This window comes from Ursus americanus, chromosome 13 (assembly GCF_024610735.1).
Source record: "Ursus americanus isolate L20-20 chromosome 13, mUrsAme1.1.p, whole genome shotgun sequence".
NCBI classification, from domain to species: Eukaryota; Metazoa; Chordata; class Mammalia; order Carnivora; family Ursidae; genus Ursus; species Ursus americanus.
Window position 1 is genome coordinate 18,688,612 of NC_142139.1, and position 1,153,433 is coordinate 19,842,044.

Genomic DNA, 1,153,433 nt, shown 5'->3' on the forward strand with positions numbered 1-1,153,433 from the left:
GAGTCAACAAAAAGAATGCAGATTTAGTTTAATATAGACAGATATTTACATATACAAATACTTACAGATATGTATAGATTCAGTGGTTAGCATACATACATAAATACAATTCTTTGCATTGCTGGTTGGGAGGTCCTAGTATCAATGACATATCGCTATGTTCACACCAGCACCCAGATCTCAGTTTCCAACACTGTTCTCCAATAATGGGAACCAGACTCCGTGAAGAATGGCTGATTCTAGTACTTGGGCAGGAAATATACATGATGAGCCTACAGCATTTTGTAACACCAGAAACTAAGAAAATGCTCTCCCTCCTGACTCCCACATACGCACACAAATATGAAGTAAATGAAAGGGATACGGAAAGCACCTGAAGAGTTCCCAATGGCCAGAACTGAAACAATTTGAGCATCAAAATAAGAAAAGTAGTACTGGATTATAACCTAGTATATAAAACGAGTATTTATGAGTACACACAGATATAAATAAATGATTGAATGAATGCATGCATGAATGAATGAATAAATGAATAAGAGAAGAGACAAATCTCTTGTGCAGAAGAATTCCAAATAATTTGTGTAGATAATCTGCCCTCAAGGAGGTGGTGAATCACTCCTTACCCCTCCCATGTGGGCTACACATAGTGACTTCTTTCCAAAGAAGACAGTATGAAAAGGGGGTGGGGTGGGAAAGACTAACTTTTTATTGAAGAAACCTGAAAAACACTACCTTAGCCAGGAACTTAAGATTAACATGAGTAGTGATAAGTCATGTATCTTCGATAAGATATGAAAATAGTACTTCATGTGGTCTTCCTTGTCAAACTCCATACCTACTATAATTACGAGGAAAAATTCAGACAAATTCCTATTGGAAGACATTCTTTAAAATACCTAGCCAGTACTCTCAAAAATATCAAGGTCGTCAAAGACAAGAAAAGTCTGGGAGACTATCACAGCCATGAGAAACTTAAGAGTACATGACTACTAGATATAATGTGGGATCCTAGATGGGAACCTGGAACATAAAAAGAAACTTAGGTAAAAACTATAGAAATCCAAAAAAGCTATAGATTTTAGTTAATAATAACATATCACTATTGGTTCAGCAATTATAATAAATGTGGTATACTAATATAAAATATTATTAATAAGGGAAAATGGGTATAGAAATATGAGAACTGTCTGTGTTACCTTCACAATTTTCTATAAATCTAAAATTGTCCTACAATTTTAAAAAGTGTATTTAAAAATAATTTAAATCCTTACTCTTCAATGAAACAAAACCAAACCACATTATTTGTCTCTTTAAATATGAGTCCGGAGGTATAAGCCAATCCATTGTAATTAACAGGCTCTGCAGTGCATGGTAATGTTAAAAGAGACCACTGTACAAGTTGTTCACCCCTCTAACCCAAACTAATTTCTTGAGAATCCAGAACAGACTATGTCTGGATGGCAATGCTGTGACAACCTTGGAATGTGGAAACATCTGGATGGTCATTTTCTGTCTTTTTGGATTCTGCCACTAAAAATGTCTGCCTGAAGATTTCAAGGCAAAGTAGCATTAAAACATCTGAATGAAAACATATGAAATAGACTAAAATGGAAGAGTCCTAATTCTGATCAAAAAAAGCATTTGTCATCAACACAGCATTAATAATGCTTATTATTGAAACCCAATCTTGAAGGATAAAAACCACCTTTGTAACTCAGGCCTGTAGATATTTCTTCCATTAATGAAATCCTTCGAATGCCCTAAATAATTGAGTATTCGGAAGCCAGCAACTCAAATTGAAGTTACAAGTGTTGTTTGTACAGGTGGTTTGCCTACTGGGAGTCGAAATTCTTACTTCTGTTGTCCATATCAATTATTCTGAGACTTTGTCTGTTTAGCGTCTGCCAGTTTTGTAACAACAGAAGACTCTTTCTAAAAATTGCTGACACAACATTTATCAAATTATCCGAAGACTGATATTCTGTTTTCATATAAAAGGAATCAAGAGTAGAAGGAAATGCTTGGATGCTTAAATATTAAGTGAGTTGGATGATTTGCTCAGATTTAAACATTTAAAATGTGTCAACTGAAATTATTTGTCGTGTGCTCTCTGCAAATAATCCTTTCTGAAACACTTTAGTTTCTTTATAAGTGATGGTATTTTAAAACACTTATCTCTGGATTTAGAATTTTTTGATTATGCTTTTGCTTTGTGAAATTTTGATTGTTTTGAATCTTGAATTCAAACGAACAGAAAAAAATACAGTGTTTGAAATGTATGTTTATTGCTTAATTTTTGTTTTATTGGAAAATCAGGTTATGTACATACAGAAACACATATATAAGACTGATAATTACAAAAGCTTCCTAAATACTTCTAATAAAGAGATTCTCTAAATTTTGGCTTTGTGGATAAAATTAACAAAAAAATAGGAAATTAGCAAAAGCCTGTCATTTGACCATTGCTTTTTCATTGGCCCTTGGATTGCCAAACAGCTGAGAGCCCACTGCAGTGCCCTTTCTCACAACTCTGAACTTGTTTATGATCAATGATAATTGTGATCATATTTAATTACTATTAGTGATATTAGTATTTTATTATGTTATTTGGGTTTATTATTAATAATTAAATACACATTTTCAAATATTGAAAGCATTATTGATGTAACTTGAAGTGAAATTCTCATTATGCATTTTATACATTAAAATTCAGTCATTTCAAGTAGACATGCATTTTTTTATGAAAGGAAAAAATACTATCATATTTTATGATTGTGATGCTGTGAATTTTGTTTTAAAACATTTAAGAGTATTTTCATGATTAATGTAATGATAGTATATTAGCTTAAAAAATAGGGAGCCTATCTCAAACTTTTGAGCCATTAAATGTTTTTGTTTTATTATTTATTTATTTTTTATTTATTTTTAGATTTTTTTATTTATTTGACAGAGAGAGAGAGGGCACAAGTAGGTGGAGCGGAAGGCAGAGGGAAAGGAAGAAGCAGACTCCCTGCTGAGCAGTGAGGCCGATGATGCTACCGCTCCATCGATCCCAGGATCCTGGGATCTTGACCTGAGCTGAAGGCAGACGCTTAACCCACTGAGACACCTGGGCACCTCCAAATGTTTTTGTTTTAATATAAATGGTATAGTACCAAATATGTTTTATCATAATTCTGATATTTTAGAATCATTTGGTATATTAGCATTACCAGAAATAATGGAAAAATAACCTTTTAAAGTATGCTTTTAAGGCTTTGTCATTTAATACTTTTTAGGTCATGAATATCTCAAGAACAATCCTATTTTGGAATTCTTCACCTATTGGGAGGGTGAATTTAAAGAAAAATACCAATTTTAGTGGCTCAAAAATTCATGAAGAGGAAAAAGTCCAAAATCACAAATAATAAATATTGACTTTTAACATTAACCCTTTGCATATGGTCAAAAATGTGGTTTTGGAGCACATCCATAAATAGTGTTACCTACTGTCCTAAGTGCTGTACACTTACTATTTCAGTAAATCCTCAAATAGTTCCATATTACAAATGATCTAAATGTAGGCCATTAGAGTATAAGATTGTCCCAGAATAGGTTAAAAGTAAATTCAGTATTGTCAATTGTGAGCTCAAAACCTCAGAATCAACACAAAATGGACCAATTCAGATATTTAAAAAAAATAATTCTTACAAAGGGCAGGAATGTCTCCAGAAGTACACAAAAGGTTGAAAATATTAGCAGTATGAAAGAAACAGCTGCTCAATTAGTTGGGGGTTTGGGGTAAGGTGAGGATTGCTCAGCCAGGGAGGCACAGAAATAGGAGAGGTCAGGGCAAAGAGAAGGCGGTGGCCGTTACCCACCCAAGTGCTGAGTCTGAGGAGTGATCTACCAGTGTTTCTCCCGGCAAGTCTCTGAGTCACTTACCTAACTCCGGGCTTATGATGGTCAGCGTTTACCTTCACGGGTACCAATTTCCATCTCAGTCACATGTCTCTATTAGGGGAACTTTTACTCTTCCCCTACTAATTATACAAAAGAAAAAAGATCAACTTCAAAAGTAAATATTCAGAATGACCACTTCGAGGAAGAGAAGGAGAGGTAAATACAGCAGCCTTTGGAGGCTCCAGCCAGGCAGACCCACCCTCTGCCAGAGGGGAGGGCGGTCACCAGGTCAAAAGTTGATCCTGCAGGTGAGCCCACAGAGGACTTATAAATCCATATTTAAATTGAGAGCCCAAAATACTGTATTTTTCATTTCCTGGAAGCTGAAGGCTTTCAGAGTGCTTTCTCGTTGGATTGGCAGCTGAGTTGGTCTGGAAAGAATGGTCAGAGTGCGGAGTTGCGTTGGTACAAAAAAGTGGTGAACCAATATCACGCAGCATAGGGGGAGATTCCTCTCGCCTAATTCTTATTCTGAAGCCATGCTCACTGCGCAAGCTAATGAATACAGCGTAGCTTCCCCAAAGGAGTATCAGCAGGGAGAGAATGTTCTGGCCAGAAGACTCAAGTGCCTGGTCCCCTCATTGTAAATTAATAAATCAGGGCTTTGATTTTTAAAATCAGTCTCTTGAGCTTATTTAATATCACTAGGCCCCTTAGCAATAGACAACTAGATTTCAGAGTCTGGAAAGGCTGAGGGCCAGACTCAGAGCCAGGCAAATCTACCAAGGTAATGAGACTCTAAGAGGTCTGTTGGAAGGCAGCCTGCTGGCATTCCTTAGCAACACTCCTTCTTCATGGTTGGAGCCAAGTCTGATCATTTTTCCAAGGTGAACTCTGCAATGGGTACTTTGTAGTAACAGAAAATTAAAATAATACTGTTCATTTGTGCAGCTTGCTGAGGTTTATGACATTTTTTTCATTGAGTCGATCACATTTATAGTTATAGTTTTTCAGCATATTTATTATTCCACTCTACAGATGAAGAAAACTCATGTGGATGTCAGGTGCCCCCACATTTGCTCCCATGTTAGATTTCTTTCCTTCAGAAACACTGACCTCTGGAAGGAAGCGTGAGCAGGAGACGTTCCTGATGCTGTTCTGTTTGTGGGTCTGGAGGTCCGCTAGACAGGTGTGTTCAGTTCATGAAATTCATCAAGCTAGACATTTATCAAATTTGCATTTTGTATTGACAATTACACTTCAAAACAAGTGAATGTTTAAATAGGTTAGAAAAGGAAAAAAAACAATGTTTCTGATGTTTGTTTGGTTTTTTTTGAAAATATGTATTTAAAGTTATTTAGATTGTTAGTCTTAGTAGTCAATAAACTTACCAGCGTATTTTCAGCTAAAAAATGATCTAAGTCAGTAATCCTTCCTTCGAAGTAACTTTTTTTTAAAGATTTTATTTATTTATTTGAGAGAGAGAGCAGGAGCAGGGAAGGGGCAGAGGAAGAAGCAGACCCCCTGTAGAGCTGGAAGCCCAACTTGGGGCTTGATTCTAGGACCCTGAGATCCTGGACCTGATCTGAAGGCAGATGCTTATCCGACTGAGCGACCCAGGCATCCCTAAAAGTAAGTTTTAAAACTCTATATAATGGTGCCACCAAATTACAGGTTCTTGGCTAAAGATTAATAATGAATAGTAGAAAAAAATGGATATGGTATTGGACCTATTAGTACATATTTGAAGAAGCTGATAAAACTTATGAATAAACAAGGATCATAAATCACATTAAAATTGTTTGGATTCCATTGGATTGGACAAATTATACCTAGAAGTGATAAACGAATTATCCACGGAACTATTTTCAAGAGTTAGATGAACTTGCTGATTAAGGCTTGTATGTGGGGATGAGTAAGGAGATGGGGAGAGTGAGATAGAGTAGTTAATTGAATGCATATGTGACTGAATTAGATTAGAAGGGAAGTACCTAAGGGTTTAATGGGAAGATCAATTCACATGCCCACTTCCCATGTTTGAGGTATCTCACAAAAGAGAATTATAAATCCTCTCACTGTTTCCATTTCATTTGTAACGACTAGTCTGGAAACACCCTTCATGGAGAGGTGATTTGGCCTCAGATATTGGAAACTATAAATGTGTCTGCTGGGTCTTTTTAAAGTAACCAATGAATACCAGGCTCTGGATGTGGGAGAAAGTAGGACTCCATCAGGAAGTGGGGGGCTGTTTCTCATAAGCACACAAAAGATCACTAAATCTGCTCTAAAATGTAAATGAAATCTTAAAAAATAAATAAGTAAGCAAACTGCATTTTTTTTAAAAATCAGGAAGTAGGAAGGATTCTCTGAGGAAGTAACATTTTGGATAATACAAAATAAGTAGGACTTAGCAGTTGAACCAAGGGTGAGACCCTATCTCACCCCTGTAAGTAAGATGTGGAGCTGCCCCCAAAAGCAAGTTCCTTTTTTAAAGAGATGAACCCTTGGTTACAAAGAAGCAAGTTATGAATAAGGCTTTCTATGAAAAACAACCCCTTGTAAAAATGCCTAATTCTTTGGCTACTTTTCCCCTTGGTGGCTGTCAGATAAACCAAATTTTAAAAACTTTGGTTTTTCTCCCCATATTACTTTTAGAGAAAAAGATTCTCTCTCAGTCGCAGATGGCTTTGCATCCATCCTACAAACCTCAGAGCTCCCTGTAAGAGTTACCAGGAAATAAAAGTGATTTTTCCAGCGTGGTGACAACATAATGCTTGAAGAAAACAGTACCATCAGAAGCTAGCCGAATGAACTCTGTGGCCCTTCAAGAAACCCGATTAGGAAAGCCCATTGAACGCACCTAGTGTTTGTCCCCAGGTCACTGATTCTCTGAAGTATTTTTCTTACAATCTCCGTAGAAAATTTGTTTGGCCTGGGCTTGGCCAGACTGACATAAAATGTATTTTTTGTTTGTTTATTTGTTTGTTCCTGCCTCCTCTTCATCTGATAACCCCAAGTAATTAAAATCAAGTCACATCTCTCCTCCTCTTATATTTTAATAGTATGAATGAAGTGAAAATGCATAAGCAAGAGGCTCACGGACACCAGTTTCTAGGCCAGAAAACTTGCACTCAGTATTCTTATCCTTTTGTTCAAACCCTCAGGCCCTACTCGGAGTCATTACGCCAATCGGTGAAAACTCATCCTCTTATATTAATACTTGGACAAAAAATTGTAGAGAATAGAGAGACAGCATAAGTAAAATTATGTGACCTAATATTTATTATTCCAGTGACACCCATCAAAAGAAAATATAATCTTGAAAAAGGGGAGTATAGCAAAGACATTTGACACTAGCAACAGGATAAGGAATCCCCAAATAGAGAGGAATAGTTTGTAAATGGGTCACTTAAGAAGAGTTAAAAAAAAAAAAATACTTCTTTCTTCCAAATGTGCATTAGAAAAGGGTGACCTTTGAATTACCTGGATTTATGTCTCTTTGGTTATCGTACATGTCTTCTCCCCAATTCTCTGTCTGAAATATGATCTTCATCAACACTAATAACTTGTTGGAAGTGTTTCATTTTTCATTTGTCATTGTTGCAATGTTGAGGCTGGAGAAGATAGGACAATTCTTTTGTGTATAATATAGTCAGAGTTGAAGACTAATAGCAAATACAAATTAGCTTGTATGTTTTGCATGCCAGCATACCCTGTATATCAAAAGCCTCTTAAAATGATAGTATAAGTTTTATGATTATCTCATCAAGAGGCAGAATCTATTTCCTCACTCACTAAATCGGGGCTGGGTTGTTCTCATTAGCACACAGTGGAGGGAATTCTGGAGTTCTGGTTCTTAGTCAGTCTATGCCTCAGGAAATCTTGCATGTTTCCACTCACTGTTTTGGATCCCCACCACCATCACTTGACAGGCCCAGGGTCATCCGCTTGAGGATGAGAGGCCCAAAGCCCAGTCATTCCTGCTGCCCTAGCCAACAGACAGCTAAAATATGGGATATGTGAAAGAGATCATTCTACACCAGTCAGCCTATAAGTTAATTTTAAATACATGAACAAGCCCAGGCAAGATCATCACTATTGCCCAGTTGACCCACAGACTCAGGAGAAATAATAAATCCTGTTGTTTTAAACAACAGAGTTTTGTGTTTATTTCTTCTACTGCAAGAGATAACTAATATAGAAATTGGTACATAGAGGTGAAATGCTTTTGACTTAAACTATGAGACTCTGGTTTGAAAGCAAAGCAATGAGCAGATAATGGAAACATGGTGAGCAAATATTTCATAGAGGCTAGAAAATGGTGAGAGATTGCTACTGGAGGCTGGAAAAACAAAGCTCCATTATAAAATAAGAATATAATTGGCAAGACTATACCAATAGATATGTTCTTAATAAATTGTTGGGCTTTGGCAAAACGCTTTCCAGACAAAGTGTTGCAAGTGTCCATTGGCTTCTTTTAGCCGTGTGTGATAGAGTACTGCAGGAACAGTATGAGTTAGAGCAGGGGTCCTCAAACTTTTTCTGTAAAGGGCCAGATAGTATTTTTGGCTATGTGACTATGCAGTGTCTATCTCAACTTTTCAATTCTGCTATTACTGTGCAAAGACCAGCCAGAGCCAATATGTAAATGAATGAATGTGGCTATGCTTCAAAACACTTATTTATGGACACTGAAATGTGAATATAATATGATTTGCATGTATCACAAAATATTTTCCCTCTTTTGATTTTTTTGAAACATAAAAAAATGTAAAAAGAGTCTTAGCTCACAGTCCATGCAAAAATAGAAGGTGGGCTGGAATTGGCCTATGGTCTTAGTTTGCCAACCTCTGAAGTAGAGAAAGAATTGCCTAGTTTTCAAGAAATTTGAGGGATATAAAAAAACAAAAAACAAAACTGCTTCTCATCTTCTGTCTTCCCAACCAGTAAGAGTCCCAACATAAAACAAGTCCTAAGGATAAGATCAAATCGAGTGTATTATTATAAGATCTTTATTGATCCCTGGATTCCCTTTCAGCCAGATAAAAGGGTTTCTAAGAAACTTAAGAGTCTTATCCAGTAACCTTCTGACGTGGCTAAAGCAGCTGTCAGTGAGTCTACAGAGAGATGAGTGTCTCCCGGATAATTGTGTATTTGGCCATTAGAATGGACTTGTGTCCGATTCAGAGGAAGCCTTCAAGTTTTTAAGTTACACTTTCAGAAAAGCTTCATTCTCTTGAATGCTGCTCAGCTAGCAGATAAGTAAACCTGATCTAGCAGGGGAGAGGAGCAAGGCACCCCAGTCAACACCCAGCAATGTACTAGAGTAGAGCCGCCAAGATGTTGCCCAGAAAGTCAGATGAGGAGGGAGCCAGGCCTAGACTGAACAACCTGCTTGTGGTAGACTCGTGAGCGGTAATACCTACTTACCTTTTATTTATTTTATTTTTATTTTTTAATGATTTTTTATTATATTATGTTAGTCACCATACAGTACATTCCCGGTTTCCGATGTAAAGTTTGATGATTCATTAGTTGCATATAACACCCAGTGCACCATGCAATACGTACCCTCCTTACTACCCATCACCGGTCTATCCCATTCCCCCCCCCCCCACTTACCTTTTAGGCCACTACATTGTGGGACGATTTGTTGTACAGTAATGAATGGGTAACTGGTACACAATGTCCCATTATTCATTGGTGTATGTCAGCATTTTGGTTGGGCGGGAGCTTAAGTTGGAAAAGCAAACTATAACAAAATATTTCTTCCAGCATAATATATTTAGAATTGAAGAATAATAGTGAATACTAATCAAATTTGTATATGCTGTGTATAATAATTATTTTTAGCTTCTTAAAATGAAGGAGTAGCTTTGTTTTTACTAACTAAATGTGAGCAATATGCTTGACTAGGTTCTTTTCAAGTCTCGTCCAGTGGAGTCAGTAGGCTCATCGGGGAAACTAGACCAAGTGTACTGTGTATAGTTCTCCAGCTCATGAAGTTTGCATTCTTATATGAAAAAAAGAATATAGATTTATTTTCCTTATTGAGATGTAGCTCTCCAAGTGCCTTCGATGTTAATGCCGATGTGTTTTGCTTACTTATGTAGTTTCACCCAAAAATATAGAGGCCAAAAAAAGAAAGAAAGAAACCAAACATAACCATTTTGATGTTTAAGAGTAGGTAAGCCACCCATTGAAAGAAAAGTCCTTTCTCTGAGGAGGGTAGACTTTGTGTTCAGTCTGTATGATTTCAGCAGTTCTGGAGGGACATGGCTCACACAGTCTTCACACACATTGTTAAAAGCAACATTTTCAGACACTTATAAATTTTGTAGTTTAATGTGTGAAAAGAAAATCAGGATTGACTCAACAGCAGGTCAATTAAACAATCCCTAATTGAACTCAAGTCCTTTTTTAGGCTAATTTTCATTGCTGATGGGAGAGAAAGAGGGAAGCTTTTATTCTGTTTGCTCATAAAATGCCCAATGCAAGGATATCAGTGTCTATACCTGTGGGTCCTTTAAAATCACTGTCAACATCAAAAAGAGGGAGTGGAACTTTCCTAGATATTTGGTTAGCCTGTGGGTTTCTGTAATATTTAAACAGTTTCTCTAAAATAAGCAGAACCAATGAAAAAGAAAAGGAATTTGTTTTAAGTGATCAAACTGGAAAAAGTGACGAGAAAACCCCTCTGGTCATTTTCTTTTTTTATCCTATGTTCTTCTAACCATCTTTTATGGGCCACTTGAGAGACGAAAGAAAGGATGTTATGGCCCTAGAGATATTGTAGCTGCATTAGCAAAATACCAGAACACATGTAAAAGGCTTGTAAAGCATTTGGCACCACAAATCTGACATATAAACTGTGCTACAATTGTCTTCATTTCCTCTTGTCTGTGACTCATTCTTGGTTTCTTACTCTGATGATAGAAGTGATGACCTGAAGAAAAATTAGAAAACACTTTAACGTGGACAGTTTTTGTATTTCCAAATAATTGTATCAGGTGAAATTTAAAAATGAGAACATAAGCATGCTGGATCTTCACGGACATTACTAAATAGGATGTTTTGTGATGACTTCTAAATCACCTCATACCTTGATTGTGATTTTCCATATTACTATGTAATCCTTTCTGCAATATGGAAAATAACATGCAATACAGATTAAAAGATATTAGGTCAAGAAGTATTCAGCCTGGTAATTTTAAGGAATGTGGAAGTGTTGGCCGTGATTACTAAGTGCTAATGGCTACTAGAAAGTTTATTGCTTAATTTATGTTCTATGTGAATATTAAATTGATTATTATGAATGTCAAGTATATTCTGGTACACCCAGTGTTCCTCATCATGAGAGAACTGTATTGAAAAAATATACATCATGTAAAATGGTAAGGAACAATGTATTAAAAAGGAAAAGAGAAAGTATAATTGATTCCATTCAGAGGAATTACAAATGGAATGTAAGAAACTAAGAGAATAACCAGGAAAAAAAAATTGAGGTATGAATTTTGCTTTTGCAAAATTAATAAAAAATCATACCCACATAGAGCATTATATCATGGGTGATTATACTGTTATACTCAAAAGTACTCTATGGTCTAGTTTCCCCTGGTGCTACTTATGGAAGTATTTGAATATCAGTCAAGTCAGTTCTAGAATATTGAGTAGATCAGTTTTTATAAATTTGTAGTTTACTATTATTATTCAGCTGTGTGTGAAAACTGAGAAATAATCATTTGTTGGAGGAAAGTTTACAACTAGTAGAGGATTATACTGTAAACAAAGTGATTGTAAAACTTAATATATCTTATACATCACAAAATAAACTGAATTGTATTTTTCCACATTATTCTTGGGAAATTACTTTTTAATGTCCTTTCAAATCTCTCAAATTCCTAGGTGCTTTCATATTTACTTTTTTGTAAATATAAAAGTACCACTCAGGGAAGACAAACCAGCCTAAAATGGCTCATACTGTTGCTAGTTTCTAGAAATTTCTAGATATTTATATTTATATATCTATATTTGCATAAATCTGTATTATAAAAATATGGAGATATTCAGATATTTAGATATATATTTAGATATCTATAGAGATAATCTGAAGTAGTCATAAAAAAGTAATAAAATAAATTTAATACAGATATAGTAATTACTAAGTATTAAATATTGCAAATGAGTCTTTTACCAGTCATTTTATTTTTAAAATTTTTTTAAAGATTTATTTATTTATTTGAGAGAGAGAGAAAGAGAGAGCACACGCGTGTGTGCATACGGGTTGGGGAGGGGCAAAGGGAGAGAGAGAGAGAATATTAGGCAGGCTCCATGCCCAGAGCAGAGCCCGAAGCAGGGCTTGATCCCAGGACCCTGAGATCATGACCTGAGTCAAAATCAAGAGTCAGATGCTTAACTGACTGGGCCACCTAGGTGTCTCTTTTACCAGTCATTTTAAAAGCAGTGTAGTAAAAAGTTGGTGGAGTTCACAAATATAAGTAGGTATTTGTGGTGTGGGATACAATTTATAATTACAACATGCACATGTTTAAAAATTGTCATATCCTGAACATTTTAGAAGTAAATGAAGACAAGGCACACTAAAATATTGTGTTGTATATTCAAAAGAGCCTCTAGAGACGACAGTGGCCTGTCCCAAAGGTAGAGGTCAAAATTTGAATAGGTTAATTCATACAATGCAAGTATAGGAAAAAAACTCCACTTTGTAACTCAATGCATTATTTTATGTAACACATAAGTTAAAAATTTGTAAAATAAATTAATACTTTTAAAATTTTATTCTTAGTTTTTCTTTTTGAGGAAATGAATAATGGTTGTAGCTTGATTTGGAATAAACAGTATTGTTAAAATGCTTTAGTGATTATGGCCACAATGTCGTAAAGTAGAATGTGGTGGGAATTAAATTTAGAGAATAGTGTTGAAATGAAAAATGACTTTGATATTCCGGGAAGTAGACAGACATTATGGAAAATGCAAGTTTTTTAGTTAAGAAAAGCGAATTCCAGAAATAAAGATGAGGGAAAGTTGGACTCATTTGAGGATAGTGTAAAAATGATCTTAGGGACAAAAGGTTAGCTAAACCAATATGAGTCATTGTGATGTTTTTATCACGAAAATAGAATTTAAAGGCTTGGCATTAATTTTGCATTATCCTCCTAGGTAAATGTTACTTTTTATGTTTTGGTCATTACTTTGAAAATCTGGTAAGAGTTAAGATCCTCTTCCCTAAAATGTTTGCATAAACACATCGTTTACTTAATACATTCTAGGAGGCTATGGGCCAAAGATAAGAGTTCCTGATTTTTGCCTTCAAGTAATTAATCCACCGGAGATTCAGGTGCCTGGTCCCCCAGCTGGGCACATTAGTTCTGTCTTGGCGCTGAAACTGAAGAGCAAGGATGCCAATACAGACCTTTCTAAACAGACAAACAAACAAACAAATCCCTTTAATTAAACAATTAGTATGAATAGTAATTACATTCTTGAATAGATTTTTGGAAAATACAATATTTAAGGCATATTCCAAAAGTTAAATACTGGGATAAACTCAAGGTCAAGATTACTAATTTTCTCTTTAAAAAAATATTATGTATATATTTTTTTAACATATATATTATATATATACACACATATATATGTGTATACACACACATAGATAGATATAGATATATAGATATAGATATAGATATAGATATAGATATAGATATAGATTTTTTTTAACATTAACTTCTGGTGTCTTTCCATCCATTTTACTATCTTACTGTCTTCTTTCTGGCCAAACTAAAAACTTGGGGACCAGGAACTGTGTATTAGTTGTTATAACCCCACCAACCAAAGCAACTAAACAAAGGAGTCTAAGAAGTGTTGTTACCTTCAGATACACACATGGTTACAAACAACTGCAAGGCCACGTCATCTCCGACCCCATCATGAAGGCTTGTTGCCTTGGCTTTCAAAGCCTTCACTTGGCACGCACTAAGAGTCTAAGACTGCAAAGGAGAGCTGTCTTCCTCCATATTGCTGCGTATTCTGGAGATTGGCTCCCATTAGTTAGTCACAGAAAGACAACAGTATTCACGCTTCTTTGTCCTATAAGGAATCGCCTTCCCAGAGTACACCTTAAAATCTCCCTGTGGTTTCCTGAGCCCGTTATCATCCATAGGGCAAGCTGAAATCAGCGTCAAGTACACGTTCAATTGTCTTTGATAAGGTGAGTTGTCCCTCTGCTGACAGAACTACTAGAGCAAACAGTTCTGTCACTTCATATATTATTAAAATATCTTTAAAATAATGTATGTATGTAGAATAAACTCTGTGCAATAAGAAAACAACAATGTGATCTAAAAAGAGTGTAACCATGTGCCAGGCAATGTGCTCAGCGCTTTAGGCCACTGTCTCATTTAATCCACTTAATAACCCTGTTAAAGAACATAGGTTAAGTAACTTACTTAAAAATCATACATGGAACTAATGGAGGAGAGACTCCCTGAGCCATGTCTATTTTTTCCAGAAAGTCCCTAATTTCAATTGCTCTAAAATATGCCCTTAGATTGAAAAATAGTATCAAGGAGAATCAGGAAGAAACCCTTTACTCTGTTTAGTAAGAATTTCATTCAAATAAGCTTCAGCTCAGATTTTAAAATTTGCACAAGGTGAAAATACTTTTGAGAAAGCCACAATGAGAGCATCAAAGAGTACCAAAGCGGGGCACCTGGGTGGCTCAGTCGGTTAAGCATCTGCCTTCGGCTCAGGTCATGATCCCGGGGTCTTGGGATGGAGCCCCACATCAGGCTCCCTGCTCAGTGGGGAGTCTGCTTCCCCCTCTCCCTCTGCTGCTCCCTCTGTTTGTGCTCTTTCTCCGTCAAATAAATAAGTAAAATCTTTTTTAAATTTTTAAGAAATTAAAAAAAAAAAACAAAGAGTACTAAAGCATTTGGAAATACGCTTGTGAGGGCAGGTATATGAAGGGCTATGTAGAATTTTGAGAACAAAATGTTAGTGTTTTTTTTAAAATGTATTTATTTGAATAAATAAAAGAAAAATACCTGCATATTACTCTTCATTTTTGTATTCCCAGAGTATCTCTCTTTAAAAATTTTTCATGACTGAGCCTAATCTTGAGTGGTTCAACTGATTGTAATTAATTTGTGAGGACTCAAGCAGTGTCAACTGGAGGAGAGATCTGGAACATTTAAAAATGAAAAAAAAAATGAACACAGTAAAACGTTTGGTACTCCTACGTCTAAATGATTAAAGAGTCGGTCTGAAATAATACCCTTAAGTGGGTGTTGTGTTCAATGTCTCAAACACTCTCACATTTCTCACCTCCACCTTCGTGTCCTGCTCTCCCTCATTGCATTTACCAGGCAACACCCCCAACAATCTCTTAGACACCTCAACCCACCACCTCCGCCGTCAAACACACGTTCGCTTAGGCATTTGATGCGAATGCCTCATATTTCCTTCTTATAACACTTATCTTAAAAAAAAAAAAAAAGCACACATGACAGAAAGTAGCCTAAATTCTTACCCTCAGGAGTTTTTTTTCAATTTAATTTAGGTCAAAGCAATAATTAAAAAAAATTATATTCTATAATTTTACTGCCCCAAACCTCTCCCTGTGGACAGTAGAGATATTTGAGAGACACAAGCATATCATACCACTCACTACTACTTTTTTTCTTTTTTTGTGTCCTCAAAAATGTCCCTCATTCTTTAACTTTCAAGTGTTTTATTTGCATCTTATATTGAACAGAATGATCATTGGCATAAAACGGCTCAAATAATTATGACTAGTTACGGATTTTATGAAAAGTGAGTATCTCTCTGATTATGAGGCTAGAGGAAATTACTTAAATAATATTACACAGCATTTAAAAGACTCTGTAGAGGGCTCAAGGGCACCAGCTGCTGCTTGAGGAGGAGGCTGAGGCCTCCCAGCCCTTTGCACCTTAAAAAAATAAAAGTCCTCTATCTATACAAACAAGTACTACAAATTTGGTAGGTTTTAGAAATTCTTTTTTTTTTTTTTCCAGTTTAGATATTATGAGAAATTCATTTTTGTCTAGACTGGATCCTTTATAGCTTGGACTGATTTTTAAGAAAGGTATCAGTCTAGTTAAACTAATTAGCTAGCTACCAAACTTGAAATCCGATTAAATTTATTATTTTAGAAAGTGTTATTTCACCTTTCAGGTTTCAAAGGAGTATTTAGTTTCACATCTTTACTAAATTTAACTTTCCAATAATTTTTTAATGTTTAAGTTACACCTTTGTTATGGGCTGAATTGTGTCCCCTCAGAGTTTGTATGTGAAAGTCCTAATCCCCAGTATCTTAGAATGTGACTGTATTTGGAGATAGGCTCTTTAAAGCGGCAATTAAGTTAAAAAGGGGTCATTTGGGTGGGGCCTTAATCCAATATGATTACTGTCCTTATAAAAAGAGGAGATTAGGACACATACAACAAAGATGGAGGGAAGACTGCTTGATGACACAGAGAGAAGGTGGCCGTCAGCAAGTCAAGGAGAGAAGCTTCCTTCTTTTTCAAAAGAAATCAAACCTGTCAACATCTTTAATTAAATCTTCGACTTTTAGCCTCCAGAATTGTTGAGAAAATGATTTCTGTTTTTTAAGCCACCTAGTCTGTGATACTTGGTTATGGCAACTCCAGCAGAAGAACACAACCTTTTAGTCTAAAAGTAATTTAAAATTTATACTCTAACTTATTATGTTCTTTATTTAAAAGCACAAAGTACTAAGTCTTTAATTCCTACAGCTCTAAATATTTTCAGATCAGTTAATTACTGTGCGTGGTAGCATTGAATGTGGTTGCAGTTCACAGAAGTCTGTACAATCTCCTTCACGATGTGGGAGGGTAGATCTCTGCCCTTGTTTTCCAGATATGTGAATTGCAGTGGCAGAATAGCTGTAGAGAGAAGAAAGATGATATAGCCAGGGAAAGATGACCCGGGTCTAGGTAAAACCACTCAGGGAAGCAGAAATCCCTATTTACGTGTAGACTAGATTGTCTTGTATGTTCCTGTAAAACCTAGTGAATGGGGGCGCCTGGGTGGCGCAGTCGTTAAGCGTCTGCCTTCGGCTCCGGGCGTGATCCCAGCGTTCTGGGATCGAGCCCCACGTCAGGCTCCTCCGCTGGGAGCCTGCTTCTTCCTCTCCCACTCCCCCTGCTTGTGTTCCCTCTCTCGCTGGGTGTCTCTCTCTGTCAAATAAATAAATAAAATCTTTAAAAAAAATAAAAAAAAATAAAACCTAGTGAATGAATAATCTTTCTCTTGTCTTACTTAACTCACTTTCCCTAATATCTTGCGTGCATTGGGACTTCACAAATGGTTTAGTATGAAGAAAAGGATAAATAAATTGATGACTGCCATTATTTCTTTTTTCCTTTTTTTTTTTTTTTTTGAAGAATAGATTCACAATGAGTAAGAAGAGTAGAGAATTATGTAAGGAAATGTAGCGTTTGGCAAAACCTATATTGGCAGTTTAGTACTATGCTCCTTACTATGTATCTTGAAACCTGACCCGAGATATTTATTTATATTAAGCAAAAAAATCAAAAAATAGTGAACATATTTTCCCTAGAGTTATATGATTTTGTACATATTTATTTTTAGATATTTCTTTGCAACATTAATTTCTGAAGACTTCCATCAGCCTGATTTACTTTCAAGTGATTTATCATTATTATGAAATCTGAATTGACTGAGAAAAAAATGACACTAATATTCCACTTTTTATTAAAAAGAAAATATTGCTATGTTATCAGATCAAATTAGCTTTTCTCTAGAAGGCACACATCAACTTACAATATTGATTTTAGAATCTCCTGATAGAGCGCACATATAAATATATACCTTACACACGTATGTGCAAATGGCCTTTCTCATCTTTCCAAGAATTAAAATTTTGATGTAATGGTGTTTGACCTTGGTGGCTGAATTCAAAGAAATATAACTCATAACAGGAATATAAAATATATCTGTTTCTCTTTTCTTCTTATTCTTGCAATTTTCATACTATGCATTTTACTTGATGTAACAACCAACTGAGAATTGCAATGTCTCTCCCTCTTTCTCTCTCTCTCTCTCTCTTTTTTTTAGGATAGACTAAGTGACATAACAAATACACCTCAGAACATCTACTGGCTCCAGTGTAATAGACGTGTACAGCTAGCAACCTCTGCTCCATAACATGAAAATAGTTTATTTTTCCATGTTCTTCCACATGGATGAAATACTTTTCTTCTGTCATGGCCCAAAAAGAGAACATGAACTCATTCTCAGGTCTGGAAACCATGCAGTCATCGCATCTGATAGTCTAATTTAAATCACAGTATTTAATTTACTGTATTATAATTCAGCTAAAGTGATAAGCTTGGCCAGGACTGGTCATTGCCTTTTCTCTGGGAATGGACAGCAGAAAACACATTCTTGATACATGGGTAAGAGAATAAATCTTTAAAATAATGTAAGCAGAACAGACCAAGTAATGAAATGAATTTCCACATCTCAAAATGGCATTATCCTCTAGGAATATGTGCTGAATTCCTATTAGTATAATTAGTTTAATTCTGTCTCAGAGTGATAGAGACTATAAGTTGCCATCTGTGTCATGTAGTGTGGGAACCAGAAACGAAATGTTCACACTACCTTGTGTGAACAACTTTAACTTCATAAACTTGGCTTTCACTTCCAAATTTTGCATCCTGATTACTAAAATACTCAAGGCTTATAATGAGTAGACTAAATTTAAACATATTTTAGTTAATAGAGATTTCAGACTGAATTAATAAATTTTGTCCTGAGGCTAAATAACAATAATAATAGTAATAATTGTAACACTATTCTCTTACAGTTCTGGAGACTACCAGTCCAAAATCAAGGTGTTGGCAGAACCATGCTGCCCCTGAAGAGAAGACTCCTTTATCGTCTCTCTGAGCTTGTGGCTTGCAATCCTTGGCATTTCTTGTCCTGTGGCAACATAACTCCAATTTCTGCCTCTGTCATCACATGACCTTCTTCCCTGTGTCTCTCTGTAACCCCAAATGTCTTTCTTTTTATAAGGACACCAGTATTGGATTTAGGGCTCACCCCAATCCAGTAACCTCATTTTAACTTGATTACCTCTTGCAAAGATCCTATTTGCAGAGTCACGTTCACTGGGTATTAGGACTTCAACATATGTTTTGGAGGGACACAATGTAACTCACCAAAGCATAGTCATAATCATCAATTACATTTTCATAGTGTTTCCTATGTGCCAGGCACTATTCCAAGCACTTTGTGCATGTTAGTTCATTTAACCATCTGGATTCTTTGAGGTAAGTACTGTTATTATCTCCACATAACAGAACAGAAAAGTGAAGCAGGACAAAGAGATTTTTTTTTTATTCAGGGCTGCTAATCCTGGGTTTTCTTTGCCTCAGACTTATTATAAGGGCTTGAAGATTTTATTTTTAAAAATACGTATTTATTTATTTTAGAGAGAGAGTGTGTGTTCACGCACACATGAGCCAGAGGAGAGGCAGAGGGAGAGGGGGAGAGAGAATCTCAAGCAGACCCCACACTGAGCCTGGAGCTTGATCCCATGACCCTGAGATCATGACCTGAGTCAAAATCAAGAGTCCAACACTCAACTGACGGAGCCACCCAGGTGTCCCAAAGGTTGAAGATTTTAAAAGTTAAATATGTATAAATTGCTTAGATATATACTAACATTATGCTATTATTATCATTGTCATTACTATCAACAATAAATTCTGAATTATCTATTTTACATAGGTGAACTATTTGAGAAGACATTAAACTTATAATAAAAACAAAGATTATTTTAATACATATTTCACTTCTTCCACCTAAGCTTGATAAAGAATTGCTTATTTCCTTCAGCACCTAAACATAGAACAATATTCTTCCTGCTCCTGCTGTCTGATACAGGTTCTCCTGTTCCAAAAGTGGGGCAGAGAAAACCAGAAGGTCAGCTATATGGGGGCGCCTGGGTGGCACAGCGGTTAAGCATCTGCCTTCGGCTCAGGACGTGATCCCGGCATTATGGGATCGAGCCCCACATCAGGCTCCTCTGCTATGAGCCTGCTTCTTCCTCTCCCACTCCCTCTGCTTGTGTTCCCTCTCTCGCTGGCTGTCTCTATCTCTGTCGAATAAATAAATAAAATCTTAAAAAAAAAAAAAGAAGAAGGTCAGCTATATGTACAGTGACTAATGATGCCTACGGGTTAGTGCTGTGACTGTTATCTGTTCATCTCTGCTACCTTCCTGAGAGTCCCCCACTAGGCATAAAATGTGGCAAAACTCCATCAATTCTCAAATGAGTGTAAACAGAAGTTTGTAAACTGTAAGTGTAAGTTCTCTTGTTATGATGACTCATCCAGATGAGAGAAAACAGTCTCATCAAGCTCTACGCTTCTTTGATTTTCAGAATCACAGATCCTTTCCCGATTACACTTATTGATCATAGCACGCCATGGTATCATATCCCCCCCCTTTTTGTTCCTTCTAGGAAGCAAACATCCTGCACATATTTCTATTTGAAATTAAAAGGCAATAATTGGAGGGCATCTAGAATTATATTTTTCTGATATCTCACTTGTTTTTCTGTGTACAAAAAATAAATAAGACTGTGTACCTTTGATTTCTACATTTCAGAAAAATGGGTTATTTGCCCTCAAAATTAACATGATGATGACTTTCAGCTACTAAAGTGGAAAACTTATAAATAAAATGGATTTGGGGACATGAAGTTAGGTTCGATTAAAAAGAAACCCTATTTTGCCTCTAGTATCTCTGTGGCATACTAGTGTCAAAGTGGATACAAAGATGAGTAGTTAACTTAGAAGAAGTAAAATCATAAACCTCTGTGTGTTATCAGAGGCTTACAAAAGCATATTTATAAAATAATATATAAATACGTAGGTATGTTTGCATTTATTATTTTCCAGTAACAACAGAATCAAAGACTGTTGAAAGAGGTAATTTTAAAATCAACTATTTTTTAAAAACATTCTTATGTAGCCCTGCATGCCTTGTACAGAGAATAGAGTTTTGTAAGAACATGATTACTCATTTCCATATACCTACTATGGGGAATCTGTACGAGCGGTGAAAATCCGCTCCCTTGGAAAATACCAGCTTTCTTTGTTCTGCTACTTTGCGTCTCAGCATCGGTTTAAAGTACAGTTGTTTGGGGGGAAAATGCGAGAGAACTTCTGTTTCTGCCTTTAAGTAAGAAAACAGACATCACGCAGTAATTTCTAGTAGTGTCATATTGTTTCCTCAAATATGTTGTCCTTTTCCTTTTCTTTTGGTTCAGAAACAGTAGCTTGGGGACAAGAGCAAAATCTTAAGAGTAAGAAAGGAAAAATTCCCCTGTCTTAATAAATATACCAGGGGACAGGAAGGAATGAGGTTAGCAGGGGCAGAATGCCATGGATACATGGTAAAGGGATTCCCAAGGATACCGCAAAGAATTCCACAAGTATATGCTTCCTAAGGAAGATGACTCCACTACATATTGAAGCATTTAATGCAATTTAAGGAAAATAAGCAGATACTATGTACTGAAATGCACATATGTGTTACAGATTTGAGCTTTTCATCAGTAACATAATAACTCCCCTTAGGTTTCATAGCCCTTTCCCAAACATGCAGACAGACACATATGATATGGGTGGAAAAAGATGGCTTTGCTTTTGTGAGATACGTAGTTGGATTAAACCGATCAAAACAGAGGTTGCCCATTTTGTTTCTACTAAGGAATTTTTGGTCTCCTGACAAATTTAATTCATTTTTTTTAAGTATAAGAGTATCTTAAGTATTTGAACTGAATAATGTGTGAGTCCATTAGGAAAATGGAAATTTTCTCCACGTACATGGAAATTATTTTGTTACATAACAAATCTATTACATATTGTCTAGGTATTCACCCCACAAAAATAGATATGTGAACTATGTGTCACACATTCTCGAAAATAAGTAACTCTCCCTGATAAGTAAGTATGTTTGACCCCAAAGGACTGTGTTGTAATTAATACTGATGGAGAAACCAGAATCTGGAATTTCTTTAGCAGATACGCTATAACCCATTTCCAGCTTTGGCCTCCTGGGCTCACCATAGGTGGCATCGTACAGGTGCAATGCTCACTGGCTGAATATAGCTCGGCTGGTTTAACACAATCATCTAGACCAAGGATCAGTAAACCTTTTCTTTTAACAGATAAGATAGTAAATATCATAGGGTTTGTAGGACATATGCTCTCTGGCACACCTTTTTAATTCTACTACTGTAGGCTGAAAGCAGTCACAGACAGTATGTAAATGAATGGACGTAGCGGAGTTCCAGTAAAACTTTGAGATTCAGCCCACCAACACATAATCTAGACATGATAAAGTTTCCCCCCAAACATTAAGGAGTTTGGTGTATATTTACCCACAAATGTGAGTGTCCTTTTAGATTTATATTTTTAGTTTCTTTTTTTAAAGAGTTAAAACTATTGATACAGTCACACTTGAACGTTCTTTGTTATTGCTCAATCTAGAACCTTCCCTCAGAATTTCCTTTGTTGAATTTCTTTAAGTATAATTTATTTACCCTTTTGTATTCTAGAAAGTTTTAAGGGAGGCTGACAAAGATGTCTGCAGGACAAAATAATGTTAAAATAGGTGAGAAAAATGAGACATGGGTTATGGTAAGACAGAAAAATAAAGTGCAGCAGGATGAGATGCACAAAGGACATACCATGAAAGTTTGTGCATGTTCTAGAAGTGAAACATGTATTTATCTTAAAGCCATTTAAACAGTTAATGGCAGAAAGAAACATAATCAAGTAGATGGGTCAGTGTTCAAGAGTTGAAATCTCACTCCTGCCACTGGAAAAGAGCAATGAATAATTTCTAATTTTGATACATGAAAGAAATGGTTTTTGTGGTCTCCATCGCAGACTATGGTAATACACTTGCCACTTACCCCACCTCCAGCACGTATTTCCGATAAACACATTGAGTTTCCTAGGGCACCTTAATCGAAACTTTCGGTAAAAAGATCGGTTATATTATTGCTTAAATATGACTTTACTTTGAGGAAAAACTTGCTCTTAATATAAGGGATCTTTAATGGGGCAGCAATAAAATGTGTTAAATAAAGTAAGAGAGAGTGCTGGGGATTAGACCAGTGATTTCGGTTGAAGTCCATCTTCAAGGTACTGAGCAATGTGGCTCAGGAAACAGTAGAGGCCGAAAGATCTTTGGAAGAGAAATCAGGAAAAGGCCACAGAAAAATGAACCTGCCGTTTCCTATGGTATATGCGTTATTTCACCCAAAACAGCGGGCAGAAGAAAATCTCCCCCTCAGCTCACTAGGAGTGAGAGAGAACGGAGAGCTGAGAATCAGTCTGGACAGGTCTGAGTTTAACGTTATACTCAGGGTTTGTACCCAAAGAAAGCAGGAACAAAGACAGCCCCAAACCAGAATTTAGTGCAACACTGAGAAATTGGCAGCAGAAAGAGAGAAGCCACAGTGTTTCTGAAGAAACAGAGAGAAAAGTCGACAAGTTAGTTTTACAGTATGGTAAGTGAGTATGTAAAGCAAAGAGAGACATAAAAACAAAAAAATAGAATAGAAATAGCAGCAAAGCTCCTTGAAGATTAGAAAAAAATAACGAAAATCTGAAGACGTCTGAAAAAAATAACTTCAGAAAAAAATAACTTTAGGAATCATGTTTTGAGAGACATTTCTCTCAGAAAAGATGATCAGCTTGGCAGTAATGGTCATGGGATCCACAAAGCAGACAAATAAAAAATGCATTCATGCATATAAACATATATATGGAATAAAAGAAAATAAACAAAGCAAAATCTCTGCTGTAAAATATTAAAGTATAATTGAATCCGCAATTTTTTCTCTTTGTAGATAACTTGGCTGAAGTTGTACCAGTCACTCTGTGTGGAGGATAGCTAGCATTTAGTAGAGGGGAAAAAAAAGAAAAAAACAGAAAAACAACAGATTTCATTTTACATTTGCAATTTCAGTTAAATTGCAATATTGACTGTGAATCTAAATCTAAGGAATACTGGGCTGCTTAAAGCCTCACAGTCAGCCTTGTATCTCCCCCCACCCCCAGGCTGGCTCAGTCGCACACGCCCTGCCCCCACAGCACCCTCCTGACCTGACACAGCACCGAAACACCGCGAGAGCAAGTGTGTGGACCAGAGCCAACCTGCTTAGGTTTGAATCCTGACTCAGCCGCCATGTCTCCCTGGCACCTTGGTGGTTGTACTTCTCTGTACTTTACCTTCCACACCTACCAAATGTCTCAAAGCTCCCCCATTAAATCCCTGCAGATAGAATGACAGTGCGTAGCAGGTACTCAAGAAGAAATTATTATAATCCAAACAAAGCAAAATGGTCATGTTTTAAACAAGATTTGTTGGCTACATGTAGCATTGTTATAGTTCCTTTTGAAAAAAAAAAAAAAAGGCAAGTAATCTCTCCAACCCACCAAAAAATAGCTAAAAATAACATATATTTCTTACCATTAGAATCATTCATTTCAGCGTTTTAAATTACATTCTAAACAATGCAGGATTGAGTTTATTTTCTTAAGGGATGTGTAGTAAAAGCTTCATATATAAATGTTCGTATTTAATTAACAGATTATATTTCTTTCAATAAAGAACATAATACTTTATAATTTACAAAATACAGTTAAAATCCATGTTTGCTAGGCCTCCCATCAATACTCTCAGCTCTTCTCCACATTGTGGTTCGTACTATGACATGTTAGAAAATCAACAATCCAACCATAGTATGTTATGGCAAGAAATAGAGATTTCACTAAAGAGTTCAGGGAGAGATGCCTACCTTAAAGTCAAATTCTATAAAATACATTCTGAAATTCTTTTAGTTTTAATCCATTGAAGCTCTCCAGATTATTTGCAGCTCATTCCTTTCTTCCCCATAGAGTCTCACCAAGTCTTTTTATTTTCCAGGAATTCCCATTTTAGTTTAAATAATCTACGCGGGAAACAAAGTGCTGAAATTAGCTGATTTATTTTTTTTTTAATATTTTATTTATTTTTTTGAGAGAGAGAGAGAGAGAGAAAGGGAGAGAACAAGAGGGTGGAAGGGACAAGGGAGAGGGAGAAGCAGACTCCCCACTGAGCAGGGAGCCCATGTGGCTGGATCCCGGGACCCAGGGATCCTGACCTGAGCTGAAGGCTCTGAGCGGAAGGCAGATGCTTAACCAACTGAGCCACCCAGGCGCCCCAGAAATTAGCTAGTTTCTTAAGAGGGGTTCCTTAGAAAACAACTCAGCCAAATCAACGCCGAGCTGAGTTCTGTTTCTCAAACATTCCCTGCCTGTTCCCACCCTGAGAGAGATAACCTACTCCAATTAAATTGTCGTCATCAGAAATAATTTGAATGTTTATGAGGTACACTTGAAGCTGCAGCCATTCCAACCTATTCACATGTTTTGACCACACTGGGCTATTTCCCTCTAGCAGCTTGCTCTTCTGAGTAAAGCAGCGTCAGAGTGGGGCTGGGAGACCCTGCACAGCATCTGGGCAAACTGTGCCCACACCCGCCAGCCACCAGCACAAGCAGAGGCAATAGGATCAAACAGGATGAGAAGATGCCCACAGCTGATTTCTAATTTATGTGTCTTTCTTAATGAAGTTGGTTTGCTATTTACATGGATGAAGAATCAATAGTACTGCAATTTACTGTCTTTCTCTTGAAAAGTACATCGGTGATTTAATGTATATTCCTGTTCCATGATATATTCTTCGACATGTCATCTGTTTGGACATGCCATATGTGTGTATACGTGTACACATACATAGACACACACACACACATATATATTATCCCCCCTCCCCCCACCCTGCCGATGTTATTCTGTGATCTCGGTTCAAGAGTGGGGATATTAGGATCTCATTTTCTTTTTTTTTTTTTTTAAAGATTTTATTTATTTTTTTGAAGAGATAGAGACAGCCAGCGAGAGAGGGAACACAAGCAGGGGGAGTGGGAGAGGAAGAAGCAGGCTCATAGCGGAGGAGCCTGATGTGGGGCTCGATCCCAGAACGCCGGGATCACGCCCTAAGCCGAAGGCAGATGCTTAATGACTGAGCCACCCAGGCGCCCCCATGATCTCATTTTCTTAAAGCTCTGTTGCCTTCTTGTCAATTTGTTCTCCGCAGAAATATATATTATTGTCCAAAACTTATTCAAATGTACAATCCTTTCTGAGCTTCCTTTCCCTGCTTAAGATGAGTTCATCATTGCCTCTTCAGAATTGCTTGCTTCTCCCTTAGATCCACTATTACTTTAATATAAACTTCCTTCTCCTCCACCCTTATGGAAACTTTATATTCCTGTTGCCTAAAAAATATCCACCACATAGAACATGATTTATGTTCATTGAATATATTGAAGCTGCTGAGAGCAATTACTGGTTTGGTTTTTCAGATGTTAATTTCGGGAAGCAGTTGTTTTGCAATTGATTTCTCACCAGATGAGCAAAAATGCATTTAACGCAGGTGGTCACAAGGAAACAAAGCTCACAGTTGGGCTTGCAAAATATCTCCGTGAGCAGGTATTTTTTGTAAAGATGAATCAAAAAGATTTTTTCCAAATCGGTACTTTGGTAAGAAGTGACTTATCACTTGTTTCCTACTGGTATGAAGCTTAGTTGTCTATATTGTGTGGTGTAGATAAAGTATTAAAAAAAATTTTGTCTGACTTTCTTCTCTCTCTGTGAGAAAGAGAGAGAGAAAGGAAATGTGTGTGAGTGTGTGTATGAATATACAGAACGAAATGAAGTCTTGCTTCCGTGATCACGTTATGGAGTGCACCAAACAGTGGCCAGTGGCAATTCCATATGTGCGTGTAAGCACATGAACATGCCAAGCACGGGCCTTCTTCAAGTGAAACACAATGGTGTCATGACTTTACTATGATCAATGGAACTCAAGTCTGAAATGTAGAATTCTACCATTAATCGCTATTTCCCTTTTATAGATATACTGACAGAGTATACTATTTGTCATGGAATTTTTTAAAAAGATTTATTTATTTACTTATTTATTTATTTGAGACAGAGAGAGAGAGAGAGAGAGAAAGCATGAGTGGGAGGGACAGAGGGAGAGGGAAAGAGAATCTCAAGACTCCATGCTGAGTACGGAGCCCAATGCAGGGCTCCATCTCAGGACCCTGAAATCATGACCTGAGCAGACACCAGGAGTTGGACGCTCAACTGACCCCCCCACCCAGGTGCCCCATCATGGAATTTTTATTAAGCTCCAAATTGCCACCAACATAATTCAGGAATATATCAGTTAATCTTTATCCAAAATAATTTCTGTGTTTTCAGTGGTTTAATTCATTTTACTAACAACCATTTTAATAACAGGCTTATATCTTTATGGAAAAAAACCCCTCTCTAATAGCTCCAAATATGTGGGAAAAAACCCTCAATTTACAACCATCAATATTTCTGTAACATTCAAAAGACCCTTGGGCATGTTTGCTTTTGCTTCATTTTCCAGAGTGTTAGATGAAAGTGAAAATTACTTCGAAGTAACAATGTTGACACTAATTCAGTTATTTTTCTACTCTCAAATAATTACCTGGAATTAAGTTTCAGAATGATCTACTGACCTTTCCCTGAATTTCTTTTTCTAACATACTGAGGTATTCTGTCCTGTTCATTGATGAGATTATCAGGCTCTCACCACACTATCAGAATACTGGCAAAATATTGGCAGCAAGGTACAGTCTCGTGACAGTTTATAAAGACAGAAGAGCATGGCATAAAAGATTTCTAAGTAGCTAATTACAACTAGACAGATAATAACAGAGTATTCCAGGGGTGCCTGGGTGGCTCAGTCGTTAAGCGTCTGCCTTCGGCTCCGGGCGTGATCCCGGAGTTCTGGGATCGAGCCCCACATCAGGCTCCTCCACTGGGAGCCTGCTTCTTCCTCTCCCACTCCCCTGCTTGTGTTCCCTCTCTCGCTGGCTGTCTCTCTCTCTGTCAAGTAAATAAATAAAATCTTAAAAAAAAATAACAGAGTATTCCAGAAATGTGACAAAATATCTGTATTGATGATAGAAAACCTGGAAGCGTTTCCTGAAGAGCTGAAATTGTATTTAGAAGTCTCCCCTCGGATTTATTAGCTTTTGCTTCTTGAGGACCCTAACAACATTGCTGATTCTGTTAACTTGATTTGGTTTTGGTTTTTACAAATCCTCCGTTAACTCAGACATCTGCAGGGAATATTCTTCCGTCTTGCGATCCAACATCACTGTCCTAACCAGGATTGTAAACAATAGGACTACGAAAAAGGAGAGTGTTGTTCCTTTTGTTTACAGCACTTACTTTATAGGAAGCGTATCTCTTACATAGTATTTTGTTTACTGAAAACTGGTGGTTTTAGGATGAAACGAAGAAGCTCATTGCCCCAAAGATAAAATTATATGAAAATGTTGAGTCTGTTCTAAATTCAGGCTTTACAATCAAGCTAGAAAAAAGAAGCTCCTTCTGGAGATCAAAATTCTGGCAACGCTCGAGGATGGAGCTCGTGGCTGTGATACTGGAAAGCTACTGAACAAGAAATAGCATCACTTGGGGTTTGCAGCCCAGTGCCAGTGTGTGCCAAACTCCTCGTCTTCATAAATATTTATGAGTGGTCTCTGCCATCTCATTAGAATTTAATTCAAAGACAACAGGTGCAAGCAATGATTGCTCAAGCGAGGCCAACTAACTTTGTTATTGTGTTCCAAGTTTTACATTTAGAAGAATCTGTAGAGGGCGGTCTTGGTGACTTCTTCGGTTTATTCGTTTTATTTTTTAAACTGCTGCTTGGGCACTTCTATATGCCATTGACTTGCTTCCAGTGAGCTGTAGTCTAGTTTCAACAACCGACACTAAGTGGAAGATTAGGCAAATAATTACTGAATTACATTTATCAAGAGTATAATGAAAGCGATCCAGAATCAGCTATAAATATATATGGCAGGGATTTCTGCCACATGCAAAGTGTTCTCAGACTTTGTAGGGTGATTTGGGGTGCACCAGGCCAAGTAGAGGGAAAGAGGGATGGAAGAGGGCCGCTCTGGGGAGCTTGAGATGCCTTGATGGGGCCTTGAGGAAGGAAGACAAGTGCGGGTGGGGCACAGTAGGTCAGAAAGAGCGCAGTGCAAGATGAGACCAGCAAAACAATCAGAAGTGAGATCTTAAAGCATTTTACAGGCCATGCTAAAAGATCATTCACTCATCCAGTGCCTTCAACAAATATCTCCTGAAGGCTCAGTCTGTTCTGGGCATTGTTCTACATGCTGGGGATATGGCAGTGATTGTCCTCACATAGCTTGAATCCCAGTGCGGAGACAGAAAATACACACGTGAGTAAATAAAAAGTGGATCAGTAAGTGCTACAGAGAAAAATGAGATCAGGTCAGGTGGCTATGTAATGGTTAACACAGGAGGTGCTGTTCTACTAGGCTGCTCAGGGAAAATGTTATTACACGCACATACAATAAGGGACACTCAAGTAGACAATGGAAGGACTTGAGATAAGAGTAAAGTAGATACCTGGGAAAAGAATGTTCTATGAAACAGGAGTTTTTAATCTGGACGTCCCCCTAGAATTCAGGCAGTCTATGAACTTGATCTAAAAAAAGATTAACAGTTACTCTATTAATGTCTAACTGAAATTTACTATTCCCTTCAATTTTGAATTTTATCAAGAATCCACGGGAGTCATAGCAGCAACTGTAATTTTGTTACCCAAACAATTTGAGGACATTTTCATTTTAGATAACAGTGTTTGGACATGGGGAAAAACATTGACACTCACCACCACTCGAACGGTATGGTTATTGTCAGACATGCCTCTAGATCTTTGTTACTTTAAGTTAATAAAGAAGCATATGTGTTTTTAAAAACACATTCAGCTTAAAAATCTTTTTGATACTTTCATTTTAATATAGTTGGTTACATTTGTAATCCTGGGAATTTTATTTTATGTGGTATAAAACAGCATGCTGAGAAGTGTCTCTAGGCTTTGCCTGACCGCTAGACTGCCGGAGAGGGCCCTGGGGCAGGAAATGTTAAGAGCCCCTGTGTAGAGGGAACTGAGATAAAAGCTCTTTGCTAGGAGTGTACTTGATGTGTTCAAGGGACAGCTCAGGGGCCAGCGAGGAGGAACCAGAAGGAACAAGTTGGGGGGTGGTAGAAAAAGAGCTCAGGGAGGTAGAAACCCAGATCACCACATCATGGTGACACACACCCACGATGAGAAACTGTTGAAGAGTTTTAAATTAGGGAGTAAAATTAAGAAAATTCAGAAAACCTAATGATGATAAAAATTAATTAATTAAAAACTAATTAATACCTAGAAAAGCCTACCTAACTGGTATAATAGACTTGCTCCCTATGAGAGCCATGAAAATACATTGCTTTCCTCCAAAGCACTTTGCTTGTTACATCAAATGTTTCAGGGTCAGGGCTGTGCTATACTTTATTAGTTGAAAATTACACCATGTGAATTAGAATAGTATCTAGAAACAATTTCCTTCACTGTTTTCAATTATCTACATGCTGAGCTTTCTAAATTTGCATTTGGGTTTTTTTCCCCCAATAAATTTGCCTCCTTTTGTCTTGTCTTAATTTATTTTACATCTGCGATATCAAAGTTTCCAGGGCTAAAACTTGAAGTTGGCTAGGATCATTTATTGTCTTGTGTACCAGGAAAGAAAGCAGATGTGTTTTTATCAGCTTTGCCACTGTGTGATTTTTAACAGCACGTTTGCCTGGGCAGTCCTGCCCGCCCTTCAGTGTTGCTCTGTTAAGTCTCATTCGCCCAGTTCAGCATTCTTACTGAGTTACTTATTGTCCACTGTGAGGATCCTAATGGATGTTTCCTTCTTGTGACATGTGAAAAATACATACGAGATCATAATCATTTTCATTCCTACTTATACAAACCTTCATGGGTTAGATCTTTACTATACTCACCTGTTTATTTGCCAGCTTATTTTCTTCCTCCAAGAAGACACTGGTTTTAGCTGTTTGGTCTTGTTTAGTTTTTAAATAACTAAATCTAATGTTCTTTCTGTTACTCTTCCAATAGAACATTTATTCTTTAGACCTTCCTTAGATTCAAGTTGAAGGAGTCTCTTTATGTCATTTTAGATTTTTCTTTCTCCCCATAATATCTTTGGTTTGTCTGTCTTTCTCAACTTACTTGTTTGCTACATTCATTATTTTATTAGCTGATATTTATTAGGACTGTTTGCTGAGGGTTTTTTTTTGCTTTTGCTTTTGTTTTTGTTTTGTTTTATTTTAAAGAGAGAAACCACTTTTAAACAGAGAGAAATGAAAGAAGGTATATGACTCACCAAGAGACATTACTCAAATTTCTTCTTGGCAGCTAAGAATTTTGAATGGACTTCATAAAATTGAAACACCAGCTTGGAGATCATAGACTTGGGTCTAATAATTGCTCAGTGATTGTTTTTGTTCATTCATTTATCAACTATCTGGGTCTTTGTTACATATCAGGCCTCGCAACAGATATTGTGGGATATACAGGTGACCCACCTCGGCATGATTCCATGCCTTCATGGAGCCTGCAATAGAATCAGAAATTGGGAATTAAGCAAAACTGTAAATAATATACTCAATGGTTGGGAATTTTTAAAACTACCGAGATCGAGAATGTGGTGGTGAATAATGTCACAGGCAATCAGCAGGCCTCTCTAAGGGGATGGTGCTAATGCTGACCCATGAAGAATACATGCTGATTACCTAGGTGACCGGAGCCTGGGGAGCATGCCGGCAGATGATTTGGCACATCCATGCATTATGGTGAGAGCGGGGAGAATACACAGGACTGTGCAAAGAGATGAGATGGAAAACGGCAGCAGAGCCAGATTACAGCAGGCTCTATAGTCCATTTTAAGTGTTCTGATTTGTGTTTCCATGGTACCTGGGAAACAAATGAAGCATTTATAGAATGGAATGGATAGGCATGATTTGTATTTTATAAAAGAAGTATCTGGAAAATATTGTACAAAATGAATTTAAGAAACAATGTAAATGCTTTTTTTTTTTTTTTTTTTTTTTTTAATTTACTTCAGTGATAGCTTTTAGCAATGAGAAGAGAAAGAAGGGAACCTGTTCTGGTAATACCAGGGAAACATAAACAACAGAACTTGGTGTTTGACTGTATATGGAATGAGGAAGAGAGAGGAGGTAATGGTGAATTAGGACTTTGGATTAAACGCCTGGATGGGTAGTGGTGCTTTGGCCTGACTTAGAGCACACTGGAGAGAAATATATTTTGAAGGGAAGGAGATAATTATGATCCTACTTTGAGACATGTGAAGTTTGAGATGTTGCTGAGAAATTCAAGTGGAGATGACAAGTGGTCAGTTAGGTGATATATGAATTCTGCTTGGCTAGTCAGGTTTTAAGACAACAAGGAAGCGTAAAACATAGAGACAGTGAACACAACCAGGGCTCTGTAGACAGTATGCACAGAAAAAGGTCAGAAGAGAGTGCTGGGCATTTAACACTCAGAGTTGATGAGTCAATCAATGGATGCGTAAAAAGATGTTCACCTTTTGTCAGGTTTCAGTTGAATCTGGTTTCCTGTGCAGGGACTAGACAGAGGTGTGGGCGTATGACTTCACGCTGGGTAATGACTAAATGTGGTCTTAGAAAGGTGCTCCAGGCACTTGGCCTGTTCAATAACCACATGTCTGCAGTGCAAACCTGGGAGGGCTGGAGGGCCATGTGAGCCACATGACAATATTGCATCCTAGAGATTCGGCCCTGTCAATCTAAGACCCAAATGTGGAGGGATCCTGAAAAAAATTTAAAAAGTTGAACTCATTATTGCAAATTTTCTCACTGTGGGAAATCTTGAGAAGTCATTTAGGGGTGGGAATTGGAATGAGAGGATGAGGAGATGTGGAGAGATAAACCAATGGTAATGGCTGTTTTGGGAGAGCCTGTAAGTCATCCAAGACTCTAATGCAGAACCCTCCTTTGGGGGGAGGGTAGAAAAATCACAAACTCACTGTTCTCCTTGCTGCACCACACCACGTATTAAATTCTGCCTCACTGTGATAGAAAAGACGAGGAACCAGAGGCAATGAGTGAACTATGAGTCTTAGGGGTCGAAATAGGCAAAATGTTGCAAGCAATGTTGCCTCTTCTCTCTTCCCCTTAATGATAAACCCATATTGAGGGCTTAAAAATCAAGTAGGAATTCAATGTCAATAAAATAGTATCTAATATTTATAACTGACTTCTCAAAGAATAAATGAAAAACACGGTCATGAATGGATGTGTAAATCTGGAATAGATGCGGAAGGTCTTTAGTAGCAATGGAGGGAAGATGAGTATTAGTAAAGTTTGTAGAATTAAAAGGGTGTTGGCTCCTTGGTATGCAGATATAGATAGTTGCATTATCTAACCATAATGATTTAATGTTAAGTTATCAAGGAATATAAAGGGTGGGTGAAGGCAAGAATAATAATGATAAATTACCTACATCCCAGATCCTTTTTTTAGTGTTCAGTACCTTGATGGGTACACGCACACACAAACATTTGCATGTGTGACTTTTATGATTTATAATATACTGATGTCATCTTTTATGTAAACTAGACTACAGTGTTCTGTACCATAAAACTATTATTTGAGCGATTGGAGTGTGTAAGAGAAATAGAACCAAATGTACACCATGAGAATTTAATAAAGAAGTACCTAGAATTTAATTCATTCAGCCATTGCACATTTGCTTGTTGAATGCCTACTATCAGCCATGGTCTGGCCCAGGGGTTCAGGATGCCACAGTGAACAGAACAAAGTCCCTGCTCTCATGGGTCTTACAATCTTATGAGGAGAAATTGGTAATAAATAAACAAGTAAATGTATGGAGTATATCAGTGATGTTAAAGGCTATGAAAAAATATAAAATGGGGAAGGGGATGGAGCCTAATCATCAGGGTGAGGGGTGTGATTTGACACGGTCATCAGACCATCTGAGCAGAGGCTGATTAAGGGAGAGAGGGGGACTTGTCAAAGTCAGGGGAAAGAACATTTGAGGGAGAAGGACGAGCAGGAGCAAAGGATCTAAGGCAGGAACATGTTTGTCTTTTCAAGAAGAGCAAGGAAAAGTGCCTTAGATATTCAGTGTGTCCTTGGATATTTTTGCTTTCGTAAAACTGATCTGCTTTTTAAAGTGAACTTTCTTAGGGATCAAAAAACGAATTATATAAGTAAGGCTGCAGATTAATTTTAATGTAAGTAGATTTGATAGATTGAAACTATAATATTAGTTTTTACATAGGTAAGTATGAGAGAGTGTGTTTCTTTTTCAAATTATGAAATTCTGCTTATGGTGGTTGGTAAAACGTTCTATTGAATATTGGTTCAACATCCAGTAATCATCATGAAATAAAATGTGTCTCTATTTCTGTGGTTCTCTTTAAAGTGATTTATTTTCAGGGCAGTCCTCTGCAAAATGAAACACATTCTTTCATCCATGCAAGTACAGAACAATGAAGTTCTATGCACCTTCAGTGCAGTTTGTGTCTTTATTTTTCAGTTCTCAGAAGCCTGCAAAATGTATTGGGGCTATGGAGTGGGGAACTTACTCTCCATCCAAAACTAGACTTGGATCTGGAGATTTCCCTCATAGCAGTAGCTTGGTACCTGGTAAGGGTTTTAAAATGTCATCAGCCCTGATTCTTAAAGCATAGTTGCCTTCCCCTGGTTGCTCCATCCACATGAAAAGAAGTAACAACTTTCTCTTCCTGTTAGTCTAGCTGCTTAAAAATAACACATTCCAGCAAGGAGGGAGGGAGATTACAAGCAACAGGACATACGAGACTTGCCAAGGGGCCAGCATTTCCTGGCTCACAATTGCAGGAAAGGCTTTGCTCCATTATCAATGGGACCTGGATGCTTTGATAGGCAATTGTTTTAAAAGCTAAACAACATTTGCAGTTGAAATATTGTGTGTGTTATACAAGGCTTGTGTGGAGGAAATATAGCACCAGATGGATCAGACAATAGTCTTGTCTGATGTTTTGTTCTTTTACTGGTAATAAAATAAAAACTCAAAAAAATAGCCATATACAACTTCACTTTTAATAAAGTCTCTGTTGTTTTAGAGAAGAATGGTGGAACTGTCATGAACAATACTGATTTCCTTTGCAATAATTGCTGATTTTAAAATGTGCTGAGTTAAAATAGACATTGCCCAGAAACAATGGAATGGCTGTGACATCACAATCGCTTTGAGTAAGGACATTTCTTATTATGCACACTGAATCCATAATTTCCAGTTGAATTAGAAAAAAATGATCAACTGGTTAGAAATATACTCCCCCTATAGTCAGGACAGAAGCATGACTTCTAAATAATTCATTTTATTTAAGCAATACTGTTACTGATATTGTCTTGCTCTCTATTTTGAATTCTTATGAGAAATAGATAAGTGGATGATAGAGAATTTAGTGTGTTTATCAAATATATGTTTAATATATATTTAAAATTATATATATATATATATGTATGTATATATATTATATATATTCACTACTCAGAAAATTCACTAACTATGATAATCTTCCTGAAGAGTAGTTAGGAATTTTTTTTTTCTTTCTCAGGAAGAAGAGAAGAATGGGTGAAAAAAATAGAGCTTCATTAATTAAGTACCTGTAAAAATATCTCTTCATGATAAATCTTGCAATCCTACGTCTCATCTTCAAGTGATAGAGAAGCTGACAAGTTCTCTCTCAAATGCTGTGTGGCGTTTGGTCACCTTCAGGCAATGCTGGTCTCCCTTGCTCTGGGTCACTGAGATTCTAACGTCTGCACGGGGAGGGGGGGCACTGTTCTCCATCCCTCTTTTCATCTGAAAACACACTGATTTCATTATATAGTCGGTTGGCTTCTGACGCAGCGCTGGGGTAATTATGATTCCAATACGCTCCGATGTTATCTTTAATGGACCTCTCTCTGCGTCTTCCTGCATGTAAAGAGGTAGAGAAAAATGCATCCTTACCCAAAAGAAAGTGAAATTTAGACAAGATAAATATTTCACAAATATGCCAGTTATGCTCATAGTATGTATTTAAAGGAGATGGATTCCTATCATACATTCAGCATCCATCCGTCTTCTGTCATGTTGAGAATACTCTATGCCACTTTGTATGCACAGCTGACTTGTGTCCTGCAGAAGGTCTATGATCCTGGCAATTTTGACCCTAGCCTAGAAGTGATTTTTTTTTTTTTTTTTTTAGAGTGAAAGAGTAAAATAATCATAACTTGACTAGAAAAATTACTCTGGTTGGGTGAATGAAAGATAGTAAAAAAGTAAAGACTATTGACAGAGAGATTTAAAAATATGAGAACACCTTAAGAAATATTTAGAGGGAAAAATCCAATTATATACTGGATATTCTTGATAAAGGAATGAAAAAGTAGTGAAAACTTTATACTATTTTCCTTTTGGATCATATTTGGATGGCACTTAAGATACATCTTTGTTTATTATACTAGCCAATAATATTGTCTGGTTTAAAAAATACCCAAATCTTAAAAAAAAATAAAAAGTCCAAATCTTAAACTATGATTTTGGAGGCGTGTCTTAGAGCAATTAACAGTATAACTTAATTTTATCAGCATATGGAAATAACACTACTTAGAAATAGGTTAGCATATATTACTAGCTGCCTTTAGATAATTTTAATTAATAAACTAATTTCGTTTTTTGTTTGAAATTAATTGATATGTATAGCATTTTAGTAATCCAAAGGCATTTTATATTAAAATCGAGGCAGTATAAATTAAAATCATGGGAGTTATAATATATTCTAACATCCTCCTATTTTGGCTTAAAAACAGAACTTTAATGTAGATGATGAAAAACAACAAAAGTGATAAAAAACAAATTGGCGGGTTTATTTTTTTACCTGTCTGCCTACATATTTGCCATTCTTTTATTAGAGAATATAATTACGTAATCATATTAAATATATACCTGTGAGATGGTGATTTAGTAGGTGGTTTTAATTATAAAAAGCAAAGCAATTTTAACAGTCAGGGTCTGTCCAGAAAAACAGAAATTACTCTACATAATTCAAGCAGGAAGGTGTTTAATACAAGCAAATAGGAGCTTTTTTTTTTTTTTTTAAAGGACTGGCAGAACAAAATTTGTAAAAAAATTTGTTTTTTAATTTTCAGAAAATTAGGACATTTTAGAGCTGCCAAGAAATTACTGTTGATGATTTCAGGTGCCTTGGAATTATTTTTTTTAAATTAATCATTCATTGATTTGCTTGATTTACATCAAGATAATCTGGAGAATATAGGATGGGCTAATTGCACATTTTTGGACCCTTAGATTTCTATATGACTCACTACAATTGCTGCCTAGCATTATTTCTTTCTGTCAACTTGATCACAGGTGTGGTTCCTACTGCAAAAAGATAAAATTCTCCTCAAGCTCAAGTTGCAAATAAATTAATTTCGGTTTCCAATACATTAAACAGCAACCACTTTTTGGGCCTAGAATAATTTTCCAAGGTGTTTATCTATGAAGAAATTTAATTTCAATGCTTCTAAATATAATAAAAAATTTAATTTTTTCCTGTGTTACCTTTTATAAGAACAAAGAGTTACTTTAACCCTAAAATAATAGGGTTGAAATAACCATTCCTAATCGAGGTGCTAAACTGGACGGGTTAGGTCAGAAGATGGTCTACAAGTAAGCAATAACTAAAGGGCATTTGCAGTCCTCAGAGAAGAGCTAGAAAAGGAAGAAGTCAGAAGGTTCTTGCAGAAAAGGATAGTCATTTGCCTTTGGGAGCTTTATTTGAACACTTGGTGGGAACCCCACTACTGCTGGTGAACATCTGAGGAATGAATAGAGAAAACAATACAGACTATGAATAGAAGATACAAAAATCATTTGAATATTAGCTTTGTTGATTAATAACAGGGAGACTTTGAAAACATAACTTAACTTTCCCAAGTGTAGGATTTTAAAATGAAATTGTGTTAACTAACACTGATTTCATAGGTGTGAATATGTATGAACTATGTGGCAAATAGTAAGCTCTAAATATGTGTATATGCCTTCCACATTCTCTGCATTGCTGTTGAACATAAACTGAGTTTTGAGAAAGTCTATCCAACCTTTCTGGTTTTGAAATCTGATCTGATAGGAGTATAAATCTCCATCCACCCAAATATTTTGGATCATCCCAAATTCTGAGGAGCCTACTCAAGTAGCAAAACTTCATACAGACCTCTTATACAATCCTTGAGTAAATTTATAGAAAATCACTCTGTGGTCCTACCATAATGCTTCTTAAAGATATTTTGGAGTCCTTGGAGGGTAGAAGTGGTGGCTGAAGTCGTGAGGGTAACTCAAAGAATCTTATTTCCAGGGAGAAACACATATGATTTGTCGTACAAATTGAGAAGAAAAAATATTTTACACTCAAGTTGAAGAAGTTAATATTGAAAAGATAAATCAGGCAAAGTATTTTTAAAAATCAACGACAATATTTGTAAAATAGAATTAGGTTCAGACTTAATATTTACTTTTATTTTAATACTGGCTCCTAATGGAACTTAAAAACAGCTGGCTTTGTTGATCTAATGGTTCCATGTAAGACTGAATAGACAGAGTCAGAATCATTAAAGTTCCATTCTCATCAGATTTGTGCTTGAGAAAACGGAGTATACTCCTGCAATAATTTATTATAGACATTTCTTTGTTTGTCTTAGAAATATTATTAAAATGACAGAAGGGGATGAAATGAAATAGTACAGCAATTACACAGTTTAAAACTTTTCAAATACAGAAGCATTCAACTGCATCTTTCATTACCACCATCTGCGTTGTATATAACATTTTAAGATTAACAGCAGGCAGGGCTTTGTTTGTTTCTTTGTTTATAGAGAATTCAGACCAAGATAGGTTTTTCCCATCTCTGGGGAATATTGTAAAATGAAAGATAATTATCTTTCTTGGATGGCAAGGACATTCTCAAGGTCTTTCCCAGACTATCCACACCCCTCACCCTCCTCCCATAATAAACCTACTGTAGTCCCTTAGCAATGAATATTTTTATTCAAAATAAAGAGCACATTATCTTTTTACCTAACCTAGTGAAAGAAAAAAATTGAAAATGATATAGTCTCATCTTCTGGAATGCTAAGTACAGCATGGATTTAAATTTCAACACTAAGATGGAACTCAGGGTGGAAAAAAGTCATCATTTGTGGTTTCCTAGAAATTAATGTTCTGAATTGCATTGCCTCCAATGGCCTCATAGAGTTACTACAATTTCCAGTGTGGGTAGCTCGTTTCCCAATTCAATTCAATTCAATTCAATTCAATTCACTTTTGTTCAATTCAATTTCACAAAAAGTCATTGAATACTTTTGAACAGAGTGAACACTCTGATGCTGCAGATTGGAAAGTACAAGACACTCCCATCTTTACCTTAAATGAACTAATTTTATGAGCCAGTGATTTTAATTACTAGTTGTAGTACCTCTGTCTTTTTTTTTTTTTTTAATTCTGTCCTTTTAAATAGTAACAATACTACATTCCAAAACAAATAGTTGGGTAAACCTCCTGCCTAAAGATGGCAACACTACCAACGCTGAGCTGGTGTTTGGCAGACAGAATCACTGTAATAAGGTATTGAAGTCTAAATACAAAGTTTTTGGGGTGTGTGAATATAGTGGGAAGCATGGTGCAGTGAATAACTTCTAGGAAGTCATAGCTGGACTGGAAATGAAATAGCTTTGGATGGATGTCAGAATACTACTTTCTAGTCCTCACTCTGATACCAATTGTGTAATCTCAAATGAGTTATCCAAACATCCTCAGTCAGACTCCTCAGATAAAGTGAGAGAAGAAAACCAAATAGCCCCTTGGGTCCCTTCTTGTATTGGATTTCTACAGTTCTAGACTTTAAACTTCCACAGCATAAAATCCAACTAGTATTCTGACACACAGTGACAGGCTTCAAATAATCTTTGAGTCTCCAACTTATTCGTCAAGTCCACCATTGTACTCAGATTCTTTAGTATATTTCCCATTGTAAAGATCTCTTTCAATTTTTAGCATTATTAAAAAACGCAAAATAAAACTAATATACAAAATAGATTTATAGTTATATATGAAATGAATGCATAATAGACACAAAATAATATAGCTAGTTACCCCTAATTCATTTTTGTAAATCAGCAATAATTACTTAATGCATCTTTAGTTACTCAATATAGACAATGAAAGAAAGAGGAAAGAAGAAAGAAAGAAAGAAAGAAAGAAAGAAAGAAAGAAAGAAAGAGGAAAAGAAAAGAAAAAGAAGGAAGGAAGGTAAGAGGAAAGAAAGATAGAGAAAAGAAGAAAGAAGAGTGGGGGCAGTCAGGAGGGAGAGACAGGAAGGAAGGAGGTTTGGAAGGAAGGAAGGAAGGAAGGAAGGAAAACATATAATTGAAAAAAGTAAGAGAATTGTAACAGCCGTTTCAGGTAATTGTGGATATTTTTCTTAGGTATTGCATAAGACTCAACAAATAATTTCTTAAATCGTTTGTGGTGTAGAACCCGAGCATACATTATTTATCTTTTAGTGCTGTCACATTTAAATCCCATTGGTCTATCTCGCACTTTGAATGGATCTTTTACCCATGTATGTATGACACATATTACTTGGAAAATATTGGTTCACCAAGTCAAGGAGGTCTCTTAGATCATTACATATTTTACTATTCTGTATCATGTTTATTGATATCCCTACCAAACTCATCAGACAAGCCTTGAAATATTGGGACACTGTCAAGCTTATGATAACGGAAGGGAATCTTCCAAAACCTTGAGTTTTCACTTAAAAGCTTAAATTTTGCCATTGGTTGTCAGTTGCTTTCTATAACATTACAGGCTTACATCATTCATTTCTGAGAAAATGTCTGCCAAATATGCAAATCTCAACGACCATTGTTTTTCTGCTATTCTTTTGAGTAAAAATGGTGTTCCTTAAAAAAAAAAAAAGCAGCTAGTTCAGCTCACAACTCAACCGTGCAAGTGCTTTTCCTCAAAAAGTCGTCATACTTCAATGTGCAGAAGTGCTTGTGTGAACTTTCCATTTCATCATAAAAACTATTAAATGGATGCATGCTCAAGTTCAGACGTAAAATGTCAATAAAATGAAATAAATAAATGAAATAAATAAATAGAATCACTAATATTTATTTACTGCTTCATTATGGGTATATTAAAGTCAAATTGGATTTAAAAAAGAATAGAGGGCTCACAAAGAATAAAAGAACTTCAGAGTATAGCGCATTTTGATTCCATTGCCTTGATTGGTACCAAAGCAGCAGAAATTTTACACAGCCTTGCTTTTATATAATGAGCACAAACGTTAACACAGTGAGATAGGGAATTCAGGTCATAGAATTATTATGGAAATAGTTTTCATCTCATCAAACCCACTGATGGATTTTGGGGATCCCCCAGATATCTATGATTCGTATATTCAGATGATTGCCAAGGAAGAAGGGCATACCTCTAAACTGGATCAACCACAGGGCTCTATGTTAAATAAATACACAAATAAATAAGGCAACCCACTGATATTTCTAATAGTAATTATCAAACACAGAGGTGTGATGCTGGAGGAGTCACACAAGCATCAGAATATGTGACCCCTGGTTGACCGACAAGCTGGACCCCAGCAATCAAAGGTTCTTCACTCCCACCTTTGTCCTTGGAATGTACTTCCTGCTTACTGTTCCCACAGCGGGAGCTGTTCCAAGGATGTGGAAGTGCTTTCATGAACTTTCCATTTCACGACAAGAACCATTAAATGGATGCATGCTCAAGTTCAGACGTAAAACTTCAATAAAGTGAAATAAATAAATTAAATAAATAAATAGAATCACTAATATTTACTGCTTCATGAAGAGACTAAGGTGTTGTCGAGACCATCTGGATAGTATATGTGACTGAACCCAATTAGGCTCCTGTATAAATTTTTAAGATTCTGGTGGGTAGGTGTGGAGATCTACTCATCTTGTGGCCATTCAAGATAAGCCTGTAAGTAAGTTTTCTCACTTATTAAAACTGCCACCTATCAATTTAGTGTGGCCTGCCTCTGTCCTCACTCTCTCCCTGACCTCTGTGTATGGGGCCGGTGTGTGAACCAACACACGAACTGAATCGAATAAAGTAGGTAGTGGGTAATATTTAGATTGAAAAATATCCCTAAATGATTCTCAGGTGTTGAGCATTTTTGTCCATAAAAAGAGAAAGAAGAAAAAAAAAGTTTGCTTGCTGTAGCTGATTTCATAATTTATTATCAAAGTATTAACTCCGTTCTGTACAGGAGGATTATATAGTCCTGCTCTGCTAATATCGGCCTTAATCATGCTTTGTTTTAGCTAATGATACATGAGGAGTGATGGGTGCCACTTCTGAAAAGAAACTTGCAAGGGTATGTCCTAGCTTCACCGTTCCGTTTTTCCCTGACTGCGAGAGAGCACTTTCCCACTGTGAAGACCATTTAGATCCAAGCAGAGCCACGTGATCATACGATGTGAGTGCAAACAACATTTATTGTTGAAAGCCATCAGTATTTTGGGATTGCTTTTTCCTCTTGCGTAACCTAGCTGGAACAGCTACGATGTCTATGAAATACGATGTAGCAGTCGTAAGAAATGCAAGCTAAGGTTGAGATGCGAGTATAACATAAGGAGAGCTCAAAATTAGGTGACAATAAGGGTGTTGGAGAGAAGGAAAAATGATAGGGAATGAAAATTTAATAGTTGAACTTAAGTTATTGAAAGCAGTAAAGGGCAGAATTCATGCTGCAGAAAAGGAAGTGGTTAGAAAACTAAATCAATAATAGTTTACATTCATGAACTGCTTACTAACTACCATGCCTGTGCTATGTCTTAACAGAGGTTGTCACAAAATCCTCAAATAATTTTAGGCTATTGATACTGTTTTTATCATCATTCGACTCATGAGAAAAGAAGGCTTGTAGAAATTAAAATATTTCTTACTTTGAACCAGATTTAATTCCAGACAATCTGATTTAGAGCAAGAGCCTTATGTCTTACTCAGTCTGCTCCTGAAATGGGGCATTCGCTTTTTTTTTTTTTTTGTCACTTAACATCAATTTTCCTTGTACAGCAATTCCAGAAATTTCCTTTGGCATATGCCCCTCTCATTTTCAATCATTTTTTTGGGTGCGGAGTTCATCAGCTACACAGTTGTTGATTCCAGTGTGGGCATATTTAAATTTGAGCAACTGAGAGTCAATCCATAGACATTTGTTTAGCAGTAAGGGAGAGAAACATTTTTACGCACTGGGATTTATTGACAACTACCATAGAGTACTGACGGGTGAGATCAGAACCAACATCTGAGAAGCCAGAAGCAGAAAGAAACAGAGTGAGAAAACCCAAGTACAAGTCCCATTGCTTGAGCCTTGAACCAAATCACACCTAAAGTCCGATTGCCTTGGATGCTTTGAATTTGTGAAACTCTAAATTCCTTTTTTTGTGCTTGCCTTAATTCAGATCAGGTTTTCTTTCACTTCCATCTTAACTACTCCTTTACTGAGTCATTTTCCTATTGTTAATGTGTGTATCTCTCTCATTGGGGTACTCACTGCTAGCAGAGGCCATCTCTACCTTGTTCTTCTTCCCCACGGCCTCTGACAGGCTATCGACTATAGAGAATTCTCAATAAATGACTGAACAATTTTGCAGAGAACCAAACTATTATGTCTGGCTTGATGCAATAATAATGAGCACAAATGTCTTTAATTCTACTTTTTGGTCGTTTGCAAGAGTCACATTTATCTAATTTCTGATGATGATAAATGGAATGATTCATAATTTTTCACTGCCACGGCTCTAAATATTTCAGAAGAATCTGAATCATAGAAAAGTTGTGTGAATGTGTGTGTGTGTGAGAGAGAAAGAGATACTTTCAGTTTCTTTTCCCTTAAGTATTAAATGTGAGCATGACTACAGCAAAGGGTAAGACTCAACATTCACGCGGCATGCCAGGCTGTTACTCAAAGGGCTGGGCTACAGTGCCTGCCCCGTTCTCATCACCAACTGCTCTCTGCACAGCCAGAGTTGAACTGTCTCTACTGTATATCTGGATGAAACTGTACATCTGGATGAAATTTCAGTAAATGAGATGGGGAAATTATTTGGCACTTTGTTTCCCATGTTTGTCTGAGAGGATTAAATTAAATTTTGCTGATTCACCATTAAGCAAACTACAGATTTAGAAATCTTCTTTAGTAAAATCCTTTGTCTTGCATAATTGCTTTCACTGATAAATAATTTAGCTGAATTTTTATATTTTTTTCCAGAATTTTGGAAGTCCCAGAGTCATAGATGTTTAATGTTGGGAACAACTTTGGTGATAACCTAATTCAACACCTTTGTCTTGCTGACCTTGACAAAGAAAGGTTAGGTTGTTTACTCAAGGCTACCCAGTGACTAAATCAGAACTTGAACTCAGTTTCCAAAGTCTCAATCCAAAAATTTTTACACTTGACTTTTTACTTACCTTAGAGTTTAAATCAGAGTAGGGACAATATTTTTTACATATTCTCTTTCACTTGGAATCAGGTCTCTTTACTTTTACAAAAGAATTAAAAAATACATATACCTGATGTTGGAAAATAATCTTTTTGAACTAACTGCAGGTTACTTTTCTAGCTTAACTATTGGTTTTGTTTTCTAATAATATCTTGTTCATTCCAGTTATCTTACTGAACACTCTTTTAAAAAAATTATAGTTTTCATAATATATTTCAGTTTTGTTTTCAGATGACTTAACTTCCAAAAGCCCTAACTTTGAGAAATCTCAACATTTTCTTTTATTAACTTTTTATAAGACAAATTTTACTTACCCCATAATAATTCAGTTTGTACCTTCCCTTTTAGATTTGAAAGATATCAATAACAGTTGCTTAATATATGTACTAAATACAATCAAAACTAGTAGGAAATCTACAGGAGAAACTCTTTTAACTAAAATGATTTACTTTTCCCAGAAAAACATTGACCTATGCCCATTTCACTCTGAGTGCTTTTTAACCAGTTCAAAATTTGTCTGGGTACTTCTACTTCCATAAACTGAAACACTTAATGAATAATTTGTGTTTGTTCCTAAACCTATATATGCTGGCTATACTTGTAATTATGGTTATAACAAAACACTTTTATTGATTGCCTACTATTTTGAAACTCTGTGTGGGATGTGAGGGTGATCTGGCTGTGACATCTGTCACCCCATTGATCACCAGGGTTAAAACTCTGTGTGTGCATGTATAATGGATAACTTTGGGATGTGCTTGCATGGCCACTTAAGGAAACCTGCTAGTGATGACAGGACTCACTGAATGGAGACTATATCAAAAGCTGTTTTGTGAGGTCTTAAATATTCTATTAAGATCGATCATAATAGATCTTTTATCCATCTTAATAGAATTAATTAAGAGAAATTAATAGAATCTATTAATGTAGAATCATGTTTTTTAAGATTTTATTTATTTATTTATTTATTTATTTATTATTTATTTATTTGAAGGAGAGAGAGACATAGCAAGAGAGAGGGAGTGGGGGGAAGGAGCAGAGGGAGAGGGACAAGTAGACTTCCTGTGGAGAACAGAGCCCACAAACCTGAGATCATGACCTGAGCCAAAATCAAGAGTTGGAGGCTTAACTGACTGAGCCACCCAGGTGCCCCCCCAATGTAGAATCTGTTAATAGAAATTATTTTCATTTTCATCATGCAGCTGATGTACTGAATTTATACTATTGCAGATTTGGTGTGCTTATTGTATTATTCCCCTAATACTGTAGGGAATTGAAGCTCTTCCAAATGAATTCAGTTTATCTCTCTAACCTCCAATACAGTTATCTTATAATTTGGGAGAGAGATAAATGTGTTTTTTTGCTTTTACACAATGTTATAAAGTTAGTTTTATAGTCTTTTAGGTTTAAAATAATTGCAACTCTATTTTCCTAACAAATGGCAATCTCAACTTCTCATGCCTGTACTCATCAACTTATTATGAACCAAATAATAGGCAGAGATACTTGATTCCAGCCATACTTTATTACAGAAAAAGATGCTATAAATAAATAAACTCTACACCTTGAACAGTACAAGTACAGCTATTTAAGTAACAATATAATATAGCAATTAAAATATGAATATAAATAAAATTAGTGGTTGGTACCATTTGACCTCTTAGCAGAACAGTTTATAAGAAGAATATTAAGGTCGGGGTGCCTGGGTGGCTCAGTAGGTTAAGTGTCTGACTTGAGCTCAGGTCATGATCCCAGGGTCCTGGGATCGAGCCCCACGTCAGTCTCCCTGCTCACCTAGAGCCTGCTTCTCCCTGTCCTGTCCTCCCCGCTTGTGCTCTCTCTCACTATCTCTGTCACTATCTGTCTGTCTCTCTCAAATGACTAAATAAAATCTTAAGAAAAAAATGAAGAATATTAAGGTTAATATTTCGAAGACTGAGACCAAATATATCACTTAAACTTTTTCAGCCTCAGTTGTAAAATGGTAAATGGTTAAAAAAAAAAAAAATTTAAATTATGTATGTAAAATACTTAAAACAGTGTTTCATTTAGCCAAGAAACTTGATATTGTTACTCTCTAGTTCTCCTTTCTGGCTCCCCTAGAGTATTTTAGTAATCTTTAATCTTTGCCATATCCATACTCTTTTATGCTCACTTGGTATTTGTGTCATAGAGATGCCGCTGTTGCTCGCATTATAATCAAAAGACAAACATTATAATCACAAGATAACAAAAATGTTTCTTTGTTTGATTTGGTCTATAATAGTTCTGACTTCTTTTATGATTAGTTGGAAATAAAACGCTACATTTGGTCCAATTTAGTTTGAAACTTAATCCAACCCAATAATTTTAACAGTCCTCTAAGAAAATTCTCAGCCCTTGGAAAATGAGATCTTAACAGTTATTTCCACTCTCCCCATGCACTTGGTATTCTCAAGGATGGTCTTAAGTTGAGTTCAGGGATAGGGCCAGTTGGGGATCTTTACAAACATACAAAGAGAAAAAGGAGAGTCTTTGGATTCATCCATCAGATGCTTACTGGTTTTCAGTCCCCCACAGAGTAGGCGTTGTGTGTCTGCTGCAGTATTCGGATGGCTTGGTCCTTTCTCGGGATCTTCTGCTGGCATGTGCTCTGATGTCTGGGCTGATGAATACAAAATGACATTTTTCTCTACTTAACCGATGGCTCCCTACTTACTCAGCCCTTATTGTGTTGCAGACCCTGGCATTCTTCCATATGGATCCTTGGTCCAGGCACTCCACTCCGCCATGGAAGGTTCTTGCCACATGGCGACCAACATAAGCTTGGAAGCTAATTCCAGAATCAGTTTCTCTGTGGCTTCCCGTAACCATAATGCTGCCCCTCAAGCTGGCACAAGGTCCTTTGCAGAGCAGTCTTTTCCAAGTGTCCCAAATGGAGAACTGGACTGGAGCTCCTTGGAGAACTGGACTGGACTGGAGCTTTCTAATCGAACTAATTGACAATCCTGAAGGCCAAACCCAGAGAAGAGAAATTAGGACATCTACCTGATGGCTTCTTTGCCTGGTACTTTCCCTGTAACAAGCAGATTCAGAGTGTCTGCTGATTTCTTCCTGTCAGCCTGTCGGGCTTACGGCGCATGGATCTTGATTGGTTAAAAGGGGAGGTAAAAAAATTAAAAACTAATTTCTTCCTCAGCAATGCTTGACTTTCAAGTTTAATATCTTCTTGAAAATTCATATTTGCAATATAATCTGAATATGGGTGTTTTGTTTTCCTTTTATACTCCTGCTGTAACATCTTAATTCCTTTGAAGCAGATGTGTCTGGGCTAAGGAGAGGGTCATGTCATGAAAATGCACACAGTAACAACACTTTAACATTTTTTTTTTCAAATAGGATTTCTATTACATAAACTATTGATATCTCTTCTACTTATATTTATACTTATAATATCAAATCAAAATGTCTAAGAATTCAATGTTCAAAGTAGGTTATGTGATTTCATTCACAACATTTCTGTGTCTATTTGTTTGTCAGTTCATGTATTATTTTTCACCAAACAAGGAAGAACACATATTTAGACGCTCTTTAAAAATAATCTTTCTTCATAGATTTTGTGACACTGAAGAGCAAAATGATGGTTCTTACATTGCTTGTGAAAATGAATAGAATTTAAATAAGATTTTAAAATATTTTAAATTAAATTATAGAAATAATAATGTAATATTTTAAGTGGTAATCTGATTAGTCACCAACCTAGATTTATTAATGTAAATAATGCATGAGCTTCCTTTCTTCTTTCTTTCTTTCTTCTCCCTTTTTTCCTTTCTTAATCCATTTTAGGTTGTCTCTATTCCAGCATTTGTCCCAGTACGATCTTCTGTGGAAAGAAGTGATCAAAAAAAGCATCCAGGATATGGTAAGCGGAATGCAGAATGAGGCATAGAGCCTTGCTGAGAGAATTTTACAATCTGTTATGCGTGATTGAGTATCACATTTATTCCTAAACTACTTTCTGCCATTATTACTTGCTATAAACTTTTTCCCAAAGTGCATATATTTAAAATTTATTTACATATGTTTTCCTTAAACACTTAAGCCTTCTTATATTTAAGTTCCTGAAGTAATGCAGTGACTTAATAGATAGAAATACTCATTTATTACAAAGAAACATGTTTTAAATCCTAAAAAAATTCATGGAATTTCTGGTACTATTCAAATAAAGGAGGTAATTTTCTAAAATGCATGGGGAATTTCTTATCCAGAGGACTTTGGAGAGGTCATAACTATTTCATAATTTCTTATGCTTATGATATACTTCTTTGAAGATGTTTCCATTATATTTAATCTAAGCTAATATACTTGATCTTTTTAGGTCTTGTCCTTCTGAGTTGAATACTCTTTCTTTCCATTGTTATCTATGAAATTTGATGAAGTGAAACTGGAATAAAAATGATGATACCATTCAGTATGGTCCTCACAGTTCTGCACATCTGGAGATAAAAAAATGTCATGAGATTTAAAAAAATGTCATGTTTAAAAATAAAAAGTTAAACAAAAAATGGCAAAAATTGTTGTAGAAAACCTTGTAATTCTAATTTGCCTTTTATTAAAGGTCAACTTTGATAACTTAAAATACTTGGTTTTATATGTACATTATCTGCAATCTCACTATTTATAATGAGTGAATTATAAAAAGTATTAAAAAGTAGTGGTTATGACAGCTTATCTTGGCAACTTAAAATAACATTATCATTACTTTTTTTGAATGAAGAAATGAGGTAAGAAAATCAAAACAACTAAGAAAATTAATGAATCAAAATGGTTAAGCAAATAATTCCAAAATTAAATGAAATATGGAGTTTTACAACTGCTGGATAAAATCTAAGAAAATAAAACTCTTTGTGTTTTCATTTTCTTGTGTGTGTGTGTGAGCACATGGAAATACACGATTGATAGATTACTTTTATTGTTATTATTTTCAAATTTCTAAAAACGTATATTAAGTATTTTCCACAGAAAAGAACCATATGTGCTCTTTAAATATTGGCTAACAAAACTCCCTTGGATAAAATAAATATTAACACTTGGCACAAAATGTAAGTTGTGACCATATTTTTGCTCAAACTACCTCAGTATGTTAAATTAAAGGAAGAAAATTATAACTTCTAAATTTAATTTTTGTGAAAGTTAAGAGCAAATCAATAAATGAGTAACAAATGATTACTTGTCCCCATGCCCCATGAACTTAGTTTCTATTTAATATCATATGCTTTGAAGGAGCCTTACAAGACTAAAATGAAGACTACCTCGGTCTTGTTCTCCACTAGAGAAATATATTATGCCTCACCTCTACTCCAGAGGTCAGTATACTTCCAGCCTAAGTAGGAATTCATTGAGTTCTGGAATGATTCTGCCTTGTAAAATTATATAGATAAATAGATTAAAAATGTGTACTAATGAAAGCGTTCTATTACATGACTTACGACTTATACCCCTCTCATACACACACAGAGAAACACCGAATTAAGGAGTAAATTAATCAACAGACACTTGGTGCATGTAGCATTCCTTTTCCGGATACTTTGTAGCAATCTTCCCAACTCCTCCCTTGCTTTACAACATTCAAAGGAACTAAATGCTGTTCTGATTGTTAACCTCAAAAAAATACCTAACTGAGCTATAAGCATTACAAAATCTGTTCAAAGAGTCAAGCGCATGAGACAGTAGATGAAGGAAATACATTTTAATGCCTCATTAAAAAAAAAAAATTCTGAAAAGACATGGCAACATTAATTTGTGAAAATTTAAATAATATGGGAAGCAGAAAATAGCTGGATAAAAGCTCTCAACTAGGTGGACTGTACTAACTTCAAAGTGTGGTCCCAATACTCAAACCCAAAACAACTCTTTCCCTACCCTCACTTTCAGCTGCTGATTTTGATGAATATTTCAGTGAGAACATAAAAGCAGCCAGAAACGAACTTCCACAAGCTCCCAACAACACATCTACCTTCCTGTTAGCTAATCTTTGCTTTTTTGCCCATCAACAAAAGTGAATTCTTCATGCTCCTGCTTGAAGCAAATGTCTCCTGCTCTCACCTACGCCACTGTAACGATCTCTCCACTTTCTCTCCTAAATCATCAACTTTCCCTCGAATCATTCTCATCTGCATAGCAACATACTGTTGTTTTCACAATAGTAAGAGAAACAAACTGAAAACAACTCTTTGCAACAATTTGCCCAAGCTTCTGCATCTTCTCTGTTCCCCTTCACCAATATCCCTGCAAAGAGTTGTCTATGGGCTTCTCCCATTCTCTCTCGTAAGATTAGCAGCAGTTCCTTTTGGTGGCGGGGCCACCCAAAGATGTATTTTTTTGCCCCTTTAAAAATGCTTTACTGTCTTCTACTTGTCTTTCTCAAGCATGCATTACTTTTATAATGGAAAAATGACAAAATTTCAAATGTCTCCCATGTTGCTGCTTTCAACAGTTGGTTCTCAGCTTTTACCTTGCTTTGATTTATATCTAGCGTTTGATTAAATAGATCACTCTTTTTATTTTTAGTATAATTTATTTATATATATATTTTTAAAGATTTATTTATTTATTTATTTATTTGGGAGAGAGAAAGAGTGCGTGCACGGGCACAGAGGTTGGGGGCGGGCAGAGGGAGAGGGAAAGGAGAGAAGCACGGGCTGGTTCCATCTCACAACCCCGAGATCATGACCCAAGCTGAAATCAAGAGTTTGCCGCTTGACAGACTGAGCCACCCAGGCGCCCTTGTATTATTTGTTTACTCATGGCCAGGCATTATATTCTCGGATTTTTCCATTCACTGACGTCCCTACCTGGTCCTCTTGTCCTGCCCAGCTACATAATGCTGGACGCCCCAAGCACAGTCTTGAGAACTCTGTTCTATTGTTTCTTCTTGGATGACTTCAGAATTTTAAAAGCCACTTATATTCCAGTGGCTCTCACATTTATATTTCTGGTCCACATGTTTCCTGAATTTCAGATTCACATACTCAAGGCTTACTTTAAATCTTCTCTTGGATGTTGAATTGATATTTTTTCGAACGGAGCTTCTGCCCTTGCCACCACACCTTCTTCAACCCACTCCTCCCTGGAAAATCCAGCTTTTCAAGTGGTGTGCATCTCAGCGGATGGCATCTTCTTCTCTCCGTTTGCTCAAACCCTGGAGTCATTCTTGACTTCTGTCTTTCTCTCACATTCTGTCTAATCCATCTACAAAAGTGACTGGCTTTACCACCAGTATTTATCTCATGAACGATCACTTCTCAACTTTTGACTGTGGTGAACCTAGTCGAGGCCACCATTATTTCTCACTTGGATTTTTGCAGTTAGCAACCTAACAGGTTCCATTTTTACTGTTTCTTCTCAAAATAGAATCTAGAATAAACCTCGTAATATGTAAGTTAGAATATATTTACTTACATCCTTCTATTTTAAGCTGATCACAGAGTCTTATACCAAACTAAAATCTTACATAAATATTAAGAAGCCAAAGCATATTTATTAACAGGAGAATAAGTATAATATGTATAGTCACCTAATTATGTTGTCACTAAAAGCACTTCTATATTCATTCATACTAATATGAAAAATGTTTATAAATGTTTAAGTGAAGAAAAGACTAGTTACATGATTGCAAATATATAGAAACAATGATAAAATAACAAAGACAAAAACAAGAATAATGACACATTGCATAAACAGAAACTAGAGAAAATAGGTCATATGTGTATGAGTTGTTTTCTTTGGGTAGTGATTTTTTAGTTTGTAAATGTTTCTGATGTGCTCTAATTTTCCTTTAGTGGCATGAGCTATATTAATTACAGATAAGTGATGTAGTTATATAATTAAGTACAGCTTATACAGATAATTAAATTTCATTTAAAATTATAATAGGTAACTTCTACCCCCAAAATTATTATATTTATTTTTTTCATCTTTTGGATGCAATGCCTGACTTTGAATGGAGTGGCCTACATTCACGTCTTCATATTAACTTTTGTAGCTAACATGGAGAATTAACATGTATACATCTATTGAAATAAATATTCATAGAAACAATAATCTACATATTAGTAAAGATGTGTAAATAAGAAGATCCAAAGTACAACTCTGTGCTCTCCTCTTAGTAAACTAGTTTTTGAGACTTTTTTTTTTATAATGGAATAAAATTGATAATCTCAAAAGATTTTAAATAATCCATTCCCTTATATAATTGTTGATGTTCTCCTTTCACAAATACTGAAGTATTGAATGCTATGAAAAATTAATTTCAAGCATTTGTATTATTATCAAATAAGTTTTCCCCTTTTGGTATTCACTATTATATATATTTATCTTAATACTCTTTCTTTCTTGACTTAATGGCCTCACTTGGCTTGCTTCACTTTCTCTTCTCTGCATCCAATTGACTTCATTTTTCTTGTAACATCCATTTTTCTGCCTATTTATGCCTCTGGGGGAATGCTTGTCAGATTCCTCTACAAAGACAATATACTCCTGTGACACCCCAAATTGGTGTTTTGGACTGTTTCTCTATTAGCACATTTTTTTGTTCTTATTTGTCACACGGCATTTTGTAAAAACACTCCCAGGATTCTTCAAAAAGACACATTTTCTGTGTGGTAGAAAAGAAAAAATGTTTAATATTTGTAAATCTACTAAAAGGACAAATACTACAAACTATTTGATTTTTGTAATGGACAGAATTACTTCTTTTTTCCTTCAAAATATAAGTTGGAAAGATACCAGATAAAAGATGTTTTGGGGAAAATGATCAGTAAAGTTATAACACATCTAAGATTAGGAACAGGAAATACCTTTTGGTCTAGAGATATTTTTGTTTTATGATTTTTTTTCTTTTGATATCTCTTCTTTCCATGTGGATGCACTCATTATCACCTTTAGTTTTTATCTGCCTTTGAAAGGAAGCTTTCGGAGTACTCAGAGAGCTTTGCAAAATAAACTAAATTGCTGCTGATTCTCTACCTTTATGGGAAAAAATGTATTCTGGAAACATGAATAAAAATTCTTGCTTAGTAAAATTACCCAATGGCTATAAAAGAGAGAAGGTATTTTAAAATACCTCCCATAAAGAACAGATCCGTGGGTTCTAAGCAAAATGCTGTAGCAATATAGCAGGCTTGATGAAAAGTTCATAAAACAAAAAACCATAATACTTTCCAATTATTAAATCATTGCAGTGGGCTAATGCATTTTTTAAACTTTCAAACACATGTTCTTTAAGTAAAAGAGTTCCTTTTTGTGTTTAAACTTCAGTGGGAGAAGTACAAATTAAGGCTAAAGGTAAGTACCTCCCCTTCGTAAAAAAAGGAGAGAGGATAGATTTTAAGGGAAGAGAATGAATCTAGGAAATACAGGGCCTAATTAAAAAAAAAAAAACAATCATTTTTCAGCTCAATGATTCAGTAAGTTTTTCAGAAAACATCATTAAAGATGAGAAGGGTGGGGCTGAAAGCATAGGATTATATTTAACGGTGCTCTTGTTTAAAGTTCTAAGTTTCTGAGAAATCTCAAATCATAGATATCAAACCATAGACATCAATTGCTACTGTATTATTTTATTGGTATGAATCAATTTTATTGATTCACAAAGAAATTTCAATGGCATTTGGAGAAGCAGTATAATTAGTGTTACTGTTTCTCTAGTCTCCTATCACTGATTTTAGAACCAAATTTGAAGCATTACACAAGTTGGGTAGGTGATTAGCACCTTGCAAAAGAACACCTGAGAGGCTGCTAGATTTTTTTCTTTCCTTCTTTCCATTAATTGACTCCTCTATTTTTCATTTTCCTGTAACATTAAATGATAAAATCGAAGTTGAGGGGAGAGAGAGTGAAAAAACTTAGAGCTAGTGTCCGTGTGTGGTGAGATTGTGAGTAGGTGGTCTACACGGTCATTTGACCTACCAAAGGGGCCAATGAAAGGAAAACAGTGTGTGAACCATTAATCTCTAGCTTGTTGACACAACTGTAATTTTGTACTGCTTGTTTACTGCCACTCTGACGACAGAAACAGTTCTTCCTTGACTTAAGCAGCAGGCTTCTTGTCATCCTCCCTACAAAACAATTTGTGATAACAAATGATAATGTTTAGTAAAATAGTTTCATATTATCTAATACTTTTAAGTAAGAATGATCTTTGACTATTTTCAAGTATTAAAAGATGACTTCTACCAGGTACGTATTATGGCTTTCGTGTTTACTTTTCTACAAAAACAACAACTTAAGTTTAAGGAAAATAATATGTTTCTGCAATTTAGTAGTAGGTATTTCTAGAGAACAGGCTTTTCTTCATAACAGATTATTGGCTTAATATATATTTTAAAGATGTTTTATATTCCTTTTATTCGTTATTAGTTTTATAAGATCTTTGGGTATTATCTTCATACTATCTCCATTTAGTAGGTATCTCCCAGTGGGTTCTGTTTTAAAAACTATAATTAGGTTAATTTGTCCTCCTGGTAAAGACCCTGGAATTTCTACATAATAAGTGATTATTTTGTAATGTAAATAAAGTCTAAAATAAATTGTGAAGTCCTCTCTTTCACCAATAAACATCTTCTCTCATTTAAAAATTTCATTGTCTACAATGTATTAAACACAGTGCTGAGGTTGGAACATAAAACATACACAATCCTGAGACTCCTGGAATTTATAATTTAAGGTAGAGACTAGTTTTAAGCACACAAATCATTCTATCATCAGTATGGCATACTCTGTTAAGAAGATAATTTAAAATGTTTAAAATTCTAAGAAAGATAATTCATTCTTAGATATTTATTTTGAAAATATTAATGTGCATGATTTAAGGTTAATAAAAAGTTTGAATAAAGACTATAACACAAGAAAATGCGAAGTGAATATAGAAAAAAATAGCTATTGAAATGTTTTATTTAGTAACCATTAAACAGCTAGTTTGATTTAATACATGTTCCTGATTTGCTCAGTGGTTCTCAAATTTTTGATCATTTCAACAACTTGAGGACCGAAATATATATTTCTAGCAATAAAGTGGCTCATTGAGAGTGATTCTCAAGGTATAAGATCTTCATATAAGAATCACATTGGTGGGTTTGGAGGAAGCATGTGTAACTTCTGTTTTTTTTAAATCCCATTTGATGATTGATTTTTGACACATCCTACCAACAGGCAGAAAACCTTTGTCTCTCCTCTCTCTGTAGCATTCCCTCCACTAACTGATGACAGTCTCATAATTTTAGAAAACCTTATATACATGGCAGAGATCTCAGAGTATTCATAGCTTATTAGAAGAGGTCTCTCAAGTTGATCTGACAGGAAGGACTTACTGAGAAATTATAATATCAATAACAATGCATTTAAAGAATTCAAAATGTTTAATCATATACGATTTGTTTACCAAGAGTATTACTAGTATTTGTGAGTTAAAAATACCTTTCCCCCCCTGAAATTAGACATCTTTATGAAGAAATAATCATAAACTGTAGTACTTATCTGTTTTTTCAAATAGCTGCATTTACAATTACATACATATATACAGATATAAGATCTTGAAACAGTCTTAGATAAGCTTTCCTATTATTGATAAAAACTATAGGATTCACAAGAAAAAAAATCTTCAGAATTTCCAAAAAACTCAACCAACATCTTGACAACGCAGAATAATATTTAAGAATATTATTTTTAAAAGATAAATATTCTTAAAAAATAAATGAGCTTTAAGAAATTGGTCAGTGTTACCTGAAAGGCATAGTTTACTTTTTAGAAGTCAAATTTTCAGCTTATGTAGGATAAAAAAAATAGATCACATTAGAAGCAGTTTTAATGTCATACATGGTATCTTACTGCCATGTACTCAAGTTAATGCACAGAAGAAAGAGCTCTACACAGAAGGGTGGGGGAAGAAAGGAAAGGAGGAAGAAATGGAATCTGAACCCTCTCTGTAGCTTACAGAATTTCAGCACCAATAAGCACAATGTTCTCATTCACCTAAAGGCTAGAAGCTAGACTGACCCCCAAAGGATTCTCACTGAAAAGGGGAGCTACTTGAAATAATAATTATTCCTTGACTCTAAAAGATCAAGCTTTACCCCCAAGATATGAAATTATTACACAGGCACAGACCAGCTGGTGGAAATTGAATGAGGTTGTTAACAACACTGATAACAGAGGGAAAGATGGGTGTGCAGAAGCTTCAAAAGGGAAATAGACTAATGCATGAGTATATATGCTTACCGCAGGCACTTTGTAATCATGATGTGTTCACTGAATTTTATTCTTTTATATTCCATTTCTATTCTTAGGTTTCCTTAGGACTGGGAGAAATTAAAAGGCTTCTGTGAAAATGAAAGCAGCTAATTTAAGTATCTACAGTCATATAACAAAATCACAGATACTTCGTATATGTCAGTATTTCTGTTTTTTAACTTTTGTTTTTCACACGTTATTCTGCTTCTATATTCATTTTGTTTATAAAAGGAATCATTTTTATAGCTTTTAAATACCTGTTTGATATTTACCCCGGTAAAGACCCTTCAATAATTTATTTATTATAACTGTAGTGATATTTAGTCAGCCCAGACTTTTGTTTTCCCCACCCAATGGCCCGTAGCCCTATTTCCTCTGTATCCACCACAATAGCACTGGGCACATGGCCCAAGCTGGCCAGAGAGTACTATACTCTGGGTCACAGATAAGCATGTGGCCCGTGCCCAGCTAATCAGCGTAGTGTTGTCAATTAAAAATAGTTCTGGAGTTGTATATTCATTTCCTCATAGGATGGGCATTCCCTATACCAGTATAACCCTACTTTGGTTATAGTTTAAATACAAATAAGCAGAAGGCTAGACCCTGAAAGGAACAAAAATTTAAACTAAAACAAAAAACCCACAAACTTCTGTTTTCCAATCATCATGTAGGAGGCTTGGAAATTCTCATTCTATCCTAACAAGCAGGAAGTTGAAGGAATTCATTCCTCTTAGATTCATCAGGGAAGTGAGGTCAAAGGGCAAACCACGGTCCCTTCCACAAAGACACATGAATGGCAAATAAGGACATGAAAGAGACTCTACATCATTTTTTGTTTGGAAATGCAAATTCAAACAATAACAAAATACTACTACACAACTTTGAGAGAGGCCAAAGTCCAAAACACTGACAACACCAGACACTGGTGAGGATGTAAAACAGAAACGCTCATTCATTGCTGGCAGGAATGCAAAATGGTACAAACACTTCGGAAGACAGTTTGGCAGTTTCTTACAAGAGTAAACGTACTCTTACCATACAATTCAGCAATCATGCTCTTCGTTATTTATTCCAATGATGTGAAAATTGATGTCCACACAAAAACCTGCACATGGATGTTTATTGATAATTGTCAAAACTTAAAGGCAACCAAGACGTCCTTCTGTAGGTGAATGCACAAACTGTGGTATGTCCAAACAATAAAATATTACTTAGGACTAAAAAGAAATGAGCATTCAAGCCATGACGAGACATGGAGGAATCTTAAATACATACTACTAAGTGAAAGAAGCCAATCTGTAAAGGTTATGTACTGTCTGATTCCAACCTTATGACATTCTTGAAAAGGCATATTATGGAGACAGTGAAAAGATCTGTGGTTGCCAGGGATTAGGGACAAAGGAGGGACGAATAAGCAGAGCACAGAGGACTTTTAGAGCAGTGACATTATTCTATGTGGATACACATTATTACACATTTGTCAAAATTCATAGAATGTACAGCACCAAGAGTGAACCTTAACGTAAACTATGGACTTTGGGTGATGATGTGTCAATGTAGGTTCATCAGTTGTAACAAATGTCCCACTCTGGTGGGGGTGTTGAGAGTGCGGTAGGCTGTGCATGTGTGTGGGGAGAGGGTATATGGATAATCTCTGCACGTTCTTCTCAATTTTGCTATGAATCTAAAACTGTTTGAAAAAAGTATCTATACGTAATGAGTTGAGAGTGTAAAACTCTTTACTTCTCTGAGGAAACAGGTATACAATAATTAGGGTTATTTTCACATCATTAATTGCACATATGCAAAGCACATGAATACGCAGAAATAATATATTTTCAATCTATTTTAGGAGAAGATGATCATATAGTAATAATTAATCATTAAAATTTATTAGCTCATTTCTCTTAGAAGACCTCTTATCTCTGAGAAAAACACATCGATTATTTCTGGGAGTTAACAAACATCATATGTGCTCAAGAACTAGTCATTTCCACCAAATTAATTAAAGTCACTCTGCAAGTCGCTTTCATCACCCCAGATGATACTGGAAGTATTTGCTGCTGCTCCACAGTAACTCCAAGGTTTCCATAGTTAGACTCCCTCTCCAGTGGTGGACGCCCTAACCCTCAAGTGGCCAGAGCAGTGGCACTGTCTTCAGTGGACTCGAGGTGGGAGAATGACCATCCTCCTCTGTGATACAGAGACACTGATATTTTTGATACAGCATGAATGTGTTTTAGAGTTCTAATATTTAAGGAGCTAAGATAGAAATGAATTTAAATAATATGATCTTCTAGAATTGTATTTCCTCTCTCTCTCTTTTTTTTTTTTTTCCAATGATAAAAGTGTAGTCATTGAGTAAAACTCAACCTATTTAGCTTGTCTTTGTCTTGGGGTGTGCCAGCCTTAACAAAACTCCTTGGCCACTCTGCTTCTATTTTACTTAGTTTGTTCATATAAGGGGTGTCTTTGTCCCTTTGGGCTGCCATAAGAAAATACCACAGACAGAGTGGCTTACAAACACCGAGAATTTATTTGTCCCAGTAGTGGAGACTGAAAATCCAAGATCACGGTGCCAGCCAGCATGTCAGATGAGTGCCCCGTTCTGGGTCACAGAGTTCATGCTGTATCCTTATGTGACAGAAGGGACTAGGGAACAACGTGGGGTCTATTTTATAAGTGCACTAATCCCATTCATAAGGGCTCCAGCCTCATGACCTAATCACCTCCCAAATGTCTCACCTCCTAAAACCACCACACTGGGCATTATGATTTCAACACATAAATTATGGAAGTACACAAATCATAGATCATAGCAAGGGGTTTTTGAAAGTAAAATTTCAAGTTACTAAGTGAATGAATTTCAAGTCAGTTAATTTTTGTAACAATTTAAGATTTACATTACATTTTATTTAATCTAAGTTTTAATTTAAGTTTTTAAACTTAATCATAGTGAAAAATAAAATTTGGACAATAAATTAATGTATACAAATAAACTTTTCTTTTCCATGCCAGGATCACCAGTCTCTCCTTTCAGTGGAGGGGAAAAATATCCAACCTGAGTAATTTTTTGCATATTCTCTCAGAGAATTTCCATATTTAAGCAAATACAAGAAACTGCTTGTAGTGGGTTGAATGGCAGCCCACCAAAAGGTGTCTCCACATTTAAACCTTGGAACTTTTGAGTATTCCTTTATTTGGAAAAAAGGACTTTTCAGATATAATTAAATGAAAGATTATGAGATAAGACCATCCTGGATTATCTGGTTGAGAGCTAATCCAATGACAAGCGTCTTTATAAGAGAGACACAAAGGAAAAAGGAGACGTGAAGTTGGAGGCAGAGATTGGAGTGAGGTAACCCCAGGCCAAGGGAGCTGGTAAGCACCAGGAGATGAATGAGGCGTGGAACTAACTTTCTCTAGACTGTCTGGAGGCAACACAGCCCTCCTGGCCTCTTGACTTCAAAGTTCTGGCCTCCAGAACTGGGAGACAATAAACTTCTGCAGTTTCATGCCACCAACTTTGTGGTAATTTGTTACAGCCGCCCTAAGAATCGAACACACTGGCCTTTAATTAAAACGGGAACATACTATACTCAATGATTTTCTCTATTCATTTTGTACTTTGACTCTCTCTCTTTTTTATATCAACACACATAAATACACTAAAATCTATTAGTATCTAAAAAGCATTTCATTATTTGGCTATATCAAAATTGACTTACCCAGTTTTCTATTGATGGTCATTTAGGATGTTTCTCACCGATGGGCACCGCTACACCAACGCAGTTAACATTTTTCTACATGTGTCTGTGCACAGATGCACCATCTGTAGAACACATTTTTAAGAGTAGAATTATTTTCGAAAGTATGTGCATTTCAGCCACTCCTCTTCGTTCTATTGATATTTTTTTTTTCCTTTCCTTCCCTCCAAACCCAATCATTGTGCATATACCGGAGAAGTAAAAACCATGTTGCTCATTGAACCTCGTGTTCTAGTGGAGTATGTGTTGAGAAATCAGCGGACGAGAGGGTTACAGATCCCCAGAGCGCACAGATGGGCACCCACACCGTACAGAGGGATGGTCCAGTCCAGCTTTAGCAAAGGCATAACAGAGGCAACTCTTGATTTGAGTCTTAGAAAAATTGTTTGCTTGTTGGAGCATTCTAGGCAGAAGGAACAGCCAGAAAAACAAAAGAAGGGGAAATGTGAAAAAGCAATAATGAACTTACCTAAAGCAAATGTTTTTAAAAGGGAGCACAATGAGGGAGAGTGAATCCGAAAATTTTTTTTTTCTATAGTAATATGGAGCCAACGAAGGATGAAAAGGAACGACGTGGTCAGAGTTGAATTTTTGTGAAGTTGTTTTGACAGCAAAGCAGAAGCTGGATCTGGGGGAGGAGGCATAGGGACTGGAGGCTACAATAGCCATTTCTCAGGTTGGAGATAAATTTCTATTTTACTTGGCCACATTTCAAAAAACGTCAAACTCAGTACGTTTAAAACAGATTTTCTTTCTAGTCTTACTGCACTCTATCTCAATGAAGAGAATGCTAAATCTTTGGAACAAGCAGATACCATCTAAGTTTCCTTCCACTACTCTCATGACTTCGGGAAACTTGTCATGCGATAGCAGAGAACCCCGACCTCAGCATCGTCTTAAAAGCCTGGCGGCTCCTCTCCGTCTCTGTGTCCACGGCCTTCAGCTCAGAGCTGTACCATCTCTTACAAGGCCAGTGTCAGATGCCTCCCATCTGGTCACTCCTTTCTTCACTTTTCTCCCATGAAAATATATTTCATTTCCCACATTGCCGAAGCATCGCCTAGCTACAGTATAAATCTGACTATGCCATTTTCCAGCTTCGAACTGCCCCTGGCATTCCATTGTCCACAGGACCGTGTCCTGCAGTCCACCGTCTGGCTGCAGTGTACCCTGTCAACCTCTTTGCACCGGCTCGAGCCATTTCGTAAAGCTAGCCACAGACTCTGTCGTTCCCTGAGCACACCAGCTTTGCCACGACCTCCCGTCACTTTGCAGTCTTGTTTCCCTGCTTGAAATATCTTCCTCCTTCTTCATCTAAAAGCTCCAACTGTTTTCCTTAAAAGATAGAAATTGGCATTTCCTCTCAGAGAATCACCTTGTGGCCTGTGGCAGAGTGATTGGTTCTCTCCTCGATGTGCTGTGAGCACCGTTTGGTCTGACTTATATTATGGGGCTTCCTAGGCTGTGCTATAATTTTTGCGTTTATTTGTCTATCTGCACTGGTTTTCGAGTTTCCTGTGAGAGGAGCCTAGCCTATTACCAGATGCATTTTACTGAACTTACGATTCTCAAATGAGTAATTACCCAAGATCATACCTCTGTTACAAGAACATGCCTGTTATAAGGGAGACAAATGTACTCTTCATATAGCTGAAGTTAACAATTCCGTATTTTCTATGAATCACTGAGGCAGTGGTGAGCAATTTGTTTTAAAATCGGGTTTGATTATGCATATTATTTGAAAAATTGTCAACTTTTATTGGAATTCTTTTTAATTTAAATTTGCTCTTAATGTCAGCAGAGGGCCTGATACTGTGTATCACGTATAACCTCTTCTAGAAGAGATTTACAATTCACATGTGTTTGAATGAAATCCTGATCTGATGCATTCATGAACTCGTTCATCAATTATCAGTAAAATTAAAGTGCATGACATTTAAAGAAGGCTAATATTACATGGCTCTATTTCTAACTTTATCTTAAACACTCAGTAGAAATTAGCAAGTAAAGTGTATATACTAGAGTGAACTGAGATTTCAGACTACCAGAGAAAAGTCGAGATACCTAGTGAAGACAAAAAAAATGCATCCCCATTAGCTTTGAAGTAACAGCTAAATTAGCATTTTATGGCTTTCCACAGCCTGATTAAGAAGGGTCATTATGCTCTCAAAACACAATGTGGCACTGAAGTATGAATAATAACGTTTCTCTTGTTTAAATGATGTTAGTTTACCAAATGTGTCCTGTCTTTATGCACATTAGTCATGGTACACTCGGAAGTTCAATGTGTGTTTCAACGACTTACTGCCTGTTTGTACTGAACTCTCTTTCTACTTCCCTGCAAACCCATATGTGTTAGGTACAGAGACCATTGTGTGTAATAATTTAGCTTCCTATTCTTTACGTTTTTGTTTCTGCCTCCCCTACTAGAATACAAACTCTTTGAGAGCCAATTCTGTGATTTTTTTTCTTTTTTTTTCACAAATTTTAGCCTCCCACCTTACTGCCTAATACAAGTGCAGTGTTGAATAGACATCATTTGAATGAATGGGTGAATGAAAGAACACTTGTATAACCTGCCTAGAAATAAATTTGGTTAAGAGTTAATAGGATAAGTTTTTACTCGCACATTCTTTTGGGGATTTGAAATATATGATTTGGGGGCTAGTGTAAGATATATAATAGACAACGATTAATATGAATTGCTGGGACCTTTTTCAGTGCTGCGGAAGTGGTCCATGCCAGCGAGGGTCTCTGAAGCCTCAGCTTCGTTAACTGTAAGAGAATTTTGCCTCTGTGTTTAGCACTATGATAATGTCGTCTATTAATGGAGCAGCACTGAAGTCTTTTCTGCGGCTTAGATTTACAATCTGGTTTAGGTCACTGTTACCTGAACAACTCTCCTGGGGCTGGACAGACCCAGACAGATGAGATTGCAGAGGGTTTGAATGGTGTGCCCTGAAGGAATTGCTTCCATTAAATCCAGTAGGACTAAATTTGAAGAGTAATTTTAAAACTTTATGAGAACTATCGTCATTTTTAGGTAGGTTTCTTTAGTTTTCTTGCATAAAATTAAAATTCATTTAATTTAATAAAATATGTTGATTATTAAAATTAATCCTAGTCAACTTCATGTATGAATAGATCTACAGACATATAGATAAAATAAGAATGAGAGATACATGCATACATATATGCAAAGTTGGGGTGAGCCTGGGAGATTTCAAATGGACTATAGGCATCCTATTTGCTCAGTGGTGTGAATTTTTTATTTTTTCTCCATCCTCACACAAAATGGGCTTACCTTCGTTTATTTCCGATTTAAACTCTAGGGCCTACGATTACATCTGGGAAATCTGGGTTTTCTCCAAATGGTTTCATAGGAGGTCCTGACGGCCCATCCCCCATTCTTAATTCCTGCCTTGTTTATTTCCAATTTAATGACCGTCTGGCCTCTGTTACTGGCACAAGGGTGTTACAAATCTCAGTGGTCATTGGCGCGGATTTTAGCCACAGCTACAGAGAAGAAGAGAGGAGTGGAAAGACTGGATTTGCTGCTACTCGTACTGTTTATATCTGAACTGTCTCATAAAGCCTGACAAGTACATAATGGTTACTTCTGTTCGCGGCAGGTCTGGCTGCTGATCGTGTGGCGCCCGGGGCTCAGGCTTCCTATTTGCAGGCTCCTTCAGACTTCAGTTCTCAGGGATTTACTCATCACTCAGTACACTGGTTCCTCTCAGAGATTAGCATATTGGATTTATTTCAGATTAGGTTTGCCAATTCTGGAGAAGTGTGTTCTGACACAGCAAGTATAAACTAAATAACAGGCTTAGTGGCCACTTAGGTCTAATATTTTAGTGTAAACTAAGACATATGCAAAATTTTTTACTCTCATGATATCTTCTCCAAATGTGTCCTTTTTTGCTAGCCCTTCAGTGACAATAGTAGCATATAAATCGGTTACTCTACATTATTTGTAACTTGCAACGTGAAAATAATCCTTTATACAATCTTCACATGCATATTCCAGTATGTGGGTAAAAACACATTTTCAAAATTGAACATGCATTCATGGGGCCGCTTGGGTGGCTCCATCAGTCAAGTGTCTGCCTTCTGCTCGGATCTTGATCTCTAGTTCCTGGGATGGAGATGCTCTTAGGGCTCCCTGCTCAGTGGGGAGCCTCCTTCTCCCTCTCTCTAACCACCACCTCCCACCACCAGCCCCCACCCCTGCACTTTTTCTCTCTCCCAAATAGATAAATAAAATCTTCTAAAAACAAACAAACATGAACTTGTGTTTCTAATCTTTTACCCACTGTTCTGAAATTGAGTTTCCCTAAGTCATTTGGCATTTAAAACTTGACCTGAACTTTTCATTTGGCTAGCTTTTTGTTTGTTTGTTTTGTTGTTTTGTTTTTCTTTGTTTCCACTGTTAATTCCAGATAGACAGGAATAATGCCTCATTCAGATTTGCATTTTGGTGTCTTACACATTTTATGTGTTATGAATAAAAATGAATTATATCAGGGGCGCCTGGGTGGCTCAGTCATTAAGTGTCTGCCTTCAGCTCAGGGCATGATCCCAGGGTCCTGGGATCGAGCCCCACATCAGGCTCCTCCGCTGGGAGCCTGCTTCTTCCTCTCCCACTCCTCCTGCTTGTGTTCCCTCTCTCGCTGGCTCTCTCTCTCTCTCTGTCAAGTACATAAATAAAAAAATTTTTTTTTAAATGAATTATATCAAAAGTGTGACTCTGCTCTGGAGTTTTAGCTTCTCAATGGGAAAACTTTTCTATTATTCGTATAAATCGTTTACAAATAAAACAACGTCGTGTGAAGCACCCTAGATTTTTATTTTATTAATTTATATTTTTTAGAAAGGGAAAGAGAGAGAATCTTAAGCAGGCTCCACACCCAGCACGGAGCCCAATGTGGGGTTAAGTCTCATGACCGTGAGATCATGACCTGAGCCAAAACCAACAGTCAGACACTTAACTGACTGAGCCTCTAGAAGCATCCTAGATTTTAAATCAAACTTTAGCAAAGAAAGAACAAGTTGAGCCTGGAGTGTTTGTAGTATCAAAAAGGGCTAAAAAAATGATGGGTAAACCCCTAGAAGTCTGCTTAAAAGGGGTCCTGGGGACTAAATAAAGAAAGCAATATTAATGGATTTAATTCATTGAATGAAATAGCAAATGGTGAGTCAATACCAATCTAAGACAATGGGTATATTGAAAACTTGATGAGGAATGGGATATGTATCATTTCAAACTACCTCCTCATAAAGCATGTATTAATTATAGAGTGTAGCATAACTTAACAGTAGAAAAGCTTGGCTAACATTTCCTTAATTAAATGATCAAAATAAACACCATCGGTAATGGGACAGATTGAAATTATTTGTCACTTTATAAGATCAATAAGAAAAACGGAACATTATTGTATGATATTACTACCCCAAATCCGTAACCTAAATCTAATTAGACCCAAATTGGAATACGTTATACAACATAATTAGCTTACAATCTTTAGAATGCCAAGGCCATCAAAGTCAAGGAAAGACTAAGGAAATATTCCAGACTGAAGGAATATAAAGAGACAAGACAATTAAATGCAGCCAATGATTAAATGCTGGACTTTTTGTTATACAAGTCATTATTAGGACAACTGAAGAAACTTGAATGGGATCTGAGGATTAAATGACAGTAATGTATAAATGCTCATGTTTTGGTGGTGTACTGTGGTTATATAGGATAATGCCTTTGTATAAACTAAAATAATTTGAGGGTGATGGAGTATCAGGTTGGCAACTTATTTTCAAAAATAATTTTGAACTTTTAAGTTTAGTAGGGGTTAGTAGCTGTTATAAAATTTTAAAAATTAGGAACTAAAAAAAAATTAGAATTACAAGTTTGTGAGAAATCACTCTGTAGTTTTAGTCTTAACCTTCAAGGGAAAAAAGCCTAAGAACAACCTTCGAAATAATGATATGAAAGTAATAGTTTTTTTTTTTAATACCAAAGAAAACATTTTTAGAAAGTGGACATAAATTATGAGAGGGAGCTACTGATTTAATTAGGATGCCTATGGAATAATTAAAGGTAGGAAGATGTAATTCCATGTATAACATTATTTCTTCGGTGTGACTGTTGCTTCTGATTCTCATAAATTTTCATCTTTGCTACCATTTTTATATACTGGAATGTGCTTTGTGACACGTAAGGTATATATATTTCTCTGGGAAAAAATGCCATGAAAGGCCCATAACATTTATGTTTATTGACTTCAGTAAAAATCTAGACTATAATTAGAAAATAGAAAATCCATCTGTTTCACTGGAGTGTAATACATTTTGACTCTCAGACAGGGTAACTGAGTTATGCTTGGTATTGACATACATTAGAACCCACTTGTTCTTTCTCCCTTTTTATTAGGTAATCCTTTCAAAACAGTCTCCGTAGTATGAGTTGTAGGCATTCTGTAAAAACATGATCTACTCACTTAGTTGTAGACTACCACATTTTTCTTTTGGTAAGACAATGAAAAATATGTTACTCATTAAATGTTAATATATTTCCTTATTAAATCATGTAAGTTGAGCTCTAAAATTTTGTATTGGGTCTAATTATTTGATTTAAGAGCTTGCATTGATTAAAATATTGAAGCATTGAATAATTACCTCATCATTTTTGTGCTTAATTAACTTTTTGCTCAGTTTCAGCTTTCTATGGAAGAGAATATTTCATGTTTTAAGATACAAGAATTGCTTTACATAATAATTACTAGCTTATTAATGTGATCTAAGTGTAGCACACAGTTTTCACAGAAAATTATACTTCTCTTCATTCATGAAGAGAGAGAAGACCCTAAGACCATGACAACTGATGATTAAAATGACCAAATCAGAAAAAGATATGATAACTACCCACCAAAGGGCGGTCAGATTGTCAAACTAATTTCAAAGTTCATCCCGCCCCAGCAGAGCCAAGGGAGAGTAAGCTCTCCGTGGGCTGTAAAGGTCAGAGACGTAACGACAGGGAAGAATTGCCAGTAACTACAGACATTGGGAGAAGGCCCACATCAGACTGATTCCTTCCCGCATGCTATACAGGTTGCTTGCCAGTAGACTGTTGAGTATAAATGGGCTCAATTATTCTAGACCAAACTAGCGGAAATTTTTTCTGTTAACGACGCACATGGACACTGATTCAGACAAACCCATATTAAATGTGCATGTTGGCGACTAAAACCTTTGAGGTAATGGATGTGTTTTCCTGGACATTAATGATAACGTGAGCATATAATAGGGATCTTCATTCGAAGGCTCCAAAATGAAAACAAAGATTTTTTTTTCCTTTTCACTTTATAAAAGTCTAGCAATATTAAGCGATTATTTCTCCAAATATGGCATATCTGTCAATATACAGAAAGTCAGGTGCAGCAGAGCTGATATTATTGCTACCACTTCCAGAGTTTCTTCCTTGAATTGTTCATAAGGCTCTCTGCTATTTTCTTTGCTTATGCTTACAATTATCTCCTTATTCTACATTTTTCCCATTTCTGCATTGCAGTCTCAACTTTCAACCCAGGTCATGCTGTGCACATAGGATATACTTTCCTAAATGATCCATGTAGGTCAGGAATATAGATTGCACCTTCAATTTACGGGTTGGATGTGGGAACACACAGCATTCATTTTTGTTTTAAGGAAGCATGGATTTTACTGCGGGATGAGTTGTCAAAATAGTATTTTGAGATTTTAGTTCATGCTCCTCACGTTTCCCTTTTCTTTTTTCCCCATCCAAATAGATAGCCAGTGTACTAACTACTTCCTTGTCCAAGGGATAGTATATGCTGGATTGTAAATTTCCAAAATAAATGTTCTAAGCAGTAAGTAAATCACTATAGACGGTCTTGAGAGAAAACACAAGAGAAGATTATTTAAATCTATAGACTTTGCTACAGAACTTGGGTTGTGAGTGGAGTTTCCCAGCTACACAAGGAAGGGAGTTTCTCCAAAATAGAAAAATCTCAGGAGCCAAAAAAGGCCATGCTGGGCTCCAATCGCCTCACCAAGGAAGTAGAAAGACTCTAGAGGGAAATGGTTTTACGTTATAACTAGATAAAATATATTTGTGTCATAGAATGTAATGATCAACTCATCAACGAGAGAGCGAGAGCCTAGAAACAGGTGGTTTTATGATACAGATTGGACCACAGAGTAAAGATGTCAGGCTTTTGGGGTGACCAAGAAGCATCAGGTAGTCACCACCCCTGAAGAAGTTTGGTGGACAAGGGTAGCAGGCCTCTCTAAATCTTGTGTAAACAAATGACCAAAGACTAGAGACACTATTCAATCTGTACTTCCTCCCTTCCATCCAAGATGTGACCCCAGAAATTATCAGTGATGAGGACCCCAGAAATAAAGCACAGTGTTGTGGGACAGGAGTTCAACAAGAAGATTAAAGTTTAGCTTTCTGACATCCCGGAGTTCAGAGTCTGAAATACATTCAAGTAACACAAATAAAAGAAGGTTTTGGGCTGAGATTCATACTTGAAAAAGCAACACAACAGGTGAACCTTAATCCATACTTGAAAAATTATCTCAGAGAATCTCTCCCTTCCTTTCACGTAGAAAGACTATCCATTACATTTTCCGGTAAAATGCTCCTTTGATCTACATAGTCTCAAACAAATGCATTTCAGTTTGTGGTTTTTCTTCTCATTTGCAAAACTAATAACCTGCTTAATTGATTTTACCACAAGGGAACAATTTGCTCTAAGGGTGGAGACAAGTTTCCTCTTTCAACAAATAAAACCAAACCAAAATCTCCTTATTGCTTTGAAAAGAAATATTTTGACTTCTACTTTTCTCATGAAATTTTCAGACATGGGTCAAGATTCTTGAACACTCAAGCTCCAAAAGTAGATTTTCTTAAGTATCAGGCTTACGAATGGAAGCCTGATCCTAAAATGACGGCAACAGAATGCCTTCTTGCCTCTTTCATAGTGCCGTCCCTGGCCCATGATTTCTGTGATATTAGTAGTCTCTACCAAGCATTCAGAGAATGTTCCATCCAATGTCTTTACTGATGTCACCTTAGTGAGCTTCCTCTTCATATCGTACCCATGCTGAACACATTCAAACACATCCTCAGAAGCCCTATTTCCTTTACCTATATCTTTCTACTTCTGTGCCTCCTGCTGCCTTCCCCCTTTCCCACACCCTCCACTATTGTTATCATCTCTCCTTATTCCTAGAGTGTTATATGTAAGTGATGGGTCACTACGTTCTATACCTGAAACCAGTTTTACCATATATGTTAACTAATTAGAATTTAAGTAAAAAACTTGAAATAAAAAATAATAAAATAAAATTAAAAAAAAAAAAAAAAGAACTCACCCAAGACCTTTTTTACTTCCTCAGGAAAAATATGTTGCCTTGTCTTCTGGACTTGCATAAAACTTTCCAGTGTCTGCATTATAGCACTTACCACAGTGACTATAATTATTTATGTGTCTGTCTATCTCAATAAATCATGCACATCTTAAAGAAAAGTGCATGGTTTATTTTTCTTTAAATCTTCAGAGCTTTGCACCGTGCTTGGCATAAGATAGGTGCTCGATGCTGATGAATGAATCAACAGTGCAAACGTTATAACCCACTGCCCAATTGTTATCCTGAAACAATTTTATTAGCTTGGGTCTTTGTGTATTTTAAATTCCACAAAAAAAGTCACCGACATATTCATCATGCTGCATTAAAAGAAAGGACCTATATTTTTTTGAAGTTTCACTGAAACACCTTTTATGAAAGGCACTACGAATTTCATCCCATAGAGGCATATAAATATTGTGTTGTCCGCCTTTTGACTAAAATGCAAAATAAAAATATGGCATTGATAGTTGTGTAAGTGATTATAAGGTAAGACTACCCCCAAGTGAGATTGAAACATTTGGCTGATGGTCCGTTAGGTAATCTGACATTTTTAATGTGGAAAAAAAAAAGTATCAGGAGAGGTCTGCCACCCCTGGAAACTAACTGCCTGCAGAACTGGCTCCATTCACTGTTGAAAATTTAGTAGTTCTGAGCTGACAAAGAAGAGCATTAAGCAGTTTCCCCCCTAAACTCTTCTTGAAGTTGTAGTTTAGAATTGCTCCTTATTCCCTGGAAAATGTCTGCTATAATAAGAGATGAGAAAAAAAAATATTCTATGTCCTTTCCTCCCTTTCTTTTCTTTTATTTTACTGATGTAAATTGGTTAACTCAAATGACTAGCCGAGGGCATGGCTTGTATAACTTAGATTGCATTCAGATTATCAACTTTAATGGACCAGGGGGAAAAAAAACACATATATGAAAGAGGAAAAAAGTGAAAAGAGTGAAGCTTAATTTCTATCCCTAAAACCTAGAGAGAGAGAGAGATATTAAAAATAATAATAAAAAAAACCCCCAAAACATGCTGACTTAAGACAATGGAAAAAGAAGAGACATTTTCCTCACATAAGGGAGTGGACAGAGGCTCTAAACGGTCAGATTTGATTTTTGTATGCGAGGGAAAAACTTTTATAGAGCCTGGGTTTCCAAGCTCTCACAAGGGATGATTTAGGAGGTGAAGCCAACCCCAGTCATCTCCCAACTAAACACTCTGAGAGCTGCCAATGTCTATAGTTAATGAGGTGGACTTGGAGCCGTGCCCTTAATTAGCTTGACCCTGTGAAACCCTGTTTCTCAAACATTTTAAACCCATGACCTCTTAAAGCTTTCTTGTTCTCTATAGGACACCAGCCAAGAAGATTCTCTCATTTTTCTTCGTGTACTTCAAATTATTAAAAAAAAAAAAAATTAGTGTGCTGTGGACACTTTTTCAAATATATTTGGCCTGTTGGTGATTTTGACATGTATCCTTAGAGAATTTGCGCCATGTGCTATTCTCCCCTTAGCGAAAAGGGGGGTTAAAATTGAGAGCTGCACAGCTTGTAGCATGGGGTAGTCTATGCAGTCTGGCATATGTTATTCTATGTTCTTCATGATCAGATCTGCGTCATGAGTGCTCTTGGAGGATTTCGGTCACATCGAATATCCAGAAGGCAGAAGGGAAGGTTTTAAACTTCTCTCATATTTAATTTGTTTATCACTTCTACATTAATTATACATATTCTTCAAATATCTTTCATTGAAATTTTTACAAGCAAATTTATTAATTTTGTCAGCTGATCTGTGGTGGGAGAGAGTGCCTCTATCTACTGTGGGACACAATTATGTTTTAATTTTGTAGTTCAGTGGATTTGGAGGAATGCTTACTTTTTCTTCCACCCAGAATGTGGTATTACCAAAAATAGGACTCAGTGGGGTAGAAACTAGTTTCTCTATTATTATTAGAAAAGTATATGAAATTCAAGACAAGAAAATTTAATTTGTATACTTGGGAAATAGCAGAGAATAAAGTTTTTATTTTTTAAATTTTTTTTTTTTTTACCATACTTCAGGTTTTGGCTTACATACTATTAGAATATTCATTGGGACATATAACACTTTTGTTTAAAAATATAACCAATTTCAATGAGATCCACCCAATGAGGAGTCTGGTTACAAATTTTAAAATTGAATTAGATTTACTGAATGCTTCACAAACTTTCTGTACATGAGTGGGCCAATTTTGACAAGACCTGTGCTGCTTGATTATTTGAAATAGAAGCCAAAGGACTTCACGGATTCAAACGGATTCAGCTGGAAAACAGACACAGCCCGGCATGTCCACAAATGTTTAGTTTTGCAACCAAGAGTAAGAGCTATGAGTTGAGGTCATTCTTAAGTGAACCAGGAAAAAAGAAAAGGAGAAGTTATTTAAAATCTCAACTTATTTCAAATTTTGGACGTTTATAAGATAGGAAACAATTTTAAAATTTGTTTCTATGTTTGAGTTAAATAGGATCATCTGATCTAACTCTGTAGATATTTGAGGACACGCATTCTGAAAGCGTACATTTGCTACCACCCAATACATGATAGATGCAGGCAACTCCTAAGTGTATAATCGCACTTTGGATAATACCAAAACACTTGCATCATTTCAATTTGTATCGAGTCCTTGGCCTGACACATGTCAGAGACCAGGGAGTATCTTTTGATCTTTTTTGGGATAAAATTTCAAAGTGTGTAAAAATTATTTGGGGGAATTACTAAATACATATTTCTTCACTCCGGCCTCAAACATTCTGATTCAAAACTTCTGGAGTAGGACAGAGGATTTTGCATTTTTTAATGCCCAAGACCTTCTGATGGAGGTGATCTTTTGAATAATTTTGAGAAGTTTAGTCTTCTAGGCCCCTTATGCTTGCTGCTAATGTGAGAATCACGTCTAATAGACCACGCCTGACTGACGGGAGTGCAATAATGAAATATCTTATTTTGTAAAAAGTCAAATATCTACCAAGAAGATATTGTCTGATTTCTGTTTTTAAGAAAACAATTTTGTCTTCCTGTGGAACCACTATCTGGAAAAGTGAGCACAAGATTGAAAAAAAATAAAATCACAGCTTTATCACAGCCTTAGGCTGAGGTGAAGAATAGCACGTAGTAGAAGCACATTTGTCTCAATGTTGCTCCAGCTCTTTCGTGTACCTAGTCCTCGTGTCTGCTTCCCTTTGCTATCAGTTCAGCTCTTTAGTGGTAACAGGTCACGCATTTAACAGCTAACCAGGCCAGGACAGCTGCCAATCATATACACTCTAGAACCAGGCGAAATGTATGGAATCTAGTAAAATTTAGCTAGGAACAGAAAGCTTGTCCTAGTGTCTGCCAGCTAGAGACAGCCCTTTGGTATCCCCACTATGCTAGTCCACCTAAGCTTGACAGTCTTGTTGGTTGCTCTCGTTTAGTCTCCCATGAAGCGATATTTTCATTTCTTTGTCAAAATGAATTTCACTCACGAAATCTCCTCTTCCAATACTATGTGTGCATTTGGACAGATATATTCTTACAATAAACAAACAAAAGAAACCTAACTTAAGAAGGGGCTCTACTTCTCAAAATTTCTAGTACTGTGGTCTTCTAATTGTAAGATATGTGAGGATAAATGATATTGTTAGGTTTTCCTCCAGGAATTTTCATGTACTGAAAGAATTTTATTATGCCCATTTTATGCCAGAACCTGTTTTAGAGATGTAAAGGTAACTATCGACAATTTTGAATAAACAATTTTGTATAAATGTAATTTTGTATAAGCAAAACCTGTCTTTACCTTTTTGACCTGGGCACTATTTTAGCAGGTATCAGTTCTGGGGAGCAGGGAAGGAATGAAAATCACTGTTACAGCAGCTGCTGCAGAGACAAAGGAAGTCAAGACAGTATTTTAAGTATGAACATCCTTAGAGTATAAATAAGGTATGCTCAGGTCTCCCCATATTCCCTATTGATAGCCTACGTATGATCTAGCTGATATCACAAGCTGGTGAGCTTTAAAAGAGACACATACCTCCTTCCATAGCACAATGTGCCAACCCTCTTCCCCCTAAAAAATGCGGTATAAAATCCTGACGTACCAGCGGGCAGAAAACACAGTCATGCAAAATATAACATGATGGCATGTGAAACTAGCTATTTATTTGTGAAACATAAGTCACAGTTCTTTTTGTTCTTTCACATGGTAAATATCTTCCATATTTTCTCAGGATTAAAACAAAAACAATGAATGATATTACCTCTTTTCATCCTCCATGAAGAAATCTATTGTATCAGAATGTGTTTGCAACTTGCGGAATTTCAGGGCCACAATGAAGAGGTTGATGGGACTATCCTGCCTTCCATGGAATAAGGAGGGAGGAGGAAGTGGTGTCATCAGGAAAGTACGGTGAGAATTAACTACATATGAAAATTAGCTCTATGCCTCTTATCATCAATCGAGTTTTTATTTATATCACATTTTTTGTCAGTGAAAAGAGTTAGTTTCCCTTACAGAAGATGTTCTTTAACAATCATTAAGGGGATGAGAAAAACAATAGGGCCAAAAAGAATACGTTGCATAAATTATAGTAGAAAATGCACATGCTCAGATGGATGATAGGTAGAAGCGTTAAACAATTTTAGAAAATAGCTCACAGATCCGAACTAAATTGTAAAAGAAAAAAGGGACATCGCTTTCTTAAACTTCAGAATGCATTTGGTGTAGTAGTTATTATTTTCCAAAAATGTCTTCTCTTTCGTAATTCCAAACTAGCACGTCTCACCTTCTCCTATCTGCTGCGAAACCAGTCTGACCCGCCTACTACCTAATAAGGTTTTAAGTCATCCGTGGGTTGAAACATCAGTAATAATTTTCTAGGTGAGGACATTTCTCTAAGAAGAGGAATTGCCTTGCCACAGTAACGATAGGTAGTTGATTTATTTGCTACCAACTGATACGTAGTTAATACATTTAGGAGTAGAAAGATTTATTTTCCTTCAGGTTCTTTAGAACTCTTCTCCCCCACCCCCCATCCCCTCCAACACACACGCATAGGTTGAACCATTTTCTTCCTAATCATGGGTTCTTTGACCCACTAATAAGCTTTCTTAGAGTGTTAGGGATTTTAATACTATTGATATTGATACCCTCTAATTAAACCCTTCTGAGGTTTAAGAGCCGTAGAGATCACTTGTATTAATTTACCATTACCGGGGAAGCATATTGTTTCAATTTTCTGTTAAGGTTTTTTTTTTTTTTTTAAATCATTTAAAAGACATATAACTGTATAAGATTTATATTTATATTAAATGTTATTTTTCTTAAATTTGTATTAAAAGGGCTATCTTCATATTAATTTTCAAGATTATGCTCTGTGTATCTTTACATTATTAGTAGCGTGGATTCTGGAGCTGGACTGACTGCACTGGAATCCCAGATCTATCACTTTTTATCTGTGTAATCATGGGGACATTACTTAAACCCTTATGCCTCAGTTTCTTCTTTAGTGAAAATGCAGATAATAGTAATTTGACACAGTAGGTAGTTAAAACATTCTGACCGATTAATTAGTCAAAATATCTGATGCTTTTAGAAGAGTGGCTGGCATATAATTACCCTTTTACAGAGTGATACTATTTTTTTTTTTAAGATTTTATTTATTTATGTGACAGAGAGACAGCCAGCGAGAGAGGGAACACAGCAGGGGAGTGGGAGAGGAAGAAGCAGGCTCCCAGCAGAGGAGCCCGATGTGGGACTCGATCCCGGAAAGCTGGGATCACGCCCTGAGCCGAAGGCAGACGCTTAACGACTGCGCTACCCAGGCGCCCCAAGAGTGATACTATTGCTCATCTCCTTTCTGCTCAAAAGTAAAGCTTTAAAATCTTTATGTCATCTTTGAATTCCCACTACATACAAAAACAGAAGATTGATATTTAATATTTGTCACTATAAAGTCAATTTTATCATTTAGTTACACATTTAATACAAAATCAATAGAATTAGAATGACTTTATAAAATCTTAAATACTAATTCACCCATTTCAGAAATATTTATTTTTTCTTATGGCAGTAAAATATTGGTATAAGAAAAAGCATGTATGAAGTCATTATCAGTGAGAAGGCCAAGTTTTGACTTAAAAAAGAACAAACAAACCAAAAATTTGTGGTTCAGCTTAGTGTCCATTGGTTTAAATACTGCTATATGATTTTAAGATGTCTGCAAGATACAGTTCATCCTTTAGGGGTTGAGTAGTTTTAAAATGTGTAACGTAAGACTTTGTCTACAGGTTTATAGACCCAGTGAGCTGCTTGTCAAATCCAAAAAGCTCAGCAGACCTGTAGGGCAATTCCATGGAAATGCCTCTTGAAAATAAATCAGAAATCCATAGGAAGAAACCACTAGAGGTCATTCAATGTAACTTTTTGAGTGTCCACATATATACACTTAGATTATGTCCAATTTGAAGCATTTATTAAATAACATGGTTTATAAAAGGTATTAAGCTACTCTTCCAAGTTTGAGTATAACTTACTCATTTCAGTTGCCTCCATACAGAATGTGTGGAAGGAATACCAAAATCAATGCATGTAGAAACAAATGTGTCCTTTTGGCTCAGAGGAATTCATATTGATATGGATCCTTAACTTAGTACAAGTGAAAAGTTTTCAAACTCACTCCCAAGTCAATAATATTATATAACATTATCGATCAGACAACGTAGTTGTAGCTTTACAAGCGTTGTATGCAATCCTTACAAGCCCCGAGATGCATACTATTGTCTCTGTTTACAAGATGATAACGTTGAAGTTCAAAAAGTTAAGTAATTTGACTACATCTCATAACAAATTAAGGGAGGGAATAGTGACTTGAACAAAAACTTGTCTGGGTCAACAACTCGAGTTCTTACTTTAGCACTATGCTACCTTTTGCCAATTATGTTCCAAGCACCCCCTCAAGATGGTTCCTAAAATTACACTAGATGCACACTGTAAGATTTTTTTTCATCTTCAGTTAAATATTAACCAAATATTCCCAAATTTCACTCTTTTCCTTTAGAAATAAAAAAAATACTCCCTCTTTCCCTCTGTCTTATAGATTAATTTAATAATAATACTTATTTATTTAGTGTGTACTACAAGCCAACTATTCTGATGGACCGTTTCAAACATTATTATACTTAATCTTTGCAACAGCACTGTCAAGTATCATTATCTCAATTTAATACACGAAGAAAATATGGCTTAGGGTGGTTAAGTAAATTACAGAATTGGTGAATGGTAAGAGATTTTGAACCACACTAGTCAACTCCAAATTCCATGTTCTCAAACATTCTCCAAAACATCTGGAAAAATGAAAATGAAAAGAGAGATGTGTAAGGAAAAAATGATGAGGTAGTCCGTAGACAAGTAAGTGAAACTAGAAGGGCTAAAAGAAAATATTTTAAAATTCAAATAGCTCCCAAAGACCATAAGCAGGATAGAAGAAAGCAAAATTTTAAAACAACATAACAACGAAAAAGAAAAATTTTAAGTTGCACAAACAACTAAACTAAAAGGAGAAAACAAGGGAGGAAAACTGAAATATTGGAATCCCTCAGAAGTAGTAACAGTTTGGAGATTAAGGCATGGGATGGGGCAATATGGGAACAAAGAAGGGTTTAATATGAAACACACAAACTTTCCACATAAAGGTAACCAAGATTCTAGAAGAGCCCAAGGCTGCCATGAGGAGATCCTGGTACAAACCAAGACACAAAGGAAGAAAAGAAAGAGAGAGAACATGTCAGTGGTTTCATGTTTCTTTTGGCAACAAGAAGCTTCAGAATTACATCTGTTTTTCCATTTCCCTTTACTTCTAGTGCTGCTGGATTTGAAACTCCAAACCTCCAGTAAATTCTATCCTATGCCTTGGTAATCCTGCCTAGAAAAGTGGGGGTATGATTATTTGAAAATAAAGTCATTCTATCCTGTTCTCCAAAATGGAGAAATTGTGTTGTTAGGATTTGATCATTTGGAATAGTACAGTTTGTCACCTCCTTCTCATTCAAAGTCGGTGAAGGAGAAATGGAGATTCAGGAGCCAAAGGCAACAACATTGACTTAACTGCAAGAAACATTTCAGCTGAAATTGGTTATTTCTCTGTGTGTATATATTTGCACCTGGGAGTCTTAGGTGATAAATTTGGCAAGTAGAACTATGACTTCTAGAGAAAATCCTGGGGCCCTACTTCACAGCACAAAATGGGCACTGGGACAATAACACCTGCATTTTGGTCTTTATATGAATATCTTTGGGTCAAGAACAGTATTTCTGGCCACAGCCTTTCCGACATTCTCTTGGATGGCTGTGAAAATCTTGTGCAGAGCATGTATTCTACCCCAGAAGTCAAAATAAATTTGAAAGACCTTCCCTTATGAACTTTATTTATTTAACGCAACTGGAGCTCTCTACCTTTGTGACTTTTGGCAAGTCACTCTCCATAGTCCTCTCCGTTTTCAATCTATAGGTATATTGTCTAAGGCAAGGCCATTTATAAATTTGCTTCAAGTTTTGGTTATTACATGTACTTATAATAATGTGGATGAAATTAATGGTGAGGGAATAGACATTAAGCACATTTTTAATAACTGTACTGTTTAAATGATATATGTGCTTCAACCATTTAAATACTAGGCTCATGCCAGTTAGGTGTTAAATAATTGATCATGTTAAATTCTTAACATGACAACTAAAAGAACACGTTATTAAGGACATGCTTGTATTTCTGCTACTGAATCCAGGATGCCTCCAATACTGGTTTCACACTTTGGTGCGGGACTTGGAGACCCAAGTGTTGCTCCCCCTTGCACTTTTCTTTCTCGGTAACTGGTAACTGCTGCCCCAGAGGATAAAGGGGCATGATGCTTACCACGTTTAAATGTTTAATGGCACTCTGGAGTTTCCTCGCAATTTACACCTTAGAAAGCACAGCACTCTTGTAAATCTTAGAACTTACAAGTGTCCCTTTCCCCGCAGGAGCCACTAATCTCACAGGAAGGGAAGGGGGGTGGAATCTCACACAGTTTAGAGATTTACAAGTCTGTGCTGAAGTTTGGGGTGTAAATTGCTGGGAAACCCAAGAGTATATTTAAATATTTAAAGCTAGGGGACACCTAGGTGTTCCTCTGTTTGAAACCTAATTAGATTGGGAGTTAGAAGGGGGAGTAGGAAGATGTCTGGCCTGAGAGAAAAGGGGGAGAGTTGATTGAGCTGCCCAAGTCCCATTTTCTGTCAAACATTTAAATTAAAGAGCCAGAAGATTCTCAGAGCGGGTACAAGTTCTACATTATATGGATGATTAGTAAGAACATGTGCCTTGCCTCTAGAATTCCAAGGTTGTCAATATGTAAGTGCTGACGATCGTAGCTTCCTTAAGTTATAGGGGGACTACATAATTTATCATATGTTGAGACAGTGTTGAGAATAAATGGGGGTTGCATTAATTATTGTGTTGGGACATCAAAGTATTAAGCTAGTAAAATTTAGGACAGAGTAAGAAGCATAAACTGGGGCAGCCCAATGAAAACTAGAAAATAGTAAGGATCCCCTATTAGGTCAGGCTTAGGAAGAAACAGAAAGAGCATTTATTAGTTATGTTTTCTTTTTTTCTAAGACAATGATGATTAGGTATTTCAGAATCTCACATTCAATATATAAGACACACAGTTTACAGCATAATGATCTATGGCTTTCAAATACTCTCTTTCTGTTGTTTCTTAACTGGGAATATCCTATCGGGCACTTTGAAGTAGGCTCCTTCCCTTTTAACCTAGTGTTAATGGGATGCTACTGGGGGATTGTTTTGTCATATGACCCAATCAGAATCACTGAGTTCAGTGTCCTCAGACAAAGGTTTCAGTTCCACAGTGTTCTACAGTCTAGCAATTAAGGGCATTTGGAAGCAGAAAGCCCTAGGTTTGAATCCCATCTTTGTCACTTAAGAGCTGTGTGATCTGTGCAAATTATCCTATTTTCTCATCCATAAAATTTAAATAAAAATAGTATCATCTACCTCTGAGGATTGTTGTGAATGCCAGATAACTTAGAACAAATAAAACGCTAAGCATTGTGTCTGTCTCAAGTTAATGTTCAATGGAGGCAGTTATTAATTGCTATGTTGTATTTGTTTTCAATGACATTTAGAAAATCTTTATCAATATTATTCATAATTCTAGTTTAAAAATTAACTATGCTAATAAGCATAAAATAAAAAACAGCAGTATTCTGCTGATGCCTTGCTCATCCTCCTGTTTCCCTCCCCCCCTTTTTTAAAGATTTTATTTATTTGACAGAGAGAGACAGCCAGCGAGAGAGGGAACACAAGCAGGGGGAGTGGGAGAGGAAGAAGCAGTCTCCCAGCAGAGGAGCCTGATGTGGGGCTCGATCCCAGGACTCCAGGATCATGCCCTGAGCTGAAGGCAGACGCTTAACGACTGAGCCACCCAGGCGCCCCTCGTGTCTCCCCCCCTTAATACTTTGTTTCTTCTGGTACGTAACTTCTACCTTCCAAATAATATGCTTATATTTCTTTTTCTCAATTTCTTTAATTTAGACATTATCTATCACCTGTTTCCATCCCAAAATTTACCTTCTGATCTGTAGTTTCTAGTTCCTCCATCCCATATTTTCTGTGACTTTGAGGCATGAATTAGCTTGCTTGTCATTGGTATCTCCTGCGGCATATATTATATCGGTACCTGTTATTTTCTGTTTTTTAGCTTATGCAGTTTTATATCTTTACTCTCATTTCACAGGGGTTCTGAGGGACGGGAACAGTACGTGTGTTCAATTCTACCACTTTTAACTGAGATGCCTTTACCGATATTATTCATCATTCCTTCCGAATAACTTTCATAATTGCACTGATAGTTATCCATACTTATGTTTCAGGTCCTCACATAAAATGGCATTCTCGGGGTGCTTGGGTGGCTCAGTTGGTTGAGTGTCTGCCTTCGGCTCGGATCATGGTCCCAGGGTCCTGGGATCGAGCCCTGCATCAGACTCCCAGCTCAGCGGGGAGCCTGCTTCTCCCTCTGCCGGCCACTTCCCCTGCTTGGGCTCTCTTGCTCTCTCTCTCTGACAAATAAATTAAAATAAAATCTTTAAAAAAATAATGGCATTCTGTATATTGGCATCACCCAGACTTACATTTGTGACTATTCTGTGCTTCATACTTCTACCTTTTTTAAAAACTATTCTTTTTCACAAGTTAACAAAAAAAAATTTTTTTTCTTTAATTCTATAGAGGGTTGAATAGTGTCATACTCCTTCCCTCAATTCATGTCCTCTGGAACCTGAGAATGTGACTACTCAGAAATAGGGTCTTGGGACGCCTGGGTGGCTCAGTCGGTTAAGCCTCTGCCTTCAGCTCAGGTCATGATCCCAGGGTCCTGGAATCGAGCCCCACATCGGGCTCCCTGCTCAGCAGGGAGCCTGCTTCTCCCTCTGCCTTCCGCTCCCCCTGCTTGTGCGTGCTCTCGCTCTGTCAAATAAATAAATAAACGAAATCTTTAAAAAAATTTTTTTAAAATAGGGACTTTGTAGATGAAATTAAGGAAAGAATAGAGACAAGAGCATGCTGGATTAGGGTAGGTCCTAAGTCCAGGGTGTCTTTTTAAGAGACAAAAAGGGCACACAGGACACAAAGCAGCAGCCCCGGTGAAGATGACGTGGAGATTTGAATGATGCTATTATGAGCTAAGGAAGCCTGGAGGGAGCCTCCTAGAGTTGAGAAAAAGAAGAAAGGATTCTCTTCTAGAGCTGCGAGTGGGAGTGTGGCCCTGTAGATACTTCAGTTTTAGACATCTAGCCTTCAGAAATGTGAGAGAATAAACTTCTGTTTATATAAGGCACCAAGTTTGTGGTAATTTTTTGTGGCCATTCCAGGAATGTAACACAGTCTCCAATCTATAAAAATAGCATTAGGTCAAATAGTACTCATCTCTCATTTGAACATTTCAACCTTCTCTCCACTAAATTTTCCTCTCTAGTGAATTCTCTGTGCTGTTTCCAATGGCATCTTTGTTTCTTTGTTGTCTGTCTTTTCTACCGTTCACTTCTCCAGGTCTCGGGGCATTTATGGTTCCTCCTGTTTTGCTTGAGGTCACTTAGAGCTGCCTTAGAGTAAGACACTTATTCAAAATTACCCTGTATCTGGATTACCTCTCCTTTGAATTAACTGTGTTCTTTCCACTAATTATACAACTCTTGAAGTTCTTATATGCCTCAAGAAGTTGATCCAAAGGACTCATAAGTGGAGATGATATATATATCTAGTGTAAACATGAAATTGTTTATCAGATCATAAAAGTTATATTTGGCTTACTTTTACACATAAGTCATATAGTTGTATATTTTTCCATGCTAATGTCTCTAGTTACTTCATATTTTAGATTGCTAGTTGCTATAATATCCATATTGTAAATATCTAGAGTGAATTATCAACTCCATGTTTAAAATTCCTTCTAATGAGCTAATGATAAATCATATGATAATGTGTTTTACAGATGCTAAAAAAATGGAAAAATACATATAATTTTTCAGATATATCTCAGGGTTTTTTTTTTTTTTTTGTATGTGGCACCACAGACCATAGCTAACAGTACCAGAATAATTTAAGTAAGCAATTATAGATCATTTTGACAATAAAAGTGTCATGCAAATAACAACTCTCATTTTTAAAATTCAAATTGATATACTTTACTTTTAGCACAGTTTTAGGTTTACAGAAAAATTGAAAAGAAAGTCCAGAGTTCCCATATTACTCTCCTCTCCCCAAAGGTCCTCCTGTTATTAACATCTTGCATTTGTTACAACTCATGAACCAATATTCATACATTATTATTAACAACATTCCATAATTTATTTTAGGGTATGTAGTAAAGTTCTGGGTTCTTTTTTTTTTTTTTTTTTTGTAATTCAATTAGCCAACATCATTAGTTTTTAATGTAGTGTTCAGTAATTCATTAGTTGCATATAACACCCAGTGCCCATCACCTTAATGCTCATCACCCAGTTACCCCATCCCCCCACCCACCTCTCCTTCCACAGCCCTCAGTTTGTTTCAGAGTCATGAGTCTCTTATGGTTTGTCTCCCTCTCTGATTTCTTCCCATTCAGTTTTCTCTCCCTTCCCCTATGATCCTCTGCGCTATTTCTTATATTCCACATATGACTGAAACCATACGATAATTGTCTTTCTCTGATTAACTTATTTCACTTAGCATAATACCCTCCAGTTCCATCCATGTTGATGGAAATGGTAGGTATTCATCCTTTCTGATGGCTGAGTAATATGCCATTGTATATATGAACCACATCTTCTTTACCCGTTCATCTGTTGAAGGGCATCTTGGCTCCTTCCACAGTTTGGCTATTGTGGACATTGCTGCTATGAACATTAGGGTACAGGTGCCCATTTATACTACATCTGTATCTTTGGGGTGAATATCCAGTAGTGCAATTGCTGGGTTGTAGGGTAGCTCAATTTTTGACTTCTTGAGGAACACCCATGCTGTTTTCCAGAGTGGCTGTACCAACTTGCATTCCCACCCACAGTGTAAGAGGGCTCCCCTTTCTCCACATCCTTGCCAACATTTGTTGTTTCCTGTCTTGTTAATTTAAGCCATTCTAACTAGTGTAAAGTGGTATCTCTTTGTGGTTTTGATTTATATTTCCCTGATGACAAATGATGTGGAACATTTTTTCATGTGTCTATTGACCATTTGTTGTCTTCTTTAGAGGAGTGTCTGTTCATGTCGTCTGCCCAATTCTTGACTGGATTATTTGTCTTTTGGGTGTTGAGTTTGATAAATTCTTTATAGGTCTTGGATAATAGCCCTTTATCTGCTATGTCATTTGCAAATATCTTCTCCCATTCCTTAGGTTGCCTTTTAGTTTTGACTGTTACCTTGGCCGTGCAGAAGCTTTTTATCTTGATGAAGTCACAACAGTTCACTTTTGCTTTTGTTTCCCTTGCCTGTAGGGACGTGTCTTGCAAGAAGTTGCTATGGCCAAGGTTGAAGAGGTTACTGCCTGTTTTCTCCTCTAGGATTTTGATGGATTCCTGTCTCACATTTAGGTCTTTCATCCATTTTGAGTTTATCTTTGTTTATGGTATAAAAGAATGGTACAGTTTTATTCTTCTGCAAGTGGCTGTCCAATTTTCCTAGCACCATTTATTGAAGAGACTGTCTTTTTTCCATTGAATATACTTCCCTGTTTTGTCAAAGATTAGTTGACCATAGATTTGAGGTCCCATTTCTGGGCTCTCTATGCTGTTCCACTGATCTATGTGTCTGTTTTTGTGCCAGTACCATACTGTCTTGATGATCACAGCTTTGTAATAGAGCTTGAAGTCAGGCATTGTGATGCCCCCAGCTTTGGTTTTCTTTTTCAACATTCCCCTGACTAGTCGGGGTCTTAACTCTCTTGATTAAAAAAAAAAAAAAAATCATGTATATTTTAAAACTTTATTTCAGTGAAGCAAAGATATACTTTGTGTTATTAATGAGGTTTATAGCAGATTATTTGTGTAGGGGTGGAGCTAAAATTGACTAGAATCACATTCTTCAATTTTCTCATTCCTTTCAGTGGAAGAGGAATGTTTTTCTCACATGTTGCTTGCAATGCTTTTAAAAGAAAAAAAAATCTTTTTTTTTAAGATTTGTTTATGCATTTTAGAGAGAGAGAGAGAGCATGCGGGGGGAGGGACAGGGGGAGAGGAAGAGAAAAAGCATTTCCAGGAGACTCCCCACTGAGCATGGAGGAACCCAAACCAAAATCAAGAGTCAGATGCTTAAAAGACTGAGCCACTCAGGTGCCCCAAAACAGAGTGAGTTTTTATACTGAGTTTATTATAAGGCAATATCCATTATATTAGAAAAAAACAATGTTTTTCATAATTCCTGTATTTTATGGGCTTTTAATTTCTTTTGTTTAAACATTACTTATGTTTTTGAAATAAAATTAGTTATTAATTGGTAGGGTTGTTTTGTTTTGTTTTTTCTTTTTGATTCTCTGTGTCCAGATTAAACAATGCAAGTAAATCAGAAATCTCATGTTGATCCATATTTTACTGATAAATCCAATCCAAAATTCTAAAAGTCACCTAGTTGAGGAAATTCTAGAATGTATCATTTAATAACTGAGCAGCTTACACACAGAAGATAGGCAGAAGTTTAAAAACCCAATTAAGGTGTTTTAAAAGTGTATAGTGCAGACGTACTCCTGAATTACAACAGATACATTAAATATTAAGTATGTTAGATGTCTACACCTTTAAAGTATTTAAGAACATAGTACATTCTGGAAATAATATTTCAGATGAAAGATCTTTCATTGCTTAAATTTATCTAGAGGAAAAATGCTGATCAGTTTGGTAAACTATGTTTATTATGAAATGAGCCAAACATTTAGATCAAAACTGCCATGATGTGGATTAGGCATTATTTTGTATATAATATTTCCAGTATTTCTCTTAATTTAAATAATCACTTTCTAATGTGTAAAACAATTTTAATCCATACCCAAAGACCTGCTGTTGACCAGCTACCCTCAACCCCAGTCCTGTAAAAAGCATAAGAATGGCCATGAAATTAAATACAAACCAAAAATCAGTCACAGGGGTCTGAAAGAACACTTGTGCTCAAATTTGGGAGAAAGAAAGGAACTGTCAAACAGGAAAGTGCCACATCTCTTGTTTAAGCTCCCATGCATAACTCTCATTTAATTTTTTTCACTTTTTCTTTTTTTTTTCATGTAAAGTTTGCCACATTCCTTAAAATTCTACCATTTGGACATTAATTTGGTATCAAGAAGCTCTTCTCTGGAAAATGCAAATACCTTTACAAGGAGTAAGGTTTTTTTTTTTTTTTAAAGATTTTATTTATTTATTTAACAGAGATAGAGACAGCCAGCGAGAGAGGGAACACAAGCAGGGGGAGTGGGAGAGGAAGAAGCAGGCTCATAGCGGAGGAGCCTGATGTGGGGCTCGATCCCATAACGCTGGGATCACGCCCTGAGCCGAAGGCAGACACTTAACCGCTATGCCACCCAGGCGCCCCTACAAGGAGTAAGGTATTGATAATCTTTCCCAGGTTAATGTGATTTAATTGGCCAGTCCCCATGTTATTTATTCAATGCATATTAATTAATTTCCTGCTATGCTCCAAGCTTTTTAGAGGAATAAAGGGGATTGAGAATGCCTTGGCATTGAAGCAGTACAGTAAGGACCTACAACAGCACATTGGCACATCCTAATATTTTGGTCCCTGTACTGAAATTTTCCAATATATTTAGGTTTGTGACTATGGTCATATGATAATTTAGATAATTAATATATATATATGGCTTATACATTACTTTAAAACTTATTTTCCCCACTCGTTCTTTTTGTTTAGAGAATAAAAAATGTGTTAATATAACTGTATTTTTTAAACGGACAATCTATTGCTCAGGAAGATTGTATACCTGATAAAATTTGGAGCCAAGTGTTCTTATGTTAATTGTCAATTCTATCTAAATTCTCCCAGTTCTAAACTATGCCCTCAGATTTGGAGACTAGGCATGTCCCCAGGCATAGGGAATAATTGATTTTTAAAGGAAGGAGCTCAATAATTGCATTAGTCAGTCTTGCCCAGTTGGCTTCTATTTGCTCCAAGATGAGCTTCTCTGTTTTCTGGTTTCTTTCTTTCTTTTTTTTTTTTTTTTTAAAGATTTTATTTATTTATTTATTCGACAGAGATAGAGACAGCCAGTGAGAGAGGGAACACAGGCAGGGGGAGTGGGAGAGGAAGAAGCAGGCTCATAGCGGAGGAGCCTGACGTGGGGCTCGATCCCATAACGCCGGGATCACGCCCTGAGCCGAAGGCAGACGCTTAACCGCTGTGCCACCCAGGCGCCCCTGTTTTCTGGTTTCTTAATGGCTTGCTTCTCACTGTTTACTTCATAGTCTTCTGGTGCTTGGATTCCTTCCCCTCAAATTTTGATCTGAATACCTGTTGCTTAACATTTAAAATACCATCTCCTGTGCGTGCATCTCTCAATATCTAAATTTATTTCCCGATCCTTTGATTGCTTATAATTGCTCACTCCCTCAATGTCTGGATAGTCATGTTTGTCTTAAACACAGGTACTTCTGAATTGAAGCATTCACACATTTTAAAACTCTTTTTCCATGGATTTTCTCTTGGTATCCCTATTTGATCATCTTTAAAACTGGACAATCTCCATTTTCTCTAGCCTGAAACTTTTTTTTAACTCTTTTTTTTAAAGATTTTATTTATTTATCTTTGGGAGAGAGAGCACAAGTGGGGAAAGGGAGTGAAGGGGAGAGGGAGAAGCAGATTCCCTGCTGAGCAGGGAGCCCAGTGTGGGACTCGATCCCAGGACCCTGTGATCATGACCTGAGCCGACAGCAGACACTTAACCAACGGAGCCACCCAGGTGCCCTAACCTGAAACTCATTGATTCAGGAACTGTTCTTATTTATCTTATACGTTCATCCTCTGATCTAGTGTTTGACATAAAACTGATGCTCTAATACATGTTTTTTTTATTAATAATAACATTAATAATAATAGCTAAAAGTTCCATGCCACTTAAATCTTGTCAGTCATTGTTCTACAAGTTTGAAATACACTATTCAGCTTATTTTCATAAAAACTGTATGAGTTAATTACTAGCTAGTTACTGGTACTATTTCCATTTTATGAATAAGTGAACTAAGAAACAGGGTGATTAAATAGTTTAAGGTCACAAAACTTATTAGTGAAAAAAACAAAATTTGAGCCCCAAAAGTCTGGTTTCAGAGTCTGTGATCCTAATCACTTTGCAGATGAACGAATGGATATTTACTTGTTAACCCCTCATTTAGTGCCAGGCCTGTTTCCACATTCAATGGACCTACTCCTGTGCATGTGAGTAGATGTATAGCAGAGGTTGGGAGAAGTACAGAAATGATGTCAGCCTAAAGGAAAAGTTCACCTGTCACAATATTTTGACTTGTGTTGTACTTGACTCTACTTTCCCCTTCTTCCTTCCTCTTGTTTCTCAAATCCTAGGATTCATCAGTCAGGTTATATATTTCTAGAACACATGAGGTCTATATTAGGCTAACCTAGAGATCTAATAATATTGTTTTAAGGGAAAATTCATTTTGAGTTCAAAACAAGGGCACCTATAATACATTTTTCAATATCACATGTTCTCAAGTTCAGGTTCTGACTATATATACACACACCCATGCCCCAGTGTACACACACACACACACACACACACACATACACATTTGTTTTGTTTCTTTTATATTAGGAAGCCCTTTGTTGCAATTTACAAACATAGTTTTCCTTTCCTAAAGAAAACTATTCCTATATAGATTTACTCTAAAAGTCTATAGCTAATAAAGGGATTAATTACTGAGCTGTTTAATGAAAGAGTAGCCTAAGTAAAGTCCAGTGAGAACAAAGGAAGCAAAGCTGTTCAAAGTAAAATGAGATCATGAATGTCCTCTTCATAGACATTAATGAGGGCAGTAAATAGACATATGAAATTTAGCCATATGGCAAAATACTGAGGACTTGTTATTAATTTGTTTTCTTTGTTAAGCCAAGTAATAAAACCACTCATATTGGGCCACATCTACTGGGCTCTAGAGATTAAATTGGTTTACTTGATTCTTGTGCTTTTGAATTTTGGCAATGATAATATTAGTAATAATTTCACTTTGATTTTTAAATCCTCAAGGTCAAACACAATGTCCTTCTGTAGTCTTTGTCACAATTTAGAATCTGTTTATTTACAGTAATCTATAGTCAGGAGAATTATATCAGAAACATATTTGGCTGTTTTCATGTGTAGGCATTGTTCTACAATGTGTAAAAGGAATGAAAATTTATTATGCATTTCTTATACTAACATAATCATCTGTAAGCTGTATGTTTAAGGCTATCTATCATTATATATAAAATATACCCCATCAAATACAAAAGCAGAAATCTTCAAAGGTCCATAAATCAATTGTAATCAATTGTATAGCCAGGCATTTGATAATGAAGAAAGGCTTTTTGGAGAGAGAAGAGAAATGCAGAAGGAAAACAGCTCATTCATAACTGTACAAAGACAAGAGGTCAGTCACTCTCATGTGGTACCTCATGATGTCTACTTTGAAAGTGAAACGAGCAAAACTACATAGCACCTTCCTTTGGAGTCAGACTGCCAACAGTCGCATTCTGACTCTGTCATTTCGTACATGCTGTGCTATCAGCAAATACCTTTTCTGAAACCTCAGAAATAGTAATTACCTCTTAGGAAGTGTGAAGATTAATCAAGACTATATTTATAAAATGCATAGAACAAAGCTGGGAACAGCTAGGAAGTCCTTCATAGTGTTAGTTATGGGACAGTTTCTCCTGGAATTAGACATGATAAAACAATTATAAGATACTTCTAATTCACTATTTAAAGATTCCAAAAATAAAAATCAACTCTACTCGCATTTTAATTTTTAAAGAATAGTGGATCAAAAACTAGAACTTTTGAATACCTTCAAATTATTATAATATCCTTTGATTGAAAAGGCTCATTAGCATTTTTATACTATTTTATGAGTTTATAAATTTTTAAGTTTTTCTACTTTTTAGTTGTTATTTTATATGTATAATAACAAAGATATTTAGAAAAATGATAAAACACAGATCTCTCAGTTTTTACAGTGCAAGTGGGCTTCAGTTAATTGTGGAGAGATCATAGGGATCATAAGTAAGTTTCCCACTAATTCTATAATTGGAAATATGAACTACTGATCAAAAGATGCAATGACGGTTTTTTTTGTTTGTTTGTTTTGTTTTTTAAGATTTTATTTTTAAGTAATCTCTACACTCAACATGGGGCTCAAATGCACCACCCCAAGATCAAGAGTTGCATATTCTTCTGATTGAGCCAGCCAGGCACCCCAAAAGATGCAATGAGTTTTTAACAGACCCATTAATCCAAATATATATATATATTCACATAAGTATTGTATATTTATATACTATATATTCAGTAGCTGAGATCCAATGACATGGTAGCTGAGATCCAATGACATGGTAAACATTTCCATACGTCAAGAAGTGAGCCCCCATAATTGCAAAGCTGTTACGGGCTATGCCACTGGCCTGTTGGACTCTAAGAATTAGAAGACAGGAGTGGACGCAAGGTGGGGCTCCCGAAAAGCAAAGCTCTAAGATTGCTGCTCTCTGTGACATAATTCTTCCTATTCCCTCTCAGCATTTTGTTTGTTTGTTTTTAAAGATTTATTTATTTATTTTAGAGAAAGAGAGAGCGCACGCACAGAGTGGGGGAGGGGAAAGGGGGGAGGGAGAGAATCTCAAGAAAACTCCCCACTAAGCATGAAGCCCCGCTCAGGGCTCCATCTCATCGCCCGGAGATCATGACGTGAGCCTAAACCAGGGGTGGGAGGCTTAACAGATTTAGCCACCCTGACACCCCACCCTCCACCCAGCATTTAAAGTTTAGGGCTGGGAAGAAATAGATCCCTCCCCCTCTATTGTGAAAAGAGGCTGAAAAAAAAAAAAATGGCTGTTGTCCTGCTGCTTGGGATAGGGCATTATAATACCACAGCAGCATTATAGAAAGCTGCTGACCTAAGGAAACAGGCACAGAAAACAACACCTTCGTCCAAGTACTGAGGCAAGTTGTCAGCTGACTCTGTGAATGGATCTCTGATAGCTTGGGTATGTTTATAAAGTAGAAACTGTCAAATGCTGTTTTAATAGCTGTATCTTGTAGGGACTAGAAGGAAGCAACTTCAAAAGTGCAGAGTTGCTGGAGGGGGAGAAAATAACAAAATAAAAATCGAAGGAAAGCAAATATATATACATGCACACACATTCGCCAATAACAACAAAATAAAAATAAAAATCTCCAAACCTTTCCCATTCAAAACATACTTATAATCTGCACTTACTAGATCATGCAAGCAATTAAATAATAAGTAATACAGTATTAAATCAAGCAACAAAATACACATTCACTCTGGGAGAAATTAGTGTTACAATCAGTCTGAGAATTTAAAATATTTAATGTTTGGATGCTCAAAAAAAGTGATATACTCATCAAACATAAATAATATGTGTGAAACAAAAATAAGCAGTCATAAATAAGAATGGTAGATACATGAAAGAATAACAAATCAGATTTTTTTTTCATAAAATATGTTTACTGCAAGGAAAACTCTAAATAGTATCAGCCTTATGTGACCTACGTGTGAAAGTTACCTCCAAACCAGCATAAAGAAATTTTTATATATGCAACATGATGCATTGTTTTAGAATTCCCACCAGAGATATAAAAGAGATTCAAATGAAAAAATAACATAATCAATGTTTGAAGGAGAATAACCAAGATGGTTCCAGACTTGATAAAGTTTCCCAAGATACAAAATTCAAAACACGTTGCAAGCAGGAAAAAAAAAAAAAAGAACATAATCTTATATCTGGTCACATCAGAGTGAAACTGAAAAATAACGACAATTAAAAGAGTCCATGGCAAAATTCATGATCGAAAATACACAGCCTACTTTGTACCACCAATGATGGCATCTTCGAAGTACTGAGGGTAAATCATAGTCAACTTCAAGTTTCATATTTAGTGGACATAGTCAAGGTGAAAGCAAAATAAAACTAGTTTTAGAGTACATAAAGATTTTAAAGCTTAAAACACACTATATGATTTTAAAATAATTTCTTGTAGGAGAAAGTAAAATCCAAGAATGTCATGAAAGAAATGCAAGAAACAAAGTAATTGATGAAATATTAGCAAATCCAACTGTTTAATATTAAAATTGTTATTTTTGAGTTTGGTTAAAAAAAGGTAAAAAAAATCAACAATTTATACCATGTAAATAGATGAATGTGAGGATAGTGAATTTTGGAAATAATTAAATATGCTACAAGTAATACACGTTTGTTAGGTTACACTAATTATGTTTAAAGCGGTATTCAGGAGATAATAAAAATCAAGTCTTGTTTCAAAATTATCTGGAGGATGTAAATGTGGAAACTGTCTCAGTACAATAGAAGGCCCAGGGCACCGGGCTGGCTAAATTGGTAGGGTGTGCGACTCTTAATCTCAGGGCTGTAAATTTGACCCCCATGTTGGTGGATGGAGAGATTACTTAAAAATGAAATATTAAAAAAAAAAAAAAAGATTTAAAAGATGGGACAACAATGGAAAAAAAATGGTGGCCAAAATAAAAAAAACATAGTATGTAAGTACAAATATATAAATAATTATAAAAATTATAGATGATTACTCTCTAGAAATATAGAGATTAGCAGACTCCTTGAAGAAATAAAAATCTGGCTGAATACTTTAAGAGCATTCTATTCTAATCTTTTAATTTATAGGACGAGATTGAGGGGGGAAAAACGATGAAAATCTGTGGAACACACAAAGCCTACTTAAAAGAAAACCGGTACAAAATTACAGTATCAGAAACAAGATATAGTTAATGAAAAATGTGCTAATTTCAGCATATTAAACTTGTAAGAAGCAGCTAAGTGATCCTTAAAGTAATTTTATAACATTAAATATATTTATTTATAAATAAATACCAAATTATGATTACATGTATTTGTTGGGGATGTTGGTCAGGTTATGATAAAATACATATATTTTTAAAATTTCCACTTTTACTGAAAATAAATTTTGATAAGCCTATTTCTTCAACTACATTTCATTTCCTGGATAATTAAGATAATTTTCAGGGATGTATTATGACCAAGGTGCTTATGTAATTTATTATCCAAGCTGGGATGCCTTTGACGGTCAAAGCAAAAACTTCCTCTGCTTCCTCTGCTAAAATAGTTGGCTGTGTCTGTCAGTTTAAGAAAAGAAAAGTAGGTAAGTCAATGGGTACCACAGAGGCCCTGTTAATTACACTGGGACAATTTGAACCATCCAAGATTTATTACCATCCTGTTTTTAACTCTCATAGCTGGAATTTGGAGCACTTTTAATAACTTTAGAAATCCATTTTGTGGCTTTTTACTTATTTTTTTCAAATCATGCCATCTATTTTAAGGATCAGCCTTGATTTAAACATTGCACATTTAGAATAAAAGTGCTGTCACTCTGCTTTAGTTAGTATTTCTGACTTCTTTGTAGATGTTAGTTTTCCTGAACAGCTTTGAAATTACTTCTTTTCAAGTCATTATCCACTTCTAAGAGGAACTTTTTTTATATGCTCTTTTGGCTTTTTCATTTAAAATTAAAGATTACCGAGCTAATACATATAGTCTCATGAATAAATTAAATGTTTCACACTGGCATAATAAATGTGTTTGAAATTACAAATACTTCAGGGATGATCCTGAAAAGTCCTAACATGAACAATAATAATTTCAGTTCAAACAGTTCCTTAATACCGTGAAACTTACAGCAACAAATAATTAGTGAACTCTCACACCAGGGAAGTGGAAGTAAAAACTGTCATTTTGAGGAAAGCATTTTTTCACCTTGTAAAATTGCCAGGTGGCCTATTCCCGTTCCCCACTTACATAAATGTTTAACAATTACATGCGGCTTTGAAGAGGCATTGTCTTTAAACTTTGTATTTTTACTAGTTGTTAAGCTTGTAGAATGTGAAAGTGTATGGATAAGGTGACTTTGTGAATTTGGTATCACTGATGCCCACATGTATAGGGATAGATTCTCATCTGACTGGTTCCCTCCAAAGAGTGAAAATTCCAAAGCTCCTTAGAGATTGCGGGGGCATTCCGAGTTCTCTCGGGGGAATTGCATTAACTGATCTCCGGGACATTCTGAGGCAGCCAATTCTAAAATCATTCCTTAGATCAAAGCTTTCAGAACCTTTTGTTTTCCTTTGAAAGTTTAACCCTCTCTTCAGATGGGATCTACAGGTAACTTTGTAATGTTTTCCTTATTTTCAGTCGTGCTCAGGTTTACCGGGCTGGGCTGCCTTAACCATTTACAGTACTGCTTACAAGAAAGAGTGCCCCATTTGACTGAAATACTGAGAGCGCTTTACTCGTCTTTGCACAACAGTAGGATCCTGAACTACAGATCATGTCATTTCCCCTTTCCAAAATTTTTCTGACTTCCCAGAAATAGTTGCAAATTTTTCAGGAAAGCGAAAAGCCTGTGATCAGGCAGCAATCTCTCTTTTCTCTGTCATTTCCTGCCCATCTTCCAACACCACCACCACACACCCTCGACCAAACATAGTTTATATCATTGCAAAACGGACTCAGTTTTACTCTACTGTGCAATCTCCTTATCAGAAAGTAGTCCAGATGCTCTCTCATTGCGTCTTCTGTAAGTTTCCGGTAACTTAGGATCACTTAGTTTCAAGACGTATGATTTGTTCTAAAAGGCAAATGATTCCTGATTAGACATGAGAGTCCCTTCTCTTCCCATTCATTCTGGGGAATTAGAAAGATTATCTAGAATAGGGACAAATGATTTTATTATATTATTATTATATTATAATTGTATTAACTTATTATTTATATGTCATTGTTTATTTTAATAATTCTTAATCAGATCTCAATCCCTGATCCAGTTGAAGGACAGAGATGCCATTTCCAGGTTTGAGGCCAATAAAAATATCTAATGACTCCTTCAGACTCTACCAGGCACCAGCCTAGGACTGCAGGCTCCGCACAGCTGCATTCTGGTCATTGTCATCTGCTTGGCTCTTACCTCAGCTAGCACAGTTGCTGACTCTCGGTCAGCCATACAGCAACTGGCATCTCTCAAGACTGTCATCGTTTTCCCTTACATCCCTTGCCTCAGAGGCAGAATTTGGATAATTCGAGCAGAGACATGTAGACTTTCATGAATTTGCACTGGCGAAAGAATGTGGTTTTGATGGAGCACATTTTCAAAAGAAAAGCCGAACACATGGTCTGCAGCTGAACTTCACAGAGATCCTGGTTTAATGAAACAGTAGTAGCCACCTCTTCTATAGTCCCTCAGTAGCAACAAAATGGTGGCACCAAAGGGAGAAAAATATAACCTTTCACACCTTTTTTTTTTTCATTTTTAATATAAATCTATTACTTTTTGGAAAAAAAAGGAATTGAGGAAATTATAATTCCCTAAAACCACTGTAAAAGGGGCAAAAACTAAAGTAATAAAATTATAGCTTCTATTTAATTCTCTGACATAGTGTGTCTGCATGTTAAATATATGATTTTTCATGAAAAAAATACAAGTTTAAGCATAGACTCCTACTGTCTATTCTCAATACTACTTCAGCAGCCCCATATATAAATAATGTCTTATTTCCCTGGGGACTAATTGGGGACTGTCTACTTGTCTGGCTGCTCGAAGAGTAGGTCACACGTTTTGCTCCAAGACTTTCTTTTGTAGTTCTTTTCATGGAGGAATTTGGCTCTTTGTTCAGGTTTACTTATGAAAGGGACTGTAGACAAATTAATGAAGTCCCATAACTCATTGTCAGAATAGCTGAGGAGTTTAAAGAGTGTAAGCAAGTTCACTTCCTCTGCTAAAATAGTTGGGTGTGTCTGTCAGTTTAAGAAAAGAAAAGTAGGTAAATCAATGGGTACCACTGTTATTGCTTATGTTGCTGTTAATTTGAGGGTAAGTGAAGAATGGATCAGGGTCAGTATTTAGACTTTCTATTAGTATTAGAGCATAGCCTGTGTAGAGAAGCGTGCCTCCATATAGGTGCCCGTTGCTCATGCCATGTGATTTTACATGACTCCATATGACTTACAAACTATAATTAGGTGTACTTTCCAAATCAATAACTTTTTAGGTGTACATCTTAAAACTTCCTATAATTTTCTTATATCATTCTGCAGGGCAGGAGTATACAAGTAACCACACAAAATACCTTGCTATAATATATTCCTGCCATTTTTCTTTCACAGGTTATTACTAATTTTTGTCTCATTCTCTTGCGAATTAGACACGATAGGACAGACCTTTAATAATGCCCTGGATAATACAGAGATCAATTAAAATAGAGAGAGAGGTTTTCCCATGCATGGTCCACTTTATTAACTAGTTTCATGTGTTTCTTTTTATCCTAAAATTTGTTGCTTAGCTATAGATAAGACAAACCTTTGATTATATTAACTAAATTTGATTGTTAAAAGGAACACTTTTGAGCGAAGTTGGAAAATAAATAAAGTGATGGAAACTTAACAAATAAAATCGTGCTTTCCTCAAGGTAATATGGTATTACTCTTTCAATGAATACCAAAACACATAGAAATACAACACAAAAATGAAAAATATTTTTTTAAGATTTATTTATTTATTTGAGAGAGAGAGAGCGAGCAAGAGAAGACAAGCACGGGAAGTAGGAGGGGGAGAAGGAGAAGCAGATTCCCCTCGAGCAAGGAGCCCAATGTGGGACTTGATCCCAGGACCCTGGGGTCATGACCTGAGCCTAAGGCAGAGGCTTGGCCAACTGAGCCATCCAGGTGCCCAGAATATTGTCAATAATAATAAAGCTCTTAACATGAGTTACATCTACCTACTTCCTGCACCATGGTATTATGAAGAAAAATTTTCCAAAAGTCGGAAAAATAGTTAAGGGGAGAAAAAGTGTCAGGATGTTTCTTCAAAATCATACAAGGGTATTTTCATGGATTATTTTATTCTCTAGGAAAATTTACTCCTGTTTGACTTTTTATTCACAAGTTGATTAGAATCAAGATAACATACGGTTGTTATGTTAACCTGAAGATTTCTGTTGAGGAAAAAGAAAAAATAAAACAATCCCAAAGGTAATGATTTTATTGCCCTTAGTCCAGTATCTGACAGAATCTTAATTCTAACACTCTTTTTCTACTTCCTATAAATTCTGTTTCTAAAATGCCCTCGGAACCACTTTTACTATTTTACTGTTTCCTCATTCATGAGTCAAGTATGATTTTGACACAGGCAGTTTTTATATATGTATGAGATTAATGATTTTAAGTTTTGAAAAATATATTTTAACACTATTAATGGAACCTAGGATTCAGAAAAATATTGGATTCTACTTTAAAAAATTAAATTCTCAGATGTCCAGAATAACACCAAATAATTGGTAAAAAGTAAAGAATATGACAAATGACATTATGTCCCATATACTTTGTAAAATGAGAAACTAGATAGATCATATCAAGTCAAAGTTAAACTGTATCTTAATATAGCCTTGATTTGTATCTTTGTAACAATTTCATTGGGAAACAAGTTTCTGCTCTAGGATGAGCAGCATATGGCTGTTTATTAGTCTACTATTGTTTCTTTCTTTTTTTTTTAAAGATTTATTTATTTATTTTAGAGAGAGAGAGAGAGAGCATGAGCAGTAGGAGGCGCAGAGGGAGAGGGAGAGAGAGAAAATCCTCAAGCAGACTCCACACTGAGCAGGGAGCCCTCCGTGGGTCTTGATCCCAGGACCCTGAGATCATGACCTGAGCAGAAATCAAGAGTGGGACACTTAACCTACTGAGCCACCCAGACGCCCCTTTTGTTTCATTTTTCAAGGTACACTGTTATTCAGCATTATGTGTGATAGCTGAAAGTGAAAATAATCCAAATAAATAGTCATATTAAGGAATGTAGTGCAGATACATTCTATGACATGGATAACCTCAAAAACTCTATGCTGAGTGAAAGAAGTGACAAAAGACTACCCATTATATGACCCTATTTATGAGCAATGTTCCAGAATTGCCTGGGGTTAGGAACGGGGTGACAGCTAAATGGGTACAAGATTTCTGTGTTGTAAATGACATGTTTTAATATTAGATTATGGTTGTGGCATGCAGCTCTATAAATATACTAAAAGCCATTGAGTTGTTCAGCTAAGTGGGTGAATGTTATGGTACATAAATTGTATCTCAATAAAATGTTAAAAAAATAAGATGCACTGTTATTGCTGCAGAGTTTTTAATGTCCTCTCCTATCCTCCAGTGTAAATCTACTGAGTCTGGGTTGTTTTCATTACTCTAATTAGGGCATTAAAATGAATAGAGTATATTTATGTGTTACGGTCATCTTTATAGTCCCATGGCCATGAAATGACACCAACACTGGCAACAGCTAAGCTCATCATAACGGATTGTAATAGTATGTGGATATATGTCATCAGATCTGATCTTTACTATTAACCAAATTATATGATAATGAGCTACACATTTATAACATTTGGTTTTACTTACTAATTCCAGACACATTCAGCATCTTTAAGAATGCTTCTTGAAGTTTCAGGATTACCATGTTACCAGGATGCAAGTAATAAACAGCATCTAAAATAAAAATGAGGCGTAGCTGTGAGTAATCCTAAAGGAAAGAGTCCTGAATTAGTTGACGTTTGTTATGATGGAGGCAAATATTCCCCTCTATTTTTTATTTCTTCCCTTTCCTTCATCCTTTCCTTTAAACATTTCTCACTTTTCCACTCCCGTTTGCCCCAGCCTCGGCTCTCCACATAAGAGCCCACACCGAGGTGAAGTTTTAGTGGTTGATACTCACTGACATCCCCTGAAGAAGTAAATACACTTAGATTGGAAGAAGAGGAGTGTAATTTCAACTTGAGGAAGGAGTTTTCATTAACCACATGGCTGAGGAAATTTTATCTACCCCCTTATATTCTAATCCTACCATAGCAGCAATGGGATTTTTTCTGGTCACCTGTAACCATGAGAAGGGAAAGGAGGTAGGTAGGTATGTATAAAGCTCTGCTTACTGAAGAAAAGATTCTGGCTGTAGTACTTCCAAGGAGTTCATTACCAGACAAAGAAATAAAATGGGTTCTAAAACAATTTCTAAAATTATGCGCTATGTAAGTGCTCTATACATATTTTAATAGAATTGGTATTAATTTATGCACGAGGATTCTCTTTCATGTACTACTTTCTTCAAAGTTACAAATTATCAAGTTTCACGGCCCCAGTGTTGATATTTAATGCCTTTTTTTTAAATTAATGCCTTTTAAAGAAAAAGTCTGACCTTGGCAAAATAAAGCAGAGCCTGAGTCAACAATAAACACACATTCTCTATTTCCAGAACTCAAGTTGTTTTATAGGTAGCTTTTCAAAGGCACAGTTTTGGAGTGAGAAATTGCTTCCCATCCCATATTTAGAGGGTTGTGTGATTTTTATGTTGAGATGCACATTTTGGCTGTTGAAAAGTATGTGATAATGAAAAACTTGCAACTTCTCTGCAAACAGCTGTGCCATTTCAGACAACCCACTCCCTTTCCTGTCTGGACTTCTTTATTTTTGTTTTTATTTTTAATCCTTGTGAAATCTTAGGCAATGTTTGTCTTTCAAACATGATTTCTGTGTCTACTGGCATTTCTTCCTCTAATTTCATGGGTCAAAAATAACATGTGGTTTTATTTATTTTGGGGAGAATTTCACACTTTGAAGTATTATTTATTTATTTGTATTTATTTATTTATTTATTTATTTATTTATTTATTTATTTATCTGTGAGAGAGAGTGAGAGAGAGCACAAGCCGGGGACGGGGGCAGAGGCAGAGGGAGAGGGACAAGCAGACTCCCGGCCAAACAGAGAGTCCAACACAAGGCTCGATTCCAGAACCCTGGGATCATGACCTGAGCTGAAGGCAGATGCTACCCACGCGCCCCTGTTTGTGTATTTTTAACACAAGAAATTCTGGAGTCTTTTCATCTTTGTTACAACAGATTATCTATCCCTTTCTCATTCAAAAATTATAGACTAATGAAATGTTAACAAGTCTCGTAAGGTTGTTTAAAATCCATTTCTTATAGCAAAAGGAAGTATACTATGCAACATTCAAAAATAACCCTACTGTAATATTATTTATCTATATCGATCATGTATTCACAAGCTTTGCCCTTTCAGTTGTAATATTTTAATTTTTAAAAAAATCATAGATGATGATAGATGAAATAGATGTTAGATATTGGATATCAGCCTTCTTTAATATTTTTACCCTGAAGGAACCACTTAAATATTTAAGCCCCTGCATAAAATTATAATGCCTATATACATTAGTGTGATCAATTAATTATAGAGATTATAATCCAACAATAATTGTGAAGATAATTTTTTTTCCTGTGATTCTGTTTATTTTCGCCCGTTTATTGGCCTATTAATTTGTGTGATTCTCCATTTCCACTGTGGATATCAACTCCAATGAAGGCCAGAAATTTTGGTAAAAAAATCTTCAGGTTTTTCTTTCTTAATTTTTGTTTTTAAAATAAATTTCCTATTTTAAATACCTTTTTTTTTTCATCCAAATAGGCCTAATTGTCGTATTATAAATTTCTACTCTGCAAGATACTTGTAGTTCATGGCATGTGTTATATGGTGTCTGCTAGAGTATTTTTTATATTTAAAAAATGAGTTTTTAGCCAATTTTTCAAGAGACTTCCTTCCAAGCATTTATAGTTAATTAATTTTTTAAATTAACTGTTTTCTTTCCTTGTCATAAATTTTATAAATGCATAAGGCGAACAATACATTTTGGTTAGATGGCTGTCTTAAGTCAAAATGGGATTTAACTTTTTTGAAAGATAGACTCAGGAGAATACATTTAAGTAAAAATTAGAAATGGATTTTAATGAATTTTATTTATACTTTATTTTTGATCATGTTGAAGAGCAAAACTAAAACCAAAGGAATTTGAATTAAAATATATAGTTTACGACAAATTTGACACAAGGCATTCAAAACAATATTTTCATACCAAGAGATATGTTCAGGCTCAAAGAGAGATTTAGCAGTACAAAATTATTATAGACATATGTGGCCTTTCATACGTGTATGTATACATTTTAAGTGTTATTTTCTAAACTAAAAATAAAAATGAAATATAACTTAGTAATATGAAACCTGTGCTTCTTTTTTCTCTACAAACACTCAATTGGGGTCAAATTTGAGCTAAACATATACAGATTTCATTTTCAATTTAAATGAGATGATTTCTGTCCTTGCTCATGATTCTTATTGCTTTCGTAGTAATGGCAGAAGAGAAATCCAGACTTTGTCTAGGATCGATCGAGGAATCTCATCTTGATTGAATGAACAGTCTCCAGCTCACAAAGTCCCTCTTCTTTGCTAAAGTCAACTTCCCTTTGAACAGAAGATTTAGATAAATGGTCCCTCACCCAGTGATTCACTTGTATTGAAGAGGGGGGTGTGATTCTCTTCAATTTTGATATGCAGTTCTTCCAGGTGGTTTTCAGTAAGACTTAGAATGGCCTGATAGTCTCTTGCCCCATCAAGACCCAAAAACAGGAAACACTTCAACATTTCCTTTGCAACATGATTTGCCCAAGGATTAAATTTCCCTTTAAAACCAAGGCTGTAGTCACTCAAAGGCAAAACATATTCTAGAGGACACTGGATTCTTGTTTCATAGGTTCATGTGATGAAAAATATCTGAAAGTAAGCTCGTTTCTGAACACTCAGCAAAGCCTGACATTACGTTTATGAAAACAACTTCTCCAATTCACCTTTCAGCTCAAACACCTTCCAGAGAACTCCTCTTTGGCTAAGCCATCAAATTTCTGTGTGTTGCACAAGATTTATATGTTCTTGGTCTAGGTTTTCATATAGTTCTTTAGGTGCTCTTCAGTGAACTTGTCTTTGTTTAAAAAAACTGTTTTGTAACATCCTCAAGAAATATTTCATTTCATTTCTGAGAATTTTTGACGTTAGCACCTCTCTGTGAAAAATGTGATGTGAGGATTTTTTTTGTTTTGTTTTTGCAAGAGAAGTGAAACCCTTCATAAAGCCAATCATGGATGCAGTACTGTCTGTACAGATGCTGACAGACATTTTTATTTCCAGATATGAAGGCCACATTTTAAATATGTTTCGGTCATTATTTATTTCCATTGGCTTTCACAGCAGAAAATATTTTATTGAATTTAACCATGATTTACAAATCTTGCAAAGGCAAGACATTTCCTGGGGAAATCTGTTCACTCATCATCTTCAATATAGAAGTTTTTTACATAAATCTCTCCAGCATATGTTACGTGCCATCAATACATCACCTTACTGTACTGTTTGAGGATGGAACCATTTCCATTTCTTGTACTGTATAGTTTCTTAGCATTTTACTGACTATATCTTTACCTGCTGGCATTATTAACTACTTATCTACAATGTCACTTTTCCTTTTCTGAGATTCTGTAGCCTTCTCTCCTTCCTTCCTTCCTTCCTTCCTTCCTTCTTTCCTTCCTTCCTTCCTTCTTTCCTTCCTTCCTTCCTCCCTCCCTCCCTCCCTCCCTCCCTCCCTCCCTCCCTCCCTTCCTTCCTCCCTCCCTCCCTCCCTTTCTTCCTTCCTTCTTTCCTTCTTCCTTCCCCCTTCTTCCTTCCTTCTTCCTTCCCCCCTTCCTTTCCTTCCTTTCTTCCCTCCTTCCTTCCTTTCTTTCCCTTAAATAACTTTTGATATTAGATTCTAGTAGTTGTTTAAAATAACTGGTACCTTTACTAGTCAAATGACTCTGATTTGGTTTTAAAGTCTTTTCAATGTTTCTGGAGCCATTGCTTCATGCTTAAGTTGTTGACCACAAAGCACTGACCAATTAGGACAACTTGTTTTACCAGCCCAAGTAAAAACCATTGAGAATTAGTGTTTTCTTTATTATTAATCTGATCGGACTAGTCCATAGGCCTCTAGTTTCCCTTATTTTTTACTTTTATTCTTTACTCTGGGAATTTCCACTTGCTGCCTTACATATGTTCAAAAGCAAGTCATTTCAGCCTGTGTTAAGGAATGAGTTATCTGCCAGGGGGAACCACATAAACGCACCTCACTTCTGCCTGTGACACCAACACCAGAAAACAAAACACTCCTACAGCTGGCATTGCCTCAGTCTGTTTTGAAATTTGATGGTGTTTCTGTGTTTGAGGACACTGAGGCAACAGCCTCCTGGTGTGGGTGTTGTTGCTATTTGTTCATTCCCTTCAAACTTGCATGTTGCTTTCCACGGAAGCACGGGAGACTCTTGACTATGACTTTGTGCTGTCTCGGTCACATTGGATCAAAAGCCATGCTCTTTCATGTCTCCAGAATCTCACAATTTTTTTTTTTGTATGAGAAAAAAAAAATACTGTAACAGATATGCTGAGGAGACTCACCACACACTACCTTCTTTCTAGGTGCCTTCAGAATTTCAGAGACTAAAAGCTAAAAGTGTCATTTCTCAGAAAGCTCTGCAGACACAGTTTCAGATGTGACATACCCTGGGTAAGTCCTGGGAGACACTGACTTGGAAATAAATGAAACTGGGAGAAAAATAAATAAATGAAATTGGGAGAGAGGCAGAACATGAGAGCCCACGTTTCTTGGCATGAATGATGGCAGAAGTAGCACGATCGTCAAGGCTGAAGTTGCCTTGGAAGTTTCCAGATTGTGGCAGAGCAAGCCACTCTCTTGGCAGTTCAATTTTACTGTGTGATTTTTGGAGTCACTTTGGATCTTAGAGTCTGTTTCTTTAGCTCTCCCAATAATTCTTTAAACTACACAAATCTGTACCTAATCTTTGCATTTGTGTCATTAAAAATAAGGATGTATTTGTATTTAAACAAGTTAGATAAAATTTAGTTCACAGAGATACACAATTCTGAGCAAGTGTTTTTTACTTTATTTGATCTCCTTCACTTGAACTGAGTCATAATTCTATAGAAAAGTGGACAGATTTAATGAGTTTCAAAAATACCCCCTCCCATCTTTTTTCCACTTCTCTCCCTTCCATATCTCCCTTCCTATTTTGAATCATGCATATGGTCACCAAACCATTATTTTAAATCAGTCATTTATTAGGGACTCTCCCCCCCCCCTTTTATTACCAGAAGGCTCTTAGTTCTTTCAAGTAAGTTAGTTTCTGGTTGACCTATCAAATCATACCTTCAACCAGGCAGGTCTGTGACATGCTGTAGTGATTGCAATCAATTGTTATAGGAAGCTTCTAGTGTGAAGTTATTTTCTGTATATTATAAGGCTAAAATTCTGGGATTTTTTTAATGTCTGTAGTTTCTTCTATCATTTTCTTAAGAAACATGAACACAAGTTAACCAGGAAAATAAACAGACGTCTATCATTCAACCTGTTTATTACTAGATGTTTTCATCAAATATACTGTAAATATTGTGAGTTTTTTTAAGTAGACATGTAAACAAGTATCTGTGATTCATAGTGAATCAGGACACAATTATCCACTGTATTTGCAAAAGACAAATTCTTTTTTTTATAGGTTTCAGTAATTGTTAGTAACAACATGGAGGGTCGACCAATTAGAAAATTAAATTATCCAAACGTGATATAACCAAGATCTTGATAAAGGCCTTGGCAAGAGGATTCTCAATGAGAGACATATTATAGGGAATTATATAGTAGAAATTCTCCCAAGTAAATTTTGAAAGGTAAAGTTGAAGCAGTTTTGTTTCCAATTGAAAAGAGAAGAAATAGTGCAGGGTGAGGGGAGCTTTCTGGTCCTGCCTCTTGGTATCATGATAGTGTCATCTACTGAGGCAGGGATTACATTAGAGACCAGTTTGTACGCCGTGTTGCCCAGATGACTCCCATCCCTTTCAAGAGAGAACTCATTTACCCAGTGGTTAAGAAAGTTGCTGATTGACAGATTATAATCGAGATTCACTTCAAAGAATGCCCTAGACTAAAGAGAACAATGTGCCCAGAGTCACATCCTCTTCTTGAGGGCAGCCTGAGTCCAATGACTGATTGATGTCAAGGTGTACTTGCCCAACCCCTCACCTGGATCTGGAACTATGCACTTCAGCTTGTGGAGTCAACTGAGGCTTCTCCAGACTGCCTTGCAGCCCAACTTCTGTCATTCGTGCTTCCTTTACCCCCCAAATTGCCGATGCTTACAGGGCCCATAAACATCTTCCTCTCAAACTCTGTCCCATATTTTAGTTTAGTTTTGTATGTGTTGTGGCTTAAGTAGATCTAGAAATCAACAGAGTGCCCCAAATGAGAGAAAGAATTTGAGTCACAGGATATTGAAAGCCATAGACATGAAACAGGTAATTCATGGAAATTTTACAATGAGAAAGAAGTGGGACGAGAATTAATTCTTGAGAATACAGAGAATTTAAAATTTGGACCAAAGAAGAGAAACCAGGAAAGAAGATTCAATAAGGGAGAGAAGAGAAGCTAGAGAGATAAAAGAAGAGACATAGAAATAAGGAGCCATAGAAGCCATGGCAAGGCAATATATTATAAAGAAAAGAATGATCTCAAAGTCAGATACTCCAGAGATGTCAAATAAGAGAACAGAAAAATGCCTGAAAGTTTATTTTAGGAATTCAATGATTATTATAATAAACATCATTTCAGTGTAACCATAGCAAATAAACCAGACCAAAATAGGTTGAATGGGAAGTTGAGAATAGAAAAACAACAATAAAATAATTTTCTTAAAGAATAAAAACAAAGAGGGGTGCCTGGGTGGCTCAGTGGGTTAAGCATCTGCCTTTGGCTCAGGTCATGATCCTGGGGTTCTGGGATCAAACCCTGCATGGGGTTCCCTGCTCAGCGGGGTACCTGCTTCTCCCTCTTCCTCTGCTCTCCTCCCATTTGTGCTCTCTCACTCTCTCACACACTCATGCAATCTCTCTCTTTCAAATAAAAATAAAATCTTTTAAAAAAAAGAATAAAAACAAAGATAGTATGATGGTTAATCTTATTAATTTTATGTGCCAATTTGATCAGGCCATGAGTGACCAAATGGTCAAACATTATTCTGGGTGTGTCTGTAACAGTATTTCTGGTTGAGATTAAAATTTGAATCAGTAGGCTGAGTAAACCAGATTGCTACCCATACTGTTGGTGGGCCTCACCCAATCAAGTGAAGTTTTGAATAGAACAAAACACTGAGCAAGAGGAAACTCTTCTTGCCCGTTTGCTCGAGCCAGGACACTACTACTTTCTGGTCTTCGGACTCCAACTAAAACTCCGCGAGCCTGCCTGCTTGCCACTAGAACAACACCATCAGCTCTCCTGATTCTCAGGCCTTCTGACTCACACTGGCTCTCCAGGTTCTGTGGCTTATTGACTGCAGACCTTGGGATTTCTCAGCCAACATAATTGTGTGAGCCAATTCCATTTAATAAATCTATACATTGGTTCTTTTTCTCTGGAGAACTCTGACTAATACAGGTAGACTCTAGTTTGTTTCAAGAAGCTAGGCTAAAAGTGAAAACTTTTATTAGTGGATGAGTTTAAATTTCAAATAAAAATGTTCCAGTAGTAAAAGGTGCTACTTCCTTGTTCCTCTATTTTATTCCAATCTCCTTTAACCAAATATAGGATATAAACACTTCTCTGTTCTTCTTTATGTAATTTTCCCAGAGCACTGCAGTTATGCAGAAGACTAAATCATATGTTCTAGACACTGAAACTTTCACCTAAAATAGGAATCCTAGTATGTTCTCTATACGTTGGGTCTCCTCACATGTTTGCTTTGCATTAGTTTCTTTTCCTTTAACACTCAGAGAAAGAAATTTTTAATATTATCTCTAGTTTTGATTTATATTAGCATGGTTATCTGAATTTCTTCTTTGTCACCACCTTTAGCAATTTACAAAGAAAATATTATGTTCTTAGTAATATAAGTAATTTTCAACCTGAACTTAAATCACGTGTAAAATTATAAACATTTCCAAATCATTTTCTGTTTACTTACTCCTCTGCAGGTATGTTGGCCCACCTGTTTGAATTAGTTTCATAAGGGCTACAGTAACAGAGTACCACAAACGAGATGGAATAAAACAACACAAATTTATTGGCTCATAGTTTTGGAAGCTAGAAGTCTGAAATCATGGGGTGAGCGGGGCCATGCCCCCTCTGAAACCTGTCAGGGAAGAACCCTCCTTTGCCTCTTCCTAGTTTCTGGTAGCCGCAGATGTTTCTTTGGTTTGTGGCAGCATAACTCCAGTCTCTGTCGTCATCTTCACATCGCCTTTTTCTCCCTGTGTGTCTGTCTTCACATCGTCATCCCTCTTTGTAAGGATACTGCTCATATTGGATTAAGGACCTATCTTACTACAGTATGTCTCTATCTTGACTTAACTAATTACATTTCTAATGACCCTATAGGGGCTTAGGACTTCAACATTTTTCGGGGGGGCACAATTCAACCCATAGCACTGTTTCTTCCTGAGTACACAAAATCTGTTCATACCTCATGGCCTTGCACTTGTTTGCCCTTTCTTGGGCCTGTCATGTTCTTCTACTCCTTCTGTCTATGCTTAAATGTCATCTTCTCAGAGACCTTCCCTGACCACCTACCAACACGTTGTATTCCCTTTTGCTTCTTTATGACACTTATCACCAACTCCATGCAATATATTCATTGGCTTATTTATTTATTGTCTATTCATTTTCAAGGATTGAAATACCTCCTGAACCAGAGGTTTTATCTTCATGAATTGTGGAGGAAACTTGTAGAATCAACAAGGAAGAGATTAGGATGGAAGTAGGAGGTTGTAATGAATAAATATTCTCAGATCCCTCTACCAATTTCATGGGTGGTCTGGTTATCCTCATGCAAATTGCTTTTGCTGTATCTGAAAAGTCTTTAGGTTACTTTGGTAAATTATCACTAATACTAACCTTTAGATTCTATTGCAATTAAAATCTGTTCCATTTGAATCATGAGATTTTAATAAATAATATTCTCACATTATTAAAGTGAAATTATAAATCTTTAAAATTAATCGTAAACAATAAAATATGTTAAATTAACTTAATATTGTGACTTATTTATTTATTCACATCAGACAACAAATATTTATTGGGCTCTAATGTTGTGACAATCACAATCCTACACACTAACGTGAAATGATTAATGGATAAACATTTTGCTTTTCCTCATAAAAGGCCATAGTGTAGGTAAGGAGAGAGGCAAGAATAAATAAGCAAGTGAGCAAACAAAAGTAAGTGCACCACCAACTGTGAAAAGCTGTACCAGGAAACAATCCTGCCACTAAGAAATAAGAGAGGGTTGTATGGTGACAGATGGTAGCTATACTTGTGGTGAGGATAGCGGAGCATGTAGAAAACTTGCATCACTATATCGTCTACCTGAAACTAATGTAACACTGTATGTCAACTATTCTCAGATTTAAAAAAAATAGAGAAATAACAGAGGGAGACCAACTTTAGTTTGGATGATAAAAAGAATTTTCTAGAAAGTAATATTTATGCTAAAACCTAACAATAAGATGTAGCCAGTCTTGTAAGGAATGGGGAAGAAATCTAGTAGGGATAGTCAGGGCAACATATAAAGTTCCTATATAAGAACTATGTTTGTTGCGTTTGAGGAATTGAAAAGCCAATGTTACCGGAGCACAACCGTCAACAGATGGAGTGGAGGTGACCACAATCATACAGAACAAATGACACTGCATTTTCTAACACACTTGTGGCACATTTACACACTTCCAATAAATTCTGTGGAAAAGACATGATATTTAAAGAAGTTTTTTTTTTTTAAATGACTGAAGTGCTTTGCCTAGTTTAAATTACTTGATCATATTAATCAAATCAAATGTTTAATTTTTTTTCTTTAGGCACAATTTAAGGAATCTAAGAAATAAGACTTTTCATTAGCCACATCATCCAAATTTACATGCTTCATAGCAGGAAATCCTATTCGGCGTGTGTGTGCTTTGATCTTGCCATTTTATTTCATCTTACTAAGTTCCTTATAAAGTCTTATCAAATATAAGCCTTGGGAAGTACGTATAAAATCCATTTCCATTTTTATCCTATTACCGGGGTCTTTGTCATTGAAAAAAATCCCTAAGGTTGCTCTCATTTTGTATGCAGTTTGAAGATACAGCTTAATGCCCACAGAGACACATTTATTTATTTTAACTTTGATCATAGCTGAAAACTTAATAGCATTTTAAAAAATTTCCCCCTTTGGTGATAAGATTTTTTTTTTATTTTTACTAAAGAATAATGTAATTGTGACACTATATGTATAAATGTATATTTTTTCCAATAAGAGTGGGTTGGAAATCCCCTTATCACATAAAAATATAGCCTAGAGGAATATATTTTTGCTTTAGAATACAAATTGTCAGCCACATCATAAAGAATTTTATAATACATAAACAGTGATTTACTGAGAAAAAATAGCTCTATGACTTTTTTCTAGCAATCTCATTTTCTGCATTTCAATATAAGAACATAGATCTAAGTTGACCTATTTTGTCAAACTATTCATACTTTTAAACTCATACTATAATACTCCTACATAGTCCTACTTTAAAGGAAACAGAAATTATGAATTCAAGCTCAGAGTTGGTTAATTCAAATTTGCCTAATATCATAATATCCTTTCTGAGGAAGAAAAATATTTTTATTGAAAAAAATCATCTCAGAAACTGACATGGATGCATTTAGCAGCTCTTTCACTGTGAACTGACTGAAATAATTTTCTTAGGGGAATATATTATTAGATTTCCAAACATATTTTGGCTGTCACAAAGCCAACAGTTATTGGAAAAGTGTAAGGTATTGAGACAGGTCAGAATAATGGCACGTATCACAGTCCATGACCAAGGAGAGGAAATAGTATCTACTCTCGCAATTTACCCAGTAATCAAAATGACCCAGAGAACATTTAAAACATTTATAAACCTTGGTCCTACCTCATGGTAAGACAAAACTAGGGGTCTCTCCTGTAAACCAGAGAGTGACATGGTCAAGTATACAAATAAAGAAGGTCCTCAGGGCATCAGGACGTACAGTGAACGGGTGATAGAGGAAGGCGGTACCCCGCTGGGTGGGCCACTGCACTAACTTGGCTGAGGATGCTGCTGCATGAATTAAGGCTGTAAATGTGGAGATCAAAGAAAGAATTAAGAGATAGCTGAGATGATTCCATGCATACAGAATGTAAAAAAAAGAGGAATTTCATGACGTAGAGGAAAAAATTGTCTAAGAATGTGAAATATTAGAGAAGTGCTGTCCAGTATGGTGGTCACTAGTCACATGTAGCAACTGAGTACTTGACATGTGACTAGTCTAAGTTGAGATGCATTTTATGTGTAACATATACTTGGATTTCAAAGATTTAGTAAGAAAGAAAAAGAAAGTAAAACATTATTAGTAGTTTGCATTGATCGCATGCTTAAATAAGAAAATGTGGACATGTTGGGAGAAATGCTATAAACATGAATTTCATCTGTTCCTTTTTACTTTTTTTAATGTGGTGATGAGGTAATTTAAAATTGCACTTCGGCTTGTATGATCTGTCTATTTCACAACACTACCTTAGTCAATGATCTGAACTGTATACTTTAAATGTTACTCAAACATTCTAAGACCCTTCTTCACTTTAGCAGGATGTGACTATTTTTTTTTCTTTTTTTCTGAAAGCTCACAGGTCTATTAGGAAGATCAATTGAAATAAAAGAACAATGTAAATAACAAAACTTTAATAAATTAATTAGAAAGGCACAAGTAACTGAAATGTATAACTAACCTAGGTCACTCTGAAAATCATTTTTTTAAAAGATTTTTACATTTATTTGAGAGAGAGAGAGAGAGAGAGAGAGAGTGGGTGCATGTACCCGTGCAAGCCGGGGGCGGAGGGAGAGAAACTCAACCAGACTCCACGTTGAGCAGGGAGCCCCGGTGTAGGACTCCATCCCAGGCCTAAATCATGACCCAAGCCTGTCAAGTACCTAATAATCTTATGAAAACCCAAATGTTCTCCGTGACATATGACCATTTATTCTATTTAGACTAAATCTACCCCCTTCAAGGGTCATCAGTCTTAATATTTAGAATCAAGAAGTCACTGAATAAAGAAGCGACTATCCACCTGTAAATCGAAATAGTTTATTAATTTTCAATATATGATCTTTAGCTTTCTTCTTTTGCTTGGAGTCTGTTTTAACTAATAATTTATATACAGATAGATGTATTTCTTGCAAAATCATTCCTTAAAGCCTGGGGTGAGCCGGTGATGATTTTTAAAGCCATCTTTGGTTGAAAGTAACTGTTGGCGCCTCTCACAACTGGCAAGGCTTTTGTGATTCCACACAATACTCATAACTTGTTCGAGAGAATCACCAAAGCGACTTTCCACAAAAATAAGTGAACATTTTCTCTTGGTTTTGTTTTCAAAGTTAGTCCCTTTGAGAGCTGATTTCACTTTAAATTGCTCTAAAACATCAAACACTGCGAGTTTGGCATGGAGTACCTGACGAAAAGATAATATGAAATACGGACTCCAGTGGAAAGTAGTTATAATCAGCTGGAAAATGTAACTGCACACACAGCTTCTCTTTTATACATTTACACTGTTAATTTGGGTCAGAGGAGGACTAAGATCATTTAATTTTTTTTCATAATATGTGAAATATGATATATTTAATATTTTAATACAAATAGGATTATATTATATGCCTGCTAGCCTATAGGGATTTTTAAAGCCAGAAATTCAATATTAACATGTAATAAAAACAAAAACTAGGAATAACACTGTTTCTCCTGAATTTGTTACCTTTTTTTTAAAAAAAAGTTTTCTTTAACAACTTATACGTTTTCTTGGAATACATGATAAACTATTTGCAAATATTTCCTACCTGCCACTTAGAGGATACCTGCAAACCTTCTCTCCAAATTCTCTCCTTCTCTCCCCAATCTCCCCTTCCAGATTCACCAACAAGTACAGCAAAAGGCCTTTTCGGTTCTGCAGTTTAAAAAAGAAATCTGAAGTCACCACCATGATCTGAATATCATTAGACAATTGGGCTATGCTACCTTTAGCCCTTCTCTGGAATGATGATGTGTAAGGAGTAGCAGAGGGGCCCAGTCCCTTAAATGTCAGACTATTGGTTTCGGCTCAGGTGGTGATCTTGAGATCAAGCCCTATGTCCACTCCACGCTCAGGACTCAGAACAGAAGACTGCTGGAGACTCTGCCTCTCTCCCCTACTCTCAATCTCTCTCAAATTAAATAAATCTAAAAAAAAAAAAAAAAGAATAGCAGAGGCATAAGAGGGTCAGCATAAGAGGGTCACAGTCACAATTAGAGGCTGACACCTGGCTCTTTCTATATGTTCTCTTACTTGCCTTTTAGAAATTTCCCTTTCAGGTACATGTACTCTGTTTTCCATCAATGGCAACATACAGTCCTATCTGTCTTGAGGAAGATTTGCAATGTAAAAGCATATTAGGGGTAAATTTATAGTATGCTGGACCCTGGGAAGGTGAGGGAGAATTGGAATATAATATTGACTAATGAAGCATAATATTTAAGATAGTATAGGAAAATAAACACTTTTATTTTAAAAAGCCATGGATATTACCAAGGAAACATGCTATGGCAAGTAGAATATAGTTAACACCATTTTTAAAAAAGATTTTATTTATTTGTCAGAGAGAGACAGAATACAAGCAGGGGGAGCAGCAGCAGAGGGAGAGGGAAAAGCAAGCTCCCCACTGAGCAGGGAGCCCAATGTAGGACTCGATCCTAGGACCCTGGGATCATGACCTGGCCGAAGGCAGACACTTAACTGACTGAGCCCCTCAGGCATCCCATAGTGAACACCATTTTTTAACAAGATGTTCAGATAATTTTATATATGCTAGCCTTTGTGCTAGGCAATGAGAAATATAGTAATGAATAAAATTGTTTTCATTTGTGAACTTTAAAGACTTTCTATGAGAAACTGATACATTTTTAAAGAAGTCATATTAAGAATATGCTTACAGTAATTGTGGTAAGTATATGAAAGAAAAGCTCAAGAATCTAAGAGAACATATATTAGGAGAGATGATAAAAAACGCTGACATTACTATATAATTACATATATTAGTGGGAAAGCAGATGGAATTTAACAGGGTATGACTAATGACTATTGTTTATAAGTTGTTCCAAATTCTAAGCTGTATTTTTTTTTATAAGAGGGGGAAAAAGGTAGCATATGTAGAAAATCTTTGTTTATAGGTCTTGCTTGCTTGTTTTCTATATTTTGGTTGGTGATTTAGAAAAAAATAAACTACCCTCTAGTGTCTAAAGTAAAAAAAAAGAGCTTCAATTAGTTGTTAAAATTCAATTTAGTTTAAATTACATGCAGGAATTATAACTGAGGAACTTGTATTAATGACAATGCAGTGAAGTGGTTATAAAACCCCTATCAGCGATAATTGTAAAATCTGTACCAAGAAAAAAAAAATATTAGAAAGTTTTCCAAGACAGACTAGAGCAAAGGGGAATTTATACCTGAATAAAAACTATAACTGGAAGGGGTAAAGCCTGTAAATAATCATACAAAGATCTATGTACAAATGATAATAGTAGCATTGTGCCCTAAACTAGAAATAACCAAACGTCTATCAATAATAATGTTCTAGCCATTTGATGCAATAATGAGCAGCAATAAAAGGAATTACAAACATGCACAAGGATAAATGTTAACAGCATTATGCTGAGGGAAAAGAGCAAGAAACAAAAGCATATACACTACATGATTCCGTTTATATGAGATTCTAGACTATCCACACTAATCTACACTACAGATTGCGGTGAGTGGTGGTGTGTGGTTGGGTTGGAGGGATGGTAACTACAATGGGGAATGAGAACTTCTGTGAATGATGGCAATGGTTTGTGTGTTGATTGTGGTGATGCTTATGTGTGCATACATTTGTCAAGTCATTGAACTATAAATGTAAAACACGTTCTGTAATTTGTTAATACAGTTTCCTTAACAACGCTGATTTTAAATGATAAGAAAAAAAGAATTATACTGAATAGACTTCCACTTTGTAAAAAAGACTGTATTTAGTCTCCTGTCTAAAAAAAAATGGGCAAAATATATAAAACCATGACTCAAGTTATTAAGCGTCAGACAATAAAAGCCAATGATCCTTGAGAAATGAGAAACAGACAAGATGAGCCCTAAAATTTCCCCACTTACTGTCCCGAAAATGTTTTCAGGACACAGCACAGTGAGGGGGAGCCAATGCTCTCCCTAAGTGAGGGAGAAGGAGGAAGTGTCTGAGGAGGCCAAGATGGCTTGAGTTCATAAGAGCAGAGCATTAGAGGGGAAAGAACTGAGCAAAGAATACTGGGTATTTACAGAGGGTCCACTTCAGTATTCAGTTGAGTATGGGTAGCATACTCATGTGAGGAAACTCACATGACTGGTGGTTCCCAAGACTCAGAGTGAAGAGTGTAATTCACAAGGCATCAGCCTAATGTATTAAAAAGGGTCTTGCTTTAGTGGTGGGAAAAAAATTTACCTCAGATAAAATACTGCTCTGACACTAATAAAGCTTAAAAACAAGAACCAAGCGGATCACACCGTTTTCAAATAACTAAAGTGCCCCGAGTACAATGCTCAATAATATTTATGGCAATGTTATGTGACAAAGTAAAATTCACAATATCAGATATCCACATAGTAAGTATGCAAGTGTTAAATAAATGAACAAATAATGAAACTAAAAAGGTGAAGAAGCTAGAAATCCTCCTGACATGGTACAAGGTTATGAATATTATGTCAGAAGAACAAGCATAGCAATTTCATTCTTTTGAGGGGTGAAAATATAATCAATTGGAGGAATTAGAGAAAATGTGTACATGGGCCATTATGTGGTTTCTGAACTGCTTTGTTTTCCTAGCTGTCCCTCTCTCACAAACCAATCTTTGTGTTGTAAATATCATAAGAACTCTAAAATATAAGTCTGATTATTTAGCTTCAAATCCTTCAGTGGCTCCCAGAATGTGCCCAGCTATTGGAGATTACCAGTCATGTGAGCCATGCTCTTTGATCACCTAGGCTGGAATGTAAAGCCTGATGCAAAGTATAGGCGCTTCCAGGCTTCACTTCACTTACTTAAACAAGCTGCCTTTGCAAGAACTATTCCGGGTCTGAGATTCCTACCTTTACACTCCCTTTTTTGTGAGCTATTTATGGCTCTATTGGCTTTTTATATTGTATTTAGATGGCCATATTTAGGTCTGTGTGTTCCTTTCCCATATATCTCAGTCAATTTCACCAAGATGTGCACTGCAGCTTTGAATTTGTGACTTTCAGCCTGAGTTCAATATGGGTGGCGGACATTAACAGACATTAGGAACTGTATTTCTGGATTTTTTTTTTTAGACTTATTGATTAATTTGAGAGAAAGTGTGTGCCAGGGTTGGGGGAAAGGGGGCAGAGGGAAAGAATCTCAAGCTGACTCCACATTGAGTGCAGAGCCCCACACGGCTTGACCTCATGACCCATGAGATCATGACCTGAGCCAAAACCAAGAGTCCGATGTCTAAGTGACTGAGCCACCCAGGAGCCCCACTGGACTTCCTAAGTGGGGATAGGAGTGATCCTTATTTATTTAAATAATTGTAATTAACTATTATGTTATCTTCAGCCAAAACTCTTGCTAAGTGATAAGCATATCTTTAGGTTTGTTTGTTTGCTTGTTTGTTTTTCTGGGCCTCAAACTATTTTTCCCTCTACATAGTTTTCCCTTACCATTTTGGTAGACCTCCCCTGTAACCTTCAAAATTCAATTTGGTTGTCCCTTGTCCTGTGAAATTTTCTGTCTCCTTCCTCTACATCACTCCCCAGACTGCGGTTTGCACATTTGCACATAATTCAACTGTTTCATTGAACAAACTCTGGAGTCATTGTTTACATGTGTTTCACTCGGAAGACGGTAATCTCCTTGTGTACAGTATAGTACTTAGCATATATTAAGCACTCAACACATGTTTGTTGGGTTGAATGTTTTGGAATTAATTAAGTTGTGTAAAATCCAATTAGCTGGAATGATATTTGAACAGAACAGTGCACAATGAACAGAATTTCAGAAATGCAGATGGAGACTAAATGGATGTCAGAAGGTAGCATTAGAAAAAAAAATGGCAGCATTTGATAATTCAGAAGAATTATTAGAAGTTGAGCTTGAGTGACTGAAAAAAGAAATACAATGTTAATGGAACTAAAAATATCAAAAAGAAGAGTTAGATATACAGGTAAATCATGAATTCTGATTTGATTGGTTCTCTTTGGGAAGCAAGCTTAGCAATTAACTTTTAGAACAAAGTCACATTTTAAATTTCATGCTAGTTATAAAATAGCATTTGCTTAATTCATTTACCTTAACAAAGCAATGGTTAAGGCAAAGATTAAGAAATAAATGAAAGACTTCAAAACCAGGCAAATAAAATGTGAAAATACATAAACTTACACAAAAGTGACATTTGTTTCCATCTGTTCTCTATTGGGAAACTGTTAAGAACTGCTAAGCCAATGCTGAGTATGCGCATACGCATGTGTGTGTACTAATTTAGGCAGTAACAGAGCAGTATAATGCTTTGCATTATGCATTTGCTTTTTAAAAATTTCCTTTATGCTTATTTAATGCATATGTTTTTATTCTTTGAATCATCAAAACTTTTTTATAGTAGTTAAGATCATGCCAGACTTCAGGCAACACAAACATGAGGAAAGCTCTTAAAGTATGCTGTGATATTTGCTAAAAGGTAATTTTCCCTTTTCTGTATTGTCTCTGTACTCAGTAATGCAATGGAACAAACAAGCTTTACATGGTTGTTATTGTCTTTCTGTGCAAATAATTAGAACGAGGGAAGGGAGGATTTGCAACTAAAAAATTAATGGTAATGCCTATCCATTCTTGATTATACACTCCCACACTGAAATGTAAAAAGCACTTCTGCCCAAAAATTGAAATGGGGAGGAATAGAATGGAAAGGAAAGGAAAGGAAAGGAAAGGAAAGGAAAGGAAAGGAAAGGAAAAAGAAGAGGAAAAAGGGAAGGGAAGGGAAGGGAAGGGAAGGGAAGAAGAGAAGAGAAGAGAAGAGAAGAGAAGAGAAGAGAAGAGAAGAGAAGAGAAGAGCACGGAAGGGAAGGGGAGGGGAGGGGAGGGGTGGGGAGGGGAGGAGAGGAGAGGAGAGGAGAGGAGAGGGGAAGTAAACTACTTGGGGAACATAGGAAATATCAGGTTTCTGATGACACATCGCTATTTACGTTATAAGCTATCTACTACTTTTCTTTGTGTGCAACTGAATTTTAATCCTTTGAGGATATTCAGATAACCAGTGTAGAACAAGCAACTCAGAGTTATCCCATCAGAGAGGCAAGAGCTCCATATTTATATTCTAAGACCCATCAGTCACTGGTTGAGGAATTCTTTCTTATTCTTAAGTAGGATAACCACTTTTATTAGCCCTTTATTAGCCACTCTTTTTAAGAAATAAACTTCCAGGTAGCAGAAATATAAAAATCCAACTTAAACTTTGTGAATTCCCGCAGTTTTCTGGCTTATAGATTAGCTAAGCAAGACAGGAATATGTAAGGAATAAAAGACGATAAAAAAGACAATTTCCAATGATAACACTAAGATCCAATAAGGTACAAGACACAAAATTATTAATTTACTTGTATCAAGTAAATATATCTTTTAGTATACAAATCAGGTTCTGAAAATGTGCCTTTATCCTTTCAGATAACTTTTTTGGGAAGAACCCCCGAATTCTGTTAGCTGGCCATTTCATCATTGTAAAAAAAACTGGACTATGCTAGAGAAGATGGCTCAGGAGTGTGAAGGGAGGTGAAGGGAGGCTGTGGGAAAAGGAGAGGCTCAGGGAGTGTGGGAAGGATGCTAGCTGCCAGAGGGGAGGAGGAATGACAAAGGAGCAATGGGAAGAAGTGGAAAGGTCTAGGGCTAGGAGAAAGAGTGGCCAACTGGGGTAAGAAGGATGAAGGGAAGGAACAAAAGGCAGCCATGCAAACATAGGGGCAACAGCACTTTAGGAAAACACAACAAAGGTAGATGCCCTAAGAAGAATGATCTTGACCTGTTTCAGACAATTCAAAGTCCAGGGTGGTAGGACACAGGATGAGAGGATGAGATGAAGTAAATGGGGTAGGTAGGGGCCACAATCATGCCAGTCTTTAGCCCTAATAGTAGAGTAGATAATATTAAGTCTTAAGTCTTTAAAAGGTAGTTTCTTTAATTCATTTCTTTTTCAAAACACTGGCATTTTATTTAACCTGCCCAGGTAATTCTAATGTAAATGGGTTTATGAACCACAGCCCTAAAATGTTTAAAGAAGTACATAATTTTCAACCTGAAGCTAGCAACTTAGGTTCAGTATGACTTCAGGATTCAGCTAGTCACCCGCCCATTAGACACACACACACCCACACACACGCATGCCACATTTTTCTTTTCATAGCTCCTTATTTAGCTTGGTATTTAAAATGTTTTTCATTCAACAATTAGAAATAACAAGCAAAGCATAAACACATCAGAGTTTAAAACCCAAGCTCTAACATCACTAGCTATATGTCCCAGGAGTTATCTAACCTTTCTAAACTCCGATAATATAATCTGAAAAGTCGAAGTCTTTATGTCATAGGATAGGAATGAAGCTAACTGAAGTTATAAACTTTTGATGGTAACACAAGGACATTTTCTTTTTTTTTTTTTTTAAGATTTTATTTATTTATTTGACAGGGAAAGAGACAGCAAGAGAGAGGACACAAGCAGGGGGAGTAGGAGAGGGAGAAGCAGGCTTCCCACTGGGCAGGGAGCCTGATGCCAGGCTTGATCCCAGAACCCTGGGATCATGACCTGAGCTGAAGGCAGATGCTTAACAACTGAGCCACCCAGGCGCCCCGACACAAGGACATTTTCTAATCACAATGTTAGGAACATACTAGCTACTCTGATAGTTGTATGTTAAAATAAATTAAACACAAATATCTGGCTATGGTGATTTTAGTGTCAATACATTTCAGTAAAAGTATTATTAATACAGGGGCACCTGGGTGTCTCAGTTGTTAAGCGTCTCCTTTCGGCTCGGGTCATGATCCCAGGGTCCTGGGATCGAGCCCCGCATCTGGCTCCCTGCTCAGCGGGAAGCCTGCTTCTCCCTCTCCCACTCACCCTGCTTGTGTTCCCTCTCTCGCTGTGTCTCTCTCTGTCAAATTAAAAAAAAAAAAAGTATTATTAATACATATTTATTAGCCCTGCCCCAATTTTGAAAAGTGTGATTGGTGAAAGGGCAAACAATGAGAGAAACAAAATAAATAAAATATGCTTGTTTTACAAGCTTGGTTTTATTATTTTAAGATTGCTTTTAAAAAAGAAATCATGTGGAAACATTACCTTTTATTAGAAGCTTTACAATTTAAGAAATGAGGAGAAAAAGGAGTCCTTTCAAGATTCAAAAAAAAAAAGGAAAAATGTAGATATTCAGAATTCAACATAATTCCTGTTGAGCTCTATTTTCTTTTATCTTATTACTGACAAAGAGAAGGTAAACACTGAGCTATTTAGTTTTACTTTGCTTGATTTATTAAATCTTTTGTGGTTTTCATTTAACATGGAGGATTTCTTGTAACATATTCCCATGAAAATCATTAAGACAGTCCTGTATATTCCCAATGAAGTGGGAAAGGTTGTTAATTGGTCAATGTTGATAGTTTATTTACATAAATCATGACCCCATTAACTAAATATTCTCTTCCTAAATAGCAGCAATTTTAGACCTGAATTATCTAAATAATTGACTCAATTTTTCATTTTAGCTTGCCATTATACACACAACCTTTGACTTAAAGATGAATATGAGCTTTTGTAAATTTAGCTGACATTACCAAATTACTTATTTTCTTAGTGATTTTTATCTAATTGGAGTCTTAATCTGAAATAACTTATTTTCCTTAACCCCACAGCAAGTCACTGCTGACTTTATGCTTTAAATTCCAAAATATACACTGGATATCAGTGAGATGTTGGCTGGCTTACTAGAACTCAGTTGGAAAATGTAGCAAATTTTTTTTTCAAAAATAAAGTAAGGCAGAAAAGAATCATGCTTTTCTGAATGGACAGGAATTAAAGCAAATCTAAGGAGCTTGTTTTCAATGGCATTTGTGACTGTGAGTTGGTTTATTTAACACCATTGGTTCTTTATTAAAATGTATAAGAGGAAACAAATGAAGAAAATTATGTTTTTTATTGACTTATTTCCCAGAAAAATAGGCCATGTAATCTTCAAATGAGTCTGCCTGTTTTCAGTTGATTTCTTAAGTCCTTGCCTTAAATGATTTTTTTTTAACCCTAGCAGGATAGGAGGGGGGTGTTCTTTCCCGCTGTTTTATGGTTAGCATTCCCACTGACATAGACAGCAGTAATTAGTCAGAACAACAATACTTATACTATGATGTGAACTTTCCCAGCTCACCAAAAAAAAAAAAAAAAAAAAATTTGAAATTTTTACTTATCTGGAGCTTGAGCTTCTGATTTTCTTCTCACCAATTTTCCCTTGTGGTTAGATCCCTAGAAAATAATGTCATATTTGATTAATTGCATCATTTTTGCTTTTGTGGTATGTGAAACAAATTTTATTTATATTTGCAAATTTAACTGAACTTATCTGGGGCTCTTGAAGTTTATCTCTGGTGGTTTGTGGATCACCTACCTGTAGTAGGACTTCTTAGAATGGTAGAAATAGGCAGATTTCTATCCTGCCAGCCCCAAACTATAAATTGAGGGGTCTGGCTGAGAAATTTTTATTTATAAAGGTAATAAGTGATTAATGATTGATGAAAAGTAATAAGCAGTTCTTTTTTTTTTTTTAAGATTTTATTTATTTATTCGACAGAGATAGAGACAGCCAGTGAGAGAGGGAACACAAGCAGGGGGAGTGGGAGAGGAAGAAGCAGGCTCATAGCGGAGGAGCCTGATGTCGGGCTCAATCCCATAACGCCGGGGATCACACCCTGAGCTGAAGGCAGATGCTTAACCGCTGTGCTACCCAGGCGCCCCTAAGCAGTTCTTTTGTCCTGGTCTGTATATGCATATGCAGACACGCATACACATATACATGTAGACAAAACTTTTCTTAATATATAAGAAATATGTATATATATATATATATCACTTTTTTATGTATGTAAAATGTATGGATTATATATGTGTATTTATATCTATATGACTTATAGTTGAAGTATTACTTTGCATTTGAATATTTTATATAAGAATTTCAGTAATACCTGCCATTTTCAGTAGTTTTGTATTGACCAAAAGACCTGAAAGGATTTTTCATACCTATTAATCACTGATGTTCAAAACCATTAATTGAAGGGCTGGTTGGACCCTGTATTATTTCCTAGGGCTGCTGTAACAAAGTACCACTAACTTGGCGGATTAAACAACAAAAAATTATTCTCTTACAGTCTTGAAAGATAGACATCAAAATCAGAGTGTTATGGTTTGATATTTTACTTCCCACAGAACTCACCACCCAGTGTGATAGTATTATTTCCTTCAGGAACTAACTAGGATTAGATGAGGTCATGAGGGTGGTGCCCTCATGAATGGGATTAGTGCCCTTATAAATACCATGAGAGAGCTTGCTTCCTTGCTCTCTATTCTCCTTATGAGGATACACTATGAAAGTGCTAGTCTTTAATGCAGAAGAGGGTTCTTAACATAAATAACCATGAAAGCACCCTGATTTCAGACTTCTAGCTTTCAGACCTGTGAGAATAAATTTCCGGTGTTGAGAGTCTAGCTGAACTACTCCCTCATACTGCTGCCTCAGCACCCATTTTGTGTGGCCAAGCAGCCTGCAGGGGCCTTGAACTGACATCAGCCCCTCCCTGGAGTTCATGCTTTATATAACAGCCCAACAAGTCACAAGTAAGTGCAAGCTCCTTATTATCTTCCCCAGGGCACTTGGTGATAAACAGCCTCCCCTGTCTCCCAATTCCTTCCCCTGTATGCCCCTTGGATAAGACCCTCAGGGAGCCTACCGAAACCTCGCTCTTTTTGGTTTGTATTGAGCAATTCAAACTTAGCCCAGGAACCCCAAAGCACTCCACTGGTGGTGGATCCTAATAAAGGCACATGCCCCACCTGCACCCCGCCTTCACCTTCCCTTATGACTCTTTGAGGTAGGCCGTGAACCTCCTCCAGGATCTGTGAGTAATTTTCTCTTTTAATTTCCCTGTGGTCTTTGTTGAATCAGGGCTCAACATCCCATACCTTGGGCTCTACTTAACAAATGTTAATTCAACAAAAGTCACAACAATTAGCTACCCAGTTGATGGTATTTTGTTACAGCAGCCTGAACTGATTGAAGACAGGATGTGGACAGAGCCATGCTTACTCTGAAGGCTTTATGGGAGCATCCTTCCTTGCCTCGTCTACCTTTTAGAGTTGCCCCAAATCATTGGCATTCCTTGGAATTCCTTAGCTTGTAGAGGTCTTACTCCTATCTCTGTCTCTGTCTTCATGGCCTTCTACCATGTTTTTTATCTAAAGTTCCCTCTTCTTATAAGGCCACTAGTCTTTGAATTCGCTCTAATCCAGGATGACCTCATCTTAACTTGATTACATCTGCAAAGACCCTATTTCTTCATAAGATCACATTCACAGATACCAGGGGTTAGGATTTGAATTTGAGGGAGACACAAGTCAACCCACAGTCGTACCTATGTATTTCTTATCAGATGAAATAGGGAAAGGATGATTTTTGTCAAGAGTTTTTCTTTTTTCTAACATTTGTCTAGTGTTAAAGTAGATGAGGTTTGTTTTTTTCCCAAAGATAAGAAATAGATTTTTAAAAAATTCTGTAATAGTTTTTCATTAATATTTTCTGTAATGATAGTCTTGAAACCTAAGGAAATACAAACAAACAAAAGTGTAAAGCAAATTATATGATCCAGGGATTCATAATTGAGTTGTAAGATAAGTCATATATGAAATAGTTAACACAACAAGCATAGAATCTTATGATTACTGATACAACTGAGTGCCTTCGGGAGTAGGTGGAAATAGGCAAGTCCAGGTGGTGGCACTCCTGTGGGGGAAATGGAGTGAAAATTATTTTTCTCATTCCTCATTTCTCTGTTCTACCCTTTTCTTGGGACATAACACTGCCTTTGTCACAGATACCAACTCACTAGCAATGTAGTTTATATAATAGGCTTAATATTCTTTCAATAACTACTACTGTTCAGAGCTTCCTCAAACACTTTTTCTGCCATAGGCCTCAAGGTCCTTATACTCTCCTGCTATAACTAACCAGGAAATATCTTGCTTTTTCATTTATCTCCCAGTTGTGTTAGTAATATTACTAACTAGCCTATACCGATCATCCCTTGTTTGTCCACAGTCTTCAGTGAGATTGACTGAATTTTCCACAAAGCATTTAGAAATGGAAAAAAAGCCTGTTTACTTAAGGATCAGTACCTCCAATAAAAAGAAACCACTGAGAAACCACTCGAAGTTTGTATGATCTTACTCTTCAAACAGATGTGGTTGACGAGAGAGGGCACGTTCATCCTTTTCTTGAGTTGTGGCTTCAGTGTCATGGCTCGTGTTCATTACTTAGCTTGTTTATAAAGGAATGGTTGAAATTGTGTTGGGTTTCAAAGCATCATCCGGACCAATGAACTATGTACTGCAACACTCCATGCTCAGTGGGACTCAGCACCCTACCACACTGAGTTTCTCCAACCCATTAGAAACAAGCTGCTTCTGACTGTTCCAATTCTAACAGGACTATGAAATTAAAGTAAAAGATTAATTTTTGTTGACTTATTTACTATGAAGACCTTGCCCGAAGAGTGGTAGGTATAAAATCATCGACTCAAATGCCTTTGCTTATTTAGGAGAAAAATGTCAAAATTCATTTTAATTTTATAGATTAACTCTTTGGCCGATGCAAACTCTTAATTCTTTACGCATTTTGCTGTAAACCTATTCACAGTACAAACCTAAAACATACTATGATTTTGTGTTTGTTTTTCAAAGAGATAAATGCATAATAGTGTTTGCAATGGGTTGAATTGTCTCCCTCCATAATTAATGTTTAAAGGCCTAACCTTTTGTTTCTCTGAATGTAACCTGACTTGGAAATAGTCTTTTCAATTTAATCAAACTAATATGAGGTTATTTGAATGGTCTCTAACCCAACGTGACTAGTATCTTTACAGGAAGAGGGAAATTTGGACACAGACACATACTTGGAGAATAATGCCATGTGAAGACATGGACACAGGGAGAAGACAGCCATGCGACATGGAGGCAGTTTGGAATCATGCATACAAAGGACAGGGAATGCTAAGGATTCTAGAAGCTAGAAGAAACAGGAGGTATTCTGTCCTATGGGTTTCAGAGGGAGAGTGGGCCTGCCAACACCTCGATTTTGGACTTCTACCCTCCCAAACTGTGAGATAGTACATTTGTATTGTTTTGAGCTACCTGGTTTGTGGTACTTGGTTACAATAGCCCTAAGAAATGAATACACTGTTCTAAAAAAAAAAAAAAATTTCCAAAGTACTGACTGCTACCTCTGATGTTCTTTTACTTTCCTCAAAAATTCGTTAATTCTGAACCAAAATTTAAGAGAGTGGTAATAGAACTGGGAAGTCTTAATATAAAATAGGTTAGCAAGAGGCCATTGAATGTTTTTGAACAGGAGTTGACATTGATAAGCTTGGGGTCTTAGATATAAGTTTCAAACTGATTGGGACTTTAAAAATGGATTCACTAAGTAGAACTAGATTCACTGTGAAAGGAATGGATGGAAGACGGAGAAAAGAAGGAAGATATACACGATGAAAAGAATGAAGAAATGAAGTGTCCCAAACAAATAGTAGTAAGATATAAAGCAATAATGGTGATGAAATTAGAAATGAGAATGACATAAAATGGGTTCAAGAAACCTTAAAAAGAAGAACGGACAAAATGTATTCACAGAATATACACATTTACATTAATGTAGGAAATGAAAAGCTAACCAAGGCACTCCAAATTTGCATGAGAAAAAAAAAAGTAGTTGAGGTGACGATGAATTGCATGCATTTATTAAGAGAAATTTATTTAAATGAGATAGAAAGGAGGAGATATTTATATTTTGATATATTTGACTGAAGATACGTTGAATGTATCAGTTAGATATTGATTCAGAAAGTAATTACACACACCTGGAAAACAGAGGCATGAATGGGAAAGAAGCTGGCAAGACCAGCTGCCTGGAACAGCCAAATATTAACAGTCATTCTGGTTCATCTAGTACTTTGCTCTGTCATTCTTAGACTTGGATTCTCATCCTCATTCTTTTGAAGTGGCTCCGAGAGCCCCAGTCTTCACATACAAATTCCAGGCAGAAAGAGGGATGAAAAGAAAGAAGCAGAGGGAGAATGACAACTCCTCCAGTCTTTAAAAGTTTTTTGTTTGTTTGTTTTATTTTTTGTTTTTTTTCCAGGAGCTTCATCTAACCACTCTTTTTCATATCACCTATGTGCAGAGAAGGAGGGGAGACCTAGATGTTGGTGGGACAGAGGAGAGGAAGCAGATACTGGGTCAGGAACTAGCAGGCTCTGCTATGGGGATATCCTTGCTTGTTCAGTTTATTTAATTGTTGAAATATGATCTGATTCTGATTCCTTGCCAGTGGATTAGCTCCAGTGCTTTAAGTATTTTTCTTTTCAGATATTTTAGAGAAAGCCTGTAGAATCAAGCCAGTAAATCATGAAGTGCAGTATTTTTTTGTGTCTAAACATTTGCTTGTTTATATGCCTTTGTGTATATTTCTACTTTCTGAAGATTGATACAAATCATTTTTGTCATCTGCTTTCCACAGTCTACATTTTTCTTATATCTTACATTAACATAAACAATTAAAAGTTGACTTCATCTTGAAGCTGTGAATACATGGTTACTTTACCTTTGAATGTGATATAACCCATTTTTTTCCTACTTGTCAACACAACAAAAGGAAAAAATGGTGACTTTCAAAATGCACATCATTTGAATGTTTTGCTCAGATTATCATATGACAGTAAAATATTCAATTACATGTCAATCACAGTTAATTATTTAATTTCCCATTGTACAGAAAAAATATTTCCTCTTTTACACATTTTCAAATTAAAAAAGAAAAACAGAATCATTTTTTCAACATTCACTCAGCAAATATTTATCTAATCCTTTTGAGTGCCAGACATTATGCTCAGCTGTAAAGATAGATTCAGTGGTAAATAAAACAATTTTAGCATCAATACTTTTCAAGAAGTTTGTGTTTGGGCAAGTTATTTTATCTACAAAGTATATATATATGTATATGTATGTATGTATGTACATACATAGGTGTGTGTATACACACACGTATGTGTGTATATATACATTTTGTTCATAGTTTTCTTGGTGCAACATATAGTATAAAAATGAAGATGATGGAGACAGAAAGCTATAAGAGGCAAAAGGTGCTAAGTTGTATTGGCGCTGGTCGGTGCTTGTCTGGACCATCCATTTAGACTGCAGTGTCAAAACGGGGTGGTGATGTGTAGCAGGAGGAATGGATCTTTCTGCAGCAAAGGACCAAAAGTAGAAAAAAAATAATAATAACAGTCAATTTAGAAAGTACTTTCAGCAATATTTTCTAACGTGGAGGTCAGTGGTTTACCCTTAGACTCGTAATTCTTGTTCTGTTTAAAATAATGTCTTATCCGTTATTCATCATATTGCTTCTTGGGAGCACTTTTAGCTCTCATCTAATTTACTTGATGCAGTGTAGATTCAATTGGCATGTTAGCAAATGTTCGGAAATATTATAATTTCATTTGGAATTTATTGAGTTGGCACAAAGAATAAGATAATGAGACACGTGCAGATTTACAGCCTTCTGCCTTAAACATATTTGCTTGAAATTTAGTTCAAGAGGACTGTCTTAAAAACTATATGTATAAAATTTTTCCTATGTCAGAAGCATGAAGTCCTTAATAATACTTTCAAAATATAAGCAAGTAGCTTATGTATATGGATTAATATAAAAACAAATTTGAAAATATGTCTTATATAAATAAAAAGACTAAGGCAATGCTAAGATTTTTAACTTATTTTCAGTTTTTAAAAAACAGCAGGGGCATCTGGATGGCTCAGTTGTTAAGCGTCTGCCTTTGGCTTAGGGCGTGATCCTGGTGTTCTGGGATCAAGCCCCGCATCAGGCTTCTCCGCTGGGAGTCTGCTTCTTCCTCTCCCACTCCCCCTGCTTGTGTTCCCACTCTCACTGGCTGTCTCTCTCTCTCTGTCAAATAAATAAATAAAATCTTTAAAAAAAATAAAAAACAGCAAAACAGCAGCATATACTGTGAATGAAATGTTAAAGTTTCTGAATATAGGGAATATTGTTTTATCAGTTTTCTGCTTAATGCTATATATTAAAAGAGCACAGATTCAATGTGATAATACATATGCAGCAAAATGTGTTGTTACTGAAAATATGTTGAAATCCTATTCCAATTTTTAATGTATTACAATTGGTTGCTTCCACTAAATTAAATTAAAAGATTAGAAGTATCCTATAGAGGCAGAAACTTTTTATGGATTATGTGTAACAAAGTCAGCCACTTAAGGAATTCCCAAAACACCAAAGGCTATGATGATTTTGAATCTATCGATCATCAGCTGGGGAATAGATGAGATATTATCAGATAGTAAAAAACAAAAAAGCCAAAAACATGTGAAACAAAACAACAGTGTTGCATTAAGTTACAGTTCAAAGAATTCTATCATTGTGACCACTAAATCAAATTAAACATTTGTCCTATTAATCATATTATAGTTTTCTTAAAGACACGGCTAATATAAGGTATAGGTAAATAAAGCATAAATAAGATTAAAGGGTTTGGTGGAGAAATGTTTATGCTTTCGGAGAGGTTCAAGGATTTCTTCATCCTTAACTGATTTTCATCTATAAAATTTTAAGATTTATATCCTGATCTGACCCGAACTAAAGGAAAGCAAAAACTCATAATAATTTGGAAATTGCTCTTTCCCAGAAGTATGTGATGTAAAAGTTACATATATTCTCAATTATGAGACAAAGACCACAAAAAACAATATTGCAAGGTTTAATTAATTGATAGTATATTGACTGAGTCCAGTTATTTTTTTTATTCCAGGACAGCAATGGTTAAATCACCTTAAAGGATGAGCATTCTAAGAGCCTTGGTAATAGCCAACTCTGCTATGTGACTTCTCTAATGTCTAATTTGAAGGAATTTTTAACAAGCTTAAGTGAAATGATGTTTATAAAACATGTAATAGTTAGGAAAAGTTAGCTACTGTTAATATAATCATAAACCACAAGATTGTTAGTAGAAAATTATTTGATTTATAAGTATTAACAAAAGTTAGCTTATATCCGGGAGCTTCTAAATTAATCCTATGTATAATAGTAATCCTATTACAGTTTTTATAATTTTTATACTCTTAATTTTAAATTGGTATTATTTTGGTAGAAATTTAGTAGAGATTAAATACAGTAAAAATGACTTGATGTCTAAATTCACCTATCTTTAAAACTATCTTCATTAAACTGCTGGTAAACTGCTGAGGTAAAATATGGCCATCAGTATCTTCATTTTCATTGGTAAGAAAAAGAAATAGCTATGTTTTATATAAATGTTATTTGTAATTTACCTAAAATTTGCAATCCACTCATAGGTTGAAAGACCATTAAGGAGTATGCAGGTGACAAAATAGTATGAGACACAATGGTATAACCATAGTGATTTGCTTTCAAATACCTGTAAAGTAGTAGCTACTATAAAGATCATCATTACTGAACACAAGATTTATTTGTAGAAAATGATTTGATTTGCAAGTATTAAAAACATTTAGCTCATATCTTGGAGTTTCCAAGACTACCCATGACAGTGTTCCTCATGTACTTTTCGTTTGTGAATAATTTGAATTCAGCAAAAGATCCCAGGAATTATGTATCTAGGAAAAAAAGGCTATGTGTTGAATAATTTGCACAACCCAGAGACTGAAGTCTAGATTTAATAATGACATATAAGAATTCGTTCCAACCCTACAATTGTTTCTGTCCTAATATAAACCCCAATGCTCAAGACATTTGTCGACAAATCATATATATTATTTTCAAGATGCAGAAGAGTAGGTCATATTTACTTGGTCAAAGTCTGTCTCAATTCAGGGTCAATATTTTCTCCCACCAAATGTTATAACCTCATACAAAAACAACTATAAATAATTTCTTAGTCAATATCTACAAAATTACAAAAATATATCCAAATAAATAGTCAAGTCATACAATTTATATGAAGATTTTTTGTGTGTGCATTTATCAGTTAAGCATAGGGGGTGTTTTATGTACTAACCATTTGAAATACAGTAGGAAAAAGATATAATTATCAAGAAATTACAAGCAAAAAGTTCTGGAGAGAGAACATAAGTTACAGAATGGAAAAGAAAAGGGAAACATCACAATAAGAAAGGACACAAGAGAGCATTTACTAGAAGAACTCAAAATAAAATTGCCATATAAAATAAAAGATGCCCGCTTAAATTTGAATTTCAGATAAATAAAAACATTTTTTTATTATGAAAATGCCCCATACAATATTTGCGATACCTACACTACTTTTTTTTGTTTTTCTGAAATACAAATTTAACTATATTTTCATTTGCTAAATCTGGCATTCATTCTCAAAACACAGAAATGAAAGGAAGTAGAAGTTAAAAATTAATAAATTAATAAATACAGGATGAATGGAATATGTGTGGGCAATTCAAATGCTATGGCTTAAAAATAAAATTCATACTAGTATTTTAAAAAACTATTTTCAAGGCAAAAGCACCTGTAAGTGATGGTCATATTTTTATATCATGAGGACGATATCATGGAAATCATTTATATTTATAACAAGCTTCATATATTTTCCAAATATTTCACATACATCAACAATTTGAACTAGCAGTTTAATAACTATCAGTAATAGGAAAAATTAATTGGTAAAGTACAGGTGGGCTTTTTACTAAGAAATTAATTTCTAGAGAAATGACATTTGCTTATAAACCAAAGGAGCCCTTTTTACATTCAAATATTCTTTACATATTAACAGACAATTCTTCTTCATTGATTGTAGTACTCAGAAATATTAATTGAATTATTGTTTATAAATACAAATGCTACATACATGCCCCAAACTCCGAAATTGCTGATGACAAAGTTCACAAGTAACTATAAATATTTAAATAAAAGCCAAAAATACAGCTGCAGTGTTTAGTTGCTAATGCTCAAAAGGAAATATTTATATACATTTTGTTTTAATCTGAAGCCATTGTACTCACAAAGCTATACAAGAAATTGGCTGTATTTTTTTAAATTAGATATATTATTTCATACACACTGGGCAACCTCTCCAGAGCTAAGTATGAAATACATTTTAGGTCATTAAAAAATTACAAATTAACATTTTTCTTTAAAAGCCTTCTAAGAACACTCACATAAGCACATACACACACACACACAGAAAGAAAAGATGAGAGAGAAGAAATGCTATTTTCTTTACATTTAAAAAACACATATGATTTCACAAACAGTGCTTGTGACATTTGAGGCCAGACAGATAATTTTCAGGGTGTAACAAGTGGTTATATTACGCATTATAGGATGTTTAGAAGCATCCCTGGGTTTTACTCAGTAGATATCAGTAGTACCCCTTAGTTGTGACAGTCAGAAATGTCTCTAGACATAGCCAAACGTCCCCGGTGAGGGTCAAGAGCAGAGGGCAAATCTGTCTTTGGTGCTCTAATGTATCAATTTGGCCACTTCTTTAGTCACTACCAATACTGATAATAACAACCTTGTTTATTGCAGCCTCGAAAGGTGCTAGTTAGACACCATCTATAATCATCATAATCACAATATATAAATGCAATTTATTTCATTTTTACGTGGACTTAATTTTTTTAGAACATTGAAAGATTCACAACAAAACTGAGGGACAGTGCGGAGGTTTCTCATCTATCCTCTGCCCACACACATGCATAGCCTCCCCATTATTCACATCCCCTACCGGAGAGGTACATTTGTTACCACTGATGTAACTACATTGACACATCAGTATTGCCCAAAGTCCACAGTGTGCATTAAGTTTCGCTTTGGTGGTACATATTCCACGGGACTGAAAATTTGTAATGACATGTATCCATCATAATGACATGTATCCATTATCATAGATAGCATTTCTACGGTCTTAAAAATTCTTTGTGCTCTGCCTATTCATCCTTTTCCCCTCCTCAACCCCTGGCAACCACTCATCTTTTCACTATCTTCATAATTTTGCCTTTTCCAGAGTGTTTTAGAGTTGGAGTTACACAGTATGTAGCCTTCTTGTATTGCCTTAATTCACTTAGCAATATGCACTTAAGGCTCCTCCATGTCTTTTTATGGCTTGACAGATATTTCTTTTTAGCTCTGACTAATACTCCATTGCTTAAGATGTAGCACGGTTTACTTACCCAGTCACTTACTGAAGGACATCTTGGTTATTTCCAGGTTTTGGCAATTATGAATAAAGTTGGCAATTATGAATAAAGTTGCTTAGGTTTTTGCGTGGACATTAAGTTTTCAACTTCTTTGACTAAATAACCAGGATCGTGATTGTTGAATCGTATGGTAAGAGTAGTTTTAGTTTTGTAAGAACTTTTTAAGATGTCTTATTGTTCCCTAGACATTTTATCTATTCAGATTGGATATTCAGACCCCTTTCTAAATATGTTATTTTTTCAGGCAGTCATCCTCTTTAGACTTAACATGTGGATCCTGCCTGTTTTTGTTGCTATTCTAAAGACAGTTAAAGTTTTGGATTTTTTATAGTACGATTTTGGTCTTGTTGGTTGGTTTCTCTGGTGCTGTGGGGCTCCCCTTGTTCTGTCAGGGTTGCCTGAGGGGGCATTTTTTCGAGTTAGCATCCTCTGTAATCAACATGTTGCAGAAAAACATTTATACATGACATCCAGAGAAGAGGTAAATGAATAATCTGGTGGTAGCGTGGTGGAACAAGATGTGTTTTAAGGGAAAAAATATGTGTTTATGTTTGTGTTTATAAGATTAGAAATCATCATAATAAAAAATATATTCTGAAAACACAATATGTTACTAATTTTTCGTGTTAGGGATGGTGATGCTTAAGGGAACCTAATTTGTTGTAACAAAAGTGCCTCCAGGAAGAAATTTAGTTGAAGTAATATATCAGCTATAAACCTGTCACACAAATTTCTTGGGATTTTAAAAGCTTGTAGTTAGTCATTAAATTACTATTACCCCATTACATGAATTTTTATTGCTTCATCAAAAGGGAAACTGATACTAAATAGTATAAATGACTAAGCATGTAAAGTAGACCAGTTAATGAAATCTAAACACAAAACACAACGGTAAGAGTCTTTACATTTCAAAACAGGAAAACTCCTCAATCCATCTCTCCACTCCTCCTGAATTTATATAAATGGCTCATGTAATAAATGAAGTCAAATTAAAATGTCATCTGTTAATTAGCGTCTGTCTTCGGGTTAATCGTGCATTTAAAAAGAACAATGAAAACAAAGAAATAAGGGAAGGTTAATCTTCATAAATTTTTAAACATATTGACTAAATCATTTTCAAATTAAAGAACTACATGAATCTAGGAAAGACCATTTCTTTCTTTCTTTTTTTTTTTTCTTAAAGATTTTATTTATTTATTTGACAGAGACAGCCAGGGAGAGAGGGAACACAAGCAGGGGGAGTGGGAGAGGAAGAAGCAGGCTCATAGTGGAAGAGCCTGATGTGGGGCTGGATCCCATAACGCCGGGATCACGCCCTGAGCTGAAGGCAGATGTTTAACCGCTGTGCCACCCAGGCGCCCCGGAAAGACCATTTCTTAATAGCACATATCCACTTGAAAGAATTCAATTAATATTGAACTGTATCTCAGGATAAAATTAATTGCTGTCTCTGGGATCTTGAAACATAAGAGAAAAAGCAAGACATCCTTTGTCTAAAGTTATATTAGAAGAAAAAATAAAAACAAATAAATATAAAATTATATTAGAAGAAAAAAACTGTGTTGTTTAGAAAGTGTCTGACAAAGTGTCCTGCAGCGCTGCTTCAGGTTAGATGATGTTTGAACTTCTTTACATCACCCAGACTAAATGTATTCATAAGAGATTTATTTGCAAATCATTGGTTACATAGAATAACAGTTTTTAGAGGATGTAATTACTTGTTGTTCTCAACTCATTTGAATAAATTCAGTTGTGATGAGGTAAACGGGACAATTCAGGGAACTCTCTCTGTGTCTTCAGATAATGACTGCAGTGAATGAGAACTTTCTATCAGGTAAACATGGGGCTCTCAAGATCCGTGGTGAAGAAACTTCATGGCTCATCATTTGAGATGAAAGTCATGCTCGTGTGCATTGGTTAAACACCCCTATGCTTCCCATGAAGAGGAGAACCACTTGTCTCTATCATGCTATCTATACTGTTTTGTGACTGGCTTTGTTTGCTTAACGGAATATTCTTGAGAAGCATCTATGTTAGTAGATATGTCAGCAGTTCATATTTTTGTGGCTTTGTAGTATTGCATTTTATCAATATATTTCAATTTGAGTAGTGTCCCATTTTCTGTTATGAGAACAGAATTTCCATGAATTTCCACCATATTTTGGTGAACATATGCACTCAATTCTCATATAACTAGGAGTAGAATTTCTAGAAAATAGAATAGGAACGTGTTCACTTTAATGGGTTTTCTTTGTTACATCTTCTTGATAAACTGACTTTTTCATTATAAAATGTCCCTTTTAATCACTGAAAATACTCTTTGATGTAAGGTCTTTTTCCCCCTGATGTTAACATAGCCACTCCAATTTTTATTTTGAGGAGTATTTCCATGGCATATTTTCCTGTAATTTTACTTTTAACCTCTAGATGATTTATAAAGCATATTTCTTAGAAACGGATAAAATTGAGAATTTTTAAAATCACTAATACATTAGGGTTTAAGTAATCACCTTGATGCTAGTTTTGTATATGTTTCATCTAGGTTTTTTTCTTCTTTATTCTTCCTTATCTAATTACTATTGCCTGAGCAATCATTTTTTATTAGTCCATTTTCATTTTTACTCACATTTTTTGTGACTCTCAGTATTCTTTTATTAGTTACCCTAGAAATTAATACATCCTTACCTTATTAGAGTCTGCCCCAAATCAGTAGGGTTACATATCCCAAATAACGCAAGAATCTTTTAACAGTTGATTTATCTTATTCTTGACTTTTTTCTATTGTTGCCATGTACTTTACTTTTAATTCTGGTAGAAATCCAAAATGCATTACCTTTTTTGTAACTTTAAATGATCAGTAGTCTTTTACAATTACCTTTGTATTTATTCTTCTGGAACTGTTTATTTCTTCTTACTCTTTCTTCCATTTGTGATCATTTCCCTTAAGGCTGAATAATTTTCTTTAATATTTCCTGTAGTTCAGATGTGTTGGCCATTTTTTCACTAGGCCTTTTTGTAAAAAATATCTGATAACACTTGTATTTAACTTCATTTTGGAAGATTATTGTTCCTGAGTATAAAAATGCAGGTTGGCATTTTGGTTTTTTTCCCATACATTAAGAATACATTTTAATATTTTCTGACATATATATTTATACCTATATATAGGTATTTATTTATTTATTTATTTATTTATTTATTTATTTAGTAAAGTAGGCTCCACTCCCAATGTGGGGCTTGAACTCATGACCCTGAGATCAAGAGTCACATGCCGTACTGATTAAGCTGGCCAGTCCCCCCTTGACTTCTGTAATTTCTGCTGAGAGATCAAATATTATTGTTTTACTGCAGGAAATGTCTTCTTTCTCCGGTTATTCTTTTTTTTCTTAGGATTTTATTTATTTATTTGAGAGAGAGAGAAAGAGAGCACAAGCAGGGGGAGAGGAAGAGGGACAAGCAGACTCCTTATTGAGCAGGGAACCTGATGTGGGGCTCCATCCCAGGACCCCGAGATCATGACCCGAGCTGAAGTCAGACGCTTAACTGACTAAGCCACCCAGAAGGAAGACCATCTCTTCTTTCTCTGGTTATTTTTAAGATTGTTTCATTATCTTTGTCTTTCTTCAGTTAGGCTATGATATGGTTAGAAGCTGTATTCTTTATCTGCTTGACTTTTTGTTTAACTTTTAAATTCATGAGTTTGTACTTTTATCAAATTAGAAAAACCTCACCATTCTTTTTAAAAAAAATTACAGCCATGTCATTCTCCTCTTCTTCTGCTATTCCAACTACAGGTAGGTTAAGCTTATTGATGCTATAGCACATTTCTTTTATTTCTGCTCGTTCTTAAAAAATTGTTTTTCTCCCTGTAGTTTATATTTTCTCTTAACTAGCTTTTGGCTTTATAAATCTTCTGTTCTAGTCTGCTTTAAATTCATATAATCACTGCTTAATTTGATATAGTTTATTTGGATTCCTGTAATGTATATTTATTTTGTGTAGATTTAGATATCCATTGACTATCCCATTATTTCATTCATATTATCCATATCATCTGTATTTAAAAACAAAGCAGTTGTTATTATTTTGAAATTTTTGTCTGTTGACTTCAATATTAAATTATTCTATACATGCATCTAATGGCTAGTTTATTTTTTAATCACCAATCAATTGTTTCTGCTTCTCCATCTAGCTAGTAATTTTTAAATTTGAAAAAAATAAACAGAAACTGAGTATTTTGCATGATATATTGTAGAGGTTTTGGAGTCCGTTATCTTTGCACATCACATATTGTGTTTTGTTCGTCCAGCAACTAAATTACTGGCAGCTTACTTTATTTTGCTGAGACTTGGTTTAAAGTTTCAGTAAGGAGAGTCTAATTCAGTTTTTCCTTCATTGCTACTGTGTACTCCCTTTTCTTTTGGGGCCTGGCCTTTCCTGCTTTTAAATAAATCACCTGAGGAGTTAACGACGTCTCTCTACTGTGCCTTAGCCAGAACTACATCTCTCCAGCTCTGTAGAAACTCTTGAATTGCTTTTCAGCTCCCACATCTCACCAGATGTTCTATGCTAGGTCTCATTTTATGTCATCCTGTGCATTCATAGCTTAGGAGTTGGCCAAGGACTAGGAAGAATCCTTTTACATATTCTTGGAGTTCCTTCTTTGTGGAGTCCCCCCCGCCTTTTTTTTTTAATATCTTGCCTCCAGATCTTATTAACGTCCGGAGACATAAATCTGATCTCTCTTCCCTATCACCAGCCAGACACAAACTGTGTTGTCCAAAGACATAAGGCATACACAGGGGCAAAAAAGGCAAAACTAAATTAGACTCTCCTTTTCAAAACAGCAGAGCTCAAACTCTCCTCTGGAAAATCTCTAAGAGCATTATGAAGATATCACTTTCTCCCAAAATAATGTATACATTTTGTGCAATTCCAAACAAAATACTAAGAGATATTATGCAAAATCTCAGAGCTAAGACTAAAATTTATCTGGAAGCTTAAATAGGTAAAACCAGAAAAATAATACAGTAATATTTTTTTTTTCAGATGTACACTTCCATGTAAAAGTACCATCTCAAGACTGTTTAGCTTTCAACATCCATTTTTTTGGTCTAGAGTTTGGGCAGGACTCAGTGGCACAGCTTACCTTTCCTTCGTGTGGTGGTCACCGAGGTAGCTCAACTAGCTGGAAGCTGTGAGATGGCTTCACTCACTCATCTGACAGATCACTGTGGGTGTTGGAACGTCTGGAGGCCCCTTTCTTCCCCTTTGTATCTTCTTAACCTTCAGCCTCTCTCTTTCTACGTGTAGCCATTTTCTAGATCTGTGTAGTTGGAATTCTTAACCTCTCAATTGCCTTCCTAGAATGAAATAAAAACTTAAGGTCTTTTAAGGCATAAGTTCAGAAGTCCCAGATCATCACATTTATTTGTTAAATTACTCAAAAATGTCACATGGTTTGAGAAAATAAATGGGAGAGAAAAGAGACTTCCTTCTTAATGGAAGAAGCATGTGTTTATAGGAATGGTCGTTTTCACAGATAAGCGACCACGATTAGCGTCATAGTTAGAGAATATTTTTTCTTTGGACTCAAGCTGAAATACAAACTTTATATCACCTTATGCTTTGTTTGTTTATAATATTTTTATATATAAAAATGAGGGTTCACTAACTAGAAATCTGCAATTAGACTGCATGGCAACATACCTGTGCAGTAACACACTCCATCCTGGTGTGTGAAACTTGTTTCTCCTCTCAACAACCATGGCAGCCCCCACTGGCCAAAAAGCTCCTGGTCCTCTTATTAAGTGCTAGTTTAGAAAAAAACAAAAAAACAAAAAACACCTATTGGCAATAATAAAAGCAATAAAGTTCTAGCATAGAAATCGATAAACAGATCCTTGGAACAAAAGAGAATGTCCAGAAATATATATAAATATATTTGAAGATTACCTTTTAAACCTTTAATTTGAAAGAAGGGAAAAATTGATACTGGGATAATTGATTGTATATCTTAAGATAAATTTAGAGCTCTACCTCACATTACAGCAAAGTTTATTTTTTTATAAATTGGTTTATAATTTTAGAAATTACCCACAAGCAATGTTAAATTAATTCTAGAATATTATTTAAATGATATTTTAATCATCTCTCAATAAAAAAAATTCTTAAGTAAGACATAAAGCATAAATGTCATAAATTTATAAAAAACTGATTTGATTCTTTAAATACAAAACTCTGAATTATGAATGAACGAAGTTAAAACAAACAAAAAACCTCAAATGACAGATTGGGAAGATATATTTGTGAAATATATGTCAAAAATGGGACCAAAATATTTCATACAATGAAGAATGACCCTATAAATCAATAAGAATATGACATAGCCTATTATAAATAAAGCAAAAGAACATGAGCAAAGTTAGGAGCTGGTGCACTTAAAAAGACCCCTGATCTTCCTAGTGATATACTGAAAAAGATAAGCCATGAAGAAATGGGGTAAAAAATTTCAGAACAGTAGGTACAGCATTAATTTATTTTGTGTAAATAAAATTATATGCATGTATGTTAATACATATTTATTTATATATGTATATTTGTGTATATATAAAAAATGCAAACTATTATAGGGATTTCATTGTTTATATACCTTCCCATTGTTTCAAAATTTTAATTAGCAGTTATACTTTTGTAAACTAACAAAGGTAAAATAGCAAAATGGTATTCAATTCTATTTGTGTTTCTCATTAACGATCTGAACATAGCAAATCTCCTCAATTTGAATGTCCTAGTTTTCTAATCTGTAAAATGGAGATAATTAAATCAGCCTTGACTGGTTTTGTAGCAATTAAATGAGCTGACATATCTGTAAAGTGTTATATATGTATTTGGTCAATCCGGTCCTCTTAAGCGTTGTTGACTTTGAGTGTTTAGAAGGATATTTACTCCTTTGTTCATAAATACATTTTCATTTGTGTCCCATGGAAAGCTCCAAGAGTTGCCACGTTTGTATTCAGTTCCCTTGTGGGCAAATTATTAGCATTATTATTATTTTTTAAAGATTTTATTTATTTATTTGACAGAGAGAGAGAGACAGCAAGAGAGGGAACACAAGCAGGGGAAGTAGGCTTCCTGCTGAGCAGGGATCCCAATGTAGGGCTCCATCCCAGGACCCTGGGATCACGACCTGAGCCGAAGGCAGACACTTAACCGACTGAGCCACCCAGGTGCCCCGCAAATTATTAGCATTATTGTCTAAGAGGCAACTTGTCCAGGAAAAATAATTTCTCTGTTGTTTCAACCTATGTAGAGTTTCTGCTTTTTCATTATTTATAAAACTATACTCATTTTTTTTAATTTACATCAGAGGAAATGAAGTAATCTATCAAAACCTTTTCTCAAAAATATCTGATATTGCTTATTTCTTTTTTTTTTATGACTCAAGTATTTCATGAAAATCAGAATGTTAATAACTGCATTGTGACCTCAGGTCAGATTCTGAGATTCCACTAGAAACTCACAGTTTTTATCTCTGGGTTTATTGGTGTATGTATATCTTGTGGATAAGATACCAAAAGAAATGGACAAATGCTCTGGTTCAACAATGCCATTTTTCATTCGAAATTCTAAAGGGCAGAGTGTCTCTAAATCTCTTTTGCAAAAGTATCACAGTAAATCATTACCATTTACAAGTTAATAGAAAAATTATCAAACAAGAGAAGAGGCTGTAAAAATAAAACAAAAAACATTTTGAAGTTTTATTCTTCAAACAAATAGGTGCTGGATTACTTAAAGTCAGCCTTTGCTTGATTAATTGAAAGCTAAAATATATTTTTGAAATATCATAGGGCTATAATTTTGTGAAGCAGAAGAGAAAAGATCAATGTAAAGATGAGAACAAGAGAAATGGGGAAATGAAATAATTCCATTTGAATCAAATCATTCATATTTTTTTTTTTTTTTTTTTTTTTTTTTTTTTTTTTTTTTTTTGCTCCTTGTCTGGATCACAAAGACTGATTTTTCAGCTCTGGCTTTTTATATCATGGGCCATGCAGAATACCTTACATGCTGCCAGGTCCTCTGCTTTCTTATTCCCCAGAAGTTTAAAGTAAGATGGTATATCTTCATTTACATTTATCCAAGAGGTTACGTAGGCATCCCATTTTTTTCCTACTATTCAGAAATATAACACCTGGTACAAGATCAAAAACAAGGAAAATAGGAGCGCCTGGGTGGCTCAGTTGTTAAGCATCTGCCTTCCGGCTCCAGTCGTGATCCCAGCGTTCTGGGATGGAGCCCCCCATTGGGCTCCCTGCTCAGCAGGAAGCCTACTTCTTCCTCTCCCACTCCCCCTGCTTGTGTTCCCTCCCTGTCTCTCTCTGTCAAATAAATAAATAAAATCTTAAAAAAAATAAAATAAAATGAAAAGCATGAAAATAAATTTTTGTTGGTTTGTTTTGGACTCTCTTGTGCATGTACTTAGGCTTCCATATACCTGCACCACTTCACTGCTACCACCCTCACACATGGTCAATATTCAGGAACCTATCAGGAGTCCCGGAGAATAAGTATCATAGGTAATGATTATTCAGGTTGATAAATTTGAATTTCTAAAATGGCTGGGTATGGACACCAAGAAAATGAGATTTATGTTTTAACACACATAAGAGATATAGGTATGTAGTAGAATTAGCCAGACCCAAATGAGGTGGGAAATCATGAGTCTTGTGTCTCATTCTCTGTGACATATTTTAGCGATGATTTCTTTGCTTTCTAATCTCCAAATAGAAAACCCAATTCATTCAGAAAACAATTCCTACAGCCTACTGTCATGGGATTATGTGAAGGATGACATGAAGGCAATAAAGGAAAACCATGGTTGATATATGTCATAATGCAGCAAGATGAGCCTGTTATGCAGAATTAAGTTCGAAGGATCTGATTTACTTGATATGAAATGGTAAGTATAGTTAACAGCTTGTCAGGAAGTAAAGGCTGGGAGATAAACCTATCAATAATCTAGTTTACAGGTTGATGGCAATGTAAACATTCGAGGAAACACGGATCTCTATGGATAATACCGTGTAAATTTCAGCTTTTATTTTAAAAGCACAAAAAGACACATTTTTCCATCGAGTGAGAATTCTTGTTAGTTGGAGTCCCATCTGTATAATAAAGGTAAAATTGAGTTTAGTAATCAGAGTAGTATCTAACATCTTTCAGGTATGCACGAGGTATCAGGTATGGTGCTAAGTGTTTTAAATATATTAACTCATTTAATTATCACAACACACATATGCATTCTAGAACAAGGAAACCAGACAGAACAAGGCCAAGTCCCTTGCTGGAGTCCCATGGAGAGACCTGGTTGAGAACTAAACAGCCCGGGTGCTCCCGCGCACGCTTGGGCTTGCATGATGTCCCCTGTGTGATCGATCTGATTGTTCCACATAACCAATTTACTTTCCACAGCCATTCTTTTTTATTATCTAAAAGCATCTGCTTTCCCAGTACATGTTATGATGTTGAAGATGTTGTGAATCTAATTTAATCATTTTATTATCAGAAAAGCAGTAATAAATTGTTCTTTAATTCCACTCATTCTACCTCTTCTACTTTACACCTTTGTGACATGTGGTCATTAGCTCAAGTCTTTTCTAGCTTTTCTCTTTCTCTATCCATTCAACACTTCCTGGTACATGTTTGCAAAAATTATTTTCCTCGTCCTGAGTTGCAGACATGTGCAGTTTAAAAAGTTTCCCAGATGATTCCGATATTCTCCTCTTTTTTACCTTTAGAGAAACACTGGATTAACCCAGCCATCTGCCTCCTCTGCTTCTAAACCTGTACCCATGTTATTGGTGAACCACTGGAGAAAACCAGATGATCTTGCAGATTAGTACCATAGCAAATTTATGGTATCCAAACTCAGAGGTAACCACAACTGCTTGGCAATCCTAGTGCATTTTTGTTATCTGGCCTATTTCCCATTCCCCTCAGCAATTCTTCCAGGCCTTCTTCATTTTCTTTAAATCCAAGGCCCCAGTAGAGTCCATCTTACTCCATCAATTACTCCTATTGTATGCAGTGGTTTTAGGCTAAGCACACACACCACACAAACATACCCACACCCATACAAATATACATGCAACAAAATTTGAGGACATGTTGTGGACATATACACGAATATACGTATATGTGTACACTTATGTGTTTCTTCAACTTTTGATATAATTAAATTCAGCTACCTTCTTAAAAGACTCATTCCTTTATTTACAAATTTTTGTATAGTCTCTCTTTTTTCAGCCATTTCTGTTTGTTTTAGAAACGCCTCTTTTGCTTAATGATGAAGCTCATCAGGGCCATAGTTAAATTTCATGTCTTTCTCAGGAATCTGGCATCAAGTCTTTTTGCTGTAAATCAGATGTGTTTGAACTATGATCCTGAAATGGGCTTTAAGAAGACAATAAAACTCCTGAAGCTATACCTTTAATACTGTATATATGTACCTATTTCTGAAGAGGAGATCCAGAATTTTAAAGTCAGAATGTGACTCAATAAAGTTTAATAATAAACCATTAATAAACCATTGTCTTAGGACTCTCCCTGTGCATTTTACTCTTGGTGTATTTTCCTAACAGCTGTTTGTGCATAGATAACTTCTACATTTATTGTCCAATTTGGACTTCTTTCCTTCTGACATCTAGTACTTCTTTTTGATTCTCAGAATTGCCATCTTTCCACTACATTTTCCATCTGTTCTATGTGTTGTCTACTCTTTTTCCATTACGGCTCTTTAACATATTCATCGTGGTTGTTTCAAATATCCCAGTCATATCTGACTCTGGTTCTCATGCTTCTTTGGTCTCTTCCAATTGTACTTTTTGCCTTTTAGTATGGCTTGTAATTTTTTGTTGAATTTTGGACAGGCTGTGTCCCGTAAAAGAAACTCCTATAAGTGGGCCTTTGGCAAGGTGGTGGTGAGGCTTGGGGGAGGAGAAGTGAGCTATAGCTTTTGATCAGATCTCTTGGTGAGCCTGTGCCATGGACTGTGAACTTCACCTGTGCTTCTCAGTTCTCCCCCGCTGTAATTGGGAAAGGAATCTGAGAGGGGGCTAGAGCTGGTATTTCCCTACCACCGGGTTAAGTTAAGCTCTGATAAAACTCCAGCAGTTAGGCTCTGAGTTTCTTCTGAAGTCAAGTCTTGTCAAGAAAACAGAAGGCACATTTCAGAATAGTTACTTTTTCCCTCCCCCTTCCAGAGGACTGAAGGGATTGTTCTCTGATATTGACTGTGAGCACCTGGTAGATTGTTGGAGGTAAAACTCACAAAAGTGTGGGCACCCTCTTAAGACGGGGCCCCCTGAAGTCTTTAACTCTTAGACTTGTCCACCATGAGCCTCCAAAGATCCTCAATTACATGTTAGATTTTCCTACCCTGGCACTGATTTCTATGGAGTTTTCTGCTCTGGTAAGCTGTGATTCTTTGTATCTACCTGTCTCCAATTTTTGAAGCAGCAATTTGCCCTGTGACCTCACATCTTTGACAGATCTGAGAAGGATTGTTGATTTTTCAGTTTGTTCAGCCTTTTACTTGTTGTTAGGACAGAGTGGCAACTTCTACACTCCTTACATGCCAGACTGAAAACCCTATTAACTTTATTAAGATTCTATCACCTTTTTCTATTTTTTATCTCAGTGAATGCCACGGTCACCATGTCTTTGAGCTAATGGTCTACCTAGAAACCATCGTAGACATCTCTCTTTTTCTCAGCCTGACATCTAACCAGTAAACAAATCTGGTCAGACCATGTCTTTAATATCTCCAGCAGTCCATTCTATTTCTCAATCCTTTCAGTCACTGACTTCGCTCAAGTCCTCACTATTCTCCATATGAAATACTCTCTTTCTCTAGCCTCAAAATTCTTCATACTGTAAACAGAAACATTTTTCTGAAACAAAAGTTTAACTATACCTTTTCTCTATCTAGCATTTGGATACATGCCTCTATTAGCCCATTCAGGCTGCTATGACGAAACAAGACTGTATGGCTTAAACAACAAATATATATTTCACACAAGTCTAGAGAGTGAGAAGTCAAGGTGCCAGCAAAGTGAGGGCTTACTTCCTGGTTCTGTCTTCTAGCTGCGTCTTCATATGGTGAAAGGGACACGAAAACCCTCTGGGGTCTCTTTTATAAGGACACTACTTCCATTCACGAAGGTTTTACCTTCATGACCTAATAACTTCCCAAGAGCCCACCTCCTAATACCATCACATTGGGAGTTAGGATTCCAACATATGAATTTGAGGAGGGCATAAACATTTTTCCCATAATAATGCCCAAGATGACTTATTAGGTTGTGAAAAATATTACAATATTTATATATATATTTATAAAACTAATAAAGAGACTGCTCATTATAATATTCAATATTTACATTGACAGCAGCATGCCTTCTTGGCCCATATATCAGACAATCAAGTGTCACATGTATTATATGGAATAAACTAAAGCTAGGGTAAGAGCTCCAAAAAATGTTAAATTGTGTTGTTTTCAGATATTTTCAGCACATTGCTTTATAGTTCAGATTACATACCTAGGGAGATTTTTTTATTGATTACATTTAGTTTTGATTAAGGTTACCATAACTAAATAGATAAGAAATTGATACAATTTCCCACAGAGAAACCACAATTGGAAATAAAGAATACAGTGTAAGAATTACCAAACAATAAAAAATTGTCATAATGATATTTTTCCTGTGTGATAAATCTCTTTTTAAGCCACTAAAATAGGTAAAATCCTTAACAGCGTAATCTGATCAGTAAGGTCAGAAAAGTGGTGAAATTATTTTGATGAGAAAAATGTGAAATTATTAAAAAGGCCATATGAAATATGATTTATATCTTTTATTGTTAATAATAGATGTTACCTAAGTATATATTGTGCTTTGAAAAAGAAGGTAATAACACAAAGCCATCATGATTAGCAAGACTTTAAAAAACACTATTAATAATATTTAAAAGTGAAATAATTATTTGAAATATTTAATTCATCTTTATTTCATTATATTTTTCTTTTTTTAAGATTTTATTTATTTATTGAGAGACAGTGAGAGAGTGAGAGATAGAGAACACGAGTGGGGGGAGGGACAAAGGGAGAGAAAGAAGCAAACTCCCGGTTGAGCAACTTGGGGCTGGTTCCAGGGACTCCAAGATCATGACCTGAGCTGAAGGCAGCTGCTTAACTGACTGAGACACCCAGGTGCCCCTTCATTATATTTATTTGTATATTTTTATAACTAAAGTAGTAAAACAATGCATACATTTCCTTGTAGATAATACATATATTTGTGATGGTGGTTTGTGCATGAAGATTTTTACAGGTGAATGAATAAAACATTTTGAGACCAACTATTTATAGTGCAAAATCAGTATCTTTAAGGTAGGATACAAGATCCTTTATAAGATGACTCATTTTCAATTGCAGCCACAGCTTTTATTACATTCACCTTATATCTGACATACCTGAACTTTTTACAGTCCCAGGAACTCAGACACTTCACTTTGTATTTTTCTTCCTAAACCGAACTCCACTCACTAATTCCCTTTAGTCCACCGCCTGTTTAACCTGGACTTGACCGTTAGGACTACATGTAGGCATCTGCTCTGCCCAAGAAAGCCTTCAATAGTACTTTCCATTTGCCCACCTGGGTTTTGTTTATGCCATTAACATACATTCATTTGTCTGTCTAGCACATAACACTGTTTTTGAGAAATAGTTTTCCTTATTTTTCAGAGATCTATAAGACCCCCATTCTAGTCATGCCAATGGAATGGAAGCTGAAATCTATATAAGTAATAGATTTAAGTAACCCAACCTCGTATGTTACAGAGATTGGTCAAAATTTAAGCATCCAAACCAGGCTGGGTCATTCATAGCACCCGGCTCTCCTATGAGTGGCTACTTTGGTGGAAGACTGGACATGTGACTCAAGTCAAGTCCAGCAGAATTGTTCCTTGAGATTTTTTTAGCAGAAGCTGATCCCCAAGCTAGATAAGTTTGTTCAATGACCCAGGGAAATATCATTCTAAAAGAAATATTAAACAAACAAACAAAAATTAAAAACAAAGCTGACATTTGAAGAGGTGGAGAAGAGATGGGAAGGAAAGTCTGGTGGTGCTTACAGAGTAGGATCTGTCCTAAGCCATGCCATGCCTCGCCTCAGCTTTCCTGGGATTCATTTATGGAACCTGTCTTCCTAGACCCCATAAGCACAGCCCTCTTCACTTGCAACAGGAGTCCTCAATACCAAAGATGTATCTCCTGTGTCTCCTTAAGTAGCCTTACTTCCCTCTATGGCAACATGTATCAGATGTTTTCTTGAGCATCTCCTTTTGTCCCCTCTTCACTCTCTTTTACTATGTAGACCAGAGATTCAGAGAAATTATTACTTCTTACCTCTTCTTTATCTCCCACAAAAATTAGTGACCACCAAATTCTCTCCATCCTGCTAATAACGCCTCTACACTCTCTTCATCCATGTTGTCATTACACACACTCAGCCCTGCATCAGCCTTTAACTGATGTCTGCAATAAGCCTCCAAGTCTCTAGGCCTTTCTACCTCTACTCTCCACTACAAACATACTGAATGCCTCATCTTCTTATGCTACGGTTGAACTTTGCCCATACCTTAATTACAATATATTTTTTTCTTATTTTACAGTAGTTTGGTTTCTAATCTTCACTCTTTACCATAGCTACTGGAAAAGGACAGTGGTGTTTCATCCTTTTCTAGAATAATATATGATTCATACTAAGATTTTAATACACAGCTATTAAATAAATACAGGAGAAAAAGGAGAGATGAGGAAGAACATTTCTGAAAATAGTTAACATGATAAAATGCTTGGGTTTTGTTTAAAAAATAATATATATATATATATATTATTTAATACTAATATTATATATTATATATATATATATATTATATATTATATAATACTATATTATGATACAGTGTTTAAAACTGTAGATGCATTGGGACACCTGGGTGGCTCAGTAGGTTAAGCACCTACCTTCAGTCCAGGTCATGATCTCAGGGTCCTGGGACCAAGTCCCACAACAGGCTCCTTGCTCAGTGGGGAGCCTGCTTCTCCCTCTCTCCCTGCAGCTCCCCCTGCTTGTGTTCTCTCTCTGTCAAATAAATAAATAAAATCTTTAAAAAAATTTAAAAAATTAATAAAATATAATTGTAGATGCAGTCTCAAGTATAGAAGTAAAGTGTCTGGATTGTATAAGGTAATTTTCTGTGGTTGGGTTGTACCATTTGACTAGTTTTTAGTATTACAAATTTGAAATGGAGATTGAGAACACTAGGGCATATGGAAAAAGTTGCTCAAGAATGTAAAAATTTGTATGTATCCAGGGAAATAAAATTCAAGGCATGTTTAGATTTAAGGAGACAAAAATAAATGAGGGGGAAGTGAGACAGCATAACTTCTTCCTTAAAATGTTTGATAAATACACACATGCAATCACACACAAGATTTATTATTCTGCTTCAGAGCTTCTGAGATTGTAACTTAAACCAAAGAATGATAAAGTCAGGAAAGAAGATTGTTCTTTTGTGTTGTTTTTGAGATTCCACATGTAAACAAAATCATATGGTATTTGTCTTTCTCTGGTCTGGCTTATTTCACTTAGCATAATACCCTCTAGGTCCATACATGTTATTGCAAATGGTAAGATTTCATTCTTTTTTATGACTAAGTAATGTTCCATTGTGTATATACCTCATCTTCTTTCTCCATTCACCTATTGGTAGACAGTGGTTGTCAAAGGGGAAGGGAGAGGATGGGCAAAGGGTGAAAGGATTAAGAAGTAAAACTTCCATTTATAAAATAAATATGTCACAGGATGAAAGTACAGCATAAGGAATATAGTCAATAATATTGTAATACCTTTATCATAGTGAGCATTTTGTAATGTATATAATTGTTCAATCGCTATTCTGTGCACCTGAAATTGATTTAATATTATATGTCAACTACACTTCAACTAAAAATTTAAAAAACTTTTTTAAAAAGGCAGGCAGGAAGGGTTAGACTGCATAACAATTAGTTTGCTTCATTGAAAACACATCTGAATTCTCTGTGACTAGATCTGTTCTATTGCAGAATCAGAAATATTTGATGAATACGTAGTAGAATGAATTCCAGTATTGTCTGGGAAATAAAATTAAAAGACTCTGTTCCCTTGCAAGACTAAAATTCTAAATATAAAGTGTTTTGCATTAGGATAGAATTTAAAAATGTTTCCCCTTTGGGGAAATGTCTGTGTCAATTATTTTTCTTGTCTTTAATAGAGAAGAATTCATATGCAATTAACAATTAAAACTGGAGTGAATACTACTATTTTGGGATCAGCATAGTAAAGATTAGAAGAAAGGCTTGTCAAAAGGTTCTTTTGTCTTGTTTTGTTATTTTTCTATTCTTGCTGTAGCTATAGATGGAGAGAAGCCTCTGGCTTACTCACAGACAAACTGAAACTACTTTAGAAGTAGTGTAGGTGCCAGTTCAGTTCAGAATTTGAGATCAATTCAAATGTATTTTCGTTATTTTATTTTATCTTTCTCCTGTGAATTTTCAAGCTGTTACTTAACAGTTTCTTGAGTTTCACTAGCCTGTTTTAAAGTCTGAGGTAATATAGAAAACTAAAATTTTTAGAAGGGCCATTTGGAATGTTCCTTTTACTATAAAATGTTTTAATATAGTATCATATTTCATTAGAGATATTTCTCTGTGAAAGAAAAAAAATCTGATAATTACCAATCACAAAGTGGAAAATAATTAATTTTTTCATCCATTTAGTTCAGCTACAGCATAAGAAGCAGCATAATATGTCCGAAATTTATAAACATATCAGTTATAAATTGTTAGTTGTAACTCTCTTTTCAGGTTATTTTACTAAGGATTTCTCAGTGTTTACCATAAACCTTTGATATACAGTTTTTTGTTATGAATAATATCCACTAAATCAATGACCAGGGATTTAATAACAACATGTTCATTTCTTTGGAGAGATGTCATGCTGTACTTGCCTGAGTTGTTTATGTGCCGGAAGTGGGGCTGGTCGGGAAAGGGGGGAAGGCCAACGAAGGATGAAGGGAGCTAGATGAGGTAAAGACAGTGTGCATCTTTCAGAAGGCCAAGATGAGGTTGTGTGTGAAAACAACTTGAGGTTAGCTGAAAAACTACTTAGTTTCTATTTATGCTTCAGTTCTGTCTTCTTTAGACTTTTCTGACAAAAACTTTACTAGAATTGTGGTTAAGAGCACTGCTTTCGCCATACTAAAGACTCTGGAAGTACAGTGTTACCTATTCCCTCTTTTGCTCATGCTATGTACTCTGCAGGGAGGTTTGGGTTTAAATGCCACAAAACATGTGCTCCAGTGATGTCTAATGGGCTGCCTCCAGTGCCAAGGCACGAGTCACTTTACTTAGGCATCTTTACCTTTCTTCAAGGGACATTATATGCCCCTGCTACCTTTCACTTTCCTTACCGGGGCAACTGGTGATACACTGTTTTGATTTCCAAAGTCCTCAAGTTCAAAATTTCACTGCGCTCTCTGCAATAATACAGAATTTATCATGTTTTCACCTGGATTTCACAGCAGTATTATTTGCATACTGGCAGTCTACAAAATATTTTTGTGAGCCTCTTCCAGTTTTTATTATCAGAAAAGTCTAAAGGAGACTGAACAGATGGATGAATATGAGCACAAAAACATGAGCATGCTGGACGAACAACCTTCCTTCCTTGAATACTATGGATTTGTGGTTTTGTCTAGCAGGAAACATCTGAAACTGAGAACACTGTTGGTTGCCGCAGCTGGGAGAGGGGTGCTACCACCTTCTAGTGGGTAGAATTCAGGGACCCTGTTGAACATCTGACACTGCAAAGAACAGCCCCCCCAACCAAGAATGAAGTGCCTCACAATGTCAATAGCAGTAAGGTAGACAAATTCTATTGTACAGGCTAGTTTACTTGATAAACTTCTGTTGTCCCCCTATTTTTAAATGCTAGCGTGAAACAGAATTTAGGCTCAGGCTAGTGACTACGTTGAGTCTTTTCCCATCCCTGACAGCCAAGTATACACACCCGTACACAGACATGACTACATAATAAACCACGTATTATGCAGATACAATTCACATGATTTTAGAAACAAATATAGACTGAAAATAACCTGACCATTGAGAATCTGGCTCTGCAGAACACAAAGGCTAATTACTAGCAAAGAGAAATAAAATAATAATCCTTACTTATTCCTGGATAGTCATTTCTACAAGGAGGTACACTCAAAAACATGATTCTGTTGGTGTTTTCATTTGCTTTGTTTTGTTTTTTGTTTTTTTTCTCTTGTTTTTAATACATTTGTAGTTTTTAATATAAAACAGCTTCTGATTTGGAAATAAAGGCTTTAATGATACTCCCCAACATTTCAAAAATTAAAATGTTCTGTAGATTCCATATTATATTCAATCATAGCTGAGTATATTTTCAGATTGATGGAAATGACACACTAAGAAGTTTTTCATAGCATTACTATCTTAAAAATTATGATCCAAAGTCAACTTTTATGACTGCAAGTAAGGATTTCAATGAAAAATGTTGAAATCTCTTAAAATAATTTAATGAACCATATCACAATAATAACTCCTAGTTAACCTTCTCACATTCAATGAATAAGATGTGAAATAGTTACAACTGATTATTAAAACATAATTAAAAAATTGAAGAGATTCATTAAATGCAACTGAAAGAAATTAAACTAATGAATTCAACGTTTTCAATTCCAAACTAATGAATTCAACATTTTCAATTCCAAAATGAATTCAACGTTTAATTTTCTAAGGAGCAACTGATCTATTTTCAAAGATTAATTTTCTTTATCATAACATAAATACTTGAAGAATGTAAAATATGTTTGCTTCAGTAAATTGATGTCACTTGTCTAAAATATTACTTGTAAAAAGGCTGAATGGTCTGTTATAGTAGTTTCAGTACATACTTTCATTTTTCTTCTTTCTCATCAGTAATTAAAAAGAATTCTCAAATATGGGGAAATAATGTAAAGCTTGAAGGACAAGTCATATCATAAAAATTAAGCAATAGCTTAAATGTCTGCATAATATATTACGGAGTTTTAAAAATAAAGACTGTGCTAATAGAAGACATAATTTTTCACTAGCTAATGATATGACTAGTGACTACAGAATAAATGGTAAAATAGCTGGGGAACACAATATGTCTTAAGCATATTTTAGTGACCAAATAAATTTTCAAACATATATACATATGTATACAATTGTTTAGAGAGGTGTCTAAAGAAACATACTATCTTGTTCACAAATGCATAATATGTATCATATTTTCATATATGTACCATTTTCTTTTCACATCTAATTTTGCTTTAGTTGCCTGTGCATTTGGTGTCATATCATTTCCAAATCCAATGTTGTGAAGAATCATTTCCAAATCCAGTGTTGCGAAGCTTTTCCCTTATATTTTCTTCTAGAAGTTTTGTAGTTTTAGGTCTTACATTTGGGTCATTAATACATTTCAGGTTTATTTTTGTATATGGTGTAAGACAAGGGCCCAACTTCATTCTTTTGCATGTGGATACTCAACTTTTCCAACACCACTTGTTAAAGAGACTGTCCTTTCCCCATTTACTGGTTTTGCTACCCTTGAAGCCTCTTGATGACCATTTGACCATGTATGCTAGGGTTTGTTTCCAGCAGCTCATTGATCTACTTGTCTTTATGCCAGTATGCTGTTTTGATTACTGTAGCTTTATAATGTATTTTGAAATTAGGAAGTGTGAAATCTCTAAGCTTGTTCTTGCTTTAAAAAAACTGTATTGGTTATTCAATATCCCTTGAGATTCTATACGAATTTTAAGATTAATTTTTCTATTTTTGCAAAAAATGCTGTTGGGATTTCCCATATTATTAATATGTTATTTTAGTATGGAACATTTCTCAAAATTAATGAAACAATATTGATGCATTATTATTAACTAAAGTGCACACTTTATTCAGATTTCCTTGGTTGTTAACTAATGCCTTTTTACTATTCTGTGTCCCTTCCAGGATACAACATTTAGTCAGCAATCCTCCTGCTACTCCTCTTGTCTGTGACGGTTCCTTGTTTTCCAGTGTTTTTGGTGACTTTGGCAGTTTTGAGGAGTACTGGTCAGGTATTTTATAGAGCATCCGTCAGTTAATATTTTTCTGGTGTTTTTCTGATGACTGGACTGAGGTACAGAGTTTTTGGGAGAAATACCACAAAGATTAAGTACCATATCTCAAAATACCAGGGTTACATGTTAGCACTATGATTTGCAACTCTTGCTGTTAACTTTGATCATCTGCTGAGGCAGTATTTGCCAGATTTCTGTCTTCTGTTTGACCCCTCCCTCCTCCCATTGTCCTTACTGTTCTCTATTCTTTGGTTAGTCTCTGTCATCGCTTCTGGGCCTTTTGGCTAAGATCCAGTGTGGTTAGTCTCTGTCTTCTTCTCTTTGACCCCTCCCCCCCCCACACTGTCCTTAACATTCTGTATTCTTTGGAAGGAAGTCCTTTTGATCCAGCTCTTTGGAGACAGAGTAGCTACATATATTATTTGGAATTCTGCATGCATATTTGTCCAATTTCCTACATGTATTTATTTATTCAATAACTTACTTATATCACTTTGGATTCATGGATATTTATTTTATACTTTGGGTTATAATCTAATACTACTTAACTTTGTTGCATAAATTTTTCCAGGACTGGTCAGAGGGAGCTTATTCAGTTGACTTCTATGTCCCTTTGACATCTCCCCACCAGTATGTATGCGTGTGCGCATGTATGCGTGTGATCAGTTCTTTACTTTCTACCACTATGAGATACTTTAGCTTTTATATTTTTGTCTCAGTCCTAGAATCAGCCATTTTCCAAAGAGCTCTGGCCTTTTTATTGCAGAATGGTATTAGAAATCTCAATTTGGGGGGCACCTGGGTAGCGCAGTCGTTAAAGCGTCTGCCTTCGGCTCAGGGCGTGATCCCGGCATTCCGGGATCGAGTCCCACATCGGGCTCCTCCGCTGGGAGCCTGCTTCTTCCTCTCTCACTCGCCTGCTGTGTTCCCTCTCTCGCTGGCTGTCTCTCTGTCACATAAATAAATAAAATCTTTAAAAAAAAAAAAAAGAAATCTCAATTTGGTGTGTCAGTTGTGTTCATTACTATTGGGGTGCATTGCTTTTAGGCTCAGCTGACAGAACAAGGAAATACATACTCGTTCATATACATTCACACATTTATAAGTATTTCTGTATGTAACCATCTGCATCTATATTAAGATAAACATATGTTCATATTGATATCTCTAATTCTAATCTACAACCACAAGCATTATTCTAGCCTTTTCCCCTTGCTTATCTATAACCTTCCACTTCACCAGTAAGAAATCTACCTCTCACCATCCTCCAGGTATTTACTTTCAGTTCTACCATATATGTATAGTGGTTTTTAGCACCATAATCTATGCATCAATGGGAAATGATTTTATCAACAAGAGTATATGCTTATGCTTTAATTTAATCTCACAAGCTCCACTGATCCCAAGTTACATAAATTAGCAATGCATTCTCTTACACTCTTTAGTGAGAACATTTCATATCTTTTTAAAGTTACGTAATTCTGTCATATTTTTCATTCTATCCTAGGATCTCCCATTCTCCTACGTATTTTTTTTCAAATTTTTATTTAAATTCTAGTTAGTTAACATATAGTGTAATACTGGTTTCAGGAGTAGAATTTGGTGATTCATCTCTTACATATAACACCCAGTGCTCATCATAAAAAGTGCCCTCCTTAAACTGAGGGCCTCAGAGGGGAGGAGGGTGGGGGAATGGGATAGACCGGTGATGGGTAGTAAGGAGGGCACGTATTGCATGGTGCACTGGGTGTTACACGCAACTAATGAATCATCAAGCTTTACATCAGAATTCGGGGATATACTGTATGGTGACTAACATAATATAATAAAAAATCATTAAAAAACAAAAAACAAAACCAAAAAGTGCCCTCCTTAATACCCATCACCCACTAAACATATATATGTACATACATATATATACATTTAATTTTCATACATTAAAGTTCATTCCTCATGCTTTGAAGCTCTATGGGATTTGACAAATGCATAGTTATATGTGTAGGTAGTTACAGTATCACATGGAATAGGCTTACCCCCTAAAATATCTTACATGCTTCACCTATTCAACTCCCACTGTCTCCAAACACTGGCAATCACTAATCTATTTATCAGTTTTGTCTTTTTTGGAACGTCATATAAATGAAAACATATAGCATGTAGTTTTTCAGACTGTTTTCTCTCACTTAGCAATATGCATTCAGATACATCCATGCCTTTGCATGACTCGATTAATTCATTGCTTTTAGTCAGTGAATAGTATTTCACTGTATTGATGAGCTACGGTTTGTTTATTGATTCACCTATGGAAGTACATCATGGTTGCTTAAGTTTTTGGTGCTTATGAATAAAGGTGCTATAAATATTCACATTCAGGTATTTGCTCAGACATGAGTTTTCAAACGATTTCTGTAAGTGCATAGAAGTATGTGCCATAAGGCTGAAATTAACGGCCGATATTACATACTGCCTCGACATCTGGTAAACCTGGGAGTATTTCAGATAACCAAACCATAAATTCCTTTCCCCACCGTTTCCACAGGTAAGGTCTCCTAGATAAATAACCATCCTTAGCATGAGGACCAGGAATAGTTCCTGCTTATCCCTGAGTAGCAAGATTCAGTTCCCTGCCAGCCTGTAGACTAATTCAAACAAGCCAATCCCATGGGAATCATCTCATTCTCTTGGTACTACAGGGCCTGCCACCCATAACCTCTGCTGGTTCATTCTGTTTCAGTGTATAACCCCTGTATTAGTTTGCTGGAACTGCCATGAAACAAAAACAAAAAAACAAAAACAAAAACAGAATGAATGGCTTAAACAGCAAATTTTATTTTCTCATACTTCTCTAGCCTGAGTGTCTGAGATCAAGTGTCAGCAGTTTTGGTTTCTTACAAAGCTTGTCTCTTTGGCTTATAGATGGCTGTCTTCTCACTGTGTCCTCACATGACCTTTTCCTGTGCACATGCATCCTTGATGTCTCTCTGTGTGTCCAAATTTTCTCTTCTTATAAAGGCACCAGTCATATTGGATTAGGACCCATTGTAACGGGTTCATTTTAACTTAACCATTGCTTTAAAGGACCTATCTCTATATGCAGTCACATTCTGAGGTACTAGGGCTTAGGGGTTCAAATACAAATTTTGAGAAAACACAATTCGCCTCCATAACAACCCCATGTGGCCCAGCATGGCACACTGTAGTCATTTCTCATAGGCAGATATTATATGCGATTAATAAACAGTTGCCAATTTCATGACAATGTTGGGCATCATATGTTCAGTCATTCCTGAATCCCTAGGGCAGAAATCCCTCCCACAACCTGGATGAGTAGGAAGGGGTTAAAACAAAGTGTTATTACTGTACCACCAGTAAGAAGATTATATTTGTAAGAAACTGCCAAAGTGACCGTACTATTTTACATTCCCACCATTAATGAATTTTGTTTCATATCCTCATCAGTAATTGGTCTTGTCAGTTTTTAGGATTTTAGCCCTTCTAAGAGATATGATGTGATATCTTATTGCTTTTTTAATTTACATTTTCTAATGACAAATGATGTTGAACCTCCTTTTGTATGCATATTTCCACATGTATATCTTCTTTGCTGAGAAATTCAGTAACATAATTTGTTCATTTTTTTAAATTGGGCTGTTTGTTTCTTTTGTTGAGTTTTAAAATTTCTTTGTGTATTTTGAATACAAGTGCTTTATCAGATATGTGGGTACAAGTATTTTCTCCCATTCTATGGCTTGTCTTTTCATTCTCCTAATATAGTCTTTTACAGAGCAGAATTTATTCATTTTAATAAAGTTCAATTATCCAGTGTTTCTTTCACAGATGGTGCTTTATTTATATTTTAGAAGTCATCATGAAGCTCAAGATCACCTAGATTTTCTATATTATCTTCTAGAAGTTGCATAGTTTTACATTTTACATTTAGGTTTAGGGTCCATTTTCAAGGAATTCTTATGCCAAGTGTAAGATCTATACATAGAGACTTTTTTTTGTACGTATGTCCAATTTTTCCAGCATCATTTGTTGAACCTCCAACTTGTTGAACCTCCAACTTAATTTTTTTTTGTATCCAGTTAAATTATCCTTCAAAAGTGAAGTAGACAGAAGACTTTCTTAGACAAACAAAACTGAGTGAATTTGCTGCCGGTAAAACTGGCTTGAAAGAAATGTTAAAAGATTCTTCAGAGAGGAAGGGAAATGATATAGGTCAGTAACTCTGATAAACTTAAGAAGAGTACCAGAGAAGGAATAAATGAAGGCAAAATGAAACCTTTATTTTTCTTATTCTTATCTTATTTGATAACTATTTACTCAAAGTGATAACAGCAACAATATAATAGGTGATTATAGCATAGGAATAAGTAAAATAAAGGCCAGTAATATTATGAAGAATGGACAGGGAATGGAAATACTTTCCTACAAGTTACCTGTATATTATGAAGCAGTACAGTATTATTTGAAGTGGACTTGGATTAGTTATAAATGCATAGTACAAACTGTAGGACACAACTTAAAAAACTAAAGAAAGAAGTATAATTGGCAAACTAAGAGAGGAAGAAAATGGACTCATACAAATGCTCAGTTAAAACCAGAAAAAAGGTAAAAATTAATAACCAAGAAACAAACAAACAAAAAAAAAACAAATGCAAAAGTGGAAATCAATTACACACACAGTGGTTACTAATCCAACTATACTGATAATCATTTTAATGTTAATGGTCAAAAATACACTAATTAAAAGACAGGGTGTCAAAGTGGTTAAAGAAAAAAATAAGACCAAATGATACCTTACTTATAAAAAAAGGTACTTTAAATAAAAAGACTCAAATAGATTGAAAGTAAAAGGATGGATTGCTTCCATATCTTGGGTATTGTAAGTAATGCTGCAATAAATACAGTGTATATATCTTTTTGAATTACTCTTTTCATTTTCTTTGGGTAAATGCCCAGTATTAGAATTACTAGATCATATGGTATTTCTGTTTTTAATTTTTAAAAAATTTTAATTCAATTAGCCAACATACAGTGTATCATTAGTTTCAGATGTAAAGTTCAGTTACTCGTTAGTTGCATATAACACCCAGTGCTCATCTCATCACATACCGTTCTTAGTTTTTTGAGGAACCTCCATACTGTCTTCCACAGTGGCTACACCAGTTTACATTCCCACCAACAGTTCATGAAGGTTCCTTTTTCTCCACATCTTTGCCAACACCTGTTCTTTCTTTATCTTTTCTTTTCCTTTTTTTTTTTTTGATACTAGCCATTTTGACAGGTGTAAGGTGACATTGTGGTTTTGATTTGCGTTTCCCTGATGATTAGTGATATTGAGCATCTTTTCATGTGTCTGTTGGTCATTTGTATGTCTTCTTTGGAAAAATGTCTGTTTGGGTGCTATGCCCATTTTTTAATTGAATTATTTGGATTTTTTTTTTTGTTTGGTGTTAAAGTTGTATAAGTTCTTTATATATTCTGGATATTAACTCCTTATTGGATATATCATTTGGAAATAACTTCTCCCATTCAGTAGGTTGCCTTTTTATTTTGTTGATGGTTTCTTTATTGTATAAAACCTTTTTATTTTGGTGTGGCCCCAATGGTTTATTTTTGCTTTTGTTTCCCTTGCCTGAGGAGACATATCTAGAAAAATGTTGCTAAGGTCAATGTCAAAGAGATTATTTCCTATGTTTTTTTTTCTAGGAGTTTTATGGTTTTGGGTTTCAAATTTAGATCTTTAATCCATTTTAAACTTATTTTTGTATATGGTGTAAGAAGGTGGTTCAGTTTCATTCTTTTGCATGTAGCTGTCCAGTTTTCCCAGCACCATTTGTTGAAGAGACTGTCTTTTCCCCATTGTAGGTTCTAAGTGACCATCGATAGATGAATGAATAAAGAATATGTATATATACACAGTGGAATATTGTTCAGCCATAAAAAGAATGAGACCTTACCATTTACAATAGCATGGATGGATCTAGAGGATATTATGCTAAGTGAAATAAGTCAGATAAAGAGAAATACCATATAATTTTACTCATATGTGGAATCTAAAAAATAGAACAAACCAACAAAAAAGCAGGAACAGGCACATAGATATAGAGAACAAACTGGTGGTTGCCAGAGGAAAGTCGGATGGAGGACTGGGCAAAATGGGTTCCCGGGGTGGGAAGTGCAGGTTTCATGGGGATGAAAGGTACAGCACAGGGATTACAGTCAAAGGTATTGGAATAGTGCTATGTGGTGACAGCTGATAGCTGTACTTGTGGTGGACATAGCACAACACAGAGTTGCTGAATCACTATATTGTACAGATGAAACTAATGCAACATTGTGTGTCAATTATGTCAGTAAATTAAAAAAAAAAGAAAGTAAAGGGATGGAGAAAGATAAACTATGCTATCTCTAATTTAAAAAAAAATCTGTAATGATTATATTGATTCCCAAAACAGCATACTTCAAAACAAAAACATTAGGAGGGAAAATTACATAACGATTAAGGAATAAATTCTTGAAGAAGAAGAATGTTACATGTATATATGTCTAAAAAGAATCTAAAAAGAATGTGTCAAAATGAGTCAAAAATTGAAAGAATGACAAAATAAAAAGGAGAAAAAATGCTGTTATAGTGAAGACCTCAACAGCCCTTTGTTAGTTAAAATATAGATGACATGAACAGCATAATAATCAACTTAATCTATTGATTTTATAATCTACTTCATCTAGTAACAGCAGAATATGTATTTTTTCTTGAACTTAACATGTAACATTCACCAAGATAAAACTTGTGATGATACAAGCATGCCTGAGTGACTCAGTTGGTTAAGCCCCTGCTTTCAGCTCAGGTCATGATCCCAGGGCGGGTGGGCAGGGGGGATCCTTGCTCAGCAGGGAGCCTGCTTCTCCCTCTGCCTGCGGCTCCCCCTGCTTGTGCTCTTTCTCTCTCTCTAGGACAAATAAATAACTAAAATCTTTAAAAACAAAAACAAAAAACTTGTGATGATATAACACACCTTAACAAATTTAAAAGAGTAGAAATCACGTGAATCATGATTAAATTAAATTAGAAATCGGAAATACAGCTGGGAAATTTTCAAATATTTAGAAATTAGATGAAACGCTTTTAAATAACATGCAAGCCAATGAAGAAATCTCAAGAGAAATTAAGACATATTTTGAATTAAATGAAAATGAATTATAACTCATACAAATTGATGGGATAAAGCAGAAGTATTGTTTCAATGGAAATTTACAGCACTGAATACATACCTTAGAAAATAAAAATATCTAAAATCAGTAAATCAAGCTTTTTATCTTATAAAAATAGGAAATAAAAAGCAATTTAAACAAAAAACAAGCAGAAGGAAACAAAAATTAAAGCTTTATTTTTTTCAAGAACAGTGATATACAATTTTTGGTGCCTCTCTGTTTTTCAGTTTTCAGAACTTTATAAATTACAGAGATTTCCTCTTCTAACAAGTAATAACAGTATATTACAAGTATAATTATCTTCATATAAAAACCTTTGGGTCTAACCAGATTGTATGGGCATCATAAACTTTAAAAGAAATTATTGTTTTATCATATATATTTGATATACACACATATATGTCATATGTGATATATACATGTAGATTCAGGCATTCAGCTAGTTTTGGAGAAAAAATATTTGGAGTTAGTTCCAGACATGAAAGAAAGAGAAAGTCATTCTAGGCAAAAGGAACAACCTGTGCAAGGACAAGAGTGTATGACTATCTGTAGCGGTGACGCTTATAGAAAAGAGTGAATGGAGGTGAAGTTGTAAAATTCATTTCAAGGGACATTTTGTTATTGGAAAGAACTTAGAATTTAATCTGTGCTATTCTAGTATGTGGGTAGGGTTAGGAGAATCTATAACAGGAGGATATAACTACTTGTGCATTATTTAGCTAATAGACTGGAAATGAGAAAAATATAGATAAAGAAAACATTAAAAAGGACAACAAATAGTGAATTTTATTATTTTATTTTATATTATTTATTTTATTTTATTTTATTTTATTTTATTTTATTTTATTTTATTTTATTTTATTTTATTTTATTTTATTTTATTGTAGTCCTGGTGAATTTTAAATGAGGACTAAATGGAAGTAGCAACAGTGGGGGTAAGTGGCTGAGAAGTTCTGGGGTGAGGGGCATTTTATAAATTGTGGAGATGTATGTGCAACAGTCATGAGGAGCCTTAAGTCTTGGCTTTGGTAGGGGCAGCAGTAATGTTGTTGATCACACTGAAAGGTACATGGGAAGGAGTGGAGAAATTGTGAAATATGAATTCCATTCACATGTTCTATTTTTACTCTGTAGAGTGTGATGAGCTTAAGTATTTACTTACAAGGTTCACAGAGCTCAGGAGAACATTTTATTTTGTGGGAGGCAGTACAGGAACGTAGTTATATGGTCAGATTCTGGAGCCACTATCCATATTTGAATTGCAATTTCGCCTCTAACAAACTGTAAAGTTCACAGTTTCCTCCTCTAAAAAACAGAGATGGAGATCATAACACCCAATTTATATGTATTTTATTGGACTCAAGTGAGATAATACAGGTAAGCCACACAGCACGGTGGTTTCTCTGCCTAGCACATAGTGAGTATTCAGTAAATATGAGATATTATATGAATACATAAGGACATCATTGAATTCTACAGGGAATTACTGAAGCAATTGAGTTAATAAAATCAATCAGGGAGCACTTAAGATTCTAAGAACTACTTGAAGAATTAAGGAGAACTCTGAGAAGCAGAAATAATAAGGAAATGGATAAAGGAAAAAAAATCAGTAGAAGCTAATGAGAAAGAGTATACATAATGATAGAATAAGAAAAAAAGAGTATTGAGTGTTGGTAACATCAATGGAAGGATGTAGATTTTTTTTTAAAGATTTTATTTATTCATTCGACAGAGATAGAGACAGCCAGAGAGAGAGGGAACACAAGCAGGGGGAGTGGGAGAGGAAGAAGCAGGCTCATAGTGGAGGAGCCTGATGTGGGGCTCGATCCCATAACGCCTGGATCAGGCCCTGAGCCGAAGGCAGACGCTTAACCTCTGTGCCACCCAGGCACCCCAAGGATGTAGATTTTTAAGAGAAAAGACACTATTGTCGGTATTGTCAATTTTAAGTAACCAAAAGGAAAAGTAACCTGAGAAGCATAAGTATTGAAAAACTTCAGTTATAAGTTAGATGTTATTAGAACTCATGAGAGTAGTTTGCATTGAGGTGAATAAAATTACAGATATCAGTGGGCTGAAGATTAATGTAAATACAGTGCAACAGGAACTATGATTAAGCAAGCTCCAAGTCTGACAACGGCACTCGGTCTTATGACCCAGAGATCATGACCTGAGCCAAAATCAAGAGTCGGAGGCTTAAGAGACTCAGCCACCAGGCACCCCAGAAGAGTGTACTTTAAAAAGAAGAAATAATGAATACTTGTAACATTACCCCCCAGTGTATGTGTAGACTGAAGGATGTGTATACTTCTGAAGGATACACAAGAAAATGCTCATACTTTTCTCTGGAGAGGAGAAATAGATGGCTAGCGGAACACAAGGATGCATTTTGTAACACTCTTCTGTAACTTTTGAATATGCACATATGAATGTCACCAATTAAAAATAAAACAGGGGGCACCTGGGTGGCTCAGTCGTTAAGCGTCTGCCTTTGGCTCAGGGCGTGATCCCGGCATTTTGGGATCGAGCCCCACATCGGGCTCCTCTGCTAAGAGCCTGCTTCTTCCTCTCCCACTCCCCTTGCTTGTGTTCCCTCTCTCGCTGGCTGTCTCTGTCAAATAAATAAATAAAATCTTTAAAAAAAATAAAAATAAAAATAAAACAAAAATATTTGAGTTCATCAATCACTTTAAAAGTACTGGAATATAACTTTTATAAGGCATAACCTTCATCCTGGAGCTGCTCACAATTTATAGGTATTTCAGATATACAAAAATAATGAAGTATCAATATACTAACCGCTACAATTAAGTTATATACAAGCTACTATAAGAATACACTACTGTCTACCTTTGTTTGCATCAAGGATTCACCGAAGGCTTCTCTAGAAATAATGTTTTGTTGGAGCTCATCTTCCTAGAATGATGGTAACTTTACTACCTTTTACCCGATTCCTGCCTAGTCTCACTTTAGTATTTTCAGAAAAAGTTCTGAACTTATTCAGCTGTGGGATTCTATCATGTTTATTGCTTATATCACCAATATGAATACTTGCTCCTCATTGATTAACTGCTTCATGGTCTACATCCAACAATTGATGAATTTCAGTCCTAAAAGTCAGGGATAGTAAATACAGGTGGAAAGGCCTGTCAGTGCCTAGAACAATGTTCTTCCAAAAGCTTACTAAATACTTTTTGGAAAAAAAAAAAAAAAGTAAAATACTGCCTTTCTCATATTCTTTGAGGCACATTTGGTGATAGACTTTCTAGAAAAGCCTCTACTAAAATTTATAAATACAGAAAAACTATATTCAAATCAAGCACTCACAAGAAATAATATTAATGAGAAAAATGCCTGTAGTGAATAATCACCAATTAATATCCTCCTGGGTAAAAATGTCACAATTTAAAAGAAGTTTAGTTCTGCAAACCAGGGGGTGATGTATTAGGGGCAAAAATCCATTTCAAATGTCATTGGCTACAAATTCAAAATAGTAGCTCAAACCATAAGAGCTTTTCTCTTAAGTTTTTCTATTATCAAATAATATCAGGCTATGTCCCATGAAAAATATTTTTGGAAAACCAAAATAATCCTTTAAGTATTATATCCATGCTGATTTACAAACTGTCAATCCCTCTCCCCACCACATGTATCAAAATCTCACACAAAACTAATTAAAGAAAGAAAAGGGAATAGATTATTTATTACTTATATAGTTGATGTTAATAAATTTTGCCATATTATTTGCCCATACAATGGCACTTCAGGAGCTGTCTTCAAAATATGTAGGTGTTATGTATACGTTATATACATGCTATATTTCTAAGTTAACTAGCACCAACTGTAAACTAAAAAGCTAATGTTTACCCTTAATAGGTCACATGGGATTCTCATAACTTATGCCCTTACCTGGAAATCTATTCTCTAAAGACTAATTGAGAAGAAAGGAATTTCCATAAATTGAGCACTGATTGAATAAACCTAGCACTGTTTCCACCTCTTAACCATGAGAAGCCCATGTCTCCCAGGTCTTCCTTCATAATACTCCATATATCCCCCTTCTGGACCCCAACTCTCAGTCGTCTTCTATTCCTGAGCCTTCCACCATGAGGTGCCCACTTCCTCATCAGCAATGTCTTCCAGATCCTTGATCTTCCATCTGCATGCTCTTTTCCTCTACTGGTTCTAACAAACATCCGGAGGTTCCCTAAAGGAACTACAGCTTCCCCTGTTGCTTTCTTGAATGGTTTCTGTTTACTACCACACACCCCCTCCTTTTCATTGCTGTGTTCAGACTATTTTCCTTTGCTTCTTCCTAAAACCCTTTAGTATAGGATCTCTTCTCATCAGACAATTCTGCATCAATACTTCTTACCTGTTCATCTCTTCCTCTAATTTCTTAAATACTTTAGCTCCTGATTCACAATAACTGTCTCCAAACTATTCCTCTATGATTACCAGTGATTTCAAAATCCTGCGCCAAGTGCTTCCAAATGGCTTTCCCCTTTCAGTTATCAACCTCAACTCTTCCAATGAAATCAACTTCTAGACTCCCTTGGCCAATCACTCACAAAGTATACCCTAGACCTTATCATTACCAGTAAGTGTATCCACTTCACAGCCACTATTTCCATCATCCATTCTCAAGTCACCATCTCCAGCCTTTCCAGCTCAGTGTCTTTAATACCTACCCTTCATTTCACAGGGAACGTTGAGCCTCTCACCCACTTCATATATTTACTTCCCTTTTTACTGACATTAAATGCTGTGGTTAATTTGATTATATCATATTTATACTCTTAACTCACTCTTTCTCAGTTCAAAATATTCTTATGGCAAAATAAAAGGCCTGATTAAATTACAAATGCCATCTACTTTGTGCCTTCACCAATGCAGCTTAACATTTTAAAGAGAAATAAAGATAATTCCTACTTCTCTCACTTTAAGGCATAATATATGTTCAGGTGGAGACACCAATGGTGCCTAGCATTCATTCTCATATTCTTGGTCAATCCACATGCTCTGTCTTTGACTATTTCGTACCTTGTCTTCACTCATCAAACCTCTAAAGCTTCCTCCTTCATCCTCAATCTCAGCTGATCACCTTGCTTTCTACTTCACTGATTAACAGAACCAAGCCAAGACAAAGTTCACAAATCCTCCTCTCACACCCACAACCTGTGAGCCTCTGCATCCAAATCTTAGGACTTCCCATGATTCATCCCTCTCACCTCTCGATGTCATTATTGTAGCAATTTTCCTTCTCTTCCTGAACACTGGGTAATTTCCTCTACTGAATCTTTTTTATCAAAATAAAAACGTCTTCATTTGAAGGAAAGCCTCTTTTACTTCCACTTTCTCCTCCTGCTACTGCCCCCTTTTCTTCTTTCTTTTGCAGTAAACCTCTTCAGCAGGCTATTCATCTTCTCTCTAATTTATGTAATCCTATGAACCTATTCTTATAAGGCTTTCATCCACATTGATCCCTTGAAAGTGCTCAGTCCTCATTCTACTTAACAAAACAGCAGGAGGTTTTGATTCAGTTGATTATTCCTTCCTGAAATGTTTTTTTCCACACGGGACATACTATATTCCAGCTTCATGCCCACATCACCTGCTGCTTCTTCTCAGTCTTTGTTGGATCCTTCTCACCTCCTTGGCCTTTGATCAGTGTCTTTAGGGATCAGTTCTTTCACTTCTTCTCTTTTTTATCTGAACTCCTGATCCTTATCTCAATCTCATGGCTTTAAATGATGGCTGCTATAGACAGACAAGGGCAAAATGTATATGCCTAGTTTAGATCATGCCCCTAAACTCTGACTCCTATATTGAACTCCACCTAGATGCATAATAGTCATGTCAAAATTAAGATGTCATAAAATCAGCTCCTAGACTTTTCTCACTCTACTGGCTACTCCCAAGACTTCTCCATTTCAGTTAATGTCACTAATAAATATTAATGGTAAGAGAGTAAATGAAGAAAAACATGTTATAGGATAGGAAAAGTCAGAAGTCGTACCTTTGAAAAGTATAATATATAAAAATATATAAAAATATGTGAAATACTTGTGAAAAATATTACAAATGCACATAGATAGATATTATAGCATACACACACACACACTCGAACACTCGAAAATACATACCCACAATATCCTTGAATTAAAAGTGATATCACAAAAGTAAAGAAGGCATTAAACTCTTAATAAGAACATATTAACAATAGCTTCTTCCAACAATTTTAAAATTTAGAAGAAGTGGCTATATAATTTTTAGAAAACCCAACTTATAGAAACTGATATAAATGAAATGAAAATTCTGAATAGTATAACTTTTAGCATTGATAAGTAAAACTTCCAGCTCAGAGGGCCACAAGGATAAATTCTGTCACACAGGGATCCTCCTGAAACATCCATCACTACTGAATACATGGTGACAGGGAAGTAACACAGCCATATGAGAAAACAAACCATAGTACTACCGGGTCATTTGCTTTTATTTCAAACGATTTTCATTGATTTCACCTCATTTAATTCTTTAGCAGATATACACTATTTTTTACCATAATGTAAGTTTCCTTTTTTGCATTATTGATATTCTCTGAAGGAAGAAGATTTTTGTAACTGAATGGTAGAAGTGTTTTACATTTCAAAATATGATGAATGAGCATGGACTTGGAACTTCATTTCTTTTATGGAGCTATTAAAAAAACAAGACAAATACCTCTTCTTGAATTAATGTGAACTATACCTATTGTGTGATAAAATTTTTCACATTTTATTTTAAAGATTTATTTATTTGAGAGAGAGAGAGAGACTAGAGAGAGTGGGGAGGAAGGGCAGAGGGAGAGGGAGAGAGAGTCTTAAGCAGATTCCATGCTGGGCATGGCACCTGAGGTGAGGCTCAATCTCATGACCCTGAGATCATACCTGAACCAAAACCAAGAGTTGGAGGCTTAACCAACTGTGCCACCCAGGAACCCCAAAACTTCACATTTTAAAATTATTTTGTGAGTATTCAATTGTGTGAATTGTATTTGATTTTCATTTGTGTGAATTTTAATTGGGCAAGGAGTTTTAGAAAATTTGGAGATGGAAAATATGTCAAGGTACATGATAAAATATGGCACATTTCTATTACTATATATATATATATATATATATATATATATATATATATATATCTGGCAACAAAACATAATTCTCTATATTTACTTCTCTTTTGCTACAATGATCCAAATGGTGATTGAACAGAAATCAAAAGAAGGCAAGTCTCTTGGTCAAGGGGAAAAAATTCTTCATACTTCCATGTGATGTTGACCCTATGTTATAATAACTTCAGTGAGAATATGTGGTCAAAAATGTGAAGTGCTGTTGATATGACTAGGAGTCAGAAGTGATCTCCGTGTTAGTACGACCTGTAATATTTCTCTTCCACCTTCAGAACTGAAATGTGATCACATCTGGCTCAGTCTATTGTCGAATTCCAGATGTTCACAGGGTTAGTTTGCTATCACCCTCTTAATCACCTTTTACTAAAGGAAGAAGTCAGAGATTGGTCACTTCAGGTGACTGCTGTCACCAAAGGTTAGTTTCTCATATAAGAAACTGGGTGTTTTTGAATGGTTGAAAGCTTTTCCCCTCTTTATATGGCATTAAAATCTTATGCAATGTCATTCATTCAAAGTTCTGACATTTGAAACAGCTTATACCACTCTGTTGGATTATATTTCATTCTTGAATCAGCTGTAGAAAATGTTATTTATATTCATTTTACAAGATAAAATTGCATGGGCCAAAAATCCATACCCCATCTGTTATAAACTACCCAGTATTCTTGGAGAATGGCTAAGAAGAAACTTATAATGTGATCTGGTCAAATAGGATGCCAAATGTCAAGTAAGGTGTGTGTGTGTGTGTGTGTGTGTGTGTGTGTGTGTGTGAGAGAGAGAGAGTTTAAAAGGAAAAATTTTGGTTATGCTTTAGATTTAATAATTTACTTAAAGTAGAAAAAGTGTTTAAATGAATAAATTACTATTCAAAATCCTGGACTCTGTTCTACAAGTATACTTAAACTACTGTTTGTAATCTAAGTATATGAAATGAAAATATATCACTAGCCTTATATTTCTTAAAAGATAGAGGGTTTAAAAAAAGGTGGATGATATGAGAAGACTAAAAACTACTTTAGGAAAGCAAAATTTTATACTCACTGATTATTATATTAGAAAACAACAGAAAAGGAAGTATTCAACTATGTGACCCAACAACAGATGGCCTGGAGTGAGATTCGTCAGTTGTGGGCCGGAGTCTTTTAGGAAGGATTTCCATAGAAGTTGATGCTGAAAAAAAAGGCAGGAAAAATAATAGGATGGTAAAACGAGAATTTACAAATGATAGGGACTGAAAGTTAATAGAGATTAGTTTAAAGATCACTGGAGTAAGATAAAAGTATTCTTATTGAGGAAAAGATTTGATTTGACAGTAAATTACACCACTATAAGTCCTCAAACAAGAGTCTATAGGGTAAAAGTGGTCATTTGTGAAAAATATATTTCAGTGGTGGGATGCAATATAGATTTGCAAGCATGAGAAGGACATTTAGAAGTTCAGTCTAGAAATTGTACAATTCTAATAACTAGAACCTGAATTCCTTGTATGATCAACTCGTGTTTGGGGAAAATATTTTGAAATCCTTTTGGAAGTTGTGTGAGTGAATTTTGGGAAATGGACTCCAAGGGAAAAAAAGGATACTTGCTACAAGCCTGGAGCCAGTCTGGAAAAATGGCTAAGACACTTTAGGACAAAAAGTATCTAACACAGATTCTTCTTGTTGCTTGTATTGTTGTGTTGCAAAATCTTTTATTCCTGAAAACTTTAGCAAGTTATGAAATGAAAGTATATGAAAACTTTTGGGGGGGCAGAGGATTTTTGTAGGGTTCATTTATTATCATCCAAGTAATATATGGGTATGGTGGCGAGATAATGTCTCAACTTGAACAGTTAAGCAAAAGCACAATGAAATGAAAACATTTTGCAGACTGGTAGAAAATATTTGCTTTAAGAAGAGAAAAATGAATACCCATCATAAAAAAAGAATCACTACAAATTAATATCAAGAAGCATAAACTTGTAACAATGTGAAAAATGATATAAACAGGTCATTCATAGAAGAAAAAATTAAAATGACCAATAAATATGTGAAATGATATTTAGCTTTTCCAAAAATGTAATTTTTTATTGATTATATTAGGAAAAAATAAAGTATTACTGTATTTATCATTGTCAAAGATGAGATGAAGGGGACATATTGTACAGAATTGGCAGAAGTATAAATTAGTATGTCCTTTCTTACCACAATGTCATGGTTTTGATCATGATTAGATATAAAAAAAATTCTGTTGAATTCAAAATCATAAATAAAAGGAGAAAATTATTACCAATTCCACAGAAATAAAAAGGATTATACAAGAGAACTAGGAAAAGGATATACCAATAAATTACACAACCTAGATGAAGTGGACAAATTTCTAGAAATATAAATCTGAAGACTGAATTATAAAAAAATAGAAAATCTGAATAAACCTATAACTAGTAAGAGATAAAACCAGTAATCAAAATCTTCCCACAAAGAAAGCCCTGGTTCTGAAGACTTCATTGATGAATTCTACCAAATATTTAGAGAACTAACACCAATCCTCCTCACACTTTTCCAAAATAATAACAAGAGGGGAACACTTTCTAACTCATTCTATAAGGCCTGTATTATCCTGATAAAAATGCCAGACAGTGACACTATAAAAAAATTATAGATCAATATATTTTATGAACATTAATGCAAACATTTCTTCTTTTTTTTAATGCAAACATTTCAACACGATACTGACAAACTGAATTAAATGGCATATTAAAAATATTATACATCATGACCAAGTGAGATTTATTCTGGGATATAAGAATGGTTCAACATATAAATATCAATCAATTTAATATATCACATTAACAGAATGGAGGAAAAAGACCATATGATAATCTCAATTGTTACAGAAAAAGCATTTGACAAAATTCAAGAACCTTTCATGAAAAAACATTTGATAAACTTTTAGTAGAAGGTAACTAGCTCAACATGATAAAAACAATACATGAAAAACCCACAGTGAATATTATACTTAATGGGGAAAGACTGAAAAAATTTTTTTTCTAAAATCAGAAAAAAAGCAGATACCTGCCTTTTCCACTTCTATTCAACATAATACTGGAAGTTCTATCTGGAGCAATTAGGCAATAAAAAGATATAAAGGCCTAGAAATTAAAAAAGAAGAAGTAAATTATATCTACTTGCAGATGATATGATCTGATATGTAGAAACCTCCAAAGATTCCACAAAAAAATAATTAAAATTAATAAAAGAATACAATAAAGAAGCCGGAAATAAAGTCAACACACTAAAATCAGCTGTGTTTCTATGCATTAACAATAAGTAATCTGAAAATAAAATTAAGAAAACAATTTCATTGTTAAATCATTGTATTGTACACCTGAAACTAATATACCACTGTACATTAATTATACTGGAATTAAAAAATAAAAGAAAAACTAAAGAAGAAAACAATTCCATTTACAATAGAATCAAAACAAAATGCTTAGAAATTAACTAGTGAGGTGAAAGATTTGTAAAATAAAAACTAGAAAATATTGCTGAAAGAAATCTTAAAAGACACAAATAAATAGAAACACATCCTATGGTTATGAATAGAAAGACTCACTATTAAGATATCGATATTACCCAGTGATCCACAGATTAAATCCACTATCAAAATCCTTATATTTTTATAAAGAAATAGAAAAATCCTTGCTAAAATTTGTATGGAACCTCAAGTAATGCTGAATAGCCAAAACAATCCTGAAAAAGAATAAAGTAGGAACACTCATGTTTCTGACTTCAAAACTTACTAGAAAGCTACAGTAATCAAAAGAATGAGGTAGTGTCATAAAGACAGACATATAGATCCACGGAATAGAATAGAGAGCCCAGACACAAACTCTCAGATATATGGTAAAATTATTTTTGAAAGGGGGCCAAGACCAGTCAATGAAAAAGACATTCTTTTCAACAAATGGTGCTGGGAAAACTGCATATCCATATGCAAAAGAATGAAACTGGACTCTTACCTATCACCATATACAAAAAAAAAATAATTCAAAATGGATCAGAGACTTAAATGTAATACCTAATACCGTAAAAATAACCTAAAACTACAAGACTCTTAGAGGAAAACATAGGGCAAAAACTTTACTACATTTCATTTGGCAATGATTTCTTGGATATAACACCAAAGGAATAAAAACAAACAAACAAACACACACACACAACAAAATAAAAAAGAATAGACAGTTGGCCTTCATGAAAATTTTAATAAAGACACACCAAAAGACACTATCAGAGTACAAAGGGACCCCACAGTGTAGAAAAATATTTGCAAATGATATACCCAATAAGGTATTGACATCTTGAATATATAAAGAATTTTTAAAATTCAAAAATAATAATAACAGAAAACAATCCAATTCCAAAATAGGCAAAGGACTTAAATGGATATTTCTCAGAAGATATGTAAAGAGCCAATAAGCACAAGAAACATGACTAAACATTAGGGAAATACAAATTAAAACTACAAGATATCATTTCATACCCATTAAGATGACTACTATTAAAAAAATAGAAAATAAAAAATGTTGTCAGGGATGTGGAGAAATTGGACCCCTTTTAGAATTCTTTGTGCAGAATGTAAAAATGGTGCAGCCCCTATGGAAAATATGGCAGTTCCTCAAAAAAATTAAAAATGGAATTACTATATGATCCAGAAATTTGTTTGGGGTATATGCCCCCAAAGATTGAAATCCAGATTTAAGGTTATATTTGTTCACCAATGATCATAGCAGCATTATTCATAATAGCTAAAATGTGGAAGAAATCCAAATACCCACTGATGGATGAACAGATAAGCAAAATACAATATATATACATACAACAGAATATTATTCAGTCTTAAAACAAAAGGGAATTCTGGCATATGCTACAACATGGATGAACTTTATGGTTTCATTGATGAGGACATTATGCTAAGTGAAATAAGCCAATCACAAAAAGAGAAGTATTGTATGAATCCACTTATATGAGGTACTTAGAGTAGTCAAAATCATAGCAACAGAACATAGAATGGTAGTTTCCTTCTACTGCATTAGGGGTGATGGGGATTATCCTTTAATGGGTATAGAGTTTCAGTTTTGCAAGATGAAAAGACTTCTGGAGATGAATGGTGGTGATGGTTGCAAACAGCATGAATGGGATTAATTCCATTAAAGCCCACACTTAAAAATAGCTAAGATGATAAATTTTATGTTCTATTTTACCACAATTTAAAAAAAAGAAACATGTTGCAGAACAGAATGTAAATATGATGTGTTACAGACATAGCTTACTCATCTATTTAATTCTTGATGGTCATTTGGAATGTTTCAGATGGAGACAATTACGATCAAATCTGCTCTGAATAATTTTATATAGACTTCTTAAAGTACACATCTAAGAATATCTTCAGGGTATATATGTTGATTTGTTGCGTGGGATTTCTTGATTTAATTGTATGCATATCCTAAACTTTAACAGATATGGCCAAATTTTTCCAAAGATATGGCACCAATGTATGGTTGACAGACTTTGTTACTGCCCTATGACTCCTGCCTCTTGTATGGAACCTCAAGTAATGCTTTTCCACCAATTGTTAAGGCAAAACCTTAACATCGAAATTGAAAAGTTATGTAGCTTATACTACCATGAAAAGAAAATGCATTTATTACAGTCATTCATTTTCATATTCTTTTATTGCATCTTAAATATTTTATTTAAATTAGATGGCTTATACCCAGCTAAGCCATGTCTGAACTCCTAACCCACAGACACTGTGAGATAGTATATGTGTGTTGTTGCAAGCCACTTGGTTTGCGGTTATTTGTTACATAGCAATTGATAACTAAGACACATGTATACTCCCACAAGTTGTGTATGAGATTATCTGAATTCCACGTCCTCTCCAACATTTGGCATAGTTACATTTTTATTCCATTATTTTATTTTTTGGATTGCTGTGTAATAATTTTAATGCATCTATATTTAATTTCTAAAATTATTAACTAATCTGAGCACCTTTGCATATGTTTATTAACCATTTGAATTTTCCTTTTTTAAAAAACTGAAGTGTTTGGATCATTTATGTTGAGCTATTTGTCTATTTGCTACTTAGTCACTGAAGTTCTTTATAATGTTATTACTGTCTCTTGTTAGAGACATGTGATTCAAGCACTGCATCCTATCTGGGAACTTGTCTTTTCACACTATGGTGCTTTTGATGAAGGAAGGTTTAAATTTAATGAATTTGCATTTATTAACCATTTTCTTTATGGTGAATTATTTTGTCAAGGAAATAATTCCTTGAGGTCAGGAAGATTCTCTGTAAGTGCATTTTAACCATAAATATGTTAGTTTCCCTCCACTCCTATTTATCAGTATGCATTAATCATGTCCCCATGTAATGTTTGTGAGAAAAGGCATAATAAAATATTTAAGATGCAATAAAAGAATATGAAAATGAATGACTGTAATAAATGCATTTTCTTTTCATGGTAGTATAAGCTACATAACTTTTCAATTTCGATGTTAAGTTTTTGCCTTAACAATTGGTGGAAAAGCAGCCCTTTGTGTACATACCAGAGAGATAATTTGTATGATTGTACCACTCAATTTTTAATGCAAAAAATTAATAAAATATTTTCTTAATTCAACATTTATGCTGAATTATAAAACAATTAAAAGACGATTTTATTCTTAACGACAAATGACATAAATTTAAAGAATCAGTCAAAATTTATAAATAAGGACAACTAAATTGAATTTCTCAGATATTACTGCTAATATATGAAAAAGTACTACAGCACAGTATGTATCAGAAACTGCAAAATGTCTGAAATTCTATCCCACCTGCAAGCTAATAGGCAAGTAGTTTTTCATGCTGTTATGGATGTTGACAGAAAACATGAGACTCCTAGAAAAGAGACAAAGGACATTATTACTTATGTCAATAACAGTAGTTAGTATATACACACTGTCTTGTGCCAGCTCCTTGAGCTCAAATCCCACAAGATGGTATGAAGAAGGCTAAGTAACCACTGTACGCAAAATACGTCACATTACATGAGAGGAACAATGAGCTTAAAGAACTTGAATCTTATATAATGAGATACAAGCATGACTGCACCTTTGCTTTGAGGGAGATTCTAGTTCTATTTTCCAAGGCTGTACCAACATCCTTGAAAAGGTAGTTCAAAGGCTGTCAGGGGCACCTGGGTGGCTCAGTCAGTTAAGCATCCAACTCTAGGCTTTGGCTCAGATCATGATATTATGGGTCATGGGATCAAGCCCCCACATGGGGCTCCGCACTCAGCAGGGAGGCTGCTTGAAAATTCTCTCCCTCTGCCCCTCCCCCAAGGTCTTCTCTCCACCCTTCGCCCAAAGAAATGAATAAGCCTTTTAAGAAAGGGACAAAAGCAATCAATGTCTCTGTTCATCAGAGGTGCAGAAATATGACACCCCTAGAACACTGTCTCCCAATACTTTATAGCATGGAAGCTCTCTCACTCGCCAACTTGGTGAGCTTGGACAATTTTTATGAGCCTAAGACTGGGTCATCATCTCTAATCTAGTGATAATGCCAGCCTCATGGAGTATTTGTGAGGGTTATACGTAGTACGGTATCTACATAAACTTGGCAAAAGAGTGTGGAGCACAGTGGGAGCACAACAAAGTTTACCCAGTATTATTACGAGGCCTAGAAAAGCAGCTAATCCTTCTGTATGATGTGAGATATTTAGGCTCAGCCTCCACAGCCTAAATTTGAAGGTAACTCAGATGCCAATCCAGGCCATCCTCAAATATCAACAATTGCCAAAAGCAGATTACTAAACGAGTAGCTCGGAAGGGGACAAATGGAAATGTGGGAAAAACGAACCATACTCCAGAGCATTAAAAGAAGACACTAGATACCAATTGGCTCAATATGCATGATTACACCTGAAAGAATGAAAAGGCTAGAAGAAGAAAAGATGAATAAATGGTAGGTGAGTGGGTACGTATAGATACCTGAGAAATTGCCACATAATAGCAGATCATCAGAAAGTGATGAATGGAATGCTAGCTACTAGAAAATCAAGGAAAGATTTAGGATTTATCTTTCACAATAAATGTCTTCTCTGGCTTCTCTCATTTGTATAGTTTGGCCCTCTTTATTAGGGCATCAGTAGTTTTTGCCCTGGGTGAAATTTCACTAGGCAGTTCAATTTTCACTTTCTGCTGTGGGAAGAAATGTCTAGGAGGCCTCAGGCTGTCTATGTACTTCTCCAGAGCGAAAGTGGTGTGGGTACCTAAAGTCTCTTGTCTCTAAAATACTCTCAGGAGCAGAGAGCTGGTATCTTATAATTACATTTTAATTTTAGCAGGTGTAATCTGATCTTCGTATCAGTGAACTGCAGTTTTTCTCCAGCATCGGTAAGGAAACTCTAAGTGAACTTGTAATGTACTTCAATCATTTCACTGTGTAATGGTCTGACTTCACATCTCTCTCTAAGTGTTTCGGTATTTTAGCTTTTCCTTGGTATAATTGCAGGCTTGAGCAGAGAACCTACAATTAGTAATTGTATTCTTAAATATAGATTTCAATTAAAGTCCCAATTATATTCCAAGAAATAAACTTATTTCACATGTGTTAGCTCATATAAGTAAACCTTTTTGTAAAAATAATTTTATTTTACAGCTTTAGGAAACCAGAATCCATAGATGAATGAGTGAAACAGCTGTAAATCACATTGGTAAAGCAGAATCTCAAAGCTACGATAGCCTGACTGCAAAGCTCAGGATCTTATCTAAATGGTGTATGTGGTTGCTCACAACTGACTAGTCGATGACACTGCAGTAGTCAGTCTTTGGCTAAATACTGAGAAGTCGGCAACTTTGGAGAGAAGCCTGCTCACAGTGCTAACCAACACAACAGCAGATTTAGTGTAGGGACAGTCACACATCCCGAGCCACTCCCCACCTCTGCGTTTTCGGTGGTGGCAGCCTCCTGAGCCTTCCTATTGACTTCCTAGATGCCTAGTCTCCAATTCTTCATTTCTTAGAGATTTGCTCATTCTTGGAAAGAGCAGTATTCTGGGATTGCCGCATTTGGCAATTTCTGTCTTTGGTCTCTTCTAACATGAAACTGTTTTCAACTTTTAAGAAAAAGGTTACTGTGTGCAGCTCATTTTATAGATATAGATACAGATATATAGATATTTGCAACTTACATAAACATGCACTAGTCTTCCCCTACATCGTCACGCACACAGTCAGCTGAATTGTCAGAAGCTTTCAACCTTGAAACCATATCACTCCTTAAAGTTAGGCCACAGATACAGAGGTTTATACTTCTTACTTGCATGTTTGGTTTCCTCAGGAAGTACCCTGAACTTCACGAGAGTATATCCTGTTTTTTATACTTTCTTTATAGCCTCCAAAGCCCTTACACAGTTTGTCTAAATGAAGACATTAAACACACTTTATATTATTATATATTATATTATATTATATTATATTATATTATATTATATTATATTGTATTATATTATAAGAAAAGTATCTTAATATATCTGAGCCTGACCACAAAATAACAAATAAAACATGAAATGCTGTTACTGAACCTCACTATTGACAAGAAAGAGCTAAAGAAATGAGAAATATGAAAAAAGGCAGAAGTTTTGCTCTTTTAGATTTTTTCTCCTGTGTTCCATACAGCTCCTCATATCACAGGCCCATTCATCTGGTAATAAGTTTTAAATCCCTGCTAAACAGGACCATGCTTCTTGTTAGAATTATGATTGGTCTTCATGGATATAAAATATGCTATGGAACAAATACTGTGGTTTGAAAAAAAATAGTAGAGAAGATTGCTTTTATTCAAGTAATATTAAATCTCCTTCTAACTAACTTTACAGACATAGTGTGTTAAACTGAAGTTTATTGTTTTAAATTTAGCATGTAGGAGGGGGAAAAGATGTGTAAAAGTAATGACATAAATGACAATTTACTCAAAGGAAAATTTAATTACATGAGGTACTCAAAGACCGGAGTAACGGAGATCAGAAAAATACTCATAAAATTCTCATGAAGATTTGTGGTGCTTTGCCTCATGACGTTTACATAAAACATTATTTTCGTATATCCACAAATGCTCAACCCAGTACTCTTCATGCCATTTCCCATTGCTCTATTCCTGTGAAAATTGGATATAATCAACATTCCTATTAAACTGACTCGAGTTTTTGTTCAAATTCGCCACTCTTCTTAAATTAACGTATAGAAAATTCGGCTTTTTAAACTTTTATTATTTCAGTTAATTCATTTTGCAGAATTAAGGGTGAGCATAATTTGAAATGAGATAAATTATAGATGATACTGTTTTCAAAACGAGAACTGGGCTAGAAAGCTCTAAAAATTCTTTGCTTTGGTATCCGGGCCTTCAGTCTATGTTGGCTGTGCACTAAGCAGACATGCATGTGAAGGGGTCATCTTCTGTGTAGCAGACAGAGTGCCATCACCGTAAAGAACTGGCCCATGTTTGAGAACTGTGTTCATTGTGTCGTAAAAAGTAATCTTACTGTTAAAAGTGAACAGGTTTTAAAATCTTAAGGATTCCGAACTGTTCATAGGTTTAATTATGGCACTTCATATAGGCTATAATTAGCAGAGAGCACTAAATTAATAGAAAAACTTCTACCCAAATGCCTAGTTTTACATTGTAAACCATTTAGCAGTTACGGTAGAGCCCATTTAAAGGCAGTTTTAAATGACCTATGGCTGGTTTCCAAAGTAAATAAATTAAAATTGGGCTGTTAGAGAATGTTAAGAGTTAAAAACAATTTTAATGAAAAGCAGTGGTGGACTCAGTACTACTCAGGTTTTCCTGGTTTGTTTTTTAACTTTCTTTAGTGAACTTCAAAGTGACAATACTTCAGAAACAATCCGAAGACTAGAAACTGAGACACTAGAAACTGTACACTTTTAGAAACACTAAATTTTGGAGGTAATTTCATTCACATTTAGCTATCCCTTTACATTCATAGAGCTTTTGAAAAAATCAAAACCCATCTGTAATATGATTGGGAGCACAAATGGCAATAAAGAACTTGTAGCTTCTTTATTTCTTTTTACTGCCTTTGGTTTCTTGTTTTGTTTTGTTTTGACTGACATTCCTGTTGTTGAAGTCTAAATGACAGCAACATTCTGTTTTCTTGATTGATAAGAAATTGTTGAACAAATTATAGCATCCAGTGAGTCAATATTAACCAAAAGCCCTTAGAGCTTTAGAGGTTCTTGTTTCCCCCCACTCTGAGACAGAGTACGTTTGAACCCAGCAATAGTGTTCCCTTCACAAAACTTGTGCCAGCTAAAATATTGCATGTTACCTCAATTCAGTACTTTTAATTATTCCTAATTCCCAAGAAAGATGTTTTAATTGCAGATGCTAGAGCGTCTTTCATTGTATGGAAAATCAAACGGTAGCCTAATTTGCTGCCATGAGCATTCAAGTGTCATAAAGAAATGTGTCTCGAAGAAAATATGAAGCACAATCAATGTTTGAACAACTCTCTGTAGAATATAAATTACTTCTTCAAAAGTTTGCTTCTCTATAATTGCTAGCTAATTTAAAAAAACAAATTAATAACATTGATTGAAGCCCTAAATGAATCACATCAAAACACCAAATAAAACAAATTAATTACATTTTTCCTATAATTTTAATTGAATTTATAATAACTACCATGAATATTTATTGACCAGAGAGCATTGTTCTGAAATTGTGTATAATCATAATATTTTCAGTTTTAGATTATTATTATCTAATAATAATGTAAATGATACCATTTTTAACAAATAGAAACAATATTTTATATTATAAATTAAAGCCAGTCTAGATTCAGGCATTATTATGTTAATTATTGACTATTCCATCTTGTCTCTTACTTATTTTATTGGGTCATAGAAAATTATGGTAGTTTACCTGATACAGTTTTAAAGCAATGTCTTAATCAAACATTGCTCACTTTTGAAAGTGGGACCGGGGGTGAGAAATCTTTGTTCAGAAACAGATGAATGACCTCATTCAAACTCTCACCAAATGTTTTTGGCTCTGCATTTCTTCATTAGATCCAGATGTTACAGTATTAACTGCCTGTAGCCATTTACACTAATAATCCACAAATTGACATTTTTGCTAATATTATAGCAAGCTAAGGTTTTTCTTTGTCACTTTTACTTAAAATGGTAGGAGGGATGGATAATGATGGTAATTCTCAGTCCCCATAGTAGCCTATTTTCAAACCTCCCTCTTTGAATGTTACCGTCCATCAGGAAATAATGGGCAAGATGCTGTTCCTTCAAAACTCCGTTGAGTAACAGTCATGTGATTTTAAATAAAAAACAAAGGACATATTTTACTTATGTATGCAACTGATCAACATAAGAGCAAATGCTCAACAATTTAATACTTAATCACAAGACTAAACAAAGATTACATTATAATACAGAACATTATTCCTAAATTAAATATATTCATATATATTTCCATATGTATGTTTATAAGAGGACTATGTGGTATGACTTCTTACACGAGACTGAAGTTACTGTACTCACTATGTTAGTATTGCTATTTAGATGATATTGGATGGAAACAGTACTCATTTATCAAAATCAGTAGTGTCTTATATTTTAGTACATGCTTTTAAAAAATGACAGCCACCTGTGGTCTCTACCATAATCTTTCTAAATCAGAACCTACAATTTTTCTGAGACCTGCTGTTTCTATGGAGACTGTAATTCGCTAAGATATTTTCCGATCTCCTCTTAGTCTTGGTGGTATTTATTTTTCTCCATTTTTGTTCCATTTTAATGACTGACATTTTTTACTTTCTGGTTAGCTTATTTTTTTTGGAAGTTTGACGCCAACTGTTTCCCATCTATTTTTTACCCTAGTCAGAATGGCACCGGTAATAAAGGGGCCTTCATAGAACTTTTGCCTTAAGTAAAAGATATTAATTTTGATGTTTATTTCTCCTTGATGACACCTTTCTTTAGAAATTCCATAATGTTTACCTCAATAATCTATCTACACTATAATGAAAAATATCATTATATATAATAGAGATATTTGATATTTATGTCTGGTTAGTCTCTGTAGCACAGCAGTTATATTTTGTTAAAACAGAATGTCTAAATTACTGAGAAAGTTAAAATTAACAGACAAAAAATTAACAGCGACTACGTAACAATAACGCATTACATGAAGACAGGTTTTAATAAGTTAATGTACTCAGTTTTTCGCCTGTTCTTCAACATAAATGGGTTCAGACATTATAAGAGAAAGAGAGAAGTATATGATTTGGCATTGTCTTCATGCTGTTTGCAATCTTATTACTTATAAAAAAATCACTAACAATTTTAGACAGTGTATGAAAAGTATAAGGTAACAACAAGTTTTCTGAGATTCATAACGGAGAAGATTACCATGTCCTAGAGTCAAAGAAGATTCTATAATTTCTTTAAATCCTGACTTGAGTAATATTTTGGAGAACAAAATTAGAATAGTTCAAAGATGACAAATTTTCTTAAGAAAACATAAGGAAAGATACAGCATAAGAAGTACTGGTGCAAATATATTCTCCAAAATTTTGCTCATTGTATTGGCTGGAAACTACTGAAGTAAAAAGAATGGTACAAATGGAAATTATTGTTAGAAATAAAATGACTCTTTCCAACCACACATTTCTATTATAAAGGCTAACATTTATCAAAGACTTACTATATATGTTAGGTACTATTCTAAGCATGTCATGCATTAACTGAATTAATAGGCACAATACTATATGAGGAAGGGATTATTTATATCCCCATTTTACAGTTGAGGAATCTGAGCCATAAAAAGTCTAAATAACTTGCCATAAACAACCCAGATAATTTTCTCCTAGAAATGCTGACTCTGAAGCCCATACTCTTATCTATGCTACAGTCGCTCTATAGCCCTACTTCACACCTCCCACTGACAGAATATTTTGGCTGGCTAGAATGAAATTACAAGTTTCTTATGTGAGGTTACAATGGGAGTGAGGGCTGATATTCCAATTTCCTTCTCTGTGTTTTGTTTATTCCATGTTCATTTTACAGAAAGCTGCGTTTCTCAGTCTCACATTCTAAACTGTCTACCAAACTTGCGATTTAACTTACTTCCTAGTTGGTATTCTTACCTGGATTTCCTTTCGGCCTACAACTAGTTAATCTTAAAATGTTGAAAATCAGAATTATAAGTTTGACCCTCATATGACTTTTCTTTGACTTCCACTTAGCAGCAGTATTCTCCCATACGCTATCCTTATAGACACCAGATCCTCAGAATTGTTCTTAATTCTCACTTTTCCTTCACTTACTTCTGCTAATCTATTTTCAAACCCCGAAGAAGCCTTTTCAGTTCCAATGCCAATGTAATCAGCCCAGTTAGGAGTAAAACATTTTTGTGCCTAGACTGTTACAATAGAATTGCGATAGGTTTCCTTACATTAAGCTTCTCTCTACTCTAATTGGTATGACATAATACTTCCACATTATTTTTAGAATCCACGTATTTTCCTGCTCAAAAACTCTTTCACGCCTCCCCAAAGTCAAGTGATTAAATTTTGGACCCCAAAGGCAAGTTTACCCTGAAGCTACTAAAAATTACACATCAGCGTCCTTCAAACCCAAGATATCCCTATGAGGCTCTGCATCCAGCTTCATATGTGTAATTTTGCATTATATTATATTTAAAGAAGGGTTGCCAAATTGAATAAGTTTCAGGAATTAAATAAACCCTGGATCTACCCCAGGCTGGGTTTCATGATTAACATTCAAAGTCACATGATTGTAGAGCTATTTGATTAACTGAAATTCAAATATGGTTGCTTGGCTAGAAGAATGTGTGAGAGAAAAACAACAGCTTACATTGCATGGGAGGTCTTTAGAGGTTCCTCACAGTAGGCATGAGAGAAAGGATCTAAATCTGTCCTTTTTGCAGTCTCATCCCTCTACACTCAGTGTGAAACAGTTCAACCTATGATACTCAATGTATTATGGTTTAGCCTATGGAAATAACAAGGGGATACTTTTGTGATTACTGACAAAGAAGCAAAATACATTATTCATGGGACCAAATGTAAGGAATTGTGCATCTTTAAGTACTACTGAATAGAAAATTGAGGGTCAACAGAAAAATGTAAAAACTAGCAAGATCACCCTTATGAGAAAAAGGCATTCAGAAATCTGTTTATATCTTCCATACTGGAAAAATCTTGAATGTTTTAATTTCTGAATTCTATACCTATGGCTAAAACAAAGATTTCCAAGTAGAATTTTGACCATACACAAATTTTGTCTGATCTCCTGTGGGATTTGATGAGAGATTTCTGCACTGTAAGATTTATTTTCATTCTTTTTTGTTTTGCTTTGTTTTGTTTCTTTTTTAAGATTTATTTATTTATTTAATAGAGAGAGAGAGAGCAGGGGGAGGGACAGAGGGAGAGAATCTTCAAGCCAACTCCCTGCTGAGCACAGAGCCCACTCAGGGCTTGATCTTGCCACCTATGAGATCATGACCAGAGCTGAAACCAAAAATTGAATGCTCAACTGACTGACCCACCTAGGCACCCCCATTCTTGTTTTTGATGCTCAATTTCCAAGAGGGACTAGGAGACTAAAGCTAACTATCCAAGAAACTTAACAGAAGGCTGTTTAAATACTCTCTTTGAAATCCCCTCTATGACTAGATCTCCTAGTTTCTTCGTTCACACCAGTTCCTGACAATGATATCTCCCCTGAACACTAAAGTGTTGGCATAAAATTCATGAGTATTTGCCTTCCCCTTCCTATCGCGTAACTCTCAAATGTCTGCCATAAAATGTATTTTGGATTCCCTTTTTCCTATGTCTTATCAGTAGAAAATATTTGAACTATAGAAACACATACAACTCATGGGGTCAACTTTTAAACATGGCCTCAAGGGAAAGTGCAAGTTATCACATGCTCATTACCTAGAATTTGTTTACCCTATATTTAGTTAGTATAATTTGGCAAATTCTCATGTATTTTGGTTTCTTTCAATAAATATTGTGCATTGTTGATGTCATGCTCATGTCCTCTCAAAGCTTACCATCCCATTGTATTCTAGTAGCATCTTACTAAAAATACCTGCAAGTCTTCACCCTAGGACTTTCTGTTGGCTAATGGGTGATGAATAGGGGAAGTCAGAAATTATTAAGAAGTTAACGGCTCTGAAGCAGCTTCCAGCCAATGAGAATGTGAGTTGAAAGATAAACTGCCCAACTTTCCCACTATTTCAGAACAAATACATGCATTTCAAAACCAAAGAAAGACTTCTGAGTGAAGACATTTTACTGCTAAGCAAGGAATCCCATTTGTGGTACACTAAATAATGAACCCAAAGATGTTCACATCCTAATCCACAGAAGCTGTGAATATTACCTTATATGTCAAAAAGGATTTTACAGAAGTGATAAGCTCACTGATATCGAGATAAGGAGATTATCCTGGATCATTTGAGTAGGCCCAGTGTCATCACAAGAGTCTTGAAAAGAGGACCCAGAAGAGCCTGACTTGGAGGAAAAGGTGATGTGATGATAAAAACAGTCTGGAGTAGTGCATTCTGAAAGGGGAGAAAAGGGCCACAAGTCAAGGGATACAGATGGACTAGCCAGGGTTCTCCAGAGAAGCAGAACAAATAGGCTATACATAAATAAAAAGACATTTACTATAAAGGATTGGTTTATGCAATTAGAGTCTGAGAAGTTCCACGATCTGCTGTTTGTAAGCTGGCGACACAGAAAGCTAGTGATATAGTTCCAGTCCAGTCTGAAGGCCTGAAAACCAGGGAAATCAACTGGTGTGAGTCCTAGGCTGAGTCCTCAGGTCCAAGAACCAGGAGCACTAATGTCCGAGGGCAGGAGAATATGGGTGTCCCAGCTTAAACACAGAGAGCAAATTTGCCCTTCGTCTGCCTTGTTCTATTCATGCCCTCAATGATTGCATTATGCCCACCCACATTGGTGAGGGCAGTTTTCTTTACTCAGGCTACTGACTCAAATGCTAATTTCTTCAGGAAACATCCTCACAGACAGACTCAGAAATACTGTTTTACAAGCTATCCAGGAATCTCATTGGCCAGTCAGGTTGACACATAAGATTAGCCATCACAGGGGGCCGCTAGAAACTGAAAAGGTAAAGAAAAGAGATTCTCCCCTCCCATCCTCCATAAGACCCAGTACTACTGACACCTTGAAACTGTGCAGTAACACTAATTTTGGACTTCTAATTTTGGGAATTATAAGAGGCTAAATTTGTGTTGGTTGAAGCTATGAAATGTATGATAATTTGTCACAGCAGAAAGAGGAAACTAATACATCCTCCAACTACAGAGTCCAGATAGGTTCTTGAGGATGAAGTTCATAGGAGGAAGGAAGAAGTAAGTCTTTGAATATGTTGATTAGGTGTCAATATCTGGGTATCCTGATTAAATAAGGAGTAGATTATCTGGCGGGGGACTGCTATGCAGGTGTGCTGTGCCCTGGGAGATTCGGCTGCCTCTGCTGCACACAAGGTCCCTGCCTCAGAGTTGCAATGCTCAGAGGAGGCGAACTGTCTACAGTAAGACTTCTCATCTTCCTTAGCTGAGAAGACGTAACTCTCAGGTATGTTCTACATTTTCTCCCAGAGTTGCTGAAAACAATAATCTGCTCAATACTACAATACTTATTGGCTTCTCTCCCTTCCCTTTACTTTCTCACTCTTAAACTAGTGTTTCCTGGGTTCACTTCACAAATGTAACACTTCTATTCAAATCCTTGTCTTTAGGTCTACTTTTGGGAAATACACTCTAAGATACCATAATATATCATAATTTAAAAATATTAATGTTAACTAGATATTCTGTCAGTCATAGCTGTTAGTTTCTAGTAAGATAAACCTACCTCTGGCTGATTGAGTTAGAAAAGGAATTTATTTATTGGTGCTCCTGGGTGGCTCATTTGGTTAAGCTCCGAACTCTTGATTTCAGCTCAGGTCATGATCTCAGGGTTGTGAGATTGAGCTGGCGCTGAGCTCGGCACTGGTCATGGAGCCTGCTTAAGATTCTCTTTCCCTCCACCTCTGCTCACCCCCAACCCTTCTCCCTCTCAAAAAAAGAAAAGGAATTCATTATATAGATACAAAGTAGCTGACAGAATCTGCGGTAGAACTAGGAAGAAAGATTTCAAGTAAACACACATGAATAATTCCCCCAAGCTAAGCTATCAAATGTATCTAGCGACAGAACTACCGAAACTGCCACTAGGCACTAGTTTAACTGCTTTACTCTTGCCCTAGAATTTAATTGAACTCTAGTTACTAATGTTGCCGATCTGCCTGCCATTTCTGTAAAGGACATAATCTTACTCAAAATCTCTTCAATCTACCCAAGAGGAAAAAATGTTCTGCTTCCTGCTTCCTGTGTCAGTAACTCCTGAGTCTAGTATGAAGTGCGTGCATCTGACTTGGCAGGACATAGATAACATGTCTACTTTCTGGCCGCAAGGGAGACTGTGAAATTGAGTGTCTGGAATTCTCAACTTTTTCATAGTAAGAGGCAATTTCTACCTCCCACCAAAATTCGTAAGATGGAGAATTCCTCAACTATGAAGAGGGTCCTGATACCATTTGACCAGAAGGTATATCAATTGTTAACTACAGTGGGGATTACTATTTTGAAAATGCATATGACAATTTCTGTCACTCTCAAAATTGTACAATTCTCTGAAGCCAAACTCAGAGAGTTACCAGAAACAACAGAAATTTTAATCATTTATTTGACCTGGTTAGGGCTGCTCTATCTCCATAAAAATAAATAACTCCAACTTAATATGGCAGAGTTGGTGGTCCTAACATGTTCCCTACTAATGTCTCCTGAATCTATAAAGTTAATCCAAGAAAAACTTTCAGAGGGAATTGGGTTAGGTTCACTTAATCCTTACCCTTGCACATACATAAACTTTAATTATCTGACCATTAAGCTGAATGCCATAGTTTGATTAATATACGAATTCCTAGTTTGTTAAAAGGCAGAGATATTTAGAGCCCACAACAGATTGCATTGCATGTACACTCAGAAAGACCATGCTTTTAGAAACCACAGAAAATTCTGATGGATTTTTGCCAGGGGCACAGTCCCAAAAGACCATATTTAAGGAAGCTTGGGAATAGTCAGCAGTTCCTAACCTAAGTCTAGACTAAACTGATGCCATGTAAAATTATTATTTACATTTCATAGGAATCTTCAAGGAGGACACAGTTATTTTATTGGTTAATAATGTCTTCTGAGAGCTCTATGGTGCCCAACTACAATTCCCTTATTTACCTTCCAAATGTGGGAGGTGTTTTGTTTGTTTGTATAGCATGAGCAAAATCCAAAATTATTACAGAGATTTGCAAATCAATAAGAAATCCCTTGAATTCAATTATTTTTCACATCTTTAATTAATCTTAGTTTGTCTGGGTTTTTTTCTACCTTACTAAGTCAGAGAAATTGCCTCAAAATCAGATATAATTGTGCACTTAAATGCATCCTGAAAATTCTCCTGGGATTTTTCTCTCTTTTCCATTTACTTCTAGATAATTCCATCTCCAAGTAAGGTTCTCTTTTTACTCTGGTATCTTTCTGTATATCTTTAATTTATGTACATTTCCTGAGCGACCTATTTTAAGAGGCTTTCCATGCAACCTGTCTCCTGTAATTTCTTCTCCCTGCTTTGTCCACTTACAAATACATTCCAATCTTTAAGATTCTTTTCCAAAAATTTAGAACATTCCTGAGTGAGCATGGGTATAAAGCTTTCAAAATAAGCATATTTTTTTTCTTCAGATGACTTATAGATGGGCCAGGTATTGTCAGTTGGGCAGGCATGAGACATTTTCTTGGGCCAACCTGGTTTCTCTTTGCCTTCTTCTGGTATATTTAAAGATTTTTCTAGTCTGATTTACTATTTAAATTGCATAATATTAGAATTGTCTCCCTGGAAAGTCTCCCTAGGACTAAGTAATAGACCCAGCAGGCTTATCTGTGAGCCGTAGGAATGCCTCCAATAGCTAGTCGTATCCAAAAATTGTCTTTTTAGTTTTTACTTTATGATGGTAGTTCTTTGTGAAGAGCTGTTCAAAATCCCTTCATTCCACTGAGTGCTTGTGACGTGATCAGTTAGGTTAGAGCAGAGCTCCTGCTATTCTCAAGAAATTACCTTATAACGATAATGTCTCCAAATCCTACATTTTTTCCCCAATAACTTTTGAGGGCTATCACAAATCCTTATATCCTGATGCCTCTTCTAAGATGTCAATTTCCTTTCACCTCTCCCCTTTCCTGGCGACTAGCTCCTTCTCTCTCTAAGAGAACACTGACGTATTATCACAATCTAGAAGGAAAAAAAAATATTGCTCTTATCCCATTTCTTACCCTGGCACTTCAGTAAAAGCCATAAAAACTGGCCTAAATAGAAATCTTCATGATACTCTGCTGAGGAGATGGCATCACTATGATAGTTAATTTTATGTGTTAACTTGACTGGGCCACAAGATACTCAGATAATCTGTTTGAACTTGTATCTGGACATATCTGTGAGGGTGTTTCCACAAGAGATTAGCATTTGAAGTGGTGGACTGAGCAAAGCAGATTGCCTTCCCCATTGTGAATGGTCATCATCCAACCAGTTGAGGGCCCAAATAAAACCAAAAGGCAGAGAAAGGTTGTATTATCTCTCTTTGCTTGACTGCTTCAACTGAGACATTGCTCTTCTCCTGCTGTTGGACTGAGACTTATACCGTTGGTGTTTCTGGTTCTCAGGCATTTGGACTCAGACTGGAATTTATATCCCTAGTCTTCCTGGGTATCCAGTCTATAGATGGCAGATTGTGAGACTTCTCAGCTTCCAAAATTGCATGAGCCAATTCTTAATAATAAATCTCCCTCTCCTCCCTCTCTTTATCTAGATCCAGATCTAGATATTAAAATATCAATATATATCAATATCAATATCTATACACCCATCTATCTTCTATTGGTTCTATTTCTCTGGGGAATACTGATTAATAGAGTCACTCTTAGAGTAAGACTGACTAAAAACCTATAAGGGCGTAGTATTATTTTCTACAAGTACCAGATTGGGGTTCCCTAGAGGCCTCCAAGCCATATTCATCTTAACACCACATTAGAAGCAATCACCTTTGTTTGAAGGCCGTCATTTCAGTTGTAGTTACAGTTATAATCATTAGGCAAATCACACACTGTGGTGTGCCATTATCTTTCAAAAAAAAAAATAGATGTCTTTGAAACTTTTAGTCATTCTGATGATGGTTTTATTTTACCAGGAATGCTGTCATCCATAGCAGTAAAATCAACAAAAACTAATTTTAAAAAGCTTTGAACTAATTTACTTAACTCAGTCTTCTACCTCTCTTTATTCAAAGAAGTGTGGTCTGAGAAACATAAAGTACTCATTAATTCATGTTCGTTGCCTCCTCTTCCTAAATTAAGTAACCTCAAATTATAAGGAGTTATTTTTGTGTCCACTCTCTTCTCTTTATCTTACTAGTAGAGAAATATTAGAAGAGTTTAGCACAAGCACATATTGGCTTTTGGAGTTGGTCTTTCAGTAGATATCGAAAGGCAAGTGCTGACTTTTCCATTTGACTTCTAGCCAGATTGCACTCCCAAATCTAGATGAACAACTTCATGCTATTCTGCAAATATAGCTCATAGTTCCCTGTCTACATGCATTTAGGCACCCGTTTCGTTTACCCGTCATTCCCATTACTTTCTCTACCTGGGCTGCCCATACTTGAGGCCATCTCAAACCTTTCCTAGTCTGGGATACTTCTCTTGTCTCTCTCAACTAAATGAAATTCTCCTCTTTTTAGTCATTATAATATTTCATGGGCTTACTACATTCCTCCTTGAATTGTATCTGTTTTACAGGTGTTAGAGCCTCATTGCTGATTTGTAGGCTACCTGAGGACTTCCCCTTTGGGCTTATCTGAGCAGCATATATCAATTGAACTGCACATTCAAAAGGTTTTGGTGAGCTGATTTGAATCAGATAATTTAAAATAATAATTTCATGTCTCAAAAAAAAAGATCCTACTTTCTGTAGGATTCTACGGGGTAGCAGGAAAAAACAAGTACTTTGTAATGAGGCAGGTAAGATTTTAGTTTCGGCTCTAGAAGCAAATATCTGTGTGATATAAGAAAAATTATTAAACTTCACTAAATTTCAGTTACCTAATGTATAAAGTGGAGGTGGTAAAATTGTTTTCTAGGTCTCTTGTCCTCTAAGCGGGGAGCTAGTAGGGAAGAATATATGTCAATCATCTGTCATTTGGTCTACACAGCTCAAAGATTATAACTACTATAACATATACAGAAACTACAGAAATTATTGTATACTAGTATAAAATAAATCCAGTTCAACTTTTATCTGTATGATTTAGAAAAGTGGAAATACTGAAAATGAAATCAATTAGTTGATCCTTCAACATGCATTACACTATTTTTGTTTGAAAATTATACAACGATAAACACATCATTAAACACATTAAAATCAATACAAAGAGTAACCAGAACTAATCATTAATTATTAGGTAACCGAAATATATTTGAAATACAGGCAACTGTCTTATTCTTTAAGGCAAATGCACAGTCATTAAAGCTATGTATCTATCTTTATTTTGTATGGCAAAGTTGATTAATGAAAGCCAAAAAGCTGAAAAGAAACAAAAATTCTGCATAAGATTCCTAGGAGTATTTTTTTCTTTAATTGTCTATTCTATGCTTTTGGAAGGGAAAGAAATTTGAATATTACATTGCCTTCAAATAGGCAAATGACTGTCATTATACATAGAGCAAGTGAAGTTGAAGTGGCCTAATACTTTTGAGGGAAAGCCAAAATTTTGAATCATTCCTGGCACTTAGGATTCTGCTGTTCACAGATGGATCTATGTGGGGTGATTTGGTAAGCCAGCTAAATAGTGGAGACAGCCAGTGAGAGAGGGAGCACAAGCAGGGGGAGTGGGAGAGGAAGAAGCAGGCTCACAGCGGAGGAGCCTGATGAGGGGCTCGATCCCATAACGCCGGGATCACGCCCTGAGCCGAAGGCAGACGCTTAACCGCTGTGCCACCCAGGCGCCCCAGTAACATATTTCTAAGAGCCCAAAAATGTGTCTTAACATGGTAGGAATTTAAGAAATATTTGGCGAATGAATTGCTGAACAATTTTTTTTCAATTTAATACAATTTTTTTTTTTGAGAGAGAGAGAGAGAGAATCTTAAGCAAGCTCTATCTCAGACCCCAAGATCATGACCTGAGCTGAAATCAAGAGTCAGATGCTTAACCAAATGAGCCACCCAGGTGCCCCATGAACAAATATTTTAAATATAAACTCTATTCATTAAACAAAAGTTGCTGTAATTAAATTATCACATAGCTATATATATTTAGACGTTTTGATAGGGATTAGTAAAAATTAAAAACAAAATACACATACAACTGCTTATAGATGATACAAATAAATAATACATAGGAAAATGTATTTGTATTTGTTTGGGCCTGTGCCGCTAATTTTTCTTTACAATTTGGTGGTATTGACATAGGCTGACTCATCAGAAGAAGCTATTAATTATGCAGCAGACTATTCTTAAGAAACAGCATGTCCTGGAAATTAGTTTGGTGTAGAGCTATGTGTGATAGTATTCTAATCTGTATTGTCTTTTGGGAGTGATCATGGTAACAATTGTATTATACACCTACACAATTATTTTATTTCTCAGTGTCTTCATATTTAGTCTTTAACAATTTATGCTCAAATATTTAAACATTCTTTTTCTAAAAAGATTATTTTTTTTCCTTGCTTAAAGAATTAACAAAACAATTCTCTCAGATGGCCATCAGGATTGAAAAAAAACATATTCTTGCTGCTCTGGTTTTTCAGGATGGATTTTTCTGTCAGCAACAAAAAATTACCAGTGTTGTTTTTATTGTTACAATTCAATCATTTGTGACACTTGTAAATTTGTGTAAAGGCATTTAGTGAACAGCTATAATCTACTGCCTCTGAAAGGTTCAATTTTTTTTTTTTCATCTTTGATCCCCTTCACCTTGATACCCACTGAGCACCACAGGGTTATTTGACGTTGGCTATACAGGTTGTCGTATGCATAAATTATTTATATATACATATTGAAAAATGTGAAGGTCACATTAATCTGTCTTGAGTTATTACATGAGTCAGACTGGAATAGTCCTTTGTTTGCAAATGAATACTTAAATTATAATAATTCTTTTTGAACCTTGGTATATTTGCCAAGGTAGCCTATAATAGTAAAATGTCTTTAAGGTGCCTGATACCCAAATTTTCAAATGATAAAAGGTGGATTTATTCAAAGGCAATCGCTGATAGTTAATTCTGCTATGCCCCTTTCTTTGATTTCTACCTCATTATTCATGTAAATTACTACCTTCTTAATTTGCTCTTTATTCTCATCTACATTTAAAGTGGACACAGGAGAAATTAGGGCAGTTAACATCTGGCTTTAATGAAATAGAAATGATTATATAACTAAATGTCATAATCAGACTGCATTTTCTTCTATTACACATGCTACTTGAAGCAGTCACAACAGCTATACCAAACAGAAGGAACAGCAGCAGAAAACAAATGAGTCCGCTCTACAAAGAATTAGAAACAGAAATCCAACTACATTATCATATTCACTTCAGGTACATACTGGCTGACTGAGAATTCAAAATAAAAATCTATAATTTTATGAAAGACCTCAATATTTTTTCTTTTTCCTTTATAAAAACATAGAAATAACACATATATATGGCAAAAACATGGTCCAGAGAGTAATAAAGCCTCAAAATGAAAAGCCTCTTCCTCTATCTTAATCTGTCTTACTAGAAAATACCCCCATCAGTTTTCAGTGTTACTTGGGTTAACTTTTAAAACTGGTGTGGTATACAAGTATCTTTAAGTATTGATGTATCAATTTTTGATATACCTATTGTTTCTCCATTGTAAAGGATGGTAAATTTACTCTTACTACCTCTGCCTCCCTAGCTTGTTCTCTAAGGATTTCACCCTTCTTTGCATGCAATATTTCTCCTTAAGATGTTTTTGGAATGAACAACTCTATTATCTTACTCTTTAGTGCAATCTAAAATGTAAGTCTGTAGAAAATTTCCACCAAGGTCTATTGGGTACATTTGATAGAAGAATGAATAATAAAGTCATAAACATATGCCATGTATGAACTGGTTTCTTTGTTTACATATTTTTTTTCTATTGGAGATATAAAAGTTGTGAAAAAAGCACTGAACAATCTACATGATTATATGGGTAAACCTTGGATAACAATTTCCTCATATTATAAATAAGGAATATAGATTCAGTGATCTCTAAAATATCTTATAACTTTTATATTCAATGAGCGAAAATAAATTCAGATTATAGATTTGGGTTTCTAGCACTATTTCTAGGAGTAAATACCCTAATCAGCTGATTCTGTAAGTCTGATTGAATTGGAATGGATGTTTCTTCAATGGAATTAGATAGTTCTGGAGATTGTAGATCAATGACAGTTGCCAGATTACCTAAACAACTTCTATTTTGCCCCCTTTGCTTCGCTTATGAAGTTAACTTCTGTTTACAATTTAGCTTCTCATAAAGGTTTCTCACTGGAAATTGATGCACACTCATTATCTGGCAGACAATATTCTTCTCCATAAATAAAAATAAAGTCAACAAATATTTTTTAGGATCATTATCCAGGCACTCTAAAATTAAAAGAAAATACAAAATTGAGGAAAACTTTATGCTCAGGAATTATAATACAAAATGACAACTACAATTATTGAAATATCCAGAGTTCCTTGGGAATAAAGAAAATGGACCTTGATCCAAACAACCGGAACAGAATGAGCAAAGACACATAAAAGGAAATAACATTTTGCATGTGCTTTTTTGCATGCTATTTTGTGTGACTGGAACAGAAGTTTTGATATTAAGGATTTAACACTAAGGCTAAGGGCATGAGATAGAATTCTGGTGCTTACAAAAAACTGTAAGCTAGGCATAAGTGATCTTCTTATAACTTTTAATTTAAAAAAAAATTTGGGAGGTTACATTGAGTTGTCAAAATACACATAGAATATTGTTTTAAATAAAATTTTTATGGTATTATCATAATGCACATTTGATGACCAAATTTGGATTGCCCCAGGAATGTCACATTATTTTTTATTCAAAATCAAACAATATAATTCATTATATCCATTAAAGGGAAAAATCATGTGATTATATCAATGAATTTAGGAAGTATTGGACAAATTCAACACCCACTCATAATAAAAGCCACCAGCATTCTATCAATAGAAGGATAAATTACATATACAAAAAACAAAAATATAGCTAACAATACAATAAATGTGAAAAACTAAGAGCTTCCCTTTACAATTGCCAATAAGGCATATATGTCTGTTCATAATATCCCTTCAACACTGAACTGGAGGTTCTAGCCAGTGAATAAGGCAAGAGACAGGAAAAAAAATAACAATACCAATCTATAGAAAGAAAGTTATCTATACTCCCAGATGACATGATCCTATCCATAGAAAATCCTAAGGAACCAAATCAAAACAAAACAACACAACAGTAACACAAACTAGCAGTATTAATAAATGAATTTAGCAAAGTCATACTACGTACTATATTTCTACTGGAATTCAAAAGGGCCATCCACACTGACTGTTGGCATAGATGTGGAAATTAGTGGTGGTAGGACAGATAATAAAAATAATCTTGGAAATTAGCTTTTCTGTTTCTTCAAGTTAAATATAAATATTTAAAAATACCACCCAATCATTTCATCCTTAGGCATTTAAACAAGAGAAAGAAAAACATGTACACAAAAAGGTGTACAAGGATGTCCATAATATATTAAGGATGTTCATAGTTTCTCCAACCATGAAACATCCAAATTTCCATCAACTGGAGAATGACTACACAAATTGTTGTATATTCACACAGGGCAACAACTCTCAAATTAACAGAAAAAGGATTAAGCTATCAATATGCACAAAATTGATAAATCTTAGAAACATTAAGCTATTCAGATGATCACAAGAAGCTAGAAACTGTGTATTTATATTTGATATTCTGTTACAGTCAATTTATATGGAAACAAATCAGAACAGTGGTTGCTTCTTGGCAAGTGGAATAAGGAGAGGTATGGAGTTTGAGAAGGGATCTTTCTCAAATGGTGGAAATATTCTACAGTTTGAAAGAAGTCTGAGTTACCCTGGTGAAAGAATTTTTCAAAATGAGTTGAATTATGCACTTAAATTTTATTGATTTCACTGTATGTAAAATACAAGTCAATAAAAATTACCCTGAGATACGTATATGTTTAATGTCCAGTGCAATTTGGGACATATCACTAAAGTATTTTGAAAAAGACTGACCAGTTGATAGGAATTTGAAGCCCTTTAAGTATGAAATTTGAATGTCCACACTTCTTAATAATATATTTGTATGCTGATAGATTAATAAGGAAACTGTGTAGTAGATGAAGTAGAAATGAACAATACTTAACAGAGGAATATCAGTTAAAATTAAAAAATTACCTTTTATTTAAAAATATAAACAAAATGAGTGATTTTTCTGGGCAAGAATTACAACCTACAGAGAGTAGCTAACCAGATGTCTAAGCCAACCTCTGAAATGTAATGAGAATTCAGTAACTTGTATTTGGTAAATTCTTGTGAAAAATCAAATATCCATGACCTAAGACGGTATTTAGCATTATTATGTAATTAAGAGATTCATACTTCTACATATTACAACCCTCACCTTTTTCCTAAGGTTTAGATACATGAATCACCTTTTATACACAAGCTCACAACTCACCTTGGGACTTTGCCATTATTTTATAATTCTGACATCAGATGAGGTAAAGAAATGATTCAGAAAAGAGAAATGTATAATATTTTATATCATTACACTATCAAGTTATATTAGTTACTCACTTAATATATTTAACAATATATATAGTACTATCAATACATAAAGATAAATATGAAAGTTTTCCCTAATTTTACAAATGATACTTGCTTTTGAATGTACTTCATAAAATTATTGAACATTTGGCTTGGCTTTAAATGAAAAATTTTAATGATATATTATTATATTTTTGATTTGGAGATTGGATTTATACGAACTCAAATGCCATCCCCTCAATTTGGAATTTGCTAACAGTTTCAACTGGGTATGTTCTTCTTGCCTCCTCCCACCTGACAACCTAACATGCACTTTCATGCATTAATTATTCTATTTAATTTTGCTCATGTTAATTATCCTTATCTGAAATAGTTTTTTCTCACGAGCTATTTTCTATCTCCACTCACTATTATATAAATTTTATAAAGGCAGGTTTTTTCTTGTTTGTGTATTATACCCAGTGCCTACACGATGGGCAGGTTCATATTAAGCACTCTAAATATTTGAACGGGTGAATAAAATAATGAATGAATAAAGTTTCTAGGGCTATCTAAAATAGCAGACATGTATTGCATTAATTCAATTATTTTCTTTATACTTCTATTTCTTAAATGAAAAAGAGAAAAAGTTATGTTGTCTGTTCATTTTTCTTCTTATTTTTCCTGTAAAATGTTGAAAAGTCAAAGGTGAAAGAACTGTGGGATTATAAAAATAATTGTTTAACATGATGTTTAAATGATCATAACCAAACTCTGATTTGTGTCATAGGGGGAATAGTTCTAGTCTCGAGAAGTAGATTAGAAAAATCTCAAGCTTCACTTCTTGCAATTTCACATATAAGTAGATAAGTAGGCTTTAGAAAAGGTCACTGAAATATAATTATAGCCATTTATTAAAAAAAAATGATCTATAGCCAAAGCCCCAAAGCTTTATATCTTGATGAGTAGAGTAAAAACCGCTAAATCTGGTCCTAATCATTTTTAGGTCAATGATTATTAGACTCCATCAGCCAGTGATTCTGCCTTCTCTCATCCTGAGCTAAGAAAAAAAAAAAAAAATGAAATCAGAAAAATTCCCCCTGAACCCTTTGGGAAGTGGTTCAAATCCTGACAGATCTGAAGGAAAGAACATAAATGTGACACCTTTTCAGAACCAACAGGAAGAGCGATGTGTGTGAAGAAGACGTGGGTAGTTTTCTGTAATGCCTGAATGCTTCCTCATTAATGGTTGATATATCCTCTCGTCATCCACTATCTCCTATCTAAAGTATCAGTTTAAATCACTATTTTAAACCTGATCAAATTAGGAAATTTAAAGTATTTCCTCCTGCTAAATTACAAAACTTTAATTCTGGGATTTTTTTCTAATTCCAAAAGAAACTCACTCACTTTATACTTAATAATAATATTCCCAGGATTCAGATGATGCCTGGATACTGCAGAGACAAAAGAGCCCTTTCAAGATCCTGTTAATATTGACTTCAGCCATGACAGTGTGTGGCCCTCCTCCACATAACACTTATGCACAATAGAAATCAGATAATTACATGAACTGATTTACAAAAGCTAGTTGGTAAAAATTATCAGCTAACTGGTTATCTATTTTTTTAAGATTTTATTTCTTTATTTGAGAGAGAGAGCAAAGAGAGAACACAAGCGGGAGGCAGAGGGGCAAAAGGAGAGGGTAAAGCAGGCTCCCCGTTGATCAGGGAGCTGGACCTGGGGGTCGATCCCAGGACCCAGGTATCACGTCCTAACTCAAAAGCAGGCACTTAACCAACTGAACCACCCAGGTGCCCCCTAACTAATTAATTTCTATTCCTTATTTTTTTGCTGGTGTTACCCAACCGAAGTATGGTTGATCATACTTTAACTGCTTTTGGATTAAATCATTCAAACTTCAGCCAATGTGCTTTTGAAAATTTCAATGTCATACAAGTATTCACTTTTCATTCATTCATTCATTCATTCATTCATTCATTCATTCATTCATTCAGTCAAACAACCATGTTTGTATTCATCAACCTTTTATTGCTTGTCAGTATATAGTGTTAGATCCCATTTCCTTATAGGAATGGCAGGAAAACATTCTGAGGAAAGCATATTTAACAGCCAAAGTTCTAACTAAATAATGGGTAGCAAATACAAATTTTTAAAAATAAAAGGAAATAGTATCAAATATTCCTTCAGGAAATAAAAAGAAAACTTAAAGAAGATGTGGTCCATATATACAATGGAATATTACTCAGCCATCAGAAAGAACGATTACCCAACATTTGCAGCAACATGGACGGGACTGGAGGAGATTATGCTAAGTGAAATAAGTCAAGCAGAGAAAGACAATTATCATATGGTTTCACTCATTTATGGAACATAAGAAATAGCAGGGAGATTGGTAGGAGAAGGAAGGGAAGAATAAAGGGAGGGGCGTAAACAGAAGGGGGAATGAACCATGAGAGACTATGGACTCTGGGAAACAAACTGAGGGCTTCAGAGGGGAGGGGGGGTGGGGGACTGGGATAGGCCGGTGATGGGTATTAAGGAGGGCACATATTGCATGGAGCACTGGGTGTTATACGCAAACAATGAATCGTGAAACACTACATCAAAAGCAAAGATGTACTGTATGGTGACTAACATAACATAATAAAAATTAATATTATAAATAAATAAATAAATAAATAAATAAATTATTTTAAAATATAATCCCAAAATATTCAGTGTTTTACACAAGTTTTCTTTCTGGTGTTTTGTTGGTCTGTGCCAACTACTTTTCATATTTTCATTTTGTGGTTAATTGTCACTAGAATCTCAAGATGGGATTATTAACTGATTACATATAGTTGGAGGGATAAATCTTGCAAATGTACCATATTAAAATTTTTTGGACAATGTTACACATACTATACTATGAAACATTTTACATTTCATATTATACTTTCACAATCAATTTTTAAATCATGGTATATCTAAATTAATAATAACAGCATGAAATACCCTCATGTAAAATAGGTTTTCTATGCATATTTGAAATAGGATCATGAAGTAAGGTGAGGTTACCAGGGAAGATATTTATAATGTTTTTTACAAAAGAAAAATTTCCTATTAGTAAATATCCATGATACAGAACGTATTAGTTGGGTTTTAGCTAGAGACACAGAAACAGTAGGAGATGAGTACTGAGAAGTTTATTCCAAGAAATTGGCTTACACCAAATTGCTTCACTCCTGCCACCTGCTTCCCTACACAACCTAGAGGATGATTCCTAATTGTATTAAGGAGAGCGCTTGTTATGATGAGCACTGAGTATATGTTAAGCAAGTAACTAGAATTTAATAAAAATTTGGAAAAAAAATAAATCTAATTGTGGTGATTCCAGTGCCATTGCCACTAATTGTGTTAGGCTTGGGTCTGATACAGTCCTGACCAATGAGAGCTGGAAGATGGCTGTGAAGCTTCTTTAAAATATGCACAAGAATGTTTTTGTAGTTATAAGTCACGCTTGGGATGGTGCAACTATTTTGCAAACAAGAGAAGAAATACTAGAATATAAAGGAAATATGGGAAGAACTTTGGCCCTTGATGTATTATTGAGCCACCAAAATTACCAACTCTGAAAGCTACCCCATTCGATCATTCATTCATTCATTCATTCATTCATTTGATAACATTTTTTCCTTGTTAATTCTGTTTGGATTGGAAATTTCCATTAAATGAAGTTTATAGCTTGTATAGCTGATATAAAGGCCAAAAGGAGTTGCTTAGTAAAGCATGGAATTAACAAAATGGGATTTAAATGACCCAAATGTTTATTGACATCAAGGAAAGGTAGTCTAAAACAACATTTCTTCCCCCTTTATGCCTTTAGAAACCCAAGTATTTGAACCTAGGAGTCATAGCAATCCTTTCCTTAGTGGTTCTCAGGCTTTACCATGGATCAGAACTACCAAAGTGTTCACTGAGGCATGGGATTCCAGGTTCCTCATCTTGAATGCGCCTCCCATTTTCCTTCAAGCCTTTCTTTTAGAGCTACTCTCACTCAGCTTGAGGGGGAAGTAAAGCTTTACTTTCCTCTGTGTTTTCTTCTTGAATTTTGTCAATGAATTCTTTCCCAATAAATCTCTAGCCTGTTGGTAAGGGGTACAAGTCATCCTATCCCAGGCTTGATTAAGGGTGGGGGTAAGGAGAATTTGCTTTTTGTAGTGCCTTCCAATCCCATCTGGGCAGAGCACTCCAATCCTGAATCTGATCTTGTTTGAACTCTGGCCTCTGGAAGCACCAATTTCAAAATTTTCTATGTTCTCCCTGGTGGTTGGGATTGTCTTGGGCTGGCAGTCCTGCCCAGGCAGGATGCTGCAAACCCATATCTTTTCTCTCCTTAAAGGAACTCTCCAACCCTTTATTCTGTGCATGGGACCTACCAGATGCCCCAAGGAGCTCTGACATTCAAGCTGATGGGGTCATCCCAAAGCTCTGTGGATAGTCCTTGGTCCAGAAGGACAGCGTGGTAAGTGGGTCACATCTAATTACCAAGGTAGTATTTTTTTTCATAGGATTGCATGAGATTGGGCTACCAGAATGGTACTGACATGCTGATCTTGGATGACTCTCATTCACAACAGACATGGAAATAATTTAGGTTCTGGGCTACCAGTGTCTACTACTGATGACCCTGGGGCTAGAGCCATATAAAGCCTGGCCATAAGTGCTTGGCTGTCACTAATCTTATAATGGTGCTGCCTCTGGTCCATAGCATCCAAAGGTAGACGGGATGGCAGCAGGGGTTCTTCATCTTGTGCACCCCTAGGCATTGGCACTAACAGTAGTCACTCTGCCAACTCAGATAGTCCTCCAGGGTTAACCCTGACAATATGCTCTGAGATTTTTTAACAGTGTTGCTTTGCAACATCAATAGGCACTTATGACTGATATTTCCTCATGTTTTAATTGAAAGAACTCATTATGAAAACTAGAAGTGGACATTCTTTGCATAAATGAAACTTCTGCCACAGACTTCTTGACTCTTCATTCCACTGATGGTACTATGTAGTAGACAAATTTGCAGTTAACATTGGAAGAAATCTCATTTTAGGAATATAAGGACTAAAGAGTTCAAGGGAAATAATAATCAAAAGACATATTGTTCTGTTTTTAGCCTATAATACTCCAAATAGTAAACTGAACATGACCAGAAGGCAAGTTATGATTCAAATTCTCCTGCACGATCTGGTAAAACTTATATTTGTGGATATCATCAACAAAGAATAATAACAGTCATTAAGAGAGTCAGTGGAAACAGATCTTCATTGGCTGTTTGAAGGATGATGCATCATCATGAGTTATAAAGTTAAAAACATTAAAAAAAGATAAATAAAAGTTACTAAGGAATAGCAGAAAAAAGAAGATCTGAAATTGTTTTTATACAGATGGGTTCCAAAAAACCATGGTAGTGTAAATAATAATAGCCTTGCCACTCATGGTAGGGGATATGAAATAAGCCGCTAATAATGCATTTGACAATGAAAAGCACAGAGAGATGGTTCTTGAATCAGAATAGGAAAAGATGGTATCTGGACACTACAAGATTCTTCCCATACACTCATTGAACATAAAACATGTAAGTACCTCCTATTTATCTCTTGGTCTAAATTAGTGATAAATTAATATATTTCACATGGGCTCATATATTTTGTGATACATTTTTAATCAAATTATTTATAGAAAGAGAAGTCTTACAAAATATATTTGCCTAGGGTCCTACAAATCTAATGCAGATGTGCCGGGCACCTTTGGAAACCTTAAATTTAGATCATCTCTTCATTTATCATACAATGTCTTCAACTTTGAGCCCTTCCTTTGCCAGTTACACATCAATATATGTATTAATAGATACAGATATTATCTACATGATCACTCTCTGAAAGCTTACAGTGTAAATTAAAGAACAAAAAAGAGTTGAACCATCAAGAACAAATATCTATTTGTATATCTTATTTATACTTCAACCAACATATATTAATACCTAATATATATTATATATTTACAACATGCCATGGATAATTTTATCCTCTTTCAAATATCAAAATATCTATTCCCTGCAACAGTCAAATGATACAGTTATGCTTATTATCCAAATTTTGTAAATAAGAAAACTGAGGAAGAGGGAGAATAAGTAACTGTCGAAGGTTACATAGCTTGTAAATGCAAAAATGAGATTTTAATCCAGAAAGCCAAGTTCTCAGCCACATTCTTATACTAACTCTCATGTGAACTTTTCATCTCTTTTGATGTTATATCCATGCACAATTTATCTTAGAATGTATTTTTAAGGAAATGTATTATTTGAAACAAAGTGTTTCAAAAAATTTTTGTTGTTATTGATATTTAGCCAGGACAGACTAAGACTGTGATTGGCATTTTAAAGCAGGGTATAAGAAATCCAGTAAAGATTTTACTCATTCAAAAAAACTCAGCAATGCAAAACTTCCATAAGTTTTGGGTAGATGTTCAAGTATGTGAAAATGGAATTATGAGAAAGACATTTAAAAACTTTGGACCCACAATAATTGATGAAAAGATAACTGGAGTTGTGCATACATTTTTGTGAGCCAGCACAGCCATTACTTTTCTCCCTGAACTGCAAGCTAGCAAAGTCACACTGACCACCCACAAGTCTGATCAATCTAAGAACCACCTCTAAGTCTTTCCTGGAGTCTATCACTTTTCATTATATACCCCAACCTTAATTTCTTGTCTACAAAGATGGTCATTTCTATTTGGTAGGACATTAAAAATAAGTAAAAAGAAAATCACTATGGCCCACTATGGATTTAAAGTAGGTTTTAGCTATACTCTAAAATGATAAAAGCTATGTTGTTTATTAAACCATATTTTCCAATTAAGTTCTTTTAAGGAGCTCAGACTGCATGCAGCACTACTGTGTAGGATTATTTAAGAAAATGCTATCACTCTTTAGAAGTAGTGTATGCTCAGTTCCAGATAGGAGTTTCTATGACAAATTCACAGTTTCATTTTATCATGTAGTAATAACATAAAATCCTTCACAAATGGCCAGAATTAAAGTTATATAATCCTCCAGGTACTCTTATTTTGGAGAAACATATATTTTTATCTTTTTTAGGGAATACATATATAATTTTTGTGTATTACTTATTAAAATATTTAGAAATAACTAGATATTATATACATTTTTGATGAATGTAATATATATTTGGTTGGATCTGCCCCATATTTACCTTTTTTTCAGACTGTAATATAAAAGAATCTATTGTTCTAAAGATCATTTTGGAATTTAGAAATTCTGTAATTCAGCCAGATTGAACAGTTAATTTTTGTGTTTCAAATCTCCATCCAGTCTGAAATGCACTCTCATTTTTACAATTAACGTCTCAGTAACATGAACCAGTATGATCACAGTTTTCCTGTACCCTTCTTTTAAAGCACGTATTTTTTTATTATTATAATTATTATCTAACAGTAATCTTCTGGCTTTCTCCTGCCTTTCTTAACTGTTTCTCCTCTTGTTTTTTCTTTTTCTATAGAACTCTATGTTGGCATTCTTCAAGACTCAACCCTGGGCCCTGAGTCATCTCATTCTCATGCACAACTCTAACTGCCATCTATAAATAGATGGTCTTTCTCTGTGAAGACCTTCCCATGGGCCTCTTCATTGAATTCTTAGCTTAACACAATCTGTCCCCTATTCTGCTGCGAGGTCTTCTTCCACTGTTTACTATCTTAATAAATAGTATCACTATTTAGTCCTCTGTAAGAACAGAATGTAGATATCATTCTTGACACTATTTAAAGTCCACTCCATTAATCCAATCCATCAAAATCCTTTTGTGATTACTGCTTAGACATCTTCACTCTACTTCTACTGCGTATTTGAAAATCCCAGTTACGATCATTTCTCTCTTGCATTCCATTACCTTCAGTTGATCTCTCTGCATATACACTGTTTCTATAGTGCAAATACATTCTCTGCATTTCTGCCAGAACAGCATCGTCAAAATATAAATCTGAGTCTCCTTCTTTGCTGAAAACCTTCCAATCATTTCTTTCTGTCCTTTTGATAAGAACAGACTCCTTTAGGGGCGCCTGGGTGGTTCAGTCAGTTAAGCATCTGGCTCCAGTTCAGGTCATGATTCTGGAGTCCTGGGATCAAGCTCTGCATCGGACTCTCCCCTCACTGGGGAGTCTGCTTCTCCCTTTGCCCCTCCCCCTGCTCATGCATGCTCTCTCTCTCTCAAATAAATAAAATCTTAAAAAAACAAAACAAAACAAAAACAACAGACTTCTTTAACATGTCCTAGGGGGCCTCATCTGCTCTGTTCCCTACCTACCATTTTGGCCTCTCTCCTACTACAGTTCCTCTACTTCTTTTGTCTTCTTATTCCATGACGTTATTTCATTCCTCATAGCCATGATGTTTCCAACAACCATAAATAAACTGAAAATGCTGTTTTGTTCTCCTTTTATCAGAATGATTTGGCTGCAAATAATGGACAACTCCAAATCTACTGCTTATTCAATGGCACTTTTTTATATCCTGTAACCAGTCAAGGGACACTCAGGAAGGGTTAATGTCATCAAAGCCCCAGACTTTTCCAGTCTTTCTCCTCTATCATTCTCACCCAAAATGCCTCCTTCTATGAAAGATTATATCATCTTTCAGGGTTTATGGTAGATGTACCAACTATCGGAATCATATTCCTTGCACATTATCTAAAGATAGAAGTAGGTTTTATCTTTCTTGGGTCTCATTTCAAGATTCCGAAGTCCCTGAAATGTCCTAAATAACTTACCCATATATGTAACTGGCTAAAAATTATGTTATATGCCTGTGAGTGAAACATGAATATGGCAATATGGGACATTCCAGGGCTTTCCTTGATATTTCCAATTAAATAAACCTCTATTACAAATTTTCTGAAGTCTTTTCCTATGTACTGTAGTCATCATGGTATACATCCTAATGTCACTTACAATACTTGAGAAATGATCAGTGCATTTGGTTGTGTATGTCTCATATGGAGTGAGATTCTTAATGACTAATAAAAAAAGAACATGAATTTTATAGTTAGAGATCTAAGTTTAAACTCAGTTTTATTACCTAATTGGAGAGAATGATGACTTCCAAGATGGTGCAGTGAGGAGGTCTACAAACCCACTTCCCAGTAAAACAAACAAAGCTGATTAAAATTATATAAGAACAATTATTTAAAGTCTCTGGAATTATACTAAGGTTATACATCAAATGAAGAAGCAATTATTCAAGAAAATTTACTAAAGTTCAGTAAGAACAGCAAGAGTCTGTGATATACAAGCCATGATTTGCAACACCTTCTCCCCCAAATTAACTTGACGGAAGCTATACTCAGGGTATTTGTGGCCAAAAGACAGGCTCTCTCTCCCTTAAGCTTTCAACTTTAAGCGTTTACCTTGTCTTACTGGGCAAGGAAGGCTGTCAGCATTTCTCAACCCTTCTAACTTCAGTTTAAAGAGGCTAATTTCCTGTCATTTATGACCAAAAGTCCAGGGACTCCTTTACTCAACCCAGTCCTTACCCATAAGATAGAGACTTTACCCTATCTATGTATAGGGCATAAGCACTATACCCTACTTATGGAGTCACTACCTTATGTTCTGCCTATATTCATGACAAGTCAAGGCCCTACCTAGAGGCATGGCAAAATTTGGCCTCAATTGTCTTTGCCCCATTTGGCTTGTAGGGTGGAGGTTCCAAGCTGGGAGATGCAAGCAATAAGATTAGAGACTACCACCCCCCACCCCCTACCCCCCAATGTCCAGAGTAGTTGCTCAGAGATTTTGGCCAAAGATTTTGGCTCAGTGATAGAGACCATCCACAAGAAAAGAGATATCAAAGCTCTTCCCAAAGTAGCTGACTTCATGGGAAATTTATGCCTAAAGTACTTTTAAATAAATAAATAAGTTCTTGTTAATTAAGAATAAGAAGCTTAACCAAGTGGACCATTGTTCTCACCTCCTGTTCAGGAGAAGTGGCTCAGAGGTTTTTCTCAGGGAAAAAAGACGAGCCATAAGAACATAGAACTCTAAACTCTCCAAGAAATAAAAGACTTTATTTAGAACAGTGTGGGGAAACTTAAGCCTAACAGTGCTCTTGAAAATACTAAGAGATTTTGGTTGTAGGCAACTAAGAATACGATGGCAGTGTCATGAAGCAAATAAACAACTGTAAGCAGGGCATTTATCAAAGAGAATCCAGCAAAGAGGCAACTAAGAAGGGCCTTTCTGAGGTCAGAAACAAACCTCAAAGACTACCCTCAAAATCAACTTCTGCAAAGGGGCACAGATTTAACTGAATCAGACTTGGGAGCGATTTATGTTCCAAGGCATTGTCAAAGTGGTAAAACGATCAACTGGTAATTAGTGGAGCTGGGCGTAATACCAAATGGGACAGAGAGATCAGAGAAAGAGGCAGCAAGAAACAGCCCTGCTAAAACCATTGTCATTCCAGGGTAAATGTGCATATGCCCAAGGCTGAACATTTTGAAGTCCAACACCAAATAATTAACTCAGCTAACTTAGTTGCCGAAATTGACAACTGATTCTAAAATTCCTACAGAAATTCAAGAGACCCAGAATAGTCAAAATAATCTTGAAAAGGAAAAGCAAAGTTTGAAGACTTATGCGTCCTGATTTCAAAACTTACTACAATGTACAGTAATCAAAACAGTGTGGTGCTGGCATAAGGTAAGTCCTACAAATCAGTGAAATAGAACTGAGAGTCCAGAAATAAACTATCATAGTTACATAATACATATTCTTCTCAAGTGCACAAGGATAGATCGTATGTTACACCACAAAACAAGTTTTAACAAATTTAAGATTGAAATCATATCAAGTGCTTTTTCTCGCCACAGTGGTATAAAGCTAGAAATCAATAACAATAGGAAAATTGGAAAATTCACAAATATGTGAAAATTAAACAACACACTCCTGAGTAACATATGCGTCAAAGATGAAATTAAAAGAAAAATCAGAAAGTATCTTGAGACAAATGAAAATGAAAACACAGCATACCAAAACTTATGGGATTAGCAAAAGTTGTTCTAAGAGGGAAGTTTATAGCAACAAATGCCTACATTAAGAAAAAAGAAAGATCTCAAACAATCTTACTTTACACCTCAAGAACTAGAAAAAGAAGAAAACACTAAGCATCAAAAATAATACTTATAAATTACCTAAAAGGTGAAAGATCTGTATGTTAAAAAACATAAGACTGCTGAAAGACATTAAAGAACACACACATAAATGGGAAGTATTCTGTGTTCATGGGTTAGATAATTCATATTGTTAAAATATCTATACTTCCTAAAGATCTACAAATTTTTCAAAAATGAAAAAAAAACACCAAAACTAAATTTCATATGGAACCACACAATACTCCAAATAGCCAACATAATCTTGAGCAAGAACAAAGCTAGAGGCATCATATTGCCTGATTTCAAAACATATTACAAAGCTATAGTAATCAAAGCAGTATGGTATGGGCATAAAAATAGAATCACAAACCAATAACACAGAGATCTTAGAATAAACACATATGTATGTAGTCAACTAATCTTTGACAAAGGTGCCAAGAATTCACAGTGGGGAAAGCATAGTCTCCTCAGTAAATGATGCTGTGAAAATTGGATATCCATATACAAAGAGTGAAATTGGGTCCTTTTCTTATACCACACACAAAACTCAACTCAAAATGGATTAAAGCCTTAAACATAAGACCTAAAGTTGTAAAATTCCTTGAAGAAAATGTAGAAAATAAGCTTCTTGACATTGGTCTTGGTTATAATTTTTTGGATATGATACCAAAGTACAGGCAACACAAACAGAAATAAACAAGTGGAACTACATCAATCTAAAAAGCTTCTGCTTAGTTAAGAAAACAACAAAATGAAAAGGCAGCCTACAGTGTGAGAGAAAGTATTTGCAAGCCATCCATCTGGTAAGGGGTCATTATCCACAATATAGACCACTTGATAGCAGACACACAAATAACCAATTACAAAATGGGCGAAGGAATGGATTCATTTTTCCAAAGAAGACATGTAAATGGCTAAAATGTACATGAAAAAGTGCTCAACATCACTACTAATCAAGGAAATACAAATCAAAACCACAAGGAGTAGTGAGTGTCCATCAACAGACAAATGGATAAGGAAAATGTGGTGTAGATACACAATGGAATATTATACAGCCTTAAAAAAGGATGAGATCTTGCCATTTGTGAAAACCTGGATGGACCTAGAGGGTACAAAGCTAAATGAAAGAAATCAGACTCAGAAAGACAAATACCATATGATTTCACTCATATGTGGAATCTAAAAAATGACTAAACAGACAAAAAGCAGAGTCAGGTCTATAAATACAGAGAATAAACTGATGGTTCTAGAGGGAAGGGGTGGGGAGCTGGGCAAAATGAGTGAAGGACAGTGGAAGATATAAGCCTCTGGTTATGGAATAAATAAGTCATGGGAATAAAAGGCACATCATAAGAAATATAGTCAATGATATTATAATATATCATTGTGGTGACAGACGGTAGCTACACTTGTGGTGAGCATAGCATAATATACAGGGAGGTTGAATCACTATGTTGCACACCTGGAACTAATGTAACATTTTGTGTCAACTATACTTAAAAAATTCAAAACCCCCCAAAAGATATAACCTCAGTCATGTTAACAAGAATAGCTAGTACGAAAAAGATAGGAGATAACAAGTGCTGGCAAGGATGTGAAGAAAAAGAAACCCTTGTACAGTTTTGATGGAAATGTAAATTAGTACAGCCATTATGGAAAATAGTATGGCAGTTCCTCACAAAAATAAAAATAGAACTGCTGTATGATCCAGCAATCCTATTTCTGAGTATCCTTGTGTGTGTGTATAAATATATTCATGTATATGCATACATGAATATACATACACAAATATATGTATGAGTATATACGTGAATTAGTATCTTATATACATATGTGTATGTGCATGTATATACGTGTGTGTATATATGTATATACAAATGAAATTAGTATCCGAAAGAGATAACTGCCCTCCCATGTTCATTGAGCATTATTCACAATAGCTAAGATTGGAACGAAACAAAATGTGGCGAATGAATGAATAAAGAAATTTAGAGATTCAATATAGATATAGATACACATACATGTATATTGCCTATATATAAAATTATATTAGTATAATAAATCTATGTACATTTATATAACAGAATATTATTCAGACTTTTGGAAAAAAGGAAATCTTGCCTTTAGGAAAATGTGGATGAACTTGGAGGACAGTATGCAAGTAAAATAAGCCAGACACAGAAAGACAAATACGTCAAATCTAAAAATGTCAAACTCATAAAATCAGAGTAGAACAGTGTTGTCACGGCTGAGTGGGGGGGGCAAATGGGGGAATGTTGGTTAAAAAGTAAAGACTTTCATTATAAGATGAACATACTTTAGATAATGTATAATATGGTAATTATATTAATAATACTCTACTAAATTCTTGAAATTCGCCGAGAGAATAAATCTTAAGGGTCTTCACTGCACACACACACACACAATTGGTAACTATGTGAGAAAGTGATACAGCCAGCCGTGGAATGCAAAATCGAACTTTTAGAAGTCTGCTTGGGTGAGGGATGTCCCTGCCTGAAAGGAGCTCAGGTGGCAAAGCAGGGCGGAACCCTCGCTGGGACAGTGTGGTCTCAGGAAGACCTGGGGTGACTGAGTGCAGCAGAGTTCCCAGGCATTGAGTGGGGAAGCCGGCTGCAATCAGGGAGCCCAGGAGTGGGCTCTCAGCTAGGCGTTGCCATAAACCACAAACTGCGGCAGGGTCCGGCAACCACTGTCCAAGCAGGGGCCCCGCAAGTGGCATAACTGCCGGGAGACCCACCCCCCCGCCTTGCCCCGCCAGAGGAGCCACGCAGGTGCAAACCAGGAGTTTGCAGGATTTGGAGACTTGAAACGGGGTTGTGTGCCTGAGGTAGAAATGTTTGGTCACAGGCCGGGTGAGCACGGGGTGTGGCTGGAGACCAGGGAGACAGGAGTGACTGACTGCTTTTCCCTGAGGGCGCACTAAGGACTGGGGCCCCCAGCTCTTGGCTCTGGGGCTGGAGACTGGGAGGCCACCATTTTCATTCTCATCCTCTAAAGCTGCGTGGAAAGCCTTCAGGGAACAAAAGCCACATAGAGCAGTCCAGAGCAGATTACTTAGCCTGCCCCTGGCAAGGGCGGTGCAATTCTGCCCGGGGCAAAGACGCCTGAGAATCAGCACAACAGGCCCCTCCCCAAGAAGCTCTCCTCACACCAGTCAGAATGGCTAAAATTAACAAGGCAGGAAACCACAGGTGTTGGCGAGGATGTGGAGAAAGGAGAACCCTCCTACACTGTCAGTGGGAATGCAAGCTGGCGCAGCCTCCCAGGAAAACAGTATGGAGGTTGAGGTTCCTCAAAAAGTTGAAAATAGAGCTGCCTTACGACCCAGAAATTGCACTTCTAGGGATTTACCCCAAAGATACAAATGTAGAGGTGCCTGCACCTCCGGAGGGGTACCTGAACCCCAAAGTTTATAGTAGCAATGTCCACAATAGCCAAACTATGGAAAGAGCCCAGATGTCCATCCATGGATGAACAGGTAAAGAAGATGTGGTGTATATACAATGGAATACTACTCAGCCATTAAAAAATGAAATCTTGCCATTTGCAACGATATGGAGGAACTAGAGGGTATTATGCTAAGCAAAATACATAAGTCAATCAGAGAAAGACAATTATCATATGATCTTACTGGTGTGGAATTTAAGAAACAAAACGGGATCACAGGGGAAGAGAGAAAAAAATAAAACAAGATTAAATCAGAGAGGGAGACAAACCAGAAGAGACTCTTATTAATCATAGGAAACAAGCTGAGGGTTGCTGGAGGGGAGGGGGTAACTAGGTGATGGTCATTAAGGAGGGCATGTGATGTAATGAGCACTGGGTATTATATAAGACTGACGAATCACTGACCTCTACCCCTGAAATGAATAGTACATTATGTTAATTAATTGAATTTAAATTAAAAAAAAAAACAAAGGAAAAGTCAGCCAGAGGCCAGCAGGGTGGACCATGGAGCCAGATTGCCCGGCTTTGCATGTGGCAGACTCTGACAGTAGGCAGGTTACTTAATCTTTCAGTCTCAAATTTGTCCTTCATAAAATGGGACAATTAATACACACATCTCAGGATCTCTTTGAGGATTAAGGTATTAATTTATCAAAGCACACAGAACCATGTCTGGCACATAGTAAGGACTCTGTATACGTTAGCTATTATTATGGAGTGGTTAGAACTGCATGCAATGCTCTGTGATTACTGTAAGGGAGCTGTAAGATAGATATTGTTACCCCCGTTTTGTACACAAGGAAAACTCATACTCTACGAAGTTTGTCTGTGGTATGGAATAATAAAGAAAGATGTGACTCAAAATATAAATAAATAGATAGAAGAACCCAAATCCCATCTGCCCTATCCCACTACTACTTCTGTGGTTCCTAAGGTAGCTCTCTAGTCAACGGAGAACAGGATTCTATAACCAAGTATCTCTTGTGAGCATGTGGCCTAAACGCAAGGTCTTAGTGGGACTTTCTACCCTCTAATAAACCCAAATTAAAATCTTACCATGAGTCACCGTCCATAGAGAAGCAAGGAGCAGGCTGCAGCTGAGTGTGAGCGGAGGCAAAGAGAAGACCAGATGTCTGGCATTGCCCTTATGGATTCAGGAACCACACTGAGCATGTTAGCACATAGTGATCCCACCACTAATACTCGCGCAGTCCTTCCTCCTAGGCCAGAGCAAGCAGGGTGGTATAAGATGGGAGTGGAGGCCTCCTCCCTCCTAAAATGAAAATGTGACCTTGTTTTGTGTGCCAGGCTTGGGGACATCTGGGCCACATAAACAGATACATATTTATTTGCATGCTTTATTTGCTTTTATTGGTTTCTTTTATTCATGTTCACACCCTTTAATTTGGGGACCAGTAAATACTGTGGTTAACAGTATGTGCTTTAGGAGAGTCCTGAATTCAAATTCTAATGCTCCCATTTATTTGCTATGTGAGCCTGGTCATGATCTAAACTTCTGAAAGCCACAATTTTTCCTCATCAGTAAGACAGTGCTAATTCTTAGTATAATTCCAATGTTATGAAGATTAACTATTATGATATAAGGTGTTTATCACACCATTTGGCACAAGCGTTTAATAAATATTCAGAGAGAAATAAAATGAACTCATTGCCATTGTGAACTCACTTCCCACTGGTAAGACCGACATATCAATTGTTCTGGCGCAGGATGGAGCGTGCATGTGCTCCACGTGCAGAAGACCTTTTCAAATGGTTTAAAACAAGACAAAGGAGAGTAATACTTAGAAGGGAGGAAGGGGAGAAGTTGCAATTGCACTTATTTGGGTGAAGTAGCAGGTGCCTAGGGCAAAAGTGGGTAACAGGCTGGAAACTTAGTTTAAAACAAAATTGAACATTACACAAGGAATTTGTTTGTTGTTGGTATGGTAAATGGCAATTTGAAGGAACAATGCTTCTGAGATCACATGTTTTATGATATCTAATCCAATAGATATCAATTCAGTCCTTGCATTAAACTGTTAGCAAAAACATGACTTTAGGAATCTGAGAATAGAGTCTCACCGGTCAGTGTACTATATAAAAATAAAAAACATATGTAAAATAGCACATGTTCTGCCTATAAACAATGCTGTTCTAAGGGACAAATGACGTGATAACCCACAGAATATAAAGTGTAATACAGAGCAGATATTTGATGATTTGTTCTAATAATAGAAAGATATGCATGATTCTGTATTAGTGTGATGCTCTTAAAGGGAAATTTCATTCAAGGTTGATGAGCAAATTGATAAGAGAATTAGGTTTTGTCCGTAACAATTTCTGTGATGTTATTTTCAGGTTATCTCCCTTTTCGTTATTGTTGCTATATTCTATGTTTGCAAGTTCCAAAGGAAGGCCAATGAGGGAAGAGTGGTTGGGAGGTGGTGAAATCTAATCTCATCTGATTTCTATTCCAACTCTGCGAGTCAGGTAGGTTCAGTCAGATCCTGGATAAACATCTGAACTTGCGACCCTGGTTTAAATAAATCAAATCTTCTATGTTGTAAATATAAGACAGATGCTTATTTTATAACTAGGCCAGATGCTTACTGAATAATATTCCCACACTTGCTAATACATTTGATAACTAAGCACTAAATTCTTTTGGTCCGTTTAATGATACGTAACATGTCCAGTAACAATGAATTAATTTTAACAGAGCCAATGTAAATAATACGGATTTTTAAAAGAAATGTATTTCTTTTTGTCTAAATGGTCCCTTTGTACTTAAATAAAATGTACATTGCCAGTTTTCCCCACTTACATTTTACGTTCATCTAAGAAGAGAGGTAATAAAGAAAACAATAAACAGAACATTTGAATGTGTCCAGCTCACCGTTGTTAACAGGCTAGACAGAAGCGTCAGCCCTCTAAATGTTCCTCGGTATTAATGGGACGTATTTTTTTTTTTTTTAACTGATTCCAGCTGTAATTTTCAGGGCTTAGGTTGAGAAATCCTATGGCATTTTGTAGGACATATATTCATTTATAGTATCCCCTTTTTCTGCTGCCTGAAGTACAAGATATTTGTTAAACAAATATCAGACTACCTCTTTTTCTGACCCAATTCTCATTTAGTGTGGAACACAGGTATTCCTGTGGGCATGTATTCATCTGGAAAAAGCAGCCAACAAAAAGCAGAAGGAGAAGCATGATGGAAATTATATTCAATGATTTTCCTCCTGTGTTTTTAGATACTAAAAGTTACCACTGGGTTCATCTATAGTTATAAGCAAAATTGCGTATACATGATTTCCCTAGCATAATGACACTTAATATGTTCCCTGGGCCCACTTCTCATCGCCTATATATACTTGCATGTTTTAAGCAGGGATCTCATGTCCACTTTATTTTATGTATATACAAATAAAGATGATTTTTGTGCCACAAATGAGATCTATTCTGTTTAGTTTATTCTTGTAAGGAGAGAGAAATTCTACTTTTAAAACTAAGGAAAGCAGTTTATAGAACTGCTAAGAACAGGTAACCTAATATTGCTTTTCATTTAATTTGCTAAGTGGGTTTCTCTTAAGTGAATCCCGTATCTATTATGCTTTATTCATTCCCACTGCATTCGGTTGTCTAGTTGTATTAAATTTGTAAGGAAGCAATTAGGAAAATACTCCGTGATTATTACGAGCGAGGATCGGCGGTATTAAAGGCAAAACCATTTTTTCATGCATGGATTTCTTCAAAATTGAGTTTTTGTTTGTGTTACAGTTTGTACCACAGGTTAGATTCAGAGAAAAAAAAAATCCCCCTTGCCTTCAAGAAACACACTGTCACTTAGGTTAGACACAAGCAATTAAGTACATTACTAAGCTCAAACTCAGGGGTGCCTGGGTGGCTCATTCAGTTAAGCACCTGACTCTTGATTTCAGCTCAGGTCATGATCTCAGGGTCCAAGCTGAAGGTGGAGCCTACTTGGGATTCTTTCTCTACCTTTCCCTCTGCCCCTCCCCACAACGCTTGCCTGCTCTTGCTCTCTAAAAAAAAACAAACTCATTAAATGTAGATGAACCCTGAAGCAAAGGGCAGGATTCACCCACTGCAAGGAGGTTTTTAAGAAGCAGCAGTTATCCAGGGGATTGCATTAGATCCTCAATGTCAAAGTTGTGACACCACTTTTGTAGTCTCAACCTTAGGTGCCTGAAGAATCACTTAGAGAGCTTAAAAATCAAAACAAAACAAAAAAAAAAAAACCAAAAGCAAAACCAGAGACAATTTGTGCATGACCCCTAACCCCAAGAGAATCCAGTTGTTCTGGCTAGGGTGAGTCCGGGTATTGCAAATTCTTTTAAACATCTCCAGATGAGTGTAATTTGCACTGAGGATTGAGAACCACTGTCTATCAAATCGAAATACAAGAAAATTTTTAACTCATTTTTGCACTTTTTGACTTACTTTTGAGTTGGTAATATAAAGTATTTTTAAATTCAGATGCTTGTTTATGTTGATTGTAAGAAATCAATTTGCCACCAAAATTACCCATGTGTTTTATTTTTTTTTTCCTTCAGTTTCTTGTCAAGCTGGATTTGTGTAGAGACTTACAACTAGATCTTATGTCAGCCTCTAGGAAATAATGCTTGGTTATGAGCCAATAAGCTAATTCTACTATTTGGGGAAACGGTACTAGTGCAATTGTTTTTGTTCCTTCAATTTTAATGATGATTTTTTAAAAGTTTCTTAACTTTTTTTTCAAGCTAACTCAAAATGGATTATTATTTTAAATGCTTTGAGATTGAAATGATTTGCAGAAAATATGTGCCTTTGTTAAGCCAATATCCAGTGAATGCTACATGCATACAATTTCTACAACCATACATATAGTGACATGCTTAGTAGAAATAATACATTTACATATTTATGTTCTTTTGGGATTAGAGGGTAAAAACCTAAATATCAACTATACCAGGGAGTTTCCATCTTTCATATTTTACTCCTCCATAATATTCTATCAAATAATAAAGATTTCAAATTATTGCAAACACAATAAATAGCACCACAGATACAACTTTGGCAATTAGCATGTGTTTAAAAATTTGGGGGTAATTTAGAAATACCATATACTGATTTCATTTAAATATTCACAAAGTCTTATTTATATTCTGGTTTACAGTAAAGACAGTTTAGTATCACCTGTAATATAGAAGTAAAAGGGGACTTTGATTTGAAACAACTGACTTTTTTTGTACCATAAACTCTTAAATCCTTCAGCAAAATAAGGTGGGAAAGAGCACTTAAAATTAATGTATATTTCTGGGGCACCTGGTGGCTCAGTCAGTTAAGTGGCTGACTCTTGATTTCGGCTCAGATCATGATCTCAGGGTCCTGTGATTAAGAGCGTTGTGGAACCCCGTGGTGAGCCCGCATCAGGCTCCACGCTTACTGGGGAGTCTGCTTGAGGATTCTCTCTCTCCCTCTGGCCTTTCCCCAATTCATACTCTCTCTCTCTCTCTATCTAAAATAAATAAATTAATCTTTTAAAAAATCAATGTACATTTCAAATAACCCACATACATGATAATAGTTATATTTATACATAAATATATATATATTGTATATAATTATATATACACTATATACTATATATATGTATGTTATAATTGAATGGTAGCTTTGACTTTTGAGTTGCAGAATGTTGAGATGAAGTATTTGAGGGAGATCATTTTATCATCTGGATGTAGAAGACTTTGGAACATGAAAAAGGGTTGGTGATAAGCATTATATGAAAAGAGACTCTTGTAGTCATGCTATTTATGAAAGGGCTATTGGTAACAATAAAAGTGACACTCGGCAGGCTGAGAAGCTAAAATGCACACAGAAGGCACAAAGCCATTAGTCACACTTATTGAATACTCACATTGTTTTTACTGAATTTAGAGTCTTTCAAGTTTTGAAAAATGAAGGATTATTATAATTATTATATTTTTACTTATATAACCAATTATTGTCAAGTTCTTCCAATTTCCTTTGTCTCAGATTCACACTTTACTTTTTGTTGTATAACATCCTTACCTTCTATCTTTATAATGCTGGGAAACTATAATACACATAGATGGTGTCTTACAACTCCAGCCTTTCTTTCTGTTCCAAAGATTTCCTCAACTAGGTGCTGAAATTATCTTCCTCAAATACTTTGTTCTCCTCATGACCTCTTATATTAGAATTATCCCCAACCTCCTACTGGAGGATAGTTGTCAAATTAAATAAATCTCATAAATGCCGATCACTTTTGCTGTCTCTGAATAATTATTAACAGCTATCTCTTTTACTCTCAAAAGTAGCATAATTGGGGCAAGTAGTTATATGGATTATTTGGTCACTGAGGCAATCAGGTCTTTCTAATCCTCACCTACCCACTCCTCTGTACAACCCCTGCCTTGCCTAAATCTCTCTGTAGTTCTTAAAAAGGAATCCAAATATTTGAGACCAAAGAGAAAGAGGCTTAGAAACAAATTCCAGTTCCAGCATTCACAACACTAGCCTACCTTTGGGACACAACTACACCTTTCTTCCTGGGTTTTTCACATTTTATTTCACTTAGATTTGTTCTTTCTAAGAAGGTCCTTCAATGTCATATGGAAAAAGACTTCTGGCAGGTCCATCATCTTAGTCATTCCCTAGGTATGTATAAATTACACTCCAGCTGAAATATTTCCCCCCTTCCACCTTCCAAACACCACACAGCCATTCCTCTATAAATCCAAACCTCACCCAGCTCTTGCCAGTGCTCCAGCCCATGCATGTCATGCTCCCTCTCTACTATTTTAGCTGTTCATTTCTTTTTAACTTCCATATGCAATCTCTTCCCAAGCCAAATTAATTTGCTTACCCTACACTCTTTGTTTTTCCAATCAAGTACATATCCATTAATTCAACTGGTGTCTACTGAGTGTTGAAAATATCAAAGGGGCAGGGTTAGATAACATTTCTCAACTCCTTTCCAACTGAACCTCAGGCTTTAAAGACATGAACACCTAATGATTTGTTACACTTGACAATGGCTCCAGACCCAGCTCTTGCATCCCAAATTATGTGTCAGTTTCACATAACTTACCATAAACATTGACTAGTGAATATTTTTTCAATGTTATCAATTTTTCAGATATGGTTGTAAATTATATGAGAAGTATAATACATACAAGTTTATTTCCATTATCTCATAGTGCCAAATACAGTACATACCTCAAATCCACTTAATAAACATTACTGACAATAGTTCAAATTACATGTATTTCAGGTAAGCTAACAGACATATGTACTCATTTTCCTTAATACCAACCTGGTCAGTGTATTATACCAAAAAGTGCATGAAATACTGGTTAGTGCTATGGCTGGGGCAGGGAATATACTGATGAGCTTGGAACACCTTATAGTGCCAGAAAGTAAGGAAATATTCAAGCAAACAAAATAGACACATACACACCACACACACACCATGATGACTGTATGATAAAGGGACGCAGTAGCCAAATAAGAGAGCTCTCAATGGCCAAAGCTAGAACAATTTGAGCAACAAAATAAAGTGTTATTGGATTATGAGCTAAAGTATAAAATAATAACCATGAGTCTAAAATGATAGACAAGCATACCTCATTTTCTTGAGCTTTTCTTTAGTGAGCTTCAAAGACACCGCATTTTTACAAATTGAGGCTATGGGCAATCTTGTGTCAAGCCAAGTCTGTCAGTATCACTTTTCTAACAGCTTCTGCTCACTTCCTATCTGTGTCGTGTTCTGTTATTTCTCAAATATTTCAAACTTTTCACTAATATAATACTTTTTACAGTAATCTGTAAACAGTGATTTTGATGCTACCACTTTAACAGTTTTGGGATGCAACAAACTGCACCTATCTAAGACAGCCAATTTAATCAAAAACTGCTGTGTGTGTTCTGATGACTCTACTAAACCATCATTTGCCCATCTCTCTCCCTCTCCTCAACACAGTATTGAAATTAGGGCAGTTAATAAGCCTACAAAGGCCTCTGTATTTGAGTGAAAGAAAGAGTCCTATGTCTCTTCAAATCACAAGCTAAAAATGATTACACTTATTGAGGAAGGCAGGTCAAAAACTGAGATAGCCCAAAAGCTAGCCAACATGTGAGTGCAAAGGAAAAGTTCCTGAAGAAAATTAAAAGTGCTACTCAGTGAACACACCAAAGATGAGAAAGCAAAACAGCCTTACGATGACATGGAGTTTTAGTGGTTTGTGTGGAAGATCAAACCAGCCACAACATTCCCTTAAGCCAAAGCTGCCTCCAGAGCAAGGCTCTAACTGTCTTCATTTCTGTAAAGGCTCAGAGAGGTGAGGAAGCTGCAGAAGAAAAGGATGAAGCTAGCAGAGGTTGCTTTATGAGGCTAAAGGAGAAAAGATGTCTCCATAACACGAGAGGGCACAGTGAAGCAGCAGGCGCTGAAGTAGACGCTGCACCCAGGAGATGCACTCAGATCATCAGTGACGGTGGCTACACTGAACAACAGACTTTCACTGTAGATGAAACAGGCTGCTGCCGGAAGAGGATACCATCTCAGACTTTCATAGCCAGAGAGCAGAAGCCAATGCCTGGCTTCGAAGCTTCAAAGGAGGGTTGACTCTCTTGTTGGGGTGAATGCAGCTGGTGACAAGAAGTTGAAGCCAGGGCTCATCTACCACGCTGAAAACCCTAGGGTCCGCAAGAATTGTGCTAAATTTATTCTGCCTGTGCTCCATAAATGGCACAGCAAAGACTGGATGACAGACCATCTGTTTAAAGCACGGTTTACAGAATTGGTTAAGCCCACTGTTGAGACCTACTGCCGTACACTGTGATTCCTCCGATGGATCGGGGAAGGGAGATGGAAAACTTTCTGCAATGGAGTCACCATTCTAGATGCCATTGAGAACATTTTGTGATGCATGGGAAGTTTCATATCAGACTTTCACAGGAGTTTGGAAGAAGTCGATTGCCACCCTCGTGGATGGCTTTGAGGGGTTCAAGACCTCAGCGAAGGAAGGGACTGCAGATGTGGTGGAAAGAGCAAGAGAACTACATCTGAAGTGGAGCCTAATGATGTGACCAATTTGCTACAACCTCATGATAAAACTTGAAAGGATGAGGAGTTGTTTCTTAGGGATAAGCAAAGAAAGTGGTTTCTTGAGATGCAACGTACTCCTGGTGCAGAGGCTGTGAAGATTCTTGAAACGACAACAAAGGTTTAGATTATTGCATCCATTTAGTGGTAAAACAGTGGCAGGGTTTAAGAGGATTGACCCTTAAGTTTGAACAAAGTTCTTGTGTGGGTAAAATGCTGTCAGACAGCACTGCATGCTACAGAGTAATCGCTCATGACAGGACAAGTTCATCAATGTGGCAAACTTCACTGTTATTTTAAGAAATTGTCACAGCCACCCCACTGTTAGCAACTACCACCCTGATCAGTCAGCAGCCATCAACACCCAGGCAAGACCCTCAGCAGCAAAAGATTAGCACTCAAGGAAAGCTCAGATGATGGTCAGCATTTCTGAGCAATCAAGTATTTTTTAATTAAAGTATGTACATGGTTTTTTAGACATAATGCTACTGCACACTTAACAGACTATAGTATGGTGTAAACATAACTTTTATAGGCATTGAGAAAGAAACAAACAAACAAGATTCATTCGAATCATTTTATTGCTCTATTTGCTTTATTGGAGTGGTCTGTTACCAAATCCACAATGTCTGTGAGGTCAGCCTGTACCCAGAAACTGTAGATATTAACTACAGTGTAGATGGTAGAGCCATTCACTGCAATACAGACTTCCTTCAGGAATCCAAGCATCACCTCACCACTGGATACTTTGTTCTAATAAAGAGGTAAGATGGTCTTTTGGTGCCTCCAGCAACAGTGTCAGATGATGTGTTCAATAGCCCTTGAACTATGTGTATGCCCTTTACCCCAGTGTGCATTTACTCAGGTAAATTTCAAGGGCCCTTTCAGAAAAGAATTGGGAAAATATGTATTTTGTGTTCCTTCTATTGAATTGTAGAGTTCTTTCTCAAGTGGTTCAGATCTCCACTTCAATCAATAGTCTCTGAATCTGAGAATTGGTTCAGTTCTGGAAAGTTAGTGAGGGATAATAATTTTTCATCACTGTAGCTGATATCACTCTTCTGTTGTCCACTTCTTAATCATTTTTTCCTACCTAAGTCAAACAATAGCAGCACTGGCTATTATATCAAGCTTTATGAATATCATGATCCGTTAGCCATTGCCAGACATCGTGAAAGATCAAGGTTCCCTAATTCTCATTCTTATCTCACTCTTCTTTGTGATAATTATAAAACCTTGCCTCTGATGATTAAGTGCTGCCACATGGCTTCTGATTTTTCAAAATCATTGTATTCCTATTGAAACTAGGTAGCCAAGATCAATCACAGTATCTGCCACCATTAATTTTGGTCCATAGTGGATCCCTACTCCTGAGTTTCTCAATGATGTCAGTGTCCCCCTTCTCAGAATTTTAGCGAAGGGAGTGTCTTCTGTATTGTCTTAGGAAACATTAACAGCTGCTGGTTATCTAGCCTTACATAATCAGTCACTCTAACATGCCTAGGTTTCTGAGCTTTCTGTATTCCTCTTCAGTATTTGGCAAAGCATTTCAACATTGCTTCTCATTAATTCTGTGTCATCTACAAAGTTTAAGAAGTTATTTCTGGAATGTATTAGGGCTAAATCTGGACATTTTTGCCAGGATGTTAAATCCAGATTCATGGGAGAATGCCATCCTGTCAATAAATATTCCCCTATCTGACATCAACTTTGTCCTTGACCTGATCCAATATTCTAACATTTTACTTCCATGTATGTTCTCTCAGTTCCTGTTTTCATATATATTAGCTGGGTTCTGCAATTTTTGGTAAATTATCACATCTTCTCCCAAACAGGAAAAGCTCATGCTGAGATCTGAATCTCATTATTATTGGAGAAATGATAAGGGGAGTCAGGGTAGTTCTTAAAGAAGACAAATATTATCCTATTGTGGATCTAATTTATGTGAGTCTTCTGCAAAATCTTCAGGAAATGAGAAGCTGGTCTCCCCTAGCAAGAGACAAAGAGAACCTAGGGAATCCAGTTTTTTAAGCAAATCCATTCAAATGATACCCTTCCAGCTTTCAGGGTCTCTGTCCCTGCATGGTCCCTGACCTTAACATGAGAGCTTGCTGAAGCTATGAATTAATTTTCCTTTGAAAATCCACATTTAGGATCATTCTTACTTCTGAGTTTCAGCAGTCTGACTTCTGAATATGAGATGATAATCTCCAAATGTTTCCATGGAGACATTCTAGCTTTCCCAGAGTATCTGAGCTGAAGTTAGCTGATTTGAATCTCTTCCTCTTTCTTAATGGTTTCTATGGCATTTAACAAAAGCCAACCAACTCTAACAATCCCTATAATTGCATTCCTTCAATAGCTTTCAAGAGCTTGTGCTTCTCTATTTATGTATTATTACAATCCACCATAAGTGGCAATCTAAATATTATTGTGATACTGCAAGAAATCAGAATTATCACTATCCCACTTTCCATCTACACAATGATCTTCACAGCCATCTGAGTAACAAGCAGTCAAATTCCAGAATTATACTCTAAGGATATAATCTCTAGGTACATTCTGGATGCCAACTGACTTACATTTGGTTACTCCAAAAGCAGAACCTGAAGTCAGAATCCAAGGTAGTTTATTTGGAAGGCAAACTCAGCACTGTAAGGGAGTGGGAAAGTGGAACATAGGAGGGGAGAAAATCAGAAAAGGTGTCCTAGTGGCTGGGTCATACTTATAGGTAATTGAAGCTCAATCTGAGTAGAAATCTTCTTAATCATCAGAGGCAAGGTTTTATAATTATCATAAAGAACAGTGAGACAAGAATGAGAACTGGGGAACCTCGATCTTTCATGATGTCTGGCAATGGCTAGCAGGTCATGATATTCATAGAGCTTGATATAAAAGCCAATGCTGCTACTGTTTGACTTAGGTAGGAAAAAATGATTAAGATGGAGCATGCCTCAGAATTGTGCCCAAACTTGTGCCCTCTTGATTTAACATTGCTCCAGAGTGAGCCAAGCACATCTTACAGCAAAGAGCACCCTTATGCAGAGAGCTGCAAGGAGATTTCCATGTCTATGAGAATTGTCTGTAGGCTACCTCCACATAGGCCAAGTTGGTATAGGTGGGGCACTGGCAGAGTCTACTTCAGTAATTCAGCACTTATTCTACTTCTTAATTCCAATTTCCTTAATTATAAGTTATTAAATATATTAGTGACTACCTCATTAGGATGCTGAACAAGAGGTTGAGATATTTCATGGGAGTGCTTTACCAGATGTCTGGGACATAGAATACATTTAATAAATGCTAAGTACTGCTAAGTATCATTACCTTTTGTGTCTTACTTCTGTGCTTTTCCCACAGTGACCATACTTCATGAATGTGCACCCTACAATTCCAATGTACACCTTTCTCAACTCAGCCTTGAATTTTTGTCCACGTCTTCTCCATTTTTTTTAAGGTCTAACCAAACGCTCTTCTCACCACAAAAATTTCTATTTCCTCAATAGACTATGTTTTTTTTCCCTCTCCACTCTGAAATATTATTACTTTAGACTCCTGCTCTTCTGCATATTTTGATCATTTTTAGAGTCTCCCTCTTTTTTTCTTATCTATCTGTATCTATCTATCTATCTATCTATCTATCTATCTATCTATCTATCTATCATCTATCTATTATCTATCTATCTATCTATCTATCATCTATCTATCTATCTATCTATCATCTATCTATCATCTATCATCTACCATCTCTTCTAGATTGATTTTAAAGTTTTAGTGGGCTGAATTTTCTTATTGTTAGTACAAAGCTTAATATCCTGACTTTAGTGGAAATTCTATAGTTATTATCTCACCTAATTAACTCTAGCACAACTAAAACCTGGGTTTCTGACTAAATGTTGTGCATTTCAGAAGACAGATCATCACTTCTTTGACAGTATTTCAATTTTAGGTATAGGAAGTGAATATAGTTTTTGAAATTCCATGGATGCCATATCGTGGCTTATGAACAAAATCTTATTCATAATTAAATATAATTAAACAGAACAGTGATACATCATGGTAATATTTATGTAGAATCATCTAAGAATAGTTCAAAAGCAGACTGTAAATAAATGAAAGCAAAATCCTGCATAAGATTATTATTGAAATTACTGCTCTTTAATGGTGTTGAAGGACTTAACAAGGAAACACTGTGGACGTGGAAATATTTTTATGAGAAGGCAAAGAAGCCATGGAAACATTGGAAAGGTAAACCAAAGATAAGGCAGAAAAGTGAGGGTCAAGTTAATTGTGTCTCAAATCTCTGCATATCTTTAAATATTCCACCTCTAAATCACATTGAAAAAGGTAGAATGTGATCTAACTGAAGGATTATAAATTCGATCATAAATCTTTACATTTTTGTGGGATCTCTCCTATTTTTAACCTAAGTTTCAAGAAAATTAAAATATTTATACCTTTAAAAGACAAAATGGTGACATTTCAGGAAAATGTAAATATTTTAATGTGTTTTATATAAATGCGAGATGTTGGAATAGTCGAAGATGAATACATTGTCACTATATGTAGGTGATTACACCTAACAATATAAATATATTTACCACAGGAATATTTCAATTCTTAAATTTAAAAAATATCCAATGCAGAAGAGTATACTTAGCTACCATCTATTGAAAATTTATTTTTGCCAAGTGTTTCTCATATAACACATTAAATTATTGAAATAATTCTATTAAATAGGTATCAGCACCCTTATTTTGAAGGTAAGGAATGAAGTTCAGAGACGTTAAGTAACATCTTTTAAATGGTAGGGGCTGGATTTGAACCAAACTAGTCAGAAGTCAAACAATATACCTTTAATCTTTAAGTTGCACATAATCCCAAAAACATCACTACTGACTTTGTTAGTTTAAGAAACTTATTCAATACCATTGTTTTGTGCTTGTTTGTTTCATCGGTCAATTGTTTTTTGTACCTTATCCTATAAAGACAATATAACATAATTATTCAAGCTCAAACTCTGGAACCACACTGCTTGTATCTGCATCTCAGATCTATAGTTATTATCTGAATGACCTTGTACGAAATAGTTAACCTCTAAATTTCTCAATTTTCTCATCAGATGAGGATAATGATAATACACTACCTTATGGAACTGTGGGAAGATTAAAGATTTAATACTTTAAAAATCCTTAAAACAGTTTTGGAACATAGTAGAAACACTAGAAGCATAAGTTATATTTGTTTCTAAAATACAAATCATATGCCTATTTTTACTTAATTCACAGTATTGTGGAGAGAAACAAGTGAATGAGTTAGTGGTTGCAAATGTCTTCATATAATATATGTTAATAATATATTTTATTATGATATGAACATGAATTCCTTATATTTATATGCTTGGTTAGAATCATATTTAAATACAGATAGTATATAAGTACTAAACCGACAATGTTCAATATGGGTCTTTAAAAAATACTTAATTAATTTTAAAATTGACTGCCTTGAAGTAAGTTAAGTTGGGTAATATAAAAATTATTTTCTGACTTTGGAAAATAAATTAAAAAAAATAATGTTATTAAAACTTTCTGATGCAAAACCAGGAAAGATACTAAAATGTAAAGACTTTGACATATGTTTCACCTAATACTTTTATTTATTCCTTCTTAAAGTTTTTTTAAGAATTTTTGTACTGCTTAAATGCATTTTAAGATTTTATTTGTACGTGTGTATTGTTGTATATACACAAACTTCTCTGCTCACACGTGATTTCAACCATTGGGTGGATTGTGGGAGTGAGCCAAATGGCCCACAGTTGAAAATAATTGCCTTTAACAAAAACTGTGGGGGATTTAATGGCTTGCAGCACAGGCACTGACTCCAGCTGTATGTAGTGCCTCACGTTGCCCAGCATGCAAGCAAATAAACTATGTTTAGATTTCCCCAAAGTGAATAATTTGAATTCATGACCATGGATCTGAAAGGTAAGACCACTTCCAGGTTAGACATACACTTAATCTGTGTTTGTTTTTCAATTTATGAGTGTATAGGTATAGTCTAATCAACCCGAAATCCAAAATGTTAGACATGGACTCTCTGAGAGAGAGAGAGATTGAGAGAAAACCGTGATCATGTGTTTGGGTGCGGGGTGCAGGGAGGCAGCGTAAGGGAGAATTAAACTGGAGACTGCCTAATTCAGAATTTCCTATACCTGGATCTTTGGTGTCTGTGACCACCAACAGAGTTTCCTCCAACGAAGCAGTCTGGATTAAATGTGTCTGCTGTACATTTTAGCTGACCTGAGAGTTCTGGTAAAGAGATTTATCTGCTAAACGCCATAGAGACTGCCAGATTCAACATACATCAGTTTAAGTGTGTAGCATCATATGCTGCCAGCAGTAGGTTATTTGATTTCTTTTCCTTTTAGTCTTTTCTTTTGAGGATGTTCCAAGAATATTGATTACCTGCACTGAAAATCTCTACTCTCCATGGAGAATTTTATTGCTTCCCCCCCGCTAGTGATTATATATGTTTAATGGAGGTCTTTATACAAAGTAGGTACAGTATCGCTGTAGGATTGAATAAAATTTTCTCAATGAATCAATAACCTATTGTTTTTGCAATGAATTGTTGGCATTCTGACTTACAATAACAATAATAATAAGCCTAACACCTTTCCTTGAAGAGTTCTGAGCAGAGTGAGGAAATTAACATTTTGGAGCTCATATTATATGCCAGACAATTTGTTAGTGACTCTACATATTTATTTTTTAAATTTATTTTCTCTACAGTCTTGTAAAGTGAGAAAAATAAAATTATGGGTGTTTAGGCTTCCTTGTTTAAAGGTCCGTCCGATGTAAAAACCATGCACTTTTTGTTTTAAGTTCTTTTTTTGGGGGGGGGTAATAAATATTTTAAGAGACTTTAAGATTTACAGAAGCTTTGTAAAGAGAGTAGAGAGAATTCCCTTATAAACCACACCCAATTTCTTTTATTAACATATTAAATTATTAGCATGGTATATTTGCCACAACAAATGTATCAGTGCGGTTAAATTTTTCCTAAAAAAGTTCATACGTTATTCAGATTTCTTAGTTTTTACTTAATGTCCCTTTTCTGTATCCAAATCCCAGCTACAATTCCACAATACATTTAGTCATCATATCTTCTTACGTTACTCTAGATTGTGACAGTTTCTAAGATCTTCCCTGTTTTTGAAGAATTTGGCAGTTTTAAAGAATACTGATCAAGTATTTTGTACAATGTTCATCAACGTAGTTTGTCTGAGGTTTCTGTCATGACTAACCCTGGGTTTTGGGTTTTGGGTTTTGGAGAGGAAGGCCACAGAAGAAAGTGCCATAGTTATCACATCATGTTGACATTACATGCATCAGAACCATTTACATTGCTAATATTGACCTTGATCACCTGACAGGTAGTGTTTCTCAAGTTTTTCCACTGTAAAGTTATTCTTTCCTCTCTTTCCAAACTGTACTTATTGGAAGGAAGTTCCAATGTATAGCCCACATTTAAAGGATTGGAAGTTATCCTTGATCTCCTGAGGAGTGTGACGGTTAATTTTATGTGTCAACTTGGAGAGGCTACAGTGCCCAGATATTTGTTCAAGTATTATTCTGGATGTTTTTTGTGAGGCTCTTTTTTGAATGAGATTAACACTGAATTTCTGGACTTTGAGTAAAGCAGATTACCTCCCAAAATGTGAGTGGGCTCATCCAATCAGATGAGACCTTCATGAAAAAAGACTGACATCCTCAAACAAAAAGGTTCTGCAAGCAGACTGTCTTTGGACTCAGATTGAAACTCTTCTCTGAGTCTTTAGTCGGCCAGCCTCCCAGGCAAACTTTTCAATTACCAAGCCTCCACAATCACGAGACCATAGGTCAATTTCTTAAAATCTCTCTCTCTCGATATATATAACATGCTGTTTTGTTTCTCTGAAGAACACTAAATAATTCTAGGATTACTATCTATAAAATTTATTTGCAATATTTCTTTATAGGATACTTACATTTATTTGTTTCTTGGTTTACTGGTTTGTTGTATTTGTTTATTCAACTATTTACAGGCATACATTAGAGATACTGCCCGTTCGGTTCAATGCCACTGCAGTAAAGTGCATATCTCAATAAATGGAATCAAATAATATTTTGGTTTCTCAATGCCTATAAAAGTTATGTTTACACCATACTATAGTCTATTAAGTGTGCAGTAGCATTATGTCTAAAAAACCATGTACATACTTTAATTAAAAAATACTTGATTGCTCAGAAATGCTGACCATCATCTGAGCTTTCCTTGAGTGCTAATCTTTTGCTGCTGAGGGTCTTGCCTGGGTGTTGATGGCTGCTGACTGATCAGGGTGGTAGTTGCTAACAGTGGGGTGGCTGTGACAATTTCTTAAAATAACAGTGAAGTTTGCCACATTGATGAACTTGTCCTGTCATGAGCGATTACTCTGTAGCATGCAGTGCTGTCTGACAGCATTTTACCCACACAAGAACTTTGTTCAAACTTAAGGGTCAATCCTCTTAAACCCTGCCACTGTTTTACCACTAAATGGATGCAATAATCTAAACCTTTGTTGTCGTTTCAAGAATCTTCACAGCCTCTGCACCAGGAGTACGTTGCATCTCAAGAAACCACTTTCTTTGCTTATCCCTAAGAAACAACTCCTCATCCTTTCAAGTTTTATCATGAGGTTGTAGCAAATTGGTCACATCATTAGGCTCCACTTCAGATGTAGTTCTCTTGCTCTTTCCACCACATCTGCAGTCCCTTCCTTCGCTGAGGTCTTGAACCCCTCAAAGCCATCCACGAGGGTGGCAATCGACTTCTTCCAAACTCCTGTGAAAGTCTGATATGAAACTTCCCATGCATCACAAAATGTTCTCAATGGCATCTAGAATGGTGACTCCTTTGCAGAAAGTTTTCCATCTCCCTTCCCCGATCCATCAGAGGAATCACAGTGTACGGCAGTAGGTCTCAACAGTGGGCTTAACCAATTCTGTAAACCATGCTTTAAACAGATGGTCTGTCATCCAGTCTTTGCTGTGCCATTTATGGAGCACAGGCAGAATAGATTTAGCACAATTCTTGCGGACCCTAGGGTTTTCAGCGTGGTAGATGAGCCCTGGCTTCAACTTCTTGTCACCAGCTGCATTCACCCCAACAAGAGAGTCAGCCCTCCTTTGAAGCTTCGAAGCCAGGCATTGGCTTCTGCTCTCTGGCTATGAAAGTCTGAGATGGTATCTTCTTCCGGCAGCAGCCTGTTTCATCTACAGTGAAAGTCTATTGTTCAGTGTAGCCACCGTCACTGATGATCTGAGCTAGATCTCCTGGGTGCAGCGTCTACTTCAGCGCCTGCTGCTTCACTGTGCCCTCTCGTGTTAGGGAGACATCTTTTCTCCTTTAGCCTCATAAAGCAACCTCTGCTAGCTTCATCCTTTTCTTCTGCAGCTTCCTCACCTCTCTGAGCCTTTACAGAAATGAAGACAGTTAGAGCCTTGCTCTGGAGGCGGCTTTGGCTTAAGGGAATGTTGTGGCTGGTTTGATCTTCCACACAAACCACGAAAACTCCATGTCATCGTAAGGCTGTTTTGCTTTCTTATCTTTGGTGTGTTCACTGAGTAGCACTTTTAATTTTCTTCAGGAACTTTTCCTTTGCATTCACATGTTGTCTAGCTATTTGGCACATGAGGCCAGCCTTTGGGCTATCTCAGTTTTTGACCTGCCTTCCTCACTAAGCATAATCATTTCCAGCTTGTGATTTGAAGAGACACAGGACTCTTCCTTTCACTTGAATACAGAAACCATTGTAGGCTTATTAATTGGCTTCATTTTTCAAAACTTTTTTTGCCTCTAACCGAATAAAGAGAAATAAGCAAATGATGGTTTGGTTGGGTTGGAGTACTGAGAACACACACAATTTTTTTCTATTAAGTTTGCCATTGTATATGGGTGTGAGTCATGATGCCCCCAAAATAATTGCAATAGTAACATCAAAGATCGCTGATCACCATAAAAATATAATGGTGATAAAGTCTGAAATATTGTGATGAGTACCAAAAGTGACACAGAGACATGAACTGAATAAATGTCATTGAAAAAAAAATTGTACCGATAGACTTCCTTGACACAGTGTTGCCGTAAGCCTTCAATTTGCAAAAAAGCATAGTATCTGCAAAGTGCAGTAAGGCAAAGCTCATAAAAGAAGTTATGAGACTGATAATTCAGATGGACATATTCAGCTGTAGGCACAACTTTGAAATTTTTACCATGATATATGACTAATGCCCATGAGAGGCTATAACAAAATGTCCGCAGTCTGCAACCTGGAACCGAACTCTCATCAAAATCCAACTATGCTGGCACGCTGACATCAGGCTTCCAGCTTCCTAAAGTGGGAGAACTAAGCAGCCACCTAGTCTATACTATGGTACCTAGTTATAGCAACCCTGAATGATTAAGACATCAACCTGCCTAGAATTGTCTGCAGGCCTGAACCATGAACCACATGGCCTATTTCTCACTCCACATTTCTGAGACTCTGAATCAGCTTTACTTCACACTACCTACATCGTTGTTACACAAAGTATAATTCAGGGACCTGCAGCATTGTTATCCTCTGGCAATTTGTTAGAAATGAAGGATCTCAGCGTCCATCCTTGACCAATGAAATCAGAATCCACTTTCGAACAAGATCCCAGTTGATATTTGTACACTACGGTTTGAGAACACTGACCTAGTTTTTCAAGTGAATAAAGAACAACATCCTAATAGTCACCTAAGAATGCTTTCATTAAGTACATGAACCTGGAGCATGCTACCATAGAATCCAGGCTTACCAATTTCTAGTCTAACATATTTCTATTCAGTTGCTGCTAGAAGATTTATGCCCTATGGCAGTTAACTAAATGCTGACTAATTCTAAGGTTTTATGTCCCAGAAGATATATTCAGATGAAAAGGCAGTCTCCTTAAGAGTGTGTTAATGGTTTTAGAGCTCCCTTGAATTTCATTAAGAATGAGGAATTTTTTTTCAGAAGGCTTCATCACATCAATTACCCTAGAACTGAGACTTCTAGATGGTTAAGGATTAGTTATGTCTTTTGCCAACATATTTTTTAGTTTTTGATTAATCTTATTTAATAAGATCTATGTTCAAACAGGGGTGCATGGGTGGCTCAGTGGTTAAGCACCCAACTCTTAGTTTTGGCTCAGGTCATGACCTCAGGTTTGTAAGATGGAGCCCTGCATTGGGCTCTGTGCTCAGCATGGAGTCTGCTTGAGATTCTCTCTCCCTCTTTCTCTGCCCCTCCATTTGTGCTCTCGCTTCCTCATTTTCTTTCTCTTAAATAAATAAATCTTAAAAAAAATGATGTGTTCAAATATCTCTTAAATTTTCCTTGATTTTTCTATATAAAATAGATGCATCTTTTATCTTCTTGGATTTAATTGTTTTAAATTTTCTTTATAGAAGATAATACTTTTGGACATTATATCACATTTTTTTCATTTATTTCATGTCTCTGCAACTAGATTGGAAGCCACGTGAGGGCAAGAAGGTTTAATTCACCACTATACTCTAGTACCTAGCTTAATGTGTGGCAATTATTTGTACTTAATACATATGTGTAGGAATAAGAATCAACATCATTCAGTAGCCTCCACTATTTAGAAGTGAGGAACCAAGAGGTTATTAGCCTCTCCACGTATGAATAATCCCCAGGCTGAATACCAGTGAGATCAAGATCATCAATCCAAGAATTTTGTAAGGTTTAATCTAAGCCTAAGGGGATCTTCTGAAGCATTCTCAACAGGGTGCAGTTTTTAGAACAGTTAAGGTATGTTATGGTACTATTCTTCAGAGTATCATTTGCTGTGTTTTCCCTCATCTGGACTCACTAATTTCTTCACTCATTTCTCGATAACCTTCATTCTTCCGTATCCTTAGGGGGAAATATGCCAAAAAGAAACTGAAAATTGACAGTGAAAACGTTTGATTATTAATTTTTACATTTACTACTCAAATTGAAAGAAAAAAACCTTAATGCACACCTATGAAGTATTCACATCCTATCCCAGACTAAAAATATAATAAAATAAAATAAAATAAAATAAAATAAAATAAAATAAAGTCTAACGAAAGCAGAGAGAAAGGAGTTAAAAGAGATCAAGAAGCAAGAGCAACAAAGATCAATAGGTAGTAACATGTTAGCTGATACAGACTGCTGTTCACTTGGACAGTCATAAGGAAAACAACTGGGTGCTGATTTAGATTCCACTGGACTCTCAGGCAATGATACAAAGAATGATGCCGTATGTTTCTGTCAGTCTTCCTAAAGCATAGCTGCATATTCATGAATGTTTTCTATTATTCCATCATTTTAAGTTCTGGTCCTGTTTGTGCCTGCTTTTCTCAAATTTATCATCATTTGAGCTAATTGTGCAAATGGTCTATTGTCTCTTTGTATGGATTCTTGTTTGTGTGCTTTCAAAACTAATTAATCAGCACCTGCATAACTGTCTTCATATTTGTTCTGGCTCATGAAGTGAAACGGTTCCCAGAGGATCAGATGAATCATAACCAACGTCTGTTTACAAGCTACCTTGTTGAACTCAAATGCAGATGTATAAAATCAACTGATCAGAACTTGATCTAACATACATTATTGTTCAATCTGCCAAAAGAAATGGCTTTGACATGTTGAACAATATTATCAATGAATGGGGTTAATTTTAATGTGAGTCTTAAGACAGTCATTTATAAAGATCAGATTTACTCATTTTTTAAGCACTTGTTAAAAATGTAATTTATCAATATATAAAAATTTAGCTCATATGGTCAGAATTGGTCATGAGTATGGTCAGAATAGAAAATGGTCTTCCTTGTGCCATTGCTCACACTCACATCATCAGTACTGTCTCTTTTATTGTCTCACTGTGCAAAAATGTTAATAAAAGCTTCACATGTTCCTGATGTGTAAATATTGCTTTATCTAGGATAGTAAGCTCTTTCTTCCTATCAGTTTGAATAGTTAATTCATCTAGTTGTCCATTTACTTCCCCTGAACACATAACTGGAAACAGAGACTTTACCTTTTGTTTATGGAAAGAATTTCAAGGTCTTGGGTTTCTATACAAACCAGTGTAATACATGAGCTGGGATGGAAGGTAGAAAAGCCATCAAGAGAAAATCTTGCCTCAAAATTCTGCCTAAGATTGGCTCTATTATTTTAATGTAAAAATTGCAATCACAATCTCTTTGTTTTCTAATACATCTTGAATGGATAGATAAAACATGTCTCCTTTTTAGACTGGAGACAAACCACATTTCAACCTGAGGAGTATGTAGGATAGTTTGCTAAAATAAAACTTAACAACGCTATGGAAATTAACTTATTGGTACTCCTGGGTGGTGAAGTCTCAGTATTTGTCTATATCCAATTTCTTTTTTAACCTTAAGGTCATAGTAATTACTATATCAATTTCAAATCATTTTGACACCTCTTTCAAACTCCATTTATTAAACCAAAATGCATATTATCTATTTGATGAGTTATTTCCATATTGGCTATGATAGCCAGAATAAATACCCTTGTATCAAAGACTTTAACATCTAGTATGTTTTTAACTCACCAGAGTGTCCCTAAAGAATTTGAACTATTTCACTTCTATTGAGTATTGCTAGCTTTTTTCTTCTACAGATTAATTCAAAATATTCTAACATAAATTCAGATGATCACCAAAGAATTCTGTATGTTTAGAAATTGCCTCCAGGCACTGGATTAAGTACAGCCTTTGGCATCATGCATTTGGTAAGTAAAACATGGGATGAGAAACAATAGTCTGTAAAGATCTGGAGCTACAAATATATTCTACATAGTTATAAAAATATGTTCTACACAGTTACAAAAACTATATGTCACCTCTATTAACTTGTAAGCATCAGTGAAAAGGAGGCATGAAGAATCCAAAAAAAATGGGAACCATTCAGAATTTTGTATCCACAAAAGGTAGCATAAGTCACTATAATGAGTGGCATATTCACTGCTACACAATGCCAAAAAATCCTTAAAATAAGTAAACGTCAATATTTACTTGAGGAAGGCTACTACAGCTTTTATCATAACCACTCAAAAATATATTTATTGAAATATCTTCATTCAACCTGATGCCTTAAAGTTCAAATAAAATATCCACTGAAGTGGGTTTAAATCTTAAGTTCTGTCCAAATAAAATATTTTATAATATATAATTTGAAAATTTTGAATAAAAATAATTTAATAGCTACTGGGAGTCCATCATTTATTACTAGCTGCTTCTTAGTAATTTACTCAAAATCCACTACCGTTGTCTTTGTTTTTAACTTATCATAAAATGTAGACTTTTTAAAAAAGATTTTGTTTATTTATTTGACACAGAGAGAGAGAGGGAGAGCACGCACAAGCAGGTGGAGAGGGAGAGGGAGAAGCAGGCTCCCCGCTGAGCAAGGAGCCTATGGGGAAGCTCCATCTGAGGATCATGACCAGAGCTGAAGGCAGACGCTTAACAGACTGAGCCACCCAGATGCCCCAAATGTAGAAATTTTGTATTTGAAATACTTGGAGAAAATTTAGACCTTTTTCTTTAAATGTACTACTAAAATACCCTCTAGTATGTGAAGCGTTCTTGCAAAACATAATGCAAACAAAGAACTGAAATGTACTTTTTATATTATGCAGCCTACCAAAAAATACATAATGACATGAAATGAGAAATGCTATGTGTTTAATGAAAACCATTAGCAAAAAATAAAATAAAATAGATAAAAATAAAAGGAGGCATTGAATCTAGTGCATTGTATAACGTGACTATTCCAACATATTTCAGCAAAAATTTAACAAATTATTTCTTTTAAAATTTCACATATATCTTTAAAGAGAAATATCTGCATACATATAAAAAACTTAACAAATAATACAATCTCTAGATTTTAAAGGATAAACCAATGTTTCCAGACCCATAGAAAATTACATGTTTAACATTTGTTTGACACATTTTACCAGAGGATACAAAACATTTCGTCTTCAGTTATCCAGGAGATACTAACCCATCTCTGATATTGGGTCTTAAGTAAAATGAATGAGAAAGTCCAAAGCACTACGTTGACTGTCAGGAATTATATAATTTAAACATGTAAAATGAAGCAATCCTGTAGCAAGTATCAAAATAAGTCCATTCAAAACTCCCCCAAAAAGAACAATTTGCTATAAGCAAATACAGGTTTCCACTGTAAGCAATCAGGCACTGCCAGGAAATAGGAAGGAAAAAGCAAGTAATTTCCTCTTGAGGAAATATTTGACTTCATCGTAAAGAGTCTGTTCAACTTTTTGTGAGAATTTTCTTCTCCAAATGCATTCTATTTTTCCTCTTGGCCAGCATTACAGATGTCATTAATAAATTTAGTGATTTCACACTGAACTGTTGAAAGTAGAGGAAATGGTATGAAAAACAATATGTGTTTTTTCCTTAAGTAATTTATGAATTACAGATATGCCCTAAAATGTTAGTTAAGAGGGACAGTATTTTTTTGATTCCTTGCTCTTACATAAATCAGTAATACCTTCTCAAACATGACTGAGAATGGGCCATAGAGTATTTCATGCCTCTAAATCATGTACAGTGTAAGCATTTCCATTCTTTAAGGGTGTCCTTCAATTTTCTCAAAGCCATTCATTCTATTTTTAAACAATTATCATGGTGAGGAAATCTGTTTTTCTGAAATATCCCACCTTTTGTTCTAACATAACCAAATGAACATCAGAAAGTCTAATCAGTGATCTCCAACGTGACAGTCTTTAAATAGTATGTGAGGGGCACCTGGGTGGCTCTCTCTGTCTCTGTCAAACAAACAAATAAAATCTTTAAAAAATAATAAAATAAAAAATAAATAAAAAGTATTTGAAAACTGTCAACATTCTCCCCTAGCTATGCCCATTGCAAGTGAAAATTAGCCAGTTTATTCAGCATATTTTTAAAAATACACTTTATTTTTTAAAACAATTTTAGGTTCAAAGCAATAATGGATAGAATATACAGAGATTTCTCATATACTCTCTACCTAATCCCCCACAGTCTCTCCTATTATCAATGCAACCCACTAGAGTGGCACATTTGTTGCAACTGTTGAGCCTATGCTGACACATCATTATCATCTGAAGTCCATAGTTTACATGAGGGTTTACATTTTTTTTTTACGATTTTTTATTTATTCATTTAAGAGAGAGAGAGAGACAGACAGAGACAGAGACGGAGAGAGCACAAGCAGGGGAAAGGCAGAGGGAGAGGGAGAAGCAGACTCCCCACTGACCTGGGAGCCTGATGAAGGTCTCGATCCCAGGACCTGGAGATCATGACCTGAGCTGAAGGCAGATGCTTAACCACCTGAACCACCCAGGTGCCCTACAAGAGGGTCTACTTTGGTGTTGTTCATTCCATGGGTTGGGACAATTTTATAATGACATGTATCCACCATTACAGAATTATACAGATCAATGTCACTGCTCCCCAAATTTTCTGTGCTCCACCTATTCATGTCTCCCTGCTCCTCCACTCCTGCTGACCACTGATCTATTGTCTCCATATTTTTGTATGTATGTAGCCTTTTCAGATTGCTTTCTTTCACTTAGTAATATGCATTTGTTTCCTCCGAGTCTTTTCATGACTCTGCTAGCTCATTTCCTTTCAGTGTTGAGTAATATTTCGTTGCCTGGATGTACTGCCATTTAGTTATCCACTCACTAATTGAAAGGCATCTTGGTTGCTTTCCAGTTTGGGCCATTATGTACAAAGCTGCTATTAACATCCACGTGCAGATTTTTGCATGGACATAAGTTTTCAATGCCTTTGGGTAAATACCAAAAAGTACAATTGCTGGATTGTAGGAGAAGGGCATGTTTACTTTTGTAAGAAATTGTCAAACTATCTTCCGAAGTGACTATTCCGTTTTACATTCCCACCACCAATGAATGAGAGTGCTTACTGCTCCACATCCTCATCAGGATTTGTCCTCAGTGTTCTTGAGTTTGGCAATTCTACTAGATGTATAGCGATACCTCATTCTTGTATTTCTCTAATGACATATCCTGTGGAGCATCTTTTCACATGCTTATTTTCTATCTGTATATCTCTTTTGGTGAGGTGTCTGTTTCGTCTTTTTAAAAACCTACTTGTTTTCTTATTGTTGGATTTTAAGTGTTGTCTCCTGCTGTTTTTCATGCGTAAAGTTTTGCAGCTCCTTTGTAAATTTGTATACTTTCTCATACTAATCCAGTTTGTTAGTGTGATGGTCAAAAATTACTCTTTTATTAGTGTGAAAATTAAACATTATTAAATATTTTCTATTGGCAGATTCTGAGAAGGGGACAGTTTGAAGTATATCGATATTTCTATTTGTGTAAAAAAAAAGATTTATTGGAAAGCGATACAAAAAAAAAAAAAAATCCTGTCTTTGGGAAGCCCCCATAAAGTATGACAATAACTTATTTTCTTGAAGGGGCATTATACTATTGGTGTTTTTCTTTTACCAGGAAGTCAAGTGAAAAACTCTCTTTTAAAAATGGATTTAAATTATTCTAGTTCTGTTGCACTCTATATGAACCTAAGGATAAAAATAATATTCCTATTAAATAATATCTCTGGATTTGCAGTATGCCTTGTAATTTTTTAATGTGAATCTGTAGTAGTAGTAATTATTGATGAGCTCACCTTTTTTATGACCCCATGCATAGTAAGTATGATTTTTTTGTCTACATTCCAGTTGTTGAAGAGCATAGACGAATTATTATTTTTGAATGTAGGCTTTCCTGAACAATAGCCGTTTATAGCATTTCCACATGTTGACTATTTTCATGGAAGGTCATATAAACAAAGAAGTTAGTAGGAAGAAATGAGATCAATACTAAGTGAATAAAATCTATGAAATACTTTAGTAAAAGTGTATAAAATTTATTAAATATTTAATACAAGTAAAACAAGGACAGTTTTACCCATGCCATTTTTAAAATACATACTAACCACTTGCATGAGATCTTTTTTTCACTAAAATAAAAAAAATAATTACAGAAGGAAATCTAAATAAGTAATCTGGGAAGTTTGATTAAAAAAAGGATCATGTTGGCTACAGAATCAGAGAAGATATTTGCAAATGACATTTCTGATAAAGGGTTAATATCCAAAATATATAAAGAACTTATAGAATTCAACACCTAAAAAATGAAAAATCCAATACAGCCACTCTGGAAAACAGTATGGAGTTTCCTCAAGACATCTAAAATAGAACTACCCTACGGCCCAGCAATTGCACTACTAGGTATTTAACCCAAAGATACAGATGTCGTAAAAAGAAGGGGCACATGCACCCCAATGTTCAGCAATGTCCACAATAGCCAAACTGTGAAAGGAGCTGAGATGCCCTTCAACAGATGAATGGATAAAGAAGATGTGGTCCATATATACAATGGAATATTATTCAGCCATCGGAAAGGATAAATACCCACCATTTACACTGACATGGCTGGAACTGGAGGGGATTATGCTAAGTGAAATAAGTCAAGCAGAGAAAGACAATTATCATACGGTTTCACTCATATGAGGAACATAAGGAATAGTGAGGAGGACCATAGGGGAAGGGAGAGAAAACTGAACGGGAAGAAATTAGAGACGGAGACAAACCATGAGAGACTCTGGAGTCTGGGAAACAAACTGAGGGTTACAGAGGGGGGTGGAGGAGGAGGTAACTGGGTGATGGGTATTAAGGAGGGCACATGTTGTGATGAGCCCTGGGTGTTAAATGCAACTAATGAATCACTGAACACTACATCAAAAACTAATGATGTACTATATGATGGCTAACTGAACATAATAAAAAAATAGATAAAATTGGGCAGAAGACATAATAGACATTTTTCCAAAGGAGACATACAGATGGCCAATAGACATGAAAAAGATGCTCAGCATCACTCATCTTCAGGGAAATACAAATCGAAACTACCATGAGATATCACCTCACACCTGTCAGTATAGCTAAAATCAACGACACAAAAAACAACAGGTGTTGGTGAGGATGCAGAGAAAGGGGAACCCTCTTGCCCTGTTGGTGGGAATGCAAACTTGTGCAGCCACTCTGGGAAACAGTATCAAACTTCCTCAAAAAGTCAAAAATACAACTACCCTACAATCAAGCAATTGCACTACTAGGTATTTACCTAAAGATTATGAAAATACTAATTCAAAGAGATACATGCACCCAGATGTTTACAAAAACATTATCTACAATAGCCAAACTATGGACACAGCTTAAGTGTCCATCGACTGATGAATATAAATATATATATTCACATATTCTTTATGATATATATATATATACATATATACATATGTATGTATGTATATATATATCGGATGTATATATATATATATCGGAATATTATTTAGCCATGAAAAGAATGAAATCCTGCCATTTGCAACAATATGGATGGAGTTAGAAAGTATTATGCTAAGCAAAACAAGTCAGTCAGAAAAGACAAATACCATGATTTCACTCATATGTGGAATTTAAGAAACAAAACAAACAAGCAAAGGGGAAAAAGAGAGAGAGAGACAAACCAAGAAACAGACTTAACTACAGAGAGCAAACTGATGGTTACCAGAGGTTAAGGTAGGTGGAGGGATGGGTTAAATAGGTGATGGGTTAAGGAGGGCACATGTTGTGATAGCAATGGGTATTGCATGGAATTGCTGAATCACTTTACTATACACCTGAAACTAATATTACACTGTAAGTTAAATAACTGGAACTTAAATAAAAACTTTAAAAAAAAATTAAAATAAAGAGTACTTAGAGCCCCCTCCCCCAAAAAGATCATGTCGGTAGTGGTCAGAATAATTTTTTCTAGGGGTGTCCAGATGGCTCAGTCAGTAAAGCATTGGACTTTTGATTTTGGCTCTGGTCGTTATCTCAGGGTTGTGAGATTGAGCTCTGCATTGGGCTCTGTCCTCAGCAGGGAGTTGGCTTGAGATTCTCTCCCCTTCCCTCTGCCAATCACCTCGCTCTCTCTCTCTCTCTCAAATAAATGAATGAATCTTTTAAAAAATCATTTTTGTCTGAAGTTGCCCAATCTTACTTGAACTATGCATAGCCTAATATATGAGCAATTGGGCTTTTATTTGCATTTCTATTCAAGATATAGCAACCAAAAAAGGAATTAAAAGTAAACTTAAAAACATATTTTCATATGGATTTTTATATAAATATCCTTACACAAATAGTAGATATGTGTACAATTAACCAGTTGCAAAATGACAATAATGATAATTTCTATGTAGTAAAATAGTGATTTTTTTCATTTTCTTTATATCATACGTATTTTTCTTTTTTTCTACAATGACATTGGATTGCTTATAAAGAATGTCTTTATTTCCCAAAATATTTCAAATAAAATTCTTTAAAAGATTTCATTTATTTATTTGTCAGAGAGAGAATGAGAGCACAAGCAGGGGGAGCAGTAAGAAGAGGGAGAAGTAGACAGAGGGAGAAACGGGCTCCCCACTGAGATGAGGGACTTCATCCCAGGACCCTGAGATCTTGACCTGAGCCAGAGGCAGATGCTTTTAACCAACTGAGCCACCCAGGTGTCCTGAAATAAAAATTTTGATCTAAAATTTCCAGCTGTCCTGTTTTTCTTCTCTAATGTCATGGATGAAAAATTTTGGAAAAACATTAATGGTAACTTAGCAGTTCATTCACAATGGATTTACGCACAGATCAAAATAAAATGAAAAAGATAATTAGTATGTTGATTATCCAATACACTAAAATAATACATTCAGAGCAATTATTCAAAAATAATACTTTCACTTTTCATATTGCTAGTCTAGACTTGGATCTTATTTTCTTTTCCCCAAGAAGGAAAATCTTTGTTCCGTTTTCCCCAAAATGGATAGAAAGATAATCTTTTAGACTAACTTACCTTCAATTTGGTATAAAAAGGATGACTAACAGGTATGTCTATTAATCATTTCAAATATTTTATAAGATTGTATTTCTCTATTTTGTACCTAATTATATTTTAATGTTCCATAGCTACATGTGGGATGAACGAAAACCAATCATTAGCTAACAGTACTTGCGTAACAGACAGAAAAGAAATCAAACTGGTTACTTCCCTAGCTTGGCCAACAGTGAGAATTTATAAACACTTAACTAATATATTCCATTGAGTATGATAAGATTGATCACATAAGTAGAAAGTAATCACACCAAGTTTCTTTTAGACATATTGCTACGGTCAAGCTATATAACTCTCCATAACATAACAAACATTACGATTTGCGATTTTTCTTAGTTAAATCCCTGAATGTATAAATCAAGTTAAAATTATAATTTTATAAATAAAAATCAAACACTAAAATATACGCACAAAACAAATGAATTCTAATAAAATCTGTGCTATTAAAAAACACGTCCTCTAAGGCAATGTTGTACGGTTCCTGACATGAAAAAAAATCTATATTTTGAATCATGAACCAACTTCATGCTATTAGAAATAAAAGTGTCCTCCAAACCAATGGAAACTGGCATTCTTGTCTGAACAGAAACAGCCTGGAAAAAAAACTCTTATTTTATAATCATTTCAGTGTACGCATGATGACATTTAGAAACATCTGGTTTTAATGATGTCCAGAGGACATTCCAGAATGGTGGGGTCTAGATGTGCAGATATGTAAAAAAACACTTCTTATTAATTTTAATAAATGGAATGCATAAAATGGATGAATCAGGCTACAGAAAGATAGGAATCATTATTTGTTGAGGTTCTTTGAAAAAAGAATCATAGAATTAATTTAAATACCTGGATTATATACTGTCTGATGAGCAATTGTTTGACTTGCTGATTTGAAATCAAAGTCACAGTTGATTTTTATCCAAGATTCTTGACAGGCTAAAATAAATGGCATCAATTCAAACTATTCTGGCTCAGAATAATTGAGAATCAGTATCCAGAACAATAGCCTGTTAATATAGTACCACATGAGAGAAAAATTAAACTTGGCCTTGCCCCTAATGAACTTAGGATTTTTACTTAAGTCTTAATTCAGTGATCTCAACATCCCGACCTCTTAGTAATTTATATAAAATAAAATTAATAGTATAATAATGGCCATATAAAAATTAGTGAAATTAATTTATAATTATTTTACACTAGATTATAAACCATAAGGAATTATATGCAAATTTGGTTATGAATGTGTATGTGTGTAGGTAAACTAGGTTTTACAAATTGTTTCAGAATGCAGAACTACTGGAAAGATTTTACCCCAAAGCATATGGAATTCAATCATAGCTTTTCACCCTCCAAAAGAGAAAATGGAATCTAAAGTTTGATTTTATGGATATTAGACGAAGTCAGTCTACTTAAAGTTGCTTCACTTTTTAAGATTTTTATCTGAGGGCCCCAAGAGTCTTACCTATGGAGGTTTATTTCATTTTATTACTTTGCTATGGGATAATATTTTCTTTTCTCTTATATAAAATACCAACTTATTTGGGGTAAATGTACAAAAATTGAAGACTTCTTTCCAGGGGGGAGGGGCATTTAACTAGGTCTATCTGTTGCCTGTATTGGGATAGTATATATCAAAGTGTCGCTTGAAAAGAGTGGAAAAGTCTATTTTCAATCTGATGTTTTGCATTTGGTGGGGATGGATAAGCTGGTAGGGAGAGGTAGTTTTGAATAACCAGCTTGTAAGATATTATATACGCAAGTTTATTGAATAGAAGTTATAATAAAAAAAGTATTTGGAGGGAAATTCCCAAAGATTAGCTATTTAATTGACACATACATACCACTTATTATGTGTCAAGCACTATTCTCTGTGCTTTGAAAATATTAACTTCCTTGTTTTCATAACAATTCTGAGGTAGGAATCACTATTATTTCTACTTTATAATGAAGAAACTGAAGTAAGAATAGTTAGGTAACTTGACACAGTTTAGTGAGCTAAAAAGTTGCAGAGCTGTTCTATTGGTCTTTATTTGTTGTTGACCAAGACTGAAGTTAAAATATATTCTATTTTTAGAGAGACGCTGAGAAAGTCCAGGGAATTTCTGACATAAGCTACCATAAAATTCTTCAATGCAGTGAATAACTCTAGGGTTTATTTTAGAAATTACGAAGTGTGATTACACTAGAAGCAGAAAATAAAAATGGCTGCCGGTGTTATCATAGCATCTCAATATAGGAGATACAGTACAGAAAGGAGAGAGATGATCTTCACAATCACTTCAAATAACACTACTAAAAATGGAAATTAAGACATTTCTGAGCTTGAGATAACTCAAATACATTCTTTAATACCTGACTTTGCTATAGTTTTCTCAACCATGAAAACATAATAACCTCTCAGATTTCAAAATGATGTCTAGCCTCCTAAGTGGTTTAGAAAACTCAATTCAATGGAAATTTCTACAACTCTACTCTGTGGCAAATAGAATCTCTGGGTAAAAAAGTTTGAAATAGCCCCTTCTTAACACACACACACATTCATGTACAAACACTCACATCATATATATGGTGTACATTTGTATACACACGGTAAATATGAAGAAAAAGTAGAAAATAGGATCTTTGCATTAGCAGAATTTATAATTTGTTTGGGAGCCAAAACTAAACCTATTGAATAATTATTACACAAAAAAAGTCAATTGTGTGATAACCATAATCTTGAAGGTTAAAATTTATCTTTTGCCCCCAACTCTTTCTTCAAGTAAATTCTTCTTAGAAACTAAACTTGTCGAACATAAAAAACATAGCTCTTGAGGCTACTGGGTGGTGCAGTTGGTTAAGCAACCAACTCTTGGTTTCTGCTCAGATCATGAAATCAGGGTCATGAGATCAAGCCTCACTTAGTCTGCTTGAAATTCTCTTTCCCCTTCCTGCCCCTCCTGCTTGTGTTCTCTCTCTCTCTCTCTCTCTTGCTCTAAAATAAATAAATCAATCTTAAAAACACAAAAACATAGCTCTGGTGGTTGAAGTGCATGTGGAGAGGCAAGGTTCTCTTGTGTGGGCCATGACGTCCCTCAGAAAGCTCCTGAGAAGTTGAACAGGACCACAGATGTAGTAGAGAATGAAAACCACTGAGAGAGATTCAGCTCAGGGACTGTAAAGTAACAGAAAAATCATCTTTATAAGATATACCAGGCAAACTCCACGGTGGTGAGTTTCAATAAATTGGTGGTGTGTTGCAAAATTTAATATACTTGGTTATTCATATATTTTTATCTTCAGACTAAATGGTTAAAATACTCAACACAAAGTCTTCAATCTGGTAATTATTTTACAATTTCCAAGCCCAAGGCAAAAATGTCAAATCTGTCTTTTTTTTAAATTAACATTTTACAAATTTATTCATTCTGTTATGTTCAAGACAATTTAGTAAAGATACTTAAGGAGTAATCAGTCTAAACAAATAAAAAATATTGTATTGATTTTTTCCTCAAAAATAATTGTGTGCATGTCTTATGAAGAAAGAGTTAAAAAAAAAACTATGGGGGGGCAAAACTCTAATGGTATTTTCCATCTTTAAGGTAAAAGCACTGTATGTACAGATATTTAATAATATGACATGGTTTAAATTGAAAACTTGTGAAAATAATTCAAATTATTATCATGACCTAAAATCATTTAATGTAATTAGAATGGGAAAACTTAACCTTTAAAATTTGGCATATTCCTTCTAATAATAAAACAACTTTGTTTATGACAAAGATGTTACTCATTTATTTCCAGAGTACATCTTAGAGAACTGCATTGGAAAATATGCTAGAAAGAAATGAAATAAAAAATGTTACATCTTTATAAAAGTTATATTTTTAATTTTTACAAAGAAAAATAGTAATTAGCATGTATTGAACTTAGATTACATTTATTTTCATACTAACTCTTCTTAAAGTAGAAGCAGCTATTATTAACAGAATTTGCAAAGATCCATGCATTCTGGTTAAGTCCTTGCTAAGCTTGGTTCATAGATTTCTTTGACTTACTTCAATATTTAAATCAACATTTTGAAAAACTGAGCCCTAGAGAGGTTAAGAAACATTCTAATTTACAAAATCAAAAAGTGGCAAAAGTAGCTACAAATTCAGATCTCTCTGGCTTTAAATCCTGTGCTCTTCAACAACTCACAATTGTATGCTCTGAACTCTTAAAATGTAATCCAGAAAACATCTTGAAACTACTAATTTCCACTGAATATAACTAATAAATAATAAATAACTTATTCATAGCATTCACCTATTACCTTCTAATTGAAGAATGACCTTTGAAAGTGATTAAAAACAAAACAGTCATAGCTCTTTACATCTATCGGAATGTTTCTTCCAGATAGGTATGTACAAAGTGAAATGACATAGAAACAACTGGAATACACTAATCCAAGATTGAAATTCATGAACTGATTAAAGATTTATGGTGATTGTAACCTGTACATATGTAGGTATATACTTGATTAGCTTATATTTGTGTAATAATTATTTTATGTCACATAGAATTTATCTTTTCTTCTTGTCCCATTTATCATTGAATTCTCATTACAACTCCATGAATAGCTCATTATTATCCTCATTTTAGAGCTATTCCAGGTAGGTCAATTAATTTGACCAACAGCACACAAAGACCAAACAGCAGGAGTAGGAAGCAAACAGCCTTTCAATTCCATCCTCTCTCATCACAGCTGACTCACCTGTTGTACCTTTCTAGATACAATATAATGTGCAAAGCTCAAAAATAAATTCACATGTACATTACTTTCACCATTTTTATTTAAAAAATACGTTTACCCACAAAAATTAATAATAGATTTAATTATAATACTGTTTTGAATAAAACATTTGTATAACTTAACATCAAATTGTCTATCTAATTTAGTAAGAAATTTCAGAATTTCTATAGGTATAAAGATAATAATCAAACTTTATGATTTTGTCTAAACAAATATTTGATTTACATATTTTTCATACAGCAGTAACTCAATTTAATTCTGTGTATACACTGAGTAATATTAAGAAATTTCTGCAGTAGCAATTATAGATAATGTTACTAATTCAATGTCTATATGGAAAATATTCACTAACATTTGTATGTATGTAGGAAAAGCATTCACATTGATATTTACTTGAGAAAACATTGTTCTGACTCACAACCACAAAATTTAAAAGGTCTGCCCATAATGAAGCTACCACTTACTGCATAGTCTGACCTGTCACTAGCCTACGGTTTACACTGACCATAGTAGAAAATCTTGATATTTGAATCTTGTATTTGTTATATAGCAAGACTCCTCCTTAATTCAGTAATTTAAAGAAGAATAGAAGTTGATTCTCTTTTATATTTAGTCCTTTCAGTATACAAAGGTGCAGTAACTCTACCCTAATGATCATTTAGGGACATCAGCTCCTTCTGTTTTGCTCCAACATATGTTAGAGGCATCGTTTCTTAAAATTGTCAAATTCGTATCACTGTGTCTCTGCCAGGTTCTGTGTTCCAAAGGGCAGGGAAGGAAAAGAGCATGACTGAGCATATGTCTAATGTTTAAACCTAGATCCAAAAAACAGTAGATAACACATCTGCTCACATTCTGCGGGTAAGAACTTAGCCATATGGCTATACCTAGCTGCAAGGAAGGGTACATGGCTGCCAGTCATACTCTATTGCCACTGGAACAAGGGGAAAATGATTTGGGATGTGCAACTGCTGGTCTGCCATGGCCCCCATCTTTAGTCACTTAAGCTTCCACGTTCACTGTCCTTCCATATGTAGACATAGGCACTCCCTTTACACGGGAGACAACTCAATAATACATACAGATACTAACTCTGACTGAAATTTGGGATTTGGGGGTAAAGGACTATATTCTCCTTCAGTTACAAATGAGGTTCCTTAGTGACTTGCAAACTAAAGTCCATGTTATCTAATTCTTCCCTCCCCCGAGACATATATGCACACCTAATAAAGGCAAGTTCAGCAGCAATAAAATATTCCATTCAGAAATGGAAATAATTAAAAAGACCAAAGAGTCACAGGTTTATAAGAATGCTAGAATTCTGCAGGGCTAGAATTCCAAAGATACATCCCTTGCCATGACTTTGAAGAATTTCCTTAATTCTAGGAAGAACTACCTTCATTGTTTCAGGAAGGAAGAAAATAGTCCAGTGTGTCTCCAGCCTTGAAATTGAGGGAAAAGAAAAGATTAGATGAACAGGAGATGCAGAAAGTCCAACCATAAAGAAATAAGTAAGGTGGCCATATAATTTGTCATCAAATAGGGGCACATTTGATAGTAAAAGGTGATACTAAAAATGATTAACAGCCCTTGATTGATCTATTAGGAGCACAACCAGGATTTTTCTAGGCAAATTGCAATGCATGGACATTCTGCTTGAAGCTAGAAAAAGAAATGTAGTTATGGAAGAAGGCCTATAGTTATGGAAGAAGCTTTGGGATCATGGTTAGATATCTCCTTCCTTGGAAGGAGGACTATGAATGTAGGAAATAAATACTCTAATACCCAGGCCTCTCTCTCAGTTCTCCTTCTCTTTGTACTGCCTTCCATCTCAACTCTAGTGTTGAAGTCTGTATATATCAGCCCTCCAGAACATGGTTGGAGAAGGGTGGAGAATGAATTGTGGCATCAGAAGGAAGTATGGGGGAGAGATCATGGAGAATTATCCAACACACATCTATTGAAAAAAAAAGGTGACAATACTTTGACTGCATTCTTGCATTCAGCCACCGTGTGCCCCCTCAAAAAATATAGCATCTATATGACTGCATCCACATTGGGGGGGGGATAAATTCTCTAGATCATAGCAGTTTCCCAGTTTCCACATGGGCCTTCTCATTTATTATTTCCCTATAGGTGATTGTATCAGCATCCACAGACATCTAATTATTGTGACACTGATATTAAAGCAAAGAGTAAGTCAGCAAAGAAGAGTGGCCCACAGAGAAGGGTAAAGATAAAAATGGCTATTAGAACAAAATCCAGCCGCATTTTTTCAGCATGTTCTAGAAAAGGGAGTCACCCTCATAGCAAACTCACATACTTGGCAAATATATACCTAATAGAGAGATAGATAAACTTAGCCTAAAACCAGTAAATATTTCAAATATATAACTAGCTTTGCACTGTATGAAATCACCAAGCAACTTAGTTTCTAAATGGAAGGTCTGCACTAGGCAAATTCATAAAATTGTCTGGTCTAGCACTGTCCAATAGAAATATAATGTGTAATTAAAAATTTTCCACATGCCATTTTGAAAAAAAAGAAAACAGGTAAAATTAATTGTAATTATATATTTTATCCTAATATGTAAAGACAATTTTACCATGTAATCAATTAATGATTATATTTGCAGTTTGTTTCTGACTAAATCTTGAAATCCACTGAGTATTTTTCATTTACAGCACATCTCAGGTTGGACTAGCCACATTTCAAGTGTTCAGTAGGCCTGTGTGGCTAGCGGCTTCTATACTGGATGGGGCAGGGCTCGTCTATTTAAAACTGGTGTTTCTCATTATAAATTTTAAACTGTGTACCCGTCGAAGGCTTTCACATTTAGTTGCTGTTAGTCTCTTTGAGTTTAATGTAACATGGATCACAGACAGTACGAAAATTCTTGATCTGTAACGCTAACAACCAGACCTTCTTACCGTCTAACTCCCTCCACGGATCCACCTGCACTACCAGTGATGCCCGACAAGCTGCTACACTCCCATCATCAATCACCGTATCTTATTACCTAGAATATAGGGATTATCACTGTAGATATTCTCTAAATATTTTCCGAAATTATATTTGATCATTATTTTGCTTATTTGAATTATTAATCAAATGGAAAAACTGCTGTTTTCTCTAAATCTTATGAAAAATACTTTGGAATCTTCTTTAAACAATCCTTCCTTGCCGTGAAGTATCCTTAAAATGGTTATGGAGTTGTTCCAGCCGTCTCTTTGACCATCACAGTTTGTTCTAAAAGTTCAAGACAAATGTTTAACTCTCTCATGCCACTGGTCCAAAGCGTTGCCTATGGTATTGTTTCACTGCTTTCCTGAGTTAACATTACCATGAAAGGGAAAACGGTGCCTCTTCACCAGCCTTCTGCTCCCTGTCTCCAAGTACTTTGCTTCATGTCACGGATCCTCAACACGATTCAGTCTGTTTAAATTAAAACACATGCCATTATCTACATTCTTCTGGTGAAGAGCCTACATTTTACATGCTGAAATGTCATTCATCTTGCCTTATTTACTGCTTGTATAAATGAACTCATTTCCAAGATGCTGTTAAAACAAAAACAATAACAAAAAAAAAAAAAAAAAGAAAGAAAGAAAAGGAAAGAAAAAAAGTTCTATTAGGAAAAGGAGCCCCCTAGCAATTCTTGCTTCACAGTCCATTGCTTCCCACAATCAGTAAACTATGGAGTTCACTAAAAGTAATTTAGACTAATGGTTTGGAAAAGCAATCCAAATAAGGTGCCATTATAGAATAATGCAAACTGCATTTATTTCCCGGTCAGTCACTGGCAGAAACCTTGCTGAGATCTTGGAAGGAAACCTCTGGATACTTTTCACAGGCCTTCTTCAGACAGGCAGCCTGTTGTCCAGGGTGAGGGAACTAGGTTTTTAGAAAATGCCTTTGCTACATTGAGAGGACTTCCACTTAATAGGATCACCAGATCTGGGGCCCAAAGGGTTTCATGGATTCCACTTTGGGGACTGATGGTGGGAAACAAAGGCAAAAAAGAAATTAAATTTCCTTACTACTTATAACCCACTGACGAGTCTTTGAAACAGGCAAAGTGACATTCCTCTAGGAATTCAGATGCCTGGATGTTAATACTTTGCTAAAGGCAAAAGGCAATGTTAGCCCAACCCCCAGGATCCTGTAAGTCTACTTTAACATATAAAAATTCTTTTGGAAACTTCCTTTATCTCTAAACCCCCCAAGATACATGTTGGCAATCATCCTCCAAGCATATGACCCACCGGTATACATTTGAAGGGTCTCATGACTGAACTTTTACTAAACAGTAATAAATGACCTTTCCTAACAGCAGCTAGCTCCCTCCAGATCCTGGAAACCTTGTTTCCAAAATACCTGAGAAGTATGCTATCCCTAACCCCCTCCCAACTTGAAAGTGTATAATAGGCCACACCTCAGAACCCCAGTGCAGCTCCTTCTGCCCATGAGTCCTGTTCCTATGCTTAATAAAACCATCTGTTTGCACAAAAGACATCTCAAGAATTCTTTCTTGGCCATCAACTTCAAATCCTAACATCATTCCTACATCAGGGACATGGTAAATTATTAATGATAATGCAAGTCAACAGATATGTAAGTATGTAAAAATCTAGACCAAATCCAGTGTGATATAATATGATTATAAACATGAACCCAGACCACCTGAAATTGTAAAAATTAATGGAGAGATAAACACAAATATCAAGAACTGAATGCAAAAGTTTAAATTGTTCTAGAAGCCACGGAAGTCCAGAAAAAAATGAAGACTAAGGAGTAGATCATATAAAGTAAGATTATTTACTAAATTCTAAGGATATATTTATATGGAGTAAATCCATTTTTTTTATCTGTTTGCTTTTCACTAATGTGAAATGAATAGCTTTTTATCTTCATGATTTAAATGTGATCAGGGGCGCCTAGGTGGCTCCATCGGCTGAGCATCTGACTCTTGATATTGGCTCAGGTCATGATCTCAGGGTCCTGAGATTTAGCCCTGTGTCAGTCATGGAGATTGGTTAAGATTCTCTCTCTCTCCCCTCTGCCCCTCCCCCATCTGCATGCACATGCTCACTCTCTTACTCTCTCCCAAATAAATAAATAAATAAATAAATAAACTCAGCTATTTATGCAAACAAGGATAAGTACTTTGATATCATCTATGCTATCTAACAATGAAAGAAAAGTTCCTGAAAGTAGTCCTATTCATGTAACACAAAATAAAATTGAATCAAATCAAGTATTAGGAATAACATCCTCTTACCAGAAGTTGTTCAATCATTTGTTTGATGAAAATGTAGACAATATTACACTATCATGCTGACATGATTTTTCTCTATCATAAGAATAAAACCTGACTATCAAGTCCTTTAGCTTTGGCCTGATGATTAATAGCTTCTACCTATTGACTGTACCTTCTTTTTTTCTTTTCAGGAGCTCTGATTGGACAGCAGTATGTTTCTCACTTAATTAGAGATACTGTTTACAGGATCTGATTGGTGGTTATGTGCTCCTTAGTCTCCCCTCTTTCTTTTGTTCTCTTTTTTTCCTTTTCCTTTTCAAAGTGACAAAATGTTTACTCAAGTCATGTGCTGGGGAAGGGGGCACTAATTAAAATTTATCTCCCACATCTGAGGGGCATTTGTGCACTCTCAAATGTAGCTATCTAGAACTACGGCCCCAGTCACTTTTGTTGCTCTCTCTCCAAAGAAGAGACAAAATTCTTCCTTTTCTACTGTCCAGCTTTTCCAAAGGAGAATCCACATAAAAGGAATTGGAGTCGCTAGAGAAAAAGTTTCATCAGTTTATCATGTACCTGTCTTTCCTAGGTTTGCATAAGAACCCTCATTGAAGGGAATCAGGTAGGGTGTGAACCAGAGACAAGGTAGGAGACATTTCCATTTTATACTGAATTTGAAATCATTTTCTTTTTAAACTTCTGGGCTTTGGCCTCTGGTCTACTTCACAGTGCTAAGCTTTTTTCTTTCTTTCTTTCTTTTACATCTTTACAGTGTTTTATATGATTCCTTTTTTTCTCCAGTATGAAATCCAAATTGTGGACAAGGTTCTAAGTCTTCCTCATGATGGCTCATGTGTGGCTGGACATCTTTTAAATATTCTCCTAGATTTAGATGTGATGCTTACCTTCTGGGTCCATACAGAGTTACTCAAAAAAGGCATGAGAGCTTTCTCAGCCAACACATTTTTTTTTTTTTTTAGATTTTATTTATTTATTTGACAGAGATAGAGGCAGCCAGTGAGAGAGGGAACACAAGCAGGGGGAGTGGGAGAGGAAGAAGCAGGCCCACAGCAGAGGAGCCTGATGTGGGGCTCGATCCCACAACGCCGGGACCATGCCCTGAGCTGAAGGCAGACGCCCAACCGCTGTGCCACCCAGGTGCCCCTCAGCCAACACATTTTTATGACTTAAATTTGTGGAAACAGAATGTAGACACAAATGTCCATTTTGATGACATACTTTAGTAACGTGTTTGTCAAAACAAGTCTGTATATCTTTATCGTGATTTAAAATGGTCAGCTATTTTATGTGTGAAAAAGTACCAATTCTGGCTTAAATAAGAGATAATAATACCTTTTCATGCCTATCTCAACAATGATTAAACTTACCAGCTGGTTAAATCTCTAGGGGTGAGCGTGGGTAAGTCACACTAAGGCAACGTGCTTGCTTTGCCAGCACATTTACCCAGTAAGGCAATAAGTCACTTGGTAGAGAGCAGCAGGATCCTTACTGCAATTGTTAGGTAAAAGTCTGATTCATTTGAGGACTGGGCTGAAATATATGCTATCAAAGATTTTACATTAACCAATGTCTCAGGCTGAGGGACTGTGGCCTAAAAATTATTGGTATCTATAAACACACACTCATAACTACAATATCTTTCTACTTCTGCCTCAAATATGATTAGAATTGGGGATATGAGAACATATCCACTGACACAGTTCCCTTAGATGTAACTGTCTCTTGCCTACACTAACAAAGCTGTTGTACTAATCAGAAAGAAAGCTGGCTCTGCTTATAATCAGCAGAAAGTGGAACAATGTACTTTCATTAGATTTACTTCTGAGCAGCTATTTTTGGCTCTGTATCTGGGACAGCCACCTGATGTCTTGACATACTCACATTTGCCTTTCTTGTTCTTTGAAACCTGATTAGTTTACCACATTCCCATTCCCAGAATTGTTGCTTATTACAGACAATTATTATGATGTGGTACACAATCTTTCTTGTAACCCTAACTTATCATGTTGAATGATTTCTAAATCTTCTGTGTAAACTACTCAATGCTACTGACAGATGCCACTGATCTTAATCAGTAGTATAACCAAATTATCTGGGAAACTTCATTAAACAACAACAACAACAACAACAACAACAACAACAACAACAACAACAGTAGCAGCAGCAGCAGCAACGCAGGTCTGGACCCAACTGAAGTACATATAGTAAAAACTAAAATTTTATCTCTTTTATATGTCCAAAGTCCATTCTTAATGTCATTTTTGTATATCCTTCCTGGATTATTTTATGAATAGTTTAAGATATATTTGCTTTCTTTCCAGGGTCACATTTTGTTCATTAGGATTTTTGTGTTCAGTGCTGTTTTTCTCGTTATAGTATTTTCTATGGATATTACCACATGAGATCTGATTCATTATTTTTCTAACTGCACATTATTTAGTTTCAAGATATTTAACCTATCTTCCTTTGGTAGAAAATTAAATTGTTCTAATCGGCTATTATAAACACTGCTACAACAAATACCTTCGCCTATCGTTACACATTGTGTTAATATTTTCCTAGTGTAAACTCCTAGAAGTGGAATTTCTGGGGCTAAGAGCTTACCCAAGTTTATGTTGAGCAGATCCTAACAAATTTCCTGCCAAAATCGATACAACTCTTTACACTCTGTCAACAATGTATGACACTGCCTGGTGCTCTTTGCCTTGGCCAAAAACAGGCATCGTCACACTTTTTAAATTTTATTAAACTGATGTGGAAGTTAAAGTCTCTAACTGGACTTTTCTTTGTAATTCTTCACTTCTGACTGAGATTGAGAATTTGTTTATCGGCATTTTTATATACTTTGTCGTGAAATGTCTGTTCTTATCTTTTGATGATTGATTCTGGAGTTGTAGTCTTTCTCCTTATTGATTTATAAGATAATATTGCATAACCACATTAGTGATTTGTCATGTTTTGTCAGTTGCACTTTTTTTCAAAAATTGGATCTATCATTTATTTTTCCATGAATATTTTGGTTTCAATTAAAGTAGCAATTCTTCAAACTTTTGTATGGCTTTTGTGTTCTGTACCATGCATGAAAAGATCTTATCTTTTTTTGGGTGATTCATCACGGTTTCTTCTAGTCTTCTACTTTTTCCCAAATATTTACATATTTCATCTAACTAGGTTTTCCCAGTTTAATAAATGAAGTAGATTTTCTAAACATTTTACTATGAAAATTATCAAACATACAGAAAAGTCTTTTTTCTCGAAGAAATTCTCTAAGAATTTTGCAGTGAACATTCACATACCCATCATCAAGCTTCACAATTGCGTTTTTGCTATTTTACATTTATCACACGTCATTTTTAATACATATATTTAACTTTATAAAAATGTAATTTAGATATTATTGTTTCTAGTTTTGTCAACTTATTTTAAGTTACACTTGATATTTGATTATTGTTTGTTTTCTACATTTTGCTAGAAGCTCTGTTTCTTTTGTTAATATCTGGTTTTAGAAGATACACATATTATAGTCTCTATCCTTCACACCTATCAATTGTATACTTAAAACTTATGTTTCCCAATTTATCCATTTTAGCTAATAAACCATAACACTTCACTAGGAAAAGAGAAAATTTGAACACTTATATTTTAATCTGCCTTTACTTATCATCTTTATTCTGAATTTACCTTTGAAAAGATTTTTAACATTTTTCAAATTATTTTAATGATTACCTCCATTGTTGAATCTTTAATTAGTGATATTCTGTGCTCACCACCTTAAAAAAATTACTTATCCATTCCTGAGTTCTTCATGTTTATTCATTTTTCATTGGCTAAATAATTCTTCATTGTTTTAATAGTTTTTCCGAAAACTAACTAGTCCAGCTATAATCTTTAAGTTCATACATGTTTGAGGACATAAAACACTTATATTTCTTTTCCCCAAAAACTTAGACACATAGTTGCACATTCTTCTATCAGTGAACAAAGCTTTGTGAAGTCTGAAGTTAGCCTTATTTCCCTCTCCCTTAGATGTTTTTACATCTTGACTGAAGATTTTTTTGTTGACTTTGCCATAAATTCATAATATTTACCAAGATACAAATGTGTGAGGATTATTTGTTAGTGATGTTTCCCAGTACAAATACATTCTTATTTATACATTCCAACATTCCATTTTGATTTAAGAAAGCAATTATTTCTATAGCTTAGATTTTTTTCAAATCTCTGTTCTCTTATTTTAATGCCAATTATATAGATTAGATTTCCTTTAACTCTGATATCTATCATAATTGTGCTTTTATTTCTTAAGTTCTTTTCAACTGCACTTAATGTGAATTTTCTTATCCATGCCCCAATTCATTTTCAAAAGAATATTTTTTCCCTCTAAAGTGGCATTATTTTTTGAAATGATTTGATTTTACCATAAATTTTCCCCAAGTTCTGTTCACTCATTTTTTAATCTCTTTTGGAGAAGGTAATTATCTCTTCTTTCATTAATCATGTCTCACTTTTTGAGCTCTTTAAAATAATTCATGTACTTCTTACTTTGAGATCATGGAGAGGTATTTTTTTCCTGAAATTTTCCAAGGGCAATTCTTCTAATTAAAATACTTCATTTGTCTTGTGCTGTTGTTGTTGCTATGCCTATCCTCTCTTTTTCTTCATTTTAACGCTTCAAGAACACTATTTTATGTTTCTTTGTAACTACTCTTTTCTAAATTAAGATAATTTTAACAGAGCCAACTGATGCTGAAGAATACAGTGGGGGTAAATTGGGAAGGTAGTGGATTTTGGCAGCAGTTTGCATTTTTTTCATCCCCGTGTCCACCTGCTACACTTTGTCATCCTTGAAAGTTCAGCTCACATTAGGTAGGAAATTATTCAGAACAAAGGCAAAGGTCACTCACATTTATCTTTTTGTATTCACAAGTTTTAAAACAGTCTCATTAATTATATTTTAAATAAATTGGTCACATTGATAGCCTAGCTCCCAAACCTCATTACTGATTTTCAAACCCACTAAGCCTTTGATTCCCAGCCAGCAATTTCACCTTTTGGCACATTCCTGGCTTTCCTTCAAAACTGGCTCCCCATAAATCTATCTGGGTTCATTCTTATCCTTATCTCATGGTGACAATGTCAAATAGAGACTCCAGACAATTATAAATGTTAATAAGTGAACAAGGATACAACAGATTAAGGTGTAGGATAGTCAATATATTGCACTAAAAAGAATACCTAGGCTTAAATTTAACCAAGGAGGTGAAAGACCTGTGCACTGACCGCTATAAGATACTGATGAAAGAAACTGAAGATGACACAAACAAATGGAAAAATATTCTATGCTCTGTGATTGGAAGAATTAATATTATGAAAAGACCATAGCAGCCAAAGCAATCTACAGATTCAATGCAGTACCTGTCAAAATTCCAATGGTATACTTCACAGAACTAGAACAAATAATTCTAATATTTGTATGGAACCACAAAAGATCCAAAATAGCCAAAGCAATCTTCAGAAAGAATAATAAAGCAGGAGGTATCATGCTGCCTGATTTCAAGCTATACTGCAAACTACAGCAATCAAAACAGAATGATATTGGTACCAAAGGAAAAAAAAAAAAAGTCCCACAGATCCAAAGAACAGAACTGAAAGCCCAGAAATAAACCCACACATATACAGATAATTAATTCATGACAAAGGAGCCAAAAGTATACAATGCGGAAGCATAGTCTTTTCAATAAATGGTGTTAGGGGCGCCTGGGTGGCTCAGTTGTTAAGCATCTGCCTTCCACCCAGGGCATGATCCCAGGGTCCTGGGATCGAGCCCTGCATTGGACTCCTTGCTCTGCTGGGAGCCTGCTTCTTCCTCTCCCACTCCCCCTGCTTTTGTTCCCTCTCTCTCTGGCTGTCTCTCTCTCTGTCAAATAAATAAATAAAATCTTAAAAAAAAATGGTGTTAGAGAAATTGGATAGCCACATGCCAAGGAATAAAAGTAGACCACTATCTTACACCATACACAAAAATAAATTCAAAATAAAGATTTGAATGTAAGACCTAAAGCCATAAAATCCTGGAAGAAAGCATAAGCAGTAGGCTCCTTGACATTGGTCTTATTGATATGTGTGTGGATTTGACTCCAAAGGCAAGGGGACCAAAAATAAAAATAAGCAAACAGAACTACATCAAACTAAAAAGCTTCTGCACAGCTAAGGAAACCATCATCAAAGTGAAAAGACAACCTACTGAATGGGAGAAGATATTTGCAGACCGCATACCTGTTAAGGACTTAATATCCAAAATATATAAAGAACTCGTGCAACTCCACAACAAAAAGACAAACAACTCAATTGAAAAATGGGCAGAGGATCTGAAGAGATATTTCTCCAAAGAACACCTACAGATGACCAACAGGCAAATGAAAAAATGCTCAACATCACTAATTATTAGGAAAATGCAAATCAAAACCACAAGGAGATATCACCTAACACATGTTAGAAAGGTTATCATCAGAAAGACAAGAAATAAGTGTTTTGGACAATATGGAGAAAAGGGAAATTTCATACACTATTGGTGGAATTGTAAATTGTTACAGCTCTACGGAAAATAGCATGGAGATTCCTCAAAATATTAGGGCTAGAACTGCCTATATATAACCCAGCTGTTTCACTTTGGGTCATCTGTCCGAAAGCTATAAAACAGTATTCAAAAAGACATGCATCCTTATGTTTATTGCAGCATTATTTACAATAGCTAAGATATGGACGCAACCTAAATGCCCATCAGTATATAAATGGTTGAAGAAAATGTGGTATATTTATACAATGGGATACTACCCAGTCATAAAAAGTAAAATCTTGCTATTTGCAACAACATCAATGGACCTTGAAGGTATTATCCTAAGCACAGTAAGTCAGGCGGATAAAAACAAATACCATTGATTTCAGTCATATATGGAAATCTAAAACAAAATAAAACAAAGCAAACTCATGGATACTGAGAACAGACTAGTGGTCAGCAGAGGGAAACCAGTTTGGGGGTGGGCACAATGCGTGAAGGGAGTCAATTGTATGGTGATTGATGGTAACCAGAACTGTGGTAATCATCACTTATGTAATGTATACAGATGGCGAATTATAAAGTCGTACACCTGAAACTTATATAATAATAATAACAGAAGTATTTTGGGGGTTGCCTACTTAATCTCTAATTGGAATTTTTCACCAAACTTTGGCAGAAAGTAAAAGCTCATAAATTCATGGCCTTTGATGTTATATAATGTTTGCACATGGAAATGATCATATGAAGACTACGCCACCCAAGTAGCAGCTATAAAAAATAATGCTTTCAAAAAAAAAGTCTGAAATTAAAATCAAAATGAGATGCAAAATTAAAAAGTAATACTTAACCCAGTAACAAATTAAAATATATCTAGACTTTCATGCTTTTAAACATTCAAATAAAGATATGAGAAAGTTACATGTAATGAACTTGAAGTGTTTCCTACAGTGTTTCTAGTGTTTCTTGATATGGAAACACATCAAGCCCAAAAGGGCTGTATGTGAAGTTGGGGTTTATTTGAACCACTAATTCTAGCTCATCCTCAAAGTTCTTATAACTTTTAATACCCCAAACCTCGTGTTTTCTTTCATCATTCTCAACAAATCTATGTTTGATGGTGATTTGAATAAAAATGATCTACGGCATTCAATTTTATCCATTATTGCAGGGTTTCTATCTGGCAACTTTTTCCTTGAAATTCCTTTTGTTATACTAAAAGTGATCTTTTCTAAGGGCCATCTCTCTCGCCCACATCCCTCTATCATATATCAGAGTCTACAAGTATAATATAGACCAAAAATAATTTTAACACTATTGTGATCTTGACAACAAAGAGTATACTGTCTTGACTCACAGGCAATGTATTCATAAGATATTAATATTACTTTCAATGTCACTTTGAAACATTAACAAATATTCATGAGCTATTAGGTATGTGTCAAGTCTTCTACATAACATTTCACTGCCAAATTCAGTCCACTTCAAACTTCAGAGTAATTCCACTCCTTCTTAGAACTTCTGTAAGCCATCAGATTAAAACAAATGGCCCACCAGGTGTGTACTGCACCTCTTCTCACTTCTTCATAGTGGATGTGATTCTGTCTCTTCAAAATTAACACTTCAAATATAATTTAAATTTAAGGAGCAGGACAAGATGCTAAATATATAGTGGGAATACAATGGTATCATTGCACTTTCTATGATAAATTAGCAACCATTTACTGTCTTATATATTCAACTTTTGTGTGGAAATTCTTTTGAATAAAAGAAAACTCGTAACAATTTCTTAAAAAATATTTTGACCCAACTACTGTATTTGATTGTCAAATAGTCAGATACCTCTGTAAGGGCCTAAATAATGTTTCAAAACATGTTAAGTATTTATTTAATTAAATAAACTTACACAAAGATGGAGACAACAAAGATTATTTTTTTATTAAATAAATTATTAGTTGCATCATTTTTCATGCCCAGTCTAAAAAAGGAAGTTATTCATAAACCTGAATTGGTAACCAACAGTTTTCTCTCCATAGGTTTTTATGAATATTTGCTAAATAGGTGATTATGCAGATGGTTATTTAGGAGAGGTTATCCAACAACACATTTTACATTATTTCATTTTCATGTGAATTATCGTTGCTGCTGTTCTTAGAGCTTTGATAGCGTATTTCATTTTTGAAAGAAAAGCATGTAATGGAAATGATGATTAGAATATGTCTGTTTCTATTAGAAATCATCAATCCCTTCAGATGTACATATACTCCAGATATAGAGGAGAGAGGGAGAAAGAAAGGGAGAGAAACAGAGAGAGAGCAAGAAAAATGTATGAATATATTTGTATTCTATAAAAATGCAGGTGTTATTTGTTGCCAAATCTTACATCACTAGTTGTGGTTATAAGGTACCCAGAATCATGTTATGATTCCTGCATTCTCAGACAGTTAGATATACTTTAAATAACTTTGAAATTTTCAGACTAGGGGAGGCAAGGACAACTATTGTTTCATGTTTATGTTTTATATTAGAGAAGAAAATATTTTCAAATAAATATTCTTTACAACTTTTTAGTAGTTTGTAAAGTCAACAGGGTTTATTAACAACCATGAAATGATTCACAAGTTGTAGTTTTTCCTCACCTTTTTCTACTTAATCAACAAGTTTTAAATCAATCATGCTTTATAAAATGTTGCAATATATGTTCAACAAAGCTAATTTCTCTGAAAAGAGTAACTTCATCTAAAGGGCATCTCTAACAAGTCCAAGATACATGAAAATAAATGAGTGTATTGTTTCATTGCATCTGGATTTTATTTTATCAGAATTTAGTAAGAAAGAGTTGTCTGCTGAATTGAAATACATAGCTATTGATTACTGGATAGAGACAAAATTATTCTGATTTTATACACAGCTGGAAATTTTAAGATTTAAGAATTCTTCTAAAAATTCATAGGAGTGGAAATTTCATAATATTTCCTCAAGTTTTAATTTCAGTTGATTTTTTTCTAGGAATAAATTAATTACATGTATTCTTTAGTGACTTATCAATGTATCAATAAATCGATCTCCATAAATACCATGGAGAAGAAGATAATAAATTATAAAATATATTTCCATTGATTTTGTACTCAGGTCACTCTTTTGGACATTTTCCCATAGATACATAGTACATTAAAGTAATTTAAGAAATTTAATTTTAGTGGTCAAATTATCATTTGTGATATAGCAGAAATATTACTGAATTTGGTGTCATAACTACCCAAATTTGTTCCAGTTTAATCACATGATCACTTACTGATTGTGTTCCTTGATCTTAGGTAATACTTCATTCTAAAGTAATAATTTTTAGTAAGCTACTTCATGACACTGCTTTGCATTGAGTCAACTCTCAGTAAAAGGCAAATGAATTGAAGATGTTACATTTGGATACCTGGGGAATAATGTATCTGGGCAGTAGTACAGATAACAGGGAAAAACACTTCAAAATATTTCTTGGAAGAATTCTTGACCATTTGTGATGAAACTTTGTTTCTATGTTTTACTTTCCTCAGATTGGTGGATGATCATAGAGAGGGCTTTCAAATTATCATCTATTAAATTATCATGTATTATAATACATCTATTGTCTTTTAACAATATTCTCATAGTTGGCTTGGTAGTGATTTCTTTCCTATAAAAATATTTTTAACACTTATTTTTATGCCATTGCATGGGTCATTTTTGGCAAGATTTAATGAGCTACCATTGTGAATGTCTGAGTTATTAAATATCTTACAACAGAACAGGATAAAGGGAATGCATATATTAACTACATTTTTTTAATTTATTTAGGAACAGTCTCCCCGTTTATTCCTCTCTCTTCAGCCTCAGATTTTCTTCAGCTTTCATTCACTGATCTGTGATTTTTTAAAAAAAGATTTATTTACTTATTTTAGAGAGAGAGACAGACAGTGGGAGGGGCAGAGGGAGAGAATCCCAAGTGGACTCCCCACCGAGGGCAGAGCCTGAAGTGGGTCCAGTCTCCGTATCATGATCTTGAGAACATGACCTGAGCAGAAATCAAGAGTCCATGCTCAACCAACTGACCCATCCAGGCACCTCTATGATTTTTAATAAATGGAAATGTGATACAGTGTCTTGAGATCTGAACATACAATTTATTTATATCAACATAAAAAATGATTTTCTTTTTATTGACATGGATAGGAGAAACTAAAGAATATTATTTTATTCTTTGGAGTCTACACCATGCCCTAAGCTTTATTGCTGTATTTAATCAACTGAATTATTCAGTAACAGATTTAGTACAACATAGCAGATAAAGTAAAAATACATATGAGATCTTCACGAGTTTTTCCTTATTTTGCAGGTACAATAGAGAAAGCACAATGCATTTAAATGAGTTTCGAAGAACTAAGGTACTTTGTGTTATATTTTCACCCTGGTTTTCCAGAATTTTGTTGTTATTCCACTGCAAGATTCCTTTTTACAACTTTATCATCCAGGCCAGCACTAATTGGTACATATTACTTGATATCCTATATATCTTATGCAAAATCGCTGCCTTAGGAATTAAGTTTGACTTTGAAATAATCTACTATTTTAACTTTAGTATAAAGTTAACTTTTTTCAGTGTTAATTATTTTTTTTTCTTTCAAGTCAGTTTACATTCATTAATGAAGACTAAGAAAGGGTACAAAAAAGCATGGGTAGACAGAAATAAACAGGAACTTTAAGTTATTCCATTTGTTTCCCCCAATAGGGATTATTTCAGTATTTGAGTGCAATTGACTTCTTCCAGCTTTCATAGTCCTGGTCTGCTTGAGGTATTGCTTATGGTTGTCACATCTCCTACTGTGGCTTTAAAAGTGATTTAAAAAGCCTGTTGTTTAAAATTCTCAGGCAGATGTTACTTTTACCACCACAGTCAAGCATGGCTCCTGTGTGTTTGACTTTCAAAATCCCTGCTAAGTTCCTTGCTGAGATCAGAAATGGTTTGTTTATTAAATCTATATCTTTACATAGTGTGGGGGGTCTAGAAAGAAATGCCAGCTCTGTGACAGAATCCCAAGGGAATATATACCTACTTAATCTTTCATCCAACACCATTTTTCAGTTACAAAGATGTATGTCTAGAGTTATGAAATGAACAAATAGTGTTTTGGCTTTCATCAGTATCAAGTTGTTTTATATACTATGAGGAGCTTGCAGAGTAGACTTACAGTTTCACCTCTGGGGCTACAATATCACAAAAGCTTGTTTTTGTGAAATACGATTGGTGTAGTGTAACTATTGGCTATTGAGTTTCATCACAAATAATTTTCATGTCTCTGAGGAGCATAACTGAAAGATGGGAAATAGTGTATAATGAACTTATGACTTTGTTTAAACTACAATTTCAGTATAAATTAATAATATAGAAAATTAGTATTATTAAGATATTAATTTCCACATTTTAAACTTCATTAATGTCATTCAATTACCTGGCCCTGAGTATAGAGAAAATAAAAACCAAATTCTGTGATATGATTTCTGCTGCAATGTGCATTGCAACCAATGGAATTAATATCAAGAAAAGGTCAACTATATCAAGAAATATACATTCATTGGTAATTGGTAATAGAGGTGCTAGTCCTTAATTCATATTTCCTTTAAAAAGTAGATAAGATATCTTCACCGTAAGAAATACTGGGAAAGAGAGATATGTCAAAATTTAGATCTTAAATTATAGATTTTAAATCATTCAAAATTTCACCCTTCACAAATAACCACACTTTGTTGGTATCCATAATTTTTGCCTTTTAAAAGAAACAAGTTGATACAAAAATTGATGTAGGTCTTATTTCAATTTATTAGTTGTCAAAATTAGTTATAAAATTTATACTTAGTGTAATTAATGCATGATATTATCACTAGTTTAACTGCAAAAGACACCTTAGTTGTAATTAAAGTACACTGGATTAGACTTTTGCAGAAATGTTTGTATTACTGATGTTTAATTCCCTCATTTTTTAAGTGATAACATCTATGTTGAGTGCTTATTCATGATGTATGTGTTGCCTGATGCATAATGCCTGAAACCAATTCTTAAAAGTAATATAGTATTGTTAACAGAGTAATTTTTAGCCCTATATTCTGTTAGTAAATTACAAACAAAATCAGTAATTTATCTCTAATACTATTGATGACTTTGACTTCTCAAGATGAAAGTCACCATAAACTTTCTTCTTTACTTAATCAAATTTTATTTCTCCTCTAAAAACAAGATGATACTTTTCTCTTCATAAATTTCTGCTTAACCTCCCATGTGCAGGCTGGATCTTTAATCCCATATGACTGGAATCCTTATAAAAGGAAGAGAGAGAGACACACAAAGCAGATGGCCATGTGAGGATAGATGCAGAAACTGCAATTATTCTGCCACAAGCCAAGGAATGCATGGCAACACCAAAAGCTTCATAGGCAAAGCAAGATAAAGAGACTTCAGAGGCAGTACATCCCTGCCATCTCCTGAATTTTAGACCGTTAACCTCCAGAACCATGAAAGAATAAATTTCTATTGTTTTAAAGCCAATTAGTGGTATTTGTAATGACAGTCCTAAATTAATATAATGGTTAATTTAAAAATAAAGATGTTTAGTAACAGTCTTCTAACATTTCAATTTAAAAAAATAGAAAAAAGTGGGGCACCTGGGTGGCTCAGTCGTTAAGCATCTGCTTTCGGCTCAGGATGTGATCCCAGAGTCCTGGGATCGAGCCCCATATCGGGCTCCTCCACTGGGAGCCTGCTTCTCCCTCTCCCACTACCCTTGCTTGTGTTCCCTCTCTCTCTGTCTCTCTCTGCCAAATAAATAAACAAAATCTTAAAAAAAAAAAAACTAGAAAAAAGATACCACTCAAATAATAAGAAACAAAATAAAGATATGAGGATATACCAGTGGAATAAGGAAAAAGTTAAAGTAAAACATTGGTTATTTAAGACTATTTTTAAAAATGAGAAATCACTGAAAGGAATGATAGTAAATAAGAGAGAAACACAAATGACCACTATAAGAAAGAAAAACAAACTAAACCAAACCAAAACAAAATGAGATATTACCTCACACTTATCCGAATGGCTAGCATCAAAAAAAAAAAAAAAACCCACAAAAAAACCCAAAAAATAGCAAGTGTTGGTGAAAATGCAGAGAAGAGAGCCCTTGTGTACTGTTGGTGGAAATGGTACAGCCATATGAAAAGCAATATGGAGGTTCCTCAAAAAATTAAAAACAGAACTACCATATAACCCAGAATTGCACTTCTGGGTATTTATCCAAGGACAATGAAAATATTAATTTGAAAAGATATATGTGTGCCTATATTCATTTTAGCATTATTTACAATAGCCAAAATATGGAAGTAACCTAAATGTTCATTGATAGATGAATGGATAAAGAAGATAAATATATATAAATAATGGAATATTACTTAGCTTATGGATCAGTAAAATGAATGACAGCAAATTCATAAAGGATGAATGGGAGGAACTGGGAGTACTGCTGTAAGGAACTTATACTACACATGATGTGGTATGGTGTTCTTTGAATTCGATATAAAGATAAACTGTAAACTCAATGGAATCACTGAAAATGTTAAAAAAGGTGAAATACATAAAAAATGGAACAATTTTAATGACTTTTGCTTTATAATATTTATATCTGAATAAAATAACTATGAGTCTATACTGATAGAAATGAAGAAATAAATGAACAAATGAATGCCAGGAAATAGAAGGCTCTTTCCCGCAGGTGTGCTCAACAGATAGTAAGGATATGATGGAGTTATAAAACCATCAATGGGTTTTAAATATGGCTGATGAAAATTTGATTAGGAACAAGATATTTACATGATCTTAAGGTATCACTCTGATTTAAATTATTAAATTTGGCTAAATAGTAAATTTAGTTAAATTATTAACTAAAATAAAAAAATAACTTTATACTGTGAGAAACCATCATAGCAGAATAATAAAAGTTAAAATCTGCTTTATTGTGATAAACTGACATCATATGCTTCCTGATAATGATGGACCAAGAATAACATGTTATCAATTTCACAATATTTCTGCCAAAAATGTATAACCTGAATACATTTATGAGATAGCTTCAGACCAACTCAAGCTGAGGGATATTCAATGACAAAAAGTCAAAAAGAGCTGAAGAACTATCCACTAGACAACTAAATTCAATGTGTGAATATAAAATGGATCATGAAATTGGGGGGGAAGGAAGCTATAAAAGCTACTTTAAAACAGCTACTTTTTACACAGCTATTGAATTTGAATTTGAATTGCGATAATATTGTGAAATGTTAAATTTTCAGATTTTGATAATGTGGAGTTAAAATGTATAAGAGAGAGTCTTGGGTCTAAGAAAATACACACAGAAGATTTTAGGGGTAAAGAGGCAGAATGACTTCAACTTACTCTCAAATATTCAGAAAAGAATAAATAATGATAGATGGACAGACACAGGCATTGTGAGTAGTGAACACATAGGTAGGAAGAAAGAATGATAAATGGGAGAAAGCGTAAACATTTGGTGAATCAAGGTGAGGTGTATATAGGAGTTCTTTGTATTCTTACTATGATTTTTCTGTAAAGTTTGAAGATATGGCAAAATTAATATCTATGAACAAAAATTACACTACTTAGTTGTTTTAAATTTCCAAAAACCTGGGAATGCCAAAAATATGCTATAATTTTTGGTGTGTAAAATTTAACTGTGCAGAAGAAAATGTAAAGTATATTACATACATGAAGAAGTTTAAAGTTTTTTCTAGAAGCAAGATAAATCTATTTCCCAAATTTACCACTTATTTAACAGATTTCTCTGAAAGCATTACTGTAGGGAAAAAAAAAGGGTTTTGAAGGGAAACACAAGAAGAAAGAAAGAAAGAAAGAAAGAAAGAAAGAAAGAAAGAAAGAAAGAAAGAAAGAAAGAAGAAAGAAAGAAAGAAAGAAAGAAAGAAAGAAAAGAAAGAAAGAAGAAAGGGAAAGAAAGAAGAAAGGAAAGGACAGGACAGGAGAGATGAAAGAAAGAAAGAAAGAAAGAAAGAAAGAAAGAAAGAAAGAAAGAAAGAAAGAAAGAAAGAAGAAAGAAAGAAGAAAGGGAGGGAGGGAGGAGGAAGGAAGGGAGAGAGAGAAAGAGAGAAAGAAGGAAAGAAAGAAGGAAAGGAAGGAAAGAAAGAAAGAGAGAGAGAAAGCAAGCAAGCAGACTAGGGATAGTATCTGTATTATTACATTTAATGCTCATAAAAATCCTTAGATTATATTTTGTTACCCAAATTTTGGATTGAAAAGTGAATTCATAAAGATTGAGTATATTGTCCAAAGCCACAGATTATAAATTAGTTTGTAGCGAGCAAGTGAATCCAAGTGCTTCTGACTTCAAAATTCATGTTTTATCCAGAATACTTCAACAGGAATTTTTAAACTGATAGATGTATATATTTTAATATATTTTACAAACATTATTTGAAAATATAATTCACATCCTTTTTTTTTAAATATAAGTCAAAAAGTATTAAAGTATCTAAAATGAAGAGTACCATCTATCCACACTCTGGTCCATATTTCTTTCTTTCTTTTTTCTGGTCCATACTTCTTATTAATTTATATTCCCAGAGATATTCTAGCCATATGCAAACATATATGTACATATCACTCTTACTTATTTACATAGGAGGTAAATCATGGTTCTTAATCTCCCATTTTTTCTTACCTAACAATATATTTTAATTTATATTTCAGTGGTATATTCTGTAACTATTAATCAGTATATATTACATTCCATATTTTAAAATACTAGACCTCCAGTTGATATCCATTCAGTTGTTCCTACACTTTTGGAATCAAACAACTACAGTGAGAATCCTCATACTATATATATATATATATTTTTTTTTTTTTAAGATCTTATTTATTTATCCGAGAGAAAGAAAAAAAGAGATCATGAGCAGAGGGGAGGGATGGAGAGAGAAGCAGACTCCCTGCTGAACAGGAAGCCCCATGTGAAACTTGAACCTAGGACCCTCAGATCATGACCTGAGCCAAAGGCAGGCGCTTAACCAACTGAGCCACCCAGGTGCCCCCATATATATTTTTTATACGTGTACATATATGAGTACTTGTATAAAATATATTCTTCAATTAGAATTTCTTGCTCAGGGGCGCCTGGGTGGCTCAGTCGTTAAGCGTCTGCCTTTGGCTCAGGGCGTGATCCCAGAGTGCTGGGATTGAGAGCCCCACATCAGGCTTCTCTGCTGAGAGCCTGCCTCTTCCTCTCCCACTCCCCCTGCATGTGTTCCCTCTCTCGCTGGCTGTCTCTCTCTGTCAAAAAAATAAATAAAAAATCTTAAAAAAAAAGAATTTCTTGCTCAAAAATATATGCTTTTGTAGTTTAATATTATCAAAATGTCTGCTAAAGGCAACGTACTATTTAATATGTCCAAAAAAAATATGTTTAAGAATGCCTGTTTCACCACTCATAAAAACACAATATTACCAAGCTTATTTTCACAAATTGATATGGAAAACTATTTTCATTGTAGTTTTTTTTAAAGATTTTATTTATTTATTTATTTAGAGTGAGTGGGGTGAGGGGCAGATGGAGAGCAAGAGAGAGAATCTCAAGCAGACTCTGTGTTGAGCGTGGAACCAGACTCAGGGGTCGACCTAACAACCCCAAGATGACAACCTGAGACAAAATCAAGAGCCAGACATGCAACCAACTGAGCCATCCTCATTATATTTTTAATTTGCTAGTCTTTTTAAATTCATAAAATTCATTCATTTCTGTCCATGAATTTAAAAACTAGCATTTCTATTTCCTTTTGGGGGAATCTTTATTCATGCCTTTTGCCCATTTTATATTCTTTGTCAATACATATTTTCTTATTTTGAATTCTTTATATTTTAAGTATATTTCACTGGTATTACTCTTCCTCAATCTCATATCACAAATATTTTTAACTTGGTCTTTAGGTTTTTAATTGTATACATAGTATCTTCCATGGAGAATTTTAAAATACTTATACAATTACACTTATCAAGCTTTTTGTTATGAATTTTTAGGTATCATCACTAACAAGGTCATCTTTGCTGTCATTCCATGAAATGTAAGTTTTCAGTATTTCCTTTTATTTTTTTCTTTACTTACACTAAAATTTTTATTTTTTCTAGGATTTCTTTTGTATAAGGAATGAGCCAGCTAGCCCAGTATATTTATTTCCTATGATTATACAGTTGTTCCCTATACTATTTCTGTGCTATTTTGAAGTACCTCTTTTATTTTATGTTTACTCATACATGTGGGTCTATTTCCAGTCTTTGTCACTCTATTTCTGTGCCAGGAACAAGCAATTTTAATTACTTTTGCTTTATAATATTTATATCAGATAGAGTATATTACCCCTTTTCACCTTTTATTCTCCTCGTTTATTTTTCAGAATTTTTCTGGCTATTCTTATAGATTTTTCAAAGTAATGTTAGAAGCATCTCGTCTTTCAAAAGAAATTGTATAGTTAATCCAAAATTTCATTAATTTTTGAAGGGGGAGGGGCAGAGGGAAAGAGAAAATTTTAAGCAGCCTCCATGCCCAAGGCAGAGCCCAACACGGGGCTCAATCTCACACCATAAGATCAAGACCTGAGCCAAAATCAAGAGTCAGATGCTTAACCAACTGAGCCACCCAGGCACCCCTATTTCATTAACTCTTAAAGTAATTTAGGAAAAAGTGTCATCTGTAAAATTCTAAGTCCTCCATTCCAAGAACACATTTATCTTTCAATTTATTCAGATCTCATACTCATCAGCTGCATCTTATAATCATCTTATAAAGTTTATACCTGGGCAATTTGCCTTTCTTTCTGCTGTATTAATGAGCAGCAGTCTTAGCAATTGTTCTTGGTTATCTTTTTAAAACTTCAATTTATGCTGCTGTCCTTGGGTGTAGCATTTGGGTAAGTCCTAAATCCCTCTATAGCCATACAAGACACATTAAGAATAAGAAAACGTAGATTCAACACTAAATTCTCCTCTGAAACTAATATTACACTATATGTTAACTAACTGGGATTTAAATAAAAACTTGAAACAAAAAAATAGGTTCAAACTATAAGTGAAAGTGATAAGCACTACACTATGGAAATGCTCAGAAAATGTAGGTTTGAACTAAAGACTCAATAGCAAGGTATACAAAAGATTCACTCTCAGAGATTGTTTGGTTTTGTTTTGTTTTTAGTGCAACTGACTCCATGTCTAAGAAGGAATTAGCAGTATGTAAGGGACTCGGACAAAAGGTGTGGGCTTGAGATCAGGAACTTGGTTCTAGAGTCTCCACACATTAGGTAGCAATGGGCATGAGTTAAAGGGAGTAGTATTAAGAAGAAGATTTAACAGATAGGCTGATTTCATAAATTACTGTGAAAAGAGCTATAATAAGGAGTCCAGTGTCTTGACATTACACAGAAACCGAGTTCATCACTATATACTAGACATTAGCTATGGGTCTGGTTGGATGGTCAAGCAGGGGACTGAAACCTGAGAAATTTCACAGCTGTGGTTGTTATCCACCCTCCCACCACCCAGAACACAAAAAAATCACTGATCTAAAAACAAACCAACAAAATTATTATTTTAAATTCCCCCCACCCTGCAAATACTATCCTCAACACCGCCCCACCATGAGAGAAATTGGAGCTAAAAATAAGTGAACATTATTACTATAATTCTTTTAGGGAATATATTATGTTGGCTTGATACTGGAATAGGCTAGCACCCATTGATCACAGAATCACATGCTGGGGAACTAGAGAAAGCAGAGGTAAAGAAAATATGTACATAGAACTATAGCTTAGTCTCTGTGCCTTTTCACTTGGGCTTCCTCAGTGACCATTCTCTCCTAGGGACCACAGACACCTGCTTTGAAAAATTATTCAACTCTGCCCCAGGAGACTCCACCCTGATGACTTTCATTACAGACCCAAAAGACAAGCTTGAATGCGTTTTGTTTTCATTACAACAAACTCCCATTTAATAGGTCAGAATTCTGACATCCAGACTAAAAGAGCAATTTGTGAAATAAACATCTCTATGCATTTAAATTCCAAAATACAAGCCTATTTGAAAATGTGTGGTTTTTTAAAATTTACAAATGTAACAAGTTACTTCACATGGAAGTATGGTAATGTATGATATCTTTATTTTCAGTTTGATATCTTTATTTTCAGTTTTCCATGGATTTTAGGCACTTTCCATAAATAAGCTTCATGAATGTAGCCATCTTTGTAATGCCAGTCTTTATGGGACCCCAACAGTCATAAGGCAAAAACAGTCAACAACATTCTAAATAAAGAGCATGGGTCATTCATTTAATTATTCTGTGTAATTGTACTCTTCTAGACTCTAGAAATTTAGCATTATAGAACCAAATCTTTATAGATGGAGGTTACATTTGAGTTGGAATAGATACCTAATAATAAATTTTAAAAGATTAAATATATTATATGTATGCTACTACAGAATTAAGAGTGACCAAAGACAGACTCAGTGGGAAGTTGACATTTTAACAAAATTTTAAGGAGAGGATTGAGTCAGCCTGCATCTAATGTGCCTGTCGTGTCTGTCCAATAGTGAGTCTCCAACATTTGTTCCAGCAGTTTCATGTCTCTGCTCTAATTGATTAAAGGCCATGAATTCACAGCTGTTAAATATTTGGTATATCATTCCTAAGTAGATTTCTATAGTTTTCTTGGCAAATTTCTCACCATTTTTTCCCCTTCTGAGACCAGCTACCTTTCTTTCTGAATTCTAATCCATATTTCTGAGTCCAGAAATGATGGACCCAGGATTAAGTTTCAGCCAAAGCCTGGCCAATCACATGCCTTCTCGGAGATTTTAACCATAGATCTGAGGAAAGTTTCTCAGTGTCCTTCTGTCAGTACAATGGTGATACGCAGAGCACAACAACTACAGCCAAGTTTATACGTATATACATTATATCTCGTCCTTTTTTGGTGTGCCCTGGTTGAAGGTGAATTTATGGAACTTGTAAAAAATAATTTTAAGTAACACGATCAATTATGTAACAGACACTGTGGTAGGATATATAAAGTAAACACTGTTAAGATGTCTCAGAATTATTCCAGGAAGACCTGATTTAATCACAGATCTAAAGCAGAGAGCATTCACTATCACATAAACAATCTAATTTAATCCTTGCAAAACTCGAATGTAGCTTACTTTGACTCAATGACTTCCGAAATCCATACAATTAAGCTGCAGAATCATGATTCGACCTGAGACTCCAAAGCTAAACTATCAAAATTATAATAGTAATGATTCTTAGGTTGCCAAAATTTGAAAGAATAATTATTGTTTATTCATTTTTTAAAATTCTATAAATATTTATGTAGAAGTCAAAGAAGAGAAACAGTAATAATAAAGACAATGCTGTTAACAGTTTAGAAAAAGGGGAAGTTGGCATTTGGGCTATTCTATAAATATTGTAGGCAGAAAGGAAATGGGGATTATATTCTACTTGTTATCGTACTCTTACTGTACTTTGCATGACTCTTCCCCTCTGCTTCCAATAAGACTTCTATTTTTTAAATTTTAATGCAAACGTAACCGGGAATTTGCTCCCAAAGTTAACTTCTCTACCCATATAAAGTGCAATTGGCATTAACAGTTATACAAAACTTTGGAACGTGACAGGTATTAAAAGGATTGTCAACTTTATCATGTAATGGTACTCTAGCTTGGTAATATGGACAGAAGTTTTCTTCAATTTATAGAAAACAAAGACATTAGTATCCATATGTTTAAAAATTGATTACTCAAGGCAATTTAGCGGGCAAGTGACAGAACCAGAACCATAGTCCAAATATTCTAATCCTGACTGTTATTCTTTCTACCTAAACACATGCAAATGTTTTGTATTTAAGAGTCTCATGAAGTTTTTGTTTTTGTTTCATTTTTTTAAAAAATCCGCTGTCTATTAACTGTTCAGTCCTTTAGGAATTAGTTTTGAGCAATAGGAGTAGAAACAACTAGCTGTCTGTTGTTTCAAAGAACAGAAACTAAGACCAGCCCAAATAAAGAATTTACTGAAAAGGCAATGGGAAGTTCACAGGGAAGTTCACAGGAAAGAAGTCTGTGACTTTGGTGATGCAGACCTAGGACTTAATGTGTTATCAGGATGTTAGGTGGTGACTCTGTGTCCGCTCCTTTTCAGTTGCCCTCAGAAGAAACACTCTTTCCTACTTGAGTCTCCAATCTGTGGATTTGATTTTTCTATTGATTCATAGTGTGTGTTTGTCCTTAACTTAGTTTATTATGGTGTTGCTTAGACCTCAACTCTAAATGAAACTTTAGCTCCAGAGCCTACGGTATGTGTCTCTGAGTTCAATTAACAAACAAAATAATAATAATAATAATAAAGATCAGTCTGTTCCATTGCCAATTTATTGACTCTGTTTCACTCAAATATATACTCTGGTCTAACCTAATAATGGCCAGAAGGATGAATCCAATAATACAAATATGGGTGTCCCAGCATACTTACTATAAAGAATTTGCTCAGAGACAGTTATATGAAGGATTGTGAAATTTTGCTAGAGTTGAGAAAAATTTACTTTAGATTTTTATTTTCCCTAAGAGGATACATTATCCACATACCTACTTGATCTCGTCTCTTCACTTTTGCGTCAGTAGACACAAGCAGTATTTCAAGACTTCCAGATGAAGGCATTCAGAAAACGTTTAGTAAATGTGTTCTTCTGGATAAGGTCAAACTATTTTGCACCTAAGGAATTTCTAATAAAATCAATAGCTAGAATAAAATTTTATAGAAGCAAAACATGTGAACCATGACTGACAAAACCGTGTGAGGTGTGACTGACAAAAACATTATTCAGGATTTCTTGGGAACAAATCAGCAAAGTCTGGGCAAAACTACTGTGGTTACGGTAGATTTAAAAGTACGGATCATTCAGAAATGACTAGCAACTTCTGAATATCATGGATTTTGAGACTGGCTTTCTTTGTATTTTCCTATCATTTCATTTAGAAATAAAAACAGACTTACAGAACATTGCAAAATAGAATTCCTGTATACACTTCACACTCAGATTGCCCAAATATGAACAGCTTACCACATAAAATATATATAGTCTATGAAACTTTCTGAACCATTTGAAAATAAATGACAGACATGACTCCTTCTGCCCCTAAATAATTTCCTAAAAACAAGGACTCTCTACATAATCACATAACCACAGTATGATTATAAAAATCAGGAAGCCGCCACTGACATAATAAAATCACCTGATCCCTAGATCTTATTCAAATTTTGATAATTTCTCCACTAATGTTATTTACCTGGTCAAGGATCCAATTAAATTACATGTTGCCTTTAGCCATGATGCTCTTTAATCTCCTTTAATTTGGAATAGGTCTTTCCTCTTTCTTTCATGACCTTGACACTTATAAGGCTTACAGAATGTGTCTCAGTTTAGCTTTGTCTGGTATTTCCTCATGGTTCTATTCAGATTGTGTATTTTGATGGAATATCACAAAAGTGATTGTGTATTCTTCTGAGTATATCATATCAGGAACCACATGATGGTGATTTGTCCCATTAGTAATGATATGAAATTGATCAGTTGGTGATGGTGGCATCTGGCAAGATTTGTCCACTATAAAGTTACTGTATTTTTTTTTTTTGTAATCAATAAGTATATTGTGGGCAGATACTTTGAGACAATACCCGCTTTCTCCTCGAGTTTCATCTCCTAATATCAAGCATCCATTAATGTGAATCAGTTATTGCTCTGATGGTCACCAAGAGTGATGATGCTGATTTTATTAATTAGCAGTTTATTAGTTCTGCCAGAACATCCTTTAAATGTTCTGAACTAGTCCTAAAACCAAGCAGAGTGAATATTCCCTATTTAAACTAATCAGTTCAGAATTTTGTTTCGAAGCAATCTGCCATTCTACTTTCTCGGGGATATACACTGCTCTAGTCATTATGAGCAAGTTTTCAGGGGAGGGACTGAAATGAGCAGAGCTGATGAAATTTGTATCTGTGGTGCTTCTGCATCCCTCTCGAGTCTATTCAGTAATCTGAAAGATTAACACACTTGCATTTTCTTTAAACTTCATGATATTGTTTTTAGTTTTGGTTTTGGCTTAGCAGTGGGATTTTTTTTTTTTCTTTCTTCATCTATTTTCCTCCTACAGTTCTCTTTGTCCAAGAGGAAAGTCAGGTGTTAGATATCATCCATTTATTCAACAATGCCACACCAAGAAATGCTATAATCACCAATTCTGAATATAGCAGAGTTTTTTTTTTTTTTTTTTTCATTTGTCTAATCACTTCTCCCTGTAAAACATTGTGGTTTTTACCTCTGTGAGCCCCATCCTTGCCTTTGGTCTAAGATTGCCTTCACATGGGCTCCTTTCTCTCATCTGTATTTTTATACAAGCAAATGCTTTAAACAAACTCCTTGAGTTAGTCTTTGACATTAACCTGAAGTTCTCATTCTCTACAGCATAATTCATCTGCATTAAATCAGATTTTCCCTAGTTCAGTAGTAGTAAATTCCTCTCAACCTTAGTATGTCTTTGAGTCTTTATATTTCTTTTATCAATAGTATGTCAGAATCTGCAAAAAAATAGATGTAAATAACCTTTTAAAACCAACATATGGAAATATTTATTTAAAAATATTGACTAATCTGAAAATAAAAGTGATGATTTTAAGGAGGTGTGCACTGTTTTATACTATGTTTTTCTCCCATCCACTTACCCTATCTCTATGGACCTGTTTAGAAAGGTCATCTACAAGATACTAAAAACATTCGGTAACCTGCTCTGGTCAGCGTATTCCTGATTGGCCTAGTGTTGTAGGGTAGCAGGGGTAAGGGTGAGGGGTCTCTCAGTCTTGCTGGAGCTCTGAAGGAAGCTTGTTGGTGTTCTTTGTATTAGCCCATAGAAAACTGATACAAAATAAAATACATCAATCGAGTAGAAGGTAGACTTATTAGTGTTCTTATTTGGCACAACATCTTGTTACCCTTTATTTATGTACTCCATATATTCTTGAAAACTGATTCATTAAAATCTGAAATGATTAGGATGAGTAACAGAGGTACTCCAGTAAAGGAACATCCCAAAATTTGACTACTTGTGAACCAAACGTGGAGATTTCACTGACTTACACTTTCAGAGTATATTGAGAAAAAAAATGTGTCTTAGATAAAAAGATGGAAATATGTCAGTACCTATCTTATCATGACAAAACTAAGAGGATTTCTACTTCTTGGGTTTTACTGTTTCCTTGCAAATAAACAGACCCTGGCTTTTTTAGAAAATCAAATGATGATGATGATACTTAAAGACTAAAAAATTTTTGACTTTGATATCAAAACACAGAAAATTTCATCTATGGTGGTCAAATCCTAGAATCACAGGTGCTTAGGACTCAAAGGGACTTTGAAGGCCAGTTTATTCTACCCTTCTGGCAGGAATCTGGTTCAGTGCTATACAACTATCTGCACTATTTTCTCAGTGCATTTGTGCCCTTTCCTTAGCTCATTCTTCCTACATCTAAACCAGAATAATGCTTTCAAGTTTCTAAACAGGTTTTGTGATATAGTGATTTTGCTCTGCACTCATATAAAGGAACATTTTGTATTTATTTTCAGTTCATCAGAAGGTCATTAGGGTCTCCTTCATCCTGGTGGGACAAACCAGAAGTTTTCTAGTCTTTGTCGAATAAGCTGGTATTATCACATTCTTGCACTGCTTTTTGTCTGCTGTTTACGTTTGCACATATAAATCCATAAAAACCAAAGAGAAGAATCAATCCCTAGTACTTCAGTACTCCAATTATCATGCACGGATGCATTTCTCTTTAAAAGAGCTCCACATTCGAGATGCATAATTGGAATTAGCATTGCATGGAAATATGGTTCAGATAGTCAAAGAAGAATAAAACCAAAATCCAGACTATAAAATTTTATCCCGACACTCTATATTCCAGTAACCATAGACTCTGAAATGAGCTTAGATATGAAACCCCACACAATGAGGCTGATATCAAACTGGTGTAGTATGTGTTAGAAGATGTGACAACTAATAATAACTTTCTGGTTGTAGTGTCTGAAGAAAATCTTTAGAAACCACCATCGACTTCCAGGCTTTTTAAACATTTCTCAAACTGCTCAATTTGACAAGGCATTACTCTGCTGACCGTGTACAGTAAATAACCAAAAGCATGGAATGTATCATTGGAGGACCTACTGTTGATGAAATCATCGTGATTTTTATAGCTTAGCTCACTTTTACGAGCAGAAGTGCTGCAAGGGTCAAAGCCCTGTTTCATGTCATATGGCAATTGAACAAAGCTGAACACCCACCATGAGACACTGAGGTGGCCAGCTGGCATGGTGGCGGCTCCACAATATTGTTTTGCCCACCCACACAGTGTGTTTTAAACCAGTAAATAAAGAACACAACAGTAGTTTTATAAAATTACCAACTATAAACAATTAACTCATTAGATAAAAGAACTGATAATTAAAAAAAGAGAAAGAAATTGCACATGAACCTTAAATTACTGGAGAAATAAGCCCTTTCCAAATGCAATGAACGGGGCAGAAAAAATAATCTCTTAAAATGCTCTATGAGACAATACAGTCTGCTACTTTCAAGTTTCAGCCAAGAAACTATAGGTCAGAACTAGATTTAACTACTCGTTTTAGCCATAATATTAACATGTAATACACTATAGGATACTTTCAGTACCTTTCTTGGCATTCTAAAAAGCAAGCACTCCATGAAGTAGAACAGGCTATATATTAAGTGGTCTGACATAGACCATCTATGTCATACTCCAATTTCAGAATCTCACACAAAAATCTGACAATCTGATAAATGTAAGCTAGTGGGGTAGCTAGAATGACTTAAACAGTTAGCACCGCTCTTGTTGACAGTTTCACTTGTTTAAAACAAAATCTTAATTCCAGTTGCAAAAGAGCTTTACTATGTTTTCTAAATTGATTAGCAGATGCATTAGGAATTATTTCTTTATTTGAATGGTAATATAACTAAATTTTTAAAAGATTTTTTAAATGAAAATAATAAGCGTGGCTTGAAAGAAAACTTGCTTTGGATTACACCAGGCATGGGTCAAATATTCCCACATATAGGCTACATATTTGTTATGAATCAAGTTTCTAGATAACTTCACAGGTAAGATATAATAAAAAAAAAATACTGTTTGTCTTTCTCCCTAAAGAACTCTGGTGCTCTACAACTTTAAGTTCCATTTAATCTATCATTCTTTTTTAGCAGCCTCTGTTTATTTTTCATTTGTGGCGTATCTCATACACATCTCTGCATGATATTTCTGTTGGCTTACTTTGTAAACTATCTGCAAGTGTTTTGAAATAAGCTAGAAACTGTGATTCCTATTGAATGCATGTGATTACCAAGATAAAAGATAATAAGAAAAAATATTATTTTAAAATGGGCCAGATTCTGCTATAAGAGTAAATTATTATTGATTCTTTCATCCCTCTGGCTTTGGGGTTTTATAGATAGCCACAGGGCCCAATGAAATTTAAAAGTTTTCAAAGATTCACTTGATGGTGATTTTTTTTTTTCCTACAGCCTTCTTCAGTCTAGCCCTGCTTCCTTCAGGGCTTCAAATAATCATTTTAGATTTTTCTGAAGATAATAAAAATAACCATGCAAAAATGCAAGTTCTCAGGATTAGGAAAAAAAAAAAAAAGACGATGAAGCCGGTTTGTCTTCCATTAGCGCATTCTGATTACAATAAGCATGTTAACATGATTTCTGGTGATCAAATTCCCTTCTAACCACACAAAATGCCACACCTTCCTTCCAAGTGTGTCCTAGATTCTGGATTCCCACAGTTAGCATACGACCTTGGAATTTGTCTTTGGCTATATAGGGGAGAGAAAAGGGAGGAAGGGAAATGGAATTCTGGGTGACATGACTTCAGGAAGGGAAGAATAGATTGAAATGGCCATTCTGTGTGAAAAAGCAATGGTGGATGAGATATCTAAGTAAGAAGACAAGAAGGTGGCATCTAGAAATTTTTCCTGAGGAAAGGTTCACAGGGAGCTAGAGATTCTGTGGTTTGCTCCTAAAGAGTTTATACAGATTATTCTTGAATATACACAATTTGGACAGGTAATCAAAAGTAAAACAGAAGAACTGAACTAATTGATTAAGTATGAAAGAGGGAAAAATGCAAGACTACAACAAGCTGAGATGAAAGGTGGACTTGATACAGAAGAAAAAGTCCTGATGGTCAGTCCAAGGATGCAGCAAACCCCACACAACTGAGAGCAAACCTGAAGACCAGGCATCGAAGGAAGGTCCAGTATTTGTACAGTGCGACTAAATCCTTTGTTGTCATTTCAACAGTCTTCACTGCATCTGCACCAGGAGTAGACTCTATCTCAAGAAACCCCTTTCTTTGCTCCTCTGTCAGAAGCGAACTCCTCATATGTTCAAGTTTCATCATGAGATTTCAGCAAGGCAGTCACATTTTCACACTTCATTCCTAATTCTAGTTCTCTTGCAGTTTCCACCACATCTGCAGTTACTTCCTTCACTGAGGTTTTGAACCTCTCGAAGTCATCCATGAGGATTGGAATCAACTTCTTCCAAACTCCTGTGAATGTTGCTATTTTGACCTCTTCCCAACTCACAAATGTTCTTAATGGTATCTGAAGACTTTCAGAAGATTTTCAATTTACTTTTCCCAGATCCATCAGAAGATCACTCTAGGGCAGCTATAGCCTTACAAAATGTCTCTTCAATATTAAGACTGGAAGTCGAAATTACCCTTTGACCCATGGGCTATGGAATGGACGCTGTGTTCGCAGGCATGAAAACATTAATCACATTGTAAATCTTCATTAGAGCTCTAGGGTGACGAGGTGCATTGTCAATAAGCAGTTATATATATATATGTGTGTGTGTGTGTGTATATATGTGTATGTATATATATATATATATATGTTTTGTTTTGAGCAGTAGGTCTCAACGGTGGGATCAACCCATTCTGTAAACCATGTGGTGAAGAGATGTGCTGTCATCCAGGTTTTGTTACTCCCTTTACAGAGCACAGGCAGAGTAGATTTAGCACAATTCTTAAGGGTCCTAGAATTTTCAGCATGGTAGATGAGTCCTGGCTTCAACTCCTTTCGCCAGCTTCATTCGCCTGGAAGAGAGTCAGCCCTCGTTTGAAGCTTTGAAGCCAGGCATTGGCTTCTCCTCTCGAGCTAAGACAGTCCAAGATGGTATCTTCTTCCAATAGAAGGTTACATCTACACTGAAAATCTATTGTTCATTGTAGTCACCTTCACTGACGATCTTCACTAGATCCCCCAGATAACTTGCTGCAGTTTCTACATCAACACTTTTTTCACCCTCTGCAATCACAAAACGGTTGTACTTTTTTAAACTGCTATGTGGATAACTCAAACATTTTTAAATGACTTGGGAAACAACTGGCACATCTTTCCTAAGCAAGTCCCACTTTCACTACCTTCTCTGCCCCTACCCTCACTGCTCAGCTGTACAATATTCATTAACCTACCTTGTTTCTTATATCTGTCTCACAATCATCTGCCAAAGTTTTTGTTGCAAAAAACCCCCAAAAAACAAAAAACAAAAACCCTTAACAATTAAATATGCAATGGAATGAAGATTAGACATTTACAGGATTTGAAATGTTTAAAAATAATACATAATATAGGGTGATAAGAAGGGTATGTTTATGTTATAGAGACAGCTTCTTTGTTTCTTTCTTTTCCTCTGCTAGCTTCATACTTTCCTTCTGTAGCTTCCTCACTTCTCTTGGCCTTCACAGAAATGAAGAGAGTTTTCTGGATTAGGCTTTGGCTTAAGGAAATGTTGTGGCTGGTTTGATCTTCTATCCAAACCACTAAAACTTTCTCCATATCAGCATAAGGCTGTTTTGCTTTATTATTATTCTTGTGTCCACTGGAGTAGCACTTTTAATTTCCTTCAGGAACTTTTCCTTCGCATTCACAACTTGACTGTTTGGTGCAAGAGGCCTTGCTTTCAGCCTATCTTGGCTTTCAACATGTTTTCCTCAGTAAGCTTAATCATTTCTAGCTTTTGATTTAAAGTGAGAGGGGTGAAAATCTTCCTTTTGCTTGAACACTTTAGAGGCCACTGTAAGATTATTAATTGGCCTAATTTCACGATTGTTGTGTCTCAGGGAAGAGGGAGGCCCAAATAGAGGGAGAAAAATGGGGGAACAACCAGTTGGTGGAGCAGTCAGAACACATAAAACATTAGGTTCACAGTCTGATATGTGTGTCATTCGTGGCACCCCCAAAATAGTACAATAACAACAACTAAAATCACTGATCACAGATCATAACAAATGTAATAATAATGAAAAAGTTAGAAATATTGTGAGAATTACCATGCTGTGGTAAAGCGAGCAAATGTTGTTGGAAAAATGTCACCAATAGACCTGCTCGATGCAGGATTGCCACAAACCTTCAATTTATAAAAACGCAGTATCTGAAAAGTTCAATAAAGGTCAGTAAAACAAGGCATGGTTATATATCACTGGGATGAGGTGTCATCATCTGGAAATGTTACAGATAAATACTACGGCATATTAAATTTCTAAATTCAGTGTCAATAAAATCCTGTGGAGTGAAGGAGAGAATCCACATACGAATATCACCAGCCACAGAATTACTTAGGTAGATTGCCTATTTTGTATATGTTTTTCATTTAAGTGACTCAATCAAAGATGCCATAAATTGATTGGATTTAATAGTATTGTTTTAAACCTCCCCTTTCCTACTACCCCGATGGAAGCAAAGAGCACATTTTTTAACTGTATAACATTTGGAACGGGACATTTTTTCTTCGTTTTGTGATACATATCCTTAAGTGGTTTAAAACAATCATTAGTTCTGATTTATGCCTTGTATAGATAAAGAGTAAACTATTCCTCCACTGTAGTAGTTTCCAAGATACCATTTTATAAATGACAAAGTATCTAGTTAACAAAAGAAACTGAAGTCATTAATAAGGAAAACTGCTTCTCTGGAAACCCAAACATCTGAACAGCTAAACTCTGAACAGAAATAAGCAATTTAAAATTGTATGATAAGACAAGTATGTTACTGGGGCACCACTGGAGGTACACATGTTGAACTTAATCTTTCCCCTGGGAGGGGGAATCTCCTTGAAGAGGGAATCCATCAGTCTGGGACACAGACTGGGGAAGAGAGAAGACAGAAAAAACGTTCTTCCTCACTTAGGGGTGGGTGTTGGGAGTGGATCCCGTAGCTATTACAGAAAGAGGTCGTCCCTAAATAAAAATTCTGATATTCTGCAATCTATGTTTTGTAAATTTCTTTAGCAGGGTTTTCTTTGCAGGGTATACTTGAAGGATACTTTTGCCAGGGAAGTATATGGGATTGTTTCGTCTTGAAGTATATGGGATAGTTTCACATTGATGCTTTTATGTAATTGTGAACGAGCTCATCAAAAATCTTAGAAGTACAAAAAACATCTATAAAATAAGGGAAGTTATCTCGTCCTTCATTTACTTCCCACCAGCCCCCAACAATTCATATAGAACTCAAGAGGTAAAAATGTTATTGAATAGACTTAAGGATTAACTGCAGAAAAAAATGAAGCTGAAATATATAGTTCATAAAGCAATTTATCACAGAGCATATGATTATAAGAACACTGATTATAAAAATATTTTGATTCTCTGAAAACCTATAATTGCAACTATATATTGCTCATTTGGTCAACGGACTGAAACAATAGGATAAACGTCTCATTTACTTGATAATGAGCTTCTTGTAAATAGTTTATATTTTCCCACAGTTATAAATGAAAAGTATTAATTAAATGAGCTATTTAAGACATATTTTTTAAAACCTCACACAAGTGATTATAATTCTGTTCTTTTTCTCTTTTCATTTTAGCTGTATAAACTCAGATTTAGAAAATTCTTATACCTCAAACAATATATTTTTTTTCCATATTCTGTTTCAGGTGTAGTTTCTCCCTCTGGCATGACATGGTAGGTACAGAAGCATGTCAGCTATTAAAGGAAATGGCTTCAGGGAATAAAAGTTTTAGACTTTCAAGTAAGATAAAAATAGTTAACTATCCAATTTGACAGTTTATTCCTGGAAGTCTAACCCTGTTGGGCTTCTAGTTACAGTATTTTTTAAGGAAATAAGATTTAATAAACAAATGAGACAATCCAAATGTTTTATAATTTTAGGAACAACCTCACAGAAGTAATGCGAGTGAAGTTACTTGGAATAATTATTTTTCAAACTAATCATGTTATAAAACTAGCACACCATATCTTTCTATTATTTTATACCAATGCATCTTTCAAAATTGCCACAAAATAAGCCTTCTAGAGACGGTAGTGGCAATGATATTTCTATTACTGGTGATGACTAACATGATTTTTCAAGTAATGGGAGCTAAAACATCACTGAAATAATATCAGCACCTTGCTAAAGTCTTAGGGACAAAACTCTCAGGAGTCTATAATACACACACGGTCATAAATATCATTAAAATTTGGATAATTCAAAGAACATATCAATGAGCACTTTTCATTTTATTATTCATTATTCAGTGTAGTCGCTCATTAAAATGCTCTGGAATATATGTAACAGAGCATCCTGCATTTAGATGACAAGGCCAAAACATTAGGCTTTATAGCTCCCATTCACTCAGCCATCTGAGGAAGAAGAGAGCATCCCTGGGAAGGGAGTGTCCTTAGGGCTTGGCTCACTGCAGCTGAGACACATCCGGAGGTTGCTGACAGGCAGAGGCTGTCGGCTGACTATCCCTTTTGCCATTCCCTAAAGAGTCCTCCTCAGGATTGAAATTCAGGCAGATTTCCACTTCTACCGCAAGAGTGGCAGGTAACAACAGAGAGTGTAGCAAGCTTCGGATTTTGGATACAGTCTGAAGGTAGGGCTGGGAAAATTTCCTAATGGATTAAATGTGTGCAATGAGAAAAGTAGTTGTCCGGAAGACTGCTAGATTAGATTTTTTTTTTTTTTTACCAGAGTTAATGCATGAAAAATGAACTATTTTTCCAAAATAAGAGAGGGGTTGATTTGGAGGGTAGAGAAATGGAAGTTTTGTTTGGAGTGAGTTTAGTTTGAGCTGTGCATTGAACACCTCATGTGATGTCAAGTATAGATTTAGACCTATGAGGTTAGTGAGGAGATTGGAGGAAGAAATGTAAATTTGGACATATTTACTTCATAGGATTGGATGGGTTAAGGCAAGACAAGAAAGCCAGGAATGAAGCCAACACTTAGAGTTAATCCAACATTTAGATGCTGGAATGATGAGGAGGATCCGGAAAGGAGACTAAGAAAACTTTCCAGGGAAAAGAGAGAGAACAAAAGAGGGAGCCAAAAGAAGATGTTTCAGATTTGGAAGATAGAGACAAAGATGTTTCTAAATCATTCAATCTGAATTTTTTCCTGTTATGATGAAAAAATCCCTCTCTCTTGATTAAAAAGGAATACAGTTGATATTTGAATAGCACAGTGTTGTTGAAATACAACACGAAATCTCTATAAAAACAAATGACTAAGCAATAGCCATCAGCAGCTCTCACAAAGGTGTATTTAACTATAAAGATCCTTTTGCAAGTGAACTATAAATTAACTTTGACATAAAGGAGAAAGAGTTTAATATGCTTAACTGTAATGATTGCCCAGAAAAACACTCCAAATCCAGTCAAAATGTATTCTCCTAAATACACAAAAGCTGTGTTCTCTGTGTAAGTTTCTGCTTGGTCAGTAGCTAATTTTACAGGCTGTCTTGCTTATGAAAGAATTGTTTTGTATTAGCATAACAAAAAAACTAATGATAACCTAGGTTTTTCTTTTGTGATTTCCTGTTGTTGTGTAACTGTCTATGTAAAAGTCAATCCCAAAACAAAACTTGTAGATATATGTAATTTTTAAAATAATGAATTACTTTAAAGTTTCCTTACATAAAAGTGCAAATTAACATGAAACCCATTTGACACACACTAAAAGAAATTAAGCTTTGTAGTAAACATATTAAATAATTGCCCATTCAGCCCTTGGGCAAACATTGTAATGCAGTTTTATCACGTTACAGAATTAGTATTGTCAATTAGTTTTGTCTTAGATATATTGAAAATTCAATAGTAGGCTACATTTGGGCCAATAATTTTAAATGTGAAACTGATGTGTGATAAAAAAAATAATGAAAAATTATTTTCGCCATTTAAGGAAAAAACCTCACCTGTGTAGTGCTTACTGTTCATTGGTTTGTTTTCCTTTAATGAATATCTTCAAGGATATAATTGAAGTTAATTTTTTATTCTTTCAGTGCTGATATGTGGATTTAATACTCTCAAAATTTACTTCTTAAAATCCCCACATAAAATTAAATTTTCTAATTCTTACTCTTTCAGTAACATGATATTTATTGAAAAGAAGTCTTTGTTATGACGAACAGCGTTATATGTTAATTACTATATGACCACATGTGCCCTGGAAAAAATTTTCAAATTAAAATATTTATTTAAGTAAACCAAAATTATATTTGGGTACATTCAATCAGACTAACGTTTGTTTCTGGGGGAAATACTTGTTTAAGTTTCAATTTGTTAAAGGTTGTTTCAATCACAGTATTGTTTACTTTTAAGACATTGAGGATAGTATGACATTTTTGTAATTTACAAAGACATATTGCAAGTTAAAATACAGTTTACCCATGAAATAATCTAGGCATGATTGGAATTTATTTTAAATTGTGTAAACGACGAAACCCTGCCATAACTCAATAAGTCAAGTCCAAAAAAAAAATGACTCTACAAAATGTGGGGTCATGGTACTGCAAGGTTAACAAAAAACAATCCTTTTTTAGTTGACCTTCCAGTTACTATGTGGTAAAAGACATAGGGAAAATCTTGTCATTTATTTGTTTTTATTTACTAGGCCAAGTAGGAAAAGGACTGATGTTACAATGTATACACCCTACACTGAACCTAGGAAGACTGAAATGATCACCAGACAACCATCTAACACTTCCTTCTATTGCCCCCATCACCACCAAGAAGAAATCAGCTTGCACTCACCCTGCCCCTTTTTCAGAATTTGGGCTGGCCAGAGAGTTGGACTTATTCACCAATACCACATAATCTGTTTTTTGATACTGTGGGTGTTTTACTGTAATTTGAAATAACCATTTACTCAATAGTCTTTGTTTGTTGGTACACTCACCATCTTGCTTATAGCCAACGTTTATGTAGTTGATTGGACTGGCTAGTTGGTTATATTATTCCCTTCCACATTGCCTTCCAGAGTGTTTGTTTAATTAATGAGAATGGTCTTTCCAACGAAAGAATAGCCTTTCCAACAAGAATGTACATGGAGTAGTTGTACTTCTCTAAGGAAAATTCTAAACACGTGTGTGTTTGTTTTTTAATCATTCGTAGAAACTGTAAAACTCCATTTTATTAAAACTGTGTTTTGTTAAAAAGCAAATGTTTCTATCTATCTATCTATCTATCTATCATCTATCTATGTATAAATTAGAGCTCCATCTCAATCCACAATTTATTTCTACATTTACTTTTTCTTCAACATATACTGAGATATAATAAAATGGATTTAAGAATTTGATGTTCTTTTTAAAGTGACCTCTCATGCTAGAACAGCGCCCTTTCCCAAGACTGGTAAAAGAGAATTCTTACTACCCTTACTGAAATTATATTAAGGATGAGAGGGGAAGATATCAGGAGCAAAAATATTTCAATTACTTTTCTTTGATATATAGGGCTCTAGAATACTTACACTAGGGATTCATAAGACATACAACCTGCAATGTCATAATGAAAAAATGATTACATTTTATATATTCCTCCCATGGGGAAGAAAAAATATTATTTAAAATGAGGTTAGCCAGTAGATACAATTATTTAATTTCATAATGGGTTTGGATGCCAGGTAAGGCTTTATTGCCATATTAGCAAGCATTATCTTTGGTGTTTTTTTCTACCAAGTCCTTTTTAACATTTTTTGGGGAGATAAAAATAGGGATTATCAGAGTTCTTTTAATGTCTTTATCCATTGTCTCTATAACCAATTCCAAGAAGAAAATGCCAGAGACTTCACAATAAACAACACTGCAATGCTTTCAGATGTTACACAGTACAAACTAAGAAGCATCACCCTCAAAGTGGCTCCATCTTTTGTTGTAACAATTCCACCAGCTTCTAGCCATGAATACAACAAACAGAGGTGAACAAGAGTCTCCAAAGTACTGCTACTAGAGATAATTCCACTCTATTCAGGATTTCCCCATGTCTCAAAGTTAAAATTTGGGATGTATTTATTTGAGGAAAAAGCCTTGAGAAAACCATTCAACATGCACTCCATTTAAATCATTTTGAACTCAATGTTCCTCCTGGATTATCTACATTTGTTCCTCCTTGACTGCCCTTTCCCATTGTATGTTGATTTCCCTCGTTTTCTAACCTTATAAATATTTGCATTCCCCAAAGTTTTGTGCTTTGCCCTCTACTTGTCTCTATGCTTTCTTCCTGAGTCATTTTGTCTGCTCCTTATATTTTCAATTTATTTCAAATACGTCAAGCTATCAAATCTATAATCTTAACTAAGCCTTCTCCCCTAAAATCTTCAAATGCTGTATACCTCAACTGGAGGTTCAATTATTATATCTTATAACATGGTTTGAAAAAGACTTCTCTCATTTTCCAATTTGATTCACAACTTATTTTGTTTATGTCTTATTTCCACTTTTTATTAACTGAAACATATTCTCAAGAGATAAAATTAAGAGTACAGCATGGAAGGAGAAAGATCTTATTCTAAAGAGAACGTACTTTGTGTACACTTGATTCGAACTCAGCCAAACCTCATTTTTTCTAATCATTTGTCAATAACTGAATTGCCAAAATAATTTTTGTCTTTGAAGAATTGTCTTTAAAGAATAATTTTTCCATTGTGCTCTTTATTGTATATTTGAGATATATGACTGATATAAACTCTATATATGATTATTCCCAGACAATTATATTATAAAGGAAAGTCTTTAAAATGATACAGTAGTTTCATTTTGCCTAATGTATTCTTAATGAACTATCATAAAGATAAATGAGGTTAATTCAAATATTCAATTTACAACTTGATGTTGATGTAAGTTTTCCTAAACATGAGTACCTTTTAAGCATAATTGGTAAAGAACAAATCATGTATTAAAACACTTTTAGAACTATTTGATTTTATAGTGTATTGAAGGTATTCTTTATAAGCAGAAGAACTATCATTGCTCAGTGGAGGACAGGTTCTGAATATAGATATTTACTTACTAAAAATTATTGATGCATTAACCCAGAGCTATGTTATTGAAACATAAATGCTTTTGAAATAGCTGAAGACTTTCTCTAGTAGAGAAAGTTGGGAACATTTTGAACTTCATTGTTTTGTGCCATGTTTTTTTTTTTTTTTTATTATTATTATTATTTTGGCTGGCCCAGAATGAATTTTCAGATTCTTTTAAATATGTTAATTATCTTATTACTGATTCATGTGTTAAAAAACTGTGTGCTTCCGACTTTAATTAAGTCCTTTGGGTCAACACTGGAAAATTTATTCTTGTGTAGTTCGATCTAGGAAAAAGCATAATCTAATTTCAAAGTTTATTTCCTTACGAAAACTAGTTTGTTCCAAAGGAAATTCATCTGGAGATACCAATACACCATTTTCCTTCTATTAACCTACATCTTTTTTCCTTGAGAGTGGACATTCACAAATGAGCTATTAGTTATATCTCAGTATGTAGTGGTAGAATGGGGTTGGCATATGATATGTTTATACCATGACTCTAAAATAATAAATACCACTCAATTTCAATATCTACTGAGAGAAGATATACTATTTCATTATTTATAATCATTATCAATTTAGAACAAGTGCAATAAGTTAAAAAGGAGATGTTTACAATAGCTCATAATCTTAAAATAGATACACCTACATAGACTAAAATACAATAAAGGTTTCATAGAATCTCATTGAGGAAGAAACCAGAAAAGAATGCCCTTCGGTTCTTTAGTTTGTCTATTCTTTTAAAAAATCATTGATGTTTACTATAATATCTTAAAGAGACATTCAGTAATATCCAAAAAGAAATGGAGAGGGAGATACTAAAGGACACTTGTATTAGTGATAGTCTAGTCAAAGACATAAATCACAACAGTTTTTTTGAAGTATGATTGATCTATAATATTCTATGAGTTTCAGGTGTACATCATAGTGAGTCAACATGTTTATATATTACAGAGTGATCCCCACAATAACTGGTTACCATCTGTCACCATACCAAATTATTACCATTCCAGTTCTTTTAACAGGAAGAACTTCATATAAAGAATGGTTAAATAGACTGTTGAAAAATTGAGACATATTAAAAGAGAAACTAAGGTATTATTTGGAAACAACTGTAGGAAGCAGATATCACCCCTAGAACTAGGACAATGAGGGGAAGAGATTGGGATTACTAAACCCTTGAAGTTTGAAGAGGGGTCCTCCTAACCTGCACTCCAATGTCCCAGTAGTGCTATCTGTCTGGCACTGTATCTTCAGAGCTTGGAAGAGGGGCTCTAAGGAATGGAAATCAGACTTCTGAGGAGGGACACTGGCCACTTCATGCCAGTGTAATTAAAAGGTCATAAGTGCAAGTATTGGAAAAATTTCCAACGGTCGCAACTGCAATGAACCTGCTGTTGCTGATTTGAAGAACCAGGCTGTCTGCCTTTAACAGGAATGGGAAGTCTAAAGAAGCAAAGAGAAAGAAATTTCTCTTCCAGCCTCCCAATCTTCCCTCTGTTGGCAGAGCCTAACGGGAAACAAGCTGACAAAGCAGAACTGTAGTTTGCAGAGTTCTAGCCCCCATATCACAAATCACTGTACAGAAGGATGGGTTACAAGTGAAGAAAACTAGCTTAATAACTTGCCTAACTGAACACTAATGATGGCAATGTTTTGGAAGTGAATTTTAAAATCGTGAAATCAAATTGAGACAGCAAGTTTTGCTGACCTGCTCTAAATCTTAAAGAGGCCATAATACGCTGAGATTTGGAGACTATCCGAAGAAGTTGCTGAGTGGTATTCATAACTAAGTTCTTTTGAAAGATACAACGAATTTGAACCTCAGCAAAGGAAAATAAAAAATACTAGCAAAACTGTAAAAAAGAATAATATTCATACTTGTCTATCCTCCAATACACACATACAAAGTGTGAAGGTCATGTCTACGATAAAAGATGGCTAAATGAGTTAAAGAAAAGGACAACTTTGCAATCTTACCATCAGAAAGACACAAGAGTCGGATTTCTCAACAGCTATGTACAATGTATGTTTATGGTCCCTGGGAGAGTATCCTGTGCTTACTTATGTTTATAAAGAGAAAACTTCTGTTAGATACAACATAAACCAACTATTTATTTGCCCCACAATTCCTTGAAATCTTATCTAGATTTATCCAAAATATATTTGGTTTTCATATTAAAATTACAACCTAGAAAGGCAGTCATATTTGCTTATAAGTTATGAGCATTTCTTCTACACTTTTTAATTTTTTTAGGAGTTGAACTATCACAGAATTTTCGACCAAAAATTATGGTCTTTAGTTTCAGGTAAAAGCAAACTGGAAGAGAGAAAAGATGAGAATTTCTGCAGAGGATTTTTTTCTTTTCAGAGCTCATCTTTATGCTGAAAGGGTTCATTTTTATATATTCTTTTTTTAGAGAGACAGAGTGTGAGAGAGCAAGGCTCAGTGGAGGGAGGGGCAGTGGGAGAGAGAGACTCTCAAGCAGGCTCCTGCCCAGCATGGAGCCTGACGTGCGGCTGGACATGGGGCTCGATCTCATAACCCTGAGATCATGACCCGAGTCAAAACCAAGAATTGGATGCTTAACCGACTAAGACACTCAGGCACCCCAAAAGGTTCATAGCTTATGCTACATTCATCTCTAATAGGAAGTTACCAGTGTAAAAATAAGTAACCATTGCTAGTTTTATCTATTTTAACTACACATACACACGTATATACACACACTTAGGATATATAAATATAAAGGATATGCATCCACTTCAATTTATCTCTTATTGGTGTGCAAAAGTATAAGTACATTTACGATACTATCAAAGATACATATATACATTTTGTTGCAAAGTAGTATAAATCTAGAAAAGCCATATAAATAATTATTTGATTATAAGCCTTTAAAAAATGGCTAACATTTATTGAGTGCCTTCTAAGTATGCAGAGCTACTCCAGGTGTTATAGATACACAGGTGAAGAAACAAATACTAATTTATGCCCTCATGTAGCTTACCTTCTAGTGAGGAGAAATAGTCAACAAACATATACAGTATGTTACATGGTAATAAATTATATGATGAGATATAAAGCAGGAAAGAATTTAGAAACTGTTAATAAAGGGGAGAGTTATTATAATCTAGGGTAATAAAGGAAGAAGGACTCACTGAGAAAATACCTTAGAATATACACAGAAGGGAGAAAGAGATGTGAACAGCAACATTACCGAAGAACACCATTTCGGAATGGGAGAGAGTTAAGTGCAAAAATCCTAAAACAGGTGCAAGCATGGAGTGTTCAAGTAAATGCAAGACTGACATAACAAGTTAGTAAGGGTTAAGAGAAACAAAACAAGAGGTCATATAAATAAGGAGAGTCAGATGATACGGAGACTTATAGAGACTGGCCTGGCAACTGTTATTCAAATGAGTCATAGGAACAGCAGCATTAACACTGGCTATACAACATCAGGTTAAAGCCAAACTTCACATTTCACATTTCTTCCACATAACTAATTCCCTTAATTGATTTTTAAAATAAGCACTGAGGTCTTCATATAGCAATTATGGGAGGGAGGACAAACCAAAGCTATTTCTGAGTTTAGCCTGAAGTGAAGAGGAATAATAGCTCAGGTTAAATGGCTTTTTAGGTTAAATGGAGTGGAAATCCCTGTGACATATGTAAGTTGAGCCAATTGTAGCAAGCAATAAATCATAGAAATACCAGTTAACAATTATCTTTGCATTAAATTAACCTCCATACTTTCTTCTCTTGATCCTTTCCCATCCCCCCTCCCTTTTAGAAAAGTTCTTTATTGTATAAAATAAGCAAGTTTTACCCAACCTAATTTCAGTAAAAGAATCATCAGCAATATCTTGAAGCTTGAATGTGTAACTTATATAAGAAAACAACCAACATTTGCCCATTTATATTTTTTGAAAAAAGATGTATATAAATTAATTACTGAATAAATAAATAGGGGGGAAAGGACAAATCCCCATTACAGGCAATTTTTTTTAGAGATAACTTTAAACCTTTCTTAAAGAACATAGAAGAAGATTTGAATAAATAGAAATACATAATATGCTGAGGGATGGGACAATATTATCAATTATTTCAATATTAATATAAAGGCCACAAAATTTTAACTTGGACATTTTGAAAACTCTGCATCTTAAAATTTAAAGGAAAGGCTAACAATAGATAGATATCTAAAACTTAGATAAATATCAGAGAAGCTGGAATTGATCTATTTATTTATTAAGATGTAAATGTTATTATAATAAGTCATAAAATACCATTACAATAGAAGCATAAATATATCAGTGGAATAGGTCCAGATTTATTGGAAACTTGACGGTGTTAACACAGAATGGCAAATTAATAATGAAAGGGGGATGGGCTAATTGGGTGATGGGTATTAAGAAGGGCACTTGTATTTAGCACTGGGTGTTATATGTAAGAGATGAATCACTAAATTCTACTCCTGAAACCAGTATTACACCATGTGTTAACTAACTAGAATTTAAGGAAAAAAGTTGAAAAAAAAAAAGAATATAAATAGGGTTGGGTAAACTAGCTCACACTATAAAAAATGAAATATTTCCTAATACAACATACAGACTAGGAATCATGGTGGGTAAAGGCTTAAGTATGAAAAGTAAAGTTTTGCAGTATATCTTTTTGAATCATAGATTGGAAAATATTTCTTTTTTAAAAAAATCTCTAAAAGTACACACTAAGCAAAAAAAGAAAAGATGGAATTGATTAATTTGTTCTAATAGACACAAACATTTTATATTTTTAAAGATTTTATGTATTTATTTGAGAGAGAAGGGGGGGCAGAGAGAGGGGGAGAAGCAGACTCCCACTGAGCAGGAACCCCAACACAGCCAGATCCCAGGACCCTGAAATCATGACCTGACCCGAAGACAGACACTTAACTGACTGAGCCAACCAGGCGCATTGGACATAAACATTTTAAAGGATTAAAACCAATTTTATAAAATCTCTGAGAAAGAGAAGGAATACTTCCTGATTTTCTGATGACAATAGTACTTGATATAAAACCATATAAACAGTACAAAAACCAAGAATAGATTGACATCTCAAGAAAAGAGAGAGAGAAGAACAGACTGACATCTCTAACAAACATAGATACAAAAGTCCTCAACAAAGTATTAGCAAATAAAATTCAGCATTACATAAATAATTATAGATCATGACCAAGGGAGATTTATTCCAAGTTTAAAAAGCTGGTTCAATATTTGAAAATTAAACAATATAATTAACAGACCAATAAAGAAAAATAATATAATCACATTAATGGATACAGAACAAATACTTGACATAATCCAATATTCATTAATGTTAAAAACTCCTACCAAGTTAAGAATGAGAGGAACCAGGTCAACTTGATAAACAGCATCTACAGAAAACTTGTACCTACTTTATATTGGTGAAAGACTGAATGTGTTCCTTTTAAGATCTGGAATATGTCAAGGATATTTGCTCTCACCACTCTTATCCAAACTAGCATCAGAAGTTCTAACCACTACAATAAGAAAAAAATGAAGGAATACAGATTGGAAAGAAAGATTATGAAACAGTCCATAATTGTAGATCATTGTCTATATAGAAAATCCCAATAAATCTACCAAAAAAACCTCCTGGAACTAATAAGTTAGTTCAGCAATTTTGCAGGATGCAAGGACACAGATGAATCAATCAAATTCCTGCATAGAAATAATTACCATGTGGAAACAAAAATTCAAAACATTATACTATTTATAATTATACCAAAGAACATAAAATACTTCATTGTATACCTAACAAAACATGTATAGAATCTGTATGATGAGTTTTTTTTTAAAGAGTGATGAAAAAAATAAAAGACGACCAAAATAAATGGAGAGAAATATTGGAAGATTCAACCTAGTATAGATGTCACTTCTCCCTAAAATGATTTAAAGCCTTATGCAATTCATATAAAAATCTAGTAAGGCTTTTTTTGTTGACATAGACAAACTTATTCTAAAATTAATGTGGAAAGACACAGACTCTACAATAGATTTAAAATCTTGAAGAATAAACTGGGGGGGGGGGGCTACTCTACTTGATGAGGCCTGCTATATAGGCATTGTAAACAAGCTGAGTGTGGTAGAAGGATATTGTGGTAGAATGATAGACACATAGATCATTGCAACAAAATAGTGAATCCTGAAAGAGAGGCACATAAATATGCTCAATTTATTTTTGATTAAGATGCAAAAGCCATCCAATGGAGAAAGGACATCCTTTTCAACAAACAGTGCTAGAACAACCTGACATCTGTAGCTCTCCCCAACCCCCTGCAAAAAAAAAAATCTTGATTCAGATCATGACCTTTATATAAAATATAATTCAAAGTATACTAGGTGTTGGCAAGGATGGGAAGAAAAGGAAACCCACTCTTTGGGAGGGAATGCAAACCGATGCGGCCACTCTGGAAAAAAGTATGGAGTTTCCTCAGAAAGTTAAAAATAGAACTACCCTATGATCCAGCAACTGCACTACTAGGTACTGACCCAAAGGATACAAAAATACTGATTCAAAGGGATACATGCACCCTGCACAGCCAACTATGGAAAGAGCCCAAATGTCCATTGACTGATGAATGGATAAAGAAGAGGTGGTGTATATAAGAGGTGATATGTATACTGGAATATTACACAGCCATAAAAAAGAATGAAATCTTACCATTTGCAACAATGTGGATGGAGCTGGAGTGTATTATACTAAGCAAAATAAATCAGTCAGAGGAAGACAAATACCATATGATTTCACTCATATGTGGAATTTCAAAATCAACACAGATAAACACAGGGGGGGAAAAGAGAGAGAAGCAAACCATAAAGCAGGCTCTTAACTGTAGAGAACAAACTGAAGGTTGCTGGAGGGGAGGTGGGTGGAGGGAAACAGGTTAAATGGATGATGGGTATTAAGGAGAGAACTTGTTATGATGACCACTGGCTGTTATTTGTAAGTGATGAATCACTCAATTCTACTCCTGAAACTAATACCATGCTATATCTTAACTGGAATTTAAACAAAACCTTGAAACAAACAAAAAGACAAATACCATATGATTTCACTCATATGTAGAATATAAGAAACAAAACAAATGGACACAGGTGGGGAGAAAAAAGAGGCAAACCAAGAAACAGACTCTTAACTATGGAGAACAAACTGATGGCTACCAGAGGGGTGGGGGTGGAGGGATGGATTAAACAGGTGATGGGATTAAGGAGGGCACTTGTGAACACGGGTGTTGTATGTAAAGTGCTGAATCATTAAATTCTACACCTGAAACTAATATTACACTGCATGTTAACTAACTGAAATTTAAATAAAAACGGGGAAAACAAAAAATGAGTCCATACTTACTGATTTATTTATTTATTTAGTTGAGAGAGAGAGAGAGAGAGGGCATGAGTGGAGGGGAAGGGCAGAGGGGCAGAGGGAGAGGGAGAAGCAGACTCCCCACTGAGCAGGTAACAGGATGTGGGGCTCATTCCAGAACCCTGAGATCATGACCTGAGCTGAAGTCAGATGCTTAACCCACTGAGCTGCCCAGGCGCCCCAAGTCCAGATTTAAATGAAAATATAAATATATAAAATTTTCCAGAAAAAAAAAATAACAAAAAACCTTTAGGATCTAGGACTAGGCAAAGAGCATGATTCATAATAAGAAAAATTAATAAATTAAAATTGTTTTCTCTGTCATGGACCCTGTTAAATGAAAGCACAAATTTCCAACTGGAAGAAAATATTTGCAAACTTCATATCAGACATAAAATAGTATCTAAAATGTAAAAATGACTCTCAAAACTCAATAGCTAAAACACACACACCCCAACAACAACAACAAAATGCAATTAGAAAATGCAAATAGAAAATGTGCAAAAGGTAAAAATAGACATTTCACCCAAGAGGATATACAGATGGTAAATAAATACATAAAAAAGTGTTCAATATCATTAGCCCTTAAGGAAATGCAAATGTTAAGCCACAATAACATACCAGTACACAACTATCAGAATAGCTAAAATTAAAACAAAACAAAACAGTGACAACACCATATGCTGGCAAGGATGTGGAAAAAAATATATCAATTTAACAATACTGATGAATACTGGGAATATATAACGACATAGCCACTCTGGATAACAGATTGTTGTTTTTTAATAAAACTAAACATACAATTATCATACAATCCAACAATTGCACTCCTGGACTGGACTTTTATCGTAAAGAAATGAAAATTTATGTTCACACAAAAACTTGAGCACTAATGTTCATAGATTTACCTATAACAGCTAAAACTGGAAATAACCCAGATGTCCTTTAATGGGTGAATGGTTATACAAACTGTGGTATATCCACACAATGGAACACTACTCAGCAATAAATAGGAACCAACGATCAACACATGCAACAGCTTGGATGAATCTCCTGACCATTATGTCAAGTGACAAAAAGAACCCTATAAGTTTACATACTGTTGGATTCTATTTATAAAACCCTCTTGAAATGACAAAAGTATAGAAATGGAAGCAGATTAACTAGTTCTAGGAGTTAAGAATGGGAGGATGGGTGTAGCTATAAAAGGACAACAGAAGAAATCCTTTTGATGTTGTAACCATTATGTATGTTTACTATTTCAGCATCAACAACCTGGTTGTGATTTTGTAGTGTAGTTTTGCAAGATATTATCATTAAGGGAAACCAATTATCCTGTATCATTTCTTACTACTACATGTGAATTTGTAATTATCTCAAAATAGTTAAATTAAAAAATACATATACTTCTTTAATGTGGATATTATAGATGATACGATTCAGTTGACAGGTTGGAAGAAAATGCTTACACTCCCTAAATTTGAGAAGCACTGATATAGAGACTTCAAAAGAAATTATTGCAATAAATAGAAATGAGCAATTTATAAAATATAGGTAAACTATTAATACATAATTCATATAAGATAATATTCAAATGGATAATAAGGGTATAGAAAGATGTAAAAATTCACTGGGAATCAAATACAAGAAGGTATTACCACTCCCTCACCAGGTCTGCAAAAATTAAAAATTAAAACTCTGTCTAGTGTTTAGAGAGGGGCGGGGAAATGTAATTCATGCTGCATTTGCATTTGATGTGAGAAATACTAGTACAGACTTCTAGAGAAGAATCTTACAGTACTTAGTAAAATTCAACATGTATACATATACATATACATCACATACGTGCACACACACCACAAAATCTGAGACCTAGCAACCTAGCAATCCTTCTTTGTACATAACCCAGTATAATCCCCTGTATTCCATTAGGGGATATGTACAAAGATGTTCATCTCAGTGTAGTGTGTAGTAGAGAGAAGTTAAAAACAATTTAGGTATCTAGATATAGACAGAGTAAGGTGGACAAATCTTATCTTATAGAAACAGTATTGCCACTAACATAATAAAAATTTGGGGAATCTATGTCTATCTATCTATCTATCTATCTATCTATCTATCTATCTATCTATCTATTATCACCTATCAAACAAATCCATGCTACTGATTTACAAATACACACGCAATTATGATGATATATATATCTAACACATTAAAGGGCTTGACAATTTATGGGGGGGTAGGAATGGGGTTAAAAGGAATAAATAATAAAATAAATGAAAGTGATGTTATTGAAAAATTGAATACTTCATTGATAATTCAGTAGATCACTGTGTAGGTCTTTCACTCCTGTTCTAGAAATGGTGACCAGAGTTCAAAATCAAAAGCAAAGTGGTCTTAATTACCTGGTATTTTACAGAGACTTACCAATAGCCAAGGCCTGGCCCTTCCCAGAGGGCTTATTACATGTTCAGAGATGGCTGAACCAGCTGGACTACCTCCAAGCATGATCACAGCAACCACTTATCCCTCAATTCACAGCTTCTACAATATCCAAAATGACTAGGGTGGTGGGGGAAGTCCTTTACTAAAGGGAGACTGCAGTAATTCTTTCCTGATTTGCCCACGTGATGAAATATTTCCACCCCATAAGCCAAGTGAATAATTAAAATCCCCAGTCAGGGGGCACCTGGGTGGCACAGCGGTTAAGCGCCTGCCTTCGGCTCAGGGTGTGATCCCGGCATTATGGGATCGAGCCCCACATCAGGCTCCTCCGCTGTGAGCCTGCTTCTTCCTCTCCCACTCCCCCTGCTTGTGTTCCCTCTCTCGCTAGCTGTCTCTATCTCTGTCAAATAAATAAATAAAATCTTAAAAAAAAAAAAAATCCCCAGTCACTTACAGAGCTTGAGAGAGCTGAGATATCTACACCATAAAATCTATAATATTCTTTTACTTTGAGGATTATATTCCAGAGACAGAATGGAATCCAGTACCAGAGATATCTTTGGGCCCACTCAGTCTGAATCTGCCAGGTTGCTTAGAGAAATAACTCTATGCATTTCTGAACAACATGCTGCATAAAAAAATATGATGTCTGTGTTGGTGAGGATGTGGAGAAAAGGAAACCCTAGTACACTGTTGGTGGGAATGTAAATTGGTGCGACCATTGTGGAAAACAGTATGGAGGTTTCTCAAATAGTTAAAAATAGAAATACCATATAATCCAGTAATTCCACTACTTGGTATTTACCCAAAGAAAGTGAAAACAATAATTTGAACAGATATATGCACCCCTATGTTTATTTACAATTTATTACAATTAGCATTATTTACAATGGCCAAGGTATAAAAGCAACTTAGGGCACTTAGGTGCCCACTGAGAGATGAATGGATAAAGGAAATGTGGTATACATATATACATTGTGATATTACTCAGCCATAAAAAAAAGAATGAGATCTTGCCATTTGGTACAATGTGAATGGACCTAGAGGGTATTATGCTAAGTGAAATAGGTCAGGCATAGAAAGACAGGTACTATGTGATTTCACTTACATGTAGAATCTGAAAAATAGAACAAATGGACAAATAAAAAAGACTCTTAAATATGGAGAACAAAATGGTAGTTGCCGGGGCAAAGTGGATGGGGGATGGGTAAAATAAAGGGGATTAAGGGGTACAAACTTCCAGTTATTGAATAAGTAAGTCATGGAGATGAAAAGTAGAACATAGGGAATATAGTCAATAATATTTTAATAATGTTGAAGAGTGAGAGATGGTAGCTACACTTATCTTAGTGAGCACTGAGTGGTGTGTTGAATTGTCAAATCAATATGTCGTGTACCTAAGACTAATGTAACACTGTATGTCAATTCCACTCCAATTAAAAAAAAAAGTCTGAGCCACACATTCAGTTATGTGAAGTCCAGAAATCTGCAATGCAAGGTCATGTGGATCATGACATTTTTCTGATTCTTCTTTTGTTGAAAGGGCCTCCTTTGTAACAATTTCATACAAAAAGGAGTAAGTTTAATGTCAATTTGTCTGGCCATCAAGTTCCTAAAAAGGTACACTCACAATTTAAAACAGACTATAGGCCAAGAGGATTACACTAAGAGACATTTATCATTAATGTTTCAAAAATGTTACTCTTTAGAAAGTTATAGAAAAAAATTCAAAATATAAGAATTATGTAAATTAGAAATCTGCAATCCATCTTTGGTGCCCTACTGTCTCTTACCCCTCCCATTTGATCTATCACCATATCTTAAATATTTAATGGATGATTTACTGCTTTAAACACATCCACTTTTGGCCGTATCAACTGCCATCATCCTAGGCTAAGCTAGCATCATCTCTAAACATCAGTATTCCAATCGCCTCTAAGCTTCCATAATTCATGGTGGCTATTTCCAGTTAGTTTATTACACTGAAGACAGAGTGTCATTCAAAAACACAGTTTTAATCACACTGTCATTCTAGTGCCACATTCTATCCTCACTTAAAATATTTCAAGGGTATTTATATTGTGTATATGTTAGAATCAAGAAAATAGAGGAAAAACTTCATGTGGCCTTCAAGTCTCTGCATAAGGAGGAGTCAGAATATGCCTATTGGTCAAACAAAATTAAACTTATTACTTATACCACAATTCGGGGAAATGTCACCTTGATAGAGTCACCATAGTATCACAGAAGGAGGCCAGGGGAGAATATTCATGAAGTTCTGAAATCTGGACTCGAGTGGTATAAAAAGAATCTTTCAAGGCAGGGAGCTTATTAGGATTGGGCACATTTTGTATCATAATAATACCTGAAGTTTTAGTGACTCAGCTTAGAAATGAGTTTTAAGTAAACTGTTGTTTGATAAATGAGTTGGTTGTCTAGGACAGCAATGCATTCTTCTGTTCAATGAACTATTCCCAGATTAGTTTGTTCAGATAGATTGGTCTGTAGGAATTTACTAAGGGAACCAGAGAAGTATTTATTGGTTTACAGCCTATTTTCCAGAACAAGACTTTTTTGAGGCAATAGAAAAGTCTTGTTGATTCAGGTGGCCTCAGTTCTCAGTCCTTGATAGTTAAAACTATGTGGAGGGGGAAGGTCCCAGTTCTCATTCTTCAGCTCGAGTTTATACTAATTTTCCTCTTTCTCCTCTGGCCACAGGTCTTGCATATAATCAGAGGGACTCCTGTATGTACCATGGTCCCTCTTTCAGTAGTGTTTTTGCATATGCATTCCTTCTATGTAGATTGCTCCTCCTTTCTCCTTTTCACATCTTAAACTCCTATGACTTCTTCATAGCTCAGTAATTACTTACTGAAGTCCTTCCTGACATCTCTGACTTGGTTAAACCAGTCTATTTTGTGCTTTCACAGTTTCACGAATTTCTCATTTGTAACACTGGTACAATTTGATTTTGTTTGTTTGATTCTTTGATTAAAGGATAACTCTTCCACTAGACTAAGATTTAAGAGGTAGGTTTCATTTTGGCTTGACTCCCTCATAGACCCTCAGTATCTATTACACCATCAGCCACATATTAGTTACTCAGCTATTTGGATGAATGCAAAATATCCCATTCCCTTACACTTCTGAATTTACCTTTTATAAAAATTAATATCCAGACCTAAACCCTTGGACCATATAATTATCTCCAGGAATCTTGGAACTTATCACTGGAGAGAAGATTCTATGGAGTAAAGAAGTAGTATTTGCAATAAGCAGGGTGGGGACTAAGAATCATAAAATTTAAATGTTTAAAGCATATGACCTTTTTTTAGAATCCAAAATTGCTGAACTGGGACTTATCAGTATGAAAGATGTTAACCAAACTGATTTATGATTACTAAGATTATTCAAAACACTTCATTATATAAGAAAAAACTACTCAAAACAGGAAATTTTTTTCACTTTTCATTTCATAGTATTTTCTCAAAAGGATATTGTGTAACCAAATGTAAATATGGAAATCCAAGTGTAGCATCTGTGAACAATAAGAAAATGCTTTATTCATTATAATCAGAGATGCTGAAAAATTAAATATGAGACCAGTATTTTAAAAGCATGTATTTTTTTTCATTTTTTTCTCAAATTCAGTTCATGTTTATGTCATGGGAGAAACCATCTATTGAGTATACAAGCACACACATACACATACACAAACACACTTTCAAGACATATGAGAGAAAACAATAAAATATTAAATAATTTAAAAAATAGACCAAATAAACCATTTGTCAGTTTCAGCAGAAGGCCACAGGCTAAACTTCAGTGAACTGAAATTACATGACATTTATTAAGCACCTACAAAGGCCTAGCACTAAGCAGCACTGCAGAATGAAAAGACTGCATGAAGGAAATAAAGTCTCTTTCCCAACTAGTTCTAAACCACAGAAGATAAATAAATAAATAGCTAAATGAAATACATGTATATATGGCCAAGTGGTAAAGTAAGCATAATACATATAGAGATGAGCATGATTGACATACCAATAAAGTAGATTTATGAAAGATTTGGATATTAAGGGAAAACTACGAAAATGAAATACAAAAGAGAGCCTAAGAAGTTATTATAATGCTTTTCTTAATATTATAATGCTCATTATTTCTAGGTCAACTCATTTGAATGTAGTCTCTTAAGAAAAAAATTCACTCTCAAATCTTATCATATAGTTTATAGGGATGTGCTGCTTGTAAGGACTTAATTCATATGATTAAAGCAGCAGAGTACACAAATACAGATGCACTAAGAGTGCATTGACATGTTAAAGTGCTAAGTATGAATCTCACAACTATGGAAGCTGGGCCCATAAAAAAAAACAAGTACCAAAACTGGGAAACATTTCTTCACAGAACCCTATCATTTCTTCACATCTTATGAGAGAGAAGCACTTTTTTTTTTAGATTGTCTTTTCAAGGATATTTGTAAAAGGAACAGCCATTAATAATGTCTCCTTCCAGATCAAAGAGTAGACATACTTACTGCTCATTATAAAAATTGGAGTCAAGTTTCCTCTCCCTTAATACAACCCACTGCAGATGCAGACATCCTTCTGGGTTCTTCTGCACTAACCCATGGGAAATGAGGTCAAAGAAACTGATGTAAATGTTAGATGATTGTGTTACTTCTTGTGCTCTGAACCAGAAATCTTGTGTCTTCTAATAGCATTCATGAAACTTGTTAGCGGGCAAGTATGGTATCATCTCAGATCTTTCACAGTCCTTGACAGTTGCTTTAGACAGTTTACACTGCTATAACAAAATTAACGTAAAACTGGGTGGTTTAAACAACATATTTCTTATGGTCTGGATCCTGGGAAGTCTAAGATCAAAGTGCCAGCAGATCCCTTATCTAGTGAGGACCTGCTTCCTGGTTCATAGACAGACACACTCTGTGTCTTCACACAGTGAAAGGAGAGAGCGAGCTCCCTGGGGTCTCTTTTATAAGGGCACTAATCCCAGTCATTAGAGCTTGACCTTCATGACTTGATCACTTCCCAAAACCCCCATCCCCATATTATCACACTGGGGATTAGGATTTCAACTTACAAATTTTGGAGGGACACATATCATAAAAACAGTTATGACAATGAGAATGGGATGCTGACAGAAGCACGGCTTTCTGGAAAAAGAAGGCCTAAGTTTGTTACAAACCAACTAACAAGATTTAAAGGATGACCATCAGAATAAATAGCAAGTATGTTGACCATACTGTCGGGAATGGCCAGCAATCCCTGTACCGACGGATGAAAGATTACTCCAAACTATGCCGTGAAAGAGAGGAGAAGGGCAAGGGGGTCAACACTCAGAGATGAAGACCCTTTGCTCTTCTTTGCTCCTTTTTTATTGGTCCTTCAAGATAATCACAAATCCTTACCACTGTTCCTTAAACACAGGTTGACAAGGGGTCTTACTGAGACTGGGAGGATCTGTTTACAGGAGAGTTACCATATGTTAATTTGGGTGTGTTCTATTAAACATCGCCTAAGAGACCATGCCTACACCTCTTAGATCACGGGGCAGCTGTTTGGGCTAGGAAAGTTTCAGGAAGGCAACTCCCTGCTGCGTTTCAACGGGAGAATAGTCACGTAGGCCTTGGCATTCCAAAGGCGTACACCCTTCTCCAAAACCTTTCCTGCCCTCAGCGGCCTCCTTGTTACATTTTAGCAAGCCAGGTATTATGGCAAATTCCATGCTCTACGTTAACCCCAACACCATACCATAAGGCCAGTTGGGCAATAAACAGTCCTCTATTTTATTACCTATTAATGAGGAAGAATTGGGGCAGTTGTTATCAGCTGAGTACTGAAAAGTAGTTTCAGTGATAGTTTCCTGAACAGTATCTTGTCCTTTATTACCCTCAAGCAGGGGAATTCCTTGCCAAACCAGTGGTCACCCTGCTGTAACAATTAATACGAAGATTCATTACAGATAGCCAGAAGTTTCCTCTCTCTTTCAGACAATAAAGAGGTTAAGTTCCAATGCTAAGTGAGAATGGAGGAAAATTCATGAGTGCTGTGGCCAGAAGCCAGACCAATTTTGAGTACTTTCTCTTAGAAGACAAGGGAGTGAAGTCTATAATGTTTAAGAAAGATGGCAACAGCTGGACTGTCTTAGATCTTACCTTCTTCTGGTGTCTACTATGCCAACTTTAGATAGATTTAAAGCGTAACAATAAAAGATCTCATCTCATGAATTTCAACTCACACAAGAGAGCTCTTGCTCTCTCTGGGGAATTTCTCTGAGCATAAAAAAATTGTCCTACCCATTAAGATGAAATCTTAAATTTAAGAGATATTTTCATGACAATGGGGTAGTTAATACCCTGGATGAAGATGGACAAAAAGCATTGCTATGTGGGTCACTGAAAGCTGAGTCAGGCGGTCAGTGGGTTCAAAGCCTATGGTCCCAGAGAGAAATGAATGTGACTTCAGATACTATGTTAAGTAATCCTCAAACCTAAATTAAATGGTGTCAGTAATAATGACCTTATTACCTGGTAAAGGGCATTGGGAGGACCAAAAACATTTGAAGTTTGAGCTGTCAGCAGCAACCTTGGAAATAATTCATCTGGTTTATTATTCATTTGACTTATACTGAGAGTCATTCACTCCCTCCATATCCCCAATCTCTACTTCTCCTCCACCATGACCCAGTTACTTAAAAAAAAAAAAAAAAAAAAAAAAAAAAAAGGATTAAGTGTCACAGCAGGGTGTCCTTGTCTTCAAAGTGTACTGAAGTCTATGCACACCCATGGAGTATGCTGAGGACTTTTGGGGAAATGAATAATTCCCATTGTTATGGCTCTGTCCAACATGATCCTAAGGGGGAATAGATGCATGATTTTAGCTGATGGGGTTTGGGCAAGACTACTAGTGGGGAAGTGAGGTCAACATGATCATATACGTGGGGACTGATAAGACCCTACTGGGCTAATTCAGTGTACTGTTATTTCTTCTACATCTGAATGTATTGTAGGAAATAATGTGCTATATGATTGTACTTCTACATTACATAAATATGAGACAGGATTCTCCTGACAGAGAAAGTCCAGCAATGAAGAAGTACTAATGGGAAATACTCTTCTGTTATTTGCCACCAGTTGGTAGATAAAGATTTAATGTGACTGCTTCTACCCTCTGATACCTAAAGTTTTCACTATTTAATTGATGTTCTCTCAGCCATCTTCTGAATTGTCTTGGCAAGTCAGAACCTCAATGATCCTAATCATAAATGTTATCAAATCTCTGCCAGCAGGAATGACAGATAAACACTTACATAATTCAGATGGCTGTTCACCAAGTAGTGTTTCTAGGGACTACGCGGACAGACTCATAATGCTTAATTCTGCTGCCAGTCAAGGAAAATCAGTTATTTCTTTGGAAAAGTGCCTGACCAAGAAAAATAAAGCTTAGCATCTTTTTGGAGTTTGGGAGTATTAGAGATAACATATGTCTCATTAATGCATTCTTCTTGATCTTTTATATTGGCTGATCCACAAAGAAACACCCTTTTAGTGGAGTCCAAACTAATATGCTGTTTGGAACCTATCAATCTAGTTGCGGCATGCTCTCTATCTTTGTGGTGCCTCAACATAAACGATTATTTTGGATTACAAGTTTCTGACTGATGGTCTTGCCGATTGAAGTCTCCAACAAGAAGTCTACTCCCAAAGGCGCTCCCCAGAGTTTTAGATTCATTGCCTTCCTGACATTGCTGTCCAGTATACTCCTTTTAAAAGCAGTTATTAGATTGTTACTACAATCTTGTCAAAGCTGAATGCCTGACCAAGGATGCTTTGTGACTCTCTTGCCTGATACTGCCATGATAAAGTAAATCAACTTGTACTCAATAACTAACAAGGTGGAAAGAACCCAAAAGCCTTACTTGTCCGTTGAAAATGGCATATTAAAAAAACACAACCTGCAGTTGTAGTCCCAGTGGCATTTTGGTATCACATGCAAAAGTGGCAGTAATCCTTTATTCAGCCATCTGCAGCAAAGCTTTAAGCTCATTAGGGCTGTCAATTCACCTAGGTTCCCTAGGCTAGCTTCAGTGATGATTCAGCTAAGCTAAAATGCACTATGATCACAGTGAGGCTGTTCAGCCTTAAAATCAGCTATGTAGAGCTAAAAGCAGACAAGGCTACTCTGCTTAGTGGGCAGAACTCAAGGCCATTCTCATAGCTCTAGCCAATCCCTTGATGAACACTATTAATATTTCACTGACTCTTGGGTTGTCAGCAATGGCCTGGAAGTTTCATCTGCCACTTTGAAAATTGCAGACTGGCAGATTAAAGACACCCCTTTTGGGGACCATGAACTCCAGAAAAAAATTGGGCTGCTTATGAAACCGTCTAGGTCACTTAGGCAGATGCTCAGAGCAAGGACCCATTCTGTGGTAAGTAAAACCACAAGTAAGCGGCTGTTTAAGGCTATATCACTCAAGTTGTCACCATTACTACCTGAACCCATCATTTAGCAGATATGAAACATATTCAGTATTATATCTGGCTACAGTGTGAAGAATTCCATGTTTTTCTTTTGTCTCTGACCTAGGATTTTTGTGTCTTCTACCAGCATCCATGGTACTTCAGCAGCTAACTTGTTCACTTCAAAGTAGTGTAAAATCTCAGACCCTTCACAACCTTTGACACCTATAGGCAAGCATTTTAAAAACCACTATTTGGCATATTTAATGTTTTCATATATTATATTTGGATTATGAAATGCATCTGTATGCATGTGAATGTGCACATGTCTTAGTGTTGCACTTAATAAAATTTATTTACAAAATTTCATTCTAAGTGTGCATAAAAGTTGGAACTTTGGATTATTTAGAAGAATAGTTTCCAAGACCTGCTTTGTAGAGATAATGCTAACTGAAGTGCTAGCTTAAATATTCCCCCAAGTAAAACTCTTGCATAAGTAGATACTAATTCTTTATGATTACTATTACTTAAGAACAAAAATATTCACTCACTCAGTATTCATATCAGCAACAAGTAGTAGTAGATTAAAATTTGTATTATCAAATAGGTAGCATCTTGTTATTGCATTTTTTTTTTACATTTCAGTATGTTCCTTATTTGCCTGAGTTATCAATTTAGTAGTTTTATTATCCACGAAATTAATTTTTCAAAAACACTGAAGTCTCTATGAAATATTATAAGTGAATTAGTGAAAGCAAAATATTGAATTCCAAGAATGGGTGGTAGGATTTGAAAAATCTATGATTTAAATTATTGTTAATAAGCAAGAGTTTTTCCCAAAATTGTATTTCTTTTTCCATGAGAAAATAGATTTATTAGATCTACTGCCATGCGAGCTAATGCATTACATTCCACCAGAACAAATGACAACTGTGGGCTGGTTTTCATTGCCACAGAAAACAGATGAGAATTTCAAAGTTAGTTCTTTTGGATTGTTTCCTACGTATACAGCACCAATGGAAAAAATCACCCCCACTCTTAAGATTGGAAGGTAAACATTCCCTCAACATTTGGGAAGCTTCTTTATCAGTAAATAGAGTCATGGATAAGGAAATAAATGTTTTACAGACACGAATACCGGTTTCTTCCTGGGAGAGGAAATGAATTGTCCTGCACAATCGTCTGTTCTGAGATTCAATGTCAGACAAAGCATTTGATGGAAAAGTTTTACCCAACAGGGTTTTATGAGGAGAGAATATCTTTGACTTTTTATTTAAGTGTTTAGAAATCATTTTATATTTTGGCTTCTTTTCTCTCCCAGGAGTTGGTTACATGGAAAATTATTTTCACACATATAGCAATTCCGCATTGCTAATTGAAAAGCGTCTTGCCACTCTTGCCTTGTTATTGAGTTTTAGCAACCACCCCGTGAGGTTGGGCAACATAATGAAATTCCTTTTAGAGAAAAAGGCAATAATGGTATAATAAAACTCTATTTCACTTCTGCATGAGAGAGTAGCAAAGCAGATTTCAATGCAGTTTTCTGAAGGCTTTACTCCACTCTTGTTATGAGTCTATATATATAGCACACAGAATAAATGTCAAAAGTATCTCTTTCTTTTCATCTATTATTTTCTCATTTATTTGTTAGATAATTTTTAAAAACAAATTGGAGTCTAGAAGTCTCACTTCACTGACACAGACATCATGTTTTCAAGAAAACTTGAAAAATTCCTACTTATACCAAGTTCATACAATTAAACCAAACTCATGACTTGCTCTACCTACATTAACCAAAATGGGCATGACACTTTAAGCAATCTCTTGAAGATGCATAGTTTTAGTTATGACTGATATGCTGTTTCTGAGACAAGTCATAGAAAAGATGGAAAACATCTGACTGCCAAAATTTGACTACTTGTGGGGTGTGTGGATGGCTCAGATGGTTAAAGCATGTGACTCTTGATTTCGGCTCAGGTCATGATCTCAGGGTTGTGAGGATCAAGCCCCACATCGGCCTCCACTCTGGGTGTGGAGCCTGTAAGATTCTCTCTCTCCCTCTCCCTCTGTCCTTCCTCCTCCACTCATGATTTCTCTCTAATAATAATAACAATAATAAATTAATTTTAAAAAACGTTTGACTACCTGAATTCAGTCACTATAATCTCTTCCAACTTGAACACAAGATGCATGGAGGTTTGGCTTTCTCTGTTTGTGTAACTGACTATCCAAATTACCCAGAATAGTACACGGGGTATAGTAAGTATATAAGTATACAAGCATTAGTTAAATTGTTATTGCTTTTTCCCATTATAATTAATTCCTATCCAAGGTAAAATAAATGTTGACAAAGTGGAATGTGTTTATCATTCTGAGAAGTCAGAATTCTGCTGGAAAAACTGCTATTAAAATATACTCCTTTTTTTCCCCCAGATGTATTGGAATTACTATGAAGAATATTACTGTGATGTTTACACAATAAGACTTTCAGCCTTTGTTTTCTAAAGAATATAAGCTTAATAAAGTTCTACAAATAGAGTTCCTCTTTCAGAAATATAGTCAGGTATGAGTTTCACAAAAAAAAAATTAGAATAGTGATTATGCTTTAAGTAAAGAGAATTACTATCATCCACATAATCAAGACATTTTGATCCTAAAATAATTGGTTTTTCTCCTTAATGTCTAAGTAGCAATAATTGTAACTTTCTCATACTGGTTGTTCTTTTCTAGTTCTCTTTGGGATCAAAGGGGCTAAAAACAGAAAAACAATAGCAACAACAACAATACTGCCTTCCCAAGTTGTGTGTCAATTGAGGATTGACTCTAGATGCGTCTTATCTGTGGGAAAGTAGGTTTCCTAACAATTAGGATAACTACAGTATTTAGTATCCAAACCAGGACACTCTGAAAGAAAAAATATCAATGTTAATAACTACAGTAAGCATAAATTGAGACCATCCTGACAAACCAGCGCATATGTTTACACTATTTATAATGAACCACAGACTTCAACAAATTCACCCATCTTCTACCAGACTGTGCTGAATGATCCCAGGCGTCTCCTGTGGAAGCAAACCCTTTTTGCTTCATGCTGGAAAGAAGAAAATAGCATATATTCTTAGCAGGCAGATTTTCTCTGGAAAAGGAAAGAGATGAGCCAAACGTTGTCAGTTTATTCTCCCCAGATTTGCTGTGCCACGCCCGCAAACTTGGAGGGGTCTCTCTGGGAGGGACAGCAAGAAGTGAGGGGTTTTACACCAGTGGCTATCTCTCCACATGGAAGAAAAAGTCAGGAGTTGAGTCAGAGGTGTTCCTCTCCCTTCCCCCACATGCCCGTCCTTCTACATTTGGGATATGTGCAGTCAGTGCTTCATATAACGTGCATTTTAACAGAAAAGCAAATTCTTAGCTCTTATTTCCAAAGACTACTCTTGAAAGAAACAATATAAAGTTTATTCTAAGAAGACGTTTTAAAAAATCGAAGACCAGCTAGAGAATGTTTTCATAGCCTCTGGCCATGGAGAGGAAAGGAGAAAGATTGGTGGAAGCAGGGAGGTTAGATGTTATGTGAGCCTAAGAAAAGTTTTCGCTTCCTGCCTTACAGAGCATGATCCCGGGAAGGGCGAAGGACGAGGCAGAATAAGAAACCCAAGATAGGTTTATGCAACAGGACAGATAAGACAGTAACTTACTTCTTGAATGAGGGCTTGGTGAATCCCTGGACCCAGTAGTAAATCGAGTAAAAGCACTTTATGTGACATCAATGAAATAGGCCTAGTATAGGATGTGAAATGGTGCTTTTTCATTTATTTACTTATTTACTTATTTTAAGCTGCAAGGGTAAGTCACAGAGACTCAACAGAACTTTTGCTTGGGAAAACGGAGTGCGGCCAACAGTGGGGAGAACAGATCAGGCTGCAGATTACGGTTCAATAGTCTTCCATTCCTCCCAAAGATGCCAACATAATACAGAAATCCCTAGAATTTATAGCAATCACAAAGAGAAGGAAATAAATCCTAAACTAAGATAATGATTCTGGCTGTTTTAAAACAAAAGTAAAGCAGGGAGAGATTGAGTCATAGAAAAACAGAATTATTTTCACATTTATGTGTGTATTTATTATGTTGACTTTTTACATTTATGGATGCTTGATATCTTTTGAACACTCTTCCCGTATTTGGATAATTTGGGTAATTCTCTCCAAGAAGTAAAATTCACTTGTCTTTTCTCTTTTGCCCCTGCAAAAGGCTTTCATTTAGAAGTGGGCACTATTGGGAAGTGGCAGCAATGTGAATAGGTATTTTTAATAGAGTGAAGGCAGAAACACGCAGCATTTGAATGGCAATACTGTAATTCTATGTTCAATGCCAGCTGTATTAGTTTGCTAAGAATTTCATAACAAAGTACAACTAACTAAATGGCTTAAACAACAGAAATTTATTGTATCACTATTCTAGAAGCTGGTAGTCTGAGATCAAGGTGTTGGAAGGGTTGGTTCCTTCTAAGGGCCACGATGAAGACTTTGTTCTATGCCCCTCTCCTAGCTTCTGGTTTGCTGGCAATCTTTGGCATTTTGAGACTTATAGATACCTCATCCCAATCTCTTCCTTCATTGTCACATGACATTGTTTTCATGTGCTTTTTTGTGTCTAAATTTTACCTTTTTATAAGAACACCAGACATACTGGATTAAGGGCTGACCCTAATCCAGTATGGCTGCATCTTTAATTAATTACATCTGCACATTACTTTCTGAGATACTGGGGATTAGGATTTCAAAATATTGAGTTTTGGAACACAATTCAACCCACAACATTAATATGCTGGTATGTGTTGTGCTGTCTGTGTCATAGTGGTAGCAAAATTGGTATTTCTGCTCTTATAACCCCTGCAGCGACCTTGAGATATTATTATTGGCATTATAGCCTCTAGGCCTAATTCTCAGTGTTCTTACAGATCCTCAGGCTACTTAAATTCTGTTTATATGCCTAAATTTGAATTCATCTAATGTATTTATAAATATACAAGTACAACTAAAGATGCACACATGCACACACACACACACAATTAAACTTCAACATTTTTTAATGAAAATATCCAAGGTTAGTTTATTTTTTATTACTTTTTAAAAATATTTTATTTACTCATTTGAGAGAGAGAGAGTGCAGGTAAGAGAGCACAAGCAGGGGGAGCAGAAGAGGGAGAGGGAGAAGCAGACTCCACACTGAACAGGGAGCCTGATGTGGGACTTGATCCCAGGACCTGGGATCATGACCTGAGCCAAAGGCAGATGCTTAACTGAGCCATCCAGGCACCCCTCCAAGGTTAGTTTAATTTTGTATTCTTCTCAATGTATCATCTAGAAGAGCAGCATGCACTTTGTAGGGCTTTTATAAATATTTCTTAATGAATAACTAAATATTTAAGATTTTTGTGTTGGAATTGGTTAATACATGAATAATCCTGAAACACCCATCTATCACCTAAGATCTGTGATTAAAAGTCCAAACTCTTTGTTTAAACACACCTTCCTTCCAGATGTTCCTCATTTCTGCAACCAGACTATGAACTTGACTTTAGAAGGAAGTCAGTGGGTATATAGATAATGTTACTATGGTGCCTATCTTCCTGTTTCCTTTCATCAATTTTTACAGTGTAGTAAACATTCCCAGGTATCTTTTCTGGTTCAGTTTCCCCTGATATTTTATTCTTTTTTTTTTTCTTTATCTGAGAAATGCTTTCTTGGTTAAAACATGGATTGATTTTGCTTATTTCTACACTAGTCTGGTTTCAAACCTTGTCAACTCAGTTTATTAATTGAATAACTAAAAGTTGTCTCACTTAAATAGAAGGAATGGTGTGCAGTATTGGTCCAAGAAATATCTTTCAGTTACATTAAATGATATAAAACGATTAAATAAATAGTGCATGTGAACTAAAATGGTGTGTAGCCTTATAAAGCATGAATAAACCATATGTCAGTGGAGAGTTTGGATTTCCATTGGAAATATATTAATTTAAAAAGGAGTTCTAACCTAAACACATATTCAATCTATATATCCACCTCACCAGGATATCAACTAACATTATGAAAAGTAATTGAACTGGTATCTGTGACATTATGTAAACATCATCCTATCTAGGAAAAAAGTATTAGGACTCTTGAAAATCTTACTACTTCATTACATGTATAAAAGTCTTTTCTACTAAAGTATTTAGATGTGAAATTTTACATTGAGAAAATAAAGCAGAGAAACATGGTGGCCACACACACACAAAATCCCCCTTTTTTGAGCATTTGTGTTTACTATTAAATAAGCAAGTAAGGAAGGCAATTAGAGCTACAGACAGTAAATAAACATAAGGATAAATCATTTCTGAGCTGGACACAGACAGGACGTTCAAATGTACTGTCTCCTTACTTAGACTGCATATAAGTGGCAGATACTGGTAATCTGAAATACAGTGTACTTTCACTTTCACAGTTTTGGTGGTTGTATTAATTATCTAGGCTCTGCCAATGAATTGAAAATTTGAAGTATCTTTTACATTTGAAATATCAGTCTCCTGGGGTTGCATGGGTGGCTCGGTTACCAGACTCTTGGCTTCAGCTCAGATCTTGATTTCAGGGTTCTGAGATCTCTCCCCCCACCTTGGGCCCTGCACTCAGTGCAGAGTCTGCTTCAGATTCTCTCTCCTTCCTCCTCTGCTCCTCCCCGCTTGTGCTCTTTCTCTCTCTCTCTCTCTCAAATAAATAAAATCTTAAAAAAGAAGGAAAAGAGGAGAAAAGAAAATAAAAGAAGTGAGGAGAGGAGAGGAAAAAGAAGTATCAGGCTCCTGTAAATTCCACCAGGGGGCAAAAATTTTGAAACAGGAAAACCCATTGTCCAGTTTGGGAGTGGGTGAAGTTTAGGAGGCTGGAAGAAATGCAATACCCTTCATCTGATGCCCCATGACTAGTACCAAGTCATGAGCTGTATTTTATTCTGAAACAAAGCTAATTTAAAGATTCTGTTAGAGAATATGCTTTAGACTTAGATTTTTAAAAAGAAAAAACTACTACTATGTAAAAAAAATAAAAGAAAAAGAAAACAAAGAGATACTTAAAAGTAGAATAGAGCTTCTTAAATTTTAGCATGTATCAGAATTACTGGAGGGCTTGTTAAAAAACAGATTGTTGAGGAACGCTCCCTGAGTTTCTAATTAGTCCTGGGGTGGGGCTGAGGATTTTCATCATAACAAGTCTCCAGGTTACCGTGATGATACTGCTGGCCTGGGCATCCATATTGAAACCCACTGAGGTATAATAATTACTACGCCTCTGTCCTCAGCACCACTTCACATAGTCATGTTCCCATTTGGTTCCTGATAGCATTTGAATTGTCTTCTTACTTAGGTAAAGGAAATAGGATAGAGAAAAATTACTTGGGTTGAGAGTGTCATTCTAGGAGGGAATGCGAACAAGGGCAATAAATTCTGGGAAGTTATTGCAGTCAGTCTGAAGACAGAGGAGTCACTTTGTACCAGATTTTGGCGGGGGAGGGGGGTTCTTTCCTTTATGGGTCAGAAATCAAGACTTGGTCTCAACTGAGGTATGGCACAGCAGAGAAGAGAGGACAGAAAATGCTGCGAAATTGCCTGGGCCCTCCTACCCACCCACTCAGGGTGCAACCTGAAGTTGTCCTTACTGGTCAGAGACAATACCAGACAGGATTAAGGGAAAAGAACCAAAGCCTTTAAGTCCTTCAAGGATGGTCAGACAAGGAAATCTGTGGCTAAGACCCCGGTTACCTTCAGAGAAGAGAACCTGTATGTAGACTTAACTGTGTCTAGATCCCATACTTTGTCATTCTCTTTTTCTTCATTTTCTCCTTCTTAATAAAGTTACTTTGGAATGTTTATCCACATTAAGCCAAGACATCTGAGCAGTGAGAGGCTAATTGTGGTACCAGCCATAAAATACATTTGCCAAGAGGGAAAGGGTGTTGGTAAAGCTGTGGTATTTCACTCCGGTAGAACTCTGGAACCTGATCTATTATGATCCCCTATGATATAGCTCTTCCCACATGTGACAATTCAGAGTGAAGATAAACTAAAAAAACAAAAAAAATCTTATTTTTCAAAGGCAGATTCACAGTATATGAATATATAGACCCCTGCAAAAGATTGCAAATAATCAAATGTGTCTCTTCTCCATAAAGAATACTGCCAAGATTAAAGAATTATTCATGATATAAGGCTTCACATATCAGATGCAAGAAGAGAAACATGTTTTAGACATCATTTTGTATTGTCATATACATGTAAAAGGGAGAGGGAGTCCTTAAGAATTGCTAACAAGGGCGCCTGGGTGGCTCAGTCATTAAGTGTCTGCTTTCGGCTCAGGGCGTGATCCCAGAGTCCTGGGATCGAGCCCCACACCAGGCTCCCTGCTTTGCTGGGAGCCTGCTTCTTCCTCTCCCACTCCCCTTACTTGCTGTCTTACAGACAGTCTCGCAGGCTGTCTCTCTGTCAAATAAATAAATAAAATCTTAAAAAAAAAAAGAATTGCAAACATAATATCGTGGCATTTTTAAAACTTTAGATAATTTGAGGAAGAAAATTCCTCTTCAGAAATAATTTAAGTCATCATTTGAAGAGTGTTTTTCTACAAAATGAGACTTATAAAAGGGCAAAAAAAGAAAATGATGAAAGATAGCTTTATTAAATGTCAGCGATATGTGTCTGTTATTCTTCTGCCTTGCAGGCTAATACACTGCAAGCCAGTTGCTTGAGAGACAGGGTTGCTATTAGCTCTCCGTAGAAATTAATGCACTGCAGGGACTTTCTACCCCAAGGAAAAAAATGCTCTTAAGAATCTGGAGTCATCCAAGCCACCCAGAGTGAGTGTTTTCTGGCACCTAAGGTGTTATGATTGCTATGGTTCTGTCACATGATGCTATTTTCTCAAGTAAATGTAGTTTTTTAAATGCCATAAAGAACTTTGCCCAAATGCTTCAGCTATAAGCCAAGGCTTCCCCCTCCCCCCAGCTTTAGGAAGAGAGCATCTGCCATTGAAAGAATAAAATAAAATAAAATTTTTCTACAACCTCAAAATTAATTTGAAAAAAAAAAAAAAAAGCCAATTACCACCATACAGTAATGTTAAGGGATGTAACAAAAATCACAATTAACCAAACAGGTATTAATGTTTTCTATAGAGTCAATTTTGCCATTCAATTGATATTGGTGGGCAGGGGGCAAACAAGGAGAATCTCCCTCTATCTTCCACCTACTGCTTCCTGGGACAGTACAGGAAAGGGTAGAGAGCTGGTAAAATAAAGAAAGGAAGAAGATTTGGAATAAATTATTAACTCACCGATTGTTGAGATTGCAGCCCTCCAAAGAACAGTATTTTCAAATTACCTGCCTGACATCAGTTGCAGGCAAGAGGTGCAGACACTGGGGATATAAAGCTGTAACACTTTGAAAAGCAGATCGATCGATCGATCGATCGATCGAGGAAAAAGAGAAATATTATCTGATATCTGATATCTATCTATCTATATACATATATATATATATATATATATATATATATACATCAACACCTTATAAATATATAGATACAGGCTATTTTTTCTAAATGGGTATATACAGTTTGTTCTTAGAATGCCAAAGGCAGGAGGATTTGAGAAATAACGCAGGTCGAAATAGAACAAACATCTGTTTAAAAAAAATCTATCTTTTGATAGGCACTAAAAGATCATAGTGGTGTTTTAACAGTATCTTATTTATCTAACATGATTCTCTCAGGTTCCACAACAGACTATGCGATATCGAAGTGTGTGCTGACCATGTGTGAGGCAGAGAAAGAGAAGCATAGGTTTGTATGTAATTTTATGTTATTCTGGGTGCTGACTGACCAGAAATAACTTCTATTAGAACAATGTATGGTTTACATCAATGGTTTAAATTATCTTGATAAAATATAGTTCTCTGTTAGAATATAATGTTCCAACAAATTTCTAAGCACTCGTGGATTACTTTACAACCCTGACAATTGTATATAAGGTCATTCAGCATGGCACATTTTACATCCTGACAGAGAGAAGCCCCGTGTCCCTTGACTGTAAGCATTAGAACCAAACACTTCAGAGGAAGATGTATGTTATCTCCTTTAGTTGACTAACCTAAGGTGAAACTGCTGGAAGCAGCCCGGCATGCCGTATATGCTTTCGTGCAATGCTTTTGATAACTTACTCAGCTCTCAAGCTGCTCCTCCGTATGGAAATGATGGTTTGTTATAACTCAGGCTGGAGAAGCAATTCCTGTGGCTTCTCAGAAAGCCGATCTTCCTGACTTTACATTTGGAATAGCTGAACATCTCTGACTGCTGTGCAGTACTGGGAGGGAGACTGCTCAAGATATGAAGACGGCAGCTGTGCTTATTTTGAAAGGACACACAGTGCAGAGTCAATTGTGTGCTGAGATTAAAAGGCCAGGCTGAGATTTCCAAGTGCACAGTGGATGATGGGGCAGACTTGGCTATCTTAAGAGCAGTCGGGCATCTGTAAGATGGAAAATTGAAGAGGATGTCCGTGAAAACTAAAATCTGTACCTAGGCTTAAACAAGCAGCTATATTGTCCTGGGATGTGGGTCCTAGTTGTAATCTTCATCAACTGATTTGCTGGCAAAAAAGTTTCTCATTTTTTTCCTAAGAGCTTTCCCATTTTTTTGCGAAAAACAAAATGGAAAATAAGTGGAAAAAAGATAATGACCTTTGGGTGACATAGAAATAAAACTTTTATCTCAGCAAGAATAATTTGGTTTCATAAAATTATGATTTTTAAAGTAATGCTCGTGTTTTCAAATCTGGAGAGATTAAATGAACAATTATTTGTTTCTGTGCTGTATCAGTCAAAATACTAAACGCTGAGATCATTATCACTTTGTGTTAAATTTAGATGAACAATCATGTATTTCTAGTCCCCAGTTCATTTTAATCATACTTGTATAATTTTTATATTACTTTGAAAAGAAATGTTCAATAAAATAAAGACTTTGCGGGAAGAACAGCTTTTGAGCTGCTCCATTCGCTATCAATAATCTGTTATATTTATAACTAGGTAAATACTCCGGACTTAGTATTCTTTTAAATGGAGTCCCTGCCTCAATATGAACAAATGGAGACAATTTATGTATTGTTCCTTAATATATCCTTTCTCTAATGCTTCAGTAAACTGTAAATGTTATGAAACATGTTATTTGAGAATAAGTGGTTTAATATGAAGTTCCTGCCAATTAAAGCAAAAATGAAAACCAAAGAACAAAACAAACAAAGAGTTCAGAAATAAAGAAAACTTGAGAAACACAAAGCATAAAAGCAGCGTGGCTTCCAATTATATTTTTAGCAAGATAGAAAATATAAGCCAGTAACTGTGGATTTATGAACTTTATAAGGGTATATAATATTTTCATATTACTTATTTTTGATGATTCAAACTGTTTTAGCCTAATGATTAATGATACTCTGCCTTAGATGAAACTGCTTAGGGGGCTAGTTTCCAAGAAAGTGTCCACTAACAGTGGGGATTTTTTGGTTTCTTTTTGTTTAGTTTTGTTTTCTGTAGGAGAAAACTTCATCCATAAAAGGATAGTGTTGTTATATTCATAGAGAGAGAGAGAGAGAGAGAGAGAGAGATCTATGTATTTAATGTTACTATATAGACCCTTGCAAAAAAATTGCAAATAACCAAGTATGCCTATTCTCCATAAAGAATACTGCCAAGACCACAGAACAACTTGTGATTTAGGGCCTCACAAATTAGATGCAATGCAAGAGGGAGAGATTATCTATGTATCTTTTCTTTTACTTCAGGAAAGTAAAAGTCAAGAAGATTACTTATGTTTGAAAACTGCTTTAAGATAAATAAAAGAAAGATTTTCTATTCTTTTCTATTCTTTTCTATTCTTCCACATTCCAATAAAGGCTAAAATGCTGAAAACGCTCTCTTGATTTAAAACAAAACAACAAGAAACTTTTAAAGGAAAATAGAAATTGTCTGTTTCTGGTTACTTTGCACTTAAATCATAAAAATGTTGCTTTCTTAGCCTCCATTAGTTATGCAAAATCATTTTCAACAATTTCAATAATATTTTAGCTGCATTTCTCTTAAATGCAGGCCCATTTTCCAAGGACAAATAAATTTGAACAAAAGATTTGATTTTTGTTAGAAATTTCTCCAGATGTGAATTTTGAAATATGGCTCATTTTATTATCCTGGTTTGGAATAAAACATGGATTAAAACCAGAGGGAGAGAGAGAGGGAGAGAAATACTTAGTAAATGAATAGATAATTAAACATTGTTTACCATTTCATTCACAGATTTTGATGTTTGCCAGAATATAATATTGGCTTGAGAGATGAGGTGTTGGCTAACTTGAAGGCAAACAATTTGATATTTAGGAAAAAAAAAAAAACTGAATTTAGTTGAAAAACAAGTTACTTGCAGACTTAATTCATATTGCCACCATTCTGTATTTGTGTATCTTCTAGCTTTGCATGTGTAATGATACTTAGCTAAACTGCATTATTTTGGCTGTATGTCTGTCCCTTGAACAATCTTCAGTCACAGGTCATCAGTAAAGCTAAATACATCAGTCAAACAGCTCAAATTAAAGTAAATAAAATAATTCATGTTAAAAACACTTTTCATCATTTCATCAGGACTTCATATCATCAGAGACACACCATTTACAAACCAACACTTTGTGTCATCATATTTGAAAATATAGCTAATTTTACAAGACATTTGTTGATAAAGTATAAGCATGTATACATAATCATATTTTATCTTTCTTTACCTTTCATGTATTTGGGTGAATAAAATGAAATATTATCTGGATATTTTTGCATCTTTGATGTGCTTCTGCTCTGGCAATACAGGATTTCATTTACTGTATCACACTGATACCATTTTCACCCACTAGACTGGTAAAGATTTCTAACATTCTTTGAGGAGACAAAGGAGACTAGGTACTCACATATTCACAGTTGAGTATAAAATTTGGTAACAGTCTTCTGGGGAATAATTTGCCAGTACACATTAAATTTTAATTGTGCACAGGAAGCTGTTTTACAGAAATTACATCATGGTACAGATGTTCACGGAAGCACTGTGCTAGCAATGGACACCACTTACTTTTCCATCAATAAGGGAATAGTTAAAATATGATAGATCCATAAAAGTGAATACAGAGCAGCCATGAAAAAGAAAGCGAATACATACGTATTCGTATGTAGCTATGAAATACATTAAGTGAAAAATGAAATGAATAATATGTAGAAGATTTTTTTTATTTTCCTATAAATAATAATAGGTAAATATATTTATGAATATCAGCAAGAAAGATGCCTGGAAGAATAGCACCAAGCTCAGGTGGATGGATGGAGAGGGTTGGACTCCTTGCCTTTTATGACTATATAACATAGGAGTAAAATTAAGTTTAAAGAATTTTCTGCTCTTTTCTATTAACATTCACTCCTGAAACCAGCATGTATTCCACTTGGTCAGCATTTTTCTCTTTTCCTGAAAACTACATTCCATCCAAAATAAATATTTCTACAGTGCCACAAAACAAATTATTCAGCTTTACAACTGCACAGCCTCTGCCATATAGTAAATTTCACTAATCCATGGCAAAACTCCATCTCCAATTCAGAAAACATTTATGTTTGACCAGTGGGAATGATGATAAATTGTTTATGTTAACTTTTTGTCTTCTGGGGAAATGTTTTCATTAAGTCTGAATGCTATCTAATGATTAAGACAGGGAAGTTTGAGAAAAGCTACTACTGTTATTCAATCACTAAATAGAGAATACATTAAGATAGAAGAAGGAAACAAGCAAAAAAAAAAAGAGGCAATGCTATCTGCTCCCGGGTTCGCCTTGCTGCCCAGTCTCCCACTGCATAAGGTGCAAATGAAGCATCTTTCTCACTGACAAATGAATTTCTTTCTCTCTTATAGAACAATATGTTAAACTCTACTGTTGAATATTTTCTTAGCTTGATAAGTATTTGTGTCTGTGTATGGGTGTGTGTGTGTGTGTGTGCACACCTGTGTGTTTTAATTCACAAGAAACTGAAAGGATTAAGTAGGTCTCTGAGAAATATATACTTTTTGCTATTTCTAACGTTGCTCCATCCCAAGGTAATTAAAATAATTTTATTGTTCCAAACAATTCTATGAGCTTCATAACTTGTACGGTTTCATCATTCTAAGTATATTACCAATTTAAATATTGACAAATTATAAAACAGATATGCAATTCCATATTCTGCTTCTTGAGTTAACATGCTAATCATTTTCTATGTTACTATATATATATATGTTACTATCATATATATGAATAATAATATATATACTAATATATATATGAATAATACTGAACCAAGAAAATCTATTATACATTTAATCACAAATCAACATTTGGTATACTTCAATTTTTTATATTTTCCATGATGTTGTGATAAATTTATCTATTTTTTTATTTACTTATTTTTGTGTGTGTATGAATATATTTATATATCTGAGTATCCCCTATTGTAATTTATTGCTTTTTGATTGCTTTTGGAGATATTCCTAAAAATAAAATTACTATATTGAACAATATGATTTGAGATGCATGGCTAAAATGCCTTCAGCTTAACATTTATGTATTTAGCAAAATAGTAGTAATATTATCAACCAGGTCTTATTAAATTCCTGAATAATTTAGAATATTTGTAAAAACAATAAAACAAATGGTAATGCTGAGTAACCAGGCTTAATTGATTTTAATTTATTTATATCTTTAAGTAAGGCATATTTTTTTTTCTTTTTTGTCATAACAGCTTTAAGGTCCTTTTTACTTGGCTAATGAAAAATTCGGCTTAGTTTTATTTTGAGGATATTCTCCCTTCTTAGCTCTGCAGTTTTATACGGTGCAGTAATTTGGTACAGATGTCGCTGGTCTTCAGTTCATCATGGTCTCCATTGCAATATCTATTATCTAAACCAATGTGACCCATTCAAATTTGCTAAATTCAGCTCCCTTGTACTTCTACCTAAGCTTCTGAGGCTACCACATATAGGATTATGCCCCTATAATATATGTACACCTTGCCCTGCTGAGGCCAGCCATCTTCCACAATGCTGAATTTTGTTACATTACTGTATTCAATATCCACAAGACCACCTTCAAATTAAATGATTCACTGGATGGACTCACAGGAGTCAGGAAACTATTATACTTATACTTAGAATTTAATATAGCAAAAGGATGCAGATTGAGATCAGCAAAGGTAAAGGTACACAGGGAGGTCCCTAAAGGGACAGGCACAAATATCCTTGTGTCCTTTCCTGGAAGAATCTTAAAGACAGTTCTTAACTTCTCAGCAATGATGTGTGACAACATGTATGAAGTAATGCCAACCAGAGAAACTCACCGGAGTTTTGGCGTTGCCAGGTTTTTACTGGGGATGGTCACTGAGCTACGGATGAACACCTGCATGGCTGACCTTAGTCACTCAATCTCCAGCCCCTACAGAGAACAAATTGGTACCACGTAGCCTGAGGCTTCAAGAAAAACAGACAAAACACTCTTAGGGAGAATGGTACAAAAACTTAGAGATTACTTACTGGTGCCCTTCAAAGGGCCAAGCTTTTTTTTGGCTTGTGTAGGGTGTAGATAACCTGGCATCCTGGGGTGATCCTTTACTGTAGTTACCGTACCTGTCCTACTTGGGTTCCTCAATATAGAGGAGTCCTATGCTTTCCTAGGCTGTGGCTGCTTCCAACTCCTTAAAAAGCCCTGGAATTTAAAAAGCCAGAGCTTCTCTTTGAAAAATGTAATCCTCTTTACTCTCCATAACCAAGGAATTTCAGATCTTCAAAAACAAATCAGCACATTGACTCCCTTGTCCTCTTTTAGGGGATCAAGGGAAAAATGCCTCTTCTTCTTCCCAGATACACTTAGAAGAAAAAAAAAAATCTTTCATCAGGTTATTCTGCCACCAATATAATATATTCCTAAACTAGAGTCATCATGGTTGTTATATGATGCTAAGTTATGAGGTTAACTTGTTACACAGCAAAAGTGATCAGAAGAGCTAGATTAACACATGTAATTATTTATATGTGGATCATTTTATGACTGTGCTGGGGTATTCATTTGGATAGTCAAATTCTGCAGTATAAACTAACAGTTAAGTTGTTTAGACAATTTTGTAAATAATCAACGACACTGAAACTATATGTACTTAATGCAGATATAATTATGAATTTTCTACTTGATACTTTTGGGCTTCTTTTTTGTTGTTTTTCACATCTAAATACTGATTTAGGGTTTATTAATTTTTAATACAAAATATATGCAAATATACGAGCACATATGTTCAAGTGTTCTACTTCATGTTCCTCGACCAGAGTTACCTACGAAGAGCCACAGCTTGTTTTTTATGTATTCAAGAGGTGACTTAGGTACACACAAGCATCTACCCCTATCTATATTGTCTACACAAATTTTAGTAAACTATACACTATTCTATGACTTGCTTTTTCCTAAAATATACATCTTGGAAATTATACAGCTATTTTACAGAGTCTTGGTGTGTATTGTGATTTTATTTATGGCACTTGGGTCTTGAATTTTTTTTTCTTTAATGGTTCTGAAACCAACTATTTCCTTTAATGAAACCTAGAGTTTTTGGTCATATTCTCACAGACATTTCTAACTCTGATATAAAAATATTCTAGGGCACCTGGGTGGCTCAGTCAGTTAAGCGTCCGCCTTTGGCTCACGTCATGATCTCGAGCTCCTGGGATCAAGCCCCTGAGCAGGGAGCTTCTCCCTCTCCCTCTGCCACTCCCCTGCTTGTGCTTTCTCTCTCACACATCTCTCTCTCTCTCAAATAAATAAATAAAATCTTAAAAAATATTCTAAATAGAAATATTAATATTCTTATATTTCAATTTCTCATTTATTCACACATGTTTTAGAATCATGGGTGAGATATCTCCGAAAGGACTACCGAGTTATCAAAACCACACTTATTTAAAAATATAGAACTTCTACTAATTTAAATTAAATGTTTATTATATTTTAAATTACCACATATGCTTATATATATTTATGAACTTTATAGATAATTTACACTGATATATCTATGTATGTACCATTGTAACTGTTTTGAGTTTTGCATTTTGTCACGTATTTTAACATCTGGTAGAGCTACTCCATGACTTTGTTTGATTATCAGAAATTTCTAGACTAGACTGGCTTGTTTATTTTTTCCAAATAAAATACAGCAAAGGGAATATAGCTTACCAAACTTTTAAGTGAATCAAATATCAAAAAGCACAGGTCTGTATGTAAAAGTCCTTTTTACAGTTCCAGTCTTAAAATAAACTTCAGGTCTCCAAAGATACACTAACAAAAGTAGTCATGAAGACTATATAGTCACAGAGGAATGTACACTTCACAAAACTCACTTCAGATGTGTCCATGAGAGTAATGTTAAGGGAAAAAAATATCCCAGCGTATAGACACAAGGGTCATGGAAAACACTAAAAATGTTAAGTTCTTTCCAGAAGGCAGAATTTCAGCTTGGAAGATAGAGATAGTGTCTCCCTCCACAGCAAAGAATAGACTATAATCATGTAACATGTTATTACATCATAAGGATACAACAATGTCTCCCACTGGGGCAAAGGTTAGCAAAATTGGTATTAGTGTCATTGTAAGATCGGGAGTTTTGTAAGCTCAGAATTTCTCATTCACGATGCAGGTTTACTGTAAAAACAGCATCAGCCTGGGATACTCCACAATCATAGGACTTGGGATGTCAATAGAAATTGATGTAAATATGAAACTCATGTTACCTGATGTGGCATGAGTGATATGGATCTTTGTCCCCGACCCAGGAGTCTTGTAATTTTTCTCACCGTCAATGACACAATAGCAGAATACCTTGTTAGGTTACAAGCGAGGTAGAATCTAAAACCCTAAGAGTTTTTGATAGTAACTTATTGTTTTCAATATTTAGGTCACTGGAACACTGGAAGCCATATTGGATCCGATACAAAGAACCCTACATCAAGTGATGAACCTTAACTTTATGCTAACTGCAGTTACTGATAAGAATTTGCAGTTACAGTTGTTACTCACGGTAAGAAGATGAGCATGTTCTCTCTGTGTAGTGTTATGGGTTGAAATGTGCCCCCTCTCTCAATTCATATATTGAGGCCTTAACCCCCAGTATCTCATAATGTCATGTTATTTGGCAATAGGATTGTTTCAAATTAATTAAGTTGACATGAGATCAGTAGGGTGGACCCTAATCTTACAATGGATGGTGTCTTTATAAAAAGAGGAAATTTAGACACAGAGATACTGACACAGGGAGAATGCAATTGAAGATGACAGCAGGTAATGGGATGACAATTTGGCAAGCCAAGAAATGCCAAAGAGTGCCAGCAAATTGTCAGAAGCTAGGAAAGAGTCATAGGATGGATTTTTCTTCACATCCCTCCGAACCAGGCTATCATAACAACACTTGGTCTCCAACTTCTAGCCTCCAGATTATGAGATAAATTTTTGCTAAGTCACACAGTTTGTGGTACTTTGTTTTAGCAGCTCTAGCAAACCAATCAATGTAGGAAAAGGGTGAAATGGATGTACTGAAATCAGAAGAGCAGAGATCGTTAATTGAATGCCAAACATATGCCCTTTGATTTCTAGCATAACATTTAAACTGTATTTCCCAGTCCACCTTATATTACGGATGGGACATGCATCTGAATTCCGGTATTCCAAAGTAAATATAAAGGATAAAAAACAACAGTCTGAAGCCTGGTCATAAAAGCCTTGACTCATTATCATTTATGACCTTTCATCTTTCAAAGGTAGTCTCTGGAACCATGTTTTGAAGATTAAAAAACCAAACAATTTAAAAAGTGGGTCACTAAGTCAATTCATTTTTTAATTTTATGAGACTGAGAAACATGTTGGGTCACTAAGCTTTTGGATTTTATCTATTAAAGTAGCTAATTTTATCTTGACCAATGTATAATAACAACTTCCTTACCAGTAACCTGAATACTTTAAACAGATTAATAATTTGAGAGCATTTTAGAATGTATGGTGTGCTGGGATGATGTGTGAGTGCAAGGATACTGCCACTACTCTACTTTTTTAGGTAGCATTAACTATCCAATTTAATAAAACATATTTTGTTGGGTAATAAATGAATTGAACAACATGAATGAGTGTAACAGAGAACCATACTGTCTGGTAGTTAGATTACCCAGATTTCCATGGATGAAGACTTACTGTGGGCTCTGAAAATGCTAACCCTAAGCACTGCATAACCCAACATTTTCTAACATTGAACTTAAATTGGTTTCCTGTAGTATTCTTTTAAAGAAATGTTTGCTTTTTTGAGATATTAATTTTCTGAGCACCAACTATTTGCAAGTACTTTAGAGCTAAAAGAGAAACATGAAGACCCACTTCTAGAATGGAGGCATAAGGAGATCTGCAGACTAGCTCCTCAGCAAAATAAAAATTACTGATGAAAATTCTTTAAAAAGAACATTTTTAAAGTCTGTGGATATTGCCCTAAAGGCACATGGTAAATGAAGAAACGTTTACTCAAGAAAATCTACTCTTTCTAAGAACAGGAATAATCACTGACACTTGAGCCATTATCTGCTCCCTTTTCCCCAGACTAGTGCCAGCATCTCTACTCTTGGTGGGTATGGCGAAGATAACGGGGTTCCCTCTGCCTTCAGCAGCCACAAGTGCAAGAGTATCTCCCTGGGAGAGGCGAGCAACCAGCATTTATCATTCCCCCCAAGATCCATGCTGCAGAGCCTAAATTCCAACTGGTACAGCTGAGAGAGCCGAACTTCCTTCCTCTATCTGGCTTTCCTTCTTCCACCCAGCTCTTGCTGATAGAGTGGTGGTACTACTGAGAATACTGGGACCTTATTTATCCTCTAGAACAGAGATTCAATGCAGGGAAACGCAAGCTGAGAAGACCAGAGGCAACTGGTCTGGATGGTGCCTTGCTCATTAAACCGGAGTATACTCTCAAAGAAGTGGGCCACTCTCTCTGCTCCGAACTCAGGATCAATGGCTCAGGGATTTTGTCCAAAGGGTAAAGACAGGACTTAAGAACAGAGCTCCAAAGTTCTCCTCCAGGGAAATAACTGTATTTAGAACAGTATGGGGAAACTAAAGCCTAAGGTAATCTGGAAAACAATGGAAATTTTGGAAGTAAGCAATTTAGAGGACACTGATCATGCCATGAGAACCACAAACTAGACCATCAGAGAGAAGCAGAAAAAGAACAGATAAGAAAGCCACATTGGGGGCAGAACAAACCTTGAAGATTGACGTCAGAAACACTTTGTGCAGGGCCTCAGACTTAGTTGGATTAGAGTGAGGACTAATTATACTTTATAGCACAGTTAAAACCAATAGAGCCATCAGCTGACATCAGTGGATCCTAACTGCTGGGTGTGATACCAACAGAGGCAGCTAGCCTAACAGAGGAGGATGAGAAAGAAAAGAAAGAAAAGAAAAGAAAAGAAAAGAAAAGAAAAGAAAAGAAAAGAAAAGGAAAGAAAGGAAAGGAAAGGAAAGGAAAGGAAAGGAAAGGAAAGGAAAGGAAAGGAAAGGAAAGGAAAGGAAAGAAAAGAAGAAAAGAAAAGAAAAGAAAAGAAAAGAAAAGAAAAGAAAAGAAAAGAAAAGAAAAGAAGAGCCCTGCTAAAACCACTGATATATCAGGGTGTCTGTGCACATGCCCAAGATGGGCTACACCCTCTGAGGAGTGATAGCAGATGCCTCACATTACAGGGGAAATAGACTTTCTCAAAATAGTCCAGCCAAGCCTCTAAACAAATATGCAAGCAGGCAAGCAAACAAACCCTAGAGATGGAAGATCAGTATCAAGAGTTGCTGAAATATCTTATCAAAAATCCAGTTTCCAACAAAAATTTATAAAACTTAGAAAGAAACAGGAAGGCATGGCCCATACATAGAAAAAAACAGGCAGCAGAAAGTTCCTGTGAGACTACTCAGATGTTAGATTTAACAAACATGCAAAAAACTACAAATATGTTCAAAGAAATAAAGGAAAACCTACTTAAGTAAATAAAGGAAGGCATGGTGATGATATCTCATCAAATAAAGAATACCAATCAGGAGATAGAAATAATGAAAAAAAAGAACCATATGAAAATTCTGGAATTGCAAATTACCATAACTAAAGGGCACAGCAGTAGATTTCAAACTGCAAAAGAAATTGCCAGTGAACTTGAAGGAAAACCCACAGAAATTATGCAGTCTGAAGAGCCAAGAGAAAAAGCATTAAAAAAATTTTAAAAATCTTCAGAGTAATAAAAGACACCAACATACATATAAGAGGGGTAGCAGAATAAAAGGAGAAAGAGAAAGGGATAGAAAAAAATATTTGGAGAAATACAGGTTGAAAACTTGCCATATCTGATGAAGATATACAAATAGTCATTAAGCACATAAAAATGTTCAACATTATTAAGCGTCAGAAAATGCAAATCAAAACCATAATATAATACTACTTCACACCCACTAAGATGGTTATAATCACAAAGGTAAGTATTGATGAGAATGTGGAAAATTTGGAAACTCACGCACTGCTGTTGGAAACGTAAATTGACGTGGTCACCCTGGAAATAGCATGGCAGTTCCTCGAAAGTTTAAACTAGGAATTATTATATGACCCAGATATTCCATTCTTATATGTATAATTAGGAAAACTGAAAACATATATCCACACAAAAACTTGTAAACAGATGACCATAGCCAAAGTATAATAGCCCCAAAGTGGAAATGACCCAAATGTGCATCAACTGATAAATAGAAAAATAAAATGCTGTCTATCCATACAACAGAAAGCTTTTTCCTTTTCACAGTAAGAAAGTATTAGGTATTGATATATGTTACGACATGAATGAACCTTGAAAAGATGATGTTCGCTAAAAGAATCCAATCATGAACCACCACGGTTTCGTTTACTAAAACATGGCCAGAATAAGCAAATCTAGAAACAAAAAAAGTAGATTAGTGATTGCCTAGGACTGACAGCACTGGAGAAGGAATAAGAGAAACTGTTAATTGCTACAAGGCTTATTTTAGGGTGATGACAACATCCAAAAATTCATTGCAGTGATAGTTGCACAACTCTGAGAATATACTAAAGACTATTGAATTTCACACTTAAAATGTGTGAATTGTGTAGTATATAAACATGTGAGTCATAATCTCAATAAATGTATTATATTTTTTCAAGGGTAGTCACAGACCTCAGGAGGTTTTCATCTATTAAGAAAATGTATCTATAGGACCAATCCAAATTTGATAAGAGCCATGAAATGCTTGTGAACTACCACTATTTTGCTAATTTGGTTCTGAAGGCATTTCATTTGGGAGAATCCCATTAGAATTAGTATTAACGGTGGATGTTGGGCTTCAGAGTGACAGCCATGGGTATCAAATACACAGTCAGAAAATAATGAAAACTGGAAAAGATACAGGATCTTCCCAAATGGAGTAGAATGCATGGCAGAGGACTGGCTTTGAAAAACAACTTCTGACCAGAGAAGGAAAAAAAAAAAAAAAAAAAAAAAAAAAGTCATGTTGGTTTGTTCAGTACTCTGACTTGAGAAAAGTTTTTCAAAGGTTTGAATAAGGTAATTAAAAATGATTATATCAGGTCCTTGTAGTTTCTTGGTAATAGAAATTTCTTAGTTTTCAAAGATGGTTGTTCAGGAACTTTGATCTGTAGAGGTATATACTTTCTCAAGGTTGACTTGGTTGTAAGTCTTATATTTGTTTATTCTCAACAAATACTACTTTGAGACATGACAAAGTTGTTCATCCTTCATGGTCAATGAGAAGAAATTTTACAGAGAGTCTAAATGACAGATAAAAAAGACTGGCAGATAATAATATGCTACTAACACTTATTTGCAGTCTCCATCTCTCTTGGGGAATCCTAATTATCTAGATTAAGTAAATTAAGTGATATTATAGAAAGTTCAAACACTTTGATAACTTAATATCAGTTAAATGCTTTTGGGAAACTAAAAATTCTGTGCATTTAAATCAAGAAGCTTGGTTTTTGTTTTTTGTTTTTTTCAAAACTGAGGAAATGTCTCCCTAACGCAATATTTTCCTGCCATATCAGCAAGAAAATTCAACCCTAGCAAAATGTGTAATACGAATCTCTCTGATTCAGTGTCACACATTCTCCATTATGTTAGTCTTATAATTTCAATATTTAGCTTTAAAATGTAAACATTACATTTTAATAGTGACATTGTTATTATTTATTATAATTACATGATTTTATTATTTATTTAAACATTTGTATGGTTATGTAGGTGTTTTGAATAAAAATAGCCAAAGAACTAAAAGTTACTTAAAGATATGATCTACCACACTCACCCTTGACATTTTATAGATTAAATTGAGTCCAAGAAAGGTTGTGAGGGATGTATGGGCTTACTGCAATTTAATGCCAAAGCTGGGATACGATTCAAACATCTTAATTCCGAGTTCAGTGACTTTCCTTATATACCATCCAGTAGATTAGCTAACAATAGTTTGGATAATCATATGAGAAACCTAATAAAAATATGTGACATGGTAATAAATGATTTCTATTTCTGGCTTGTCAAGGATTTGGACTGTATTGAATATAGCAAGCCCCAAAACCATTTATTATATTCTGCTCCGTGACAACCAGTCATAGGGGCCTGCCCGAACTCAGATCTTCGTGGATGGCAAGGGGTCAGTTAAATCAGATCAGCCAAGCGCTAAGTCCTCATGTTTGGCTGCGGTACTGCTGGCGTTGGCCTGCCTCAGGGTGATCACAAAGTCTTAACTGAGTGCTCTCCTATAGTACTATAGTACGAGAGAGAGGAATTGCGTTAGATTTTAACAATAAAGATGCCGTTACCTTCTGCCTTTTCCAGATTTCCTGTGTGACAAACGTCAGAATTAAACTGTTGCAACATTCAGCACATTTTTATCCAGATAAATATTGAAAACATATTTACTGCAATATTGAAGGGATTATAGCATTCAGAAAAGGGAAAGTCTGACTAACGCAGCAGCTGCACCGCATTCCAGTGCACTCAAGCCATTGCCAGCATTTATTAGCTAGTCAAGTCTTTGACAATAAACAATCTGCGGTCCGGCTCAGGCTCTCTAGTGCATAGTTTGTTGGAAGTTTGTCTTCATGATAGTATTAACAGATCTTGTTTCTGCAAGGTTGCCTATTGTTAACTGCTTCATTAACATCAGAAAGCTCTTAATTGAGCTTTAAATGTACTTATAATTGCATCCTAACAGATGATAGTTTTATGGTAATGATCCACTTTGTAAAATGTAAATAAATTAATCTGTATCAAAAAACCAGAATTTCAACAGAAAATAGGGTATCTGTTAACTGCAAAAACTGAGCTGGTTGTTTCTTAACACTTTATTTCAAAAAACCTTGTATCTAAAAATGAAATGAAACGATAGGTGCGTATCATCTTATCAGAGTTCTTCCATACAGGATGTCACTGTCTAAGTCTCTCTATAGCTTCTACTACTCTTGCGGTTAGAATCAGGCCTGCCTTTCAGCAGGTTTGCATGGAAAGGCCACAGCGGTCCCAGAAACACTTTTTCCTGATTGGATGGTGTTTGCTCTGAGTGATCTGTTCCCAAGTCGGACTAGTTCAATATTCTGAATATGACTTTTGGATAGAATGGATCTTTAATGTAGCCGAAAGAACATTTTTGGTAAAGTTGGAAGGTATCCAAACGGTCTGCCAAAGAATAGTTAAAACAAGAAGAACATAGGCTATGCAGGATGGGAAAGAATAGCAGTAACATACCACACATCCTTGGTCTAGTTTCATTTTGAGTAATAACAAATATTTATGGAGTATATAGCAGAGGCTGGGAATAGAGTTTTTCTCTGCAGAACAGAGTTAAGATAAGTAACTCAATCAGTTATTAAAAATACATATATATTTAGCTTAGGCCTTCTGGCTGCTCCCTATCAGAGAAGACTGCTGACTTATAAACAAGGAACATATATTTCTCATTCTGGATGCTGGGACATCCAAGATCAAGGTACCAATATCGCGGTGTTCTGATGAGGGCCCATTTCCTTGATCATAGATGACACTTTCTCACTGTGTCCTCACATGGTGGAAGGGGTGAGGGATCTCTGTGAGGTTTCTTCTATAAGAACACTAGCCTCATTCACGAGGGCTCCACCCTCATGACCTAAGCACCTCCCAAAGTCCCCTCCCCTACTAGTATCACCTTTGGGGGTTAAGATTTCAACAAATGAATTTGGGGAGATAAATATTCAGACCATAGCAGTATTATATATGCATATTCCATATTTTGATCAAAGCAACCAGTTCCACAAGTGAAAATATCAAAATGAAGTAAGAAGTTTAATGAACATTCTGGATATACATTCCATTTTATCATCCCAGGTAGTAATTTTTTTTTTTTTACTTTTATGTGTATTATAAAAACTGTATTTACCTAATACAATGATAAAATAAACAATTTTTTCTTATATTTTTCCCAAAAAGAGCTTTGATAAGTAGATGGAAATGTAATACTTCTTGTTTGTTTAAAAGCCTTACCGGTTTGTGTTTAACTCTACAGATATTTATTCAGTTGGGCCATTAAACTGCTAATACTTTATATTGCCTAACAATAAAGTATTTGTAGGAAAACTGCTTTTTTGACCATCTAATAGTCATATCCTAAGACTCAGCCCAAATACTTCCTCATGTATAAAGAAGTTTGATCCCCTTCTGTAAAGACTTTACCACTCTTTAGTGCCTTATTATTTCTTATTTTAGCCCCTATAAAATTGGTAATACTGTTTTTTTGTTTAGATTTTCTTCATTTATCTAAACTATAAGCTCTTCAAGGAAAGAACTGACAGGGGAAATTACATAACGTCATACTCATAGAAAAGCTTTATAGAAAACAAAATTATAACACATTACACTGAATCAGTAGGAGATGATCATAAACCATAAACCTGAGATCTGAGATTCTGTTGGTTTCATAGGCATCCACACCATCAGATTAAGTACATGCTATCATATTTAGGTAAGTACCTGTAAAGAAATGATATTTATGCAAAACAATCACTTACAACTCTCAGATAGGGGTAAACGAAATAGTATGCCTCCCCATTCATCCAATCTTACCAAAAAAGATAATTTTTTTCTGAGGCCGGGTATTATCAAAATAATATTAATCTTAGAATCTCAATCCACATACAGACTGGACAGTTGTCTTTCTAGAAAAGAAGACTGCTATAAGTGTGAAAGATTCATTTTACAGATTAATATAAATGACTGGCTGATAACAGATAAGCAATAATAGCTAGTTTAACCTAAGTTTTAGAGTTACTTTAACCTGTGCTTCATTTATTTATTTTTTTTAACCTGTGCTTTAAATTTATAAAATTTATTAACTGTTCTATGATACTGGTTGAATCAGAATAATTGTTAATCGAATACATTCATTTTCATAGAGACTGAAAAATGTTTTACCCTAATTCTTCATTACTTAATCTCAAAAGTTTAACTGCCTAAAAGTTTCATAATCTTTTCACAAATGTAATGTAGAGGAGCTTAATAAAGTAATTTATATATTAGAGGTTATAATTTATATTATTCAAACTTAATTTGGTGATTCAATGGATAATATTTATATATTGTAAACCCTTGGAGACCAAACACAGTATAAAATATACTAGATTAAATCTTTAAAGGCTACATTTCTATGTTATATAAATGTGGATTTCTATATATATGGAATTTCATTTTTATAATGTTCATACTTATGGAGGCACAAATCACATTGATTACATCTTTGCTGTTGAAATATTTCATAATACTCTCTAGTAAAAATATTGAAGGGAGGAAAATAAGAGAAAGCAAGGTTTCAATTTTAATAGCAAAGTACATAAGCCTCTGTAGCATCTAAATACATAGTATTAGTTGCTAGCAAAATCCTATATATAAATAACATATTAGTAATTCTTCATCTTTTGTGTTAACTTTTATCTTTACATTAGTAGTTTTTACCATTTAAGTCCTAGAGATATTTTATTTAACTTCCTGAGTTTGGGTTTCTCCTTTTACCTCAAAATATTTATTAGATCGTAATCCAAAGGGGAAAAAGTTTACCTTTTTTGATTCCTTTGTAACTCAAAAATCTCAGCTTTTTTTTTTTCTTTTACAATTATTTTTGGAAAATGTACCCTCTTATAGAGTCAATCCACGAATAAAATACTTTAGACAGTCAAGTTGTTATATTTAGAAAATTATGCAATTTGTGAATGGAGTTGAAATGGAAATCTATGTGTTACTTCAGTGATCAAATAGTATTATAATTATGATTTGTGGAAGCAAAACATTCCCTAAACTCATAACACATTTACCTGAGCTTCATTACATTTTCTTGTGTTTATGTTCATGAAGAGTCCCAGAAAATTCTCAAAACAAAACAAAACAAAACAAAAAAGGAAACTATATCACCACCAGCTAATAGGATGCCAGCCATTTCAAAAGAGTTCATTGTTGCTTCTGAGGACAAAGTCTTATGCTAAAGAATACCACTCCCTTTCTAGTATAACCGTTCATTAACCCATGTTTTCACAGAATTCCTTTTAATTTATATCAATGTAAACTAGATAGCCGTGCTAATTTTTTTCCACTATTTTGCAAGCTTGAAATCATAAGAGAAAAAATTAAAGTATTTTTTAAAAGGAAAAATAAATGAACCACAGGTGCAAGTTTCAATATGAGTAACTCCTAAAAACATAATGTTAATGCTGTATGTTCACATTTTTAAAACATGTGAAATATTTGCATATATTTGTTCTACAGTGCACACATTTAATATAAAAGAAACACGCACATAGCAAACCAACTACTTTCATTCTTAAGTTGTGGTGAATATGTGGCTAAAAAGGGGAAGGTAATTGGAAATTTTGCTTTAGAACAATATTTAATGTCCCCTCCCCTACTCCCTAAAGTTAAGAGACAGACCCTTCCATATCCCAGCAGAAGACTGAAGGTTTACTTCATAGAGAGAATAGAACAGTACTGTCTCTGGACTTGAGGACAATAGGCAAGGGGAAAATTGAAGTACTACACACAAAGGTAGGTTTCAGTAGAAGTTTACCTTTTAAATATTGAGATACCGTCCTGCCCCCAACCTTTTTCTTGTTCCCAAAATGGAGGCGTTCAGTATCACATCCCATAATCGGGAGATTGCTGGCATGGTGGTGGTAGTGGTGATGGAGGGTGGCTTCTGAATGAAGCAATCAGGCCAGATCACTAAGAGAATCTAATAAGTACTCATCGATAAGGGAGACCCACAGTTCGGAAGACCCACTTATATAGACAAAGTTTCAGATCAGATTTAAATGCACTATTTTTAAAGGTAAACAGACAACTATAACCAAGAAATATCTGGGGAGGCCTCCAACATGTAATAAATAGATGAAAACAAATAAAGAAGTAAAAAAGGAACTTGTAGGAAATACACTGGACAGTAAGCAAACCTTACCACCACTGATATTCTTAGAGAGATAAAGGAAAGCAATGTGTCCATGCAAGACCAGAATGTAATAAAGAGAGAGAGCTATTCAGAGAACAAAAATGAATTTTTGGAAATATAAAATATATAGTAGAAATAGAAACTAAATATATTGAGTGGAAAATTAAATGAAAGAAGCCTTACATAAAATAGACCAAAACAGAACAAAAAAGATAAGATCAGAGAATCAGAGGGCCAGTTCTAGATTCTCAACATCTCAATAAAAAGAGTCCTTGCAAGAGATAACAAGGAAAAAAAGAGAGAGAGGGAAAATAAACCAATTCAAGAAATTATTTTCAGAATGAAAGGATTTGTTGTTTAAGTAAATAAACCCAGCAAACGCTTAGAAATGGGTAAAAATGGATCTGCCTCTGCATATAATCATACAATTTCTGAACATCATTATCAATGAGCAAAGCACGATTTTCAGAGAGAAAACGAAATGTTTTTATACAAGGAACTGCAAATCACTGTTAAGCTGCATGACAATGGAGGTATGCCTTAAAAAATTGAGGGAATTTATTTTTATTTCTGAGCTAGTATTCTGTTCCTAAAAAACTATCAATTAAATGTGACTGAAGATGTTTTGATATGCGAAGTTTTAAAAAAGTATTTACCTCCGTGCAATCATTCTCAAAAAACTGCTAGTGGATAGGCTTAAGAAAATTACTTACTTAATAATCAACTATTTAAAGCTACAGGGGTTAAATACATTTAAAAAAAGAAAAAAAGGAAAAGAGATGTAAAAGGTGATGAAGAAGGAAGGTCTTGAGAGCAAACAATCCAGATCAGAGCAAGTCAGAAATCACTGGGAGTTATATTTCCAAAAAGATGACTTTTGTAGGACAGCTGATGTATTTGAATATATGTAGAGAAATACTTTACTTCTAGAGGTAAACTTGGGATTGATGGTTAGTACATAAAATTGGGGATTAATCCATAGAAAATTTAGCAAATAGAGAGAATTTGCAACTCTAAGGAAAACGCTAAGTTGTTCAAGAAAAAAAGTAACAGTAATAGTCCACGTGACTTCAATGTGAATCATGTCTACAACGTCCTAATAATGTATGCAGGCTACTGACCTAACTGTAACTGTAAGTACATATAGGAATGGACAGAGGAAAGTGTGTTTGTTGGATGTGGTGGGAAAGAGAGCTAAATCCCCAAGACACAGAGATAAATAACAAATATAACTGCTAACATAATTAAATATAATTGCCTCTGGGAAGCAATGAAGAATGAGATTTGTGTGTGTGTGTGTGTGTGTGGACGGGTTAGAAGACTACCCTTTATCATAAAGAAAGGTTTGACTCTTTAAACAACATATAAGTTTTTGAGAAAATTAAACATGATTTTTATTAAGAAAATCATTAATAAAAGATATTATATGAAATAGATGAATAAAATGCAATTCTGTCCGAGAAAGGGAACACTGTTTTCGAATGGGTAAGAGATACGGAAAATCATACTGACAACAAAAGTAATTGGGAAGCCCTGAATTGTATTTAATTCTATATGAACTATATGAGTACATGTCTTCAGTCTTGTTTGTTCCTTAATCCCACTGAGACTTCTTTGCAAATTACTTGCAATTCTCTCTCAATGCTCAGCAGATGGAATGTGTATCATATATTCCATTCTTTTCTTTGATCTGATAGATACAGTTTACATTTAAATCTAATCCAATTTTATGAAGAAAATGTCTAATGTTATAAAATCACAAAATGTTAAAAGAACATTTACAGTACAATAAAATGCATGATTATAAACACTGTTACAAATCACATCACACATAAAACCGCTTAAACTTTTAACCAGATTATCATCTGGAAGGCAATATATGCATTCTAAGATCCAGAGCCATGGCTCCAGTGTTTTAAATTAAAATGGAACTGTGCCAGAAAAAAAATTAAAAACACCAAAAAACCAAGAGCTTGAGCTCAAAGAATAAACAGAATAAACCTAAAAAGCATCAAGACAAATTTAAGAGAGTTGTAATTTGAAATCAAGTATCAATGAATTATTTTAAAATCCCAGTACTAAATGATCAACACAATTCATTTTGAAGCTTTCCTGCAGAAAGGATCAGATAAGAACTGCATTACAGTGGCCCAGAGAATGACATCACAAACAAGTATATCCATGTTGCAGACTCTTGGCCAAACAATAACATATTTGGCAGCATAAACAAGTAAGAGAAGAGGATGCTTTTTAAACTTCTCCAAAATGCTCTTGTTAAACCCAAACTCATGACTTCAGATTATGCATAGCCCAATGTTAAAAGGAACAAGGATCTAGTTGGACTCAAACTAAATTTGTGTTAAATTGGTGGAAGTAAACGTTATGAGTGCTAATAGTCAACATGACTGATTGTAAAGAAAATTATTTTCCAAAAGGAACTATGAATTGTTTTTCAAAATTTTTATTAATAAAATGAGAATAGTTAATTAAAGGTGTTGAGTTTATTAATTCACAAATAATCACTGAACCCAATCTTCCAAACAACTCACTTTATAAAGTAGAATAATGATTCATGCTTATACTTACAAAACTATGTGTGTATGTTTTAAGGTGTGGGGGGTGGCATTTTGTTCTTGGAAGTTTTCATAATTTTTCCTCATTCAAATACTATTCTGCTAAAAATGGAGTTCATTTTAAGTTCAGATATAAAAAAAGTACAATGGTATACTACATGCAACTATCACCAAACAAATTTATTTTGGTTTAGGAGAGAGTATCAAATACTTGAAGCTTCTAGAAGTCCAGACACTCCAATCCATAATCAGCCATAAAAGTCTGTTCCAGTCAACATGTCTACCCAAGGAACCTAGAACGGAAAGACAAGCCTGAACCCGAGTAAACAAATTTCTCATTTATGAGATCATGAGTGATTTTATATCCCAATACAAGCTTTTACAAAAATATTCCTCTTTTTGGTCTGTGGTTAAAATTCTCCTGATTTTCTCCTCTCAAAGATCTGGAAGGATATGAAGTGCCTGAAGTGATATTCAAAGAACATAAGCTCTAAATTTCACCGTGTCAGAGTAGTAAACTATGTCCACTGTTGAATAAAACCTGGGGAATAGGAAGACAAGTGGCTTGTTAAATTCCCCTGACTTAATGCATTGTTATTGTTCTTGAGATTCCTTACCTGAGACAACTTTATGCCCTGTTTTCATCTGCATACCTGTGTGTGTATGCTGTTTAATTCAGATAAATTAAAATTATTATATTGAGCTCAATCACAAAACTCAGTCACCACTTCCCTACTGTCAGCTTCACAACTATTTCAACAAACTTTTAGAGTCAAAGATCAATCAATTCAAATAGTTGATTAATCTAAAAGCTAGGCAGATTTATTTGATTAATGTAGGTACTTCTGTGTGAATAATCAGACTGCTGGCTCCTGATTAGTAAGATATATTTTAAAATGCAAAAGCAAAGCATGAGGGGAAAAAAAAAACCCCAAACAAACATAAATCTAACAATGTTTTTCATGTAATTTTTGAAGGTACAAGCTTCGGAACCAGAGAGATCTGTGTTCATTACCAGTTTAGGAAATACGTTGACTCTGCAGCCCCCTTATCTGTGAAATGGGACTGATAATACCTACAGAAGTTTTTCCCAAGTGTTGCCCTCCATAAACCCATCTGCATCAGAATCATCCGAGACAGATAAAACTCGCGGCCTCGAGTCCTACTGGTGAACACAGGAACTGTTATTAACCAGCATCCCAGGTGACTTTAAGCTCCCTAAATTTGAAGAGTCATGAATTTTGGGATTAGTGTGTAGATTAACATTAACAACCAAAACATTTAAGGATCTGGCAAACTGAGCTAATTCTGAATCTGATTTTAATGGGGAAACCATGAATTCTATACACAATATTGCCAAGATTTATGTTGTGAGGGAGGGGAAGGATTCTAGTTAGGACTGCCCCAGTGTCCCAGGGGAACAGCAGCCCGGTGTAGTGGGACTAGAAAGGGCCCAGGCTTTTATGTACTGGCACATTATTGCATGAGCTCTAGTGCTGTCATAAAGTCCAGCCTGACTGTGTGTGGGATGAAGTGACATGAACATAATCCTGCGGGCTGTGTGGTCAGGATGAGTGGGCATGCAGTAGGGAAGACAAAGGACGGCCCTGACATGCTCCTTCCCCCTTGACGTCATTCTTCCTCCTCGGATACTTTATTACTAATACATGAGCACTGCCTTTATGATACTCTAAAATATCTAGTAAATGCAGTAAGAAATTTAAGTTGATTAATTCACAAAAAGGAAAACAAAACAAACGCAAAACCGAAAAGGGAATCTGATCACTCTAACAACGAAACAACGTATAAATCCTGTTTCTCTTTTCACTGCCTCTGCAACGCAGGACAATGCAATTGATGATAAAGCTCATTCCATTCATATATGCATAACTAATTAACTGTATTACAGTTATATATATCAAGACATATTTAAAGAAATAACCAAACAACACAATAAACAGGGCATTCCATACTAATGTTTCAGCTTTTTCACCAAGGTTTAGAATAAGAGTCCAAAGTAGTCTTTTGTCTTATTCTAAATTAAGACAAATTCTAGGTAGAAATGCATTTTTCTTAAGTTTCTAATTAAGAATGAGAACAATGTGGTCCCAAATTTAAAATCATTGTCTATGGGACTCTGTGGATTTCATACATAATTTATTTTTTATTGTTCTTTAGATGCAAAATATAAATGTGTTGTGAAAATCAATTAAAACTCATTATGTGCAGAAATGCAGGAGAAATGTTCATAGGTGTAAGAATGATTAAAAGAAATATTTATTGGGAGGGAGTGATGTGAAAAAGCTTATCTTTTTATTATTCTCTAGGTAATACATACCTAGGGATTTAGAAATGAAAATTGGATTACATGTCAAAGGTTAGAAAGCACAGACAACTCTCTGTTTTTGGCTCACTGTAGATTATAATAGGTAGAATAAGTTCATGGAAAACCTGAGATGTATTGGGGAAAAAAAGCCTCATGTATGTTTTGAAGCAGATATAGTAAGAGGCCTAGTGGTGTGAGGTTGGTTGGGTTTATTTAGCCTCAGTTGAATTATTTGTTGAATCCAACTTCTGAATTTACATACCTTGGGGGAGGGGACAGAGTCTATGTGTTACTGGTTCATATACACGCCATTTCCATAAAATTCTTATTCACTCTACAGAAGAGGCAGAAACATATGGTCCCTTAAAGCAAATCAGTTGCATTAAATGGTTTGAAAAAACAACTGGCAGGTAGGTAATCTTTACCCCTGGAATAGAGCTCTGCAAGGGAAGAGCGAGTATGGCATTTCTCTTATTGGACTACTAGAATTAAATTCGGAAGGAACATGGAGAAATGGTTAAATAAGCCCCCTTTTTAAATAAATAGAATTAGATTTAAAAATAAGATTAACCATTAAATAATATTAAAAATTAAATCCAGAAAAATGTCAGGGCACTCCCATAGTTGTAAAATATGCTTCACCAGAGAGGAGAAAATTTAAAATAAAATAGAGAAAATAATTTATAGTATATAATTCATTTTTTCAGCATTACAAAGCTAGAAAAAAATTCTGACAACAAAGCTCACATACTAAGAGCTCACATATTCTTAGAATATGACTATTTTAAATCTTAAACTCTCTATGGAATATTTGCTTCTAGGACTTTATAGCTACTTTATGTATGGCAGGATCTGAAGGCTGTATTTATATCAGTTCAATCTGTGAAATATTTTTGATAGGCCTATTTATGACTGGTGAGGATTTAGTTCTGCCTACACTCAGGTTTCATAGCAGGTCTGGCAACTTTTTCTTCATGTCACAAAATTTTTTCATCTTGAACACAATCGCCTTACAAAATCATGGGAAGGGGAATGTTGACACACATACACACACAATACACACACACACACACAGAAGTTTAGAAAACTTCCTCTCCCATGTTTCATTTCAGAATTCAATGAACTGAGGCAAGGGGAAATGAAATATTTATATTCATCTAGCACGCTAGTAGCAAAGCTAGTTCCTAACGCACACACACACACACACATATACATAGACCCATAAAACAAAAGAAAACAAACAAAAACTTAGGAATCTGTGATGCTGTTTCCTTGTACTTTCTCCAAAAATATTGACCGTGATCTTTGGTACCTGCCATCCTGAGGACTGTATGAGACTGTGCTCCAGAAACAATACTTGTTTCTTAGGCAATCTTGTGAAGGACACTGCAGGAGAATTGGTAAAATGTTTTCTTTTTTTAAAGATTTGTTTCATTTATTTTAGAGAGAGTGAGCGTAAGCGACCACGCGCGCACAGTGGGGAGAGGGCTAGAGGGAGAGGGAGAGAGAAACACAAGCAGACTGTGCTGAGCACGGAGCCCCAAGCAGGGCTCAATCTCATGACTCTGAGATCAGACCTGAGCCGAAACCAAGAGTCAGATGCTCAACAGACTGTGCCACCCAGGCGCCCCTAAATGCTGTTTTGTACTGAGTCATCCTCTTAATCACACACGTAAACACAGAAAATCCTTAACTTGTCCTGCTTAATGATGAACATAAATTCTTAAACTTTATAACACTACAGAATCGACAACCAGAGAACCACTGTCACAAGACAGGATCAAGTTGCAACAGATGTCAACAAGCCATAAAAGATTCTTAGGCAGAAATGAGACTTTAGAAAACTTCCTCTCCCATGTTTCATTTCAGAATTCAATAAACTGAGGCAAGGGGAAATGAAATATTTATATTCATCTAGCACGCTAGTAGCAAAGCTAGTTCCTAACGCAGGCTAATGTCCATTTGCTTGCTTTTTTTTCACTTTTGTCAAAAGGAAGAAAATAATTATGAGAATTAAGCTGTATATAGGTTAAGTGAAATAAAAATTCTGAATTCTCAATTCACTGAACTTTGAAAATATTTTTGGCAGATTTGAGTCCCAGGGCAGTCTCATAAATGAAATCAATTCGAGTGACTTGATTTTATTTAACCGAGACTGGAAGACATGTGACACACATAGTAAGAACCTAAAATTCAACATTTGCCAAACATTTGCTGAGGCAACTTGTGTGGGAAATGTTGGGAATTGATAAGTGAAAAAGACACAGCTCTGGTGTGGAGAATAGTGCAGTCTCTTGTGGTAGTATATTTCAATTATTAAAGGATGAACACCCCCAAGAAATATGGTCAATTAATATTTAATAATTATTTTACTTTTATTAGCTAATTAGAATCTTCAATTTAGCATTTTGTGTATTTTGTACAATGAAATTAACTTTTATTATTATAAAATTTGGGTGAGTTCATTACTAAGTGCAACAGATTAAAAGTGCTAGTGTCTCGACCAACCTCTTTGAAGGTTGTAGTATCTAAATCAGTTTGGATCCTCTTACCAGTGTTGAAGTATTATTTTAAAAAAGATAAAATCATGACTCTCAAGCAATTACAAAAAAGAACACACATAAAAGATTTTTACTTTAACTCATTAATTCACCAGTGAACTAGTAATATGTTAACACCAGTACAAAGAACATTTGAGAAACAGATACAAGCAACTGAAAGGGTTGTCAGGGCAAGAGGGCTGAGTTAAATACAAAACTGGTTAATGTCCAACAGGGCAATAAACCATAACCTTTCAGGTTATCTTTTCCATAGGACAGAAACAATTTGCATACCCATCAGAAAAAGAATATGCAAGTTGACCTCTGTCCGTAAAAAGCTGTAAGTTAGCCTAACCAATGGAAAATTAATTTAAAAAAATGCAAGCCCAGCACTGCCCTGAAAGAACAGTATTCTGTTTTACTTTCTTTGAAGCTTCAGAAATCTTTTCTCATACCAGCAAGCTTTATATGTTAAGGCACTATGCTTCTGTTCAAGAATTCCAAATAATTTATCTTTTCTACCCTACATATCACTCAATTGCAGAATCTAATTGACTTGAGTTAGTCTTATTGAATGTTTTTAAGTAAACCCGTTGACCAGCTGCCCAACTTCTGTAATAGAGAAATTAAAAACAGAAAATTTCTGAGTTGAGGCCTTGGCTTTATTTGGAGAACAAAATTTTCTAAACTTCCTACTCTCTAGAATAGGTTCAATTTAAGGTTTGCTTAGGTGTCTGAGGTCCAGAAAAATCTACAGTACTTCCATATTTCAATGGATATATGGAAACTTTAAATGTAGCAGTTGGAGTGTAAATACACTGGAAAGGACAAAGGTAGATGGTATCTCTGATGAAGACACATTTTCAGTTGATGAAATTTAATATGTCTGTTAATCCCCTGAAAAGCAACACTTTTGGAAATTTCTTTGCTTTAGGGCTTTGCTTCAGAAGATCTAATAATTTATTTGTTTTTGTAAGACAGGAATACAGAGGATTATAGTTGCTGTTTTTACATCAATTTCCATTCTCTCTTATTCATTGCTGCTTAAATGACAATGAAAGAAAAGAAGTTAAGGGACGCCAAGTCATTGAATGACCAACTTTTGGTTTCAGCTCAGGTCAAGATCTCAGGGTCATGGGATCAAGCCCTGGGTCAGGCTCTGCACACTCAACGCAGAGTCTGCTTGAGATTCTCTCTCCCTCTAATTCTGCTACCCCAACCCTGCACTATCTCTAAAAATATATAAACAAATCTTTTAAATAAAAAAGAGAGAGAGAGAGAGAGAGAGAGGGAGAAAAGAAGTTTTGCCAACCCAGTTGGGAGAAATGGAAAAAAATGACTTCCAAGTTTGGACTACAGATGAGAAAGAAACCCTAAATTTGTGAGGTAAAAGAATTCATGCTGAATCATAGAAATTAAAGCTCATCATTGAGATATTACTACAATTACATAATATGATAGCAAACTATAAAGCATGCTTTATATCATGTGATTGGGAAAGAATATATAATTTCTTTTTTTTTTTTTAAGATTTTGTTTATTTATTTGACAGAGAGAAAGGCAGTGAGAGAGGGAACACAAGCAGGGGGAGTGGGAGAGGGAGAAGCCGGCTCCCCGCTGAGCAGGGAGCCCTATGCGGGGCTCGATCCCAGAACCCTGGGATCATGCCCTGAGCCGAAGGCACACGTTTAATGACTGAGCCACCCAAGTGCCCCATAGAATATATAATTTCTTAAAATCACAAGCTACCCAATAAGAACCTTATCTATGTACAAGTTTCTCCTTGACTACATTGTTCTTCTTTAATCCACATCAACGTTGAAGTGCAGTCCTAATGAGAAATATAACTGACACCGCAATGAGGATAACTTCTTCAAGGGAAATTGTATTGCAATATTTCCTTTGCACAGACTTTGACTTCCTATATTTTTTAAAAGTTAACTAAATTTACAGTTCTAATATGGCTGAATTTTAGCAAAGAATAATAATGCCTAGTTGTTGAGCCTAAGCTAAAGATATTAACCTCATTAGCTATGGAATAACTTTCATGAATAATATTTATTTACCTCAAAGTTTTACTTTAACGTTTCTCATTATTTCATAGTAGAATAAGACACTTCTGTTTTTCCAGAAACATACCCGCCATGTGTTACATTGTTTCTGCTGGGAATTAGGCTTTGAATAACGCTGTTTTGGATGAAGTATATATTATGGTATGTACAGTAAGAATTTTTTAAACAGCTATTATGTTGAGATATTGAGTTTCTGAACAAAATCTTAAATTTAAAAAAGCAAAAAAAATCATGAAATCATGAAAATACATAAGCTAAAGTGATACAAAAATATTGTGAGTTTTGATTTTCTTTAATTGCATTTTCACAAATAATTCAGATTTTTTTTTAACATTATGGCCAATATTTCTCATTCACTCAAAATATCATTTCATCACATAGTAAGTTTTCAGCTTTACCATAAATCCATTTTTTTGAAAATTTAATTATAGTGTATATGAATAAAATAATTTCAAACTGCCTACTATAATCAGGATTGTTCTTTTTTTTAAAAAAGATTATATTTATTTATTTATGTGACAGAGAGACAGCCAGTGAGAGAGGGAACACAGCAGGGGAGTGGGAGAGGAAGAAGCAGGTTCCCAGCGGAGGAGCCCGATGTGGGACTCGATCCCGGAACGCCGGGATCACGCACTGAGCCGAAGGCAGACGCTTAACGACTGCGCCACCCAGGCACCCCAATCAGGATTATTCTTATCTTCCTGTCTAAACTAGTATATTTGTTCAATAATGCCAGGACTATTTTTTGCTCACCACTATCTGTCCAGGACATAGAAAGAGAGCCTAGTCCATAGTAGGGCCTTTTTGTTGACTGAATGAATTAATGAATGTTTTAATTTGGCAATATTCAATCTGTGTCACTTTAGAATTATTTTAAAACATACAGAATGCATTTTTGTAATATTATAAGGGTTGTTTCAAAAGGTATTTTAAAAACTGGCTAATGATGCTGGCTAGGAAGTTCTTCATATTTTGTACAAATTGTGGCAAATATAATTAAGGTCAACTATCACCCTAAGAAAATGTCTACTATGTACAATACATCTCAATTTCCAAACAATTCTTGATCAATAGTTAAAAAAAAAAAAAGTCACTGTACCATGACAAATCGCTCACTTCTGATACATAGTCCCTTAAACTTGGTATTTTTACATAAATTTGCTCATAAATTTATCTTACCATCTGTCTGGGCAAATCCGACAGCTTCTCTTATTTTGGCAACTCTAAATGAACGCATTTCTACAGGAAGCCTTGACATATTTATTTTATGCTCTTTCATGAGGGTTACAAAATATGTGCTGCATGATCTAGGGAAAAAAACGTGCTAGCAACTAAAACCTTAACTGTAAAAAGCTATATATTTTTTTCCTTTAAAATCCCTTGAAAATCTCTTATTTGATTTTTTTAGTACTCTTTTTGATAATATGGAAAGCAAGATAATTCAGCTGTGAAAACAAGCAAAATTTCTTCTAATATAGAACAGCTGAGTGCTTCACTGTCTTTACAAAGAATCCACTCCTGGAACCACAGGTATTTTTTTTTTTAATCAAGTTTATTATGAGCACAGTGCGGTTGAGTAAAGGTTCTCCTTTCTTATTGTAGAAAACTTAGAAGAATGAAAAGGCAGAGAGAGCCTAAATTGTTTTAGTTTGTGTTACATTGGCCTTGAAAAGAAATAGAAGAGGATAATTTAGCCAAAAACAACAAACATCCAGTTACCACGAATTTCAAACTTTCAGGTTTAGAGTGAAAGAGACCCATTAATTCAGGGATGTCAAGGCTGCTGGTGAAATTGAATACAAAAAAATAACTGTCCTCCGAGTTGCTATAGCTAAGCTTCCTTTCTTTAGTAGACCGTGTTTGGGGGAATAGTTATGCCTGCTATTAAAGCTCTTGGTAAAACAATGGACAAGAGTGGAGGGAATAGAATCAGGTAGTCCACAGCACACATCCACTCATTCAGAATCCCAACTCTGGCTGCGAAGAGAAAAATACAAGTAACAGTTTCCTGAGAATTGTGAAGCCAACACACTATTAAATATACCACACCTAACATTGTTCTTTTCCTCTCCTTTTTCACTCTTGCAGCTACCACATGTGATGGAAGGAATCCAAGTTAAACACTCTCACCAGAGCATGCTCCAAGACAGATGACTGGGCCTCAGGCTTGGCCAATACAATGCACTTCTATTCTCTATTTATTTTTGTAGTTCAAAGACCTGGCAGGAACCAAGTTGATGCCTGCCATAAGGACCAGTGCACTCCTGATTACTGCCCAGTGACTTTTATAACCGTATGCCAGCTACTCAGATAGACCACATATAAAGAGTAGGGGGATTTTTTGGAAGGAAAAGAAACCCCAGCTTCCACTTAAGCTTTGAAATGTCAGATGATGTACTGCCAACTTACAGACCTTGCTTTAATCAGAGCAGCCACATGAAAAGGCTGTTTCTATTTACCCTAGGTCATTTAGGAAACCAGTGATAAGTAGGCCGTGCAAAATTTCAACTTCTCTTAAAGTTGGCGTGTTCTCCTCAACTAGAGTTGAGTCTTGATTTCATTTTCTGAACAGAAATATTTACAACCCTGTCATACATGCGTTTTAGCCTTCCTTCTGTCTACCAACAAATGGGCTTTTTAAAGAATGCTTAGGGTTAATGTGGAAGTTTTCTAACAGTGGGCCCATGCAGATTTAAATAATGACTAAACTGCTTTACTGGTCTGGTTCAAATTTCATCAGAGACTGACGTTAGCTAGAAAAAAATAACATTCTATTTTTAGTTTTAAATTGTCTATTTATGTAATAAAAAAGTAGTCTTGCAGAACCTAAAGTAACAACGATAATATTCAGGAATTCAACGTTAGAAAGGAAAAAGATTTAGGATCCCCATTTATTCTTTGGTATACAATGAATCCTTTGGTTGTTTACAATATTTTGATTATCCTTATCATGAAGAGATTTTGTATAGTCCTTGATATTGGATACCCTGGATATTTTATGTTATCAAAATATAAACAGAAGAAGTTCCCTTTCTCCATTATTTAGAGTCAATATTGCACCACTTAACAGTATTGCACCACGTTATACTTATAACTATCTTGTCACAGTAGAATTTCATTTTCATGCTTATCATCTTCCCATCTTTTGTGCTACTTTGTCATATTAAATTTTTAACTCCATCTAACAATGTTATTTTGTTGTTTTAAACAGTTTTCTAATTTTAAGTTTACGTCTACCACTTTTTTTTTAAACCATTTCTAGTATCTTCCTTCTTAATTTTAGAACCAAGTTTTCATCTGGTATCATTTCTCATCAACCCAAAGATCCTTCTTTAACATTTCTTATTGTACACATCTGCTTGCAATGAACTTTCTTGCTTTTTATTTATCTGAAAATGTCTTTATTTCATCCTTGTTTCTGAAGGATCCTTTAACTGGAAATAGAATTTTGAATAGACTGCCTTTCCAGCACTTTAAAGAAGTCTTCCTTGTTCCGACATGTTATCTGATGAGAAATTAGCCACTATCTGTATCATTGGAATGTCTTTTTTATTGAACTAACTTCTTGATTTTCTTTGCTAAATCCAAAATCTGGGTCACCCTGGGATTAGTTTCTATTCATTGCTGTTTTTCCTTGACTATGGGTCATATTATACTTTTTAAAAATGCCTAGTAATTTTTGATTTATTATTAAACATTGCATAAGTCATGTTATAAATGTTCCTTATTCTGTTATATTCCTCTGAAGAGTATCACTTTGAATTCTAGTGTGTATTGCAATTACTGACTAATCACCCTGAAAATTTAAAGGCTCAGTTTACACTCTGTTAGGGCTCCTCTGTGAAAAGCCTCTGTTTTCCAAACCTCCTTAATTTGGCAGGACTCAACCTCCAAACTCTGAGTTTCGTAAACATATTGTTGAGGTTTTCTAAGTGTCTACCTAGAGCGGGTTTAATTCTAGGGCACAGTACTTACTTCAATGCTATGGCCTTTTTGGACTCTCAGCTGGACGTTTATGGTATTAAGTGGTTTCTCTTCTGTATCTGGGCCTTAACTCCGAGAATTCCCAACATGGTTCTACCTTTAGTTTCTGGAGTTTGTTCCTAAACCAACAGCTCTCTAGTAAGCCTTGCATAGTCTGTTCTAATACCTGTACAACTCAGCCCTCAGCGCAGAATTTGCACTGGACCCTCAACCAGTCTTCTGTCTCCCCATCCGAACGGTTGTGTTGTTTCACCTCCCTGTACTATAATCAAGAAATTGTATCCAAGCAGAGACATTAGAGCTAAAATCTTCACATAAAACCACTTTACTACATGAGGTACAGAATGAAATCATATTCCTTTTAATACCAAATGAGGTGCCTTCTCACATATTGTTCACATACTAAGGATGCCTTTCTTTCCTACCTGGCAATTTTATCTCCTGAGAAAACTCCTGAGAATTCTGGAAGTTACTGAGCCCAAGGGCTCAAACTTTCCCACTTTCACCTATAGGAAATTAAGAAAGGAGTATTTTCTTCAGCTGTCAAATTCTCTTACTGCTCTTTCAGTTGGGTCTGTGTGGTGTTGTTGGCCATACTAAAATCAGATGGTATGTTTGTTTGCTGAGGTTCATTTAAGCAGAATGGTCTCAGGGGAAAGTAGGTTGGAGGGAAGATGAGGAACTCATATCCTCTCTTTGGAGATGGATCAAACCACTACTGCTTCTAGCCCTGCAGCTGACCCCAAGTGCAACAGGGCAGGGAAGTATTCGGCAGTGCAGTTCATCCTACCCTGCCTCCCTGAGACCAGTGGTAGTTTACCTTCATCATCAAGTTGAATTTGCCCTTTATTTACACATCTTAGACTAGATCTAAGGCCTGAGAAATTCTTTTTCACCTCCATCTTCACTTATTCTCCCCTTTATTGATATAACATGCCTTGTTCCCAGAGTTCTCCCAAATAAGTTATTAAATAAAATTGTCTCATTCTAGTTCACTCCTTAATTTTAGCTGCTCAGTTTTCTCCCCAGAGACAACTATAGCTCAGATATTTGGATAATCACCTGTTGTTATCCAACATCCTGACTCTGCGCTGCTCACTTTCTTCGATGAAACTGACGCATTCGTGCTACACCTGAATTCAGCCTGATGCTAGTCCCCAGTACTCACTCTCTCCAGCACCAGTGTGAATAAGTACCAGAAACCCGTGACCACGTATTTGAGATGTTACTCTGTCTAAATGCTCTCACTATACTGTCTCCCTCCTAAGCACTTCTTATTCTGTAGTAGATATTTTGATTCCTCTCCCAAGTTCCTCCTTTAGACCGATGCATTCAATTCCCCATGTACTGGGGATACTGTCTCATGATGGTTCACAGCTGAGTCTATATTAAGAAAAACAGCAGTACTGGAGCTAACTGATCTGGTGTCTGCATTTTTTCTGTCTCATACATGAACATCAGGTTATTCAGAAAAGCAACCAATGTAGAAAAGAAGAAATTATCAGCTGATGCTTGGTAAAATATGCAAATAAATGAACAACAAACCCTGAGATTTTTGTAACTATCTGTAGTCTACACACACTACTTTCAAGATCAAGGTAAGGATAAGGGTCAGGTAGGCAGCAAGAATCTCTTCTGCTCTCTTGATTAGGCCTTGCATAACTCTAAGAGGCAAAACCTGCATTGCAATCTCTCTGAATAGTGTCCCTCAGAATCATGAAGTGCACAAGCTCCACGAATGTATGTGTAGCCCTTCTAAGAAGAGTTATATATTTCCTTCAACATGATTTCTCTAATGGAAAACCACTTATAACATTAGATGGTGTCAATAAATAAGCACAAGAATGTAACTTCAGACCCTAATTCCACCATAACTCACAATTTTAAGTCAGGGTGCTGTAGTAATAGCTTTCTAGCAAGTCTATGATAGACTGATTGTTGAACTTGAAATGAATTTTCCCTTAGAAATTGTACCGTACTTGGTTAAGCGTCTGCCTTCAGCTCAGGTCATGAGCCCAGTGTCCTGGGATGGAGTCCTGCATCGGGCTCCCTGCTCAGTGGGGAGCCTGCTTCCCCCTCTGCCTCTGCAGCCCTCCCTGCTTCTGCTCTCTATGTCAAATAAATAAATAAAATCTCTAAAAAATACTTAAAAGAATTTGTACTGTAATAGCAGCCAGATTTGTTATCACCAAGGTCTACTAAATCTGTAATTTATCCTTAGTAGAAAAATAATACTTAAGAAGCTAGTTTTTATTTCATTATGGTGCTTGGTTCATGGTTAGTATATAAGAAATATATGTTGGATGACTAAATGTATTAGTAAATACACAAACATGTGACACCGCTTCTATGGACGCATGCTTAAAATTCTGATTCAGGTCATAGCTACTGCTAGACACTAGTGTCCTTACATCCTTCTTCTCCAGCCCCAATTGCAGCAGCTGGATCAGTATTCTACCCCATTCCAAGCATCAGTTCAAGGGAAGGGAAGGTATAAGGATTTCTAAATACTCTGTTCCTATATGGACCTGCAGATACTCACATGCAACTGTTTGACAGGGTCTTGGGAGAGAGAAACAGGTTGGGTAGAGCCCTGGAAGAGAAACAGGGCAGTGGTTGTACACCGTGACAACCAGTGTGGAGTTTACTCTGGGGATGTTTGTGGGAGGGCAATTCCTCTAGCAGCAGCATTTCCAATTCACAGTCACTGAGATGCCAAAACATGGATCCTTTCCTGGGACAATGGGGGAAATGGTCACTTTATTGACCACAGTTATGCATACTCTTTAAGTGGCTTAAAACAGCCATCTTAAGAAGGGATGACACTTTCAAACTGGATCCAGATGAATATTCAAATCAAACAAGTCTTTGGGGACAGATACAAGTGCAGGTGGAAATCAGATCTGGCAGGCAGAACACAATATTTAAAACAAATGAAAACAGAACATGGCATCAGAGAAATACCAACAAAGGATTTCCACAGCGCTGACTGGAAGGCCAGGGCTAGGTGATATTATAACTACATGGGCAAGCAGACAGGCAGGCATGAAACAGGCAGGGATCTCACATGAGATTCTGCTGAGTAGCAGGAGTCAGCCACGGGGGCAGACAAACTCTGCTCCGTGAGCTATAAAAATGACTGAAATCAGACAGAGAAAGAGAGAGTGCCTGCCACTTACTGGGGAAAATACAGGGACTAGGTTTTAGGAATATGGCAGAAGTCCCTAATGCAGAATGGGGACATGAATGGGGGTCAGACAGGTTTTGTTCTAGAGATTTTGATAAAGAGTTTCTCTATTTACTTAATAATACATAAGGTCAAGGTGGGTCCCCAAAACTAGGACGACGAGTTGTTTTAGATTTGGGGAGGGGGAAAGCCAGAAACCCCAGTAACGTAGGCCTACCTGTGTCAGCCAGTCTGGACAGCAGGTCTTTACGTTTTCATTTGCATTTTCTTCCTATTTCATCCCACTTTCTTCTTTTACATCCGTATATCCTTGTGCTTCAAACCGCTCCTAAATTTAATTCATCTATAGGTTGAATTTCTTATGCTCCACTGCAGCGTAAAGCAAATGTCTTGATTTCCCTACTTCTGCATCTTCTATAGTTCTCTCTTCATCTACCCCCTTCTATGTTGTCAGTTTCTCTGTTTCTATCTTTAAGTTTTTAGACTTTCAAACTGCATTTCTTTTTGCATTTGCTGTGTACCTGATGTTGCACTTTGGACCACTAGGCAGACTGTTTTCTGAATACAGTTTCATATTTGTAGTCGCTAAAAAGTCTTTAATTCCAAGTGACACCGAGAATAAACCACGCAAATTATCAAGATCCATTTGGAACTGGCAGTAAATAGCACTTATGAAAAAATCCAAAGTGACTATATATAGAATTCTTTAATAAAGTTTGGTGACCACACACATGGCATTGAATCTATCAGAGTAGAATTACTAATAAGGGGACCTAAATGATTTTCCAACTTATTTTTTTCACAATTAAACTTTTCATGATTAATAATCTGGAAGTAGAAGAAATCCAAGCTCAGAGATAGACATATAATCATCCTGGACATTTTCAAAACGTAAGCAATGGCATCTCAGGATTTATACTTGCTTTGAAAAGGAGCTATAAAGAAAACTCAATGACCAACAATCTCAGTTTATCCCTGAGATTCCAAATGCTTCAACATTCCTCTCTTAGAGCTTTCAGGCATTAAATAAAGGATTAAAAGAATTTTTAAATATATGTACGATATTATAAAGATTTGTTGATAGCTAACGAAATAAATAAAGGTCACTTAAAAAAAGCAAATGTTGAATAATTTCCTAGCAAATTAACATAATTTACCACATCTTAGTCAGTTTTCAATAAAACAAAACAGAAGCTTTGTACTTTGTTTTTTTTAAGTTATTATTTTTTCAACAAAAACATATTTTAACTGAAGCTTTGTACTTTGAATAAGGCAACAATAAATGAATTCAGTGTAATCTCAGAATAATCTAGGAGGCAAAGTTACAAAGGTGGTTTCATTCTACTTTTTTTAACTTCCTGTATTATGTATCTTAGGATGGAAGTACAATGTCACCTACAAAGTATTATAACCAAATTCTAAACCAGAATCTGATCAAGCCTCTACATGGAACTACCAATTTATAAGGAACATAAGAAACAGAATACAAACTAAACAATACCAAAGGGATGCAATTAGCAAATTTCATACTCCAGAAAATTATACAGGGCAAATCGCCTGAACTCTTTTGCAAATAAACTTCTAGGAAAACATACACACACACAGAAGTTTAGAAAAAGAGGGGCTTGAAGTTATGAGAGAAATCTTATTTAATCCAATTTTAATATATGGATCTTATTTGTATCTCGATTCTAACAAATATTCTGTAATAGAAATTTTGAAACCATCAGAGAATTTGAACACTACTGGATATTTCATAATATTAAGAAGTATTCTTAATAATTTGTGTATGATAATAGACATATGATTATGTTTCAAGATGAGTGCTTATTTACAGACCATACTTAAATATTAAAGATGAAACAATATGATTCTTGACATTTTTTTCAAAATAAACCAGAAATAGCAGGAACTGGCAAGAGTTATAGAGAAAGCAAGATTTGCCATGAGTTGATAAGAACAAATAGTACATGTTTATTATTATTATTGTCTCTACATATTTATATAGTTAAATTTTTCCATAAGAAACTTTAAAAGTCTCAGATATTACATTTACTAAAAATTTATTGCTCAATATAGAGATAAAGTTGACCTTAACAGCACAGTTGGAACTGCATGGATCCACTTTTCTGCAGTTTTTTTCAATAAATATATTGGAAATATTTTTAGAGATTTGTGATAATTTGAAAAAACGCACAAACTGAATAGCCTAGAAATATCAAAAAATTAAGGAAAAAGTATGTCATGAATGCATAAAATCTATATAAATACTAATCTCTTTTATCATTTAGTACCATAAAATATACCCAAACCTATTATAAAAAGTTAAAGATTATCAAAACTTAAAAGAGCACTTGGCTGGCTCCATCAGAAGAGCACACAACTCTTGATTTCAGGGTCATGGGTTCAAGCCCCATGTTGGGTGTAGAGATTACTTAAAAATAAAAATGTTAAAAAAAAAAAAAAACTTATGTACACAAACACTTACAGACTATATATGGCCCTTGACAGAGTTCTAAACAAATATAAAGATGTAGTGTTAAATAATAACAGCATAAAATTAACTGTAGTACACACCATAGTACTGGATAATTTTGTAGCCACCTCCTGTTGCTATTGCTGAAATCAAGAGTTGGGAGAATCTGCTTTAATTAAAACACCATGGGACACTAATTCTCTCTGCATCAGCAGTTTGTCTCTCCAGTAAATTGTGTATTAAGAAAATCATTGAGGAGAAAGGATATCTGCCAGAATAGGTTTTTAATGCAGACAAAATTGCCCTATTCCAGAAAAAAAATGCCACAAAAAACATTCATTAGTAAGGAAGAGAAGCAAGCACCAGGATTTAGGGCAGGAAGGGGTAGGCTAACTCTACTGTGTCGTGCAAAATTAGTCGGGTTTATGATCAGGACTGCCCTTATCTATAAAGCTGCTAAGCCCCCAAAAGATAAACAACTGCCAGTCTTTTATTTTTTTATTTTATTTTTTTAAAGATTTTATTTATTCGACAGAGATAGAGACAGCCAGCGAGAGAGGGAACACAAGCAGGGGGAGTGGGAGAGGAAGAAGCAGGCTCATAGCGGAGGAGCCCGATATGGGGCTCGATATGGGGCTCGATATGGGGCTCGATCCCATAACGCCAGGATCACGCCCTGAGCCGAAGGCAGACGCTTAACCGCTGTGCCACCCAGGCGCCCCTGCCAGTCTTTTAGTAATACAACAAGAAGGCCTGGAAAACAGGAACCCTTTTCTTGGCTTGGTTCCAATGATGCTTTGTCCCTGAAGTCAGAACGTACCTGACCAGTGAAAAACTGCCTTTTAAAGTTCTTTTGATATTGGACAATGCCCCTGGCCACCGAGAACCCCACAAATTCAAAAACAAAGGCACTGAAGTGATTTCCTTGCCTCTAAGCACAATGTCTCTAATTCAGCCTCTAGATCAGGGGGTCATAAAGACCTCTAAGGCTCATTACACATGGTACTCTTTGGAAAGCATTGTCAACACCATGGAAGAGAACACCAATAAGAGCAAACACCGTGAAAGTCTGAAAGGATTACACCACTGAAGATGCCATTGTTGTTATGGGAAAAGCTGTGAAAGCCATCAAGCCCGAAACAAATTCCTCCTGGAGAAAACTGTGTCCAGATGTTGTGCATGACTTCACAGGATTTATGACAGAGCCGATCAAAAAAAATCATGAAAAAGATTGTGAATATGGCAAAAAAAAAAAAAAAAGGTAGAGGTGAAGGGTTTCAATATATGGATCTTAGAGAAAATCAAGAGCTAATAGACACCACAGCAGAGGACTGAACAGAAGATGACTTGATGAATATGAGTGCTTCTGAACCAGTGCCAGACCATGAGGAAGACGACGGAGAAGCAGCGGTGTCAGAAAACAAATTGACATTAGACAATCTGGTAGGAGGATCTGGATTCTTCACAACTTCTTTTAAATTCTTGGATGATAAGGACCCTTCTACGATGTGCACATTGGTACTAAAGCAAATGGCGGAAGGATTGGTTCTGTAGAGGCAGTTTTGGAGAAACGAAAAACCAGAAAACTCAGAAATGATGATGTATTTCCAAAGTTACACGGAGTGTGGCTGCCTCTCTTGCTTCCCCTTTCAGCTCCACATCTTCCGCCTCTGCCACTCCTGAACAGCAAGACCAACCCCTGCTGGTCCTCAGCCTAGTCAATGTGAAGATGCTGGGGATCAAGAGCTTTATGACAACAACTATCACTTAATGACTAGGGAATAATCACCATGCCAAATAGCTAATAAACTTACCTGTTGTGTATGTGTGTGTCTTCATGTGAAAATCTACTACTACTGCAGGAACTGTGTCATCATCATCATTGCCTAAGTATTCATCGTGTGGAGACCATGTGCAAGACTCGTGTGGAAGGAGATAGATAGCCTAATCCTTACTTAGGCATAAGGTGATTGATACTTAATATAAAATTAATAATGTGTTAGGTTTCTGACTTTTATAACTTTGCTTTCTAAGAATTACATTACTATACAGTATGCCTCTCTCTTTCATTATTGGAGAAAATGCGTAGCAGGTAATCCTCACAGGTAAGTGTTTTTTTTTTTTTAAATAATGTAATAATGTTTCTTTTCAATATTGTATTATGAGTATAATACTGTATGCCCTAAACATTTTATCATGACTCATTCATTAGTGTATAGGCTAGGCTACCATAAAGCAATTATGTTGCTGGTTTTTCATTATCAGTGCATTAATAGTTGTACCTTTGAGGAAATGTGAATTTCTTTTTCACATTACCTTTACATTTTTTATATATAGCATTAGTAATACGTAGGATATCTACAGTGTTTTGTATCATATAAGAAACTGTTAGGGGCATCTGGCTGGCTCAGCTGGTAGACATGAGACTACTGATTTCGGGGTCATGAGTTCAAGACCCACATTTGGCATAGAGCTTCCTGAAAAAAGGGTAAAAGAAAAATTAAAAAAATAAAATAGGCAGCTTGGTTCTTTAAAAAGGAAAGACACTCAAAGTAGAGGCCAAAATGAGTGACCATGAGAACATCAAAATGAAAGCCCAGAAAACAATTAAAAAACATTTTTTGCTAAGTTGTTCTAACAACAACAACAAAATACTGACGTAAGTCCTAATAGACAGATGATTCAACTTGTAAACAGATGACATAAACTTACAGTATCAATAATACAGCACAATAGTGTAAATGTATTTTTCTTTCTTATAATCTTCTTAATATTTTCTTTTCTCTGGCTTACTTTAAGAATACAATAATACATACAAGATAAAATAAGTGTTAATTAACGTGTATGTTATCATAAGACTTCCAGTCCACAGTAGGCTATTTGTAGTTAAGTTTTGGAGAGTTGGAAGCTATACAGGGATTTCTGACTACATGGGGGCTCAATGCCCTTAACCCCTGAATTGTACAAGGGTCAACTGTATAATAAATCTTTTTCTAAACTGATACATTTATATATGCATATAAAGATAAATGTATGTATTGCTACCTTGCTCAATTCACCTATTTAACCTAATAATTTTTATATACATTCTTTTTGGATTTTTTCTAAATACAATATGTCATCATCTCTCTTTTCTCAACTGTTCTCTAATGTGATGATGTGAGTGATTAAGGTGATTGTCAATTGCTTCCATAGGATGGTAATTACCAGGTAAAGTTAAATATAATAGGGCTCCTATTGCTAAAATCTAGGGAATTATTTCAATGACCGTATGTACCACTCAAATTTGTCCTATTCAGAACAACTTAATGCAACAAGATAAGTTATGCTTATATATGAATGTATTAAGGACCTTTCTCTTAATATAATTGTTCTTTAAAAATATTTTATAGGAAAAAAGAATAAGCTACATTTGCCCCTGGGAGAGACCTTGTCAGTCATATCTGTATAATTCCTGGTTTGAGCTGTAAGTAAATAATTAACTACAAGATCTTATATATATATTATACGATAAATTAAAATGATATAAAATAAAGCTTTTAAAATTAATGAGACAACCGACCATACAGAATGTGCCTTCATAAGATACATACACATCAGAAACCAATAAAGTACAATTTTTTATGAAAAATATTAAACCACAGAAATAGATTTATACCACTCAAGACTTATGAAAGTTCCTCTGAGATTTAGTTTGGTAGTCCATAAAAATTTACCTCTGTCAAAAACTTTTTTCCTTATACGTCTTGGGATAAAATAAAATAAAATAGCCTTGCACAGTGAGAAAGACAATACAGCCAGCTAGTGATGAAGGACAGAGGCTCTGGAGGCATACTACCTGAGTGTTCTTATTTGCGAGTGAGGACAAGCTGCTTAACACCCCAGTACCTCAATTACCCAAGTGTAAAATTAAGATCATAATAGTTCATCAACTCAACAGATTGAATAAATGAGTCATTACCATAAAAGCCCTTAGAGCAGTGCCCATAAAGAGGAAATGCTCAGTATCATTGGCATTATTATTTTATTGCTATAGTCATTATTATTAAATATAAGTTATTAGAGACAAGGACATAAAACGAACACAATAGGGGTCTTTAGGCTTAGTTTTTCATCCATTAACATTTCAAAAGAATATTAAACATATAGAGATCATCTCCATTTACATATTGATTTAACAAATAATCATTAAATGCTTACTACATGCCAAGCCTTGTACTTTGAGTGTGCAAATATGAGTAAAATGTGTTATCCATCCACAAGGTACTTTTAGACATATTAAATTGTTAAAGACACCTAAGCATTACTGGAGATATGAAAGATGTTCACAGAGGTTACCACAGATTACCAGGGGAAAGAGTGGAGGAGTCTGACCTCTACTATCTATCTGTCATCTATCTATCTATCTATCTATCTATCTATCTATCTATCTATCTATCATCTATCTATCTATCTATGAATGAAAGAGAGAACAAGCGTGTGTGCATGCAAGCAGGGGGAGGGGACAAAGAGGGAGGGAGAAGAACAAGCAGACTCCAAACTGAGCCTGGAGTCCAGAGTCAGGAGCCCTGAGCTGACCTGGGGTTCCATCTCACAACCCTGAGGTCACGACGTATGCCGAAATCAGGAGTGGGACCCTTAACTGATTGGCCACCCAGACACCCCAGAAGGAAGATAGTATTCTAACTCTCTGGAAAGATTTAGTAGGATTTGTTCACGGGGTAGCCAGGACCTGGAAGAACATGAACTTTCCAGGCAGTGGGGAAAGCTGGCAGAGAGACACAAAGATCTGAGGCAGACTGCTAGGCATGATGCATTCTTTTATTTAGTCAGCAAGTGATTTTTGAAAGCCAGACCCTGTAAATGCTGTCCTGAACAAAACATGGAGCAGCTCTGTTTTCACAAAACCTACCCAAACCAATCAATAAATAGACTAAAAAACGAAATATCTTGGGTAGTGAATAATTATATAAAGAAAAGCAGAGTATAAGGAATGAGGGGGGTTGGGGAAGTGGTCCTTACTGTTTTATAAGGCTAGTCCATTGAGATGGTGATATTTGAGTAAATATATGAAGGAAGTGAGAGAACAAACAGGATACAAGAGCGTTAGAGTAGAAGACATAGTAAGGACAGACTGTGAGGCAGGAGTTTGGTTGCCGTGCTTAAAAAACAGCAAGGAGGCTAGTGTGGCTGATAGGGAGTGAGTGAGCAGGAGAGAGTGAGGACCTGCAAGAGAGATGGGAGGAGAAAAGGACGTGGAAAGAGCATGAATGGCCATTCAGGGCATGGGAAGAACTCTGGATTTTATACTGACTGGAGGGTTTTGAATAAAGTTGTGCTTTTATCAGATTCAAGTTTTAAAGAACTCTGGCCAAAGTGTGATCGGATTGTACAAGGCAGGGGTGGAAGCAGGGAAACCAAACGTTGTTTTCCTGATAATCCACATGACAGATATCAGTGCAAAAACCAGAAGAGTAGCACTTCTGTAATGAGAATCAGTCCAATTCAGAATACATTTTGAAGATATCGTTAACAAGCTTGGCTAACAGACATGGAAAATGAGAGGAAGGCAGTGCCCCAACCGGACTCCAAGTTTAAGAGACTGAAACAGTGTTTCCATTTACTGGGATGATAAGATTAGTGTTGAGAAACTGAGTTTCCTCTTGGCATGTTCAATTCGGAATGTCTACTGCACCTTCCACAGGGACCGGTATATTCTAGTACCTGCAGGCTGTTTGGTATGATGGAGGCACAGACTCGGTGGAGACATGAGAGCAAATAAGGCTGGGCAGTGAGCAGACCGTATCACACAGAAGGCTTACACACCTATGAAGGACAGCTATGCTTTACGTCCCCTGACTACAGCTGGCCTGTGTTACGCGAATAAGCATCAGTTCTTCCAATTGGCACTTGATACTTCAAACCACTGTCTACCTCTGGGACCTACACCTCTTGTAACTAGATGTATAATGAGTGACCAGAGCTCTGTTTTTTGTTTCCTTGCTCACCTCTTGCAAGGGACTTTGCTATGGGGGATTTTGTTTTTAATTTAATAAGGGGAATTAAGCTGAAGATCTATTAGAAATAAAAAGAGAAAGAGCTCAAGACATGATAATTGAGGGTCTTGAAAAATCGCACAGTTCAGACTTTCTGAATAGTTAAATGGACATGTTAGTTAAAGTATACAGCATGATTAAAATTGTAGTTAAGTAAACTTAATCCAGCAGCAATATCAAAGACTGGACGTGAAGAAGACAGACACGAGAACTAGAATTAGTATGACTGGCAAAATGATTCTTCTCCCATTTTTTGATTATTATTTTATTAGCATACTATCCAATTATGATATTTAACATCTCCCCAGTTGCCAAAAGGAAACTTTGTAAGCATATTCACATTTTTCTTTCTCCAATTCTATACATAATTAGTTACCGAATACTGTGTAACTCAGGTTTTTACTTAAAGTTTTTATTTAGCTTTCTCTTCATTCTGCCACTTCTGCCCAAGTTCAGGAAATACTGTTTTGCCACTACAGATATCCCCCTTCAACCTAGTCATGAAAGCACTGCTACTTCCTGCTATAGTCATAGCACCCACCATGGCTGACCGAGGCTTTCTTGACAATGTATCTTGACCTAATAACTCGGTGCTGGGCTGAGCTTTGTACCTGGTGGGGTATAAGTATCAACTCAGCATGTGATAGTAGGATGAACAGATGAAATACAATTTTAAACTGTGTCATAATACATTTTTGCTTTAAATTTTTCTTCTAGGAATATTTACACTTAGCATTCCCCTTCTCTCCTTGTTTATACCATCTGTTATTAGTAACTATATGTGCTACTTGAAAAGTAAACGTTACAAAAGTAATCATTTCCTTCCCTTATACTACTGTGTACCTCTGAATTAGATAATAGAATTGTTAAACATACGATGGGAGTAGAAAAATATGACAAGCATAATTTGAGGTTTTTTATTCATAAGTGTGTGATTTCTGAGACACAGTAATCGAAATTCCATACTCTGAAACAATCATTGAATTTCCATACATAACTTTAACTCATGTCATCTATAAATAAAATCAGTAGCTACGTCTTAAGTACCATATGAATGAAATATAGTGTAGGGTGAATGAATAATTTTCCCTAGTTTCAAACTAAAATTACATTATTTCTGAATTAATCAGCTGGCTGTCACGACAGATGATAGGTTAGGAGTTGTAATTTTCCTTTCAGTAGGGTTTCAAGATTATAAATTAAATTTGTTGTTTCTCTGAGTAAATGACACTACTAAACTTAGTAGGCTTTTGCTTTGTCCAATTTTTTAAATACGACAAATGAAATAATGTCTGAGAGTATTTGAAAATATCCATTTTCAGTTTTGAGAAATTATAGGGCATCTCTGTTTCAGTGTCCATAAGAGATGCCATGTATGTATCAAAAAACAAAGTGAAATTAAAAAAAAAATATTTCAACACTTGCAATAGGAAGACCATCTACACTTTTTATTTTTCTGTGTCTTTTTTTTTTTTTTAAGATTTTATTTATTTATTCGACAGAGATAGAGACAGCCAGCGAGAGAGGAAATACAAGCAGGGGGAGTGGGAGATGAAGAAGCAGGCTCACAGCGGAAGAGCCTGATGTGGGGCTCGATCCCATAACGCCGGGATCACGCCCTGAGCGGAAGGCAGACGCCCAACCGCTGTGCCACCCAGGCGCCCCTATTTTTCTGTTTCTAAGAATAACATAATTAAAAAAATGCCTTATTCTTTAATTCTATTTAATAAGACACACCAAAAATTATAACAACATTACATATTTTCCTCATAATGTTTTCTGCATAAAAATGACTTTTAGGTACAATTTGTTATTAATTACAGTCATGGCAGGGGGTTGATGATTTGGGGTAATATACACATGAAAGACAACTTTAATTTTAAAAGACACTAGTTCTAAAAAGAATCTCAGGATTCTTTCTTTGTAATTATATGTAATTATAAAACATATCTGATGATCCAAATTTGAAAAACATAGTTTTACTGAAAAAATTTAAATAAAGTATTGTACTCCTCTATTCATCCTAATTAAAGAAAATTCAGCATTTTATAACTGTCAAACACTTATTAATACATATAGTGAATATGTTTAAGTTTTATTAACAATTTTATGTAGGTATATATTTTCTTTTGTGGATCTAGTTTTAGTTATAGATTTAAAAAATCTACATGAATAAAAATGGAAAGTGAGTGATTGTAGCAATAAATCTACATCATAAAATATTCAAAACACTCACATTTGAAGTATTATTACTTTTGGAGAAAGTATGTCATATAATTGGAACATATTAATAAACATTAAAATGGTGATTTCACTCTTTAACCCTAAGCTTTTTAGCTTAGGGTTTTAGTGGTTTTCTAAGTATATATTTTATTGTCTTTTGTTGAAGAATTTGACAGTAGTTACAGTTTATTTTTGACAATTTTTGCTTTGTGTACAGATTTTTATACAACATGATTACTAGTAATATTAATGATATTAATAAAACCATATTTAAATACTACATTTCTCTAAATGAAATTTTGATGAAAAGCCTTGTCACTTCTCTAATAGATCTATGTTTGAAAATTAAGCTCAAAATGAATGTCTTAATTCTTTCTAGGCTACCTGTGAATCAATGCTGGTTTATTGGGAAATAGCTTAAAACATACGCTGTAATTTTGAGAGTACCAGACCAAGAATGTAAACCATAACAGAAAAAAAAAAAGAAAGAGAAAAAATAAGAAAGAAGAATGAGCTTTAATTTTATTTCTCACCATGTAAAACATTGTAGAGAAGTATATATTTTATTTATTAATATTCTTCATACATAGTAAATGGTGTTACACTGAGTAATGCAGTGTTATCAGCAAATAAGCAGTCATTTTACCCAACTCTGAAGACAAATATTCTTTGCGGGTAGACTGTTAACTGTTGGTTAGTACCCATTCTCTCAATTTTCCTCTTTGTAATAAAACTCCCTAATTAATCCAATGAGTGACTATTTTTTAACTGACTTGTAGGCAAGCATGGCCATGTGTAAAACATTTAGGCTGACTATATGTCAGGAAATACTGTTGTGAGCAACTTTGACGCCATCATTTTGAAGACAAAGACTTTCTCTCTAGGTGCTTGGGGAAAGGCAACACTGGAATTCTAGTAGTAAAGACAGCAGAACTGTCCTGCCAATTTAGACTTATATAGGAGGGAAGTATTTTTCTCCATATTGGAACACAGTGTTAGAGTCTCTTTGTAACAGCAGCTTAACTTATACTCAACCTAACAGAGTAATCAAGTGCAATTACTAATGGAAAAAAAATCTTTATACATATTTAGTATACAATACAAATACCTTGAAATTTACTGAATTCTATGCGTATTTGTGTAGTGCTAAAGCTTTTTCTACATTGCAAATATCGGTTGCCTTTTAATATATTTAGCTTTCCAAGAGTGAAAGGCAAAGCAGAGATGGAAATAACAGAGAGGATAAAGAAACAACTTAGAAAGAAAAGAAAGCTGGATTGTATAAAATTTTGAAATCTGAGTAAATTAGGTTGGGCAACCTAAAATATTGTTATGTGAAGAGAAACAATTCAAATAAAATTATTTTAATTTAAAAAGAAACCTTTTCATGTGCTCCTAAACTCTTCCACCACCTTAAAAAAAAAAAAAAAAAAACATAAGCAGAAAATGATCTCCATATAATTCAGGGGAAAAAAGACTGTATTTCATTAGACAGTTAAATTAATAGTTATTAAAGATATGTATACTGAGTGTATATGAGGGAGCAGGCATAAATCAACTGGCTTTCAAAAATAAAGTGGTATGCGTTTATTTCTGAAAACATTTTAAAATTCAATTTAATATGAAAATAACTTTTTCTTTCTCTGGACTGTATGTTTGAATACTGATACGTTTGACTAAAAGAATAAGCTTCTGTGAGATCTTTTGTAGCTTGTCAAATTTTAAGTGAGCTTGAAATTTCCAATTTCATCTGTAAGTAAGGAGTTCAAATGAGAATCCAGTAATAGGTCTTTTAAGTAACAGGATTCCCATTAGGCAGCACTGAACTATCACCTTAAAATGTGACATAAAGATGGGATCTTTAGACTCTAATATCATCTTCTCTGTGCACGTATCTAGTGCTAAAGCCAAATTAAAGAAGAAAAAAAATCAAACTCCCTTTCTTTGAGGCTCAAGTTTCCAAGAGATAATTTTTCATGAATAACGGCAAATTTCACAGTTCTGATTTTCTTTTTATTTTTCTTGCAGAAAATTCATAAAATAAAACCACATTGCTTTAAAGCAGAACACATGGTTAGTTTTTAGCAGAGAAGTGAAAAATCTCTAGTTTGTCTACCACTGTAATTATTGGCAGCCGTTAAATTCTATACACAACATAAGGCATAAATTAGCTGATCACCAACATGTGTGCAGCCACAAGGTAACAAATATTAAACTTGGGAGAAAAGGAGAAAATGAACTAGGTTAATAGAAGATGACAAAGAGATAAGACATTGAGTCACACGTTGATCAGGTTTTGCCGCATGTCATTGTTTTAGTCCTCAATGCGAGCTGTTATTCAACATTTTTATAAAAAGAGGCATTTTATGATCTCAGTTTTCATTTTTAGTGGTCTTACTGCAAGGTAAACTTCTGCATTTTGGGCAAGAAAAAAAATGGCAACAAATGCAAATAGGCCAGCATAAAACTAATGTTAAGTCGCCCTGTCAACATAGATTCAAAGCCAAAGGGGGAAAAAATAAAGTGCCATAAGTGATTTGTTCCACTGTCCAATTTTACTGAGGACTCTCATGCTACAATTAGAAGCTGATGACAGCTCACCATATTTAACTTGAATGTGTAGGTTCTTTTTAACAAATTTCTGGGGGAAAAACACCAATGAAGATTTTCACATGGTACAAACAACATCTGAGTTCTAAAGTTTCAGAGTTATTAAAGAATAACTTAGATGAAAATATAAAACAAGGAATATGCTATCCTCCCTACACAACTATAATGTTAACAGCCCACTTTCAATACAGCATACACCACTGACTTTCTTTCAATCAGTGATGATGGATTTATGTTCATTAATTCACAACTATACTTACTGGGAAACTGCCGGCTGGGAACTGTATCAGGGGACATAGGGAAGCTGACTGGAACTCAGTAAACCTAAGTCGGTCACCTACACTGGCACAGCAAAGCCATCAACCAGACCAAAAAGAAAAATGGAAAAGAAAAGAAGGGGAAAGAAACATTACCAACAAACACCCTAAAAGTTGAATTTTAACTCATAAACACTGACATTTGTTTCATATTTGCAGTTTGCAAATGATTTTGACAACCATTTTCTTATTTGGAACTTAATGCTGTTCCTAGTAAGTAGGACTTGTAATCACATCCATGTGATAGATACGAAGAGGCGATATGTAGTTAAAAGTTGCATTCAGAAGACAGAATTACCTGGTCATTAAGGCCCAGCCTCTTGCCTGAATTCAAGTCCCAGGTCTACTTCCTAAGAAGCTTTACGACCTTTTTCAAAGTCACTTATGGCCTCAGCCCCAGTACCTTTATCTATAAAATTGGGATAACACTAGCACCTACCTTATGAGGATGTTCAGAAAACTACAGAGTAAAATCACCTAATGTGCTCAGTATTGTCCCAGGTCTCAATAAACGTAACTTCACTATTACTATTATTTTTGTTATTACCATAATTACACAAATATCCATGATCATCTCAGTACACCTTGCTTGAATCAAATGCAAAGGACACTGAAAACTGGAAAGTACTGCACATGTGTGAAGTATTATTAGTACTTAGGAAATAATTGTTGAAGTCGAATCTTACCATAGAACTCCTATAGCTTCTCACCATCTGGTATTAACCCTACCAATCTTCAACTGAATTGTGCCTTAACACCAATTTCAAAAGAAGGCAAAAGAAAATGTTTTTTAGTCTTGGTAATATGTGTTTGCAATCCTTTCAAAATAATCTTAACAAAATTAGAGACACTAGTAGGTAACCATCAAGCAAGATACTGCAATATCTGGTTCATTCATTTCATGTTCAATGTGATCATAGAAGTTAAAATGATGAGACAAAATGGGACCTTTTAGCCAACACATGTGTTTCATTGCATGTTGAGTTGTAAAATCCTGATCTCCGATTTTTAAAGTAATTTCTCTTTTGAGTCTTTTCAACAAGAGTAGTTTTGAACATGTGTTAAGGTGTAAAACAATACAGCTTTGGAAGGGTTGTGGTTAATTCCAGTCTACTTGTGATTTGTTAACAAATGTGTCAGCTCCATTTTGATTTGAATCTTTTCAATTGATATGAGCTAGAAAGAAATGGCTTTGATTTTTAGACCCTGCATAAGAAATCAGAGCTTCAGTGAGGAAAAACAAAAACTGACATTGCTAACAGACTGTTTCTTTGGAAGAGACGCTCAAGAATATAGAGTTTACAGAGAAAAACACCCTAACACATAGCATCATTTGACGAATATTTACCGTTAACACTCCTCTGTCCATTTCTAGGCATCGTGAACACAGCAGGGAACAACACAACAGAAACCTGTTTATGCTCCCAATGTATTATGTAAAGTAACAGAAAAGACAGAAAATGTGTTTTTATGGTTGTATATAAATTTAGCTGAATACTTTAAATTCACCCCTATGTATGTGTGTTTGTGAAAGGTGAATGAAAACCTTGGGGTATATTCAAAGACCACAGAAGGAAATGCTTCTGTCCATGTCTTAAAGCAGATAAAATATGCTTTCAGTAAATTTTGAAGTCAAGAGTATGCCACAAGGAGGACGCGAAGTTCTCCTGTGTTCTGTGGGTAACCGTTACTTTCCTATCAGAATTGAGTAGCTGGAGCCTCGACGCCACATTCCACGTTGTGTTCAGTGTTCGAACCCGCTCTGCAAATGTCACTGATGTCCTCACGTGAGGGGTTACCCTTAATTCAAATCTCTGAAACTGCTGAATTCTTGATCCTGACATGATTACCTTTCCTCTGATCTCCACTTACTATCGATTTGATCTATCCTGTATCACAACCAGATTCCTTCATTCATGTGTAATGGGCCCACTCTACGTCTTCCATGTTCCGGATCCTTATCCTCTCCCCACAGCATCGCTGACTAAAGAGACACAATTTCTAATACTTTTGTATACAAGATATTTCAACTTTATCCAAAATTCTCCTCTTTAGGCCAACCCAGGGGCCTTACTTTCTTCCAATACATGAAAATAAATAAATTATTAGAGCAAATCAGGGGGCTTGTTTTAAGGAAGACTCAAGATTGTTGCTTTTCCTCCCCCCTCCACGTCCATTTCCACATGCACACACAGGCCTGTGTGTGTGTGTGTGTGTGTGTGTGTGTGTGTTTCTTAGTAGAAAGTAAGTTCCTTACCATTAGCTTAGCATATCATCTACACTTGTATGATGATTACTAGATCATAGGAGAATGTAGAATAATTCTGTCTTCACTGCTTATTATTTAGGTGATACTGGACAAATTAGTTAACCAGTATTAACTTTTGTTTAATCAACTAAGAAATCAGAAGTATACAATGTCAGAGGACCATTAGGAGAATTCTATGAGAGGACATGCATGAAATTTAGATGCTGTGAATTACTCCTATCACTCTTTCCTTGCAAGAGCGTAAATTTGTCTTTCATAATCTGGAATTCTCACTTCCCATTAGTCTGTCTTTGGTCCTGTTCTGCCAGGTATCTGATTCTTCACTCTAACTTTAGCTGCCTTGTGTCTTTCCAGCCCTCCTGCCTGGAATAATTTTTGTTTGTTTTTAATTTAATAGACATTTTTGGGACAGTTTTAGGTGTACATAAAATTGAACAGACTTCAGAAAGTTCACATATACTCCCTTTTCCCTGTTACTAACATCTTGCATTAGTGCTGTGTATTTGTTACAACCGATGAACCAATATTGATACACTGTTATTAACTGAAGCTTATAAATCACATCAGGGTTCACACCCTGTTATGCAATTCTATGGGTTTTGACAAATGTGTAAGAACACATACCTACCACTATAATATCTTACAGAATAGTTTAACTGCCCTTCAACCCCTGTGTTCTGCCTATTCGTCCCTCCCCATCAACATACCCTGGCAATCACTGTCTCTGTAATTTTGCCTTTTTCAAAATGTCATAAACTTGGAATAAGACGGTAAGTACCCCTTAAGACTGATTTTTTTTTTCAGTAAGAAATATGCATTTACGTTTCCTCCATGTCTTGTTGTGGCTTGATAGCTCATTTCTTTTTACCACTGAATAATGTTCCATTGACTGGATGCAGCAGTTTGTTCATCCATTCACCTATGGAAGGATATCTTCATTGTTTCTAACTGCTATAAACATTTGTGTTTTCAGCTCATTTGGGTAAATATCTAAGGTCGCGAATGTAGGATAGTACCATATGGTGAGACTACACTTAGTTTTGCAAGAAACTGCCAAAATGTCTCTCAAAGTGGCTGAAGCATTTTTCGTTTCCACCAGGAGTAAGAGTTTGACAGAACTTTAGTCATTTCAAAATCACACTGCTGTTTTGATTTGCAATTCTCTAATGACATACTAGGTTGAACATTTCATGTAATTATTTGATATCTGTATATTTTCTTTCATGAGGTGTCTGTTCTGATCTTTCTCCTATTTTTAAACTGGGTTACTTCTTTTTGATTGTTGGTATTTTGTATATGATTAAAATTTGGAATTTTTGGTATGTGAAAAGACTCTATTAAGAGAACAAAAAAAGAAACCCAAGCCTGGGATACATATTTGCAAAACACATATGATAAAGGGCTTTTATCCAAAGTATACAAAGAACTCTTAAAATTAAAGTTTTTTCTTCATGGATTGTGTTTTTGGTGTTTAATCTATAACTCTTTGCCAATTCCAAAGTCACATTTGATTTTGTCCTGTATTTTGTAGTTCTGTGGTTTCTTTGTCTTTTTTTTTTTTTTCACCAATTCCATAAAAGCTTGATCGCTGTAACTTTATCTTGAGGTCTTTAAGGTCAGTCCTTAAGTTTCATTTTTCTTCTGCAGGATTATATTGGTTATCCAGGGTCTTTTCTTCCCACAGAAACCTGACAATCAATTTGTCTATTTTCACTAATTAACTTGGTCGGACTTTGATTGGGGTTCAGTTGAATCTATAGATCAAGTGGAAAGAACTGACATCTAAAAAGTACTGCTTTCTCATGTATGAACATGGAATATCTATTTAGATTCTTTGATTTCCTTCATTATAGTTTTATAGTTATCCTCATATAAATATACCTTTGTTAGATTTATATCTGAGTGTTTCATTATTTTTTGGTGCTAATGTCCATTAGGTTGTGTTTTTTATTTTAAATTTTAATTATTCATTGCTGGTACCTAAGAGAACAGTGGGTTTTTGTATATTAACTTTGTATTTTGCAAACTTGCTATAATAGCATAATTTATAAGAGTGCTTTGGTCAATTATTTGGGATTTAAAAAAATTACAGACATATCATTTGTGAATAAGGAGACTTTTATTTTTTCCTTTCCAGTATGCTTGCCTTTTACTCACTCACAGTGTCTTACTGCATTAGCTAGGACCACCAGTGTGATGTTGAATAGGTGTGGTGAGACAGGTTTTCTTTGCTTCTTTCCTGATCTTAGAAGAAAAGGATTTGTCTTCTCACTATTGGTTATGAGGCTACCTGTAGGTTTTTTGGAGATGTTATTTATCAGGTTGAGGAATTTCCCATTATTAGTTTGCTGAGTTTTATCATTAGTGGATGTTGAATTTTGTCAACTGCTTTTTCTGAAACTATGGTATGATCAGATGCTGTATTTTTTAGCCTACTGATGTCATGGATTACACTGATTGATTTCCAGATGTTGAACTAGCCTTGCATACCTGGGATAAATCTCACTCGATGGAGATTATAATTCTATGTATACATCGGTGGAATCAATTTGCTAATATTTTTGTATCTATGTCCATGAGAGACACTCATCTGGAGTTTTTCTTTCTTGTCATGTCTTTGTATTATTTTGGTAATTACAGTAATGCTGGCTTCATAGAATGAGTTGGGAAGTGTTCCCTCTGTTTCTATTTTCTGGAACTGATTATACAGAATTGGTATAATTTCTTCCTTAAATATTTAGCAGAATTCACCAGTGAAATTATCAGGCCCTGGTGCTTTCTGCTCTGGGTGGTTATGATATTGATTAAATTTCCTTAATAGAGATTGGCATCTTCAGATTATCTACTATTTCTCTTTGTTTGAGTTTTGGTCAATTGTGTTTCAAAGAATTGGTCCATTTCATCTAAGTTATTAAATTTGTGAACAGAGAGTTGTTGATAATATTCCATTATTGTCTTATTAGTGTTCATTCATGGCATCAATAGTGATGGTCTCTCTTTTATTTCCGATATCAGGTTTTTGTTCTGGTTTTTTAAAGTCTACCCTCTCACTCCTTCATCTCTCTTCTTTGTTGGCCTGGCTAGCAATTTATCAATTCTATTGATCTTCTCAAAAACCAGCTCTTGGTTTCATTAACTTTCTGTTTTCCTCTTTTCAGTTTCATTAATTTCTGCTCAAATTTTAATTATTCCATTCTTTCTGATTGGTTTAGGTTTATAATGGTCCTTTTTCTCAGGTTTCCTAAAATGAAAACTTAGATTATTGATTTTAGATCTTCCTGCTTTACTAATACATGTATTCAGTGATATAAATTTCCTCTAAGCACTGCATTTATTGCACCCCCCACGTTTTTATAGGTTGTATTTTATTTTCATTCAGTTCAAAGTATTTTTAATTTCTTTTAAGATTTCCTCTTTGACCTATGTATTATTTAGAAGTGTGGTGTTTCGTCTCCAAATATTTGAGGGTTTTCCAGCAATCTTTCTGTCATTGATTTCCACTTTAATTTCACCATAGTCTGTGTGAACATACTTTGTATGACTTCTGTTCTTTTAAAATTGTTGGTCCAGAATGTGGTGTATCTTGGTGAATGTTCCATATGAAAAAAAATGTATCTTTTACTGTTACACAGTGTAATATTCTATAAATGTAAGTTAGAGAAGTTGATTGATGATGTTGTTCAGTTAAAATATGTCCTTACTGATTCCTGTCTATTATTGATAGAACTCTGCTGAAGTCTCAGAAATAGCGGATTTCTTTTTTTCTCACTGCAGTTTTATTACTTTTGCCTCACATAATTTATTTCAACGCTCTGTTATTAGGTACATACACATTACTTCTTAGAGAACTAACCCATTTATCATTATGTAATAACCCTCTTTATTCCCTTATAAATTTCTTCGTTCTGAAGTCAGCTTTGTCTGAAATTAATATAAGTACTTCAGCTTTCTTTTGATTTGTATTACTATGCTCTATCTTTCTCTATCCCTTTAGTTTTCATTATTCTGTCTCTTTATCTTTAAGGTGGGTTTTTTGTGGACATGATATAGTTGTGTCTTTTTTTTAATCCATGTTGTCAGTCTCTGTATTTTATTTGTATATATTTAGATATGTAAATATAAGTATTTATCAATGATCACTTTAAATATATTTGAAATTCAAATGGGATTACTGATATATTTGGATTAATATCTAATATAAATATAAATAAATAAATAAATAAATATATATATATATATATATTACATACATGTTTCCTATCCTGTCTTTATTTATTTATTTTTTTAAGATTTATTTATTTATTTTAGAGACAGAAAGGGAGAGCATGAATGGGAGGGAGAGAGAATCTCAAGGAGACTCTGTGCTGAGTGCAGAGGCCGAGGGCTCAACCCCATGACTTTGAGATCATGACCTGAGCTAAAACCAAGAGTCCAATCCTCAACTGACCATGCCACACAGGCACCCTGCCTTCCTTCTTTTTTTAAAAAAAAGTCTTTCAGTATTTTTCTACCTTCTCTACTTCAACTAAACATTTTATTAAGATTTCATTTCTCCCCTCTCTTTGCATACCTATTACACTTAAAAAAAATTAAGCGATTCCCCTAGAGTTTAGCAGTATACCTTTACTACTAATTCCAAATAACATTATAACTTCACAGATAGTGTAAATATCTTATAGCAAAGAATTCCCATTTTCTTCCTCCATGCCTTATATTAGTGCTGGCATTCATCTTACTTATCTATTTTACCAAACTTACTGCTGCTATTATTTTGGAAAGATCTATTAAATCAATTAAAAGTAAGAAAAATAAAAGGCTTTATTTCACCTTCATTTGTTCTTTCTCAAACACTCTTCTTTACGTAGATCCAAGTTTCTGACTTACATCATATTCATTCTTCCTGAAAAACTTATTTTAACATTTCTTACAAGGCAGGTCTACTTGTATCATGGTCCTTTAGATTTTTGTTCCCCCAAGAGAGTATATATTTTTCTTGAATTCTGAAAAATAATTTTCCTGGATATAGAATTTATGTTGATTTTTTCTTTTAACATTTAAATATTCCATTCTATTTTCTCCATGCTTGTATAGTCTGTGAAGAGAAGTCTAATGTAATTCTTATCCTCCCGCCTCTTTAGATAAGGTGTCCCCACCATCTCCCCAACCCCACAGCCCAGTTTCTTTCAAAATTTTGTCTTTTTTTGAAGTTAGGATATGATACATCTAGGGGTATATTTATGGACTTTATTCTACTTGATGTTCTCAGAGCTTCTTATACTTTGTTTTTGTCTATTATTAATGCTGGAGAATGTTCAGTTATTATCATTTCAAATATTTCTTCTGTTCCTTTTTCTTTTCCTTTTCCTTCTGGTATTCCCATCATGTGTATGACACATCTTTTGTAATTGTTTTGAAGTTTTGGGATTCTTTCCTTTGTTTTCATTTTTTTTTCCTCTTCACATTTTGATTTGAGAGGTTTCAATGGACCTATCTTCAAGCTCACTTATTCTTTTCTCAGTTTGCCTAGTCTACTAACTAGTACGTCAATCAAAGGCAGGCATTCTCCATTTTTGTTATGTCTTTAACTTCTAGAATTTTGTTTTAATTCTCAGAATTTCATTCTCTTCATGGTTTACCCATCTGTTCTTAATTGTTGTCCATTTTTTACATTAGAGCCTTAACGCATATTAATCAGTTATCTTATTTTATTTTTTAAAAGATTTTATTTATTCATCTGAGAGAGAGAAAATGGGTGTGAGAGAGAGAGAAAGAGCACAAATGGGGAAAGGAGCAGAGGGAGAGGGAGAAGTAGACTTCCCGCTCTTCAGGGACCCCCCCACTCTGATGAGGGGCTTGATCCTGGGGCTCCAGGAGTCTTAAGCTTCTGCATTGAAGGCAGAAGCTTAACCAACTGAGCCACCCAGGTGCTCCAATCATAGTTATTTTAAATACTCAGTCTGATAATTCCAAATTTTCTGCCATATCTGAGTCTGTCTATAATGCTTACTTTTGTCTTTTCAGATTATGTCCCCCTGCCCCCCCCCACACACACACACCTTTAGCATGCCTGGCAATTGTTTGCTGGAAGCTGGGCATAACGTATCAGGTAATAGAATCCAATATACATAAGCCTTTAGTGTGAGATTTTTATGTATGTTTATCAGTATATTAGTCTGCTATGGCAGCCAACAAAATACAACAGACTAAGAGGCTTAAACAACATTTTAAGCCTTTCATACAGTTCTGGAGGCCAGAAGTCCTAGATCAGGGTGTTCAAAAGGTTTGGTTTCTTCTGAGGCCTCTCTCTGTGGCTTGCAAAAGCTGCCCTCTCCCTGTTCCTTGCATGGCCTCTCTTCTATGTGTGCCTATTCCTGGTGTCTCTTCTTCTGATAAACACCAGTCACATTGAATTAGGGGTCCACCCCTATCATCTCATTACCATAATTTCCCCTTTAAAGTCCCTATCTCCAAATACAGTCACATTGAGTGTTAGAGTTGCAACGTATAAATTTTGGGGGGAACACAATTCAGTCCATATCATCTTGCTAAAAGTTAGACTCTGTTAAATATTTCCTTTATCTGTAGGTGCCAAAGAATTCAATTTCATCTAGGATCCTTGTTTCTGTTTTTGTTTTTTCCCTTCCCATTTGTCTTTGGGTTTCCCTAGGAATTCTTTCTCAAATGAAGTCTGTCTTGCAACACCCTTAGTTGTACACACTGCTATTATCCTGGAATCTTTTTTTTTTTTTTAAGATTTTATTTATTTGACAGAGAGACAGTGAGAGAGGGAACACAAACAAGGGTAGTGTGAGAGGGAGAAGCAGGCTTCCGCCAAGCAGGGAGCCCGATGCAGGGCTCTATCCCAGGACCCTGGGATCATGACCTGAGCCGAAGGCAGACACTTAATAGTTGAGCCGCTCAGGCACCCCTATCCTGGAATCTTTTGACACGGTGGCAAGATAACAGATAGAGGAAGTGTTCTATAATCTCATAATAAAGTTTCTGTTTTTTTATTTTTTGTTTGTTCATTATTTTGGTAGATGAGAGTCCCTGGGCTGTGATTTTTCTGAAGAGTGCCTTGATCTTCTTTTTCTCCTCCCTTTATGAGACTGGAAGGCCAGAGGGACTAGAGTTGGCCAATTGCTCTTTCCCATGTCATATAAAGCTTTGGTAAAGTAATTTCTGTCATGGGCTGCACTTTAGTACTTTTTTGGAGAACGCAACACTCTGTCTATATTTCATAGTGGTTGCTTTTCACCTCACTCTGCCAGAAGCATGAGTAAATTTATCTTAGATCTTCACATAGGGTGCGCCTTAAAAATCACTCTCACCTCTGGAGATTTTTTAACTCTCAAGTTAACCCACATTGAACCTCTAGCAATTCATCAATTATGGTTTAGGTGTTCCTCTTGGTACTGACTCCAGAGGCAAGCTTCTGCTTCTCGGCTCTGCTCCTTACAGCGCTGATTCTTTGCAACTGTCTCTCTCTCCAGCTTTCTTAGAAGCACTTCGCTCTGTGACATCAATTCTTTTACGGTTTTAAGAAGAAATATTATGTTTCAATTTATTTACCTTTTGTTGTGAGAATGGGAGAGGAACTTCAAAATTCTTACATGTTGGAGTGAAACTTGGAAGTTCTTGAACACTTTTTATTCTCTATAGAAATAGTCTTATGATTGAAACTTAACATGCCCCTCTTTTTCCATCACAACTTGCCTGCCTAGTTCCCCGTGGCTACAAAGCAGTGTTCTATTATTTTCAAGATGAATGTGAAGCACATGATACAAACATTAGTATGGAAGAGGTAATGCTTTATAATGGAGTAATGTGTGAACTTTTTGAACATATTTATAACATATTAGGATTAACAGCAGACAACAGGCAGATGATATGAATTTTTTTAATGTAAGCAAGGAACACATATTTTGACACACAGGCATTTCCACACAACAGGAGACAGAGCTACTCTCTTAGTTGGAGGGGGAAACCTTCCAGCAACCAACCAACACTGGAGTTTGGCTACTAATAATACCTTCTGATGAGGCTGAGAATCGTGTTTCATAGTCTATGCTCTTATCCATTTCAACATAATGATCTGTGTGAAAATGAAAACTACGGAAAGATGGAGAGCAGAATTTTGACAACGGAATTCCATGAGGAGATAGGAAAAGTCCTGGGAAACCCAGAAGTAGTGATGGTGATAGACTCTGAGATTTTTTTTTTAACACTATACATTTTCAATATTTTTCATATTGATTCACCTAAGCACTATGTATTAAGAAATGGCCATAAATTATTAGCCCCATATGGAGGCAAGAAAAATGAGGCCACAGATTGTTAAGTAATTTACTGAAGATTTTAAAGATTGTAATCCAAATTAAAGATGTGAACTGAAGTCCCTGTGTATTTCTGTAACTGTCTGCTGCATCCTACAGTGTCTTTATGAAGAAAATAAAAGAAAGGAAGAGAAAGAGAGGAAAGAAAGAGAAGAAAGAGAAGAAGAAAGAAAGAAAGAAAGAAAGAAAGAAGAAAGAAAGAAAGAAAGAAAGAAAGAAAGAAAGAAAGAAGGAAAAATGAAGGAAAGAAGGAAAATGAAGGAAGGAAGAAGGAGGAGGGAGGGAGGGAGAAAGGAAGGGAGGAGGAAGGAATGGGGGGAATCATATTATTGAATATTCTCTGTGCTGAATAATAGCTGTTGAAAGGATTCAGAGGCCAACACCACAGCCTGTGGTTTCCATCTCCATTTTAGTTCTCCTTCAGCAAGATGGGCTTTTTCTTGTTCTGGTTACCTACTGAAGTTTGCAAGGACAGGTATTTGATGTAGGTTTTACCTGGATAAGGACATCTAAGAACTCACCTTTCTACACATGGTTTGCAAATTTTTAGGAGAGCAAAGTATTTAGCACAGCATTTGGTGTTAATGTCACAGATATGATTTAGTATATCACTAAAGATGGTTTCCACCAAAAATTCTTGAGAATTCTGGGATGCACAATGGAAATTCTGATGAAAATCAGTAACAAAGGAATTGTTAAAAGATTATATCTAGAAGGAAAATTTATGAAAATACTGACATTGTGATCTGAGCAGGTAATATTGGCAGGAATCAAATAATAATCATATGAAATACATATTTAGAGTGAAGGGGTAAATTTAAAAAAAAAAAGAATTCCTTCATTGGAATGTACCTAAGAATATAAATATTGGAAATCTGAAGAGCAGATTTCAAAATGAGTCTCATACTAATGGTAGAAGCTGATTTTTTAAGTTTTTACTTATTTATTATTTTAGGAGGGGGAGGGGCAGAGGCAGAGAGAGAATCCCAAGCAAACCCCCGCTGAGTGCAGAGGCTGAATTGGGGCTCGATCTCACAATGCTGAGATCATGACCTGAGGTGAAATCAAGAGTTGGTGCTTAACTGAGCCACCCACCCGGGTACCCTGAAGCTGATTTTTAAAGTTTCCCCTGATCAATATACAGACGTTTATATTGGCTACAAGTTCCACACACACATCAGAATGTTTGAGGATAGGAAGAGAATGTCACTCTCAGTGACTATAACTTTTTGGTCATGCATTATTTAATGTTTCTTTAAGTCCAGGTTTTTTTATTTATAACCAACATTTTTTTTTATTTATACAAAATATTTTAACATTCTAACATTCTTTAACCTTGCAGCCAACACTGATCCAAGTAGTGCAGTTAGGATATTAGAACTTTAAAAATGCACTATTAACTAAGAAGTTTAAGAAAACAGAAGAAGAAATGAAGAATATAGATGAAAAGATGAAATCATTTCAAAGAGAATGTGAAGGCATGAAAAAGAAATAGACATTCTAGGACTAAAATATGCAAGATACAAAATTATTAACTAAAGGAATGAGTTTAACAGTAGATTGGATTTAGCAAAGGACAGAGCTAATAATCTGCAAGAAAGTCATTACAGCGTATCTACGTTGAAGGAAAAAACAATGGGAAAACAAGGGCCCAAGAGATAAGTGGGCTCAAAGGATTTGAAATGTCACATTGGAGATGCCTTATACATTATTCAATTGCAGCCTTAGAGCCAAAACTGTTTGTCAGCCACATAATATCTAATATTTCAAATATGTATAATCTACTTGTCTATATATGTAGCTAAAGCTGCCTTTGGTGGAATAAATTGTGCAGAGATATCATGACACGAACTATAGATAGATTTGAAAATATCCTATAAACTCTACTCTCATCCACTGTTTGCATATTATTATTAGCAATCATTCAACCCATGTATTTGATGAGATTTACATCAACCTCTTATTAAGCCAAATTGACCATGCTCTTAAGTTTTACTTTAACTTGCTTCTACTTGAGCCAATAAATTTTATTATAATGGTGTATTATTGTAAAAATGAACTTTTTGTTTAACAATGTGTTCTTACACTTACTGTTTCATTTAACTCATGAGTATTTTGACTTACACTTAAGAATATTACACACAGTAACATGGAGAATCTGGAGAAGTTTGCACAGAAAATTCTGGGTTAAATGTTAGGTACTTGAGTAGCTTTCTTAGCTGTATAAATGGTAGCAAAGAACTATTTGACAAGACATTTCCTTTAGCAGAGTATAGTAGAACACTCCCAGTAAAAGATTTGATCAAAAGTTTCTGCTAGTAAGATCAATTCTTTTATTAGACATTACCACCTACAACCATATGCAACAATTTAGTCTTTACCAAAAGGATGTTTATAGTAACTATGGTGTAAGTTACTATACTACTCTGAAACAATGGGGCTGTTTAAAACCATAAATCAGTGAAAGAAATCAAACAAAGTGTTTTGGAGATATGTAGACACAGCTATGAACATAGCCAAAGAATGAGGTCAATATGTGGTTACACTGCTTTCATGATAAAATATTTAATGTCACTCTACACAATCTACTTCAAAGAAATATATGCTCATGTTTTATGCTAGTTATTAAAACAAACAGTAAATTAGGTTCTAGTTGTTTCTTCTTTCCTAATCTAATTTCTAAAACAAAGTTTGAATTTCTTCATTTTCAGAGCTTGAAAGAAACTTATCTTTGGAGAACTATAGCTAGAAATGTTTGAAACAAAAGCCTGTAGATCAGTGTGGATATGAAACAAAATAAAATGAGAAAAAAAAGTACCACTATAATTACACTGTGCAATGTCTCTATTTGATGAGCATATCGCTGATGTGTCTAGAAACAAAAAGTAAGCACAACTGAATCCTTAATGTCATTTTTAAAAAAAAAAAGAAAAACAGTTAATTTAGAAAGTGCAAAGTGAAGTAACATTTAAGTCCAAGTTAAATGGCCTGAGCCAGAGAACACTCTCTTCCAAAAGAAATTATTTCTTATGACATAGAAAATACTTGGATTTCTTTATTTTCCATTAAAAAAATCAGAAATTTAAATAAATAAACTGCATTTCTCCTTGTTAGACTCCAGAGTCACAGACATAAGAAAATAGTGTTTATAACTCTTTTCTAATCATCTTTTTTTTTGGAAGAATGATAAATGCATATTTTTCTCAGCTGAATTTCTGACTTATCATTGAAAAGTTGGTTTCAAAAATGTTCTCATTAAAGACATATCAATGTTTGTATCTGCAGACAAATTCTTGCATCATCTTAGTAATTACTAACCTCCAATAAGTGATATTTTTCTAGAAACTCCAGTCATAATCAATCCCACCATCTTCAATCGTGAAATATTTAATGATTAAAATAGAAATATTAATATACTTGATTCCTTGACTACAATGGTGAGAAAGATAAAGTTTTTGTCCTAATGCTGTGAGTAATTTATGGCACTTATATTCCTGGTAAAGAAAGCGAGGTGTAACTATATTCTAATTTCAGGAAATAATCTTTAGAGAATGGCAAGTATTAACACATTAACGTGAGCGCCTACTACCTGTAGTTTATGGTTACATCACTGATTTAAGAATCAGTGCTGTTAAAACACAACTCTACTTTTTCTGTATGTTTGCCATTGTTATTCAAATTTCAGGGATTTGGATAGTGTTAAAATTAAACATTTAGCCCTCAGAAGAACACTTGCTTGAGAGTCAACAAGAGTCTGGGGGAAGTAAACTGAGTGGGTGGTATGGCTGAAGAACATTGTGCCAATTATCTCTGCTCTGAAAACAACCCCTCAGCTCAGAAATATTAATTCTGAGATTAGTCTAGTAAGTTATGTGAATTTTTGGAAATGTGTGTTTATGCATTTGCACATGTTACTGTTTATGTTTTTATTTAGTAAATGTTACATGCTCATTGTAGAACATAAGGAAAATATAGAAAAGATAAACACACAAAAATCATTTTACTTCATCTGGTAACATGTTTCTTTCCAATTTAATTTTATTTATTTTTAATTTTTTTCTTAAAAACTGTTATTACAAGGTACAGATAGTTCGATTCCCAGGCCCTCTTTTTTAAACATTATTTGGATCGATTTAGGTATATAAAACAGTTCCAAAGATAGCACAGAGAATCTGTTTTGCAGATCCTTCATCCACCTTCCTTTATTGTTGGGACCTTATCTAACCATGGAACGTTTGTTAAAAGTAAGAGATTAACATGATGCAATAGTGTGAACTGAACTACAGACCTCACTTAAACTTCACTAATTTTTCCACTAATGTCATCTTGCTGTCCCAGGATCCAGCACAGGATACTATACTGAATTTAACCAGGATTTTTCTTTTTTTTAAGACATTATATTGTGTTTGCTTTTATAGATGGCTTTTAATTTTTATTTCTATTATTTTTTAAATATTTTATTTATTTGAGAGAGAGAGAGAGCACAAACGGGGGCAGGGGGAGGCAGAAGGAGAAGCACATTCCCCACTAAGCAGGGAGCCCAACATATGGGGCTCAATCCCAGAATCCTGAGATCATGACCTAAGTGTAAGGGAGACACCCAACTGACTGAGCCACCCAGGCACACCTATTTTTAGTTTTTTAAAGATTTATTTGTTTTAGAAAGAGAGAGAATAGGAGGAGGGGCAGAAGGAGAGAGAGAAAATCTTGAAGCTGACTCCCCACTGAGTGCAGAGCTGCAGGAGGGGCTGGATCCCAGGACCCTGAGATTGACTTGAACTGAAATCAAGGACACTTAGCCAACTGAGCCTCCAAGGCATCCCTGTAGATGGCTTTTAATTTTTTATTTATTTAGTTTTTATTAAAAGATTTTATTTATCTATTTGAGAGAGGGGGAGAGAGAGCACAAGCAGGGGGAGTGGCAGGCAGGGGGAGAGGGAAAGGAGGTGCCCTGCCGATTAAGGAGCACAACTCAGGGGTCCATCCCAGGACCCCAGGATCATGCCCTGAGTTGAAGGCACACATCTAACTGACTGAGCCACCCAGGTGCCCCTAGATGGCTTTTTTAAATGAAGACAGCAATGTCTGCCCAGGGGAAAGGGTGCTGATTACATAATTAAGAAAGTCTCCTAGGGGGGCGCCTGGGTGGCACAGCAGTTGGGCGTCTGCCTTTGGCTCAGGGCGTGATCCCGGCGTTATGGGATCGAGCCCCACATCAGGCTCTTCCACTGTGAGCCTGCTTCTTCCTCTCCCACTCCCCCTGCTTGTGTTCCCTCTCTCGCTGGCTGTCTCAATCTCTGTCAAATAAATAAATAAAATCTTAAAAAAAAAAAAAAAGAAAGTCTCCTAGGAAAACAAGTGTTGTCATAAACAACTAAAAAAAATAAATAAGTGTGAAACAGCTGACCTCTATTAAATGGAAGAACTGGATTTAACATTCAAGAAGGAATATACTTCAGTCAATCCAAAGAGGATGCAGAAAACTTGATGAACCTCAAGGGAAGGCTTAGAGAGCACCAGAAATGTTAATATACTATTGGATTGTTGCAAATTAGGCTGTAAATGAAAGAGCAATATAGTGCCTACCCTGGGACGAACAGAATGAGGAGGGAAGAGGATGAAGGAAGGAATTTGCATTTTCCATTAAGAAGTTTAGTTTGTCTATACTCACAAGAATTTCACCCACAGACACTTGGAAATGAAGTCAGGAAGTAATGCTATACTATAGCAATGACATTAATTCAATTTATCTCTAGATGAAATTCTTTTTCAAACCCCGTATGAAGGATTCTAAATCTTTTCCCCCAAGTTTATGTTTCATATTAAACTCTGTATTTGCTTTCTTTTTTTTTTTTTAAGATTGATTTATTTATTTGAGAGAGAGAGAGCAAGCGGGGGAGGGGCAGAGGGAGAGAGGCAGAGAAGCAGACTCCCTGCTGAGGCTGGAGCCTGATGCAGGGCTCCATCCCAGGATCCCGAAGTCATGACTTGAGCCAAAACTAAGAGTCAGAGGTTCAACTGACTGAGCCAGCCCGGTGCCCTAACCTCTGTACTTTCATCAGAATATAGTGTTTTGTAATTTATTAAGATTAAGGCAATTGAAAATGCAAAACCCAGCAAAGAAAATGATCATTTCTCCTCATCAGAGGGGAAAACATAAAATGTAACTGCCTAAAAGAACTCATGTTCTGCTTAAAGTTCAGGATCCGAATTTTATAGCAAATCAGTCAATATGATTATGTTTAAATGTTTGTTTGGTTGGTTTTTTTTTTTTTACCATATTTTTGTAGTGTTTATCATACTGAAAAAAACTATGTATATCATGAATGTACAACTCAATGAATTATCACAAAGCAAACACCTTTATAACCAAAACCAGGTCAAAAAAGACTATCGACCTCATTAACTAAGTTACATTTATGCCACCTCCTAATCAATAACCGGATTTTTTCCCAAAGTGAATTGCTATCCTAACCTGTAGTAGGATAATTAGCTTGTTTGGGGAATTAATATAACTGAAGTCATTCAAAATGTGTATGTTAGTGTCTGGCTGCTTTCCTTCAATATTATGATTACAGTATTAATCTATGCTATTCATATAGCTGTAATGAATTCATTTTCATTGCTGTATAGTATCAACATTTTACAAATAGTCTCTTATTTATTTTCCCATTTTTCTAGTATGAGTATCTAGATAGATAGTATTTTCAGCTATTAAAGTAATACTGGGGGCACCTGGGTGGCTCAGTTGGTTAAGTATCTGCCTTCAACTCAAGTCATGATCTCAGGGCCTTGGGACTGAGCCCCACGTAGGGCTCCCCGCTCAGTGGGGAATCTGCTTCTCCCTCTTCTTCTGCCCCTTCTCCGCCCCCCTCCCCCCGCTCATGCTCTCTCTCTCTTTCTCTCAAATAAAGTCTTTTAAAAAAGTAAAAAAAAAAAAAAAAGTAATACTGCTACGTTTTGCATGTGCTTTGGTTTTACATATGTATGCATTTCTCTTAGTATACACTTACTGCTGGGATGTCTCTCGTTTTACACTATGACTATGTTTCAGCACAACCGAAAATGCCGAACACTTTTCTGGAGGGAATATACCAATTTATTGTCCCACAAGCAGTGTATAAAAATGCCTGTTGCTCCCATTCACACCATCACTGGTATTTTTAGTCTTTGTAATTTTCTATCCCTGTGGGGCTATGGACATGTTATTGTGTTTTTAATATGCCTTTTCATGGTGAGTGATGATGATGAGCAAATTTGCATCTGTTTAGTTGCCAACTGGATACGCTTTTGGTGAAATGTTGTACATTAAGTTCCTCAAATATTTCCACATTCAGGCTCCCTTTTCTGTTTCTCAATAATGTCTTTTGATGTAGTAAATGTTATCAATCTTTTCCTGTAAGTTTTTTTTCTGTGTCCTTTTTAAGAAATTTTTCCTGATTCTGAGGTCATGAATATATTCTTACATTGATGTCTAGAATCTTTAGAATTTTGCTTTCTATATTTAAATGCACAATCAACTTGGAGTTTGGGGTGTGTGTGTGTGTGTGTGTGTGTGTGTGGTGTCAGTTTGTTTTATGTATATCCGATTGACTCAACATCATTTATCGAAAGGACCTTCTTTTCCCTGGTGCTCTGCAGTGACATTTTTGTCATCGTGTATGCATGGTTTGTTGAAATATTTGAATATTCTTTGGAAGTACTATACTGGCCTAATTTAACATAATTTATAATATTTTGTGTCATCTATCACAGCAAATCCTTTCCCTTCACAATTCTTTTTTAGCGGTGTCTGGGCTAATTACACCTTTGGATGTCCATATGAATTTAGATATATTCTGTCAATTTCCATAAGAGACCTATTGATATTTTTATTGTAATTACCTTGAATCTGCAAATCAATTGGGGAAGAACTATCACCATTATAATATTGAATCATTAAATTCTTCTGTATGCATGGCATATCCCTCAGTTATTTAGATTATTTCAAAAAACTCTTCCTTAATAGCATTTTATAGTATTTTTATTTAGAAGTCTTATTCTTCTATTAGATTTATTAGAGCTAATGATAGGAATTCTATTATCAAGGACAATTTAGATGGCCTGATTGACATAAGAACATGTTTCATGACAATGTCATTATCTGGAACTCTTTTATTAAGAAAAAAGAAATAAAAATGAGACTTGATAGTCCAGGCCAAGTCACACTGGTGTATGGAATTAATGAAATATTAAGCCAAGGATTTTTCATAAACTGGTTAGGAACCCACTTATAGAACATAATGTAGAGTCAAGTCTTACTTATTGATTATTGAGAATGGAAAAAGATTTCTAAAGCCACCTATCAAATAGTAAAACAGAGCAAGAATAATAAGCCACAATTTTTGGAAAAGAGACTAATTAACATGGATTAATCACAAGTGCAAGTTTTTGTTCTTATAGACCCCAAGCCCTCTGCTCTCTATCACTGTGTCTTTCCTCACTTTGAAGTGAAATGAACTACATGTTCAGAACAGTAGATAGCATCTGAAGTTACCCTCCTTTGTATTCAGTCTTGTTGAATGATGGGGGAATCAATTTTTAAATATTTTACCTCCTTTCATTCAGATGGTTTCTCATTTAACTGGTAATATCTATTTGTGCTTCGTGTAAAAAGGGACTTCCCTTCTGGCTAAAAATTATTCAGAAAACGTTATTTGCTTATACCTATAGGCTACGCTGTCAAAATAAATGTATTAGTTCTATAGAAAGACTATGAAAAATACGAATAAAGAAAAAAATACAAATCCTGCCACTAAAATAGTTAGTTTAGTAGGAGATATGACAACACTGAATAATCCCAGAATCACAAAATAAAACAAACACTCATTAATCGGCCAGTATTGATAGTCTCATGGGCCTCGTCCTCAGAAATTGTATACAAGGTCTGAGACTAAAAACTAAAAACCACTGGCATTTAAAAAAAATTCTTCTAGAAAGTCTTTTTTGGATTGTTTGTAAAATCATACTCCACAATAATATTGGTAGTTTTCTATAGCCAATTAATTATTACAGATGCATAGTCAAGAAGTCTTACACAAGGCTGCCAACTTCTTTAGATACTAGTATCTGTCAGGTTCTGCACTAGCTGCTCTGATGTCTCCCTATTTCAATCTCTAATATTACGGTAAATTCTAAGGCCTTGTATGTGGTTAAGACAATAAACATAAATTTGAAGAAAATTCTTCATAAATAGTAGGTCACTCTGATGTTGAAATTCATGGGGAATGGAATAAATTGATCTTGTAATTTTTTTAAACAAATGATTAATGGATGTCTACTTTATAACAGGAATTTTGTTAAATTGTCAGAGATTAGTATATTATGGTTCCTAAACTGCAATAAACAGAAGAGAAAGGATCCATGTGGGTAGCGATTATAAACATGTGAAAAATGTGAGCTTAATATATTGAAGAAGAAATAAAACACTTAGTTTGGTTTAGTAGTAGTAAGACAAGACTAATTGAAGGAAGATTATTGACTGGTATGCTGAGAAGTCTGGGTTTAATCTTTTGTTACCTGTAGCCACAATAAATTCTAAATCCAGATAGTGCCATAAGTGAGGTTATATTATAAAATATAAGATTTCTTCTTCTTTTCTAAGAAGGCTCCCTATATTCTTTTGTTTATTGAGGTATACTTGATATACAGAAAACCTGGACATATTTAATGTACTCAATTTGGTGAGTTTGGAGATAGGTATATATCCATGAAAGCGTAACTACAAACAATGTAATAAACATACCTATCACTTCCAGAAGTTTTCTCTTGCCCCTTCTTATTTACTCATTTTTGTTTTGTGTGTGGTAAGAACACTTAACATGAGCTCTACCTTCTTAAAATTTTTTAAGTGTACAACAGGCACTGTTTTACCATGGAGTCCTAGAACTTGTTCATCTTGTGTAACTGAAACTTTATACCCACTGGACCTAAACCCACTAAACAACTCCCAATTTCCCCCTCCCAACTGGAAACCACCATTTTATTCTATGTTTCTATGAATTTAACTATTTCAGGTATCTCATATGAATGGAATTGTGAGGGATTTATCCTTCTATGACTAGCTTTTTTCAGTTAATACGTTTTCTAGATTCATCCAAGTTGTTGCAAATGACAGGAATTCCTTCTTTTTAAAGGGTGAATAATGCTCCATTTTTATCTATTCATCAGACAATGGACATTAGGTTTTCTCCGTATTTGGCAATTGTGAAAAATGCTGCAATAAACATGGAGTGCAGATATCTCTTCAAGACCTTATTTAAATTCTTTTGGATATTTACCCAGAAATGGGCATGCTGGATCATATGATACTTTTATTTTTATTTCTTTTAGAATTCTCCATACTGTTGTCCATAGCAGCTGCACCATTTTACATTCTCACCAACAGTATGTAAGTGTTCCAGTTTTTTCACATCCTCACCAACATTTGTCTTTTTTTTTTTTTTCAATAGCCATCCTAACTGGTGTGAGTCGGTATCTCATCACATTTTTTTTAAGATTTTATTTTTTTATTTGACAGAGAGAGAGCACAAGCAAAGGGAACAACAGAGGCAGAGGAAGAAGCAAACTCCCCACTGAGCAGGGAGCCCAATGTGGGACTCAATCCCAGAACCCTGGGATCACCACCTGAGCCGCAGGTAGATGCTTAACCGACTGAGCCACCCAGGCACCTCTTGTTTCAGTTTGATGAAAGGTGTATCTCATATGGTTTTCGAATTTGATTATTAGTGATGTTGAGCATCTTTTCATACACCTATTGGCCATTTGTATATCTTTCGAGAAATATTTATTCAAGCCCTTAGCCCACTCAATTTTTGTTTGTTTGCTTTTTGCTATTGAATTGTAGAAGTTCTTTATATATTTGTACATTAACCCCTTAACAGATTGATGGTTTGCAAATATTTTCTCCCATTCCAGAAACTGCCTTTTTATTTTGTTGGTTATTTTCTTTGCTTTGCAGAAGCTTCCTAGTTTGATGTAGTCACATTTGTCTATTTTTGATTCTGTTGACTGTGCTTTTGGTGTCATAGTCAAGAAATCATTGCCAAGGCCAATGTCAAGAAGTTTTTCTTCAATGTTATCCTCTAGGAATTCTATAGTTTCACATTTTATGTTTAAGTTATCAATACCTTTTAAACTGATTTTGTTGTATGGTGCAAGATAATGGATCTAGTTTCATCCTTTTCCATGAGGCTATCCAGTTTTTCCAGCACCATTTGTTAAAGAGACTATCCTTTCCCCATTGTATATTCTTGGAATTTTTGTTGAAGATCAGTTGACACTTTATGTGTGGTTTTATTTTTTGACTTTGTATTCCATTCCATGAGTCTAAATGACTCATTACACTAACATCATACTATTTCAATTAGTGTAGTTTTGTAACATTTTTTGAAAACAGAAAATTTCCATGACAATTTTATTATAGCCTAACAAATTTATCCATGGGTCCCTCAAAGCAATTTCTCATTTATGTCTTTATTATTGCCATATTATTGAGAGGAGTAATGTTTACTGGCAAAACTCTGGAGTCATTCAGATCTAAATATAATTTTATAGTTCCTTACTATGTGAAGTTGCAGAAGTATTCAGCATCCCTGTGGCCAGTTTTTTCAAGTAAAAATTATAAATACTAGTAAATCCTACTCAGTTTGTTCTTGGATATTCATTCTAATGGACACAGTGACCAGTCAGTTTAGAAAGCTCAAATTGTAATAAATGAACTAAATCAATTATGGTACATATACCAAATAATTTCTCCTATTTTAAGAGTGATATTTGATTTTTAAAATAGTCTTCTTTTTATAAATGAAGAATTTGATGACTGGTAGTATGTATATTCAGATAGTATGGTGGATATTGTTAATATCATACCATATGCATTTCCTATATTTCAAGCAAAACGTGATTTTAAAATTGGCACATGGTCTCCCAGAATAAAGACTTCATTTGCCACCTCTCTTGAAGGTAGTTGCTATCATGGAATAATTTCTGGGCAATGGAATTTGAAGAGAAGTCAGAAAGCATCCATTCAAATTTCAGTCATGCCTTTCAAAGGTAGGAACGTGCTATGCCCTTCTCTTGTCTCTGGAGTTTCATATATCACACACTGCCCCCAGGAGATAAAGTGACACATGCCCACAGATTGTCTTATGGTTCTGACACAATTATCAGTAATATCTACAGTTTCTGTCCTTTAAGAATTAAATAACCTCTGTATTTTTACTTAATTCATGTATTTCTGTCTGGTCTTTTCACTTAGGATCTAGTAGAAAACAGTAATCAAAACCATGAACTGTTTGAGTTCAAATCTAACCTTCACCACTTACTAGCCTGTGGTCATGGGCAACTCAGTTAATTTCTCTGTTTCAGTTTTATTTCTATAAAATAAGAAAAATCCTAGCCTCCCTATTTCACAGGGTTGGTGTGAGGATTAAATTAAATGTTCTACATAAAGAATGGTACCTTTCACATAGCAATCCCTTTGTATCCTCATCATCAATCATCATCTTATCCCTTGATCACTTTGGAAAATATCTTGTTATAATGATGTTAAATAAATTTCTACTGGTTGGGTTATTTAGCAGTTTCAGTCAATAACATTAGCCAAAACTGACTAAAAAATGTATGCCATTTTTGGGGGTATAATTTTGTATCTCACCTCTGCATTGCCCTACAGTTTGGATTTAATAACCAAGTAACAGTCATATAAATTATCCTCCAGCGGGCCTCCAAATAATTTGATAGTATGTAAATCCCTGTACTAATTCCTGTTCTGCTTATTCTTTTTTGAATATTTCTGTTTTCTGCAATGAAACTGATGGGCTAATATGTATACCCCAGCTGCATTCTAAAAGGATATAGTTATTAGTTATTAGAAATCCCAAATGTGGGGCGCCTGGGTGGTGCAGTCGTTAAGCGTCTGCCTTCGGCTCAGGGCGTGATCCCGGCGTTCTGAGATCGAGCCCCACATCAGGCTTCTCTGCTAGGAGCCTGCATCTTCCTCGCCCACTCCCCCTGCTTGTGTTCCCTCTCATGCTGGCTGTCTTTCTCTGTCAAATAAATAAATAAATAAAATCTTAAAAAAAAAAAAAAAAAGAAATCCCAAATGTTCCTCTGCTCTCTCGCTCTTGTAGGATGCAAACCCTGGAATGGTAAATACAATTCTATCAATACATCATCTTAACATTTAAATTATTTGTAGGTATTTTCATTTATCCTACTATTCTTTAAAATTCTCTGCCAGAAAAATACTTTGACAGATGGAATAATAAAAATAATGGGTATAGATAAGAAGTGCATTTCATTTCACTTACAGATATTTATTACCTGACTAGGGAATGTTTCCATATTGTTAATTTATACCTCCCTGATTTATAAAGTTTGATACTACAATACCTTAATTTATAGTCATTGATAAAAATATTCTGAAGCTCTGTACTAACAAAAGGACTGTTCTTTTAGAACATTTTAAAAAGATTATTATTTTATATTATAGAGAATAAGAGTGCTGTTTGTACTGAAGCTATTTTTCTTTAACAAAACAATTTTCAATGCAAATTCCATTATTATGTACATATTACTTTCAAGAAATTTCATTCATCCTGAATAAAATATAACAAGCTTCCAATTTCAAAAATGTAGGGTGCTTGGGTGGCTCAGTTGGTTAAGTGACGGCCTTCCGCTCCGATCCTTGGAGTCCCAGCACTGAGTACCGCATCAGGCTCCCTGCTCAGCAGGGAGTCAGCTTCTCCCTCTGACCACCCCCCAGCCATGCTCCCTCTCTCTCTCTCTCATTCTCGCTAAAATAAATAAATAAAATCTTTTAAAAAATGTAATCAAGACTCTTTGAAAATATAAAATTTATTTCTACAAGGAAAGACATAATTTGTGTAGTTTTATATTAACTAATGCAACCTCAGCAAAAAGTTTTATTAAAATTTATGTAAAAGGAAATTATAATCCATAAATTTTAGGAATAATTTCTAACCACACACACACCCCAGACACACATAAGGAAAAAGTATCCTGAGAAGGATCATGAATAACTCTCTTACTCGTGGAGTGTATCATACAGGATTGAAATAATGGTGAGCTATGAGCCATGTTTACTCAAACTTTACATGCTTGCAAGACAGTCCAGATTGGAACTACAGTGCCTGGGATTAATATTCCAAGTTCAACACTGTTATGGACTAAATGTTTGCGTCCCCCCACCCATGCCAAATTCATATGTTGCATCCTTAACCCCCATGTGATGGTATTAGAAGTTCTGTCTTTGGGGCAAGGATTAGGTCAGGAGGGTGGAGCCCTCATGAATGAGATTAGGGTTCTTAAAGAGAAGACCTCAGAGAGCTTCCTTGCCCCTTCGTACCATATGAGGGCACAGGAAGACAGCTGTCTATGAACCAGGATGCAGGCCCTCACCAAATCTTTTGGTGCCTTGATCTTGAATTTCCCAATCTCCAAAGCTGAGAATTAAATCTCTAGTGTTTATAAACCACTCAGTCTATGGTAGTTTCTTAGAACAGCCTGAACGAAGACAAACACTACCTATGTGATTTTGGACAAATTACTTAATCTCTCTGTGCCTCATTTTTTCCATCTTTAAATAGGGATAATAATAATATCAACTTATGTAGTTGCTATGAAAATAAACTACATATTAATGTTCATAAATGGTAGCCATTCTATTTGTTTTCCATTGTCTGTCTATACTGTCCAAGAGGCCTTCCTAGATTACCTCAGCTCACACTAATTTCCCTTTTATTGGCAGTAATATGTATTTATATTAAATACATATCACTTGGTATTTTAACTCAACTCCCCATATGATTGATAGAGCATTGGTAATGAAGTCAGAGACCTAATAGGGTATAAACTTCATACCACATACATGTGCATTTCTTATCTTTGGCTCAATATATAAAAGATCTCAGTATTTCATTGCTTTTCTTGGATAATACCAAAGTAACTAAAACTCCATACAGGCTATATTTACCACAGGAAAAACCTCTGAGTCCTTGTCAGAAAATTATACTATAAGGTAAATGGTGATGAGTAATACTGTCTGTATTTGTGTCTTCAGTGTAGTGACATTTATGGGAAAGCCAATCCTTTCACTCTTCTACTCTTTAAATAATAAATGTATAATGGTATAAGTGAATCACGTAGTGTAAGAAATCAAGTATCATTGGTTCATTATTAATCAACAAACCAGTTACTTGAATCGTGTACTTACATTTGAACTGAACGCAAAATATAGAAAGGAATTGTATGTACAACAGTGAAGATTGTAGTTTCTATAACTACTAATAAAACTACATAAAAGTACAGATAACATATTATGATCTCATCAAAAAGAAAATAACCTTCTAATATATACACTTATTATTCTTATGTGTTGTCAAATGCATAACTAAAATGACTATTATTTCAAAGGACATCAGAAGCAGACAGTAACTTTGTTCTTAAATTAGATATACATTATTTAGGGATGTTATAGAATAAATGTGCACTTTAATTGGAAATAGGAAAAATAAGAAACTTTCATTAAGCTGTAGGGTAATTATTTCATTCTCCAGCATTGTTTCCCAATCCATAAATTGTTTAACTACCATCAACTATAGTTTATTGCACTGAGTTCTTATTTGTGTGTAAGAGCTAACGCTTACCTTTTGTGATTTATTTTCCCTTCCTGGGGCTTCCTGCAGGGAAAAAGGTGATCTAGCACTAAATACAATAACTATTTTTATAGTTAATATCCATACACTGCTCAAGTCATGAATGAAAATATGTCACCATATACTGGCCTTAATAAAATTTCAAAGCTCTATTATGAAGCCCCAACCATTAACTTCTAATCTTTTGCAAAGTCAGTATAGTGGACTATTTTTTAGATCACACAGAAGTGACACTGGAGTGCCAGATACGGAACTTTGGAAAGTACATTTGCATTTGCAGAGTATGACTAAGAAGTGAAGCTTTTGGATTTTAACCGTGTGAAAATAAGTTTTATAGTAAGTAACATACATAAAATGGCATATTGGAGATGTTTCTCTCAGACCACAGGCAACTACTGGTGACAACAAGAATTTAAAATACCATGTAATATTTTATGATCAATTTAAGAGACGTGTAAATATCATTAATGTTATAGAGGGTCATCTCACTGTGAGTTGATAAGTCATTTACACAAAAGCTCTAGGGAAAATGTATTGTTAAGACAATCAGCTTCTGCTTTATGGAAAAAAAAATGCCCATAACCCACACGATCTAACCTGAAATGTTATATACGGCGTGCTAACTTCTTACAGCATATGAATCACCAATTCTTCTCACCATTAAAAAAAGGAAAACAAATAGGAACACATTAATAGCATAGCTTGCCATTTCTATAATTTAGTATGAAATTTGTTAACAAAACACTTCCCCACTATTTTCTTTCTGATTTTTTGAAAATCCTAATATAGTAACATTACTGTAATGAACCTCACTTTAATGAAACAATGAAAAATAAATTGCATTTTAAATGGTCCTGACATAAATGACTTCTTCCAATGTAAATTGCTATAGATAAGAGTATTCATTTTTGTTGCAATCCTTTCAAGCATATGCTTAGGAATAAAGCAAAAACAACTTTGTGTAAATTGTGTTTTGTAAGAAAGGATGTAGAACAGGGTATGAATGTATGTAATTTAATGGAAATGCTATCACTAATGATATAGATTGCCAAATGGAATTCACTAGTCTCCAGAAGTTGTGTTTACTGCCTTTTTCCAAAGTGACTTAATGGATTTTTAAAACCATGTCTTCAGTTACATTGCTCTTGTTAAATGGAAAGTTTAATTTTAAGCTTCTCCTGATCCCATTTAGTGGAAAATCTCTTTGCATAATTACACAGCTTTTCTTTATTGGAAATATCTTTTGTAAAACTTTGTTATGTCAGTTTCTCTGTATTTAGAGTTGATGGAAGAATTTTAAAAAATGAAAACTCACGTTTGACCTTAAGGCTTCCACCTTATTAAGGTACATTACTAGAATTACTTCTATTAAATAGCTCCAGACTTCTCAGACTGCGCAAATTTAATTAAGAAAAGACTGCATTGTGACATGAAGGATTTTTTAAAACATGTCTCAAAATAATGCTTCCGTATTATTTTTATTTATCCAATAAGTGTGTAGTGAGTGCCTGCTATCTATTAAGCAAACGATAAGGAATTGGAATTATATAGCTAATGATACAAGATTCCTAAATTGTTCTGATTATAGACTACTTTGTGTTACATAATTTGAGAAATTTTGCATATATAAGTTATAACTTTATTTTCGGAGCTGTAGTAATTTTATTATAAATTACTTATTCCTTACAAAACAATGAAAAATCAAAAGTAATCTATGTCAAAGAATATAAATGTGTCTGATTCGAAACAGTATACATACTATCTCTTCTCTCATATAAAACTCAATTAAAATGATAGAAATGAATAAAAATGGTAACTATATAAATTAAACACACAACCAGGAAGAATATGAATGTGAATCATCAGCTGACATTTTTTTTTAATAACACAGAAAAAATGACAGAGACATTTAGAAGGAGAAAGGAGGTGTGGCAATTAAAGGAAAGTTTTGAGGAAACCATGATTACAAAGAGGGAGAAGAGATCATAACCTAGAAGTAAAAAAAATCTGCCCAGAAAAGCGCTAGATGAATTTTTTCCTTGAATGGACCTTGACTCAGAAAAGTTAAATGTACTGGATGGTAGAAGTAAACTAATGGGTATCAAGGAACAGGGATTAATTCAAGGTTTGTAAATGGAACAGTTGACACTGCTCATTACCCACTCAAACTTAACCATCAGTCTTAACCAGCAACAAGTATCAACTTCCCAAAACCACTCCCCTCAAAAAAAATCACAGATTTTCCGGGAGAACTAGGGCTTCTAATGCAGACCTGATGCGCTACACCAAAGTATCTATGCTTGCTACTTTGAGTTAAATATGCAAATATCAGCTTTCTTTTCATTTACTCTCAAATGAAGACTTACCAATCAAGACACCTAACCCACAGAAGTAGTTCACAGTCAGCTTTTATGTTGCATTATTTTAAATATAAAGGCCTAACAGTGGCTACCAAACTTTTGTACAAGCTTAAAGATTATGTTGAACAGTTGCCAAAATATTACTTCAGAGGAAACAGAAGTAATTAAGAAAGCAGAAAAAAAAAAAACCCTAAAAATAATGCTAATTGATATCTTCAGAAAAAGTTGGGAAGGTATTGCATTTATTACCACCCACCACGAAGATAAAAAAATTAAAAGTAAATCCCACAAGGACTATTAGAGGGAATGAGGACAGATGAAAGGGACAGAGACAGTATTCATCTAAGTCTTGCCTGTACTATTTAATTTTATTCATATGCATGTATTCATTTGATTATGATTAATTAAATTAATTAATTCGATTTAAAAGTGATGAGTTAATTCTTATCCCTTTAAACTACTAGAGCATAAAGCTTCACAAAAAGAGGGCTCATATAAAATCTGTTCATCACTTCATTCCTAGTTTTTAAAGTACCTTGTTTTTAATAAGTGCTGAAAAAATATTATTGGATAAATTAACTACATACAGAACACTTCATTAACTACTCAAGAAGGTACAAAAAAACCAACAACCATTGTTCCTGCCAGAAATTTTCATGGTTTATGACATAATTTCTCTTTCAAAACTTTCTGAGATAACCTAAATTTTTATCTTTTTATAGTAAGACATTTTATGCTTTTTCTAGAAAATAATTAATTTCTATTAGCTGTTCAAATTTATCAGTGAGAAATTGGTATATATTAGTTCTCTTTGTTTTCATGATTGCTATTTTCCATCTTTCTCTTTTCCTTCTGTTTCTCTCTTTCTCTTTCACTCTCTTAATTTCAGGAGTTAATTACGTAATTTTAGTTAAGAAAATTTTGCTGATTCTATCTATGACCAATGATGTCTTTCACTCTGCATCTTAACTTTGAGTCTTTATTTTTAAATAAAAAATGCATATATTTACAGTGTATAGCATGATGATTTGATATACATATATATTGTGAAATGATTACTGTAGTCATACTAATTAACGTATCTTCTCCTGACATCAGTACAATTTGTGCATGATGCAGAACTAGAAATCTACTCTCTTTAGCGATTTCCAGTTTTCAGTAAAGTATTATTAACTATAGTCATCATACTGTACATTAGATCTCCAGATTTATTCACCCTACATAATTTCACTACATAAAGGTCTCCCTTGGGGAAGAGGACTTCTTTATATCAATGTAGACAGATATCAGTGTTTTTATTGTTTGTAGTGTGCGGTGTCCTAAGAGAGCTGAGCAATCCCAAAACAATGACAATATTTTTTTTCTCCTAGAAAATTTATTGTATTACCATCTCATTTAGCAATGCAGTCTATTTGGTATTTAATATTTTGTTTATGGTGCTAATCATCTTCAAAGTTTTTTTTTTTTCCTCACAGAACTTCTTTCATTGAAAAGACTATATTTTGTCCAATTTCCTTAAAATGATGACTTTGTCCATAAATCATATGACTGTAGGTTTGTTTCTGAAAGTTATGTTGTCATTGACTATTGGTCAAATGGTCAAAACTTCTGCATTATCATACACATTTGATTATTATAGATTAATTTTTTTATTTAAATTCAATTAGCTAAGGTATAGTACATCATTAGTTTTTGATATAATGTTCAATGATTCATCAGTTGAGTATTATTGTAGATTTGAAATAAATCTTAAAATTAGTATAAAGTCTTTTAGCTTTGTTCTTTTTCAAAGTTGCCCTAGGAAATCATAGCATTCTCTATTTCCACATAAATTTTAGAATAAGCTTGTCAATGTTCACAATAAACACGCTCTGATTTTGATTGGGATTACTTTGAATCCACATTTACTTAGAGTAAATATACTTTTCTTAGGTATTTGATGTTTGTATATATAAACATACCCACATATATGTTGTTACAATATATTTTTTCATTTTCTACATTTATGCAAATATAACTGAATTTTTTAGTTTAATCTGAATTATAGCAGCTCATTAAATTTACTTATCAACTCTTGTATTTTTTATCAGTATATCCCACTAAATTCTTCCAGGAATGCAATCAGTGTTGTTATGAAAAATAGGAGAAATATTTCATCCTTTACAACTATATTCATTATGTTGTTTTCTGCCCGTTATTTTCCTGATTTGAACCTTCAGTAAAAAAATTGATAATGGTATATCTCCTTGCTTGTTCTCAGTCTCAGGTTAAAATCTTTTTTTAATGTTTTATTACAAACGTTTCCAAATACACAAAGAATTGAAAGAGCTGTATATAAAAGCCTATATTGTACCACATAAACCATACAATATTATATTTGTTTACAATTTATACAACTCTGCATCTCTCTCTTCATCTGATTCATCTTATTTGTATTGCATTTGAAACTAGGTTGCAGAACTTTAACCCTCAACATGTCAGCATACGTGTCATTAAAGCAGAATTAAATGTTTTACACATTGTTTTGAGGTAAAATTTACTTGTACATGGAAATGCACAAGTGTAAGTTTACCACTAGGTTTAAGTGTTGAGAAGTGCATACATCTGTGTAACACAAATTCCCATCAAAATATAAATCAATACCAACATCTCAGAAAATTTCCTCACACCCCTCTCCTGTCAGTTACTGCCCTCACTTCCACTCCTTCACAGGCAAGTACTCTGATTTTCTTTACCAGAGATTGGTTTTGCCCTTCCTACAAGTTTATATAAATAAAATAAACAGTATGTACCCTCTGTCTTCTTTCACTCACCATACGATTTGGGATTACTATATGACGGCGTGTATTTGAAAACTTCGAAGCTTTTTATTAATGAGTAGTATTCCATTGTACAAATATACAAAACTTTACCCATTTTGCTGTTGGTGAACACTTGATGTGGTTCTATGTTTGGTTATTATGAAGAAAGTTTTTATGAATATTGTTGTGCAAGTCATTTTATGGACATGTATTTTATTTCTCTTTGGCAAATAAGTAGGACTGGAATTACTGGACTAATAGGTACATGTATACTAATGTATGCAGAACTTTTTTATAGAATAAATGTATGATTTTACACTCCCATGAAAAATGTTCTGACAGTTCCAGTTGCTCCCCATTCTCGACAATATATAATATTGTTGATCTTTTAGTTTTAGTTGTTCTGGGGAGTATATAGTGGCATTTTACTATGTTTTTAAAGTGCATTTCTCTGATGATTAATGAAATTAAACACATATAGTTTTTATCCTATGTAAAATAACATCCTTTGTAAAGTGCCCATTTAAGTCTTTACTCATTTTTTATTAGGCTGCTTGTATTTTTACTGTTAGAGTTTTTTATTTACCCTGGATAGCGGTCCTTTGTCAGATATATGTTTTGTGAATGTTTCACTTGTATCATGCCTATTAATTTATTTTTAAAGTGGTTTTTTTATGACTAGAAGTTTTTGTGTCCCCACTCCCCACCACTGGTGTGATATCTGATGTAGGAAGCAAAGGCAGAAGAAAAATTATTAAATTTCCTTACTACCTACAGCCCACTGACACATCCTTGAAACAGGGAGAGTGACAGTCCTCCAGGGACTCAACTGCCTGGATGTTGACACTTTGCTAAGGGCAAAAGGCAATCCTAGCCAGACCCCCCCGCCTCCCACCTCAGAATCCTGTAAGCCTACTTTAATAAATACAAATTCTTTTGGAAACTTGCTTTATCTCTACACCCTCCAAGATACATGTTGGCAATCATCTCCCAAGCATATGACCCACCGATATTCATCTGAAGGGTCTCATGACTAAGATTTTTTTAGACAGTGATAAATGACCTTTTCCCAACAACAGCTAGTCCCCTCAAGGTCCTGAAAACCTTGATTCCAAAATTCCTTAGACACTTCTGCTATCCCTAACCCCCTCCCAACTTGAAAGTATACAATAGGCCACTCCTCATTGCAGCTCTTTCTGCCCACAGGTCCTGTCCCTGTGCTTTAATAAAAACACCATTTTGCACCAAAGATGTCTCAAAAATTCTTTCTTGGTCAATCTGTCTTTTAAGTATGATGTCTACTTTATTATTTTTGCGGTAATTGCTTAATGTTTCCTGTCTTAGAAAATTTTATCTACTAACAAGTCAATCAGATATTCACTTACACTTTCTTTTAGAAAATGTGTAGTTTTAACTACTATGTTTAGGCCTGTTGTACCAAATTATTTTTTGGTAATGATGTTGAATAGTGATTGAGGTGCTTCATTGTTTCTACAGAACATTCAGGGACATTTTGTAAATGCCCTTTATAAATAAAAAACTTTCATTTCATTAGTTTGATGAGAAGTTTTAACATTAATGGACACTAAATAGGGGTTTTATATTTGGGCGCCTGGGTGGCTCAGTCGTTTAGAGTCTGCCTTCAGCTCAGGGCGTGATCCTGGAGTCCTGGGATCGAGCCCCACATCAGGCTCCTCTACCGAGAGCCTGCTTCTTCCTCTTCCACTCCCCCTGCTTGTGTTCCCTCTCTCGCTGGCTGTCTCTCTGTCAAATAAATAAATAAATAAATAAATAAATAAATAAATAAATAAAATCTTTAAAAAAATTTAAAAAATAAATAGGGGTTTTTAAAATGTTTTATCTGTATCTATTGAAATAATTATATAATTTTTCTCTTATAATCAATTAATATGAAAAATTCAAGAGGTCAATTTCTGAATGGTAAACTCACCTAACATTTATAAAATGAAACCCACTTGGCCATGATGTATTAACTTTTCTTCTATTGCTAGATTATCTCTATTAACACTTTGTTAAGGAATTTTATGCATATTTTCATGAAAAAAATATTGGTCTAAGTTTTCTTTTTCTGTAATGTTTTTGTCACATTTGAAGGCAATGGTTTCACTGGCTTCATAAAATGAGTTGGAAAATACTCTCTCTTCTATTTTCTGGAAGTGTTTAAGATTCCTGTTGTTTTTTTTTTTTTTCATTAAATATTTGGTAGAATTCAACAATAAAACAATATAAGACCATTTATGCTTTCTTTCTTATGTTTTCCCAATTATTATTTCCCAATAAACTTTTCTTAAAGATTTTATTTATTTATTTGACACAGAGAGAGCTAGTGAGCACAAGCAGGGGGAGCAGAGGGAGAGGGAGAGGCAGGTTCTCTGCTGAGCAGGGAGCCCCATGCAGAGCTCAATGGGGGGCCCAACTGCAGGACCCTGGGATCATGACCTGAGCTGAAGGCAGATGCTTAACTGACTAAGCCACCCAGGTGCCCCTTTTCCAACAAACTTTTTAAAAACCCAACAATGCTTTAGCGTATGCTTCCCAGAGAACTCAACAAAGCCAGTGATTTAATTTTTAAATGATATAGCAATATGCAGATTTTCTATTTCTTATGTTTGTTTTTTAAAGATGTAAACTTATAAGATTCATCACTTTAACCTACTTTAATATTTCCTGGCTTAATACCGTTAATATCCTTAACAATTCCTTCATAAGATTTGTTGTAACAATGTGTTTTTTTCCTTGATCTGTTAAACTGGCCAAATGTCTATAAATTTTGTCTTTGTAAACAATCGATTTTTGATTTTGCTTATTTCTTCTCTGTCATTTTTATTTATCAATGTTTTTGAAGTATACACTTCTTCATTGCTTTTCATGTAATGTCATTGGGTTCAATACTGTCCTTTTATTTTTTCTTAATTCGATATAATGGATTATCAGCTAATATACAAGTGAGGCTATGTATTTCTCTGTAAGCAGTTTTAGCCTCATACTACAACATGTGATATGCTTTACTTTTGTTATCACTCACTTTAAAATATTTTCATACTTATTCTTTTATTCTTTTTTTCTATCATTTACTTAGAAGTTTATAAATGTCCAAATATTTGGGCATTTCATAGTTACACTTTTGTTTTTACTTTTTATTTTTTTAAATTTCTAGCTCAGTTCTACCATAATCAGAAAAAAAGATTTGAATGATTTCAATCCTATGAAATTTGTTGAGAGTTTCCTTAAGTCAAAGCATATAATCAATTTTGATACGGGTTTCACGTGTAATTGAGAAGGTATGAAGTTTGTCAGAGTTGGGTGTAGGGTTATGTCAATTATGTCTGATGTGTTACTTTTGTTTTTTAAATTTTAATGCTTGCCTAAAAAAAAACCTTTTTTTTTTAAGATTTTATTTATTTATTTGCCAGAGAGAGAGAGCACAAGCAGGGGGAGCAGCAGGCAGAGGGAGAAGCAGTCTCCCCACTGAGCAAGGTCCTTGCTTGATTCCAGGACCCTCAGATTATGACCTGAGCTGAAGACAGACGCTTAACCAACTGAGCCACCCAGGCATCCCTGCACAAAAAAATCTTTAACCTTCCTTACATTTCAAACTTCCATTGACCTAATATTTAGTGAAGAATTCGGAATGCAGTATTCGGTTGTGGTGTTTGTAATTCGTTATCACTTGGTTTAAAATGGACAATTTTTGTCTTTGAATGACCATTGGTTCTGTTTATATTTAATGTAGTTACTGATAATTACTGGTTTATATCTGGTATCTTTCTATTTTTGCCAACACAATGATGCATTTAAAATATTGAAACAATATTTTACTCAGGTTCTTTTTACTCAGGTGAGTGGATGAAAATTTCCATTTTACTATGTAGCCAACAATAGCTTCCTTTCGGTCTTTTTCTGGTTGCTATTTTTTAAAATAAGAGACTTTTGGAGGGGTTTTCTTGTTTGTTTGTTTTTTGTTTTTGACGAATAATATGTAGACTGGCCACAGAAGTTAGTTGGGAATACAGGAATCTTCAAATCATGTATGGAGTCCTAATCATCTCTTATAAGGTCTTAATCATCTCTTCTATGCAGTCATCCCAATAAGCTTTTCTCCATAGCCCCATGCTTTTGAGTGAGCAGGAAATTAGCTTAAATCACAATTGAAGTCAGTAAGCCATTTTGTGCACCTGTGTGTGCGTGCGTGTGTGTGTGTGTGTGTGTGCGTCTGTGAAATAATACAACAATTAGGTATTCCCCTTCAGCTACCTGTGATTAGCAGCTCAAAAGCTAGTTACTATCTACTCTACCTACACTCTACCTCTGTGCCCATTGGCATTCTGCTGCCTCCATAGTTGTTCAGTCTCTCCTCCTCTACTATACTGTATCATGGCATGAAACCTAGGGGTAATTCTGTTGCTGATACTTATTCCTAGGTTATGGTTCCAAGTCACATATTTGACAACACTGGGGTCACGAAACATACTTTTGGGAAACTCTTCGTGCTGCCAAAGATCTAGTGAGATACATATGTTCTCCAAACTGTCCCTTCATTGGGTCTACTTGTCATGTATTTGGCAGCTCTTCTTTGTAGCTTGTGGCTTGCACTGTAAAATGTTATTTCTTCTTTTTGACTGGTTTCAGGAAAAAAAATTAGGTAAAGATATTTTGCTCATCTTCCTTTTTCCACATAAAAATCAAGAACAGTTTTAAGCCATGCAACATTTTCTCCATGCCTATTTAAAGGTTAGCTTCTGTTTTCAGAATGAAAAAGAGAAAGAGACAGAGAAAAGACAGAGATGCTGCAATCTTATCCATTTATCTGGAAAGAGAGGGAGAGAGCAGGAGGAGGGGGAGAGGGAGAGGGAGAGAGAGAATCTCAAGCAGACTCCACAATGCAGAGCTTGATCTCAGGACCCTGAGATCATGACTGGAGTGGAAATCAAGAGTCAGATGCTTAACCAACTGAGCCACCCAGGTGCCCCTGGTTATATTCTTATGCATCAAAAGGGCCTAGATATGTTTCATTGTGAATTTTAATAACTTAATTATCACTGAAATATTGAAATATATGAAAAAGTCAAACATGAATCAATTTGGTTAATTACTAAAAATATGCAGATTTAAAATAAGTCAATTGATAAGGAAAGGTAGCATATAACTGAAAGTTTTCTACATATTCTTATTCTTTAAGGCACTCCATTCAGTGATGTTTGATGTGTTAAATTCTATAAACAAAGAAAGGCCACCAAGTTCTTTCAGAGACTGGCAGACAGAAACTCAGACCAAACTGGCATTAAATTAAAGCCCACATGAAAGTTCTCCAAACCACTAACCATGTCAAAATTAAATAAATTGATTTTCACAACCTGAACTAACACAGATGGCACATCTGGCATCTTGAGAAGCTCCATCAGTATCACACATGAACCATTCCAAATGTTGGGCAACAAGATAACATTCATTAAGAGTAACTCAGGGAACACCATGCGGAAGCATATGGGAACTGTCTTTACCATACAAAATTCAGGTTGAGGTATATGCAAGGAATCTAAGACATTCATACAACGGACTGTCTTGGAAATAATTTTTTTCTGGCCACCGTGTTCTTGATTTATTCCAAGGCTCTATTGAAAACTTGGAGGCTCTACAAGTCTCTACATACAGAAAATGTGCTAGGAAACTGCAGAAGAGTTTCACAAGTTTGTCATAAGGTAATTACCCATCTTTTGATGCTTTTTACTGTATTTTTTAAAACTTTCTGCCTTGTTTTAAAGGACTTAACGTGATTTAAAGCGGCTTTCAGAGATATGTAATATTTGGTATTACAAATCAAAAGTAGGATACAAATAAGAAACAACAAAAATAAAATGAAAATAAGTGACGGGGTTTCAAAAGCTAATATACTGCACGACACCATATCCCATACTTGTAATATTGTTATGTATTAAGAAGTCCCTAAATTTAACAGGAATAAGTAGAGGACCAGTATTTGACTAGCCATACCAATAGATGGCAGGACCTAAAAATTAATAGGTTTGAAGATAGTACATGATTTAAGGACACCATTTGCTATATAATTCCTTGTCTCTTGCATTGCCAATAACTCCCTAATTTTTAAAATAACAACTGTAACTCATACAACTCCAAAACCTTTCTCACCATTGAAACTCTATGCTTATTTGTTTGACTAACTGATATATACTCAAATAATGGAACACAGTCTTCATTAGAGTGAAGTCATGATGCTCTTTGCTCATCTTTACATGCCAAGTTGCTAACACAGTGCTACCATTTCTACCTTTGTTAATATATTGTGATGTTTACTTAATCTGTATACTATTAAATAATATCTGTCATTTAAGTGTATGTAACAGCCCTTTCTTCTGTAATACGATATATATATTCCTGAACGTTTGGTACTATTGTACAGTTGTCAATTAAAATAACACAGCATGTTGCAGAGTTATGGACAAACCGCTTAAAATAGACACAACTTGTAACCTGATTCTAACTAAAAGTAACACTACAAATAAATATATAATACAACAAATTATACTTTTAAAAAGGTGAAGGAGTTTCAGGTAAGGAGATATAAGGAAAGAAAGACTCTGTTAACGTAATGAGAAAGCAAACAAAATATCAAAAGATAAAGGATAAAGGATCAACACGCACTTTCTAAATAGGAGGTATGTTCAAACCGAGTCTAAATCTGGCTGGGGTTTTAAGTTGAGTAAATAAGCATACTTTGCATTCAGCTGCCATTATTGAAGGCACAGACCACGGGCAAGCAAGAAAAATGATCCTGTTTGTTGACATGCAGGCATTGCCACAGTACCCATATTTTTTCATGATGACAGACTTTATTTTAGGACAGAAAACTAGGTGAAGTGTTTTCTTAAATAACGAGACTGATAAAACTCTACGTTCATGGGACCACGGTATAGAGAAAAAGTCACTGGATGCTGGTCAAAAATTAGTTACTAGATGCCACTCACTATACAGAAATCAAAGTTGTGGGACCACATAGAATGACAGAATATATCCCGCAGTGAACTATGCCTCAAGGAACATCCTAAAAGGAAGCTAAAGAGTCCAGATAAGACTCGTAAGGAGAGGGAAGAAGAAACTGGGACTTTTTACCGGAATCTCATGTCTTAGCTTAACAAGTGTTATCCAATTATGTTAATTCTAATAAAATGGATACTTTTTTTTAATTCTAAATTGTGGGCTATACTATTCTCAACAAATCTTTCAAGTATCTTCCTAAACTCCCTGGGTTTGCTACTACTTTAGTCTTCTTGACATGCTTCCCTTCGCCATTTCCTCAGTAACAGGTTGGTCACATACCCCTGATCACAGAGGAGGGAATGTGATTCAGGCAAGGTCAGTTAGTATCCCTGTCCACCAGATTTCACACAGGGAGGGCATGCAACATTATCTGGCCAACTAGTATTATTTCCAAGATTGTTCTCCACTTAACCCAGTGAAGTAAACGCCATTGCTTCTTAAGTCACAGAGTGAGGATATGAATATAAAGCTGCCCCATTTGTGATAAAACCTGTGTGAGAACGTGAGTACAGAGGGAGAGAATTCATCTAGGCAAAGAAAAACAGAACTGAGCAACAAATAGATGAGTAACAAAAAGACAGAAAGACACACAGAGACACAGGGAGAGAGATCTGGCAACACAAGTTCCCTCTTCCTAAAGGCCCAAAGTTGCCCTTATCCTACAGTTCTTTCTCTGCCCAATAAACTCTCAATAGTTGTCCAATAAATTTTCTTTCTATTCTTAAACTAATTTAATTTGAATCCAAAAGTGTTGGGAATGATCCCAAGTTAAAGAAACCCATTTAGTTTCATGCCTGGGTTCTGGGTGGTTCAGATGGATGTTGCCGGACAAAGTTAGTCATGATTCTGGTGCCTCTATGAGGCACAATAAAGCAAAAGAACACAAGAGAGGATCTCATCAGAGGGGAAAAGTTAAGCTATAAATCTGGATCTCTTAATTGATTTTATGCCCCTCTTTCTAGACATGCTTGCCCCTCTTTCTAGACACGCTAATGACATACTAATTACTAATCTCGAAGATATGTTAATTATTAATCTCGAAGGATGGAAAGCAGGGTAGGCATTTTTTAAAGTTTCCCAAGTAACTTCTATTTCTCATCTGAAACTCAGCCCCATCACCTCCCCTGAGAAGAGTTGCATTATAAAATGTTTCTTTATAAAGATTACTTCTAACTTTTGGTACTTATACTTTCATAATTTATTGTATGATGTATTAAGAGCTCTACTGTTTTAAGACTCAACAAATTTCCCCAAAGAACCCAAAAGAAAAAAAATAAGTGAAATAGTAAAATAATATAATTGAAAATAAGTATTTATGGCTTTGTCTAGATTTTTTTTGGTCACAGGCAGAATAAAAGAAATAAAAATCTCAAGTGTAGTAGAAAATATTATTGCAAATTGTTCAAGAAGTAGTATGATTTAATGGAATTAAAATGTCACACTGCTGTGATATGTAAATATGGAACTGCAATAAAAATTAGGTGTGTTTTAATGAAATGTTATAGTATTTTTCCAAAGTGCTGCACCCAGAAGGACTCAAAAGCTTAGCTGTAACACCAGCTAAGCATGAACTGCTTGGTTTATGTCCATCAATCAAATCACAGACTCTCAGCTCATTCCAGAGCATTCCTTTTGTTCCATATGGGTTTCTGAACTGCCAGCAAAGGGCAGTTTTTTGCTCCTGTGGTTGCTGCTACAAACAATGGGTTTGAATATCTAGTATCACTGACTGCTGGTTACCATGCAGAAGACTGTTTTCTACATGACATTGCTGTTGGCAAAAGACTATTGTTATATTTCACTGAGTCTCAGATACATATGGTATTATATTTTATCCAAAATTGGGCTACAGCTTAAAACTGCTATTGGCTAGGCAGACTCATGAGTAGTTTATACTGCCTGAGGGTTAAAGAAATTCATCAGTCAAAAAATAACCTCACAGAATAATGTAGTGACTTGGATATTTTCCTGAAGGCATTACCAGACTAGCGTAATCCCTCCACATTTAGATAAAACTACTGAAAGAACATTTGAGAAAGGACCATGGACCCAAGTTTTTGTTTGAAAACCTTCCACAGACACCTGCCAGGAGATCCAGAAGGTGTGGGAATCAAATTAATTATCAAATTGCAAAACGGTTGTCAGAGAGCTGGAAGAAAATAACAGACAATAGTGTAGCACTCTCTGTAGAACTGCTGGCCTGGAGGGAAACAATGTGTGAAAAAACAGAGATATCAATGATTCAGAGTAAAACATCACTCTGAATAGCCACTTCTGAATGTGAAGAGGTGTCTTATGTATATTCACCAAAATATTCTGTTTATAATTTCCTTTGTATGCATGCATAATAATGATAGTTGATAATATAACACTGTATGTTAACTAACTGGAATTAAAATAAAAACTTAAAAGGCAAAATAAATAAATAAATAAATAAATAAATAAATAAATAAATAAATAAATAAATAAAATAAACAGAGCAAAGGAAAAAAGAGAGAGAGAGGCAAACCAAGAAACAGATTCTGAACTTAAAGAGAACAAGCTGATGGTTACCAGAGGGGAGGTGGGTGGAGGATGTGTGAAATAGGTGATGGGATCATGACCTGAGTCGAGGCCAGACGCTCAACCACCTGAACCATCCAGGTGTCCCTAAAACTGTCTTCTAAATACTAGGTAATAATCAGACAGTCCCCAGGGTCATACTTCCAAAGCAAAATAATTTTAGTATGAGGAAAAGACATTTTAATGCATTGATTTTAAAATTTTAATTTAATTATAAATATTTCCAGGTACATAAAAATAGCAATTTATCTATATTTAATATGAATTTTAAAATGAAATCTGGAAACTCTGTCAAAATTTTTAAAAAGCTTATTTCACAATGCAAAATACCACTACCCAAAGAGAAAATTTTAGGAAAAATCTAGGATTCATGTTCTTAGGAACAAATAGTAATTTCAGAACTTTTACTTTTTCTTCTGGAAGGAATTTCCCCTGCATGTAGAATGCCATTTCCAGATTTATATTTAAATTCAAGAATATAAGGGGGGGGTTGATATTAAATAATCTACTATGATACTGAGTAGCACTTATCCTGATTAATGTTTAAAATAAAGAGTGGTTACGATAAACCATAAGAGGCTTGCAGGAGGTTATTTTTAAATTCAAAGAAAGAGAAATTTATCTCCACTACTGAATTTTCAGATATTCTGAAACACTGCTGAAGAAAATGAGAATGTTCTTTAAAGAACACTTAGTATGCCCGTTACTTATGTAAGTCTCTCTGAATGTAAAGGAAAAGAGATTTCAGGAACAAGACTTTCAGAAGGGAGTGATGTAGGTTCAAAGCCTCACATGAACAGCCAATAAACAATAAACAATGAAGCTGCCATTAAAAAACAAGCAGGCAGAAAGCGCTTGCAAAATTAGAAATGCAAAGGGACAAATAAAAAGAATAATGTTTCTCTCTCTCTCTTTTTTCCTATTAAATAGAATATGGGAAAAATGGAACCATCAAAAATATTACAAAAGACAACATAAAACTATACCTAGGAATAAATGGGACATTAATGAACGAAATAAAGGATGACACAAAAATATTTCACACTCATGGATTAGAAGAATAATATTGTTAAAATGACCATACAACCCAAAGCAATTTACAGATTCAACACAATCCACATCAAAATATCAAAATAGCAATAGTATTCTTCTCAGAACTAGAACAAATAATCCTAAAATTTGTATGGAACCACGAAAGATCCCAAATAGCCACAGCAGTCTTGGAAAGAAGAACAAAGCTGGAGGTACTACAATCCCAGATTTCAAGATGGACTACAAAGCTGTAGTCGGCAAAACAATGCAGGACTGGCATAAAAACAGACATAAGCCAAAGGAATAAGATAGAAAACCCAGAAATAAGCCCAAGGTCAGTAAATCTATGACAAAGGAGGCAAGAATATACAATGTAAAGATAGTCTCTTCAATAAATGGTGTAGGGAAAACTGGGCAGCTACAAGCAAACGAATAAAACTGGAGCATTTTTTTATACCATACACAAAAATAAACTCAAAATGGATTAAAGACACAAATGTGAGACCTGAAACCATGAAACTGCTAGAAGAGAACACAGGCAGTAATCTCTTGGACACTGGCCTTAGCAACGTGTATCTGGATATGTCTCCTCAAGCATGCGAAACAAAAGCGAAAATGAACTATTGGGACTACACCAAAATAAAAAGCTTTTGTACAGCAAAGGAAACATGAACACCACAAAAAGGCAACCTACTTATGGGAGAAGATATCAGCAAATGATATACCTGAGAAAGGGTTAATATCCAAACTATACAAAGAACACATACAACTAAATACCAAGAAAAATTGACCCATTAACATGGGTAAAGGACTTGAATAGACATTTTTCCAAAGAAGACATCCAGATGGCTAACGACACCTGAAAAGATGCTCCACATCACTAGTCATCAGGGAAATACAAATCAAAATAGTAATAAAGTATCGCCTCACACCAGCCAGAACGGCTAGTATCAAAAAGACAAGAAATAACAAGCATTGGTTAGGATGTGGAGAAGAGGAAACCCTTGTGCACTCTTGGAGGGAATGTACACTGGTATAACCACTGTGGAAAAGAGTATGGAGGTTCCTCAGAAAGTTAGAAATAGAAATGCCATATGATCCAGTAATTCCACTATCGGGTATTTACCCAAAGTAACAAAACAAACAAACACACAAACATACTAAAAAAGAAAATGTAAGTTTGAAAAAATATATGCACCTTTATGTTTTTTGCAGCATTATTTACAATAGCCAAGACATGGAAGCAACCTAAGTGTCTATCAACAGATAAATGGATAAAGATGTGATATATATATGACATATATAATGGAATGTCACTTATCCATAAAAAAGAATGAGATTTTGTCATTTGCACCAACATGGATGGGCCTAGAGGCTATTACGTCAAGTGAAATTGGTCAAAGAAAGACAAACACCATATGATTTCACTTATACATAGAATCTGAAAAACAAAACAAATGAACAAACAATAAAACAGAAACAGACTCATAAATACAGAGAACAACCTGGTAGTTGCCAGAAGGGAGGAATTGGGGGTAAGGGTAAAATAGGGGAAGGAATTCAAAGGTACAAATTTCCAGTTATAAAATAAATAAGACATGGAGATACAATGTGCAGCATTCAGGACTAAAATTTTACTTTCAGGTGGAAGTTGATCTCTAAACATCTCACATGAATACCAGAGCAGAGACAGAAGATGAAAGCAGGGGTGACAAATAGTGAAACGAAGAGTGCTATGACATACGGAGCCTGATGCAAGTTTTCCTCAATTGCTGGGAGCAGGTAAACTTCTAGGTGACACAGGTTTCATTTTACTGAGAGAGATTTCACTATCTCTCCATCCACATTTGCTTAAACTTTCATTAAATCACCATGTTTTCCTAAACAGCATTTTAAAGTTTTCTCCAATATGCTTTGCAGTATATCTTGCCCCAGGTACTTATTACATGTTAAGAGCAACATTTTCCATTTGCTCAGTGCTTTGTCTCTCCAAAAACTGAGACGTATATTCTGCTCATTGAAACTTGTGAATCTGTTACTTTGGTTTATCAGTAAAATGCCAGTGGAAGCACTGCATTTTGCCATGTGTTAGTTGCGTCAGACCTCTGTGCCTATTATAATAGGGGGGTGGGTTTTATACCCAACTTGTTACAAGGAGAAGAGATTTCTTAGAAAGCCAATTACAAAAGAATCCATTACTAAGTAGAAACAGACACATTAAATGTCACTCTATGGTGACCAATAAATATTTTTTGCATGACATTTGAGTTGCAGGAATAGGTTTTTCTACATCAAATCAAGACTGGCTGAGCCTATACTTACCGGGGTTGGCTGGAAGTCAATTCTGAGTCATTGTAGAGAGCCCCCCTCTCTCTCTTTCAAAAAAAAGAGAACATTAAAAATGTTGGGATAAGTCATCAGGACTTCAGCCCACTGCAGTTACCTTGGAAATGCTTACTTTCCAAAATGCACGGTTTATTTGAAGCACATTTTGCATCCTTGGCATCTATTTCCTCTTTGCCAGAATCTCTACAGCTCTTGTTTTGTTTTTTTTGTTTGTTTTGTTTTTTGTTTTTTGTTTTCCCCTCTGTAGTTTAGTTTCCTATTGTGAGGCAATACTGCATTTTGGGGTCAATCAGGTTCTCAGTGCCCTTGTGGCAGAACACAGGTGTCCACGCACCTGAAACCCACTATCCCCTGGGTCTCAAAAAACAGAATTATCTAGGACTTCCCTTTTCCTTCGGACACTTACCTTCCCCCTGTTGGACAAACCATCTGCTAATTTGAAACCAGCTTTTGAAAAACAAAAACAAAAAACAAAACAAAACAAAACAAACAAACAAAAAAAAAACACAGAGGCCTATTAATCCTCTCCTAGGAAAATAAAGCTCAACCATTTTCAATTATCTCCTTAGTGTTTGTTTCTCCAATAGATTGTATGTTCTTCAAAGGCACGGCCATAAGTAGCTTAATCAGCTACATGCAATGGGTGGTATGAAATTATTTGGTGAATGAGTATATATGTGATGAATGACTAATAAGTGAATTAATAAATTAGTAAGTATATAACCTCAGCTTAGCTTATTTGGTAGTTTGTACTTATTTGATAACTTTCATTGCCAATGGCCAGATGTTGTGACTCAGAGTGGAAGATGAGGTGGCTTTAACGTAGATTAAATTAGATGGTCAGGTCTCATTTAATCCTTTTTTATATTTTTAGACAAGAATTTTTAAATGAAACTTATCCATCAGCATTTTATCACATTACAACTTTATTTTATTATTTTTTAACTTTAAATTTATTATAAATTTATTCTTAAGTGTTCAGGCTTAGTAACTTAGACCCATGTTTCGAGACTGATTTGTAACTGGTTGTCAAACAATCTAAAACCTTATGTATTGAAAACCTAAATAATTTGCTAGTTCTTAACTGCTGGAAATTTTACTAGTTCTGTATTTTTGTTCCTAAAAAGATTCCTGTCTTTTTTCTTAGAGAGGAAAAGAAAAATTGGAATGTAAACTTTCTACATTTCCATATAAGCCTTAGATGATAAGTAAATATGAATGAGACTCCCAGTATATGACTGTATAAGCTAAGACATTCTCTCTTTTCATAGAAATCTCTAAATAGAAGAAGGCAAAACTTGAACTCCATTTTCAGCAAAACTAGAAAATATGTCTATACTATTTGTAAGGGCTGGTAAAAGCAAGTAAGTTCATACAAACACCAACTGGTAAGAATGTTAAGTGAAGGAAAGCAGAGACTAATAGGGGACAGTGTTAAAATTAATCTATTTCTGAAGCTGTGCATCACACCTCAAGGAAGCAAAACGGATGAAAACTGAGGCAAATGGGTAATGTCAAGAAACTCCTTGACTTAGTTTTGGAGAAACACAAGAGTCAGAGGTATCAAAAAGAAAAAATCATTCACACAACAGTATTTGCAAGGAAGTTTCTTCACAAAGATATGTTTTAAATTAAGGAAAACAATTATCTTGTAATACTACCCTGACCACTCCCTACAAGAGAAATATTTTTAGATAGCTGGTTTTAAGACGCTAAAATATGCTTTAACTAGAAATCACAAAGCAGCACAGTGCCTAGAAATACACGCAATAAGACAAAGAGAAGAAATTAAGAGAAAAATTTATTATCAAATGAAGACCACTAACTAGAACAATAATACCGTTAAATAGATGAACACAGAGGGAAAAAATGTATTAAAATAACTATGTGAAATCCTATAAGGAGAAAATCCTTAAGACAAAAATAGAAAAACTCAGGGAAATAATAATGAGATATGAGAAGGTGATGAAACACAACCTAGTAGAACTCTAAGATTTTTTTTTAATCACAGATATAAATAGAGACACTTCAGAAAAAAAGTAAAGGATACAGAAGTCACAACTAAGGAAAATAAGGGCAACTGAAATAAATTTTTGTAAAAAGCAGTTCATAAATTAATTAGAGGGAAAAAAAGTAGATATCAAAGGCAGGCAAGATGTTCCAGCATATGCATATTTGTAATCTTGAAAATGAAAAACAAAATAATTTTGCAGAACAAATATTTAATTATTTAAATACTAAAAACATTCTAAAAATAAAAGAACGAGTTTATACATAAAAGGGTACTATATGCCATAAAATTTAATCCATTATTATCAACATTAAGAAAAATATTGATAAAGTACTAGATTTTAGAACTAAACAAATTACTCCTTCTAGGCAGGTAGGTTAAAAATAACATAAATAAGAAAATAAAATGACGATGGCCTTAAATTTGTCTAGTGAAATCCAATGTCTGAAAAAAAAAAAAAAGAATAAACATCTTAAAGATATTCAAAGAAAGCAAAAGTGGAACATTTTAATTCAGAAAAAATGCTTTTTAGGTATCAAAACTGAAGAAAAATTTAAACATATAAGATATCAGGGAATGCTATTTCCATGAACTTTATTTAAGGAAAAAGTTCAAGAAAAAACGTCAGCCAATGAAAGAATAACTGGGAAATCACAGTACACTGGTAGTGAGCTTTGAATATAATTACTAATAGACCATCAACTGGGATGATGAGTCACAGAAAACAATGTAAAAATAACTTATAATAACAATGTAGAATGACAGAAATGACAAAAATCATACACGGAAAAGGATGTAAAAGCTTGGACAAATAATATTACAAAGTATAGTATAGTTTAATAGAGTATATTACATTACAAAGGTTAAATTTGAAATATATTACTTTTGTCTAAATTCTAGTCAGAAAAATATTGCCCATTCAATAAAATTAAATAAAAATTGTTAAGACAACTGAAAAATAACCTGGGAGAAAGTAGATAGATCCATACTTCATACAACAATGAATTCCAAGGGGACCAAAGATTTTTATATTTAAAGGAAAAGGTGGGTGAGGGAGAAATCACAGATAAATAAGAATGAACCAAGAAGAATATTTTATAACTTTGGAGTAGAGAAGCTAAGTCTAACTAAAATCCAGCAATCAGAAAAGACAATTCTGATAATATTGACTGTATTAAAAAACAGTTCTTGCATCACAAAGTAACAGACGACAGTGAGAAACTTCTAAAAAGACAAAAACAAATGACAAAGTGAGACAAAAATGCAGCCAATCATGTGACAAAAGGCCTATTTCCCTGATATATACAGACTTGCTACAAATTCATAAGAAATAAAATATTAAAACCATCAATAATATTAATCCATGGAATGTGAATATAACATTCAAATGATCCTTTTAGGCATAAATCGTATTACCTTTCTGGTCTATCATTGCCAGTAGCATAAAAACCAAAGTCTTTAAAATGCTTACGATGACCTATAGGACTTTGTATAATTAGAACGGTTCCTTCTGTGCCCTCATCTAGAAGCTTTGCTTCACTCATTTTTTTTTTCCTAGACACACCATCCTTTGCAGCTCCTTTAGCACTATGTGTACTCTACATCAGGTGCTTTGTAGTTGCTGTTCCTCTTTTCTGGAATGTTCTCCCTGAATATCCACGTGACTTGCCACCTCACTTCCTTCTGTTCTATGCTTCCAGATTACATTTTATAATTGCAAACCGCTTCATCCTACTAGTTGCCTCTTTCTCTCTCCTGCCTTATTTTTCTCTATGGCAGTAATCCCTGCCTCAAATACTTGCATTTTTTAAATCGTTTCTTATTTTCCTACATGCACTAGAATGATAAATTTAAATACGCAAGAGTTTTATTACTTTGTTCATTTCCAATTTCTCTAGCACCTAGAATAATGGCTGCTACATAATAGGTGTTCAAAATTATTCATTTGAATATAGGAAAGAATGAACAGATAACTCATACAAGAAGACATACAAGTCATTTTGAAATATAAGAAAAGATAAATTTCTCTCACATAATTAATGAAAATGAGAATGAAAACTCCATTGTAATTCAACTTTTAAAAACCTGACTGACATAAAAAGATCAACAATGTTTTAAAGACTATGGTTTTGGTAGGCATGTACATTGGTATATTCCCTATAAAGGGCAATTTGGAAATATTTATCTACATGAAACATAATAGGCTCAGTGTCTAAAATAATAAAGATTATTTATTAATCCTTTATGCTACATAATTATCTCAGGAAATGGCAGGTCACTCTAGATGTCACTCAAGGGATAAAGAAGTGCATACTCACTTGTTACTCAGAGGAACAACAGTAACACTGACGAGCAACCCTAGTCACTCTAACACTATTGAAGTTACGTCCATATACGCCCTTTGAGCAATTTCATATAAAAATTCACCATACAAATATATCAGCAGGTATGTGATAAAACGTTGAAAAAGTTATACATTGCAGTAATGTTATTGTTGCTTTTAAGATTTACTTTATTTGAGAGCGAGCAAGAAAGAGTGCATGTCTGTGAGTGGGGGGAGGGCAGGAGAGGGAGAGAAGACGACTCCCCACTGATTGTGGAGCCCCACTTGGGGCTCAATCTCACAACCTGGAGATCATGACTTGAGCCAAAATCAGGAGTAGGACACTTAATTGACTGAGCCACTCAGGCACCCGTTTTTTTTTTTTTTTTTAAAGATTTTATTTATTTATTTGACAGAGGTAGAGACAGCCAGTGAGAGAGGGAACACAAGCAGGGGGAGTGGGAGAGGAAGAAGCAGGCTCATAGCAGAGGAGCCTGATGTGGGGCTCGATCCCACAATGCCAGGATCACGCCCTGAGCGGAAGGCAGACGCTTAACCGCTGTGCCACCCAGGTGCCCCTCCCCTGTTGTTTTTTAAATATACCTCAATAGTGATTAAATACACTATGACATAAACATATAGTGGAATAATACACATATGGAAAACAAAACAAAGCAAAAACAGAAGCTCTTTATCCTTAGTATGGAAATATCTTCAACATCTTTTGTAGAACAAACAACCAAAATATACATGGTATGCTACAATATTTGTAAAAATGGGGGAAAACAGTATATATCTATCTTGGCTTCCATATATAAATAAAATTCTCTAGAAGATAAATAAGAAGTAACTAAGAGTTTATTGCAATTAAGGGGAACAGAGACAAAAAGAGTATTTTTCACTAAATACCTACTTATATCTTTTTCATGTGAGTCACATGAATACATGATCTGCCAATAAATTAAAAAAAAAAAAAACTAAACTAAATTCTAGAAGCTTAGCCATTGTCTCACCACCCTGATTCTCAGGAAGGAAAATCATTTGTACCCTTCTAGCCTTTCATTTGTTTATAAGCTCACTGATTATAGGGTCATGTCCTATTATCCAGCTCAATATTTATGCAATACAATGCCTGGCATATAATAAGCTTCATATATATTTAAACTGTTAAATTTTATTGAATTAAATGGAACTGGTTTTCTTCATAAATAGACTTTTCCTAATGCTCTGTGTCCTCATTTTCTCTTACTGTTCTCTCAAAGTAACTCAAAATTTCTCCAAGTATGTTACCTCTGAAACTACCATTCTTCCTTTGAACTCAAATATGTGATATGAATAAATCTGTAGGTTGCATTATTTTATTCCCTTGATTTACATATATAGGTATAAGCCCTCTGTCCTCCCTCTTCTAGACTTCTAAAATATTATGTATTCCAGACTTACAGCTTTATTAATGCTTTAGAAAATGTTTAAGAGCCAGCATTTTATTTCTCTTACATTTAAATATACAAACATTACAAAACACAACAAAAAAATGACCCTAGGAATTCTAATGCAATTGTTCTCTACTTATGGAAATTAGGCTCATATAAAGCTGTTCCTATTTCAGGACTATGCATATACCCTCTTCTTTGTTTGGTCATATTGTAAATTCTCAAGACATCAAACAAAACCATATTAAACATAAATATATAAAGCATATCATAAAACCAATTTTAAATGAGTTTTATTTATAAAACTTTAGGGATTTATAGAACCACTTATTTCTTTTAATGAGTTGGAAGAACTAGGATTTCACTATACTCAAGATAAAAATAAGGGGCAAACCAATCAGATAAGGACAAAATTAGAGGTCTTCTTGAGTTTGTTTCCCAGATACATGCTATATAATTCAAACAGATTTAAGAGTCATTTGAACTCAAGTCAAGATGAAAAGTAGAATTTATCAAGTACTGGCCTTCTTATTCTAAGTGCAAAGACCTATCAATGTCTGTCTCTTGGCTACCCTCTTTGTAATAAATGTAGGCTTGATGTATAATGAAAACCAGCTGAGGAGTTTAAGGTACAGATGCCTTCTTTTCTTCTTATTCCAGCTAAGATTGGTCTTACTCTTCATAATCTCTCACAGCTGCCAAAAATCCATTTTATCTTTGCATGAGGTGAGGTTTCCATTAACAACTATTAGAGTAGCAGAGGTCAGACGTCCAGTGTCAGATGTGCTACTAAAAAGAAGTGCTGCACAAAGAAAGTGTCTACCAAGAGGGGATAAGAATCATTTCAGAATCTTTGGAACTTATAAAACTGCTTTGTTCTTTCATATGTCCCTTGCCTTTATTGTTGACAAGGTAATTTTGGAAGAAAAAAGGGAGAATTTATGTGAGAACTCATCAATTATGGTGATTGAAGAGAAATTAATTGAGTTAGAGCCCGCTTCACAAAATGTTGCCAATCAGATTGCTAGTATCTTCAGGTTACAAGCTGTAACGATGCTCTCTCTGGATGTAAATAGTGTTGGTAATTTCAACACTTGGTTATGCTGGAAGATGCTCTGGTTCAACTCATAACGCAGACATCAAAGAAGGCAGTAACAACCTTCATTTCTATTAAATAAAAAGCTAAATTCTGTGTGGAAAAAATAACTCCTAGTATATATACCTATATTAAACTACTCTCCCTAAGAGTACAAATACACGTGTACAGATTATTATGTCATTCCATTCACTAATTTGTTCTTCCATTCATCTGTTATATTCCATTCCATCTATTCATTAATGTTTATTGAATGGTTACTATTTATCAGACTTAACCAAATTAGAATTTCTGGAGCAAGATCCAGGATTAAATTCTAGAATTAAATTCCAGTTAACTGTGATTCATGGACAGATTTAATTTTAGTTTTTTAAAAGACTTATTTATTTGAGAGAGAGAGACAGAGAGGGATAGGGAGGGGGAGGGGCAGAGGGAGAGTCTTAAGCAGACTCCGCGGAGCCTGGAGCCTGAGGAGGGGCTCAATCACAGGACCCTGAGATCAGGGCCCGAGCCAAAACCAAGACCTGGACACTTAAATGACTGCGCCATCCAAGCGTCCCCATGGACAGATTTTATTTTATTTTATTTTATTTTATTTTATTTTATTTTATTTTATTTTATTTTTTTAAAAGATTTTTTATTTATTTATGTGACAGAGAGACAGCCAGCGAGAGAGGGAACACAGCAGGGGGAGTGGGAGAGGAAGAAGCAGGCCCCCAGCGGAGGAGCCCGATGTGGGACTCGATCCTGGAACACCGGGATCACGCCCTGAGCCGAAGGCAGACTCTTAACGACTGCGCCACCCAGGTGCCCCCCCATGGACAGATTTTAAAAGCAATAATCTCGAAGCATGGTTTAAGCTTTTCACCAGACCAAGTTAAATACAATGCATTTTATTTTAGGACTGAAGAAATGGAACTAGGAACCTGTAGGGTCTAAAATTGGCATTGAGGCCCCAAAAACATCCACTGTAGGTTCTGCCTGGATGTCTCTCCTCAAAGATACTTCACATCTGTATCAATCACAATATATTCATAAGTGAACTCTTCATTTTATTTTGCTGGAACTTACTTTTCCTTCTATATTTACTATCATGGTAAATTAGCAAATAATCAATGGTGAATCATGATTATTGGGGAACTGATTTTCATAGGTGAAGAAGAAGAAACATTCCACAGGAATCTCATTAATTACCCTAATAGTCACTCTAGAACCTAAAGAATCTAAGCTAGAATTCTGCAGGTTTACTATAGTCTACTTCCAATGCCACACACTTTTTATCTTCTATAAATTCACACAAAAAAAATCAGATTTGTTGAAAGAATCCCTTCTTTACTACATATAAGTCAAGATAAATATATGGTCTCAATCTGCCATCTTGAAACAGAAGTTTGTATAATCATGCTCTGTTTTCCAACCATTCAAGCACAGCCAAAGTATAATCTAACTTCAGTTAAAAATTCAACATGTGCAGTCTTCCTCATTTTATGGTTTTATGGAAAATCTGTGTTGTAGAAAAGTTTCTTTATGACAAATCATGTTTTTTTAATTGCCATTTTGGTATAAAGTTCACCATCTTGGCATGGGGGAATATTTTAGGGAACAGAAAGTGAAATATTTCATAGGATAAATATACCAGCTATCTTTATTCTTGCATACATGGAATAAGGATGACTATTAAAATCATTAAAATGCTGCGTAACATTTCATAATAATTTTCCATGTCTTAACCATCTTTCTGGTCAACATTTAATCATTTTTGTCTTTCTCCAGGACACATGGGTATTTATTCCAAAATGAACTCTGTGCTTTCCATGATGATTGGTACTCTTACTACAAAATGAGCAAAGAAAGTGTCCATCAAGAGAGGATAAAATCAGTTCTTACTGATTTTACTAAACAGTAGGTGTCCCACCTGATACTATATGGTAGAGTATAGCCTGAAACTATATAAGTTTTGGAGGTCGGCAAACCTGTATCATCTTTTGGGTACTTGTCATCAAAATCAACACTTTCCTTAATTGTTCTGAACTCATTCAGTGTACAAATGGAAAATCATTAGTATTTCAAAGGTGGATATTTTTGTTGCAATGATTATTAGTTTTCTTATTTCCTGCAAAATAATATATGCCCAATTGACAATTACCTAAATTAATGTATTTGTGTTCTATAAATTAATTTAATGTTTATATTCAGTATTATATATAATCACTGATTGAGTTATAAAGTAAATTTAAATTAAGTAATTATTATTCATCATGAAATATTGTTTCTTAATTTGCCCTGATTAATTAATAATATGGAAATATATATGTGATATTTATTACATATTTAAAATACAAAAGAAATGACATAGTCAATAATTTCTTAGTGTTTGGAAAATTATATTTCCTTAAGTCATACTACTTTTGATTGCTCGTGATACTTCATCTTAAACTCATATTTTAGTGAGGTGAGTTTATGCAGGATAGCTCAAAGTGAATATCATATGAGAAGCTTGGATTAAGATCATGTTTCCTCAAATATTTATCTGAAACTTCTGTCAAATCTTAATGTATCACACATTTATCAGGTGACTAAGTTTAGTTCTCAACACCTCATACCCTGCCATTTCATCTATATTAACTTTTGTTTGTTTTATTTAACATTCAAGTAATTGGACTGAATTTTGAGAAAAGGGAAGGTTATCAAAATATTCGAACAGTTCAATTTGTGATTTGAACAAAGAAGAAAATTTAAAACCCAAATTAAATGTATTAATTTCATTACTTCGAATAATTTAGTATCATCATTATCAATTAAGATAATTATAGCTGCAAGTAACATCAAATCACATTTCATCCAGAGTAAACAATAAGGACAATTTATCATCTCACATACCAAGAATTCTCGGCATCGGGTGACCCAGGGCGGCTAAGTCAGCAACTTAATATCATCATCAAAAATGCAGTTTTTTGTCAATCTATTCACTCTGCAGTTCCAAATGTGTGGCTTTGGCCTCAGGCTGGTGTACCTCATCTCAGGGCGACTGTCACCATTCCAGCAGTAACATGAAAGAGGCAAAACCCTCTACCTCATGTAAAAGGACTCCTTCTTCCTAATTAAGAGCAGACAATCTTTCTCAGAAACTCCCCAAGAGACATTACCTCCTATTACCTTGACCTCTAAACAAATCACTGACGTGGAACCTGGAACTGTACGATTGGCTTAGACTGATAGGAATTTAAGTTTAAATCATGGGGGAGAGGTAGGCACCAAAATAAAACGGAAGCGAGCCAAACATGGATGATGTGGTGAAGGGCTCCTGGATAGGCCATAGCCAGTCCCTACCACAACAAGCAAGTTAAATTTCTCCCTCACTACCCTTTATTAAATCATATAATCTAAATTTTAATCTGACACCTCCGATGCTTGCCTACTACCTAAAATATTCTAAGAAGTATCATCGAGGACCTATTGACATCTCCTATACGAAACAGCTTGGACTTCATGCTTCTCTCTAAATCCAGAAAATGAAGGACTGGGATATATAGTTCCAACAACAGGGCAAAGTTAGGTCCCAAAGAAAGGGTTCAGGGCAACAAAAACAGGTAACCGCTTTCCTCCCTTTATGCACGCTTATTCTTTCGTTAATACTTAAGAAGCTTCCCATTTACTATGTGCAGATAATGGATGAAGTGCTAGAGATAAAAACTAAAACAGAGAAATCTGAATATGACAATACTCTCAAATTAATCACAAGAGCTGAGTAAAAATCAAACAAATTATTTTAGACTGTGATAAGTGTTATGGAAGAGGTATGAAAAAATGTGCTATGGAGACATATAGGAGGAGCATACAACTTAGAGGTAAGTTCCAGAGGTCAAATAGAGCTTTCACCTGCCAGAAAATGTGCTGTCTGACAGGAACAAGGGAGTCTGAAAGCATGAGTTGGCTAAGTGAAATGGCAAGAGAGACAGTGTTCTGGGTAAATGAACCCTGGATATAAAGGTGTACGTGCGTGCGTGCGTGTGTGTGTGTGTGTGTGTGTGTGTGTGTTGAGAGAAGAAAAGGAAGGAAAGAGACAGAGACTGATTTGAAGATTGAAGAGCACTGGACCCTAGACAGCAAAAAGTAGTGAGTAAGAAACACGAAGTGGGGAAGTTGGGGCCAAATCACAAAGGGCCTTTTCTATCAGATCAAAGAGTTTGAAATAGAGCCTTGAAGGCATTAGAAAGTCATTAAAGGATTTTGAGTAGGATAATGACACAGTTATATTTGCAATTTAAGGTTCATTCTGGCTCAAATGAAGAAGTTAAATTGTGGCTAGGAATAGATTAAAGACAGAGAGAATGATTAAGAGGCTGTTTTGAGTAGCATGGATGAGGAATTAGAACAGTCTGAAGCTAGGTAGTGTCGACAGTGAGGTTAAAAAGGAAGGGAGAATTTTGAGAGATATTTAAAGGTAATATTGTGGGATTTAGTGACAGAAGATTTTGTGTGGAAGTAACTCAAAATGAGGAATCAAGGGGGCTTGCTAAATTTCTGACTCGAGAAAATTCCTCAGGGGTGCTCTCATTCATGAGATCAGGCTATCCAAGAGGAAGAGGTTTGGTAAGTCATCAAAGATCTGCCATGCACTCAGCACCACAATGAACCGGGCAGATTTACTGGCTTGACTGAACGCTTCCTCTCTATTTTCTCGGAGTAAAATCATTTCTTTACATATCATCTGATATATACCATGTTAGTGAAAGCACTGCTGAAATCTTCCCACCACATCCTCAATGTGACTCCTGTCTTTATCATGTCACTTGCCCTGGTGTGACATACCCCACAGCTCGTGGCCACATGCTCATCTGGACAACCAGCCTGTGAGCTTCTTCTAGACATAATGCCCTCATATTCATGTTTGAAACTCCCCAATGCCTAGGCCCCTCAAATACTTGCATATAATAAGCACTCAATAAATGGCTTTTGAATTAAGCCAAAAAATAATATTCTTCATTGAATTCCTTTAAAATGAAAACAATAGATGTTTTTGGTCCCAGTGCTGAGTTGAAGGTAAGGTCATTTCTTGCCAGCAGGCTATGACTGACTTTAATTAAACATTTTATACCATTCATCTGCTGCTGGGTAACATGCCTTTTAAAACACAGGAAACATTAATCTGCAGATGAATAGTATAAAATCTTTTTACAATATTTTCCTCAGTTACAACGAGATTATATACGAACCACAATATTTCTGCTCCATTCTAGAATCATAGAAGAATGCATACTATCAATAGACACCTACGGTGAGGGTAATAATGTGCATATGGTGTGTCATAACATCCTTATGCTAGTTTCAAAAACTAAGAAAATAAAAAAATAAGAAGTGGAGAATGTTATGACTTAAACAATACAAGCATGTGCATTAAGTCAGGTCTTTAAAGGACAGATTTCACATGTGGGAAACATAAGTGAGAGCATTATGTGTTTCACTGTGTGGTAACCCCTTATCCTCCTTCATTTGGTTGACCTGTATCATTGCACTGTGGGTGTCCAATATTGTTCTCTAGGTGGGAGTGATAGGAAGAAGGGAAGGCAGGCAATGTGCTAACCAGGCAGCAACCTGTACCAGAGCAGCGCAAACAGGGATGGTGCAGCTCTTACCGTGACCTGAAGCGAAGTATGCAGTGCTCAGGTTGGTAGAACTGCACAGCGACATACAAGTAACAACAGGTTAAAGATACAAAAGAAATTAAAGGCAGAAGTGCTAAACAAGAAAACAAGCCTGACATGGTTTTAGAGCTGGAGAATGACCAGTTGTTTTCAGTTTATTTTCAATCTTTCCTTTGGCAGACAGGAGAGTGGTATGGGTATCTTGGGGGTCAAATGTATTCTCTACTCTCACCTTTCTGTTGATGCTCATCTGGGAACAACTTTCCTGTTCTACTATTTTAGTAGTAAGTTGATATGTTTGTACTGTATGATCTGGCCCTGATTTAAGTTTTGGGCTATAATTTCAAGCTTGATGATGCAGAGGTTTCCACATTTAAAGTACTGGTGATCACAACACTCACGATAACTGAGCCCTCTCTTTTTCTTAAAGATTCTTGTCTTCCAGAATTAGTGAAATTCCTTTTTGTAATCTCCTGGACTCTTTTCTCATGCTACGGTATTTGGCCAAAGGACCTTATCCTTGTTCACTCTATACTTTCCTTTGATATTGAGATTTGTATGTGAACTAAATACTTGATCTCTCTACTTGCAAATTTCATAGGAACCTCAGCCTTAAATTTTGTTGACTCAATCTTTTCTCTCTCCCTTCCACCTCCAGTCACAATCATACTTTTTCATCTCCCTCATCTAAATCACTTCCAAATTTTTAATACTTGACCTTCAAAACACACCTGGAATTCTTCCATTTCTTCCCATTTGCATTGGCATCTGTCAAATCTAAATCACCACCATTTCTCATTGGGACTATGTAAAAGAGCTTCCCACTGATCTCCAAGCTTCCCCTTTCATGCAAATTTTACCCATCCACCCATCTTTCTCATGGCAACAAAAATGAAATTTTAAAATGATAAATGTTGTCACCCTTCTGTCTAAAAATCTTTTAGTTTCTTGACATCTCTTTACATCTGCAGTAATATTAGTTCATTCACCCAGGACCATTCTTCTGCTTGCTCACTGAATATACATTACATAGGGCTTGTATCGGTTCATAGGGTATTCCAAACTCTTTTCATTCAGAAATTTTGAATATGCTTTTTGCACAAGCCATTTTTCCTTCCTTCCTTGAATGTTCTTCCTCCAATCTTTTCTTTGCTTACTTCTCTTCTTTCTTCACATTGCCATTAAGACACTGTTTCCTCACGGACAGATTCGAGACAGTGATCATGGAAAATAAATGCTAGTGTCCACCATTATTTCCCCTCAGAAAACTATTTTACTTCATATAAGTCATTGTAATATGACTCTCTGTGTATTTATTTGTTTAATGCCAGACTTCTACTAGGCTTAGGACTCAAAAACAAAATGGACGTCTTCTTCTGTATCAGAACTTTGAACAGTGCTTTAAACATTGTAGGAGACCAGTAATTACTTGTGGAATAATGAGCTGATATTATGACCATTTACATGTACAAGCACATCAATTTCCCCATCACTTCATAAAACACTATAAGATTATAAATCATAGAACATTGTTTAGAAATTGTTGAAAATCATTTTTTGTTTTTTTTTTTATATATTGCTGATTGGTAGAAAAAAGATTTTTTTTCTTCTTTATGTTTAATCTCCATGTGTATTCAGGACAGCATTGCAAATTATACTGTAGGTGTGACCCAGAAAAACATTTTTAAAACTGTGACATCTATCAGGTTTGTGTTAATTATACAATAAGCACTTTAAGTACTAGATTGCTCAGCAGATACAAAAGACTCAAACAGTTTTCACTCCCTGATCTCCTTTGTCAAGGGTACAAACATAAACAACAAAGGAAATATATGCACTGAAAAGGCTCCAGAGATCTCCAGTGCAGGTGGTCTTCCTCAAATGGGCCAGGTCAAAAAATATGTTTATTGTCATCTGGCCTTGAACCATCAGCCAAAGACCTTGGTACCAGGAAGCCCACATTTTGCTTGTGCTAAAGATCTCTGTGGTGAGCTGCTTATGTAGACATGTTTGGTTATTCTGTCTATGTCACCGGCCCTAACTGTTGAACACCCCCAACCCCTCGACTCCATAAAAACCAGATCCTAATCATAAATTTTACTATTACTACTAAACAATGTTGACAGACTAGAAATCATTTGTTCCATAGTTTCATGGTTTGGCCAAGAGTCAAGCATGCAATCAATCCAGGCCAGCTGACACACACACTCTGCAAGTGAGAATAGAACTTGGAACATGCATAATATTTTATAAAATTCTTCTATACACTGGCACATTTAAATTTCACACTGATAAGAGGAAGGTACTATGCTTTCTGCTGTAATACAGGAGTGGACGTCAAACTCAGAAAAATTATGACTTACTCTGAATCAAATAGCAAACAGGAGCACTGGAAATCTAACACGTATCTTCAGATGTTAAGTACAAGTTTGTTTGCTTTCTGTTTCACTAAAACTGGCACCCACATTATCTACTTTCTTCAGATTTCTCTGAAATGCCCTTAAAATATTTGATAAAATAGCACAGTTGACTATTATCTACATTTACATTCCCTATTCATTTTCCTTTTTTCTATCCCCAGTACTTTGTGACAATTTACCCTGTAAATTTTCAAAATTTTATATATTCCCTATCTTTCCTCTTTAAATAAAATGTAAATAATTAATTTCAGGCCATCCATCAATCCATGACCTTTACAACTCCTCAAGACTTACTACCCCTACATTTTTTTGTTAATCCCATGAAGAGCAACTTTGGGGAGTGGAAGGAGTATGAAGTTGCCTTATCTAATAATTTCCATCTCAGAGAATGCATTACATATACACCATGTTGTGGGAACAAAGATTATCCAGATTTAGAAGGTCTTGCAAAAAAATACTTGCAATAACTGAATGTGCGTATGTGTTTTCAATTATTTTATTGATTTCTATTACTTTGGTCTTCTGCGACCAAGCAGGCACTTCTTTGCGAATCTTTACACTTAAACAGTTTCTAGTACAGAGATCTTCATAAGTTCTTCTCTCATTAATTAGCTTCAAGGAATCAATACTGAATCTTTGCATCTAATTTAATTTAATTTAGCCATTATTTATTTTCCCTTCTTAGGGTCTTAGCAAGATGGTAGAACAGAAAGCTATTTTGTTTGCTTTGAATAAAACATTAAATACCACCAACTTAAAGAAACAGCATAGGATTTAGAATTAGAAACCATGGGCTGCAGTCCTTCCTTTTATTTAATCATCCATTTATTTTTTCATTCATTCATCCATTTATTCCCTTATATAAAATAGGGCAAAAGGAATGATCTACTTGACAGAATTATTTAAAAGAAGAAATTAGGTTGTTCAAGCAGAATGTTTTTTCAAATTAAATTACACTGTTAACTTTTAGTTGCATAGTTTATTTACAAATGTTTTTCTTCTTGAATAAAATACGATATCTCCATTTTAAGATGGTAAGCATGATAAAATACTCCATTTATCTCCTTCTTTCTGATAACCAACTGAAAAGATAGTAAAGAAATACAAAAGCCTAATTATATAGAGAACAGGAGGAACAACATCAAAAAATGTGAGACTTGCATATATTTCTGGAAAGCATGTATTAATGGAGGGATGGTTAATGGGTGAAAAACAACTGCAGCAGCAGGAAAAAAGAAAGTAGAAAAAGATTACTTTCTTCTTTGTCCATAATCAAGACAAAGGAGAAAATAGTCAACTGTGATGTTATCTGCCAAGAATCCGATAACTCAAAGATGGTAGGGCTATAATTTGCACATTGAAAGAGAAGTAGAACTGAAAATGTCTGTAAATGAAAAATTCTAGCCTAATCATCTTTCTCACCATAATTTCTAGCTTCTTGCTACTTATCCAGGAAATATCTTGGAATGTTCTTTTATAATGAGATTGAATAAATCATCTTGGAATAACAACAGCAGATTCTGAGAGTAATAGTACGTCAGAATAAAGCCTTCTCATTTAGAAATGCTACAGGCTATTCCAACAGTCCTATCTTCATACAGTATCTCCTGTAGTTTTCCTCTCTTGTTCTTAAATATGAATAGGAACCCAGACATTACCAGGTATTTGAAAAACAAACAAACAAACAAACAAACAAACAAACAAACAAACTGATTACCCATGAGAAAAACAATAGGAAAAAATTTGACACCAGAAGAAATATATAATTCTGGAAAGAGAAGGGAAAAAATCCTCAAGTAGTTACTGAATAGGATGCTTTTTTAAAATTTAAAGTTAAGTATAATTACCACACAGTGCTGTATTAGTTTCAGATGTACAATGTAGTGATTCAACAGTTCCGTACATTACTCAGTGCTCATCATTTTGTCACTCAATCCCCTTTATCTATTTCATCCATCGCCTCACCTACCTCCCCTCTGGCAACTACCAGCTTGTTCTCTGTATTTAAGAGTCTGTTTTTCTGTTTGTTTCCCTTTTTTCTTTATTTGTTCATTTGTTTTGTTTCCTAAATTCCACATGTGGGTGAAATCATATGGTCTTTGTTTTTCTCTATGACTTATTTCACTTAGCATAATACACTCTACGTCTATCCACACTGAAACAAATGGCAATTTCTCATTTTTAATAGCTGAGTAATATTCCATTATGTACACACACACACACACACACACACACACACACACACACACCACATCTTTTTTATCCATTCATCCACAAGGGCTTCTTGGTCTGCTTCCATATCTTGGCTGTCATAAATAATCCTGCAATAAACATGGGGTATATGTATCTTTTTGAATCAGTGTTTTTGTTTTCTTTGGGTAAATACCCAGTAATTCTATTACTGGATAGTACGCTAATTTTATTTTTAATTTTTTGAGAAACTTCCATGCTATTTTTCACAGTGGCTGCACTAATTTGCATTCCCACCAAGAGTGCATGGGAGAGTTCTTTTTTCCCTGATGATTAATGATGTTAAGGGTCTTTTCATGTGTCTGTTGACTATTTGATGTCCTCTTTAGAAAAATGTCTCTGCCCATTTTTAATCAGATCATTTGGATTTTTTTTTATGTTGAGTTATATAGGTTCTCTATATATTTTGGATATTAACCCCTTATCAGATATAACATTTACACATATTTTCTCCACTTCACTAGACTGCCTTGTTTTTTTAATTGATGGTCTCCTTCCCTGTGTACATGCAGAAGAATGAAGCTGGACCACTTTCTTACACCATACACAAAAATAAACTCAAAGTGGATTAAAAACCTAGATGTGAGACCTGAAATCATAAAACTCCTAAAGAAAACGTAAGCAGTAACTCCTCTGACACCAGTTGTGGAAGCATTTTTCTAGATATGTCTCTTCAGCAAGGGAAACAGTAGCAAATTAAACTATTGGGTCTATACCAAAACGAAATAAATATGCAGAGCATGTTATTATACCTTTATATTTAAAAAAAAAAACTGTTTGCCCTATGGTATGCAACAGACATTTACAACTATTTCAAATCCACTTTTGAATAACACTATTCCACCTCACAGATACTGCAAGTACCTTATAAAATCTCAATTCCTCTATCCCAACCCATATAATGTTGCTGTCATTCATTTCACATATCCATAAGCTGTAATCATCAAATATATTATCATCTTGAATTAGTATTTATTACATTAAGAATAAGAAAAAAGATTTTGATTTGCCTTCATTTATTCCTTTTCTAACACTCTTTCCTTTACTTAAATAGGTCCACGTTTCTGACCTATAGTTTTCTTTCTCTAGGAAGAACTTGCAACGTTTTTCGCAAGGCAGTTTTACTGGTGACAAGTTCACTCAGTTTTGTCTGTCTGAGGAAGTCTTTATTTGGCCTTCACTTTTGAAGGATAACTTGCTAGATTCAGAATACTAGGTTGGTGACCTTTTTCTTTATTAACACTTCATATTTAATACTTGAATTCTCTCACCCCATTCTGTTTGCTTGCATGGTTTCTGAATTCTGAAGAATTTATTTTCCCTGTTGTTTTATAGTTAAGGTTCACCCCCTACTCCCTGCCCCTCTACCACTTCTTTCAAGACTTTCTCTTTGGCTTTGATTTTCCACAATCCAAACATGATATACCTCGGTGTGGGTTTTGTCTTGTTTTGGTTTTGGTTTTGTATTTATCCTGGCTGGTGTACTCTGAGCTTCCTGAACCGTAGTTAACGGCTCTTACTAATTTTTGAAAATTCTCAGGCATTATTAATTCAAGCATTTCTTCTATTCCTTTTTCTCTTTCTGATACCCTCTTTCTGGTCTTTCCACTGTGTATAGTTACACTTTTCATAATTGCCCACAGTCTATGGATATTCTGTGTTTTTTTCTTTACATTTTCATTTTGGAAGTTTCTACTGATTTATCTGTGGCAAGCTCGGTGATTCTTTCTTAGCTATGCCCAGTCTACTGATGAACCATCAAAGATGTTTTTGATTTTTAGCATTTCCTTTTGTTTGTTTGTTTGGATACCATTAGTTTATTATAAAAGAGAGACATAGAAGTTATTTACATGACGAGGGGCGCCTGGGTGGCTCAGTCGGTTGGGCATCTGCCTTCAGCCCAGGTCATCATCATCTTAGGGTTAGGGATCGAGCACTACATCTGGCTCCTTGCTCAGCCTGGAGTCTGCTTCTCCCCCTCCCTCTGTGATCTCTCTCACTCTCAGTCTCTCTCAAATCAATAAAAAAAATCTTTAAAAAATTTATTTACATGATGAAAGATTTCACAACTTCACTGGAATGGGCAGCTTCACTTGATGCCATTTCAATAATGATTTATTTCAGTCTACATGCTTTCTGTGAATGTCACCATCTCTAAATAAGAAATAATCCTTATCATCTAGAACTACTTTGGTGTCTCCATGTTCTGAGAGAAGAACTTTATCTCCAACTTTCACACTAACTGGTTGGCTCTCTCCACCCTTTCCTTCAGAGCCTGATCCAACACTACTACTGTTGCTTGCAATATTTTTCCTTGAGAGTTTTCTGGAAGCATAATGCTTCCTATGGTTACAGTTTCAGATGTGCCCCTTCTTTCTTTCTTTTTTTAAGATTTATTTATTTATTTATTTATTTGAGAGAGAGGAAGGGGCAGAGTGAGTCAGAACACACGTCAAAGGGGGAGGCAGATAGAGAGGGAGAAGCAGGCTCCCCACTAAGCAGGGAGCCCAATGTGGGGCTCGATCCCCAGACGCTGGGATCATGACCTGAGCCGAAGACAGACACTTAACTGATTGAGCCACCCAGCAGCCCCTCAGCTGTGCCCTTTCAACTAAAACTCAGGCAAAGAAAGGAAGAAAACTTTTCTAAATGCCTGTCCTGCATGACTCCAGCTTGCCAAAGCTGGTTCTCTGCTCTCAAGCTGCCACAGGCTGCATCAAGGAGACCCACAGTCTGATGCTCAGGAGTATTTCCTTTTTATTTTTTCTTGGAATGTCCATCCCGTGGCTTTTATGACTCATCTGTTCTTGCATGTCACCCACTTTTTCCATGAGAGTTCTTAGCATTATTACACAGATATTTTAAATTTCTGATCTGATCATCCTAATATAATTGCTGTAGATGAGTCTGGTTCTGATGGTTACATTGTCTCTGTGGACTATTTTTTCGTTTGTTTACTTGCTTGTTGTTTGTTTGTTTTGTTTTACCTTGCCTCGTATCTTTTTGTTGAAAGCGAGACATGATGTATTGGGAATAAGGAACTGAGGTAACTCTGCCTGTAGTATGAGGTTTTGTGTTCATCTGGCTAAGGGTTACACCGTGTTTAGTGTTTGTTGTAGCTATAGGGTCAGAGGCTAAATTCCCTCTAGTATTCTTTTTTGTCCCCCTGTTGTCTTTTGCTTTTCCTACAGACTCCTAAAATAAGGCCTAAAGGTTACAGTAATTTTAGCTGTAATTTCCTGTTATTATATAGGAGCCTTACTGATGTGAAGAGCAAAGTGTGGGGGAAGCATTCTATATTCTAATGATTAGGTCTTAGTGTTGTAGTGACTTGAGTTAAAAATTTTCTTCCTTCACATCAAAGGCTAGGGCAGGCTGGAATTCTCCTTTCCCATGTTGTTTACGCACTGATAGAATAGTTTCTCTTGAGGACTTACTAATGAGGACAGAGAGCTCTAGCCTTATTTTGAAATGGTTTCTTTTCCCCTCTCCCTGCTTTAAGCGCAAAGGGATTTTTTTCAGATCTTCACGGTGAGAAACAGTAGGACTCCTGGAAGAACAACTCAGGAAAGTGTGGAGGCCCCCCAAATTAGGCTCCTCTGGATCTAGTCCACAGTAAGCCTCCAGCAATTTGTCAATTACAACGTAATGTGTTGCTGCTGATATTGTATCATCTTTGGCTTTGGTCTTCTGCTCCTGGGCTTTTTTCCCCAATAAGCTGTGATTCTCTGCATCTGTCTCTCTAGTTTTCAGGACAGACATTTAACCTATAAGCTCAAATCTCTGATCTAAGAAGAGCTGATAATTCTCAGTTTGTTTACATTTTTTTCTAGGTGTGAGGATGGGAGCAATGACTTTTAAATTCTGTCCAAGTTGTACTAAAAACTAAAGCCTCAGGATCGCATCTTAATTTCACATTCTCTGCCCACCACAACTACTCACTGCACTTTGTTGTTGCAGACTCTTTGACAAAGTCAAAATAAGGATCTGGAAAATTGGAAAATAAAGCAATGTAAGATTAAGAAAGAAGCAAAAGATAAATACTTCCTGGCTGATTGAATATAAAACCCTCTGTATATAGTAGTAAATTCAGAGAGGTCTTAATTTACCTACTTTACTCAAACAATGGTCATTTTTTCCTAGCTTCCATTAGTTTCTTCCTGCAGTATGAGTTCTTTGTGGCCTTTATTTATAGTCATGTTGCCTGCTGTTCTCTTTATGGGCCAATTTACATCTTTTGGGAGTAGACAGGGAAAATTTCAGAATGATTTAGGAACCAGCTGGATACAGTAACTTGCCATGTTTTTTCTCTGCCTATGAAGAGAACATCTGCTAGATATGCTGAGATGGAGTGTGCTTTTGTCTTCGGATTGAATCAGAAATCTTCCTGTATTTCCATTCTAAAAAGAAAATGTTGCAATGGTGCATTAAAAAAACAACAACAAAAAAAACCAAACCTGTAAGTAACAATTTGCTAAGACACCATGGCAGAATTATGTTCTATTTTAGGGTCTTGAATGGAATGCTTAGTCACTGAACAAAAAGTATGGAGCAAAGCGAGCTGAGCCCATGCCTGCTATGTCCTTTCTTAGGTTATCTCCTGCTAAGAAAACACAGGAAATATTAATAATCTGACCGGAACTGTCAAGGTTCACATGGCAGTCTTATGCCAAGCAGGCTTAGTGATACTTTTAAGAAAAATAGTCCTAAACAAGTTGGAGAGAAATCTGACCATAAAACTGTTACCATTTTAAGGTCATTCTTTGAAAAACAGTACACCCATTAGCAGCTAAGATAATGATTTCCACTCTTTTTGATTATAGTATATTACTGATAAATGGCTATCACTAACTTCTGCCAAATGGTATGTAAGAGATGGACACGTTTATTCTTATTTTACAAAATAAAAAACAGATCTTGACTGAACTTAGCTTTTGGTAACTACCATTACTTCTATAGACTTCTTTCCCCTACCCTCATCATGTATCAGTACCACAAATAGCCAAATACCTCCCGGCATTGAAGATACTCTATCGATGACAATAATCATCATGTATTTTACTTTAGAGAGAGAGAGAGTGAGCATACAATCATGTGGGGAGGAGCAAAAGAGGGGGAGGGAAAATCCCAAGCAGGCTCTGCACTTACTGTGAGCATGACACAGAGCTCAATCTCATAACCCTGAGATCATGACCTGAGCAGAATCCAAGAAGCAGATACCCCAATAATCATCATTTAAACTTTTTTTTTTAAAAGATTTTACTCATTTATTTGAGAGACAGAGAGCACGCACACAAAGGCAGAAGAAGCAGCAGGGGGAGAGAGAGAGAAGCAAGCTCCCCACTGAGAAGGGAGCCTGAGGTGGGACTCAATCCCAGGACCCTTGGGATCATGACGTGAGCCGAAGGCAGATGCTTAACCCACTGAGCCACCCAGGCACCCCCATCATTTATACTTTTAATTCTCTGATTATTTTCTGGTAGCCTACAGGCTTCCAGTTATGGAATGAATAAATCACAGGAATAACAGGCACAGCATTAGGAATACAGTCAATAATACTATAATAGCAATGCAATGGAACAAATGATAGCTACACTTGTGGTGAACATAGTGTCATGTATAAATTTGTCAAATCACTAAGTTGTATACCTGAAACACAATGTGACATTGTATGTCAACTATATTTAAAAATAATAAAGTGGGAATTGTAAAAAATACAGAAATTACTTCTTGTCTAATACATGTAAGTATTCATCCAAAAATATTTTCTCCTCTGAAAGATACATTTCACTCAAGTGGTAATATAATAAAATTATATACAAATCAGTTACATGCACTATATCAAATTTTACTTTCATCTGTCCTACCTGTCCTTAGTCCTAGCTACCATCACTCTTCTCTGATTTACTGATATAGCCTTCTAAGTAATCTTTCCAAAACCACTCTTGCCCTTCTTTTATCACTCACCCACTCAGCATACAGACTGACCTTTTCAAAAAACATATTTGAACTTAGTGCCATCTGCTTAGAACATACATTGTCTTTCCATCACTCTTCTAATAAAGATCTACAGGGCTCTGCATGCTCTCCCCATGGCCCATTTCTCCAACTATCTGTGCTCAGTATTACCAGCTTCTTCACTCTCCCTACACTTTAGGCTCACACCTAAAAACCAGAGGGTTTTTTTCATGGTGTTCCCATTGTTTGGAGCCCTCTTTTCTTCCCTCTTTGTCCTTGGCTAACTCTTACATATATCCTTTAAGGGAGCATTTCCTGCTCTACTTCCTCCCTCTCAGCGTCAGGTCAGATTTCCTATGAGACACTCTGAACTCGTACCTCTACTTCCACTCAACTTCCCACTACTGCCCATCACACCATGACAAGAACATGCAACAAACAGATGAATCTGAGTCTTGCTGGACATTTAATTGAGGAAGGCATGCATGTGCTGGAGGTAATATCTTCCTGGTACATTTTTATACGAGTGGACATGCACAGGCAGACATTTAGAGGGACAGGGAAAGAGAGATGGAGAGAAAGAAAAATGCAGAACTGACACCTTTCTAGTTGATGACACATTTCCAAGAACACAAAATACATATTCATGTTTGCACTGAAATGCAGATGGTGTTTATCATTGTATTAACATGAGATATAACACAACGATTATTCATATTGTTTCATATTTGTTTTAAAAGTTCATACAGTTGATCCTCATTATTTTCAGATTCTGTATTTGCAAATTCATCTACCTGCTAAAACTTATTTGTAACCCCCAAATCAATACTCGCTGCACTCTCATGTCATTTCAGAACATGTGCAAAGCTGAAAAAAAAAAAAAGTCTCCTAACATGCCCATTCCCGCCTGAAGTCAGACAAGACGACTCTCTGCCTGCTTGTTTCAGTCCCCATTCAGAAGTGACCAGAGGAAGGAGACAGTAGGAGGCAGTGCAGTATAGTGCAAGGAGCTCTTGCTCTGGGACCCGCTGGAAGGTTTGAATCCCAACCCTGGGACTTGTGAGTTGGGTGGCCTCAGACAAGTAACTTAACACTATTGAATCTACTTTTCTCTTTTGTCAAAGAAAGAAAATAGTATCTACCAGAATGAGTTGATGATTTGTTATGATTTAATCATTTAAATATTTGCTAATTCAATATTCTTGACAACTTTCTAGAACAAAACTAACATGAATGATAATTGACTAGATATTAAAAATGAACTATAAATTAAAATTCATAGACCTTTGAAATAAGAATTCCATAGATCGGAAACTGAAAATTGATTGTCTTAAACAAAGCCCTTAATTTAAAATGAGAACTTTATATCCACAAAGATTAAAGCAATGTTCTAAAGTAATACAGCTCTTCCAGGAGATAAATATATCTAGAACTCAGGTACGCTGGTTCTTTCAGAGTACTGAACTTTTCACAGAATTATACAGATTCTATTTCTCTGTATTCCTGTCTCTCTTCAAGAAAGTGACATCTGAAGTCAAAATTGAATAAAGAGAGAAAGGACATTAAAATGCAAGAGCTAATATTTGAGGGAAAGCTGTCTGTAGTAGTGGTTTCTTTTCTAAAAGTGTCCTGTTTATTCTCATAAAGATGAATACACAGCATCTACCCTGAAAGGTTATTATTGTGAGGGCCAAATAAAAGGATGATTTTATAATTTAATCCACATTTCTAAATAGTAACGGCGAAAGTCTGAGATTAATTAATCTGCTATATATGACTCTGTTTAAAAAAATGTAACAACCCAGGAACAATGTTGGATTTGAACAGACTTTAAAATCTTGCAACTCAACTTGCAAGATTATCAGATTTTGCAAGATTTTCTCATAAAGAAATAGGTATTATGGGACAAAATATTAAATTTTAATATATAGTTATTCTTCTTTGTTTTTAACAAGCTGCCTTCAACTAGAAAGTTAATATTCACTCACTTTTTTTTCTAATTTTTAGACAGTATTAAGAAAACAACCTTCTAGTAAAAATCTAAAATCATGTCTGACCAATTCCCCTCTATTGTGGGGCTTGACATAAAAAATCTTACAGCACAGACTATTACTTACCTGTCTCCAAACCTGTCATCTTTAGCTAAGTACATGGCTACCTGCAATAAAGATCATGTTTCCCAGCCTCCTTTGCAGCTAGTTGTAGCCTTATTATTAAAATTCTGGCCACTGGGTTTGAACAGAAGTGTTATGTGGTATCTTCTCAAAGATAAAGAAAGAAAGAAAGAAAGAAAGAAAGAAAGAAAGAAAGAAAGAAGAAAGAAGTGAGGGAGGGAGGGAGGAAAGGAAGGAAGAAAGGAAGGAGGGAGGGAGGAAGGAAAGGAAGGAGAAAGGAAGAAAGGAAGGGGAAGAGGAGAGCGAAAGGAAAGGAAAAGCGAGTGAAAGCTGATCTGAGTTCTTCATCCCTTGTCTTCTCCTTTGTCCAACCTCCTTCAAAGTGGAGTATGGAGACATGACCAGCTCCGTGGCCATTTAAACAGTGTGACTGCATAGGATCTAATACTCAGAAGGTCCCCACACTTGATTAATTGCCCTGCTGTAGCTCTCATAAAATCTTTAATTGTATCTTTGAGCTTATGTTCTGTGAGTGAGTCCTGTGGGACAACGAAGGATGTGTTTGAGCAGAGGACGCACATGCAATGTGTGTTTCAGATGCTCACTGTTTCTTCATACATAGCATTCTCAATGACCCATGAGGTGAGAACTTCGGGGGACAATGTGGAGAAGTTCAGTGAGATGCAAGTTGAGTACAAGGTAAACATGTTACATGTTTGAGTGAACTAGTAGAGAATGCTGTCAGTTCTGAAAGACTATATTTGTATTTGAAGAAGAACTCCCTTCAAATTTAGAAAGAAGAAAGCAGCATTCTAAGATGCATGAAGAAGCAGAGAACCTTTTCCTATCCTTTCTTAGTCTGGGTAACACTGTTACCCAAACACTCAGGCTGAAAGCAATGATTTGGAAGGAAAGGGGAAAGTAAGGCAACCTTTACTTCTTCCTCCTTTCAGTCTGCCCTCAGCTATCAGCAAGGTACAGGAAGGTACAGGGTTCTCATGGGTTATGCACATATTAAAAATGAAGCAAAAACATCTGAGTTGGTTTTGTGTACTATTTCCACCACTCTGGATGTATGAGGTGTGAAATATGAATTGTGTCTTTTGGTGACTACACATATGAGTTAAATGCTTTTATCTTTCATCTAAAACTAGCACTGCATAACATAAAGGTGACTGGTAAAATTTGTGCTAATAATTTAAATTTTTTACTTGTCTTTATTTAGAAGAACATTAATAGCAAATGGAAACCCATCCTAACAAGCTGAGAGACATGCTGCAGAAGAAAGACAGGGGAAAGAAGGGGCTTTATATTTTAGTACCTTTTATTCCATCATTTTCCTGTTTTTTTTTTTTAAGGAGCCCCATATTTTCATTTTGCACTGTGCCCCAGAAATTATATAGCTGACTCTGCATGGAGGTGATGGTAGAAATCATTCTCAGTCCATGAGATTGGGGGCCAAACACTAGCAGTGGCAGAAGGAAAGCTGGAAGCAGGCTGGGTTCCATATGACTGCCAAGAATTATAAACCAGCCATGAGCTGTTCACATCCAGATTTGCCAGAATGAGAAATAAACTTCTATCATGTTCAACCAACCATTTAGGGGAAGTTCTGCTATTCTATAACTCACACAAGCACTCAATTGAAGAAAAGAAGTTTTAAAAGGAGCAGAGCTGATTGTCATATATTTTAAATTACAGATACTCTCCTATGGTTAAGGAAAAAAAGATCTTCTTTAGAAGAAAAATGGCCACAGAGATGAGCAACCAGGTTCATAAGGGGATTTAAGTTACTGATTAACTATCTGGAATCTGTGCATGTTCTGTGGTGTGTTCATTTATTTTTACAAAATATAAATGGCCCTAGACAAAATACTTTACTTGGATGTAGATCCTTGAATTGGAGTAAATCACTACTGTCTTCTTTACATCAGAGACATGTATTTTCTGTTCATATTATTTGAATATATTGATAACACAGGGAAAACCACTATAAAAACAAAGTGACATCTAAGGCATTGTCCTGGTGCTAAAAAGAAAATCTTCTAGTGAGAAACAGGCAGGAAAATATCTAGCGATACTTGCAAAGCAGAATGAAATACTTGTTAGTTTGGTGATACAAGAACATGATACAGGGGTAACTGCTTACAAACAAGGGAATCACACAGATTATGTGGGTCCGTAGCATTAGAGCTGCCAATGATAGGATTAAGGAGATACTACAGGAAGAGAACAGAACAGAATTTCCAGACCAAGTAAAACGAGCAACAGAATGATGTGCAGATATGATGTTCATCTACCAGAGAAAGCCTGGTCATATTTACATAATTGTACCTGTTCTGACTTAGATATTTCCTTTTTTCTTATGACTTCAAGATGGATTACTAGCTCAGAATACGAGGTAGGGGTATGTGGAGACTGGTACATTTAGAAAAGATCAAATGCCTGGATGGGAGTGGAATTTAAAATAGTTAGCTGAGTATCTGGGATATTATTTTCTTCACAAGGAAACGGTCTTTCATTAAAATACAGCCAATGGCACCACAGAATGAAGTGGAGAAGTGCTGCTGTAGCATAAGCCCTTGGTTGTTTGAAGAAATGTCATGATCCAGTAACACTCAGGACTGTATCTCTCAACTACTACTGAAAATAGATTAAAGGAGAAATGGAACGAGTTAGACCAATTAGGCTTGCATACTCAATAACCTAGATAAAAGATAATGGGGTTGGCTTAGAGTGGTGCAATGGAAACAAAATTGAGGAAATTTAAAGTAACAAATTTTAAAAGGAATTTAAGTTTAGGGAAATAAATATATTCATGTATTGATTTCAGTATCCTCTCTCCTGGAAACATATTGTAAATACAACCAGATACTGAGTGAGCAAAATTGTTGTCTAGAGAAATAGACAGATAATAAATAAATAAATTAATTAATTAATAGCAGTTCAGCTCTTTAGTATCGATTTCTTTTTCCCTAGAATAATTCTGCATAAATGTTTTGTTCCCAGCTAAAAGTGGACTGTCCTGAATCAAATATAGGTAGAAGTCCATGTTTTTAAGTCAGGACTTTACTTTTCTATTAAGCTAAGGATAGTAATGTTTGTGCTCCATGAATCAATGCAAATATGAATCAAACCGCTCCTAATAAAATTAATAGCTAGACTCAATATTAGCAGCTTTTGCAATAATGTGGAAGGGAGGCCAGACACTGACCTTTGTTGAATTCCTACTATGTGCCAGGCCCATGTTTGTGCTTTCTATTCATTATCTCTTTTATCCTCACAAAAGCACTGCGAGGGTAAATACTACCATTATTTTATAGACCAGAAAACAATCCAGCTTAGTGAAATGGGGTTAGTTGCCCAAGGTCACATAGCTAGGAAATGCATTTAAATCTAAGTCTGTCTGTTACAGTAGAAAGAGAAGCTGTGGAAACACACGGCCATCCAGGCAGAGCGAGCGGCATTAATCATCTGTAGAAGAGCTTGTGAAGTCTTAAATGGATCAAGTTTGTGAAGAATAAAAAGGTCTTGCTATTTCATCTAAAACTTTAATCAAGTTTCAATATGCACTACCGACCCTAGCAACCAGTGAGTTCCACATGAAGCCAATGGAAAAAGAGATCCTGAAGACAGATGGAGCCTTCGGATCCAGGCACGATTACTGCCTTATGTTCTTTTATATGATCCCTGTAAAAATAGGTCAGCTTAGCTGTCTTACTCAGATGAAAATGTAATAAATGTTTACACAATTCATCACTTAAAGAACCTAAATTTAATTTCCTACTTGGACTCCTGTCTTTAATAAAAAATATGGAAGAAACAGCCTGTGTTATTTACCTCTTGAGAATGACAAGTTATGAAGTGGGATCTTTGAGATAGTAAGCGTAGATGTTTCCATAGCTCTTTGTTCAAATCACTGCAGCTGTCACAGTCATCGGTACGGACTGATTTGACTACTTAATCAATCTTGCCTATTTATCAACCAGCTTCATTAGAAAAGGTCATCAAAAATCACTGTCTGTCATTATGGTGGCTAGGTATAGAAACATTCTTATTATCACATCTCATTAAAATATGACATTTAATTGGCCTTTAAAGGGATAACAAGTTTTGAAAATTAGTAACTATAATTTCAACTTTTTTTTTTTAAACAGAAGAGAAAGTTAGAATCAGAGGTTTCATAGTGAATCTTAAATTACTCAAAGCATCATATATTGGCAAGTTATGACGAATTTTGAGGGCTTCATACCTTTCAGGGGCCTTTACCTATCTCCTGCTAACTGAAACTTCAATGTTTAATTTTCATTCTTTTTCTTCATTGTAATTTAACTTTTATCTCTAAAAACAATCTTTGGATATTAAGATATTTATATTCAAATATAACTTACTATGTTAAAATTCTCCCATTTGAAAGAGTTGAGTACAGACCGCACCAGTAATGAGTGATTTCATAAAGAGGTAGAAAGAGCATTTAGAACTTATTACAGTAAAAGTAAAGAAATAACAGATAAAGATCTCTGAAGTAATGTTAATAAGAATTTGCCTATTTCATAATTTTTGCTAGAGATTCTTTGTCATCTTGTAATAAAAGAATATAAATCCTTCATAGTTACTCATACATTTATTTCATTTCTTTTCGTTTTGTTTTAACAAAGATGACGTCTTAAAGGTAGAGGAGAATTGGCAACTACATGTACAAAATGTGATTACAAGTGAGTATTTCTGAAGAAATATGTTTTCCTTGTGCTTAGACACTTTTTAGGTATAAATAAACATATTAACAGTTAATTGCATGTGTATGTTTTATGCATTAGCAGAGATTCACTTAGAATGGGAGAAAAGTAAATGATAGTTACATAATGGACATGAAAGACAAAAAAATGAAAACTGTTCTTGGAGTTAGATACGAAATCATTGTAGCTGAAGAGGGAACAGGCAAAATGCCAATCTCCTACTCTTTCCCAGAAAGGGGTCTGAGTGCATACTTTACAAAATATTGACAGTAACGTGCTTTTCTTTGTGTGTCACTTGTTCTATTTGGGGGACTTTCTGCCTCTCTTTAAAGGAAATGGTTTCCTCAAATGTTTTGTGACACATTTTTGTCCATAAATCCCATTTATCTTTCTCTCATGTTTATTATCTGCCGCTCTGATACCTACTGAGGGAAGAAAAGATTTTTTCAACAGTGGTTCCAAAGTGTCCCACTGCATCCGGTCCAAGTAGCTACCTAGCATACCACTTTGCTTCTGTAGCACGCAAATTAGAATTTGAACTTTCAGTTTTAGCCTAGGAGTCTGTTTAGCCAGTTTTCCAGAGATAGGGGCAGAAGGATGGCACAGAGCCCAGGTTGGTCCAAGTGCCACTCCCAAACTGTCACCTGAGGAGTACCCCAGGGTCCCCTTCTTGTGTCTTCTCAGGGTGAAATTAGAGCTCCTAAGAACCACTCCTACCTGTTCCAACCTGTGCCACAGTCTTCACTATTTGTAACTGACTGTGGTCTTATCTCGGTTTTATTGATCTGCAGATCATATTCTCTCTCTGCCTCTCCCTGTCTCTCTGTTTCTTTTTCCTTCTCCGGAATTATTCATACTATTTATGGATAGAAAGTTTTTTCATTTATTCTAGACAAGTCTTTTCTAAAAAGGTCTTTTATATCATTTATTATGCTTTTAAGTAGAAAGGAAAATTAGTGTTGGTGCACTTATGTTCAGATCATTATCTCTAGGGTCATTTTAAAATAATAATTAAGGTTGTGAAGGCTATCCAAAGCCTTTTGTAGTACCAGGATCTCATAGTTCTATTCTCATCCACATTTGGTTTTGTTTAATCTTAATTCTTTTTCCAAATCTTCTTAAATATATTTTAAAGTAACAAACAGTTAAGGGGAAAAGGCAGTCTGAAACATCTTCAATTGTTCCTTCTCATATCTTCATATGACATTTTTCGTAACAACATTTTACCTGGTGAGGGAAAATATTATTTTTAATATATCTGATTATGACATAACCTTGAATACAGATTCTTATCTATAGAATCTTTTTGTAAATTGTTAAGTAAGATTAATTTTTAACAGCTTAAAATTAGGTAGTTATTATATGCTCCCTTAGTTCTAATCTCAAAGGAACATTTCAATGGTACAGTTGGGGCTCGTGTAGACTGCCTAAGCCTTCAAGCCTGAAGCCTCTTGTCTTAGATTTGCCCTTAGCTGTATGTCCATTATGTCCATTTCATTCTCAGAATTAGCACAGTGTTTTTCAGACAGTAGGCTTCCTGTAAATGTATTAGAAAGATCAGATGTTATACCAACAACAGAAAGGAAAGGGAAAAGGAGAATACAAAATTTAAAGGCAAACCTCTCACAGAGATATAATTTACCAAAGTAATGTTCCTACATTTTCCAAATGCCTCGTAAAACAAGGAAACCTGCAATTTTCGCATGAACAATTCTGCCTTCGGCAACAGATAATCTAATTACTTTATTATCAATTGACCTGATTACAGATACATGAAAGCTTACGTCAAAGCTTACTTTCATTAGGGAGAAATAAGTAGAAACAAAAGCTGTTAACAACACTTATTGTCAAAAGCATTTATTACATAGGTGTCTCTGTAAGGCACTGAGACGTGCCTGCTGTGATTCCTGCGCTCAATAAGCCTACAATCTAACGAATTTGGAGTAAATTCAAAAAACTGGTTTATTATGCATCTTTGGAATTTGTATGATAACTTTTTAATTACACAATTTAATAATATGTTTCCCTATTTACTCAGGAACACTAGCATTCCTTTTAAAACAATAGTGTCCTTATCCAGACAATGACCATTAGTCATGATGGCGACCTTGAGTATTTGGCCAATAGAGACATTCTTACCTGGCACATTTAACTAAATGAATGAAAGGAAGGACAAGGGAGGTCAAATCAGGCATTACTTCAGTTAACTCTTTCTAGCTTAGTCCACACTGTATGTGGAGGCCTTCTCTGTTCCTCAGAACTTGCAGATTGTGCAGCTCAAAGTATGAATTTGCCACATGTGTACAGTTCAAATGTAAACCTAAGTTTCTCACCAATGGCCTTTGGTTATATATCAAGTATTTACCAGGTCTGAATGTAAGTAAATGAAGGGAAGAGATTTATAAACTAACTTTTTGCCTGATTTTCCTAGTTCCATTATAATCTCCCTCTAAAACCTGAAGTCCCATTTTATGAATTTGAAAACATTTATTGTCAGTAAAACCAACTGTCAGGTTATAAGAATGATAGAGAGAAAATTGCATGTAAGGTATATAATTTTAAGAAAATGTCATAAAGATATGGTTTTGCTTGGCTTCTAGACCGGCATATATCATACATTTCCCCTAAAATTAGAAAGGTGGGGGGGGAATGCTGTTCTATGCACAAAGCAACTCAATTTTAGCCAGTCAGGGTAGAACTGAATCTAAGTCCTAAAGTCTCATCTATCATGTAGAACTTTGTTTCCTTTCAAAATTTAACTATACAAATGCTGAATTTTATTACGTAAGAAGGAAGTAATTAGAGTTTCTGAGTGGAGAGCAGGAGTGAGGGAAAAGAGGATATTTGGCAAAAAAAGAGAATTTTTTTCTCTTCTCTGCATCCCTCTTGCTTCAGCATATTTTATCATATTCTCTAGGCATTGGCAGTACATTATCGTCTTTTGTGCTCTTCCATTGAATTCTTGGTTTTTCTCCCTTTGCTGCTTATTTGTCCCTATACCAGAATATAAGCAAAGCAAAGTAAAATTCAAATCACTTAAACTGATAGTTTGTTAGCAGCTGTATTAAATGATTTAACACAATATTTGGAAACATTTGGGTAAAATAATGTTAGTCCAGTGTAACACAGAGATTAGTATTGAGATTAGGAACAAAGGGCTCTGGAGTCAGACTAGAATCTGAGTCCTGATTCGATGGCTTCCTGAATTATGTGAACTTGGGGAAGTCTGCCTATCCTCCTCAAAACTGTTTCTTCTTTTGGACAGTGAGAGCAAATTTGCTAATTTGTATCATCAGTGTGGGGAACTCAGCAGGTATCATATACAAAGAAAAGAAAGTCTTTAGTGTGTGACCAAATAAAGATCCAATGGTTCCTGGCAATTTTTATAATTTCAATACTCTATTATTTTACACGATGTCCAAGAGTGAGTTGAAGGTGTTCACATAAATGTACAGATACGTGCACACACATTTTGAGATATTCAAAGGTTTCTCCATGAACACAGTACGTTCAATTTAAGCTATAGTCTTCTGTTATAAACACCAAGAGCACTGTTTCACTCTCGGAAGCAAAGCATACTTGCCAATTCTAAGGTTTCACAGAAGGAAAAATTAAATATATCAGAATTTGACCCTCTGAAGTGAATTCAGGGATACTAATGCCCTCTCTTTGATCAGTCATTATTCTGTTTGTTTCTTCTGATCCTGTCTCCAGCCTGAGATTTCAAACTAACTTTCTTTTTGTGCTCATTTCAGTTTAATTTTATGTCAATACAATTTTTCCTTCCCTTTTTGATTTGATCTGAGACCCAAGACCCAAGCTTAGATTTCTTCCTGAGTATGACCACAGTTCCCTGGTCTACCCAAAAATGCTAATTGGGATTTGTTGTTCTACTTTTAGCCGCATCTGTTAACACCCTGCCTGGTAAATCTGGTTTCCAGATTTGGGCCTAGCTAGTCCAATTTGTTGCAGCCCATGACTTAACGTTTAACTTATACATCAGTATATGCATACATTCCACATGCGTGTATGTGTATAAATCACCAGAGATTAAAATGGAACTTTGTCAAATGACACACTGTGACAATTTACTCCACTATGCTTTTCTGGTCCAAATACGGATTTCAGAAGTGAGATTGTCTATCTTCATCGGAGTTAATGATGAATAAAACAATTTGAATGTTAAGGACTATACAATAACCAGTCTAGCATATTGGCAAACTGTTACTATTGAGGAAGTGGAATAATCTGCTATTTGTTTTATGTCTCTGCTATGGAAATTAACCAGCATTCAGACTATCAGTAACATACACACTGGAATATTGATCTACATTCAGTTTGAACAAAGTACGTTGAAATGAAGATCAATGTCATAGAATAAAATCTCAGGCAGGAAGTAGGCTAGAGATAATAATTTGCAGATGAAGAATCAGAGTCCATGGGTGGTTAGCTAATTTTGTCATGACCAATCACATAATACGTGTTAAATCATTGTCTCAAACTCAGTCTTCTCAATCCTAGTCTGGAAGTCTTTATCTCTCATTGTGCTCACTCTGGTGGAACTGATGAATAATGTATCTTGTTTTCTGTGATTTTATGATGGAAGCTAAGTAACTTTCTTTTTTATGGGGAACATAAAGTCTAAATTTAAGGGTGTTTTTTGTTTGTGTTTTGTTAGAGTTGGTCTGTGACGAGACTGGTCCAGTTTTGTTTTTAAGTGTATAGTGTTTAGACACTGTGAACTGTGTATAAATAAATGTCTACAAAATAATTTGAGCTTTAACTTTAAAGAAACTACAAATGTAATTCAATGATCTTCCACTGATTTTTTTAGTTTTCTGAAAAATATTGTTCACTAGATAGACTTACTCTGAAATAGTAATTTCATAACTGTTTCAAAAAAGAATCAAATTAACTAATTTGAAAATATTCAAGGTGATTTTGCCTGAAAGTGAATGGATTACCTAGCCTTGTCCAGGTCCTTAACGGAACCTTCAAGAAGTCCATGCAAGGGGTGGTTTCACCCAGAGTGTCCAACTGCCTAATGATAACTAGAAAAGTAAACCAGCTGTGGCACAGGGCCTCACACATCTGTCACTCTGAAATATTCCAGCTGGGATTCATTTCTGGTAGGTTCCCCCTTTTTGCTGTCCCTTACTTCCTATTGGAAGCTCACCCCATTAGTTGGCATTTACTATGGAGCTGAAATTTCTCTCCTAGGTTTACTTCCCTTTACTCTGGGTTTTGTTTAGGTCTGATTCACCAGTCTGTATACAATGACAGCCTTCCCTTCTTCATGTAGTCATCTAACCAGATGGAATCCATTTTTCAGACATTCTCATTGACCTGGAATTCAAAAAACAGACATTCTTCCCACCCTAACCACACACACACACACACACACACACACACACACACATACATACACACACTGCCCTCTGAGCCCTCACCACCTTCTCTATGCTCTCATAGTCAGCCACTTTGGCTGATGTTTCTGGGATCAGCCCTGGTAAACAGAACCTATCCAAGGCCTCAGAATCTGGTCAACAGATGGGGGCCTGCTTCCGTCTCATACAAGAACTACTTAGGGCATTTTTCTCTTCTATTCTTCCTAGGGCCTCCTCTCAGTTTTCAGATCGACTGTATCTTCTCTTTTTCATCTTTGTTAAAATAGAATCTACAATATTCACAGATACAAGGAGAAGCATAGAAACAGTATTTTAAAGAAGGGCACTGCTCTCTGCCCCAAATCCCACTCTATTTTAAGAGAGGAAAAAAACACACCCAGGGAAACACAAGCATAACTGAAAACTTAAAATGTGCCAGGTACTGTTTCTGTGCTGCATATACATTTTACTTAACATTAACTTCCTATTGGCTAAGTGTAAGAGACATTTTATTCATTCCCTTTATATGAGTTAACTGAGCTTGAGACAGTTTAAAAGAATTCTGTTACCATATGTCATTTATATACAAATATGATTGTCACATACAATTTTGACTTCTGTTGCTTTATCATATGTATGTCAATCTCTACTTTAGAAAAACTTATTATCCATTATCACACAGTGTTCTTCCTCTATAAAAGCAATCATAGTTAAGTTGGTCCAGATATGCATTTAATAAAAGGGTTACTTATCATCTGTATGTTTCAAGTTGTACCTAAGTATCCCACTGTGAAAGTACTTGCTTCTTCCAATTTACTCTGAGCTGTAATTTCTGGGAACACTGAAATAATCCGTCTATTTTCAACTAAGTGTTTATTATCCAAAGAGTCTAAAATTGTAAAGAAAATAATGTGGAATATTGCACAACAATTCAAATACTTGGAACTATTCCAAATCCAGGTAAACTTCAGTCATTTTCTCCATAATTCAAAACAGATGATTACATTGGGGCATATGAAATATAGTGCATAGTTTAATGCGAAGGAGGGAAAAGGGCTAAACAAATCATTACAATTTAAAATATGAAACTTTAAAGGTATTTTAAATATTATTTAGTATTTAAATATGAAAAATTTCTAATATAATATAAAAAATTGAAGGTCACAGAAGAACATAAATAGACGACTAAATAATACATTGATCTATCTTAAGTCTGTTAACCTGGAATTCGGGGAAACACTGACTAGCGAGGAAATTCTTTAAGAAGGAACAATTAAAGGTTTTTAAGTACTACCAGGGGGAAGAGAGTTTCCTAGTAGTTATGCTAAGTATACTTTATGCTAAGTCAGCATTGAAAACTAACCCTCTGGATAATATAAAATATGTCCATCAGTAAGTAGAGTTGGTTAAATTTTCCATTATTTATTGATTAGAAAAGTGACTTCAGTCACATCCAGTAAGGATCTGGCAAACTGAGTCACTTGAACTTCATGGTCCTTGATAACTTTCAAAGGACTAACAATTGTGATTAAACCTGATATTTAGGCTTAATATCATCTATAAGAATGTGTAAGTAGAAAATTTCCCTTTCATAATATGAATTTCCACCTTCTTACATCTTCAAATATTCAAAATACTATAAATAATACATATGTAGAGTGAAAAGACCATGGACATTTTTCCAAAGAAAACATAGAGATGTCCAACGGACACATGAGATGCTCAATATCACTCATCAGCAGAGAAATGCAAATCAAAACCATGATAAGATATCACATTATACCTATCAGAATGGCTAGAATCAAGAAGACAAGAAATAACAAGTGATGGTGAAAATATGGAGACAAAGGAACCCCTGGACACTACTGTTGGGAATGCAGACTGGTACAGCCACTATTGAAAATAGTATGGAGTTTCCTCAAAAAACTAAAAATAGAAATACCATATGATCCAATAATTTCACTACTGGATATGTAGCCAAGGAAAACAAAAACCCAATTCAAAGAGATAGGCAGCCCTATGTTTACTGCAGTGTTATTTGCAATAACCAAGATATGGAAACAACCAAAGTGTCCATAGATAGATAATGGATAAAGGTGTGTGTGTGTGTGTGTGTGTGTGTGTGTGTAGTGTACTATTACTCAGCCATAAGAAAGGAGTTCTTGCCATTTGCAACAACATGAATGGAATGAGAGGGTATTATGTGAAGTGAAAAATGTCATAGAGAAAGATAAATACCATATAATTTCACTCATATGTAGAATCTAAAAGAAAACAAAATGAGTAAGAAAGAAACCAAAAGCAGAATCAGACCTATAAATACAGAGAACAAAGTAATGGTTGCCAGAAGGGAAAGGGTGGAGGGATGGGAAAAATGGGTAAAGGGGAATGGAAGATTAAGGCCTCCAGTTATGGAATGAGTAAGTGATGAGAATAAAAGGTACAGAATAGGGAATATAGTCGGTGATATTGCAACAGTGTTGTATGGTGACAGATGGTAGCTACAATTGTGGTGAGCACAGCATAATGTATGAATTACTGCATCACCATGCTGTACATGTGAAACTAATGTAACACTGTATGTCACCTATACTCAAATAAAAAAAAAGAAAAATGCATTTTAATTCACAAAAAGAAAAGATCATAAAATAGTAAAAAATGCAAAAGAGTGACTGTTACAAAGTAATATATTACAAATAAATAAAACCAACAATATATTATTTTTATTAGTGTTACCAATGTTGATGTATTTGCTTATTGTTACTATACTTACAACTGAAAACACACAAAAAATAAGTCCCGTTCTTAAGAGTGGCAATCTTAAATTAAAAAAAATAAATTAAAGTCCTCAGGGCCCCTGGGTGGCTCAGTCAGTTAAGCATCAGCTTTCGGCTCAGGTCATGATCCCAAGGTCCTGGGATAGAGCCCTGCAGGGGGGGGTCCCTGCTCAGTGGGGAGCCTGTGTCTCCCTCTCTCTCTGCCTGCCGCTCCCCCTACTTGTGCTGTCTTTCACTTCTCTCTCTCTGTGTCAAAAAAAATAAATAAATAAAGTCTTTTTTTTTTTTTTTAAATTAAAGTCCTAAATCGGAAATGCCTCAGAGAAGAAATTTGGTCTCTTGACATTTCTCTTGGAATGGGATAATAGTTAAGGAAATTAACCTGCATAAAACAGTGGTAGTTTATGAAAGATAAAGACAGGAGATACAATGTCAGAATTACACTTCCAATGCACCGAATAAAAAATTAATACTCTAGTTATGTACACATAGTTTTTCAGCTATTGTTTCTTAAGAGTTTCTTCTTCAAAAACATCTACTGAGTACTCTCTGTTCAATATATGCTACTTCTTAAACACATTTGTTTTTCTGTAATTATTTACTTCTTAGCTGCTAAGACTGTGGTTCCTGTATCCACAGACCGAGGGAGGGGATTACAACATAGTAATTTACACTCTCAAGGCTTAATTACCCAAAGTTAGAGATTTATAACTCACAGGGAAATTACCACTGCCCTTGTTCACAACTGGAACTCCCTACATAAAATATACTATAAATACTAAATGAGTATCTGTCATTTACAATTACTACCTAATCAGGAAATAATCATATTAAAATAAAACATAGATTATATCTCATGTATAAATTCTAGCTTTTATTAAGCTAATTATAAGTTATTCTTATTTTTCAAACTTGTTCAGTCCCTTTTCATTATCAGAAGCTTGTCCTAACTGTACTTTCTGGGTATAATAAAATAAAACCAAACAAATAACTCTAGATACTACTTAGTTTCTTTAACTTTTCTACATCAAAGAAAAGGGGGAGATCTTTCTTTCAGTCACTAGAGTTATTTTCTTCTTGAACAGACAAATCATGCTAAAAGGTGAAGCACTTCTGCTCTTTTTCTACTTAGTGTTTTAAGCAACATCAAAAGCATATAATATTAAGAACTAGCAAGTTGGGGGATTGGCAAAAGGGTCATACACCATTGGTGAAAAATGGAAGTTTTAAAAGTATTTTGTCACAGAATATGGTTAATTCATTTACATAATTCATTACATAATAAAAATAATTTACCTTCTTTTTAAAAATATCTATTTATTTATTTTTAAGTTTTTTATATAAATTCCAATCAGTTAGCATACAGTGTAATACTAGTTGCAGGTATACAATCTGGTGATTCAACACTTCCATACATCACCCAGTGCTCATCAGAACAAGCGCACTCCTCAATCCCCATCATGTATTTAACCCATCCTCTCACCGACCTCCCCTCCTCAGTTTGTTATCTACAGCTAAGAGTATCTTTCATGGTTTGCCTCTTTTTTTCCCCTTTGCTCATTTGTTTTGTTTCTTAATTTCTACATATGAGTGAAATAATGTGGTATTTGTCTTTCTCTGACTGACCTTTTACATTTAGCATAATACTCTCTAGCTCCATTCATATCCTCCATCTTGCAAATAGCAAATTTCATTCTTTTTGATGGCTGAGTAATATTCCATCGTTTGTGTGTGCATACATATCTATCCATCTATTATCTATTATCTATCTATCCATCTATCTATCTATAGATATCACAGTTATGTGTGTATATATATCTGTTTGTGTGTATACATATTCCTTCTTTATCCATTCATCAGTCAATGGACGCTTGGGCTGTTTCCATAATTTGGTTTATTGTAGATAATCTTGCTTGGAAAACAAGAGGAGCTAAATTTTGTGAGTTCTTGCAACTAGTAGGGCTTAAATTACCTTCTAGTAGCATATCTAGCTCTTACTTTCACTCTTTTTTTTTCTTTTTTAAAGATTTTAATTATTTCTTTGACAGAGAGAGAGAGAAAGAGCACAAGCAGGGGGAGCAGCAGGCAGGAGAAACAGGCTCTCTGCTGAGCAAGGAGCCCGATGTGAGCCTCAATTCCAGGACCCCGGGATCATGCCTGAGCCAAAGGCAGATGCCTAACTGATTGAGCCACCCAGGTGCCCCCTTACTTTCACTCTTATGTAAATAGTTATTCATGTTCACAAAGAAGTATTAAAAGTAAGTTTACTCTAGCTTTATCAGTAAAACTGAAAATAAAGAGATCAGCTAAAGTTAAATCAATAGAATACTTGAATAAGTCTTGGTGCATTCATACCATGTAATACTATGTAGAAGTTAAAACAAAAGAGGGACACCAAATGGAGAAATTTTTCCAATGTATGTTTATTATAATAAAATGGAGTAACAAAGTATTACATGCTATAGAAACAATTTATGTCAAATGTGTACACAAGCTATGCATCCCTATTTGTATATGGTTTGTAAATGCATAAAAATACATTTGGAGGGGCTCTGGGTGGCTCAGTCACTTAAGTGTCTGCCTTCGGCTCAGGTCATGATCTAGGGTCCTGGGATCGAGCCCTGCATCTGGCTCCCTGCTCAGCCTGGAGTCTGCTTCTCCTCCTCCCTTTCCCTCTGTGATCTCTCTTGTTTTCTGTCTCTCTCAAATAAATAAAATCTTCAAAAAAATTGGAATTATGTACCTCCATCTGTTTTTAGTGATTATCTTTGGAATGTTACTGCTTCAGTACTTTTACTTTTTTTGACATTATGCTAATTTTTCAGAATAGTGTGTGTATTTCTGGGGTTAAAAATAAAATAATATCCCAATGGAAATTATATATAGATATAAAATTTTATATTTTACATGTAAGATATACTATGTAAAAAGATGTATTTTTATATATGTAATATACCTGTATTATTTTAGATATATCATTAACAATACCAAAACTTAAAAACATCTTAGTTGTGTATCACTAGGAAGATAGAAATAATAGAATTTATCAGTACAACAGGATATCACATATCCATTTATTTTTTAATTTTTTATTATTTTTTAAAAGATTTATTTATTTATTTCAGAGAGAGAGAACACGCAAGTGGGGGGAGGGGCAGAAGGAGAAGGAGAGAAAGACTTATGCAGACTCCATGCTGAGTGCAGAGCCTGAGGTGGGGCTTGATCTCACGACCCTGAGAACATGCCCTGAGCAGAAACCAAGAGTTGGACGCTTAACTAACTGTGCTCAACCCAGGTGCCCCTCATGCACCCATTTACAATTATAGTTATCCAAATGTTTTAAAAATATTGGTCTAAGTCAGAATATGAAGCCAAGGGCATTGGACAGAATATCTCCTAAAAAGAAAAGGTATTCTAATATATACTGAAAGAAAATATTCATCCTTCACCAAAACCTTATGGCCCATTTCCCCACCCCCAACTTGTCAATTTGTATCATTTAAGATTTTGATGTTGAAAATAGAGAATGTATAGAGATCATGATCAGGAAGTTAGGAAATGATATCGATCTGTGGAAAGACACATGATTAGCAACTTTAGTGAACACATAAAGCATGTAAGAAATTCATAGTTCAAAAATGAAGTATACTTTTTTGGTACTATTTATTTACCAATTGATGAAGTTTAAGAAAGGAGATCTATGTGAACTTAACACTTGGAAAATGTTCCTCTGAGTAGCAGAATATATGTCTTTTCCTGTGAGTTCTTTCATATTACTAGGATCAGCAATAAATTCTACTTATATAGTCATATGGTAAAAGTAAGTCTTCAATTTTTTAGAATCAATCTATGGACAAAACTTTAGATAGTAGATATTTATTGATTAGATTATATTTATCAGAAAGATTTAGATATTTTTTGAACTGAGGGTAAATATTACAAGACCACAATGGAAAAGTAATGACAGTAGACACAGAATTCAGGGCCTGAAGTAGAAGTACTTTTTTTTTTGTTTTTAAGATTTTATTTATTTATTTGACAGAGAGAGAAACAGCCAGCGAGAGAGGGAACACAAGCAGGGGGAGGGGGAGAGGAAGAAGCAGGCTCCCAGTAGAGCAGGGAGCCCAATGCGGGGCTCGATCCCAGGACCCTGGGATCATGCCCTGAGCCGAAGGCATATGCTTAATGACTGAGCCACCCAGGTGCCCCTGAAGTAGAAGTACTTTAAATTCCTAATTTCAATTGTGGAGATCCACAAGATATTTTCTGAAGTGAATGTACCCCAAACTTGAGAATTAGGTATAATGCTAAAGTTTATTAGTGTAATTAATTAAAAAAAAATAATGATATGAATGAAAAAACTCAGGTTGGTAAGAGAATTGAGGCAGAGGTAGTGATCGGTAGTGTGTATTAGTTCATTTCTTCTTCCTCTATGGAACACAATTAGAAAACTAAATTTACGGGGCGCCTGGGTGGCGGCACAGCGGTTAAGCGTCTGCCTTCGGCTCAGGGCGTGATCCTGGCGTTACGGGATCGAGCCCCACATCAGGCTCCTCTGCTATGAGCCTGCTTCTTCCTCTCCCACTCCCCCTGCTTGTGTTCCCTCTCTCGCTGGCTGTCTCTCTCTGTCAAATAAATAAATAAAATCTTTAAAAAAAAAAAAAAAAAGAAAACTAAATTTACAGTTGATTTACTAAAAATTGTTTAGAATTAAATCCACAAAAGAAAAGGAATTTTAAAAAATAAGTTATTCTGAAGCTCAACACCCCCCCAAAAATAATCCAGTTAAAAAATGGGCAGAAGACATGAAGAGACATTTCTCCAAAGAAGACATACAGATGGCTAACAGAGTCATGAAAATATGTTCAAGATCACTCAGAATCAGGGAAATACAAATCAAAACTACAGTGAGATATCACCTCACACTTGTCAGAATGGCTAAAATTAAGAACACAGGAAACAACAGATATTGACAAGGATGCAAAGAATGGAAACCCTCTTACACTGCTGGTGGGAATGCAAACTGGTGCAGCCACTGTGGAAAACAGTAGGGAGGTTCCTCGAAAAGTTAAAAATAGAATTACCCTATGATCCAGCAATTGCATGACTAGGTATTTACCCAAAGGATACAAAAATACTAATTTGATTGTGTGTGTGTGTGGGGGTGTGTGTATATATATATATATATATATATATATACACACGCACACATACAATGGAATATTAGTCATCACAAAGAATGAAATTTTGCCATTTGCAATGACATGGATGGAGCTAGAGAGTATTATGCTAAGCAAAATAAGTCAGAGAAAGACAAACACCACATGATCTCACTCATACGTAGACTGTAAGAAACAAAACAAATGAACATAAAGGGGGAAAAAGAGAGAGACAGAAAGCATAAAACAGACTCAACTATAGGGAACAAACCGAGGGTTGCTGGAGAGGAGGTGGGCAGGGGAATAGGCCAATGGGTGATGGGTATTAAGGAGGCCACTTGTGATGAGCACTGGGTTTTATATGTAAGTGATGAATCACCTAAAACTAATATTACACCTTGTGTTAACTAACTGGAATTTAAATAAAAACATGAAACAAAAAAAGTTACTCTGAAGGAGAATGATTAGGGATTGAAGGGTAGAAAGCAGGAATTGTTCAATATTTTTTATGCTGAATTGCTGAATGTTTGATATACACTAAATACTTCCATTAAAAAAACACAAAAAGATAATATGCCATCACTATAAATAAGAATTTTACATTCAAATAAAAGTTAATTTCAATTTTCCTTGTAACTATAGCAATTATTCTTCTAGTCAACAACTTGAGCCAGTATTTCTGAATTTCAGTAAAATAGAGTCAGTTGGTTATAAAGATCCATCACATTTGTAGCATGCAGTCTAGTTATACAATGAAGTTAAATATTTTGAAAACAATTAATGAAAGTTGCTAGAAACAATGTAATATATTATGGTGGACAATTCAAATTTGGGAGATTTGATTAATCAATCAGAAAATTTAAAACAATGCTCTGTCCATGGAGCACCTGAGTGGTTCAGTTGGTTAAGCATCTGACCCTTGATTTTGGCTCAGGTCATGTCAGGGTCCTAGGACCGAGCCCCACATCAGGCTTGCACTAAGTGTGGTGTTCTGCTTGAGATTCTTTCCCCCTTCTCTGCCCTCCCCTTCTGCTCCTCTCCCAACTCCTGTACTCACACTCTCTCTCAAATAAATACATAAATAAAATCTCTACAAAACTTTTAAAAGAATGCTTTGTTCAGATTGCCTATGTTTTTAAGTTTTTAATTAGTAATTGAGTAGTAGTTTTCAAGGAGGTGAGTAGTTATTCACTTTAAGTAAACTCAATTTCTTAAACACAATGCATTGTTGTTGTAGTTTATAAAGTAAGAGAGGTAAGATGTTAATTTTACAAAGTCAATTCAAACGAGAAACAAAATACATACCCATACACACACAAACAACATTTGACTATATTTCCCAGACAACTCAATTCCTTCTTCAAAAGATTGTTATTTTTTAGTATCTTTTATAATAACTTAGCCGAAAGCTACTACCTTATAGTTCCTAACTATGGATTCCTATGTTACAATTGTGTCCAAACTTCTTTCTTTACCATCTAGGTTCCTCACTCTGGAATATTCTCAAGTGTGTTTCTCCCCCTCTTAAAGTGTGGTGCCCAGAACAGGATACAGTATTTTAATGTGTTCTGACAAATGAAGAGTAGAACAAGAATATCATCTTTCTTATTTTCTAAATTACAATTATACCATTATAGCATGCAGCTTATTCATATTAAATTTATTATAAACTAAAACCCCTATGACTTAATTAAATCGCCACTGCTAATTTATCTATCATTTCCTCCAATCTTAAGAAGGTTTTTTTAAAACCAAAATTCAGTTTTATCTTGTAACATTTGTTACATTACTCAAGGCTATCAAACACTTTCAGATGCATTTTCTCCATTCTGCCCATCAACAGTGTTATTATTAAATACCTTAATAAATGTCTTAAAGAAGTCCAGATATATCATTAGCCCTGCACTTGATACACTGTAACTTTAAGTCTATCCATATTGAGGGCTGGTACTTAATACCCACCATTTCTTCTTGTGGGACCTAGCAAAATCAATCTTTAAGAGTTCATTATTGGTAAGGTAAACATCAAGATTACTGTTGTGTGGCATACACTATCTTAATAATTTTGAAGGTCTAGGGTCACCTAGGTGGTGGAGTCAGTTCAGCATCAGACTCTGGGTTCCAGCTCACATCATGATCTCAGGGTCATGGGATCAAGCCCTGTGCTGGCATACTCACACAGTATCTGCTTAAAACTCTCCTTCTCCCGCTGCCCCTCAGATAAATAAATAAATCTTTAAAAATAATAATAATAATAATAATAATAATAATAATAATAATAATTTTGAAGGTCTGCTTGTCCATTCCTCTCCTTTAATTTTGAAATCTCTGCAAGGTTTTCTAGAAATGCTAATAATTAAGAAATTGTCTTTGAAAAACTGCTATCTGAAAACTTTTTCCCAAGTAAAACACATTTTTGAAAGGCAAGCATAGTAATAAACAACACAATAGTTTTAGAAGCACAAGAAAATCATCTTTAAAGAAAACACATTCGTACATATAATTCTTTTTCCTCTCTATTTTAAATTGTTATATAAATGCATGACTTCATTCTTTTTCATTTAATTTCAAATGAAAATTATTGTTCTTGTTTTAGTGGAAAAACTAAAACTTTTTTCATAGAGCTTTAAAGCTGCTGTTGAATATTATTTGTGGTTTCCTGACATAGAATTGTTCTTTGCTCTCTTACCTTCTCTTTCACTAAAGCTACTTGTAGAAAAACATTATCAAGGGAAATAAACTTACTGCATCTTCTTTATTTTTCTCTGCTCTGAAATATTTTTTCCATACTTCTTTTCACATAGGATTATCAGAAAGAGAAAGAGAATGTCATCATCTGTAATTGTTTTCAAATCACAGTGAGTTATTATTTTTTTTTCCTTTAAAGATGATAAACTTCTCTCATCTGTTTCTTTCTTGCTAGGAATTTTCTAGTACTTAAATTAAAACCACAGTCCTTTTTAACATGTTTACCTATAAACCTGTACAATTTACACCCATCTTCCCCAGATACAACTGATTTCTCAAGGAAGTTGATTTTTGCCATAGCAACTTCCAATGACTACTTCATAGAATATAAATCTTGTATCAGCAAACACACTGAAATCTAGCTTACTTCTTTTCTGTATCATTGACAAAAGCTAATGGGAATATTTAGGGATTTGTTTGATTTGCATGCCAAGTATTCATTTCCTTATTATATATATATATTAGTCACCTCACACCCATCTCCTTTCTAGGCAGTTATGGGATATTCAGTGGAACAGATCTGTATCTACAGAAGTTCATTACCAGCCTCCCTCTCCTAACACAGCTTTGTAGCTTTTGTTTCTCCCTGGGTAACTCTGTGCACATCAAAACCTAGTATAATACTCCCAATAGTATTCTTGCCAGGTCCCATCTGCATCTTGGTGTCTGTCTCCCAAATTAGAAGGCAGAATCTATACTGGTAACCATTTTATCAATTCCCAAGCACCTCTGCAGTAAAATCACTCCACTTCACTTGTCATCCATATTCAAGTATATTTTCCAACAATACTATTGTTGACTGTTGACTCTCCCAAAAACATCGAGAAAACAAAAACAAAAATGCTATTGCTAAGGCAAAACTAAGTTTATTAGACTTGCTAAAGTAAGGTAGACTATTATCTTGACAGTGTTTCAAAATGGGAAATTAGGGCAGAATATTTATAGGGATTAGGGTTGTAGGGCCTTGTGTAGAAGATTTTAAAGGTAGGTTTTTTGAGGTAAGGAACTCATTGGGATTAAGTGGAGTTTATAACACAATAGCTTCAAATTAGGGGTCCCTGTGAGGCAAGGGATTTGAAAGAAGTCTTGATGAGCAAGTTCATAGTCTTGAAAATAAGCTTTATCCTTGGTTTTCCATATTGGTTTTCAGGAACAAATATTTTTTAAACAGCAACTAAATTATTTATTGGTGCCAGCATTATTTAACCTATGGACAAAGCTATATCCAGTTCCATTATTAATATACGAGGCTGGTTTCAGTTCTCAGTATGTATATTCCCAAGGCCATTTTAATGTCTATTCATTTTTCTTTGTGTTCTTTTCTTTATGTACATTCAATAAATGCCAATCCTTGTAACTAGGTTCTATGAATGCGACTGTATTATTCACAGTTTAATATGCAGAAAACAGAGTTTGTATGGTATATGGTAAGTGTTCATTTCAAAATTGGCTGAGTAAGTGAAACAATCATAATACCTGAAATTTACAGAAGATATTTTATTTACTAGTTGCAAAGTGAATGGTATAAACATCAAATTTAAAAAATGTGTGCTAGAAATAATTGTAAAATTTACTTAAGTAAGTTAGGGAGATAGGGACCCTAGTTTGGTGTGTGGGTGTGACAAACAAATGGATTGGAGCACATCTGATTGAGAGTGGGGAATATTCGAGACTGATTTCCTGAGAGAATGAAATACTTGAGCTGCAATTTGAAATAGAAAGTGGAAATTACCGAGGCAATGGGAAGAATACATGGCAGGGAAAAGGACATTATATGTTCTTTTGTTGTAGGTCGAATCATAGCATGTTTGACAGATCACATACACCCACTGTTACTGGAAATAGAGAGCAAGGGAGTGATTTTTAAATGATGTTAAAGAGGTGGATTGGGTCGTGGTCAAATGGTAGAAGGTTTTCCTTTTGGTTTTTGCTTGTTTGAGTAAAGTTGATACACAATTTCTGTGTACAACATAGTATAGTATTCAACAACTCTACACATTATGCTATGCTCGCCACAGTGTAGCTGCCATCTGTCACCATAGGACCTGTTAAAATACCATTGACTGTATTCCCTATGCTGTACCTTTTATTCCCATGATTCATTCATTCCATCAAGCCTGTATCTCCCACTCCCTTTCACCCATTCCCCCCATCCTTCCACCCTCCTTTGTCTCCACGTTTTCACCAATATTTGTTATTTCTTGTCTTTTGATTCTGGCCATTCCGACAGGTGTAATATGATATCTCAATGTGGTTTTGATCTGCATTTCCCTGATGGTAAGTGATGCTGAGTATCTTTCCATGTGTCTGTTGGCCATCTCTGTCTTCTTTGGAAAATTTCTATGCAGGTCCCTGCCTATTTATAATTGGATTGTGTGTGTGTGTGTGTGTGTGTGTGTGTGTGTGTGTGTGTGTGTTAAGTTGTATAAGTTCTTTATATGCTTGGATATTAAGTCCTCATTGGACTTATCATTTGGAAATACCTCTTCCGTTCTCAAAGTTACCTTTGTATTTTGTTGATGGTTTCCTTTACTGTGTAAAAGCTTTTTATTTTTATGTGGTTCCAATAATTTATTTTTGCTTTGTTTCCCTTGCCTCAGGAGAGATATGTAGAAAAATGTTGCTAAGGCCTATGTCAAAGAAATTACTGCCTATGTTCTCTTCTACTAATTTTATGGTTTCAGGTCTCACGTTTACTTCTTTCATCCATTTTGAGTCTAATTTTGGGTATGGTGTAAGAAAGTGGTCCAATTTCATTCTTTTGTATGTAGCTGTCCAGTTTTCCCAGCACCTTATTGAAGAGACTGTCTTTATCTCATTAGATATTTTTGTATCCTTTGTCATAGAATAATTGACTGCATTAGCATGGATTGATTTCTGGGCCCTCTATTCTGTTCAACTGATCTATGAGTCTGGTGTGTGTGTGTGTGTGTGTGTGTGTGTGTGTGTGTGTGCACAATTACCATACAGTCTTGATTACTATAGCTTTGTAGTATATCTTGAAATGTGGAATTGTGATACCTCCAGGTTTATTCTTCTTTCTCAAGATTGCTTTGGCTATTTGGGTCTTTTTATACCATGCAAGATTTTGTAGATCAAGTTAAAGAATTATTAGCCTTTATCCTAAAAGCAATGTGAAACCATTGATATGCTGTAAGTAAGAAAGTGATGGTCATTTGAGTTTTAAAAAACATACTCCGGCTGCTATATGAAGAATAAGTGGATCAACTTTCAATATAGGGAAACCACTTGGAGCCAATGAGGTGATCAAGATCATCCATCTAACAAATGGATTTGGGTGGTTTCAACACTCACGGAGAGAAGTACAGGAATTTGAGAATATTTGAGGGGTAGATAGGTAGGAATTTCATCAGTATGGGGTATGGGGGGAAAGAGACATCAAGGATTTGTGGAACTGTATGATTGGTGGCATCATTATGTGAGAATAAAGACACCAGGTCGATATTCGTGTTGGGGTAACTCAAGTTAGTCTTGTTCATGTTACATCTGGAGAGATTTTAGAAACATGCAAGTAGAGATAACAAAGAAGTGGTTTGTTTTATGTAATTGGAGATGCCACTAGAGTCTGGTCAGGGGATATGTCTTTGTCAGTAATGACACTGTACAAAAGACGATTAATGTAAATAAAATCACCTAGGTAAAATAAATATTAAAAGAGCCTTATAGAACTTCCAATTTTAAGGACCCAGACAAGCTTGAGCCAGCAAGACAGGCATAGAGGGAGGTCCATAAACGTAGAGATAAAATAAGGAGAACATTATGCCCTGAAAGACGGTGAGAAAAAAAAAATGAGAAGTTCATATTATGAAAGGTTGATCAAGTGAGAACCTAAAATGCCATTAAGTTAGAAATGTAGAAGTCACTGATGACCTCTGCTTTTTTTTTAAATAAACCTACCTTAAATTTAATCATCATTGAAAAAGTAAAATGAAATATAGAGTCTGAGGGAAAGTCTACTCCAAGTCACATCTGACAAAAATACCACAATATAGAAAATGAAATCATAGAAGATAATGATATAAACCAAAGTGTTATGAGAGCCAGGTACTGGTTTGACCATATAAGACAAGATTTATAGTTTTAGACTTCTGGCTATTAAATGTGAACCTCAAGTACGTCATTTTTGTATTCACTTCATGTATTATAAATATGTTTTTTATCTCTGTGAATAAACAGTCCAAAATAATACAGGTTGGGTTTTCTATTTTTTGCAGTTGCTTTAAATAATTTTATTTAAAATGTGCTGAACCATAATTGTTAGGGATGTTAATTTTTGAAGTTGCAAAGATGGAGATTTTTTCAAACGAGCATATTTTATGGCAACTGGATTAATATAATATCAAAGTGAGCCTCAGAGGGGAATTTATAGGATTGAGTGCATATATTAGAAAAGAGGAAAGACTTATTTATTTATTTTTATTTGAGAGAGAGAGAGTGGGAGGAGGGGCGGAAGGAGAGGAAGAGAGAATTTCTAGCAGATTCTGCACTGAGACCAGAGTCCGACACAGGGCTCAATCTCATAACCCTGAGATCATGGGTTGAGCCAAAATTAGGAGTCAGTGCTGAACTGACTGAGCCACCCAGGCACCCATAGAAGAAACATCAGTAATCTAAGATTCTCTCTTAGGACACTACAAAAAGGTGAGCAAATCAAATCCAAAGGAAGCAAAGAAATAAAAATGGAGAAAAAAATAAAGAAGTAATAAAAATTAGAGCAGAAATCAATGAAATTGAAAACAGGAAATCACTGGAGTCAAGCTAAGAAAAAAGTGAGAATTACCAATAACAGAAGTGAAAGGCAGGACATCACTGCATATTGCATGGACATTAAAAAAAAAAAGAATATGGCTAATAGCTCTGTGCCCACAAATGTAACATACATGAAATTGACCAATTCCTTGAAAGACACAACCTGCCAAAACGTATATAAGAATAAAGAGACTACCTGAATAGTCCTATTAATGAAATTAAATCAATAATTAGTAAAGTAACCTTTTATTGATTGATTGGCTGATTTTAAATTTTATTTATTTATTTGTCAGAGAGAGAGAGCACGTGTGAGTGCGCACAAGCAGGGGGAGCAGCAGGCAGAAGGAGAAGCAGGTTCTTCCGCTGAACAAGGAGCCCCACACAGGACTCTATCCCAGGACCCTGAGCTCATGACCTGAGCCCAATGAAGGCAGATGCTTAACTGACTGAGCCACCCAGGCGTTCCAAAGTAAACTTTTAAAGCAGAAAGCCCGTTCTCAAAGGGTTCATTGGTGAATTCTACCATTTAGGAAAGGAATTTTACCAATTCTCTACAGGCTCTTACAGAAGGAGAGAGGATACGGAGTGCCTGGGTGGCTCAGTCATTAAGCATCTGCCTTCGGCTCAGGGTGTGATCCTGGTGTTCTGGGATTGAGCCCCACATCGGGCTCCTCTGCTGGGAGCCTGTTTCTTCCTCTCCCACTCCCCCTGCTTGTGTTCCCTCTCTCGCTGGCTGTCTCTCTCTCTGTCAAATAAATAAATAAAAATCTTAAAAAAAAAAAAAAAAAAACGAAGCAGAGAGGATACTTTCTACCTCATTCTGTACCCAACATTACTCTAATCTCAAGTTCTCACACTGGTGACCAGAGAAAAATTCCCTCAGGCTGAGAGGCAGAGGGAGAAGAATAACCATTTTGAAATACATCAGAACATTTTATTCATCAGAGCATTTTCTTCTTCTTAACAAAGCTACCCCTGAAGATAAAGTATTTTATAACACAAAACCTACACATGAAAATTTATAACAGCTTTACTCATAAAAGGTGAATGGATGAATAAACGTAATATTTTTCAGTGCTAAAAACAAAGGAACTATTATGCTATCTAAAGACATGCAGGAACCTCAAATGTCTTATTGCTAAGTGAGAGAAGCCATACGCTGTACGATTGCAAGATTATGACATTCTCGAACAGGCAAAACTATGAAGATAGTAAAAAAGATCAATGACTGCCAGAGGTGGGGGCCAGCAAGGAAAGACAGAGCACAGAAAACTTTTTTGGGCACTGAAACTAACCTATAGGATACCATAATGATGGATACATGTACCATTATATATTTGTCAAAACCCATAGAATGTGCAATACCCAGAATAAACCTTATTGTAATATGGACTTTGTTTGTAATAAATACAGCATTCTAGTGTGTTCTGTTGACCAAACAGGAGATTGTTTCTACATGGAGAATTCTCTATTCTGTACACTTACTTTTGTTGTAAACCTAAAACTGTTCTAAACAGGAACTCTATTGTTAATGAAATTATATTCATTAAAATACACATTTAAATCATGCATATTTATCTTATAGTCCTACTGTTAAAACCCAACAAATTACTTAACTCAATATTTCCCAAGTGTATTTTACTGCTAGACTCATTTTTATATAATTTTTCTTTAATATCATTGGGACTAGGGCGCCAATATAATGTTTACTATGAAATATTGGATTTGAATATAATAGTAGCAAATATATGGAAATCCTCTACATCGTATTTTGCTCCCCATATATATCTTAAATGTCACTTTTTTTGTGATTAGACAGTGGATATAAAACACTTTTTAAACATAAAAAATAAGAAATTGACATACCTAAAGTAACAGCAATAAATCAAAAGTTAATGCACTATTTCCTGACTCACAGTGGCAAGTCAATTTTATTATAAAAAGAAGCATCTACAGTTCTCCCATGGAGATAGACATTTGATTTGTGCTTTTCTCTAATCCAGCCCAACACACAGGCACACACACACAGACTACAATTACCATACTGAGTACGAGGGGTGGGGCAGCTGATCTCTATCTCAGACCTTTGTCAGAACCCTATTGTGCTTCTCTGGTGGACCTGCCTGATTTTATAGACACTTGCTTTCTCTCCATAACTGTGGGCTCACATATGCCTACTTTTTTTTTGACTTGACCTCTTGCCACTCACTTTCAACTTGGTTTGAATCCTTGGCACTTAAATTGCTCTGTTTGGTCTTTGTTTTGTATTTCTTCCCACTCTATTTGGAAATCTTGCAGATGACCTCAGACTGTGAACTTGGATTTTACGCCCTGTTTGCTCCTTTCCTGTTGCCACGAAGTCATTAGACTTAAAGCACGTCATCTCTCTCTGGAGTTACAATATCTGTGCTTTCTAACCTCCTGGGTTTGGGTCTGTGCCTGCCAGACATTCACTGTCTTCGAGGTCCTTCCAGTTGGACTCCTGATCTTGACTTTCATTGGTTGCCCCAGCTGGCTCTGGGACAGTTTCCAATACTTAGCAGACTGAGAGAAGGCCTCCCTTTCCTGTCACAGCTTCTGGTAAGTCAAATATAAAACTTCCTGCGGACCCACAGAGCCTATCTTCAGTGCAGTGCAGTCCTATTTTCAAATGGCACTTTCTAGAGAAGGTGAGGTCTTCCCTCAACATCTGTTTAAACATCACACGCACTATTCCTTTTCCTTGCTTTATTTTTTTTCTCTATAACATTACAACCTTCTATCATACTATCTACTATACTTATTTTACATATTGTCTGTCTCCTACACTGGGGCATAAACTCCATGAATGCAGGGCTTTTTCCTAACAATTTATCATAAATAAATGGGTTAAAAAAATGAATGTGAGTGAACACTGATGGGGCAAATTGGGGGGTAAGAATGCTTCAATCAACAAATTCCATTGTGGAAAGGCACAAAATTTTTACCCATCAACACTGGCCCATCGTGATACTCCCTTTAATCTTAGAAGGGAATTTACACTCTGGGCATTCTTGTCTGCTGTAATCTCATTGAGAATTTTCTAGCAGAGAAATCAAAGTTTAGTTAACCTTACTGACATAATCTTAAAAATAAAGTGAATTTTTTTCCTTAATGTGCAGATCCCAATGAAGTTATTGACAATTAAAGAGATGGTTTAATCTCTTTTCATTATTTATAAGAAAAAATTACATTGCTCAGTGATTCCAAACCCTAAGTCCCTTGAAAACGGCAATCTTTCACCATTCCTTTATTTTTATGCCTTTTGTAACTATGTGTTTTATTCTCACTGAAAATTTCAAGTTTGGAATCTCCCAGTTGAAAGGAGTGGTCATTTCTGCTCCTATTATATGCCATCTGGATTGTTTTCACTTTTTGACTATTACAAATAAAGCTCTATGACATTCATGTCCAGGTGTTTGTGTAAACATAAGTTTTCAATACTTTGGGATAAATGTGAACAGTGAAATTGCCAGATAATACAGTAATTGCATGATAATATGGTAATTGCATGTTCAGTGTATATATATATATATATATATATATATATATATATATATATAATAGCTGTACCATTTTACTTTCTGCCAGCAATGTATGAATGATCCAGTTTCTCTGCAATGTCACCAACATTTGGTGTTGTCACTACTTCTTATTTTACTCTTTGTGGTAGGTGTGTAGAGATATATCTCACTGTGGCTTTAATTTGCATTTGCCAAATGGATAATGAAGTTGAATATAATTTTTTGTATTATTTGTCATCTCTATATGCTCCTTAGTGAAACGAAAAGTTTGTGAGGTTTGAAAATATTTTCTCCCAGTAACTTGTCTTATCATGCTTTTAAAAGGGTCTCTTGCAAAGCAAAAATGTTTAATTCTGACCAAGCCCAATTTATCAAAATTTCCTTTTATGCATTATGCTTTTTGTATAATGTGTAAGAACTCTTCACCCAACTTTATATCTTGAAATTTTTCTCACATTTTTTTCTAAAACATTTATAGTTTTGTGTTGTATTTTTAAGTCTCTAGTCCATTTTGAGTTAATTTTTATGTAATATGTGAGATTTAGTTCAAGGTCATTTTTTGTTTTTGGTTTTGTTTTGTTTTTGGTCTATGGATATCTAATTGCAACAGCACCATATGCTAAAAAGGCTCCCTTTCTTCCATTGAATTTCTTTTGAATCTCTGTGAGATTCAGTTGAAAATATTTGTGTGGACCTGTTTCTAGGTTATATGTTCTCTACTGTTAATCTCTGTGTCTGTCCTACCAGTAACAAACAAACTTGATTAACCTAGTTATATAGTTCAGATTTAGTGTCAGAGTGATTCCTACCTTATTCTTCTTCTTCAAGATTGTTTTACCTATCCTAGTACTTATGCATTTCTATGTACATACTGGAAGAAGCTTGTCTTTGTCTACAAGAATATTTGCTCAGATGTTAATAGAAATTACATTCACCCATTATATCAATTTGAACAGAATTGATATCTTTAGTATATTTAGTCTTCCAATACATGAACACAGTATATCTATGTATTTAGATCTTGATTTCCATCATTAGTATTTCATACTTATCAACATATAGATCTGTACATGTTTTGTTAACTTTATGTCTTTTTCTTCGTAGCAATTTTAAGTGATGCTGTGTTTTTATTTCCACAGGTTCGTTGTTAGCATATGCAATTTTGGTGGGTTTTTTGTTTGTTTGTTTGTTTGGTTGGTTTTTTTGCATTGATCTTCTATTCGTCAACTTGTTGAATTCATTTATTGTTTTTTGTGGTTTTGTCCTAAATCCCTAAGATTTTCTATGTATATATCATATCATCTGCAAATAGGGAAAATTTTGTTTCTTTCTTTTTAATCCATAGGAGTTTTCCTTTCTTTTTCTTGCCTTAACGGCATTACTACGACTTCCAGTATCATATTGAATAGATGGTGAGAACAGACTTCGGTGCCTTGTTGCTGATCTTTGGGAAATTAGTTTTTCACCATTAATCCGATGTTAACTGTAGGGTTGTTACAGATGATTTAAGTCAAATTGAAGTAGTTCCTCTGTTCTTTAACTTGCTGAGAGTTTTTTATTTTCTTATGAAATGAAATGTTAAATTTTGTTAAATGCCACTTCGGTATCAATTGATATGATTATATTATTTTCTTCATCTTGTTGATATGGTGAATTGCATTATTTATATCATCTTGGCTGAGCCTTAGTAGTTTGTGTTGTTTTAGGTAGTTGACAAATTTGTAAGCATGTAATTATTCATAGTTACCTTATAGTTCTTTTAATGTTGTGAAATCCATTTCATTCCTCATACTGGTGATTTGTGTCATCTTTCTTTTTATCTTAACAGTTTGGATAGACGTATACAAATTTTACTGATTTTTTTTTCAAAGAACTAATTTCTGGTTCTACATATTTTTATTTATTGTTTTCCTGTTTTCAATTTTATTGATTTCTGTTCTTATTTATATTATTATTATCCTTCCTTCTGCTTACTTTGGGTTCATTTTGGTTTTGTTTTTCTAATTTTGTGTCACAGGAATTTAGATGATCAATTAGAAAGTTTTCTTCTTTTCTAATATAAACACTCAGTGCCATAAATTTTCCTCTTAGTACTGCTTTAGTTGCATCCACAAATTTTGATAGACAATATTTTTATTTCATTTCATATATATAGATATACAGATACAGATATCGATATCTATATATCCTAGTGGGACTTATTCTTTGATTTATAGGTTATTTAGAAGCATGTTGTTTAAATCTCAGGTGTTTAGAATTTTTGTGTTATTTATTTTTACTGTTATATTTTCTTGTTTTCTTTCTATTATTGATTTCTAGTTTGGTTCCATTTTAGTCAGAGAACACAGTCAACATTTCGATTTTTCCAAATGTGTTGAAATATGTATTATGAACCATTATGTATTTTGCATTGGGGGGGTGAAGAGTTCTATAAATGTTAATTCAATTCTTTCAGTTGATGTTTTACTCAGTTATTCAATATCTTTGCTAGTTTTCTTTCTAATAGGATAATTAAATATGGGGTACTGAGATCCCCAGTATTATTGTTGATTTATCTATTTCCCCTTTTAATTCTATCACATTTTAAAATTATTATTCATGCATTTTGAAGCTCTTTTTTGTACATACACATATGGAATCACTGTGGTATTTTGGTGAACTGAGCCTATTATCATTATTTAATATTCCTCTGTCTCTAGTAATTATCCTTGATCTGTAGTCTACTTTAAGTGATATTTAAAACCATTCCTGCTTATTTTTTGATTGATGTTAGCATGTTATACATTTTTCTATCTTTTTACATTAGTTGTGTCATTGTGTTTAAATTGAGTTTCTTGTAATTAGCATATAGTTGAGTTTTTTTTAAAAAAATGCATTGTGTACATTTCTGTTTTATAGGTGATGTATTTAGATAATTTAAAGTACTCACTGATATGTTAAAGCTTATATCTCCGCCATTTTATTATTTATTGTCTGTGTGTTTCCTGTTTCTCATCCCACTGCTTCTCTTTTCTTGTCTTCATATGGATTACTTCAATATTCTTTTTTTTAAATTCTATATTGCTTTATTCTTAGACTTTTTGAGTGTACCACTTTGTATAGTTTTTAAGTGATTACTTGGTAGCTTGAGAAAACAGGGAAAGATACTGACTGGCTTTTATTGTGATTAAGGACTGGCTTTGGGATGAAGGTTTCTATCTGTGGTTCAGGCTTCTAGTTTGAAATTCCCAAAGAATGTAGCACCTGTGCTTTGATTAGCTTCCCCAGATGTGCAGAAGGAGAGGGTTGGGGTTTAAACATTGTTAGCTAACAAACATCAAAAATAGATTCAGATTCTTTATTACATTCACCCCTAACATTTGATGACTGAAATGTACCACTTTTTTTGAAGTTACTTCATTAAGCCATTTTAGCACATATTTGTATCCCAGGGCTGGTGAGGAATGTGAAAGAAGGAAGGAAATATGGAAGATGAATTTTCTGTAGAATGTCTTGCTCAAGAGCCCAGGTTTATGTATTTTGTGAAGTAAAATATGTGCTTGGTCAGTATCAATAATGTCTGGAACTCTAAAGGGAGCATGTAGTGTCTTGGTGGAGCCCTGTATTTTGACTTTAGTATGTGCAGAGAGATGCACGACCTAGACTTATATTTTGGGTTTCTGTGAGACAAGTGTCCATAGTTCTCTATCCCAAAGGAAACAATCTTGGATACGAAATTGTTTTTGATGTCACTGACTGGACCAGATGGTAAGATCAGTGGAAATCTCCTAAAAGCCTTTAAGAATGTGCCAGCGGGGCTAATTGTTTGCCAGGGCATCCAGTATTAAGAATGCTTCCTAAATTTAGACCAACTGTCCTTACTATTGGGTCTTGTCCTTGATTAGGGACATCCTGATTAAGGGATGAAAACTAGGAGCTCTCCAGCAAGCTCCATCATATGTTATGGATATCATCTATGGTCTACTAACTCCTTTTGCTATTCACCCACTTGATCCCAAACAGTTCTTAAGGTATCCAAGAGCTCTGGGACAGGGATGACCTATTCTAGTAGAGTAGCATCTGATAAGGCACTGAAGACAATGGAGACGACCCACTCCTAAGGTAAGGTACACGAGAGGGCTCATATTTAAGTCTATTCTGTAGATACTATTTTTATTTTAGCAAGTAGGCATTGATGGCTATGCAAAGCTTGCAGAGTGCATCATTCATTGCATAGGACAGAATGAACCATTTGATACATAGTGTAATGGGTTTAGAGTATGCCAGAGCCTATGTTTCCCGGTGAGTCCAGTCAGTATGCACGCAGCATTTGTCTCATAAATGCTATGATAAATGGGACTAAAGAGAGGAGTGTCTTGCACCAGAATTCCCTGAGCAACTCATGGCCATCATGGGTACTGAAACTCTAGGAGGCATGAGAGGAAGTTGCAAAAGCCTCTATAGTAAAGGACTCTCCAGTGGACACTAATGGGATTGCCATTTTTATTATAATTTGGACAGATTCTAGAGATTTTTGTTGTAGGAAATCTTATTCAATGTGGTCTGATCTGTAAAGGCCTAAATGAGCTAAAGTACATTTTTTTAAAAGATTTTTTTTACTTCTTTACTTGTCAGAGAGAGAGTGAGCAATCACAGGAAGGGTGAGCTGCAAGCAGAAGCAGCAGCAGGCTGCCTGCTGAGCAAGAAGCCTGATGCGGAACTCGATCCCAGGACCGCGGGATCATGACCTAAGCCTAAGGCAGACGCTTAACCGACTGAGCCACTCACGCATTTCTTAAGTACATTTGTTAAATGAAAAATATGTTGCTACCAGAATCCAAAAAGACATTAAAAATATAGAGTTTGTCTGAACATTGTGGATGCTGAAAGGGTAAATAGCCATTTCTTGACAGTGTCAGAGATACAGCAGCCCTTGGCATACCAAGAAATTCAGATACAAACGAAGCTGGTGAGGCTTCTATTATGTGTGGGGTAATGGCCCATCCCTTTTTGTGAGCTTCTTGCTAGTGTTTGTATATACTGAATGAGTAGATCAAATAAAGCTCCTTGGAGGAGGATATATTCAATGAAATATCATACGTGTGTTCTGGATACAGTTGGATGTGGTTAAGGAACTGACTGCAAAGACAGTTTGTAAAGGCAGGGCTCCTGCCTGCCTCACAAGGGAGATAGTTGTATAGGCTGTGAGGGCTGTTGAGAGATGTTATGAGTCAGACTGCTTATTATAGGGTCCATTTACTCTTCCCACTTTAAATATAATTGTCTCAATTTCCTCTACATATAATGAATGACAGAATGGAAGTTGTAATTTTTGCTATAATCACCAAAAACAAGAGACTCACAAGAGGTATGTGCTATTATATTACCCATATTTTCACCCATTCTCTTTCTCTTCATTCTTTTCTAAAGTTCTGGTATTTCTTCTGTTATACTCTTTTTTTTTTTTTTGGTGAGCTTCAGTTAACTATTATTTAATAGTAGGTCTGTAAGTGGTGAATTTCTTAATTCCTTAATTTGAGATATCCTCATTTTACCTTCAGTCGTAAACGACTTTTCATTGAATATAGAATTCACAGTGGAAAATTACTTTTCAGGACTTGAAAAAATATTTTTCCACTTCCTTCTGACCTCCATGATTTTTAATGAGAAATTCATTTTCATTTGCTGTGCTCTTTTTGTAGTAATACATTGTTTCTCCTTAACTACTTTTGAGATTTTGTCTTTAGTTTTCAGAAATCTAATTATAATATGCTTTGGTGTGAAGTTGTTTGTATTTATTCTACTTGCAGTTCACTTCTGGAATATATGTTTCTATCTTTTACCAAATTTGGGAAATCTTCAGCCATTATTACTTTGAATAGCTTTCAACCCTACATTCTTGTTCTCTACCTTTTGGAACTCCAAAGACACAAATACTACATCTTTCTTTATTTTCCCACTGGTCCCTAAGTCTGTTTTTTGTGTCTTCTCTATTTTTGAATTGAATACATTTTATTGATCACTCCTCACCTTTATGGATTTCACTGTACTACTGATCTCTTCCAATGAGTTTTTAATTTAGTTATTGTGTTTTTTGGTTCAATATTTTCATTTGGTTTATTTTTGTAAATTCTATTTTTCTACTGGTAATAAATTCATAATTACTTACTGAATCTATTTAAGATCGCAGCTTTAAAATCTTTGTCAGATAGTTCAATATTTGATTCAATGAGGTATTGGTGTCACTTGTCTTTTGTCATTTTGTGATTTTCTTGGTGTTTGGTATGGCAAGATATTTTTAATTGTATCATGTACAACTCAAAGATTATGTTACAAGATGTTTGGTCCTATTTAAAGTTTTCATTTTAGCTGGCAGTTGCCATGTTTAGATTTAGCATGTCCCTCCTGGCACCCTCTCTGGCTTTACTGATGTAACCTCTAGGAACTGATCAGATCCAGCACTACCAGCAGGTATGAAGTGGGGCATGAATCAGCCACTCTAGGTTTATTGTTGCCACTGCTGTAGATAAATCGGGCCACACTGTTGGTTGGCGTGTGGTGAGAGATGGGTTTCCTAATTGGGATCTGTTGGTGGCAAGGGCACAACCAGATTGCCCCACTGTGGCCAGCAGATCTGAGGTAGACTCAGTCATTGGCTTTTGAAAATCAAGTTGTTATCCTTCAAGGACCAATTACTCTCAAAAGATTTCAATCGTCTAATAAATTTAGCTACTATCATATCTATAATTTCATAATTTTTTGTTCGAAGTTTTGATATGATATTTTATATGAGATATTTGTGCTTATACATGTCTTCCTGACAGAAATAATAGACAGCCAATAGGTAATTTTGAAATGAATAACTCCAGATGGTAATATTGATTGCAGAACTATTCTTTCCTTGTGCCTTTTGTTCAACCACTGCCATTAGTATTATGTGGTAGATTGAAATATCTCTCCCATTACTGAGCTGTGAAAATTCTGAACTATTTTAAGCCAGAGTTTCTGTTCTAAAGCCTTATATCAAACTGTCTACAATAAAATTTCCTCATTTATGAAAAAAGGGTGGTATTAATAAAATCCTTCTTTTCAAAGGTTCAAGTTAACATTTTAGAAACCTTAAGACACTAACATGAAAGCTTCTATATAAATAATAAATCTATGGTCTTGCTTTCCTTTATGTTTATTTTCTATTCTGAGAGCAGGATAAATTTTTTTTTATACACAAAAACATATGTACCATATTTCTCTTTCCTGCAGTTCTGAGTTTTCGTACTTTTCATGACATGAATATACTACATTTGAAGAAATGCGTTTTTGTAAAAATAATTCCCAAATGGGTACATGTCTCATCTTTCTCCTCTAAAGAAATGACTCTGTCATATTTATTTTGCATTTCTTTTGTTGTTCAACAGAAAAATCAAGCATATATTTATAAAAATATAGCTATTAATTAGATCCAGTTCACTTTGTATCTCTGAGTCCTAAATAATGAAAGAAACTCCACAAATTTTCTCAGTTTTCTCTCATAACATTTTTCATTATATTTCATTATCTATGGATAATAATAGAATATGACATGTAATATATGTTCAATGCTATTTTATAACTCATTCATATTATAAGAGATTTCTAAATCTCAAGATTCTCATTTCAATCTTTCAACCTCTTTTCTACATTGCTGAAAATTTAAATTTGATAACCTCCTTTTTTTAATCATGTTACCATCTATTATCATCTACAGAATTCTTCGAACAAAAATGTCTGCAGAATGGAACATCCTCATTTGCCACTCCTTTTCTTCCTATGCACTAAGTCAAGCACACATGTTCTTTTTTCACTGTAATCATTATGGGATAATAAAAAGGAATGAAGCATGTAACAAAAATTACAGTTTTAAAGAAGTTATAGATAAATAAAAAAATAAATAAATAAATAAGGAAAAAGAATAAAAATAAAGAAGTTATATAGTAGTGTTGACTTCCTAAATTTTCTTCTTGTGAGGCAACAAGAACAATTCTCTGAAATTGATCCAGGGGCTTTATTTTAGGTAACCTACACAATGTGCTATCTAGAACAAGAGTCGCCCTCCCTTCTCTTAATGGAAGGATTTGCATTTGAAATTATCTTTACTTAAATTTTTGGTGTCCTTTCTCAGCTGGTGGAATTGTACTGGACCCTTCTTCTTTATGGGGCACCTAAGTCCCCAAATAATGGCAAATTGACTTTTCATACCATGCCTGTCAAAATCTCAAATCTGCCTGGCATCTCACTGATCATCCATAAATAAGGCTATTTTAAGTTTCACTATATTAGGGGGTGATCAAGGTTGTTTTTGGTGGTGGGTCCTCTTCCCTGGAACTTAAACCTGCTGACTTTTTATGAAATCACCTGTGTGTTTTTCGGTGATGATGAGAATTTGGGACTTCCATGCCTTCTCTTAATAATTCTGTCTAATTATGTTTCCCCAACAAATATCATATTTTTTCCATGTTGTGTAACATTATGTCATTCTCTGTAATCTCTGTTATATAATAAATATCAGCCATATTATGTCTACAACTAGTTTTCTCACATCCTTAAGCATTTTTTGAGCAAACAAAACAAAACTCTGTATGCCAGATACTAAACTATTAAGAAAAACATTACATTTTTTTTTTCATTTTTATGTATCACTTAGGCTGTATTCTCACTCATTTAAATTTCTACCTTTTAACTGACTTTTCTCTGATGTAGCATAACTGAATGAAGCATAGCATATTTAACATTTTAAAGGTTAGTGTTATGATATTCTATTAAATTTTTTCTTAAACATATTGTCCTTAAATTGAACACCAAGCAGGAACAGTAATATCTTTAAGAAATAGTAATTCCATATAAATTTTATCCACATTAATTTGATTATAATAGAAACTTCAACATGTTTGTTAAAACTTAGGAAGTGTAGGGACTTTCAGGGAAGATGGCAGAGTAGGAGGATCCTAAACTCACCTCATCCCAGGGATACACTGAGATAATACCCCTGTTAGCGTAAATGCCCTAGAAAATGACCCAAAGACTGGCAGAACAGATTCTCCACAGCTAAATGTAGAGAAGAGAGAAGAGACCACATCAAAGACAGTAGGAATGGCAGAAATGCAGTCGGGAGCCAAACTGGCCCACGGGACTGTCCCCAGGAGGGGACTTTAAGACCCCACTTACATCAGTGGAAATATCATCCAAACAGAAAACCAAAGAGTGGCCTTGAATCATACATTGGACCAGGTAGATCTAACAAGACATATTCAGAAGATTCTACCCAAAAACAACAGAATATACCTTCTTTTCAAGTGCACATAGAACATTGTGAAGAATAGACTGCGTTAGTTCAAAAAACAACTTTCAACAAATTCAAAAAGATTGTAGTCCTATCACGCGTCTTTTCAGATCACAATGTTATGAAACTAGAAATCAATCACAAGGACAAAATCTAGAAAGAACACATGGAGGTTAAATTACATGGTATTAAACAATGAATGGGTCAACTAAGAAATCAAAAATGAAATAAAAAAATACAGGGAGACAAATGAAAATGAAAATACAATGGTCCCAAATCTTTGGGATGCAGCGAAGCTTTCTAAGAAGGAAGTTTATAGCAATTCAGGCCTAAGTCAGGAAGCAAGAAAAATCTAAAATAACCCAACTTACACCTAAAGGAGCTAAAAAAAGAATAACAAAACCCCAAACCAGTAGAAGGAAGGAAATAATAAAGATTAGACCAGAAATAGACGAAAAACTAAAAAAATGAACAAACTAAATAAAAACAATAAAATAAAAACCAGGAGCTATTTCTTTGAAAAGATCAATAAAACTGATAAACCCTTAGCCAGACACATTTAAAAAAGTGGGGGGGACCTTGAATAAACAAGATCAGAAATGAAAGAGGAGAAATAACAACACACAGAAATATTGAGAATTACAAGAGGTTATTATGTAAAGTTATATGCCAATAAATGGGACAACCTAGAAGAAATGAATAAATTTCTAGAAACTGATAACCTCCCAAAACTGAATCAGGAAGAAATAGAAAATTTGACAGACCAGCGGCCAGCAATGACATTGAATCAGTAATCAAAAACTCCCAACAAACAAAAGTCCAGGACTAGCTGGCTTCACAGATGAATTCTACCAAACATTTAAAGAAGAGTTAATACCTATTGTTCTCAAACAATTTAAAAAAAAAAAATAGAAGAGGAGGGAAAGCTTACAAATTCATTTTATGAGGCCAACATTACCATGATACCAAAACCAGATAAAGACAGGAAAAAAAAAAAAAAAAAAAAAAAAAAAGCACTACAACCAATATCTCTGATGAACACAGATGCAAAATCCTCAGCAACATATTAGCAAACCAAATCCAATAATACCTTTAAAAAAATAATTTGCCACAATCAAGTGGGATTTATTCCTGGAGTGCAAATGCAGTTCAATATTCATAAGTCAATTAATGTGATACATCACATCAATAAGAGAAAGGATAAAAAAAGAGAAAGGATAAAAAAACCATGATCATCTCAATAGATTCAGAAAAAAGCATCTGACAAAGTACAACATCTATTAATTATAAAAATCTTCAACAAAGTAGGGTTAGAGGGAACATATCTCAACATAATACAGATCATATATGAAAAATCCACAGCTAACATCACACTCAATGGTGAAAAACTGAGAGCTTTTTACCTAAGATCAGGAAAAAGACAAGGATGTCCACTCTCACCACTTTTATTCAACATAGTAGTGGAAGTCGTAGCCACAGCAATCAAAAAAGAAAAAGAAATAAAACACATCCAGATTGGTAAGGAAGAAGTAAAACTTTCACTGTGTGCTGATGACATGACACTATACATAGAAAACCCTGAAGACTTCACCAAAAAACTACTAGAACTGATAAAGAATTCAATAAGTTCACAGGATACAAAATCAATATACAGAAATCCACTGCATGTCTATACACTATAATGAAGAAGCAGAAAAAGAAATTAAGAAAACAATCGCATTTATAATTAAACCAAAAACAATAAAATATACCTAGGGATAAACTTGACCAAGGAGGTGAAAAACCTGTACTCTGAAAACATTGATGAAAGAAAGTGAAGATGGCACAAATAAATGGAAATATACTCCATGCTCATGGATTGGGAGAACAAATAATGTTAAAATGCCCATGCTAGCCAAAACAGTCTACAGATTAAATGTAATACCTATCAAAACACCAAGAGTGCTTTTCACAGGACTGTGACAAAGAATCCTAAAATTTATATGGAACCACAAAAGACTCCAAATAGCCAAAGCAATCTAGAAAAAGAACAACAAAACTGGAGGTGTCACAATCCCGGAGTCAAGATATACTACGAAGCTGCAGTAATCATAACAGTATGGTACTGGCACAGAAAACATATTCATAGATCAATGGAACAGAACAGAGTCTAGTAATAAATCCACAATTATATGTTCTTTAATCATCAACAAAGGTAGCAAGAATATAAAATAGCAAAAAGACAGTTTCTTCAACAAATGGGGCTGGGGAAAGTGGATAGCTACAGGCAAAAGAATGAAACTGGACCACTTTCTTACACCACACACAAAAATAAACTCGAAATGGATTAAAGACTTAATCATGAGATCTGAAACCATAAAAACATCTGATTGAGAGTACAGGCAGTAATTTCTCTGACATTGGCCACAGTAACATTTTTCTAGATTTATTTCCTGAGGGAAGGAAAACAAATGCAAAAATAAACTATGAGACTGTATCAAACTAAAAAGCTTCTGCACAGCAAAGGTAACAATCAACAAAACTAAAAGACAACCTACAGAATGAGAAACTATTTGCAAGTGACATACCTGATAAAAGGTTAGTGTCCAAAATGTGTAAGAACTTATATAACTCATTACCCCAAGAAACCCAAATAGTCCAAATAAAAATGAACAGAACATATGAGCAGATATTTCTTCAAAAAAGACAGATGATATATATACACACACATATATATAATACAAAATACATATACAAATATATATATATATACACACATATATAATGTTTTAACTGTTTAAACTTTTTTCCATTTATTTCTCTGTATTTGCTTTGAAAGTTACACACTCTATTTCCATTATTTAATTACCTTTGAAACTTTATTATAAATATTTAAATTACCAAAGAAATATTTTACTCTCCTGACCAGTACAGGATTACTAACTGGACTCTGCTTGATTTGTATGGCATCACCACCACTATCCTCATCATCTTCATCATAATCATCATGGCTATTAATCTATGCTGCATACATAGTTTTAGAATTTTATTTGCTCAATATTCCTTAAGCATTTCACATAATCTCCCAAGACCCTTTCCATCTGTCCTGAAGTATATTCTCTAAAAATTCCTTTAGTATACATTTCTAGGGAATAAACCTTCAGTTTGTGCTTATTTTTAATAATTTCTCTTCCTCCTTCCTGTCCTTGAAAGATACATTTTTGAGTTCAAAATTCTACATTTGAAGTTACTGTCTATCAGTACTTTGAAGAAATTATTCCATAGTTTTGCAGTTGAGATTTTTTCTTTTATTATTATTATAATTGCTGCTCCTACTGCTGCTGTTATTGTTGTTGTTGTTATTATTATTATTATTATTATTATTATTATTATTATTAACTGTAGGGAGGTAGGGGCTAGATAATCTGTCAATTTTCCCTGGCTTCCTTTAGAACATTCTTTTTGTATTTGATTTTCTGCACTTTCACTATGATGTGTCTAGACACAGATTGGCTTTAACCATCTTGCTTTGACTTCTGTGGAACACAGATTTCCAATTTGTTTGAAAATTTTCTCATTGTAATCCTTCAAATATTGTATATTAAAATAATATATTCCAAATACACATGAAATTAGTATTTAAATCAATTCCCCCAGATGATGTAGCATAACTGTTATGAGAACAGCTGTAAAATGCAAATCAACAAGATTATCTGACACAATTCCACAGACAAGTGAAGATCTATGAATCCTTATCTCTCAGTTTAGATCTATAATCCTTTTTATGCCAATATTTTTCTAATGGAATTCCAAATATTTATATAATCATTTATCACTATCTGTTCTTAAGTGTATCTGTATATCTTGATATGTTTCAGGCCAAATTTTTTTAAAGATTTATTTATTTATTAGGGAGAGAGAAGGAGAGCAAGCATGAGTGGGGGGAGGGGCAGAGGGAGATAGAGAGGAGGGAAGCAGATTCCCTGCTGAGTGCGGAACCCAACATGAGGCTCCATCTCATGACCCTGAGATCATGACGTGAGCTGAAACCAAGAATCTGCTGCACGACTCACCGAGCCCCCCAGGCGTGTATAATAGCATGATTACTAAAGCATCTTAAAATAAAATATTTAATAATATATATTTTCTAAGGATTGAAAATAAAACATGATAAACTTAAATATGAAAGTGAATGGAGAAAAAAAAAAGATAGGGAATGGAACAGAAATTAATCCTGTCTGTATTGCTAATGATAGAATTGGAAAGACAAGAAAAGGTCTGAGTTTTTAAATAATAAGACAAAAATGAGAAAACTGTTAATTTCAGGCATGTTCTGTTGCTATTACCTACCAGATATATTTACTTATCTTCATTGATTTTTTAAATTATATGTGTTGAGTAATAAAAATCAAATAAGTAAACACTTTTTCAAAGGTGTATTATTTTAAAATATGGGAACTGGCAAAATTTGTTCTCATATATTGATGTTCTTTATGAATAGAAATATTTGGGAATGAATAAGGCAAACATCAACCATGCATACTAAGCAAGACTTAAGTCATTTTCAAAGAAAGCAATAATTACATATAGTTTCGATACACTAACAAGGTATGGCAATCTTACAATTTTCTCTCCAAATTGGATTTTCATTTGTTATATAATTCATTAAACAGATATATGTTTGGGCATATTTTATTGCTACCATACATAATACTGTATCTCACTTTCTAGGTTGGATTGAATTTATGTACTGTATAGATTGACTACAGAAAAAAAAATTAGAATATATTTTGTTTGAAATATCCAGTCAAACAGTACATGCACAATTGAATATGAGGTCAGTAGACCACAAAAAAAAGAGAGGTAAAATGTATAAAGAGTTAATAAAAATATTTAAAATTCTGCAGGTCAAATATAAGACTGACACATTTTAGCTTTTACCATTGCCTTTTTCATAAACTGAAAATAAGTTGTCATAAAGTTTGATGCATTTGAATATCTAGTTTATTTGGAAGCATATTAATTATTTTAATTTATTCATTTTGATTTGTTTATTTGCTTTAAATTCAGAAAAAGAAAATCATTACATTAGTTAAACCACCATGAATAAAGAAGCAAAGTATACTCTCAGAACATAAAATAGCCGTTTGTTTTCTCACTCTTTCCAACATTATAAGTTTAATTTCCCCCTGAAACCAGGAACACATACTATTCCATGGAACTGTAAGGTTTGAATCATCATTTCTTCCCCTTCTCATGTTATGTTTTGAGGTTGGGATCCATCATAAATATTAGTATTATCATCTGGATCCGATTAAATGTAATGGATACGCATTTTTGGAAAATAACCCACTTTTTTGCCTATTAGTAAATAATATTGATTCTTCTTTACACAAATCACTAGAATTCTGTAACACCCAGTAAAACAATGGTCTTTAAAAGCTTGCCCAGCCGTGTATATAAAGTTTTATTTTCATAGTTTAATTCAGTCTGATTATTTTCATTGTTTTTTACCATAATAACTATGAGATTACCTACTGTCATAAAATATTTTAAACATCCATAATTAAAACCTAGGGGGAAAAAAGACAATAAAACTTCAAAACTAGTTTAAAGCTTTGCAGTAATATTTTACTGCCAAAGAAAGCAGATAAGACTTTCACACTGTGCTGAAAACTGCAGGTAATTAATTCCCATGGCAGAGAAGTGAAGGGAAAGCACATTCCATATTCTCAGGGCAAAGTGTAAAAGGAATTTGCAACAGATCCTGTTATGTTTCAGCATTAATCTGTAAGGGACACTTAAAGAGACTAGAGTGGAGGGGAATCTGTGAAAGTACAAATTATATAATAGAAATGCTTCTGGCAGCAAATCATCCACGACAAGAGAAAAAGCTCTAAGTAATACAACAAAAGGATTTATTGAGTGTCTGAGTTCTTGACTAATTTCACTTTAGCCAAAGAACTGGCTTTACTTTCCCTGCCCTGCTTTCCTAACTCAGACACATTTAACTTCATATTCAAGAGTGCCCCTGGCTTTCCCTCTGTTTTCTGACTTTTAAAGACTCCAGTTTTCTTCCCTTCAGGATTTGTTAATTCTAATTTGCCTCCTCCCGTTTAGTCACTGATTTCAAGGAGTAATCTGTAGTTCATCACTAATTCAGGGAAATATGTGTGAGCTCATGAATCCTGGAAGTTGTACAATGAAGTGGGGGGTGGAGTGAGTAGGAGAAGACAGAGGCCTGCATACCATTAACGAGGACAATTTGTAATGACCCTGGATTTTGCCAAGACTTGACTGTTTCAAACAGTCTCCAATGTGTTTGATACAACAAGAGGGAATATAGTAAACAATCCACTAGGGGAGCCAGAGCAGATCATAACATCATCTACATAGCATTTATAGAATACAGACTTTCTTTAAATTCTTCACGAGTGACGTTCAGGTGGGCAACGTTTGAATGTCATGATTATGACCATGTGTAGAACAACGAGAAGGTACTTTTACCAGTGAGTATCCACATTTTAAGTCATAGCCCCCAAACACACCTTTACCAAAGCGTGCTCTCATATTTAAAGTTAACGAAAGCTGAAGTTGGATGAAAAATTTACAGTATATTATCCTTCTGGAGGGCAAAATTCACAAAGTGGCTTAAAGACATCTATGCAAAACTCTCTAAGAATGATAATCTAGGAAAAGACCTAGATGCTATCCCATAGTTAATTCCATTTTTTCCCCCTGCACTTCATAAAATTTTAAGTATTCCAGAATTTGAAGCCTATGCCAAACAGGCACAAAGGTCTAGCAGCTGCAGGTTTCTTATATACGTATCAAATGCCATTGACATTACTGAAAGATTTTGTTCATGTGTTCCAACAGATTCTTCTGCCATGCCAGATCATTTGGATCGGTGAAAAGAGAAAGAAATGCATGTTATTTTTCTAGGTAGAATTTTTTTTTAAGCAGGCTCCATGCCCAACAGGGGGGTCGAACTCACAATCTTAGGATCAAGACCTGAGATCAAGAGTCGGACGCTGTACCGAATGAGTCACCCAAGAATCCCTCTAGGTCGTAAATTAAAAGGGTTCAAGAGATACAGAACCCTGGTTATAGTGGTAAGGGAGGGTTTCTGGAGAGTCAAGTAAGTAATGTTCTGAGTGTTCAAAATAGACTTTAAGCAGAGCAGGTTTGCTTTTACCTGCTTTACATACTGGCAATTTCTCCCACTTAACCACTTCTTCACCTCAAAGGGTATTCCGGTGTAAATTAAAAGATCCAGACCTCAAATGTACATATGTGAAAAGAAGAATAAATTGTATGTGTCCTAATTATTTTTACTGATAGAATATTAGAGCTCATATAAGGAATTTGCTGTCATGGCCTTTGTATGCATTCTCAACACAGACTGCAAGGTTAAAAAAAAATTATAATCCATAAAGGCTTTTGTACTCCATTGTATTAATTTTAAGTCACCCTTATCACTCAATGCAAAACTCATATAAACATAACAGTAGTTCCTTAATAATCAGAAACACATTCATTAGTTTTCAGAGTTTCAGCTTCAGAATTTGTTTTCATTTTGTTTTTCCCATTCAATCTGTATTGACCCTCAAAGTGTGCACGACACCCTACACATCATGATAATACAATGTGACTTTTGCAAAATTGAAATACTCTGAAGTCTGGCTGCATGCTTTTCCCTGAAAAGCTGTTATTAAACCAATTCCTCATAAAAATCTATTTAAAATTAGACAATGACTGTAGTTATTGTTAATTATCTCAGGTGGATCTCTTTAATGTTGAAGCAATTTAGCCACATAAATAATAATCCTATGTTAGACAGAACAATGTTTCTTTCCTAATTTTCACAGACTGGGGGTGGGAGGGAGAGAGAGGGTGATTCAGCTTGACAACTGCCTTCCAAAGTATAAACTCAAATCTTTTGTCTCCAGTCTTATTACTTCTCCAAGTAATCCAAGTTGCCTTTGGAGTCAGATTTTGACTGTATTACTATATATAAAAGCATGACGACCATTGGATGATTGCTTAATTCCCTCTTTCCTATTCACAGAAAGAGAGTCATACACAGTTGTTTTGTTTTCTGTTACTGTGTTCCCTGTGTCCCCTTAGGTCTGGGCCTGAAGTACAGGTGGTACACGCTGATGCTTCTTCCATCAGGCTGAAGCAGCAACAGGATACGTTTCACATTTTGGCTGATGTTATAGCTAGTCACACGTAATATTCTGCAATTCTTGATCGTACAGCACACAGAATATTATATCTGATGTCTCTGAAGGCCTCACAAAACTTAGTACAGTTTTCAGAACACCGTAGGCCATCTGTCTGTCTGTCTACCACGTACACGCACATCAACACGCACACAAATGAGCGATGCTGACTTCTGAAAATCTGAGTTTTAGAAAGAAGACACATGCTACTGACTTTAGGTTGTGCTTAGAAAAGGGGATATTTGAGTTATCCTCTTTCACTTGACTCAAACCCTGGCTGATACATAATAAAAGTGCACTTGAAAAATGTGGTCTCTAACGCAAGTCTTCTTCCTAAATGATAAATATCAAAATGTGTAACATTTTCTCCAAAGCAAAATTATTATCAGTGATAAAATCTTGAAAGCAAAAAAGCACCACTTGTTTGACTCTCAAAGTTTTTTTGAAAACCTAGAGAGAAAATAATGTCTTTAAATTTCTGATAGTTCTTACCGCAAAATCTGACTTGCTTTCTCCTCATTACCCTCCCCCATCTCCTTATTTAATTCAGATTCCTTTATTTTATTGGCATAGCCATTAAAGCATGACCAAAAAAAAAAAAAGTTTTTTGCTTTCCAAAGTATTTGGGTTCACTTTTGGTTTCATATTAATTTGGGATAATCACATAAGTTGTTGACAAATAAACATTCAAGAAATTTTTATGAAGGATAATCTTGGCAAACCACAATAACCTTTAAACTTTGCTTTAAATTAAAATTCTAGCAGTTTATTATGTTACTTTGTGCCAGGATAAGGCTATAAACTGCTCTCATATTCAAAAGAATGTTTCCATTTAAAATTTACATTTACAAGTCTAATAAGATGTTGGAGCTCATTCTCTTCACAGAAATCTACTGAGTTGCATAACTTAACTTTATTAGAAAACCAGCTTACATTGTTTCTTGAATCAATTTTAGTTAATAGTTTTTCATGATGAAATTTTGTAGGTAAATTAGAGATAATGGGAGAATCTTAAAATGAAGTTACTAAATAGTTTAAAATAGGTGAGTTATATATTATAAAGAAAGTATGTTCAAAGATTTACAACACTTCTGATCTTCATATTAATTTCTGATCAGTTTAAGTAGATTATTTGGAATATTCTGTTACGTCCAGTTTAATCTGAGAATGTAATTTATAGAAGGTATTTAGAGAAATATATGAAGTACATTAAAGACGTACGACATGTGATTTCATCCGTAAGAGATGCTTCATCAACTCTAAAATGTATTAACAGAGTAAGTTTATTATTTATTATGCATAGATGTACTAAATATAGGCTAGTTCTTTGAGAATATGAATTGCAATCCTTAAAATTCTTGTAGAGTTTCAAAATTCTAAGTTATGAGGTAATATTGTTTTTTTTTTATTTAAATGCTTAGAAATCATGATGTGCACTGAGTTTCTTCGAAAGTAGTATCTAACCTGACAAGTCCAGACTCTGCATTTTTGTGCTTAAATGATTTAAATTCTAGGTGCTATTGATAAGTAACTCTCTCAGAAGACTGACTGATTGATTGATTTTTAAAGATTTTATTTATCTATTTGACAGAGAGAGACAGCGAGAGAGGGAACACAAGCAAGGGGAGTGTGAGGAGGAGAAGCAGGCTTCCGGCCCGAGCAGGGAGCCTGATGTGGGGCTCAATTCCAGGACACTGGGATCATGACCTGAGCTGAAGGCAGACGCTTAACGGCTGAGCCACCCAGGCGCTCCTCGGAAGATGTATTTAGTACCAAACATAAGCATATGTCAGAAATGAAAAGAGAAAAAAATTGATACTTGGCTTCAATGAAAAAAACTTAAAACTGATTTCTGTGAGAACCATAAAGATCTGGATTTTATTTATGACAGGTCATATAAGCGATTCTTTAAAAAAGTCTGACCTGAAGGGTAGAGACTAAACTACTTCAGGGGACCACATGTATCTACATTAAAGTCTTTAGAGTATTTATTATTCATTGGATAACCTAGGCAGGGGCAAGTGCTTACAAACTATTTATAGTCTTCTACTGGATTTTTCTTTAAAAAACAAAAGGTGCTTTCCAACACAAAGAGTACATACACCCATAAAGGCAAACACAGAGGCATACAAAGTTGGTATGTTTCCCCAAGATTGGGAAGCAGAGATATGCCACTGAAACTGGAATGAAACAAAGAATGTGTGTTATACCATGGATGATTTAAAACGAAAGGGAGAAAATAAAATATGTTTAAAACTGGCACATGCTGTAACTACATATGGCAACAAAGTTAAGTAGACCTACTATAGTGATCACTTGGCAATATATACAAATAAGGAATCATTATGTTGTACACCTGAGTTAATAAAGGTATGTCAATGATACCTCGGTAAATACATATATACAGACATCCATAAGAGAGGAAACACTAGTACATACACAAGCTACGGAAAAATACAGCACAATCTCTACTGCTTGCTAGCTGTATATATGTACAAATATAATAAACCTACCACCAATTATTAGTACATGATGAACAGATACAGGAAAACAGTATTTACTCTGTTTTAGCAGATGGACAAACAGTATATAACTAGCTCATCACCACACAGGTATGTGTAAGTAGCAAACTAAAGATTTGGATCCAAACCTAATTTCATAGTAGTATCTCCACTGCATTACGGCACAGCTGTGCAGATTACCTGTGGAAACATTTGTAAAATACCAAATATAGTGCTTGACATATAGTAGATATTGAATACTAGCTATAGTTATTTAGCTTTATTAACAATTAGTGCTTACTCTTTGGAAGGTTCCGAGCAGTTTAGCATTAAATGACATTGCCTATCTAATGTCTGCTTCAACTCCAATTTATAGGCTGATTATAATCCTACAGGAAGACACTTATGACTGTAACATACAAAGAGAAAGAGTATAATTAGCTGCGCCTCTGTTGCACATATTCCAATACCCTGTTTTTGATAGTGACAAGAGTTGCCGTAGAGTTTAGTACTCAGTTTCTTACTGCCAACCTCAACAGACCAGAATTTACTTATGGTAATAATCTTAAATCCCATTATTTGTTAATTATGTTTTCATGATCTATTAATGCGTTTAAATTCTTCCAGAATCCTAGCCAGAGCCTACTAAACATTTTTGGGTAGTCAGGGTGTGGGTGGAAGGATGGGAGATCCTAGAAGATCAAATTCTTCCTAGCCATATTATAAATATCATCCTAACTTTTCTTGACTTTGTCACAAATATTGTGCAAAACACTGAAGATACAGTAGTACGCAAAGGATCTCCTGTGCCTCCCAGTGTATCACGGAGAGCCTTTACTAAAATTCAGACAATGTAAGTTTCAAGTACAATAGTGTGTGGTAAGTGCACTGATAAGAAAAGAATAGAGTGCCATGAGATCAAACGCAAGGAAACCTTGCCCATTCTGAGAGAGTCAGAGAATTTCCCCAGAGAAAATGAGGTTAAAGCTGAGAACTATTACAAATTATGAACTGTGATCTCTGGTTTCAATTTTTCTCAATCATAATAAAAAGCCTTTCTACTCACCAAATCATACTTGATATAAATTTTATAGACATTGATTATATTCTTGTATTTGGACTTTTGGGCCCAAACCAAATGCAACAAATAGTGTTAAGCGATTAAATAAGTTATGGAAAGAGCGGATGTGGCATCTCCCCAAAACTGCATTGTAAATGGATAATCTTCAACTGTTCTTATGCCTCACAGAGGATGGAACTAGACAATGTGACTTGCCTGCCTTGTGTATGAGTGTGTGCATAATTTCACAATCAGCCCAAAGAAGCTTTACATCTGATGACATAACCTATGGCTTCTTGTTTAATATTTCATAGAATGAGACTACACTACAAATACTGTAGTTTGTGATACTCTGAACCTCAGGAGATACAATAAAACTTCAGAAAATCAAAAATAATTACAAAACAGAGAAATATGAATTATATAACATAAAAGATGGATGCACCTAACCATTGTTGTACACCTGAATCTAGTATTAATGTTATGTGTCAACTGTACCTCAAAAATTGAAAAAAAAATTTTAAAAGTCACCTTCTAGTTTCAAAGAAAGAAAGAAAGAAACAGGCAATTCTGTATTCCTGCATAACAGTTTCTGTTTATCTTAGTTATAAATACAGAAATATGGCTATGATTGCTTCTTGATAAGCAATCTACTTATACCACGCGCAACACAGGATGCGTATCTAGTCACTAACAAAGAACCAAACTGAGCAGCATTTTGGTAAGGGGAAGGCACATCAGGTCTTACATGACGAAACAAAAGCAAGAGAACTTTGTCTTCACAATATCAATAATTGAACGTTAAGAGGCAAATTTTCTCCCAAAGGAAGAAAATAAAATCTAGACTTCAGATAAGTTATACAATGAAATAAGAATAAACTGAAAATGATAGATATCAGTGATTCTCAAAATTCCGTAAAAGAGTATAGTTACATATAAAGCAAACATTAGCTAGTATTTATAGACTGCTTACCATGTGTGAGGCCCTTTTTAAAGTGACTTCCATGTATTTAATATCAAAACAATACTTAATCATTTTGCTATTATTTATCTTCATTTTTACAGATGGAGAAACTAAGGCAAATTGAGCATGGCAATTTTAGTATATGTCCACACGCTCTTTGGTACTCCTTCCTTCAAGAGGGAGAGCCCAGAGTGTGGGCCAGACTCTCAATATAAAGAGAATGTGATTAACTTGCAGTGTTCAGTTATGAGATTCCTTCATATAAAACATGTCTCTTCCCCTTTGAGCTGTCAGATCACTTGCTCTGAAGGAAGACAGCTACCGTGTTGTGTAAACTCTCAAGCAGTCCTGAGAAGAGGCCACTGGTGAGTAACTGAGGCCTCTAGCTAACAGAGAACCAAGAATTGAGTCCTCCTTCGGACATCCATGAGTGGAACATTAATGGAATTGAATCCTCTGGCCCCAGTGAAGCCTTCAGATAAGCACAATCTTAACTGATACCTTAACTGCAACCTTGTGAGAAACCCTACACAGCAATAAATACATATGTTAATTGATTTGTCTAAGAGGAGCACTTAAGAATTAAACCCACGAATTTTGACTTCAGAGCTCAGGCTCAGAATATAGAATGGTGGTAATAATGGCAATCATTTATTATACTCTGCCATGTACTAAAAACTCTTCTTGCACTTACAATAGTACCAATCAGTAGATAACATTTTATTTCACTCAGGCTTAGATAGGTTATGTTCCTTGTTCAAAGCCACCATGCTACTCAGGTGGAGAAAGTGAAGAATGCTAAGCTTAATTTAAGGCTATAAAACTGATTAAATTAAGGGGAAGTAGAGATTTGGTACTAATACTTTAATACTATTTTATATTTATTCTGTCTACCTACAGGAATACTGATTAGATATAGTGATACTTGAAATTCCTTTTAACACAATTTTATAAATATCCTAGATTCAAGATGGCACTACTGCTACAACTACTAAAATTTTTAGGTAAAAATACCTAAATGAACAGATTAGAATAAGAAATTAATGATATATATTATATTATATTATATTATATTATATTATATTATATATATTTATATATTTTTTATAAATATATTTTTATATAATTTTTAATAAATATGTATATATATATAATATATATATATAAATACACACACATACTAGATTAAAGGGGGGATGTGAAATGTCTTATTATTTGATTTAGTCTTGTCAGAGATCAGCAAACTTTTTCTATAAAGTGTCAGGCTGTAAATATTTTAGGTTTTAAGGCTGTTATAACTACACATTAGTATTACAAAAGCAGACATAAATAATACATAAATAAATGGTATAGCTTTGTTCTAATAAAACTTTATTAAAAAAACAGGTGGTAGACTACATTTGGTCTATGAGCCATAGTTGCCTGACCCCTTGTCACACGTATAGCATTTGCTATAAAAGAAATAAAATACACCTCTCCTTTTAGTGTATAAGTTACTTTAGCATATATTATTGCCACTCCCAATCTTATGCAATACTGTTCAGAAATGGTGTGTATTCAGTACCAAAATTAGCAAACAGGATTCAATTATACTCCCTGATCATAAAAAGACAAGACCAGAAATGACATTTTTAAAGGTGAATGAGAACAGAACAGGATAGGTCTGAAAAGGAAGATCCCAAAGAAGATTATCTTGAAGCAGCAAGTATGGACAAAGTGCCAGAAATGCAGAAGGAAGATTATATCAGCTGTTGTCTTAGTCCATATGGGCTACATAATGGAATACCATAGGCAGGGTGATTTATAAACAATGAATTTATTGCTCACAGCTCTGGGGGCAGGGAAGGCCAAAATCAAGGTGCTAGCAGATTTAGTGTCTGGTGAGGACCTTCTTCCTAAACAGCCTTCTTCTCTCTGAATAAGAGGCAAAAAAGTTCTCTAGGTCCTCTTTTTTTTTTTTTAATTTATATTTATTTATTTGAGAGAGAGAGAGCACAAGTGGTAGTGGGAGGCAGAGGGAGAAACAGACTCCCTGCTGAGCAGGGAGCCCAACGTAGGGCTTGATCGCAGGACCCCAAGATCATAACATGAGCTGAAGGCATATGCTTAACCAATTGAGCCACCCAGGTGCTCCCCGTGGTACTCTTCCATAAGGGCACTAATTCCATTCATGAGGGCTCCACCCTCAGGACCTAATTAACTCCCAAAGATCCCACTTCCTAATTACACCTCACTGGGAATTAAGTTTCAACATGTGAGTTTTGGGGAGACTCAAATATTCATTCTATAACATTCCATGCCCTGATCTCATGCAAAATATATTAATTTTATCCCAACAGTCCCCCAAATCTTAACTGTTTACAGCATCAGTTTTAAAAGTCTAAATTCCCAAGTCTCATCTAAACATCATCTAAACCATATATAGATGATATGAGTTATGATTTATCCTGAGGCAAAATCCTCCCCAGCTGTGAACTGTGAAACCAAATGAGTTATGTGCTTCCAAAATGCAATTGTGGGACAGGCATAGGATAGATATTTCCATTCCCAAAAGGAAAAAAAATAGAAAAGAAGAAAGGAGTGACAGGTCTCAGTAAAGTCCCAAACCTAACTGGGCAAATTCCATTAGACCTGAATATTCAGTAATAATCCTGTTTGGCTCAATGCTCTGTATTCTGGACCCACTGGGATATCAATATATCCCCATAGCTTGATGGGGTGCTACCCACACTGTGACTCTCTGCCAGAGCCTCATTCAGTTCTTGGCTCTGCTGACTGTAACCTATGTTGTAGTTCTCTTAGGGGGTCCCCACCCCACTCTTTGAGATACTAGGCAAGAACTTCCTGACTCACCTATACCAGAGAGATGGCCTCATCCACTGAAATAGCTCTGTCTCTGAGCTTATGGTGGGTGTGGTAGCCCTTATGACCTCTGAATCATGTTCAGGGGGTCTTTCTTCCCTTGTCCTGAGGAATAACTCCTGTTTTCTGTTAAGATGGCTGTTTAAGTCCGTGGTTTACACCCACATTAATCTCCTTATCATAGGTCATTTGGCCACACTGTTAGTATTCTCTTCCAAACATGCTTTCTCATTTTTTGCAATATGGATACGCTAAGAATTTTTCAAAGCTGTAAATTCTGGTTCCTTTTTGCTTAACAATTCTATCTTCAAATTATTTCTCTCTTCTTTCTATTATAACAAGCAGTTAGGAGGACTCAGGACATTCATATAACACTTCACTGAGAATTCTCCTCTGCTAAATACCCAATTTCACTGCTTACAAGGCCTACTTTCCCTAAAACACTAGAACATGAACACAAATCAGCCAAGTTCTTTACTACTTTATAGCAAGGACTGTCTTTTCTCCAGTTTCCAATAACTTGTTCTTCCTTTCCATCTGAGACCTCATAAGAATGACTCTTACCATCAATATTTCTACCAACATTCTGTTCATAATTATCTATTTATCCTTTGAGAAGTTTGAGGCTTTCTCTCTAGCTTTCTTTCTGATCTCCCACCAGAATCATCCTTAATGTCTACATTTCTAGCATGCACCTAAAACTCTTCCAGCTTCTACCTGCTACCCAGTTACAAAGACACTTCAACATTTTTAGGTATGTATAGTTGGACCGCACTTCTTGGTACCAATATTTGTCTTAGTCTGCTGAGGCTGCTATGACAAAATATATAAACAATATCTGGGAGACTTACAAAGAAAAGACATTTCTAACAGTGCTGGAGGCTGTGAAGTCCAAGATCAAGGTGCTGGAAGATTAAATGTCTAATGAGAACCAGCTTCCTGTTTCACAGATGGCTGTCTTCTATTTTTTTCACATGGAGGGAGGTGCAGGGGAGCTCTCTGGAGTCTCTTTCATACGGGCACTAATCCCATCCATGAGGGCGCCACCCTCATGACCTAATTACCTCCTAAATGCTCTATTTCCAAATATTATCACATTGAGGATTAGGTTTCACCATATGAATTTTAAGGAGACACAAACATTCAGTCTACAGTAGTGTTTATACTACACTTACAAAGTGGACTATTAGGTGGCCATGAAAAAGAATATACTTGATTCTTATTATTCACAGGGGTTACGTTCTATAAATCGATTCTGAGTTAGCAAATACACAATCATTGATCCTAGGGAAATAACAGGTTTAGGTTCCTTTTAGCCATAACATTTTTGTCAATTGATCAATAGATAAGCTGGTTTTATGTATGTTTCTGTTTAAGAGCATCTTATTTAATACATATTTCTTATATATCATTATTTGCATAGTATTGGAATGATTTAAAGTCAAGATGTTTTAGAGACCTTGTGTGTTACATAGATTTGTCTGTCAACATTTTTGTAAAACAAATCAATCCTAAATCCCATAGGGGAATCTGGTCCAGGGTCCTCTCTTTCTCTCCCTCTGTCCCTCCCCCTGCTCACGTGCTCTCTCAATAAGTAAATAAAAAAAAAAAGTGTGCTAAATAGGCCATGAGAAGAACATTTGTCTAAGTAGAAGAGCTAAAATAATAAGGCAGGGTGTCACTTTGTTTGACCTCTGGGAATGTGCACATTGGATGACTCAAATTTTTCACTGCTCTGTGCATATCTGTGAATGATCCAGAAATACTGATTTGGGGGTTACAAATAAATGTCACTGAGTAAGCAAATCTGTAAATATAGAATCCATGAATAATGAAGATCAACTGTACATACATAGAATGATAAATAATATAGCATCATGCATATTTGCTTTGATTCACTTATGAAGCATCACCGAGTTTATAAGGATTTATAAGAATCGGTGAGTTATAAAGTATTCACTCCTGTATATTCAGTGGGATTAAAAATAGGTTCAGTAAAGAAATTAATTATTGTATACACCTAGTCAACATTAATAACTTAGTGTGCTTATAAGTTTTAATATACAACTTTGCATGACTGATGAACACAGAAAAGAGAAAATAAAGGAGTCATCTGATTCACAATGGAAAGTTTATCTTTTTCTCTTCATCTCTTGTAAGCACCTCTATTCTGACCAATATTCTCCTCATTCCTCCAATATTCCATACTCTTCATACCATTAAATAAAAATGAATAGAGAATAAGAGAATAATATCAATTAAATAAACTTTGTTAATATGCATTACCTGTTTTCCTACAATTTTAATAGTAAGGTAATTAATCCATTAAAACTACAGAAAGTGGAACAGACCAAAATTTTTTAAAAGAGAAAATATTATTTCATATTGTTACTACATAGTTGTTTGTTTTATTTTCTTAGTTTGATACTTTGACAAGTAGCATGCACTGACAAGGTAAATTTACATACAAGTGTAATTATATCATCTTTTTTTTCAACAAAAATAGAGGCCATCACTTGAAATTTGCATATGAACTTTTTCAACAACAGTCTGTATGCTGAAATCATACCAATGTGTGAGCTAATGAGCCCCTTAATGGTAGGGACCGTAATATATTCAGGTTTGTATTGCCTAATTTCTGCCACAGTCAGCCCTCAATAAATAGTCACTTCATTAAATAAAAATTAATTGCTGAAAAAGGAAGCATTCCAATTTTTAAAGTTTATTCAGAAACATGTTTCTGACATATTAAAAAAAAGTCATTGGGTCTGTAGCAGATTAGTGAAATGAAATGTTAACTAGAGGTAGGGAATGCAAATTAAGAGAATATGCATTCACAATGAAGTGAGTGCTGTAGTGAAAAACAAGTTTGCCTTCTGTCCACAAAGTTGGGGCCATCTGTTTGATAATAATTTTTAAGAAAATAATGTGATTTCTTAGGCTTTGTTGATAAAACTTAAAGATAATCCAAGGCTTTTAGATTGTAAGCAAGAGGATGGTGGGTTCATAGTTCCTTCTTACAACATTGGTGATCTTGCTATGTTAATTTCACATGAACAATGTGTTCAAATAAAATAAAAATGATTAGAATAACATAAGAAAAATGGTGTGTTAGTCAAGTGTTAGTATAGACATGCTGTAGAGTTTAGATTAAAAGTCATAGCAATAATTTCACCCATGAGTAGAAAAGAGCCAGTGAAGATTACCAAACCTTAGCTTAATATGTTCCATATGCTTAATACCTACAAACTATGAAATATATTATATACCTGATTTCATTTTTATTAGGTTTTTACTTCAGAGGTCATCCACACACACACACACACACACACACTCTTCTATACTTCGTATACATGGAATGGATTAATTTTGTCATCATTAGGCTTTACTGAAAGGCACTATAGAACAGAATAATTTCTCAGGTCTAGAGTTTTAAAGACATGTAAAATTTTAGTCATCAAACTGAAGAATGAAGATAATTATACTGAATCTTGTATTACATTATAAATAATAAATCATATTTATTCTTAGTGCAACTGAAAGAGTGTATCATTTTGATGCTTATACTTTTTTCTACTAGTTCTAATTTTCATATTCACTTTAAAAAGGAAAAAAAGAATAAATTATGTATACTCAAAATGGGATATTACACAGAAGTAACGAGGAATGAATCACGCAAGTGAACACAAGGATGAATCTCACAGCAGTTATGTTTTGTGAAAAACTCAGGCACAAAAGCATATTCATTATACATACTTGATAATTATACATTATAATGATCATTATACATACTTGATACTTATTTTTAAGTATTTTAAGTTTATTTACTTAAAGTTAAATTATTTACTTAAAGTTAAATACTATTTAGTAAGTATTTTAAGATACTTATTACTAATTATACATTATTATGATCATTATACATACTTGATACTTAAAAAAGAGAAAAAACAACTTGATGGTGATCAAGTCAGCATAGTTATCTCTGCTGGGGTGTGTTGGGAGGAGTCAGGGCTCAGGTAAACAGTAACTGGGATAGGACTGATGGATACTCCTTGAGGATCAGAAATGTTTTATTTCTGATCACACGGTACTTTTAAGACTAATGTATCTTATTTTATGTTATCCTCAATAAAAAAATATTTTAAAAGTACTTGCCACATACTAAATATTAACCATATTGGATTAATTCATTTTAAATTCAGTGGAGAGGGAATACATTAAAACATTTTCCTAATAAGATTTTTAAAAAGTGGCTAACTATCCAAAACCAATTTTTAAAAAGATTAAGAAAGACAATTATCATATGGTTTCACTCATTTATGGAACATAAAAAGTAGGAAGATCGGTAGGAGAAGAAAGGGGGAGTAAACAGAAGGGCGAATGAAGCATGAGAGACTATGAACACGGGGAAACAAACTGAGGGCTTCAGAGGGGAGGGGGGTGGGGGAATGGGATAGGCTGGTGATGGGTATTAAGGAGGGCACATATTGCATGGTGCACTGGGTGTTATACGCAAGTAATGAATCATGGAACTTTACATCAAAAAGTAGGGATGTACTGTATGGTGACTAACATAATATAATAAAAAAAATATTATTATAAAAAAATAAAGTGTTGGAAGAAAAAATAAAAAGATTAAGAATGTTCTAAATTTATTATATGACTTCTATAAATATTTGTGCATATATCTTTTAGATAAATAACATTTTGCTCCCAAATTTTTCATGTTATTTGGTTTGATATGCACAAGCTGTTCATATATGTAGAAAGAAAATATTTGATATTGTATCAGATTTTAGTGTATGAAATAGGCCAACTTGAATCAACTTAAAAAAAAAAAGAACGTTGATATGTAATGTACTGAGGTGTTATATATACAGGAATTTTGTGTATAGGTGTCGTGGCTAGATACTACACAACATTAAGTGATCCACACTCATCACAATCTATGTGAATGGGGCCCTCTATAGTTACTCTTGCAACATTCTAGTCATACATACTATAAACTTACAATGTTTCCCATAAAAATCTACCTAATCAACAAAGTTATCCAAGCATGTTCTAATATTAAGCTCTATTGCCATCTTCACATTTATTTATTCAACAGAGATAGAGACAGCCAGCGAGAGAGGGAACACAAGCAGGGGGAGTGGGAGAGGAAGAAGCAGGCTCATAGCGGAGGAGCCTGATGTGGGGCTCGACGTCTTCACATTTAATATGACTTCTCATTTAAAAAAACTTTATCTTATATCTGAAAAAATCTCAGGAGTTTTATAGAATCAGTTCACAAAGAGTTTTCCTGTTATTAGAATCAAAACAAAGAACTATAACCTTCATACTGGCTTACGATGCATATTTGGTAAGATTGTGGAACTAACAGAAATATGATTCTACTAAATCTTCTGTGTTTCCTTAGCATAGTAAATACAAAGACAATTATGGTTGTGTTATGTTTATCTAGAACTAGATGACCATAGAGAATTGACCTTGTGTGCCGGTATATGCATTCAATTTTTAGGTGAATGTAATAGATCCATTGACTCTCATTCAAGAATATTTACTGAAAATTATTTAAGCAATTAAGAAATAAATGTTAAGAAACATTTACAATATGCATTGAAATGTACCATATTATTCTGGAACATCGAAAATGCCAGTTATCTATAAATTAGTGAATAAATAATCATACTTCAAAGGAGAATAATAAATGCAGCATGATAAGGGAAGCTCTGTCATGGAGATAAGTATGGCTGAAGTTTGACTAAAGGAGATTATGTAAACTGTCAGATGGAAAATACATGTGACAAATGACATTATCAAAGGCATGCTTGGCAAACAGTGTGTCAAGAAGAACTGAAAAGTAAGTACGGACAGGAAATAAGCATAGAACCAGAGGTCACTGATTCTCAGCAAAAGAAATCTTACCAGCCTGTAGGTACCACAGAACTATGGATTATGATGGTCAAGGAAAACAAAATCAAAGTTAGGGTTAAATCTAAAAAAATACATGTGGAAATTTCTAACATATGAACAAATTGTTGGTGACAACCAAGCAATTAACTAACGACTGAAATCCTGTTTTATATATCATACTTGTTTTTTATATCCTACTTTAGATGTCATTCCAGTAGTCTTTTCACTCAACAGCAATAAATAAATAAATAAATAAAAATAAAAATAAAAATTACACTCTCTAAAAATAGGAGTAGAAAATTTCCCTAGGGTGATTTTCATTCCAAAAATGTTCTTTCCTGTTCTTATAAAACCAGACCATTATGTAAACCTTTTATTTTATTTTTTAACTAAAAATAATGGCCACATATTTTCCTATTGGGGATTTTATTTACTATGTTTGCTGAAGGAGAGAAAACTCTACAGCAAACTAACCTATTTTCAAGGTGATTTCTCAAGCCTTGTTTGCAATTATCTGCAGCTTGACATTGCACATCATGCTTGCGTGAGCTCTGTATGAAGCGTGTTTCATCCAAATACATTTTTGTTCTCAAATTTATTATTAATTATAAAAATAGTAAATGGGTACAGTTTCACTGCTGTGTCATATATTGGCTTGAAATTTTGGTGAAGAAATGAAAGCAGGGAAGGTATGGAAAGGGTGGGTGCATGCAGGACAGAAGAGGGAGAAAGAATAATAAAAATGTAGATATGTGAATTGGGAATTTATATAAATAGAGGAAATCATATTCAGCAATAAACTCAGCAACATGGGCCTAAGGGGGAAAAAGAGAGAATATTAAAAGTAAACATTCATAAAATAGAATTAAAAGCACAAAATGACATGGAAAAAGTCAGCCTTTTCTAAATCACTTAAAGTACATGTGCAAAGTATATATTTTTGGAATGACATAAAATAGACTTTAAGTATATGTAACTCAAAATATGACACTATTTTAGATTGAAATGATAGATATTAAAACATTTAAAAATATCTTGGTAAGTACTAACGGGAGAATAAAGATACTGACAGTGTTATAAGTATAAAATCAAAGGACGCAAGCCAACATTTTTAAGAACTGCCTTTCCTTTGAAATGTGTTCTTTTTCCAGTCTATACTACGCAACCAACAGTATCAATCCAATGTGGGTTTAATTAGAAACCAAAAAAATCAATCATTCTTAGATACTACTCTATACTTCACTATGATATTTCCTGACAAGGGCATTAAAGTGAAACCTTGAGGAGAGAGAAAAAAAGACTAAATACAAAATTTGCATGCAGAATATAAGAAAAACATTAACTAGATTCTATTCATTTTCTACTTATTTTAATATGTTAGGGTGGAAAAGGAGGCCTGGATATGAAGTGCTTTACAAGAGATCTGCAAATCCAAGTTAAAGTGTCCATATTTACCAGCAAGTAGTCTGAAGAAAATGATTTGCATCCACTTGTGGAAGGGAGGTGTGAGGAGTTAAGTGCAAGTCTGCCCATTGAATCTAAGATTCCACATTCGGTACAGCAATCTGGCACTAACATCCCTGATGGTCACAGGTCAAATGCCTGATGACCCTTAGCTCTCAGTTCATACTGGAAAGAGTGAAAAGATAACTTGAAAATCTGCTTGTGTAAAGAAGTCTCATCAATTTAAGCTTCTCCCTGGACTTTCCTTAAAGTTCTCAAATCTTAATAGATACAATTTGGCAAATGTAACAACAACTCTGATTTCTCTGAGTAGACTCAGAGAGTTTTCTTTTTGATTTTTAAATTCTTTTCATTAAGTATTGTTTCCTATAGGGATAGACTTTCTTTTTGTCTTTTGGGTCCTTTTCTCTGTAATTGATGGCTTTCTGAGTATGTCTGTCAATATTTGGTTGTCTAGTCATATTTGAGAATAATTAACAGTATTAATTAGTTGGCTTGAGTTTCTTCTATGGCTGGGTGATGCGCTTCTTCCATGAGTAGCAACTTGGAACTCTTAAGTGTGTGTGTTGGAGCATGGGGGTCCGGGGCAGCGGGGAGGAGGGCTGGCCTACTTTCAAGCTTCCCAAACTATGGAAGTTGATGGAAGTCAGCTGTCAACCTATGGTGTCCCCAGATATTAGAAAAATAATAACTTTATATGAGAGAACACAGAACACAAGCTGTGAACTGGTACTATCCTGAGCAAAGCAGGATGTGTTCACCCTCTTTGTGGAGAGCAGATGCTACACAAAAGCTACAATCCAAGGACCCCCTTTGTGACGTTTCAGCGTAAATACAAAAGACTTGGTGATTTCAAAATAGTTAAAATAGCTCCTCTATCACTGGGCATAGACTGTCTCTGCATTTCAACTCAAGTATCGTACTATTAGATTCCATTCTCAAGATCAATTCCTGGTCAAAGACAGGTACTGGAGCTCCAAACTTCCCAACTGCATTATAGGCTAACACAGGGCAAAATACTTTCATTTGAAGGATTCTTTTTTCATCCTCTCTCTCCCCCCACGTACACACACACACACACACACACACACACACAAATGATGTATTATATGTGTGGGCATGGATTTTTTTTTTATATTTTTCTTTTTCTCAAAATATTCCTTACCAGACACACATACCTACCCATGTGCGTGTGAGCAAAATTTTCTGTAAGAAACATATGGAAAACAGATTTGCTGAGATTACATATACACTTTGCTTTCCCCTAAATTGTACCAATTTATACTTCTGGCAAGAATACATGATTATTATCAAATTCTTAAATGTTTACCAATATGCTCAGTAAAACAAAAACAGTATTCCATTTTTATTTAATTTGAATTTTGCTAATTACTAATGAAACTGGGTTTCCTTCCATGAGTTATTTGTCCATTTGCATTAGTTTTCTCTGCTATTTACACTTTTTGCCCATTTTCCCATTAAATTGGTTATCTTTTTCTAAATGACTTCTATAAGCTCATATTATATAAGTACAAATCTTTTGTAATACATATTTTGCTTTAATATCAGCTTGAAACTTGTCTTAATATTTTCTATTGTACATTTTGTCATACAGAAATTTACATTCATGTAATCAATGTCAGTTTATCAAAAACTTTTGAATTTTTCCTCTTCTTTTGAAAGAGTTCCCTCATTCCAGAATTATAAAGTTAAACTATTCTGAATTTTCTACATGCATTTTTTGCACTTAGCTCTTTAATCTGTCCAGATTTCATTTTTGTGGTATATAACATAAATTTAGTTTTATCACTATCTTGTTGAAAATGCAGATTATCCTAAAATCATTTGTTTATTAAATTGTTCATCTTCCCCCAGTGATTCAAAATGGCTGTATGTTTAGAATATATTTCATACATACTCATACGAATATTATTTCCTATATTCTAAAATGTGCATTTTATTCTGATTCATACTTTTAACCAGCTCTAGACTGGCCTTTTGACTGCAATGGGGAGCTTCAACACAGAAAATAACAAGCTGATGATTTTAAATTATTCATTCAAGGCACAGTGAGAGCATCATAAATCTTCTATGACATCTGTAAAATTGTCATGCTGGATCAATGAAGTAGAAAACAAAACACTGAATTTGATTCAATGGCTTAGAGTATTAAGAAGGAAGTTAACATCACAGTCTCAGCAGATTTCTGATATTCAATTTGGCAAATTGATCGGAAAAGAGTGGGAATCTGCAGATTGACATAGGAAGCTATCGCGGATTTGGACGAATCCCTTATTGCTGCTGATCTTCTCTTGAGTAGAGGCAACTTCTTACCCCATCTAATGAGTCTAATCCTGCTTTGTATGAAGATCATAGAACGCCAGCTTTGATCATTTATCTTTTAGGGAGATGAAAATTTTAACTCAGCGTCTACTCTTACCAACCCTCATTTCCTTTGGACCTATAATGGGCTTGCAGCAGACTCCGGAAACAAGTATAAAGTCTGACCAACTATGAGGTGAATTACATATCAAAAGGATGAGAGGTTGTTTTGTTTTGTTTTGTTTTGTTTACATTGACAGAGATTGGCAGAGTACGTTTTAGAATGAATTACAAATCTGTTAAGCCACATTGGGAAAAAACAAAGTAGGAGAGTGGAACAAATTTATCACTCTGGGTGCATCTATCAGACTATAATTTTTGAATTTAGTGTGTTAGAGTAAATAGTTGGAAATGGCTCTATTTGCTACCTTGATTTTCCAAAACAGGAAGAAAACTGTGACCTACATTAAATAAAAATGAGATTCCAAGGTTTTCTTGGTATAACATAGAGAATACAATTCAAAGAGTTAATGAGATTAGAATGTTAGAGTTCTTGTATCAGTTCAAATATCTTATTTGAAATACATTTTGAAATGATATTTTATATAGGTTATATAACTCAAATATATGCTTTTATTTTGGGTATCTACAAATAAAGACAAAGGGTTCTTTTAGTTTTATCTCCCTCTCTCTCTAGAGAGAGAATACATAAAGAATGTAAATACTAATTAATTTACTATAAGTAACTGGTTCACAAGATGATTATAGAGACTACATTTTAAGATTTAAAATTAGCAATGTGGGGATGAAGGAGAGTTGATGGTATGGTTCCAGTCCAAAGGCAGGGAAAAACTATGTCAAAGCCCAAAGGCAGTCAATCAGGAGAAATTCATTCTTACTCACAGAAGGATTAGCTGCTTCAGTACTATGGGAATATTTCATCCACGGTGCCATTGGTATTCCTCTGATATGTTTAGGATGATGATGAGAAGAAGGGTTGTGTTTGCATGGAAAGTCTGCCAACAAGACTGTCAAGTGTCAATGAGCAAGAGGAACAGAGAAGCCTCAACTGAAATAGATCTCTCCAAGAAAACAGGCTCTGGCCACATGTGGGTGATTCTAAGTTCACTGCTGGTGATTCAGATTGACCTCAGCTGCTGAACCACAGACTCGTGTGTGAGGATAGAGCAGAGTGGGTAGCTGAAACAAACTTTCATTAAAATATTTACAAAGCATTAGAAGCACAAGACACAAATGTTGCAGGGGCTGGTAGTGAAGTGTAAAGGCACTTTTGAAATACAGAATTATATGAAAATGGCTACAGCAGCTTAGAACTGGAATATCAGTATCAGTGCCTAAATACGGCGTGTTAGTCTGGAACCACTGTAGAGTCAATAGCTACAATTTATTTGCAGTGCTTAGAAATCATCATTCCCATTTTTCTTTGCAACAACAGACATCAGGGAGTGTGAAAAGAAAGAAAAAAAGAATGGCTAACTCCACATGCAGCCATGTGTGAAACTATGTCAGCAAATTCAGACGTGTGCGGAATATTAGAGTGCTGGGAGGTCTCATAGTATCAAATGGAGTCAAAGCCAAAGAAATATTCCAATTCTGTGATTCCAAGTTCCACTGAAATTCTGTCTCTCTATGGATTATAAAAGGTCATTGCAAACAGCTGTTATTAATTTACTATGTTTAATAGAATATAAATTGAAGTATAGTTATTTTGTCATAGGAAATATAAGACAAATGTATTTTTTCTTTCTTACTAAATTCCTTGAAACTAACAGAATGAAAATTTTGTGTACCATAGGTCTTAACATGGTGAAACTTTTTTTTTTTTAAAGATTTTATTTATTTATTTGACAGAGAGAGATAGCCATCGAGAGAGGGAACACAAGCAGGGGGAGTGGGAGAGGAAGAAGCAGGCTTCCCACTGAGCAGTAGGGAGCCTGATGTGGGGCTCGATCCCAGGACCCCGGGATCATGACCTGAGCTGAAGGCAGACATCCAACGGCTGAGCCACCCAGGCACCCCTGAAACATTTTTTAAAACATGTTACAGGTGATGATTGTTCGGAATGCAGATAACTTCATATTATATACCATAAAAATTATCACACATGTATATAGTGTCATACCATTTATTCTGTATTATTTATGGCTGTCCAAAAGTTTTCCATGTGGAAGAAAGTTCGCTCAAACTATATCCACCTCTTCACTCATACGGTACCTGTGCATCATTACTAATATACTGTAAGATACAACATGATTGCGAAGTGTTTTCCAAGACTTATGTTTCAGGAAATCTGCCTGAAAGATATTGATCCCCAGAGTCAAAACACTGATAATGAGGGGAAACCCTTGCCAACATCACCAAGCACACACCACCACCCCCCGCACACACACATGTATATGCACACTACCCATATGGATCAATGTCTACCATATGCATGTGCTCAACATTCTTTCTTTACATGGCAAATACTGTTCAGATTACTTGGAAACTTCCAAGGGTAAGCCCGTAATACCTATGCTTCCTGATCTTTTTTAAATTGTGTGTTCTTTGTGGGGTAGGTAAACAAATCTATGAAACCTAGGAGACTGTGAAATCGTTTTTCTCATATTCAAAATCAGCTGCCATGAAAACAGTATTTAGAAATGGGTTTTGTACTAAAACTTTGGTTTAAATACTGAATCTGAATTTTCAAGCTGTGTTCTCATGAATCATCAACATAGAAACTTTTTAAGCCTTGATGCCTGTGTCTGGAAATGTCTTAAGATAATTATACCAGCCTCACAAGATCCTTGGGAGGACTTAATGAAGTAATGTCTAGAAAGAGATTAACACCATGCCTGACTCATAGTAAGTGATTGATAAACTATTAGTAGTATTATCATTATAAATTATAAATAAGAAAACAAATATTAACAAAACTTTACATCTAAGGAGAATAACATTTCTGAGCAGAGACTGGTTTTTTAATGCTGCATTAGTAAAAACATATTTTCAAACTGACTCATATTCTTTTTCCCGTCATCTCTTTTTTCCTTCTCTTTCTCATTTCACTGTTACTCAAACTTGAGATTTGTCTTTAGCTTTATCATAATTCATTTAGTTTTGCCAACAAATTAGTTCTGTTAGTATTTTAGGCAACCAGCTCTGAGTTTACTCAGAGTTTCTTAGCTTAGAGTTTACTCAGTGTTTCTTCATATAAAAACATGTTACTCAGCTATAAGTATGGTTTGCTTGTTTTGGCTGCTCTAATTGAGTGCACAATTTATAATTTACCTCTCCATGAAATTTAACCTTTTATAATGTCATGTGTTGACTGGATACATAGCAAGGATTTATGATGAACAGATTTCAATTAATAGTTTAATGATTTCTATAAGCCTCTAATTCAAGATTCTCATGTTTTTTAGATTAACTCAACAATTACAGTCTAAAGATGAATTTATTTACTTTATATAGAAGTACATAAAATGCATGCATGCCATAGTACTCCCATATAGATGATAAAAAAAAATTACCCAGGACATTGTAAGCAGAATTGGATTTATAATTTATATATCCGTAGTTTCCTGTCTAATGTTGATCTGGGGGATAGTAGAAGCTTAGTCCTACTCATATTTAATAGATCAATGGAACAGACTAGAAAACCCAGAAATAAACCAACAATTATATGGTCAATTAATCTTTGACAAAGCAGGAAAGAATATCCAATGGGAAAATGACAGTCTCTTCAACAAATGGTGTTGGGAAAACTGGACAGCAACACACAGAAAATGAAACTGGACTACTTTCTTACACCATACACAAAAATAAATTCAAAATGGATATGAGACATAAAACCATAAAAATCCTAGTAACATCTTTGATACTGATCATAGCAACTTTTTTCTAGATATGACTCTTGAAGCAAGAGAAACAAAAGCAAAAATTAACTATTGGGACTGTATTGAAATAAAAAGCTTCTGCATAGCAAAGGAAATGATAAAAAAATAACCTTCACAATGGGAGAAGATGTTGAAAATATATCTGATAAAGGGTTAGTATACAAAATATATAAAGAACTTATAAAATTCAACACCCAAAGAATAAATTATCCAAATAAAAATGGGCAGAACACATGAACAAACATTTCTCCAAAGAAGACATATAGATGGCTAACGGAAACATGAAAAGATGCTCAATATCACTGATGGTCAAGGAAACGCAAATCAGAGCTACAATGGGCTATCACCTTGCACCTATCAGAATGGCTAAAATCAGCAACACAAGAAACAAAAGGTACTAGTGAGGATGTGGAGAAAAAGGAACCCTCTTGCACTGTTATGGGAATGCAAACTAGAGCAGCTGCTCTGGAAAACAGTATGGAAGTTCCTCAAAAAGCTAAAAATAGAACTACACTACTATACAGCAATCACACTATTGGGTATTTACCCAAAGAATACAAAAATACTGACGGGAAGGGATAAATGGACACCCACGTGTATAGCAGCATTATTTACAATAGCCAAGATATGAAAGCAGCCCAAGTGCCCATCGATTGATGAATGGATAAAGAAGATGTGGTGTGTATATATATATAATATATAATATATACACAATGGATTATTACTCAGCCATAAAAAAGAATGAAGCCTTGCCATTTGCAATGACATGGATGAAGCTAGAGCATAATGTTAAGTAAAATAACAGTCTGACAAAGACAAACACTCATATGTGGAATTTAAGAAACAACAAAAGTGAGCAAAAAGGAAAGAGAGAGAGAGAGAGAAAGCAAAAACAGACTTATAGGGAACAAACTGATAGTTGCCAGAGGGGAGGTGGTGGGGGTATGGGTTATGAGGATTAAAAAGTTCACTTGTGATGAGCACCAGGTGATATATGGAATTTTTAAAACACTATATCATACACCTAAACTAATATAATACTCCATGTTATTAAAATAGATACTTAAAAAATTAAAAAGTTAAAAATACAAAAATTCCAGGATCAACATTAAAAAATTCAAAACAAATTAAAACTCCACTTGGTAAATTACTTTTGCTTTGGGCTTTTTCTACCTTGTCTTAATAAGCTTCAACTTTAGTTAAATGTTGAAGTGTGTCCCATACAAAAATTGACATTTATATCTGTGTTCCCACCTCCTCTCTGTGTGCTGATTCTCAGTGCCCCTTCTCCTTCCCCAGATGTCTCCTTAATTCTGTTATTCTCTAGCTGCCTAATTCTTTTATTAAATTAATTTTACAAGGCTTAGATCAATGCCCTAGTCAAAGAGGAAAGGTGAAATCTCCTGGTCATTATATTTCTTGGTCATAGCACTTGCTATGTTCTTTACCAAGGGTATTAGTCATGTACAGCTGGAATAAGGAACATCATGGAGAACAAAGTACTGACCAATAGAAATATGTCAGATCAGAGAAGATTCTCACAATTCCAAATCACCTCTAGGGTTTGTTTGTTTTTCTCTTTGTTTGTTGTTGTTTTGTTTTGTTTTTGTTTTTGATAGTGATCAGAAGTTTTTTTTTAAAACACAATCTTTCAAGACCCATAGAGCTAACAACAAACAGTGAAACTTCTTAATGTAGTTTTTTTTTTTTTAAAGTCACTTAGGAGGTTAGGGGATCCTAGGATAGACGTATTTCTACAGTGGGACTGAACAATCAAGTAAATGTATAGAAATGATTGGATTCATATTTCTTATCATTGGAGTGGGATTAGCAGTGTAGTTACCAGTAGGAACTCAATGTTCAGCTGAATACACACACACACACACACACACACACACACACACACAGTTGGTTAAATATAGAACATTTGTAGAGATGTACACATACATGGGTGAGTATACACACATACATTTCCTTCTTTTGTCAACTGAGAAGGCCTAAAGCAAGAACAGCAGCAAAGAGCACACCTAGCACCTGATCTTGGCTTTTAACACCATTCTCCAATAAAAACAATGAGCACTTCTTGGAGAGGTGATTGTTCTAAGACTAGAGCAGGAAAAACACAAGATGAGCCTGAAGCATGTGGTACTATCAGAAAGTAAGGAAACATTCAAAACAAACTAGCAAACCATACAATGGTGGAGGTATGTCAAAGGGACACAGAGCCACTTAAACAGCTTCCAAATGGTCAAAGCTGTAATAATCTGAGAAAGTAAGTAAAGTAATAATTGGATTATAGCTCAAAGTATAAAATCAACGTTTATATTCAATACTGATATAAATGGCTAACTAAATAAATGTATGGAGGATAAGAGACCAATCTCTCATGCCAAAGAATTCCAAATAATTTAGAGTTATTTCACCCTCAAGGAAGTGAAGCATAATTCCCATTCCTTTTTTTCTTTTTTTTAAGGTTTTATTTATTTATTTTAAAGAGAGAAAGGGAGATCAGGAGCAGAGGGGAAGGGTAGAGGGAGAGGCAAACTCCCCGCTGAGCAGAGAGCCCAACATGGGGCTCCTTCCCAGGACCGTTGGATCATGACTTGAGCTGAAGGCAGATCCTTAAGCAACTGAGCCACCAAGGCACCCGTAATTCCCATTCCTTAAGCATGAGTTGCACAGTGACTTATTTCCAAAGATTATGGCATAGAAAGAAGTGTAGAAGCATAGCTATAAAATGGAGAAAGCTGACGAACTCTACCTCAACCAAATTATCAAGATTGCTATCAATAGTGATAAGCCATGTTGATAGTATGTACACTTGATATGATGTGATGAGATGGCATGTTAATTCGTTTCCTTCCTTCCCCAAACTCAGAATCCCAGTGTAATCATGAGAAAAACAAGAGACAAATCACAATTCACAGACATTCTACAAAATACCTTATCAGTGTTCCTTAACACTGCCAAGGTATCAGGCATCTGGGTGGTTCAGTCAGTTAAACTTTGGCCTTAGGCTCAGGTCATGATCCCAGGGCCCTGGGGTCTAGTCTCAGGTTATTGGGCTCCCTGCTTAGCGGGAAGCCTGCTTCTCTCTCTCCCCGTGCCCCTCCACCCTGCTTGCGCTCATTCTCTCACTCACTCTCTCAAATAAATAAATAAAATCTTAAAAAAAAAAAAACTGCCAAAGTATCAAAAATAAGACGACAGGATAACTAAATGTAATACGGTAACATGGATGGGATCAGAAAAGATCCCTGGATAGGATCATGGAACAGAAAAGGAATATTAAGTAAAAGCTATGGAGATGTGACTAAAGTATGGACATTAATTGATAATGCTGAACTAATATTGATTCATCGATTGTGGCAAATGTATCATACAAATATAAAATGTTAATAAGAGGGAAGACTGGGTGTGTGGTATATGGGAACTCTAATATCTTTAATATTTTTTATTAAAATACCTTTTGATTAAAGAAATTTTGAATAAAAATATTTTATCAGTATTTTTAAAATAAAAACTTTAAGAAATCTGTTTAACAGGCAGCTTATAGACATACCTCCACACTCAGTGGGATTCTCAGGAAGTTTTGTTTTTTTTTTTTCTCATTCTATAGCAAAATACTTCTTTTTAAAGCAGGATTTCTATAGTACATATTTAAAGGTTTTTCTAGAAATATTGAAATATATATTTAGAAGTTATTATGTATTTTCTAGGAAGAATACATTTATTTATTTTCAAGTTAAATAAAATTAAATACAACTTCAGTTTCTAAGAAATTTGCAATCTACTGAGTGCTTTCATATTGTCTCTCTTTTTTAAAGGGAGTAGAAAAAATATTGCTATTCACAATTGTATAATGAGGAAACTAAAGCACAGGTAGGCTGAATGTGGTTTGTCACATCTGTTTAAAAAAAAAAAAAAGAAAAAAGATCATCTTCTGTTTAATCCAGATCCCTTTAAACTCTCTCTCTCCTTTCCTGCCTCTTAGATAGGCTTATCATCTTATTACAGCATCTACAACTTCCAGCACTGTATTCAACAGAACTGACTAGATGGACATCCTTGTTTTATTCCTAAGTGATTAACAGTCTTTTCTTTTTCACCAAAAAATATGGTTTTAGATATTTTTTTTCATAGATGCCCTTTATCAGATTGAGGAAGTTCCATTTTATTCATAGTTTATTGAGGGTTTTTACACAGTTTTGGGTTTTGTCAAGTGATTTTTCTGCAACCGTTGAGATGCCTCTGTGGTGTTTTGGTTTTTTTTTTTCCTTTGTTATTATGGCACTTACAGTAGTTGGTTTTAATATGTTAAATCCACTGGATCATCATGTATAACCCTTGTAAAATGTTTTTGAAACCCTCAAAAAAAATTAACAAAATATTTTCATGTTCATGAATGAGATTAGCCTTTAGTTTCCTTGCAATGTCTTTATCTTGCTTTGATATATGGATAATCATGACCTCATATAATAAGTTTAAAAGTGCTCTATCTTCTGAAAGATTTTCTGAAGTATTGATATTTTTTCTTTAAATATTTGGGAGAATTCACTACTAAAGCCATTTGGATTTTCCTTATGGATATAGATTTAATTATAAATTCAGCTTCTTTACTCATTAATGGCCTATTCGAATTCTCATGTTCTTCTTGAGTCAGGTTTGTAGTTTATGTCTTTCTAGGAATTTTTCCATTTTATTAAATTGGCTAATTTGTTGGCATAAAGTCATCCATGTAAACCTTTGCATTTCTGTAGGGTCAGTAGTGACCGCTCTCTCATTCCTGATTTTTGTAATTCATGTCACATATCCTTTTTTCTTGGTCAGACTAAAGATTTGTCAGTTTTGTTCATTTTCTCAAAAAGCTCACTTTGGTTTCATTGATTTTCTTTTTCTTTTTTTTGGTATTTTCTCTTGCAGTAATTACTGCTCTAACCTTTACAACCTTTTTTCTGCTTTTAGGTTTAGTTTACTCTTTTGTAATTTACCATGATGTTTAGATTATTTATCTGAAATACTTCTCTTATAATTTAGGCATTTAAAGATACATTTTTCCTGTAAATGTTGCTCTAGCTGTATCCCATGCTTTTTTAAAATGTGGTGTTTCCATTTTCACTTATTTAAAATATTGAATTTCTCTGCAGATAACTCATGAGTTGCTTAGTAGTAAGCTATTTAATTTTCAAATATTGGGGATTTCCCAGATTTCTTTCTGTTGCTGATTCCTAATTTGATTTACAGTAGGAAAACATATATTGTTTGCATGATTTGCTTGTTTTCAAACTTACTGAGACTCATTTTAAAGGTTAGTTTGTGGTCTAAACTAAAGAATGTTCCATGTGTGCTATCTTTCAGTTGTTAGTTGTAGATTATGTTCTCACAGTATAGATTTGTCCTTTTAATAAATACATTGAGTATCTTTGTGTATGAGTGATATAAATCTATCTTCCAATAGAATTCCCCTGACTGAATAGAATGTAAAACATTGTACTATATGTGAGTCACTATATATAACATGAATTAGTTATGTTTTCTTAACCCAACTCATGGAGTACTAATATTCTTCTATCTCTGGGAGCATTAATCCTGTCCTTACCACTGTGTCATAAAAATAGTAGGTATATAAAATGCCCTGTTTTAATTGTAAAAATTTAATTGTAAAAAATCCTTGGGAAGATTGGTTCTAATTGTAGATACATTTTTATAGAGTCAATGATTTTCTTTCTCTTATAACACAAATGATTAAAATACTGAGGAATCATTTCAGTGTTACTTCTTTAATGATGTGTGAAAGCCAAGGTTCTAGCATAAATTAACACTAAAGCCTCTAGCATAAATTAACAATAAAATTTTTCTTTTTGTTTAAATGCCATAGGTTTTTGTTATTGTTGTTGTTCTTGTTTTGTTTTGTTTTGTTTTTTATGGGAACAGCACCACTTGTAGAACTTTTTTAGCTTTTATTATTTTGGTTATTTTCTAGTAAAGTCTTTGCTAAGAGTACTTTAATTTGTTGACAGCAATTGACTACAGTAATCCCCTTGGTGTTTGCTACTCCTTGGAAATTAAAACTTAGCTTCAGGTATAATGCTGTTGCTGTGTATTTGTACGTGCTGACATTTTATGTACTTGAAATGAGGAATGTCTGAATAAATAACATGATTTTCTCTGGCATTTTTCCTTAAATATTTTGACTAATAGAATATTTAAGAAACATACCCAGACTGAAATCCAACTTTTCACACTTTTACAAAAAAATAAGTATACCACTTATTTTTAATTCACTCCCTAAAACGTACGATTCAATGGTTTTTATTATTTTCACAGAATTTTATGCAAACATCACCATGATTTTAGAACATTTCATAACTCCAAACATAATCTCCATGCCTATTAACAATCATTCCTCATTTCCCCCATAAGAGCCCAACCCTCGTAAATCACTCTTCTACTTTGTCTCCTATTCTAGGTATTTCATGTAAATGTAATCATATAATATGTAGTCATAAGTAACTGGTTTATTTGACTTAACACGATGTTTTCAAGCTTCATTCATGTTGCAGGGTATGTAAGCACTGCATTTACTTTAATTAATGAATAGTATTTCATTATATGTATATATCACATTTTATTCATCTACTCTTCAGTTGATCGACATTTGGGTGGTCACCACTAGGCTATTTTTAGGAATAATGCTGCTGAGAATACTGGTGTACAAGTTTTTGTGGGAACTCATCTTTTCATTTCTTTGGGTGTACACACCTAGATGTGGAATTGCTGCATCACAAGATAACTCTATGTTTAACTTTCTGAGAAACTGCCGAACTGCTCTAGAGTGGCTGCACCATTCCACCTTCACAGCTGCAAAGTATGACAGCTCCAATTTCTACAATTCTCACCAACACTTGCTATTATATGTCATTTTGGTATAGCCAACATAGTGAGTATAAAATAATGTCTCATAGTGGGTATGAGCTGCATTTCTCAAGTCGAGTAAAGAATTTGTGATTCCTTTCATGTCCTCATTAGGCATTTGTACATATTCTTTGAAGAAATGTCTATTCCTTTCCTTTGTACTTTTGAAAATTGGGTTACTTTTCTTCTTATTGTATTTTAAGAGGCCTTTAAATATTATAAACATTTTTAGAGTATTCTCTTCCAATCCGAGGTTTGTTTTTTTCACTTTCTTGCTAGTGTCCTTTATTTAAAGCATGAAAGTTTTAAATTTTATTGAATTCTGATTTCCCTATTTTTGTTTTTTTGCTTATACTTTAGCTGTTATATCGAACAAAACTGCACCTAACTGAAGTTCACAAAGATTTACTCATTTTTTCTTTTAACTGTTTTATAACTGTAGCTCTCACATTTTGGTCTATGATCAATTTGGAGTTAATTTTTATGTATGGCATAAGAGAGAGATCTCACTTCATTCTACTGTGTCTGAATATCCAGTTGTCCTAGAATCATTCATGAAAAGATCTATTATTCTTTCTCCATTGAATTGTCTTGGCATACTTGTGGAAAGTCAATTGTATATCCTTTACTTTGTTTTACAATCTCAAGTAGTAACTTTTCAACTAGACCTTATTATTTTAATCTTAAGTAAATGCACTGTTGAAGACAAACAAACAAACAAAAAAAACCCTCTTAATGATAGAGAACCAACTGCTGATTACCAGAGGGGAGGTGGTGGGAAGATGGGTGAAATGGGTAAAGGGGATTAAGAGTACACGCATTATAATGAGCACTGAGAATACTGTACAGAATTGCTGGATCACTATATTGTATGCATAAAATGAATATAACACTATATGTTAATTATACTGGAATTAAAACTTAATAAATATACTGTTAATATTTATCCAGTGGTTCTAATGAATAATATTTAATTCTTGATTTATTCACCTTATTATTTTAATTCTTGATATACCATCAGCTGTATGTTCAATTTCAAGTGATAAAATATGTATTTATTGGCCTTCTTGATACATCAGTCATCAAAGCACTCTGAATTGATAAACTTTAATAACAAAAATGAAAACTGCTACTGTAAGGTGCACCTCAACTAATCAGATACCTGCTTAAAATCCATCTTACCAAAATAAATACTAGTTGAAAATATTAGTATTTTAGAAAATAAGTTATCATGCTTTTTGGCTGCCCAACATGCTAGAAAACCTTAACCTTGTTTGAAAAATTCATGATCCCACTTGCTCTAGGTAAACAAAAATTTACCATCCTCCTTTACAGCTACTATACAGGTAGGTATGTTTACACACAATAGATTTACCTGTTAGGGCTTTAAATTCTTAAATGAGTAACTGAGGGAATTAAGCACTGCACTTAATCCATCTGCCTAGTTACGGTGACAGCAGAAGCATACAGCAGTAACTGCTCCTGGAGTTTGCGAAGTCTCATGTCTTTCACGAGAGCTGGTATTCATGGGGAGGCCATGGCTGCAATTTCCTCTACAGCTGGACAGATGAATAGCAGCAGCAGGATAGTATTTTCATCAGGCTAGATCTGCAGCAGTGTTCATGGCACTAAACACCTGAGAGTTTAGTTTTAAATCTGTTCTCTGTAAGTTTGACAATTTTGTAAACTACTCAAATATTCTCCAGTAAATTCCTTTTCCATTTAAAGATACAAAATTTTTTCTTGCTCTCAACTGACAACCTGATTGATAAAATATTCTATACCATCCTGGAGTATATCAGTATCATGTGTGAAGCCATATTGTCAATTAATTCAAAATATAATTGATTAAAAACTATTACTGTAGTTACTGAGAGGTCAGAAAGATTTTAACATTTACTAAGTTCCATTGTATCCCTAAAAGATTCCTAGATAACCATGCAGATTTATGCAAAGGTATAAATGCAAATATCATTTTCTTAACACTGAATATATTGTCATACCATTTAATCTTTATCAACTTCAAAGGTATCTTAATTTTTTATTAGGACATTTGCAATGTAATGCTTTAACTCTGTAGTCTCTCAGACAATTGTCCATTTTCCCATCTTCCGTACCACATGGACTGACTCTCATAACCCGCAGCTTTTCTACAACTCCAGTGACCAGCAGCACTCCAAATAAGCCTCTGAATGTTTCTTCATGTTTGTGCACTTATGATCCCATCTGTTTGGAGTCTACTGTTGATTTCATACTTCTCAAGTGTCCTTAGCAACCACTAGGGCTGTAATTGTAATACATTTTAGTAATGATTACAATCTTTATCTCTTTTGTGTCCTAGATTGTTTTGTCTGTTCTGTAATCTAGGTTCTGTGATTTCATGACAATCCTGGGGGAGAGGCACATGCTTATAACGGCTAATGGTCACAGACTATTCTACATCATGGTTTAACTTTTCTCAGTTAGCCAAAGAGTTTTTCACACATATTTTGGCAGAAAATTGTTTTTAGGAGTTACCAGCAGTTCACCAATCTAGCAGATCTGTGAGAAAGAAGTAAAAGATGTAAATAGAATATAAGCAGTAAATTGCTGAAGTTCAATAAAGATAATAAACAAGAAACTTTCAGGGTTATGATTCTCTAGCATCAATATATTATTTTTATTATTCTTACTAAAATTAATTCCAACATCTTGCTTTAAATTTAAAATATACAGTAATTTTGACTGTGGTCACTCAATAAAGCAATTGTTTTTCTCTATAATAAAAACTAGGGTTATAGGATGAAAATAATTAAAGCTTAGTTTTGCAAACAACAAACCTCAAAAAGAATGAATGCATATGGTTTCAAGTAGAGACCTTACTGCTGCAATACATGAATATCTTCTTATTCATAACCTCATTTATACAACAAATATTTACTGAATGACTAATACATGTCAGGCATTTTGGTAGACGCTGAATATAAATGGTCAATAAAACAGACATCGCACTTGCTTTTTCAATACATGTAGTCTACTAGGAATCACGGATATTTGAATACAAACAGAGTGCTGCACCCAAGCAATGAAGTATCTGGAAGTGACAAGAGCTTATAAAATAGCCTACAATAATCAATGAAGACTTCACCAAAAAATAATATTTAAGACCTAGTGAGAAGTAGGAATTATCTATGTCTTAAGAGGACAGGATTTCAAACTGGGAATATTAGGGATTAATGCCTAGAGGTGATAAAGTTCAGTACATTGTAGGAACTTAAATGTGGATGTAATCCTTGAGTAAGGGGTGTTCAGGGAAGAAGAATGCAAGAGAAGGTTAGCCATGCCTGGGTCATCTGGACCTGGCTAAGACACATTTAGGAGTTTTGAATTTATTTCAAGAGAATTGGGAAAACGTTATAATGTTTTACATAGGACATGTGAACAGATATGTTTATTTGGAAAAACACTCTAGCAAACATTAAGCATGCATTAAAGAAAAATGCAACCTGAGAATACAAATTTGAAGCCTATTTTGTATTCAAAGAATACCAAATATTAGCATAGACTGATGACATAATAACAGCTTGGTTCATAGGGAAGAGAGTAAAAACAGAAATAAGTAAATGGATTTGAAAGAGATTTTGGATAAATAATTTTGAGGCCTTTGTGGTGGGTTATGTATGGACAGATTGGAGAAGTAAGAAAATCCATGGACATCTCTAAACATTCTAAGCACAACTCCCCATGTTTCATTGTGCCACCTGTGTTACTTGATCATGAAAAAACGAACCAGAACATTAAGAGAAGAAAAATGATGAGATTAAGCTTATACACATTGAACCTGACCTTCCTATATGTTATAAAATAAAGGCAAATAGATAAAATATCTGGAACTCAACAGTGAACTCTAGGTATAGGATATTGTGGGCTTTCAGCATATAGCTGGTAACTGGGGACCTAGAAGTCATTCATCTCATCCAGAGAGGTGCCATAAAATAAAAAGACAAAAGATTTTTTAATAGAATCATGAAGGAATTTAATCTTGGAGATGAAAAATTTCAAACTCTAGTTTTATTCTGGGGCCAGGTGGTATAAATTAATAAAACAGTCAATGTAAAAAAAAATAAAATAAAATAATGGCATAAACTGATGATAAGTGGCCACTGACATTGTGACTCAGAGTCAAGGTTCAAAGAAAGTGGTGGAGTCAGTGGTGGGCTCTGAAACAAATGCCTTCAAGAGAGTGCTGTTAGTTTCAATCAATTTTTCTTATGATAAAATTTACCTAGGCTTTTGGCTCAGGTTGTGATCTCAGGGTCATGAGATCCAGCCCTGCATCAGACTCCATGCTCAGCACCGAGTTTGCTTGAGACTCTCCCTACCTCTTCCTCTGCCCCTTCCCCCTGTGTGTGCTCTCTCTCTCTCTCAAATAAATAAATAAAAATAAATAAAATTTACCAAAGAAAACTCAAACTCTGGTATTAGTATGATTATTAAATATTGACAACTATTTATATTTTTTAAAAAGCAAAAACATTGTGAGTACAAACAAAACATAACGGTGTATAGACCAGATTCTACATAGGACCATCCCAACCTGTTTAAGGAATGAGATGGAAAAAAAAGAGAACCAACAGAGAAGACTGAGAATGTATGAACAGAGGAGTAAAAATGCAGTGATCTTAAAGAGTTAATAGATTTCCTTATCCACAATCAAGTGGTGATAAGCTGTGGGATACTAGATCCTCGTGCTTGGAAAGGACTTCAAATATTAAACAGCTTGTTTTGATATTATTCATAACTTTGCCTTAAAGTCTTCCATTTCCTACTGTTCATCTTCATCACATAGGACTGACTGCGCTCCCATGTGCATGAATTGTACTGCCAGTTGTCCTACTGGTAAGTGGAATAAATAGTTCATCTTTTTCAGAAATATCTGTAATTGTGGTTTAACATTTCTTGTACTTCCAAATATTATTTCAGGAATGTATTCATTCTAATTCTTTTGACTTCAAGATATTTTCTTCTATTTTTCTTTCCTTAAATAGCACAGCAATATATTCTTATTGGATAGTTTCTTGATAAGATTTTGCAAATGCTCCAACTAGAAAAGAATGTGGTTGCCAGGATCCGTGTAGTTGGAATGACAGAAGCACATTTTTTTTTGAGGGGTTTATTGGATAGAAGTCAAACCCTATATTGACTTGGCTCTAGTAAGTCTTCTCTTATGCACCCTACAAGGTATTATACTTTCTTGGCAAAAATGAAGTGCTAACTCCTCTCTCCTGGGATTGAGGCATATTCTGCCCAAGCAGAAGGATGAACACGATAATCTAACAGGTATTTTTCCAATCATGACTACTGTGATCTAAGTCCAACAGACAGCTAAAATTTTTTAAACATTTCATTGAAAAATAATTACACTTAAATTACCTTAAAATATATCCTATGAAATATATTTTTGCCTTAACATACACTGAAGCATTCTGAGCAATTCCTTCCAGCTGTACTTTGTTCAACATAAAATTTTCAGAAAGAAACTTGGGAAACCCAATGTCCCTATATATTTTCAAGAGAATGTCAAATCTGAATTTATACTGTGAAGGATAGTATTTTCTCAGGAACTGTATCAATGTATTAAACACCCAATATTCATGTTTTCTCATAATTTATATAATCTCCAAATTTACTAATATCACCCTAATCTTAACTTTCCTTATTAAATTTGATAAAGTATGGTGAAAAGACAAGCCTGTGAATGTTTCGTATTTTTAATTTCTACCAAATACTATTTGAGTCATCTAAATAAATCTGAGAATTTAGAACAAGTAAAGTACATAATGTTGTACAAAGTTTTTACTATATATGTACCTTATTTATATATCAACATAACTGGGTAATCAGCTATGTTCACCTATTCCTTTACACTTAGGCATATAAAACTCATATTTGTACTACAGAAAAATTAATATGTATTAGCTTTATGGATTCTCTGGTCTCCTGTAAAGGAAAAAAGTTAGAGATGTTGAAACCCCAAATGGCAACATGTAAAAAACAAATAGAAAGTACAGGTTAGAAACAGTGGAAAAATTTACACAAGCAATTATTGTGTTCATCCTCTCCCTTCCTAATGGTCTATTATGTGGTTATCACAAAGTGAATTTCTTTTCAGCCTCTTACCAAATGGTTCTTCCTTGACTGCTTTTTATTTCTTACTGTCTTTTTGTTTCTTTCTTATTCTATTTTCTTTATTAACCACTTCACTGGGGAATAGTTGACACACGAAATGCTGTACATATTTAATTTATATAACTTAATGAGTTTGAAGGTAAGTAAACACCTGAGAAACCATCACTGCAACCTATGCCATAAACATACCAATCCCCTCTGAAAGTTTTCTCCTGCCCTCTTTATTATACCTATTATTATTTTATGTGTGTGTATGTACGTATGTATGATAAGAACACTTGAGATTTTACGCCATTAGCAAATCAGGGAGTTATTAAAGAGTATAAAGGTGAAGTTATACCAGATAATTAAGTCCTACATACCAACTGTACAGCATAGTGCCTATAGTTTACAATACTGTATTCTGTACTCACTATATTTTTTAATCTTTAATTCACCCTCATCTTGGGGAAATAAAGCATGTTCAGGTAAAATGTAGAAAGGAAACAGAAGAAGAAAAGGAGTGTTAACTTAGTTTGAGTACCTCTTATGTGCCATTACTTATGATAAGCAGTGTACTAGCATCTTTCAGTATTCACACTAAGCCCAAATACTTCAGTGTATCCCACATTCTTCTACTTTATCACTCTCCATATTTAATCTATTACGAGGCCTAAATACTTCTCATAGATTTTATAAACATCTCAGTTAGGAAATCACTTCTATCCATACTGTTAAGTCTAGGCCACTATAATTCTTCACTAATAAATTTCTAATTAATCTCTCTAAATAGACTCTCCTCTCATTTTATTTGCACTATTGTTCAACATAGTACTGGAAGTCCTAGCCTCAGCAATCAGACAACAAAAAGAAATAAAAGGCATTCAAATTAGCAAAGAAGTCAAACTCTCTCTCTTTGCAGATGACATGATACTCTATGTGGAAAACCCAAAAGACTCCACCCCAAAATTGCTAGAACTCATATAGTGATTCACAATGTGGCAGGATACAGAATCAACGCACAGAAATCAGTTGTATTTCTATACACTAACAATGTGTCTGAAGAAAGAGAAATTAAGGAATTGATCCCATTTACAACTGCACCAAAAACCATAAGATGCGTAGGAATAAACCTAACCAAAGAGGCAAAGGATCTGTATGCTATAAACTACAGAACACTTATGAAAAAAATTAAGGAAGACACAAAGAGATGGAAAAGCATTCCATGCTCATGGATTGGAAGAATAAACATTGTTAAAATGTCTATGCTTCCCAGAGCAATCTACACATTCAATGCAATTCCTATCAAAATACCATCGATATTTGCCATATTTTATTAAAACAATATATCAAAGATGCATGCTTGTTAGGACATTTCAACAGCTTAATATCCTGCAGTGACTCTTACAAAAGACCTATGTATTTCCAAATATGTGTCAAATTCCCAAATGATTTGCTCCTGTCCACCCTTTCAAATTTACTCAGTGTCATTTTTTAACATGGTATCTAGAATTTTCAGTTCCTCAAGTATTCAAAACTTCATTTGCCTGTAGGGCATTTTCACATGCCTCTCATCTGCATGGAATGCTCACCATTCTAGAAGTCCATTGCCACCACCACATATGCAAGTTGTCCTTCAGGTCTTTCTCTATGGCAAGCTTTTCACCTAGATTCCATTTGGTTCTCCAACCTATACTTTGTAAGAACTTAATACTTCTTTTTGAAAATTAATATGTGTTCTTCCACTCTGGATTGTAAAACCCATGCAACCTAAATGTTTATAGTATTTAACACATACTAGAGTTGACAAATATTTGATAATGAATACATAAGAAATAGCCGTATAGGAGTCATCTGAATTGTATTTTAGGATATGATATTCCTAAATGATCTAAGTGTGACTCACAAAGGTAGATAGGATGTTTGACCTATATTTAGTGCTCAACTAATATCACTATGTTAAAGATGACGTAGGACGTGAGTTTTTAAGTCAATTTAAAAAATTTTTTGGTGTAAGTAGTATATATCTAATAAAGGAAATCTAACTTTAAACTATGGACAAATCCAAATGGAACAAATGGGCTTTTTAATATCTCAAAGGAAATGTCAACAGTGTGACTAGAGTATAGATTTCATTATCAAACCATTGTTTCCACTTATCTTTTGACTCTAAGGTCAAAATGTGTATTTTGGAATATTTGGAGGATATTTTAAAAATGGAACAAATCAAGGTGTTAATGAGTATCCTGAATTTTTAAATCACAATATGGAGTACCTTGGTTTAATTCACTAACAAAACACCACAATTAACTTTAAAAACATTTTCACTCATCCATTCATTACTTACTCCCTCATTTTTTCTATAATCCATGAAATCCCCTCTGCTCATTTTTCCTGCTTTTCTTTAGTTTCCCAGGATCATGGAACTTTACCAGAATTATCAGGTCTGTGCACCTCAGCGTAGTTAGAGAAACAGTACTGTGTTATGGTTAAGAGTGTGGCCTCTAGAGCCAGCCTGCCTGGGTTTCAATCCTGATTTTCCTAAGCATCGCTGATGGCCTTTAGCTCAGAATGTGAATGCTTATGTAAGGTCAATGCTATGCCCAAAAGCGCTGTATAATCAGCCAACCTCAACATTAACAAAAAATTCTAACGGAAAATATCCTATGATCCTATGTTACCTCAACAATTTGAAGACATGCTGTTTACAACATCATTATTACAGTCAAGGACTCATTTCCTTCAAGCATTTCATTAAACATAGATTACTGTACACACACACACACACACACACACACACACACACATACACACTACAATACAATACGAGAGAATTTGTGCTATTCCGATAGGCTGACAGAAGTGAAGTATTTGGGGCAATTTTTACCATATGTTCATATAATTTTTCCTTAATACGGAAAAGTGTTTTTTTTTTTTAAATTTTGAAACCTTGGATTTTCAACTGGCAAGGAGTTAAGTTTATAATTTCAACCTTTATAGGTACTTTTTCTTGTAACTTTATAGATGACTAAAATAAATTAAATAAGTTACACTGGATTGTAATAGCAATAATTGCTTTACTGAATCAACACCATGAATGCACTTCTATTCATTTTTAATTCATTCTTATAATGCAGTGTTGATACCAAATCATTTCATCTTAAATAATCATATTTCACAGATAAGTAACTAAAAGGAAATTAATGATTTTTTTTTCTTCTTAAGCCACAATAGTTAAGTAAAATATTTGGAAACTACATAGTTAATATAATACTTAAAAGATACGAATTACATGTAGCAAAAAACAATTTCATTAAGTATTTTCCTATAAAATTTGGGCTGGTACCACATAGTCAAAAATGACCTACCATTGTTGGGACTTAGATATGTTTTTATTGATATAAAGCCTCATTTAGAAAATTTAGAATGTATTTCGAAGTATTTCTTGGCTATCTATGTGCTCTCCCACTTGTACATATAGCGCAAAACACTGTCAATGTCATGATGACAGTCCAGTGTAAGAGGAATACCTTGGCTAAAACACCGCAGGTCATCCTAGGCTCAGTTCAGAGAGGCATTCCATATAGGTGCATGTTGGGGCACCTGGATGACTCAGTCAGATAAGCATCTGACTCTTGGTTTCGGCTCACAACAGGATCTCAGGGTCCTGGAATCGAGCCCCGAGTTGGGCTTCATGCTCAGCGTGGAGCCTGCTTGTCCCTCTCTCTGCTTCTCCACCCACCCATAAATAAATAAAAAATCTTTTAAAAAATACAGGTGCATGTTAAGGCCTGGCTTAACATAAATCAGAAATGATTAAAGTAAAGAGGGTAAGGTCCAGGTCAGAGATAGGAGTACTTCAGTTTTCTGTTAAAGTAACTCTCTTAACATGAAACCTAAAGAAGCATTAATGAAGAAGCCTTTACCCCAAGAGCTGCATTGCCATCCAGTGGCTCTTCCCTTTCTCCAACGATACAGTTGTAAAGGCTTTAGAGTTAGTATCACAGAACATTTAGAGTTCTAGTGGACTAGAAGTAAAGAAAATCTTTCTAAAATTTCGCAGTACAATCATCTCCCTTAAAAACAGTAAGATTCTTTCAATACTGAGGAGTTCAGAGGCCAAATATTACTACAGCTGGGGACATTACAGAAGGCTTTATTGTAATCAAGTCTATTTCCCTGTATGTTTCACCTGCCTATCCTTATTCTCTCCTTGTAACTGGCTCCAGACAATCAAGGGAATTTAGTGCCATCACTCATCCACGTGACAGACCTTCCAAGTATTTTAAGGCAGTTCTTTGGTATCCCACCGTTTTCAGCTACATTGGGAGATATACATATTCCCATCCTAAAGGTCTCTTGATTTCTTGCATAAGAGGCACAATATAGAATTTGGTCACTCCAAGTGTCTGGCAGATAGATGGAAGTTTTCATCATCTTCATCACGAGTGTTCCAACACTGTGGTACTCAACTCTTTCCTCAGACAGATACAGGGCTCTCAGGCTGAGTCTGTTAGAATGACACTGAGGTTTCCCAAGTCACGTACGTTCCAGACCAATACATCCTGTATGAAAAATAATCAGCTGCTGACTTGAGTCACTTTAATTTTCTAAAGCCTGCTCTCTGGTATGGCTAAGAATCATGTGTCCAACTCCTTTTGCCTCCTCAGAGTCTGGCACACTCCATGGAAAATCTGGATCATTTCACAATGGAAGTCTGGTAAAGTTATTCTCCACTCAAACCAAACAGTGGCAGCTCCACAAGAAGAGTTTATGATTCTTTCTGGAAAAGCATTATTTGGGGGATAACTCTTGTTAAGTCTGTTGCACTATGGTGGCAAAATCAACCACAAACACTAAAATACAACATACACCTCTCCTCTTGTGCCTAATTTTACCCTGAGTTGATTCCTTGGAAAGGAAAGCCTTCCCAAGTTGATTATGTTAATTCACCTGCTACCCAGAAGTCTTCTAGTTTTCTTTATAGGGCTGTAACTTCCTTGCATGGGACCAAGCCATACTCTCTAAGGGCTGCTGTGAGACACCTAGAACACTATTCAAAGTGTGTCCCTATTCCAACATTCATAGATTACCAGCATATTCTTTTCACTGATACTAGCTGGAAGTTATAAAAATACCTTTTTGCAAATCATAGTACACTGCATTCCTCTTCAGTCTAAAGTTTATGAAATATGGTATCATTAAGATACCAGATTCCTACTTTCATACAGGCATTAAAAAATTAAATCTCACATTTTTATAGCTATGATATTCATGTATGTTATATTTCCTTGGTTACAAATTAAGAGATAAATTAAATTTCAATTAAACCAAAATTTGTGAGGTCATTACTTCTGTATCAGGTTCTACACCAAGATGGAAATGAAACACATAGAGACCAAGCTAATATTTGAGGAAAATACTACCACTGTCGTTTTCTGCATAATTGTCTATCTTCCTCTGGCATTGACTGAATGGACATGGTGGCACTTGGAAATTGTGAACAAACAGCTTTTAAAATTCTAATGAATACATTTTGTGATATGAAAACAATTTATCATACAAACCCAAAAATTTTCAACCCATCAATATTATTTAGAATATTAAGTAGTCTCCTGATCTTCGTATGTTCATATTAATGGCTGTTTTCGGTAACAACATTTATCACCCCTCAGGGAATATTGGTATTTCTTCAAAATGTGTTGAATAATTTAAAATACGTAAAGCATTCTAAAAAGTGGCTTGTAATATAGTAAGCATTGTATGAATATAGGCTATGATAAATACTGAATTATTATAGGAATATAAACTTAAAATAATCTTAATGTGATATTAATTTCCATTCAATTGTGAAACATTTATCATGAGGAATCAATGTATTATATCTTCAATGTTACAAAAATAGGTTTTGAATTCATGTGCTTTTCAGTCATTTTTTGTAAGTCAGTATACACTACCATATAACATACGGGTTTAATTATTTTGATATTATATTTGGGAATAGAAATTCATCTTTGGACAGAAATAAGAATTTACCTGATAAAACATATCTCCTTCTGAACATCAACTGATGTGATGAAAATATATTCATTTTGAAAGCAAAATTTATGCTTTCACATTAGTCTAAAAAAAGAGTCTCAGTGTCATAGTTCTATATAACAAAGAAAAAAAGAAATTCCCAGAGTTGACTGGAAATGTTGACAGGATTTTACACAGGTTGTTATGCAAGCCTGGATTAACTGTTAAGACAATGAAGTGTGACCAAAAACTCAGAGGTAGGTTCCAAGAGGTGTTTGTAGTGTTTTCTGCTATTCCATGATATAGATTTCCCAAGCTCAGCTTGCTGAGTTAGAGGGATACATGACATTCCATATTGTGTGTGTGTGTGTGTGTGTGTGTGTGCGTGTGCGTGCACAGTAATCAAAATCAACGTGTTGCTAAAATAACATAGGTGATGAACAACTTCTGATTATTTATTGTATTTGGGGATATTATCTACATATATAAATTACTCTGTCTTAATTCCTATGGTTTTTTAAGATAGATTCCTAAGGATTTAAAACTAGAGATATCGAGAAAAATTACCTTAAATTTATGTAAATTTTAAGAGAATCACTACTGTGTTATTTCATATTTTATTTGAAAAAGTGTTACAACTAAAGTTTGCTTGTGTGATATGTAAGGTATTAATACTCCAAGGAATAAAAACTGAACTAAATAACTGTTTTTAATGTCTTTCATGGATACTTGAAAAAAAAAGTCAATACAATGAGAATCACAGAAATGGAAAGAGATTTGGGTGTTTATAACTAATACATGGTCTTCAAAATACATCTACTATATTCTGCCACTTAAGACAAACCTAGAAGGGAATCAAAATTACTATTGAAAGACAGCTACAATGAAAACAACCCAATTTAAGAACAGGCAAAGAACTTAGGTAGACATTTCTCCAATGGTCATACACAAATGTCCAAAAAGCATATGGAGAGATGCTTACCATCACTAATAATGAGAGAGGTGCAGGTCAAAACACAATGAGGTATCACCCTACTATTAAAAATAATAAAAAAATTCAAATAAATTTTAGAAAGGAAAATAGCAAGTGTTGATAAGGATTTGGAGAAATCAGAACTGCTGTCCTCTATGGGTCCTAATGCAGTCCCTGTGAAAAACAACATGGAGGTTCCTCAGAAAAAAATAATTAGTATACAATATAGCAATTCCTCTTCTGGGTATATAAATAAAAGAACTGAAAGCCAGATCCTGAAGACGTATTTGTGGACTCATGTTCACAGCAGCACTACTACAGTAGCCGAGATATGAAAACCACCTGAATGTCCACAGATAGGTGAATGGATAAATATGAGGTATACACATGCCATGGAATCCTTAGAAAGGAAGGAAATCCTGTCACATGCTACAGCACGGATGAACCTCAAGGACATGCTAAGTTACATATGCTAGTCACAAAAGAACAAATATACATGAACTATCTACAGTAGTTAAATTCACAGAAATAGAAAGTATATTGGTGGTTACCAGGGGCTGGGAGGAGGAAATGGGGAGTCGTTCAACAGGTAAAGGGCTTAGTTTTGCAAGATGAAGTTCTAGAGATTGCTTGCAATACAATGCGACTATACCTAACATTCATGAAATGTTTAAGATGTTTAGATGGTAAATTTTGTTTATGCATATTTTGCCACACTTTCATCAACTCTTAGAATTTATAAAAATGTTTAAGAACAGTCACTAGAAAGAACTCTCCTTTATGCCTTCAAATACTGATGCTTTTGTTTTCTGTTATAAGAGATCTGCAGTACAACCAACTGGGCATCTCCAGCTCTTACTGTTTGCATGGTATGTATTTTTTGTATCCTTGGACTTTCAACCCATGTGTGTTTTTTGAATCTAAGTTGTATCTCTTATAAGCCACATATAGGAAGCTCTTGCCTTTGTAGTCAGCCTGACGATCTCTGACTTCTGTTGGTGATGTTTAGACCATTCACCTAACTCACAATTTTCGCTGTTAGCTGGATTTATATTTACTACTTTGTAGTTTTCTTTCTGTATCTCTCGTCTTGGTCTTCTCTTCCTCATTTACTGCTCTCTTTTATGTTAAATATTTTTATTGTACCTCTGATTATTGTATTGAGTTAAGATTGCTCTAGGAATCTTTTCATTCTACTTCAGATTAATACAAAAACTTTAGCCCAACAGAGCTCTCTTCCCTCCTCCCTCCTTTGTACTCTTATCACTTGCCTCCATGCATGTTATAAAATATAGGGTGTTGCAATTATTTTTTAATCTTAGATCGGAGTAAGAGCAAAATTGAGAAAATTTACAGTACTTTTGTATTTACCCATGTATTCACCATTCTTAATGTTTTCCACAAGACTCTTATCATTGGTATTTCCTAACAACCCAAAGGATTTTTTTAGTATTTCTTTTAAGCCAAGCTGGCTAGCAACAAATCATCTTATTTATTTATCTTATTTATTTTATTTAACTTATTAACGTATTTATCTTATTTAACTTTTGAAAAATAGTTTTGCTGGATGTTGAATTCTTGAGAGTTTCCTTCAGTGTTTTAAAAAAATTCATCTCACTGCCTTTGTCCCCCTTGTTACAGTGAATCTTTCATTCTCTATTAATTTATCTAATTTCATATCTCTGTTAATTTATGGGTAGGCGAGTACAAAGTTAAATCTTTACGAATCTTCTCTGGTTTTCATTTTACATAGGGCCTTTTTGTGTCTCATACTCATATGCGCACATATTTGGGACTGGTTGGGATATGTGGTTTGCTTGGGCCCTCTCAGTGACTACTAGACATTCACACAGCTTCAACCAGTAATACTTCTCACTGCCACCAATGTGACCTCTGGTTAGTAGAGCCATTTGTTTTTCTGACCCACAGAGTGCTAGGGCATTTCCACTAACAATGCCACTACACGTGAGTTTGGTGCACATATGCCAAAGTCCTCTTCACAACTACTTTTTTGGCACAGGACTGGAAATTTTGTTTTTGCAGGTCAATATTCCTAGCTAAAAATAATTTTCAGTGTAAGATAATTTAACCAGAGTTTAATCTACATGTGGTAAATCTGAAACAGTTTTGAATATTCAGTGAAAAAAATACCTATGGATTCCAACACAACCCAATACTCATTTTCATTATTTTTTTCCAGTTTTATTGAAATGTAACTTAGATATGTCACTGCATAACGTAGTTTAAGGTGTACAGCATTAATAGTTTGACTTACATTTCTGATACTACCACAATAAATTTAGTTAGCATCCACCATCCCCTATAGATACAATAAAGAAAAAGCAAAAAGGGAAAAATGTCCTTGGTTGAGAATTCTTAGGATTTACTCTTAACATTCATATACACCATGTGGCAGTGCTAACTACAGACATGATATATATATTGCATCCTTAGTACTTTTGTACTGTAGGTTTGCACCTTTTGACCACCTTCTAATTTCCCCTCCCCTCAACTCCTGCCTCTAGTAACCACACACCTTTTTTTCCATGAGTTTGGCCATTACGCTATGTTTTTAGATTCCACATGTGAGATCGTATGTTATTTTTCTCTTACTTCACTTACCATATACCCTCAAGGTCCACCCATGTTGTTGCAAACGGCAATTCCCTTGTTTTAATGGCTGAATAATATCCCATTGCACGTGTATATACATATACCACAACTTCTTTATCCATTATCTGTAGACACTTACGCTGCTTCTTTCTTGGCTGCTGTAAATAACGCTGTGAACATGGGGATTTGCAGCTACTTTGACGCTGATCCTTGGCACTCATCTCTGGCCACAACTCCATACTGATCTGGGAGGGGACTGGAATTACAGTTTGGAGCAGTCCTGGTCAAATTCTGTTCTTATGTGTAACTTAGCATTTTTTTTAAACAAATTGCTTCTCAAGTTATGATATGTATTTTGTCAATTTTCAAAGCTCTGAAATAATTTTGTTAGGTTTTGTGTTTTTCAGGTTTCTGTTTTTTAGAATTTCTTTAGGAAATTTTTACTTCCTCAGTCATATCCAGAATTGGGTGAGGGGAGAGGAAGGTACAGGGCTCCAGTTATGGAATGAATACATCAAGGGAATGAAAGGCACGGCATGATGATACAATGATACTGTCGCAGCAATGTAACCAACAAGACAGTAACTACACTGATGGTGAACAAAGCACAATGTGTCAAGTTGTCAGATCACTAAGTTGTACACCCAAAATCAATGTCAACTATACTCAGAAATACAGGTATTTTGTTAGTAAATTTTCCGCAAGTAATCAACGTTAATCTGAAGACCAATATACGTCTTACAATGTACATTTCTGAGGATGCTTGCATATATATTTTTTAAAGATTTTATTTGGGAGAGCCAGTGAGATACAGCACACAAGCCAGGGTGGGTAGGGGCAGAGGGAAAGGGAGCAGCAGACTCCCCACCAAGCAGGGAGCCCAGGGCTTGATCCCAGGACCCCGAGATCATAAATTGAACCCAAGGTAGATGCTTGACCGAGCCACCCATGTACCCAAACCTGATTTTTCATAGTACAGATTTTTGGAATTCAGGTGGGTGTGATTTTTTCCCCAATGGCAATTTTGGTAGTATCTGGAGATGTTTTTGATAGTTGGGACTGGGGCAGACACACTTTATCTAATGGATCAGAGAGATGCTGCTTAACATCCTACAATGCACAGCACGCCCCCCCCCCAAGAATTATCCAGCCTAAAATGTCCATAGTGCCACTTATTAGATAACCTCTGCAATCAATAGCTGTCATTCTTCCAAAACCTACTCACAGGCTTTCCACAAAGCCACTCCTAGCACTTTAAAAACCAGAGAGGATTACTTTCACCTTCTGCCATCAGTTAGCTTAAAAACATTGCTAGTTATTTAGTATATTACATTTCATTGAAGTGATCAGTTTGTAATTGCTGTAACATGAGCTCCTTGAAAATAAGTTTTTTTTTTTTAAAGATTTTATTTATTTATTTGACAGAGATAGAGACAGCCAGCGAGAGAGGGAACACAAGCAGGGGGAGTGGGAGAGGAAGAAGCAGGCTCACAGCGGAGGAGCCCGATGCGGGGCTCGACCCCACAACGCCGGGATCCCGCCCTGAGCCGAAGGCAGAGGATTAACCGCTATGCCACCCAGGCGCCCCTCTTAATCACACTTTTGTCCCCAGCAACAAGCGCACATCTACAAGAGTAGGCCCTCAATAAACATGTTAATTGAATGAAGGATGGAAGGGTTGAAGGAGGCAAGGAAAGGAGTACATTCAATGGCAATTAAAATAATCAACAAGATGCAGGCTTTTCATGAGATGAATAGATTTCTCGAAGTTTATTTTTTAAAATCAACTAAATACCACTGTTTTTGCCTACAATTTTTCTATTCATTTTAGGTAGTTCTTGTGAAAACTATAACCCAAAATTTTGCAAAGGTAGTTTTAAAGTTTTGCCCAAAAGTAGTTTTAAAGTGAAAATTAAGTTACTAAAAGGGGTATTTCATGGGTATCTAATACATTAACTCACCCATAGCTCCTTTAAAGCTCCGCCTTTCATAATCAAAGATATGCTGTGCGGGGTATCCTGCATTCCTCCTTCAAATCCACGTTCTATCTTCCTCCCAGCTCTTTTAAGTACGCCTTTATTAATCATCCTAATTTAAAGTGAGTTGCCTCTATTTCTAGCGGGATGTTTGCTGTTACCACATAAAAATAATTTCTAAGAATATGCTGGATGTTATATGTTACAAAAAATAGAAATAGCATTTCCTGTTTGGCAGACACGTGTCTGAACACTATAAACTCCATCTTAAAGGCAAAGGAACTGGAGACATCTTTCAATTCAGCCCCTCTTATTTCTAATGTCATTATCCCATTTTAGACTTTCATCATTTATTATGTGCATTATTGTAATTGCCTGTAGCCCCATTCTCCCTGCTTCCAGTGTTGCTCTTTCCATCTATAGTCCAGAAAAAAATAAACCAAAATTGCAAATCTGAGCAAACTAAATCACTGTTTATCACTACCAAGGTCAAATTCAGGCTTTTTTAAAACTGCTTCGGGTGCTGAAGCACCACCTTCCTAATTACTATAGGTAGTATTTTAACTATTGATTTTGGACAGCTAATTATCTCAACATCTGGGAAAATCAGTAGCGGTTACTAAGAAATTAGTAATTCCTAATTGGTGTAAAACATTAACTATGAGATGTAAAGAACGAAGATATTTTTGACAATGACCTGATGGCTTCAACAAGATCAGAAGACTAAGAGGGGAACCAAAATCACAAGATGCTTATGTAAATTTCAAACACATACTGTCTATGTAATGCCTTTTAGTTTTATGTGAAAGCAAACGTTCGGGTGTATAGTCCATTTAAGTGACAGCTGGTTTATTCACCACTGGAGTATGTAATTGTAAATTCAGTCTGTGGTCATAAACTCAACCTACACACTGTATGAATGCATTATGTTGAAGCATTTATTAATTTTAATGGTAACATTACTATATTTTTTATTAAATTGGTTACACATAGAACAATGTATTTTAAAATAGCTTAGAAAAATGTAGTAAATAATCCTAAATATTCAAAAAAATACAAATAAGCAGCAGTGAGAATAAAAATTGCCAGAAATGGCCAGCAATCCCTGTACCGACAGATGAAGGATTATTCCAAGCTCTATCGTCAGAGAGAAAGGGGTCAACACTCACACTCTTTACTCCTGCTTTTATTTATTGGTCCTTCAGGAATACTCAAGTCCTTATCACTGTTTCTCAAGCACGTGATGTGTGACAAGGGGTCTTACTGAAACTGTGAGGATCTGTTTAGGGAAGAATACGATATGCGAATTTGGGTGTGTTCTATTAAAATTCGCCTATCTCTTACATCACAGGGCAGCTGTTTGGGGTACGGAAATTTGGGGAAGGCAACTCCCTGCAGCATTCCAACGGTAGAGTGGTCACGTTGGTCACGTAGGTCACGTAGGCCTCGCAGGCCTCCTGGGTCTCCACATTCCAAAGACCTACCCCCTTCTCTGAAAACTTCCCTGCCCTTAACCATTTCTTTGTTACATTTTAGCAAGTCAGAGGGCAGCCCTGTGTTACATTTTAGCAAGCCAGGTATTATGGCTGATTTCATGCTCTACATTAACCCCAACATCTACCCCTTTTTGTTTCTTTAAAGCAGTAGCAAGTAGTTCTTGAGACAGTTGCGCCGGGTAGATATGCTTCACATCTCTGGCGGTGGACAGGGCATTTATCCCAGTTTTGCAGACTATGATGAGAAGAAAAACAGTAATTATTATAATAGCAACTCCTAAGAATCCCCATTTTGTGGAAGAGAACCATGTGCCCGGGGTTAAGCCACTGCAGAGTGTTAGAGACTGCCAAGATTCTGTATGAAGCTTATGATTTTCCACCACCATTAATGAGGTGAGACTCTGTTCCTTTAGCTGCTGAACATCGAAAGTGATATTATCATGAATGATCCATGCATTTGTTTCTTTTCCCAATCATGTATGGTCTGGTTCCAGGGCGTTGGGGTGACACAGATGGATCTGTGAGCCCAGTCAGGTAAGAGGCCTTGCTGATAGGCTAAGGCTTCTTGTTTTTCCCCCAAGATACTCAATAGCAGCTTCCATTAGTTGAAGACGTCATAGTATTTTTTGATCAATAGTTTGTTGAGGCTGGAATTCCCTTGTGGTATTAATAGCCAGCTGATCCACAAGGGCAGCAGTCTGAACCGAGGGAGAGGCACCGGCCACACTACTGGGGTCATCACTGAGATAGCCTCGGTAATGCTGGCCATGAGCAGGCCCAGGAAGGGCTTGGGTCGTCAGGCATCAGATAATGCCCAATTCAGAACGCTAATGGATTTGGATTCTTCCCAACCTCTCGTAAGATTAACAGGGATAGTGGCATTGTTGAAAATAGGAAAAGGGGCATGCCTCCCAGTGGAGTTTCCGGAAAGGATTTATAGCATAGTCCCAATAAAGGGATGCAAAGCACCCAGGCAACAGCAGCAGACACACGAGGGTACATACCATGGTAGAGCTGGTGTTAAGCAGATACCATCGCCAAAAACATGTTTTCAGGAGTAGAGGGTTTACCGGTCTATTGCAGAATCTCCTTGGCTTTCTGGGGCGTCGTCTTGTGGTCTCCCCACGTCATGAATTTGGCCTTGTGGGTATTGGGGAGGTGCATGAAGGACAGCAGTTTTTCTTCTAGATTCAGGTGACTCATCTGAGGGACTGACTGGATTCTGACTGTGTCAGGCCATGGTAATGTCTAATGTTTCATGCAGGGATCCACACTGGTCCGTCCTTAGCAAAAACACTAAGCATAACCTCGCTGCCATGTTAGCAGTTCTACTGGTGCCTCCCAAATGCCCATGTCTGGGTCCTTCCAGGGTTTGGGCCCATGCTTCTGGTGGGGAGTGCAGTTTAAAATGTTTTTCTTTGGCAGGAGTTTCAAAATCGTAATGTTAATTAGAAAGATTTAGAGTAAGCAATGCTTTCTGTGATTGTGAATTCGATAAAGGGTTCTTGGGGGGCCTGCTAATAGAGGCAAGAGAGCCTTGAGGAGTTCCTTGATCAGGAATCTTTTCCCAAGCTTGTTTTGCAGACAGAGCATTGTTCGAAGACTCGAGGGTCCGTAAGAAGTTGTTGTCCTACATCTACGTTATGGCCCTCTCCCCTGAAGCTTATTAGCCACTATCGGAACTCTTGCTAAGTGACTGTCAGAGCGCAGCAGCCCGGAACGCCCAGCTCGTTCAGGGCAGAACACTGCTGACACTTGATTGCTCTTGACAGTAGCCCACAGCGTCCACAGAAACATGCTTAAGAATAGGCCCCACTTGCTGAACGTTACATCATCTGATCCTGTCACCTTCCCCGTGATGTACTACCATTCACTAGGATGCAATGCGGATCAGTCCCTTGATTGTTTTTGATTGTGATTTTTTGATTGCCGCCAATAAACACGCGATGTTGCAGCTGTTTGGGGCGATCGCTCTCGTGGCGGTGGCCCACCACGCGGTCGTCCCCTGCACCCACGCTCTCTTTCACAAGCTAACCTGTCTGTGCCTCGTCCTTCTCCCGAATCAATGAGCCGGGGCACTGCGGGTACTGCCGCGGCAGTCCCCAAGACATTTTTCTCCAAATAACCATCTTATTTGGGACAAAATTACCTTTTACCTTAAAAATGAATGAAACTACCACTCCTGACATCTTTCTTACATTATCTCCTACTTTTCTACATACAGAGTTGTCGATTTTGCACTCTTAGAAATCCTAAGTCTCCAGCGAAGACTTTAGTAGTAACCAATTGTGAACTGTTAAACCTACAATTATTTAGATGGCAAATTTATGAATCATCTTTTTGCTATTGCTAATGAAATAAATACAAGAGAGAAAACATGAGAATATTTGACCTTTAGTAAATTTCAATACAGGAAGTTTTACATTTAACGCTTATTACCTTAAAGACAGGTCTATCTTAATTGACAAAATACCAAATTATGTTCCACCTGGATCCTCTTTTAAAAGTCCGTTTGCTCCCCATTGTCAATTTTTACCTGAGACACTGGTGGGGAAATCTCTAGTGGGTGGTTAGGTCCAGGGGGTGCTCATCTTGCTCCTTGATGCTAAGGGTAGGAGCAGCCATGGTGCCTGAGGCACTGAGGATGGTCTAGAAGCCAGTTATGCAGGCCGCACCCAAGATAGTGCAGAAAGAAAAGGGGGAGGGGGAAACAGAAGAGGCAACGTGCTCCCAGAAGGCAGAGAACTCACCAGCTCCAGCGGAGCAGCAGACGCTGTATTTTCCCGCCAATGGCGGGGGGGCGGGGGGGGTAGGTAGTTCATGTCAGGCCAGAGATTTCCCCCAAGACAAAGAGCATTTTTGGCAGGTGCTTGGGAATATTCCTTAAAGTCCCCATCCTGAGGTAGACTAACCACAGATGGCTCCAGTTATTGCCATTAACCCAGAAAGTGAGTGAGGGAGAAGCCCCCAGGCAAACCAGTTCTGCAAGGCCGTCAGACTGGGATTCTGGTGTAGAGCAATGAAGGCCTAGGTAGGACAATGGGTACCCTAGGTCCATTTACCTTTTCTTACTGCAGAGATCTAACTGGGAGAACCCATTGAGGCCATGCAGCGTTACAGATCAATCCTAATTTATGCAACCCAAATTGTTTCCAGTGGGTTAAAAGGCACCCCACCACAAGGGAGAGTCCTTGGGAACTGAAAAGAAGGTCCATTACCTAGAAAATACCCGACTCCCGGGTGGTGTCCCACGCAGGATGTGTCAGAGCTTCCTGGTGTGTCAAAGCAACCGGAGGCATCCCCCGAACAAAATCTCCATGACCACCGCCACTGATATAGGCCATTGTTAAAGGCAGGCCAGCCCTCCCCTCAGCTTCCACCATCGCATTCTAGACTATGATACATGACAGTGTATGGACCAAACTACCGTGCCTTGAAGGTCGTGCCATGAAGCTCACATCTTATTTTACCTTGCCTCGAAGAACCTGCAGTTTTTAGCCCATGGAAAACACTGCAAGTTTTACAGGGGGAATTACCCAATTTTGTAGATTAAGTAATTAGTAGAGGACTTGACGGAAAACAGTAAATATAGAAATCCATCACGGTCTAAGCAACATTCCAGTACACCTGGTCTTTACAGCCTACTCTTCCCAGATGCAGCCTCCAGTAAGATTCAACTAAGTTGGGGGGCGGAGGGGAGAAGGTGGTGGAATGTCCTAGTCAGGGGTAGGAAGCAGCTCTAATATGAGAAGTAAAGAGCAAATTTCGGGAGCTGAAGGAGTCGTAGCCTCCCCCCCCTTTTCTTTTTATGTTTGAGGTGTCCTCAGTATGTAAAAGGGTCAGGGCGGACCTGACTAGACCCTACACAGTAAAGGAAGCAAGGGACACCTTTTACCTTGTTTATGGCAACGTTGCAAGTTCTCTCCAATTCTCTCCCACACTTCTCAATCTAAAGTTCCTCAGTGAAGGAACCATGGGTTCTGTTCAGTAACCTCTAACAAACCTTTAAGCTGGTCCTCCATTACAGAGCCCCACTCAGCTTAAAGAGCCGTTTCTCATTTCTAGTAGCAATGGTAGCCTTTAAGAGCTGCTTTAAGATCTTAATATATTGACTCTGTTCGAGAGAGAGGCTTTACCCCATTATCTGGACTTGAGAACTTTTTGTAATTCCGTGAATACCCAAGCCTGAAACTTCCCCAGTTCAGCCATGGGCCGATAACAACTTACTGCACGCAGACTTCTCGATTTCGGGGTCCGTACGGTGTCCGTTGCGAGATGGTCATATCGGGGTCACCACTTGCCAGGAACGGCCAGCAATCCCTGCACCAGAGGAAGAAAGATTACTCCAAACTTTGTCGCAAAAGAGATCAGATCACAAACAGGTCAACACTCACAGGCGGAGACCCTTCGCTCGTCTTTGCTCCCGCTTTTATTGGTCCTTCAAGATAATCACAAATCCTTATCACTCTTTCTCAAGCACGTGACGTGCAACAAGGGGTCTTGCTGAGACTGGGAGGACCTGCTTATTGGAGAGTTATGATATGCTAATCTGGGCGTGTTCTATTCAACACAGCCTAAGAGACAATGCTACTCTCAGGTCGCAGGGTGGCTGTTTGCGCTAGGAAAGCTTCCGGAAGGCAACGCCACGCGGCCTTCCAACGGGAGAGTGGTCACGTAGGCCTCGGCAGTCCAAAGGCCTACGCCCTCCTCTGAAACCTTCCCTGCCCTCGGCGGCCTCCTTGTTACATTTTAGCAAGCCAGGTATTATGGCTGATTTCATGCTCTACTGAACCCCAACAAAAAATCACTTTAAACCCAGAGAAAAGTCCTTTCTTTATCTCCCCCCTCCCATCTCTTTCTCTCTCTCTCTCTACACACACACACACACACACACACACACACACACACACACACTTAGAGTAATCTATTTTATTTAACGTTACATTGTGAGCATTTTCCTTTAGCCATAAATCTCCTTTAATGACAACACTGTTATATGAAAATTGTTATAATCTGTATACCTAGACTCTTTTTAAAAATATTTAATCTATTGCTATTTTTTTCTTTTTGAATAGTGCTATAGTAATGGTCTGTGTGTGTGTGTGTGTGCAGTGAAAATAAATATTTAGAAATTATATTTTTGAGCTAACGTACATGCAGCATTTTAAAGAATGTCAATTTGCACTGGCCAGAATGTCCTCAAAAAAGTGGACCTATGGTTTTAATAACTCAAAACTATATAGTTCTTCATGTAATGTCTTTCAAACACAGGACTAAAAAAGTAAAAGGGAAGAAGACAGGCTGACTTGAATTATTACCTTATATTTTATTTAACTCTAATTGTATATAAGGTAAGAAGTAATTTCACAGGGTTCATTTTACAAAAAGTTCATTTATTCTTTCTACCATTCGCCCTTACTCTCTGCTCCCCCCAACGAACATACACACAAATCCCTCCGTGCCTTCCAAACGGCTTAAAATATTAAGGACAATCAGTTTCATATGATTGTCATAGATATATTTCTAAGCATTTAAAAATGCACGATCATAATACAAAATTACAATTCCTGAAAATTTAATCTATTTTAATCTATTCACTAGTGTTAAAAAAAAAAAAAACTTTCATTTTGTAGGACTTAAAAGTGAGTGTGGACATCTACTGTCTTTCCTATCAAGCACTGTACTTTGTTCTTACTATTATTCCTTTCATCTCTTAAAAAAAAAAAAAAAAGAACTAGATATAAGTAGGTGAGCAAACTGAGGCTTTCATTAGAGATTTCTGGAGCAATTCCTGAACTTTGTGTCAAGATTAGTCCTGCCATTTTTCATATATATTTCAAATAAGGGTGTATTTCTGTGCATTATTATTAAAATTAAAGTTCCTAATATAGATACATGGGAAGAATAATCCAGTCTGATACGTAGATCATGGCTCAACACTGAAATGAGCTCAGTTAAATACTGTATCAGTCCAGAACAACTTGATTTAGGGAGTTAGGGAGACCTCCATTTGTAAGATCACGTTAAATGAAAATGGCCAATGGCAGAATTGACTAGGAGAGATAGGCTTATAGATGTCATGTGTATGGGTGTGAGGGTATGTGTGGGTATATGTATAAACAGCCTTCCCTTCAGTTCCATTTGTATAACTTTATTAATGTTAGATTAGTCTGCCCATAGACTGTACAATGATCGATTTCTCTGGTGTTCACACTTCCTCAAAGTCACTTGAGAAGCTACAGGAAGTTACTGAATTATGGGTTGGGGTACTCACATCATGTAAGGTGTTGAATTGTGCTGTTTGGGATATTGAAATTTTTAAATCTCCTATATTTTTTAAGTAAGGACAATTAATGTATATTTTACCCTGTCTTAATAATAACTAAAGTTGAACCACACAACTCTTCCTATAGCACTTATTAGTTTACTGTTTCCCAAAATATATTTTTAAATAGGCTTGTCAAAATCATAGTAACTATCATAAGTGAAAAGTGTACATTAAGTTACTCTAAAACCTAGTAAATCACTGTGTTACTCTGCTTCCTGGTTAATTATCTATTTCTCTTACTACAAAGGGTTACTTGATTTTCAGAATAGTTAATAAATAAATATACTTTAGAAACCATGGATAAAACTGCTTTTAGTTCTTGTCTTTAGTGGGGGGGGGGGAACAACCAAATATCCTAAACACTGTTATTCCCAATTATTCTGTAGGAAGAGAAAAGCTTATGCATTTAATATTTTATTCAAATTATATACATTGGCTATGGAGAAAGCCCAGGATTCCACACTGGGTTCAGAAGAGACTATCCTTTCCCCATTTAATATTCTTTGCTCCCTTGTCAAATATTAACTATATATGCAAAGGCTTTTTTCTAGTCTCTTGATTCTGTTACATTGGTCTATGTGTCTATTTTTAATACTGTTACAATACTATTTTTACTACTGTAACTTTGTAATATAGTTTGAAATCAGTAGGAGAATCACATTCCTCTTGTTCTTTCTCCAGATTGCTTTGGTTATTCAGGTGTATGGTGGTTCAATACAAACTTTAGGATTTTTCCTATTTCTGTGAAAAATCCCATTGGAATTTTGATAGGGATTGCATTGAATCTATAGATAACTTTGGGTAGTATGGACAATTTAACATTAATTCTTCCAATCCATGAACATGGAATATCTTTCCATTGATTTGTGTCTTCATTAATTTCTTTTAGAAAAAAAAAAAGTCCTAATTTTCAGTGTACAGATTTTCCCCTCCTTGATTAAATTTATTTGTAAGCATTTCATTGTTCTTGATGCTATTGTGAATGGTATTTTTTTTATTTCTTTTTAATATATTTCAGTTTTAATGAACAAAAAATGCAACTGCTTTCTGAATGTTGGTTTTGTATCCTGCAACTTGTTAAATTAGTTCATTAATTCTAAGAGTTCTTTGGCGGATTCTTTAGGATTTTCCATGTATAAAATAGTATTATCTACAAACAGAGACAATTTTGCTTCTTCCTTTACAATTTTTTTCCCTAAGATCTTCATTTTAAAAAATTCCACTAAAGACCGAATTCATTAAGTATCACATATAAGGTGATAAATCATATGTATTCTCATTCTTGGCACAATTCAGTACCTGTCTGGATATTCAAAGGCATTTAGCAGATTTTTGTTTGTTTCTGCCTTGAAACATGCATTTCTTATTCTAGTAGTTTTACAGATTCATGCTTATCCAACAGCCCATAGTCCCATTTTTTTGATAAAGAAAATAAATAGCATTGGCTTAGTTCAGATAATACTGTAATACTAAATCTGTAAGAGACAGAAGTATGATAAATGTTGACTTTTTATATAAACTTTTATATTAGTAATTTTATGTTTCTTTTAATATTATATGACACTTTCAAAAAGTTAAAAATAGAACCAGAATTGGAGGTACTATACAGGTGTAGAAAAGATAAATCAATCCATTTGTGCAGCATTTGTATAACTTAATTAATGTTAGATTAGTCTGATTATAGACCAATTTTTTTATAGTAATGCTAACAAACTGAATCATGAGATGAAATATATTCAGGTCCCCATCCAATAGTACAGATTTCTTCATATATCAATAACAAAATAAAGAATCACAGTATTAAAATATTGTGGGACAAGCATATTAAATCTTCAGTTACTCCTTTATAAAGTCCTATCTTTCAATATATTCAGAATGGTCTGTGAAGAGGGCACCATATGTTGAAGGAATAATATTCTCTATCATCATTATGTTCCTCTTAAGTATATGCATCTGTGTTTCTCTGTTGTTCTTCCACAAAATAAGTAAGTTCAATTGATGACACTGTGAAGTTTTAGTGCTCTTGAGATATCTGGTTTAAAAAATTGCAGGAATTGGGGGCGCCTGCGTGGCACAGCGGTTAAGCGTCTGCCTTCAGCTCAGGGCGTGATCCCGGCGAGCCCCACATCAGGCTCTTCTGCTATGAGCCTGCTTCTTCCTCTCCCACTCCCCCTGCTTGTGTTCCCTCTCTCACTGGCTGTCTCTATCTCTGTCAAATAAATAAATAAAATCTAAAAAAAAAATTAAAAAATAAAAAATAAAAAATTGCAGGAATTGGATGTCAGGAAGAAAAAGAACAGCAGTAGAAAGAAACATTGAGGTGAAATAAATAGTGCAATAAAGTGAAATAAATTGAACTTATACACAGATCTGTTAGAGATAAAATGATGGCAATCCCCATAGAGTTGCATGTAAAATTATCACAAACTAAAATCTACAGGGTTGGTTGTGAAAAATAATTCCTCATTTGTGTCAAATCCATCAATTAATTGTCTGCTACCACATTCTATCCCAGTGAATTTTAGTGGCAGTCCACCACTGTAAGTCACATTAATTATTCATCCAGCAAATAATTTTTGTGTAATTACTACATCACAAATAGTACCATGTTCTAGAAATATGGTGATTATCAGGAAATACACAGCCACTGCTCTCATAGAGCTTTCCATTTTTCAGGGAGAAAGATGTTGAACAAAGAATACTACATCATGTTGGATAACCATAAGAAGCAATGGGTATGCACAACAGGGGCACCCAAGCTTATCTAGAGGTGGTTTGGAAAATTTTCTGAAGTAATAACATTTGAAGTGAAGCAAAAGTCATGAAAAACAATTATCTAGGTAGAGGGTGAAGGAGCAGAAAGAAAAAAGAGAATGTGCAAAGGCATGGAAGCAAGAGAGGTTTGGTTTACTAATAATGAGTAAAAATAACCCAGCATGGCTATGCATGTGTGTGAAGCAGAAAAGGATAAGTAATAGATAGCAGAAGACAGAACATGTAGGGCCACATAAACCTCACTACAGGTTTTTTTGTTTTGTTTTGTTTTTTTTAAGATTTTATTTATTTATGTGACAGAGAGACAGACAGTGAGAGATGGAACACAGGCAGGGGGAGTGGGGGAGGAAGAAGCAGGCTCCTAGCAGAGGAGCCTGATGTGGGGCTTGATCCCAGAACACTGGGATCACGCCCTGAGCCGAAGGCAGACGCTTAATGACTGTGCCACCCAGGCGCCCCCTCACTATGGTTTTAAACTTCATCCTAGTTCAGAAATAACCTACTAGCTGCAAGACAGAAAATGGTATTTAGGTGTGAAGATGTGAGAAGAGGAAATTATAATTACCTAGGTGAGGGATGATGATGGCCTATTTAATGATGAGGATATTGAGGAATGAACTGGATCAGAAATGTGTGTTGTAGGTAGAATAGTAAGAACATAATTGATTGAACGTAAGCAGGGTGTAGGGAGAAATAAAATAATGGTTTCCAGGTTTTGGATTTGACTTCTTGAGTCAATAATGGTGATATTCACAATGTAAAGTGCATTGGTGAGAAAAAGGAGCTGATATATTCAGTTTTTAAGATGTTGATTATGTGGTAACTGAGCTACCCACCAAGTAAGTAAGTCTAATGAGCATAGAGATACAGAGAGCACAAGAAAGGCACTAACCATATATAGTGATCACAAATGTAGTAAAGTATAAGTTGATGGTGGGCGTGGCAAGTGATGGGATCAACAGACGAGGAGGGAGATCTTTCAGCGCCTGATTCAGGACTGTCTGGAGCTGCCCAGAGGTGAGGTATAATTACACATTTATCTCACTAGATAGCTGATAATTTGCAGAAGCTTTTTAGCTTGGTGAGGTCCCAATAGTTCATTTTTGCTTTTGTTTCCCTTGCCTTTAGAGACATGTCTTGCAAGAAGTTGCTGAAGGAAAACTGAATGGGAATAAATCAGAGAGGGAGACAAACCATGAGAGACTCTTGACTCTGGGAAACAAACTGAGGGTTACAGAAGGAGAGGTTGGTGGAGGGATGGGGCAACTGGGTGATGGGCATTAAGGAGCACACACGATGTGATGAGCGCTGGGTATTATATGCAACTGATGAATCACTGAACACTACATCTAAAACCAATGATGTACTATATGTTGGTTAATTTAATTTAAATTAAAAAAATCGATTCTGCAAGTAACTCAATAATTCTGTAATTAGAAAAAATAAAGCTTAGAAATCTTAAAAATATTGTCCAACTGGGCTACTTTTTTTGTTGTGTTCTTTCCTTGTTTGTAGCATAAAAAAACATATCTAACCATATTCTGGCCTAAGAGAGCTAACAATTAATTTTGCAATCACTTTTTTATTACATTTTTGTGAATTAGAAGTCTTAGAAAAAATAAAGCTTAGAAATTTTAAAATTATTGTCCAACTGGGCTACTTTTTTGTTGTGCTTCTTTCCTTTTTTTTTTTAGCATAAAAAACAAATCTAACTATATTCTGACCTAAGAAAGCTAACAATTAATTTTACAATCACCTTTTTATTATTTTTTTGTGAATTAGAAGTCATAGTCAATAGAAAGTAAGATTTTATTTGCTAAGTGTGTCTCCTTTCTTTATGAACTTTAAAACTCTACAATTACATTCACCAAATTTTAAAATAATATGAAAATTTAAAAGATAGAGTGAGTGGTATATGCAAATCAGAAAAGCAGCTTCTTCATTTAAAACTTTATAATGAATTAAGTCAAACTGGTTTATGTAGACGTCTGCTTCAGAAGTATCAAACAGATAGTGTTGCCTTTAATCAATACCAAATCCTTTTATTATAATCCTCTTTTTTTAGCCTCACATTCTTAAATTTCAACCTACATAATAATGTAATACCTACCTACATGTTTTATACTCTTTCCTTACTAATTTATAATTTAAAATGAACAACTGGTTATCATCTTAGCACTATCTGGGATGTACTTAATATTTATTCGATTAACTGATATAATCTTGACCAGTGGAAAAAAATCAGATGTTCATTAAAACAAGAACTAATATTCACAAATTGTTTGCAATGTGCCAGATGTTTTAAAAGTCCCCACAACAAATTTAAGATAGACAGACAGATAGATACATCATAGATAGATCTCTCTTCATTTTACAAATGAGGAACATAAATTACCACAAAACTGTTAATAAAGATTACCCTCTGAACCTCTGTTTGCTAAAAGTTTTTTTAAAGGCCAAAAAAATCATTCTCTCAAAGCCTAGCACTTTATTGAATATTGTAAACTTATGATACAAATTATAAATTTCTCATTTGAGACTCCTGTATTTTGAGAAGTTATAACTGTAGTCACCTGAAATATAGATTACTTAAATACATTAATCAGTTTACCATGTAAGTAATCATTTTGATAAAATGTAGAAGATAAGAATATATATTAGCAATTTATCCATATTAAGAATAGGTTCCATTCAGACCCTAAACTTTGAGTAAAAATGGATGTTTATAAATGAATTATTAAAGATTTTAAACCAAATAACAAACTATCAAAGTTAGCTTAATATCTTATCCTGAAAAATATGCCTTCACAAGAACCTGAAAGACCAGGATGAATTTAAAGTTCCTATACTCCTCAGTTATCTGTGTTTGAATGTGTTGGCCAGGGAGGAGCCAGGCCCCAGCCCCATGTCTTCAGCCCACAGCCTTCTCCCTTTGTCTTCTAATTCCTGACCTTTTCTTATTTCTGGAGGAAGCTCATGTTCCCAAGTGTGAACACTTCAGCTCTTATTTTTAGGCTCCATCCAAACAGCCCCTCTAAAAAGCCTCCCCTTAGCCATTGCTTCGGCCTGGTAGAATGTGCACAATAGTATCCTCCCCTAAGCAGGACAGACTCAAATTAGAGACCCAGGTAGGAACTGGAAATATGGCTCTGAGTCATTTGGGCAAGGCCTTCGAAGGTCCTGAAAACCTGGAACACGGTCCAGAAAAGGAACCTGTGGGCTCTGGTTAGTCATGATTCATTGGCTCTAAAGCCTCCACCCCATGATGGGTATTATGAAGGGCATTTGTTGTGATGAGCACTGGGTATGATTTGTAAGTGATGAATCACTAAATTCTACTCCTGAAACTAGTATTATACCATATGTTAACTAACTGGAATTTAAATAAAAACTTGAAGAAAAAAAAATAAACACTCCTCCCAGGTCATGGCCCCTTGTTGCCCTGGTATATAGATGGTAATGTTTATACTACATATTAAATATAATCGTATTTTCTTACTCTATTTGCCGGCATAGCCCTAAATCCCAGCTGACATAGATAAGTGATTAGATAAATGGATCGTCATCATCATCATCATCTTTCTAGTAACAAATTTGTCCTCAGGAACCCAAACTCATGTATTGTAGAGAACTAACTATCCTCCCTTATAGCCATCACCACAAGCAGGAATTGTTCTGTTTTTGCTTTTGTTTTTTCCTACAGGTGTAAGGATGGACACATAATCTGTTCTGCCATAGGATTATTTGTGCTAAAGCTAAGTAAAGAGAATAGGTCTCCTTGTAGTAGAGAGACTCTGTCGTATGAGATAGGAGGGAGCTATCTGGGAAGCTAGTATTTTCAACCATCTGGACTAAAATCTAAGAAAACAATGACAGTATGCAGAAGAAAGCAGAGAAGGGAGCTAGTTAAGTCCCAAACAATGTCCCTGGTTCTCCTAGGACTGAGCCAACCTTTAACACAGAGCTCTTCTCTAGGGCATAGGGACCTTATAATTCATTCCCTTTGAGTTTTCAAGACCGAAATTACATGGGTATTACCAAAATGGTATGAAAACTGCAAAAATAGCTATCAGCTTTTCGGAGAAAGTGGTCCTCTTCACTTTATCTGAGAATATCACTTATTATTACACTAGTTTGAGAGCAGCTTGCTTCTCAACACTATGACAGATTTTTAATCTCTAACCTGTGAGTGCAGGGGATCCCTGTGAGTGCTAGAGACCATATGGTGGTTCTCTGCAGTCGTATGGAAAACCAGCTGGGCTGCCTAAAGATTTATGATCAATTATCTATGCTCAAAGGCCATAAACCCATTGAACAATGGCTCTTTCAGAGTTTCTGTGAGAGGGAAATAACCAGCTATTGTTGAGCTGCTTTGTCAATAGAAGAAGTTATTAACTCAAATTGTAAAACTTTATACTTCAAATGGGCTTTTTAGTTGATAATAAAATTAATAAGTGTTTTGACAGACGTTCTAGTCTTCTAATAATAAACCTATTCACAGACACAAATATACACAGAAAATATACTCACACCCACACACACAAACACTATCAAACTTTCCAGTATGATTTCAGTAAACAGTGCCCTGGGACTTTTATATGAAAATTGTGACTTTTTAATTGTTTTCCTCCTATATTTTCATGATCATGTTATTCTAAGAGGGGCAAGCTTTGAAAATATTTCATGAATCTAATTCTCATTGTGAGTCTTGTATTAGCCAATCATCTATCGCCCTCTCTAATTTGGTGGCTAACTGCTTTTAGGAAAGTACTGCATTCTTCTCAGGTTCTTCTTAATGTAAAAATTATTTCATTTATTGGGAATTTTTTTACATGTTTACTGTGCCTTTTGGCATGTGCACATGTTTTATATCCACTTTGTTGAGGAGGAATTTGAGAAAGAATCCCTATAAACTACTTTTACTAGTTTGAGTAGACTCTTTTTTATTAGTACTTAATTTCCAATATTGGTATTCTAGAAGAGAGTTGTCCCTTTATAAGAGGAGTGGAATATAGTTATTTCCAACCCAGTTGCCCAGGAGAAAAGAACATAGAAGGATGGAAAGACTTAAAAACAAAAACAAAAACAAAAACAAAAACAAAAACTGGAGACTGAATGAGAAATGGGGCCATTAATTTCTCTAATCTAATTTCTTTAAAATAAAAATCTGAAATTAAGAAAAATTATGTTACATTGTATCAAATGTCACATTTGAATCATTTACCTCCAAAAGTTTTGTATATTAGAATGAACTGTGCTATAAGCTATATTCATGTATCTGATATTTTTATCATGAATTTATGACAGTTATTTAATATATTAGTGTGAATATATTACATAAACCCCAGGTGGTTGTTTTTATATTGTAAATAAAGTTTTGCTTTTTAACATTTTAATCTGTACAAGGATCTTTAATTATGATTAATTGTAAAAGTTCAAATGAATTACAATATGGATGAGACGGTTTTTATAAAATCTCAATCAAAAATTATTTATGCTCTGCCACTTTATCAAAACAGGAATCAGATTAATGCTCTCACAGTCTTTTTTTTTTTTCTTTTAAGATTTTATTTATTTATTGGACAGAGAGAGACACAGCGAGGGAGGGAACGCCAGCAGGGAGAGTGGGAGAGGGAGAAGCAGGCTTCCCGCTAAGCAGGGAGCCTGATGCAGGGCTGGATCCCAGGACCCCAGGATCATGACCTGAGCCGAAGGCAGATGCTTAATGATGGAGCCACCCAGGCGCCCCAATGCTCTCACAATCTTTATTTGATTTTTATATACATATCTCCATACTACTACAAAGAAAATCAAAAGCTATTTTATGAGTAATTTAAAAATCTATTTACTGTCAAAACAAAAATCGATAAACATGAATCCTGACAATGTCATTTTTTTTTAATTAATAGAAGTTTTGGGTAATATACTCCCAAGGTACACATTCTGAGATTATAAAATTATATTTAATCTGTATTATATTCACACACTTCTTAGTAGAATGTCATCAATACCCAAAAAAATCATTCAAAGACAGCCAAAGCAAATATTATTTTCACTAAATTAGTTTATAAAATTATTAAGTTCAGTGGAATAGTAATTTGTTTTCTATAAGATGCAAAAATAGTGAGATAATGGAATTTTCTAAAATACGCAAACTGATGTTAAACATTATTACTAATATTAATGTTATCAAGTTTATAAAAGCATTCAACAATTCAGTGAGTTTTTTTTAATAAAGTTATTTAACATTCTTAAAGATTAGTTTTTCAGTGTCTTTCAGCTTTACATAAGGAAAATATTTGTTTCCAGAAATTTACATTGGGCATGGATTTGACTCAGAAAAAAAACTGACACAAAATTGCAGAAGTTCCCCCAGTGCTATATGATTTGTTCTCTTATTTTTTGTGGACTGTCAAACTAGGGGATATTGTTAAGTTAGAAAGAGAAGAAAAATGTAAACAAAATTTCCAGAAAATTACTGATAGAATTATTAATCTGTAAGGACACATATGCCCTTTATGAAGTCCCTCAGCTTCCCTCACTACATCTGTTACTACAGAAAGAACCCCTTAGCTGTAGAAAGTCTACACCATGTGGAATCATGATGGTAGAATTCTTCTCTCAGAAAACATATGGTCAGTGTGACAAAATAAATTTAGTTAGTAAATAGTAAACTCGTTCTCTAGACCAGATTTATCATAATATACCAATGCATACACTATAATAATACAGGCAAGTGGGAATCATGAACGTAGATTAAGGTCCGTAAAACATTTTGAAATGTTCTCCTTTTGGAATTAATCATTATTTAGACCTTATTTAATTAGAACATATAATTTCTGTTAGCTTTTAAATGTTTAGAGTATTAAAACTATTTTATGTACACTTGTAAGCCTTCACTTACAAAAGCTTTAGTGTTCATTCTCACTGCTATTCAGTCTTTTGCCTTTTTTGCCACTGCTAAATCAATGAAATAGATTAAAAAATTAATTCAGACTTTGGGACATAGCAATGTTATAAAAACAATGCCTAAACTTATGATTAAGGATGTCCATTTTTAAAACCCCAAAATATAATTAGGAAAGATGAAAATAATATCTGAAGCTCATATCTGTTTGCACTGCCTCCATAAAATCAGGCATAATGAGCTCCCTGTAGTCATTAAAAAATATGAGAGGTGATTTAATTGTTTTGGGGGCTCCCAATCTGATGCTTATCCTAGAACCGCAGCTCAGACAAAGCGTATTTATCATGTACTATAACAAGTGAACCTATAAAATCTATAGAGCAAAGTGTTATAAATCACCAGGCAGTAAATAGTCACTGGACCTCTGGACTTTTAGAATTCCCACTTCTTCAATGAAGCAATATGGACTCTGTAATAATGGTAGAAGAAAATTTTAATGATCTAGAATAGAGATGACAAACTGGTGGATTAAGGGGGTAAATATTTACTGGACTTATGGGGCTTAAAAATTCTCATTTCTTTAATGAAGCAAATGAATTTTTTATATGGTTGAAAAATGTATAAGGATGATCTATCAAAAGGGTTGCACACCAGTGACCTGAGGGATTTAACTTAAGAATGTGTTGTATTTTCATTGAATTGAGTAGGTAGGCAATGTTGATTCCAAATTTAACTCAGTTATCAACATTTAAAAATCTCTGGTTTTCCTAGAAAAATCTATTTTCTAATTTACGTTAAAATTGAGAGAATCAGGTAGCATAGTACTTCATTAATTAACACAGTGACAATCCATTAAATCTGTGTAGCAGCTATATTTTAGGGTGCTTGTTTTACCCCTAATCAGGATTTGAACTTCTCAATTGAGTCATGAAGGTTAGATTTCCCAGGCAATTGCCTGAAAGCCGTCCCTGACCATCCACCCACTTGGCTTAATCCCTCTCCTGTTTCTCTGCACTATATTCATGGCAATTATCACTATTGAAAATTTCTTTGTTTACTTCCTAATGGTTAACCAAATTTTTCTGGAATATAAATAACCCAAGTGTAGGGATGTTGGCTAATTTCTTACCTCTTACCCAGGACCTAGAATACAGACTGGTGTACAAAGGAGTTTATATAATATTTACTAAATGAATGCCATGTGGCTGTCAGTTGTTATTTATTTGCACTATGCTTCTGTTGTTTTGCTCAGATTAAATAAAAAATACAAATTCTTCTTGTAATTAAAACTCCATCACAAGTAGGAAATACAAGATTAACAAAGAAGACCATATTTTATTTATATTTTACTTGTTTCATATTTTCTTATCTTTTTGGGAATATTTTTAGGATTATTTTTATTTAAAGGGAATAATTAGGCCACTGCCTTTCTATTTGATCCATTTGCCATTGCATGTGATCTTTCCATTTCTTTTTGATTTGTAAAAGAGAGGTATTTAGAAAAAATACCATGTATTCAATTGATTTTCACAATCTTTAAATAGTACTATTTAAAATTCATTATAGTTTTATCATATGCTGGTTGATATTCATTATTCTAATCTACAACTTTCTTTTTTCATAGTATCCTCTCTTTACCTTGTTAATTTCTCCAAAAATGACTGCCAGAATTGCAATATATATAATTCATTTATTGGAGACAACTTATTCTCCAATATTACTTCATTCTGCTATACTAGTTTGGTCAAACAAATTATACATTGGTTGATAAATGTTACTAATTTTGTTTTATTCATTGGCAAATATTTTTAATAGATTTATTCTAATTCCTTTGTGTTTCTAGCCCTCATTCATTTGATTATTGAATAATAGCATTTCTTCCTTTTCAAAAAATTGTGCTATTCCAGAATTCAAGTATAATGTCAACTGTTGATCTAAAGTAGTATCCATCCTCATTTTAGGAAAATATCTTTACCTTATTAATCTTTTTTTGTGACTATTGTAAGAAATTGCTTAAATAAATTTTCTCACGATTAGACCCCTATACTTATTTATAAAAAATAATTAAAAATAATAGGACACAAAGAGGTATATGCATGGAATATTTTCTGTAGGATGATTAAACATAAGAAATTATGTTATTATATTAAGTCATCTAGTTTCAGTATATTACTGACTTTTTTCCAAAACCAAGGTACATGAGCATAATTGAAATCAGTCTACACAACAAATTATTTGATATATTGAAAAAAAAGCTGCAAAGGACCTCAACAGTGTGTTTATTTCTTGTGTTTTCTATTTTTAATTATTTAATTATGAATAATGTACCAAATAAAAAATGGATAGAAATCCAATTTTAATTTTTAGTTCTGGCCAAGGTGGAATTTCACTCAGGATCTCACTATTACAACTAAAATATCCTGGTTATAACACAATCATAAGAAGTTTAACACAAACCCTGGATTGAAACAAGCATAGGATGATTTTGAAAGATGAAAAGAAGAAAGTAAACTGCCTAGAGACTTTAGGACTTGAGGAACAACATAGCAGTGAGTTCCTTATTGCTTCACATTTAGCCTGAAAAGGTACTCCAGAAACCTCCAACCTGGAACTCCCAATAGGCAAAGATAAAAGCTTTAAGGAAAGCCTCAATACCTGGGCAAAGGTCTGAGAAAAGGGTGGTCGGGCAGTACTCCACTTTAGCCAAGTATCAGTGGGAACCCTTCACACCACCCTGCACCACACCCATGATTTCAATGGCCAGGGAGCAGGGAAAACTCATCTTCCATCCCCCTTCTAGTGGAAGCAGGTCCTGCTCTAGTTATTCCACCAGGCCAATGTCTTAAGTGTCTAATGGCAAGGTAAATCTTGACCTACACCTTACAGCAAAGACCATGACAATGCAGTTTGAGGTGGGTCTAGTCACCATTATGCTTCACTTCCCCACCCCTACTCCAAGTGTCAGTGGGGCTTAGGGAGGAGTGGAACCTTTACCCTACCCTGCAATAATGAGACTACATGAGGCATTGTGAATTGAAACTAGACAGTACTCTAATTTCTCCTTACCCAGTTGACAACAGGACCCAACTGGGAACGTAGCAACCTGAATTTTGACATATACCCATCAGTAATGAGACTGAATAAGGTAGGTGGTAGAAGGCAGGGTGAATTGGCACTCTGATACCCTTCACTGCCTCTAGGGTCAGTTGGCCCCAGTAGGACTCTATAAATAAATCAATATAGAATAGTAATAAAAAAAAGTTCAAGTACTCCCAGGAAAACAAGACAAAATGCACAAAGCGACAAGACACTAAGAAAAAAAAAACAAAAACAGAAAACAAATAATGAAAAAGGAAATATTAGAGCCATAAAATATCAATAATTACCTTAAACGTAAATGGTTGAAAGAGATTGGCAGAATGGACTTTCAAAAATACCAGTTGAAAGAGAATGGCAGAATGGACTTTCAAAAATACCAGTTGAAAGAGAATGGCAGAATGGACTTTCAAAAATACCAGTTGAAAGAGAATGGCAGAATGGACTTTCAAAAATAGGGTTAATTGTATACTGTTTACCAGAAATTCATTGCAAAATCAATGACAAAGGCAAAATATAAGTAAAAATATGGGGAAAGCAATATCATGCAAACATTATTTTTTTTAAAACGCAGGAATGACTATGTTATATTAGATAAAATAAACTTCAGAACAAAGATGATTCTTAGAGATGAAGAGGAATATTACTTAATAATATTAGTATTAATCTACCTAAAAGGCACAATGAATTTAAATGTTTATGCCCCCCAAAATAGAGCTTTATTTTTAATTTATTTTTATTTTTATTATTATTATGTTTGGTTAGCCAGAGCTTTAGAATATAAAAAGCAAAAATTGGTACAGCAGAAAGAAGAAATAAATAAATGTGTGATAATAGTTGGTGATTTTAACACCCACTCAGCAATTGATAAAACTATTAGACAGAAAATCAGTAAAGATATAGGAAAACTCAATAACACAGTGAATTAACACAAACTATTTAATATACATAAATATCCAAAAACAGCAGATTGCACTTGTTTTTTTAGCACCCATGGAATATTCACCACGATGGCCATATCCCAGGCCAAAAAACAAACCTCAACATGTTTAAAATAAGTGAAATCACACAGAGTGTGTTATGTAATATGCCAAAATCAAAATAAAATCAATAATATAAAGATGACAGGAAAACCTCTGTATATGTGACAATTACGGAATATACTCCCAGAAAATCCATAGGACAAAAATGAAATCTAAAAAAAGTTAAAAATACATAAAGGCATAGAACTAAGTAAAAATGGAAATAAAATATCAAAGTGTGCAGAACATAGCTAAAATAGTCCTAAGAAGGGAATATATAGCACTAAGTGTTTACATTAGAAAACAGGAAAGATTTCAAATTGAAAATCTAAGTTTTGGGGCACCTGGGTGGCTCAGTCAGTTAAGCATCTGAATCTTGATTTCAGCTCAGGTCATGATCTCAGGGTTGTGACATCAAGCCCCAACTGGGCTCTGCACTGGGCATGGAGCCTGCTTAAGATTGTCTCTCTCCCTTTCCCTCTGCCACTACTCTCCACCCCCTTCTCCCTTAAAAAAAAAAAAAAAAAAAAATCGAAGTCTCTCCCTCAAGAACCAAGGAAAAAAAAGAAAAATAAACCCAAAGCAAGCAAAGAAGGAAATAATAAAGATGAGAACAGAAATCAATAAACTTGAGAACAGAAAAACAATAGGAAAAACAATCATTGAAACAAAGAGCTGATTCTTTAAAAAAATAAATAAAAATCGGGATACAAAATCAATGCTCAGAAATCAGTTGCATTTCTATACACGAAAAACGAGACTGAAGAAAGAGAAATTAGGGAAGCCATCCCATTTACAATAGCACCAAAAACCATACGTTACCTTGGAATTAACTTAACCAGAGACGTAAAGGACCTATATTCTAGAAACTATAAATCACTCTTGAAAGACATTGAGGAAGACATAAAAAGATGGAAAGATATTCCATGCTCATGGATCGGAAGAATTAACATAGTTATAATGTCCATGCTACCCAGAGCAATCTACACTTTCAATGCTATCCCGACCAAATACCGAGGACGTTTTTCAAAGAACTGGAACAAATAGTCCTTAAATTTGTATGGAAACAGAAAAGGCCCTGAATCTCCAAGGAACTGTTGAAAAGGAAAAACAAAGCTGGGGGCATCACAATGCCGGATTTCGAGCTGTACTACAAAGCTGTGATCACAAAGACAGCATGGTACTGGCACAAAAACAGACACATAGACCAGTGGAACAGAATAGAGAGCCCAGAAATGGACCCTCGGCTCTTTGGACAACTCATATTTGATAAAGCAGGAAAAAACATCTGGTGGGAAAAAGACAGTCTCTTCAATAAATGGTGCTGGGAAAATTGAACAGCTACATGCAAGAGAATGAAACTTGACCACTATCTCACACCATACACAAAAATAATCTCCAAATGGATGAAAGACCTCGATGTGAGACAGGAATCCATCAAAATTCTAGAGGAGAACATAGGCAGCAACCTCTACAACATTGGCCAAAGCAACCTTTTTCATGATACATCCCCAAAGGCAAGAGAAACAAAAGATAAAATGAATTTATGGGACTTCATCAAGATTAAAAGTTTCTGCACAGCCAAGGAAACAGTCAGAAAAACTAAGAGGCAGCCCATGGAATGGGAGAATATATTTGCAAATGACACTACAGATAAAAGACTGGTATCCAAGATCTACAAAGAACTTCTCAAACTCAATACACGAGAAACAAATAAACAAATCAAAAAATGGGCAGAAGATATGAACAGACACTTTTCCAATGAAGACATACAAATGGCTAACAGACACATGAAAAAATGTTCAAAATCATTAGCCATCAAGGAAATTCAAATCAAAACCACACTGAGATACCACCTTACGCCAGTTAGAATGGCAAAAATAGACAAGGCAAGAAACAACAATTGTTGGAGAGGATGTGGAGAAAGGGGATCCCTCCTACATTGTTGGTGGGAATGCAAGTTGGTACAGCCACTCTGGAAAACAGTGTGGAGGTCCCTTAAAAAGTTAAAAATTGAGCTACCCTATGATCCAGCCATTGCACTACTGGGTGTTTACCCCAAAGATACAGACGTAGTAAAGAGAAGGGCCATATGCACCCCAATGTTCATAGCAGCAATGTCCACAATAGCTAAATCGTGGAAGGAGCCGAGATGCCCTTCAACAGATGACTGGATTAAGAAGTTGTGGTTCATATATACAATGGAATATTACTCAGCTATCAGAAAGAACGAGTTCTCAACATTTGCTGCAACATGGACGGCACTGGAGGAGATAACGCTAAGTGAAATAAGTCAAGCAGAGAAAGACAATTATCATATGATTTCTCTCATCTATGGAACATAAGAACTAGGATGATCAGTAGGGGAAGAAAGGGATAAAGAAAGGGGGGGGTCATCAGAAGGGGGATGAAACATGAGAGACTATGGACTATGAGAAACAAACTGAGGGCCTCAGAAGGGAGGGGGGTGGGGGAATGGGATAGACTGGTGATGGGTGGTGGGGAGGGCACGTATTGCATGGTGCACTGGGTGCTGTACGCAACTAATGAATCATCGAGCCTTGCATCGGAAACCGGGGATGTACTGTATGGTGACTAACATCATATAATAAAAAATCATTAAAAATAAATAAATAAAATAAATAAATAAAAATGATAAGCCTCTAGTAAGGTTAATAATGATTAAAAGATAGAAGACAACTAAATTCAACCAAGATGAAATGAACAATCTGAATAGTCCTATAAAGTTAAAGAAATTAAACACATTGTTAACAAGATCCCAAAAATAAATCTCTATGCTCCTATGCTTTTTTTGAAGAATATCACCAAATATTTAAAGAAAATTAACACCACTTTTACAAAACGTATTACATATAATAGAGGAAGAAATACTTTCCAATTCATTTTATTAGGCCAGTCTTCCCTATACCAAACCAAAGAACTGGAAAAAAAAAAAATTATTATAGACCAAAATCTTCCATCACCTTACATGCAAAAGTCCTCAAGATAATATCTGCGAACCGAATACAGTTACATATAAAAAGAATTATAAGTCCTGTGTCCCAATGAGACTTTTTCCGGTATGCAAGTTTGGTTCAACAGTCAAAGATGAATTAATGAATCCACCATATAAATGACCTACAAATAAAACTTTTATGATCATATTAACTGACACAGTAAAAGCATTTTAAAAATCCAATATCTGATTGATAAAATTTTTCAGTAAACTAGAAATATCATTAGAAAATGATAAGGAAAACCTATAACAAACAAAAAAGATACAGCTAATATCTTTTTTAATGGTGAAGGACATTTTCTTTGAGATCAGGAACAAGGCAAACATTTCTGCTCTCACAAAACTATTCAACATAGTACTACATTTCTTGCCATTGCAATATGGCAGGGAAAAGAATAAAAGGCAGACAAATTAGAAAGGAGGACATAAAACTTTATTCTTGCAGAAGGCATGATTATCTATATAGAAAATCTCAAGGAAGCTACAATAAACTAGAATTAATGAGTTTGGCAAGATAGCAGGATAGAAGATTAAAAAAAAAAACAATCATGTCTATATACTAACAGCAAACATGGGAAAACTAAAATTAAAAACAACACCATTCAGAATACAGGCCTTTCACATCTTTGGTTAAGTTTATTTCTAGGCTTTTATTTGTTTGTTTGTTTGTTTTTGTTTTTGTTTGTTTTTGGTGCTATTGTAAATGGTGTGTGTGTGTGTGTGTGTGTGTGTGTGTATTTTAATTTCTCTTTCTGTAAGTTTGTTGTTAGTGCACAGAAATGTTACAAATTTCTGGGTAGTAATTTTGTTTCCTGCCACCTGTCTAAATTGTTTTTTACTTCTAATGGCTTTGTGGCGTCTTTAAGATTTTCTATGTATAGTAGCATGTTGTCTGCAAATAGTGACAATTTAACTTCTTCTTTACCAATATGGATGCCTCATTTTTTTTTTTTTCTTGTCTGACTGCTGTGGCTAGGACTTCTAGTACTATGTTGAATACAAGTGGTGACAGTGGACATCTTGTCTTGTTCCTGACCTTATAAAGAAAGTTCTCACTTTTTCCTCATTGAGGATGATGTTAGCTGTGGGTTTTTCACATATGGCCTTTATTATGTTGAGGTATGTTCCCTCTAACCCCATTTGTTGGGACTTTTTATCATGAATGGATGTTGTACATTGTCAAGTGCTTTTTCTTCACCTATTGTTGATGTGTATGATGTTAATTGATTTGTAAATATTGAACCATCCTTGTATCCTAGGTATAAATCCCACCTGATTGTAATGAATGATCTTTTTAATGTATCGCTGTATGTGGTTTGCTAGTTGAGGATTTTTACATCTATGTTCATTAGGAATATTGGCCTGTAGTTTTATTTATTTGTTGTGCCTTTGTCTGGTTTTGGTATCAGTGTAATGTTGGTCTCATAGAATGTATTTGGAAGCTTCCCTTCCTTTTCTAATTTTGGAATAGTTTGAGGAGAATAGGTCTTAGCTCTTCCTTAAATATCTGGTAGAATTCACTTGTGAATCTCTCTGGTCCTAGATTTTTATATTTTGGTAGCTTTTTGATTACGGATTCAATTTTGTTACTTCTAATTGGTCTGTTCAGATTTTCTATTTCTTCTTAGTCCGGCTTTGGAAGATTGTATATTTCTAGGAATTCATCCATTTCTTCTACGTTTGTTGGCATATAATTTTTCATAGTATTCTCTTACAATCCTTTGTACTTCTGTGGTGTTGGTTGTTATTTCTCCTCTCTCATTTTTTATTTTACTTGAGTACTCTCTCTGTTTTTCTGGATGAGTCTGGCTAAGGGTTTTCAATTTTATTTATCTTTTCAAAGAACATGGACTTGGTTTCATTTTTTTTTCTATTCTTTTTTAGTCCCTACTTCATTAATCTCTGTTCTGATCTTTATTATTTCCTTTCTTCTACTGGCCTTGACTTTGTTTGTTTGTTTTTTTCTAATTCCTTTAGCCATAAGGTTAGATAGTTTATATGAGTTTTTTCTTATTTCTTGATGTAGGCCAGTATTGCCATATACTTCCCTCTTAGAAATGCTTTTGGTACATCCCAAAGATTTTGGAATCTTGTGTTTTCATTTTCATTTGTCTCCATGTATTTTTTTTTAATTTCTTCTTTGATTGCTTCATGGACACATTTATTGTTAATCTCCAAGTGTTTGTGCTTTTTTCCAGTGGCTTCCTTGTGATTTATTTCTGGTTCCATAACATTGTGATTATAAAAGATGCATGGTACGATTTCAGTCTTCTTAAATTTATTAAGGATTGTTTTATGGCCTAATTTATGATCTATTCTGGAGAGTGTCCTATGTGCACTTCAAAGAATGTGTATTCTGTTGTTTTTGGATAGAATGTTCTGTATATATGTTATGTCCATCTGGTCCGATGTGTCTTTAAAGATATTGTTTCCTTATTGATTTCCTGTCTGAATGATCTATCCATTGATGTAAGGTGAATATTAAAGTCCCCTGCTATTATTGTATAACCATTAATTTCTCTTGTTACATCCATTAATATTTTCTTTACATATTTTGGTGCTCCAGTGTTAGGTGCATAGATATTTACAAATGTTATTTCCTCCTGTTGTATTGATACTTTTAACCTTATGTAATGCCCTTATTTGAACCAATGCAATCCTTATCAAAATTCCAACAGCATTTTTCACAAAACTAGACTAAATAGTATTAAAATTTGTATGGAACCACAGAAGACCTCAAACTGCCAAAGAAATCCTGAGAAAGAACAAAGCTGGAGGTAACACAATTCCAGATTTCAAGATATATTACAAAACCATAGTAATCAAAACAGCATCCCATGCTCATGAATTGTAAGAACAAATAGTGTTAAAATTCTATACTACCCAAAGCAATCTACTCATTCAGTGTAATCCCTATCAAAATACCAACAGCATATTTTCACAGAGCTAGAACAAACAATCCTAAAATTTGTTTGGAACCAAAAAGACACTGAAATAGCCAAAGCAATCTTGGAAAAGAAAAGCAAAGCTGGAGACATCACAATTTCAGACTCAAAGTTATATTAGAAAGTTACAGTAATCAAAACAGTATGGCCCTGGCACAAAAATAGACATACAAATCCATAGAACAGAACAGAAGACCCAGAAGGGAAGACACAACTATATGGTCAATTAGTCTTTGACAAAGTAAGAAAGAATATCCAATGAGAAAAAATAATGTCTCTTCAACAAATGGTGTTGGGAAAACTGGACAGCAACATGCAAAAGAATGAAACTGGACCACTTTCCTACACCAAACACAATAATAAATTCAAAATGGATGAAAGACCTAAATGTGAGACTTGAAACAATAAAAATCCCAGGGGAGTACACAGTCAGTAACATATTTGACATTAGCTATAGCAATTTCCTTCTAGATATGTCTCCTGAGGCAAGGGAAACAAAGCAAAAATAAACTATTGGGACTACATCAAAACCAAAAGTTTCTGCACAACAAAAGAAACAATCAACAAAACTAAAAGGCAGCCTACAGGATGGGAGAAGAAATAACAAATGACATATCTGATAAAGGGTTAATATCCAAAATATATAAAGAACTTATAAAACTCAACACCAAAAAAAAAAAAAAAAAAAAAAAAGGATAATCCAAATCCATCAGGCTCTGTGCTTAGCAGGGAGTCTGCTTGGGATTTTCTCTCCCTCTGCCCTTCTCCCTGCTGTCTCTCTGTCTCTCTTTCTCAAATAAATAAATAAATCTAAACAAACAAACAAACAAAAAAACACACAGTGAGATACCACCTCATACCTGTTATGGCTAAAATCAAGAAGAAAAGAAACAAGTGTTAGCAAGGATGTAGGAAAAAAGGAACCCTTGTGCACTGTTGGTAGGAATGTAGATTGGTACAGCCACTGTGGAAAACAGTATGGAGGTTCTTCAAAAAATTAAAATAGAAATCCCATATGATCCAATAATTATACTTTTAGGTATTTATCCAGGGAAAACACTAACTCGAAATGATATATGCACCCCTATGTTCAATGCAGCATTATTTACAATGGTCAAGACATGGAACTAACCTAAGTGTCCACCAATAGACAAATGGATGAAGAAAAATGGTATGCACATATGTGTATGAGTGTATACACACACATATACACAATGGGATACTATATAGTCATTAAAAATTATGAGATTGTGCCATTTGAGAAAACATGGAGGGACCTAGAAGGTATTATGCTAAGGGAAATATGTCAGACTTTGAAAGATAAATACCATATGATTACATTCATAAATAGAATCTAAAAGAAATGAATAAACAACAAAAAAAGAAGAATCAAAACTATAAATACAGAGAACTGATCGTTGCCAGAGGGTAGAGGGGTGAGGAGTTGGGCAAAAGGGGTGAAGAGGAGAGGAAGATACAGACCTCATGTATGGAAGGAGAAAGTTATAGGAATAAAAAGCAGAGCACAAGGAATACAGTCAATGATATTGTAATGACAGTGATGTAATGGCACAGATGGCAGCTATGCTTGTGGTGGACATTATGTATAAACTTGTCAAATCACTAAGTTGTACATCTGAACCTAATGTAACATTGCATGTCAACTATACTCAAATAAAAAAAATTCTAAAAAAAAATACTGAATGGTCATAAAATAAATTCTAAAAGACCCAGTAAATTAAAAATCATGTCATGTTCACATATTGGAAGACTCAACATAGTGAAAATGCCAATTCTCCTCAAATTAATACACAGAATTAATGCAATTTCTACTAAAAAAACAAGGAAAGATTTTTGTAGACACATATAAGCTTATTATAAGCTTTATATAGAAAGTTACAGGTCCTAGAACAACTAAAACAATCTTGGAAAAGAAGAAAGAGGGAGTAATTATTCTAATATTAAGCCCTACTATATAGCTATAGTAGTCAATTGTCTTGGTGTAACAGTAGACACATAGATCAGTGGAACAGAATTGAGAACCCCAAAATGACCATACTAATATTCCTAAGTAATTTTTTACAAAGGTACAAAAACAATTTAATAAGTGAAAGTATTTTTAACAAATGGTGCTAGAGCTCGAGCTACTAGAAATCTATAGGCAAAACAACAAACAACAAAACACAAAGAACATCAACCACCAACCTAAGTTTCACATCCTATAAAAACATTAACTCAACTTGGATCATAGACAATATAAAATGTAAAACTATCAAAACTTCTAGAAAAAAGACATTGGAGAAAACTGAGATCTAAGGCTAGACAATGTTCTTAAACGTGATACCAAAGGCATGTCCCAGAAATATAAATACTGATAAATTGCACCTCAACAAATTTAAAAACTTTTACTCTACAAAAACCCATTGAAGAAGATGAAAAGATAAGCTATAGTCTAGGAGAAACTATAAACCCCATAGCCAACAAAGAACTTGTATCTGGAATACATAAATAACTCTTCAAACTCAACTTGAAAAAACAATCCAATTTGGAAATGGATAAAAATCATGAGCAGATATTTCACTGAAAAGTATATACAGATGGCATATAAGGACATGAAAAGATGTTCAGTATATTTAGCCGTTAGAGAAAACAAATTAAAACCACGAGGAGATATCACTATACAGCTATCAGAGGGCTAAAATAAAAAAAAAAAAAATAGTGAGAACCCAAATGCTAGTGAGGATGCAGAAAATGGGTGGATATCTCATACATTGCTGGTGGGAATGTAACACAATACATCTGCTGGCAGTTTCTTACAAAACTAAAGTTGCACTTACATATGGACCAACAACTGCCCTCTGGAACATTATCCCAGAAAAATGAAAATCTATATTCACAAAAAATCTATACACAAATGTTCATAGAAGCTGTTTTCATAATAGCCCCAAACTTGAAACAATTCAAGTGGCTTCCAATTGGCTAATGGTTGGACAAACAGTGGCATATCCACAGTTGTAGCACTCAACAAAAGAATACTACTCAATAATAGAAAGGAACAAGCTACTGATACAGGCAACGAGTTGGATGGATCTCAGAATTGTACCAAGGGAAAAGCCAACCCCAAAGGTCACAAACTTATTCCATGTATGTAAAATTCTTGAAATGACAAAATTATACAAAAGAACAGTTTAATGGTTGCCAGGGTTTGGAGGGGACATAAAGGAAAGTTGCTGTGACTATAAAGGAAGGCACAAGAGATCTTTGTGGTGAACATATGTTGTATCTTGACTGTGGTGGTGGACACACAAATTTACAGATGTGATAATATTGTATAGAACTAAATATATATGCATACATGTGTCCCCCCTCCACAAAAATGACTGTAGTAAAATTGGAGGAATCTACATAATGTCCAGGGATTGTATCAATTCAATTTCATGGTTGGGATATTATAGTAGAGTCATTTAAAATGTTACTATCGGGATTAATTGGGTGAAGGGTACACAGGATATCTCTGTATTATTTCTCTCCGTTATGTTAAAAATAAATCCAATTCCTGGAAGAATCCTTATCTCAGTGTAAGAATTTGAATGTCTTTGCAAAATGACTAAATAAATGAATATTTTTTATCTTCTCTTCTACTTCTTTTCTTCTCTCTCTCTTTTTTTTTTTTTTAGAAAGAGAATGTGTGAGTGAGGGGGAAGGAGGGAGGGGGAGGGGCAAAGGGAGAGCGAGAGAATTACAAGCAGACTCTATGCAGAGAGGGGCGGCCTTCTCAAGGCTCATTCTCACAACTCTGAGATCATAACCTGAGCTGAAATCAAGAGTTGGACACTTATCCAAATGAGCCACTGAGGCACCCCTCTTCTATTTTTTCATTAAAATAAGTCTAAATCTAAAAAGAATTTTCGTACATGTTATTTTGATGGATGACAAGAACAATTTCGTATGGTCATGTTTTTTGGTAACACTTTATTTCCCTGGCCTCTATGGTTTCATCTACCGGAACTCAAAAGGGACTCATCGTTCCATATGGTCCTGGTAAGGTCTCCTTATTTTTCTCCAACATTCCCCACTTCATTATAATCTGTCTAGGAGACTAATCCCTGAAAGAATGTTTACAATTAGAATCTTAAAATCATCTCTCCACAAGATTAAAGCAGAAATAATCTAGTTAGGGCTTGCATCTCAATTTACCTCAGCCACAATAAGAAGTCAAGACTCACAGGGTATCCCTCATCCCTAACTCTTTCACAATCTCATATTCCTCTCTGACCTCAGAAACACTTTTACTGTGCTCTTGAGAACTCACTACCAATAAACAGAAAAATCCCCTATATAATAATCCCCACACTGAGTGTTCTCTCCACGTTCTTACCCAAAGCGGGTTGACTGATGAACATGATCCCACTGTACAGAGATTAGGTATGTAAATTGCAACTCTCTTAAGTGTATATGTGTGGGAGCATGTGTGTATGGGGTGGGTGTTTTTCCCCAAACTCTATTACCATAAACCTGGAGGTAAGAGTATATATTCTCTAGGCTCCTCATTGCCACTTGCATACATTTTGTTCTCCATGCCCCTTAAAGTCTCTAACCTTCTGTAACTATAGGTCACTTCCTCATAGTAATGGAAGATTTTATCATCTAAATTCACCACCTTTTCTTAAATAATTTGTTACGATTTCAGTATCGACATACCAGATCCTTGTAGTATCCTAGTCTTCTATTACTTTGACTTATTTTCCTGTATTTCATCTCAGCTATTCAATTTTTTTTAAAGATTTTTATTTATTTATTTGACAGAGAGAGAGACAGCCAGTGAGAGAGGGAACACAAGCAGGGGGAGTGGGAGAGGAAGAAGCAGGCTCCCAGCAGAGCAGGGAGCCCGATGTGGGGCTTGATCCCACGACCCTGGGATCATGCCCTGAGCCAAAGGCAGACACTTAACAACTGAGCCACCCAGGCGCCCCTCAGCTATTCAATTTTATGACGAAATTTGAAAAATGTATTTCTAGGTAGTGTCCCCCTACCATTATCTTATTTCTATTTAAACACTCCACTCTGTACCATAGGCATACATCTGTTCAATATTCTCCCTCTAATATCCCAATTCTCATAACTTTTCAAATATAATGGGACCTGCAATTTATTAAATATTTTCATTTTTCATCCTCAAACTTCAGCTCTCTCTTTTCTTATGTGGCTTTTAGAAGTTCTTCCCTGGGGTGACTGGATGGCTCAGTCGGTTAATCAGCAGACTCTTGATTTTGGCTCAGGTCATGATCTCAGGGTCATGAGATTGAGCCCCGTGTGGGGCTCTGTGCTCAGGGTGGAGTCTGTTTGTTCCTCTTCCTCCCCCTACGTGCACTCTTTCTCTAAGATAAATGAATAAATAAAATCTTTAAAGAAGTAATAATAAATTAAAAAAAAAAAAAGTTCTTCCCTGCCTACAACTTCAATCATGGTGTGCTGGAGCCAGTTCCTATTGCCTCCCAAGAGCCATTTGTGGGCTCTTCCCACCTTGTATACAATAATGCCAAACTGATAGTTTAATATTTATACACATAGTAAACATTTTCTAGCACACTACTGTCTTCTAATCCCTTATGCTCATACTCATTCAAATTTTCCTGACAATAATGTGTCTGTGAATATAGATCTGGCTTTATCTTCTCCGCACTTTGATCTCTGTCTCTGTATCTCTCGTCGTTTACACTATGCCTCTTTTTTCTTTATAATCCCTCTCTCTATGTTTCATAATTATTTCCTCAGTTACATAAAGTCTACTTCCTCCTATGAAAACAACCTCCATAAAAGGACAGATTTTTTTTTTCAGTTTTGCCCCTTCTACTGTATGAAAAATAATCTAGAATAGTTCCTGGCACATTATTATTAATAATAAATATCAACAAATTTTATTGAATTAATTTTGAATAAATGATATGAATAGTTTTGAAAGATATATTTTGTTATTTAACATGTGCTATTCCATAATTTTAACACAATATTTGTAATATATAATCATAAATCATCATAATAAAATCAGCTCCCATAAAAAACCTGCATTTTAAGAACTAAAATAGTACCAACCCAGTTTTTTCTCATCTATCCCATTCCCCTTGTTCCTCTAAGTAGTAACAATTAAATTAAATTGGGATTTATTATTTCCATGAAATTTTAAAGTAGTTTCATCATAAAAATATACTGTTTGGTTTTTAAAATGATATCATACCTTGTATAGTTTTCAAGAACTTTTTTCATTCTCACATGTGTTTTTTAAATTTAAGATATTGTATGTAGTTGTGTGATTTTTTTTTTTACTTTTGGTTTATTTTCAATAAGTGAGTTCATGTCTTACTTAGTCACTTTAATGTACATTGTTATTTCACATATTTGAAGATACTGTGAAGATTATCATTAAGAAAATTCTCATAAATATTGGCTGGTATGCATTTCCAAGATTTACTCTGGAGTAAACTAAACCAATTGTATTTCTATTTACTATCAAGTATGACTTTATTTTTTTTTAAGATTTTATTTATTTGAGAGAGAGACAAAGAGAGAGAACGCATGAGTGGGGAGAAGAGGGAGAAGCAGGCTCACAGCTGAGCAGGGAGCCTGGGAGGCGGGGCTCCATCCCAGGACACTGGGATCATGACTTGAGCAGAAGGCAGGTGCTTAACTGACTGAGCCACCCAGGTGCCCCTATCAAGAATGATTTCAAAAATAAAAGCAACACATTTAAAATAACTTAAGGAGCACCTCCACTCCTTCCCCCCACCCTGCTCCTACTCTCTCTTGCTCTCTCTCTGTAATAAACAAATAAATCTTAAAAAAATAAATAAAATAAACTATAAAATGCTTAAGAATTATAAGATGTGGAAAAAATCCACACTGCTAAACTGTAAAACTTCTGAAAGAAACTAGAAGACTTAACTATGTTGTAAAATATCCAATATTCATCTATTAGACAATTAGTACCATTAAAATGTTAATTCTCTTTAAATTTATCTAAAGATGCAATAAAATCTCAACGATGATAAACTTTTAACTCAAAAAACTTAGTCTTTTATAATACAACATTTAATACAAGTATTATTTATATTGTTGGAATACTGTGCAAATTCAAGTCACAGTTACTTGTAACAATGTGGAGAATTAAAAGCTTAATCTTACAGTAAGTATTAATGACTCCAAGGATCTGGGAAGGACTCAGGTGTTCCATTTTTAAGAAACTTTCAGGTGAAAAAAAAAAAAGAAAACAAACTTCCAGGTGCTTGTGATGCATGCCAAAGTTTGGAAAGAGAGAATCTTATCTTTGCACTCAGTTTTAACTTAAAAGATTTCAACTTCCTGGTGTACTAATACTGAATGAAATGTGGTCATTGAAATCTAAGCAATACTACAAAAGCCACAACTTTAAATTTTGCATTTTTGCACTTAACAGAATACATCAATGCTTAAAATTAAAAGGGTAAACTTAATTATTTTTGCATGTAAAATTTATAAATAATCATGATGATTATCTATTAAAGTGATATTGGAAAAGGAAATATTGTTCAATACTTCATAAGAGAGCAAAAATTTCATATGCTTTATAAAAGTTATGAAATGTGAATTAGAATTAAATTCTATTGTTATCCAAACTCAAAATTGTGTTAGAATTGGCAAAACACAATACACTGAGAGTTATTTACTTGAGTATTTTATTTTAAAATTGCCATTGCCAAGCATCAAAGAAAAAGGCATAAAACCGGCTAGTGCACCTAATACTATACTACAAATACTACACTACTACACTGCAGGATAAATTTTTCTCCAAACCATCTGGAAAGCTAAAGCCCTGAAGCATGAGCACAGACAGCCCTTTTAATTTTGATCCTTGCCTGTGTAGGTCTTTAAAACATTTTGTAACTTCTTTTTTTTTTTTTTAACATTTTATTTATTTATTCGACAGAGATAGAGACAGCCAGCGAGAGAGGGAACACAAGCAGGGGGAGTGGGAGAGGAAGAAGCAGGCTCATAGCGGAGGAGCCTGACGTGGGGCTTGATCCCATAACACCAGGATCATGCCCTGACCGAAGGCAGACGCTTAACCGCTATACCACCCAGGTGCCCCAACATTTTGTAACTTCTAAATCAGACATGTCAATGTTACCATCAGAATACAAAATGGTAGCATGATCAAAGCAAGAGCCTGATATTCAACAACATTTCTCATGTTACATATTGCATATTATCTTGAGTTGTAATTTATGTTGAGAATAAAATAAAACAACATGAAAGGAACTCAAACTCAGTATATCTTAATAGGATATTTACCTGGAGTATTCCCAATCCTTATACGTATAAAATGGTGTGTGTATCAAAATCAAAGTCAGACACTTAACCAACTGAGCACCCAGGCACCCCTGAACTCACCTTTTGAGCCCACATAGTGCTTACCAGATACGGAGCTTTAGTCATTGCTTGATATTTTTGCTTTTTTTCCCCATTCTGAGACATAAGTAGTAATTATCTAACCAGAAAGATGCATGACAATAGTGAGGTACCTAACAAGCTTTCAGACAAAGAATTGCCTTCATTTCTATTACTTAATGTATTAATAATATTACTATTCTACTATTATCATATACTATAATATAGTCTACTAATACAGTATTACTATTCTACTATTAGTAATAGTATTACTAGTTCTACCATCACTGGTGCTGCTACTTGCACTGGATCTTGTCTGAGCATCAAAAATCATGGGTTTAATTTGTCTATACAAAAATATGTGGTGTTAAATGGCTCAGGGGTTTTGTAATATTTTTCTTCATAGTATTGAACTAAAATCTGTCCCCCATTAATTTTTATCTATTTTTTAAGATTTTTTTCTCTTTACGGAAAGACCTTGCCCCTTGCAATAAGCCTTATTCAGATACCTGGAAAAAGTGTCATATCTCAAGTTTTTTTTCTTTTTTTTTAAGATTTTACTTATTTATTTGACAGAGAGAGACAGCGAGAGAGGGAACACAAGCAGGGGGAGTAGGAGAGGGAGAAGCAGGCTTCCCACCAAGCAGGGAGCCTGATGCGAGGCTCGATCCCAGAACCCTGGGATCATGACCTGAGCCGAAGGCAGGTGCTTAGCAGCTGAGCCACCCAGGCGCCCCATATCTCAAGTTTGTTTATCCCGTTTTCTCAAACATTTCTCATATAAAGTGGTTTCTATTATCATTATGTCCTGTTCTCCTTTATATATGGTTTGGCTTATCACTGTTCTTTACAAATGTGGTGTTCTGAATCAAAAGAAGTGTTATACAGTCAGAACTTATACAGGCAGTGTTATACAGTCAGGAAATATGTTTCTTTTTTACATTTTAATTGGGAAACTTATTGTTAACTTTATTTAGAATCTTAATGTCCCATTTCCATTAAACTTCCTGGTATTTTGATGACTTTATTTTCTGGGCCCCTTTAATAAAATTAATCATCTAACTGTCATGTTTTTACCACCTAATTTTTTTTTTTTTTGAAAAGCACACATCTGTCTTAATACCTACAATATTTTACATTATCTGTTTGTTTGGCTGTCTCTTATTTGGGACTTGGGGGTCTTTGTGCATAGGGAAAATCAGATTCATCTTGATGTCTCCAGAGTTTATTAAATAAACATATCAGCAAATGACTGGATTGGGAAACCTAATTTAAAAGTCCAAGATCCGGTGTTCCACTTTTAAATTAATATACTTTGTAGTAAAATTTCCAGTCATAAAGCTCTTTCCAATAATTTATTTAAGATGATGAACCAAGAGATAAAAAGCATCTATAACTCACCTCTGTAAAATATATATATATATATATATATATATATATATATATATATATATATATATATTCACTATGTGAAATATGAGCATTTTGTTCCTTTAATGTGAAACACAAAATCATTTTAAAAGGTCATTTAAAAAATAAATAAATAAATAAATAAATAAAAGGTCATTTAGATAATACTATGAGTAATGGCACAAATAATATTCAAAACATATTCTAAAACACAGAAAGCAGTATATCTATATAATACTACATTAAAAAAATAAGATTTTATCTAGAATCCTTTTCCTTCAGCTCAAATTATTAAGTTTAATAAATTAGCTTTTTTAACAAAATAGATTTGTCTTAATTTCCAGGCCAAAATCACAAATTACCAATGCAGAAAACTTCCCCTCTGGAAATGTCTATAAAGAAATAATGATTTTCTTAATAAGCTAGAAAACTGAGGTTTTAAAAAATGCATCATAGCATTTACAGATGGTAAAAAATTTACATTTTCAAGAGCCATCTGTTGATAAAAACTTTAACTGCTATTTATTGGCACTTGTTTCAGGATAAGTCATTTCAATTTTGTATCTATTTTTAGCAAAGTAATTTCATAAAATTCAACTCATTTAAGATACTATCAAGTGTTAATAGAACAAACATGAGAATGTTATGTGCAGTCATCTTAGAGATGAAAAATGTTCTGACGGAGTTTCATCTTACATTTTTAATTTTTAGTAAAGATATTATAATTTTTAAAATTTCTTCCATGCCAAGGCTATGACTATTGCTAAAGTAACTATCTAAATAATTAATTTGATAAACTCAGAACGATTTAATTGGTGGTGTTTAAAAAATCAATATTTAACTTTGTCTTAAACAAACAACAAAACAAAGTGTTCTTTAACCAAAGTTTGAAAATTCTTCTACATCCAACATTAATTTCTCCAAGGTTTAAGTATATTGAGCCTATCAGATAATTTAGTTTTTTAAGACAACAAATCCTGTAATGACTATTAATGACTGCTGGCTCGAAACTAAAAAAGCGATGTTCCAAATTTAAAAAAACAAAATTATAATGCTTTCCTTCATTTTCATCCTCCTGGATTTACTATCTTTCTTGATATAATGGAACATCAAATGACACCGACACGTAAAAAGTCATTGGAAGGCATGTACACTCAAGTGCTGCATTTTGGCACTGAAAATTTGTCAGACCCTTGAAATACCTTCTATAACCTCTATAAGAGCAATATTGGCTTTAAGATGAGTCTCTTTCAGTATATACTATTCTTTATCCCTCCAAATTATTCTCCAAGTCACAGTTTAAAGAAAATGAAGATGGAAAAAATACTAGGATTTATTTATACCTTTTGAACCTTGAGACAGATAGCACTCAGAACAAAATCTATATAACTTTTTTTGAGATATGACTTTAAATATCAATCATGTAAACACAACTTTTTACTGGGATTCTGTATGAGGTAGCAATTCATCCAATTTTCTATAAGTACTTGCTAAATAAGTAATTTATTGATTAAATTGTTAACCAATAAACAATTTATTATCTTCATAGCAGTGAATTATTTTCTACTTTAAATAAGCACTTCTATTACCATTTTTATAAGAGGGCTCCTTTGCACCTACATTATTTTCTACTCATTTCGCGCCTTCTCCATGAAACCTTATCTGATCATGAATACTTCAACCACACGATTTTTTTCTCCTTAATCTTAACTCATTTCACAACAAAATCTTCGTGCCTTTTGAATCATATATTCCCCTGAACTTATTTCAGAACTATTGTGCAAAAATTTTATGTGCTTTGTCACCCTATTTTCCTTCTACTATGAAACTGGAAGCTCCTCAAGGCCATAGGCCATGTGGTAAATTTCATCCTACTTTGTCAGAGCACCAACACTGAACAATGCACAGAACAAGTAATTAAAAAATACTTTCTGAATTAACTTATGGTTTCACTGCGTGTTTATTGCAACTAATTTTACGTCAGAAGAACAAGTGCGTGGGGCAAACAGTATTTAGTCTCTAATAGGCACTGGCATAAGTGATTGTAACTCTGCAAACATCACGCTGCCAGCCTAAAAGAAAACAGCTGGCCAAGAACCAACGAATTGGAATTCTCAGTATTTTTTTCAAGGGTAAACCTAGGGTAAATTAAAGCTCTGAAGTCTACTAAAAAAAGAATAACTAAAACATGTAATTTATATTTTTTTCTCCCTGTCAACTAAATAGGCATGGTTTTATAAGCATAGTTTAATCCAAAAAGCAGATGTAGTTTTTCCTTATGATACTACATAGAGCCAACTGGCTTGCGTAGCACTTTTTTCCCCCTGTGGTTATTGGAAGTGGCAGGTTGAAAGAACCAAGAATTATAATTTCAGGACATGACAGTTGATGCAAAGAACTGAGTTCCAGTCCTTCAGAGCAAACAGAAAAAAAAAAAAAATGGAGAAAGAATAAAAGACAGACATTGAAGGGAAGAGTACTGACATTTAAAAAAAAAAAAATGATGTCAACCAGAGAGTGCATTATGAAATAAGCAGTGACGATACCAAAAAGCAAGTATTACAAGTCCCTACATAGCTCTTCAACATACATGTAAAGGGCTTTTAAATGTTAAATAGATCAATGTCTATTCAACAAATTTGTTAACGTTTGTTATCATTTGATTACCCTCCCTGATAATACATAAATCCCTTCCTCAAAGAACCCAAGATATCACATTTTTTTTGGTATGATGGGTTGGGAGGCTTTAGTTTTTTAATCTACAGACTCTTTGGATAGGTCTACGGATTTCAGCTCCTATATGGGCCAGATGGCTTCTAACTCATTTCTGCACTGGTACCATATAGCTTAGTGCCTGCTACTTCTTAACTACTTTTGTCATTTTATATACAAGAATACAACATTCAGATGAGTTGAATATATACTTTTGTAGTCAGAAAAACCTCATTCTGAGTCCAATTCTGACACATTCTAGCTGTATGATGTAGTGAATGTGCATAAATTTTAAGGCTCTTTTGTTTTTGAATTTTTTAAATATTTAAATTATATCTATGTAAAGCACTTCACTGTATACCTGGCACCTATTAGACATTCAATAAGTGGAATTGTTATTAATAACAACAAACAAATCTAAGGGCGTTACAGAATTTGATCTTATAGTGAAGAAGACACATGACATTCCAGGTCTCTTCTGGGTCACAAAAGAAAGGTTTTAAAAGTCCTGGCACATTGAGCATTCCAAACTTGCTTTTGCTTTCAAAGTTCTAGGTCCCTAAATAAAACCACACTGTGGCAACCAGCAGAGTCCTTTAACAGGACTATTCACTTTGATTGGTGAGGGAGCTAAACAACTCCTCACAAAGTCTGAATTATCAGTGAAAGTCTTACACACTTTCAATTCACATCGACAGCTAGCTTTAATGCAGAATGAGGCAGTGCAGCTTCAGTTTAGGGATTCAGAATACCAGGAAGAAAAGTTAAAATTTGAGCATATATTAAAGACCTTGTGACTGCAAGCAATAAACTGAGAATAAGCTGAAATTGTTCATAACTACTTCTCTCCTATGTATTGTGCTATATATCAGGAATTCAACAGTGTTTAACAAGAAACACAGGGCATTTTTGTTGAAATTTGGTTCATTATGTAGCTAAATCTAGTGTGGAATGCATAATTACATTTAAGTGTGGGTGCCAGGAATCACATGTTCTTTGTGCCTTGGTAAGATCTACAAATGTGCCAGGAGAGGAAAGTCAAAATATGGACTCTTCTGCATGTACTACAGGCTTTCAAAAGGCTCAGGAATAACAATGATAACAACAACAACAATTATAAGAGCAACTAAAATGTTGAGTGTTTATCATATATATGCCAGGTACTGTTTTGTATTCTTTACCTATATTAACTCATCTATCATCACCAGAGCTCTATAAGTTAAGTCTCATTATTTTCCTTATCACTCAGCATTCTCCAGAGAAACAGAACCAATAGAATATTTATAGACTATATATATACGTATAAGAGGAGATTTGTTACAACAATGGACTCACATGGTTATGGAGAAGGAGAAGTCCTGTGATCTGCCTTCCACAAGCTGCACAACCAGGAAAGCCTGTTGTCTGATTGAGTCCAGGTTCAAAGACCTGAGAATGGGAAAGAAGAGGGTAGATGTTTTAAGTCCTGGTCTGAGTCTGAAAGCCCAAGAATGAGAAGCACTGAAGTTCAAGGGCAGTAGACAAGGGATGTCTCAGCTCAAGCAGGGAGAATGAATTAACCCTTCCTATGCTTATTTGTTCTATTTAGGCTCTCAGCCCATTGGATGATGCTCGCTTGCACCTTGCACTGGTGAAGATCTTTACTCAATCTACTGATTCAAAGGCTAATATCTTCTGGAGACACCCTCACAGACACATCCAAACATAATATTTTACCAGCTTTATTGGCATCTCTTAGGCCAGTCATGTTGACACATGAAATTAGCCATCACATTATCCAAATTTTACATAGGGATAAACTGGGAATTAGAGAGGCTAAATAATGTCCTGAAGGTTAACACTAGGTAAATAAAAAGTTTTAAATGATTTTATAAATTTGAATACATCTTGGGGGATAGGAGTAAATAATTTGTCTAGTTTCTCTTAGGAGAAGAGCTCTGCTCCCGCAAGAATGGCTTTCATTTAACATTTATTTAAATGTTTATTTAACATTATTTAACATTTAACATTATTTCATAGTTCATATTAAGCTTTAATAGTTAATATCTGATAATTCTAGATTATTTGCTTTAAATTACATTTTGATTATCTTTGGATTACATGCTATGTCATAAAAACTATGAATTTTTAAAAATTTTTTAATTATCTTAATTTAAGAGAGGTAAGAGAGGTGGTTTCTGGTAACCTCTCAGTCATTCAGGAAATGCAGATCACTACAGAGATATACAACATAGCATGCGATTTATGGAGACTGATGGTTAGTACTCTTCCAAGAACCTGCTGGCTAAGATCTAACTTAAGAATCCTTGGGCTGCTGCATCTCAACCTGGGCCACAAGGAGGTTCTTCTCTACAAAGCAGGGTCAGATTACTTCTCATTACCAGGATTTTTCTAGTATTCACAATTCTCAGAATCTGGACTCAATAATTCATAAAATTATTGAGAGAAAGATGTTATCCTATCTCTACAACTCATATTTTCTTCTCCATGATCAAATTCTTCCCATAATGAATGCTTTGTGAAAGTCCACTCTCCGTTGAGGAAACCCCAATTTCTACCTATAGTTATATGACCTGCCCAATACCTCAACCAAAGAATCACATAGTTATCATACATAGATCTCATAACACTGCATTTACATTAATACAATAAAATACATAGGATTATAAGAAAAAGCAATCATGTTGAAATAGATGGGCTTTATACTTGATGTTTTAAATAAATAGATATAGTGATGGGTCCAATTAAAACCATAACTTCAAAGTAGGAGTTAAAGTGACAGAGGAGTAGGGGGACCCTAAGTTTGTCTTGTCCCTTGAATACAACTAGGTAGTTACCAAATCATTCTGAAACCCAAGAGTTCAATCAGAGATCTGAGCAAACAGAGGCTGCAAGTCTACAAGTAGAAAAGCGACCACCATTTGGAAGGTAGAAGATATGGAGATATGAATCTGGTATGATATAGCGGAGGATATGGCAGAGGGGAGGGAGGCCACTTAAGGAGGCTAAGGCAAAGTATTAAAAGCAGCAGAGTACAAAACTGGAACTTTTAGAAGTCTTCTAGAGTGGGGGACATGCCTGGCTTAAAGGTACTCAGGTGGTGAAGTAGGGTAGAATCCTAGGTATGACAGCGAGATAGCAGGATCCGCAGGGTCGCAAGAAGAATGGGTGGTGCCTGAGTGCAGCAGAGTTCCCAGGCCGAGGAGCCCGTAAGCCGGCTAAGAACAGTTAAGTCTAGGCGCTGGCTTTCTGCTCTGTGTTGCCACAAACTGCAAACCGCTGCAGGTTGTGCAACTGCTCTCCCGGGAGGGATCCAGCAAAAAGCAGAAGTCTGGTGAGACAACCCCGCCCCCCCCCCCAACACCACCCCAGGAGGAATAGCATGGGTCCAGTTGTGGGAGTCCCTAATATTTGGAGTTTTGAAATTTAGTCATGTGCCTGAGATAAAAAAGCTTGGTCACAGGCCAAGTGAACACAGAGTTCTGATGGAAACTGGGGAGACAAGAGTGATTGACTTTCTATGACGGCTTACTGAAAAATGGGGGGAGTGAATTTTCATCTCCAGGGCTAGAGAGTGGGGCACAGCCACATTCATCCCGCCTGTAAGTGCTCCAAGACTTCAAGGAGCAAAACAGCGCCACCTAGTGGCGCCCAGAGCTGCTTATACCAAGCCCTGCCTCTGCGCACTGGAGGTGCATGTCCACTAAGGCAAGTCCAACTGATAATCTGAGCAATAGGCCCCACCCCTAGAAGACCAGCACAAACAACTCACTCTACCAAGTTTACTGATCATAGAGGACTGCCAAGCTCTTGAGGAAAACAGTATACAGCATTCTTTAGTTTTTAGTATTATTTTTTCAACTCTTTATATATATACACACACACATATACATATATATTTACATATTTATTTATTGTTTCCTTTCATTGTATTATATATTTTCTTCTTTTTTTCTCACTTTAGGATCAAGTTTCTTTTAATAAGCAGACCAAAATACCCCTAGGATCTAGCTGTTTGTTTTTTCTGTTGTTGTTGTTGTTGTTGTTGCTGCTTTTTTTTTCTTTCTCTCTTCTTTTCCTTTCTGGACAAAATGATGAGATAGAGAAATGCAACCCAAAAGAAAGGACAGTAGGTAGTACTCACTGCCAGGGATTTAATCAATACAGATATAAGTAAGATGTCTGAACTAGAATTTATCACAACCATTATAAACATACTAGCTGGGCTTGAAAAAAGCATAGAAGACACTACAGAATCCCTTACTGTAGAGATAAAAGAACTAAAATGCTATTACTGGGATGCAGTCCCAAGTAGAGGCTGTAAAAAGGAGGAAGAATGAAGTAGAAGAACAAATCAGTGATATAGAAGATAAAATGATGGAAAATAAGGAAGCTGAAAATAAGAAGGAAAGAAAACTATTAGATCACAAAGGTAGACTTAGGTAGCTCAGTGATTCCATAAAGCAAAATAACATCCATTTTAAAGGAGTCCCAGAAGATGAGGAGCAGGAAAAGGGGGCAGAAGGTATATTTAAACAAATTATAGCTGAGAACTTCCCTAATCTGGGTAAGGAAACAGATATTCAACTCCAAAAGGTTCACAGAATTCCCCTTCAAAATCAACAAAATAGGTCAACACCTAAACATAGTATAGTGAAGCTTGCAAATTACAAAGATAAAGAGAAAATCCTGAAAGCAGCTCAGGACAAAGGTCCTTAACCTACAAGGGTAGACACATAAGGCTGGCAGCAGACCTGTCTATAGAGACCTGGAAGGCCAGGAAGGACTGGCATGATATATTCAACTTGCTAAATGGGAAAAATATGCAGCCAAGAAAACTTTATACAGCAAGGCTGTCATTCAGGATAGAAGGAGAGATAAAGAGTGTCCAGGACAAACAAAAGCTAAAGGAACTTGTGAACACTAAACCAGCCCTGAAACAAATATTAAAGGGGATCCTATGAGTGGAGAGAGAACCCAAAAGTGAAAAAGACCAGAAAGGAACAGAGACAATCTACAGAAGCAGTGACTTTACAGGTAATACAATGGCACTGAATTCATATCTTTCAATAATCATTCTGAAAGTCAATGGACTAAATGCTCCAATCAAAAGACACAGAGTATCAGAATGGATTAAAAAACAAGACCCATTGATATGCTGTCTGCAAGAGACTTACTTTAGACCCAAAGACACCTCCAGATTGAAAGTGAGGGGTGGAAAACCATTTGTCATGCTAACAGACATCAAAAGAAACCTGGAGACGCCATCCTTATATGAGACAAACTAGATTTTAAACCAAAGACTGCAATAAGAGATGAAGAAGGACACTGTATCATAATAAAAGGGTCTATACAACAAGAGTATCTAACAATTATAAATATTTCTGCCCCTAACTTGGGAGCAGCCAAATATATAAACCAATTAATAACAAAATTAAATAAACTTATTAGTAATAATACAATAATAGTAGGGGACTTTAACACCCCACTCACAGCACTGGACAGATCATCTAAACAGAAGATCAACAAGGAAACAAGGGCTTTGAATGGCACACTGAACCAGATGGACTTAACAGATACATTCTGAGCATTTCATCCTACAGCAGCAGAATACACATTCTTTTTGAGTGCGCATGGAACATTCTCCAGAACAGATCACATACTGGGTCACAAATCAGGTCTCAACCAGCACAAAAAGACTGAGATCATACCATGCATATATTCAGACCATGACAGTGTGAAACTTGAAGTCAAACATGAGAAGAAATTTGGAAGGACCACAAATACATGGAGGTTAAAGAACATTCTACTAAAGAATGCATGGGTCAACCAAGAAATTGTAGAAGAATTAAAAAAAAAAATACACAGAAGCAAATGAAAATGAAATGTATCTAGCAATACAAGCCTTCCTCAAGAAGCAAGAAACATCTCAAATGCATAACCTAATCTTACACCTAGAAGAACTGGAAAAAGAAGAGCAAATAAAGCCTAAATCCAGCAGGAGAAGAGAAATAATAAAGATTAGAGAAGAAATCAATGATATAGAAATAATAATAATAAAAAAAAACAGTAGACTTGATCAATGAAACTAGGAGCTGGTTCCTTGTAAGAATTAATAAGATTGATAAACTCCTAGTCAGAATTATCAAAAAGAGAAACGACTCAGATAAATAAAATCATGAATCAAACAGGAGAGATAATAAACAACACAAAAGAAATAGAAAAATTATAAGAGAATATTATAAGCAATTATATGCCAACAAATAAATTCCTAGAAAATATAAACTACCAAAATGAAACAGGAAGAAATAGAAAACCTGAGCAGAACCATAACCAGCAAAGAAACTGAATGAGTAATCAAAAATCTCCCAAAAAACAAGAGTCCAAGTCTGGATGGCTTCCCATGGGAATTCTCTCAAACATTTAAAGAAGAATTAATACCTATTCTTCTGTAACTGTTCCAAAAAATAGAAATGGAAGGAAAACTTCCAAACTCATTCTATGAGGCCAGCATTACCCTGACCCCACTAAAAAGGATAATTACAGATCAATATCCCTGATGAACATGGGTGCAATAATTCTTAGCAAGATACTAATAGGATCCGACAGTGCATTAAAAGGATTACTCACCAAAACAAAGTGAGATTTATTCCTGGGCTGCAGGGGTGGTTCAACATCTGCAAATCAATAAATGTGATACACCACGTTAATAAAAGAAAAGAGCCATATGATCCTCTCTATAGATGCAGAAAAAGCATTTGACAAAATACAGCACCATTTCTTGATGAAAACCCTCCACCATGTAGGAATAGAGGGAACATACCACAACATCATAAAAGACATATACGAAAGACCCACAGTGAATATCATACTCAACAAGGAAAAACTGATAGCATTTCCCCTAAAGTCAGAAACATGACAGTGATGTCCACACTTACCACTGTTATTCAACATAGTCCTGGAAGTACTAACCTCAGCAATCAGACAAAAAGAAATAAAAAGCATCCAAAGTGGCAAAGAAGAAGTCAAACTTTCACTTTGCAGATTACATGCTACTTTATGTAGAAAACCCAAAAGACTCCACCAAAATATTGCTACAACTGATACAGGAAATCAGCAAAGTCACAGGATATAAAACCAATGCACAGAAGTCTGTTGCATATCTATAAACTAACAATGAAGCAGCAGAAAAAGAAATCAATGAATTGATCTCATTTATAATTGCACCAAAAACCATAAGATACCTAGGAATAAACCTAACCAAAGAGGTAAAAGATCTGTACTCAGAAAACTATAGAACACTTATGAAATAAATTGAGGAAAAAACAAAGAAATGGAAAAATGTTCCATGCTCATGGATCAGAAGAACAAATATTGTTAAAATGGCTATGTTACCCAAAGCAATCTATACATTTAGTGCAATCCCTATCAAAATACCATCAACATTTTTCACAGAGCTGGAATAAACATTCCTAAAATTTGTATGGAACCAGAAAAGACCCCAAATAGCCAAGGCAATCTTGAAAAAGAAAACCAAAGCTGGAGCCATCACAATTCTGGACTTCAAGCTGTATTACAAAACTTGGCACATAGATCAATGGAACAGAATAGAAAACCCAGGAACAGACCTTCAACTCTATGGTCAACTAATCTTCAACAAAGCAGGAAAGAATATCCAATGGAATAAAAAACAGTATCTTAAACAAACGATGTTGGGAAAAATGGACAGCAACATGCAGAAGAATGAAAGTGGACCACTTTCTTACACCATACACAAAAATAAACTCAAAATGCATGAAAGACCTAAATGTGAGCTAGGCATCTATCAAAATCTTAGAGAACACAGTCAGCATTCTGTTTAACCTCAGGCACTACAAATTCTTGCTAGACACATCTCCAAGGGCAAGGAAAACAAAAGTAAAAATGAACTCTTAGGGCTTCATCAGGTTAAAAAGCTGTTGCACAGCAAAGGAAATGATCAACAAAACTAAAAGGCAACCTACAGAATGGGAGAAGATATTCACAAAAGACACATCAGAGAAAGGGCTAGTATTTACAATCTATAAAGAATGTATCAAATTCAACACCCATAAAACAAACAAAAATCCAGTCAAGAAATGGGGAGAAGACATGAACAGACATTTCTTCAAAGAAGACATATAGATGGTCAACAGACACACGAAAAGATGCTTAACATCACTGATGGTCATGGAAATACAAATCAAAACCACAATGAGATACCACTTCACACCAGTCAGAATGGCTAAAATTAACAACTCAGGAAATAACAGATGTTGGCAAGGATGTGGAGAAAGGGGAACCCTCATGCACTGCTGGTGGGAATCCAACTGGTGCAGACACTCCGGAAAACAGTATGGAGTTTCCTCAAAAAATTAAAAATAGAACTACATCATAAGCCAGCAATCGCACTACTATGTATTTACCCAAAGGATACAAAAATACTGATTCGAAAGAGCACATGCACCCCAATGTTTATAGCAGCAATGTCCACAATAGCCAAACTATGGAAAGAGCCCAGATGTTCATCAATAGATGAATGGATAAAGATGTGGTATATACATATACAATGGAATATTACTCAGCAATCAAAAATAATGAAATCTCACCATTTGTAATGTTGTGGATGGAGCTAGAATGTATTATGCTAAATGACATGTCAGTCAGAGAAAGACAAATACCATATGATTTCACTCATATGTGGAATTTAAGAAACAAAACAGATGAACATAGGGGAAGGGAAATTTAAAAAGAGAGGGAAGCAAACCTTAAGAGACTCTTAGCTATAGAGAACAAACTGAGGGTTGATGGAGGGTAGGTGGCTGGGGGATAGGCTAAGTGAATGATGGGTATTAAGGAGGGCATTTGTTGTGTTGAGCCCTCTGTGTTATATGTAAGTGATGAATCACTAAATTCTACTCGTGAAACCAATATTACACTATATGTTAACTAACTAGAATTTAAATAAAAATTTGAAAAAAAAAAGAAGTCAGCATATTTCTATCATCACAGGTACTGCTATTAGTTTGGAAGTTAGAGAAAATAGAGGTAAATTTGTTTTACCCGTAATTGTTCTACTTTCCCCTAGCATTTCACCTGCAAACCCTCTGAGGGTGCTTGCAATCCAGGTTATCAACTCTAGTTAGAGAAGCAAATACGAGAATCTAAGAGTCTACATATAAAGGGATGATAATTGAGACAAAACTTTTTTAAGAACAAGAAAGTCTTTTAAGTAGTTTAAATAAGGTAAGTGAACACAGCATCTCAACACCCAAAGGAAGCCCACTATTCATACATTAATGTATAGTTGACCCTTTAACAACATGGATTTGAACTGCGTGGGTCCACTTATACACAGATTTTTTCTATAGATAGATAGATACATACATACATACACTGTACATTATGCAGAGATTTGCAACAATTTGAAAAAGCTTGCATGTGAACCACATAGCCTAGAAATATCAAAAAAATTAAGAAAAAGTTAGGTATGTCATGAACACATAAAATATATGCAGATTCTAGTCTATTTTATCATTTACTACCATAAAATATACACAAATCTATTATAAAAGTTAAAATTTATCAAAACTTAAATAAACACAAACTGTACATGGTACCATTTGCAGTTGAGAGAAATGTAAACAAATGTAAAGATTCAGTATTAAATCATAACTGCATAAAATTAGCTGTAGTGCACATTATACTGGAATAATTTTATAGCCACCTCCAGTTGTTATTGCAGGGAGCTCAACTGTTGCAAGTGTCAGCTTAAAACACCATGGACACTAATCAGCTCCATGCTAGCAATTCCTCTCTCCAGTAAATTACATATTACAGTAAAAAGTGATATCTTGTGATTCTTGCATATTTTTCATCATGTTTAGTACAATTCCACAAATGTTGAATAACACCGTGGGACCCATATGAGGTGCCACTAGTGATGGTGGAAGTACTCCCAAGAAGCAAAGTCAAACATTATAAGAAAAAAATTGGTTGGTATGTACCATAGATTGAAGTCTGCAGCTGTGGCTGCTTGCCATTTTAAGATACACGAATCCAGTATAGGGATAATTGTAAAAAAAAAAAAAAAAAAAAAATCATGAAGCCATCCCCACAGCTACTCTAGCAGGTGAGAAAACCTTGCATTTTTGCAAAATACCCTTTTATCTTGAAAATGCAGGTTTTATGTGGGTGCAGGATTCCTATAAGAAAGGGATACCTATGGGCCCTAATATGATTTGAGAAAAAACTGAATGATTATATGACAACTTAAAGCAAAAGGAAGGTGAAGGACCTAAAACTGGAGAACTTAATGCCAGCAAAGGATGGTTTGATACTTTTAGAAAGAGATTTAGCTTATAAAGTGTCAAGATAACAGAAAAAGCAGTTTCTTCCCACCAAGAAGCAGCATGAAAGTTCCCAAATGACAGTAGAAATATCAGTGAGGAGAAAGGATATCTGCCTGAACAGGTTTGTAATGCAGATGAAAGCGTCCTTTTCTGGAGAAAAATGTCACACAGGACAATTGTTAGGAAGAGAAGAAAGTACTAGGAATTAAGGCTGGAAGGTATAGGCTAACTCTACTGTTTTGTGCAAATGCAGACTAGTTTATGATCAGGACTGCCCTTATCTATAGGCTGCTAAACCCCAAACTTTGAAGGGAAAAGATAAACAACAGGTGCCGGTCTTCTGGTTATACAATGAGAAAGCCAGGGCAATGACATTTTCTCTGGATTGGTTCTACCGATGCATTGTAGCTGAAGTCAGGCAATACCTTCCAGTAAGGGACTGCCTTCTGAAGTTGTTTTGATATTGGACAATGCTTCTGGCCACCCCGTGAGTTCAACACTGAAGGTGTCACAGTGGTCTACTTCCCTTGAAACACAACATTTCTAATTAATCCTCTACATCAGGGGTTACAATGACCTCTAAGGTTCAACATATGATACTCTACAGAAAGGACTGTCAATGTTACGGAAGAGATCCTGATAGAACAGCATGAAAGCCTGGCATTGAAGATGCCATTGTTGCAAAACAAACAAACTAACTAACTATCTAACTAACTAACTAATTAACTAACTAACTAACAAAAAACACTGTGAAAGCCATCAAGCCCAAAACAATAAATTCTTGCTGGAGAAAACTGTCCAGGTGTTTTGCATGATGTCACAGGATTTATGGCAGAGCCAATCAAGGCATGAAAGAGACTGTGGATATGGACAAAAAAAAAAAAAAAAAAAGTTGGAGGGTGAAAGGTTTCAATATATGAATCAGGAGAAATTCAAGGGTTGATAGACACCACACCAGAGGATTGAACAGAAGACAATTTGATGGACATGAGTACTTCTGAACCAGTGCCAGACAATGAGGAAAAAGATGAAGAAGAAGCAGTGCCAGAAAACAAATGGAGATTAGACAATCTGGCAGAAGGGTTCTGATTATTGACTTCCTTTATGACATGGGACCTTCTACGATTTGGCACTGATGCTAAAGCAAATGGTGGAAGCAAGATTGGTTCTATACAGGCACAGTTTTGGAAAAATGACAAAGCAGAGGACTCAGGAAAAAAACTGATGTATTTCCATAGTTACACAGAGTGTGCCCGCCTCTCCTGCCTCACCTTCAACCGGCTCTATATCTTCTGCCTCTGCCTCCCCTCAGACAGCAGAACCTACCGCAGCCCACTCAATGTGAAGATGAGGAGTACGAAGACCCTTATCATGACCCACTTTCACATAACGAATAGTAAATAATCATCATGACATAGTTAAAAAACTTATCTCTAGTGCATGTATGTGCTTTCATGTGAAAATTTAATAACTGTGCAACAAGAATCGTGTCATCATCATCAGCTGAGTGTTCATCATTAGAGATTCATGTGCAAGTTTTGTGTGGGAGGAGATAGTCTATCCTCACATAGGCATAAGTTCAGTGATATTTAACATAAAATTAATAATGTATTACTTTTCTTACTGTTTTACGTTTGCTTTCAAAGAATTACATTACCATAAGTATGCCTCTCTCTCTCATAAATGGAAAGACTGTATATCAGCCTATCATCACGGGTGAGTGGCTTTTTAAAATATGCAACAATGTTTCTAATAATGTATTAATAATACTATTGTAATACCTTATGTCACAAAAATTTTATGGCTTGTTCACTAGTGTATAGTCTAGGCTTCCATGAAGCAATCCTACCAATTACATTAGGCTACTATAAAGCCAATCATATTGATGCTTCTTCATTATCAATATATGAATTGTTATACCTGTAAATAAATATGAATTTTTTTTCAAAATAAATTTACAGTATCAATAAATACAGTACAGTACTGTAAATGTTTTTTTCTCTTGCTTTTGATTTTCTTGATAACATTTTCTTTTCTCTAGCTTACTTTACTGTAAGAATACAGTACATAACACATATAACAAACAAAATATGTGTTGACTGTTTATGTTATTGATAAGGATTCCAGTCAACAGTAGGCTATTAGTAGGTAAGTTTCAGGGGAGTCAAAAGTCATAGGTGGATTTTCAACTGCATGACTTGGTGTCCCTAACTCCCACATTGTTGAAGGGTAAATTGTACTTTAAGAGACAGAGAAATCAAGAAAAATGAGATGTTTTATTTGGAGAGGAAAGACTTGGCACATTATATGCACTTGAAATTAAAACTTCATTGGAGAAAGAAACTCAGTTCCACATGGAAATTAAGTAAAAAAAAACTTTGGCATTAGTAGTTCCCTCAGGTTATGAGTTCTCATCAAGCATATGAATGCTTCTCACTAATTCGGACAATGACTACTACATCATGTAGTTCCCTACCACAATAGACTCCTCTATTCCATCACTGCTTCATACGGTTTTCATGCCCTAGTACTAACCGCTTTCTTCTACTTGCCTCTGACTCCCATGACTACAGTAGATTATTAAAGGCTGATTGGCAAAGCCATTGCTTCTACTCCCTGATATCATCAGGCTCCTTGGTCCTTTCTGCTGTAAAACCAATTTGAACTTCCTACTTGACATCTCATCTTGAATATCTCATAAGCACCTAAAACTTAATATGTCAAAATGTAGTCTTGACTTTCTGACTGGAACTTGATGTTTATTTAGTCTTTCCCCTTTTAGTTTTATTCTATATACTTGGTCAAGCTAAACACTCAGCGCTCTCCTACAGCTCACTCTCACTTCACTAGTTCCAAGCCATCAACAAGTTTTGCCAACTCTAGTAGTAAAAGAGATCTTGAAGCATCCTCTGCCTCCCAACTTCCTTGCATTGTCCAAGCCACCATTTTTTCTCAGCTGGTCTTCTATGATAGGTTCTCAAGTGTATTTCCAATTTATTTTAGTTATTTTATATACAGATTTTTAATTTAAAAATATACCATTATTTTTAAATTAAATTGTAAATCTTTTTTCTTTATGTTTCAATTATCATCTCTGTGATAGGTACTTTACCAGACGCTACAGATACATGAGGTGGTACACCTTCCCTATCCACAGGATCACGGAGAAATCAAGGAACACAGTATGAGAAGACAAGGTGAAGAACTGAGAAAAATGTGGAAATATATGTGAAAATACAGTAGGACTATTCATAAGGATACTTACAATGAAGCTAATCAAGCTCCAGCTAAAGGACTTCTCATTTACATAAGCCCATTCCAAAGCCCTGAGAGGGGATTTTAGAAATCTGTTTGCATGGCCATATGTTTCTGTAAAATGTGCAGAAGTAAGATATTTTAACCATAAATGTAAATAACACTGTTTTTTCCCACTCAGACTTCCTTCAGACACACATCCTTTCATCTAAGGTAGCATTGCAGTGGCTGCAGACATTTTGGGGGAATCTCGTAATTGGAAGTTGGGTTGGAAATACATTTAGTTTTGGTTAAGTGGGATACACTTTTGTGGTTCACAGTTATTTCAATGTATAGTTATATTCTTGCATGCCATTATGCAACAATAATGACTGCAAAGAATATACTTCCCCTTCACTGTGCCAATTCACCCATCATCTTTATATAAAAAATCAGGACTACAGATTGTACCATATATATTCCAAATTTTAGCAACTTAAATTTAAAATAAATTTAATAACAATTTCCCCAAATTTGGATAAAAATTTACATGACATTACCAACAACAAATTTTAAAGTAGAAAACTTTTCAAAATATCAATGATAATAATTTTAAAAGAAATTCTTAATTATTTTTCTATTCTTAGAGAAATTTGTTTAAGATTATTGTCATATGAAGAGGCAATCAAAGAGGCTGAAACTTGTTTGTTTAAAAAGTTTCATAGACTTCCAACAGTTAATTATTTTATTATTTTTACAAATACTATATTTATAGTATTAGTCTTTAAATTTTTGTTATCATTCCAAATAACTGTGATTACACCTAATGAGACAAGTAATGGAGAAGGGGGCAAGGAATCCAAACCATCACCTCTGGAAGCACCAGACAATTGTCACAGGAAAGAGAGAAAAGAAACAATCACTTTGTGGGTGACAGAGGAAGACATTGAGGAAGTACTTAATGATCTGAGAGAAATAGAGAGCTTTTCCTATTCACTAAAAATAGGGGGAGAACACAAAAGAAAAAAAAAATAATGGTGTGGCACCATATTGGAATGATAAATGCCTAGAGACTCAGATATATTAACAATCAGGAGTGAGAAACCACATCTTTACATATTTGCATGATTTTTCTTTACAATTCTTATAAACTGTGGTGTAACAGCCTATTAGTTATGGGTTAGAAAGCAAAGAAGGAAAAGTTTGAGAGTAGCTAACAGATTTTGAAAATATGAAAATATTTGAGTCTCAGGGTGGCTAATTGTAGACATTGGGAATATAAGAATGAGTTAATAAAAGGAGAGAAGTGGTCAAAAAAATGAAACAGAACATAATTTTCAGAGTTGGCTAAATTACAGTTATTGACATGATTGAAGGTGTTCATAAGAATTAAACAATGGCCAAAGGATGTTTAATTCAAGTCTTGGTGGTGGATAATGACACGATATACTAAGCAGACAAAGATAGGATGAACAAACACTATTCTGTTTGTTCCATTTGAAATTTGTTCCTTTCATTGTTCTCACCTCATTTCCTACTTGGAAAAATTAGATAAATAAAATTATTTAAAATTTTAGTTTTTTAATGCACAAAGACTTCAGGCCAATAATTTACTTTTTAGCATGATGAAATTTAAATAGGATGTGATAGTATTCTAAGGAATCATAATTTGATTTTTTGTTTCCATTAGCTCTGATATTTTAATTATTGAATTAAAGTATTATTTGAGTTTCTATTATATTCACCAAATGTGAAAATTGCCTCTCTGAGGTTTCTGATATATAAAATTTATCAGAATTGCCTACTCCATTCACAGAATAGACACTTTCAAAGTCAGCCTCCCTAGATCTAGATGTGAGAGTTATTCCCTAAATATATGTAATAGATACAATCACTTCTGAATGGACAGGAATGCCAAAGGAAGTGAGACAGAAGATGCTACAAGAATTGAAAATTCAAAATTATTGTTTTGTGTTCATTGTTACAATGATTTCCATTAGCATTTATCTTATACTGAGTTTTGTTGTTTCAAAATTTTTATGTTCCTGTAAACTTAAACTTTTTAATTAGTGAAAATGGTTTTGTCTAGAAAAATTATTCCCAACCTCAAGCTCAGATTATAGAAAAAACTAATATATCTTAAAAATCCTAGATTCTGATCAAGCAGGGAAAAAGGTTCTACTGCTGAAAGAATTTAGGGCTGAAAGGGTTGGATGGATGCAAACTAAGAGGAAAAACAGTATACTCAACACCTTTGGTTTTAGCTTGAAAGTAATGTTAATGACAAACATAAATCTCTCAATTTTCACATCACATTTTCTGTCAGTTGTCTTAATAAGGGCATCTGCCATAATGTTAATTTTGCCTTTGAAGATATGTCAAATATTAGTTAATTTCCAATATGTTGCTATGGTGAAGAAGCCTCTGCTGTCTGCTCTTTGAAGGTAGCTAAGCTGAAAGGGTTGTGTAGCTTTCTGATTATTCTTGATTTTATTTGCAAGTCTGCAGCTGGGAAGAAAATCTTCCTAAAGAAGTATGATACACAACTTGGTCAGGAATCAAAACACTTTTAAGTGGCTCCTGAGCCAGTGAAAGAAACCATCTGTTTGTGAAATATCTGTGAATGATGTCTGACAGTAAATATCAGGGAAGTGAGTGTTATATGGCAACAGACAGCCACACACAGTTACAGTACACACTAAAATTTCCCTCTATATGCACATTCACATGGATATCTAATTTTCTTGATGAATAGCAGTGATTGCTTGGCAGATCTAATCCATCACCAAATGCTTTTTGGCATCTGGGTTGTGATGTCTGTTATTTAACCTCTCTAGAATGATCTAATGGGAGTGGACAAGAGGGAATGTGGAGAAATTAAGCCTGCTAGACCAGATTATTGAAGGAATTGTCCAGGTCAATAGCCTGTCAAGAGGTCCACTCCTCTTAATCAATAGATTCCTTTACGTAATTCAACCCCTACACTTGGTGATGATCAGGAGTGCTTCTTCATTTCTGGTTTCCTTTAATTAGGTTAGAATTCCTCAGCACTACATTTGGGAAAAAATTATTATGTTACTTCCAGAGATAAACTCCATTAATATGTTTGTAAAATATCTTCTAGTTTTTTTGTTGTTGTTGTTAAGATTTATTTATTTTGACAGAGAGAGAGACAGCCAGTGAGAGAGGGAACACAAGCAGGGGGAGTGGGAGAGGAAGAAGCAGGCTCCCAGTAGAGGAGCCCCATGCGGGGCTCCATCCCAGGACTCTGGGATCACGCCCTGAGCCGAAGGCAGACGCTTAACGACTGAGCCACCCAGGCGCCCCTCTAGTTTTTAATCTATGTAAATATACATATATATGTATAATACATATATTTATATAATACTCTTTTTTATAAGTATATTACATTTAAATAAAAGACATAAATATGTATAGAACTATTTGTAAATTTTCACATGACATTACATGGAATATATTATACTATCATTGTATTATTTAAAATATAATTTTAATGCCTACAAACCGTATATTCAATGTTTTACTTATTTTTTCTTTTATAGTTATTAAATATTATAAGTAATATTTTATCAGATAAACTTTTGCATAATAGTCATGATATTATGAAAAATATTTTGACCACTTTTTCAATTATATCCTTAAAGTAGGATACTAAACGTGAATAAATTGGTATTTGATATGATTTTTTAAAATTTTAATAAAATTAAATTTCTAATAGTAATATATGAAATATTTTATATCATTATTCTAAGCTTAATTGTATTTTAAATTTCTGCCAAATTATAAAGAAAATATTTATTGATATAATGCTCATTACGATGAATATTTGTGAGGTTGCATAATTTTGGCTTCTTTCATTACTTTTCGTGAGTGTTGTCAAGTCATCATTTATAAGTATGTGTATCATATTATACAAAATGCAATATGACACACACATGTATAACTTACACAACACAGTATTTTATTGGTGTACCTTTTAATATTTGTGATGATAATACATCGTTTGCCAGTTGTTTTTATATATTTTAATATATAGTGATATAAGTAGCTCCTCAATATTCTCTTACAAGATTATCTTGGCCAGTTTTGCTCAGTATTTTTTTCTGGATTTCTTTAAAGTTAAATTTCATTTTTTTAATAATATTATTTTATTTTATTTTTTTATTTTTATTTTTTTATTTAATAATATTTTTATTATATTATGTTAGTCACCATACAGTACATCCCTAGTTTTTGATGTAAAGTTCCATGATTCATTACTTGCATATAACACCCAGTGCACCATGCAATCAGAAACTTTCACTCATTCCATTAAAGGACAATTTAGTCTATTTCTAGTTCGGGGATATTATGAATAAAGGTGCTATAAATATTCATATGTAAGTTTCGTATGAATGTAAGTTTTCATTTCTTAGGAATCAATGCCTCAGATTTCAAATATTGGGTCATATGATGGATGCATGTTTAGGTTCCTTAAAGAAACTATCAAATAATTATCCAGAATGATTGCAATATTTTATATTTTCACCAGCAATTTTCTCTGCATCCTCACCAGAATTTGGAGTTGTCACTATTTTTAAACTCAGCCATTCTGTTAGGTTTATACAGTAAAGTAGTGATACCTTATGGTGGTTTTACTTTCTCTGATAGCTAACGATGTTAAGCAATTTAACATGTGCTTATTTCCCATCTGTATATCCTCTGTGTGAAAGTTTTCTTCATGTTCTGTCTATTTTCTTATTGGAATGTTTGGTCATTTTAATGGATTTGAGTTTTGAGAGCTGTTTTACGTATTCCAGAAAATAGTCCCTTGTCAGATATGTACTTTCCAAATATTTTCTCCCAGAGCTCCCAGAGAAAGCCCATTTTTCATCATCTTAGTATCCTTCACAGATCAAAAGATTTTAATTTTGATAAAGCCCAACTTATCAATTTTTCCTTTCATAAGTCATGCTTTTAGAGTGAAGTCAAAGAATTGTTCCTAGCCCAAGATTCCAAAGACTTTTCTATGTTTTTCTCCATAAAAAAATATACTTTTTGTAGTGCTACTCATTAACTATAGTAGGTAGGCTTCTACTTTATAACCTTTTATGCTGCTCTACCCTCTGCCTGGAATGACTAACATTTTGGATAGTCACAAGTCCCAGGGTCCTACAAGTATTTGTTCAGCTATCACCTTCTTGGTGAGGTCTTCTCTGTCCACCCATTTAAAATGTAAAATATACTCATATGACCTCTGACCTTCCTTATTTACCTTTCCTTTTATATTTTTCTTACAGTACTTATAATTTCTTTTTTTTTTTTTAAAGATTTTATTTATTTATTTGACAGAGATAGAGACAGCCAGCGAGAGAGGGAACACAAGCAGGGGGAGTGGGAGAGGAAGAAGCAGGCTCATAGCGGAGGAGCCTGATGTGGGGCTCAATCCCATAACGCCAGGATCATGCCCTGAGCTGAAGGCAGACGCTTAACCGCTGTGCCACCCAGGCGCCCCAGTACTTATAATTTCTGAATATTATGCTATTAATTTATTTTGGATACTTTTATGCCCTTCTGTGATAATATAAACTCTTATTTACTATTAAATTCCCAGGGCTCAGTACAATGTCTGTTACTTAGTACAATATCAGATATAATAATCTGTTGAGTGAATAAACTGATGAAAGGATTTTCACTAGTCTTAATGATAAAAGTTAAGTTTATAGTGATTTTTAAAAATTTTCTACATATAAATCTCATAGTCATCTCATAGATGCAGGCCTCTCATCTAAGACTTGGGCATGGCTCTTAAATGCCCTTCCTTCCCCCTTTATTGGAAAGTGCATTATCTCATAAAGATGAGTGCTGGCCTTTTGGTGTGCAATATTGATTGAATGAACTTAGGAAGTCTTAATGGATGATTAAATTACCCTCTTTTCATGAACTGCTGTTATTGTCTTTTCTGGGTGTGGAGGGCAGAGAGAACTGTGAAATGAAGCATTGTCATAAAGGGCAGCATATTATATGGCATGGTACATCAAACACTCTTGATGCTTGAATATAAATGTTCTCTGCTGTTTAATTATCTCCAGATGCTTCGATTGTTTTTCAAATATTAGTGAACTTGCTGGGAAAATATCAAATCTAAAAATGCTAAAATATAGATAATTGTTTGCCTTTTTCTTCCAAGGAAATAAACATTTGACAGAGTGCAAAATATAGCAAGTATTATTATGTTTAAATCATGATTTGTCGTTGGGAGCGTGTATGTGTATGTGCATGAGAGAGAAACAGAGAGAAAGAGGAAACCACTGATACATAATCAGCAATGTTCATGCCATATGTAAATGGGAATCTAAGACTTTAATTCAACCAAAGTCATCAAAAAGAACATAATGATTATTTTCATGTCTATTCTCCATTATTCTGGGAGATATCTTATTTTATTATTTTTTTGATAGCATTGTTTTAAAAGAGGTAAGAGTCTCTTTTGCCTTTTATTATATCAAAAACTAAGTCACATACACGATAAACTAATAAGTTAAATTTTATGCCACACTTTAAACCAAAATTTTTTCTTAAACATTTTAAATTTGTTTAAATCTTTGTAACAACATATGAGGTATGTTATCATTCCTATCAGCAGTACCAAGGTCACCAAGTTGTTAAACTGAGGGACTTGGGTTGAATCCATGCAATCTGATCCCAGACCCCATGCTCCTGTCTACTGTACTATACTGTCTTTTTACATCCTAAAAAAATATTATCAAATATAAATAATAATCTTCATTCTATTTTTGTTTTTATTGATAAAAAATTAAGAATAAAATAATCTATTTAAGCTAACTTTATAGCAATAAGCTAAAGAGTCTTTTGTCCTAGTTCAACTGTGGACATTTCGGTCTGGTTGTGCGTGTGTTTGCACATGTGCACACATGCACACACATGCACACGAATGCTTGTAATAAGCCAGAGTTCTACAACGAAGTATAGAGTTATAAGGACCAAGAAAAAGAGCATAAATAATTTAATATGATAAGGGTTTTTTGTAGATTTTCCAAGGCATTTTCTATTTATATAAATATAATAAAAATATTTCTATGGGTAATCTTCAATGTCTGTTTTATCTTATTAATTATTGTCATATATCACATATTTTATCACATAAGTAAAGAATTTTGTCTCTATGACAAAAGCAAGTGTTCAGTAATATTCATAGGGAAAACTAAATTTGGTTATAGCATGTGCCTACCATTTTAAGTCATACATCATAGTGTTCTTGAGGTTTCTAAGGCAACCAGCTAGCTTTGACAAAATATAATGCTTATATATTTTCCCAGTAATTATCTTACATAAGTCTATAGGAAAATCTAGTCATGGAAGTGCATCTATCTCTGTGTGCATTATTGTGCCTTACATATATCCTATCAAATCTAATCAATATCTTTCCATAATCTATCACATATAAAACTGCTGTTTTTTTTTTTTTGAAGTTCTTATCTTGAAATCTCTAATGTAAGTTGCTAAATTGGCCAGTAAGTCTATCTACTTGATTTTTCTCTACTTATGAGAAAATGGTTTTACCAAAAATTGACAGAATAAGCCAATGAAAGTTATCCATGCTTTATATGTTTCTGTATCATGTACATTCTGCTGACCTTGGCTTCTATCATTCCAAGAAAGTGTGATTTTGAATATTTATATGCCACATTTCTTTATTGTTGAGACAAATACTTAAATGAAGTATGACATAGATGTAACAAAATTTACGTAACAAAATACATTTTGTATCAATCCCTTTACATCAAATTTATATTATATATTGTATAAATTGTTCATTCAGTTGTATAATCTTAAATTCCAAGTATTGCTACTCAATACTTTTTTTCTCAGATTCTAAACTCTCTGTGGAACACTTCAACTTTATAAGTAATTCAATACAGGTAAAACTCATGGCACTAAGAATTTGATACGTGTTGTGTATACCATATTTTCTATCTCACTACTTCACTGTCTCTAACCTTGTTTTACAGAGGAATCTAGGCAGCTTACAAAACACACACACATAAAATAATGACATACTAGAAAGAAAGAAAATTTTCAGACCAAATACCAAAATACTGGTCCTGAAATCAAGTCAGATTTATTTTTAAATTTGTGGATGAAGGGCCTCACATAAGTGTTATAGTTCTGTTTTATATTCAATTCTGAGTTTCCTGGCAACCAATACAAAATACAATTTATTATATGGGGCCCCACATAGGAGGGCACTAACTGAGCAGCAGCAATCTTACAACAACTGGAAGAATGAATTGAACATCACTACATTTTAGAGATCTTCAACAGAAAACGTACGGTAACAACGCCAACTCACAGCACAGTAAAAAAGATTATTCAGGGAATTATCAAAAGGTGAAGTTAGTTATTGACATACAAGTCATTCTCACTGGGGTATTTTTACATTTGTAGAGGTGAGGGAGACACTTACTGGTGTTTCATAGAAAGAGGCTAGGGACAGCAGACATGCTCAAATGCACACAATAGTCTTGCACTATAAAGAGTTATCTAGAGAGCTATCTGAGTTACAAATGCGCTGCTGGACATTCACCTACATGAGAAATGTGTTTATTGATACATTTAGCTTAGATGTTAATTCTGTTTTACATAAAAATGCAAAGTATTTTTCACAATTTATTCTGCACAGATGGTAACTACTATTAAATCAAGAGAAGATTTTGTTTGGTTTGAAAATGTATTGGGAATTATTTTTCAATTTTGGGAAAATCACATCACCATCTCAAAAGTATCTGAATCACCAACCTCAAATTTGCATCAGTCTGTTTCTCTATCTGTCCCATTTTCCCTAGTTTCTGGTTCAGTGAGAAGATACAAGTATGTGCCTTCTTCATTATACCTCCTAGTGTAATCATGCCTACATATTTTCGCACTGAAAAGTATTAATTCTGAATCATTCCCTGTTTTATTTATCCTTTATATTAGCATTACAGCTTTATATAGGGTTTGTTTGTTTTTTGAAGTTTTATGTGAAAGTAAAGTTACACTACCTACTAATTTCAGTAAGGTGTTTGTTATAAAATATTTGATGTGAAAAAGAGGCTTTTGTTCTGGTGAGCTTAAGAATCACTGAGTTAAGGTAACTTAGTAATATTATTCATTTTTATGACACTTAGCTGAATATAAGTGCAGAAGATATAATAAAAATGTAGGAAAGTACACATTCTTAAAGTGATTTCCCCAAGGGGTACCTGGGTGGCTCAGTCAGTTGGGCATCTGGCTCTTGGTTTTGGCTCAGGTCATGATCTCAGGGTCATGGGATCAAGCCCCACATTGGGCTTCATGCTCAGCAGGGAGTCTTCTTGAGATTCTTTCTCTCCCTCTGCCCCTTTCCCACCTCTCTAAAAAATAAATAAATAAATAAATCTTTAAAAAATCTTTAAAAATAAAGTGATTTCCCCAAAGCATCACATCTTTCAGTTTTTAAATAAGACTTAGATAATTAATAATTCAAACAAATATTTTGTAATAAGTCTAGAAAATTATGATGTTCTCTCTTGCTATTGAGGAAAGATTCATCTGTTTCAATAACAGATTCAGTTCTATGAGTAATAATAGTCAAAATTACTGAAAAATGACAAATTTGAAAATATGCAAATATGGTTAGCAGAATTAGAATGTGAAGCTTAATGGAAGATATTAACCACTGAAGAAGATTCAGTAAAATAAATCACATAATTTGATTTAAATTATTATTTCTTTGCTAATATTTCCTTTTCCAGAATTAGTATTTTTTCCATAAGATTATCTGGTACACTAGAAATAAAATGATAAAGAATAATGGATAACTGTTAAGTATAATTAGAAGGGGCAAGTTTCATTTCTGAAAATTTCAACTCTCTTTATTCAAACATAAATTTAAATCTTAAGAATTTATAATTTCCTAGAAAATGATCCTAGGAGTGTCTTACATAAAAGAAAACCATTTTAAAAAATTAGATTATAAGAACTGCCATAAATGCAAAACCGTATATCTTCAATGTTCACTCATAACAGCACAAATTTAATTGTTCCTAAAAATAAATGTGCCATGCTTCCTTTTTCAAAATTTTCTCTCAACTGTGGGCAAGTATGGAGTTGTCCACATTCAATTTTAAAGTTCATTGGAATGTTGGTTAAAAACTGAAAAGAAAGTATAAATCTTTGACATGGACATGCACAGATGTTTTCAATAAGTGTATTGACATTATAAATGATAATTAAATTTTCTTTGGGGGAAAGGTTTCCTGTGCTGCTCTTATTATTGTTAGTTCATAATGGTTAAACTTAGGTCCTAGGGTAAGAGCAGGTACCCAGTAGGGAGTTCCAGCAATTGAGCCTTGCAGAAATAACTGGGTTTATTGTTTAATTTAATTTAATTTTTATTTTGCTTTAAAATGTGAAGGCAAAAAATAAAAAAATAAAAAAATGAAAAATGAAATGTAATGACAAATCCATATAGTATTCAATCATGTATCAAATGCTATTTTTCATTTTTCAAACAATAAATGACTCCATTCTTAGATCAAATAATCAAATAACACTTTATGTACAGTTAAAAAAATTTTACTTAAACCTTGAAGTTGGAAATCCCATTCAGCCTCTGTTCCCTAACTTCCATTCCTCTTCCCAGAAATAAATACATTGTTTACTTTGTTTTATAGCTTCCCATAACATTGCCTACACATACAGCCACATACCCCTCACACGTACAAGGAACTGCACTATGTGTGATACTGTGAATAATATTTTGTAATGTAAATTTAAATTATACTCTGAAAATTCCCACATTTCCACATAACATGTATTGATGATATTCAATTAATTATAAAATTGGCTAATAAACTAATAGTTTAGGGTTTCTAAAATCAATATCATTAGTTTTTCTAAAATTTCTTAAAATGTTAAATACGTATACTCTATGGGATACAGCCATTTAACACTGAGGTGTTTACTCAAGAGAAAGGACGTGTGTCTATACAGAAATTTGTACATGAAAACTTAGAACAAATTCATTTGCATTAGTTCACAAGGGTAAAAAACTCAAATATCCATAAACAGGTGAATAAATACATAAATTATGGTTTACCATATAATTAAATACTTAGTAATAAAAGAGAATGGACCATTGATACATACAACAACATGAATAAATCTCAAAATAATTATGCTGAGTGAAAAAAGTCAGGCAAAAAATATATATATAGTGTGGGTGTGGGTTAAGGAAAGAACTGGGAAAACTTTATGATACATATTTTCATGTTTGTAGTAGTGATTTTATGGCTATACACATAATGTCAAAGCTTATTAAACTATACACTTAAAATATGAGAAGTTTATTATATGTCAATTATACCTCAATAAAACTATTTTGTGTCATCAAAGAGATGCCACCACAAAATAAGAAGAATTCTTTAAATTACATATATTGACAATACCAAGTTTTGGTGAGGGTCAGAGCAAATAGAACACTTCTACATTGCTGGTTGAAATCCTGCATGGTACAAACACTTTGGAAAACAGTTGGTGGTTTTTTAGAAATATAAACACACACTTATTATAGGATCAAGCAATTTCACTCCTATGTTTTTATTCAAGAGAAACGAAACGTCTTCTGATAGTTTATCTCAGGTGTCAACTTAATTAGGCCAGATATTTGGTCCAACATCATTCCATGTGCGTCCGTGAGGGTGTTTTTTGAATGAGATTACCTTTTGAATCAGTAGACTAAGCAGATTGCTTTCTCCAGTGTGGGTAGCATTCATTCAATCAATTGAAGTTTTAAATCAGAATAAAAAGACTAAGACAGAAATTATATGGCTTGACTGCTGGAGCTGGGACATTGGTCTTTTGCCTTCGATTGAAACTTACATCATTAGGTTTGGTTTTCAAGCTTTCATTCTAGGACTGGAAATTACACCATGGGCTCTCCTGGTTCTAAGGCCTTCAGACTCAGACTGTAAATTACACCATTGGCTCTCCTACATGTCCAGCTTGTTTGCTTCAAATTTTGGGATTTCTCAGCCTCCCAATTCTTTATGTGAGCCGATTTTTATAATCTCTCTCTCTACCTATGGGTGTGTGTGTGTATTTTCATATATATCTTACAGATGTTGCTGTATTAGAGAATCCTGACCAATATAGATTTCTTTGCAAGAGTGGTTCTAGAGGAACAGAATTTCAAGAATGAGATTTCTGAATTGGTTCTGGGAGTTTCTGTAATTGGCTCTGATTAGTTTAAAGACACGAGTGACTCTATATAGAGTAGTAATGAGAAGAGTGATAGTACATGGCATGATCTGGCAATAGAGATACACAAAACATTACCATCAGTACTCCTAACCACCTACTTATAAGAAGCAAGGAGCTGGATGATTATGTATATAAAACCTTCAAACAAACATTTTTGAAAAACTAATGACTATAACAAGATAAGTTGGTTTCTCCTAATGTTACTGCAAAGTGACATGGATTCAAAGTTCCAGCTCAAGTGATGCATAAATGATCTGAAAGCTCTCTATGTGCCCTGAAAGAGACCTCCATCACCTGTAGCCACAGAGTTGAGACTGCTAAAAGTCAAACTCAATCTCATTCTGTGATTCTCCAAACAGCAACCCCAATTGAACTTCCAATCTCAAACGGTATCAACTGTTAATGTGAGGGCACTGATTGGGAAGAAAAGAGGTCCTTAAAATTGGAAGAGGGACATGTGGAGAGACTCTGATGAAGCTAGGGATATTGAGCCCCTAAATTCTGATGAGTCCTTTTTGGCAGTGGAAGAGGCCTCCCTGCTGCCAGTAGGACTGGCTTCACCACCCCTATCTGATGTTATTAACCCTGCATTGCCTAAGGAAATTGTAATGGTCTCCCCATGAAGCAGTGCTATTCAAGGTAATGTTGAGTTTCCTTAGGAAACACCCCCACTATCACTCTAGACCTATAACAAGACTTAAATCCCAACAGGTCCCTAAAGATGAGGAACAAAATGTGACCCATCAGAGGTACACTACACTCCAAAAGACTTGAGAAATTGAAACAGACAGAAATCTGGGGAACATGTCTGAAAATGGATACTAACAGTATGGATAATGGTGGAAGAAAATAAAGTAAATCAGCCTGAATTTATTAATATGGGTTTAATAAGTAGAGATTTTGCATATAATGCTGCAACTTGGGGAGGAAGAGAGGACTGTAACGGTCTATTTGTTTGGTTTGCTGGAATATTCACCAAAAAGTAGCCCAAAATAAGCAAGTTGTAAATGCTGGACCTGCCTTGGTTTAATGTAGAGGAAGGGATTCAGTGGCTTAGGGAAAGTAAAATGTTAGAGTGAATTTGTCATTTTAGATTGAGGGGGTTTAGAATATATGCCTTTTACCGATACTCTGATAAATTTGTAAGGGGAGCCCTGGAATCCTTGAATTGCTCTTTGATTGCTTTTCTCTGTAGTCCAGACCTTACAGTGAGAATTGCAGTTACTGAATTGGGAAACCTAAATGCAATGGGAGTAGTTGGATCCTGGGGTGGCAAGGAAAGTGGCAGGCACTTAACCATTAAAGACAGGATGGGCATGGTTTCTGTAATAGCAGAAAGTCAAAGCATCAATAAAAATAGTCTGATTCACACAAACTTTTGGCATTGCTTGGTTGATCATGGTGTTCTTAGAAGCAAAATAGACAGGAAATCTACTAAATTCCTCCTTGATTTGTTAAGCAGAAAAGTTCTAGTTCAAGTAAATAAAAGTGTAACCTAAATCATAATGATAGAGAATCATGGCCCTTTCATCAATTACCAGATTTGAGTCAGTTTTTACTGACCCAAAACCTCTTGAATTAAGGAGAGTCTGTATCCCTTTGAGAAAAGACCCTGGTACACTGCTAAAAATATACATGGCTATTCTTTCTCCTAGCCTTCCCTAAAGGGGCCTATACACCTTTATCAAGATAATTATATCAGAGAAAACAAAATTATAATTTTAGGGAACTAGTGGACATTGGCTCTGAACTGACACTAATTCCAGGAAACCAAAAATGTCACTGTGGGCCACCAGACAGAGTAGGGCCTTATGAAGGCCATGTGATGCATGGAGTTTTAGCTTAGGGCCACCTCACAGTGGGACCAGTGAGTCCCTGAACCCATTCTGTGATTATTTTCCCAGTTCCAGAATGCATAATTGGAATAGATATAGTCAGCTGGCAGACTCCCCATATTAGTTCCCACACTCTGGAGTGAGGGCTATAATGGTGGGAAGGCCAAATAGAAGACATTAGAACCTCCTCTACCTAGGAAAATAGTAAACTGAAAGAAATATTCAATATAGGAAGGATTACAGAGATTAATTTCACCACCAAGGACTTGAAAGATACAGGGGTGGTGATTTCCACTGCATCTCCGTTAACCTTACCTACATGGCTTTGTAGAAGACAGGTGGATCTTAGAAAATCACCATGAATTATCATAAGCTTAAGCAGCTGGTGACACCAATGGTACCTATGTACCAAGTGTGATTTATTGCTCGAGCAAATTAACATATCCTCTGTTTCCTACTATGTAGCGATTGATCTGGCCAGCAAGATACCTGCATGGTGTTTCATCAGGGACATCAATCATAATTTAGTTTGCAGAGATCTTAACTGCCTTTCAGTTCCACAAGATATCACACAGGCCCATTACATTGGTGGCATTATGCTGATTGAACCTAGAGAGCAAGAAGTAGCAACTACTCTAGATTTATGGGTAAGACATTATGTGTGTCAGAGTGGGCAATAAATCTGACAAGATTTCAGGGACCTTCTACCTCACTAGAGTCCAGTAGCATGGGACATGTTAATATACACTTTCGAAGGTAAAGGATACATTTTTGCATCTGGCCCTTCCTACAACCAAGAAAGAGGCACAACACCTAGCAATCTGCTTTGCATTTTGGGAACAAACATACTCTTCATTTGGATGTATCAGTCGGGCCCATTTACTGAGTGACCCAACAAGCTGCTGTGAGTGATGCCCACAAGAGAAGGTTGTACAACAGGTGCAGGCTGCTACGTAAGTTGTTCTACCACTTGGACCACATGAGCCAGTAGATCCAGTGTTGCCTCAAGTATCATGCTGTTTGGAATGCTGTTTGGAGCCTTTGGAAGGCCCCTGTAGGTGAATTAAAGTACAGGGCCCTGACATCCTCTGCTGATAACTATTCTCCTCTTGAGAAACAGCTTTTGGCCTGCTACTACGCCTTGCTAGACTAAATGCTTAAACATGTATGTGTGTGTACATATATATGTATATATGTATATATATCTTATTGGTTCTGTTTCTCTAGAGAACCCTGACCAAGATGTGATGTGTATTCCAATATTCAAAGCAACATTATTTAAATTAGCTAAAAACTGGGAGCAATCAACCAGCAAATGAATAAACAAATTACAGTGAGATACTACTCAGCAATTGAAAGGAATGGACTGTGAAAACATGCAACGGTCTTGATGAATCTCAAACACATTATGTTCAGAGAAATAAGTCAGACATAAAAGATTACACACTGTGTGATTTCATTTATATGGCATTCTGCAAAAGGCAAGACTGTGATTAGAAATCAGATAAGCAGTTACCATGGGGTTTAGGCGAGTGGACCGACTCTAGGGGGAAATGATAGAACTATCACGGAGTGATAAAAATATTCTATGTATTGATTCTGGTAGTAGTTACATAACTGCATAGCTCTGTCAAAACTCTTTGAATCATGTATTTAAAATGGTGAATTTGATTGTATGTAGATGATACCTCAATAAAGGTGAGTTTAAAAACAAAAATGAACTTTAAACAGTTGTTCCCAAATTTCACATAGAAAAGAACAAGAAAAGGTTTCGGTGTGAACTAGCCAGTTAAAATAAAAAGATATTTTTTTTTAAATTAAATTGTTAGGGACTTTTAAAGTATTGTCCATAAATTTCATAAAGTAATTTATCAAAAAATATTCTCCATTTATGTATAGCTGCATTTTCATCATTTTTAAGGACAGTATTTAAAAGTGAAAAAAAGATACCTTTTTGAGTAAATGACCAAAAATGAATTAGAAAATATGAGTTAAAGTAGTTCAGGAAGTGAAATTGATCAATGTGGTGCTCACTCATCGTAGGTAGTATCATCTTATGTGCCCTAATTTCCTAACAAAAGTCAAATTCTGCAGGATGGGCAGAGTCAGTCTAAGGGGGAAAAAGATTATTTGGTATGTACCTTGGCAGGATGTGGGTAGCATTCTAGAATAACACTATCTATAAAACTAGTTGGCAGTATTTATAAGGAAAAATGTCTGCCATTTTAAATTATGTTATACATTTAAGAATGCCTATAACAGAATATAATACTACTTGCCTTTCAGAAGTTGCCCAACAGATGCTTTTTATTTATGTTTTGTTCAAGTACAATATTTCATTCATTCTTAATTAAATGTTTATATGGCTCAAACTTAGGTTAACTTGAAATTATGTGTTTTATTTGAATCCTGAGAGTAAGCAATGCCCATCCCAACATAGCATAATGTAAAAGGCAAATTACTTCAAAATATTTTCTAGTGAAACAAACCTTTGTGTTCTGCACAGAGCGTTTTATTAGCACTTACTGAGTACCATGCTCAGGAATTAAAATTCTCTATTTTTGTGAGCATTATAAAGAACTGTAATGATTATTTTAAACCTGTCTTCAACAAAAAGTACTTTAATATGTCATTTTTGACACTTAAAAAGTAAAATTTCTAGAACTTTAGACAACATGTGCACGCCACAAGGCAGAGTCAAACTGAATTTTCAAATTCAAACTGAATTTAACTCAGAAAGACTAATTTGGAGAAATTTGTGAATACTCATTTTCTTAGAAGTTTCATGGCAATGCCATTATATGGTGCTCTCATAAATAGCTTTTCCTGAGAATTTCAGATGATTTGGAGGGGAAATAAATAAAAAACAAATAGTGAAAGTAGTCATGAGGGTCCTCATTATAAATTTGGTGAGGAAATTTAGTGTCTTAAAGCAGACCATCAAAGTATACAATACTTTCATTCTAGTAACTTCTCTTGGAGGATATTTCCGTAGACCATGCTCCAGTATATACTATGGTGTTTCAAGGAGGGGAAAAGAGGAAATATATGGTGAGTATTATAATCATCTTCCTGTTAGAAGTGGAACTGGGTTTTCTTTTCTGTTTCAAGTAAAAGCAAATCACAGCGAGATGCAATATAAGAATTACAAAGATCAGTGCCGTTAAATACCTGTGTGTGTGACTGCTCAGTTCCGCAGCTCAGAGAAGCAATAGGTTTAGCATCGCCCCCTAATAAGAAAAGACAATTTTAAGTTAACATTTACATGACATTATTATATATTTCTTTTTATGTGAATAGATCTGTCATTATAGTCTTTACTCAGCTTCAGATAAAATATTAGTGTAATTATCTTAAGTAATATTTACAAAATCTTTACATCCTGACCCTGATATCCTAATGGACCGAGATATTATAACTGACTGTAATCAAAGAAAACAATCTACACTCTCTCTCTTCCTGTCTCCCTTTTTATCTCTCTCTCTCTCGTACATTTGTGTGTCGGTGTATGTGTGTGCTATAGAAACATACAAGCTAGTAACTTGAATGCAAACAGAGATTTTTAACAAAAGAAGGAAGGGCCCCCTTCTAAAGGTATTTATTAAAGGGCAAAAATCCCAAAGTTCTGTGGGGGCAAGGAGTAAGCAATACATGCCACTGAAGTAGTAAAGCAAAATATAACACACAAGATCAGAAGGAGTTGATGCTAGACTTAACCTGGGTGATAACCTATTGTAAACACCACTTGTAGAACTAGGAAAACAGACAAAAACAATGAAAGTAGAATGCATTACTCCCTTGGCAGTCAGAAATACCAAAATGGACTCGTATTGGATTTGGCTATTATTCTCATACAATGAATCTTCAGTCTTTGTTGATAATTCAGAATCTATCATTCAAAACAAACTAAAACAAACACAGAACCAAAATGCTATGTATTTTTTGTTGTTGTTGTTATCAGTATTAAATAGAAGCACATAAAACTTCTTCCCAATAAAATGTGATAATGTTTCTACTGATTATAAAATTGGTAGCAGTTTAGAGAGAGAGGTTGACTGGAGAAACTAGATCTTAAGAAAGCTGAATTTTTGTTATAGCTCTAGATACTCTGCCAAAAATAATTTAACCACTTTTTTTTTTCCTCCAAGATAACGGCAAAATTTTTTTTTCTGAGTCATTCTTTTTATTTCTTTTACTATTGATCATCCTGTCATATTATGGGGGTATTTTCTCAGCTATTTATAAATACCAAAAATTATTCAACTAATTATTTTTCTTAAAATAATTTTAAAAACTACATGTAATTAACTATTGCCCTTTTTTGTTTCCTTGAGCTTCTGAAAAAGAAAAGAGAAATGTGCGTAATCCAAATATCCTCTAACTAGAGACTGGGAAAGTCTTTCTTCAAGATGGTACGCTTTGTCTTTATGGTCTTCTTTTAACATCAGCATTTTCTGATTATTTTTCTTAATGAGAAACTTCAATCCCCCCCAAATCCACCCCAACTTAAAAACATAGATAATTTATAATTATTATAAATTATCTACTTAAAATTATCTCATACTTTCTAGTATCTTATCATTGAAAGAAAAATAAAACATATATAAAATAACATTGCCAGAAAAAAAAGGTAGAATAGAACAGATCCTGGATTACCAGAAGGTAACATTTAGGAAAATAATGTTTTCCAGACAGAACAGTAGCCTTACTGCCATTTGGAAAAAGAGGAAAGAAAGGAAAACCACTTGTAATACATGGCAGTATGTATAAAAACATGAAGAACTGTATCATGTTGGATGATGTTCTGGTTAGTTATTGTTATACAATGAACGACTCCAAAATTTTGAAACTTAAAACAATGAACATTCTTTTATTTTCTCTCATGGTTTTTGTTGGATGGGCTTGGCTGCAATCTCTGGCTCGGGGTCTCTCACATGTAGCTGTCAGATGGCAGCTGGAGCTGGGACAGTAGAGGGGGATGTGGAGGAACAGGGCTCCCAGGCCCCTCTTTCTCTTCCAGAGCTCTCAGGACTTCATGCAATCTCTCTGTGTGGAGGCTGGTTTGGACTTTTTCACACAGCAACCCTCAGGACCATCACACTCCTCACATGGCAACCCAGGGCTCTAGAGCAAGTATGCTAATGAACAATGAGGTAGATGCATGCTTCTTTATGACTTGCTTTCAGAATTCATCTCACATCATTTCCTCTGTGCTGTAGTGGTGTAAATAGTCACAAAACCCCACGGGGTTCTGACTGTCAACCTCACACAGTAAGAAGAGCTTGTGGGATGGCAAGTTATCTTTGGAAAATCCAACTTTATTAAAAATTTGTTCATTTTTCTGTTTTATTAAAAACTTATGTCAATTTATAAAATATTTTACTTTGATCTAAAAGTAATCCAATACAAAATTTAAAAAAAGTAGAAAAAAGAATATGTCGAAGAACCACAAACGTCATGATGAACTTTATGTTTTCAAAAGTCAAGAATACCAACAGACTTCCTGGGCATTAGCATGCCTTGACTAGTAGTTTCATACTTTCATTTGATGTTCCCCCTTCAAATATTATGCTAACTACCAATTGTTGCAGAAACTGTACATTGGGGCGCCTGGGTGGCACAGTCGTTAAGCGTCTGCCTTCGGCTCAGGGCGTGATCCCGGCGTTATGGGATCGAGCCCCACATCAGGCTTCTCCACTAGGAGCCTGCTTCTTCCTCTCCCACTCCTCCCGCTTGTGTTCCCTCTCTCGCTGGCTGTCTCTCTCTGTCAAATAAATAAATAAAATCTTTAAAAAAAAAACTGTACATTATAGCTTCAGGACAAATTGTTACACACGTCCTCATTCAGTCTTCACTGCTTCCTTCTGAAATAAGTAATGTCTCAATGTTTATAAAATACGAAAAGGGGGGTCAGGTAATTTTGAGTCCCTAAAGACACAAAATTGGAAAATGGCAGAAATTGGATTAAAATTTAAATAGTTCTGACTTTAAAGAATAATACCTATTCCAGGGTTACAAAAATGTGATATGGAGAAATGATTTTAGGTGGTACACAGACACATACGCTAATGACACTGAGAAAACCTGAAAATTATTTGTTTTTTATTTCTTTTTATATTCTTCTGTATTAGTCAAGGTAGGAGCTATAGTATGAAAATACCCTGCTTTAGATACCTGATAATTCCCCTTTCTGGGAAAGAAATACAGGACCTCATGCTAGAGCTTTGGCTGGCAACAGTATCTATAAAAACTTTTATATTTCTTTCATTTTTATTATATTTATTTTTAGCTATATTAGTGGGTATTGGTATTAGTCTTCTTTTTGCCAAGAAAGCATGCATTACAATTTCCAGGTCTCAAACAAGTCAACTTAAAGGAAACTAGTAAGCAAGTGGTAGTGAGGGTGGTATGTGCACTTGTGAAAGGAATGGATATGAAGCAGTCACCTGACTACAGGTCAGGCTACCCTGCTGCCTTACACAGAGGGTGAGGTGAAAAGTAACTATCAGAAAAGAGCCTTAAAGAATTTCCAAACATTCACATTTTCTGTCCAATATCATTTTACAGTTTTCCTTAACCTACCCTAGATTTTGTACACTTAAGTGTTTCCCATTGTCTTCTCTCTCTGACAATGACAAAGGCAGCATCTACCCTGGGGCCAAGAGACAGATGGATGGAATCTTCTTGGACTGCTATACTCATCATGAATAGTGGTCTCTGGAAGGAATGCCAGGAAATACAGAAGTCAAGGACCACGCATATACTTCTCTCATTTGGCAAGCTCCCCGAAGTCAGAGACCATCACCAATTTAGCAGTCATGGAATTAGGAAAAAAAGGGGAGGAAAAAAGGGAGAGAAAAAATGTGATTGTTCCTATGATGACTATTTTATTAAATAACATTGATAATAATAGTAATCATGCATTTAAAAAAATAAATAATTGCTATCATTCACTTGCCAAGGAAACAGTTGGCTTGGTTAAAGTGTTGGCTATCTCTTCCTGTAATAATTACTTTCACTTGTACTTTCAGAAAATAATTGCTTGATATATTAATTTTAGGAATTACCAAAGATTATAATAGTATATGTCTCAAAGCACCATATTTATTTTAAGAATAATTGACATATAAGTTAGTTTTCATTGTAAAGTAGTTAACTGAAATAATCTCTAAATTCCAAAAAAATGTTAACATCCATTTTGGATGTTCACAACCATAAAATGCCCCAAGCTTTCATAATTACCAATACTGTATGGGTGATCTGCTCTTTTCAGAGCCCCTCATATTCAGAATATGGGAAGTTGGAAATTACCTGCTTGAGATCAAGATCAGATTGACAATTTATTGGAATCTTTTGTTATATTACCAAGTTAAGCACTGGATCTCAAATTTGTTGTAAATTTTTCCAACTTCACTTTAAAACAACAATAACGGTAAAATAAGTGTTACAAAAATATAAGTCATCTACTTGTCTATAAATTTTATGGACAGTTCTAAGTAAAAGTTCACTATTTGAGTTCACATTGAGTGTATTTATACTCTACCCTACCTCACTCCTATAGCAGAAATCATATGAGATGTCAAACATCTAACGTGAAAGGAATTAAAATATTTTAAAAATACATATGTACAAGATATACTGTACATATTTCACATGGAGCATTTATAGAACACTGTTCATCCCAAAATGTTTACAGGTTATCATTGTAAGACAGTCCTTAATATATAGAACATAGGTGGTCAATAAATTATTTTCCTAAGCTTTGTGAATGACTTAAAGAAAATCCACCGTGAAAGACCAGATGGTTCAGCAGATTGGCAATTTATGAGCTAACTTTAATCTCTCACTGGACAAAATGACTAAAGGTCATTGTCATCTGCCATCTGCCATGTGGCATGTGAATAATGAAGTGGTGGGCTTAGTCTTGTTACCCTAGACAGGTGCCTACCACAGAAGAAATGAGCTTCATTCCAATTGGAAATAATTTATTTACATCTCCAAAGAAAAACCTTTGATAAATGGTGAAAGCTGTGTCTCCTGACCAAAGTTGAAAAAATCTCCAAGTTAAATTGAACAGAAAGTGAGGGGCCAACAAAAGTGATTCTAAACTTTATATTTCAAAAGAGAATATCTATTTCTCCACATATTTTCATGACATTGAGTCTGTATATCCTCAAAATAAGAAGTTATGATTCACCTTTCAAACTTCTAATTTGGTACAACATTTTGCAAAGTAATTATGAATAGGCACTAGACTTATATTTAGGAAACATGAGGTATTAATATGTGTGGCATAATATATATTACTTTAATTTTTAAAGTTTTATTTCAAATATACATGTATGTAAGTAATTGAGATTTTTATCTATGTATAATTAAGAAGAGGAAAAAATGCATGCTTGAGAGAGAGTGCGTGAGAGAAAGAGAGAAAAAGAGAAGGAAAGAGATTTGGTGGAAAAATTTTTATAAACATATAATCTTGTTACCCAAACTTGAAAAACCCAAGTATTTAAATGTATTTGCCAACATATGAGTTTTTTTATGCTATAGTTAAAGATAATAACCCTAAATATCAACTATTGGAAAGAATCTGGCTAATATTTGAAAAAAATGTTGAGTAGAAAATTTGTGGTTGGGATTTCTCTTTGTCTGTTATTCATTTTTCCTTGAACCTAGATTGATTAAAGTTTGCATGCACTGAGGCATCTTTGCTCCATGGATATCCTGCCAAAAGTGGGTTCTGGTGACTTTGGAGAAGATCTTAGGGCATACAGAATCATTGTATTTAAATAACTTGGAACCACAGAACTATGAAATTATTTACTTTTAATCCTTCTGATTATATAATGGGGAAACTCATTAGTATTCCTCTAAGCATGTGCTAATCTCCTCTTTTAACAGAACAACAGCAGGCTGCAAAAGTTATCATGTTGACAAGAAAATTAACCTAGTTAAAATTTAATGATATTGTATATCTCTATTATTTATTTCCATAGCTACTTTGTTTTATTTTTTTGGTTTTTGTTTGTTTGTTTGTTTAAATTTTTATTTAAATTCCAGTTAGATAACATACAGTATAATCTTAGTTTCAGGTACACAATGTGATTCAACACTTCTATACAATACCCAGTGCTTATGACAACAAGTTCATTCCTTAATCCCCATCATCTATTTAACCCATCCCCCCCCACCTCCCATCTGAAACCATCAGTGTGTTCCCTATCATTAAGAGTCTGTTTCTTGGTTTTCCTCTGTTTTTTTTTTTTTGTCTTTTGCTTTGTTTTGTTTCTTAAATTCCACATATGAGTGAAATCATATTGTATTTGTCTTTCTATGACTAACTTATTTTGCCTAGCATAATACTCTCTACCTCCATCCATGTCATTGCAAATGGCAAAATTTCATTCTTTTATACGGCTGAGTAATATTTCATTATATGTGTGTGCATGTGTGTGTGTGTATGTATATATGTATATGTAATAAATGCAATAAATATTATGCTTAAAAGTATAAAGTGTTTTCTTATTTACTTTATTCATATATATTCACACTATATTAAATTTCAAAATGTAGGTACAGATACCTATTTTGAGGAATATACATATATATATGCATACACACACCACATCATCTTTATCCATTCATCAATCAGTGGACGCTTAGGTTGCTTCCATATCTTGACTATTGTACATAGTGCTCCTATAAACCTCAGGGTGCATGTATCCCTTTGAATTAGTACTTTCGTATTCTTTGAGTATATACCTAGTAGTATAATTGCTGGCTCATAGAGTAGTTGCACTGTTGGTGGGAATGGAAACTGGTACATTCACTAGGGAAAACAGTATGGAGGTTCCTCAAAAAATTAAAAATAGAACTACTCCACAGCTACTTTTAATCGATCATACCTCTTGCAGATTTTTCACTTATTATTATAAGTTTGTTAGGTAAAACTATTTAAATTTTTAAATGTATTCAGTTTAAAGTAAAATAGTGCTACTCAGATACGGAAAAAAAATCAATAAGGAGATAGGACAATGTTTTAAGATTATTTAGATAGTACACTAATTTGTTTTGTTATATATTTATAAAATATTTCATGATTCGAATAATGTACACAATGTCTTAATATATTTTTAATTGTGCTAGCCTTTGCCAGTTTTTCAAATCTATCGCCTTTTTCTTCCTCAGTTTTAGCTTATTTTTTAAAAAGTATTTATCAATTTGTCAGAGAGAGAGAGAGAGAGAGAGCACAAGCAGGGGGAGCAGCAGGCAGAGGGAGAAGCAGGCTCTCCACTGAGCCCCTATGTGGACTCCACCCCAGGACCCTGGGATCATGACATGAGCTGAAGGCAGACATTTAGCCAACTGAGCCACACAGGCACCCCTTCAGCTTTAGCTTCTTAAGAGAGTTAGCAGGACAACAGAATCTATTATAATCCTCAGCAGGTGATCCATAGGTATTCCAGACTAATTCTGAGATCTCTGTAACTAGACTCTTGCTACTTGTCCACTATTAACCTGAAAATCTAGTCTAAGAAATTAATGTTTAACTTATTCCTGCAACCTCAATTCTTACCTTTTGCCTTACGAATAGCAACAGATTTTTGTTTGGTGGGTTGGTTTTTATTTCATTTATTATAATTGAGCTGATGTCTGGGTTCCCTGATTAATGTCATAGCTCTAAGCATCTGGTAATCCACTTTGATGGTTCCTGCTACCTGCTGACAAAATATTCTGATATTGATCACCTCCCTGTCTGTGGATTTTGAAATACTGCATTTTTATGGATGCCCTACCTCTACTGGTATTAGAACATTCTTCTTATGACTAGTGAGACTCGTAAAATCAGTTGTTCTCTTTAGTTTACAACCCTTTAGGTGTTATATTCTTCTTCAAAGAAGAATTTCTAGACCCACAGTGGTTTCCTTATTTTCTACATTTGGGCGGTCCTACACTCACTACCTTTTCACTTGAGTGAGCTTCTTGGTATTCTCAGTTATAAAACAGGCAACAAATACTATGCTTAAAAGTACAAAGTGTTTTCTTATTTACTTTATTCACATATATTCACATTATATTAAATTTCAAAATGTAGGTACAGATACCTATTTTGAAGACTATGTACTAGGGTAATGTGATAACAAGGGAGTGGGAAGATGGGGGAAAATGACTTAACTAGGTTGGTCTTTATCAAAATGATGATTTGGATAATACAGACATAACATGTTTTATTGTGCTTTACTTTATTGCACTCTGCAGATATTGTATTTTTTAATAAGTTGAAGGTGTGTGGCAACCCTGCATCAAGCAACTCTATCAGCACCATTTTCCAACAGTATTTGCTCACTTCATGTCTCTGTGTGACATTTTAGTACTTCTAGCAATATTTCAAAATTTTAAAATTTCATTATTATTATTGTATTTTATTTCATTCTTAGAGTATATATTACATATTTCAATAATATTACATATTATTATATTATATTCATTATTATATCTGTGATCAGTGATTATGACTCACTAAAAGCTCAAATGATGGTTATCATTTTTTATCAATAAGGTATTTTTAAATGAAAGTATGTACACCATTGTTTTTACACATAATGCCATTGTACACTTAATAGACTACAATACAGTGTAAATATAAATTTTATATGAACTGGGAAACCAAAAAATTCAATTGACTTGGGTTTTTTTAGTGGTCTGGAACTGAACCTGCAATCTCTTTTTCAGACCCTAAAGAGTTTTGTGGAAAATAGGTTCCATATATATTCAGATGGGTGCTACCAAATTTTTATTGAAGGCAAAGAAAGTTATTTGGCATTTTACCAGACAAAAAGCAAATAAAATGAGGATTCTGTATACCAAATATCTACAATCTAATAGGGTTATCAAGACACATAAGTAGAAAAAGATCAACATCTTAAAATAATGCCCAACTAGCTATTTATACACATATACAGCTACCCTCACAAATGCACAACTTAAGATAAAAAAAGAAAAGAAAAAAGGAAAGTGGTACAAAAGGCTAAGGTACTACAGAGCCGAAGGCACTATAAGAAACTCTTCACATACAGATTAGTTCTGGCAGAAAGACAACATCAACAAGACAAGGATAATGAGAAAACACAGGAGGCAATTACTAAAGGTGCAGAAAAATAAAAGTCATAATTTCTGTCCAGAAAGTCTTATGTAAACCTTTTGGATAGAAAAAAGAAAAAATCAAATGGTAGAATGTGTGAATTAAGCAAAGCAAAGTAGATCTCATACGTTAGTGCTTAGACTACGTACTGCATAAGTCCATTACATAGACATTGATTTTAGATACATACAAAAAATGAACACACACTGAGGTGATCTGGTGATTCAAGTTGTTCAGAGACATTTTCTCAATATATAAAGTCTATAAAACATGCTTTAAAATACCTAATATCTAATTTTAGAAAATATAAATTAGTGCTATCCCTTATATAAACATATTAAAAGAAAAAGCTAGAGAAATCCTCCTTAGCAAATCAGTGTGCAAATGCAGTTCAGATGATTAAAAGTCTTCATGAGTCAGTAGTTGCATATCTAAGGTTGTTTTGAATTACTTTCATGTGATTATTTTAATAAAAGTTGGAGAATGATATGCAATGGGAAAATGCATTGTTCTTGCCCAAGCCTCAAAATAAGGCATTGAGAGATCATAATCAGTTCTTGTTCTAAGATTGTGTGAAGGACTACTGACAAGGAGAAAAACAATACCCTTAGGATTGTTTAACACATATATCCAGGCATTCTCTGACATTAGGAGTTTTCAGGGAAAAGAAATTGCGTTTTTAAGAATAATAAGAAATCGTGGTTTAAACCATTAAGTATCTATAGAGAACTATTTTTACCTATTGGGTAGTAAAAGGATAAAACTAAACCTATGTTTGAAATACTACAGTTTAATTGAATAGGGGCAAAAATTAGGACATTTTAATTCTCTGTGGTTTATCTAAATGGGAATATTAATTCTATGGTTCAGATACTGTTAAAAAAAAAAAAGGCTGGAAATTAGAATTACTGAATGTTCCCATGGTGATGATACAGGCCATTTCTTAAAGAAAGTAAACTATAGTAGCTTTTATTCCTTGAAAACTATATTATTTTCAAGAATTATTTTAACAAATACTAGGATTACCTTAGTTAAAAAATCAGCTGGTAAGGAAGAGCACTTTTATTTTTAGGGATTTATTTATTTTAGAGAAAAAGAGTGGGAGGGACAGAGGGAGAGGGAGAGAGAGTCTTAAGCAGACTCCACACCCCATGCAGAGCCCAACATGGGGCTCCATCGCGATCCTGAGATCATGACCTGAGCCTAAACCAAGAGTCCGGAGCTTAACAGACTGTGTCACTCAGGCACCCCGAGGAAGGGCTTTTTTGAGGGGATGGATGAATAAAAACAACAATCATAACCACCATGAAACACTTCCATAAAGCATTCAGACACAACCACCTGCATTTGCAGCTGCTTTACATTTGAAAAAAAACAAACATTAAAAACATTTGCATAGGCATGCATTTGTTCAATAAATATCAAGTACCTACTCCATGCCTGGCAGAGTTGTAGTGACTGAAGATTAAATGGTAAGAAGACAGCACACTCTGCAGCTACTATGGGAGACAGATAAGAGATAAGCAAGTAAATAATTTCAGACAGTGACATAGCTTCTCTGAATTCAAGAAAACATATTAAAAAGGAATGAGTGGGATAGGGACAGAAGTACTTCCTGACATAAACTGGTTGCAGAAAACATTACTGAGGATGCAAGTGAATGGAGTTATCAAAGAGAAATTCTGAGAAAAGAAAGTTCTGGGTTGAAAGAAGCACAAGTGCCAAAGTGGGAGTTAGAGATGAGCCTGGAATGTTCAAGAAACACAAAGTATTCCTACGTGGCTGAAGTGCAATAAAAAGAAAAAGAATCTTATGAGACCGAAAAGACAGGCAGGTGCCAGATAATCCAGCTGTAGGCCTCACTGTGCAATTTAGACTTCATTCTATAAAGCTATAGGAAGTTGGGAAGAGACCCCTAATCGCCACCTATCTCCGTACTTTACACTTCATAGTTAGAGAATACGTAACCACTCAAAGGTTAACGGGACAGATTGATCAGTCTCTCTGGCAACTGCATACAGCCACGGAATAAGTTTGCACCAATGAGATTATAAGCAGAGGCATCACCAGTAGTTTAAGTAACCTTCCTTAAAAAAATAGCTGTTTCATGTCTCCTGCTCCTTTTTTTCTCAGTTTCTTTCTCTCTCCTGCTCCCTGTAATGTGAATGTGATGACTAGAGCTGAAGAAGCCATCTCTGACCATGCAGTGATCTGAGATTTGGAAGTCAACCACTTTATACTAAGACAGAACAAAGGAGGGCCCAGAGGGCCTTGTGAGAGCAGAGGCATGATTTAGCTTGGACTCCCTTACCTTCCTACTATTACCTGAGACAAAAACAAAATTCTCTCTTATTTAGGCTATGGATATCATGAACCTTTTTTACTCACACGCAAACCTAATCTTAAATGATTTTTCTTTCAAGTGTATGATTTCTATGTCTACCAGCATAGTAAAACACCATAGTTTGAATAAAGCCTTAAGTCAAGAATGATATAATGTATCTCCAAGTATCTCCTTCTTAGAAAGTTAGGTGCTATTCCACTTATTTTGCACTTGGAAAAAATGATAGAAAACTGTTTTACTTCTGAAAGCCAACACACATTTAGGGGAACAAGGGGAATGATGTTGAAAAGATAAGAGAAAGAGTTTCTTTAGATTCTGTGATACTCTGCTGTCAGTTCTTGCTGTTGCTGCTGACTGATGCTTCCATGTGGATGAAAATTGTGCTGTCCTTCCACAGACAGTGGGAACAAAGTATCTGTGATTGTTCTTGGAAGAAGAGCTAGTCTACTATTGTCTTAAAAATTATTAAGCTGGAGGAGTGATAAGAGCCCAACAAGAAAGTACAATCTGTGTGGCCTGAACCACTGCTTGTCCAGATCTTAAGGTTTTTATTCTTAAGGAAAAAATGGAAGGAAAAGTACAATTACTCATGTCAGAGGAATTATAATCAGACTTTTTCAGTGAGGACATTTCTGAGGAACTTCAAAAGTGCTCTACTAAAGAGTAAGATCTGACTCCTGCACGGAGAGCAGCAGGAATAGGTTACAATGTTGTCGGTGAAGGCAGGCCTCTCCTACTTATTGCTTCTCTTCCTTTCCTTGATCTAAATCTGGAAGATCCAAAGGTAGTCTAGTTGGGGGTGGGGAGAGGAGAGGAAGTAGATTCACAGAAGACAAGACAGAGAAGATGCCTTCCATGTCCTATGCCGCTGCTTGTCGCATGAAGCAAATCCAGGGTGAGAGAAGAGGCTTTTTAAAAATACTGTTTTGAGTTTGTACTGGCCATTTTGGTAACCACACTTAAAAATTCTTAAGATTAAAGCTAACATTCTCTCATCTAAATATGACCAAAAAATATGAAACCTAATCTAAAATTGATTCAAGATATAGGACGGAAGTAACTTGAAGAAGAATTTAAAGAACCAGGTATCCTGGGGTGCCCTGTGTGTGTGTGTTGGGGGGTGTCTACATATCCATATGTTCTACGTTTCCCCCAAAGGGGAAAAAACTATTTGTTTTTTTTTCACTTGCACCCTATTGACTTCTGCTCTTTCAACACATAAGTAGTCTAGTTTTTAAAAGCACACATTGACTGCTAGGACTGTAGGGTTGCATCAGTAAAAGTTGTGAGACAATTTCAGTAGTTCATGGAAGTGACCAGAGTAGTCTGAACTTTAGAGAAGGCAGGCCAAGATGGAGGGAAGTAAATAAATTCAGTGTCTACTTTGGAGGTGGTACCCAAAAGATTTCTAGGTACAGAGATTTTATAGCAGTCTGTCTCACCATCTCTGGTACAGTTTCCCTTAGGGAGACACTCTAATAACTCACCCTTTTTCATATTTTTTAGTCATATCAACACAGAGAGGAATTGCATATTTACCATTCTATTATACATTAATTCCTGTAGATCCTAGTACCTTGATCACACCCCTTTTCCAAAGTGATTCTTGAATGTGAATTTCTTACCATATATTCAAACAGTAATAGGTACGTTTCCTTTTAGATGATTTTGAGAAACATCTTCCTAATATTTAAGAAAATCAGTTCATAGATACAACATGAACAGTGGAATATAAAATTATACATATCATATATATACATTGCCTACATTCACTACCATATGGAGAAACTTACAAATGGATAAAATGTAAAAACAGACAATCTTCATAATTTGCTATGGTACATGTTACATGGAACAAAGTTATTTTTGAATAAAATTGTTGCCCAGAATTAAGAAAGCAGTTTTGTTTTCACAATGTTATTCTTAAAAACAGTATCTGAATATAAAACTATAATCCAAAATATATTAAAAAAACAAAAACATAAACCTGAGCCATCAAAACCTGGGAAGTAAGGTACAGGAAAACTTCCAGCTCAATTCTAAAATAACAAAACACCCAAATTATTTTTTTAAATGATAGTCGACATCTTTGAATAATCTTTTTCATACAATACGCAAAGCTGTTCAACATTTTATTTTTCATCTCAAGGACACGTGAGCCAACTGTTATGTATGATGTATCTTATAGGGATTTTGAGACTAGCATGACTTATGTTCATAATATTTGGATGTTTTGTATTTTTCTTGGACTTATCTACACATCTGTGTCAGTGCCAGTAAGAGAAAGGGAACAAAAATTTGATTCTCATTCTTATATGTTTAAAGCTATAGCTGTTCTTGTTACTTGCTTTCTTGTTGCAGGACGGAATGTCTATTTTTCTCATTGACTGAACTAGGTGTATCTACAACGTTAACCACGTCACTATAATCTGAAGGGGATGTACCTAACAGCAGCACCACGGCACAGAGCACATGGTGCTTCTGACTGACAATGGCAAGAAGCTAACAAACCATCCTTTTGTCTAGACACTCTCTTCCTCCCAAACTTCAGAATAAACAAATTCAAGACATGCAGCTGCACTGGCGTTCCATACAGACAAGACGGTAAACACAATCTGACTTTCTTCCTGTTAGAGTAGGCACAGATAGTGGAAAACACGTTTCCTAAGCTGTATATACCACATTTCATCTGCCAGAGGAAAGGCCTAAAGAACAAAGTGCTTGTGCCTCTGTGTGTTATGTGGACGACTGCCACATATTTTTACAGGATTATATTCTCTCCCATTCATCATAGATACAGTCACTAAAGTTATATTGTTTTAATTCACCAATATTAAACCAAGAGCCTGCTTAGAATCAAGACTGCTTTATGCTTTTCTAACATTATTCCATATGGGATGAAAGAAGCAGCAAACTGAATTGGACAGAATAAAATTCCACCTGTCTTTGTATGATATATGTATTGTCTCTGTATATATAGAAAGACAGATAGATAGATATTGATATAGATTGATATAGATAGGTAATATACATATTATAAATCTGGGAATACGGCAAACTGAAATATTTTGTTCTAATTTTTCATTCCATTGTTAATTAAAACATATTTACCTATACCTCTCAGCATTATTGCCCACAAGCTTAGTAAATAATACTTGTTGGTATAAGACTAACTAGGGATAAAAACACATGGTCATCTCACATGATAAGTAGTTCCAACTTTAAACAAATTTTATGAATAGAGAAATTTAATTCGAAGTGCACATATCCACATCATAGATACTTCTAATATGTAATCTCTAGTATTTTATGTTTTATTACATATTTTGTTAACATATTTAATATATTTTAATAATCAGATATATCCATTTGCTTATTGAAGTGATTTTTTTTGTCCCCCACGTCACATACTCTTTGGGCCACTTTGTACTTCAACGACAGGGGCAGTGGGCAATTCTGAATGTGTGAATAGCATCTCATCACCAGCATGCTCTGTGGCTCCCTGATTTTTTGCATTGGCGCTTTCTCTGAAGATAAAGCTCATTCATCTTTCCAGTGGATACAATCTGGAAAGGCAGTGTGGCAGATGAATTTAACACTGCTGAGGACATTTTTAATTTTTGAGGGATGATGGAAATCAGCAGTTACATGTTCCAGTCTCTATTCTTAGGATGGACAATGCAGAAAAACATTTTGTATATTTCTTCCTAAGTTCCTACAGTCAAACACTTATGTGTTACCCATAAAGTGACCTTGACAACAAACTTTTTATTTGGCCTTTCTTTTTTCCTGTCTCACTCCCCCAATTGCCTCACCTACTTCTCTGATCACCTTTCAAGACAATACACATTTACTCAAGTCATCTTCTTAGGCTCTCCATTTGTGAATCCCGAAAGAGGACAGTTACCAGTGAGAGAATATGTCACACAGAACAGGGTAAAATGAACATCTCATAATAATCCACTTAATTTTGTATCAATAAATTGTGATACATATCATCAATACATATTAGCACTTTGAGACTCTTGAATTACACTTGAAATCTAATAAAATATATAGACCCTTTACAAGAAAAATGTAAGGAGCCCATTATCTGGAAGTCCCACACATAGTCTGAATTCCATAAACATCAGATTGAAAACTTCTGCACTAAATCATCTTTGTAATTTTCAAAATAAAATTTTATTTATTCCTGTATGCTTCATTTTGCAATGTATAGGCAAATCCCTGAGCAAAATGTCAAGAACCACATGTTTGGCAAATGCTGGTATAAGGATGACACCATGTTGTATTTTGTGGAGAAGGCCACAAAGATAGTCTCTCCTTCCCTACCTTCCATATTCCCCATCTATTCGCAAAGTGAGTACTTCATAACTGTTTCAAAGATAGTTTGATACAACATCTTCCAGGGATTGCAATGCCCATCAGTGAGTAGAAAAGAGAGTTAATGAAAAGTGTTGTGCCTCCCAATGCATCAAAAGCTCTAAGTCAAAACTTTCTGGTTTTGTTTGTTTGTTTGTTTGTTTTTTCAAACTCCTTTGGAAGGTTGAGGAAAATAAAATAAAAGACTTCTGAACAAGAAAAATTCTGAAGTGTCAAGGCATTGTTCTACAAAGAAATTTCATTTTAACTGTTACTAAAAAAAAAAAACATCTTCCTTTTCACCCTGAAGATTGCTTAAAGCCAAGAATCATAAACCTAACTTCCACTACCGTATTTTAGTGAAAGAACAACATTTTTCTAAAAATTTCACTTGGTCCTGGGTAAAGACAAACACTATTTTCTCACAGTCAAGATGCGGAAATTCTAAAATATAATGGCTCTGGAATAGCCACAAACCATTTGATGTGTCATCACAACTGAAATTGCAGAAATTAAGACACATGACAATGTTTGTCTTCCAAACATTTAGATTACACTGTTCCTAATATATTCTCATAAAATTCCATAAAATTCATATTGAAAACTTCTGTTCTCAATTATTTTTATAATTTTTAAAAATAAAATTTTAGTTGTGTATTCTTGTTTGCTTTATTTTATGCTGTGCAGACAAATCCTACACAGCATAAAATAAAATTTATGCAGGAAACACTTGGTGGGAGAGATGGGAAATATTTGGTGTGAGAGGTTTGGGATTGTACAGGCTGCAGTCGACTATTATTCCAGACTGAACTACCCAAAATTGGTAAAATGTGTTACTGAGAAGAATAGGGATCCTCCAGAGATTTCCATCCATGTGAGTAGGATGAAAGATGTCCCAGAGGTGGGGAAAATCAAAATGGTAGAAAATCATTTTGGAATGAGGCAGATTTGAAGGTAAAGAAGCAAGGCTAAGAACCTAGAGCTATGGGGACTTCCATAAAGCACATTAAAAAGAAATTATCTCAGTCCAAGTGGCAGAGGAGTAGGAGCCTTAGTTTCATCTGGTCCCAGGAAGTCAGCTAAATAGCCATCAAAACATTCTCGACACCTGCGAACTCAACTGGAGATCTAAGAAAAGAATAGCTGCAGCTCTACAAATAGAAAAGTGACCACTTTCTGCAAGGTAGGAGGTGCAGAGACATGAATCCAAGGTGATATATGGGAAGATAGATAGATAGGGAGGAAGCCTCTGTCAGGCAGTACTGGAAAGTGATATAGCAGTGGAGCACAAAGCTGGAACTTTTAAAATCTGCTCTGCTGAGGGACATCCCTGCCTAAAAAATGCTCAGGTGGCAAAGCAGCGCAGAATCCTAGGTGAGACAATGTGGTCTCAGGATGCCCAGGGTCACAGAAGGCCCAGGTCACTCAGGATGCCTGAGTGCAGCAGAGTTCCCAGGCATCTGAGCAAGGAAACTGGTTACAATCAGCGAGCCTAGAAGTGGGATCTCAGCTTGGTGTTGCCATAAACCATGAACCATGCCATGGTCTGGTGACCAATCTCCAAACAGGGGCCCAGAAATTGGCAGGATCGCAAGAACCCCCCTCCCTGGGAAGAACAGCATAGGTGTGTGCTCCAGAAGTTTGCAGGGTTTGGAGACTCTAAACAGGGTCATATGCCTGAGATAAAAATGCACAGTCACAGGCCAGGTAAATCTATCTATCTATCTATCTATCTATCTATCTATCTATCTATCTACCTATCTATCTATCATCTATGTAGCAGAAGTATATAGCAATACAAGGCTTTCTCAAGAAACAAGAAAGGTCTCAAATACATAAGCTAACCTTACACCTAAAGGAGCTAGAGAAAGAACAGGAAATGCAGCCTAAACCCAGCAGGAGAAGAGAAATAATAAAGATTATTCACAGTGTAGGGATAGAGGGAACATACCTCAATAGCATAAAAGCCATTTACAAAAAACCCACAGCGAATATCATTCTCAATGGGGAAAAACTGAGAGCTTTTCCCATAAGGGCAGGAACACGACAGGGATGTCTACTAACACCACTGTTGTTCAACATAGTACTAAAAGTCCTAGCCTCAGCAATCAGACAACAAAAAGAAATAAAAGGCATCCGATTCAACAAAGAAGAAGTCAAACCTCACCCTTCACAGATGACATGATACTCTAGGTGGAAAACCCATAAGACTCCACCCCAAAATTGCTAGAACTCATACAGGAATTCAGGCAGGATAGAAAATCAAAGCACAGAAATCAGTTGCATTTCTATATACCAACAATGAGGCAGAAGAAAGAGAAATTAAGGAATTGATCCCATTTACAATTGCACCCAAACCACAAGGTACCCAGGAATAAATCTAACCTAAGAAGCAAAGGATCTGTACCCAGAAAACTATAGAACACTCATGAAAGAAATTGAGGAAGACACAAAGAAATGGAAAAACATTCCATGCTCATGGGTTAGAAGAACAAATATTGTTAAAATGTCTATGCTATGCTACCCAAAGCAATCTACACATTCAACACAATCCCTATCAAAATACCAACAGCATTTTTCACAGAGCTGGAACAAACAATTCTAAAATTTATATGGAACCAGAAAACACCCCGAATAGCCAAAGGAATATTGAAAAAGAAAATCCCCAGTGTTCACAGCAGCATTGTCCACAATAGCTAAATCGTGGAAGGAACCGAGATGCCCTTCAACAGATGACTGGATTAAGAAGTTGTTGTCCATATATACAATGGAATATTACTCAGCTATCAGAAAGAACGAGTTCTCAACATTTGCTGCAACATGGATGGCACTGGAGGAGATAATGCTAAGTGAAATAAGTCAAGCAGAGAAAGACAATTATCATATGATTTCTCTCATCTATGGAACATAAGAACTAGGAAGATCGGAAGGGGAAGAAAGGGATAAAGAAAGGGGGTTAATCAGAAGGGGGAATGAAGCATGAGAGACTATGGACTCTGAGAAACAAACTGAGGGCTTCAGAGGGGAAGGGGGGTGGGGGAATGGGTTAGACTGGTGATGGGTAGTAAGGAGGGCACGTATTGCATGGTGCACTGGGTGTTATATGCAACTAATGAATCATCGAACTTTACATCAGAAACCAGGGATGTACTGTATGGTGACTAGCATAATATAATAAAAAAACATTAAAAAAAGAAAAGAAAAGAATTATGTAAACTGTAGATTTTCCATAACTATTCTTTATCAAGTTGATTAAGTTCCATTATATACAGTTTACTGAGACTTTTTTAAATGAATGGGTGTTGCATTTTGTCAAATGCTTTTTCTGTACCTATTGATATGATCATATGATTTTTCTTCTTTAGCCTGTTTGTATGATGGGTTGATTGTTGTTTTTTGAATGTTTAATTAGCCTTGCATACCTAGAATAAATCCCACCTGGTTGTGGTAAAAAAAAAAAAAAAAAAGAAAGAAAGAAAGAAGAAAGAAAGAAAGAAAGAAAGAAAGAAAGAAAGAAAGAAAGAAAGAAAGAAAAAGAAAATCAAAGCTGGTAGCATCACAATCCCAGACTTTAAGTTCTATTACAAAGCTGACATCATCAAGACAGTCTGGTACTAGCACAAAAACAGACAAACAGATCAATGGAACAGAATAGAGAACCCAGAAATGCACCCTCAACTCTGTGGTCAACTAATCTTTGATAAAGTAGAAAAGAATATCCCATGGAAAAAAAGACAGTCTCTTCAACAAATGGTGTTAGGAAAAGAGGACAGCCACATGCAGAAGAATGAAACTGGACCATTTCCTTACACCATAAACGAAAATAGCTCCAAATGGATGAAAGACCTAAATGTGAGTCAGGAATCCTCAAAATCCTATAGAAGAACATAGGCATCAACCTCTGTGACCTTGGCCCCAGCAACTTCTTCTAGACACATCTCCAAAGGCAAGGGAAACAAAAGCAAAAATGAACTACTGGGACTTCATCAAGATAAAAAGCTTTTGCACAGCAAAGGAAACAGTCGACAAAACCAAAAGACAACCGACAGATGGGAAAAGATATTTACATATGTCTTATCAGATAAAGGGCTAGTACCCAAAATCTATAGAGAACTTATCAAACTCAACACCAAAGAACAAATAATCCAATCAAGAAATGGGCAGAAGCCATGAACAGACATTTCTCCAAAGAAGACATATAAGGCCAACAGACACGTGAAAAAAAATGCTCAACATCACTCATCATCAGGGAAATACAAATCAAAACCACAATGAGATACCACTTCACAGCATGGTATCAGAATGGCTGAAATTGGGGCGCCTGGGTGGCACAGCGGTTAAGCGTCTGCCTTCGGCTCAGGGCATGATCCCGGCGTTATGGGATCGAGCCCCACATCAGGCTCCTCGGCTATGAGCCTACTTCTTCCTCTCCCACTCCCTCTGCTTGTGTTCTCTCTCTTGCTGACTGTCTCTATCTCTATCAAATAAATAAATAAAATCTTTAAAAAAAAAAGAATGGCTGAAATTAATCACTTGAGAAATGACAGGATGTTGGCGAGGATGTGGAGAAAGGGGAACCCTCTTACACTGTTGGTAGGAATGCAAGCTGGTGGAGCCACTCTGGAAAACAGCTTGGAGGTTCCTCAAAAAGTTGAAAATAGAGCTATCCTAGGACCCAACAATTGCACTACTAGGGGTTTACCCCAAAGATACAAATGTAGTGATCCGAAGGGGCACCTGCACCCCAATGTTTAAAGCAGCAATGTCCACAATAACCAACCTATAGAAAGAGCCCAGATGTCCATCGACAGATGAATAGATAAAGAAGATGTGGTATATATATATAATGGAATACTACCCAGCCATCAAAAAATGAAATTTTGCCATTTACAACAACATGGATGGAACTGGAGGGTATTATGCTAAGCGAAATAAGTCAGTCAGAGAAAGACAATTATCATATGATTCCACTAATATGTGGAATTTAAGAAATAAAACAGGGGATGATAGGGTAAGAGAGGAAAAAAAGATGAAATCAGAGAGGGAGACAAACCATAAGAGACTCTTAATCATAGGAAACAAACTGAGGGTTGCTGGAGGGGAGTGGGGTGAGGCGATGGGGTAAATGGTGATGGACATTAAGGAGGGCGTGTGATGAACGAGCACTGGGTATTATAAAAGCCTGATGAATCTCTGATCTCTACCTCTGAAACTAATACACTATATATTAATTAATTGAATTATTTTTTTTAAAAGATTTTATTTATTTATTCGACAGAGATAGAGACAGCCAGCAAGAGAGGAAACACAAGCAGGGGGAGTGGGAGAGGAAGAAGCAGGCTCCTAGCGGAGAAGCCTGATGTGGGGCTCGATCCCAGAATGCTGGGATCACACCCTGAGCCGAAGGCAGACGCTTAATGACTGCGCCACCCAGGTGCCCCTAATTAATTGAATTTAAATTAAAAAAATATATATATAGTAAAAAATATCACTGAATTGTATAAAGTAGCTAATTTTATATTATGTGAATTTTACTTGAATAAAAATGTCAGATTGTAAGATTGGATTAAAAAACCCCCAAAAGAATAAAAAAATAAAAAGAAATTATTTTCCCAAATAATTATTTCCTTCAATTACATGAAACCCTTAGTTAATGTCTGATGTAGTTATAGAGCCAAATGTAAATTATTTTGATGAATAAAGAGATTAAATATTGGACAGAAGCTTAGTCTAAAATGAATCAAGGTATTAGGTATCAGAATAGCCAGAACAGCCTGTGCCACATTTTTCTTTCCCTGACTCCTCTGGGGAGAGATCACCATCCTATGTAGGGACATGCACAGGGGTTTTACACTTGATAATCATTGATATACTGCTTATAAGCAACACATTAGGTTACACCTAGAAGTCTTTTAATTGATACAAAAATATATCAACTTCACTTTTCATTCTTAACTTGAAGGAAACCTGGGAGAAGAAAAAGTGAATAAAACTGTTACTGCAGCACAGTTAATTAAAATGTGTTCCCTTTGAAATCCATCAGATTTGAAATTAAAGGTTGGAGTAAAGGTTTATGCAGAAAGCATGAGAATTGCATGCACCTGATAGGTTGTAAATGTGGGGTAGCACAGGAAAGGTACAGACTTGTATTTTTCAATTTTGCTAAAGCTTCCTCTAACCCCTTGATTCTCAAATTTGAGATTTCGTGGGTCATTGAAGGAATTTCCATCTTCAGATTGCTAACTTTTCATTTTGTCAGATCCCGATATTAAGAGCATTCATCACTCAATCATTTAAACAACTGAATTAAGTAAATACTTAATAGATACCATTATTTCATTAAAAAAGAGATTTTTAACCATTGCCACATTGATGTGTGCATATACACATGTATATGTGTGTATATATACACTCAAAGTCTCTAAAATTTACCTTTAAAAATCACCACATTATTGTTTTCCACATTTGTCACATAGTGGATAGAAAGCACCATCTCATAGGTCAACATCGGTCCACAAACTGAAATTTAGAAATCATTGCATGAGCTACATTTTTTTCTCAAATTATGAATGTAAATCACCTCCTTTGGCATTTCAACTTCTAGCCATCAAGGATTACAAATTCTTGAACTTAGGAGAGGCCCTCCTCTCCTAAGGAGAGTAAAGAGCATGAACTCATGTTGCATTGAGTAGTTTGAAAATTTTAGTCAAATTGCTCCATTGTTTTAAAGTCAGCAGGTGAAAAAACAACTTAGATAAGTATGGAATAAGGAAAACCTTATATCATACTGTAAGTCTTTACTATTCAGGAATGAATAACAATGAGGTGGGGAAGTACAGGTAGGTATAGACTCAGAACAATTGTCATTTTGAATACCAGCCAAAACTATCTTCCTTACAAATGTTTCTGTAAGAATTTTCTCTAAGCAGTCTGTAATTTTAAGAAATACTTTAATACATGTTCTTTTTATATTCATCTCTGAAGAGCTCATTTGTCCATATATATTAGCAGATTTCTCTGATGCTTTTCTTTGGTTTCATGCCATGTGATTTCTGAAAAATAAAATCACCCAATAATGAGCTCCATTTCATACATCTATAACTAAATTCTCTTCTATGAATAACAAATGGACCCTTCTTGTAGCAAAACTTGAACATAAGGGATATTGTTATGATAGGTTTCCTGCGGTTGTTTTATCCTCTGTACTCCATACATACCGTTTTTAAAGGATTCAAATTACTTTAAATAATAGAGGTATTGGCTGTTCATAAAGAAATCAAACACACTTAGCTGCTATTTTCAAGTTTATTTTATTATTTTACAGCTCATATTTCTTTTTATCCAGAGTAATTCGTGCCAAAAATTTCAAAAGCACTTTTGGCAGATATGTAAATACTTTGGGGAGCAAATATCCAATTAATAAATTTTGGCAGATAGTCTTTGGACCAGCTTGAGAAAAGAAGACTATTTTAATATCCTTGACCAGTTCATTACTACTGACATAGCTCTGCCCACACATGGCAAACCCTCCAGGTTTTATGTCAGGGGAATGTGACTCGGGAAATCAGTCTGCTACCAAAGCCTAAATGTTCAGATAACATGAAAGCGCTTTTCTTTCTTTTGACCATTCTACTTCTTTCTAAAAATAAATTAAATAAATGAACTTTTTGTTCATTTACTTTTCTCTGTCTGAGCACTGTTTTTATTTTTAGTTAATATTACAGTAGAGGATGAAAAATTATTTCAGTTGCTGTGGTCTCACATCAGAGGGCAGCTGAGGACAGGAACCTGACCATTTGTTCTCAGAGTAGCTTCTCTTCACAACCCTGCTCTTTGGTTTCATAAATCTGTTCAAAGCACAGACTGTTAGCTGACCATGAGGTACTCAGGAAAAAAAGCAATGGCTAATGTTTATAAACTGAAACAAGGTGACCCAGTCCAATTGTTTCCTCTCATGGAGGAAATGATGACACCTGGAACACCTTCTGAAATGGAAAAACCAAGACTTAACCTTTTCAATGAAAGTATTTAATGCCAAGGTTTGATTTACCAAGCAAGCTTCCATTATTGAAAATGACTTTTAAAACCCAGTCTCTATTTTAAAAATCATACAGAACTTCTTTCATAGATGTCCACTTTATGGAAAGCATCCATCATAGTTTCAGTACGCTTTTTTTTTTTTTTTTTTGCCTTTCTGCTGCATGGATAGCTTAGGAATGCTATCTACAGATGTCGTTTTCCAATATTATTAGAAATAATTAATTTGAGTGTTCCTGGCTACCTTTAGGAGAAAGAGAGCATTGGACCCTGTGAGAGAGAGTAGTGAGGCTCTGAAGAAGCCTCATGTGCTTGTGTCTTCAGCAGACCATCAAATCCGAGCAGTCTTCCGGTCATCTGACTACTTTGCTAAGACTACAGGAGCCCCTCCTCATTAAACCTTGATCCTTTAAACCATAATGACTGTATGTGGGGACAGTGCATAGGCAAAACTCTTCTCTCTAGAATCCACTATAGTAATGGAATTTTGACTTGTTTCTTCCTTCTCACAACCACATCTAAAACATTACTTGTATATTTAAGGTTCTAATGCTTCGTACATGGTAAGATGTTTCCTGAGACTGTGGAAATGCATATATATATATACAACACATGCACACATGAGCATATACACACGTGCACACCTATATCACACACAGTATGTTTATGAAGTACATTTTTGTTCGTACGTGTTTATAAAAGAGCCACACACATTTCATCAGACAAATAATTTCATATGATCTTGCTTCTGACTTTGTAATCATTACTGAGTAAGGATCTTATTTAATTATTCTTTGATTAAACAAATATTGAGGTCCTACTTTGTATCAGTCTCTTTTTTAAGCAGCTTTACCGAAGTATCATTCACATTCCTTAAAATTCACCTGTTTTAAGTGTAAAATTAAATTATTTCTAATGAATTTACAGAGTTGTGCAAAAATCATTACAATCCAATTTTTGAATGTTTTCATCCCCCCAAAGAGCTCTAATGCTCATTTGTAGTCCACCTCCAGCCCTAGGCAGCTTGGTGTATCTTTTTTTTTTTTAATGTTTTTTTATTATATTATGTTAGTCACCATACAGTACATCCCTGGTTTCTGATGTAAAGTTCGATGATTCATTAGTTGCATATAACACCCAATGCACCATACAATACGTGCCCTCCTTACTACCCATCACCAGTCTAACCCATTCCCCCACCCCCTTCCCCTCTGAAGCCCTCAGTTTGTTTCTCAGAGTCCATAGTCTCTCATGCTTCATTCCCCCTTCTGATTACCCCCCTTTCTTTATCCCTTTCTTCCCCTACCAATCTTCCTAGTTCTTTTTTTTTTTTTTTAAAGAGTTTATTTATTTATTTGACAGAGATAGAGACAGCCAGAGAGAGAGGGAACACAAGCAGGGGGAGTGGAAGAGGAAGAAGCAGGCTCACAGCGGAGGAGCCTGATGTGGGACTCGATCCCATAACACTGGGATCACGCCCTGAGCCGAAGGCAGACGCTTAACGACTGCGCCACCCAGGCGCCCCCCTTTTTTTTAAGATTTTATTTATTTATTTGACAGCCAGCGAGAGAGGGAACACAAGCAGAGGGAGTGGGAGAGGAAGAAGCAGGCTCACAGCAGACGAGCCTGATGTGGGGCTCCGATCCAATAACGCCGGGATCACGCCCTGAGCCGAAGGCAGACGCTTAACTGCTGTGCCACCCAGGCGCCCCATCTTCCTAGTTCTTATGTTCCATAGATGAGAGAAATCATATGATAATTGTCTTTCTTTGCTTGACTTATTTCACTTAGCATTATCTCCTCCAGTGCCGTCCATGTTGCAGCAAATGTTGAGAACTCGTTCTTTCTGATGGCTGAGTAATATTCCATTGTATATATGGACCACAACTTCTTAATCCAGTCATCTGTTGAAGGGCATCTAGGTTCCTTCCATGATTTGGGTATTGTGGACAATGCTGCTATGAACATTGGGGTGCATATGGCCCTTCTCTTTATTACGTCTGTATCTTTGGGGTAAATACCTAGTAGTGCAATGGCTGGATCATAGGGTAGCTCAATTTTTAACTTTTTAAGGGACCTCCACACTGTTTTCCAGAGTGGCTATACCAACTTGCATTCCCACCAACAATGTAGGAGGGATCCCCTTTCTCCACATCCTCTCCAGCAATTGTTGTTTCTTGCCTTGTCAATTTTTGCATTCTAACTAGCGTAAGGTGGTATCTTAGTGTAGTTTTGATTTGAATTTCCCTGATGGCTAATGATTTTGAACATTTTTTCATGTGTCTGTTAGCCATTTGTATGTCATCATTGGAAAAGTGTCTGCTCATATCTTCTGCCCATTTTATGATTTGTTTATTTGTTTCTCGTGTATTGAGTTTGAGAAGTTCTTTGTAGATCTTGGATACCAGTCTTTTATCTGTAGCATCATTTGCAAATATATTCTCCCATTCCGTGGGCTGCCTCTTAGTTTTTTTGACTGTTTCCTTGGCTGTGCAGAAGCTTTTTATCTTGATGAAGTCCCACAAGTTCATTTTATCTTTTGTTTCCCTTGTCTTTGGAGATGTGTCATGAAAAAGGTTGCTTTGGCCGATGTCGTAGAGGTTGCTGCCTATGTTCTCCTCTAGGATTTTGATGGATTCCTGTCTCACATCGAGGTCTTTCAACCATTTGGAGTTTATCTTTGTGTATGGTGTGAGAGAGTGGTCAAGTTTCATTCTTTTGCATGTAGCTGTCCAATTTTCCCAGCACCATTTATTGAAGAGACTATCTTTTTTCCACCGGATGTTTTTTCCTGCTTTATCAAAGGTTAATTGCCCAAAGAGCCGAGGGTCCATTTCTGGGCTCTCTCTTCTGTTCCATTGGTCTATGTGTCTGTTTTTGTGCCTGTACCATACTGTCTTTGTGATCACAGCTTTGTAGTACAGCTCGAAATCCGGCATTGTGATGCTCCCAGCTTTGTTTTTCCTTTTCAATAGTTCCTTGGAGATTCGGGGCCTTTTCTGGTTCCAAACAAATTTAAGGACTATTTGTTCCAGTTCTTTGAAAAATGTCATCGGTATTTTGATCAGGATAGCATTGAAAGTGTATATTGTTTTGGGTAGCATGGACATTTTAACTATGTTAATTCTTCCAATCCATGAGCATGGAATATTTTTCCATCTTTTTGTGTCTTCTTCAATGTCTTTCAAGAGTGATTTATAGTTTCTAGAATATAGATCCTTTACATCTCTGGTAAAATTGACAGACCACTGGCAAGACTTATCCAAAAGAATAGAGAAAGGACCCAAATTAATAAAATTATGAATGAAAAAGGAGCGGTCACAACCAACACCAATGAAATTGGAAGGATTATTAGAAACATTTATCAACAGCTTTATGCCAATAAATTAAGCAATCTGGAAGAGATGGAGGCCTTCCTGGAAACCTATAAACTACCAAGACTGAAACAGGAAGAAATTGATTTTTTAAACAGGCCAATTAATTATGAAGAGATTGAGTCAGCGATAAACAACCTTCCAAAAAATAAAACTCCAGGCCCGGATGGTTTTCCTGGGGAATTCTACCAAACATTCAAAGAAGAAATAATACATATGCTCCTAAAGCTATTTCAAAAAATAGAAACAGAAGGAAAGCTACCAAACTCATTCTATGAGGCCAATATTACCTTGATCCCCAAACCAGGCAAAGACCCCATCAAAAAGGAGAATTACAGACCGATTTCCCTAATGAATATGGACGCCAAAATCCTCAACAAGATCCTAGCTAATAGAATCCAACAGTACATTAAAAGGATTATCCATAATAACCAAGTGGGATTCATCCCTGGGATGCAAGGGTGGTTCAACATTTGCAAATCTATCAGTGTCTTAGATTTTATCCAGAAAGAAAAATTCAAAAATCATATGATTCTCTCAATAGATGCAGAAAAATCATTTGACAAAATACAGCATCCTTTCCTGATTAAAACCCTTCAGAGTGTAGGAATAGAGGGGACATTCCTCAATCTCATAAAAACCATCTATGAAAAGCCTACAGCAAATATCATTCTCAATGGGGAAAAGCTGGAAGCCTTTCCCTTAAGATCAGGAACACGACAAGGATGCCCACTCTCGCCACTATTATTCAACATAGTACTAGAAGTCCTTGCAACAGCAATCAGACCACAAAAAGGGATCAAAGGTATCCAAATTGGCAAAGAAGAAGTCAAAATGTCTCTCTTCACAGATGACATGATACTCTACATGGAAAACCCAAAAGAAGCCACTCCCAAACTATTAGAAGTTATAGAGCAATTCAGTAATGTGGTGGGATACAAAATCAATGCTTAGAAATCAGTTGCATTTCTATACACAAATAATGAGACTGAAGAAAGAGAAATTAGGGAATCCATCCCATTTACAAGAGCACCACAAACCATACGTTACCTTGGTGTCTCTTTTTTGAACATTTTCTATAAATGGATTGTACATATGGGATCTTTTACACCTGGCTTCTTTAACTTAGCCTAGTTTTTCCAGGTTGATCCTTGTGGTAATATGTATTAGTAATGCACTCCTTTCTATTGCTAAATCGTATTCCACTTTATGGATATAGCACATTTTGTTTATATATTTACTGGTTGATTGACATTTGGGTTGGTTCCAATCTGGGGCTCTTATGAATGATGATGCTATGAACATTAATATACATGTCTTTATGTTGACATATGTCTTTTTCACTTATGTATATATCTAGGAATGAAATTGCTGGGTCATATGGTAAATTTAACTTTTTAAGAAACTGTCAAACAATTTTCCAAAATCATTGTACCATTTTACATTCCCACCAGAAATGTATGAGAATTCCAATTTTACCACATCCCACCAACACTTGCTTTTTTACGTCATCATGATTATAGCTATCCCACTTAGTGTGAGGTGGTACTGTCTGATTTTGAAATGCAATTCCCTAATGTCAAGCATCTGTTCGTGTGCTTCCTGGCCATTCATTTATCTTCTTTAGTTAAATGTCTAGCCAAATCTCAGCCACTGTTTTACATCAAGGGATATAATACAGAACAAAATAAATGCCCATCCTCACATAGCTCACATTCTAATAGTAGAGAAATGGACAACAAAAGCATATTACTATGTCAAACGTTGTGCTGTTATATGATATGCAGAAACGGAAAGCAATGTAATGTGCATAGGGCATACCAGATTGGGTGTGTGATAATTTAAATAAGATTTACATGGAAATTCTCAATGATAAGTAAATTGCAGAAGGGTCCTGAAGAAAGCGAGGAATTGACCCATATGTATTTATGGTGGATAGATGTATTTGGTTTCACATTTGCATTAAAATAGGTAGTATCATGATAAACTATTTAACTTAGAGAAGCAATAACACTTTCAATCCTCCTTCCAAGTATACTGTTATTTAAAGGATAGCTTGAGGGGTACCAGGATGGCTCAGTCGGTAGAGCATGTGACTCTTGATCTCAGGGGTTGTGAGTTCAAGCCCATGTTAGGCATAGAGATTACTTAAAAAAAAGGATAGCTTGAGCTGTTGACAGAAATATTACCATTATTATGAGTTTGGATTTTTAGTGCTTTTTATAATCACTTCAGAAACTGCACATAGTAAATTATTATAGTATTTATGTAATCTATATTATATTGTTAATGAAGAGACAATTTCCCCAAGTTACTGCCACTGTATGCATTGTTTTTTAATTCTGTGTCATGGAAATATGGTAGTTTACATTCTATTAGATAAGAATCCTTTTCTTCTACTATCAGAAAGTGATCTCTTCTCACTAAAACAGCTACAAACACTTCACATATCATTCATCACAGTGTCACAATGAGGCGGATCTTGGATAACACAGAAGGACGCAGACATATAGGTTCTGTTTAGATAATATTAGAGGACCACCCAGATTTTTTATTGTTTATTGTTTATTAAAAACATATCAGATTTATTAAAAATATATCAATTTTCAGGACATACTGAGGAACACATACTGTTCTATGATAAAAGCTCAGAACTAGAATTATACTCAGAATAAGTACATAAACCAAAAATTCATGTAAGATTAATAAGAAGACACTAGACACTCCAGCACGACAGAAGCAACATGGGTCCTACATAGGAGACTAAACTCTGTACCAGAAATAGATCCACCCCATTAAACTCACCCGTAAGGGTTACCTGCAGCACTGGCAGTCTGGCATTTAATTCCTAACTTTCAATCCTCTCTCTTCTACTTGCTAATTGAGATTTTTAGGTTGTTTTTTTTTTTTTTTTTTTTTTTGTCGTTGTGTTTCTGTTTTATCGTATTATTATTCTTTTTGAGAGGGGGCATGCTCATAAAGAAGAAAGCACATTCCATGACATGATGACTATGTGATCACTTGACCTCTGGACAGATGCTGGCATCTGCCTCTAGTGTCAGGAGGCAACTTCCAGCACATGCCAACTCTCTGGTTCTCATTTTCTTTTCCCTTAGGGCTCTCCAGATGGTATCAGTGACCGGGAATGCTGCATGCAACTCTGCCGCTCATTTTGGCCCTTACTGCCTACAACAAAAGGATCTGGTTAAAATTAGCCATACACATCCAGCTACTTCCCATGCAACAGTAATTTTGGAGATACCATCACCAAAAGCCTTACCCAGACTGAGCATCATATCTCAAAGATAAGAGGGATGAGAATGGCAGAGAGAGAGGGAGGATGTGCAGTAAAGTGCTTAATTTTTAGTTAGTAAGGTTAGGAAAAGCTTGACGTAGACTAAGGTGGCAGTAATGTATATTACAGACCAAAGAAAAACAAAAAAAGTTGGACAAAAATTCTGAAACCCATAGATGTTATACTGAGTGTATACCATTGAAAAATATGGGCATGGTCGCTGCCCTAATAAAGCTTATAACCCAGTATGTAAGACAGGAAATAAGGAATCCAAGAAAAGAAACCATATTAATGCTAGCTCCGTTAATTCCTGTGATGGTAATAACTGGGTAATATAAAAAGTAATAGCCAAAGCCATGTAGATTTAGGCTATGGAGTCAGGGAAATCCTGAGTCATGGACTGCATAAGGATGGGGCTTAACATATGAAGAGCCAGGGTGATTATTCAGTGCAGAAGGTACAAAGGTCCTCAGGAATAAAAGCACTTGAATTGTGCCAAAAGTGAAAAAAACCATCAGGCTGATGCAGGGAAAGCATGGAAAGAAAGTAGCTACAAATGAGCACTGAGGATTAAGTAACAGCTGGATCATGCACAAATGATTAGCTAATGGGAAGGATTTGGGATTTTATTTTAAATTCAATCAGAAATAGTTGAATACTTTTAAGCTAGGGCTAACATGACCTTCTTTGCCTTTAACCAAGATCATTGTAGTTGCTGGGTGAGGAATTCATTAGACAGAGGCAAGAAGAGTCAGGACGAGGCCGTTTGGAGGCTAGCACAATAGCTCAAAGGAGAGAGGACAATGATGTGGACTAGAGGGAAAGCAGTGAAAACAGAGACCAGTGGAAAGATCTGGTATATATGTTGGAAGGAAACTCAACAATACTTGGAGATGAACTGTGGGGCAGAAGATAGGCAATGGAAAATGAAATTGCCAGGTTCCTGGTTCACAACATTGATGTCAGTTACTGAAATGGGAGAAGTCTAGAAGAATCTTAGGCTTGAAGGGGAAGGTCAAGAGTGCCATTTGGGGCATATGAACTTTGAAATGTCTATTGTCATCAAAATTAACAATATCAGGTTACCATTTAGATATAAGAATGGAGGTCAGAAGAAAAATCAGAGAGAAATAATAATTGGAAATTTTTCAAAAGTAGATTTTATTTTTAAGACACAAGTACTGATATGTTTGTTTTGAATGAGGGTGTATAATGAGTAAAGACCTGAAAATATGCAAAGATTTTAAAGGATGGAAAATGGGAGAAAAATGGAAGAGAAAAATGAAAAAAAAAACTATTAAAGGTATAGAAGAAAAACCAAGAAAAATGGTGTCATATGAGGCAATAAAATGGAAAGTTTTCCCGAAGAGAAGGACAGAGAGGACTTTTCAAATACTTGTGAAAGTTTAGAATACACACAGAGAATTAAAAATTCTACACTGGATTTAGCAATGTTGGACTTCACCGGTGTTTTAACAAGAACACTTACAGTAGACTGAAGGGATCAAAGGCTAAATGAAGTGGGAAGTAAAGAAACAGATGCACGTAACTTAGCAGAAAACTTTATGAGTTAAATGTGGTGGTAACTGGAAAGATATGATTAGAAAGGGTTTCTGAAAAATGAGAGGTGGTGAGTCATTTTAAAATGCTGCTGAAAATGACCCAATAGAGAATATGCAGATGAAAATCCAGAAGAAAAAACATATTTTGGTTGAGGAAGTTGGTCTGGCATTTAATTGGGCCAGGCTAAACCTAGAAATATTTCGCTCAGACTGAATCTCCAGGTTGGGTCAAGAAAGGGAGAAAGATATGGGGCACCTGGGTGGCTCAGTTGTTAAGCGTCTGCCTTCGGCTCAGGGCGTGATCCCACAGTCCTGGGATCGAGCCCCACATCAGGCTCCTCCACTGGGAGCCTGCTTCTTCCTTTCCCACTCCCCCTGCTTGTGTTCCCTCTCTCACTGGCTGTCTCTCTCTCTGTCAAATAAATAAATAAAATCTTAAAAAAAAAAAAAAAGAAAGAAAGGGAGAAAGATAGTGGGACTGACAAAGTATGAACAATATCAGCCCATGATTTCACTAATGTCACATAATGGAAGTGTTTCAAAGTTCATTATTTTACTTAGTCCTATCTGATTACTAGTAAATCTAAAATTCTTTAAAACATGAAAAGGTGATTGTGGGTTTTTTTGTGCAGAGACACCAGGTATGAATAATAATTGGGAAATACTGTTTGGCTTTGTAGAAGTCTTAAAGGGAAAGAATATCTGAGGAGGAAAGATGGACGTGGCAAAGGAAAAGAACGCAGGTCAAATCAAGGGCTTTGGAGAACACAAAATGGCTGGGCACTAAATCTGCCCAGGGCAGGATCCCTGAATCAAGAGTGAGCATTCAGTCGGCCTCCTTTCACCACACAACCTGGCAGTCTTTCTATCTTTATCTTGGGTGTCTACAAGGTCTGTAATTCTCTGCTCCCATATACTAAGAAAAAAAAAAGTATATAAAACTAAATTATGAATACAACATTTGCCCCCATTATTACAAAGGCTTCACCAAACTTTGAGATGTAACAAGTATAGGTTATAGTGTTTTTAGAGATCTTGTGGTTGTAGACACTTAAGAAAATTAAAGAGAATTCTGTGTTTTCAGAAATGGTTAAATTTGGAGCAATATCTTTTGAGAAACAAATTTGTTATAACAATATGTTCAAGGACATAAAGATGGACCTCTTTTTAAAATAATAATTAAACTATGATCAGTAATGGATGGTCTTGAATCACCTGCTGACTCAAATGATGGACTGGGATCTTGAGAATGGAAACTTCACAGAATGCTGTTTCCCACGAGGTTTCCAGTAGGCTTTGGTTTGTGCCTGGCTTGGAATTCCAGTACAAAAGCCTTTTCTGTGGTGGCTCCGCTCTGTCTTTTTTGGATGCAGCCAATACCAGGAAATGGACTGAGATGAAGAAATACAGTGTTTTTTTTTTTTTTTTTTTGGTTTTGGTTTTGGTTTCTTTCCCCACTGAAAAACTAGCATCAAAAAAAGGGAGACTGCTCTGTCTCAGAAGAGAGTTTACAAAGGTTAAGAGAGTTTGTGTTCTCAAAATAGTTCTATGATACTGAGTTTTTAAATTAAAAAAGAAATAAAATACCGTTTGCCCAAGAGCAGACTCATGAACCCATCAGAATTTGTGGTTGCTAAAACTCTGGAGCCTTGCGCTAGATTCAGTTATGGGGAATTTTTGACCTTCAGATTGCTATTTGTATAGTAATGTGTAGATACAGGTAATTTCGAAGTGTTAATGGAGTTTCCCATGGGACCTAACTTAGGGTAATGAGACAGACTACGGTAGGAATACAGTCCTTCTCAGCATCAAGGAATTTAGAAACATCTTCTATTCACTATAATGTGTAATTCTGCTTCTTCAAAATGAGGAGAAAATTGAGCTTATTTTCTGTGGTCTGAAGCCCTCCCACTTTGTTCTGGGACCCCATAAGGAGGAAACTTATAGCCTAAAAGTGTCTGTGGCACTCTTTGGACACCCAAGGAGACTAAGTCTGCTTAGAAAGTGATATTAAAATTTCAGTTACAAAGCCATTTTGCAAATAAGTTCTGAGTTTATGTCCCCAGGCAACTTTAAAGAGGTCACAATGTTGCTTTAGGTGTTGGGTTTTGGATAAGAGGTAAAATTTGAGGTCCCTTTTGCTTTTGCTTTTTCAAGAAAAATAAGGTCAGCTCCTGGTTTTCTAACCACAATCAGTTTCATATTAAATTCCTTCCTGAACTTTCACCTTCTTACAGAGAAGTGCTCTGAAATGGTTTGAATCATACTCTATATTGGAAAAAGTTGCACATTTGAATATTAATTCCTCTATAGTTTCAACATTCTTATTATTCTAGGTCTTTGCAATCGACACATTTGCAATCTACACATTTTGCAATCTATACATTTTCCAGTAGATATGCCATACCGATATTTTATGTTATGTTATTGACATATTTTATTATTAATATTGTATCATATTTATTTTGATTTCAGCTTATTTTTTTCTATACTTTCAAATTTCCTAGTTTTATTGGGCAAAAGTGATTTAGCTAAACTAATATTTGTGTACACACACACACATACATACACACACACACACATTCACACATAAACTGAAATCTTGTTAAGAAATCTTTCCTTACAAAATTTTGTCTTGACTTACCAAGATAAACTGCTTAATATAAGCTCAGGTTCCAATGCACTTTAGGAAAACATAAGCAAAAATATGAATAGTTACGTAAGCAAATCTTCTAATCATTTTACTTTCATTATTTGCATATGAAGATCCTATTCTCATTTAGCAAAGCTTTCTCCAAGCAAAATAAATCTTTTTTTTTTTAAGATTTACCTGTTTATTTTAGTAGGGAGGGGCGTAGAGGGAGCAGGAGAATCTCCAGCAGACTCCCCACTGAGTGACAGAGCCTGAGGCAGGGCTTGATCTCAGGACCCTGAAATCATGACCCTGAGATCATGACCTAAGCCAAAATCAAGAGTTGGATGCTTAACCGACTGAGCCACCTAGGCACTCCAATAAATCTAAAATTTTAAAACTAGGTAGGGATTTTCTTATAGAAAACGAGAGGGAAGAAGGAGGTTGCTGTGTGATCAAGAAACTATATGAGATCAAGCGCCAGTAAATCTGTGTATGTGCTCCCGCTTCCCTCTACATAGCAAATCACTTACGTCTTCTGAGCAAAAACAAACAAACAAACAAAAAATAGTAATTATTAAGCAGAAAATGGAGAATTTTGGACAAGATCATATCACAGATCTATTCCAAGCCTGAACATTACCTTACTCTCAGCAATAACAAATACTGATTTCTTTGTTGTTGCTTCTTTAGTTTCTTTTTTTCTTCCTCTTGCATCATAATTGTGCTTATTTAATTTTGCTTTCATGCATTCCTAACAAACTTATATTGTTTGTGAACATATATTTTAATTTACATCAGTGGCAGTATAATAGTTATCTCTCCTTTATTTTTCCACTCAGTACTCTGTCAGATTCAGCCACGTATACATCTGATGTTCTGCTCTGAACTACTGTATACATAGTATTTCATGATTTGAATTTGGTACATTATATGTACTCATTTTCCCAATTATGAACACTCAAAGTTCCCCCAAACTTCACCCTCACAAGCATTTCTGCAACCCTAAGCACTTTATAAACATGCGTGAAAGTGTCTCGTAGATAAATACCTAGGAATGGAATATCTGGGCTAGGCATCAAGTATATCAATAATTTGACATATTAATGCTATGATTTTCTCCAAGATTACTCAAGCCAGAATATACTGTCACTGGCTGTATATGAGTTTCTATTATCCTACATCTCCACCAACACTGCTATTAGCTAACTTTCTAATTTTGGACAAACAGTATAAAGTGAAAGCCTTTATTTAAATTTCCATTCCTCTCATTACCAATGGGTTTGAACACCATTTCATATTGAACACCACTTTATCGTATTACCTTTCATAACTATGGCTGACCCATTTGGAGTTCACCATACATATGGTGATATATTAATTAAAAAAAAATCTTTCCAATAATTTTAATTTGAAATAGTTTACCATGGTTAGTTTAAATACATGAGTAAACTATTTGAATACTACTACTTCAGAGGATATTCTTTTTCTTGTCCTTTATAGTTTTATGGTGAAAAATATTTTTGCTACAAAATCATCTTTCTCTCGGGATGCCAGGTACTTGCTCTCGTAAGAGTCATGCGGTGGAGGAGAAAGGCCCTAATCTATGCTGGGAACAGTGAATTTAAGCAGCCCAGAGGCGATGAGACATGGGCAGAGAGCCTTTGTATCCCCTAGACACTGAATTACCCATCTTTGCTTCCATTATCCACAAGACAACCCTACTGCTCAGGGGTCTACTTCAAACCCTCAGCTTCAAACCCTCTACTCCAAACAACAGCACATTCTAACAGAGAAGAAAATACTTACATATGGCTTTGCATATTGCCTGTTTTCACCAACTCGCCCCAGTAGGGTCTGATTTTCTGTTATTATCACAGTAACATTGGCCTGGTAGCATGTGGACACTGGCCCAGAAGCCTGAGAATAATCACTGATTTCTATGCATAAGAGACAGGTGAAAATTGCCCCAGGGTAACACAGGAGAGTTCTGCAGGAACATAACATAGAAAGCTTTCTTTCTACTCCCTCTACTTATTATCTTTCTGCTGCCCTCAATTCCTCTCTGCTCCAGTTTATTGCCATCTCTCGCCTCTGAAAAATACCAGTTTAAGATTGCCTTTATTCTGGGGCGCCTGGGTAGCGCAGTCGTTAAGCCTCTGCCTTCAGCTCAGGGCGTGATCCCGGCGTTCCGGGATAGAGTCCCATATCAGGCTCCTCCGCTGGGAGCCTGCTTCTTCCTCTCCCACTCCCCCTGCTTGTGTTCCCTCTCTCGCTGGCTGTCTGCCACATAAATAAAATCTTAAAAAAAAAAAAAGGATTGCCTTTATTCTGCCCAGGTGCTTTTCAACATCATGAATTACACCTGACATTTACATTGTGTTCCAAATTCTACAGAGCACACTCTTTGTTATATATTAACTCATTTTATATTTACAGCAATCTGTGTGGTAGTTACACAGATAGTATTACTCCTAGCTTTACAAACAATAGTATTATTCCTAGCTTTACAAAACTAGCTTTCAAGCACAGAAGCTTGAAAATGTACACAAGGTCATATATAACATAAAAATTAGGCCATTTGACTCTGCTGTTGTTTTACATATTATTATTGTTAATGATCTTATTGCTTATTATTTTTCTAGATATTAACTGTTTTATGATTAAAATGTTATAGTAGTATACATAAGAATATACTCAACATGTTAACCTATAAATTATTTTGCATACACTCCTTCTAATAGATATGAGGGGAAAAAGATATCCCTGAAGAATTGCCAGATACGCACAAGTGGGTGAGAGAGTAGAGGATGAATAAGAAAGTGGTAGAGACTGATGTTTCATACAACATTTATCATATTCACATAATCGTTTACTAACCCACTCTTCATACCCAGCAACTACAGCCTGACCATAAATTTGAAATCAAAGGAGATCTTTTGTAGTGAATAATGTATATATTCCTATATATATGTATATATATATATATATATATATGTATGTATTCCAATATATATAACTACATATTTTTCTAGTGTGATAAAATTGTTATAGATATTCTACTATGAAAACCATAGCTCCAAGATTTTCCTAAGATAGTACATAATCCTTTCAGGCTCTGTGTATGTATTTCCATATATTCCTTGTTTCACTATATGTCAATGCCCGCTGTGTTAAAATAATGTCTTAAAACTCACAGCCTTTATTTTATTTATTTATTTTTTTATTTTAATGATTTTTTATTATATTATGTTAGTCACCATACAGTACATCCCCGGTTTCCGATGTAGGGCTCGATGATTCATTAGTTGTGTATAACACCCAGTGCACCATGCAATACGTGCCCTCCTTACTACCCATCACCAGCCTTTCCCATTCCCCCGCGCCCCTCCCCTCTGAAGTCCTCAGTTTGTTTCTCATAGTCCATAGTCTCTCATGTTTCATTCCCCCTTCTGATTACCCCCCCTTTCTTTATCTCTTTCTTCCCCTACCGATCATCCTAGTTCTTATGTTCCATAGATGAGAGAAATCATATGATAATTGTCTTTCTCTGCTTGACTTATTTCACTTAGCATTATCTCCTCCAGTGCCGTCCATGTTGTAGAAAATGTTGAGAACTCGTTCTTTCTGATAGCTGAGTAATATTCCATTGTATATATGGACCACAACTTCTTAATCCAGTCATCTGTTGCAGGGCATCTCGGCTCCTTCCACGATGTAGCTATTGTGGACATTGCTGCTATGAACATTGGGGTGCATATGACCCTTCTCTTCACTACGTCTGTATCTTTGGGGTAAATACCCAGTAGTGCAATGGCTGGATCATAGGGTAGCTCAATTTTTAACTTTTTAAGGGACCTCCACACTGTTTTCCAGAGTGGCTGTACCAACTTGCATTCCCACCAACAATGTAGGAGGGAAAAACTCACAGTCTTTAAAATTTTTGTTTCATATTTTTAATGTGCAAATTCAGCAGCAGAACTATTTTTGATATTATTACAAAGAAAGAACAATCTGTGTATATTTTGTGTAAGTTTTCATAAAGTCCTATATATTTTTTCTCTCCCCAATCCCTTTCCTTCCTCCCTCCTTTTCCTTTCTTTTTTGGTCTTTCCTTCTCTACCTAGCTACATATCTATTGATCTACCTATCTACTGCTTATATACTTCATATGTAAATAAATGATTTTTAGCATCTATGATTAAAAGCTTATGCTTGTATTTAGTCCAAACCAAATGTGTCTGAGTGTGAAAAAAAAAATCAGTGTTCTTTTGGCATTGCTTTGATTACAAAAATTAATTAAGCTTTCCATGTTTAATTCTTAAAACAAATTTATTACAGTACCAGAATTTAAGGAGGAAGACATGTCTAAGACAATTCATAACTTGTCATAACTTTGACAAAGATAATCCTTTCAGGCTGAAAATTCCCCTGCTTGGTCTCAATCAAGAGTATTACCAAAAGTGAAGACATTTGGAGTTCAGCTGTTTTTATGATACCAGCACACAAACATGGGAAACACAATATTTAAGAAGTTTCATTGTTCTCAGCTTTCTCAACTGCTATGTTTTACCATACACTTGAACACTGGTTGGTGGAAATGCTGCGGCAAGTCTTTAGTAATACCCTGTGTGGCTTTTCAGATACTAACAATATTGCACTGACTTGAGAAAAATTTGCTAATAGAGCTGGTTATCTGACAAGTTCTGCAGATTTGACTCTGAGACACAATTATACCCAGACATGCTTATAAATATCTAATGTTAGGGCTGTCTCCTGAAGATTATTTATTTTGCTAAACTATTATCTATATAATGATTACAACAATAAAAATATGGCCCCACACATTTTAATTAGACCTTCAAAATGACCGTTTACTGATTTTCTTCCATATATTTGCTCAGCTAATATAGAACATTATAAATTGAAATTAAAACTCTATTTCATGAGCTCGGTCTAGATCTGATTTTCAATTTCAGTTAGCATGGTACTCAATTTGATTAGTTTCAATACACATCTGATCACTTTAGAACTAATACTACCAGAGTAATTGGTCAAGAGTTTACTTGGGTGACCACCTAACTGACATTAAGAATCCTGTATGGAAGGAGTCAACTCAGAAAGTTAAAGGAAACCACGAGTCCCTGCGGACGATGATCACTTTTCTGCCTATCCTCAGTTTCTCTTCAGCGCAATTGCAACCTAGACAAGTCAGGTATATAAAAATACCTTCCAACACTAATGCATTATGAATCCATGAATGTGTTCAGGGTCTTTGTATCTTACATATCTGGTCGTTTCCCAGAAGCAATATTCGTGAGAAAGAGGCTCTAAAATGTAGCACTGTCTAAACACTTAATGTAAGCTAGTATTTTTTTTTTTTCCAGCCAGTTAGGAAAACTTAACTCTTTAAACTAAGATGTTCTGAATTGGAAGAAATACTAACTCAAGTAAATGACGATATTTTAGACTATCACAGAAAAATGTCAAAATAATTTTGCATTTTATTTTACAGAGATGGATCTAGATAATTATCTATGCTTCATTAGAATGACATTGTTGGAAATCAAAATCTTATTCTATGAATACAGGAATAATCCATTTAGTTAAAAATTAGCTTGAATGGTTGAGTAAATTATTACTCATCTGAACTGTGTATTTTTCAGTGTTTTTTGATATCTTTAAAATAGGATATTTTTCTTTCAGAAACTTTGATTTAAAAAAGTAGAATATTTTGGGAGCATCACAATATTAAAACATATATAGAAGTTCTTCTGTTAAATCTGCGTCAAACCTTTATATCAGAAGTAAAACTACCCTAAGGACTCTGAAAAGACCAAGTATACACCCATTGGATTATGGCTTCCATAAAGTCTAATTGTTTTTCCTATTTAGAAAGAATATATATCAAATTTATGTAACCTTCTGTCATTATCAGTGATAGCATGCCAGGTGTTCACAGTTAATCACTGTCATAACAATTCAAAGATCTATATGAAACCATGTATAGTGAAGAAATATCTAAACAGGCTTGAATTTTAAATCTTACATTTTTTATTTTTATATATGTAAGTTCATATATTTGTGGGTGTGAATGTGTGTTTCACTATTGTGTCAAGAAATATACTCCTGACTATTTTCAGGTCATAAAAAAATTATTTGTAAGTATAGACAAGGATTTGGAGTCATAGCGCAGCAAATATATTTTTATAATCATCTCTAAGACTTCTGATATATTCTTTTTTAGTTTAATATCTGTAGAAAGAAAATAGGGTTTAAGATTTGTCAAATACAATGAAACATTTTTGTGTATTTGGTACTTTCCATCATTATCTTCATTTTGAAATCTTTGACAAATTCAGTGAATAGTACTTTTTTAAAAAAAATTCTCTTCAAAGCATTAGTGTGTGTGTGTGTGTGTGTGCGCGCGCAAATATATCTAGAACAAATTTAAAAAGTCATTGGCATGACAAAATCATTCAAAAAAATGTCCACTCTTGGAATTTAAGACTGAAACAAAAGAACAGCTTCTTTTAATAGTGACGGGAAACTTGAGAATATTTGGTAACAGCAAACTTTGGAAAAGCTCATAGGAACACCTTACTCAATCAGATTTGGATCCAAAGGTCTCTGTAGGTCAGGTTTGGGTTGGAATAGATTCCCCACAGATGAAGAAACACAAAAGTAATCCTTCACTGATTTTCACTCACTAGGCAACCACTTCCTAAATCTGAATGCAATACCCTTTGCTATTTATACCTCATTCTTTCCATGTTACTTTTGTGCGTGTTATGTATCAATCCTGTTATGATAATACTACCTTTACATATTTTAAGGAGCCAAAGAATAAACAAGCATTGATAGTTTTCTTAATATATGAGTGCCAAGAATAACCACTCCTGAGCAGGTAAGATATGGAAAATCAGAATAAAACTTTAGTGATACATTTAATTTGATTCTACACACATTAAACATCCAAAGTCTGGCCATGGTGATAGGAATACAAGGTGGAAATCATAGTCCTTTTTTTCCTAAAATGTTATAATACAGAGTGTGTACAACTACATAATTTTCTAATGTGATAAAATTGTGATATATATTCTGTCATGAAAGCCATAGAGCTAAGATTTTCCTAAGATAGAATATACACCATATTTTCTGTATTAGCTACCCCATCATTAGTTTCTGTACCTTCTATACCTCATATCCTATTTTTATTTTAAAAGAGTATTATTACAAATCTCTACTGGAAACATAAAAATGTGCTATGGGCAATTTGAAAAAGAACATACTAAATCCTGCTGGGGGGCAATCGGGACCTATGAAAGCTCCTTGGAGGAAGTGAAGTTCATTGTTCAAAAGTCAGCCTATTGAAATAGAGATTGTTTTTCGGGTTTACGTTAGAGAATTTAAACTTCCAGCTACACTCTCGTGGTTTGATTGCTATTGATAAATTTTTTAATAGAAGCAGCAAATTAGCTGATGCCACTCAAGTTTTGTTGAACTCATATAGTGTTTTAAGATATTTAGATTCTTCTAATATTAAAAAAAAACAGTATTTCATTTAAAAACCTACATTTCTAGCTTCCTTAAAATGAACGCATGTGGCAAAAGCAAACCCTCGTTTCTATTTAGCAACAGTTGGCTGAAGCACATCCATTCCCATATGCCCATCTGGTCCACATCACTAATTTCACATGGGCAAGATACTCAATAGGTGTTTTTACCCCTGCTTGAGAAATACAGGAAGAAGTGTTTGTCTCCTTCATTCAATAATATATATGTTTTAATTCTACATTATATCTTATAATTCTGTACTATAGTTCTATATTATATATTAAAATTATATAATATAATTAATATAACCAATTAATTAACTATAGTTATAAGTAATTTAGTTAATATAAGATTATCTTATGGAAAGAGGAAAATGCTTCCTAGAATAAGTAAAAGAAGTTAAAAACAGTCTTATCCAAATGTTAAAGGATACAGTTACTCACTTATTTATAATTTCTAATTCTTTAAATTATGATTCTCATTATAACTTGACCCTAAATAGTTTAATGGAGGTGGATAGAGTCTCTTTATAAACCCTAGAGAATCTGGTTAAAGAGTATGCAGGTAGATGGGAAATAAATGTATACATAATGTCTATTACAATCAACTAAGTCAGTATATTCATTAGAGAGTTTAATATAATTAGCCTAAATTTATATTCCCAAGGTGGATGCAATAAGCAAACCCAATTATTTTCAGCTACCAGTATATTGTTTGCTAGATGAAAGGTTCAAAATAATTCAAATGAGACAAGATTTTCAAAACACTCAGAATTTATTTTATCTTACTCCTCATGATGTGGAGGCCATTATGTCTAATCTATGTATCACCTATTTTGGATTTTTTTTTCTTTTTTACTTCTATTAACCATGGACATTTAGTTTTTCTTCTAAACTCCATTCTCCCAACCATCAAAAGCGTTTTTGTTGCTTTTTGTGTTTCAGTGCATCTTCCTGACAAAACCACCTTCTAGGAATTATACAATGGACTTCTGTCCCTTCTTTTTTTCTGTGCTAGCTAGCCAAGGTTTATTTCCATAACTAAGTGAGCAGTTTATGCCAGCACCCAAAAACCTGCCTAAACATTTTGTCCATATTACAATATACTTTTCCCAAGAGCATGATTCTATTTTTAAAAAGTATCTCTTTCAGCGTATGATAGTGTTCTTATAATTTTCAAAAATGTATCAAATTTCCAAGCTAAAGAGTGAAAGTTATAAATTGATATGTGAATTATCAAGATGTTACTCATTAGTTCAAGAGAGCTCAAAGCCCTAAGCACATATTTCTGATATTTTTCTATTAAAGGAAAAGTGTCTGAATTAATGTAGATCTAGACTCATACAACAATTATTTGCTTTAAAGTTGTTTTTATCTTTTCTCTTTAGTAAATTCACATTAAAGTTTAAATGTCTCAGCAATTGAAATATTCTGAAGAGGATCTAGAGTAGCATTTCTTCAAATACGGTTCTTGCAAAATATTTCTGAAAAATGTTAATCTTTGTTCAGCAAATATAGTTTTTGTATAAAAAGGAAACAGCTCTGCCAACTACTACTTACCCTAAATACAAACTGATAAATCGGAGGTGGCCATTTTCTCGATTCTTTAATTCAAATGAAAAGAATGAAACTTTTATTACAGGTAAACATGTTAATTTGATTCTTTCCTAACCCTCCTAAAGTCTGTCTGAACACATTGCTGAGAGAACCTAATTCTCATGTGTCAAATATAAATCAAATGTATTTTAGCCTAAAGATTGAGGGGATTCAATAAGGAGAGAATATTTGATTAAAATAAAACACCACACTGCCTCCACAATGCTTTCTGTTATAGTCTGAATCTAGAAAAGTACCCCATAATTGAGTTTTCTTATATAGTGGAATTAGCTCCTCACTTTCTGAAGTTACAGCATTCTATCATTTGTGTATTAAGCCACAAAAGAGTACATTTGTACTGAACCATGATGTATAATGTATATGGTTTCTAAAAAAGGTGCTATATTAAATATGTTTTTGGAAAAAAAATAAAGGAGGATAAAATCTGGGTTTTCTTATTAGGATTAAGGAGAAACATGTCTTATGTATATTTTCTACCTTTATTACATTTTGTAGTTTTTATTCTCTCCACTATTCCATGATCCCAGCTAGGTATCTAAACATAAGGAAGGCAGACTGTTTTCACAGCTGCTCTTACACTTACACCTATGCACTGGAGACCACACAGGGGGAACACAATTGCTCAACCGTTAGAGCAATACCAAGAGATGTTTTACTCAAATGTATTGAATTGCGCTACTTAGTGATAATTTCTGTGTACATATACTCATCAGCATGGGAACATATCAGTAAGATTTATTTTGAAGAATTGTATTTTGGAATAACATGAAAGGAAGGAACAGTACATAGCAACATTATAAAATAGCTAACGTCTCATGTTCTAGAAAGAAAAAAAGGTGACTGATTGTGTCCATTATGCCCAAGAACATGCCCATGACATCTCAAACACACACTTAAGATAAAAAAGAAAGAAGTGCAAGTAGAAGCCACAGTGTCATCATGGAAGATTATATTTTGCTTGCCAAAGAAATTTCTCAGTACATTCAAGGGAATCACACCATTTCCTTGTTTATTATTCAGTTCAGATTATCACATCCATTACACACACACACAGACACACACCCCTAATAACCAAAATGTGTCATCCGTCAATACACCAAAATGAAACAGAAGGAAAAACAAAAATCAAAAAACAAACAAAAATATTGAGTCTAATATACATTGAGCATCACTAAAGTCAATATCCACCCCCATGATCAATTGCATCTTCCACTCATACATAGCCTTAGAACAAATATCCCCTAGCTTCAAGAAAAGGATGAAAAGCCTCTCAGGCATTTAAACTTGTAAAATGGCACACTCATCACTTCTTTAAAGCTTTTAATTTAAGAATATGAAGCTGGGGATTTCAGATTTCAAATGTTGTGTGACTTCTTGAAGGCTATCTTTAAAAATGGCTTTTAAGAAAGAGAGCTCAATTGACTCGTAGCTATGAAATACCAAAACACAAAAAATAACACTCTGATTTCTATTTCACTATTTCATTGAGCATTCAGGCTGGTTTACAGGCTTATTTAATTCCACATGGAAGTGAGGCCAAACCACTAAAGAGAAAACTATCAGCTCAGTTTTTAATGACAGATTGATTCCCATAATCCCCAAGGAGGCTCTGTACCCAAAATGTGCAAGCAGACTCAGTTGCTTTTTTATTAAGTGGCACATAGAACTCCTAGATCCTAGTCAACTACAATAGTCCAAAGTTTCTTTGAAAATCAGCTTCCCAGTAGGGATCTCTCTCTTCTCACCTAAAACTGTTTTTGCCTATATAATTTTAAGAAGCCTGATAAACATGCCTATTTTTAAGAAAAGTAACTGGTATTTGTTACATTTTTATCCTTCTTTAAAGTCTTTTAAAGGTACTACCACATTTAACTTGGAAAACTACACCATGAAATATATAAAATTAAAGATAATTTAAAGTTGAGAAAGCTGATTCAAAGAGAGCTCAGGTTCTTTCTAAAAGTCATATTGCTAGTAAAGTGGCAGAGTATGAATTTGAACTCAAAGAGACTGGCCTATGAGCCTATCCTCATACATACAATGCTAACTGCCTCTCTGATTAGTGTCCACTCTGAAAACCCTAACAAAAGATAGTGCTAACTGTGGTCTACAAAGAAAGACTGTTTGATCCATCTATATTTATCCTGAACACCAAAAGGATTCACAATGTGCAGAGTTCTATAAAAAAATGAAATGTTCTGGCTTATGTCTGAAAATAAATATAAAAGATTAGGATAATCAAAGGCTAGGAGCAACATGCTAAGTCTTCAACTATCTGAATCTAGAAGACTTGTGCAAAAACACTATTTATAAGCAAAACAAAAAGAAAAAAGGAAAAATAATAGGTAAAATACATTTTCTTAAAGCAGATTTATATAACATTACTGACAATTTTCAGCCGAAACCATGTAATGGTAATATTTAGAATGACACATAGAGTGAGTGTGATGTTTTCTAGTTTTTCAACTTCATTCACAAATACACTACCAGCTGAGCCTCACAATTCTATATGGTGGGAAGATGGAGATAAGCCTTCCTACAAAGGTAAGAAAATAAATATGAAGATTGTCTATAGCTACTTGTTAACATATTTTCAATCTTTTATCATGAGTTCTTTTTACTTAAAAATACTTTTTGAAAATATAATCCTATGTATTTTAAGGAAACATAAATATAAACTCGGAATAATAAGCAGCAGAGCTGCAGCCACAAACTTGATCCATTTCAATTTAAATCCTCACAGATTTATTTTGGATTCTTCTACATCAGGAATACACAATATTTTCCCAAAGTCAACTTTCATCAATATTTAATTGTAACTTGATCTCTAGCACCTCCTTTTACTTTTTCATCTTTGTCTAATGTAGTTAGATTCCTTCCAACAAAAATCAACGTTATACAAAGACTTCTATCCTTAGACTTGAAAACATCAGAATATCTGTTGTTCTGAAATAGCTGCAAGTTTGAATTTTTCACATTTCGCTTGGATGTTTAACATCATACAGGCATAGCTTTATTCCAGAGACATGACAATATTTTTTTTTATTTAAAAATTTTTTTGGTGCCAATTTTTCAATTCTTAAGGAGCCTCTTTTTCCAAGCCCATTTTTTTCTTCTTCCTTTTTGGCTAATTTCAAAGGAGGGTTGTATTTTTAGTAAGCCAAAGCAGATTGTAATTGCAAAAGTGTTTGTTTATTTTAGATATATTAAGATTTTCTTGTGGGTGTCATGCAAGTAAAAGTTTGCAGAATTAACACTTTTTCTTATAGTTGAGCTTTTTTTTTTGAGATAAAATTTACCTACAGTGAAAACCAGAGATATTAAACGTGCATTTCGATGAACTTTAAGAAATATACATACCAAAAGAACCAAACTACTGTTTGAGATACAGAACAATTTCATCACACCAGAAAATTTGTTTTCCCCATTGTTAACCTCCATCACCACTGGCAAACACAATTCTGATTTCTATCAATATGTATTTCTAATCCTACAGTATTCTTGAACTTAATATAATTGATTCTTTTCAAATTAGTGTTGTGTATGGTATAAAGTAGGAGAAGAGTATTGTTTTTCCCAATCATTTTTCTAGTTTTATAAGAATCCTATGTTAAAAACGACTTCCTTTTATATAGTTTGGATATTAACCCCTTACTGGGTATATCATTTACAAATATCTTCTCCCATTCAGTAGGCTGACTTTTTGTTTTGCTGTGCAAAAGCTTTTAATTTTGATATAGTCCCAATCATTTATTTTTGCTTCTGTTTCCCTTGCCTTAGGAGACAGATGTAGAAAAATGCTGCTACAGCCAATGTCTGAGAAATTACTGCCTATACTCTCTTCCAGGACTTTTATGGCTTCAGATCTCATGTTTAGGTCTTTAATCCATTTTGAGCTAATTTTTGTGTGTGGTGTTAAAAAGTGATTCAGTTTTCATTCTTTCATTCTTCCATATGTGGCTGTGCAATTTTCCCAGTACCATTTGTTGAAGAGACTGTCTTTTCCCCCATTGCATATTCTTGCCTCCTTTGTCACAGTTTAATTGAGCATATCATCGTGCACTTATTTCTGGGTTCTCTATTCTGTTCCATTGATCTATGTGTCTATTTTTGCGCCAGTACCATACTGTTTTGATCACTATAGCTTTGTAGTGTATCTTAAAATCTGGAATCGTGACACTCACAGCTTTTGTTCTTCTTTCTCAAGATTGTTTTCGCTATTTGGGGTCTTTTGCGGTTCTATACAAATTTTAGTATTATTTATTTTAATTTTGTGAAAGCTGCTGTTGTTGGTATTTTGATAGGGATTGTATTAAATCTTTAGATTGCTTTGGGTAATATGGATATTTTAAATTAAAATAGAAATACCACATGATCCAATAATTCCGCTATTGGTTATTTACCCAAAGAAAATGAAAACACTAACTCAAAAAGCTACATGTACCTCTATGCTTATTGCAGCATTATCAACAATAGCTAAGATATAAAAGCAACCATCAATGGATGAATGGATAAGGAAGATTGGCATATTACAGTCATAAAGAACAATGAGATCTTGCTATTTGCGACAAAATGGATGGACCTAGAGGGTATTATGCTAAGTGAAACAAGTCAGACTAAGAAAAACAACTACCATATGATTTCACTCAAACGTGGAATCTGAAAAAACAAAGAAACAAAAAAATAAAAACAAAAATATCCCCCCAAAACAAATGAATAAACAAAAAGCAGAATCAGACCTATAAATACAGAGAACTGACATTTGCCAGAGTGGACAGGGTAGGAGAATGGGCAAAATGTGTAAAGGAGAATGGGAGATACAGGTTTCCAGTACAGAATGAATAAGTCACAGGCATAAAAGGAATATAGTCAATGATACTGCAATAGCGATGCATTGTGACAGATGGTAGCTACACTGTGGTAAACATACCATACGGCATAAACTTGTCAAATCGCTATGTTGTACACCTGAAATTGATGTAACATTGTGTGTCAACTGTATTTAAATTAAAAAATAAATAAAAGACTTTCTTTCTCCATAGAATTCACTTTGTGCCTAGCCTAAAAACTGACCATATAAGGATACATTTATAAACCCTCTATTTGTTTTATTGATCTATTTGTCTACTCTAATGCCAAAAGCCCACTTTTCTCATTGCTATAACTTTCTAGTAACTCTTGAAATCATGTAGCGCAATTCTTTCAACATTGTTCTTATATTTTGTGATTATTTGATTATTGTAGATACTGTGCATTGACATGTTATTTTAGAATAAGCTTGAAATTTTCTATTGAAAAGACAATGACCCACATGAGGAACTTAAACTGTCCCAGACAACACATACTGAGCATATAGGTTTTCTGTTACTTGCATCTGAATGAATGTTGATAAATTCACTTTGTTAATGTAACTAATTGCTTTAGTGGAACAAGCGTACTCACAATGAATAGGCAACATTACACCTCTGCACCCATAAACCTGGGAGCTAGTCACACCTGAGGGCTCAGTGTAAAGGCACCAAGGTGAATACTACTCGCATAAAACTTTCTGTAGCAAGATAACAAATCTTTTGTCCAGATTCTCTGCTTTGCCTATGCTGTTTAACTTTTACTTTAAGAAGTAAAACACATTTTCTTCTTGGATACATCAGTAGGAATTTATTTATAACTACTTTTTATCTTTTCTGAATACTTATAGAAAGAGCAAGGCATTTTCTTCTATCTTCCTCATACCTACACAAGTACTTTTTCTTGACCTTCATCTGAACTGGTAAAATAACAAGAATTTTATAAATACTCTCAAAATACAGGGTCTCATTAATTTTTTTTTTTTTTTTTTGCTATTTCATTCTGGCTGCAAGCTGTCATTATTGCACCTGTTAGAATATCTTGCACACATATTAGTAGATTTGACATTTTGAAGAGAGTCGCTGTCAATAAAAATTATAGATATTTATTTTAAGTAGTATGGCTGGAAATCATCCAACAGATCCTGGAGGAAGCTAGATTAGAATGAAGGCAAAAGCATCCAAAAAATACTCCTTTTCCATATGGTGCCAGAAGCCTAAAAAATACCTTAGTACATACATTTTTAGTTTTATTACTTAATGAATTAAAATTAATCTACACAAAATATTTATAATGGCATACATTAATTTTAAAACAATACACTTAAATATTTTTCATTAATTTCTCTCTGTCATAGATAATTTTTATGATATGAAATTGACATAACTCATTGAATACTGTCAACCATATTATTATTTTATTACTTTCAGTTTTCTGTTTTTTTTTGTTTGAAATGTATACATGCTCCTATTTTTAAAATAAATTGTGTAAAGGATGCAAGCCCTCTCAACCAAAAGCTAAACTTCTCGTTTCCATAATCACTTGAATGGTAACCATATACATACATATGTACATAAACGCATATACATAAACACGCATTCTTTACTCACAAATTAGATCACAATGTTACACTATTATTACACTTATGTTTTTCATTTAATATTTATTTAACCATATTTTAAACCCTTTTCCACATAAACGTAAATAAATCTATTTCACTTTTTAAAATTATGGTAAAACACACAAGTAAAATACACCATCTTAACCATTTTAATGTACAATTTATTATTAAGTATATTCACATTGTTGGGCAACCAATCTTCAGAATTTTTTCCTCTGAAACTCTACACCCATTAAACAAGAACGCCTCATCCCCCGCTCTCCTCAACCCTTTCCTTGCAACCATCAATCTACTTTGTTTCCATGACTTTGACTGCTTTAGATATCTCATGTAAGTTGACTCATACAGTATTTTTCCTTCTGTGACTAGCTTATTTCACTTAGCATTATGTTCTTGAAGTTCATCCATATTATATTACGTGTCAGAATTCCCTTTGTTTTTAAGGCTGATTAATATCCCATTGTATGATTATACTATGTTTGTTTATTCATTTATTCTTCAGTGGTCACTAGGGTTATTCTGACACTTTGGCTACTGTGAATAATGCTGTTATGAATATGGGTGAGCAAATATCTCTTTGAGCCCCTGCCTTCAGTTCGTGCAGATATATACCCAGGAATAGAATTGTTGGATCATATGGTAATTGTATTTTTAAGTTTTTGAGGACCTGCCATAGTACTCTTCATAGTAAATCCATTATATTATATCCCACCAACACTAAAGAAGGGTTCCAATTTTCCCACATCCTCACCAACACCTGTTATTTTCTTTTTTCTAGACAGTAGCCATCCTGATGGGTGTAAGGTCCTACTTCAAATTATAAATGTTTCATAGTATTTCTTATATGATTATTTTATGGTTTATTTAGTAGTTTTACTTTTGATGAACATTCAGATTATGACCATGTTTAATTAAAAATGAAATAAGAACCTTGTATATATACCTTGTATATTTATACAATTTTATCTTAATTGAAAAAATCTCTGTAAACAGAATATCATATCAAAGTGTAAATGCATTCACATTCAAACAAATTGAAAATAGGAATTTTCCCATAACTACCTTTTTATTTATCTTTTTGGAATATTTGCAGAAAGAGTAAAACATTTTCCTATGCCCCCTTATCCCTACACAAACACTTTAGCCAAAATGCCTCTAAAAGTAGCCAAAATGCACTCTCAACAAAAGTGTGGAAGGGACAACTGCCTTCCCTAACCCTTACAAGTCCTGAATATGATCACCTGTTTCAGTCTTTGTTGGTGTTGTGGAGGAATATATCATCATTTTGATTTCCTTAACTTTAATTAGGTTTGAGATTAAGCATTTTGTATATATTTACCAACCATTTGTTTATTTTTTCTTCTATGAACTAAACTAGTCACATTTTGGCCCATTTTTTATTGTGTTTTTTACATTATTACTGATTCACAGAAAATCCTTATAAATTAAACAAACTAGTTCACCTTTCGCTATACTAGTCTCAAGTACTGTTTTTGTATTTGGCTAAGATTTGTCAATTTTATTGATCTTTTCAAAGAATCACTTTTGGTTTTTGTTGATTGTCTATATTCCCTTACTATTTTAAGTTTCAATAATTTTTGCCTTAATTTCTATTTCTTTCTTATGCTTGCTTAAGGCTTATATTGCTTCTTGGGATTCTAAGTCCTAAGGTGGAATCTTTGATGACTGATTTTAGATCTTTCTTATTTCCTTATTATGTACTTAAATTTTCCTCTAAATGCTATTTCCACTAGATCCCACAAATTTTAATAAGTTATAATTTCAATTACCTCCTCTCCTCACCTTTTCTACTTCATCTGGACATGAGGTTTGGGCAAGTCTAGTTATTCATTTTTAATAATTCATATTTCTCAATTTACTAGGAGTATGACCATCCTAATTTTCAAGTTGAAGTTTAAAATAACTATACACAAAAATATTTGTCATCATAATTAGACATATATAGAACTGTTAAATGTCACTGGCTCCCTGCTCAGAGGGGAGTCTGTCTCTCCTGCTCCCTCTGCCCCTCCTCCCACTCGTTTTCTCTCTCCCTCTCTCAAATAAAATCCTTTTTTTTTAAAAGGTCACTAATAAATAATAATCATTAGTTTTTTTTAAATTTCTAAATTGCTCTTTTTAAAAAATCAATTAAAACGTCAATGTTTCCAAAAACAATTGTACCTTCAGTGAAATATGTTATATGCATATAATGAATCATGGAACACTACATCAAAAACTAATGATGTACTGCATGGTGACTAACATAATAAAAAAAAAGAATAAGTTTTTTTTTTTAAAGTTAATTATTTTATTGTATGGAACTTCATAAATCACCTTAGGAAAATGAGGATTAGAGTTTAGGAATTCTTTCTCCACCTCGTACACTTCCAAATTGACTTTACATCATAAATCCTGCTAAAAGTTTATTCAAAAAGTGAAATGATTTTAGAAAAAAAAAATGTTCTATCAGTATAGGACACATTTGCAGTGAATGCGTTGAAATAGACCAGATCAACTAAAAGAACTAAAATGAAAGAAAGCAATGTTACTTGAGGAGCAAAGATATAAGGGTGGCCACATCCATCTAGCACCACTTCTGAGAAGTAGCTATCATAACAATATATGTGCCAAATTGGAAAAGAATACCTAGAGTTAACAGGCAGTTTTACTGTAGGAACTCTTTATATATTTTGTTGAATTTAAGCAGAGTTGTTTTTGTAGATTTTTCTAAAAATTCTTATAAGACAGGTGTATAGTCAGAGACATGGCAGGTGTTTGGAGAACTGAAGATTAACTTTCTAAAGGCCTATGTTATCAGTGTGTTACAGGCATCATGTCAAGTGTGAAGGATAGGTCACAGAATTTTAAGGGCCATCTTCCTGATCTGTACTCAGCTTCTAGGAAAATAATGTCCAGGATTAAGATTTGGGGACAAGAGACAAATTCATGTCGTAGAAACATCTTTCATGTTGATGATGAAATTAACCTATTCAGAAATAATTTTATGCCTTTCACCAAACAGACTTAACCATAAACAACAATAAATTTTATCAATGTGTATTCTGTCACAGTACCTGGCTCATTCCTAAGTAGCCAAATAAGCCAGATCCTTAAAAAGGGTGTCTGTAGAAAGCTCAAAAAGCTTTAACTGAGTTCATTGCTAGTGCAGATTTTCAACTTCAGAGGCAACACATATGGAAGAGACTTTCTCAAAATGCTTCCACATCTAGTTCTAAGCCCCAACCTTAAGTCCCCCAGACAGCTGAGTGGAAAATTAGAAAATACAACAATTTCAAACTCAAATTAAAGAATACTATTCAATCAAAACTTACATCAACTGGCTTATAATTCAGGAGATTCCAGCCCCATTATTTTGTATTTGATAACAGGTTTGAACAAAACTGTTCCAATATAAAGATAAGTGACAAGAACAAAAACTAATACAAATCAAGACAAAAATTCTTCTGCAAGAAATTAGAAAGAAATGGGAAAAGGATTATTTCTGAAGCCTTTTTTGGTGAAAAATAATATGTTTTCCAGAGAATAAATCAAAATTTGTTTGACAGATTGTTTTTAAGTGTCAAATAGGCTAACGAGACACCAAAAATAAGATTAAATGAGACTGTTAGAGCAATGTAAATCAGAGAGGGAGACAAACCATGAGAGACTCTGGACTCGGAACCAAACTGAGAGTGACAAAAGGGGGTGGGGTGAGGAAATGGGGTAACCAGATGATGGGTATTAAGGAGGGCGCATGTGGTGGTGAGCACTGGGTGTTATACGTAACTAATGAATTGTTGAATGCTACATCAAAAACTAATGATGTACTATATGCTGGCTAATTGAACATAATAATAAAAAAGAGCAATGTAAATGAATTAAAAGGAAAAATTCAATCACATAGTCAAAATCTAATAAGAACATCTGATCAGTGATAGAATTCAGGCTTACAAAAGAACACAAATTGCTAGAAAACCAGAGAAAGAGTAAAGATGAAAAGTCAGATCAGAGTAAGTGTAAGAGATTCAATACATACATTTTTTCCTAAAATGAAGAAATATATATATTCTCTGACTAATGTACATTGTGTCAGGAAAAATTTATGAAAACCAATCAATTAAGAAACATATCCTTATGCAGTTATTTATCAATAGGTTAAAGAAAGAATGCTACAAGTATGCTGGGAGATTAACTGGATCATCTACAAAGAACAGAAAGAAGGATAATCATAGCCCTTTTAACAATATTGAGATGTCAGAGACAATGAGTCACTGCATATATGGAGTTTTGATTAAAGGAAATGATGTAAAACAAGAATTTAGAGACCAAGGTGATTTTTTTTCCACTGATGAGAAAAGAAATATATAGTCATGTAAGAAAAAAATGAAGTATATTATTTCTAAACTATGAATATTCCTGAAGTATATTATTTTCCTAAACTATGAAATCAGAGAAAAATCAGAGAGGACATTAATGTCTGAGACAATCTGTTTCTTTCTATGTGTAAAACATCTAAAAACAATTTGTTTTTGCTAGAAATTAGCTGGGAAGCCCTAGATTATAGATGAATCCCAGAAAATATGTTAATAAGATTGATAGAATTTATCATTTAAGATAAATATTAACTTAAAAAGTTAAAAGATCCAACAAAGCCTATAATAATGAATTGGTAAAAAAAAAAAAAACAGCAATTGTGGGGAAAAAGTGGAAAGTATTTTAATTAGAAAACAGGCAAATACTTTTTAGAAAAGAAATACAAATGAACTCCACAAAAATAACCTCTTTAGAAAATCGAAGGGAATGGCTATATGTATTTCTTTTGCTTATAAAATTAAAAACTATGAAATGTTTGCCAACTTCAGGGTTAGCCAGGCTATGAGGTAATAGGAGATATCTTCGATTATTAATAGGAGTATTAGCAGACACGACCTGTTCGAAATCTTCTTTTGCAAAATATATTTGTTAACTAAGTTTAAAATGTGAATACTTTTTGCCTCAACATTTCCTATATTAGAAATGTATGCCATCGAGGTGCCTGGGTGGCTCAGTCAGTTAAGCTTCCGCCTTCAGCTCAGGTCATGATCCCAGGGTCCTGGGCTCAGCTCAGCATCAGGCTCTCTGCTCAGCGGGGATCCTGCTTCTCCCTCTAATTCTCCCTCTGCTCCTCCCCTTGTTTGTGCACTCCCGTTCTCTCTCGGTGTCAAATAAATAAATAAAATCTTTAAAAAAATATATGTATATATATGCATAGTAGGTAATTGCATAAATTTGCAAGGATGGCTGTGCATAGCTGTTCTTTACAATGCTACTTAAAATAGCGAAAAGTTGTAAATACCAGTTAGTAATGGGTTAAATAAATCACAATACAGCCATGAGTTAGAACATAATATAGGCATTATAATTATGATGGATATCTGTTTATGGACATAAGCACAAATATAAAGTTTAAAAAAAAGATTTGCAAAGCAGCATCTCTGGAAAAATAATATTGCCCAAAACATGTAAAAAGTACAGAGATATCTAGAAAAACGGTTACCCAACCTTCTTCTCTATAATTTTAATATTGCTTGCATTTTCTATAATGCACACGTATGCTTCTTATGATCAAAAACATTTCATTTAAAGAAACTCCGTAACCATGTTGGAGATGGGACTTGATGATTTAGATAAGAGAATTACACAGAAATTTTATTTCGTAATATAAAATATGTGGTTTTCAAATCTAATCCTGTTATGAGATTCTATTAAATAGTAAATATTAAGAAGGAGCTGCAAGGAACTATAGCCTAACATCACTTTTCGGATGTTTAGTCTTACTGTGATTACAATAATGTTAATAAAGAATTCTAAATTTTGACCAAAAATTCTCCCAAAATGCTTTCCTCAAAACCTGAAATGATGAAGAGCAATAATGTAGAACCAATAGAAAACATTTGAATAGTGACAAGACAATGACGTTTCAAAAATTAATGAGATAATACTTTAGAAAACTATATATATATATATATATATATATATATATATATATATATATATATATAACGAGAGAGACCATTGTTTTGGCTTTGTAATTAATTTTACGGAAAGCCCGTTGCTGCCTATTATTTCCTCCATCTTTTAGGAAAAAAGAAAAAACACACAAATTACTTGAAGGCCTGTTCGGGACATTAAGATCTAGCATATCTGCTGAGGTTGGTGTTCTTATCTCTTATAGTCTATCAATTTACACTCATCAAGGCACAATATTAAAAGAGAGTCAAACTGGAGTATAATTAAAAAGCCAAAATCTATTTTAATTTTATCACATGCCCATTGGGTGAACAAAAATGATGATTCCAAGTCACAAAAGCAAGAAAATTTCTGATATTATTCGAGAGTGAGAAACTGAACAGACAAGAATTTTCTAGTTATTGAAGAAGTCAGTTTACTGTGAGGTAAGATGATTCATCTGATCTCATCACACTACAGTTGAAATATCATTCAAAATTATTCTGTTGCTACACACTGACATCTCAATAAAATGTACTGAGTAACAGAAATAATTTATACAGTTACCTGCCCTAGAGCTTTAAAAATCACATTTTTCACTCATATTTTCAATAATTTCTCAGTTGAGTGAGTACCTCTCAGAGGACAACCTTTTTTTAATGTCTGGTAAGTTGGTGAGGAAGAAGTGTCTGGCTGTTAACCACATAAACCACCAACACCAAGTTGTCAGTATCAAGAAAATGTGGCCCACCCATAATAACTTCATAATGACTCATAGCATTTCAGCCCAACCAGATCCCGATACTCCATCTGGACCAGCCATATGAATGTAAGTGTGTATATTCACAGATCTGGCCCAACAACTTAAGTAAGCCAAAGAATTCAAAGTCAAATGTGATGTACATTTTCCTCCTAATTTATAGCCTCCTTACATAAGAGGGCAAAAAGAAAGGTGGAAGCAAGTGGTTGGGTTGAATTGGTTTAGTGAGTGTGAAGGTGGCCTCTCACAGAGCAGGGGGTCAGCCAGTAGTCTGGAATCTATGCTTTAACTGTAAAGCAGCCTTTTCACTGTGCCTCAGGGGTCATTTTATAGGTGTTCTATAAACATTTTATAGCTATTCTCTGGCTGTTCCTTTTTTATAACTGCCCATCTTATCCCTCCTGGAGATGCTGACCCAGCAGGGGGTGAGGTAATGGCCAGTTATGGAGGTCAGAATGGATTGCTTTCTTCACCCACTCACATTTCTCGTATTATTTAATGACCACCCAACTACTCCCAGCACAACAAAGAGAAATCAGCGGGAGTAGCTCTGAAAGGACAAACTAAAGGAGGTTTAGATCTGAAGGTCTCCCCATTGCTACTCTGTGAATAAATGGCCCATCCTACTGTGCTTCCTTCAATACAGGCAGGGTTGTATTTAATCTAGAAAAAAATGCAAGGGAATCTGACATGGGAAGAACCATGGGAAGGTACAAAAGATTTGGTAGGGCTCCCTTCCTTGTCACTTTGAGAGATAAATAAAATTTTTTGCATAGTACTCACATAATAGTTAAGAAAAAAATCAGTGGCCAAAGTACAATTCTGAAATTATGTGTCTAAACAATCTGTACTACAGAGGGTAAAATAATATTTAAACCCATGACTTAAAATATCAAAGAATTTTTAGTTTCTTTCAAATCTAGCCCCAATGTATTTTAAATTTCACTAAAAATACAGAAAATACTATGGATAAAATGCACAACAAAAAACAAGATTTTGGTTATTGTGATGATGAGTCTTATGTGTCAACTCGAGTAGATTGTAGTACCCAGTTATTTAATCAGACATTTATCTAGGTGTTGCTGTGAAGGTATTTTGTAGAGATAATTAACATCTATAGTCAAGTGACTTTTATAAGGAGACCACCCTTGATAATGTGGATGGGCTTCATTCATTCAGATGAAGTCCTGAAGAGCAAAAAATAGGTTTTCTAGAGAAGAAATTCTACTTCAAGACTTCAGCATAAAATTTCCCTGAGTTTCCAGCCTGTTAGGCTGTCCTATAGGTTTCAGATTTGCCAGCACCCACAACTGCATGAGTTAATTCCTCAAAATAAATCTCTCTCTCTCTCCCTCCCTCCCTCCTTCTCTAATTCTATTGTTTTTTTCTCTTAAGAAGCCTGATTGATGCAGCTGTTAAATTTTAAATTTATCAAAAGATATACAAAAATTTGTCTTTAAGATATACCAAGTATGCATAGAAAAAATTCTAAGAAATACATATATATATATATATATATATATGAGCTAATATATGAGTTCACTAAAGATGAAGGGTACAAGATCAATATACAAAAACAGTTGTACACTAGCAAGAATCAATTTGAAAGTGAAATTAAGAAAACAATTTCAGTTATAATAGCATTGAAAATAATAAAATACTTAGGAATAAATTTAACACAAGTACAAAATTTATACACTGAAAAATATAAAATGTTGGTGGAAGAAAGTGAAGAAGAACAAATTAATAGAATAATATCTCATGTTCACGAACTGGAAAACTTAATATTGCTTAGGTGCTATACTTCCCAAATTTATCTACAGATTCAAAGCAATTCCTATCAAAATCCTAGCTGGTTTCCTTGTAGAATTCTCTAGCTGATCCTTAAATGTCAATAAATTGGAAATAAAAAATTCAATAAATTGGAATTCATCAAAATTTTTAAAAAATGCTTCAAAAAGTATCAAGAAAGCTAAAGATAACCCTTTGGATGAGGAAAAATATTTGCAAAACACATATCTGACAGAACAGTATCTATCATATAAAAATAACATAACTCAATAGTAAAAAGACAATGCAATTAATACACGGACAAAGGAACTGAACAGCTATTTCTTCAGAGATGTACAATTAGCCAATAAGCACATGAAAAAAATGTTCAATAGCATTAGTTATCAGGGAAATGCACATCAAAATCACAATGGGATACTATTACATACACCTCATAAATGAAAAAGACACATAACTGTCCATAAAAAATACCAGATAATTGTAAGTGTTGACAAGAGTGTGAAGAAATTGAAACTTCTGGTGGGAATATAAAATGATGTATCTGCTTTGGAAAATAGTTTGACAGTTCCTCAAAAAGTTAAACATAGAGTTACCATATGCCTCAGTAATTCCACTCTTAGGTATATATTCAAGAGAAACGAAAACATTTCTCTGCACGAAATTTGTACATGAATGTTCATAGCAGCATTATTTGTAACGGCCATAAAGGGCAAAAAAAGAAAAAAAAAGGTCTATCCTTTAGGAATGAATAATTAAAATGCAATATATCCATATAATAGAATATATGCAATAACAAAAAGTTAAATATTGCAGACACAAAAGGCTACATATTGTATGATTCCCTTTGTGTGAAACACCCAGAGTAGACCAATCCATACCAACAGAAAATAGATCAGTGGTTACCAGTGGCTGAGGTGGGGAGGGGAGAAGAGGAGTGGCTGCTAGCTGGGTAAACAGTTTCTGTTTGTGTGAAAATTAGTGTGAAGAGCATGTCATGATGTTGAGTAATTTCATGAACTCCAATTTGAGATTTATTGTATATCTTTGTAAATTATTTTAGATGGAGAACAAAGACAAATTCTGTCCTGCGTGCTATTTTCAGTTTTTCAGAGTAAACACTTTAAGGTATAGTCATGATATGGCTCTTATTTGCACAGTTCGGCTTTGACGTGATACTATAATTTTTGTCCTCTCTTGCCTACTTCCAGTTCCACCTCAAAATTCCTCATCTTGCAGCCTAGTAACAGCTCTTCCTAACACAAACTTAGAGACAGTAAGACATGTGGGATGCGCTTTGTTCCTTGCTCCAACCAACCCCTTTTTTCTGAAGTGTTTCTTCATCTTTTTTGGAAATAAGAAAATAAGGAAAGAAGACAAAATAGAAAGTGATAGAACTGGTTGAAGGTCTTTGAGAGAAATAACAGTAGTCGTTCATCACAAGCACACTGCTGGCAGCTCTTGCAACACATTAAGGCTATTGCCTCATGTTCACAAACTCTCTGCCTATGGAACAAAGAGCTCTCTGCCCACAACTTGCTGTATATTTTCATGGTTAGAATCTCAGTATAGATAGATGCAGAGTCTGAGTTACATTAAACAATTGCAGTTTCACTTTTCATTTTTCTATTACCTTGCTACCAAACAATTCAGACAGATAGAGCTCTATAAAGATATATATACAGAGAGAGAGAGACAGGGAGATAGATAGGAACAATAAGGGGTACTAAAAGGGATACAACATTGCCGTCTAACTTACAGTACTAGCAAGTATGTGAATATCTCCAGTTGATTTAGTACTTTAAACTCTTAAAAGTACATTTAAAAGCATCAGAATGCACCCTCTTGCCACCCTCTCTTGTTCTACCCTCTGTTCTCTGCCCTAAGACTCAGCATGGGTCATCTATCTATGGCCATGTGTTTGTTCTGGGGCTAGGCACAGGACTCTGGTCTCCAAATCTAATGCTATTTTCATCAGACATAAGGGAATGACAGAAGTAAGTTTTCTTTTGTTTTTTCCTCATGAATTCCCAACCTCAATTGATTTTACTTATTGCAAAGCATGCATTATAAAAATCGTTTACATCTCATATCCTAAAATGGAGGATTTCATAGATTAAAAATCTCTGTGTTACTTCCAGTATCATATTTTTCTTCCTTTATCCTCGTTGTCAGTCTCCAAGGTATTCCTCTGTTTTAAAATGCAGGTTTTATTATGATTATGGTCTGGTGTGGCTCCTTTTCAAGGAGTGCCATTGAAAAGCAATTTGTTATTCACAGTTCCCAAGACACAGGGGCACACCATGCCATGCAAGGCCATTTCAGTTTGCTAAATGGAAAGTAAGGCCAAATGAGACTTTAAGAAGAATTAAAAGAAAAAGAAAAATTATAATTTGAATTTATTAATAACCCTGTCCTCTCTCTTCCCTTCTTCCCTGGAGAAGCACCAGGACTGTCAGGAGGCAGAGGGAGCCAGGGGAAAATGTGCTGTGGTTTTAGAAGGAAGGAAGGAGTGAGGCAAAGTAAGCAGGTTTAGACTTGGTGGTTGGAATAGTTAGTCTCAGCAGGCTCTGCGGCATAGGGGTTGTCCTTAGTTGCCTGGTACCTGACCCTGTGATGATTACAGCAGGGGAATATTAGCCCAGACTGTGAGAGACCTAAAGAAGTATGTGTGTACATGTGTGTGTTGGAGCGGGGAGGCGGGGGGCACCAAATGGTTTAGTTTGTGTAAAGGGCATACACAGTCCAGTCCTTTACTATCTCTAGGAATCAGCTAACCCTGGGAGGAGTAGTCTCTCCAGGGTCCAGATGGCTCAGGTCCCAAAACGTAAGAACACAAATACATAAGTAACACCCCCTCCTTTACTCTCTGTACTTCAACATCTATCCTCAAATGCTTTCACTTTAATGTTTAAATGTCTGACATATTAAAATGTGACCTTCCCCCGGAGAGAGCACATACAGGCAGACCTCATCAAACAGGTGCGCTAAAAACATGTTATGTAGGAGGTTCCTTCAGAAGCTCCTTACCACCTGGGAGCTAGACTGCCCTACTCTGTGTTTCCAAAAATCACAACTAAGGGAATAGTAGCAAACATAGTATAAAGCACACTACAAATATCGCCTTGTTGCTCTGTTTATTTTGTAACTCTTCTTTGTGATGTTTGGAACTTCTTTGTAAATGAGAATCTAAACCAAATGCAAACCAACACCCCCAAATAAATACGGAGGCATAATACTAGCCTTATCATTAGTTAACCACCAAGCAAATACTTTAGGTTGTCTTGATTTTAGTCAAACACAAAACTTAGGAAAACCAAAAAATCTCCCCATGTTTCTGACCCTTTTCTTCTTTTCAAATGTTTATCATGCCCTTTTTTGGTAGAGAACATTTTTTTAAAAATAACTTTTCCTCTAAACTCTTTATAAGAGCTTATAGCTACAGAAATCCTACTGAAATTTTTCTGCCCGCTATTTCCATGTTCATTTTATTTAAACTTAGAGAATCAGTCCAGGAAAGTATGGCCAACCATAGCATAGCATAACTAAAAGAACAAAGCAGATTTGGTTATAGGATGCAAGGCCAAATGAGACTTTAAGAAGATTTAAAGGTCAAATAAAAATTACTACTTAAATACATTACCAATCTTATCCCCTTTCCCAAATAAAAAGAAAATCATAACAGTATATATATATATATGGTATGTATATACATATATACATACTACAGTAAAAACGTGTATTCTTGTCTAGCTACTGTTTTAACTTAATTCTTAAATACAAGACCTTTCCTTTTAATTGTCCACTCATAAAGTTTTAATTAGCCAAATTTCTAAAACATGACAATCATACTGCTGAAAATCAGCCACAGTTTTGATTTACAGGTCTGCAAAGAATTACTTGGTAGCAATCAGAATGAATTGTACAGCTTATGTCCAAAGCTCTCTCATATGGTATAAACACAAGCAAATGGTACGGTAATTCTCCTTGATTGCACTAGTTGGGGGAATTTAGCAGAAGTAGCCAAAAGCTAGCTAAAGGTATGCTATCTGCTGGGCTACACGTCATAAAACAGCTAAGCACATGTACCACTGATTATATATAAAATTAGAGTTTATTTCTAAACTATATCACTAAGAAACAAGTGCTATTTGGAATGCAGAACCATCTGGTATACAGATACTGAATTTTAAGATTTGCTTGAGCTAAGGTGGGATTCCGTACATTTAATGTAGTTTTCTAATTTTCCCATAGCATAGTTCTATTCTTTGTATGATTTTAATGTTTATAAATATTGTGGATATTCAGGGACAACAGAGGGACAAAATTAATAAATGAAAGCTGATTTTCCCCTTTTAAAAATAAAATTCTTGCTGCATCTTAAATGTCTGTCAACATTTTTGTAGAGAAATTTTAGGATTTTTACATCAAATCAAACTTCTAAAGAGAACCCCAAGGGGAGCCTGGGTGGCACAGTCGGTTTAGCATTCAACTCTTGGTTTGGCTCAGGTCATGATCTCAGGGTCATGAGTTGGAGCCTTCTGTCAGCTCCACGCTCAACAGGGTTTCTCTCTCCTTCTCCTTCTGCCCTTCCTGCTTGTGCACTCACTCTCTCGCTCTAAAATAAATAAATAAATCTTTAAGAAAAAGAAAATAAAGAGAACCCCAATGTGTTAGCAGCTCATAGCTACAATGTAAAAAATTAGTATCTAATAATATCAGCATTAATATCTCTAACTTAAAGCATAACACCATAAACACTAATAACATGATGCTTAGATTCTGAGTAGGATTTTAACTTTCAGAACATATCCCTTATTCATTAGCTTGAGTTCTGAAAGCTCAGGTTACTGATTTCAGGGTGTCCTTTTTTTTTTTTAAGATTTTATTTATTTAATTGACAGAGAAAGAGAGAGTGCAAGGAGGGGCTGTGGCAGAGGGAGAGGAGAAGCAGGCTCCCCACTGAGCAGCGAACCTAATATAGGGCTCGATCCCAGCACCCTGGGATCATGACCTGAGCCGAAGGCAGATGCTAAACCAACTGAGCCACCCAGTCGCCCCTGATTTCAGGATGTTCTTAACAGTTTAAAAAAGGAGCTATAATTTCTCAGTATGGGAATTTTCATATTAGGTTTAAAAAAGTAAAATATATCATAAAGCATAACAGATATATGACTTTAAAAGACTGCAGGTAAAGTTTCCATCTCCCGTTGGAACCAAGGCTGCTTCTTGGATCCTATGGTTCAGGGGGTAGTGGGAGTACTATAGGGTAGAAAAAAATTCCAGCAAAGATTATGGGAAGAGTGATGGTGGATTCTATCCTCCCAAAAAAGTTTAAAACAACAGCAAAATATAAGACAAAAGTAGTAACCTAAAATAAATTTGTATTTTTAATGCTGAAAATAAGCTACTTCTCTATTTTTAAACCTTATGTTGGGGAGAAAAGATCATATACCAAATTCCTAATATTTAATATGCATATACTATGTACCAGGCTTCATGCTATGAACATTATAAACATTATTTCAGTTATTCCTAGAATAACCCTAAACCATAGGAACTACTAACGGTCTCTTTTTACATATGAAGAAATGGAATCTTAGAAGTCCAAGTCCAATCAACTAAGTGATTGAGCCAGGATGTGAAGGGCTCCAAAATTATTATCTAGGAGCAACATTTAAAAACATACCCAAATGCTGTTGATAATTTATACTTCATTAAGAATAAACTTCAGAGCATTTCTGGAAGACCCTTTTATATTATTAATTTTTACAAAAAAAGAATACCTGTAGAAATTAATTTCTTCTAATGTTGTATTTAATAACCAGGTTGAGACAAATCAATCCATCGTTACAGATTAAACTACGAGGAGGCATCTTCAGTAGCTTTTTAAAATAGGTATTCATTTGTGTTCAGCAACTTCTAAGTCAGTTCACTTCAGAAGAGCTGTAGGAGTGAGTAGGGGATTGTTTTTCCAGTGGTAGAGGTTACAGAGGAGGGAGGAAACAATAGAAGTTGGAAAGGTTTACCATGATGCTGGTTAATGCCTTATATGGAAAATTTCTCTCTGTATAGGGATGAATTTTGACCAGAGTCAGTAGAAAATAACTTTGAATCTTGAGAAAATTGCAGGGTTTATCTTACGCTCTTGGAAGGTTCATCTGTCAGGACACTCAATCAAGCCATCATGTTACTGCTGTTTTTAGGAAAGCCAAGGAAATGAGTATACAGGGATTATGTCAATTTAAGCATAAGTTCCTATCCAAAACTAAATACTGGATGAAAACAGTATAAAACTTGGACCTAGACAGATGGCGTTTCTACTCTATTGGCTAGCTTGACACTGGAAGGGCAGAAATGAAGACAAGGTAGAATTTCCTGGTGTACAGTAATGACAAAGTATGAGATCTTAGGCAGGGTATTATCTAATCTGTCTGAAATTTTGTGTCCTTATCTAGAAGTATACACAGTTTTAAAAATTGTTATATAATGCCTCAGTGGGTGGGAGCTCCAAAATTGGGAGCTCCAATTATTACTAACGCAACTGAAGACTTAAGTTTATGGTTATTTTTAATTGTTACTTTGGGTCTCCTTTTTAGCAGTGCTTCGTCAATATTATTTCTCAAAACATTAGATTTATAAAATAAAATAAGGATTCTTTAAAATAAAGCTTATATAATAATGTAAATAATGAAATTTCTAAAACAGGAGTATAGCATGATGATATATAAACATTCCCCAAATTACTTTAATCATGGTATCTTTTTATTTTTCCTAGAGGGTATTGATTGAACCCTAAGAAAACACAATTGTAATGAGCATATATTACTTTTCCCCAGGTGTCTTTCTTCAGTAACCAGCAGAATAATCATAAATTGAATAGGTGTCTCAGTACACACTGGCAGAAATTAGGGAATTATTCAGGCACAGGCTTAAATTGCTCTAGAAGACCCCTAGTCATCTCTGAGAATAAAATTGGGCTAAGCTTTCAAACTTCTGAACTCTATAATAAAGCAAAGGCTTAGAAATTTCTCTCTTCCTTTCCATTAATTCATATAGCCTCTTCTAACAGATATTCAAATAATGGAAGTGATAAAAACCAATTTCTTGCTCAGAAGGCTGAAGAGACTTCAGAGTTAAGTAAAGGATAAAATCCCAAGGATAAAAGGGTAGAAAAGCTCCTTATCTCCATCCTGTTTATTCACCATATAAGAACATCCTTTGATATAAGCACAAGTCTATCCCAAGGCAGGCGGAAGGAAGAGGGGAGGGGGGAAAAAAAAGGCTGGATGTTTTCTTTCAGCAATGTGTAATTACTATATGAATTAAAGAAGATTGGGGGAAGAACATGTAACCTATATCATATATTCATTCTTTTGAGAAAATTCGAGTGCCTACTATTATTCTGGAGCAGTTTTGAAAACTGAAGCAGTTTTTGCATGTGCCCTAATATCTGTTTATTTTGCTTAGAAATCAGAGGCATAAGGTGCAATGACTAAAGATGATCCTTGGGAGAAGAAAGTGGAAAGGTAAGGGTCCTGAATTGTCAGTATTTATTTTGTCCTTCATTCATCATTGGGCTTCCCACAGTGTCAAATGTTGCTGAGAGAGTAAGGAGATGAATGAAACGTGAATTACTGAGAACAGTACATGGTGGGTGATGGCCCAGAGGCCGCTTTGCAGTGGGTTGCAAAGCAAGTGTTAGATGAAGAAGTGGACACACTAATTATGAACATCTCATTTGAGAAGTCTGGCTCTGAAGGCAGAAGAAACTAGGGCAGTAACTGGTGTTTATTTTACTTTAACTGGATAAGTGCAAGTGTTTAGCAGAGAAATTTGAGACTTAAAAAAGTGAGTGCAGGGAATTGTAGTTGCAAGAGAGAAACCGAATACACTGGGAAGAGAAGGAACAATCTCAGTGCAAATTTCTGAGAAATTAGGAGAAAGAAAAAAACTATGCCTTATAGAGGCAAAGAAACTGCTTTTCAAAGGAGAGGAAGAAATGATCTGTGTCTTCTTCATTTCAATTCCTTTCTAGTTTTAATATCGACAAAAACAGCGAGGGAACTTGTTAAATGTAGATTTCGATTCAGTAGGTCTACATTTCTAACACATTCCAGGTGATGCCCGTTCTGCCAGTAAGCAGAGCACCTTTGGAGTAGCAAGGCTGTGCTTCTGTTTGGTACTCAGAAATGAGGAGTTCCCAGCATCTGGCTATAATTTTCTATTAATTAGAAATGGTCAGCAAACAACTGGAGGGAGGAAAGCAAGGGTGGTTAGAGTGTTGACATGATTTTTCAGAGACTGAGTGAGTTGATTGGGCTTAAGAAACATGGCAAAAATCGTGAGCAGTACATTGAGTGAGTGATCCTCAATTTATAGCAGAGCTCGTCTGTGCCGGTGTGCCTCTTCCCATGTGCTCTGTTGCAAGTCCAGAGAAAATGTATGGCTGGGATCATGAGGATTAGGTTTCTGTGGGGAGATATGATATAAAAATAACAGACAAGCAAGAGTGTGTGTTATTACTGAAATTCTATGTAAACTAAGCTGGGTAAAGAGGGAAGTTAAGAATAGATAGTACTAATGCATTGAGAGCAGGAGAAGGATCCTTGTGTATAGGCACTACTAAAGTCAGAGAATCTATTTTTTTTTTCATTTTATTTTTTACTTTTGACATGTATTTACACATTGCTATTTAGGATAAGCTGATCAGAGTCTGATTCTATCAGCAGACATTAATTAAGAAGCATAAATGTGGGAAATTCCCATTTCTGTTAGGTTTATTAGTAAAGAGCTTATACCTGAAGACCCAGATTCTAATGTTATTCTATTCTGCTCCTGTCAGAATGAAAGAGTAGAGCCCCAAAAGGAGGTCTGTGAGGTTAGCATTCTGATAAAGACCTAAGACATTGGCTAAATGAATACAGCAGAATACTGGGGGGAAAAGGTGAAACTGGTCATAACAATGATCTTTGTCAGAATCAAGTAAGAGTATTTACTAACACTAATCAGCTAAACAGGATTCAGAGTTCATAGTAAAGAATAAAGCTCACTACCTGGAGAGATGGTTTACTTAAACTTTATTTAGCAGATACAGCTGGGATTATACAGATCATGCCACAGGTCAACATACCAAACACCACAGATCTGCTAAAGACCACCAAGGAAGTCTTTGGCCTTCTCTTCTGAGAAGCACTGACCCATGCAGATCATGTGTGAGTCAGGCCAGATTGGCTAGCAAAACAAAACTGGACATCAGAAGAAAAAGAACACTGCTCAAAAAAAAAAAAAAAAAAAAAAAGAGAGGAAAAAGAAAATCCTCAGTCTCCTTAGGAATTTTCTACTGCTAATATCTGAAAGACAAGACTCTCTTTGTGGAAGGCTAGCCACGTGGGATTTACCAGTATCTTTTCTCTTCTTTGATGAACCTTCCTCCAAAATAGACACACTCTAACCATCACAGAATAGTGCCACGATTTAACAAAAAAAAAAAATTATCAACTGATACAAATTTCACGATATCACATAACGATTAGGTAGCCAAATGTAGAATGTATTGTTAAATTCATTTAGTTCTAAAAGAGAATATTTTCTCTTCAGGTTTTACCTCACTGCTTTGATAAACGTAAGTAATCAGTACACAGACAAAAGATGGGAGCCATCCCTGATCTGTGTCGGAGTCCTAAGATTCTGTCCTAAGGATGTGTCCACCATTTAAATTTAAATAAAAGCTGTTTTCAAAGCCACACGGGTGCCTCTTATGTCCCAGCAAAACTAGACCAATCTTTCATTTAGAAATAACTTCAACTTTTTTGTTTTCCAAAACTCCACAGAGATTTCTCTATTTGTGTCTCTGTTTTTATTTTCTTCATTCTGTATCAATACTTATGAGCCTAAAATTTATCTGAATGATGGCATTGCACTGGGTCAAGAGCATTGATTATCAAGGCAGGCAACCTGGGTTCAAACCTCAGCGCTGCCCCTTCCTGGCAAGATTAACCTTGAGCAATTGGCTTAATCACTCTGGGCCTCAGTTCCTCTTCCATAAAAAGTAAAGGCAGAAGAGTCCCTCTTTTATGAAGTTCTGGTTTTCAAAGTCTTGGCAACCTGTGAATGCTATGTAAGTTTTGTCAAAGCAAAAACTGTATTAGACAAAGTTAAAAGAAAAGGGATACTTTCTTCAAGGCTATTGCAATAGAAGAGAGAGACCAGAACTCAGTCTGAATTTAACTCTGCTGAAATAAAAGGTGGGAGGGTTTTTAAGTACTGAAGTGAGCTAGTGAAATAGTACAGGAGGACTTCAGAGGGGGAAACTGGTCAATGGGTTGACTACGTTGAGTTGCAAAGTTCTTCCTGAGATTGCAAATAAGTTTTTGTTTTTTGTTTTATTTTTCCTATGTGATTAGACCATCTTTGTTTGCTAATTGTCACCTATCAAAGTCAGGCTCCAATCTTCACATAGAGATTGAGATAGGGGTTCCATCAGAGACTGAGATATAGGGTTTCTATCTTCTGGTGGTTATTTTTGACTGGGATGGATCCCTGGCCCTTGAGGAAAATAATATGGGTTGTAAAACTGGCAAGAGGCTTAAAAAAATTATACCTCAAGGGAATAGAGAAAAAATATATTATTGCAAGTTTTTGAAAATAATGGAAGTCAGGGCCGGGTTACGAAGAAGCCAGCCTAAAGTGAAGTTGAAGCTGAGAGAAACTTTAAGACCTTCTTGGTCAGTGTTTATTTTTGCTTTGATTATTATCATTATTGTCAGTTTGAAAGTTTGAACCTCCTCCACCTGATTACTGAGTACATAAAAGTAAGTTTTTAAAGTATATCTAAGGTGCTATCACATGATATTGAGATAAATTTTTTCCCAGGAAACCCAGAAATGCCTGAATTTAGTCTAAAACGGTTATCAAACTCAAATTTCCCAATATATGACATAACCATGAAAGTCAATGGCAAATGGAAACCAAAATACCACACGTCTATAGGATAAACAAAAATCCCAATGGCAAGAACTCTAATAAATCAGACTAGGTCTTATGAAGCAACCCATTTCCTAAACAATTGAGCCTAAGTAGAATCTAATCAAGGCAGACTATGCAGTCTAAGGACTATGCTGTCTTCTTCAGCTAACCTTAGTTACCTTTAGGGGAAAAAATAGTTTATATTTTATCATATACTGGCCACCAAAAAAACAAAACAAAACAAAAAAATCCCACAATTTACAGAGAAAGTTTGGCCTTTTTACAACTCCTGTCATGAGTGTAGAAGATAAGAAGAGAGGACAAATCTCCGTGTTCTGGCTTTTTAATATTCAGTACTCCCTAGAATCCAAAAATGTCACAGCATTTCATCTTTAAGGGGGAAATTATCAGATATAATGGGAATTGGTAGAGGACAGAAAAAAGGTAACGCAACTTCTTTTAAAGTCATGACCCCTTGGTTAGCATTATTTCTCTGCTTTACCCGTTGTGCTCTAGGGCCTACTGGTAGTTGATAGGCCAATATTTAAAGAAATGAAGATGTGGATCTCTCCTATTATTTCTCAAAGAGAGCTAGACTTGCTTTAGGCACTCAACACCTTGCCTAAGGCTCTCTACTATTTAACTCATTAGTGTGTCATCTTCCACCACTCTTTCTCACACGATCCTTATCCTAGTTTCCCAAACTTGTCAAGCCTGCTGGAGTATTATTTTTTTCTTGAAAATTAAAGTAACAGCTCAAATGACCACCTCATAAATAGTTGTTATTACTCCTAACAAATATTACCAGCAATGACTGAGGACTTATGTCTCCTCTTAGCAACTCAGTCCATGCATTTATGCTTCCACTATATTTTCAAGCTCTTTCTTTTTAAAGATTTTATTTATTTATTTGAGAGAGAGACAGAGAGCACACGTTGGGGGAGAGGGAGAAGCAGACTCCCCACTGAGCAGGGAGCCTGATGCCAGGCTCAATCTCAGGACCCCAAGATCATGACCTGAGGCGAAGGCAGACGATTAACTGACTGAGTCACCCAGGGGTCCCTAAGCTCTTTTCTTAAACTAACCATAATTAATGACCCTAAGTTTGAAAGAGGACACAGATGATGGTATAAAAGTAAAAATGACAAATGGAAATCCAAGTGTGCTTCATTAAAAGATGACTTGTCCCCATCATCAGTGAAGTACACTGGACCATCCCATTTTCCTAAACTAGTTAGACATAAACAAAAAACAAAAACCTTTAGTCTCAACATCCAATCCATTATTGGGTTAAATATATATGAAATAATCAGATGGACGGAAATGGAACTTGTGAGCAGAGAATAAAATTGGCAAAAATCTGGTAAAACCAATTTCTAAATTAAAAACTTAGCAAGGTTCCAAGGTTATGTGTTTGTAATTTTCTAGAAACAGATGAAGTGAAAAAACTGGGAAGAAAAGTGCCATGGCATTTCTTTTGGTGACTACATTGTAACATAAAGGGATTATAAAGAGAACTATATATAATTTAATCAAATTGTTCAAAAATATGTAATAAAGTATGGTTTATGTACATCAATAAGTAAAAAAATGGTTCTGCATATTCTGTCATCCAATCAAATGCTTTATAATTTTTATTATATAACATCACAATAATGTTAAGCTTAGCTCTTTAGCAGGGTATGAATATCTGGAGTTTGTACTTACTCTAGAGGATAAAAGGGTTAAGAGAACATAGTAACTAGGACATCCTTAAACTGACATGGTATACCAAATGAGAAAGTTACAATAAAATATGGAGAAGTAGGAAAAAATGAAACCAGAGCTACAGGGGAGGAAGTTACACTTGGAGTTCTGGGAAAGAATCACTTTCACTGAGATAAATCATTAAGGGTAGAAGCAAATACACATGAGTTGGGACACAAAAGGCAGGATTTTGAGCCACACCCAAATAATGGCATACATTTTCTATGTATAGTAGGATAGAAATGACGTGCAGGAATGAAAGGGTAGAAATTAGAGAAAAGAACTTAGAAGACAAAACATTCAGGGCTTGCCCAAAGTGGGGGATGCAAAAGGAAACTCCCCACTTAAATGCTTCAGTGTATAGGATAAGCTAGAAATATATCTGACTCCTACCAAAAAAACTGCAAGGGAAATTGCTTGTCTTAGACCTTGCCACAGAGTTAAAAAGAAGAGAGAGGGAAAATCAAACCAAAAACAAGACAAAACAAAACAAAAAAAAAAATCCAAAGAACCCAAATCCCTCTCCTTTGAGAATCTGGCCCCATATGATGGCACTCATGGGTGTTTACAGCTGAATTTTATATAACCCTAGACGTTTCAAGCTGATTATTTGGTTTAAAATGGTCTCAGGTTGTTGTACCCCTAGGAACACTGTAAAAGACTCTCTCAAGAAAGCCAGCCACTGTTAGCTTCAAAGAAGCCCCACAGACCCAGTTCTAAGAACATAATGTGGCATAACACATGAGAAAATGAGCACCAATTAGACAACCAACAGAAATATCACGGCTGAAGTATTAAAACATGAATAAAAAATTAATTACTCATTTTGTTCTTCTCACTTACATACTAAGATCATCCTCATAGTTGATCCTAACAATAACTTCTTTGGATCCTTAGATCTGGGTTACACATGTTAGCGGTTGCAAAACATTTCTGGCCACACACCACATTCAGGGCACTAACTGTACTTGGTCTTGAGCATACAGTGATACTGATTTATAAGTACTTTGTTGAGGAGACTACCCCCGCAGAGCTATCATATTGTTGAGAAGAAAAATGTACACATTAAAATCAAAGTAAATTCAGCATTTTAAATAATAAATATGGATGATTTAAACTTGAAAAAACAAAAAAAATCTTCTTTTTAAAATTTTATTTAAGTTCAGGTTAGTTAACATACAGTGTATTATTAACTTTGGGGTAGAATTTGGTGATCCATCAGTTGTATCTAACACCCGGTAATCATTAATGCCCATCGTCCAATTACCCCATCCTCCCACTGACCTCTCCTCCGGTAACCCTCAGTATGTTCTCTATGGTTAAGAGTCTCTTATGGATTGCATCCCTCTCTGTTTTTATCCTACTTTATTTTTCCTTCCCTTCCCCTATATTCATCTGTATTGTTTCTTAAATTCCACATATGAGTTAAATCATATGGCCTTTGTCTTTCTCTGACTTATTTTGCTTAGCATAATACTTTCTAGTTCCATCCATGTCATTGCAAAGGGCAAGATTTCATTGTGTGTGCTCTTTATCCATTCATCTTTTTTTTTTAAAGATTTTATTTATTTATTTTACAGAAATAGAGACAGCCAGCGAGAGAGGGAACACAAGCAGGGGGAGTGGGAGAGGAAGAAGCAGGCTCATAGCGGAGGAGCCTGATGTGGGGCTCGATCCCATAACGCCGGGATCACGCCCTGAGCCGAAGGCAGACACTTAACCGCTGTGCCACCCAGGCGCCCCTATCCATTCATCTTTTGATGGAGATCTGGGCTTTTTCCATAGTTTGGCTATTGTGGACATTGCCGCTATAAACATTGGGGTGCAGGTGACCCTTAAATCACTATGTTTGTATCGTTTGGATGATTAGTTGGTAGTGCAATTGCTGGGTCATAGGGTAGTCCTATTTTTTACTTTTTGAGGCACCTCCATACTGTTTTCCAGAGTGGCTACACCAGTTTGCATTCTCACAAACAGTGTAAGAGGGCTCCCCTTTCTCCACATCCTTGCCAACATCTGTTGTTTCTGAGTTGTTTAAAAAATATCTTCTTTTCTATGACTAGTGACATAAAGTTAACCTATTGCTCTCCTAGAATCACTGGATAAGTAGAAAGACTGGATAGAAAATTGACAAGGTCCATAGTGCTTACATATCTTTCCAAAAATAAAGAGGATAGAATTCCAGTTCTTCAGAATATTTTAAAAGGCCATACTATCCATCCCACTCTCCACCTTGCATTTTTGTTTATCTTCTTTAATATGACATCTCTGGACCAATTAGATGAGTACTTCATGCTCAACCATGATACTTTCTGCTTTTCTTTATCTCTTCTCCAGATCTGGTGCTAACCAGGTATTAACTAATAGCAGACTACAGCCTATCATTGGCATTGCACTTTGGCCTGACAAATGACAAGCTCCTTATCCAGCGTCCTTGGAAGCAATGAAAGCATCTTAAGTAATCTTTTAAAATTACAGCTTAGGTTTACATCAGCTAGATTTACCAGCAGATACTTTCATGTCATTGGACTAACTGAACTACACTGCAATATGATTCTCCTCAGCAAGAGATTCCAGTATTCATTATCCAACTATGCTCCCAAATTAGAGTACTGGTATGCAGGACAATACGTAATAGGTCAGAATGTCCTTGATTCTCTCAGTGATGTAGCTTCTAGCAGAGTAAGAAGAAAGCAGCTCTTTAAACCTCAGAAGAAAAACAGCTTTGCTCTAGGTCATGCATATGGTATGTGCATTTTTTCATTAGGGATGCATTTAATAAGTTAATTTTCATTTGCTAAATGAGGTTAAAAATATTGCCTTTACTTTGTGAATCTTGGTCCCTTGTGACTATAAAAGAGGAGGTAACTCATACGCAAGGGACAGGATAGCTCTGTAGTAGATAGGATTGCTCTTTCAAAATTCTGGGATCAGGTATGCCTTTGCTTCTAAGGATGGCATGCTTCTATGATAATTCAAGGACCAGGACTAGGATTCAAGCTGTCAGTGTTCACAGCTAGCCATGGTGCCCCTGTTTAGTGAGTAAAGGCTGAAAACCAAACCTTACTTTCTGTTAGTAAACAATACTTTATGTCAGTTCCTTGGTGAAGTCACTTCCTGATTTTGATTCGTAAGCTGGTTGTCCCCAGTCTGGAATTTAGCCCATTCTCACAACAGAGGGAAAGTACTGCCTTGTAGTCATGACTTATAATGAATGGCTAGGTCAGTGTCTATTTATTTAAAAATGCCTGTAGCCACCATAACATGGGTCTCATGCAGAAGATGAGTGTTAGTTAATCCTTGGGGAGAGATTTTCTGTGTCTGAATATCATCAAGTAACTTTCATTAAGTATTGTGTCATTACAGTAATAGCATAATTTACTGCTTGAAAGTTACTCTAACTCAGGAAGAGAGAAATTCTGCTTTTTCTCCCTTCCTGGACATCAGTAATTTTCAGAATGTTGCACACAGTCCTAAAGCAATTAAAAATGCCTTAGGGGCTGCTGTGAAAATAAAACAGCCATCAAAGAAGGTGAAGTACCCCCCTTCTCCATCCCACACACTTCAACCACAAGATCTTTTTTCCTATCTGCTTCATCTGTGCAAGTGCAAGGTTTATTTAAATAAAAGATTTCATTGATCACAAAAAAAGAAGAAAAAAAAGTGAAAGCCACTGTTCTATTTAATCAACTAAAATATATTTTAATAAATTATTTGGATAATCACAATTGTGCAGAGCTCATTTTATGCCTAAATAATAAGTTTGTAAAGGTTTATCTGAAACCATAACAACAAAACAAAACAGCATTGTTGTTGTCCCTAAGCTACCAAAGATGACCGACTTTGCCAGGTCAGAGCATGCTGTATGCGTATGTGTGAATGCCTCATACTCTACGCCTATGATAATGAGAGTCTGCACATAAAGTAATGCATAATAGCAAATTATGCACTAACATTTCTAAATGTGTCGGCAGAGCCAGTAGGTTTTGATGGAGCTTACTGGTTGCTGTCTTCTGGTGAAGTATCATGGCGATCAGTGATGACAAACAGATTTTGTAATTTTCACTTCTCGGTTCTATCAAAGGGAGGGATGAATTTTTAGGTAGTCTCTGAGCAAGTTTAGCATATGAGCACAATCTCTTGCAATTGAGAATGAGGCACACTGTATAAGAAGTCCTCTGACTCTTTCCCAAGCTGTTGTCCAGATTTTGTGGGGTCTTGGAAGACATACGCTCCAAAATCAATTTGATGTTCTTGATTGCTAATGTTTGCTTTATGGCCTTAACACTAAACATGTGTATACACATGTGGCCACTTAACAGCCTAATGTCTCTGCATTTGTGCAGACTGTCAAACTGCACTTAATTCACCTAAGGGGATCTTTCCTGTGAGATGGGTCTTTCATCTGCACAAATTTGAGATGATGGAATTTGAATAAGTTGTATGACTGGATTTAAGGGCCCCCTTTTCAAAGTGTTCCATTTTGAAGATCCTGGAGGACGGGATGAATACAGTCCTCAGCTTGCACTGATACATGTTAATGAAGAAAATCTGTCAAAGGCTACGTGACTTATCTCACATCTGGTTATTTACATTGATTATTTACTCATATAAAACTAATCGACAATGAGACATGTTCTGTGCAATACCCCAGAGTAAATATTTTAAGTGAAAATAGTGTTACTCTGTAAAACTGTTTCACATTTTTTAAAGAAGAGTGCATTTTTAGAATGTTTAATTTAAAACAAGTTGTACTTGCGTATTTCTCACATCTTCATCTTCTCCCATTTCTCTTTTGGCTAATAATATTGAGCATTCTTTTGTTAGAGTTAAGTATATAAATATTGGGTTGTATATTATGAATTAAGTTTTTTTTCTTAAGTATTTTATAACTAATATGAGTTGCTTTACCACAGGATTAGAAATAAAAGTAAATTGCCTTATTTCTCTCCTTTGTTAGCTTTGATGTTCAAATCAACTTGACTTTACTGGTAATATAGAAATATATTATACTCATGAAGAGTTTTTATCTTATTTAGTGCCAAATGTTTCCTTAAGAGATCAAAGTACATATCCCTATTATAGAATATCGTTTTGTCTTGGTGTAAGAAAAATGAAAGATGTAGAATTAGTTGGTTTCAATTTTGTTTGTTTTTTTAAAGATTATTTACTTATTTATTTGAGTGAGAGAATGAGAGAGAGAACAAGAGAGCAAGCATAAGCAGGGGTTGCTGCAGAGAGGAAGGGAGAAGCAGACTCCCCGCTGAACAGGGATCCCGATGGAGGGCTCCATCCCAGGACCCTGGGATCATGACCTGAGCCAAAGGCAGATGCTCGACCAACTGAGCCACGTAGGCCACCCGGTTTCAGTTCGTTTTGTTAGGTTCCCAGAAAAGTTCAAAAATTAGTGTGTGCATTTTTAATGTTCGAAAGATTCCTATATCTCCTTTCCTAACCCCCATTTTCATTGACTTTTCTCTACTTTATTACTAAAAAAAATATATGTTTGGTTTTGTCTCTTTTATCTTTGGTTTCTCTCAAATGCAAATGTTTTTAAATGACCTCATATTAACCATTTTACTTCTTTAACTGTTTATATAAAACCTGATGTTTACTCTCTCTTTAAATGTAAAAGAATTATATTTACTTCAGCAATACTCAATGACTTTATCTATTAATTGGGTACAGGTATCCTCAGAGTTCAGTTCTGAATAAATCTGACAGCCAGTGAATCTAATTTTATTCATATCACTGAAGTCAAATCAATTATATGACAGCATGACATTTATCTGAAGAGAGCAGAACAGGAAGACTCGATATGGTGTAGCACATTTATTGTGTCCATATGGATATGACCTAAGACTTTATTGAAAAATCAGACTAATCAGGGAACTTGTCAAATTATCTTTTTTCAGATCTTGCATCATTATTTAGATTTAGCTAAGCAAGAAAACATGTCGTGCAAACCTCTAAATTGTATTTCTTAAACTTACACTCATTCATTTGTTCATACCAAATATTATCTGAGCATCATAAGCACCAGACACTGAACAAGACCCTGGGGATATGTAGGCTATATTTCCTACTCTCTTGGAGTTCACAATCCTGGCCCCACCATGTGTGTACTAATCTTCGTATTGCTTTGTATTACTTAACTTCTCTGTCTTACTTTCTTTGTCCACAACATGTGAATCAAAATGGTATCTAGATCATTTCTGGTAGTTGAGAAAATTAAATGACAATAAACATGAAATGTTTTAGGTCAGTGATGGGCTAAGAATGTTAGCTCTTAGTAGTAGTAGTAATAGTACAACAGAGAGTATTATCTAAGAGAGATAAATATAAGAAATAAGTATTAATCATAAATGCTGGAAGTGTTATAAAGAAGTACAACAGCTAGGGAAGTGTACAATAAGTTGATCTCACAAATATAATTATTCAACTCCAGATAATTTCCCTAAACATGTATTGTATATCCATGACAAAATATTAAATAACACTAAAATTCATAAGTAAAAACATCATATCTGTAGATATAACTTCATTCATTTTTCTAGATTCATCTTTGATTTTTCTCTATTTATAGATAATGAAGGAAGTCATTATAAGCCTCAGTACATTCGGAAAAATGATCAGGTTTCAAAATACAAAATAGATAAAAGAATATATAAGAAAATATTAAGATGGGTTTTTCAAAGTCATGGTCTCAATAGCAACAATAAAAGCCATAAAAATTCCAGTCAGATCCCCATATTCTTAATAACTCCACTTCTCTTAGATGTAATTATACCAAAGAAACCAGTGATCTAATTGTATGGAAGAGTTCTACATTTTACTAAAGCATATTTGAAAATATGTTTATGTACTGGTAATTCAAAAGGCATTACATCCCACAAAGCATGTCACCACAGTTTACATGCTAAATGAACATGTGACTATAAGGGAGTAAAGAAATTATAATTGAATTACTGTATTAATAATGAAATTAATATCTGTTTTAAAAATAACTTTCTATGCCCAAGATGGAGCCACTCCTGCTGGGGACGCCTCATCAGCAAACCAAAACTTAGATAAACTTTTACATCCCTGTAAATGCTCTGCTAGACCAGAAATGCAGTATATCCAGTCAGCAAATCCCCAAACTGCAAGCCAACTCTGCACCTGCTCACCCCATACAAGTATGGTGATGTGGGCCAGCCAATCAGATATTCTCTATTTTTCTCTTCCTTGTTCTTTATTCCCTATCCTATAAAGGCTTCCTGCATTCAGCCTCATTGGCAGATCTATAAAAGGACTCTGCCCGCTTCATGAAATGTTGAGGTTTTTTTGTATCATCTAAATTTTATTCTTTGATCATTTTTAAAGATTTATTTATTATTTATTTATTTATTTATTGAGAGTGTGTGCATGAGTGAGAGAGATGTGTGGGGCAGGGGCAGAGGAAGAGAATCTCAAGCAGACTCCCTGCTGAGCACAGAGGCCAACAAATGGTTCTATCTCATGACCTATGGGTTCATTACCTGAGCTGAAACGAAGAGTCAAGACTTAACACACTGAACTACCCACGTGCCCCTTCTTCGATCATTTTTTAACAGTTTTTGGCAGTGAGGAATGAGATCTGAAGCTGATTGCGAAGGACCTACAGGACCAGGCACTGGCTCATCCCTTTGAGCTCACTGTTCCTCTTGTCATTATTGGGGGCTGTGGATGAGTCAGTCTCAGACTGAATTCCACTTCCTTGTATGCAGCTCTCTGATAAAAACAAATTTTACTTAAAAAAAATAGAAATAAATAAATATATTAGCGTATATATTTATTTGTTTCCCAGAAATAGGAGTCCTGGAAAGGTTCTGTGATAGTTACATTGGGAGTCCACAATAGGTGGCAGCCATTAGGGCACTTGCAAAACATCAAGATAAGTCCACAGCATAAACCCCTCGAAAACTTGGGGAAAAAAAAATAAGACAATAAATTTGGACTGTTTTGATCATCAAAGTCAAAATCTACTAAAAGCCATGAGAGTGTCCACCATTATAAAGAAATCTTCTTCTGAAGGAAATAATAGATCTATTGCTAAGGGGAATCTGAGAAGCCAAAGCCTTTGATGGGTAGGGGTTGAACACTTAGAAGCTGTTAGAGTACTGGCCACCTAATTCAAAGACACTCACACTAGAGTAAGTTGGTCACAAAATGGATTAGATTCACACTAGGTCACCTGCCAACCTCAAGAAAATCTCCATGTAACAAGGTACACTATAAAACACCACAAAATCCTCAACCCAGCAGCATATCCCTCAAAAGTATTAATTTGGCTCCAAGAGTCCTAAGACTTAGCTAAAGAAATGGGATCCTCAAGTTTCACAGAACTGAGAACACCACCTCAGGCACACCTACTTATTTTATGTCTAAGAATATATGGTTCTTAGACATAAAGTGGAAAAATCTTACTAAGATAACCTAGAATTACAATGGACATTATGGGTAATATTCCAGTTAGACAAGATTTGTTCATATAAGAAATACACCTGAAAGAAAAGATTCCCAAATCAAAAAACAGAATGTAACACCTATTTTAATTGGCATGCAGAAACCATCAGAGGCTTAAAAATTCCCAAATAGCTTTATCAAAAGATTAACTGCAAAATGCTAAAGAAAAACTAAAGATCCAAGAGGTACATAAAACAAGACTACAGACTGATTTCACTCCTGCTACTCCCCTCTAGCCTCCTTTGCCTTAGTATTCAGTCTACTAATCCTCTATCTGAATTTTAAAAAATTGAAGCTAAAATTCATGGAAAATCTTACTAAATTCAGTAGATACCAGGGTTCCACTCTCTACTCTAAATCCACTCATTCTGGAGCCTGAAGATGGAATCCTACGAAAACTGGCAGAAGCCAGGGAAGGATGAGAATTCTTACCAGAGTCAGTTCTTCTGGATCTCTGTAGTGCCCAGGCGAGAGAGGAAGGTAAAATTTCACATTGCCTCTTATTGGCTACGGATCCCTTTCTCTCCCTGGGACAGTTATTGCCTTCTTGTTTGTCTCGTTTTGTTTCCTGAGAATTTGGTTTGGCTTTCTGCCTGCCCAGGACAAGCAACTTATTGGTTCTTACATATACAGGCAGCTCAACGGGCAGGTTGGGGCCCAAACACATGGGTGGACAGAAATGTGGGTTGCACTTACTCCATTTGCATCTGGAGTCCTGCAGACTGTTGCCAGCTTTCAGGATAACTGTCTCGATTTTTTTTTTTTTTTTTTTTTTTTTTTTAGTGTTTGGGAGTGGCTCTAGATTCTAGGGGGATAGTATGTTTTCCACCCTCTTTGAGGATATCTCTTCTGATCATGGGTCATTTAACACTGCCAGGAATATTTACCCTATGCCGTGGTAGAAATCTGACAAGATATATGAAAGGTTGTTTTTTGTTTTTGCTTTTGTTTTTTAAGTAGCTCCATGGTCAGAAGTTGGCCAGATTGGAAGCTAATATTCAAAACCTGACAAGATTTTTTTATAATAATATTTTTTTATTATATTATGTTAGTCACCATACAGTACATCCCTGGTTTTTGATGTAAAGTTCGATGATTCATTAGTTATGTATAACACCCAGTGCACCATGCAATACGTGCCCTCCTTACTACCCATCACCAGCCTATCCCATTCCCCCACTCCCTTCCCCTCTGAAGCCCTCAGTTTGTAGCTATCTTAATATTTTTTTAGACTTTTTTATAACACACTTCTAATTATTGTGTCGGATTAATGGTTTACTTTATTTAACACAGTTTGGGGTATGTTGTACTTCCTGAACATATGGATTGGATTCATTAAACGATTCAAGAAATTTCTTAGTCATTATTTCTCCCAAGAGCACCTCACTGCAATTCCTTTTTCTCTTCTGAAATTTAGATTAGGATACACCAGAACTTCTGATGTTCCATGTCTCTTAAACTCTACTTTTTCATTCCTCTTTCTCTGTGCTGTATTCTTAGTAACTTAGTCAACTGATTCTTTTAATTCTTGAACTCTGCTTTATAGCTGTCTAAGCTGCTATTTAACTGATGCATTCTTATTTTCTTATCAATCACCATTTTATTTCACTTCTAGAATTTTAACTGGGTCTTTTTCAAATCTGCCTGATTAATTTTTAATACTTTTAATCTTCTTTATTATTTTTACTTTATTGTAATTCTTGAAGTGGCTGATGATATGTGCCACATAGAGTTGAAGAAAACTCACTGCAGAAAGCAGTCTTGCTGCTGCCCTCTGGATTCTCTAGAATATTCGTAATAACGACAAGTTTCCTTACTCGACTGGGCACAGTAACTCCAGTCATGCACTAGAGACAGTGCACTGTTGTTCTATGAAGGACTTTTCCAACGAGTGACTTCTCATCAGACTGGCAGAGAGTTCCTCACACATTCATTTGACGTAGTCTAAGGCTCTTCCATATCTAATTCTTCTTTCCCTCTTTCATAGTTATTAGACATGCCTACTCTTGATCATTCTCCTTTCCCATCATCAACTTTTCCACCCATAATTCTCTTGTATGTCTAAAACTGATTTGGTATTTGACCTGCAAAGTATATAAAAAATTACAGTCTTTTAAGTCTTTGTGAATTGGATTCTGCAATATATAGTTATTCTCACTTAATCTGGCTTGTTTCCTCCAGTGTTCAGGTAAATCTTTCTTAAAGGGTAAGGTTGTTTTGTTGTTGTTGTTATTGTATTTTTCTTATGATTTTCTGGGTTTTTTTTGAGCATAGTTGACACACAATGTTACATTAGTTTCAGGTGTACAACATAGTGATTCAACAACTCTATACATTATGCTATGCTCACCACGAGTGTAGCTACCATCTGTTACCAAGCAATGCTAGTACAACACCATTGACTATATTCCCTATGCTGTACCTTTCATCCCCGTGACATTCATTCCATAACTGGACATCTGTATTTCCTACCCCCCTTCACCCACGTTGCCCATACCCTCACCCCCCCCATTCTGACTACATTAGTTTCTTTTCTTTATTTATAGGTCTAATGCATCATTTGTTTATTCATTCGTTCTGCTTTTTAGATTCCACGTATGAGTGATATCATATGGTATTTGTCTCTCTGTCTGACTTATTTCACTCAGCATAATATCCTCTGGTTCGTCTATGTTGTTGCAAATGGCAAGATCTCATCCTTTTTTAGGACCTAGTACTATTCCTTTCTCTCTCTCTGTGTGTGTGTGTGTGTGTGTGTGTGTGTGTGTGTGTGTATTGGGATATTGTATACCACAATATCCAAAATACATAAACTTATATAACTCAACACCAAAGAATCAATCAATAAATAATCTGATTAAAAATTGACAGAGGATCTGAATAAACATTTTTCCAAAGAAGACATACAGTTTGCCAATAGACACGTAAAATGATGCTCAGCATCACCAACCATCAGGGAAATGCAAATCAAAACCACAATGAGATATCACCTTATACCTGTCAGAATGGCTAGAATCAAAAAGACAAGAAGTAACAAGTATTCACAAGGATGTGGAGAAAAGGAACCCCCATGCACTGTAGGTAGAAATGTAAATTGGTAAAGCTATTGTGGAAAACAGTATGGAGGTTCCTCAAAAAATTATAAATGGAAATACCATATGATCCAGTAGTCTCACTACTGGTTATTCACCCAAAGAAAACAAAAACACTAATTCAAAAAGATACATGCACCCCAATGTTTATCGCAACCTGATTTACCATAGCCAAGATATGGAAGCAGCCCAAGTTTCCATCAGTAGATGAATGGATAAAGAAGATACGTTTAGTAATTTTTAACTGCAATTTTGGGTTCCATTCTTACAGTAAACAACTGTTCATTAAAAATCCTTTCAAGACAGACATTGTTCAAGAATATCCCAGGGTTGTGAGATTGAGTCCTGTATCAGCCTCCGTGCCCAGCTTAAGATTAAGATTCTCTCTCTCCCTCTCCCTCTGCCCCCACACTTTACATGCTCTCTCTCTCTAAAAAAAAAAAAAAAGAAAGAAAGAAAGAAAGAAAAAAAAAAAGAAAAGAATACCTCAGTAAATACAACACAAATCCATGTCTGTGTAGAACTTTCATTATATTGAGTAGGGACAGGGAAGTGGAAAGACAGATAATAAGATATAAGAAAACTCTATTGTATATTAAAAGGTAATGCATTCTGTGGAAACAAAAAAGAAAGGTAAGAATAATCATGATTCCTCTCATGCAATGTACGTTTGTGGGAAACCTGGTACTAAACCATTTGTAGGTAACCTGCCTCTGGGTCGGGGTTTCATATGTAGCAGAGCAGCTCCCTCACTGCGATCTATTGAAAGTCAGCCCTTGACACAAGGGTTTGTAAAAACAAAACAAAACAAAACAAAACAAAACAAAACAAAACAAAACTGAAAAATAAAAAAAGAAGAAAAAAATAACAACAAAAAAAGCCTCACAATAATCAGGATTGCAACGTTTAGAAGAACTGGGTTGTAATTTTTTAAATTGTGGTTAAAAGTACATAAATTTACCATCTTAACTATTTTTAAATGTACAGTTCAGCAGCGTGAAGTATATTCACATCATTATGCAACAGATCTCTAGAACATTTTTATTTTACAAAATTAAAACTTCATACCCATTGAATGACTCCCCATTTTCTCTTCCCTCCGGTCTCACGCAATCATTCTATTTTTTTATGAGTTCGACTATTTTTAATATTTCATATAAGTGGAATCATACACTATTTGTCTTTTGTGTCTGGCTTATTTCATATACCAATAATAAAGTAGCAGAAGGAGACATCAAGGAATTGGTACCATTTACAATTGCACCAAAAACCATAAGATACCTAGGAATAAACCTAACCAAGGAGATAAAAGATCCATACTCCAAAAACTATAAAACAGTTATGGAAGAAACTGAAGATGACACAAAGAAATGGAAAAACATCCCATGCTCATGGATTGGTAGAACAAATCTTGTTCAAAATGTCTATACTACCTAAAGCAATCTACACATTTAATGGAATCCCTATCAAAATACCACCTTCATTTTTCACAGATCTAGAACAGACAATCCTAAACTTTGTATGGAACCTTGAACAACCACAGCAATCTTGAAAAAGAAAAGCAAAACTGGATGTGTCACAATTCTGGACTTTAAGTTATACTACAAAGCTGTAGTGACCAAGACAGTACGGTACTGGCATAAAAAAAAGACACAAAAATCAATGGAACAGAATAGAAAACCCAGAAATGGACCTACAGCTCTGTGGTCAATTAATCTTTGACAAAGCAGGAAAGAATATCCAGTGGAAAAAATACAGTCTCTTCAACAAATGGTGTTGGGAAAACTGAACAGCAACATGCAGAAGAATGAAACTGGACCACTTTCTTACACCATACACAAATTCAAAACAGATGAAAAACCTTAATGTGAGACAGGAAACTATCAAACTCCTAGAGGAGACTACAGGCAGTAACCTCTTTGACCTTAGCTGCAGCAACTTCTTGGTAGACACATCTCCAAAGACAAAGGAAACAAAAGCAAAAATGAACTATTAGGACTTCATCAAGATAAAAAGCTTCTGCACAGTGAAGGAAACAATCAACAAACCTAAAAGGCAACCTTCAGAATGGGAGGAGATATTTGCAAATGACATATCACTAAAGGGTTAGTATCTAAAATCTATAAAGAACTTATCAAACTCGACATCCAAAAAATAAATAATCCAGTTAAAAAACGGGCAGAAGACATGAATAGACATTTTTCCAAAGAAGACATACAGATGGCCAACAGACACACGAAAAGATGCTCAACATCACTCACCGTCAGGGACTACAAATCAAAACTACAATGACATATCACCGCATATCTGACAGAACAGCTAAAATTAATAACACAGGAAACAACAGTTGTTGACAAGCATGCAGAAAAAGGGAGACCCTCTTACACTGTTGGTGGGAATCCAAACTGGTGCAGCCACTGTGGAAAACAGTAGGGAGGTTCCTCAAAAAGTATAAAGTAAACTACCTTATGATCTAGCAATTGCACGACTAGGTATTTACCTAAAGGATACAAAAACACATATTCAAAGGGATACATGCTCCCCAATGTTTATAGCAGTATTATCAACAATAGCCAAGATGTGGAAGCAGCCCAAGTGTCCATTAACTAATGAATGAATAAAGAAGACACAATTAGCATGGTATATTACTCAGCCATCAAAAAGAATGAAATCTTGCCATTGGCAACGACGTGAATAGAATTAAGGGTATTATGCTAAGCAAAATAAGTCAGTCAGGGAAAGACAAACACCATATGATTTCACTCATATGTGGAATTTAAGATACAAAACAAATGAACATAGTGGGAAAAAAAGAGAGAGAGGCAAACCAGGAAACAGACTCTTAACAATAGAGAACAAACTGAGGTGGGGGGGATGGATTAGATAGGTGATGGGTGTTAGGGAGGGCACTTGTTGTGATGACCATTGGGTGTTATTTGTAAGTGATGAATCACTAAATTCTACTCCTGAATCTAATATTACACTCTATGTTAACTAACTAGAATTTAAATAAAAATGTGAAACAGGGGCGCCTGGGTGGCACAGAGGTTAAACGTCTGCCTTCGGCTCAGGGCATGATCCCGGCGTTATGGGATCGAGCCCCACATCAGGCTCCTCTGCTATGAGCCTGCTTCTTCCTCTCCCACTCCCCCTGCTTGTGTTCCCTCTCTCGCTGGCTGTCTCTATCTCTGTCAAATAAATAAATAAAATCTTTTAAAAAATGTGAAACAAAGAAAAACAAAACAAAATAGCATAATGTTCTAAAGGTTCATTACTATTGTAGCATGTGAAAGGATTTCTTTATTTTTTAAGGCTGAATAATATTTCATTGTGTATGTATATTACATTTTGTTTATCCATTCATCTGTCAACGGGCATTTGGGTTGCTTCTATCTCATAGCTATTGTGAAAAATGCTGCAGTGAACATGGTGTGCAAAATCTCTTTGAGATTCTGCTTTCTATTCTTTGGGGACTACACTAAACTTAAACATTTTTGTGTATCAAGGAAATAGTCAACAGAGCTAAAGGCAACCTGTGTAATGGGAAAACAATATTTGCAAATACCTAATAAGGAGTTGAAATGCAAAATTGATAATGAACTCCTACAACTCAACAATGATTAAAAAAAATTACCCAGTTAAAAGCAATGGGCAAAAGCCTTGGATAGACATTTTTCTAAAGAAGATATACAAATGGTCAATAGCATATGAAAAGATGTCCAACAGCTGTGATTATTAGGGAAATGCAAATCAAAACCACAATGAGATATCACCGCACACGCATTATCAGGGCCACTATAAAAAAACAAAGAATAGAAAATAATGTGTTAGTGAGGATGGGGAAAAATTGGACAACTTGTGCACTGTTGCTGGGATTGTAAAATGTTGTACGTGGAAACCAGTATGGTGATTCCTCAACAAATTAAAAATAGAATCACCACATGATTTACCAATCCCACTTCTGGGTTACAATTTTAAGTAGAGTGGGTAATATAGATTTCATTAAACAGGTGACATTTAAGCAACAACTTGAGGCTGCTGAAGGAATCAGCTATAAAGTTGTCTGAGCAAAGTGTATTTCACTACAGGAACAGCTAATGCTAGATGCTGAGATGCACCTGGAGTCTATGATGAACTTCCAGAAGACCAGAGTAGCTGGAGAGAGTGAGCTAGGGGGCAAGAGTAATAGGAGGTGAGTTCAGAGGAACTGGCAGCGCTAGGCTGAGGTTAAGATAGATAACTGATGTTCTTTTAGGCCTGTTTATAGTACAATCTTTAAGACGGTCTCTGTGTTTCCTCTGAGAATTGTATCAGACAATCTTCACTGAATATTTGCTTGAGGGTTTTCTGGAATCTAGGTACAGGTATACAGTTTTTCATGAGGACCCAATTCTTTATATTCCTTAATATAATTATTCATACTTTCTTTTTGTTCAAGTAATGCTGCCCCAGAGTTTACTGCATATGTTACAATAAAAATGATAATTACACCTTGTTACCTCTATAAACTCCTGAATTTCTGAAAATCAATATATCTGACTCTAAGGGTTTAAGATAAGAGGATAGGGACCTCCAGTAAAAAGTCTGACTTTTTTCTCTTCACTCTTGTTTCTCTGATTGAAATGAAGATTGACAACTAATTTTATCTCTCAAGATTTATTTTCTAGGAACCGCAGCTTAGATTCAACATATTTTTAAGTTCATTTTGTTATATATTGCATTAATTTATAACATAAAACCAACTTAAATTGCTAATGTATGCAATACTATAAAAGATTCTGCCAATAATGATTACACTAATGAATACTGATTCCTGCCAGACCGTTTCATCCTCATTCAAGGGCAAGGATTTCTGCCCCACTCTATAACAGACCCAGTGAGGAAATATATCAAAAAACTTGTCCTTCTGAGTTGTTGGGACTTGGACTTTGTTGTGTTTCTGAAGGTCAGACTAGAGCTAGAATCAGTAACAGGTCCATAGCTTTAAAATCTTTCCTCTGGGTTCCACCTCCTTTCATAGTATTATGATTGTTCCTCCACCTGGCTCCCCAGGAATATATTCCAGGCCCCTGGCTCAACCTCCATCCACCCACTAGGGCCGGATCCCTGTTCTGAATCACATCCAGCCTCTCTGTGAACCTAAGCCCTGAGCCCTTTCCCAGATGCTGTGCATTCCCTTGCATTCAAGACTTGGATCCTTCCCCTGTATGATCTAGCTGGGATCTTTCTCCGAGGAGATTACTAATAATTGTGCTGTCAACCATCTTTTTAATTATTTCACACTTGCCCAGACTTCTACTCTAATGTCCTCGAACCTGCTCAGATATCCCTGAAGATACACACCAACTCAAATCACATTTGAGGACTTGCGGCTAACCCTACAGTAAGAGAATTTCTTAAATTCTATGCTTCTCTTCTTCCTAGTTTTATTCCTTTCTCACAACTTTTAGAGACCCAGCATGCCATTTACCTAAAATAACGTGGGTTTTGACTTACATACATTCCCGAGCAGTATCTAAGAGTTAAAGATGTAAAGCCTCTCATCCAATATACATCATTTTCACTCTGTTCAAATATTTCTAAATCTCAAATGAGAATGATGTCACCACTAACAGAGTACTTCTGCATATGAGTCTTAGTGATCCAGTAAAGGCCAAAAAACCAAGGAATGGGTCTAACAGACCCCAAATTGCTTTATGGTATATTTTACAAAATGTCATATTCAAATAAGGTTAAACTTGATGTCTATCTCTTTAACCTATCTTAATTCATTGCAAATATGCATGAATTTCAAAAAGAAAGTATGAAATAAATTAACTAAGTATGCCGCAAAGCATAGTTAATGAAGATATCAGTCATGCTGTGAAAATACTCTACATAGCAGGAGAGGAGTATAGACTAGCCAAACTGAAAAAATTCATTTCAATATCCAACAGCATTTTCAACATAACCTTGTGTTCATCATGCATCTCTGCCCTAATGAGCAGCTTAAGATCTTATGATTACTAATAAACATGATTATCAAAGTGATTTTCTAGCTATCAAAACTAGTTTACCATCCTAATTAGAGTATAGTTAGAATCAGATTAGAATTGGCTGTAGTCACTATAGAAAACATTGTTACTATTCTTTCAATTAAGTGAATGCATAGGAATCAGCTGGATTGTATCTGGGGCCATGTATATCTGAGAATATATGACCAAAACACTTGTAAATATTCAATAAACTTCTTAAAATTCTCTCTTGATGAATAGAAATAACAATAGCTAACCTTTGGTGAAAATTACGTGTCAGGCAAAATCATTGCAACTGGCATTTAATCCTTATAAAAAAGAAAACTATCAAAGAAAGACATTAATAAATCAAAACCTCCCCAAAGCATTGATAGAGTAGAAACCTGGCTCAGACTTCTGAAGACAAGATATTGTAGTAGTTAAGTTTATGCGCTTGGGGATTAGATTAGGTAATTTCAAATCTTGGCATTAGTATTATAGGCACGTGATCTTGAGTAAGTTATCAAGTTCATTTAATGTGAATTAGAGAAATTAATGCCTATATCACAATATTATTAGAAAATTATACGTATGCAATAAGCATTCAATAAGATGATTATGAAAACTTTTACAAATTTTTCCACCAGGCTCTTGGTCTTAACTTTTCCACTCACTCTGACTCAATGATGAAATAGTTACATGCAGTCCTTTTTAACAGTTACACAGTGATTGTCAATGAAAAACTATACAAGTTAGTAACAGTACACAGGAAGAGGCTAGCATATATTAAATTATTGATCATATAAAGTGTGATTACATGTCAGATACAGTGTGGATACATCTTATACCTCCTATTACATTGCCAATCCAACTTCAGTGTGTAAATGTCAACATCTTTATTTACATTTGATCTGTGTTCTAGCACAAGTCGTTTTCTCATTGCTCATTTTCTGACTGTGCGATCTTTCTTCACCCTCCTTGCAGCCATGCTCTGCCACCTCCCATATTATTTTGCGTAACAGATAAGTTAAATACAGTGTTCATCAAATGTATGTTTATGTACATTTAGCTGCTGCTATTCTTAATAAGACTTCTCCAGATTAATGCAAAAAAAAAAAAAAAGAAAACTCTGTGTTCTTCAAAATGCTTAAAGACTGTGAAAATTATATCTACACAAGTTGTTCAGTGTGTGTTATGCTGCCACAAAGGGATTTTGCAAATTTACCAGGTTTTGGGGGGTGAGAATGTAATTTCTAGACTATTATTTAGCAAATTCCCCAAACTGTTGAGATGATTCTATGGACATTCTATATTGAATGACTTGTAGTTTTTTACGTTCTCATTCCTATTGTATGGGCTACACTTATACCTGCTCAAATAGACAGTTTTCTTTCTTTTTTTTTTTTTTTAAGATTTTATTTATTTACTTGAGAGAGAGGGAGAGAGATTGGAGGGGCAGAGGGAGAGGCTGAGCCTGACACTGGCTCTATCTCAGGACCCTGAGATCATGACCTGAGGTAAAATCAAGTGTCAGATGCTTAACCAACTGAGCCACCCAGGTTTTCCGTACAGTATTCCAGAAATAGAAACCACACACAAGCATGAAGGAAATTAACATTATTAATTGCTTATTTTTCCAAACTGTTATTTAGGAGTAGTGTAAATAAAGAAAACTTCATATAGATGAAGAAATCTTCATCTCTAATCTAAACCTAGAGCTTGATGTGTGGATAATTTGAAGGTAAGATATTTTAAAACTCCATGTGTAATCAAGGTTTATAATAAACCTAAAAGGAAGAGAAACACTTCTGTATTTTCTACTGTCAATATTTACATGAGTAAAATCAAATTAATTATGTGGGTATTAAAGTCCCTAGTATCATTTATAAAATCTTGAGAGTATTTTATCTAAGGTAAACTTTTTTCCAGTCAGAATCAGGTACTCTTTTTAAAGAATTTTTATTAACAAACCTAAAGTTCCAATTAATTTGTAACTTGAGTGCACTGAATAAAAACCAGTCCAAAATGCAACTTCTAACATACATGTTTCAAAAATAAGTACATGTTTCAAATGTGTCTTTTCCAAAATGCACACTCTTGTTCTCTAATTTTTCAGTTGTATCAGATACAAGCTCCTTTTGACTATTAATAATTTTACATTTTCCCTTTTGCTATTCTGAAATGAAATTCAGAGATAAAATAAACCTTTACAAATCCTATGGTATGACTACTGTAGGATATGTAATGAAATAATCAAATGCTTTCACCAATTTATAATGAATGTGTTTTTTACTTAAGTGATAAAGCCCAGAAGTTATTCTGCATATGAAATAAAGTAAATAAAAACTGAGTTTATATTAAACATAAACTTTTATTAAAATAAGTATTGATAATCTAATCTTACTTGTACCTGGTGAGAAAGGGGAAAATAAAAAATAAATAAATAAATAAATAAAAATAAATAAAAAAGATGTCAAGTCAAATTTCCATGTTGACTACAAAATTGAAAAAAATTAAGACGTGAGATACCTATCCCATTTGATCAATAAAAGAATTAACAAGCTAATAAAAGTAAGTATATATGAAATATTTATCAAATTCTCTCCCAATCAGTAAGACTATCTCACTCTCTAGTTTATTTACTATTAATAGTATGGCATCAAAGTCATGCACTTACTTACAAACTAGACATGATGTCCTTACTGAATTCAAATGTCTAATAGCATCAATCAAATACCTTTATTCTAATTAATCTCCTTTCTATATACTGACTGTCTCCTAAAGCAGTAGACTCTATGAAATTACCTACAATTTTTGTCTCCAGATGTACAGACACTTAACATTTGAGATATGTTTTGGCCACAGAATATATACAGAAAGGTACATATCACAGAAACAAGGTTTGTCAGAGTGATGTGAATTTTCTCCGAAGGCTGTCACTCTGTCCTAGTACTAAACTCTTCCTTCTCCTTGTCCAGTGTCTGATTTCACACCAGCCTTCCTTTACTTGATTCTCTTTCCTTGATACTTTCTAGTCTTTCTCTTAATCAGGGCTCAGTGTCTTCTCTCCCAAAGTCAGACTCTGTCTGGCTATCTCCCAGTGTTCATTCAAATGTCATCCTACATTCCCTCTCTAATAGAGGTCTGTTCTGGACCAATCTGTCTTTGGCAGCCATCTCACCTCATCCATCCAACAGTCATTCCCTACCTTATCACTCTATTTTATTTCAGTGGCAGCATCTACATCATTGTGTTCCTCTCTCACTAAAATGCAAGGAAGGCAATGACCATTCCTGTGTTGTTCAAAACTGTGCCCTCGGTGCCAGGTTTGTGTGCCCGGAACATAGCAAGCCCAGCAACAGGGACCTAAGTAAATGAGTGCATCCCTTAACTCCTCCCGAGAATGCATAATCCCAAAGATCTTTACAGCTGATCTCCATTTGTCTTCAATATCTACAACTGCTGCTTGGCTTTCATATAGATGTGAAAAAGAGCTACATATGTGGGGATGGGGGTCTTGTCACAACCTCCAAATTTATTTTAAAGACTAACGTTGACATTCATTCCAAACTCAGTTTTTAGCCCTCCAAATGTTTGCCTTACGTCTCTCTAAAATATGCAGCTTTTAATTATTTGGATTTTTTCCCCTAGAAAACCTTATATGGATGAAACCATTAAAAATATGCTGGGGTTAACTTTTATTCATGTTTTTGCTTAACATTGTTTTTTTATTTCATTTTAGTATTAAATAATTTCCCCAAAATAAAATCGAAATATGGCCATTCCTGGTAGTCAACTGGTTTTATCACATTTGTTTTCCTTTCCAGATGCCATGGTTTTATGTAGTGAAAATGATCCTCTCATTACCAGATGGTATGAGAAAGAAACTGCTTCAGGGAGGTATACGCTGTATAAGCCTGTACATTGAGTAGCTATAAAAAAGAGAAGCTTTGTAAACTAGCCTGTAAAGTATCTGAACTCAGCAGTGTGAGCTGGGGAATGCAAACACTGAACTCTTCATCTGACCAGATGTGGACATTCCTAATGGATGATAAGTTCAGTCAACCAACAAAATGTTTTCAACTTAAAGCTTAAAGTGGTGATTATAATGCTAGTGTTCTGCTTAGAAAGTATAACTGAAGCAGAGAGAGATACAATAAAGAAAAGCAAATTATCTTGCAATCCAAATATTTACCAGACTATTTAGTCTATTTTTAGAATTCCACAACTTACAATATGCAAGATATAGAATAATTACACAAGGATGGATAACTGTGGATTATATTTTATTATCACTCTAAACCTAGTCTGAATCATTAATTTAATTGCGGTGATTCTAAATGTGATTGTAGAAGAGGCATTTATCACATTAACTATTTATCAAGATAACTCCCAAATATTTACCTCCTCCTGATTTGAGATATTTTCACATGAATTTTCAACTATTAACATCAACTTGGCCTGTATACAACTAAATTCAATCCCTCTTTCTCTCTAAGTAGATCCTCTTGCTGATCCCTCTGTTCATTTCATCATTATCACAGACATAAACTCAAAAAGGAGATCATTCGTTGACTCCTGTGCTCCCAGCCTTATGCCTTACTTGTCGTCCATGGATTTATTGTTCTTTTCCTTTGCTTATCTCACTGTTTCATGCATTTACCTTCTTGTCCACTCCCATTCACAGGGGAGGACTTCACCAGTGGATATTTGAACTACAGAGTCAACTTCAGACTTACAGTTTTTTTAATGTAGATGAAGAATATTGTTAGCTGAATCTGAAGGCCATGTTACCTTCATAGCATTATTCTCTTTAAGAACATTAACACCTTCTTTTCTCCCCCCTCTGTAATGAGTTAAAACTCACTGAGATCATCAGGATCCACCACAATCCAGGTCTACACAATCTTTTTCCCCCAAAAGATCATGTGGATTTATATCCAAATAGGAGCTCTCACATCTTTATTTTTTTTTTAAGATTTATTGATTTATTTGAGAGAGAGAAAGAGGGAGCACAGGTGAGCAGGGGGAGGAGCAGAGGGAGAAAGAAAAGAAGACTCTTCACTGAGTGCAGAGGCCCACCTGAGTGCAATCCCATGACCCATGAGATCGTGACCTGAGATCATTTCAATTATGAGTTGGAAGCTTAACCAACTGAGCCAAGCAGGCACCCCTCAAATCTTTACTTATTATTTTTAAACTTCTAGAGATCAGGAAATACGGCTTTTAGCATCTTTCCCAGCACTACAGCACCTAAAGAAAAAATATTTATAAATAAATTACAGTCCTTTATTTAATATTTGATTTTTAAGTAATCTCTACACCCAATGTGGGGCTTGAACTCATAGCCCTGAGATCAGGAGTTGAATGCTTTATTGAGTGAGACAGCCAAGCACCCCAAAATTACAGTCCTTTTTGAAAATTTTTATTCCTGTTTATCAAATACAAGCTGGGGTAGTGAATATACAGAGTTAAAAGCATAAAGTAACCTTAGCCATCATTAGTTGGTGATATGCATTCAAAATACACAGATTCAAAAGTATTAATTTCCTAGTATGTGTCAGGCACTATTCTAATCACTAGAAATATAAAGGTAAAGAAGACTTGCCTGTTGCTATCTACTCTGAGTCCTCGTGTCATAGACTAAGACCTGACATAGATTGATGATTTCATATATATACATTATATATATATACAATATATATAATGTATATATATGAAATGTATATATATGAAATATATAAATATATATATATACATATATATGTATATATCATATACATACATATATAGAATTTTTTCTTGATTCCAAAAAGAAATTCATCAAAGGACAGTTTTCTTTTTTTATTCATTTCATCCTTTTTACTGACCATGTACATTTCATTTACCAAGATCAGCATTTTATCAATAAAAATCTTCAGCTGTCTCTTAATTCATTATGTTGATATCACAAGTGCATGTTAGTTCTAAATTTTTCATTCTAATTCACCATTATTTATAAAATTGTAAAAATTAAAATATTGTGCAATGACTATCTCGAATGTATGGTCATTAGTTACATGACTGGAAATATACAACAGAAAGATGTAAATGAGTTCAGAGACATAAATGCAAACTGCTCTAGATTGGCATAAAATAAGAATTTGGATCTATTTCAACATTAAATTTCATTTAGATTTCTAAATTCATTATGGAGAAAGATATATTTATTCAACTAACTTGTTTGGAATTCCCATTGGAATTAGAATAAAACCAAATACTGTACTCATCCCAACCTTTATGGAATCCTCCCACATTTTTAAACTCGAACTGCTTCCAGTCTGATTCCATCTGCTCTTGGCCATACATTTCAGGTTCTGTGACTCCTATCAAGATCCTTTTCCCTGACAACTTACTTTGGGACTCAGCTAAAATTTTTAAAAATTCAATTTATTAAATAGATTTTACTTGTCCTTCTCTCTGATTCTTGGTACCAATGAAATTAATTCTGCCTCTGTCTCCCAAGTTAAACACAGTCAGGGTCTCACCTTACTTTTGTTCCCCAAGAGGACAATAGACTCACACAACTGATTAAGTTCCTGTTGGTTTGAAACCACAAGAGCCTCCCAGGTAAAATCTGAAACTGACACCTGTATACAGAAGGCAAGTAGAGACTGAAGAAAGAATGAGACCACTCCAAATTGAGAGGTGGCAGGTTTAATAAGCAAGAGAACTTACAAAACTTACATATGAGTCTTGCCTAGGGTGTCCACAGAGATGTTGATCTCCATACCTGCCTGCCAGAATCTTTTTTTTTTTTTAAGATTTTATTTATTTGACACAGAGAGAGAACAAGCAGGGGGAGCATCAGAGGGAGAGGGAGAAGCAGACTCCCCACTGAGCAGGGAGCCCAATGCAGGGCTCCATTCCACGACTCTGAGATCATGACCCTAGCTTAAGGCAGACGCTTAAGGGATTGAGCCACCCAGGCACCTCTGCCTGCCAGAATCTTAAAACTTTATATAGAGGCCTTGTCTGGGTTCAGTTATGTATGCCATACAGATGTCTCAATAGCACACTGTTTTCTCAAGGCTGTGTCCTTGAAAATGATTCCCACTATGGGAATGGTAGGCAGATCATACAATTCAAGGACAGGGGAGGAGGTAAGGAGTCTCTGGGTCCAGCTTAAGGGCCAACCTATGGTCATGTCCTCTCTGTAACCTCCTTTACTAGATATTAAAATGATTCATTTTATCGATAACTTAATAAGGGAATCATTGAGTTCTTATTTTATTGGATATGCCTCTTATAATTAAGTAATTAGAAAAGTATAAGTGACTGCGAATGAAACTTATCAAATCCTTATTAACTTCTTCATTCAAGGTAGACCTTTCATGAAGTCTGTATTTTTAAAATCACAGATGTTTTTGACATAAATGTGGACATTAACAATGTTGATAGAAGTGATAGACCCATATAATGCTCTCTGGGATCCATTTATTCAACTGAAGAAAAAAAATTCAAAATAATTAATCAAACCATAGGAAGCTTATCTATCTAAATAATTATAATGTCATGACTCTAGCTCAATATTAATTACTATGTTCAGTCTCTTAAAGTATTTCTAAGTGCTACCAAATTTTATTTAGAGTTAAATTAAGGCCCTCAATAAAGATTCATTAATCCTTTTATGTAGGCTGGGGATACTAAAACACAAAGAAATGTTTTAAATTATAAGCAAGTTTATAATCTAATTTGGAAAGTAGAACATATATTTTTTTAAAAAAGCAAAACCACCAAAAGGACTATTCACCATGCCAATGATGATTTTAAAAACAAATGATAGAGACAGTCCTAAAACAAGCATTGTAGAGGGTTCATTTGGGCAGGAATGAAAGGCCTCATTTAGATTTTGAAGTGAGCCTTGAAGGAACAATTGTCTGTAGATTTTTTTAAGAGAGAGAGAGAGAGAATTTTAAGTAGTGGAAACTGATCTGTATAATAACTAAATCTTTGAGATGTTAATCAAAACAGACTTGAACATCACTTACTTAAGAGTTGAGCTCTCCCTCTCTATTAATTTGAATATATATTTTGAAAATAAGAGTTGACCATCTCAATTTTTCCCAGGTGGGTCTCACTTCATCAGATCAGGGTCTATTCTGACAGATATTGTTGAGTTATCTGCTTTACTGAAGCAGAAATTTAACAAAAATTTCAAATTGTTTCTGTTATTTTAAACTCTGAGAATCCACCGAATTTAGAGGAAGTAAATGGAGTTTGTTGCTTAAATTTGAAAAAAAAAAAAAAAACTGGCTGTTTGATATCTCATTTTCTAATGCTACCTTTCTCTTTCATTGTCATTATACAATGACTTATTCCTTCCCACTTCCCCTCAGGGCTTTTAGTTAGCTTAATGAACATAAAAATGTTGACAGAAGTAAAAAAAAATGTTGACAGAAGTCTTGCACTTATACAATATTATAATGTGGGATCCATGTACTCATTGAAGAAAAATAATTCATAAAAACTAGTCAATTCTCGGGCTGACTTTAAATAGGAATAGTCAATTCTAATGCTATGCTTGAAAAATCTGTCATAATCAAACAGTGAAAATCAGGAACAAGACTGAAAATAGTTATTAGATTACACAGTAGTATATGGTTAGGGTTTAAAATGCCTATTATTAGTTCATTCCAAGTCTATGTTTAAAAAATTTTTTTAATCATCTAAGTTCTCACGTTAACTTTCTCCGATCTTTTATTAACCTCAAGTTTCTGAACAGTGTTGGATAGGAAGTTGAGAAAAATAAATGCTGACAAAATTAAAGCATCATCTATATATGATGTAACTTGCAAAATAAAAAGAAGATAAATACAGTGTTTTTTGGGGGGGGCAGGAATTTATATAATTACAGCTCATGGTTTATAACTGTGAATATAATAAAACCCACCAAGCTATATACTTTAAAAAGAGTGAATTTGGTGGGGTATTGGGATAGGCCGGTGATGGGTGTTAAGGAGGGCATGTACTGCATGGTGCCTTCGGTGTTATGCGCAAATAATGAATCATGGAACATTACATCAAAAACTAAGGATATACTGTATGGTGACTAAAATAACATAATAAAAAATTATTATAAAAAAGAGTGAATTTGATAACACACAAATTGTATTTTAATAAAAATGTTATACAGAAGAAGAAAGAAGGAAAAGGAGAAGAGAAAGAAAAAGAAGAACCGCCACCACCAACATATGCAGTTTCTGGTTAATTTTAAATGATGGACCTACCATAAGGATACCATAACAAGTCTAGGGTCCAATTACATGTTTCACCACTATGGTGTCCTTCCCCCTCTTAGTCACATTTAATCCCTAACAAAGTAAGATTTCATTAGGTTGGTTGGTTACTATCTGATATGAGTAGGTCTTGCTAGATGCAAGGGGTGTGGCCTACAAGTAAGAATTAAAGAACAAAGACAACCAAAATCAAAGCCAAAAGCAAGTCTACAAAAACAAAGCAACTGCTGATATTCTTTCTCAGGTATCAGCAAACTTGGCCTAAATCCAGACTGCCATCTGTTTGTGCAAATAAAGTTTTACTGGAACACAGCCATAGTCATTTCTCTATGTATTACTTGACTACTTTTGTACTACAATTCCATAGGTGAGTAATTAGGGCAGAGACTTCATGGCCCACAAAGCTTAAATATTTTCTATTTATCCCTTTACAGAAAAAGTTTGCCAATTCTTGGTATAATATTTGAAACAGTTTATATTGAATAAAATATATTTATTTTTTACTCAAATTGCCATTTCTTCATAACCCATACTCCAGTTTTTGATACCTCATTTTTTTTCTAAATATCGTAGTAGAGTATAGGAAAGATTTGGGACTTTTCACTTGATCAGTTAGTGGCGCAATAAGAAAATTTAGCAGAGTAAATAGCAACAGAATTCCAATTATCCTCAAGTTCATAATTTATAATTCAATTTTTCTTCATTTTGATTCAAATTATATCTAAGCAATGCTTAAAAATTTCACCTATACTCAGCCACACTCTCTCAAGGTCGTATCCCTGCAGTGTCCTCACCAGTAACTGCAATGCTTCCATAACCTCAACTATAAGGGTTCTCCTCTGTGACTGGAGCCCTCTGTCCCAACACTCCCCCCTCCCAAGACTCTACCCCAGAAGTCCTCCCAACCTCCCCAGGCCCATCCTCTGACCCAGCCCGATTTCACAACACCTTACATTTTCACACCCCCTTTACTCTCCTGCTAGCTCTGCCCATGAAGTCACTGTTGGGGTTTAGTCTGAAATTTCCACAAACCTATTTGGAAGTATGGGAGAACAAAAGCACAAAACAAAACAAAACAAAATTGCAAGCAAATTAAAAAAAAATACATGGAGAGTGTGCACTGTGTATTAAGTGCCTATCTCATATGGAGGCTGTGTGAAAATGATGCCACTTTGATTGACCACGTTAACAACAGAGTAACCAGGTTACTGATTGTTTTTTCTTCATAGAAGTTTTTAGTTCTTGTCTAGTTAACATGGAAGCTAACTTTACAGATAGTATCACTATCTTAGATCGAGAGAGAGAACAGAAAAGAAAGTGCTCGTCCAAGATCTCACTGCCAGGAAATGGCAGAGCAGGTGCAAGGGCTTCCTTGATCAGCGCTAAGTCTTCTCTTACAGTTTTTTTTTAAATTCTTTATTTAGGGTTTTGCAATCACAATTCAAAAGTTACTTGTTCTTACCTCTTTTAAATGAAAACAAAATTATCACTCTATAGGCAATTATAAGTTATAAAGCAACTTCAAAACTTAAGTTTATTACCATAACATATTCTCAAAATGACCCTCCAAATGCTATATCTACCAACTTTCAGGTTTTATTTTAAACATGACATATTTATATGGCACTTGACATTTTACACAGAAGTATACAAAAGTTTTCAAAGACTGAAACATTCCCTTTGCATCTAGAGAAAGTTTATGCTCTTACAGTCAGTTTGTATATAAACTTTTTTTTCTTCTAAGGGAGAAAAAAAAAGCTAGTTAGCTTCTTATAAAAAAATTAAAACTCTTTTTGCACAGAAAATATTGGGTAAATGTATTTTTAACTAAACTACTCACATATTTTACTTAGTGTCTTACTGTATGCTTTATAATCAGTATGTTAGTATTTCTTCTTTTGAACTAGCAATTTTTCAGATACATTTTTAAATTCACAGAAATTCTATTAACCTTTTGTGAAAAGGTTAATTGAGAGAAGACTATTCACAATAATATTCACTTGAGTCAAGAAGTTTGAAGGAAGAAAATGACATAATGAATAACGTTCTTTGAAGCAAAATACCGCATAAAGTCTATGATGTATTTGATCACAATTGGATTAATTGGGTCTTAACAGTGATTTCCCTGAGTTCAAATATAACTCAAAAATTAAGGAGTCTTGTTGCTTGGGTAATCTAGTATTTAAAAAAAAAAAAATCTTTTTTTTTGCCGGTTTTCAGAAATGGAAAGGAGAGGTGGAAGAAACCTAATTTATATTGATCAGACATGAGCTCTGTTTGGGACAATATAAATACACAGGTATCTTGTAATTTAAAATCCTGGTTTGCACACATTTTGAAGACCAATTAGTTGAATATATAGAGTTCACATACAGTGTTTTTAAGAATTTGATTATTTGTTATATGATGCTTTGACATGGTTACAATAACAAAGATTATGCATATATGACTATTGCAATTGTTTTAGGTATGTTTATTTTTCTTTTATAATTTACGCTGAAAAAATACATACACACACATATATAAAGGGACATATATAAACACATGTATATATACACATACACATATATATGAGAAAGTTTTTTAAATGGTCTGAGTAAATGTAAATTAGATGACACAATGCAAATTTTAAAACAGAGAACCAAGGCAAAGAAAGGAACGCCACATATCACTTGCTATATATACATTGCTGTTTGAAGAGATTTAATTTTTTTTTTTTAAGATTTTATTTATTTAGTCGACAGAGATAGAGACAGCCAGCGAGAGAGGGAACACAAGCAGGGGGAGTGGGAGAGGAAGAAGCAGGCTCCCAGTGGAGGAGCCTGATGTGGGGCTCAATCCCAGATCACGCCCTGAGCCGAAGGCAGACGCTTAACCGCTGTGCCACCCGGGCGCCCCAGAGATTTAATTTTTTAAATCATTCAAAACACATGATCAACTAAAGAGCTGCCAGAGATTTTCCAATTTATTATTTTCTAATTATTTCCAAATATTCCAAATGTTTTCAACCATTTTTATCATACTGATTTTTAAAAAAATACAGTGATAACAAGTAGTTATAACAATGAGAACATGTAATGTGTTAGACTTAAATAAATCACATACATTTTCTGATTTTACTCTCAAAACAAATCTTAGACACAGGTAATTTTAGCATCCTATTTTAAAGATGGCCAAACTGCACTACATAGAAAAGATATATAATTTTTATGGTGGGACAGAATTGCAAAATCTTTTCTAGAGATTATTTTTCATAGAAATGTGAGGTGGGTAGGGAGGGGGAAGGTATAGGGCTAGATATTTCCAAAGAGAATGTATAAGTGTAGGACGGACGTGGAAACCCATGGAAATCATGGTATTTTATTTGATGTGATTTGGGGAATGGATAAATTCATAAGCACACAATACCAAAATTACATATTAAGGGTTTCTTAGAAGTTAAGAGAGAATGTTGTCATCTTTTCCACATCATCATTCCCATACATACTTAGTTTTTCAATAAAGTAAAGAAAGCAAATGGAGTTTGGGAGAATCAGCTAAGATCACACAAATGATCAGCTGCACATCTGCGTGGGAACTCACTTTTCCTGCCTGCCCTGGCAATTCCTTACAGTACTTCAGTTTAGGCCCTGAAATCAATCAGGTCTGAACAGTCTCAAGGCAAGCACCAATCAGCAGATCCCGCATCAACTTAAAAAACACCTGGGAGACCCACATTAGCACAGAATCATATAAGTCGTCTGGAAATGTGTTTTAATGAGGTGCTTATCCTATGGGAAGAAGGCCTGATTCTAATTAAAGATGAAGCCAAGATATTTTTTGCAGTTTCATTTAATGATGATTTGGGGAGGTCTTTTCAATTATAAAATCTACATGACTCTGCATTTGAACAAACATCAGGCAGAATCTGCAGTATTGCCAATATGTACTTAAACGGATATTAAGGAAATTTTTATCTTACTTTGTGAGGAGACTGTTCTCAAACAGAAAGTTTTAGTGTTGATAGATTCTAAATTTATCAAATTACTGGAATTTGGGGTTTTAAAGATCCAAACCACCGAGTTGTTATAATGGCTGATAAATGATAGCCGAAGAAGTCATTTTAGAATTTCTTCCACTGAAGCAGAAGCTTGAGCTGTGCAAATGTACAAAAATATTTATTTGAATCTCTAATTCTGATTCTATATTTACCTTAGAAATGGCTTTTCAAAAGTTATATTATTCCAGAGCTAAAGACGATTTTAAGATAATGAGTTCTGAAGTTTCAAGCTCATTTCTAACTTTAGAAGCTGTTATACTTGTACCGTTAGTAAAATATTTTTCTCTGGAAAGAGCAGGCTTGCTTTCATACTGTCCTTTAACTTTAGTAATTATTGAAATGTATTATATTCTAGCAAATGTGGGTCTTTAGTTATATCCCTCTTATCTCATGACACACATTTTCAATTTTATTACTGAAAAAAAAATAAAGAATTAAGAAAAAGCTCAAGAGACGATCTAATTATCATACAGGTAATTTTACTAGATTAATATCAGTCCCATGCCAATTCTGTAATTCTTAACTCCATAAAGTATCTGGGCCAATTTTAACACTTCTCTAATTACCACTACCAAACTAGATAACATAAAGGGAAAGATATGTATTTATAAAGATTTCATGCTCAAAAAACAAAAAATCTGGTCAAGAAGTAGGCAGAAGACGTGAACAGACGTTTTTCCAAAGAAGACATACAAATGACTAACAGACACATGAAAAAATGCTCAACATCACTCATCATCAGAGAAATACAAATCAAAACCACAATGAGATGCCACTTCACAGAATGGTATCAGAATGGCTAAAATTAACAATTTAGGAAACAACAGATGTTGGTGAGGATGTGGAAAAAGGGGAGCCCTCTTACACTGTTGGTGGAAATGCAAATTTGTGCAGGAAAACAGTATGGAGTGCCTCAAAAAGTTAAAAATAGAACTACTCTATGACCCAGCAATTGCATTACTAGATATTTATCCTAAGGATATAAACAATGATTTGAAGGGGCACGTGAACCCAATGTTTATAGCAGCAATGTCCACAATAGCCAAACTATGGAAAGAACCCAGATATCCATCAACAGATGAATGGATAAAGAAGAAGTGGTATATACATACAATAGACTATTACTCAGCCATCAAAAAGAATGAAATCTTTCCATCTGCAGTGATCTGGATGGAACTAGAAAGTATTATGCTAAGCGAAAAAAGTCAGAGAAAGACAAATACCATATGATTTCACTCATATGTGGAACTTAAGAAACAAAACAGATGAACATATGGGAAAGGAAGGAAAAATGAAATAAAAACAGAGATAGAGGCAAACTTTAAGAGACTCTTAACTATAGGCAACAAACTGAGGGCTGCTGGAGAGGAGATGGGTGAGGGGGTGGGGTAATTAGGTGAAGGGCATTAAGGAGGACACTTGATGTACTGAGTACTGGGTGTTATATTCAACTGATGAATCACTAGTGATACACCACATGTTAAATAACTTGAATTTAAATTAAAAAAAAAGATTTTATGAAAAAATAGTGTATCTCAATAATTCATTACAAAATTGTAGCACACATGCTGCTGATTGAACATTCACCAAGTACCAAGCAGCAGACACCCTGATGGCCACTGGAGATAGAGAAGTATCTATGACTCAGTTCCTCTAATCAAGGAGTTTAAAACCTAGTGAAGAAGACAGGCTTATACACAAATAACAATAATTTTTATTAAAGTATTTATCATAATCCTAGAGGGTCACAAGATGTTTATAAATTATAATAAGGGAGATTAGGGAAAGACTCTTGGGAGCAATAATGTGTTACCCAAAAACTGAGTAGGATTTTCCAGGAAGAACAAAAGAGAAAAAACAGGTAGAAAAACAGGCAGGTGTGAAAAAGGCAGACACGATAGGGGAGGTAATTTCTTATGGCTTTTTAATTCAGTGTGTGTGTGGGAGCACAGTATGACAGCAAACTAAATTTTAAAGTGGTGGAGGACAAATCATACTAATAAATGTGTACTTTATTCTCTGAGTAGTAGGAACATAAAGATGACAGGACAAAATTAGATTGCCTCTGTACAAAGATAAGCACTAGAATGAGAAGATCATTTCTGGTGTTTTTGGGAAATCTGGGGAAAGAGAATCTAAAGTAAAGGCCACAGAAATGAAAAGAATGAGATCTGAGCTTGACTTGTTAAAGTCTGGCTTTGCAGGTTTGAGGAGTTCAATACAGCATGGTACATGCATGAAAGAATTTTATTTTTTTCAATAATTGCTACCAAATTTTTGTTAAACACCCTACTTTTCTGGGTAGAAGGATAATTATGCTTACCAATCAATGACATCTAAGTCTATTCCAATAACTCTCCCATCAATTTTAGCTTAAAATTTCAAAACTTCATTTAAAACCATTCAAAATGTCCTCTCAAAGAGCCCATGTCAAATTGCCTGCAAATACAATGAATGAGCTGTTACCCGCAGAAAGACCCGGGGATGGGGAGTATTTCTTGGTACCTTAAAGGGAGACTTTCTCAGTTAGAGTAGAGTGCAATGCTGTTCTTTGATACAACCTATTAAAAGGCAATTGCATGCATACTGATGATTCTAGATAATGGGGTTTTCAGACACAGAATAAAAATAGATGCATTCAAAATTATAAATAAAATAAAATTATAAGTTAAAAAATAAAAGTTATGAAGGAATATGAGAAATTTTTAGGAGACCAGGCTGATTTCTATAAATGAAGCAAAATTAACTAGAAACTTAAAAAATGACATCACTGTATATATTAGTTAAGGTTTTATAAGAAATGGAGAGTGACTATAACTGCTAGTAAATAGAAATTTATTATAGAAGTATATCTTACAGAAATATGGAAGGTGCTAGGGAAGCAAAAGTCTGCAAGTTGATGTGTAATGACAAAGAATTACTGATCCATCTGCCTGAAGCACAAGCACAAGTGGAAAAGCAGGAGTTCACAGGCAAGCCCAAAACACTAAGCATATCCAGGCACTAGGTTGGAGACACAAAATGGGAGACCACAGAGCAACTATGGTGAGCTCCTGCCTCTTGTGAGTCCATACTCAAGCATCTAGTGGCTGGCCTCCCATCAGTGTTAGCAGGGCCAGCGTTTGGGACAACAAACTGGACAATAAAGAGAAAACAAACTGGGACTCACTGACCCCCTATGTGCTTGTCTGAGACCTATCTGACCATGTAACCTTCTGAGAATGATGGCCACTGCTTAACTTTCACCCTTCCAATACCCTTCATGCATGTTTCTCTTTTGGTCAGCTCTAATTCATACCACACAATCTAGCTATGACAGCTTTGAAGCAGTTTTATAATCATCTTTTAACCATATGTAAATCTCTAAAATAGATATCATCAAAATTACATTTCCACCTACTTCTATGCAAGTCTCTATCTTACAGACACTAATATGCTAACACTTAGGTAAAAAGAGATTACAGAGAGTCTCACTTTATCCACCTTGAGTAAGGTCATTCTTCTAGCTGAATCACTGTCTTTCTTTGATAGTCTTCAACTCAAATATCGAGTTTTTAAGGTTAACTGCTCTTAACACATTTTATGTAGATAGTGAAAGAATGAGAAATGAAAAAAAGAAAAAGAATTAGGTAATACAAACCAACACACATGAATTCACATCAAAAAATAAAAATAACTACAAAAGGTCCCCCCCACACAACCTGTCACGTGGTTATAGGTACTATTTAAACATTGCTCTCTTTGTCATCAGCAAGCTCCTCATGGGCTAATGGTTCATTTGGTACATTTATCCAAACCTTCATTCATTTTTTTAAGCTTTATTTATTTATTTGAGAGAGGGGGTAGGGGTAGAGGGAGAGAGATTCTTAAGCAGACTCCATGCTGAGCGTGAAGCCCAATGAGGGGCTCAATCTCACAATCTTGAGATCATAATCTGAGCTAAAACCGAGAGTTGGACACAACCAACTGCACCAACCAGGTGCTCTCAAACCTTCATTCTTGAAGAGTCTGTGCCAGCAAGTCTTGTCTCTATCTAGTTGTTTTTATTTTTCTTTTGAAATTTATCATATAATAAATATCACATGATGAAAATATGGATCCACTAAGAGGTCTCCCAAAAAGTCCCTTGTGTTCCAGACTCACTCTTCCTTGTCACCAGAAATGAAACTGGGTGTATTTACAACCCATTTTGCCCTTGATAATCGGAATCACCTCTTCTAAAAAGTAACTTCCTTTTTTGTTTATTGGTTCAGTGGCATAATAAACTCAAAGTATTTGGGTGGCGATTTCAGCTTCTTATCTATTGCTTTGCCCCTTTGTGAATGTAGTCCTCACTTGAAAACTAACTCCTATAAACTATAGCGCAAAGGTACAAACCCAGGAAGCCAACTTTTTGTTAGAGAATCTTAGGGATAATTGTGATAGAATCACTCCCTTTACCATACCAGGATCCCTGAACCCATGAATCCTGGTTTTGATAAAACCAATGCCATATTTGGTTGCTCATTCAGAAGACAGATCACATTTTTAAGGACATTATCTCAAACAACATATAGCTTTTCACCTGAAGTCATACATTGTGTCTTCAAAAGGCAACTAAACTATTCTATCAGGCTAACTGCTTCAGGTGATAAGGATCATAAGCCAGTGAATTACAGGAGTATGAGCTCATTTCTAAAATTCATTCACTTTAAAGTAAGTTCCCTGGTCAAAACCAATGTTCTGTGGATTACCATGGTTATAAACAAGACATTTTATAAGTTCATGATTGGTAATTTTGGCAGAGGTACTGTGAGAAATAAAGCTATATTCATATCCATAGTAACTGTCTACTTCAGTGAGAACAAGGCCCTGTCCCTTTTATCATAGACGTGCCCCAGTGTGATCAACCTGCTACACATAGTAGGATCAATGTTGATGTCTTTTGATGGCACATGGACACTCAGCTATGTTTAGTTTTTTTTGGCCTTGTTGGGTAAAAATCCATGTTCCTGAGCCAGTATAATAAGCCCAAGTAATAAGCTTACTTAATAAGACTATTAAGCAAGAACAAGGGTGGCTGAGGCAAGAGTCAGACTGACATCCACTGGACAGGTCATCTTAACTACCTGATTAGTAAGATTCTCTTCAGGTGTTTGTTCCTGGAGAGTATTTTGCTTCATGAAATAAAAATACTTTAAAACTCTGCCCATTTAAAAAAGACCATCCACAGTTATCTTCCTCAGACTACCCTGTCACCGGGTTTCCAATTGTGTTCTATGTCGCTAGCCATCCAGCCAAATCATTACCTACTGCCAACAAATAACTGAAATCTGTATTTCTGTCTCTCTCGCTCATTCCAGATGAAATAAATAATAGATCCATTACTCAAAGCTCTGCCATTTTGACAATCTTCTTTCACTACTTCTTTCAGGGTCACCCTTGAGGCATAGTGCTGAATTTACCCAATGTAGGGTGGAGCCAACATACCATGCAGAACCATCATTAAACTGTGCCTGATTCTTTTTTTCTTTCTCAGCCAACTAGTCATATGGAACTTTCCATGAAGCTATATATATTGAAGGAGGAAACAGTGAAGCAGGAGGAGAGATAGTGAGGAACATGGTAGGAAACACACTTGTTCACATAATTTACTTATGGTTTTCGGTTCTGCTCAAGGCTGATCCATTTATGCCACTCCATAGGCATACCCAACTGTACGGTTCAAAGGTATATCACATACATTTCTCAATAAGTCTCTCAGGTTCCAAGGGAACTTGGTGACTCCTGTTTAAATGTTCAGTTTCTACTAAATCCCAGTAGTAAGAGATAAGTTTGTGGTTTTGTTTTGTTTTCATTTTCCTCAAAAGAATAATATCTACAGAGGAGGACAGCAGCTGTTCAATAAAACCTAAAGTTCTGTGTTATTATTGACATACAGTGCCAGCCAAAGGCTCCACACAGGATCTCCACTGGTCACTGATACCTCAAGCATAATTGTATCTGCTGAAAAATACATGAAGAATCTCACTGATTGGATTTTGGAATCCCAGAGGGGAGCTGGGGGGGGGATATATATATAATATTTTACATATATATAAGTATATAATAAAAAAGGGCTAAAAACTTCCCAATTTTGAAGAAAGACAAAATTTACGGATTCAAGATGCTTGATGACCACTAAAAAATAATTTTTGAAGAAAGAAAGAAAAAGAGAAAACATACCACATTGCATTATAGATATCCAGAAAAACAAAAATCATTACTTCTTAACATATAGAAGAACAATCATTCAAATCACTAAAGAGTTCTCATCTTTCAGAATTCTGAACTGCCTGAGAGGCTGAAGGAAGTCACACTGGGAAGAGCACCAAAGTCCCAATGTAAATTTCATTCAGATCCTTGGGTGATTTCTAAAATGTTGGTACATAAGACAAGAATCTAAGGAACTTCACAGAAAACAATATTTGGAAGGTTAACTAATCTGAATAGAGAATTTAGCAATCACAAGGTGCTGGGGAGAAATAATTTAGAGTCCTGCTAAGTTAGACTGGCTTAATAAGCACATCACATTTTCCACTGAAACCCTAGAAGTTATATGCCTGAGGAACAAGCATTAAATGGCTAAGGAACATAATATAGGATAAGGACACATCTAACCAAAAAAGTTGAAAACCAAGCCTCCACAAGATCATGGCAATAGAGTTATATCATTCTGTGCTGGAGCAAAACTAAATACTATTTGGAAAAAAATATAACAAATTCCACAGTCTCTATAATGCATCATCTACAAGTCTGGTATATAAAATAAAACTTATACACATGTCAAGGAGCAAAACAGTGTGACTCATAATCAAAAATAAAAATAGACAATATAAGTAGACCCATAGACCAATCAGTAGCTCAGGAGTTTAAAATGACTATGTAAATATATAACAAAAAATTACAAAGAATAATTATAATGAGTTAAGTGATAGGTAATCTTATGTTAAGTATAAATCATTACCTTCCCTGATAGGCGGAAAAAAAACCCAAAAAACAAAAAGCAAAACCAGAGAGAGTTAAGCTTTTAGAGAAAATTTTAACTTCACATATGTTCTATACAATCTCTAAGGAAAACAACAGAAGATCTTTCATTAGAATTCTAATTTTTCTACACTGTATGCTTTTCACAAAGATTTAATTTGTGTTATGTTATAATATTAGATAGATTCCAAAACCATCTACAACCCTGAAGACGGTTTGCTCTAATTTCCACAAACATGTGCAATATGTTTCAGGGCATGCATAAAAACCATGAAATCCATTATTTTCCTATTTCCATCCTATTCCATAAAATAATATTCCATATGTCTTAATAATGGAAAGTATATTCATAATAGCACTGTAATACGAAGACCACTTTGCCAGTTGCTCACTTTGACTCACTAACTTTGAGTAACCACAAGATCGATTACCTCAGTGCTACAGCCTTTATTTAAAACCCAGTATATTAATACCATGGCATTCTGATAATTCATTCAGAAGTATCATCTATAACAAAAAGATTGACAAAACATATTCAAACAAAAAACTAAATGGATTAAATAGATTAAAAAGCTACATGGATATTTGAAGAATAAAACTAAATATCATCCTTATTTACTAACAATTGTCACAGTAAAAATAGTGGCAAAAAACAAGTTTTCATTAGCAATAGCAATCAGTCTTCTACTAAGATATAAAGTTTATGAAAACTCTGTTATGACAAATGAAAAAAGTTATAAATTCTATTGGAAATTTTAAAATAAAATATTAATAAATGGATAGACATACCATGTTCTTAGCTAGAAATACTAAGTGCTATAGAAATATCTGTTTTCACCAAGTTGATTTATAAATTTAACATATTTCAAATCAAAGTCTGAATGGAATTTTTAATTTACAAAAAATAATTTTGAAATTTATTAAGGGGTGTAAGCAAGCAAGAATATTCAGTTTTATTCTGAAGATGAGTAAAATTGTTAGAGAAAGACAGATGAAGTAAGATTTACCTCATATTATGATCTACTTTAAATATTAAACCCAAGCTACACCGTGTCAACAGGGAAACAAATATCAATGGAGAAAGGTTGTGAGTTTATAAACAGACCCAATTCTTTGATAAATGATTACCAAGTAATGAGAAATTCTGAGAAAAAAAAGAATAAATTCTGAACAGAGTCAAAATTAATAAATCCCATTAAAAAATCTTGACAGAGGGGCACCTGGGTGGCTCAGTCAGTTAAGTGGCTGCCTTCAGCTCAGGTCATGATCCCCAGTTGAGCCCCACATCAGGCTTCCTGCTCAGTGGGGAGCCTGCCTCTCCCTCGCCCCTCCCCCTGCTCATGCTCTCTCTTCCTCTCTCTCTCTCAAATAAATAAAAATCCTTAAAAAAAAAATCTTGATACTGATATGAGGGAGAAAATACACATAGTAAACTATGAGAGATTTGTAAAGAGGGGAAAATTTATATTTTTTAAGCTGGGATAATTTTTAAAAAGTTAAAAACTCAAATAACAGAACATAGAAAAGAAGTTATATTTCTTACCTTGCAGAAGAAAGAAGATATGTCTTGTTTTATGAATCCAAATAAAGTAGTAACAATAATTGATTGAAGAAAATCCAATGTATATTTTTGAACTTCCTTAAAATAAAAAAGAATATGTTAGTCAGCTAGACCATAGCCTTGGGAGTATATATATTTATATGTATATACGTGAAGTATGTATACTAATATATGTGATACTATATATTATATTAGTAAGCCACTCAAGAAGAAGAAAGTAACAATAAATGTCTTATTGCATGATTTTCAAAGACAAAATATTAAATATTTAAATAATAAAAAGCTTTTTGAAGTATTCTTATTTTAAATAAATATTAACCATTTTAAATGTTTGAAAGCTTTCCAAGGGAAAAACAGCTATGGCTAAGTCTTATATGAGATATACTGCTGGGATAACAATGAAAAGATGGCTTGATAGAGATAGCCAAAGCTAAGTCTAAGTTAAATGCTATGTGCATGTCAATTTTTATGTAATGATTAGATGAGTTGTGAGAGGTCCATATTGGAATGCAACTGGAAAAGCATTTTTTTTTTTTTAAGATTTTATTTATTTATTTGACAGAGATAGAGTCAGCCAGCGAGAGAGGGAACACAAGCAAGGGGAGTGGGAGAGGAAGAAACAGGCTTCCAGCAGAGGAGCCTGATGTGGGGCTCGATCCCAGAACACCGGGATCATGCCCTGAGCCGAAGGCAGACGCTTAACGACTGAGCCACCCAGGTGCCCCTGGAAAAGCATTTCTAAATAAAAACATGATAATGTGAAAATGAGATAGGTATAAGACCAGTGAGTGCAACATGTCTCAATATTTCCACAATTTTTTTAAAGCATAATCATTGTGAAATTGTGAAGTATGTAAAATGTTGAGTAGAAATTCAATGTTTCACCCTTAAGATGGTGGAGGAGTAGGAGGACCCTGAGCTTCTCTCATCCCTCAAACACAGCTAGATAGTTATCAAATTTTCTGAACACCCATGAAGTCAATTGGAGGTCTGAGAGAACAAAAACTGCAGTAGAAAAGTGACCATCTCTTGGACGGTAGGAGTTGCAGAAGTTCACTTGGGGGAGACATAGCTGTGGATGCCGCAGAGGGGAAGGAGCTTGCTTACAGAGGCTACTACACAGTATTAGAAGTGATGGAACACAAAATCTGAACTTTTAAGTTCACAACCACGGGGGACATGCCTGGATTAAAGGTGTTCAGTTGGCAAGGAGGAGCACAATCCCATGATGGTCTGAGGATCCCCTAGGTTGCAGGAAGAATGGATGGCGCCACACAGCAGTGGGTCTTGGTGCTGGCTTTCTGCTATGAACTGCAAACCACCCCACAATCAAGTAGCCCTTTCCTGGGACTGGCCTGCAAGTAGGGCTAAACCCTCCCCTAGAGGAACAGTGTGAGTCCCTGCTGTAGGCGTCCCTGAAATTTGGAGTTTTGAAAACTCAATCACACACCTGATATTAAAAGGCTCAGACATGGGCAAGGTGAACACAGTTTTCAAACAGAAACTGGGGAAACAAATAGGGTGCTTGATGGCTTTTCTGTGACGGCTCACTGAAGAGGAGAAAGCCCAAAATTTCACTCCAAGGCTAGAGAGCAGGGCGCCCCCATATTCATTTCACCTATCAGAGCTGTAAGTTTTCAGGGAAAAAAGCAGTGCCACCTAGTGGAGGCTGGAGCCACATACACGAAGCCCCACCGGGCTTGGGCCCTGGAGACATATTTCCACTGAAACAAGGCCACCCAAGAATCAGTGCAGGAGGCACCTCCCCTGACCAACTAGCTCACAACAAGTTTATTGATTGTTGAGTGCTGCAAAGCTTCAGCTCTAGAAGAAATAGGATCGAGCTCCATTTTTACTTTTATTCTTTATTTCTTTTATTTTTATCATTTTTTTCATTTATTTTCTTATATTTTCCAATTCCTTTTTTGTTTGTCAGTAGTTTTTAAAATGTATATATATACTTTCATATATATATATTTTTTCATATATATATATGTGTGTATATATATGTATATATATGTATATGCTTTCATATATATTTTCATATATATGTGTATATATATACACACACACACACACTTTATTTTTTTGTCTACTTTATTTTTTTATTTTGGGATCTAGATTCTTTTAACAAGCAGACCAAACACAGCCAGGATGTAGGAGTTTTTTGGTTTTCCTTTTTTTGTGTTTTTGTCTTTCTTGGGTTTTTTTTCCCCGTAATTTTTTGCTTGTTTTTGTTGTTGTTGTTTGTCTGTTTTTTGTTTGTTTTGTTGTTCCTTTTTCTCTTCTTTTCTTTTCTGGACAAAATGATTAAACAGGAGAATTCACCCCAAAGGAAAGAACATGAGGTAGAACTCACAGCCAGGGATTTAATCAATACAGAAATAAGAAAGATGTCTGAACTAGAATTTAAAACAATTATAAGGATACTAGCTGGGCTTGAAAAAAAAAAAAAAAACACATAGAAGACACTAGAGAATCCCTTACTATGGAGATAAAAGAACTAAAATCTAGTCATGCCAAAATTTAAATCCTGTAACTGAGATGCAAACACAAATGGAGACCATAAAAATGAGGATGGACAAAGCAGAGGAGCAAATCAGTGATATAGAAGATAAAATTATGGAAATAAATGAAGCTGAAAAGAAGAGGAGAAGAAAGGTAATGGACCATTTAGAGAACTCAGCAACTTAGTAAAATGTAATAACATTTGTATCCTAAGAATCCCAGAAGATGAAGAGAAAGATAAAGGGGAGGAAGGTTTATTCAAACAAATTATAGCTGAAAACGTCCCTAATCTGGAGAAGTACACAGACATTAAAATCCAGGAACCACAGAGAACTCCCACTAAATTCAACAAAAGCAGGCCATTGCCAAAGCATATCATAGTCAAATTTACAAAATACACAAACAAAGAACCCTGAAAACAGCCAGGGGAAAAAAGGTCCTTAACCTACAAGGAAAGGCAGATCGGATTCACAGCGGATCTGTCCACAGAGACCTGGCAGACCAAAAAGGAGTGGAAGGAAATATTCAACGTGTAAATGGAAAAAATATGCAGGGAAGAATTCTTTATCTAGCAAGACTGTCATTCAAAATAGGAGAGATAAAGAGTTTCCCAGACAAAAAAAGAAATAAAGGAGTTCATGATGACTAAACCACCCCTGCAAGAAATCTTAAGGGGGACTCTTGGAGTGGAGAAAAAAAGACCAAAAGCAACAAAGACTAGAAAGAACCAGAGAACATCACCAGAAACACCAACTCTACAGGTAACACAATGGCACTAAATTCGTATCTCTCAAAAATCACTCTGAATGTAAAGGGACTAAATGCGCCAATCAAAAGACATAGGGTATCAGAATGGATAAAAAATAAATAAATAAGATCCATCTACATGCTTCCTACAAGAGACTCATTTTAGACTGAAAAACACCCACAGATTAAAAGTGAGAGGATGGAGAACCATCTGTCATACTAATGGTTGTCAAAAGAAAGCCAGAGTAGCCATAGTTATATCAGACAAACTAGATTTTAAAACAAAGACTGTATGTAACAAGAGATTAAGAAGGGCATTATATCATAATTAAGGAGTCTACCCATCAAGAAGATATAACAGTTATGAATATTTATGCCACCAACTTGGGAGCACCCAAATATATGAATCAATTAATAACAAACATAAAGAAACTCACTGATAATAATACGATAATAGTAGGAGACTTTAACACCCCACTTACATCAATGGACAGATCATCTAAGTAGAAAATCAACAAGGAAACAATGACTTTGAATGACACACTGGACTGGATGAACTTAACAGATACATTCAGAACATTTTATCCTAAAGCAGAATACACATTCTTCTCAGGTGCACATGAAACATTCTCCAGAATAGATCACATATTGGATCACAAGTACTTAACAAGTACAAAAAATCAAGATCATACCATGCACATTTTCAGACCACAACACTATGAAACTATAAGTCAACCACAAGAAAAAAGCTTGGAAAGACCTCAAATAATGGAGGTTAAAGAACATCCTACTAAAGAATGAACAGTTCAACCAGGAAATTAAAGAAGGCTTAAAAATACACATGGAAGTAAATGAAAATGAAAGCAAGACAGCCCCAAACCTTTGAGATGCAGCAGAAGCAGTCCTAGATTAGTCCTAGACTAGAAACATCACCACAGGCAAGGGAAACAAGACAAAACTGAACTACTGAGATTTCTTCAAGAGAAAAAATTATGCACTTCAAAGGAAACAACTTAGAAAACTAAAAGGCACCTACAGATTGGGAGAAGATATTTGCAAATGACATATAACTAAAGTCTTAGTATCCAAAATCTCCAAAGAACTTATCAAACACAACACCCAAAAAACAAAAACCCAGTTAAGAAATGGGCAAAAGACATGAATAGACACTTTTCCAAAAAAAGACATCCAAATGGCTAACAGACACATGAAAAAGTGCTCAACATCACTCATCATCAGGGAAATACAAATCAAAACTATGATGAGATATCATCTCACACCTGTCAGAATGGCTAAAATCAACAACACAAGAAACAATAGGTGTTGACAAGGATGTGGAGAAAGGGGAACCCTCTTGCACTGTTGTTGGGAGTGCAAACTGGTGCAGCCACTCTGGAGAACAGTATGGAGGTTTTTCAAAATATTTAAAAAAAGAATTAGCCTCTATGGTCCAGCAATTGCATGACTAGGTATTTACCCAAAGGATACAAAAATACAGATTCAAAGGGATACATGCACCCTGATGTTTATAGCAGCATTGATAGAATAGCCAAACTATGGAGAGAGCCCTAATGTCCACTGACTGATGAATGGATAAAGAAGAGGTGCGGTGTGCGTGCATGTGTGCATGTGTGTGTGTGTGTGTGTGTAATATTACTCAGCCATCAAAAAGAATGAAATCTTGTCATTTGCAATGACATGGATGGAGCTAGAGTGTATTATGCTAAGCAAAATAAGTCAGTCAGAGAATGGCAAATATCATATGACCTCACTCATATGTGGAATTTAAGAAAGAAAACAGATGGAGATATGGGAAAGGGGAAAAGAAAAAAAAGGAGAGAGGGAAACAAGGTCAATGGAGGGAGGTGGGTGGGGGATAGGCTAGATGAGTGATGAGTATTAAGAAGGGCACTTGTTATGATGAGCACTGGGTGTTGTATGTAAGTGATGGATCATTGAATTCTACTCCAGAAACCAATATTGTTCTGTGTGTTAACTAGCTAAAATTTAAATTAAAAAATAACAACAGAAAAACACTTTTGACTCTATATCTTTTTAATGTACATGAATTAATGAGAATTTTAAGTTTGGAATTTCCTTACTCGTGCATGCTTAATTTCTCAATGCTAATGTTATAATACCAGATCTGAATGACTACACATCATAGATATTTCTATCTGCTCAAGATGTTTCAAGACTGTAACATTTAACCTCTAAAAAAATATTTGAGGAAGAAGTAGCAGAAAAAGTGAGGATGCGTTTTGTTGATTAGCCAGAGATATCTTGATTAATAGATGGATGAGAATGTAAAAAAGAATAAACAGCCACAGTAATGACAGAGGTGGAGAAATGACAGAAAATTAGTGATTATATATGCAAAATGTGTGGAAAAAACTCAGATTGTGGGGGGAAATGTCCAAATGATCCAGCTTAAAAATCAATACTTGAGATAAAAATATAGAACTTTATATTAATAGACTTTCACTGACAAAACAAAGCAAGAGCACCTTTTAGGATAATTTATATGCATGTAAAGATAGCTGCCAGAATGAAGTACCGTGCTGATGATTGGTACCTAGGGAAACTTGGAATATCAATGTGCCTACCTCATGAAGGATTTGGCATAAACAACAGGTGGAGATGCTCTAATGCATATACAAACTTCACTTGTTTTTCACTTAACTATTTAAACCAGGAAAGCGATAGAAAGACTGTATCATTAGAGTTTGTCAGAAGAGAACTTCATGTTTGGAGACTGGGGATTAATCAGAAACTTTACATTTTTAAAAACCGAGGCTTATAAGAATTTACCTTCACCCTACTCAGGCCCTTGAAAAAATCCCAGAACAGATGTATGTGAAAATGACACCATTTATATAGTTTGATAATGCCAATGGGGGCTCCCGGACTCTCGCTTGGACAATTCCTTGTCTCATTGGACACTATTCCTATTTCTCTCTAGTCCTACATGTATACGTGTGTGTGTGTGTGTGTGTATGTATATATGTATATATATATATATATATATATATATATATATATATATATATATATATATATATATGTAATTTCCATCTCTCTCCCAATCATCATTCAAGTGATGGGGGAAAGTTGAATAAGCATCTCAAAGCAAGGAACATGTGCATTAGGATTCAATATCCCAAAGTTGTTGATGAAATATTCTTAAAATTTTTTTATAATTTTAAAAATGTTAAATACTTTTTTTTAACTTCTCCTCCAGCCTGTTTCTTGAACTTAATATGGGTAGACTATGTATTGAATTTTTAATTAAAACAAGAAAGAAAAAAGTGTGTGTTTGTGGATTGTGTGTATGATGCATTTCAGTGAATTAAAATGAATTTTCAAATGTTGAAAAACTTTTGACAGTAAGTTCTAATATGGAACTTTAGAGTCTAATTTGTTCAAGTGGAATAGATAATTGCTGAATTTTATCACCAAACCTGCCCTAGTCACCAAAAGAGAGTACTCTGATTATAAAGTATATTATTTTAGTTATTACCACCATATACATATGTATTAAAGGGCTACTGGGTTCACAAAATATAAACAGCAATACAAGCTTACATCTTTGCCACTATAGACCTCAATCATCTAGGGAAAACTATAGAACACATTAATTTAATGTCTATTTATCCTATCTAAACAAAATAGTGAAGTAGGTAATGAATGCTTGTTGTGTCCCTTCCTCACTCTTTTTGGATGTCATGTCTCCCTTCAGATATGACAAACTCCTTGTTGTCTAGGACTTGTTCTTTCCCTCAGATGCTTAGCCTTCCCTGTTTGCTTCTATAGCACTGAACCACATGCTTTTGACTTTGTGCTGTTCTCTTCCTCTCTGATTATATTCAAATAATCAAATATTAATTATTCTACTCTTCATTGCGATTACAGAGAAATATTTGTAAGCTCAAACAAAATCACAATCATTGTTCCCCAAAATTTAAATACAATAGAAGAGAAAATATATGTATGCAAATAACTATAACAGATTATTAAATAAGATCAAAGACATTACTGGAAACTAAAGGACAAGGAGGTACAGACAACCAAAGATAAGGAAAGATGCTAAAAGCAGAAAAAGCAAAATAAATAATATGTAGGCAGAAAGATTCAAGATATACGTGGAGAGTAACAAATATGTTGAACTAGATCAGTGGTTGAGGGGAAGAGTCAAAGTATGTTTGATAGAGTATTCTGGTTTTAAATCATAACAGGTACTGAATATTAGGGTGAGGAAAGTAGGCTTCTCTTATAGGCAAAGATAAGCAAATGTTTTTTAGCAAGGAATATAAATAATTAAATATATGATTTAGTAAGATTATTCCGGAAACAGTGGTAATCAACTTGACCAAATAAACACAAAATATTTGCTGCTAAAATATTTTATAACAATTTGGTAATACCTAAAATGAAGGTCTCAAAAAGTTACTAGTGGTAGAAAAGGAATGTATGAGATGAATGTGAGACAACTGCAAAAGGCAAATCCAAAGATAGAAATACAGAAGAGTTAAAGAGCCTCACAGTGTCCCACTAACTCATTGTGTGACTTATGGTAAAACTTACAAGGGACGAATTATGTTTCCTTATATTGATTCCACATTGTCTAGAAGAGCACCTGAAACAGCAGGTAATCAGTAAAAAAAAAAAAAAAAAAAAAAAAAAAAAAAAAAGTGGAATGAATTAATCTAAACTACCTTGATGTCAATGAAACTTTTATACTAAATAATATTTTGGTCTCCTTCAGACCCAGAATTTTATTAATTATAACCTGATTTTCTAGTTTGCAATCAAATGATTCAAATAAATAAATTAGTGTCAAAAAAGTGATACTGAGTGTAAGTACAAGCCACTTCTAAGCACTAAGACACAAAGATAGATAGGCTGTTATACATTTTTATTGTTCTTTAACCTGCAGAAATTTCACATTTGGTGAGGAAAGTAAAGCATTTTTATTTAAAGTAGTTTATAACATAAAAATCTTAAGAATAAATCCTATTAGTAAGTATTAAAAAATACATCATAAGTTCCGTAGGCAGTCAGGGGTATCTGAATGATGTAGGCACAACTAAGTGTGCATACTTCCATCTCTCCTAGGACACTTTTCCCTTACAGAGTTCATGAATCAAGTCTCTTCCCAAAATAAAACCTCAGGACTCATCATACAACCCATTACAATGTGCATTCCAGAGAGAGAGAGAGTATGTAGCCATGTAGCCATAGGAGATAGCCAAATCCTCTACGGCTGCCGGGATGTCCATAATTGGCCCTGGCCCTTACTACCTGTCTTAGCCTCCATCACAGTGGACATGTCTAAAACTGGCCCCTGATCCAATCAAAAGAGCAAAAGGAAAAAAGGATGAAAAATAATAAAGGCAGACTATAGGACTTATAGGACACCATCAAAAAATATAAGGTATGTATCATTGGGGTCCCAGAAGGAGAAGAAAGGGAGAAAAGGATAGGATGCTTAAAGAAATAATGGCTTAGAAACCCCCAAATCTGGGGAGATATCTGGATATCCACGTTCATGAAGCTAATAGGTCATCTCAAAATTTCAATTCAAAATGACCTACTGCAAGACACATATAATAAACTATCTAAAAACAAAGACAAGTAGATAATTTTAAAAGCAGCAAGAGAAAGAAAATAACACTCATTCAAGGGAATCCCCTTATAAGGCTTTCAGTGGATTTCTTACCAGAGACCTTGCAGCCCAGAAGAGAATGGGATGATATATTCAAAGTGCTAAAAGAAACTGCCAACCAAGAATACTTTATACTAAGTGAAATAAGTCAAGCAGAGAAAGACAATTATCATATGGTTTAACTCATTTATGGAACATAAGGAATAGCAGGAAGATCGGTAGGAGAAGGAAGGGAAGAATGAAGGGGGTTAAACAGAACAGGAAATGAACCACGAGAGACTAAGGACTCTGGGAAACAAACTGAGGGTTTCAGAGGGGAGGGGGTGGGGGATTGGGCTAGGCCGGTGATGGGTATTAAGGAGGGCATGTATTACATGGAGCACTGGGTGTTATATGAAAACAATGAATCATGGAACACTACATCAAAAACTAATGATGTACTGTAAGGTGACTAACATAACATGATAAAAAATTTAAAAAAAAAGAATACTTTATACAGCAAAACGTCCTTCACAATTGAAGATGAAATAAAGACCTTCCCTAATAAACAAAGCTGAGGGAATTAATCACCACTAAATCTGCCTTATAAGAAATGTTGAAAGCAGTTCTTCGAGATGAAACAAAAGGATGCTAATTAGTACTGTGTAAACATATGAAAATATACAACACACTGGTAAAGAAAACATAAAGTCAGTCTAAATGTCTCCATACTGTAATATGCTGATGTGCTAACTACTCCACTCTAGTAGAAAGGTTAAAGGACAAAAATATTGAAAATAGATATAGTTTCAACAATTTGTTAATGGATACAAATTACAGAAAGATGCAAATGGTGACATCAGAAATATAAAAGGGGTGGAATAAAAGGATAGAGTTTTGGTATGTGATCATAGTTGAATTCTTATCAACATAAAACAGACATTTATATATATTTATATAAATATAAATATATAATGTTTTATGTATTTTTTATGTTTTATGACATATATTTTGTATGTTTTATGGCATTTATATATTTATATAAATATAAATATATAAATAAATAAAATGTTTTATGTAAGCCTCATGGGAACCAAAAAGCAAAAATCTACAAAAGATACAAAAAAGATAAAGAGAAGAGAATAAAACATAACAGTACAGAAAAAAAAATAATTTACAAAGGAAGGCAAAAAGGAAGGAAAGAAAATGGAACTACAAAACAGCTAGAAAAAAATTAACATAGCACTAGTAAATCTTTACCTATCAATAATTACCCTAAATGTTAATGATGTACTATATGCTGGCTAATTGAACATAATAATAATTTTTTTAAATATTTAACATCCTTAGTTTAAAAAAAAAAGCACAATAACTACCTACTGTGGATACAATGATTAAAGAAGTCATGAAAGTTTCTCAATGTCAAAAAAAATGTTTTTTAAATAAACATTAATGGATTGAATTCTCTAAATCAAAAGATATAGAATGGCTAGATGAATAAAAAGAAGAAGAAGAAGAAGGAGGAGGAGGAGGAGGAGGAGGAGGAGGAGGGGACCTAAATGTATGCTGCCTATGAGGGATCCAATTTAGCTTTAAGTTACATGCTTCAGGCTCAAAGTGAAGGCATGACAAAAGATATTTCATGGATGCAAGTGGAAAGCAAAAGAGATAAGAGGTACTTATACTTGTATCCAACCGAATAGACTTTAAGTCAAAAAACGGTAACAAGAGTAAAAGGTAGTCATTATATAATGATGAGGGGATCATTTCATCAAGAAGAAGTAACAATCACAAATATATATGCATCCCACATTGGAGCACCTAAATATGTCAAGCAAATACTAACAGACATGAAGAGAGAAATAGACAACATAATAACTTCAATACCCCACTTCCAAAAATGGATAGATCATCCGGACAGAAAATCAGCAAAAAAAAAAATGTTGAACTTGAACCATAATTTAGACCATATGGAGTTAATATACTTATACAGAGCATTCCATCCAATAGCAGCAGAACACACACTCTTCTCAAGTTCACATGGAATATTCTCCACGATATATCACATGACAAGTCACAAGATAACTTTTAGCAAATTTAAGAAAACTGAAATCATACCAAGTACTTTTTCCTCTGACCACAACAGTATAAAACTAGAAATCAATTACAAAAGGAAAGCTAGAAAGTGTACATACACTTAAACAACTAATGGGTCAAAGAAGAAATCAAAAGGAAATCAAGAAACATCTTGAAACAAACAAAACTGGAAGCACAATATATCAAGCTTATGGGATGCTGTGAAAACAGTCGTAAGAGGAAAGTTTATAGTGATAAAGGCCTACATTAAGAGACAAGAAAAACCTCAAATAAACAACTTTACTTTATAACTCAAGGAACTAGAAAAAGAAAAGAAAAGAAGCCCAAAGTTAGTATAAGTAAGGAAATAACAAAGATCAGAGATAGAGAAATAGAAATGAAATAGTCAGAAAAACAATTTAACAAACAACAACAAAAAAATGAAACTAAGAGCTGATTTTTTTGAAGAAAAGGAAGAAATAATAAAACTGACAAACAGCTAGACTACAAAAAAAAAGGACAAAATATAAAATCAGAAATGAAAGAGGAGACATTAAACTGATACCACAGAAATAGAAAGGATCATGAGAACTACTGTAAACAACTATCTGCCAATAAACTGTATAACATAGAAGAACGGATAAATTCTTAGAAATATATAACCTACCAAGACTGAGTCTTAAAGAAATAGAAAATCTGAACAGACCAATAATAAGTAAGGAGATTGAATCAGTAATCAAAACCTCCCAACACAGAAAAGTCCAGGACCAGAAGATTCACTAGTGAATGCTACAACACTTCTATAGAATTAATGCCAATCTTCAAAGTCTTCCACAAAATGGAAGAGGAACAAACCAAACTCATTTTATGAGGCCAGAATTACCTCGATACCAAAACCACTATAAAAGAAAGTTACAGAACAAAATCCCTGAAAATATAGGTGCAAAAATTCTCAACAAAAAAATGACAAGCTAATGGGGTGCCTGGGTGGCTCAGTTGGTTAAGTGCCTGCCTTTGGCTCAGGTCATGATCCCAGGGTCTGAGATCGAGCCTGTATGGGGCTCCCTGCTTAGCAGAGAGCCTGCTTCTCCCTCTCCCTCTGCCTGCTGCTCTGCCAACTTGTGCTCTCTCTCTGCCAAATAAATAAATAAAATATTTTTTTTTTAAATTGGCAAACTAAATTCAATAGCACATTACAAGAATAATTCATCATCAATTGGGATTTATTCCTGGGATCCAAGAATGGTTCAACATACACATATCAATAAATGTGATATATCCACATTAATAGAATGAAAAATAAAAATCATATGTTCACCTCAATAAATTTTTAAAAATTGAGAAAATACAATATTTTTTCATGATAAAAACACTTGACAACTTGGATATATAAAGTACATACCTTAACACAATAAAGACCACATAAGACAAAAACCACAGCCAACATCCTACTCAATGCCAAAAAATCAGGAACAAGACAAAAGTGCTCTTACCACCCTTACAAGACACTGTATTGAAAGACCTAGCCAGAACAAAAGGCAAGAAAAAAAATAAAAGGCATCCAAATAGGAAAAGAAGTAAAATCATCTTTATTTGCAGGTGATATAATCTTATATATAGAAGAAAAGAAAAAAAAAAAAAAACTCCAACAAAAGCTGTTAAAACTAATCAACAAATTCAGTAAAGTTTCAGGATACAAAATCAATATATAGAACACAGTTGCATTTCTATATACTAACAACAAAACATCAGAAAAAGAAATGAACTATCCCATTCACAATAACATCAAAAACAATAAAATACGTAGGAATAAATGTAACAAAGGAGCTGAAAGATCTGTACACTGAAAACCACAACACATTCATGAAAGAAATTGAAGAACACAAACAAAAGGCATACCATGTTCGTGGATCAGAAAAATTAATATTGTTAAAATGCCCATATTACTCAAAGTCATCTGCAGATGCAATCCCTATCAAGATTCCGGTGGTACTGGGGTGCCTGGGTGGCTCAGCTGTTAAGCGTCTGCCTCCAGCTCAGGTCATGATCCCGGTGTTCCAGGATAGGGCCCCGCATCAGGCTCCCTGCTTGGCGGGAAGACTTCTTCTCCCTCTCCCACTCCCCCTGCTTGTGTTCCCTCTTCCACCGCCTCTCTCTCTGTCAAATAAATAAATAAAATCTTAGAAAAAAAAAAAGAGATTCCAGTGGTATTTTTCCTAGAGACAGAGAAAATAATCCTAAAGTTTGTAGAGTTATGGAAGACCTTAAATAGCCAAAGCAATCCTGAGAAAGAAGTACAAAACTGCCTGATTTCAAACTATATTACAAGGTCATAGTAATCAAAACAGTATGGTACAACGGTAATTAAGAAGAGATATACAGACCAGTGTAAAAGAATTAAGAACCCAGAAATAAACCCTGGTTATAATATTTGACAAGGAAGCCAAGATAACTTAATGGGAAAGGATAGTCTCTTCAATAAATAGTATGGGAAAACTGAATAAACACAAGCAGAAGAATAAAATTGGCCCCCTATCTTCTACCACTCACAAAAAATTAACTTAAAATGGTTGAAAGACTTAAAGACCATAAAACTAGAAGAAAATATAAGGAGAAAGTTCCATGACATTGGTCTTTGCAGTGATTTCCTGGATATAACACCAGCAAAAAACAAAAGCAAAAATACATATGTGGTGGGATTACAGCAAACTTAAAACTTTCTACACAGCAAAAGAAATAATCAACAAAATGAAAAGGCAACCTAGGGGATGGAAGAAAGTATTTGTAAATCATGTATCTGATAAGGGGTTAGTATCCAAAATATATAAAGAATTCATACAACTTATCAGAAAAAATCCAATTAAAAATGGACAAAGGAACTGAATAGATAGTTCTCCAAAGAAGACACACAAATGGACAACAGGTGCACAAAAAAGTGTTCAACGTCACTAATCATCAGGGAAATGAAAATCAAAACAACAAGGGGATATCATCTCATACATGTTAGGATGGCTATCATCAAAAGACAAGAGATTATTGGCAAAGGTGTAGAAAAAAAGAGAATTCTTGTGCACTGTTGGTAAGAATGTAAATTGGTACAGCCACTACAGAAAACAGTATGGAATTTCCTCAAAAAAGTAAAAATAGAATTATCATATGATACAAGAGCCCTACTTTGAGTATAAATCTAAGGAATTGAGATCAGGATCTCATAGACATATGAACACTCTTACATTCATTGCAGCATTATTCACAAGAGCCAAGATACAACAACAGCATACATGTCCATCAATGGATAAATGGATAAAGAAGATGTGACATATATATTATTATTAATTTATATATACATTATATATAAAATAAAGAAAATGTAGTAGATAGATAGATGATAGATAGATAGATAGATAGATAGATAGATAGATAGATATAAATACTATTTAGCCCTGAGAAAGAAGGAAATCCTGCCATTTGCAACAACTTCGATGAATCTTGAGGTCATGTGCTAAGTAAAATAAATCAAACAGAAAAACAAAAATACTGGAGGATATCACTTATATGTAGAACTAAAGAAACGAACAGAGAAACAGAGAATAGAATGGTGGTTACCAGGAGCTGGGGAATGGAAGAAATGGGGAGATATTGGTCAAAGGGTACAAACTTCCAGTTATGAGATTAACAAGTTCTGGGGATCTAGATGGTGATTACGGCTAATAAAACTACTATGTATTTGAAAGTTGCTAAGAGAGTATATCTTAATTATTATCACCATATAAAAGAAATGGTACTTATGTGACAGGATGGAAGTGCTATCTAATGCAACAGTGGTAATCATTTTGCAATATATAAATGTATCAAACCAATATGTTATAAATCTTAAACTTATGACAATGTTGTATGTCACCTATATATCTCAACAAAGTTGAAGAAAAAATATATCCAGCTAGGGATATTAAGAAAGTTTCACTTATTTTTTGTTTTTATGGTAAATTTCTCTGAAATACTTTTAGTATGATATTAAGAGTAAAATCTACTTTATTAAAAAAAATAATCTCTTTTCCTTGATCTTTAATTCTTTGGCAAGTCACCATAAAAAAAATCATAGCGTATTTTACAATCTGGTAGTCTTATCACCAAAATCTGATAGAAATAATTGCTACTCAAGGGTATCCTTATGGAGTTTGGATTGTTTCAGTTCATCAGAATACAAAGACCAGCTCATAAAACCTCAATAGATGCACACCTTCCCAAAGCTAATGTCTCCATTTAGTTGGAGCTGTGATGTCAGGGTCTGCTCCTCTCTACTCCATCCATCTAACCAAACACTCATTCACCATGTGCCAGGCAAGGTGGGAGCTAACGATATAGTGTTAAATAAAGCAGAATCCCAGACTTCAAAGGATTTAGAGCTCAGGTCAAAGTAGTTTCCCCCAAAGACTTTTCTTTTTTTTTTTTTTCTTTTTTTTTTTTTTAAGATTTCATTTATTTATTTGGCAGAGACAGCCAGCTAGAGAGAGGGAACACAAGCAGGGGGAGTGGGAGAGGAAGAAGCAGGCTCCTAGCAGAGGAGCCTGATGTGGGGCTCCATCCCAGAATGCTGGGATCACGCCCTGAGCCAAAGGCAGACGCTTAACGACTGTGCCACCCAGGCGCCCCCCCCCCCAAAGACTTTTCTAAGTAACTTTGAACCCTAGTGAACATATAGATACTCATAGTCAATATGATTTCAAAATTTCTCACAGCTAGTTTTATTAAAACAAAAGTACAATCTTTGAGACTAGTTCATACTAATTACAATACCTGATTCCACAATGCTAAAATAGTAGTCCAAGAAGTTCCACTACCTTCTGGAGCTACAGATACTAAAGCAACATTTTAAAAGGATAAATTTGAACAAATATAAAGAAAGCAAACAGTGGAATGATCTGAAAGTCCTTTAGCGTAATTCCAGAACTGGAATGACACTCAGTTCTTTAATTAGAATTAACTATTATAGCATAGGAGGTAACTAGAATACCAGTACATTGGAAGCTTCTAGCTTGGATCTAACTTGTTTTAGACTGACGAGAAGAAAATTCAAAATTTGTCTGTTATAAAATTATAGAATAGTCTCAATAACTATCATTAATTAAAAGGCATATAACACATGTTATATATGTGTATATGCATGTTTGTGTGTATATACACACACACATATTTGTATCCTGATAAAATGTAGACTTTGAAGAGAGTATCATAGGCAACATAATATACAATTTACATTAAATCTAGTGCACATTTCCCACAAGTAAAGCATGAGGAATTTTGTTCTACAGACAACCTGCTTTGCAATGTTTCTGGACTTTCTCAAAAGAACCTTTAGAAAGCCCTACAATAGAAACATTATGCAGTGAAGCAATTGAATGAATTTTTATTTGTTGTTTCCAAGATACAAATTGACAAGTGTCTTGGTGGAGAACATACCAAGCATAACTCTAGGTAACTACCTTCAGAGGTCATGAGCTATACATTAGAAATGATTCCAAGTTGTATGACAACAACCCCCCCCCAAAAAAAATACAGAAGTACAAAGCTTATAATAGATTTTGAAATCCAATGAAAGATTGAATTTGTATTGACTGTAACCACTATACAGTCATTTTAAACACACATTCTCACAACCTCATCTACAAATGGCAACCTGCACATTTTTGACTATTACATCATTCTGCAGTTATGTTTTATGTCTGGGATCACTAAAAAATGGTACCTGAATTTACGTTTGAAGTTAGAAAATGTTCTCGACCCTATAGATTAATTGTTGAAATCCAACAAAGGCCTGGAATATTTATATTTTTCCAGTATTTTCAGACACTTAAACACCCCAACCCCCTCTTATTTTGTGGTCTTAAGTGCAATTTCTGGTATTTCACCTTGCACATCACTAGCTACTAACAATCTGGTTTCCTTTTTTTCTTAAAATTTCTCTTACACTTCAGCACTTGGTTTGCCTGCTATCCTGATCACCACATGTTAACTGATATAATGACTCCCCCTTTCAGAAGAAGAATTAAATTCAGGAAGTTAGGGCTGACAAGGGGATGCAGCAAAGCATTTGTGATGGCTTATTCTCCTCTGGCTAGGAAAATCTGTAGGCATGGTTTAAATCGTGTGTGGAAAAGAATTGCTCTGTGCAATACGTTTACATGGCGTAAGAAAAGAAACAGGATTTCAAAGAAATTAAGTAAATGCTTCAGAAATGTGCAAATACTTGGATTTTAATTTAACATTTCTAACATACTCTAACATACTCACTACAGGCAAAACAGTTGAACTGACTTGTTTTATACACATTCCAAATCATTAAAAAAAAAAACAATTGAAAACTACCAATTTCATATATTAAGACTCTGAAAATAAAGCTACATTAATGAAATGCTTTAACTAAGTTGGGACCAAGTTTGACAAAAGCTTTCCAAACATTTGTGAAACTTTTTACAATCTTCCTTACATGTGGGATTGGTAGTAAAACCTGATACCAGGGCAGCTTTTCAAGAGATTTCAAAAATAATAAGACCTGTCAGTGTTCCATTTGAATCATTAACTGCACATAGTCCCTTCCCATACTTACCAACGGCTTCCTTGCACACTTGAGGCTACTACATCACCTCCTACTGCTAAATGCATTCCCACCCCAATATACCCATCTGCCTATTGTAAAATACTGTGTTCCCTGGAAATAAATTTAAAAGAATCAAAGTATATTAAGAATATTTTTTTTGCCTACTGCTAGTATCCAATTTTTCATTCACACATGATCATTTTTTCCAGGTATTGTAATATTGAATTCAGAGCCAGAAAACCTGCAGACTATTAATAAAAAGTAAACTAATCATAAATAATAAATGACTATAAAATTTTTGTGACATGGAAAAGTCAAGATAGAGTCTGAGGTTTTCAATATTACCTTTTGCAAACAAAGAGATCGATAGGGACTCAGGGATGAAACATAGCTTTCATTTTGAGTAGCAACTTCAGTATATGGTTGTGGATGTCTGGGGTGCTGGTCTGAGAACAAATGTATTGGCCCCAGAAGCAGAGTCTCAAGACTCACTACAGATGAATGTCATGGGCATGGGCTTGTGAGAGCTGTGGCAATGCCAACACGTAGTCGCCATCTCTGCTCAAGATAACGTGTAAGGTTGCTTCTAGTTCTAACAGTCTCTGATTCACTTATTCCTCTCTCCTAAATTATTTCTATCACCCGAGGAAATAATTTTATTCTTATTTTTACAGCTGGGGAAATACTGCTGAAGTATATTTTGAAAGTTATAAAGTACCTCTTGTTCCCCTTCTTAAATGGACTTTTAGTGATAATGTTTATACTCAAATAGAAGAGTGAGCTGATTATAAAAAAAAAAAAGTAAAATAAAATAACAGAGGAATAAAAGGCTTTGCCAGTACATGAGCTCAGATAATACTTCCAATTTCCATAATAAAAAAAAATCCATTTCTTCCACAACAATTTGGAAACATGGCCCTGCTAACCAAAATGACCTTCCTCTTGCTATAGCTGGTAGCTTTGCCTAAATAGGAAATTGGGATAAATTCCTAAAAATAACTCATTGTAAAAACTGCTGTATCTTTTACAAAAGTTTTATTTTGACTAATTTGTGGATATTTAGTAAAGGAAGATCATTTTGGCAGACTCCTATCAATATGGAATCCTCAGAACCCACTTTGGACAAGACTGATATAAGAAGCAAAAATGCATTCCATGAAAATAATATTAATCTTCACATGAAATCTCATACTAATATAATAGTGATAGTTGCACTAGTGAGAGCTCATATTTGCCATTTACTTTGTGCTGCTGTGCTAAAGGGTTTATATGTATGAATTAATTTAATCTTCACAATAGCCTTAATATGTTTCAGTATTATCATAATTTGAGATGAAGAGTAAATAAATAATTTGTCTGAGATCATTAAGCTTGTTGAGTTCATGACTGAAATACAGGAAGCTGACCCTATGGTCTCTTTAACTAGAAAGACACAGGAAAGTGACAGCAAAAAGAAAGTCACTTACTTATATCTGACATGATATTTACTAAATTGACATTGGAATAAAAAGACAAAATTATAGAACTTGTGGATCTTGGTTTATTCTTTCATTTAAGAAAACTATCAAGAGCTTCATCTGCACAGGAGACTAACATTTTCTAATTGTGAGACATGTCAGGATCCTAGAAAGAACCTACTGGGATTCCATTTAACACAGCATAAATGAAAGGCAACCCAGAGACATAGACAGCAGAGGAACAATCTGGGCTGTTTGCTGACCTCAGTCAACGTCTGAACTAAGCAGTGTTCCTCTTATAAGGCTAAGACTGCCACAGAGCTGCTGAGTTCTTAACCTTTCACTCTGTTAAATTCTGTTATAAACAATAACAGCAAAAAGACTTCATTGCGGTACTTGATTTATTTGGCTTTCCAAAACCATCTTTAGGTAAGGTATTTCCTATATATAATAATTCAATCATGAATCGTGATTACTTAGGATAAGAACATGGAGTTTCTGCTTCTGCAGCTTAAATAACATTGATTGGGAAGCATTAAAAAGGCATTCCTGTACTGAGAGTTTGGCAAACTTAATTGTAATATTGGTATTTCTGACACTTTACAATTACTTCATCAATGCCAGTAGAAATGTTCATGCAATCTCTGAAACAATGTAAATGCTCAGTTTTCATTAATGAATAAGTCATCTCCCTCATTCAAGGTTTCCCTGTCCACAGTTTCAGTTATCCAAGGTCAACTGGTGTTGGAAGCAGATAATCCTCCTTCTGACATGCCATCAGGAGGTCAATAGTAGCCTAATGCTATGGCACAATGCCTACATCATTCACCTCACTTCATCTCATCACATTTTATCATCTCACATCATCACAAGAAGGATGAGTACAGTACAGTAAGATAGGTTGAGAGAGAGAGAGAGACCATGTTCACATAACTTTTATTAAAGTATGTAGTTGTAATTGCTTTATTGTTATTGTTGTCAATCTCTTATTGTGCCTAATTTATAAATTAAACTTTATCCTATATATATATATATGTATAGAAAAAAATATGGTATATACAGACATACCTTGGAGATACTTTGGGTTTGGTTCCAGACCACCACAATAAAGCAAATATCACAATAAAGTGAGTCAAATGATTTTGTTGGTATCTCAGGGCATATAAAAGTTGTTTACACTGCATTGCAGTCCATTAAGTGTGCAACAGCATGTCTAAAAAACAAGGTACATACCTTAATTAAAATTTAAAAATAGCTAAAAAATGCTATTATCTGAGCTTTCAGCCAGTCCTAACAGCTAATAAGAGATTGTCACAACAAACATAACAATAATTAAAAAGTTGGAATATTGTGAAAATTACCAAAATGTGACACAGAGACATGAACTGAGACAATGCTGTTGGGAAAATGGTGCCAATAGGCTTCCTCAAATGTAATACTGCGAAGTGCAATAAAGTGAAGCATACTAAACTGAGATATGCCCATATAGGGTTCAGTACTCACTGCAGTTTCAGGCATCCACGAGGGTCTTGGAATGTATCCCCTACAGATAAGGGGGGGACTACTGTACATTTTTAGTGTGGGCCCTAAAAACGTGGTAATACAAACATGCTTCGGCGTCTTTCTCTTTGATATAAAATTTGAGTTAGAAAAATATATACAGCAATTATTAGAAACAGATGATATTTTTTGATATTTATAGATCGGACCATCATTTAGTTTTCTCTTTTAGCTCTTTCATAATCACTCATGTCGTGTCATTCACTGGCACAGTGTTACTCTGCCATTGTCAGTGACCCACAACTAACCTTTCCCAAAGAAGCTTAGAAACCTCTAGTTTTGTTGTTGTTGTTGTTGTTGTTGTTTGTTTGTTTTTTTGTTTTTGTTTTGTTTTGTTTTTCCTTTGGGAAAATCAGAGGTCAGCTGAGAGTTTGCTTTGGTAGAAAGGGTTAAAATTCCACCAGCTAAATCTCCTGAGGGATTACATAATTCAAAACAAAGAAAGTTAAATGTTCAGTTTACTGAAGTGTGCAGAAAAACAGAAAAAGCATTTGTCTAGAAAGAACCCATCCCCTTGATTATAATCCACTTTCTTGTTGTTGACTGGTGCACCGAATGCCTTACTGTAGCCTTTAACTTGCCAAGGCTAGGAGCAGCCTTCCTAAGAACCCAGACTGTACAAATATAACTTGAACGCTGGCTGAGGCAGAGTGTAAATCTTCACTTCAGCCCACCAAGATGACACCATACCTTCTGCCAAATCTTAGAAACCCAAGCAGACCTAGGAGATGAGTAGAAATAAAAACTGAAGCTCCTTCATGTGTAAGCTCTTTATGGTTCTTATTCCCACAGATGGATGATATTTTTGCTATTGGGAAAGAACATTCTTTCTTAGAAACATACTCACGTAACAAAGTTCAAGTCTCATTTCTTCTTCATTTACTCTTCAGGGTCTCTATTTAATATCCACTGCCCTCTCTAAATGTGAATCTAGCAAATTTGTTCATTTGGGTAGGTTTGGTTCCAGGAACACCAGGGGGCTCTTTGGCCTTGTGTTTACCTTTAAGGTCAAAGCTATGGAAAGCCTGTCACACAGCTTCTTCCTGAACATGTTGCCTCATTTATTTCAAGGGTTCCATATTCCCAGGGAAGTTGTTCTTTCCAAAGTCAATTTTAAGGTTAAGCAAATATTAGTGCATCTAGCAGTATGTCCCATGTGCTTTGTTCTTTGATTTCTTTTACATGCAAAATCCTAAGACAGTGTCACGAGTTCTTTAGAGAAAAGTGGCTCTGCACTTCTAACAAGCCAATTTTCCTTTTAGATATATTTGTCCACATGCCAAGGTGAATGGATCTTAAAGATGCTTTCAGAAAACTGTAGCTGATGAGAGCATAATCCTAGATTTGTTGTATTCCTAAAAAATATTAACATAAAGACTGGAAGCCCTAAATCCCTCATTTTCTATTACATACACACACACACCACAATGATTGTAATCGTTCATAGAAACAGATTATAGAAAACTTTCTGTCCACCTTTAATTCCATCAAAACCGCTAAGATACTTCATTCTTTGACCTTGGGTTTGTCTGATGTTTAACCTGTATTTTGAGCAACTGGTTCAGTTCTTTTCAGTTGACAATGATAGGTAGATTAACTTATTTCTTTTTTATTATTATATTCAGTCAGCAAGAGGAGTTTTACTTACTACAAGCTAGCCAATGCTTTATTTTAAAGTACTGCTATAAGATTCTTGCATCTTGAAATCAAGGTATCTGAGAAAAAGGAATACAAGTCTGACAGCTTTGTCCATTTAACTATCTGAAATGACAATATCCTGAATAGTATTTAGTGACTCCAAACCATGAAGAATGCTGCTCACCACAGTGCATACTCCACTTCATAAGGTCAACAGCTTTTACCCTAGGAGATCATCTATATCTATCATGTTATATAGATATATAGATACACAAACAGTGCATAGAATATATAGATGCACTTATTATACACATGCATGTATCTGTTTATTAAAGCACGTATCTCTTGTAACTTTAATTTATACTTTAAAAATGTTTATACCAGGAGCTATACTCTACTTGCTAGATGGGATGCTGCCCAATTCATGAATCATTTAATGAAGCCAATTAGATCTTCCAAAAAATATGCTTCTATCTTTAGATGAATTGATGCTAAATATTATCTTAAATATAAAAATATTCTTCATCATATATTTTACCCACACAAGACTGTGTTTAAAGTCATTTTTTTAAATATTTAAAGTTAGATCGCCTAGGTTCAGGTCCTCATACTGCAATTTATCAACTTTCCCTCGCCATTCCTGAGCCTCATTCACAGTATGTTGTCACTATTATCTCTTTTAGATTAAAAATTTGCCTGCCTTACATGTTTGCTGAAGGCCCCAAACCCGATACTACTTGGGAAAGAAATTAGTAAACTATGATGCTCAAAATGAACTTAAGTAATTTAGTCATACACAATATCTAGCAAACATATTTAACTTTAAAATTATGCGTACTTCTTTCTCAATATTCCTGAATCACTCTTCCACAACAGCTATTTCTAAAGTATTGAAATATTTGTAAAGTAGCACTTTTATTCATATTTTTATAGCCAAAATGTTAGCTTAAGCATATTTCACACAAAGAAATAAAACTCAGTTCTTAATACCTTAAATTGCACGTGTTTTAGAGATCTTGAAGGAAAATGAAACAAAAATGATAGAGTTTATCAATTCTTCGACTCAAGTAAATCATTTTTACTGAACCCTGTGGATGAGACTGCTTCAGGGTCCTCATGAGCTTTTCCACTGAACAGGGAGTTATGGTTCTTGGATAAAGCCCCTCTTCTGACAATTAATCTCAGTTTCCCCAAAAGTCTCAGTTTCTCTGAAACTCACTTTCCCCGAAAGTTTGCCCCAAAAGGGCAGGAGACAGGCATGGGCAGTCTGGAAGGTGGAACTGCTTACATAATTTATTTATTAGTACAGGAGTTTGGGGTATAAAATCAAGCTAGATTTTTGCCATGCTACATGAGCTAATGTGAATGAAACTCCTCTGCTACTGGTAGCAATAAACTAGGGCTTAGCTTTCTTTGTATTTCTCCCCAATATTCCTCAGGCCAGTCCATGTTTTCACTATTTCCTCTTTCAGCAAGTACTGTTAGATCATGCCTGAGCATAAAAATGAGAATCAAACTGATTAATTTGTTTACCTTTCCTCAAGTTTTCTCCCAAGTCAATGACTCAATTTAGTTCCACAATATGCAATCAATCATGTCTCTCTTTGGTTTTATTTCTTTCTGTTGTATAACAACATATTAAATGTTAAGATTCTTACACGAGTGCGGTATTGAGATTTTACGAGACCTTAAGTGAGGAAATTCAAATTTATGATTCCTTCAGTAAGCACAAACTGGCTCTATTTGGACAATTCATATGTACCAGAATGGTTTCTGTATAAAGAGTCTTCGGACAGTCACTTTTTTATACTTTGGAAAATACCAGTAAAAACCCTTGTGCTGAAATGATAGACACAATTTTTGTTTGTTTTAATCGTCATCATCATCAACAAAATATTATTAACTCTCTAAAATATTTGGAATGTGATCCATTTCAGATTCAAGGTCAAGGCCTATTACGATGAAAAAAAAAGCTATTTATTGGTATTAGGTCATTTCATCTGGGGTGGTGATTAGTACGCTAACCCAGATCTGTCATTGCCTGAACAAATCTCAAAAACAGAGAGCATGAGGGCCTTGCTTATGAAGAACCGTTAACTTGTGTTCCGGTCATGGATTTACAGCCTCACAAAGTGCCCCTTAACAATTTTTGATGAGATATACAGAATAAATGATTTCTCAGATTCCTTCCTTCTTCCTCAAATCAGTTGATTATTTTGGGCGTTTGTGTCCTGTATGAGAGTCTATTTCAACACTTCCTATTTTCAGTGATGCTTGTTGCACGTGATGCTAACTTGCCACGCCATATGCCATGTTTTCCAGACTGGCAGCAGCGAACTGCTAGTGTTCGGATTAGGCTCACCTCAGTGTCTCTGTCACTATGAACGGTGACCTTATCACTCAGAGTAAGCATGTGAAGATCACTCAGTATCACTCATGAATTTGCGAAGTCTTTTCCAAGGCTTCTGAGCATATCCTTCCCTCTTTCTTTTCTTGTGCTCACACTCCCTTCTCTGTTTAGCATTCTGCCCTATCCAAACACATTTTCATGAAAAGATCTGGTTATCTCATCACACTTTGATTTATAAGACTTGGTGTGTTGTCATTCCCAGGTGCATTTAAATTTTAACCCCAGACTAGGAGCTTTAAATCAAAGGAATGACTCTGTAATTAACTTTAATAATTTATGGTCTCTGTGAGCAGGTGAGAGATGAATATAAGAAGTTCAGGGGTTTCTTTTTACCCCTGAAACCATATATTAATAAATGTTTACTTCAACTCTGTGATAATTACCATTTAGGTATCAAATCATTCACATGTTTTCTATCTCTGTTATGATTTTATAGAAATCTTTGCCTAGGATATCATAAGAGATGATCATGGAGATAAAGACTTTCATATACTGGTCAGGTCAGAGTGAAGGGAAGAGTTAGCTCCCAAATTTGAATATGTGCTTATTAATGCCTTAGAGTTTTAAAGTTCACACATTTTACCTTAAAAAAAAAACAACAGATGTCTTATTTGCCAATTTCCCTAATAAGAAATAGAAACACATAATGCTAAAGGTGAATATCCTGATATCCATTCCCAGGGAAGTCCCCTGCTGGATCTGTTTTCTGCTTGAATAACTAAGTAGAATAACACGGAAGGGGATCTCTTTAAATTGGATGTTAGTAGAGTTACAGAGCCTAGGTAATAATTTGTTGGTCTTCCAATGAGTCAGTTTCTGAGACACCTGAATAGAGATGATGGGGGCTTCATCACAAAGTAAAGACTGTCATGACCCTGCTTATAAATCTAAGACTGATGGTGCTTCTATGGATTGGACGTCCATCCAGAGCTATAAGAAGGAACAGTGTTGTCTGTGGAAAAAAAAAAAAAAGAAAAAGAAAAGAAAAGAAAAAAAAAAGAAAAAAGAAAAGAAAAGAAAAGAAAAGAAAAGAAAAGAAAGGAAAAGAAAACAGGGCCTCACATCTTCGGAAGAGCCCTGGAGATCTGATAAAAGCCCATTCTTGCCATTCCAAAGGTAGAAGTGGGATCTAATTTCTATAGAAGAAACTGAATTGTCTAATTAGGAAAAGCCTAGTATTTTCAGTATAGGGATGTTGTCCAGTTCAGGGACTTCTGAATCAATATCACCTTATTCCCAAATAAGCTTTGTTAAAATCTGTCATCACCATTTACTGTCTCTGTCTGTGACCGTGAGTTAGTAATGTTACAGTCTAGAGACTTCACTTTCTCTACTATAAAATGGTGATAATTGTGATTTTACCCACATTATAGGATGGTTGTGAAAATTAAATGAGGTAATATTTGGAAACTTTCTGACACAGTTGAAATGTTCAACCTTATTATTGTTGTTGTTATCATTTATAATCTTATCTCCAAAGCTAATACATTGACAAAGCATCATTTATCAACTCTTTTAAAGGAGAAAGATAAAGAAAAAGTAAAACATTTTTCCTGTTATCACAATGGTAAACATAATGCTATGTCATTAGTTCAAGTTTAAGCTAAGACTGCTCCAAATTTCTACAATGTTGAAACCATACTTGACTTTGGCATCAGGCAATGTCATTTAATATGTTCATATGGTCCTGCATGCCGTTAAGCATGCACTGTGTATTATTTTATGATGTTTGAGTTGGACTCACACTTTCTGGGTGCACGTATTTGTGTTTTGTTTTTTCAGATTCTGTGAAAAGCTGGAGGAACCTGTTTCCAATTTCATGACCATTTATCACTAATCCAAAATGACTGCAGCATTACCTACAGACCTACAGACAGGAAGCTCTAAGAATTGGATCCATCATATATTTGCCCAGAAGCTCTGCTAAACCAGTTTTATGCTTACACAGATGAAGGTGACAGTCTGGTGGGAAAGTAGACAAAGTATTACACTGAGCTACAGAATGGAAAAAAATGTTAATTCATTTAATGTAATGGAAGATAAAGGAATATGATGTTGGTGCTTTCATTAATTGCTTGATTGCTTGAACACTTACTGTCTCTTTAAGTTTCTAATATTCTCTTTATAATTATCCTCAGCTGTAATTTTCATTCATAAACAGATTTAATACAAAGAAAGCCAAACCATGGTTTTCACTTGGGATAGTTCTCTTAATCAGACATAAAGTGCACTTTCCCTGGAAAATCTTCAAACAAGTTGGAAAATATTACAGCTGTGAAGTAATTAAGGTATTTGGAGTTTCTCAAGCAATTTGTGTGAATATAATCACAAATGTCACCATGTTAATGCTCAAAAGAAGCTTGTGGCATCCTGAAAGATTCCTCCTTAAAAACGCATGTGGATGATCTATGATGGAAACCTTTTTATTTCAATATTTTCGTTCACTGGGCTATTCGCAAAGATATCTGACATACAGCTATGTAAATGATCCTTTATTGAAAGCAGTTCATTTAAAAAAATTTAGCATAATTGCTCCATGTTTAAAAGCATTCTCCATTAATGTTATTTTATCTTTAAATTCTCAAGGTCTATGATAAGATACCTTTAAAAGTTTAGCTTCCTAAATGTAAGAAAGGCTTTTCTATGAAGATATTCATAGTAGCTTTATGTGAATTGGCTAATAAAAAGAATCAAAAAAAGGTTTAGTAAATAGTTGAAAAAGGCTATAGTGCATACATTCATTGGCATACTATGTACCTGATAAAATATTTATACAAATTAATTAGACAAGAAAATGCTTATCCCATAAGGACAATTGCAAACATAATTTACAAGGTACACTCTATATTATGATAAATTTTTGCATTAAAAAATTTAGAAGTGATGCATTCAAATGCTATTTTTGTGGTCGAACTAAGACTGGCAAAAGGATTCCTCTACTTAAAATGCTTCAATGACCTATTTTTTCTAAAACAAACTCTCTAGTACTAATTATTCTTGCTTCATTCTCTAAACTAATCACATTGCCATTCTTTCCAAGATTCCTTCTTGCTTTAAGAATTCTATTCCAAAAAAAAAAAAAAAAAAGAACTCTAATCCAATGTTCTCTTTACATGGAATGCTTTTTCCACTCTAGCTGACCCTGACTTCCTTGAGCAGTTAACTTGTAATAACTCTCAAGTATTAGTTAATCTTTTATTCCTCTGGAAGCCTTTTCTAATTCAACTCAGGAGATAAGGTTTCCCTGGAATAAATAGTCTCACGTCCCCTTGAAATTCGCTTTCATATCCCTTTTGACAATTATGATATTTGGGCATTTGTTTAATGTCTCTCTCCCACAGAATGCATATCCTATTAGATCAGAGACCAACTGCTACCACTTAGCAGAGTATCTGACACAAAATTGGTACTCAATATTTTGTTTCTTTGAATTCAAGTTGTGCTTCTGGTAATGGTGGAGAAGCCTCCTAACAGAAAAACCCTCCTATAGAAAACAATGATAAACACTGAACAAAATATAAATTTATGTGTGTGCATCACACGCATGCATGTGCACACATACCTGGAGGCAAATGAGAAGCGAGCAGTAACTGGTGAGTAGTGAACACTGGCAGAAGAGAACAGCATTCATCAAGTTTTCCATGTTTATAGCTTTTCTTGTGTGTGTGTGTGTGTGTGTGTGTGTATAGTCCAAAGTCATATTTTCTTTTTTTTTCCATAAAAATATTTTTATTATATTATGTTATTCACCATACAGTACATCCCTGGTTTTTGATGCAAAGTTAGATGATTCATTAGTTGCGTATAACACCCGGTGCACCATGCAATACGTGCCCTCCTTACTACCCATCACCAGCCTATCCCATTCCCCCACCCCCTCCCCTCTGAAGCCCTCAGTTTGTTTCTCAGAGTCCATAGTCTCTCATGCTTCATTCCCCCTTCTGATTACCCCCCCCTTTCTTTATCCCTATCTTCTCCTACCGATCTTCCTAGTTCTTATGTTCCATAGATGAGAGAAACCATATGATAATTGTCTTTCTCTGCTTGACTTATTTCACTTAGCATTATCTATAGCTTTTCTATTGAAGGAAGTTTCAGTCACCACTGTGAAGGCCAAATCTTTGCTGAAGGCCTGATCTCTTTCTTACTGGCTTGAAGAATCAGAGGAAAGACATCCAGGCTCCCACAGAAGCTATAAGGTAAAGGGGAAGATCCCAGGAGAGAACAATAGAGGCTGAGCCCACATTTGTGGCTGGTCCCTGAACCCAGTGTGCCTGGCACAGACTCAAAACAGCCCTGATAAGGTGGAAGAAGGGAACATATATTTTAGCTGCTACCCACTGCAGGAGAGCACAATTTGGAATTTATGTTTATCTAAGTCTAGCTGCCTGCTAAAACAAAAAATCAACACTGTTTTGGCTTGGGATTTATATTCACTACAAAAATGTCTCTGAAGAAGCAGCATTTTATGTTGATACATAGGCGTTTGTGGCAGTTAGGAGGAGAGTAAAACAAGAATGTTTCTTTCAGAGAGAGGAAAAGCATGTGCGAATGTCCAACACTGGGAAAGCTGGGCATATTTTGAGACACAGTAAACACCAATATAGCTGATGCGTAACAGGGAGAAGAAGGGAAAGAGTGACATGTGAGAAGGTTCTAGTGTCAAGCAGGGGTCTTATCTGTCATGTTACTTATTTTTACTTTATTCTAAGCACTTCCAAATATGTCAGAGGGTTTTAAGCAGTATAATGGCATGATCAGATTTTCTTTTTAAAAAATCATTCTGGCTACAATATGGATAAAACACTGCTAGAGGGTAGAGGCGGATAAAGAAAAACCGGATTGTATAATTGGATGTGAGGTGGGGTCAATAAGGTAGAGTAGAATATAAAGATTGGCACCCAGGTTTCTGGCCTGAACAGTAGTAGTGCTGGTTATCAAGACACAGATAACTGGAGATAAAGAAAACTTAGGGAAGAGATTAACAAATGAACATTCAATATGCTGATGATGTCACTTGAATATATTGGCCTGGAAGTAATAGGAGATTATGGCTTAGCAATATGAATTCAGAAGCTATTGATATAGCTTTGGTATTTGAAGCCATGGAAGTGGAAGAGAGTATAATTGGAAAGGGGAAAGTGAGGCATGATGTGGACCCAAGAACAATCTCTGAGTAACTTCAAATGCAAACAAAGAATTAGGAACTTCCAGGGAGGAAAGAAGACAGCTAACAGAGTGCCACAAAAGCTAGGGGAAGACGGGGTTTCACAAAGGAGGGAGGAGTGATGGCAGAGCATGTGGCTGAAACTCACCTTCCTGCAGATGGCAATTATAAATTATTAATATTTTTTTGAAAATTTGAAGGCACTGGGGAACAGCCAAATATAGACATTCATTGAAAGAGTCTATCCATTAAAAGCAGGAACTGAACCAGTTGAAGGTGGGTGAGGGGCCAAAGGCTGTCTACATACTGTGATCGCTGTTAGATATTCTAAATTTCCAGTAACGTGTATATTTGTGTATATTTACATTCTTTTAAAAGATGAGCTTATCTCCCCATGTTTAAAAGCTGATTGAATCAATACTGAGAGCATTAAGAGTTGAAGATGTAGGAGAAACAGTGAATAATGGACAATGGATGTTCCCAGAGTAGTAAGTACGCTAGCCAATTGGGTTTTATCATGCAATGATTATACAGTACTTACCACTCAACTACATTCCTATTTACATTAAATTTCCAAACTTTAGATGTCAGTATGCCAGCCTACTATCCAAAAGGAGCCCATAACATCAGATTAAAAACAATAATACTCGCAAGAACACAGGACAGCTTGATGCAGTGTACATGCCAAATGACAAAATTTCAGAGATTTTTCACAATTTTTCACCATGAGCATTTATGGAAGATCATCACAATGTGAAAAAGCACAGACTCCAGAGCCAGAGACTAACATCCCTATCCCTTAGGAATAAGATTTGGGCAAATTACTTAGCCTCTCTAAGTCTCAATTTATCTCTAAAATTGTAATAGTATGGGTGCCTGTGTGGCTCAGTCAGTTAGGTGTCTGCCTTCGGCTCAGATCATGATCCCAGTGTCCTGGAATCGAGCCCCACCACAAGCCCCAGGCTCATCTGGGAGTCTACTTCTCCCTCTCCTCCTCCCCCTACTCATGCTTGCTCTCTCTCTCCCTCTCTCTGAAATAAATAAATAAAATCTTAAAAAAATAAAATAAAATTGTAATAATACTAGTGTTTACACCCCTGCCAAGCTTTTTCAATCTGAAATAATCAATCTCAGTTCCTGACCACAGCGCTTAATAAATATTTCAATGATGACGAAGATGATTGATAATGATAGCTCTGAGAGAAAACTCAGCAAATAGAAGGAATATATTTCACAATGCACGTATGCACGTACATACACACACGTACACGCACACGCACATTCAGACACAGAACACGGGGAGTGGCAATGAAGTGATAAGTGGCACTAAAATAATCTGTTAAGAAGCAATAATTTCCCTCGGGTTTGAAAAACATAGATAACAATGTCTAGTAAATAAAAATATTTTATGATTTAAATGACATTTAATTTGAGCTTTGTGTTCATAATAATTAGAAGTTCAAACTCTAGAGACAATTTTTGTGGCTTTAATTCTCAGCTCTACCATTTACGTGTTGTAAAACATGTATATAACTCTTTGCACTTTGGTTTTCTCATCTGTGAAGTGGGGATAATAATAGCACCTATGTTGTGAGAACAAAACAAATTATAGTAAAGTGGCACAGACTAGCTAGATGTGCACCAACCCTACTCTTAACTTCCTAGGCTCTGAAGATTTTATTCCCAGCTTCCCTTTCATTAAGGTTAGGGTAACACCACTGTGTTCCTGCCAGAGGAGTGTGATTCAAAGTGATGTATGCCCCTTCCAGGTCTTGCCATAAAACAATTGGCATGGTCTTTGTTCTCTTACTTTGCTTGTTGGCCATTTCAAGCAGAGTTGGAAAGAGCCGGCATCTTTGATCACAGTGCGGAAGGCTGCCTCCTGAAACCCAATTAAACTGTGACATGAATGATAAATACACCTTTATTGTCTTAAGCCACTGAGACTTGGCAGTTGCTTTTTACAGCGTTAGCAATAATTTCCCTAAGCAGTAGCTAGCTAGCACATAGTAAGTGTTCAATAACTGCTAGCATTTAAAATATTGCTGGACTTCCAAGAAGCCAAATGTCAGAAAACATATTGACTAGGAAATGATGCTCTAAATATCCACGATAAGATTTCCTAATTCTGAAAACAAAACTTGACCTTGAAACCAAACATGGAAAATATGTTCTGTATTACCTGTCATATCAGTAGCAAACTGTATTTATTAAAACAAGGTTCCAGTGACATTTAGAAAGGTAAGCTTACAAGTTAGTATTGTTAAATAATTTTATTGCTTCTAGCCATTTGATTCTATGCTGTTTGCCATATCACTTATTGTGTGGATTATCCTAAACTCAGTAGCACTCCAGGCTCCACACCTCTTCCAGACATTACTTCTAATTCACTCATTTATTTTCTCTTTCTCCAGGTAAAAGGAATATGGTTTACATATATTTTTAGAAGCACCAAAAATGTATTGCATGCATGTATAAGTGAGATATATGTGAAAATATATCAAAACAATGAAAATGTGTTTGTATCATATTCAAAGACACATATCATGGTAGAGCACCAGATATTTAAAAATAAAAAATACTCACTTGATATCATCCAACATCTTCCAAAGCACCATATAAATTTTAAATTAACAGCTTGAACAGAATCTCTCGACTAGAACAGGGCTACACAAATATATTTTTCCATATGGGAAGAAACTGTGTACATTACAGCCATTTTATTGTTCATTGCAGAGGGTTATGTGAAGCATTGAATTCTTTTTCCCTTTAGAAACTAAACCTGAAGTTTTGTTTTTGTTTTTGTGTCTACAGAAACTGCATATAGATTTAGCACGTTCACTGAACTCTGTTACAGGCATTTTTTTAGCCAGAACCAATAACTGTGGACCTCTCTTAATTGCTCACTAACTACTTGGTGTGTGTTAACATGAGACTCATGGAAACCTTAAAGGAAATCGCCCCCCCCCCCCGCAACTGCTGCTGCCCATGACCTTGATATTCAGATGTTCATGTTTCGATATTCTTTCCCAAAGCGAGGGTGCATGAGAAAGCTGCTCGTCCTCGTGTGTTTTTATTCTTTTGCATGGAAGCATCCACACCAGTAACAGAATATTAGAGTGATATTCAGGTAATCACTAACTTCCTCATTAAAAGAGACCCCTCCTAGTGTTATAAGTATTTCCATTCTGTTTTAGGTCTTTTTCTCCCAGCTGACATATTGGAACTATTCTAAGCACACAGGAAAAATAATCCTGGATAATTTTACTTCAAAATCTCTAAGTAATGCAATTTTTAATGACATCCCATGACCTCAGTATGTTTTTTCCAATTCTAAAACAAAGGTTAACAACAATTGAAAAACCAAACCTCAGGACCAGAACTGAATTTCCTTTACTTTTTTATCAAATATATATTTGTGCCTTGCATAAAATTCAAAGTATCATTCATTTAACTTCATTATTTAGATTAATGTACCTCACACTTGGGCACTGTGTGAGGTACAAAAAATGCAAACATGGAAGACAGAACCCTGACCTTCATGGAGCTCATAGTGAATTAAAAAAAAAAAACAGATAAGGAAATCAGTTATTATTAACTATAGTGATTAATAAGTGATAAATAATATTGTTTGATGAGATTTATAATAAACATATACACACATACATATATTTTCCCATCTGGTAAGAGGAAACAAGAGGTCAGATAATAGTGATTCTTGAGAACTTGTGATTAAACTCAGAGAATAGAAAAGCATTACAGTTAGAGATAGAACAGTATGAGCAAATGCACAGCAATGGGAACAAGACAAATAAATACTCAGAATCTTGAAGTCAGGATAGTTGGGTTACAGTAAACAGTGGGTATAGCATATTTGATGGGAGATAGGAAGGGGAATCTTACATGACGTATAAGCATTCAAATTTAAATAAGAAGAGATTTTCCTTAATGATGCATATCCATTCTGCTTTTATATGAAGCAAAACAAAAATACACCATATTTCTCTAGATAGAATCTACTCAACAGAAACAGCAATTCTATTCGATGGAATGAACCAAGGAGGAAATTTTGAACCAGGCTTAAGGGAAAGAGCATCCATTCCTGAGAACAGTGAAAGAGGAAAACCAATATCTTTGAAAAGTTTTTGTATTCCATTATTTCTCTGATTATGAGAGCATAAAGAGATCATTTGTGTACACTGCCTTGAATTCATTGTATATGGGTTACAGTTATGGCTTATTTTCATGTCTAACTTCTTTTCCTTAGATTGCCATTGATGGTCTCTACCTGCTTAACACTGCAAAGGACTAAAGATTTCCTGATCCCTGCCCAAATCCTCCTTTGAAGTCCAAGGCATGCGAAGAAATACGGCCACTGGAACCTCCTCCCACATATTCCATTTACTAACTTTAGTCTTTGTAAAACAAAACAGCCTTGGGTAAAAGTGCTTTTCTCAAATTAATTTTACTACTATTTCTAGAGGCTTATATTAGTCTGGGTTTACTTTATAGTAAGAAAGAATGAAATAAAAACTTATTATGATCATAGTTAAATGTGGTCTCTGGGAAAGACAGTGAAGAGTCCCCTTTGATATGTTGGCTTGGTAAACCTTTCCTGAGTTCACTTCCAGTGACTTGGCAGCTTCCTCCAAACAGCCAAGTCAAAAATCATGATGGTCAGTTCCTGTGACAGTCCATGAACTAGTACGATAAGTAGTACAGCTGCAGAAACCACAAAGTATGCTGATAAAAGGAGTGATTTGCTCAGCAATCTTTCAGAGAATAAATCTGGAACAGAAGAAGTAATACTCCATAAACATTATTTCTTTTATCCCATTATATAGGGTGTCAGTCCTTTGAGAATTATAAAGAGTTTTACAAAGATGACTTGTGAAATAGGTATTGTCGTATCAGTTTTAAGAAGGGGCAGAACAGGCTTCTCAAATATGTATAGAATTATAGTGCTGGAAGGGATATGAAATGTATCGTGTATCAAGTTCAACTTTCTCTTCTACACATGAAAAAACTGGTGATAAAAGTTGAAATGGCTTGCTCCAAGTGACAGAGCAAACAAGCACAGACAGTCCTAGAACTCGTCTAGCCTCCTGGTTCCATCACTTTACTATACCCTGTAGCTGTATTGTGTCACTAAGTATTCAGAAGAATGCACAAACACACACACACACACACACACACACACACACACGCACACACATACACACAAACACTTATCTATACCCTAGCCAATCTGAACTACTTCTCATACATAAAAGCACCCACCTGAGACATAGAAACCATCCTTTTGGGCATATGTTTGCTGCCAGATAGTTTCCAAAGTACAACATTTTTCACAAAGAAATAATTATACCTTCAGAAGACTTCACCTCCTAGAATAGAAGAGCATTAACTCTAAAATTATTGATAACTGGTGTTTCTTTTGGTGATATGAAAGCGTTCCAAAATTTAGATTCTAGCATCAGAGCATGGGATTAGAAAAAAATATATTAGATTCCATGGAACTAAGTTATTTCATGTATGAAAAAAACTGAGGCCTTGACTCATACACTTATTAGCTAAATTGTGCTTGACAAATAATACTTCTGAAGTTTTCATGTAATGTAGATCTCTTGGACCTTAATTCAATGTAAATGCTTCCATGGAGTGATAAGTTGTTTCCCATCCCCCCCTCACTGCCATAAAGAAAACATAAGAATAAAAATGAATATAACTATTCAAGTAGAATTTAGTCAAATCTAAATCAATTTTTAACTGAAGAAAGTTAAATAATTTCAGACATTTGACCATTAAAGTGTATTGTACAATGACTTCTCTGCACGTATCATTACATTTTCTAGACTTAGCATATTTTTTTCTGACAATCAGCAGCATTTCTAGAGTTTCCATGATGCATGACATTTTAAGAATGCCAGAAACATACAACACACGTACATATGCACAAATTTAAGTGACTGAAATTAAACACACACACACTGCAATTTCAAGAATGGAATTTGATTCTCTCCTAATTTGATTGGTAAATTATTCTTCCTGAATAAGAAGAAGACCAACAGGGGCGCCTGGGTGGCACAGTCGTTAAGCATCTGCCTTTGGCTCAGGGCGTGATCCCGGCATTCTGGGATCGAGCCCCACATCAGGCTCTTCCGCTAGGAGCCTGCTTCTTCATCTTCCACTCCCCTGCTTGTGTTCCCTCTCTCACTGGCTGTCTCTATCTCTGTAGAATAAATAAATAAAATCTTTAAAAAAAAAAAAAAGAAGAAGAAGACCAACAAGTAATCCTAGAGTAGGACAGTTGGACTTATATTAACTTTCCTAAAATGTATTTAAAGAAAGAAGATCCATTTATAGCACTGATGACTTAAAATGTTCCTCAAAAAAATCATATGAGCAAATATGCTTCATATTATATCAACTGTTTTGGAAATCCACAATGAATTAGAATTATCTGAGAATTCCTGCATTGACAATAATGATGAGAAAAAATGCCGTTGATTTTTTTTAAATTAAAGTTTCCTCGAACTTATTTTATCACAGAATGTTCTTTTTATCTTCTTTAAACCTAGAATGAAACACCAATTGTGCTACAGAAATTGTGATTGATAGAGTACATGGCCAATGCTATTCAATGAAAATGTAATACACTTGAAATTATACAACTGTCAAAAACTATACAACTTAGTTTTGTAAAGAGTATTTCTTTTTTTTTTAATATTTTATTTATTTATTCGACAGAGATAGAGACAGCCAGCGAGAGAGGGAACACAAGCAGGGGGAGTGGGAGAGGAAGAAGCAGGCTCATAACGGAGGAGCCTGATGTGGGGCTTGATCCCATAACGCCGGGACCACGCCCTGAGCCGAAGGCAGACGCTTAACCGCTGTGCCACCCAGGCACCCCTGTAAAGAGTATTTCTCTTTAACTTTTTCCTAAATCTTATAAGACATACAGATAATTGTCAGCTATAATTAACCAAATGTCTAACAGGTGAAATTCCTAACACATACACAATATAAAACAAAATCCCTCAACTTGAATATTCAGGAAAAATTTAAATGATTAAATGATTAAATGTGCATTTATTAATACTTGAATTCGGTTTGAATACTTGGGCTATTACTTGGGTAATCGTAAATCACTGTTAAACAGAAGTTACTAAATAATATTTGGAGTGACACATGACAAAATATTATACTTCAGGGAAGAATGCTAACACAGATTTAACTAGCTATACAGATTCAGACCCAATGAAAAGAATTTCTTAATGAGTCAATTTTGCCATTTTATAGAACTATACCAAATTCTATAAGAATTATAAAGAGATCTTTATAAAGAGTTAAATTTTCAAACATATCATGTACACATCTAGATCATTAAATACCTAAATATTATAATATATATATATAAATATATATCTGTAGTAAATTGCGAGTCTCCCATTCTACTGGGAGAAACCAGTAGAATGAATAGAGGAAAACAATTTTAAAAATGGTCATTCTATAGCTTCTTTAAAAACGAATATTTTTTTGGATTACCTGGGTGGCTCAGTCGGTTAAGCGTCTGCCTTCAGCTCAGGTCATGATCCTGGAGTCCCAGGACTGAACCCCATATCTGGCTCCCTGATCAGCAGGAAGTCTGCTTCTCCCTCTCCCTCTGCTCCTCCCCCCTGCTTATGCATGCACGCACCCTCTCTCTTTGTCTCTTAAATAAATATATAAAATCTTTAAAAACACACACCAAAAAAATATTTTTTTTAATTATGTATTCACCTAAAGTAGACAATCCCTAAGTCAGATTGCTTATTCAGGCCTTACTATATTTTGGACATTAGAGAAGTAAAGACAAAGATGAAAAAGAATTTGACATAATACTCTAATTAGCAAGCTAAAAAATGTGAATTAATACACTGTAAAGTGAAATATAACTGAATCATTTAAAACAATGGTATGGGTGCACAGAGATAGAAGTTACCAGCCTAGACGAGGGAGGCAAAGAAGATGCACAGCCACTGATATTTGAAATGGGTGTTGAAAGGTGAAGTTCCAAGTATACAGGAACTTTCAAGTAGAGAGCTATTAGAAACAATTTGATGTATAGAGAGTATCATTCCAGGAAAGATGGAAATACAAGATGTATAGGAAATTCAGGTAACAGAAAGTGTCTGTGTGTGGCTGAGGTAGGTGGACTACCACGGAATGAGGGTGCAAATACAGGGTGGAGTCTGATAAGAAAGAACCTTTACACGCTATGCTAAGGAGCTCTCTATTGAGAAGCCAAGGACACATCATTTATAACCAGTCAACTGTCCTTTCCTTAACATTCCTTGAATGTTTCAGAAATCCGTAAAATTCAGAGGTAGGTTGATGCTACTTTCCCAAGTATCTCCTCCACTGTTCTTTCACTCCTGGCATTATCCAAAATCTATTACAGATGGGATAGATATCACATCCTTTCTGTGCTTTTCAGTCATGAGAAATGTCTTATATCATTCTAAAAATGTACTGGACTTCTGCCCTCTTTAAAACATCAAAAAAATCAGATTTTTTTAAAAAGAGGCATAGCTGTCATTGAAGTTTAGTACTTCAATGCTAATAGTTAAAAGCTTGTTGAAAAAAAAGATAATTCTTTCAAGAGAAGTAAAATGTTCTAAAACTATTTTTTTTAGATTTTAGAATTCAATTCTTGAGTTTTGGGAATGGCAATAAGAATCCTGGAAAAGCTACAAAAGTCTTTAATTTGCCTTTCTTACTTAGCTGTAATGATACAGAATGTTGGATTTTTACATTTTAACTAACCCCAGATCCTGATCAATTCATCCCTGCTACTTTAAGTTTTTCCAAATCTTTTGGGGCAAAATCCAGCTAGAGTCTTGTAAAATGTCTTTACATGTATTGCAATACTCTTTCACAGCTTTATATTAAGTTCTTTTTCCTTTATGTCTGGGAAGGGAGATTGAATTCTGAGAAACACGGGGGCAACTATATGAATCTGGCATATTAATAAGAGTACCGAGCCAGTCCCAATTCCATAAGTGGCGATATCTCTTTGGCTTCGTGGCACAGGGCCTAGGTCTTTGGCCTCAGAATCCTTTCCAATATGTCAATAACTCAGACATTCATATGTGTACTTATTTTAATAAAACAGCTAATTAGAGGCAAAAATTTAACAGCTTTTTTATGAGCAATCTTATAAAGTACCCTAATTGTGGCATGCAATTATTGATAGTGGCATGTAGGGATTGTTTTCATATGGTATCTGGTCTTATATACACCATGAAGCTCAAATGTTGTATTTATCTTACAAATAAAGTATACAATTACATAATGCACTCTGCTTATTTTGAATTAACTAAAATTAATATAATGCATATTATAAAGAGGAATCAAAAAATTCAAAGCAAATAAAACTCAAAGTTTTTGTATTTTTGCATTTAGTCATTCACCATGATAGATGACTTCTGACTCATGAGATATCTTAGAACACAAAATACTATAAGCCACCCTTGTGAAATGTGTAATTCTTTGACTGTTTCTCAGATTTCTATTCCTTGTCTATTGGTATGATGATAACTTAGGGTAATCTTTTTGAGAAAGCTTCAAATATTAAAATATAATTCCTGAATTTTGATAACTAATTATCATGTTGTCATATTGTAGGAATTGCTGCCCCATTAGAGATGAAGTAAGACCTCAACATTTATATATATTCATACATATATGTATATATCATATATATCTCAGATAAACATATATGTCATATAAACATATACATCACATTCATATATATATATATATATATATATATATATATATATATATATATGAGAGCCACTATATACAGATATCACACAGAGATTTACAATAATTTGTCAATTCTTAAGTTTGCTTTTCCTGAGATTCTTTTTTGTCTTACTAAATTCATTCACCACTTATTACTGACGATTGATAATATCCAGTGTAATATCCATAGAAATAGAAATGGGAGCAGGCAAAGTAAATGGAGGTGGCTGCTGCCTTCATTGAATTCTCAGAATTACCACAGTAGTAAGAGCCTTTCTGTAAATTTGAAGGAGCTTGGTTTAAAGCCCATAAAGCTATACTGGAGTGCTGTCTTTACCACCAACAAATTGTGTAACTCTGAGGAAATCACTTCGCCTCCTTGATCTTTATCTATGATTGTGGGAAATAAAGCATTTATGTAAAAGCATATTTTAAATAGAGCCTCCTAATCACATGTTATATTGGTTTGATTACTGAAGCTTAGTATTATTTTCTGAGATGATAATTTCAGAGACAGCAACTATCTTATCCTACAAATTCTTCTTAGTGCATCACTAAAAGCCAGAAATTCACTAGAAGCTCATATTCTATCGGTCATAAAAATTTTCAGGTTATGAATTATATTTGAGTATACAGCAGATGTCAAGTATAATAGATGGAGATCAGTTTTCTCCTACTTGGGAGGCAATGTAATTGTGACTCAAGTGTTCTGGGTGGCCCTGTCTTACTCTATAGATTGTTCTGTTAAAGTATTTGGGAAGCACAGTTGACAGACATTTATTGAGCATCTAATTTAAACAGAACACTGACCTGAAGACTGAAATTTGTACAAGCTGTACTATCATTCCCTTGAGGAATTTACAATATTTTAATAGAAGAATCAATACAAAACTAGAAAAGGTAGCCTCCCATGCATTCATTCATTGAATTATTTGTTCAGCAAATGTTTCTTGAGAATATTTCATATATCAGGCACTTGAAAAATAAAAATGAGAAAGCTATTTCCTTTCCTTGTGAATATGCAATGGCATAGGTAAACCAGCAGGTAATGTAACAAATGCAAGATAGCAACAAGAGGCATTTTTAAAGGAGTAATCATTTAGGTAAAAATCAGACTTACAAGGTCTCTTTCAACTTCAAGGTATTTAAACATCCTTATTTTAATGACAGTTTTACGCTTCTTCAAATTTATTTATCTAAATTCCAAATGAAGTTTATGGTAAGCTGCTATACTCCTTCATACCAAGCCCATTCACAGAAAAAGTAACAACAACAAAAAAGATATTACTTTCAATTACTCTACATTTCTTATTCCATCAAGGTATTAATTTCTCTAATTTTAAAATTATATTCTTATTACAAAAGTAATACATACATATTATAAACACATTGAATAATGAAAACACATATAAAAATAAAAATAGCTGTCATCCATACATCCAGTGCCTAGAAATAACCACTGTACACATTTTGATATATATCTTTTCAGAGACTTCTGGAAAGAAGGCAGAATAGGAGAATCCTAAATTCAACTCATCCCACAGACACATCTAGATAGCAGTAACCCTAGAAAATGACCCAAACACTGACAAAATAGATAGGTTTTCCAAAGTTAATCCTAGAGGAGGCCACATCAAAAATGGTAGAAGGGGAGGAGATACAGTTGGGAACGAAACTCCTGGAGAAACTAACCACAGATGGAAAGAACACCACAAGTACAGAGAAGAAACAGGAGCAGACCCTACACTAGGCAACTCAGTCAGGGACACGAATTAGGAAGATGAGTCCCCAGAATATGGGGCTTTGAATACCAGTGGGGCTTAACTCTGGTACTTTAAAAATTAGCAGGCTTAGTTCTGGGAGTGTGGAGGGCAATAGGAAACTGTGTCCCCACCATGACACAGACAGCAAAACAAACAACCCCACAGAGATACAGTATTGAAGAAGCAGTTTGAAAAGCACCTGGGGTATATATGAAGGTGATTTATTTATCAATTGCAGAACTTGTGCTGGAGGGGCAGGAATCTTTAGGATACTTCTCCAAGAACAAAAGAGCTTATGGGTGCCATTTCTCTGCCCCTCATCTGCCAGCCTTCATAGCCTGACACTTGCAGGAACCAGCAAAAATACTCTCCACCTACCTTGCTAATATCACACACCCTGACTATGTGTTCTCCTATAGATCTGTTCCATTGAACCTGTCCAACTCAGCAGGAGTCCCTCCAAAGGAGCTCTTGTCATGCCTAATCTTCCATGTAACCACAGCAGGGACCAGCACCACTCCAAAGTGATTTCTTTTGGGGGAAAGGGGAAGATAGCCATATGTACGAGTCTGACTGCAGCGCCAGTAGCTGAATCTTATAACAGGCAAAGCACAGAGAACACCCCGTTGATTGGTACCTCTGCAGCCCTAGGGGATGGACTGTGGCCAGGCATCTGATCTGACTGCGGGCCCCACTCACCAACAAAAAGCACTCAGGGGACAGCACAGCCCTGTAGTACATGGTTGTGCACCCCAAAAGATGGATTGGGGGCATAAGGTCTGATGGCTGGATTGCCCACCAATGACAACCACTCAGGGAAGAAGGCAGGGAGATCACCCTACAGATGGGTATTATACTCCCGACAAATGGACTGAAGGAATCTAGTCTGACTGCTGACTGCCCAACTACAAGCCCATGGTGGACCCAGACAGGTCCCAACCCTGCTACTGTACCCAAAACAGACAAAGTGGGCCATTGTAACTGACTGGACTAAAGGCAAATGCAGCTCAACCACAATAGTAGGGCATATCCAACCACACAGGTGACACTCTTGAAGCACCTAGTTCTGGTAAACAGGGAGCATTGTGCTAGAGGGCACCAGAGGACCTGTTCTTCATAAGGCCATGACTTTCAAAATCAGGAGATATAGCTGTCTTTCCTAATACATAGAAACAAAGACAGAAAGTTAGACAAAATGAGGAGACAAAGGAATATGTCCCCAATTAAAGAATAGGACAAAACTATAGCATAAGAGCTAAATGAAATGGAGATGAGAAAATTCCAGATAAAGAATTCAAAGTAATGGTCATAAAGGTACTTACTGAGATTGAAAAACAGTAGAGAACCTCAGTGAGACCTTCAATGAAGAGAAAGAATATATTATTTAAAAAGATAAATAAGAGATGAAGAATTCAATAACTGAAATTTAAATTACAATAGAAGAAATCAATAGTAGATTAGAAGAGGCAGAAGAATGAACCAGCAAGCTGGAAGACAGTGTAATAGAAAGCAATCAAGCAGAAGAATGAAAAGAAAAAAAAGAATAACAAAAAATGAGAATAGGTTGAGGGAATTCAGCAACATCATCAAGCATAATAACATATACATTATAGGGATCCCAGAAGAAAAAGAGAGAAATAAGGGGGCAGAAAATTTATTTGAAGAAATAATAGCTTAAAATTTCCCTAATCTGGAAGTAAACCAATATCCAGATACAGGAGGCATAGAGAGCCCCTAACAAAATCAACCCAAGGAAATTCACCCAATGATATATAATAATTAAAATGCGAAAATGCAGAGATAAAGTGAGAATTTTTAAAGCAGCAAGAAGAAAGAAAATAGTTACATACAAAGGAAACACCATAAGGTTAACAGCTGATTTTTGAGCAGAAATTTTGCAGGCTAGTAGGGAAAGAGATGTATTCAAAGTGCTGAAAGGAAAACACCTGCAAACAAGAATAATCTATCCACCAAGACTATTGTTCAGAATAAAAGGAGAAATAGAGTTTCTCAAACAAAAGTTAAAGGAGATTGTCATCTCTAAACTAGCCTTACAAGAAACATTAAAGTAAAATCTTTGAGTGGAAAGTAAAGGCCATAATCAGGAGTAAGATAATTATGAAAGAAAAAAAAGTCACAGGTAAATACAAACATAATAAAAGCAGCAGACTAGCCAGTTGTAAAACCGATACAGAAGTTAAAGCACAAAAGCAATAAAATCAATAATATCTATAAAAATCAGTCCAGGGATTCATAAAATAAAAGGATATAAAGTATGATATTGTATACACAAAATGTGGTGGGAGTAGCACAAATGTAGTGCTTTTAGAATGTGTTCAAATTTAAGTGACTTAATATAAACTTAATACACACTGCTATATGCATGTTATATATGAGCCTGCTGACAACCACTAATCAAAAACCTGTATTAAACACACAAAAACTAAAGAGAAAGAAAACAAGCATATGACTAAAGAAAGCCATTAGACCACAAAGAGAGGAAGAAAAAGAACGGAGACTAACAAAAATAACTGTAAAACAAGTAACAAAATGGCAGTAAATACATACCTATAAATAATTTGAATGTAAACTGACTAAATTCTCCAATAAGAGACATAGGGTGACTGAATAGATTTTAAAAAAAGCAAGATCTATCCACATGCTGCCTATCAGAGACCCATTTCAGACCTGAAGACACATGCAGATTGAAAGTGAAGGGATGAAAAAAATATTTACTGTACAAATGGAAGTGAAAAGAAAGCTGGGATAGCAATATTTATATCAGAAAAAATAGACTTTAAAACAAGGAATACAACAAGAGACAATGAAGGACACTACATAATGATAAAGAGAATAATCCAACAAGAAGATGTAACAATTAAAATTATTTATGAACCCAACATGGAAGCACCCAAATACATGAAGCAGCTAATAACAAACAAAAGAAACTGACAGTAACACAATAATAGTAGAGGACTTTAACACCTACTGATATCAATGTATAAATCATCCAGATAGAAAATCAACAAGGAAACAGTAATTTTGAATGACACACTGGACCAGATGCAACTAACAGACATTCAAAACATTCCACCCCAGAGAGGAGTTAAGATGGTGGAGTACTAGGGGATCCCTTTTTCAGCCGGTCCCCTGAGTCGAATTGGATAGGTACCAGACCAGCCTGAATGAACATCCATGTAATCAGCCTGAGACGCAGGAAGATACATCTGGATCTCTACAAATGAACATCTCCAGTGCTGAGTGTTGAGGTACGAAGCGGGGAGCCATGAAACCGTGCACAGATATCGGAAGATAAACAGAAGGGGGAGGGAGCCGCCGTGTTGGGGCGTGGGGAAGCGGTAGCCACCTGCACGGGGGAGCGGGCAGACTCGTGGTCTGGCACCGGAGAGAGGGCAGACTGAGACCGTGAGCTGGGGAACGCACGCCACCAGACTGAAACGGAGCTCCGGTGCGCTCAAAAAACCAGACTGAGACCGGGAGCTCCAGGAGCACAGGGGAGGCTGGCGGCTGGCGGTGTTATAAACAAAAAGGACAGAGACGCGCCGGCCCTGGAAGTGAGGGCTGGGATGCCGGGTGTGGGGCGCACATCCTGGGACACTGCAGGGTTGAGCAGCACCAACAAAAACAGAGTTAAAGTGGCCAGAAAATCAGTGGAGAATGGTCTGCGATCCCTCTGTTCTGAGACAGAGGCTGAGATTCGGCCACTGCTGCTCTGACTCTCAAAAGAGGCACAGCAAACTGCCAGGGAAAGCTGCCAGAGAACAAAAGCCTGGAAATACTGGCTCACACTGTGCCCATCCCCATCCCTCCTCGCAGGGAACACGGAGACTTTACCCAAACAGGGTTGCCTGAGTATCAGCGCGGCAGGCCCCTCCCCCAGAAGGCAGGCTGAAAAATCAAAAACCCACATCCCTAAGGTCCCTATAAAACAAGTGCACACTGCCTGGGTTCCAGTCAATAATTTGGGCTCTGGACAACCCCGCAACCTCTCCTCATCAGAATGACGAGAAGGAGAAATCCCCCCCAGCAAAGAAAAGACAATGAGTCTGTGGCCTCTGCCACAGAACTAATGGATATGGATATAACCAAATTATCAGAAATGGAATTCAGAGTAACAATGGTCAAGATGATGTGTAGACTTGAAAAAAGTATTAATGAAAATGTTAATGAGAATATAGAATCTCTAAAGGCGGAAATGAGAGTGAATCTGGCAGAAATTAAAAATTCTATGAGCCAAATGCAGGCAAAACTAGAGGCTCTGATGGCCAGGGTGAATGAGGCAGAAGAACGTATCAGCAAATTGGAGGATGGGTTAGTAGAAGAGAAAGCTAGAATAGAATCTGGACTCAAAAAAATCCACGCTCAGGAATGTAGGTTATGGGAGATTACTGACTCAATGAAACATTCCAAAGTCAGAATCATCAGCATCCCCGAGGGGGTGGAGAAAAACAGAGGTCTAGAAGAGATATTTGAACAAATTGTAGCTGAAAACGTCCTTAAATAAATAAAGGAAACAAACATTCGTGTCCAAGAGGCAGAGAGGACCCCTCACAAGCTCAAACACGACAAACCTACGCCACGTCACGTCATAGTGCATTTCGCAATTATTAGATCCAAGGATACAGTATTAAAAGTGGCCAGGGAAAAGAAATTTCTCACGTACCAAGGCAAAGGTATCAGAATTACGTCAGACCTGTCTACACAGACCTGGAATGAGAGAAAGGGTTGGGGGACCATTTTTAAAGCTCTTTCAGAGAAAAAAATGCAGTCAAGGATCCTTTATCCAGCAGGCTGTCATTCAGATTGATGGAGAAATAAAGACATTCCAGAATTGCCAGACATTGACCAATTTCATAACCACGAAACCAGCCCTACAGGAGATATTAAGGGGGGTTCTATAAAAGTAAAAAGGCCCCAAGAGTGATACAGAACAGAAAGTCACAATCTATAGAAACGAAGACTTTACTGGCAACATGGCATCATTAAAATCATATCTTTCAATAATCACTCTCAATGTAAATGGCCTAAATTCCCCCATAAAATAACACAGGGTTGCAGATTGGATAAAAAGACATGACCCATCCATTTGCTGTCTACAAGAGACTCATTTTGAACCTAAAGATACATTCAGACTGAAAGTAAAGGGATGGAATACCATCTTTCACGCCAGTGGACCTCAAAAGAAAGCTGGGGTAGCAATTCTCATATCAGACAGATTGGATTTTAAACTAAAGACTATAGTTAGAGACACAGAAGGGCACTATATTATTCTTAAAGGATGTATTCAACAAGTGGATATGACAATTATAAATATATATGCCCTCAACGAGGGAGCAGCAAGATACACACCAACTCTTAACCACAATAAAGAGACATATAGATAAAAATACATTAATAGTAGGGGACCTCAACACTCCACTCTCAGAAATAGACAGAGCACCCATGCAGAAAAGCGACAAAGAAACAAGGGCTTTGAATGCCGTACTCAACGAGTTGGACCTCATAGATATATATAGAACACTACACCCCAGAACCAAAGATTACCCATTCTATTCTTTTTTTTTTTTTTTTTTTAAGATTTTATTTATTTATTTGACAGAGATAGAGACAGCCAGCGAGAGAGGGAACACAAGCAGGGGGAGTGGGAGAGGAAGAAGCAGGCTCATAGCTGAAGAGCCTGATGTGGGGCTCGATCCCATAACACCGAGATCACGCCCTGAGCCGAAGGCAGGCGCTTAACCGCTGTGCCACCCAGGCGCCCCTACCCATTCTATTCTAATGCCCATGGAACATTCTAAAGAATAGACCATGTTCTGGGTCACAAAAGAGGTCTCAACTGATACCAAAAGACTGAAATTATTCCCTGCATACTCTCAGACCACAACGCTTTGAAATTGGAACTCAACCACAAGGAAAAATTTGGAAGAAACTCAAACACTTGGAGACTAAGAACCATCCTGCTCAGGAATGACTCGATAAACCAGGAATTCAAAAATCAATTTAAACAATTTATGGAGACCAACGAGAATGAAAACACAACAGTCCAAAACCTATGGGATACTGCAAAGGCAGTCCTAAGGGGGAAATACATAGCCATCCAAGCCTTACTCAAAAGAATAGAAAAATCTAAAATGCATTTTTTATATTCTCACCTCAAGAAGCTGGAACAGCAACAGAGGGACAGGCCTAATCCACGCACGAGGAAGCAGTTGACCAAGATTAGAGCAGAAATCAATGAATTAGAAACCAGGAGTACAGTGGAGCAGACCAACAGAACTAGAAGCTGGTTCTTTGAGAGAATCAATAAAGTTGACAGACCGCTGGCAAGACTTATCCAAAAGAATAGAGAAAGGACCCAAATTAATAAAATTATGAATGAAAAAGGAGAGGTCACAACCGATACCAATGAAATTGGAAGGATTATTAGAAACTTTTATCAACAGCTTTATGCCAATAAATTAAGCAGTCTGGAAGAATGGAGGCCTTCCTGGAAACCTATAAACTACCAAGACTGAAACAGGAAGAAATTGATTTTTTAAACAGGCCAATTAATTATGAAGAGATTGAGTCAGTGATAAACAACCTTCCAAAAAACTAAACTCCAGGCCCGGATGGTTTTCCTGGGGAATTCTGCCAAACATTCAAAGAAGAAATAATACCTATTCTCCTAAAGCTATTTCAAAAAATAGAAACAGAAGGAAAGCTACCAAACTCATTCTATGAGGCCAATATTACCTTGATCCCCAAACCAGGCAAAGACCCCCTCAAAAAGGAGAATTATAGACCAATTTCCCTAATGAATATGGACGCCAAAATCCTCAACAAGATCCTGGCTAATAAAATCCAACAGTACATTAAAAGGATTATCCATAATGACCAAGTGGGATTCATCCCTGGGATGCAAGGGTGGCTCAACATTCACAAATTGCTTGGTGTCTTCCAGAAGGAAAAAGCCAAAAATCATATGATTCTCTCAATAGATGCAGAAAAATCATTTGACAAAATACAGCATCCTTTCCTGATTAAAACCCTTCAGAGTGTAGGGATAGAGGGGACATTCCTCAATCTCATAAAAACCATCTATGAAAAGCCTACAGCAAATATCATTCTCAATGGGGAAAAGCTGGAAGCCTTTCCCTTAAGATCAGGTACATGACAAGGATGCCCACTCTCGCCACTATTATTCAACATAGTACTAGAAGTCCTTGCAACAGCAATCAGACAACAAAAAGGAATAAAAGGTATCCAAATCGGCAAAGAAGAAGTCAAACTGTCTCTCTTCGTAGATGACATGATACTCTATATGGAAAACCCAAAAGAAGCCACTCCCAAACTATTAGAAGTTATAGAGCAATTCAGTAACGTGGCGGGATACAAAATCAATGCTCAGAAATCAGTTGCATTTCTATACATGAATAATGAGACTGAAGAAAGAGAAATTAGGGAATCCATCCCATTTATAATAGCACCAAAAACCATACGTTACCTTGGAATTAACTTAACCAGAGACGTAAAGGACCTATATTCTAGAAACTATAGTAAAGGACCTATATTCTAGAAACTATAAATCACTCTTGAAAGACTTTGAAGAAGACACAAAAAGATGGAAAAATATTCCATGCTCATGGATCGGAAGAATTAACATAGTTAAAATGTCCATGCTACCCAGACAATCTACACTTTCAATGCTATCCCAATCAAAATACCAATGACATTTTTCAAAGAACTGGAACAAATAGTCCTTTAATTTGTATGGAACCAGAAAAGGCCCCAAATCGCCAAGGAACTGTTGAAAAGGAAAAACAAAGCTGGGGGCATCACAATGCCGGATTTTGAGCTGTACTACAAAGCTGTGATCACAAAGACAGCATGGTACTGGCACAAAAACAGACACATAGACCAATGGAACAGAATAGAGAACCCAGAAATGGACCCTCAGCTCTTTGGGCAACTAATCTTTGGTAAAGCAGGAAAAAACATCCAGTGGAAAAAAGACAGTCTCTTCAATAAATGGTGCTGGGAAAATTAGACAGCTACATGCAAAAGAATGAAACTTGACCACTCTCTCACACCATACACAAAAATAAACTCCAAATGGATGAAAGACCTCAATGTGAGACAGGAATCCATCAAAATCCTAGAGGAGAACATAGGCTGCAACCTCTACGACATCGGCCAAAGCAACCTTTTTCATGACACATCTCCAAAGGCAAGAGAAACAAAAGATAAAAGGAACTTGTGGGACTTCATCAAGATAAAAAGCTTCTGCACAGCCAAGGAAACAGTCAGAAAAACTAAGAGGCAGCCCATGGAATGGGAGAAGATATTTGCAAATGACACTACAGATAAAAGACTGGTATCCAAGATCTACAAAGAACTTCTCAAACTCAATACACAAGAAACAAATAAAGAAATCAAAAAATGGGCAGAAGATATAACAGACACTTTTCCAATGAAGACATACAAATGGCTAACAGACACATGAAAAAATGTTCAAAATCATTAGCCATCAGGGAAATTCAAATCAAAACCACACGGAGATACCACCTTACGCCAGTTAGAATGGCAAAAATTGACAAGGCAAGAAAGAACAATTGCTGGAGAGGATGTGGAGAAAGGGGATCCCTCCTACATTGTTGGTGGGAATGCAAGTTGGTATAGCCACTCTGGAAAACAGTGTGGAGGTCCCTTAAAAAGTTAAAAATTGAGCTACCCTATGACCCAGCCATTGCAATACTGGGTATTTACCCCAAAGATACAGACGTAGTGAAGAGAAGGGCCATATGCACCCCAATGTTCATAGCAGCATTGTCCACAATAGCCAAATCGTGGAAGGAACCGAGATGCTCTTCAACATGTGACTGGATTAAGAAGTTGTGGTCCATATATACAATGGAATATTACTCAGCTATCAAAAAGAATGAGTTCTCAACATTTGCTGCAACATGGATGGTACTGGAGGAGATAATGCTAAGTGAAATAAGTCAAGCAGAGAAAGACAATTATCATATGATTTCTCTCACCAATGGAACATAAGAACTAGGAAGATCGGTAGGGGAAGAAAGGGATAAAGAAAGGAGGGGTAATCAGAAGGGGTAATGAAGCATGAGAGACTATGGACTCTGGGAAACAAACTGAGGGATTCAGAGGGGGGAGGGTGGGAGAATGGGATAGGCTGGTGATGGGTAGTAAGGAGGGCATGTATTGCATGGTGCACTGGGTGTTATACGCAACTAATGAATCATCGAACTTTACATCAGAAACCAGGGATGTACTGTATGGTGACTAACATAATATAATAATAATTAAAAAAAAAAAATCCACCCCAAAACAGCAGAATACACATCCTTTTCAAGTGCACATGGAAAATGCTCCAGAAGATACCACATGTTAGGCCACAGAACAAGTCTCAACAAATTCAAAAAGACTAAAGACATATATGCACCTTATCTAAGCACAACACTAGGAAACTAGAAATCAACCGCAAGAAAAAATCTAGAAAGATCACAAATACATGGATATTAAATAACATGCTACTAAACAATGAATGGGTCAACCAATAAATCAAAGATACATGAAGAGAAATAATAAAAAAAAAACATGAAGACAAATGAAAATGAAAACACAATGGTCTGAAATCTTAGGGATGCAGCAAAAACTATCCTAAGAAGAAAGATAATAGCAATACAGGCCTACTTCAAGAAGAAAAACTTTAAAAAAAAAAAAAAAACTAACCTCACGCTTAAAGGAGTTTGAAAAAAGAAGAACAAACAAGCCTAAAGACAGCAGATGGAAAGAAATAATAAAAATGAGAGCAAAAATAAATAGAGACTAAAAAACAATAGAACAGATTAATGAAACCAAAAACTCATTCTTTGAAAAAATAAACAAAATTGATCAACCTTTAACCAGACTCATCAAAAAAAGGAGAGATAGCTTAAATAAATAAAATCAGAAACAAAGGAAGAGCAATAACAACTGACACCATAGAAACACAAAGATTATGAGAGAATATTATGAAAAATTACATACCAACAAATTGGACAACCTAGAAGGAATGGATACATTCCTAGAAACATAAACATCCCAGGACTGAATTAGGAAGAAATATAAAATTTGAATAGATCAATTACCAGCAAAAGTTGAATCAGTAATCAAAAAACTCCAATAAACAAAAGTCCAGGACCTGATAGGTAGACTTCACAGGTGAAGTCTACCAAACATTTAAAGAAGAGTTAATATCTATTCCTCTCAAACAATTCCAAAAAATATAAAGGGAAGGAAAACTTCCAAATGCATTTTACAAGGCCAACATTATTACCCTGATACTGAAATCAGATAAAGATGCTGCAAAAGAGAGAGAGAGAAAGAAAGAAAGAGATAGAGAGAGAACTATAGGTCAATAGTTCTAATGACCATTTACACAAAAATCCTCTACAAAATATTAACAAGCTGAATCCAATAATACATAAAAAAATTATTCACTGTGATGAAGTAGGATTTATTCCAGTTATGCAAAAGTAGTTCAATATTCACAAGTCAATCAACATGATACATCATATTAGTAGAATGGATAAAAATCCTATGATTACCTTCAGAGATGAAAAAAATTGATGAAGTACAGTATCCATTCATGATAAAAACCCTCAACAAAGTAGGTTTAGAGGGAACATACATCAACATAATAAAGGGTGTATATGAAAACCCACAGCCAACATCATCCTCAACGGGGGGAAAATGAGAGTTTTTCCTCTAAGATCAGGACAGGATAAGGATGTCCATTCTCACCATTTTTATTCAGCATAGTAATGGAAGTCCTAACCGTAGCAATCAGACAATAAAAGGTATTAAAAAGCATCCAAATTGATAAGAAAGAAGTAAAGCTCACTATTTTGCAGATGACATGATACTAAGTATAAAAAACTGTAAAGACTGCATCAAAAAACTACTAGAACTAATAAATAGATTCAGTAAAGTCACAAGATATAAAATCAATAGACCGAAATTGTTTTGCATTTCTACACACAATAATGAAGGAGCAGAAAGAGAAATTATTAAAATAATCCCATTTATAATTGCAGTGAAATAACAAATACTTAGGAATAAACTTAACCAAGAAGACAAAAGATTTGTATGCTAAAAATTATGAAACACTGATGAAAGAAATTGAAGATGACACAAACAAATGGAAAGATAGTCCATGTTCAGATTGGAAGAACAAATATTGTTAAAGTGTCCATAATACCCAAAGCAATCTACAGATTAAATGCAATCCCCATCAAAATACCAACAACATTTTCCACAGAACTAGAACAAATAATACTACAACCTGTATGGAACCATGAAAGACCCAAACAGTCAAAGCAGTCTTGAAAAAGAATAACAGGGCGCCTGGGTGGCTCAGTCAGTTAAGTGCCTTCAGCTCAGGTCATGATCCCAGGTTCCTGGGATTGAGCCTTGAGTTGGGCTTCCTGCTCAGTGGGGCGTCTGCTCCTCCCTCTGCCCTTCCCCCCACCCCGACTCATGCTCTCTGTCTCTCTCTCTCCTTCTCTCTCTCTCATACAAATAATTAAATCTTTAAAAAGAATGGTAAAAAGACATGAATAGATATTTTTCCAAAGAAGACATACAGATGCACAGATTGCCAACAGACACATGAAAAGAAGCTCAACGTTACTAATCATCAGGTGAAAAATACAATTACCACGTGATCCTATAATTCCACTACTGGGTATTTGCCCAAAGAAAATGAAAACAGTAATTAAAAAAGATATAGGCATCCCTCTGTTTTCTGAGCATTATTTACAATAGCCAAGATATGGAAGCAACCCATGTATCCACCAATAAATGAATGGATAAAGAAGATGTGGCACGTGTGTGTGTGTGTGTGTGTGTGTGTGTGTGTGTGTGTATTATTCAACCATAAAAATGAATCAAATCTGGTCATTTGTAACAACATGGGTGGACCTAAAAGGTATAATGTTAAATGAAATAAGTCAGACAGACAAATACCATATGATTTGAAACAAAAGAAAACACATGGACAAAGAAACAAAACACACACACACACACACACACACACACACACACACACACAAAGAGAGAGAGAAGAAGAGGCAAACAAACAAACAATCAGACTCTTAAAACACGTGTGCTTGCCAGAGGGAAGGTGGGTGGGATGATGAGTGAAATAGATAAAGAGGATTAAGAGTACACTTATTTTGATGATCACTGAAAAATGTAAGTAAGTGTTGAATCATTATATTGTATACCTAAGTAAAAAAAATAAAAATTTAAAAATTAAAAATATATGTATCCTTTCAATCACACATGCACACACACTCATACACACTCACACACACATTGCTAAATTGGAATGATGGTGATAGTAGACATAAGGTTCATGAGGGAGAGCAGAACTACATGTTTATAATCAAAGGATAATATAGTAAAATGTCTCTGTCCTCCCTCTCCAAAACTGCTGATTAAAATTTTATTTTAAAAAGTTACAAAGGGGGATGTCTGGGTGGCTCAGTTGGTTAAGCGTATGCCTTCCACCCTCAGTTCATGATCCCAGGGTCCTGGGATAGAGTCCCACATCAGGCTCCCTGCTTAGCAGGGAGTCTGCCTCTCCCTCTGCCTGCCGCTCCCCCAGTTAGTGCACTCTTGCTCACTCGCTCTCTCTCTGGCAAATAAAATCTTCAAATAAATAAATAAATAAATAAATAAATAAATAAAAATTTACAAAGGAAAAAGTACCAATTTTTCGATAACTCCCAATATGTATGAAACAGAGAGGCTTTGCACAAATCTCTAAAGAACTACACTATATATAACATGGTCCTAGGTATTGGGCACTTGGTCATAATTTGGGGGGTTTATTTCTAGTGTAGCAGAAACTAAAGAAATTTGTGTCATATCTCTGGTGAGCAAGTTTATACAAAAATATTTGTTTTATGATCTGAAATATGCATATTTGTCACATTTATTAAGTATGTAACTCCTTTGCCCCTTTTGAAGAGCCTAGATTTAAACAAAAAGTTCCAAGTAATCAGTGAAAAACATACATCTCAATAAATAAAAGAGTTTCCACTAATTTACCAAAGCTGTCCTGACCAATGACTGTACCCACTTTTTCAAAAGATCTGTATTGATGGGGCACCTGGGTGACTCAGTCAGTTAAGCGTCTGCCTTCGGCTCAGGTCATGATCCCAGCGTCCTGGGATCAAGTCCTGCATCTGGCTCCCTGCTCAGTGAGAAGTCTGCTACTCCCTCTCCATCCACCTCTACCCCAGCTCATGCTCTCTCTCACTCCCTCTCTCTAATAATAAGTAAATAAAATCTTTAAAAAAAAAGATTCGTATTGAACTAACAATGTTAAAAATGGATCTAATGTTACTATTTTCTAATGATGCACAAATCTAAAGGAGAAAAACAAATTAATGTTTTATAAAAACTGAGCATAAAAGAAACCTCAGCAGCATGCATTTAACTTGAAAATCCTGGAGGTAAGACAAGTAGGAAAGAGAAGAAGATAAGAGAAAATAAAGTAGTATAACTGTCCAGATGATTTTTACCAACCTCAGATAGGCTTTAAGGCATATAAGACAGGATTTCAATCCCCATCTGTCTAAAATACAATGGAGTAAAGTTTTTCAAGTAAAACACATAAAGCACATTAAAAAGTATGAACTATTTTTTCATGAGGATATTTTTTTTATTATGTTCAGTTAGCTAACATATAGTACACCATAAGCTCTTGTTGTAGTGTTCAACAATTCATTAGTTGCATATAACACCCAGTGTTCACATGTTAGGATGAGCATTGTGAGGAAAATTTTAATATGTTTCTGGGAAATATATATATAATAAACATGCAAAAACAAGATAAGTGATAATCTTTTCAAAATGTTTTGGAATTCACTGTCAACCATGAAATCATGCTGGAAAAAAAAAAACGCAGTGAATGCATACATGTTTACATTATAAAACAAAACAAAACAAAACCTGTGCGGTCCTAGTGTATCTTTCTCCCTGTGTTCCATCTTTAGACTGCATCCTGACAAGTTCTTGTTGAAACATTTCCAAGGCACTAACTTTCTCTCTTATCATGCTCATTTTTGAACTTTTTTCAGACCCTCAGATCCCTAAAATTTACCATCAGGCATCCAGAAATGGACATACCACAGTGCACTGACCTCAGCATCATTCTTCAGATATCATCCTGATGTATTTCCAATCTATTTTGCTAGGAAAGGGGAAGTAGTCACAACACATAAAATTCTCAATTCTAAACCAGTTAGTTAGAAACTTAGTTTGTTTCAAAAAGTTTCTCAAAAAGTCCACAACTGGTAATATATTCCCTAAATGATTCCTCCTAAATATGGGTTTTAAATTGCAATAAAATCTTATACAATAAAATGTCAGAAAAATAAACTTAAAAAGGCAAGAAACAGTGCACAGCTTTGGAGATGTTAATGCACTTATGTTCCTTTATCTCTGATTATGACATTATCCAGAAGTATCAAGGATTATACAGATTGCCAACTTTTTAGATGCTATGCCCTAGTGCAAAGGAAATGTGTTTTCCATACAAAACCGCTACATACACTGAGCCACATTTCCAGATACCCTTTACCAGCACTCCACTTTGGCTTTGCATTAAAACAAAATTTACTTAGAGGCCCCACAAATAATAGCTCTCCAGTGTCCAATTATTGCTTCACAATTCAAGGAAACATCTACTTATGGAAAGGCATTGAGCCAATCACAAGTTCAAGTAATAGTCTTTGAAAATTCAGTCCTATATTTCATTAGTTTTCCTATAAAAACATTCAGCAGGACACCAAATAAAGGTTAAAAAGTCACATTGTTGTATGCAAAATAACATAAGCCAGGATAGTATGTTATACACATAAAACTCAATGTCAATACTTTTGTGTGCATATACATAAATACCCACACATATGTGTGTATATAGTTATACATAACTATAACTAATTAATTATGAATTCTTGGGGAATGTGTAAAACTAAACCTATGGACTTGGCTTCTAGTCTCTGAGAAGAACTAGCTTGAGTTCCTGCTTTCCTCCTCAAAAATTTATCACAGAGAAATGTCAATAACTCAAAAGCATGAAGAAGCATTAATTTGAGGAACTAATAAGAAAAACTCTGAGAATCCACCTTAAAATGTCTAATTTGAACTTGAGAGGGACAAATGCATTGCCCCAAAAGAGTGTCAAAGAAGAAATAATTAAATATGTAACCATGGATATTTAATAAACTACTTATTAAATGGTAGAATAAGCAGGCAATAAAGCAGTAAGTATACAGAATAAATAGCATAACTATACAGTGCCTAGTTAACAATCAAATAAATGAAAAGTATGTTTCTTTCAAGTGTATATGGATATATAATTGAATATATGCTAACTCATAATGCAATTCTCAAAAAATTAATTATACTTAAATAACTGAGAAAATGTTAACATCCCTGAAATGCAACTAGGAAACAACAAAAAAATTAGAAGATCTCCATACATCTATAAATTAAGCAAAGCAGTTCTTAAAAATGGAAGCTTTAATTACTTTAACTGTATCTCCTAAATTTTCATATGTTGAATTTTTATTTTCATTCTAAATTTTCATGTTGAAATTTTATTTTCATTATTTAAATTCCCTTGAAACTTCCTATTTGATCTATGTATTTAGAAGTATGTTTTTTAATCTCCAAATATCTAGCAATTTTTCAGATATATTTCTGTTACTTATTTCTAATCAAATTCAGTTTTCTGCTATAAACATATTTTGTATCTCTTTCTTTCTTTCTTTCTTTCTTTCTTTCTTTCTTTCTTTCTTTCTTTCCTTCCTTCCTTCCTTCTTTCTTTCTTTCCTTCTTTCTTTCTTCTTTCTTTCTTTCTTTCTTTCTTTCTTTCTTTCTTTCTTTCTTTTTTTAAGATTTGTTTTATGGGCTAGAATACAGTCTATCTTGGTGAAAGTTCAACATGCATTTGAGAATAGGGTGTTTTCTGTTTTGTTGGCTGTGTAGTGTTTTATAAATCTTAATTAGGTCAATTGATTGATAGTGTTATTCAAGTCTTCTACATGCTTACTAATTTTCTATGTATTTGTTTTATCAGCTAATGACATCGGAGTGTCAAATCTTCTGTAACTGTACATATTTCAACTTTTTTCAGTTCTATCTTTCCTTTTGATATATTTTGAAGTTCTGATGTTAGGTGCAAATCACTTACAATTGTCATGTTTTGGAAAAATTGATATCTTTATTATTATATGGTGACCCTATGTATCCCTATTTATTCCTTGTTCTGAATTATATTTTATCTGATATTAATATAGGTATTCTAGTTTTGTTTTGGCTGGGGTTTGCATGGTATAGTTTTTGCCATCCTCTTAACTTTTAGCCTATCCATATCTCCGTATTTGAAGATAGTTTTGTATGTGCATCATATAGTTTGAGCTCTTAGTTTAATACAATCTAACAATCTCTGCCTTTTAATTTGTATGCTTAGGCCATTAACATTTAATATCATTTTGATATATTTAGCTAAAATTGATCATCTATATAGTTGTTTCCTATTTGTTCCATCTCTTCTTTTTTTTCCTATTTTATTATTTTTTTCTTTTGGCTTAATATAGCAATATTTACTATTCTATTTTATCACTTCTATGGACTTATCATTCTTTTAGGAAAATTTAGTGGTTATCTTAGGCATTACAATACATATATTTAATTAATTAAAGTCAACCTTCAAATAATATTTATGCTGTTTTACATGTAGTACAAGGGCCTAAAGAAATTTTAAATTTTTCTTATAAAGTATGTCCCTAGCAATAAACTCCCTTAGTATCTGTTTGAAAATGTCTTTCCCCATACCTCTCCATTTCTAAAGGTATCTTCCCTGGGCATAGAATTCTGGGTTGATGATATATACTTTTTTTTTTTTCTTTCACCATTTTATAAATGTCACTTAATTGCCTACTAGCTTTCATTTTTTTCTAGAAAAACAGAAAGTCATGGATTTTAAGTAAGACATGGATCAAGGAACTAATGGCTGGGTATTTAGTTGATGATGTATGAAAACTTGCTCACTATATGAAGAAACTAAAACTGGATTTCGATTCCATTGCACACAAAAAAGGTACATTCCCCCCAAATCAAAGATATCATGGTAGGAAATAAATCAATTAAGTTAATAAAGGTTAACAAAAGGCAACAGAGATGAAAAGGTCATGAATTCTATAGCATCTGGTGAAGGCTGTGTGTCAACAAAAAGACACAATGGACAAAGTTAATAAACCTGTTGCTTATTATTCACAGAAGATACTTGCAATATCTAAAACCAACAAAAGTCTAATATCTAAAATATACAAAGAACTTTTGCTAATCCACAAAAACACAGCAAATCAAAATAAGGAAAAAAATGGGCAAAAGATGTGAACAAGCATTTCACAAAAGAGAATACTCAAAAGAAGGCCACTAAGATGAAGAAATAATAATTTATACTTACTATAGTGGAAAAATATTAGAAACCTAGGTAATTCAAGTGTCTAAGGAAATGGAGATATGAAAAAAAAGTCACAATTTTCTTGCAGGAGTTTAAATTGGCCAAGTCATTTTGAAGAGTAATGTAACAATTTTAAGTTAAATTCAATGTAGGGTTATGCTATGATCTAGATAAAATCATATCCTGAATGTATGTTCTGGAGCAATTCTTGCACAAGTGTGAAAAAATATACATAAATGTTACATCCAGTGTTGTTTTTAATACAAGTAACTTGAATGAAATCCAGGTGTTCACCACTGGAAGGAGTGAGCAATAAAATGTGCTGCATAAACACTCTGTAATACTGTGCAGCAGTAAGGAAAAAGAAAAAAACTTGATCTAAACACAGAAACATAAATAGATCTTTAAAACATGGTGCTGGGTGGAAAAGAAATAGAGTTTATAACATAAAAGCATTTATGTAAATTAAATGTACATGCACATAAACAAAAGCATATTCAAATAAATTATTCATATTATCAGAATTGAAATCAAATTATCTCCTACTTATGGTAGGAGAGGAGTGAGTGTAAGTAGAGAAAGCATTAAAAGAGAAGGAAAAGGAGGAAAGGAGGAAGAAAGAATGGGCTGAAGGAAGGGGGAAAAAAGGAGGGGACTTGCATAAATTTCTAATAACAGTGTCCTAAGAACACTCTATCACAAGTCCAAAATAAGTATATAGATGGACTAATTGGTATTTGTTTAAATAGGTCTGTAGATAAATGAGAGGTAGATTAATACATGTAATTGGTAGGTAAGTAGGTAGGTAGACGGGGGAGGGATGGATGGATAGAAGGACAGATAGATGATATATAGATGATAGATCAATAGATGATATGGAGACAGACAGACAAATACAGGTAGATAAAAAGGAGACAAAACATTTTTTGAAATTAAATGTTCAAGTTAGAGGTAGAATAGTAAACCTTGATGAATTATAATTCTTCTTAATGATATTTCTAAAATGTAAAATTTATTTTAAATATATACCCATTTAGAGCAATATGGGTTAATTCCTCTCCCAAAGGCCTAAGGATATGTTTTTTCTAATAAGGTGAATTTTTTCTTTTATAACATTCTTGTATCCCACCCTATATTCATAAACTAGCTCCTGAGTAACCGGCTACAGATTTAACCTACAAGTTGCTAGCATAAACTACACCTAGGACAAAAAACAGTATTTTCAATGAATAGCCTGATGATGTACCTTTTGTAAAAATAAAAAATGATTACTTTTTTATACTGCCTTTGTTATTCTTTTCTTTAAAATCCTAGTACAGTTAACATGCAATGTTATATTAATTTCAGGTGTACAATATAGTGATTCAACAATTCCATACATCACCAGTGCTCATCACAAGTACACTCCTTAATCCCCATTACCTCTTTCACTCATCCTCCACCCACCACCCCTCTGGTAACAATCGGTTTGTTCTCTATAGTTAAGTGTCTGTTTCTTAGTTTGTCTCTCTCTCTCTTTTTTTTTTTTCCTTTGTTCATGTGTCTTGTTTCTTAAATTCCACATATGAGTGAAATCATACGGTATTTAACTTTCTCTGGATGGAGCTTTCACTTAGCTCCATCCATGCAGTTGAAATGGCAAAATTTCTTTCTTCCTTATGGCTGAATAATATCCAGTGTGTGTTACATACCATATTCTTTAGCCATTCATCTATCAATGGACACTTGGGCTGATTCCAAAATTTGACTATTGTAAATAATGCTGCTAAAAACAAGGAGAGCATGTATCCCTTTGAATTAGTGTTTTTGTATTTTGGGGACGTAAATACCCAGTAGTGTGATTACTGGACCACACGGCAGTTCTATTTTTAACTGTTTTGCAGTGACTGCACCACTTTGCATTCCCACCAATAGTGGGAATCCTTGCTAACACTTGTTGTTTCTTGTGTTTTTGATTTTTGCCATTCTGAAAGGTGTAAGGTGATATCTCATTGTGATTTTGATTTGCATTTTCCTGATGATGAGTGATGTTGAGCATCTTTTCATGTGTCTGTTGGCCATCTGGATGTCTTCTTTGTAGAAATGTCTATTAGTCTTCTGCCCAGTTTTAAATTGGATTATTTATTTTTTGGGTGTTGAGTTATAAGTTCTTTACATATTTTGGATACTGACCCTTCATCTGATAAGTCATTTATAAATATCTTCTCCCATTCTGTAGGTTGCCTTTTAGTTTTGTTGATTGTTTCCTTTGCTGTGCAGAAGGTTTTTACTTTGGTGAAGACCCAATAGTTTATTTTTGCTTCTATTTCCTTTGCCTCAGGAGACATATCTAGAAAAAAGTTGCTATGGCCAATGTCAGAGAAGTTATTGCCTATGCTCTCTCCTAGGATTTTTATGGTTCCAGGCCTCACATTTAGGTCTTTAATCCACTTTGAGTTTATTTTTGTGTATGGTGTAAGAAAGTGGTCCAGTTTCATTCTTTTTCCCGTAGCTGACCAGTTTTCCCAATACCATTTGTTGAAGAGTCTGTCTTTTTCCCATTGGATATCCTGGCCTGCTTTGTCGAAGATTAATTGACCATACTATTCTTTCTCTTTGCTATGTTGTGTAAATATGCAATTAACAAATATAAACATTATGAATATCTTATAAAGTTTCATCATATATGAATATAATATGACCCACAGGGATGATATAGAAAATTCAAATTCGAAAATAAAATTCCTTTCTTCTTAATACCAGAGTTCTGAGTTTAACAAAAAATGTTAGATTATCCTTTTGAGATTGTTTTAACAATGACTGTTTCAATTAATACTATTTGTACTTTCTTTCAGTGTGTTTTGTTCCTATCTCTTCCTGTACTGAACAAAACAGAATGATCCAATTTGAGCTGCATGCCTGTTTAACTAAATGAGATTATTCAGTGGTTTAGTTAATCTTGAGTCATCAGAACGCCTCAAATAGAATGAAGTAATTATTCTATCCCCACTAGCTCAGCCCCTTTTATTTTTTTTCCAAAGAAGAAAGGTTTATGTTGTGGGAGAAGTAGAAGGTCTTAGATCATAACCATGAAACACTAGGATAACAGGGGAGACCAGCCCGTCTGTATGTATGAATGTGAAATCCTATCTGTGCAGGTCACTGCCAGCATTGAAGGAGACAAGGGCACTGGATTTGTGCAGGAACTTTTCTTTTCACTTCATCCAACTGGGGAAAAAAAGGAGTAGCGATTAAAACCAATGCTACACATGAATCTTTAGTATTTTACTAATCTTTCCACTATGCAGAGGCACTTTCTTTGACCAGACAACAGGCTTTCAATGGTCATGTCATCTCCCTTCAAATCTCTTTTTAAACTGTTAAAGACATAGCCAGCATCCTGCCTCCTGTCGTCCTCCCACCCCTCCTCCCTTACCTTTATTCTCAGTGAAAGCTAATTTAAGGCTCTCCTTAGCCGAGGGGCAGTGCTTTCAGGGAAAACACACTGGGTGTATACACATTTGATCAAAAACATTTGAAATGTGTACAAAAGCAACCAAGTCCCGAAAAAGAAAAGGACAGCTGCATAAAGATATCATAGCTATAAAAGAGCTAGTTGTAAAAGCTCAGGCTAACTAAATGGCTAAGTTAAACAAAGCACAATTATGGGTATCCTGTCCTCTTTCCCATTTCTTTCTATCTATGCATATAAAACTCACTAATTAGCATTGCATCGTTGTCCTAAATTCTAATTTCACTTCATTTTTGTGACAATCCTGCTTTCATGTCTGCCAACATAAAAAAAAAACCCTCAATTTTCTAGAGTTCTTCCACTTTTCATGTTATTTTACCCACTCTTCTTCCAATAATGTGCATTTTTACTATGACTAAATATTAAAAAATACACATTATGTGCCATAACACACTATTCTTTCTCAAAAAATTCATAGATTTTTTTTTTAAAAAAACAGAAAATATCCAAATATATTCAGGGATTGCTCTGAATAACTTAGTGGCAGACTTCATAAATTATAATTTAGATGTAAGCCCAGGCAGCATTATTCCATTCTATAGGATTGAAAGAAGCAAACATAACAAAAACAATAAGCAATAATTGCTTAACTAATTTGTCCATGAAATGCCTTAAGGTTATGTTAGGTTGCCTACCAGTGCATTCTTATCACTGACACACTCAATAGAGTAGCACTGGGCTAGGTAGCATAGCAGTCCCAAGGCAACAATGAAGCATAAAAATCTGGGCAGAATATCAATGATTAAATACACTAAAATATAAGAAGGCAAATACCAATGTACATGGCAAGACATGACATAATAAGGTAATGAAAACACTCACCAACAAGGAAAAACCATGGATTGCTCACGATAAGAAACCAAAGCACAAAAGCTACCACATAGGAATAACCTTGACATCTAGTCAGGTAGGTCTCTAAATCTCAGTTGCTGTTGAACTCTTCCTCCTGGTGAAAAACAATCCTGCATGACTGTTGCCTCAAGCTTGTTTGAGAATAAGGGTAGATGGATTTGGAAAGGTCTCTAGAGGGATTTCTTCTCTAAAAAGAGAAATTACTCTGCTAGTGAGATCTCCAATATTGTAATTGGAGAAACCTAAATGCATAAAAGTTTTATGACACTCAGAGTTAAAGGACAACTTTGTATAAAGTCTGGGAATAAAACAATTACATACCCAAGATTATCTATCTATCTATCTATCTATCTATCTATCTATCTATCTATCTATCTATCCATCCATCCACCTACCCACCTACCTATCCATCTATCATCTGTCTCTAAAATGATCACTAATTCAGATGTTTTTGTGAGAAAATCAGCAAATTCATGGGAAAAATAGCTCAAGAACACAAAATTACATGACTTTTATTCTGGGATGTTATTCAAATCATTAGCTCATGTCATTTAATACTTGAAAGAGACACACTGATGTGAGTATACAAAACACAATTTCTATTCTTTTGGTTTTATTCATGAAGATTTGCTAATGTCTCCAGTAAATCAGCATGTGATATTTATATGTATAATTTTCATGTAGTTTACATTATTATTTTTAATGTATATTGTTATTATTATTTTTTAAAGATTTTATTTATTTATGTGACAGAGAGACAGCCAGTGAGAGAGGGAACACAGCAGGGGGAGTGGGAGAGGAAGAAGCAGGCTCCCAGCGGAGGAGCCTGATGTGGGACTCGATCCCAGAACGCCAGGATCACGCCCTGAGCCGAAGGCAGACACTTTAACGACTGCGCTACCCAGGCGCCCTTAATGTATATTTTTTTACATTGTAAAAATCTATTAATATAAATGTTTGCATTGTTCACATGTAATAACAAATATTATCACCTTTTGAACTGACACTTGGTAAACATTGATTTTTCCTTCTTTATTCAATTTTCATATGTACTTTTCTTTCAGGGCATACAATATAAATTAACTCTATTTTTATTTCATGATTAAATATTTGACTAGCTGGACAACTGGCTAATTACTATGAATGTAAAAATTTTTATTTCTAACAATATTAGATTAGACTATTAATCCATTGTTTCCCTGTAACAGAAGAAGTGTGTTAATATTTTCATGATTTTTTTCTACAATTAAAAATTCAAAAGGACTTGGATTATGTACTTTTTGAAGGAATTAGGTTTTTGGATTAATCATTTATAACTTATTATTATTAAAATATATAAAATCGCAATTACCTCCTCTCCTATTTGAGTAAACACAGTCCAGTTAGTCCTTTAGACTTGGGGTCTTACAGTGCCTTGGATTATCATTTGTTAAATCTTACATTCTTGCTTAAGAGTATGGTCCATATATACAATGGAATATTACTCAGCCATTAGAAAGAACTATTACCCAACATTTGCAGGAGCATGGACGGGACTGGAGGAGATTATGCTAAGTGAAATAAGTCAAGTAGAGAAAGACAATTATCATATGGTTTCACTCATTTATGGAACATAAGAAATAGGAAGATCGGTAGGAGAAGGAAGGAAAGAATGAAGGGGGGAGGGTAAACAGAAGGGGGAATGAACCATGAGAGACTGTGGGCTGTGAGAAAGAAACTGAGGGCTTCAGAAGGGAGGGGGATGGGGGACTGGGATAGGCCGGTGATGGGTATTAAGGAGGGCACATATTGCATGGTGCGCTGGGTGTTATATGCAAGTAATGAATCATGGAACATTGCATCAAGAACTGGGGATGTACTGTATGGTGACTAATATAACAAAATAAATATTTAAAAAAAAAAAAGAGTATGAGGCGTGGGGCATCTGCATGGCCTACTTGGTTGGCATCCAGCTCTTGATTTCGGCTCAGGTTGTGATAGGTCCTGGGATCAGGCCCTACATTGGGCTCCGCACTCAACGGGGAGTATGCTTGAGAATTCTCTTTCCCTCTGCCCCTCCTTCCACTTGTGCTCTCTCTCTCTCTCTCTCTCTCTAAAATAAATAAATCTTTAAAAAAAAAAAGATTATGAGGCTTAAAGCATATTGACCAATAAATCTCTGCCTCACAGGTATGTTTTTCAAAAATTACATCTCTTTCATAAAGAGAATGTCTGCATCTGTTTATGTACACACACATAGTAATGTATGCATGAACATCCTTATCCATATTTAGAGACACAGATAATTTATGTCCTACATGGTTGGTTTCTAGATAACAAAGAATTTATACTTGTACATCTTCTAACTGTATATTACATTTCTTAATATCCTATACACCATCTACAACTATCATCAGATTTTTCCTAATTATGTATTAGTGGTCTAATTCTTAGCCATCACTGTGTAGATGTTTTAGGTACCAAACAATTGGTTTCATTCCAGGACCATAAAATGATTCTTGTTAATGAAGTAATTAATGCATTAATATTAATGCAGTAATATACCTCAGCATTCTTTTATTATATATTCTGAATACTGACTGGTCAAAATTGCTACAAAATTACACAGTTAATGGTCACTTCTCTGATGAGTACAGGCCTGACCACTATATTTGAGAGTCGTGTTTTTTCATTTGTTTTGTTTTGTTTTTACTCCTTTGTAATCTACATTTCAAAGTATTTGTGGTTCAAAGTATTTGTGTTGAGCTGAGTTATTCAAATTCAGTTAACTCTTCTCAATCAAAAAACTTCTTAAAGCATGTGAACACATACACATACATTCCTATAAATTCCCACTACCTTATTCATAAGAATTATCTTAATTACTTCTTTTATACCTCTTAAAGAAGGAAAATAATTCTCTTGAATTAACTATATAGGTGAAGATTAAAGTCTAATAGCTTATTAAACAGTACTGGATAAAAATCAGAACCACACTGAAAAGCCTCTGAATGTCGGGTAAGTATCCAGAAAGCCTGTCACTCCTAACAAAGTGGGTGCCTTTGAGGATACCCTCAGCCTAAGAATGAATCCCTCTCAACACTTTCTGCAGAAAACCACTATTAAAAAGCACTTTTTAATTAAAAGCACTGAGATAAAACTTGATGGCCATACAAGACACAGCAATTAAGATTTCTGAGATGTGACCCTTTCTTTACTTTACAAATTTATTTCATTCCACATATCTCCAAACTTGTTTCTATTAAACCAAGTGTCTTACAATTGTAGCATCCTACCTCATTTTCAATGTTCTGGCAAAAATGGCGTATTACTTACAAACTCTTTAAAAGTGAAGTTGACCATTTACTCTATTGCTCTATTGATTAATCATCTGTCTATCTCCCCAACTACACAACGAGCCTTGAAAGTATGGATGATATTCTATTCACCTTACATTCCCAGGCAAGCATTAATAATAAGAGCACAGGAGACACATATTAGAGAGCTATTAAATGAAAGAAAAGTTAATAGCTAAATGACATCTAAATCTCTTAAATTAAAGTAGGGCTCTAGAATTATTTTATAATTTCTAATTAATGAAATTATGAGAATTTGAACTGAGTTTGACTATGAGCATATTAACAAATTATAATATAACTACTATAAAAATAATAAAGTATCTGTAAATGAGGGTATCCTTTGCTTTTAAAAAGAAAAACTACATATTTATTATAAAAGAAATCAATGAAGGCTGTACAAATTCGAACAAAAGAGAGATATTAATGTAAATGTTAATAATGCCCACTCTAATTATACTTTTCTAAGGTAACTACTGTTAATAGTTCAGTTTGTAGGATTCCATACAGATATAATACCTTCTTCTTTATTTGGTTATTTTAAAATAGGATATATATACATATATAATTTCATTATATTTTCCAGAGAATGGATTTGTGCAGAGAATGGCTACACTCTGAACAAGTATTACAGTTCCTTCAACCATTACTCCTTGTCAAATAATTAGGCAGGCTGTTTTAAGTTATTGTTTTTTATATTTTGTTATGATTATTACCAAAAAATGCTGCAACGGCACATTTGCATTTTGCTTTTGTTTTTACTAAATAGGTTTGTAGAAATTAGTCTGATATACCAAAGAATATCTGCACATTAAACATTTTGATAGTTACTGACAGATTGTGGCAATTCACATTTCCACTAAAACTGTATGACTTTGATTCCCAGACCTTGATAATTCCTGAATGCATTAATATTATATTGTGAAGAAGGTATTTTTTTATTTAATAAGATTTTAAATTTTAGAACAGTTTTAGATTTGGGAATTACTGCAAAGATAATATAGAGATTTATCCAGTTGTCCCTAATACTAACATCTTATATTAGTGTGGTATATTTGTTATAATTAATGAACCAATACTGATACATTACCAATAACTAAAATCCATACTTTATTTAGATATCTAGTTTTTCTCTAGTGTGCTTTTTCTTTTCCAGGATTCTATCCAGGATATCACATTACATTTAGTTGTCATGTCTTCTTAGGGTCCTCGTGACTGAGAATTTCTCAGACTTTCCTTACCATGAGTCCATAATGATATAAATAAATGATTGAATAAATAAGGGGTAATAAATAAATCTTCTATACAGAATTTCCTAATAATTTATATAGGTAATATGCTCTCAAGTAGAAGGAATATAACTTCTTATCACTCCAGAAAGTGCTTTTTCCAAAAAGGACTATGAAAAGCGAGGGAGTTGAAAAGACTAACTTACTGTGGTAAACTTAACAAACATTACCTCAAGCTAGGTGATGAGAGTTAACATAGACAGTGATAAATCATACTGATAGTATATACTCTTGATATATGTGTTGAGGATGGCACTATACCTCTGTAGTCTCCCCAAAAACCCATAACCCCAGTCTAATCATGAGAAAGATATCAGACAAATCCCAACTGAACAACATCCTACAGAAGACCTGACTAGTAGTCCTCAACCTGTCAAATATTTTTAATGTTTCCTAATCTAATTATTGAAAAACAATGATGTTTTAATAGCTCTATTTCTTAGAGCACATAAGATCTGAAAATTGAATTACTGATTTTCACAGCACCTTGTAGGAGTTGAAAATTTGTTGAATGGATGAATGAATAAAGCTATTGTTTACTGTTTCTTAAGGAATCTGTATCTAATGTCAGTTTGTTGTGTTTCTATTCTTGGGTCACACATGAACATTTCTAGGCCCTTTAACAAACAACCATTAGGGGAAAGCATCCTGCTCTTCATCGTTAAGCTTGTAAATTTGATTCTCCTTTAAAGGTAGCTGTAATATCAGGAATGTTTTTTGTAAACTTCAAACTTCTTATATCTATTTGGATATTTACAGGCTGTTCTAAGTACCAGAATGCAAAATACTTGCTTAAAATCATGCACACACATTAAAAATCCCATAAACAAATTTTTTCAGTTTTAAACATACCAAGACACAAACAATATCACATATGGGATAACAAATGGAGAGAGCTTTTGCCAATGCCTGGGGCCTCTGGCAATATTAATGCTTGGTACAGTCTTTTGAAGAATTCTAAAGCATGTGGCAAACTGTTCCCATGCACATGTTACATGCAGGGACACAGCTGTACTGTAATGATGGGTCACTTGGAATATATGTAACTCTCCTGATTTACTAAGCAACTTACATTCTTGCCTCATATCTCCACTGAAATATCTTCTTATAAAAGGGATATTATAAGGATGAGCAAAATCTTTTCTGCAAAGTACTTGAAGCTTCTGAGCACAATTCCTGGACAAATACAGCTCATTATTATGACCAAAGTTACCAAAAATTCACTATTCAGATCCGATTGTAACATTCATAAATTATATTTGGCTTAATTGTTATATCATACTTCCCACCAGCATAAACACGAACTAGTCATTTTTTAATATTATAAAGCCAAACTTAAGTTCTGTGCTAACATTTATATATTCATGATAATAGTAACAGGCTTTTTCATAAAACACATCCTGAATAACTTTTTGTTGCTTTGGCAGTTTCTAAGAGTTGTAGGTGGCTAACATTCACTAGAACTTAACTGAAAACCTATTCATTAGTTATGTATTTGTGAAAAATAACAAAAACACCAAACAAAAACAAACATTGAAATATGCTGCCAAGAGGAATCTGAAGAAAGAAAAGCTATTGCCAACATTTTCAAGAGTTAGGAATGATCTCTTTCAATTTGATTAAAACATCATTAATAGTTTTATAGTTTCAATAAAATTACAGCTACATAGCTGCTTCTTCCTTTTTCTTCTTTAGTTTCTTCAAACCAAATAAAATCTAGAAGCAGAATCCTATCTTTGTTTCTTTTTAAAAAAAGTATGTCTTTTAGGGAATAAATATACTATCCAGGTGGATACTGAAGAAAAAGAAGATATGAAAAGTTGTGCTGAGTTTTTCTCTCCCTCGAAGGCCAGATTAAAGAGTATGAAAAAGAGCTGGGGAGGAGGAAGAACATAATTCCATTTGATCAGATGACTACTGAGGACTTGAATGAAGTCTTCTCAGAAATCAAACTGGACAAAAAGTATCTCTATTGGCTTCACAAGCCAATTGAGAATTTATAAACTTGAGTTTGGGGAAAAGCTCTGACCCATATATTATAAACTCTGGACTTTAAAAATAATGACATAAAAATAAAAAATAAATTTAAAAAATGATATGGTAAACATGCATATATGTGTGTGTGTATATATATATATATATATATATATATATATATATATATATATATCATTCATACATACACACACACACACACACAGATATACAGTGAAGTGATTACTGCAATAAGTTTAATGAACACATCTGACTTAGGGTTGGATTTTCTTTCTTTCTTTTGAATATCATGAGAGATGTCCAGGGGGCCTGGGCAGGGACTGGTCCAGGTATGCGAGTACAGGGTTGCCCAGAAAGATAAATAGGGTGCAAATGGAGTCTGCAGGGTGAACTATATGATTTCAGGGGAAGGGGGGGAGTAAGTGCAGATCCCAATGGAGAGGCAGGTAGAGAATGGTTTGGGATGCACTAAGCATTAGGATTGGAACACAGAATGGCAGAATAAGACCTGAGGCTCTGCAACTGCACAGATCACCCCAGCGGATGCCCAATCTCACAGGATGTGTGGAGTCTGAATAAATACCAAAGGTTTTCATAGATCACAATTAAGTTTAAAATAATACCTCAGATACTTTAGCCAATAAAAGATGAGATGCTGAGTAATACAATCTAGTTTAATAAGTTAATCACAATGATGTATATGTGAAGACTATCAGCATCATTGATAGATAAAGGAAAATGGTTTCTCTAGAATCTTTACAGTGACTGGATTTTTTTTTTTTTTTTTTTTACTTCTTCTAGAGTATTTGGGATTCACAGGCTGGCTATGAATGTGGAATAGCTCTCCATTTTTTAAAAAAGATTTTATTTATTTATTTGACAGCATGGGAGCACATAAGCTGGGGCGGGGGGAGGGGGAAGCAGGCAGCAGGCAGAGGGAGAGGGAGAAGCAGGCTCACTGTGGAGCAGGGAGCCCAATGTGGGACTTGATCCCACAACCCTGGGATCATGACCTGAGCCGAAGGCAGACACTTAACCACATGAGCCACCTAGGCGCCCCAGCTCTCCATTTTCAATATTTTTTTTTCTAACAATTAAAAACAAATTTTGTCAATGTTATTTCCATCCATGTAAGAATCACTTGAGGGCAGATGAAAAGATTCAGAGCAGACATATATAAGTTCTATGATCAGGTAACTGTGTTCATGATTCATTTACTCAGTCTGAACACCTCTAGTCACCCTGTTGGTTGTTACCATCATTCATTTATATAATTCTCAGACATGTGCCGTACAATTTCATTCCATAGTAATCTACTGTTTAAGTATTTGAAGATGAAAATGTAAGAAATATTCATAGTTGATTACCAATTAATGAGAATAAAAAATATCTTGCAAACTCATCACAAGATACTCTTCATTTCAAATCATGTTCATTTGACCAAAAATTTTATATAACACATAATGGATCAATTTACATGATGGAAATAGTAAACCTATATTTTCATAATTCTATGTGTATTTTTATTTTGAATAACCTGAAAGATGTTTGGGATTTTTAATTTTTTCTCCCCCTGACTCAAAATGCATTGTCATTTAATATAGCCTCTTTTTTAAAAATCTGCTCAAGTGAAATTCTATATTACACATAAAGATGCTTCTAGTATTTCAAAAGTACAAATATAAGTCCAAACTAGACTAATGAAGCAAGAAAAAGAAACAGGAGGCATTCAAACTGGGAAGGAAGAAGTAAAATTATCTGCTTATATGTGACATCATCTTATTTATACATAATTCTAGAGACTCTACCAAAGAAACTGTTATAACAAACAAATTTAGTAAAGTTGCAGAACACAAACTTATGTATGAAAATCATTTGTGTTTCTATACACAATGAACTATTCAAAAAGGAAAGTCTTCCCTTTGGTTTCTGTAGGGATATAGTGAGGAATTTTTATCATTCTATACATTCTCCCTGAACTTCATTGATTACTTCCACACACATATATTGAGCTTCTACATGTAAGCATTTTTTTTTTTTTAATTTCTAGAGATCCAGTAGAAACTCAGACAAATCCCTGTCCTCTCAGGCTTAGTGTCTTGTCATACAAACAGAAAATTGAAAACAATACAAAAAAATGAAAATATCTAGTTGTGTCAAATGTTATAAAAAGGCAGACGTGAGGGGCACCCGGGTAGCTCAGTCACTTAAGCGTCTGACTTCCGCTTGGGTCCTGGGATCAAGCCCTGTGTCCTGCTCCCTGCTGAGCCAGGAGTCAGCTTCTCCCTCTTTCTCTCTGCCTCTCCCTCAACTCATGCACACTCTCTCAATCTCTCTCTAAAATGAATTAAAAAAAAAAGAAAAAGCAAAGTGCAGGGCAGGTTAAAGAGTGATAGGAAAAGTATCACAATGGTTGGTCAGTAAGGGAACACTTAAGCAAAATTCTGGATGAAATAGAATGTGAACAGTGTTAAGATATGATGATAAAACATAATAACCAAAGAGCAGGAAGAACAACATCCTGAAGTAAGAACAAAACTTGTAAGGTAAGTAGAAAGGTAATTGTAGCTACAATGTAGTGACTGAGTTGAAAAGTCATGAGACACTTGTAGTAAGAGGGGTATGAAGATCTCATTGGTCAGACCGCATCTTATTTTGAGTGAGCTGCTAAGCTAATCAGAAGTGTGCAAACCCAAGGGAGTGTCATATTTAGTGTCTTTTTTAAAAATCTATTTTTATTGCTTTGAAAAAAATTGCCTGTAGACGGCAAGACTGGAGGCAGAAAAATCATGTTTTCTTAGAAATCCAAGAGAAATGAAAATGAGTTGGAGTAGTGCCATCAGACATATAAGAATCAAAGATAATGAATGTGGTCATCTTTTGAAGATAGTTATAGAACTTGCATTTTATATGGTTACAATAAAATGAGAGGAAAAAAGGATGGTTTCTGGGATTTTTTCCAGAGCAACGGGTAGTGCCACCATTTCCTAAAACAGAAAAGGGGAATAATAGGCTTATCAATGGGTCATACAGAGCTCTGTTTTGGATGTATTGAGTATTTATTAGACATCTAAATTGAAATGCAGAATAGGGAATATGTAAGTATATAGTTCAGTGGAGTTGTCAGGACTACAAGATAAATTTGAGAATCATCACCATATACACATGATGTAAAGCCTTACGTAACCACATTAAGATCACGTGTGTAAATAGAGAATAAAAGACCAGAGTCAAAACCTTGAGACACTAACATTTAGAGATGAAGAAGGGAAAATACCAGGGAAGATGATAAGGAAGGTACAACCAAGTAACTTACCTATCAAAAGTCTACTTCAAGATAAAACTCATTTTTTTAAAAAGGGTCTATGGCTTATTTGTCAGATAAATTCTTATAATAAAGGCCATAAGTCTCTATTTCCCAGAGTTCTAGTAAAATTATATGGATCCTAAGATTCCTCTTGGTGTAATTTAGAAGTTCATACAAATTTGCAAAAACTACTGCAAGGGTAACCACCAGCTGGGATCCAAGCTTTAAAAAAAAAAAAAATATTTGAAGTACAATATACACACATTAAATATGTGAACTGCATTGATTTTAAGTGTACATCTCAAAAATTGTTTATATATATATATGCTGATGTCTTTTTTTTCTTCTGACGGCACATCTAACACCAAATTGTGTGATTCTCTGACACCAACTGGGTGTCCAACAGTTCAATTCAATTCCGACATAAACTCCCAGAATTAGCACAGAATTAGCACAGGTTAAAGGATCAGTCCTGTAAGGCTGCCCCCACCTCAGGTACCAGTCCAAAGTGGTAAGGAAGAATGGAAAGACACCTGTACTTCTGACCAACTAGCTATAAATCAGGAGTTCCCACAAACTCTTTCTCAAGTTCCATAATTCACTAGACTGACTCACTGAATCAGAAAAACACTTTGCTTACACGTACTCATTAACTACAAAGGATACAACACAGGAATAGCCAAATGGAAAAGATGTATAGGGCAAGGCATGAGAAGGAAAGGAGCAGTACAGAAATTTTATGTCCTCTCAGAGCATATCACCCTTGATATGTTCACCAAATCAGAAACTCCCTGACCCCTAACCTTTAGTGCTTTTCTGGAGGTTACATTATATGGCCAGGACTGATTAAATCATTGTCCGTAGTTTGTTAACCCAGGTCAGAGGGTGAGGCTGAAAGTGCTAATCCACTAATTAAGGTGTGTCCTTTTTGGTATCAGCCCCAGCCTGAAGCTACCATTCATCTCAGTAGCATACAAAAGACACTCATCACTGAGATGATCCCAGGCATTTTAGGATTTTTGTGCTGGGAATAGGGCAAAAAGACCAAATATTTTATTTATTTTTTATTATACCTATACACACACACACACACACACACACACACACACACGCACACACACACCCTTGAAGCAAAACCCAGATCGAGATACAGAATATTTTAGGAACTTGTTTCCCTAGTGTTAATAATGATTTCAGGCCTGCTTCTCTCCCAACTCCAGTATCAACAGTCCCAGTGGACCTACTAAGGATCCCCTGACAAAGCCAGACTAAGATTCTAGTGACATCTCAAAAACAAAATTGTGAGACATTTTATTTATGGAACACCTTTAATACATACTAAACCTCGAAAAGATCTTTAGTTGTCTATATTTGGTAGACCAAAGAGAATGGTGGTAGAAATTTCTAAATTTGATTTTTCCTGCTGTTAAGAAACAGTATATCCTACAGAAACATCAGAGCAGTGCAAAAGAACACTTGTCAACCAAAGATTTCAACCTTATTTCTTTGAGGCAAATTGTTAACATAGGAGATATTTTTAATTTATTTTTTCCCCAACGTTCTCTAGACTATTTTCTATATTCCAAGACTTAAAAATACATCAGATTCCCCAACCACTCTCTCCATTGGAATCTAGAAGAAAGTGGGGCTCAAAATAATGCCCTGAGGCATTCCTTCTCTCCAACAGGTCAAACCTAGAAAGAAAGATTATTTTCTAGTCAGCCTAATCTGGTAACACTTCTTCTATAGACCCCACTGAGACTGTTAACATTAGCAAGTAGGAAAGTATTTGAGGACCCTAGTACTTGGACCAGCAGTTTCACCAACCGTGATCCCTTTTGTCCCATCTCACTATAATGCTTGTTTTTCATTTTCTCCTCCCATTCATTCCCCATCCCTTTTTTTTAAGGGTTGGGGGAATTACTGCTCTGTGACTTGAGATGACAAGGAGGTGTGAACTCAGAGAATACCTCTCCCCAATTTCACTGCCTTCGGACTTTAAGTTGGGTTCAGCCAATGAAAGTTTTGGCAGACGATAAGAGAACAGGTCAGAGATGTCATCACGTTCCCTTCAATAGCTCCGGTAACCCTGTTTTCTTGTATTATTACTTTAGTCTTAGTTGTAGTAATGCCTTTCCACTATCACTACCTCCTTGGTATCTCAGCATCCCTTACTGGTTCCCTTAGCCCTTCCCAAACTTCCTTAAATGAGGCTAAATATGCCTTTTGTTTCCCGTCAGGATCTTGACTAATAAAGTCATCTAGCCTACATTTAATTTTTTTCAAATTTCTTATATATCAACATAATGTTGAAATGTTAATGGATCCTGATACCAAGATAAAATTTCATTGATTAAAAGTTCTTTAATATGTTCCCTTTATATCACTGGCTCTTACTGTTCTCTATAGAAGTGAACCCAAAGGTTCATGAGTTGTGTAATTCAATCTACTTCTCATTCTCAAAATCCACATCTGACTCAAAACTTATTCTTTCCTATAGCTTCTCCTTTAATGTGTCTTACCTTAGTGTGCTGCATCCTCCCCTTTATGTCCCTAATTAGTGAGGAAAGTCTGTGATTGACTTCCTGGGCTTGCCGGATTCCATCCCATGGGCAGCATAAACAAAGACAAAACTGATTTCAATTAGTGAAACAACTCTGGACAAAATCCCTTAGATCTAGCACACTCTTCAACAACATCTATTACCTTTCAGATCCTGACAATTATCTTTGAAAACTTCTTTTCTAAAAAGAAATAAAATAAGAAAAAAAGAAAAATTCTTTTCTGTGTTTAATTTATTGTTTGAATTTTTTTCTTTCCTCTCACAGGTTCCATATGCTTGAATAAGATTTGAGTCCTTGGTATTGGTAGGGTGATAGGGTTCAGGGCAGGCTACCCCAAAATATGCCTCTTTGGCATATTATTTGAAATAAAACTACTTCAGAAACAGTCAGTGCAAGAAGGACCTCTGACCCCCCTGAAAGCTGGAAATAAATTCACTATGTGAAGCGTACCCTTCCTGCACCTGTTGGGGAGAAGACATCCTTATCACCAGAGTGGAAATTCAGGGCCAAAAAGATTATATAAACAATCCTTATTATTCTTCATTAATCTGCTTCCCAAATCCGAAACTTATTTTTCTAATTCTTCACAAATTGTTTGTCTAAAAGATATAAAAGCTGCCTGCTTTGGTCACTTCTTTGAGTCTCAGATTTCTATGAACTCCTTTATATATAAAATTAAAATTCATTGTTTTTCCTCTTAATCTGTTTTATGTCAATTTAATTATGAGGCCAAGCAAAGAACCTAGAAGAAAAGAAAGGACACGTTTTCCTTCCCTACAGTATGCTAACACCCAGCACAGGTTGACTACTTGCCCAATTAAATCATCACAACCTGTGATGGTACATTTGATTTTCATGTTGGCAAAGATCGTCCCATCGATTTGCAATATTCCTCATAGACTTTCCAAAAATTGAAGCAATCCAACTTCATGTTAAAATTCCAGATTATTCAGTGCAGAAAAACTTTTCTTCATAGACAAGAGTCCCTGGATAAATTGAGCTAGATATTTACTGTGGGGCTCATCCTATAAATTCAAACAGTAAAGCATAGTCCAAACGCTCTGATTAAAATATGCATTTTTAACTTTAGCTCATAGGCCCATTATCCAACCACTTCAAGACCTCTAGTCTGTTTACCACATCCATCTCCATGGTATTTTTCTCCTTATGAGAGGTTATTCCTATACCATATCTGTTTATCTTGGACTAATTCCTAGTCTTAGAAATCATTCCAGTGACAGTTTGGTGATATGATGCAGGGTGTCTAGCTTGTTTCTACATTGAATGCTGATTTAGGCATTGCCAGACAATCATACTGATGTCAAATCCTGAAAGATAATGTTCAAATACATTATGTGATATAAATTCTAAAAAGATACACAGGTATAGCAATCTTAACACGAGCACATCACAATCACACACAGAGCCAGAAGATGGTCCAAGCTTTTCTTTTCTGTATACACTGGGTTGTCATTCATATACAAATGGAAGCCTCAAGTTGATATATAGAAATATCTTCTCCCTTTAGTCTGTATCCTTCTTGTGCAGAGTTCAAGTCCAGACAGACTTGAAATAGGCTTCATTCTAGGAAGGCAGTGGTGGAAAATTACAATGGGTTAAAGAACACAATATTTAGGTCTTCACAAGGGAGAGCAAAGGACATATACTTCTATTATATTAAAGTCCTTGTTCAGGGGGACCTGGTGGCTCAGTTGGTTAAATGTCTGCCTTAGGCTCAGGTCATGATCTCAGGATCCTGGGATTGAGCCCTGCATCAGGTTCCCTGCTCAGCCCTGCCCCTCCCTCCAGCTCATGCTCTCTCTTTCAAATAAATAAATAAAATCTTAAAAAAAAAAAAAAGTCCTTGTTCATTCAAAAAACCAGAAAGACCAAAGGAGACTGAGAACAGAAAATCCAGTCCTGCCACATACTGATAGGGCAGAAATAATCTGGTAAAGTAATTATAAGATAGCTAGCTGTTGTCCCACTGATGTTAAGTATTGTTCTAAAACTGAATATTTAGTATGTTTACAGATCAAACAACTAATTTTATTTAAATTTAACAAATGAAAACTCAGTTTATCTTTCAAATGAACTATCAGTGATTTAATTTTTAATATTATACCATACTTAAATTTTAATACCAGTTTTGGGATTAAGGAAATCTACATGAATTGATAGTCACATTACCTATGAATATATCATCATGGATAGCACAGTCCACATATGGGGCAAATCAGTGTTCCCAGGGGAATGCCTCAACCAATGGGATGTTGAAGCCACTGGCTAAATTGTCATGTCTTCGGCAATTTAGTGAGTTTCTGGGAGATATTCTGGACAGTTATCAGGAAACCCCAGTAGAATTGAGGTCTCTTGCCACCAGGACAGAATTGATAATAAACTCTTATATTATCTTTTCCTTTTTCCTTTTCTTAATCTCCTGGCCCTCTTGCTTCTGCTTTCTGGGATAACTTTCCAGATCTACTACATGCATCCAAATTATTTTTTTAGGTTCTGCTTTGAGTAATGAAGGAGACATAGAAAACAGTTGCTTATAATGGAATTCTACAAATAAATTATTCAATGGGCAGAAAGCAACAAAGAACCCAAACTAGTAAGTGGGATGGTGATAACTCCTGCCATGTTGAAATACTACAATTATTAACACTAATTTTACCTTGTGGTAGATTGGGATGAAGTATAGCTTAAAGTAAAAGCACTGATTCACACAATAAATTTTAGTATTTGAAAGTATGGACACACATTTATTATAAAGCTTTTATGGAGTTGGCCGGCTTTGCTAACTGCCAGAAGCTTTGAAGAAGAATGACCTCCCACTGAAGTTAGACAACTACCAACTCAGAAAATGGATGCTAAATCCAGACGCTAAAAATCTGGCAGAGGATTTAATCTTAAGGGTGACAAAAGTACAAAGGAAACTGAATGTACAACCTTAAATAGTCTTCTATGCTAAAATCAGGGCCCTAAGAAGAAAGAGGTAGAATCCTGAGACCCAAAAAAATGCATATGTATATGTGGACACGATAGAGCTCTGAGCCCCTATATTTACTCCTTCTATTCTACCAGAGGCAATCTCTCCTCCCTTGCTAGAGGACAACGGCCTGATCTTGCCCAGAGACCATTCAATGATCATCTAAGCCGAACACTTTACAAGGTGACTTTCTCCTTAAGATTCAGACCTCACTGCCTCCAGAGTAATTAAGGGTAATGTCAGCACAGACAAAAGGGGAAATATAGTCCCTATCCCGGGAATATATCATTTTCTCACTATAGAATTATAGGAACTCAATAATATTTACTTGTAGAGCTGAAAAAAAAATATGACTAGAAATGAGTTTGTGGATGTTGCACTAAAGAAGATGAAATATAAGGTGGATAGAAAAGGGTGTCCGCCAGGGCACCTGGCTGGCTAGTTGGTAGAACATGTGTCTCTTGACCTCAAGGTTATGAGTTCAAGCCCCACACTGGGTGTAGAAACTACTTAAAAGTAAAATCTTAAAAAAAAAAAAAAAAAAAAAGTTTTCCCCATGATTCAATCCTCATATGCTGCCGGGATAATCCTAGAAACTTGGACATGATAATGGTCTACAGAAAATCAGACGAGATAATTTGCCTTTGGCAAAGGATTGAGCTCAAGTTAACAGGGATGTTAAAATAAATCTATTACATACGATATAAACACTTTGATGACTATGCCTCTTGGGAGTAAGTGACATCCAAAGATGCTCACTTTGCTATAGCTATAACGAATTCATTTCATTGGAAGGCATTGGGGGCTGCCTGGGTGACTTAGTTAAGTGTCCAACTCTTGGTTTTGGCTCAGGTCATGGTCTCCCAGCGGGGAGATCAAGCCCCATGTCGGGATCCCCACTCAACGGGGAGTCTAGGAGTCTGCTTCCCTTCTGCTCCCCCCACACTCTCTCTCTCTTTCAAAATAAATAAATCTTTTAAAAAATGAGAAAGAAGGGCATTGGGATTTTTGGTCTAAGTGGTTGCTGTCATTTCTAAACTAGAATTGACACTAGGGAGTATTTTCATCAAACTGGACTCATAGTGTTAATGTGGATTTTAACATTCAGGAATAGTAGACATCAGGTAATAGTATGTAACTGTCAGAAGAAGGTTAGACTAATGAAAACACTGGGAAGCAAAGATGAAGTTACAACCAGAGTGCCTAGAGCCACAGGAATCTGTGGCCATGGAAAATAGGTTAGATTGATGATGAGAGATAGGCAGCTAACAAAAAGGATGTTACCCTTGCGTAAAAGACAACAGACAGAGATCAAGATCTGAGGAGTGAAAGTTGAGATGAGCTGCAATGAAGTAAAAGTGAAATCTCTCATCCAGTCTCTAGATCTGGAGCCATTCCAAGACTCTAAATTCGTCAAACGAGAGAGATGCCAGCTTCCTTTGAGAAAGAAGACTAAAATGCCACAATCCTTTCCCAAATGGTAGTAAAGCTATTTGACTCAGGTAAAGGAGAATATAAAATTGATATAGAGTCCAAACTGATACTGTTACTAGAGTTACACCTACATGGTACACTAATTACAATGGAGACTTTTGGAGGCGAGTCATGATTCAAGTCTATTTCACAGTGAGTCCAGTTAGTCCATGGACCTGTCCTAGAATCATTTCTATAGTCCACAAAGTACATAATTGTGTTGTACATACTTACCAATGAAAGGCATTAGATTGTTCCCTGACCTATGGATTAAGAGACATTATGGCAGGAAGGGCCAGCTGGAAGCCCCTGAAACTGCCCTGCATTAATGCAAGACAGGACATAGGAAGCAACAGCACACGCCGTAGTGGATTACAGAATTTAGCAACACCCTCAGAAACTGAATTGATTTACAAATAGTGGTTCCCATCATTTGCAGAAAGACTCTGCAGCTGCCATAGAACATTTATATAAAATTAAAAATCCCTAGAACACTGACATTAGAAAAATAAATCTGAATAATCTAACATCCATTGATAATGAAACTATTTACTACCTCACAAAGCATTCAACAGGTCCATGTAGCTTCACAGTGAATTATAAAAGTCAAGAAATGAATAACACCAGTCTTACACAACTTTAGCAGACTTACTTTTATGTGAAAATTATCAAGCCTTATTCATATTTTATTTTTGTGATGCTACTAAAGATGGTATTGATTTTAAATTTTACACTTGTTTACATATAAAAATTTTGATGTTTTTGCATATTGGATTTATATCTAATGATTTTGCAGCATGCACTTACTAATTCTAATAGATTATCTGTAGATTTCTATATATTTTATAAATATACAATCTTGTTTTTTGTTAATAGGTTTTATTTCTTCAAATTCTTCTATCTTTATTTTCTTATTGTACCAACTAGAAACCACAGTAAGATGTCAAAGAGATGTGGTAAAACTTGACATCTTATCTCTCTACTATATCGAGGGAAATATTTAAACTATTTTACTGTAAGAAAGAAATTTTTATGGGACTTTATATTCATCAACAGATTAATAAAGTTTTGTTCTATGTCCAGTTTAAGCTATTTTTTAAAATAAGTGATGAATGGCATTGAATTTGTCCAATGCTTCTCTGCATCTGTTGAAATAGTTATATAATATTCTATATATTCTGTTAATTTGGTAATTGATATTGATTTCATAAGTTAAACTAACTTATTCTGTAATTCACTTGTTACATATTAACATTTCACATATTGCTGGATTTCCATTTATGATTTATTTAGAACTTTTGGTTTATGAGAGAGATTCATCTACAAGCTAATTTCTATGTACTATCCTTGTCAAATTTTTGTACCAAGGTTATGTTGGCCACCTAAAATAAATTGAGATCTATTTCCTCTGCTTCTAGTCTTTTTAATAGCTGTATAATTGGTAGTATTGTCCCCTTTATTTCTGACACAATTGTAGCTTCTTTTACTTAGGATTAGCACAATTTATTTCATAACCTTCTATGAATCTATTTCAACTGTGTTTTATTTGGAGTTTGAGTGTTTTTTTTTTTAATCTCCTGGCATACATAGTAATTATTTGTTTGTTGGCATTGTATACAAAAAAATTATACAGATAATTTAAAGCTCAGTGTAATGACATTTTCTCTAAAAAATGACTCATTTTGTATCTGGATGTCAGTTAGACTAAGGAAATATAACCTTCATCCATGTAGAAATTGAGCTAATTCAGATGCGGGCTTCAGATTTTGTTAATTCTTTTCTATTTCTATTTCACTCCTACTCCTAGGGTGTAGCCTCTTAAGGCGGGGGGAGGGGGGAGTATCAACACGTTTCTTTCTCTTCCGTGGTGCCCAAATTTCAATTTTGTTCCCAAAGTCCAATGAGCCAACAAGAAGTTCCACTTAGATTATCAATCATTCCGCTGCAGCTTTTTGTTAAGCTTTACAATCTCACATATCAGCAAATTCTTGAAGGTAGGGCTCACTTTTTATTCAAGATCATAGCACTTCAAACCCTATCTTGGTAGTTTTCCAATAACTTCAAATAGGCACACAGATGAATGATACGTAATAAAACTTCAAACAGGTCATATGTATCTGTGCATGCATGTGTATATACACATACTCAATTTTCTGACTTTCAAACCTGAACTCATTTTAATATGTCAATTTAAAGGTATACATTTTTGCGTATTAACTACATTAGCTATATCTCGCAAGTTTTGACCTTTTATATTTTCACAGTCACTGGGTTCAAACAAATTAGCTTTTTAAATATTATTCGCTGAGAATACCGACTTGTATAACAAATCTACCAGCTATTGTATCATAACCCTTAGTTTCCAGTGCTTTTCATTCTATCTAATTTTCTCTGAATGACCTTTGGGTCTACTTTAATAAGCATAGCTTATGAATGTGATATATAGGCTTTAAAATATTTCAATCTATTACCCATATACCATCATCCACCACCACATCTTCTACCTTACCTTCAAACTTAGTACATATCAAACATTATAATTATGTACAATAAGGGAATTCAGATATGGCTAAGGTTTTTCACCAAATTCTCAAAAATAGTTCTCTTCAAATCTTTAGCTAATAATATAATCTACAATGTTCAATATTTTATTTATAATAATAAGGGTTAAACTTTTAATGGTAGAATATACACCAAGACTTTGAAATTTGTAAACATGGTAGATATTATTTTCCATTATATATAGCTAAGACTAAAAATAACATTTATTGTATTAATGTAATTTTTAAAAACATATGAGGAGAAAATGGTTGCAGATATTTAGATATTTCTTAGTTAATTTTATACTTACATATTTCCAAAGCTATAAAATTTTTTTTATTTTCAAATGGAATTTACACTTAATTTTTAAATTTATTTTAGCAATATAGTATCATTCCTCTGATAATTTACATCTAGCTTTTTCTTAGATTAGCCCACCAATATCAAAGTATTTGTTTTTATTTATGTTGTAGATTTAAAATTTTCAGAGAGATAAGTATATATTCTCATTTTGTCATCTTGTGACTAGTTCATCAAATTTGTTCTATGACTGTCTAGACATAAAAGACAAGTATATTGTCCTACAGTAGAGATTTTGTCATGCTTACATAAAATCAACTGGTCTGTTAAATTTACTTTCCATGACTTTGGCCTCACTGATACAATTTTCTAACCTCTGTAATTTCATCATTTTAAAACTATCACTATATTATAAAATCATATAGATGTTATAGTATAGCTGAACATATTTTGTATATTAGTTATATATACTAAATTATAAAGCTCAAAATCTCAATCACTTACAAAAATGTGAGAAGTTTCTCTTTTGCTCACATCACTGGGTAGACATTGCTCTCTTTTCTTTATCCTAACTCAGAGACCCTAACACCCAGACCAGCTTCTTCTGAAACAGCCAGTCCTCATGTCATAGGGGAAAAGAGTCATGATGAACTACATGTTGGCTCTAAAAGCTTCTACTCAGAAGACACACATCACCTCCATCCACCATTTTTGGCCAAAGCGTCAGTGGCTGAGTCTTACCTCAGTGTGGTGGGGAAAAGGTTCCTCCTGCCAGGAGTATCATAGCATATACAGTAAATTGTAATACAACCTACAACAGGTAACTGTCTTTGAGATATTTTTAATAAATGTCATTTAAAAATATCATATTTGCTTATAATAGGAGCAAAAAATTACCTGTTTTTCTGTAAACTCAGTGTATTGTTAGGAATTATATTGTTATTTTATTAGCCTTAGGAAGAGTGCATAAGATGCTGTGTTCTAAGTAGTTTTATTTCAGAATTTTTCCATGATAAGTAAAAGAGATCAAAGTTTCTTTTATTGTGCAAAATAACATCAAAATTAGTGTTTGCAAGATGTAGTGTGCCTACATTTTCATATTATTTTGATAGTTATTTAATAGATACATTTGAACAGAGGTTGCTTGGGATTGTGATGGACATAAAGGGATAGTAGCTTCTCTAATCTCTGCAGAAGCTTAGAATGACTCAATCTTTTTGCTACATATTATTACTAGACTTCATTTGAATGATAAATATAAATGAGTGAAAAAATATGTTTTCATTATAACCCCAAGGCTTTTTCCTCTCCCCATTAAAATTCAATTAGATGATTAGTAATGTACTCAAAAACTCATGATGACATTTTCTTTCCTATTGCACTTACATTCTTAAATGGAAATCCCTGCTGAGTTTAAAAAAAAAAATGTTTCTTATAACTGAAACAGATATTTCTTCAGTATCCAAAAATGATAAGCCAGACCCAATTTGGGGGGGAGGGTCAGAGTTACAGTGTAAATGTAACTAACAAATGAGTAAAGCACTCACCAAACATACATTCTATTAGATTTCTGTGTCAAAACTCTTCAAAATGTGTGTCCACACAAATTGAGTCTTAATTTCCAGTCCAAAAGAGGTAGTGCACGATGACTCTACCCAGGCATCTGTGACCCAGATAAGTCAAAGATGGTGTTAGGCCAACACCGGACTTAATTTCAATGATTCCACGAGTCAATATTTTATTATTTCCAATCTTCTTTTGATTAACTTTTTCCAAAGAAATCTCAAAGACAGCCGACTATGTTTATGAGATGGGTACGGATTGGTTCTTGCTAATCAACGTAGTACTGCAATGGTATTTTACGCACACAGCACCCATCAGAGAAGAGAGTAATATTAAGAGAACTTTTCATGAGAGCAAGAATTTTGCTTCAGAAACTATACTCATAATTAATAAATCTCAACAGGTGGGATGTACTTGTGTTTAAATAACATTTTTGTTTTACTATAAGGAATCAAAGTCTTATAAGGTTCACATATTTTTAAGAACATGAAGTGCAGTATATAGATTGGGAAAATATTGTAATCACCATAACACTCAAGTTGAAATAAACTAATAATTTTTATTCACTCATTATTTCTCATTAGTTATTTGTTCTTTTGGAACATTATTTCATTGTTCTCCACATAATTCTTTCCTAGATTGCGTCAGACCAAGGAAACCTAGAGGTAGTAAAAAACATAGTGAAATTCAAACCCCATCCCAATGTAGTTAGCCAACAATGTCATGGAGGGGGTCCTAGAATTATTTTAAGAAGTTGTATTCTAGAACTCCTTTGGGACCCCTTTAAGCAACTTGACACTGAATTAGCTTTTATTTATTCATTCTTCAGGATCTTGTGGGTCTTGTTTTAACACAATACTTTCCGTGGTTAGAATAGGTAGCAGAACTAGAATTCTGAGTCTATTTCAGGTCCCAATGATCTCTGAATATGTGAAGAGTTTATCTGATCAAGATTTTCCAGCTGTAAGCCTAGGTTTCATAATGCTAGCTAACACTTCTTGAGCACTCACTCTGTCTCAGTCTCTGTAATAAATGCTTAATTCTCAGAACAAGCTAGGAGTTTACTACTATCACTATATATATTTTATAGGTAAGAAAACTGAAGGTATAGGAAGATTGCTAGCTAGTAAGTATATAGCCAGAACTCACAATTAGGTAAATTTTTTTTCAGAACTGTTAACCACTACCATCTCTAAATAGAGAAAATTCTGTACAAATAAAACTTACTATATCTAAAATTTTCTGGGATATTCAAATAAAAATAATAAATATAAAAAGATTTATTTCTGACAAGCATGACTCATTTCTTTTAGCCATCTCTTTATATTGCATAATCCCAGAAGGAAAAGTACGCATTACACCGTACCAACACATTTTGAAATACAGTTAGTAGAATCATTTAACCATACTGTATTCAGAAGAGACTAAAGCACTATTATGCCAAGAATTTCCCTTCATACAACTTGGTTCATACCAGTTTTTGCAAACTGTCTTACCCATTGAAAACATATCTGTGAATGGTATATAGTGAATAGAAAATATTTTTGCAGATGTTCAGTGGTATTCATAAGTTCCTGCAAACACCCGCAAACACCCACAAATTTTCCCCTGAGTCTTGGCTAATTTTCGTTTCATAGATCTGTGAAATATTTTAAAATAAAAGAAACATGTCAGGAACTCTTTGTTTGTCTGGTTCCTTCCTTCTTGGTTCCCGGTATTTTATCTCTTACCCTGTTTTGCCATATTTTTCTGTGCAAGAAATAGGTACATATTCAATCAGTTTATTTAACATTTCCTTATGAAAAAATTTCCAACACACAAGAAAGTGAAAAGAATTTTAGAGGGAACATCCTTAAATTCATCCCCTATGTTCTGTCATTAACATTTTACTACACTTGTTTTATCACATGCCTTTTCATCTGTCTATCCATTCATCAATCAATATTATTTTTTGATGCAAATTAAGTTACAGATATCTGTAACTAGTCACTAAATGTTTCAGTATGCATATCATTAAATGTAATTTAATATTGTTTATAGTGTTTTTCACTTTATGTAAAATTTATAAAACAATAAACACAGAAATCTGAGTTGCAGATTTGCTGAGTTTTGACAGTACACACATTTGTGTATTCCAAACTCCTATCAAGAGATTGTTACCATCATTCCACATGCAAAATTTTTACAAAAATAATTTTAACCTGTATTCTTTTTTGTCTACCTTCTATGGCCTATAGCTAATAACTCTTGAATAATGTATGGTCTTCTTTTGAATATTATATCTAGCCAAATTGAGAATTATCTTAAGAATCCTATTGTTTCTCACACAGAAAACTATCCAAAGGAATAGGAAGCCTAAGTTTATTTCTTGGATGCAGTTTCTGGGAAAGGAGAATCTAAATGTGGCCCAGTGGTTTCAAGATCAGAAGAAGGAGAGATCATAGGTGTAAATGAAAAGGATTTGTGTGACAGGAGAGGGAGTCACAGAGACAGCAAGAGTTCCAAAAATCTGCAGAGGAGTCCAATCAAGACTTTGGCAGATTGCTAATTTGCATATACATAAGAGAAAACTACCCAAGGGTGGGAAAAGAACCACTGGAAAATAAGCTGAATAATTCTAGGAGTTCAATAGGGTGGAGAATAACTTATTTTGCCACCAATCAGAATAGAAAGATCTTGGGGCACCTGGCTGGCTCAATCAGTAGAGCATGCAACTCTTGATCTTGGGGTTATGAATTTAAGGTTGGGTATGGAGATTGCTTAAAAAATCAAATCAAGAAAGAAAGAAAGAAAGAAGAAAGAAAGAGAAAGAAAGAAAGAAAGAAAGAAAGAAAGAAAGAAAGAAAGAAAGAAAGAAAAGAGAATAGAAAGATCTTCCAATACATGGGGAATGAAGAAGGGTTCTCTGAAGGGTACCATCTTAATAGCTTGGGTACGTTTGCCTCCAGCTAAGCGTGTTTAAGGTTCATCTTAATAAGCTAAGAGACAAGTTATAATAGGGTCGAATTGATCTCAAGTAACTTAACCGCCTTCCAGAAAAAAAAAAATCTAAAATCACTTAAAGAAATAAATAAAACCCAATACCCAACATCCCACATTTATAATGTTTAGCATGTAATTAAAAATTATCATTCATGCACAGAAACATCACAGAGGAAAAAACTCAACCAATCAAAACAAAACCAGAAAATGACAAAGAAGATAGAATTAGGAGAAAATGGCCTTACAATAACAATTATAAATATGTTCCATCTGCTCAAGAAGACTGAATAAATTATGAACATGAAGATAAAAGAAAGATATTTAAAAAGTCCCAATGAAACTTATGGAGATGAAAAAGAACTCCTGTGAAAAAATACACTGAATGTAGTTAATAGCAGATTAGACATTGCAGAAGGAAAGAGCAGTGAACTCAAAGACATAGTCATAGCAACTATTCAAAATAATTCTCAGAGAGGATAAAAAAAATTGACTAGAACATAAACAGTATATCAGAGACCTGTGGGCCAGTATCAAGTATAATGTAATTAATACCTATAACTGAACTTCTAGAACAAGAGAACAGAAAAATATTTAATGAAATGAAGACCAACACTTTTCTAATTTGAAGAAAAATTTAAACCTGCAGTTTCAAAAGGCATGACAAAATCCAAGCAGAATACACGTAATGAAAACAACTCTAAGGCATGTCATAATCAAATCACTGAGAACCAATGATACAGACATCTGTGAAGCTGCCACAGAATAGACACATTAGAGAACAAAGATAAAAATTACAGTCTCCTTGCCAGAAAAAAGAAAAAAAAGTCACATCTTTAAATAATTGAAAGGATACATATTTCTCTATTCCTAATGCTGGTTCAGTATCAGTATTCAAGAAAATTTTTACTGAATCAAAGAATAAAAGGATGAATAAATGAAAAAATAATTAAAAGGAAAACACTACCTGGGGCGCCTGGGTGGCGCAGTCGTTAAGCGTCTGCCTTCGGCTCAGGGCGTGATCCCAGCATTCTGGGATCGAGCCCCACATCAGGCTTCTCCGCTATGAGCTTGCTTCTTCCTCTCCCACTCCCCTGCTTGTGTTCCCTCTCTCGCTGGCTGTCTCTCTCTGTCAAATAAATAAATAAAATCTTTAAAAAAAAAAAAAAAAAGGAAAACACTACCAAGTTAGAAATCTATATTCAGCAAAAAGCAAAAATTAATATTAAATACTTCTAGACAAAAGTTGAGAAAACTCACTACAGTAGACTGTATTAAAGAGAGATGTTAAAGAAGTTATTTAGATATATAATATCAGATGGAATATAATACCACATGGAAATTTGGATTCATACAAAGGAAAGAATACTGCTAGAAATGTCAAATATATGGGTACCTGTAAAAGACTTTTTCTCATATGTTTAAATCTCTGTAAAAATAATGTATAGTGTAAGGTAAAACCAAGAATCAGTTGTGTATTTTTTAACAAATGAAGCGTAAAACGGCTGGCAACACTAATACAAAGGACAGGAAACGATAAATGGGAGGGTACAGTTGTTTCTTAAACCATATGTGAGGTAGTATACTACTTAAAAGTAAACTGTGATAAGCTGCAGTGAATATTGTACACTTAGAACAACCAGTAAGATACAGTAACATAAAATAAAATGAAGTAAGTAAATTGAAACAGGGAGTTATCAGCATAAAGACAGCATTTAAAATCAGGGGAATGGGTGAAAACACAATGAGAATCCAGGGACTAAACTATGGGACACTCTTAACATTAAGAGTTTAGGAAGTAACGAGAAGCAGCTAATGAAGAAAGCAAGGGACAAAGCAGAGACAGATGAAGGCAAGATTTCTCATTCAACTCCCGAACTTGAGCACTTGGTTGATGGGGATAAAACAATTTCATAGACTCTCCCCAAGAATGGAATGCCTGTATTCTCCCGGAAGGAGATTTTTTTCTGATGTTCTTAGAAAGAGATATGTATTTCTAATATTTTATATATATTTTGATGTTTCATATGCTCAAGTTAAAATTATTAAAACTTATAATTGTGTTTAAAGATAAGTTTGTCCATATTTCTATCATCCTATCAGCTTCTATTATATGCACATGAATTTCAGCATCATCTTTCATGTAAAATAGAAGCATAATTTCTGTAGGTATAAGAAATAACCATTTTAAAGATATATCATTTGAATATCAGTTTGGATAATGTTTCAACAGATATCAAAGGGACTTAGTTCTTTACAAGCTATTGATTATAAATTAGTAAATATTGTAAAGAAAACACTCAAGACTTGATGGTGTTCAAGCAGATTTATATATATATATAATGGCTGCTTTTCCATCCTCATTGTAAATTATATATAAGTTTGATGAAAGCAAGTTCCAAAATGTGTTGAATAATATGCAGTTTCTCTTTGACTGAAGGATATGTTCATTTCAATTATCTTTAAAACTATTATGAAATTTGAAATATTCAGATATTAACAATAAATTCACATAATATGCCTTGTTTGTATCACTGTCTTTAATAGATGTGACAGCACCTAATAAATTATGATTTGAACATACTTAAGCTCACTGATGTCAGAAATAAGTTTTAAAAGGTTACGTAAATGAAAGATTCAATATTAGCTGTATATCTACCTTACATATTAATATAGTAAATTCCAAGAAGCATTTTTCATTTTTCTTTCTTTCTTTTTTTTTTTTTTTTTTTTGAGGGGGAGAGAGTAGAGAGGGAGGGAGAGAATCCTTAACCAGGCTCCATACTGGAAGGAAAGAGCAGAGAACTTAAAGACATAGTCATAGCAACTATTCAAAATAATTCTCAGAGAAGATAAAAAAGATTGAAAAGAACATAAACAGTATATCACATCGTGGGGCTCTATCTCACAACATGGGGCTCCATCTCACAACCCTGAAATCATGATCTGAGCTGAAATCAAGAGTCAGATGCTTGACTGAGCCACCCAGGGACTCCTCAAGAAGCATTTTAAAGAAATTAAAGAAGTTCTATAATTGATATAAAAATAGAAATAGCTAAGTATAACCAAAACAATTTTTTAAAAAATTATTATAAATTATAAAATTATACTACCCGATTTTAATGTTTGCTAGGAGGCTATGTAAAAAAGAAAAATGTACTACTGGCAAAAAGGCAGACAAGACATATGGAACAGAATGCAGAGTCCAAAACTATGAACATACTGATATGATTAATTTTTAACAAAACATCAAAGTAATTAAAAATGGGAAAAGGAAAGTCCCTTACCTCACAGTTTGAAAAAAAAAAATTAACTTGTGATGGGTCAGACCTAAATGTAAAAGCTGTAAAGCTAGAAAGAAACATAAGAGAATATCTTTAAATCTGGACTAGGCAATTATTTCTTAAGGAAAGCAGCAGTCATAAAAGAGAAAAATCATAAATTAGACTTCATCAGTGTTAAAACATCTGCTCAGCAAAAGGTTCCATTTAAGAAAATTAAGAGTAGATAAATTGCTGAAAGAGTAGATATTAAAAGTTCTCATCACTCACAAAAAAGGTAACTACATGAGGTGATGGATGGGGGTTAACTGACCTTATTGCCGTAATCATTTTGTAATATATAAGTATATCAAATCATTGGATCATACACCTTAAGATTACACAATGCTGTATGTCAATTATGTGTCCATAAAGCTGGATAAATGGCTAAATGGATAAAATGGCTAAATGGATAAAAAAACAGAGAGGAAAAAAAAGATACTGATAAAATTTATAGACATTATACCAGGAGAAAGAAACCAGATACAAAAGAGTACATTCTCTGTAATCCATTTATAAGAAGTGCTAGAAAGAGTAAAGATATTCTAGGGGGAGAAATAATTAGAAAGCAGGGGGAATTGAACAGACTGGGAAAGGAGATGAAGAAAACTTCCAGGGGGAGGAAAAGTTCTAGGTCTCAATAGATTTGTGTGTCACATGGTATTGGATATATATATCACGTAAAAAACTATAAAAATAAGGGGCACCTGGGTGGCTCAGTAGGTTAAGCATCTGACTTTGGCTCAGGTCATGATCTCATGGGTCATGGGATGAAGCCCTGCCTCAAGCCCCACCTGGAGCCCCACCTGGAGCCCCACTTTTGTCTCCACGCTGTCTCTCTCCTTCTGCCCCTACCCCTGCTCGTGCTCTTTCTCTCAAATAAATAAAAAATCCTAAAAATGAAAAGCTATAATAAAAATCAAGTGGATGGAGGCTGCTATAAATGAAACAAGAATGGTATAATATTGATAGCTGCTGAAGTTGGGTAGATACAGAAGGGCTCCTTACACTACCCTGATTTTTATTTTTAAAATTTCTATAGGCCAAAGCAGTTCCTTATTCTATTGTTCTCTTTGTTATATGTCTAGCTTTCAAAGAAAGTCTGAAGATTTCCTTGAAGTTACAAATCAAATTTTGACAAAATTTGAGGAAGGAGCTGAGTTTTTATGCATCCAAACTCTATTTAGATCATTTTATTCTGCACATAACTTTTTCACTGATAATAGCTAATATCGTAATTCAAATTTATAAAGCATTAATGATGTTTGTTAAGAGTATTTGACACATTCACAAAACCCATGAAAGAGCTCAAGTTTTCTGCGTAGGACTTGAACTTTTAATCCTAACTAGTGACATCGGATAAAGCCACTTCATGACTCTGAATATCAGTTTCCCTATTTGTAAAACTGAGGTGGGATGATCATTAATGATCTCATTTAATCTTCCCAATGACTTCACAAAGAAAGTAAGTGAAATAAGTATTCATGTGCTGGGAGCATTACAAATATTTAATAAATTTTAGTTTTTTCAAAATTACCAGTGTTTCCATCATTAACTTATTTTCATTTTAACAATATAAATGATGTGCAAATATATTACATTATACTTTGAGATGAGAAATTTTGATATTATAGAGACAAAAATACCATATTTTTTATAATTTAAGTTACATATTCTGTTTTTCTGAGTGGTAAAAAGAAAATTTCTATAGTTTACTTTCCCAGTACCGAGATGGAAAATATATATCCATGTATCATTTATATGGATTTTGCCTTTTAAAAACAAGATCCTTGAGTTTTAAATTATAAATATCTATTGTCATACATTCTTGTATTACATATGCATGCAATTTATGGAAGAGATTGACCTGAAAATTTAAATTCATTTTTTCAATTTAATAAGGTAATTAAAAAAATACTTTGAGGAGATATATAAATGATAAAAGTAAGTGTTATTTGGGATATGTTAAAGAGAACCCTTCTCTTTTAAACAAAATCTTACACTGCTAAAATAAGAAATGTACTGTCTATAAAAATGTCTATTTGAATATTAATAGTAAAAATATTTATTATTTAATTTATAATAATTTCAAAAATCCCTTAAATGGCACTAAATGTTTCCTTAAGGTGTGACAAATTTTGCAAAATATAAATCAGATCATGTTGCTAGTCTGGAAGGATTTTAATAATCATAAGTGATTAATACATTTTCAGTGTTTAATCTTACCCGAAATCAACTATTTTCAAGTTTCCCTAATCATGAATATTTCTGCAGATAAACAAATGCTGGGCTGTCTATAATATTCACTGAAATAATTTTATACATTTTTTTCTTTTTCTTTACTAATAGTAAACTCATAAATCATGACCACCATATTATTTGGCATTTTACTGTTAAATTTTCCAACATTTTATTTATTTATTTATTTATTTATTTATTTATTTATTTATTTATTTTAAATTTTCATCTTCACTATTACTGATGATTATATTTGTAAGGATATTTTTTTCAGAAGAAATGCACACTTTATGATTTTGACAATTGTAGCAACATAAATAAATAGTAAAAAGCTCCTAAAATGGCCCTCATTGATCTCTGCCTCCTGGTCATTAATGACTTATGTAATCTCTGTCTTTTAAGTGTGGGCTAGACCTAGTGATTCTCTTATAAGGCAAAAGTGATGGGATGCCACTTTTGAGATACGGCTACAAAACAACCAGGACATCTATCTCACTTGCTCACTTTGTATCGGTATAGCCATGTCTTAAAATCCAGTCCGTGGGGAAAGTTGTTACGCTGTCAATGGTCCTGTGGAGAAGTTCACACAGATGTCTCAGGCCACTAACCAGTAAGGACCTAAGGACTGTCCATAGCCACAGGAATGACTACAGCCCCTTCAGACACCTTGATTGCAGCCTCATGAAAGACTCTGAGACAGAGGCAGCCAACTAAGTCACCCCATTTCCTAACCCACAGATATTTTGAAATAATCATGTTTAATGTTTTACTCGCTAAGTTTTAGGGTAATTTGTTATGAGGCAAAAGATAACTAATACAAAGGATTAGAAAGTTGCGCTGATATGCAGTGGTGGCAAAATCAACTAGGCTCAAACATTAGCTGGTGATTAACCTCTAACACTAGCCCCTAGTATCTCCCATTCAAAAGTAAGTGTGGGGGAAAAAAGTAAGTTTGAGTAAATTTACAAATTGCCTCAGTTTGTTTACCTTCGGAAAACGTAAGAAAAAATTTAGTTAAACCATTAACATATTTAAGTATCACATCTACCTTATTAAAAAAACTAATTCTTTTCTCATATTTATTTGTTTTTAGAATGCTAAATTTGAATGATAAAAATGGGGCACAAATAAGTTTCTTATATCCATAAATAGACTCTCAACTTTTGCTATGATACACTTTTAACTACAGTGCCACATATTGGGATTAAAGTCTTTTTATCAAGATTTATTGGATACTAGAAGTGAATTACGATGTTCTGTTCAATCTCACTTGTCTGTGCTTCCTTCAGTCACGGATAGCGGTTATCACTGATGGCAAGCATAACGCTCTGCACTTCATGTATTTCCGGTATGCTTGCCTTTAAAACAGAATAACCCCACTACAAGTAGTTGTACCATGACGAACTAGGAAAGTTCCTTCAGTGTTTGCTTTGCTCACACTTTCTCTCTCCCTGAAAGTGTTGCCCACATGCAATAATTTCATGCAAGTGACCTGAACCCAAGAGATACACTATTTTCCAGGAGGATTATAATTTTGTAATTGTCAAAACTATTTAAAAATCAAAACAAAAACGGACAAATTACAACAAGAAATTGAAAGTTAACGTGGTTTTAACTTCAAAACACTTAAAGTTTTTTGTTGTAAAAAAAAAACACAACAAAACAGGTTTTGGCATAAATGGAATTTTTCCACCAAGCATATTCCAAATTCTTCTCTGTGTGGTACTGCCATCTAGTGGGCAGTTCAGTGGGGCTAGCTAACAATCTGAAATTCGGTTTGGTTATGGGTGAGCAGAACCAGTTCCTCCTACATTTATTGAGCACCTGCTATGGACAAGGCACTTCTGATTAACAGTGGGAGATTTTTTTTTTAATGATTAAAATTAAAAACTTAAACTTCGGGTTCAAATATTCATTGATTGTTTTATCTAGAATTTTAAAACCACAACCTGTTATAGCTACATTTTATGTCAGTGACTTGACAATATTTTAAAGGTACCGTCATATTAAAAAAGGCTCCGTTGCCTTCTAGACCTTACAGCCTCCTCCTATCACCTAGTCTGCCATGAATTTGAAAGAAATTATGAAATAAAACGAGTTATTTTGAGTCAAACCTGAGTTTTGGAGGATCAATGTATAATGTAAACACTATTAATATTATAATTTCTACTAGTATCTTTCATCAATGACTAGCAAGTTTCCTCAAGAAAAGTTGGTTTTTCCCTAAGCAACAAAATCAGATGTGACATTTATTGTATATGTTTAAGATTCATTTTATTTACAGAGTTTACCTGTTTTTAAGAAAATTCAAATAAAACCACCTTGTATGAAAATGTATGTAAAACTTGGAAACGTACTGAAAACTAAAAGGTGAAATAGATGTATAAATGAGTATAGACAGTGATAATGTCGAGGAACCATTAAAAAGCTGATGTTCAAGCTAACATTTTAGAGAAAGCACTGTCACTAGTGATTTTTGTAATAGCTTGATAATTTTAAAAAATCACAAGTTTCTGAGACATAGACACATTTAAAATGAACATAACTACAAAAACCATATGGCATATATTTGTTTATTTTAGTTATGTTGGTGGTAGGGTTTTTAGACTGGCAGTTGCAAAAATAAAAACCTCTTAAAGACCAAAAAATAAGAATAATTAGTGGACTCAGAATGAATAACTAAAAATTACTATTGCATTTATTCATGAGATTATAAGGATATATTTCTGAAGATATCACTAGAAAAACTTAATTTCTAATATATCTCCATATCACCATTAACTAAAAACAACAGCTACAATTTGTGTAGTGCTTTGCGGCTCATAAGATGATTTTACAAACCTCATTTTATTTACACATCTGCGAGCAGATATTTGTTTCTAATTTGACACAGGAGATACTTAGATTTCACAAAGCTGGCAAGCCAGTACTGATCCTCTGGTCAATCATAGGCTATTATCTGGAAAACTGTTGCGAGCTTTTCACTAGATTTTCACAAGATGTGAGTAATCCTCTTTTTATTGTAGTCAATGGGCTTACCCAAGAGTCGGAGGGAAAATCTAAATCTAATTGTAAGTACATTCTTCTTTATATTTGATTTCAAAAACCATGTTTTACTGTCCTAAACTGTATATATTGAACAGATGAGAAAAGCTAGCTTTGGGGATAATTTACTTCTTATTGCAAATTCCTCTTTCATCTGTCCTTATCTACTCTCTTGTGTGTGCTAGAAGATTTGTATAAATACATTTCACCTAAATTTCCTGAAATAGTTCTGTGATCTCAAACTTACTCTTTCCTTTGAAAGGCTTTATTTAGATGTTCATTCAAGCGCACGCACAGTTAAATTCAGCTCATCAATTAGCACCAGTCTTCTAACCTGCCTACATTTGTTTTGTTTGTTTGTTTGGGTTTTGGTTTATTGGGCTTTTGCTTCTTGGTTTTTAGTTCTGTGCATGTTCCAGCATGAATTTCAGGTGGCACATGATCCTGAGTATTTTTGTAATATACTAACAGTTAGTGTTTTCTCAACACTACTACCATCACTAGAAGCACTACAAGTTTTATGGAAACAACATAAAATATTTTAGTTAATGTTCAAGTCTTTCAGATACACATACAGGAATAATAATGGAGCGTTTTATCATTTAAAACATCATGGCACTGTTTAATCAAGGAAGTTTGGTGCCGGGAGACATTCTCACTGTCTGTGTGGCCTCTTGTAAGTCATTTTCTCCTCTCCTAGTCATAGGTTCCTCATTTACAAATGATAATGAAACATAGGACTTATAGGAGATAAAACAAATTATGTCTTAATGAATGTCATAAAACATAAAATGGTATACAAAACTTACCCTAACAAAATAGTTTATATAAGACGTATACCTCTCGGATAATTTTATTATTCATGCATTAGCTTTGAAAATATTTACCACTCTTGCATCGTGCTTTGGGGAAAAAATGGGGAATTTCAAGCTATGCGTGACTAGCCTTTCTTTTGGTTAATTTTCTTAATAATCAAGCATTCCTTTCTTCTTGCTTAAAAATGATAGTCCACTTTGAAAGCAAAGATTTATACAACAGACTCTTCATTTAAACCTTATGTAAAGAAATAAAATCTTTATGTCCACACATTTTGAACTCCTACCTTCATGCATTTATAGTGTGTTACATTTCCCAGCTTTCTCATATTTAATGTTTTATGGCCTGTTCTCCAGATTCAGGTAGTAAAAGGTTTGAAGGTATGTTTAAATAGACATAAGGGCTACAGAAACATATTTTAATTAAAAATAGTTTGGAATAGAAATCTTTGCCTGGTTTCAAAATAGTTTGCACCACAAGCTAATGAGCAAATAAGAAATCTGATCTGTTCTCCAATGAAACTTATAGTGATATGCATGTGCTGTCGCATATTGGCCTAAAAATGGCTGCTTGGAATTCAGCCAAATTCCACCAAGTTTGTCTAATCACTGATGAGCAGTTTTTCATTTGTACAGATGAAACACAATTGAAGCAAAATGTAACTTAAGCCAAAATGTTTGGAAGAATAAAGACTGAACATTGAAAGAACAATTTCTGAAAAATCTTTTTTTTTTTAAAGATTTTATTTATTTGACAGAGAGAGAGCACAAGCAAGGGGAGCAGCAGGCAGAGGGACAGGGAGAAGCAGATTCCCCACTGAGCAGGAAGCCCGATGCAGGGCTTGATCCCAGGAATTTCGGAAAAATCTTTAGCAGAAGTTGTAAACTGAATTAGCCCACCCTCTCCTTTGACAAATCAAACCTTTGCACTCAGATATCTTGTGGCAAGTTTCACAAGTGACTGTACAAACAAATTAGAAGCATATCTCAGAGTGGGCATAGGGCCAGATAGTTTGCATGGCCTGGCCCACTTTGACCTGTATTAGCTGCTTAAAATATTAGGTACTTTACTGTGCCAGACTGATGCCCACATGCCATTCCTTTACTTATAAAATAAAGAAGGCTACGGCTTCCCAATAACCAGTTAGGGCTGCTTAGTAAATGAAGAAAAGGCACTTAAGTATGAAACTATATCACACTTTGGGTAGATAGTCGAAACTCCCTGCAAGACTATCTCTTGTCCTGAAAGACGGATTCGTGACTCACTCATGAGAGATTAGATGGCCCGTAAGTTTAAGTAGGATATTTAACAGGCTGATCTCTTGAATGATGGAGTTCTAAAAACAGGATTTGGGGGGCAGCCATATTCTGCCATGTGAATGACGTCATAGAGAAAACTCATCTGCAGAAAGAAAATTAAGCAGCAATGAGAGAGAGGACATAGATGAGAATCAGGGGGTGTACATTTTACACTCCACATGGTGTTTTGTTCCAGTTCCTAGTTCCACCTCCTCTCTGTAATGCCCAGTTGCACTTCTGTACTTGAATTTCATTTAAAAACTTCACAAAAACTCAACATCCTTAAAGTAGATTTCTTTGTTGGTCTGTTTAAGCTGGCTTGAATTGACCTCTGATATTTACAACTAGAACACATTCACACACACCAAACCACGAGACAGAACTGTGAAAAGCTGGGGAATGCAATAGCCTATTCTAAAATTTAAAGTTCCCTTGTAAAAGTAAATCATCCATAACATAAGGAATTTAAAAAAACACAGTATTTTCTCAGGATATCTATTAGTTTAAGAGACCCATCTTCCAACTATTGTATTTTGTAACCTATTTTGTGGAAGCTCTGCTTTCCTCTCATTCTTATCCCACCAAAACCCCATCTAACACTTTTACTTCATAAGTAGTGCATTTTAAATTATTAAACAGATAGCCAATATATTAATTATTAATATAACATATTAATTAGATTTGGATTAAACACAGCAAATCATTCACTTACATTACCACCAATATTGGCAAAAATTGGGGTATGCATGTGGCCTGTATAGTGGCTAGATGTGATACAGGCTTTTTCAAACACAGGAACATGATTTGACAAAACCACATAATGCAATCTTTTGTAAAAGGACGTTAAAAAATAATGGGATTTACTTGAACTTAATGCCCAAGGAGACTGAATACCCAGTGTTCTAAGGTTTGATATTTACATTTTGTTTTAATCTGAATGAACATCAATTATACATATATGTCTTATGCAGTGTCAAACTTAATTGAAGAATGTGCATAATTTATTAGTATAACCTTTAGATTTTTTCAAATGACTAATATTTTCAATAATATAATTCATTCTTCAAGAAATATAAAGCCTTTTTTAATTTAAAAAACATTACTACATCTATATCATCTGTCAAGGGAAACTGAGTCCTGCTCTTTAGGTAGTCCTTTGTATTTTTTTTTCAAATAATCAAGAATTCTAGAATCATTGTGAGGAACAATTATATTGCATAAGTTTACCTTCCACTATGTGAGCATTCTTTATCATTACCTTTAATTATCTCAATTTTGTTTTCCACAATTGTTCCCTTTCAGATTTCAAAATAAATGTTTAATAATACATTTTAGAATTTTTACAATGAGATTTTCTACAATGTGCTCCTACATACAGAAACACGTACACAAATATTTTTCCTTGTTTAAGGAAATTTGATGTAGGGCTCCTGGGTGACTCAGTCAGTTAAGCATCTGCCTTCAGCTCAGGTCATGATCCCAGGGTCCTAGGATTGAGCCCCACATTAGGCTCCCTGCTCAGTGGGGAGTCTGCTTTTCCTTCTCCCTCTATCCCTCCCCTCTGCTTGTGTTCTCTCTCCCTCTCATGCTCCCTCTCTCAAATAAATAAATATCTTTAAAAAATACTTAAAAAAAATAAGTTTGATGTAATATGAATGTTTTCATATTCATAAAAATATGTTTCTGGAGAATTATTAATTCCAGAACAATGTGTTCTGTATTCAGTAATAAATGCATATTTCACCTAAAAGAACAAATCTTTCATTCATGAAATGCCACTTGAAAATTGGTTTTACCCAGTGCTTTCTAAGAATTTTCTGTGGTGATGGAAATTCTCTCTCTGCACTGTCCAATATAGTAGCCGCAGGCCACGTCTGGCTATTAAGCATTTGAAAATAGTATGACTGATAAGCTGAATTTTTAATATCATATAATTTTAAATAATTTAAATGTAAAGTTAAGTAGCTACAATCTAATGAGAACTGGAGACATGGAATAAATACAGGAAATGTAATCAAAAATATTAGTTAATTTGAACACAGAAAAAAGTTTGAAAAGAACTTTGAAAGAAAGGCAAGGCCCACAGTCTATAAAATGTGTGTGTGTGGGTGTGGGTGTGGGTGTGGGTGTGTGTATGAAAGATGATCATACTGGGAATGTTTATAGGAAGGAAAAATATGAAGAAATTCATTGAAAAAAAATAAAAATATTTGAGGTATAAAATAAGACACTATTTCTGATGCGGCAAAAATCTAAAATTTCCAGGAAGGAACAGAATCTACAGTAAAATAAATGATTTCATTTGGAATCATCTGAACTTTTCTTCCTGAATGAATAGTTAGAATAAAGAGATTAAGGCATGTGTATCTGGAGGTAGAGGGAAGGTAGCGGAAGAGAGCTAGAATTGGGTCTTCTAGCTTCTTATCTTCTCAGAGTGAGGAAACTGAGTGGCATTAAAGATTTAAGCCTTGCATTTAATAAACCTGTTAGTGCCTATATTCTAAGGAATTGTATATGAACATGGATAATAAAGAAAACTTTCTTACTGCACTTCAGGGACTTGGGATCCAATGATGAGACAGACACCATGCATCAAAATACACTGAGAATTACTATAGGAAAGGCATATAGAGTATGAGGTGGGCAGGGAAGAAGATGAAGTTTACTTTCTTTGGGGGCAATAAAACTAGGTTGATGGTTAGGATTAAGAAAGTTTAACAGAAGAGGTAACATAAGGCTCCACGAAAGACAAATCAAGAAAAGCCATTCTTACAGTATTAAATAACATGTGCAAAGATATGGTATAAAGATTCGTAAATGTTGTGTCATCAGAAATGTCTGTAAAGGCTATAAAACGTAGATATTTCTAAGCTTTGCTTGAAGAGACTTAGTTTGGTATTTGTAAAATTAAAACTGAAATAGCAACCACCATTGATTAACTGTGTCCTCACAATATATTGATATGTAATGTTATTATCCCCATTTTACAGATTCCTAAATTCCTCCAACCCTGATTCAGTAGATCAAGGATGAGGCCTAGTTGGTGGTAATTTTTTTAAAGCTCCCTATGTAATTCTGATGTACAGACACAATTGGGATTTTTTTTATTCATCAAAGGAAAAAATTGTAACTGGTTATTTCAGGCAAAAACTTAAGGAGCTACTTATGGATTAGGAAAGTGAGTGGCCCTCAGAAACCTCTAAATCATGTTATCACTTACTCATTTAGTAATTCTTCTATTAGCATACTAGGTGCCCATTGGGCTGCAAAGCTAGGCAAGACATTTGGAGAAAATCAAAAGAAATAAAATGCTATCTTTGGTTTCCATGCATGTATAATCCATTTTAAAAGAAAAGGTTACAAAATTCTAAGAAAGAATTTGCCACTACATGCCCAAATGGACAAAATATATAGCCCAGGATTTAAATTTCAGAAAATAAGAAAGATCAACTATGGGTCTAAATATTCACAGTAGAGAAAGTTGGACTTGAGGAAGACCCTAAAAAAAAAAAAAAAAAAAAAAAAAAAATCAATGGACTTCAGGCAAGCTGATAAATATGGGCAGGCCACTTCACTCATTGCAAGGAATACTAACAGCCATGAAGAAACTGGCTTGGTAAAATAACAGATTACTTAGAATAAGAAATATATAACAAAAAAATGGGAGATAATCTTAGGTTGATAGATTGAGTCCAGATTGTGAAGTACCTTGAATTTGGGGCCGATAAAGTACAACTTACCTTCTAGACAATCACACACAAACACACAGAACAGAATCACAGAGCCATAAATACAACATAATTTTTCAGAGTGTTGGTTTGGAATTAACCAAATATTAGAAATAAATATTATTGGAAGTATATACTAACTTTGGTGCATGGCCCATATCCAATCTATAATCAGTCTATACTCTAAGCCTTCATCTTCCTAGGTGAAGAACTTGTGATTCTGAGGGTTTTTTTCTGAAAACCAATCTTTGCTAAACTTCACAATGCCAAGGAGCTAATACCAAGAGCAACTCTCAGCCAATCACAGAAAGAAATTGGTAGATGAATACCTCAGCTTCTACAGTCCTCAGGAAGAACAACTTTGAGTTGCCCTCGGTACAGTTTCAACAGGAGGATCCAGATGGATGGATTTTTGAGTGCGCATAGTATTGGATTTCATCCCTAAAATACCTCATTTTCCCACCCCTCTACAGATGCCCCCTGGGACAAACTAACAAAACAAGCTGTCTTTCACTCAAATCTTATGTCATGGCCAGCACCTGGGACCACCAAGCCTACCACAATTATTACTAGAAGGGGTTCTCAGAAGCAGATCCTAAGAATGAGATTATGGAATTGGGTCACTTACCATTCATACAACCACCAGGACCCAATTGCTGGTAGTAAGCGGGGTAGAAAACACAGACCCAATTTTTAAAACCATTTCTATTAAGTTATAAAGGATTTCATGCCATGGATTTTGTATAAAACCCTATGTATTAGGTTAGGCTAGATTTTACTATGGTAACAATCTCAAATTACGGTGGCTTAAAAGAGCAAAAGTTTGTTTTCTACTCATGCTGCAAGTCTACAACTGAGTATCTTCATTTTAGAAATAGAAGTCATAGAGCATGCATCACAAGTGCTGCTGGTCACCATGACAGAAGGAAAGAAAGAATGGAAAAAAACTCAATGGCTCTTAGAGCTTTCTCTCAAATAACAAATGTTACTTGTATTCACATTTCATTGACCAAATTAATTCATCTGTCCATAACTAACTTCAGGAGGTATGAAAATGCAATCCTAACATGTGCCTGTGGAAGAGCCAAAACTATTTTTTGGATGACGCGAGTGACCATCATGCCTCACTCCTGACTTCATGGTACTTCCTTTTGCTTCATCTCTCTTTGCCTATATTTAACCATTTACCTATTTTTATATCTTTAAAAGTTTAAAATCTTTAATGTATTATTTTCAGACACTTTCCAATTGGGATTTAATCCTTTCCAGACTGAGGCTTGGCCAAATATATATATGCACATATATATGTATATGCAAATATATATGTGCATGTGTGCATGTATATATATATATATATATATATATATATATATATATATATATATATATATAAAGAGACATCAAACATATCACTTAGCTATTCAGCTAGTTTTCCCATGCATTAAAAATGATCAAAGATAATATATACTTATTTTCCTCCCATATACATTTCATTTCAAACACCTTTCCAAGTCCAGTCTGTAAGAGGTTCTTTTTCTCTTAAGAATGGAGCTTCTTTGTAAGCAAGGTCAACCAGCAATCCCTATAGAGTGGGTATACCATTGCAGTAGGGCTTGTTCACATAATTTGACAATCTTTGTCATGCATATTGAGATCTACTAACTAGGAACTTTTTCTTTTTTGGCTTTGCTCAATACTGGGAAAAAAAGTTTAGAACTAAGTTTCTAAAAGTAATAGCACAATGGTTTGCATTTGTGTTAATAAAAAATACATCTATCTAACTGATGGAAAAAGAATGGGCAGCCTCTTTATATTTTTGCCTCATTGTGTTTTTATGCACACCTGGAATACATTTTAGTTATCTTTACTAAAGGAATTCAAATGCAAATTTTATTTTTTTTAATTTTTTTATTTTAATGTTTTTTTATTATATTATGTTAGTCACCATACAGTACATCCCTGGTTTCTGATGTAAAGTTCGATGATTCATTAGTTGCGTATAACACCCAGTGCACCATGCAATACGTGCCCTCCTTACAACCCATCAAATGCAAATTTTAAATTGCAGCTGTCTTAAAAGCTGGCTTTCCTCCATGCCAAGGTGCATAAAGAATTTGGGGTGATAAACAAAAATTTGGAGTACTTACTATGATGAGTAGGAATTGATTATCCCATCTTAACCTTAAGACATATGAGGTGGGTACTGGTAAATGCTGGAATCACTACTCAAACCAATGTTACGGCTCTTGCCTCTTCCAAAATCCATACTACTTCCCCTCACCTGTTTAGGTAGTTTTCAATGTGTATGTTAATTTCTTGGCTATATAGCACTGAGGTAATATCATAATTTATTTTTGTACTTTGGGGCAAAACATTTCTAAGAATAAATAATAGTAGGAAAGGAAGCAACAGCTTGGGGGAGGAAAGTACAATATAAATTGCCATCGTTATCCATAGTCTAAGATTTAAATGATAAAATAGAAAACTTTGTTTTGCAGATGTTTTGTAATTTCATTACTGTTATATGCTAACAGGATGATTGCAAAGACTGCAGTTATCATTCAAAGGATAAACACACACATATGATAGGATTGAATGTATATGGTGACAATTACCAAAAAAAAAAAAAAAAGTGCGTGTTGAGTTGGGGTGGAGCTGAGGAGTTAGAAATAAGCAATCAAGGAACCAATGCATTATGCTGACAGTAATGGCAACACTTTGAAGTTTAAAAAGAACACATTTTGCCAGAACATACAAATGCACGTAAGGTCTGATGTTTACTGATCAGTTGATTAAACAATAAGCACATGAAGACAAGTGAGGGAGAAAGGCGAGCTCCCAAACTCTAACAAGGTTCCCAGACACGAAAGGTAAAGCATTCCAGAAAATCATTTTGAAATTATATTGTAGTTTTTATCTATAGTTTTGTTCTCTTGGGCACTCTCTGAAAATTGCACAGGGATTTTTAGGTCACCCATAATTTGATACAATTACATTCAGCTGGATCACAGTGAAAAACAAATGAAAACGGTTGTTGGGATTTCACGGGCAAACTCAAGGTCCTAACGGAGGCAGCTGTGTAACAGGAACTTTATATTCCTAAGAGAATGGAATTCCTGCTCCATTTAGGTGTCCAAGTAGTGTGCATAAAAGAAACCAAAAAGAAAACACATTATGGTTAAATGTTTAGGATATCTTATTTTTGGTTGATGATCTCAAGAATCCTTTCATGTCTTCAGAGCAGTCCCGTATCCTGTTTCAGCACTGACTGAAAAAGGTCTTCAAAAGAACAAATTATTCACAAAATCACATTTTATGTTAATCTCGGCTTTTACAACATCCTACCTTTCCCTTGTGAACTAGGCAGATGTGAGAAACTCCAATGCCAGTAATTACTTAAATAACAGCACATTTATTGTTGGTTATTGTCTTCTTGGCTGATTTGCACAACATTCCTTCATAAACTGAGTGTACTTCTGCTTGTCTTTTAGATCCACACATACTTAATTTCTAGCAAAGATGTTTTTTAACACATAAGGCAATTTGTCCACTTTAGTTAGGGTCTTTCCAAGCACCCAGAAAAATTTTAATAATGGCATTTTAAAATTAAAATTTCTATCATAAAATTCTGCAATGTTTTTAGAAAGACAGGATATCTGCTGAGTTGATGGATCCTTGTTAAGTCTGAGTGAGGCAATTATATGAATTCTAACGAAATCAATCAAATGTCAAATACAAATATAGTTTCGCATCTGGTCAGTCAAGCCTGTGTGTGTGTGTGTGTGTGTGTGTGTGTGTGTGTGTGTGTGTGTGTGTGCTCTTATGAAAAATAAATAGAGAACTCTGAACGTGTGCACTGAGGGCAGTAACTGTTCTGATTTGGCTTGGCCTGAGTAACTATTTCCCACTCTGTACTTCTTCAGTAAATTCCCAGGTGCTTATATTTTGTACCTTCACACTTTTAAACACTGAATGGTAACAAAGGCTCTGCTATCCACTATGAAAAGAGAAAAGATGTTCAATTTGCTCCTCTCTGCCAAAAAACCACTTCATGGACAAATTGAAAATCTTCTCTTATCTCGAAATTGCACACTGGTTTACATAGTTATAAAATGTAAAGCTCTTAAAAATGCTTGGTGCATAGTTAGCATTTGGTGTCTCTTAGTATCATTAAGGTAGCTGTACCTAGTTCACAGAAGTAAATCCTTTAGAAATTAAAATGGTGAATATCTCCACAATACACAACTGTCTCTTTTGAGCCAACACTGCATATTACCTACACAACAAGGTGTCTTTTCATTAGGGCCTCGTATAGTTCCAACAAATCCTCATGGATGGTAATGGTGATAATTCATAGTAATATTATGTTTCTCTCATTTCAACCTTCATCTGAAGGTGGTGAGAAGAAATTCCTTTGTTGCCCTCCAGATTGTTCCAGGGATGCAAGATGAAATTGGTGGGTATTTCCCCAGGCCTATCCCAAAGGGCATGTCAATGTCTAGCAAAAGAACACCTTTATATTAATACACGATTCCATCTAGGAAATGTTCAAAAACAGACAAAGGAAAACCATATTTTTAGTAAAGTATACATAGATGTTAAAACTATTTAAAAAACAAAATGATTTTTGCAGGAGTCAATATAAAGGTTGGAATCCGAGAGACTTTTGGGATTCTTTTAATATATATTTTTAACTTCAGTGATAGGTATTTTCTTAATAACTATTTTTTAAGTGTACATACATGTTTCATGCAATCTTCAATTTCTATGTTATATCTCACTGTAAAAAAAATAATAATGTGGAGAAAAAAAATATATTACTTAAACATCACTTCTTTCCCAAACCCTATTTGCCACAAAGATTAGACAGTTCTTCTAATGTGCACCCATAATCTTCTTCCATACCCAGACCACAAAACCCTCATCTTTCAATTATTCTACGTCTCCTTCACCAGACTCTGAGCTTCTCCCAGGAAACAATTACATTTTGGCACCTTTGTAACTTTGCAGCCTAGGGTACAGAATAGCATCTTATAGCCCTTGAATAAATGCCTCTTGGTAAGTGCATTAATCAAGCAAGCACGGATTCCGTTTAAAGGAAACACGGTGATCAAGGTTTAGTAGTCAATACTTCCCACCACCCCTACTCCAATTGACAACAAATACCTTGCAGCTTTTGGCAAGTTATTTATCTTCTGTGAGCATTAATTTTCTCACGAGTCAAATATATATATATTTACCTCATGGAATCTAGCCATTTCAAATGATAATAGATAAGAATAAGGTGACTATGTAATTTATTGTCCACAGCAGGACACTTTTAGGAGTAAAATGAGAAGTTTTTAAAAAATTAAAATTATGTACTTTTGAAATATTGATTCACAAGGTATTTACTACATTGTTGGTGTTACAAAATAGTCCTTTTTTTTTTTTTAAAGATTTTATTTATTTATTCGACAGAGATAGAGACAGCCAGCGAGAGAGGGAACACAAGCAGGGGGAGTGGGAGAGGAAGAAGCAGGCTCATAGCGGAGGAGCCCGATGTGGGGCTTGATCCCATAATGCCGGGATCACGCCCTGAGCCGAAGGCAGACGCTCAACCACTGTGCCACCCAGGCGCCCCACAAAATAGTCCTATTTTAAAACTAATTCCAAATTAAAGGTGCATGTAACTATGTACAATAAAGTAAGATTTTAAAAACTTATTTTTATTTTAATACAAAATAAGAAAAGTAGTTATTCCTTTAATATATTTATGTATTGTAATAAGTTTCTTAGCCACCTGTCATCAATACGGTCACTAGCATTATTTGAAGAATATATTACTTCTAGGCAAGAATATACAATGGAGAAAAGACAGTTCCTTCAATAAGTGGTGCTGGGAAAACTGGTCAGCTATACACAAAAGAATGAAACTGGACCACTTTCTTACACCATACACAAAAATAAACTCAAAATGGATTAAAGACCTAAATGTGAGACATGAAACCATAAAACTCTCAGAAGGAAACAGGCAATCATTTATTTGACAGGAGCCTCAGCACATTTTTCTAGATATGTCTGCTCAGGCAAGGGACACAAAGGCAAAAATAAACTCTTGGGACTACACCAAAATAAAAAGCTTTTGCACAGTGAAAGAAACCACCAAAAAACCCCAGAAAACAGAAAGGTAACCTATAGAATGGGAGAAGATATTTGCAAATGATATATCCAATAAGGGGTTAATATACAAAATATAAAGAACTTATATAGCACCAAAAAAAAAAAAAGACTAAATGTAAATGTTCTGATTAAAAATGGGCAGAAGACCTGAACAGACATTTTTCCAAAGACACACAGATATCCAAGAGACATATGAAAAGATGTCCGACCTCACTAATCATCAAGAAAATGCAAATCAAAACCACAATGAGCTATCACCTTACATCTGTCAGAATGGCTAGAGTCAAAGATAAATAACAAGTGTTGGCAAGGATGTTGAGAAAAAGGAATGCTCATGCATTGTTGGTGGGAGTATAAATTGCTACAGCCACTGTGGACAACAATATGGAGTCTCCTCAAAAAATTAAAAATAGATCTACTATATGATCCAGTAATTCCATCACTGCGTATTTACCCAAGGAAAATGAAAACACTAATTCAAAAAGATATATGCACCCCTAGGTTTATTGCAGCATTATTTCCAATAGCCAAAATATGAAAGCAACCCAAGTGTCTGCTGATAATGGATAAAGATGATGTGGTACACACATGTGCGCACACACACACACGCACACACACACACAGAGGACTAATAACGGACTATTACCCATAGAAAAGGATGAGCTCTTGCCATTTGCAACAACATGGATGGACCTAGAGGGTATTATGCTAAGTGAAACAAGTCAGGCAGAGAAAGACAACTATTATGTGATTTCACTTATATGTGGAATCTAGAAAATAAAACCACCAAATAAACAAAAGGCAGGAACAGGTTTGAGCAAAATGGGTGAAGGGAGGGGGTGATACAGGCTTCCAGTTATGGAAAGAGTAAGTCACAGGGAGAAAAGGTACAGCTTTGGGAATATAGCTGATGATACTGTGGTGGCGCTCTATGGTAACAGAGGGCAGCTACACTGACGGTAAGCGTTGGATAATGTATAGACTTGTTGAATCACTATGTCATATACCTAAAACTAAAGTAACATTATGTGTTAACTATACCACAATTAAAAATGTATTACTTCCTTTTAGAAATATAATTTTTATCAAATTATGTAAATACATTTTAATATAACATCTACAGAGCATGTAATGTTTTTTTTATGAAGAATAATCTGCATACAGGAAAATGTGCCAATATTAATTGTATATCTCAACACTGACATATGTATACGCCTTATGTACCCTCCTCTTCATCAAGATATAGAATATTCCCATCACCCACTTTGCCTGTTCCTAGTCAACTGCCCTTTCAAGCCAGAGGCGGATACTATGCTGAATTATTTACATCACCATAGATTAGTGCTACCCGTTATTGAGCTTCATAACAAGGGAATCATACTCTTTTATCTCTGTCTGTATTTTTTATGTTTCCCTCCCTCCATAATCCCTCCACAGGATTGTGTGTGTGACATCCATTCATACTGCTACTTATAGCATGCACTCATCTTTTTTTAATTGCAGAAAAGGAATTTCTTTGTATGATGGATCACATTTTTCTTTTTACTCGTTCTCTTATTGACTGACATTTAAGTTGTTTGCGGTTTCAGCCCTTAAGAATAAAGCTGCTGTAAATATTATTTTGCAAGTCTTTTAGGGAACATATCACATTCATTTATTTCTCTTAGATATAGAGTGGAATTACCGAGTCAGAGGGCAATTTGTTAACATTATTAGAAACTGCAAACAAATTTTTGCAATGTGATGGAATCATTTTATACTTCACAAACAGTATATGAGTGCCTGTTGTTCCACATGTTTTAAAAAAACTTGCTTACCAAAATCATATTTTGCCTAATGTTTATATAATATTTATACATTTTGACAACTAGAGCCTTTTGCTGACTGGTAGAATATTACAACTCATTCTAAAAAATTATGAATTATGTGTTCACTGAAACCAATTCCAAGTTTTCCAATTTAGTAAGAACGTGATTTTCTTCACATGCTGCGCACTACCATCTATGTACTTGCACTGTCACTGCAAACACATGTAATTTATCCTAATGTGAAATCTTTAGTTGAATTTATAATAGCACATATAATAATGTCATATATCAGTCAATAGAATGGTCCTCCAAAAGTCGAGGTTTGATTCCATGATTTGGAATGGGAAAATTTTAATTATTGTTTGAATTAACGATCTGATTTCTATTGGAAGCATCTAATGATGCAGATTTAAAACTTTGCAAGTTCTTCTGTTAATGAGTTCACAATTGTTGCATCAATTTCTGTATATCCACACATAAAAAACAACTTTGAATAGGGGTGCCTGGGTGGCTCAGTTGATTAAGCAACCGACTCTTGATTTCAGCTCAGGTCATATCTCAGAGTTGTGAGATTAAGCCACACCTTGGGCTCCATGCTGGGCATGGAGCCTGCTTGGGATTCTCTCTCTTCCTCTACCCTTCCCCTCTCCCCCACCTCTTGCATGCACACACTCTCTAAAAACAAAACAAAAAACAAAAACAACCTCTGAATACAAAATGAATAAAATTTTTTAAAAATTGTCATTTGATCTATACTAAAAGTCATGCAGACAAAATGCTATTTAAATATACCTTCTGGGGGAACCTAGGTGGCTCAGTCAGTTAAGGTCTGCCTTCAGCTCAGGTCATGATCCCAGAGTCCTGGGATCAAACCCCTACATCCAGCTCCCTGCTCAGCAGGGAGCCTGCTTCTCCCTCTCCGTCTGCTCCCCTGCTCCTGCTCTCTCACTCTCTCTCTCTCTCTCTCAAATAAATAAACTCTTTAAACAAATAAATAAGTAAACAAACACTCTGCAGTAGGCCATATTAAACTGTTGCTATGATGTTCTCTAAATAATTACTAACATTTAAAGTACTCACTTGTGCCTCTTAGGAAGCATCCTGATTTTTGCATTGTCACTGAAGCCCCTATATTAGTTGATTAATGTCAACAAATATTTTGTCAAGTTATAGAAATCATCATCAACTTCCTTGAAAAATTGAATTTCATTAAGTTTTTCATTATACAGGCATTTAGATTTTAAGCATCTTATTGTGGAAAGGATTTATTAGAACATTAAAAATATTACTAAATAGTACATACACACTTATATTGCAAAGAGGGATGGGGAGGACTGGTCAACTTACACGTATTATTTAACTACATGTTAAAATAAGAACTCCGTTTATTGCCTGTGCATCTCACATGCTACCAACTGAAGCTATGACGGAAGCTCAAAGAACAACATGGTCGTTAGCAAGCCTATTTTAATACAAAGTAGTACTTTGTTAAGACTGAAAAATCTAAGACAAATGACAAATTAAATACCAGGATAATTAGCAAAAATAAGGATTATCGGAGCAGACCCAGTTGTAAAGTTACTGTGTGTGTGTGTGTGTGTGTGTATACAAATACAAATACATACATATACATGATTATAGGCTTGCCTTATACAATATATAACCATATGACTATAATAAAAATGTTCAAAGTATTCTTTGTAAGCTTGACAGAACTGCTCAACCTCCATTTATCACACATATTTCTTATATGCTTAACCTATAATTTCCCACACTTCCTGTCACTATGATTACTGGCACACTGACACCTTCCTGATTTCTTAGGCAATAGCACATCCTCATGCTCTAGGGGAATGCCCTTATACTATATCCTTTAGAGATTAAACACTGAGTGTCTCGGCAGCCCAGGCCCTTGCTTACTAGAGTGTGCCCGCTTTTACTCCCCAGGCATCTGGATAGGACCACTCACCCCCTGGCTCATGCTCCTCAATGATCTCAGCCTCAAGACTTGGGACCATGTTAATGACTACAAAGTCCTCACCATAGAGCCCTGTGCTGGTGAGGGATTAAGCACTGTGATGGTATCCAGGTTGTCACTTTCTCACCTTGAGCCGCACTGGACTAAAAGACTACCAGGACAGCTAAGGGTCTGGTTTCCAGTCTTCCTATAAGAGCACAAATCCCAAGCTACCTCAACCTGTCTTACTCCCTTTTTTCTTCAACCCTCTGATGAGGGGCTTCTCTGGGACTGCCTACCTCCCTCCAACCCACCAATAGATGCATATATTTTTATAGATATTAGACAAATTTCCTAGGCTCGATCATTGTGAAGGGGAAGGGACATTAGTTCTAGGAGCCCTTTTATCCTCAGTTGCTTTTGTCTACCCAACATCACATCTTGTTGATGATGATGATGATGATGATGATGATGATGATGGTTGTAGTAAATGCTCCCTCCCCATACTTTATTGGGCTCCTGCAGCAGCAACAGACTCCAGGTTATCTGTATTTGGGGGATGTGTGGAAGAACTATATAAGAGCAAGTCCTGCTTGGCTGTCAATATATGACACATTTCTGGTGATGCTAAAAATAAGCAGTACAATGGGTTTTATTTTTGTGGTCTAAGGAGGAAGGAATCTACATGGCAGCATTGGATGTGATAACTGGAACTCTGTCACTTTCCCAGCAGGAGTGCCTGGCAGGAGGCGCTGGGGTCCTCAGTTGTTTCCTTCCTTAAAATAAAAACAGGTCACCAAACAAAAAACACCTCTTACCACCATGGAGAATCACAGAGTTAGCTGTCTCTAGCCTTTTACAGCGGAGAGCACTTCAATTTATCAGCAAACATTCTGTGTTTCCTTTGAAAGAGAAGTTTAGTTACTTTGTATCTATAAAGGGCTGTGGAGAAAGGATGGGGAGTGGCGGGGAGACTGGTCAACTTTCACATTTAACTACATGTTAAAATAAGAACTGTTTACTGACAATGCATCTGAAAATTACCGGCTGTAAAATTACCAGCAAAATTATCAAACTGTAACAGGAATTCAAAGAACAATGTGGGAACTACCAAACTCACCCACGCTTATTTTAATAAAATTAATACTTTAAGATTGAAAAATCTAGGGAAAATGTCAAGCTAAATAGAATACCAGGATAATTGGCAAAAATAGGGATTACCAGGGAAAAAAACCACACAGTTGTAAAGTTACCCTGTGCATCGCATCTGCCTGGTAGTAGTGTTTTGTTTTGTTTTGTTTTGTTTTGTTACAGACACGAAAAAACAGCCCACATTAATGAAAACGTATTTTGACTAGATCCCCTAATGCTCCCAGGAAAAATGTATATTAAATAACTTATTTCAAAATATACAATTTGAGTTGATCTACCTACTAAATAGAAATAAGCCCAAATGCCCAGTTTAATGTCTGACCACTATAACGGTTTGCTTGGATGGACAGTCTGAGAGTCAGATTAAAAACTAACGTTAAGTAGGTTGTTGCGTGTTTTAAAATGACCCAGCTATAGAACATGAACTGCCCGGAAAGGTGAGGTCCGTGAACACTAGAGGCGGAATGATATCTGGCAATTTTCAACCTTAGCCTGGACTGTATAACCCTTTTTTGTTGAACAGAGCCACAAAGCAAAGTTTGCCAGTTTGCCAGAAGTTACACCAGTTAAGAATATCATTTCGAATGTTTTAATGTTGCGAGGAATCTGTTACATTAAAAAAAAAAAAAAGTTTTTCAACTACTCCTTCCAACTAGCCAAGGAGATCTGTGATGCATCAGAGCTGCCCCATCATGTTTGGGATGTGCAGACAGCTCTCTGCGAGTCTTTGGCAGCAGCCTGTGAATCTGGGCTGAAGCGGGATTGTTTCAAAGTAGCTTTCTCTTTATTTTTGTTGTTGTTTCTCCAAATATTCAGTTTGCGGCAGCATCTGCTATCTCAGCGCAGACGGTCCAAACAGATGTGCCATTACCTCATGTGATGAGCAAACCCCTTGAATGAAGTGCCTGCTCCTCCTTGGCAGGTAGTCCTAGACGCTTTGTTTAAACCCCGTTGTAAAAATAGCCTGAATCCACCAGGGAGTGGGAACTAACGAGAGGCAATTTCTCTGCAAACTTGGTGAGGAGGATAATGGACTCCTTCTGAGTCCACGGTTTTATTAGTATTTCCATTTCAACAAAATGTGCTTTCAACACAGCTTTCAAATTATCACTGAATGTATCAAGCCCATTTTACTTGATGTTGATGCGTTTGGTGAAGCAGATCGGGAGATGACTTCAGTGGTTCTAAATACATAGTGAGTGTGAAGTGTGAGCAGTCAAACTGTGGTATCTTCAGTCTTTGTGTCCTTACTTTGTGCATAAAGTTAGTAAGCAAGCAGGGCCCCCTACACGAGGCACAAGCAGCAGCTCCATAGCCAGCAGTGCTGTGTCGTCTATGGAATGCCGCTCTTCCCCCTGGAGAATGCTGTGAATAATGTTTCACATACACTAACTGGTTTTTTGTTTGTTTGTTTGTTTGTTTGTTTGTTTGTTTGTTTGTTTTTAAAGATTTTATTTATTTGATAAAGAGAGAGAACACAAGTAGGCAGAGGGAGAGGGAGAGGGAGAAGCAGGTTCCCCACTGAGCAGAGAGCCCGACCTGGGGCTCGGTCCCAGGACCCTGGGATCATGACCTGAACCGAAGGCAGACGCTTAAATGACTGTGCCACCCACGCGTCCCTACATTAACTGTTGGGGAAATAATGTATCACCACCACTGTTATCTCCTATCTGTTCTGTGAGCTCATCCTGCAAAGTCCCTCAGTACACTGAGAAGATAAACCTTCTTGCTCATCCTTTTGGCAGCCGCAGAGTAGTTGGCCTTGGGCAACTTGGGAAAACAGCTTCCTCTCTGTAGGCAACGTACTATGTGGCTTTACATACATTTTCTCACTTAAATGTTATACAACATAACAGTTGTATATAACTGAGTTTACTACTGTGGAAACTGAACTAAGTATCTTCTACAAGTTCATATCTAGAAATGGGCAGAGAAATATTAAAGTTCAGTTTTATCTACCTCCAAATTACATTTCCTTTCTACCATGCATCAGCCAGTCAAGGAAGTATTGGCATATTACTTACAAACTCTGAGCCTCATTTTTTTTTTTCCTCCATAACCTGGTTATGTTATAGACAAAATGAAAAATACAAACATGCACACAGACACATGCACACACAAATGCAAAAACACAGGCTCACACTCATGCATAAACATACTGCTTAGCATAGAATCTGAAGCATAAGTGATCAATATATGATAGCTCATTTCAATTTCATGTTTATAGTATTTGTAAAGTGTTAATAACTACTAACCACTTAGCACTTAGCATCCTAATGGTTATCTGAACTTAAAAGAAGTGGCCTAAAAAGAGAATTATTTATCCCCAAAAAATGATACTTTAAAGATGGTCTCTTTGCTACTTGGCTATTGAGTACAGATTTTTGGAATAAGGATGCCTCCCTCTAGGGGGCCCACTGAATACATCACAGAATGGCCTTCACATTGGCACAGCACCAACAATAGCCTTAGGCACAGAGGCTCCTTCTGGACAACTGATCAGAGATTGTCTCCCGTTGACAGGATGGTGGAAAACTTATTTTGTTTTGTTTCTTTAGCATGGTGGTGTTGATAATGGGCTCTAAAGCTATTGAGTTGCTGTATAATTTTGAATAAGTTATTTAACCATACTAACCCGAAACTTCTCTTTTTTTACATCGCAAGGAAAAAACTACTTGTCCATATAAAATATCTAACATAATAGCACCTAAAACATAACCAGTATTCAGTCAATGTTGGCTATTATTTTTGTTTACTAATACTATTATCACTATTACTACTACTGATAAAACAACTCTTTTTATTTCGGTGATATTTGTTCCTCTTACAGCTGTAAAGATTTTAAAGTAGGCCAAATACTTATAGGAATTAAAATTAACTAAGAAAGAGAGAAATGATTTTTTTTTTAAGATAGCAGGTATAATTGAGACATAATTGTAATATTTTAAAATTATATATTCTGTGGCAAAAGGCCTAAACATTACTGGAAGCAACTGACAAAATTGTATAATACACATATTCAATAAAGAGAATTTTAAAAATTAAAGTTATTGTGAGGATTTTTCCCTTCAGTTGGCCAATGAGAGAGTGCTAGAGAGGAAGGAAGGAAGGAAGGAAGGAAGGAAGGAAGGAAGGAAGGAAGGAAGGAAGGAAGGAAGAAAGAAGGAAGGACCTACAATTAACTTTTTTTTGTTTATTTAATGTTTGCTTGACAATGTGTTTTGAATGATTTGCAGCTGTGTCTTCAAGAACTTCAGACACCTCTGGAAGGTATCTAAATAATAATTCAGTTTAAGACAATCTTTTTTATGAAATATGATATAACTGAAGCCCAAGGAACTAATTGATTTTCCAAAGATATTTGTGAAGGGATGGGAAAGGCAGAGATATTTAGCAGGGTGAAAAGATTTAGGGGTAATTTTAAAAATGACTTTCAAAATAACGTGGATTTTTTTGTTTTCATTAGCAAAGAGTGATACACATACCCATTTAAATATAAGTTGTTATATGCAAACTGCTGATATATTTGGAGTTAAATTGAGAAAAACACAGTTTTTCTGATCAAGATAGAATACTTATTTAGCTACCATTAATTCCATTCCGTGCACAGAATAGTATGAAGACAATGTTTTGGGTTTTGTTTTGTAATGTTTGTGTGGCAAGTTTCCTTCCACATACAGTAAATAGAAACACTGTCAAAATTTGTCAGTGGTCAACAGGCAATTTCATACTTCAAAAATATTTTTTATCAGAAAAAAAAAAAAAAAAACACCTAGATTACATTTTCCGCCATTGAATACACCCATTTATCCTCCCTCACCTTTTTTTTTTTTTTTGAGCCACAGTGTTGTGCTGAGTTATAGAAATGGAATATAATTACAATTTTTTAAAAACTGTGTTAAATGAAGGAAATCTTACAAAACACTTTTTTCCCCTCATTGTAACATGCAAAGAAAAAACTGCCACTCCTCCTCAAAAATAAGAGGAAAAAAGTCAACAAACAGATGGTTTTTATAATGAATCCTAACATAAAGACACAGTTCCACCAATCTTTATTTTATGATGAATTTTGTTTGATTTGATTTTTACATTTAAATTATAATTAGAGGTAGAGTTATAAAGGTGAAGAATTTGTCACCTTAGAAAATAGGGCATTTTGTCACTCAGATTTCAGTATGCAAGATTAATAGCCTCTACTTTGGTTCCTTATAACCTTTTTCTCTAATGCAATAACAAAAACATTGATTTAATATACATATTCATATTTGTAAATACAACACTCCACTTCCTTTAAAGATTACACTGAATTTCAAAACTTGGTTTGGTAATGGATCTCACTCATTATGAGCAAAAGACTTGCACGTAATTCAAATCAAATATATAAACTTTTAACATTAAATTATCTGTGTCATTTTCTCCAAGAAATTTAAAAGGAAAATGTGGAATAAATAAGCATAATGAATAAACATGGTAAAAAAAAAAAAAAAAAAAAGTAAAAGAATCAGAAACTATTAAGGAAATTCAAGTCAGGGTCAAAAAAGAAAGGGAAAAGGCCTGGCTGAACTTGTAGAGGCAAAGTCACAGACCCAGGACAAGTTTTCTAAATAGTCTGTATGATGAGGAGTAAAACTTGAAAGAGATTTTTCTTTTCTGGTATTTGATGGTGGCAGAAAGCTTTCCTTCTCCTTGCAGTTTGCTGTTTTAGTCACGAAAATAATTTGTTACCAATTATCACAAGAAGTATTTTCTTTTTAAAGAGAGCGCAAGACTTCCTACTCCATTTTTACTGGCATACTCGGATTTTTTTTTTTTTTAACTGATCCTTCCTAGGGCTATGAACGTGGCCAGTTCTCGTTCTTCTAGCTCCTCCTCTTCCCACTTCTTTGTCTTCAGTAAGTGAGTACTCTCTTCCAACAAGCAAAGATCCCTTCCTGGCATTATAGCATTTTTTGTAGCAGCCTATGGTAAGCTACCAAGATTTTCCTTTTGGGAGTGCCTGGGTGGCTCAGGTAGTTGAATGTCTGACTCTTGATTTCAACTCAGGTCATCATCTCAGGGTCCTGGGACTGAGCCCTGCATCAGGCTCCATGCTCATGATGACAGAATGGAAGGCAAGCTGAGGACAAAGCAGAAGCTGACACCTTGCAACCCTCCCCCCCCCCCCATGGGATGTAGGCAACATTCCTCAGGCTCTCCTGGCTGCCCTAAAGGACAAAGAAACAGTCCTTACTACCTACAGCCCATTGACAAGTCCTTGAAACAGGCATGGTGACATTCCTCTAGGAACTCAGCTGCCTCAATGTTAATACTTTGCTAAGGGCAAAAGGCAGTCCTAGCCTGACCCCCTCCCCTCCACCAAGATCCTGTAAGTCTACTTTAATGTATAAAAATTCCTTTGGAAACTTCCTTTATCTCTAACCCCCCAAGATACGTGTTGGCACTCATCCCCAAGCATATGGCCCACCGATATACATCTGAAGGGTCTCATAACTAAGGTTTTATCAGACGGTAATAAATGACCCTTTCCCAACAGTAGCTAGCCCCCTCAAGGTCCTGGAAACCTTGCTTCCAGAATTCCTTAGAGACTTACGCTATCCCTAACCCCTCCCAACTTGAGGGTATATAATGGGCCATTCCTCACAACCCCGGGGCAGCACCTCTTTCTGCCCACAGGTCCTGTCCCCGTGCTTTAATAAACCACCATTTTGCACCAAAGACGTCTCAAGAATTCCTTCTCGGTCGTCGGCTCCGGACCCCACCCCACTGAACCTCACCTGTACCTCATCACTCACAGGGAGTCGGCTTGAAGATTCTCTCCCTCTGCCCCCCTCCCCACATTCACATCTGTGTGTGTGCTTGCTCTCTCTCTAATAAATCTTTAAAGAAAACAAAAAAAGACTTTTTGTAGCACACAGATTTTGGACAAGTTGGTCTAACCAAAACAAAACAACAAAACAACAAAACAACAACAAAACAAAACACACACACACACACATACACACACACACACACACCACAAACACAAAGAAACAAATGAATTGCAGGATTGTAATATTTGAAATTTTGAGCCAGGTAGGAAAGAGAAGTCTTGCATCTTACAATGTAGGTATAAAGAATAGTCATTAAGCAATTAATTTAAAGGAAGTATAATAAACTATGCCACAAAATCACATTGCAGGATGGGGATATATTATGGGGAACAATTACCTACTTTAGGAATTAAGGCAGTGACATTAAAACTGACCCCTGGAAAAGGATAGGACAAAGTGAAGGGGAAGAGAATCACATCCCTGTCTGCCAAAATTCAAAGCTAAGACAGGCATCTATATTCTCAGTCAAATACAGGAGCAAAAGTTAATGTTACTCTTTTGACTTGGGGGATGTTAACAAACTTTAAAAAATTAAAACTTCAAATTCAATTTTACTGTAAGTAATGAATGAGACACAATTTTCACTCCATCTTTGGCTATTGCCCCTCCTGAATGCCTTGTTCTAGCTCCCCATTTCTGTTTCAAATTATCCTTCACCGCATTCCTAAACCTTGCCACTCCTTTCTCAACTCCCATTCCTGGAGTGGGATATAGTTGCTTAAGTAAAACAAAAGATTTTTATAAAAATTACCAAGAACTTACATTACAATTTACACTCAAAGTTACCACTGCAATTTTTATGTCCATACAAATAGTTGTAAACAACAGAAAGAAAAGGCTACTTTTCTGAAAGAATTATGTAGCTATAAGCATTTTGTTAGTATGTTTTTCTTGGAGGTAGCCAGGTTGAAAAGATATAAGGTACAAAAGTTGAGAGCTCACTGCTAAATTAGAAGTATGTTAAGTGCCTTTTTTTCTATGTCAAATTGTAAATATGCAAGTCAACAATCAGATCTAATACTAAATCTATCATAATTTCATGATATTTAAAAATTCTAAAATAGCCCAATTTGCCTTTTTTACATTCCATCACTGCATTCTGCTTACTCCGTTCCCTACTCTATCATGCCAGCATGGTTTACTGCCTACACTTTTCTCCCAGATTCATAAATAGTACTGCTGAGCAAATTAGACTTTCCTACTTTTAGTATAAGCCAAGAATTAACATCAATAAGAACAACTCTGGGCCAAAAGTATGATTCCCCAATGAAAGCACATAATTAAATGATATTTTCCAAAAATTCTCAGCTTGGAAAACCAAGAAAAATGCAAAGTAATTTATGGGAAGAAGAATCTTTAGTACCTGACATTGAACATTTTAATTAGAAAAGCATATGGGCCATATGTTAAAACTATATTTCAATGTCTATCCAAAGAAACCACAGTATCTACCAGGATATAAGTTGAAAAGAGGGATAAATTGTCTTTTCATCTTTTAAAAATTCTTTAGAATCTCTGGAGAGAATATATACAATCCAAATAGATTTGGGTTGATGTAGTTGGAGTCTTACATCTATATATTATCTCAAGCTTTCATGTTGCATAAAGGCACTTCTATTCACATCTCCAAGAGTTTACTAAAGAATGTATACAACAAGATTTTTTTCACATACAAAGTTCTATGGAGACATGTAGTGATATTTCTGCCTATCAAAATATCTCCGAGAAAATTAAGAATCTATGTTAAATGTTTACATCAATATAATCACCCAGTAATCAAAGTGCAAAGGATTTGACTTTGTCATGAGAATCATAGTAAAATTTATTGAATTCAGTAATGTTTTTGAATCTGAATTCTGTCAAACCAACCTTGCATCTATTTGATGACATGCTAGTTAGAAGGTGGTGATGGAAACAGCACTGGCTTGGGTTCTGGCAGTGACTTCAAGGTGAAAGACTTTGAGATTTTAGTTTATCATCTTTGAGATTATGATGTTATACACAGTTGTTTGCCAAGATTCCTTTCTTCTAACAATATCAACTAATTTATGAACATAAAAGCTTTTTGTCATAACTCTTTAAGTGATGACTGCTCACTACTTGCATCAAAATTACCTAGCATGATTGCTAAAAACACCAATTCTTGAACCCCACCCAATCCTACTAAATTGGAGTCTCGAGAAATAGGTTAAAAAAAAAATGTCTTACACAAACACTCCAGGGATTCTTCTCTATAGTTCAAGAACTACTAATATATAGTGGATTATTTTGATCATTATAGAGCATCCCATTATCAGTATTATGTTTATTTTTCAAATCTACTTAATAACAAGGGAAATAAAACTCTTGTTGACATAGAGATGTATAATTACAGCGTCAGTGTTTTTTTCTCCATGCCCTGAACTCTCTTCTACTTCATAGTGGAAGAGAAATTGCAAAGATTAAATAGGCCATAGATCTTCTTGAAGTCCAATCAGAAATATCTGTATTAGCAAATTGGGAACAAATGTTATTAGAATAACAGAAACTCAGGTGAGAAAAATTCTGTTCTTTGCATCTAATGTAGAAGTAGTTACTATCAGAGAAAATAAGCTGTTGTAGTTAGTATAAAACATCTGATCCATAGAATATACCATTGTGGCTCAAACCAACACAGTGTAAAAATAGTAAGTGGACAGGAAAGGAGAGAGTACATCACAACCAAGCACAGAACAGAGACTCTTCCATTCATATTGTTTGGTTAAAAGTTTTAGCATCATACTGAAATGACAGATCTTCAAAATTATTTTCTATTAACAATAATTTGCCTTGTATGCATTTTATGGCTAGTATATGGATAGAGTTTTAATATCCTAATCTTCGAAATCAGACAATAGTTCCCCGTAGTGTTCCTGTTTTTGCTCTGGACAAACAAGCCTACTTACATGCCAGAAAATCTTTAGGACTCATAATTACTATGAAATATTGGGGAATACATAACCCAGGTATCTGGTCATAGTCCTTGATTTCAAAGTGCCACAATAAAATTAAAAATTAAAAAAATAATAAACATTGAACCCACAAATAGAGGTTTAGCTCTGCAACAAACATGATAGAATACCTTGGTTATGAACAGTAGGAGAGCAGTTTGCAAAATGAGACCACATACGAGCCAAATCTCCATCAGGGAGCCAGTGAGAGAAGCCAGACAGATTTGGTTCAGCTGATGGAAGGGTGAGGCCAGGATGTCAAAATGCGTTATGGATGTGACACCTGCTTAACCCTCACAGATAAGCACATACACAGGAACACATCCCAACTACACAGCTGTGTGCTAAAATGGAGCCTGTGCGCTCTGAGAACCAACGTGCTGAGACGGCTGTGGCAGACGCTAAAGACTTGCGCCAAAGAAGTCCGATCATCTTTTCTATGTTCCTCCCACTTTGAAAGACCTGGGCTCTAGGGGGAAAGTTATTTCCTTTCTTTATGGAGAGAGAGGTTCAAGAATATTGAGAACTCCGTGCAGAGATTAATATACTAAAAGATATTGGTAGTGGTGTGAGCAATCGCTCAAGCCCCCAAAGTACATACTTTATGGGAAAAAAAAGAACTCCCGAGTAGAGAGTAGTGAGACTTCGTGTCAGAGGACACTCCGGGAATGATGAGGCACATGAATGTAGGGGCTGTGTAGCCACTTGCCTCCCTGCATTCTCCTCCCCAGGACAAGCTCCACAGCTGAGCTGCCAGAGTGAACCCCCAGACTCAGAGAGGCCCTCCTCCTGGCACTGATTGCAGAAAGCCTAGCTGGTAAGACTTTGAACAGCCGCATAGCTGTAGCTACCTCGATCAGAAGCCCCCCCTGGTGGCGCCCCCTGGTGGCGCCCACGCACCCACAGCTGCTCAGTTTTGGAAACCTTTTGACAGTGAACGCTTCTGCTATCGAGCGGAGGCCTTCTCCCCTCCCCCGTCCCCCCACTACTGCACCTGGATATGAATCACAGGAAGCACTGCACACAGGAGTGCTGGTGCCTGGCAAGGTACCAGCAGGCTTTGAGAGGGGCCGGCACCACCGGTATCCGAGAGTGCAGGAAGACCTTTGTGTGCTTCTGGCTCCCCGAAGCCTCCACACCCTGCATACAGGTGAGAGTCCCTTCCCATGTCCTGACTGTGAGAAGTGCTACAGATGAAAGGAATACCTGCTCAACCCCCTGCAGCTCCACACGAGGAAGTGGCCCTTCCACTGTGCCAAGGGCAGCCTCAGCTCCATACTCAAGACAAGTTTTGTCAAGAATCAGCAGCAGCACACCAGGAAGGCAAAAAAGCACATCATCTGCTCTCCCAGACTCCTGGACCCCAGGCTAAGCCTGACTGAGGAACGAGCAGTGTGGGGCTCCCTATGTGGAAGGCACTTGGTAGAGCCTTCTGATCTTCGAGGACATCAAGTGAGGGGTGGCCTACCCCTGAGACTCAGGCCTATCATCAGAAACTGCCATGAGCATAATAGGTCACCAAGAGAATCACACAGCATCCCTTGCACATATCTCCACACTTCACATCAGGGTCAGAAGTGCTGGGTCATGTGGTAATGACTCAAGACCTGTACCAGTTGGGCCGAGACCTGAAGTCGCCAAGTTAACCCTACTTTGTTTTATACTGATTGTTCATTAAAATGACTGATGTGAAGATGGGGGGAAAAGAAAAACACAATAACCTCAATTAGTACTCCTTGGTAATCTATGACAATGCCAGTTGTTTTGATGGACACAAATAAATGCTTTCAAAATCCCATTTCATGGAAGAATTTGTTGACCTGGCTGTAGGGACTGCTATCCGCAGACACTCAAATTTAGTTGTCAACCCTTTTAGGGATTGTCTCAGCTACAGAGAGGTGTCTTATCCAAGGTCACATCACTGCCAGAGTGAACTACATCCAATGACTGCTGGAGGCAAGAGTAAAAATACCCAGCCATTTGAACTGCTGAGGCATTAAAATGACTGATGTCAAGATCAAACAAACCTCTGCTTACTGAGGACTTATTCAGTGGTAACGTGCAATAATCAATGATAGCTGCTTCGATGGACACTCTAAAGGGCCATCTGTATCTTCAGAGCTCCGAGGGGGTAGGGCTGAGCTGTCAGACCTCTGTTACCGCTCATCTTCTTCCTCTGTCCAACCTTTCTTCTACCTACCTTCCAAAAGTATTAATTTCCAGGACTGTTCCCTAGAAAATATCTACACACTTAACTTCATCTCAGAGTCTGATTCCTACAGACCCAATCTGTGAGAGCTGATAGTAAGAGTGGTCCAAGAAAGCAGGCAATCAGATGGGTCTCAGAGCTGGATCATTTGTCACAAACTGGCATCAAAGACCCACCACCTGGGATAGGTAAGCACAGAATAGTCCCTGGCACAAGGCATTGGTTTAAGTTGTTAAAAATTCACTTGTGAATCGGCATAACATGCCAGTGGAAAGGAATGCACAATTTGTCAGTTGTTTGAAACATACAGAGAAAATAGTAAAATTAAGAAAAATAAAACTGAATTGGGCTAAACTCAATGTATGCTTTACAAGAATATAACAAAAAGTGTGGGATCAATTAACAGACACGTGAAAGCCAGTGGCAGCATCTGAAACTGCCCAAACCCACCCTCAGCCAGTAGAATCTATCAAAAACAGTAGTGCCTTGGAGGTGGGGGAGAGTGATGGAAATTTGTGTCACCATTAAGGATTCAAAAAAAATTCCAGAGTGTAGGTCCCTACACCTCTAGTTCACCCGTCTATTTCCTACATAAATTAGAGAGATACTGGAGAATTAAAACAGACCAGGACAAACTTAACCAAGCAACAGCTCCAACTGCAGCCACCTTGCCAGGTATAGTATATTTTCTAGAGTAGATTATACAGTCTTCTGGACATGGCATAATAACCATTCATTTGGTGAATGTATTCTTTGCTATCTATAACACTATCAGTAAATGAGTCTCACTAAAACTTCATAATCACATGGAACAGATAACAGAATACAGTTACGGTTTTGCCCCAGGGCTGTATTAACTCCCCCATGGTGCGTAGTCCAAAGAGATCTGAACTACCTGGACAGAACATCACATTGACGATCACAAAGACAGCATGGTACTGGCACAAAAACAGACACATAGACCAATGGAACAGAATAGAGAACCCAGAAATGGACCCTCGGCTCTTTGGGCAACTAATCTTTGGTAAAGCAGGGAAAAACATCCGGTGGAAAAAAGACAGTCTCTTCAATAAATGGTGCTGGGAAAACTGGACACCTACATGCAAAAGAATGAAACTTGACCACTCTCTCACACCATACACAAAAATAAACTCCAAATGGATGAAAGACCTCGATGTGAGACAGGAATCCATCAAAATTCTAGAGGAGAACATAGGCAGCAACCTCTACGACATCGGCCAAAGCAACCTTTTTCATGACACATCCCCAAAGTTAAGAGAAACAAAAGATAAAATGAACTTATGGGACTTCATCAAGATAAAAAGCTTCTGCACAGCCAAGGAAACAGTCAAAAAAACTAAGAGGCAGGCCACGGAATGGGAGAATATATTTGCAAATGACACTACAGATAAAAGACTGGTATCCAAGATCTACAAAGAACTTCTCAAACTCAATACACGAGAAACAAATAAACAAATCAAAAAATGGGCAGAAGAGATGAACAGACACTTTTCCAATGAAGACATACAAATGGCTAACAGACACATGAAAAAATGTTCAAAATCATTAGCCATCAGGGAAATTCAAATCAAAACCACACTGAGATACCACCTTACACCAGTTAGAATGGCAAAAATAGACAAGGCAAGAAACAATTGTTGGAGAGGATGTGGAGAAAGGGGATCCCTCCTACATTGTTGGTGGGAATGCAAGTTGGTACAGCCACTCTGGAAAACAGTGTGGAGGTCCCTTAAAAAGTTAAAAACTGAGCTACCCTATGATCCAGCCATTGCACTACTGGGTGTTTACCCCAAAGATACAGACGTAGTGAAGAGAAGAGCCATATGCACCCCAATGTTCATAGCAGCAATGTCCATAATAGCTAAATCGTGGAAGGAACCGAGATGCCCTTCAACAGATGACTGGATTAAGAAGTTGTGGTCCATATATACAATGGAATATTACTCAGCTATCAGAAAGAACGAATTCTCAACATTTGCTGCAACATGGACGGCACTGGAGGAGATAATGCTAAGTGAAATAAGTCAAGCAGAGAAAGACAACTATCATATGATTTCTCTCATCTATGGAACATAAGAACTAGAATGATCAGTAGGGGAAGAAAGGGATAAAGAAAGGGGGGGTAATCAGAAGGGGGAATGAAACATGAGAGACTATGGACTATGGAAACAAACTGAGGGCCTCAGAGGGGAGGGGGTGGGGGAATGGGACAGACCAGTGATGGGTAGTAAGGAGGGCACGTATTGCATGGTGCACTGGGTATTATACGCAACTAATGAATCATCGAGCCTTACATCGGAAACCGGGGATGTACTGTATGGTGACTAACATAATATAATAAAAAATCATTAAAAAAAAAAAAAGAACATCACATTGACCCACTATTATGGGCTTTGTTGAGACACACGTATTACAGAGATGAGAAAGATGAACTTGATGAGGATTCAGGATATGCCACATCAGTACTTTTAAGGATCCAGGGGTCATGGGCATGTCAGGAAAAATATTTCATCTTGCACCTCTCATTTTAAAATAAACTTTTGTCTTCTCATAGCACTGAGAATAAAATCCAAACTCCTTCCTCTGACTTAAAAAACGAAACAAAACAAAAAACTATAATGATCTAGAAGCTGCCTTTCCTCTGAATTTCTCTTAACAACTCCTCCTTGCTTCGGGACACTGTATTAGTTTTCTACTACATGTAACAAGTTGTCACAAACTTAACTACTTACAATAATACCCATTTATTACCTTACAGATTCAGTAGGTCAGAGGTCTCAGCACGGCATAACTAAGTTCACTGGTCAGGTCTTCACAAAGCTGAAATCAAGGTGTCAGCTGGGGCTGTGTTCTCTTCTGGAGCTTGAGCCCTCTAACAGATTCATTTAAATTGTTGGCAGAATTTAGACTCTGTGGTCATAGGACTTAATTCCCCATTTCTTACTGGCTGGTACATAGTGTTGCTCTCAGCTGCTAGAAGCCGCTGTCAGCTCCTATCCATGCGACTCCAGCATAGGCAGGTCATAACATGGCTGCCTGCTTGCTTTCAGGCTGACAGGAAAACCTGTCCTTCTTGAAATCTTTCTAGATTCTTTTTAAGGGCCCATTTAATTAGGTCAGGCCCATCTAAGGTACTCTCTCTTTCTTAGAGTCAACTGATTGGGGGGTTCACAGCAGCACCTACTTTATTTGATTTATGTGTTTGATTGAATAACCAAGACAAGGTGTGTGTACACCATGGAGTGAGACTCTTGGGGGATATCTTGAATTCTGCCTATCACAGTGACCAACACCAAGTCTTACCTGAGACTGTTCTCATCTTAAACCTGAAAACATCTCACATTCCATGAATCATCTCACTCCTGAGTAAAACTGGTCCTACTAAATTCCCATTGTGTTGAACTTCTTTGGTTCCTCAAAAACATCTAGCCCATTTTTCCTTAAGGATTTAACATTAGCACTTGTACCTGTAATGTATTTTCTTCTTGTCATTCACATTTCATATTAAATGTCATCTTCAGAGCTTATATTCTCTGGAGAGTAGGCAGCAAATAAAGAATAGTTGTAATCAATTAGTAAGATGTCCTATGTTAGAGGATGAGAAGTTTTATGCGAAAAAGATGAAACAAGCTAATGAGGATAGTAGTATTTCAATTTTAAATGGAGAGTATCAGGGTGTATTCTTTTGAAAAGGTAACATTTGAGCAGATATTTGAAGGGGGTAAAGGCATTAGGCAGGTGGATTTGTGGGGGGAGAATATTCCATACAGAGGGAACAGCTGGTGCTAATTCTTAAAGTGGATGCCTGACATAATCAAGAATATGCAAAGAAGAAAATGCAACAGAACTACAGTGATGAAAAGCATAGTAGGAGATGAGTTCAGAGATGCAATGGACAACCACAAAGTGTAAGTCCTCGTAGAATATTGTAAGATTTTGGCTACTGAGGTGAGAAACACTGGGGAACTTCACTCAGAAGAGGAAAATGATCTGACTTAAATTTTACAAGATTCCCTCTGGCTTCTACGTTGAGAATACACTGGGCATTGGGAAAGGAGGAATTAGGGAGAACATGTAGGAGGCTTTGCAGTGGGCTGACTGTGGTGACTGAGTGTGGTCTGTTATCAGTGGAAGCAATGAAAAGTGACGAACGCAGATATAGTCACAAATGAACTCATGCAATAATGAAGGATCCCTTTGGTGTGTCAGCTAGATTGGCCACAGATTACACATTATTGCTGCGTGTGTCTTCGAGGATGTTTCAGAAAGAGATTAGCATTTGAATTCGTAAATTGCCCTCCCAGTGTGGGTGGCCATTATCCAATCTGTTGAGGGCTTGAACAGAACAAAAGATGGAAGGAGTATTTCGCCCCTTCCTGCCTGATGGCTTCAGCTCAGACATTGATCCCCTGCACTCAGCATCCTGCTTGTCAGGCCTTCATACCTGTACTGGAATCTATATCATTGGCTCGCCTGGTTCTCAGGACTCAAAATAAATTAACCGGCTTTCCTGTGTCTCCATCCTGCAGACAGCAGATGGTGGGACTTCTCTTCTTTCATAATTGCATGAGTCGATTTGTCATAATAAATTTCTCTATACATATAGACAGATATGGATATACGTCCTACTGGTTCTGTTCCCCTAGAGAACCCTGACTAATAGACTCAGCCGAAGTGTTATATAAAGGTCAAAGCCTTGCTAGGGAAAATGTGGGATCCTGCAACATGAGATGGGGAGGTTTGGATGTATGCACCTGGGGATGTTGGCTCTGCCTACCCGTCAAACCCCCCTAGGTTTACAGAGGTGGCCCACCCTTCTCTTGTTAACAGCTAGCATTTCTACCATGCTGAATGATGTTACAGGTCACCCTCCCACCCTTCCACTCCTGCTATGTAACAGATGAAGCCCTCAGGAGTTTCTCCTAATACCTTTTCTGGCTTCCTCCAGCGCTATATCGCTTCCTAACCTGTCTGGAGAGGTGCTGGGCCTCATAAGTGATGAAACAGACTATATCACCAAAGAGTTTAAAGAATTTGTTAGTTTGTACAAGCAGGAGCCAAGAAAACCCTCCTAGGTTTGGAATTTGAGGATGGTTACTTAAGGGGGTTAGAATGTGAGACTGGACAAAAAAGAATTCACTTGGGCTCATTGTTTCAGGGACACAGAGTTTAACACCCTGGAAAGGACCCCAGGGAATGGAGCAAACTCCCTACTAGGATGGTTTTCAGAGTCTTAGAAAAAGCAAGGCTTCTGCTCAGTGAAGTGGAAATGCCTGAGTTACGTAACAGATGGCAGTGAAAGGAATAAAGGGCTGAGGTCAGTGGCTATGCTAGATTGGATATGGGTAAAAGGCAAGGAGACCTACCTGACCCATCCATAGGAGGGATGCGAGGACATACCATTCACCAAGGGCCTTAGGTATGCTCTGGTGAGGGATGAGATGCATCTCATTCCAGTGACAAAGCTCAGGGTCCTTAAGAAGTTCGCTGGCAGCTCACCTCTGCAGGCTGGGGCTGAAGATAGCCTCAACTGTCACAGAACCAAGCTCATTAATTCCATGGGGATGATGCTCCCCACCAACAGAAGCCAGGTGGCACTATTTAATCTCCAGAAGCCAGGAGGCTGCAATTATAATAATTGTAAGGCAAAGTCAGTGGAGACACCAAGGGGGTGTTATCCTCAGGGAGCTGTGGAGATGGTGAATAGAGCATTGCACCCCCAGGGACAATAGAGATGAGCTGTCAGGAAGGGTGCTGCTTAGCATCTATAACCAAAAAAGGCAAAAATGCAGGAGCAGAGGGATGAGGGCAATTGCCTGGATAAAAAGTAACGAGCTCTTTTTCATTTCCCTGAGGTAGTTTTCAAATCTGGAACCCACTGACTAACAAAGTGGCCTCCTCCCTGGAAGAAAGAGCCTCGCAGCAATTACAGACTGTAATGACTCCCCCAGTTCTTCCCTCTAAGGGACCTACGGCCATATACTCAGGTCACTGTACAGTGAGGTAGGAGGAATATGGAAACAGCTGGAGAACTGGGACTTGAGTAGACATTAAGGTATCATCATGGCATAAAGTGGGAGCTTACTGGAACCCTATAATAAATGGAGTCCTGGCTAAAGTCCAGGTCACAGTGGACAACTAGGACTGACCAAATGTTCCTTTCTCCAACACCCAAGTGTAAAATTTGAATTCTTGTACTTTGCAATTAGAGTAATTCCCCACATCCTTAGCCTACAGGGAGGAGTACTCATAGTAGGTGAGGCCAAGAAGAAACCCATGAAACTGCCTTCCCCCAACCAAGATAGTAAATAAAAAGGAATATTGCATCTCAGGAGTAAAGAAGGGGGTGGGATGGCAGAAATTAACACCACTATTAATGATGAATTAAGAGGTGATGGTCCCAATCATATCTGCATTTAATCTGTCAGGCTGGCCACTGGAGAAACTTAGGAATCCTTAAGAACGATTTTAGACTACTACAGGCTTAGTCAAGGAACATCTCTGATTGCTGCTGTTGTGCCAAATACGGCGCATTTACAGTCTTCCTCAGAGCTGTGTTAATGCTCTGCCCTCCGTCACTAAATAGTACAAAGAGATCTGAACCACCTGAATATTGCCAGAGTATCCCACAGATCAGTTATATTGATGACACCATGCCAATTGAGCAGAACAAGCAAGAGATGGCTAGCACACCGGAGATTTCAGTAAGGCATATGTGCTTCATGAATTGAATGTTAAGACCTCTGAAGATTCAGAGGTTTGCCACTTTAGTGAAATTTTAAGAGTGCAATAATCAGGGCTTACCCACATATCTCCTCTAAAATAAGAGGCAAGTTATTGCCTCTTGCATCCCCTAGCACAAAGAAGGAAGCACAGTGCCTACCTAGTAGGCTTGCTCAGATCTTGAAATCACATACCTAGGAATACTGCCCCAGCCCATATACTAGGTAAAATGGAAGGATGCCAATTCTGAGCTGGTCCCAGGGTAGTAAAAAGCTCTGGAGCTGATCCAGGATACAGTGCAAGCAGCCCTGCCTCTTAGGCCAAACAATTGAGCAGGCCCTATGGTGTGGAGGCACCAGTGGTGGGAAAAGCTGCAGTATGGCACCTATAGCAAGCAAGAGGATCACAGGGCGGGCCCCTGGGCATCTGGAGCAAGGCCACAGGAGAGAACTATATACCTTGTGAGAAACAGCTCCAGGCATGCATGATCCTTAGTAGAGATGGGTACTTGACCCAGGGAAAGCCTGTCCTGACAAGTCATATGGTCCGATGGGCCCAGCAATTCATCATAAAATGGAAATGGTACATTTGAAATTAAGCCCAAGCTCTCAGATTTTGTTATAGGTTAAAAGCCTTAGTTTTTATTTTCTTCCACATGCAGCAAACATTAAAAGTTTTTTTTTTAATTGATAATGATCAGGTCATTACAAAATATGCAACAGTTATATATAGTTCTCAACATGTTGTTTTATACTGATAGATTTGTACATTTGGTGTTTTGCACCACCTCACAATAGCTCCATTAAGAGCTAAGTACTTGTTTAAGAGAAATCATTCTCCAAAAGGCCAAGATATCCAAAAGTAAAGAAATACTTACATTTTAGTACAAATTCCATAATGAAATATTATGTAACCATTTGAAAACATGTTTTTAAAGAAAATTAAATGGGGGACACCTGGGTTGTTCAGTCAGTTGTGTATCTGACTCTCGACTTCCACTCAGATCCTCTCCCTCGGATCCCTCTCCCTCTCTCGGATCCTCCCCACGCCCTGCTTGCATGGGCTTTCTCTCTCTCAAGTAAATAAATAAATAAAATCTTTTTTTAAAAAAGAGAAAATTAAATGGTAACAGTATGAATAATTCTCACGGGACATTATCAAATTAAAATAATCTAAACATGCAATTTACATAATTATATTTATTGTGTTTAAATATCTTTCTTTTCCATATATTCTAAAATGAATATCATTTTGTAATATGAAAAACAAATATATATTATGCTAATATATGATGAATGATCTTCTCTGAAGTTACTATGGAATTACTAAAGTTATTCATCTCTTATATCCATATATCTATCATAAAGTTTTGTCTACTATCTAGAACCTGATGACAGCAAATGACATCATAACTTTCTCCACATAGTTTTATCAAGTATCCCCATTTTGCTCAAAATGTCTTCATTATAATAATGCATTATAATAATAACACTATATATGATGAGGAATCAGAAGGGTAGCTGAAGACAAAGCATAAGCTGATACTCTGCAACCTCCCCCCACCCCCCACTCCTGCGTAGGACTGTGTGACATTCTTCCAGGAAGCCCCCAACTATCTTCATGTTAATGACTTACTAGAGGGGTAAACAACCTTAATTTGACAATAACAAGGCCTCTGGTATCCTGTAAGTCTTCTTTAACATATGAAACTACTTTCTTAACCTCCCTTTTTCCTTACCTCCCCCAATCCCATAGTATATAATCAGCCACCGCTCTCAACCCAGGCCAACAGCTCTTTCTGCCCACCGGTCCTGTCCCCGTGCTTTAATAAACCACCATTTTGCACCAAAGACATCTCAAAAATTCTTTCTTGGTCGTCGGCTCCGGACTCCACCCCACTGAACCTCACCTATATTCCACAACCTCATCAATATATATTTACTCAAACAGAAGCCCTGTGCTGAGAACACACAAAACATTGTGATCATACTAAGGACAGTACCAAGAATCTATTGCTAAATGACACGTACTTCCTGCCCAAAAACAAAATAACAAAATGCCATAAATGAAGTCAACCTCCAGAGAATAAAATGTATAAGGATATAGATACATATCTATAAGAATACATATATATATATATATATATATATATATATATATATATTTAAGACATATACATATTTTGTAACTCTGCTTAGCATGTTCAATCTTCTAGGTTTTTGTACTTATGCAATATAATTATAATGCCCATTTTAATATTCTTGTCTATTAATTCTAATATCTGTGTCATCTGTGCATTGGTTTCAAATGTTTAATTTTTTTCGTTGGTGTGTTTCATATTTTCCTGCCTTTTTTTCATGCCTGGTAATTTTCATTAGATGTCAGACATTGTAAATTTAACCTTGTTTGTTGCTAGATATTTTTTTTTATTTCCCCATATATCTTCATGTGTTTTGTTCTGGGACACAGTTAAGCAACTTGGAAACAGTTTGATTCTGACATTTCTGTTAAGAATTTTTTAGGTAGAATGAGAGTAGCTTTTCTTCTAAAGCTGATCATTCCCATTTACTGAGGTTTAATTGTGTCCCTTCTAAAAAAAAATAGGTGAAGTTCCAATACTCAGTACCTCAGAATGTAACATCATTGGGAATTATGGTCTTTGCAGATTTAAACAAGTGAAAATGAGTTCACTATTGTAGGCCCTAATATGACTGATACCATTATAAAAAGGGGAAGTTTGGATGCAGACACACACAGGAATAAGATAGCCATGTTAAAGTACAGGAGTTATGCTGCCCTGAGTCAAGGAACACCCAGGGCCAACCGAAGTTAGGAAAGTGATATGCACAGATATTCCCTCACAACTCTCAGAAGGAACCAACTCTGCCAACTCCTTGCTTTCAGACTTCTAACTGCCAGATCTGTAAGACAATACATTTCTCTTATTTAAACCACGTAGTCTGTGGAATTTTGTTGCTACAGCCCTAGGAAATTACTGTATGACAGAACACTTTCTGAGCGCTCTACTCCATGTGAACAATGAAGTTTTCCCATTTGACTGTGATAATAGGCACTATTCTTTTTGTTTTGTTTTTTTAAACTATAGAAAACAGATTGAGGGTTGCTGGAAGGGAGGTGGGTGGGGGATGGGCTAAATGGGTGATGAGGATTAAGGAGGGCATTTGTTGTGATGAGCCCTGGGTGTTATATGTAAGTAATGAATCACTAAACTTTACTCCTGAAACCAATATTACACTATATGTTAACTAATTAGAATTTAAATAAAGACTTGAAACAAACAACAAAAAAATCAGCACTGTTTTTAGCTCCCTGTGAGGGCTGGCTATTGTTATTTCAAATCCTTTGAGGTGGGTCTGTAGCCTTGAGTAGTTTCCTCTCTTGCACACACTGATTGGTACTCTGCTGAATCCCTGAGTGTATCCTCTTTAGTCCTCCAGAGTTTTCTCTCTGTCCAGTTTTGTTCTCTTCTGTACTCTGCCCTGCCAGCTGTAATAAGCTTGTTCTCCCCCTAACTCTCAGCTCTGGCTCCTTAACCAATGGAATCCACTCTGCCCCACCTGCTTTCCCTCTGTGCTGCAACCTAGAAACTCTCTCAAGACTGTCAACTTGGCGTGAGCAATTATAGGGCTTACCGCATTATCTCTCAGGGATTACTGACCTTAATTACCTCATGTCCGATGTCTTGAAAACCATTGTTTCATACATTTTGTCTAGTTCTGTTTTCATTGTGTCAAAGGTATGGGTAAAACCATTCTCTGTTACTCCATCTTGAGCCCAGTGAAAGTCTATTCTCATGTATGTGTTGTTTGTTTTTATTGCTGGCATATTTTTTATACACTTTTCCTCAGTAATTTCTACACAGTATCCAGAATGAAACTTAAAACTATACTTTAGGACATACCACTGCTATAAGTTGAGAGACTCTGAGAATAAACTCCAAAATCTATAGTATATAAGCTCTCTCCGTTGGTCGGCTTCATGCCTATTTATTTGACCTCATCTCCACTTGAGCTGTGATTCATCACCTATTGGCCTTCCTTGATTTCCTCACAGGCATAAGTTTATCCTCAGAGTGTTTACACTTGCTGTTCTCTGTGCCTGGAATGCATTTCCCAGAGATTTTCTCATAGTTGCCTGTCTTTCATCATTCAGGTCTCAGCCCAAGTATCTCTTCCTCAGAAAGCCAGGCCTATCTAACCTAGCATACCTATCTATTGGCTCTGGTACCCTGTTTTATTTTATTTATGCCACTTTTCCTTATCTTAAGTAAGTTAGTTAGCTTCCCATATTCTCTCAGAAAATAAATTCCAGGAGAAATATGAATTCCACTGTTTTGTTCACAGCTACATCTTCAGTGTACCGATCAGCATCCATGGAATAGTAGTGCTCATTAAATGCTTTTGGGCCCTGGATAAATTGCTTTCAGAAAAGAATGCAGACAGCGAACTATATATAAATAGCATTTTATATTGCACACCCTCACACAAAAATAATATATAACTGTAAAATAATTATGTTTATATTATCTGTTCATGTTACAGTAGAAAGGAAATATGGTAACATTATTCTACAGAGATTAAAAATAGTGTTTTCTTTTGCACTACCTAAAAATATGCTCCTGGAATTAAAGAGTAGAATAATCAGAAACTTCGTAATTATATTAGAGTAAGTATTTATTATTCCCCATCATCTCTCATTTTCATAACTATAACATCTATTATTGCTCTGAGGACAAACTTATCTTCAAATGCAACACTTGAGAAGGAAACATAACTATATTCTTTTGTTGATTTAAAAATGGTACTGATTGGAAAACAGCAGGTCAAAAATTAGAATTAATGAAATTCTTAGTTTTATATAAAAGAGCTGTAGCTACAGTATGTCAGTCCTAGAAAAATATTATTCTTATATTGTGGGAAATAAGGGAAATGTGAAACAAGAAAATAGAGATGTATATGTAAATGTGTGCTTTTAGTTGAAGATTTGAGTTGAAAGTCTCTCCTAATATAGAATGGCTTTTATATTGGGAGTGGGGAGCACTATTATATCCTTTTATGCAAATAAGGTTCTATAATGCAAACAGGCATCAAGTGAATAAGCCTTCTTTCAACTCTCATTACAAAGCAACATTAATGGGGTCATAAAAAAGTAACTTCAGACACTACAGGCTGAAAAAAGAATTCCATTACAACCAGCCAGGGTCATCTTTGTCCTCCAGTTCTGCTAAGCATCAGCCCTGAATTTCACGTATGGTGCATAATTTTCTATATGTTGACTATTGTATATTTCACGTGTGGTAAAAATTATATGTATGTTCACTGACAATTTCATTGTATGTATTCGCATCTTATTATTTTCTCAAAGGAACCCTTTCCTTTTCCAGCAGAGGAAAATGGCGTAGGTGGAAATATTTCTTGGTGTAGGTAGATAATGATGTTCACAGTTATCAAACACTGCAACTGGAGTTTCAGAAAGGGGAAACCCACATATAAACTTACTAAATGCATGAACAACCTAAATGCATGAACCCTTTTTGAGGAAGGGGCTCACTGCTGTGGGCAAGTATTTCTAAATATTGAACTTTAGGCTTATAGCTGCTTACATAAGCAAGGCTGGGAAATCACTGTCTTCCCTGGCTAACTGATTAGGACAAATAAGAATATTTGTCTCTGTGGGTAAGCCCACTCCCAAAAAGGAAGAAGAGGAGCGGGCTAGCCTACATAAGGATCTGAAATGGTGAAGAGGGCAAGTGGTGAGGACAAAACCTTCTCCACCTAGGGACAAGGCATATTCCATCTGTGACTCTACATATCCTATGATATTTTCTTCATTGTCATGGTCAAAGATGGCTTACCAACACTGTATCTTTATTCTAAGCTATTAGAATGAGAAATGGTGGACAAGCAAGTTCCTTTTAACGGTATAATCCAGAATTTATATACATCATTTTGTTGACATTTCTTTTCATTACAGCTTAGGTGCATGGCCACAAATAGCCCCATAAATGAGGCTTAGTCACTGTGATATTGTGAAACAGATATTTGGTACTCATCTATTGTTCCTGGCACAGAGCTCCTAAAACCCTTGGAATTTCCTAAATGTTGAGAGCAAGAAAGGTGTCTTTTGTTATGTTATTGAGGTGAATTTTGGACCCTCTCTGAGGATGGGGCTGGTTGCCAAGAGAACCAACAATGTGATTAGAAGGTTGGGAATTTCAATTCCACCCCTTCACCTTTGGGGAGGGGAGAGGGATCTAGAGGTTGAATTGGTTTCCACTTAATCAATCATGGCTGTGTAATGAAGTCTCCATAAAAACCCAAAAGGATGGGGTTTGGAGAGCTTTAGGGGTTGGTGAACACGTGGTAATTTGGGGAAAGTGTCACACCTTGAGAGCATATGGATGCCCCACACCATTTCCCCATAGTTTACCCTGTGTATTTTTTATCTGGCTGTTCATGAGCTATATCTTTTTATAATAAATTGGTATTCTAGTGGGTGAAATGTTTCTCTGAGTTCTATGAACTGTTTTAGCAAATTAATGGAACCCAAAGAGGGGTTCATTGGAATCTCCAGTCTATAGCCAGTTAGTCAGAAGCACAGGTCACAATCTGGACTTACGATTAACATCTGAAGTTGGTGGAGGAAGGGGCAGATTCCTTTTCAGGTAAATAGCGTCAGAATTGAGTCAAATTGTAGGACACCCTACAACGTCTGGAGAATTGCTTATTTTGGGTGAGGAAACCCTTCCCTCACCAGCAGATGGAAATTAGGAGCAGAACGTTTTAGTGGGCTTTTTATTTTATGAAAATTTAAAAAATAGAATTTGGTTCTATGTGAATTTACAACATATAATTTAGACTACCCACTACTGAATCTTACATTTATTTGTTTGGGGCATGTGGTATATATATAATGTGAATCTGCTAGTCTACAAAATGCCAACTTCAAGTTCAAATAGCAAGAGATACCACATTTACTTCCTCAGAATTAGCAAGGGATACCACATTTACTTCCTCAGAATTGTATTTTAATTTCTCTTACCAAATTGAATTTTAATTACATTTAAATACCTTTTCCCCCCTATTTGGGTGGTTGTGATCACCCAAAGTCAGAAATTATCTTTTTCTCTCAGTTCAGTGCCTGGCATATAATAAGCACTCAATGAATGTTTAGTGACTTGGTAAAAGTTACAAAGAACAAAACCAGAATGTCATTTTATTACTTGTTACTTAAAATAATAATTAAAAGAGAAGCAGTCAAGTGTCTTGACAAGCTAAAGCTAGACTTCTTTGCAGTGACACACAGCTCCCAAATTTTAGGGGTTAACACAATAAAAATTTGTCACTCACACATAATCCACCATAGGTCCGGACTCTCCATAGCAGATCTCTGCTTTGAGTAACTATGATCCAAGACGTTTTGACTCTATCCTAGTGCCTTTGCCTTTTCAAAATGAAATCAACACTTTTGTTACAGTAGAGGAAGAAAGAAGAGAGGATCCTAAGAACTCTACAGGGGGTTAGACCACCTTATCCAAGAAGCTCCTTATATCATGTTTTTTCATGTTTCAATGGCCTAAACTGGTCACACTGCCCACCTAACTATAAAGGGACTGGAAAGTATAGTCTTCACTTATATCCAAAAAGGAAAAGGAAACTAAATATTGACGATTACTAGTAGTGTCTACCGTAAGAGTAAATCATAATAAATGCATTGAAGCAAATTTTGAAATTAGAATTTTACAGTCTTCATAAAGGACACTTTACTCTGCATTATCAAAGAAATGAAGTGCATTTAATTAAAAACAGAATGCTTACTCGCTTCAGTTAATTTTCAGAGATTATAATTTCTACTGTTTTGTTGATAAAAACAACAATTATGGAGAATGGAAGTCCATACATTTTTCTAAAAATACAAATTTTATACTTTTATGAGAATCAACAATCTGAGAAGAACATATATAGACAATACTTTTTCAAATCTTTATAGGTTCATTTTATTGTGTCTTACATCAACATTATTCTATGGATCTACACTGAGTCATATCAGAAGAAAGCTTCATAAAAACTTCCTCAGCTAGAATACCTACTTTAGAGATGTTAAAAAGACCTATTCTCTCACATGAGAGTTTCCTCTTTATTATAATACATGAGAGAAATTGACTCCAGATCTTAGAAACAGAAAAACAAAACAAAAACAGATCTTCCAAACAACCAGTTTGCTTATTCTTTTGAGTGATATAAAAATGATTGTACTTTTGTTCTTTGTTTGATTGTATCCTGTGCCATGATGTTACATCCTCACTTCTGTCAGCTATATGGGCCATGGGGTTGAATTTTTGTTCACTAATATATTTTTGGCTGTATTATTTTCCAGAGCATATTGTCTTTCCATGTGACTCTAACAATTTTTTTTCTTTTAGAATTTTACATTTTTATAATTCTCTGAAATGGTGGAAGATGGTATATAGATAATCAAGTTACTCCTACAATTATTTTTAGGAATAAACATAACTATTAAAAGATTTGACCCTTACATCCTCTAGTTAGCCATTTTTCTCCTTATAGGCTTATTAGGAAAAACTCTTGTATTTCTCCTCTACTACTCATTCAGAACACTTCGGTGACCAGATAGGTTTGTTTGTTTGTTTGTTTGTTTGTTTGTTTGTTTGTTTTCTAGACCAATTAGACCAATTCTAATACCAGCTTGGTGTCCTAAAATTCAATTCAGTCATACATTATGTATAGATGACACTATCCACCTGCAGTTAGCATCAGATTCTGCAAGTGAAGGGCTTAGTCCCACAAGACTGCCCCCACTTCACACTCCAGTCACAAAGCCCAGGTTGTCACCTGTACTTCTGACCAACTGGCTATAAATTATTGTTCCCATGAGCCCCTCCTTGGGTTTGATAATTTGCTAGAAAGACTCAGAGAATTCAGGAAAACACTTATATTTACTGGCTTATTATATAATAATGGATATGATAAAGGACACAGATGAACAGCCAAATAAAGAACTACAAAGGGCAAGTTCTGGAAGAGTCCCAAGCATAGGAGCTTATGTCCCTCTGGACTTGGAGTGCACCAACCTCCCAGCATGTGAATGTATTCACCAACCCAGACTCTCCAAACACTGTACATTTAGGATTTTAAGGAGGCTTTATCATGTCATGTCAGCATGATTGACTCATGATTGACACATTTTCCCAGCCCTCTGGGCTAGGGCAGCAGGGAAAGGCGGGAGGTAAGGAGGGCTGAAAGTTACAGGCTTCTAATTTTGGTCTTTCTAGTGACCAGCCCATATCCAGGAGCCTGCCAAGAGTCACCTCATTACAACAAAAGATTGTTCCTATCACCCAGGAAATTGCAAGGGATTTAGGAGCTCTGTGTCAAATACTCCTAACACTCAGGAAATTACGATTGTTTTGGAGCTCTGTATCAGGAACCGCGGTCAAATACTAAATATTAGCAAGAACTGGGGGTATATATTTCTTATTACTTCAAAACGCTACAAATCAAAATCAAAATGCTGTTTGGTGATTGTAAAGTGTGACTAGGAAAGATTGGTGTATGATTTAAAATGCTAAATGGCATCAGATTAAAATAACCTACTGCCCTGGTTCTTCAGTTATGGACACAGACCATTGGGAATGGCTTTGGTTCTTGGGCTTGATCAGGCTAGCTTCTTCCTGGACAGGTTTAAGAAGGGATGGGACATATCAATATTTATAACTGCAATCATTTTCCAGGGTTCTCTTCCTAAATTAACCTCCTCTTTTAGATTTTTTATTTGCTATATTCCTTCTTTAGATATGTTAAAATTCTTCATTCAGATAAAAATCTAGTCATTCCTGTATGGAAATTATTACTTCAAGTGGTTTGAAGGTTTATGTTTATCTCTATGCTCTTTCAAAATGAGTTGATTCTATGTTTTAACTCAGTGATGAAGATCTTGTTGCTTATGTGAGCATTCTATTGATATATTTCCCTAAGAAAGTGGTCTAGACTCGAACATCTCTGGAAAATATTGTCAAATTCCTTCCTTATACAACCTTAAACTTTCTTTTCATATTTCTTATAGAAAGTATAATTGAAAAAAATCATAAAAGTTTCTTGAAAATTTTAATTTAATTTCCAGCTGAGTGTTGGAAGGGGAATTTGATAAAAGGTCTTGGTCATTTCCTAAGAAAACCACACATCATACATGTGTTAGCACATGATTTCAAAGATCTGCTCTCACCATAATACTAAGTATATCCAAAAGGCTTCTCAAAGAACACTATCTTGGGGCTCCTGGGTGGCTCAGTCAGTTAAGTGTCTGACTCTTGATTTCAGGTCAGGTTGTGATCTCAGGATTGTGGGATCGAGCCCCACCTCAGGCTCAGAGCTCAGCATGAAATCTGCTCATCCCTCTCCCTCTGCTCCTCCTCCTCCCCTCCTGCCCACTCTCTCTCTCTCTCTCAAATAAATAAAATCTTTAAAAAATTATTATCAAAGAACACTATCTTTTCTCTAACAAAATCTCTTTTTTTTTGGCAATCTTTTATCTATCATCTCTATGCAAATAGCTTCAAAATCTTAGTCTCAACTCTTGACCTTTTTGATTGGCTTACAAACATCTCTTACATGATATCAAGTCTCATTTCCTCTGTTTCCTGGGAATCGTCATAGCTTTATTCTTTACCCTTCTTGTGGGGCACACCACTTTCAACTTTGTATTTGTGTCATCTCATCCAACAGATGGAAACTTCCAGTATCTGCAGGCAAATTTAGGGATGGGAATTTCGTGTTCAAGTTTACTAAGCAATTCCTGACTGGGGGGGGGGGGGAGGCAGGGGGTTGGAGGATGGAACCTATTTTCCACTTATTTTTTTTTTTTACCAAAAAAATGAATAATTCATATATCAAGCAAAACTCAACCAGTTTCCAAAAATGGAACTAAAACACTATGAGGTAGCTCTGCATTAGAATGTTAAATACTTAAAATATTTCTTCTGGAACATCAGTTAAGATGGCTTCATATAGAGTAATGACCTCTCTCAGTAGCAGCTACATCTGAGATGCACATTCCCATTTTTTACATGGATGTGCTTCTCAAAATGTCTAAAAATAACTCTAATAGTCTATGAGGTCAATTTAGAAGGTAACTCTAGAATTTTTTCTTACACATAATTTTGTTAAAAACATAGGGGCGCCTGGGTGGCTCAGTCTGTTAGGCATGGGATTCTTGATTTCAGCTCAGGTCATGATCTAAGGAGCATGAGATTGAGCCCTGCATCTAGCTCTATCCACACTCAGCGGGGAGTCTGCCTAAGATTCTCTCCTTCTCCCTCTGCCCTTGCCCCCACTCATGCACTCTCTCTCTAAAGTAGATAAATAAATCTTTAAAAAAATGTATATCATTTGGAAATTAATATATATTTTTCTTTATTAACATCACCCAAAACATTGTATTGAGAGGTATGAGGATTCTGTAAAGTTTGGTATTAAAAATAAGGAGGTATACCAGGAAATGTTTAAACAGGGAGACTTTCTGCTAAGATTCTTTCACTCCCAGTTAATAGAGTTGAGGTAATATAATTAGGAAAATTATTAAAAGGATATTGCATAACCTCACAGAATCTAATGATGAGCCCATCTACTAAGCTTCAGAAAAGGTGGGAATAAGAGTCATTTTAGAGATATTGACTGTAGAATTTCCCATATGTTCTTTTCATAGAAGGATCAAAGCCCTATTTTAGCCACAAATCAGAACCCAGATATTGCTCTGCAAATCAAAACGCCAAACCTTTGGGAGAAAGACTCTGATTGGCTCTGCTTGATTCAGGTGTTCTGCTGCTGGGCAAATCAACTTACGCTGGGAGCAGTCACCAGCACAAAGCTGACTGCTTATGGACCACCTGTATGTGTCAGGTAGGTAACTCTTATATTCGGAAGGTGTAGCATAACACTGACAAAGCTTTTCTCTGTTACTTGTATCTGATTCATCTATAAATGAATGGGGGTGGGGGATGGAACTTATTTTCCACTACTGAAACTAGTCTATTTATGCAGTAGACATATGCTGAATTCATATTATTTCCTTTGCTACCACATTTTTTCCTAAAGACCTATAATATATCACACAATCACTACGCAAGGCACAGAACTTGGAAACATTTATTATGATGTTTTCATTTCAGAAAATCCTTAAGTTCAATTTAAATTAATCCAATACGTTTTGATGACAATGTTATTTTAAAAAGTGTTGAGTTTATTTTTCAAGTTAAAAATAAGTTGAAGTCATTGGAGTAAGCTTCTAATGGAATTATTTAAATAATGCTATCTGAGTGACAGGCAGTGAAATTTAGCTGAACTGTTATGAAAAGAGTTTGTTCTTTGTCTTGTTTTGTTGTGTTTTGTGTATTAAAAGAACATAATTATTCCCATTCTTTGTGTGCTTCTTTAAGAAATTTCCTAAGTTGTATGAAATATGGATGAGATCTATAACATCTGACTTAAAATACACAAATATATTGAAAAATTCTAACGGAGCTTTCTTTGGCTTTCATGGTTTTGAAAATCTGAATTTGTTCAGAGATATACTTATTTTTTTCTAAAAGCTCATGTGCTAAAGCAATTAGAATCAAATATAAAGTATAACCTGGTTGGAAAACCTTTATTATAATATTTGCTAAAGAATATACAAATTTATATATCTAGTTTTGTGAATATCAACTACAATATTATTACCAAAGGTAAATCGAAACTTTATTCTTGCCTTTCCTGTCTGTCTTCCTCCAACCACAACACTCTATATTTTCAAAGTGAAATGGTTTGATTTGAATTGCAAATCTTATCACATATATAGTTTTATTCTTTTCTATCTGGATGAGTGACAGTGGTATATAAGAGTTAACAAACCTTATCCAGTTTTAAATACATTTCTGGTATTGAAAGCTAACAGAGCTGAAAGTTGAATAGGAGAAAGCTCAGCTCCCGTATTCATTCTTTTATTTGTGTTCTGAAAGGGCCTTATGGAGGAAACCTGATAGAAATGTCATGGCATTACTAAATAGATCGAAGTCCAAGGTGGGAAAATAAAAGGTTGGCTTTGCTGCTTCTTTTGTCATTTTATAAGGAATGGATAGTGCTTTCAAAATGAGGGCCTGAGGCTATGCATGTCCTTTAATTTCTCAGACCCTGAGAAGAAGCGAATCCATCCCTCAATGGTCTACTGAAAGAAACCTTTAAAGAAACTCCATGTCCCAAGAACACACATCTCTTGTAAAGATGACAACAAAATGGGGGGGAAATCTAAATGAAGGAGGCATATATCCTTGCACACAGGGATAGCCAACACCCACTTGAGAGCCGATCTGGGAGGATTATCAGCATGACCGCATAGGAATTTATTTTCTGTGATTTGTTGTGCTTCATTTCACTGGAATATGGGGCTCATCTTTAAATTGTGTGTGAAGTAGAGTGATAATTTGGGCGTCACGGGAGATTACAGCTAGCTACATTGTTAACATATGATAGTCAAACATGTACAAATACTATACTCTGAGAAATTCCAAGAAAACTTAGCAATTTGTTTCTCATTTGAAACCACAAAGTATTGTGAAAAAGTAAGGTCTTTGGAGTGATTCATTTTTGAGTATATATACTCACTTTATTTCTTTCTGCCTTTAGGTGGATTAGTTAACTTTTGGGTCTCTGTTTCTGCCCTTTTTAAATGAGGATGGTAATGTAAACTATATTAAGCTTTCTGAAGAATTAATTGAAATAACATAGGTAAAAACATCAGTACAAATTAAAGTTACAGTAGGGATTAATTTCCTTCCCCCCACTGAAATTAATTTGGCTCTAACGTGGATGGTTGTTTTTACTTTTTTTTTTTTAACCAATGACAACAGTTATAGAAGAATTTCAAGAGTGATATAGAATTTCTACCACTTAGAAAAATTAAAAATGATCAGTCACTTCTTGTTACAGAGTATAATTGTTAGTGATTAAGTAAAAATAAAGATCTAGAGAGGCAGAATAAATGCACGCTGCACCTCTTCTTTAATCAGTGAAGCTTTAAGGGTCAGAATATGCTTAATACATATTTGTCCTATAATATAATAATATTTGAAAATACAGCAATTTTTTGCCTAATAGTGTAGCACTGCCATTTATAAGGGGATGATAAACTATTTTAGACTGAGAAAGCCGAACGGGTATAGCTTTAACCTAAAGTTAAGTAAGAAAATAAGGTAAATTATATACATGTTAGCTCTATAGTTTAAAATGAGATAACAGCTATAAACAAGTAACTATATGTCCCTGTTTTCCTGGGACAGTCCTGTGTTACATTTGAAATGCCAACTGTATTATTAATAGGGCTTGCTCCACTTTCAAATGAGCATTGTTAATATAATTATTAGAAGAAAACACATTTTTGGGAAAATCTTTCTAATTATGACTCAAAACCTAGATGCAATAAGAGAAAATATTGGTAAATTCAATTACATTGAAAAACAAAAACTACCGTATGGAAAAATACCATGAACAAAGTCAAAAGAAAACTGAAAAACAGGAAAAAAATATTTACAACATATATCACAGATAAAGGACTAATACATAATGGACTCTTAAAAACTGGAAAATAAAAAGACCAAATCCTCAGTTTATTAAAAGGACAAAGTAATGTTCAGTAAAACTAGTCAGTCAGACTCATCAAGAAAAAAGAGGACTCCAATAAATAACATCAGAAATGAAAAGGCATAGTTACAACTGACACCACAGAAATAAAAAAGGATCAAAAAAGACAACTACTAGTATGCCAACAAATTGGAAAACATAGAAGAAATGGATAAATTGCTAGAAAAATAAGACCTTCTAAGACTGAATCACAAAGAAATAGAAAATCTGAATAGACTGATTATAAGTAATGAAACTGAATTGGTAATTTAAAAACTCCCCCCAAAACAATCCAGAACCAGACAGCTTCACAGGTGAGTTTTACAAAACATTTAAAGAAGAGTTGGTACGCATCCTTCTCAAATTATTTCAAAATATTGAGGAGGAAGAGATACTTCCAAACTCATTTTACGAGGCCCACATTACCCTAATACCAAAACCAGACAAAGACACCAAACAAAACAAAACAAAAAACAACAGAACAACAAAAAAGGCCAATATTCCCTGATGAATATAGATGCAAAAATCCTCAATAAAATATTATCAAATCAAATTCAGCAAGAGTAAGAGAAGCATACATCATAATCACATAGAATTTATTCCAGGGATGCAAGGATAGTTCAACATCCATAAATCAATGTGATATACCACATTAACAAAACAAAGGATAAAAATAATATGATTATTTCAATAGATTCAGAAAGAGCATTTGACAAAATTGAACATCGATTTATGATAAAAACTCTCAACAAAGAGGATATAGAAGGAATGTAGCTCAGCATAATCAAAGGCTATATGTGACAAACACACAGCTTGCATTATACTCAAAGGTAAAAAACTGAAAGCTTTTCCTCTAAGATTAGAACAAGACAAAGATGTGCATCCTTACCACTTTTATTTCACATAGTATTGGAATTCCTAGCCACAGCAATTAGAAAAGAAAAAGAAATAAAAGGCATCCAAATCAGAAAAAAAGAAAACTGCCACTATTTGCAGATGACATGATAATATATACAAAAATCATAAAAGCTCCACCGAAAACTATTAAAACTAATAAATAAACTCAGTAAAGTTGCAGGATACAAAATTAACATACAGAAATTGGCTGCATTTCTATACACTAATAAAGAGCTATCAGAAAGAGAAATCAAGGAAACAATCTATTTACAGTTGCATCAAAAGAATAAAATAGTTAGGACTATAACAAAAGAGGTGAAAAACCCATACACTAAAAATTACAAGATGTTAATGAAAGAAATTGAAGACAACACGAAAACTTTCAAGATATACCATGCTTACGGATTGGAAGAATATCATTAAAATGTACATACTACTCAAAGTAATCTACAGATTAAATCCACCTTCCATCAAAATACCAATGGCATTTTCCACAGAACTACAACAAAGAATCATAACATTTGTATGGAACTATAAAACAAACAAACAAACCCTAAATAGCTAAAACAACTTGAGAAAGAACAAAGTTGGAGATATTGTCTTCCTGACTTCAAACTATACTATAAAGCCATGGTAACCAAAACAGTATGATATAAGCATGAAAACAGACACATAGAGAATAGAGAGCCCAAAAATAAACTCAAGTGTATATGGTCAATTACTCTATGACAAAGGAGATAAGAATATAAAATAGGGAAAAGACAGTCTCTTCAGTAAATGGTGCTGGAAAAAACTGGACAGCTACATGCAAAAGAATGAAACTAGGCCACTACCTTACATGATACACAAAAATAAATTTAAAATGTATTACAGACTTGCACGTAAGACCTAAAGCCATAAAACTCCTAGAAGAAAATATAGGCAGTAAATTATTTGACATTAGGCTTAACTATTTGTTTTCAACCAGTCTCCTCAGGCAAGAGCAACAAAGCTAAAATAAATTAAAAGGATTTTGCACAGTGAAGGAATTCATCAATGAAACAAAAAGACAACCTACTGAATAGAAGAAGATATTTGCAAATCGTGCATCTGATAAGAGTTTAATATTTAAAATATATTTAAAAACTTACACAAATTTATATAAAAAAACCAAAAAATTTGCAGAGGACTTTAGACACTTTTCCAAAGAAGACCTACAGATGGCCAACAGACACATGAAGAGATGTTCAACATCACTATTCAAGGAAATGCAAATCAAAACCACATTCTCATACCTATAAGAATGTCTACTATCAAAAACAAGAAATAACAAGTTTGGTGAGTATGTGGAGAAGCCAACCCTCATACATTGTTGGTGGGAATGTAAATTGGTGCAGCCACTTGGGAAAACAGTATGGACAGCCCTCAAAAAATTAAAAATAGAATGACCATACAATCCAGGAATTCCACTTATGGATATTTATCCAAAGAAAATGATATACTAATTCTAAGAGGTATATGCACCCCTATGTTTATTGCAGAAGTGTTTACAATAGCCAAGATAGGAAAGCATCACCTAAGTATCCGCTGATAGATGAATGGATAAAGAAGATGTGATATTAGTCATAAAAGAGAAAGAAATCTTGCCATTTGTGACAGCATGAAGAGATATGGGTGGACATAGAGGGCATTATGCTAAGGGAAATAAGTCAGAGAAGGACAAATACTGTATTATTTCTCTTATATGTGGGATCTAAAAACAAACCAAACCAAATCAAATAGATACAGGATACAAACTGTTGGTCAGGGAGTAGGCAAAATAAGTGAAGAGAACTAAGAGGTACAAATTTCCAGTTATAAAATACATTTGTCATGGGGACATAATGTGCAGCATAGGGAATATAGTAATTATATGGTAATAACTTTGAATGGTGATGGGGTAACTAGACTTACCATAAGGATCCTTTTGGAATATACATAAATATCAAATCACTATGATGTACACCTGAAACTAACATGATATTGTATGTCAATTGTACTTCAATAAAAAAAGGGCAAATTAATGATCAGCTTATGGAAAAAATAATATGCAAAACATCCTTAAACATGTTAAAATACACTCATTTTCACTCTCATTAAGAGAAATGCAAGTTAAAACTACCACAAAACTGCTATTTTTCATCTATGAAGTGCATAAAAATTCAAAAGCCTGTTGCCACACTCTGCTGGCAAAACTGTGTGGAGAGAGACCTTCTCATACATTGCTAGTGAGAGGGCCAAGTGGCAAAATCCCACTTCTAGTGTTTGAAGATATGACAACAGATATAAAACATCACATAAATAAACTCATTCACTGAGTTATTATTTGTGTAACAAAATATTGAAAACAACCTAACATAATGTATTTCTATGGAAGCATAAACAAATGTGTGTGGAATCTCTATAAACCACTATGGAATGGTTTCTGAGACATATTAGATGAAAAACATAAAGTGCAAATAACGCTTCATACTCTACTGTTTCATAAGAAAGAAAAACAGAGCAGAAGGCAACGTATGCACTTGTTATTTCTGTGGAAAGAAGACTAGGAAATCTAAATTAGGATAATAAAAAATCATTAGAGAGAGTGGGAAGGAATGTTATTAATGGGATAGTGCTGGGAGTGAGAATTCACAGAGTTTAACTTTTTATATCGTTTGACTTTTGAACCATATTAGTATTTCACATATTGAAAAATAAAATTAGAAAGGATAAAATAGTCACTCCAATTGCATCTACACAAAAACAAATAAACCAAACTTCACTTCAAATTAATAACATGCATAAGAAATAGAATAAGCTCAAGTAACCTTTGGACATAGTCCTCTGACAGAACACACTTAGTGGTAGATAGTCTAAGGATTGAAATAAGCACAAAGGAATTACAGATGACACGTGAATAACATGAGGGGTTGGGGCACTGATCCCCTGCACAGTTGAAAATCATGTAACTACTGACTCCCCCAAACACTTAACTACTAATGGCCTACTATTGACTGGAAGCCTTCCCAATAACATCAACAGTCAATCAACATATACTTTGTAGGTTACATGTATTATACACTGCACTCTTACAATAAAGTAAGCTAGAGGAAAGAAAATAGTATTAGGAAAATCATAAGGAAGAGAAAATACATTTACAGTACTATAACTATATTGAAAAAAATCCTGTATATGAGTGGAACTGCACACTTCAAACTGTGTTGTTCAAAGGTCAACTGTATTCAGTTGGTTCATTGCTGTGGTATGAATGTAGTTAAATCTAAAACTTCCTTGTGTGTGATGTAGAATAGAGTACATATGTAAACATACCGATACTCTCAGGAACCAGAAGACTCAGTGTGGAAGAAAGAAGATATAGACATCCAGTGTGAAAGTCAGGAAGAACTGTGGAAGAGAATGTGTGTGTGTCCTAGCTCTTTAGAAAGAGCTGGAAGATCCTAGAAGAGCCTAGAAGCAATGACACAACATTAGCAACATGTAAGTCTTGAGCTGAGATCTTTATTTTTAAGTGCCATTTCCCACTAACGGGAACTAGGACTCCTTGTATAAAGAGTCTTAAGTAAGACTTTAAGTCTTAATAATTAAGAATCTATCAGCTTGAGTTTGTACTTAGGTACACAGTTTCAGCTGTGTTGCCTTGAGATCATTATATATATATCTATATATCTATATATAGATGTATATACATATCTACCACAATTTCCTCCATTATCACAATGAGAATCATTGTAATAGCTAATACTTAAATAGCCTTTACTATCTGCCAGACACTAGAATCATTTCTCTTGTATGGGTTTCTTGTGAGAAAGTTGGTAACATGAAATGCAGAAACTATACATTAAAAATGATATACTTTACTTATAAATTTAAGTATATTATAAATATAATTTAAGGAAAAACTATAAAAATCATGACAGATAATATATTTATTTCCTTCCTCTTCAAAGAGATTTTGCAAATTAAGAAAATACTACTAATGCCACAGAAGAAAAATAGCAAAGGAGATGAAAGGAACTTCACATAAAATAAATAAAAATGACTGAAATAAGTAGGGGGAAAGTTTAACTGACTAAAAAAATCAAAGGAATACAATTAAAAATGAGTTATAATGTGTCATTTTCAACTTAACAAATATTAAAACAAAATAATAAAAATTAAAAGCTAGTCAATGTTAATGAGGGTTCGTACTAACAGGACGTTAAATATCAGGCAGAACTCTAAATCGGTACAAATTCCCAAAGAATTCATATAGGGACCTCAAAAATGTGTATAACTTTGAGTCAGTAATTCCATTTCTTAGAATTTATCCTAACTAAATAATCATGGCTTGTAGAAAGACACAGTTACAGCGATGTTTTCTCCAGGACTGTTTATATTACCAAAAACTTGTAAGCAACCCAAATGTTCCACCATGAAGGCGAATTCATTACTAAACATCCATGTAGTGAAACACCATGCAACCAATACCAAATACATTAAAGGAAATTACATTTGTTGTACATTTTTGCATTTTAAAATATTATATTAAGTATTTAAAATATAATCCAATTTTTAAAATATGTGTTTTATAATAATATAAAAACACTAGATCTGTACATCACAAAGTCAAAAGTACTGATCTCTAGATATTAGTTTTAGGATGACTTTTATTTTCTATTTAGGTATGTGCATTTCTATGCTTTTTATGGTATTCTTTTGTTATATATATATATCTTTTGTTATATATATATTTGTGTATATATATCTATATATATAGATATATATATACATATATACATAGATAGAGAGAGATGTATATAAGGAAGAAAAGAAGATACAAAAATAGATTTAAATTACTACATATGATTTTGGAAACAAGATGAAGTCTCCAGAAAAACACACCTGACATTCTAACATTTCCTCTTCTTAATCATTATAAAATTAACTTAGTCAATCAACTTTAAATTGTATTAGCACATCCTTTCAGAGAGCTGCCTTAACTGAAGAAAAGTAGCTGAGTAATTTGAAACCGATTTTCAGGTATTCTAAGGAGAACTCTATTTGAGTGTTTTGAGCCAAACCAAACTGTTCTTGAATATTAAAGAAAGAAGTTTGTTGTTGCTATTTTCTAAATCCTACAGTTAAAACAGGCCACTAGGCTTGTATCATTAGAAATAACCTTTAATATGAAAATTGTATGAATAAGCAAATGAGAGACAAATGAGCATAGAAAGTCAAACCACATTACTAGTTTTCTGAAGAACTATTCTAGTGACTGAATTTAGCTCAGTATAATGAAAGTTTATAACTCAGAATAAGAACTTGTTTATTTATTTATTTATTTATTTATTTATTTATTTATTTATTTATTTTTATTTAGCTAAACAATGCCGAATTTAACTAGGCATACAACAGTGAGCAAAACCAAAACCCTGCCCTCATGGAGCTAATATTCTGGTACATATAATAAATCCTGCTTGGAATTCCTAAATTTATTTTTCAGTGGAGGAATCATATTAGGCATTTGGTGCTCCACTGACTAAACCAGCGGGGTGCCCCCAATTAATCCTATTTTGAATATGAGTAACCAAGTAAAGATTATGTAATTCACTCAAATAAGAAGTGAAAACAGGAATCAAATTTGGACATGTTTAATTCCAAATCCCATATCCTTTTCACTCTTTATCTCTCTAGTGAAATAAAGAACATTAGATGAACAAACACTACAGTGGTACTTCCAAGTTTTTGCAAAATGTACAATAATAAAAATGGTAACTAAAAATAAATTAAGGGAAGTTTGTAATTTCAGTCAGATGAAGTTCTGCTGTATGCACTTTGATTCAGTTTAGGATAGTGTTCAGTAATATTCTAGAAAGATAAACTAGACATCCAGTATCTTGTAGAGAGATCACATTTTGATTTAGGAACTTTCCAACTAGAGAAACAATGATTAATCATTTTCAGCTTATTCACATAATCTTTATTTACTTTTAGTAATTAAATGAAAATTCCTTATTAAAAAAAAAAAAAACAAGGCTTTGTTTAAATAGCTCCTTAAGTTTCTCCATATAGGCTTATGTCTCTAATCTTGACTCCATAATAGTTTATGCAGCCATTGATCAGTAATTATAATTAATAGGGAGTAAAATTATCTTTTTTTTTAAGAGAGAGAAGGACAGCCTGTGGCAAGCAGGGGTGCGAAGGTGGGGGAGGGGCAGAGGGAGCGAGGGAGAGAGAGAGAGACTCTTAAACAGGCTCCACACTAGGTGTGGAGCCAGACTCGGGGCTCAATCTCACAACCCTGAGATCATGACCTGAGCTGTAATCAAGAGTCCAACACTTAACCAACTAAGTGACCCAGACACTCTGGTAGTAAAATTATCTTTAAAACATTTCTACACAATTTATTTTATATAAAGGACCTCTTTCACAATAAATAAAAATATTGTTTTATGATATTCTTGATTAGTTTCTCTAAATATTGAATACTAGTTTTTCAAAGCTGTCAAAATGAAGATGTCAATTGTATCCTGAAACATAGTTAAATTTGTGAAATATATTGTAATATTGTTCTTTCAAAATTCATTAAGCTTTTAGTGTCTTATACTTTCCCATAATCTGGGCCTGAATTTATTATAATAAAAATATAATTTATTATTAATTAGATCAGAAAAGCAAACGAAGTCATCTGGCCTGAGTTTTTCTTTTTAATCTGAACTCTTGTGTCTATTTCAGTAAAATGTTGCTAAATGAAAACTCCAAAATCAGGCACACTATCATGTACACACACACACACACACACACACACACACACACACATGAAGCATAATTCTTTAAAGAACTAGCTGTTGGTGGAAAGTTTTATTTTAGGTTTTTGATGTATTGTCACCATTTGGCTCTAATTACAAACTCTTATAATTTACTTTAGATTTTGAATTAACCTTAAATATTAAACACACACTATGATTAGTTGGTTTACAATTTCTCAGGCTTAGGAAATTTTGAGTAAAGTCCCTTTCACAAAATCAATGAACAACATCCAAGTGATGCTTCTGAAACACTATAGAAAGAATAGTCTTAACGGTTCTCCGTAAATATGGGTGTAGTGCACTGAGGAAGAACACTCTCCAGAATGTTCTATCAACTTCTGATTAGCCTACAGTAACCAGATGTTGCCTGGATAAAATCTCCAACTTCCTTTATACACTTCCCTAGTGAATAACGAGCAGTTATAACTAGACTGGCATGACATGTCACATCTTAAATATATAATTTTTCCTCCATTAATTGTTGAGTATCTCCATTACCTCTAGAGTAAATATAAACATTTACATTGCTCCTAATGCAATGAAAATTTGCAACCCCAAGAAGTGATTGAACTTTATAATGCACTTTACCTTGATTTTATTAATATTAATAAATTCCATAAAGAAAAAATTGTGATCTGTTCCTGATTATTATATGGTCATATTTTGTATTTCTGATTCTTTTATCTTGTTCCTATATTTGAAAATTTATAACACAGGTTTACATTTCTCTGCTTTCTAATGTCTTAAATGATAAGATTGGCTTGTTTTGCGCATAACATGTCTCACTTTAAAATGATGATGTGCCCAACCAACTGCTCTAACAAAATGATCTTATAATAAGCCAGACGTCATGCAATATTTTAAAAACAATGTTTGTTTCTTCTAACATAAAATACAATGATAATTTGATCCATTCCCACATTTCCCTTTCCATTTTACTTGTTTTAATAATCCTGTCCAGCAGGTGAGAATAGGAATAACCTCTTAGAAATACAGATCCGTGCTACTGTACAGGAAATAGCCCTGGAAGAGATTTTCCCAAGAGACACCAAAAAGCTTCCAATAGTTTAGAGTAAGATAGATCTAGTAGAAAGTATTCATAGCACAGAATCTATCACTTCCTAGCTTGTGACACATCGGGAAAATTAATCTCTTGGTGCCTCAGGTTCTTTATCAACAAAATAGGAATGCCGACTCTATTAGTTTTGTATTGCTATGGAACAAATTACCACAAACTTAACAGCTTAAAACAATACCCATTTTAGTACACTATCTGAGACATATTAGGTGATGAATAAATCTAGATAGATATTATTACCTTTATTACTTGATATTTACATGGATTTAGGTACTGAATAAAGAAAAATAGAATTAATCAGTCACAGTGATTAAGCATGATTCACATAATCAAAGATGCAGTGTGGTATTTATTTTCTAAAACAGGGGTTTGGAAACTTTTTCTCTAAAGCACAGATAGTATAGTAAATCCTTTAAGCTTTGTAGGCCATATGGTCTTTATTGCAACTCCTTAACTCTGCTACAGTGGAAGCATGAACGCAGACTTAGTAAATACGTAAATGAATCTGGGTGGCTGTGTTCCAACAAAACTTTATTTACAAAAACAGGCAGCTGACCAGATTTGGGCCTAGGACTGTATTGGCCCATCCTTCTTCCAAAATAGGAGCTAATAAGGGAAAGTCTCCACCAGTTCCTAATAATACCTGTACTCATTGATGTTTCTGTCTTTCTTTCTCTCTCTTTTTTTTTTGAAAGACTATTCAGTTGATACATCTTCACCATATAACCAATTAATTATATAAACAGTACAGGTTTCGTAATTCATGTTTCTATCATAATTGGTCTGGGGAGGAGGAAAGAATGGTTTTTGATAAGGAAAACAAAACAAAACAAAAACAAAAACATGGGAAGCTTAGAGATGTTGGTTTTGCTCCTTTTTCTGGCCAGAAATAACTAAATTTCACTGAAGCATTTTTTTCCCCCACCTAGAAGCTGTAGATAAAAAGTTGCCTTTTATATTTCTTCCTGAGGTGTTGTGACAATGATTCATTGTGACTGCCTGACATCTTTTGAAGAACAAAATTACACACAAAAAAACCCAGACCCAAAGCCACGCTTGCATTCGAAGTTAGAAACCTCTGTGGTTCCCAGGCTACTTCTCCTTGAACACTCTTGTTGGTTATGAACCCTAATTGGATGATGTTCAAAATCAAAATTAATAATCTAGCATAGGATCACTTCACTTATATTATTATCAGTTTATATTAATTTATTGACATATTGTATTTCTTGGTTTTATATCTTTGACTAAAGCTATTTGATTTTTTTTTCCTGTTCCTTTCTTAGGATTTAGCAAAATCCCAGGCAGTGTGGCGATAATGAAAACTGAAGAGATCATTAAACTTAATTTTGTCAGATGTTTGCAACAATTAAGTCTGCATTTAAAACACTGAAAAACTGGGGTTAAATTCCATCATGTTTAAAAATCTCTAAACATAGTATATTGGTTTGTTCTGAAGGAATATATAACTTTTAGTTGACAGGGTATTAAAATTAGTACTCTCATATGATTCCTTATGTGTTTAGTTAATTGTAGTAAAAAAGGAACTTCTTTCAGAAATTGTTTTTTTTCAATACATATGTTGACTGATGCAAACTTGTTAATATGTATTTGCAAACATTTTAGTCATAGACACAGCAGACTTTTCTTTATGTCTTTTATTTATTCTAAAGCTGTTACTCTTACAATAGTTGGTGTAATTAAAATGCTTATCTGTTAACCATGTATAAAACCATAATGCCCTAAGCATCTCAGTTTCTCAAAATGGGAAACAGTCCTTTGGTACAAGCACTGAAAAGTCTAGAAAATGACAGCGAGGAATGAAAAATAACCCTAGGAAGTGAGACTTGGAAGACGAAGATCAAAGGTCTATTTTCATTTATTTTTCTAACAAACACAAAGCAAGGAAGCACTGGCAATGCCATTATATGGGATCGGGGATGGAGAAAACAAAGGGAAGATCCAGATCTGTTAACAAAACAGCTACACGCATTATTCTTAGGCATGATTCCTCTACTTTTCGCTTTTTTTTTTTTTTTACCTCTGACACTCAAATAAAATGCATCACATTCAATCCCTCTAACCCTTTCGCTACATATCCAAATACTTTAGGCATACTTTGAAAAATGATATGAAGTGTCCTGTGCAACCCACCACTTGAAAGGACTGTTATTTCAAAATGTTTTCTTTTGTTCTAAGCTAAGAATAATAAAATAAGGGGCTGAGCACAGTTTCAAATTGAACTGAACCATCGGGAGACTGTTTCAAATTAAACACGAACCGCTCCAAATGCAGCCAGCATGAAGAGATAAGAGTTCATGCACCTCTGTGAGAGCGTTCACACACAACAAACCTCTTCTTGTTTACATGCCTATTAAGAGTTCCCAGCAGCTGAAATTATTTCACTCAATTTGATTCCATCCTCATTCTCCATGGCTCATTTACCAATTCCTATACAGGGCTATTCATGTTCCTTGGGAGAAAGTGAAGGTGAATATTGTATTTACAAAGGCTAAAGCCAGACAAAAAAGGATTTCAACAATTGCTGCTGCAATTCAGATCCCACAGTTCCCCTTAAGACGATCTTCTCTATCTGGAGCTAAGCATCTGAGTTCCTTATTTCAGCCTCCCAATGGCCAATGTCAAAATAGGTTGAGGATAAAGTTTCAACAGAGTGCAGAGGCCAGATTCCCAGGTCTGAGGTTCTATTATCAGAAGGGAGGCCTATGAAGAATAGTATCAGTACTGTCAGTTATATGACAAGAATATTTAGCATATTCAATATTGCTTCCAACTTTTATAACCTAGATCTTGCTTGCAGAATTTATTGGCTTTAATTGATGAAGCAATTGCTTTATGACTAAAGCATAAGTATCCTTATCTAATAAGTAAATGTAGCTAATCAATAGCAGCTTTTGGCAAAATAATATATGGTATAAAAGTCAAGAGAGTGTGTAAACTTTGGGGTGAGCAGGGAAAATCAGAGAGATGTCTTAGCAGTTGGTAACATTTTCCTTCTTGAACAGAGTGCTGACATCACAAGTATACTCTAAGAAAATTTAGCATTCTGGACACCTGGATTTGTACATTTTCTGCATATTTTACCTCGATAAACAGTCTACTTAAAAAAATGGCTCTTTTTGACTTGTGTCAGAACAGATTATATGATGTGCTGAAGAATAAAATGCATGTTGTATGTTATATAACCTGCAGTCCACTGCTAAGTTGTTATGGTGATAAGAAAGTCCTTCCAATGCCTTACTTTGACCTTAAGTAGGAGGTAGGCTTTTAGATTAAGACAGATTGTTTGACTGAAGAATTATTCTTCTTGTTTTAAAAAATGAGATATAGGATGTTACAAATGAATCAAGATGGTTTATATACGCCATATATGTTATATATATTACATATTTGAAAGATTTTATATTATATATAACATGTTTGTGTGTAACATGAACATATGTATACAATGTTACATATAGTGTCACCCACACCCACATATACATAAATATAAATATATATATATAGAGAGAGAGGGAGAGAGAGAGAGAGAGAGAGGTAAGTTTCTGTAACTGGCAAAATCTTTACAGGTAGAAATGTAGTTACACACTCTTGTCTGCTATACTTATTGACATCACTACTGAGAAGAATCTATAAAATAGTGACAAAAGTTCACTATTCTGATGTTCTACATAAGCTGGCCTGCAGTTGAGCAAACCAGATAAAATATTGCCAAAATTATTCTCCTTGCCATTACTAGTACCAGAAAGTTTGGTCTTACACAGAAAAGAGAGACGAACAGAAAATCAACCTTATTAATGCATGAATTAATCCTCGTTAAGTATAACATTCAAATTTTCTCCATGTACTTATATATTTGATCTTTTGAAACCTGTCAAGTGATCAAGGTATATGAAAATTTTCAGCAATTATTTTATATTAGTTTCCTTTTGATTTCTAACAATTTTACATATGTATTTTTGAGGCAGCATAGCACATGTTATATATGTTTATAAAAGATATCTACATTAGGGATTATAACTTTTATCAAAATAAAATTACCCATCTGTCTCAATTAAAGCTAATTGTCTTCGACTTTGCTTAACTCTCACTCATTCAAGATTAGTTAGAACTTGAGGTATTAAATAGAGCAGAAGCAGACATTAAGACCGAAGTCATTACTGAACCAGGACAGCAGCCAGAGACAGCTGATGTACACAAGCCCCTTGAAAGGGACTTCCCTAAAAATTTCAAGGAAATATGCCAAAATATACAACTTTTCCCCCAGCGAAACACAGAAATATAATTATTTTCAAAGAATGTTTAACTCCTAGATAACAAAAAGTAGTCATATTGTGAATCCTTTGTATCCCTATGTTCTATTCCCCTAACATTTAAAATTTCTTTTAAAGATGGCATAAAAATGTTCAGATCTTGTAACTCATTCTTTTCTGAAATATAATAGGAGAAAATTTGTAAAACATGCCTTGCAAAATGAAATGGTTGCTTGAATTTAAAATTTTAAAAATGCTTTCTTTATTACTTAATTTATATAATCAAATGTGGAACACTCAAAATCACTGTGACAAAAATAATAATGAAAATGGACTTGCTAATTGAATATACTTTCGTATTTAACATGAGAATGAATAAAATGAAACCATCATGACAAGAAAAGTAAAATCACAGGGGCGCCTGGGTGGCGCAGTCATTAGCGTCTGCCTTTGGCTCAGGACATGATCCCAGCACTCTAGGATCGAGCCCTGCGTCAGGCTCCTCCGCTGAGAGCCTGCTTCTTCCTCTCCCACTCCCTCTGCTTGTGTTCCCTCTCTCCCTGGCTGTGCCTCTCTCTCTGTCAAATAAATAAATAAAATCTTTAAAAAAAAGAAAGAAAGAAAGAAAGAAAGAAAGAAAGAAAGAAAGAAAGAAAGAAAGAAAGAAAGAAAGAAAAGTAAAATTACAGCTCTAAAATTTCATATATTTAACTTGGGAAAAAAAAGCAATTCATATACTCTAACCTTTAACAAAGAGTGTTGTTGTACTAAATAAATATTCTACAACAGAATTTTTCTTCCAAAATTCTCATTTGTATTGAAGGTTAATTTGGTCTTTTCATGATGGTATGGCTATGCATCCAATAAAGTCTCCAAAATGTACTGAGAAAGCTCACAGGCTACCCAAAAGTAAAAAAGTCCCAGCATGACCATCTTATGAATGAAAAAGCATCTCTGTGTCTTCCTTCTGTTAGATAAAATAATGTGTGCGGCAATGGGAGTCGGAGGTAAAAAGTATTTAGTACCACTGAATTAGTGAAACTCAATAAATGATGTCTTTTAAATCAATCTGTAAAGATGGCATGAATTTAATCATAATTTAAAGACAGCATTGAAGAAATTTAAATATAAAAATACCCACCCAACCTGTACTGAGTGTTCACAAATTGTTAGGTACCTTGTGGGTCATTTTGTATAGATCACAATTTCTCCTCACAATGAACTATGAGTTTGACACTATTATTTTCCCACATATTCCATATAAGAAAACTGAGGGTTATAAAGGTTAGGAATTTTACCCACGTTTCCAGAGCCAGTAATTTTTAGTGTCTGAATTTGAACCCAGGCAGTCTTACTTTACAACTTTTGCTTTCAACTCTATTTCAAGATGTATGTAGACTTATGACAAGATCAAGTATTCTTCAAAGTATGACTGTATGTACACACTTAGCAATAGAAATGCTCTAGAACAATTTTGTCTGATATTATGATTTTGGTCCAATAAATACTTAAACATTAAGGAATCTGGAGACACAGAATTCAGCACCTGTCTTATGTAAACTTTGTAAATTAATGCAACAAAATATTTATGTCAGTTTTATTTTTTTAAATAATGTATTGAAAAAGAAAATAAATAATTGAAAGTACATAATTTCACCTTTAAATCTGTAGAAGGAAAATAAAGACAAACAAGCAAAGGGAAAAAAATAAGAGAGAGAGAGACAAGTCAAGAAACAGACTCAACATAGAGAACAAACTGATGGTTATCAGAGGGAAGGTGGGGAATGGAAGAAACAGGTGATGGGGATTAAGGAGTGCACTTGTCGGATGAACCTGGTGCTGTATGGAAGTGCTGAATCACTAAATTGTACACTTGAAACTGATATAACACTGTATGTTAACTAGCTAGAATTAAAATAAAAATTTAAAAAACACTGAAAAAATAAATAAAAACTTATTTCTTATTATGGAAAAAAAAGACACAATAAAGAATGAAGATATTTTAAAAACCCAAATCATCCTATGATTCCATCAGAGCTGAATTAAGAAGAACAACAATACATAGAAGAAACTCCTTCTTAGAAAAAGGAAGCCGATTGAAAAGAACTCTTTATAAATGTCGCCAAATACAACCTAGTATTTCAGTCAGTGAAAAATCAATGAATTGCTGAGAAAAACAATCAACAAAACTCTGCATGATCTTTCAAGCTACTTGTTATTATTAAAATAATATAACTGAATAATAAAATAATGGAATGTACTTAATAAAAAAAAACCTTCATAAATCTTTCAACTATTTCTTCTGATGCACCTTAAATGCAAACAGAATCAGAAAAAGAAAAACTGAAAGTATAAAAGACAAAAATGATTTGAGACTTCAACCTATTAAGCAGCATTATATTCCTGCTTTACCTTATATGGTTAAATTCATGTATTTTTCTGCACTTATTTTTCTGCTCTGAAAAAGCTTTCTCAAATAAACCTGACCTACATGGCAGCCTACTCCCATAAGCTGAAGACTTCACAATTCTCCTTCAAACTGAAATGAACCAACCAAATGGTGGCAGAACAATGCTAATGATGTAGGAGCAGGTGAGTTGAATTTGATAAAGAATTAAGCATTCACACAATGATTTCTGTTCCTGTTACACAAAACTGTCCCTGACAGTTTTCAAAATTAAAACATTGTGAAAGGGCAAAGCATGCTTAATGTCAAATCTAAGTATAGAAGCCAGACGCCAGCTCATCAGTAACACTTTCCAGATTATTTAATTGGCATTTTGTTTCAGGGGGGGAAAATTGAGCTGTGTACATTTTTCACTTAATATTAGCAGTACAATCGCTGAGGTATCAAACAGGGATTTTTTTGGTCACATACTGGACACAGATGTGCCTGATTTAGTTTAATTAAAAAATAATGACTTACAAATGTAAACATCTTAGAAAAGAAGACTCCTTAACAAGGCCTCATTAACAGATAATCCTCAAAACTTGTTTAATGTTTTACACATTTACCCTGGCTTTTCATGATATATATAGCACAGTTAAGAACTTTTTCAAATAATCAGCATGTTTCTTACCTATTTGCAAATTCGTAAACTGATGAAAGTAAAATAAATATGGCTTGCTGCTTCTTTCAGAATTTCTAAATATAGAAGATGAATTTATGCCCCCAAAAAATAAAAAATAACCATATGTACTGACAGTTTTTCAGGTTGATTAAGTACTTATTTTAATAAATTACATGAAAATTAATTTGGCACAACGGATTTTTTGACGAAATAATGAGCTCCTGGGAATTAAAGGCTAAAAAATATGAATTTTTAGCAAAAGAATGCAACAACAACGTAAGATAAATGATGTAGAGATTTTCATATTTATCCAAGTTAGCATGCAATGTGTAAACCCAAACCAAAACCTGTACAACTAATGAGAATCACAGAAAATGTTAAAATGTTTCAGAAAATCAATCACTTTTCTTTTAGGAAAAGTTCGCTTATCTTATTACACTAAAAAAAAGTATATATATGAAAGAATAATAACACTCAAATGGTAGTTCTCCCTTTGTAAAACTCAAATGCTATTGATTAGATTATACTTTTAGGCTGTGATTAAGAATTGGTAATTATCTAATAAACTCAATGATAAATTAGAATCTTTGTTTTATATACATTTTTACATTAAATGTTGTAAGTTACAGAGGCTGTGACTAAAAGCAAAACTGTTCATTTAAATTTGCCTTTTGTGCACATGATTAAGTCTTAGCCTGTTATTCAAACGGACATAAAGTGGAAATATATAAGTGGGGTACACTTGGTAAGAAGTGAGCTCTTTCAATCTACTGTTCCTTAAAGAGTGGTACCAATCTAGTTTGCTCATTTAGGCATACATATATGTTAGTAGCAACACTAAAATCACATCACAGACTGCATTTGTCTTTGTATCCCCCAAACAGCATAGAATGAATGCTAGGGACCTATTTCTCAAGGAACATATATTTTCAACTCACCCATATTAAAGATGCTCATTTAACTCCATATTTATAAAGATCATAAAATGGATGATTTTGAATACTCAGCCTCCATAATGTGAATTATGTGTGATTTTCTAGACCATTACCAAACATAACAAACTGTAGGTTGTATGCAAGTATATAATATAGATATGATATCAACTTCTAATTTGTTTTTAAGAAAAAAATACTGGCGTGGCTGAGCGAAATATTTCACTTCTGACCTAGGCTTCCTTCATTCATTGTCTTTATTTGTTCTCTCTTGTCTATGCTATTCCATTTTCTACTCTATTCACAGACTATATTAGTTTGTTAGGGCTGCCAAAACAAAGTACCACAGACTGGATGGCTTGTACAAAAGAAGCAAATTGTCTCACAGTTCTAGAGGTTAGAAGCCTAAAATCAAGATGTTACCACGGTTGGATCCTTCTGAGAGCTGTAAGGAAAGGATCTGCTCCAGGCCTCTCCGTGGTTTATAGACACTGTCTTCTTTCTGTGTCTCTTCACATACTCTTCACTCTATAAGTGTGTCTCTGACAGAATTCCTCCCTTTCTAAGAGGATACCAGTCATATTGGATTAGGGCTCAACCTAATGACATTTTCACTTGATTACCTCTTAAGGAGCATTCTTTTCTTTCTTTCTTTCTTTTTTTTTTTTCTTTCTTTCTTTCTTTCTTTCTTTCTTTCTTTCTTTCTTTCTTTCTTTCTTTTTGGTTTTTTGTTTGTTCATTTGTTTGTTTAAGGTTTTTTTTTTTTTTTTTTTTTTTTTTTTTTTCCCAATAAGGTCACATCCTGAGGTAGTAGGGATTAGGACTTTAATATACACTTTGAGGATATGCAATTCAACCCATGACATTAGCAGGTCATCTAATACTTGAAAGAAAACTTTTGTATGAGAAAGTCTTAAAAAAATAAAAATCTCTGCTCACAACTACTTTGCTTATTACAAGTACAAAGTTTTCTGGTAACATTATTTATTATTATTATTATTATCATCATCATCATTTTTAATAGAGTTCGATCCCTGCTCTTCTCCCATGTTGAACACTCTCTGAAACCCAGGCCTCAGCTGCTTTCCAGAAATGGGAACGTTCTAGCAGATCTTCCCAACTCTAGGTATACTCTGTTATTTCTTTCGGAGCTGCACTCTGGGGAAATAGATGGTGTTTCAGAGGTTCAAGTGTTCATATTGAATATGACTTGCATCCGACTCCATTACTGAAAAGAAGTCATGGAATTTGTATACCCTATCACATTATTAAAAAATTTCTCCCTGCTTATATTGCTTGATGATACATTGTTTTCATGCCAATATTACAGCAACATAAAACCAAAGTACTGTATCATCAAATCAACACCAACTAGCTAAGAATTAATAGATCCTAATATACCATGTAGATCATGTACCATTAGTTTGGAAAATAGCCATTCATTTTATAAATGCATTTGTCAATGACTTAAAAATTTTTTCAAATAATTTCTAAATTCACATCAATCTGGTTAACATTAATGATAAAAATTATGTTTTCCTTGAAATAAAGTGTGGTGGTTTGTCCTTCCTCTCCACTTCCTGCTTCCTATTTGTATAGTCAAATATTATAATCTGTATTGTTTTTGTATAATGAGTACATTCAAAAACATTTTTGGATTTTGCTGTGAATATTTTTGGTTTTCACCAGCTTATAATCCATCTTTTTCCTCAAATGACAACCTCCTGCTCTGTTTGAAGAACAACCTCTCCTTCTCTCATTGCATAATGCCCTAGATAATCTCACGCATTTATGTGGCTCTAAGGCTTTGGTCAAAATATTCCATAGTTACTTAAGCCGAGAATGAGCACATGGCCCAAGCCAGTTCAATAATACCTAATTCTAGAACTTTTTTCCTGGAATTTTTAGGGAAAAAACTATTTCTCCTAAGGTTACTGCCTTAGAGGATGATAAGCCTTGAGCTGATGGTAGCCAACCATATGGAGAAAGCCTATCTGAGAATCAAGGCAATACAGCAGAAGCAGACTGGGGACGTGAATAGAGGGCGACAGAATTTTCAAAATATCTTAGTGTACACAGATTCAACCATGTCTGAAGTTTGTCTTATCACTGGAATTTGCACTTATATAAACCGATAAATTTACCTAACTTTTTTGCCTTTTACCCTGAATGGATTCAGTATTTAATGTAGTTCTTTGTGGTCATGTTACACTTTTAAAAAAAAAAAATCATTTATTTTTTAATTTATTTTCCAGAGATCTGGAATATGTATGTGGACAACCTTTTCAGGAATGCTACTGGGTGTGGTTGTTGTTGTTGTTGTTGCTTTTCTCTGGCATTTCTTACCTGAGCTTGTTTTCTTTTATTTGGAGATTGTCATGAGAAGTTTTGATGAAAATCTTAGATAAGAATTTATTTCTAGGCTACGGCAATTCAGTAGTTAAACATGTACAACCAACATATAAAACTTACATTTGAATGAGTAAAACATAATAAGTAAATAAGTAGAGCAACTGACTGCTGGTAGTAAGAATTCACATGAAGACAATAATGTATGGAGTCCTCTGGAAAGTGACTGAGGGGCTGCTTTATATTTGGAAGTCATAAGAACACTCTCTGGAGAGGTGCCAGACCTGAAGGAGGAAGTGGCCATGAGAAGATTCAGGCAAGTAGTTCTTCAGGCCAAAGTAAGAGCTAGTGCAAAGGTGCCAGGCAAGAAGGGTAAAAGGGAAGAAAGAGATCAACATATTTGAAGTTTAGAATGTACATGCATGAGGTAAAGTGTTCAGACTTAGGAGCTAGGCTTTTATTCTTTAAGCCATATGAAAAGTCATCTGAATGTCTTTTGGGGGCCAGGTGACACGATTATACTTCACAAAGATTCTTCTCTGTGGAGAATATTAGAAGGGTAGCAAGAGGAGAAATAGGGAGACCAGATGGTAGATTACCCAATCCATACTTTTCCTTCTGTCCTTTTGGTTTTCCTTTGTCCTGTCCATCTTTTTTAGAGACCAAAGTAAAAGAAAAGTCTCAAAAAAGAAAATCCTATCAAACAGTAACAAAAGCTCTGGAGAACAGGGACCTCACTTTTTCATTTCTCTATAGCTGAGGCCTGGCATGGTACCTGGCATATAATTGATGTGGACTGGATAATTTTTAAACTACAAGGTCAAGTTGAATGAGTCATCAAGCATGAGTTTAGTCAAATATACAGTTTTCTACAATTTTAGAGTTTATCATGCTTCCTCCATATATTATTTATTAGAAATACAATGAGGAAAAAATATGTAAATGCTTTCTACCCTGACCTGCCCGGGGTCATAATAACAATTGAAAAAAGCTTTTCTTGAGTCTCACCCTTAATCATTCCAGCTCACATAATAACCCTTCAAAGCCTAAGGTTGGGAGATCTGATGACTGTGCCTCAGCATCATCTTATAGCATTGCTGAAGTCTGGGATTTCCCTTTCCCAATGACAGTAACACCAATTGTGCTCCTAACATCTTAGAGCTGTTATTTCGAACTCCTACCCCAGGAGCAAGACTTAAATTCATGGATAGACTGGGTCACTACTACACCATACCAAGAACCACTTTTTCCTACTTATCCTTTTGTAGTTTTCTGAAACCTAATTTTTATGCCTCAACCATCTTCCCTATTATATTTGCTAAATTCTCTTGCAATAGACTGGTTTTCCCCCAATCCTCCAGTCATACCTGATTTATAATATTCAAAATCCCTATGTCAAGCTCCATTCTACTTTATGTAAGCTACATCTCAGTTTCTTTCTACTATTTGTTGCATCCTGAAAATAATTTACATTCAACTACTATGACTGCTTTTCTCTTATTTTCCCTACTGGTTGGACAGCATTTTCTTCTCATCCAATACTATATATATCTTTGATTGGATATAAAAATGTTGAGATTTTTCACCAACAAATGAAAACACGGCCAATTAATTTGAGTAGTAAAAGGAAAAAAAATCAGCCTCAGGTATGCTATGAAGAATACACTAACAATTTTGTTGATGTTTGTCCATTATAACATCCTCGAAACATTTTAAAATTTTAGAAATCCTTGAAACATTTTCAAAAATATTTTTCTCCTGTGTAACATTAAATAAAAAATATCTGATTGCTCTATTTTTAGTCTAGAAATATTTCCATGGAGACAGATAAAAAAAAAGTATCACAGTTATCATTACTTTTCTTCTCTTAATTGGAAAATAAATGTGAGGTTGTGGTCATATATTTTACAACCTCTTCTCCCCTTCTGTTCTGAAATGTTCTTGGATACAGTTAAAAGAAAATGGCAACATATGGTCCATTAGTTTAAATGAGGTGGGGGAAGAACAGGATGGATTATTAATGATAATAATTTATACTTCCCTTTGTATCTATATGCTGCTTTCTTGATGAAAATTTGGCAGTCCTCACAGTCAAAGGAAGTTTAAGGTTAAAGGTTGAAATATGACAAAAGGATTTTTGGGTCAAAAGGGGAGAAAAAAAATACCTACATTGGATTTTTATGGACGTCTTAGCTGTACTTCTGCAATACAATTCATCTGCTGGCAAGTAACATTTCTTGTAAGACTGTATAAATACTGAACTAAAATTATTTTTTGGAATTTCTTTACTTTACCTTATTGTAACTCAATGATTGCCCCAAGTTTTAGTAATTTAAGATGAAAATCTGATATTTTCTTCTGAGTATTTGGAAACGAACAGTCATACAGCTATCGAGGGGACACTTATGGGTGATTGGCTGTACCTCTTGAACAACAATTGAACAACAATTCTTAAAAATAATGACCAACTGGATGTTCACAGGCTGCCTTGCAGAATAGAAATTCCAATGTCCTTATATCCTCACATACATAAAATATATGAAATAATCTGTTCCTTTCAGATTCTCAGCCTTATTATTTTCCTCAAAGTTTTATTCCCTATTAAAAGTTCTGAAAATCTGTAGTTAAGCCATCATACTTACTTTTACTGTTGTTTTCTGACTATGGTATACCTCAACATAAATCCTTTAAAAACAATGTTGTACAAAATACAACCTATAAAGAACTAGGGGCCTTCAAATGTGTGTTATTTTAGCAGAGGAATCCTTGTTTCCTTAATGATGAAATAAAATATTACAAATAACCTCTAAGCAGGTTGAGGTGAGAGCAGAAAACTGGTTAATATGTGTTACCTGCCCCCTCTGATTCTCTCCCTGCCCCCTGCAATAGCCCTGACACACTTCCTAATAGTCCTAGAACTCTGGGAACTTGTTCTGGAATCTGCTACTTCATGAAGTATGAAAATACAGCCATCCTTTAGAGAATCAATAACTATTTTCAACGATTAATTGAAAAAAATCACTAGATCTAATAGGGAGATTTTCTGTTGTTTTCTTTTAAAAATAAAAACTGCACTATAAATGAAAATATGTGGAAGTGTTTTGTAAGTGGAAATTTTTAAAAATGTGGTTAATAACATGGACTGTGTTCAGCAAGACTGAACAACAGTTTGTCTGTTTACAAAGCTATGAAAAATTCCTATTTGTGTACAGTAAAATAAAATGTATGTATTACATATTGCCAAAAAACAACGTGTATTCTTCAGAAGAGCTGGTGGCACAACTAAGCATTCTCCCTGTTAGAACTATGAATTTCTCTTTTCCCAGCCTTGTATTTAGGAAAAGCCAAAAATATTACAGTAGATTTCAGAATGCCTAACCACTGGATCAATGACCTATCCAGAGACAATTAACAATTTAAACAATAGCACAGTATGCTGTTCTTAAAACATATAAAGCAGCTTAAATTGTAAAAATAGACTTACTAAAGACTTACTAACAAGTTTATAAAAATAAAGTAAAATAAATAGTTCATAGCTCCTTCTATCTCTTAACACGTACCTTATCCCATGTAATAACTACTTCCTTCATCAAAATCTACCATAGCTGGACGCTAACTTGTAGAATGATGACAATATACATAGAAAAACATTTGGTAACAAAAGTAGACATAAAATGTAGAATATTATAAACTGTTGATAATAACATAGATCTGGAAAATAAGAAGCAATTACAATGCACTACAGCTATGCATTAACTCTAACGCAGTAACATAAAATCTTCAGTGCGTCTATGTAACATTACAAATTGAAATGAAATGAGAATTGAGATAATCATATAGTAACTCAGTTTCTTTCAAAGTATTCAGCTGATTTTCATTGGTATGAACGGAAAGACTGGTTAGAATTACATTTCCTGTATGATTACCATAATTTTTATGAATATTGAGATTTTTAAGGTGCATCGCAATAAGAAAAACAAAAATATCATTAAACCATGGCTTTACACAGAACATGTAATATTAGCAGGTGAAAAGGAAAATAATTTTTAATTCTCATTTTCGCTATTTTTTCTCAAAGAAAATGGGACACTGATTATACTACAACTTGCATATGGTTAGAAGTTCATTAAAACCTACTGAGGTAGTACATGATATGGAGCAAACATTACACATTGAGTCAGAAGGCTTAGACTCAAGTTCTCAAATTCTAGCACAGCTTACTTACTGGTAGGATTTTGGCAAGACAATGAAGTCCCTGTAAAATGAGAAAGGCAATGTCTACTCAATCTATCTCAGAGGATTGTGAAGATCAGAATAAAAAGTAGCTTTGGACATCAATATAATGGCTCTATAGACTGTTACAGAATTTAGAAAACCAAGATATCATTCACAGATTATTCAAAGTGAAGATTTGAAATAAAGTAACTGATAAAGATATATAATAAGCTATCCTCATTGTAGACCACTTATTTAATATTATACATAACACCTATAGAGCACTTAACTATGTGCCATACACTATTCTAAGAACTTAATGTTAATCGCTTTATTAATGTGATAGGAATCTACTTTTATTTCCATTTCACAAGAGGTAACTAAGGCAGAGACTAGATAAGTAACTTGCTAAGGGTTACTCTCTAGTAAGTAAGGGAGCTAGCTTTCAAACACATGCAGGTTGACTACAGAGTCTATGCCCAAAGCATCTCATATCTTCCCTGCATCACTAAAGAGGTAACTTTTAAGAGGAGACCTAAGAATAAGAAGGGAATGGTGAAGAGAATTAGGGACAAAAGAGAAACCAGACACAAATATCCTGAGATGAGAACACATCTCTATACTATTCATGAACATATAAACTTTGAAAACTTTCCTTAAACTTCTCCTGATTGTTAAAAAAAAAAAAAAAAAAAGCAGCAGCAGCAGCAGGTTTTAGCTCAAATTTGTAAAGTGCATGGGAGTCATCACTCCTGTTTGTGCAACAGCAAAAAAGCTAGACAAACTAAAAATTAGTGATTTTTCTTGGACTTATCAAGAAATAAATTTGTAGGGCAAATTGTCACCCTGGAACCTGGAGAGGCAGGTTTTTCCAGAGAGACACAGCCAAGATAGACTCACCGCAAGTAGAAATCACTAGAACCACGAACTAGCCAAACACTTAACTGGCAATTTTGATGAATTTCTGTAGGCCAAGTGTGGACTAGCCTGAGAGTGAAAAACTCCTAGAAACCGTAGGCTTAGGAAAGATCCCACAATTTCATTGGTTTTACCTCCAGGAACCCCAACAGGTGAATATTGAGAAAGACCCTGTGGTTCCAGTGATAACAAAATAAGAATGATGATTGTGAAATTCCTGAAACTTTCTTCATCATAAATGCCTACTCTCCAAAGAAAAGGACTTGGCTAGAGCCTTCTCCCAAGTGAAAAAAAAGGCATCCTCCCACTCTTGCCCCCTCTAGTTTTTTTGTCTCACCTAAGGGAGAAAAAAAAAAAAAAGAAAACATAGTTAATAGAGGCTGAGGCTTCAAAGAAATGAATTTGAAATGCTGAAGTGAGAGAGTGTGTATGGGAGTCAGTGAAAGATGCTATGCCACTAAAGAAACACTTGTCAAAGGCATGGTCCTGAGATACAGGGATACTAAAACACTGAAATATAATTAGAAGATTATAGAATGCCCCTGTTCCCCCAAACCTTTTCGTCACACTGACAGGGATCCTGGATTAGAGTGGATTAGAGATGAGGGAACTTCAATCACATGATGAGGAGTGCTTAGGGAAGCCCAAGGTTAAAATAGGAGACAGAAACAAAGATACTAGAGTCATCCAACACCTCTAGCCCACATAACTACAGCAAACATCAAACAGCCTGACTTCAGCCAGAGTAACATAAGTCCCCACATGAAAGGTCTATTTACCTCAGTTCCTATCATCCAGTTAAATATGTCTGCCTTTCAACAAAAAATTGTAAGAAATAACAAAAAAAAAGTAAAAATACAGTCTTAAGAGACAAAGCAATCATCAGAAATAGATTCAGAGAATAATGCAGATGTTGTAATTATCAAAGAATTTAAAATTACCATGATTAATATGTTAAGGGCTCTAATCAAAAAGAAGACAACATGAAAGAACCTAAGGTAATATAAGCAGAGAGATGGAAATTCAAACAATTTACAATTGTTAGAAATAAAAAACACTGTAACAAAAATGAAGAATTCTTTTGATAGGCTCAGCAGCAGACTTGACGTGCCTGAAGAGTCAGTAGCTTGAAGATAAGTCAGTAGGAATTAAAATACAAAGAGAAAAAAAGAATGGGGTAAAAACAAAACAAAACAGAACATCCAAATTAGATAATTTCAAAAGATAGAACATACACAGAGTTGAATACTAGAAAAAGAATGGAACAAAAAAAAAATATTGAAAGTAATATAATGAAGAATCTAACTCAATTTTTTATTTTTGACTTCTGACATCTTTTAAGCTTCACCCCTCTGTCTGTCCCTTCTTTCCTACATCTGGACAAGCCTAGGTGCTCCTTCTTTTGGAGCTGGTAGGAAGTTCAAACCATTCACAGGAACTCTTATCCTGGACCTATCTCCTAACCACCACAAAAACTTCAAGGCAAACTCTGCCTACTCTCTCAAGGGCATTTCAGCATTTGCTTGGGAGATTCCCTGCTCTTTCCAGAAAGCCTCATTATGGGACTAATAAATCTTTCATATCCTCTTGGGTGTCTGTGTATGTATGTGTGTATGTGTGCATATGTGTGATAATCAGGATCACAATCCATGACCAACATCACAATCCATGTGCAATTTGGCTCCAATGCTGTCATTGAAAATTGGTCACAAGTAATAATGACTGGGAATTTTCCAAAGTTAATGACAAACACCAAATAAAAAGTCCAGGAAGCCTAAAGGATACCTAGTGGTAAATATACCTAAAAAGCCACACCTAAGCATATCATATTCAAATTTAAGAAAGACAAAACAAAAACCTTGAAAAAAGCCAAAGAGAGAAAAAACTTACCTATTGAGGAACAAGGATAAGAATTAGAGTGGTATTCTCATAACCACAGAAGAAGGAAAAGAGTAAAACAAAATATTTAAAGTGCTGAAAGAAAATAAGCCATCAACCTAAAATTCTATATCCAGCAGAATTATCCTTCAAAACAGAAGAAGAAGAAAAAAATTCCCTACAAATAAAAACTGAAGGAATTCATAACGAATAGAATTGTCTTGCAAGAAACGCTTTAAAAGATTCTTCAGGGAGGATGAAAATGATATAGAAACTTAGAATTACATAAATAAAGTACAGTAGAGAAGAATAAATGATGGTAATATAAACTCTCTCGTTTTTTATTCTTAACTGATCAAAAGCATAATTATTTGTTTGAAGTAAAAATGGTAACATGTATTAAATGGATAACTAAGAACAGCAATGGCACAAGGGATAGAAGACAAGAAATGGGAAAACTCATTTTCATAAATCTGCAATACCTAGAAGTGGTAAAGGATTGTCTGAAAGTTAACGTAGATATGGTCACCACTAAAAATTTTATTAAAAGAGGTATAATTTATATGCTCTGAGAAATCATAAAATGAAATGGAATTGTATAAGATGCTCAATTTAAAAAGTAGGGAAATAGTGAGGAGGGGGAAAACGAAGTACAAAGGCAATGAACAGAAAACAGTTACAAACATGGTAGATATCAATCCAAATATATCAATAATCATTTTAAATGTGAATGCTCTGGCATAAGCAACAAAAGAAAAAATAAACATCTGGGCCTACATTGAACTAAAAATCTTCTACACAGCACCAAAAACATCAACAAAATGAAAAGACAACCTACAAAATGGGGGAAAAATTGCAAACCATACGCTGACAAGAGTTAATATCACAAATGTACAAAGAACTGATACAACCCAATAGCAAAAAAAAAAAAGTAATCCAACTAAAAACTAGGCCAAGTATCTGAATAGACTTTTTTTTTTCCCAAAGAACTTATATAAATGGCCAAAAGGTACATGGAAAGATACTCAATATCACTATCATTAGGGAAATGCAAATTAAGACTACAATGAGATATCACCTCACACCTGTTAAAACGGCCATCATCAAAAAGACAAGTGCTAATAAAAGCTGGCATGGATGTGGAAAAAAGGGAACACTTGTGCACTGTTGGTAGGATTGTAAATTGGTCCAGCCACTTATGGAGAACAGTACGGATGACCTTCAAAAAATTAAAAATATGATACATCAATTCCACTTCTGAAAATAAGTCCAAAGGAAACAAAAACACTAATTCAAAAGATACCAGCACCCCTATTGTCTTACAGAAGCCAAGACATTAAGATGTGGTATATAATGGAATATCATTTAGCCACAAAAAATAAGGAAAGCCTACCATTTGCAACAACATGAATGGACCTTGAAGGCATTATACTAAGTAAAATAAGTCAGACAGAGAAGGACAAATATTGTATGACCTCACCTAGATGTGGGATCTGAAATAAAACAAAACCCAAACACACTGAGCTCATAGAAAAAAAGATCAGATTTGTGGTAACTGGAGGTAGAGGGTTGGGGGAGGGGGAACTGGAGGAAGATGGTCAAAAGATACGAATTTTCAGTTATAAAATAAATAAGTACTAAGGATGTAATGTACTAGATGATGACTATAATAATGTATAATACACAGGAAAGTTGTTAAGAGATGGATCCTAAGAGTTCTCATCACAAGGAGAATTTTTTTCTTCTCTTTTTATTGTATGTATATGAGATAATAGATGTTACCTAAACTTGTGGTAATAATTCCACCATATATATAAACCTGTCATACCATATATCTTAAATTTATATTGTGATGTATGTCAATCATATCTCAATAAAACTGGAAAAAAGTGAATGATTTATATATACCAATTAAAGACACAGATTGTCAGAGTGGATTAAAAGGCAATACTCAACTACATGTGGGTTATTTTTATATTTCTTTTTTGTAATTGAGGTGTAATTGACATATAACATTATATTAGTTTCAGATGTACAACATAATGATTCAATATTGATATACACTGAAAAATGATCACCATTATGTCTAATTATTAAGACTTAACTATACGTTGCCTATAAGAAACTGACTTTAAGTAGGTTAAAAGTAAACAGATATTGAAAAATATAGCATGATACCACTAATCAGAAGAAAGTTGGAGTAACCATTTTAATTTCAGACAAAGTTGACTTCAACACAAGGAAGATAAAGACAGGGATGACATAATAACAAAGAAGGCAGAGGCTTATCAAGAAGACATAACAGTCTTATACCTGCATGCATCTAATAAGTGAATAACAAAGTATCACTCAAAAACTTACAGCACTAAAATGAGCAATAGACAAACTCGCTATTACAGCTGGAGACTTCAACATCCTTCTGTTAGTAGTTGATAGATAAAGCAGTCAGGAAATCAGTAAGGACGTAGACAATCTGAACATCACTATCAATCAACTTGTTCTAATTGCCCAAGTCCACCCATTAATAGAAGAATATAAATTCTCTCTCCCTCTCTCTCCTCCATCTCTTAGAGAAAAAAGGGGGGCAGGGAAAGGCAGAGGGAGAGTGAGAGAGAAAATCTTAAGCAGGCTCCATGCCCAGCATGAAGCAGGTAACAGGGCTTGATCTCCCAACCCTGAGATCATGAACTAACCCAAAATCAAGAGTCAGATGCTTAACCAACTGAGCCACTCAGCACCCAGAACATAATTTTTTCTCAAGCTCACATGGAACTGTCACCAAGAAAGACCACATTCTGGGCCATAAAACACACCTTAACATATTTTTTTTTTAAATAGAAATTTTGCCAATTATGTTCTCATACCACAAAGGGAAATACATAACAATCTCACAAAGTACTTTTTCCAATTTTTGGATCATCCTAATTTTACAAATGTCATTTTTTTAAACCAAAATATGCTTCCCCGTGTATTCCCTTTATGCTTGGTTCCCTCAGCCATTGAGAGCTGTAAAGAGTAAGTCTAATCTTCACTTTCAATGGCAGCCCTCCAGATATTTCAAGGCATGCCTTCTTTGCAAGCAGTTTTATCAACAAGAAATGTGCCCAGTTCCTTTGATCATTAGATATAATCTGGTCTCTAAACTCCTCAACCTCTTGATTGCTCTGCATACATTTTCAAATGTGTTCACACTCCCTTAAAATATTATAAATATTTAGCACACCTGATGGAGATTTCCTGTTAAGATGCCAATTGAAGCTATGAGTCTACAACCCTCCTTATGAATAACAGAAATAACTCAAAAGAATAGGCTTATATTGTCCAAAGAAATTATTTTTGATAAATTTAAACCAAATAAACCTAGATGGTGTCTCAGAAGTTGTGTGACTATTTAATGTTAAAGTCAAAGGAAAGCATGTTCAGGACTTTATTCACCCAAATGTGCATCAAAAATATTTTTAATTATCACATGTAATTTTTTTGCTTTGTTTTGTTTATTTTTGTTGTTGTTGTTTTAATTAGACTCCATGCCCATTGTGGAGCTCAACGTGTGTTTTGAACTCATGACCCTGAGATCAAGACCTGAGCTGAGATCCAGAGTCAGACACTTAATAGACTGAGACACCCAGGAGCCCCTCAAATGTAGTTTTCATAAAATTTCAAGATCCCATTTAAATATAAGGCACACAGCAGCTTATCAAAACTTAATGCATAAAAAGGGAACTACTTGTTTATGGTGTATCAATGTAGATTCATCAATTGTAACAAATGATTCTTCTGGTAAGGGATGTTCATAATGGGGGAGACTGTGCATGTGTGGGCAGGAGGTAGACAGGAAATCTCTGTACATTTTGCTCAATTTTGCTGTGAACCTAAAACTGCTCTAAAATATAATAAATCTTAAAAAAGAAGTAGAAAAAACCCTCAACCACTCTAAGAACTCAGGTTTCGTTGGCATACACATTGTTTGAACATTTTGATAAAATTAGTAGACAACAGCAAAATTCTGGGGGGAAAAAACTGTTTTTCCTGATGAATATTATTTCTTCCAATGCTGGGTCAATCCAGTCAATATGACCTCATTAGCTATGCATATAGATATGTGTACACTTGATTTTTCTGTTCAAAGTAAGAAATATAAGGCACAGAAAAGAAATGTGTCTAGGTGTACTTTGTAAACATAGATTTGATGGCAAAGAATATTTTGGTTGCTTGTCCAAATCATTTTGAAATTCTAAGCATGTAAGATTTTTGCCGGTAATTTAATCATAATATCTTCAGAGAAATTTCCAGTTACTTTGTAGTTACTGAAAATTTCATGAAGATAAAATTCTTAAGATAACTTCAAAAAATTAACTTGTGGATGGAAATGGAATGTGTTTTTCATAACTGCAGATGAAAAAACAAAACCTCAGAACTTATGGGTCTTATAATTGATTTAAAGATACACATTTTCCCTTTCAAGATCATATTTATCTGGATCATAAAATAGAATTATAGAATTTTAAGAAAGCCAAATTAAAACAAAATAATCTGAATTTTTAGTCCCTCTAGTAATCGTCATTAATATCTGTGTGTAAAACCAAACATTTCTCTGAAATATATCTAGGTGCCAAAAAGACCAAAACAGAAGTTTTAGTTGTATAATTGAGCATTATGTGTTTTAGGAAATTTAACCAGAGTTGATATAAAATATCTTTGTGTACATTTAAGTTTCATTGAGTGTGAAAGTATTTTTACTATTGTTTTGTTTATCCTAACCAAAGGTTTTTCAGTCCTTTAGCCTGAAAAAACGTTGAAAAGAAATATTTACGTAAGAGTGCTATATTAAAAAAGAAGACTTAAGCCAGAATACTCATTGGCATAATTACTTTGAGGCCATTCATCCCTCACCACACTATATTCATCCTCTTCTCTTTAAGGTCTGAGGATGGATTCACACATGAGAAACCTCCCCTTGTCTGTCCCTTCCATTCATGTGACAAACAGAAAGCTCAACTCCAAGGCACAGTGAGAACTTCTCTGAACCAGAATGCTACGTCAGATTCCTGAAAAACTCACTGCTTGTATTTTTTGTAAGGTAGTAATATGTTTCTTCACATCACACACACGTTTCCCCATTCTTTGCCTACCATGGACAGTGCAGATTCCACATTTTGCAGATTTCACATGATCGAACACCTTTGATAGAATATTCTGGGGCTCTAGGAACAAACACCATTGTGACTTGGACACTAAGTTAGGCAGCTGATATTTAATGAGTTAATATCAGATATTTAGAAACAACTAAATCCCTCATATCTGTGGCACACTTGAAATCAGTCAATGGTAAGATCATTGCAAATGGAAGTTAAATCTGGAAATCATAATAATAATGATGTAGTCATAACTTAAACATTTAACTTTAGCTTACAACATAGCAACTTTAACTTAACTTACTTATTCTTTACTGTAGGAATAAGGCCATTTCCTAAAGAATAGGTCTACAATTTGCAGGTTTCATAATTTTTCTTGAATCAATTGTATGAAAAATGTACCATCTACTATTGCCAGTTTGAGTATCTTTAAAGAGAAGCTAGAATTTATAAAAAGAAATGCAAAGCAATTTGAATGCAAAAGACTCCTAGCATTTCATAATCCCCCCTCAACAATCTTACACATTTTCAGGTACACATTCACGTATGCAACTAAACCATATTTAATCTTTCAAACCATGCCATTTAGTTTTCATAGAAGTAATTATTTTTCTGTTTGATTTCATCTTCCAATGACTTATACAATATTTGATTACATTTCTTTAATATAACAGATGGAACTGATAAAGAGTTTTGAAAAGACACTGCTGATGCATATTCAGCATACAATTAAAGTTATAGGAGCAGAAATGCAGAGGTTTCAATGTGCTATGGGCTCTAATCAGTATGTTTACAGAGTAAATGGAGCTTCAGTTAATCTAGCAGTTGGTTAAGGGTAAGACGTTTAAGACAATTTCTATTGCACTTATCAAAGTCACCAGTTTATGTAAAGATTGGAAAGGGCTTAAATTGTTTACAATATGATCGGATCTCCTAGGGTAGAATCTGATCCATTTTTCAACTTCTGGATTGAAGTAAATATTTTTTGAGTTCTGAATTGAAGGAAAGGTAGTGAAGGGTAGCAGAAATAAAACTGGAATAGAAAATAGAAAAAAAAAAAGTAAATCCCATATCCATCCTTTACCAACTTTGGGAACAATAAAATAAAAATAATGATTTAGCTCACAAAGTTGATTTAAAAATATAATATAATATATGCTAAAGCTTTATAATCTTCCAAATATTGTCCATACACATTTTTAAAAATATTATTATCCTGCTATCTTGTCTGTTACTTAAACTTCCTAACCAAATATAGTAAATGGCTGACTTAAAAATATTTATTATGTCAAATAGTTAACAATTTGAAATATGGTATTCTCTCCATATGAAAATTATTCCATAGTGAGGCAACATTTTAAAACCAGCTCTAAAAACATATTTAATATAAACACTGTGAAAAATATTTTAATGAATATTGTTATTACAATCAAATACAAGAAATAAGCAAAACCCAGTAAGCCATACACCTGTCCAAGGGTCTGACTTTTGGTTATTTGGAATTTACAATTGGATTAACCATTCAGTATTTCAGTCATAACATTTGCATTATTTCTTTGCCAACACTGGATTTGTGCTCATTCACCAGGGGGAACAGTCACTTCCATTGCATTGTATGTGTTGGTAAACTCAAAGGCACAAAAATCAAGTTAACAGTGCTTCCACTGTAAGTCTTTTATCTGTACATCAGATTCTAAGAATCCAAGGGCCCATGTTGAAATTGGCTAATAACCAAAACACTCACTGTCAAATTAACTGTTCCCATCTGAGGTGATAAATGGAGAGTTCATAACTGTAAACCATGGCATATGAAAAATAACTCATTGACATCTGTTCTTAACATCTGGCTTTTTAATAGATGCACCAAAGCAAACGGGGTGTAATTCTATTTTCCTTCTCAAAAATTAGCCTTTGTGATCATTTACATCTGAATTATATGGCCACATAGGTCTACAAAATTAAAAAGATTTAATGTTTTTAAAAGTCTAAGCACTCAGGTCCATGCACAGTTTACCCTTATCCTTTGGTCAGCAATTATATGTTTGTGTGACTACTGTCAACAACATCATAAGACAGTGTTAATACAAGTCCTGTTCCCCAGGAAAAACAAAACAAATGCCACACACTTCCTATTTCTTCTACCCAGCTCCTCAAGAGAAACAATGCCTCAGAAGAAAGAAAGAAAGAAAGAAAGAAAGAAAGAAAGAAAGAAAGAAAGAGAGAAGGAAGGAAGGAAGGAAGGAAGGAAGGAAGGAAGGAAGGAAGGAAGGAAGGAAGGAAGGAAAGAAGGAAGGAGAGAGAAAGAAGAAAGAGAGGGAGGAGGGAGGAAGGAAGGAAAGAAGGGAAAGAGGGAGGGAGGGAAAGAAAATACACATACACATACACATATTCAGTTCCTCAAAGAGTTCTGTATAGAAAGACAGCTTTAAACTAATTATGTATTTGTTTTCAACAAACACTAAGAAATGACTTTTCCATAAGGTTTTTCAAACACACTTAATATAAAATAGACACAAAATACAAATAAATGTATATTGGTTGGCTTTACCACAATATTTACTACAAATACAACAACAAAATTATATACAGACATGTGAAAATAAAGGCAGTTAAAGAAAGTACTGAAAATGATTATATTGGTGAGTAACACGCATAAGCCAGGCAAACACTCAGAGTATGGAGATAGACAATGTTTAACGAACCCAAAACAACACTTGGTTTATATGATTCACTCATAGTGACTAATTCATCAAGAATAATTTATGTAAAATTTTGTAGAGTGGTTTAATGAATCAAATTATCCCGAGTTTGCAAAATGATACATGTATCCTTGAGAAACAGACTACAGAGCATTCAAATCATAACTTATTGGTTTATAAGTATGAGTGAATGGTTAAAGTGGCTGATAGCTTGAGGCATTTACTAGTCCTATTTCGACTAGTCTCATTTTACCAGTCTATTTTGCAAGTCCCATTTTAGAGAAACTAATATAATTAAATGAAGTTATTCATTTAGGAACTTGCAGTACACACAATTTGCCATACCCATGCAAATACTTAAGAATGTAATAAGCAAAATCTGCAGGGCACTCTGATAGAGTTAAGCAAACTAATGATTGCTTATAGTCTGATAACTGATAGTAATAGGAAGTACTCTGTCCTAAATGAAGAGGACCTAACTCAAACTAGGTGGTCAGAGAAGGCTTCCCAAAAGAACTGATTTAAGCTGAAAATGGAAAAATGCATAAAAATTAGGCAAAGAATGGAGTGGTGTGCATCCTAGCTGAAAGAAACAGTGTGGAGGAAGGCACAGGGATCAGAAAGAGAATAGCCTGGAAGAAAGAACGGAAACAAAGTGTAGTATGGCAGAAGAATAGCTTGTAAAAGAAGCAGCAGGATATAAAATAAAGCTAGAAAATTAAGCAGGATGTAGAAGATATGTAAAACTTTGTACACCATGTTAAGAATTTTAAACTTTATCCAAAGAGCAAATGAAAGATTTTAGCAGGAAATCAACAAGATAAAATGAGTGGAATGGTTAATATGCCTAATGTATGGTGAGGGAATTGGAGAAGGAAAAAAAAAAAACTGGAAATGATGATCTTTGAGAATCACAATACTTTAGTAACACTTTTATTACGCATGTTTGTGCTACCAGTCACTCACCTGGAATGAAACTAAATTTGGCAAACTGGGTGTTACATCAATTTTTTTGTATACATCACTGATGTTTTTAGAGGAATATAATGAATTAGTATACAGAAAAGTCCTGTGTAAAGTTAGTTAGTTAGTTAGTGAGTTAGTGAGTTAGTCAGTTTTATTTAACTTAAGTAGGCTCCATGCCCAGCATGGACACCAATTCGGGACTCAAACTGACGACCCTGAGACCAGGACCCAAGCTGAGATCAAGATCAGACACTTAACCAACTGAGCCACCCAGGTGACCCCTGTGTAAAGATCATTTAACTGTAACCCTCATTTTGCCTTCTGAGAAATTTATGTCAAGACTTTTGTATCAATTAGCTATTGTTGATTAACAAACCACTCCAAAATTCAGTGATATAAGGCAATGATAACTTACTTGTTGCTCACATTCTCCTACTGGGATTACAGGGCTAACACAGGCATGCCTTCTCATTCAACAGCAGGTGTGTAAGACTGCAGTAAGCCCAATTTAAAAAGCATGTTTCAAGACTCTGCTCGTATCATATTCATTAACATACCATCAACCAAATATGATGGCCAAATCCAGGGTCGAGGAATAGCAAAGAATGTTAACCCATAGTGAAAAGACTCTGTAAAGTTACTAGGTAAAAGGCATGGAACCATAAAGAATGAGGTGAAGAATTGGGATTAATGATGCAATTCACTAAAATATAACACCAGGAAAAGTTGTTTGCCTTTTTATATTATGAACATATTCACTATAATAACTATTTTATTCTCCCTGTTTTGGCCACTACAAGATGCTGAAGTCTATTTTTGCAGCCATCGTTAGTAATTGTGTAAAATTTGATCATATTATAATCCTTGGTGCCTAGCATAGTATCTGGTATACAGATGATACTCAGCGTATTTTTAATGCTGTTAAAATAATTTTATTTAATCAAGCTAAATGTAAGCTAAAATATATAAAAGTCCATATCACTGCTGAAGTTTAAAGAAATAATTTAAATAGATGCAAAAGAATATTAATCTTACTATCAAACTTTAAAAAAATATTAAAAAAATAATAATAACCATTGTGAAGATGAAATGAGAAAGTTTCTAAAACATTTAGCAGGAAGCCTGGCATGTGATCAACAATAGGGGAACATTACTCAACTTTTTTATTTGGGTCTTTACTACCCTTTTCTTCATATAGTACAATGTTAGAGTTAGAAAGAAACTCAGAGTTAACAAAATCCTACCCAATGCGAAACAGATTATTTCTCCCTAAGATTTTTACTCCTTGCTGATAGAGCAACAGGGAACAAATATACAATGGAGTATAGAGAAATTAACTTTTAATATACTTTACAATTATCTTACTGATTACTCTTCACATAAATATATGCTATTACTTTGGTTATTAAAATAGAAAAAGCACAGTATCATGAACATATGCTTTTCATTTGAAAACAATACAATAACAAATAATTTTAGTATGTATTTACTTTATTATTTACTCACATTAGAAGAAGAAAATAAGGAAAGAAAAGAGTACTGAAAACTATGAGTAAGGAAAGGAATGTCTATAGAGTGACTGTGAAGATAATTATTTTGTATCTTTGCTAGAATTTAATTGAATACAAAATGATAAATATTTCATATTACTTTCTTTTTCAATATCTGTTCAGATGTGGCTATAATGGAAAGAAAATCAGATTATGTTACAATTTTGAAAGAAACTTTTATTTTGAAAAACTATTTTTGAATTAAACTAATATTAGTAATTAGATATCCAAACCCATGAACAGGATTTGATAGGCATCTTCCCCACAATGGACTTTGCCAGGAATTTTGTGCCCTCAAATACTGATGAAGGCTTAATTTGGATTGAAGACTAAGCAATAAGAAGTCTCTTCATTGTGCACATTTTGGTGCAGTAGTTTAGCACTACAATTAAAAACTTAAATTTACATTATTTTTTATTAAAATATAACAATATAAATAATTTATAATCCACCAACAATGAAGAACAAAAAAAAATAAATAAAAAAATATACTAAGGAGTAATTTCAAGGAAAGAGAATCATAAGCTCACTGGATGCCTCCCCAACCACATTCTCTTGCATAAGCACTAGTCTACATTTATACATGATAGTATATTGAGAGAGTGGAAGAAAGCCAACCAATAGACTTAGATGAAATAAGTGATTTTGTTACCAGAATAATAAATGTGGGGCACAATTTTTAATTATATATATAAATATATAAATATATTTATATATATTTATTATATATATAATATATATGTGTGTATATGTATATGTATTTTATATATATATATATATATATATATATATATATATATATATATCTCCCAATGACCTAAATATTGTTTCTTTTACATTCTTTCAGCTCAGTGCTCATCTGAACAAGGCTAACTATTCACCAAATAGTCACGCTAAAACAGGAAATTGCTGTTTCTGAAAGTCAAAACCATTCCATAAGGTTCAGCCTACTTCATGTTCATTTTATCTTTAGTCAATGTTTTATTCTACTTCATACTTAATACTAAAACTCTTAACAGTTAATACTAATGGTTATCAGAACTTTAACCTCTATGACTCCCTCATTTTTATGTAAACTAATAACATAATTACATAATTAGGTAAGTTTGTAGGTTCTCTACCCAAAGAGAGTAAAACCATGACTGCTAAATAATCAGCTGGAAGGCATCACACCAGGCAATATTTTAAAACATTCCTTCATTAGCTGATGTAAAAAGGGTGAGCCTGGTATAGGGAAAAAAAACATTTAGGTGTAGGACTTAATAATGCAAGGTATTATGGTAACAATGTGTATATGACTTTATTTTTGAGAGCGCACGTTATTTCACATTCACACTGATGTTCCCAGATGCGGGACTCGGTCTCTGGCTTGGACCATCCACAGCTGATCACATAAGTAGCAAGGAGTTTTGGCTTTAGAAGGCCTCAGGCTGCCTTGGATCTAGGTATTTGGAAGTGGACTGGCTTTTATGCCAAAATGTCTCAGCCTTCTGTCTATTTTTAGCAGAATGTGTGAACATTCTGGTCCCTCCTGCTTCAGGCATCAAACTTCTAACAATGTGTTTCTTTGGGTGTCGTCCCACAAGCACTTTCATACACTGCTTGGGGGAATGGAAGTAAAATCAGCATTATGGAAAGCAATTTAGCATTTTTTTAAAAAACCTTAAAATTTTTCTTGCATTTTGACCTAAGTACATTTACTTGTAAGACTTTATCAGGGGGTGGGGGATATACATTTTATATTTATTATATAAGTTATTATGGGATCAGTTCCAGGCTATCACAATAAACTGAATGTCACAAAAAAGTGAGTCAAATGAATTTTTTCGTTTCCCAGTGCATATAAGTTATGTTTACACTACACTGTATCCTACTAAGTGTATAACAGCATTATAACTTTAAAAAAATGTGCTTTTTGTTTGCTTATTTCAAGTTTTAATTTAAATTCTAGTTAGTTAACATATAGTGTAATATTAGTTTTAGGAGTAGAATTAAGTGATTTGTCACTTACATATAACATCCAATGCTCATCACAAGTGCCTTCCTTAATACCCATCACCCATTTAGCCCATACAGTAATGTTCAGTTTGTTCTCTATAGTTAATAGTCTCTTATGGTTTGCCTTCCTTTTTTTTTTTTTTTTTACTTCTTTCCTCTATGTTCATCTGTTTTGTTTCTTAAATTCCACATATGAGTTAAATCATATATTCATCTTTCTCTGACAGACTTCTTTTGCCTAGCATAATACACTCTAGTTCCATCCACATCAATGCAAATGGCAAGATTTCTTTCTTTCTTTCTTTCCTTTCTTTCTTTCTTTTTTTTATGACTGAGTAATATTCTCTACCCTCTTCTTTATCCTTTCATTAGTTTATGGATATTTGGGTTCTTTCCATAATTTGCTATTGTTAATAATGCTGCTGTAAATATCAGAGCACATGTTTCTCTTTGAATCAGTATTTTTGTATCCTTTGGGTGAATACCTAGTAGTGCAATTGCTGGATCAAAGGGTAGCTCTATTTTCAACTTATTGAGGAACCTCCATACTGTTTTCCAGAGTGGCCGCACCAGCTTGCATTCCCACCAACACCGTAAGAGAGCTTCCCTTTCTATGCATCCTCACTAACATCTGTTGTTTCCTATTACATTAATTTTAGCCATTCTGACAGTTGTGAGGTGTAATCTCATTGTGGTTTTGATTTGTATTTCCCTGATGATGCGTGATGTAGAGTATCATTTCATGTGTCCGTTGGCCATCTGTATGTCTTCTCTGAAAAATGCCTATTCATGTCTTCTGCCCATGTCTTAACTGGATTATTTGTTTTTTGAGTGTTGAGTTTGATAAGTTCTTTATAGATTTTGGATACTAACCCTTTATCAGATATGTCATTTGCAAATATCTTCTCCCATTCCATAGGTTGCCTTTTAGTTTTGTTGTTTCCTTTGATGTGTAGAAGCTTTATATCTTGACGAAATACCAACAGTTCATTTTTTATTTTGTTTCCTTTGCCTCTGGAGACATGTCTAGTAAGAAGTTGTTATGGCCTATGTCAAAGAAAACTATAGAACACTTATGAAAGAAATCAAAGATGACACAACGAATGGAAAAATATTCCATGCTCATGGTCAGAAGAACAAATATTGTTAAAATGTCTATACTACCCAAAACAATCTACACATTTAACGCAATCCCTATCAAAATACCACCAGCATTTTTCACAGAGCTAGAACAAGCAACCCTAAAATTTGTATGGAAACACAAAAGAACACAAATAGCCAAAGCAATCTTAAGAAAGAAAAGCAAAGCTGGCAGCATCACTATTCCAGACTTCAAGCTATATTATAAAGCTGTAGTCATCAAGAGAGTATAGTTACTGGCACAAAAACAGACACATAGATCAATGGAACAGAACCCAGAAATGGACCCACAACTATATGGTCAATTAATCTTTGACAAAGCAGGAAAAAATATCCAATGGAAAAAGACAGTCTCTTCAACACAGTATTGGGAAAACTGGACAGCAACATGCAGAGGAATGAAACTGGATCACTTTCCTACATGATACACAAAAATAAATTCAAAATGGATGGAAGACCTAAAATGGAACAGGGAACCATTATAATCCTAAAGGATAAAAAAATGTACGTATCTTCATTGAAAAATACTTCTAAAACTGCTAACCATCATATGAGTCTCCAGCAAGTCATAATCTTTTTGCTGGTGGAGGGTCTTGCTTTAATGTTGATGGCCACTGACTGATTGATCAGGGTAGAGGTTGCTGAAGGTTGACTGTGCCAATTTCTTGAAATAAGATGACAGTGAAATTTACCACATCTATTGACTTTTTCATTCATGAATGATTTCTCTGTAGCTTGTAATGCTGTTTGATAGTATTTCACCCACAGTACAACTTCTTTCCAAATTGGAGTCAATCCTCTCAAACCCTGTTATCAACTAAGTTTTATGTAATAGTATATAATCCCTTGTTGTCATTTCGACAATCTTTACATCATCTTCACTAGGTGTAGATTCATCTAAAGAAACCACTTTCTTTGCTCATCTCTAAGAAACAACTACTCATCCATTTAAGATTTACCATGAGATTGCAGCAATTAAGTCACAACTTCAAACTCCACTTATGAATCCAGTTCTCTTGCCGTTTCTACCACATCTGCAGTTACTTCCTCCACTGAGGTCTTAAACCCCTCAAAGTCATCTGTAAGGGTTGAAATCAACTTTTTCCAAACTCCCGTGACTGCTGATATTTTGACCTTTTCCTGTGAATCAAAAATGTTCTTAATGGCTTCTGGAATGATCAATCGTTTCAGGTTTTCAATTTAATTTGCCCAGATCCATGAGAAGAATCACTACCTACGGCAGTGTATTTTGAAATGTATTTCTTCAATAATAAGACTTGAAGTCAAAATTACGCCTTGAAACATGGACTGCAGAATGTATATTGTGTTAGTAGCCATGAAAACAACAATCTCATTGTCCACTAAATTGTCTTCAAAATGCAATAAAGTGAAGTGTAATAAAATGAGGTATGCCTGTATATGCAAAGATTTCCTCACAACAATATTCACTGAGAAAAAAGTAAAAAGTTAATCTAAATCTCTCAAAATAAAGAAAAGGTTAAAATTAATCAAGCATATGCATGTACTGGCATATTATGCATGCAATAAAAATGAAAAATTATAAAACTCAGAAAAAAGTATATGTTATAAATATAAAATAAGGAATAATCTCAACTATTTCAACAATATAAAGGAAAACATGCTGGAAGTAAATTATTTTAAAATACTTTAAAAGATACATCCAGGCCATGGCAGTATGTTTGATGGTTTACTTATTTCTTTGTGATTGCCTATTTTACAAAGATATACAGGGACAAATGTGACCAGAGACCAACCATATGTTGTTACTTTTTCTCCCAATTCCTGCCTTCAGAAGCAGGGGAGAGAAGGGTTACCTTGTTATTCACTGGTCTATCTTGCCCACAGAGGATGTATCTGAAGGTGAATAGTTTAGTTCCATTGGTTTATCTGCCCCTAAGGCTCACCTATTAGATGACATGCAGACGTGATTAATATTAGCACATCTGCTGTATCTTGCTCAGAGTAAAAAATTAGTGACACTCAGAACTGAATCACTCTTCCAGTCGGCGCTGACAGAATCAGGGCAAAGTTGCTATTTATCCCCAGTTCCACAACACTTGGCTAAATCATCTTGATTTCTGCTCTCTTTTCAAGGAAATATAGTTGCAGAAGTGATTTCAAGAAGTCCCTTCCTCAGGTAATCATGTGTTAATATTATAGATAGGTAGTAGACCCTAAAAATTTTAAATAAATACCTACCCAACCACAACCTCATATGTCAGATTTTCAGCAAGTTTCAAGAATGCTTTCTGTCTACCTTCCACACCTTGGACTCTGTGCTTTCTTTTTTCTTGGTTGATTCCAGTAGTAGAATGTCTCTACATACAGCCCCCATCCATTTGGCCTCTCCCCAAGACTGAGGGCTCCTGTGGGCTCCAGCTCTGACTCTGACTTAATCCTCCAAGAGGACATTTACCCTTGTATGGTTCCTTCTTAACTTCAGGATTAAAACTTACACATATATGAATTATTCGTTTTTAAAGAAGCTGAATATCTTTTAATGAATATTTTATAACTTTGTTATATAACCTAACAAGCTGATTACTTTTCCTCCATGCAAAACGTCATTTAGAGAATCAATTAAAAGTGTGCTTTCAAACAGATAAAGGTATAAGCAGCCCTGTACAGACATTTGTTGTATATTGATTTCCCTTTGTTCTGTCGCTATCATATGCAGAATTCCAGCCATCTTGCACATGTATGCTCTTCTTTACAGTAAGAATTGGATGAAAGGGTGTGGATGAGTCAGTGTAAATCCATTACAATTATTGGAAAAACAACTAAAGACACATGGCTAACTGATGCTGGGTCAATAAAATCTTCTCCATATGTGCAGGGTATCCCACTTTTAACTTGATTTTTTTTTCTTTAGTAAAAACACAAGTCATATTCATTTTCGGACTCACATTTATTAAATTATGAGGGAAACTTTAGTGGTAATACTTTTAAACACAAATATCCAATGTTTAGTTAAAAGATTGCAAAGGCGAAGTTTCATAATTACATTAAAGGTGGAAAAGGTAATATTATTCAGAAGGTTGTGTGAGTGCCTTTTTATAGGTAAAGTAAATTAAAAATGACATCTTTGACTTTAACAGAGAAGGTTTTATTCCATATGAAAATTCACCATAAAATACATTAAAATAGTCATTATAAAATTCATGTTCTGGTAAATCCATGTAACTAAAAATACCATTAAAGGGCATCATCATGGAAATGAATGACTGATGATTTTTTGATTGCATAAAACTTTAGTAGTTTGAAGTATGTTTGATCTCATATACCAGTAAACTTAACAAGACCTTGAAACTTCAAAGATTAACTTTACAGGGGAAAAAAAAACATGAATAAAAGGAAAAATGAAATATATAAAGTATTTCAAGGCTGCAAAGAGTCATGGATTTTTGTTCTTGGGAAGGACAAACTACATAACATAACAGATGTTGTATTTCAAAATAAGATAATATTGATTCTGTTTCAGCATATGTCTAAAGTCACAAGTACTGATGAATATCTTGAATCCCTTAACTACCAGGAATATAAATAAAAGGAGCTAGGAGTAATTAACTTAAGTTCCTGTATAATTTTCTTTTAAATCATATAATTGTGGTTCATGTGCTTATTTGCATATTTATAATCAAGTTGAGGGTTAAAACCCCTAAGACCAACTTCTGTATTTTAAAAACACACTTCAAATATCCAAGCTCTTATATATAATATAAATTATGTACTATTCATCAATATTTTTATTCCATTATCTAGTATTATGTATAGCATTTGCATATGACTTGTAGAACTGGAACTTTAATAATGCTGTTTTATGATGGGTGTACTTATAAAAAAAACAGTGACAAATTTCATTAAACCAATGAAGGAATTATCCTGAAGAAAACCGATTAAATAGAAAAATAGGCATGGAAGAAAATATTTATATTTTATCTAAAGAGTCAATAAAAATTACATTATATAGTACCTGGCACTATCAAGTTTCATGTTATTTATGAATCTGTTTACTTTTTTTTCTTTCACCCTTCTTTACTCCTTCACACAAACATATATTCAGTGCAAGCTCATGACAGTATGTAAAAATTTTGCATTTGACTGTGTTTGTTTTAAACTATAGCCTATGAACCTAAAAATAGGGACAGGAAGTAACAGTTATCAATGTTTACCTTGAAAGTTGCAATCACAGTTAAGATTTTTAAAAGTATGCATATAAAATATGCATAAATGTTGACATTGAGAAAATATTTCTAGTCTTCATTTTTATAGTAATAGGCACTTTATAGACTTAATTTTATAGATGAGTCACTTTGCTATTTAGATATAATGTGACATCACTTGTAACCAAGAATGTTATAGTTGATTAAGAAAGTAGATATCAATATAAAGGATAAAAATATCTAAATGTTTGACAAAGACATGAATATTGTTTCAAATAATTTGGAGAATTTAAGAAATTGATTCTTTCACTCGATGAATACATATTTCTGCTGTTAACTAAATATACAGATGATGACAAACTACCTTTACTGATAACTATTAAGAAATCTCATAGTAGATCACTTTGGAATATAGCATTAAATATAATCAAATTATAAATATAGAGAGAATATGGAGCATGCTACAAGAAGACAAATTTCATGTCACCGAAATATTTTACAGTGAGCCCTTTTAAAGAACTATGTGCTCAAGTGCAGAATCTTTGAAAATAAACACTTTACATAAAATGAAATTACTTCAATGCCAATTGCACATATTAGTATTGCCACCATTCTCTATCCACAGAAATTATATTTAAAATGTGATTTAAGGTCATTCTTTAAAATGCTCTTGAAATTTAGAAACTTTCCTACTTTCACATTTTAATGTTGTTGGTGAAATTTCACAAGAAATTCCCATCAATAAAAATTAGCAAATTGAAGGAAATTTGCAAAACCAGGAAATGTATAGAACATTTACAGATCTTCCAGAGAAAATAAAACTAGCAAGATTTGGAAATACCAGCATTAACAATGAAGAAAACCTGGTTTGGTCTGTAGCAAAATGAAAGTGTACTAAATGCTAAGAAAATAAAATTGATTTTTTCTGAACTTCTCACTTCGTATACCTTGTTAACTTTTTAAATTAAAACAACGTATCAATAAAGCAAAGAAAAATTGCTAGAAAACAATACTCATAATCCAATCACCCTAGTAAAGCTTTGACCTCTTAAATATTCCAAATTTCCATTGTTAAACTCCATCCCATGCCTATTCTCTCCTCATTTCTCATATAAATGTTACTTCCAAAGCATAGTATCTGTTTTCATAAAAGAAAAATGAGGGATTTTTACTTCTTTATGAATTATTTTTAAAAATTAAGAACCATAATTTACATATATATATATAATATGCATATATAAATGTGCTTGTCACTGAATCTTAATATTCTGTTTAAAATTCTTCTATGATTCATTCATTCATTCATAGACATTTCTTCTCTATTTCTATCTTTTTTGTCCATTTTAGTAAGTTAAACAGTTTATGATGGCAATTCTTCCATATTTCTATCGTTGTTTTCCCTGACATTGTACCCTTAAACTGGACTAACCTATCATATATTTGTACAACTATTGCCCTCTGCAGCAATTGCCCTAAAGTTTTCCTTTCCCCTCCAATTCTTGAAATTACTGTCCCATGTCTACTTGTCTTCAGACAATTTAACTTTGAATTTATTCCTCTTTCTCTCTTTGGATTGTAGGACTCTTCTGGAATTTTATGTGGCTTAAAATGTCTCATGTGTGTATGTTTTGGGCAGATCTGGAAAATACTACTAATTTATACTCTACATTGCCATATTTCAGTTGAGCTGGTTCTAATGGCCGATAGTGAGGACAGCTAAGGCCTGACCAAGCATTAAATCCTTTATGTCATCTCAGGGCTGTTTTGTATGTTCACCGAATATGGTCTTTCCATCATGGTTAAGGGTAGACAAATGTCTTAAATGTCATCTAGAGTTCCAAGAGCTAGTGTCCCAAAAGTTCTAGAAGAAAGCTGCAGGGGCGCCTGGGTGGTTCAGTCAGTTAAACACCCAACTCTGGATTTTGGCTCAGATCATGATCTCAGGGTGGTGAGACTGAGCTCTACGTTGGACTCCCCGCTCAGTGGGGACTCTGCTTCTCTCTCTCTCCCTCTGTTCCCCCCAATAGCACTCTCTCTCTTACTCTCTTTCTCTTTAAAATAAATAAATCTTTAAAAAATAACTTAAAAATATAAAAAAGAAAAAAGAAAGCTGCAAATATTCCAATGACCTTGCTATTGAGTTTCCAGAAAGTCATTTCTGTTTTAGACTATTGATTATATGTCATTAGTGTCATACTACATTCAAGGGGAGGGAAATTAGACACTACTGCAGTCTTCTTTACCACAATTATAGACTCTGGCTTAATTTATTGAGCATTTCACCCAGAATATTCCCAATTGACCAGTGCATATAGATGTAGTATTTAATACTAAGTGTAGCATTAAAAATACATTATTTTACTTATTATATGATCTTCGATGTTAGGAACTGTTTCATTTTTCTTTACTGTCATAGTATCTAGGAAAGAGTGGGCATTTCATAAATATGTATTTATTGAAGGAATGATATTAAAAGTGGCTGCTTCAGACACAAAATTGATTTTGAAATTGTTCAAAATAAGCAACACCATTAAGTTTGTGTTGCACATACAATGAATTAGAAACTCCTTAACCTTCAAGCTCCTTCATAATCCGGACCTTCATGATGTTTCCAGTATCAATTTCCATGATCCCTTGACTTCTTACCCTCTTCCATCACTTAGTGATGCCAATCTAACCACAATCACCCATACAGTGGTTTTCCCACCTTGGTTCCTTTGTTTAACATATGCCTGGGGTTCTCTCTTTCTCATTTCCTTGGTGTAATTCTATTCATCTTTTAACCCCAAGCTCAAATATCACCTTTCTGTGAAGACTTTACCTAAAGATTCAGTTAATCACTCCTACTTTCTGTTTTTACATCTCTTGTTGATTAATATACCTCTGCATTTTAGTTGTTTACTTAGTAACTGCCATGGAGTCATACTTCACTGCAGGTGTAATTCCAAGAAGTATTCACAGGAGGCCCAAAGGATGAACTGACTTGGCTGTGAAATCTGGCAGGAACGCCAAGTTAATTGAGTTCTGTTCTCAGTCTAGGTCTGGCTAAATCCCAAGCTACAATTCCTTTCTAATAAGGCCTGTGGCTTGAGATGGGATGCTCCTGACGTGCAGTAGGTGCAAGTGGAACTAAGAACTGACAGAAGGCTATATGACCACTGGTACATCTAAGATTATTTCCAATTCAGGGAGCTCCAATCACTCAAGCTCAGAAAAAATCATCAGAGATCCATTTGGAAGACTAATTCAGATGATTGTTATCTTTTATCACCCACTTCCTGGCTTTCCACTGTACTTTGGTCTCACTTGGTAGGAAATCCACAACCCTATTAACAGGTATAGCATTATTTACTAATCTTCACCCCGATCTTCTAGAAAACACTCCTATTCACTCATCTAAAATCTATACTAGGTACAGTTCTATATGCAGGGAATTTCTCAGTGAATGAATTAAACAGACTGCCTAGTCAATAGCTTATACTTCAACATAGGAGACAGAAAACAAGTAAATACAGCATAAGAAAGTGTTGTGTGCTTTGAACAAAGGAAAACATAGAAAGTGATGGAATAGGAAGTATTTTTTTAAAAATATTTTATTTATTTATTTGTTTGGCAGAGAGAGACAGCGAGAGAGGGAACACAGCAAGGGGAGTGGGAGAGGGAGAAGCAGGGTTACCGTGGAGCGGGAAGCCCAATGCGGAGCTCAATGCGGAGCTCGATCCCTGGACCCTGGGATCATGACCTGAGCCGAAGGCAGACGCTTAATGGCTGAGCCACCCAGGCGCCCCAGGAATAGGAAGTATTTTAGAGAGGGTAATCAAGAGATGAAGATGAAGACATTCATGAAGAAATGAAGAGATGGCATTTGAAATGCAATACAGGAAGGGTAGGCCTGCTGAGAAAACAGCATTTTAGGGAAAGGTAACAGTGAATAAGAAAAGACAAGACATAGTAATAAGCTTGATATGTTCCATGAATACCAGTGTGATTGGATATTAGAAAGTGAAATGTACAGTAGTAGATGTAGTCAGTCCTTTCAGAGTATGATAAGGATCTTGATTTTAGAAAATGCAATGGATGTCATTATAGAGTTAAACAAAAAAAAATGGCATGATCTCAATGATACTTTTAAAAGATATCTTTGGCAACTATGTAAAAAATGGATCACAGGGAATTGATTATAGAGAAAGTAGAAAAATAAATGTAGTAATTAAAGTCATGAACATAAGCAAAATTCCTAGCAACAAAACTTCCTGCCCGCTTCTAATAAATATAACTAAATTTTTGAGAAAACAATCAGCTAGGGGTTTCACTTGAGGCCCAAGTAAGAATCCATTTCAATTTTCAGTTGTCAAAGTTGAGTGACAACTGCTCTGTATCATTAAGATTTCCTATTACAGTGCAGTCCAGGATGATAACAATGTCATACGGTTATACTTATGGTGAACTCCACCTACTACATAGCACACCGTGTAACTACACATAACTGATATTCAAAGATCTTTTAATAACTAAGGAATATTCTCTTCTACAGAAGAATTCGCTTCTATAGTATTTTATGGCACAGAACTCTAGAGCCCTACACAAGTGCTTGTCTCTTACTTCAGTAAACAAGAAGTCTATTTATTCATCTATTTATTTTGAGAAAAATATTTGCTCTTTCCATAGACATGGTACTTCCTTAGGCAGAGGTAGTACAGATTTCCTTCCAAAATATAAAGTATCAGTCCAGGCACATGTCCCTGATTAATGAACCAAACTTCCTGAACTAATTACATATCATTTATCTGCATTTCCAGCCATAAATCCAACCGACTATACTGTGGTTATCCTTGATCTTTTCTTTTGAGTTTTCTGTTTCTTACCACTAAAACCTGGGTTACTAAGCTATAATTATCATTGGGAGTTCTTGGCAGTTAGGAATAGAAATTAACTCTGTTTACATCTCAAGCAAAAAAAATGAATTTATTGGAAAAATATCAGGGTCTCACAGAAATAATAGAAACCTGGAATATGAACTTTGGAAAACTGACACAAACTAAGACCTTCTGAGAAGATGAGGCAGTAAAAATGAGTAAATGTTACACAGATGGAAGAGGCCAGTCCAATATTCTCCATCTATCTCCATGCCCTAGCCTTGGCATAGGTCTAGATGCCTGAGCTTACACTACCTGCTCACTCTGGATTCATGGGAATGGAGAGAGAATCTGGCCCCTTTCGCTTCTATGGGAAGCACGTATTACCTCTCACCAAAGTAATACTCTAAATATAGTTTTCCTGAAGTGAGAACAGAATAGTAATGGAAAGAAAGAAATGGAAAGGTATACAGCCAAAATATAATAATCCATCTACTATTTTATATGTTAGTTTATTTCAACAGACATTTAATGAACCATGTACTGAGCAGTGTTCTAATCATATGGAATAGTTCTGAAAAATACTGAGACACTAGAACAAGGATAGTTAAGAAAAGTAGATAGGAGGGTAAGTATTATTGGGATTTTGTAAGCCCATTACCCTGGTAAGGAATTCGCATTTTATTCTCAGTGCAATTTTGAGTTTTTAATGGGAGGAATAATATCAATTAACCTTTTTAAAAGATTGCTCTGGCTGCCAAGGAGAGGAGAGAATGCAAGTGGATCAAGAGTGGAAGCTGTAAAGCTTTTAAAGTTCTTGGCTGCAAGCAGCAGAAATAGACTTTGACTAACCTGCACAAGAAAGGAACTATTTAGAAGAATATCAAGTGATCTATAGAATCATCTAGAAGACTAGAGGATCAGATATGGAAGCCAAACAGAAACTGAGAAAGGGTGGACAACAGAAAACACAGCCCAAAGAAGATAAAGATAAAATATGGTGAGTTCCCCTTCCAAATGCCACTGGTGACTCAAAAATGTACGTGCTAAATTCGAAATCTCTGCTAGATGCCTTCATGTTGTCATAAACTTTTTCCTAATTCTTCCTGCCTCTGCACATCATTCTCTTCAAATCCAAACTCGTGAGTAGTATCAATCAAAGGTCAGAGCTTTATCATATGCTTAAACTCAAACTTCCAAAGAATGGGACAGAAAGAACCTGGTTCTTTTGGTTTCTATAGTGAAAACCAAGGAAGTGATTCCAACCAATTCCCACATGGTAGAGAACTCTGTAAAACTAAGCAGGGATGTTAAGAGGCAGCATTTCCCTAAATAAAAGTCCACAGAAGGAAATTAGTATTGGTGATTCAGTGAGACATGGAGGTGCCTTAGACCTGGACTTGGAAGGGACTATAATGTGATGTTTGAGTGCAGGCTATGGAAAGAGATGGTCAAACCACTTCTCTACCACTTACCACTCCTTGTGTGATATTGAGCAAGTTACTTGACCTTTCATTTGTCTAGATTCTTTATCATTTCAAAATTAGGGAGTATAGAAGAAGTGTAAGAATTAATTCATGAATGTGCTTAGTAGTTAGCACAATATAAATCTTAGCTATCTTTTTTTTTTTAAGAGTAGTAGCAGTGAATATGTAGAGACATAATGAATGGAATAATAAATATTGGAAGGAGAGTCTATAGGAGTTGCTTATTGTTTGATATGAGAGAAAGGGAAGTGGATCATGGATGACTTAGAAATTATGGTTTGAGCAGGTATGTGGGTTGTAGTACCATATACTGAGATGAGACAAATCTCTATTCCATCAGTTTCCTGAGTTTGGTACATCCACTCCAGGATGCTCTTGAACTACTTTGTATAAAAACCTTGGTTCTATCCAGTTCTAGGAATATCCCAACACATTATTCCAACCTAATGGCAGTTTCACACCTGCCCCCAAACACAGGACACAAAATTTTTTATTTTATATTTGTTCATCTAATATCTATATCCATCTAGTATCAATATCTATAAGAATGACTAGAAAGTTTGGCATTTCAAGGACTTTCCAGAGAGTTCTGTGTTTAAATGACTATCATCCAGCTCTTCCCAAAATATAAATGGGTTAACTAATATTTGACAGATATAATTGAATACAGTCTATCCCAAGCTTTGAATTTTTCTCACTTTGGCCATGTAATGTCAAATAGTCACAGATTCCATAAATTAGAATGTGGACATCTTTGGGAGACCATTCTATTTGCCATGTCTTCTGAAGAACATTACAAGTAAAACATAATTAGAAAAATAAACAAACAAAAAAACACCCTAATAAGATTTCAGAACGTTCTTTTAGTCTCTATAGTAATAGTAAAGTGCAATATGCAAGGTAATACACTTCTCTGTAGTTTACCCAATTCCATCTTCGATATCACATCTCTTCTTTGTTCAAATGATTGTTAGGGAGGAATAAAGTTCTCAAAGCTAAAAAGAAACTTTAAAAGTTAACTGAACAAGAACATAATGCGAGGGAAGGCAAGAATCAAAATTCATCAGAAGAAATTTTCTTAGATTGTACCCTAGACAAATATGTCATATAGAAAAAAGAAAGAATACCTTTCTTAAAAATTATGCCACCCAGTAAAAGTTTAAAAAAAAGTTTTTGATCAACAAAAATAGCTGACTGACAGAGAATTGTTTTTTAATCAAATGTGTAAATCTAAACAAAGATAAAATATTGCAAATTACTTGAAATTTAGGCTATAAAAAATATGATCAAAATTTCAGGGAAGCTTCTCTTTCTCTTCCCTTTGGCTTTTAAAAGAAGACTTTTTTTTTTTTTCCACAATGCATATCTGCCAAATGAAAACAGGAAAAGCAATGGAAATTGCCCAAACTTTCCCAAGCTTCATGATAGTGAAGAAGGCTGATAAAAGTTACTGTAAAAACAAGACCAACCCAGAAAACCAAGACTAAACAGGACTCCCTTTTATTTCTCCAAGTTACATTTTCTTTTCTGATTTAATATCTAATGAAAATTGCATGGAACAAAATTTTGGCATCTATTTATCACATGAGGACATTTTGTGAAAAACCATATATTAAATGCTTAATTCTTCCACTGAAATAGTGAAGGAAATATTGGACCATCATTAATCATATCAAAGCAGTATATTATTTCAAAACAGAAAAGAATGTTCTTATAAAGGCATTATTAGAGTAGAAGCCAAACTAATTATAATATGCTTTGAAGTATAAAACCTGCAGCAGAGGACCTACATGACCTTGTTGGAGACAATTTCAAATACTAAGCTGCCCTTCGAAGAAGTAAAAACTGTGTTTTGTGGATGTGTGTGTGTGTGTGTGTATAAGGGCATGAGGGAACAGAAAGTTCTAAACAGTCATCTCAATTCATACTCTGTTGCTAAGGAAGGAGATCTTTAAGTGACCCCACTATAAAATTTCCTACTACTATTACTCCAGTAAGTGGCATCAAAATACTAATATCTATTCACAAACTTAGATTCAAGAATGAATATGGCAACATATATGCGAACAGGATCCATATAGCTGAGGTACCTAGTTCATCATCTTAAATCAATAGGTAGTCAAAAATATTTGTTGAAGAATAATGTAAGAAAAATTACCCATTAAAAGTGACTCAGTGTGTTTCACAATTTACCACCTTTGTATTGCAATATAATTATGTGCATCATCATATCCATATGTTTCACATAAATGTACTTGCTGACATCTTAGCTTTGTATGCCCTTCCCCTAATGTGACTAACTCCTCTTGTCTTTCAGATAAATAAGCCAATGTCCCAGGAGGAAAGAAAGGCAAATTCAGAGTAATTGGGGAGACTTTAATGTGAGGATCATTTGCAAAGATGGAGATTCTAATGAGGAGATTACTGAAGGCAAAGGGAAAACAAAAATCAGAGCTAGCAACAATATGAAAGTCACAACCCCTAGGTTTGGTAGGACAAAGGGAAAGTAGCAGCTATTAGATCCAGAAAGAGCTTAGTTTAGCCAAAGCTGTGAGAGAGGATTCCCATCAAAGCTATGGCCACGGGTCGAGGAGCTCAGCTCTACTCAACCTATGAGCCGAACCCTCAATTTCCTCTCTCTTTTTAAAGATTATTTATTTATTTATGCCAGAGATAGACAGAGAGCATGAGTGAGTGGGGGAAGGAGCAGAAGGACAGGGAAAAGCAGACTCTCCACTGAGCAGGGAGCCCGACAGCAGGCTCAATCCCAGAACCCCGATATCATGACCTGAGCCAAAGGCAGACACTTAACCACCTGAGCCACCCAGGTGCCCCCTCAATTTCCTCTTAATATCACCTCTTTAAAGACACTTTTTTGAGCCGCTAAAGTAGTACTCTAACACACTTATGCTTTATCATGTGACACCTGCAGACTTTTTAATGTGCTCTATACATTTCCAGAAGCATCTGACTTTTACTAAAATTTCTAAACTGTCCTGAAGAAGTATCTAAATATTGTAATCATTACTAGAGACAGTATATTTGTCACACAACTGATAAGAATAAAGAACTTAGGGGTGCCTGGGTGGCTAGAGACCTTTAAGGCCTCTAATGCAATGAGGCTCAGGGTGGGCATTTGCCCTGAAATAAATGGCTGTTCTCAGTGTTGGTTATTTGGTAAGGACGTCATCAAGTAATTGCCATGGGCTACTCCAAATGGCCATGGCATTCTCTATCACTGATGGAATTATTGCTGTCTCCTCAACCCACAGAAATGAATGAGAATTTGAGGAACTCCCTTCCCCACCAAGATTCTGATTTTCTGCCCTGAGAACTACCATCCAGGGCTGCACAAATCAGCTGACACCACATCAATGACCACAGTCACTGAAAACCAGGGAAGGTTCTGGATGAATGTTCTTGCAGGTGGAGACTCTGGGTTTCAACACTGTTTCCAGACCTCCTCTTAAGCAATGGCAACAACATAATGCCTAAAATGGAGTTCATTAGACAAGGCTGTTCTGGAAACTAGCAGCTGTCTATATAAGCATCAAAGACAACATGGGAGTTCTCTCCCTACGGCAGGTAAATAGGATAATGGACTTCAGTTTTGTTTTGTTTTGTTTTTAAGATTTCATTTATTTATTTGAAAGACAGAGCACAAGAGAGAGCAGAGAGCACAAGTGGGGGGTGGGGGGTCGGAGGGAAGAAGGGCAGAGGGAGAGGGAGAAGCAGACTCCCCACTGAGCAAGGAGACTGATGCAGGGCTTGATCCCAGGACCCCATGATCATGACCTGAACAGAAGGCAGACACTTAACCCACTGAGCCACCCAGGCAACCCTGCCTGGACTTTGGTTTTTAACGTAACCCCAAGATCCTGAGGAAATTTGTCATAGGAAGTAAGGAAAAAAAAAATCCTGGACTTCCTTCTCAAGAGAATAGATAAGACTTTAGAATTGGAGACATTTGCAGTTCAGAGTATAATTAGGAGTGACTTTTTTTTTTTTTTTTTTTTTAATGTTTGACTCCTAACAGCAATGAAGTCTTAACACTCCTTTTTCCCCTCATGCCCTACATCTGGCAAGTGGATAAGAAAGCCTGGCTTTTCCTTCCTTTAGCACCTGATTCAAGTCCTAACCCATGATGGGAACTGTTACTCTAGCCCCATCCCTGAACAACACCACAATTAAAACCCAAGCCAGACTCCTCTCCTCATGCTCTCTCCCAGAAACCTCAATTATGTAGGAAATAAATCTTTCCATACCTTATTGGATGTATGCCTATGGCATTATCAACCTGAACCAAACCCTGGGTAGGGGTCTCCCCTATTTTTGCAGTGTGACCATAACATAAAGGAAACCTGTCCTCCTTTTCCATTTCCAACTAGTGAAGAAGTCAGACTGGTTACCCACAATCCTCAATTTTCTTTTTCCTAATGGGTGTAACCATTTTCTTCCCACTTCCTAATCCACCTTACCTTCCCTTCCTTGCCAGTTTATCAAACACCTTAAACTCTTGTCAGTTATACCAGGTTCAACTGGAGTCTTACCATGGGCAGAATGGTCATTACCAAACCTAAACAAAACGGAAGTGAGGAAAATAAAGTCAAAGTGTCCAAAGTCAATGGATTTGCTTCAATATGTAGTTGCAGCAATAGTAAGATGTGAAGTTTTACCAGGTGAATTTGTATATACAAATATCTTTTCCAGAATTTTCTGCTCCAATTCTACCCATTCTAATTTCTCACCTCTCTTCAAGATGTCGGTTATTAACTGGTAATTGCTTAAAACTTCATGCTATCTGCTCAGTTGTGTTATGCAACTCACCTGTTAGTACCAGTTTGGATACGTTAAGCTTGATGTTGAATTGAAAATTAAGAATGTTAGATTTTGTCAAATAATAGGATAACTTATTGTGGTGATTTATACTACATAATCTATTCGCTGAAAACCTTTCCAGTTTTAACTACAATTTATTTTAAGTTTCTTAAAGATTCTTCTACTTTTAAGGAAAATAGTAATTTAAAGAAATGATGGGCATCACAGCAACAAATTTTTCTTTTTATTTTCTTCTTTCAGGGCTTTTATTAAAAATGGAGAATAAGTTAACAATATTGGGTAAAGAAAATTAATTAATTTGGGCCAATCCATGTATTGGGACACGTGTAAAACAAAGGAGAAAGAATGGTGGTTTGATGCAATTTATCTCTTTTAAGTGAAAAGTGGGTTTTTATTTTCAAAGGGTGCCTTTGTCAAACAGCAAATACAGGCAGCTACAAACAAACCCCCTGGTTTCTGGCTTCATCACTCTCTCCATAATAAGGCTTCATTTCAGATTTCTTTTAGGTACCAATGTTTCCAGTTCCTTTGGCTCTAACCCATGGCCCTTATCTGACCCAAAAAGCCCATAAGCACTTACAATTCAAAGAGAGCATATATTTCTGTGGAGAGCCAGGCCAGCCTAGAGCTAGTAACAGGTTGTTAAGATTTAACAAGGAAAAATAAGGGACCCATTAGAAGGTTGAAATGGCTTGGCAGGGGAGAGGGAGGAGATAGAATCCAAAGTCTCTTTAAAGAGATTGAAAATATCCATGTTAAAAATCATTTTTTAACAATCAGATTTTAAAAAAGACCCTATTAAAATGTTTACAAAAGCATAACACAGAAGCAAAAATAAAAAATCCAAAATCATTAATTTCATATTGTGAAAGTGAAACTGATATAAGATGATTTTACACCACCTGGTTAATGCAGAGTCCCCCGTATTTAAGTCTGTGTACACATTCCTGAAAAATAATTGGTTGCTCATGTTACAGGAGGAGAATATTTAAATAATGTGTAGAATTTTTATGATGAAGATTGCCAGTGTCATCTCTATTGACTCTTTTTATAAATGGAGGTGAATCTAGCTTTTTGGAGGAACATGAAGAATAAAACTCAAGAAGTTATATCAAAACATTTGTATTCCATGCTAAATTAAACTGCCTGTGTTGTTTTATTTCAATTCAACTTTTTCTTATAGATGTTATTGATCTTAGCCTTAACTATAAATACATTTCTTATGCTATTTAATTCAATAAATTATAAAATTAATATGCTTTAGTAACAGTAACTTCAGAGATGTTGAGAATAATGATGCATCTCTCAGCAGTGTAAGCTATGTAGAGCAATTTTCTTATCAAGGTTTAATTTACTAGAGTAAAATTCACCCATTTTAGAGTACAGTTCTGCTAGTTTTGACAAATGCGTATAGTAATGTAACCGGTACCACAATCGAGATACAGAACAATTCTATCACTCCCTAAACTTTGCTATATATGTAGCAATTTAATAGCAGCTACTTTTTAAAACGCTGATCCATGACAAAAATTCAATATCTTACTTTGTTTACTTTGGCTCTTGATTTATAGAGGGCATTCAACTGTAGGATTGTTAGACATAAAATCAAATATAATTATTGAGCAATTCAACCTTTTTGTCCTTCAAAATAAGGGACATGTATTACGCACCTCTTTCTCTCTCTTTCTTTCCCCCTCTTTCCTCCCTTTTAAATTGTCCTCCCCCTAAAAAAAATCCTTCTTTACTTCTTCCCAGTATTAATCAGGATGTTCTATTTTTATTTTTGTTTTGCTTTGCTTTTTACAGACAGCTAGCCTTCTGATTTGTATTAACAGGAAAGAAAATATCGCCAAAACGACATTACCTCACAAGCAAGAATGTAGCACTACATTAGTTTTTCAAGATTGGATAAAGCATGTTTAGGTTAAATGTGGACATCAGCAGTTTTAAAACCCAAATCTGATGCATCTGGCACTCTTTATTGTCTTAGAGGTTTCATCAGTTGGATGCTTAAAATCTGTCTCCTGGCAGCAAAAGTCTCCAGTGAGGTTTTTATGTGATTTGCTAAGAAATGCCTGGTTTCAGAAGTCATTCCTTTCAATCCCCAGGGAAGCATGGCTGCTAGACTAACTCTGCCCTTGAGCTACCTGCTAGATGACTTTGGAAAATCTTATACAGAAGCAATATTTAAATTAAAAAAGACAGTTTGAAAACCTGTTTTTAATTTGTGCATAAGAGCTCAAACTCCCTCAATTTTGTTAGCTGATAACCGTTTCTATTTTGTTTTGTTTTAGTTATTTTTAAAAGTAAGGGTGGAGAAAGAAAGAGACCCCTTTGGGAAGTAATAAAACATTCCCTTTAGTGTAATAGTCTTGGGGTGGCTGCAAAGCCTGTCTTCACATCGCCATGCTCCCTCAGTGCAAGATGTCATTCATGAGTTGATGAAGGGTTAACGCAGGGACACTTACAGTGGATCAAACACAAAACAGAAGCTACCCAAGGCTCTGAATTGTTGCTCAGGATGCATGAATTCTGAAGACTACCATGGCATTGGACTGGCCATTCAGGTGGTTTGATCTGTATCCATGCCCCACACTCATCCATTTAGACACAGTGAGTGTATAAAAACTAGAATCACTTACATCGATTCCTTTTAATACATTTTTGTAATAAGTGCCAACTCATTTTGCAGTAATCAGGCACAGATCTTCCCACTCTTACACTAACACTACTGGCTTGTTTACTTTTACTTTCTCAGCCCTACCCAGATATTCTTGGACAGAATCTCGGTCATTTTAGCCTCTAGTAAGAGTCTATAAAGCTTCAAGCATTCCTTACCTTCCTAGAGTCAAAGTAATACTCATGGAATACTCTTTTCAGAAACCTTATACCAGTGGTTCTCAAAATTTAGTATGTGTCAGAAATATCTGGTGAGCTTGTTAGAACACAGATTGCTAGGTCCCATCTTAAGTTTCTGATTCAGTTTGCCTGGGGGGCAGCCCGAGATTTTGTATTTCCACAAATTCTCAGGTGATGTTGCTGCTTCTGAGCCAGGAACCATATTTCAAGAACCATAGATTTATATGATGCTTTCTGATCACTGATTATACCAAGTAGTGTAATAAGGAACACCATTGCTTCTTTGTAATTTTTTTTTTTCCTTTCTCTGTACATTGGCCATTCACTACTCCATACAGTTGTCTCCTTCTAGATTTCTACTGGTTACCTGTACAATTCAAGTATACTAGATGTTTGTTGACACTCAGGTTTTTATCTCCAGGCTTTATCTCTTCTAATCTCTCTCCTAGATTGCAGACCCTTAAAGCCCATAGATATTTTACAGACACACTTGTAGGTTTGGGTAGACTTGGCCAATGAAACATGATCCTGGAAGATTTTAAAGGCAGACAAGAAAACACCATTATTTTCTGGTGGTCATTGTGGAAAGGCACGTGGATACTAGAAGATGACAGATGTGGTGTTTTGCCCTCATTTTGGGGAGTTTTCTCACATATACTTTGGTGCTGGGAATAGCCCCCTCTATTTGTGGTGGCTTCCTTGTGATCCTAGTACTTCCAAAGGCATTGACGGCAGCAGCCCACCTTAGGATCCCTAAGGTAGATGCACTGCTACTAATTTCATTTTAAATTTATTCCTAAAGAATATATAGGTGGCTGCTACTTTACTGAGCAAAATGAGAGTGACACTCTAGAAGGTACTATATCTAGGGGAAAGATGCAAATGTAAGAGAAACAGTTCCTGATTTGACTTCTTTATGGCTTCCCATGATAGCAGAGATTATAGAGTAATGAGACTTCACTAGTTTTTCTCTCCACAAAGAAAGGTCAAATTTATCTCTGTAATGGAATTCTTTTGTAAATAAAATAGACCCTTGAGGAACGGTTTAGATTACTCCAGAATTGAAGGTTGATATTGCCTGAGTATTTGGGAACCTAAAAGCTACATTTACTATTCTTGTGTATATGCTCAATATTCTTTCTCATTTTAGGGTTTCCTCATATGTCAGTATACAAAAAAATCTCTGAAAATTTTTTTCAGTGCCTATAGTAGAGCATTGATCCAACTTAGATCACCAGAGAATCCTTCTTTCATGTAGTACCAACACTCCTCAGAAATATTGTTCAACAAAGCCCCCTGTGGAAAATTTTAGCCCCCCCCCCAAAAAAAGTGTTGCATTTTAGGAGAATGGAGCAATAAAGGAAGATCCCTAATCTAATCAAAAGGAAATCTGAAGACATATCGATTGAGATTCTTAATAATTAAGACGTGATAATTATGTGAAAACTATCAGAGCTCAGTTCTATTTACTAATACATCCTATTAAGTAATAGGGAGAAGTTTTACTAAAAATCTTTAAAATTTTAGCATCTATCTCTTCATGTTGCTCTCAGGATAACTTATTAGAATATCTACAAAAGTCTCTGTGCCAATTTTATAATCAGAAGTGTGAGAATGAAACTGGATTCTATCCCACAGTGACATGACATGGCGGGGGAGGGGCTTCAAAAGAAAATAATCAGCATTTTCCATAGAAAGAAAAGCAGGAGTTCAGTACTTGGGACAAAATAAGGAAAGAAGAGATATAACCAAAAAGCAGATTACAAAGGAAATTCAAGGCTTTTATATGAAGGGGGGGATCTGGATATCTCAACAAATCCTCATTATGCTTCCACTTTTAGTGCCATCTGGATTCTCCACGGTTTCACCTCACCCCTTCTTCTCACCAGTAATTTCCCTGCTGGAATTCTACCCCAACTATAATAGCCACCAGTAGTGTTTTGGAGCAAAGAGAATATATGACTGTGGGATTTCTACATACAATTCAGAATGATCTTTTAACTCTTTATCCTAAATTAAGATATATTTTCAACAAAATCTCTCTTATAAGTCAAAACTCATAATAGAAGTCCTTAACTATCAAGTAAATCTCCTAAGTTTTAATTAACCTCATTTCTTACATTCCATCATTGTTTCATTTTTTGTCGAAATTCCAGGCACTGTAAATAAATTGCAACTCAGTCTTGCAGACACTTTGCCAACAGTTAAAGTACAAAACATAACAACCAAAAGAAATCCGAAAACACTTCATGAAAGATCTGATCGACATTCCATGATGAAATGTATATTAAATGAGATCCTTTTTAATGTAGTGAATTTAAGGGTCCAAAACAAAGAGAATTGGGTAGTCTTCAAGTGATTAGACACTAGAAGCAATAGATATATTACCATTCCTTAAAAATAAGAATCTTACTTTTGAGATTTGTTCCTCCTTGGAGCTAATAAAATTTCGAGGCTATAATCAAAAGACAAGGAAACACGTTTCTTTTAACAAATGGTTGGTCAGTTCATCTCTACTGAGACTCATTAAAGTACAAAGTTAATATTGTAAGTTACAAAAGACAAAGTAGGTGTTAGAGGTAATGAAAGATTTAGGCAGAAATGTCAAGATTAAATGCATGTTTGTTCATCTAATTACTCAGTTAATGTCAGTGAGTACTCATTAGACACCTACTAGGAACAGCTCTGTGCATTTTTCAAGTCCGTAAAGCAAGTGTTTAGAACCACCTGATGCTCCTTTGTTTACACTTTAGCATATTTTCACCCAATGCTGACCACCAAGGACCCAAGTTACACAGCCTCTGCCCCACCACCAAAAACTCCTTCATCAAACTCTTTCTGTGTCACATGCTCCAGAATCATACTATCCCTAGCTCTAAATACTCCACCAATGGTTATTCTCTCTGTCCTTCAGCCATTCATTTAATAAACATAGGCTCAGAACATAAAATGTGTCAGATGCTAATTAAATTATTATTAATAATAAAAATAGCAATAGTGGTGCACCTGGGTGGTGCAGTCAGTTAAGCAACTGACTGCTGGTTTTAGCTCAGGTGGTGATCTCAGGGTGGCGAGACTGAACCCAGAGTGGGGCTCCATGCTCAGTGTGAAGTCTGCTTGGGATTGTCTCTCCCTGTTCCTGCCTCTCCCACTTATGCACTCTCTCTCTCTCTCTCAAATAAACAAATAAATCTTTAAAAAATATCAATTGAGATATTTTTATCTATAGTAAAGATAGTAAAGAGACTATCCTGCCTTCATTAAGACAGAGAAGTTAAAAAGACACTATAAAAAGTGTAATAAATACTTCATAAAAAAGTATATGTTGGTAGGAAAGTGAGTGCGGTCAAGGGAATGTTTCCTGAGGAGATGTTTCCTGGCCTAGCTCTTCAAACAGGTATTATTTAAAGGAAGAAAGAATAGGGTAAAAGACAACCAGACATTTGGAGAATATTTCAGGAGCCCAATGCAACCAGAAGCAAAGATCAGGTGGCTTCTGCTGTTGCTCCCACCAGTCCACTGCTACCACTGCTCATCTCCATGGAGTAAGTGACCAGACACGGAATGTGGAGCCCCGCCTTCACACACTGCATGTCCAACGTGGCTTGCCAGTTGCCACTGCAGAAGAAAAACGGCCTCAAACTCACTCCGATGTTCGAAGTATCGTATAGGATGTCTCTGCGTAATGTAAGTTTATCCCTTCAAATATGAAATCCAGGAAATAATGAAAGGATTGGGAATCAATGCCACCTTCCTAGTGGGATACACTACCCAATGTGGTATCTGCTCGCCACATGTGGCTACTGAACATTGGACTGTAGCTACTTTGAAATAAGAAATGTCCTAAGTGGAAATTATGTGCCAGATTTCAAAGATTTACTATATAATAAAGAATACACAATATTTTGTAATTGCTTTCATATTGATTACATGTTATTAAATATATAACCAAAACGCAATATATAATCAGTCAATACACAGTAATATTTGCATATATTGGGTGAAATAGAATATCATTAACATTAATTTAATGTTTTTTTAAACTTTTTTTTTAATGCAGCTACTAGAAAACTTTTAACTGTATATGTGGCTTACATTATGTTTCTATTGGAGAGCACTGCCATAGACCAATTCCAGCATAGTAGGAATGAAGGGTTAAGATAGAAGTAAAGGGGTACAGAGCATTAAGGGTGACAGATGTGGGGAAAAAAAAAAATCAGTCGCCAAAGGCTTACATTTTAGACACTGACTAATGAAAACAAGGATTACAGAAATCAATAGTTTTAATCTTAACAATGTTAGAAGAAGGGTGGACTCTGGGCCTGGTGGCAGAGAACTTGGTGCACTTGGTTTACTGAGGAGGGACCCAGAAGTTGAAGTTTTGTTAAGATGTACAAGCTGATCAGACCTCAGAGGCTGATCATCAGCAGTGATTCAGGCCTTACCCAAATGAGGAACACAAGATTTTTTTTTCTCTTCAAAATAAGGTTTCACATGCTATAAATGAAAACAAAAATACTGCCTTCCTTTCAGATCCTTTGAATAATTTCCTTCAGAAATTACTGCATGGTGAATTTTTTCTTCTGAGAAAAAAAATCCATAGTCAGAGCAAGCATATTTTAATAAAATGAAATATATCACAAATTCATTTATTCTTAAGCATACTCAGGAATCCAGAAATGTGTCAGTTGTTCATGCAGATATATTTCAATAATATTTCAATAATATTAAAATAAAATATTGTCTATTTCACACCTGATTCACACAGCTACAACATTCTACTGAAGCAAGCAAAGTTGAGAATGATCAAAGTAATTCCCATCAAGATTAACTATACAAGCAAAGATGGATTAAAAAAACAAACAGAATCTTGGGTGCCTTGTGGCTCAGTTGGTAAGCATCCAACTCTTGATTTTGGCTTGGGTCATGACCTCAGGGTCCTGAGGTCCAGCCTGGGATTGGGCACCCTGCCCAGCACTGAGTCCGACTGAGATTTTCTTTCTCCTTCTCCCTCTGCCCCTCTCTATGCTCTTGTGGGCTCAGCCTCACCTGTGCTCAAATAAATAAATAAATAAATAAATAAATAAATAAAGTCTTTTAAAAAAATCTTGGGGGGATTAAGATGAGATAGATATTCCTTCTGAATTCTGAACAACAGCAATCAGAATGGCAACAAGGAATACGCCTCTAGATGAGTGGATTAGTAAATTAGAGTGTTGACAAGATTTAAGGAGTGCAGGTTATTTTGAGACTAACAGCCTAAGCAACAAGAAATATGATTTTTTTTAAAAAGATTTTATTTATTTGAGAGAGAGAGAGAGTGGCACAGGGAGAGGGAGAAAGAGAGGTAGGCTCCCCACTGAGCAGGGAGCCTGATGTGGGGCTCAATCCCAGGACCCTGGGATTGTGACCTGAGCCAAAGGCAGATAGTTAACTGACTGAGCCACCCAGTTGTCCCAAGAAATCGGAGTTTCAAAAATTCTCTCTCTGTAATTAAGTCACTCTCATTCAGTTGAATCCCCATACACTTTCCTGAATGATAGAAAACAACAGAAGGAATCATTTAGAATCTTTGGATTATACAAAGGTATTATAATATTAGTTCTTTTCAATCCAATGATTATTTATGATTATTTTAACAATTGGATTAATTAGTTTAATTGATTTTCATTATATTTTCATCAGAAAGTAAAACTCTAGTAATTTTTGTCTTGTTGTATTTATTGGAATTGTTTTTTATCAATAAAGATCATCAATTTGTAAATATTAAATAGATACATAAATATAAAGCATATCCTACATCTGCAAAATGTGCTATGTGATGCATTTTATTCTATCTGTACTTTAATCAATTTCCTTCTTGATTTTGCTGACAACTTGATCTGGCATACTAATACTAATACGTATTATTAGTATTATTCAATACATTTAATAATAAATATATAAATATATTTAATATATTAAATTTATATAATTTCCTAATGGTTGTTTAACAATACTTCTGCTATGTTTTCATCCAAAAGATATAATTAATAATAGTCACCTTAAATTTTAATATGCCATAATCAAATGGTTTTCTTTCATTTTAGAATTTTCTCAAATTTTGTTTTAAAATTAGCATGAAATCCACCTTTTTATTTGAGTTCAATTTACATATGTTTTTTCTTTTTAGTATTTGAAGTAATTTGAATTTTTGCTGCCTCTCATAATTAGTAGATAGATTCTATTTAATACTACTAGATTCTTTCTATTTAAAAAATATTTAAATCACTTTCCTCGTCAAATTTACTAAACTTCATGAGTACATCTTTAGCTTATCCCCTCTACTTTAACATACTTGATCTAGGTTTTGTATTATTTTATGCTTTCAAGATTTTTTCACTAATATTTGTAAAATGATTTATCCAATGATACCAATATAAAAGTTAAAAAATATATTTTCCACTATGATTAGTACAAAACAAATATTTAGCTTTTGCTTTCCCCACTTTTCTGTGTGTCCTTTATGGTTTTTGTTTCTTTAACTTTTTAAATCTTTTTTTATTTGTTTATATTTTGTATTATTTTACTTTCATTCATCAATGTCATCTTCTTTCCTTGTAGGGGATGTATTTTTTATTAACCAGGGATGGCAAACTTTTTCTAATGTAACTTGCTACTTTGTACTTTAATTCTTGTTTGGAATTGTGTTTTTTTAAGCAATGACTCTAGAAGTGTTACCTGCACAGTATATTTTCTTAAATGTTATACACCTAAAAATTGTTTTTTCATATTTTTTCATATGTGTGTTTCTTCATGGAAAGACATATAATGAGTTTCTTTTTCTACTTTAAAATTATGTTGACAGATACTGTTCCACTGTCTTTAGTGATTTATTATTAAGGATATCATTTTATAACTTTTATAAATAATGTGCTTTTTTTACCTTGAATTCTTATATAATTGATTTCTTGTAGTAAAAGTAACTTTCTAGGACCTCTGCTAACATCATCTTCATTCACTTTATTTGCTTGTATATACTGACTCCTCTAAATCTTCCATCTCATGTTTCCTTTCTTTTTCTTTTACTCTCGAAAGAAAATTTATTCCAAAACAATAATCCAAAAGAAGAAAAAGTTTATGCCCAGAAACAATGTTCCCAATATTATCTACAGTATTTTTAAAAGTTGAACAAGTTAAATTTCTCCATACAGGGAAACAGTTAATTATGAATATTAAATTAATAAGATAGTGTTTCAAGACTAAACGGAAAAGTTATAAATGATATGACAACATAAAGATGTTATACGCAAAAGTAGATCTTGAAACTACATCCCTGCTCAGATGGCATTATGCAAGAAGGGTCAGGGAGAACAGACAGAAGCTGAATTATAGTACTAAGATTTTAAATGACCTTTACTTTTTTCTTTAAAAAACCATGTCAATGCTATTTTAACAATATATGAACATTTTTAAATGTTCTTATCAATATGTTCATTCTCTGCAAAAAGTGTCACTTTAATTTTGTGGCAGCTGTTATAAACAGCACTAAGCTCAGAATATGGCAGATGTTTCTAGAATAGTTAAGAAGATAGTCGAGAGAAAAAAAAAGTACTGAGTAAAAGGAGATTGGAAGCTTCAATACTTAATTTTCTTCATATCTTAAATGAGGGCTCGCTGGACACAAACGGTTGGCCCAAGCTTAAAATCATATTTTATTTTTCAAGTTTGGTAAGTGTCCTTCTAACCACACACTAATAATTTTTTATACATTTGTCCTGTATTTTGGGAAATTATTACTATTTGTAGATTGGAAATCTGTGGCTTGCCTTCAAAGCCTGCTTTCTCCATGTTTCTTTGAATTACATAAACCGAATTCTTGGAGAGCTTCTCCACATCTATTCTCCCTAACTGATTTTGGTTTTCTGTAGTGTCAAATCTGCTTTTGATGACTCTAGTAGAGCTTTAATTCTGTGCATTCATATTTCACGTCATTGTTCTCCCTTGTTAGCCACACGTTTTCATCTCAACTCAGACCACTCTTATACTGTACATAGTGTCTTTGTATGGAGAAACAAACTTGCTTTAAAAACTAATTGGTTCATAAAGTAATAAACTAATCTATGAGGCTTTTTCTCTTTGCTCATATACTTTATTGTCCTAGTCCAAATTATACTGTCTTACTGTTTACTAATTTTTCACAATGACTTAATCTTCTTTTGCTGCCACTTTGACGTTTTGAGACTCCCCTCAATTTTCCATATTCAGTGTGAGCATGAGGACAAGGGAAGTGATAATATTTTAATCTTAATTTTCTACTGTGTGCCTAAGTATTAGCAAATGGCTCCTCCCCAGACCTGAAGCAAAGTTTTCTACTGTACCAAGCAAGCACCCCAGGCTCCAATTCATAGCTGGTAGTCAACAAATGTCAAACCCCCTTGTACATCCAGTTCTATATTCAAAATCCCTGAGCATTTGATAAAAAGACCCCAAATCTGGCAAGATCAAAGTTCATAAAATCAAAGAAAAGTAGAGGAAATTTACATGATTGAAAGTTGACTAGGATACAGCATCATTAAGCTAGATAGATGAACAAGCATTTTTTCATTGTGTATCAGAAAAGTCAGTGACACTGACCCAGAGAGTGTTACAAAATCTTATCATCAAAAAAAAAAAAAAAAAGGTAACATAGTTGCTTAGTTATGGTACTTAAGACAGCAAAATAATAAGGTCCTAAGCTTCTGAGATACGTAGATAAATAGATGTATATATTTCTTTCAGAATCTGAACAATGTCATCTTTGCTTTTTCTGTTCAAGTTATACTAAGATCCTTTCTCACAGACTTTTTTCCTCTTTTCCATAGTTTAACAAAGTTGGATGCCATACATGTAAAACCATATAAATTAGAAACTATTATAAATGGGAAAGTGGAAATCAGTTATCTATTTCTCAGAAACAGAATTTTTTTTAATAATAAGACATGCAAGGTAAAAAAAAAAGAGAGAGAGAATTTAGAAAGGTAACAAAAGATCCAAATCCTGTACTTTAGTTTCAACCTGATAAAAAGAGATATCATATGCTTGCAAAACACTTTGAAAGGGAAAATAACCCTACATTTTTCATGTGTTCTTTCGTTCAATTATTTTTGGACATTCATGTTGATGTGTTATCTTTATCTTTAGGCTGGCCTAATCTTAAAACCCTCAGTTCTCTGTTTAATATTTCCTACTCATGGTTCACATGAAAAGCAGTCATGGGGAAAAAGAACATGTTTTCCATCATCTAGCTGTTGTCTGTGCTGATGTATAAATCTGAAAACATCCTGAATTTCATAAGCTAAGACAATCATGTAGGGCTGATGATAAAATAGTGTTTTGACTACTAAGTCACAAAATTAATAAATATTTGTTAATCAATATCAAAACTAATTTTACTCCAAACATACACATTTCAACTGTATAATAAGTAGATCTTAGACTATCTTATCTGTTTTAAAATAAAATGTTTGCAGATGGGATGAATCAACTTGAAAGTATTTGAAGTATAAATGACTAAAGACATAAAGATTAAAAGATGGTCAGCTAATAGTATGTTATAATTGAGTTTCTATTGGCTACGCATAGAGCAGTTAATTCACTCCAGACTAAGTAGTACTTAGATAAAGTGAAAGCAACTTTCATTTCAGTGTGGGCAACATAAATTCTCTTTGCCTTCTTGCCTTTAACTGAAGCTATTTTGGATCACCTGCCACTTTTGAAAATGCTAGTTTTACTCTATCACACAAAATGATCAAACACAATATCTTATATGTATGATTTTTACGTAGATAACATTTTCTTAAAATTTAAGTTTGCCAGTCCAAGGTAGAATAAGTGTTGAAAAAGAAGTTCTCCACACTATCATGTCATTTGCCCACTAATCATATGTAATGTTCTTCCATCCAACCAGTACCCACTGTTGTACTACTGAGGCCCAAAGTAAATCATTGTTGGTATAGTGACATATCCAGTTAACCAGACATGCACACAGGTTCAACAACGCAACCATAAAAACAATAAAACTCTAATTCTTTAAAGTACTTCTTAGGTTAAAATTGTAAAATAATAAAGAGATTTTTAAAATACAGTAAGGAATTACTTCCCTATTCACCTATCTAAAAATAAAATTCATTGCCAGTGAATTTCTGAAACTAATGTAGTCCATGGGATGTTGATGAATTAGTATTGTAGAGATAGGAGGGTGGTGGGAACTCAAATTAAGATATCTATTCTGTGACTCACCACCACAGCTCCAGACTGTATGCTCCCAACATATAAATCTATATTAACCTAGTTTCCTTGGTGAGATCATGGTGGACTGTCTCAAGTCTGTAATCTATTATGATAATTCATATAGACATTATAACACTCTATTGTCATCTGACATCATCCTCTGTGTGGCTAGAGGACACAAATAAATCCCAGTTAAAAAATAAATAAAAGAAAGGAGAGAAAGAGAATTTTTTTAAGATTTTAAAAAATGTTTTAGTGTAAAATTCATTTTTTAAAATTTCTTAAACACTCTTCACTTCTTGATCTATAATGATGACTTTAATTTGCCTTTCCTGCCACACGTTCCAAATTCAGAATAAACAGTTGTTGAAAAAAGTGGTGAGGTTCAGATTAAAAGTCCACAAACAATAGCAAAACTGACTATCTTAATGAAATTTGGAGATAAGCACCAACCCAGATGCCAAGGAGCATAAGGTAAATCTAATGAAGACCTGAGGAAAATCAGACAGCAGCTCATGGAAAATGCAAAACTAGCCTGCCTCTCTTTTATTATACTTGTTTAATCTGCCTCAGAGTTAGTTACCTAGGGTAATTTCAAGTATGTATTCTAAAGTTAATTGTTCTTTATTTTTTTAGACTTAATGATTGGAGGGTAGTAAGAAAAACAGAACATTAAAAATGTGTAGAAAGTATTCAAATTATCCACATTTAAAGGTTGTTTTCATGCACACTTAATGGTTTCAGTAAAACCACACTGGAAAGACTAAGTTAATCTATTGAATTCAATTTTACTTCCAGAGCCATTATCAGAGATAACATCTGAGTTATAGTGTATGCTTCATTTTATGTAATGTTCTAATTAATGCTTAATTTTATCCATGTTAATAATGCAAAGCTAGAGAAAGTCTTGGAGAGTGTAATGTACACTGTAAATACTAAAATTTCAATTCAATGAATAAATAATTTAATTGCACAATGACATACAATAATGTCATAGAACAAGTTTAGTAGCTTGAAAGAATTTGCTGAACTAAAATCATGAACACCAACTTCTACATTTCTGAATATTTCCAACCCCCAAAATAATTCAAATTAGGATTATCACAAAAGTATTTGAAAAAAATTAATTTAGAAACAGTATGTGAGGCAAGTTAGATAAGATCTCTCATTGTAGTCTATTAGTAGAATGCAAACAAGTCTAGATCAGAGTCAAGAACTGAGTTCTAATACTTTGGGTGAACAGTTTAAGTGCCCTAAGGACTCATCTTCCTCTTGGAAATAAAGATTTGGAATAGATTATCTTTAAGGTCCTTTCTAGTATTAAAAATGTTTAGATATTAAAGGAAAATTCCCATGCCCCCCCTAACAGATTGCAAAACTCCTGCCAAGTGTTTGGAGAAAATTTCAGGAAATAGCTCTCACATGCTGCTTATAAAAATATAAATTTGTAAGAGCACATTGGAGAGGAATTTCTTAATACCTAGTATACAAATATTATATGTATATTATATATATTAAATGCATAACATTTTGTGTGTGTGTATATATATATATGTGTGTATATATATATATACATATATATATATACATATATACACACACACACACACACATATATATATATATATATAAATGCATTGTATAATTAAGGTAGTGTTAGACTAAAGAAACCAATTTATTTATTAAAACTAATTCCTCTGGAAGAGTAGAATTCACTGTATTAACAATGAGAATAAACTTCTCATCATTTAAAAGCATTTAACATAGTTATCTACCACTCTGTGACTCAATTTTCTTGTCTGTAAAACGTATATCACTATACCTGATATAAAAGAACATGTAAAGTGTCTAGCAAACCTGGCTCTCTATAAAGACAGCAACTTTGGGGGGCTGGAGGGACAGACCTTAAAAGTATCTAACCAGTTAAGTATCATCCATTCTTTCCTTTATTTTAATGTTTATCTTTTATCTTTAAAGATGGGTGTTTCTCGTTCTTTTCTTCAAAGTATGAATATCTTAACTAATTTTCCACCAGCATAGACCAATTCAGTTCAACCTGCCATTGAACACCCAGCTTCTGATCTCATAGGTCAGCCCACATGACAGTAAGTGTCTGTTTTGATTGGCTAGTGCCTGAACCCCACTGGCTGTTAAGTATTTAAATATTTTGAGTATCATTCATTCTTAATCAATATTGGTCTAATTAACTTTTTATTATCTTGGGGTGGAAAATTAGCTTACAGATAAGTAAGGTTAAAAATAAAGAAAATAATAAACCATGCAAGTAAATAAAAATTTCTACAAGTCTGTGGAAACACTCACACATTTAAAGGAATTCACTTGGGGTTCCGAATAAATAAAGCATTGACATCACATACGGGAATGACTCTTCCCTTGCCAAAGACCAGTGGACTGAAGGGACACCCTCCCTTCTCCCTCTGCAAACCACAAAGCATTCCCCTCTTCTTAGAAAAAGAGAGGAGGGGCTCATGAGACATGAAGCCCTTTAGGGAGGAGGAGAAGGGAAAGGTGGGTTGCAGATGAAGTGGAAAAATATAGCTTGGAGCAAATAACTATTTTTGTTGCTGTTATTAACCGTTTCTCTCAGAAATACAAACTTTTTACTCAAAATTCAAATTTACATGTAAGTTGCAAAAATTTAAAAAAATGACAAAATGAAGTTATATAACCTTTACTTTAAATCGCCTATGATTAATAGTTTCCCCCATTCACTTTTTCATTCTCTCCCGATCTACCTATCTATACATGTCCATATATTATGCTATGTGTGTTTGCATGCATATGTACATACGTGAACATTTTTTTTCTGAACAACTTAAGAGTGATTTCCATATATCATTGTCTTTTGCTCCTAAGTACTACAAAGTGTATACCCTAAAATAAGGATATTCTCTCTCTCATAGACACAGTGCCAAACTGTATTTATTTTTTCAATTTAAATTTTACTTAACACCTATATAATAGTTAGTCTGTATTAGGCATCACTTGAAACTTGATTTCACCAATTATTGACTGTATAGTCTTGCACAAATGACAACCCTCTGTGCTTCAGTTTGCTCATATGTAAAATCAGGATAATAAAATTTTGGCTTTGGACAGTGCCTAAAGAGGCGTATCATATAAATGTTGCTATATACAATTTAAATTTTAAGAATAAATACAGTTTTTATTGCACTTGCAATTAATAATTATTTGGAGTTGCCCATGATCTCCTTTACCTGATTACCAAATTCCAAAGCTACTCTCTACTCTCAAACTCTATCTCAGAAAGCATTACTGGAGAAAATATCCAAAATCCAGTGTTCCAGGGCTCTTCCCACTCACTGTGTTTCTGCCTGTGAATTGTAAGTTTATTTATACTCTCTTCTGGCATTCACCTCCATGTTTTTACAATGACATGCACTAAATCACATGTCCCTTTTTAAGTAACTTTGACACGAAACTATTTAAGTTTGCTAAATATGGGCACGCCTGGGAGGCTCAGCCAGTTAAACGTCTGTCTTCAGCTCAGGTCATGATCCCAGGGTCCTGGGATTGAGCCCGGGGGGAGTCTGCTTCTCCCTCTCCCTCTGCCACTCCCCCTCCTCCTCTCTCACTAATAAATAAATAAAATTAAAAAAAAAAACAAAATAAATAAATTTGATAAATATGTGTGTCATTACAGAGATTGAAATAGTAAAGGCAGAAAGATATGAGGATTGAGGAAGTCATCCTACAACTTTGTTTTTGACTTTTAACTTGTATCAAAATATCATTTATCTCGTTCAATATTTTAATTATTATTTCTGTTATTATTACTAGTTTATATGATCTAAAGACCCTATTAATTAGCAAATGTCCTAAAGAGAAGGAGGGTGCCTTATTTATTGTTAAACCTAATAGAAGCACCTTTGAACAACATTCGGTCATAAAAGATAAGAAAGGGTTAGCCTGATGAATGAACCCTGCCTAAGAGTGACTTCAAACAAAGGGACAGTCTCGAATTTTAGTAGAATTTGGTAATGCATGCAGTAAGTTGGTTAGTAAGAGATGGAATTAAAAACTTTCATGTTACCTGGTAAAAGTTACTGGTGATGTCACTGAGATTGGGAAGACAAGTCAGATATGACCTTGCTTGAAGAGCCTGTGGCTCTTCCAGATGGGCAAGTCCAACAAGGAATTCTATGTCCATGGAGTCAATGGCAGGGATATAAATCTAGGAGTCCTCAACATGGAAGAACAATAAATTCCAGAAAAAAATAGAAATGTGTCAAATAAGTCTAAAAGAAAATGTCAGATATATATGAACATAAGCTAATAAAGAAGTGGAATAGTTAGAGAAATGAAACAAAAAAAAAGGCAGATTGAAAAGGAAAGTAAGTGCAAAGGTAAATGCAAAGACTATTTAGTAGCAAAGTGAGTCAGGGAGACAAGCTCGGGAGCTGTAAGGGCACAGGCCACAGTGTCAGGGCCATGGAGGAATAGGTCTACCCAGAGACTAATGCTCCATTGAAAAAGAAATGCCACACACGAAATGTGTTTGTGTTTTTATAGTTTCGAATGTCTGTAAAACATTTCTCATTACATTAATTTCCAGTGGAAAAAGTAATATACCTTTCAAAACACTAGATTTGTAAGTGCCCAGCAAAGTCTAATTTTTGCCATCCCCATCATGTCCTGTAATAAAAGATGAAAAAGAGGCCTTTACAAGATGTTTAGAAATAGAATAAGCAGTGAGGAGAAAATTTCCTTTTCCTTTTAAACAAATTTGAAAATGGGCATGCTTCCAACTAATAAAAGAATGTTTACTTCCAGCAGGCCTATCAAGAAGACATTGGCTGCAGCCCTTGGCAAGCTTACCAAGCAATCCCTTGTCTCAGGAATACTTCATGTCAATACACACAACTAAAAATACACAGGAAAATGTGCATGATTAGCACACAACACTCAAAGATATGACCAAGTAGGGGTGTGCGCTCCATATCCATTATTATCCCAAGAAGAGCCATTTCCACTTACAAGAAGTAAATTAATCAAAAGCAGTCTCATTCATATCCATGAGTCATCCACAAATGAGAATTAGAGATGCCATAAAAAAGGGGGGACAGGGCTTACTTTTAATTCACACCAAATACATCATAAGTCATCCACTGTATTAGTTAGCATTAGCCATGAATTTTGGAAATTAAAGGAGATGACTGAATAAGCAAAAATGACTGAGAAAGCATGCTTTCTGTATCGCAGGGTAACAAATTTTCTTAATTAAAAAGTTGATACCACATGCATTGACCGTATTGTACAATGTAAAGGACATGTGGTTAGAAAACAAGCCATCCAGTGTCACAGCCTGGTTTTACTCTAATCTGTGTGTAACCCTGAGCTAAGCCCTCTGTGTACAGTGTTTTAATGGTAAGATGAGAAAAATTGACTCATTCATTTTTCTTCTTTAAAAAATAGAACTTTTTCAAGGAAATCTTACATGGAGCCCTAATTACTAAAACAGAGGCTCTGCCCTCTTCAGGTTGAAAGGAGGAGCCCCAACTACCAGACTTACCCTCCCGCTCCTCTGTCCAGCCCACCATGCTGACCTCAAAAGCTCCTCCACACAATGCAAGAGTTCCTCAAAAAGCAATTCTTTCATTTGCTCATTTACTCATGAAATTCTTCTGAGCAAATCATTCATTAATCACAGGGAACAAGTGAACAAGTAGTGGTAAGAACACTCACCTTGACCTTGGAAATCACTGGGTTAAATGACTTCTGAGGGGTTTTTTTGTTTGTTTTTTGTTTTTAAGATTTTATTTATTTATTTATTTATTTGAGAAAGAGAGCCCATGCATAGAGTTGGGGGGGGAGTGGGCAGCAGTGGGGGCACCGGGAGAGGGGGATTCAAATTCCCAGCTGAGCGGCTGGACCCCAGGACCTTGGGATCATGACCTGAGCTGAAAGCAGACACTTAACTGACTGAGCCACCCAGGTGGCGTCCCGGTCCTGAGTTCTAATTGGCTGTTGAACTTGTTGTTGTTACTTGGGTATCAAAGCAGTCAGAGGCGGTGTAAGTGTGTGATAGGACCAGAGCCTTTGTGCTTTCTTCCTCAAGGGGGGAAAACTGCTCGGCAGACAACTAAGCACTGCTTGTATAAACTTTAAGTATAAAGCTCATCTCAGTACGGCTAATTTTAAGGTATTGTCCAGATAGTTGTAATTGTGTTAAAATCCTGTTGATTAAATTAAATTTGTACTTAGAACCAGTATGCAATTAACAGTTTCAAGGTGAAAGTTTTTCCCTAATCGCTCTTTAATACACTTCTAAATTTTGAGAACCTGGTCCCCTCCTCCCATCCCCAGGTAGTGAGACTGCTGTTATTGCTCTCGACTTGAGCCTGCCTTTCTGAAATCTCCAAGTTTCCTAAACCTACGTCTATCACACAGAATATATGTGTTCTGATTCTTGTTTCCTCTCAACCCTACTATCTCTTGGACAACAGTCAACTAGGCTGACAGACTAATCAGGGCTAATGAATTCATATATTCATATATGACTCTTTCAAGGAGATATGAGAGCATTTTAAAATGAGCTTCAAGAGTCAAATCCAACTTAAAGAAGTGAATAAAAGGTGAAAATTCCAGAAATCCTGGAAATCCAGTTGCACAGGTATTTTGAGCCATCAAAAACTTTGGAAACTCTCTGAAATTTCATCACATATGCAATCACCGTTTCTCCTTAAGTCCTGCCCCCACTTGGAGCTTGATGATGTTTATAATATGAAGATCTTTTTCATTGGTATTTTTTGTAAGGAAATCTGACCAGTCCCACAGTAGGCTTTCCTGTTTTCTTGATACTCCAAAATACATAAAACCTGAATTTTCATCCTTAAATGGGCTTTTGTGCACCTAGAATTCTCTCTTATCTCTCTATGACACCTTACTATTAACTAGGTTTGCCTAATTGCTATTCATATTAAAGTAAGAGAGGGATCAATTATGAAGAGGAGGACATATTACTACTGTCTTTAACCAGTGATAAATCATTTATAGTGAAGTCAACCAGGAATTTTAAGTGATCTTCACTATCACATATTCTATAAATTTACAGGATAAAACAAGATCAGCCATACTTGGTCTAATTATTGCAAACCTGTAGATTTGACCAAAAAAGATTCAGAACTACTAGATATTTAATCACATGCTTTTAAATCCCTTGATGGCTGTATTTACTAGGATTTCCAATCTCATCATTGTACAGCTCTTTGCCATATGCTCAAATGTGACCATCTCATTCTCCTACTTAAAACTCATTAACACAAGTTATGAGAACCTTCATAATCTAGTCGTTGTCTATTTCTCCAGCTATATCATTTCTACACCTTCCTTCTGCTTCCTCTGGCTATTTGCTCTCTGTGTCAGATATACTTCCCCTTCTGATCTGCTCTGCCTCTTCACCTTCTCTCATCACCCACTTCCATTGTCTAGCTAAGGATGACTCAACTTTGCAGGTCTCAGTAGATAGCACTTCCTCAAGGAATTCTTCCGTGCCTTCTCAAGTGGTTTAGATTCCTCTTCTAGTATACTCTGCTTCCTCTATCAGCAGTTTGCACAGGCTATTCCAAATACCTATTTACCTGTCTGTAACCTCCCCTATAGTGTAAATAACCTAAAAGGAAGACCGCATTTTAATAGGCCCTTAGTATTTCAGCACTAAGTGTCATAACTAGCATGCATTAAGGAATTAAAAACAAATGTTGCATAAATGAATGAATGAGATGACTTACACTCTACTTACCTTTTCCTGAATTTTAGCCATTTCATACATACATGTTTATATCCATATATATGTATACACAATACATACATATACATAAATATATATACACATACATATTGATATGCAGTATATATCCATACATGTATATACATGCATATGCAGTCAGTGCATGCATATAGATACCGATGAGTAATTTGTACATATATATGTATACACACACATATATTTATGGGAACACACACACACACACACAAGAAATGTCACCTTCCTACCCTAAGTTTTATAAAAGTTTCAGTTTATTTTGCATATAGCTCCAGCCTTTGTGTTTTATAGTTTATATTATAACCAAAGCAAAATGAAACTATAAAAGAGCCTTGGTTATATTTTTATAGGGGAAAAGTTTTAATTAAAAAACACAACTGGCCTCAGAGAATGGAAATATAATTTTGTTAAAGTTTGTCCCCCATGATGTATTTTAAATTAAAACTCAGTTTGTGTGCATTGATTTAAAAATGTTTAGACCATCCTAAGCTAGAAAAGTGATGGCCCAGAAACATCTAAAGGGCAGAGAAGAAAATGAGCCATGGACTGCCCAAAGTGCCCTAGTTTGGAGCTCTTCATGAAGAAACTGAAGGAAAAGGCTTTGCCTGCAAAGCAGGCAGAGTGAAGGTTTCCATCATGTTACGTCGTTTCTGTGTGTAGGTCACTAGAGCACGAGAAAACCAGCTTTGGAAATTACTTATCAGTGCCAAAAGAACACTGTTCCAAAATTAATAATAAATTGCTTTAATATTTCTCCTTTCTATAACTTTACATTCATGCCATAGGTTTGGACCTATTTTTGAAATACTCCTGCAAAGGAAAGTTACCAACCCCACAAACTGTTTGTGAGAGTATTAGAAGTGCCAATTGAAACAGGAATGCAATAACTTTGTGAAATCGCATTATCTGTCAAGTTCTAAAGCTTATTCAGGTGCTTATTTAAACCCTTGGAACCCATAGGGAAATGAACATGGGATGACTTTTCATTCAGGTTGCCACAACATTTCAGTAGTGAAACTCCATAGTGGTCTACCAGACACCAAAAATAAAGTTTCAGCAGTAAAACAAGTGTCAACAAACCTCATGCTTCTGTGCAGAAATAGCAGGTACTAATAAGGTAACATCAGTACATTATAAATAATCCCTGGGACAGTCTCAAAAGGGGTCTACAGTATCAAACACGTGCAGCAGAAATAGAGTAAAGGCACCTCTGAGGCCATCCAGAAACGGCAAAACAGAGCAGTTTATAACACAGGTTGTCTGAAATATGCCCAACTCCAGGTGCCAACAGCCACACTTTGGAGAAAATCACCAAGACCTTTCATTATTTGATGGAACAAGCAGACAACAGGAATGTCTCAGTGTCAGAGCTTTTAGTGAAAGAAATTAATATTCATCAACACATCTTAACTCAGTCGACAGTTTAAAAGTTGGAATGAAGCATGTCATTCAGGCTAGGAGGTCTTTGGTCCAAGTTAAACAAACTAAAGGAGAATGTCTGGTTTTAAGAACGCTTGTTCTATACCCTAATAGGACTACGCTTTCAACATTAGAAATACCCAGGTGCTAAATTAATCTTGTTATTTTATTTGAATGACTTAGTGGGTAAATTTATTCAGATTAGAAAAATGTGATATCAATATCTAGTGGCAAAAATGTGTAAATGATCGTGCTGTTTAGACTTCGGATTACTTAATTGTATATCCTGTGTCTGTTGAGATATGTACCTCACATATAACATGCAATCACTTCATGTTTGGTGAATAAATAGAGGTTGGGCAAACACATTTATAAATCTTATCAGAATGGCTAATAATACAAGAGACTGTCAAAAGGGCGCCTGGGTGGCTCAGTCGGTTAAGCATCTGCCTTCAGCTCAGGTCAGGATCCCAGGGACCTGAGATCCAGCTCCACCAGCAGGGAGTCTGCTTCTCCCTCTCTCTCCCTGTGCCCCTCCCCACTGTTCATTCTCCCTCTCTCAAATAAATAAATAAAATCTTAAAAAAAAAGACTGTCAAAAAGAAAGTTTTCATCAATTAATAAAATATTTAAGAAAATAAGATTATCAATTTGTTAATCAATTACCATTTATCAAAGGGTAAAGACTCTTTTTAATAAAAATTAGCATACGGTGATGTCAGCGCATCAGCAAAAACTGCAGAATAAGGAACTGAAAATTCTGCCTCCCCATAAAGCAATTTTTTAAAATGGGCAAAAGAGGTCAGAATCAACTTTTCATACCTTGGAATTAACTAAAGTCTTGAAGTTCCCAGTGCCTGAGAGAAGAGAATGGACGTCATTCACAAAGAATTACAATTATCTGTTCTGACTCGATGATTCCCTAGAAGACCAGCACAAAGGTTTGTCTTTATTTCATTTATTGGAACTGACTACCTTATTTCTTTTTTTAAAAAAATATTTTATTTATTAGAGAGAGAGAGGAAGAGCAGGGGGAGGAATAGAGGCAGAAGGAGAAGCAGACTCCCCACCGAGCAAAGAGCCCAATACTAGACTCAATCCCAGGACCCTGGATCGTGACCTGAGCCAAAGGCAGTCACTTCCAACTGAGCCACCCAGGAGGCCCATGCAATCTTATTTCTAAAGCCTATTGTTACTTCCCAAGGAATTTGTCAAAAATATTTACAGCTGAGGTGATAAATAAAAGTAAATCTTTTATTTAAAGAAATTAAAAGTAATCTAAGTAAATGGAAAGAGCTTCCTTATTTATAAATTAAAAGAGTTTAATATTTTTAAGATGGCAACACTCCCCAAATATCAGGATTTGCAGATTAAGGTAATCCATATCAAAATTCCAACTGCTTTTTATTTGTAAGTGGATGAGCTGATCCTGAATTAATGTAGAAAAGGACACAGAGTAGCCAGAGTAATCTAAAAAGACATCACCATGAATGATAGTTAGCCTTATACTGAATGTTTAAAATACCTTATCTGAGTCAGCAAGGAATAATAATAATGTGCAAAGGCTAAAAAAGATCACAGTATTGTCTTCTATATATAGATTTTTCTTTCCTTTTTATTTTTTTAAAGATTTATTTATTTTTTTGAGAGAGTGAGAGAATGCCCATGTGCATGCACAGGAGACTGGAGGGAGGGGCAGAGGAAGAGAATCTTCAAGCAGACTCCCAGCTGAAGGCACAGCCCCACCCAGGGGTTCAATCTCATGACCCTGAGATCATGACCTGAGCTGAAACCAAGAGTCAGAGGCTTAACTGACTGAGCCACCCAGGCACCCCTTTGCTTTGCCTTTTAAATGAAAAAGTGCTATTAAATTATAAACTTCAGGTCTATTGTATAAAGTTCATCTGTTCACAAATCTCATTTATGGACGCCTGGGTGGCTCAGTCAGTTAAGTGTCTGCCTTCGGCTCAGGTCGTGATCTTGGGGTCCTGGGATTGAGTCCCAAATGGGGCTCCCTGCTCAGTAGATAGCCTACTTCTCCCTCTGCCCCTCCCCCGACTGTGCGCGCACTCTCTCTCCCCCCTAAATAAAATCTTAAAAAAAACACAAAACTCCCAATTGTTAAAAAAAAAAAAATCTAATTTATACCCATTTTTCCTTCTGAAAATAGTACAGGTGTTATTGCATATGGTACATATTCCTTCTCTGCATTATGCTGAATGGTGCTGTTTTCTTTTTTTTAGATCTTATTTATTTATTAATTTTAGATAGAGTGCACAAGTGAGTGAGTGGGGGGAGGGGCAGGAAGGGAGGGAGAGGGACAAGCAGACTCCCCACTGAGCATGCAGCCCCATCTGGGACTCCATCTCAGGACCCTGAGATCATGACCTGGCCAAAATCAAGAGTCTGACACTCAAAGGACTGAGCTACCCAGGCACTCTTGGTGCTGATGTTTTCTTAATATTTCTTCATAAAAATATAATCAGAGATTCTCAAAATGAAAGTAGAGGGAACAGATAATTCCATTCAATGGACTGGCCAAAATTAGAAATGAGGACTTCGTACATTTCTGTTTTCAAAACACAATTAGATAGTTTTCTTTTTCTTTTGTTCCTTTCTTTGTTTTTCTTTTTCTTTTTTTTTTTTTTTTTTTGCTTTTCCCTGTGTGAACAAAGCAAAATGAAAATACTGTAAGGATGCTTACTATGGCACTAGGAAAGGCAGCTATGCCTATGAAATGACTTCAATATTTAAATATTGGTGTTTCACAACCAAGTTAAAAGAAAATTATAGTTATTGTGAAGTTAATGTCTATTTATTATAATAGGACACATGAGCAATTAATTCTTATAGTACTATGATGATGTCATATCATTTTTTAAGTGCAAAAACACTTATAATTCAGTTATTAATTCAGTGTGCCTGTATAAGATTATTTTTCCTTAGGTTAGGGCCTTAAAGATCAATTGCAAATGGACTTCAGTTTTCTATATCCCCACTTATCCAGGTTGTTGTTTATAAAACTAAGATTGCATCTCTCTTGGAAGTACTCTGTTCCCATTTTTGAGGAGTACATTTGGCAATATCGTTTGTATATTATATTCATCTAAAGAAGCACACACTCTGGGAGCTGTATCATTTCACTGGGCAGAGATGGTATTTTTTCATGCCTACCAAGCTAAGTGTAATAAGAAATTATGGAATCAGGCTAAAGTGTGAGGTTGGCAGAAATTTCCATTTTTAGTCACATCATCTAAAAGCTTTCAAAATTATCAACTTATATATACCTCTATCTGGGTTCTACTTGTTTCCACACTCCCATCAGCAGACATCCTGGCAGGTAAGATGAAACAGAAGTATGGAAAATTAGGCTATGAGAGTTGGAAAAATCTTATGAGAAATAAATCATGTTTCACAACTCTCTTATTTTGCTCTCCTTACCACCTCCCCGCATCCACCCTCCAGGCCCACTAGACTTTAATTTTACACAAGCAGAAGCTTCTTCAGAAGAAAAGCCAGGTGTTTTGTTTTGTTTTGTTTTGTTTTGTTTTGTTTTGTTTTGTTTTGTGATAATACGAAGAGTTTGTTGAAACCGTAGAAAATAAGGATAATTATTAAAATAAAAATATTCAGAATTACTTTTAATAGTAGATTAAAAGAACAGAGGAAATAAAGCTGTGTCATAACCTAAGAGAAAGCAAAATTAAGAACATATGATATTTTCAATATTCAGAAGTTATTCTGACTTCTACTAAACAAAAAACTAGTTAAAAGGACAAATATTTTCTAGCAGATTCTTAGTGTCTGGATAGAAATCCTGAAAAAGAATGAAGAGTTATTTTCTTAAAGCTTTAATTTCAATAGTTGGTAATAATAGCTACAATAACTGAGGAAAACTCAAATACACATTGTGTTGATTTTTGAAATAAATCTTTCAGTCTTCACTGAATCCTTTTATTTTTTTTTTTTTTAAGATTTTATTTACTTATTAGACACAGAGAGAGAGAGAGCATGCGCGAGCAGCAGGTAGTGGCAGAGTGAGAGGAAGAAGCAGGCTCCCCACTGAGCAGGGAGCCCAGATGCGGGGCTCCATTCCAATGTCTTGGGATCACGACCTGAGCCGAAGAAAGATGCTCAACCACCTGAGCCACCCAGGTGCTCCTCACTGAATCCTTTTAAAACATCTTTTGTTTTAAAACATCTGGTGAATACAGGCAAGTGTCCCTAGATTCCAAATGAATTATGCCTATCAGGAAATGGGAAAGTCCTTTCAATGTGCTATTTTTCCTCTCAAAATGTGACTATAAGTTATGGTCAGAGTGTAAGGATTTAATTATAAATTAATATGCCAAAGCTCGCTAGCTTGCCTGTTCACAATTATTCACTGTCTGACTTGCGCTGCCCTGAATCACAGGTCTGTAAAGGCTGGATACACATTTCCTAGGCAGCCTTGCTGGAAGAGAAATCAGATTTAGATTCAGCCAGTGAGAAGAATGTGAATAAGATTCCGAAAGTGGAATGGAAGCCACTTCCTCACTTTCTGCGGGCAGCGCTGCTGCCGTTCTCACGGCACTCAGTGTGCAGTAGCCTCTGGTTTAGAAATCATCCGCCCACTGACTTGCTTCAGACAGTTATGGGTAACAGCAGCTGTTACTTCCAGTGACGGACTAGGACAGCGACATTACCTTCTGGATTACCTGAAGGTGAGCAAAACCGGGAGCTACCTGTTGTGTTCATATACATTTGATTCAACAGCGCTCCCATCGACTTTGGAAGTATTAATACAGTAATCCCTGTATTAATCAATTATTTGTATTAAACCTCTTCCTTCTTGAAAGTGTTTTCTGTCATTATGACTGAACTCTGAGTAATAACAGTTACATGCAAATGAATGCTCATCTTGAGAGATTTTTGCCTTTATTCTAAGGAGATGGCATTGCTCAAAATAATTTTTAGCATGATGGCTTAAATAAGTGTCTCAATCTTTGGATAACCTTGATTGGAGTGTCAAAATTTCATCATCTGAGGATGGATTTGATTTTTGGAAACAGCTAGAAGCTGTTAATTTAAGGTTAGGTAAGGTAAGTCCTTCTTATGGATTGAATTATGTACCCCCAAAATTCATATGTTAAAGTCCTAACCCCCAACATCTCAAAATGTAACTGTATTTAGAGATAAGGACTTTAAAGAGGTAATTAAGTTAAAATAAGGTTATTTAGATGGATCTAATCCAACAGGACTGATGTCCTTGTACGAAGAGATTTGGAAACAGACATATACAGAGGGAAGACCATGTCAAGGGAGGAGGAGAGAGCCATCTGCAAACCAGAAGACAGAAAACCTTAGAACATACTTACCCTGCCAATACCAGGGTTGTAGCCTCCAGAGCTGTGAGAAAATGAATTTTTGCTGTAAAGTCACCCAGTGTGTGGTACTTTGTAATGGCAGCTCTAGCAAACTACTCCAATACTATTTTGGATGTGAAATATATGTGAATATAGGATGTTAAACTTCATTCTAAAAAGAATCTCATAAGATGTCTCTAAAGATAATTCTAAGAGAAGGCTATAGGTATGTATTAAGGAAAGACCATAATATATACATAAACCTCCCAAGGTGGATTCTTTTGTCAGGAATAACATTCATTTAAATCCCATTACACAAGATTTATTTTAAAGTCCTATTTATAGCACTGTAAGTTTATATGAAGAAAATACGCTTGTAAGTAAGATTTACATATACATCAATAGCTAGCTAGCTAGACAGGTATCAATTGATAGACATATAACATAAATTATCATATCACCATTCATGGAACACAGGGACAATGATTAAATCAACATTTTAAAATTAGCTGATCACATTAGGGAACTGAGGAAAGATTGGACAGAACCCTGCAAGCTGCTCCATGACTGCAAAAATGTAAATTGAAGGGTCATAGCTGTCTTTGTTTTTCATGTTGCAAAAGATGTGGCATGCTGTCCTCCAGTATATCATTTGATACTAAAGACAGACTACTGAAAACAGTGTTCTGATCACATATATTTTTTTTTTTAAGATTTTACTTATTTATTTATTTGACAGAGAAAGAGACAGCCAGAGAGAGAGAGGGAACACAAGCAGGGGGAGTGGGAGAGGAAGAAGCAGGCTCACAGTGGAGGAGCCCGATGCGGGGCTCGATCCCATAACGCCGGGATTACACCCTGAGCCGAAGGCAGATGCTCAACGATTGAGCCACCCAGGCACCCCTGATCACGTATATTCTTTAAAGAAAAAGCAGAGAACTTGATCTTTGTAAGATATGGGATTTTGTTAGCATTGCAAATTGTGAGATATGGATATTTTTTTTAAGACAAGATAGATAATCCATCAAATCCATCAAGTACAAAAGAGTGAAAAATAACTGTAATACTTTGGCACAATTCAAAAATCAATCTAATCATGTAGCCCCAAATGACTATTGGACTTTTAATTCCTAATCTCATCCTATTTCCCAAGCAGAGAAGATTATTTAGTCCACTCCCACTTGAAAATAGAGCCAATGGTCAAGAGCATTATGTTTCATTCCACATAACATCCCAGATGTTATAGAGGGAGGTTACTTCCTTGTCAAGTTGCCATTTGTTGGGCTGTACAAATTTACTCTTCATCTATGAAAGTTCATATTTCCCTAGTTTTGCCAACTGAGTTGCAAATACATTTTAACAAACTCTTAGTATTGTACCAAAGAGAAGAATAGAGAATTTGGTGAATTTATCTGTATCTAAGTTTTTATGTAATAGGTCTTCCTACTGGTAGATAATGATTAGCCTTTATTTTAGATCATTGTTGGCCCATACTGCAACTCTCCTCCTTCCCTTTGTGAAGCACTACTTGATGAGGTAACTATGTGACCTTGTACCTCACCAGACACAGGAATTTCCAATGAAGACAGCTATGTATCTGCTCCAATGTAGTTAATCTAAAAGTCCCTCAAGTCTTAGGTGTTAGTGATGGCAAAACCCCATATTAGGTCATCCAGACCATCCCTTGGCAAGACTCATTTCAGCAGTATTTGATGTTTGCTTTTCTACTTGGTCCAGCCCAATTGACTTCAACATTTTAAAATTTAAAAGGCACACTGGGGAATCCCAAAATTTTCTTCTCAAAGCAAATCAGCAGATTATAAAACATTGAAAAATATAAGAACCTTATTTTCCTAAATCTCAAGAGACAAAAATGTTCTGTTTCAAGGAAAGTAAAATGTTTATTTATGTTTCTCCTAGAGACTTCAATGGTATATGTTTAATTGCTGAATATTTTTGGTACTAATCATAATATCTGTTACTTGTTACATATATGTATTAATTAACATCAATATTCTGGAAATTACTGTGTTGACAAACCTATCTGAAATGGCCCTTTTGGTGTCACATTGGGAAAATGGTCAACACAGCTGGAATGGAACAATGAGACCAAAGCTTATTTTGTTTTGTTTTTTCGTTTTTTTTTTTTTTTTTTAAGATTTTATTTATTTATTTGCCAAAGAGAGAGAGAGCACAAGCAGGGGGAGCTGCAGGCAGAGGGAGAAGCAGGCTTCCCACTGAACAAGGAGCACCATATGGGGCTGGATCCTAGGACCCTGGGACCATGACCTGAGCTGAAGGCAGACCCTTAATTGACTGAGCCACCCAGGTGCCCAGACACCAAAGATCTTGCTTTCAAGTTAGAACACTGAACTGCTAGAATAGTGGGTACACAATAGCAGTGACACACACTCCCAGAGATCACAGACCCACCATCAAGTCGATACTGAAAAAAATCAGACAGGACAGAAGTTGACTTGGAATTCCTAAGAAAGCTGGAAATCCTGACCACCCAGTTTTTATTAGTGCTGATATTATACAAAAGGCACATGTAAATTAAGTCAGAACTCAGAAACGCTGCATTTATATCTACAGACTTATAGCAATAAAAGCTGTTTTATTTCTGACTCTAACTTAATGATTCTACTTAATGATTTAGGACTAGATATGTGAAACATACATAATATCCACTTTATGATTTCTGCTTCTGATAATGGCCGAGTAGTGTGCTGCAGACGAATACTCTGCCAAGAGTAACTAGAAAAACTGGAAAGTATTTTAAATCTGTTTGGAAATACTGGACCACTACTCATGCATTAGCAACTTGAGGGGCCATGATTATAGGGGAGAAAAAAGGAAAACTCAGAGAAGTGAGGCTGATATTTTGATCCACTCCAAACAGTTTTCATATGCCCTTTGGTAAAAATATATATGCATTTCTTTCAAGTTTATACCTAGGATTAGAATGTGTCACAGAGTATTTACATCTTTATTTTGGTAAACAGTGCCAAAGTTTTCAAAAATGGTTGTATAAATTTATACTCCTACCAGCAATGTAAGAGTTCTGTTTGCTCTATATTCAGCTAACATTTGGCATTTAGACACTTGTATTTATCAAAAGAAAACATTAAGACAGTAAAAACAAATAAACAACAAAAAAATGGAAGAAGATAGTTGCAATGCATATATCTAACGACAAACTTGCACACAGACTATATAAGGAATTACTACAAATCAATAAGAAAAAGGCAGATAACAATAAAAAATGGTACAAAAGACTTAACAAAAGAGAATATCCAAATTGGTATTTTTCATACTAAAAAGTGCTCAATTTCATTACCATCAGAGAAATGCAAGTGAAATCCACAGTAAGATACCTCCACATGCACCAGACTCCTTACTATTAGATAAATGCAGAAAATACTAAGTTTTTATCAAAATAGCAAGTATATCTTCAAAATGGGGATGTATATACTCTACTGTATTATTTTGCTAGACAAATACGGAACATTTCTTCACCATTAGAAAAGAAAACATATAATAGTACATCACAGCATACTTTTTTTAAAATCCATGAATCCATTAAATGACAGAAAAATGGAAAAAATGAATTTAGTAAATGATCACCAAAGCATGTTAATGCATTCAATGAAATTATGTTGGAAAACAGAACACAATTTCAACATATTATCTTATAGATAACTGAATGAGTTGCTTTTACAATTGAAAGAGCTGGAAAGCACTATTTTAACCAATTTATCAAACTCAGGGTCACCAAAAAATAGAATGAAGGAATGCTGACGTAATACCAAGAAGTACATAGTATTACCTAATTATTGCAAAATTCTTGACAAAACTCTTTAATCTGAATCTAACCATTAGGATACAATTCTTCAAGTCCAAAATATAAGACTTGTATAAGACATCTAACTTTTCTAAATGACAAAGTCACAAAAGACATACAAAGGTAGATCATTGTTCCAAACTAAAGGAAAGTAGGTACATGAAAAACAAATGCAATTTACCAACACTGGTTATATTCTAATTGGAACATTTTTGGAAAAATTACAGAAATTGTAGAATGGACTATATTTTATTTTATTTTTTTTAAGATTTTATTTATTTTTTTGACAGAGAGAGAGACACAGCCAGCGAGAGAGGGAACACAGCAGGGGAGTGGGAGAGGAAGAAGCAGGCTCCCAGCGGAGGAGCCCGATGTGGGACTGGATCCCGGAACACCGGGATCACGCCCTGAGCCGAAGGCAGACGCTCAACGACTGAGCCACCCAGGCGCCCCTATATTTTAAACTATACTACTGAATCAATGCTAAAAATAATTAATATTCTTGGTTATATCAATGCTATAGTTATGAAAGAGACTGTCCTTATTCTTAGGATATGCAAGCTAAAATAGTCAGAGTGAAATGTCATAATATCTGCAAATTACTTTCAAATGGTTCAGCAAGAAGAACAAAAGCACAGGTGGATAAGACAGACCAACAGACAAACATTAGTAGAGAAAAAAAGAAAATGCAGCAAAATGTTAAAAAATAGGTCAACCTAGGTGACGGATATATTTTGTTGTACTATTTTAGAATTTTCTCTAGGTTTGAATATTTTCAAAATTCAGTTGGAGAAGAAAAGAGGGAAAAGACATTTTAGATAACAACAGCAACAAATCCTTTTGAGAGGATTCAGTACCAGAAGAGATGTACTAATGCAAATATTAAAGAAGTTCTTCAATTAGAAGGAAAGTGAATCACAATCGGAAGGAAAGTGAATCACAACTGGAAGCACAGAGATGAAGAAAGAAATACAAAAGAATAAAAAGGGTAAATATTTGGTAATTACAAATGAATACTGGTCATGTAAAACCATGATACTAATAAGTTGTGGAATTTGAATTACTAGAATTAAAATACAAGAAAAGAATAAAACAAAAGGTAGGAGGTAAAAATGGACTTCAAATGTTCTGAGGTCCTCACATTGCCCAAAACCTTAATTTTGTAGGTCATAGTGTTTCTTGTACACTCATCAGCAAGAACAAAAAGAATAGCTAGAGAGTGTATGATGGTCAGCCAAAAGAAGAGGAAAGAATGGAATAACAACAACAACAGCAGCAATAAATACTTAATCCAAAAAGAAGGGGGAAAGGAGACAAGAAATGACATAGACCAGATAGGGCAAATAGAAAACAAAAAAATTACGTGGTAGGTTTAAACCCATATATTTTAAATGTAAACAGTCTAAGGACTCCAAATAAAAAGCCAAGATTGTCATTCTGGATAACATCAGTTTAAGGAAATCCTCTATAGAAAATCAAAGCCTAATTTACAGACCTTTCCTGTAGTAATCAGAACACCAAAGAGAGAAAGGAGATAGGATGGTCAGAAGAGAAAGTGATCATATAGTGTTTAATATTTCTTATAACAGATTTTCCAATGGCATTTTTACAATTTTATAACTTTCTAGAATAATGAATATGTCTGCTTACATGTCATCAGTTGTAATAAAAAACAGGACATTTATTTTAATCTCTTTTTTTGTGAATTTGGAAATGGCATACATGCCTCTGTAGAAAGTCTGAGGTCTTCAGATAGAAATCTAGGGAGGATTTTTAAAAATATGAAATAAACAACAGGTTTCATTTGAAATGCTCAACAGTTTTAATGCCTTTAAACTGATAATATATTCATTATATTTAAATAATATGGGGACTCCTGGGTGGCTCAGTGAGTTAAGCATCTGCCTTCGGCTCAGATGATAACAAACTTTTCCTTATTAAAAATGTAATAATACCCCAGATGAACTGTTTTAAATTCTAATGCTACTACGTAGAGGAAATATTAGTAATTTTCATTTAAACACAGAAGCATAGAAAATTCTACCTTGTTAATCCAAGAACAGCAAGAGCTCAAAACAAACTTAAAGTAATAAGTCTTCTTTTTAGTCAATAGTATCTTGAATCAAATTTTCCATCTTCCTTCCTATTTCCCTTGATTTCTTTGTTGCCATTTCATATGCTTTGTGAGCCCCACTCATCTAGAAAATTGCTCTTAAAATAAAAAAATAATATAATCCAGAATGAAACTGCTATTGACCACAATTCCACATTTTCAGTTATAGATGTATATATAAAATAAAGTTTTAATACTATTTTTAGAAACTGTGACCTTTGAGATAAATCATGAAGAATTATTTTATCTCAAAGCTTCCAGAGTTATTCTAAAATTCATGTTATAAAATACATCTTTTATTTCAAACCATTTTCTTACAAATTTTATTTTTAAGTAAACTCTATGCCCAAAGTGGGGTTTGAATTTACCACTCCTAGATCAAGAGTCACATGCTCTACCAACTGAGCCAAGAAAGTACCCCTGCTACATTTTAAAACTTTACATTTAAATCACTATAAATTAGAAGCCATCAGGAATTAAAATACAATCTTTGGTCTTGCTTTCATATTAGGCAAGTTATTACCCACTCACAGTTACATATGGGCCTACTATGAGCAGGACTATATTTTTTTCTTATAATTATGATAATGATAAAAATTAGTTTTAAATAACACTGGACAATTTTCAAAATGTTTCTCACTATTTTATTTGGCCCTCACAACAACCTTGTGACTAGGCAGGAATCAAAGGACAATTCCCACCATTTTATAGATAAAGAAATAAAGATCTAAGAAATCTAAGTAAGCCTAAGTTAGATGGCTATTGATGGATTAATTTGAAGTAAGACAAATTATTTATTTATTATCCAAACATATATTAAGTACTTCCAGTGTTCAAGCTCTCTTTATTCAGTTTGAAAATACTTCATATATCCCCATATTTTATTGTTATTTTTGAGGGTAATGGTGATGGTAATGGTAGAATGTGGCATGTGTGTGCACACATGCCCACAGAGGAAGAGAAAGGAAGGAAATAGGAGTCAGATAAAGATGATAAAACTAAAGATTACCTAAAGAAAAAATTTTACAAGACAAGAAATCCAATTATCATAGCCAAGAACTGAAAGGTCTTCTTGAAGAAATAAAAGTAGCTAACTGGAAATCCAAAAAATTAGAAAGAAGGCCATATATGTTTTTGCCAATAGAATCCATTTTGCTAAACTATAAAAAACAATATTGGAGAAAACAGAGAATTTTGCTACCAATAAAAATATTTTGTAGACAATCAATTACTATTAATGTGAAATGCATAGCCAAGGATTTTTAACATTTTAACTGGAATATTACTTGGGGTTTTTGAGGTAGATGTAAGCATATGAAAAGCAGTTATTTAAAAAAGCCACACTGAAACCAAGTTTGGAATACATTTTTACATTAAAATACCATTTTTCATATAACTTGTTTATTCCCTAACAATCATAATGCGAAGACAATTAAGTAGATATAGGTAGATATGTCTTAATTATATAGATGATCTTTTCTATCCCAATTCACTTACAGTCTTCCAGTCTCCTTAATGTTTCAATTCCAAGATAAGTTCAAAAAACAATTCGGGAAATTTTGACTATTCCTAAATTTTTCTGTGAAATTATCCCTCAGTTACCCTGCATGTGGGCCAATGAAGTTAGGCCAACAAAAGACTACTGAGACTACTGATGCTAATGTATTCGGTCTCTGTTGTATAGACTGTTATTATAAAAATGGATTGTTACCAGGAACTGAGTTCAAGTTTGGAAGAGCCAGGTAATGGATTATATCATACAATAGTGGTTCAGAGAATCATTTTGCTACAGTGGTAACATATAAAAGGAGATGCTTGATTTTCAGAAAAATTCAAATGCATGGATGAGGATAATACTAAAAATAGCACCTAACTAATTTCTTTCAGTGATTGTATGCCTTATCAGGTCATCCTAGCAACTCTGATAAAATCTCTTACCAAAAGGGTCAGGTAGCAAGCTACTCTCTCACAGCTTACTAAATGTTCCCTACTTGGTTTCTCCACCTCATGGCCCTAGATATAACATTAAGCTTCTCATTCAGTAGTAACTTATTTTTCTATTCTTACTAGACTCATATAACATGTATAATATTTTTCTACATCACACAGAGTTATATAATTATCAATATCATTAAGCTAACTGTGCCTAAGCATTGTGTTTTTATTATATATCTTTCTAGATTTATATCTAAATTTAGGCTATAAGCAGATGTCATGCTAATAAATGATTTCTAATCAGGATAAGTTTCTCTTTTAAATATGTGGTCTTTGTCCAAAAGCAAGAGTGTGGAGAGGAACATGTATAGTAAGGAAGAAGGAAAAACATCATATAGGGATTATCAAGATGAAGGAAAATAAGAAATAATGGAAACTTCATCTATTAGAGTGCCAGATCTAGGTTTTTACCACTTAGTATCCCGAACATCTGTTCTTTGTGTGTGAATATGTGTTAAATGAATGTCAAATGGTATGTCATATTAAGAAATAAAGTGGGACACCTGGGTGGCTCAATCAGTTAAGTGTCTGCCTTCAGCTCAGGTCACGATTCCAGTGTTGTAGGATCATGCCATCGGGCTCCCTGCTCATCAGGGAGCCTGCTTCTCCCTCCCCCTCTGCCCCTCTGCTTCTTCTCTCTCTCACTTGCACTCATTCTCTCTCAATTAAAAAAATAAAAATCTTTTTTAAAAAAAGAAATAATAGTGACTATTATTGAAGGACCTATAAGAAAGGGAAAAAATTATATATTTATATATATTCATATTATATATATATCCATTTACTTTACAGTTATCATCAATTAAGTTTAACTATGTCAATGATGAACACCTAACTTCAAAAAATCATAATTATGTATGTCATTACACATATCAGATTAAAATGCAAGTATTTCATTTGATTTACCACCAAAATGTGTCCTTTATTGATATGTATGTAGCATGATGTACAATTAATAACTTTGTTATAGTTATGAACACTGCCAATGTCCATAATTCATTTGTTGAACACTCTTGAGTTTTGTTTTTCTCCTTATTTGGTGTTTTTGTGAATTTTTTCACTATGTATCAGTTTTAATCCACTTAAATTTAAGTAATTGTTTTGTTTCCTTCTCAAGGATACTTTATAGAATATGAAGTTAGTATACTAATTATAAATTTAAAAATGAAATTGTTCCTTTTATTCATTGAAGTATCATGTTATCAATCCCTACTTTACAAAGGAGAAAAATATCAATCACAAAATACAAGAAACAGTAGAGTTCTAACTAATCAATGTAGAAAGAATGAAAAAAGAGATATTCATCATTTGGTAACCATCCTAGTAGTAACTGATAAACCTAAGGTATACCAGTGGATGCTAAAGCCAGCGGCTGAAAGCTAGATGAGGTACAGTATATTAGAAAATATTGGAGTATCACCCCCCAAAATATGAGCCAAATACAAAAGGGAAAATGATGACTTTATAATGGAGAAAAAGGATTGACAGTAACTAGTGTAGGTAATAGAAGTTAATATCACAAGTCCTAGGGCAAGCTGACCTCATGCCTCCATCATTTCTGTGATATTTCTGCCAAAAACGTGTGGCCTGAGGAAACAACCGGTCATGAGGAAACATCAGTGGGACACAGGTTGAGGTCACCTGGTAGAATGAAATGATTGCATTCATCAAGACTTCGAAGGATATGAGAGGCAAAGAAAGACTGAGGAGTAATTCAAAGAAAATTGATGAGACATGATAGCTAATTGCACCACGCCTTTCTGAATAAGACCCTTGACAAGTAATGAAAAAGAGACATTAATGAGACAGTTGGTGAAACTGAATGACAATGTTACATCAACACTGATTTCTGGATTGAGAGACCTGTATGATGACAATGTAGGAAAATTTTGTTTTCAGGGAAGAGAGTGAGATAGAACAAATGAAGTACTGTGTTAGAGACTCTAGAATATGGAATAACTTTGGGAGAGGACTGTCTGGCAAATTGAATGTAAATTTTAAACTATTTCAAAACATAAAGAAGCCAATTAAAAAGAATACATGAAAATAATGAAAAATTCAACCATATGTTTTGTCCTGTGAGACTTAGAATTACACCATTATTGATCAGGATATTTGGCAAATAGGAAAATGTCTTTGAATTTTGTTTCATATTTTGATCTTCCCCACACAGATGAAAAGGACATAATTTTTGCCATATATGTAATGCTCTTCAAAATTTGGCTCCAGAACACACTGATTAGTTGGAAGGCCCTCTGGAACTTAAGAAAGAGTCAGGTCAACTCTCTCCCAAGATGGAACTCAGTAGAATGAGGCTGACTGAAGCTAGTAGCTGAGTTCATTTGTTTATCAAACATTGGCTGACTGATGCCTGACCTCTTGGAACTAGCTGCGTCCCCTTGGCTGACTGGTTGGCTGAACTCCTGTTCCCTCTTCCCTCAACCCTCCCCACCAACTCCTGTTTCAGTCTTTGCTCTTTTTGCTGGTTGGCTGCCCTCCGCGAGCCTACCAAGATGTTGCCAAAAGATTGAGAGTACTGGTAATGATAATAAAATTGACTCAATACAGGCAGAGACCTCAGATAAAAACAAGAAAAACTCACAGTGAAAAAGCATTACTACACACAAATGTGTAGCAGTAAATCTTTTTGATTATTTGAACTAGTTGAACAGGTTCCACTTACAAGGAAGTAGGAGAGCAGTGGCATAACTTCATTATCAATCTTTTTGGCCAGTGGCATTATTACTGTCAACCTAGTAGTAAATTAACCAAATGTAGTAAGAGTGAAATAGAGAGGTAAAAAAAGATTTAAATTTAATAAGTAGTTTCTAGGTCAAGGCACTATGCTAGGCTTTTGAAATATTCTTAGCCCTAAATCTCCTGTATACAGTGAGGGAACCAAGGGCTGTAGCAGAAGAGCCCAAATTGCACCTGGGGTGCGTCAGACTAAAAGGCCTGTGTATAGCTACACAACTTGGCAAACTTAACTCTCTTGAAAGAATCCATTTATGAAACATTTCACATTGGACAAAAATGTTGCTACCCACCAGTGAATCCTAGGTACCTTTACCTTCCAAGCTGAACAATCAATTAGTTATACTTCCTACTTCATCCATTTCATGAGATTCTCAATATTGTGTGTGCGTGTGTGAGAGAGAGAGAGAGTGCGAGCAGGAGGAGGGGCAGAGGGAGATGGAGAGAGAATCTTAAGCAGGCTGCACGTTCTGCATGGAGTCCAACACAGGGCCCCATCTCACAACCCTGAGATCATGACCTGAGCCGAAATCAAGAGTCGGTTGCTTAACCCACTGACCCACTCAGGCGCCCCAGAGATTACCATTATTTTTTATATAATCCTTTAGTTATTCAGTGCCATATGACTACCCTTATTAATAGTACATACGTATGTGTGTTTGTGATGGGGAGAGAATCAGAATGTTCCACAGAATTACTGACATTCTACCTTGCCTAAATAAATATTTCATATTTCTTTTTTCTTAAAACCTATGTAGTTGTTAATCTGCTGAAAATACAAGTTGTGATAATACATAGCAAATTATTTGATCATCCTTTCCTAATGGCATTTTAATATGTCTATTGGAAAACTCAGACTGAAATAATTCTAAGCATTTGGGTTAAAATGAAAAGCAAACAAGTTCTTTTCAGAAGGGGAGTCACTTTAAATCAAAATATGTCAGCCATACCAGCTACTTTCAGTGGAGAACAATTCAGACACTTGCTTGGCAACTGGTTCACTGAAGTGCCTCTAATGATTAAAAAAAGAGAGAAATCTTCTAAGATGGACTGTGATAGTTGGGAAATTTCTTTGAAGTCACAAGTTTATATGTTAAAATTGTAATAAGCTTTGCATTATATCTATAACATGTCAGTGGTTAAATTTAAAATTATTTACTCTTTTATAAAATTAACTTTAGAAGACTGTCATGGTTACCTAGTGCTTCTCCTACTGTACCACACACACTGTACCACTAGCCAAGTTCATGTTCTACTTTGAGAAGAGGAGTTTTATTCAAGAGGAGACTTAAAATAATTAGGAAATATCTGAAGAGCTAATGTGATGCAGCACCTACCCATAACATTACCTTTGGCTTCTGCATAAGTTTTTCCTTTTTATTGATTCATGCTCAGAAGGCCATAAAATTTGAATGTACAGTATGTGTTGCATATGCATATGTATGACTTACAGTAGTGAATTTAAGTTGATCAATCCAATTTTCCCATCCAATTCAACATGTACCAAAGACTTGACATTGCTAGACATAAAGTTAAATAATTCAGGTTAGAGCATGAAACAAAATTAATCGATACTATCAGTATTGAGAATATTCTAAAAATCAATGCCCTTAGACTGAAGAATGGCTTACTTCTTCACAATTTTGTAGACATCTTGTCTCTTTGGTATCATTAATAAATAGTGGGGGCGCCTGGGTGGCTCAGTCAGTTAAGAGTACGACTCTTAGTTTTGGCTCAGGTCATGATCTCAGGGTCATGAGATAGAGCCCTGTGTGGGGCTCGCACTCAGCGCAGTGTGCTTGGGATTCTTTCCCTCTTCCTCTCCTTCCTTCTCTGCCCCTCCCCACCCCGAAATTTAATAAATAGATAAATGCATACCTAAATAAATAAAATCGTAAAAAAATAGTGGATAAAAGCACTGCTGAATTTAAAAAAAAAATCATTCGATAGGTCTGAGTGGAAGTCTAAACCAAACATAGAAAATAGGTCAACCAAATAACAAGTTCAGAATATTAAAGCAGCAGTTTTCAGTACTGCTTTTACATATGACCATACTATACACATATAGCCATTTTCAACAACCAGTTGTAAAACTGTTAACATAAGGAACTGAGCCAGGAGAAATAAAGTAATACTTTTATGTAGTCCAAGAAGTTGAAAGATGCAACATTCCATAAGAGCTATTTCCAGTGATGTCTTAATTATTGCAAAACAAAGAAACAAAATGTCATTCTTAAGTTAGCACAGTGTTCCTAAAGTTATCAGTCAATACTATATTATGTAAATTTCCTTACTCATCCTCAAAAAGGATACTGAATATTTTGGATAGCTAATACTTAAAATTGAGCAGTATGAAGCCAGATAAAGGGAATAATTTATTAGAAGGGTGGGAAACCCTCTTTCAATTCTGTTTAGGAAGATGTACTACAGAACTCTTTAAATCAATCAAGACTATGAAAAGATAATGGGGGAAAGTATCTGCTTTGCACTGCATTATAAAAATGCTATATGAGACCTATGTTGGGTCATCACTCTAAAATGTCCCCAATAATTTATAGAGACATAGTGATGAGTGGAGTGTTTATAGAAAAAGTTGGCTCCAGACGGGGATGGAGAAGAAATGCTTGTTTGAACTGGAGAGATTTTGGAAGTTCCTGGCTATACCCAAATCAGTTTACAAATGGTCTCAGTAAAGATGAAAGAATGAGCACAGTGGCAAGGGCAATATCTTCACATAAGTAAGAAGGGCTTTATTCCAGCCCCAGTAAAAGAAATGAAATGTCAGTGTTTGTCAGTAAATTAAATAGATTTTTCAAAATGTTAACCATATGAGGTTTGATACATGCCCTGTATTTTGATTTCTTAGTATAACTCAATGTTGTCCAACATTTTATTTTTTAAATATTTATTTATTTATTTGAGAGAGAGAGAGAGAGGTGGGGGAGGGGCAGAAGAAGAGGGAGAGAGAATCTTAACTAGGCTCCACATCCAGCATGGAGTCCAATGCAGGGCTCAATCTCACGACCCTGAGATCATGACCTGAGCCAAAATCAAGAGCTGGATGCTCAACTGACTGAGCCACCCAGGCACCCCAATGCTGTTCCATGTTTTAGCTATTCCTAAGAATGCTGTGAAAGGGAAATACATATAAACCCTTATTGGACACCCTTTATGTCATTTCCTGGCTTCACAACCTGATTTGCTAGTATTGTTTTTAAAGGTGCTATTCTTGAAAAGAATCAAAAGCCTAAGACACTCTGAGTCTTATGTTTTTAAGTTTGTGAAACACTTATTAAGTCAAATGAATTTTTTTCTTATATTGATTGTTTACTTTAGCAAAGATATCCAGTAAGAGGAGAAGCTTTGATGTCCATGATCACAAAATATGGAAAGACACCAGGAAAAGAAAGCAAAGTACAACAGTATTAGTATTCTTTCAGGTACAGAGTTCAATTTAAGCTAGTCTTTAGAAAAACAGAATAGATACGATATGTAATTTTTAAAATATATTTCATTATTTAAGTGGAAATTCTGTGGTACTGGATCCAGGAGTTTTTAAGATTTCATTCACAGTTCAGTGTCTCCACCTATCAAGCAGGTTTTCATCAGGCAGTGGGCAAGTAGTTTACTGAAACTCAAGATATATAAGATAAGTATATATTTATAACTTTGCAACATCTGTGATAAAAGCCAGTTTTATAAGTAAGACTTTCTTAACGGCTTAAAAAAAGCCCCCCTGGATTCATAGCCCATACCTGAAACACACTGTAGAAAATGAGCACCTTATAATAGTGAGGAGTTTGTTACCAGCAGAAAAATAAAAGAACAAAACTCATTCACTCTAGAGTCCAGAGTTCAGTATAAACTTAGACCCTGAGTATATTACCCTGGCCCACAAAAGGAATTTTTTCTGAACTTCCTTAAGGAAGGGTCAGGTGGAACAGAGGGTATCTGAATGTAAAGAGGATTACAAGTGTTGTGGGATGGTAGGTGGTATTCCAAAAATGTAAATCAAGTGGCCTAGAATGTGTTTTACTATTTTTATAATAGCCCTTGGCTTTATAATAAATTTTTGTAGGGTGAGAGGGTTTTTTTTTTAATACATATGAGACTTTTCTCTTTAAAACCAGTCACTGTAATTTAATACTTAATGCCTGTAGACTATAAGTAGTAGGATTTAATATTTAATTGATTATTTTTCATGTGCTTTGGGGAATATATTTTCAATTATTAACATTGTAAAATATTGCCTACTCTTCCCCTCATTAACACATTCCATCAAAAATGCAAAATGGAGACTCCTGTTAAAGTCTAATGTGATAAATCGAAATTTTTCTTGACAATTCTTTCCACAATCAGTCAGAATACCAGGATTTTTAGAACCTGTTTAAGATGTAAATACTGAAATTAAATATATTGAGGTACAAAGAGTTAACATTTATATCTTCATTAAAACCAAAATTTTCCCAATGTTCTAAAAGAAATCTTTTGAATTCTATAATATTACCCATAATATTACACTTAGTAGAGGTATGTGACCTTCAGTAATCCACTAAAATTTTTACTCCTTACTATTCATATGTGAAATTAGAAGAGTATTCCATAATCATAAAAGTACTTTCTTTGCAAATATAAACCAATATGAAAATTGTTACTTTTAAAAATTATTTTTTCAAGTCATCTTTCAGTTTTAAAAATACCTGTTTAGTCCAACTAAGTTCAAAACTCATAATCTTTGTTTAGTTCAAAATGTTGTTAAATGTTCATGTTCTGAGTTAATTCAAAATCAATATATGCATATTTAACATTGATTGGTTCAAGTTGAGCATCTATTCACAACTGCCTGATTTCAAATACCTAAAAATCTAGATCTATTTGTAAGAAGAATGATAAAATGAGACTATTTTTTGGTATGGGTTTACATTGTTCACTAGGGAAAAGAAAAGAAGACAAAATATGTTAACATTATACAGATTATGAAAATGATGGTAATGTCATCACCAAGTGTTGTTTCTATGTAAAGCTCTATAATAGTGCCTAAAATTTCATCTTGCTCCCTTTTTAATTAAAATGGCATTTCTTCTTCTTCCTTTGTATATTTCCTTTGGTCATCTTTATATTTTTTCTTCCTAGTAAAACTTCTTTTGGTTTGGCTTTGTAGAATTCAGAAAATCTAAAAGTCAGATTGACAGTGTTAATCAAAAACAAAAACGAAAATACACCTGCAATTTCAAGAGTACATAATCTATTGTATCCCATGGTAGCATCTGTCCATTAGAATTCATTATCTCTGAAACAATAAAATGCTTTTCTGCCTTTTCTGAAGACACAATGTCTAGAGATATGTATGTTAACCAGAGAGCTCTTTTCTCTTTATTTTTTTCTTTAAGATCAGTAGTCTAATTGATTGCTTTTTGTAAATGAGCTCAAAACTGCCGGACTTATGACTCCAATTGCAACCAGTTTTAAATAAACAATTTCTTGACTCCACAGGTGTATAGTTGAATCAGCGAAGGAAACTGCAGGTAAGATTTATGTGTGGTGGTGTGTTTCTCCTTAATGTTTTGGATTTCACATTAAGCAAACTGAGAATGGCTAATAATGCCATAATTCAGACTTGAGATTACAAAATTTAATGCAGAGGTTTGTTTTATTGTGTTTTGCTTTTGGCCCCAAGTACTTAGTAGTCATAACCTTGAGTACATTGAAATATATAAAATCAAACTTTAAGTCTTGAAAAGGAAAAAGAAGAAGATAGATCCTCAAGAAAAATGTATTTGCTGTCATAGTTTAGATTAACTTTTAGAAAACAATGTGAACACGTTTTTATGCAGGTGTCATTCAAGGAACTTGAAACAGAATCAGTCACTGTAAACTACGTATAATCGATTCACTCATTTATTCATTCATTCATTTATTCAACAGGTAAATTATTCGGTGCTACCAAGTGCCTGGTTCTATGCTAGACAACATATACAGCAGTGGAAAAGAGATATGTCTGCTATCCACGAGCTTAAAGTCCAATATGGGAAATCGATATTAAACAAATAATGCTACAAGTAAGTATAAAATTACAATTATGAGAAAGACTGTGAGGGGAAATACTGGCTGCTGTCAAAGAACACAAACAAGAACATAAGGAAAGTGCTTATTCTTTGGCTAACAGATCAAGGAAAGTCACCCCCAGGAAGTAGCACTGAAGCTAGGGCATGATAGAATAGTGGAAGGTGGTAAGTAACAGTAGAGGAGGAAGAATGTCATGTACAGAACAACTCTTTAAAAAGCCCTACAGCATAAGAAGCTTGAAATCCTTAAGCAACCTTAAGAAGTTGAGTGGAATACAAATATGTAAGGCACAGGCTATGGGGGGTTGAAGGTAAAGCAAAAAATAAACTTGGAGAGAAAGAAAAAAGCAGTGTGTTGGGGAGAGACATCAAATTATGCACAATCCTGTTAAAGATTTTGAGTATTATCCTAAGAGTCAAAAGTAACTATCGCCAGATTTTCATAGGGGATGAGGAGATTTGCATTTGAACTAAATCATTCTGTTTGTTCCCCAGAGAATGGGTTATAGACAGGGATAGTGAAGAAGAAGAAGAAAGACTAACTAGAAAGCTTCTGGGGGCACCTGGCTGGCTGAGTCAGAAGAGCATTCAACTCTTGATCTTGGTGTTGTGTGTTCCATCCCCACACTGGGTGTAGAGATACTTAAATATATAAATAAACTTAAAAAAAAAAAAAAGAAAGCAAACTTCTGTAGTACTCAGACAATAAGTAATAATGGCCAAGACTAATAATGTCAGCAGGAAGAAGAAATTTGAGACACATAATGAATGTAGGCTTGTCAGGGCTTGCTAACTTAATAGACATGAGGAAAAAGAGAAAATGGGGCCAAGATTGAACCCATCCCAGTACGAATGAAGGTATTTACTAAGATAGGAAATGTTGAAGGAGAAGCATATCTGAGGTAGAAGTTCAACACTGAATTATTGAGGTTGCAATGAACTTAATATATCTCTACAAAATTCGTATGTTGAAATCCTTATCCTCAAAGTGATAAGATATTAGGAAGTAGGGCCTTCAGGAGATAATTACATCGTGAAGTTAGAGCCCTCCTGTATGAGATCACCACCCTTAAAAAAGGATCCAAGAGAGTGCTTTTAACCCTTCTGCCACATAAAAATAACAAAAGATAGCAGGCTGCAACACCAGACCCTATGATGGCACCTTGACCTCAGACTTCTAGTCTTCAGATCTGTAAGAAATACATTTCTGTTGTTCATAAGCCACACAGTCTATGGCACTTTGTTACAGAAAATCGATTAGCGAATTTAGGTAGGGGGTCAGGAGGATAAGGTGTCTGGAAATCAAAAGAGAAGTCTGTGCTATTGTTACAAATATATAAGTTGTGAAAACCATGACAGTGGATGTAATCACTGAGGACTCTCCTCTAGAGCCAACAGAGGGAACAAACATGCTGTACATGTGGTCACCTTGATATTGACCCACCGGAACTCTTTTTGGATTTCTGACTTCCAGATCTGTAAGATAATACATTCGTGTGGTTTTAAGCCACTAAATTTCTAATTTGTTACAGCAGCAGTAGGAAACTAACACAATCCCAGTCACCATAAACACAACAAAAGGTTATTCCTTCTCTTTACCCTATAAGCAGAGGGAGGGTATGGGTGTTGGGAGGATAAATAGGGCTGTATGATAAACAACCACAAAAGATATGGTTTATTGCATATAAGATATAAAACAGTTTTGTATGTAACCATCCAACAGCAATTTTATCCTCGTTTATTAAACTGACTATACACACAAAGACGTACGTACACTTTCTACCTCTCTAAAAAACATTGTGAACCAGCGTAACATCTTACTTGTTCCCTTATTAATTGGTAAGTTGAATAAAATACTTGACAAGTATTCATTTTATATTTGTATTAGAGCTATGATTTTTTTATTTTTTTGAAAGTAGACTTTAACAGAAGAAAAGTCATCAAAGGACTCTCAGGAAAAAGAACTACAGAAATAATAGCAGAGAACGGTGTTCTGGAAGCCAGAGGATTAAGAACTACAAGAAGTGTTAACTGTGCAAATACAACAAGCCGGTTGAGGATTTAGATGATTGATTGGGATATAACTAGTAGGAAGAGGGAAGTATAAGTCAACCAGATTTAAAAGAATTAAGTGAATTAAGAAATCAGTGGGACATAAGGAAAAGGAGACAAAAGAACAGAAGAAATTTGGGTAATGATGGAGAGAAAAAATACATGTTGTAGCTACTGAAGAAAGCAGCGTTTGGTTTTTTTGTTTTTTGTTTTTGTCAGAGAGAGAGACAGCGAGAGAGGGAACACAAGCAAGGGGAGTGGGAGAGGAAGAGGGAGAAGCAGGCTTCCCACCGAGCAGGGAGCCCCAATGCGGCACTGGATCCCAGGACCCTGGGATCATGACCTGAGCCGAAGGCAGACGCTTAACGACTGAACCACCCAGGCACCGCAGAAAGCAGCATCGTGAGAAATAATTTCTTCAGGGTGATAAGAAAGGAGCTACCAAGAAGAAAAAGATTAGAGTTCAAAATTAAATTATAGGGAATAGAAGAGGGAGAATTGCTGGAGAAAAGTCCTGAGAACATGCTTAAAGCACAGCTGAAGAAACTTCCTTGTGAGAGAGAAACTGTCTTCTACTTCACCAGAAAGGAAAGAAGAGAGATAAACTGGAGGTTTTGGAGTGATTTTACACCCAATAAAACTTGTTTCCTTATTGGCTTCTGAAACAAGATTTGACCTAGGACTGTGGTAATAAAAGGACTCACGCTGGGAATAGGTGGGGATTTTAACAGAAAGTATAACAAATACAAGGAAGGTGAATAAAATCACCACTAAGCATCACTGGGGAAGAAAACAGGTTGAAATTCTGTATTAAAATCAGACCAATCTGGTTATCTCTTTCTCATATTCTCAAACCTACTCTTCAAAATCTCATAAACATACATGTTCTTCAGCATCTACTTTTTTCAAATGTTTATTCAAGGTCTGACGTTCACTCTTTTAGATCTAGGTTTTTTTTTGTTTTTGTTTTTTGTTTTTTAGACTATTTTTAAGAGCAGTTTTGGATCACAGTATACTGAGCAAGAGATTTCTCATATACTCCCTGACCTCACTCATGCATAGCCTCCCTCATAATAACATGTATGTACTGTGGTGGATATATGGCATTACAAATTTGTCCAAATCCATAGAATATACATCAAAAGTGAGACTTAATGGAAACCACAGACTTTGGGAGATAATGATGTGTCAGTGTGTAGGTTCATTAATTGTAATAGAGGTTTTAACTTTTTAAAGGCAAATTATTTCTACAATACCCTTTCATTGACAGATCACGAGAATCTGTCCCTACTTCCCCATCCCAGACCTACTGAACCAGAAGCCTCAGGTCGGAGAGCCCAAGAATTACCAGATGACTCTTTGATAAGACAATTCCGAGAAACACATTCTGCCCCAGCAGGGTTTTGTTAGAGTCCCAAACTTCCTTGCAACATATCTTGAAATGTCTAAGAAGTGCAGAATTATAAAACTGAAAATATATGCTACAGTTATAAATTTCCTGTTACCACAGAAGTGTAAAAGGAAAATCTGGTCAGTTGTAACAATGTCACTCCTACAGGCAGTCTCTAGGGTTCTTTGGCAAATAGTAGACAGAACTGCTGTCGTGGAGAGTCCTCACTCTCATTTTTCTTTTTCTTTACCTTGGGCTGTGGCACAAACTCACAGAGTCTACCCCTGTGATCAGGTATACACTGTAGTCCTAACTGCGTTATGCTAAGTGAGTGAAGGCAGACGAAGACAGGTACTGTATTATATCACTTTTATGTGGAATTGAAAAAGCCCAACTGTAAAAATAGAGTAAAATGGTGGTTACTAGGGGCTCTGGAGAGGGAGTATAGGACAGATGTTGTTTAAGGGTCTGAACTACAAGGAATAGTAAATAAGTTTTAGAGATCTAATGCACAGTACAGTGAACATATACAATAATATTGTATTATAATCGTCAATCTTGCTAGGAGACTAGAACTTAAATATTCCAACCACTAGAAGAAACAACAATTTTATGAAAAGAAGTGCTAACTATCGCTACAATGACAATCACAATACAATACATAAATGTATCAATCAACATGTTGCACACCTTAAATTTACAGTTTTACATGTCAAATATGTTGCAATATTTTTTTAAAAAAGAAAACATGGGGAAACATAATTACAAACAATGTGTATGGATTTAAATATAACAAAGATTTTTAAATACTTTTATTACATTTTTTTCTTTTTAATTTCTGAGATACCTCTTTTTTGTATATTTGGATTTTGAATGACCTACAATAAGGACAAACACATATACTTTCCCATGTGGTAATGTGAAACTCTACTTCCATCTAGTCTATGATGTTTTATGGTATTTTTTCAGCTGTCATGTGATTCATCCATGGAAATCATTAGCATCTGAAACCACTTACTGTCTGCAGTATTTTTCAGTATGACTTTAGAATATTGAGTTACTTTTTAAGATAAATAAATCCACTATGGCATCCGTCTACACAAAACCTATCACCTATTTCAGAATTTTAAAAAATACTACTTTAGCATGAACAATAGAAAATATGGAGGAAAAGTATCTAGAAAGTACAAATAACAAAAAATAAGCAGAGTGAAAAAAAGAAGCAGGGTAGTTTTAAAGACTTTGTGTCATTTGATCTTCAAATTCTGAATTCTTACAAAAATGGCTGTAGTTTTAAAATATTAATTAATGTAAAAAATATAAATAAAACTCCTATTTATAATCCAGATTACACTATTAGAAATATTTTAATTCATTTTAAGTTACAACTACAGAAAATTAAATACTGTCCACATGTTTAGATAATTATCAATAAGAAACACCATTTCTTCAAGGATAAGGAAAACCAGGGTTCCATAGTCTAAATTTCTAACCCACTTCTGTTGCCATAGTTCCCTATGTGATAAAGAAGGCACACACACATTTTAGAGGATATATCAGTCCAATTTACAAATGTAACCAACTGGGTCTTTGGTCTCAGTTTCTTGGCTCTCTTCTCCCCTGGTGAACTAGTGCTAGCCTATTGACCTGGAGAGAAATCTCCATGTTCTTCAGATGTAATAAGAAGATAATAATAGCTAAGCATTATAAATATTGCTTATGAGCCAGACCCTAGTTTAGCCATTTTTCATGAATTAATCTAGATTTCAAAACAACTTTAAGATACCCATTTTTCAGATGATAAAACTAAGGTAGAGAAGAGTTTGGTAACTTGTCTGAGGTCACCTAGCTTCTATGACAGAGCCTGGATCCAGGCAGTTTAATTCCAGAGACCACACTCTTAACCATTATATTCCACTGTTTCTCTCAAGGTGGTAAGAAAGCTTATGAGAGGGGGAGACACAAAGCAATTCAAAGGAAGAGGTGTCGAAAATGCATTTCATAGGGAAAAGGGGACTTGGAACTCATAGTTCCTTTCTCTGAAAAAACCCTATCAGGGCCCAATTATTGCATATTAGACCTTCTACTCTGGGACTCTAACCTCTGCTAGATTACTCATGAGCATCAGACAAAAGTAACAATGTTACTAAAAATGCAGTGTCACCTCCTATGCCCATGGCCTCTCTACAATTTGGCATTAGACAAATCAAAGAAATCAAAGTCTACATCTTACTGCCCTATCACATATTCTACCAATTAGAAATTTAGATTTTTTTTTTTTTTACAGAAAAATGCTCACAAGATTCTGATTTATAATCTGTATAAATAGGCACTTGCAAAGCTAGCTATGTGGAAGTCTTTTAAAAACTTCTGTGTTCTCATTATTTAATAAAAATCCGTTCGATTTTTTCCTTTACAGAAAAATCACTGCCTTGACTTAATTTGCATATTTTGCTAATCTAGTAAACATTTTTGTTTGACTTTTGTTCGTCTGTAATTCTCATTTAGTGAATTTACACTTTCTCTTTGCTCATTTTTATATTATCATATTTGTACTTTTCTTATTAAACAATAAGATCCCTAATTACTAATGTCATGAGCTCTCTATATATCATTACCTTTTTAATTTGAATTATGGTAATTAGCCATACTATATTTTAACATTTTTATGTACTTAAATTTGTGAATGTTTTTTCTTTAGGTATTGGGTCTTAGAAAATCTCTGAGTATATAAATATTCAGTTATATTTTGTTCCAGTACAATTTATGTTCAATTTTTCCGTATAAATATTTAACTCATCTGGAATTCAGTTTGGTATAAGGTGTGAGGTTGTTTCCAATTGGCTTCAACACCATTTATTCGATTATCCATTCTTTCCTCACTAGTTTGAAATGTCATCTATATCATATACTAAAATTCCATATATAGTTGTTCTGCTTCTGCATTTGTCTTCTGTTTCACAGATCTTTCTGTCCAGTCTGGCACAACCCCACTGCATATTATTTTTATAGTTTAATAGTACATTTTACAATCCGGTGGGGGCACTGCTCTTCTTTAAAAATAAAGTTCTGGCTATTCATTAACTTTTTTCCAGGTAAACTTTAGAATCATTTGAGAAGTTCCAAAAAAGTCCCGCTGGGAGTTCGATTAGAAATGTGTTAAGTTTATAGGTTAACTTGGAGAGAGGTGACTTCTTCTTCTCCAGAAACATCTCTCCCACCACTTATTCAAAAATTTTTCTATTCCCTTCAGTAAAATCCAGCCATTTTCTTCAAATAGGCATGCGTATTTCTTGCTAAATGTATTAATATATGTCATATGTATTATTATTATTCTTAAGGAACGATTTTCCTAGTATATTTCCTCTTTATGTTGTATATTTTCTAACAGATGTATTAAAATGGAAAGAATACAGATTTTCAGTAGTGCCTGTGTTTATTCTTTTCTCCATTCTTTAATGGCCTCACAAACTTCAGCAAATGCTAAGTACTTCTGGCCTTTCATTTACCAAAGGGGAAAGAACCTACCTTGCCCCTATTCCAGGTATATCATATATATTAAAAGGCTCAAGTAAAAGAATGCAATTGATAGCATACTATTATACAATACTATACTAAGCTATATAAATGTCATGATACACTGTGTATAAAGAAACACTAACTGTACCTCCAAAAAATAAAATTAAAAACCAACATTTAAAACATAAATAATTGAAACTATTTGTATTGGTATTAGTCAGAAGAATGTTTATACATTCCACTTCCCTTTATATATAAGTTCAATACTTTAAAAATGAATAATCTATGAACTATAGAATAATGAAAAATAATCTGATTAATATTTTACACTAATATGTTATATTTTGTATCCATATTAGGCTAAAATCATATCACAAAAACATAAAGTCTATAAATTCTTCAACTCTTCTAAAAATGGAACCAAAATGGTATCAACAATACAAATTCTTTTGTTTTTAATTTGAAAATTCATAGTTTGTTTTTTCTTGTTTAACTTATATTACATACAGAATATACAAACATAAAGGACAAATGAGCCTCATCATTAAAAATGGCATTTTGTCACATGCACAGTCCAATAAAAGTTAATTGTGTAATAATTTTATACTGATATAATGAACCACACTTTGATATTCCTATGACAGTTACTGCAATTACGTAAGTGATGTAAGCATTTAATTGCAAATACACATGTTACATACACATAAATAAAAATATCTTATAAAAATTCTGAACAACCACATGGTTAATTTATAGAACAAACTGCGTAGGAGTGTCTTTTTAGATTCATAACAATGGTGCAAAATATGCAGAGGCTCTGAGTTAAAACGAGTTTAAAACTGACAAAACTTACTGAAAAGACTAAGAGCCCATCTACATAGAAGGGAATTGGCCCAAAAATCAGGAAAAAACAATAATCTGGGAAAAAAATGGCCCTACACTTTATTCTTGTGAGCTTACCGATGTGTAAAAATTTTAGTTTTTCTATCTACTTGAAACTAAAAGTACCTGACATCTCTCTCAGTACACATGGAAATATGTGTGTGTGTGTGTGTGTGTATTTGTATGAATAATAAACTTCTACTTTTCTTGTTATTCAGGTTTATTCAATAACAAAAATGCCACCAAGTACATACCAAAGCCATAAAAGTAGTGTGTATTTTAACTGGCAACTTCATCTTGACTATATAACATGTAGGCTGTTGCCATACTTTTCAAACAGTCATCAGACTCTTAATAATGATCATCATTAATTTTTCAAGGACACCATGATAAGTTATTTTCTCTTTGCTATACAACACAAACACAAGCAAGAAATGATTGATTTGAGGAACTTGATACAAAACATGAACTACAAGGGGAAAAAAGTAGACTTGCAAAACGCAGGCATCTTCAAAAAAAAAAAAAAAAATCTCCTACCCAGTGATCCCAACTCCCAACACACTATATATGACCATACTGCTGCTCTGAGACTTTTCCATATTAAAATTTCAGATCTACCAATTAGATTGAAAGTGAGATTTTCCCATTTTTTACTTAATTCAACTGATGAGGAAAATCAATTTACATGAGGGAGGAAGTTATTCTCTTTAAATTCCTTTTTTTTTTATTTTAATGTTTTTTTATTATATTATGTTAGTCACCATAGAGTACATCCCCGGTTTCCGATGTAAATTTCGATGATTCATTAGTTGCGTATAACACCCAGTGCACCATGCAATACGTGCCCTCCTTACTACCCATCACCAGTCTATCCCATTCCCCCACCCCCCCACTCTGAGGCCCTCAGTTTGTTTCTCATAGTCCATAATTAAATTCCTCTTTAAATTCCTCTAAAAAAATCCTCTTTAAATAACAAATACAATTTGTTATTATTTTGTTGTAAATGTTTGGAGTGATCAAACTTACAATTTACTTTGATTTGCATAAACAGAAATATTTCAAATATCCAGACTTTTCCTTTCATCTGTCTATAGATAAGTCTGCTTCTTAGTCATTACTGCTCAATGTTCCCCAAAGGTATAAAGAATGACTGAATCTAACAATTTTACATAATTGAATCTACCGTATGATAATATTCCATTTTTCAGATAAAGATGAATGTCCTCATGTCTTAACTCAAAGTGTTTCTGACCCATATAAAATTTTACTATGATGCCTTCAAAGGAGGCATTAAGCTTGATCTGATAATAAAAATATGTATTATATTCATTTTGGACATTTTGATGTAATTGTTCTCTGGATTCAGTAGGACTGAAAAAATGATTTTATTTACTGAATTTTTACTCTAAAAAAATTGTCAAAATTTTCAGTGCCTCATCAATCTTTCTTGTAAGTTTTCAGTCACTGAGAAATTTTAAGTGAAAAAATTTTTAAATTAAATAAAAGGCTTTGCAAGCAAAATGTGATAATACAACTAATTTAAAAGAGATTAATCATTACCAATTTAGCATCAAAAGAATTGTCAAACCAAAGGAGTTCCATATGGGCCATGTCATGGAAGGCTAAAAAAAAAAAATGTGCCACTTACCTCCCCCCTCTACCCAACTACAGAGGAAAAGAAATAAGTAAATAAATTAGAGTCTCAAAAGAACATGTGGATTTCTTTTAGAATCATGCCTCTACAAGTAAGATCCACACTCTCAGAGTCCCTGAAAAGCATGGGGATTCATCTATAATCCATGTTTTCACTACAGAACACTGAGCAAGCCACTTTCAACATGTCCATTCTGCTATCCACATGTGCTTAATCTTTAGAATTTATTGGATTGATTTGATCTATTCCAGCAGTGACTCTGGCCATGGAGAAGCTCTATTTCTCCTTCCTTCTGTCCCACTTTCCTCTCTAGTTTGCTCACAAAAAGTGTTCTAGGAAAGATTAAAACACAACTGTTTTTATACACAAGTGGGCAAGCACTGAGAAGAAAAGACAGAGGGTGGGAGAATTATGGAACCTGAAAATTCAACAAGTAAATTAAGTGACTCTAGAGTCATAGAGGTCTAGGTTGTAAACCCCCCTGAAGCTACTTAGTAACTGCATAATACTGGATATGAGACTAAGTCTATTTGAATCTTAATTGTCTAATCTACAAAATGGGTTGGTATACCTACCTATTAACATAGTTAGAAGGACTGAAACTGTAATAAAATCCCTGATATATAGTAAGTATTTAATTAATAATGGTTTACCATGAAGTATTTTGGAGAAGGGGTTATAAAACAGGAGAATAAAGATTTATCTACTTATAAAACAGACCAAAACCAAATATTCAAGCACAGCTTAATTATAGTGTTGACATAATAATATATAATGAAGCTATACCCAACTGTATTTTTCACTTAAAAGTATATATAAAATACCTGAAGTTCTTAATTATTACATTAGGTGCAAGGTAAAAAAATACCTAGTCTTGCATTTGTATAATATTTTCATGTCCAGGAGATAAAAATAATTATAATAAAGATAAATAAGAAGAATTATAGAAGTATATTATTTAAAATCTTTTATTTTATTTATACTTATTTCATTTTGTACCTGAGGTCAATGCTGATAGGGCCCTTGGAAAATTTTAATTCATTAAAATAATTTATTTCACATATTAAGCAGATTCTCTAGATGTGACAGATAAAAGTAATATATAAAATCTGTGATAAGGAAGAGAGGAACTGACAAAGCAGAGTTAAAGTAGATATACTGGAATGTTAATTCACTGAATTTTAAACAGCCTAAAGCTTCATTATTTCCAATTATACTTACTTGTTTTGAGTCTTTGAGTTGCAGATAATAGAATACTCAATGCAAAGCAACTTAATCAAATAAGAGGATTTAATGTAGCATATTACTGAAACATCCTGAGGTAGGTTTCATGTGGGATGAGATACAGATTCTAGGTCCACATCTCTGATATTTCTCACCTCTGCCTTCATATATGAGCTTTGTTTTTAGATTGGCTTCTCTCGGGGTCACAATATGATGTCATCAATAACTGTTGTCATAGTTCCTCACTTACATCAAGAAAAAGGAGAGAAGGGATATCACCTCATAACAATCTAAAAAAGTCCTGAGTGTTGCACTGATTAGACTACCATTGTGCTAATTCCTGTGGCCAAGGGAGTATCACACACTGATTGGATAAAGTCTATGTTACTTGAACTAACCCCTTAGGGTAAGATAGTCAAGAGTCCCCACTAGAGTTTGGGATGGGATCTATTGCTACCAAATTATATGGCTGCTACAAAGAAGTATAGTAAAAAGGATTTTGGAGAGGCATCCACCACAGAGTGTCCACTATGTGTATATGCCACAGATGAAATTTTTTATGAAAACAAAATTTCATGACATAATGAAGAGACTGTTTATCACATGGTATAATTCAAGCTATTATTGAGTGTGCCCGATCCATAGCTGGCCATTATAATTAAAATTTGGCACACATAAGTGAAAAGTCTTTCGCTGTGATGGCACAGTTGATTTAATATGAACAGGTAATATGAAAAGCATTATTTGTGTCATCAAAGAGCAAATTTCTTTGTAGCTATTTTCCCAAGGTTGTTTCCAGACAGAAAACAGGCTCTGTCCAAAAAAACAAAACATGTGGTTACCGACCGATCCCAATAAAAGTAGAGAAAATAATTTTATGGACTCAAAAATGTCAAATGTCAGAATTAAAAAAAAAGAGTATAAGGAGACTCATGATTGATTAAATAATAAGTCAAAGAGAATAAAGAGAACAGCCAATAGTGCTCCCTCGGCTAGCATATTTAGTCACTGTTATATAAATTTGTATTTTTTTAAAGATTTTATTTATTTATTTGTCAGAGAGAGAGAAAGCACAAGCAGAGGGAGCAGCAGGCAGAGGGAGAAGCAGGCTCCCCGCTGAGCATGGAGCTTGATGCAGGACTTGATCTGAGGACCCTGGGATCATGACCTGAGGCCTAAGGCAGAGGCTTAACTGACTGAGCCACCCAGGTGTCCCTAAACTTGTATTTTTAAAATGAATTGTCAGGGAAGAGAGAAAGAACAGAGGATGAATAGGTAAAGTACAGATAATTTTTCAGTTGGTGAAACTATTATGTATGATACTACTATAATCATGGATACATAACACCAGCAGGACAGAGTGAAACTTCATGTACACAACCTTTATAAAAATCATTTAGCAGGTCAGGGGATCCCAGGATAGAATGTAGAATGTGACAAAATAACCTTTATTATGAATGTATTAATTAGCCTTCCTGAAGGGAGTAAGGGAGAAAGTTGCTGGCCTAAGCAATTTTGGAAGTATGTGGAGCCTGTAAGACTAAAGGCAAAAGGATAGCAGATAGCACTATAAAGTTGTTCCCCATGGGGATATGGGCTCTCAATTCAGAAACCAACAGAACGTATATTGGAACTAGATAGTTAAATAAGTGGATGGTCAATGGTGGGAGCCAGGTTTCTTACTGTTGGAGTGGGATGTTACAGAGAATCAAGAGGAGGAGGCTAGAGTGATCTATGCGGTAATGCATTAGAGCTGGGACATCAGTATAAACTGATATTTACCTCAATATAAAGTTATATATAGGACTATTTATAGATATGTGCATACATGCTTGTATATAAATTAGTATACATACATATATTTACTTGCTCTGTCAGCTGTGAAGTCCTAGAAGCAATAATAGTCACAACAAGCACCTCTAGTGCCTAGTTCTTGGTTTCTAATACTACCTTCTAATAAAAAGAACCCAAATTATTGGAGAAATGGCTGATCCTAGGAATGAAGAAGAAAATATACAAGATGAATCTGGAGCACTGTACCGTGCCAGAAAATTAGGAAGTGTTCAAAACCACAATAATGGGATATGCCAAAGGGACACAAGAGCCAAGTAAAAGAGTTCTCAATGGTCAAAGCTGGAACAATCTGAGCAGCAAAATAAAGTTGTATTGGATTATGATCAAGTATGAAATACATATCCATGATTCTATACTGATACAAATAAATGACTGAATAAATAAGTATATGGGGGAGAATAGGCAAATATCCTATGCAGAATTCCAAATAGTTTATGTAGATACTTTACCCTTGGGGAGGTAGAACGAAACTGCAATGTGTACATAGAGTGTAGAGGAAAGAAAAAGAATAGTGCAGAAATCTTACAAATCCTCACTAGGTTATCAAAATTAACACTGTAATAAATCATATTGATAGTATACAGATCCTTGATATGGTGTCTTCACACCATACTTTTTCTCTGTGGTCTTCCTCCCCAAAACTTATAACCCCAGTCTAATCATAAGAGAACACTAACATAAAAATAAAAATAGAGGGAGTCCACAAAATACCTTACTAGTACTGTCCCTCCCCTCTATGCACACATGCACAAAAACCTGTCAAGGTCATAGAAAAGGTCTAGAAAACTCACAACCAAGAGTAGCTGAAGGCAAAGTGACATGATAATGAATATAACATGGGATCCTGGATAGGATCCTGGAAGAGAAAAAATATGTGAGATAAAAATGAAAGAAATCTGAATAAAGGATGGGTTTTAATTAATAATAATGTATCAATATTGGTATATTAACTGTGACAAATGTACAATCCTAATGAAAAATGTTAATAACAAGGGAGAATGGATATGGGATATATGTACTATTTTAACATTTTTTTCTGTATATCTAAATCTGTTCTAAAATTAAAAGTTCATTAATTTTTAAAAAGTCCTAATAAAGTAGGAAAAGAATGGAACTTCATTAAGTTTATGAAAGTTACCAACAAAAAGCCTCCATAGAATGTAATGGTGAAATGTCAGGCTCAGTGTATGTAAAATTAGGAATGAGACCAAAAAATGCCCCATTCCTACTCTAAGATTATTGTAGAGGGTCTAGTTAGTACATGAGAATGTGACTAAGAAATAAAATATGTATGAATCACAAAGAAAGAATAAAATCATTCTTTTTTTTCTCAAAAAAAGAGATTGATATCAGGAGCCATATTCAATATTGGAAGGCCTCCTTAATGGCTTAGAGCATGTACATTTTGATTTACAGCATAAGCTGGCACATAATCAGTTGGATTACCTGTTTCAATTGCTGGAAAAAGAGAGAAAGCTTTCATATTTAATTGTTCAAAATGAATCAAAATAGTACTTTCACTCTCCTTAAATGACTATACCCTATAGTAATGAAAACTATTAAACTAAATGCTGGGGGAAAAAATCCTCAACTATATTGTGATTTTAATTACTTTTCACTATTAGATAACATGTCTTCAATGGACTGTCAACTCTAAATTTGCCTGAATATTTAAGACAAAATAACATTGTAGTAGTTATTGTATATTTAAATTAACACACAAAAATACAGTAACACTTGGTTTACTAACGTTGTTGGAATATATTTAACAAAGGCAATTTTTCCAGAAATAGAATTTTACTGCTTTGTACACTGACTCTTTTTATTCTAATCATTTCTGAATTTTTTCTAAAAGGTAAAATTATCCACTTTTTTTTTAAAGATTTTATTTATTTAACAGAGAGAGAGAGAGACAGCCAGCAAGAGAGGGAACACAAGCAGGGGGAATGGGAGAGGAAGAAGCAGGCTCCCAGCAGAGGAGCCTGATGTGGGGCTCGATCCCAGAACTCCGGGATCACGCCCTGAGCCAAAGGCAGACGCTTAATGACTGAGCCACCCAGGCGCCCCATCCACATTTTATTATTTGCTATGATTTAAACTTTTCCTGTCTATTCAGGATCTTCATTCAGAATATCGCAGGTTATATATTGTTTCATATACCTAGCTGCAGATGTATATTTTTGCCACCAACTGTTCTACATGACAACTGATGGCTATGCCTTTATATTAGTTGTTTCTGCCTGTTTTCTTCACATCTGGTTGTTATTTCACTCAAAAACATTCAACAAGTATCTGTTATGTGCCTACAACCCGCCAGGAATATTGTACTACCACGGATGGAGCAGTGAACAAACCAGACAAAATTCCTGTCCTCATAAAGTTTAAATCCAATTATTTCATAGTATTGTCAGGGTTTCTATTTTTGCTGATTTCTCTCCAACTGCAATATTTGCTATCCATTGTAAATTCATAAGACTTCTTTTAAACGTGATAAGAAGATCAGGTCATTTGCCTCCTTTGATCTGTAACCTTAAACTGATGCACAAGAAATTCTAAATCAATGGTCTCTGGATAAGAAATAATTATGTATGTTTCTTTTAAACAATCTTTTGTCCACTATTTTCTGGCAGTGCCACTGTATTTAAATGAAAAAAGTAATTAGAACTCTATAAGTAGGCTGGTATTAAACCTCAGACTACCAACAGATAGGAAAATATGGAGCAATTCAACTCCCTGCTCAACTAAAATACTTTTCTGAAATTTACACTTGCAAGTATTTCCACATTCTGTTTACTCCTCTGTGGGGTTCTCCCTACAACTTTACCCAGACATTTTCTACTGGTCCTTTAAGATCCAGCCCAGATATTACTTCCTCTGGAATGCCTTCTCTAGTTTCACCAGGCAAATGTGCTGCTCCCTCTTCTGGCCTCCTGTGGACATTGGTATGTACATTTATTGTAATATACATCACAATGTTTGAATTATTTACTTGGCTATGTGGTTACACTTGTGACTATGAGCTCCAAAAGAATGGGATAATGTGATAGCCCTGTTTCCACTCTCTGGACATTTACAGGTTAAGACATGGAATGAGTTTCAAAAATCTTTGTTAGAGTCTTGTAGTGTAGTGATGAGGAATATGAGCTCTTTAGACCAGGTTCTTAGCCTGGCTCCACCACTCTGTGCAAGGCAGCTATGGGCTACCTCCAGTAGGGACTTAATACTCCCCTCCCTCAGGCGTAGGGTCTAAAGCTTAGAGAATAATAGCTCCTATCTCTTAGAGTTATTTTATAATAAAAGAAATAATTGATCTAAAATATCTAACAGAGTGTTTTGGAGAGCTTCACTAACGTTAACAGTATTATTCTTAATTTTACTAAACTTACCATATCTGGTATGTAGTTGGTAAGACAACAATATTTACTGAGCCACCACTGTAGACAGAGACATAAATTCCATTGGGAAAAAAAATTAAAAGACCAATTCCTGTCACAGATGAGTTCATAAACCTACAGTTAACTACATGCAATTGCTGTAAATGCTGTGTGCATATCTCTTGGTAGTTACGCAGACATATTAATTTATGTAAGATTGTATAGAATCCTACAAAATCTTATAAACTACGATATTATGTGCAAATATTTTTTGGAATGTGTTTAAATTAGAGGGATGTGTTTTGACAGGAAGAATTGGGAAAAAGCACTCTCTTTCAAATTTTCCCACTTAATAGGTGAAACATATTTATTCTAAATGAAGATGTTAAAATAAATAGAAAAATTTTTCACCTTAAGAATCATATATATTGGCTAGAATAAAGGAAATAGCTGAGGACATTTAGCCTCTAGATAAAATAAAAGCACAAGGGACTAATGTAAACATGATTCTATTTGAATATCAGAATACTGATACACCTCTGAGCTTTATTTTGCTTATGAAGGACCTAATGAAAAGACAAACCCTTTAGTATCAGGCAAATCATGTCAGTTAGTGGAACAAATTTTAAAAACAAACACCTTCGGTTATGGAGTTAATGCTTAAATATTTGGTACTGAAACTTCAATATTCTTGTGCCAAATCTTCATTATAAATATTGTGAAACTGTGCTGCAGTGCTGAGAGCCCTTCCTTTTAAAATAATAAAATATGAAAGCTTTTAATTTATTGTTGAATTCAGTGTGCCAGCTAAATTTATCATAAACTCTTGAAAAAAATGAAATAATGGTTTGCAGTTGCACTTTCCCAGATGATGAAGCAGGTTTATGGCAAGAACCAGAAGTTGATCTCCCATCAGTCCTGATCAGGCTAAATCAGCCAGGGATGAGCAAAGACTGCCTGGAGCTCAGCTTTTAAAACAACGTGACAATGTAATAATTCCTTCCATCACAATGTTTCCTATCAAGAAGAAAAAAAAGCTGATTCCCAAATAATAATTGATCCCAGCATTCTGAGGCACAAGCCAGCCAAAACTTGTCTGATCGCAAAATCACCATATATCAAGGATTCAAGTCCAGGTGTCTAGGGCTTTAAAATAATGTGCAAAACATACTGCAGCCTCATCTTCTGGGTTATGGGTTCATCTTCTGATTGGCTGGCTGAAGATTTGGAAATCCTTGGTCATGTTTATCTATTTCTGGTATCCCATTAGGAGTTCAGTAATCTGGACCTCTCTGCAACTTGCCAACCAATCAGTGCTCAAGGAAAGTCATGAATCTGATGAAATGTGTGTGGAGAAAATCCCAGTCCCACAATCCCCTCCCTAAAAAGCTGGGGAGAGTACATACTTTTCAACACTTTCCATTTTCCCTCAATAGAGAGTTTGGGCAAAAGCAACAATGATGAAGAATAAGACAAGCATTGTCCTCAATGGGGCCTGTACACCCAGGGAAAGTTATGGGACTCCCACAGACAGACAGTGATGGCAGTTTTACTGCTCACTTACAGAAAGGCTTGAAGGTATTATAATAAAGACAAAAAATATACATTACCATTAGCATGAGCAGCAAAGAAAGAATGAAAATGTAACCACGTTTTTCCCAGATTTTAAAAATTTCTGCCATTTATGATTTAAAATTTTGGTGTTATTCAGGGTGCTTGGGTGGTGCAACTGGTTAAGCGTCAGACTCTTGATTTCAGCTCAAGTCATGAACTTAGGGTGGTGAGATGGAGCCCCACCTCAGACTCCCTGTTGGGTGTGGAACCTGCTTAAGATTCTCTCGCCCTCTGCCCCTCCCCCTCACTCACAAGCCCTCTCTCTCCCTCTTAAAAAAATAAATAAAGTGGTTTCAAATTTTTGGTGTCATTCAATTGCACTAGAAGAATTTTTATTTATTTTTATTTTTTTATCTTTCAAGTTTTTATTTTAATTCTAGTTAGTTAACATATACTGTAATACTAGTTTCGGGAGTAGAATTCAGTGATTTCATCACGTACATATCACATCTAGTGCTCATCACAACAAGTGCCCTCCTTAATCCCCATCACCCACTTAGCCCATCCCCCCATCTCCCCCGTAACACTGTTCTCTATTGTTAAGACTCTTTCATAGTTTGCCTCTCTCTCTTTTTTTTCTGTCCCCTATGTTCATCTGTTTCTTAAATTTCACATATGAGTGAAATCATACAGCTGACTGACTTATTTTGCTTAGCATAATATACTCTAGCTCCACCACATCACTGCAAATGGCAAGATTTCATTCTTTTTGATGGCTAATATTCCATTGTATATACATACCACCTCTTCTTTATCTATTCATCAGTTGATGGACATTAAGGTTCTTTCCATAATTTGGCTATTGTGGATATTGCTGCTATATGAACATCGGGCTGCATGTGCCCCTTCAAATCAGTATTTTTTGTATCTTTTGGATAAATACCTAGTAGTGCAATTGCTGGGTGGTAGGGTAGTTCTACTTTTAACTTTTTGAGAAACCTCCACAATGTTTTCCATTGGCTGCACCAGTTTGCATTCCCACTAACAGTGTAAGAGGGTTCCCCTTTGTACTGCAAGAAATTTTAAAAGCCAAACACAAGTCAAGAAGAAAATTATCTAAGAGTCCTATTGCCCTTACAGCTTCATCATTTTCCCCTGCACAACAGAACTATTATAGCATATAAATCCCACTTGAATCCATTTTTTCTTTCTTTTTTCATTAACTTGCCAGCAGCTGAAAAACTGCCTTCACTTTCTATACTGTACTGGGATATATGTCTATATATATATATATACTACTATGTATATATTAATCATCACAAATTGTCTTAAGCTGACAGAATAAATTCTAAACACTAATATAAAGTGTGGCTTTAAGTACTAATTTTCACTTAAAATGTACATCACATGCTTTTTATGTATCAAGAATATACCTTTCCTATGTTGCAATCTGTATTTTAAATAGAACATTTTTTTAAGTTTTGCCTATTGCTACAAAATTCCTGATAAAAGAGACTAGATGATATTATTCATGGGAGTTAGAATATTGTAGTAAACTCAAGAGAACATGTTTTTAAAAACACACATAATAAAACACACATAAAAAGTAGGGCCTTTGAATTACATTAAAAGACAAATATGGAAACTCACTAGTCTAGAAGCTACAATTTTAAAGGAAAGCATGAATGTCCGGAAAACTCAAGAAGGTGTAGACAACAGCTTTGATTGTTTGGACATATGCTGTAAACTTTCCAAAATGTTCTTAGATAGCCTCACCACCAAACTTTCTTTGTATATCATTGTAAATCTTATCCTCTACCACTGCTCAGAAAAACATGGAAGATCTCTAACCACAAAGCATAGAATTCTAACTTTAAAAATAATACAGTATGTGTGCATTTGTATTGATCCATCTACTATAGGAATAAATTCAAACTGACAAATATTAATGGACTTTCTTGCCCATATGTGCAAGGAAGAGTGCAAGTCCTCAGCTTCTGTGGGATCCGTCTGGCACTAGCCACAGTCTAATGGTCCAACAGAATGATCCCAGGCATTCAGTCTAGCACTGCAGTCAAAGCTGTATACCAAGGCTTATCAGTGAAACAATTGCATCACAAGGAGAGAATGTTAAAAATATATGCTGAATTTAGTACATTACACTTTGCCTAAAGCAGCAGTCAAGAAACAGTTTTAATTCAATGCATATTATTAAGTCAACCAACCTTGAACATAAATAATTATTAGATTCATGTTTTGTACCATTCCAATTTGGTTTCATACAGCAATAATGATATTTGTTGTGATTTATTTCCTTCAAGGATGTGAAAATATCCAACTGAATTGATGAAGTAAACATCAATTTGAGTTTAGAGTCTGGGGAAATTATGTGCCCCAGTTATGCTGGGACTAAGACAATGAAGAGGGAACATGAGGATTTCTTAGAAGATAGCTTCAGAGTACTATAATTTTAGATAAATATGGTTCAGCTAAATGACTCACTTCTAGAGTACAGTTAAGAGCCACTTCAAATGCCACTTCTTACTAGATACCTCATCTCTGTTAAAAGAATACGTATGTGGGGTCCCTGGATTGATTGGGCATCCAACTGATGGTTTCAGCGCCAGTTATGGTCTCATGGGTCATGAAATCTAGCCCCAAGTCTGGCTCTATGCTCAACGGGAGTCGGTTTGAAGATTCCCTCTGCCCCTTCCTCCCCACTCTCTCTCTCTAAAATAGATAGATCTTCAAAAAAAAAAAAAAAAGAGTGCATATGTAGGAAAAGTCATTATCAGATGTTCATAGCTTTCATTAGAAACTTAAGACTTAGAACAATTTTCTAGGTAATAAAGTAATAAACTGCTTAAATAGAACAGGTGAAGTTCACGGAATCTTTCAAGCTTAGGGATCCTGGTTTGCTGCTTATAGCTTCTATTTTGCTTCCTTGCTTTTGCTCTTATTTTAATTTATCATTATTAGTAATACAACATCCAACTTATAGTATTTCAAAGTGACCCTTGAAACAATGCTCTGGCAGAAGAACAAGAAAATAAATTTAGAAATTTTCAAGTGCATTCATTCTATAAATGTATAAATTATTGTGATAGCAACTCATGTAGCTGAACTGTCTTTGCATCATTCCGGTTAAATAAATACTAAAACTGGGGAGAGCATGAGAAATCTGTTTAACTCCATGTTGCTTGTGTTTTACTTTTCTTATTTTATTCTTCTTGGTGATTCTAGTGAAGGTATACAAGAAAACTAGTCTTAATCAGAAATATTAAAATCATAAATTAAAGATTGTGACTCAGAAACTTGTAAATTTAAACCAGGACATTTTTTTCTTATATAATGAAGAGCTGACCCTTGAACAACACGGTCTGAACTGTGCAGGTCCACTTACATGCGAGCTTCCCCCCCTCCCAATAAATACAGTACAGCACTGTATATGTATTTTCTCTACTTTATGATTTTCTTAATAAAATTTTCTTTCCTCTAGTTTACTTCACTGTAAGAATACAGTATATAATACATAAACATACAAAATATGTGTTAATCGACTGTTTATGTAATGCAAAATAAGGCTTACAGTCAACAGACTATTAGTAGTTAAGTTTTGGGGGGACTCAAAGTTATACATGAATTTTTGACATACAGGCGGTCAGCTCCCCTGTATGTCACATTGTTCATGAGTCAACTGCATTCAGTTAATTCTGTATATCATTACTCTGTGTTTTTAAAAAAAATCTTAAAATTGGAGAACAACAGAAAATGTTAAGATGATCAAACAAAGAGTAAAATACATCCTTATTTCTACTGTTTTCAAGAATTCTGTTTTGTGATTACCAAAGAACACCTGAACCTACATATACAGGTATATTTATTGAGTAGATAAATTTCAGAGCAAAACTATTATAAGTTAAAGTTATGCAGGAAATTATTAAGTTATTCCTACCAGTGTCTCAGCACATAATTCATTGAGCAAACCTAAAAAATATAATTTCCAAAGTTGATGTATGCTATGAAAGAAAACTTTAAAAAAGGAGACAATAAGATAGCTTTATATTTTACCTTATATTTTGCAATAGCATATAAAATATATTCATTAATGGTGACTAACATATCATAATAAAAGTAAATAATTTATTTGTGATATTTCACTCACTGAAAAAACATACTAAGTATGATTAATGTGTCACATAGTGCCTTAAATACTAAAATAATAGAATAAAAACATCACAATATTTACCAAGGCTTATTATGTGCCAGGTATATACAAAGCCAAGTACGTAGATTATGTCATAAAATTTCCAATGTAACCCTTCAAGTTAAACCCTTAGTTTTCTCTAAGAATCTGTGGCAATTTGCTGGAGATAACAACTTACAAGGGTAGAATCAAATTAAAGCTCAAACGGTTTTACTTTAAAGCATTATTTCTGAGCTTATTCATCACTTTTTTTAGGAAAAAATAGAAGAATGTATATCCTTACAATGCACTTACAAGGAAGAATTAAAAAAGAAACATAAGAAAATGTGATAAGTTCTGCTACAGAGGTTTACACAAGTTGCCACTTGAGTATCTAAGAAGTTGCAAAGTTAGGAAAAACTTCACAGAGAAGCCAATTCTTAAAGCAAGTTTTTTAAAAGATTAATCATGTGTACCAAAGAAACACCAAAGAGAAACAGAAGGTACACTTCTTGAGATGAAAATATAATAACTCATGAAAGACACTTATGGTAAATAGATAGTTCATGTTATAAAATGTTAGTTCAAGTTAAAGTAGATGTGTCATAATACCCAACTAATCACGGATTACAAAAGATTTTACCATGAAATTTGCACCATATCATTTATTTAATGCATCCAGAGTTCACCTTCTGAAAACCAAACCCTGAACTATAACATAACTATATTGTCTCCTTATACACATTTCTAATTTTATCTGATAACAACTCTTTTAAGTATATATTATTATCCTATATTAAAGATGAGAAAAAATGAGGATTTGAAAGTGTGTCACTTTTGCAAGACAGAGTTTCTAGACTGACGGTCACCAAGCCTATGCTCTTCACCACTATGCTATGTAGAAAAAAAAAAATTTTATTTACATGAATGCAAAGTCTGTGTTACTTAGTCCTCCCACTAAGTCTTACAGAACCTTAGAGGAAGCTTGTCTGCCATCTGAGTAGTCTTAGCTCAAAGTTAAGCAAACTATAGTCCAAGGGTCAAATCCAGCTGGTCACCAATTTTTGTGAAGAAAGTTCTGGAATACAACTAGTCTTATTCTTTCACATATCTATGGGTGCCTTCACACTACAACAGCAATTAACTAGTTGCAACAGACACCTCCTGGACTGCAAAATCTAAAATACTATCTGGCTCTTTACAGAAAATATTAGCTGACCTCTAAAATTACTTGACTGACAAATATAGGGAAGTGGTGATATAAAAGTGTTTTGACAGGTGGAGGGTCTTTTGCCATCTATCAGCTTATAGACAGGAAGCATGCCAAGAAGAATGGGACTTACGGAACAGACATGCATAAAGCAAGGGAATTAGGAAGGATAGAAATTAAGGCTAAACAGTTCATTCACAAAACACTCACAAGAGCACATTAATCAGGCCAAGATGCCTGCTGACCTTTAATTTACTTAATGAAATGGACAAGTGGTCTTGTCTGAAATTTTTTCAGGTAGTTTAGAATTAAGTCACTCTCCATTGTTACTTCAATCACATGATTTTGGTCATTAGCTCTGATCACTGATTTGCACAGCAGTTAGCCTCTAGAAATTACTTGAAAAGTGAAATTCCAATGGAATATTGATTTCCCCTTATAAGGTATATGCGTCCAGTGAAATTTAAACATTCCCAGCTTTAAAGAGGACTTAAGCTTAATGAGTATGTGTATGCACATACACATCCTCCCCACACACACACACCATCACACATACCAAGAAGCTCCTCTGAAATTTTTAGCATCCCACATTACTGGCACATTTCCAATGAATTTTAAAAAGCAGCAAAAATTCCTCGTTGATGATACAGTTTCCCAAGTCACTTCCAAGCTGTTCCCTCAGCCACTAGTTCTTAAGACATGAAAGAGAGGGCACTTTTAATTTGAAGAATGGTCTATAAAGTTCATATGGGAGGGAGAGAGAATTTGCCAAAGTGATTAAGTCCATGTGTGAAGGACTAAGCAAACCCTTCAGGCATTCTGTCGCATGTTATTTTCACTTTTTTTTTTTCAATTTACACAACCATGTGGGTGGCCACATGTCTATTTGTTTTCCTTGTTTTTCAACAAGTGAAACTAGAGGTTGAGAAGGGGAGGTTAGAGGGGCATGTTTTTTAACTCATAGAAGTCATGGTTTTATTATTTTCAGATTGAGCCTATGTGCACTTGAACAAAGTTCTCCCATTAGCCAAGCCCAGAAACATATGGTAATTGTGCCTATGAGGTTACTTTTGTGCAGCTTATATATTTCTGAACATGTTTATCTTTCATTTCACTTATACAATGTTGCACTTAACACAGCTTGATCCTAAAACAAACAGAATGAGAATACCAATCTTTACATGAGAATTTCATAGAAAAAACAAGAATCCTTATCATGTTGATGCTAAAACTATTGCTTCTAAAAAAGCATTCACATAACTATCTTAGTTTACCTTATTTAAGAAAAAGGAAGTATTAAGTTGGCTTTCATGAATGGTCTTGCATTTTAAGTGTGATTAACAATGAACAATTTGTGGAAGAAAATTTTGGGAATTTTGAGAATTCTGTGATTATACCTTGCTAAGGTCCTGTGATGTATGTAGTAGAAAAAAAACTAGCCTAAAAATTCAGCAATTGGCATAAAATGTATAAAAAGTTTTAAACAAACTGGTATTTGGTGTCAGTGTGCTTCTCATTTTAAGGAACATATTTCGATATAATTTTTACATGACTTTAATAATTCATTCTGGCAAGAAACTCCAACCAAGAATTTCCACTATTTTACTCAGCTCAATTTTCACTCTTAAATCTATGTGAAAAAGAGTAAAATGGGGTAGGGGAAACTATCTGAAAATAAAAGTGTAACATTCCACAATGTAAAATGGTGACATACTATCTATCTCAAGGCAATTTTTACTTTTGCACATACATGACTTTGACTCTAGTGAGTTTATCATAACTTTCTGTTCATGGAACAGTATCATGATCAGTCCTGCCAAGAGTCCTCTTTCATTTTATGTTACTTTTCTCCTTCATTTCTCATCACAACTTTCACCTCCCCCTCCCACATATACCTTTTAATGTGCTTCATCAATTTTCTTGCATATTCAGGTACCCTCACAAAAGATAGGTGTACTGTGTATGTGCATGTGTTTTAATATATAGGGATAGTACTTTGCTATAATTACATTGGTTTTCAAATTCTTACTCAAAAATCAATTTTAAGCATCAACCCAAGTTTCTGCAGATATTTATACTTCAATTTTTTCTAACGGTTCAAAACATTTTGCATATATGCCCACTACATTTAATCAATGGGCTCCCATAATGATAAACACATGGGTTATCACTAATTCCTCACTACCACAAAGAAGCTGTATTGACATCCTTTATCCTTTTGACTTTATGGACCTGTGCAAATAATCTCTGGAAGATATGTTTACGAATTTCATATTAATGCATAATTTCATTGTTTTGTCAATTGCTCTACAAAATGACTATACTGTTTTACTCCTATAAGCAGATCATGAGACTTGTTGCTTCCACACATCTATACATTCACTTGGCATTACTTGACATGTTCATAGTTGCCGATCTGACAGATTTAAACTGAAAGACCTATATGTAAGATAGGAAACCACCAAAATCCTAGAGAACACAGGCAACAACCTCTTTGACATCAGCTGCAGCCACTACTTACTAGACACGTCTCTGGAGGCAAGAGAAACAAAAGCAGAAATGAACTATTGGGACTTCATCAAGATAAAAAGTTTCTGCACAGTGAAGGAAACAATCAACAAAACTAAAAGGCAGCCTACAGAATGGGAGAAGATATTTGCAAATGACATATCCAGTAAAAGGTTAGTATCCAAAATATATACAGAACTTATAAAAATTGACACCCAAAAAAACAAATAATCCAGTTAAGAAATGGGCAGAAGACATGAAGAGACATTTTTCCAAAGAAGCCATATAGATGGCTAACAGACACATGGAAAGATGCTCAACGTCACTCATCATCAGGGAAATGCCAATCAAAACCAGGATGAGATACCACCTCACACTGGTCAGAATGGCTAAAATTAACAACATAGGGAACAACAGATGTTGGTGAGGATATGGAGAAAGTTACAGTTACACTTACAATGTTAGTGGGAATGCAAACTGTAGAAAACAGTATGGAAGTTCCTCAAAAAGTTAAAAAGAGAACCACCCTATGATCCAGCAATTATACTACTAGGTATTCACCCAAAGGATACAAAAATACTGATTCAAAGGGGCACGTGTACTCTGATGTTTATAGCAACATTATTAACAATAGCCAAATTATGGAAAGAGCCCAAATGTCCATTGACTGATATAAATGGATAAAGAGAAGGTAGTGTGTATATATATTACATAATGGAATATTACTCAGCCATCAAAAAGAAAGAAATCTTGCCATTTGCAATGACATGGATAGAGCTAGAGAGTATTATGCTAAGTAAAATAACTCAGAGAAAGACAAATACTACATAATTTCACTCATATGTGGAATTTTAAGAAACAAAACTGCTGAACATAAGGGAAGGAAAGAAAAAAAAAGAGAGAGGAAGGCAAACCATAAGAACGTCATAATTCCAAATGGATGAAAGACCTTGATGTGAGACAGGAATCCATCAAAATCATAGAGGAGAACATAGGCTGTAACCTCTTCAACATCAGCCACAGCAACTTCTTTCATGACACGTCTCCAAAGGCAAGGGAAACAAAAGAAAAAATGAACTTTTAGGACTTCATCAAGATGAAAAGCTTCTGCACAGCCAAGGAAACAGTCAAAAAAACTAAGAGGCAACCCACAGAATGGAAGAAGATATTTGCAAATGAAACTACAGATAAAAGGCTGGTATCCAAGATCTATAAAGAACCTCTTAAACTCAATACACAAGAAACAAATAATCAAATCAAAAAATGGGCAGAAGATATGAACAGATGGGGCACCTGGGTGGCACAGCGGTTAAGCGTCTGCCTTCGGCTCAGGGCGTGATCCTGGCGTTGTGGGATCGAGCCCCACGTCAGGCTCCTCTGCTATGAGCCTGCTTCCTCTCCCACTCCCCCTGCTTGTGTTCCCTCTCTTGCTGGCTGTCTCTATCTCTGTCAAATAAATAAATAAAATCTTTAAAAAAAAAAAAAAGAAGATATGAACAGACACTTTTCCAATGAAGACACAGAAATGACTAATAGACACATGAAAAAATGTTCAAAATCATTAGCCATCAGGGAAATTCAAATCAAAACCACAGTGAGATACCACCTTACGTCAGTTTGAATGGCAAAAATTGACAAGGTAGGAAACAACAAATGTTGGAGAGGATGTGGAGAAAGGGGATCCCTCTTACACTGCTGGTGGGAATGCAAGTTGATACAGCCACTTTGGAAAACAGTGTGGAGGTCCCTTAAAAAGTTAAAAATAGAGCTACCCTAGGGGCGCCTGGGTGGCACAGCGGTGGGGCGCCTGGGTGGCACAGCGGTTAAGCGTCTGCCTTCGGCTCAGGGCGTGATCCTGGTGTTGCGGGATCGAGCCCCACATCAGGCTCCTCCGCTATGAGCCTGCTTCTTCCTCTCCCACTCCTCCTGCTTCTGTTCCCTCTCTCGCTGGCTGTCTCTATCTCTGTCAAATAAATAAATAAAAAAAAATCTTTAAAAAAAAAAAATAGAGCTACCCTATGACCCTGCAATTGCACTACTGGGTATTTACCCCCAAAACACAGATGCAGTGAAGAGAAGGGCCATGTGCACCCCAATATTCATAGCAGCATTGTCCACAATAGCTAAATTGTGGAAGGAGCCGAGATGCCCTTCAACAGACGAATGGATTAAGAAGATGTTGTCCATATATACAATGGAATATTACTCAGCCATCAGAAAGAACGATTACCCAACATTTGCAGTAACATGGATGGGACTGGAGGAGATTATGCCAAGTGAAATAAGTCAAGCAGAGAAAGACAATTATCATATGGTTTCACTCATTTATGGAACATAAGGAATAGCAGGGCAATCAGGAGAAGGAAGGGAAGAATGAAGGGGGTGATAAACAGAAGGAGGAATGAACCACGAGAGACTATGGACTCTGGGAAACAAACTGAGGGTTTCAGAGGGGAGAGGGTGGGGGGATGGGCAAACCCGGTGATGGGTTTTAAGGAGGGCACATATTGCATGGAGCACTGGGTGTTATATGCAAAGAATGAATCATGGAACACTACATCAAAAACTATTCATGTACTGTATGGTGACTAACATAATATAATAAAAAATTTTTAAAAAATAGTGTACTTGGGGGCGCCTGGGTGGCACAGCAGTTAAGCGCCTGCCTTCGGCTCAGGGCGTCATCCCGGCGCTATGGGATCGAGCCCCACATCAGGCTCCTCTGCTATGAGCCTGCTTCTTCCTCTCCCACTCCCCCTGCTTGTGTTCCCTCTCTCGCTGGCTGTCTCTATCTCTGTCGAATAAATAAATTAAAAAAAAAATAAAAATAAAAATAAAAATAAAAAATAGTGTACCAGTTTAATAAAGGTTCAATTGTAAAATCCTTAAAAAAAAAAGATTGAAAATCACCCATTTTTCTGTGATTAGCCAATTTATATATTCTTTTTTATGAATTATCTATTCACATACTTTGTCTATTTTTTATTTGAGGTTTCTTACCTTGTCTTGTTATTGTTGATATGCAGAAGTTCCCTTGTGCTTTCTAGATATTAAACCTATATTCATTTTAAGTATTCTCTAAATCCATCATTCATGTCCTTCAGCATACATTTAACATGGTCACATCCATAAGTTTTAATTTATACTTGGAGCATTCTGTCTTAAGAAGTCTTTCCCCACATGATAGGTACAGACCTTCTTCTGTCTGTATGTGTATGTGTGTGTAATTCACATACATATGTATTTCACTGTATTACTTTTGATATTTAAGCCTTAATTATTTGGATTCTATTATATAAACTCTGATGTATAGATTCAATCTTACTTTTTTATTTTGTATTCTTTATTTAGTAGGCTGTTTTCCCATGACAATCACACAGCTATTCTTTGTCCAACTTTGCTCAATGATTTGGGATGCTATCTTTGCCACAGATCAATTTCTTCTATACATATAACTGCGCATCAACTCTGTAATATTTTCCTTTAGTCTATTTAAATGTTACTATTTTAGACACATTTTTATTTTTCATTTGAAGCATAACAAATATTCAAACGGTACATAAAACATGAGAATACAGCTAAATGAGTAAACCTGATTAAGAAATAAAATAGTACTAGCACTTTTCCCAATCAATATACTATTCCTCCTGCCAAAAAGAACTCTCCTGATCCTTAACACTATGATTATTTAAAAATGTTTTAGTTAATTATCAAACATGTGGTATGTATTGGTAACTATTTATTTATAGCTTAATTCTACTGGGGTAGAGAACACACACTGTATGATTTCACTCTTTTGAAATTTGTTGACACATATTTTGCTCCCTAGCCTGAGGTTAATTTTTACAAATGTACACTTTAATATACTACAAAGCTAAAGTAATCAAAAGAGTATGGTACTGGCACAAAATAGAAATGGATCAATGGAACAGAATAGAGAGCCCAGAAATAAACCCACACTTAAATGTCAATTAATCCACAACAAATGAGGCAAGAATATACAATGGGGAAAAAACAGTCTCTTAGACATGTAGTACTGAAAAAGCCACACATCTGGATGAAAAAGAATGAAACTGGACCACTTTCTTTTTCTTTTTCTTTTTTTTTATAAGCCAGAGAGGCGCAGAGGGAGAGGGAGAAGCAGACACCCCACTGAGCAGGGAGCCTGATACAAGGTCGATCCCAGGACCCCAAGATCATGACCTGAGCCAAAGGCAGACGTTTAACCAACTGAGTGACCCAGGCGCCCTGAAACTGGACCACTTTTTATACCACATACAAAAATAAGCTTGAAATAGATTAAAGATCGAAATGTAAGACCTGAAACCATTAAACTCCTAAAAGAAAATATAGACAGTAAATTCTTAGCTATCAGTATTGGCAATATCTTTTTGGGGGGATCTGTCTTCTCTGGCAAAGGTAACAAAAACAGAAATAAGCAACTGAAACCACATCTACTAAAAAGCTTTTGCACAACAAAGGAAACCATCGACAAAACCAAAAGGCAACCTACTAAATGGGAGTAGATATTTGCAAATGATATATCTAATAAGGGGTTAACATTCAAAATATAGAAAGAACTGAGACAACTCAAGAACAACAACAACAACAACAACAACAACAACAACAAAACAAACAAACAAAAAACCCCCAAACAATACAGTTTAAATATGGGCAAAGAACATGGTAGACTTTTTTTCCAAAAAACAAGACATACAGATGGGGGTACCTGGGTGGCTCAGTCAGTTAAGCACCTGCCTTCGGCTCAAGTGATGATCCCAAGGTCCTGGGTTTGAGCCCCGTGTCTGGCTTCCTGCTTAATGGTGATCTGCTTCTCCCTCTCCTCCCCGCTCATGCTCACTCTCGCTATCTCTGTTGCTATTTCTCTCTCTCAAATAAATAAATAAATAAATAAATAAATAAATAAATAAATAAATAAAATCTGTGTGTTTATTTGAGAGAGAGAGAAAGAGAGAGAGAGAGAGAGAAAGCATGCAGAGAGAGAGAGAGAGAAAGAGAAAGCATGCATGAGCTGAGGGAGGAGCAGAGAGAGAGGGACAAGCAGACTCTGTGCCGAGATCCCATGATCCTGAGATCATGACCTTAGCGGAAACCAAGAGTTGGACACTTAACCGACTGAGCCACCCAGGAGCTCCCATTTAAAATTTCTTAGTGTAGCAATAGTTTGTTTTAAAATTGATGTGACAGAAATGAATTTGTGCTAAATGAGGAGATAATGGCATAAACAGAGAAAAATGATTATTGGAAGTATCCCTCAGTGTTCTAGACTTTTCTGTGGTTTGAAAATGAAAACTTTTTCATGAAGAAAGGTTAGCAATGATCATGGCAGTTACAGATTAGTTTCTTCTTACTCCTATATTAAGAATAGATTTCAAGCTCTGTGTAAATAGCTACATAGTGAGTAACTTTATTTTTCTGTAATGTCGTCATATATACCTTTAAGAGAGCTGGCTTCTCAAAGACCCAGGCAGCCCTAACATTTGCGTTTTTATAACTTACAGAATGAGAGTTGTAAGTCTTGGTGTGTAATGCATCCTTTTATGACAAAATATCAGGGCTGGGTTGAAAGGACCATTTTCAGCAACTGAAGTAATTAATACAATACTTATTGTCTTTGTAATAAAACTTACAAGATACTGCAGTTAATAAACCATAAATGTTTTATAATAACTGCTTTAATACTGTAGTATTTATCCCAGTCATAAAATTAAAAAGGGAAAGGGTAGGTAGCACTTCACAGTCCTTTGCATTGGCTGTTCTGAGAGGAAGTGAAAGGTTTTGGGTGTATCTTATCTTTGTGCACCGCGTTTCTAGGCCTTTTTCACACATAATCGAATCTTTTTTTTCTTTTAAACTTTAAGTTGTTTTTTTTTTTTGAGAAAGAGAGAGGGAGAGTGTGCACATGCTCGTGACTGCCCCCTCATAAATAAAATCTTTTTAAAAAAGAAAGACACAGAGATGGCTAACAGACACATGAAAAGATGCTCAACATCTGCTCAACATCACTCATCATCAGGGAAATACAAATCAAAACCACTATAAGATATCACCTCACACCAGTTAGAACAGCTAGTATCAAAAAAACAAGAAATAACAAGTGTCGGCAAGGATGTGGAGAAAAGGCAACCCTCATGCACTGGTGGTTGGAATGTAAATTGGTGCGGCCATAATGGAAAACAGTATGGAACTTCCTCAAAAAATAAAAAAATAAAACCCCACAGAATCCAGCAATTCCAAGGCTGGTATTTACCCCAAGAAAACAAGAAACACTAATTTGAAAAGATACTCTGCACCCCTATGTTTATTGCAGCATTATTTACAATAGCCAAGATATGGAAGAACCAGTGTCCAATGATAGATGAATGGATAAAGAAGATGTGGTATAGATGGTATACATATATAATGGAACACTACTTATTCATAAAAAAGAATAAACTCTTGCCATTTCAGTAACATGGATGGACCTAGAGGGCATTGTACTAAGTGAAATAAGTCAGACAAAAAAAGATAATTACCATATGATTTCACTTATATGCGGAATCTAAAAAACAAAACAAATGAACCAACGAAACAAAACAGACTCATAGATTCAGCAAATCAACAGGTGGCTGCCAGAGGGAAGTGGGGGTGGGGAGATGGGTGAAATAAGGGAAAGAGATTAAGAGGTACAAGCTTCCAGTTGTAAAATAAGTAAGTCATGGGGATATAAAATACAGCATAGGAAATACAGTCAATAATATGGTAATAAACTTGTACGGTGACAGATGGTAACTATATTTATCATGGTGAGAATTTCATAAGGTATAAAATGTTAAATCACTATGTTGTACACCTGAAAATATAATATTGTATGTCAACTATACTTGAGTTAAAAATACACTAAAATTTTAAAATAAATATAAATGAATAAAAAGATAATATCTTCTGCTGTTTGTCTCTTTGCTTGCTCAATCTTCTATATGCTTAATGATTTTTTTTTATCAATTTCCAGAGGTGTATTAAAATTTCCCACTAAATGTGTGGCAATGTCTTTTTTAAATTCAAATCCACTTTTTTAAAAAGATTCATTTATTTTATTATTTTTTAAAGATGTATTTATTTATTATTTTAGGGAGAGGGGGAGAGGAGAGTGGGAGATGGGCAGGGAGAGAGAATCCCAAGCAGACAGGGCTGAGCACAGAGCCCAATGCAGAGCTCAATCTCACCCCCTGAAATCACAACCTAAGCTGAAACTAAAAGATGGATGCTTAATTGCACTACCCAGGTGCTCCTCAAATCCACATATTTCTGCTTGTTTTAAGAATATGCTATTACATGCATAAGTATTTTGAATTTATACATCTTTCTGATAAGTTAGTCTTTAATCATTATGAAATACTCATTTTACTGTTAAATATTGTTTTCAGTCTTCCATCTTACCATTTGCTTTCTGTTTGTAATTCCTGTCTTGTGTTTGCTTTTCTCTCATTTCATAGTTTATTTTGAGTTGAATGTTTATTTTGGATTGAATTATTCTATTATTAATCTCTTATTTTTTTATAGTTACTCTAGAGATGATAATATGTACCCAGGCATGCACTTAGAGATGAATATCCACGACTACTTAAATTAGTACCTTATTTCCTCCAGGAAAATGCAAGGATTTTAGAAGGCTTTAACTCTATTACTGTCCTCCTCCTCCTGACTTATGTACCTTTGCTGTAATATACTTTAACTATAAAAATGTTTTAAACACATAAGCCATTACTGTTTTTAGAGAAGTCAAAATTCATTTAGATTTATCCATATATTTGCCTTTACCATTGGTTATCATTACTTCTTAATATTTGAGATTGCATCTAGGATTATTTGCCTTCTATTTGAAGGACTATGTTCTATTACCTTCTTTACTGCAGGTCTAATAATGATGAATCCTCACATTTGTTTGTTTAAAAATATCTTTAGAGAAAACTGTAAGAGCAGGTGTCCCACTCTAAAAATCCAGATCAACTGAAAAATAAGTTTTCTTGACCTCATGAGAGAGAGAATCACACAGAAGCCAAAAAGCATGAATTCTACAGAGGTCAGGTCCCTTTGAGAAAAGACAGAAAGCACAAATTGGTTCTTCTGTGGCAAAGCATAAGAAGCGCTGTAGCTGCCATACAAATGGGTAAGGAAAAATAAGCTGAAATTTTCATTTATCTCTCAAGTCTAGTTGTATGGCCACGAATAGAACCCCAGGGTACCTCAGACACAGAATGAGGTCACACTCACACTCAGCTTCCCATAGATCTCTCTCAGATGTGCATATAAAAATGGGAGGCAAGCGTCAGAGAAACCCCTGCTCAGTGGTGCAAGCATGAGTCAGAGCATGATCACTTCCATGAGAGAGGCAAAAAACATCACTTTTGTGCCAGGGGGAGGAGCAGGAATCCCTGTTACTCCCACAGCACCGGTAAGAACTCTTTATTGCATGTTCATTTTTGAAGGATATTTTTCAATGATCAAGTTGACAATTATTTCCTTCATCGCTTTAAAAATATAATTTCGTGATTTTTCTGGCTTCTGTTTCTGTCGGTCTTATTTTCACTTCCTTTAATAGTAATCTCTCTTTTAAATTTTTAAAGTTGTATTAATGTCTTTGGTATTCAAAGTTTTACTACTTTTTTTTTTAATCATTCTATGTTCTCCTGTTTCTTAAAAAAGGGTTTTTTTTTAAGCTAAATGTTCCATTAAGTGTTGCCTTAGATGTAATTCACAAATTTTTATATGTAATATTTTTACTGACACTCCATTCAAAGTATATAAAAATGTTATTTGTAGTGCTCATTGCTTGTTTTTGTTTCCTGATATGAGGGAATATTTTAGCTATTCCTTAGTTATTGTTCCATTTTTATTGTGATATAATAAGATTCCATAATGCAAACATAATGTCAACACATCATAATGTAAATGTCAACACATCATAACTTTTTTCCTTTTACATACATATACTTTCAATTTGCAGAAAACACACACACAAATGTAGTTCTAGTCATTTATTTTTCCAGTCATTGTCATCACAGATTCATTAACAGAAATAGTATAATCAAAAATTGCTAAAATGAACAGATTGATTGATCTTGGCTGGTGTTGTTTCACTGTTTTAACTATAAATAATCCTGAAGAAGGATGAAGTTTTATTACTGATATCTCAGACTTAGGCTCATTCAATTCTTCCCACCACAACCAATGCTTTATCATTAAGAAGTAGTTAAAGTTATTTACATGCTCAAAACCCTTCAATATCATCCCACTGCACACTATATAAAATCCAGATATCTACAAGGCCCCTTATCATCTTGCCCTGCTACTCTTTCCTCACCTATCCCATATCCCCATTGGACAGGCCAAGATCCTTTCTGTTTCAGTGATTTTCTATTTGCTGTTCTCTCTAGACAAGTCCATAAGACTTGCCATGGGAAGGTCTTTATATCTTCCAAGAATGGCCTCTTCTTACTACTCAGGTTTCAGCTAAGCTGTCACCATTTCAAAGAAGCCTACTATGACCACTCATTCTAAAATAGCTATCTGCACCTCCCACTACTCATTTTCTCACTAACTTATGTTTAATTTTATTTGTAGTACTTTTTGCTATTTCGAATATTTGATCCTCCCTTTATTTGTTTAGTTACATATCTTCCACCTCTAGAATGTAGTATATTAAAAAAAACAAGTGTCATTTCTGTCTCATTCCATAACAGATACACTTAATCCATCAAAGAAAATTGTGCTTGATATCTAATAAAAGCTCTGCTAACCCTTTACATTTGTGAATATCCACAATTTTATTTTCTGCTCTGTACTGAGCATATTTTGTCTATATTAGACAAACATAATCAAAGAATTATTACAACCATTTCTCGAAACTCCATGTTTCCAGTTTTTTTTTTTTTTTTTTTTTTTTGTCCTGTCACTTTTCCTGATTCCCATCTGGAAATACTCTCTCATAGCAGTCTTCCTCAGCATAATAAAATGCCTGTGATACTTCAAGGCCTACATGATAAACTCGGAATCCCATTTCTACATTTATGTTCTTCTTAGCACTGGTAGGATATTTTACATTATGAAGGAATTACTGTTATTTTTGGGTATGATAATAGAATTATGTTATGGTTTTTAAAAAGGATGAAGGATGGTTATCTCAGAGAAACATACTGAATTATTTATACATGAAGTTATATGATGACCCATATTTGCTTCAAAATAATCCAGATGTTATAGGTGGGGGAACAAGACTGGCTCTATGGTGATAATAAATCTCTTCGTCCTACTTTTGTTAATGTTTGTAACTTTTAATAATGAAAAAAAAAAGTCTTCAAAGCCTAACTCCATTCAACCTAACCAACCTGATTTTTGAACACTAACCTGTGCTTTACTCCAGCACGTTCTCCTTTCTATATTTTCTGAAGATACACACTCATTTCTCTTTTAACCATGATATGTTAGTTCAAGATCTATTTGCAGCATGAATTCTTCCCTATTTCAGCCTACCTGGTGTGTAACTGCACTGTCCTATAGGATGCACTTTTACATCCATTTTAACAGCAATTTAGCTAGTGTTTTAACACTTAATTAATTCTATTTCTTGAACAAGTCTTGTTTTTTTGGTATACCTAGATGCAATTCAATACAAAATAAACTGACTTCCAAACACCTCACAAATTATCCGTTTATTCATTGACCCAAGTAAACTTTTATGAACACAAATAACTTCAAATGAGAATAAAATGTCTGTTATATAAACAATATTCAAATTATGTATTAATTCTAAAATACTGAATATCTATGGGCTATGGGTTTTTGATAGCTTTACTGAGATGTCATTGACATACAAAGAATCACGTGTGTTTAAGGTGTACTATTGTATAAATTCTGTATATGTAAGGCATACAATTTGATGTTTTAATATGCATATACATTGTGAAATGATCAGCATTATCAGGTAATTAATGTATCTATCATCTCCACATAATTGCCATTTGATTGTGTGTGTTTGTTAAGAAGATTTAAGACATACCCTCTTAGCAAATGTCATGTATACAGTACAATATTGTTAACTATCATTACATATTGTACATTAGATCTCTAAAAATTATTAATCTTGCATAACTAAACTTTCAGTTTTTCCCATCACCCCCACAAGCCTCTGGCAGCCACCATTCTACTCCCTGCTTTTATGAGTTCAACTTTTTTAGATTCCATATTTAAGTGAGATCATGCAGTATTGTCTTTCTGTGTCTGGCTTATTTCACCAATGGCCACATTTCCTTCTCTCTAATGCTGAATAATATTCCATTGCATGTAGACAGCATGTTTTGCTTTTCATCCATCAAAGCACATTTAGGTTGTTCCCACATCCGGCTATTATGAATAATACTGCAGTGAACACAAAGTGCACATGTTTCTTTGCAATTCTGTTTTCAGTTCCTTTGGTTACATCCAGAAGTGGGATTCCTGGATCATATGATAGTTCTATGCTAAATTTTTTAGGAAACTCCATACCATTTTCCATAACAGCAGTACTAATTTACTTCGCAACCAACACTGTACAGGGGTTCCCCTTTTTTTCACATCCTCACCAATACTTGTTATTTTTTCTTTTGATAAAAGCCATTCTAACAGCTTTGAAGTGATATCTCACTTTGGTTTCATTTGTATTTCCTCAATGATTAAAACAGTTGTGTAGATTTTCATGTACCAGTTTGCCACTTAATTTTCTTCCCTGAAAGTATCTATTTAGGTCCTTAATTCATTTTTCAACTAAGCTATTTGTATTTTGGTTATTGAGTTATATGAGTTACTTATATAATTTCAATATTAACTCCTTATGAGATATACGGCTTGAAAATAGTTTTTCCCATTTCATAGGGAAACTTTTAATTTTATTGATCATTTTCTTTGCTGTGCAAAAGCTTTTTAGTTTGATGCAATCCCAGTTGTCTATTTTTGCTTTTGTTGCCCATGCTTTTGGGTCCTAACCAAATAATCATTAGTAAGACCAACATCAAGAAGGTCTTCCCCTATGTTTTCTTCAGCAGTTTTATAGTTTAAAGTTTTACATATGATTCTCTAATCTGTTTTGAATTGGTTTTTGTATGTGGTGTAAGACAGGGATCCAATTTCATTCCTTTTGCACTTTATCTGATATTTGTCTTTTCCAATACCACTTCTTAAAGAGACTATCCTTTATGTGTTACTATGTGTTACAGACCAGTTGACTATAAATGTGGGTTTATTTCTGGGTTCTCTATTCTATTGGTCTATAGGTCTGCTTTTATGCTGTTACCATGTCTTGATTACAGTAGCTTTGTAACACGGGCACACCTTGGAAATACTGAGGATTTGGTTCCAGACTGCCACAATAAAGCAAGTCAAATAATTTTTTTTGGTTTCCCAATGCACATAAAAGTTATGTTTATACAATACTATAGTCTATTAAGTGTGTGGTAGCATTATGTCTAAAACACAGTGTACATACCTTAGTTAAAAATACATGATCGGCTAAAAAAATACTAACCACCATCTGAGCTTTCAGTGAGTCACAATCTCTTTGCAGGTGGAGGGTCTTGCCTCAATGTTGATGGCTGCTGACTGATCAGGGTGGAAGTTGCAAAGGTTGGGAGGCTGTGGCAATTTCACAAAATAAGACAACAATGAAGTTTGCTGCATCAACTGACTTCTTTTCATTAATATGCACTGACGTTGGTAGTATTTTACCCACAAACTTTTTTTTTTCAAAATTGGAGTCAACCCTCTCAAATATTGTCACTGCTCTATCAAATAAGATTATGTAACATTCTCAATTATTTTCTGTCATTTCAACAATCTTCACAGCATCTTTATCAGGAGTAGATGCCATCTCAAGAAACCATTTTTTTTTTTTTTAAGAGAGACAGAGCATGTGAGCAGAGTATAGAGGGAAAGGGAGAGAAAGAATCTTAAGCAGGCTCCACACCCAGCATGGAGCCCAAGGCAGGGCTCAATCTCTTGACTCTGAGATCATGACCCGAGCTGAAATCGAGTTGGATGCTTAACCGACTGAGCCACCCAGGCACCCCTCAAGAAACCACTCTCTTTGTTCATCCATAAGAGCAAGTTCTTATTGTCTGTTACTGTTATCATGAGATTGCAGCAATTCAGTCACATCTTCAGGCTCCACTTCTAATTCCAGTTCTCTTGCTATTTCCACCACATTTGCACTTCCACTGATTCTTGAAACCCTCAAAGTCTTCTATGAAGGCTGGAATCAACTTTTCCAAACTCTTGTTAATGTTGATATTTTGACCTCTTCCCATGATTCATGAATGTGCTTAATGGCATCTAAAATGGTGAGTCCTTTCCAGAAGTTTTCCAATTTACTGCCTAGCTCCATTAGAAGAACCGTTATCTGTGGGCAGCTATAGCCTTACAAAATGTCTTTCTTAGGTAACAAGATTTGAGTGTCAAAATTACTCTTTGATTCATGGGCTGCAGAATGGATGTTGTGTTAGCAGGTATGAAAACAACAAACTCATTGTCCATCTCCATCAGAGCTCTTGGGTAACCAGGTGCACTGTCAGTGAGCAATAATATTTTGAAAGGAATCTTTTTTTTCTTACCAGGAGGTCTCAACAGTGGGCTCAAAATATTCAGTAAACCATATTCTAAACAGATTCACTATCATCTAGGCTTTGTTGCCCCATTATAGGGCACAGGCAGAATAGATTTAGCATAATTCTTAAGGGCCCTAGGATTTCTGAAATAGTAAATGAGCACTGGCTCTAACTTAAGGCCACCAGCTGCATTAGCCCCTAACAAGAATCAGCCTATCCTTTGAAGCTTTGAAACCAGTTACTGACTTCTCTCAAGCTATAAAAGTTCCAGAAGATATGTTCTTCTAGTATAAAGCTATTTCATCTACATTGAAAATCTGTTGTTTAATGTAGTCACTTTCATTAATTATCTTAGCTAAATCTTCTGGATATCTTGTTGCAGCTTCTACACTGGCACTTGCTCCTTCACCTGGCACTTTTGTGTTCATAACATAACTTCTCTCAACCTTCATAGAGTTGAAGAGAGTTAGGGCCTTCCTCTGGATTAGGCTTTGGCCAAATGCAATGTTGTGCCTGGTTTTATCTTCTAATCAGACTACTAGAACTTTCTCTGTGTCATCAAGAACGGTGTTTTGCTTTCTTAGCAATGATGTATTCACTGAAGTAGCACTTTAAATTTCCTTCAAGAACTTTTTGTTCGCATGCACAAGTTGGCTTTTTGGTGCAAAAGGCTAAGTTTTCAGCCTGTCTTAGCTTTTGACTTGCCTTCCTCACTAAGCTTTAATGTTTTCTAGCTTTTGATTTCAAGTTAGAGATGTGCAACTTGAACACTTTGTTTCACTTGAGCCCATTATACGGCTATTAATTGATTTAATTTAAAATTTGTTGTGTCTTAGGGAATGAGGAGGCCTGAGGAGAGGTAGAAAGAACCAGAAATCTGGTTGGTGGGGCACTCAGACACACACATTAATCAATTAAGTGCATTGTCCCATATAGGCATGGTTCATGGAGCCCACCCCCCAAAAAATTTATAGTAAAATTTTCACTGATCACAGATCACCACAATAAATAATAATGGAAAAGTTTGAAATACTTTGAGAATTACCAAAATATGACACAGAGACATAAATGAGTGAATATTTGCTTATATATTTGGGTGCTCTAACATTTGGTGCACATATTTTTTAATTGTTATATATTCCTACTGAATTAACCATTTATCTTTACATAATGACTTTTGACTCGGGACAGTTTTGACTTAAAGTCTATTTTGTCTTTATAAGTATAGCCTATTCTGCTCTTTTTTTACTATTTTAATGGAATATCTTTTCTTATCCCTTCACTTTCAGTCTCTGGATCTTGTTTTTATTACCCACTCAACTACTCAATGCCTTTTGATTAGAAAGTTTAATCCATTTGAGGTGATTGTTGATAAAGGAGGATTTTCTATTGCCACTTTGGTAATTGTTTTTGTCTGCTTTGCAATTCTTTTATTCCTCTCTTGCTCTCTTATTTTATTATTTGATGATTTTTTTTTTTTTAGCACTTTGCTTTGATTCCTTTCTCCTTATCTTTTGTGTGTCCACTATGGTTCTTCCCTATGATTAAGACTTGTATAAGTCTTCTTGTAAAATTATAACCATCTATTTTAATTTGATAACAACTTAAGTTTAATTGCATACAAAAACTCTGTACTTTTATCACACACACCCCCCCCCCCACTTTCCTGGGTGAGTTCTTGAAGTCAGAGTTTACTTCTTTGTATATTATGCATCTGTTAACAAATTTTTGTGATTTTAGTTATTCTTAAACTTTAGCCTTTTAACTTTTATATCAGATATACAGCTAATTTGCACACCACATTACAATATTAAATTATTCTGTATTTGCCTGTATATTTACCTTTAACAGTGAGATATATACTTTCATATGCTTTCCCATGGATATTTAATGTGTCTTCTATTCCATTTAAAGAAGTTCTTTAACCTTTTCTTGTAAGTAAGGCAAGTCTAATGGTGACAAAGTTCCTCAGTTTTTATTCTGGGAAGCACTTATCTCCATTCATTTTTAAAGGATAGCTTTGCAGAATATTCTCTAGTTGGCAATGTTTTTCTTTCAATTCTTTGAATATACCATCCCATTCTCTCCTGGCCTGCAAGGTTTATATTGAGAAATCCACTGAAAGTCTTATGGAGAGGCTTTCCTTGTATGTAACAAGTTGCTTTTCTCTTGATGCTTTCAAAATTCTCTTTGACATTCGATAGTTCAATTGCAGTGTGTCTTGGTGTTGATCTCTTTATGTTCAACATAGTTGGAATTCCTGAGTCTGGATATCTATTTCTTTCCCCACATTAGGCAAGTTTTTGGTTATTATTAATTTTTTTTTTTTAAATACGCTTTGTGTCTCTTTCCTTCTCTCTTCTCTTTCTGGGGCACCCATAATGTGTATATTGCTTCCTTTGATTGTGTCCTATTAATTATGTAGGCATTTTTCACTCTTTATTTTTTTTTCTTTTTCTCCTTTGACTAGATAATTTCAAATAATCTACGTTTGAGTTTACAGATTCTTCTGCTTGATCAAGTCTGGTGTTGAAGCTATTTCATTATTTAGTTCAGGCTTTGTATTCTTCAGCTCCAAAATTTGTTTGATTTTTTTTTATGTTTTCTATTTCTTTGTTGAACTTCTCATTTTGTTCTTACATTACTTCCTGATTTTATTAAATTATCTGTGTTCCCTTGTAGCTTACTAAGCTTTTTAAAACAATCATTTTGAAATCTTTGTCAGGAAACTCATGGATCTCCATTTCTTTGGTGTCAGTTACTGGAAGTTTATTGTATTTTTCTGGTGGTATCACATCTCCTGATTTATTGTGTTCCTTCTATCCTTGCATTGGCACCTGCACATTTAAAGAAGCAATCACCTCTTCCAGACTTTATGTACTAGCTGTAGTAAGGAAAGACCTTCACCTGAGTGGAGGGGCTACAGAGGCATTGACTAGGGGACTATACAGGAGCATTCTGTGGTACCATGTCTGGTGGCATACAGGTTTCTAAATGTGTTGTATGGTAGCTCTGGGTCTTGGGGTCACAGTGACTTGGTGGTTCAGACTGCTATGGTCTGCAATGTCAGCAACTCTGTGGTCTTTGGTGGCAAAAGCAATGTGATGTACAAGGTGGCTGTGGGGGTCCTCAGCTACCCCTCCAAGTCCACTAGTGAGCACACCGAGGTAGGCAACCGGGGTTCAAAACCTTGGCATAAATGTGTGTGGCTACTAAGGATAGCAAGTATTGGGGCCAGGTGTATTTGCATGTATGGTTGCATCAGTTAGCCATGGGCATACACACAGCAGTAGGAGCCAGAGCAGTGGCAGGGGCTGAGGCAAACTGAGTGTACACATGCTGGCCACACCATTTCCTGGGGCCAACGCACCTGCAGTGGCATTAGGTGGACTGGCTCCAGAAAGCTGGCATCTTAGGCAGTGTGCAAAGGCAAAAAAACGTAGGACTTTCACTGGTGAAACTGCAGAAGATTCGTGGTGGCTGCAATGGCTATTCACTGGCATTAGCAAAGGCTCACCAGCAAAAGCTACTGGGATTCTCTGTAGAACAAGCGGTAGAACAACTTGCTGTGGTCCACAATAGTGAACGCAGCAGGATCCTCAGTGGTGGAAGCTACTGGATGTCCACAGTAGCCACAAGGGATGTGAGGTCCTCAGTGGCAAAGGCTACTAGGGTTCTCTGCAGAGCAAGCCACTGCACACCATGTTACCCCTAACATATGGCTGACACTAATAGGCCACACCCTTCTTTGTTCCTAGCAGTCTCCAGACATCTCAGCTATGCCAATTTCCCCAGCAGCCTGGGTGGGATAAATCAAAGTGGATTCTTCAGGCAATACCCCACAAGACTAGGGATGGTGGTCACTCATTCTGTTCTCCTTTTCTGCTGTCAGGAAAACTCAGGAAAACTTGTGGTATTGAACTGTATCAGCATAAGGGATGGGATGATGCAGGCAAAATGAAATTGTGCATCCTACACTTTCTGTGTAGTTATTCTTATGCTTTTGTTTTGTTTTGTTTCCTCCACTGTGTTGCTGCAGCTCCTTAACTGGACTCCTAAGCTTTCCCAGAGCTATTTTCATTCATTGATAGCTATCTTATTGTTTTCTGTAAGAAGATGAAGGCTGTGATCGCTACTCTGCCATCTTGCTGATGCCACAATATTCTTTCTGAGATATGTGGTTTGTTGTTTTTTTTTAAAGTAATTCCAATGAAACTTAGCAAATTTTAGTGGCTATTTCCTATTCTGCTGGTACCCTGCTGACAAGAAATTATTTTCACTAACTGCAATCACACTGAAATCTGTTTTGTTTGATTGACAAATAATGTTCAAACCCATGTGGCATTCCTACTATATTCATATTAAAAGAACAAACTAGGGGCGCCTGGGTGGCACAGTCGTTAAACGTCTGCCTTCGGCTCAGGGCGTGATCCCCGCGTTATGGGATCGAGCCCCACATCAGGCTCCTCCGCTATGAGCCTGCTTCTTCCTCTCCCACTCCCTCTGCTTGTGTTCCCTCTCTCACTGGCTGTCTCTATCTCTGTCAAATAAATAAAAATAAAATGAAAAATAAATAAATAAAAGAACAAACTAAAAAGTCTATATTAAAAAATTATGAAGTTGACTTCTGTGTATTTCAGGAAGAGAGCCACATTTTCTACCAAATTCTCTCTCTCTTTTTTTAAAAAGATTTTATTTATTTATTCTACAGAGATAGAGACAGCCAGCGAGAGAGGGAACACAAGCAGGGGGAGTGGGAGAGGAAGAAGCAGGCTCACAGCAGAGGAGCCTGATGTGGGGCTCGATCCCAGAACGCCGGGATCACGCCCTGAGCCGAAGGCAGACGCTTAACCGCTGTGCCACCCAGGCGCCCCTCTACCAAATTCTCTTGATATAAACTCAAATAAAACTTAATAACTACTTAAATGAAGAAAACAAATTTTGTGTTCTGTGTCTTTGGCAACATAGAACAAATCTAAGAAAACTAAAATAAAACATTAAAAAGTAAGAAAAATCCTCAGTACTTTAGAATCATTAAGTGCAAAATCTAGAAAACAGTTGGGAAAATTAAGTTATTGAAGGTAAATTAATAGTGCTGTTTCCTAATACTATTAATATTCAATTTCTCAAATAATTATATGACACAGGAATGTTCTGTTTCAGCATGTTAAAGTGCTCTAGGAATCATTTAATGCACTGTCTGCATCTCTGAATACTTTCAGATGCTTTCAATTTCTTTAATGAAAACATACTGAATCTAGTATTCCTCTAAATTGACAAGGGAGAAGCAAGGAAAACAGTGAAAAAGGAAGACAACATGAAAGGAACTGGAATGAGACAAACACTGACAGGTTGAAGAAGGGAACAGTATAGTTGAGTATATATAGATGTAGGATTTTATCATTTTTAAAGTACCACTGAATTTCATGAATATTATTTTGATTTCTTCCTCTTTAGTTTTGTTTATCATAAGAGAGGTGTTGCTTTATAGTAAGTATCTTTTGGTGAAAACTTTCTATTTGTATTTCTTTTGGAAATTTGAGCTTAGTTTCACATACCCTAGATAGTATGGTTGGATACATACTGATGAAATCATAGCAATTTATTGACTCTGATTCCATGCACCATGCCTCTTTGCATGCCTTAAGATATGCTACACCACAGGGGCGCCTGGGTGGCGCAGTCATTGGGCGTCTACCTTCGGCTCAGGGCGTGATCCCAGCATTCTGGGATCAAGCCCCACAGCAGGCTTCTCCCCTAGGAGCCTGCTTCTTCCTCTCCCACTCCCCCTGCTTGTGTTCCCTCCCTCACTGGCTGTCTCTCTCTGTCAAATAAATAAATAAAATCTTTAAAAAAAAAAAAAAGATATGCTACACAACAAAGTAAATAACACATGCATGACAGTCTCAAGGACAGATGCTTAGTGGGAAAAACTGTTCAACATCCAATCCCTTCACTATGCCCTAAAACACTGCTATATAAAAAACAGAGTGTCAGGCGGATGGTGAAAGAAATGAATCAGCAGCACTCCTTCAGCTGTGACATGTGGCATCAGGAGATGACTGTTTATCACTGTTGTGCTGAACTCCTGACACTGTTTTCTGCTTTGGCTTAAAAATTTGATCTCTATATCTTAGATCTTTCCAACTAGCAAGGGGTTTTCAAACACTGCCAGATACTTTTGTTGTGAGAAAATGCTGTGTTTCAAATGAAATTGTCCTTAAGGGAAAACTGACCTGTGGAAACCTTTTGTAAATTATGTCATGGAAAGAAAATGAACTGTCAGGGAAAGATGCTTTTCTTGACTATCCCTTGCCCTATTGTGATACTGATAGATTTTTTCATGGTTGCATTACCTCCAGCATAGGTTAGATTTGCAATTATCTTCAGAGAAAAATTTGAATTATGATTATTTTGGGGCAAGGGGGAACTGTTTATATACTTGATTTATATTTTATTAGAGTTTATAATTCCTTATCACTATAATATAAATATGAATGATTCTTCAATAAGTGCATGTTTATATATATAAGTTGGATCTCTTGAATTTGGTCTATATTTAATATATGATGTGCTTCTTACTGCAATATCTAATTATTGTATTAAATAAAAAATAATAAATATGAAACAATTCTTATACATATCAGTTCTACTAATAAAAAACTGCTTAATTTACAATTTATTCTTTTTTTTTTCAAGATTTTATTTATTTATTTGACAGAGACAGCCAGCGAGAGAGGGAACACAAGTAGGGGGAGTGGAAGAGGAAAAAGCAGGCTCCTAGCTGAGGAGCCTGACGTGGGGCTTGATCCCAGAATGCTGGGATAACACCCTGAGCCGAAGGCAGACACTTAACGACTGCGCCACCCAGGCGCCCCTACAATTTATTCTTGTCTTTGTAGTCAAGAACTTGGTGAAACTAAATCAGATTCAAATTCAATATTCTCCTAAATTAGATATTTTATGTAGTTTCTAGTTATCATTTTTCCCCATACATCTTACATATCTTACTAAACTCTATGGAATCAAAATAGTTCGGAAAACCAAATAAATAACTTTGTGAAAGAACATGGGTTCTCATAAATTAAGAAAAAAAATATCAGAACATGGAAGGAAAACTTAGAAGTGCAAATCCAACAAAAATACACAACTCCAGATCTGAAATGCTACATAGTATCCATGTAGCTTCTAGATATTTCATAAAGGTTACTGTTAATAACGTAATATACACTATCCATAAACCATTACATTGAAACATTTTTAAATCTCCTGTGTCTCTAATTAGCCTTTTTTATCACATAATAATTATATAAATACTAGAATTCATGAAGATCAGTAACTTTTAATGAACAACTTCATAAAAATGAATAGGCAAGCACATACTTTTTAGCCTAATACATGCACACAGTTTTTTAAAGATAATAGCAGTTAGAAACAGGTGGATATCATTAAAGAAATAAGTGTATTTAAATAATATGTGGAATAAATATACTCAATAATTTACATTTACTGATAAACATTTATACTTCAACTATAACTTATAAATTATATCCAAAGTACAATAATGTGAGCTCAGAGACCTGTGAAAAAAATTAATAGACTAATAGCAAAATATACAAAATCACAGTTCAAATCAAAACAGTTTTGACAAAATTATACCAACACCTATAATCTCTTTTTTGGACCATAATGTTATTTTAAAAATTAGGAAATAAAGCAAAAGATAAATGTATTGTATCTTTTTATACATATGTATATTTTTATATATACATATGTATATCTATGAAAAGGGTTGCAAGAAAAAAAAAAGTACTGTTAGATATAACACCTAACCAAAGCTTGTCATACATGCTTTCTTAATAACATCTCAGACGTTCAAAATATCAGTAGCATTTTTCACAGAACTAAAACAAATAATAATAAAATGCATATGGAACTACAAAAGACTTCAAGTAGCCAAAGCAGTCTTGAGAAAGAAAAGCAAAACTTGAGGTATCCCAATCCCAGATTTTAAGATATACTACAAAGCTATGGTAATCAAAACAGTATGGAACTGGCACAAAAAGTGACACAAATCAACAGAACAGAACAGAGAGCCCAGAAATAAACTCAGGCTTATGTGGCCAATCTACAACAAAAGGAAAGAATGTACAATGGGGGAAAAGATAGTCTCTTCAATAAATGGTGCTGAGAAAACTGTACAGCTCCATGCAAAGATTAAACTGGACCACTTTCTTAGACCAACTGCAAAAAATAAATTCAAAATGGATTAAAGCCCTAAATATAAGACCTGACACCATAAAATTCCTATAAAACAACATATACAGTAATTTCTTTGACCTTGGAATTAGCAATATTTTTCTAGCTATGTCTCCTGAGGCAAGGGAAACAAAAGCAAACATAAACTATTGAGACTATACCAAAATAAAAAGCTTCTTCACAGCAAAGGAAACAATCAGCAAAACAAAAAGACAAACTACTAAATGGAAGAATCTATTTCCAAATGGCACATTCAATAAAGGGTTAATATCCAAAATATATAAAGGATTTATACTACTCAACACCCAAAAAATAAAAAATCCAATTAAAAACTAGGCAGAAGACATGAACAGACATTTCTCCAAAGAAGACATAGATAGCCAACAAACACTTGAAAAGGTGTTCAGCATCACTAATCATCAAAGAAATGCAAATCAAAACTACCATGAGATATCATCTTAACACCTGTCACAATGGCTAGATTCAAAAAGATAAGAAATAACCAGTGCTGGTAAGGATGTGGAGAAAAAGGAACCCTTGTGCACGGCTGTTAAGAATTTAACAGTGCAACCACTAGGCAAAACAGTATGAAAGTTCCTCAAAAGACGAAAAATAGAAATATTATATGATCCAGGAATTCCACTACTGGGTATTTACCCAAAAAAACCAAAAACACTGTAATTCAAAAAGATATAAGCACTTTATGTTTATTGCCGCATTCTTTACAATAGCAAGATATGGAAGCAACCTAAATGTCCATCAACAGATGAATGGATAAAGGTGTGGTGTATATACACAATGGATTATTACTCAGCCATTAAAAAGGTGAGATTTTTTTTTTTTTAAGATTTTTTTTTTATTTACTTATTTGACAGAGACAGCCAGCGAGAAAGGGAACACAAGCAGAGGGAGTGGGAGAGGAAGAAGCAGGCTCCCAGCGGAGGAGCCTGATGTGGGGCTCGATTCCAGATCGCCGGGTTCACGCCCTGAGCCGAAGGCAGACGCCCAATGACTGCGCTACCCAGGCGCCCCTAAAAAGGTGAGATTTCGGTATTTGTTACAACAATAAGTCAAACAGAGAAAGACAAATACCACATGATTTCACTTACATGTGGAATCTAAAAAACAAAAGAATAAACAACAAAAAGCAGAAACAGACCTATAAATATAGAGAACAAATTGATAGTTGCCAGAGGGGAGGCGCTGGGGGGATGGGCAAAATGAACGAAACAGGAGTGGGAGATACAGGCTTCCAGTTATGGAATGAATAAGTCACAGGGATAAAAGGTAGAGCATAGGAATATAGTCAATGGTATTGTAAGAGCATTCATTGTATGATGACATACAGTGACAAATTATACCTACACCTATAGTGAAGGTGAATCACTAAAATTATGTCATACATCTAAAATTAATGTAACATTGTATAACAAGTGTAATTCAAATAAAAAAGAACTCACCCTATTTGGAAGACATTAGGACAAGGAATAATTGGATCAAGTTGTATTGTTTTTAAAAAATGCATATTTAAATAAACCTTGTGTTCCAAAATGAATTAATTAATTAAAATTTAAAAAATGAAGACTATTCTCAGGTTGACATAAGAAATAGAATTTCTTATGAAGCTGAGAGCAAATCCACAAAAAGATGATTATATATCTACAGCATATACTAATAAATCTGTTTTAGCTTTTTCTTGTTTTCAAAATTATCATATTTTTAAAACTGACATAGATAGGTAACTATTGGCCATTTATAGTCTCCTATACATTCTTTTAATTTAATAAACAATATTAAAGAATAGGAAAAAATAAAATCCCAGATGCTAAAATTGTGCTATATAGAAATATACCAGAAATAGAAATCTTCTAGCTCCATCCAATAGTCAATTATTGTTAGATTTAACAAAAAATAATCTGCACTGTGACAGGTTTATTTAGGATCATTTCACATAATTTTTCTTTGTTGAATTAATTAAAGGAACACATCATTTCAATGTTTATCATATGCTAAATCTGGTGTTCAGAGACTCAACATTTACCACACTAGGATCCTTCAAAAGCTACAATTATATTATATAACACACACTAAAGAAAACAAAATTCAGTGAAAATGGATTACAGCATTTCTGTCCCTTGAGATTTTTTTTTAAGATTTCCACAAACTCTTAAACTCAATCAAAATAATTAGCAAAACTCAGTGTGGAAAAAAAAAAAAACTTTAAGTATTTTTTTAATGATTATCCTTGTATATTTAGCATGGAGTTATAACTACAAAAGTAATGGATTTAGTGTTAGAAAGACTGGAATCAAATCCTACCTACAACTATTACAGAGAAACTTACTTAATTAGACTAAAGCTAAATTTACCTATACGTAAAATGAATAAAATGTTATCTACCTTACCTCCTTTAGAACTTTTCTAAAGATCAAATAAACTGCTTCTATGGAAGTACTATGTGAACTGCCAAATAATAAATATAAATTATCATTTTATTATTACATTCACTAATAATGTAATAAAATATTTATGTTAATATAAACTCTGGCACTTAAACACTTCAAATGTTAGTTTATTTCTGCAACTTTTCAGTGCCTGGAAGCACAGATCATAGAAATTATTTTCTTAATTACTGTAATATATTAGTAACCTCCCCTCAAAATTATACAGCACACCACTTTTAAGTAAATATTCTAATTCAGCACAGTAAATGAGTATTTATAATACTTAAATCACTTATCTTCTTTTCCTATGTTATCACTCGGAATTCTCAGCTAACCAATGTATTTTTTTTTTTTAAGAAATAATATGTAGTTTTTTACAGTTTATCAGTGTAGTGTTCTTCTGCTGGGCCAATTTACTAAAAATCATAGAATAGAGGGTGAAGAAAAGTTTAGTCATGGATCTACCATGAAGTAAAATAGATTTTAAAATATTTGTTGTTTGGAGAGGAATCATTGCAAACTGAAAAAATCAACAATAAAATGGGTCCCTGATAGAAGCAAATTGAATCCTCCCTCAAGCTTTCCAGGATTCACATAATTAAAACTATGCTAAAAAGCAGCTTACAATTCCAAAATGATAAAACACTATAAGCAAAAGTCAGCAAGCATAACACCAACAGAATTAGACCACCAAGAACTTCAAATAGTAAATCTCTCAGATGAAACTATAAAATAAGTATATTTAAAATAATAAAACATAATAATCTTTTAAAAACATAAGTAAAAGAAATACCTCGTAAAATACTGGAGACGGTGAGTAAAACAGAAACATAGCTTAGAACACAGGGACAAAAATAAATAGAAAATAAGAAAAAAGCATCAAAAACAGAATGAGGAAATCCAAATAAGATTTCAAAAATAAAAGACTACACAGAATACAAAGGCAAACTTTGAAAAGATAATGGTTGAGACACCAACACATTTAAGAGACTGCTTAAGTACTTCCTGAAACAATAGGAACAGAATAAAATAAATGATAAAGAATCTAAACCTAAATTTATAGTAGTAAAAACTATAGAACCCCAAGAAAGGAGCACTTAAAAGTAACTAAAGAGAAAAGACAAATTACTAGGAAAGAATTATAAAAAATAAAATGACTCTGATAGGACAGACTTCTGTCTTCCTGACTTCTGTCAGGAAAAAAATGGAATAATACATTCAAAGTGCTGGAAAAATAATTTTTGACAATTAACTTACACTCAGAAAAAAAATCAAGATGAGAATGAAATAAGGTACGTTCAGGTAAACAAAAATTGAGACAATTTGCCATTAATGTACTATTACTCAGAGAACTACTAAAAAAAGTGCATAGGGATAAGAAACCAGAAAAAGAACAATATTAAAAAAAGAAAATTAAAAATCATTACTCATTAATATAAATATAAAAATCCAAAATAGCAATTTAAATTCCATACTATATCTAAAAATGATAATTAAGGGGCACCTGGGTGGCTCAGTCAGTTAAGCATCTGCCTTCAGCTCAAATAAATAAATAAATCTTTTTAAAAATGATAATTAAAAAATGACTACCTTGCCTTCATCTTAGGAATACAAAGACTGATTTTAAGATAGAAATTATAGAAATGGTCTTCACAACATTGGGATATTAAAATAGGGAAACATGATTACCCCCTTAAATATACTTAAGACTCCGATAAAATTAAACACTCATGAAAATAACCTCTTAGTAAACAGATAATATAGGAAAATATTTTAAGTTAATAAATTTGATAAACCTATAATCACATTATTCATAGTAAGATACATTAGAAGCCACCTTTTAAAAAAGGTGAACACACTATTTCTATTCAACATTGTTATATACCGTAGGGATAAAGGGATAAAACTGCACACCAGATGGAAACTCAGATCTACAAGAAAGAATAAAGCAATAAAAAATGACAATTATGTAGACAAATATGAATATGTTTTTCATTCTCTTTTTTTAAATTTTTAAAAAGACAAATGACTATTTGAATAAAAATTATAATGCTTTCTTATTTAATTTTTAACATATAGACCTAATATAAGTAAGAATATACCACAATGGATGGAAGGCAGTGTTAGATGGACTTAAACTGTTAAGCTTCTCATACTTTACATAATGTAGTCCATTATGAACACTAATTAGACTGTGATAACTTATAGATGTATTTTATGATCTCTAGAGAAAATAATTTATTTATTTACTTATTTATTTGATTTATTTTTAAATATTTTATTTATTTGACAGAGAGAGAGCACAAGCTGGGGAGTGGGAGAGGGAGAAGCAGACTCCCCACTGAGCAGGGAGCCTGATGCAGGGCTCGATCCCAGGACCCTGGGATCATGACCTGAGCCGAAGGCAGTTGCTTAACCAACTGGGCCACCCAGGCACCCCTACAGAAAATACTTCTGAATAATACAAAGAGTTACAGTTAAAATAAGAAGTGAAATATTAAAAATATTTAATTAACATAAATGAAGATAGAAAATGGTCAAAGATACTAAAAACAGAACAGACAGCATGAAGAACAAATTATAAAGTGACAGACCTGTATCTAATTATACCAGCAATTACCTTAAAAATAAATGGACTAAGTTTTCCAATTAATAAGCAAATTATCATGCTGGATTTAAAAAGCAAGACCCAGGGCACCTGGGTATCTCAGTTGGTTAAGTAACCAACTCGTGGCTCAGGTCATGGTCTCAGAGTCATGAGATCAAGCCCCTGTTGGGTTCCTCTGAGCATGGAGACTGCTTGAGATTCTTTCCCCCTCCCTCTCTCTCTGCTCCTTCCCCTGTGCGTACTCTCTCTCTCAAATAAATAAGTTTAAAAAAAGCAAGACCCAACTATATGCTATGTGTCTTTTGATACAAAGGCACAAAAAAGTTAGAAATAAAAGGTTAGAAAAAGATAAACTATGCAAAAAGTAAAGTGAAGAAGTCTGTAGTGGCAATATAAACTCAGGTAAAAACAGATTTTATTACAAGAAGTACTGCCGGAATTATAAAAGGATATCTCATAATAACAAAAAGCCAAAGGTCACATAACTAAACGCACAAACACAAAACAATATAAATGTAACTTATTATATATATAAGTAAAATATATATAATAAACTACATATATATATATATATATATATATATATATATATATATATATATACACACACACACACACACACACACACATATATACATGTACATAGTGAAGCACAAATATTGTGGCTGGTCATAATAACATCTACAATAGTGTTCATCACCAGGAGGAACAGAAATGATGGCGTGTGGAGGATGGAAATATAAAAGGCTTTCACTTTATTTTGTCATCAAAGATTTGAGGCTAACAGAACTTCTTTTTCATCTTGGTTAAATCTCAAAAGCAATATTGGATTAAAAGAAATAGGCAAATTTTAAAAGAATATGTGGAATATAATATAACTCGTGAAGTTATAAAACTTACAAAATAATATGTGTATTCTTTATGAAATACACAATATGTACAAAAAGTATGAAACATTTGTCAAATGATAAATACCAAATCCAAAAGAGATTCCCTCTGGACAGGACAAATTTTAAAATAAAATAAGGTACAAAGGTAATTTCAATCATAAAAGCAATTGTTTATTCCTTAAAAATAATCCTAAAACATGCAAATACTAGACACCATCCAGACGTCACAAGCCTAGAAAAAGATGCATGAGCACTCAACATAATTCTCTACACTTTTCAGTTTGCTTGTGGTATGTGTGTATGTTTACATTATCTTGGAAAGAAGAGTAAAAACTAGTTTCACATTTCAGGTCTGTCAGGTCTTCAGCAGGAATAGTGTAAGCCACATGAACCTATTTTCTAGCTTCTTGCACTTCTGTTTTGCTAGCCTCGTAATCAAACAAAACATCATTAAGATTGAGAACAAATTATAAAAACTACCCGAGGTCCATCAATGCTCCAAATAAAAGTTTTCATCATCTAAAAATGCAAAACATCTGTTTGTGGTTCCACTTCTAGTTCTAAGCATCAAAACCATTACTATATCTAATGCAGTTATTAACTTTAAAGTAATCACCTCTTACAGCAAAGTCCAAGCGTGACTTTTCCGGCAAATAAGTTAAACAATTCTATCCAGTTGTTTCCAAAGCAAAATAGTTTGTTGGTCAGTTCATACTGCTAATTATTATCCTCATGATAATGAAATAATCGCATCACAGGAAAAGAGGAAATCTCAGAATCACCATCATCCTGAATAATTGAATTAGATGAAAATCAAATGTGCTGACAAATCAAGGAAGACTTTACTGTAATATTATTAAATCAGTCTTTTTCAATACAATATATATTTTATTCCCATTTTGATATCTTGCCATCTAGAGATAAATGCTAATGTTCTAATCTGTGAACAGTCATTAAGATAGGTGTATTACTTATGTATTTACTCAACTCCAACATCATTCTGTCTCCCGTTTTATGTTAAATGAAAGAGACGCAAATCACATATACCTATATTAATTACCTATTTCATGCTCTGTATCTTTGTGGATGGCGGGTTCCTGGGTGAATACATAGGTCAAAAATCACTAGCTGGACAAGTTGAATTCATAAATCCAAAAGAAAGTTCTCCTTGACTACCAACTGCCAACTCAAATTTCTCTCCTGGAAGTAACTATGGTTATCAATTTACTATGTATACTTCTAGATCATTTTTTACATACATGTGTATTGTTTCCTTAATTTCCCTCTGCTCCCTTCTCTATCTCTCAGCCTCTCCCTTCTTCTCTCAGTCTCTCTCTCTCCCTCAGCCTCTCTCTCTCCCCCTCTCTCCCTCTCGCTCCCTCCTCCCCTCTAATTACATAAGTGGCATCATGTTCCAGGTATCAGCCTATGGTTTATAATTTCCACTCTGTCTTGAGGATATTTAACTGTCCATAGTATTCTGTGTTTTCTTTAGCCACTCCTTTATTGACTATCTTGTTTATTCTTATGTTACATCATGACAAATAATATTTCAACACTTTTGTTGTTCATAGCTCCTGGGGGTATACAAAGTGTTTCTCCAGAGTAAACATAAAAAACCACTACTGGTTCTTGAGGTATGTGAATACTGAATTTGAACAGATACTGCCAAATTACCCTCTAAAGTAACTATAATAAATTATACCCCTACCAACAGTATATGAAATTGCATGTTTTCCTATGCTCTCAGATACATTTGTTTGTATGTGTATCAAACTAAAAGATTAAAAAGATAAAAATGAATTTACTTCCAATAAAACTGAGAACTTTTAAAATTTATTATTGGTATTTTCTATTTCTTATGTAAATAACCTGATCATAACTTTTGCTCATATTATATTACCTGGTTTTGTTTTGTTTTTTAATATTGCTTGGAGGAAATTTATATATATTCTGAATAGTAACTTTTGCCAGTTTATTAGGGTATTGCCATAACATATTTCAAATAATATCATAATATTGCCACTATTAATAATATAGAATTTCTCCAATTCTGTTATTTGTAATTTACCTTGTCCTAAAATCCAAAAAAATGATTATGTAGCTACATTTATCAATGTTTTCTTTCTTTAAGAAAAAAAAAAATTCTTACCTGCTTAAGAACTTCCTAACCATAAGGTCAAAAACATTTCTGCTTTATTTTCTTCAAAAACATTTACAATATCACTTACTCATTGTCTTATTTATTTAAACACTTTTATATTTAATGCATCTGGTACTTATCTTTTACATGTATGAATGACTTGGGTAGGTGTTGGGAGACAATTCGCCATAGGTCTCTCATATCTGCATGTCATGTGAGCAAAGCAATAACTTCCCTTTGTCCCTGACTATCATCAAGAATGCTAGTACAGTGAACAGTCTTATCATATGAAGATAGTGCTTCTGTACAGAGCAAAGGACAAGCATGCTTACTGCCCACTATGAAAGAATAAGTTCCTTAAGAAAAGGATCCCTCTCTGTAATGCAGCCCACTTTATGGCACATGGCCTTTGGCCCTCTTCGCGCAAACCTGTGAGAAATGAACACTGGGGAACTGACACAAAAAAACAAAACACCCTGGCCACTACTATTGAAGTCAGTAATAGATGTACTTCATCCCTGACCCCAAGGTGTCCAAAGTCACTGAAGATACTGGATGTGACACCTCTAAACCCCCATCTATGATCATCTAGAGAACATGAAAAACAGAATGATGTTAAAACAGAGTTAATAGGCCTATTTCAAATAAAATGCATACCTAAATAACGTAATTTATATTGACTTGAATTCATTTCTAGAACAGAAGTAAAATGGAAAATAGAATAGGTAAATTTCCTTCTCAAAATATTATCTGCTACTCTGGTCACATCTTTTTCCTAATTTCTGTTTCTAATAGGACATTAGTGAAAGGCTTTGGAAAATTAGAATGACTACATCTTTCAATTACATCCCATTGTGCCTTGATTATATAAATGCTGCCTAACATATTTTTATTTAAGGGGTATTAAATCTTTAACTTTGTCTCTACCATGCTCCAATATTTGTTTTGATTCTGCTTTAAGATTTGAATATGCTGAGATGACCAGTAATTGGACAATATATGTGACCATGCATTCAAAATTCCAATTCAAGAAGGAGTATTCTTAAGAAACTTCTGAGTAAAGACAGCATACAGTAATGGAAAAAAGAGTAATAACCTTAATTCTAGTGTGTGCTACCACAAATGTAGGAGTTCATATGACATACGTAACTAATCTTGTTTTTAAAGAGGGAGAGCCAAAAGCCATTTTAAATCATCAAATATTGATAGCCAGCCATGAACTATGAATCCAAGCAGAAAACATGGCAAAACTGACCTAATTTTCTTCAAAGAAGAAATAAGATTTCTACGGGTTTCTTTTTAATCCTTTAATCACTGTCTTCCTGCATATCCCACTTGTTGGGAGTTGAGGAAGTTGAGACTTATTTTAACTTGGGCAATGGAGTTAGGAGGGAAATTTTATAGGAAGCTAATTAAAATTATAAACTTACAGTAGAGAGCTGGGCATAACTGATTCTACACATCATAGCCAAACACAACGAGGAAAGCTAAAGACTTTTTTCTTTAATTAAGAGTAGGAGATGAAGAAAATTGAGACAAAGAGACTTCATGGAGGCAAAAACAAGCATATGGAAAAAGTTACTTAAAACATAAATGCTAAACTATACCAGAATGTTCAACAAGCAACTTATTTTTGCAAAGACCAGAGAAATGAGAATGTAAATGAAACAAAAAATGAAGATGAGAAAAACAAAATCAAGTCAGATGAGCTTTTTGAATGCTTAACTCTTACATTTATGTAAAAGGAGAATTCTTTGACTTAGTAAAAATAAATTAAATCTTCGGTAATTTTAAAAACATCCTATGCATCATAAAATCCAGTGTACTGACTGACATCATTTGAAGTGTGACTCCAAACATAGTGTCTTAAAGATCTGCATGGCTTACTAGATGAATTAAAAATAAATACAGTTTTGATCCCTAAATCTTTTTAAGAGCTGTTAAGTATGTCAGTGAGCAAATTTTTTTTAAATCCTTGAAATATTTAAGTGATCTATGCTTTTGATGATAGCATTCTGCTATAAACACCTAGATATAAAGTGACTTTAAAAAGTGACTTTAAAAAAAAGTTAATATAATGCATACTAAAAGCTTTCATTCTGACCCGAATACAATGAATACATTTTGACCTGAATACAATCACATAGTTTATGGTTTCCAATTTGGGTTGCACATCCTGATTGATTTTTTTAAACTTATATCAATAAAATGTACTCTTTATGGATCATTTTATATAGTACTATGGCCTATGACAAATGCATGGAGTTGAGTAACCACCAACACAGTCACAATGCAGAACATTTCCATTACCCCAAAATTCCTTCATGACGTCCTTTTGTCATCAACCTGGGAGTGTTTTTGAAACTCTGTACCAACCCAGTTATGTAGCTGACCCTACTTTTAAATAGTTGAGTTGTGTAAGAAAATAAATTTTTTTTTTTTTTAGTTTGGGTCATGTTTTTTGCCACTTGGATCTAAAAAATCCCTAACTGATGTGAAATACAGAGAAGAATAATAACATTAAGATTATTTAGCTTACAAAAGAGAGGTTTTGGAAAATGAAATTTATCTTTGAGTACTGAAAGCACAAACACTGGATAGCCTTAGGTAGCAAAACTAAGATCAAAATTTGAATAGGTATTCAAGAAAAAGTAGATTATAAGTCCAGGATTTTGTGAAAAGAATTAAAACATTCTTTGAAATTTGGACTAATGTATGTACCTTCTAAGATTAATGACCTATGATTTATAATTCTATGAAGAGATTATAAAAGAAGTTAGGAATGGAGAATTTAAAAGACTGAGTGAATAACAAGTTATCATACAAAGAGAAAGTATCAAGATGACTGAATATTATGGAAAAATATGAACAATATCAGAAAAAAGAAATTAAGAGAAAGAATCAACAAGGGAAGAATATGAGCACAGCATGGTTGAAATAGTCCTGATTTTTGTAGTTGCAAGAGCTAAACTTCCATTCATTTTTCCTATAACCTATTACTATGTGTTTATATGACAATGAGCAAATCATTTAAATCCTCTGGTATCCCAACCAAAAAATGAATAATAATAATAAAATTCTTATTTACTTCACATAGTTTATTTCAAGACCAAACAAGATAATCCATTTGATAGAAATTTTTGAATTATGAAGCTTTTTCATGAACGTATTATTTTTCCTTACACCATTATTATAATAAGTGGAGTTTAAAGAATGGCTTAGATATACAATATTAGAAGTAGAAATATGTACCAAAAGCTTGGAATAACTGTCAAGATAGAAAACAAAAGTTGTGGTAGTTGTGTGTAGGAATAAGAGCATTTATTTCAAAACTAAGGTTAGTTTTAAACGTATTTAAGCTGGTCTTTTTGTGCAACCCAGGTTTGAGTGAAATTACATCACAGTGTTCAGTTCATCTTTCCACTATTCTCCCCAAATCTCCATTAGTCCCAGGAGTAGTAAAATGGTATTAAACATCTCAGGACATTCATTTACATCTATCTTCCCTAAGAGCCAGGGTAGATTTTCACATAATAGCAAAAAACTCTCCAGTTGGATGGGAATGTCCCTAGTAGTGAGAAGACTGTTCATGGATGACTGGCAAGTCCCAGAGCTGTGCTCCAATAACAGCTGTCTTATTCTTCTCGGAGACAAGGAAAACTTAAACATTTGGAAGAAGAATCTCCTTCTCAACTAGGGAGCTTAATTGTCCCAAAATATGTTAATAAAACTCTATTAGCAAACCAGAGAGGAGGTTGGGTATTCTGTAACTGGGATCATTTCCTATTCAGTGGCAAAATGAATAGGGTGTTTTGTTTGGATTGGAGTTACATGAAACATGAGTATCAGGAAAATTCATTAAAACTCTAGGTCTGAGAATATATGTAACACTGTAGCTGAGCAACTCTACAGTTTTACATATCCAAGAAAAAGTAAATTGAGACAGGACATGAGATTCAAAATATATGTGTATCCTGAATAGTTGTATACAGAACCACTAGCAAACACACACACACACACACACACACACACACACACACACACACACACACATACACACACCCAGGCTACCCTGGAATATATTTGGAAGAATGTTATAAAAGGCAACTATCCAAAAGGCCTAAAAAAGGAATTTTATAACTCACGCATCTCTCTAACATTGTGACATTGGAGTAACAGACACACAGGCTTTGATGAAGAAAATATAGAAGAAATCTATCACTAAGTGGCACAGAAAGCTCAAATGATGAGACACTAACAAAATATAACTAAACAAATTAAAAACATAAGCCAAACACTTAAATACATTCACCTCATACCTTTCTACTCAACATTCCCAGAACCCTTCCCATATAACACACGTGTGCCCATGCATGCACCTAGAGGTACAGGGTCATCGATTTTGAGTAAAATAGTAATGTGGTGGTGAAAGAGTGCAGAACACATTTAAAAATAAATTTTATTTTGTTTTGTTTTGTTTTTAGCTATAGAGGTTGTGCTGTATACTTGTTTGCAATCACAACACATTCTGGTGACTTTACTGATTTGCTCAGATTCTACTTAAAAGTATACTATCAGTCACTGTGTATTGAAACTCTACTCAGTAGGCCAAGTCAGCCTTGACACCAAAGAAAAACAGCCATATCTGACTTCTGTGGATCTATAGAAGGAATGAGAAGAGGCCCTTGTTTCTTGGTCCCTCAGCACCAAACAAAAATCATTAACACAGTTTCACAAATGACTAGAACTCAAATTGTCTCAATGTCAGCAACCTATACATACTCCAGAGATTACTCTGGTGTATGTGACAAATGTGCTTATGATCAAGTTCTTCCCGTCGCTACTTTGCTGGCCACCTTTGCTAATGTTCCACCAGGAAGAGCAAAGGAAAAGTTCCAGTCACTGCTGGCATCATCAGAGAGTGCTGAAGGACTCAGAAAGAGTCAAAGCCGCAAATTTCTACAAGAATGGCTGGTGTGAAATCAGGGTTAGGGTACCCCTATGCTTCATTCAGTGTAGGAAAATGAATCTTTTAAGTGTTAGTCCCAACTCTCTCACTGGTATCTAAGCATAGACCCCAGCCAAGGAGAAAGTCTGTTCATTGCCATTCTTCCATTCAGCATATAAGGCTCTGTCCAGAAACAGTTTGCCATCATCTTCTTCATTGTTACTATTACTGGTTATTGTTGCTTTGCTGACAGATTCCTCAAAACTACCTTTCTTCCTCTTTGTCAGTTTGCCAGATGTGGCCAAAGCATGAAGTCTTTTCCAAGAGTTTCCTCAATGCAGTGAAATGACCTTCTACTGGGGCCTGTCCCTCCTGTTCACTGAATACACCCAGATGTGCCTGTGCCTCAGGATGGGCTAAAGGACTGGAGAAAGGCTGAGATCCCTATTATGCATATTTATGTTTTAGAGCAGATAATTGAACTCAACTCCCACAAAGGTTAATCTTTTCATGTTCATCCCATACTAAAAACACCTTCTTGGCAAACCACTGCTTGCACTGGTGGAGAAAAGCTACATTTTATATTTCCCAACCGGAATGTTCAAAGTAGCATATTAAAACCTTTGCTCAGCTAGATGATCTTAATTTTTTTTCAAAAACCAATTAACTTATACCTTCTTTAATGAAGCTTTCTCTGACAACCTCTTGAACAAATTATTCACACATGCAGTTGTGCTAATTTTGAATATATACATTCTGCCATCATTATATATACCACAAGGTATGCTTTATTTTTTACATTTTGAAATCCTTTCAGACTTATAAAAGGTTGCAAAAATAATACAAATAATTCCCATTTACCATTCACTAAACATCTCCAAAAGGTAAGAAATTATATAGTAGAAGAGTATCATAATCAGAAAAGTTATAATAATACTATACTATTAAATAATCTAGAGAAACTGCTTGTCCCATGAGTATCCTTTTATGATCTGGGATCCAAATGAGGACTTATATTACATTTAAATGCCATGTCTCCTTAGTTTTCTATAATCTATTACGGTGCTTCTTTCTTTGTTTAGGTTTCAAGACCCTGACACTTTTGAAGAGAAATGCCAGTTATTTTATAGAACAGCCTAATTGTTAAGTTTGACTGTTTCCCCCAAAACTGATTAAACTCAGATTTTGCACTATTTTGGTAAGAATTCCACATAAGTGATACTGTGCTGCTTTTAGTACATCGAATCAGAAGACAGGACATGGCAATATGTCTGTTACTGGTGATGACTTGGATCACTTGATTAAGATGGTATCCACAAGGTTACTACACTGTGAAATTATTACTTTTCCTGCATAAGTATATTTTAGGTAGATATTTTGAGACTACACAATAATCCTGTGTACCATGCTTCTCCCGACTCATTCTAGCAGCCATTGATGAAACAATTATTACTATGTAGTGATTTCAATTTCTATCCTCTCTTATCACATTATTTAGAATTTTATTCCAAGAGAGAGCACCCCTATTTTATTTATTTACCTATATCACTGTGAATTCACAGATTTTTTTAGAAAAATTTTATTTACTTATTTGAGAGACAGCGAGAGAGAGGAAGAGAGAGAGAGAATATGAAGCAGATTTCCGCATTGAGCACAGAGCCCACCGCAGGGCTCATCCCACAACCACAAGATCACGATCTGACCCAAAACCAAGAGTGAGCCACCTAGACTTACCAAATTCACAGATTTTTATTTGGTTTTATGAATTACATTCATTGATGTAATTATTTCTTCTGTTGTTCCAATTATTCCAGATTTGGCCATCAGGAGCTCCTTCAAGCTGTACCTGCGTCCTTTCAATATGAACGCTTATCTTGAACTTTCCCTGAGCAAACCTGGATCAAACACTTCTCCAAGTTGGTCCCATTCCTTTTATTGGAGAATGGTATTTAGAAATCAAAATGTGGAAGCTAGCTTATTTCATTGCTACTGGGGTTTTATTGCTTCTCAGTGAGCAAAGCTAGGTAACATTATGTATATACATATACAGACAGGCCCCAATTTATAGTGGTTTGACATGATTTTTCTCAACTTTATGATGGTGTGAAAATGATATGCATTCAGTAGCAACCGTACGTCAAGTTTTGAATTTTTATCTTTTCCCAGGCTAGCAACATGTGGTATGATACTCTCTCTGTCTCTCTCATGATGCTGGGCAGTGGCAGCCAGCCACAGTTCCCAGGCAACCATGTGATCACAAGGGTAAACAACCAGATATACTTACAATCATTATATATCCATATAAACAAGTCTGTTTTTCATTTTCAATATTATTGAAAATAATCAATCAATATTCAATAAATCACATAACTATTCAACACCTTATATAAAATAGGCTTTGTGTTAGATGTTTTTGCCCAACTGTAGATTAACATAAGCATGCTGAGCACGTTTAAGGTAGGCTAGATTAAGCTACAATGTTTGGTAGGTTAGGTGTATTAAATGCATTTTGACTTAGGATATTTTCAATTTATGATGGATTTATAAGGATGTAATCCTATTATAACTTGAGGATGATCTATATACATAGCTCTGTCAATATTTCTAAACACACATATCTGATTCCAATCCAAACCCACAAAGTTGATTCTAGTATTTTCCCTTTCCATTTGTGACTTGTTCCTCTGATAGGAACATCCACAATATGTTTATACATAAAGTAGCTTCAGAATTGCTACTCCATAACCTTATGAAGAAAAATTTACCAACTATAGTACCATATTTGTATACATTCATTTTTGTCTTTGGCATTATAATACAAGTCAAATTGCTATTTTCTAAAGTTAATTAGGTTAAGTTTTTTTCTTCCCTAACCCCTTAGTGTAATTGTCTAAAATACAGTTACGTTTATTACTTCTTATTTTTATTCTAGTTTGGATCCTCCCCATGTCCTGGTTGATTTTGGTTATTTATTTATATTTTACATATGTGACATATAACCAATGTACTAAAAGTCAAACTAAGCAAAAACGTATGGCTTGGAATATCTCTCCTTCATCATTCCTTCTATATCATTCTCTCCTTCCTATTCTTTCCTCCTATTTCAGCCATCTCATCAATTTTTGGTTTAAACTTCCTATATTTATTTTTGTTCAAATAAGGAGATACCTTTTTCAAAAACTAGGCTTTTTATTTAATAATTAGACCTACTGTTTTTCTATTCTCTAGCTCCTTAATTTCAGCTTTTATCTCTATTGTTTTCTTTTTTGTGTTTTCTCTTCACTTACATTATTATTATTCTAGTTTTTAATTGAGTAAGTAATTTATTTTTAATACTTCATTTTACTATTAAAGTATTCCACGATTGGAATTTTTTAATGCACCCCAGGGATTCTGTACTTTTTACAAAATTCATATCTTTCCTTTAACCTAAAAGTTTAATAAGTATTTTTTACATTTCTAGGTTAAAGAACTTTGTTGGTTTATGATTTTATTAAAAATTTCTAGTTTTGTTTTAATGTGATTAAGGAGCATTGCTTATAATATTTCTATTTTATGGGATTTACTGAAGTTTCTGTGTGTATATGTGAGTGTGACCTAATACATGTATATTTAGGCAATGTCACACAGACATACATGGACAAATACAGAGGTATTCTCTTATAAGGGTAAAAGTTTGATATATATCTATAGAATTTACTTTACTGATTATGTTTATTAGTAATTCTACCTTCTTACTTATTTTGTGTGCATTTAATCTAAAAAAGAGGAAAGCAGACCCTGATAACCAGAAACTCGACCTCAGTGTTGTAGCTGGCCTAGTGTTCTCATCTAGGCCTGCTGTTCCACTGTTGGACAAAACAACCTGATACCTGAAAAGCTCACTTCGTGATTGTGATGAAAACAAAAATAAGACTAATTTCATAATTTTGTCTAAGCACAGACTTAAAAAGAAAGTCACTATATAAGCCATAAAATGGTAAATATTTCTCTTTCCAGCTAATATGAGTGGCTTCTGCCCTTTTACCAGTTACTGCTGTAGCCTCACTCCTACTACCCTCCTTCTAGATAAGATTTATTATTACGATAAAATATAATAAACTACAAGTAGAATTACCCCCACTTCCCGATAGTATTCTTCTATAAACTCTTCCCATAGCTCCTAAATAAGCCCCAATTTTAAATAAGTCTTCTCTAACAACCCCTTATTAGCACACTCTATGTTTCCTCACGGTGTGCAGTTTTTCTCAATGCAATGAGCATTAAACTCAACTTTCTAAGTTACAGGTTTTACTGGTGGTCTTTGGCAGGAGGGCTTCACATGTGTTATACTAAGAGTGGTATGTTAAAGTCTCATAGTGTCTATTTCTATCTATGTAGTTTGTTTCATAGGAGTGGTTGCATAGCTATATTGCTGTTATTGGATGCATATTTATACATGTTATAACATCATTGTGATTTGTGATTTTTAGTGTAAGTGCCCTTAATGCCTTAAATGATTTTTGGCTTGTGCTTTATATTGGCTGATAGGAGGACTGCTATCCTGTTATCTCATTGTTTCCATTGCCCTGGTATACTTTTGTTCATGCCTTTATTTTAAGCCTTCCTAAATCATTTTATCAGAGGTGAATCTTTACATACAGCATACAGCTGAGTCTTTCTTCCTGAGCCAAATTGAAACCTTTTTTTTTCTTTTAGCGAGTTAAGTATATATAACTGATATATTTGACTTTGTCATGATGTTTTACAAATTATATGTATTATGCTTGCTATATATCTTTCTTTACAAGATAAATATATTTATACACACACAGTAACAATATATACACAGTATTTAGGAAGGTTTGACTTTTTGTTCTGGTGGACATATTTGTACACATACATTTTTGATGTCTTTAATCCACTGTTTCCTTATTTTATCTTTTACTGTCTAGTTTGTCAGCTTTTAGTGGGATCCTTAATTCCCATCTACTGCCCATACAGCAATAAATGAGTTTATTCTACATTTATTTTACCTTTCCCGAATTCCCCTTTTTTAAGCTGCACTTTTCTACTTAGTTACAAATAATGTTTGCCCATTATTATTTTATCTTCATCTCTTTCTTTAAACTTTGATGTGTATGTACATATGTGTCTGAGTGCATGTGTGTGTATACTCCCTTTATTGTAGTATTCTAAGTCATCTCTTAAAGGATGAAACTCATCTGCTAGTGTATTTTAAAAGAAAAGTTCATGTATATGTAGAACTTTCTATGTTTTGTATGTTAAAAACTTTTTCTAGAGCCTTGATACTTGAAACATAGTTAAGTTTCATAGAAAATTCTTGGTTAACATATTTTTGAGTTTTTTTTTTTAATTCCTTCCCTATTGCTGCCTTGCTTTGTATGATGCTTTTGAAAATCATGATACCAGTCTAATTCTTTGGCTTTTTAATATTTGATTTTTACTTTATCTTTGAAATCTAATAGTTTTATAAGGATACATGTTTGAGTTGAACATTCCAACTTGATTTTCCCATGTACTTTATAGAAACTTCTCATTTGTAGATTCAGGGCTTATTTTTATTTCTGGAAATTTTTCAGATTATACCTTTAAATATGAGTTCTGCTACATTATTCTGTTCTCTTTTTTTTTAGAGATACCAATTTTATAAATGTTATCCTTCCTTTCTGTATATTCCATTTTTCACCACTTTTTCTCTTTATTTAAACTATTTCCTAAATAAATGAATAAACTATTTCCTTTATCACATTTACATTCTCTTAATTGTTTCTTAATTTCCTTTAAATTTCCTTGTGGAATTTTTATTTGAGTCTATTCTCTGATGCACACTTTGTTACTTAGTCTTCATACCCAGGAGAACTTCTCTAATTTAACTGTTCTCCTCACTTCTTCCATTTTTGTGTTTATTTGGTCTATAGTTTTTGAATTTCTGATTCAAAATATTTCTTTATATCCCTAAACGTTTGTTCCAATATATTTAATTCAGTTTGGAATGCTGTCTTACAGGTTTCTTCTGTTTCATAATTTTAGGGTGGGAGTAAAATTTTAATCAATTGGATGTATAGGGTCACATTTTGTGATTTTTTTTTGTAAGAACTCTGTATGGACGTAGTTATTAGTTTATTATGACACTGGGGAAAGATCCCTAGTTCAATAACATCCTCTTCTATCAGTCCAAATATTTAAGTGGAATTTTTTTTCTGACAAAGAGTAAAGTTGTGTGTATTTCAATTACTTGGTTCCCTTTTATTTTGCAGGACCTAAGTTTCTCCCTTTGCTGCTTTTTCTCTTTGACACCCAGTTTCCAAAGAATGCTTCTTCCCTCCTATTTGTTTCTTTTATCTTCATTGAAAGCTATGCATCTTGGTCTACTGCTTCATATCATGAATATTTTAAAGTCCTTTTTCTGTAGCATTTCTTTGACTTACCAAGACATTTAAAAAATATTTTCATACTGGGGCACCTGGGTAATACAGCTGGTTAAGTGTCCAACTCTTGGGTTCAGCTCAGGTCATGATCTCAGGGTCATGAGATCCAACCCCATATCAGTCTCCGTACTTAGCAGGGTCTGCTTGGATTCTCTCTTTCCCTCTCCATCTGCCCCTCTTGCTCCTGCTCTTTCTCTCCCTCTCTCTCAAATCAATCAATCAATCTCTAAAAAAAATTGCATACTGAGGGTGGGCTAATTCTTTCTGGTGATGGTTTCAGATCAACTACAAGCCTGTGTCTAGGCCCATGCTCCCCATCCCTCACAATTAATCTTATTCAAACTCATTGCTTGACTCCCTACTACCACTCTGCATGAGATCATTCATTGGGATTTGGCTTTCTTTATTTACAGTTATATTCAAGTTTGGGCATTCTGTCTTCAAGCTATGTTGAAAGTGATGTTTTGCGTAATTTTACTTTTTCTTAATGCTATTGTATATAATTTTTGGAGGAAATATTGAGAGCTGCATAACTTGGCTGCCCCTATTTTCTCAAATATTTACATCTCTATTATAATCCTTGCCAGCCTATGATGACTTGCATGCATAGAGGTATCTTTGAGAAAGTATAAAATGTATTTACTAATTGGAAGTTACTGGTATACTTAACTGATGACAAATTAGAATGAAATACATTTCAATGGGTTTTCTTAATGCTTTGCTTTTAACTTAATAAATGTGTTTATTATTATTATTATTATTATTATTATTATTATTATTATTATTTGTTATTTGTTATTGTTGTTGTTAATTTGGTTGATTTCTTTGGCACATAGGTTGGTTCCTGTCAGTAGTAAAGATGGTGGGCTGCCTATTCAGTAATACTTTTTCTTCTTCTACGTCTGCTAAGTACTGAGTTTTATTCTGGTCTTCACTTTCTTCCTTTGAACTGTGGAAATAATGATTGCCTTAGGCTGAACAGGATTATGGCACTCCTCTTGACTACTTACTGGGACTTGAATTCTGCTAAAGAGATCCAGTGAAAGTCTTAGATAGATATAGATAGATAGAAAGATAGATACATAGATACATACAAGGAAAATACAATCCTTTTTCTGCCTCTACATTTTAGAGTATGAAGATGAGAAATTCAGACCTACTGTGATCCCATATTGTAACTATAAAGTTAGCTAACAGTCTTAATATTGAGTGAAAGGAACCTGGACTGTTGATTAGGTCATAAAAATATTAACTTAGAATTTTAACTAACCTTGAGTCTGCCTTACCTCCAGACTTTTTATTATGCCAAGTAATAAATTCCTTATTGTTTAGGATAAGTTGAGCTAGGGTTTAACATTATTTGAAACTGATATAGCTAATAAATTTAATTCACATTATAGTTGTGTTTTGTTTTTTCAGGCTTCTTCTTTTACCAGTGTAATAGTAGAAAGAAAGACCAGATCATCTAGTGAAGCTTCTTTGGATAGACATTACAAAAAATAACACACACTACAGCCTTGATTTTAAAAGGAATATAAAACAAATAGAAAACATAAAATTTTGCCAAAGAGCCAGTAAGAAATTTTAATAGTTCATAAAATGTTTATTTTATTCTTAAAGTAATAAACTCCCCCCCAAAGACAGACTACATTCTTATTATTTTGGCAAACTCTTTTCTTTCCCACAGTGATCAAAATTCCAAATTCATAACATATTAATTGATAATTTTATTCTGTACACTAAATTGTTAGTTATCAGTAGCATCTCTTTCAAATCTTTGGTATATTCCCTATTTAAAGCTTCACCTGAACTACCTGGATTAATTTCATTAATCTCTATCAAAATGAAAATATTGCAAATTTTTACAACCCAGTATGTTAAAAAAGTAATAAAAAAATAAGCAGGAGTAAAATAATACCACTCTTTGTTTAAAAGTTCATCAAATAGAAACTAAAATTTAATATCTGGGTTTTCATTAAACTTCAGTTAGTCACAGTAACTTCACTTTATTGCAAATGTTTGCAATCAAAGTCCACTAATGATGGCATTCCTTTATTTATTGAGATTAAAGATGTACTATATGCAAAATACTGAAATTCTTTTCTAGTCATTTTTCTGAAAGTTTTATCAACAAGGGGTGCTAGTGAGCTAGGCAGGAAAATGTAAGGCAAGTGAAAATAGTCTTTCAAGAGAAAAAAGAGCTCACCTGCGTCCAATGCTTCAGAAACGTCAAAGGAAGAGGATTAAGAACTGACTATGGGGGGAAGGTTGAGGAAGATGGTGGTGGGGTAGGAGGACCCTAGGCTTGCCTCGTCCCACGAACACAACTAAATAGCTATCAAATCATCTTAAATACCCCAGAAATTGATCTGAAGACTGGCAAAACACACCCCACAACTAACAGTAGAGAAGAGATCAGATCAAAGAAAGTAGAAACTGCAGAGGCACAGCTTAGGACAGAAATGAATCATGGCTACTGCAGTGGGGAGGAAGCCATGGTCATGGAGAAGTGTGAGAGATAAACTAGTACACAGGGGAGCACATCAGGCAAACGAATCCCCATAGCATTAGGTGTGGAAAATGAGAAGGCCTGAAATTGTGAGTTCTAGCAACCAATGGGGCTTTAAGCCTTCAGTTTTAAAGGTCAGCAGGCTTGGCTCTGAGAGAGCTCCAAGGACATTGGGACTTCTCTTGGAGAGAAGGCAGGACAAACAGCCCACGGAAATACAGCCTGTGAAAAGTACTCTAAAGGGCACCAGGGGCACACATGGGGAGGTTAGCTGCTCATGAACTATGTCCTGGAGAAACAGCATTCATGGAGTGACCCCTCCAGGAATAAAGGAACTGGCAGGCACCATTTCCCTCCCTCACCCCTAAGTAAGCAGAGGGACACTCGTGGGTACCAACACAACACTCACTACCTAACTTGCTTACATCAATCCTCACCCCCACCCACTCTAGAAGAACTGCCTTTTCCAATTACACTTCCCTCAGTACCAGTGGTGGGCCTCCTCCTCCAGAAGACCAGCCCAAACCCCTGCCAACACCATGTCTCTTGACCTGGGAGTTTTGCAAACCCCCAGTTCCAGTGGCAGCAGCAACAGTCTCATTTCACAAGCAGACCAGAGCATAACTAGTTAAAACTCCCACATTCAGGGCAAGGACAAAACATTGCCCACAACAGGCAAAGGGAGCCTCTAGATGACTGGCCTGAAGGATAATGTGGCCAGGACATAACAGCAGAGTTCATGCAGTACACACTGGAAATACTCCTGGAAGTGCCAGGCACCAGGGAACAGGGGACACTACACTGCAGAGCACTACAGAACCTCTTCTTCATAAAGCAATTACCCTCAAGAACAGGAGACATAGCTGACTTTCCTAACTCAGAGAAATAAGCACAGAGACTTACACAAAATGAGAAGACAGAGAATTTTCCCAAAATGAAAGGACAGGGTAAGGCCATGGCTGGAGATCTAAGTTAAACAGATACAAGTAAAATAATGATCATACGGATACTCAAAGACTTCAGAAAAGAGTGGAGGACATCAGTGAGACCATTAACACAGAAATAAGGAACAACATAGCAGATATAAGGGGCTCAATAAAATGGGAAACGTACTTGATGGAATGAACAGCAAGCCGTAAGAAGCAGAGGAATGAGTTAATAACCTAGAAGACAGAATAATGTAAGGTAATCAAGTTGAACAAAAGAGAGAAAAAAGAATTCTGCAAAATAAGAATAGACTTAGGGAACTCAATGACTCCATTAAACATAATAACATTTACATTATAGGAGTCAGAGAAGAAGAAGAGAGAGGAAAGGGGACAGAGAATTTATTTGAAGTTATAATAGCTGAAAACTTACCTAATCTGGGCAAGGAAACAGATATTCAATCCAGGAGGCAGAGAACCCCCAACAAAATCAACAAAAGTAGATCCACAACAAAATATATTGTGATTAAAATTGAAAAAATATAATGAATGATTAAGAAAAAATACTAAAAGCAGCAAGACAAAAGAAGACAGTTACGCATAAAGGAAATCCGACATGGCTTTCAGCAGATTTTTCAGCAGAAACTCTCCATGCCAGAAAGGAATCCCATGATATATTCAGACTGCTGAGTGGAAAAACCTGCAGCCAAAAATACTCAATCCAGCAAGACTATCATTCAGAGTTTTGAGACAAATAAAACTAAAGGCATTCCTGACCACTAAACCTGTCCTGCAAGAACTACCAAAAGGGACTCTTTGAAGGAAAAGGAGAGACCAAAAGTGACAGTATAGAGTTAGGAAACCACAAATAAAGAACTATAACCCAATATTTGATGAACATATATGCAAAATCCTCAAAAATATACTAGCAAACTAAATCCAGCAATACATTAAAAAAATCATTCAACAAAATCAAGTGGGATTTAACCCTGGGTTGAAAAGGTGGTACAATATTTACAATCAATCAATGTGATACATCACATCAATAAAAGAAAGGAAAAGAAGCATATAATCATTTAAATACACACAGAAAAAGTATTTGACAAGATACAACATCCATTCGGGATAAAAATTCTCAACAAAGTAGGTTTACGAGCAACATACCTCAACACGATAAAGGCCATACATGAAAAACCCACAGCTAGCATCATCCTCAATGGGGAAACACTGAAAGCCTTTCCCATAAGATCAAGAAAAAGACAAGGGTTTCCACTCTCACCACTTTTATTCAACATAGTACTGGGATTCCTACCCCAAGCACCAAGATAACAAAAAGAAATAAAAGGCATCCAAATTGGTAAGGAAGAAGTAAAACAGTCACTATTTGCAGATGACATAATACTATATAGAGAGAACCTGAAAGACTCCACAAAAAACTGCTGGAACTGATAAACAAATTCTATAAACTCTCAGGATACAAAATTGACATATAGAAATCTGTCTCATTCTTATATACTAATAATGAAACAGCACAAAGTGAAATTAAGAAAACAATCCCATTTACAATTGCACCAGAAGTAATAAGATACTTAGGCATGAACCTAACCAAAGAGGTGAAAGACCCGTACTCTGAAAACTATAAAACACTGATGAAAGAAATTGAAGACAACACAAAGAAATAGAAAGACATTCCATGGTCATGGATTGGAAGAACAAATATTGTTAAGAGGTCTATACTACTCAAAGCAATCTACACAGTCAATGAAATCCCTATCAAAATACCACCAGCATTTCTCACAGAGCTAGAACAAACAATCCTAAAATTTTCATGGAACCAGAAAAGACCTGAAAGAGCCAAAGAAACCTTGAAAAAGAAAAGAAAAGCTGGAGGCATCACAATTCTGGACTATATTACAAAGCTGTAGTCATCAAGACAGTATGGTAACAGCACAAGAACTGACACATAGATCAATGGAGCAGAATAAAGAACCCAGAAATGGACCCACAATTACACACTCAATTAATCTTTGACAAAGCAGGAAAGAATATCCCATGGAAAAAAAAGACCATCTCTTCAAGAAATAGTATTGGGAAAACTGGACAACAACATGCAAAAGAAAGAAACTGGAGCACTTTCTTACACCACACACAAAAATAAATTCAAAACAGATTAATTTTAAGACCTGAAACCATAAAAATCCTAGAAGAGAGCACAGGCTGTAACTTCTCTGACATTGGTTGTAACAACTTTTTTCTAGTTATGACTCCTGAGCCAAGGGAAACAAAAGCAAAAATAAACTGTCAGGACTACATAAAAAGCTTCTGCACAGCAAAGGAAACAACCAACAAAACTAAAGGCAACCTATGGAATAGTTGAAGATATTTGCAAATGACATATCTGATAAAGGGTTAGTATCCAAATATATAAAGAACTTACACAACTCAACACCCAAAAAACAACTAATGCAATTAAAAACCAGGCAGAAGACATGAACAAATGTTTCTCCAAAGAAGACATCCATATGGTCAACAGACACATGAAAAGATGCCCTTCATCACTTATCATCAGGGAAATGCAAATCAAAACTACAATGAGATATCACCTCTACACCTGTCAGAATGGCTAAAATCAACAACACAAGAAAAAACAGGTGTTGATGAGGATGCAGAGAAAGGGGAATCTTCTTGCACTGTTGGTGGTAATGCAAACAGGTGCAGCCACTATGGAAACAGTATGGAGGTTCCTCAAAAAGTTAAAAATAGAACTACCCTATGATCCAGTAATTGCAGTAGTAGGTATTTACCCAAAGAATACAAAAATACTAACTCAAAGGGATACATGGAACCCAATGTTCACAGCAGCATTATTTACAATAGCCATGATATGGAAGCAGCCCAAGTGTCCAGAGATTAGTGAATGGATAAAGAAGAGGTGGTGTGTATATATATATATATATATATAATGGAATATTATTCAGCCATCAAAAAGAATGAACTCTTGCCATTTGCAAGGACATGAATGGAGCTAGAGAGTATAATGCTAAGCTAAATAAGTCAGTCAGAGGCAGACAAAGATCATATGATTTCACCCATATGTGCAATTTAAGAAACAAAGCAACTGAATAAAGAAAAAACAGACAAGCCAAAATAGGCTCTTAACTATAGGGAACAAAATAATGGTTACCAGAAAAAAAGGTGGGTGGGAAGATGGGTGAAATAGGTGAATGGGATTAAGTAAAGACTTGTCACGATAAGCATTGAGTAATGTGTAGAATTGTTGAGTAACAGTATTGCACAGCTGAAACAGATATAGCACTGTATATTAACTATATAGAAATTAAAATTTTAAAAATTAAATTAAATAAAATGGAAGAGGAAAAAGAGATAATACCTAAAGAAAAATGGTGAGACTGGATCAAAGAATTTTTTGGTTATTTTATAATTTTTTAATTGGAAGCCATTATAGTTTGGGGGGATATTGAGGGGTCTTGTTTGTGTTTTTTATAGGCTGATACCAATAATCCAATAATGAGAGGGAAGTGATGAAGCAGAAAGCAGAATTAGTAGAATGTGTTTTTTTGAGTAAACAACAGGGAAATGATGTAATGCAAAAGTATAAATATTGGCTTGAATATGGACAATACATCCACAGTAACAGGCAAAGGGGCAGAGTACATGGATATAGGTGATGGGACACTAATGTAGTGGGAAATTATAAGCACTCTTTGATTCCTTCTTTCATTTCTGTGAATTTGAAAATAAATCAGGTGATATCAAAAGTTTGGTCAAAGAGGAGAAGTTATGGAAAAGGCATTCAAGAAAGAAAAGGTCTAGGGTAATACAGTATGATTGCTGGGAACCAGTAAGGACACATTTGATTTTAGTATTCACAACAGATGAATACAAGATACTTGAAATATGACAAGATAACAGGTGCAGCAAATGAGGCTAACAATGTTTCCATATAACCTACAGTAGGTATATGAGTATCAATGTACCATTCCTTTCTTGTTCTGAAGGAATAAGAATACCATATAAAAAATACATTTTCTTAAACTTTTTTTTTTTTAAGATTTTATTTATTTGACAGAGAGAGACAGCCAGCGAGAGGGGGAGAACACAGGCAAGGGGAGTGGGAAAGGAAGAAGCAGGCTCCCAGCAAAGAAGCCTGATGTGGGGCTCGATCCCAGAATGCCGGGATCACACCCTGAGCCGAAGGCAGACGCTTAACGACTGAGCCACCCAGGTGCGCCCATTTTCTTAAACTTCTTACATAAAGTACTGATTCACAGAACAGATATATTCTCCAATGTGGACATGTCACTGTATTTCCAGGCTCCTATTACCAACTTACCTATAAATATATCCAAGTCCCTTTTACCATCCCTTTGTCACCCAAACTCTATATTAGATTTTTTCAGATTAATATCTCATTTAAACCCTTTGTTCTAATCCCACATTCAATTACCAATTTCAAGTCATGAACTTATGTGTAAATGAAAAAACTTATTTAAAATATTTCCATAAGTCAGGAGCGCCTGTGTGGCTCAGTCAGTTAAGTGTTTGCCTTTGGCTCAGGTCATGATCTCAGGGTCCTGGGATCAAGCCCTGTGTCTGGGTTCCCCTGAGTTTGTTTCTCCCTCTCCCTCTCCCTCTCCCTCTACCCCCGCTACCTGACTCATGCTCTCTCTCATGCTCTCTCTCTCTCTCTCGAATGAATAAATAAAATCCTGGGATCGAGCCCTGTGTCTGGGTTCCCTGAGTTTGTTTCTTCCTCTCCCTCTACCCCCCTCCCTGACTCATGCTCTCTTTCATGCTCTCTCTCTCGAATGAATAAATAAAATCTTCAAAAACAAAATAAAATATTTCCATAATTCAATCCAGTTTCTTGAGCTTACATTCTACCAGACTATCAGAAATTAATATCATTCAGTTAGGAAATCCTCTTCCAATTCCCCAGGTTTGTATCTAAGTTCTTGAGAGATGACTTAGTGTCAAGATGTTATTTATCAACTAACCACACTGGTATGAGGTATACCACCCCATGCCCTGCATTTCTTGGCCAAGAGTCCTTGGGGCTGATGTTTAGTCAACCACCTTTTCTAACCACCCAGTCCTTGACGAATGGAACCTTCAGTCACCTCTCGTCCTACTTGTCAAAGCCTGGAGCAGCAAAGGTTGGGGAAGATGAGGGGTGGGGAGATAGAAAGGGAGAGGGTGCGGAATTAAATGCTTTGCATCTTACTTTCTTTCTCATTCCCCATCTCCCTCCCCAATCCTGAAGAATCCACCTAAATTCAATAATGGAAAGAATTTCTCTGCCTCAACATACATTTTTTCCCTGTTAAGTCTGAATCCATTCTGTATTCCTCAGTTTCCCTCAGGGGCTAAAATTCTGATACTCAAAACCCAGAAGAGATTTTTTCATCTGTTTTTTCTGTGACTAATTCCAAAATATCTCTTTTCTCAGGCCCAGGTCCAGAACTGTCAAGCCGCTATCCACACCACCATTATTGTGACCCAGTTTTAAATAGCAGAGTGCCCAGGTGTTACTGAAAGTAGGGAGAGAGAAGGAGAACATTCAAAGTTTCAAAACGATGTTCCACTTTATTAATGTGATAATGATGGCTCTACATTGCTGAGCTAAGAGGTGGGAGGCAGAATGCTGCAGTACGAATAGAAATAATTACACTGGGGATGACTTCCCTGTGAAAACATTATGCAAGGAAGCAGCACAAATGCAGGACATATTTACATTTGCAGCATTTTACGCCTTTGAAAGTGTTTCAATTGTATTGACAGAACAGCAATAAAAAGAAGTGTTTTCAAAAAAAGCAGAAATATCTATATCTACCTACTTATCTATCTATCTTTATGTGTGTGTGTGTGTGTGTGTGTGTGTGTGTGTGTGTGTGTGTATTTAATGTGGCCACTTAATGAGGGTATGCTTCACAATAAAATCAAGTCAGAAAAAACTATAGTGCTTTCAGAATTTCAATCTCGGCTTTTAGTTCCAGCACATCTGCAGGAAAAATAAGTTTTGTGATTTCTTAGAGGCTTGTGGTTAACCTCACAGCATGGAATAAATTATCTACAATTCCATCCTTCATTAAAACACCCTTTCCATGAAATGTGTCAATGAAGTCAGAACCTGGCTGGCCATGGATCAACCAGAGCACTGACCATCCACTTATTTTTTTTCCATTATATACCTTAATTATAGCAAAATACGGTCATTCATTCCCAAGAGTTTTAAACTGTTTATGTTGTGCCCTAAGTTAAGAACACCTATAATGTTTTAATTTGAACAGCGTGAATATATACATGTATCAAAGTAAAATGCCATACGACATATATAAACACAAATATCTTTGACCTCAATTGAGATTGAATGGCTGAATTATTAAATTTAATCATTCCTCATTCAAACTGCACAAACATATTCCTCTGAAGCATATTTAATAATATTTAGAAAAGTCTTTAACTCGTAAGCCTGCCCACAAAATCTATAATATCTAAAGAGTGCTTAAGTTTGAGAGAAAACAAAGGAGAATGTCATTCCAAAAGTTGTTTTGGCAACATTCATCCCACATTTTCACTTCTGAGTACATGAAAATTACTCCTCTGTCATTCCCAATTCCTCCCTCTCATCTTTTGTTCTTCATCAGCCTGGTAAAAAGGAGGGAGTTTATATAAAAGAGCACCCTGTCCCATTTTTTTAAGTCCATCTCTCTACTACTGTGACATAATCAACCATAAAGATCCCAAAATTAAAAACATAGCCCCCCCTCAATTGAATATTTGGAGAGATTTGTCAAAGGCCAGTGTTTAGACTCTAGCTCAAGACTATAGTTAGGAGTCATTACCTTCCAATAACTGTTTGAGACAAACAGATATATATTCAGTAGGTAATAAAAGTAACAATAAAATTTACATCTGAATTGAAATAGAAACTCGAAGTTGAACTGAATGTTTTTATAAGTAAGAATTCCATGAGGGGTCAGTGACTTTATTACCCTTCAAAATCTTTAAAATGGTTCATAGACCAATGTAAGGACAAAGTAAAAACAGTTACAAAAGGTATTTATATAGGCTTTGAATGTTTGAAATATTCCAAAGTCACCTCAAGAAGAGATCATATAATATAGTTACCCTTCCTCAAAAACAGGACAAACTCTTTCAGGTACTTTAATTGAAGTGAATAACTATTAATAGCTATTAATAAATAACCCCATCCATTTTACATAAATGACATTAAAAGGAAATACATTTTTCAAGTTTGAATGATTCATTACTTTGAATAATCGTGTTGATACATGTGCCAGGAATAATTATTAGGGTGCCAAACCATATATAAAATTCAGGTGTTTTATCTTTAACTTAATACATATACTCATCTCTTTTACTCTCCATATTGTTCAGGAATTTATTAATATAGAGTTTTATAATATTTATGATGAAATTTCTAGTCATTAAATGCAAATTTTTCTTAACTTGTTATGGTCGCTCCAGCTGTACTTGGAGGTGTAGCCTGATGAAGAAAAATATTGGCTTTGTTGTAATGAGAACTAAGAACTCTACTTAATAAGATTTACTACCATACTGTAGGGAGGACTTCTAACACAAGCAAACATAATCAAATTGTGTCGCAAACTATTTTCATACAGATTTTAAAACTTTCTGGAATTGATTCTAACCAAAAAAGGCCTGGGAGGTTTTTTGTTGTTATTGTTGTTTTGGCACTGAGAGGAATCTTGGCTAAAGAGTACCATAATTTCACTCCCTTCTCCTGTTCCATAAGCATTCTTGTCACTGATGTATGAAAGAATCCTTGGATACACTCCTGTTCACATTCTCTTTAGAGTGGGGATTAGGAGTCATCTGCATTGATAACAGATTTATGAATTACATGCAACTTTCTTTACTAAACATTCTCTTTTTTTTCTCTTTAAATCATGGAAAATTTACAATAGTGTTTTTGATTAATTGTACTTATGCTCAAGTAAATTCTTTTCCATAACTGCAGTTTTTCTTTAAATAATGCCTCTATTATAATTTTGGAACTGAAATATATAAATGAGTTTATCTTTACTGCAAATGAATTATAACTGGGTTCAGGGAGAATAAAAAGATAAATTTTAGGTATAATGGCTAAAATGGTAGGGCTTCCTTAACACCATTTTTTAAATTCCCTACGTTCACGAAGGGGTTAGTACAAAAGCAGTGAAGATGCAGGTTAGGAAATTCTTTTTTCCTCTATAATTATGGAGTTGCCAATCAGATAAAAGTTTCAGAGTACTGTACATTTTAGGTTAATGGTGGCATATTGATGGAACTAGGGCTCCAGGCCTTCAAGAGTGCAGCCATCCTGGTAATTCCGAATCCAAGATGAACCTACCCTTGATCAAGTGTCTTACCTAAGTACTTTTTCATTCCTGACAGGCTTTAAAGAGTTGTACCTTCAAAAATTTAGTCTGATACACTGAGATATCCTTGTATTTGATCCTAGACCAGGTCTTACCATCTTACCCAGTCTCTATTACCATCAGAACCCTAGACTATTCTTGGTGAGAGCACATAATGAGTTAGTTCTCTTACTATCAAAATGACCTCTTGAAGCAAAAGGTCACCTAAGTGCTTTCTTCTACTTTAGTGACTTGACATGTTAGGATGAACAAAAATTATGTCATGAATATTAAAGACTGAGACTGTAAAGTCACAATCAGATTCTGATTCAGTAGGTTATAGGTGGGGTTCATTATTTTAAAAAGCCCCCTAGATGATTCTGATTAATGTGAAATATAGACTGGCCAATGCTTTGAACAGCACATGGGAAGCACAATATCTTTCAGAATACAAAAGCTTGTGTCTCTATCATTGCGCCACTTAAAGAAACAGTGGTGTAAAAGTTTCTGTTAGGGCATTTCTATCCTAGAAGCTCTATTCTATTAAGCTCTGCAGTAATGTACTGTTTTGGCTTAGAAACTTATGAAAGAATTCAAGAGCATTTGAGAAGAAAATTTAATTTTTTCCACTGTTCTTATGAGAATATATTTCTAATTTAAGACATTACAATGGTGTCTTTAATACTCCACAAGCTGGACAAGGGCAAAATAATTCCAATTATTATAACCATCATAATGTTAAATGAATTAAAAGGTTGCTTAAATTTCTATGAGGGGAAAAGTCCTCTTTCATAAGTTATAGAAATCCTGTAGTTCTAGTGATACAAAAACTTTTGTCACAGTTGATCCTTTTTGTGTGGCTTGAACATGACCACTTTTCTTAGAATGATACTTGAGTTTTTGTTTTAACAGTCCTTAAATGGATTTCATTTAACATTATACTGTTATCTTTTAGTATGTTTCTCACAAAAAAAGTTTATGGCATGCATTCTTGGTCGCTTGAAATGAGTACAGCTATAGGAATAAGTGCATGCAGTATAATGAAGAAGACTGGTAGAGAAGTAGAAAGACAAAGGTTTTAGGTATGATTAGGTGAGTCAGTTAGCTTTCTGAGATTACTTTTCCACCTCTAAATGGGGAAAGTATGGAACAATAACATTTAAAGAACTACAGCAATAAACTATGTAAGAATGAAATAAAGTCTGGACATGGAGATGTATTTAAAAGAAGCAACTACACAACAGTGAAGTATCATATCATCAAATATGTAGTTATTGGAGACAAAATTGGCTAACAGGATATAGTAGATTTCAAAAGGTAGACCAGTGGCTATCAAAATTGTTGGTTTTAGGATTCCATTTCACTCTTAAAAATGATTGGAAGCATTAGAATTTTATTTATGTAGACATATACCATATTAGAAATTTAAGGTGATACATTTAAAAATATTTATTCACTCCTTAAAAATGCCCCACCAGGTGGTAGAGCTTAATTCTCACCTCCCTACCCCAAGTGGGGTCTGGACTTGGGAACTTTAGTGACTCACGTCCAAAAAGAGTATAGAAATGGAAAAACAAGTAGCTTTATCATTGAAGTTGACAGGCACTACCTCAAGTGATCAAGGTTAACATAACAAGTGATAAATTATGCTGAGTTTCTGTAGTGAGAAGGGCACTTCATTTCAGTGTTACCCCTCCAGAAAACTCATAATCCCAGTCTAACCATAAGGAAACCCAAATTGAAGATTCTATAAAATACCTGCCCTCTTCAAAATTGTCACACACAATATAAAGACTGAGAAATTGTCTCTAAAAATACAACTAAATGCAATGTGAAATTCTGGATTGCATACTGCAATACAAAAAGACACTAGTGAGAAAACAGGTAAAATCTGAAACAAATAGAAGAAAGCTGCAACTAGGCAAAAATATTTGCTGATCATATATCTAATAAGGAGTTAATAGCCATAATATATGAAGAACTCCTACAATTCAACAACAAAAATAACCCAGTTAAAAAATGGTCAAGATCTTGACTAGAGATTTCTTCAAAGATGACATACAAATGACTTACAAGCATATGAAAAGATGCCCGACATCACTGATCATCAGAGAAATGCAAATCAAAATGGGATATTCTTTCACATCCATTTAGGATGCCTACTACCAAAAACAAGATAAAACAAGCGAAAATAGAACAAGTGTTGGCGAGGATATAGAGAAATTATAACCGTTGGGCAGTATTGGTGGTATCGTGAAATAGTCCAACCATTATAAAAACCAGTATTGGATTCTTTAAAAAATTTAAAGAAAGAACTACCATATGGTCTTGTAACCCCACTTCTGGGGTATATCTGAAAGAGTTGAAAGCAATTCAAAAAATCCTATAATCCCCCTCAAAAAAGAAAAAAAAATTTCTACAACCCAAAAAGAATTGAAAGCAGAGTCTGTAAGAGATATTTGCACACTCATGTTTATAGCAGCACCATTTATAATACCCAAGACATGGAAGCAGCCCAAATGTTTGTCAACAGATCAATGGATAGATAAAATGTGGCATATTCACAAAACAATATTATTCACCCTTAAAAAGGTAGGAAATCCTGTCACATGCTTCATGTGTAAATCTTGAGTACATTATGCTAAGTGAAATAAACCAGTCACAAAAAGACAAATATGATTCTGCTTTTAGGAGATATCTAAAATAGTTAAATTCATAAAAACAAAATAGAATGGTGGTTGCCAGGAGGTGAGAGGAGGGAGAAGAGGTAAGTTATTGTTTAATGAATATAGGGTTTCAGATTTGCAAGATAAAAAGCTCCAGAGATCTGTTCCAAAACAATGTAAATACACTTAACGCAACTGAACTGTACAATTAAGTTAAGGTGGTAAATTTTATGTTATGTATTTTTTACCACAAAAAAAAATCCGTTGCTTAAAAATTAGTACACTCTGAAACAAGATCAATAAACTTTTCACAATCTGTGGTCTATCATGCCTTTCAATGGATCTTTTATCTATGCATGATTTAATAATAGCATACACTGATCATTTAAAAAATACTTGTTCAAATAAATAAATAATACTTGTTCACTGAGATATGCAGATAATACAAATGTTGGTATGTCAAGAAATCATATTAGTTAATATCACCATTAATCTTTTTTTTTTTTTAAGATTTTATTTATTTATTCGACAGAGACAGCCAGCGAGAAAGGGAACACAAGCAGGAGGAGTGGGAGAGGAAGAAGCAGGCTCATAGCGGAGGAGCCTGATGTGGGGCTCGATCCCATAACGCCAGGATCACGCCCTGAGCCAAAGGCAGACGCTTAACCGCTGTGCCACCCAGGCGCCCCAATATCACCATTAATCTTATCAGAATTTTTTTTTTTTTTTTTTTTAGTATTGGGAAACTGTCAAGCTCATACTGTTAAGCACATATTTTCCAAAATTCTCATTTTTTAATTTAAAGCTGAAGTTTTATCTTTGATAACAAATGCCATCAGTTATTTTTTTTTTTTTGTAGTGGCAGGCTGATTTTGCTCATTTTCAAGAAAACATTTGTCAAATATCCTAGTCCCCAAATCATAATTGTCCTTTAGTTATTCTTCCAGTAAAATTTTTGTACCTTGAAAAATGGGCTGGTTCAGCCCACAACTCAAATAAATCTCACAAATTCTTTTCCCCAAAGTAATCACTGCACTTTGGTATACAACAAAAGTTCTTTATGTATATTTTCCATAGAATATTATAAAAAGTGAACTAATGGGTCAAACACTAAAAAAATTAATAATTTTTACTTCTTTATCAAGGACATTCCTAAATGAAACAGCCATTTAATTTTAACATGAGGGCATGGCAGTAAAGAATAAAATGACTAGTATAATTTGGTCATCGGTTTTACTCACTATTGATTTAGTACCATCAGTACAAGTTTTCTCAGGAAAAAACATGAGTTGAAAAAGTTATTCAACAATTTAAATAATATGCTTCATAGTAACTATTACATTAAAAAATCCACCCTCAACTTACACTGTAATTGACAAATGTCTCGCTGCCACCATTTTTAAAGCAAAGATATATTCAAGAAGCCCAGATTCCCTTTCTCCATACACTTCTGTCTGCCCAATTTCAAGGACACAAGACCAGTCAATAAAAATGAAATATTTCCAAAGAAACACAGAAGCATTTGATGAATAAACATGGGGGGGTGCATAAAACAAAAAGTAAATTTCCAAAGATTCAATCCCAGTTGAAAATTTAATCATCAAACCACAAAAAATATTATGGAGAAACATGTTTCTCTTTTAAGCTATTTCTTAGAACACTTTGTCTATTTTCTTTAGTTTACTCTTTAGAGGTAAAATGTATATATATTATTTAGAGAAAAAAATATATATAACATTGAGATTTCCCAATTAGAAGTCTATAAGCTGTAAGGAAATGTGAGATATTACAATTCTTAAGTAACATTTGGCCAAATCTTTAAAAAAAACTGAGTCATGAAATGGAAAAAAGGCAAAACCTATATCAAGCCTGTTTGTCTACTACCATGCTTCAGCGCTCTTCTAATACCACAGTGGGTTTTTCTTTCAGACTTAAGCAATTCTATAAAAAGAGACTGTTCTTACCGTCATCCTTCCGTTCCTAATTACTGGCCCATCTGCCACATCCATTTTGTATTCTCTTCCCCCCTGAATGTTGAATGAAATCTTTTCATTCCTTTCTCCACATCCACAGTGAAATAATTAAAATCCTTTGGGATTAGAGAGAAAATGTAACAAATAATTATTAAATATTTTAAAAATTAGATATTTAAGTACCACTACTTGTTTGCTATTAAGCATACACATAAAAGATCTCCTTCGTGACTAATTGGGGCTAAAAATCAACAAATAAAAGCAAAACAGTAAGTCCACTGATGTCTATAGATATTTCCATTATAAAACCAAAAGTACAAGGGTGTCTGGGTGGCTCAGTTGGTTAAGTGTCTGACTCCTGATTTCAGCCCAGGTCAAGATCTCAGAATCTTGAGAGCAAGTCATGAGTCAGGCTCCGAGCTCAGCAAGGAGTCTGCTTGAGATTCTCTCCCTCCCTCTTTCTCTGCCCCTCCCCCCTCATACTCTCTCTCTAAAATAAATAAATAAATCTTTTTTAAAAAAGTATAAACCTACAGATATTAATTCAGTTTTTATGTTTGCAGCTAAATCATTAATTTAGTGAGTTATCGTATTGTTAGACTGTAGCAGTGTCATAATTTCCTTTACTTTTGTCATTTATTCCAAAGACATTTAGCAAAGTCAAATGTTCAAGGTGATGTTATTTGCTCGGCACTCACGTATGCTTTCCCAACCAATATACTACAATATCTTAACCTGTAAGATGTGTAAATGGGCTTTACATCAATACTTGCAAATGCTACAACAAAGGATTTTTTAAAGAGTTCATCATGTCTATATTTCAAATACTCTATTACTTTTCTTTAATTCTGAATGACTTCCCTCAAAGTGATGTTAGAGTGACAAAATTATCATATGTCATATAGCCTCTGGAAAACTCCACTGCATAATTTTGAGCAAATGAGAATGACAGGTGACATCAGTGAAAATGATGGATTAGGTAGCTGTAAGGGCTGTCTCTCTAGAAAAAACATCAAAACCTCAAACAAAACTATGAGGACCAACTTTGTTAGAATTCTGGACAATAGTCAAATGTTTATAGTAACCAAGAAAATCTTAAATCACGAAAAAAAAAGCAAGGTAAAAATGGTAGCAATATATACCCATATACATAGCAGCATTATTCACAATGGCAAAAAAAGCAACTAAGAGCAACTCAGGTGTCCGTCTATAGAAAAATGAATAAGCAAAATGTGATGCACATCTACAAAAGAATATTATTGAGCCTTAAAAAGGAAAGACATCTGACACATGATACAATCTGAATAAACCTTAAAGACACTACACTAAGAGAAATAAGCCAGTTATAAATTCAGAGAGATAACTTCATAGAGACAGAAAGTAGAATGATGGTTGCTAGAGGCTGGAGGAAGGGGAAAATGGAGAGTTACTGTTAATGGGTATAGAGGTTTAATTCTGCAAGATGAAAAAAGTCCTGAGGATGGATGGTGGTGACAGTTACACATTAACATGGAAATGAACATTAAAAATGCACACTGAAATGCACACTTAAAAATAATGAAAATGGTAAATTTTATATTACATGCCTTATACCATCATTTTAATAAGACAATATTTTGAGAGCAATGTTAAAAAATAGACTGAAGCAAAAAGCAAAGTATGCCTCAAAATGATAAAAGAATAATCAAATTTTTTAGACATTGAATCAAGTCATTAAAGCTAAAGATAGTAAGAAAAAAATTATTTCAACAAGTATTTAATCATATTATAGATGGGTTGTATGACAAGATTGTGGAATTTGTATAAGAAATTAAAGAAATACTAAAATATTATAAGTCTCTTAAGTATATTTTAACAAAAATGGTGTATGTGAAAATATTATTTAAATCACAGAATCATTGCATACTAAAGGTTATTGTAAAATAAAAACAAAAAACAAAGCACCAGGTAATCTTTGTGGCATTTTTATTTGACCTTACACCATTTCTTTTGTTGACCTGGCAGCAGTCTTGAAGATGGCAGACAACATTCCTATTCCTGGTTCCTAGTTCTAGAGAGAGCAGAGAAGACCTTACCCTCAAAGAATTGTGTTTGTCTTTTATAACCTAATTAAGAAATAATAAAGGACTGACCTAAGGTACTTTGTTTTACCTAACTCAAAATCATTCAGTTTGGCAAAGTAACAAGCATTCCTCAAAAACACTATAAGACATATGAACAACCCACAGTAAAAATAATTACAGTTGAAGGGAATAACAGAGCAGTATGTCTTGGAAAGAAAATCTGTAGAGAGTGATTTTTTTGGAAATTAGGGCATTCAAAATCACCCATGTATAATAGGGGAATTTAGAAAGTCACATACATGCCTAAAGCAGAATGCATACTGTTATGGACTATATATTGTGTCTTCCCAAAATTCTTCCATTGAAATCCTAACTCCCAATGTCATGGAATTAAGAAATGGGAGCACAGGGAAGTGATTAAGTCATGAGAATGTAGGCTTTAGAAATGGGCATTAATAAAAGAGAACCCATAGAGCTTGCTAGTCTTTCTGCCATGTGAGAACACAGTAAAAACACAGCCTTTATGAATTAGCAAGTGGGCACTCACTATTCACTGAATCTGCTAGTGCTTTGGTCTTGGACTTCCCAGCCTACAGAACTATGAGAAATAAATGTTTCTTATTTAAGTCACCCAGTCTATGGTATTTTTGTTATGGTAGCCCAGTGAACTAAGACAGAAATGACTTAAGAAGACCCTAAGCTTTTAGCTCTGACTGATCTTTAGGTTCAGTGCAAGTAAGAAGTGAAGACTAAGTTAGAGTGTAAACCACCTGGCAATGGATTAAAGGAATGTCTCAAACACTCACACACTCACACGCATGTGCACACATACACACACACACACAATCAGCAAAAACAGGAAGAAATTCAGGCTCCTCTCCTCTCCTCCCCCCTTTCCTTTTCTCTTCTCTTCTCTTCTCTTCTCTTCTCTTCTCTTCTCTTCTCTCTCTCTCTCTTTTATTCTTTCTTTTCTCTCTGTCCCTATCTCTCTTGGCCTCTGTCTCCTTTCACTTTCTTGCTCTCATTCCCTTTCTCAGAAATCCACATGACTAAGAAGAAATATTTAAAAAAAAAAAGTTTAGAAAGTCACTAGGCACACAAATAGCTAAAGCACACAGCATAGAACAAAACAAACCTTGAGTAGGGCAAAGTATTTGGTTTCCAGAGTTATCACATTGTAATTTTCAAAATGTCAAATTTTTAACAAAGAATTATGAAACATGCAAAGAAACAAGAAAGTATGGCTCATACACAGAAAAAAAATATTTATAAAATTCTCCTTGAGGAAGCATAGATATTAGACTTACCAAACAGAGTATCAATAGTGAGATCAAAATTGCTAAAAGGAACGAAGCAAATTCTGGAGGTAAAACTATAATAAACTGCAATGAAAACTCACTAGAAGGTTTCAATTGTAGATTTGTACATGCAGAAGAAAAAAAACAGCTTGAATTGAAATTATCCAATCTGAGATCAGAAAGAAAAAAGAATGAAGAAAACCACATGAAGCCTAAGAGATGTGTGAGATACCATCAAATGCACTTTACATCCATGAAAATTCCCAGAGGAGAAGAAAGAAAAAGAAGCAGAAAGGGCATTGGATGAAATAATGGCTAAAATTTTCCCAAATTTGATAAAAGACATGTATCTACACATTCAAGAAGTTCAATTAACTCCAAAACAAACACAAGCAGATCCACACTGTGACACATTATAATTAAATTGTCAAAAGCCAAAGATAGAGAGTATTGAAAGCAGTTAGAAAGAAACATCAAGGAATTATCAATAAGATTATAAGCAGATTTCTAATCAGAAATCATGAAGGCCAGAAGGGAGTGGGACATCTGTAAAGTGCAGGAAGAAAAGGTCAATGATTATATATCCAGCAAAACCATCATTCAAAATGAAGAAAAAGTGAAGACATTTCCAGATAACAAGAGCTGGGGGAGTCTGTCAACAAAACTGTCCCCCCAAAAATGCTAAAGAGGATCCCTCAGACTGAAATGATAGCATGCCAGACTAGAAACCATTACCATAAATAAATAAATAAATAAATAAATAAATAAATAAATAACCAATAAATATATATATGAAGGGGGTGCCTGGGTGGCTCAGTCACTTAAACATCTGATTCTTGATTTCAGTCCAGGTCATGATCTCAGGGTCATGAGATCAAGCCCCACATCAGGCTCCATGGTCAGCAAGGAGTCTGCTTGAGATTCTCTCTCTCATTCTCCCTCTGCCTCTCCAGCTCCCCCATTCTCTCTCTAAAATAAATAAATAAATAAATCCTCTAAAAAAGATACATATTAAGGTAAATATAAAAATCAGTATTATTGTATTTTTTGTTTACAACTCATCATTTTATTTTCTATGTGATTTAAAAGACAAGTGCATAGAACAACAATTATAAGTATCTGTTAATGGGCATAAAACGTGTAGAAATTTAATTTGTAATAATTATAATGTAAAAGGACAGAGTTGAGCTATGTAGGAGCAGAGTATATACTATTGAAGCCAAGTTGGTATCAATTCAAACTAAATTGTTATAAATTTAGGATGCTAACTGAAATACTCATGGTTTACCACTTAGAATATATCTTTTAAAAAAATATGCAAAAGGAGAGGAAAAAGGAATCCAAAAGATACACTATAAAAATCAGTTAAACACAGAAGTCAGTACCATGGGCAATAATGAATAAAAAAGGTATGACATACAAAAAACAAACAGCAAAATGACAGAAGTCCTTCCTCATCAGTAATTATGTTAAATGGAAATGGATTAAACTCCCCCAAGGGCAGATTGACAGAATAAATAAGAAAATGTGATCCAACCATATGCTATCTATAAAAGAACTATTTCAGATCCAAACACACAAATTGATTCAAAGTGAAAGGATGAGTAAAGACATTCCCTGTAAATAATAAGCAAGAGAACTGCTGTAGCTACATCACCATCAGACAAATTAAAATTTAATCCAAAACCTATTGCAGGAGACAAAGAAGGGAATTGTGTATTGATAAAAGAGACAATTTAAATCAGATAAAACAATTATACACATATATGCACCAACAACAGAGACACAAAATAAATTAAGGAAACTGACAGAAATGAAGAGAGAAGCAGACAGTTCTACAATAATAGCTAGAAACTCCAAACCCCACTTTCAATACTGGATAAAACATTTAGATAGAAGATCAATAAGTAAACAGAAGACTTGAAAAATACTATAAACCAACCAGACTCAACAGATGAATATTGAACATTCAACCCAACAACAGTAGAATGAACATTTTTTTCAAGTGCATGTGGTGTATTCTCCATGACAAATCATATATTAGACCACAAAAAAATCAAAAAACTTTATTGAAATTATTGCAAAATATCTTCTCCAGATACAATGGAATGAAGTAAGAAATCAACAATGAAGGGAAACTGGAAAATCCCCAAATAGCTGAAAATTTAAATAATAAACTCTTACACAACCAATGTGTCAAAGAAAAAATCTCATGAAAATTTTAAAAATACTTAGAGAAAAAATGAAAAAAATAGAAAAAAAATTATGTAATGCAGCAAAAGCAATACTTGGAGTAAATTTATAGTAGTAAACACATCAAACAAGAAGAAAGGTCTCAAATCACTAACTTAAGAATACACCTTAAGGAACTAAAAAAAAAAAAAATAAGAAAAAAAAAAACCAACAACCCTCAAAGCTAGCATAAGGAAGAAAATAATAAAGATTATAAAAATTGAGCTATCCTATGATCCAGCCATTGCACTACTGGGTATCTACCCTAAAGATACAGACATAGTAAGGAGAAGGGCCATATGCACCCCAATGTTCATAGCAGCATTGTCCACAGTAGGTAAATCGTGGAAGGAGCTGAGATGCCCTTCAACAGATGACTGGATTAAGAAGATGTGGTCCATATATACAATGGAATATTACTCAGCTATCAAAAAGAATGATTTCTTAACATTTGCTGCAACATGGATGGAGGAAGAGATAATGCTAAGTGAAATAAGCCAAGCAACGAAAGACAATTATCATATGGTTTCTCTCATCTATGGAACATAAGAACTAGGAAGATCAGTAGGAGAAGAAAGGAATAAAGAAAGGGGGGGTAATCAGAAGGGGGAATGAAGCATGAGAGACTATGGACTCTGAGAAACAAACTGAGGGCTTCAAAGGGGAAGGGGGGTGGGGAAATGGGATAGGCTGGTGATGCGTAGTAAGGAGGGCACGTATTGCATGGTGCACTGGGTGTTATACACAACTAATGAATCATCAAACTTTACATCAGAAACCAGGGATGTACTGTATGGTGACTAACATAATATAATAAAAAATATTATTAAAAAAACAATTTAACAGACATCACTGAGGATGATATGATTATCGAGGATCATTCATTAGCAAACAATGAAGTCTTCAGTCATATCTGTAAAACAACCTTCTCTGTAATTATACTATGCAAGTCAATCATAAGTAGGAGATTCTACGGAAAGTCATTATCAAGTTATGACAAAACTTACTAAAAATACTATGTTAAAACAACAACAACAAAGATTCTAGATTAAATAAAGAAATATAGAGCAAAAAAGCAAAGAAAATTGACAAAACCAAGAGTTGGTTTATTCAAAAGACCAAAAAATTGGCAAACCTTTAGCTAGACTCACAAAGGAGAAAAGGAAAGATGCAAATAACTAAAATCAGAAATGAAATTGGAGATATTATGCCAAACTTAGAGACTCATAACAAGAAATCAAATCAATAACCGAAATCAACCCCACACCCAAAAAAAGAGTCAATGATCAGAGGTTCCACTAATGAATTCTACCAAACATTTAAAGAATTAGCACCCATATATAAGTGATGAATCACTGAATTCTAGTCCTGAGACCAGTATTACACTATAGGTTAATTAATTAGAATTTAAATAAAAATTTGAAAAAATATGATAAATACAAAATGAAAAACAAGAATTAAAGATAATTTTTAATAATTAGAAAATGAGAAAAGAATTAATAATGTTCCAGAAGGTAGAAGAAGGAACACTTCCTACTTCATTCTATGAACCCAGTACTATCCTGATAACAAAATCAGAAAAAAAAAAAAAGGAAGCTGCAAATATTCTTTCTAAATATTGATGCAAAATTATTAACAAAATAGTAGCAAACTGAGTCCAAGACCATATTAAAAGTATTATACACCATGACCAAGTGAGATTTATCCCAGGAACACGAGAGTAGCTCAACATAAGAAAATCAATCAGTGTAACATACCACATTTACAGAAGAAAGGGGGAAAAAAACAAATGACTATTTCAATTGACAGTTGACAGTAAAAATCAACTGATAGAAAATACTCAGAAAATGATAGAAAATACTCAGAAAACTAGAATAAAAGGGAACTTTGTCAACATAATAAAAGGCATTTGTGAAAATCCAGTTGTTAATATCGTACTCAAAGGTGAAAAACTGAACGTTCTTCCCCTATGACCAGGAAGAAGACAAGGATGCCCACTTTTAGTATTGTTATTTAACACTGTGCTAGAACTTATAGCCAGGACAATCAGGCAAGAAAAAAAGATAAAAAGCATCCAGATTGAAAAAGAAGAAATAAATCTATCTCTATTCACAAATGACATGATCTTATATATAGAAAGTTCCAAAGAATACACACACACACACACACACACACACACACACACACACACACACACCAAAAACTAGTCTTCTTCTTCCATGCCTTCTGTTACTGACCACCAGGTCTCTTTAGTTTCCCATCATGCACTACCAGCTCTCCAGATACACAGTAACATCACTAGCCTTTGCGCTCCTTCACCTGCAGCCCTAGAAAATGATTCAGTTCTCCTCTGAACCCTCTGAGATTACAGAGAAGTGGGATGTAGAGAGATGGTCTCTTGTCAGGCACCCCCAGGCCATGTTCAAGCCTGTGAATGTGCACAACTGCAATCTTGATCTATAGATACTCTTGACTTGTAGAAGTTTCTAGGTCTGATTTCAGTACCTCATTTCAAAGACATCCCAAAATTTCAAGGGACATATTTTATACTCCCTTCTCATATTCCCCACAGCAGGGGGTGCCACAATTCTAGACACCCAGAATACTCTCCCAAAAGCATTCTTTCCAAATCCCTTTCAGAAGACATAGCACCATTTTGGCACTGTGGGTTCTATAACTCAGCAAAAGTGCCACTGGGCATCGGGGGAATAAAATGCTTATCTCCCTGGGGCGCCTGGGTGGCACAGCGGTTGGGCGTCTGCCTTCGGCTCAGGGCATGATCCCGGCGATCTGGGATCGAGCCCCACATCAGGCTCTTCTGCTACGAGCCTGCTTCTTCCTCTCCCACTCCCCCTGCTTGTGTTCCCTCCCTCGCTGGCTGTCTCTATCTCTGTCGAATAAATAAATAAAATCTTTAAAAAAAAAATGCTTATCTCCCCTCTTGGGAACCTTCTTAATATTTCAGTGATTTTCTAAAAGGACTCATCACAGGCCACCTGGGGAGCAGATCACTCCCTTCCTTTCTTCCTGTAGGAAAAGAAGAGAGTCAGTTTTACCATAAGCATCCTTCAGTATGAAGCTAAACACCTGAATCTGCAGTCCTCTAGTTATCCTGAGTGATACATTGATGGTGATGTTGGTGGAGGAACGGTGATAGAACTGAGGCTATACTGGCATTTTCTAGGGAAATAGCTGGCCTCAACTACTATTGGGTTTCTTAAGAATAAGTGACATTTACAACCTTTCATCCTTAGCCAGAGTGTAATTCATGTACACAAAAGAATGGTCCTACAACTATTTTATAGGTATGTGGGGAAGTGATAGCAACCTTAATAATTCTGCAATATGAATTTCAAGAAATGTCTTTGATATTCTTTATTTAGAACTGGAAATTCCAAATTATAAGGTATCTTTTCTGCAAAATTTAATACATTTAATCGAATCAATATTTTCTCCTTCTAAGTAAACATAATGTAATTTATATCTTTAAATTAAAATTGTGCATTATTTTAAAACCTAAAATATGAAAACAGGTTTGAAGTGAAGTTCTTTGACCCTCTTCTAAAATAAAATGCACTTAAAAAACTTAGTTTAGGGGCACCTGGGTGGCTCAGTTGTTAAGCATCTACCTTCGGCTCAGGTCATGATCCCAGGGTCCTGGGATCGAGCCCCTCATCGGGCTCCCTGCTTAGTGGGAAGTCTGCTTCCCCTCTCCCACTCCCCCTGCTTGTGTTCCCTCCCTCGCTGTCTCTCTCTCTGTCAAATAAATAAATAAAATCTTTAAAAAAAAAAGTTTATCCAAAATGGTTTTAATTTACGGTAGTCACTACAATATGTACAATCTTTGTACATTTATTAATGTACAAATTTATTAAAGATAAAAATAGATTCAGTGCCTTATTTGTTCTTTAAAGTATATTACTTATTGAAATATTCTGACTCATGAAATTACTGAATTATGCCCTAATTATGGAAAATATATTTTAATTATTAAGTTAGAAATGAGAGCTATTTTCCCTAAATTTCATTGTCAAGTGGAGAGAGTGAAGCACTATTAGGAAAACTAATAATAGATAGACCAATATGCTTTTGTTGCTCACAGTGATACTTGGTATCAGTGTCCAGGAGATACCATTCAAGTTGTATTCTATGTGAATGGAATTGTGCCACAAAGATTGCCATTCTCATAGATTCTATGACAAAGAGTACAATATGAGTTGTGTCCCCGAGTGCTGTGTAACTTGGCAGCTGTGCTCAAAAAATTTTTTCTTAAAAATTAATTTTATTAAAGCTAACAAAGATACACAAAGAGGTGGGAATGTGAGTTTGAAAGAATAAATGTGAAGCCAGTAATGAGATTACTGGTCAATAATAAAGTTAGAGGGAAATGAATTATCATTCATTTCTGTATTATCATGTACCATTAAGCATATAATATGTAAACAGAATTATACTGGATTACTACAAAGGACCACCTCTGAATTACATCAAATTAGGCCCATCACCCCAATTTCCATGCCTTCACTGAGCCTCTTCCACTAAGACTAGAAATGAAAATTAAAGACAAAGACAGGAAGGGAGAAAAGGCTAAGGGATTTGGAATGCAGGTAGCAGAGGGTACAGGAAAATCTCATGACCAAATGACACTTAAAAAAAAGGTCTTCTCTGCTCTTTTACACACAATTAACTCTTACCAAAGTACCAGTTCTAATATAATAACAATAGCACAATGGAAATTTTCCCATGTGCCAGGTACTGAACTTAAGTATTTATACACCTGACATTTATATATGTATCTTCATAAAAAACTCTGATGTAGGGACACCTGGGTGGCTCAGTTGGTTAAGCTTCTGCCTTCAGTTCAGGTCATGATCCCAGGGTCCTGATATCAAGCCCAGTATTGAGCTCCCTGCTCAGTGGGGAGTCTGCTTCTCCCTCTCCCTCTGCCCTTCCCCCCAACTCATGCGAGCACTCTCTCTCTCTCTCTCAAATAAATAATTTTTAAAAAATCTAAAAAAAAAACCATCTTGGCTTAAAGATGAAAAAGTTAAGATCTGTACAGGTTTAAATATATGTTCAAAGTCATAGTCCTGGCAAGTGACCAAAGAATCTATCTAACTGCAAAAGCTATAGATACTTAACCAGTATTTAATTACACCCTCCCATAATATCCATTTTCTCCTATTCCACATATGTGTTCCATTCATTCACTGAACCTTTCTCAGCACTTGCTCAGTGCCAGTTACTGTGTGAAAGGGATATAAAATTGAGTAAGTCATAGTTAGCTTCCATTCTGCAAGAATTCACAATCTAGAAGAAAAAGCAATACATACCAGGATATAAAAGTATGGTATTACAGGTAGAAAGAAACATATGGGTACATGAGGAAGCAACAAGAAACCTCAAAACACAAGGGTAATAAATGTTTCCCACAGGATGAGATTTAAGTAGTCTTTGTAATACTTCTCCAGGCCTCTTGTAAGTCTTACTGTAACCTCTGCATATAAAAGTTTAACCTTGGCTATTTAAAATATACAGATTAGCAAATCTATCCTGCACTAGGCTTTAGTAAGTAGGCTTCTTCAACCAGGGAAATGGCCATTATTTCCAGTTCTAGAGATAATAAAAAAAAAAAAAAATCTCAGTTAAAGATGAAAAATGGATATTTTTTTTGTTTGTCCCAACTTTTGTTCTTTGAATGAATAACACACACAATCTCTTTGATGTCTTCCTCATTCCTAATCTACTTGTGATATCAATAGTGACAGGCCATCCCAGATTTTCATAGATGTCTTTAATATAGCAAATAGCAGACTACACCATTCTTTCTTCCCTTAAGAGTGAAGTGCTGGAGTGAACTGTAAAACATGCTTAAACTAAATGACATTCATTTTGAATGGCAACCAACAATTCAGGGCATATACACACCATACGTACACACAAAAAAAACTGAGGTCAGGAACCAAATCTATTTACTAACTCACAAGTGGAATCAACTTCCTTTTCTTGGCTTTATTCTAGTGGCTGATGCTTGACCCACTGTCACTGAGCAATGGCATGGACCATGCCTATATTAGATACTCAGAATAATGCTATTGCACAATTTTTATTTTTATTAAAAGTAATAATCCTGCTCTTGCTTAAGAAAATAACATGGTTGCTTTTGCTTTTATAAAAATTTTAAAGAGAAAAAGTCAACCAGACCTGTATACAGAGGACAGAAGTAATTGCAAGGTTTAGAACCTAAGCTATCATCTGCATAGAAAGAATTAAAAGAAAAGCAGTATGAATTTATATAGTGACAAGTATGGATCTCTAAATGAATATTAAGTAAATATTAAGGAAAAATATTAAGGAAAGAATAAAAATTCAACAAAAAAAGTGGATAAAATTTCATTCCACACAGAAGAAACAATATATAAAAGGAATGAAGAAGGTAAAAAAAAAAAAATGCCTTGTTCAAGAAACTTGTGGATTTTGTTGTGACTAAAGACTATATGGTGAAAATGTAAAAGACAGGATTATAAAAGAAGTAAAAAGAACATATTGTAAAGTATCTCCTTTGGAAAAAATCTGTACTTTACTTTCTAGAATTGTAATTCCCAAATAGTATAGATAGGACTTTTTTTTTTAATGTTTTTTTTATTATATTATGTTAGTCACCATACAGTACATCCCTGGTTTCTGATGTAAAGTCCAAAGGCAAGAGAAACAAAAGATAAAATGAACTTGTGGGACTTCATCAAGATAAAAAGCTTCTGCACAGCCAAGGAAACAGTCAAAAAAACTAAGAGGCAGCCCACAGAATGGGAGAATATATTTGCAAACGATGCTACAGATAAAAGACTGGTATCCAAGATGTACAAAGAACTTCTCAAACTCAATACGCGAGAAACAAATAAACAAATCATAAAATGGGCAGAAGACATGAACAGACACTTTTCCAATGATGACATACAAATGGCTAACAGACACAGGACTTTTAATCTACAAATGTCCAATGTGAATTTCCAAGAGGTAAATACATAATGCAGGTTCCCAAACATACTATGTTTAACCCACCTGTTGACAGGCAGTATTTTTAAATTGGTACATTTTCTGTGGCAGTGTTGCTTTTTAACATTCTCCCCACCAAATAAATAAATAAGCTATTGGTTGTTTTTTTTTTTTTTTTAAATAGATCATGTGTCATAAAATCTACGGAGCTGTGTAAAAAAGAAAGAATAAAATATTTGGCTATGCAATTCTTCCCCTATTAAACTCCTATTAATAACTTACTGAACTAGTGTTCCTTGACAGAGTTTAGAACAAAGTATCGTAGGCATTTGTCAGTGTCAAGCTTTGTTTATTTGGCAGGGAGGAGGGGTCAACTTTTACCTCCAAGGGCTAACTTTAACACTGACATAGAAGGGGGGAAAGATGAGGAGACTGGGCAGTAGAGCCCATAAGAATTTCTCCAGAGTCCAAGTACCTCTTTAGGAAGACTCAATTAAACATCATCAGCTGATGAATTTTATCTCACAAATGTAACCATATTATAGAAATAGTACCAATAAAAAACCGAATTCCTGGTTTTCATGTTCATTTTCCCTCCTAATTGGATGGAAGTAATTTATCCCAGGTCTCACTTTTCTTCCCCACAGGGATTTTGAAAATGTATGTATTTATGTCGAGGAGGAATTAAGGAAAAGAAAAACTGTTTGAATTGTTATTTGAATTATATTACTTTTAAATAGAAAATAATTAAACTCAAGACAAAATTTATGTGTAACTTTATAAATTAATTACATAGGTTGTACCCCAGGTTATGCAGAAAGATGATAACCCTGAAGCTAAGAAGAACCTAAAAATTTTCACATCACAGACTTCAAATGAATCTATAACCCTTGCTGCACTGACATTAATAATATGAAACCCAGGAAATGTGAAGAGAATGCCCTACGACTACATGGCATCCTTAGAGAATTTACTGTCTTATGAAAGTGACCAATCTGGAATTGATTCTGGGTGGTTCAGCCAGTTTTATCATGAGAGACGAGGATTATTAAATATACAAAGGCAGTTGTAGACTTAGGGAAGTAAGTTTAAATCATTATAGTGTTTATAATTAAGACAACAAAGTGTGTTGTTTTTCTTATAAAGATCCTTTCAGTTTGAAACTAATCTTTTTTTCTCTATGTCGATCTATATTTTATCACATCAGAGAGTCACACTCTCTTTCACAATTTGAACATTTTGAAATGGGCACACAGACAAACCATAAGGATAATCACAAAGCCAATGGTATGACACATTTTGCTATCAATCATTTTAAAGCTATGTCCGCCGTGTTTGTCAAAATCCATTTCAAACTATCTATGAGGATATATTCAACAAGTTCACTGTGTATTTCACAAAGGAACATTGAAATGTACAGTGATATATTTCTGGAAGGCTTTGAAGTCAGTTTAGGACTCCTCTTAGCATCTTTCCTTCTGCTACGCCTTCAAATCACAGATGTGGATGAACAGAACAGACTGAGGGAAAGTCAGTAAGGTCAAAACAGGATCTCTCAAGGTGAGCTTGCATCTAAGATGTTTGTCAGATTGTTCACTGATAGGCCCAGTGAAACATCATTGTGCTAGCATGTGTCCTGTTGTGATTGCTTTTCTTGACATATAAACAAATATCATGGTCCCTAAGAACTGTTTTATATGTTGAATCATCTTCATTTCCATAGTGCCACTATGCTTCATACTTTATTAATCATAAAAGACAGTTACTGGAAGTAGTTGAGATCCAGTTCCTGATCACAACCAGCATACCATGCAGCTAAACATGAACCTGCTAAATAAGCAAATTAATTATCAAAGTAAAGTGGCATATGAATATATGTCAACTAGGATGAGTATAAAGCAATGTAATGGAGTAGTCGTGGATTTGCTGAATATGAAGCAGACATAATTTGATCAGAGAAAATATGAAGACTGTCATTTGCAACTGCAAAGAAGAAAAACACAAAACTGACAAGTAGAAAGTGATGATAACATTGATAATAATATGATACTTTGAAAGTTACAACCAATGGAAGAATAATTAATTTCCCTTTGAATATGACAAGATAAAACTGGTAGCTCTACTGTGAAATAAATGACACCATCTTCTATAAAACAGGCATGGAATTAGAAGAAAACCTAGAAACTTTCTTCACATTCAGCTGCTATAAATTCCCTAAAAGAATATCTAGGTACGAATGGAGAAGACAGGAGAAGTCATGTGATGGTTAGTGGGTTATCTTTCAATAGATTTGAAATATATGGCAAGGATCTTTAAATTATCATTTGAGAGTAAAATATTTTAAAAAATGAAGTATATATACAAGTGAATTATTGAAACTTTTTTTCCGGCATGATCTTAGACTCAATTTTTATCAATAACATACACAAAAATCAATTGTAATATTTTTATGGGACATTCTAGAATAAAAACTGTATATTATCCAGCTTATATACGTTCCCTACTGATGAAATATGTAACCAAAGGACTCTAAGCCATTTCAAAAAATATATACAATCTACAATAGACTTATAATTGCCATCACTGGAGCTATCCTAAAAAATATACAGTAGAATCCAAAAAACAATGTAAAGGAGCAGACTGTGATTAGCTAAAGCATCTACTTTGAAGGTGAAAATACATTTAAACAAATAAGTTCTAGCATGGTACTTCAAAAAAAATACTCACTTTATTTCATATTTCTACCTTTTATCTCTAAACCAGAAAAAAAAAAGATAACTTTTACTCTGACTCAAATCCTGTGAAATGAGATAGGATAATAACTAAGTTTAATTTTTAAATTATATCCTTTTTGGCAATTCTGTGAGTTGATTTCTAACATAGTCTGCCATCAGCTCTTTTGCTTTATATTTCTTTTTTCTCCTGTCTTTTCTTAGCTTTACATGGTCACGATCTGGTTTTCCTTGCAAGTAGCCTGAGAGATTTAAGTTTTGTCATGGTTCACAAAACCAGAAAGCTAACATCAAAATCTTCTTACTCTAAACAGATTGCATACAGGTTAGAAACTTTAAACACAATAATCAGCAATATGTTTTCAATTCTGGAGGGGCTGCAATGAAGTCTGCAGTCAATGACACAGTCTTGTCTAGCCTGTCACTGTGGGTAATGGTGCAGAAAAAAACAATATATGATGCATGACAGATGAAGAGTGAGGACTGAGAATCAAAACAGACAGAGCGCTTTGTTCGCAGAGCAACTGAGCTATAGTAATCAATTTACCTATGACCAAGTGAGTGTTAGGATGGTGAAAATTCCAGGGACCAATTGCATTCCCGTCTTGGGAATCATAGGATCCTGCTGACAAATATAGAACAAAAACAGGAGAATGCCTATCACTCCCAGACAGGAGGATCTAGACCTCTTCATCAGCAGGCGCCTGGGTCCTCCTAAATAAAAGGGGCTTTCTTTAGGCAAGAAAACATTTACTCTGAGAAAACATTTACTTCATCCAGTGTCAGATTGCAATTATGCTCAACATTTCCAGACATGGGGATTGAGTTTAAATACACCCTCTCAAAGTGGAACCTTAGCTAAAACATAGGGCCTGTTTGGCATATACTTTCCCTAATAAAGCCCAATACGCTATCCTCCACCCTCACATTCCCATGCTGTGGGAAAGTTAAAAAAAAAAAAAAGAGAGAGAGAAAGAGAGAGTGTAATTTTTCTTATTCATATCAACTTTCCAACCCATTTTTATAAGCTTACTAGTCTGAGGGAAAGGTATGCAAATATTACTCCAATTTAAGAACTCAAACCCCCAAACTGCAGCAAAATTATCAGAGACCTTTTAGTGAATAGACACTTATGTGAAGGGCCATCTCCCACATTCTATAAGCTTACTAGTCTGAGGGAAAGGTATGCAAATATTACTCCAATTTAAGAACACAAACACTTATGTGAAGGGCCATCTCCCACATTCCAAAATTACTCTAAGGAATAGACCAGACAGGTCATTTATAGACCAGTGAAGAGTATCACCCCAATGTTACCAACAAAAGTAGAATAACAGATAAAAGATGAAAGTAAAAATATTTCAGCATTAGATAAAACACTAGTTATCACAATGCAGACTATGAAAAGGCCTTAAGATCAGTTGGTGATCATGAAATAGCTTCAAACTCACTTATTTAAAACATATTTATAGAACACCTGCTCTCTTTTAGGTCCAAAGAAAACAAGGTGACTAAGATATTAATTACATGGTATCTGCTTTCTCTTTCATTCTCTCACCCCATAACCACTTCAAGAACTTTTCATCTTACATGGGAAAGACTTAGAGACATAAGCAGGCACACTCAGTAAAATATGTTAAGTTTTATAATAAAGTTATGCATAGTATTCTTATACCTTAGGAATTAGAAAAGTCTTCTAGAAGATGTCATTTGACCTAAATCATAAAGCCTGAACAAGGGATGGAAGACCAGTTGGGCTAGGGAGAATGTGATTCACAAAATTAATGTCCATGAGGATCAGTTTGACTGCATGGGAAGTAATCACTTAAAACTCTGGTATAATGTTAAGTCAGTATCCTGAACACTCATAACATAACACACATAACATAAGAGACTTAGAAGTAATATTCAGTTTTCAATAGCTAGTGAGAGCTAGGAAGAGAGGAGGTATACGACTCCCCCTTCTCCACCTTAAGTTACCATAAACAAAAGTAAATATCAAGTAATTGAATACTATTTTTCAAACTGGTAAACTATGACCTCTATATACTCCTTCAGTGATCCCTTTAATCTCAAAAAGCTCAGATTTCCAACTATAATAGCTTATAAGCTTTTCAATCATATTCATTTGATTGGTTAACAATTAATAGTAGACTCATGGCACAAAACTGTAGCTTTGTTGATTTTTAATATCATATCTACATACCTATGTGAAATGAAGAACTACTTACTGTGTTTATTAACATTATTTTTAGAGGTAGAACTGATAGAAAAATACAGCAATAAACTTAATTGGGTATGATTAAAGTAAAATTGTCTTAAATTTGAATCACATGAGGGGCGACTGGGTGGCTCAGTCAGTTAAGAGACCAGCTCTTGGTTTCACCTCAGGTCGTGATCTCAGGGTCATGAGATGAAGCCCCAAGCCAGGCTCCGTGATTAGCATGGAGTCTGCTTGGGACTCACTCTTCCTCACCCTCTGTCCTTCCCCCTCCCCTCTCTAAAATAAGTAAATAAATCTTTACATGCTGGAAAAAAAATTGAAACACATGAGCAGCTGGAGAAAAATATCTTACAGAAAATGCTCTCACTTGATTCTGAAAAATACATATAAAAAATAGTGCAATTCTCTACTGAATCTCTCTTCCTATTTCATCCTACTTGTCTTCAGCATCTTTTCCATTATTTCTTTCTCCTCATATCTTAGCAATTTATCCTACATGTGTGTATTTATCCTAAAGGCTATTAAAATACAAATTATATTTCTCCATGATCTTTTGTAAATTAACAAATAGCTAGATGAATTGTAGGGTAGATACAGCTTCAGACTAAAGGTGTGAAGCTTTGTGAAAAACTTCAGAAAAAAATGTTTTTCACACTAAAAGAGTATAGAGAATGTCTCACATGCAAATAGACTAAGAAAAAAACACAAGAGTAGTCATACCTGGGGGAAAAAAAAAACTGTACTATACTAGAGGACCTTAATCTTTAGGGATTTATACTTTTGGTAAGGAAAATATTACATGTTTTGCAGTTGTAAGGAGTAAATTTTACATTAAAATTCATTTAAAATGTCATAGAACCTACTTATTTCAGTGAAGTCATTCTTTGAAGATTCATTAATCTTTCTAGTTATATGGGTCCATTTTGTAAGGCTTTTTCCAAATTCAAATACTATTTCTCAGTCACTAAATAGAACACTAGTGAGAAAAGTCAAGCCCTTCTAAAAGGTAAGAAATTTGTCCCTATATAAAACAAATGGAAAATTCATAAATAATATTTAACTATATGAGTCATAAATATGTCACAGTATGAATGCATTAATTTAAAAATCTTAAGATTGCTTGCAGAACGTTTTAAGATATGAGAAGCTGGATTAAAATAATAATATTTTATATTTATACACTCTTTCTCTATTATTTTCATCTTATTTCCCAAACAAAGCTTAAATGCCTCATGAGTTAGAACTACTCAGGGACCACCATGATGTCCATCATGCAGAGCACTAGGAAAATATCAGGAACATAAAGGTTCTCATAAATGTTGTTTATTTAGAGTGTAGCTTATATATCATTGTTAGCTGTCTTACACTTGATACCGTATAAAATGTTTAAAATAAATACACCTTCACTTAAAACTTATTTTGTATGCATTTTGACATACTATGAATCATATTATTTCGAAATAGCTTAAGGAAAAAAATTGAATTTGAGCCATTTAGTTGGTTGGGGACCATAACATCTATTTTTAGTTTGACTAAACCTATAGTTATTCACACTGTTGTTTTGGTTTTGGGTAAATACAGCCCAAAAGGTTCATTCTGAAAAAAGACTGTTTATGGAAATTAAGATCTTCACTCAGAAGCCAGCAGAATATTTTCTGAATTTTATATTTTTTACTAGGATTACAAATCAGGTTAAGAGATAGTTTCAAAGCTGTTTAGAGATATGCTTGTAAAGAGTTAAGTTACTTTACAGTACTAATTAGTTTATAATGACTGAAATGATATTTGCAGTTGATGGTATAGATTCACTTTTCTTAGGTGAAAAGAAACAACAGACCCTCTCTTTGTGTGTGTGTAAATGGGCATTATTTTTTTATTTAAATTCAATTAGCCAACATATAATACATCATTAGTTTTTGATGTGATGTTCAATGACTCATTAGTTGCATATAACACCCAGTGTTTATCACATCACGTGCCCTCCTCTTTTTTAAGCAATACACTCTTACAAGGATTATAAAACTAAACTTCCAAGTTTCCCCAAAGTCTACATCCAAGCCAGCAAATGTATAAAGACAAATTCCAAAGATCTTTGTATTTGAACTTTTGGTCTGGTACTCAAAAAAATAACTGAAATCTTTTCATTTAAAATTGCAATGACCTTCCTAATGACAAATTTAAGTCCAACATAATAATTGTAGATTGGCATGTTTACAAATTAGTATATTTGGCTGAGAATAAACTAGACCATATGGATACAGATATTCCAAACACCCAATTTGTTCCACATTTTTTGAGTATACAAGTCAGGAGACCTAGCTATAGGCTCAATTTCTAATATTTATCTGCCTTGTGACTGTTTGAAAGTCTTTTAATCTATTTCTGCCCCAATTTCTTCATCTTGGTAAGCAAAGGGTCTTGAGTAGTAATATCTGCACATGAGATATCTGCACATTCAAATGATTTTTACCTGGGAGTGACTGCTGCAAGGGAGACAGGATGGTTTGCACATCTGAGAATCTGAGAAGGAGGACACTGAGACATTACAGAACTTGCTGCAGTAACTCCCACAGGCCGCTCAGAGGCAGAGCATGGGAAGTGTGGCACAGAGACACAGGTAGGCAGGACCAGTGGGGCAAGAGAGCAGTGAGAACATCTGGAGGAACAGGCCTGTGGGAGTTAGGAAAAACACAACCTGAACTGTGTTTCCCTTGCTTCTGCCAAAGGTCTGGTGAGTCTCAGCTATCATCTATAATCAGGGCCATTGAGGGGAGGAATTACAGAATAAAGATGAAGTGGAGTACGATGATAGGAACGAGGCCTGAAGGGAGCAAAGGAAGGTGAAAAAGGAAAGAAATCATGTCTGTAGGTCTATCTCCCTCATCATTTGCAAAACTACAGCATGAAACAAAAGAGAGAAGAGTGAAAGTTAGGAACATCTAAGAGACTTTTGGAAGGGAAAGAAGACCATGAAGAGAAACTTTAGGGAGCTGCACTTCAAAGGGATGAAAGCAGCTGTTTAGCAAGAGGTATTTGATGGAAGCCATTAATATCATGTGAATTCAAAGAAAATGCAAGATTAATAGAAGGTGATAATAACATTTTTGCCAAATACTGATAATTTATTATAATTGGAATATGAGAATATGAGATGAGAATTTAGAGCTGAAAAAGAAGTTAGCTTAATCATAAGATTAGGATTAATAGTCTAAATCATATTATGATGATTTTGATGAGTTTATTAATCAGATTAATCAGATTTCAGATAAGGAGTTTATTTTCTTTAGGAATAAACAGTGAAGATAAAGAAATTACAACTTCATTAAAGAAACTGTCTATGAAAACTGCACGGAAGTGCAGGCAAGATTGAGACTTTTATTAGAAGAAAGACAAACATGACAAGGGACTGATGGATTGAATTCACTGAAAATTATTGTCCAGCACAATGCCTGCTTCATGATAGAAACATAATAAATGTTTGTTGACTCACCTTATCGACATATAAAACTTAATATTTTATTGCACATAATTTGATATGCCTCCCATTCTGCCCAATTTCTGGAGTCACAAGCAGACTTGCTCCAGTTCTCTACAGAGAGCCAGAGTTCTATAACAGGTGTGCAGTGACAGTAGTCAGGTACTGAAAGGCAGATATTGAGCTGCACATCCTGAGAAGTAGAGAAAAAATATAATATTTTTAGGGCAGTTGCCATACAGAGGTCAGGATCAAAGAGTGCCCTGAATGGGAGAAGATGGGTCCAATTATCTGGATACTGTACCACCAAGTTATAGATCCCCGGCCACATAGTCAAGTATAAAAAAAGGGCATGACATGAGCTAGGCAAGGCCCCAGTCCCATTAAGGCACATATCTAGGCAAAGATTTGAGTAGAAGAGAATGCTTGGTTAGCCAGGACAAGGCAAAATGGCAACAATGAGAACAGTACAAGTGTCAGAGGGGGACAAGCTGGAGAGCTTTATGTTCAGTCTAACAGAGCTGAGCTAAAACTACTTCAACTCTTCCTTTTAAAGCCAGAAATTCCCCTTTTGGCAGAAGTAGAACCGAGCTTGCACACTGCAATCAATTATTATTGGCGGTGAAAAGTGGAAGTCTAAAATCCTAGGAATTAGGTCCTGAAAAACAGGATATTAATGTTTTGTGTCTTTAAAAATGACTCCTTGGAAGTACAGGCATAAAACTCATCTTTGACAGGGGAAAAATACAGTGTTATCAATGCAAAGAACTTTATGATTTTATTGGGTTTTAGAGATGAGAGCAGACAGAGATGGCCAGTGAAAGTCAGGCTTAAAACAAACTTGCTAACACAGTAAGACTGCAAACTAAAGAAATATGCGGATTTAAAAAAAAAAAAGATATGGCTGATGTCACTAGGGCAGACATTTCAATGATTTTGTACACAATATAATGCAAATGAGTTTGCAATATGGGAAGTAGTCACGTATTTGTAACTCAAAACAGCCAAAGGAAGGACTCTTCTAGGAATTTAGTGGACACAATTTCACAGCAGCAGAAACTGTAAAAGATGGATGACTGTGGAAGGATCAGATGGGGAAAGAACTGGAGAGGAAAATTAGAGGACCTTGATCAGTGACAACAGAGCCTTGAGATGAAAGTACCTGTCAATGGGGTTCACCTCCTGGTGGCAAATGGCCAGGAATAGTACACTAAAAACATTAAGTTACAAAGGGGCACTATTGTAGGTGACTCTAAATGATGGTGACTTTTCTACTTTGAAGGGTTTAGGAGGTCAGCATTATGCCAACTTTAAGCTACCACAATAAGCCTAGGGAATTATTCTGTACCTTGGTGATTTTTCCATCTGGTAACTCCACACACAGGGGCCTCTTCGCTTCGACAGTCGAAATTCAAATCTAATGTGGTAACAACCAAGCTCTAGCAGAAGCTGGAGATAATGGTGGAACAAACAGGAAGGGCAGGGCAATGGGACCAGGGAGAAGCCCAAAAGCAGACACAATGATATTGGTATGTTAAAAATCTTAAGTTGAGGGACATCTGGATGGCTCAGTTGGAGAAGTGTAAGACTCTTGATCTCAGGTTTGGGGGCTCAAGCCCCAAGTTGGGTGTGGAGATTACTTAAATAAACTTAAAATCTTAAGTTGAGTATTGGATTCACGGTTTTCAAGTTTTTGTGCTTCATAACGTCCATGTTGCATGACCTCTTTTGCATATTTCAAAAACTAATAAATTTGAAAATAAAATAAAAAGGAGTAGAAAGTAAACATGTGGACTTTAGAGTTAATAAAAAACAAAAACAAAGGAAATAATTAAGCATAAACATGACCATATTTTTCCCAAGACATCACCAGTTTCTACCTATTGTCTCAGTGTAATCATTAACAAAGTAATAGCGCCCCCTTCATTTCAAAAGTGTCCCATTTTGAGCACTTGTCACCCAAGATTCTTGCCCACCAGGAACTGTGGCTTTGGTAGATTTCACTGTTATGATAAGGTTATGTTATACAGCACATTTGGCTTTATGAAAGAGAGACCATCTGGGATGGACCCAACTTAATCAAGTGAGTCCTTAAAAGGGACAGGGCTCTTCCTGAAGAAATAGATTTGAAGTGTGATAGGAATATGATACAAGGGAGATTGACCATTCCTTGTAAAAGAGATGAGAGTCACATGATAAGGAATATAGTCAGACTCCAGGGAGTTGAAAGTGATCCCTGGATGACAGATGAAAGGAAATTAGGAACTCAGTACTACAACCACAAGGAACTGAATTCTGCCACAACCATGTTATCTTGGAAGAGTTCCAGATGAGATTATAGCACTAGCCAACATCTTGATTTCAGCTTTGTAAGACCTGGAGTACACTGTGCCCAGACCTCTGAACTACAAAAGTATTAGTTAATAAAGCATCTAGGTCTGTGGTAATTTGTTACACAGCAATTAAACACTAACACAGTTAACCCTAGCAACACTTGAACATTCAAATTTTAGTTTCAAGCTATATGGCATAAGAAAAGTTATCAAAAAAGAAGTTTAAAAAAATTTAAGTTTAAACAAAAAGCATGGATTTCAAAATTATGATCAAGTGCTAAGGCTGTATTAATGAATCTGGCAAAATAGAAGGATATACAAGGAGCAGGGGTCTTTCTGAAAACTGAAAACTCTTAGACCAACGCTGGCGATAAACAGCCACATGCTTAACTTGCAAAATTTGACACTTCAGATTTGTGATTTGTGGTTCATGTATTTAGCAAGAAATATTTCCATTTGATCACAGAAAAATTCCAAGTTGCCCATACATTCGGCCTGTGATAACTTGAAAAAATAATAATAAAGTGAAGTTAAAGTGGTGTAAGTACAGCATATTAATAAACATTCATGTTATAAAATATGGTTATATTTATATTCATGTTTATACTCCTAACTACATGGATATAACTAAGCAAAAAAAGGGAGTTATTGCTTATAAAACAAAACTGATAATACAGCCCTACTATTCAAATACTTCTGTAGGTTTGCTATTACAGTTGCTTGAAGACAGTTATTCAAAAGAAGAAATCAAATACTATGTGATAAGTATTTCAAAAGAGATATAAACAAAGTGTTAGAGGAATAAAGACAAAGGAAATAACAACTAAATTTACCTTCACAACTCCAGGGATGTTATAAAGAACAGGTGAATTTTTACCTGCATCTTTAAGGATTATTATGTTCCAACTATTAAATGCTATAAAACAAACAACCAAGATAGAATCCAAATTCTTTGGCATGGTATGATATAGGATGTCATCACAATTGTTTCTTAATCTGTTTTTGTAGTACCTCTCTAGAGACTCTTGTCTATGTCTATGACTCCTCTTGAACCTCAGTGCGGGACTTTGTGATTGGCTCAGCCAATAGAGTATGGCACAGGTGACACAACGTGAAATCCAAGGCTAGTTGAGAAAAAAATGAAACCTATCTTCACCTTGTTTGCTTGAGACCTTCCTTACCTCTTAGAACCTAGCTACCATGCTGTGAGGAATCCCAAGCAGCCTGTAGAGAGGCTTATTTGTAGAAGATCCAAACACCTCTCAGTTAAGAGCCAGCACCAACTAGCCAGACAGTGAGAGTCACCTTGAAAGGTTTTCTAGTCACTATTTAAGCTGTCCCAATAGAGCAAACATTATTCATTTCATTCGCCTAGCACTGCACAAAATACAGATTAATGAGTAAAATAAATGATTGTTGTTTTAAGCCAGTAAGTTTTAGGATTGTTCTATAGAAATAAATAATTGGAACATCATCCTTAAAGATGCAGTTCAAAATTCATGTGTTCTTTATAATATTCCTAAAGTTCTAAGGCAAATTAGGCTGTTTCTTTCTTTCTCGTTTCTCCTCTTCCATTTGGCTTATATCTATTCTACAATATCTAAAATATAGTCTTTTATTTCACCTTTTGAATAACTGGAGATCCTCAAAGGTAGTAACGGTTTCATATGTCTATCTGGTGCCTGAGTCAATGAAAGGAACATAAAAAAATAGATACGTAGTAAGTGTATATTGTTTACTGAAATATAAGCTGCATTAATGAAGGAATTAGAGAAAAGATTGAAATGATAATTTGATTTGTGTTGAAATGATCATTGCTTTTGTTTGCCCAGAGGTTTTCCTCACTGGTCCGCCCTTCAGTCCGTAGCAGATTTCATTCCTTTAGAAACAAAAAAACAAGGCTAGTCCAATTATAAACCAATCTCCCCAACCTGTGATCCCAGGTCATAGGATGGAAACTTGATCCAAGTTTAGTTGAGTTTATCAGACTCTTTCTTCTAGCTATTTGAAATGAGTGGAGACACTACCACTGAGGGTTATTAGAAACTAGTGTTAAGTCAGTTCTCTAGTTCACGGGTCATCAAAATTGTCTTGTAAAGGCCCAGATAGTAAGTATTTTCAGTTTTGCAGGAAACAAGGTCTCTTTCACTACAATTCTATCTTTGTAGAGTGAAAGCAGCCATAGACAATACATGAATAAATGGGTGGGACTGTGTTTCAATAATACTTTATTTGTGGACACTGAAACATATTTTACATAGTTTTTATGTGCCACAAAATAGTATTCTTTTTATTTTTTCAACCATTCAAAAATACAAAACAAAATGAAACACACCTTTCTTAGCTTGCAGGCTGCACAAAACAGGCAATAGTGCTTGGTGTTGGGTATTTGCCATGCGGTCTACAGTTTTCAGACTGTAGATGGAGAGAGAAGCTCCACTAGAATCCTGCTGCTGAGTCCCCCAAGCTGCCTGACGCTGTTCCAAGAGTTTCAATTTCCAGTCATCCCTTTGAGTATGTGAGCACCTGAGGCACCTTTCACCTAATCCTGTTTTTTAGTTGTTTATTACCAATTTATTTGTTTGAGTTGACCAGTTTTTGTATGTGTGTCCAAAAGACACCAATGCACATTTATTTTAACAAGTGCAAGATTTTAGAATTAATTTTTATGACTCAGTGGCAGGAAAAGACTATTCATATGCAGTAAGGAAATAACTTCCTAGTTTAAAAGAAAACCATGGCTCAAGATATACTATGTGAAAATAGCTTCACTACTTTACTATTTCACTTGACTGCAAGAATACTAAAAGTAGCAACTGTGTTTTATGATTTGTATCCCCAAGTTTTCAAAAAATGATGAATGGATAAAATTTGGAAATAGAAAGTTTAATAAAAAATGAAATAAAACGTCTCCTGAGTGAGTCTTTTAAATCAGATTGTCAGAGCAAGCCTTCAGGTGTGAATACATTGAGTAGGTTCCTATGCTACTTCAAGCAACTCAAAATTGAAAAATAATTCTAGACAATAAATTTAAATATAATTTGACCTAATAGGGCCTCTATTACCACACTAAGTAACTACATGAAAAGTTGTTTAGTCAACTTGATTTTTGTGGTGCATTTAAGAAAGCACATGAACAATTCAGTTGGCATGTGACTATTCTGTCCCGTGGTTCTACTATTTATGTAAACCAGGAATTAGCTATCCAGCTGCACATAGACACTAGCAACTAAACAAATGGCATGAGAATAAATTGTGTTAATATGTCGTCTCCCAAAACAATTGTGTATATCCATTCATACATACATAAATTTTCTGGGTAGGAGATTGTGACTTCACAGTACCACCCAAAATAATAATATAAATGCTTCTGAATACCTATGGTAACTATGAACTGGTTATAATCATTAAAATTAATGTTAATACTGTCATTTTAGAAAACCCCTCAACTGGTAACAGTTTATTACCTAAATGACAAGTATCAGGGAGTTGTTTAGCTCTGACAAATGTCTGTCCTGTTTGCTATTTGCTGTGAGTCACATGTGGGTGATGTGGTATTTTGTTTCAACCTTTTTTATTTCCTGTCACTGATCTGAAGTCAAAACCAAAAAACAAAAGTCTATTAGAAACATAAGGGATACTTGAGTACACCCAATTCTTTTAGGTCAATCCTCTGCCCCTACTAGAGTCTAGAATTTTTTTTTCCACTTGTGATATTTTTATGCTCATGACTCGTCTCTTCTTATACTTTTACATAAATAGATTTTGTCTCCCAGAGGCTATGAATTATGCCCTACTTAAATATTCCCAGGAGCCCCTGAGTTGGTTTATCCTTTTCTTCACAGCTATGGGATGACTGGATCTAACACAATATTCTAAAGCTTTAACTTTAACTACAAAATGTATGTATACCTGGGCACACACACACAGAACTGCCTTTAAGAAAACATGAGATTGTGAGGCCCCCTTTAAGCTTCTCTGGAAGATCATTTAAATGGCTGTCATTTCTATTTTTTCATCATGTTCATCAAATTAGGAAAATATTCAAGTGAGAAAATTAAATCCTTATTTATCTTCATACTTTCAAAATTGCCACAGGCAGCATTAAATGACCTTACATTTCTCTTAAAAATATGCACATGAATATTTTCAACTGAAATTTTCTGTAGTTGTTAAAAAATTCAAAATCGGACTATGTATATTTATTTAGACAAATTTTGATTGTATTCACATTAAATCATGTTAAAGGGATTAAAACAAAAACAGGCATAGCTGTGCTCAGCAATGCCCATATTATGAGCAACTCACATGTGAAAATCCTAAACATACAAAAAAAAAATTTTCAAAACTTCTCTTACTTCTTCTGTCGCTCTAAAGTCACTCTAATTCTAACCTTGCTATATCTAGGGACTCTCACGACACAATTATGTCACTTTCTTGGCCTGTCCTGCAAATTCTCTAACCAATCATTAAATTATTTTCCCCTCTTTCTTCATCAGAGAAATGCAATGTGTACACAGAAGTGTAGTGGGCTTCCCGTTCTATCATTATTCACAACTTATTGTGTGCTACCTTAGGTATATATACTTACAACATAGACAAAGCCATATATATTAAATTGCTTTTTGCGGTGTGTTAATGAAAGCACCTGCACATTCAGTCAAGAACTTGACTACCCAGTGGTTATGTATATAGACCTGGGATATATTGTCTAGTTGCATATATTCCATTTATGACTATATCATATATGGATATCTATTATTTACATGAAGTCTATTTAATGTGAGGAATCAGTGGGTGGGCTCCAGAGCCAACCTTCCATGGTTGAAATCCTAACACTACAAATTCTTAAATGTGTGAAAGTGAGAATGTTTTTTAATTGCTTTATGCCTCAGTGTACTCCTTAGTGAAATGCGATCATAACAGCACTTATCTTACTGTATGAGGATTAGTGCATTTCACATGTGGGAAACTCCTAGAACAGGATCTGGTACATGGTTTGCACATTATGAAAGCTTAGCTTTATTGTCCTCTTTTACTCCTTAATTTTTTCCCTTAGGTTCTCCAATTCTCCCAATTACCTTAAGAAAATTTCGTCATTCTATGTTTCAGATAAATAAATAGACAGATCTAGATCTAGATATAAAGAAATAAATGGTCCACACTTCCCTGGGAACAATTTAAGAAAACCTCAAAGAAACTGAGCCTCTAATGTGCCTTTTTAGAAACTTTGCCCTACTATCCATCTACCTCTTTATCGTCCTTTATATTTCTTGAATTCAAACTAACAATGTTTCTTATTAATTCATTAATTTTTGTTTATGTGTATTAAAACAGTCTGTTTCTCTACTTTATATAGAGCACTTATTCACATTATGGATTTAGAGTTTCCCAGATAGTTTTTGATCCTTGATATAAATAAATAAATAAATAAATAAATAAATAAATAAATAAATAAATAAATAAATAAATAAAATGTTTCAACTCTCCACATGAAGAGCAACCCAGGTAAGAATCTAACACCAATGCCACTGGAACTGATCCCCACACCTCAGTAATTTTTATCAGCTTTTCTTTCTCTTTACTGCTGACTCTTGGTTCAGCTGGGTTCAACATGTCCCACACTGAAAAAAATCACCAGCAATCGCACTTTCCTGCACACCTGCCCCATTCCAGGTTTCACTCTAGACTCAGATGGCACAGACTGAGTGGGGATCATCTTTAAGTCCTTCCTCCTCGTCATTTCTCATACCCCCAAAATCACTAAGATCCATTGAATCTGACCCTAAATACCTTCTAAATCCTTGTACTTGGCTTCATTACCACTGTCAAGATCCTAGACCAGAGCTCCCACATGAACCTCCTGAAGTTTCCCTAACTGACCTTTCTACAGCCAGGCTCTTTTCCCTTCAACTCATTCTTCATGATATCAGCAGTGTGAGTTTTCTAAAGTGCTTCTAGTTTCTCCACAGATTATAAACTTTTAGAAGCTTTCTACTACTCTTGGAATGACAGTCAGAACCTTTAACAAGAATGACTGCATCAGCAGGGCCCTTTGCCTCTCTAGTCGTATGCACTCACAGTCCTGCCAACAATTTTTTCTCTACCTCTACCCAAATGCAGTAAACTAACCTCTGCTGCTGTTGGCAGCATTGTAGTTCACCCCCTTTGCCACCGAATCCCATTTGAACCTAGCTCTTAGTCATCTTTCCTTTCTTAATTCAAATGGCTTGTGTTCTAAACAGAACTCCCCTGCCCATGTTGGGTAACTTTGAAGCATTTTGTATTTCTTCTTTCAGATCACTTGTTATTCCTTCTAGTATTTTTTTTTGTTTAAACAAACTGTTCCCTGACCTCACCATCCACCACCCTCCCCACCCATTGTTAGCTTTGTGAGGCTAAGATGTATTTTAGAAGTAAACACATAATTTAGTTCAGTCCCTTGTATATGGAATAAGGTCTGGCAGAAGAATGAAGAACAATAAACACCTGTTGCACTTACTATACTGGTGAGCATCTCAAGGTTCCACAGACAGATAGTATATACAACTGCAAAAAGTCAGACAGGAAAAAGTGAAGGAGATTCGTCAAGTAAATATGAGATCTCACTATATTCCTAGAAGAAAGCAAGCAAATAATTACATAAAGAGAAGGAAAACTGTGTCCCAGGATATGCTGTGAGGGGCTGTATCTGAGATGAGATTACTACTCACTGAGTACCATGTGCTAAATTAATGAAATATCTAGACCTAGATACAACCTTTTGAAATTTTAGAATTCTAAGGAAAAAGGAAAGTCCTAAGAGTTTCCAGAGAAAGAAAACATGATACATACAAGGGAACAAACAAAAATAAAACTAGAGTTAGCAAGTCAAAATTTGCATAGTACAACTCAAATGTAGGAGGAAAAATAAAGAGGAACTTTGGATTCCCACTAATGTACACTGGATGAAAGGCTTGGAAATATGAAAACCTAACATGCACTTAAAGTTCAAACTGCTCTAAGTGAGTCACTTCTGGACAACATTTCATCATTTCAGTTACAAATAACCTGTCAGGCTCTGTCTCAGTCTCCAAAGGTTCTTTCCACTCACCCATCTTCTTTCCAATATATTATCAGGTACTGGAATCAGCTGTGGCTCTCAAATCAATAACCCTTTCCCATTGTGGAGCAGCCTTGAATGGATTAATCCAAGACAATATGAGAAACTCAGTATCATTCCCTGTCAGCTTATGGTAAACCACTGGTTCAAGGACAGTATCAAATAGGAACATATAAAAATTTAGACACAAAAAATTCAGGCAGAAATTCTCCAGAGGTTCCTTATGAAAAGTAGCCTTGTTATCAGGAAAGAAAGAGGAAAAAGGTGGCTGCTCTCTTTCTCTGGCCATTAGCCAACATGGACAGAAGGCCCAGAGGGTCTCTAGCCATCTAGATACTAGCCTGGGAATTAAGTCAATGCACAGAGAATAGAACCAGGAGCATCATGGTAAAAGAGACCAGAAACCACCCTGAAGCCCACCCTACCTGGAGACTTCAAGTCATACAAATAAGTTCCTTCATTTTTTTAAGCCAACTTGAGCTGAGTATTCTCTTATTGGCACCTGAGTTTCTGCAGGGTTCTTAGGTATAAGGGGGTGGTCCATATTCTGTATTCTGGATGCTTTGACCTCTACTGAGATGTTCCTTGCCCTAGGCCATGAGCCTTCCTGTTGGTAAGTGTAGAGATAAAGCTTGATTGGTCAGTCATTAGGAGTCCTATCCTGGTGCTCCTATTTAAGTTCATGGTCTCTGCTGTACTGATACTCTGCAACCCCTTGTTAGTCCTTCAGCCTTCTTCAAAAACAACTGGATTCTCTCAACACTTCTTTACCTGTCCCTGCAAAGTACACCAAAACTGCGTTATACCCAACCAACCACACACAGGCCCTAAACAACCTGGAGTGATATCTCAGGTCCTTCTATCGGGACACCTTTATTACTGAGACTACTCTGTTGGTCCCATGCTATGTTGCAGAAAATATTCATAAAATTCAATATACAAAAATTGGATGCACAAACATGTTACCAGGGCTATTTCTCTCCTCCTCCCCCCTTCTCTCTCTTATTTTCTTTTTACTCTTTACTCAGGCTTCTAAAACTCAAATAAATTTACACTTCCAATCGAAGAGGTATTACCTTAAAATACACTATTTTTTTCACTGTAGTTTATCCTTAAACTCTAAGCTCTAAAATAAAAAACCTTGCTCTGGTTATATAAATAAAAACTTGGAGTTTAGAAAGCCTTCTTTTTTTTTTTTTTTTCCAGCAAGGTAAGGCTTTCAAAATAAGCGTTTTATCATCCATTGAGAAAGTATAATTTGAGACCACAAACCGGACGAAGATCACTATTTTCCAAACTAAATTGCCCTCCCATTGAATTGGATGCCATTGAGTATTGAGCTATAGGGAAAAAAGGAACAGGGATTATCCAGAGTAGAGATGCATTAGTTTAATAACTTAAATATAGCATTCTATTATATCAGCCATCAGTTTTCTCACCAGAAAACTGCTAAAAGATAATCAAGCAAAAATTTCATTTTTGAAAGGAAAATGATTTGAACCTAGAGTTCTATACCCAACAAACTGATAATCAACTGGAAGACAGAATAAATAAATGTACATAAATCAAGGGCTAAAAAAGTTTATCTCCTAACTTTTCTTGAATGATACTTAAAAATATATTTATCAGGGAACCTGGGTGGCTCATTCGGTTAAGTTTCTGTCTCTTGATCTCAGCTCAGGATCATTGAGTTCAAGCCCCATGTTGGGCTTTAAAAAAAGTGTTAAAAAAAATTTGTTAAAAAAAATTAAGGGGTGCCTGGGTGGTGCAATCGGTTGAGTGACCCACTCTTGGTGTCAGCGCCTGTGGTGATCTCACAAACAAGGGACTCTCTTCCTCTCCCCTCCCCTTTGTGTTTATGTGTGTGCTCCCACTCTTGCTCTCTGTCTAAACTAAATGAATAAATCTTTTTTTTAATTAAAATATATATTTATCAAATTTATTTAAAAAAAGAAACAAGAATCCAAGAAAATACAACTTTAAAAGAGAAAGGCAATGTGAAAAAATCTTAGGTGTTATAAAAATAAAAATATAATTAAAGGAGGTAAGATACAGAAAGGGTAGAAAATATAAAGGAAAAGTTTTCTTACCCTACACAGAAGAGGACCGAGGTTCAGATCAGTCAGTGGAATGAGATGTAGTATATTATTTAAAGTTGCAATGATAAATACTAAAAAAACATAATCATTAGATTCTCAAATTAGTATGAGTTACAAAGACAAGAAGCAGACATTATTTAATTCAGTTCTTAAATTATGTTCTGCATTTTACAATCGAGAAGCAATGTTCCTTATCTATATCATATTATCCTCCTGGATGGAGTCCTGCCCCTTCTCCTCCCTTAGTACCACCAACTCAAAGCCAAATCAAGAGGCAATGGATAGAATTTTACATCATAAGGTGAGATCATTAATTTAATATTATATCACCTCAGCTGCTAAGAAATTGGGCAACTCTCTCTTTAACTTCACCTTCTTATCTTCCTTGACATATCTACAACTAACCTTATTCTTTCTGTTGCAAATCAACTTAGCTTCTCTTTCTCCATCCAGGTTTATAAAGATCTGCATTTTTCTGACAAAATAGTTCCACACATGTCCATTTTTATACCAAGACAGTCTTTCCCTAGGAGAAATTCTCCCATTAATCCTTTTCTCCTTTCTTCTCCTCTTTATCTCCAGATAACATGTATGTAGTCAGATGTTAAACACAGGTGTGTTGTTATATTTTATGAAGTGGCCAAAAAAAAATTCTTGAAGATTTAAAAACTGCTCACCCAGAAAACTAGTAAAAGATTATCCTTAAGATGTCTTTCATTTTTAAATGGATGTTGTTTATGAAATAAAAACTACCTTAGGTTGAGAAGTAAATCATTTCATATATTTGTCATTAAGAAAATTATTTTCTTGTAGATTTTAAATTTCCTTATAAGTATATTCGCCAAATAATACATGATGAAGGAATACACAGAATCCAAAGAAACTGGGAAACAGATTCCAGTGCCATCTGGGAAGTCAAGGAGATGCTTAACACATCTCCTCTGGTGGGAGAATGGCATAGATTACATTTTACAAAGGGTGAAAAATGAACAAAGTAAAAGTTTGAACTTAATTCAAGTACCTTTTCTGTAACTTTCTCTTCAAGCACTACAAGTCTGAGCTTCCCCTAAATTATCCACTCCTTTTGAAGTATGATTATATTTCTCTACAAAGACTAAAAAATCTTGAGACTCAAACTTGAGTTGTTTCTATCACAATAAAATGTAGTATTTCCTTATATCACAAGTTAATATCTAAATAAATGTTAATGGGTGACAATAAACTTTTTAAAAAATACCTTGGGGACGCCTAGATGGCTCAGTTGGTTAAGCATCTGCCTTTGGCTCAGGTCATCATCCGGGGTCCTGGGATGGAGCCCATATTGGGCTCCTTTCTCAGCAGGGAGTTTGCTTCTCCCTTTGCCTCCTACTTCCCCTGCTTGCGCACTTGTGTGCGCTCTCTCTCTCTGACAAATAAAATCCTTAAAAAAGATATTTTTAAAAAATTAAATTAAATTAAAAAGACTTTGATGATCAGTCCATTAAACATTTATTATTGTAACAAATAGGGATATTAGAAAGCATGGAAGAAATTGTATAATTGTAAAAGATTGTTGTGTGAATAATGTGTATGATTAAAGCCAATATATTCTATCGCTAAACATATTTTTCTCCATCCATTTTCAGAATTGCTTTTGCTAAAAGTATACCACAAACTTATTAATAAAGGTTGTGTCTACGTTACAAAGCTTGGCAATTTTTAGGGTATAGGTTATACAGTGAAGGTGGGAAGATACTGATGAGATTCATCAGCATTAAGGCAAATGGTTTCATTTCAGGGGAAACTAGAAAGGAGAGATCAAGCACTCCAGAATTAAAGGGTTCATTCAGTCTTACATAAGCTCTATAAATCATAGTATGTGTCTTCTTTTTTTTCTTTTTAATGATTTTTTTATTATGTTAGTCACCATACAGTACATCCCTGGTTTCCGATGTAAGGCTCGATGATTCATTGGTTGTGTATAACACCCAGTGCACCATGCAATACGTGCCCTCCTTACTACCCATCACCTGTCTATCCCATTCCCCCACCCCCCTCCCCTCTGAGGTCCTCAGTATAGTATGTGTCTTAATTCCTTTTTTGTGTACAACAGATTGAGGTTGCAAAGCACTTCCACTAAAATTGTTTTAGTGAATAAATGAAACTTAGTGGGGTTTTTTCCCCCTCCTTGTATGAGAGCCATGAGTTTGTTTTACCTGAACCTGACCTAAGCCAATAGGTACCAATCATCTTTTGTGAATTAAATTATAATATAATACACTAGGAAATAGGCTACTGAAATTAATCATATATAAAATGAAATCTTATTATAATGCTCATATTAACTCTTAATGCACTGTTTCCAAAATTTCCAGACTTCATTTATCTTTATTGTTTTGTCATACCATCCCACAATCTGTACCATCAATAACTTAGCAGTTCTCTTTCTAATGGTCAACTTTTTTTTTTAAAGATTATTTATTTTAGAGAGAGAAAGAGAGTACTTGGGGGCAGGCAGGGGTAGAGGCAGAGGGAGAGGAAGAGAAGCAGACTCCAAGCTGAGGGTGGAGCCCAACACCAGGCTGAATCCCATGACACTGAGATCATAACCTAAGCCAAGATCAGGAGTCAGACGCTTAACCAACTGAGCCACCCAGGCGCCCCTTCTAATGGTCTACTTTTTAAAGATATCTTTCTCTCTCTCCTGAAATAAGATTTGAATATATTTTTCTAATTCACATAAAAATAATTAACAAATAAATTAAAAAGATTGTTCATGTGCCTGCCCCTAATATTACTTTCATAGTCTATCAGTAATATATTTACCTCCCCTTGGGAAATACTATTTTAATGATATCTTTTGTATGCTATGCATCATTTAATATTGTATTTTCCCTTCAACAATTAGGTGTGTATTTAAAGAGAAGTCATGAATGACTTCATATTAAAGAGAAGTCGTGAATGAATACAAAACTATAGGTGAAGGGTATAGCCAACAACATGTTTTGTCTTTAGTTATAGTTACATAGAAATAAATATTTGTCAAAGGTATATGTGATATCCAAGATGTCCATGAAAATAAGAATAATGAACTAACCTTTTTCTTTCTTTCTTTCTTTCTTTCTTTCTTTCTTTCTTTCTTTCTTTCTTTCTGGATCAGGCTTCTGTTGAATATTTGATTCTGTACAACTTTTAGATTTATAAAGAATCTGTCCTTTCCAGGTCAAATTTTAAGTAGGTCTATTCACATTTTTTTCAACAAAGATACAATGTCAAAGTTCAGTTTATTCTTAAAGAAAAATGGCATTATTCTTTTAAGTTCCATTAGTTTATTAGACTGATTCCTCCTAACTTGATAAATCAAATGATAAAAGACCACAATAAAAACATTTATGACATAAGGAATTTTCCAGGCTCTATTTATTGGCTAACATATTTTGCTATCAAAATTGAGTAAATTCCATAAGCTCATTCTGTTACAAGCCTATAAAGATACCAGGAAGAAAAACTACGTGCATGGCTTACAGACAGTCCTAATGTTTGCAATAGCCAGATTATTTAGTAGTTTAAGCAAAGGGTATTTATGAATGTTTCAAAAGATAACCAAAAAAAAAAAAAAAAAAGGCTGAACTCATCCAATATATTTCATGGGTTTTTTTTTCCTCTAGGATAACAGTTGTTAGAAAATAAACTTAAGAGTAGTGCCAATCACAGTATACAAACATAATGAATGAGGTTAATATATATTATAAAATATGTTATATTATTTCACAATTGAAATTTCTTTCCCCCAATGAAATCACTCAATGAAAGCTTTCCAAAAAATTGATCACTTGATCTGATTTCAAGATTATTTAAATTAAAATCTATGTTTAATCTCATTACAACAAGATTAGAGAAATATTCCTAATATATTTCAAGAAGAAATGGAAATACAGAAAAATATAAAGGTAAAATACCTAAAAGAAATAAAGGAGAAATGAAAGACAAAAGATGTCCAAAAGTAATTTAGAAATAATAAAACATTATCCTGGAAAAGTAGCCCAATCTCAAATATTATATACAGTCTAAAATTAAAAACCATCTTATTTAGAAATACAACTAATAGCATTAAATATCACTCCTATTCTCAGCAGTAATACATCATTAAAATTTGTAAGCCACTCGTTCTTAAAATTTTTTTAATTAAACAACAAAAAAAGATATTGCTACCTTATGTATCCAGTCTGCTGTGTAAGTTTAGAAGCTACCATTCTAAGCTAACAACAAAAGTTGAAGAAACTGAAAAAAACTCTTCTAAGATCCATCAGAGAGTGAGATCACAAGGCAAAATGATGCCCCCCAAAATGGAGGGACAAATAGGTAGATTCAGAGAATTAGAACTTACAGAAGCAGAAACCTAAGAGCAGAAACCTCCTTGGGAAACAGTACAGGTAGAAAAACCAAAACTGTAATTGACAAATTCCTAGAGGCTCCGTGTGGGGAATTCTGCAAGTTAAAACTCCAAGGAGATGCAGTCATAAGGGAACGCCCACACTTTGTAAATTTCACCTCCAGGAGTTCTACCAGTGCTGCACAGTGAATAATAGAGAAACATCCCCTTATTCTTCTGGCAGAGGAAGGAAAAAATTAACCATTTTAAAATACACCAGAGCGTTCTGTTCTATTTTACCAGAAACTAACCTAATAGGGTTTTATCAGAATCTAATCCACACAGGGAAAGGGAAATACCGACTACAGCCTACTCTAATCATCCTGTCCAAACTAAGCAGACCAAAAAAAAAAAAAAAAAAAAAAAAAAAAAACTGAGAGACACTGGTAAATTTCACAGACCAGGTCACTGCCTCACGAAAAGACTCAGACCAATCATAAAACTATAATGCTTTCTCTTTCCCAGCCCCTTATTACCATATTACTAAAGGCCTATTTAAGGCAATTCCTCCAACCCAGTACATCATGTCCACCTGTCCACCAAATTACAAAGCATACTAAAAGGTAAAAAATACAGTCTGAAGAGAATGAACGTATATCAGAATCATAGATATGGCACAAATGTTGCAATCACCACGCATTTTTTTAAACCATGATTAAAATGCTAAGGGATTTAACGGGCAGGGTAGACAACAGGAAATAACAGACAGATAACAAAAGCAGAGAAATGGAAATTTTAAGAAATAATCAAAAAGAAATGTTAAGAGATTAAAAAATATATATCAGAAATGAAGAATATCTTCGATGGGTAGGTAAGTACACTGGATATGGCTGAGGGAAGATCTCTGAGCTGAAGGCTATGACAAAAGAAATTTCCAGAACTATTTAAAAAATAGTAAAACAATAACAACAACAAGAAAACCAGAATATCTAAGAACTGTAGGACAACTCTAAAAGGGGCAACATATGCTTAATGGGAATACAAGAAGGAGAAAAGAGATAAGTACAGAAGAAATATTCAAAGCAATAATGACTGAGAATTTCTCCCCAAATTAATATCAGACACCAAACAACCTATCTAGGAAACTCATAAAACACCAAGCAGGATTAATGCAAAAACAAAACAAAACAAAAAAACCTACTCCCAGGATATCATATTCAATCTACCAAAATAAATAAATAAATAAATAAATAAATAAATAAAGATTAAAAAAATCTTGAAAGAACCCAGAAGGAAAAAAACCTTACCTACAGAGGAACAAAGATAAAAATCACATCTGCCTTGTCCTTGGAAATTATGCAAGCAAAAGAAAAGGAAGTGAAATATTTAAAATGTGGAGAGAGGGTAAGAAAAACTACCAACCTAGAATCCAGCACCCTGTGAAACTGTCCTTCAAATTGAAGAGAAATAGACTTTCTCAGACGGATGAAAATTGAGGAACTCTGTTAACAGCAGACCTGCCTTGCAGAAATGTTAAAATAAGTTCTTCAGTGAGAAGGAAAATTACATAGGTCAGAAAATCAAATCTACATGAAAAAAGAGCAGGAATAAGCAACAGTAATATACAGAATTGTCCTTCTTGTACTCTTTTCTTTTTAAGTTTTTTTCATTCCAGGTACTTAAAATACAGTGTTACATTAGTTCCAGGTGTGCAATACAGTGATTCAACACTTCCATACATTACCCGGTGCTCATGACAATTACACTCTTTAATCCCCATCCCTTATTTACCCATCCCCTCACCCTCCTCCCTTCGGGTAACCATCAGTTTGTTCTTTATAGTTAAAAGTATGTTTCTTGGTTTGTCTCTCTTCCTCTTTTTCCCCCCTTTGCTTATTTGTTTTGCTTCTTAAATTCCACATACGAGTGAAATTACATGATATCTGTCTCTGACTGACTTATTTCACTTAGCATTATACTCTCCAGCTCCATCCATGTCATTGTAAATGGCAAGATTTCATTCTTTTTTTGTGGCTGAATAGTATTCCAGTGTGTGTGTGTGTGTGTGTGTGTGTGTGTGTGTACATATACACACATATACAACCTCTTCTTTATCTATTCATCAATCTATGGACACTTGGGCTGCTTCCATATTTTGGAAATTGTAAATAACACTGATATGAGCATAGGGGCACATGCATCTCTTTGAATTAGTATTTTTTTTTTTAATTCATTGGGTAAATACCCACTGCTGCAATTTCTGGATCACAGGGTAGTACTGTTTTTAACATTTTGAGGAACCTCCATAATGTTTTCAGTAGTGACTGCACCAGTTTGCATTCCCACCAATAAAGCAAGAGGGTTTCCCTTTCTTGGCATCTTCACCAACACCTGTTGTTTCTTGTGTTTATTGTAGCCATTTTGATAGGTGTGAGGTGATATCTCATTGTAGTTTTAATTTGCATTTCCTTGATGATGAGTGATGAAGAGCATCTTTTCATGTGTCTTTTGGCCATATGGATGTCTTCTTTGGAGAAATGTCTGTTCATATCTTCTGCCCATTTTTTAACAGGACTATTTGTTTTTTGGGTGTTGAGATGTATAAGTTATTTATATATTTTGGATACTAACTCTTTATTGGAGATGTCATTTAGAAATCTTCTTCCATTCCATAGGTTGCCTTTTAGTTTCGTTGATTGTTTCCTTTGCTGTGCAGAAGATTTTTATTTTGATATAGTACCAATAGTTTATTTTGCTTTTGTTTCCCATGCCTTAAGAAACCTATCTGGAAAAAAAAGTTGCTATTGCCTATGTCAAAGAGGTTACTGCCTGTATTCTCTTCCATGACTTTTATGTTTTCAGGTCTCACATGTAGGTCTTTAATCCATTTTTTATTTATTTTTGTGTATGGTGTAAGAAAGTGGTCCAGTTTCTTTCTTTTTCATGTTGTTGTCCAGTTTTCCCAATACCATTTGCTAAAGTGACTATCCTTTTCCCACTGGATCTTCTTTCCTGCTTTGACAAAGATTAATTGACCATATAAATATGGGTTTATTCCTGGGTTTTCTATTATGTTCTATTGATCTCTATGTCTATTTTTGTGCCATTACCATACTGTTTTGATTACTATAGCTTTGTAATGTAACTTGAAGTCCAGAATTGTGATAACGCCCTTTATGAATATTGTTTTGGCTATTCAGGGCCTATTTTGGTTCCATACAAATTTTAGAATTGTTTGTTCTAATTCTGTGAAAAATGCTGTTGGCATTTTGGTAGGGATTGCATTAAATGTGTAGATTGCTTTGGATAGTACAGCCATTTTAATTTGCTCTTCCAATCCATGAACATGGAATGTCTCTCCATTTCTTTGTGTCATTTTCAATTTCTTTTATAGTTTTCAGAGTACAGGTCTTTCACCTCTTCGGTTAGGCTTATTCCTATGCATTTTATTATTTTTGGTGCAATTATAAATGAGATTATTTTCTTAATTTCGCTTTCTTCTGCTTCAATATTGGTGTAGAGAAATGCAAAAGATTTCTATACATCAATTTTGTGTCTTGAGACTTTACTGAATTTGCTTATATAAGTTCTAGCAGTTTTTTTGGTGGGGCCTTTGGGTTTTCTACCTATGTATAGTATTATATCATCTGCAAATAGTTAAAGTTTTACTTCTTCCTTACCAATTTATATGTCTTTCATTTCTTTTTGTTGGTTGTTTGCTGTGGCTAGGACTTCTAGGACTATATTGAATAAAAGTGCTGAGAGTAGACATCCTTGTCTTGTTCCTGACCTTAGGGGAAAAGCTCATAGTTTTTCTCCATTGTGGATGATATTAGCTGTGGATTTTCATATATGGACCTTCTTATGTTGAGATAGGTTCCCTCTAAACCTACTTGGTTGAAGGTTTTTATCATGAATGTGTGTTGTACTTTGTCAAATGCTTTTTCTGCATCTGTTGAAACGGCCATATAGTTCTTACTGATGTGAAGTATCATGCTGATTGACTTGTGAAGTCTGAACCACCTTGCAACCCAGGAATAATTCGACTTGATTGTGGTGAATGACTTCTTTAATGTATTGTTAAATTCAATATCCTAGTATTTTGTTCAGGATTTTGCATCTATGCTCATCAGGGATATTGATCTGTAGTTCTCTATTTTTAGTGGTATCTTTATCTGGTCTTCATATCAGTGTAATAATGGCCTCATAAAATGAATTTTGAAGCTTTTCTTCCTTTTCTACTTTTTTGTAATAGTTTGAGAAGAATAGGCATTAATTCTTCTTTAAAAGTTTGGTAGAATTCCCCTGTGAAGTCATGTGGTCCTAGAATTTTGGGTTTTTTTGCTGGTAATTGGTCTGTTCAAATTTTCTATTTCTTCCTGTTTCATTTTGGTAGTTTATATGTTTCTAGTAACTTATCTATTTATTCTGGGATGTGCACTTTGTTGGCATATAGTTTTTTATAATATTCTCTTATGACTGTATTTCTGTGGTGTTGGTTGTTATTTCTCCACATTCATGATTTCACTTGAGTCCTTTCTCTTTTTTCTTTTTAATTCTGGATAGAGGTTTATCAATTCATTGACTTTAGAATTGCTGAATCACCATATTGTACACCTGAAACTAGTATAACACTGCATGTAAAGTATATTGGAATTTAAAGATTAATAAAAAAGAAACTATACATATACACATAAAAACAAGCATATTATCATTTACATGAGCAACGAGAAAATGAACACTGAAGTTTAAATCTAAAAAAATATGTACAAGATGTGTATGAGGAAAACTATATATCTCTGATGAAAGATATCAAAGAAGAACTCTATAAATGGAGAAATATTCCATATTCATGGACAGAAAACTCACTATTGATAGCCAAGATGTCAATTCTTTGCAATTTGATCTATAGATTCAATGCAATTCAAATCAAAATATTAGCAAGCTATTTTGTGAATATCAACAAACTAATTATTAAGTTTATAGAGAGAAGTAATAGACCCAGAATAGCCAAATCAATATTTAAAAAAGGATGAAGTTGGATGAATGACATTACTCAACTTTAAGACTTACTATCAAGCTAAAGTAATCAGGACAGTGTAGTATTGGCAAAAGAACAGACAAATAGATCAATGGGACAGAATACAGATCCCATAAATAGACCTACATAAATACAGTCAACTGTCTTTAACAAAGGAACAAAGGCAATACAATGGAGCAAGACAGTCTTTACAACACATGGTGCTGGAACAAATGGTGATCTACATGGGAAAAAAAAAGATTCTAGACACAGACCTTATACCCTTCACAAAAATGAACTCAAATGGACTAAATGTGAAATACAAAATCACAGAACTCCTGCGAGATAACATAGGAGAAAAGCTAAATAACCTTGTGTAAGGTAATGAATTTTTAGATACAATACAAAAGTCATGATCAATGAAATAAATAATTGATAAGCTGGAATTCATTAAAATTAATAACTTATGCTCTATGAAATACATTGTCAAGAGAATGAGAGCACAGGACACAGACTGGGAGAAAATGTCTGCAAAAGAAGTATCTGATAAAGAAGTGTTATCTAAAATATACAAAAAACTCTTAAAATTCAACAATAAGAAAATCAACAACCCAACTGAAAAATTGGCCAAGGACTTGAACAGACAATGCACCAAAGAAGATATACAGATGGAAAATCAAAATGAAAATGAAAAGGTGTTTAAGTATATGAAAAGAGCTTTAACATCATTTGTCATTAGAAATTACAAATTAAACCAACAATGAGATACCCCTACATACTTATTAGAATGGCCAAAATCCTTGGGGCGCCTGGGTGGCACAGCGGTTAAGCTTTTGCCTTCGGCTCAGGGCGTGATCCCGGCATTATGGGATCGAGCCCCACATCAGGCTCCTCTGCTATGAGCCTGCTTCTTCCTCTCCCACTCCCCCTGCTTGTGTTCCCTCTCTCGCTGGCTGTCTCTATCTCTGTCAAATAAATAACTAAAATCTTTATAAAAAAAAAAAAAAAAAAAAAGAATGGCCAAAATCCAAAACACTGACAGCACCAAATGTTGAAGAGGATGTGGAGCAACAGGAACTCTCATTCATTCCTGGTAGGAATCCAAAATGGTACATCCACTTTGGAAGACAGTTGGGCAAACCTAAACATACTCTTACCATATGATCCAGCAATCATGTTCCTTGGTATTTACCCAAATAAACTGAAAACATGTCCACATTAAAACAGATGCACATGGATGTTTATAGCAGCCTTATTCTTAATTGCCAAAACTTGGAAGCGATCAAGATTTCCTTCAGTAGGCAAATGAATAATTAAATTACAGTATAACTAAAAAATGGGCAGAAAACATGAATAAACATTTTTCCAAAGACATGCAGATGGAGAACAGACACATGAAAAGATGTTCATTATCGCCCCCCAATCAGGGAAATACAAATCAAAATCACAGTGAGATATTACCTCACACCTGTCAGAATGGCTACAATCAACAACAGAAGAACCAAAAGGTGTTGGTGAAGATGTGGAGAAAAGGGAACCCTCTTGCACGGTTGGTGGGAATGCAAATTGGTACAGCCACTCTTGGAAACAGTATGCAGGCTCCTCAAAAAGTTAAAATAGAACTACCCTACAATCCAGCAATTGCACTACTAGGTATTTACCCAAAGTATACAAAAATACTAATTCAAAGATATACATATACCCTTATGTTTATAGTAGCATTATTTACAATAGCCAAATTACAGAAACATCCCAGTGTCCATTAACTAATGAACAAATAAAGAAGATGTGGTATATATACACAATGGAATATTATTCAGCCACAAAAAAAGAATGAAATCTTGCCATTTGCAAGGACATGGATGGAGCTAGAGAGTATGCCAAGTGAAATAAGTCAGTCATAGAAAGACAAATACCATATAATTTTACTCATATATGGAACTTAAGAAACAAAACAAATGAGCAAAGGGGGATATAAGAGGGAGAGGGACAAATTAAGAAACAGACTCTTAACTATGGAGAGCAAACTGATGGTTATCAGAGGGGAGGTGGGTGAGGGGATGGGTAAATAGGGGATGGGGATTAAGGAGTGTCATGAGCACCGGGTGCTGTATGGAAGTGTTGAATCACTATATTATACACTTGAAACTAATAATACATTGTATGTTAATTAACTGAGATTTAAAAACTTAAAAAAAATAAACTACAGTATATCCGGAGAATGGAATAATACTCAGTACTAAAAAGAAATGAGCTATCAAACCCTAAAAAGAAATAAAACTTAAATACATACACTATGTTGCATACGTGAAAGAAGCCCATTTGAGAATGCTACACACTGTATAATTCTAACCATGTGACATTGTAGAAAGGTCACAATTATGGAAACAGTAAAAAGTTCAATTGTTGCAGGACATAGTAGGGATGGAGAGATAAATAGGCAGATCTCAGAAGATTTTTAGGGCAGTGAAACTATTCTACATGATGTTATCAGAGTGGTTATATGTCATTATACATTGCCAAAAATCCACAGAATATACAAAACCAAGAGTGAACCCTCATGTAAATGATGGACATTGGATGATAATGATGTGTCCTTGTAGGTTCATCAATCATAACAAATGTACCTCTGTGGTGTGGAACTCTATATTTTCTACTCAATTCTGCTATATCTCAATTGAATCTCAAATTGCTCCCCAAAATTAAATTAAATTAAAATTAAAGATTATTTTCAGGGCTATGCAAATTAAACAGGGCTTACCTTGGCAAGGTAGTGGGAAGCTGGACAGTGGGGAAAAAATGAAACATTTATTAAGAAAAATTAAATAATTATTGGTAAAGTTCAGCATTTTCCAAGGTACTCATCAAAAGAAATTTTTCTTTAGGAAATAATTTTGAAAAACTCTACTATATTCTCTCTTAGAAAACAACAGTGCATGTTTGTTAATAAGTTCTGAAATAAAGAAACCTATTTAACCTTGTTTAATGCAGTGTTTATGTATTCAGCAAACCCATTTATAACATTTCCTTCACAGGAGGTACTCTTCTAGGCATTTTTTCAAATATTAACTCTTGATTAAACTTCTCATAAGAACTAACTCAATTAAAATTCCCACAAGAAGTATTTGAGGGGGGTACTATTATTATTATTCCCATTTTATAAATGAGAAAACTGAGTCACAAAGAAATTAAGTAAATTTACCAAGTCAGCAGCTTATAATCTGTGGCTAGGATTCATCAAACATATAAGCATAGAGCCAGTTTCTAATATAAAACTATGAAAATAAAATGTAATTAGTACTCTGATATACTTTGGAAATTAATGCTAGATCACGTTTTAGTTTTCAAAAACATTTCCTTTGGATTTTCTTCTTGGGAAGTACGATCACCCTAGAGATAGGTAGCACAGAGATACTTTATAAATACTAAATGGGCTTTCCAAGATTTCAGAGATAAGTGATGAAGTTAAAATTTCGTTTTGGTTTACTGAGCTCTGAAGTCTGTTCTCTTTGCAATATGCCCTGCTAAAAAAAAAAAAAAAAAAAGTGAGATTTTTCCACTCTACAAATGAAGATGGCCAAGGAAGAGGTGAGGGGATAATGTACTTTAAAACTAGAAGGTATCTGAAGGCCAACTGTAAAATTGTAAGGACACTTACTCCCAGGCTAAGGTACTTGGACTTGATTGAACAAAAGAAAATGGTGATTTAGTGAGGGTTTTTTGCTGATCAGGAAATAATGAAAGGAGTTCTCTGTAAAGGTGAATCCACACAATATGAACAATGCTTGGAACACAGAAGGAACGGAATCTGGGAAAACCACCAAATTATTAAATTAGCAGTGTGGTCTAAAATAAAAGGTTGTCTGATTAAAATAACTCATTTTATGCTCCTCAATTATACACAAGAAGGTTTATATATGTAACATTAGAGTTAAACACATTTACATAAAAATGGAATAATTTTCTATTTACTGTTCATATACATCTCTATTATCCTATTTCCTCTACAGTCACACTGAAGTTCCTTCTTAGCTTCCCGTCAGGGAGAGAATAGTAATTTCTCTTTTAGACCCAAGAGATTATTGCTACCCTATTGCACAAAATGGGGAAGCATGTGCTATAAATCTACAAGGAATCCTTTGCTAACTTCTATATCTCTTTTATCTGCATTTTATGGTAAATCCTTTTTCTTTAAAGGCATCTGGGCTCTTTTCAGCTTAAAGCCAACAAATACAAAAGAACATATCTTAAGGCAATTATATAGTGCTTGTTTTCACATGATTAGGTCAACGTGACAAATACTCAAAACTGAAACAGAACGCCAAACCGTGCTGCTCACAAGGACATGCGCACAGCCTTAAAGGACTTTTCAAGGTTGTGACAAGAACGTGAAGCAAGAATCCCTCCAAAAAAAAAAAAAAAAAAAAGGCAAATCTGAGGAATGGAAAGTTAATTTTGACCATGAAATATATATGCATATACGTCTTAATGTGATTTTTTAATATTGGATAACCAACACAAAACAGCTACATATGTTCCCATCTTTGGGTATGAGTTCATTCAGTCTCAGAGAAAATGATCTCATGGGCCTACATACTTACCCATAGACATGCAGAACCCATAGGACTGTTTTCAGGAAAGCTATTGTGCATTACAAGGTCAAGGCATTACAAGGATCCCCATCCTGGCTTCGGGGTAGGGTGCACATTTTGAGCCCATTTCTGCTGGCTCTGTCAGTATATTAAGCTGCAGTCTGCATGAAGTTTCTATTCTCGTTTCCATTCTGTTGCTTTCAATGTTTTTGGAATCAGTTGAAGTTGAAACATCTTGGAAGTAAAGTTTGGTTTTCTGAACCCCCTGGTTTCAATTATTTTTAAATCTGACGCACAAACACTGCTTTTAAAGATATGTGACTAAAGTGCCAAATAAGGATCTTTTGATTTTTTGAAATACATGTGGTTGAAATTTGAGACCTGGCTGCTGCCAAGCTGCAGTTCAGGGAATAGAATACTGGCACAAGAAAATGAGCTGTTGTTCAGAGGATAATGTTAGAAGGAACTGTCCTACAGAAGGAAAATGTAAATTTTCATGATTTAGCTTATGCTTGTGGGACAATTCCATAATCCTTTGTTAAACATGTAAAAGTTGAAATGCTGACTCTCCTGTTGTTCATTCAGGTTCTCAGCTGTAAGTTTCTCCTATTTATAAGCCCGACATAGATTGATTCCTTATAATAATAATTTTTAAAAATACATTTACAAGATAACAAGACACATTCATAGTAATTCAAACAGTCCCCTATTTTTAAGTGTAACCTATACGTAATAGGTATTGATTTCTCTAAGAGAAAAGTACAGTAATTTAATATACCTTTCTGGTGCAACTGGAACTGTGGTAAGATCATTTAGGCTAAAATGTTATTCAGGGAGAAAGTATCAAAGTATAATTTACCTGTTTGTGGCAGGTATTATAAGCGAGTGCCTCCAATAACTTATACTAGAGCATTCATGGTAGAAGTCACTGTAGTTCGTCATCTAGTATTTTAGCTAATGCTATACATAAAAAGAAAAATCAATGGTGCTATCATTTTTGACTACGTAATGGTAGATGCCACATCTGGCAAAATATACCAGAAACTCTTATATCAATTGGAAAGATATAAAAGCTGAAACTAGATTATGCTGCCAAAGAGGACCATGAAGAAATAGCAAAATCATATAAGAAAACTAACATGCAATAAAATCAAATAGGGGCAAATTTTAAGAACCATAACAGGAATGGAAAAAGTACTATTTAAATATTTCCAGAGGATATTACCAAATTCTTAGGATTGGTTACCTGAGACAAGTAGGACTCGAAGAGCAAAGTGATACTTTTATTATTTTTCATAATTCTGTACTGTCTGAATTACTCGTATAGTAAGTTATTTTACAGTAACAAAATAATACATGAAGATAGATAAAAGGTCTCTTTGGTAACATATGTTAACTATGCAGTTATAGAACATCAAATCTACAGGTTAAATGCAAAAACATAAATTAGCTAAGCATAAGCATATAAAGTGTAACCACTACAGAGCTGAATATCCAGATGAACTAACTTTTACTATTTATTCAGATGCTTTAATAGTATAAGGCACAACCCCAAAATCATTATCTACAAGTATGAAAGAAGGACAAAATAGACACATATCATATGACTTAAATTCACATGTATTAATGTAGTAATCATATGGGAAATCACTGAAGAAAATAGCTAAGGGTGATGAGAGCATTTTATGAATATTATATGTTTATGAGAGACTCTAGAATACAAAGTGTTATTTTTTTCTAAATGTTCTTAAAAGTGTTTCAGACAAAAGTTAATACTTCACAAATATTTATTTGGAAACTAGATGAAGTTTGGTAAATTTAAGAGAATGACAGATTCCAATTAGACATGTGAAAAGAGACTTGCGAGTGGGCACTGATAAATAGTAAAAAGAAACTCATATGAGGACTGAAAAAATAACACCGTGATTAAAGTCTAGGGCATTCACATTGTAGGAAAGCCCACTCTCCTCAGATGCCTTATTTGGCATTTGTGGAATACCTATAGATACTTGAATCATGTTGAAAGTGATTATGTACGTCTTCTTTTGACCTATTTTAAATTCTCTCCCTAAATATACAACTGGACCAGGGAGAATATGGGTTTAAGAAGGTGAAAGTGAAAGCAGACCATCTTACTTGACCTTCTGAAGTTTAAGGATTTGATGGAGTAGTATAATTTGTGGTATCAATCTTGTTAAATCGCTATTCTGTAAGAAGAGCTGTTATTATTCCATTATGAGAAACAGAATGTCTTTGTTTTGTACGTTGGCTAGTTTTATTTAGTAATGCATGTACATTGTGCTGTTTACCACCAGATTGTGCTACATCTTAAGCAAATCCACATGCAGGTGACTTCCTCCCATTGAGGACCACAGTCTAGAGGTTCTGCATAATGGTGTTCATGGTTCAGGCTTCTATTACTTCATTTTCATGAATTATATTTAGGTCATAGTTTTTGCTCCTATGTACTACACAGATAAAAGCAAATCCTGAAGTTTAAGCAGACTGACTGTGCTTCATGCAGATATTACAAATTTATGTGCTATAATTCCACTGGACACCTAGGACAGTATTTGTTCTCCTTTGGGCTGAATTAAAGGGATTAATAAATAATTCTGGATTTTATAGGCAAAAACATACATATATTTATTTTTTCTAGCTGTAGAGAATAAAGCATATGGAAATTATCTCTTCTAGTCCCCAAACACAGAAATGATAGATAACAGCTTCTTTTTGTTTAAAATATGGAGACAAATTAATAAAATTTGTAATTTTACCTTGTAAGTTCAATTTATAATTTGAACAGGTATATACCCATGAAGCAGAAAAAGATAACTCAGAAGAAGTAAAAGCAATTGAAAATCTAGTCTTGTAGCCCATGAATGTAGAGCCAAATACAGACTAAGAGGTCATGGACTAGACCTGCATAAACCTGGAAGCCAAATCTGTGCCATTTTCGTACGAAAGGGATTAGAAGTAAACTACCAGACCACAGCCCAGCACAGATGCAAAGTTAGGGGTGTGTGCCATGGATATGCGCCACTACACAGGCCAAGAATTTTAAGCCAAAGAGCTACCATGTTCAAGCCCTGAACCTTGTAAGTCCAGGGCAGAAAGAAACATAAAGCAATTATACGGACCATCAAAAACCCACATAGGATAAGTTTACAAACAAGAGTCATAATGAACAAAAGTACATGAATTGCTGATGCAACAACTATTTATTGGGTACCTACTATATGCCAGGCGCTCTGCCAGTGCTAGGGAAACAACAGTGAAAAACAAATAGTTACAAATCATGCCCTCATAGAGCATACACTATGCACAGCTAGAGTAAAAGCAAACACACAAACAAGTATGTAAGAGGGTTTACTGCCTCCAACAGAAAAGAATTTGAACACAGGAAATCAAGCTAATAAAGTAATTTGAAAAGGTGTTCAAAGAACTAGGTTTAAATATCTCAAAGAGATTAAAAAAAAAGATTTTAAGAAAGAATAATATGTGATGATAAAACGACAGGAAAAAAACAAATTAGAAGTTTTAGAATTAAAAAAATAGAGTCAGTAGGGAAATTTTAAAACCTATAGGCTAAATCTAGTCTTAAAGAAAATTAAAAACCAAATTAATAAGTTGTAAGACAAGACTAATGGAATCTTTCAGAAAGTAACAGTGTCGGGGAGAAGGAGGGTAATCAAGAGATATGAGAAACAGTTTGAGGAGCATATATACCTGCCTAATTCCGGAAGAAAAAAACAAAACAAGACAGAAAAGACCACAAAGTTGTAATACCTGAAGATCTAAGAGCTGACAATTTCCCAGAAATAATGATATCAATCTTCAGGTTAAAAAAAAAATCCACCACATGTATAATCTAAATCTCTATACATCATAATGAAATTTGCTACTCTTTGCAGCAAAGAAAAATTTTTAAGTTTTCCAGAAAAAGACCAAATTTTCTATAAGGAAACTTCACCAATCAGATTGATGGCAGACCTCTTATTCATAGAAATATGTGACAGAAGTCAGATAATTAATATATTTAGATGGCTCTGGGAAAATGACCTTGTACTTCATATATGCCCAGCCAGACTATCACTCAAGAGTTAGAGTGAATTAAAGACATTTTTAGAGATCAAGAACACAGAAATTTTAGTCAGTCTCTCACTGAAAAACAAATTATAAAGGGGATATTTCAGCATGAAGAAATTGACCATGTAGTAAGCCATAAAAATAAAGCTTCCACAAATTCCAAATAACTGATATTCCAAGACTCTCTTTTCTCATCACAGTCCTATGAAGTTAAAAGACAGAAATCGACAGAGCTAAAACAAAAACAGATAAAAATACCACATACCTGAACATCACAAAAATCACATCCAAGTAATGCAGTAATCCATGAGGTAAGAAAAGAAAATCACATTACATTGGCCAGGTTTGAGCTCTAGCATTGACAGCAGGCATCACTTTTTAAAATGCTTCTAAAGTTAAAAATTAAGTACAATGGTTTGCATTGAATTTTAGTAGACACAAACAGGTTCAGTGAAGTTCTCTGTATGTGTGTATTCTTAATACACACATACACAGGGGTGCCTGGGTGGCGCAGTCGTTAAGCATCTGCCTTCAGTTCAGGGCGTGATCCCGGTGTTCTGGGATCAAGCCCCACAGCAGGCTTCTCCCCTAGGAGTCTGCTTCTTCCTCTCCCACTCCCCCTGCTTGTGTTCCCTCTCTTGTTGGCTGTCTCTGTCAAATAAATAAATAAAATCTTTAAAAAAAAATACACACATACACAAATACACATAGGCATGTGTATGTGGGTAAAATATTGAATATTACTGAATGCCTTTTCTACATCTATTGTGATGATCAACAATTCTACTAATAGACTAAGAAAGTATCAGTGATGAGGTGGTAAAGTATTGAGTCAAATCTTCCTTGCATAAACACTATTAATTTTGATGCAATTTTAAAATAACTTCACAAATACAACAAAATTAAGATTATAAAACATTTCAATGTGATGTCCAACATTAGTATTTATAAAATGCCATTTACTCTCTCTCTCCTTTTTTACTAGACTTTTTGATTTACTGAAAAAATAAAACTCAGGGTAAATATTCAAACAGTATAGTTAATACAGTGGAAAAGTACTTCTCTAGTCCCCATTTTCCTGCCCAGAAGAACACTCTTAAGTTACTCTGCATCATTCCAGAATTGTCCATATAACCTATATATTTTTTATTTTAACATAAGTTCACATAAATTTTAATACTATTCTGGGAATTGATGTTTCTAGTTGGAAATATATTTGAGATTTTTTAATGTAAACACAAGGACTTACTCTATTATTTTTAGTGGTTGTATAATATTCCATGGTATAGTTATAGCTTAAGTAAATAAAAGACATTAAGGTAGTTTCCAGTTTTTGCTATCATAAACAGGGCTGCAGAAAATATCTTTGTAGAAATGTTCTTGCACACATGTGCAAGATAGACATGATAAATTTCTAGAAGCGAAATTTCCAGGTCAAAGTAATATATATTTATATTTTTATAGATATGACAAGCTGCCATTAAAAGAGGTTAAAATAATTTCAACTTCACTGCCTTTACATACTGTACATCAGCAGGTACTTTAGTCTTTAAGAAAATAAGCGTGAATCAAGTTCTTATTATTTTAATTTTTATTTAATTATGAACAAGATTGTGCAGTTTAATGTGAAGGTCGTCCATTTGCATTTCTTTTGGGTAAATTAGTTATCCAATATTAAAAATCACAACCCAAACTATATGCATATATATTTCATGGTTACAATTGATTTTCTATTCCTCAAATGTGTTCTTTTTTGAGAGGGCAAAGGGATTCTTGCATCATGTTCTTGTCACAACCTTGAAAAGTCTCTTGAGGCTGTGCTATATCTTTCTGAACAGCATGATGTGGAGTTCTGTTTCAGGTTTGAGTAGTTCTCAAGCTGACCTACTCATGTGAAAATAGCACCATATAATTGCCTTAAGAGTTATTCTTTTGGGGACACCTGGGTGGCTCAATCAGTTGAGCATCTGACTCTTGATTTCAGCTCAGGTCATGATCTCAGGGTTCTGGGATCCAGCCCCGAGTCAGGCTCCACACTTGGTGAGGAATCTTCTTGAGATTCTCTCTCTCCCTCTCCTTCTGCCCCTCTTTCCCTTTCTTTCTCTCAAATAAATAAATAAATCTTTAAAAAAGAAGAGTTATTCTTTTGTGTTTGTTGACTTTAAAATACAAGTTGAAAAGAACCCAGGTGCCTTTAAGAAAAAGGAGGCCTTATTATAAGATGCAGATACAGTATATATAGCAATTGGCAAAGGATTCCTTGTAGATTTATAGCACATACTTCCCCATCCCCATTTAGTGCAATAGTGTAGCAATAGTCCTTTCTTCCTGAGGAGGAGCAGGAAGGAACTTCACTGCCTGTTCAGGTCTTTTACGTAACTTTCCAACATGTTATAGGCCTTTTTCTTACTGATTTGTTACGCACATAACTGAGCAATAAGAATATATATTACAAAAGATATATATTAAAATTAGAAGAAGAAAGAAGAAGCAGGAAGAGAAGCAGAAGGAGAAAGAAAAGGAGGAAAAGGTGAGGAAGGAGTCACCTCACATAGGAACTGATTTCTTTCCATTGACTCTCCTAAATATTGGATCCCTGATTCTTGCTGGTCTCTTTATACTACTCTTGGTCAACTGCCTTTAGAATGGACATAAAATTTTATCTCTACCATCTTAACAAAGGGGAATCCTTCATTACTTCCAAATTACAAATCAACCAGTTAATTATCTGGGCCTGATTCTTTCAAAGTAGTGAATTTCTTAAACAGTTTGAACAGATGAGTACTTACTGACATAAAATAAAACTCAGAATTAATTACTTTATTTTTATTAACTTGTTGAGTTTCATCAATATTCAAGTCTTCCCAGAGTTAAATTTTCCACAGAGACTACAGTCTAGTTCTCTTAGACATAATATGGCTGATGGTGATACTTGTATTTCAAAGGGGCACAATGCACTGAAGTTTACCAGCCTTAGAACCTTCTTGGTCCTACATCTGAGAGTATTTAAGAGGCAGTTCTTAGGCCTTCACTTTTCTATATTACACAGCTAAACGACATCACGTTGTTGTTGTTGTTTTAATTTCTCAAAGCTTTGAAACAAAGTGCTCTGAATATATGGTCATATCCCTTTATTAGTTACAGATGAAATTATATAGTTTGAAGGCTTAAAACTGGTATTTCCTACTTGTGTTTTATTTAATACGATAACACAAAATGGATAAAAAAAAAAAGACTACACTAAAGAATGAGCATAATTAAAATATCATAACCAAGTAGACTACACTGTAAAATTTGCAGTCGCTGAAGCATAAATGAAAAATATCTATTGATAAATACCACAGAAGAAAGCAAAGACTATTCCATTTGGGCACAGATCCTCAGAGAGACAGAGAACGTGAAAGTCTCTATGGCTAAAGCAAATAATAGTACAAAAGGGATTTTCCTTACAAGTTACATTTCTGGTCTGCTAAAACATGACAGTATTATTTTTTTAATGTACAGAAACATTTTCTGAGATCCTATAAATAAAGTAATGCACTTTAAAGAAAAAGTCAAGGAAATTTAATTACATAATCAACAGATGTTTATTTAAATAAGGTTAGATCAAAAGAGGAGAAATTATTTCAAAGACATTGCTTCCAAGTATTTATGTAAAAACAGTTTTCTGGTCATTAAGCTATCTTATAAGCTTATAAAAATAAAATATAACAAAACTATAACAAGGTGAAGCTGCTTGAAGAAATATAATTTATCGAAGGTTTTGATTTAAATCTGTAGCTTGGACTATTTCCTCAAAAGAGTAACAGAGGTTAAGACACATGAGACACATTTTCTGAACCACACTCAAGTTAACCACATTTACCACTGAGAAAGTCAACACCTAAGATACACGCACCTGGGAAATAAAATGGCATAGTCTGTGTTTGCTTTTAATACAGCGTGCTAAGAACAACACACACACACAACAGAATTTAGTCCCACTGTACATGTACATGCTCAAAATGGCATTTGAGCCTTTTCCTGCTCTCTTACTCTCCCCAAAAATGGTTTACCTGGGATCATGGGGGATTTGGCCCCACAAGCTGTAGTTTGCAAATCTCTGCTCTTACATTCTAAACATAGTTGCTGTTACTGTTGAGTTTTAATAAAATACATGTATAATCCAAATTAGCATGTGTTTACTATTTACCTTTAATGAGAATAATATTCTACAGGTAGGTTAATTTGGAAAACTCTGAGTTATCCAGTCAGCCCTCACTCACACAAACTCAGCTATCCTTGCTGCCTTCATTCATTTCAAGAGTAAATTCAAAATGGTTTGAAATAATTTGAGCTTAGTTTGGGCACAGTTCACAACTCCAACACCTATGGCTCAATATATTGCTGCATGTATAAATTCAAAATAAACAATGATAGCACAGTGATTGTAAAGATGAAGAAAAGTACTTGAGTTATCTTAATATTGTAATTCGATGCACAAATCACCCTCTGAATCTTGAAGAATTCATTCTCTTGAAGGCTGTCTTTGTTTCTTTCCTACTTTAAAAAAAAAAAAGTACTTTTATGAAATTAAAAAATCTCAATACCCTATTTTTATTGTCCTTTAAATTTTTACTGGCATGATTATATATACAAAACTCAATTGTCTGCATTTATTTTTCTGTTATTATTACTGTTAGTATTTATTTCATTTCATGAGTACTACTAAAAATAATTTTGTTATCTAAGAAGTATTATAAAATGATCCACTTTGAGGGTGGTTTACATTAGATACAGCACTGTTCCATGTTTTTATTAAGCAAGTACATGCATTTTAAGCATCTATTTACTTGGTAGAAGATTTAAATGTTTTACGTGTGAAAATCATTAATTTAAGATTAAATTAATTTGAGAAATCAACAAAGTGCTAATAATATATTAGAGAAAGTTCAGAGAATATAAAGATTGAAATTTTATAGGACTAACCAGATAAAATAACAGATGCAAAAAATAAGCAAGCTGCTATCATGATAAAGGGCATAATTTCAGAAATGTGTGCTATAACTGTGAAGACATGATAAACTTTAAAACTGGCTTCAGCATTAATTAGATCTAATATAAAAGTGACTTTCCTCAAAAGAGGCTATAAATTTATAGATTCTATACATCTAGACTTTTTCAAATATCATCAGAAAGTCAAAGGGGAAACTTTTGTCAAAATCATATACCTTTATTATCAATTACATGTCAGTCTTTCAAGAGATGAATTCCTGGACTTGTTAAGTATTAGATAAGACTAGGGTCACTAATTCGTTTGAAATTAAACATAACAATGAACAATTTAAATACCTTTAATGTCACATTCTTTAGCATTTACACCTGTTATATGGCTTCAGAGATGTTAATAACATATAGTTTAGGGGCGCCTGGGTGGCACAGCGGTTAAGAGTCTGCCTTCGGCTCAGGGCGTTATGGGATCGAGCCCCACATCAGGCTCTTCTGCTATGAGCCTGCTTCTTCCCCTCCCACTCCCCCTGCTTGTGCTCCCTCTCTCGCTGGCTGTCTCTATCTCTGTCAAATAAATAAATAAAATCTTTAAAAAAAATAACATATAGCTTAATTAATTGAACAAAACTTCACTGAAAATTTATCAAGCATGAGCAAAATATATCCACGCAAGCTTTTGCAAGTCCGTTCTTCAACCAAAAGTAAAAACAAAAAGAGTGGGAGACAAAATGATAGAGTGAGAAGATAAGATTACATCACTGGATCTCAACTGCAAAGTATGTGGTATCATATGCAAAACTTAATTAAATTCCATTGTTTTCTTGTCCGAGCAAAATGCCTTTTTTTTTTTTTTAAGAAAACTTTGGCTTTCCAAGGGTGGTGTCCTTAATAAATATCTATATTGTTTGTGATCTCAATGTTTGCTCTTTAATAAGATTTATAAAGTTCTTCCATGGGGCGCCTGGGTGGCACAGCGATTAAGTGTCTGCCTTCGGCTCAGGGCGTGATCCCAGCGTTATGGGATCGAGCCCCACATCAGGCTCCTCTGCTATGAGGAGAGCTTCTTCCTCTCCCACTCCCCCTGCTTGTGTTCCCTCTCTCGCTGGCTGTCTCTATCTCTGTCGAATAAATAAATAAAAAAATCTTAAAAAAAAATAAATAAAGTTCTTCCATCATTACAAAGCAGTTGCTTTACATACGCCATTGAACACAAATCCAAAGAATTGCCATAGCAAAATGTTTGTGTATCCCCAGGACTAGGTTAAACTGTTAGAATAATTCCAGAGTTCTCTCAACATTAAGAAAACCATAAGTATGCAATCTATATATTTCCCTAAAATCTTTTAAAATTATGAGTTTTGAATGACTTTGAAAAATCTCTATAATCAGGAATTCCTGGTCCAGTGAAAGAACACTGAACTAATCAGGAAACCTGGGCTGAAATTCCAGCAAACACCTAACTTCATTAAACTGGAGTTTCTTAAAATTAACAAATGATATCTGCATTCTTAGATTACTACAACTGAGAACATCAATCCAAAGACAAAGACAAATTGGGCAGAAAAAAATTACTTTTCTGAAGATAAAATCTCAAGATTTTAAAACATTAGGTTAGCAAATCTCCAAACATAACTGAAGAGAACAAAACAATCTCCCATTTATAGTTGCTAAAGTAGTACTTAAATGTTCACCAGAGTGGCCAACTTTCTTTCCCCAAAATCATTATAAATGAAATAAAAATTTCTACAATGACTTAGTTGAGTCTCTTTAGAAAGATATTCCCTATATAAACCATATTCTAAATATGGAAGATAAAAAAGTTCTGGAGATGGAAAGTTCTAGTGAGGATTGCACAATAATGTGAATATATTTAATGCCACTGAACCGTACATTTAAAAATGTTTAATATGGTAATGTTTATGTTATGTATATTTTACAACAATTTTTAAAAAGCAACAACAATAAACAATGTAAATGCCTGAGGAGGGGCCCACGAGATAACATAAATGAAAAGGCGGTTTGAGTACAATACAGTAAGGATTGGTGGGTGTCATACTGGTGAACCTATGCCCTGTTACTTCAACAAATGTTTACTCTTAAAGAGATTAAAGGATGATTTGTGTGATAATGTATTAACATCTATAGCCAGACACTCTTCCAGATATTCAGATTACTTGAACCCACAAACCAGTTCTTCATGGAAATTCATAGGACTTCAGTTCTTCATGGAAGAGTTACTTCTTCATGAGTCTTCATGGAATTTATATTCTAGCAAATGTGTGTAGTGGGCAATTTCTGCAGTTCTCATCAACTGTGGCCATGTGGGAAGGTCTTCTCAATATTTCCAGACCTTCATATTTTTCAAGAGAAGCCAGAAATCTGGTATTTTAGGTAAAATCTTCCAATTTTGAATGTTGGAAACTAATTCAATTGTTAAAAAACATTATGTGGGTCAAACATCCATAGGACAACACCAGATTTGGGGACATTATTTGCAACTTCTAAGAGGAATGCTATCTAGTGTTCATTAATTTCATTTAGATCTAACATGATATGATTAGTTCACAGTGCTGTTTAACCCTTGAAGACAGTTTAGGTTGGCTCTTTCACTGTTTAATTTATTAGTAATATTTTGCTTATTCTATATTAAAGTAAAATTGTACCCAAAGGAAGGGAGAATAAGACTGAAAAATCACAAAAAAAAAAAAAAAAAACTATTCCCAGCATATAAAGTATCACATCTATGTTCCTGGGAGAACACAGCATACTGCTTTCTGAAAGCACAATGACCAAGACCACCCTAGCCACACATTATACAACCCTAAGCTGTGTTTGTTCAGAAGAGAAACAGAACAAAATTTATGAGTCTCCCTTTAGCTCATATCAATATATTTCAAGCACCAGAATACTTTTCTTCATTTTGCAGGTGGTGCTTTAAAGCTTGTATTATAGATTTTAAAATATCATTCTTAGGAATCTAAGCCCTTAAGGCCCATCAATTAACCCTACCTTATCAAACATTTTAAAATCAATCATTTACCTCTTCTGTGCATGCTGAAGCAAATGCTAATGAGCTCTTTCACCTTAATAAATTAAGAGTTGTTTCAAAAGTTAAGATAGGTGTATGTTCAAACTGCATTATGTATGTTGACAGGGTGATCTGGGTTATAAGAAATTCTTTATTGTGCATTTTAAAGAATTACCTTTCTGTGGGGAATCCATTAATTTCTTTCTGTCATCCTCCTCCCCCTCTCTAAGCCACCCACTAATCTAAGCATTCTTGAACACGAACCTTATAAGTGTTTCTCCATGCATGTGCAGTATATTGGGTAACTAAATGAAATGCAGCTGGGAAATATGAAGTAGACATTGAAATGACTCATTAGGCAGCTGCATAGAATAGACAGAAGAAAGTGGCAGGAAAATCTACCATGAAGATGCCTAGGGTCATGCATACCATTTCCACTAGATGACTAGAGGCAACATTAAATAAAGCTCTGGGGAAGAACATGGAACTTTAAGGTCCCAATGCTTGACAATAATAGAAATTAAACTTACTAAAACTATGTATTTGTTGATAAATTTAACACCATAAACCACTGAATCTGAGACTGTAATTAACAGAAACAAAGCTGGGGTATGAATGATTAAAACAAACAAACGAAACACCAGTGCTATTTTAGAGAAGTCCCTGATTAACAGAGAGCTTGGGGCCCCAAATTATTTGTTATTTTACTTTGTTTCTTAGTCCTAAACTTGGGAAACTTGATACAACACGCAGGTCATGAAACATGGAGTCTGAAACCTTTTGTTTTAATCTGAGCTTAGCCTTTTTCTACCTGGATGAATGAGTCTGTTCCCTAATCTAAAAATGGGAATAATATAGACTGCATAAAACTAATTCTGCAAAGATTTGATTACATTAATTGATGAAAAAGTAGCATTATGTGAAATCAGACCAATTTCACTACTTACTTTATCACTTATTAGCTGTCTGACATATAGGAAAATATTTAATGTCTCTATACCTCAATTTATTCTTCTAAGAAAGGAATAGGATAACATGTAAACCACATGATTTCAATTATGAAGTTAGATACTATATGTAATATGTTAGCACAATGACTGCTTATTATATACTACAAAAGTTAATTATCACTAAAGTAAATGAAAGTACCTGGAAAACAGTTCATGTTCCAAAGTCTTAGTCAAATCTACTATGATAAATACAAGGATAAATTATTTTAAGGGCAGTCATACATACTTTTTTCTTTTCCAATTATGGCCTACATATATTTGGAGTTTCTAATGATAGCCAGGATGTACAACAATAGGAGCCAGTGCTACACACACACACATACACACACACAATCTTAACTAAGGCGGTATTTAAATAAGGTCCCTATAGCTAAATATCCTACCTAAGAAAGAGCGGAAAGATATTATGATACGGATTTAAGAGAGCATTAGCTAAGATAAGCTAAGAGAAAAAGTGTTGTAGAGTTGCCAGTAAACATTGGAAAGCTATCCTAAGAATTCAGAGAATAAAAATACTTATTTGAGAAACATAGCACAGACTGTCGCCAAATGGCCTGGTTTGCCTCTGGTCTGCAACATTTCTGGCAGCCTCCTTTTTTTCAGGTGTACACTTCACTTGGTGGACACTGCCATCCAATTAGCTCCCTAATGCCACGTCATTTCTCCAATCAAAACATTTCCAAGATGTTCACATTTCCTAACCATTTAAGTACAAATGTCATCTAGGTCAAAAATCTCTCTAAAAATGAGAAGTCGAGTCACTCTTCAGCTTTAGTTTTCATTCCACCCTATGGAGCACTAAACTCCAAGCGTATGGGGCCACGCACAGCGCCTATGCACTTCCTTAAGTGTCTGCATTTCCTTCTTCTCCACATTCAGTTCTTTCTCCCCCAAATGCCTGCTTTTCTGTCTTTACTTGCCTGAGTCCCCAGCTAATTGAAAGAATCTTGAGAACAAGTAATATTTACATACCTTTATATATAACTTGCTTTAGCTAACAAAATGCTTCCATCTGCTCACTCATTCCCAAAAATCCAGTCTCAATTGAGTGCCAATTATGCAGTTGGCATTCTGAGAGATGCTGTAGGTAAACTGCTAAAAAGTATTTGCTGAATTTAATTAACCCTTCAGCTGTAAAGATAACATGCTTTAGGGGCGTCTGGGTGGCTCAGTCGCTTAGGCGACCCACTCTTGATTTCGGCTCAGGTCATGATCTCAGGGTTGTGAGATGAGCCTCACACAGACTCCATGTTGGGTGCTGGACTTGGAGCCTGTTTGTAAGTTTCTCTCTCCCTTCTCCCTCTGCCCCTCCCCCCACCTCTAAAAAAAGATAATATGCTTTAGCTATTATGCACTTAAAACAGCAGTATGAGGATTTTGGTTTTATTTGGGTGTTTGTTTTAAATGTACAGATATATAACAGTTACAATTTTCACAAAAGACTTATGATGCAGTAACTTCCCTATAGCAACAACTGCTGTCTAATTTGAAAATAAAAAACATTTTTAAATTCATCTATAAGGTGACAATAAAATATCTACATCATTACACTGGGCTTCATTTTACAACAGAAGAGAAAATTATTCATTATTCAAAATACACCAAAAAAATTTTTTAAAGAATATAAAATCAAGCTGGCAGAAACAGTTCTGTGTATAGAGAATTCAGTCAGAATAAATTGGGTAAAACTTCACTTTTCAACAAGTAAAAAATCTTTTTTGACTTCATGTAATTTTTTCATACATTTCATAATAAATCAAGTATATGAAATCATCTTAATTATTGCCATCATGTTTAATCAACGTTCCTTTGCAATGTAATGTTTTCCATTTCTCCATTTAAATTTTTCCAGGTCTAACCTGGAACTCCTCTACTATTAATAAAACATGAAATGACTTACTATACCTTGATTTTTCCCTAAATTTGTCTCCCTGGCAGCCATATATCATTTGTTTGATATGGGGTTCATAAATGTTTACATATAACAGGAAGCAATAAAATTTATGTTAAAAAATATAACAAATACCGGGCGCCTGGGTGGCACAGCGGTTAAGAGTCTGCCTTCGGCTCAGGGCGTGATACTGGCGTTATGGGATCGAGCCCCACATCAGGCTCCTCCGCTATGAGCCTGCTTCTTCCTCTCCCACTCCCCCGCTTGTGTTCCCTCTTTCACTGGCTGTCTCTATCTCTGTCAAATAAATAAATAAAAATCTTAAAAATATATATATAACAAATACATTACACAGCATCAACAAATCTGGAAAAATAGGAAGCTAGTATATTTTTGTACTTAGTTTAACAATTGAAACCACTACTTTAAACTTAAAGATATTTGACCTGAAAAAGTGTCTAGAGGTTTGAACAAAAGACACATTAAGCATATTATTGGAAATGTAACAAATATACTTAAAAGTAATTTGTGCCATGTTTCCTAATCAATCGGACAGTCTTTAAGCATACACCGAGAAAAAACTAACCACAAATAAGTGGACACTGTTTTTGAATTCTTAGGAGAGAGATTATTCTCCTAATCTAATTTATTTTAGCTGTAAGGAACACTGTCGCCTAAGTAGCAACAAATAAGCAAATGGTTACATATTCTACACTCCTTTGAAAGATGACCTATTTTTACATTACATGCAAAGGTCCAACTTCTGGCCTGTATCTTTCTTCCCTCCTGACTATAACAATTTCAAAGAATATCTGGTAAAAAAAGGCCTGTAGATTTTTAAAATATTCAAATGTTTAGCACTGACAGTTTGAAAACATTTCCATTTTCCACTTTCCATTATTAAATTATTTTCATTTTTAAAATATTTTTATGCATTTATTATTTTTAAAATCTCTTTTCTATGATTATGCACTAAGCAAATGGAAAACTCCAAAAATTTCTCTATTTATTTTACCTAGTAGACAATAAAGAGTTACTAAAATTACATTTAACTTAAAAGTTTGATGTGGCTCATTTAAATGAAGTCAATGGATGCTTAAAGATCCAATGTGTACAACAGACTTCATTTCCTTGACTCATCAATAACATAAACTATAAGTAGTATTCACCTGATATCAATCAACAAGCTGGTAAGAAGATTAAGGAATTAGGTTTCATTTCTGATTCTTTTGTCCACAAGGAATCAAATATATTTATCTTTTTTTTTTCATGGATGTTTTGAATCTATTTGGCTGTACTAGCTACTGTAGAACACTAAGTCCATTAACATTTAAGACATTTTTCAAAATATCCATAATATTTTTAGGTCACTAAGTCTTAAAAATTACAATCTCCCAAGAGCAGGAGACAAGGCAAGAGAAAGCATGTAGAAAACATTTCTTACCTCCTAGCCCCTAGAGACACAATAATACATGAAATGTCCCCTTACAGCAGTGGTCTCATATATATGCCAAGCTAGTAATGGGCTTCTATAATGGGATTTGAAAAAAAAAATCTAGAGATGTACAGTGCCAAGATCCAGCCCACCAGACTATACTTCCTAGACATTAGTTCCTCAGGATACTCTGTAGAAAAAGGAGTTCTATAGCTGAAGATCTCTGGACAATAGTGCCTACAATATATACCACCCTCTTAAAGTTATACAATGCACATAAGAGCCAAAATCCTGCTATAAAAATAGCAACATTTAAAATCCTTACCTGGCTAACTCAACATTTTTAAAAGTGATTTGACTGTGAGGATTGCTACAGATTGAATGTTTGTGTCCCCACAAAATTCATAGGTTCAATTCCTATTCTTCAATGTGATAGTGTTAGGAAATAGGGCCTTTGGAAGGTAATTTGGTTTAGATGAGGTCACGAGGGTGCGGCCCCCTTGTGATGGAATGAGTGCCACTATAAGAGGAAAAGACACCAAGACTTCTACTCTCTGATATGTGAGGTGTGCAAGAAGGTACCAGTCTGCGAGCCACTAATAGGGCCCTCACCAGAATGAACCCAACCATACTGGACCCTGATCTCAGACTTCCCAGGCTGCAGAACTTTGAAAAATAAATGTCCGTTGTTTAAGCAAACCAGTCTATGGTATTTTATTGTAGCAGCCCATGTGGTCTAAGTCATTTCTTTTTTTATATTATGTCTAGTATATAGCTACAGAGAGCACACTTTGGCAACACTGATATAGGCTACCAGAAGGTTTGATATAGGAGAGAGGAATGATTATGTTCACTCTGGAAATTCATCACTTCACTTCAGCTATATTTGTAGAGAACAGATGGTATGGAAGAAATCCTAGAAGCACTGGAGGTAGACAAATTAATAGAACAGATGAAGGAGACGTGATGGCTCCAGGCTACTGGGCTGAGCACCTCTGTAGGTGACTGTTGTCATTGACTGAGATGGAAAGGACTGGCAGAGGAAAGAGTTGTACGGAAGATCAAGCCACAGCACCAAATAATTAGTCTATACTCCATGTGTACATATTTCTTAAGCAACAGTACCAAATCCATCTCATCATTTTACTTATCTTGGGGTATTTTTTTTAATATAAAGTCCTGAGACCTACACACATAGATTTTGTTTCAGTAGGTATGAAGTGGAGCCAGAGAATTTATATTCCTACACAACTTCTCAAGTACTTCTGATGATCAAACTGGCTTGAGGGTCATAGCTAGATCTTTTGCCTAGTCAATGCCCCTGCACTTAGCAGGTGCTTAATTAACATTAATTATAAGATGGATCTTATAACCCGGGGCAGAATAGGATTAGAATTTTGAGTTTTGGGAACTGGGAAGTAGTAAAACTATAGGGAGAAGAGTAAAATGAATACAGGCGTTAGGATTACCAAAGCCTAATACATGCTCAAACAGAAACTGGGCTGATCTCATTTACTTCATCTATAAAATGACCTATAATAACCACTCTGTCTCCAAAAGTCTGTGTTTTCAAAGATATTAGATGGTGAGTGTCTGCAATGGATAATCAGGAGGGCAAAGATGTCTTAATTTATCAATGCAGACAGGACATAAAAGGCTTAGTCTTTATTATAGGAAGAATAATGTCGAAGGGCCAAAACTACTAAGATGCATTTTATAGAACATTGATGTATACAGTTTAAGAGGTTGCCCATGCAAGAGTGTTTTACTTGTTCTTGCTACCATTCTATTCCAAATGATCCACCATCACTGAAAAAAGAATTTTTATGGCAAGAGTTTGTACCTTCTATGAGAGAAGTAATTTTCTTGAACAGTTTGCTGGACCTACACTGAAAACCACTTATCCTGCTTGGAAACAACGTGAGTAAATTTAAGAGCCCAGCTCCTGTGACTTTCAAGTTACTGTGAAAAGTTTCAAAGGGAAGTAGAGAAAGAGATGATGATTTCAGTTTTAGAGCACACTTTCTACAAGAAAGACAAGGAAGGGCATACTGAAGTGTTGAATCAGGCCATAGACCTGCCTCAAGCAGCAAATAATTTTCAAGCTCTATTTCTTCACTCAATACTTTGTGAACTTACTATATCGACAATACTAGATTAGTGTCTCTTACATCTTCCTTCTTCGGTTATACAAATACCCTACCCTGTAAAAATCTATAAACTTTCCAAACAGAACAAAAGCCACTGAGTCACAAGAATACGATATATTATTCACCACTCCTTTTTTAATTCTGCTTTCAAAGCACCGATTATTTCTTCCTTCTTAATTTGCTTTGGATAAGCCTTGTTTAAGCTTTTTCTCCCTCCTACAAAATGGAAATATTTGCAGCAATGTATCCAGTCACTGCAAAACAATTTAGTTGTCTCATGAAATCCATTATAATGGGATTTTTACCTGCTCTTGATTATTCTATGGCCCATCCCCCACTTTCCAAAACTTTTTTTTTTTTTTCACCAACAGTCTGATAAATCCAACATGAAGTGCCTGCTACACAGCTGCGTAATGATTTATGCATAACAATATATCTCCTTTGGCTCTTTCTGGTGATATTTTTTTTCTCTTACCTATAATACCAGAGCAGACCCTATCCCAGATTCTCCTTCTGCTCCTTCTACCAGTACATTCCTAATATTCACAAAGCTAAAATTTGTCATACTTCCAAATTGGCTTACTCACTCCTAATTATTTAAAAATACTCTGTTCTTTGAAACATGACATTTTACTGAATTATGAACCTTACCAAACAGATGCTAACTAAGAAAACATCTGATATTAAAATACAAATTTTTCAATACTGGATTATGATCTTCTGGGAAACAAATTTATAAGGATCATCTGGTTGCAAAATGTGATTTAAGGATTGGAACACTGCAAGCATTTAGCATATTTTTTTCGTATATACACTACAAAAATTTACATCAAGAGGGTTCTCAGGACTTCAGGGTGTAGTGAATGTCAGAAAATCAATGAGGACTATACAGTGCCTGAAAAGCTACACTAAAAATACCCAAATTGCTCCTGATAATAAAAGTGACACTGTGGAAAAAATCATTTTGAATTAGCACTCATTATTACAAACCACCACTAATCACTGGCACATTGACCATAGCTCTTCAATTCCTACAATCTTATAAATCAAACTGTTAAAATTTCACCAGTTTCTATTACCTTTTCCATGTAGGTTGCAGCTTACAGGTGTCAATTCCTTCTGATTTCTTTATTAAATACACCTTTACACACCTTACAAAGGATTATCCCATGAAATTTGATACCACTCAGTTAACTTTAACGTTATAACTAAAAGAAATGGAATCCATCTGGGCATTTCGAAACTACAAAATAAATGGAAAAGAGTGTTTTTCAAGTCCCCGGGGGTGAGGATGAGGGACTGTCTGGCAGAGAGGAGTACAACTAAAACCAGTTTGTAATAAGAAGCAAGTAGTAATCCTAATAAAAATGCTCTTGGATCATAAAGCCACGATAAACTTTACAAGACACACCAAAGGGTCACTAATTCATACCTATTTTCTGTTATTGCTTTCTTAAAATAAAATCACATTATTACTGTTGGTGAAAAGCCAATTCAGTGAAATAATCACTGAAAATCCAGAGTGAATGCCACTGATAATTTTGTGAAAGAAAGGAAGTTGGTGCAAGTATATTAAAAGTTATACACAGTTTTATCAGCTTTTTAAACAAAAGTAATTGTTCAAAGAAAAAAGACAAAAGGAAGGAAAGAAAAGAAACATCTAGCTATCAAATCTTTCTGTGACCTACACATACAAACACATTTTGAGATTTATCCACAACGCCAGGTTCATACTTCATCTTCTGCAGCAGTAAACATCTCTATACGTCAGCTTTCTTTGCTGTAAAATAGACAACATGCCGAAAATCATACCTTCCTCTTATTTATAAATTGCATGCATCTCATCCATCTTTTCATATAGCAAACTAAGAAGTCTCTAGAATGTAAAATAAATGAGAGAAAATTTATTTTTTCCTCTGTTGAGTAAAAAAACGTATCCACTCCTGCAATGTATATTTAATTTTCATATAGAAAAGGTAACAAAATTATAAAAATAAAGCAGCCAAATACAGGATTGTTGCTCTTTTGGTCTATTTTTAATACCGAAAAAATGTAGTTTCATATTCTAGCTGGCACTGACTACACACGCAGTCCCTAAACCAAACATGTAATGTGTCACTTGAAAATGCATTTGTTGACAAGTTATGTCTTTTTAAAATTATAGGCATACCTCATTTTATTGCACTTTGTTTTATTGCACTTCACAAATACTCTGTTTTTTACAGATTGAAGGTTTGTGGCAAAGCTGCGTAGAGCAAAATTATTGGTGTCATTTTCCCAGTAGCAATTGCTTACTTCATGTCTCCGTGCCGCATTTTAGTTATTCCCGCAATATCTCAAACTTTTTCATTATTATTGTGTCATGGTGATCTGTGATCGGTGCTTATGACTCGCTGAAAGCTCAGGCATGGTTAGCAATTTTTAGCAATAAAACTTTTTTAAACTGAGGCATTTATATTGCCTTCTTAAGACAATGTCTTCCACACTTAATAGACTATGGTATAGTATAAACACGACTTATATGTACCAGGAAACCAAAAAATTCATTTGACTCACTTTATTGCAGAATTCGCTTTATTACAGTAACCTGGAACCTAACCTGCACTATCTCTAAGGTAAACAGCATATGACACTTAGTAAGAGGGAAAATGAGAAGTTTTGCCTATAAATAATATAAACTTTATATTAAAACATTTAATAGTATATGATCTAAAATAATTTTCCTTGTCACATGCAATTACACATTACTATTAACATTCCAAGGCAGAGTTTGTCAGGCATTTATCAGTGTGAATATGTCTCCCAGCCTGTTTCCACAAGCACCGGTAGGTACTACTGTCGATAGTCACTGGTTTTCATGAAGTATTTCAAAACCTTTGAACGAATCTGACCACTGAACTCATAAACCACCTTAACTACCTCCAACAAATGGAAAGTAAAAGAGTTATCTTCAATTTGTTGTATCTATGAAAACCATCACTAGTCAAAAGATTCTCCAGCCAACTAATGGACACTTTCATACACGGTTCACATTCAGATGTTTCTTAGAACCTAGATTTCTAGGATTTGGTCTTAAGATATTGAAATTTTATCAAAAGTCATATGCAGGAAATAGCAACTGGACTGACTTTTTTAAAATTACTTTAAGAAACAAATGCATGGATTCTATAAATAGCAAGTAGAAAAGTTTAGATTCTCAGAAGTTTTGGAGGTTTTATTTGTTTGTTTGTTTGTTTGTTTGTTTGTTTTATTAATATGCTAAGGTTAGAAGAGTTATGGAGATCAAGAAAACCCAACCTGTTACATCAGCCTTTACTGTGATAGCAGAAGGCAATACTACCCTGACCAGGGACACTGTTAATGGAAATATTTAATTACCAGCCTCACCCTTCCAATCTGTAAACTATTACTCTAAAGCCCACCTCTCCACAAATCTCAATATATTTCTGTTACTTTCATCTGGAATAATGTCAAGGAGTTAGTAAAAACTCAATAAGTATTTGCTGAATGAAAAAAAAGAAGAAGAAATACAGTGAACAAAATTCTGACATTCATACTGTTCTTCAGGAGTCACTTGAGAACAGTTAATATTTTCACTTCAAAGACCTAGATTTAAGGCAAGAATTTATGACCTTAGAAACCACTCTCCATGACATCAACATTACTCTGAACACTGTGTCTCCTACCATCACACTTCTGGTAAAGAATCACCATCTCGGGCATGGTGCCACTTCAACCAATGTCATAGGAATTTTTCCTGGTTTCTGAGCCTTGTCAGCATTCTAGAAGAAAGTCCACCCCTGTCTGTAGGCTATCTCCTATCTCACTTAATAATACCTATCATTTATTGAGCAACTGTCCCAAACCAAGGACTGTTATAGTATGTTATACATAGATATAGCCATTATTACCTCTTACAACAGGGAAAACTGGCCTCAAAGCGATTGAGCAACATTGTGAAAGGTCACAGAATTATTAGTAAACAGTGTAACAAGGTTTCAAACTCAAAAGTCTATTTTACTTTAAAGCTAGGTTTATCCTACTTATGTCATGCTGCATTTTATTTATTTCCTAATTAAATGTACAAATCCAAAGAAGAATGTTCGGACTTTCAAAATATAGTACATATGGAGATGTGTCTGTACAGTTACTAAGGGTCAAAAGACAAAGAGAAAACAAATTTGAATTATATTATATTAATAAGCAAATATTATAACTATATATATACTATACATATAACAAATAATCAAATATTATAACTATATATATAACTATATATAAATATATATAATATATATTATAAATATATAAATAATCAAATATATATATATATATATATATATATATATATATATATATATATATATATATATAAATGCTGTGATGCTCAATTTTGTGCCAATCTGGCTAGAGTCCCCAGCTATTCAATAAACACTAATCTAGGCATTGTTATGAAGGTATTTGGTAGATGTTATTAAAATCCATAATCAGTTGTTATAAGTGAGGGGATTATCCTAGATAATCTGGGTGGGCCTGATTCAACCAGTTGCAAAGTCTTTAGAGCAGAGCTGAGGATTCCATGAAGAGGAAGCTATTCTACATGTGGACAGCAGCTTCATCTGAACCAGAGAGTTCAAGTCTACCCTTCCTGATGGCTTTTAGGATTTCAGACTTCCCTAGCCAGCACTCACGTATTAAACCAATTCTCTTAATATATATCCCCTTCTGGTTCTGTTTCTCTGGTTGAACCCTACCTGATAAATACATCATCCCAAATATCTATTTGCAGCCATGATTCTTAATCTTGCTTTTGTAGTAATTTAGTTAAAATTACCAATAGCACTAAGGCAAAGGTGAGGCAGGTGGTCACCAAACCTTATTCTTCTTCCTCCTAGACACACAAATAAACAATGTTACCCAGCTACCTCTGCAGTTAGATGGGACCATGTGGCTGAGTTCCGGTTAACAGAATTTGAGTAGAAGTGATAACTACTATTTCCAGGTTTTGCCCACACAACCTAACATCTGCAATCTCCCATGCTCTTTCCCCTTCTGTGGCAATTTTACAAATCAGGTGTTGAAGATTAGGGAGCCAACACATAGGGAGAAACTGGGTTACTGAATCACTGCTTTGACAAAATCAGCATGCCACTCTGATATGCCTGTTTAACACTTTTCATTAGCAAGAATTAAACTTCCATTTTGTTAAGTTACTGAAATTATTGTATTTATATTTTACGTAAGTTCTGCTACCTTAACCAGCACAAGCCCTTTCCATTTTTTCCAGAACATATATATTCCAGTTTATTACCATCAGAGGCTTGGAGTATCTATCACTACTGTATACTTTTCTTGGCTGAACTGCACAGAGGAAAATTCATTGATCTATCTCCTTAAATACTGAAAATGCCAGTAATTCCCAAAGAATCAAAACACTCTGAAATGTAACAGAGATCAGCAATATTCAAATCATCTGGATCATAGAATTATTCCTAAGGCATTATTGCATTAAACTGAAGCTTATGTCATAAAAAGCTAAGAAAAATATTGCAACACACACTTCAGGTAAATAATTTACAATGTTAAGTGTGTCTGCTTGCTGTCCTTATGAATTTCAACTTAGAAACCAAGATCTAATGTGCCTTCTAATGGGATTAGTGATTTGCTACTGGTAAAGAAAATAATACATTATGTGAAATTTAAATGAAGTAAAATGGACTTCATAGAGAATTTAAAGCTGTTCATATCTCTGACCTACCCTGTATGTGTTTTCTCACAATATCGTTGCCATTTCTGCTGTGGTCCTGCCACCTTGTGTTCTCTTCCTTAGCACACAAGTAATTGTAGTTTTTTTTTTTTTTTCTTTTTTCTTTTCTTAAATACAATAAGACATGTTATAAGAGCTCATGTGTCAAGGATTTCAGATATTTTGCTTTAATAAAAAGAAAACTCAAAATCACCTCTTGCCTTTGGCTGCAACTCTGTATGCACAAAGAACTGGAAATTTAATGCAAGTGTCAAGACCCACATAATCCTGTTATTGAGGGGGAAAAATTAGAGATGAAATGATCCAGATTTGCTGTGCATATTGGTCATATTTTTCAGATAATTCCTCAACTCTCTACTTTTACTGGCTGCCATTGTTTTACTGTGTAGTCTTTTATAAAGTGCCTAGAAACTCAGGAGATAAGTTAACTCAGCACTCTTAAGATCTCTGACTCCAGACAATGTACTTTGGTAGAAAGCCAGGCTTTAAGTCCTTAGGGGAGACTTTAGGGATAAAATGATACAAGAGGAGACAGAAAAAAAGTGGGTTATAATCACTCATACAAAAAAAAAAAAAAAGAGAGAGAGAAGATGAGGAGGAATATTGGCTCTGATGAAAAAAAGATGGATTCAATCAAGTGTATTCATAACTATGGTGAGGGAAAATAAACTCAATTAGAGAGAATACAATTGGTCCTATAGATGACAAGTGTTGATGTGAAGAAAACATTTCTAAAATATATCATTCATTGCTTAATAAGTACTACATTGAAAAATTGATAAAAAGATGAGATTCTATTTGGCAGCATTTTGTAATTACCTGTTGGAGACAAATTCTAAAAATACAAATGTAGCTATAAAAAAGATCAATTGATTTTTAAATATATAATTGATGTTGGAAGATCCAGTGTTCACTGATCTAAAACATATCCACATACATCTCTGTAACATAACTATAAACCTGATAGCAAATACAAATACTTTAACTGTCACGTACAATTTAATCTCAGTAAAATAAACATATTATTAACTCTGAAGAACTTTATCTTTCTACAGAAGAATCTACAAACTAGCTAAATGCCAAACTTCGATTAAAAACATATTTTTGTACCTTGCTGGTAAACCAGAGTAAATACGTTTCTCACAATCCATCAGTATTTAATTAACATATGATAACTGTCCTATTAAATCTAAATTAAATCCTTATTGGAAAGATAGTTTAAAGTGCAACTGCAGCTTCTTTTTATGTAAATATAACTATTCACAAAGACCAAAACAAATCTTAAATGCAAACTATCTGAAGCGATTATATAGGAGAATGGAAACTTGCAAACCAAAAGAAAGCAAAACTTGGAGGGAGGGGGTTGACACGCATCGATAATTTCTTTTTTCCTTTAAATTTTTTTTTTCTTTTATTTTACACTTTTGCCATGAATTCAACTGGATTCATGCAGATATCCAAATAGAATTTGGGATCTAAAATTGTTTATATGATTTCCTCCTGCCTAGCAACCCAAATGCTTTTGACTGCCTCCCAGAAAATGTGCCATTTTTCCTTCTGTTTATTTCCCCAGTATATCAGCATTCATCTGTTTGAGTCTGCTTTAATGGAAGTCTTTCAGTATGCCATGCAACGTTTTGCTGGGGGAAGGAAGGTTTCTGATTGACAATCATGTGTAGCAGACCAAGGCTGAGGGTTTGCAGGGAGAACCAAACGTTAGGACAGTCTGGGAGCTCTGAGAATGTTTATAGTATTTTCTGTGTTAGGAAATGTCTGCAGGAAGGAAAGTCCCCAATAAAGTTTGTTTGGAATTAGTTGTAACCTCCAAGTTTGAGGATATTGCATGATTCGAGGATGACATCAGGTGGGAATAAAAGACAGAAATAAGACCAAGAATGTGTTTTACCTTCTTTTTAGGCAGCCAAGAATAACTTGCTTTGTATGATCATGGAACCACTTCAGTAAAATGTTTAAATCTCAGGATTTTATGCATAATAAACCCACAGGAGCATTTAAGCCCTGAACAACCTCCTTTTCTTAATCAAACCACATAAATCACTATTCTACAAAGCATAGATTATGTGTACCTGAAAAATATGTTCAAATAAGTATTAACAGGTCTGACATATTACATATTATTTATTCTTCTAAATGGATTTAATAAGAAATACGTTGGGTATTAGAAACCCTCATGAAATATCAGAGCCCTGTATTATTGACATCATCCTATAGAAACAAACGAAACTGAAGGGCTTATACAGTATATATTCTTTGATACTATTGTTGGAAATGGCTTTAAAACAGTAGAGTAACAAAAAAAATAATAAGAATTAACAAATTATTCTAAAACGAATTAACTCATTGTTCATAAGGCCACCACTAGATAGTGGATGGAACCAATTATTTGATTAGTGCAGTGTGACACAGATAATTAAGATGGTCCTACAACAGTAAAATTTGTACTTTTATATACTCATTAATTCTATTGAAGAAATGTATCAGGCCAACATGTATTATGAGGATTAGAAAGAATTCTAAGTTGAAGCCAATTCTTACTTTCCAAACAATTAAACCAAAGTAAGCTGAAGTATGATTTGAAATATAGTGCAGATTTCTTTCCATCATATAGCCCAAGGCCACTATACACAGAACATAAGAATATCAAAGTTCCTAAAACTTCCCAGTACTCATGCCTCCTGCATGACAAGGCACTATTTGGAAGGTTACACTTAATTCATCTGGTCAAACACTGAGAAATAGGATAAATGAGACAAGGAACAGGAGAGGTCATAAAGTTCTTAAACACAGTAATTTAGCCCTTAAGGAAACACACTGCAATTCCATGGCCACCCAAGAGACTGCAGAAGGACTGTGATTGCTTTTGGAGGAGGAAATAATGAAAGAACAAAGGAAATTATGGGAAGGATAAAGGTGGCCCAAAGAAAGCTTCCTCCCTCCTAAGCCAGGATAGGCCAATTGTATTCCAGAACAACCTAGTTTTAGGTTATTTTCCACCTCTAACATTACTCTTTAAATTATTTTTTCCAAAATTGCCTCAACCTTGCCCTGTCTCCTTTATGAAGTTGAAGGAAGAGTTAGTTTCAAAGCATTTTCAGCTATTTAGAATGAAGACTCTCAATAAAGAGCATTATTTTTGGTGTTGCTATTATAATTCCACTAATTCTTTTAAGATTATTTTGAATCTATTCATCTAATTGTGAATCACAGTGAAAAACGCGGCATCACTTAGTTTCTTCCTGCTTAAGTCAATTTTTTAACTTTTAAAATCAATAAAAGTTTTTGAGAAGATCACATCTTTAAGCCAACCATAATATCATGGCTAGAAAGTCAAAGACTAAGTCTGATTTGTTTTCTTTTCTTTTTAATACTAGAAAGCCAAAATATTAATAAAAATACAACTGTTAGATACTCCTAGTGTATTCTCCCTTCTCCCTGTACTTCTGAGACTAAGTCTGATTTCTGAAGCTCCATGCTTAGCCCCTGAAGGTGACACCCATAAATAATTCTCCTACACAAAGACTTCCAACCCTATTCTATGTTTGGGAGCCATCATACTTCCCTTAGCAAATATTTGTGTTTGTATCCCCATTGTTCCCATAACCTTTGACTATAAAAACACAAAAATGCAAGAAAGACAACAGTCCAAATGACCACACATGTGCCAAACTGAACTCCAGGACAGTCAACCCTTCACTCATACAGTCCCAATTGCTCACTATGCCAGCTCTTAGAATTTCCATGTAGTTAGAAGCCACCTGTCACTTCCCTCACACCAACCCAAACTGATACAAACTTCACAGGGCAATACTCGAAAGACTCATTTCGGTCCTTAGATTACTCCATTGTCTAAAATGCTCACCAATCCACAAAAAAAAAAAAAAAAAAAAAAAAAGAACTAAAACAAATTTACGGTAAGAAACAGGAAAAAGATTCAGACTGTATTCGTCCACTTCGCTCTAATTTTGTACCTGAAAATAGATGGGAGCCTAGAGCAGAACATTCGTGTCATTTATTACTCAAGCACATTCACAATTTCCCCTTTATTCTTTCTGCAGTTTACATGTTTGGTTTCTTAAAATTGGCATCAGAAAACCATTACAATTAAAAGCAGAGTTCTTTAAAATTTGGATGCCCCATCCATAAATTGTTTACTATCTCCTTAAGAGCAGCTACAGTAACTCCCAACAAGGGCAGAGACTAACCCCATGCCTTGAGTGCACTGGGTTTTTTGTTTTTGTTTTGTTTTTTAAGATTTATTTATTGATTTTGGATGGGAGGAGGGGCAGAGAGAGAGAAAAACTCAAGCAGACTCCACGCTGAACGCAGAGCCCGATCTGGGGCTCGATCTCATGACCCTGAAATCAGGACCTGAGCCAAAACCAAGAGTCAGAGGCTCAACCAACTGTGTCACCCAAGAGATCCAAGTTTTTTGTGATTTTCTTAATTATGTGTTATCAAGTTGAGATGTTTATTGTTGTTGTTTTTAGATTAAAAGTCTTTATTTATTATGCCTGTAAACAAATATCTTGGGTCTTTATCCATTAAATGTGACTCAGACATATGTAAAAACAAGTGGAGAGAGTGTAAGCTAAAGAGACATTAAAGCTTTCTTAGTTTTTACCTTTAAAAAAGATAAGAAATGGTTGGAATCTGAGGATTGCAAAAAAAGAAGGGAAAATATGAGGGTAGAATGGAAAGGAAGACAATTGCAGATGGTTTGGAACAAAATGTTGAGACTTCACACAAAAGTGGTAAAAAAAGAAAAAGTTAAAAAAAAAAGGCATTTTCTCCCATTCTCATCCATCTCATGAACTGTGTCTAGACACTCTTTTAAATAATTCTACTCTCAATACAAAATGTGGATTCTGTCATTTAGACATAGTACATACTCTATCTTCTTAAATCCTTGTCTTTTAATACTGGAAGAATATTCAACTGGAGAAAGTATAATGAGGAAAACATTTATTTCAACTGTGTATTTTATTGTCTCTCTTTTGTGCTAAGCTCTGAAACTTGTACTTATTTATATTATAGGGCTTATTATATCAAATCCAACTTATTTGTTTATATGGCTGACCCCAACTAGATTTTGAGCTCTGAATGACAGGTATCATGTCACATTAATCTTTATACCTTCTAACCAAAAGGTCAGTATTATTGCAAGTGAGTTCAAAACATGTTACCCTTATCTAAGCAGAACTTTGATTTAAGGAGGGGTAGGGAGGAGAGGAGTGGGAAAGGGAGGGAAGAGGAGGTGAAAGAAAGAAACTTGTTTACAAGATCACATCCAAGAATGTCATACTGTATTATCTGATTTTAAAAGAACTTTCTTCTATTATTTAAACAATATATAAGATGAAAAAAATTCAATAGAATTTTTTATTGAAAGGCATTTGGTTTGTCCATTGACAATCATAGTGAAGATTTTCTAGCTTCTTCAGGTTCTGTGTCAGTAGTGCTCAGTTAGAGAACCTGTAATCCAAAAAGAGTCCTATCAGACCAAGAGATTTCTACCTAAACACCACCTACATTATACTCACCTAAAAAAAATAAATAGAAAGCAGTGAAATAGAAACCAGTCACTCTACTATTCCCTACGACACTCACAGAGCTACTTTAGCAAATTACACATTTCACAAAAGCAGAGGAATGGAACTAATGTCTTCTAACAATCTCTTCCAGTTCCTTGAATCCATCACTCTAACAGGCTAAACAGAAATCAATATTGACTTCTTCAATTATATCAGTAATACCTGTGTATCCTTAAAATGTTAAAATAAGGAATGAAATAGGTTGATGGCCTTGCTTTAGTTTATTTTTTTTTAATTTCTGAATTCCCTTTCTCTGTTCAAACGCTTCTTTTCTCCCCTAGTGAAATAGAACCTTATCTCATAGTGTTAAAACTTACGTTAAAACTTAACAATGTCAAGGGTTTGTATCTGAGGGATATGTTGAAGATTATTCAATTGATGTTTAGTCCATAAGGGTGATTTCAGCCTTAATCCTCATTGTGTAATTAGCACCTACCCAAATGCCTGGAATTGGTTAGCTGCTCAATAAATATGAAAGAAAGAAAGAAAGAAAGAAAGAAAGAAAGAAAGAAAGAAAGAAAGAAAGAAAGAAAGAAAGAAAGAAAGAAAGAAAGAAAGAAAGAAAGGAAGGAAAGAAAGGAAGAGGGAGGGAGGGAGGAAGGGACAGTGGGAGAGATGGAGGGTAGGATATAAATAATTAGAGCTAATAAAGAATTCAGCAATTCATTTATTTCAAGTTGTTTGGAGCATAAAGTATAACATGAATAGAATAAAAATAAATTGAATAAAATAAACATACGTGACAAAGTATTTTGCTCTTTGTTTAATAGTAAGCTATTCATATGTGCACAAATAAGACTGCTCTACTTTTTTCTTTACATCTTGGTCATTAGCCATTGAATGGACATTAACTGTGCTAAAAAATAAAACCTGTGTAATTATTTTAAATGCTGCCTGTGGCAGATCCTTCCTGTGGTGATTCCAGTCTGCCATCTTCTCATCTAAGCTTTTTTAATACTATTAATAAAAGTCACAATATACTAATCAAGTATGGTTTCTATTCGTTAAAATAATTTAAATTTATATTCCATGATTATGACTTCTTCATGTGGCCAAATCAAGGAAGTAATGTGCATGCAGCAGCAGCACCTAGAAATTGAAAGCTTTAATAAAGAATTTGCATAGTAAGTTCAGTTTCTTGTGATTCTGCTCTGCATTGCACTTTTGTGTGCTGCACTGAAGATAAATTCTGGTGTCTAAGATGTGAGTTCTTTCCTTTTTTACCAGATTTTAAATTTGCTGACCTGAATAATGTGAATAAGTATGAAAAAACATTTTACATGCTAAAATCCCAATCTTCCAAAATTAGACTCCTCTGGAACCCCAGAGATAAATTCAGATTATATTTTCAGGAAATTAACCTGATAGGTTTTAGATTTCCTCCTGCTTATCGTTCTCAATACCACCATATCCAAATTCTATCAGATTCTTTGATTTCCCATTCTCTACTTTTTCACAATAGACAATTCTCCTTTTGTGAGACTGACCAGCAATAGCAAATCACCAAGTCACTTTCCCACAGTCACTTGGAGCTCCTTGCTTTTCACTAACTAATTAACATGAGCCAGTATGTTACGTGCATTGTATTTAATGATGATACTTTGGCCTATCCAATCTTCTTTCATGTTAACACTAAACACTATTCCATAATTGCAACTTATCCTTTTAGAGAGAGCTTCATCCAAAGCAGTTTGAGACAATGAGAAAAACTCACTCTCCCAATCCTAAAGGCACTAGTGAAATGTGAGATCAATATTTCTCTTTCTTCAATATATATCAGTCAATACAGAAGACCAAACATACATTGAATATTTTTATTCAACTCATCAAACTTATCAACTGAGGCCCTTATTATCATCTAAATAAGTACCTTGAGTTTCCTGGTGTTTTTTTGGTGCTATCAACGGTTGAATTCATGCCAAATTTCTCTGTTGTTCATAACTTCAATACAGGCAAAGCAGCAACATTTGTTCTGCTTTATCATGGACGGTAGTCCAACCAAAAAATAATTGGATATATCTGTTTCCTGTTTCACAGAGCTGGCATTTTGCTTTCAGCACTCTTCACTGCATTAACGCCTCTCTCAATTAGGCAGTGAGAAAAGAGGGAAAATATGCACATACTGTGCTCTGGCATTTCAACAGCAGTGACTCCAGTCAATTCCAGCAGAGCATCTTGCCTCCTGATTTAATCCCTCTTGTCAGTTGCTCATCATAAACTGTATAAGAATGTTGCATATATTTTACAATTCATAATTCTGCAAGGAGAGAGTGTGTGTACTAATGTATAATGTAAGAGCAAAGCTTGAGCCACAGGAAAATGATTTGCATGCCTTTAATTTTTATTTGAAATCAGATGATATATGTTCACACTAATTGCCAAGATATAATTGATAGAGAAAAGACAGAAGAGAGAAGATCAGTTATCTCTAAGTTTACTTAATAACTAAGTTGATCATAAAATGAAAACATGAGTAACAGATTTGCAAACCCCACACTTAGGATTCCCCACAGTATCTGAGAAAAATTAGATCTTGCCTAAACAAATATAATTCTGCACTATGGAGCTGAGTATGAAAAATGGCATAATTATTTCTCTGTATGAAGTAATTTCTCCATCAGAGTAGCAGTGAGACTAAAGAGTTGAGAAAATTATCCCTTAATATGTTATCTATTTTGAGTCTGCTACTCATCTGTTACAAAAATTAAAAATGAACAGAAACCTAAGATTCCTGGCACAAATTCATGTTGAGAGCATATGCTTCCTGCCACCTCATCTCTATTCTCACTTACTTTCTGCATCTCCCCTATTCTCCTTACATCTCACTTCTATCGTAAGCTTTATACTCCATTGTTCTTTCACTTTCCATTAAAACCTTGTTCTTTCCCCTCCCACTGAAACTTCTACTTTATTGCCAACCCTCCTCATTTCATTTTTCTTTGCCTTTCCACAAAAAAAAAAAAAAAAGAAAAAGAAAAAAACCATTTGTTCACAGTGTTCTGCATTAGGAGACAAAGACTAAACCCTACCTGTTGTTCTCTTTCTTAATACATTTACAGCAGCTCCAAGCACTTTCACATGCCCTAGTGAAAATCAAGTACTTTGAATATAAAAAACAAATATATGGCAGAGTCTTTGTCATCTGGGAGCCAATAATTCAATGAAGAGATAAAACACAATCACTATAAATAAAGACAATAATTGTGAAAAGAAACTTAGAATAAGAAATTGTAAGATGAGATGGAGCCAAAAATAAAGTCTATACTGTGGTTGCGCTGATAGGTGAAAGAAGTAAGAGGAAAAAATGAATACTCAAAGAGATGCAGAGACTGTGCAGGAGAATATAGGAAAGTCCTCTAAGCCTCTGTGAAGATTAGGAACATTTCTCTGAAGAGGAAAGGAAATAAGAGGAACAACCATGGCCAAACCGAAGATCTGCCAAAATATCAGCGCATTTCAACAGTTATAAACTGATGTCACAAGTACCACCCCTCATGCATGCCTGTCCTCTCCTCTCCCTTCAACCCCTCTCCCTTTCCCTGTCTCCCCATCCTCCATATCTACTCCCTCTCCCCCCCTCTCTCTCATCCATCTATTTTCTGATTACAAGGCACCAAAATAAGTGCAGGGATGCCAGCTTTGGCCTTAACTCTGTCCTCTGGTGGGATACAAGTGTGTCTTGGCAGGTATAATGGATTGGTGGGAAACCCTTCTAGGAGATAATTTATGTGATGGTTCTGGAATGAGTAAAGGAAACCTTGGGAAAAGACAGAAATGTGTGTGTCATGGATACTAGTTACCTCACCAAGTCTCATGGACTCCTATCTGAGCACAAAAGAGGATAAGGCTATAAGCCAAAACTCAAGAAGCATTTTCCACAAAACCTTCTAAGGAAGCACATAAGAAGTACTACTCTGGTGCCTAGCTAACAACTAGAAGGTACTTCAACTCCTTTTGAACAAAGAAACAAATATTTTCCAAATTCTTCAAAGAAATAAGCATTTTAAAGGGCTATTTAAATTATCATATTCTGACAGAATTTTGCAAAAGAAAGGCCTTTCCACTTGTCAGACTCTCTTCCTTGACATTTCTACAGCAGGGTTTCTCAAGCTCAGCATTATTAAACCAGATAATTCTTTGTTGTGGGGGCTATGGTGTGTATTACAGGATGCTACTAAACACCCTACAAAGGCTGCCCCTACTAGATGTGAGAAGCATCTCCCCTCTAGTTGTGGCAATCAAAAATGCCTCCAGACACTGCCAAATGCCATTGTTGGGAGAGGGGGATCAAAATCACCCCAGCTGAGAATTACTGTTCCACAGTAATGTGTAGTCATCTGGTACTTGGATATCTGCTGTCCTATGTCACTGCCTAATTTTTCCACCTATCTGTCTCCCTAATAAGCTCCTACTCATGATAATCACATAGTAGGCGCTCAAGAAATACTCACTGATAGAAACAAACCTTCACAGCAAAGCATGATTTTACTTTTTCTGAATTCTTTAAAGTTGAGGCAGCAGTATACTTTCCCATGTGGACCTCCCTCTGTGAACACACAGAAAGGCCAACAAACCAAAAGCAAAATTTGGCTGCAAGAGAGAAATGTGTAGAATGGAGTTATTTATTAAGAACAATCCAATCTGAGAAACAACTTTAAAGATAATTTATCTTCCCTTCAGTTGCATCCATTTTGCTCCAGGGAAGCTTTATAACTGTGTATAAATGTTTGTAAACTCTTGCTTTCTCCATGGTTACAAACTATGAGATCCTATTTGTTTACACTGAGAGGGGCAAGACTGAGGCTATTACTGACCAAAGATACACTAAGATAATGGCACTCTACTGATATTATTTTGGGCAAATATTTGTCAGAAGTATAAATTGAATCTGCTTAAATGAGTCAAAACTTATATTTTCTTCCCACAACTCTAAATTCTGAAAAAATGTCTTAAAGGAGGAGAAAAACCACAAGCAAAATAACTATGACGATATGAAGCTGGGCAGAATAGGAAGTGAATCATGGGCAAAAAGGAGTACAAACATCAGGGAATGAGATAGTCTGAGTGGTATGCAGCATCTACGAAGAAAAGTCAAGCTTTGAAACTTTGTACTCTACAAATCAGGATCTGATAAATGGCACAACAAAGGAGGCTGGTATCATGTCCCTTGACTAAGCCTATTGCCCAAATGTTTTACATTTGAAAGTCTTGAGGCATTTATGAGAAGTTGAATGAACTTTCGCGGTCAGTGTCTTGAGGCCAGAATGCTTTCAACCTCATCATTTCCTAACTTGAAGACAGGAAACTGGAAAAGCTTCATGAAGTGTAAGGGAGACAGATTTCATGTTTAAATGTAACAGTATGTTTCTCAAAATATTTAAACGAGCTAGGGAATAAATCTCTTAACTAGAAAGTTAATAAACCAAATGCATGTGTTTTATCCATCTCAGAATCTAGTATAGTTATTTTCCTTAAATACTTTATGGCTTTAAAAGGGGAAAGAAAAAAAAAAAGGAATTTTCTCCTTTATTTCTTTCACTCACATATGGTGGAAGTTTCCAGAGAGAGAGAGAGAGGAAAGAAAGGGGACCTCACATTTACTGAAAATTTACTACATGTCACCTACTAGATCCTTCAAAAGAAGCATTTCATTTAATCAGAATAATCCTGTGAGGTAAGTACCCATAACCACATTATACAGATGAAAAAACTAATGCCCAACTCATATAGCTAGCAAGTACCAGAATTTGAACCCAAAAACTCTATATTATTTCCCTAGTCTACCCTCTTAATTTACCCCCAAAAATGCAAGAGTTATTCTAATTTTTTCCTTTTGTATCTTTCTTCTCAAAAAAGTCCAAAGTACAAAACAAACGAAATACTGTGCTAAAACTCTTCAAAGATGATAGAATTTATTTATCTTTTTAAACAGTCTAAGAAAAACAACTTTATCCATGTATTTACAGTCCTTCTCATAGTCTACTCAATTAAATTCTGGTTAACAAAATATATAATTTTATGTTAGAATTATCATTGATTAATCAAATAGAAAGTAAAACACCTAACTGATCTCAGATGTAACTAAATGTAATCACTTCTGGCTAAAGTATGCACAACATTTACTACGGTTTTAGAGGGTTTATTTTTAGTTTAATAACCATAGTTTAGGGAACGTTTCTTACGTACAAATCAAGATATATTCTTTTCCCTTTTTGCCTAATTAGTTTTGATTTTGAGGCTATCATGATGATACCGGAAAAGGAAAAAGATTGTACAAATTCTTCTGCGTTGAAATTTAAAGTGGTTGTACACAATTTTCCTATTAGATCCCCCATGCCTATCCATATTGACGGGCTGATAGGTCTACACAGCTGATGTAAAGTATATCTGACGTGTGGGGAGAGGGAAAAAAAAAAAAAGGCAAGTGGTCTTATTCCAGTAGGAATAGGAGTCAGCCAACATCATTACTCCAAAAACATTGGCCCATACCCAGAATCTCCTTCCATATTCCAAGGTCTAAAAGAAAATCTCAAAGATGCTCTTTCCCACTCATTGAGTGCCACTGCAGGAGACTTCACTGGTTGGTGCTCTGCAGTGTTGAAACTCTCATTTGCTCTGGGAAAAAAAGGGATGAGGTAAAACATTTGCTACTGAAAGATTTTACTTAAAGTAAAATCATATGTTTCCCCCATTGCTCATATTAATGTATGGTGCATTAACGTTTAGTCCCATAAGTCTTCATTATTCAGGCATTTAATCATACGGAAAATGTGGTAATTTAATTAAAACAAGCAACATAGGTTAGATATCCCTTGGGATACAAACCTAGGAAAATGATCTAATCCATCGGGTTTCCATTGTGAAAACGTATTAATATTAGACCACAAGACCACAGCAGAAAAAAAATGCTGCTCATTTGCAAAGCAGTAATCTGATGCAGAAACAACTTGAGTTTAGGAAGCCAAAACGTACACCATTCTTTCTGAAATGAGTGGAGGGTTTGTAAGAGACTCTGCTGCCTCTCCTCTCATTGTGGTTAGGAAGGAAAATGCCATAGGAGATGCATTTTCAGTGATAAGAACTCTGCTATGTTTAGACTATAAATGCTGATCGCTCATATAACAAGAGTCTATTGAATAAACTTCGAAGACCTGCAACCATCTTTTCAGAACATGACATTTCATCTCTTAGAATATGTTATCCTTATGAGAAAAAAGATTTACCAGTGTTATATGAAAACAAAATCATTTCATTTACACCTGAGTATCTAATTTCCCTGATTGTTGTTGCTAGTATAAAGGTTTCTCTTTTGTAATTCTAAAGTCAAGTTTATTTCCATAGACTAGCCAAATACCATAATCCCCTTGGTCTGGGAACCTAAAATCATAATCATAATCACAAATCAACCTTAGATTCACATGGTTCTATAATAAAATATTTTTTAGAAACATTAGCCCCTCTATCAGTCTTGCCACAGTAAATGAAATTCCCACATCATTCACTCCTTGCTACTAGGCTTCCTTGCTGCTAAGCCCTGGAAGTAGATGATAAAATTTAAGATGATTACCTGCTTTTAACACTAATGTGTTTAACCAACATCCAGACTCCAATATCTTAGGTTGAACTATTTTACCAAATTGTACAGCCCTTAAAAGCTAGCAATCATGATGATAGCTTTTACTGAGGAAAGTAGACAAGAGAATTTGCCCGGCACGTGGGGCACTGATTTGGATAAGAATATTATACAAGCCCTAAGGTACATTTCCTAGGCCATATTCTATCCATTATAGATACTTCTGGAATAGAAATTTAGTAGGTCACCTAAGATTTCTCATGATTCTTGGAGCTCACTTGATATCGAATGATTTCTACCCTAACCAGTCAAACCAATATAAATGGGAGATAGCATTCACAATGTTAAAATAACATCTCAGAATTTCATTTACCTTTGTGCCTTTCCTCATACAATCTAACCTTACCCTATCAAAGTAATGCCTCCAGTACTAGGAAAGGGTCTATTTTACCCCAGATGGACCCAATTCTAGCCTCACCTGAGCTTGGCCCACCACAGGTATACTCAAGTAATCAGAAGAAATTTTAGAAGGGTGCCCAAAAAGACAGATGGAAACTAGAAGAAATGGCATCCCAGAACCAAAGAAAGAAAAAAATTCAAGAATGATGGGTTGAGCAAGAGTATCAAAGTTTAAGAGGGACAAAAACCAAACTAGAGTCATGACCTTGGTATGTTTGAGAAGCAACAAGTAGTTCAGAATGATAAAAGACAAGGATGCAAAAGAGAATAGTAGGAATATTATCTCTAAGAGGGTGGATTATGTACTCTTACAAGCAAAGTAAGTATCATGGGAATCTATCTACATTTTTGAAAGCACATTCTGACTTCTCTGTGAAGAAATGACTATAAAGAGCACTCTTGCCCCTTGAAAACAAGAAAACATTTTAGGAGGCTATTACATGGGTCTGGTTGAAAGGTGGTACCAGTTAGGTACCTGGGTGATAGAAGAGAAGGTAGCAAGAAATCATCAAATTAAGGGACATGCCTTTAAAGTAAAGCTATATATACAAGTCTGGAGTTTAGAGGAGAGGTTAGGGCTAATAATATAAATATGGGTGTCATCAGGATATACATGATATTTAAACAATGGGAATTAGTGAGAACATCTGTAGTGCGACAGTAGGTAAAAAAGGGAAGGACTAAGCAAGCTCTCAGGCACTCCAACCTATATAGGTTGGAAAAAGGAAAAGAACCTATAAGAAAAATGGAAAGGTCTTAGCTCATGCAGAAGGAAGAAATATGAGACTGCATGTCCCTGACACAAGGCAAAGAATTCTTTCAAGAGCTGCAAAAATGTACCTGAAAGGTTAATTAACACAATTTTGAGAAATTATTGAACTTTATGACATGAACTCACAGGTAAACTTTACAAGAAATGATTTAATGACATGGTAGTATTAAACTCTTATATGAATGAGTTGAAGCAATAATGGAAAGCAGAAGTTGATAAAGATAAATGTTGTGGTGCTTTTGTACTGTGATGATTTGAGTAAGCTAGAACTAAGTTTTATAAAATCCATTCTCTGTATGCCTCTAGATTAGATTTGGACAAAAGAGAAATTTGCATGCAGACTGAGGCAGTAGCAATTACTCTCTGAAGATAATCAAAGTTAGATGCAGTGAGAATTTGCAGACACAGAATTTGTCAGCTTGTACTCTCCCTCTACATGTAGCTCTTCTTCCTTACTACCAGCTCTGCTGACACAAGAACCCCAGCCCCATCACCAAATCCATAGGCAACAGCCTTCCACAGACTTCTCCTTTAGCTCTGCTTTATGGCCCCACCTGGCAGCTGGACATGCCTGGCTTTCCAGAAGTCTCTGACTTATTCACCCACACCAGTGTTTCAGAAGAGTGATTAGTGACTTTTCTATGATCCTCCAATTCCCCTTTTTGTGGCCGTATTTCCCAGCTTCTCCCCCATCATTTCTATAGTTAATCCCTTATTCCATAATATTCATTTGGTTTCCCTGAGTACAAGTATAAAATTGGTACAAGTATAAAACCTTTTAAGGAGTTTTGTTCCAAAGGGAAGTAGAGAAATATGAAACATCTGGATGTAGACATAGAGTCAAGAACAAGTTTCTTTAATTTTTAGGATCAGAAATATTATGGCATGTTGGTATGCCAATGGGACTGATTCAAAAGGAGAAACTGATGACGCAGGATAGAAAGGAGATACTTCAGAAGTGAAATTCTTGAGTAAGCAAATGGGGACCCAACAAAGGGTTGGTCTTAAACGGATTCTGAGGCAATTCATCTAACATAATGGAAGGCTGAAAATAAGAGCACAAATACAGAGGAATTGATAAATAAGAAGACAATAAATTACAAGGAGATTTGTGTCCTGATTGCTTTATTAGCTCAAAGTGAAGAATAAGAAATGGATATTGAAGGTTTGAGAAGAAGGAGAAACTGCAAAATAGATGTTGAAGCTTAGGAGAAAAAATGACTAGGGAAACATAGTGGAACAGTTGGACAGAGCTCAGGGAAAGCTTGAAATCTGTGAAAAACAGGACCAGTCCACTGAGTTTTCTGTTTATTGGTTGGTTGATTGGTTGGTTGTTTTTTTGTGTGTGTGTGTTTTTTTCAACATGTCCATCTGTTAGTTACGGATGTGAAGCAGAAGACTTGGAAAGGAGTTTGGTAATTTAGACGATGGAGAAATGTAGATGTATCCAAGGGGATGATTTTAGTAATAAACTCTAAGTATGGTAAAGGGAAAAATTAGCACATGAAAGAGAGCAGTATGGAGAAAATAACGTTAAATTTCTCAATTAGGCATAAGAATTCATCCAGTGAGGGAACTAGAGAGAGTAAGCTAGTAAGTTAGTAGAGTTAATAAAAAGTGGGATGCTTGACATCTATCTATGTATTGGAACTGGTGTAGTCTTTGGTAATAACTAAGTCTATGGTTTACCATAAAAAAGGGGAAGGGATTAAAAAAAGATCATTGGAAGACATGTCTGTCAAGTCAAGGAACTGAGATGCACTGGACCAGGATAAACCATCCTTAAGGAAGTTGATCCTGCCAAACAGTGTCATAATAGAAGGAAAGACAGCAGATCTGGGACTAAGGTGAGGCAAGTAAGGCACTCTGGATATAAAACTTAATGAGGCATGCAGTCTCAGGTCTTGATCTTGCACTTGTGTTACCTCACTAATGTTAACCTGGACATTAAGAAGCATGAAAAACAACAGAAAATAAGTACCATCCATTGAAATAATAGAATCACATAATTTGTCATAACTAAAATTTATATTCTTTAATGGGCATAATTTTATTAGATCAGTAAGGGGTATGCTCATAATAATCAATATGATGTTAATATGAGAAATACTCAATAAATCAGAGAACTGCAGCATAACATAACTGCATTGTTGAAACATGGATCTGAAACAGTCTCACACCCTTTATGTCTCGTTAACTTCAGGAACGTTGAGTGGTTAGCAGCCAGGGTTAGGAAGTAAAGCCACTGTCTCTTTTACACCATATAGACTTCTGATTTTCCTGTTTCCTATTCCCTGACAATAAATTTAGGAATTGACTCTAGATAACTACAGAACTAAAACTGACTTCATGAATTCTTTCTGATCAATGGTCATTTTTTTTCTTGAACCTAATGAATCTCTAATGACTTTCCTAACCTTACAGGACCTCAAATACCCACTTACTCTCTCACTTAGATTTGTCACAGTATTTCTGACAGATATATTAATCTGGTAAGAAAGGAAAAAAGGGGATGTTCCACTGACAATGAGGGAAATACAATTATCAATCATGAGAAAAAAATATTAGGACAAGGAATTTGGTTTCTTAAATGTATTCAAAATTCTTCTGAGAACTCTAGACAGACTAATGAAAATTGTTTTATTTTCCCAATTAAAATGAACAATTTTTATCTGTAAATAGATCTACCTCATGCAGGCTTTTGTTTCTAACTAAATTCACACTGATGTTTCCTGGTGTCCCATCAGATACAGTGCTAACCTGCACTACTTTGAGAAAAATAATGACATCCTATAGCCCAATCTTCCATTTCAGAGCAATCATCATAAAAACCTCTCAATGCCCTCAATGCAACTTAAAATTATGTAAACCACAATGTACACAATGAATGGAGATAATGGCTTTCGTAACCAAAAAAGACACTGCCCCTTACTTCTAGAAAAAAAATAATAGAATCCACTATGCTGAGCCAAAACATGTAATCATAAGTGATATTCGCCATCCCAGGGATGTAATTAGATTCCTTTAGAGAGTGAACAAAGGCTTAAAACTACCACCTGAAATAATTACAAGTCAAACAAATGAAAAATACTCAAAAATCCTATTTGTGTTAGACCTTTATGAGATGACTCTCATGTTCCATTTCACTGAAATAAGAGGAAATTAGTTCAGGTCCTCCTAGAAGTAGATCCAAGATGGGATTAAATGTGTAAAATTTTATTAAGGAAAATACCGTGTGAGGAAATGGGGGGGGGGGAGCCAGGGAGACTAGGAGAGACAGTAAGACCTGATAGAAGCCTGACTCCAAGTGAAGGAGAGTCCAAAGAAAGGTTGGGTGAAAGCATCGAAGATTTCCATGCAGTTCAAGGAAGCTTCAACCAGACGGTCAGGATGGCCAAGCCACAGTCACCCATCAGAGGAGTCCTGTGTTTTGTAAGAACAGGCCTGCCTTAATGTCCCTGCTCTCTGTTACAGACTAGAAACAGCCTAAGGGAAGCATGGCCTCTGTGAAAATGCCTTGATAGATCCCAAGGCAGGGGAGCTGGGGCCCTCTCAATCACATGCCCTGCAGATGGAGGTCTGTGACACACATTCTCAGGGCTGCCAGAAGCTGGCACATGACCAATATTCTACTCAATATCTGACTTCTACCTATATTTTAACCTCACTGGCATTTTATGTATTTTTAATTGCACTATTATTGTTACTGAGAATGATCACTGAAATAGCAACAGAACATGCACATTAGGCACACACATATAAAAATGATTTTAATCAGGAATTCAAACCAGCGTCTTAGTCTTATTCCTGCCCAAATATATAACTTCAGTTCTGATTTAAGGTGCTTTACTGTATTTTTTCTTCATTCACACTCCCGTTTAAAAAGTTTTTCAACCTTCTTTCAGATTATAATTTTACATATTAGTGTTGTAGTAGAGCCTTTGGTTCTATTTTACTCAAATAAGTCATTTAAATTTCTACCTAAACAGTTTTAAAGCTTATCTGTGTGCCCATTTGTTATTAGGAATATTTAGTAATGCATCCTTCACCACCCTAAAATTAGATGTAACAATTTTTTTGCCATTTTGAAATTAAAGTCATAGATATATCACCTATTTACACATATAACTTCAAACTGCAACATACGAGGGAATAGAATAAAAGTATTCCTAATAAATAATTTTAAAATATCAACATAAAAATGTTTGGGGATGACTATATTAAATAATACCATGAAATAATTATGCGCTTGCACCTGCTTAAATAAAGAATCTTAAAAGTAAAACAAAAAGATTCTTCTTTTGCTTGCCATTCTGTACAAGAAATTAGGGAAATTTTAAAGAGTGCTGATATAGATAAGCAATAAAATAAAACTTTTGCAAAAACAAACTGTATTATCTTATTTATTTGTACATAAAATAAAGAGGGAAATAACTTTAACTGAAATAGAAGTAACATAACAACATGAATGACTGAAGTAAAGGAAATATCAAATTATTGCAAATGAAATGGGTTTCGTTTATGAGATTTTTATCCAATTACTTTCCTATATGATGACATGTATGGTAGGTAGAATTCTAAATTCTATAATGACTCACACCCTTGTGTAATCTCTTTCCTGTGAATGTAAACGAAACTTGTAACTTACTTCTAACCAATAGTTATAATAAAGGTGACAGAGTATCATTTAATGAGATGTGACATGACAAAAGGCATTTTGCACATGTAATTGAGGTCCCAGTCAGCTGGATTTGAGTTAATAGAAAAGGAAATTATCCTGGGTGGTCCTAATCTAATCAGGTGAGGTCCTTAACAATAACATAGAGGTCAGAGAGATTCTATTGCTGTCCTTGAAGAAGTAAGTCTCTATGAATTCTGTGAGCTGCAAGGAAATAAATCATGCTAAAAAACACATGAAGTTGGAAGGGTCTCAATCCTTATATGATAGTCAAATCCTGGCCAACACTGATTGTAGTCTTGTTAGACACTGAGCAGCATACCGAGCTAAGTTGTACCTGGAATCCTGACCCACAGAAACTGTGGGACAATAAATGTATGCCAATTGAAGCCTCTAAAATCATCATGCAGCAACAAGAAGGCCAATACAACATAAGATAGAGTAGTGATTAAGAATCACAGAACACAAATCCTTATCTTGACATTTAGCACATATTCAGCATCTACCACTTCAAAAGACCTTGGAAGAATGCATCCTTCAACAAGTGATGGAGGCATGAAGAATGGATTAGGAAAAGAACCAATAATGACAGAATATACAGTAAATCTCTGAGGACAGCATCAGAATAAGATTAAAAAACAGCAGATAAGCCATTATTAAACAAATTATTCCCATATCTAACTTTCGCAACATAAATTTCTTATTGGGCTATAAAAATTAAACATTATAAGCTTAAAATAATATGAAATACTTAAAAAAATTCTGCATTAATCTAATGCAGTGAGATCCCGGAATCTCTACTTATTTAATAATATTTTATTTGAATCCCATCTTTTAAAAGATTCAAATATCCTCATATATTTCAAATCATTACTTGGTAGGGGCTGAAATGAATACAACGGAAAAAGATCCTTCATCCTGTGGAGCTTATATTCTAGGAAGGACAGACTGAAAGTAAATATAAATGGTAAATAATATATAGTATGTTATATAGGGCAATAAAGGGCACAGAAAAAATAACCATAAAGGAGGAAGGAGGAGAGACTGCTCTCATAAAATAAAGTGTCATGGTTAGGACTTATAACCAAAGACTTGATAGAGATAAGGCAGTAAGTTGAAGCTTTTCATGGATTTTTATCCAGGGAAAGGCAAGAGCTAGAACAAAGGCACCAGGATAAGAGCTTATCAGCCCCACTGGAGAAACAGCAAGAAAGCTATTGTGGCTGCTCTGGGATGAGATAGAAGCTGAAAGAACTAACACTGAGGAGCCAGATCACACAGGTCACATAGGGATTTTGGATTTTTCCCCTGGGTGAAACTGGAAACCACTGCAGAGTTTTGAACAGAAGAAAGATCCAATTTACATGACCCACCACAGGAGCCAGGTCATTTTGTCTTCTGTTTTGAGAAGAGAGGGGCAGGCAGCAAGCGTGAAAGCAGGGAGACCAGTTAGGACTCTACTGTAATCACCCCAAAAGAACAAGAGTAATGACCATGGAGGTGGTGAATGGCTGTCAGATTCTGAATAGAGAGCCAATAAGATTTCTTGAAGGATAAGACGTGGGGTTTGAAAGAAAAAGACGTATCAAGAATGGCTCCAAAGCTTTTGGCTTAGAAGGATCATGTTACTACCAACTGAGTTGGAAAAGACCAAGGTGGAGATTTTTAAATCTGACCCATTAAACCTTTTTAAAAAGCATCCAAGTAAAAGCTGTATTTTCAAGTCAGTCTTTAAATCTATCCTAAATAAATTAAATAAATGACTGCAAATATGGAAATGGAAAATTCTTGGTAAGCAAATGTGTTTGTTTAAAACAAGCTTATTTATAAATCACAAATTTCCCTTCATTTAATGAAATTAATTTCATATCCTTGATTATTTGCAAACACATTCAAAAACTATCATATTATTTTCACAATTTCACTAATAATATCAATTATGATGTTTAGTTTTTAAAGATTTATTTGTTTATTTTAGAAAGAGAGAGGGAGAGAGAGAAAATAGCAGGGAAGGGTCAGAGGGAAAAGGAGAGAGAGCCTCAAGCAAACTCTGCACTGAGCACAGAGCCCGACGTGGGTCTCGAACTTGGTGCCCAGAGATCACAACCTGAGCTGAAACCACAAGTCAGACGCTCAACCACTGCACCACCCAGGTGCCGCCCTCAATTATGATGTTTATTTTTTTATTGATTGAATAAAAAATATAAAACAATATGAAATATTTTTAAATGTTAAACTATTTACTTTGGAGAGTCATCTACTGTGTATAGAATGACAATGTTCTATAATATATGTAATAATCTATTAATCAAATGGTCAATCACATATTTTTAATAGAATTTTAAAAATTCATTAATTTGTTGAATCTTTCACTCAGACCCCTTAGATTAAGAGCTGTCAAAGTATAAGGCAATGAATTCCTACAACTTCTGGTGCTAGTTTTTAAAATGGACTGAAAACTTGTATAGTGAGTAATCATAGCTTGTGCTGTACCTCGGTATAAGCAATGACATATAAGCAATAATTTTTTTCTGTGAAATAACTTATAAATATTTTATATATTAACAACCCTATATAGCCATCATGAGTAATTTTGAAAGTAACATTTACACTATGATTATGTCGTGCTTGCTTCAGCAACACATATACACTATGACTATTCCTTATGAACATTTTATATGCCAGAAGTAAAACTGCAGTATCAACATGAAAACTCACTTGACTGCAGTACATTACATAAATTTCAATATTTTTCACCATCTTGACAATATTACTCAAACTTCAGCCATAAATAAAACAGACAAGGTTATTGTATTCGGATTTTGGTCAATTTGTAGAAAGGTTATTTTTCCCTTTATGTTGTATCAATTATAGCACTTTGCAATTCTTTGTGCTATTTTGTTAAGAAACACAGTGTGCATCCTTCTGATCAGAAGATTTTTTTAAACATTCCAAGAAATACCTTTAACCCTCTGATAAATGAAATATCTTATGTATCTTCCCATTTTATCAACATGTTTGCTTCTAAAACTTTCACTTAATCTTGACTGCTTTGTTGCTTTATTAGGAAAACAGTATATTGGCAGGGTAAGCATTCAATACCTGTTCAGTTGTGGGAAATATCCTAAAATCCAATATCAATATTCAACTGAAATATTATCAATACTCTTTCTCTATATTTGACATTTTAAAATAATGGACAAATGAAGACAGGTGGTCCTAGATGGTATGAAGTTAAATCCTGAACTCCCCTCCTCCCACAGACACACCAAATCTATGGCTACATATGGAACAACTACTCCTGAAAAACACCTAAGATCTACCTGAACAGTTCCTTCACATGAAATAATAAAGGGGCCACATCCAGGCAGGTAGGAGAAGCTGAGACAGGGTCTCACCATAAACCCCACCCCTGCAGGGACCCGCAGTCAGAGGGAAACAAACAAATCATCGGAGTTTCTCCCTGAAGAGCAAAGGGTTTGTTCTCCACATTAAGCAACCCAATACTTAAGACTTGCATCTGAGCTATGAGCCCTCAAAACTTCTGGCTTTGAAAACCAACAGGACTCACACCCACAAAACCCAAAGGGCTGTTGTACACCTGAAACTAATATAGTATGATCTGTCAATTATATCTCAATAAAAAATAAGAAAATAGATAAGTAAATAAAAATAAGGACTATTTTGTTATAAACAAATGCATATGCAGATGTGTTAATGAATTCAATACCATAAATTGTGATGTGATTTCCAATATGGTGAATAATTGTTGGAAAATTCTTAATACAGATAAAATACTATGCATAATACATATTCCATAGCCATTTTTTTCAAATATGCTTTTACATTTTCAGTTTACAAGAGTCCTTTGCCTATTAGAAATATTGACCATCACACTGACACAGATAATGTCCTTCTTCTCAGACAACAGTTTGCCCTTTGACTGTGATACAGTCTTGTCATTCAAACTTTTCACTCTTCCTTCTCAAGTCAAATATATTTATCTTTTCTGAGTTTCCTAACTTGTTTAGAAAGATATCCTTTATATTGGGTTAACAATTACACATTTCTTATTATTAGATTTTTACCTTTGATCCTCTAAAATCTCAGCTTTGTTAAAGTCTTTGCCAGGTGGATAATCAACTAGGTCAGATCTTTAATTAAATAATTTGTTCTTTTCCCACTAAATTGTAATGTCATCTGCACATTACTTTAAATCTCTTTATGCCCTTGATTTTATATCTGGGTTCCTATTGTGTTAAACTAATCTGCTTTTCTACTCCTGTGCTGATCCAATGCTTTTTAATTACAATGGTTTGGTAGTAAGTTTCAGTATCAGCCAAGGCAAGTTTCTACTTAAAATTCTTTTTCTCATATCTTTCTTGAATATTCTAGAATATCTACTCTTTCATATATATTTGCCAATAATTTTATCTAATTTTTGTAAACACTGCTATTCTGCCTGGAATTACATTAAATATACAAATCAAAAGAACTGCTAGGTTTATATTGTTTTCCCATCCAGCACCATCAGTATCTCTCAATTTGTCTAGTTTATATTTTATGTCCTTTAATAAGATTGCATTTTTGCTTTCTTTTTAAAATTATGGAATATGATGCACCAAGACAAAAGTAAACAATATATAAACATATAATGTAATGAATAAAGAAATAGTGAACACCTTTGTATGTACTACATAGATCAAGAAATAGCATATTACCATCCTCCAAAAGTCCCTCAACCAAGGTGTCTCTGCCCAGATACACGCAATGAGCACACCTTCTAACTTCCATTAACATGCCCTGCCTACCCCCCAGCACGCACACACACACACACACACACACACACACACACACACACACACCTGTTTTTTATTGACCTGAGAGAAGGCTGGAAGGAGTAAAAAGAAAAGATACATCTTTCTTTAATCTCCTCCTACACTTTTTTTAAATGAATATATAGAGAAGGAAGCTTAAATGAAATACTGCTAAAACATTATAGATTTAGCTCTGATATAATATTAATTTTATTAAATAAAATATTCCTAAAGCACTTTATATTTGTCTTTTGGCTTTGAGATAATATTCATTTTGTTTATTATTTAACAATAATCCTTTTCTTAAGATTTTATTTATTTATTTGAGGGAGAGTGAGAGAAAGAGAGATTACAGAGGGAGAGGGAGTGGCAGACTCCCTGCTGAGCAGAGAGCCCAATATGGGAATCAATCAATCCCAGGATCCCAAGATCATGACCTGAGCCAAAGGCAGATGCTTAACCAACTGAGCCACCCAGGCGCCCCATATTTAACAATAATTCTTAACTGCAGTCCCAATGTAAAAAAGTATGTTGGCATGTTTAGATATGCAGGACTTGATATTAAAAGCTGAAAATATAATAGAAATAATTAGGCTAAACAGGTAAAAAATATCGGAAGATACAGTTGATTGAAATATAGTTTTCTCTGGAATAGTTCAAGTAATTATCTCAATTATCGACTTCAGTTAACATGCAGATTCCAGCTAAACAGTTTCTTAAAATACCTTAACAGTTCTTAACATAAAAATTGTTTTTTTAATTGCCTGTATGCCAACATAGAGCAACTGCACATATTTTAAATAATTTAAAATCTAATTAGTTAAATGTATATATAATTTATATTATAAATGTATATATAATATAGCCCATTAGTTAAATGTATATAATAATCACTATGATGCACATATGTGCTTTAATCTTTTTAGATTAAAAAGAACCTCCAATCTCAGATGAAGGCACAAAATTTAAAAATACATATAACACTGCCCCCAAATACTTACACATAATCTATAATGTAATTTAGCTAATTTTAGCCAAATACTGTATAGTTTTATTTTCCAGTCTTCCTGCAACAGAAATTTGACTTTGAGTACTGATAGAGACTCAAAGGTAATTTGTACATGAAACAGTATTATATTTTTGTCTCCATCTGAAAAATCAGTTTCTCCTCAATAGTGTGTGTGTGTGTGTGTGTGTGTGTGTGTGTGTGTGTGTGTGTGTGTGAAAAAGAGAGACAGAGACAGAGAGGGAGGAAGGGAGGGAAAGTCAAAACTAATACATTATGGTAATTAGGGAAGTTGGGGTAATGGAAGAACCAGAATTTGGGACCTCAGTGATCTCAAATGACAAGTTAAAGAAAAGTTAAATAGAAACACAGAAGGGCAAGTATCATTCAGGAATCTTCAATACGCAAATGTTCTGATAACAATCTCAGAACTATAAAATCCCATTTAAATTTAGGTAGATTTTCTAATGAAAAAGACTAAAAATAACAGGACATGAAAATGTGGACCAAAAAAGATCATTCGTTTTATGCAGTTCTTTTACTGATCAAATTGATTTTGCTTTTTTCACATTCTCCTTTTAACTCTTCATACCTTTTTCCCATAGACACAAAGGGCACAAAAGAAGCCAAGCCCAGGTGAAGAGAGAAAAAAATAAAACAAGATGAAATCAGAGAGGGAGACAAACCATAAGAGACTCTTAATCATAGGAAACAATCTGAGGGTTGCTGGAGGGGAGAAGGGTGGAGGGATGGAGTAACTGGGTGATGGACATTAAAGAGGGCACGGGATGTAATGAGCACTAGGTGTTATATAAGACTGATAAATCTCTGAACTCTACCCCTGAAACTAATAATACATTATATGTTAATTAACTGAATTTAAATTTAAAACAATTTTATTTTAAAAAAATAAACATAATTGCTAACCTAAAAAAAAAGAAGAAGCCAAGCCCAGAATGTTCTCAGTGAGTGTGCTGGAAGAGTCAGGGTCTGAGAGGAGCAGCTGGTACAAATCTCCCAGATATCCCTGCCCCGAAGTGAACTGAAACAATTCCGTTTTGAGTTATATCTCCAGTACCTGCCCAGTACCTGACACATGATAGGTGCTCTGTAAATATTACTAATAAATGAATTATTGACACTGAATTTAATGTATTCAATTATATTTTAATTGTAAGTGTCTAAAAATCAGCATCACCTTGTGAATGTGAGATGTGAACACAACTGGCCAATGAATTGTTCAGTGGTCAAGGATAAGGACAAGACCGAAACTGACACTGGCTCTGCCATCCACAACTTACATAACATTCACAGTTTACGTAAACTTTCCATGCTTCAGCTTTGTCATAGGTAATAAAGGTAGTATTAGTATCTGTAGCATGACCATTTTGTTTCAATTAAAAAGAGTATTAGGCAAGTTTTTAGTGCTTAATTCTAATAATTTTAATGAATGGCAGCATGCATTTGGATGATGATCAAAGGATGAATTTGTCCCCATAACAGTCCTGAGTCTAAGATAAAGATATGATTTAGGGTATGATCAGGTAAATGAATTACCTTAACTTAACAACACTATGTATATCAGTGCTTCACTAGGATTATCAAGCAACCATCCCAGTATTCCCAGCCCAGTTTTAGAGTGAATGGAGCAGGCATTTTAATAATCAAAGAATAAATAATTTTAGTTTCATCAAAAGACTAGGATAATTCCTTTCCACACGCTTTAGCACTGAAGAACTATGAAAATTCACTGAAATCGGAAATGATTTTAAAGCATGTTAGTTCCGTATATTATGTATCCAGATAAAAAATAAATATCAAAATTCTAAATTGAAACAGAATTAACTCAATGATGCAGACATACATAAATAGATATGTATTTCTATGTATGAAAGTTCTAATTGGCTATAATGCCATTATGACACTAATTACCTGGAGTTAAGTCAAATTTCACAGGTTAAAGGCACAATCCTCTCTAACAAGACATCCCTCACTTTGGATACTACCCAAGCTCTGGGGTTACCAGGCTACCTACACGTCTGACCATTTGGCTACAAATTCAGGAGTTCCCACTACCTCATCAAGTTCAATAACTGGGTGAGATGATACACAGGACTTAGGAAAACACTATACTCATAATTATAGTTTTATTATAATTGATAAAAATAAGGACCATCAAAATGAAAAGATGCATAGGATGAGATCCATGAGGGTCCTAAATGCAAAATTTCTGTGTCCTCAGGACACATCATACTCCTAGCAAATTGATGTATATCACCAAACAGAAAGTTCATCCAAGTCCAGAGTTTTATTGGAATTTCATTACATGGGCATATCTGGTTGAGTCATTGAACTCAATCTCCAGCTCCCCTCTCACCCTCAAGGTCAGGAGTCCATTCTTATATTATATGCTTCAAAGCCCCAACCATTGAATCAGCCGCCATGCTGAAATTATCCAAGGCCCACCATGAGTCACCTTATTAGCATAAACTCAGGAGTGATCCCATTAATAACAAAAACAAAAAATCCTAGAGTTTGGGAAATTCCAGGACCTAAAGGCAGCCAAATATTTTATTTTACAACACTAGCATTAAATAAAATTGTCAACATATCTTTGAAAGGCACAGAAATAAAGTAAGTTATTGACATGTTATATAGAATTTCCTAGTTTTTCATATAGTTTTTATAAATAATGTCTTATGTCCATGCACCCTCTCACTGGAATTTAATCTCTATCAATTGTAAATCTATCCATTAATGTGAGAGTAATGACTCTACAGTTTTTAAGGTTTCTATTCCTCATGTCAATAAAAAAGGCAGGCAAGTGCCTAGTTTGACTAAAATTAAGGTTTGATTTTAAAAAGTTGAACACCATGATACCTTAAAGACAAAAATTAAAATTGCAATGCACCACTGGGTCCTTAATGCTTAGTCTAGTGACACCTTTTGGTATAACTCCTGCAAGAAAATGAATCAGCCACCGTGAAGGGCTAATAACTAGAGAACATACTGTTGTGTGATGTTGACCTGTTTTCCATCTATGCCAGCTTATTAACCTTCTTGCTTGATCTGAGTATGATCCTTGTTTATCAGATACAAACTTTCGTAAAGTTCATATGACAATGTTCCCAGGATTCTTTCCAAGAAATCAAATCTGCCTGGTCTTAATAAAACTGCTTTCAGCATGACTGCTGAGAGGGACCTAGGAAACAAAAGATGGAAGCTATTATAGACACAGTGGAAGCAGGAGGTCACTACTACAGTCCTTCAGCTGTCATGAAAATAGCAGTGAACCCAAATAATCCCAAATAAAGCAAATTTAAGTGTGTGAACAAAAACAAAGATAAAGAAAACAATGTAGTTTTTGAAAACCAGTTTGTCAATGAACAAGATCAAAGCATCAGGATTTTCTTACAGACTAGCCCACTCTATTGTAAAAAATAAACATGCAAATGAATTTTTCTACCACATTAAGTCTTCAAAGAGAAAATCCAAACCTTATCTAGTATATGATTAGTGTTACTCCCATTCCACATATTAAAAACAAAAAAATTAAGAAATAATAAATTCCTAAAGCACAACCATGAGTAGAAATTTTTATGTTCATCTAATAAATCAGGCCACACCATTTCTAAAGGAGGTAACAGCACAAATGTGTGCTATTTCCCAATTGTGGATAAAAAATATGCCGGCTGTATGATGCTCATTGATCTGAAAGAACTGAGAGAGAATGAACTTGTTTGTGAACCCTAAAAGAGAGAAAGCATCCATTCATATCCTTTTTATTCTTAACTTTCCTTTAACAAGATCTTTCATTCCTCATGCGTGGAAATCTTTCAATTCTACTTAATAATTTAAAATGTTCTATCTCTGTTTCTAATGTGTATTAGTTTCCTATTACTGCTGTAACAAAGTGCCACAAACTTAGTGGCCTAAAACAACACAGATTTAGTATCTTACTCATACTTCTGGAGGACAGAGGCCTGAAATCGGCCTCACTGAGCTAAAATCAAGTTGTCTGCAGAGCTGCATTCTTTCTAAGGCTCTGGGGAGAATCTGTTTACTCTGAGCTTTTCACCTTTCTAGAGGCTGCCTGCATTCCTTAAGGCCGGGCCCTGTTGGTCCATATTAAAAGCCAGCAAAGGCCTTTAAATCTTTCTCATGTCACATCTTCCTGATCCTGACCCTGACTCCTCTACCTCCCTCTTCCATATGTAAGGGCCCTTGTAATTACACTGGGCACACCTGGATAATACAGGAGACACTCCCTAAATTCAACTGATTAACAAATTTAAATCCATCTGCAACTTTAATTCTCCTTTGCTATGTAATGTAACATATTCAAAGTTTCCATGGATGAGGATAAAATCATCTTGTAGGGGAGGGGGTTGTCTAAAGTTTATTGACATTATAATGGTGTGGTCTAGTTGGGTATGAAAACACAATCCTAGGAGTACATAAACCTTCAATCAGGTTCTGGCCTGACAACAAATACATTTTATGATCTTTTTTTTTTTTTTTTTTAAGATTTTATTTATTTATTTGACAGAGAGAGAGAGACAGCCAGCGAGAGAGGGAAAACAAGCAGGAAGAGTGGGAGAGGAAGAAGCAGGCTCTCTGGGATCACGCCCTGAGCCGAAGGCAGATGCTTAACGACTGAGCCACCCAGGTGCCCCACATTTTATGATCTTGATCAAACAAATCATACAGCCTCTCTGGGCTTCAACTTCTCCATCTAGTAAACGTTTTAACTAGTCACTAATTCTGAAACAATTAACTAAATTGAATTCATTTATTTGCACTATTAAATAATGAGTTTTAAATGAATGATAGAAAATATAAGACAGTTACTCAACAAAGGACTTATGTTCACAGTTTTGTATGCATGCCACCCTAAAACTATCTTCCTATTAATTTTTATCAGCACTGAAAACATTCTGATTATCAAATCATTATCTCTAGTAATTATAATCTCGAGAAACCTACCTAGAAGTGTTCATTCAGGACGTGATATTTCTAAAAATTCATTTTATCGAGCACAGGAAACACCTTCCAATTTGTTAATACATTAGTCCTATTGTTAAATTACATGTTTAAATTATGTCTATTATTTAATTATTCAAAAGCTTGATTTCTCGGGCAGGGGGGCCTGGGTGGCTCCAACTTCTGATTCTGACTCAGGTGATGATCTTAGGGTCCTGCAATTGAGCCCTACAGCTGGCTCTGTGCTAGGCATGCAGCCTCCCTCTGGATTCTCTCTTTCCCTCTCCCCTCCACCCCCCACTCCTGCATGCATGTGCATTCTCTCTAAAAAAAAAAAAAAGCTTGATTTCTCAGTCAAGGCATTAAAACTGTACCTTTTCGAATCAAAACATGCAGAAAGGGGAATAAAATAACTCAAATATTTCAAATAATGCTATACCTAAGATGTTGAAGTACATATATTCATTTCACTATTACTCATATTAAACAGTTCACTTGAAGTATATACTTGTGTTAATTATATATATGTACAAATTTTTATATATATTTTATATATATGTACATAAATTTAAGATTTCAAATGACAGGGTGAATAATCTGGGCCTCAAACACTAAAAATATTGTAACAGAGTCAAATTGTGTCTCCTCTCTACTGTATTTAAAATTAAAATTTTTTTCTATTTTATTCATCAATATTTTTGAGAAACAAAATCTAATGCTAAAGAATTTCCTCTAATAAAAAAGTAAGCATACTGAACATGTAAGGAGACACTGGTGCCTTGGTTAGTCTTACCAACATACTGGCCAGAAAGCAAGTATAAATTAAGTTTCTCCAAAAGACAATTATCTAAATAGTCTGTTTTGGACAGAATCTAACCTACCTAGTACTAAAAAATAGGAAAAAGTGTAAAAGTTCATATATCTCTGCAGGAAAACAACAACAACAGCAACGACAAAGAAAAGAAAATCAATCCAATTTAGACCTCTATCTCTGTGTTAGTATGCCTTTATGTTAGAGCATTATTTCCTATTTCACATTTGATTACTCTATAAAATTCTGATAAGAAGGTTGAGCTAGTACTTAAAAAAGAATACATGATAGATCCTCATTTGGGAGGTCAAGTCCAGAAAAGACATGTCCCTTATCATGTAATGAATGATTTATGACTTTTTAAATTTCTTTCAGTTCAGGACGGTGAAAATTTTTTAAGAGTAATGGGTGTTAAGGAGGACACATACTGCAAGGAGCACTTGGGTGTTATACACAAACAATGAATCATGGAACACTACATCAAAAACTAATGAAGTACTGTATGGTGACTAACATGACATAATTAAAAAAAAAAAGAATGAAGTCTCCTCCAGAATTAAATTATGTAAACCATGCATAACCGTGAGAAAGTATCGGTCAAAAACTCCTACCTATACTGTCAAAAAAAAAAAAAAAAATCACAGAATATTGTGATGCCAGAGAGAGGAAAACATAACTAAAATGAGTGTGAGAAAAAGCGAAACTTATTGAAGTAAAAATTCAGAATCATGAGATTATTTTAAAAGTAATTCATAAAGTTAGATTCTATCAGATGCAAAAATACATTTATGGAACAATTCTAGGAAGTTTCCCCTACAAAAACTGCTTTAACAGACTGATAATTGTTTTTTCCTCTAAACAGATCAATCGTTTTCATACATTTCATTTACATTTGCTTCTTAACTCTTTTAGAAAAATACAAAGAATGGTAGCCAATGACTCAATCTGAAATCTGACAAAATCCCATATATCGACTTTACACTCAACCAAACAAGCATTTTGTTTCATAAGCCTGGACAATCAGGCTTGTTGATCCATTCGTTAAAGCAATGGTGACCAGCCTCCACAAGGCCTGGTTTTCTCAAGACAGGTTAGCAAAGACATATGATAAGTGTCCCGCAGACATTAGCTCCCTTCAGTTTCCATTTTTTCTTTTATGGAAAAATAATAATCGAATTCCTATTTGTAGATTCCAGAGGCACAGCCAAGGTCATAGCTAATGAGATCTAGCTTATGCCTGAATAAGAGCTATAGAGATAATGTAATGTGGCCTATTATTCTAGTTCATTTCTAGCTGTGTTTTGGGTAATGAAGCCTATCTGCTAAGAATTCAACCACTTCAAAATGACAGCTTTAGCGGTTGTACAGATGTACCTTATGAAATGCCACTGGAAATCTGCAATGGCTCCTTTGTTCTAATTTTAATTTCCTGATCGCCAAGAACAACATAAATGAATAAAGACCCCTTATCTCAAACCACCTGTATTGAATGCTCTGTTTTCTTAGCTCTCATTCTTATCAATCTTCGTAACATTTCAGTTTTAATTTTTGTAGCCTTATGCTTTTCTAAATAGTTGTGGAGCCTTTTACACAAACAAGAACTTTTTAATTCTACTTCAAAACACCAAAGATTCAAAGTAAACTACATATGTTTTTTTCACACAGACTATTAATGAAGGGAAAAAAGATAAAATTTCAGTATATAAGGCCTAATGTTAAAAAGATGTAAATTAGGTTAGAGAGCAGAAATGTCAGCAATTTTCCAAACTATTTTGTAATGGAATTGTTATTTAAGAACTAATTCACTTGGGATGCCTGGGTGGCTCAGTTGGTTAAGTGTCCAACTCCATTTCACCTCAGGTCATGATCTCGGGGCGGTGAAATCAAGCCCTGCATCGGTAGGCTCTATGCTGGGGAATGGAGCCTGCTTAAGATTCTCTCTCTCTCCCCCTCCCTCTCTCTGCCCCTCCTGCCCCATCTCTCTCTTACCTTCTCTTACAAAAGAAAAAAAAAAAAATCACTCACATTCACCATATTTTATGAAAAATGGGAGAGGAGGGACTATGAACATTAAGGTTTGGCTGATATTCCACAGAACACAGTTTTACTCTGAAAATGCATGTAGAAGTAGAAATAGGATTTGATGATTTAATCAAGAATTTTAAGATGAGATAGGTAAGGAAGTATCCCAGACTACAGTTCTGAATCACATTTTTCAGGCTTCAGTATGATGTATGAACACCTTGTGAAGTAAAAATACTAATTTAAAAGGTACCTGTGTTTCTAAAAGGAAATTTTCCTACCCCGCCCCCCCAATGTAATCTACTAAAAAAGTTAAATTTCAACTGGATATTTTTCTCTTTTCTTTCCAACTGCCACTTACTAGTATTAGACTAAACAGAAGTGACTTAAAATAATTAAAATAGACTTGTTTTAGGGAAAAAAATAATACCTCAGGTATACTCGGATCAGGTATATTCTATCCCATGCATACTTTACTAGGGAAAAAAATCTGTGTTAAAGAAAAGTATGGTTTATTCCTACATAACCAGGAACACTGTACCATCCTGTAAATGTCAATTTCTCCTCTATTATTGTGAGAAATTGAGAAAAAAGGTTAAAAGAGAATCTTAAAAAGCATTTTAAGTAAGAAATATTAATTCAGTTGTGAAACTAAATACTTAACAGGCTAAAACTACTTCGAGGAGCTCATGAAGGATTTCATATTAAATCAAGATATACATAGTCTTAGTTTTATGCTAATTTTCCTAGGAAGAACATCAGAATTTCCTATATTATATTAAAAAAATATTTACTACACTTCAGATTTAAATATTTGGGTCTCTTCCAATACTGCAAAATCAACTTATAAATTAAAGTTAATTAAATAATTGGGTAGTATGACATTTTTTTAAATCTTAGTTTTTTTATTCACAAAAAATTATTTCAGAGCAAACTGAACATAAAAGGTATTTTAATTTAACAGATGTTTTACTCATCAACAAATACCTAAAATCAAAGCATGACACATAGCAGGCACTCAAAATTTCTTACTAAGTTAATAAATCAAAGAAATGTTTATGTGTATATATGTTCATTAACCTAATTTTCATAAACCTTAACATATGATTATTCCTGCAAAAAAAATTCCAAATCAGCACGCAAAAATGTATTACATCCCTCATTCACTATGTTGATAAAATTTGGGGTTGAAAACACTCCTGTAAAATGCATTTGTAATTTGCTAAAACATATTGTTAAAAGCTCAGATTGTGCTTTTTGGTGCCAATGGGGGGAAATGCCACTAGTAGTTTTAAACTGAGTTTTATCTTGCACATCTGAATTAAATTATATTTTTCTTGGTTTCAGTGAATAAACACATTTCCCCCATGGCATTATGCCAGTAGGATAATGCACCTGGAATATGTTAATTTTCTTAATGACCTCACAGTCTGTCATAATAAGCTAATCATATCCAGACAACAATATTAGCATGATTTCTATATTCAGAAAAAAAGTACTTAAATGCCAGCTTAATTATTATTGAAATTCATCTCCTTATTTATAAATTTAAGGTCCAAATTTTGTATGACAGTGTTTCCTCCTAAACTTCTTTATTTTTTGATACTATTTAATCATCAGGTTGGTTTGACATATATTCTTAAAACAACTTTTAGAATTTTATGCCCTGGGGCGCCTGGGTGGCACAGCGGTTGAGCGTCTGCCTTCGGCTCAGGGCGTGATCCTGGCATTATGGGATTGAGCCCCACATCAGGCTCCTCCGCTATGAGCCTGCTTCTTCCTCTTCCACTCCCCCTGCTTGTGTTCCCTCTCTCACTGGCTGTCTCTATCTCTGTCAAATAAATAAATAAAATCTTTAAAAAAAAAAATTTTATGCCCTTATTTAAAATGCTGGAGAATTTAAAAGGGTCTATGCGCATGTTCAGTAATCCAAGTCAAGCTAATGGCACCACATATGTTTTCTGTTATGATACGGTTACAATTTTACATGTTGAATATGTGGAATATATGTATTTTTTCAACTCTTTTCTATCCACATCCTCTAAAGTTTATACTCCCCGACACAATCTTATGCTTAGCACTACCCAGAGTTGAGCCAAAACAATCCATTCTCTTATTTTTGTCCCATCAGGACCACCAGATTTCACTTGGCAGCAGAACCCCTAAATATGTTAGAATTTGTTATACCTATGTAAAGCAGTAAACAAAGTATTTACTCCCTGATTTGTTTTCACCTAATGTGTTTTATATTACCACAAATAAGAAATTAATAAATCAAATCCCTTTGGCCATAATTATTTGACCTCTATATAAAAAAAAAAGAAGAAGAAAGAAAGAAAGAAAGAAAGAAAGAAAGAAAGAAAGAAAGAAAGGAAAGGAGAAGAGAAGAGAAGAGAAGAGAAGAGAAGAGAAGAGAAGAAAAGAAAAGAAAAGAAAAGAAAAGAAAAGAAAAGAAAAGAAAAGAAAAGAAAAAGAAAAGAGAGAGAGAAAGGGAAAGAAATATAGTTAGTGTAGTTCAGGATTATAATTCACTAGATTTAACCATTTTGAAACCTAAGCTATATATACATGCAGATTTAATTTTATTTCAAATAGTTATTAACCAGTTTATAATTGCTTCAGGATTTGATTCAGTAAGCCAAGTTAAAGCCTTATTACACGAGGAAAAAACTGATGGCAAAAGTGACAATCCACAGATATGTCATCCCTGAAAATTTTGCGATTCTTATAAAAGTTCATTTCATTGTCAGCTTGTTAAAAGAGAGCCAGTGATTTGTCACAAAAGAACTAAAGTATTACAAATATTTCTGCAAGTCTGGAGTTCTTATGTAGCTGCTAATTTCTCTCCAAATGAAGTTAGTGTCAAGGAGAAGAATAACAACAGGAACTCTAGCAGAAGTTTGCCATTATAAGGAATCAAAAGGAACTAGCATCAGGGGATATGGCAGGATAGGGGGTCATTTTGGATGATGTATCCCTTGTTACATCGGGGCCTATAATAAGCTCAAAAATTTGTTCACTGTCCTGCTGGCCTACTGTCATTCCTTGTTTTTGTCGTGTAAAAATATTAGCCTTTGGAAGAGCGGCTTGGACAGAAGAAATTAGGAGAGGAATTAACATTTTTCCACATGTGCCAAAGGGATATAATGTAATCCAGTCACAATTTAGAGTGCTTTTAGCCCCAGGCCCCCTTTTCCTATAAAACTTTGTTGGTTTCTTGAAGTGAGTCTGATTTTGGTATCTTACTTTCCCCTTATACAGATGATATTACATTAGACCTATTCAATACCATGTTACCTAGTGGGTGAATAAGGTGTTGCAGGTAGTTAATAACTTTTGAGAAAGATCTTAGTGCTATTTAGGAAAAAAAAAGGGGGGGGGAATCAAGTAGATTTTTCTGAAGATACATTATGTCCCGATGTACTATATATAAAATACTAGGCAACGTGCATAAGAAGCATGGGATTTGGAACCCATATATTCATATGTCCAACCCTGTTACTTTCTAATTTCTAATTTCAGTCAAGCTATTTAATCGTAGTGAATTTAATTTTCTCATTGGTAAAATGAGAATTGGATGGATGAGGATATGAGAAGCAAAGTGTCTCCCTTGGACCCCAGTACGGCTTTTTTCTCTGTGTCGCTGATAGTCTACTTTCTAGATTTTAAATGCCACCTGGGGACAGAAGCTAGCACAGAGTCTGAATCATAGGAGGTACTCAACTGATTTTATTTCCTTTTCCTGAGAGGTCATTAAAATTAATGACTTAATTATATCATTATATCATTACATACTGAGAGTATCAAAATACTAAATCACTCAAGAGTTGGCCATCTTGTCACAGCAAGCTATAAAGAGTTTGAAACATATTCATATACGTGAAATCAATGACTTTGTAAATTATATTAGATTTTCATATATCCTAGTTTGTCAAAGGCAATTAAGTGTTCAGATACTGTAAGAAAAATAAATTGAACTCTGACTTCACCATTGCACTGGACAAGCTGCACAGAGATAAATAGAGCCGTCCTCAAGGGCAAAGACCAGATGATAATTATTTTAGGCTTTGCATTCCACACAGCCTTTGCTGCAACTACCAGACACAGTACAAAATCAGTTATAGATAAGAGATAAACAAACGGTGTGGCTGCATTACAATAAAACTTTATTTACAAAAATTGGTAGTGGACCAGGTTTGACTCACAGCCTATGGTTTTCCAACCCCTGTTTAATACTGATGATCTCTCAATACTCAATCAATTACCACTTACATGATTTCTTATATTCCTGATATTTCCTGTTAGTCAGCAAGATAGTCACAACTATATGTAAAGGTTTAGAGAACATATTAAAAGAACAATTGTATATTGAAGATTAGGTATAGATTCTAACCATATTCTTCTTCTTAAAAATGTTTATTAGAAAAATATAGAAGAATGGACCAAGAAAGGAAGATGGCTAAATTTATAACAATAGCATGATTCCTAACTAGCATAAAAACTGGATATAATACATCTTCCAATCCCAAAGCCCATAATTTGAGACTCCAGTCAATCAAGAGAATATTCCACATAATAATTTGTCATTAACTGGTATGCCAGTTAAAAGTTATGCCAATGACCTGGCAAGAATAACAGAAAATTGTCACTAGGTAACAACAATAGCTGGAGACCACATGAAAAACCAAACCAAAATAGTTTTAATTTGTCCACCCACTTGCAATAGGATTAAGCCAGAGCATTATAAATCACTGATTCTACAAATGCAAAAGAATTTTTAGATGTTTGAACAAATGGAGAGAACAACAAAGATACTGCAAAACATTTGGTAATCCTCCTCCACAAAGCATGTTTCAAACCACGGGACTGGAAAACAAAGTTTAAAGAAGTAAAAGATTGTTACGTGAAGATGGTCGAGTAGTTTTCTACCATTGTACTAAAGGTCTTTCTAAAGATTAGCATTAAAACAATCAATTCATTTTTTCTAATTGGTCAATAATATCTCTCTTATTAGATTGTGGACTCAACTGTCATGAACAATATACTGATCACCATCTCTATTAGTGTAAGCTATGAGTAATATAGGTATACTGACAAAAGTTAAAAAAAAAATAGTAGGTGCTAAGCAAATTATTGTTCAAGTACACTCAATCTACTAGCCCTAAGGGAGTTACAGAAGCCTCAGAGTTGCTCCTTATGTTATTATCTCAAAACCCACTCATCTAAATAGCAAGATATTCCCTGAAAAGTGTAAAACCCTGTCTTCTACTTCTCAATGATGTTCTGCAAAGACCAGATTTCTTACTAGAAGACCAGAAAATTTAGAGCTGCACTACTTGGCAATTCAAAGCAGGCTCCTGTCCCTCTTAATTAAACAAATCCCTCAGCACTGAGCGAGCAGGCTGCTTTCCAGGATAAAAGAGATGTCACACAGATGTTTCCAACAAAATTTCCAAAAGCTTTACCTTGCTGGGAAAGAATGACTCCATTCAAAGTAAGAATTTTACCAATCCTCTAAGAATGAACACAGCAGAAGGATTGGAATTTGCCTCCTTTTAAAAGAAAACACATACACAACACACAACCAGACACTTATTCAGAAAGTCCAGACGTCTTCACTGTGCAGGGGAATGATTTTTAAAACAAGAAAAGGCACTAGAAGAACGACGAGAAGGTGTTGCAAATCTGAAAAGTGAGAATACGCAGACCTCTCTTGGATTGCCAACTTGATTAGCTCTTCTCCTTTACGGAAAGATGCTTTAGCCATTGACACGCCAAAAGAAAAACCCAAAACTTGCCTGATTTCAGGTCAAAGGTGAAAGAATGAAATGCCAAGAAGACAAATGCTTACAGAAGAGACCTGTGAAACAAGGCAGTAAAGATAGGTTTTATAGATCTGTAGTACAGAAGATGAAATCCAGCGTGGAATAGATCATGTCTGCTTGTGAATTTTAATGCAGACGATGGAACAAGAGGGCATACATAAAAATTAGGGAGAATCTGATTTGAAACAGATGTCACGCAGCCCTTCACTGCAAAGAGTCATAAATGAATGTACAGAGGGTCAGGCAGAAAAAACCATCCAGGTGAAGAACACTGAATGTTTTTTTAAAAAGAAAAATATTGTATATCTTCCCAGATTAGGAGAGATTATAAAATATGAGCCTTCACTGGATGACTGAAACCAATTTCTTCAAATTTCAGTATGGATTTTATTTTTTATCACTGCACAACAACATGGAATAACAAAGGTATTCATTAGTAATAACTGATGATAATAGAGCCCAGAATTAACATGTGGATGAAATTCTGCATATCTGATTTGGAGTTTGTCACTCTGCTGTCTTGGTATCAGAGCCTCATATAGTGAATTTGGAGATTTCCAAATTATAAAATATTAGACTATTTTGAAGACTAGAGTTCTATAACATTGTATTTTATTTTTTAAAAAAGGTGGGGTACCCATGTGGCTCAGTCGATTAAGTGTCTGCCTTCAGTTCAGTTCATGATCCCAGGGTCCTTCTCGTTGGGGAGTCAGCCTCTCTCCCTCTCCCTCTCCCCTCTACCCTGCTCATGCTCTCTCTCTCTCTCTCCTAAATAAATAAAATCTTTAAAAAAATAAAAATGATAAAAAATAAAAAAGATAAGGAAAGAGAATAGTTCTTTCATTGTTGCTCTATTATAATCTAATGTTCTCCTGAGGAATTTTTGTTTTATTTAATGGACACTTGAAATTGAATAACTAAACATTTCTTATTGGCTACTAGAAATGTTAGAGCCACATTTAGCACTCACTCAAAGCAACTGAGTAACTTCTGACATCAGTATTTCTGTGCTGTGCCAACTCCCTCTCCATCTTAAGTCATTTCCTTACAGTGGTTTTACTTTCTTCTTTTGCAAATACTTTTATCAGATTCTAATTTGTTCTACTTTCCGTAGTTTTTAAGTCATTTTAAATGATTTGAAATAAAAGGAAGTACAATTATTTAATTATTTAGATCTTTCCTATAGAATTATACCATAAAACATCACAGCCCTGATCACTCTAGTTTATCTCAATTCTGTTAATATTGACCTTATAAAAGACATCCAGAAAATGTAATTTACAAGGTAGCCAACACTGTCCTCTTCTGTCAAATAAGACTATACAAGGAGTTTCAAATGACACTGTCATCAACAAAGCAAACACCAAATCCATAGAATGAATACAGAAACTCAGAATCCCATTTTATCTGAGAACTGAAATATCCCATTTTATAAAATACCCAGACATACACCCATGTTTCATAGGGATTCAGAAAGTGTCCCTTCTCCTTGCAGCTCCCAGCCCAATGTCTCAGCAATAAATCCTGCTATCAACATCATGGTGCCAAGCTCCCAATCCTTGTCAGAATCCATATTTCATGACACTAACCTGATCACTGAAATTAGCATAGGCATATGGTATAGCATTTATCATGAAATGAACGGAAAACAGAAATCTCTTGTCTATTTTCCCACAGTGGTACCATTTTTTCTTCTTTCATTTTTATTCTTCTCATCTCAGCTCTTTTCTACAACTCAAAATCACAAAACATTGTGGTGCCCAGTGAATTCTCTTCTTATACACTACTTGCTTTTTGGTTGCAAGTGTTTGGGGTTGGAAGGAAATAACTAAGGTACGCAGATTTCACAAATTCTTAAATCCTGACCAAAGGTGTATCTCCTCTTTTGATAATCCAGGCATTAGCATTTCTCATCCTTGAACTCATCCTAGCAAAATAAAAACTACAAATTTGGTTTAATAGAAGGAACATATTTGCCTGCTATTTATCTTTGTACTGAACCAAGGGTTCAACAAATTTCAGTTTCTTAAATGCTTATCAAATTTCTCATCTGTTTCTCACTGGAGAGAATGTCCTTCTCTCTGATACAAACTTGTATTTTATAAATTTTTGAAATAGAAATATAGCCACAGAACAGAGGAACAATAAAAAGGAGGAGGGGAAAACGACTTAACAAGAGGATCACCAAGGTATCAGGGGAGCTTTTCCAAAATATATACACCTTTCTTTTCTATCCTACATCCCAAATTGTGAACTGCACATTTTTCACATGGACTAGGCTAAGAAAGGAAGAGAAGGGTTCCTAGTTTTATCATCTCTTGTCAAGGTTCTCTGAAAGACTAATTAGTGTTTTAACCACTGTGTACACTTTATCCTTGATACTTGCAAATCTCTAATCTAGCTATTATTTCAACCTAACAGAGGAGCAATCATTTTCTGGGAATGTGGTGTGAGAGCAGAGAAATACTATCATAAGGATCAAATGAAACTGACTTGGTTTTTTCCACTGTTAGGACTTGGTCCATACAGAGAAGAGAACATTCTCAGCATAACCCATCTGATCATAAAGTATTTCACATTACCAGACTGCTCAGTATTCTATGGTAGTGAAAAAATGTGCAGAAATTATTCTCTAGAGAACAATAGGGAAAAAAGCTTTTTGCTGAAATAAACTGTAAACCATTCACTCATTGGAAACTGGTCAACTTTTAGACTAAAGTTTCCAATTCATAACATTCTTAATCTAACAAATATGAATTCAACACCAAGAATGGTAACTCCATATATTTTGTAGCACTTCACAGCTCACGATATACTATAAAGCAGATTACCTCATTTGATAAGAAAAATCCATTATTATCTCAAATTACAGACAGGAAAAATGAAGTTCAGAGAGATTAAATTACTTGCCCTCATCAGTCAGTGACCTTGCCAGGTCTCTGGTTCTTGGTCTAGTCTCTTATGCTCTATCTCCTGGAGGTTAATACTAATTTCATTAGATTAACACAATTTGAACATGGTGACTGACAATATTCAGTTGTTTTTCAACAGGCTAGGTCTTCTTCATCTAAACATTATCTTCTTCCTGATATCCTTTTAACAATAAATTATTAGAAGAACTTCAATGTCACAGGCTGGACAGCAAAATTTACAGGACGGATGTGGGAGTCACAAAGCAGGTTCTGAGGCTGGTGTGTGTTGATCTCCTGAGAGCATCAGAAAGAAATGCTGGGGCTCTTATTAACAAAGAAGAATTGACAGATGTTCTTACAGTTTGCATCTAATGAGCACAAATTATGCCTGTGCTGCCAAAATGAAATTATTCTATCCTTTTAGCATGATGTACAATTAAATATTTTCTAAATATTGTTAAGGAGCTAAAAATAATAATGATTGGCCAATATTGTGATAGCGCAGCAGAGACCCAGTTGTAAGGTGGATCAGATATAAGTTATAGAGCTTGCCAGAGCCATGAAAGAGTATACTCTCTTCACAAGTCAACAATTTATTTTTATGGACAGTTATTCACTAGAGGGTCAGGCGCCATTACAGTCAATATAAGCTCCAGGAAGGGGCTTCTTCTTTGGCATTTACCAAATTCCTCCTCAGCAATATAATGGTGATTTAAACCATCCTATAAAAGTCAATTTCAAAAAAAAAAAGCACTCTAAATTAACATAATCTCTTATAGAAGATAGGAATGTTCGTGTTTACCTATTTAGTACTTTAGGATAAGCTAAGGTTTCTATGTTATTTCCATTGCCTATGTACCTTTAGCTGCACAGCCAATATCATCTTACTCTTGATAAGAAATAGAGAATCAGTCATGAACAAGCTAAAATATTTGTTCAAAATTACACTAGTCAATAACAGGATCAAAATTAGAGAAAGAATTTCACTAGACCGTGCCGTTACAAAATCAAACAAAGCTGTTACCTTAAGTGCATACATTTTAAGGAAGAAAAAGTATGAAAGAGGAAAGAGAGAGAGAGAAGGGGAAGAGGAGGAGGGGAAAGGAAGAAAGGAAGGCAGGCATATGAAACTATAATTTGATGAGCTATATTTCTCCTAAGTATTTACTACTAGATATTATTCAAAGAATACAATGGAGCTTTTAGGGAAATAACAATAGCTCTTTAATCACGATAGTATATGTCTCCGGACTATTTGTTTATTAATAATTTAGCTTTTATCACCAAATACGCTTAATCATTTCAAGTGTGAAACTCATGAAATGTCATTTCCATTCATTCTTAGAATATCGTCTTGGCAGTCAGTGGAGAGAATTATAGGATTAAGACCCCTGGCTATATATAAAACAAGGCAGAAACATAAAAACCTCTTCTTCAATTGCTAGACTGATGTAATGATTTTAATGACTTGCATACTATTGTTCTTCATTCTTAGGAATGGATTATATTTCTGGAAACCGACTTGACTGATTAGGTTTCATCCAGTCTCTCTGGATTTTGCTGCTGAATATGATCACTTCTATCACATGAACAGCAGGATCCAAGCATCTGCTTCTTCAGCATAGCTTCCATGGTATTATTGTTGAATGTGTGAGCCAGTAGGATCTTGCTGAATGAAGTGCACAACTCAAATCATAAAATTCTTCATACACCAGAGAACACTTTGGAGGCAACCCAAAGGTGAAATATAATTTCTATCCCAATGAGCTATTTCCTACAGACCCATGAGACACAAAAGAAAGCTTTAAGAGCAAGGTTTCTCAAAGTGAAGTTCGTGACAACTGCCTCAGAATTATCTGCAGTGATGAGTAAGAGATGAAGATTCCTAGGCACCTCTTCCAATTTACACTCCCATAATTTCTAGACGTAAATCCCAAGCATCCGCACATGCTCACCTGCTAATTCTAAAATTATAAAAACCACTGTCATTGAAGCTAAAACTCCCCTAAAAGATAAAGTCTTAATCTAAAATAAAAAAAAAAAAAAAGGAACTATCCTATTATTTTTCTCAGTTTGAAAATCTTGAGTCCTTACACATCTCAGCCTCCAATGATGTTCCCTTGAAGAAGACTTACAAATCATGTTTTTGAACTGGACCAGTTTCTTACTATAGGCTGTCATGTAACCCAAGTGGGTAGAGTAAAACAATGCTGGGAAAATGTCCCAGTAGGTTGCCAAGCATGACCTGAATGAAATAGTTCAATTCTTACTGCATCAAGAAAATCATGGAATAGAATTTTTCAAAAATATGTTATAACATAAAAATGAATGTAGTTTAAGATTTCTTATTGACATTTCTTTCCCAAACTAGATTATAGTACTGATGACACAGTATTAAGATATACACATATAGCACTTGGGTAGAAGCATATGGCAGAAAAACGGCTGCTTTCTTTGCCATATCCACACTTGCCACATATCCTGGAACTTATTAAAATTCTGTTGAAGTGGTCAGACTGTTCTTACTGTGCTTGTTTTTTCTTGGGGAAATCCAGTGCCCTTTCAATGAGGAAACATTCAGTTACCAAGCTATTCCCGATTTAAAAATAATTTGCAAACTCTGCCTTGTAAACACTTACAGATCTACCACAGAAGTCCCTGGAGCTACCTTGGAAGTAGCCCAAATTTATCTCAAACATATCTTGCTCATGTAAAATAAATATTGAAACCATTATTCCAAAGAAACTGTTTTTTCTAAACCAGTTGCTTTTCAAACTGAAAGTCAAAGGTGTCACCGTGGAGGTTGGAAATGCGAAGTCATGTGTTAGGTGAAACTACCAGTGCAGAATAGGGACTAGAGGTATAGCTGCGTTCCTCCTCTTCCCATTGACGTAGGCCCTTCTGTTCATTGTCTCCCATCCTTTATAAAAGAAGGAAAATGACTGCAAATAAAGAGCTGGGCTCTAATCTAGGCTTATTCTCATAAACTTTCCACCCCCCTTCAATATTTCCTCTAAAGCTGGGGTTACAAAACTATGGCCCATGGGCTAATACATCCTCCGACCTGCTTTTCTAAACAATTTTTTATTAGAACATGGCCACACACGCTTATTTACACCTATAACTGCTTTCCCACTACAAAGTCAAAGGTGAGTAGTTGCGAAGACACCCTTGGGCCCACAAAGCTAAAAATATTTACTATCTGATCCTTTACAAATAAAGTTTGCTTACCACTGATCTAGAGAATAGTGAGAGTTGCCTCAGTAGTGATTGTTACCAGTAAAGGCAGGTAGAAGCAGAGGTGGTCGATGCCCAGCATGATACAGGAGAAATTTTATCTGAATACTGCTGCAGGAGAAATAAATAGTTTGATCACCAAAACAATTCTATTCTTCTTAACAAAATAATTTCTTTCAAAAGTGAGAGTTTCACTGAAGTGCTATTTTGAAAAGGAGGTCAAAAATTACCAAGAAAGGGGTATTTGGGTGGCTCATTTGGTTAAGCATCTGACTCCTGGTCTCACCTCAAGTCTTGACCTGAGGATTATGAGTAAATTCAAGCCCCTCATTGGCTTCCACACTGGGCGTGGAGTCTACTCTAAAAAAAAATGACCAAGACAAAATATCCCCAAACTTTTCTCCATATACTACACCTGCTATGTTTGCTGTATGCTTGATCTTGATAAACATGTAATGGCCCTCCTAATTTCCCCAGATAAATACTGATACTTAATTATTTCTTCTTGCTCCCTTACATTCTCTCATTCATTCACTCACACTCCAATTATTTAACAAGTACCTAATACTTGTCAATCCCTATGTTAGGCACTTAGCATATAATGGTGAACAAATGGACGTGGGTCAGCTTTCACAGAAAGGCTTGTCAGGTATAAATTTTGAACCACATGGTCTTATATTTAAATAAAGAGAAAATAAAGAGAAAAAAATCAAACTCATAAATGAATTTTTCTCAGATTAAGTATATTATTGTTATGATAAATAATCGAGCAACGCAATTTATGGCAAAATATCAGTTTATAATATAAAATATACATTACTGTCATTAAATTTTCCGCATCATGACTTTTTTTTACATTAGTCAAAACCATTTTATTTAGCATTTTTGTTAAAACCTTCTATAATCTCACTCCAGAAAGCAATATTGCACTGTATTTAATAAGTAAAATTTAAATAAAATTAGAAAAACCTATTTAAAAAAACTACTTTGGTAATCCTGCTCATAGAGCTTAATAAAAGGAGATTCAGAAAAGTAAACCTGTAGATACGAGAGAGTATACTGAGTTTTAGGAGAGGGGAAATGTAGAACATTAGGGAAGCAATGAAGTAGAAAGTTGGGGGAGGCAGTAGGAAATTTTTTAAAAGAGGAAATGAAGAGGAAATGGGGAGAGGAGAGGATACCAAATTGTACTTGTCTGTGTTCACTGTGTAAAGGATTTTGGTTGCTGTTTGGTTGGTTGGTTGGGTTTTTTTTAATTGAGTAAATGGGAAGCAAACACAAGTATTAAAAAAGGGGAGGATGTTCATATTTTTCTTCAGAAAGACTACTCTGGCTGGATGAAAGACAACAATGGAAGAATGAGGACTGTGGGAAGCTGGGAATCACTTAGAAATCCCAAATTGAAATTCAAGAAAAAGATGATGGAGGCTGATCTAGGATGATGTTAGTGGAGATGAAATTAAGTAGAGAGATTCAAAAGGCATTAAAATCAAGAGGAAATAATAATTTATCAGATTTGGGGGCTGAAGAAAAAAAGAGAAGCAATCAAGAATAACTTTTAGTTGGTTTTTGTTTTATTTTTGGGGTTTTGGAGTTTTT